This window comes from Peromyscus californicus, unplaced genomic scaffold (assembly GCF_007827085.1).
Source record: "Peromyscus californicus insignis strain IS unplaced genomic scaffold, ASM782708v3 Scaffold_1__1_contigs__length_55948999, whole genome shotgun sequence".
In the NCBI taxonomy this organism is placed as follows: Eukaryota; Metazoa; Chordata; class Mammalia; order Rodentia; family Cricetidae; genus Peromyscus; species Peromyscus californicus.
Genome location: NW_026294492.1, coordinates 34,377,229 through 35,476,572, shown reverse-complemented (window position 1 = coordinate 35,476,572; position 1,099,344 = coordinate 34,377,229). Strand labels below are relative to the sequence as shown.

The following is a 1,099,344-nucleotide window of genomic DNA, read 5'->3' as shown; positions in this document are numbered from 1 at the left end:
CAGTGCTCTTAGGCTCCATTGGGAAAGCAATTGCCCTGAAAACATGAGGACCTGAGTTCAGATTCTCGGAGCCCCAGTAAAAAGCAGGACATGGGGGTGCAAGCTTATAACTCCAGCAGTGGTGAGATGCTAGGACAAGGCTGGTGGGCCCCTGGAAGCCTGCTGGCCAACTAGCCTAGCCTGCCAAGTTCCAGGTCAGTGAGAGACCCGAGGGACAATACCTACAAGATATTCCTCTGACCCAAGTATACATGGTTAGAATCCCCCCCTCTGTCTCTCTCTTTGTCTCTGTCTGTCTGTCTGTCTGTCTCTCTCTCTCTCTCTCTCTCTCTCTCTCTCTCTCTCTCTCTCACACACACACACACACACACACACACACACACACACACACACACGACAAATGCTCTTAAAGCCTAGATTGAAGCTAGTTTGAATTTAATAGCCAGGCTTGGCCCTGTAAGGATTGTGGCTGTTTGTGTGATCCAGGAGAGTTGGGGGAAGTGGCTGTAGTTCCTCTCTCTACCATTTCAACGTTTGAACATGAAACAATCAGCTATTAATTAATTATGACTGTCGCCCAGTACATCAAGTGCTTGTTCTCACTCCTTATACCCAGGCCGGAAGAAGTTTGCAAGGAATATTCTAGTGGGTGTCGGGGTCCAAGGCGCCTAATTGCTATGTCCTCACAGACATTCCTCTGCTTGATGCAGGCCCTGGCTCAGGGAGATAGTGGCATTTCCTGGGCCTTTGTCTGCTGCGGCGGTGAGCACTGGGCTCTGGCTTCTCCCTACCCAGTGGGTACTTGTGCTCACTGCCAAAAGGAAAACATCCTCTCGCATCCCAGGAGATTTGCCCCTCGGTCCTGGGTGAAGCATGCTGGGCTGGCTGCACGCAGAGGGTTGTGGCATCAGGGGTTGGTGTCAGGGTGTGCTGACTGTAGAGGACACAGTGACAGGCTGAGCTGGGCAGTAATTAGACAGAGAGAGCTTCCTCCAGCCAAGCCACAATCAATAGGTCCGCTCACCGAGGGAGAAGATTAGAGTCAGGCAGATGGCGGAAGATAATAACATCTCCCACTTAACTCTCGTTCTCACTTGTCAAAAGTACCTTCACCACGTTTTTCTCACTGGGTTCTCGGCACCTTTTCCCACAAAACAAGGTCCTTTTGTGGGTGTGGTTCTCTGAGTCCACAGAGGAGAAACTGAGGCCTGAAGCCTTGGTGTGGGAGCTATAACTTCTTTCTCTTTGAACTGCTATTCTCCCAGTCACTCCCTTCCTCTGTGTATCAGAGAGGATGGCTTTATCTATTCATTATTCAGATTAGTTTCAGTTGAGCACCTACTATGTGCCAGTCACGATTCTAGGCAGAGCAGGTAGAGTTGTGAATGAGGTGTGGCCATATTTTTTCTAGAAGTTCTGTTTAAATAGAAGAAATAAGGAAGTGGTGATTTGTACTGTGGTAATCATAACTCAGAAAGATTGGATGGTGGGAGTTGGGGGTGGGTGGGTAAGGGAGCCTAGAAGGGCTTCCTGAGCAGGTGACTGCTGAGCTGAGACCTGAATATCAAAAACCTTCCTGAATGCCTAGAACGGGCAGCGGGGGGGTGAAGGGACACATGGATGTGAAATGGTAGCTAATCTATGGTTCTGGTCTCTGGGGTCTGTAAACAGAAAGGGAAAGGGAAAGGACGGTCTCTTGGGAAGCCTGGATTTGCCAGCCTGGGAAGTTGCAGTATCCTCTGGAACTTTCTTCTCGGGCTTCTACCTTTCCTTTACTCTTTGGCTTAGATGACCTATCTACAAAACAGACACAATGGTGTCACTCATTGGCGTAGACACTTTCAGTGGCATGCCCCATGCATGTGATGCGGTCAACACATGCTATTCAACTATATTAGCAAGGGGTTGCATAACCAATTAATTAATTTTTTTGAGACAGGATCTCACTATGTAGCTCTGGCTGGCCTAGAACTCCCTAGGTAGACCGGGCTGACTCCAGACTCACAGTGACCTGTCTGCCTCTGCCTCTCAAGTGTTAGGCTTGGGGGTGTGCATGACTACTTTATGGTCACAGAATTTTCAGAAGCTGTAAACATTATTTCCTAGGGGTTTTCTTTTTTTCTTGAGACAAGAGTTTCTTTCCTCAAAGCCCTGACTGTCCTGGAATTCGATTTGTAGACCAGGCTAGCTCTAATTCACAGAGATCGGCCTGCCTCTGCCTCTGGAGTGCTGGGATCAAAGGTGTGCGCCACTACTGCTTGGCTTATTTCCTAGGTTTTTTTTTTTTTAATAATTCTTATATGAACGTGTGAGCACGGGTGTGCATGTATCATGGTGCACGTGTGAAAATCAGAGGACGACCTCAAGCATTGACCTTCACTGTCCACTTTGAGTCCAGCTCTTTTGAAGTTCATCACTGTGTGTGCCAGGCTCGCTGGCGTGTGAACTTGCCAGGATTCTCCTGTCTCTGTCTCCCACCTCACTGTAGGAGCACTGGAATCACAGATGTGTGCCACTGTGAAACTATCCAGCTTCATATGAGTTCTGGGGATATAAACCCAGGTCTTCAAGCTTGCATACCAAATACATTTCCTACCGACAGAGCCATCTCCCCAGTCCTGTTTCCTATTTTGGATGGTGTAACCAAAACAGTTAAGGGGCCTGGCACTCTAATCTAGTCATCTGGGTCAATTCACATGGTCCAGCGGCCACATGACGTCAGCTTCATAAAAGTGCCTTTCAATAACACCAGTGGGTCTCAGCTTAAACAGAAATTTTGCAATGTGTATGGGTATGTTGTCTGCATGTATGACTGTGTGCCACATGTCTGACTGAGTGTCTGGCATCTATGGAAGCCAGAAGAGGTGTCGGACCCCCTGGAACTGGAGTTACAGACAATTGTGTGCTGACATGTGGGTGCTGGGACTCTAACTGTGGTCCTCTGTAAGAGCAGACAGTGCTCTTAACCTCTGAACCCTCTCTCCAAGCAACTGGGTCTCAACTATCCAGAGCACCCTTCACTGCACAGTCATCCGATAGATCTTTCTAGACCCCTGTTAGACTGCAAGCCTCTTGAAGGCTAGAAACATTTCTCACTCATATCGTTCTATGTATAGTAAATCTTTATGGGATTAATATGTGAAAGAGGAAGCTTTGTTCCCTCGTACCTCTTCTCCACATAGTTTTCATGTGGGTGGGGTCACTATGAGAACCATAGCGTATCAGGTGAGGAAACCAGAGACTGAGAAGTTGGGTAGATTGCAGTCTCTGCCCAGATTCACGTGACTTGATTGGAAGCTCTTGTCCTCTCCACTATGGCAGGAGCCTCCATCAGAGAGAGGTATAACGTTAGACGTTTCTCAGTTTAAAAAGGTGAGGTCAGGTTCCCACAGCCTAGGATCTCTGTGGGGTCCTGGCCAGGAAGGGACTGGTAAGGTCATTTATTTCGCTATGGCAGAGGCTTCGTGGTTGGGCGACCAGGTTAGAGAGCTGGATAAGCTGGTCAAGCTCCTCCAGGGCATTAATTCAGTGCAGCCACCTCCCTTTATCAGAGTGCCCTGGTGGCAAGGCCTTAGGATTGTGTTTCCTTTGTATTTGGGGATGTTAAGATGTCAGTCAGTTCTAGCCACCTGCCAAGAAAATTAAAATTCTATATGTTTTTTTTTCTTTTCTTTAAAGGAGAAAGGGAGCAATAAAAGTAAGTTTGTTATTTTAACAAGACTGGAAAAACCCCGGCCAGCAGCTTTGGAGAGACAGCACAAGGTTGGGCATGCAGTTCAGTTGGTAGAGAGCTTGCCCACCATGCATGAAGCACTGGGTGTAACTCCAGTACTACAGAAACTGGGTATAGTGGTGCCTGCTGGCATTCCAAGTTCTGAAAGCAGGAGAATCGGAGCAAAAAGTCATCCTTGGCTAATGGGGGCCTTGATGCCAGCCTGGGTTATGTGAGACCTTCCCTCAAAACAAGAAAACACACACACACACACACACACACACACACACACACACACACACACACCACAGGTGCATGCACACACACATACACTACACACACAGGTGCACACACTCACCACACACAGGTGCATACACGCACGCACATACACACACACACCACACAGGTGCATGCACACACACAAGTGCACGCACACACACAGGTGCACACACACACACACACACACACACACACACACACACACACACACACATTTTGACATTATTCATTTCACCGAAACAGATTCAGTTAGAGGCTTCTGCGACATCCCAGGCTGCTGGATGGACAGCCTAACCTTAAGGTCGTCTTGTGACCCTTGCTCTCCTGCTGTGGTTGTCTAGCCCTCTGCCTGCAACTGCGCTACTTGGCAACCTTAGTAAGCTCTGTTGCCCAAGTCCTACCCTATGGTTCCTGAGTCAGTTATCACGAGTTAAGACCTGGCTATGGAAATGTCTGCAATTGCTCAGTAACATCTCGGAGGCAGCCTGGGTTGAGAACAATGATCTGGAAGGACCCTGCTAGATGAGTAAGAGAGGAAGACCCTGATAATGAGGAGAAAAAGGCCATCTCCTTTGTAGTGTGGAACAGTCCCTCTCACGTGACCCACTTCCCAGTCCACTGTCTCATTTCAGCACCGAGAGCTGGACACACCTTGGAAAACCCTCTCTCCTGGCCGAGTAGGGAAGATCTGCCACTGCTTTCTCCCCAGAGATTTGACTCAGGTCTTCTGCAGAGTGCAGGGAGGGGAGCTGAGAGACCCTACATTCAGGATGATGGGAGAGAGAGCCAAGCAGGGCAGGGTTGGACCAGGCGTCCTCTTGGTGTACACATTTCATTTCACAGCCCTCAGATTCTGTGAACGTCTACCCATTTAAAATGACTGCGCAGGAGAGCTGGGGAGATGGTTCAGTGGATAAAGCTCTTGCCGTCTAGGCATGAGGACCCAAGTCTGAATCTTGAGAACCCACATAAAAGCTGGCACAGTAGCACATGAGTGCAATCTCCTTGATTCTGCAGTGAGAAAGCCCCGTGGTCCAGACCAACAACAAGATGACGAGATCCTGTCTCAAAAGAGGTGAAAGGTTGATACCTGAGTTTGTTCTTTGACCTCACACAACACGGTGAGCACACATATCCATTACGCATCGTACACGCGCAAACACACAAACAAACTACTGCCCATGGGTAGCTTTTCTTTGAAAAACTGAGACGGTGACTGAATTTCATGCCAAGGCTGAAAAAGATACAGGATGTCACCAAGCCCCTTGAGGATGATATGGCCTTGAAATGGCAAACTCATTCTGTAGAGGGCTTTGGACTGGGTGAGACCGGTATGGTTTAATGCCATTTTTATCTAGACCTTGGAGCACGGCAGCCCCCAGGTGACAGCTGAGTCATACTGGCATCCGTCCTACCTTCAGTCACTCATCGGATACCATGCCGGCACCCATGCCAAGGGGCAACGATGGAGGGTTGGGTGAGAGAGGAATCTCCTAACAGTGTTTGCTGAGCGAGCTGCTCTCTGGGGTGCTGGGGTGGGGCACCAAGGCTGGCCTGGACAAGGCATCTGGAGGAAGGGAGCGAGCGCTGCCAGGTTTACAGAGGGCAGGACTCTGTTCTGTATCTTATTATGAAGGAGAGCTCACGCCAGCTTGAAAAGTGGCCATTGGCCAGGAACCTGACACAATTAAACACGCAGAAAGCACCTCATCAAACGACCCCGCAGGCAGGCCCGGCACCCAGCCCCCAGACTTATACCTGGGGACTGTTTCATTTGCTTTTCTTCGGCTTTCTAGCTTCCGTTGCGTGTCACCCCTGCGACCCCGGGAGGACCCATTTTGAAAAGTTTCCGAGCGGCCTTTAGCGCGCTGATGGTTCCCAGGCAAGGAAAACACCTATTAAAAATGTTCGTTCCAGGCGGATGACTGCTTCCAGCAGCCTCCGGTGCCAGAGTAATGAGTCTAGAATCCCTAGCTCTTGCCCAAATCTCAATGGCTAGTAATTAAATTTCCACTAACAGTTTGTTTTATCACCTCAGTTAGCTTGTTGACATATAATAGGTGCCGCTGAGAGTTACATCTAGTTAATGGTTTTCTTTTACATATTGATATTAGTTCCTGGAGTGGGGACGTGTCCTCTTCAGAATATGATTACTATTTTGAAATCTCAAGCACAGGAGGGAAATCCGTTGCTATAAATTAAACAAGAAGTTCGGAGAACTTCTATCTTCGGCTCCATCCGGACACTATGCATCTCATTTATGTGGCACGGCTGCCCCGAGTTATCTGTGTCACACAGGCGACTCTTGCGTGTCACACTGACTATCTTTGGAGAAAGCTCAGAGTGGGCCGGTAACCGTGGCCTGAGCCAGGGGGGTGAGGCAGAGCTCAGAACGGGAAGAATTGCTCATCCACGTCAAGTCGCTCAGATACTTTAATTTGAAGAGGAAAGAACCCGTGTCAGCTAAAGATGGAGCCATAATTAAACTGATAGGTGTTCATAATAGCCTCCCACCTGCTCGGGTGGCCAATTGTCCCTTTCAACTACGTGAACTCCATTATCTCTGCAAACCCATGGGTAAGGGTTGCGTGCCAGCCGCTGACTTCTGAGGAGAGCCACCAACAGATGGAAATCAGTGTCCTGTATTTGGGTGGGGACTCTGGCCCTGTCTCTGATGCCCATGGCAAGGACTTCCTGTTAAGAATGCTGGGAGGAGGGCCGTACAAAGTGACTTCACCTCTGGAGCGATCTCCCCTTAGCGTGTGTCGCTTACGCATAGTGACAACGTCCCCAGCATACCCCAGAGTGACAGCTCCGGGTCAAGGGGGGCCGACATCCTGGTTTGAAAATACCTCTTGTGTGTCGAGGGTGCTAGCCACCTGGAGCAGTGATAGGCACTGGTGTGGACAGGATCTGAAACGGAATTGATGCGATGTCATTTTGACTCTCCTAGACCCTGGTTATCTCTTGCCAAGACTTCACGTCTGATTAGTCTGCTTGGAGGGGACCGAGGACTTTATCAGCCTCATGTCCCGACACTCCGTCAACTTCAGAAATGCGGAGAAGGAATTTAAAACGAGGTGTCACATCTTCCTATCAGATTCCTTTGTGAGCCACCCCTGAGTCGGACGCCTGGTCTGGAAACATTAATGAAGGGGGAAATGGAAGTTTTGTCTGCCTTTAACCCGATGATGAACTCTGCAGGTATGTCTTCCTGGGGTTTCCTGTCCTTGACAGTGAGGAGACAGCCCTGTGAATATCAGCCATGCTGTGGGTTGACAGCCAAGTGCAGGTGTGGGACTGTGTGAATCCTGCTGGAGACAGCAGGGCCACGCCTGTGGATGTCCCTGTCCGAGGATGAGGAGTCACCAGGGGAACCTGGTGACAAGGAACCCTCCCTAGCTGTCACCTCGTTACCCAGGCTGGATACTCTGTTGCTCCAGCTCGGGGTCCCTGGCAAACCCCAGGCCACATAGGGTGTTCTAGGCTGGCTCCCATGCCCGTGTCCTCCTCTCTACCCACCCCACCTCCTTCCTGCAGCGGCTGTCCCCAGAACAGATCTGTGACCTTCTCCCCAGCGCAAAGTCAGGTGACAGCACGGTTTGTCCTTTGGGAAAGTTAGGCTGGGGAAAAAGTGACTTCTTTAACTCATGTGTGTGCTTTTGTGAGAAGTCGTGTAGTGCTCCTACAATGCTGTGTATGTATGCTTATGTGCATGTGTGTATGCACATGTGTATGCATGTATATATGCATATATGTGTGCATATGTGTTTGTATGCATTGTGTGTGCATGTGTGTGCATATGTGTTTGTATGCATATGTATGTGCGTGTGTGTGCATATGTGTAAGCCAGAGGACCACATTAGGTATCCTCACTAATTGTTCTTGATCTTATAATTTTGAGTCTCTAGAAAAACCTGGAGCTCACAGAATGGCTAGATCAGTGGATGGCACCTGAGGAAAGACACCAGAGAGGTTGTCCTACCTGCAAACAAACAAACACACATGAACCGGCCTGGACACATACACACACACACACACACACACACACACACACACACACACACACACACGAAACCTTTCCCACTAGGTAGCCCTGCTTCTTACCAATAAAAAATTCTAAATCCTGGAGGCTGGAGAGATGACTCAGCAGTTAAGAGCACTGGCTGCTCTTCCAGGGGACCCACGTTCAATTCCCAGCACCCACAGGGCAGCTCACAACTGTCTGTAGCTCCAGTTCCAGGGGACCAGACACCCTCACACAGACATACATTAAAAATAAATAAATCACTGAAAGAAAAGAAAGTGAAAGAGACATTAAATAAAAATCTAAATCTTGTTTGCTCGTTAGGTTACCAACGCCAGTTCTGGTCTATTGTTTTAGCAAACTTGGCAGTAACATTGACATCTTTCGGAGGAAAAGTTGGGAAACTCTTTTGTGGTGACAGCCAGTAGTACAACTATGTCACCCTGAATAAAAGTGACCTCAGGTTCCACAAGGAATCAGCAGGGAGGTGTGGCTAGGGTGCAGGCAGGCTCTGAGGACCTCTGCAGAACAATGTCCCAGCATTCCTCCAGGGAGAAGTCACTATGTAAGTGGCAGTCTAGTGGGACAGAATTCTCAAGAGTTCACACTCAGAAATGAGCCTCGCAATAACGTCTGTCTTATTTGCTAGTTGATTTTAAGCAGACAAATGTACTTATTTACTTATTCATTAGAGACATGGTCCCGCTATAGCCCAGGCTGGTCTAGGTCTTGGGATCATCTTCTCCAAGTGCTTGGATTCTAGACACCATCATGCCCGGCTCCTGGGTGGTCCCCCACCTCCTCCTCTTGAGGCAGGATCTCACTGCATTGGGGCAGTAGCCCCCATGACCTGGAACTCCCTATGTCGATCAGGCTGGCCTTGAACCCATAGAGATCTGACTGACTCAGGCTGCTGGGATTCCAGGCAGGGGCTACCGTGCCTGGCTTCTGGGTGACTCTTTTTTTTTTTTAATCTCAAATTTGCACCGTTCCCACCTCTTCTACCTTCCTGGCAAGGCTCTGGGCAGATGCTGGCAGAGGCGGGAGCCTTGGAAGCCTGTCCGCCTGCACACTACCTCCTTCTAAGCTGACCACGCCTCGTCTTTCTCCGTCAACATTTTAAAACACTCAACTTCTTCCAGGGCAGCTCACCAGCCAGCCCTCGCTCTCTCATGCAGGCATGATCCTGGGAGCTTCTCTTTGCTATTTTTAGGGACGAATTGATTTCTTTTTGAATCATTCTGCCTGCATTATTCCTGATGTCTTCAGACAATACTTCTGGTCCGACTTGACTATCGACACCTAACCGAGGCACCCCATGGATCAGTTAGCAGACGCCATAGGAGGGAAGGGGCTGGGGAAGGAACCTCAGCTTCTCTGGCCCCTCTTCTTCCTCCCCTGCAGAAATAATCACAATAACAACCACGAAGCTGTCACCCTGCATTTATACAGAACATTGTACATTTCAAAGAGCATGCTCTTCTCAATGAGTAACACATAATATCTTTCTAAGGAGAGAAACAGAATGATACGCCAGAAGAACAAGTTTTCATTGGGGAAAGGAGGGGGTGTAGCAGTGAGCATATCCTAGAGTTTTTTGTTTTGTTTTTTAAAGTCAGTTTCATATCTCTCTAGAGGAAGGGAAGTCTATTTATTCTGTTGATCACCTCATTAACCAGACCTTTTGATTATTCCCCAAAGACACTTCAATCTGGTGAAATTAAGATTGAGTATGTGTCTGACATAAATGAGTAGGGACGTGCACAAGAAGAAGACACACAGGACTTTATTCAGAATGGTTTCCAAAGCGGAACTGACCTCAGTGTCCACCCAAAGCTGAGCGGGGGAACGACAATCTGTCGCAGCCACTCAATGGAATATTTCACAGCCGTGAAAAGGAACCGTAATAACACTACAAGACATTGCTGAGGAAATGAAGCAGATGTACCGGAGCATCCAAGGTGTGCTACTTATGCATAGGGTACAAGCAGGCAAAATGTGTCTTAGGTGACAGAAGCCACCTTTGGGGAAAGGGGACAATATTGACTGGAGAAAGGTTGAGGGAATCTTTCTTTGTGATGCTCAATATTATTAACTTTTTTTTTTTTTTTTTTTTTTTTTTTTTTTTTTTGGTTTTTCGAGACAGGGTTTCTCTGTGTAGCTTTGCGCCTTTCCTGGAATTCACTCTGTAGACCAGGCTGGCCTTGAACTCACAGAGATCCACCTGCCTCTGCCTCCCGAGTGCTGGGATTAAAGGCGTGCGCCACCACCGCCCGGCAACTTTTTTTTTTTAAGATAGAGTCTCACTGTGTTGCTTTGACTGGCCTGGAGCTTAATCTGTAAACTAGGCTGGCCTCAAACTCATCGAGATCCACTTCGCTCCTCCTCCCGAGTGCTGGGATTAAAAGGTGTGGTCCACCACCACCGCCCAGCTGCTCTTTCTGATTTGATTGACATCATCGTCAACCAAAATATTCTTGTTCCAGAGTCCGCAGGTAAGGTGTAGGACAAGTCTTCTCAGAGTGAAGGCTTCTGGGAGAGCCTCACGGCCTGGGGCTAGGCTACCAGGACTCTCACAGGCCTGACTCTCCACTGCAGCTGAACCCCTGTTCTTTGGACGTGAGCCCTTTGAACTAAGCCGTGCCCAGGCAGCATTTCCTGGCTTCCTTGTTTGTACTGGAGAGGGATGGGAAACTCCATTCTCAGGGTATTTCAGGATCTGGCCTTCCTGTCCAGTCCCTGAAGAAGGAAGTTCAGAGAGAGGCAAAGGTTCAGTCCCATCTCACCATTTTGCAGACCATCCGGCCCCCTCCGCCCTCAGCCCGTCTCTCTGCAGTTACTCCTTCCACCCACCTGATGGTTGTTTATGTTGGTTCTCAGCACCCACTGGGGCAGGAGGCCTTCTCTCTGTGGGTGGAAGGCTCTCCAAAAGGTTTCCTATTACTGCTTGAAAGCTTACCACCTTTTTGAGAGCCAATAAATTACCACGAGAATGATTGCCCTGGACGCAGGAGTGGACCCCCTATTTTCAAAACTTTCCTTGGGAACCTATGAAATCAGTGCCGGTGGGCCCCAGGTTCCTCCGTTGGGAAGGTGTGAACCTGGGACTTGGAGGGGAAGAGGAATTATTGCCAAGTCTCTCAGGGCTTCCACGTGAGAGCCCAGGAAAGAATCGAGATTTCACAGCACCAGCATCTGCCCTTCTCCATGGCATCCTCTGTGTGACAGTCAGTGCACACCTTGTCCCCCTCTTCAAACAGTGAGCCCTGCCTTGGCAGTGAGAAAGCCCAATGTCATCACAGAGACTGAGGCTAACAGTGGCTTTGAGACAATGAAAGTCTTGACGGGGGAACTCTAGGGCACTCTCTGTTGGGGTTGTCTGTGCCTGGAGGGCCAGGACAGCAAACCCAGTGCTCAGTGCTCCTCAGTGGCAGGTAAATCTGCAGCACACAGAGAACAGGATAGAGATCCATGAGCCTGCCTGGCGCGTCTCAGGAATTACTTGTTATCATTAGTCAGTGACAGTATACTTTGTGTTCCAAACTTGACTTTTTTTCATTGTTTATTTCAATAATACACTGATTTGTTTTTGTTATTGTTTGTTTTTTGAAGCAGGGTTCCTCTATGTAATGCTGGATGTCCTGGAACTCACTCTGTAGACCAGGCTGGTCTCAAACTCACAGAGATCCTCCTGCCTCTGCCTCCCAAGTGCTGGGATTAAAGGCGTGCACCACCACCGCCTGGCGATACGATGATTTTACGGAGTCCTTTTTCTATTTTGCCTCTCAAATCAGATTTATAGGTGAGAAAAACCGAGGCTCAGGTTAGTGGCTTGCTCAAGGTTATTTGGGAGGTAGGGAGACAGATTCAAGTCCAGGCAGTTCCAGGTTCAGATGGCAGCTTAGTGGAGAAGCAGATCTCTCTTCAGACACTGCTCAGGACCAAGGGCATTTCCAGGCAGCCCCAGAATGATGCTCCCCGCTCCGTCAATGTCCATCTGCCGGTCCATCTTTAGTAACTGTTTTTGCATCTCTTCCCCAACTAATTTTTAAAATGCATGCGTGTGTGTATATGTGTGTGTGGGTATATTCTGGTACATGTGTGTGTGTGCATGCCCATGTGTGTACATGCAAGGGGGCCAGAAGACTATCTCAGATATCCTCAGAAATGCCATCCATGGGCATAGAGTCTCTTGTTAGCTTGGAGCTCACCAATTCAGCTAGACTGGCTGTCTGGTGAGTCCTCTGGATCCTCCTGCCTCTGACTTCATAATGCCAGATTACAAATGCATGCCACTATGGCCAATATCGTTATGTGGGTTCCGGGGTTTCAACGCAGGTTCTCACACTTACAATGCAAGAGCTTTACCAGCTGAGTACCTCTCTCACCCTCCCCAAACTAATCTAATTTTATCTAAACCCCACATTTTATTTTTTTAATGTGATTTTATTGACAAGTCTCATGTAGACCAGGTTGACTTTGAACTCCCTATGTGCCTAAGGGTGATTTTGAACTTCTGATCTTGTTGTTTCTTCTTCTCAAGTGCTGGGATGGCAGGTGTGCACCACCACAGCCAGCTTAAGTGGCGCTGGGGATCAAACCTAAGACCTTGTTCATGATAGGCCAGTACTCTACCAACCGAGCTGCGTCCTCAGCCAGCCCTGTCTCTGTCTCCGGTTCCTTTCTCTGTGTCCTTGCTTTCTCCTCTCCTTTCCCCAAGCTATTCCCCCGCTCCTGTTTGCATTGCCTTCATCTCTTCCTCTTACACCAGTGGTTGGCACAGCCAGTGTTAGGGAGGAAATATGGAGCAGGAAGTGGGTGTTCCCAGAAGCCAAAGGTGTTTCGTCTATGAAGATGAGTCAACTGTCCAGGGAGTCACACATTTTTTTAACACCCGAGCACCAGGTACCAGTCACAGAATGGACACAGAATGCTGAGTAAACACAAATAGTGATCCAATATCAATGTCAGAAAGGGAAGACACCTGAGTTAGCATAACTGGGGGGCGGGGGGGGCGGGGCTCTGCCCAAAGGACAACAGGAACACTGGAGTGGATCTGCAAATGATAACGACCAGTTAAATGTTTGTGGCGTGGGATGTCAGTGTCTCAACTCAACATTTACACTATTTATTGAGGCATGGTACTGTTGCTGGGCCCACTTTACGAAGAGGAAACTATGCCATAAAGAAATCAAGTGAACCGGGGAAATACGCTCAGTATGTAACATCTACATACAGGAACGCTTAAAATAAAATGAAATCAAAGAAAACTGGAGAGAAAAAAAGAGCAGCTAAATGATGTGATCAAGCTCAGGAAGCCAATACATAGTAAGGTGCCTGTGTATTTTACTATAACAAAATACCTGATGCTAGGCACACTAGAGACAAGAGAGGGCTGTTTGGACCTTAATTGGAGTGGCTGTGGCTGGGCCAGGTTTTCAGCCCTGTCACAGCATGACAGAGAGTTGACAAAGAAGCAGAAGGGCCTGTGAGGAAGCAAGGAAGCAAGAGAGCAGAAGAGGCCAGGCTTGCTCAACAAACCCGCTTTTAGGAGAACTACGGTAAAAGAGGCCAGGCTTGCTCATTTTAAACAAACCCACTTTTAGGTGAACTACGGTAACCGCTCCTGAGGCAGGTGTTCTTCTGACTTAATTGACCTGATTATCTTCCTCAACCCCCCCCCCCCCCCACACACACACACACCTCTTAAAGGCTTGACTACCTCAGTGCCTTCACTCTGGGCACCAAACTTCCAGAACATGAGACTGTATGTGTTTGGGGTGGGGGTGGGGAGTGGGAAGTGTGGCACCTAAGCCCAGTATGTCTAAACCACAGTTCAAAGTCAGACCTTGACAGCAGAGCCCAGAGCCTAAGCTGTCAACTTGGAGGCCAGGTGGCTGAAGGTAGGGTGGGCTTTCTCTGTCAAATTTCATTTATTTCGTGTGTGTGTGTGTGTGTGTGTGTGTGTGTGTGTGTGTGTGTCTGTGTCTGTGTCTGTGTGTGTGTGTGTGCATGTGCGCACATGCTCACAGTCAGATATGTTCTTTCCTCCCACCTTCACGTGCAGTATGACAACTGCCTTCACTTGCGGATCGTCCCACTGAACCCTGTGCCAGGCTTTGTTGAGGAAGGACAAGTACAGTCAGATCTAGGATATTAAGAGCAAGATTCAAAAATCTGTACCAAAACATGTCTGTTTCCCTCATGTCTGTCCCTGGCAGACATCACTAATTGATCACAGTACCTTTTTCTTCCCTCAGGATTCAATTTCAGATTCCTCAGAAAGAATGGTCCAGCTGTCCCTCCTGGTTGACAGGAAATGGTCCAAGTGTCAAGGCCTATTGAGAAACCTGGGTTTGCTAATACTCAACCAGCAAGACAACAAAATCCACTGTTTGGTTTTTCAAACGGGGTTTTGTTATCTATCTCTGCCTGGCTTGGAACTCACCGTGCAGACCAGGCTGACCTTAAACTTGGCAACAACCCACTTACTTCGACCTCCTGAGTGCTTGAATCACAGGCTTCAGACGCTATATACCTGACCAAAATCCACTTTAATATAAACCTCAGCGCCGCCTCCTCTGTGACAGGGATAGCAGCCACTGCTTAGTCACCTACTGTTTAGATCAGTTTGGTTTGCCCATATGCCAGTTCCTTGAGCTGTCAGGACTAGGTTTTTCTTTTCCAAGCACAAGGCAACCAGAAGAGATAGGCAGGGGACCTGGAAGACATGTTGACTTCATGGGGAGTCGGGGTGGGGGGTATATATGGGAAGGGAAAATCAGCTGTGCCTGGTGTAGCGATCAGATGATGCCTATCTCTGAGTCACAGCCAAATAGACACCATGCCAGCAGTGGCAGTCAGGCCTGATCTAGGCAGGGAATTCAAAACATCTGCCCAAATGCTGACCCCCCCCATCCCTCCTCATGGTCCCTGCCCTGCCCAGCTGTTTGTGGGCAGCAGAGTCCAGCTCCCTGGCAAGAACAGAGCAGAGGGACAGGTGATGGCAGGCAGTGGCCAAAACAAGGCTCTAAATCTCGTTCACACCTTAAAAAGGTCCTCCATGTTTCTTAAGCCCTGCACTCCCATGACACATTGTCCTTAAAACATATATATATGCTCAACACAATAATGCCTGTATGAATAGATCAGTATGATATGAGTGATATTTAGTAACCGATAATTACTACATGTTAGCCATCTGCTATTCCCGGGGTTTCACCAAACCCTTTCATAAAAGCAAAATGATACTCCACAGCCAAATTACATAACATTAACAGAATATTTTATATGCGAAATGCTGTATTTCTTTACTTTTCATTCAGCTGAAAATGTACACAGTCAGTAACGAGTCATTTCAGCTGCATATTTATCCAAAACATTTCATAGGGGGAAAAAAAAGTCAGGGGAGGAAAAATAACAGTTCAGCCACATGAGGGCTAGGAAAACACATTAGAGAAGGGATCCTCATTACAATAATAAATGAGGGTCCAATTAAGGCTGCCACATGCGGGGTGGGGCCATGCTTGGCTGGGAATGCAGAGCTCTGGAGGCTTTACCCTTGACTTTGAGAGCATCCCCAATACCTTACAAGCACAGTCAGGCTGGGGTTGCTGCAGCTGCTGTGGGCACAGCCATATAGCTCCAGCCTCACGTTTGGGGCTGTAAGCAAACACCACTTTCCAGATAGGTCTGGACCCCTGGCTGGCTGCCCCAAGCTCTGACTATCTCTGAGTATGAAAGGAAGGACAGGGGCAGAGGATGCTGCAGCCCCACCCACCAGGACAGGAGCAGGGAGGCAGACCTGGGAAGCTGAGCTCAGAGCTTCTGGGACCCAGGCCACAGGAGTATGACCTGGGAGTCTTGGGGGAGGCAGGAAGAAGGCTCAGACACCTCTCCTGTGGGCACTGTCAAGAGTGCAGTGGGAGTGTTGGGGTGGTAGGTGATATGACTATGATTCCAGCACTTGGGAAGTTGAGGCAAGAGGATCAGGAGTTCAAGGTCATCCTTGGCTATCTAGTGACTTTGAGGACAGTCTGGGCTACAGGAGACCTTGTCGGCCGGGCGGTGGTGGCGCACGCCTTTAATCCCAGCACTCGGGAGGCAGAGCCAGGCGGATCTCTGTGAGTTCGAGGCCAGCCTGGGCTACCAAGTGAGTTCCAGGAAAGGCGCAAAGCTACACAGAGAAACCCTGTCTCGAAAAAAACAAACAAACAAACAAAAAAAAAACAAAAAAACAAAACAAAACAAAACAAAAACAGGAGACCTTGTCTCAACAGAAAAACAAAAAATAAAAACCAGCTTAAAATGAGGTTGGGAATATAGCTCAGTTGGTAGAACACTTTCCCAGCACACACAAAACCTTGAGTTTGATGCTCAGTGCTGTATAAAGCAGGCAAGGTGGTAGACAGCTATAATACCAGCACTTAGGACATGGAGGCAGAAAGGTCACAAGTGCAAGGTTAGCTGTGACCATAGCAAAAGGAGTTGGAGGCCAGTCTGGGCTACATGTGGCTGTCTTGAAGATGTAGGAAGAAAAAAAAGAAAAGAAGAGAAGAGAAAAGAAAGAAAGAAAGGAGCGGTGGGGGGGAGGGAGGGAGGGAGGGAGGGAAGGAAGGAAGGAAGGAAGGAAGGAAGGAAGGAAGGAAGGAAGGAAGGAAGACTAGAGCCCACATGAAATGGTAGGCTCTAATTATGGAATAACACCTCACGATGTGAAGGACGGTGAGCAGAGGGAGGGTACATGGGGGGATACGCAGAGGGAAGGAGGGACAATTAAGGAAGGCTGCCTGGAAGAGGCAGCTGTACCCAGCGCCTCAGAAATGCTAATGACTAATCTCTCAACCTTTGCCAGATTACTTAACCTTCCCCAGGAAGGGTCTTCTCATCTGTGGAATGGGACAGTGGTAGTACTCACCAAACAGGTTTGTTGGGCAGCTAAGTGAGATAATAAAGTATGCCCACCGTTTAGTACAGTGTGGGGTGAACACCTACTGCATGTCCAGACACAGTCAATGTGTGTGTATGTGTGTGTGTGTGTGTGTGTGTGTGTGTGTGTGTGTGTGTGTGTGTGTAGGGGGGGCGGAATCTCTGAGAGGCGGCTAGAGAGGACTTGGGGGTGGAGGAAAGAGATCTGGCACCAAGGCCTAGCTCCACCCAGCTATATTTGCAAAACAACAATTGCCTTCTATGTCACATCAGCCTCAGTCCCAAGACCTGAAGAGCTTTGCTGACAGCTTCCGGATAGTGGGCCTCTGGCTACATTTAAAAAAAGTTCACGTCGCTGGCGGCGGTGGTGGGGTACGCCTTTAATCCCAGCACTCGGGAGACAGAGGCAGGCAGATCTCTGTGAGTTCGAGGCCAGCCTGGGCTACAGAGTGAGTTCCAGGACAGGCTCCAAAGCTACACAGAGAAACCCTGTCTCGAAAAACCAAAAAAAAGGAAGAAGTTCATGTCACACGGCACATTGTAGTTTGGGCTCTATCGTCACTGACAAGGGCACACATCTATTGAGCTGTCTCTATCAACAGGGGACAGGGGGTCCAACCTTCCTAGAGTTTCTGAAGCTGTCCCCAGACCATGATGCTAAAAGGCAGAGCACTTGCCTAGATGGCTGGAGGGATTGCTCAGTGGTTAAGGTACTTTCTGTGCCTAGGGAAGAGTGGAGTTCAGTTCCCAGCACCCATGTTGGGCAACTCACAATTGCCTTTAACTCCATCTCCAGAGGCTCTTTTGACACCAGCACTTACTTGCACATATCTGCACACCGACACACGGAGACACATAGTTAAAAATAAAACAAACTTGCCTAGGGCTGTCGAGATGGCTCAGCAGGTACAGGTGCTTGCTGCCAAACGTGATGACGTGTGTTCAAGTCCTCGAACCCACGCGATGGAAGGAGAGAACTGACTCCCACAAGATGTCCTCTGGCCTCTGTACTTGTGCCATGGTGCACACACACACATACACACACACCCCACATAAACAAATATAATAAATTTTGAAAAAGAACTTGCCTGGTCTAACACCATCCACTCTTCATTTATTTATTTGTTTGCTTTCCCAGACAGGATTTCTCTGTGTGGCTCTGACTGGCTTGGAACTCTTTCTGTAGACCAGACTGGCCTCGAACTCAGCGATCTGTCTGCTTCTGCCTCCCGAGTGCTGGGATTAAAGGTGTGTGCCACCACCGCTTGACTTATTATTTCTGTTTTATAGACAAGGAAATGGAGACAGACCCAGAGAGGTCAAGTAACTTGCCTGAAGTCACCCAGGCAGCAAGTGTCAAAACTAGAACTTAAGTCCAGGATTGATTCCCAGTAAGGAAAGAGAGGGGGATGGGAGTCACCCCCACCGGGAAAACTTCTCTATGGAAGCTCGGGACAGATAAAGGGAGCACACAGTGCTGCAGATCCGCATCCCACCCCCACACCTGACTGTGTAGAGAGTGTTGGAGGCACATGGGCCCGAGCAGGAGATGCCCTGTGCTTTGACAAGAAGTCATCATGGATGGATCTCACAGCGGGCGATCCTGGCGTTCAGGTGCCTGAGGGATGGAGACAGGTCAATATACCCGGCTTTGCCGCCCTAAGCATCTGCGTTCTTTGCGTTCTTGGGGGTAAGGTGGGGAACACTGACTCAAAGAAAGTCAGGTCGACTGTAGTGAAGGGAGGCAGCTGCCGACGCCGAATGGGAAGCACAGGACCAGTGGGCATCATCTAGTGCAAAGCAAAGCAAATTTACAAGCACATTATGGAAGCCCCAGGGAAGAGAAGGCACAGAAAGGTTGTAGTGAACAAGGAAATTGGAAGTGGAAATTGGAAGCTGCCGGTCTGGGGCTGGTTATTATTCATGTGCACTGTGGAGAATGTTACTGATCATGTGGTTGCCTTTGCTTCCTCTCTGATTTATCGATCACACAAACATTCAAAAGGCTCCCAGGGGCCCCTTTTCCTCACTCCGTGCTCCAATCTTATTTCCATGTAACATCTTAAATTCCTTAAATCCCGGTCTTTCTGTGTCGGGGGTCATCTTCATAACCCCAAAGCACCTACGGCGTATTTGGTGGTTCCCGGTGGGTTACAACGGCACTTTCCATCTCTGGAACTCCACTCAGGCTAAGCCTGGAACACGCAAACACGAAGTGCTCAATAAATACCTGCTGTGTGATGAACACTTCTCTGTCTCCCCTCCCAAGGATGTGCGACAATTTGGCAATTCGCATTGGAAAGCAGCAGGACAAGGCAGTTAGTTCTGGCTTTTGCCAAATTGGGGCTCTGAGTGAAAACTGGTCCCCACGTGGTGGAGACTGGCACCTGAGAAGAGCTTGCCAGGGAGTCTGAAGCCTGTGCGTTTTCTCTGGGTGGTTCCTGTTGGAAGTAGATCTAGACGAGAGCAAAGAAGCCAACCAGTACAGCCAGGAAAGACAGAAGGAAGGCACAGAGCACAGGTTTTGGACCACACTGATCCCCTGTGAGATACAAAGATGGCCCAGCGCCTGCTTGGGAACAAGTCCCTGGGTGCAGACCCCAAACCTGGAGGAGAATTGAAGAACAGAACAATTTCCATTCATGAAGAAAATGAGGAGGCCGAGTGTCTTTTCAATGAGTCAGCTGTAGGCGAGGGGATTTATTTATAATATTATTATTTGATAGAAAAGAACTTACTATGGCCAAATGTAAAAAGTCTTTTTTTTTTTTTTTTTGATAAGTTAAAGAGATTAAGAAAAATCAGGCCGATTTTGACAGAGAATAGTGTGTAAGCGAGAGGCGTTATCAGGGAGAATCTGGCACCAGCTCCATTTTGTTATGCTGGAAAATATCAGTATTATTTACTAAGAAGATTAAGGTTGAATTGGAAGAGAGGCTGGCTGTTCCATGCAGATGGAGATAAGATACGGATTTTACCTTCTCTGCTGAGCCGAACGCAGTGCACACAGCACTGTTATCTCGGGCTTGGCAAGCAGGGGGATATTAAGATGTACGTTGTAATTACCAGTGGCAGGAACAAATTTCATAGCGACTATTTTAAACCCTAATAAAATGCCGGCCTTTAATTATACAGCTTTGAAATATTTTTTCTCAGTTAATTGCAACGGAGGAAAATAAAATCAACCTCACATTTGAAACTGACTCTCCCAGGAAAAAAAGCCCTCAGCCCGGGCGCTCCAGCTGCCTGAGAGTTCCATGGCCAAGCCCGGGGGCTGCCTAGTTTCTGTGTTTTCTAGGTTCTGGAGACACCTCTCCCTCAATTCCATCATAAAAGAAGAAAGAATGAAGTGTCTCTGTGTAAAATTTGGTCCCTTTAAGAAGCTATGTGTTCCTGTGAGTGAAGCCTGTTTGGGGGTCCTGGGGGACCGGGGCTTCTGTTCTGCAGAGGCACCCCAAGGACTCCAGCCCATAGAACATTCATCACACCTCAGCTGCTCTTAGGTACATGGAGACTGTTGCTGTCTGTCTCCAGCCAATAGGCCCACATATATCCTTACTCCTTGGGCGCACAGCCTCTTGGGACATCAATTCTCCTCTCCCAACCAAAATTCATAGAAAGGCAGGTTGAGTACTCCTAATATAAATCTGTCTCAGATTAATTTTTTTTTTAAATTTTGAGATATCTGCACACATATAATGAAATGTCTGGGAGAGGGGTCATAAGTCAGGATGAAATGTTCCCCGTATTCCTTGTGCACATGGTCCAGAAGCAATGTGCACTGTATCTTCCCTGCAGCCTAGTACAGGAGGCCAATTGTGGGCTTTCCTACCTTGGATTTCATATCCATGCTCAAAAAGTTTTAGATTTGGGGGCTCTTTGGATACTGGATTTTCAGGTGAGGGATGTTCAACCCGTGCTTGTAAGAACAGGTGGTAAGTGTTCTAATACTAGATCTTCATTGCAGACACAGTCTAGTGACCTTAGGTGACTTCTGCTGTGTGAACCCCCCTGGCAGCCAAGCGCGGCAGTCAAGCACCTGGTTCCGACAGCATAAGTCACTTGACTACGGTCATACTCGGGGTTGTCACTTAGGTCTCTCTGACCACTAGGTGTCAACTAACATTTCCTTTGTCTTGCCTGCCCCCATCAATGGCCAAGTCCCCATCAATTCCTGCTCATGGAGATGACCTCACAGCTGGTCTTCCATTACCTTCCAAGCACTTCCCTTGTCAGTAGATACCAAGGCCACCTCCACAGGCTGGCCCTGGTGGCCTGTCCTTACATATCATCCACCTTGTCCTCACAGGAACCTTCTAGGATGCTGAACCTGGTGCTCATCAGCCTCCGAAAGCAATTGTGCTCTCATCTTCTCCAAGCTTGGACCCTCAGAAGCATCTCGTAGTGATGTTTACCACGGTCCACGTCAAATCTGGCTGCCCGCTGAAGCTGAATCTTGCCAGCCCTGGCACACTCCAGCTGCATCCCATGCATCCACTGGGGACCTTTTTTTTTTTTTTTTTTTTTTTTAACCAGCTTGTGTTTGTGGCGACTCTGACAGGCAATGTAAAATGGGAGCTCCTGAGGGCAGAGAAGTGTCCCCTGCAACACAGCTCCCAGCTGAGGTTTGATCACCAGTCTCTGAGTAATAATTGGCTCCTTATCCTCTAACGCGTATGTGCTTTATCCTACTCGGGGAACAGAAGCTGCTTCATAGAGTGAACTATCAAATGCCAATTCATGGCACAACCATAGCCCAGGTCTGCCAGCCATGCCTGGGATGGGAAAGCAGCTCCTTAGGTCCCCTGGTCCTGAACAGCAGAGCGCCTTTGGGCAAGAGGCTGAGGGGCTCATTGATCATAAGGGATCGGTGACGTTGGGGAATACCTCCTCTCCCTGGCCTCCAGATTCTAAAGCCTGTCTTGTTGGCTGGCACCAAAAAGAACACCTCTCACCCTACGCCCTGACCCCTGAGCTCTGACCTTATGTCACGCAGAGGGACGGCAAAAAGAGCATTATTCCCCCAACTCCCCATCACCAATGAAACTTGGATTATTTTTAGACTCAGGGCTTCAGGGTTCCATCTAATCCTCATAAAACCTTCTGGGGTGACCACTATTACTGTCTCCCCTTTTTTCTGATGAGAAAATACCTAAGAGGAATGACTTAACCGGGGTTTGACAACGATCTTCCTCTAAAATTCTGTGCCTCTGTCTCTTTCTGTCTGTATCTCTGTCTGTCTCTGTTTCTCTTCCTCCTTATATCTACCAAGTGAGTGTTCTACCATGGAGCTACACTGCTTAAAGCCTCACACAGCACTAGGTGTGGGTGCATCATTTCCATTGCCCCCCTAGAGGGGTGTCTGATTGTATATTTTCCTATACATTAGTACACTGGCTGGTATTTGCAGCAAGCCCACATGGCCATTCCCAGACCTCTCAATAGTCGGCAATGGCCAAAGGTTTGTGCCTCTCTGATTTGGGGAAGTATTGTCCCTTCCAGCCTTCAGGAGCCAGGAGGCACATGGCGCTCTTGGTCATAGAGTTCTGAGACTGCCTCTGCAGCTGCAGCCCTGAGGCTGCAGTCTTTGTGGATGCTGGCTGGTGTTGGGGTTCTCACTGCTGTAGAAATGATTAACAGCCTGACACTATCTTGATGATTTTGGGAGACACATCTCGGCAGACTGGGATGCTATGGGTGGATACGAAATGATATATATTTTTCAATCTAGTTCAAGGTGGCAATAATTCAGAGACGGAAATATCTTTGCCTTCTACTGGAGCTTTGTGCTACTTAGGAAGGACAAACTGACAGAAAACCACACAGAGAATTTCGTTCACCAGGGAACTTAATACAATTGTAACTGGGTGCTCAGAAAACATCTTCTAAATTTATGCTATTGAACAAATGGTCTTCCCTACCTCATGAACAGCAACAACAACAAAAGGCAGGAGGTCCAGTAGAAGTCTAGTCACACAGAACACAACCAGAGGAAGATTTAAAATTGTGACTGCCTTCCAGCCCTCCCCGCCAGAAGCGGCACATTTACTGATTTCCTTGAGCAATCACTCTGTTTGGAAAGGCAAATGTGGAATGTGAAGTCAGAGACTCATACGGATTTTTAGATGGCATTGTGTCTTTGTTCCTATCGTCTTTAGAATGCTTTGTCTTGTCACTGGCTAGAACGTACCAGGTCCAGGGCAGTTCTCCAGGAGAAGTTCTGCAGGCACCATGGGCTCTCTCCATGACCAGGCCCAGGACAGTTCTCCAGGAGATGTTCTCTAGGTACCATGGACTCGCTCCCCGCCATCTGGTCATTCCTCCTTGCTCATGACAAGCCGAACCATTGGCAGTGGTACACTTTCCTGAGCTTTCTGAAGCTCCTGATTTTGCAACCGACACAGAATTCAACAATTGAACAAAATCAATTGAGCCGCCCCTTGGCCAGTTAGAGGCTCTGGCTTCATGTAAATAGTATTTAGTGCACAGAAGTATCTCAGAACTTGTAGAGATTTGGGGACAGAAAATCTATCAGAATCAAGTTTGAGTATTTACTGTAAACTAGTGGTTCTCAACCTTCCTGGTGCTGTGACCCTTTAATACAGTTCTTCATGTTGTGGAGACCCCCAACCATAACATTATTTTCTTTGCTACTTCATAACCTCAACTTGGCTACTGTTACGAATCATAATGTAAATATTTTTGGAGGTAGAGATTTTCCAGAAGGGTCATGACCCACAGGTTGAGAACCTCTGCTGTAAACCTTCGTAAAACATCATTCTCGCCAGGCACACAAGCACAGAGTTGAAACGTAACTCTATGAGGCTTGTTCTCAACTCCCTTTTCGCATTCCCAAGAGGTTTCTATCATTTATTCTCATACGTCTAAATGTTATTTCTAGATTTTTCCAGTTTTAGAAGCTATTTTATAACTTTCTGTTAAGATTTAGCTTTAATTTTTTTTAATTAAAAGAGACTTTTTCACAGCAGACTTCCTGGTTATTCTGGCTCTGACTATGGGAGAAGGAGAATTACTATCTCCCAGGGATGAGTTCCTTATTGGTGGTCTAGTACACAGTGGTCAGCCTTGAAACCTTGTACACACCACCAACAGAAATGGACTCAGCAGGTTGTATTTACATGCACATACATACATAAGCATATACATGTATGTAACAACAATAATCAAAGAAAAAGAGGCTATCCACTTGGAAGTGGGGAGTACATGGGAATAGTTTGAGAGAGGGTCTCTGGGAGGGGTTGATGGGAGGAAAGGAAGGGGGAAATGATATAACTCTGTTTCAATTAAAAATTGCATTTTTAAGAAAAAGAATTTTTTTATTATTAATTTTGTTGTTGTTGTTGTTGTTTTCGAGACAGGGTTTCTCTGTGTTATTTTGGTGCCTGTCCTGGATCTCACTCTGTAGACCAAGCTGGCCTTGAACTCGCAGAGATCCGCCTGGCTCTGCCTCCCGAGTGCTGGGATTAAAGGCATGGGCAACCATCGCCTGGCTTGGTTTATTGTTTTTAATCATATGTAGGTGTGTGTGTGTGTGTGTGTGTGTGTGTGTGTCTGAAAATGGGTATGCTCATGTGAGTGCAGATGCCTGAGGAGGCCAGAGGTGTTGGATCCTGTGGAATTGTAGTTACAGATGATTGTATGCCACCTACCATGGCTGCTGGAAACTGAACTTAGGTCCTCTGTAAGAGCAGCAAGTCCTCTTAATGGCTGAATCATCTCTCCAGGCCCTGAATTACAGTGTCAGAGGACAACACGTAGGAGTCAGATATCTCCTTCCACCGTGTGAGTTCTGGGGATCAAACTCATCATGCTTTGAGGCAATCATCTTTACCTGCTGAGTCATCTTGCCAGCCCTGGGATTTAGCTTTCAAATCTCCCTACCCCTTGTCCCATACATGCCCCTTCCCTCTCCACCAACATTTCCTTTGTCCCACACTCACAATATAGTTACATCATAGTTTTCCATATGGCTGGTATTTGGTGTTTATATGACTATGGTTGTGAACACATTATTTACAGTGGGTCTACGGGTACTTTCTTGTAGTCATTTTTCTGTTTTGAGTAGATTTACTATCATTCTTTTGCACAGTTTCAGTGGGCTTGTCAGAGATTCCTAAATACTGCAATCATGTCTCAAAATGCTCAAAACATTATGAATTTGATTCATCTTATTTTTGCCTAGAGACTGCCACTGCATAGCTACCTACCCCCTACTTCAGTTTGAACCAGTTAACCCTTAGGCTATGTATAGTTACCATTCTGGGATCTTTCCTAAGACGACTTTGGTGATCTTGTCAGCTTTTCTTTTACGTTGAATTCCCTTTTTCTAGAATCTAAGAACTTCCAATCTCATGGAAGAAGCTTTATCATGGGAGGATATATAAGACAGCATAGAAATGATCTTTTTTACAAAGTTTATTAAGAAGTAAAGAAACCATTTTTTGAAGCTTGGGGTGGGGTAAGGGGACAGACTCAAAAGTGAGTTGCCCAAAGAACAGACTAGAAGAAAACTTTTTGAGCTCTGCTATGAATGAAGATGTCATTATTTTACACACCTTTTTTTCCCCTGTTGATATCTTAGCTAGGTATAGAATTCAAGGGCAGACATGATTTTTCCTCTAGTTTTAAAAATTTATTTCTCAGGATTGCATACTAAGGTCAGAAACAAGTCAGTAAAATTATATCAGCAGTTATCATAGATAACAACAAGTAGATTTTAACTGGAGGGCAGTTGGAGTGTGGACCAGCACTTCATAGATACATACTGATTATGCAAGAAGAACAAGAAGTTTTCTTCCATTCTTTAAAATGCTTGTTTATGCTGGTCGGTGGTGGCGCACGCCTTTAATCCCAGCACTCGGGAGGCAGAGACAGGGGGATCTCTGTGAGTTCAAGGACAGCCTGGTGTATAGAGTGAGATCCAGGACAGACACCAAAACTACACAGAGAAACCCTGTCTTAAAAAACCAAATAAATAAATAAATAAATAAATAAATAAATAAATAAATAAATAAATAAACAAAATGCTTGTTTAAATTAACTATTTCCTTCACTCTCCTGACCATATGATGAAGTTTGGATTCCACTAAATATCGTTCTAATTCCTGCTCACTCCATACCATCCTAGCATACCCCTCTAGTCCAGTTCAAATGAGCCATTCTTCTTCTTGTCCTCTGATTAGTGTTCCTCTCCATCAGCCAGGAATTCTTTCTCCTGGAAGATCCCTCTGAAAACAGGCTCCACACATCTTTGAAGACTGTTTCCAAACCCAACTCTTCATTGGCTCACTTCACCTTTCGTGTATCCTCTTTGTAACTGGACTCATTTGAAAGCTAAAAAGTGAGCTTCTCAAATTTTCTCGAATCTTGGACTCTGAACTTGAATTTAGTCCTGCCTAACTAGATATACCTACAGTAGATTTAAGATCAAACTGATTTGCGGATTTAAAATCCAGTTACTCACCATAGCTTTGGAAGGAAAAAAAATGGATAAGGCCCCAAAATGGGGGGAAATGTTTCCAAACTCTCACAGAATCAGACAGCCTTATTGGTTGAACCAGAATCTACTTCTCTATTCATTGGTTACTCAACACATGTGTGCTGATTGAAGAATTAATAATCTCCAGAAAACTGCTAGAGATTTCAAAGGTGGAGGCCCCCATTAATCCCACACCAAGTAAAACAAACAGGAAAGAAGCAAAACGGACAAGAAAGGGAAAAGAGAAAAAAGTCCCAGGAAGCCAAGCTTGTCCAGGGCAGTTCAGAGTCCTCTATGGTGGTAGGCAAGGGGAGGGACGGTGGAAGTGGACAGTGATGTTTGATCAGCCTTGTGTAGCACAGCGAAGAATCATCTCCCCAGATCTGCCTGGCTGCGACTCTTCTGTTTTGCTAACTTTGAAAATGAGATTCTCTCTCCCATTTCTCCTTCCCTTGCCACACCTCGCATCCAGTTCACTTACTACATGCAAGTGTCATGAGTCACTCCTTAACATTTGTACATTATCCCAAATTGAGCTCTGGAAAGCCCCATGGCTCTCCAGGGAACTCAGACACATCTGCCTTGCCTCACTTCTGACATAAAGAGAGATTGGCATGTTCTCCCGTCAGACAAATTAATCTTCCAGACCAGGTGGTCTTTGGAAAATAGCATAAATCTAAATACCACCTCGAATCCTCTGTGATCAAGTTGGATTCCTCCTCAGCCCTCTCAGTGTCTGCTCACCTCCTGCCTCCCTCGCATGGCCACTCCACTTCAGTTCAAGTAAGGCGTTCTTTTACATATGACAAAATAGATAACTCATGGGCTCCAAACAACATTCTTGAAGTGACTGCCAACTAACAACGTTCTCAGCAAGACTCATGAGGAGGCAAAAGGGGCAGCCAGAAGCAGAACCAGAAGCAGCAGCAGTAACTAATATCAGGACATCCAAGCACTGTTTGGCATCTACTGTGCTAAGTGGTTCTGAGTAAACTATTTTGTTTAATCTACACTGTGTGAGGCACTGTGAGAAAGGTACATCAATTTGTCCAAGTCAGTCATTGCTGGTGACGGAGCAGGTTTGAAGTCAAAGCACATGATTCCAAGACATGGTCTCGAGTTCTGTCTTTCTTTGAACTTACGCAGAACTCAGAGTATAAACATGAAAAAAAAAACCCGCGAGAAATCACGTCCAGTAATGGTTTCATTGTTGTTATTTGTTTTAGCTTCATTTAGCTTTAGGTTTTTCAGCCAGAGTCTCATGTAACTCAGACTGGCCTTGACTTTGCTTTGTGACTGAGGCTGGCCTTGAGTTCTTGGTCCTCCTTCTGTCTTCCAAGTGTCGATATTATAGGTGTGAGTCACCACACTTCAATAACTGTTTTAGGGTGAGTATGGTGGTGGAGGTAACTGGCTGGGAATTGTTTGTCTTAAGAAAATAGCTCATGGCATGTGATCAACTCTTTGCTACAGGGACAGAGACAGAAACTAGACAGGCAGAGACATTCTGCAGCCAAGGACAGTCATGTGCATTGCTCAGGGTGACTTTGATAACTAGACGACGTTTCATTGTCTGGAATGATTTATCAAAGCTCATATCTCTCCATACCCTTTCATCCTGCATGTCTACCATAACCAGTCAGGTACAATGACTTCCTCAACAAAACCCAGAGTTTGAAAACCAGTGTGGCACTGCATAGCTTTGAATCAAGTGTCTCGTGAAGATGTGAAGATTTCTGTCTGTTACTAACAGATTCATCCACTCAGGGAATACATTTTGAGTTCCCATTAAATACTCAGCCCTGTTTTAAGACTTGTAACTCTTGAAAGAAAACAAGCTACTTATTGTGCCTTACAAAGCTTGCTATGTTAGGGCAAAGACTAGAAAGACTTAAATAAACTATGGATCCATTCAGAACAAACAATCAAGAGCCTTAAAAAGTATAGGGACTTCCATCAGTCATTGGATGAGAGTTCTAGCACAACAGTTAGGGTGTTCAGCCATCTGATCACCAGAGTAGGTCAGTTCGGGCTTTCTCTCAACCATTGCCAGTAGTCTTTGTGGATTTCTGGGGACCTCTCTAGCACTCTACTTCTTCCTATTCCCATGGGGTCTTCATTTATGATGGTATCTCTTTCCTTGTTCTCCCTCGCTGTTCTTGATCCAGCTGGGATCTCCTGATCCCCTAAGCTCTCTTTCCCCCTAACCCTTGTCTTTCATTACCCCTCTTGCTCAGCCTAGGTGCAGGGAGGAGGGGACTGGACCTGCCTCAACTGAATCTACCAGACTGAGCTGAATTCCCAGGGGAGTCCTTGCCTTGGAGGAGGTGGGAATGGGGGGTGGATTGGGGGGAGGGCGAGGGGATAGGTGGGAGGAGGGAAGACAGGGGAATCCATGGCTGATATGTAAAATTAAATTAATTATAAAATTTTAAAAAATGATAGGGACTGAAATAAAAGATGAGACAAAAAATACCATTTTATATTTTTGAAAAATGAATGGAAGGGTAAAATTACGTGTGTGTGCTGTGGGGTGTTCTGTATGCTCTGAATGTGTTGCTCTGATTAGTTAATAAATAAAGTGCTAATTGGCCAGTAGCCAGGAAGGAAGTATAGGTGGGACAAATAGAGAGAGGAGAATTCTGGGAAGTGGAAGGCTGAGTCTGGAGACGCTACCAGTCACTGCCATGAGAAGCAGCATGTAAGATACTGGTAAGTCACAAGCCAATAAGCAAGGTATAGATTTATAGAAATGGGTTAATTTAAGATGTAGGATCTAGCTAGCAAGAAGCCTGAGCCATTAGGTCAAACAGTTTAAATAATATAAATATCTGTGTGTTTATTTGGATCTGAGTGACTGCGAGCCTGGGCAGGACTGGAGATAACCCCAGCTACGTGTATGTGTGTGTGTGTGTGTGTGTGTGTGTGTGTGTGTGTGTGCACATGCTCACCTGCACATATATAGAGAGCAAAGGTTGACTTTGGGTATTTTTCTCTTCTGCTCTCCACCTTATTTTTTTGAGACAGTGTCTCTCCCTGAACCTGGATTTCCTAGTTTAGCTGGTTGGCCAGTGAGACCCCAGGATCCACCTATCTCTGCCCTTCACAGCCGGAGTTACAGGTGTGCACCCACACTCCACACTCCCAGCTTTTGACATGGATCCAAAGGATCCAAACTCAGATCTTCATGCTCCTGCAGAGAGGACTTTATCCATTCCATTTAATACATAGTGCTAAGTAAATGTGTATTCTGTGTGTGGTAATTTTTCACGAATGCTTTCATGCTTCAAAATTGTTGCTCTTAAAATTCTTTGTCTAGGAGTAATTAATTTAATTTATGTCTGACCATTGTGTTCTGGCAGTGGTGCTGTGTTGGTTGGCTTCTTTGTCCACTCAACACAAGCTAAAGTCATTTGAAAAGAGAAAATCTCAGTGAAAATAATGTCTCCATTAGATTGGCCTGCAGCAAGCCCGAGGGGGCATTTTCTTGATTGATGGTTGATGTGGGAGGGTTTAGTCCACTGTGGGCAGTGCCATCCCTGGGCAGGTGGTCCTGGATACATAATAAAGCAAACTGGGCAAACCACCAGAGCAAGCCAGTAAATAGCATTCCTCCATGGCTTCTGCTCCAGTTCCTGTCTCCAGGATCTTACCTTCAGTTCCTGCCCTAATTCCCTTCAAAGATGGGCTATGATGTGAAAATATGTCAAATAAACCCTTTCTTCCCAAAGTTGATCTTGTTAGTGCTGTTTTATCACAACAACAGAAACCTAACTAAGGCAAAAGTTGGTACCAGGAGTGGGGACTCTGGAACTCATTATGTAGACCAGGCTGACATCAAACTCTCACTGCCTCTCAAGAGTTGTAATTAAAGGTGTGCACCACCATGATTTTCATGAATAATAAACATAATAATAACAGGAATATGACATATATATATATATATAATCTAGCAGATACCAATTCTGATTTGTGATTTTCTTCTACAATTATGAGACAATAAATATTTTGCATTTGTTTGTTGAAAAAATATGATAGGATTGGGCTGGAGAGATGGCTCCACTGTTAAGAGCACTGGCTGCTCTTCCAGAGGACCCAGTTCAATTCCCAGTACCCACATGACAGCTCACAACCATCTGTAACTCCAGTTACAAGGATCCAGTACCCTCACACAGACTCACATGAAGGCAAGACACCAATGCACATAAAAATAAATCTTAAAAAAAATAAATATGATAGGATTGTATACAGGTGCCTATAGACAAAAATGATCTAACTGGGTATGGTGGTGCATGTCTTTAATCCTGGCACTCAGGAGGCAGAGGCAGGCTGATCTCTGAGTTCCAGGCCAGCCTGGTCTACAGAGCGAATTCCAGGACAGCTAGGGCTACATAGAGAAGCCTGATGGCTGCTGGGGAGTCCTGTCAAGATGAGGTGGTACCCATCCAAGTGAGGTTTCTAGAACTAAGCCTTGCTTGGTCACTATCAGGGAGCTTACAGCTTCCAACACATGACCAGGGGCCCTTCCCCCCCACACACACACGTCCAGTTCTCCACCAGTTTTGATCCCCATTGTAATCAAACCCATCGCTTCTAGACACAAATCTTAGATGTCCTTCAGTAGTACTTGCCAGCTGAAGTGTTTTATATTGAATTCTCACTACCTCACTGTCTTGGAACTAAATCCAAAACGAATGTCTGGTACTCATCTCTATATGGGGAGACAACAGAGCTGCTCCCCACCATGGATATTTGGAAGATGGTCTCAAAATTCTTTCATCTATTGGACGCAGAAACGCAGATGGAAAGAAAAGGTATGTCCCAAGGCTGACGGCTATTGTATGGACCAGTCTGGGCTGGGTTTGCAGGCCGGCAGGTAAGATGACCTAGGAGAGAGAGAGAGCATATTTTCTCTCTCAACAGACTGCATTTCAGTTGGGAAGACATGGGGCACGACTGGACATGAGGTGAAGGCTAGGGATGCACAGAGCAGTTCAGAGAGGAGAGGTCAGAGACTCGGTGAGAATCATGGCAGCCGCAGCAGGCAAGGCTTCCTCCTCCCCAGCATGCTTGAAGCTGTTTGCCCTCCCTGGAGAAACACTCAACTTCTCCGAGTTCCCGTCCCATATAGACTCTTCCCTCTCCTCCCCCTCCCAGGACTATTGGCAAGCCTCTCTAGTCATTTGTGTTTCTTTACATTATCAAGGCCAGAGGTATATCTTCTCTGATAGATAATGGCCCTCAGTTAAGACTAGCAAAAGCTATTTTGCTTGATGTATTAGCGCCCTATTTTAGAATAATCCTATTCCCTTGATTCTTTAGTATTTACAATTTTTCTAAGTACCGATTATATTTTCGAAGTCAAAGTGGGGTAAAATTAGTGCATTGTACCCTGTTGTCACTGCTTTCTGGAGTAGTCAGTCTTACATATTTGAACAATACCACCCCAGTGTAATTTTAAAAGGTAAGAGCTCAATTCTTTAAAAAACACTTAGATGGGCAGTGTGAGCTCTCTCCGAGGATTCTCACATTAGCCGTGCTTTACATATACCACACAAAAGGAAAATGCATTCTGCGGGGATTGGGCTCATCCCGAGCTGAGAGCTGGACCTGATGAATGGTGCCAAATGGGCCCGTGTCTGCCAGCTGCACACTGCCGGCCAGGTGACGCTCGAGGCTGCCTTCCATTAATGGACTTACGGTCTGGGGAGCGGTAGAGAGGCCCTGGGCATCCTCACTGATGGTGGACTCCATAAAGGAAGGCCCCATCAAAAATAAGACCATTTCCCAGGGTTCCCAGCTAAGCCTCTGTGTTGGGGATGCAGTCCCTACCCATCTGTAGTAGTTCCCATGGGCTTTGGACCCCATTGTCTTGAACTGTCTAAAACTCCCAGGGGCTTGTCTAGCATGCGTGAGGCTCCGAGTTCCACACCCAGCATCGAAATAAAAGGACAAACAAAATGCTTTTAGTTTTTTTTTTTTAATAAAGAATAAAGACTAAAAGGTAATACACTAAAGAGTGGTAGCTTCCAGGGTTGAGTAGCTCAGTAAAGGGAGAGAATGTGAGCTGGAACAGTCAGGGAAGGCTTCCTGGAGGAGTGGGGCTTCAGCAAGGCATGAAACGGTGACTGAGATTTAGATGGGCAGAGCAGAGGACAGAGACAGAATTTGGTCATGAGCTGGGTGTGTTCCCATCCTAAGCACAGTCTTCACTTGGTTCTTGGAGACCATCCCTGTGGGAACGTCTTAGCTACCAAGCTCCTTACAGAGCAGATTGATCACTCGGCTGACTTTTCACTTACAGGCTCTGCCTCACCCATGTAAACCTGGCTGTCTTGGAACTCTATGTAGACCAGGCTGGTCTTAAACTCACAGAGCTCTGCCTGCTTCTGCCTCCTGTTGAATGCTGGGATTAAAGGTGTGCGCCACCATCACCAGGCCATCCTTAACATCTTAAAAAATACCTAAAGGAAGGCATGGAGGATAATATAACAAATGCCCATGCTATCCCAAACAGGAAGAGATTTTACTACATGTATTCAGATGTTTATATAGCAAGATTAAGTTGACATATAATGGAGTCCCCATCATCCTGCCCAGTCCCACCCTCCTCATAGGCTATCTGGTTAATCTCTTTGTCTCTGTCTCTGTCTGTCTCTGTCTCTGTCTCTGTCTCTGTCTCTCTCTCTCTCTCTCTCTCTCTCTCTCTCTCTCTCTCTCTCTCTCTCTCTCTCTGTGTGTGTGTCTACATTCTCCTGTATCCCAGGCTGACCTTGAACTTCTACATTAACCAAGGATGAGCTTGAATTTATAATTTCCTTCCTCTACATTCACCGTTGATGGTGCATGCTGGGAGTTTTTGTTTTTGTAATCTTATTTTAGGTGGTTTTGAAGAGGGATGATATAGTTTACCCCCTGTCACTGGACCAGAAACCTCCGCCATACTCACAAATGCCTGAGACACAGACACAGTGCAGTTATTACCACCTGCGCAAATATCTTTCGGTATTCCCCACATCCGTTACTCGCACACAGCAGACACTGGACCATGGCATCTCCACAACCTTGCTTGCCAGGAAAAAAGAGCCAAAACTAGCTTGGAAGACAGATTCTACCACACTATCTTCCCACACTGATTGCGTATAATTGGTAGAACTTAATTTCACCCAATGCTATCTGCAAAAGAGGCCAGGCAGTTTATATTGGCAGGACATGAAGGTAAGCCAGAAAGAGCTGGGAAAGAACGCAGTGGATCTGCCGACTAGTCCTTCAGAAGACGAAATAGTGTTTACTGTGGCCACTCATCTGTCGACTCAAAAATAGCCGAGAATCTCCCTCAGTTGGTCCCCATAGGCAGGTCCAGGGTCTCTAGACAATCCAAATTACTGCCAATCAAGTGCCAGCATGGTGGGCCAGCTGTTACTAAGGAAGGAGAATTGAAAGACATTTGCAGGGGCTTGGGAAATGGTTCACTGGGTCAAACATTGTCTGGACAAGCATGAGCACATGAGTTTGGGTGCTCAAAATCCATGCAAAAGCCAGACATCAGTCATGTGTGTTTGTAATTCCAATGCTTCTATAGTGACATGGGAGATAGACTGAAGAATCCCCGGGTGTTTTTTGGCCAGTTAACTCCTGATGTACACAGTGGCAAACAACAGAGAGACCCTGTCTCAATACTAGGTAGGAGGTGAGAATGGACATTGAGCTTGTCCTCTGGCCTCCACACACACTCGATGGTGTGCATGTGCCTATGCTCATACACAGATATGCAGCATATAAATGCACCCACACAGACTTTTTTTTTTTTTTTTAAAAAGACATTTGCAAAGATGGCCTCTTCACTCCGATGCCCTGACACTTAAACTACTTCAGTGGCTCCTAGTCGTAAGGTCCCTGATTTCTGGATCACAGCGCTGACAGTGACCTTGAACTTGATGTCTCTTTGGTGGTCTCCTGATATCTTTTCTTCTTTTTTGTGCTACAGATGGCATTAACTGGACAATGACATTCTAGACGTTATCTTTGGAGCTTCAGTCAGCCTGCCAAAGTTTCAAAGGCACCTTCTTTTCTGTGTTAAGTACCTATTTCATAATCCCTGGCTATCATGAATGCCTGTAGCTCAGACATTTACCCTTCATCTGTGCAGAGTCCCAGTTCTGTCCTGTCATTCAACTTCCTCCAGCCAAGCCAATGATCTAAACCAATCCTGGTGACTCCATGTCCTTTGTAACTTGGGAAGAACACTGGCACCTCTCTGGACTTCTTAGTGGAGGTCTCTTGTGTGGCCAGGCTAAGGGATCTCCACTTGGAGAGAGACGGGGTTAAGAAAGAAATGGTCCACGAGGCGGTGGTGGCACATGCCTTTAATCCGAGCACTCAGGAGGCAGAGACAGGCAGATCTCTGTGAGTTTGAGGCCAGCCTGGTCTACAAAGTGAGTTCCAGGACAGCCTGGGCTACACAGCTGAACTTTGTCTTGAGCAATGCCCCCCCCTCAAAAAAAGAGAAAGAAATGGTCCTTTCTCAAGCGACTGAACGCTTCTGTGTCTGCATGTGAAGCTGGGAATTGTGGAAACCATGTGATGGTCAAAATAGGAGAACACATTTCAAATCCATGAGTGAAAATACAGAGAAACTTAAGTCATGGGTAACAGATTAAACAGCTGAACAAAATACCTTAAAATTATCCTGCTTTTGAATTTCTGAGTGAGACAATGTCTTACTTACTATTCTATTGCTGTGAAGAGACACCATGACCAAGGCAACTTTAATTGGTTGCTTGCTTACAGTTTCAAGGAGTTAGTCCATAAACATCATGGCAGGAAGTGTGGTAGAAGGCTGGCCAGCATGGTGCTGGAGCAGTAGCTGAGAGCTTTACATCCTGATCTACAGGAAGCAGGCAGAGAGAGACTGAGCTCATGTGAGCTTTTGAAAAACTGGAAGCCCACGCCCAGTGACACGCCTCCTCCAACAAGGCCACACCTCCTAATCCTTCTCAGACAATTCCACTAACTGGGAACCAAGCAGTCAAATACATGAGCCTATGGGAGCCATTCTCTTTCAAACCACCACAGACAATAAATACCTCATTTATGGAACCTCCTGAGCTTGGATTTCTTTCATCTGCTCTGAAAAGATCCTGAGGCTGAATATGGCGATGCACACCTTTCATCCAAGCACTGTCGGAGCAGAGGCAGACAGACCTCTATGAGTTCAAGGCCAGCTAGGACTATATAGTGAGACTCTGCCTCAAAAACAAAAGCTCTCCAGGATCTTAATGTACAGGTTATCTGTAGATTTCATTACATACATGTGCTCATAAACAGTATCAGATTGTTTTGTGGTTTTTTAATGTGCTGAAGTGAAAGTCATAGTAGTCTTCTAGTTCTGTTCTTGGCCTTTTGGTGTTGTTGTTACTGTGCGAACAGCTTTAAACACAAGTCCACTCATGTGAATCCACACAGTGGTTTCAGAACCACTGCAGCCTTTTCCCTTGTTTTTTGCAGTTTGATTTACTGTGGTGGTTCTTGTAACATCTCCCTCAACAACACGTGCAAAGGATGCCTTGAGTATTTAACTAGAGATAGATCTGTCAAGGCATAAGGCACACTTGATTCACAGTGTGCTGGATTTTGCCAAGTCCATCACCAAAATGCTTGTGCCAATTTGCATTTCCCCCAGTGTGTGTCTGAATTCCCAGGGCCCCTGTCTCCTTTCCAACAGTCAGAATTTATTTCCTGCTCATCTGATATATGTGATTTTAATTACTGCAGCCTTTGATTATTCTGTGACTGAGCCTCTTGGAATGTGGTTTTAGGTTACACAGGTTTCTTCTTACATGAATTACACATATTTCTGTTTGGTGGTTTAGAAGTCTTCATTCAAAATAGTAATCTCTCCACCCCCTCCCCTACTCTCTTCTGAGTTTTTGAGACAGGGTTTCACTGTGTAGCCCTGGCTGTCCTGACACCCCTCTGTAGACCAGGCTGGCCTCAAACTCAGAGACCCACCTGCCTCTGCCTCCCAAACGTTGAGATAAAAGGTGTGCACCACCACTGCCTGGCCATGAATCTGTAATCTCTTGCTTGTTATATATGATATGCATACCTTCCTCTGTGTACCATGTGACCACTAATTTTCTTTGTAGTTTCTTCATGCCACAAAGCTTTTCATCTTCATGTCATTTTTCAGTCTTTTCATTTATGTGCATATGTGTGCATGTGTGTGCCCTTCAAACAAACAAACAAAATCCAATCACCATTACAGTGGGCACATTGTGCACCTTTAACTCTGCTATTTAGGAGGCTAGGGCAGATGGATTATGAGTTCAAAACCAGCCTTGTCTATATAGTGAGTTCAAGCCCAACATGGGCAATATAGTGAGACCTTGTGTCAATAAAATAGGATGAAATGAAATAAAATAAATTTAAAAGTCTCAGTGAAATAACATAAGTTTTAAAAATTAAAAATCACTCCTTGCCTTGGGGTCCATAAAGGTGCTTTCCTATACTTTGTCAGGGTATAGGAAAACTTTTATTTTAAAACAGCTCTTGTTCGTGGTGAAAAGCAGACACTGTTTATGTCCACATTTATGTTTTAGAAGTATAGGCCTACCCAAGGTCATCTGGGTTTGCACTTAGGTCATCTTTTAGAAATTTCATAATTTGGGGGTTTAATTGGGGTCATTTTGAGTTAACTTTTGCTTCAGAATTATTATTATTATTATTATTATTATTATTATTATTATTATTATTATTATTATTATTATTAATTTGCCCCTCTGTAGATCAAGCCTGGGGCCTTGTACATGTTAGACAGTGCCCTGCCACTGAGCTACATTTGAGCTTTTTGACTTAGTTTTCGTGGTGGGTCTTTTATCTTTTTTCTTTTTGTCTTTTTACTTGTGGCCATCCCCTTATCGCAGCAGCATCTGCTGAAAGAAAATGTTCCTCCTTGTATCCCCTCTGTTTGTTCACTACGTAGCCCAAGTGGACCTGGAACTTGCCACTTCGCCCAGGCTAGCCTCAAACGTATTCTGCCTCGGTTACCCAAGTTCTGAGCTTACAGGCGCATGCCGCAACCCCAGCCCTCTGTGGTTTACCTCTGTACCCTGGGTGTGTTCTAGTCGCCTGTCTTTTCCTGTGTCTTCTTTGTCCCACCACCATTTCCCACTGTCTTGGTTACTGTAACTTTATGCAAGTCTGTTCTCCTTGGTAACATATGGGTCTACTCACAAATACAGTTAGCAACCATTTTTCCAGGCAGAATACACAGCTCTAGGTTAGCACCCTCCTTTCTGCTCCCCTCCCCACCCATATCCCTTTCTCTTCCTCCTCTTTTTTTTCTCTCTCTGTTTTCTTGCATGGTGTCTGAGGAAAAGTTGATTTCATTCTTATCTTTTTCTCCCTCTGTTGATAAGTACTTCACACTATGGCTTCCTTCATGATTTCTACGTTTATTCTTACATTTCTTTTGTTTAGGGGTGGGTGGCTGGGTGGGTATGCACTCCATCATGATACTTGAATGGAGATCAGAGGCCAACTTGTAGGGATGGGGTCCTTCCTTCTCCCACGTGAGGTCCTGGATTGAACTCAGACCATCAGACTTGGCGGCAAGCGCCTTTAAACCACCGAACCGTCTCAGTGGCCCCCGATTTTCTAAAGTTAGAACACAGCTAGGTATGGAGCCTTCTGGAATTGCGTTATTCAGGGGGCCGGGGCTGCAGACTGCCCCGAGCTCCAGGTCAGCCTAGACTACATAGTGAGGCCCTGTCTAAAGAAGAAAGTTAGAAGGTGCCTCGTCTGGTCTGGGTGCGAGAGGCCGTCTTTCTTTTGCCGCGTTTGACCTGAGGGACCTTGATCTTGCCTTTGCTTCTCTGAGCTTTCCAGAATTACAGTTGTTGCAACAGTTGTTGCTTCAGAATATTTTTTTTTCTTTTCTTTCTCCTTCCTATAATTCTGGGGGTTTCCCCAGAGTTCATGGGACTTGGGTAGGGTTTCTGTTTTCTTTTTTTGGGTCTTTTCTCTTTGCCTTTTAATTCTGGATGTTTGCCCTGCCACAGTCCTAAGCTGAGAGATCCCTCTGGCCTCCAGGTACCAGGCACACAAGTGGTATACAGGCACACATGCAGGCAAACAGCCATACACAAAAATAATTTTTTAAGAAAAAGATAAGCATTTGAAATACATCTCGAATATGTATTTGACTATATCCATTATGCTGTATATATTCCTTTTAAAAATTTTATTACATTTATTTATTGTTGGCATGTAGGAGTATGGAAGGGTGTGTAAATGCCATAGTGTGGAAGTGGAGGTCAGGGCTGGCAGGAGTTAGTTCTCTCCGATTATTGCTTAGTGTTTAACTGAAGGTCAAGAATGTTTCTTAAAACATTTTCTGTGAGTCAGTCATCTGCAATTAATCCTTCAGTACATTGGCTTTGGGGAAGCGTGGCCTTTGGCAAACTCTGTAGTCGCTGAATTGGCTGTTTCACAGGCTGGCGTTTGGGGAGCGTGTCGGCCACATAGCATGTCCTGATAGCTTGCAGATCAAACCTTTATTTTTCTCCTTTTAGAGATTTACCCTAGACACTTGCATACTTACGAATCTTTTGTTTGGTTTTTCCAGACAGGGTTTCTCTGTATGGCCCTGGCTGTCCTGGAACTCACGCTGTAAACCGGGCTGGCCTCGAACTTAGAGATCAGTCTGCCTCTGCCTCCTGAGTGCTGGGATTAAAGGTGTGCGTCATCACTGCCCAGCCGTACTTATGAATCTTAGAATCAGATTAGTATTGTGAAAAAAAACCTGTGGGAACTTTGGAATTATATTAAGTATAAAGTTTCCACTAACAAATTTTACTATGTGTAGAAGAGCTAATACTTTTGTATATTGGTACTATACCCAGCAGCCTTGCCAAATGCTTTGAGTTTTACTTGAGTTGATTGTTAGACTTTTATGTAGATGCTTAAAATTATAGTGTATAAGTAATATGTTTGTCTTTCTTTTGTTCATTCTTGTACTCACACTGCTGCATTCTCTGGGACCCACAGTACAATCCTGTGTAAGAGCAGAAGTAGTGGGAACTCAGTTCTCACTTATTTTTTGGAGGAAAGGGAAACAAGATATTGCTGTATAGTCCAGGCTGTCCTGGAAATTGTAATGCCCCTGCTTCATCTTCCTAAGCATAGGATTACTGATATATATTACCATGTCTTTTTTGTTTCTTTCTTCTTATTTTTACTTTGTGTGTGTGTGTGTGTGTGTGTGTGTGTGTGTGTGTGTGTATGTGCATGTGTATGCATGTGTGTATGCATGTGTGTGTGCATGTGTGGTGTATGCACACATGTGTGTATGGCTGTTCAAGTGCTTGCACGTGTATAGAGGCCAGAGGAGAAGGCTGAGTGTCCAGCTTCATTTACCATCTCTACTTTATTCCTTTGACACAGGGTCTCTCACAGAACTGAAAACAAGGGTGGTAGTTAACAATTCCAGCCAAGTCTCACGTCCATACCCCACATAGCACAGAGGTTGCAGGCATGTACCACCATGCCTAGATTTTAAAATATGGATGCTTATGCCTTAAACTCAGGTCTTCATGCCTGTGCAGCAAGTGCTCCCAGCTCCACTTTTTTTTTCCTGGTGATTATGAAATGGAACCCAAGATCTTGCATATGCCAAGAACACTACTGCTGAGCTACATCTCTAGCCCCCCTTACCTTGTCCTTGACTTTTAAAAATCCGGCAAAATAAGATGTCAGGGGTAGTAGATAGGGCTCGGTGAATAAAATACTTGCTGTGCAAACTTGAGCACTGGAGTTCAGATCCCCAGAACCCACAAAATGTCAGATGAGATAGTGTATATCCCTAATCCTGGTATTCCTATGGCAAGATAGGCAGTAGAGAATGGAGAAACCCTTGAAGCTCCCAGACCAGCTAGCTTGGTATATACAACAGCAAACCAGAAAGGATCCTGTGGTAGTACTTTCCCTTTTGGGACAGGGAGCCCACAAATGATGACACAGAGACTTATTATTAATTATGAAAGCTTGGCCTTAGCTTGGACCTTTTCTCAACTAGCTCTTCTAACTTAAAACCATATGTTTTAATCTATGTTCTGCTACACACTCATGACCTCATGTCCGTACTGCACAGCCTGCCTCCCTTCCATCATGCTGGTGAATCCCCACCTCTTTTCTTCCCAGAGTTCTCTCTCTCCCCCGAAATCCCACCTATTCTCTTCTGCCAAGCTATTGACCATTCAGCTCTTTATTAAACCAATCACAGTGACAGATCTTCACACAGTGTAAACAAATATTCTGCAACATTTTCCCTTTTTTGTCTAAATAAAAAGGAAAGGGTTTAATTCTAACACAGTAAAACTATATATAATAATAACAACTATCAGGTAAGAATTGCATTTACAATGTCCAGTCCATTTGTATTTGGCAATTTCAGAGAAAACATTCTATCATCTCTTCTATCTTGATGAGTCCAAAGTTTAATACCGTCACCATTTTCTATCATAATTTTTATTACCAATATAAAACTATCTTTTTAGAACTTAAAACATTGTCTTAGATAAACAACTTAAGTTTTTATGTTTATCAACCTTATACACTTTACATCTCCTTTGTGTTTTTTTTTCTAAAATCTCTATCCATCCACATGAAAGGATGGCATGTAATAATAAGTCATGAGGACTCTGTAGCCAACAAGATTTATCACATCTCATCCAGTATCAGAGCTGTTCTCATGTGGAGGAATCAGCATGCATGTCACCTGTCCTGTCGTCTTTCCTGGTTTCCTCCCTCAAGTTGCAGCTAAGATCCTCATTAGGTTGTAGCTGGAAGTTTCTCTGGTCCTGTCCAGTTCCTTGGTTGGAATGAATCTCTCCCACCTGCGTCCCATAGCTGCTAGGTCCCAAGTAAACACACAGAGGCTTATATTACTTACAAACTGTATGGCCTATGGGTCAGGCTTCTTGTTAGCTAGCTCTTACAACTTAACTCAACCTATTTCTATTAGTCTATATGTGTCCATGTGGCCATGGTGTTACCAGTCTGCTGGCATCTTGTTGCTGCTTGTGTGGCAGTGGTGTCTGCATCCACTCTCCTTCCTTTTCCTCTCTTTCCAGTTGGAATGTCCCACCTAACCTTATTCTGCCTCTGCCTCACCATTGGCCAAACAACTTTATTTATCAACCAGACAGAGCAACACACATTCACAGCATACAGAAAGACATCCCACAGCAGGTCTCTCTCGATCAAATCTGATCTTTATTAATTTGAAGCTTTTTGTTTCCTGTGGAAACAGAAGCACGACCTCCCCCCCAGCACAACATATTTCCTGACTTCCATTTTGAAGCCAAGACATCGCTAAAGTATATTTTAGGTTTAATTCAGCAGTCCCTTCCACAATCCAATGTCTCTCAGCAGCTACTGTTCTCTGTTCATTAGTCTTTAAAAACTCAAAATTAACAAAGCACCCTACAAGGTCCAAACTTCCTGTGTTATATTTCCCATCCTTACATGGCTTTTTTTTAAATATTGCTTTACTCTCTCTTTAAAGATTGTGCTTTATTGTTTTTAAATTATTTATTTTTTCTACGACTGTCTATACCCATTTTCTTTTCCTTGTTCAGTACCTTTTTAGGCATACTGTACCTTTTAGAGGTTTATTGTGCCTGGACCTGGCTTTCTGTGTGACTGCAGCATTCTCTGACCATGTAAGACAAGCTTTAAAGGGTCAGTCCATGAAGCCATGTCCAGCTCCTTATTCAGAACTTTTCTTAACTTTCTCAGGCCTTATGTTTAGATATTCAAGTCACCATGTTAGACACCACATGTAGTCGGATTTTCTTATTGGGACTGCCAGACTGCAAACAATGATCTGGAGAGTTATATTATAAAAGCTCAGCCTTAGCTTAGGCTTGTTCCTAACTAGTTCTTATAACTTAAATTAACCCATTTTTTTTTTTTTGTTATCTATATTCTTCCAAGAGGCTTGGTACCTTATCTCTCTACTGCCCATGCTGCTTCCTCCACCAGACTCCATCTTTCTTCTTCCCAGAGTTCTCTCTCTCTCTCCAGAAATCCTGCTTATTCTCTCCTGCCTAGGTATTGGCCATTCAGCTACTTATTAAAGCAATCACAGTGACACATCTTCACACAGTGTGAACAAATATTCCTCAACAAGATCCTGCCTGAAGCAAGGTGGAAGGTGAGGACCAAGAACTGAGGTTGTCATGTGACCTCTACACCCATGCATGTGAGCACACGCACATGTGCGCGGGCGCACACACACAGACACACACAGACACACACACACACACACACACACACACACACACACACACACACACACCAAAGGGGTTGAAAAAACGGCTGCTCTTACAGAAGACCTAGGTTTGGATCTCAGCATTCACAAGGAGGCTAACAACAGTCTGAAATTCCAGTTTCAAGGGGAATCTGACTCTCTTTTGGACACTGCATGCACATGGTGCACACAGACATTCATTCACTCATATAAAATAAAAATAAATACATAAATAGGAATATGGTATTGTAGACTTTTTCTTTTCTTTTTGAGATTATAATATAATTATATCATTTCTCCTTTCCCTTTTTTCCCTCCAAGTACTGTAGATAAGATTTTTAGATGGCATTGTTTAGTAGCTCAAAAGAGGTCCTTTTTATTTCTAGTTAAGCATTTTATTTCACTTACTAAAGAAAACTGTATTTGTTAAGTATGCTCTACACCTACAGGAGTGATAATGTTTTTCTCCCTTAATGGAGTCAATGATCAACTACACGGATGTATCTATCAGTGAGTGAGGTCCAGCGTGAATGCTGATGGAACATAGTACTGATTTTAAAGAATTATGAGTGTAACTTGATTTAGTATTTTACTTCTCTTCTGTGTTCACGTGTAGCTAGAGTTTTCCTGCCTGGCCCACAGTCAGGACAAATCTCTCTCACCTGCCAGTCCCACAGCCGCTCAAACCCGACCAAGTAAACACAGAGACTTATATTGGTTACAAACTGTATGGCCATGGCAGGCTTCTTGCTAACTGTTCTTACAGCTTAAATTAATCCATTTCCATTAATCTATACCTTGCCACATGGCTCGTGGCTTACCGGCATCTTCACATGCTGTTTCTCATCATGGCGGCTGACAGTGTCTCTCTGACTCAGCCTTCCACTTCCCAGCTTTATTCTCCTCCTTGTCCTGCCTACACTTCCTGCCTAGCCAATGGCCAATCAGTGTTTTATTTATTGACTAATCAGCAACACATTTGCCATACAGAACATCCCACAGCATTCACGAGCAATGTATGTGTTTGATTTTCTGTTTCCTTCCTAGTTTTGATGTAGGTTTATTCAACACCAAGGTGAAACTAACTTTGTGTAATAAGTTAGGTAGCTTTCTCTAATTTTCTGTCCTCTAATATAGTTTCATGGAATGTTAGCCATATTAAGTTTGATTTCATTGATTTTTTTCATGATTACAGATCCCTTAAAATTATCAATTTTCCTCAAGGCAGAGAGAATATATGGAAGGAGAAATCTGGGAGGAAAAGAAGAAAGAGCAAGAGAACCAGGAGACGAGGATGCTAGGGGCCAGTCACATTTCTATCTATCTGACACGTCTCCCTAACAAATATACAGCGTTAGTTTGTATTTTAATATTTTTATATGAATGCTAAATGGATAAGTGTGATTTATTTTCTCATCAATGGCTCTCTTGTGTAATGTTAATGGTTGTGTTGTGTCAATTGAATGAAAACAATGTTGTAGTCTACTATACTGATAATTGTTTTCAACTGCCAAATACATTTTCGTTCTTTCCTCTTCTGCCTTCGCCTCTTCCTTCTTAGTTTTGATTTGATTTGGTTTTGGTTTATGGTTTAATTAAAACAGGGTCTCACCATGTAGCCCTGGCGGGCCTAGAACTCACCATATATAGCAGGCTGCCTTAGACACGTGATGATCCTCCTGCCTCTGCCTCCTGATTGTTGGGATTATAGGTGTGCACCACCATGCCTGCAGGTCTTTAGGAATAACTTTCATGCTTATAGTTCTGTGGATGGTGTGAGAGAGTTTCCTCAGAATGTTAGTTACTCTAAAGCAGAATTTTTCTGTCCTGGGGTAAGTGCAATTTCAATTCAACAGGCTGACATTTCTGTATCCAGTGTTAGTGCTGACTTGCATGCATTTGATGCGTTTTCAGATTCGTTTGTGCCCAGGTTTCCAAACATGATCTGTTCCTTCCAATGAGATGTGCGTGTGTGAGACCTGGAAAGCAGAGTGAGGCTGAGACCATGCCTTGAACGTGTTTGCAAGTTAGCACAGCTGTGGAAAACTGTAACTTCTGTGGCAAGAACAGCAGAGACCCAGGGACTAGTCCACTGTCTGTGGTACATGACATCCTATTTCCAGTGGCAGCGTCCTGATTATGATGGCTCCGGAGCCGTATGAGAGGCTGCTTTGGGAATGATACTGAAACTCTACTGAGTGTCTGCTTTCTTAGGGCAAGGGTTCTCTGCACCATTTAATAGACTGAAAATAACTACACTCTGCTAAACGTCGTAGTGCAGACTCTGTTCTCTGCAAAGCCCTAACCCTTAGAGTATTTGCTTTTAGCTATTTCCATAGACTCGGGTGCATTATACTTTGTGTCCTTTGTATAAAAGTTCACTTAAAATTTTTAAACTTACCTTTATTATGATCATCATGTTAGCTTATTCAGTGTAACTTTTTAAAAAAGGTAATAGATGCCTGTGGTAAGTGGCACTAATGGGTAAAGCAGGCCTTACTACTTTCTGTGAGGGGATCTCTGTTTCCAAGCAGCCCGGGTCCCCAGCAGCAATCGCAGCATCCAGTCTGTGCCAGTCCTTTGTGAGCTATTCCCAAGCATGCGCAGTCATTGATGCGTGTCCTGGCTTTCCGTTGAACACTGCCATCCTATGTATGTGGTGGTGCATCTGCCTTTTGTGCAAAAAAATTATCAGAGAAAATTACAGACATACAAAATACAAAAACAAAAACCCCTTATATGCAAGAGGTTAGAGCCGTGGCTTAAGCCTGAAATGACCTCCCACAAGTTCATGTTTCTATCATGCTTCGTCCTCAGCTTCTGATAGTTTGAAGGCTGTGGGGCCTTGAGGCGGTGCAGCCTGGTAGGTGGGCGGAACTTTGAAAGGTTACACCGACTTCCAGTCCAGGCCTGAGCACCCTGTGCCCTGCCCCTTCATCATGTGAAGAAGCAGCCACAAGCTCCCGCTGCCATAAACTGAGCCACCCCTGTCATACCGTGCCTTCCTCAACACAAAGGACTGAGACATTCTGAAACTGTAAACCAAGATAAATCCTTCCTCTTTTATGTCCCCTGGGTCAGATTATTTCATCACATTGATGCAAACTTACCTAGCACAGTTAATAACTAGAAAGTATACCCCCCACCCTGGGGCTGGAGTGACCGCTCAGTGGTTAAGAGCACTGGCTGCTCTCCCAGAGGACCTGGGTTCAATCCCTACCACCCATATGGCAGCTTGAAACTGTCCATAACTCCAATTCCAGGGGATCTGACACAGCAAAATACCAATGCACATAAAAAAATAAATAAATAAATAAAACTTAAAAAAAAGTATACTCCTCCTGTTTAGAGGGATCTAAATAACACCACAATTAAACCACACACTGCCTGTACCCCGGAATCGTCAGTTGGCTTCTCACCCATCACCCACTCCCCAACACCTTGTGGAAGGGGCAATTTTCTGTGATTTTTGTTTTCTTCCTTTTCTCTTCAGTTTTGTCCCCTCTGAATGCAACTCCAAGCCATAAAGTTGACTCTGCGTATTTTGAAGCATCGTGCTTAGGAAACCGTATGGTATGTAGCTGGGTGGCTGATGTAGGACACCTCCTTTCTTTCACTAACAAGTAGATCTTGGAGACTGTTCCACAGTGCCACGTGTCAAACCATAACATACACAGCTGATGTCGTGGGGGTAACCATTTGGGTTGTCTCCCATTTTCTCCTTGTTATTAGAAGCATGTTTCCAGAATTATCCATGAACATACTTCTGCAAACAAATCTATTCATGCTCCAGTACTACACTGCTTTGCTTTTGTGGATTTATAGTATGTTTGAATATTTGGCTGGCCAAGTTTGCCATCGTGATTATTATTTTTCTGGCTATTTTAAAAATTAAATTAAAATATAATTACATCATTTTCCCCTTCCTCTCCCCCCTCTTACCCTCCTCTTTCCTTCCTCCCTTCTGCTCTCTCTCAAATTTGTGTCTTCTTTTAAAATTTTTATTGTCTCACACACACATGAATAAACATATAATTCTAACTAACCTCCTGAGTCCATTCAGTGTTGCTTGTATGTGTATGTTTCTGGGGCCGACCACCCTCTTAGTGGCTACTTACTGCTTATAGCTCCTCCTCTAGCTTCCATGGGATTTCCCACAGCTTCATTGGGATGTCAACTGGTGTTGGCATTGTTCCGGTCTTATTTAGGCCGCCATATTGATGGGATTTCATGGGTGTAGCTTCCTTGTTATAGCAGACTTCCTTGTCCAATGCCTCCTATAATCTTTCCGCCTCCTCCTCCTGGATGTCTTCTGAGCTCTATGTGTAGGAGCTGTGTTGTAGATGTATCACTTGGGCTGGGCACCCCATGGTCCACTGTTCTCTGTGTTTTGACCAGTTGTGGCTTTCTGTAACAGAATCCTCATGCTGCAAAAAGGAGTTTGTTTGGTGAGGGGTCACGAGCCGCCCTGTCAGGCTGGACAGGGGCACAGGCTCTTTCTGTCTGTTCTTGTTTACTTTTCCATGTGAAATCTGAGGCCAGGTGTCTGATACTTTTCCCTCTGCTGAAATGGTTTTATTGGGATGTACATATAGTTTTAAGAAACATTAACATCTTTTCGTATTAAATCTCTCCTTATAAAAGTATGATTACTTTGGGTTTGGGATGTAGCTTAATGGCAGTGATTGCCTAGCGTGTCAAAAGTCCTGGGTTTGAGTCCCACTGGGTAAAAAAGAATATGAAGAATGTGGCGTGCTCTCTTTCTCCCTCTCTCTCTCTCTCCTCTTTTCTCTCTTCTCCCTTTTCTGTGTGTGTGTGTGTGTGTGTGTGTCTGTGTGTGTGTGTGTGTGTATATGTGTGTGTGTGTTTTACTTTCTTTTTATTTAATGTGTGTTGTCTTTAATTGAGATTTTTTTTCTTTTACCTACTAGTCAGGATTAAACCCAGGACCTTGTACACACTAGATAAGGATTTTACCACTGAGCTAAACAGCCAATTTCTTGATGTTATTTTATACTCTGCTATGTTCCTACTGATATAGCAGTTTTACAGATGGTTCCCTTTTATTTCCCCTTTCTAGTGAGAAAAAAATAATCACACAATGCTCGAATGCTGCTCGTTTATTTCTTGCCCTATTTTATGGAGTAGCTCTTTCAGGCAATATTAATTGTGACTTTAAACGGTCAACTGTGATTTGTTTGATTTAATCAGACTATCTCCACTGTTCTATCTAGTCACTTAAGGTTTTGATTCAATAATATGGACAACACGGAGGCTATGGGGGAAGAATGGTGGCGAGTCCATGACCTTACTTAGGAACCCATGGTTTTTCTTCTTGGCTGGGTTGGCTTGTAGCAATGGCCCTGCTTTGCTCAGCCGCCCATTTCACCCTCCTCCTCAGTAAGGGTCTTAGGGAATCGTGTGAAAGATGTAGACCAGAGGCATGATTTATAGATCCCCTCCAAAACTCATGTTGAAATTTCATTGCTACTGTGCTAGTATAGCGGGTGGGATTAATGACATTATCTTGGGAGTGGGTTAGCTATCACAGCGGTGGCTTTAGCAAGCTCTCTGTCCCGAGTGTCTTCTTTTCCAACGGTACATTTCATCTCATCATTACACACAAGAAACCACTCACCAGCTGCAGCACCTCCATCATGGGTGGCCCAGTCTCCAGAACTATGAGCTAAGTGAGCTATTGTTAGTCATTCACCTTCTGTCACGGTATCAGAAGAACAGCAAGACAGTGGGTGAGGGAGTAGATGGAGATTCCAGAGAATTCTACCCATTCCTCTTACTGACCAGAGCTGGTGTGGACAGCTCTGGACAGAGGCACTAGATAGCTGTCTTTCCCCTTCCTTTCCATGCTGGGGCTTGACTGGGCTTAGCTTGGCTAACAGAGACAAGGAGGAGTAGGTGTTGTGGGGCGGGGGATGGGGGACACACACAAATGGACAGACAGACGGACTTGCCGCTCGTTTTAGTGTAGAGTAAGTTTGGGCTGTTTTTATTTCCTCCCCGTTAAAAGCATCACCACCGATTTGTATTTATTACCCCTTCTCCTGCATTACCGAGCCCCCGCCTCCTCTTGCTTCCCATCGCGGGAGCACTCGAGTAATACTCTTCCCTGTTAACCTTTCCTTCCCGGATAGTTTATTTTCAAGAGGAAACATTTGATAAAGCTCGGAGTAATTTTAAATACATGATTTGCCGTGCTCACACTTGTCACTTATCATATGCACTTCGGGCCGACCTCGCTGCCTGTCTGTTAACCTTCCGCGGCGCTGTTCAAGCAAGCCATTTGCAGTTACCCTGTGAAAAGTCTGCATTTAAATTGCTTTTCTGTCCTTCCCCCAAAGTTTCCATAACTATAAATAAATTTAATTACCGTTCCGAGAACTGTAAGCAAATCTTCTATTACATTTTTAATCTTCTATCTCCCCCCGTGTCCCTCCACCAAATATTCGGTTTATCAGGCGGCTACCCTGTGTCTCATGACACACGCCGTTCTCTTTCCCACATATAAAACCCCGAGTCTATTTTCTCTTCTGTCCAGCCTGGGTATCTAAGGACTTCAGTCCGCCCCAGACCCCAGTTCCTCCCCTGCAGACCGGAGTATTTCTGTGAAGCAGACACTGGAGAATTGGTTCCCAAGGACGCTTCTCTGTGCTTGCTGCACATCCAAGGCAGTGTTACACATCCAAGACAGTGTCCTCACACCCAAGTGTGAACTTCCAACTGTGAGGGGCTGGGTCCCAATACCGCCTTGAAGAGGGCAAACCAGCTACACCCTGCTTTAAAAATGGTTTTTCCCAGGCAGGCTGTGTTTTGTTTTTGTTTTGCTTTGCTTTGTTTTTTTGAGACAGGCGTCCACACGGTCGCCCAAGCTGTCCTTGAATTCATGGTGATCCTCCTGCTTCAGTTTCCTGAGTGTTTCAGATTGCAGCCATGAGCCACAGTGTTCTCCAAAGCAGTTTCTAATGTAGTTTTTCATTTGTCTTTGACAAAATATTAGTGACATAAGAAGGGCAGATGTTTTTCTTGCTTTCTCGATAAAAACATAGAAATTGAGTCACATTCTGGATACACAGACAGACAGACACACACAGAGACACACACAGACACACACAGACACACACACACACACACACACACACACACACACACGCTTTTCCAGTTGTCTCTGATTTCCACCTTCCACCTTCTTTTTTTTTTTTTTTTTTTTTTGGAGCTGAGGAGATCGAACCCAGGGCCTTGCAAGCGCTCTACCACTGAGCTAAATCTCCAAGCCTCTACCTTCCACCTTCTCAAGCAACTCTCCTCTGCCTTCCTTCCAAACTCACCAGTGAGGACAACAACCGGCTTAGAGTGATTCGCTGGACTTCCTTCTACAACAGGGAGGGGTGAGGGGGTGAGAGGTGGGGGAGGTGGTTGCAAAGCAAGTGGGTCTGGGCCTTCACCTTGGCCTCTTGAGTCATGTGTACCTGCTGGTCTCTTCCTCAGTTTACCTGCAGGTCCTAGTTGCACCTCAGCTCAGATTTCTGGGGGAAGTTGGATCGAGGCTTGGGCCATCCCTTCTGTGGTGGTTATACCCTGTGCCTCAAGTACCTCCCCTTGATCTAGTACATGGAGGGATGGGCTGTCTGCCCACCTGGACTTCTGGTCCACAGCATCACCTGCACACGAGTCTTGGGGTCCTGGGACCTTAAGGGGTTGATCCTTCTGGAATTGAACAGGAATTAGAGGAAAACTGGACATGTCTCTCAGACAGAAGCAGAAGGTCTCAAGTAGGAGAAAGCTGGAGAATCTTCGATCTCAGACAGCAGCAATGGAGGTGCTGGAGAATCGTTCTAACGCTCCTTCCTATATACAAAGGGCTGCGGATGGCAGGAAAAAGTCGCACATAGCTTTCTGGGAAAGCTGTAAAAACTCCTGCCTGTTCATGGACAATTATAACAATTATAGTTATGATGAAAAGAATTACTGTGTGCCAGGTACTCTCTGAAGCGATATGCATATGTTTCTCTGCAGTAACTCATCTTGTTCTCCAGCAACCCCACACAGCTATCCTTTACAGCTAGAAAAACTGAGGCAAAGAGAAGAAAGCAGTTGGTTTCCGATCACCCAGCTCCTAAGCGGTAGAGCGAGGGCTTACACCTGGGGATTGTGCATCAGGCTTGTGCCCTTAGCCACGACACTTGCCAGTCAATGATGACAAGACAAAATTGAAACCTAGTTTTGGACTTGAGATACCTTCAACTGCAAGTTTCAGAATGGCTTAGATATATAGCATGGTTAAACCTTGAAGATATCACGCGAGGGGCTGGAGAAGTGGCTCAGTGGTTAAGAGCACTTACTGCTTTTGCAGAGGACCCAGGTTCAATTCCCAGCACTCACACCAGATGGCTCACAACTGCCTGTAACTTCAGTTCCAGGGGATCCTGAATGAAGCCCTCTGATCACCTTGGGCATCTCCATGCATGTACTGCACATAAACTCATGCAGGCACACACATGCATGCATAATAAATAAATAAATCTCTTTTTTTAAAAATATATTATGCTAAATAAATTGAGGCAATCACAAAGGACAAAGTCTATATAATTCCTTATTTCTTATATACTCAGAATAGTCAGATTCATAATCAGTAAGTGGACTGGGGGCCTGGAGAGATGGCTCAGAAGTTAAGAGCACTAACTGAGACTGGAGCTGGAGAGATGGATCAGTGGTTAAGATCTGCTCTTCCAGAGGACCTGGGTTCAATTCCCAGCACCCACATGGCAGCTCACAGCTGTCTTTAACTCCAGTTCCAGGGAATCTGACACCCTCACACAGAAATACATACAAGCAAAACACCAATGCACATAAAATAAAAATAAATCAGAACACTGGCTGCTCTCTCAGAGACCAAAGTTCTGTTCCCAGCACCCATGTGGTGGCTTACAACCATCTGCAATTCCAGTTCTAGAGAATCTGATGCCCTCTTCTGGCTTCTTCGGGCACCAGGAATACAAGCGGTGCACAGACATATATACAAGCAAAACACTCATACAAATCAAATAAATCAATAAATCTTTTAAAAAGTGGAATAACGGTTGCCAAGGGCTGGGGGAGGGGAGCTGAGGAGGTACTGTTTATTAAGAAGAGAGCTACAGTTTTGAAGCATTAAACTCCTGAAGAGAAGAGGGATGGCAGTAACAGTTGTATATGAATGTGTTGAATGCTATGCAAATATACATAAATGGCTAAAATGGCAAACTTCACGTTATGTGCATTTTGTCACAATTTCAAAAAACAACTTACTAAGACATGGAACATAATCACGTATCATAGGAGATCCAGAGGAACCCTACAGTTGGCATTCAGTTCCTACGCCATTGACGACCCAGGTCACTCCATCTTTCCCTTAGGCCACTGCTGGGGATATATTCTGCTCAGCTGGTGCTCACAGGGAGGTTGCTGCAGCTAGAGACATCACATCCCAGCAGGACATAATCACAGAGGAAGAAGGGTGGTATTGGGTGACTTTTTGTGTGTGTGACTCCTCTCCAACTGATAAACTGAAACTTAATGTGTAATGATGATTTAGAACATAAGGCCATAGACAGGCAATTAGGTGATGGATATAGGACCTTTGTGAGTAGGACGGATGGGCTCCTGCAGTTGTCTTGAGAGAGCGCCTTTTGCCTTCCTTCCATTTAAGAACCTATAGAGCAGTGGTTCTCAACCCTGCTGGTGCTGCGACCCTTTAATACAGCTCCTCATGTTGTGGTGACACCCCCCCCACCGTAAAATTATTTTTTGTTGTTACTTCATAACAGTTTTGCTACTGTTATAAGTCTTAATGAGAATACCTGTGTTTTCTAATGGTCTTAAGAGACTTCTGTGAAAGAGTCGAATGACCCACAGGTTGAGAACCTCTGTTATAGAAGTATTCCGTGTGAGGACCAAGAGCGGAAGAGCTGGCACCCTGGTCTGAACTTCCCAGCCTCCAGAACGTGTAGGCAGTAGATATCTACTGTCTATCAATTACTCACTATCAAGTTAGAGCAGTCCAAACTGACAGGCAGAGGGACTGCATTAGAAGGGAGGAAACTTCCCACAAGGCCTCCAGCGTATCTACACACATTCCATTGACCGTTTCATTTGCCACCTGCTCGTGTCTGTGGGGGTCATAATGAGTAGCTCGGACCCATCAGGACTTGTCCTTTGGGGCTGAGCTCAGAGCTCCCTTCCCGTGAAACAGAAAGCCACATGAAGTAGGAGACAACCCTGAACAAATTCCTCTCTGTTAGGGAGGTTGAGAGTGGGAGACAGGATGCTGAGGAGATACCCAAAAGTGTCTGCAACAGGTTGCAAAGGAGTACTTAACAAACTAGTTTGTGTTATACTGTTGTCATGGCAACCACGGTAGCCTGTGCCATCAACACTTGTCGGTTTAAGCTGGCTAAAGTTCCTCCTAAAATATATCTCAATATGATCACTTTCTCTTTTTTTGTAGTTCATTTGGCACAACTACCTGCTCATATGGCTTAAAAGTGTAAGAGCAGATGATGGGTTACCGCTGACATTTTGATAACGCATCACTGAGATTTTTCAATAGAGAGAGTTTCAGGAAAGGGAAGGGGGTGAGAGGAACAGAGAAGGGCAGGTGGACGTGGGTTAAAGTGTCTAAGGAGTGATTTGATGTTCCTTATCTACACTTACGTGAACACACACATGTGCTACTCACATGTACACTCGCAAGCACGTTCACAGGCATACCTACACACACATTCCCTCCACACACCCACACCCACACATGCACAGGGAGAGAACTGGTTCCAGCCTTGGCCAGAGACTCAGTTCCAAGCCATTTGCTCACTTGGACACACCATGAGCCTTATGCCTGGGGTGACTCAATTTCACCATTTTTCCGAGTGTCTGTTTCTTATACCATGAGAAGATGCAAGCAGGGTCCCCCATAAGACAACCAAGGGGCTATGGAGGAACTCTGTCACCCAGACTCTTTGCCATCATAGCCCTAGGCTGCCAGCCTCTTCTGGCACCTCTTGGAGGTATCCCGCCTTGCCTCTCCACTCCTGTCTTACATCACCATCTGTACTCCACCTAGGAGCAAAGCTCTCTAGCTAGCAGTTTCAAATCTTTAATGCCTCAACTCATCTCCCCAGTGACCCTGAAAGGACCCTCTCAGAGACAGGAGGCTTTCTGATTGTACCATCCTCGGTGGCCACCAGGCTGAGAGGTCTGTCCACCTCTTGGGCATACTAGCCAGTCACACATGTCCTGCATGACTCTGGCTTCCACTGTCCCTCTACTTTTGGTGTGTATCATGCTTTTGTACCCCAGGTGCCATTCCCCTGGGGCAGGCTAACACATCCTCCTTTGAGTAGAGTTTGGTTCTGCTGGATCCAGATTCTAATCTCAGCATTACTACGAACCAGCTGGGAGGCATCAGGCAAGCTCCATCCTGTGACTCGTAAGCTCCTGATGGGTCTAATGCCGTTGTGAGAATCAGACAAAATATCCCAGGAAAGTGCCTGGGACCGTGTCCTGACTCTAGTGAGTTCTCAAAAAACATAGTTATTCTCAGTGCGTGTGGTCCAGCTCAAGCATCATTGCCTCACAGGAAACTGTCCAAGCCTCTTTGCTAGCTCAGTCCCTTCCTCATTTCTACCCACTCTTTATGTAGGCCTGGTCCTCTAGCTAGGACATGATGTGATTTGAAGTCTATTTAAGCCTTCCCCATCCTCCTCATAGAGGATGAGCTCTTGGACAGCAGGACCCCTGTGTGTTCGTTTTTGAATTGGCAGAGCCTTGTCGGGGTATTTCACAGGGCAGGCATTTTCCTAAATGCCTATGCATCTTGGGGCAGTGAGTAATCCATCAAAGGACTTCATAGGAAATCACCCTGTGTCCAGTCTGGTGCCAACCTTTATGAACTTCACAGAATCAGGCCTGCCCATGGAAACAAAATGTCACTGAGTATATAAGAATCCTTATTTTCAGTTCTTGTCCCCTGGATAACCTCACTGGGTTCACCTGACTGCCTGGGTGACCCATGGTCCTTCCTCCCCACTCATACCCAAGACTCCAGGGGGGGGGGGACTTATTTACCAAATACTGAGACTGTCTTCTTGTCTCTCTTCCTCTCAGATGAACAGAGACTAGAATGGCAAGATCACAAAGTGTCTGTGATAGCTCCCAGGTCATTTGTTTAGTCTCATTTTCAGGTGTGGCAGGTGCTTAGCCACATGAGGAGGCCCATGGAAAGGTCTCCATCAAGGAGGGGTGCGTAGGGGGCAGACGGTTGGTCAAGTTCCTAAAAACAGTCTTCGTGTCCAGAACTTTCTATTCTCTGAGCCTATGACACAGGGAGAGATAGAAAGCCTAGTTTACCTCACTCCCCAATGCACCCCCCCAGCCCACTCCATTTTTATATTGCTCCGAGGTTAATAGCCATGTCGTGTGGGGTCATAGAAGACATCTGTGTCTCAGATAATATGCTTACGGTGATTACCACACGTAATTGACTGACCTTCTCCCATTCATTCTCCACTGCAGGCAGGGGCTGATAGGATGAAGCCAGCCACAAGAGTTTATTTTCCATCACACGCCATTGTGCGGCTGAGCAAATATTTTAGCAAGCTTTGAATGAACTACCTTTTCAAGCTCCAGGTTTCCCGAGTTAAAATGGGAAGCCATGACAAACCTAATATTAGATTTTAAATCAACGTTGGGCCATCCTGCTTATGGTACTATTGTAGACATCATGGAAAATCAAGTTCAGGGGATGAAAGTGGAGGGATCCTTGTTCCATCGACTTCACCCTTTTTTGCTTGGCCTCGTGAGCGGAAGCAGCATTCTTGATGCATTGTTGTTGTTGTTGTTGTTTCTTCACAGTGTCTGTCTGTTCAGAGGAAGGGAAACATTGGCCCCTGAGTGCCCAGATGATACCCCACAAGGAAAAGGGAGTCTAGCATTTTGTAGTCAAGTCTATCCCATCATGACACTGGCGACATGAGGTCCAGTCACCACCTCCTGCATCCACCTGCCTTTACGTGACCTTAACAAAGACGAGGCTGCCAAGCTACCAGCAAGTGGGGTCCCTTCCCCCAAGACAACTGAAACACTCGATCCCAGAGAGAGTGAAAAAAGGAGACACAAATGAAAGAAATTCTCCAAAGCAAACTTCAAAATGTTACATTAAGATTTTAAAACTTTTTAATAATGTTTTACCTTAGCTCTATTCCATCTATCTAGCAATTAATCCGTCAGCCTTCCCATAATACACACCTACAGGCAACAGGATTGCGTGTCTCTGGCTGAATTCCACTGTGAATTACTAATGTGTTAACACTGGGGAACTCCAAGCTCCCTTGACTTTCAGCATCCCCTCTTCCATCCCTTCCAAATTAGCCCCGTGTATCATAACAGGTGAGGCTGGGTCTCAGCAGCTCCACTGGCTTGGTGTCCAAGTCCCAGGGAAACAACCGGGGTCAACAGCACACGGCTTATGACTTTGCCCGGGTCTGACGTCCCAATGTCTGTCCTCTAAAACTCACATCGCCTCATCAAACTTCCACAGGGTGCATCTCAAGATGATGAACCAGAGGAGGGTGTCAATAAGAAGTTTTCAGTCAAATGCTAGCCCACAGTGCTGCTGCTTCAGAGTCATTTTTAAGGGCCACAGCCTCAATCGAGTTCTAGTTACTATTTTAGAGAGATCTACCTGGAATTGTCAGCTCACCAATATTTCATAGAAGTTGTCCATGCCCTTCTGTTGATAAGGGGAAAAACAAGAAAAAGGGGGGTGGAGGGAGGAGGCTGCCACTGCTTAACAGAAAAATTATACATATTCTAAACATATGGGTGATCTTTAGAACGCCTCAGCATCACTTCATAATTATATACTACAAGTTTTAATTAACTAAAGCTCTGCAAATCATAATGCCTTATTAAAATGCAATTAATCCTTTGATTAAAAAACAAAAAGCACAAGTATTTACAACAAAAACACAAGTAGAATAATTACAAATATCATGTACCCATTTCTTTTATTTGGGTGTCACTTATGATGTTGCCCGCTCCCTTCATTAATTCAAACACACACATTATCTCGCATCCGCAGCAGCGTGAGTGGCAGTGGCCACCAAACACACAGCACTATATCCTATTGATTTCGGCAAATCCTGAACAATGCCATTTGCATGCTTGTTTCTGTAATAATAAAGATATGCCATTCAGAATTAAAGCCCGGCCAGGCTAGTGGCAACTAATTGTGTTGTATGTAATGAGTGCAATTTCAATTTGATATCACCCTCAGCTTTTCTTGCCGCACTCGCTAAGTACTTTCAAGTCTTTGTGGGGAAATAATTGATTTTTTTGTGCTGTGGGCACAAGAAAATTATTATGATCTTTTGAATAATGCCAAAGAAAAGACCATGAATGATTTAAATTGGTATATGAAGAAGGCTTCACCGTGGACGGCAGCTTGACTGACATCCTGCTAATGCCGTATCTAGATTAGCAGTTCTTAAGGAGGTAGCTGATACGAAACTGGTAAAGCAGAAAAGGTTGCTCCGACATTGGGTGGTGGTAAGGATTGCTGCTCCTTCTTATGTGCTATCCAGGGAGGACCGACAATTTGGGGATTTACGGCACGCCACGATTACATAATTGCCTGGCCTTCATCCACTGAGGGTAGGCTTCTAGATAGGAGAGAGAGGGGCTGAACCCGGATGGCTAGCCCGGCTGCAGTTCACTTGGGTAGACCCATGTGTGGTGGGCAGACCCCTGGGTCTGGAACATGAAAGCTAGTCAGCACCTTTTTCTGACATTGGACTCCAGGAAGAACTGGGGAGTGAGAGAGCTACTTTATTCTTTAATCTTCCCGTTAGGAGCAACTATTTACTCCTGCTGTGAGTGACATTGGCTTGGATCTGGCAGAAGAGCTAAAGTTTATTTATTTATTTATTTATTTATTTATTTATTTATCTATCTATCTATCTATCTATCTATCATTTATTTATTGCAAGGCATTGAACCCAGGGCCTTTTGCTCATAAAGTTTGTTTGTTTGTTTGTTTGTTTGTTTGTTTGTTTGTTTGTTTAAAGAGCAAGGAAACCTAAACCCAGACAGGTTTCCTTTGTGTCCATGAAACCCTTGCATCTGCAAACCCAACCAGGACGACTGGTTCCTCCTCCCTTGCTATCCACCTCCCCACCCTGCCTCCCCAGCTTTCCATTCCCAGGGTGGCAGCTTGGACTTTGAGGGACCGGGAAATAAACACCTTAGAAGGATGGGATCACCAATTCAAAACACATTTCCACCTTAAAATGCATCCACCTTCCGAATCTCATTCTTTAGAGGTGGGGGGTGGGGGTGGGCGGCAGGACTGTTGTTAATTTAGTTGGTCATAACTAAATAGTTTCTAATCTGGAGCAGGAGGCTGCTGGGAATATTGGACAGTTTAAAGGTTAATCACCATCGCCTGGTTACACAAGTGAGGCAGAACTAATTCCTCCAAAGGCAAATGGCTTGGAGTTTTATCAGCAGTGCAGATTAGAAGTGTTAATATACAGAACAGAATGGACGCTTAAGGGCCGGTTTCCCCCTTATCGGCAAACTTTGCAGCAGAACTGAGTTTCTGCACAACCTCTGCACTTGTATAATAAGGCCCCTTATTTTGCCTCTCGAGCAGAACTATCAAACAATCCTGTCCAAACCACTGCCACCAAAATCAGGGTATTACAGACCACGGCTAATTGGAAGATCACTATAATGAAGGAAAAGATAAAATACTTTGGCTGTTGGCCTAAAATGTGGATCAGCACAACATAGGAAGCTATCTTGCTATGTCACATTCTGAGAGATTTACATAAACAATAAACTCAATCCAACAGCAACCCCCCCCCCCAATACATCTTTGTTTACAGTCAATGCAACCTAAAGCCACACTGGAGGAGGCGGGAGAGGCTCTTTACATGAGGCAATATGATTAGGCTAGCAGTTTTGCAACCGCGCAGGAGAGCAGGGGCTGTGCATATTTCCTCTCTTGCAATCAGCAGGGAGAAAATGGTTTTTAATGTTCTCCGTGCTTCCTATATCATAGATATTTAAATATTTGGACCACTCAATATGCTAAAACGCTCGCACTAGCGGCACAAATTGACTTCAGTGATTCTGCGAGGGCTGCAGGTGCCTTTCCGGGGGAAGAGAAAATAGAGTGTGTGGAAAGGGGAGGTTAAAAGGCTGCTGGAAGCTGGTACCCCAGTGACTCAGTGGGTATGGCTCTGGGGACTGAGAGGAGGAGGGCACAGGCAGGTGTCAGAGTCTGCTGCTTTAGGATATACCAAAATCAGAGAGAGCCAATCTAATGGGCAGGGTCTCTTTGGTAGGGAATATACTGTCATACCCAAACCAAACATTGTAAGAGGAAGAGATAGATGGGGGGGGGGCACTGAGAGCAGGTCCACTCCATCCTCCTCTGTCTTTCCTGTAAGTGTGAGGCCGCCTGGAGGGGGTCATCGCCAAGCACTGGACAATGTCATCACTTCCACCTTTCCCTGAGTGGCCTAAAGCCCATCTTTCCAGAATCTCTAGGCAGGTAAGAAAGAGTGGGACTGTCTGAGGTAAAAATGGACTTTCCTCTTTCTTTTATAGAGTAAGATTCTATAAGGAGCCATGTCTTTCTTGTGTCTGGCCCACAGACCATGGAAGAAAACGTTCCAGTCAGGGACTTCATCATTTCTACCCATTGACTAATACATTCAGTATGGATTTATTGAATGCTGTGGATGCTGTGGAGGGTACAGGCTGCTCCTGAAGAAACAGAGAGTTCTATGTAGAGGACCAACTCTGAGGCTGAGCTACCAGAGGTAAATTGTCACATAACAACAGAGAATCGAGACATAGTAGTAGAGCTAAGTGTTAAATACTTAGCCAAGGCAAGAAGTGATTTGGTTTCCAGTAACTACAACCACCACTTTACTAAATCAGCGTAATTCCTAACTACATTCTAAATATTTGTCTTTATACCACTGATTCTCAACCTGTGGGTTGCAGCCCTTTTGGGGGGTCAAACATCCCTTTCACAAGGACCACCTAAGACTATCAGAAAACACGGATATTTACATTGTGATTCATAACAGTAGCAAAATTACAGTTATGAAGAAGCAACAAGAATTTATGGTTGGGGGGGGTCACCACAACATGAGGAACTGTATTAAAGGGTCGCAGCATTAGGAGGGTTGAGAACCCCTGCCTTGGAGCCACAGATAAATGTAGTCCCACACCTCTTCAAGGAAACGTCTCTCTGCATAGATGGGCACTATTACAGAAAACCACAACCAATCCAAATGCAGAGTTGTGAGCCGGGTAGAGGCAGTATACACCTTTAATCCCAGCACTCAGGAGGCAGAGATAGGTGGATCTCTGTGAGTTCGAGGCCAGCCTGGTTTGCAAAGAGAGTTTCAGGACAGCCAGGGCTGTTACACAAGAAACCCTATCTCAGGGGAAAAAAAGGCAGGGTTGTGGATCCCCCCAGTCCTAATAGACACATGTATAAAACAACTCCAGAACCTAAGGCTCAGAGAACATTCTGGAAGAGGGGGCAGAAAGACTGTAAGATGCAGAGGATCAAGGAGTTTGCTGTGAGAGTCTGTTTCCCAGTCATGTCAGAAGTTACATCCATAAAATCTCACCAGTGTGATTGTCCAAACATAGGCCAAACAAGAACTACAACAATTAAAAAATAAAAGAGCTGGGCAGTAATGATGCACACTTTTTTTTTTTTTTTTTTGATGCACACTTTTAATCCCAGCACTCAGGAGGCAGAGACAGGCAGAGTTTGAGGCCAGCCCGGTCTACAGAGCAAATTCCAGGACAACCAGGGCTACACAGAGAAACCCTGTCTTGGAAAAAAAAAAAAAGGAAGGAAGGAAGGAAGGAAGGAAGGAAGGAAGGAAGGAAGGAAGGAAGGAAGGTACTGGTCTGAAGCTAGGCGGTGGTGGCTCACGCCTTTAATTGCAGCATTCTGGAGGCAGAGGCAATAAGAATTCTGAGTTCAAAGCCAGTCTGGTCTACATAGTGAGTTCCAGGATAGCCAGGGCTACACAGAGAAACCTTGTCTTGAAAAAACAAAACAAAAGATACTGGTCTGGAATTGGCAAAAGGGGGCAAGGCAGAGAAGACTGTGAGGACTTCCAGACAGTTCTCAGAGCCCACTTGAGACTCACAATAAGAAGGTCACATGCATCTCTCCAGCTGGCTTCCAGGACCACATAGAAAGGGACTGTATTTGTCCAGATGAAACTACCTGGGAGGGGAGCCCGAGGCCTCAGAGACAAGCAGGCTTCAGGAGTGTGCAGATCGGTTTATGTAGGAGCTGAAGCAATCCTTGGGTTGCTGCTGCCAAGAATCAACACTTGGGTCTCACTAGGCCCTGGGCCAATGTGCTTCCATCCAACTGGAGAAGCCAACAGGCTGTCTTGGGTAGCAGGAAGAGTAAAGCCTAGGAGCAGAGAAGACATGCAGGCCATCGGCATATCTGACCACAAGGCAAGAAGCTCTCCAGAACTTCTCACTGCTGTCAAGGGATGTAACAGACAGAGCTGATATCATCGTGAGCAAATTATTGCTCTACATTTTTATTTTTTTGGCTTTTTGAGACAGCGTTTCTCTGTGTAGCTTTGGTGCTTGTCCTGGATCTTGCTCTGTAGACCAGGGTGGCCTGGAACTCATAGAGATCCACCTGGTTCTGCCTCCCAAGTGCTGGGATTAAAGGTGTGCACTACCACTGCCCAGCTTCTCTACATTTTTATGTAAGTGCACATGGGCACCTTCTCTGTCTTCAGAGGGGATGTTTTCCACTCAGTTCAGCTTAACCACCTGAGGTCCAGAACTTGGCTGTCCATGTTGGAAGTAGATATGGATGCTCCTTTCAGGTAGGTACCTGTATTTCATGTCCGGCAAGAACGAAGCTTCCAGACCCTATGCCATTCTTCTAAGTGGTTCCCTTCCTGTGAGCCTAGACTCCGATAAGACCAAGTCTGATCGATGGCAGGTAAACTTACGGAGAGGCAGATAAAAGTCCCCAGCTAATAAAAGTCCAGTGCTGATTGCTGTATCCGGGTGTTCCTTCTGCATCTGTGGTTCCTGCGTTGGATATTTATAGAGTTATATTATACTGGGCATCAGATAATATGCTGACAGTATTTCTACTTTTCTATTACTATGATAAAACAGCATGATCAAATCAACTTATAAAAGAAATCACTTATGGTTCCAGAGGGTTAGAGTCCATAATGACTGATGGCATGAAGGCAGAAACAGCAGAGGGCTCATATCTCAAACCACAAGGAGGAGACAGGGCTAACTCAAAATGTCCCAGGCTTCTGAAACCTCAAAATCTGCCCTGAATGACGTGCCTCTCCAACTAGGCCACACCTTCTAATCCTTCCCAAACAGTTCCACCAACTGGGAACCAAGTATCCAAACAGAAACCTATGGGGGTTCAAAGCACCACATTATGGCTACAAGAATTAATAATAATAATAATGATAATAATAATAATAATAACTCTCTTCCTCCCAAAAGCTCTCATTGTTGTGGGTGGAGCAGGGATGAGGACACCAGCATAAGTGCTAATAGTTTTTAGTGCAGAGTGCAGAAAGAACTTCTGAGGGAGAGTTGAGATCCCCCTAGGTTTTCAGCAGAGCAGATGATGCTGGAACCAAGCTCAAAACATCCATAGCCAGTCCCTGGGTATTGAGGCATTTAGGGGAGAGCAAGTTCTATAAGGAGTGCAAGGAGGAAGAGTTGAAACCAATACTCAGAGAAGAAGAAATAAAAGCAAGACGCAGAAACATAGGCCAGGATGGAAAACTTCATGCGTTAGCTAGAGGTGGGTATAATCCATGTTCATGAGTCAACATTATATATTAAATCAGCCATGAGGAAGAAACATGCATAGATCAGGGTTATGACTTGATGATGACCGGAGGCTTGCAGAAGATTAAGCCTGTGCCTCTATGTTGAAGTGTGAATGTCCCCGGCAGTCTGCTGTGTTTAGACGCTTGGTGGGGAGCTGGTCGGGCTGTCCTGGGAGGTTATGAAATCCTTATGAAGCAGACTCTGGTATAGAAATGTCACTGGGGGCAGGCCTTTGAGGGTTAGAGCCCAGCCATGCTTCCGGTCATGTCTCTGTTTCCTGCTACTGTGTTCACGATATATTGACATCTCTAAGAAGCCACCAGCTAAAATATACTGTTCTGTTTGTGTCTGGTATTATATCACAAAAATGTAAAAAGTAATTAATAGATTCTCCTAGGAGCAATGATTCAGAATTTGCTAGTTCAGTGTGCAAAACATCTTTACAGCATGCAATCTCTAAATAATAGAACTGACTGAGAAAGGGAAGACATTTGGGAGGTTAGAGTTCCCAGGCATTTGGGAGTTGAAGCCGCTCAAAACATAGGAAACTCCTCAGCAAGAGCTACTTTCACGTATATGAAGAATCAAGGTATGTGGGACCTTTGAACACACAAAGGTGCTTTTTGTTGTTAAGTGTCTTTTAAAACAACACACCTTTTCCTGCATAAACACTTAAAGAATGAGTCCTTTAAGACCTTGGGATCTTGGCCCCAAATTCTGGTGGCAGGCTCCAGAAATCCCTACCAAGTATCATGAGAACCAAAGCCTGCCTTGACCAGGCCAGCTCCTCTCTCTGTTCCCATCCTTTCTTACCCCCTAGCCCCCTGCCAGCTCCTTTCAGATGGCAATCGCCCCTCCTCCCAGGCTTCCATGGTGTATTACATACGTCTGAGTTTTAACCCCTGTACCTGGCTCCATCCCTCAATGCCTGTTTCACTCCATACAGCTCACCCAGTGACAGATCCCAGCCCTTCCAAACGACCCATCCTGCACAAACTACCATCTACCTACCTGTACAAACTACCCATCCTGCACAAACGACCCATCCTGCACAAACTACCATCTACCTGCACAAACTACCCATGCTGCCCATGTGGGTCAGAACTCAGTGGTTGGGAAACCAAAACCCTCCATCAAAGGAGTGTGGAAGCCGGTCACAGACATGGAAATGAAGGCTCTTGGGAAGTGAGGCTGGCACTTAAGAGCACAAAGGGGGCTTGGAAAGTCTCCCTAGCTCTTCATCTCCCCTCCCCCTCACTCTTCTGTCCCTCCATATCTCTCCTCCTCTGTTTTCGCCTTCCTCTCTTCCGATTCTCTCAGCCTTTCTCTCTCTGTCTACCCTACTGCATTTGCCGGCGGTCATGGCTTGCCTCCCCTGGCCAGCCTCTCCCCTCTAGTTTGGCCTGGCATGAGGCTTAGAGTTCACCTGGCATTTACTCTACCTTCCATTCTCCAAGGCCTTGGTCTCAAATACCCACAACCAAACACTCAGAGTTTTCCTATCTATGCAAGAAAGGACCTGATGGGCTCTGCTTTTAAAAGCTTCTCTCAAATCAGGCGCCCTGGTCCCACCAGCCAGCTGGAGGGTGGAGGGGAAGAAGGGAGGTCATTTCGTGGTCCTCTAAGCCCTCTCCAGAAGAGTGGTAGGCAGAATTCAGTTCCATGAAGTGGATCTAGACACACCCCCACCCCCACCCCCGCCAATGTATTATCTATAATCATTTCACAACCAAGGTCATACTCTGAAATAAGAAGAAACCCTCTGGCTGAATTAGGGACCCATATTCAGCCTTCCATGTTGCTTCATTGTCTACAGGAGAGAACAGGAAAGCCACTCATGATACTTCACCTTGCAGTTTAGAACTAACTGTCTCCTGGGGACACTTTAGCCCTCAGGCCCAAATTCTTCCTCTTCTGCCTGAGCTTGGCTCTGCCTTTCATCAGCATTCCAGGAAGAGTGACAGGATGGTAATCATGGACAACATCTCCCTGAGGGAAGCTTCAACTGGGCTGAGGGCAGGAAGCCACCACCTCAGAGCTTATGCTGCTCAGAAGGGTCCCCGTAAGAAGATGGAGAGATGGGCTGAGCTGAGTAACAGGCAGGAGGAAGAAATGGAAGGGGGTCTCTCAGCCAGTATAGATGAGTGGAGGAGAGCAGGGTTGGTCTCAAACCAAGGTGGACAGAAGGAGGTGATGTCATCAGCCCGATTTCAGTCATCTCTCTTCATAAGGCGGCATTGCTGGTGAGAACCATATTGTTTTTCCCCCATTTCTGCCTTTGTCTAGAGAGAGAACAGACCTTATCCAGCCTGTTCCCCGGTGTTGGGGGAACTTCCCTGCTCTTTTGTCTGGGTTCTCCACAGAAGGAGAGCAGCTTCCAGAGTGAATGAAAGTGAAGCCATGACCGCTCCTAGGCATGGTTGAGGAGATTTTTACTGTGAGAGGAAGGAGAGAACAACCAGAGGCATCTGGAAGGATGGAGACTGAACATGGCCAGCAGAATAGACCAGACTGTGAGGGGCGGGGAGCAAGAGAGTGAGAGGAGAGAGAGGGAGACCAAAGAAGACTAAGAGGCCAAGAGTGTACGAGGCTGAAATGGTTGGATTGTATAGGAAAGAGAAGCTGAGGGGAGGGAACAGAAGCTCAGGGGTTGGAGACCTTTAGGGCAGGGACCAGGGGTGAGAAGTGCTGGGAGAAGCCAAGACTCTGTAACGGGTACTTAAGATGCTGATGCTGAGGGAGCCTTCGAGTCCAGCATCTGCAGTGATACATTAATAGGTACCTTAGTTAACCATCTGTCCTGAGTTTCTTTGGGACCCAACACAGAGCTTATTGGCCACTACACACGGAAGGCTCATGACCATTGGGCCATTTCCTTGACCACTTCCTGCCTTGCATGTACCTGGCCAGGGGGCCGGGTAGCCCAAGTAGTTTATTAGCCAGATTTTGCAGGTATCCTGCTTACATGGATCTTTTTTCTCTAGTGCACACACTTCAGACTGGCCTTTCCTGGCACTGCATTCATAAATGTTGGGCATGAAAAAGACATAGATTTTGGGAAAAAGAATAGCAGCTGCCAGGTGTGTTCTCTAGTCACACATTTGGAGTCAACTGGTTTTGTTCAAAGGCCTGCTATGAGAGGATTTGGTATTAGTCCAGAGCTTTTTGGGGTTTTTTTGGTTTTTCGAGACAGGGTTTCTCTGTGTAGCTTTGCACCTTTCCTGAAACTCACTCTGTAGCCCAGGCTGGCCTCGAGCTCACAGAGATCCGCCTGCTTCTGCCTCCCGAGTGCTGGGATTAAAGGCGTGCGCCACCACCGCTCAGCTTCCAAAGCTTCTTAAAGGTAGACTTTGACAAGTGACCACAGATTGGGCGGGAGAGACGGCTCCGCTGTGAAAGGTGCACAACCAAAAAGACAATTGACCACAGATCCCTGGGCTTGACATTCAGCATGTCACAGTCTCAGAGAGGGAGGGTCCTTCATCCTAAGATACTCCTAAAACCAGAACTCTAAATATGCAACAAGGGGTAAGGGAGCTCTAAGTTTCTTTCACCTTGGCTTCTGTTGAGAGATATTTGATTACGCTGTGTAAAGATATGTCATTGTGATTGATTTAATTAAAAGCTAAACAGCCAATAGCTAGGCAGGAGGTATAGGCGGGACTTCCACCAGCAAGATGCACAGGAAGCAGGACATGCAGGAGGAGAGGTAAAAGCCACGCGCCACGTGACAGCATGTAGATTAATAGAAATGGGTTAATTTGGGGCTAGAGAGATGGCTCAGCGGTTAAGGGCGCTGACTGTTCTTACAGAAGTCCTGGGTTCAATTCCCAGCACCCATATGGCAGCTCACACCTGTCTGTAACTCCAAGATCTGAGAGCCTCACACAGACACATGTGCAGACAACACCAATGCACATAAAATAAAAATAAATAAATTATTAAAAAAAAGAAATGGATTAATTTAAGTTATGGGAGCTAGTTAGAAACAAGCCTAAGCTAAGGCTGAGCTTTCATAATTAATAAGACGTTTCTCTGTGTCATTATTTGGGAGCTGGCTGATGGGACAGAGAAAGACTCATTACAGGCTTCACTCTACCCTCTCTCTAAATTCTCATAACTAAAGAGTGGGATACTTTAGGGACTTCTGGCTTGGTTATTTCTTGATGGAGGAGGGAGGGTTATCAAGAGAGCTTTGGGGAGTGAAACACTTTCTTTTCACATGCAAGAAGTTGGTTTTAACACCTGTTAGCTTCCACTTGAAATTATTCGCCACTATAACATCAGAGCCACATAAGCAGTTATACTGTTTTTCCATCTGCCTTTATCATGGGCAGCAGGGTGAGAACCTCAGAGTAACTCACCCTGAAGGCCATGGTATAACTGATCTTAGAGGCCCTTGTCTTGGTGGACATTTTCTTTCTTTTGGGAAAAGATGGGGTGGGTTCCAAGACCCTGTGTACCCTGAGGGCTTTCTAGAATTGAACCAGGTCCCCCAGAAGAGCCATGTGTCATCTGTGTTCAATTGTGTCTCCCAGTGACCCACTGAAAGGTGAGCCAGGCTGCCTTGTGCTCAATGGTGAGAATCAGTCCCAGTGGGACTCACCTGACTTCAGACCCACCTGTGGGTCACTTGTAGCAACATTCCTACATCTCCCCAGGGAGCCCTTTAGGAATATTACTTGCATAAGTAGACATCCGTCCCACAAAAGTAAAAATCGGCCCAAAGAAAATCACCCCCAATTCCCATCATGCTGAAGGATCACTGTTAATATGATTGACACATGTCTTTTCATGCATATGTATGATGTTTATTTTCAAAAACAAAGGAATCATACAATGCGATACTCTTTTGTAAAACGCTATTTACGATCAAAGAATAAGCTGGGTGTGGCTGTGCATGCTATGGTCTGTGAGTCTACAGCATCATTTTACATGGTTTCATATTGCTGCAAGGCCTGCCCATAATTTCATTGATTCGCCAACCGTCAGTTGATGACCAAGGCTTTCCCAGAGTTCAGACGCCAATGGATGTTCATTTCCAAGTGCTATTTGACGATAACGCGTGGGTGATGTAGTTGCTGGGACAAAGCATGCACAGTTATTGAGGGTCTTTATTGCATTGTCACCACCAAATTCACCTCACTGGAGTTTACCACTTCACACCTCCACAGCAGTACAAGAGAAGGCCTGTTTCCCATTCCATGACCACTTCTGGCTTCTTCTCTGCTGTCAAGGAACAGTGGCTGAAGAATCATGCATGAGGAGGTAATTGGCTCCATCTCCAGCAGCTACGGCTCTCCTTGGGCCCAAAACCCCTTTGCAAAAATAATCATTTGGTTCCAATACCAAGCCTCCCAGCAGCATGGGCCAGTGCAGTGGCATAACATAGCCTGGTCCCGGTTTAGGCTCCTATTAATGACCAAGGCTCAAACCATTGCTCCTGTTTGGATTAGATGACATACTCAACTCCACCCCTGCCTCCTTCCCAGACTCCTCTGACCCAAGTCCCACTGTCCTGTGGGGTAAGTCAAGGCCAGCCAGCTTGTAGCAGGAAATATTCAGAAAGAATTACTACCACACTAAACCCAAGGCCTCCCTAGAGGACTGAGCATTCACAAACCCCCCACCCCCACCCCCATGGCTCCCTCCTCACCCACCCGCCACCCCCACCTCGCTTTCAGTAGCAGGTTCAGTGGAAGTTTGAAGGCTCCCTGTCAGTAAGTTTAGGACTGGAAATCTGTTAAATCACCCAGCATGCCACAGGGGGGGGGGGGGCGGCGGCGGGGGGCACAACTCAGTGTCTCTCTCCAACCTGTGAGGAGGATGGTGTCCCCTCAGTCTCCACAGCACTGTCCGCTGACTTGAGCCTCTGACAAGAAAGGGGTTGGTTTGCAGGGAACAGCTTTCCAGTGAGCCTCGTCCCAGCCTTGAGGGCTCTCCACGCCAGCCCACTTCGCTTCCAGCTCATTTTTTGTCTCCTGCTCCGCCCGCCCGATCTGATGATTCTTAGACAGATTCCTTTGCTCTTTTGTGAACCGCTGGTGTATTTGCTAACATTCTGGTACTTTGTACCAGGAGGTGCAAAGGGGTCTGTCTACATGGAAGCTTCCCTTTGCCTGGGGCTTTGTGCCTGACTCTTGGAATGCCGGGATGGAGCCTCAAGAGCAGAAATGGCAGGGCAGTAGTACTCTCCAGGGGAAGAAGACATCATTTTCACTTGTTCACCATCGAGAACTATGCAGACTTCTCCAGGTCTCATCTTGGGAGACCATTTTGAACTGTAACAGCATCTCACGGGTCTTTGTTCTAGAATGTGGTGGATAATGCAGTGGATGACTAATAAAGCTGATTGCCTGTGCTGTAGAACATGCAGCATATACCTCGGTGAATATGAGACAACCAAAGACTTTTTCAGAGTCTCAGCACACCATGCACGAGACTTGCCAAAGTACAGCAATTTATAGATTGTCCTTCTCCAAATGTCCCATAAATACCTTCTTCCCTTCTTCCCTTCCTTTTCTCCTTCTATCCATCTCTCCCTTTCTTTTTCAAAGCCACCCATGTCACATAGGTCCACTCTCATTTTTCCTCAAAAAAATCAAGATGAGATTTAAAAACCACCAAAGAAAACTAAGCTGTGAAATCTCAATCCTAGACATCCATATTTACAAATTAGACACGTCAGAAACTGAGCACAGACCTACTTCACCAAAAGTTCTTCCACATCTCCCAGTGATGCGATTAGAGTCGGTTTGATCCCTTTAAATCACACACTGGGACGGTGAACAGAAACCTTTGATACCATCCGATTCTGTAGCCCTGGCTAGGTGTAATATCCTGGACAACCATGTGAGTTAGCTTCCCAGGTCCCAGGACAAAGCTGGTAGTCCATATCTTCTAAGAACTGATTCTGTTGAGACTCATCGGTCATAGGGCTGGCACTAGGGTTACAGCCTCCCTCAGGTTACACGTGACTAAGCTGAGACCCAGAGAAGTTGAGAGCTCGCCTGGATCAGATGGGGGAGGGGCAGGCAGGGAGCGGCACCTGCTGCTCAATTGTCAGGGGTCTAGTCAATGGTGAGAGGCATCATGGAAAGAACTCCATGACCAAAATTTCCATTATTTGCAAGAATTTAAGAACTTGTGCTCTGTGGCCCTATGGCAGCCTGTGCCTTTCTCTGTTCCTCCCATGTTTTACACCACCCTTCCCCATCATCAACAACACAAAGGAGGGACAAGAAGACTTCGCAAACTAGATCAGAGAAGGAGGTAGGAGTCTTAGGTAGGACCTTGAGGGCATGTACCTCCTGGAACTCAGGAATGGGTCACTCAGACTCATTCTTAAGTCACACACACACACACACACACACACACACACACATACACACACACTGAATTTTTTGTTTTTTTTGTGTGTGTGTGTGTGTGTGGTTTTTCCAGACAGGGTTTCTCCAAGTCACAGCCCTGGTTGTCCTGGAACTCACTTTGTAGACCAGGCTGACCTTGAACTCACAGAGATCTGCCTGCCTCTGCCTCCTGAGTATTGGGATTAAAGGGGTGCATCACCACTGCCCAGCTACTAAATGAAAATTAAAATAAATAAATAAATAAATAAATAAATAAATGTTGGGGATATAACTCCAAGATAGAGCACTTGTCTAGCACACACAAGGCCCTGGTTCAGTCCCAGTGCCACACACATGTACATGTGAAAGGGTGTGGAGACCTCCAGGATCAACCAGGTGCTGCTGGAGGCTCTGAGGTCAAACTTATTTCCTTATCAGGACTAAGATGCAATTTGCCTTTTCACCCTCACCCTCGCAGGAAGAAGACACACTGGCATTTTCCAGATACTACGGAACTGTGATCTCTCTGGAGACCCATTTCAGAAGCAGACACCAGCACCCGGCTGTCCCTAAACCACATACAGAAGAAATGTGCAAAACCACAAAACAATGCCCACGCTGTCTGCCCTGTTCCCATTGAATTTTACTCCCTGTGGAAAATAATACAGGTTTGTTTGTAAATAACAACATACTATTTATGCCACCATGTGGTAGGTTTCTTTTGTTATTTTTAGAGTCAATTAACAAATGTAACATTTCTCTCTCTTAGTTTCTATTGCAATAAATATCCACAGAGGTAGCCCATGTTACCAAAGTTAGCCAAAGTTATTTGGGGCACTCAGTACTTTGTAAACGTTTTTCTGACACAAAAAACACGGAGGAGCTTGTCACAGGGATGGGGATAGTGTCTGCCGGGCTGGTAGTCGGAGTCCCATCCCCCTACTAGCCCAATTTCCATCTCTCTTTATTCCCGGAGCCTGTGCTCATGAATTTTGGGATTACTCTTAGCTCCAGATAATCCATAAGTGTGGTTCCCAGAGGCCCTCCTTGCCTGCATGCTAATGAGGGCTGAGCAGCTGTGAGGGGAAGGGAGCTTAGTGGGTCGCTGGAACATCTCCTGCCATGGTGAGCAAGGCTTTCCCTTTTCTTCTTTAGAGACCCATGAATCTCTCTCATCACCTCAGAAATGACTTGTCTCATTCCACAGTTTGACCAGCCCAACAACCAGCCCAGCTCAGCTCAGAGCACCTTCTTCCGAAGCGAGAAACGAGGGAAGGTCCCAAGACGGATCCCTCCTTCAGTATTAGCTGACCCCAGTTCTCACTCTTCCTTGGAGACGGCAGCGAGTTGAGAGGAAAGGAAGGAGATGCCATTTAAGTTATTGGCCTCCTAAGAAGTGGTGGGGCATGGAGGCTAGAGAGATGGCTCTGTGGTTAAGAGCGCTGACGGCTCTTCTGGATGGACCCAGGTTCGATCCCCAGCATCCACATGGCAGCTAACAACTGTCTGTAACTCCAACATATGAGATATACATGCAGGCAAAGCACCGATGCAAATGAGATAAAAATACACAGATTACTTTTTTAAAAAAAGGAAGTGGTGGGGCTGCACTCTGGCTCTGGAAGTCTTGCTCCCAGCGTTGGGGGTGGGGAGGATGTTTCGGGAGCAGCCAGTGCAGGCGGATTGGCTCGCATTGCTAGTTATTGCCATGAGTAAGCGAAGTAGAGCGGATCTTCTGAAATCCACACGAGCTGATTATAAAACCTCTTCTTCACATGCCACAGGCTTACAGTGGTATCCATTTCCCACGCGGTACATCCAGAGGGCACACCAGGAAGTGTGGGCAGTCTGGGCAAACATTCTCCAATCCTGTCTTGGTAGGGTGTGGGAATGCAGATCTGGTTACACCTGCCCTAAATATCCTTTAGGCTAGACAGTCTGGCTCGACTCCAGAAGGAGACCCCGGGAATCCCCACTACAGTACCACGTGCTCCGTCCCAAGAGCAGTGGGTCCCCTGGACTCCTCTGGAGAGGATGTGGGTGGAAATCAATAGGTGATCCCTTGATCACCTCAGCTTTTGTGGGAGCAACTCAACCTGGCTCCGCCTCACTGCCTTGTCACCCTCATGAGATTGGTGACCCTCCCAATTTCCTGACAGGCACCACGCTCCTCAGCAACTCACTCCTTCTATATTTGTTTGTCTCAGGCTCAGTCACAGGGAGAAATATCCTGAAGACTCGCTGTCCCCTGTCGAGGGAGACATCTGGAGTCACAACACACATGTAGAGGTCAGAGGGTAACCTAGATGCCCGTCTTCCACTCCCACCTTGCTCCAGACAGTCTCTCCTCCTTCTTCTCTTCCTCCTCCTCCTCCTCCTCCTCCTTCTCCTCTTCCTCCTCCTCCTCTTCCTTCTTCTTCTTTTTTTTAATGGTTTTTCAAGACAAGGTTTCTCTATGTAGCCTTGGTTGTCCTAGAACTCATTCTGTAGACCAGGCTGGCCTCGAACTCACAGAGATCCACTTGCCTTGGCCTCCTGAGTGCTAGGACTGAATTAAGGCATGTGCCACTACTGGCCATCAGGGTCTCTCTCCTCTACTGCTGTTTATGAAGGCTCGCTGGCCCACAGGTTTCCAGAAGTTCTCCGGTCTCCATCCCCCACGCTGTAGGAATGCTGGGATTACAGATACAAGCCATGGCAACTGGCTTTATGTGGGGCTGGGGACCCGAACTCCAATCATCCAGTTTGCATGACAAGTACTCTACCCACGGAGTGGCCTCCTAGCGCTCTGAATTTATTTAAGAAGGATATGGTTCTCCTTTCCTTCCAGGAACCGGAAAATTCACTTGTGCCTGGCTAAGCTAGGTCAGCAGAGCCTGGGGCCCTTGCAATACCACAGGTTCTGGACCTATCCCATAGTACACCAAAATAGATTTGTCGTGGGAGGGTGGTAATGTTGTCACAGGAGGCTGTTCATTATATCACAGAGCAGGTCCAAGGGTGGCCCCCACCAGATTTTCTCACCAACAAGTTTAGGTGAATAGATACCTTTGTGTCAATTGGTGGTGCATAGCCCTGCCCTCCAGCATACACAGTCCTGAGCTCCCAAGACTTTGCGTCACCCCTTCCTGTCCCAACATCCCAGGTCAGCTGACGGGCATCTCCCAGAGCCTGAACCTGCCTTATCTTGAAACCTCTGTGGTTATATAAGTGGTCTGCTTCCTTCATTATGTCATAGGCTGTTAGAAGGATCATGGATCAATCAGCGGTTCCCCACAGCAAGGAAATACAATTCTGAGGCGTGTGTCCAAATCCTTCTCTCTCCCCATCCCCTCTTTTTTTTTAATATAGGATTAGGTGAGAATTGAATGTATAAATATATGTAAAGATAGGAACATTGCCTTTGTGAGCCCTGTGTGACATAGGATGAAAGTGAATGGTATTGGAACAGTATGGACCACAAGCTAGAACTAAGAGATAACATCAAGCTGGAGGTGATTGACGATGCTTCACATAGCAGGTTGAGAGCCTATGACCAAGGGCATGAGTAATTCCGATTTTCTACCTGAGATTTAATATCAGATTTTGTACTTGTTCACCAAAACTTGCCAGAGAGAGAGAGAGAGAGAGAGAGAGAGAGAGAGAGAGAGAGAGAACAAGATGTGGGGTTTTGCATTGAGCAAAATCCATCATGAAACATACAAAAAGAACAGTAGACTCTAGGGTGGATGGGTGGGACACTCGATATCAGGACTGAACTTCAGGATTTATCTTACAAGAGCTAGGGAGCCAGGGAAAGTTCTGTGGTCAGGGACATGTTGTAAGGCTTGTGTCAGTCAGGACAAGTGGTATAACAAACATTCCAAATTTCACAGTAGCTTAATAGAAAATAATTGGTTTTCATAAGGGAGTGGGAGTTTTGAGCTGGAACAGGGACAGAGTGGGAGAGCAAGGAAAGAGATACCATGATAAATGAAGACATCATGGGAATAGGGAGAAACAGAGTGCTAGGGAGGTTCCCAGGAATCCGAAAGGATGACCCCACCTTAGTCTACTGGCAATAGTTGAGAGGGTGCCTGAGCTGGCCTAATCTGGTGATCAGAAGGGTGAATACCCTAACTGTCATCAGAGCCTTCATCCAGTGACTGATGGAAGCAGATGCAGAGATCCACAGCCAGGCGCCAGGCAGAGCTCCAGGAGTCCAATCAATGAGAGAGAGGAGGGATTCTATGAGCAAGGGACTTCGAGACCATGATGGGAAAAAATACAGAGACAACTAGCCAAACTAGTGGAAATGTATGTACTGTGGACCAATAGCTGAGGAGCCCCCATGGTACTGGAGTAGGCCCTCTGGATAAGCGAGACAGTTGTTTAGCTTGAACTGTTTAGGGGGCCCCCAGGGAGTGGGATCAGGGTCCATCCCTGGTGCATGAGCCGGCTTTTTGGAACCCAGTGGCTATGGTGAGACACTTTGCGCAGCCTTGGTGCAGGGAGGAGGGGCTTGGACCTGCCTCAACTGAATGTACCAGGCTCTGGTACATTCCCATGAGAGACCTTGCCTTGGAGGAGGTGGGAATGGGAAGTGGGTTGTGGGGGAAGGCTGGGGGGGGGGGGGTGGGAGGAGGGAGGAGAGGGGGATTTGTGGTTGGTATATAAAATAAGTAGAAAACTTAACTAATTAATTAAATAAATAAAAATAATTGGTTTTCACTCGAGACCCTGTCAGCAGCACCTGTGTCCCATCTTGGTTTTGAACTATGGCATCTACCTGGAACATTCTTTTCTGCTGTTGTTACAAATCATGTTTTCCTGGCTCTTCAAGCTTCTGTCCAGAAATGATAGATGTCACATTGGCCAAAACAAGTTCTACTACCACACCACCTATCAATGGGCAGGAATGGGTGGTTCTCCCAGGAAGGGATCACAAATATTTGTAAACAATAATAGAACGACCCCAGAGGGATTTAGGATTCTTCCTAAGCCTGTGATCTCATGGCTTTCCTGGAAACGGGGCTCATCATCCATTATTACACGTTTTTTTCTTTAGACCATGGCGCTCCAGAATTTGCTTTGAAATCTCTGTGGCTCCTCCCCTGGTGTCAGGACGTCTCCATCAGCTGCTCAGAAGGGAAGGGTTCCTCTGAGAACGATCAGAAAAGAACTCACTGCTCCTGACGTTGAGTTTCTCAGGCCTCTTGGATGAGGTGAGCCTGGGTGGTTCTCCGTGCTGCCTAGTTTTATAATTTTGTCGCCTGCTGTGATTTCCGGCCTATTGATTAATGGGTCTCTCTCCCTCCACCACCAGCGACCTTAATCTTTTCTTAATTGCTTTAATGGCTGTTTGGCTTCCCTCTCGTACCTCCCCCCACAATGTTGTGGTGGCAGAGCTTTTGTATCCTAACTTCATCCTCCACCCGGGCCTTGCAAATCAACGAGAGGCGCATTCTGTCTTGGTTTGCTCTCTCTCCTCATTTCCCTCTTTGGATTGGTCTCTCCCTTGGCTGTTTTCACAGTTCACAGCTGCTGTAGTTAGTTATCTCTTGTCTGAGATAATGGAGAAAAACCAGAAAAAAAAAATTAACAAAATATAATGAAGGGAGCTCAGTGCCAAGGTCCCCCGACCCAACTTGACCACAGCATACTCCATTCACATCGAGTCTGAATGCTGGACTGCCCTCTCTGTTTCTGGCCCTACAACTTCAGCAGCCAGGCAAGCAGACCCTCTTCCATGCTGAAAATGTAAGGGGAATCTTCTGGAAGCCAGACTCAAGTAGGCTGACTTCCACCTGCCTCGTTTGTGATCTTGTCCCTTCTTGGGATTGTCACTTGAGGCGTTTCTTCAAATATGCATCATTTCTTCACTCATGTATGGATTATTCACCAGTGCTTACTGAACACCCACTCTTAGGTACCACAAGATGCGATCACTTGCTGATCACAGTGATGGGGGCCACAGAGTACACAGCAAAGCAACGCACTTGGATCTATGAGAGTGCAGGACGATGCACAAACACCGTGCTTCCTGTGATGAGAGGCAGCAGGAGGGTGGATAGGAAAGACAAAGAAGATGAAAGGGGAGTTTCTTGAGGTGACCGGAGCAGGGGAGTGAGAAGAGCAAGGGCACAGAGGTGCAAACCCTGACTTCTAAGTGCCCAGGCTTCGTTACCACGACTTCCAAGATGAGATGGGGTACACAACCACTTTGCCTTGTATGCCAGGCCCAAGGCCTTCCTCCAGATTTTAGACCCCCCTTTTTATTTGGTCCTTCAAAATTCCGAAAGGGTCTAGAGGACAGGAATTGTCAGCAGGTGCAATTTGGAGGTAGAAGCCACTACACTCATCAACAAACGCCTACAGGAAGCATAAAGAGAGGGGCCGTGTAGTAAGCATTTGTGTCAATAAATTAAGGTGTACAGAGTTTGAATGAAGATTTTACATCTGCGCTCTGAAAGAGGCAAGCTCAAATTCAGTCTCTTTGAAACTGCCTCATCCAGACTCTGCTGTGGGATGTTCTGTATGCTGTGAAAATGTGTCGCTATGATTGATTGATAAATAAAAGGCTGATTTGGCCAGTAGCCAGGCAGGAAGTATAGTATAGGTGGGACAAGCGGAGAGGAGAATTCTGGGAAGTGGAAGGCTGAGTCAGGAGACGCAGCCAGTAGCATTGAGGAGAAACAAGATGTAAGGATACCAGTAAGCCACGAGCCACATGGCAAGGTATAGATTTATAGAAATAGGTTAATTTAAGATAAAAGAACTAGATAGCAAGAAGCCTGCCATGGCCATACAGTTTATAAGTAATATAAGCTTCTGAGTGATTATTTTATAAGTGGGCTGTGGGACTGCGGGGGCTTGGTAGGACCTGGAGAGAAACTCTCCAGCTACAAGGCTCCCCTCGAGTGAGTTGTTTTAGTCTCTTTTTACACCCCTCTAAATGTATTAGTATATGTATGATACTTCAGAAAATATTTTACATACAGACTTCACATTTTTATGTAAAAGTACTCAAGTATTTATCACTAGCATAAAAGCCCAAAAGGGTAACATAGTTACCTCACCTACTCTGTTTAAAAGCAGTGACTGCTAACTCTTAGGTGAAACTACCCTCTGTCTCCCTCCCTTCCACCCCAATGATGACCAGGATCGTGAAGTTGGTGTTTCTCATCCTAGTAAAGAAATTTTACTGTGTATCTTTCTATAAATAATACACGATACTGTCATGGGCTACAACTGTCCATGACGAGGTGAGCAAGAGACAAGAGCACTTTCTGACTTGCCTAATAACCCAAGCTCAACACACTGAACCCACACAATGGAAAGAGAGAATCAGTTCCCACAAGCTGCTCTCTGAGTTTCACATGCGCGCGCACACGCACACACACACACACACACACACACACACACACACACACACACACACAATGAATAAATTAAATGTAAAAAAAAATTGTATTATGGGTTCCATATTTTTGGAGAAGATGTCAGAAGTCTTTTTCTGTCAAGGCCCAGAGAGTAGCATTTTAGATCTTATAGCCAGTCACAAAACTTGATCTCTATCTACCACTTGACTGTAGACAGAAAGCACACTTAGAGTTAGTATGTCAACTAGTAGAGTGTGGTTGTGTTCCTGCAAAGAAAAACTGCTACACCATGGGATGTCATGTATCACAAAAACCTGCTTTATTTCCCCCTCAACCTGTCTTAACCCACACCCCACGCAACAGTTGGCCAGAAACTGGTGGCTTTATGCCATTCTCCACCCGTCACAAACAGCGCAGCTGTGGCAGTCTTAGTCTTCGGGTAGCATCTGAACTCAGGTATCCTTGAGTGTCATCTGGACCTTTTTTTTTTTTTTTTGGTTTTTCGAGACAGGGTTTCTCTGTGTAGCTTTGCGCCTTTTCCTGGAACTCACTTGGTAGCCCAGGCTGGCCTCAAACTCACAGAGATCCACCTGGCTCTGCCTCCCGAGTGCTGGGATTAAAGGCGTGTGCCACCACCGCCCGGCTATCATCTGGACCTTTATTCCTCACTCTTCACGGCCCTCTGGTGTCATAGGATGTAGGCTTCAACTGGATGAAGGATGGCTAAATTTCTCTCCAGTATTCCATACTCTGGGAATCTTTTTGGACCACTTCCCTGTCACTCTTGTCTGTCTTCATTTGGCCAACAGAGGAGTGTGGTGAGTGATCTCTCGCTTTTGTTCAACTTGCACTTCCCTAAGAGGTAGGATGTTTTCTGAATGTGTATTGTCCAGATATCTTTTATGACAAATTCCCTGTTTCTATCTGCTGCCCATTTTTCTATGAGATTGCCATTTTCTTATTAGTTTGTAAAGGTCCCTTAGATAGACCTTCCTGTTGCTTTATTTTAATTTTAAGTAGGTGTCTCACGTGTGGAGATCAGAGGTTGAAATTGGGGAGTCAGTTCTCTCCTTCCACCATGTAGGTCCTGAGGGTAAATTCGAGTCATCAAGCTTGGCAGCAAGAGTCTTTATCCATGGGATCATCTTGCCAGCTCCAAAAAAAAAAAAAAAAAAAAAAAAAAAAAGCCTTTCTCAGCCCCATTTTTCTCATCTGCAAACAGAAATCCTAATAGTCCCTGCATGACCAGGTGGATGTAATGCTCCGTGAGAATGGGGTTCATCGTGCCTAAATTCAGACAGAGAAGTTGTGTTCCCAGAATTCCTCTTCAGGAGCCTGTTGTACCTGCTTGGAGGAAATAATGTACCAGACAACATAGAAAGGAGGCTTCGACATGGTTGCAAATAATGAAGGACTGATAGGCTTCCCCACCGCGTGCACAAAGGGACATAAAAAACAAAACAAACAAACCAAAAAAGAAACCAAAGCTGGAAAACACCTAACAGAGGTGTTGGAGGTTGGTTGTGAATCACGTGATATATGCACTTCCTCTAAAGTCTCACAAATGTAGGAGAGAACTCTTGGCCCTAAAAGAAGTGCCAGGGCGTTGGCTTGGGTAGGAATGGACAAGGAAAACAGTGCTCATGCCCATGAACGACAATGACAGTGTCCAACCAGGCTTGGAAGAAGTGATTCAACTCAAGAGCTGTTTGCACCTGTCATGTACCATACTTGGTCCTTTCTACAGAGGTCTCCGTTTCACTCTTGTGGCAGCCTCTGAGGCCTTAATAGAATCTCCATGTGACTTGAAAGACTTTAGGATCAGAGAGCTACAAAGTTTCTAGGATCACACAGCCAGGAAACCGTAGAGCAGGGATTGCAGGCAGATGTGTCTGACCAAAGAGCTCCCATTTTTTTTTTTTTTTTTTTTTTTTTTTTTTTTTTTGGTTTTTCGAGACAGGGTTTCTCTGTGTAGCTTTGCGCCTTTCCTGGAACTCACTTGGTAGCCCAGGCTGGCCTCGAACTCACAGAGATCCGCCTGGCTCTGCCTCCCGAGTGCTGGGATTAAAGGCGTGCGCCACCACCGCCCGGCATAAATTTTACCTTTGCTTTCTTTTTTTTTTTTTTTTTTTTTTTTTTGGTTTTTCGAGACAGGGTTTCTCTGTGTAGCTTTGCGCCTTTTCCTGGAACTCACTTGGTAGCCCAGGCTGGCCTCGAACTCACAGAGATCCGCCTGGCTCTGCCTCCCGAGTGCTGGGATTAAAGGCGTGCGCCACCACCGCCCGGAGCTCCCATTTTTAAAAAGGGGAGAGAGGGGCAGGGCAGGAAGGGGAGGGGTGGAGGAGCCACACCACAAAGCAGCAGGAGGCAGAGGTGGAGAGGGACAGAGATGAAAGATATAGGGGGTCTTTCCTGGAGCCCTGTGTATAGGGAAGGGAAGGCAAAGCCATGGAATCCCCAGGTGCTCCCAGCTGTCATTGCCAAATTCAGCAAATAATTATACAGGACCACCCAGCTAAATTCGAATTTTTGATTAACAGCGAATAATAATAATAATTATGCCCCATGCAATACATGGGACATACTTACACGAAAGAAAATCACTCGGTGTTGATCTGAAATTCAAGTTTAGCTGATTTTCCATATTTAATCAGAACCCCCTCCCCTCCTAGCGGGATATCTGGGGGGGTCTAGCACAGGGCTGCAGTCTCTGGAGAGAAGGAGCAGCTTCTTTCCTTTATAGTTTGTGCCTGGGATCTTAGAGCCGATACGCCATCCTTTCGGTGCACGTGCCTCTCAGCTTCCGGAGGTTCCGAGCTGCGCATGGCAGGAAAGGGCAGAAGAACCTCTGTAAACGCCAAGTGCCTGGTACCCAGGAGGGGCTGCACAGCCCAGCAACGATGAGAAAGTTTACTTTCCGAACATCCTTCTCCAGTTCTCCCCTCCTTTCCCACCCAACTTCCCAGAGGCTCCGGGGCTTCTCGAGCTGGGAGCATTGGATATGTTTGTCCTCACCAAGTGACTCAATGTGGCATTTTCCCAGGAGAACTTGCAATGGATCTGAAAGAGTCGGCAAGAGGGGGGGGGGGGGGGCATGCTTCACAAAGGCAGAGCGCTAGGATGGTGGAGTCCTAGACCTCGTGGCAAGGGTTAGAGGCACATCTGGCAACAGAGGGTCTTTTTGGACCTTCTCCCAGATGTATTCACTATGCGGCCACGTAGGCCACCGGCCCTATGAATCCTGAAGAAATACTGATTGAATACACTAAATACAATATCCCCGCCTGCAGCAAACCTCTCTGAGATCTTCCTGCTTCAGGCTGCTTCCTCCTATCCTGGGGAGCCCTTGAGGACCTGACAAGCTTCTGTTGTGCAGAAATCACCCGTACTGAAGAGCCCTGAGAGTCTCTCAGCTCTTCCGACTCTAGCCTTTCTCCAGCCTCTCCTTGAATGATCTCCCACCCAGAGCTGACAGGTCTAAGCAGTGTTCAGAGGCCAGCCCCTAGCAAGGGTCGGGGGGTGGGGTGGGGGGCTCCAAACCAGGCTCTCCACACACATCCCTGTCCTTGGCTCAAAGTAGCTCCATCCCAGGAGTATCAGGCCTCCCACCCCGACCCTCCCACATCTGAACAGCCTCCCTGTGCCGTTTCCATGACAACTGGAAGCATTGCTGTAGTTTCACACCTTTAATACAATTCTCTTGCCCCACCCCAAGACATTTCACCCCCACACCCTGGATTCTTAAGACTCTCCTCCAATCACATTGAGGACGCTCATGCTGTGCTTAGCAGACCTCCTTTCTGCCAGCTTCTAAGAATTTTACAGCCACCTGAACTTGAGGGCATCCGTGAAGGGCCTTTCCTTTGGATTTGGATTTTTAAAATTACGTATGGTGAGTGAAAAGGCGACAGTGTGTGGCAATTGCAGAAGTCTTTGCTGGAGCAGAGAAGCTGCAGTAGGGCACTCAGAGACGGGAGGGAGAACTTGGCCGAAAGGCCTGTATGTGGAGATGTGATTATTCTTCAAGTAGGAGTTAATGAGGAGGCAGATCTCCAAATATTTCATATGCGGATTACAGCCAATTATTGGATTATACCAGAGGCCAGCGGGCTGGCTCCCCTCTGGCCATCCCCACATCATGAACACGCAAATGGCAAGAAAGAAGGGACAGGAGAGGGAGGCCCAGCTGAGTGGAAGCTTGGGAAGGAGGGGCCCCTCTCCTTCAGCTCCTCAGCTTCCTTGACTCATAGTACCAGTCTGGGGTTCCCTCCATGTCTCTCCCGGGAGGCTCCCCAAACACAGATGTGGCTAGTTCAGAGTTCCCCTCAATGCCAATCCAGCAGTTCTGCTCTGTATGTCATGATCAAAGAACCCCCACCCCTACACACACACACACACACACACACACACACACACACACACACACACACACACACTGTCACAATGTGAAAGGAACATAACTTCTCACACAGTGGGGGTTAAAAAAAAAAACAGACAAAGGGTTGTAAAATCCTAACATTTCGCGTTTTTAGAGGTTGGCAAAATAATCATGTGTTATTGATCTAGAAAGAGAAAGTCCCATCCGAGTTGAATTCTAAATCCAGGAACAGGATAGATGATTTTTTTTTTTTTTTTTGGATGTAGGTTCCTGGATGTTTGGAACTTGGTCTGTTCTTTGACCTTCCTAGAGGTTCAGAAATTACTAGCTAATCTCCCTGTGCCCACCCAGAGGCCTCGAGTGATTGGCCAAGGGCTGCAGGGATAAATGAGTATTCTCCACCAATCCTAGCCTGTCCTTTCTCCTCTACATTGTCCCGCACACACCTCTCAGCTCCTTCCTTGACTGTGAGGCCAGAGGGTAGCTCACATGTCAAGTCGTCCATCTAATCCTGTAAGTGGCTGTAATCAGAGAAGAAAATCTCCAGCAGTCTGCTCTCGGTGTCCTCGGATTGAAAAAGAAATATTTGTTTCAGTCATAGATTCTAAAATGCAACCTAGGGCTACTGCTCCCCATAAGATGGCCCCTGTGGTAAAAAAAGGCGTTGGGTGCTAATGTTCCTGTGGGGTATCCTGTTTGGAGATTCAGTGGCAGGTCCCTCAGGGCAGGATGATTTCCCCGGGCTACTAGTCCTGGATCATCCAATTTCTATCGGGTGCCCTCAGATGAGTAGTGTGGAAATGAACTGAGACCTTTAAGCTACGAGACAAAGTCCAGCTCCTTTTCCAGAGGAGGGCAGAGCTTTCAAAGAATGACTGAACTCCAACCTTCATGGCTCTATTATTCATTCCAGCCTCCCTCCAAACACCACAGCACACACCACACACACAAACACACACCACACACATACACACCACACATCACACACACATATACACATACCATACACCACATACACATACACACACATACCACACACACAAACACACACCACACACACATATCACACCACACACACGCATACACAACACATACACCACACACACCACACACACACCAAACACACATCACATACACATCCTCCAACCCGCTCACTTTGGACCTACTTCACCTGGACTTTTTTTAGATGATGCCTGCCTCCTAACTGTACCTAACTGGGTCCTTTTGCTCCTTCAAGTTCCTGTCTCCATGGTAGATGTCCCTTTACCCTAAAGGAAATCAAGGTCCTGCAAAAACATGGACATGTCAGCCCTTTAGCCCAGTAACTTTCCGAACTGAAGGCGCCAAGTTTGGCTATCGGGTTACTTCGATGTTTCTGGATCGTGTGGCTCTACCGCCTTTCTTCTCTTCCACTCTGAGTGGAACTCAGCACCGTTGAAAGTGACTTTGAGCTGCTTAGCCACACCACCTCCCCTGGGTCTTTAATCTTGGTCTCTCTTCACATGGCTCTTGCTAACAACACCCTGTATGTTCCACACAACCTTCCATCAGACATTTCCTGTAGTCCGCGTTTGCTGCCCTTCATCCTCCTGACTGCTTCTGAGATACAAAAGTCATTGTATCCTGGCAATGACGAAATTGAGTGAGTTAGGAAAGCTGTTGGGGGTGTTATGAATCAGTACCTCAGAAGGGTAATCGCGAAGTAAGCACCAACCACCAGTCCATACCTCATGTCATTTCTTGGTTCATTCTGGTAGCTGTTATAATCCGTGACACCCCGGACTCAGGCCCAGAGTTTCCCAGTACCAGAAGACATCAACCCGGCCAGAGGCAGTGACTCTGCCCCCACCGGGACCCTGCCACCTTCATTTTGTGCAGTCTGAAGTGCAGAGAACTGATCTAAGCCCCCAGTCAAGCTCAAGAGGGGCCTCAGCTCAGAGATATTAGGCAGTGGCACCATCAGACACCGACCTGGAGAAACCAAGTCAGGTTCCAAATTAGGTCTGGAGCAGGAAGTTCTGAATTTTGGACCAGTCAAAGCTAGAAGGATTTTGAGAAATGGAGTGTGATAAACTCTACACATTTGGATAATGAGCCTGCTAGTGAGCAGGGCTTCTGTGTGTCAGCCTTCAGGAACGTTCTCCCCAACCACAAAGTGGGCACCTGAAGAAGTGAGCAGCCAGGGCTAGGCACAGCCATAGTAGACGTATCAGAGGAAAGCCACGAGCAAGGAGCCAAGCTGGTACTACAGATGGGAATTAAGTTGCTGCAGGAGGAAGACTATTTTTCATATAGAAGAAAATGCCCCTGCCTTTGGTATTTTTTAAATTAAAATGTAGTTACCAAACCAGCTATGGGAAATCAGTTTCCTGTGCTTTCCTTGGCATTTCTGAGGATTCAGTGGACATGGCTGCAATACTTGATCAGGGTTGCCAATGTAGCAAATGAAAATACAGGACACTCAGTCAAATTTGAACCTCGGAGAAAGAATGCATACTTTTTAGCTTAATAAGTGTTTATATTCCAAATTATTTCTTGTTTATCTAGAACCCAAATTGAACAGAGCTCATTGCTGAGGAGTGTGCAAGGAAAGAAAGACAACTTCCAGAGGCCTGTTCACCCCAAAGTTCATTCCCCTGGTACCAGCGGGAGGCCAGTGGGTAAGAGCATTTGCAGCGTGGGCACTTGAGTTTAAATTAATCCAGGCCTATGCTAAAAAGCCAGGAGCGGCCATGCATGCACCTGTAACCCCAGAGTTATGGAGAGCAGAGACGGAAGCATTTCTGGGGCTTGCTGACTGACAGCCTAGTTCCAGTTCCAACAAGAGACCCTATCTCAAGGGAATACGGCACGAAGTAATAGAGCAGGATGTTTGATATCCTTCCCTGTCCTCCAAGCTTAGGAGCATGTGTGTGTGAGCACACACACACACACACACACACACACACACACACACACACACCAGAAGAAGAACAACAACAACGTTTCACTACTCTGTGCCTGGTATCATGTTTGGTGCTGATGACTGACCTCAATGAACTCACTGGGGAGGCAGAGGAGCAAATCAATGATCGAAATAGAAGGTGGCCCAGGCATGAGCAATAATAAGTGAGAAAGGATCCAGGGAAATCAGCAAGAAATGCTATTTCAGAAAGGGAAGCAGGCAGAGGTCACCCCCAACTTAAAAATGCCATCTTTCTTTGTGTTTGAGTCAGAGGGCTCCATGAGGCCCTCTCAGTCCATGCTCTGTTGTGGTACCTTCTGTCCATCAACAGCCCACCAAGATACTACATTTATCAGTACCAGTCACTCACAGGATGGGACGACAAGGATCATCTGTCCTTGACGTTGATGTATTCATAGTCGTGGTGACCACAGTCACTCTAGCACTGGTGATATTGCAAAGAGGCCAGGTGGGAGGGGATCATGCTGCATCCCAGAGTCTATTATGAAGGCCGATTGTTACACACCATTTTATTTTGAGGCCAAAGTCTCCATTAGTGTATTGAGTAACTTTGATCAAGTCACCAAACCTCTGAGTCTCATATTCTTCACCTGAAGAGAAGTGACATTAATAACAAGACTTGTCTCACAGGCTTGTTTTGAGACACTAATGGAGCAGCCAGCACTTGGTAACCCATGAAGTGTCATGTAAATGTGAATTATCATTCACTATAAAGTGATTATTGTTTGGCAGTTCCTCAAAAGTTAAACATAGAATTACCATATGATCGAGTAATTTCACTCTTGATATATACCCGAAAGAAACTGAAAATGTATTTTTCACAGATACTTGTACATCAGTGTTCGTAACAGCATCACTCACAATAGGCAAAAGTGAAAACAACCCCCTGTCTACTACAGGCAAATGAATGAATCCACGGTATGTACATGGACATACGTTTGAGGCAATGGTATTAAATTTTAATGCCATTAAGTTTTAAGCAAGAATAAAAGTTTGGTATATGGCATACATGGCTGAACCTTGCAGATACAGTGCTAAGTGAAATACTCTAGGCACAAAAGGGAAAATGTGTTGATTACACTTATATGAGGTACCTAGAATAGACCAATTCCTAGCAGCAAAGAGTAGAGGTTACTAGGAGCTGTGGGGGAAAGGAGTTAGTGTTTAATGGGCATAGGGTCCGGCTTGGGATGATGACAGTTATGGAGCTGTATGCTGGGGATGATGTCACACCATTGTGAATAAGACCAACTCTTTCCTTAAGATTGTTAAAATGGTCAACTTTGTTATGCCTTATTACTTTAATTTTAAACATGTATCTAACTGGCCATGTGACCAGGCAAGACTTCAAGTGGAGGGAGTGGGAAACAAACCCAGCCACATAACCTTTGACCTATAGTCTGTCCTGCCTATGGGATATGCTGGGATAAGGGTAGCCTAGATATTGAGGGAGTGACCAACCAGTGACTAGTATAGCCTAAAACCCAGGCCAAGAGAGTAAGCCCTCCCCTGACACTGCCTGGAGCACCAGGACCCACAGGCTGGATGACCCAGAGACCTAGGATAGAACCAAACATAACTGGAGTGGGGAAAATGTCACTGTAAAGATATCTAACGATATTCTGTTATACTCATAGATTGGTGCCTAGCCCAACTGTCATCCAGCAACTGATAGAAACAGATACAGACCCACAGACAAAGATTAGGCAGAGGTCAGGAAATCCGGTAGAAGAGGAGGAGTGGATTAGGGGGGCGGGATACAGAGTGGGGGTTCCAGTGAGGGACTGGGAGGAGAGAAGGGAGGGGAAACTCTGGCCAGGGTGTAAAATAAATAAATAAATTTATTAAAAACAAACATGTATCTAGAGGAGGCTGGAGTGGTTAGGAAAGGTTTCATAGGGGAAACATTACTCAAACAGGATTTGGCTGTGGAGGTGGAAGAAGTCCTAAGCAGAGCCAGCAAGTGCAGGAAGGGGAAGGGTCTCTCACAGGACAAGTAACTCCAGCAAGTATCTAAAGACTTGAAGTTGAGGCGCTTCAATGCCCACTGGGATGGAGCTTGCCTGAGAGTCAGGCAAGGTGGTATTGATGACTCAAGAGGAGTGGGGAAAAGGCTAAAGGAGGAAGTGGGTGGAGAGTGCCCATCACTTGAACAGGCTCTGAGCTAGGAAGGAAGGTGAAGCCATTGGAGGAAGCAGATCCAGATGGCAGAGTCAGAGGATCTGTTCACTAGTAGATGGAGAAAAAGAATCAGAACTCCACCAACAAAGGTGTGGAGGGGATGATGGTCAGGGTCAATGGGACTAGAGATACGGGTAAGCGAAGTATTCAGAAAACATCCCCCAGACCCTGGCTAAGTCATATGGGAAGGTTGAAGAGGCAGAGGAACCTTGACCTGAATCCTATAGGTGCAGTATCTCTGTGTCCCACCAGCCAGCTCCCAAATAACCACGCTGAGATGAGATTTATTATTAATTTTAAATGCTCAGTTGATAGCTTAGGCTTGTTACTAACTAGTTCTTTCAACTTAAATTCACCCATATTTCTTATCTACACTCTACCACGTGGTGGTACCTCTTTTCACCACAGCATGTTCATCTCCTGCATCCTCTGCTTCTGTCTGGTGACTCTGTAATTCCACCCTTCTTCCTGGTGACCTCTCTGCCCTGAAAACTATGTCTAGCTATTGGCCAGTCAGCTCTTTATTGACAATGAGAGCAGCACAGTGTATGGAATGATGATTCCACAGCAGAATCCAATCTAAGAGGGCAGCCACTCCAAACTCAGGCTGGCACAGTGATTCCAAGCTCTTTCTAAAGACCCAAAATGTACTTCCTGGAATCTGTTCTTCTAACCTCAGTGATACTGTTCTCATACTCAGTCATCTCTGGCTACATTAGTCAGCTTTCTGTTGCCATGACAACATACTAGCCAAAATCATTTAAAGGAAGAAAGGCTATTTTGGCTCACAGCTTCAGAGATCTCAGTCCATGGTCAACTGGCTCCGTTGCTTTTGAGTTGGGGCAGGAAAACAAGGGAGTCAGCAGAAGAAGCTACTCACCCCATGAAAGCCTGAAAACAGGAGGAGAGAAAGCAAGGAACCCGGGACAACATTTAAGAGTGCACCCTGTTCATCTATGTCCTCCAACTAAGCCAAATCTACAGTTTTTACCACTTCCCGGTAGTCACTCATTATGAATTCATCAAGGAGTCAACCCACTGCTAAGATCAATGCCCTCGCAATCCAGTCACTTCCCAAATGCCCAACCTCTGAACATTGCTGCATGTGGGGACCACGCCTTTATCACTTGAGTTCCGAGGACATTCCAAGTTCAAACTACCACTTTCCATCCAAGTGCCCCCCAGGCTCCTATCTTCTTCCTAGTGAAAACTGCATGAGTCCCTTGTGAAGAGTATTCAAAGTCTCAATAGTTCTAGCATTGCTCAAAAGTCCAAGGCCAGTGTCTCCTCTGAGATGAGAGGCAAGCTCTTAGCTGGGAGTTCTTGCAAAAATTAAGAGACAATTTATATATGCCCAACATACAATACAGAAGGATGGCTATTCTCAGTCTAAAAGAGAGGATTAAGGTATAAGTGGAAAAATGGGGGGAAGGAAAAGTGAAACCTAGTGGGGTAAATGTTAATTCCCATAGTTCCTTGTCTGACATATGCAACATATGGTGTGATATGAATTCCACAGGGCTTGGGAATCCCTACTTCCACTGGCTTCCTAGCCACAGTCACAGTGACACTCTTGTGGGCTGGCTCTGATCATTGCCTGAAACTTTCTTGACAGATGTTTTTGCTTGCTTGCTTACTTGCTTGTTTGAGAGAGGATTTTTCTGTTTAACAGCCCTGGCTGTCCTAGAACTCACTCTGTAAACTAGGCTGACCTCAACCTCAGAGATCCACCTGTCTCTGCCTCCCAAGTGCTGGGATTAAAGGAGTGTGCCACCACCGCCTGGCTGGCACATGTTCTACATTCCTGGCATATGCAACTTCCTGAGATGTCCTCTGTATCATCTCTTCCACTCTTACGCATTACCATTCAAGGGGATACCTACAGGACTTATATTTCACATGTTTCAAACCCAGTATTGTAGACGAATTTCTAAACAGTCTTATTAAATAAGAAACACAGAGCCAAATACAGGGGTGAAAGCTGTAGAGATCAGAGAAACAGTGAGAGCCACCAGCTAACCTTAGCTCACCACACCACTGTTGCTTCCCAAGAGAGAGAGCTTCTTCCTGTCTAACCTACACCTTTATTGCCTTGCTGTTCTGCCTTCTCATTGGCTCTTAGCCCAGCTACCTCACTTCCTTGTCACTGCCTGTCTATACAGACCTCCAGGTCTCTATGGTTGGTACTGGAATTAAAAGCCTGTGTCACCACACTTGGCTGTTCCCTAGTGTGTCCTTGACCACACAGAGACTCTGCTTGCATGTGATTGGATTAAGGGTGTGTGCTACCACTGCCTGACTTTTGTTTATGGCTGACTCTGTCCTCTGATCTCCAGGCAAACTTTATTAACATACAAATAAAATATCACCACATTTCAGCACAAATAATATATCACCACACAGTATCGTATGGATGATGCCAAGCAAGCAAGAGCAGTAGGCAGCCGCTCCCCCCCCCCCCCCCCCCCCCCCCCCCCGCCCCAGATCACAGCAACAAATGATACGTGAGAGCCTAGATAGCTGAGCACGGTATAATAAACTGGAGAGAAACAACTTCCTAGGTGTGAGCACCATGGCCTGGTGTATACCCTGGAGCATACGATGGATCTGATCTGGCCAAGTTCTAAGATTTTCATGAGTTAGTGGATTATCTAGAAGAGGTTAGTGGATTATCTTAGATTCTGCCATAGTTTTCATTCATAAGTGCCCAAAAAGTCCAGCCTGAACTGGCTTGAGGGGAAGTCACCCAGCTGCACGTCCAGAAGTAGGGCTGGCCCTTGTTTGGTTTGATTCCAAGCTTCGATGTCCCTGGGGCTTCTCCTTTGCTTCTCTGGCTGCCTCCTCCTTTCAACTTGGGGGTTTTGTTTGTTTGTTTGTTTTGTTTTTTTGAGACAGGGTTTCTATGTGTAGTTTTGGTGCCTGTCTTGGATCTCACTTTTTTTTTCTGTTATCAGTTTGATAAAGTACAAATTCTTATCCTAATAGTGAACTGTCCACTAACCCACTGCTTAGAACTAACACTTGCCACTAGAAGAAACAGGAAACTCCAAACAAACAAATGGATTTTCACGGCAGCTAGACCAGCTTCTACTCTCTACATCTTCCCCTAACGGTGGGTGTCTCCTCCGTGGCTCCCTGACTCCAGTAGCCCGAAGTCTGCATCCCCACTACCATGCAGCTCTGCACTGCTGGCTGACAGAATGCTGGTTTCTTTCTTTTTTTTTTAATTTATTTTATTTATTATGTATACAGTGTTGTGTCTCCATGTATGCCTGCAGGCCAGAAGAGGGCGCCAGATCTCATTACAGATGGCTGCGAGCCACCACATGGTTGCTGGGAATTGAACTCAGGACCTCTGGAAGAGCAGCCAGTGCTCTTAACCACTGAGCCATCTCTCCAGCCCAGAATGCTGGTTTCTTGTCTCTATTATTAAACTTCAAATCCACAGCACACACACACACACACACACACACACACACACACACACACACACACACACACAAGATTTTCATGAGTCATCTTTCCTGCACTTAGCTCACTTCATTCCAAAACTCCTAATCTCCTAACCCCCTAGGCCAACCACATCTTCCCTTGCCCTATCTTTTCAAGCCAAACTACAAGTTTTCCAGGTCTTTCTGTTCTGCTTTTGGCTCCTGACGGTCACTGTAAACCTGGCTAAAAGCAGTAACCAATTATCATGCTATGGTCGGAAGGCCACGCTGTCTTGAAATTTTCTCTCCCGGGTGAGTGAATCTGAAACCTTGGGATTCAGCCTGATGCAAAGTCTTAGGGGGTGAAAAGCAGCAACAGCAAGGTGCCTGTAAGCAAGTTACAGGCCAAAAGAAACATGAGTGACCCCTAGCCCAACAACTCCTACAGACTTTAGTTCTAGCTGAAATGTCATGCTGATGGCATTCCTGCCAACCTGTGCTCTCCTGAGCTCCCACCAAGTGACAGGTGAGATTCTATTTGTCATGTGTGGCTCTTTTTCTCCTCCTTCAAATAATTCCCAAAGGTTTCTAAGCCACATCAGGTGCTGTCACACCCCACTTTCTATAGCTGTGACCAAATATCGGAAGAAGTCCATGGAAGGAGGGAAGACTTATTCTGGCTTACAGCTTCAGGCCATGGTCACTCAGTTCCATTGCTTCTGGGCCTGCGGGAAGGAAAATGGCATGCAGTGGAGCAAAGATACTCACCTCATGAATGCAGGGAAGGAGAGAGAAGCAGGGGGGCCTGGGAACAAACCCTCTCCTAGAGCATTCCCTAGTAATCTACTTCCTCCAACTGGAAAGCATCTACTGGTTCCCAGGAATGCCATCGAATTATGAATTTCATCATTATCGATGAGTCTGAACCCTCATGAGCCAATCACCTTCCCCAAATTCCATCTCAGCACCAACACACTGAGGATCAAGCCTTCAACATGTGAATTCGGGTGAAGAGTTCAGATCCGAATTACTACCCTGGGCAAGGAAACAAAGGCACTATTGGTTCCTTAGGGCCACATTTCAGGCTCCCCTGCCACAGAGAAAAACCAGTTTCCCTTGAATTCGAGGTCAATTTCAGAATATTATAAATTCCGCAAAGCCAGCTTTCCTTCATGTGGTGTTGAGAACTTCAAGCCTCTCCCTCCTGCTCTCAGGACAGGGGCAGCTCCCAGGCAGTTCGCTCCTTCCGTGACTTGAAACTCCTGTGTCCTTTTTTCCAAAGGCATTTGTATTTCAGCCAGATCTGCTGCTAAAATAGCCTGAAGATTGGGAAACAGGCTGAGGAGGGTTTTTAGAGACAAGGGTGGTCCCTCCGACTCCCTTGTATCTACTCCTTCCTCAACCTATAAGACCCGTCTCCTGATAGCAGATGCACCTCTTTCCACTCCCAGCAATTGTTGCCTCTCCCTTTACTATCAGACATTGGCTATACAGGAGGCTTTTCACTTAATAATAAGACATCTTAATAGCAAATAGAAAATTTCCTACACACAGAGATCAAGCGAGATGACAGTGGATTAACATTTTAATTAAACACGGCAATTCTAATCAGTTTTTATCATTATAGAAATACCCAACATTTTGACATATTTCAGGTATAAATTGATAGTTCCAGTCTGATGGCAAATTGAAATAATTTTTTTCTGGCGATATTTGTAAGCGTTCCGTGGCAGCCAGAGATGGTATTCCACAGCAGAGTTACCGATTCTAGACAGTCCCATTCACGATAGTAATTCTGCAGTCTTCCGTCCTCTCCAGGCAGGCTTCAAAATGAGCCCTCCAGAAGTTATATACATACACTATGAAAGATTAATAGGATGTTTTCTGATTTACAAAACTCACACTAAAGGCAGTTTGTCTTCCCTGGCAGAATGTCATACTTCGTTCTCTGGCTGAAAGGTACAGCAAGCAGGAGGGACCCGGCTTTGATGACCTTCTTTGCCTCCGGAATTACCAGTTCACTGAGCTTGGAGGACAGTTCTTAGCATCACATGACCGCTGGTCCTTATGGGCACCATTCAAGGAAGTTGTTCCTTCCCGATGAGGGAATTAGGGCTCAGAGCAGTCAAGGAGTTTGCCAAAGGCATGCAGCTGTAACTGAAGAATCAGAACTGGAACCCACGACGGTCAAGCTCTTCCCTCACAACGTTCCTGACAGGGGCTACTAAATAGGCATTTACTGATTCTTTGTTTTCCCCCTATATGCTAGGCCTTCATTAGTGGTCATCAAAAGCAGTAGGAACTCACCTAACAGAGGCAAGTCTATGTCACCTTCTCTCTGTCCCGGCTCTCTCAGCCCCAAATCACTGTCCCCACCACCATCATGAGCGTCATCAAAACACACATTTGACTTGAAGGATGTTTTTAAAGAAAATGGCAAATGTATCAATGGATCATGCTTTCTTTTTGTTTGTTTTCTTTTTGTTGTTGTTGTTGTTTTGTTTTGTTTTGTTTTGTTTTGCTTTTTTCGAGACAGAGTTTCTTTGTGTAGCTTTGTGCCTTTCCTGGAACTCACTCTTTAGCCCAGGCTGGCCCAGAACTCACAGGGATCCTCCTGCCTCTGCCTCCAGAGTACAGGGATCAAAGGTGTGTGCCACCACCGCCCGGCTCATTTTATTTTTCTTATTGTTAATATTACTATTGGTTTTCTGAGGCAAGGTCTCACACACCTGAGGCTGGCCTTGGCCTCCTGATGCTCCTAAATCTACTTTCTCTTATGTCTGGGAGCATAGACTTGTACCACTCACTGCACCCAGCATGCCCATCCCCACTGCCTCCCCTGCCCCCTCCACACACAGACAATGTTATTCCTTAAAGTCTATTTTAAGCTAAGTATACTCTTGGTCCCAGTACCTTAATAGTTCACCTTAATGTTTAACTATCTGCCTTAAAGTCCCTTGAGAATCATGAATAACTTTTAAACCAAGTTAAGCAATTTGTACCACCTCCCTCCAGGAGCCTTCCCTGTCTTTTATAGCCGCATAAACTAAAATTTTCAGAAAAAGTAATAGAGAAAATGTCACACTGAAATGATACACCCACCCCAACACAGTAAATGGCCATCAAAGAAAGCGTGTTGAACAAAGTTCAGCTCAGAGGCTCTAAGTTTTGAAAACTTTGGAACGCATCAGAGGAAATAAAATCACCCTGAGAAAACTGGCCCAGTAAATATTCCAAGCCCTTTGTAGTCTAATTATACTGCTATTGTTGCTGAGAAATATTTAGCAATACCATGATGTTTCAGGATGCTCAAACTCTGTGAGGTTGAATGATGTTTATGGCTAAAAATCAAGAAATACTCCCTGACTAAAGTTGTTTGATGCCTTTATTTAGCACATGTTTTATCTTTCAAAAAAAATTTTTTTTGTTGTTTATTTTCTTTTCTGGAGAGTTTGACCATCTATTTTTATTTTTTTAAACTCCCAACAGGACTTAGCTTCGTGCTATCCTTGTAACACTGCTCAATAAATGTTTGTTGAGTGAATACCAGTATTTTTTTCCCTGCAAAGACCTGTTCGTGATTCTGAAAACATGAGAAATTCTGACTAAAAGGTAAAGCATATGCACAATTTTGTGCATATACTAAACACCACTGAATCATATACTTGAAAATGGTTAATTTTGTGCTATATAAATTTTGCTTCAATTAAGAAAAAATCCTTCACGTAGAGAATAACAACCTGTCCATAAAATTCCACATGATACCTTCTTACAGTTTCATATCAACTATAAAGTACAAAAGAGTGCATAAATATTTTTATGAATAGTTTCTTTTGAAAACCGTTATTAAATAGATAATTAAAAGCTGCAACAGAATCATGAGGCAATTGCTTGAAATATTTATAGTCTTCAGGGCATATAGAGAACCGTTTTCCAGGGTTCTTCTGGACTCTGCCTCCTTCCTGTTCCTTGTTGGAGTTCCCCAGCCCCCCTGTGGAGACCAGGGCAAGGATGGAGCCCAGACTGAGTGAAGGCTCTGTCTATTTCCCCATCTAGAAATGCTCAAAGCTTCAGAAGACAGCAGTTCCATCTCAACACTTCCATACTGTCACCAACTTTAATCAGAGTTGAAAATTCAAGGTGGCATTTCTAAGGACCACAAACTTAGAATTTTCAAAACAAGATCCCTCCCCACCCCTTTTATGACTGTGTGATGGCAAGCTCTTTTTTTAAGCAATAAAGAAAAAGTTTCTTCATTAAGTATCATTAAAATATATTTGTAATTTCTTCAGTTTCGAGACCTTTACTTTCTTCTCTGATAACCGGCAGCCCTTGAGCCCTCCATTGAGAGGCCGTCTGTGGAGATGGACGTTCTGAGAACACTGTGCTGTGGTTTTCAAGCGAGGGATATTTTAAATTGTAAAAGCCCAGTGATCGCACAATTGTTCTCAAAAGTTAACGCATTCTGAGGAAGCTGTAGCTTGGAGTTGGTCTGTATCAGACTTTCTGCTTTCTGATAAAATCCCAGTGCGGTGGCCTCCACGCTCTGTTTTACTTGCTCATTAGGTCTTTAAAAAAAAATGCAAATCCTCAGCTCTTCATTAACCCATCTTAGAAAGTAACTCAGATGTTCCTAATTTCTCCTCCGATTTATCAGAGCGCTCTCTGATAAGTTTTGAAAGCATTCCGTGCAAGAGGCTCAAAGACAAAGGATGCTGGACAGAAATAAAGAAAGAGGAGTCCTGACGTGAGCAGACAAGGAGAAACAGAGACGTTTGCTAACTGTTGCTTCGGAATTACTTCAAGTTCTGTTCCAACCGATGGACACATTACACACTGAAAGTGTTTTATTCACAGAGTTCTCTGATGTAATCTAAGAAAATAACCAAAGGGCCCTCTGTTACAGTTCAGACACCGGGCAAGCTAAAGGAAATCAACAGTCTTATGGAAACGTTCCTTCAAAAGACACCAAGTGGGAGGAAGATTGAGGCACAATTCAATCTGAATAAATCAAACATGGTCATTCTCAGCTCTGCAGAATCTTCTCACTGTGGGACTAGATCTCTCCCTGTGTATTTTAAAATTTCTCCAACAGTAAGTTTTTTGGGTTTTTTTCCACATCAATATTAACTAAATCCTGGGATTGTCTCAGAATGTCCCCCCATGACTGAGTGATTTCAAAAAGAATTCTATTTCTCCAAGTCATTATATTGTGTTTATTTTTTTTCCTCAAGGGAGCTAGAGGGAGGGCAGGAGGGGACAGAAAGGTAGGTGAATTTTTGTGTAATACATGACACTAGCCTATAAATAAAAAAGTTTCCCCGCCCTCAGGACATCTGCTATTAAATAAGGCATCTCCAAGGCTTAACTGAGTTTCTCACTTCTTCGGTAGAAACAGAAAAAATAAATAAATAAAAATAAAAATAAATAAATAAATAAAAAGAAAGAAAAACAAAAAATCCTCCCATAAAATGGATGCATCAGAAATAACTACAAACTCAATCAAAAGTGAATGTTTTTGCCTAGGGCATAGGGCATGTGGGGGCAGCTGACACGGAAGTCATGTTCTTGAACACTGCCTAGATACATTCTTAGCCATTGGGCCACAATTTGGGCATTACAAGTCACCTCCTGCCTTCAGAGAGATTGTAAAGGTGACCCCCCATGTGCCCCAGAATTCCCCCCACACACCCTAGAATTCTCCCATGCACCCCAGAATTCCACCACACTGTCTTTTTTTCCTTCTCCTTCTTCAAGTTTTCAAGATAGATCTCAAAATTAGGGAGGACACAGGAGGAGCTCTTTTCCCAACAAAGACAATTACAGTTTACAATAAGGACCCACAGGGGGTAGATCTGTATGTCGGATGGGGGTGTATATTTAGTTTGTTTTTCTCGGGGGGGGGGGGGGCCTGAAAGATAAGCAGCCCAGATCTTCTAGAAGGGCAATTTCTGGGGAGGGCAGTGTCCCTGGGGGAAAGCATTTGAGCAGTTCCTTGATTGGAGATTCAGACACAGGGTCGACTGAGAAGCCAGCTCCAGGCTCTCCTAAAAGGGCAGCCCCTGGGTTTCTGCATAAATGTTTCCTATCAGCGTCCAGAAAGGTCCAGAGGCACCTCGGGTGGGAGAACATCGTCCCCTCTACCTGGCCGGAACTGGGCTGGTCCTCTAAGATGGGCATGGAAAGGAACTCAGGTGTAGGGACAAGGCTCTTGTAAGGGAAGACGGGTCTGCCCCCGGCCCCCAGGACCGGCTCTTTGCTTTCTGGAGCCGCCTTTGCGCTCCTTTCCACCTGGTTCCCCGCAGGAAGTCCTGGCACTCCTTTGGGGGTCTGTTGACTAATGAAACAGTGAAAGAAAGCATAGGTCAGCCATCAAGCAAATAATAAACATAGTTGCGTGGCACGTCTGTTAAGCCTGTTTAATGGGTCGTCCCTACATGTAAATGGGCTTCCTACCCCAGCCCCCATCGCTCCACCTGTATCAACAACAATGCCTCCGCACAATTATCTTACCTTAATGAACTTAATCTTTAATTTCCCAGCTTGGCCCTGGTCCTCAGCCTCCTAACAAAGGAAGTAGAACTGTTTGAGTCCCTGTGAGCCGCCTTCTTCCAACAGCTAGGGAAACTTTAGCCACGACAAGGATTTTTGCCCCTTGTGGAACTGTCAAAAGCAATAAATATTTTTCTTTTTATTCCATCATTAGACTCTCCTAAGAATGCCTCCCCATTGTCCACTGTAATTCCCAGAGCTCTCTGGGCAGGGGCGTTATTGTGGAAAATGAATCCTGAAGTGCTAACAATCCCTACCAAAGCGGCTACACTTTTTTTTTCCCCCTGAGGGCGGAACCGTGAGGAATGTGTCGCCTCACCATAGCCTGCTCAGCGAAAAGAGCACTTGTGTTTTTTAACACTGGTCTTTGAGGAGGATGCTCAAGTTAAAGCATTGTGGCCACTGTAAATAGATGCACTCCGCAGAATAGAGCTTCTTCATTCTTAATTAGGGAAGTAACTCTGGAAAGACAGGATGTCACTTGCTAGGCTGTGCACATTGTCGCGTTTGTGCTGGCCTCCAACAATGTGAGGTAATTGGAGTTGTACCTTTTAGAAAGCTGCTAATTTCACATAGGAAGTGCTAACAAGACCTTTCTGGGCCATGTTTTCCTTCTTCGTTTTTTAAGGAAGTTACAGGCCTTCAGGAGTGGGCATGGCTGAGCCCTGGCCCAGCGAGGAAACAGCAGTAATGAACCACTTCAGCCCACAGTTAGAAAAAGAAGGCCTCATTTTGGAGTCCTGAGAATACTAGGCGCAACAAAAGGTTCTGTTTAAGCTTGTTACCCAGGACATTCTTAGGGGCTGCACGGTTCTCCCTGCAATGACCCTCTTGAAACAAGTGCACCAAGTTTGAGCAAATAGAAACACCCAACTTTCAAGGCTCAGAGTTATAGTTTTCTTTACAAAGCCATTTATATAATGTAAGCTGCAATTAGCATGGGACAGAGCAAGGAGATTTAGGCTGGGCAGTTCTTTAACAAAAGATAGAAATTAGTGGAATAAGTAACAGTTAAATATCGGCTTCAGATAACTAGTTGAAAAGACCTTTTAAATCATTTACTAATAAAAAAAATAAAATAAAATAAAACGATTTTGAGTCAGACCTTGTTCAGCCCGAAGTATGGTCTTTTAAATCACTGAACTGATTAATCTTACTAATTTTAAATTATCCAGCAAGAATGGATCAGAGGGGGGAAAAGTCCCCACACCCCCCAATGAAAAGCACCACAGCCTTTAAGCCTGACAATTTCATCAAAATGTCCATAGGACTTACATAAAAAATTCAAACCATAATGAAATAAATTGCTACCTACATTATGAAAAGTCAGCAGACGCTTTTTATAGACTTGAAATGCAGAAGTTATATAAACTGCGCAGTAAAAAGAATTAGAAATTGACCTTTACAGATCAAGGGCTAAAATTAACAGTCTTCAGGGGAAAAAAAAATTCCCAGTTCACAATGGCTTTTAATGCCATTTTTCCTCCCCACACTCATTTATCTAATAACCATGGCAAGGTTAGGATAAACAATGAACAGTATGTTTTCACATTTTCCACCTTTGTGTCCTCCATATGAATTTCTAAAACACTTAAGAGAATAGATACATAAACCTGTGACCTTCAAATGAGCTTTTTGATACTCTCAACATTTTGAATAAAAAGATCAGAAAATGGAACCACTTTTACACAGTAATGAATTCCAATCTGTTGGGTAAACAAAGCTAAATTTTAAAACAGAGACCTGACATTTGTATAGCTCAAGAAGCCATTCTGTTCTTTTGGGGGTGGGCAGAGGAGAGAGGGGACATTGTTAGTACTTTACTACCGTAGGCTAAATAATGACCAAATCTACAATCCACATAAAAGAGAGAGAGAGAGAGAGAGAGAGAGAGAGAGAGAGAGAGAGAGAGAGAGAGAGAGACCATTTGCCCTCGTTCAACAGAGAGCCACCGTTTCCGAGACAAGGACAACAAAAATGCCCAATTTTTATGACAATTTTCCCCCACCTCTCCAACAATTGATCCACCTCACAAAAAAAGGTGGTGAAGGAGGGCTGGTGGAGGAGGCCCAGGCCGCCATTATGGAGCTACCGCTTATTGACGGGAGCTCCAAGGGCCTCCAAAAGTTACTCCAATTTCCGTCGAGCTTTTGTGCATCCCTTGTCCTGCCTGAAAGGCTCAGTTAGGTATTGTTGCAAAAAAAGTCTGCATCCACATTTGTCCCCCTCTAATTCATACTCGGCATTGTGAAGTTTTGCTATTCAGGGGCTGATTGGACAACAGCCCTGACAATGGCCAAGCGATTAGTCGCTCAGCGTGGGCTGGGGTTGTGGGTATAAACCTAGGGATGGGGCTGGAATTCACTGGGGCATTCAGCTTCCTCTGGGGCCTTCCTGAGAGGCCAGGCCTGCTTTGCTGCAGGTAATGCATTCCTTCAGAGCCGGGAAACCGAATCCTTGTAATTAGCGTGTCCAGGACGGGGCAAGTCGCCCCCTCCCTTGCACGTCGGCCCTTGGGGGGCCCCCGAAGCTTTCTAAGGAGCTCAGCCCCTGAAACGCGCCAGCCTCGTCGAATTGAAAACTTTCTCGGGCGGCTCGGTGGGCCTGAAAATCAGGACACAGGGGAGGGGAGCCGGGAGAGCCGCGATCGGCACACTTAACCCTTGGCACGCCGGATGCCCGCCGAGGCCCGGACCGCTGGTCTCCCCCCAACCACCACCACCACCCCTCCGCCCTCCCCGCCCCCCCCCCCGCCGGACCGCGCGCCCCGGCGGGCGTCTTCACAGAGGGACGCCGGCGTCCTGGGCTCCTCCACCGCGCCTGATCATCGCGTTAAGTGTACAGATGTCAGTCTGGTGTTTCACATGTCAGTAACTTGAATTCATTTACATCTATTTTCCTATTGTTTTATATCATTTTATGACAATGTGCTGCATAATATCATTTAAATCTTTAATGTACAACTAATTCTCTGCCATTAATTTGTCAACATGATTACTAGATATGGCACCCAGAAAAGCAGGCTGCCTTGAAATACGGATAAGACATTTATGGATGTTTTTGTTGTTGTTGTTGTTTTGGTTTGGTTTTCAAGAAGGTTTACTCATGAAATAACAAGGATTTAACTTGCCCATGATCTTCTCAAAACTGTAATTTCAGTACGATTCCCACTTACTTTTAGGAATTCCAGCTATCAGTTGAGAAAGAGACCCACAGAGAGCTTCCTTCTAGAATTAATTAGGCAGAGCTGTGGCCTCTCTGTAGCAGCCGGAAATGAGCCAGGGTCCAACCCTAGCAGGACAAGGATACCCCAAGATGGTCGGGACAGCGGGTTCAGGCTGGCTAGGGCGCGGCCTGGTACCTGCTGGGCGCTCCAGGACAAGGAGAGAAAGCAAGGCGCCGGGCCAGGGCTGTGACCCAGGGCGCCTGTGGGCATCAACCGTCCTTTGGTGGGGGGCGGGGGGGCGGGGAGAGGGAGAGCAAAGGGTGGTGCCTGTAGACCAAACCTTTCTGGACAACCTGATTTCGGGGTTCCCCATCCCCAGCAGCCGCGTCCTCCGTCTGGCGCAGGCTGTCCAACCTGGAAAAGCTGGTCCTTCCCTCCACGCCCAGGAAAGACTTGGTGCCCTGCAGCTACCATTCAAGCAGGCACCCTAACGCCTGCACCATGGCAATTAAAAAAAGAAGGGGCGCCCCAAACCTTATTAAACATTCAAATAGAAAAATTAAGATATGCTGGGCAAAAGAAGTGTTTAGACAAAGGCTGTCTGCTTCAATTTCCCCGTTAAGCGGGGAGCTGGCTGCTTGGAGAGAGAGTGACGGTGGGTTCCATAAATTAGCTGAAAATCCCTCTTCTCGGGAGCCCAAGTTATCTCCCCGTTGCCTGCAGCTCTGATTTAGAATGGGAGCCGGCTTGTTTACCGCTTTAATTAATGCTCCTTTTCAAGCGGGGAGGAGGGGAAGGGAAGGGAAGAGAAGGGAAGGGAAGGGATCCAGCGATAAACAGGTGTAGCGGGCCGGTGGCTTGCTCGCTCGCTGGGGCGGTGGCAGCCTCATCAGGCTTGACTGGGCTTGACCCCGCCGGCGAAAAAGGTAGATGGCCCGGTTGGAAGCGCAGTGGGCGAGCATTATTTTAACGACGAGCCTGTGATTGGAATGGCTTAAAGGGACAATCAGCGCTTGGGCTGCTTTTTTTTTTTTTTTTTTTTCCTCTCTTTTTTCTTCTTCTCCGTCCAGAATGCATCTGATTCTTCCCTGTTGCTGAACGAAGAAACAGACCTTGACGATACAGGGCGAAAGCCTTTCCTTCCTCTTCCTCAGCCTGCACCTCTCCGTGGAAGGAGTGAACCACTCAGGGAGGAAGTGTAGTCCCGAACGCAAGCAGGGGACCAGCTTTCCTCATTCGGCAGGGGAAAATCCCCCGGCATTCTCTCTGTATTTACTTACTTGGGCTTTTAATTCCGAGAGCCTAATAATATCTGGGATTGGACTGTCCGCGGCCTACGTGTTTCTGTGACCTTAAAGATAACAGAGAAGCTTAGATGGAAAATGGAATTCAAGCGCCAGCTAATTTTCAAAACATAACTAAAAACTCATTCCCGAGGGGGGAAAAGGCAGTTTCTGTAAGCACAGGCTGAACAGGTTTTTAAAATTAATAACTAGCCTTGGTATTTGCTAAATGATGGTTATGTGAGGATGGGTGCCCAGTTATTAAAAACAGCAGGTGCCCAAGGTGAGACTATGTGTTTCATGGTTTGAAGTCACCTGTCAGCCCTGCCCTATGCCTTTCTGCCCTCCGGGGTCTCCAGAGTCCAAAGACAGTCAGAAGCTGGCCCAGGTAGCCACACTGGCCTTGTAGAGAAAGGGGATTAAAAGCACCCTTGATGCCAACACCCGGGTTCTGCCTAATTCTGACCACTTCCCTACTTGGTCGTTAAGGCCATCTATCTGTCTTTGAGAGAGACTTCAGTGATTTATTCAAACCACAAAGTGTCAGGGTAGGGACAGAACTGAGGTTCTCTAACCCTTGGTGGAGTGGTGGTGATCCAGGTTGCTACAGTCCTGTAGAGAAGGGGTTCCATTCTGCATAAAGACTGTCTGCAACAGGGTTTTGGTTGCAGAGCAGGGGCCTTTTGCTCCTGGAAAAATCCCAGATTTATCTCCACAGACCTTCATGCTCAACTCTATGGAGATAGCCCCACCCTCACCTATCAGCACAAAATATTTTGCAAGTACAGAGAAAGTGTACTTGCCAGGAAAGTGACGGGTCACTCCTGTGATCTCATCATTGGAGGGCTGGAGCAGGAGGATGGCTCTCAGGAGATCACAGCCTGTGAGCACTCTAGATTAGGCTCGGCTTCATACTGAAACCTGGCAAAATCGTTTTTCTTTTTCCTTTCAGAATTTTCCAGATTATAAGTCAGGAGCTTGCATCTGGGTCCTATGTATGATGTATGTCACTGAGCATGCTACCAAACCTCCTTCTTCTCTGAATGCAACTGATACCTCTCCTGTTTGTCTCACAGAGTAGGGTGGGGCCCAAAGGATTTAAATGAAGAGCTCTTCAAACACACAGCTGTATTAGCAATCTCCCAGGGTTATGAGGTACTGCTATAACCTCAAAAAAATAAAAGAAGTAATTTGTAGCTGAAGTCTTCCTGCAGTAATTGGTAATAATAATAATAATAATAATAACAATAATAAACCGTTGTATAGATTTTGAGGGGGGGCTCTTATGAGTAAGATATGAGCTTATAACTCTGTTTCTAAACCTGAAAATCCTGGCTACATTAACAATAGTACTGAAACATGCTGATGTGTCTAGTGATTTTATCATAGCAATATGACGGACAAGATTGCTAGATATAGTACTAAAAAAAAACGATAAGGGCAATGGCACACCAGATTGGTGCTAAGCCCTTGAAACACACTTCGGCTCTCACACTAACTCTGACAGATAAGCACTGTTGTTACCAGGCCCGCTGTACAAATGAGATGCAAGGCCATTTGGTTACATCAGTCACGGGCAGCACCACTTTACACTCAGGGGAGCTGGCACTGGACTCCTATGTGTGTCACTTCCTAATTCTCTCCCTCTTGCCATGCTACATCTTCAAACCCATGAACGTGAAGCTCTGAAAGGTACCGTGATATGTGCGTCACGTCACTATGCGTTCATCTCACGGCAAAGTGGAACTGGAGCTTGGGTCTCCTTACACTCAAAGCGGTTCTATGGATACACAACTGTTACCCATTTCACCAGGCCTTCAGCCTCCTCTGGACACAGGCTGCCTGGGCTTACATATTGATTGTGCCACATCAGACATGTTCCTTTAACCTCATTGAGCTGGAGGATCCCTGAACGAAGATGGAATGGAGTCCACCAGTAAAGATCTTGGGCAGCAAATACTGGGGAGATGGGCATGGAAATCCACAACTGGCTTGTGGGTCAGAAGGAGGCAGGTGATGAAGGGGAACAGAAGAGAGAAAGTGGGGACAGGTTAGAAAAAGGGGGTCCTTAAGCATTCAACCCATAATGAGATCATCATTGTGATCGTCCCTAGAGATCTCAGTGATGGTTCTGATGCCCCGGAGAAAACGAGGAAGGCATATCATATGATAGAATGTTGAGAGGAAACCCCAAAATGCCTGATAGACAGGGGGTGTCCAAAGAGGAGACACATCTGGACCAATACACACCTCACCAAGGGAGAGAAAGGTCACAATCCCTGGGAAAGGGGAATGGCTGAGGAGGACATAGACATGACTGTGAGGGAGCTGCATGTCAGGGTGCAGAACTCCAGGCCCATTTTCCTGCCCATGGTGATAACACCCCAAAAGACATGGTGGCAGATTTATAGGGTACTCAGGCTCTGGGTTTGTCATCCCTGGCAAAGACCACAGGAAGCATGTTCTCATGCCTGGTATAAGTCCTCCGTCCCGTTGGCTTTTTCCTCCAAGAGAAAAGCACAACTACATTGTCATGAGCCATTGGGGACCCAGTTCCTGGATTTGGTCTCTAGTGATGAGCTTGAGTTCTTGGGTATTTGGTGGTGGCAGGTAGTGTCATGTATCACTTCCCTGTGGTCTCTGGGGAATTTTCTTTTCTTTTTCTTTCTTTCTTTCTTTCTTTCTTTCTTTCTTTCTTTCTTTCTTTCTTTCTATCTTTCTTTTTTTCTATCTTTCTTTCTTTCTTTCTTTCTTTCTTTATTTATTTATTTATTTATTTTTTCCAAGACAGGGTTTCTCTGTGTAGTTTTTGGTACCTGTTTTGGATCTCACTCTGTAGACCAGACTGGCCTCGAACTCACAGAGATCCACCTAGCTCTGCCTCCCAAGTGCTGGGATTAAAGGTGTGCGCCACCACCGCCCAGGCTGTTTGGAGGAATTTTCAGCTAAAGAGTATTGAGATTTAGGGCAAAAACATCCATTTAAGTAACTAGAAATTGGTAAAAGGTCCTGGTGTCTATCCCTGTCGACCCTCAAGATGGGAAAACTTATAGTGGCTACATGCAGAATTAATAAACAACAGAGGTCTAAAGGGGTAGCCTGCAAAATGCCTCACCTCCTGGGAGAGGAGGCAAGGACCTCTATCCATGTCAAGGTCTTCATGGACTTCTGTTTTCGTTTCCTCATCAGTAAAATGCTTGACTCGAGTTCAGGGATCAAAAGATTCATTTGACATCAGTACAATACGTGTTAAGTGAGACCTAGGGGCTGTTAGTGCATGTGTAGAAAGCATTAGGAATAATAAGCGAGGAATTTCATGGTTCACAATTTCAAACACCAAAGTAGAAGAATTTAGAGCCAATTCTCCCATCCCACTCCCAAGGCCATACCGGGTTATATTGGAACAATGCACAGAGATATCCTTTCAGTTATTTAAAAAATTCAGAATGGTTAAGAGTTAAAAGAAAGGTAATCATAATTCCATTCTCACCTACAGAAATTGACAATAGTCAGTCATGGTGGTACATGCTGTAGTCCAGGTCAGCCTGGGCTACATAGTGAGACCCTGTCTCAAAAAAACAAAAAAACAAAAAAACAATCAACCAAACGAAAGTTGGCAGTAGTTTAATATTGTCAGATACCAAGCCAGGGTTTTAATTCCCTCATTTGCCTTCCAAATGGGCTTTTACAGGTGTTTTTTCAGATCAGGGTCCAAACAAGCTCTAACACCGTGCGTTTTGTTGCTCAGGTAAGAACTTAACCTGTCTGCCAAGCCTGGGAGCTCAGCCAACCCAACTAGAACCGTGGTTCCCCAGAACCTTTTGAGCATTGTATCACCGTTATAGACAGGCTCTTAGACACTTAGTAATTGTTGGAGTTCCCTACTCGGAGTGTGAAGTCCACACAGATGGGATGCTTCGGGGACATACACGGGGTAAAAGACTGGGTATCGCCGTTGTTGAGTTCTAGTTTACTATTAACGCAGGCACTGATCACACATGTGAAGCGCTTACTCTTCCACAGAACTGCATCCCCAGCCCTAAGGTGGATGAATCAATAGTTTCTCCCACTTTTCTCTCAGGGATCAGAGAGGATGCCTTGGGTCTGTTTGACTTTTAGGTCTTCCAGAGGATCTAGGGTTGCCAGGTTTAGGGTGGGAACTCTGCTCCAATACTGCATTTAATACTGATTTTAATCTATCACTCCCAGATGGACCACCCCTACACTGGAAACTGCATAGATACATTACATTGTGCCTCAAAGGTGCTCAACTTATTATATTATTATTACTCTTTTCCAGACAGTCATTGGTGTAATTCAGAATATGAATAACAACCCCCCCCCCAAAAAAAAACAAACAACTTTGGTGCTCAAGATTTATATTTGCCGGGCGGTGGTGGCGCACGCCTTTAATCCCAGCACTCGGGAGGCAGAGCCAGGCGGATCTCTGTGAGTTCGAGGCCAGCCTGGTCTACAGAGTGAGATCCAGGAAAAGCGCAAAGCTACACAGAGAAACCCTGTCTCGGAAAAAAAAAAAAAAAAAGATTTGGGCTGGAGAGATGGCTCAGAGGTTAAGAGCACTGACTGCTCTTCCAGAGGTCCTGAGTTCAATTCCCAGCAACCACATGGTGGCTCACAGCCACTTAATGAGATCTGGCTCCCTCTTCTGGTCATACATGCTGTATACATAATAAATAAATAAATCTTTAAAAAAAAAAAAAAAAAAAAAAAAAAAAAAAAAAAGATTTATATTTGCTAAGCATAGACACAAAAAATTTTAAAAATCAAGTCTTTAAAAAAACAAACAGGCAGGTGGTAGTGGCACATACCTTTAATCCTAGCCCCCCAAAAACCCCATGCACTAAGAGGAATAGGGCAACATGAAATGCTATTACCACAACCATATGCTTCTCCCTAAATATTCAAAGTTAGAGAGACTGATTCCTACATGAACCCAGATTGGGTATGGGACTTTATTTATATCTGTGATGCTAATTTTTGGGAGGCTGAGGAAGAAAAATCACCACAAGTTTGAGCCAACCTAAGCTACAAGTTTGAAACGTTGCCTCAAAAAAAGCCAAAACCCAAACCAAACAAACAGAAAAGATTTATGCATTCCAGTCTTCTGTGCTTTTCCTTTGTAATTAAAATTTCATTTATTAATTTATTATTTATTTTGCATGCATCTATGCTATAGCATGTGGGGGGGGGGTCAGAAGAGATAAGTAGTGGGAGATGGTTCTCTCCTTCCACCATGTGGGTACCAGGGATTGAACTCAGGTCGCCAGGCTCGGCAGCTGGCACCTTAACCTGCTGTGACAACCAGCCGAGCCAGGACTTGATGCAACTTTAACGAAACATTCAGACCTGTATTTACTGAGCCATTGACTTTTCGTAGCGCCCCTAGACTATGCATGGTAAGTAGAGAATTTTGTTGCCGATATCCCTCCTTGCCTCTAACTTTTCTCCCTTCCCGTGTTCCACTGTACTCGTACCACTACATAATTAGGGTGTAGTCTGTCTTCATACTCCATGCTTCTTTCCCAAACTGCCTGAAGGCTGACTGTTTTCTTTTTCTTATAGCATTTCATGTAGGCCCAAGCTGACCTCACTGTGTAGCTGAGGCTGACCTTGAACTCCTAGCTTTCTTAGTGATGCCCAGTTTCTGCAGTCCTAGGGAATGAACTCAGGGCCTCTTGGATGGTCCCAAGCTCTCTACTGATTGAGCTACATCCCCAGCCCTGAAAGTTGACTCTTGGAATTGGAAACTGATCTATTTACTTTGTTGTTAGTATGTAGTTTTACTTTAATGCTGCTATTAATAATGTTAAGATCACCTCCTTACTAATCAAGTCCAGGGTCATGACCCCTAGGCCTCTCAAAAGAGAATATTTCCAGTGCCAAGTCAGATGGATTTCTATTACTTATACTTAACATTAATTGTCATTGTTCAATCTTACGTCACTTTTAGTTTGCTTTATATTTAGATCTTGGATGGTTTTCTTTCTTCTTCCTTCTCTCCCTCCCTTTGTTCCCTCCTCCCTCCCTCCCTCCCTTCCTTCCTTCCTTCCTTCTTTTGAGACAGGTCTCACTGTGTATCCCTGACTGGCCTGCAACTTGCTATGTAGACCAGGCTGGTGTCAAACTCACAGAGATCTCTGCCTGCCTCCGCTTCCTGAGCACTGAGTGCTCATCTTGTTGCTATTTATTTAGAGACGGGGGTCTCACTGTGTAGCCCCAGCTGGCCTGGAACTCACTGTGTAGACCAGGCTAGCCTTGAACTTGCAGAGATCCACTTGATTCTGTTGGAATTAAAATGATGTGCCACCGTACCTGGCAGATCTTGGATTTTTAAAAACCAATTCGTCCCCTAGTTTCCAGTCACCTTTATTTTCTATTACGTTACTTGCTATTACATTTCTTTTTTTTTTTTGGTTTTTGGAGACAGGGTTTCTCTGTGTAGCCCAGGTTGTCCTGGAACTTGCTTTGTAGACTAGGCTGGCCTCAAACTCACAGAGATCTGCCTCCCGAGTGCTGGGATTAAAGGCGTGCACCACCACTGCATTCTTATTTTCAGCCTATGAATTGTATTATCTAATTCACAGAGACTTGCCCTAACCCTTCTTCCTCAGACTCTTCTGTGACTTGTTCCAGTGTGGGCTGGTTGTGTTCAGGCTGTGCCCATCAGTCACCCGAGACTTCCTATTCTCTTACGTTAGAACCTAGACAGTCTTTCTCCCTCCATCTTTGTTTTGCTGGAGTATACCCTGGAGTGATTTCTTAAGAAAGGACATGCAACTGTTTGAACCCTTTCCTTTCTGAAAACCCTTATGTTGTCTGTCGGAACAGGGTCCAAGAATGGAGTCCTGTGAGGAGAACTCTGAGTGCTTGTGAGAAACTCCAATAAAACAGCAGTCTTGTGACCTCAGTTGCTTCAAAACCTTGGAATGTCCTTCCATGCCCCTCCCAGGTGGAGCAGAGAGGAGTGAGTTTACTTCGGATTATTCATTACAACTGGCTATTGTTATTTGTTTATATGTCTCTATGGAAAACATGTTTTTGCCCCGTTTGGCTTGTCCGCGTGATTGCGCACTTTACTGGTGTGATTCTCCTTAACCTACAGAGGATAAATTGTCCGATGCTCTGAATAAAATTGGCTGTTGCATGAGGCTTTAGTTCACCTCAATCACTGGCTCCATCCTCCCAGGTCCCACAGCCTCTAGAGTAGTGACAACTGTCCACTGTTTCACAGACAGTCTGTGCACTGACTCCTGCTATCTGTAGGTGAGCTGCTTTGTCTCTTCAGACTCTTTTACCAGCTACACTTTCTACTTGGTATTTTGAACTTTTCCCAGGACATGTCTAGTGGAGGGTCTTTGTCATTCATTACCAACTGCTCGCTCGGCAGTCTTTCTGATATTAAGACAACCCTTTGTTTCACTCTAGGAGACTTTCTTTGTGTTTCTTGGATAATTTATTTATTTTAATTAATCTGTTTTTTTCCCCCTGTATTTCTAAGATTGCTCTTAGTTAAATATTGGCTTATCCCCTATATCTTTTTTATTATTTTCTTCCCATATTTTCTCTTTTTTGACCATCTACCTTAAAGGATTTTAATTGTTTTTAAATTTGTTTTTGAGACAAGTTCTTCCTCTGTAGTGCTGGATGGCCTGGAACTTGCTGTGTAGACCAGGCTGGCCTTGAACTCATAGATATTTGGCGTCCTCTGCTTCCCCAGTGCTGAGATTAAAGGTGTGCACCACCATGTCATGAAGGATTTCAAGTTTTTTTTTTTTTTTTGGTTTTTCGAGACAGGGTTTTCTGTGTAGCTTTGCGCCTTTCCTGGAACTCGCTTTGGAGACCAGGCTGGCCTCGAACTCACAGAGATCCGCCTGGCTCTGCCTCCCAAGTGCTGGGATTAAAGGCGTGCGCCACCACCGCCCGGCGATTTCAAGTTTTTAATCCTTGTGTTTTATTTCACCAACTGTATTTTTTAATTTCCAAGAACTTTGTCTTCCTAAAATCCTGTTTTTTAGAATGTATTGTGTTAGGCAAGGTCCTCTAAGTGGAACAGAATGATACAATGTGTGTATGTATATACATATATGTATATATGTATATACATATATATATTTTTAAATAAGGTTTACTATAATGGTTTCCAGAGTGTCCAGTCTTTTGACATTGGACATGGAATTGTCCTCTACAAAGTTCATATGGAGAACTGTACATCAAGTTACAAAAAAATGGCAAAAATCTCGTAATGTTAAATAAGTGAGTTTATAATTTTGTGTTTGAAGAGACATTCATAGCTATCCTTGGTGCATGAAGCCGAGGACCATTGGATACCTGCTAGGGGCTGGGTAGCTTGTCCACATCTGCAAACTAGTTAGGGTGAGAACCTGAACTGCTCAGTCACTCACAGAGCAGCGGAGCACTGAAAGCATGGAGAGTTCCTGGAGAGTTGCTGGTCTTCAGTTCGCGTTAGAAGGCTGAAGAAACTGGTGTCTAGTGTCAGCAGAGGCTGTTTGGGGAGGCAACAGCGTCATCAACTGCAGGATGGAGGCCCTCACCAGCAAGAAGCCAAGGGAAGCAGGCAAGCAGAACTGCTTTTTTTCTCCAAGACCTCTTCGTATCTGTGCCCTTTTGTAAAGGGCGTGGCCCACTCTGGAAAAGGGTCTTCTCCCCTTAGTCAATCCTTCCCAGAATGCCCTTCCAGAGCCACCAAGTAGACACTCAAAATTAACCATCCCAGTTATCTTCCCAACCCTGAGAATCTTCGGGAGATTTACAAGCTATTTGTTTCCTAAATTCTTGCTTATTTACTTTCTTTCTTATCTTTTGAGTTGCAGGGGGTGGAGCCCAGGGTCTTACACACACATGCCAGCACCGAGTAACGAGTTACGTGCCCAAGCCTGGTCTGTTTTTGTTTTTTCATGCTCTTTGCAATTTTGCACCAATGATGTCCTCTTTGGTCGGGTCTTGATGTGGATGGAGTGGATTGGCTGTGTAATGGTGCAGACACCGTGCCTGCACGGACTTCCTTGAAGCCCTGAGGTCTTCTGGGCTGGATGCCTTCCATCCCCTTCAGAGTCTCCTGTCTTTCTTCCGTCCTTTCAAGCATCTCTTGACACATTCTAGAAACTTGCTGACACATCTTAGTTGGTGGCCCTCGCTCTTTACCATTATGAGTACTTTTTGAATTCTACAATTCATGTTTTTCACACATTTATTATTATTATTATTATTATTGGCTGTGATTGCTTTATCTTTCAATGCTTTGATGCCATGGAACCAGGAGATCTGCCCCAAATCCCAGGAGCTTGTTATTCAGATATCCAGTATGGCACTGTCTTCTAAGGGGCATGCGTAAACCAAGGCTTAGTTTTCTCCAGTTTCTCCTTTTCAGGTCTGTAATCCCATGGGACAGAATAAAAGTGGCTGCTTCCTTGAATATGCCCTCTTACCCTTTCCCAGGGGGACTGAGGTACTCTGTAACATCTGTACTCTTCATCTTCTGCTGCTGCCACCCCAGCCGGGTTCAGTCCTCAGGTGCCCTTCATATCTGCCCTCTAGCATCCCGACTCAGAGAAGCCTTTGCTTTTATCCTCTTTCGTAGGGACTCATGGAACAATTTCTCTCTCCTTTCACTGCACTCACCTCGGCCTGTAATCCCTAGAAAGCAGGATCAGGTCTGGCTCTGCTCCCTTTGACGTCCTAAGCACTTGAGCCCAATCCTGCCATACACCGGGTACCCAGTCAACACCTGTGGAATGAATGAGTAGCGTCAAGATGGCGAGAAACATTCCTTCGGCTCTGGACAGCTTGTGCAGTAACCCGGCGTGCACCCACATACATGCTCCACCTCAGACGCCTTCCCTTGTCTTCAGCTTTGGCCTCGTTCTTCGGCCTGTATTACACCTTCCCAAAGCTCTTGCCTACAACTCCAGCTCCACCCGTTGGAAGCCTGGTGGTCCCAGAAGGAGGTCACGGAGGCAGCCTGCAGGGTGTGAAACCCATGTGGCTTCTGCCCACCCACATCTTCTGTTGGGCCCTTTAGAGTAAGCAGACTTGTCTCTCTCTGGACAAGGCCCTTGAAGCCTGGAAGGATGGACACAAGACTCACCCAAGGGGCCAGAGAGGATTTTCTTAGCCTCGGCTACAGACACTCCCTCACCCCGGGGATGGGCGCCCAGGCTACCCAGACAACCAATGGTTGCTGAGAACAATAGAGCCCCACACCTCAGCTACCTTTGGGTTTGAGGCGGCGTCCTAGTGGCCGAGGCTCTTATTAAGTTTGGGATTACCATGTGTAAAGCACAGTCTGGATTTTGTTTGCTCTGCCCTGTAACCTGCCTTTCTCAATACCCAGTCAGAGCTGCAGTTAATCCACTGACCCTGGGCTTAACCGGCAGGTGGCCAGGAGGCCCCACCAAATTCCTCTTGGCCCCTTTGTTACCTGGCCGTGGAGAGAGAGAGTTCTTGTTTGGGAAGTGTTTCTCCTCCCGCCGAACATTTTCGGTATTAAGAGTCTTTTGTCACCATAAATCTGAAGCAGGGGGATTATGACAGGCAGGTTGTCACCAGATTATTTCCTCCAGAGGATAATGGGGACAGTTTGGGAGCTGCGCTAATGAAACCTTTATTCTGGGGGACAATGCCATTTCCATTAAATTACAGCTCAAGTCTTCACAATACCCCAGAACAAACCCAATTTGAATATTTAATTTAGGATGGAAGGGACTGAGTAAACACCCTCGCCTTCAGCTCCTCTCCCAGCTCACCCGAGAGTGCCCGGGTTGTGAATATCAGCTCAGCAACTTCACAGGTGGGAAGATTCCAGTCGTTAGTAGCCGGGTGTTTACAGAGTGTTACAGTTCTAATTTGTTAAACTTCTAGGAAGTGAATACCGATCAGATAAGCAACGGACTAAAGTCCTCTTCCAGCTTTTGGTAGGCAACGCTGCCTTTAGCACAAGGTCTTTCCACCTGCTCCTGACCCAGCACTGGGGGGGCAAGGGGAGGGGGACGACAGTCCTCTGGGAGCTGTGCTCTGTGTCACCCAACACACACAGCACCCCCCCCCCCTTGGAGACGTTCCTTAGAGATGCTCTAAAAGAAATGTCTGATGATGCCTGGTGGGGGGGAGGGGGGGAGAGGCAGGCTGCAGTGACGTCGTCGAATGCCCTGAAAGGGAACAGAATTTTCTGTACCTTCCTTCCTTGTCTACTTGGCAACCAGGCAGCCAGGCGACAGGCTGTGAGATGGAGTTGTGTGTGGGCTCTTGTGCAGAGGTTCTGTCACTCTCCTGGATCATCTGCAGGGCTCCCTTCCTCTCCTCACAGCACCTTAGCTAGGATGCCTTTGGTTCCCCGTGAAGCCCCATCTTTGCTCGGTCCCCCACCCCAGAGGCAGTGGCCAGACACACCCACTGCTGCGTCCCTGTCCGGGACACTTAGCTCAGTCTTTCTTTTCCCCCCCGGGTCTCCACACACAGCAGAGCTGAACAGCAGTCCGCTTAATCGCTCTGGAAGCCGGTGACTCATACCGGCACACCTCATTTCTCTGTCAAACGTTTGCTTCCTATCTACCCAGAGAAGAAAAGGAAGGGAACATGGAAAAGAAATACCTTTTGGTTTTGCTGCCCTGGTGAACCTTCTGCCTAGGCTCTGCCCAGTTGAGCAAGACACAAATGACCCCATGCCCAGCAGCAGCTGCTGGCACCCCGGTGCTCAGCATTACTGCAGCCGTGGTAGCCTGGCTTCTGGCACCCTCCCAGAGGCTAGTGATCAGGCCCCAAGACAAAGGCAACATGGATACTCACTCTAGGGGTTGGGGATCCAACTTAGTTGGAATGCTTGCCTAGCATGCCGGGGAAGCCCTGGGTTTGATAGGGAACACCACAAAAACACCTGGTGGGGTAGTGCATGCCTATAATCCCAGAACTCTAGAGGCAGAGGCAGGAGGACCAGAAGATCAGGTCATCCTCAGCTGCATAATGAGTTTGAGGCTAGCCTGTGCTGCAGGAGACCCTGGCTTGTTTTTGTTTTGTTTAAAGAAAAAAAAAAAAAAAAAGGCTGATTTTAAGCCAGGTAGTGGGGCTGCACACCTTTAATCCCAGCACTGGGGAGGCAGAGGCAAGGGGATCTCTGAGTTTGAGACCAGCCTGGTCTACAGAGCAAATTCTAGGACAGCTAGAGCTACACAGAGAAACCCTGTTTCAAAAAACCAAAAAAAAAAAAGCTGATTTTAGGAACCAGCCAGCTGGGCTACCCCAACCATTGACTACTCGAGGTGCTGGGGGAACAGAAGGAAAGTACAGCCAAAGGTCCTTTCTGAGCAAGGTGTGTGTGTGTGTGTGTGTGTGTGTGTGTGTGTGTGTGTGTGTGTGTGTGTGTGTTTTACACATGCACTCAGTGTGTGGCAGGGAATGAAGTTCTGGCACTGCTTGAGAAAGCAGCCAGCCCCCAGTATATGTATGGTTAGATCAAGCAGTACCCGGAGGTGGGCCACAGCTTTAGAATCCTTCACTCAGTGTTAAGCTGTCTGCTTGCTTCAGTGAGGTTTCCAGCCTACCACCAGAGCACAGGTTTGCTTTGCTTAGATTCAGCCAGAGGCCTACTTTCCCAGGCAGCCCTCCTCTGAGCCAAAGGATCACAGACAGAGTAGCCAGGTTTCATTATGGCACAGGGTGTCCTCCACTGAATTGGTATGAGGGCAGAAACGGTCAGTCCACTGGGCCTCTCTGTGGGCAGAACATTCACTTCTCTGAACTCCAAGTGACTCGGGGATCAGATCCTCAGTGTCACTGGGCTTCGGAGGAAGTAACAGGTAGGAACATAATAGTGTGCCACAGTGTGTATCAGCCTACCTTCTGGTTTCTTCCCATGTTCACTTGCAGTTTAGGGTCCTTGGAATCGGCTCCCATTAGCCAATGGGATCTCCAAAGACAGGTTTTAAGGTTGCTGTGGGGAGGCATGTGATGTTTCCATCAGTTTTTTTTAATGCATTTCAGGAAAGAATGTAGAGTCCACCCCTCTGGATGTCCTGGCCATAAACCACTGTGGATAGAGTGTCTCCCACAAGCCAGGTATTAGGAGGCCTCAGTGGCTTGGGAAGGGCCCTGTCCTCATAGGGTGAGCACTCAGGAGTTCATGAATCCAGGGGAAGGTCCAGCCTCTGGCACTCAGGGGACTTTGCTTCCACATGTACCTCTGCCTGCCCAGAAGCATAGTCACACAGAGGCCCCGACTCTTCCTGATGAAGACTGTCTCTGTCCAGTGAATGTTCCTTTCTCACCCTCCCAGCCTCCACCTGCTGTGTCTCCCTGTCATCAGTCACCCACCAGAACCACTCTGGGAGCCTCTTCCCAAGCCCTTCTAGTTTCTCCCCTGCCTGTCCACTTCCCTCACAGTAGACAGAGGGAGTTTTTACACATAAACATCAGACCATGTCATCCCTCTTGAGATCCTCCCAGGAACTTCCCATTCAAAATAAAATCTAACGTCTCCACCATGGTCTGAATACTCTTTCACATACTCTTTCCTCATACCATACTCCTATCACTCATTGCTCTTTGCCTGTGGGGCTCTGCTGCTGTGGGCCTGTCTCAGGGCCCTTGCACTTGCTAGAGGTACAGCCTGAGATGCTCCTCTCTTTGATTTTTTTTTTGTTTTGTTTTTTGAGACAGGGTTTCTCTGTCACTTCCCTAAGGGTCAGCTCTGTATTTCTGGTCCTCACTGAACCCACCTAAGACACGCTGGTTTTACTTGTTGACAAATCAGTGATTTCTCGTTTACTGCTGGAACGGAGCTCGTAGCAATCCTGGCTGCAGCTGTCATGTCCCCTGCTCCCCCCGACCCGCCAGTCATGCCATGTCTGTGGGATGACTGAATGCATGGATCTTTTCCTCACTTGAACCATCTCTGCTGCTGCATCACTCTCTGAACCTGTCCCTGAGCCTTAGCTCCTCAGCTTTGTGTCCTTGGTATGGCTCCTGTCCCTGTGCTGGGACTCCCCAGATTCAAGTCTTCCTCCTCTGAATAATGTAATCTCTCTAACCACCAAGGGCCACACCTTTCACAGGATCTTTAAAAAGCATGTATGAAAGGATATATATATATATATATATATATATATATATATATATATATATTATGTGCATTGGTGTTTTGCTACATGTATGTCTGTGTGAGGGTGTCAGATCCCCAGGAATGAAGTTACAGACAGTTGTGAGCTGCCATGTGGGTGCTGGGAATTGAACCAGGGTCCTCTGGGAGAGCAGCCAGTGTTCTTAACTGCTGAACTATCTCTCCAGCCCCTTAAAATACATGTTTTTATTAATTTTTTTGAGAATTTCATACCATTTGTTTTGATCATCTTAACTCCTTCCTCCCCCTAACTCCTCTTCATGCCACCCCCATCTCCCAACAACAAAGATGTTTTTTATATGTATAGGGGTTTTGTCTGCATATATGTATGTGTACCAGGTGTGTGCAGTGCCCCTGAAGGCCAGAAGAGGGCATCAGATATCTGAAACTAGAGTTATAGACAGTGGCAATCTGCTATCTGGGTACTAAGAATTGAACCTGGGTCCTTTGGTAGAGCAGTCAGTACCCTCCACACTAGACTGTCGACTGGCTTGATCTTGTACAGGTCTGGTGCAGGCAACCTCAGTTACCAATTTGAGTGCACAAGTCCTGTCCAGAAGACAGTTTCCCACCTGTCCCCCTGTTCTACCTCTGGCTCTTACAATCTCCCCACCTCCTCTTCTGCAATGGTTCCTGAGACCCCGAGGCTTTTTCCTGGGGATATTTGAGGCCATGTTCTGTGGGAGCCTATTTTCAGGTTTCCTAGTAGCTTTACTCAGCAGATCTGCATGGAGAGGATGATTGGACCACGGGCCTGAGTGCAGGTGTCTGAGATGGTCTGCACTAGGCTGTGCTGAGGGGAGGTCCTTTGCTCTACCCTGGGCATTTCTATAAATACCCTAGGGCAGAGACAGTCAGGGCTAGCCCAGTGGAATAGGTTCCAGGCCCTCTCAAGGCTATCCTGTATTTTCTATCTTTATCTGCCCCTTCTAAATCCTTCTATCTAATATTTCCTGCGGTTCCTACTCAAGAGCACTCTGGAAAAATGTGGGAGTGGTGGGTAACCCCTCCACAATGTTCTGCCTGCTCTACTAAACTGTAAGCATGATGTGGGAGGGACCTGGAGCCATCTCATTTCTGGACCCTTATGTAGCTACAGGCACCCTGTTGAATGAGGACAGTCACTTGACTCCAGGGAACACTGAGATGGATGAATGGCTTTTTGACACTTGGCTCCTTCCATATCTGCTCCTGTCCCTACTTCTTAGGGCACCTTTACTTCTTCCAGATTTCCAGTGTCCCCCTCCTGTCTCATTCCCAAACACTATGACAGCCTATTGTAAGGTCTTGCGCACCTAGACCTTAAGAGGATGCCCTCTCCCAAGGGTGCTTCTTCAAACAAATGTCCTTGGGTGAAGGGCCATATGGTCAGTCTCCCGGGAGAATTTTACTACTGATGACCTTGCATCTCTTGGGTTCTTTTCCTGAGTGCTCTCAGAGTGGATGTTCCTGTGTATCGCTGATGTCTTGGAACAGTGTGGGAGAGACTCTAGGGGCTTCAGGAAGAGAACAGATATGGACTCCACCCACTCCTAACACTGCCACAACCTCCTCTCTGTGAGAGTATAAGAGGATTTGACAAGGCATCAGGATCTGAAGACCCCATTTCCACGTTCCACCATCTTGACCACTGAAGTTCAGGTGGCAGAGTACCCACTGCCCTGGGTTTGTCCTCCCCTGCCTCTGCACAGTCCAGGCCTTGAGAGCACGGTTGGAAAAGGCAGATCAGGCCTTGAGGGTGGGGTGGAAGAGGCCAAAGGACTGAAATTCCCACAGCAGGGAACTCAGACTTTCCCACTGACCCACCATAGTTTCACCTGAAATTTTATGCGGAAGCCACAAGAATCCTGTTAGTTCCTGACTAACAGCACACGTGGGGTTGATTTGCTCCCTCACTCTGATGTCATCCTCAGGACTGCCATTTGCTTGCACCAGGACACCTATATTAGGGGAGTCTTTTCCTTTTCCTCCTCCTCCTCCTCCTCCTCCTCCTCCTCCTCCTCCTCCTTTTATTTTCCTGTGTTTTAGAGATCAGGTTTCTCTGTGTAACAGCTCTGGCTGTCCGAGAACTTGATCTATAGACCAGGCTGGCCTCGAACTCACAGATATCTACCTGCCTTTGCCTCCCGAGTCCTGGGATTAAAGGCATGTGCCACCACGACCAGCTTTGGACTCTCCGCTTCTAATATGCTATCAGCATTCAGAGTGACATTTGACAAGTGGACATTTGGGCTGGAGGTGGAGCTGAGTGGTAGTACACTTGACTCAAGGCCCTGGGTTCAATCTCCTTGCCTACTTACCTCTTTAGGAGGCCAAGCCACACTGACCTTCTTACCCTCCCTCAGAGATGGCCTTTGGGTTCCCCGTGGGCACTCAGTCCCCTACCGTTATCCCTTGCATGACCAGCCCCTTCTCACAATGGCAAGCCCCCATCAAGGAGGTTTTCACTGACCATTCTGCTTGAGGTTGGGCCCCTCTCTAGTTATCCCTACCAACTGGACCTTACCTGTTCTTCGTAGGTTTTATTGCAATGCATAATTATTTTGCAATGCACTGGCACATTGGTTTAACTGCTCCGAGTTAAACCATTTTACCTTTCTCCCTAGGCCCCCATACGTAAGAGAGTCTTGAGTTCACCTTTAGATCTTGGACCTGTGCCACGATACCCAGCACACAGTGGGGCTAAGTGGATAAAGATGGAGATGCTCGGGTACCATCCTCCTATCTCTTCTACAGTGGGATCTGAGACTGCCTCCCCTCCCCCGCAGCCTTCAGCTTGGGGAAGAGGAAGGTGATACCTCGAGCAGTACTAATTAGTTACTCTCTGGGGCAAGCTGATGCCTGACAGCATCTTGATGGTACCAGAGACTAATTCCCGAAGGAGCCCCGAATCTCTGGCACTAACAGGAGGGGTTTTTTCCTTTTTCTTTTTTTGTCTTGAATACTTCAGAAGTTAGCCTGGAATGAGACTTCAAAGCATTTAGTTCATCCCCCTTGTGTTCCAGAAGAGAGAACAGATGCTCCAGAAAGCTTGCCTGGAATGACCAGTTTGCTACTGGTCTAGTCCAAGAGTTCTTCTGATTCCCTTCTCTTCCTTTTCTCATCTCCTCTGGAGTCTTTCTCTTCCAGCAGCTTTAGAGTAATTTGCTTCTACAGTGGGCTGGTTTCTAAAGGTGGGTGAGATCTGCAGCACCTACCTCCTCTTTTGGGGTTTCCTAAATGTAATTCAACCCCTTTAGGCTAAAGGTAACAAAAGCTTTGGTATCTAAATCCACAGTTAGAGATGCAGGGAAGTCTCTCAGAGAGACTGGAGTAACTGATTGTATTAGTTATCTATTGCTGTGTAACAAACTACCCCTCAAAGCCTAGTGGCTTAAAAACACCACTTTAAGTTCGGGACGTTGTGAGGAGGCAGGTTTGGTTGATTCCAGTTGCTCTGCTGGCTCCCTTTACTCTCACTCAGCTAGTCAGCTAGGTCCTGCCCTGCCCCACCCCAGCCTGTTTGCTCATGGACATCATTGCTTGTTGATGAATAGTGTGTCAACTGGGTCACACATCTTCAGAGAGTGACAAGACACTGCAAGCGTCTTGTGGTGTCACAGGTCCCCAGACCTTAGCACAACTGTCACCATGATGGAAGTACCATCCAGGTCATAAAACTCAGCACTTAGATAGTGCCACCTGCCAAAATGAAAACAAAGACCTAACCTATTCAAGTGCATAGTTCTGGGAAAGTCTCTAAATGAATTAACCTTGCTTTTTGGCTTGTGCAGTTCCACTGCTGGCTAACTGAAGTGTGGTCAACCCAGGATGTGGTTTTTGTGCTTAAAAGCTCATCCTGAGAAAGGCCCAGGGCTACACTGAGATCCCAAACACCTAGAATAGTCACCGGCTGGCTAATAAGGACTTTCTATTGGCATAGTCTTCCCTGGCAGACGCCCCACAGCAGTAGCTGGGTTCCAGGAGCATGAAGAGATGGCAAACCTATGCACAGACGATTTTCAAGCCCCTGATTGTTCTAATGCTCACTAATGTCTGGTTGGCCCAAGCAAGCAAAATTCACAATCAAGGGACCAAATGAACATTGTCTTCTTGGTCGGATGAGTTGGGCTATGTTGTTGCCATTTTCCTGCCTGTCTGCCAAAGTTCAGGGCCATACTTTTGTATCCTGTGGAGAATTACTGCAACCATCCTTTCATATAGCTCAACTGTTGGGGTGCTAAGAAGGCCAGAGCAGCCAGCACCTGGCTGTGAGATGAGGTCCATGAGGTTGCAAGCTAGAGACCCTGAACATTGTCACCCCCATCCCTCCGAGTGAGTACCAGTATGAAGGGAAAACTGGCTGGACAGAGAACCAAGACCTGCAAAAAGCCAGGAAGTGCAAGCGGCTTCGTTTCCCTCCCTCTGCATCAGGGTCTGCTGCTGGAGAGACCAGAGATGAGAGCTGTGCTCAAAAGAGGTCAGGGCTGCAGCCTCTGCTCCTAAAAATAAAGCTTGTGAAGGAAGTGAAGGCTAATGCACCTGGAGGTGGAGCCACAGGTCAGGTGGGCAAAGCTTTTAAATGCACTATCTTCTATGGTCCTCCGTGGGGGATGGCCTGGTGACATTCCCCCCCCAAGCTCAAGGAGAGCGCCACCACGAGCAGTCCGGTGGCAAATCAAGACAGCGGTGGTCTGAACAGCCCTTTCTAACCCTGTCTGACAGAAACGTCAGGTCAAGCCTCTACATTTCTCACATTGGGAGGTTTGGAGCAACAAACGAGGCTTTAACGAAGCCAAGTCCTTGTTCTAGAAGGCAGAGGTGACTTTGCACACAGCGCTCCAACATTTTCTGACTCCCTCAGCCCAGTCATCATCATAAACCTGGCCTAGGTTCGCGAGGTGATGGCGCCCACCAGGAAGGCAGGGGGGCTCTGAGCCCTACACCGAGGCGTTGCCAAGCCTGCTGAGGACTTGGGGGGACGCGGCCCGGAGGCCTTTTCCTTGTGGCTCCAGCCGAATTAAAAACCTCCTTACCAGCCATTCACTCGGAGGAGGCCTCTTCCTTGCTCCCCGGGGGTCGGGGGGGGGGGAGGCTGTGTTGCAGGGGATCTGGTTGGGGGGAGGCTGGGCCTCCTGGGGCTGGCGAGGAGGGGGAGCCTCAAGAATGGAAAGGGGCCCTACCCAGAAGAGATTGGCAGGCAGGGAGCGGGGGGGGGGGGGGGGGGGGGGGGGGGGGCAAAGTGCAGCCGGGTCACTGGGGAGCGGGGGTGGGGGGGAAGTGGGGGGATCGGCAAGTAAGGGAGTGAGGGAAAGTTCCACTTCTAGCCTCATTATGGAAGAGGCCTGAGCAGAGAGAGGCGGGAGCACCCGGAGCCAAGAGAAAAGGGAGGTGGGACGATGCAGAGCCCAGAAAGAGAGGTTTTTAGGGTGCGCAGGCAGGACAAGGCGGCCCCTCCTCCGTCGGGATCCCCATTCCCAGACCAGGAAGCACATCTGCCCAGCGACTCCCGAAGAGGGGGAGCAAAATGCCCTATTAAGGGTGGGACGAATTGATTTTCCAAAGAAGCACGGCACCATTTCCTCCCAATGCCCTCTCTAGGCCTCCTTAATCTGCCCCGGAGGCAGCAGGTGACCTCTGCGCAGGCCCCCGAGGTGCCTTTGTTCCCGGCCTTCTGCGCCCGCCCGCCGCTGCCTGCACCTGCGCGGCCCGGGCTCGGGTCCACCCTCGGCCGCTCGCTCGCGGGGTGCACCGGGCATACCTTTGTACCCTGAAAGCCACCGCTTCTCCGCCTGTTTGCTCAGGGCTCGACAGTCACTAAGGGTTCCACTCTGGCAGCGCTGGAAACCTACTCCCAAGAGGGATGGGGAGAGTGTACCCCACAAACTTCATCTGGAAAGACCAGTTTGGGAGGGAGGCTACCAGGGCGGGCTAGAGCCTCTGTCCCTTTGGGCCCTGGGTCCTCAGATGCGTCCTGCTGACTTTTAATCCAATCCCTCTGAGGTTTGCTAATTTAATTGTGTAATGGGCACACCTGAGACATTCCCTTCCCTCTCATTAGGACATTTCTTAGCTAAAACGCAAGACAAATGAGAATATTAACACAGGGAATTCATTGAAAGCGTTTTGCCATCGTTAGAACATCTGAGCGAGCAGAAGGAAACAGAACGGAGGCGTGGCGGGGCCTCCAAGTTGGAGACAGGCAAGAAGATCTCAAGTTCTTGCTAAGTGAGCCTGAGTTAGGCATTTAGCCTTCGTACATTAAATACCTCGTTTTTTAAGGAGTGGGTCTCCAAACATTTATTATTCATAGTAGCAGGACAGCCGGTAAGCCACTGTGTGGAAACTGAAAGACTTCCCGTGCTAAAGGTTAATGAAAGTGTAATTTGAATCATGAAATCTTTATGTGTCCGCTCAATTTACACCGAAGGTTCATTAAAGATGCGGTTGGTACCAGGGGCTGCGGGTGACGTCACAACGGGCATTTAAATGGGCGGGGCCAGGCCGCTCTGCATGTAATCCTTTAAAAATATAAAAGCCTTCCTCTTTCCTTCTCTGTCTCTCCAGCTGTAACAACTTCACCAACTGTCTGGGTTCCACCCCAAGGATTTCACAGAGAGAACACGTTAGAGGGAATCAGGAAGCAGAGAAAAGGTCACAAATAAGCGCCTCAGGAACAATGGGAGCTTTTCTCTATGCAGCAGTGGGAGAGTTGCTAGAAAAAACGGGAAAGGTATTAATCAGAAGTGGCTATAAATCCTCTGGAGTTTTGCTCTTATAAAACTCCTCAGAAAAAGTCTTGAAGGAAATGCAGGTCAAAGCCCAAAAAAGCTCTTGATCAGAGAGATTGCTGGAGGAAAAAATCTTCCCAGACGCCGTTTAATAGGCAGCAATCACCCCGGGAGAGGGAAAGCCAAGTACGCTTGAAACATGGTTGCAATTCCTAATAGGTCTTGTCACACTTAAGGCTCTGCAAGCTCCATCCAACGAACAGCTGAAGCTAGCTGGCGATTCATAAAGCCAACAGTTTAAAGTTTATTATGATGAAAGCCCTTAATGACAGCCATCGCTAGGGGCCCATCATTTATAAAGCTGTGCTGAGTATTAGACATGTAGCATGACCACCAATTTTATGTCACAATTGCTACCATAAAATGACCTTTGGTGATTTTTGCTGCATGTGGTGGACAGCTCTTCCTTCACATTAGTGCTCTGTGGCTTTCTTTGCAGACTATTATGCTGTCTAAAGCTTATTTGGCACTGTCGTGAGCCTCAACCCTGGTTATTACCCCGAAGGCCTGTCTAAAAAAAAAAAACAACAAAAAAAAAAACTCATGCTCTATTACGCCACTCCAATAATTTGCAGTTCTTACCAGCCTTGGGTCGTGTAATATTTTAATGCAAATATGCTTTACCATTGCATTTTATTTATTTATTTTTCAAGTTTCCCATGTGTGATGCTGGCTGGTGAAACATTCTCTTGTAGTTAGTTCACTGAAATCAGTCATATTCCCTGATCAGGTCTACTGACGGGGTACTGTTTATTCTGACCAGTTAAAACAGTGCCAGAAGAAAAAAAAAAAAAAAAAGGTTAATTAAACTTGAGGTTTTTTTTTTTAACCCCACGTGTGGTGAGCCCACCCTAAGCAAAAGCTCAAGTTCTTATTTCCCTGCATCCAAGCCCAATGCAAATTTACATCTGAGTAACATTATTTAATTAGGCTGCCATTTGTCACCCTGCTTTGTGTAGTTAGAGAGTGTTTGAATACATGGCCACTTTACTGCTCCTATGTAAACTGCCGTTGAGAAAGTGGCCTGTCCATGCTACCTTTAAATTGTGTATATAATTTTATAAATGATATAAAATCTGCTTCTAGTCTCTGGGGAAAAAAAAAACCACGAGCATGGCACACTGCAATTTTGGAAGGATTTAAAATATGTGATTTCTGCTGGTACCTACTGTATTGGGTTTTATATAAAGCTTTTTCAATAAGGTAAATTGTTACATGACAAACTCATCTCCACCATTATCATCTGCTGTTTGTGTTTAACAACAGGAGTCCCGCTCTAACAAAACTGTTGTAATGGCTGCACAAATTACTCAGCTGAAAGCTTTTCACCAAACAAAACAGTATTAATCAGCAGTTCTTATGAAGGTGCTAATTAAAAACAATTTTCTTCCTCAGTTTGCAATACTAAAACCATCTTCACTTGCACTTTCCACTATACGGCTACTGTATTTGCTCACACTTCAGGCCTTCCATTAACTATTGAATCTCCTATTAGCCATTTTATTACATTTCTGTTTACAAGCTTGTTGACATTTTAAAAGTCACATTATGATCTGTTTTATCTATTAGAAAATGTATTAATTGAAAAGTCAGGGAGACAAAAAAATAAATAAATACAGATTCCAAATGCACAGACTTCCTAAGCAGGATACACAGAAAGCCTTCAGCCCCAGCCTGGGGAGCAAGCAATCTGGATAAAATGGAATCTGAAAAGTCCAAGTGGCATTTCAAGCTTGATGGTTTGTCAGACATCCGTGGGCTGGGCTCCTTTATAATTTGGAAATAGTCCACTCCGGAAAACAGATTTGCTGTGGCTAAAGTCAGTCTGCCTTTCAAACTACTTTTCTTTTGTGAGACATACTCAATGTGATTATGATGTTTCCGCAGTCTGAAGACAGGACAGTTTGATCCATGGAGGAGAATGCTACAGCCACAACCTGGGGCCACACAGCCTCATCCTCCCAGTGAGTGTGGTACATATGCACATGTTCAGTGGGACTCTCTTGACCATGTGGACATCCTGCCCCTCCCCCAAAGTCCACTGAAAGGGTTTGCCAGACAATGCTTCCCAATTGTCTGGCATTGATGGAACCAAATCAAGTGCTGACTTAGCACAAAGCCAAAAAACCTACGGAAGCTGAGTTGAAGGAAGGAGACAGTCCATTCTTATCAAAACAAAAACAATAATGCCCATCTCTTAGGAAAAGGTGTGCCCTACTTTGGTAGTGGGAAGAAGAAAAAGAAGAGGAAGAAGAAGAAGAAGAAGAAGAAGAAGAAGAAGAAGAAGAAGAAGAAGAAGAAGAAGAAGAAAACTCCCCCCTCCCACCTATTGCATTAACCAGGTTCTTCAACTGTCAAAGGCACTTAACTAGTTAGGACAGACACCTGGCTGCTGGAACAGGGCTCCAGAGAGGCCACTAATCCTCCCTTCACTCAGTTAACTGCTGGATCCCCCAAACTGATTCAACAGGTATGCAGTGGTAAATTCAGCCTAGACTGAAGCCAAGGGGAAAAACCAGCAAGGGGCGGGCAGCTCTTCTCTGAAAACACCCGAGGAACCAGCCAGAAAAGCTTTTACGGCCCGACAAGTTTTCTGCTGAATACTGAGCACCTAAATTACCCTTCCCTAATGGAAGTTACATTTTCATGCTCAGTCAAAAAGCCAACAAAATACACAATTTATACAAAATAGCAGCAACCTCTGAGGCAGTCTTTCCGAGCACTTTTATCCCAATTCACGGCATATGTCTTGCTATAAAATAAAATATATTTCTCATAACCAACTTGGACGTGGTTGTTCATATCACTGCTTTACAACTGCCCATGGACAATATTAGATGCATTCTTACACCCAACCAAATCTACAAAAGAAAATCATGAGTTTTATCAGAAGATTAAAAAAAAAACCTATAAAAAAGAATGTACTAATTCTTAATGTCGTTTTTTTTGTGTGTTTGTTTTTACTTTTTTTATTTTATTGTAGTATGTGTGTGTTGTCATAGTGTGCACATGGAGGTCAGAGGATAGCTTTTGGAAGTCAGTTTTTTTTTTTTTTCTTCCACCATCTGGGTCTTGGGGATTGGGCTCAGAGAGTCTGGTTTGGCTGTAAGCACCTTTACCTGCTGAGCTACCTCACTGGCCCAGAATCCCCTAATTCTTATGGCTTCCCAGGCAGACAGGCTCCTTTTGGAAACAAACACATGCATAATTATGCAGACAATTGTAGAATGGGTCACATTATTGCAGCTATATAATCTAATACTAATGCATAAAGTTTAGCTATATAATCTAATACTAATACATAGAGATACTCATAAAGTTCATGAAGAAATATAAATGGGCAAACTTTTTAGAGTTGCCTTAGTTTTCCTTCTCAATACCTGCATTCTATTAAAAATGTAGAAACTAATTAAAAAACACTTTTCATGCATTCAATAATATAACATCAGTTTCTTATAAATGTTGAGAGAGCCCAGCACAGGGATCCTTCCAGGTAAAGATTCCATAAAGAACATATCATGAACCCCTGAACATATGACAGGGGATCTAGGAGTCATAATCACACCATGATAAATATATTCTTACTGTGCTCTTAGTAGGAATAGCTCAACTTTGACACACTGTTCTCAGATATTTCTAGAAAACACACTGCTAGTTTGCTTTAAAAAAATTTAAAAAATACTTCTCCCAAAGAACTGAGCAGTACACTTGTGTATCTGCCACACACAAATGCAAACTGCATTTCTGCCAGTTCTTGTAGTTTTTTGATTGAAAAGAAAGGAAATATTCTCATGGTCCTGCTGTTCTATACTTAAAGGGGGGGTGGGGTGGGGATAGATCATCTTAGGTGCCACTAGAGAGAGGCTTCCTTTGTCTGAGATTTAGTTGTAGGTTTTACCTAAGAAATAATTCTCCCTGAATCTTCCTATGAGTGAGATGATCATGTTGCTTTAAAAAAAACCATCCCAAATTCTAATTTTTTTTAAACAAGAAAATATGAAGCCAGTGTGCAACCCACACAGTCACCAAAGGAGAGCTGCCACCAGCTGAACTACTCAGCTAAATGGTTGGTTTGCATTGCCCTGGTCTTTATCTAGCACTGAGAATAGACTGCTGTTTTATCCAAAGAGGAATAAATTGCTGTTATTGTGATGTTAGCCCATCACTTGGCATTGCAATTCAAGTTTTTGTGAGAAAGAAATGTATGATCTAAGTGCGACTTGACCTATGCCTTCTGAGATCTGTCTAGGTGCTTTAATGGAGCAGAAAAAGTGGCGAATACAGGGACATGCAAACTGATGGTAAGATTTTTGTTTGATGATAGAACTGGGCAGAGAAGTCACTATTTTTATGACATCTAAGTTTGCTTAACATGCAAAAAGATGAGCCTCCCCAGGTCCCCCCTCCCTCTCCCCCCCCCACCTATCACTTTAATTGTATCACACTGAATATACACTTTTCTTCTGCTAAAGATATGAGAATACACAGCTAACCCACCTAATGACATTCCTGCCAAAGTGGGCACAGATGATTCCTTGCAGATAAACATCTGAATTTCCACAAAAGGCATTAAAGCCCTTCCATGGAAGCACCAGGCAGGTTGGGCTGGGGGTCCTTGCAGAAAGGCATCATCCTGGGTATCGCCTACTCAATGTTTACTGTACACTCAAGTCTCTGAAACTAACAATATATACTTATTTTAAATAAGATAATTGTGTGATTGAGTTTTGGTTTTTTTTTTTAAACTCCCCCTGGTTGCAATCTAGTTTATCTACCACTTATTCAAAATTTCTCTGGAAGAGACCTATTTTGAAAGAGACTCGGAGAACAGCAGCAGTTAAGATTTAAGCCCGGATAAAGGCTCACTTTTCATTCATAGTCAGAGCCTAAATGTGCTCTTCTTGTACCTAAACAGATAATAAGCACTGAGCACACTCCCCCTCCTTGACACAGCACACTGAGACTAATCACACATAATTGGAGAGGAGGAGCCGAGGGCTGGGCACGCTATTGTGTCCAGAGGACAAACGGTCAGTTTATGAGGCTTTGGGCTGATGTAGTCATTTCTTATACATCTATAGGGAAAAAAAACATTCTGTTCAAAAAGAAAAAAATAATGAGAGAGAGAGAGAGAGAGAGAGAGAGAGACAGAGACAGAGATGATAGACTGAAGCAATGAATTGGGACATCAGAAAGATGGGGTTTATTTATTTATTTACTTAACCAGAAAAGAAGGGTGACGTTTTCTGTGTTTACAGATTTAGACTACCATTACCAAACGGAACAAAGACAATTTAAAAAGGGGGGGGGAGGTGGGAACCATCAAAAGAAAATCTGCTTTAGAGAGAAAAATATTTAGATTGCTCACAAGTCCAATTCTGATCTCAGATAGGCTGCTGACACACGGAAACACACAAAGGTTTGGTGCAGAAGAGCAACAAGCTGCTTAGAAGACGAAAAGGTTTAGGAGCTGGCGGGGCCGCCCAGGAGTGATGTGTGTGTGTGTGTGTGTGTGTGTGTGTGTGTGTGTGTGTGTGTGTGTGTCTAGTCCCAGAACCAAGATTTGGAATGTGAAAAAGTAGGTGGGGCTCTGAGTCTCAGGGGACCCGTGGCAGACTTCTCTTCTTGTGAAAATAATTTTCCGTACATCTGATTTTTTTTCTCTGTCTTCTATCTCGTTTTGGTTAAAATAAGCAGAAGGGGGTAATGGAGATTTTCTTCATATATGTCCGAGTTTTCTTTTTTCAACTGAAAATAAGAGAAATACAAGGTAAGAGGAGTCAAGTGAGGAATTTTTATAAATTGATAATGCTAATTCAAACATGATGATGATTTTAACCTAAATATATAATTCTTGAAAAATCAATCACATAAGAGCAACTCAACATGGTTGGTGATAGTACTGCCATGATGACGATATTAGAATAGGAATCTGAGGTTTTGTTTAATTTTGTTTTAGGAAAGGATTGGGTGATGTTTTCATAAGTACCCAAACTACACCGTGCCTGAGGGAAAGGTGCGGGTACCTTCATCTTTCCTAGAATAGCACTGGGCAGGTGTCTACATCAGCCTGGTTCTCGATACACTAGTCAGTGCTACATCACTCTAGGCAGGCAAGAACGTTGGATGGACTGGAGACCATGGTAACATCTGGGCACTGGGACAGGTTTGTGGGGCCTCAGACATTTCAAAGGCTGTCGGGGTCCTCCTTGGGGGTGGGGTGGGGGCGATAACAGCAATGAGTAATTCAGGATACTACCGTCATTCCCAGGAACATATTCCAACAGAACACCAACCCCTGATGGTGCTAAGATGAATTTCTGAGGATCTTTTGTGATACAATTTTAAATTCCAACCAATCTCCGTACTAAAGCACACATTCTGGTAAATGAGGGGGAGCACACTTTATCCCCTCATTTGGCTAAAATAAATCTGACAGCCACATTTATATTTGTTCTAGCAAATAGCAGTTTGTTTCCTCCTCCTCCTTTGTGTGTGTGTGTGTGGGGGGGGCAGGGTTTCTCTGTGTAGCCCTGGCTGTCCTGAAACTTGTTCTGTAGACCAGGCTGGCCTGGAATTCAGAGATCCACCTGCCTCTGCCTCCTGAGTGCTGGGATCAAAGGTACACCACCATCCCTGGCTAGTTTGTTACTTCTAAACACAATAGATTATGAGTTGGTATTTTTGAGCCAATTGTTATTTTATTTTTAATTTATAAAGAATCAGAAATCTCTCTTTTCACTATACTGGAAAGCAATTCTTTTATTACCTCAAATCAATCACCACTACCTACCTTAAAACATCCCATGAACGGCTCTACTATTACATTCTGCTGGGTTGGTCTGTTAGGGATATGTTCACTTGTACCTCCCTTCTAAATCCTACTCCAAAATGGTGACACGTCTTCACTATTAAGGACAAGAGCCACCTTCTCTGCTGGAACCTAAAGCTAATCTCATCTCCTTTCTAAGCTAAGAACAGGTGGTGGGGTGCTCACTGATGTGACTTCCTTTTGCTTTCTTAGATGCCGACTCACAAATGACTAGTTGTCCCCTTAGAAGGGAGCTTGAAGAACTGTTTGTCACCAATGTATCAACGGTGTTCATCACTCTCTGGTCTGATCATCACCACCATCATCACGATTTGTGAAACTGGCTTCACCAACTCCGATGCCCATGCCCTCTCACTGTACATACCTTAGCCACGCATCGCCCTAGCAACAGAACGCACACATGGAAACATTGCACCGAGAGGAGAGGGGGCCATGATAGCTAAATCTTTCCTCAGGGACTGGGGATAAGGGAAAGTTGAGTACTCCGAGCAAGTCAGCTGACCTCCTCACTGACAAGGCACTAATATACACAGCCTCAAATGAGCTCTTTATAAAGTCCCTGAGGTAATATATGGGATAAATAATTCTTCTGTAAATATGGTCTAGGAATCACTTTTAACTTGAATTCTGTGCTGACCTCTGGAGGCCAAAGCAGAGGTTTGGCTGCTAGAAGGGGCCAGGGGGCCAGCCTGGTCCTTCCTTTGAGTCTTTCTGGAAATTGGGGGTTGAGGGTGGGTGTGGGACTCCCCATCTCACAAACAGTACTGTAACACCCACCCTGTTATCCCTGAACCAAGTAAATCTGTTACAGGAGAGTCCTTGAACACACACAAAGCTGTTAGGAAATACTGGCTTGGATTGGGGGGAATGTTATAAGGCTGAAGAATAATTCCATTTACCCAGGCTGTACTTCTTTGCTCAATTAATAATTATAATTTTAAGGAGTAAGAAAGCACCTTGAAAAAAAAAGGAACAAAAAAGCAAATTGTGAATAAAACAATTTTTCAATTTCATAGGTTAAAACAGGGTCTTTGAGGACTGCACTAAATTATAGAGCTGTTATTAGCAGCATTGTGCACTACTTCATAATTGGATGTAACACACTCAGCCTTACCACAGCAGGTACAGCAGAGGGAGTGGAGTTCAGACTGTTTACCCTTTACAGTATCCACAATTATCCACAGCACACCACACAGATTACAAGCACCAGCCACTTGTGAATAGATAAGCGGAAGTGCAATATGGCCGTGCATTTCACACAATGTACCGACTTCACGGCGCAAGCTTTTTTTTTTTTTTTTTTTTTTTTCTTTCTTTTTCCTTTTTCTTCCTGGGCTAAGTACAGTACAAACATGTAGAGGATAAAATCTCCAGTGGTTTTGCCAAAGTCCAAAAACATGGCTCGCAACATTCAATTTCGAGAGCATATTCGAGCGGTTTCACCGGCTCATTTCAAGGCAGCGCTCGATCTGAAGGGAGGCTCTCCCTGGCTAAACCGCTCGCTCTCCCAGCAAGCTTGTGTCTTAGAGGGTTGCACCACACCATGGGGGTAGTATGTTTGAGTCTCAGCCTGAAGGGACCAGGACGAGGCTGAGGAGGAGAGAGAAGGGTTTTATCTTATTTATTTTTCCTTCCTGTTGCCCGGACAAACAGAAAGGCACGATTGTGGCCGCCTGGGTCCTGAGCACGCCGCCGGCTGCACCGTGTGGGCTTAACAAAAGCGCGGGCAGAAAGTGCAGAATGGCACCGTTTTGATTACAGGCTTGCTTTTTAACGGAAATAAAATTTCACAGTTAACAATGAGAGGTGAAAAGTTTAAGAGGCAAAAGCTGTTCCTCCTGATCGCTGACTGTTAATCAGCTTCATGGGTGGTTGCCTAAATCTGTAGATTTTTTTTTTTTTTAACCTCGCACTACTGCCAAGATTGTAACTAATTTTTCCCCCTGTTGTAAGAGGAGGGGTGAAAAACTCGGCATAGAAGGCAGCTGTGTATGAGTGACGTGAGGTACTAACGCAGAGGGCAAAATTAAAATTCATGAATCTCTTCACAACCATTTGTGTAACAAGATTAAGACGGGACAGCGGAAAAGAGCGGCATTATCAGGCGTCTTACAGTCCTCCAGCTGCTTACCGCTCTATTCCAACACAGTAGGGCTAAGAGGATAACACGCAGCCCGAAGGGAACCGCGGCTCCTCCGATGGGGAGCAGGCGCGGCCCGGGGACGGTGGGCTTTGGCCAGAGACGCAGGGGGAAGAAAGCTGATTGCCGCTCAGGATGGGAAACTTTTAAGCCCTGGCTATTAGCAGGGCGGCCAACAAAAGCCGCCAGGGAGGAGGTTTCCGCACCCGAGCCGGCCCTCAGCTTCCTGGAGCTGCGTGAAGGTGGCAGGCACAGGGCATTGCCTTTGGCCTCAAGGCTGGGGTTGAGATGCCTGGGCTCGGTGAGCCGGCACAGGGGCGTCCCCTACTCACTCCACCTGGCCGGCTGGTGTGTGTGTGTGTGTGTGTGTGTGTGTGTGTGTGTGTGTGTGTGTGTGTGTGTGTGTATCTGCTGAAAAAGGGACACAAGGGATGAGCATCCTTGTGCTAGAAGCAGGATGTCAAACTAATTGAATCAGCTCTCATTAAACACACACACACACACACACACACACACACACACACACACACACACACGGAGTCCTATTTATTTATTATACCTTTGACCCAGGACTGCATAGTACGGCCCCTGAGTTCTACTTCCTGCAAAAACATTCATGCAGGTTCACCCCACAGCCACAAGGAAGACTATTTGTGAGCCCATTGTTAGCAAGGGGAGGGATTTGACTTGTAAGGAAACCTAAGGCCACTTAATTATTTAAAGGGATGTATTTATGTTTGGGCCAGTTAGTCAGTCAGTGGTGCCCTCCCGAGGACTACCTGGGCACAGTACACAATAGAGATGCTAGAAACATGTTCAGAGGTTTTTCTGAATGTGCTGTGCTTAGCAGCATAGGGCGCAGCCCTGGAAACCAGAGGAGGGGCTGCCATCCACTAGAGTCTGGCACTCAGGTTCTAGACAAAGGAGAGGTACCAAGGACTCAGGGGCCTTGCTTGTCCCATCGTACTTCAGATGTTTCAGAGAGGAGACAAGGGGTCTCAGGGGACAGTGCCAAACATCTCTGCTGGTGGAAAGACCCACACCTTCGATCTCCTAAGCTGTCACTGAGAAACTAAAAGCATCTCTGGTTCTAAGGGGCAAGTTGATGTCACGACATCAAAGCGGCGTCAGCTGATCCTTGTAGCTCCAACCTGACCCTGGAGAGAAGGCCACCCCATTCCTTTGGTTGAAGGCACTCAGGAGGCCAGGAGAGACACTCTCCCCATTGGGTACCCCCCCCCCAGAGCTCTTCCTTTTGTTCTGGGGACAGGGTAAGGGAGGAGACATCATTCTGGAGAAGCAGGTAAGATGTGAATAACTTGTCACTGGGTTCCTATTTTCTGATTGCAAGCCATGGGTCTGATTCTGCCAGTGAGAGGATGCCATTAACTTTCAGTTGTCCAAGCATCGTCCACTCCCACCCCCACCCATAGGCTACAGGGAGCCCTAGAGACACAGAGAAGGCAACCCATTTCAGGGAAGTGAGAATAAGGGGCCGTTCTCTTGCTTGGAAGATCGGACCCGTTTTGCATATAAGTTTTCAGGAGCCAACCCATTTCGACAATATATCACCAGTCTGAGCAATAAAGAATGCTATTCACATTGTCTCGGGAGAAAATTAAGGTCAGGTTTTTCCTTTTCTGCAGTCACGGCTTGTGAAAGCATGCCAAGTCAGGGTCTCTCACCATGGGCAGATGAGCTCAGCAAAGGGAGATTTCTGCAAGCCACAAAATTACCCAAGAAATCTGCATTAGGCTAGTCCCTGTGACAGGCACCAGCCCACATGAGAATCCTAAAAACTTTTCCATGAAATACTCGCCTCTTGGTGTCCTATATTGCCCTATGCCCATAAATAATAAAAAGGCTGATAACACTGCTTTATGTAAGCAGGCTTAGAAATCACTCTCAGATAAGTGCTTTTGACCTAAATCTTGTAGCGCCTCATCCTGACATCTAACCTCACAACTGTGAAATTCTGTATGAGATTTAACAGTCTCAAACTGTCAACTGACCCAGCCATAAAGCAAGCAGAGATAAAGATTTACAGTCCAACATGATACAATTAGACATTCACCTTCTATTTATTTCAGCACAGCTAAGCGTTTAACCTACTTAAAAGCCGAAGGTTTTTCATTAGAACACAAATGCATTTTGTCATTCATTCTAAGCCGCCTCCTCTTGCATCTTGCAAATTAGTCCATTATGAATGAAAAAGATTAGTTTGTTTCAGAGAAAGGGGTAAACAGGCATGGTTTCTGTAAAATCCTCCTAGACACGCAAAGATAAAAGATGACTTTACCACACAAAATAATCAGATTCAAATAGCTGTGCGGGCGCAACTCACCTAAAGAGTACTTTAATCAAATATTTAGGTTACCTGCCAAAACGACCATGATCTCTTCAAAAATGCAAGGCGGATTAAAGTGTTATCTAGCACAAGCAGAAAACTAACCTTGGAGTGGAAGTTTGAAATGTGTTCATCATAATTTTCATGTCTTTGGAGAGAGAAACCGGCTTTCTCAGCTAGATTGCAAAACTGGTTGAATGTATTCCCTCGGCGTGGGGCAAATACCATTGCTTTCCCCTAGAACGTTAGAAAAAGGAATTCACACAGTTTAAAACTGGAAGGCAACCAAACACAGCAGACATGAAGTCAAAGCATTCATCTCCTCTAAGGTACAGAAACTTAACTGTTCTGGAAACATTTAAGCAGGCAGGAAGGACACTCATAGGGAGAATCATTCAAGGGCAGATAAAGAAAAGAATATCTCACACTCAAATGGCCGTGCTATATTGTATTATTTCCAAATAATGCATTTGTAATAAACATAACGTGGTTGGGAGCTGCCATTCTAGACAATGTATCCTGTATCAGGTCTAGAAGTTTATGACATGGAAATTAGAGTCTGGGGTGGTTCCCATCGCCTGTGACTTCTTCATACCTACCAACACAGTTCCAGAGCGCATGATAACCGATGTCTCTACAGTTAGTTTATTACACCCTGAAGATTAGGTGCCAAGCTACTCTCCATAGATGAGTGGCCACAATACATGCTGGAGCGTTCTTAAATTTCAGCCCTGTCCCTAGCCTTTTTCTGTGACTTTCCTGGTCTGGGACAAGGTTCCAAAATTTAGGTTCCCATCTTCAATGAATCCCTCAGAAAGGTCCACTGTAACAGGGCAACTCTACAGTAATCAAATGAAAGTGGTACCACGTACGTAGTAGGAAGGCATTTCTAAACAGCCACACAATCTGAAGACAACTGGGGCCCTGAGGAGGACCTGAGTAAAATGTCCACTGGACTTCAGAAGGCCAGTGTGACAAGACATTTCACAATGACCCTTCACTAATAACTGGGTGCGTGTGGACTCCCTCTTCCCCTGACATGTATACAGAATGACCAGGTTTCCCAATCTTATTTTTCTCCCCATTAAACAAAAACAGATACCTATATGCTTCTGTTAATTCCATGCTTATAGCTGTCATCGAAATGCCACCCTGAGGGAATTATGAGATATATTCCAGTTCCTTTTGTTGTTGTTTGTTTGCTTGTAGCAGGATCTTGTTATGTAGCCCAGGCTAGCCCCGAATTTGCGTCCCTCCTGCCTCCACTTTCTGAGGTTTGCGGTTGCAGGCATGAGTTACCATGCCTAACTTATTCAGGTTTATTATGACAGAAAGTTTTCACTCATACCTACCAGATATTTATTGGTACGGAAGTGTGTCAGACAATGGGCTCATCATCTACACAGACATCATCTCTAGTCTCCGACCTGTAAAAGCATCCTCAGGTCCGTTTTACAGGGATGCTCAGAAAGTTGGATAACTGGCCAAGAGGACACAAGCCAGACTTGATTAGAAGCCCATCATCCTGACTTCAACATGGGTGCCCTTCTCTTTATCCCTCTGTCTCCCTATTAGCCACGGTGATGGCAGTGACCACTACCACTGAACTGGTTGCTTCACGAATGCTCTTTAGTCCCTTGGATGCTGTTCTCCACTACCTTGTAGATGAGACATTGCACTTTACAGAGGAGTAAACCGGCAGGGGAAGGTTTGAAAAACAGTAGGAACCATGGGGCGGAAAGAATCCTGAACTTAAACACGGATCCTCACCATCAAACGGCTGCGGCATCTTAGGACGACCAGAACCACACCATCCAACCAAGGGCTGGAAGGGATGTTGGCGATGGTGTCGTCTGATCCCCTGATTCTGCACACAAGGACCTGCAGCCCCCACCCCCCGCCCAGCTGACCCGCTGAGTTTACTGGTCCATCTGATGGGAAGAACCAAGCCGCATGGCTTTGTTTGTTTGTTTGTTTGTTTGTTTGTTTGTTTGTTTGTTTTCCTTCCAGCAAGCTGTGAGGCTCAAGTGGAGTGAATGTAAAAACATGATTTGAAAAGCAAGGTGATTGATATGTAAGATCAGAAAAACTCTGTGTTACTCAACCGTGCTGCAAGAATCCTCACCCCCACCCCGTCCACCTGTAAGAGAACACACCGATCCATTGCTCTGGGCACAAGTGTGTTTCACACTGTGTTTACACAGACATACATACACACCCCCAGGCACATAATTACAGTGGCACCAATCACGCCACTATACTTAAGGTTCTGTCAGCTTTTCCAATATTAATTGCTATTTTCAGGCAGTTTTCAAACTTAGCAGCAAAAATTCATTTTTATGTGAAACGAGATATAATACACGGTCTCAGCGGGAGAACATGAGTCTTCTTTTTTTTTTTTAAGAAAAAAAAAAAGAAGGAAATATCAGTAGGGTCATTTCAGTCATTTCAAAGGACTGGTTGCCATTCTGGAGTTTTGAATAATGGAAGTTGTTTGCACCTACAAAGATTGCCACACAGTTACAATTGAGGAGTTGATTCTTTACAGCTATTATCCAAGCTATATATCATAGCGTTTCAGGGTGACAGGATTCTTGGTTGGGCTGATGTTTGCATTCACAAAGTGCATGCTTCCCACATCCCACTCACTAGTGGGCTGGGAGTGGGTGGTTAGGCTAAGAAGCGTTTTCTGACTAAACATCGTCCCTCTGCTTAGGGCTCAGTTTACCATCTATCACTAACAAATATATCCAGAATAGTAGCAAGCACGCCCCCTTCCCCTCGCAAGTCTCTCCACTACTGTTACAGCCCCCGTTGGTTCTCAGTACTTATCATCACAGACACACGCTACATCCTTGTTTGCTATTGCCTGGCTCCCCTGGCTAGATTGCACACTCCATGACAACAGGGTCTTCCAATCCAATGCTCTATGCACCGCACTTCCTCCATGCCTAGCAGGTAGTAGGGACTCAGTCAATATTTGTAGAGAGAATAAACTAAATCCAGGTGCTGAATAATCCAAAAAAAACACCGGTCTTTGAGAATTTGAAAGCCACATTCTATCGCTTATTCTTTTGAAGAGATTTTCTGCAAGGGGCTTTTACAGAAGCCAGTTCTAGGGAGGGATTGCAGAGGGCACCCATCTGCCCAACCCAGCACCCCCAGCAAGAGCAGGAGGGAATAGCAGTGTTGGTACAGAATTAGTTATGAGCTTTAAACTGTGTTTCATTTTGTTGAATATCGATATTTTGAGACGTGAATTAATGTTTTGGAGGGTGATAGTACACCACCCATCCATTCAAAGACAGATACAGAGCCCCATCGGGTTGCCAGTCTCTGCCCCATGCCGTAATGGGTGGTTTTCCAGGCACCCTGCCTCCCAGTGTCCCCAGAGGAGCAGAGCATGTCTGTGGAGGAGGACAACAACAGCCTTACAATTTAGGCTGCAAAAGAAAAAAAATCAAAACAAGAAAAACAATATAGATTTCAAATTAGCACATTACCTTAGGAAAATTATTTTCAATTTACCAAAGTGCAACTTTCTAAGCATTCAGCCACAGAGTCATTTTTAAAACTCAGAATGAACACTCAATTGAATGTAAAATTGGGCTGATGGGCAGAAATCCGAGGGAATTCACTTATCCCTGGAGAGACAGGGAGAGAAGTTCCATTCAGCAACAAAGCCACTGTTTACAGTGTGAGCACCACTGTTGTTACTTTGCTAGGCTGCTCCATACTCAGGTATTAAAGGGTCATACTTGTGGGAAAATAAGGGTGCTTCAGCTTTATTTAGGAAAGGAATGTGCCATGCCGCTGAAATGCCTTCGCCTCCTCCCTCTTCCAGGCAACCAATTATTAAATACCGATTACATGTTCAAGCTTATGCTTATTTTTGGTTTGTTTACCTGGCTTCTGAGATGCAGCCTTCACCCACTTCTTCTCCGGCCTCTCTCTCTCTCACTCTCTCTCTCCTCCTCCTCCGTTCCCGGCTTCTCCTCCTCCACTAGCTCTTTGTCAGAGGCTCCCCGGCTTCTGTCTACTTTTTCTTCGTGTTCTGTATAATTCTAGGCAATTGAGCCAAAGTCCACAGCTTCAACTATCACTTAAGTGTCAATAATTTCCGAGTATGTAAGTGTGGCATTCCCCTTTGCGAAGGGTCCACACCCATCGTTCCGGGTGCCCACTCAACTCAGCATGTGGGTATTCTGAAAATATCCTTAACCCATTCTGTCTGAAGGGGAACGTAACCCTTGGCTCCAAACCTGACCATTCTCAGAGCACTAGCCATCACAGCCCACCCTCTCACATTCATGCCCAGATACACAGAGCCGAAGACCTGTGTGGTGCGGTTTGTTCCCAAACTCGTTCCCAGCTGGAAACCTGGGAGCCAGAGCATCACCACTGGTTTCTTTTCTTTTCTCTTTTTCTTCCACTTTCCCTCTCTTCTCTTCTCCTCCCTTTTCTTCACAGGGTCTCACACAGCTCATGTTGGTTTCAACCCCCACCTCATCCCCTTGTGTTCACTTTCCAGAGGCCTGTGCCACCACACCTGGTAAGGCGCTGTCTTTCAGAACCTCAAAGCTCCGTCCCCCGACCTTCAAGTGTGTTCTGAACTGCTTGAGGGGGACCTGAAGGGATAAAAGGAGGCCAGGGCTGGGAGCACAGTGTTTTCACAACCTAGTTTACACTTGGTTGTTTCATTTTGGTGCTCGCTCTGGAACCCAGGGCTTTGTGAACGGCGTGTGCTCTGGCACTGAGCTACACCTGACCTTACTTTTGTCTCTTTAACTGGGATGCCGGCTAGACAGTTTGACCAAAAAGTCTCTCCAACTAAACAGGGATTGGAAACTCCCGAGATGGGTCCTGACTTCTTGGGATGGCAGACAAAGCCCCCATATGACCTGACTCACAGCATATCTACAAGTGTCTCTCCCCTACTCACCTGGTCCTCTAGTCAAACTGACCTAATTACAGCTGATGTGTTCTTTCACGCATCCCCTTGCCATTAAACTTGCAAACACTCCCCCGGGCTACAGTGCCTCTCCTACCTCACTTTTTCTGTCTGCCTGGTAAACTCTTACTCATCCCTCGACACCCAGGTCAGACACCCTTGATGCCTTTTCTGACGTTCTCTGTCCCTCCCCAAGCGGTCATTTCCACTCCCTTCCTCCGTGGGTCGCCACAGCTTTGCTCCCTCTTCACATACCATCTTGCAGCAGCTTGCTTCCTTGGGGTAGGGTTATATTGTTTTTTACTCCATCCTCTGTTCCCAGCTCCATGATGAGCATCCAAGAGACATGAAGAAAGTGAGCATCCATTCCATACTTTCTTCTTCAGTGTCATTAGCACTTAGATAGATGATTCCAGGTAGAACTTGGTCCATGCTAGACCCTGAGGAACTTGGCTTTTCTCAAACAGTCCTTGACTGCAATCAGGCCCCTTGGCAGTATCTGAGTGGCCTTGCCACTGTGCATTAAACACTCAGTGGCTCTTGATAAGGCCCTGTTTCTTCATCACAAAATGGTACCCCAAAGCAACTCTTTAGCTTCATTTCCGGCCTCTGCCTGAGCTCCAAAGTAGACAGACACACTCAAGGCAGAGCACAGTGTAGACAAACAGCATGCTTTCCCATACTTCCTGTGTGAGCATCCTTGTTCCCTCCATAGACGCTACTTCTCTCCCTCCCTTTGAGGTACAGCGCATCCTTCTGATACCTCTGGAGTTGCATACAAATGCCTCTTAGGTGAATCTTCCAAGGCCTCCAGTCACCCTGTGCTTTCTCCTGGCATCTCTCTCCTGGCCATGCTGTGTTATAATTGCCAGAGGCTCCTGTGTGACTCTGCTCTGTTATCGTGCCTTACAGGGTTCCTCACTCTCTGTCACATCTCCACGCTCCGGAGCTCAGTGCCAGGCAGACCACGGTTACTTAGCAAGTATCTGATGAAATGAAACCATCTGTCCAACCTGTGGCCCATGGTCTGCATTCGGCAGCTTGTGGCCCAGGATGGCTTTGAATGCAGCCCATCACAAAAACCCATAAACTTAAGGAAAATATTATGAGGCTTTTTTGAGGTGGAGGACTTGATGGTGCAGCTTGTTAGTGTAAATTTTGTAGAAGAATACTTCATGTTGCAATGTCAAAAGATATCAAGTAAGCATTTTTGGGTAGAACAATAGAAAAGGTCAGCCACCATTATGGAGTATTTCCTGTATACTAGTGTTTTGTTATATAGTCTAGACAGGCCTTGAACTTACCAGCTGTCCAGGCTACCTGGATATACCTGTATTCTATTGAAGACAGAAATTCAAAAGCTTCATACAACTGTTAAGAACCACACCAGGCTGTATTTTGCACGGACCTCTGTGGGTGCAGTACATCTCTACAAATAGATCTTCAATTCTTGGGTGCCCCAGAATCTATCTACCTCATATCTTGGTTCTCCTCAAAGAGCACACAGTACTGCATACGTACTTGGGTACTGAAACAGTACCCAAAGCCCTTAGAAAAGAACTTCCCAGGGCTGGATTTGTGTTCCGAGGGCCTTAAAACCTTCTAGAAGCTTCTAGAAGCTCTCTATTGCTACATTCCATTTCTACCAGCAGGTCAGCAAGGGATGGCTGAACAGCTTTTCACCAAGAGCTGCTGGGCCTTGGACCTGGCCAGCAGGCAGGAACCCAAGTGGTTTTCACCACGGCTTCAGTCACTCAGACATAGCAATTTCCCTGAGGTAAACAAACAAACAAACAAACAAACAAACAAGAGCGGTTTGTTCCGATGTAAACAGAGGTGTTAGATTGAACAAAAAGATGAGGAAGTCACTCAATAAAAAGAAATTGCTCTTCTAAAATGGGGACTGGTGGTTTTCAACTGCAGCGCTTCCTGGACATAGGCAGGGCTTCCAGGATCTCGTGACTGCGAGGGCCTGGTTTTGAAGGAGGTTATATTAATTTCACAGCGACAGGTAAAGGATTATTTTTCATTATTATTTTTATTATTATTACTATTACTGTTGTTATTGTGTGTGCACTCCAGCACATTTGTGCGAGTGCACGTGTTGGAGTCAGGAGATGGCGTTCTGGTGTTCTCTTTCCATGGTGGTTCCAGGGGTTTGAACTCAGGTCAGTAGGCTTGCACGGCAGGGCCCTTTACTCCACGGGCTACTGTGATGTTTCTGAGCTGTGGACGATTGGCAGGTGGTGATAATCAGCTGGAGCGCTGTCTGTACGACAGTCCCGCCTGCCTCCTTGCAGTCCTGTGTGAGCCCCCACTGCCTCACAGGCCTGGCTCCCCTCTGGGACACACGGCCACTTTAGAGGAATATTAGCAGATGTCATTTGCTGTTTGTCATTGCTGTTCAACTTGCAGGCTGCTCTGGCCAGATTTGAAATTGCTTTCGGGTCTTCTGATATAGGACATTGCTGTTGTCAAGACTTTAGAGAACATGGCCATGAGCAGTCACCCCATCAATCATTAGCAACGAGAAACCACTTATCAGCAGGGCAAAGAGAAGTGGGGATGCTGCTTCTTGGGATGAGTAAAATTTATTGATTTCAGGGTTCTTTTTGGGGGGGGGGTTCAAGACAGGGTTTTTTTTTTTTATATCTCTCTTTTCTAGAGAGTTCCTAATAGTACTCTGACAGAAGCCAACTGTGTATATAGTTTTCCTAGAGTTGAAGAAAATGTCCGTTTCAGGCTGGTGGCATTTTTTTTTTTTTTTTTTTTTTAATTCTTTGATAGAAGCCCCGGGCTTGGTATGGTGACTCTCCAGGTTTTGGGGCTATTTAGCTGAGGACTTGAGGTCAGCCTTAGGATCTGACATTGCTGTTGGGACAAGCCAGGGCCCACCTGAGAGGCTAGACTCTATTTCCCCTCATCTGTGACTCCTCCAGCATAAAAACAGAGCAGCAGGGACAGACGCCCTCTTTGTCTGTCTTACTTGTTTTTAGACCCTCTGACCCCCAGATGCTGATTTGGTCGAATTAGAAATCAAGTAAAGATACACCTCAAAAGTACAGAGTTTGCTCCTTTCCGGGCCTGACACCCAAACACTCATGTTGCAATGATTTAACTCCCACTGATGTAGCCTATTGGCTCTCTTCCTACCTAGAGGGGCTGTATGTATAAAAAGTGTCCTCTTCACTCAGTAGGCGCTCCCCTGGGACTAGTCAGTTTCTGCTGTACTGGGGGCCACAGAGGAAAGCAGCAGGTGCTGATGGTTATGTGCAGAAATCCCCGAAGTCTGCATCAGGAAAACAGCCTTTCCTTCCTGCCAGCCTTTCTCAATGTGCTCAGAAAGCGCCTCCTCTACCTTGTCCCTGCTGCTGTCTGAAAGTCTCCAGGTCATCCGTCCTTCAACAAGGAGAGGAGCACTCACATGCACCACACAGAAGAACTGGCTCCTCTCATTCTTCAGGAAGAGACTGGGGAGAAACAGAGGTTTCTAGAGGACGAAACCACCAGCCATAGAGGCCGGATGTGAGCCTACGCTTTCCATTTCCAGAGCCTAACTATGCCAACCCTGGTAAGTAGGACTTAGGGTCCCGGAGCTGAGTGTGGGTGAACTTGCATTTTCCCCTCACTGGGGGCAAAAAGGCCATGGCAGGAGGTTTCAGAGCCTGGTACTGCTGAGCTGGACCTGCAGCTGGGCCTACCGTCAGCCGGCCTGCCATTTCTTCTTAGGACCACTGTCTCCTAGATTAACTTCAACAGGCTGGTAGAGCAACGACTGGCTGCCGTTTCAGAGACTTACTGTCTTGTTATGTGGTCTAGGCAGGCCTTGAACTTGCCATAGAGTCCAGGCTGCCCTCAAACTCATAATCCCTCAGCCCCCTGAATAATGGAATTATAGGCATGTGCCACCACATCCCCTAGCTGCCTTGGTGAGGATTATCAATCTGGGTGGCAAGTAAGCTCCATTTTTTTTTTTTTTTAATGCCTTCCAGCATTCTGGGAACTTGAAGCATTTGGTGACTCTTGCTCAGACCCTGAGAACTTGCAGTATCCTACACAAGACCACCAAACACTTGGGATCCACCAGTGTAGCACTGGTGTTATTTCCTTGGGGGACACTTGAAGTATCTTCATACCGTGGGCCACAGAACCATGGAGGAATTGTCTAGGCTTAAAAGGAGCCTATAGCTAGCTTTAATTGTAATGCAGCCATTGCACGCGATCTTAGTCTTGAACTATGACTGTCCACTCAGTGGGGGAAGTCCTTTGGAAGTATAAGAACCAGCCATGAGAGGTAGAAGATTCACCACTACTAGGTGGGAACCCTCAGGCCCACCAGCACAAGTTGTGACCAGGATTCTTTTTTTTTTTTGGTTTTTCGAGACAGGGTTTCTCTGTGTAGCTTTGCGCCTTTCCTGGGACTCACTTGGCAGTCCAGGCTGGCCTCAAACTCACAGAGATCCGCCTGGCTCTGCCTCCCGAGTGCTGGGATTAAAGGCATGCGCCACCACGCCCAGCGTGACCAGGATTCTTGATTGCCTAGTCCACATGACCTTTCCGGGATTCTTGATTGCCTAGTCCACGTGACCTTTCTAGGATCCACAGGGTGGAGGCCCAGGGTGCAAGTCCCCAGCCCCCACAGACCTGAGATTCTGAGTGGCAGTTTCAATACGTCCATATTGCTATTCATTGCTATTCAGACTTCCTCTCTGATAGTGGCCCCCCTGAACTTTAAACTAGAACAGTCCATGGCCTTGAGTGCCAGCAATCCTGTGAGGAGCCTAAGTCAGGTATCCTACTCCTGGCTTTAATGCTGCAGGCTGGGTTTGGCCTCAGCCTCAGTATGTAGCATGTGGAAGTGTCACCTGCTCCAGGGCTTGGCCCTATCCTTCTCTTCCAGGAGGTTAAGAACTGGCTGTCCGTCAGTGGGTAGCTGTCCTGGCTCAGAGAGGGCTGCTGTGTGGAACCACACTTCAGGAAGGGAAGAGCATGGTTCAGGGTTTAACAGCCGGTACAGAGAGCCTCGAGAGATTCCAGTCCAATCTGCATTTAGGTCTATTCATAGCTTGGGCAGTTTCCTATTGTAAATCATGCAAATCTGCTGCAAAATGGAGTATTTGCCACAAATAGGCTTTGAAGGGGTGTTGGTGATGAGTGAAGTGCTGTTTGTGCAGTGTGAGATCCGGGAGTCCTTGAAAGCATTGTGCTTATGTATGAGACATTTTCATAGTGTCTTTGCATCCGAGCATCTCAGTGCCCTCCCTGAGAATCCCGGTCTTGCAAATGCTTGCAAGCGTCCTCCAAGGCTAACAGGGGAGATGAAGAGGCCCAGAAGAGGCCCGGCATTCCTCCTGCTGCCCTCAACTTGGGCGGCCTCCTCCATGTGGCAGCAGCCAGCAGCGGCTTGGCACATGCCCCTTCCTTGCCTCAAGACCTACTCCCCACTTCACAAGCAGAATCGAGAAGGCCAATTTAATTGAATTGATTGCCACTTACAAAGCTGCGGTTACTCCTCCGAGAGGCCTATTTAAAGTTTCTGAACTACAGAGAGATAACAAAATAAAAAGCAATAGTGTAAGGCAATGGATGATTATCAAATTGCTCTGGGAGCCTTCAGACTGAGAAAGATATAAAAGGAAGATTGAAAGGTATTAGTCTATAAGTCTCACTGAGGTCACAAGGCTAGAGTCTTTCACAAAAGACTTCAGAAACAAAACTTTAGAAAATACACACACACACACACACACACACACACACACACACACACGCACACACACATACACACACACACACACACACACAGAGAGAGAGAGAGAGAGAGAGAGAACAGTCATATCAGATAACTGTGAGTTCTTATCTTCGATTACACTAAGACCATTAACCTGTTTTAAATTCCTGTGGCACAGCAAAGAGTCTTACATACTTACAAGTTTTTTTTTTTTTTTTTAATGCATGAGCTTTAAACTCGTTTTCTGACTTTAAATAGATGTATATTAACTCTCCGTTTAGTCTCCAGGACCTCCTAGCCTAGTACTACAGTTCAACCAAAATACGAGTGGATACAAACTCTGTAATTTACTCACAGGCATAAATGGATATATAAATGTAAAAATGTGCACAATATTTTATGCCATGCTTGGCTTCATTGTGACCTAATATTTATAATATGTAAATAATGGCTTCCTTTTAAAGCAAAGAACTTTTAATATACAGATTCATCTGGAAGTCCTTTTTTCTTTGATATAAACAGAAATAAAAAGAAAAAAGTATTCTTATGCTACAAATAAATACCCCACGACAAAGGTTACCACTGAAGGGATTTAAAATGACAGAAGTCAACAGAAAAATTTCAATATCATAATTCTACTTTAATATGAAGATATTGTTATCAAAGGGAAAGGCTCCAGAAATTCTTTGATAAAAATAATCTCACACTATCTTTGAAGCAGTTTCATTTATTTTACTACCCACAGTGTCCCTTATCAGAAGGCCAAGGGTAAGAAGTTTCCTAGTTATGATTAGGAAAGAATCTGGTAGATCAGAAGACCCAATTGAAGTTGGACATAATAAGTATTAAAGTATTACATGACATTAATCCTGCCATTCCATTACTCCTGCCATCTTTGTGCACAGACTAATTATTCTGTAGCCAGTACGCAGGAGAAAATAGAAACATACTTACTGTGGGCTGGAGTAATCTCTTTATTGCATCAACAAGGCTGACTCTGTACTGGTCCAGAAACAGGCTGACATTGAGAAGAGAGCAGAATCCAGATTAAACTGGGCCTCCAAGCTTAATGATACCAACGGTGATAAGCACAAGGCTAATTACACATTTTACACAACACTAAAGAAAGATTGTTCCCTTCCATTCAAGGGTCTTGCTGGGGGAAATTTTAAAAGGAGATACTGGGAACAGAGTCATCCAGTGAATGTCAAGCTGTCCACGTCAGGGTTCATACCTGACTCTGCTGTGTGAATGTCACAGGGACAGGCCCCAAGATGTTCTTTTCATGAGTGTCGTCTGGTGGAGACGGAACACTTGGTACATTCTCTTGGTAAAGCTCCGTTTCCAGTAGACCTGGACCCTCTACCCACCAGGACCACTGCAGGCTGCACTCTGAAAGCAGACCACCAGTCCCATGTACCCAAACCACCGCGGCAATGTTGGTGGTGAAGCAGGGTGGACCTTCGTGATTTCCAACAGTTCGAAGGTAAGACCCAAGTAACGCCCCAGGAGCCAACAACCTCCAAAGTGAAGCTCAGGTGATGTGAGAGGATGTAGTAACTCGAGGTTTTCTTCCCTTGACCTCCACATTGTTCCTTTCCTATCCACTGGGATTTCTCTTTTTGCTCCTTGGATCTTTCGAGTATTTCTGTGTGGGTTTTTGTCTTGTCATCTCTATGGTTGAGTTATGTTGGCCCTATTTGCACTACATCTCCTCTAACAAGTTTGTCACACAGCTTCTTCATCTGAACAGATGCATCGAAGACTCAAGTTTGGGTCACCTAGCAGTTGGTGGCAAGTTAACTTACACAGTTCTATGTTCGAATGCAACCCTCTACATGCCTGGGCTGCAGATCTGACCTAGGATGTAACTGGGTGAGTGCTACTTTGTCCTTCTGCCATAGAAGACACAGGGTCCCTCCCTGCTAGAAGACTCAACATTCAAGGCACCAGGAGAAAAGATTAGGCTCTCATCCGACTCCAAACCTACCAGCACTTTGATCTTGGATTTCCTAGAGTCTAAAGCCGTGAGCCGTATGTTTCTGTTCTTTACAATTTTTCAGTCTGTGAATTCCCTTTAACAACATAGACTGCACCGAGATACCTGAGTGCTTATGAGAAGGTTCCCCCTGGTGCTGTGGTATGGAGGTGTGGAGCACCCAGTGGGAGAGACACAAGAACAGAGTTCCCTGTCACACACTGTGTGATCCTCATAACACAGCTAAAGCACTCTGCCAAGATGAAGCCTCTGGACCATGTCACCACTCCCGACTGGTGGGGTGGGGGTGGGGGCACTTCTTTCTGAACTCCATATTAGCATCTCTGAAATGTGTATAGTTCTGGCATGCCTGGGATGCCTTTTGGGTACCAATGAGCACTGCCTGTTGGTAGGAGGGCTGCTGTCCTCCTTCAGATAACAGGGCTCGTGAAGTTCTGGCTTTGACCTTTCTATGTGACCTTGGGTAACTCACTTCACAGAAGACCTCAGTTTTTTTGTCAATAAAGGTCCACCTGTGTGGCTGTGGTGGACATCAAATTAACATGTTAATTCACAATTGTATACTTACAACCTATGAGGGGTGATAGGCATTGGGACTAAGCTCCACTCCTGAGGAACTTTCATTCAGCTTCCATTTCTGCTTCATGGCTCGAAGCATGTGTACACGGTATTGTTTCTTTACTGCCTGAGGCAGCTCATTGTGGTCCTTGAAATGGAGGATGTTTACATCCAATGTGCATCTCAGTGACCCTAAAGAGCTCGCTCACAGGCCTTGCCCAGTGTTGTTGGGCTGTGCCAATATTTAGGTAAGATGTTTGTCCACACGGGTGCTCTCCAATTTGATGAGTCGAATTTTGAGAAGGGGGAGCGTGAGTTGAGCAGCGTGGTCCATTCCTGTCATCTCAGCCCTTGGGAGGCTGAGGTCAAAGGGCTATCATGAGACCAGTCTGGGCTACCCTGTGTGAAGAAGGAGGAGTACAAGAGGGGAGGAAGGGAGGTTGATGGCTTGATTCTGACTTAGTCAACCCTGAGGACTGGACCCAGGGCCTCACACATGCTAGGCAGGCACTAAGCCTGTCTCCCCCTCTAAAAAGGTGCTTTGAGCAATGGAAACAGGATCCTCTTCTGACGAGCTACTGACTATGCATAAACCTCATTTCCACCTAGCAACCAGGATAACCGAGGGAAAGCATTATCTTTCACGAAGTTGCATCCTTAAATCTAGAGCAAAGAATACATTTAATTTAAATGCTACAAAGATGTCCCACTCAGTCAAGTTAAGCAGTGATTCAAAATCATTAAAGATTGATGAGGGACACACCAGGTTGGAACTACGTCTGTTACAAATCGTGTTTTTCAGGACACTCCATCTCATTCTTTAGGGAGGTTAGATAGTATTTGCAGTTTGATATTGTTGATATATTGACTGTGGTGGTCATGGGGGCCTACAAGAGACCTCTGGCTGGTTGGATACGTAGAAGCTGAGCAAAGGACTCTTCTCGGTTTATTCCAGCGTTTTCTAAGAGCCTCAGCAGCTCTTAGAAAGAGACGAAGAGCAAGCACATTGCCAGCTGAGCCTCCAGCATGCCCTCACAGAACACTTTTTCCCCTGTGCGTTGGTAACGGCGACAAAGAGGTTAACATCACCGCAAACTGCAAAGTGCAGCTTAACACCCGGAACACATTCCAAACACAGTCATTTCAAAGGTAATGGCACCTACCCCATCGTTCCAAATCAAATTTCCCAAAAGTAATTCTTGTAGTCCTCTAAAAAGATCTTTATTCCAAGCAAGCTCACTTTTCTACTTAGCTTCGATGCAGAATTCATAACGCTTTGTAGGGTACGTTGTATGAGCAATTTCAATGTGCTTTAGTGGGAGTGATATGTAATCTCCTGAAAATTCACCCCTTAAATAAGTCCTAATGGCTCGGAGAACAGCAGTAGCTTAAGTGGATCTATTTAAAAAGGCTGAGTGGGTCAGTGATTGGGATGGAGATACCTTTCAACTCTCCCTTTAGTTAGGGATCAAAATACCTTGACAGTCCAGTTTGGCCATTAAAACACACACTCTCCCACACGCGTACACCTCCAGGTCATTGCCCGCGGCAGCAACAATTGCTTTGTTCCACTGATCCGAATCAGATCTTCTGACAAAGGGAAGGTGTTGAATCCTCGTGACCTCCTTAAGAATCCGCTGTCTGCAGAGCTAGGAGCACCTGTCATTCTTCTCCTGGAGAAAGTCATTCATTCCTCCAGAGCATCAGGAGATGGCTCTTTCTTGTCAATAGGCACAGAAAGGAAAAACCCCTGGGCAGTCTTCATGGTGGGATTCGCTGTTTTAGATTTCACTTTCAACAGAGGGACGGTCTCTGTCTGCATTCCCGAACCTGTTTTGGAGGCAGCGCCCAGTGATGTTCGAACCTCACTTGGCTTTGCCCCTTCAGTTGTGAGATTCTGGGCTCTTTGGGGAATTTCACAGAGGCTGAGTCCTCCCAGGTGAAGTGAAAGGGCTGATTACACCGGAGCTAAAGACCTTTTCAGGGGCCAGGGACTGTGAGATGTGATTAGGCTGGCCATCATCACAGTAGCTGGAAGACAAGGGACCTTTCAAAGCCTATGGCATTTCCATTTTGAGGGGGGGGGGAAACTTTTTCATAAAAACAACTTAAAAGCCAAACAGGTTTCTTTTTTTTTTTTTTTCATCATTTAGAAGAAAGTGTAAAAGAAATGGGAAAGGAACAACCTACAGAGTATGCAATCAGTGTAAAGATGCTGAAGGAGCAGGCAAGGTGGCCTGTGCAGGGAGGGAGGCAGGTCCGTGTACAAGCTCCTGCTCCTCTACCAAGCCCTCAGCTTCAGACTCAGAGATGTACTGACTGTCCTAGGCATCCAGTTCCACGGGTCAGGCAGTGGGTAGCCTTTCAGACACGCTTTCTAAGCCTTGTGAGATTCAAATGCACCAAGTCATTTCTGTATTTGCAGAACTACAATAAACTGGAGAGCCATCAAATGGTAAGATAAACGGAAGCATTCGTTGGATGGGAAAAAAGAAAACCTTACTTCCAGACTCTCAGATTGTGAGTGTGATTGAACCAGAGTCTGGAAAGGCGGGCTAAGAATTAGCAAGGCTTGCTCTTCATAACGCGGCGAGGACGGGCCCCACTGCATTCCTGCAGAAAGGAATGCTTCTATTAAACTCAACATTGAGTAAATCAATGGAAGCACTTAATAGGCAGGTTTTTTCCTCCCTATCCCTGGGCTTAAATATTCTAATATTTTGATACTTGTCAACAGCCCTCCACTTTTTTTTATAGGTGTGACTGTACCTCCATGTTTCTTTCTGTTTATTTCAAAGTTGACATTTTACAAGTTCTTTAGGAACTATTGAACCATGAAACTATTTTCCATTGTCAAAAATGCTGAATGGCGAAATAATGACTAGCTTTCACAGTTTGCTCTTTATTTTATCATCAAGTTGAGAGACTAAAAATTTGGATCTGGAGTAAGGGACGGACTGTCTCTTGTGGGAAATGAGTCATTGCCCCCCTCCACCCACCCATCCACACACACACACACACACACACACACACACACACACACACACACACACTACCCACAGGTTTATGAACATTTGAATGTAAATATAGGAATACATGAATGATTTAAGAACATAAACATATCACCACTTGCCATAATCGTGTGCATTTTACTGGAACCACAATGTGGGTTTGGGCTAGGTGAGCGAATGGAGCTTATTTTCATGTAAATGGGATCAAGAAGTACTACTGACTGGGGTTAGCCAGTCAACGAATCAAACAAGGCCACCCTTGCTGGAAATGCTTCCGTAAGAATTTAATTCATGTACCTAATATCCAGACTTCAACTTGTGCCTCACATGGCCCACTCCAGAGTTCACTAACTGACAGTGACAAAGAGTGGCGTGAGATTGAACGCGAGCTATTAAAGTGTGGCCCCTCTTGCTCGCATTGAATATTTTGGGTTTCATCATGGAGGTGGCGTCTACAGGCAGCCTTCTTTCGATGCTCTGTAGCATCCTAAATAATTCAGGGTGGTCTGCCTGCCCCATAGAAGCAGCATCCATGCAGTAACTCCTGAGGAGCAACACCCAGCCAACTGACTGTGAGGGCCACGTGGAACCCTACACTTCACCACCAGATGTACAACAGCATGGATATTACACATCACCGTACTTTCGAAGTTTCTAAGCAGCTTAGCCATCTCCGTGAATATGAAGAGAGACCATTACCAAAGCATTTCTTTTGGAAATAATATCAGCATCACCGTAAAGAGTAGCTTAATGTTTTACATTTACAAATGGGAAATTACAGACAGGCTGACATTCGGGCACTTATAACACCAGGGGGAAAAAAACCTTAACCATCGATTCATGCATAGAAAAGCCATTTATAAAATGAAGCCTCGGGTATTTAGTTCATTTGAATCCATAAATAATTCTTACATACCCACCAGATGTGTGTGTATAAGATTGCATTGTGTTATGTATCTGTAATGAAAGCCTTAAGCTGAATATGCACCGTGTTTATCAATTCTCTAAGACCCTGTTGTCGGTTAGGAGGGGACAAAAAGACTATTTTTCAAACACGTTGTGCAGCTATTTTTAACCTAACTGAGAACATTATTCAGAAAGAGCTTAACTCTTATTTTCTCTGCTAGTTCCTCTGGGACAAATAGGATGACATGGTGTGAGTGTCCGAGACACAAGCATGGCAAAGCGAGGCCGTGCTGATATTTGTGCGAAGGACAATTTAACTGTAAATCTCTTGGCCATTCCTGCCTTTCCCACATCATCAGAGCACATCGGGTGTGACCCTCATCTGAACCTTCAAGAAGACACCATTCCTGTCAGTCTTGCTGCTTAATCTCTCCTGCTTAATCTTATCTAATCCTGCCCGAATTATCTTCATCTGTAAAATGAAACCTGGAGGATCCTTTCTCATGTTCAGTGAGGAAAGGCATTTACTAAATTACTTGGTAAACCACGTGGCTTGGTTTGAGCTCCTTTTTGATTCGATGGGGGAGCGCAGCATGGAGGCATGTTGTCACTGATCAGCCGGAAATCTAGGCTTCTCCCGTATTTGGAAAAAGGGGTGTAGCAGTCAGTGCAAGGAGACCAAAACGGTCCTGGAAAACTGGGAATTCTTAGCTAAAAGCAGGACAAAATATTTACTGTTTACTGCAAAGTCCAAAAAAAAAAAAATAGTAGCAGTAGTAATAGGAGAAGGAGGAGAGGGAATTAAAAAGTCATTTAAGGGTGGTGGTGGTGGTGGCGGCGGCGGCGGCGGCGGCGGCGGCGGCGGCGGCGCACGCCTTTGATCCCAGCACTCGGGAGGCAGAGGCAGGCAGATCGCTCTGAGTTCGAGGCTAGCCTGGTCTACAGAGAAGGTTCCAGGACAGCCAGGGCTACACACACAGAGAAACTCTGTCTCAAAACAAAAACAAAAACAAAAACAAAACCCAACGAAACAAAACAAACCCTAATCTCATTGACTTGGTGGGAAAGTTGGACACTGGAACTTGTCTTTAAATAGTGATAAAGTTACTTCCTGAAAAACGTGTCTACCTTCCTCTGACTGAGATCCACTCAGGGTTCTCATCAGTGTAACAGCAAGTCCGAACCTGAATTCCCTATTTTCAAATCTAACGGAATCATGATCATGCGGAAACTCCAAGTAAGACCTTACCCTGAACAGGGAGAACACTCGCTTATGGCTCACTCACGTGTTCCATATGCAGAAATAGCTACCCAGACTGAATGAAGAAAGGCACAAAATCAGTTGAAATAATTACGAAGGTCTATGGGGTTCAGGCTCCCATTAACAAATAAGCAGATTGGGCTAAGGTGGAAGACAGAATGTCTAGGGTAAATTTATTTAAAAAGATTAGACACCTGACAAATTTGGATGTTATTTGCATAAGAATAAAATGTGATTGTGTAATCGTGGTGTTCCGTATAACTAAGAATCAGCTCCGAAAACATCAGATATCAAGTACACTTTAAGAAAGGCTATTTCCCACAAGATATTTCACAGATATGTTTATTTACCAAAGAGTCTATATGTGTGTACACATGTATATCCCTTATATCAGATCTCTCCCAAGAAGGAAGCTAATTGAGCTGTTTGTGTTGATAAACTCCTTTTTCTCCAGACTGTTCCTCTCCGAGCCATAATTATTTGCAATTTGCCTAAGTCGTCCATTTACTGATACGTCAAGCATGAAACAGAGGCAATTCCAGAAAATGGAAATGCTTCTGAAAATCAATCTTTGGGAAATAATGTGGTAGAAGTTACTGTGTGATAGAAGACTACCTCCTAACTGTCACATGGAGATGAATATTAATTTGTTGAGGTTAAGGTGGCTTTGTGCTTCATTTGTTGACTTTCCTTAGCCATCAGCAAAGCAGTGCAGCCCAATTACTCCAGAGAAGCTATTTTTTTCCCCCTAACAGGAGTTTTATGATTTTTATGTACTTACCAGTCAGCGCACATAACAATGTCAAAATGTCCTTCCAGTTGAGAGACATCTGTCTCATTATCCCATCGTAAAACGCTTGAGGAGAAAAAGATTTTAAAAATTATACTTAGGGCTTTTTTTTTTAAACTTTTGATTTTGTACGATTAACATTATTTTTTGTGGCACACAGAATTATATAAAAGGTATATACAAATTATTTCAAAAGATATAATAAAAAACCTAGGATGTAACTGTCTTCTGTATTTTATTTTGTCTTTAAATGTAGAAGAGGACGAATTCTCTACTGAGACAGGAGAGTTGAGTTTTTGCTAGGTTTATAGGTTTTTGTAGACAAAGTAGACCCTTACCTCGGTCGTTAGACTATGATTCCTGACCCTTCCCAACAACGAGGAAAAAACTGAAATCAAAACATTCTCCATCCAACCAGAATATGAACTTATAGAGAAATATGAATTTAGAAAAAGAAGTCACGTGAAATTTTCTGCATATCCCTCTTGCCTGCCATGCCAGCCACATTTCTTATTGACGAAACAAACAATGTGGCAAGATGGAAGGAAAGAACAGGCCCCTTTTTGTGGACGTTCTCAGGCCTCTAAGCACACTTTCTCTACCGACATGTGCCCCAAAAGAGGCTCGGGTGTTAAACCTCACACTAATAACAACGGTTAATAGCAGGCATTGGAAAACTTTAGCAACACTTATGAAGCCAACCAGGGGCTCTATATTCCCCTCAGATGACAGCTGTGATGATTAATGGTTTATTATAATAAATATTTTTAAGGATGTTTCCCCCCACACACACCAAAAGTGTTATTTGCAGTACTATTTTTTTTTTTTAAGTAAAATTCTGCGGCTATTTTTTACTTTGATTCTTTCGAGATGAACTGAGGGGTCATACCTGACCTCGCCAATTGTATTTGCTTATTTGGGTGGGGTTTGCATTTCTTCTGTAATCCCAGAGACAAAGTCATGCTTGAGTGCAAAAATGATCCTTAACCCTGGTGGGTCCAAATATCCTTCTCATACACTTTTATAGACATAAATGGTAGTGACATTCTTAAGGTGGAGAAGACTACACCCATCACCTCATCACCAAGGAGGAGTTGGTCACTCATTTTTTTTTATTCACACTTATTGAGCATCTACTGTATACTGTGTGTCCGGCCCTGTCTATGCATTAGCCTTGCCATTACAGAGGCTGCCTGGAGAGCCATCCAGACACACCAGGGAAGGCTTTTGAGGAAAAGGGTACCTCGAGCAAGTGGCGTGGGGACAAGCTTTAGCTCATATTATTTTACTTCCTAAGCCCACAGGAGAGCCAAGTGACAAAGGAGCCCAGCAAGTCCCTAAAAATAAAAAGGCTTACATTGTTTTTGGTACCTGGCAACACCAGCTTTTCCTGGACTTGGACATGGAGGAGGGTAAAAGCCTTCGCAGCCCATATCAGAAACTGGAGAGTTCCCAAGAGTTTATAAGTTTATAAACAAACAAGATGGTTTGACACAGTAGCTGGGAGTAGTGTGCACGTAATCCCAGCATTTAGTAGGCAGAGGAAGGAGGATTGTGAGTGTGAGGCTAACCTGGGCTACATAGCAAGGCCTTGTTTCCAAAAACAAAAACCAAAAACCCAAACAGTAGCAACAAACAAACAAAAAGTATAGATCTCTAATAGACCTTCACAGACCGTAAACGTCACATAGCCATACACGTTTTGACAGAAAGCATTAAAATCATCTGCAATTTCCCCTTTTGCCAATGACTATCAGATGCTTCTAATTCATATGTGACTGCTAAGGCACAAGAAGACAAATGGCGGGAACCCCGCAGTGATATTGGATATTGGATTCCTGGGGCGCTTCAGACTCCTGGTTGAACAAAGGCTAACTGGAGGGATCAGGTCTAGCAGCAAAGGGCTATGGATCAACAGAGCTGCTGTGATGAGTTGTGTCTCTAAAGAAACCCAAACACCCTCCATGGCCACACAGCCCACAAAACATTTCCAAAAGGCATTTTCCTTGGGTTTCAAGAAATTTAGCCCAGGCTGACCCTCTAACTGTAACCATGAGCGGAGAGTGTGGTGGTGTAGTTAGAATTCAGCTTTGGTACAAGAGACACACGCAGGCTCCGACCTTGATCCTGACCTTTAGCGGCTGTGAGTCTACACAATTACTCAACCACTCTGAGTCTGTTTTCTGTAAAATGGGGAGGAGAATGGCTACTTCCCTGGACTCTCAGATGGCCACTTCCCTGAATCCTTGAATAGCCACTTTCCTGAACCCTCAAAGAGCACCTGAAGTTGTACTGTTTGCATAGCACATATTGAGAATGGCCTCCCATAGATCTGCTTAGCTGACCTTCTCATATATATAACGGATAACTTCATTATTTAAGGATATGGTCCTTCCAATTCTTCTCTGCCAATGCCCTTTTTCTCCATGCAGAGACTACCATACACAGCCACACACACACACACACACACACACACACACACACACACACACACACACACACTGTGCTTCTGCTATGGGAGAAGAACCAGATTTTTTAATGTTTGTGTCCAACTTGCTGCAGACCCATGACTTTGTAAAAGTCAGTACAAGTTAATAGGTAAATGAGATAATGAAACAAAAACCAGGCAGTCCACTGCAGGAAACGGGGATGAGAGCCTTGATCCCAGCTACCTGGAGGGTGAGGCAGGAGGATCACAAATTCAAGTCAAGTCTGGGCAAATTCGTAAGACTCTGTGTCAAGTTTACAGGGGTGAAGGTGGGACTTCAGATGTTAACTCCATGGTAGAGTCCTTGCCATGCCTTGGACCTGGGTTCAGAACTCATTCCCAAAACTCAAAGGCATTCCAAGTCCAAGTCCATGGACTGTTACACTCATATTTCTAAATGTTTACTTTCAAGTCCTATGTCTCCCCTGCGCCCCCCCCCCCCCCGCCTTCTCTGTGTAGCCCTGGCTGCCCTGGAATTCACTCTGTAGACCAGGTTGGCCTCGAACTCACAGAGATTGCCTGCCTCTGCTTCCCAGGTGCTGGGATTAAAGGCGTGCGCCACCACTGCCTAGATCAATTCTTAAACACAGCCTGTTGCACATGCAATTTACAACCAGGTTGCCATCCTTGCACTACTCACTGAGTAGCCCTGCTCTCGACCTTGTCTTTATCAATAAACCCTCATTCACTCTCAGACCAGCCCTGCTTATCTTTCCCAGCTTATTTCTAGGAGTTTTTCTGACCCATCTCTTGTTATGAATTATCTACTGTGCATGCAGGGAAACATGCTGGCATGCTGGGCAGATGCAGCAGCAGGTGACTGGCGACCCACTCCATTAGGGCATGGCAGCCGGGCGGCAGGTAGACATTCACAATCCAGACACTACATCCACGCAAAAATGGTTTATTTTAATAGGATGAAGAGAAGATAGGAAAGAAGGGGGGGAGAAAAAAAGAGAGGGGGGTCGAGGGGTGCACACCTCGTGGAAGTGGAGGGAGAGGAGAGAGAGAGGGGGCGGAGCTTTTCCTTATGAAGAGACTTTCATGTCAGGACATAGGGTGGCGCCAAGGGGCGGGATCAGAATATTAACCCCACTCCTCAGTCCCTCTGTCTACTGTCTCCTGACCCTGTCCCCTTCTCTAATGCTTACCTTCCTCTCTTGTCCAGTCGGTCTCTTGGGCACATCCTCCACTCCCTTGTCTCTGTCCTCACAGCTGCTGAACCCAGCTCACTGACTGGTCCAGTCAGTGCCCAGGGACCTGAGTGTGGCTGCTTCTGCTTTAAATTCATGGCCAGGAACTCCAAGGGGCTCAGTGGTGTAGGGACCTGTGCCCATTTGCTCTTCCGTTCTCTCGGGGCGTTGTTACTTTATACCATTGTTCTTTCTCAGCATTCTAGCACTTTCTCCTTCATTTTAGTCTCCACCGATGACCTGCTTTTTACTTTACCCTCAAGATTGCCAGTCAGACAAGAATGTCCCTAATCTCTCACTGCAGCACATAATGAACTCCCTACGCTGTCTTCTGCCTATTAACTCATTCCTATCTCCCTCGCCAGAACCTTCTTACAGAGATCCACCCCTGCTCACTGAGATCCACCCCTGCTCACTGAGATCCACCTCTGCTCACTGAGATCCACCCCTGCTCACTGAGACCCACCCCTGCTCACTGAGATCCACCTTTCCTCACTAAGATCCACCCCTGCTCACTGAGATCCACCCCTGCTCACTGAGATCCACCCCTGCTCACTGAGATCCACCCCTCCTCACTGAAATCCACCCCTGCTCACTGAGATCCACCCCTGCTCACTGAGAGTCATTAGTCCTTGAAAGAGGATGAGCAAACCAAATAAGCCCCACAGTTACCCCAGTGTGATGCCTTGGGGGAGATCCTGGGTTGCAGCAGAGAGGAAAGAAATGAGAGAGGAGCCAGTAGTTTAGAAGCTAAACAGATGGGATCCAGGGATTGGAGAAACCAAGGTGACCGGTACAGAGGACCATAAAGAAGAAAGCTGTGCAGAAATGACTCACATCTCCCAAAGATGGCTCTCATAGATCACTCAGCAAGGAGCTAACTCTGTGTGTGTGTGTGTGTGTGTGTGTGTGTGTGTGCACTACTTGAGGTTGGGAAAGAACCATATGAGAATGTTGGGGGTCTGGACCAGAGGTCACAGGACAGGGCCAGTGCTCACAGGGCAGGAGTGGTGCCTGCTCTTAGCAGGTGCCCCTCCCCCCAAAAAAACCTCGGAATGATCTTGGCTCAGAAGTGGGAAACAGTTAGCCCTAGAGAAACTGCTGAACTGCTGGAATGAGGCAAATTTTAAGAGCCAGATCCTAAAATAAGGAATGATTACAACCTAACACAGCTGTACCCCAGAGCAAAATGCAAAAGTATTTTCAGGAACAGAAAAACCCTCAGATCCCAACAAGTTAAAACTCAAAATGCTCACCATATTATCAAAGACTGCCAGAGAGACGAAGAACATTGGAATTCAATCTAAAACTGACACAGATGTCGGACTTTCAAGAAGGGAACTGATCTCTGTATCATAATAGTGCTTAATGTATTTCAAATGTGGTTTAGAGACATAATAGTTTTTTTAAAAAAAAAAAATCTAAAATTTTATAAACTGAAAATACAATATCTGAGGAAAACTGAAGTAGACTCAATAGATTAGAAATTTCAGAGGAAAGGATTAGAGAATTTGAAGACAGAGCAGTAAAAACTACCTCAAATGAAGCAGACAAGATGACCTGGCAGAAAAGGCGCCTGCTGCCAACCCTGACAATCTGAGTTTGGTTCCCAGAACCCACGTGGTAGGAGAGGAGGACCAGCTTCCCCAAGGTGTCGTCTAACCTCTGAGTAGGCAAGTGCGCACATGAGCACACACTAATAAATAAACAACTGTGAAAAACTTAAAATCTATCCAAAATAAAAAAAATAGAGAAAAAGGTTTTTTTAATGCAATGTAAGTAAACTGGGAGACAAATTTAAGTGATCTGATATTTGAGTTCCTAAAAAGCAGGAAAAAGGAGAAGGCTGGAAAAAAAAAACTAGAAGAAATATTGACTGAAGACTTTACTAATTTAATGGAAACCATTAATACAAAGATGGAGACATTTCAACAAAGCTCAGACATATGAAACGTGAGGAAAAATACAAGCCACACACTAACCAAAGCGACTGAAAGAAGTGCTAATTAAAAAGTTTGCAGAGGACGAAGAAGATAAGGTCAGCAGAGGGCACTGTACCAGTGGCCTGGGAGGGCTGAGACAGCAACCTGTCTACCTGGAATCCCGCAACCAATGGAAATAGGTCTCAGAGAAAGAGGGAAGACGTGCTTTTGGACATTTAAAACACACACACAAAGGCTGAAGGAACTGATCACCATCAGACCTGCATTCCTCCAAAAATGTCAGAGAGAGTCCTTTAGAAAGAAGGGAAATGGTACATGGAGATGTGTAGCTATACAAAGAATGGAGAGAATCAAGAATAGTAACTCTATAGGTAAATATATGTGTCTTAAAAATCATTTAAACTTCAAATGGGACAAGCTAACCAAACACTAAGTATTGTGGGGTCTATAACATGCTTGAACAGGTACATTGTAACACAACAAGAGCATCAGGGTGGAGGAAGGGAATGATGACATACTCCTATGAGGGTTTCACATCAACACGAGGCGGTGTATCGTTTGAGGATAGATTCTGATGAGTTGAAGATGTATACTCCAGGGCCTGGGAAGATGGCTCAGAGGATGAAGTGATTGCTGGATAAACATAAAGACCAGAGTTTGAATCCCCAGCACATATATAAAAATCAGAAGTGGCGGCAGCATTTGCCTGTAACCTCAGCACTGTGGGTAGGGCGGAGACAGGTGGATCTCAGAAGCTCACCAGGCAGCCAGTGACGCCCAAATGATGAGTTCCAGGTTCAGTGAGAGACCTTGTCTCAAAAACTCAGGCAGGAGGATAATGGAGGGTAGTATGCTGTCGTCAACTGCTGGCCTCCACGTATGTCTTCAGGGGCGAGTACCCTCTCCCCTAGAATCTATACTATAAAATCTAAAGCAAGAATAAGAGTAATAAATAACAGAAGTACAGAACAAACTAAATCCAATAGGAGGCAGAAAAAGACGAAAAGGAACAAAGAATAGCTGAGACACACATTAAAAAGCAAGATCACAAGTTCAAAACTAACCATGTCAGTGATTGTATTAGATGAAAATGGCCTGGACACTTCGATTAGAAAGTGGAGTATCAGACTAAATATAAATCTGGCCAGGCATGGTAGTGCATGGCTGTAATCCTACTCAGGAGGTTGAGGCAGGAAGATCACAAGTTTGAGGCTAGCCTGGGCAACCTAAAAAAGGTCCTATCTTAAAAATCAAAATGACAAGGGGCTGGGAGATAGAGTTGCAGAGCATTGGGTCCTGGATCAAGCTCCAATCACCAAAAAAAAGATAAGAAACAAACAAATCTAGGTCCAAGTACATGTGGCTTACATCAAAAGCATTTTATACATAAAACCACGGAAAAAGACATGTGAACGCTAGTCAAAAGACAGACTAGATATTTTAACCTCAGACAGAGATTTTGGAGTAAAACTATTACTAGGGTTGAAGGAGATGGTTTCATCACACTGAAGGGCCAGTTAAGGAGGCTGGCATAGCATACCTCAAGTTCATGCTCTGGGTAACACTGCATAGTGCTGAAGGAAAGAGACAAAACCCAGTTACAGCTGGAGATTCTAACATCCTTCTCTCTTTAATTGGACAGGAGATGGAAAATTAACAAAGGTAGAGGCAGACAGCTTTAAACGCAATCAATCAGATAAGTTAATTGATATTTATAGAACACTCCATTAATATAGAATTCATATTTTCTATTTTCAAATAGATCTATTATGAATCATAATGTAAGTCTCAATAAACTTAGCAGGATCAAGGCCATACAAAAATATGACCCTTGCTTACAATGGAATTAAAGTGGCTACCAATGAGAAATTAGAAATCAATATGCTACAAAATCTCAAATACTGAGAAAATAATTATTAGACTTATAAATATTCCAGAGCCCAAATAAGAAACCAAAGCAGAAATTGACAAACATTTTGAGCTGAATAAAACTGAAAACACAACATATGAAAATTTACAAGATGTCACAAAGTACTTAGAAGGCAATTGAGAGCAATAAATATCTACATTAGAAAAGAAATTTCTCTAATTAGTGAACTCAGTTTCTAGCCAAATAAGATTTAAAAAAAAAGAGTAAATTAAACTCAACATGATCAAAAAAAGGAACAAATAAAGATTAGAAGAGAAATGAATAAAACAGAAACAAAAATAATAGGGAAAAAAATCAATGAAACCAAACGGGTTCTTTGAGATCAATAAAACTGATAACCCTCTAGTCAGACTGATCAGAGGAGCAAAAAGAGGGAATACACATATCACTGATGTCGTGGATGCTGGAAGTGGCATCACTCCAGATTCTGGAGATAAAGGCAACACATATTTCTGTGTATATATTTCTATATGTATACTACACAGCTGCCCATCACATACAATATAAACACGCATACAGAAATTCACATTAAGTGACGTTTATCACGAGGATGTAAGAAAGTTGTTTTGATATTTAAAAATTGATAAATACAATGCATGGTGCCAACAAACTAAAAAGGAAAAACACATGACCATCTCGGAACAGTGCATTTAATATATATAGTCTGACATTTGTTTCTCATTAAAAAACAAAAACAAAAAAACAAAAACTCAGCAATATAAGACTAGAAATGATTTCCTCACAGGCCAGCAAAATGGTTCCGTGTGTAAAGAAATAAATACTTTCCTCAACCTGAAAAGCATGATCCATGAGATATCTACAGCTAACATCACACTTAATGGTGACCGGCTGCATTCCTTCTCCTTAACTTCAGGAGCAAGAAAGGGGACATTCCTCTCACCTTTCCCTAATTCACTGAAGGATGTAGCCAGCCCAGGAAGACAGGAAATGAAAAGGCTTCTAGAAGGGAGGAAGAAGTCAAATTGTACTTCTTAATAGATAGCGCGATAATCTATATGGAATACGCTGTGGGAGAGTCAACAAAGTACGAGTACGGGTGTAGCCAGCTTGTGGGATACAAGATCAATACAAGAATCAATTGTATTTCTTTATACAAGCAACACATAACTGGAAATTGGAATTTCCAATTCCATACCATTTATAATAGCATAAAATTTCATAATAGCTTAAACATATAAAAGAGAAGTAATTCTGACAAAAGATGAAAGAAATTAAATGAGACCTAAATAAACGGAGGCAATTCAAATGGGAAAAGAATAAAATGTGTTTTGACAATTGGTTATTCATATTTTCAAAAAAAATAATTTAAATCTATATCTTGCACCACATGCAGAAATTAACTGAAAATAGATCATAAGTCCAAACGTAAAACCTATCATTATAAAGCTTGCCGATGGAAATATGGGAGAAAAATCTTTGTAACCTTGCATTAAACAAGGCTTCCTTAGAGACACACAAGATACATGACCCATCGAAGAACAAATTGGTAAATTGGATTAAAATTAAAATTAAAAACTTCTGCTCTCCGAAACACAGTGTAAGGAGACTGAAAAGACAAGCCGCAGGCCTAGAGAAAATGTTTGTGAATCATGTCTGATAAAGAGTTTATATCCAGAACACAGTAAGGGCTCTCAGAATTTGTCAATAATAAGAAAATAAGCAACGTGATATATATATATATATATATATATATATATATATATATAAACACAGCAAAGCCTTTGAACAGACACTTCAATGAAGACAAAGACACGAAATTAAAAGTAAGACCCCATGAATTCTGTTACACTCTTGGGATAGTTGTACTTCAAAAGATCAATCACACGGCGGCGAGCTGGACAGAACTCCGAGGGAATGCGAGCCCTCCAGCACTGTCATGGAAATGCAAAACAGCCAGCACTTTTGCAAATAGCTTGCACATCCCTTAAAATGTCAAATGGATGCCGCTATATGGTTTATTTGTTTCTCTGATAGGTATGTACTCCAGAGAAAGTTTGTATTCAAGCTTGTACACAGGACAGTCTCAGAGACTTCACACAGTCTCACACCGGTAACAAACCAGGGGGGTCCCTCAAAGGATGAAGGATATGTAAGTCCCACACAATGGGGTTCAAATGAGGAGGGAAGAGGAAAGGAGGATTGGCAGGGGCGGTGACTGGTGTTCATGGAAGGGGTAGCCAGGTGCCTGACCATTGGTTTTACGGCCTAAAGTATAGATGCATTTGTAAAGACGGCTTGGACCAAGCCTCTGAGTTATGGCCACATCCTTCAGGTGATTCTCTCGAAACTAAAGTAAAATTTTTGTTGTCTCTATTTTCCTGTATCACAATGTCAAAGTCTTATGTTTGTTTGAATTTTGTTACAGTCTTACAGATAGACATATTTGAAAACCCACCTTTCCGGAACTTTCTGCACTTTAGAAAAATCGCAGAAGCTACAGGTGTGGTAGCCTGGTAGGTCTCACTAAGATAAGAGAGCAGAAAGAGTGCATGGGTTTCGTAGTTAGAGAAGCTGTGAATACATGCACCAGCATCCTCCTACACGCCAGTGAGGCCGGAGATGCTCTGAGCATCACTGCCTTCATCTGTGAAACTGACATGGTAGTTTATACACCGTAGGATCCACTAAACTCTGAATGAGGGCTGGGATGTAGCTGAATGGTAGAGAACTTGTCTAATGTTTAGGAGGAGACTCTGGGTTCAATCCGTAGACTCAACGCAAAACAACACAGCCTCCCAGCAAAAGCACGTAATGAGATGATAGATTACTAGCACACATGAAAGCATCATTTATGAAAAACTTACTGTTGTGGGTGCTCAAAAATATTAATTTTCCATTCTTTACTCTTGCACTGATGTGCTGTCTCTTTCATTCTGGTTTTGAGTTTAAGGTTGAAACATAAAACGAAGTCAGCTTCTAGAAAGATTCCTACCCTGTGAGGCAAAACTCACAATGAAAAGAATTCCACAGAAAGTCCTTCTTGCTTGGGATAAACTCCATGTGGACCGGGCTCACCCTACTTTGCATAGCATGGCCACGAGAGAATCTTGCCTGTGGGCATGCAAAGCATCCCTTTTCTTGTTTTCATGGTTAATATATTGTTTGTTTGTTTGCCTTTGTAGTGAGTGAGTGAGTGAGTGATGGCCTGACATTTTCGACGCTAAAAAACAGGGCAGTTCTTGTGAGGTGTGGTGGCACATACATTTCATCCCATTATTAGGGAGGCAGAGCCAGGAGGACTGCTGCAAGTCTGATGCCAGCCTGGGCTATAGAGTAAGTTGAGGCTAGCCTGGGCTACACATAAGACCTTGTCTCAAAATGAAAAAACAAAAAACAAAAAAACAGTACCTTGTGTATTTGCAAAAGTAGTGTTCTAACACAATTCTTTTTCTAAAAACATCTAAAAAATATCTTTAATTATGTGTAGGTATGTGTGTGCATGTGGGTCTGTGCACATGAGTGCAGGTGCCCGTGGAGACCAGAGGCGTCAGATCCCCCAGAGCTAGTTACAGATGGTTGTGAGCTGTCAGATGTGGGTGCTGGGAACTGAAGCCAGGTCCTCTGCAAGAGGAGCAAGTGCTCAGTGCTCTTAACTGCTGAGCATCTCACACAATTCTTGACAGCGTCTGCTAGTGCAGTGAGCCCTGAGCTCCCTCCCAGCAGCAGGAAAGGCAGCAGCATTCCCTTCGCTGCTTCAAGCCACAGGAAATTGTAGTAGAATTCAGCTCCTATCACAAAAGCTACTCCTCGGAAAGGTCAAGGACTTTCCCGAAGGTCAAGCCATGGCTTAAGAAGTCTTGGTGATATTTTAGCTTTTGTATATATATTAGCTGGTTCCTTACAGTGATTTCCTTATATGCTACGTATGCTTCTGAGAACTGATAACAGTGTATTTTATCTGAAATACCTATTAAGCATCCAAGGCCAAATGATCTCCTGAATTAAGGTAAATTAAGCTCAGACCATCCTTTCTTATACGGCCTTAGTGGTATTTATACTAACATTATAGACTCCTAACATTTACCTAACCACCTCTAGGAATGTAGTTTGAGCACATAAATTCTCTTTTTCTGACATATTAACCGATTTTAGCTCTCAATTGACCTCCTCCTTTACCACTCCCCTTTGGGATTGTAAAAGAAAGCCTGAGGGTCACTACCTGAGGAAAACTCTTGTCTGCCTTTATGACCCTGTAAAAATTCAAGCCTGGCGACCTTGCTTTAGTTAGAGCACTGCTATTGTATGGGTACATAACTGTAAACCTCAGAGACTGAGAGAGGATTTTGACTGGAGAACTAGATGGAGATCTAGAAGAATGAGATGGAAGATGAGGAAGAGCCAGATGAGGAAGAACAAGATGAGAAAGACCAAGATGGGGCAGAACTAGGATGAGAGAATTAAGATAGAACTTAGAGGGGACAGCGGATAAAGGTAGAGAGAAATCAGTCAAGAAAGGAGCTAGGCACGAGAACAGAACTGAAGCTGTGTAGATAGGATTTTATCCCAGAGGAATAAAGTAGACGGACTAAGAGCTCGGTGTACTTAGATTCTTTTCCCGAAAATAATTCATGCCATTTGTAGCTTCTCTTCTGGGCCCCTGGGAAGAAGATTATTAAGGCTGGTCCCTAATAATTTACGAAACTTCATGAAGGAATCTGCAGAGCCTTCCAACAGTTTCATTCACCTCACCTCTCCACGTCTCTGTTGTCAGAGTTTGCCCATACAGAGGGCTCATTCAAGTCATGTACATGGTCACCTAAACTACTGAATCACTGCTATTTCTTCAACAACTCCCTATTTGCACTGCACTCCCTCTGCACCTGCAGGCCGGCGGACGACCCTCTCCTTAGACTTAGTCCCTCCCTCCAGCCCCTCCCCTTCTTTATAGACGTTAAACCACCACGAGGTAAAGGGTTTATAATAATGTCTTTTAGAGACTTAGGGAAAAGGACACCATCTGAATCTAGACTGTGTAAATCATTCTAGAACGTTAGTGGAGCCTACCCAAATGCCGAGAACAGGAGCAGAACGAGGAACCATTTTAGAACAACAAAATGATAACTGCTCCACAGAACACAGGGTCCATTTGGAAGATAAGACACTTGAAGAAGTTGGGTAGAGATGGCTAGAAGGATCTAAACTGTGTCTAACCCCAGGTCCTTGGGTGTGTAAGGGGCAGTGACCAGAGGGGAGGATTGCATGGGATCCTGCAGCTAGGACTTGGACAGAGAGGGAGGAGGGAGGATCCATTAGACATACCAAGAGACAAGGGTCGGGAAGGTGGGGTAGCATCCATGCCTGGACTTCCCAGGATATCCCAGATGTTCATCCTTAGCAGACAGGTTTGCTGGAAGCCTGATAGCCAGTCCCATCTTTCCCCTCTTTTTCATCTGCTTCTCCGTCCCTACTGTCTAAAAGAAAGTCGTCTCTCCCTTCCTGTGTCCAGGACACTAATCGCTCTTCTTCCCTCTACATCAATGGCTTTCCAATTGACCAGGTTTAAGAATCTTCAGCTTGTTAAAATAGTTCTCGAGGCTTCAAGCCCAGAGTTTCTGCTTGTGTTTCTTTGGGTAGGGCCTATAACTGCATTTCTGACATGTTTCCTGGAGACACAGATGATCTGGGGAACATACTTTGAGAAGCTCTAAGTGAAGTCATTGTCCCAACAAAGGTCCCCCCTCTCTTCTGTATATTCACTTATCCCTTCTTCCTTGGCCGAACTGGCTCGCGGTGTACAGGCTTGCCTCTCCCCTCGAGGTGCTCCCTCTCTGCACACAATCCGCCTTTCTTTTTGTCTCCCACATTCTTGTGGGGACAGCCCCTCACTGTTTTACCGCGTGTGACGTCACCTTACCCACAATGACCACAGAGACTGCTTCGCCACTGATTTCCCCCTCTGCACCTGCAGGCCGGCGGATGACCCTCTCCTTAGACTCCCTCCCTGGCTTTGCATTCCTCAAATGGAACACTTCCACCTGGAGTCCTCTCTCCTGCTCCACCCCGCCCCCCACACCACCACTTTCAGCACCCCTCACTAGACCCCCTAACTGCTCCAGAACAGATATTTCCCAAGACTCTGCCTGGGCCATCTTTTTTTAACATTTCAACTCTCAGGCAGGTTCCTACCTCTTGATTTTGATCCCCCAATCTCCCAGCGTGACGTTTTCCTGTCCCTAACCTGGAGCTCTCACCACACAGGGGTTTGAAAACCACAGGGGAACTGCTCTCAGTCTTCTTGCAATCCACACACAATCGTGTCTCTTCGTGTCTCTGGTAGGCCCCAGGTTTGCTTATTCGGGCCTGGACCACCCCCTTCTCTCCCCCTGGAATTGCTGCAATGGCCTCAGAAACAGTAAGATAAAAAAAAAAGGAGACCTTTTATTCCCAAATAAAACACAGACACACACAGGAAGCAAATGTATGTCTTACTTCATTCTGACGAGGCAAACGCCCCATGACCACCACCCAGACCAGCACACCCGCCTAATGCCTGACACCTCCCACCACGTGCTTTGGGCCACCCCTAATCTAGTGTCTTCTCTTATATTTTTGGTTGTGAGCCTAGGCTTTAATGGCTGAGCCATCTCTCCAGCCCTCCAGTGTCTTCCCTTCCTTCCTTCCTTCCTTCCTTCCTTCCTTCCTTCCTTCCTTCCTCCTTCCCTCCCTCCCTCCCTCCCTCTCTCCCTTCCTTCCTTTTGTTGATATTTATTTTGATTTTCTGAGAGAGTCTTGATATATAACCCAGGCTGGACTCCAACTCACTTTGTAGCCAAAATTGACCTTGAAACCATGATTTTTCTGCTCATCCACCCCAATGCTGGGATTATATGCAGCCATCTCTTCTCCAGGCTATATAACGACATTTTACTCCCGTGCGTGAGTGCCTGCATGGACGTCTGTGTACCACGTGCATAACTGGTGCATGGGGAGGCCAGAAGAGGGTACTGGGTTCCCTGAAACTGGTTGTGAGCTGCCTTGCGGGTGCTGGGAATGAAACCCAGGTCTTCTGTAAGAGCATCAAGTGCTCTTAACTGCTGAGCCATCTCTCTAGTTCCATATAATGACCTTTCAGCTGATTTGTCTGCCGTTAGCTTTTCTAATTCGCCACACATTTTTTTTCTACCCCTACATCTTCAATTATTTCCTTCTTAGTTTTATACCTTTTAAAACTGTTTCAACTGTTTTTCTTCCTTTGCTTTTTACTTGCAAAAGCATAGCTCAGTAGCTGCCTCCTCCTTGAAGCATTCTACCCCCCCCCCCCCATTTGATCTCTTTATACTCACTCAGACTTACATCTTGGGAGCTGGTCTGTTTCCTGTTATCTTGAGTTTTGGAAAGGTAGAAGCTTTGCCTTATTCATCTTCATATCCCCTATGAGGTCAAAGTGACTAGGGAAAGCACTAAATTATATATTATATAAATATATATAATAATACACACACACACACACACACACACACGCACACGCACACACACACACACACACACACACACAGAAAGCAAGATAATGCTATAAAAGAAAGGTGAGCAATATTTCTGGATTTCCATTTTCTCACCTGGTCTGCCATTAGTATTCTTTACCAAGACAGTGTTAGCAGTTGAGACAGTAAGACAGGACAATTCATTGCTGTAGACTGTCATTTATGTCAAGAGATGTTGGCCACCCCATTCCCCTAGTACTAATAATAACCTTCAGTTACTATGACAACCAAACAAAAATGTCTCATGCAATTATAAGCAGGGTGCAGAGGTAGACATCTGGTCTACCTCTGCTTGGCAACTACTGCTGGGTTATCCTATGGTCTTTTCTACCTCCAATGTGTGCTTTTTATTAAACCTCGCCAACTAAGGCAAGATGCAGACAAGCTAATCAGAATTATTCTCCTATCTATACTGTTTTCCTGTGTCCACTGTGGAGAGCACAGGCTTCCAGCCAAAGGTCCTAAAGACAAGCAGAGGAAAGTCACAGATTTGCCTCTGTGTTTCAGTTTATTAATCTGAGCAATAATCTAGGGATAAAAATGGGCTTATTCAAGTATCTGTGCTCCAGATACATGAGAATCAACTGAGGACATTGTTTAGATGTCATATTCACGAGTCTGGACTCTATGGCATTATTCAGCTAGGTTTTTGTGAGGCCTGGGAACCTGCACATTAATAAATAAGTTCCCTGAAGAAATTCCAAGAGGATGGGTCAGAGACTACTTTGGGAAGCAGTGTCCCAGAAGTCCTCTATCTATACAGTTTTAGATTTAGAATGTTCTTTAGCTACAAGTCTTGGCTTTAGTTCCAAGTATCAGCTGTATTTCCAAAGGGGAATTTTAAAGAACATGTCATTTCATGGAAGTAAATGTGCAACAAAAGATAGAGTTGACTTTGAGTACTAGGGATCAAACCTAGGACCACACACACACACACACACACACACACACACACACACACACACACACTAAATCCTCACTCTGCCATCAAGACACACCATCCAGCTTCAAGGTTTTATTGAAAACCATTTCACTTAGCTAAAAGGAGGAAGCATTATCATAGAAAATTAAAGCAGGGTGCCATGTAAACCAATTCCTCGTGAGATTACTTAACCAGCTTAATTTTTATCATGATATGAAATTAACTTATATTTGTAGACAAGGAATAAGCCTCAGGGAAAGGGCAAAGGAAAGTAAAATTAGGTCTTGATGAAATTTCTATTACGGAAAAAGAACAAACCACAGACATTAGAGAGTGGCCAGTAAGGTCTCAATTCTCTAAAAAATATATGACATCTATAACTTTCAGGAGAATACAGCAGATAGTACATATGCATGTATGTGTATACATGATTGTCTGAGTAGCACATGCACATGTCTGTAAAGGCCAGAGGACAACTTTAAGGTTTTTTTGTTTGGCTGGTTTGGTTTGGTTTTTGAGACAGGGTCTTTCACTGGCCTTGAACTCACTAGAGGTAGGCTAGGCTGGCTAGCCAGTGAGCCCCAGACATCTGCCCATTTCTGCCTCTGAAGCATTGGGATTATGAGTTCTGGATATCAAATTCTAGTCCTGGTGCTCACAAGGTCGACAGTTTATGAATGAGCCATGTCCCTTGCCTGGAACTAGCTTTAATGAATGGAAGCCTTCAAAGCAGTGAAGCACATAACATAACAAAGTGAGAGAGAACCTTCGATGCACAGTTTTCAGGAGAGTTTCCAGAGCAGCAGCAGCAGGGCTGTCTGTCGCTCAGGGTGTGTGGCCCAGGAAGAGCTATGGAGGATCCTGGTTCCAGTGTTTGGGATCTTGTTCCAACTTAATGCTTTAATGTTCCTGGACTGATTTAAGACACCATCCCAGCTGTGTTTGCCTGGAATTTAGCTGAAATAAACTCACTTCAGTCCAAAAGAGAGACCGACTTTTCTACCATTCAGACGCCCATGTTGGTGACAAGTATATTCTACAGTAGTTAAAGAAGGCAGATACTCGGATAAAAGGTACTAATGAATTAATTATATTTTCTATCTCAAACATCTATGATTCCATGAATATGACAGCAAGTAAGCAAGAGACAAGAAACTACTACAACTAATAAATTGGAAATTACAAGCATGTGCCATTTGCTATACCAATTATTGCGATTGAATGGTTTAATTTCTTTTTCATATTTATATACTCTCATGCACACTGTTTTATTATTGTAGGAATTTTGTTATTTCTTGACACTGTAACTCACACTATCATGTACAAAATGATAGAGTAAAAGGTGTTCTGATCTAGAACTGTGGAAGCACTATAGGGGATTCACAAAGGAGTGGTTCAGGACTGGTAAGGCAGCTCAGTGGTTATAAGCACCTATTGTACAAGCCTGAGCACCTGAGTTCAATCCCTGGAACACATGTAAACAAGTGAGATTCAGTGGTACCCATCTACAGCCACAGCATTCCTACTGTGAGATGGGATGCAGTGGTACCCATCTACAGTCACAGCATTCCTACTGTGAGATGGGATGCAGTGGTACCCATCTACAGTCACAGCATTCCTACTGTGAGATGGGATGCAGTGGTACCCATCTATAGCCACAGCATTCCTACTGTGAGATGGGATGCAGTGGTACCCATCTACAGCCACAGCATTCCTACTGTGAGATGGGATGCAGTGGTACTCATTTACAGTCACAGCATTCCTACTGTGAGATGGGATGCAGTGGTACCCATCTATAGCCACAGCATTCCTACTGTGAGATGGGATGCAGTGGTACCCATCTATAGCCACAGCATTCCTACTGTGAGATGGGATGCAGTGGTACTCATTTACAGTCACAGCATTCCTACTGTGAGATGGGATGCAGTGGTACCCATCTACAGTCACAGCATTCCTACTGTGAGATGGGATGCAGTGGTACCCATCTACAGTCACAGCATTCCTACTGTGAGATGGGATGCAGTGGTACCCATCTACAGTCACAGCATTCCTACTGTGAGATGGGATGCAGTGGTACCCATCTACAGTCACAGCATTCCTACTGTGAGATGGGATGTAGAGACAGATGAACTACCCAGAAATATGTATGCAGCTCAAGAGAACCAATTCCCAAGACTTGTTCTCTGACCTTCACATGCACGCATGGCACACGCACACACATACATACATACATACACACACATACACACACACACACACACACACACACACATACACACACACACCCATACACACACACACACACATACATACATACATACACACACATACACACACACACACACACACACACACACACACACACATACACACACACACACACACACGCAGCAACAGCAGCACATTAAAACAACTAGACACATGATCAAGGAACTAGAAATGCAGATACATTTTACTGCTAAAACCCTGTTAACAGTCTTAAGTGTAGGAGAAATGTGAAAAGCAGTTTGATTATCTCCACAGATGCTGCAGAGACATCTTCTAAAGTTCCACATTTCTTTATGATAAAAATCTGAAAAACAGGAATCGGTGAATAAATACCCCAATTCAATGGCTGAAGCATGCTCAATGGCGAACTATTAGAGGCTTCCCAACTATGCGAGGTTTCCCACACTCAGTGGTCATCACGGAGGGTATTTTCACCAAATTAAATTATACAAGAGAAAAAAGTAAAAGAATCAGAAAACCGCAAGTGTCATCCCTGGAAGATGATGCCTGTGCCTATCTGGAAGACTGCAGGACATCTACTGAGAACTACAGTGACAAGGCCTCTTTAATGGGACTGAACACACGTACCACATGGAACTCTAGAACCTTTATGTCTATACATGCAAATGAATATGACTAGTTAGGAAACGCAATGTCGAATGAAACAAAGAATTCATAAACTGGGTATAGAATGCACACTAGAGTCTCAGCACTTGGGAGGTGGAGGCAGAAAGTCAGAAGCTCAAGGTCATGGCTGGCTATATAGTGAATTTAAGGGCTACTTGATGCTCTGTCTTAAATGAATAAACAGAAAGAAAGGGGGAGAGAGAGAGAGGGAGGGAAGAAGGAAGGAAGGAAGGAAGGGAGAAAGAAAGGGGGGAGGAAGGAAAATACAATACAATACAATGGAAGCAGAGATTCTATTTAAAAGCCCAACAAAAGTTTCCAGAAATAAAATGAGCAAGCAAAATGAAAATGCCAGTGAAACATCTTAGGAAGAAAGCACCTCATTCTTGAACAGGAAGATTCAGAGTTTTTAAAATGTCAGGGTTTAGCAAATTGTTTCATAAATTTTTCCAACCACAATGAAAGTGCCAATATCATAAAATTACCAACAAAATTCTGAAAAGAAATAAATAAAGCAAGGGATTGGTCTTAATAGATACAAAAATACATGACTAGGTTACAGTAAGTCACACAGAATCCAATTCTGGAAATGTGGCTCACAGATACATGCATGGTGTATGAACAGATGTGCCTCATTGTAGCATCATTTGTAAGAGCAAAACCCTGGGCATTAATATCCATTGTTCAGGTGGGAGTTAGGTTAGTATTTCACAACAGATTGTGATATAGTCATTTTCCAGCATCGTGAAGATGGCTTCTTTCCCTTTAAAGTGACCTCCTTTGAAAATAAAGACATTTTCATTGACATGTGTTTATTTTGTGTGGCCATGAAGATGTGCATGGTATGTGTACATGTGCATGAGGAAGCCACAGGACAGCCTGCCCATCATTCCTCAAGCCTTATTCACCTGGTTTCGTGAGACAAACTCACTCACATGAAGTGCCCAGATGTGATTAGGGCTGGCTGGCTAGTAAGCCCCAGAAGTCCTCCTGCCTCCATTTCCCCAGTGCTGGAATTGTAAGAGCACGCCTCCATGCCCAGCCTTTTTCACATGGGTTCCAGAGATCAAATCCAGTCCCTCATGCCTATTAACTAAACACTTTACCAACTGAGCTATGTACACAGGGCTTGATATATTATTTTTATGATACTGAAGTTTAAGAATGAAGAAAGAGCTCTAGGACGTAGGCCGTGGGACACAACCAGTCCCTAGAACCCCCACCTATTGCTGCTCCAGTTGCCCCAGTAGCCTGCCAGCAGGGAAGATTCCTGTGGGCAGGCTCCCCACCAAAACCCCCCATTAGACCCTGTAATCTACAACACCCACACCCTACCTCAAACCTACCCATCCCACTGCAACCCCAGTGGCTTCCTGAGACACAGAATCTGCCAGCTCTCATTGGACCAAGAGCTCTCATTGGACTAAGAGAGGCTTCTTGAGACACAGAATCTGCCAGTTCTGATTGCACCAAGAGCCCTGATAGGACCAAGAGCGGTTCTCTGAGACACAGAATCAGCCAGCTTGGATTGGACCAAGAGCAGCTTCCTGAGACACAGACACAGCAAGCACAAATTGGACCAAGAGCAGCTCACTTAGACACTGGCACCTCTTGCATCTATTGGAGGAAGAGATGGGTAGGCGCCAGTGCAAAAATACATACAACAACATAAAGAGCAATATGCCTTCACCAGAACCTAGCAGTTCTACAACAGCAAGACCTGAACATCACAATGTAGAAGCAGAAGAAAGAGACCTTAAAATAACTTTATGAAGATGATAGAGGCCTTTAAAGAGGAAATGAAAAATTCCCTTAAAGAAATTGAGGAAAAGACAAATAAAAAATTGGAAGAAATCAATAAACCCTTAAAGAAAGCCAAGAAAACCATGAAAAAGCAATTAAACAAGTGAAGGAAACAGTTCAAGATTTGAAAATTGAAACAGCAACAATGAAGAAGACACAAACCGAGGGAATGCTGGAAATAGAAAATCTGAGTAAATGAACAGGAACTACAGGTGCAAACATAACCAACAGAATACAAGAGATGGAAGACAGAATCTCTGGTGTAGAGGATACAATAGAGGAAATAGATTCGTCAGTCAAAAAAAATACCGAAGCCAAAAAAGTCATAACACAAAATGTCCAGGAAATCTGGGACACCATGAAAAGGCCAAAACTAAAGAATAATAGGGATAGAAGAAGGAGAAGAATACCAACTCAAAGGCACAGAAAATATATTCAACAAAATCATGGAAGAAAATTTTCCCAACTTAAAGAAGGAAATACCTATGAAGATAACAAGAAGCTTATAGAACACCAAATAGACTAGACCCCCCAAAAAAGTCCCCTCAACACATAATAATTAAACCACTAAACCTACTGAATAAAGAAAGAATATTAAGAGCAGCAAAGGAAAAAGGCCAAGTGACTTATAAAGGCAGACCCATCAGAATAACATCTGACTTCTCAATAGCGACTTTGAAAACCAGAAGGTCCTGGACAGATGTAATGCAGACACTAAGAGACCATGGATGCCAGCCTAGACTAATATACCCAGCAAAACTTTCAATCACCATTGATGGAGCAAACAAGACATTCCAAGACAAAACCAGATTTAAACAATACCTAACCACAAATTCAGCCCTACAGAAAGCACCAGAAGGAAAACTTTAACCTAAGAAGTCAGATGCACCCATGAAAACACAGGCAATAGATATCCCCACAGCAGCACATTCCAAAGAATGTGAATGGCATTCCAAAGAAGGGAAATACACACACACTACCACCAAAAGACAACAGAAGTTAACAATCACTGGTCATTAATATCCCTTAATATCAATGGACTCAAGTCGCCTATAAAAAGACACTAACAGAATGCATATGAAATCAGGATCCATTGTAGACGAATTCTAAACAGTCTTATTAAATAAGAAACACAGAACCAAATACAGAGGTATAAGCCGTAGAGATCTGAGCAATAGCTGCCAACTAACCTTAGCTTACCACCTCCCTGTAGCTTCCCAAGAGAACCTCTTCTTGTCTAACCTGTGCCTTTATTGCCTTCCTGTTTCATCTTCTCATTGGCTCTAAGCCCAGCCACATCACTTCCTCGTCACTGTCTGTCTATACAGACCTCCAGGTCTCTACAGTTGGTACTGGGATTAAAGGCATGTGTCCTAGAATACACAGAGACTCTGCCTGCCATGTGATCGGATTAAGGGTGTGTGTTACCATGCCTGACTTCTGTTTATGGCTGACTATGACCTCTGATCTCCAGACAAACTTTATTTATTAACATACAAATAAATATCACATTTCAACACAAATAAAATATCACCCCAATCCATCCTTCTGCTGCATACAAAAAACACACCTCCACTTCAAAGACAAACACTACCTCAGAGTAAAAGGCTGGGGAAAGACTTTCCAATCAAATGGACTTAAGAAACAAGCTGGTGTAGCTGTCCTAATATCTAACAAAATAGACTTCAAACTAAAATCAATCAAAAGAGAGTGGGACATTATATATTCATCACAGGAAAGATCCACCAAGATGAAGTCTCAATTCTGAACAGTTATGCCCCAAATACAAGGGTAACCACATATGTAAAAGAAACATTACTAAAGCTTAAATCGCACATCAAACTCCACACATTAATAGTGGGAGGCTTCAACACCTCACTCTCACCATTGGACAGATCTGCCAGACAGAAACTTAACAGAGAAATAAGGGATCTAACAGATGTTATGACTCAAATGGACTTAATAGATATCTACAAAACATTCCACCCTAACAAAAAAGAATACACCTTCTTCTCAGCACCCCATGGAACCTTCTCTAAAATCAACCACATACTCGAGTGGTCACAAAGCAAATCTCAATGGATACCAAAAACTTGGAATAACCTCCTGTATTTTATCAGATCACCATGGCTTAAAGTTAGATTTCGACAACAACAAAAATTACAGAAAGTCTACAATCTCATGGAAACTGAATGAAGCTCAACTGAATCACCAAAGGGTCAAGGAAGAAATAAAGAAAGAAATTAAAGACTTCCTAGAATTCAATGAAAATGAATGTATTACATACCCAAACTTATGGGACACTATGAAAGTAGTGCTAAGAGGAAAATTCATAGCACTAAATGCCCACATAAAGAAGTTGGAGAAATCTCACACTAGTGACTTAACAGCACACCTGAAAGCTCTAAACAAAAAGAAGCAAAGTCACCCAGGAAGAATAGAAGTCCAGGAAATAATCAAAGTGAGAGCTGAAATGAGTAAAATAGAAACAAAGAGAACAATACAAAGAATCAATGAAACGAAGAGTTGGTTCTTTAAGAAAATAAACAAGATAGACAAACTCTTATCCAAAACTAACCAAAAGGCAGAGAGAGAATATCCAAATTAACAAAATCAGAAATGAAAAGGAAGATATAACAACAGACAATGAGGAAATTCAGAGAATCATCAGGACATAGTTAAAAAATGTATACTCCACAAAATTGGAAAATCTAAAAAGAAATGGACAATTTTCTGGATAGGTAGCACATACCAAAATTAAATCAAGACCATATAAACAATTTAAATAAACCAATAACCCCTCAGGAAATAGAAACAGTCATTAAAAGTCTCCCAAACCCCCCCCCCAAAAAAAAGCCCAGGACCAGATGGTTTAAGTGCAGAGTTCTACCAGAATTTCAAAGAAGAGCTAACACCAATACTCTTCAAATTGTTCCATACAATAGAAACAGAAGGAACATTACCAAACTCCTTTTATGAGGCTACAGTTACCCTGATACCAAAACTACACAAAGATACAACAAAGAAAGAGAATTACAGACCAATTTCCCTCATGAACATTGATGCAAAAAATACTCAATAAAATATTGGCAAACCAAATCCAAGAACACATCAAAAAATTATCCACCATGACCAAATAGGCTTCATCCCAGAGATGCAAGGATGGTTCAACATATGAAAATCTGTCAATGTAATTCACCATATAAACAAACTGAAAGAAAAAAAACCACATGATCATCTCATTAGATGCTGAAAAGCCTTTGACAAAATCCAACACCTCTTCATGATAAAGGTCTTGAAGAGATCAGGAACACAAGGAACATACCTTAACATAATAAAGGCAATTTACAGCAAGCCAACAGTCAACATCAAATTAAATGGAGAGAAACCCAAAGCGATTCTACTAAAATCAAGAACAAGACAAGGCTGTCCACTCGCCCCATATTCATTCAATATAGTACTTGAAGTTCTAGCTAGAGCAATAAGACAACAAAAGGAAATAAAGGGGATACAAATTAGAAAGTAAGAAGTCAAACTTTCACTATTTGCAGATGATAATGATAGTATACATAAGTGACCCCAAAAATTCTATCAGAGAACTTCTACAGCTGATAAACACCTTCAGTAATGTGTTAGGACACAAGATTAACTCGAAAAAATCACCAGCCCTCCTATATACAAATGATAAACCGGCTGAGAAAGAAATCAGAGAAATATCACCCTTTACAATAGCCACAAATAATATAAAATACCTTAGTGTAACTCTATCTAAGCAAGTGAAAGACCTATATTACAAGAACTTTAAGTCTCTGAAGAAAGAAACTGAAGAAGATATCAGAAAATGGAAAGATCTCCCATGCTCATGGATAGGTAGGATTAACATAGTAAAATGGCAATCTTACCAAAAGCAATCTACAGATTCAATGTAATCTCCATCAAAATACCAACACAATTCTTCACAGACCTGGAAAGAACAATACTCAGCTTCATATGGAAAAACAAAAAACCCAGGATAGCTAAAACAATCCTGTACAATAAAGCCACCTTTGGAGACATCACCATACCTGACCTCAAGCTCTACTATAGAGCTATAGTAATAAAAACAGCTTGGTATTGGCAAAAAAAACCTGACATGTGAACCAATGGAATCGAACTGAAGACCCTGACATTAACCCACACACCTATGAACACCTGATTTTTGACAAAGGAGCCAAAACTGTATATTGGAAAAAGAGAGCATCTTTAACAAATGGTGCTGGCATAACTAGATATCAACATGTAGAAGATTGCAAATAGATCCATATCTATCACCATGTACAAAACTCAAGTCAAGAGGATCAAAGACCTCAATATAAAACCAGTTATACTGAATCTGATAGACAAGAAAGTAGGAAGTAGTCTTGAATGCATTGGCACAGGAGACTACTTCCTAAATATAACACCAGTAGCATAGACACTGAGAGCAACAATTAATAGATGGGATCTCCTGAAACTGAGAAGCTTCTGTAAGGCAAAGGACACAGTAAATAAGACAAAACAACATCCTACAGAATGGAAAAAGATCTTTACCAACCCCACATTAGACAGAGGGCCAATCTCCAAAATATATAAAGAATCCAAGAAACTAGACATCAAAATAACAAACAATCTAATTTAAAAAATGGACTACAGAGCTAAACAGAGAATTCTCAACGGAAGAATCTCAAATGGCCAAAAGACATTCAAGGAATTGCTCAACATCCTTAGTCATCAGGGAAATGCAAATCAAAACGATTCTGAGATACCATCTTACACCTGTCAGAATGGCTAAGATCAAAAACACTGAAGACAGCTTTTGTTGGAAAGGATGTGGAGCAAGGGGAACACTCCTCCACTGTTGGTGGGAGTGCAAACTTGTACAGCCACTGTGGAAATCAGTATGGAGGTTTCTTAGAAAACTGGGAATCAATCTTCCTCAAGACCCAGCTATATCACTCTTGGGTATATAACCAAGGAATGCTCAATCATATCACAAGGACACATGCTCAACTATGTTCATAGCAGCAATATCCAGAACCTGGAAACAACCTAGATGCCCCCAACCAAAGAATGGATTAGGAAAATGTGGTACATATATACAATGGAGTACTATTCAGCAGTAAAAAACAATGACATCATGAAATTTGCAGGCAAATGGATGGAACTAGAAAATATCATCCTGAGTGAGGTAACCCAGACTCAGAAGGACAAACATGGTATGTACTCACTCATAAGTAGATGCTAGATGTAAAGCAAAAGATAACCAGACAACAACCCACAACTCCAGAGAAGCTAGTTAACAAGGAAGACCCAAAGAGGGGTGCATAGATCACCCTGGGAAGGGGAAATAGATGAGATCTCCATGAGTAAACTGGGGGTGAAGGTGGGGCAATGGAGGGTGGGGGATGGGTGATGAGAACATAAGGGAATGGGATGATGGAGCTGGAACAGGGATGGAGTGGAAGAGCAATGAAAGAGATACCATGATAGAGGGAGATATGGGGATAGGGAGAAACTGGATGCTAGAGAACTTCCTAGGAATCCCCAAGGATGACCCCAGCTTAGACTACTAGCAATAGTGGAGAGTGTGCCTGAACTGGCCTACCCCAGTAATCAGATCGGTGAATACCCTAACTGTCATCATAGAGCCTTTCTCCAGTAACTGATGGAAGCAGATGCAGAGATCCATAGCCAAATACCAGGCCAAGCTCCAGGAGTCCAGTTGAAAAGAGAGAAAAGGGATTCTATGAGCAAGGGCATCAAGATCATGATGGGGAAACCTACAGAGACAACCAAACCAAACTAGTGGGAACTCATGAAATTTAGATCAATAGCTGTGGAGCCTGCATGGGATTGGACTAGGACCTCTGTATAGCGAGACAGTTGTATAGCTTGATCTGCTTAAGGGGTCCCCTGGCAGTAGGATCAAAATCCATCCCTGGTGCATGAGGAGGCTTTTTGAAGCCCACTACCTATGATGGGACATCTCGCACAGCCTTGAGGCAGGGGGAGGGGCTTGTACCTGCCTCTACTAAATGTACCAGGCTCTGCTGACTCCCTATGGGAGGCCTTGTCTTCTTGTAGGAGGGAATGGAGTGGGGGTGTTGTGGGGGGAAAGCTGGGGGGGCAGGAGGAAGGAAGAGGGGGATCTTTGAATGGTATGTAAAATGAATAAAAAAATTTCTTAATAAAAGAAAAAAAATGAAGACAGAGTTGTCTCTTCAAACAGGAAGACATTTCCTCAGGGAATGCAAGAGTTCTTGGTATGAGACTCTGACCTTAGTAAACAGTAGGGCAGAAAGCTCAAAGAATCAATGCAATGTTATTCTGGAAGAAAAGGCCTGGCCTTTTAATTTACTGCAATTTAGGAGTGCCCCCTAAAAATCCCCAAATGTTAAATTCTGGCTCCTTTTCATTAAAAAAAAAAAAAAGGACTGCTTCAAAATACGTAACACTGGGTAACCTTCCTGGAGGATGCTTTTGTCAAGGTAAAACTGAAGAGTAAGGACCAGGGTTCTCTCGCAAACTTGGCAAGCGAGCCAAAGTGCTAATTGAGCAGAAGCAACTGCACACGGTAATTTCATTTTCTTGTATGCCAGACAGCAAAGGAAGGAAGAGCAGCATTTCATTTCTCGAATTCTCTGCCCCTCTCAAGATTCCGTTACCCTAGTTTTAGCCAAACTCACTAACAGGTATATTTTATCAGGAAATTCCTTAAAGAGCCCTCAGCCGGCTTATCTCGGTTACCTTCTACTAACCTTCCTCTTCAACCTGACAAAGAGCAGATAAATGCCTGCTCACACTGTCAGCCTGTCTACAGACGCTGCACACGCCCGCCTGAGAAGCCATCCTGAAATGGAAGTCGCTATCTGATGGAGAAGCGGCTGTCTGAATGACTCTCTGGAGCCTGACTTCTCTCTCCCACCGAAAATTGTCCGGATCCACGTCTTTCGAACACAAACTCTAAAAGCTCTCGCACTCTGGGGAGCACATACACTAATTGCTTCAGGGAATGGAAAAAAAAAAACAAAACCCATACTAAACAGAATCCTTGTCTTCAAGGAAAATCAGTCGCCTCCCTCCCTAGAATGTCAACTCCAAGAAGGCAGGGAGTTCCTGGGTGCCGTTTTCCCTCTGCGTCGTCACTGGCGCCTAGACCAGCGTTTGGAAAACAGAAAGTGATCAAAATACCTGTCAGCAAAGGAAGGGACCAACGAGCATGGAGAGAGCTGGCACACCTTAGCACTAACAGCCTGTGCTTCACTCCCCTGACGTATGAGTTCGAGACCAAGATCAGGTAAAAAGAACAGAGTGGAGTGAAGCACTGAGCTCAGAAATGACAAAGCCTGCTGGGAATGATAAGATGCCATGGCCTGGGTGGTATCCTCTGAAGCCTGTGTGCTCATGTTTGGTCCCCACCATGGTACAGGTGGTGGGGCCTGTGGGGAGTGGGGTCTAGCAAGAGGCCTTAGGTCACTGAGGCGTGCCTTTGAGGCAAAGTGTGGGACCCTGGGTCTCCCTCTTTTTCTTCTTCCTTACCACGAGGTGAGCAGTGGGCGCTGCGATACACTTTCGGCCATTGCCAACCCTCAGGGACCCAAAGCAATGTAACCGCTCAGTACTGGATGGACCCTCCCAAAAGGTACACCAAGGGGAAACCTTTTTCTCTGTGTAAGTTAAGCGTCTCGGGTCTTTTGTGATAGTGACAGAAAACAAAGCCAGGAGGTGTGGGCACCTGAAGGAGAAGGCAGAAGCTGGGCAAGAGTGGGTGAGATGGGGAGAATCAGGGCAGAGGCTCAGAACAGGTAACAACTGGATCCTAATTTAACCTCTAAAGGAAACGGACTAGAAGGTAGCCAGGAATCTTGGAGAGTAACGGTGATGGGCCAACCACTGGCTGGCCCTGGTGTCCCTCACCCCGACCCCGCACAGGTAAAAAAATTAAGGGCTTCCAAAACCTCTAACAAGTTGGACAGTTTACAAATCCGTGTGGTTAAATGGAGAATAATAAAAAGCCACTGCTTAAATTCAGTCACAACTTTCAAACAAATACAAACGGTTGTTTTTTTTTTTTTTTTTTTTAAGTGAAATCTACTCTTACCACCACGGCAGGGCTTAATATTTTTAAAAGTGTAACTGTTAACTAATGTTAGCCAGAGAGTGATGCTATTCACCAATTCTGGAAGACCCAGAAACGCACAGACGTCAAACGCTCCAAGTGGTTCTTTGTTCGAGTCACAGTTTTGAAGACAGCTCTAGATAAACCCAACAATTGAGCTGCTGTAAATAGCCTTCCTCTTTCATAAATTTCTCCCTACATTTAGAAGTACAGTTCCTTTGTTCACAAACTACTCGCAACTGTTCCATATTTAGATTCCCAAAGGCGTACCTTGGACTCATTGGATAAATGAATGAATAGCTGCATGGATGGATGAACAGGGGAGCGATCAGATGGCTTTGCTGAGATCCTGGAGATGAGATGTACAGAATGCTTCATGTATGTGGATCCCTGACTGGCCAGCATTAATGTTTCCCATGACTTTCGTATTTGACACAGAGAGACTGGATTAAAATGTATCAGAGGAAGCAAAATGGTTTGGTATATAACAGCTGTTCTCCCCCTCCAGCCCCCCGACCCCGAGACAAGGTTTCTCTGAGTACCCCTGGCTGTCTGTCCAGGACCAGCTGAGTAGCCCTGGAACTCACTCTGTAGACCAAGCTGGCCTCAAACTCAGAGATCTGCCTGCCTCTGACTCCTAAGTGCTGGGATTAAAGCAGGGAGGTGGTGGCGCACGCCTTTAATCCCAGCACTCGGGAGGCAGAGGCAGGCGGATCTCTGTGAGTTCGAGGCCAGCCTGGGCTACAGCGCGAGATCTAGGAAAGGCGCAAAGCTACACAGAGAAACCCTGTCTCGAAAAAACCAAAAAAAAAAAAAAAAAAGGTGTGTGCCACCACCGCCCGGCTACATTACAATTCATAACAGTAGCAAGATAGCAGTTATGAAGCAGCAAGGAAAATAAATTCTATGGTTGGGGGGTCCCCACAACATGAGGAACTGTATTAAAGGCTGAGAACCACTGCTCTAAAGTAAGGTATACTAATTCACACTCCTAAAGAGGGGCTTCAGAGTCCAGAGAGCCCTGGTCTGCCCCTGTGTCAGAGGCAGAAGTGACAGTTAAATGCTGTCAGCTCTCTGATACAGTGACAGCATACCTGAGACTATCATAAAGAGGAAGGACTTTGGTTCATTGCTTTGTCTGTCCATGGTCAGTTGGCCATTGCTTTTGGAAGCTGTGGTGAGGTATTCTCTAGTATTAGAGTATGCGGTAGAGGAAGCAGCTCATCAGGAAGCCGGAGGGTTGGGGTGGATCTGAATCCTACCTAATACCTCCTCAAAGGGCACACCTCCAAAGACTGCATTTCTTGGCCACACCTCTTAAAGGTTCCGACAACCTTCCAACAGTACCACAGACCGGGCCCAAGCCTTTGTCAGATGGGCCGCTGAAGGACACTTATTCAAACCACGGTGGTATTTACTAAGGACACTGAGTGGGGGACTCAAAACATGGGATGCCAGTCAAATTTCTGGGCAGCTTCTCGCTCCTTTCGAAAAGCCCTGTTTCACAGGCTCACGGTTCTCATATCACGACTCCCCTTTCAGCTTTTACATCTCCTGTGCAAATGAAGTCACAAGAGACATTCAGCTGTTACAAACTTCATGTCAAGCTTTGAAGTGCTTTTTAATAGCAGAAATATTTGGCTCACGTGTGGGCTTTGTAGCTATGGTAAATACCTCTTAGTTATCTGTCGCTACTGTTATTCCACACCTCCAATTTGGAGGAGAAATTCTGCATATGCATTGAGGCACTAGAAAAGAATATTGAACTATATCTGAGCTCTTTTGTGAATGGTTTCCTTTTATTTCTTCTCTCACGGAACTAATACTTTCACCCGCATTGTGCTGGTTATGGGTGGGAAAGCAGTGGGCAGAGAAAAGAAGGCTGATACTGTGGCAGTAGCTGGTGGCTTCACAGCCTTAGCTGCTGAAAGTTAAGTGGTCAAGCAGCTCCCTACTATAAGATCACACTTATTGAGTCATTCACCTGCCCTCCTCCACCCCACCCCTCTGCGTGCGTGCGTGCGTGCGTGCGTGTGTGTGTGTGTGTGTGTGTGTGTGTGTGTGTTGGGGTGTGTGTATGAGTGTATACATGTAGAAACTACAGGTCAATGTTGAGTGTCTTCCTCAATCACTTATCTACCTTATTTTATGAGACAGAATCTCTTACTGAGCCTGAGGCTCACCTGATTGGCTAGACTGGCTAGTCATCCAGACCTAAGGACATTCCTGTCCCCACCTCCCCAGTGCTAGGGTGACAGGCACATACCATGGAGCCATCTTCGTTTGTTTGTTTGTTTTAACATGGGTGCTAGGGATTTGAACTCAGGTCCTAAAGCTTGCACGACAAGCCCTTTACCAACTGAGCCATCTCTCAGCCCCTCCCTGCGTCCTGCGATGATGCTTTAGAAGACTTTGGATAAAATGCTCTTAGTTTTTACAAAAGAGGAAACTGATCCCAATTAGTCTGTGATAAAGGCAGAAAAGGAAAAACAACAACAACAACAACAACAACAACAACAACAAGCTTCTCATTAGGAAATTCCGCATGATGATTGAAACACAGTCTGCATGTCTTAATGTTCCGCCATGTATCAGAAGAATACATTTAGAAATAGCATTTTTGAGAGCAGACACATTTAAACAAAGGCCAGGCACTGAGCATTTGGGATCTGCCCTGTGCTGAACAGCAACATCTTACTTCTTTATGTCACTTAATTATTTTATGAAGAGATAACAGAAAATTGTATTGCATGCCCCAAGTTAAACACTTGACGTTTTTATTCCTTAAAATGCAACATTTGAGAAGTCTAGATATGTTTATTAATTAGTGATTATTAACACTCAGTAAACAACATTATGCCTTGTAAAAACACAATCTCACTGCACAGCATGAGGCTGAAGTCTATTATTCCCTGATTCCATATGCTGAAATACACTCAAATGGTCCCAAATGACCTTAAGCATTAAATAAATGTAAATGAGAACAACATAGAAAATGCACTTTTGATTGATAACTAAAAGACCAGGTTGAAAAGCATGTCCCCAGATGAAGTCCTTTCCAGAAGGAGATGGCTGTGTGAGCCATGGAGGAAGGGCTCTGCTAAGTCTCCCTCCCGAGTTGAGATTACAGATCCATGCCACCGCGCTCAGCATCACTTCGGTTTTTTATCTATTGTGTCTGTTCATCCAACTGTTTTTCTCAAACTACACAGTCAGGGTAGGCAAGCGTCCTCTATAGAAAACTTAAAACACCCAAGGATGCCAGAGTAATAGTGAAAGATAAAATAATTCCAAAATGGAACCGCTACTGTAACAAAATCTGTAGCAAGATGTACAAAGGGAAAATGCACAGACACAGCCATTTCATGTGTACCCAACGGGTGATATTCTCCTTCTAGGTCAACTGGCCACAGGGCGGGGCATCACACAACACACACTTGTTCTGCTAGGGGAAAGCAGTTCTCCTAGCCTGGAAAAGGACGAACAAAACCAAAGGGACTGGACTCCTGGACTGGTAAAACCATCAATAGATCAAGATGTCTTAGCACTACTGATGCCCTGGGCCAGATGCTTCTTATTGCTGTGTTTTGAAAGCTCACTATGAATGATCTCCACCATTAGACATCAGGACCAGTAGAAACCAGTAGTGACAATGTCTGCTCTGATCCCAAGACATGACAAAAATAATAATTAAAAAAAAATGTTCCCAGGGACTGCCAGAATTTCCTAGGGGTGCAAGACTGCCCATGCTGGGGGCCACTGGAATAAAGCCACTTAAGAAGGCCCCAAGCTGGGCTTTTCTCAACCTCACACTGCATAATCTTGGGCACCAACTGAGCTGGAAAGATGGCTCAGTGGTTAAGAGCACTGGCTGGTCCCTAAAGGACTGGGGTTCGATCCCAGCACCCACATGGCAGCTCACAACTGTCTCAAACTCCAGTTCTAGAGGATCCTACACCCTCACACAGACATACATGCAGGCAAAATATCCATGTACATAAAAAATAAAATGAAAACAAAACTCTCCTGAGCTACAAAGTGATCTTAACTCAGTGGATAACACATAATTTGAGTGTTCTATAACATATGTAGTTTTAGTGTTCTCATCTATTGAATGGAGTGTCTGCCTGACTCATGAGAGGCTCACACGATTCAATGAGGTGATACATGTGACATGCTTAGAGCAGTGCCAGGCACACAGTAAGTGCTCAGTTAACACTATCTGTTATTATTGTATTCATGCATAGCATCAAGAAAGCAGTTTCCACTGAGATGTTTTAATTCAGACAGGATGCAGAAAGGTATCTTACCAGCTTGATATTTTCTGAGCCTTAAACACGCCCGTCTTCTGATTGCTTGCGATGATGCTGTCCACATCTACAGGGCAGAGTTAAGAAAAACTTCTGCAGAGACTATCAACTGACTGAAAAAGAACTTATTAACACGCTGGCTTCTTATCACAATGGGATCCACACAAGAAAAAGAAAGGAGCGGTCAATGCTGTGCCACGAAATGCTGACTCACCACTGCAAGATCTTTTCATTCCCTAGCTTGCAATTTTACCACCCATGGGAGGACCATCTAGTTAGCCTCATGGCAGGGCCCAGAGGAGAGGTACTGGAGGCCACTGCTGGGGAACAGGAGCTGCTACGTCACTTCCTCAGGGCAACCAGGCATCCAAAGACAGATGTCCATCCGTCAGTAAGGAGGGCAATGGCTGCCTCTGTTGACTTTTCCAAATTGAAGTGGTTTCAATCTCCCAAACGCTTGTAGGGGGAGGGGAGGGGAGCAGCGGGGACAGGGTTGGGAGGAGGCAAAGAGAGAGGTGGAGAAAAACTTGGAGCCTCTTTGGGAGAAAATGCAACATTTAAGAAGAAAGTCATTCTAGTGAAAGGTCCCCGGAAGAAGTTCTGCTTTGGCCTCTGGCCTCTGGCTGGCACAGAAGGACTCATGCAGAAGAGCCGTGTTTGAATCAGAGAAACTTTGCATGACATTCAATGACCCTTGGGAAAATCACATCTAGTTCATCATCAGGAAAAGCTGGACTTAGATCCACAATGGCAGCATAGGTGTTTGTGAGTGCTGCAATTTCTCTCTTTGCTCTGGCCCCAGGACTGACAGAGGCCAATGAATATACTAATTCCTACACCCAGACACTCCCGTGGTCTTATTCTCCATGCTGACCTCTGTCCCTGGCTTCCGCACAGTCCTCTGGCTTCCTAATTTCTGAATACCCCCACCTTCTCATTTATTTGACTTGGACACATTTCCTGTAAGACGTCTCCCAATCCCTCTTCTGGAGTAAGGCAAGTTTAAAAATAAGCAAGGACTCAAATAATTCTAGTAAAGGCTGCAAGCTGCACGAAATTGGGCCCATGGGGAGGACACCAGGCTGACAACGATGTTCCCCTATTGCTTGGAAAAAAACAGATTTCCTGAATGTTCAAAGCACACACTGGCCAAGATCTCCCTGCCAGAACAGAACCACAGGATTCTGAAACCCAAGTCTCAGCTTGAACCACCAGGCACACCCATTCTTCTCTGAGTGAATAAGCAGGTACTGTGTGATAGCTTTCCTCCCTCAGGAGTAGGGAGGAAAAATCAATTAGCTCTCCTAATGATGGGCTTTGTAGAGGTTTACAAAAGTGCCATAATGCAGACTTCTTTCTTTCTTTTTTTTTTTTTTTTCCCTGGGTGAACTTTCCTGTATGCAAATTAAATACCGTTAAATTACATTCATTAAAAAAATAAAGGAGACTAATTTGCCTACTTGTTTTGATTAACTAAAATGACACATCGGCCTACGGTTTCTGTCTATTTCAGGAGCGTTCTAGATGAAATAATCTTGCAGGAAAGGACGGCTGACATCTTCATTCTGAGAAGCCCAAAATTAGTAGAACCAACTGACAACTGTTTTTTATTAAGTCCCCTCCCCTAGCCACACCCTACCCTGCGTTTCCATGGTATCCAACTGCCTGCCATAATGTGCCCGGCACACCTGTAGCGTCCTATGAGTACATGGCTAATCTATCAAGCAAAACATATTATTTTGTTAGTCGAGGTAATACTTTTTTATAAAATAGTCACAGTGAAGTTAAATTATATAACTCAGAAAACCTATTAATAATTTTTAGTAAACATCTTAACACTATATACTTTATACAATTTATAAACCTGTGACTCTGGGTGGCGAGGCTGGAGCAAGCACGGATATTTATATTCTAGAGGTTATTTTTTTTTTTAATGAAAAATTCACAGCGGTATTTAGGCTGCTTTATTTTTAGAACTGGACGGGAAATATATTTTGTGGTTTAGAAGGGCTTTTAAAAAATATATTAAAAGAATCACAGAGAAAAGATGGCAGTGTTAATGTTAAGACATTACCTTAAGAGATAGACTCTGCTATTCTGTCCCCCACCCTATAGGTCAGATTTTGATGGTCTTTCTGGATAGCACTGTGTCCAATAATAGATTTTATCATCTCCCTGTGTCACCTCAGGGTAATAAAGGAAATCCAATCAAATTGAGTCAATATGACCAGGATAATGTTCAACACAACAGACCCAATCATGCTCTGTGAGCTGCATCCACCTACCAGAAGATCTCAGTGGGAGGGGCTGGGTGCCAGGAAAGCTTTCCTGCAGTTTCCCGGATGAGATGGAGCAGTCCCCTTGTTAAAACAACTGCATGTGGCTCAAATGGAGCCAGATTTCTGCCTCTAGCTTCCTTCTTGAGTAAAGCACATGTCAGGAGTGACGCTCCATTTTAGTTATCAGTTTATATTCATTCTTAAAATGTATACTCATATACAATAGCAACAAAAGTCTTTTAGGTTAATTGCATATATTATAGATATGTAAAATACTGTTGAAAATATTAGTCTCATTGTGTCATCAGTAATTGTATTTATCAGTTATACATATATTTTTAATCAGGTTGTTATTTTTTAAATTATTTATTTATTTAATGGGTATGGGTGTTTTGCCTATGTATATGCATATGTACCATGTGTGTGCCTAATGTATTTGGAGATCAAAAGAGGGCATCAGATCTCCTGAGACTGGAGTTACAGACAGCTGTGAACCATTGTGTGAGTGCTGGGAATCGAATCTGGGTCCTAGTACTGTTCTTTACAAAAAGATTTCTTTTTAAATTATGTATGCATATGTGTCTGTATGTGGGTATGTGGATGCATGTGTGTATATTACCAAGACCAGAGGTATTGGTCACCCCTGGAGCTAGGAACCAAACTGGATCCTCTGGAAAAGCAGTACACACTCCTAACTGCTGAGACATCTCTGCAGCCAAAGAACATTATTGTTCTTTGAACCAAAAATATTAAAAAAAAAAACAACACTGTAATTCATGATGTATTGTCTTTTGGTTCATATTATCTTCGATTTCATTGGGGGTTTTAAAGGGAGGGAAGAACACTATGGGTTTTTTTTTTTAACTTTCTTTTCTTTAAGATTTTATTTATTTTTATGTGCATTGGTATTTTGTCAGCATGTATGTCTGTGTGAGGGTGCGAGATTCACTGGAACTGGAGTTACAGACAGTTGTGAGTTGTCATGTGGGTGCTGGGAATTAAACCTAGGTCCTCGGGAAGACCAGCCAGTGCTCTTAACCTCTGAGCCATCTCTCCAGCCCAATATAAATCCTATTAATTTTTATTTAAATGACTTTTTAAATGTTCAAAAGTGGCATTTTTTCCCCTGATTTAAGGCTACATACTACTCTTTTTTTTATTTGTTTTTTTTTTTTTTTGAGACAGGGTTTCTCTGTGTAGCTCTGGCTGTCCTAGAACTCACTCTGTAGACCAGGCTGGCCTCAAACTCACAGAGATCTGCCTGCCTCAGCCTCCCAAGTGCTGGGATTAAAGGCATGCATCACCACTGCCCAATTTTACACTACTCTTAAATCTATTTCTTACTCCAACAAATTGAGAGATGACACCCAGGAGCCACCAAAGCTGTTAGGAATGCCACATGTTACCTTTACACGACAGGCCTTTTTTCTTTTCTTTTTTCTTTTTTTTTTAATCATCTGGTGCTGAGGAAATACAAGACAACCCTCAATCAAGTGTTCTCACATGTGGTGAAACAGAGTAGCTTGTCGGGCTGGCAACAGACCTGTAATAAGGAGGAAGCCCAGCTTCTTATGCTGGTTTGGAAACTTACTGCTGTGTGACCACGGGTAGATTAACGTCTCCGAGCTCCCAAAACTAAGTAGAAACAACGACATCTATTTTATAGGCTTCCTGGTGTCCCATGGGAGAGGTCCAAGACATGGTGGGTGCATAACTCAGGCCAAACTTTATCATTTTGGAATAATCCAACACAAAACTTGGGTGGAATGAAAAGACTGGTGAATGGACCTAAAATGAAGATTCACATTTCAGTCTCTCCTCTGGATGCTCAGAATGAATTCTGTGGCTATTTACCTTAGATTGGAAAGACCAACTTTTGCCCAGCACGCTTTGCGTGCCCTTTATATATGGAAATGCATTCTCAATGTGGCAAAAGCTGTGTCCCCAAAGGGTGGGGACCGGGACTGTCTTACTCAGGCCACATCTTTACCACTTGAAAAGCCAGTGGCTGAAGGGTGGAGTGCTTACCTCCTGTGCTGGTGGCCCCTAAGTTCAGCCCTCAGCCTGGGGGAGGGGAAGGGAGATGCCATCTGAAATGACGAGCCATAAATACTGACTGAATTCATTTCAATGTGACTTCCAAAAACACGTGTTGAGGCACAGTGGGGCACACAGGGCTCACGTGTGACTCACAGCAGACGGAAGGCTGGCATCACTATTGAAGGAAGTGTCTGGGCACAGGGCGATGGCCTGGGATTCTCAAGTCCTCAGCCATCCACAGCACAGGCTGCATCATACCCATGGTGCTTTATTTATTAATTATACAAGTCAGGGATTCTATTTAAAAAATGTTAAACCTGGGTACCTCCTGTGAAGAGCCATGGGATTTACCTGGCTTTGGAGACTCCTAAACCAACGTGGAGACTACGCACACAAGCCATAAGAACACCGAAGAGCACTGTTCCAAGTACTGGAATACTCTGCAGAAAACACTATGGACTTTTACAGGAGACGGGCCAAGGCTGCGTGTTTGAATCGGATCAATCAGTGACCTTGACCAACCAGGTTGTTCACCTGCACGTGTTTAACTTTTCTTTCTCTCCTATCCTCCTTCCTTTTTGCTTTGAGATATGGTTGCACATAACACAGGCTGGCCTTGAACTCCTAATCCTCTTGCCTCCACCGCCCAAGTGGAGATTATAGGTGAGTCCCCACACCCCAGTTCTACTTCTACTGACTAGGGTTTGCAGAGGGCTTTGCAGCAACCAGAATTTATCCCGCCATTCCCCTCCCATTTTCTTTTCTCACAGTCCTTACCAGCTACACACCTTACTGAGTAGTTATCATATGTGACTATTTGGGGATAGCTTTCTACACTGAACTAAAAGAGAAATATCAAAGGGCATTTTTTTTTACATTATTTTAAAACAAATTTGAGGGGCTGGAGAGATGGCTCAGTGGTTAAGAGCACTGGCTGCTTACTTTGATTGTCAGCACCCACACAGTGGCTTATAACCATCTGTAACTCTAGTTCCAGGGGATCTGATGCCCTCTTCTGGCCTCTGTGGGCACCAAATATTCACAAAAGGCACCCATATGCATGTAGGCCAAACACCTATACTTACAAAATAAAAAATAATAATTAAAACAAAACTGAGAACTGCATAAACCAGATGATCCCCTTTCCTACTTATCCTTTGTACTCTTGGGGGTACAGATGAGATGGTATCTTTAGGAAAGGTGGTTTTCAGGATGGGGACCCCTGGATTAAAGCCAGCGAGGCACCTTAAGGACTAAGGGAAACCTTAAGGAAAACTACTCATGAGTCTGAGAAAATATTCAAGATATAAAGTTCATTTTTTCAAGTTCATTTTTCCTCAAGTCTTGTTTTCTTTTTAGATAGATCTCTTTGCAGTAAGTCTCAGATCCACAGCTCTCCAGGGCCAAGATACAGAGGCTAGAGACACAGCCCACCCATGGTACGTTGACCCATGGTACACCGTAGAAAGACAAACAAACACAACTGGCTAACATGCTTTTGTGATATGTAAGTGCAGAACTAATCTCCCTGGAGCCTCGTATATTAAAAATAAAACAAGCTGAAATGAAATAACAGAACATGCTTTTTTTTTCCTACAAAAAAAAAATCAGAATGATAGAAGCTTCAAGAGAGCAGTAAATAAAACTAGTTGGATTCATTCCATTCAGAAGCTAAAAACAACAAAACAATTTTAAAATGATGAGACTAATACCCAGGCCCTGAGTGACTGCCAGGTTGATTTTTACCATTTCTCTGGTGTGTTCATTTGTTTCTTAATGTGCTCATCTTGCCCATTAAGAATAATTAGCAGCTCTGCTTAGAGATTTGCTGGCTTCTGGCGATGTTTCTCCCCCCCTTTTTTTGTTTTGTTTTGTTGTTGTTGTTACCGACTTCCACCTTTAACTTTTTAGAAAGTAATTTTTGGATAATATTCTACAACTGCTGTATAATTTGGACTTCCTCAAATTTTAAAGGGAAGACATAAACAGTGATTTCTAAATGAGCTGTTTGATCTCTATGCATCGACAGTGTGCTGGCGAATGAGTTGTTCTTACAGAGAGGGGTACACAAATGGGGGGGGGGGACTCACTCATGTTAACCTCACTCAGCAAAACAGATTACAAGGCATGCCTATTGTAAGCTGCTTGCAAATCACGAACAACATTAGTATTAAAAGCAGGAAGCCACATTGCCAATTTTAAGGCTTTTGCATGCTTTTTTCTGTTAATTAAAATAAATTAGATCTACTTACAACAGAAAAAGGCACACACACACACGGAAGGAGCCCATCATAACAACCAAACCCTAGCAGGAAGGTCCTGAGAGATGAAATAAAACACAGGGCCAGTTTGGGTCTGCATCCTGAAAGGACCTACTTCATCTACATTGTAAGGTTCTCCCTCCTGCCCTCTGGCACCCTGCTATATTAAACCCATTGTAAAACCCAGCACAATAAAGCACTCTCAGGGCTGAGCCTCTGAGGACCAAATGTTAAAAATCCATTTTCTTGGGAGGGGGCTGTACCAATCATTTCTTTGAAAGGCCGGCAGAGTGAATGGCAGAATCGGAGATTTCCTCTCCGATTTCAGGAACTGGCATGGCATCTCTACTTAGCGCGAAGGTGCGATCATAATGAATGAATGACATTAGCCTTGCTTCCCTTCTTTGGACACTCTGTAGTTTAGTTCAATAATAATTTTAGTACAATTAAATTTACATACTGATTCTAGATGCTCCCCCACAGTTTGATGATAAAAAGTTCTAATTGATTTCTGGCCCTATTAAATAAAGTCAGTTGGTGACTTCAGGGGGGAAAAGATCTCAGGGTACAGGGCCCAATCTGAAAGTTTCTGCACCCAAAACAGCTCTCTCTTGTTCAATATTCCGTCCTGTCTTTCTGGCCTCAGAAAGCACCTTGTGGGGCTGAGCTGGCGTACCTGAGAGCGCCCATGGCTCTCTGTGTTCCCTGACAAGGAGGAGCCCCGTGAAATGATACAGGCACCACGGAAGAAACCAGAGAGAATGGAACAGCAGCAGCTGTCTTCAGGAATATTTAGCAAAACTTGTCACAGTCTCAAGATCATGATTAAAATCCTGTTTAAGAAAAGGAAGCACCTTTTGTGATCTCTTTCCCTGGTGTGAAAGGCAAAGATTGTGATTGGCTGTTTTTCCTTCCTGAATTTTTTTTTTTTTTTTTTTTTGGGCTGTCAGGCAATTAGCTGGGTGGGGCTCTGCAGAGCTGCTGAACAATATTAGCTACCAAGCTTTCCGTTCCTCCTTCCTCCTATGTGAGCAGCTGATGGAGCTGCTGGGAATTTTTATTTTCGAAAAAAAAATTACAGAGCGGAGGAAGGAGGAAAGGAAATAAAAAATAGGCTTTATGTAAAAATGCCACAAAACTCAAAGCTGCTTCAAGCCTTTGAAGGGACTAAAAATTCAAATAAGGGTCCTGTCTTCCTCGCCATGTCAAAAAAAAAAAAAAAAAAACCCAAAGCAAACAGATCTTCCACCACTTTCTCCTCTCCATTTCTGACGGCTGCAACCTGCCCTGTGCACATCAGCTAGGCTGCGAAAGTCGCCGTAAATTATGCTTGCTTTCTTAGTTAAAGTACAGTTCAATTTTCTGAACTCTGTGTACATATTAGTAAAGCATAATCTAATGAGGTTTGAACTGTAATAGCATAGCAGGAAAAAAAAGAGATAGCTTTTTAATCCTAAATAAAAGGAGCTAATGAAGAAAAGATAGCTGTTTCCAGTGAGGGATACAGGCAACTCCTTAGCAATTAGCAGGTACCGTATGACTGGCGTGTGTAATATCACATGTATAGAAGCTAGGCATTCATATTTACAGGCAACATCAAAGAAAGCAAATAATAATTTTAATCTGTTTTGTGATGGAAGATCTTAATGAAAATAAAAGAGCAAGAATGCTTCGAAATTATGAAATAAGGTTTTGAATTGCCTCGAGAGGTGCACAAAACACAGGCACGCTTGCTCCTTCAGTGAGAAGTGTCTTGTAAGCCCTATGAAAAGAAACATACAGTCAACCGCAGTGAATCCAGATATTTCTAGTTTTTCTTAATTACTGATCATGTGTATGGGGAGCTCTTTTTTAATACCTCGTGCTGTCTTTCTTTATATCAATTGTTACTCAGCCCAGGGTGGGGTGGGGGTAGTTGGGGAGGGGGCGTTGGGAATGAGCACAACCAACCGGCTTTCTATCTGAATAAGGATACTTCTGATGGCCTTTTCATTTCCATCAGTTAACAGAACTTCTTTGACATCTGCAGAAATAGCAACCTGGAAAAAAAAGAGAGAGAGAGAGAGAGAGAGAGAGACAGTACAGCAAACAATGAGCAAATATGCTTGTCTGTGTGGAAGGGAAGACAGGGTGACAAGCCTTCAGTATCATGCCTCCTCACCTAGTCCTCTGTAACAATCTTCAATCTTTTTTCATTTTATGTCTGCATTATTTTAATCATTCAATCAAATCAGTCAATACTTTTATCATTCCATTTGCGGGAGCCTCTATCTTGCTATCATTCTGTTCGGTAATTGCATTGTGACAGCGGATGATGGCATTCTGAGAGGCTTTCATTTGTGGGCTCCTGTTTATCTAGTGGAGCCATCATACAAGGCTGTCACTCTGCCTTTCAGCCTGCTTCTGTCTGGCTGCCTGATGCCCTTCATATAACTTTGCATTGCAGGCAGATGGCTTTGTGAGGGTAATTTTTTTGTGAGCTTTGACATGCTCGCACATTGGGCTGTAACCTCGACACATTGTATAAGAGCGACAGGTTTGTCAAATGCCAATCAGTGTAACAATATGCTTTTATTTGTAGAGACATAAAAACTTGTCTAATGCACTGTGCTGCTACATAATATCTCCCGAATACATGACTCAGAACCCAGAGAATGGGGGAGCGACGTTCCTGAATGGCCAATCTAATTCAAAAGAATCTAATTACTGAGCGCTCTGGATCATGTTTGTTGGCGTAATAATGCAGGCAAAACATTAGCAGCTATCTCATGGTGCTCCAACTGTGATTCGCCGGGCTATTCCTGTATCTTAGCAAATGGGACTATAATCTGAAAAAAAAAAAAATGCTTTCGCTATGGCAAAGAAAGACTGTGCGAGGCCTGGAATGTCACAACAAGCGATATTGACTACACTGAGGTAAAATGTTTCTGCTCATCGAGGCAACCATAAAATCAATATGATCCGAAAGTAAGTCAATCTAGAAGGTCTCTCAAGACCCCAGCAGCTTGATCGCGGCTGATGCTGTTGACGGTTCTCTGACCCAGCAGTTGGAGGCCCTGGAACATTTTTTCTTTTGTTCCTCCCTCTGAATGGGATTGGAATTGAGAAAAGACCTACCATGAGCCCAGCCAAGCATGTCATGCCACCCCCGAGCTCACACACAGCAAGGTCCCTGAAAGAGAGAAAGAAATGGTAGAACCCATACAAATTAGATGGAAATGGTCAGAGCCATATATATGTTACAAGAACAAATTGCCATCTGCAGTAAGAGCGACACTACCAGGGAGATGTGGAGACACGACTGGGCTACCTCATGTCGTTTTGCGTTTTAAAAATAATTATGAAATAGAAAAGTCACAAAGCAGGCAGCCAGTGGGGGGTTCCCTCATTAGTGTTCACTGCAACATTACCACCGCTGAGCTGAAAAATCCGAGAAGGTCCCCTTTCTTTCCCCTTGTCAATGGTGCTGTCTTTTAGAACTAAACTAGCTAGAGTAGCGAAAGATAATTGTTAGGAAAGGATAACATTGTTAATCCACATTCATGCCTTCAAAACCAGTCAGACAGTAAACGAAGAATAGATATGAGTGTGTGTGAACTTATGTTAGAGTCACATACAACATACAAATAAATGCAATCCTGGTTTTTTTTTTTTAATTCTTAAAAAAAAAAAAAAAAGAAGCTGAAACAGTTTGGAAAGCTGAACCACCCCCGTAAAGCACAATTACACAAAGAGCATTTAGCAATTAACACTTAGATCACAATTGACCCCAGCACAAGGCAGCAAATAAACAATGCAGGGACATAACACGTAAGCCAGCAAACCCAGGCTGAAGTCACGCCCGGGCTCAGAGTTGAGGCTGAGTGTGCCATTCATTCCACACTTACCTTCCCCCTTTGTGCCTAAATATCAGCCCTCAATGTGTGACATTCTCGCCCTGGCCCAGTGCTTGCTGACTGGCGGTTAAGCACAGCGAGCTTAGGAAATGCCAGCCTTCAGGTCAGTTTTGTAGCCCTGATTCAGAACTGCCCTCTTTAGATGTTATATGCCGAGAGTCTTAACATCGGTTCCTCCTCCCAGTTTGAAAAGTTGATTATCCCAAGAGGAGAAGAAAAGCAAAATTAGAGGGGGGTGGAAGGGGCAAAAGAAGACATTCATATTAAGAAATGTTTTCATGTGTATTTAGTTATTCAAAGCCATCACAGACTGCTTGGTAAGCATGGAGCCACAGAGCCTCAAAAATTACACGGTATCAACCCAGTCCTGTAAGAACATACGGTTAAAACACATCATGACCACTAAAGGCTTGTTATGAAATATAATGGACTCTTCAGGAAGTATATGTAAGATGTTCATAAAATGATAATTAAAATGGAAAAAAAAAACAACCAAACCTCTACTTTCTGGTTGTATCAAAGATCTCCAGAATTTTTAAATAAAGGACCTTTTTTTCCCCTTTCCTAAGTCTCATCCATGGTTTGATACATAACACATATTAACAGCTAAGAGTATTGATTTCTTTAGTACAGTAATTTATGTTATACATATTGTCAAGGACACAAGAAATACCTTTAAAACTAGACCATCTTCAAGTAATAGCTGTGAGGAGGCATTTCTCAAATGTGCCAGTGACTTCCCTGGCAGAAGTTAAAGAATGTGTTTATTGTGGGGCCTTTTTTTTCTTTTTCTTTTTCTGACCTTCACAATCAGCAAGGATTGATTGCGCCCCCCTTTTGTTTCCCCCAAATCAAAGCGAAATAAAATGCCTTGAGTAAAAATCAAAAGCCTTTGACACACAGCAAAAAGCTTGCTGTGCGTGCTCGCTTGCACCCGAAGGCAGTGCAGACCCCTTTTCAGAAGCAACATGTGTTCATGGGGAACTTTTTCTTTTTCCTTTTTTTTTTTTCTCTCTTTCTTCCTTTCGACAATTTACAGCTTCAAGGCTGTAGAGTGGGCCACTTTTTCATACGCAGATTCAATAACCATGATGGGCTAAACAAATATCTCTTAAGTGCGGCTCTTACCTGAATATATTACTGTGCTTGAGGCAGTAGTAAGCTAAAACCTCCTCAGACGGCCAGATGCCTGGAAACACAGGAGGGGAGATGTTAGGATTGCACAGTCTTTTTCTTCCAGACTAGCTTTTAAAAGGAAGGCTCAGCACAGGCCATCGCAGCTCAAACCACACTTAACATGGTGGCTCCTTGCCGTGAGCCAGACCATGAGTTTCCTTGGCTGTTGTTTCTACGGTGGCCAGTGTTAGTACCTGTCCCCAGAGTGACAAAGAGCAGCCTCAATAAACTTTGCTAAATTTCAACCACAACAACCAACATTACAGATATCAAAATTAAATGTTGACTTGGTTCAAGCGGATCTTAATCTTATTTATACAAAATTAACACACATAAGTCGAAGGCTTGCTATATATATATGTATATATGTGTATGTATATATATATACACACACATACACACACACACACACACACACACACACACACACACACACACATATATATATTTCCTGTTGGGAAAAGGAAAAAGAATGGGGAAATATTCACTTTAAGGGGCAAATAAATATTCACTTTAAGGGGCAAATAAAACTGCTGAGGTCATTCTCTTTTTTTAGGGGGTGGGGCAGAGTTTAAGACAGGGTTTCTCTGTGTAGCCCTGGCTGTCCTCGAACTCACTCTGTAGACTGGCTGGCCTAAAACTCACAGATCTGCCTGCCTCTGCCTCCCGCTGGGATTAAAGGTGTGCACCACCACCACCCGGCTTCATGCTATCTTTCTACACCTTTTCATAATAAGGTCTTAAAATATCCATAATTCCTCCATTTCTTTAATTAAAACATCAAACTGCAGTATAAGATTAAGAGACATTAATTTCACCAACTTTGGCATGCCTTTACACTAAACTGCATGGACAGACATTTCCTAAAATCATCACTTACACATTTATTGAGAAGACCTAAAGTTCAAGAATGGATAAGAACTCCTTCCAGGTAAATATGCTGGAAGTCGTAGTTACCAGTGGTTGACACAGGATGGTCAGATTATGTGTGCTTTAAAATTTTTCTCTATACTTTTTTAAATTTTCCAAAATTTTTATAATGAGCCTATATCATCTTAGATATGATTAGAATAAATTATAACCTCATAAAAATTATGGTTTCCTCCAAAGAAATCAGCCTTAGCCATCAGTTGGGGACTCCCCCCCCTCCCCCTTCCTACCAGCCTTCCTGTGTGAGGTTAAGGATGCCCCATGGCCCTGGGAAACAGCAGCCATGTCTCAGCACTCAGCACAAAGTTAAAGACATTAAAAAGACTTGATTTTTCTCCCGAGATAGATCTCTTACTTTGAAGAGTTAAGAAATCTAAACATTTCAGAGAAGAATATGTAAAAGAAGCGAACGTCACCAAAGACAGCGGGTGGTGGGTGGTGAATGAAGAGGTGGCTCCAGTGAGCACCTGCTACTCCAGCCTCCTGGCATTACCAGTGGAAAGGACAACATGGGGAAAAAACAAGGAGCAGCAACAAGAAGTATTTGGAAACACATTTAGAAGGAAGGCATACAGGTAGTTGAGTGTAGCAGTTAAGCCCACAGGTACTTTGAAACCAGACTGAATAGGCTCTGGTCCCTGCTCTGCTGTTTGCTAGCTCGGAGACTTTGGATAGGTTACCTAATCTCTGTGCCTTGGGCTTTTCATCTGTAAAGCATAATCATTGCAACATCTACTTCATAGGATGCAGAACAGGTGAGTCAAACACAAGCAATGTGCTTAGAACAGTTCCGAGCTCATAATAAGCACAAAGGAAAAACAGGGGGGCACTGTTGGCCTCTTGCAAAGGAGGGTAGAATAGTAGGTAGAAGAGAGAATTTGTGCAGACCACAGCCATTATCCCCAGAGTCAGGACAGACAGAGAACCATTTTTACCTTTGCTTTGTCAGGATCCCAAAGTCCTAAGACCTCGTACACCTCCACACAAAAAGAACTCCATAAAGACCAAAGTACATAATGAAATTCGCCGAAGGAAGAGCCAAGACAGTGTTCTCACTAAGTGGGTATAATCACCACAAGAATGAATTTCTTTATGCCCTGAGTACATGGCTGTGAGGGTTTTAAAAAAGTAATGATAGGGGAAAGGTATTTAACTAAAGCTCAAGCCCCACTGAAGAAAGAATGTGACTTCTAAAACGCATAGTCTTTTCAACTCGTTTTATATTTTTTTCAAGAAATTACAGAGTGGTTTTTTAAAAACTAAGTTAAATACAAAGATCAAAAGGCTAAATTTCTACCATTAGCAATATAATCACTGTTAATGTTTTAGACATCATTCCAAAAACCCTTTCTAGTCATAAAGGTATCTCACCCAGTTGGGATCTTCTCATGCAGGGATTCAGTAACTTGATTTTGCCCCCATTCAATAAGGTGTAGGAGGAATCCATGACACTGAGTTCACAATCTAGTTGTATCAATTGTACTGACTGCCTAGATATTCTCATGTGCATCATCATTCAATTAACTCATGCCCTCTTACTAGACAGTTAAGTTGGGTTCGAAGTTTGTAATATTATAAGACTATAAGTAGCAGTAGAAGGGTATACCTTCTCCTAACATATTTTCCCCCTATACTTAGAGATGGGATATCTGATCAAAAGTCAAGTACAGGTTTGGGAGAAATGGCTCAGTAGTTAAGAGTACTTGCTGCTCTTGCAGAGTACTGGGGTTCAACTCTTAGCACCCACATGATGGCTTACAACCATCTCTAACTCCAGTTCCAGTGTGTGTAACCTCTTCTGGCCTCCAAGGGCACCAGGCACGTATACTGCACATACATATACATTGATAAAATATTCATACATAGAAAATAAAAATAAAAAAATCCTTAAAAACTTGAGTGTAGTCCATAATCTGATAAACAAGTTGAGTAGCCCTAATCTGAAATTCAAAATACTCCAAAATTTAAAACTTCCTGAGTGGTTGCATGATGACAAATTCCACACACACTCTTAGGTGACATCAGTCAAAACAAAGCTACATTAAAAGCATTATATAAAACCAACCATCAAGTGACTTGTATGAAATACATACGAAGCAGAGGAACTTCATGTTTACACTTTGACTCTATTCTTAAGATACTATGTACATGTTGATATCCCCCAATTTAAAATGATCCCAAATCTATGCCTTTGGTGCCAAGCTTTTAGGATAAGGGACATTGGATGTATATGTAACTGTCCCACGTGAAATTTGTACACTCCATACATCCCCAGGAAGAATGTTTGTTCTGGGCTGGCTCTCATGACCTAAGTCCTGGGTCATATGTGAAAATGAAAGGGGTTGGGAAATGACTCCACAGAATTGTCCTCTGACCTCCACACATGAACTCAGGTGTACCTGCTCTCCATCATATACACATACAGTAATAAACCACTTTTGAAGACTATTTGTTTCTTCAATGTCTCCCCAAGACAAGGCCTTATCAATCTATTTTAAATCACAAATTTTATTAGCATAAGTTAACTATATACATAATGGGTTTCATTAGAGCATTTTCACACATATATACAAGTTTTTTTTTTCATACCGACCCTCCATCCCTTTCTGCTGCTGCTGATTCTATTTCTCGACCCTTATCTACTTTCATTTTATTTCAGCACTTGACGACTCAGTGAGTTTCATTAGGGTTCCTTACAGGATCTCAGGTGAGGGATTGCTCACCGGAACATGGATGGGCTCCCCACCAGTGGCTACACCGCTGAAGAAAATGTCCCCTTCTCCCTCAGCATCATTAAATCCCCATAGATACACCTCCCGACTACTGCTATTAACTGCCTATAGGTTCCTGCAGGCCTCTTCGGTCCCTCTTCCCCATACGGCAGGATGCCCACAGGCCCAGTCTTGCATGGGCATCCTGCCACTAATCCCACCTGCTGTGAGATCAAGGGTGCAATGTCAAGTTCTGAAGACAACACACCTTGCCACACACCTTCCTTCATCCCTTACATCCTTCTTGCCCAGCTTCTGCAGTGTTCTGCAGGGGTCCTTAGAGGCACACGTAGAAAAGTCCTACTCATGGCTGAGCATCCCAAGTGGCCAGCACTTTGGCTAGAAATGAGTCATGCAGTTACCGCTGTCTACTGTAGAAAGGGGCTTTTCTGGCCAAAGGCAATGGCTCACTAATCTACGGTATGAGCATATTCATTTAGAAGCTATTCTGATGGGCATATTGTGTTCTTTTAGCAAAACGATAGTCATAGCTTCCCTAACTAGGACCTATGGCCTCCACAGCCATGAGCTTTTGACCAGGATGTAGTTCAGGATGTGGAATCCCTCCTGAGGAGCAGGCTTCAGATCTCACCCTTGTCACCAATTGCTACTATTGCCCCAGTGGGCACCTCTTGCTCTGTTAGTCAGTAGTGGAGCTACAGGATCCACAGCTGAGGAAGACTGGTGAAGACACCCTCCACCCGACCCCCACCCCAGCCTCTATAACACCCTCTGGCACTAGGAGAGCGAGTTAGCAGGATTCCAGCCTGGTTCCGGCTGGATTTCTCTATACCCTACAATCAGAGTGTGTGGATGGTGTGTTTAGCAATTAGGTCTTGTCTTGTCTCTTTCTGGTGGGCAAGCAACAGCCAGGGCAAACATGCCTATTTTATTTTAAATAATGTTAAAAATTTAAAAGTATCCTTACAAATCAAGACTAAGACAAGATACTTCAGGCCCACCAGGGTGACTATAGTTTCTGTCAGATAACAACAGTGTGGGCAAGGTTACGGCAGAAATGTAAAGTGATGTAATTCTGCAAAACCGTCTTGCAGTTGCTCAGAACCTTAAAGAGTTAAATTTAGATGACTGCATGAGTTCAGAATTCCACTTCCAAAAAAAGAAAAAAAAATCCCTATACAAAAAAAAGTGTGTAAAATATTTCTAGTGGCATGCCAACACACGCTGCAACACGGGATGAACTCAAAAGCACCCTATGTAAGGGAGGCCATTTACAAAGGACCGTGTGCTGTGTGTTCGCATCCCTAACAAGGTATTTACCAAAAGTAGGATGGAGAGACAAGTAAATTTATATAGATCGAATGCTAAACCCTTCCCCCAGCAGCTCACCCCCACACTCAGCTTCCCCCACCTTCAATCAGCATTTTCTAGTCCTACATTACATTTAATTAGAAATGAATTACCAGATATCTGAAGAAATGTGACAGATATCAAAACCTTTCCCATTTGTTAGCTTAATGACTTCTCAACCATTTACCTCCCAGTTTCAAAACCAATACTGTTGCTACATGCTCTCAAATTCTATTGCCTTTGTGAATTTATACCTAAAAATAGAACTTTAAAATGTTCTTAAGTGGGTTTCTTTTCAAGATTTTTCTGCAGATTTATTTTCATTTTTTAAATTCATATGTATAAGTATGTGTCTGTGTGCAGCATGTGTGTGTAGTTGCCCTCAGAGGCCACAGAGGGACTGGGCTCCTCAGGGCCTGATGTTGCAGGTGGTTGTGAGCTGCCTCCCTTGGGTGCTGAGACTGGAACTCGGGTCCTCTAGAAGAGGAGGAAGTGCTCTTAACCGCCCAGCCATCTCTTAGCCCCTCAAAGGAATTTATTTTAATTAATGCTTATCTGAAACCCTGAAATATATTCTCGTTTGCATATAACTTTGCAGGATTGTGCTACTACCAAGACACACAGCAAACACTCTTATTGTCTGTTGGGGAATATTATTTTAAAATGTGTTACTTTTGTTTATGTTGCATTTGTTTAATTCTGTGAAGCTGTGTTACTGTGCCTGTCTAAAACACCTGATGGTCTTAATAAAGAACTGAACGGCCAATATTGAGGCAGGAGAGAGAGATAGGTGGGGCTGGCAGGCAGAGAGGATAAACAGAAGGAGAAATCTGGGAGGAAGGAGGAGGAGCAAGAAAAGGAGAAGAGGACATCAAGGGCCAGCCACCCAGTTACACAACAAGCCATGGAGTAAGAAATAATGAAGGTATACAGAAATAGAGAAAGGTAAAAGCCCAGAGGCAAAAGCTAGACGGGATAAGTTAGTAGAGCTGCCTAGCCACAAGCCAAGCTAAGGCCAGACATTTATAAGTAATAATAAGGCAGTGTGTGGGATTTATTTGGGAGCTGGGTGGTGGGCCCCTCAAAAGAGTAAAAACCCCCAACAACAATTACCTCCTTTAAACTCTTTGTGGTGGGGCTTTGGTGACCATTTTGGAAGAGTAGTAAGTGGCAGGGCTTCACGGAAGAGCAACAAGCTCATCAGAGAACTGATGAAGCACCTTTAGAAGCACATGCAAGCTGAGAACATTAAAAAGATAATGTCTCAAGACCTTACTATTTCATTAATATTGCAGAGATTTATTAATCGATGATTGGCATTTCTGCTATATTCCTGACATCTGCTACCAAGGGAGAGCAGCACCCATAGCGACATTTAAGTAGCTGAATTATTGATCTAAAAAAATGCATCACAACATTTTAATTAACAGTTTATTCAAGAAAGCACCTTCTCCAAAACCCATGTCACAGAAGAAGACAGTCCCTTAAATCAGCAATTCTCAACCCATGGGTCGTGACCCCCTTGGGAGTCGCACATCAGATATCCTGCATATTAGATATTTCCATTATGATTCATAGCAGTAGAAATTACAGTTATAAAGAAGCAATGAAATAATTTTATGGTTGGGGGTCACTACAACATGAGGAACTGTATTCAAGGGTTGCAGCAACAGGAAGGTTGAGAACCACTACCTTAAATGTTACTCAGGTACAAGAAATATCTTATTTCTTAGTGGTCTCTGTTTAAGCCAGAAGAGTCTACCTCACAGAAGAAAAGGCCTCCTTTACCCACCGGGGCTCCATAAAAGCACTAGCTAAACAAGAGTGATATTTTTAAAATATTCATTTATTTATTTGAGATGAGGGTCTCACTCTGCAGCCCAAGCCTATGTGGAACTCACTATGTGGTCCAGGCTGGTGTCAGATTCGCAGCAACCCTCTTGCTTTAGCATCCTGACTGAGATGATAGGTAGGAGTCACCTCTGCCCAACTGCAAGGATGCTGTTTTGAAAAAGTCTCAGAATCCCACACTACTCTTAGATTTCTGTGGTCATTTGGGTTCATCACATCACACGATCCTTCCAGTAAAGGCTTGGCTCCCTATCGATGTGTCTATCAGAATTGGACCTATTGAACTTGACAGCCTGCAGACAGTCTATAGCCAGATGACACCACACACACACACACACACACACACACACACACACACACACACACAGAGCTGTCTGCATAGAGACAATGACAGGCAAGCTGACAACAGGGTAGATTTAAAGTAGGCAACTACTTTTTGTTGTTCCTGTTAGTGAGGAAGCTAGTTTAGAATTGTTTCAAATGCCAAGTGTTGTGGTTAACCTAGAATCAAACACATCCGTCATTGAGCCGATGGTTGCACATATCCTAAAGTTAGATTACATGAGTATCCAGGGAGTATCCAGGGAGATGTGTGACCCTCTAGATCACTCCCATTTGGGGGCTTTTTGTTTCTTCATAGTTTTTCACATAAGAAGGAAATCTAAAGGCTTTGACAGACAGCATCCAACGAGGCATCTCTGCTGGCTGTCTTGACCCATCCTAACGGCAGCTACTAACTGTGGTAACAACATGGCCAGCTCCCACAGCAGACACCTGGCTTTGCTGGAATCCGCTGATGTCTACTGAAACAGCACCAATCTCTACCTCCTCAAACAAAATGACTATGTGTATTATGCCAGAGTCAAAAGTAAGGGAGACTGGAGCATCAGAGCCTAGAGCCTTAGCAAGGCCGTTAAAAGCTCTGGAGGACACACACGGGTAGATGTGACCAGAATGAAAAGCTGCTCGAGTGGGCATGGGTAGTGCGGTTTCTTAGGCCATTGTCAGTGTTTGTACTCTTTCCTTTAATCCAACTCACATTTTTGTCACTGATCAGTCAACTCACAATAGGAACCAAGAAGAGGACTACTGTATTTCAGATCTTGGGGAGCAATGGGGGAAGACAGAGGATGGTACTGGGGCCTCCTACTAGTTGGAGAAGGAAACCCAATGTGCCAGTTATAACTGTAACAAACGCTACGCAGGAAAAGCAGGGGGTGACTATAAGAGCATGTCACGGGGCACCCAGCCTAGCTGGGAAGAGGTTGGAAAGAGCACCCCCCCACACACACACAAAAGGATGCTTCCCCACACAATTAGCCGTGGAAGCTAAGATTCCAGAGGACATGGAGCAAAACAGAGGAAGAAGAGGGAAACAAGGATGGGTGGATTGGTCCTTCAAAGGAGAGCCTTGTGAAATAAACTTTTGAAGAGGGGACAGTCTTGATGCTCTAGGAGCAAGACTCTCTCATGAAGAGAAAGACAGAGAGTGGGACAAGATGAGGCTGGAGGGGTGGTTAGGGACCAGATCACCCAGGCTCCAAGGGCAATGCTAACATCTTAAACATCCTTAAAAATCCATGGAATGGGTTAAGCAACAGTGTTGGATCTGACTTAGAAGATCATTCTGGATACTCTAAAGGAAATGGATCGACAAGGGGCAAGAGGAGGCAGGAGGAAACATGGTAGAAAGCTACCGTGGGTATCCAGGTAAGAATTGACAGTTGGATAATGGTCAGTGATGATGCTTTGAGAGGTATTTTAAAAGCATGCTGACAAGACCTACTGGATAGCTAGAGGTAGGGAGCATTACGGAAGCCTTAGGGACTCCAGTCTAGGTTGTGAATAAGAGGGTAGATGATAGACAGACACATATAGGATTTCCTTCCCATTTTCCATGAACTGAGGTGGCTGATTTCATGGTGTATTAAACACCAGACAGCAGAGGCCTGGACTGTGACATCAACAAACCAAGAAATACTGGGACTTACATAATATCACCTTTTTGAGATTCTGAATCCTCATTGGCAAAATGATAGGCTTCAGTCAGATGATATCCAGGGGGCCTTTACCCTATAAAAACTACAATCGAAAAAGAGGCTTCATGCTCTGGAGTTATACGGAGTTCAGCTTGAATACCCACTCTTATGGATCTGTGACCTTGGCAAGGTGCTTAACCTTTTTTTAAAGCCTCTTCATTCATTCATGGAACATACAGTTATTAACAGCCATGTCTGCACCAGAAGCCGGGCTATCATGGTAATTAAAACACAGCCCTTCCCTAAATAGCTTTAATAGAGGCAGTAGACAATAAATATAATTTCAGGTATTGACTGATGCTGCAAGGAAAAGAGAACATGGCAATCAAACAGAAAACAACTGTCGGATGGAGCTGCCGCTTCCTCAGCCGGCATTGTGGGGCAATGCCTCGGATCTCTCACTGTTAAATACAAGCAATACATACCTCTTCCAGGATGCGGAGAGGTCTAAGTGAGTATGTACACACGGCACTTAGAACGAGGTCAGGAACACACCAAATTCATTATAGATGGCAAAAGCCAAGGTCACTGGCTCTTGTGCTGTTAATGATTTGAAATGTTTCTATACAATCTTGAGGGCATCTATATGGAACTTTCATGGAGTCTCACCTTTAATTAATAACGCAAGAAATTAAGTCAGAATTGAATTTGGAAAAATGTGCCCTGATTCTGGGACTCTGAAACTTGTCTGGAACAGGAATTCCAAATGTACATATATGTACAGATACACACACACACATACACATACATATGTATGTATATGTATATACCCATGTGTGTATGTATATATGTATTTAATGTGTTTCTATGTATCTATGTATATCTATGCATATGATGTGTGTGTGTAATACTTGCTCTACAGTTATTGTCCTGCTCTGTGACATTGATAGGCTCATGCTGTACGGTAAAGGGTTAAACAGGAGCCATCCTACATTTGTGAATGCAGATCACGGAGAGCACCGGTAGATCTGGGTGGGAGGGAATGCCTGTGCAGTCCAGAACAGCAGGCAGGTGGACGCATGCCTGGTGATGCTCTAACATTTATTTAATGCTAACATGATCTAAACTATCATGTATAGGGGAACATCAAGGCACACGTCAGACAGATACTCTGTCACAGAGTTGGGATGTGGCCTCAGGTGACTCTAGAACTGCCGTGGAACAATCTTTGTACACTGTAAATATGTATTACTCTCATTGGTTAATAAAGAGCTGATTGGCCTATAGCTGGGCAGGAGAAATTGGGCGGAAGAGCCAGCCAGACTAGGAGAATTCTGGAAAGAAAGGCAGAGTCAGCGGAGTGGCGAGCAGACGTAGAGAGAAGCAAGATGGGCATGCTGTACTGAGAAAAGGCACCAAGCCACATGGCAAAGCATAGGTAAGAAATGTGGGTTAATGTAAATGTAAGGCTTAGCTAGTAACAAGCCTGAGCCATTGGCCGAGCATTTATAATTATAAGCCTCTGTGTGGTTACTCGGGAGAGGTTTGCAGGACAGAAACTGCTCCCTATGTAGAACCATTATTCTTAACATCTAGAATCTGCTGCCTTCCACTGGGTGATGAGCCAAGGGCAAACTGGTCTGCGATTTTGCTGCTTGTGTTCCTGGAAGAGCCATTAGAACTGTACGAAAGGACCAATAATGAGTACATGGAAGGAGACATCATGAGGATTTCAATCCTGAATGTTTCTCAGACTGCAAGACAGATTTACAGCTACAGCCCCAAGTTTAAGAAGCAATACGACTTGAACTATGCATTTTGATTAGATTCCCACTGAGGTGTGGACTAGGAGGGGAAAGAAGATGGAAGGAACCAGGCAGAAAGGCAGAAAAGGGAAGGCAGTCTTCCAAGAACATTCCCAGGGGCTCTGGCCTTTGGGTCTGATGGTCAGTTTGGGGACAGGTGCCAGGGACTGATGATGAGACGCACTTCTGAGAGACGGAAACACAGCTGCAGCTGCTCAGTCTGTACGGATGTGAACTTGAAAGATATCCTTGACATGTTAGCCCTGTGACCTTAGCGGGCCACTTACATCTTGTTGCCTTGATTCCTTATCTGAAAATAAGAATACTGACCTCTCCATAATACAGACCGAGGATTAAATAAATGTGATGAGAACTCAGTAAGCACTCAATTCATGGTTTCTATTACTGCTAGTTGCTAACATGTTTACCACTGGAGAGCAGAGGCAGCGCTCATTGAACACTTACTACTTGCCAAATAGTGGGCTGCGCACTTTGTATGGATTGTCTTACTTAATCCTAAGTCGTGTACCATCATTATGACAAGCAAAAGGGCACAATGAAGCTTGTAGATAGACAGACAGTGAGCCTATGCAGTCTGGCTGGGATTTGGGGCCACACTCTCCAGCTCTAGAAGAGCTGTTCCTATGTGCTATTCCTTCCAACAGTGGCTGGTCCAGGAATGAAAGAGAACAAGTTTTTAATCCTCATGGCTTCCGGTGACTAACTTTAGGACTTTGGAAAATCACAGCTTGGTTCTAGTTTCAAGAATAAAATGGACAGGTTGAATTCAGTTCTAAAGCTCTTCCAAGTCTAAGCCCCAGGATGAAGGTATTGCATTTGTGCACACCCTCAGATAAAAGTTTCAAAGACTGTCTAGCCTGTGACATCTTAAAGAAATAAGATGGATTAAAATATTTTATTTGTACCAGCACTCAAATGCAAATCTCTATCTGGAACTCTTTTAGATAGATGTAAATATTTCTATAAGTCAATCTTGAATACATGTCAGTTTTAACTGAGTCAGAAGTGTTTCATTTAATTAAACCCCCAGCTTCAGAGAAGAACTGACGTACAGCCATATACACTAGTTGTAAGAGTTTTTTTCTTGGTCAATTTTTAATGGACATCTGATGATAGTGGTATCGTTATGGGCTACAAAAGTGATATTTTGACTTTGAAAATGGAACATGTTAAAAATAGAACTCTTCTTACAGCAAAACATTCTTTCTCCCAAACGGAAATCAGTCCTCTGATAGATGTTTTTCTCAAGGAGATTTCCTCCTTGGTGGTGTAATAAGAATCCCCTTGGGGCAGAAAAGATAAGCAGAGGGGAGACCTCCCTCCAGTGTGAGCTGTCTGGGCCTCCAGGAGAACAGCTCAGCTCCATTGCTCCTGGTCAGAGGGTATGAGAAGAATCTGTTCTAGGAGAAAACAGGCCCTAGAAAATGAGACCAAAGAGCTCCTAGCAGGGGGGAAGAGGGAAGGTGGATGCTCAGAAGCAGTGCATCCCTCCTGCGGTCAAGAGAGGAGGAACAGGGCTTTTCTTGCCAAGTTGTTCTCAAAATAACACCTTTCCCCAATGCCCTGCTGGGCTGAGTGTCCTGAGGATGGAATGGGCAGGGCCCCTTTGGGTAGCATTGCCCTGTTCCCCTTGAAAAGCCATAAGAACAGTTAGTCAAGTAGAAAGAAAAGAAGTATTGTGGTTTCTTATTTTGGCTTCCTGGCCACTTAGCCAACATGGACGCACCACGGCAAACCAAAATACCAAGAGTGGGTTTCCTCTTTGGTGTCACCAATGATCTATGCTTGACTCGTAAAGCAGATTCCTATTGCGGAGTCTAGCTTTAGACTCCAGGCAAACACCGTGGCTCCATTCCAAGCACACGAGAAGCTGCGTGTTTCAGTGAGGAATGGGGGCTCTACACGTACGCAAGCCTTCCAGGAGAGAAAATGGTACTAAGGTGATACATGCTGTGGGTGGAAAATTCCTGAGCACTTACTGGGCAGCCCTGAGGTCAGACCCACTGTGCAACAGAGCTTTCTTTTAGCATGTTGTGTGGAAGGTGGGTATCCTAGTATATCAACACTGCCTTATTCCAAGTTCCTCCTCTTACGGCCTTGGGGAAGAATACTTTCCTTGTGGGGAAGGGGAGAGAGGGATGAGTGTCTCTCCACTCTCTCTTTTTGACATAGGGTCTCATGTAGCCCAGGCTGGCCTTTTATGTGTGTAGCTAAGGATGATCTTGAATTTCTGAACCTCCTGCCTTTACATGCCAAGTGCACCTACCGATTTATATGATGCTGGGGATTGGACCCAGGGACTGGATCCGTGCATGCTAAGCAAACACTGTGTCAACTGCCCTCTATCCCTAGTCCTTGTCTCCCCTTCTCAATGAAGAAATTGCTATTAGCCACTTCCAAAATCCCGAGACACCACTCAGCAAATTGATTTGGTAAATAAGGCCACATCTTATTGAGGTTCAGGATAACCCCACTTTAAACAAAGCCTAAAATGCCATTTCATTTGAAAGTACATTTGTGAGGTTCAGATTGAAAAAGGAGGGAGGGAGAGAGGGGAAGAGGTGAGAGAGAGAGAGAGAGAGAGAGAGAGAGAGAGAGAGAGAGAGAGAGAGAGAGAGATGTAAAAAGTACATGTAAGAGCTAGCTGACAATATCAGCTGTATAAAATGGCCAGGGTTATGGCGTCCCTGCTTCCCCATTTACCATTATTCATTGATATGAAGGAAACATGATGATCTGCTCCAGAAATTCCTGCTGCTAAACAAACTTGGGCGTCTCACCACAAACTAATGCGGAAATATAGTGCTAAGCACGTCCCGGCTGTAAACACAGCAGTGTCGCTCAGTCAGGGACTTCCACGAACATCTCCAACCAACTTGCATGATTGTCTTTAACACTTTTTTTTTTTGTGGTTGAAGAAATGAATTTGATTTCATTTCCCTTCCCTAGTTTTCAAATAGTCATTAAAAATTAAACAACACCCGGAAAAACCTTTTGTGATTATAGCCTTCGTTCTCCTGCAACAAACTAGATCTATAAATTTATGTACCATTGTAGATGTAAATTACAAAATTTATATTCAACTATATTAAAACATCTATTCCAAAAATGATTACCAGTCGTGAAAAGCAGACATGCTTATCACTTGCTGTCAGTTGTTCGTGTCTAGTTAAGCAATAATGTGCTAAAACTGCTCTTTTGTTTTGAGTAAGAATTTTGGCAATAGAAGAAATGAACACTCGGTTAATAAAAACTCAGGCTGCCTTTTTGCTTTGATGGAGGAAGCAGCTGCCTGTTTTCATTTGCTGCAGAGCAGCAAAACCCATCAATATAATAAGCAGCTTAGATGCATCCATCCACAGCGCCTGTAAGGATATAGGGCTATTCGCTCAAAACCAATCCCTGGTTTAATTTTAACAAAGATGTGTCTGACATATTTGAAAATGCATTAGAATAGGTTTTGAGACACGAACAATTTCTCCTTCTTTTAAATACTTTTCACAGATTTGAAAGGTGTGTGTGAGAGTGCAGCTGGATGATAGCAACGATAAGAACCAGACCAAACTGAGAGGCTATCCTAAAACAAGGGTCATGAAGAAAGCAAGCCAAGAGGCTATTTCTTGTCAAAGTGGAAGCAATTCATTTGAATGTGAGTTCATTTATTTATTCCATCAGATGAATACTTATTCCATGTGTAGATAGGTACACACACACACACACACACATGCTATCACTGGGCTTAGACAGGTACTGAGCACACACTCCCTCTCAAGACTCTTCTGGAGAAAAGGCGAACACAAAAACTTTAAGGAAAATAAGGTTACAAGCACAGTTCTACGATGCATATTTTAACATTCGCCTTTTATTTGAGAAAATTCAAATGGGCATGCAACACAGTGGAAGCTATTTAACATAAAAATTAAAAATCAAATGCTGTCTCCGCTATTATACAGTCACACACTTCATTAGACATCCCTTTAAGAAAAGATGAATCTGATTGAAAAAAAAATTGAATCATGTTGAAACACATGTCAGACTGTTTACTCGGCTAGCCAAGAATTACCACACTTTGGAGAGAAAGTTTTAGGATTTTAACTTTTGTTTGGACAGCCTCTAATTTTATAGTAACCATTAGATAGATACTCTTACAGAACAGGAACACACCATGCAGCAAGTGTAACACCAAATACAAACTTCAAAGCAATGTGCACTGTAATACAGCGAGCCTTGAAGAGACAACACACTGGGGATCATTTTATTTTAGTGTTGGGTGCCATTCCAAGCAGTCGGATAACTCTCAATCCTCCCTTTTCTGATCGAACACTGGATAAGTGAGCTGTGTGATGGTAAACATCACTGTGAGGTTAGCCAGCGGCTTCTCGGGATATCAACTTAAACAAGCGTCCTCTGCACAAACGTCAAGAAAACCTTTCCATAAGTGGGGACCAGAAATCTTCCTGATTGCTGTGTTAGTTGGGAAACACATCCACATGCTGTTTTTTCCCATATGTGTGTGTGTGTGTGTGTGTGTGTGTGTGTGTGTGTGTGTGTGTGTTAATTTTTAATACATTTCAGCTTTACAGAAATGCTGCAAGATGGTAGGGAGTACCTCGGTTTTTCGTTTCTACCACTGTTAATATCTTACTTCTCAAATCTCAGAACTGCCTAAACTCAAGTGCTTGCTTTTGAAGAGGGCCTTTCTGCTGAGAGTTGAAGGCTACCTGCCAAAAGCCACCAGATTCGAACTAAAGGACAATAGTAGCATCTACCAACCTGCACGTCCCTAAATTGTTCTTAAGTTAACTGAAGAAATTCACATCAGATGGAAGAGTTAAAACAGGACCCAAAATACATATACCTCAAGGATTAGGAGAAAAAAAACAAAAAACAAAAACGACCTCTTAAAGAACAATTTGGAGGCAAGTGAAGCCTTAGTTTCCCATTCCATTGTTGAACCGGGAAGAATATGACTTAAGTAATTATTCACAAAGAAATTTGGATGGCCTTATTCAATGAATACTTTCATATCACGGTGTGACAGGGACCCTGTTACCAATCTTGCGGCGGCATGAGTTAAGATCCAAAAGAGAAGTCAGAGGTCAGTATTTTTCACCCGTGTAGAGTGTTTGTAAAGCATTCATTTGAATCCTCTCTTCCTGCTCCTGTGTCTGTCCTTCCTCTGCCCACCGCTCAATGGCTGGGCCCATTGCTTCCAGAAGCCTGCAGAGATTCATAGGCTAGCTACGGCCACATGTAGCACCTCCAATAGAAAAAAGAAAAAGCTCTAGAGAGAGAGTCTCATTGGCTATGCCAGTGGCCAAGCTTGGTGCCTGATATTTGGGTACATGCTTCCTCTCCTTACCTAAAATACAGACAAGACCCAGGGAGCGGATAGCACAGTCCCAGGACCCATGGAACACCCACGTTCTCTTCCCTTCCTCCTTTCCCTTCATTCTTTGTACCACCTTCTCTCCTTTTCACTACAATCTTCATCCCAGTTATAATGTAAACCTTCCTTTCCAAAGTAAAAACAGATCCTCTTTTGACGAAGAAACGTAGTCAGACCTTCAGTGCTTTATAAACAAAGTTAATTTGACCTGTTTCTTCCATCTGCATTGCCTTTGAACATAAACTTCTTGAGGGGAGAGAGCTCAGGCCTTCCTTCTTAGAACCAGTTTGCAAGCTCTAAGCAAAGTCACGTATTTACGTAGAGCCATAGCCAACAGTTCTAAACCCTGCAACTCACAACAATGAGAACTGAATTCCTCTCCTGCCGCAAGACCGATCTGCTGAGTTTTATATGCTGTATTTACTCAGGACCCGACGTTACCTGGGGATGCAGTCACAGGTCAGTTCCTGTACGGCTGTGTCTCACTGCACTCGATCCGTGTTCACTGGCCTTTTAACCTAGTCACACAAGCTGTAGACCTGGAAGGACAATTATCACAAGAAGGCAGGACAGAGGCTCCGGGGAGCAAGGTTGCCCCGGGCCAGAAAGGTGCATGCTAACACATTCCCAGGTCAGCAACAGATGCCACATTCAATAGACGATCTTTCTTTAAGTCAATCCTTTTCCTTTGTTCGGCAAAGCCTATGTCAGGCTTTCATATCTGGGCTTATCTGTCGTTAACTAGCAGGCAGGATTCTAATCACAGGAGCCTGGAAGGAGTCTCAGAGTGAGTGAGTCCTTTAAGTGACTTGAGAGAGTCTGACTCTCTGGCTATTTTTCTTGTCCTCTTCCCTTCACCACGGCAAAACTTGTAACTGTAGCCAACACAGCTTTCTTTGAGAATTGTGACTCCTGGAGAAGCACCTTCAAAACAATACCATTTAAACCAAAAGCTGGTTTTGAACCGATACCACAATTACCTTTCTGTTGGGAGAGATACAAAACTTCTGGAGTTTTTTATAGTGTCACTGGCCTTTTCACACCAGGACACATGAGTGTTTGCACGTCGAGGTCAAAGTGCGCGGGCTGAGTTGTTGAGAGTGGAGAAGCCATCAGGGTCCCCATGGGCTCACACCAGACATCTCTGGACACGAAACAGATTTCCCTCTCTCTCCAGCCGCAGAGTTCATGTTAGCGTGAACTCCATCATCTCTCCACCCTCGACGGATGATTGAAACAATGGCGGCTTTGGGCCCATGGTGCTGCATTTCAGCTACAATGTATTTCTCATCTACTTCTGCTACCCAATAGCATCGAGGTGATTTTTGCGGAGCAAAAACCATGGTAGTAATCTAAATTTTTCTTTTTTACCATTATTGACCAGAAAAACTACCTTGTAGAATATGAGATACTGTTTGAATCTCATAACTGCTTACTACTTTTCATGGGCACTTCAGAGAAATCCCCATTTATGAAGGAAAGCCTTGAAAAATTAAGGGTTTTGCTCAGCACACAGTACAGCTCATTAGTAGTTGAGTTGATGCTGGGACCTCAGTAGCTAAATAGTTTGCCTCAATTTTCTTTTAGGAGTAAGTGACTTGAGCAACTGTATAAAGAAGAATTGTGATTTCAGCTTGCATCTTGTAGAGAGAATTATTATTATTATTTTCAACCTTGGAGGTGAAAGGTCAGAGTTTACAGAAAAGGACACGACTCATTACTCATTCCTATTCCCACATGGTCACAGATACTTAGTTATTCAGTGAAGTGATTGTTGGCTTCTGCTTCTATTTCCTACCTGGGCACATGGCTGGAGGAAGTGGCTATAGATAAACTCTGCTGCATCTCACGCAATACCAGGATCTCTGAATTGAGGCCAGGAAACAACATACAATCTTCAAAAATAGAGACATGCGCTCCTCTTCAAAAATAGAGACATGCGCTCCCCGTCGCACGCATCCCGGCTCTGGAATTACAGTGATTGTGTGCCTCGCTTTCTGTAACTGAGCCTCTGTTTGTTTTCAGGAAATGTATCTTCTAAACGGTCATTAGTCTTACTTATTCAAATATCTACATGTCATTTGTCTTGCAATTAAGAGTTCCTAGCAGCTCCCAACAATTCTTTTGATTACCAGCATTCCAAACATAATAAAAGAGTAATTCTCCTTTACATGGCTGTGTCTGGGGAGGGAGAATCATGTAATATATACAATTTTCACCCACACCACAGTGTTGAGAAATGTAATTTTCTGTGTATTCTCTTCTAAGGATATTTTCAATATTTCTGGATTGTCTCTGCTCTCAGGAACAGGATTGAAATCTCCACTTTGGTATTTATCTGGGACTGTGATAGCTCAGTCGTCTGCCGCCAAATGCCAAGATAGGGGAATCTCATCATCCAGAGACCAGCTGCATGATGGGCAGTTAATAGATATATCAAACCTTGGGATATATGCTAAGCTGAAGGGATGATTGGCTGGTGATACACTGATTGATTAGCATGGGGAGAATGGGTTTCTTCTTGACAACCTAAGATTATGCTCAGCTAAGCTCAAATTGCTTACACCTCTTCTATTGGGTTTAAAATTACAGTCCTGTCATCTAAAATCTCTCTTCAATGAAATTTTTACCATATATAAAAATTAAAGGGAAAAAGAAAGTAGGTGCGCTGGATAAGAGCAAATGGAGTAGATACATTTCATGCTACTGTTGTTGATTCCACTGCGAAGAGTTGATATGTAAATCCACCTGAGAAATGTTACACATTCCATAAACGACTCCTGAATATTATACAATAATGCCAGAGAAAAAGTTCTATATGCTTAAGTCGGCGAACACTGTATTTTCAAATACATTAAGGTTCCACCTCACCTAGGGAAAACTGGGAATTCCAGGACACCCTCCATTAACCAGCTTTACTCATTAAGGCACATAGCCCCCCTCCCCCTCTCTGGACTTTAGTGTTTTTTTAACTGCTGGCATGCTTTGCAGGGGCAGGGCAAGAAAGGCCAGATTTATGGAGAGTGTGGATTAGCTTTGTATTTGAAGCAGCTCAACCTGAGGAGTGGCTCCTTTAATTAGCAGTAACGATGCTAAAGGCAGTCACATGCACACACTGAAATATTTTAATGTTCTGCCTGTTTCCCATGCACGTGGGAATCACATATGCTTTAAAACACAACAAGACCAGATGAACAGAGGGATGCTAATCTTGTTCTATCAATCATACACCCACACGCACACACACACACACACACACACACACACACACACACACACACACACACTCTACACACACACAATCAAGACTTTGCACAAAAGGGTAACATGTACAGCTTTACCAACACCTGGTATCCTTAGTTTCCAATAAATTCATTAAACATAAGCTTTGTTTCTGATGTCCCATTTAAAGAATCCATCTGATTGTAGTCTGAATTATCAGACTGGCTAGAAAAAAAGGACCTTGCTCTGGATCTGATCCTTCCTTCCCATTCCCCTTTTATGCCCCCCCCCCCCAAAAAAAAGAAGAGGAGGAGGAAGAAGAAGCTGGTAAGCTTTAACTCAGCACATGGAGGAGCACCCTCTCCTCTGTCTGAGCAAATAAGGATTTGGTTGCTGAATCACACTGGATAAGTGGTTCATTGAGAATGTTAAAATCTGCATTAATAAATAGGACTGGGCTCCTCGGATTTTCCCCTTCCTATCAGCCATCAGCGGTAGGGGATCAGCTGGGACAAAAATCCCCAGCTGAACAACCCACATACAACTCAGTGAGCAGACTTAAAACAAGGCCATTTATTGGCTGCTGTTATGCAAACAAAGCGTCCGAGTCTTAGAAACAGATGTCAACTGAAGCATATGCTTACCGTAAACTGGAATTTGATTCTCTTTATAAAAATAGACATAAATGGGCCTTCGGAAAGTAGACTGCCTCTTGTTGTCTACCACTGCCTAACTTGATTCAGCCTAAAGCTTTTAAAGAGATGAATAGACTGATGTTGCCAGGGCAAAAAGAATAAAAGTTAAAAAAAAAATTAAATTGGAAATAAATGATAACATGTTGGAGCAGTTCCCAGAAGCAATTTTATGGATTTTTCTCTAAAAACACAAGACAGGAAGTTAAAAGCTTACTGCGGGTCACCCATGGCATGTCGAGTTATCATTTCCTACCACTTAGGGTGGAAAGGAACTGCGCATTCCGGTGGTCGTTTTAGGCGCGCGCGCTTTCCTCTCTTTGCCCTTCCTCTCTCTCTCCCTTGCCTCTTCTCACATCTTGATGTCTTTTAAATGTCACTTATTTTACATGAGGCAGTTGGTAGAGACATGAGTCAACAGCAATCAGAACCATTATCCCCTGCAGCGGGTCCTGGTCTTAATGCATTGTGACACCTTCGCCGGCCGGCCGGCCACCGATTTACCTTTCTGCTTCTTAGGGAATGAAGTGGCATCACGGGAAAATGGCTGTGATGGGAACAGCGTGCGCATAACTGGTATTAAATTTACCTCTCAGCCTAAGTGAATTTTCCTCACATGTGCCTAATCAAAACGAAAGCTCACGGACCCAGGCTGAGCTGGCCAGCACTTCCCCACCCCTGGGACCAGGGCTATTTTGTTTTATCTCTTTGTACAAGCTGGCAGAAGTTTAAAGTGAAGGGGATAATCCAGGACTGGTGTCTTTATGAAATAGCATCCTTACATGAAGAGGCTTTTAACTGTCTGTCGCTGTCCTCAGGAAAGAAGGAAAAAAAAAAAACTGTGACAATCTCATTTTGTTGAGCACCCTCCCATGAAAAGGGAAAATAATAGCCATGGCTGCCATGGCTAGTAGTGACCTTACACAATCCATTATCCACCAAACACTTTAAAAGTCAGTTTTACATACACGGTGGGGGGAAATGAAGGAACTATCACAATCATTTTCACTTTAGTGAATTTGCCATCCGTTTGAAGTCAGACACTTGATATCCCAACACGTCCAGCCAGCGTCACAGTGCATGCAAAAGGAAAGGCGAGTGATTAGAAGATGTCCGGTGCAGATACGACGGCGGCACCCTACGACGTAAGACGTTAGCTAGGGCCGGCGTCGGTGGTGCGACGGCGTTGTGCGAACTTTCCCCCAACTTGAAGGTGAGAAAAAGAACAGTCGAGAACTGAGTCCTTCAAATTTTTAGAAGGGCTTGACATTCCTTCAAAAGTATGTTTTACCAACCACTTCTCGGAGATCAGTAGGTGCCAAAGGAGGTGCAGGCAGAGCAATTACCGTCTTGCACAGTCAGCCTGATGCTTATTCACAGACAGGAGTGGCTTGCTTTCTGCCGTGAAGCAACTGTGCATGTTGCTGATAATAGAGCAGAGGTATTGCTAAATTGGTACTGAAATAGCACACCTCGTTTACTTCCAGCAGCTTATTTGTGGAAGGCAATGAAGGCTGGAATATTTTCTCATAACGACAAGAATAGCCAACTCATTGTTAACATTAAAATTAGTTTTCTGACATGGTACATGCTATGCATTTACTTTTCCTTAAATAGGAACTTCCGTGCCTGGAGAAGAACACTGACGGCATTTCTTTCCTCTTGAGGATAAAGCATTTTTTTTTCTCCTCTAATAAACCATCTAGCAGTGACTGGGAATCAAAGAGCTCATCACTCTATGGTTCTTCTTTCAGAACTTCAAAGACCAGTGCCCTTGGTTTGGGCAGCGCATTGTTCTTGAACTGTCTTCTTCGAGTCAAATACTAGGAGTGAGCCCCAAGGCAGAGGTGGCTGAGAATGTGGCCATAGTCACACCATCACAGTCTTGTGACGAGTGCCAAAACCTTGAGCCACATTTATAGAATGTAACTTTCCTACGAGCAGTTGTTGGGACAGGGGCAAAGAGAGGGTTATAATATGCTCTTTTAAAGAAAGATTTATTTTTAAAACATTTTTGTTTCTGTGTTTGTGCCTGTGTGAGTTCATGTATCCCACCTGTGTTCAGGTCCCCACGGGAGCCTGAGGGTGTCTAATCTCCTGGAACAGGAACTGCAGGGGATTATAAGCCACCTGATGTGGCTCTGGGAACCAAACCCAGGTTTTCTGCCAGAGCAGTGCGTGATTTAACTGTTGAGCCATCTCTCCAGCTCGTTACAACAGTCTTTCTGAGTTTGTTTACCCACATTCCTCCAAATCCTTGAGTTCAACGTTTAGAGTCCATACTTTCGTCTTGAGCTCCGGGCTCCCGCTCCAACAGTCAGTCAAACTAGCTTGGGGCATCAGTATCCTACAGGAGTGGTAGCAGATGCTGTCAACAGTTCCGGTACCACATCAGCTCCATCACAACTCTGCCTCTGCATTTCTGGGGACTTACTACTAAATGTAGAGACGAGAGAATCAAAACTATCAAGTACAAGGATACCACAAAGAGGCAGGTGCTGTTGTTGAGGTCACGACAGCTAATTAGAGGAAGGAAAAGTGAGCAGAAAGAGTCGCCATTTTCAAAACCTTGTGCAAGAACACCAGAGGTTGCCACTTTCAGGATCAGTGAGAGACCAAGAAGGGATGGGAAGGTAGGCCATCCGAAGAAAACACGCGGAGGATATTCCGAACGCATCTACACTTATATTCTCAGCCAGAGAGAAAAGACAAAACAGGCACCAAGCATCAGCTAAGTCAGCCATTGAGTGGTATCATCTGCTTTTCCTGAGTGAGCCCCGCTGTGGGAAAGAAAAGTCACCCTGAAGCACCAGGTCTCCAGGTGATTACGCAACTCAAGGATGAGTCAAGAGTAATGACTCCAACTCAAGTGTTTGGGCAGATTGGCCACTCGGTAGACATGCCTGAACTAGCTTGAAATTGGAGTGTAGTAACAAGGGTCATCTCACTGGCCACTGCTGAGAGGGCAGTCACATGATCTCAGGCAGGCTCTGCAGCAAGCTCAGGGAGAGCCCAGTAGTGACGAGGGCATCATGTGCACAGCTGTGCCTGGGTGTCTACTCTGAAATGAGCATCCAATGCTGTCCCTGGTTTCCAAATGTTATAGGTGAGAAGACACGGGAAGAGCATCGTCACAAGGTGGCTTCTCCCTAGCTGGTTGTTATGGAGGTCCTTCTCCAAGCCACTTAAAGACGGTTTGGGTTTTGTGGTTGTCAATGGGTTTCCTGAGTCCCAGCAAACCAGCTAGGAGAAGAACACAGCTAGCTCAGAATCTGTATGGGGAATTTCTACCTTTGATGCCCCTTGATGTGGCCTGGCTACTCTGGACAGCTCCCGGGAGCGCAGGCTGCTGCAGAGCTCTTGTTCTTATTACAAGAAATGAAGACAATCCCTACCAGGTGTCCCTGCAGCTGAAATCATACAGCTCTGCCCCTTCCTTCCTTCCTTCCTCTTCCTCCTCCTCCTCTTCCTCCAGCTCCTTTTTTTTTTCTTTTCCAGAACAGTAGTTTGGAAAGAGGTGAAGTAGTGGTATTCCCCTCCAAGATCGTTTTGGGAATTCTGAGTCAGATCAGATCCCAAAACTCAAATATGTCAACAATCGGTGTCCTTTGCTTAGTATCTAGGATCAAGAGCACTGCAAAATAAAACAATTGTAAAATACGGTAGTTTGTTTCCTAAAGATGAAAAGACTTAGAGAGCAAATGAATCCTCATGAGGGGAAAAGGCTGATGGACTAGAAGTCGGAAGACAGAAATTAAGGAGAGAAAAGAAATAGTTACCATTGACTTGGCACCTACTAAAATGATTAGAGAACCCTATAAATTAGGCTCTCTGCTACAGATGAGGAAACAAAGTCCAGTGAGGTCGGAAAACTAGTCCAACACATCCCCTCCTCCCAGGGCCAGTGAGTGGGCAGGCAGGACTTGAACCCAGCCTAAGATCTTTGATCTACCTGATGTTAGGGCCACTTATACTGAGTCAGCAAGGATGGAGAGCTAAGAGAAGCAGCGAGCCACAACTGACAGACTTCATGACTTATTGAATTTGGGGCATCTGGAGAAAGGGTGGGGTACAACTCAGAGAGTAAGGGTCCAAGTGACGTGTCAGGGTCATGAGCCTGTTTTGAGGATCAAAGGTATTTTAGGTGGAAGGAGGGCAAACTGGTACAGCCGTTACGGAAATCAGTACATGGCTTCCTCAGAACACCAGCACTAGCTCTTCCATATGGCCTAGCCACACCACTCCTGGGCACAGAGCCCAAGGACTCTAGTTCCTACTACAGAGACACGGGCTCATGTCCATAGCTGCTCTAGTCACAATATCTAGGACACAGACACGGCCTGGTTGTCTGTCAACCGATGAATGGATAATAAAAATCGTGGTACCTATACACAATGGAATTTGAGTCACTTGTCAAGAAAACGGAAATTTCCAGGTAAATGTGTGGTGCCGAGAAACATTACACTAAGCTGAGTAACCCAGACCCAGAGAGACAAATGTCACACGTTTCACTCACAGTGGATCTTAGTTTTGAGCCTTTATATTTGTGTATTTAACTTGGAGTACCCGTAGAATCCAGAAAACTGGAAAGGGTTCATGCTAGTTTGCCTTTTATTGCTAGTTGCCTTTGGCAACTTGGGGAGGAAAGGGTTTATTTCAACTTACAGCTTATAGTCTCCCATGCAGCGAAGTCAGGGCTGGGACTCAAGGAAGGAACTGAAGTCCAGAAGCCTTGAGAACAATGCTCACTGGCTTGTTCTCTGAACTTGCTTTCTCCTCCCTCCCTCCCTCCCTCCCTCCCTCCCTCCCTCCCTCCCTTCCTCCCCTCCCCCTAGTCTTTTGAGACAAGCCTTGCTGTCTTGGCGCTTGCTATGTAGACAGGCTGGCCTTGAACTCACAGAGACCTTCCTGCCTCTGCCTCTGCTTTCAGAGTGTTGGGATGAAAGGCGTGTGACCCTACATCCCACTCAGCTACCTTTTTTTTTTTTTTTATATCTCCCACAAAAACCTGCCCCGGGGTGGCACTGTCCACAGTGGGCCGAGCTGTACCACACAGACTACAGACCTGTCTTATGGAGGCCTTTTTCTCAATGAAGTTTCCTCCTCCTGGATGACCCCAGCTTGCATCCCAATGAACAGCAACAACAAGGAGAAGGAATCAAACGCTTAAGGAAGTGACAGAAGAACGTGATGCTTTGCAGGGGGAAGTGGGAATAATGGGGAGGGAGATTTAAGTGGAGAGAGGGATGAGAAAGTAGGGTAGAAGAGAGGGTGGGAGATGCTAACTAACACAGAGCATTTGAAAAAGCCATAGAAAGCTACTATTTTATAACACACACATACACACACACACACACACACACACACATCCACATACAGGTAATGTCACTGCCACAAGCCCTATGATGTCAAATAAAAAAACCCAGAACTGGATATGTGGTACCTCCCTGTAGTGGGTAGCCATTTCAGCTTTGATCTGGAAGTTCCAACCCCCACTGAGACTTCAGCAACTGTCATGCCTACAAGGCCGGGCCAAGGGAGGCGCCTGGAGACTGGAGAGCTGGATCAGCGGGCTCGGGCTCGGGCTCGGTTCCGGGACCCTGGACGGGAGAGGTGGACCAAGCAGAGCTCCAGAGAACACCGCTGGACTGCGATACACCTTCCCCAGACCCCGCGACCTACCTATCCCTTAATTTGTAAGTTACGCCATTAAATAAATCTCCTTTTAACTACGTGGAGTAGCCTTAATAATTTCACCAATACCTCCCTCTGAATTTTTGGTCAGGAGTGTCCTGGAGCCCCTTCTCCAAACAACATAGGCTATGGACATTGCTCTTGGATACACATCGGAACTTGATGGTAAGACACCCCTGTTGAAGACACACACTTTGGACACAGGACAGGAAGAATCAAGTTGGTGCTGCCCAGAAAGCTTCCTCTCTGCTGGCTAGCTGTTGGAGTACTGGAAGGTATTCTGTAGGATGCTGTGGGGGAAAGCTTCCTCTCTGCTGGCTAGCTGTTGGAGTACTGGAAGGTATTCTGTAGGATGCTGTGGGGGAAAGCTTCCTCTCTGCTGGCTAGCTGTTGGAGTACTGGAAGGTATTCTGTAGGATGCTGTGGGGGAAAGCTTCCTCTCTGCTGGCTAGCTGTTGGAGTACTGGAAGGTATTCTGTAGGATGCTGTGGGGGAAAGCTTCCTCTCTGCTGGCTAGCTGTTGGAGTACTGGAAGGTATTCTGTAGGATGCTGCGGGGGGGAAAGGTCATCAACAGTCTTAACCAGTTGTGTGCCTTGAGAACTACATTAATGACCAGCATGGCAACGTATGCCATGGGTACCACAGGGACAATGTGATGGGGGATAACCAGCCACTTTCTGACTAGGTTGAAGGCATGCTCCACAGGGGCAACATAGGCACAATGCTAGAAATCTGGCCAAGAACCCATAGTTGGGAAGTTCACAGGTTCTGGGGATTGAACTACTATACCATGTTGTTAACTGGGCATAGTAAGCTGCTCTCTAAATTAGCATCTCTAACCCAGAGACTAGTGCAACTCTTAGACCTAACCAGGGAGGTTTCTTCCTATCGTGGCCAGAGGTCAGTGCAGAAACTCACAACTGGCCAAAGTGCAGAGGCTAAGTGTCTGTGGTGTGCTAGGCACCAATGGAACATGCATTTCACACTCTTTCCCTCCAAAGCTCAGGGCCCAGGGAGGAAGAGGGGGGATAGAATAAGAGCCAGAGGTCAGAGGGGACAGCAGTGAAAGAATGTCTTCCGGACCTTGCAGGACTACAGCAATCATGGACTCACAATAATTATGGTGGTCTGCATAAGGCCTGCTCAAGATCAAACCAGACAAGTTGAGCTATTGGCAGTTCATGACTTCTGAGAGGAGGAGAGTCAGTTTTCCTTAAAGGTGTGACCCCGCCCCCCCCACCAGTAAGTGGGTCATGCCCATAAGTATATGGACAGTGCAAACTAGATTGGATGGGATATATATATATGTATATGATATGAGTATTATATATTATATGATATATACACACATATATATCAAAGATATAAAGTTGGGAGGAGTAGGGAGTTAGAGGGAATTATATATGATATATATACACACACATATATATCAAAGACAAAGTTGGGGGAGTAGGGAGTTAGAGGGAATTATATATGATACACACACACACACATATATATATCAATCAAAGACAAAGTTGGGGGAGTAGGGAGTTAGAGAGAAGACTGGGAGTGGATATAAAAAATACATTGTATGCTTCTCAAAGAATTAAGAAAATATTATGCTATATTTACTAAGAATGTATGTAAAGGGGCTGGAGAGATGGTGCTGAGTTAAAAACATTTGCTGCTGTCTTTGAGGACCTAAGTTCAGTTCTCAGCACTCACATCAAGTGGCTCACAACCATCTATGTGACTCCAGCTCCAGGGGAACCTGACGCCCTCTTCTGACCTCTGAGGACATTGTGCACACAAGACATACAGTCAGATACACACACACATACACCTAGATCAAGATAAAAATGAAATCTTTTAAATGAGACTATAAGTGTATATATACATAATACACATATATTCAATAAATTTTAAATTATCAGAATTATACCTCTATCTATCTAACATCTTTCTACTTATCTATCTATCATCTATCTAGCTATCTATTTATCTATCATCTATCTATCATCTATCTTTTATCTATCTATATCTATCCATCTATCTATCTATCTATCTATCTATCTATCTATCTATCTATCTATCTATCCATCTATCTATCTATCTATCTATCTATTTATCTAATTACTGAAAACTTATGGCAGAACTCTGTTAGAGTGACAAACCCAATGAGAGTTTAAGGCAGTGGCTCTGAACCTGTGGGTCACAAACCCTTTGACAAACCGCTATCTCCAAAAGCATTGACATTACGATTCATAATGGTAGCAAAATTACAGTTATGAAGTAGCACTGAAAACAATTGTATGGTTGGGGGTCAGCACAACATGAGGAACTGTACTGGGTTAAGGACTAAGTGAGCCAATAAACAGAAGAGGCGGAGACTGCAGATTCATTTCTTAGGAGTTTAGGAAACACAGAAGACAGAGTGGGGATTAAGGAAATGGAGGGTCGGAGGGCCTCCCACGAGCGCCTGCTGGCTTTTTTTCTTTTTTTAAGGTGGCAAATCTTAATCATGTTTGTAAACAGACCAGGTGGAGAGGGATGGGGAAGAGGTCCCACAGACAGAACAGAGTGAACTTAGTGGAGGAAGAGGGGGTCACCCCTTGGGATGGCAGAGGGGTGGAGAAGACCGATGGTTGAGGTTTCCTCTTTCTTCCTTCCTTTCTTTTCTCCCCCTCCCCCTTGGGGAAGAAATCATTACAAGACAAGAATGAGAGGCTAGTAGCAGGGCAGAGAAACAACAAAGCCCTATAATCGACTCTGAATTATCAGCATTTTGGTTTATCAGCTTCCCATCTTGCTTTCAAGTAAGTTAGCCCTCACTCAGCTTAATTACTTGCTTTGTTAGCATCTCAAACTCCAGCGGTAATACAACTTTGTATGTGGCCTGCAGCCCAGCGGGGTGACATTCGAACACCTGAACACTCAACTGCCTCTGTGGCTAGGGAAGGACTTACAGTCCCGACAATCTGGTTGAGCTTGGGGACCGTGCAGCAGCCTGAGACACAAGCGGTTACACTCTCCCAGGTGGTGCTGAGTGGCCTTCTACAGTGTGGCGTAGGTACTTTGGTCGCAGTGATTCCTCACATCATATATAGATGTTCTTTAGTCCCTTAGTCAGCTAACAATGATTAACCCCAGTTACGTGCCAGAAACTGTGCTCCAGCGTGGGAGTGCTACGATGGTCCCGGAAGCCAAGACAGGATATTGGAGGAGACGGGAAGCAGATTCTGGTCCTAAAAGAAGGCAGTTTGCAATGTTAACATCCAGCTGCGGACAGCCAAGAGTAAGTCGCAACGGGCTGAGGTCCGTCTTTGGTGACAACTTCCCTTCTTCGGTAGCTGGAACAATAACACATTGTGATCTGGTTGATTTACATACAGTAGAGTGGAGAGCGGGGGTGTGTCTCTCTTCAGATCCAGCAGGCCCTGTCAGACGAGGCATGGTGCCATACAGGTTTCCATTTCTGAGATGAGGCAGTGTGTTCTTTTATATTTCAGGGCTGCTGGAAGTCTCGGTGCATGAGAGGCAGCACACAAGACTCAAACTTTTAGCCAGGCCTGGTGGCACAGGCCTTTGACCCCAGCACTTGGGAGGCAGAGGCACGTGGATCTCTGAGTTCGAGGCCAGCCTGGGCTACGAAACGAGCTCTAGGACAGCCGGGACTACACAGAGAAAGCCTGTCTGGAAAAACAACATTATGAGGGATTTGCTGAGAAGCGCAGTTGTACGGCTGACCTGGTGCAACCGGAAGAGCCTGGAGCTTGATTGCAGCCTTGGCACCCCCAGGGCTGTGGGTCCTAAAAAGCTGCTCAGTGAGACGGGCCCTGGAAGAAGATGACGTCACTGCCCTCTCTTCCGGTGTAACCCAAACTCTCCTTTCCTCACAGCAGCGGTTCACATTTTGCTGGTTTTCTAACGACCCTCCTCCTTTGTCCTCCGGTCTCTGCCTTCTCTTTTCTCTCGCTCTCATTTTACCTCCTTCATTTATCTGCACTCCTGGAGATAGTGTTTCTAGGTTCGGCAGCAAATGTCTCGCTTTACTTGGCTTCTATTACCAAATCAGAACAGGTCTTTTTCCCATTGAGTGCTAAACCAGCCAATCACGTTGGCCGGGGGATGCGCTGGGGAGTTTACATAGATAAATTAAATATATACATTTTATTTATTTATTTTGAATATGTGTGTAGTGGTATGTGTATGCACACGTGGGGGGAGAGTGGCACGCGTGCATACAGGTGCCCAAGCACTTGTGTGAGTGTGTGTGTGTGTGTGTGTGTGTGTGTGTGTGTGTGTGTGTGTGTGTGTTTGCATGGGGCCAAAGGGTGATGATGTCTGGTGTTTCCCTCAATTGCTCTACACTCTAGTTTTTGAGACAGGGTCCCTGAGCTCACTGATCTACTAGACTGGAGGGGGCTCACCAGTCCCTGCTCCCCAGTGCTGGGGTCACAGCTGGGGTTACAGCTGTGTACAACCACACCTGGCTTGGATGCTCAGGATCTGAACTCAGGTTCTCAGCTTAATTTCCTACCTGGGCCATCTCTCTAGCTCCCTGTTTTTAACTATTCACTGCCCCAGGGCTATTTCTTTGCCCAAATGGAAATTTTCACCATATATATATATTCTGAAACCTGTCAAGTACACAGTTGATTGAGATCATTACTCCTTGTTTCAGAACTATTCCAGGGTCTAAAGTTGCTCTAGGAGAAAATTACAGATAACCAAGGCATTGATTTATTTTGATTGGTGGTTATGAAATATCTATTTACAAGAACTGTTACTAAAAGAAGGTGGGGGGAGGCCACAAATAGAATTCACCTAGCCCTCACACTATACAAGAACACCAGGACCGTTGAGTTGTGGTAGCCCTCACAGTGTTTCAGGCTTGTTACTTCAACTCAGAGCTGTACATGTACAGAGTCTCTGATAACCCAGGAAAAGCTTCACTGCTTCTGAAATGGGATAGCAGATACAACCTCTTCTGCACCCCAAAGCCTAGTCTCCCACCGTGTCATGGTGGTCCCTTCTAATGATAGATACTCTCTCTGCTCATGTTGAAAGACACTAAATTAAAGAAGGCCCTAGAACTCAGCCAAAATGGGGCAGTGGCCTAATGGTCCAAATGTTTGTCTGATACTGCAAAAAGAGACTCCCAAGGGGCCCAGGGAATGTTGGGGCCAAGAGTAGATAGGAGGAAAATAAAATCTTAACCCTATAAACACTGACCGTGTTAGGCATACAAACTGAAACAAGACATTTCAAAATCAAAGTGGAAAAAGCTCTCCCCACTCCGGAGACTCGGGAGCGGCAGGCAGGCAGGCAGGCAGGCAGGCAGGCAGGCTGTTCTGAGAGCGGGCTGTGCTCTTCCCAGTGAGTGTGTATTGCTGCCAGTCAGTAGACATCCTTGCCAGCCTGCAAGCAGCTATCTCACCATTATCCATCCAAAGAGTAATCGGGGTGAAAAGGACAGTCAGTGTGAGAGGAAATAATTGCAGCCTAAACTCCTCTTACTCATTAAGAAGCAAGACTATTTGGGGAGCGTGGGGGTGGGGAGGGTCAGGGAGAATGCTATTGAGTTTTCATCACTCTGTCAGGGCAGGTCAAGTTTTAGCTCTAGCAATTTTGGCATGATTTCCTATAATCACATTATGGTTAAAAGTATATTAATCACAGTAAGTACCACCATCCTATGGTGAGAGTAATACTTGCAGAAGGGCAGAGACAGAATGTGAAGTCTGTCCCCGGGTGGGTCTGCCTCTGCGGCGGTCAGCGGCAGGACGCTAGCTGCCTTTTGTCACGGCAAAAGTGATTGAGAATCGGTCACCAAAAAAACAATTCTGAAAATGCAATCCCTTCCTTTCCTGGAAGACAAAAGCAAATACACGACAGGAAAGAAAGGGAGAAGATGAACACGGTTGGGGCTCGAGATTGCCAGAGGTCAAACACAACAACTCAGAAGAAGTACCAGCTAAGCATGAGGGGAAATCAGCAGTTCTTAGCTTTGCCTTCAGGGAACACGGGGCGCTGTCCGGGGACATCTTGGTTGACCACACTGGGCAGGGAGCAGAGTGCTGCTGGCAGGGTGAGCAGAAGCCACCTGAAAGTCGTCAATGTCACTGCTGGGAAGCTTGGCTCTCAATAACTGAGGGAGCAGACTTAAATATGTTGATTTAATTTTTACACTGTATTCCTTTTACTCTCCTAAGTCTTTATTATTGAGATGTCTGACTATTATTATTATTTCTGTGCATGCCCTAGAAGAATACATGGTTATCCACAAACAAGGTCAGAGATGTAGGGAACTCGCTGATGTCAGGAAACGGTTCTGACTTTAAGTGAAAATTTGAAAAGATTAAAACTGGTAGAATTTTTTGGTGCTGGGACAGAACAAGGTGATGAGTTTGGTTTGTGGTTTAAAATTGTGTCAAAATAAATTCATCACACAATATACTATAAAGCAGACTACACAGTCAGTTAATCAATACCACTGGGCGTTTGAAGAGCTTCGTGTTAACCGTGAACAGAAGGCAATGCTTATTAATACTGCAAGCATTTTCTAGACAGCTGACTGCAGTTGGCCTTGGGAGGGAGGTGAAGGCTGGGTTTGGGTGACCCAGACCTAGCAGAGATGAGGAGGGGAGCTGGGCTTTGTTTTAGGCATTGGCGTATAATCCCTGAAGAGCCACATGGAGAGGACGGTGCAGCTTCTGAAAACATGGCTCCTGGGAACCTACTGGAATTACAAACGACCAAGGTTCTGCCCCAGACCCAGGAAACCTGAAGCTCTAGAGGCGAACAATAGCAATCTGTGTTTTAACGAACACTCTAAAAGTACACGGAGCTATTTTTTTGTAAGTCAAAACTTCAACTTAGTAGCTAAACATTAGCCGCATCTGTGCATTAAGTCACTGGGACATTGGTAAGAAAAAGCTGAAAGTTTGGACAGCTGTAACACATCACTGACCAAGGATTAGTATTCCAAATACGTGAGGGATTCTTAAGTCAGTAAGAAAAAGACAATTAAGCTATGAAAGAAATGGGCCAAAAATATGAGTATGCCTGCATTTCGCAGAAGAGACAATGAAAGCCTATAATTATTGAAAAGTGGCTGATTAGCAAATGGAGAAATACAGATTAAAACCACAAGATGCCATTACCTAAGTACAATGCTACAAAAAAAAAAAAAAATTAAAAGTCAGAGCCAAGTTTTGGCAGACACGGTGGAACAGAAACCTTCATCAAGTGTCCATATCCATGTAATTTCATAGCACTCTAGAAAACTATATCTAGTAAAATTAACCCAATAATTCCAGTCCTGCCTATACAACCTTGCTTGCACACACACATAAGGTGTCAAGTTAAAATAACCACAAGAACTCCACTAGGAGTAGCAGAATGTTCAGAAGTAACCTGTGTCCATCAACAGCAAAATGGGAAAAATACACCATGGTATGATCGCACATTGCAGCGTAGTGAAACATGGATAAGCCATACGATACGGGGTTTTCATTAATCTGAAGATGGGTGACAAAAGCGGCCACAGAAAAGTATATAATAACCTTCCAGGGGCTGAGGAGATGGCTCAGTGGCCAAGAGTGCTTGCTGAGCAAGCAAGAGGATATGAGTTCAAATCCTCGGAACCCATATAAAAAGCCTGGTATGGCCATGTGTGAGCCCAGCATTGGGCGAAGCAGGCAGATCACAAATTGCAGATCAGATCCTTGATTAATTCGTTCATTCATCTATCAAACCTGTGTGTGTGTGTGTGTGTGTGTGTGTGTGTGTGTGTGTGTGTGAGAGAGAGAGAGAGAGAGAGAGAGAATATATTTGGTACCAAGAAAGTCAAAAGGATTCTCTGTCTTTCACCTTCAAGATGATTTATGGTGCAAATAAGAAATGTAACTAAATCACAAGAATCCAATAAAGACAGGAGCAGTAAAGGACATTTGTGTCAAAAGTCTAAGCTACCAAGGAGGCCCAGAAGTAAGCAGGCTATCATTGTCTGTTGATAACTTGCTATATTAAAAGCAAACTCCTTAATCTGAAATGTAGGCTCCACAGTACAGCCTTAACATACTGTCGTCGCCTGGCCTTAAAACTCCCTCCTCTATTCACTCTGGCTTAGCAGTTCTCAGCTATGGCTACACATTATGTTACCAGCGGTTAGGTCTTATGCTAGAACCACTGATTTGGAACCCCTGGAGGTCAGCCTGGATGTCCGTATTCCCTAGAGGATACCCGGTAATTCTACTCTATAGCTATGGCTGGGAATCACTGTGACTTTCCCTGTAGGCCTCTAAGTTCCAAAGGCCATTCTCCATCTAAGTCTCTGTGTGTGCTCTTCTCCTCCCTTAGAAATGTCCACTGGGAATTCAGGGTACATCCCCACATTGTCCTTTGTAGTTGGAAGTTTTCCTGTGTTCTACCCAGTCTGCAGCTGCTCAGACCCAAATAAACACACAGAGGCTTATATTAATTAGGAATTAATAAGCTCAGGCTTATTACTGATCTCCTCTTACACTTAAATTAACCCATAATTCTTATCTATGTTTAGCCACGTGGCTTGGTACCTTTTCTCAGTTCTGCCTTGTCATCTTGCTTCCTCTGTGTCTGGCTGGTGACTCCTGACTCAGCCTTCCTCTTCCCAGAATCCTCCTTCTCTGTTTATCCCACCTATACTTCCTGCCTGGCTACTGGCCAATCAGCATGTTATTTATCAACCTATCAGAGCAACACACATTCACAGCATACAGAACAACATTCCACAGCAGTCCTTAAACTCCTCTTCCTCTGAGGGGCAGCCTTGTTTGAATGCCAATACACTCTGTGTTCCTCTTCTTCATCTAGTTTAGTTGATGGATATGTCTTTATCTCTTTGGGTGAATTATCAATACCATAGGGTCATAATGATATTCACAGCACTTTATGTATAATATGTGATTAGTAAATATTACATGAATAACTTAATGAAATGAAAATTAAGCCAATAAAGAACAGTGATGAATCCACATGCTTATTACATATCTATTCTAGGCCTGCCACTGAATTAGCACCCGCAGGTTCAGACCGGAGTGTTGTCCACATTGCTACATTTGTGGATGACCTATAAGCCCAGCAAAGTAAGATGCTTCTCATTTACTATTTCACTGAATCTTTCAACACTGACGTATTGTGAGCTTCATTCTACACAACACAGAATTTTAGTCTTAAGGAACTTATGTAATCTATCCAAATTCACAAGCAACTAAACCTATGTTGAAAATTATGTGTGATTTCCAAGAGACTTCTAATTTTAATAAGTGGATTATCATAAAGTGAAACCTAGTTGTTTAATCAAAATAAAGTACCATATGGGCCGAAGGGGTTTGAGAAAGTAGAATATGAAGGTTTTGATGCAATAATGACCCACCATGGAGTTTCCTTGGTGGTTAAAGACAAAGAGGATGTGAACTTGGGATCCATGGGGTTTCCTTGGTGGTTAAAGACAAAGAGGATGTGAACTTGGGAAGGAGTGGGGGGTGGATATAGGAAAGATAAGTAGGGAGGGGAAATTATGTAACTATGTTTGAATTAAATAAAAAAAACTCTCCCTTTCAAATTTCTTCAGACTTGAAGGGATTGAGGTTTTTGTTTATTTTCCTTTGTTTTGGGACACTCATCATGTAGCCAAGGCTGGCATCAGAATTGTAATCCTCTGGCCTCTGCTCACAAGTGCAACAACAACAGGTTTGTGCCATCACAGGCAGCTTGGGTTGACTATTTAAGGTTCATAGTTTTGTTTTTTTCTTTTTTCCAATATAAGAAAAGGAAAGTAAGGCCTGGAGAGATGGCTCAGCGGTTAAGAGCACTGGCTTCTCTTCCAGAGGACCTGGGTTCAATTCCCAGCACCCACATGCAGCTCATACCTGTCTGTAACTCCAGCTCCAAGGGATCTGACTCCCTCACATAGACATGCAGGTAGCATACCAATGCACATAAAATAAAAAGAAATAAATTTAAAAAAAAGGCAAGTCTATCATAACAGAATTCCACTTGACTGAGCTACAATGACCATTAATAGTAAGTACAGTGCAAAGTCATGTCACACAACAGCCACAGAAGCCAGATCATCAGCCCATGGCAGATTGTAGAGACCAGGCGCTTACAGCTTCACAGTCCTCTGTAAGGGCCGTTCAGCATCGGAAGCATGCTGTGTTCTTCTGGGTACCACACTTTTAAGATGGAACCATCAAACTAAGGTAAGACAGCACAAGTTAGAATGAAGGGTGAAAAAAGTCTTCAGATTAAAGAATAGAAGGTGTAAGAAGATAGGCGTGAACCGGGGCTGGAGAGATGGCTCAGCGGTTAAGAGCACTGGCTGTTCTTCCAGAGGTCCTGAGTTCAATTCCCAGCAACCATATGGTGGCTCACAACCATCCGTAATGAGATCTGGCGCCCTCTTCTGGCCTGCAAGCATTCATGTAGGCAGAACATTGTATACATAATAAATAAATAAATCTTTAAAAAAAAAAAAAAAAAAAAAAAAAAAAAAAAGAAGATAGGCGTGAACCACGAGGTGGGGGGTTGTCTTCGAACTTCTAAAGTACAATAGTGTGGAAAACAGTATTGCTTTTGATTTCAGGTCAAATGCGGGGGGGGTGGGGGGGCTTCTCCAATAATCAGAGCTCTCTAAAACCATGATTGTGCCTTAGAAATCATGAGATTCCTATGAAAGCATTCCAGCAGGCAAGGGAGGGGGCAGTGGGGGATGGGCTTGGTCATGTTTATGAGTCCTTTCTAATTTTACAAGCCTATGCCACTTAATCTCTGAAAACTCTTGGCAAAGTATAAAGAGACAGGTAACAATCTATATGTAATAATGTAACTCAAACATATATAAAGCTATTGTGTGTGTGTGTATGTGTGTGTGTGTGTGTGTGTGTGTGTGTGTGAGAGAGAGAGAGAGAGAGAGAGAGAGAGAGAGAGAGAGAGAGAGAGAGAGAGAGCAAGCATGTGCTACTTTTTAGTGGAAGGCACAATCTTATCTGTGGAGAATATGATAGCATGATATAAAGAAGATCCAAGGGGCTTTTTTACTTTACCATCACCCACCTGAAAACCAAAAGAAACCTGGGATATTCCTCATAAGCAAATATAGCTGTTTCTCATTCCTAGTACTTCAAAATATTCTTTATTACGACTGCGTCTCTGCCACCTCTCTGTCTGCCTCACTTCAAAATATCCTAAATCTAACTTTAATGATCCTGTTGGGCAAGCTGTACATTGGAAGCCTCCATTTTCTTCCTTTTAAGTGTTTGAGAGTTTGAGATTGTTCTTTCACAGAAAAAATATAGAAAACCCTTTATTCTTTTTTAAATACTTATTTTTTATTTTATTTTTGATTGTGTGTGTGTGTGTGTGTGTGTGTGTGTGTGTCTATGTGTCTGTGTGGGTTTGTGCATATGAATGCAGGTGCCCATGGAGGCCAGAAGAGGGCGTTGGGTTCCCTGCAGCTGGAGTTACAGGAAGTTGAAGCACCCACCAAGAGTTCGGACGAGACTTGGGTCCTCTGCAAGAGCAGCAAGTGCTGGCACGCACTTGAACTAGCAGAGTCCCCCTAAGATGGAGAGTCCACCACACTGGTCTCCTTAGCACAACTTGATAGAACACTAAGCTCCAAGGCTGTCACCGCCACTCTTGTTATTACATAAGGGAAAGTAGAGCGAGATAGAATGTGCTCTTTTCCTGCGTTAACTCATTCGCAACCCAACACCACTCTGTAAAATACACAGGCCATCTACCTGTCCCTCACAGCAGGAGTGACAGAGAGCAATTGGCTCTCCTTTCATTACTGAATGTTGGATGCCACAAGAAGCAACGTATACAAATAAAAATACAGGCTTATTAAAATGAGCTTTTCCACTACAGATTGGGAGGCTTTCAAAAAGCTATGTGTCACATGAAACAATCATCTTTTTTAAAACATGCAAACACACACCAAAAACAGAGCATTGATTGCATATATCTCCAGTAGCTTTAAAAATACATTGGCCAGGTCATTAAAGAAAAAAATATCTAAATATTCCTGTTTACCATAATTTGACTTTGACTGGGAGAAAGGTGGAGGAGAATAAGTTTAGAAAACAGTAGCTCATTGAAGTCACTCAAAATTTCAATGTGGGTAAAATAGTATTTCTATTTCCTACATTGCTTATTTTCATTGACAGTAATTCTCATAGTAAGGTCTCTGAACACCTCCAAGCCCCTTAGTGAGGTCCATGGGAGCTGACACAATTTAATAAATAATAATAATAATGGTAATACACAGCTCAGTCTCATTTTCTCCTAAGACTACACTTCCTCTGACACAGTGACAGACTGGCTACAGAAGCAGATATGAGACTCTAGTCACAGTCCTTTAATGACAGTAAGTCACCTTACAAAAGAAAACCAATACCATCTCTTCTCACAGAAATGTTATTGCCACTGTCTGGAAATCAATGTTTACCTATGGACCTACCTCAGAAATCCTTACACCTCCATGTTTATTACTACAACATTCAGAAGTAGAACTAGCCTCAGTGTTCATCAATATCCAATGACTGATAAAGAAAATGCAACTGGACATACTGCAGAGAGTGAGAGATTTTGGACAGTCAGTCCTAAATGGGATGTCTTCATCAAACCAATGACTGATAAAGAAAATGCAATTGGACATACTGCAGAGAGTGAGAGATTTTGGACACTCAGTCCTAAATGGGATGTCTTCATCAAACCCTTTCTCTCAGGGCTCGGGGAGTAGGAGCCAGAGGGGCTGGATGTCCCCAAGGAAACAGTGTCTTCCAGACATAACTGGACTTACGAAATGGACTGTGGCAGCATGCCCAGGGCCTGCAAAGGTTCAAGCCAGACTGGGTCCCAGCGTTGAGAAGGAAAGTGGCTGTGAGCTCTTATTCCTAACCGAGAAGCTATTTCCAATTGACAATAGCTTGCAAAAGAAAAATGAGTTTTCTCCAATGAGTCTCACTGGGCAGATTAACCCCATTTGAGGGCAGGCCCTGTGCCCAGCAGCAGATGGACACAAAATGAACTCAATGGTGTTTTTGTGGATTTTTTGTCCCATGTTGCTTTGTTTGGGTAGTTTTTGTCTTACTGTTCTTTCTCTTGTATATTATGGCTTCCAATTTTGTGTGTAAAAGAGAAAGAGAGAGAGAGAGAGAGACAGAGAGAGAGAGAGACAGAGAGAGAGAGAGAGAGAGAGACAGAGACAGAGTGTTTATACAGCCACAGAGAAATATTGACATGTTCAGTAAATCATGTTAAGTGAAACAAGGTATACTCAGGAAGACAAGCCAGATGTGTCTTCTTTTATATACAGATCCTAGATTTGTGTGTGTGTGTACACGCGTGCACACGCATGAACGTGTATGTGCACATGTGTGCACATGTGTATGCATGTGTGTATGTGTGTGTGTGCGTGCATTGGTATGTACAAGTGTGAGTGTGCATGTGCATTGCGTGTTCGTGTGCATGTGTGTGTGTGTGTGCCATGAAACTACAAAGGAAATCACGACAAGGACATGGCAGGGGAAGAAGAGCTCTTACGAGGTGGGAGGGATGGAGGGTAATGGAACACATGTGACAGAAAGGGGGCTTCTGGGAGAAGAGGAATGGGGACCAGGGGAGGGGACATGCCATAGCGAAGCCCATCATTGTATATGCTAACATTTTAAGATTTATCTTTAAACTATTATTTATTTATTTATTTGATTTTCAAGACAGGGTTTCTCTGTGTAGCCCTAGCTGTCCTGGATCTTGCTCTGTAGACCAGGCTGGTCTCAAACTCACAGAGATCCTCCTGCTTCTGCCACCTGAGTGCTAGGGTTAAAGGCGTGCGCCACCACATCCAGCCAGCCATATATGCTTAGTTTTAAAGTGAATTTAAAGGAAAAACCTAATACTACTCTTCTCACTGAAATATGTTACTCTTAATATCTGGAAATATTATTTTTACAAATATTTGTTATTTATATTAACATATAAGTGTTTAATAATATTTTAAATAGTTTTTAAGCAAATATTTAAAATTTTTCTACTGATTTAAAAAATACGATAGTGAGGCAAATATAAATCATAAAACAAAAGCTTGATCTTTAATAATTTTTATTAAAGTACAAAAGTATAAAAAGTACAAAAGGATCCTGAAACCAAACATCTCAAGAATCACTATTTAGTAATAATAATTATAATGTAATAATAATTAATATTAAGCCACAGTAATGTGTGTTATTCTTCAGATTTTTTTTTTTTTTTTTTTTTGCTAGAAAATAGAGCTAGCTCATTTATATTGAGCTAACATTCTAGGTGGGTAGTTTGGGCAAAATGTCATCTTGTTATGTCCCCATTTTCCCAAGGAAGGGGTGGCACAGTAAAGATCCAAAAGTGAGATGAGAAACATGAGGAGAAAGGAGGTGGACCCCACAGAAATAAGTCCTATGGAGTAAAGGAGCGTGGACCCTACAGAAATAAGTCCTATGGAGTAAAGGAGCGTGGACCCTACAGAAATAAGTCCTATGGAGTAAAGGAGCGTGGACCCCACAGAAATAAGTCCTATGGAGTAAAGTGAGCGTGGACCCCACAGAAATAAGTCCTATGGAGTAAAGGAGCGTGGACCCCACAGAAATAAGTCCTATGGAGTAAAGGAGCGTGGACCCCACAGAAATAAGTCCTATGGAGTAAAGGAGCGTGGACCCCACAGAAATAAGTCCTATGGAGTAAAGGAGCGTGGACCCTACAGAAATAAGTCCTATGGAGTAAAGGAGCGTGGACCCCACAGAAATAAGTCCTATGGAGTAAAGTGAGCGTGGACCCCACAGAAATAAGTCCTATGGAGTAAAGGAGCGTGGACCCCACAGAAATAAGTCCTATGGAGTAAAGGAGCGTGGACCCTACAGAAATAAGTCCTATGGAGTAAAGTGAGCGTGGACCCCACAGAAATAAGTCCTATGGAGTAAAGTGAGCGTGGACCCCACAGAAATAAGTCCTATGGAGTAAAGGAGCGTGGACCCTACAGAAATAAGTCCTATGGAGTAAAGGAGCGTGGACCCCACAGAAATAAGTCCTATGGAGTACCTGAGGGAAGTCTCAGTACTTCTCTCTCCACCAACATTCACAATGATGGGCAACAACTTAGCATCGAGCCACACGGAACAGTGAGGTCAACAAACCACACCACAGGGGGGAGCCCCAAACTTAGCAGCCGGGAAGGTGGATGGAGGAGTGGGGGCATGAAGCCCCCTTGGAGGTAAGCCGTGGCGGTGAAGCACCAGCACTTAGCTCCATTTTTGCTAGCAGGCAGACTGATTAAAAAAAAAAAAAAAAAAAAAAAAAAAAAGCTGCTTCAATCAACTGGCTCCCAGGGTCTGGAAGGAAGCAGACTCGCATCATTTTTCTGGGGAATGAACTCTGAGGACCATCAGTCATGGGACTCCTCGTTGAGCGTAATGAGGAGAAGAAAAGCCCACAGCAACCTTGTGGAAGGAATTTCACAAGTCGTTTTTATTTTATAATTGAGGAAACAGAGTCGGACGGAGGGCAAATAGGTTGCTCAAGGTCAAGCAGCTAGCTCTGAGTATCAAAGTCAAGATGAGAATTAAAGTCTGTCTGGCTCAGAAGTGTGTGTCTCAACCACTTTGCTAATTCTGTCAAGGTCTTCACATTAAATGACATTTTATTAAAAAAAAATTCTCTGGAAGGTCAGCAAGCAACTAACTGCAAGGGCAGCTCCACTAACCAGGCAGCCACACTGCTGCACAGTCACAGCCATCTGCCCTATCGCGCCCAACGCTCTCCCTCTGATGAGGCGTTAACACAGGAAAATAATTCACGCTGCCGCTCCCTGAGCATTAAAATAGGAAAATAATTCATAATAAACAATATAAATGTGTAAAAACCCAAATGAGACAATTTCAGAAGACATGAAAACAGTCGGGCAGACTCACCCAGGTCACAGTGAGGACAGTTACAAAATGATGTCATTGTTTCCATTCCAAAGGCGGCATTACCATCAGTGAACACAACTTTCTCCAATAGCAAAGTTCAAGACAAAACACAGTCTTCCTTTGATTTAACAGTAGTTATGTTCCAGAGCTAGAGAGGTGGCTCAGTGGTTAAGAGCATTGACTGCTCTTCCAGAGGACTGGGGTCTAATTCCCAGCACCCGGACTCAAGGCTCATCACGATCCCTGACTCCAGTTTCAGGGATCTGGTGCCCTCTTCTGGCCTCTGTGGGCACTGCAGTGGAAGACAAAACAAAATAAAAATAAATCTTGAAAAACATTTTTAATGTAGCTATGTTTTTGGAAAAGTCATCAGAGTAAAACTATGAAAAATAATTGGAGAAGAGAGATAGATATTATTTTCTATAAAACAGTATGGGGGAAGAAAGCAACATTTATAGGAGTTTTAAAACTAGAAACTGAGATTTTAAAAAGATGTTGAGAATGTTGCATTATTTTGGAGTCCAGTTCATTTTCTTTCTTGGGTTAGCAGAAATGTGTGAAAATCTATCATCAATTATTCTATGTTATTGAAATATATTTTTATCCTAAAAATCTATAAAGTAGAATGCATGCAGCTGGTAAAGACATATTTTATCATGGAATTGCCTTGCTTCCCTGTTTACACGAAGTAGTGACCTCTTTTCAGAAATCATCTCTTGGCAGCTGTAGTCAAGCCCATGGTTTGCTTGGAGAAAAGTTCCATATGCATCTATTCATGAACTTAGTTCAATCCCAAACACATGCACCAAAACCATGGGAGGCACGGCCTTGGCTAGAAATATCTTGATGGTACATGTAGACAAATTTCTGATCTGCCACATTGTTTTATGGGAAGGAGAGTCATTTTGTGCTCAACTTCAAAATTATGATATTCTTGAGTGGTCTCAATTTTAAGACTTTTTAAAAGCCCTACAAATGAGTTAGGTTAGACATACTGGTCATTGTATTTGGTGTGCATAAGTTTCAATCATTCATTTGTCATATGTAAATATATAAAGCCAATCAGTAACTTCTATAACTCTGTTCTTAGCTCCTTCATATACCAGAAACCTCAAAACATAGATGTCTTTTTGAATTTTCTTCTAAACTTTTCTTCTCAAGACTTTCACATGCCCCTCATAAGCTGGATTGGGGGGTCACCTGATCAGAACACGAGAACAAATTAGCCCCAAATACCACAAACACACCTAAAAGAGTTAACCAGTCAGGCACATTACGGGACCTATCTGTGTGTCATATGTCCCCATCAGAAATCAGTCATTTTAGTGCTGCGATTCTTAGTGAATGAAAACAACTAGCCAAAAGGTCTCCTATGCTTCTCAAGAAGGCACAGGTCCGGTACGTGAGAGGGTGCTCGCCATCCTGCTTGCTGGGACAGAAAGGAATTTATTCACTACCTATGCAAGCTATCCAGTCATTTGAATGTAAGTGTGCTATCCCAATTAAAATAGGCCTTTCTGTCCGAAGTGCGTCTCTACCCACTTTCATTCTTAATATATTTTTCCTTAAGATTTCATTATTAGACTTACTCATTTTACTCTGTTTAAGTGCTTTGCCTGCAGGTCTGTATGCATATATACTGCCACTGTGCTTGGTGACCACGGAGGTCAGAAAAGGGCACCAGATCCCCTGGCACTGGAGTTATGGGTGGCTGTGAACCACCAATGTGAATGCTGGAATTCGCACCCAGGTCCTCCACACAAGCAGCGAGTGCTCTTAGTCACTGAGCCATCGATCTGGTCTCCATTTTTTTCTTCTTATTTTGAGTGTAATAGTGGTGAGGATATATTACACACACACACACACACACACACACACACACACACACACACACACACACACACAAAGAGGACTTCCTAGACATGTTCTATGTAATAACTAGAGGGCATCCCAGCATCCCAGGCTTCAAGGTTCTCAGTGAAACTCAGAGACTGCCACAGCAGAAAGGAGATGAGAGAGAGCTCTCCAAGCATTTCAACAGCTATTGTGTCCCGGACATTTGTTCCCGTCCCGCACCCATGGTCTTAGCCTGTCCTATGCCAACTTTAACACAACAATGGAGGAAGGGACTTCACAAATGAAAGAGGTTTGTTTAGACTACAATCCCGGAAGTCTAAGACACTGACACCTGCTTGGCTCTGGTGAGGTCCTTCTGGCTACATCACAGCATGGTGAATGACAACATCGTGGAGGGATAACCAAGAGACCGTTGGATTAAATGGAGAGATAGAAATCAAGATACAAGGAATTTTTTTAATCCACCCTGATAAGACCAGCATTAATTTCTTTGTGAGGGCAGGACCCCCTTGACCCGACAAGCTTCTGCTGGGAACAGCTTATGGGTTCCTCCACATCAACACTGGCACATAGATCTTCCAGTACAGGCCATTTTGAGGGATACACTGAACCGCATCCACACCACATCAGGTGGGCAATAATGTCCCAGGGTCCCAGTTACTGACCATTTCTGTAGTCAAACACAAGCCCTAAAGAGAAGATATTTGTTTTGTTTAGCTTATATACCCCACACCAGAAAAGAAATTATTTTTCTCTCTCTCTTTTTTTTTTTTTTTTTTGAGAGAAGTTGCAATTTCTTGAATCATCCACTCTTACTATTAAGCCAGGCCCTTCTAAACATACTTTTGGAAGAATACCATTCACTTTTGTTCATCTATTTTTTTTTTAAAGAAAAAATCCATCTAAGAACAAATTCTCACAGGATTTAAATTGTTGTCTTACAAATGGCAACACACACATCCATCTCTTCTGCAACGGCCTTTTACAAAGACAATGGAAGTGTCTAAACAAACAGCATTCTCCTATTCCAAGAAAAACCCACTTGTACACAACTCGAAATAACTTTGCTAATTTAGTACTTCTCTGGTGCTTTAGAAAGAACTCACTGGAGGAGACTCGGTCTTCTCGTCTCAGAGCTTGAGACTTGGTGTTGTTCACTGACCAAGTCTCCAAATACCACATAAGAAGAACTGTTTTGCCCATCCTCTGTCCCAGCCAGAGGTGGGATGAGATGCTTTCTGATCTATTTTGAATTTTGTCTTTTTCAGACAGTATTAAAATTATATTGGGAGAGGCTGAGGTTTGCCACCCGACAAATGAGGTTCTGTTTGCGTCTCCAGATTCCAGGGACGTTGAGTCCAACAGGCAAGACAAAGGTTGCTGGAGACTTCATGCTGTCATGATGATCTGTAAGCAGGTGTCTCTCCCCGGCCCTGCCTCCCTTCCTCCCAGCTGGACAACACTTCTCTCCCACCCCATCACGTGCAAAGCTTGAGGGGACTCTGGACCCCATGCTTTAAGTATTCTTCTAGAAAGGCCTCACTGGAATAATCCTGTTCTCACTGGGGTATAGATAATGTGAGATCTATTGGGAGATAAGTTCAGATGATGGGAAAGTACCTGTAATGAGTCACTCCCATTTAATTGAAGAGACGATACCTTATTGTTTCAATAATCAGCCTAGAAATGGGCAAAACCGGGGGTTGGGGGAAGATTAGCACACGGTCCAGTGACGTTTTGCCTCCAGCAAGAAACCGCCTCATGTTAAGCACATACAAAGCATCCTCGCTTAAAGAGCGGTAAGGAAACTGGTCAGCATAATTCATTATTATCATCATTAGATAACACCACCATTTAACAGATTTAGATATCTGGAGACCATCTAAAACAATGCATTTGGGAGCTTATTGACTGTCAAATATAATGGTATTAATACATAATAAGAAAGTGTTTATTTCTGCCACAAAGAACCAAAAACAAGCACTGGGTCTCTCTATAGCTAACAGCTCAAACTCTCCAGGAAAGTCCTATCTCTGACTGAAACGTTCACATTTTAGAGCCTTACACGATCTGTATTTTCAATGCAGCGCTGGCACACTTCAGAAATCCTTCTAAGAATACCACTGGATATTGTCTAGTATAATGACAGTTGTGTGAAAAAATTGTAGACAGGGGACTAGGCAAGTTGTGATACATCTGCAGAAACCACTGCAACCATTAAAAATGGTTTCCAGAAGTGTCTACTGATGTCGAGTAATGTTTGTGACATGAGGAAAGCTGGGCCAACTAGTGTGTTAGCTGTGCTAACTACTATGAACGGATGAGTGCCACACAAATAAGGTCGAGCCAGAGACAAATGCGAACAGCCTTTGTCTCCCGGGACTCAGCAGTTTTATTCTTCTTAATGATTGCTGTTCGTTTCCAATTTTCCCGTAATGGACATGCATTATTTGAGGAGTCTTAAAAAAAAAGGTTTAAAGGAAGCAATATAATAAAAATTTGGTTTTCATGGAAGGTCTGTAAATTAGAGAATTTTAAACTGAAATTCTATGTAAAGCTACGTGAGTCCCCCACCCCATATGGACATTTGGTCAATGGACATTTACTTGTAATGTAAGAGCATTAACTTGCTTCTCTGGTAACTTCTGATATCCCCAAACAGGAAATTAATGCATTCATTGTAACTTGTGGCAGAATTATTTGTCTAGAGCCAATTAAAAACCCATGGAAAAAGTTGTTTCAAAAGTGGGTTTGATTGCATCAGGACTAGGGAGTCCTCCCAGTTCCTAGAAATGAGAAAAAAAACTGCATTCGCTCCTTCATTCAACAGACACTGACTGGTACCTACTATGTGTCAGTAGCGTTCTAGACATTGGGTGAAATCTTTTTGGTTCTTGTCTTAGATTAATCTTTAAAGTAAATAAAGATAACTCTAAATAATTGCTATGATATCTATATCCCTAAAAATGTAACAGAAATGGCCACAGAGATATGAATTCTAGTCCTGACTCTGCTACAAATTCCTGGGTAACCAAAGACAAGTGACTTTTCAATTGATAGATGAAATTTTTCTATCTCAACTTCTTTATCAACACTATAAAATTTTTCCAATTTCCTTCTAATTGTAAAAGTCTGCATTTGCTTTTTTTTTTTAAAAAATAGCATTTCAGCTTGTCGTTCCTTATGGCTGTGACTTTGTCATGAAATATGTGTCTGAAATAAGGATGAATGGTACTTAGCCTACAAATACTTGTCCCCATTGGCCTTGTGAAGAAGAGCTCTCTGGGCCAGTTGAAGAGGGTATTAAAGGCAGAGGAGATGTCCATTGCTTTAAAGGAGCTCACTAGCTAGCTGAAGTGATAAATAATAAACACAAGAGATAGAAAGGGACTCTTGCCAAGCTAGGTTCAACAAGCAGAGGCCTGTACACTAGAAACTCACCTGTGTGTCCTGTGAGGGATCCGAATATGCCAAGCAACCGGGCTTGGCCAGGTCATAGAAATGGCTTGGCAGACATGAACTGAGGTATTATGAGTATTTTCTATGTTAACAGGAAGAGAAGCAGGCAACCAGCCAGATGGCAAAGTAAGAGAAGCATATGGCTTGGATAATCTACACCCTGGATGATCTGGTCCCTGAATAATGGAGGGCGGGCTGCATTTCACTAGGGAGTCAGCGGATGTCAACTGTCCACTGCTGTTCTGCATGGATCCCCATTGTCTAGCCTTTATTTTGGAGACATGGATTAACTCCTTTCCACCATCGCTCTCACCCCTACCCCATCAGACCCTTCTTTTCTCTTAAAAGGCACATGCTGTTTTAGTCACAGGAAGTTGGTGTGAAGAATATCGCACGTACATGTGTGCATGAGTGCACGACTTTGGGAGCTGGAGGGTGGTGAGATGTACTACCACCCAAAATTAGTCTTCAGGTAGCGATCTAGACTAGTGAATTCGAAGCCTAGTCAACCACAGAGGCATAATCGAATCAAGCCCGAGCAGCAGAGAGCCCAGAGGGGCTATCATTCTTGGTTACTTCTCACACCCTGAAAAGAGTCGGCACCTGTGTTCCCAGAGGGACAGGGAGCTGTCCAACCATTCCAGGAAACCCTTGCCAGGAAAAAGCAGCAGGCCAAAAGGGTATGGCGCTGAGTCCTTACATTCTGTCTGAGGAGGCGAGGAGGGGTGGGGAGGGTGGGGGGGCATCTTCTTTATAACAATGCACATGACGAGATTGCTATGATACTCAACAACATTGATTATCTGGCATCAAACCCACACCACCATGACGACAAAGTCAGAAGAGATCATTTGCCAGGGTGCAAGGAAGCCCATTTCTCTCTAGCCTATGGATAAGTTCTTTTCTTTGAAAACAGCTTTCAAGTCCAAGCCGTAAACCCAAACTGAAGTGAATAATGAAGACGGGATTAAAATAATTACTTTGCCAGTCAAAGACATCACCGTTAATTATAGAATGCACATATACCATACTGAAACGCTTTCATCAAATGTCGCTTTTTCAGATCAGGATAATCCGACCACTTAGTACAAGACTTATTTATGAAAGAGAGAGCCTGGTGGGATTTATACTACTCCTGTAAGCAAATATTTGGTTTCCCAAAAGTTGACGAGATTGCCCCCAAAGTTTCGCTCATGTTCTAGAAGGACGGGAGGTATTGAAGTCAATAGAAAGTTGAGTGTGTTGAGGCTTTTTCAATTATGAGAAACTTTCAACAATGATGGGAAAATGATTCATAATCATATCACTTTGAAACAATTTCATGTTCCCGACAACTCTTACCCACTTCATCTCATTGCTACTGACATTTTTCCATAGGCATACTTTAGAGGTTTACACAACGGCAAACATATATACTACTTTTCAAGTCATTCAACTGTAGGGCGGAGATGGCACCATCAGGAAAGTGCTTGTCACATAAAAGGATAAGCATCTGAGTGTGGATCCTTGGCACACATGTAAAAACCCAGGCATGGCTGGCTATACCCCATGTCATCCTGATGTTGGGGAGAAGGAGACAGGCAGACCCCTGGAGCTCACTGGTTGGCCAGCCTAGCCAAATTGGAGAGCCCCAGGTTCAGTGAGAGACCCTGCTTCATGAAAAAAAAGAAAAGGTGGAGAGTAATTGAGGACACCCAGTGATGACCTCTGGCCTCCACACAGACACTCACACAGGCCCATGTGCACCCACAGACACTTGTGAGCATATACACCCACATATGTGATAAACACGTGTGTGCACACAAACCACACAAGCTCAAAGACTATGTATTTCTTCAAGTTACCACAGGTCTTCATAATTATACCTTTTGATGGCTGCATATTCCAACAAAAGCATGATGCACATCATAATCCTGCCAACTATTCCTTTAACCATTAGTCTAGATTGCTCACAAGTTCTCATTCTTACAAATGATCTGCGATTAGCAGCTTCTGCGACACAATTCTTTTTCATCTTTAGCCTATCTATTTAGGGTAGAAGTTTCTAGAGATATTAATTGTACTTTTTTCTTCATTTTTTTTTATTCTTGAAATTATAGCATAATTATAATTTCATTTCTCCCTTTTTTGGCCTCCCTTCAAGCCCTCCCACAGATCCCTCCTTTCTTGCCTTCAAATTCATGGCCTCTTTTTATTATTGTTACATGCATACATATGTATTCCTAAATATAACCCACTCAGTCTGTATAGTGTTACCTGTGTATATATGTTCAGGGATAACCATTAGGTATTTATTAGACAGCAATCTGGAGACTCTTCCCTGGGGAGGCCTGGTTCTCCGATCCTGAGCATTTCTACGCTGCCTGTAGTTTTGTCTAGGGTTGACGCCTTGTGGGTTTTCCCCAGTCCACTCTGGCATGTCTATTCCTACCGTCCTTGTTCAGTTCCTGTTTAGGCAGTCATGGTGGCGAGACTCCATGGGTGCAGCTTCTCACATTCCTAGGAGACACGACCTCACAGCAAATCCCCTGATCCTCAGGTACTTTCAACCCTTCCATCTTAGAACCCCAGACAGATTTGTCAAATGCTCTTCCAGAGGACTGATCAACTCATATCACCATAAACAAGGTCATAATCTGTCATTTCCTTTGCGATTTGTGTTTCTAATGATTACTGAGCATTGTCGCCATAAACCCATTGAACAGAGTGCTCTAGCTCCTGGAAGGCCCAATGCCTGCCTGAATTATTTGTGTCTCTTTTATAGTTTTTATTGTTTACAGTTACTCAAAAAATAGCCAGAAGAGCAGGTTCTTTCCAGAAGTTCTATGAAATCTTTAGCCCTTTACAGTTGTACATTTTCTGATAAGAAATGGAATAGAACTCGGCCCCCCCCGTACTTTGAAAACAAAATCTCCCATAGTCTCTCTCTTTTCTGTCACAGTTTTGTAATTGAAACAAATGTTTCTCAAACAAGCACTAAAATAAGGCTTGTAAAAACGTGTTCAAAACCTAACAAAGAAAGGCAGGGTGGAAGCAGACCGCTCCTGATTTACACACTGAGTGCAAAGAAGTGAGGCTCTGGACTGGAGGCTAGCTGCCTCCTTGCCCAGGACAACTGAGTGTTGAGGATCTAATTCGGTCACAGAGGTTACACCGGGGCGGGCCCTCAATCCAGAATGACTTGCCATGTGAGGACAGACAGACACAGGGGAGGCACAGTGGTGACGGGAACAGGGACTGTAGTCATACAGCTGCAAGCCGAGCGGAGCAGCAGAAAAAGCCAAGGAAGGGGATTCACCCAGGCGTGTCAGAAGGAGCACAGGGTCCCCAGAACCGCTAGACAATACATTTCTACCGTTTTCTGTTCCTTGCTTTGTGGTACTTGATTACAGCAGCTCTAAGAAATTAATCTGAATGGTTAGGAGGAAGTAGAATACCTATGGTTCCTGCTACGGTTGCTAGAGCTTGAATTAATGTCATCCAAAGCTGTCTTCTCTTTACCTTCTACCAAGAGAATGTTCAACCTCCCTCACAGCTCAGGAGGACTGTAGGACAGCATTCTGTCTAACGAGATACGTTCGATTTTGAGGAAGGGTTTCTGCTCCCCCATAAAATCACAAAAGCTTACAAGGGGGGAGGCCTTGCCTGAAGGAGCCGTGGCCCATTTGGTCCTGAGAATGAAAGCCAGGCGGTAAGGTGAGGGGGGCGGGTTGCACTCTGTACCATCGGATGCGGCCACGTATCTCTAACTTGGACCATCACTTTTTTGATTTTCTGTCACTATAGTCAAATGTTGGGAACAAAAAACAATGAAAGAACCCAAACTTATTGCCCTCTCAGTCTGGTAAACAGTCAGTCCTGGGAAATTTCATACCAAATATGAAACAGCATCATCTGCTTATGTCCCGTGACGGGATTTCTACCACACAGAGTCCAGTTGAGATGCTTTCTCCGTCACAGAGGTTCCTTGAGCTCTGTCTCTCCCGGACTTCTGTACAATTTTCCGCTTGCTTTATTTGTATCATTTAGACACTATTGTTTTTAACCTGAATCACATCATATTGCAATTACCTGAATTCCTTTATCTTCTTGATTTGAAAGACCTAAGCACGGAGCCTCTACCCCCCCACCCCCACCCCCACCCCACCCCGAGTACTCCCAGCACCTTAGCACTGAACCTGGAACTCAGCAGGGGTTCAATAAATGATTGTGGAATGAACAATGTGATGAGAAAAGCCGTTGAACCTGAAAACTGAAAGAAAATAGAGTCCAAGGACACAAGAGTGAGGGGGGTATTTTATTTTACCAAGTCATTCTATACACACACCCTCACTGAATGGAAAACTTGACACATATCATCACCTTAAATAAAATCATGATTCACTGGGATTCATGTGCATGCTTAATTTTTATTTACTAAGTGCTAGGAATTGTGGTAAAAGTCAGTAATTGTTTCATTTAATCTCAATGACCTGCCATCAAACTCACTATGGAGCCTAGGCTAGTCTTGAACTCAGGACCCTCCAGCTCCACCTCCCATGTGCTGACATTACAGGTGTGGGCCACACCCCTGGCTCTTCCCAGTGACTCTAAAGAAAGAATTTACATAATAATTTGGTTAGAGGCAGACAACTGAAATGCTTGTCTGAAGCTGTGTTTGCTCTAGCTGGTCCACATTTTCAAACCTAGATTTTGTGTCTATGTGGGGTGCCTAGAGGAACAAGCTGATGGAAGCTATGTGAGGAGACGGCATGAAGGCAGGCATGTCATCTCCAAGGTGCCGCTGCTCTCAAAGGTATTTATTAGTTTGTTTGCTCCATTTTACAGAGAAAAAAGCTGAGGGCTAGAAACTACTTGCTAGTACATCTTACCTATATACTAGTAAGATGGTGGACGGATTAGACTGACTCAGAATCCTCTTTCTAAATCCTACACAGACAGGAAGTAGGTGACTCCAAACTCTTACAAGTGTGGTTAAACCATCCTTTCTTCATAGAGGGGTTGAGTTGTTGGCATCAATACCAACACACACACACACATACACACACACACACACACACACACACACACACACACACACACTCACACACAGAGTTAAGAATCTTTGAACCAAGTGTCCCCTAAAGTGATTCCGAGCCTGCTGCATCTAATCTTTATAACAATTTTAAGCTTTTTTTAATCTCATCATTGTACCCATTTCTATTCCTTTCAGGACAAAAGTAGTGACCCTTCCCACGGCAGCCCTGCAAATGCTTAAGGGAGTCCACCCTACTCTTCATCGCACATCTGTGTAGTGGGGAGCTGTTCTAGCTGTGACCTTGAAGCACCGCCCCTAGTGAGGTAGCAGGTAACTGTTACACCTGCCTATAACCTTTAAGTATATGCCCCTGGGGCGTGGCCGTTGGGGACCCTTAAGACCTGGGATGCACATATGTGGCTCGTTCTTTGCTCCCTCGTGGTTTTGGATGCTGGAGACAGAGCAGGCAAAAGAACAGCATGGGACTGTGCTTCAGCCTTCCAGAACCCTGCAATAATTCTTCTGTTCTATATAGTGAGTTTTCCTTCTCTGATAAATTCCTTTGCCCTTTAAGCAGACTCTGTGGATTGCTAGCAACATCTGGACCCGATAATACATCTGTTAGTCAGTTTATGCACAGACAATAAAGTATAAGTGTGCTGTTTTTCTGCTTCTCAGTTAAAACCCATATGACCCTTGACAAAAATTCAAGTGTAACGAAGAAACAAGAGGCAATAACAGCAGAGGTGAAACTGAAATTGAATACCAAGGGAGGTACCAAGGAGGGGCTGACGGTGGGAACCTGAAGAACTGCTGCCCTAAGAGAGGCTCTGGGTGGGAATGTGGCTAGGAGAAGCCGGTAAAGGCATATTGACAGAAATGAGGAAGGTAGTTTCAGAAAGAATGAAGATGCCCCAGAGGAAGTAACGTCTGCCAAAAACTTCACATTAAAAGAATTTTCGAAGATATTTTACAACATTGAAAGTGCAAAGAACAAAATGTTGGAAGCTTATCCAAACTTAGAAATGAATATGACAATTTGTCAGGTGTAGAGAAGGTGCCTGCTTCAGATGGTAAGTTATCTGATGAGACTATGAAAGTTCTGATCAAATTACTCTTGATAAGCTATTTGCAAAGAAATAAAACCCAGTTTTGAATGTTTCTCATGTTTCAAGTTAGAGTGAACTAGTGTATTAGTTTTACAGTTCTCTCCTCCTTCTTATGTATTTGAAGCCAGTTGAAAAAGTTTTAAATGTTTTGACAACTTAAAAAAGTTTTTTTAAAGATCAAGAAACAATTTTCTGTTGATTAGTAACATTATTTTATGCTATAGTTTTTATAGTCCCACACCACTGTGGAAAATGAAGACCCTTATATTTATATCCATACCTACTTTGAATAGTTCAGTTGCATAGATTCATAAAGGGGGAATGTTGGGTCAAAGAGTTCATACATGATTATCATTTTGATAAGTACTGGTAGATAAAAAAGTCATAATCTCATCCAAGGGGAATACAAATAACTTTTTATCCACATCATTAAGAACTAAAGCTGGACACATCTGTAATCCTAGCATAGGGGAGGCTGAGGCAGGAAGACTGCAAGGTTAAGAGCTATGCTGCAAGATCCTGTCTCTAAAAACAAAACAACAAAACCAAACCCTATAGCTCGAAAACCACAGGTAGCTAGAAGAATGCGTTGTGGTGTTGTTACATATAATTGCGGTGTTGTTACATAGAACAGTTTCCTCTGAACTGAGGTTTTCTCTCTAGCAGATGGGAGCTCATGACACTCAGGAGACCAAAGCTCTTCATAAAGGTGAAATTTACTGGGTTCAAAAGGCCCCTCCCCAAGGGTACAGTAAACAACACTGAGGGATACCTGCCCACTTGACCCCGCCCACTTGCTGATGAAGAGACAATGACCCGCCCACTTGCTGATGAAGGGACAACGACCCGCCCACTTGACCCCGCCCATCTGCTGACTTGCTGTTCTCCACCCCTCTGCTTTAGAGTGCTCCGTTTGAGTTTCTTGATTGAGTGTTGACTGGGCTTTTAGGTGATGTGGCTGCTTTTGAGTCTTCCCTGCTCCTGTAAGTGACCCTGTACCCACACCTTCTGTTCGTAACTCCAATAAAAACTCATTATTCATCAAGTTGAACTCTGATGCAATCATTATTTTGGCCGGTTACCATGGGTTCCCTTTCTGGGGCGAGTAGACGTGTGTGCTGCGTCTTTCCAGGAAAAGTCTCCCACACAACAGCTGTGACTAGACCGAAAAATACCTGTACAGCTCAAAACAAATTTTGAATGTTTCCAAAACAAACACCATAAGTGTTCGGTGTGATGCATACACAAACTATTGATCTAATCATACTTTGTGTATCAAACATGTTACACTCCACAAGGACATAATTATTATGTGTTGATTGAAAATAAAACTAAATGATAAACACTACTAACAAAAGAATTGTGCTGTTGTCTTGTTTTTACCAAATGGCATGGAATGGAGTCAGTTTACTGCGGTGGTCAAGCAACTTTGAAAGTAGTACTTTATCTCCCTTAAGACATGCTCCTTAGAGGGAAGAAAGACTATGCCCTGAGAATGAGCTAGCCAGGACAAACAGCAAAGAAGAACTTCTTTTCCCTTTCCCCTTCCTTCCCTTTTTCTACCTTTCTCTCTTCCCTTATCAATGCTGAGGTTTTAATGCAGGGCCTGCATAGGTCAGATGAAAGCTCTTCCTCGGAGCCACATCCTCAACGCAGAGGAGGGCTTTGATAGACACTTCTATTGATACAGTAAGAATAGTATTACTTTCTGTCTTGTTATGCCCAGCCTCTCGTTTTTTTTTTTCCATGTGTATGTGTGTGGTATGCATGCACTATATATGCATGCTCATACCCGTGTGCCACACATGGTTATCTTTCTTAATCTCAGCATTTCTTTTCTGTATGGCCGTCCTAAGACCTCCCCTAAACTTCCTGGAACCTAGGGAGGAATAGCTTTTACTTTACACGGTGCCCCCTACCAAACCCTTGACCCGTGTGGCCTGAATTCCTGCAGGCTGAATTTTATTACAGGAAGATTAAGAAGACTTGGAGCTTTTGGGGGTGCCCGAGGCCATGAAGACTGGACAGGGAGGCAGCTCAGGTCTCCACCTCTTCTGCTTTTACCCCTGGCCTGATCACCATCCCCCACCACCTTCTACTCCCAGCCTTCAAGCCTTCCACTCCCCAGCCAAATCTGAACGGGCTTTGGCTCTTGGCTTAGACTCACCAGGACAGTGCGCAAAACGTCAAAATAACACTAACAGTCAGACTCGAACTATTCCTATTGATGGGGTAGAAATGCTGGGGGAAAGGCAAGCTTTTCGTATCTTTCAATACAAGTGTTTGCAAGAATGACAGAACCCTTGCTTCTCCACCTCAAGGTTGAGCTGGTAATTATATATTTCAGAAGAATACTGCATACAATCTAAAAAAATAATTTAAAAACCCCACCAGCATAAAAATATGACATGGCACGAAGCTCCATATAAAGTTGTTCAATGCACATACAGTAATTGCACCAATTACATTTAAAATATTTATTTGCTTACCCCAAACTCCAAGATATAAAAGGCTAATTATCAAAAATGACACCAGTGAACAGTTTTTACCCAAGCTAACCAAAAAAACCAGAATAATATTAATAATGCAAAGAAATGAAAAGAAACTTCAGCTTACTACTTGAATTGGAATGTCAACTAAATAAAAAGGCAAATTCATCAGCCTTGTTGTTCACATACATGGCTGTATCATTTGAAGAAAACACAAAAAGCCCTTTCAGCCTCCATAATCACTTTTGACTCTTTGGAACTGACTGAGAGATGAACTATATAAAAACTTGTAAGTGTTGAGCTTTGTTAAATTAAACGCGTAATTTGAAAATGTGATGCTTTTTTTTGAAGAGTACACAGGCCTAGTTAATGGTTACCATCCCATCTAAGTATGTTGGTAAAATTGACTTACAGGTGTATGTGTTTTTATATCTATGCACAATATAAAACGGACCACACAGGGCAGTTCTTTGGGGTATATTTCACACAATATTTCTTACATTGGTTTTCTGGCCTAAAATTAAAGAACTACACAGGATGACACTAAAGGGGACGATTTGGTAAAATGACTGACATTCTGCTGTGCTGACAGCTCTATTGGATTCAGATTCCTCTGCTCTAGTACAATTTGATCTCTACGAACAATTAAATCAAAGCACAGAGACTATCATAGTCATGTTAGCTAAAAACATCTCTGCCTATTTTTATGCTTTGACTCAAAATGAAAAAAAAAAATGAAGACAGTGTCTTCTGTCACAAACGGGTAATGGTAACATGAGAGGATTGCTGTACCTCTCCTGCAGGGGGCAGAGATAACGGAGCATCGATACCTCCATATCAACACTCCATCTCTATCTCCTGTTAGTCTATTTTATCATAATGCATTGACATCAATCACATCTGTACACTATGGAAGTGCTGAAGGATCTCAGCTATGGCACTGGCATCTCATCTTTCCAGGTTCACAGCGGGGAGGGAGGAGGAGATCCAGAGCCACCATGATAGTCCCAGTGATGCCCAATACATTGCTGAATCATGACAAAGAGTTAAAGGTTATTTTAGTACCCTCCTCCTCCTCCTCCTCCTCCTCCTCCTCCTCCTCCTCCTCCTCCTCCTTCTCTCAGCACTGGGGACTGAACTTACACACAGCCTCATGCATAAGAAATACATGACCTAGGGCTCAGCTACAGCCCCAGCCTAAAGATTTTTGTTTGTTTGTTTGTTTGTTTGTTTGTTTTTATGATTCGTTTTGACACAGGGGCTCACTAATATCCCAGGCTGGCCTGGAACTTGCTCTGTAGACCAGGCTGGCCTCAAGCTCACAGAGATCTGATGGCCTCTGTCTCCTAAGTGCTGGGATTAAGGGCGTGTGATATCACACCTGGCTCCAAGGGTTGCTTTTAATAAATGGATTTTATTTTCTGAGAAAAATACAGAACATTGTTGTGATTTAAAAACTGCTAAATTCTTTTGGAAATATTTTTTTTTCTTCCCACCAGGCAAAATTAAGAGTATGTTTCTTATTTACTATTTTCGTTTTTAAAGATTTATTTATTTTATTTTTCATGTATGCCTGGTTTTATCTGCATGTATGTACCACATATGTGCCTGGTATCCAAAGAAGTCAGAGGAGAGTGCTGGAGTTCTTAGAACTAAAGTTACAGATGGTTATGAACCACCACGTGGTGCCAGGAATCAAAACCCAGTCCTCTTCAAAAGCAGCAAGTGTTCTTAACCACTCCATCTCTCCAGCCTTGGTTTGGGTTTTGTTTTTAAACCTTCCCATAACCTTCTCTCTGTCTCTCTCTTCCTCCTTCTCCTCTCCCTCTCTCTCTCTCTCTCTCTCTCTCTCTCTCTCTCTCTCTCTCTCTCTCTCTCTCTCTCTCTGTATGTTTACACACACAGGGAGGTTGTTAGGATCTTGCCCTCACTCCAGCACATTCGAAGCTTGGGGTCTTTCGTCTTACATCATCACGGAGCGCTGATGGCTACATTCACGCCTTAAAAAGCCAGACCCTCTCTCTCTGTTCTCTGTTTCCTCTCTGCTCCCTGCTCTCCGCTCTGCTCCCTCCATCTTTCTTTCTCTCCAGGCCTGGCTCTCCTCCTTCCTATCCCCTCCTTCTTTCTAATAAAGCTCTTTGTAACTCGGGTAGTCGTGGCTGTGGCCCATGACTTTTCGGCCAGTAACCAGCGCCGCCACCAGCGCCATTTCTCATAACCATCAGAGGTCGCAGGACAGCCACTGGGAGTTGATTTTCTCCTTCCATAGGTTGTTCTGAAAACCAAACTTGGGTTGGCGGGCTTGCTGAAAGAGCCTTTGCCCACTGAGTTAGATTGCTAACCACACGAATACGGTGCGTTTTTATTGTTGTTATTGTTGTTTTGGTTTAATTTTAGACAGGGTTTCTTCGTATAGTCCTTGCTGTCCTAGAACTTAGAACTTAGACCAGACTGGCCTTGAACTCACAGAGATCCGCCTGCCTCTGCCTACCCAGTGCTGAGATTAAAGGTGTGCACCAGCACCAGCACCAGCACCAGCACCAACACCACCAGCACCACCACCACCACCACCTCCCCATCCCCACCCTACCCATGGGTTTATTTATTTTTAGTTTTTTGTTTTTACATCCCAGTCAAAGTTTCTCCTCCAATTCCTCCCAGTTTTCCCCTCCCAGTTCCTCCCCACACCCTTCCCCACACCCTACCCCAATCCACTCCTCCTCTGTCTCTCTTCAGATAGTCCCACAGATATCAGCCAGCCATGGTATATCAAGTTGCAGTGAGGTTGGGCACCTCCTCTTCTATTAAGGCTGGATGAGGCAATCCCATAGGAGGAATGGGCCCAAAGGCAGGCAACAGAGTCAGAGACAGTCCCCGCTCTCATTACAACTATGGTTCCTTTTCAACTTTTCAACAACTTTGCAACTTCGTTATCATTTCCTTCTGCCAGGCAATCTCTAATCTCATTGGTATCCATCAGCTTTTTTTTTTTAAATCTCTTGATTTTTTAGAAGATTTATTTATTTATTATGTATACAGTGTTCTGTCTGCATGTATGCCTGCACGCCAGAAGAGGGCACCAGATCTCATTACAGATCGTTGTGAGTCACCATGTGGTTGCTGGGAACTGAACTCAGGACCTCTGGAAGAGCAGTCAGTGCTCTTAACCACTGAGCCATCTTTCTATCGCCCAGTATCCATCAGCTTTCATCTGCCTTTCAAGACCTAGCTTACCCTTGCCTTCATCCTGCTTTTCTTCATCTCTCCAAACCATCATCATACTCCTCTCCTTCAAATAACTGCAATACAGTCTATTCACACTGATAACTGTATACCTTCTCATATCCCCTAGCTGTTTTATAATGTGCTGTTGACATTATGGTACCAAATCTACTTGTCTGATCGAAATATCTTATATTCACTAGTAATCTTTAAGGAATATGAAATAGCATCAGTTTTGCAAATGAAATTAAATATAATCAAAGGAACTAATTGAATTGGAAGTCTTTAGAAAAATATTATGGGTACTGAACAAAGGAAGTAAGACATGTTGCTGATATTAATACTCATTTATAGGGTTCAGTACATGTTTTTTCTGCCTGTTCATCTCTCCACCCATTTTACCATGACTGCCCTCAGGGTAAAGATCAGGCATCCTGTCTTAAGACCCATTATGCTTACAGCCATGCCACATGCACAGGAGACACCCAACACGAGTCTTCAGTTTGAGATCATCTGTGGGCAATTGTATGTGCTCTGTTTATTCCTACAGAGAAAGATTAACTGTTGCATGCAAAGTCTCTCAGGAAGTCCTACCAGAGCTTCCACACAGCTGGGTCCTGGGTGTCATTTCCTTTTGTGCTCTGGAAAGATGGGGCCCAAGGGCATCCCTCCTCACAACTCTCCCCCAGAAGTCCTTCAGACACACTCACCAGGCTTGCCAACACCCTGGCCAGGTGGCAATTTAGCCCACACAGTAAGGCTCCAACAGAGAAAAAGGTCAGGGATTGTCACAAACTCACACATAGTCACCCACACAGTGCAGGGAAGCAGGAAGGGTATTTTCAGACCATGTCCTCAGTCACAGCATTCCCCAAGTCAGAATAAATGGGCATGAAGGACCCGCAGCACCCCTTTCAGCCCCAGCAAACAGTGGCGCTCAGAAGACACTCGCTGAGACTCCACACAGCTGCCTTATGCCATCAGTACAACTAGGAAGCACTTGAGACGCTTTTCCAGGGCACTTTAATCCCTTCCACCAGATGAGCCTCTATTTCCTCTAGCCTCTTTATTTTCTCTTCGCCCATTCTTCGTTTATCCTTCAGGCTTGTTCGTTCTCATCCCGAGGCCCTCCCACACCAACTGCAGCTTTATTCAGATGGCAATGAAGAGGAGTTTTAGCCAACAAAGGTAAGAGTATCTTCTCTACCAACGTTTTCCATTAACGTTGTTGAACGGAGGCAGCAGAGACACAGGAGCTCGTCACGACTGTGACATGCATCCTTACGAGAGAGCACAAACTATTAAAGTCAGCAGTCTAGAAAGAACGCAGCCGTTAAGAGAATAATGTCAGAGAAACCTTCCCATCGTCTTTCAGGAGTCCAGGTGGCAACAAAGGTGAGGTGTAGCTCAGAGGATGCTGGGAAATGCGATTGTCAACATCAGTGCAAGGACAATGTGCCTCTTCTGAATCCCTGGCTCGTGTTTGGGATCAGAAACAAACATACTCGCCCAACTACTCTCAACAGTGGGACTTGACCCTGTACCTGCAATGACAAATGATTATCTGCTATGTGAGTCTACTGGCTTAGGTTTGGGGTTGTTCGACTACCCCAGCATCTCAGCCGGGAGAGTTGCTACTCCCCATCCAGAGAAAGGTGCATTTGCCCAAGTCAGGGGTCAGCCTGAATGAGCTCCTGAGATCTTCCTCCGTGCCTGTCTGGAAGTAGCTTAGAAGAGGAACGTTAGACAAAGAACAGGCAACAGGAGTTGCCTGTGAAGTCAGAAAGGAACACAAGAGCTCCCACCTGCCTTACTCTTGAATGTGGCTCACTCACCATGAGCGACATTGACATTTCATTTTTATACAATGACTTCAAAGACTCTTTAGGCTTAAAGACCACAAGTGAGAGAAGCAGGGTATAAGGATTCATGTCCAAAAAAAGAAAACTGTTTGAAGGTCAACAGTGATGTATTTACCAAATCTATAACAAAAACCAAAACAAAACAAAACCAAAAAACAGGAGGAGGCCCCTCTCTGGAATTAGAACAGATGCCCCAGTCACTCAGGTTCACACAGAGCAGGGTGACTACATGGAATACATTGCTTATCACATGACACTGGCTAGACATGCTCAGAGGTTCAAAGAGGCTTTGGGGAAATTCATGGCTGGCGGGTTTTTAAAAGGATTTGAAAGACAATTTGGGACTACCTCAAGCTTTCCAATATTAACGTATCACGGGACCAGCACCCCCACTACACCCATTTTTTTCCCCCTGTGACTGTGTTAGAAACAAAACCTTGGGTTGAATAGGGGCATTAGCAATAGAGACAAGTCCCAGGAGTACAGCAGCTAACTTCCGCTCAGACGGAGGCAGTGTGTGGTGCGCTGTATTTATACCAATGGTTCATTTCTCCCCCTTGTAGGGGGCAAACATCCCTGTTTTATATATAAGGTAACTGAGGTCTGCAGAGGTTGGATAACTGGCCCAAATCATAGCGCTCGTGATGAGTAAAGCCAGGATATGAAGCCAGTAGCTCTGATCTGTGCAGCCCAGGGCGCAGGCACTGACATCCTTGGGCTTGGTAGCTGAAGGTAAACAGACTTCAGGCTCCCTCCCAGACACTCAGATGTCACCTTGACAAACCAAGCTCCCCACAGAAGGGGAACAAATATATACAGACAAACACTCATACCCATAAAATAAAAACTAAAATCTTTAGGGCTGGAGAGATGACTCAGCAGTTAACAGCGCTGGCTGCTCTACTAGAGATCCCGAGTTCAATTCCCAGCACCCACCTGGCAGTCCCCAACCTTCTAAAACTGTAGTCCTATGGGATGTGATGCCATCTTCTGGGGTGCAGATGTACATGTAGACAAAACACCCACGTACATCAACAAAATAAAATAAAAATTATTTTTAAAAAAAATCTGAAATTGGAAATGTACCCCCTGAGGTTTTACAAAATAGCTTTTAAAAATGCCCCTGACTCCATGTTGTTGCTGTCAAATCCAGGGTCTTGTACACGCTAGGCTGGTTCTCTGTGAATAAGCTACATACTCAGACCTTTTAACGGGCTTTTGTGTTACACAGTTTTCAACTTACCATTGGTTTAGTAAGACACAAATCCACAGCAAATCAAGGAGCATCTATGTTGTTTGTTCCACGTCAAAGAGCCACTAGAAGCGTAATGCAGGATGCTCTCAAGAGATCAACGCTACTGAGAGCAAAGCGTGGACACTAAGCTGGCAGTTCGGACAGCCCAGAGAAAATTTCCTTGAGGGCTTGGGCTTGCCAGTAGCTACGAACGTCTGTCTGACCTATGAAAAGCAGAGTCAGCAGTCCGTGGCCTCTGTCACTGACCACATGTGCCGGAGCAGGCAAAGGTCAGACACTGTCCGAGGCAATTCATCAGATGAAATCTCACTTACTTGTCTGTTTTCTGTGTGGACCAAACAACAGCCTTCATGGCCGGAACTATACGGTTAATGGGCACGTAGACTAGATGCTGTGTGATTTCTTCATAAAAGAGCACTAACCTCAAATTTGATTGTGCCCTACAATTTTACTTCAGAGGGTGCTTCCTTCTCTCTGAGAAGACTTGGTTCCATGTGAAAGGCGACAGGTGTTTGTGAGGTCTGAGGAGAGACACCCAGTTTTGGGGACCCTCGGATATTTTCTGAGGATTTCATAGTTCTCGGTCCTTTCTCTGAATCAGAAGTAACTTCTGTTTATAACCTGCCCCGGGGGCTGCCACAGGGAAAAGGTAGCTTTTGATTTTAGGGGAGGGTAGCTCTGTGTATACCCTCAGATCTGGGGGAGAACACCCCGATTCCCAATACAAATGGAGCACCGTTGAGTGATGGCTTGACTTTCGTGACTTCGAGTTCTAGATTTGAAAGCAACAAAAGAGATGGCCAGGGGGTCACTGACATGATTTCTCTCTTCTTAGGGACAAAATCACAGTTGAAAAGAAAGTATTGACAGCTGCACGGGCAAAGCATAAATACGGAACTCACTTGGAAGGACACATTGAGCCGGTGCCCTCTTCAAAGGCAAAAGACACCGCGAATATGCGGGAGACATTATTTCAAATAACCATGGCCACCTGGGGTGTTCTAGTTTGCCTTCTGTTACTATGATAAATAGACACCACGACCAAAGGCCAGTTCGGGGAGGACAGGGTTCATTTTAACTTACAAGTGACAGTCTGTCATAAAGGAAAGCCCGGGTAGGAGCTCAGAGCAGGAAGTGAAGCAGTCCGTGGAGGGTGCTCCTCCTGGCTTGCTCCTCCTGGCTTGCTCCACCTGGCTTGCTCCACCTGGCTTGCTCCTCCTGGCTTGCTCAGCTACCTCTCATACACAGTCCAGGGACAGCACCACCCACAGTGAGCTCCTACATCAATTAACAATCAAGAAAATGCCCCATCAGACATGCCCCCAGGGCAGTCTAGTGGAGGCAATTCTTCATTTTAGATCCCCTCTTCCAAGACGTGTTTTGGCATATGACAAAAGACTATGACACTGTGTTTAGTATTACTAAGACATCCTAATACTACAGTCAAATCGGAAAGAAGGGGATAGTCTTTTCTTTTCTTTTTTTTTTTTTGAGACAGGGTTTCTCTGTGTAGCTTTGCGCCTTTCCTGGATCTCACTCTGTAGTCCAGGCTGGCCTCGAACTCACAGAGATCCCCCTGCCTCTGCCTCCCAAGTGCTGGGATTAAAGGGGTGCGCCACCACCACCCGGCTGGGATTGTCTTTTCTAATGCAGGCATTTGGATGGCTGGGGGGGGGGGGAGAAATGAAAGTAATACATACCTTTAAAAATTAAAAGGAACTTTTGCTATTCGGGGCTGAGGTAGTGTAGAGGGAGGAGGAAAGAGTAGCTCCCTGATAAAAATGTAGGCATGAACAATTTCTCTAAAACATTGGGATAGTTCCTGATTTTTTTCTTTAAAAATAACAAAATAAAAAGCATTCGGTCCCCCGCCCAAAAAAGTGCGCAACATTCTTCTGACAGACTAATAAGGACTTTAAATTAATATGATAATCTGGTGTTTATCTGAGCTTTGCCTGTGCAATGCCAGCTTTCTCAGCGATTATTCAAGAGCTGCAAAATGAAGAACACCTAATTGCCTCCTGGAGAAGTGTATTACTACCCGAATGGCTTACTTAAGCAAACAGATTCCGAACTAACAAAGTATTTTACAATAATTTGAACCGAGGAATGACTGACAGCTAAATGACCGCCATTAACTGTTCTCCAGGTGCCCCTGGCCATGGCCTATTTTGGTCTCACGGAACACCTACCAGCCTCCGGACAGCTTCCAGCAGCCCTGTCAGGCCTCTGTAACGACGTCTGCTTCCTACTTGCTACAATGCCCGTCAGCTTAGAGGACTGCTCTATCTACTGCTTGGTCAACTCAGAATGTTCTAGGCCTTTGATGGGATGCTGTCTCGGCTGTTTCAGATTGGTTAGGTACAAAGGAGCCAGAAAGACGTGTGTTTATTAAATACGGCTATTTAGGCAGAGGACAAAAAGCTGGAAAAAGCCAGCTGAACTCTATCCCACCTGACAGAAGTTTTCTTGGCATCAGAGAAACCCCATTGGCAAAGTATATGGAAAGATGCTGTTACTACATCCTCATATACTTTGGGAAGGAGTCTCTAATTTACTCCTTTGAAAAAAAATTATTTAAAAAACCATAAATAGATCTGGTGAGAGTTCAGAAATACGTGATAGCAATGTTTCTCTAAGAGGATAAATCGGCGGCACACTGACTACTTGTAAACCATTTTTCTCTCAGCCTTTTTATGCCTCGTTTCAGTCAGGTTCCCAGCTGCACCCAAGTTACCCTGCTAAGTTCTTAGCTGCACCTAAGTTACCCTGGTAACAGCCTCAGTGTTTGCAGAGACTGCTGAGCTGAAGCAAGCCGCCTCTTCAATCTCTGAGGTTTTCCTCCGAGCTGTTTCTTTAGATCCACTCCCCAGGCATCTGCACATCTGGATCCCAACTCTCCTCACTGCTAGCCTTCTACACACCTGGCTTCGCACCTGTCTGGTACCTTCAGCTGGCCCCACTGCGGCTTGTCTGCCTATTGGTATCACTGATTTCTGGGGCTTTCAACACTACGATGTTCTACTTCCTTGGTCCATTGCCACGTGCAGCGTGCTCAGCCTTTATTTTTCCACTTCTGGACATAACACATGCAATGAAGCAGAAAGTAATTAGTCCAAGTTTACTTAGGAAAAGACAGTGTCAGGTTCTTCCCAAATAGAAGTAGTGACATATAATCTCTCTGTGTTTGTGTGTCTCTGTCTGTACATCTCTACGACTCTGTCTCTAACCCATCCCAGCGCCCCAGCTATGAAAACAGACATATCCCACCCAAGGACCTGCGTAGGAAACTAGAGTTGGTTTGCTTGTGTCTGCTGTAACTCTTGCTTAGAAATGGTGGCTTGCATGTAACAAAGTCATTTTCACTTCGGGGAAATGCTGAGTTGCCTCTAGGCGATTTGCTTGAGGCCGTGTGGACAGTCTAAATGTCTTGTATCTTAATCACGCAATGAATGCCAATACTAGGTTAGATTTCGAGGCCCTTCCAAGGAGCAGCCCCTGCTAGTTAACCCCGGAACTGGAGGGAAGCATATCAGTGTGGTAGCTTCTCCCCTACTTCTAAAAGCGTTATTCAGCCTGACTAGAATAAGTCATGTTCAGAATCTGAAACAGAATTCTCATCATTTTTTTTCCCTACGCAAGACTCTTTCTACTGCCGAATGGTCTACAAAGTAAGAATAAGCCTGAGATATGCAAGACAAGGTATGGAATGCAAGAAGAAACATATTAGAATTGTATTCCTCAATTTGGCAGGAAATGCATTTTAGAGTATATATTAGTCTAGCAGTATAAACACATAGTTTAATAATAAAAAAATGTACGGACATCATAAATATGAAATAAGAGTCCAGGTGAGATGACAATCACACTGGTTTGGAAGCCAGTGGCTTCTGACACAATCAATAACCCCTTAGCACACGCAGTGTACAAGGTGACTTGTTCCTGCTACCCTGCTCACAATCCAGCCTTATTTAGGCATCCCATTTTCCATTCACACCACAACAAGCCACTAAATTACACGCTGTCTAAAGGCAGGAGACCTTGACTCTTACCCTTTGCATGTATAATACTCAATTGTATTACAAGACATGCAGCAAATACTAAATATAAATTATTAAATGAATGAAGCTAGTTTTATAAAGATACTACTTCATATTTCTATAGAAGACCACTTACTAATCTCTCTGACTGGAATTCCCTTTATGCCACCTCCCAACCTCAGAGAAATGTATAAAACTAAGTTAATGTCTTCATCTGTATCTCCACATTACACCATAAAGTTACCTATACATTCTCCTGGGTTCTTTGTTTTAAATTAATTATTTTTTATTTTATGTATGAATGTTTCACCTGCATGTATTTATGTGCTCTGTGTTCATTGTTGGTGCCCACAAAGGTCAGGAAAGGGCATCAGATCTCCTGCGACTGGACTTATGGATGATTGTGAACCACCATGTAGGTGCTGGGAATTGTACCTGGGTCCTCTGCAAGAACCACACGTGATCTTAACCACTGAGCCGTCTCTGCAGCCCCTCTCCTGGGTTCTTACACATCCAATCTTTTATATTACACATTTGTCTTCTTCAATAGAGTGGATTGTTTAAAGAAAGGAGGCAAGAAGTCACAATGAGATATAAGTGAACTTGCAGATAACAAATTATTAATCTGAAGACATTAGCATGCTTCTGATTTTACCAACAACTCACAACTAATACCAGACCTTAAATCATCATAAACTAGAAAAGTGGACAAAATGATACAAGGCCATTGATTTCTGTTTCTGGACAACAGGCAGCACAGGGCTGGGCTCTATGAGCAAAGGGACCAAAGGAAGGGAGCTTTAAGCACCCTATGACGAAGATATGGAGCTGGACTTAGGGGAAGCTGGCATGCTGGAATCTGTGGGCAGACTATCAGAGAGGAGGGAATTTAGACTAACTACAGAGGCAGAGCTCCAGAACTCTGAGTAAGATTTCCTCCGAGGCTTTGCTCACCTACTAAGTTCTAAATCCATAGGTTTAGACTCTATCAGGCTTGAGGTTAGCCAGGGTCACACAGGGAGACCCATTCACATCTCAAAAGGAAGAAAAGATCTTTCGTAGAGCTCTTGCTTACTAAGGAGGAGGACTTGCATCCGTCCCCATCTCCACAAACAACAACACAAAACCAGGCCTATAAATAATCCCTAGGTCAATGGTTATTAAAATAGAGCATACCAAAATCTGTTGAGTCCGTACTGCCATGGGAGGAAACTGTTGTCTTTGAATGGGTGGATTAGAAAAGCAAGAGGGTTGGTGTCAACTTTGTGAAGTTAGAAAAAGAAGAGCTTGTTAAATCAAAGAAAAAAGAAAAAAGATAGAGAAGGCATTGAAATATAAAACAGGTACTAGAAAAAAAATCAATGAAATCAAAAGTGAGTTCTTCGAAAAGATCAATGAAATCAATAAACCCCTAGCTTGCTGCGTAAGATAAAACAGAGCTGAAAACATTATCATCGGGGTTCTGAGTGAAATAGAGGGTATAGCTATACATCCTACAGATGTTAAAGGATAATGAGGGCTGTTATAAATAAATGCATGCTAGGAAGTTTGAAAATGTACAAGAAATAGACAGATTCTTTGAAAGTCACATAACTTTCAAAATGAACACAAGATAAATAAAAGTTTGAAACATCCTATCTGTATTTTATTGAATACAAATAGAGATTTTTGTAAATAGAGAGATTTTTCCACAATAAAATTCCAGGTTCGGATGACCTTGCTGCCAATTTACTCTATAAATCCAACAATATCCTAATACCCAAACTAGACAAAGACCCTATCACAAAACTTAAAGAAAAACACACGTGGTTATGACTAATATTAACATAGATAACAAATGCTTAAGAAAATAATAACAAATCAAATATAGCAACATGTAAACAATAATAACCTATGGCAAAATAGGATTATTTCTTTTCCAGGGTTAACTTTGAAAAATCAATGCAACCTATTATATTAAAAATAAGAGAATGGGGCTAGAGGCTCAGTGGTAGATTGCTTACCTAGCATGTGGGAGTCCCTGTGTTCAATCTCCAGGCCACAAATAAATAAAAGAAAAAAGAAAATGATATAATCATCTCAGAAGATGTAGGAATGTAATTCAACAAAGTTCAAAATACTCATGACAGAAATTATCAGTGATCCAGCAATTCAACCTTGGATACATAAGCAGAGGAACTAAATCAATATGTCAAATGGTATCTGTGCTTCCAGTTTGATGGCACCATTATTCACAATGGCTAAGATATGGAAACAGCTGAAGTGGCCATCCACAGACGAATCGCTAAGAGGATGCACTGAGAAGTGACCAGGAGGACCGGGCCTTTGATAGACTGAATCTGTTCATACCTTGATCTTGGATTTTCCAGCCACCAGAAATGAGAAATATATTCCTGTTGTTTTTAAGCTACCCGGCTTATAGTATTTTAATCTAGCAACTCAATGAGTGAAGCTATTCTTGCATATGAAAAATCTTATGAAATCCTTAAAAGGGCTATTAGATCTAACAAGAGAAACCAGCAGTGTCACAACATGCAAGGCGGATATACAAAGTCAATTTCATATTCCATCAATGAGCAGGTAGAAAATGAGATGAAAATATAGTACTACTAACAATGGCATTTTTCAGAGTGACAGAAACATGATACAACTTGAGTATGTCAGACAAGTAGTGGTTAGACAAGCTACACCTTTGTTAAAACTCCTGAAGTGAATTTAAAATGGCAGTATTGATAGCAAGCAAATGGTACCTCCATAAAATTGATTTGGGGGTTTTAAATTTTTCATTTTTTTTTTTTTTTATAATGTATGGGTGTTTTGTCTGCATTCAAAACTGGAGTTACAGCTGGCTGTGAGCCACCATGTGACCATTCAGAATTGAACCTGGGTCCTCTGGAAGAGCAGTCAGGGCTCTGAATAACTGGGCCATCTCTCCAGCCCCATTTATTCTTCCTTTCTTTCTTTTTTCCTTTCTTTCTTTCTTTCTTTCTTTCTTTCTTTCTTTCTTTCTTTTGATCTATCTATCTATCTATCTATCTATCTATCTATCTATCTATCTTGAGACAGGGCCTCACTGTGTAGCTCTTGCTGGCATCGAACTTGCTATGTAGACTAGGCTGGCCTCAAACTCACAGAGATCCCATTGTCTCTGACTCCTAAAAAGTTGATTTTGTTTGTTTAAAAAGTCACCAGACCTAAATAAAAGGATGTTTCCTTTACCATCCTATGAGAATTGAGAAATCAAGGACATTTGAAACACAATTGAATAGCTTTGTAGCTGTCCTTCGTAGTTTGGATCCTGAGTCTCTCCAAACACTCTACACTGAAGGCTCCATCACCAGCCCCTGCTGCTACTGGAAAGTAATGAAATCTTCGGAAGATAGAGGAGGAAGTTAAAGTCACTTGAGATATGGCCTTGAAGGGGATATTGGGACCTAGCTCCTTTCTTTTTGCTTCTCATAAACCACCAGGTAAGCAATTGCCCCCACTCTACATTCCTACATAATAATACCATGCACAAAGGGATGAAAGACAACAAGGTCATGTGACTCTGGATGGAAACCACTGAAACCGGGAGCCCAAATCATTCTTAGTTTTAAGTTGATTACCAAATGTATTTTGTCATAGTGATACAAAGATAAGGGAAATATACTTGGATTCTTTTTTTTTTTTTTTGATACTACTAGAGAATGACATAAATTACCCCACCATCCATCTTATTTTTCCAACCAAACTTAGACGTTATGTTTGATTCTTACTTGGATTGTTCTGTTTTTATCTGTTACTATTGATAGCAAGCTCTTCACAAGGGACTTCCACACTGTAGGTCACCCAAGAGCTAGTCACAAAATGTTGAGTATGAGTCAGCAAAAATAATCTCTAAAGTATATTTTTTCTGTGTGGATTATTTAAAAAAAATTTTTCTGCTTTTGAGGGGTTGGCAATTGATAAGTAATAGCACCAGACAGTAACTATAGAAAAAACAGAACTTGGTTACCAAACATGACTATTTATGTGTCTATCCACTCCCTAGACACATACATAAACATGCATGTTTATGTATGCATATCTTCATACCTTCACAAGTCATTCTTACTTACAAAAGTTTAAAGGAGTTCAGAGCAGCAAATTACAAGTCATATTAAATGGATTATATGCCAGGTAGTCTGCTAAATATTGGAAACTAGGCTTGGGGATGTGGCTCAGTGGTAGAGCTCTTGCCTAGCATGCAGAAGGCCTGGGGTTCAATTCCGTGCACTATAAAAAAAGAGAATGATTATGAAAAACTTTAAATTGGACCATTTGAAAAAAATCTACTATTGCCAGGTATGGTAGTAATCCAAGCTCTCAGAGACAGAGACAGGAGAATCTCTGTGAGTTGGAGGCCAGCCTGATCTACACAGGGAGATGCTGGCCAGCCAGAGCTACATAGTAAGATACAATCTTACACAAACACACACACAAATTAATAAAAACACATCCTCTACTATCCATATAAAATAGAAGTACACTTGTAATAATTTTCTGAGGCTAATGAATATGAGGAGTGTTGAGTATGAAGATAGACATCAATATTTTTAAATGCATTTTATTATTTACTTATGTATATGTGTGAGTGGAGAACATTCACAGGTGCCTAAGAGGGCCAGAAGAGGGTCTCAGATCCCCTGGAGCTAGAGTTACAGGCAGTTGTGAGCTGGGAACTGAACACTGGTCTTCTGAAGGAGCAGCAAGTGCTCTTAGTCACTGAGCTATGTCTCCAGGCCCAGCAATAATATTTCCAACACCTTGGATAAGTATCCTGTATAACTTTTCTAAAGTAAAAAATAAAATTTCTTCAAGATACCCTTTTTTGCATCATTTAATTTTAATGGCATTAATACAACATCCATGCTTCTAGCATTCTGTTTACGTCTCTTCCATCAAATGCTGCCTCGGCGTTCTAGGATCACAGAATGAAAACAGGGCCCTTCCTAATCCCCAGTGGGTCCCAAACTATTATGAGACGTAGACCAGGCATTACAGTAGAAGAGAAGCATGATGTCAAAGACTTTAAATTGATTACCAATGTAGCTATCAAGAATTATGTGAAACACCACTATCAATTAAATAGGAAATAGAATAAAAGGTAGTTGTACAAAACAACTGCTCAGAGAAGAAAAGAAATGAAAGAAAGAAAGAAAAAAAGAAATAGAAAGTAGGCAGAAACACGGGGAACCTTCCTGCTGAACTCTGCGAAGGCGCCTTCAAATAAATATTTCAAACCTCCATATGAATATTTTAAGCATGACAACCACACATAAACACACAGCCAAAGTGCTCAAATCTACTCAAGAAAGACTATTAAGTCATCAACGGGCTCCTGACAGGATCCACTGAATATGGCAACAGCGAGAAGTCAGGAGACAGTTGGAATCATTTCAAGACTGCTAATTTAACTTGTCTTAAAACCAACCAATGCTCAACGTGTCATCATCAATGTCATCTCATCGCAGTCTGAAAAGCCTTCGACCTAAAGCAGAAAGGTCCCCAAGTGCCACCCTTCTTGTCTACTGGTTGAAAATCTAATTGGTTCTGCTGACAGGCTTGGGAATTGGTAGGAAGGCTGTTCAGTTAATCTCCGAGGGCCAGCAAAGAGCTCAGTATCCATCGCCGAGCTCTGCTCCCTGGCTGTCGTGAAATGACTCTGATGGCCGCGCGGGCTCTTATGCTTCAGCTGTCTCCTGACTTCTGTTAAGTCAAATTCAATAAAGTTTGTCACTCAATAATCTGAGAGCTACCCAACAAAACCTCTTTGATCAATAACAGCTTGCCGCTTTGCACTGGGGAAGGTGACCTAGGAAAGATTAAAAACACACCTGCTGCTCGAATCAGACAACATCGCCTTTTCACTTTTAAATGAAAATTTACCCATTAAAAATCGGGCCGGCTAGGAGAAATATACATGGAGCTTTGCATAGGGGAGGTGGGAAGGAGATGGAAACAGCATCTCAGATGGGATGCTCTCTCCATGCCTGAATACAGTGTGATGGTTGCAGGCTTCCACTGCGTTCAGTTCTTGCATGGGCTGCATTTCTTCCAAGCTTGCATTTCAGGATCACACACACTCAGGCACTTGTTGCCTGTGTGTACAGTCAAAGCCTGGGTATCGCAACAATCATTTAACTCTCAATCAAAACAAAGCAATCTGCTGTCTTATGTCATTTACTTTCCGGCAGAAAATGGTTAGTGCTTATTTGCGGAGAAAGCACTGTCTTGTTTAAAGCTGTCGACTCTTTATTTAAGTGGTTTCCCTGAACTGTTCACGTCAGGGAAGGCTACAACCAGGTGGAACCTCAGGGAACTTCAACCTCACTAAACGAAGCTCAGTAAATCCAGAGAAAGGTGTAAGTAATGAGGCAAAAGTAGAGAGCCATTTATTTCTGTCTCACACTCAAGCCTCCCTTCTGGAAGACTATAATCTTAGAGAAACGAAGAATTCAAAAATAACTTCAAATTGAATCCACATAATGAGAGTCCTGGGATTTTTTTTTTTTCTCTTTAAGAAAAAGAAAGTTGGATAGAGCAGAGCTTCCTTTACCTTTTGCCAGATTTTTGTCAAAATTCAACTTACAAAGTGCATTATCACGTGACAAAGGACATCACATACGTAGGAAGAGATAAAACCTTCTAGAGAGCAACACTTACGGGTCAGCATTAATAGAGTCATGCCAGCGTGTGCCTCGTGTGATGGCCTCCCTGATGGCTTTCATCATCAGGAAGCACACGCATTTCCTCACAGAGACAAGCATGTCCACCTCAAAACGCATGTGACTCTGCCCTGCGTGTGTGTGAGGGGGGGGGCGCGGGGGGGGGGGGGGGGCTTTTCCATACACTTTCAGCATGCTTATTTTCTAAGGCAGTTTCCTCCCGGACATTGCCAGCACGATCACATAGGACACGTGTGACGAGGAGATATGGATTACATCGCCAACAGCCCCTAATAATTTCATCACCGTCTCTTTGAACTCTGAAGCCTTTCCTGAATTAATCACTTCTCCCCTTCATTGACTATTATCTCCTTGGTTTCGTGGCTTCTGGTTTCTATTTGCGGTGCCTTCATCAAAGGGGCCTGCACACAGAAGCAGAAGTTCACTCCTGCTTTCGCTCATTTTCTCTTGATTGGTGTGATACACACAGAGCACGGTTTTTAACTCCTGGATGTAGCAACACACGAAGTTCAGAAAGGCCAACCTAATCTAATTAAGGCTTTCTGACAAAAATAATAATAATAATTCTTCATGTCAGTTGAGCTCGGGGATGAGGCGACTCATTTCAGAGGGGATCTGAGTGTGCTCAAATGTACAGTTATAATGAGGTTGAGCTGAGGACAAGATATATGACTGCTCTGACTAGGAAATATTCGCTTTTTCCAGTGAATTAAAAAAATATTATTGAAGGTTGTTCAATTAGTATGTATGTGACTTGACTTGTAATTTTTTTAAAAAAGCGCTTTTAAATCATCTAAAGCAAACACTGGTTAAAACACACACACACACACACACATACATACACACACACACACACACACACACACACACACACACACACACACGTGTTACGAAATTTCAGAATTAGAGTCAAGCAAGTGAGCAGAATTCTCACTAGAGCCTGTCTTCCATGGGGGACAATTAGCCAGCAGATGAATGCAAAAAACCTTAAAGGTCTGAAATAAGTTGGTATGTAACTAAGTATCTTTGAGCATCTTTATAAAAATAAACTTGTGGGGCGGAGGGCAAATTTGCCTTTTTCCAAGGCCGCTGAGTTGGATACAGAGATTGGCTTGGAAGGACCCAAGGATGCAGCAGAGCCCTGGGGGCTTGCTCCTGCATGCTTCACGGCCTGCAGGGCAAGATGGCGGTGCAATGGTAGCTGTACCACAAAGACATCCACAGGGCTGGAGACTGGAGGTCAGAGGACAAAGGGTGTGCTGCTCCAAAGTGGCTAGCAGATGGGTCCCTCGTTGGTCTCGGATCCTTTAGGGAGCCTCGGGGCAGCGCACAGCTCTAAATTCAAATATGAGCACTGGACTCTTTGGAGACAAGAGTGAGTGGGTGGTCATGTACCCGCTGGGCCCTGCCTCAAGTCCTTTCTAATCGCACAGTGGGGGCCTCTCCTCCTTGGCAGGGGCTATTCTAATGACTTCCTTCAAAAGCTCTCATGGCCCATGTTTCTCTGTCCCCTCAGCTAAAACCAATGCTCAGATGCAAATCCTCTCTTGCCTTCATAGTGGCTCTTCTACCATGCGGAACTGTCTCTCCAGCTTTGGGCCACCATTTTCCCAACTCCCTCTTTATATGGTGCCCGGATCTGTCACTTCTTCAAGTTTTTTCAATAGTTCCCCAGTGCCATAAAGATGATAAGTAAGGTCCTTAGAATGACTTACACAACCCTTCGAGTCCTGCTCTCAGTATCCTCAGAGTGCTGCTCCAGAATGCCTCTCTCAGAGCAACAGATTGCTCCCCTTTCCTTCACCCCTCCCCCCCATCTTCACCAGTGACCCCAACTCACTCCGGCCTGCCATTCTGTCTCCCTCCTGTTGTTGGAACATGCAGGTGACTTTCACCTCCAGAATTTGCATTCAGTGCTCTTTTTGCTCTGAACATTAGGGTCGGATCCCTATGTGGCTTTCTACACTTTGTGTCTCTTCAACGAGGCTTTTCTTCATCCACATACTGAAAATGGCAGCCCTGTCCTCCCAGCTCCAGCACACCTCATCCCCATCCTCCCAGCTCCAGCACACCTCATCCCCATCCTCCCAGCTCAAGCACACCTCATCCCCATCCTCCCAGCTCCAGCACACCTCTTCCCACTCTCCTTCGTCTCCCATGCACGTACCGCCATCTGTCATATTCCATAATTGATTTATCTACTGTCCACTTCCCTGACTCATAAGACTATAGCCTTTGTGAGAGCAGAGAAACAGGTCTGCCTGCGCTGTCCTCTGGTGCATCTCGAGCATCTCCCAAGTGCCTGGAAAATAGGCACGTTCAGTAACTATGTGCCTCCATAGATACGGAGACTGCAATGGCCCTTCCCGCAGTCACAATGTCACGACTGCTAACTGACCTTTCTGTTTCCCTCATTAGACAGGAGGTGAATTTGGGCAGCTTTACTTCCCTCAGCACTAACACACCTCCTGCCACAGAGGAGATACACAAATCCCCATGACCCACCTCACCTTCCTCAGGGAAACACTTATTGATTCATTTTGTGTACTTTCCCCCCGTTTTTACACCTTCAAATGCCACCTTTAAAAGGAAGATGTAGGATTCCTTCTCTCTGGGAATTGTTTCGCTTGAACAGGAGGTATGAGACAAAGAAGAGCATAACGGATTTTCTGGAAATAAACTATGTATAACCCCTACCATAATTCGCATTTAGCGGTTTTACAAGGTTTTCAATATTCTACCTTGAAGTGTGATTGTTTACATTTGTCTTAATCCTTCTAGGGAACCACAGATTTTCCAGACTGTTCAACAGTTGTAGCCTACCCCCCTCATTCCACAGATGATGGACCTAAAAATCAGGCATTACCCAACCGGTGCCAAGTTAGAACACAGCATGCACCCGGCAATGCCCTTTACAGAGTCTGACTGCTTGCTCAGTGTGCACTGTGGCCATTCCGATCATTGTTTGGATGACCTTAGAAATAGGACTTAATCTCTCCATCTCAGCTTTGTCATCTAGGAAAGAGAAGAAGCCACTGCCCATGCTCTCATGAGAGCTAATGAAATGACACAGGACAAGAGTTGAGAATGTGTCAGGGGGTGGTGGTGCACACCTTTAATCCCAGCACTCAGGAGGCAGAGGCAGACAGATCTGCGTTCGAGGCCAGCCTGGTCTACAGAGCGAGTTCCAGGACAGTCAGGACCACACAGAGAAAACCTGTCTCAAAAAAACAAAAGGAAAAAACAAACAAACAAGAAAGGAGCTGAGAATAAGGTCAGGAAGTGCTTCTAGGAAGTGCTCAGTAAATCCCAGGCAATGCTGTGATTGCTACTGATCCATCTGTGAGCTCCTTAAGAGGCAGGACTTGATTTAGAAGTTCTGATTCCCCGGTGAGGTAAGCAAAGCTTTGCACACGGCCAAAGGCAGTACCAAACATCCGATAACAAGTAAGTGGTACTGCATGGAGTCATTGATACCATGTGCTAGATTAGGGCCCCGGGAACCCTCTGCTGTGCTGTTCATGTTCCTCCTATTCATTGGCTCACAGGGAGATCTTGGGATTTGGAGGAGGATCTGGATGCAGAGGTAGACAGCTAGAACAGAGGAGCCAGGAGATGGCATCCAGAGGAGTGCTACTGCCCAATCATCAGAGGTCTAGTTGACAATTGAAAACCCAGCCATGCTTGTTGCATTTTCTATTGTGAACCAGCTGCCAGTGTTAACACTAGCCACTCTGATGCTAACTGAGAAGTAAAAACCAATTGACTGAGTTAAAATTTTGTGCCAATGATACCTCCACATTATCAAAATAATGTCAAAGATAGAAATCTTACCTGGTTCCCCCCCAAAAAGGCATCAAGAGTTGGAGAGATGGTTAAGAACACTGGCGGTTCTTCAAAGGACCTGGGTTCAATTCCCAAAGCCCACATGGCAGGTCACAACAGGCTGTTAACTCCAATTCAAGGGATCCAATATCTTCTTCTGGTCTCTGAGCGCACCAGGCACTCGAGTGGTGCACAGACATACATGCAGGCAAAACTCTCATATGCATAAAAATATAAATGGAGCACAAAAAAAAGAAATCTTTAAGTGTTACGTAAATATAAAAGGAGAACTGTGGGTTTTAAAATATTCTCTCCTTTTTCACCATTATCTTTATTCGTCATGTATGTGTCTGGGAGAATTTTTCATGCAGGTATCAGACACAGTAGCTTGGTAAAGACGTAGACATACAGAAAATCTTGATCTGGGCTTTAAATTCAATGACATGGATGACGGGAGAGGGATGAAGAGTGAGTTCAGAAACAAGCAGTCTTGCTCATTATCAATTAAATGGGCTTAAGTACCACTGTTGAGTCTGTATGACTTTGGCAAGTGGGCGCTAATCAATTCATTTGAACTGTTGAATGTGCCTTTCATTGGCACTGGGCCTGTGTTTTTCTTGATGTTGTGTCACTTTCTACTGAGGAAACTTATTATAACAGGAACTAGGAAAGTATCGTGCTACACTTCAAAGCTGAGTAACAGCTAAACACACATTTAGTCATAAGAGTGGGGATGTGTTCACAACCAGATTGCTACTCTGTGAAAAAGAAAATACTACAAACAAAATTCCATTATCAATACTTTCTCAAAGTTAACTCTTCTTTTTACTTTTCAAAGTACTGAATTTAGTGGCTGGGGATATGGATGGCTCACTGGATAAAGCACTTGACATTCATCATCAGGACCAGAGTTCAGATTCCAGAACCCACATAAAAAAGTTGGCTGGGAAAAAAAAAAAAAAAAAAAAAAAAAGCCGGGCAGTGGTGGCGCACGCCTTTAATCCCAGCACTTGGGAGGCAGAGCCAGGCGGATCTCTGTGAGTTCGAGGCCAGCCTGGGCTACCAAGTGAGTTCCAGGACAGGCGCAAAGCTACACAGAGAAACCCTGTCTCGAAAAACAACAACAACAACAACAACAAAAAAAAAAAGTTGGTTGGATACAGAGGCATCTGTAATCCAGTTTTCAACAGGTAGAAATGGGATTCCTGGGGCAAGCTGGCTGGCTAGACTACCTGGAATCACTGAGTTCCGGGTGCTGCAAGAGAACCTGCCTCAATAGAACAACCGAGAAAGATCTTCAACATCAGCCTCTGGCCTACATGTGAACACACACCTACACACAGGTGAACATGCATACACATACCTTCCCATACACACCACACCCTAGGAGCCAAAAAAAATCAAAGTACTGGATTTTATCAATAATATACCTTTTTTTTGTTTGTTTGTTTGGTTGGTTGTTTTTTGAGACGAGATTTTTCTGTGTAATAGGCCTGACTGTTCTGGAACTCTCATTGTAGAGCAGGCTGGCCTCGAACTTACAGAGATCTGTCTGCCTCTACCTCCCAAGTTCTGGGATCAAAGGCGTGCACCACCACTCCAGGCTATTTTTTAATAGCTAGAGCTACAGTGGTAAATATGATGCTATCTTTATTACTTGGCAGAGGTACATTAGAAATTCATTAGATATTGCTCTGGGTAACACATCCTTACAGCCATTCCCCTTTAAAAGCAACAACGGTATGCATGAGGATTATTCTGTTCCCTGCGTAAATGTCTATGAAACGTTACTTTTTTTTGTTATAATAACATGAAGTTTTGATCATTTTAATGACAACTGCTTCTGTTAGACTTAAAGCATAACTCCAGATCACAAAAGTTGAGTACAGGGTTTTTAAACTGATGTATGATGTTACTCAAACACTGCATCACAATTTATTTGAATGGTATCCAGGCACTGTGGGCTGAAGAAGAGAAATTACTTGAAGCGTCCTTTCTGTGAGTTCTTCGGGGCACAGGATTTTGAGATCAAGCTGCTGGGGCTACTGTAACATACTTTGCACTTTTACTTTGTAGTTTTACTATTAAACTAGAGATGCTCTATATTCTCCTTAAAGTACCCGGAGATATACTCTTTATATGTGTCCCACCTGACACAGATACGCCTTCAAGAACTTCTTTTTCTTAAGTTATTATTTTGTTTTACACATGTGGGAGTTTGCCTTCCCATATGCCTGTGTGCCACATGATGCCTGCTGCCCACAGAGAGGCCAGAAGAGGGCATCAGATCCCCTGGTAGTGGAGTTATTGGTGGTTGTGAGCTGCCACATGGGTGCTGGAATCACATCTGGCTACTCTTTCAGAGGAATGGTCTTTGCCACAGAGCTGTCTCTCCAGACGCCTTAAGAACTTCTGAAATCTCAGTTTGAAATGAGATCCTGGGACCATCCATCTCCCCAGATCTCCTGCCCCTTTGTCCTGTTAAACTTGTCTACACCCTTGTCTTCCCACTGGCCCAGTTTATGGAACTCAGTAGTTAACTGTCTGCAGCTTGAGCCTATTCCTACCCTCATTTCTACTTAAAGGGATTGGAAAGCTTGCTTCTGTTTTATTCTTCTCTCTGAAAAGACTCAAAAACACTCTCAATGTTCCTTGTGGAAATAACAGTATTTTTCTAGGGTGGGGCTCTGTGGCTCTCATCAATTCTCCCAACACAAAGACGTTCAGAACTACTAAGTGCCTCTTCCACCCTCACACAAGTAACAGAACACAATTGAAGCTAACAGGGCACACCCTATTTTTACCTTGAGATATTTCATTTTCGTGTATTTTTAGCAAATATATTGCAAATGTAGCTTGTCAGTTTAATTGAAAGAGTTACATTATTTTGGTTGTACTGACAGTTTTTGTTCATTGGAACTGTAGATTTTAGTAATTTGGGTAATTTTCTACTGTGAATCACAAATATGGAGGAAACTTAGAAGCTGGGAATTATCAATTTCACTTTATACGATAAAATTACCATTTTCCCCATAACAGAGACCCCGAACTTTCTCACAGGTCTTCTGCCCCTCACATCCACCCTAGACCCTACTATCACAAGTATTAATGCTTCATCATCTATTATCTTTCATTTTAGGTTCCTTAGTTTATTTTTATGTCTTTCTTTTCAACTGAACTATAAGCTCTCTGGAGATCGAGTATTTACTTCCTTTGGTCCTCAGAGACTTGTACAATTTCCTAGCAAGTAGATGCTCAATAAACCCCCACTGACTGAACAAACACATTTCTCTAGGCAGGAATGTATTGGTACCTCTAATCTACGTATGTAAAATAAGTTTCTTTTATTGGTGGGGAGCGAAAGGTCACCATTTCCAGGGACATTCCTGTTTTCCTGATAACTCAGGCCTTAGGATGGGATGCCTTGAAGAGTCTACTAGCCAATCTATAGCTTTACGTGGTCGCTTTCCTGTAAAACTTAGACAAGCCCACTGCTGACAGCGGTTTTCAACATTCCCGCCTCCCAGCACATCAGAAGGGCGTGAAGAGTCTCTCACTAGCAATGGGTTCTACACCAGTACTTCTCAGCTCAACAGAGATCATACGGTGACAATCAAGAAGGCATTTTCAGGCCTGTGGATGATGCTAGTCCATCCTTTTGGGAATATGCCTTTGCCTGCATTCCTTATAAGAGAAGATAACTGACCCATCAGGGCAAATTTATAACTTCAGAAACTGAACCCTATGAAAAAAACAATGGCCACATAACAGCCTTAGTGGTAGGAATTTGCTACCACATTTGGGGGTTCTTTGGAACCTAATGGTTTAAGCCTAATGATTTAAAATGGCTCTTTTACTCTCCACCACACAAAGCTGTATTTTTGTATGCCAGTGTTTTTCATTGATTAATCTCCTTTTGAGGTCTAGGGCCAGGTGGGAAAACATTATTTTTATATATGATTTTCTCTTCTAAATACGTGCATCTGTGACTGATAAGAACAAAATTTAGATTGAACTTCACTTTAATAGAGAAGTGAGAGCGGGTTGAGAATCACATTCAAAGCAAAACCTAGAAAACGCTCTTAGAACAAGACAGGAAAACTAACTGTAAACTTTAGAGGCACCCAAAAGAAGTAATTTAGTAAAATCCAAATTGTGGGAGTTTTGTATGACAAATAGTTCAATTTTATTCCCAAATGATTGGTGAGAAAATAAAGGAGGAGGAAGAAACTTAAATTTAAGTGGTTAATCAGCTAAATACAATGTGTGGAATCTAGATGCAGATTCAAACAAATGGTAAAAATGATACTGTGAGATAATCAAAAGGTAGAGAAACTTGAATTTTGTGAATTTGATATGACTAAGAAAATACATACACAATTTATGAATGAATATACAATTCAAGAATGAAATGATATCTGGCATTTGACTTTTTTAAATAAACCAATGATGGGACAAGGGGGACGAGACATAAAATAAGACTGACCATGCTTTGATTACTGAGGTAGGTAACGAATATCTTGTTTTCATTGTACATTTTCATTACTTTATGGAGTTGGAAATTTCATAATAAAAAGCTAAAAATCTCATTTCTATAATTCATTTGGAAAAACAGATGATTAAAAAATCAGAATATTTTCAAATTATAATTATATATGCACAAGTAGGGGGAATTCTTTTAAAATGCCAAGGAGACATATATAATTGCATCAGTCACACATTTCTTCACATAAGTCATGTCACGGGTTTACCCATGTTGATTCTCATAAAATGCTAGCTTTCACTAAAAGTGTATCAGTAATTTATAACATTTTCTATTCTTTTAATTCCTTATTGGTCAAATTTAAAATACATCAAATTCTTGTTTGTATGTCTTGTAAACCATGGGAGGCTTTGAATGCTCATGCATAGTACCCACAGTATATGCAAATATGTACATGCAAGAGCAGCTGAGTGTTCAGTTAAGAAATAAACATAGATGCTGCTAATTGTAAAAAAAAAAATTAAAAGATTCATATATAAGCCTTCCTTCCCCAAATTAGCTTCCCAATGAGAAAAAGAAGAGAATCCTCTACCATTTCCACTGTGAGTTAAGCCTTTATATGTTATTGGAAATGATGGAAACATCAGCAAAAAATGTTTTTAAGACTTAGAATGATCTCATCAGCATTACTGGGACATTCTGAATATAATCAAAGAGGTAAATGAGAATAAAAATGTTCTTTCACAGATGAGCCTGCCCTGCCATGGGAATTTACAGCCAGTGTGCACAGAATGAGTTTCCTACCCAGGCAAAATGTTGTTCTGATCATAAAGGAGCCACCACCAGAATGATGTTTGAGACCACAGAGCTGTACCGCAAGAGTCCTGCACACACATCAGTTCATTACGAGCCAGTAATGCTGACAATCAAGTCTACAGGAGCAGCCCAAGCTTGAAAGGAGGACTTGGGGTGCTCACAGAAGAAAGAGAAGGAGGGGGCAAGCCACTGCTTGGAAACAGCCATTGGTGAACTTTTAAAGATAAACTTTAGAAGCCCCAACTCTCAGAGTAATCCCGAGGGGTCATAATGTAAAAAACTTGAAAATGTTATCCCATTTCAATAAAAGCTTTCAAATTCTGTAATGAGTACTTTGCATTCGAAAAGGATGGAGCATTGAACTGGGTGACTTTTAAAGTCTGAGAACCAAACTTGGCTATGTAAGAAACTTTAAAAACAACAGTGACAATCTATTGTCATTACTTCAAGGACGGCATGTTACACAGGGCGGAGAGCTGGTTCTGTGGTTAACAGTTTCTACCGCTCTAGCAGAGGACCTGGGTTGGTTTCCAGCACCCACGTCAGGCAGCTCACAACCACCTTTAACTTCGGCTCCAGGAAGCTTGACATCTCCGACCTCCAAGGGCATCTGCATTTACACACACACACACACACACACACACACACACACACACACACACACACACACACACACACGCACACATACACACATACACACACACACACACACACACACACACACACACACACACACACACACACACACGCATGCACGCACGCACGCACAGAATTCAAAACAAAATAAATCTTTAAAAACGGCACTTTAGTAACAAAAGCCTGGATGTACTGAGCTTAATAATATACTCAGTTCACCTCTTCTATTCTCTCAGCTAAAATATCGCCACTGCCTGCTTGTCCCAGGCTGGTACTGTGTGGGCACTGACATTTGGATACCATTACTCCATCATCTCAATACTGAATGAAAACCAACTGCAAACTTTCTACTCTCCATTAGATCTTCAAGGTCATTTAAATGGAAAAAGACATTTGCAATTTTGAGAGCCTCCCACCCCCATCCAGTCTGGTTCTCCAAACTATTATTTAATTTCCTCACCTGTGGTTTTTCTTTTCTAAATACTTCACAGAATATGTATTTTAGGTACAGGATGTATGATAGCAACTGGGTTCACTTATTTCTAATACTTTGGTAACTTCTTTAAAGTTCAGATTTGGGAAAGTAAGTAGACAGGTGATTTTGTAAAAGAAATGTACTTGAAAGGTGGATCCGAACACAGAGGATGAGGACATTTGCCTGATGCTTCCACAGGCCTTCATTTCGGAAGGTATTCTCATGAACTGTTGAGTGTAGCCTCAATTGTCCAAATGGCTCAAAAGATATGTCAAATTTTTACTTCTTTTTGAATGTGTTTCTAATTAGAAGAAAAATTAGCCTACAGATATAATTCACCAACAGAATTTGGAGTTAATCAAGGATTTAAGAAGCGTCATGCATGAAAACGTTTTCTCTGACTTTCTTAACACTTTCTGAAGAAGCTGCGCACACAAGACTGAACTCGACCATCAGAGCTCACTCCATGGATGAGGACAAACAGGCATGATCACAGAAAAAGAAATTTGTTTCTCAGGACCTCCCGACTGCTCTCAACCACTAATCATGAGCACTCAATGAGTCGGTTCATCTTTCTGTCTTAACCTCACCAGGGTATTGAAATACATAACTTCCAAGGCTTTTTCATAAAAGGTCCCAGGCTTTCTTTTCAGCTTTTTCAGTTTCTTTCAATTATCTAAAATATTGTTCCTCCAAACACTTAAGGAAATCATTTGTTCAGTGATTGTGTGTGTGTGTGTGTGTGTGTGTGTGTGTGTGTGTGTGTGTGTAAAACAAGGGATTGAACTCAGGGTTACTCACATGCTAGGCAAGTGCTCTATCACTGAGCTACATCCCCAGTCCCAAATCACAATTATTCTCAATATATATGCATGACTGTACACCTATGTCTAGGTGAATATGCATATTAAGGTATGTTTGCTTCTTATAATTTTATCCACAGAAATCACCAAAATCAGTTACAAATAACCTGAATTTTTTCCCAAAATAAAGCCTATAACTAAGAAAGATCCACTGCCACCCAATGTAATCAGGACAAAATGCTACAGTCTGGAGAGACCACAAGAATTGCTGTAGCTGTAACACTAGAGCTGGGCTAATATCAATCATGTGAATGGTACAAAAGTCATTTGGAAAGATAAGTGCTCTTATAGTATATGATAATCATCTCACTTCAATGGAATTCTATTTTAATTATGGCGTCTTCATCTTCAGGTGTTTTTGTCTTCTTATCCTAAAAATGCTTAAGAAGGGAAGAATTGTAGGAAAAGGAGCATGGCACAGGGTAGAATGATCACCACGGTTTTCTTAGGAGAGAGACAAGGAGGTGAGAAAAGGTCTGAGGGCCCTGGAATTGCATTTCCTCAACACTCAGCTGAGTCTGTTAGTGGCTGAAGACCTCACACTGGGACCCAAGCAATCTAACACTCAGACTGAGATGAACAGAAAGAAATACTTGTCCAGGTTGGTTAAACAGGGTAAGTCACCAATACACTATTTGTTTAGTTTTCTCTTAAGACCATGATGGATCAGATAACGAAAGTAAATGACGTTATCATAAAACCTACTGGAGCACTAACGTTTCTATTTAGGAGAAGGAAGAAAAAATAACAACAATAACAACAGTACAAGCACCCTCAGCTGCACAGCACATTCAATTTATAAGACTATGGAAATCTTGGAAGATCCAGGACTTGAGAAGTTTATGGTAATCAAAGGATAGCAAATGAAGAGCAATTCCTCTGACTGTCTTTATCACTATTATAATACACGCCAAAATTAACTGTATTATTTACTACTCAAACTTGAATTTGGGATATGGCAGAATCCCAATAACTGGGAGCAGAAAAGAGTATTACAGGAGGATTGTACTGAAGATCTCTAACCTTCATTAGGTTAAGAACTCGTTAGCCGAACCTTATGGAAATCCCTGAGTCTATTCTAAGTTGTGTTATAAGCAGGTTCTTTCGATCCCCATTTGATAGAAAGAAATCTCTCCAAATCACCGTGAAACCTTCTAGAAAAAGATTTTAAGAACAACTCTGATGCCTTCCACCCAAAATAGAACTACCACTTCCATCCAACCTGTTTGTGCACACCTGCTGGTTCTTTCCACCCCTCTGTGCATGTGTGTGTGTGTGTGTGTGTGTGTGTGTGTGTGTGTGTGTGTGTGTGTGTGTGTCTGTGTGTCTGTGTGTGTGTCTGTCTGTCTCTCTGTCTCTCTCTCTGCTGTGAATATCGCCATATGTAAATAAACACTGATTGGCCAATAGCCAGACAGGAAGTACAGGCGGGACTAACAGAGAGGAGAATTGAGGAAGAAGGAAGGATAGGGAGGGGAGACTGCCTGGAGCCGCGGCCAGGACAAGGAAGATGTAAAGTACCGGTAAGCCACGAGTCATGTGGCAAAGTAAAGATTAATAGAAATGGGCTAAATATAAGAGTAAGAGCTAGACAATGATAGGACTGAGCTAATGGCCAAACAGTTTAAATAATGTAAGCGTCTGTGTGTTTATTTTATAAGTGGGCTCCAGGACTGGCGGGACTTGGTGGGACCGGGAGAGAAAAGCTCTCCAGCTACACACTCTCTCTTTCTCTCTATGGTATGTTATTGAGCAGCAAGAAGGAAGACTTGATCAAGTCCAAATTTCTAAACACAAAAGGCCAACCATTTAGGAAAAGGGAGTTTCTGTGAAAAACTTGGTCTCATGATAGTAGCCAGCGAAGCTGAGGACTGGCGAACAGTTTTAAACTGTGAACTGTGAGTTTGAAAGAATCAATAGTTTTTGACATTTTAATCTGACAATAAGCGTAGACTTCACAGTATGGAAGTAACATACGGCTTCCTCACCAAATTCCTCAACCACAGTGGGTTTATCACCAAGTAAAAGAGGTTAAAATGAGAACATGATGATTTCACAAATTGCAAAATAAAGCATTTGAAGCCACTAGTTCATAAAGTATCCATTTCTTAAAAAGGAAATTCACAAACCCCCATCTCAGGATAAATCTCCTCCTAGCTCCCCAAGTCAAAAACCAAGGGACACCCTGAGATGTCCTCATTAGCCTTGTTGAAGCACCAACTGTAATTAGCGTGAACTCTTCCTCAGGGCTATAGCCCAACCCAAGCTTGGTCACTGCACAATTTCAGAACCCAAACTGGAAAATAATTTCTAAAACGTATGTGAAACTTAAGTCCAAAATTCCCATTTTTTGAGATTCTTAATGAGTAAGCTTGAAATTAAAAAAAAAAGGTATGGTTTCTTTTATTTTAAAAAATTTACATGGATTAATCTTCAGATTTTAAGAAATGATTCTGACAAATTACTTTTCATCCTCACAGAAGATAATTTCCCTATTAAACGAAATACTAACAGGGCATGGATTAAATGGGCTCTAAAAGAATATGATATTGATGTATCCACCCTTTCCAGCTCACTCATTGAAAGGATTAGTGTAACCAGTGCAGTCACTGTCAAACTTTGAGAGAGATTGGCTCCTAAGAACGGCCAGATGGTCAGGAGAAAGCATCTCACTCACAATAGTGTTATAAAGCCCTTCAGACAAGGACAGATATAATCTACTCTTGAAGGCTGCCAGGTATTATGAAGTGTTACTTTCCATGTGTAAATAAGCTGTGGGCTACTGTCACAGTCTCTGAGAAACAGAGGACAACAGACTTTCCAACGAAGTCCCAAAGTCCAGCCCTCCCAATCTTCCGTAATTCTCACTAGGACCTTGAAAGTATTTTCCCGCTCTACCCTAAGGATTAAAGCTGACTTTTAGTAAACAATAATGGAGAAGTCACATGTGTCAAGATCCCCAGGAAATACAACGTTTCATTCTCCAAGATGCTAATAGATTTATAATTGATCAAAATTTAAAAGACATACTAAATGGAGGAGCCCTACACAGATAAAATGCATACATTTTTTCTTGGGTAATTAGGGCTTTTTACCGACATGTGCAATTACTCAATCTAATCATGCATTCCAGTTAGCAACTCCCAGATATGAGGTTTGGCATATGTACGGAACACCTGTGATGGGTATGGCTCTTTTAAACCTTGTGTTTTAAGAACCTGATTTTATTCCGTGTTTTCATTTTCTTATATCTTTCCACCACCCATAGCCTTTGACAAATTTTTAAGATAACTCAAAGGGGACCTGATGTGAAGTGTCCAAACTTGCCGCCAGCTAGGTCCTTATGAATTGGGATTTCATTGTGGTGTATAGCTGTCCCCTTACGTTGCAGTGTTTCTGTCGTGGTTGCTGTTGATAACACTGGAAATGGGTTTCATGAGCTTGGAGCCACATGGTCAAGTCATGCTTGTCTTTTTCATTAATGGCTCTTTGAAGAGGACAGTGAGAACTCAGCAGAGAATAATGCAGCATAAAGGATGAATATCACAATGCTTAGCAAAGCCTCTCACCTAGCACCATGAGAAAATGAGAACTTCATTTCCTCCTCTCAGATTCCTCCAAATTTTATTTTTGCCTAGTGTACTCTTTTGTGATTCGGAACTAAGCTCTCACTAAAACTCACGAAAGTTGGAAATGTTCTTAGAATTCATGGAGTCCATGAGTTTCTTCTTTTTTTTTTGATTAAAACTTTATTGTAAAGGTCAAAATGGATTTAGCAGCTTATTCAAGATAAAAATTATAGTTATCAGAGCTTATCAGACCTTTTTATTTTATTATGTTAATAAGGAAGCATTTATGTTATGATATTACAGCTGGATTTTAAACATATGCATTTTAACATGCATATTCCTAGGTATGTGTGTGCATTTTTACGTGTGGGTGCATGTGTGTACATTTGTGTGTGTGCATGTGTGTTCACATGTGTGTGCATGTGTAGGCCAGAGGCTGATGTTTAGGTGTCTTCCTGGATACCTCTCTATTTTATTTTTTATTATTTATTTATTTTATGTGCATTGATGTTTTGCCTGCATATATGTCTGTGTGAGGGTGTCGGCCCCTGGAACTGGAGTTACAGATAGCTGTGTGCTGCCATGTGGGTGCTGGGAATTGAACTCACAGACACCTGCCTGCCTCTGCCTCCCAAGTGTTGGGATCAAAGGCCTGTGCCACCATGCCTGGCTAACACATATTTTTGTTAAAGGTACAGTTTGACCTTGTCTTGTCTCATCATCAAGACAGATTATTTTCTTTAATTATCTATTTTTATTTTACGTGCATAGGTGTTTTGCCTCCACGTATGTCTGGGTGAGGGTGTCAGATCTCCTGGAACTGGAGTTACAGACAGTGGTGAGCTGCCATGTGGGTGCTGGGAATTGAACTCAGGACCTCTAGAAGAGCAGCCAGTGCTCTTAACCACTGAGCCATCTCTCTAGATCCTCTATTTTAGATTTTGAGGCAGGGTCTTTCACAGAAAGTTCACAACTCGCAGAGGCTGGCTGGCCAAGGAGCAGTAAGGACCTCATGCGCCTGCCTTCCAGCACTAGGATTGTAGGCACGCTCTGGCTCGCCCAGCTTTGACATCAGCTCCGAGGCTCTAACTCAGATCCTCACACCTCCTAGGTAAGCTGCACTGACTGAACCATCTCCCCAGCCCATTTTAACATATTTTTATGATTATGTTTTGATGCAATTTTTGGTACTACTGCCAAATTGAATACATTTGAAACATTATTTTGAGAAAAAAAATCATAAACAGTAGCATCAAATACAAAAGGGATTTATGGCCCCTTAATGAGATTTATGGCCCCTCTCTGTCTCTATCTCTCTCTCTCTGTCTGTCTGTCTCTCTCACACATACCTATGATGCATTACATTCTTGTTTTTATTAGAATATAAATTACAATCAACAAAGAGCCCAGAAGGTGTCATTCTAGGTAAGGTGGTGCCCTCACTAGCTAGTGAGCTACTGATCATAGAAACATTGCAAATAATTATTAGATAACAGATTTTAAAATATTTCATCTTAGCTAACCAAAACAGATGTGTGTGGCAGTTAAGGGAAACTGACTTCTCACAATTCAGTCCCACCTTCCTAAGAGCAGAATTTAGCTACACACCTCACCAGTCCGTGAGGAACTTGAACCCCAGTGAAAAGTCACACCACAGCTCGTCAAAGCATTGTAGATAAATTCTCCACTCAATGTGCACTCTGGGGACTGCCACCCTGACAGCCCCAAACAGAGACATCTGCGTGATAAACTCCCAAATGTCATTTTTGGAGGAGATATGTGGGATTTGAGTGAGCTATGTCCCCCCTAGTTTTGAGTAGTTGGTCACTTGGTCCCCGGTTGATGGTGATGTCCAGGGAGTTTGAGGGGGTGAGGAATTAAAACACTAGGAGCAGGCTCTGAGATTAAAAGCGTTGCCTACTTCCAGTTTGTTCTCTGCTTCCTGCTTGCGGTCCAAGACGTATGCTCTGAGTTCCCACTCTGGCTCACGTGCCTGCCTGCTGCCATGCCTCCTGTATGTGATGGTGTTAGATTCTCACCCCCTGGAACCATACACCCTCCTCTTTACAAGTTCCCTTGGTTATTGTGTTTTATTACAGCAACAGAAAATAAACTAATACAGGATACTGTATTGGTGAAATTATTAAGGCCACTCCACGTAGTTAAAAGGAGATTTATTTAATGGCGTAACTTACAAATTAAGGAATAGGTAGGTCGCGGAGTCTGGGGAAGGTGTATCACAGTCCAGCGGTGTTCTCTGGAGCTCTGCTCGGTCCACCTCTCCAGTCCAGGGTCCCGCAACAGAGAGCGCGCCCGCCGATCCAGATCTCGGGTCCCCCGGCGCCTCCCTTGGCCCCGCCTTGTAGGCATGACAGTTGCCGAAGTCTCAATGGGGGTTGGAACTTCCAGATCAAAGCTGGAATGGCTACCCACTACAATACTGTGCAACTATTGGGAAGAATTTTAATCATTCTAAACTTTACCACATAAGAGCTATGGATAACAGACTTGTGTTCCTTATAAAAATATGATTTAAAAAAAAAGTTTTGTTTTGTGGCAGGGTAAGGCAAATGTTCGATTTTCTATTGGTTATAAAGATAGAATGGGCTCAATCTGCATAATTCAAATGACCATGTAGACATCAGAATTTGAGAACCATGGCTCAACTGGTAAAGTGCTTACCATGGAAGCATGGGGACCTGAGTTCAGGACCCCAGCAACCCTGTGAGAGCCAGGCATAAGAGCACCTGTCTGGAACCTCAGCACTCGTAGGGAACAGAGGCAGAAGGATCCTTGTAGTTTATTGGCCAGCTAGCCTAGCCAAATTGAAGAGATCCATGTTCAATGAAAGACACCATCTCAGGAAGGGCTTGGTGGTGCAGGCCTTTTTTTTTTTTTTAACTCTAGCACTTGTGAGGGAGAGGCAGGTGAAGCTTTGTGAGTGCAGAGCTAATCTGGTCTACAATACAAGTTTCAGACCAGTCAGAGCTACATAGTGACAGGGAGGAAGGGAGGGAGGGAGGGAGGGAGAGAGGGAGGGAGGGAGGGACAGAGAGAAGGAAACAGAGACAGAGACACAGATAGACAGAAAGACAGAGAGAGCAACTGAGAAGACATCTGAAAGCACCTTCTGGCCACAGCATTCACAAGCACACATATAAGTATGTACCTTCACACGCATGTGTACAGACACATAGACACATAACAATAGAATCAGAGGCTTCCTGCCAGCGTGCTTGGCATAAGATGTTCTGGAGTGGGAATCCTACAGTTCAGTTATGCAGGTATGTGATGATGTGAGCAAAGTTAAAACAGAACCCCATAGGCTGATAATGACATCACTGGTTCATGAGAAACCTCCATGACTAGGTTAAACTTGACAAGGTCGTGTTTTATCAAATGCAGCCCTAAAGACTGGATGGACTAGAGTCAGATGGGGAGCACATTATAACAGATATCTGTTGAATTCTATGCAGGGCAGACACAGAACTAGGGACTATTTGTTTCTGTTAGCTGTGTAGACAGATCTTCACAATTCTGAGTGTTAAGTTGAGTATGCACAAGATTTTTGTCAGGGGTTTGAAAAATTAGCCTTGTACAAACACTTCCCTGCTCCCACTGAACAAATCTGAAAACACCATGAAAAGGATCAAGCTGTGTCTAAGCAGCATATCTACTACTAAAACTAGAAAGCAATGTCCGTCATCAGTTAGTCAGGGACTTCAACTCATAACTGATGTAACATGTAGATAGGAACCAGTAAGGACATCATATTCATCCATTTGTTGCTACTATATCAAACACTAGGCTGAGTACTTATAAACAACAATAACAACAAGATTGACCTATCTCAGAAGTCTGGACGATTCAAAGGCATGGTGCCAGCATGAGCCCAGAGCTGGTGAGGACTCCACACCAGATACCAGGGCAATGATAGTAGAGCAGGTGCCAGTCAAAGGTCATGCCACAAGCCAGGATGCCAGGTTGAGGCCGACTTAGCTGGAATCCCATGAGAACTGTGTTCATCCCTGTGGCAGGGAAACCCCGGATGACCTAAGGACCTCTCACCTCACTAATCCCTGAAAGATGCCAGCACCTGTTACTATCATTATACTAGGGACCAACCTTCTAACAACACGAGTTGGAGGAACACACTAAATCATAGCCAAACCAATGCAAATACAGAGGCTGAACACCACTGCTGTACAATTTTAACTGATATTTATCAAAGGTGACACTCAACCAGAGATGAAATTACATATATAGTCTTTTGAAATTATATATATAGTCTTTTGAAATAACAATAGAAGCCTCACCTTTCCGGACCATATTCTGGAACATGAAGCAAGTCTCATTATTGTCAAAAAGATCTAAGTCACACAAAGTATTTTCTCTGACCACAAAGTAATTACATTGAAAACCAATACTGGAAAAGATCTCTATAAAGCCCAACAAATACTTAAGAGACTAAATCATAGTTTTCAAAATAGCCCATGGGTCAAAGAAGAAACAAAAACTGAATATATATTAAAATACAACATATAAAAATATGTAGGATGCTTTTAGATCAAGATCTAAAATAATTTTTTTTGATTGTTCAAGACAGGGTTTCTCTGTGTAGCTTTGGTGCCTGTCCTGAAACTCACTCTGTAGACCAGGCTGGCCTCAAACTCACAGATATCTGCCTGCCTCTGCCTCCTAAGTGCTGGGATTAAAGGCATGTGCTACCACCTACCCGCTCTAAAATAAAATTTATGGCATTAAGTTCTAACAACAACAAAAGCCAGGTAAGGTGGTGGACATTTGGTAATCTGAGCACTTGGGAGATTGAAACAGGATTGTGGGCTTGTGGCTTGGACAATATAATAAGACCCTACCCACTTCCTTTTCCAGAAGGAGATAGGCCTTGGCTTCATTAAAAAGAAACCCAAAAAGAACAAACAAAACTCAAACAGAAGACAAAACCCTAAACATTACAGCAGAAATAAATGAAATTTTTAATGGAGGAATTAAAAAAAAATCAATGAAATTAAAAGCTGATTGTTTGAGAAAATAAAGAAGAGTAATAGTATCTAGCCAGGCTGATTAGGAAAAAAAAAGAGAAGATAAAAATGACCAATTGTAAGAACAAGAAAGGAGTCATCACTACAGAGTCTACGGGTATTTGTGGTTGTATCTTAATTAAGGGAAATTATATGTAGCTTCAAGTTAGTAAATTTACAATGTAGATGACTGAGATACATCCCTTGAAAGACACAATACCAAAGGTTGCTAAAAAGAAATAGATTCATCAAGTTTCCCAATATCTGTTAAAGAAAGAAAAACTATGTGACTAAAGCTTCTGCACAAAGAAAATTCTGGATCAACCTGGCTTACTGGTAACTTCTACCAGTGAAATAATCTACCAGAAAATAATCTAATTCTTCTCAGACTTCTACAGAAAACTCCAGTTCCAGCAGATCCAATGCCCTTTTCTGTCCTCCAAAGACACCAGGCATGCATGTGGTGCACAGAGAGGCATGCAGGCAAAGCACTCATACACATAAAAATTTCTGTAATTAAAAAAAGGAAACATTAAGAAAACAACTCAATTTTAAACTGGGGCATAGAACTAAACAGAGGGTTCTCAAAAGATGAAACGTGAATGGCGAGAAACATTTGTAAAATGTCCAGCAGCCTTAGACCTCAGGGAAATGCAAATTCAACCTACTCTGAGTGTTCATCTTACCCCTGCCAATCCCAGGGATTGACCTCAGGCTGTCAGGGTTGGAGGCAGCCCGATTTGCTTGACGAGTTATCTCTCTGGTCCTACACTGGGGTTCTGACAGAACTCTCACACACTACTAGGAAGAATGGAAAACAGAGCCAGTGCTTTGGAAAACCACTTAGCAAGTTTTTTTTAAACAAGTAAAGCATATATTCGCTGTATTACTCAAGCATTCTACATCTAAGTATTTACTCCACAGAAATGAGAGCACATGTCTATATACATATCACTACAGCTTTATTTGTAATGAATAGAACCAGGAAAAATAGTGAAGAACTACTAATGGATAAATGGAGCGCACACACACACACACACACACACACACACACACACACACACACATCCAAACAATGGAACACTGCTTGGCAAGAGAGAGAGAGAGAGAGAGAGAGAGAGAGAGAGAGAGAGAGAGAGAGAGAGAGAGAGAGAGAGAGAGAGAACGGAGGGAGGGAGGGAGGGAGGGAGGGGGGAGGGAAGGGGAAACGAACTACTGAGATACAACAACGAAGCCATGAAGTCAGATGAAGTATTACAGGTCACAGAGTGGTCTACTTAGATAAAGTTCTAGAAATATACATACATGTGTACTGACAGAAAGCAGAGGATATCTGCCTAGAGAATGGTGAAAAGGAACACTATGAAGGCTGGAAATGTTTCGGGTGGTGACAAAGATACTTAGCGTCACTTTGCTGATGACTTCATGGGTGCACACACGGGGCAGACAGCACTTGGTCCTTGTTTAACCAAGTATTCTGTTGTTGGTGAGCTCTCCAAGTGACCCTGCCACTGCCAGATCTGGGATCCACCAGACTAAATGAAAAGCTTCAACGTGTACGCCGCTTTGGGCAGAGGGTGCCATTCGGTCTTCAAACAGCTTCCGAGAAGAAGGCATTTCAGAAACGCTTTGATGACAGGTGGCAGCGATTTGTGACTGCAGTAGTGAGAGTTCTGCCTTCATTTAACTGAATCTTTCTTAGTCGCTTGATATTCTCCATGAGAATGAAAACAAAACAGTTGCTCTGTAAGCGCTCCATGCTGAGGTAACACGGGAGCTCTCCATGCTAAGGTGACATGCAAGCTCTCCATGCTGAGGTGACATGCAAGCTCCCCATGCTGAGGTGACATGCAAGCTCTCCATGCTGAGGTGACACAGGAGCTCTCCATGCTGAGGTGACATGCAAGCTCTCCATGCTGAGGTGACATGCAAGCTCTCCATGCTGAGGTGACATGCAAGCTCTCCATGCTGAGGTGACATGCAAGCTCCCCATGCTGAGGTGACATGGGAGCTCTCCATGCTGAGGTGACATGCAAGCGCTCAATGCTGAGGTGACATGCAAGCTCTCCATGCTGAGGTGACACAGGAGCTCTCCATGCTGAGGTGACATGGGAGCTCTCCATGCTGAGGTGACACACAAGCTCTCCATGCTGAGGTGACATGCAAGCGTTCCATGCTGAGGTGACATGGGAGCTCTCCATGTTGAGGTGACATGCAAGTGTTCCACTCTGAGGTGACATGCAAGCGCTCCATGCTGAGGTGGTATGCACCTGTCTGGTCAGTAAATTACTATAAAACACAACAGTGCCCCCATTTAAAGAGTGGAACTCTTTTCTCTAGGCTTACCTTTAAAAATCCATCCATCTTCTTACATACTTAGAACATTTCCTCTGGACCCTCTAACTTCCCCAAAGTGTGCAAGTTGAAGAGTCTGTTGTGATTGACTAAATATTGCAGGTATTACTTCTCCACTTCCTGTGCTCACGAATCATATCCCTCTTCACACATCCTGCGATTATGTGTTGCTCTTAACTAACAACAGCTTTGCTCTGTGATGTGCATATGAAGTTCCACTGTGGCTCTCAGCCTTTCTCTGGCAAATGGAGGGCCCAGTATCTCCCCTCTTGCATCTCTCCTTGCTATTGCTGATGGTAACCACAGCATGTTATTTTGACTGTGGGCCTCTTGCCCTTTAAAAAGCACACAATGGCTTATTTTTTATAGTGTAAAGCTCATTCAGTCTAACAATTGAACAGCCTGCCAACATCAGGTGTCCTTCTCAGTCACTCTCCAGCTTATCTTTTGAGACAGGGCTTCTCACTAAATCTGGAGCTCATTAATTCAGCTACACTGACCAACCAACAAGCTCCAGGATCTGCCAGTCTCCGTCCCACAGCACTACTGTGCCTGGCCTTTACATGGGTGCTGAGGATCTGAACCCAGGTCCTCATGCATGTGTGGTCAGCACTTTCCTGAGGTCTTCCCAGTTCATTTATTTCTTTTCAATTATTTATCTGTGACGCAGATGGAAACTGCAGAGTTACAACACACCCTGAGGAGACAGGAGACCCTGTTGCCCCTGATAACGCTTTAGAACTGTGACTGCCTGGTGAAGTGGGGCGCTTGCTGCCGGATGGCCTGGACAGCTTGGGATCATTTGAGTGCCTGCTAAAACGTCGTGCGTGGCTGAGGCAAAAATCTTCTCTGAAGTTCAGATAAATTACATATCCTGCTTCCTAAACGTCTGTATAAACTGCCAATCTCTTGAAGAGGAAATTAAATCGATCTGGTACAATTTGCTCTTTGCAAAGCCAAGATAGTGAATACTCAATGCTGTGTGCTCTCCTATGTGGTGACTAATTGATTGTTCAATGATTTCATCTAGTGCAGAATCTTTAAAAGTATCAAAATTAACCCAGCTAGCTTATAGGAGGTAAAATTTGCTGGCTTTAGAAGGCTGGACACTAACACTGCTCTGACTCAGTCACCAAGCCTTTTACTGGTTTACATCCTTTCATGCAGAGGCCGGATTTCTTAAACTGCAGCATCTCCAGAGAAGGGATTCTGTCTTGTCCTTCAGTGCACAGAACAACACACTGTGCTCTGTGTGTAACAAAGATAGTTTTCCTTGACTTTGACTCCAACACACTGTTGCTACATTACCTAACTAACCCATAGGGTCATAATAACAATTCTTGTGTCTGCATTTTTTATGAACAACTTAAAGGGCGTTTAATGCTATTCATAAGCTATCAATAAAGTGGTTTCTATAGGTGAGGCATGTCTTTCTAACAGACTTCAATTTGAAGATAAAAATTATTTTAGCCAGGCAATGGTGGCACACATCTTTAAACCCAGCACTCAGGAGGCAGAGCCAGGTGGATCTCTGAGCTCGAGGCCAGCCTGGTCTACAGAGTGAGTTCCAGGACAGGCACCAGAACTACACGGAGAAACCCTGTCTCAAAAAATCAAAAAAAAATTATTTTAATATGGGCCAACACTATTCATAAATGGCAAATGTAAGGCAATGTCCCTGATACTCTGGTGCGTTTCCCTAGTCAAAAGAAAGACACAGCGCCATGTCCACCTTACCTCATCAACAATAGGCAGAGGAAATGGTTAAAAAACTTGTGCTCCATCCGAAAAAGAGGAATATGAATCAGTAGCAGTAAGGATGATGCCACCAATACACACACAACGTAGATGAGCCTCAAAAATAGCAGACTGGGCTAAAGAAGTAGACACCAAGAGAGAATGCTGCATGATTTTGCCTGGAACTGAGACAAGGCGAGTCTAGCAGCCTGGAAAAGCTCAGGGTTGCACTCTGGGAAAGAGCACAAAAGAGTCTTTCTCCAGGGATATATAGTATATCTTGACTGAGGTGATGATGGGTATATACATAGTATCTATGTAGATATATATACATAAATATTTATAATAAATATATAAATATTCATAAATATTTCACTCTGCACTATTATGTGGGTGATGTATTTTATATACTTATATAAACTCACTGGAATAAGTACTTATAATGTGAGTATTTTCTTTTGAAGATGATAAATTTAGTCCTACAAATGATTTTCAAAGATTTTTGTTTTATAGAAGCATAAAGTAGTTTCTTATCCTCCTAGGTATGTGTTTGTGTGCAAGTGTGTGTGCATACTGGTATGTGTGCTCGTAATCAAACCTGGGGGCTAAAGCACGCAAGCATCCCTATTCCTTGATCTGATTTCTTATTGGAAAAGCCTGGAATGTCTTTTAAGCACATAACATTACAATGCAAACGCCATTAAAATGAATTATTTAATTAGTCACTTGCTGTCTGTCTGACTCCCTTCCCATCGTAAGAACTTGAGAGCCGAAACTGCATGTGATGCTTCCTAGCTGGCTTCACTAGAAACTTGTTAAATGAATGCCCAGCCCTTTGTAATTAATATTTCAGTTCCTTCTGCACACAAAGGATAATAGTAAGCAAGGCGGAAAAGGCTACAACAGGTCAGACAGAAAGCTATCCGTGCATAAGGACCAGCGCACAAAGAACTGACTATTTGAGAACTGTCTGTGTGTTAATTTAGGGAGAAGATAGAAGAACAGAGCTTCTGAAACAGATAACCATTTTCTTGAAAACAAACAAACAAACAAAAAACCCCACTGAGGCTGGAGAAATGGCTCGGTAGTAAAGAGCACTGGTTGTTCTTCCAGGGGATCTGGGTTCAATTCCCAGCACCCATATGGCAGCTCACAACTGTCTCTTACTCCAGTTCCAGAAGATCCAATTCCCTGACACAGACATACATGCAGGAAAAACATCAATGTAAATAAATTTAAAAAAAACTTCTGATAATATTTCAGCAGTAATAAGATAAAGGAAAGGATTGTGCACACGGATTTAGGATTCTTTTGGAAGCCTTTGTCAAAAATAACCTTAAGAATTTAGGTAATGATTCAATTGGTTTTTATATATGTGATCATGGTATCAGGGGAATTCAAAAGAGAATGAGAGCTCTCACTGGGCAGTGGCAGAGTAGTGGATTTTTAAAAAATAATTTATTTTTATTTTATGTGCATGAGTGTTTTGCCTGAATGTATGTCTGTGCACCACGTGTGTGTCTGGCGCCAGCAGAGGCCAAAAGAAGGCTTCAGATACCCTAGAACTGGAGTTACTTTACAGACAGTTGTGAGCTACCACATGGGTGCTGGGAACTGAACCCAGATCCTGTGTAAGAGCAGCAAGTGCTCTTAAACACTGAGCCATCTCTGCAGCCCCAGATCAGTGGATTTTTAAAGATGGAAACAAGGCATGGGAACAAAAGGAGGAGGAGGAGGAGGAGGAGGAGGAGGAGGAGGAGGAGGACCAAGAAAGGAAGAGAAGGAGGGGGAGGAGGAGGGGGAGGAGGAGAGGAAGGAAGGAAGGAAGGAAGGAAGGAAGGAAGGAAGGAAGGAAGGAAGGAAGGAAACTCCAAACCTCTGACTGCTAACATTTGCTTTTCTCTGGTTATTATTATATTTTTTTTTAAATTAAAGCAGGGAGTCCTTCATGATTATATTGGCTCAGATATCTGGAATCTCCTATCTATAAAGAAAAACTATCTTAATCCAGATAGATTAAGAAAACTAACTGCTTTCTTAAAGGTTCTGTTTGATTAGGTAATATTTAGCACAAGTGACTCCATTTTGGTTTGGTCTAGTCTGCCGGGACCTACTGCAAGAACTCACTTCAAAACAATGGTCTTCTCTATTTTTTTTTTAACAGCTTAAAATTCAAGAAATCTGGAGGGTTTTTTGTTTGTTGTTTTTTTTTTTAGTTATCTGTCTGGTATATGTTAGTAGTGTGTCGCAGGAGAACTCAAACAGCCATTTTCTCGGGCGCACACACAAAGACAAAGCAGTAAAGATGCCAGTGCCCAGTCAGCTCTGCACGATACTTCCACATTCTTCACCCATCTTCTTCTGCACTATTTGGGATCAGAATTCAGGTACTTGTTTTAAAAAAAAAAAAAAAAAGATTATAAAATGCTTTTCAAGGAATAAAAAAATAAATCATTGCCCAGTCACAATTCAATAGCTGTGGATTTTAAGCTCCAAGAGGAATGCGGTACCTCTAGACTTGCTTATGAGACTGCTCGCTGTGAGTGTGCCTTTAAAATACAATGAGCAGGTAAGCACTGACCTTTATGAAACAATGGGCAAGGGGTTGGCAGGAAGAATGAGACTGTTTCCCGGGCACAACCAAGTGCATTTAGAAACACGGGGACTGTGCGAAAGCGTCCCTTCATCTTTACTGCTATTCGGAAAGCCAAATGATCATTTCCAAAACATTAAGAGTTTCATGGCATTGCACTGTTGGTGAGGTGTGCCCTTTTCTTTTCACAGGGAAAGGGTGACTAGCTTTGGCAAACAATGTCAGCTCTAAAAATTGTATTGGTGGAGAGATTTGAACATCAAAAATAGGTTACTGATTTCATACCTCTGTGTGATGTCTGAAGAGACGGCCCATAGAAACCTACTCTGGGTAGAATGACCCCATGTGTGAGAAAAGATAACACCAGGAAGATCAAACATGGCTAAAGAAGAAAATCCACACTGACCTTTATATAAAATGTAATTCGAGCTGTAAATAAAATTTGCATTGCTCTCTCTATAAAACTAATTTATTTGTACATAATAGTCCAAAGCTAGACCTTGGCCTTTGGAATGTTACATTTAATAACCCAAATAGTCTCAAAATTATCCTACATAGTTATTTAAATAACATTGGGGTCTTTTTTAAATCAAAGAATAAAATCTTAGATCTTAGTTATATTTCATGGTTTGACTAGATAATCTAGTGAGGCAAACCAACAGAGGATAAAGGAAACTCACAGATGGAGAGAGGACAGAGACTTAATGCTTAGCCTCAGTGCTAAGTCGCCATGACCGTAGCCCACTCGCCTAGCTTCATCTACATCTTATTGGTAAAACAAAACTATCCACTGGTGTGTTGCCATGACCCTTACTTAGCACGCAACGCAGCGTTATATTTAGGAAATCTCATCGTTATCACAGGAGAGATAGAAACGGAAGTTTTCGTCACTAAATTCACATGGAGAAACAAATCCAGGAGAGGGGAAGTACTTAGAAGCATTTCTTTCTGATCTCTTCAGAGACAGACTTGGAGTTTGAGTGTTCAGGCCAGCCGTCTTCTGGCGTTTGTGTGGACAGTCACAAGCAGGATGGCATTTATCTTTCATAATAATACCAAGTGTTGTGTCACAAAGTAGGGTCACTGAAATGAGTAATAATCCCACCAGCCTCCAAGGTATAACCAGCGGGGTCCAGGTCAACAGGCAAGCAGCCAATAATTTGCCCAACAACAGTGAATTTCATCTGCCCACAGCCTCTATCTACTGATTATACAATCAATACACCTCAGATGAGGAGAGCTAACAACCGGCCGGGGCAGATCAATGCTGCCAAATAAGCGCTTCATGACAAAAAGTTTGATAATTACCATTCTGAAGCCGTGTAAATGTTGTTTCCATTGTGACCGCATCCATGATGATACGGCTATGATTGCGCTGTTATTACAGGTTTAATGTTAGGCAATCAAGCTACAGTGGTCTAGATATCAACAAACAGCATCAAAAGAAAACATCAAATTGTCCCTATTCTTTTGACACGGTAGCTGAGAAATTTTTCTATGTTAGTGGCCCTAAATGAACAATAATAAGTGACAATTTAGTGAAAAACACTATTTTCACATCTTACAGAAGTCATGCAATATAGATTGATACAAGTATGATTATTTCTAGGACCACTTGAACCAGGGGATTAAAATAAATTCAGTCCTGTGGCCATGGCTTTTCTTTCTTTCTTTTCCCCCCACATACATCATTTAAAGAGGATTTATGTAAATTTTCCACATACTCATAATTTTTTAAGCATTAGTGCAACTTGTAAGTATAGAGCACCTTAGCTTGATTTAATTATTATCGCTTCTAATACGGCACGCTTTGTTTTGTTTTATTTTATTTTTGCGCTCTGATTGCTAGTTCATTCTCAATCATTAGCATTTAGAAGAACTAGTCATTACTGGTTTTCAATAGCTGCTTGGGTTCCTATAAGCACTTGGAGTCTTGAAACACAGCAATGGGAAACAGACATTTTCAAAGGTAGAACACATCACGACTCTTAGTGGCAGGGAACAAGGATCCAGATGCGTGGGCAGTGAAGCATACCAATTCTCAACTTCCCTGCTTGCGTTTTAAAAACCACAAGGAATCGGTCAAACAAAAAGAAAGGAGGGGGAAAAAAAGACACCTCATTTCTCTAAGATGCTTGCTCATACAGAAGAGTGGGAACCTATTCCAAATGAAAGGCTTTTCCAAAGAATGGCAGTCACTTTGGGGCCACGGCACTCGTTCCCAGAAGAGCATGTCTGACTTTTTGTGTGACACCCATTTTTAATTGTCGCCTCCGTAAACAATGTCCCTCAGCTGCACCCTGATGGGAACCAAGTTTCCTGTCTAACACTGGGTCTTCACATCCCCAAGTGGACAAATCTCTCACTGTCTGGGGGTAAATCATCACCTTTTCGCAGAGATAAGCGATACAGACGGGAGAGGAAGGCAGCAAGGCTGAAGTTTGTCAATAGCTCGGGCGAGAAAGGGCAAACCGAAAACCTTTTTGTGGGCACCAGTGCGAGCAAGATTTTGAGCACGCTCAGGGGTTGCTGCTAAATGTCTTTTTCAGCGGCATTCTCTGTCTTTGCATGCAGTTTCTCCCTCGCAATAGAGTCAAAGAATGTGATGTATATTAAAATGCTCTGCCTCACAGACGGCGTTCATTTTTATTCAGGGACAATTTTGCTGACTGACAGGTAAGCGTTCGGTGCTGAAATTGGACCTGTACAAGAGCTTTGCCTTTCATTTGCTCCATTACACCAGTGCATGAATTACTGGGCTTCCACCTTGCCATCGTTCCATTACTTTCAAATATCTGACATGGGCAAAATGACTCATCTGACATTTCGTGTAACAAATTTGTTCCAAAAAGAATAGAACATTATTATACTATTTTATGTACGTAGGTACCACAACCTTCCACCCTAATCTGACCAGAAATTGGGAGTGTATAAATAGTAGTGGATATCAGTTTAAGAAAACACATGGCCAGTGACAGCCGGAAGCTATTGTGGCAAGAAATATGTCTGCTGTTCCGTCTTACCCACTACCACTGCTACTCACTCTGAAATGCCAGCAAATGCCAGTCAAAGACGAATCTTTACATCTGGCTTCATTTCTATCCATTAGTAAACTTGGAGCCATTATTTATTCCAACACACAGTACATCCACTCACTCCCCCCCCCTCCTTTTTCGGTAAAAGGGATTGAACCCAGGGCCTCCCATGAGCTAGGGGAAGTGCTCCACCACACAGCTGTATCCCCATTCCTAACCGCTTTACTTCTAATCAGTCCCTTTAATAGGAGATCATCTTTTTCTTGTGGAAATATACTTCTTCAAGCAGAACAGGAAACTACCAGAACCAAGGAGCTGGGAGGCGTGTGTCGAACAGTCAGTCCCTCGCAGCCCTCACACTACTGTTCGCTGAGGAGCACAGAATTAAATCTTCCCAGGCTTCAGCTCTCGCTCGCCCTTTAAACACTTGGTTGTTTAAGTGACGCAAGTACAAAGCCCGTGCCTTTCAGTTCACCTTCTCTTTCCAGGCCTAACGCCCCGACCTGAGGTCTCTTCTGATTCGTGGAACTAGGGATGTCTCTTCACCCTCCGCTGAAGGCCAGTGTGATCCTAGAGAGCCTTGCCCTGGCAGATCAAGGAGAGACACTTCTCAGCTCATGACTCAGCCAAGGAGTGTCTCCCACCTCTTCACTTAAAAATACCTCAGGAGCACATTACAACCTGCCATCTGAAGCTAAAGATCACGGATCTTCACTCAAAGAAGGGTTTTTGTAGGTGACAGTATAACATTTCACAAAGTAGCAGCATAATTATGTGACAGCCAAATTTTAAATATCATGTTCACTGTTAGTATGAATACATCAAATTAATACAGTATTATTTCCATAAGAAATTATGAGCCTCATTATTACATAATGGTATTTTCTTTAATAAATGGTCTCTTGCATTATAAATGTTAAATTACTTCATATTATGGTATATCCTTTCTTCACGATGTTAATTTACCTTCAAGCATTATTCATATGCTGAATTTATATCAAGCTATAATAAAAATGAGGCATTCCAAAAGTGTCATGACTTTTGTCATTATAGCTCGTCTGTATTTTAAAAGCATTTGGGAATCCATGGCATTTCCCTGGGACAATCAGTGCCAGGTGACCCCCCCCCACACACACACACACAGAGTCACATGACTAGAACACACATAGAAGTATTGTAAGCTTGAATAGCATACATTGAGGGAAAAATGACCCAGGAAAGCACATGTGTGTGGAACAAACACCTGAAATCAGGCTCAGCACTGAACAGGGGTGCACTTCCACAGAAACTGAGTGGCGGGGCCTACTTTGCCCTAGTTTGGATTCGCATTGAAGCGGTAGGGCCATTCCAGTGTTGGGTGACTCTCTTTAGGGACACATTAATGGTTAAGACTCTTTAGCCTCAGAGGTGCACTTAAGGTTATTTTTGAGCCCCCTCTCTCATGAATCCTACCCTTGAGGTTTGGATTATGTCACCAACCACATTCTCTTTACCACAGTTACTAAGTGCTGTCAGGGTAAATCAAAGAAGTCACATTGACTGGCTGTTGATCAAATTCATGCTGGACTCTCAGGTAATCCAAGAAGCTTACTAATTTTTTGTTTTTTCAAACTTTATTTTTAAAGATTTATTATTATTATTATTATTATTGTGTGTGTGTGTGTGTGTGTGTGTGTGTGTGTGTGTGTGTGTGTGTGTGTATGAGCATATGTGTGACAGTGCCAGCAGAGACCAGAAGAGGGCACCAAATCACCTGAAGCTGGAGTTACCGGTGGTTACATGTGGATGCTGGGAACCAAATTCCAGTTCTCTATAAGAATAACAAGCGTCCACTGCTGAGCCATCTCTCCAGCCTGGAGCTTTCTATTTTTATTAAAGTGAATGTTCTTTCTCCATCATTCAAACACACTAGCCCCTACCCCTTACTTTTAGCAGACGGCTGCATATCAAACTACTGAAATACACTGAAGTCTCTGTCTTCTTCAGACCCTGGATTCCTCTGCTTCTGCTCTCCTTTCTCCCATCTCTAGTCCCCTTTTTACACTGTACTTTACCAGGAGTCCTAACGGTATTTATGTTTATTGGATACATGAAAGCATAAAAACACACATATCAATTGGGTACCATGTGATACTCTGGTATACATATACATCATATAATCTTTAAATCAAGTTAAACATCTGTGTCCTCAAACATGTATTTCTTTATGGTAAAAACATTCTGTTGTGGGATATTTGTACACTGGGAAGGTGTGTTGCTGTGACTGGTGTAATAAAAAGCTGGATGGCCAAAAGGCAGGAGGTATAGATGGGAATTTCCAGGGAGAGAAAGGAAGAAGAGGAAGAATCTAGGTGCTTGGGAGATGTCAGGAGACTCAGGGAGGAAACAGAAGGTACAAGATGGAAGAGAGGTAACACCATGTGATAGAACACAGATTAATATAAATGGGTTAATTTAAGCTATAAGAGCTAGTTAGGAACAAGCCTAAGCTATATAGGCCAAGCATTTATAATGAATAAGTCTCTATGTTGTTATTTGTGAGCTGGTGGGCCCCCTCAAAAATTCATCTACAACATTCAAAATCATTTCTTCTAGTTTTTGGAAGTATACAGCACATAGTTGTTACTACCTACCACCCTCCTATAAAATGCCAGCACAAATTCTTCTCTAAACTCAAACTTTATACCCACTGATCAGCTTTTCCCATTTCCCCCTGCCTCTATTCTCTCAGTCTCTGGTAACTACTATTCCACTCTCCGCTTCTATTACACCAACTTTTTTTAATATTCCACGTGTTAGTGACATTAGGTAGCACCATTTCTTCTGTACCTGGCCCACTCTACTTAACATAATAATCTCCAGTTCCATCCTTGTTGTCATAAATAGCAGGATTTTGCTCGTTTTCGTGTGCGAATAGCTTAAGTCGCTGCCACGTCTTGGCAATCGTGACCAGTTCTACAATGAACGTGCGAGTGCACACGCCATATTGATTTCATTTTCTTTGGGCATAAACTATATGGCTAAAAGATTGAGGCTATTATGATTTAAAGATAATAAAGACCAATTGTTTAATGCATTTTATTTGTGCAAATGAATAACCACACAGAAAAATAAACTTGGGATTAATCACACCGGATGTCTCGTGCACATGAGCACACCTGCATATGGAGAGCAGAGGTCAACCTTGGATGTCATTCCTCAGGAGTCATCCACCCTAGTTTTTGAGATGGGGACTTTTACTGGACTGGAACTCAGTAATTAGGCTAGGCTGGCAGCAAGCCCCAATAACTCCTCCCATCATTGGGATAACAAATAAGAACCACTACACTTCTCTGAGGGTCTAGCACAGGTCCTCACGCTTGTACTTCAAGTACTTTACTAGCTAAGCCGTCTTCCCAGCCCTCAGAAAAAAAGTATATAGAGAGATATGTATACGTATATAGATATTAGTGTATATATATAGATATGTATATAGATATAGATATTAGTATATACAGATATGTATACGCATATAGATATAGACATTAGTATATATAGATATGTATACATATATAGATATAGATATTAGTATATATATGGATATGTATGCGTATGTAGATATAGATATTAGTATATATAGATATGTATGCGTATATAGATATAGATATTAGTATATATACATACTAATTTCCAAAAAAGATGTCTGTTTTATGTGTATGTGTATTGCCTGCATGTGTATCTGTGTACCACACGTGTGCCTGCTCCCTGCAGAAGCCAGAGAGGGCATCAGCTCTCCTGAAACTGGAGTTGTAAGCCATCACGTGGGTGCTGAGAATTGAAACTGGGTCCCCCGCCAGAGCAAGAAATGATCTTAACTGTTAAGCCATCTCTCCGGACCCCAGAAAAAAGCTTTTAAAAGGCCAAGTGGTGTGTTAGAATAATGTCCTAATCAATTACTTCATTTATTACTCTAAATGATAAGTTCTAGAGTTCATAACTTTTTTTTCTTCTTGTTTATACTCCAAACCCCACACAAAAGAAGTCTCTAGAACGATGCTAGATAGATAATACTGGCCGTGAATCATTATGCAAATAAAACAGTACACTGTGCATATAAAGACATAAAGTACTCATCTGTTATTCAGTCTTAGAAGAAGACAGTATATAATCACACACACACACACACACACACACACACACACACACACACACACACACACAAGCTTATGATGCCCAGCTACTCAGAATGAAAAGAACAGACTAGATTTAAGCTAAAACAATGTTTTAGGTTTATTTGCATAGTTCATACTTGAACATATTAAAACTTGAATCCAAATTCTTTTTTTCAAAGTGTGTGTGTGTTTTTAAGGAGACTCCTATTTATCCTTCCTATGAAGCAACTATAAATTATTTCTTCTAGTATCTGGGAAGGAACAAACCAAATAAAATCCTCTGCTCCAAACCACATTTTTCTAATCACTATGTGCATTAACCTTTTTATTCTGATCTTATTTTTTAAGTACTTAACATTGGTTTAAAAGAGAAAAGGACTGGTTTTAAAATATTGGCTCTAGTTCCCTCAAAGGAAAACAAATGCATTACCCACAGCTTTGTCATTTGATCTGAAGTCTCTGGAAGCCTCACCCCGCCCTGAACTGAGCATGCATAACCTTCAGATGACCAGTTCAAAACATGGGAAATTTAAGGCAGGGATGTTTTCACAATCAGTAAATACATACCTGTCTAAAAGTACAACATGAAAATGCAAGCAAGCTATCTTTTGAGACTCCAGACTGAAAGCTGCAGCAGTGTGGTGTCCTACTAGTCCTCAATGACATTAAAGCATGGTCCTCAATGCACACGGACTGTGTGTTCAGAACTGAAGTGGGGAACCACGCCATATAGCAGTTCAGATTGTCTTCAAAATAGCATTGAGTGTGTGTCTCTGTGGCTTGCTTTCCATCTCTCTTAAAACGTGGAATTATTCACAACAATCCAAGAAAATGGGCGACTTGGACAGAGTTTGAAGGGACAGATGCAGATCTGAACCCTACCCGAATCAGCAGTTCTGGCACACGCCACTCCGGCTGTGGTTTGCATCAGTAACAATAAACATTTAGGTCTGACCGCACAGAAGTAAATGAGTAGATAGATATCTCTCTGTGTTGTGATGAGATTCAGATAATGGTATTTTTGTTAGGTTCCCAGAAAGCAATTGTTTGAAAGATGATAAATCTATTCTTCTAACAGATTTAATATTCACAGGGATTTCATCATAATTCAGTCGTAGATTAATTGCATAGTAGATTTATTCATCTATCATTCGGCCATAACAAGTCTGATCATGATTGCTTTGTATGCCTCCATTTGGCACACCGGGCTTTATTCATATAACAGGATTATTTATTAATCAGGCATTTGTTAAATAGGGTTTAAAGGAACTCAATGGGTCTGATACAAAGTGCACTAGAACTGTCATGGGGATTATTTTTATTTCAGGTATTCATTTAAATGGACCTCATTATATTTGGAGAAACTATGACTTATAAGATGGATATTTTCTCTTAAATACATTTATCCTGGCTTTATGAAATACCTGATATGGGGATAATCTAGCTAAAAAGAAAAAAAATTACCCATGTAGCATCTCCACGACTTTGATAGGTAGAGTAAAAATACTTCCAAATTAATATCCGATAAAGAAATAATCCTAGTTAAGAAATAAAATCCCTCTTGATCCAAATGGGAACTTTAAAAAAAAAAAGCAACAAAGTACTGTAAAAATTCCCCACACAAATAAATCTGCCAACGCCATAAAATCCACACCAGACTGATATGTCGTTCTGCTTCGTCCTAGATAAAGAGAAGTCACAAAGAGCATTTTATTTGAGCACTAACTGAGTAATGACCGCACTTGAAGTGGACACACACAGAAACTGCAGGATGAGGGTTGCCATGTGAGGGACCGGCTCCCCTTGATAGCTCCACTCCCATCCATCAAGGCAGCCCCCGCAGAAAGGGAGGGAGCTGCAAACCCAAACAAGAGATGGGATTAGAGACAGGAAGGGGAGCGTCCAATGAAGGAGAGTCATGGAATTCTGAACGGGAAGAAGTGTTACACACTCCCTCAGAACCTTGACCTGCGGAGGCAGGTAGCAGCAGTTAACAGTGTACAGACAGGGAACGCCAGGTCATTAGACAAAACTCATTACCCAAGGAGGAGAAAGTGAAAATCACTCTCAGAGTCATTTGAAACGACTATATTCTAGTGGATTACATATGCAAATTTATCAAAATAATTCCCAGAAAATAGCCATCTCTATAATAAGCCGTAAGAAGCCTAAGATATTTGCATCTTGATTTCATAGACCTTTACCATGTAAGCAGAAATATTGCAAGTAACTGAACTTAGAACTTTTGAAAATGAAAAACATTTATTTTGAAGCAGTGAGATGATATTATCACCAGTTATTAATCGTTTTCCTATTGAGTTGTCTCTAGGTACAATTGTTCCATGAATAAAAAATCACGGGAGAGTGATTTTTATTCATGAGGTAGAGTCTCTCTGAGCACACACTTAGTTTGGGGCTCATTTGTCTAGCATTAACTCAAACAATTCAGAAATGGAGATAAGACGGTCAAGGCGAAATCCCAAGATGTCTAAGAGATGGGCATTTCAACCACTACCACTGCAGCTGAGCCAGGCTGACCACGGAACCTCATCAATAAGCCTTGCTTATATCGGTTCTTTCCAACCCCCGCTCTCTCTGCTGCCCAGTCCTCTGGCCTGGCCTCGTCCAAGGCATTTCCACCTGGTCCATCTGAATCCACACCTCACCCTGGCCCATTGTGGTTTCGTTTCTTTTGCTATCATAAAATACCTTGACAAAAACAAACAAACGAAAACCTCTGGGCTTATTTGGCTTACAATTCCTAGCTACAGTCCAGCATTTTGGGGATGTCGGGGCAGGAGCTCACGCAGGTAGTCACAGCACATCCACAATCAAGAGCTGAGAGGAACAAATCCCCCACGCTGTCTGGCTGCTTCCGCTCAACCAGCTTACTTCACTCACATACAGCTCAGGGTCCAGTCCAGGGGATGGTGCTGCACAGACTTATGACGGTCTTTCCCATCAATGTGAGTAGTCAAGACAACCCCCTATAGACAGGCCCACAAATCAATCCAATCTGGGCAACTCTTCATTAAGACCATCTTCCCAGATGATTCTAGGTTGTGTCAAATTGACACCTAAACATGGCCCCACTCTTACTGTGCGATCTGTAGCCACAGGATTCTTCAGAACTATCAAGCAGCCATATGATTTTCCTAGCTTTGCCTCTTCAGTGGCTTTTCATGCTTTTAGGATAAAGGCCCAAACCTCAGTCATGGCCCATGAGGCTCCGCATAGTTTGGCCTCTTCTTCTCTACTGCTCTGATGATGCCCCACCCACCCCCTCCCGCCCCCACACCTCCCCAAGACAGAGTAGTCTTTTAAACAATTCCTTTTAACACCAGCCTCCTTGCTGTCTCAAGCACATGCTCTTTCAGTTGTCTTAAGTACTATGCACCCCCTCTTTGCCCCTCTCTCCACTGAATCCTTTCACATTTAACTCTTACCTCCTCGGGGATGCACACTGATCACCCCAGCCCCAGCCCAGCAAAGCGAGGTCTCCTCATTATGTAGGATCTGCATGCACCTTTATCAATCTGCACATATTAACAACAGCCTGCTGGACTTACTTGGAAACTATACAGCAGGAACAGTACTCTGCCTCTGCAGCTTCCCTAGTGCTGAGTAAACACACTAAATCCCTGCTGGACAGATGGAGAGGAGGAACCGTCAACTATGAAGTCAGCTTCTATGGCCCACGCTGTTGGGGGAATATTGGCTTGGCTGTGCTGCCCCTATGTTAGCAGACAGCAACAGACGGCACTAATTGCTTTTCAGTCAGGATGACAAAGCACCATGACTAAGGCAACTTACAAAAGAAAGCATTTAATTGGGCTTATGATTTCAGAGGGTTCAAGTCCATGATGGCGGAGCAAAGGCATGGTAACAGAAGCAGCTGAGAGCTCACATTTTGATCCCTGCGCAGGAGGCAGAGAATGTGTACAGGGGATGGTGGCAGGCTTTTGAAATCTTAAGCCCACACCCAGTAACGCACCTTCTCCAACAAGGGCATACCTCCTAATCTCTCCCAAATAGCCACCAACTGAGAACCAAGTATTCAAATGCCCAAGACTTATGGGGAACACCTTTTTCAAACCACCACACAGAAATAACTGCAGAAAAAACCTGCTGTTAAAGAAAAACTCTCTTTTTCTTTTCAGCTCTCTTCCTTCCCGAGTCTGTCTCAGACAGCAACTGCTTGCTTCCAGAGCAACAAACTGTATTCTGAATTCGGGTTTCTCTGATGCGTGGAAACTGCCACTCAATAATGTAGGTGTGCTACCATCATTGCCCTGTTTACACAGGCAAGGAGGAAGGGGCGCGACACTCTCCTCAGTGAATGTACTATCTTCGTCTTGTGGTTGACAGCATCTGCTGTGGACTCATGGCAGAAGTGAGTGTCCCAATTTGGCAAACATTACTGTGTAGAGGCCACCCACAGCTCTGTGGTCTTGTGGAAAGAAAGCATTTTAATATGCCACAGCATGGCAGTTGGAAGGTATGTGTCGCATAAGCTGACAGGGCTGAGTCGGTGTTAATGAGGATGATCTGAGGGTTCTGGGAACAGCACCTACTAAAATAGTGGCAGGAAAAGGTCTGTTCTTCCGTGTCGCCTTAGGGATTCTTCACAGAGAACTAGGCTTGACATTCTTCACTAACTCAAGTTAACCTGTAGGTTAACCAACCAATCACTTAAGCAAAACCTGCCCTGGAATACGGGTTCCTAAGTATGTTGCATTTCTTCTGGCGTGTGGTTCTGCTTCTTCCTCTGGTGGTTGGCACATTGGTCCACAGGAGTGAAGGGAGCGGAAGTGGGGAGCAGGGTTCGGATGGCTGTGAGTACAATGGAGGAAGCCCTCCAGGAGATGACTTCAATGAATCAGCTCAGCTTTATTCCAGAGTATAGGAAATATATAGGATTGGGGAGCCTGGGGTCAAACCGTAATTTGCATTAAGAGGCATGCTCTGATCATAAGGCTTCATATGTGGCGGCAGGATCCTATAGCAGAGCTCCTACTATAAGTCTTAGTTATCATATGTGCAGCAGGGGGAAGGAAGGCTTCTGGCAGGATACTGTGCCAAGGGTCACCCTAGAGATAAATCAGGCACCCAGGCTTAGACACAGCTTTCAGATTAGGTCAGTCCTCCAGACCTAGAGACATTCTCCAGACAAGGGTAGGTAGAAAGCAGGAAGTCTCGCTGTGGGGCAGAGAGTCCCCACCCATGTTATCGGGCTTTGGAAAAAAGCTGCCAGGCCATAATAGATTGTAACTTCTGACCAGCAAGGCCTTCCAACATAGGCAGACAGACAATGGACCCCCCAATTCTGCTTTCTGCAGTCATGAGGTATTTTGTCCTAGAATCTTATTTCTCTGAGCAATACTTCCAGACCAGGGCCCAAATCTTAAAAGCACAATAACATTAATCCTTGTTACAGGCATAAGAGAATGTTAACTGAGATGTTTTTACACGTATATTTTCAGTTTATCTTTTTTTTTTTTAATGAAAAACATCTGAGTGTAACAGTTTTCTAAACCACATCCACTCATAAATGTCAAGTGGAGCTCTCAGATCCTTCGTTGAAAGACCTTGACTTGTCTCAAGTTTTGCCACAACGTCTAGACCTCCCGATCCATGGCTGGCTTTATTTGCTTGTGGATTTGTTTGTCTCGGTGACGTTAATGTCATGTTTCACTGATACAGTGAAGAAGGTTTTGATCTCTCTAGCATCAGCTAGAACTCCCTATGGTGGCCGTGTGGTTCACTGGTCTTTACGGCTACCCCCACCTGTATCAAACAATAGCTCACGCTGGACCCAACAGCCAGACTGAAAAGACATTCCAAATTCTGCCCAAAGGACTAATTGAATGTAACATTTTGTTCTCTTTAGTAAAAATAAAAATACTTGGAGTACCTTTTGTAACACGACAATAAGCTGCCGTGCGGATTTCTGCAGAACTCTGGAACATAGCCCAAGCAACAATAGCTCCTTTTCTTTGGGAATAAGACCTGCATGTCAAAATGTATCTAGAAGCTCAATTTGGCTTGCTGCTTCATCGTGCTAGGAGAATAACTACAAAATTATATTACTGTTCATTATGTCCAGGGGGATCCCAATTCACTGTGGTTCGTGCCATGGGAGTACAACAGGCCCAGCAATGGCCCATGCCTGGTGGGCGCATGTCAGTCTTTTAACAGTTACGAGTGCATCGCGGAATACTATACTTGGCTTTTACAACTGTTTATTCAGCACGAAATATTCAACAGCTAGCCGAGACAACTTGTAATCTTCGATTGCCCTTTAGCTCCACTGAATGTTTGCAACAGGTTTAAAGGCCACACCCACAAAGTGCACACAAACACAAACACAGGCTGTGGTAGTATGAATGGAATTGGCCCCCATAATCTCATAGGGAGTGGCACTATTAGGAGGTGTGTTGCAACTACCTCGACCAGCAAGGAAGACACAACACCGAGCTCTTCTTCAAGCTGTTTATTCAGGCCTTTTTCAATCTGTTTCTTTTGTTCTTCTACCCCTAGGGAGAGCCCGTCCCAGCCTTATATAGGTCTCAGTCCATCAGCCACCATGTGCCACATGGGATTCCCAGATAGGTACACGTATGCCTTAGCAAGCCAAAATCTAAAGCCAAGCCAAATAAGGTGTTGTTTAACACAGAGAGCGCTCGCCATCGGGAGGGCGGGGGGCGGAAGCCAGCGCCATCTTAAGGGTGCAGCTCCACGCAGCTCTCTATAGAGGTGTGGCTTTGTTGGTGTGGGTGTGGCCTTGTTGGAGGAAGTGTGTCACTGTGGGGGCGGGCTTTGAGGTTTCCCATGTTCAAGATACTGCTGAGTGTGTCAGTCCACTTCCTGTTGCCTGCAAAATGTAGCAGGCATTCCTCCAGCACCATGTCTGCCTGCATGCCGCAATGTTCCCTGCCATGATGATAATGGAATGAACCTCTGAAACCGTCAGGGAGCCCCTTCAATTAAATGCTTTCCTTATAAGAGTTGCTATGGTCATGATGTCTCTTCACAATAAAAACCCTAACTAAGACACAGGTTGTCACATGACAGAGCACTTCTCTATGGCAGACAGAGCCAAAATGGTGTCGCCAACTTTGGAGAATGCAGCCTTCTCAGTTATTTTGGGGGCTAGAATAGTACCTCCTGGGCATGATCAGGAATTGATCACTTATGTGTCAGTAAGAAACACTTGTAAACAGTGTTTTGGGCTGTACTCATGGTCACTGGGGAGTTAAATATAAATTTCCAGGCTTGGTACACATACTAGCTCACTTGGATCAAATTCCCTGGTGTTATATCTCAACATCAGTTTTTGTTTTATTGTTAAAGCTTCCCAGGGGAATTCCTAGAGCAACCAAATTTTAGAACTGCTTTAGAATATGCCAATTCTCGGAGTCTTAGAAAAAGACAGAGGACAAGTTTAAGCCATATTAAAGAGCTCCCACAGGGCCCTTTTGGGAGGGATCTAAAAGTCATCTGATGGGAACTTCTCTGTACTAGAAGAGAGATGGAAAACAGGGCAGTTGAATGGCTGAGCCCTCACCAAATCAGTACCAAAGTTGTGCAGACACACTTTCTTACTCAATTCACTTCTTTCCAAGATGACACACAGCTTCCATATTGTCCTAGTCTCCTTCCCTGCCACTGTGACAGAATACTCTGACAAAAGCAACTTAAGAAAGGGCTCCTCCCAGCTCAGGGTTGGAGAATACAGTCCATCAGGGTAGGAAAGTGACAACAGCAAGAGCATGGAGCAGCTGGTCACATGACATCCACAATCAAGAAGCAAAAAGGGGTTGGGGGGCAGGCCACTTCTCAGTTCCCTTTCACCACATACGCAGTCTAGGATCCCAGCCAAGGACTGGGGCCACACATAGTGGGCTGGTCTTTATGCTTCAGTGAATGCAGTCAAGGTCATTTCTTCCAGGCATGCCCAGAAGCCCATTCCCTAAGTGGTTCCAGAATCTTCCACAAACCGCCACAAACACCTTCATGTATTTTTCAAAGTCTTACTTATTTTCATAATTCTTGGTGTGTTTGTGCGCATTCACGTGGGCATGTGTGTGTGAGGGTGTGTGTGTGCATATGTGGGGAGGCCAGAGGTAGATGTTGGGTGTCTTGCTCAATTGCTCTCCACCTTATTTTTTGAGACAGGGTCTCTCACTGAACCTGGAGCTTGCCAAGTCAGCTTGACTGTCTGGCCGGTGAGTCCCAAGGATCCTCCCGTCTCCTCCGCCCCAGTGCTGGGATTACAAGTGCATACAACCACGGCCATCTTTTAAAATGTGAGTTCTGGAGGATTGCTCTCAGGCCGTGATACTTGTACAACAAGCAGTTTACCAACTGAGCCATCTCCTTGGCCTTTTTTTCTGAGTATTCTTGATCCAACTTATGGATAAAACATTTATCAGTAAAGTATTTGGAGAGGTTGCCCCTAAGCCATATTAAGTGAATGTAAGTTGAAGTTAGACCACATGGAGGAAGGGCCCTGTGACCAGCACTGTGCTAGGAAATAGGACAGGTGTAAAAATGTAAAAGACGATGTCTTTTCCAAAGAATTCTCAACCTAGCATGAAAAACATTAACAAAAGAGCAGAAATGACTCTGACTCCAGCTGACCAAGTGAGGAAAACCAAGTTAGTCCTGAGTGGCTCCTGGGACTGATTCTGCATGTCACTGCCCTAATCAGTGGGGCAGTCTAGTTTCTGAGCTTCCTTTACAGATAATGGTGGATACCTACACAGGGGAACGGATACCGCAAAGTCCAACTGAAAATTAAAGTGTTAGCAGCTTGGGTCTTTTTTCACTCTGAAGAAAGCCTAATCAACACAGTGCTTTGAGTCTCATCTCTGGGAATAATGAGAAACCACTGAATCTGTACTCTCCATTTGTATAATCTTCATTATCCTTCCCCACCCCAAGAAGGTATCACAAGCAGAGTACATAATATCTATATGATAAGACCAATATATATGTTATGACAGTGCTGTAGAAGAATATTCAATTGCACTGATATGGTCCCAGCATATCCTGAAGTTAAGAAGTTATATTATGAGGCTGGAAAGATGGCTTAATGGATAAGAGTCCTTCTTGCTCTTTCAGAGGACCTGCATTTGGTTCTCAGAACCTACACTGGGCAGTTCACAACCACCTGGAACTCCAGCTCCACGGGATCTGACGCCCTCTTCTGGCCTTCTCAGGCATCTTCATACATGTGGTATACACACACACACACACACACACACACACACACACACACACACACACGAATAAAAAGAGATACAAATCCTCAACAAATAAATTACATTATAGCATTAATAAACTTACACAGCCCTTTAGGGAAGACTTCTAAAAGTCATTTCATATAATGCCTTCATAGTCTGAAATAGTTTATAAAATGTACTATTTATTTTAAATACACATTTTATACATACCTATGGGAAGTATGTCCCCAAGTGTTAGGAATGGATACCTCTTAAGAGTAGGATTATAGGATTATTTTTATTGACACATAATGACTATACATATTTATAGAGTACAAGGTGGATTTTTCATACATGCATACATTGTGTAATAATCAAATCAGGGTAATTAGCATATCCATCACCTCATGCAGTTAACATTTCTTTGTAGTGAGATAAAAAAATCTCTCTTCTGGTGATTTAGAACTATATAATACATTATTGTTAATTATAGTCACACTGCTGGGCAATAGGACACCAAAGGGTTATTTTTATAAGAAAAAAATGTAATTCAGTAGCAGTGGGGTTTAATTTAATATTTCAGTCCTACTTCTTCTTCTGTAAAATAGGAATAACACTAGTTACAACGCTCGCATTTAGATCGAATGATGCTCAAAAGAAAAAAAAGTATGTATTTTACAATGTATTCATCTTGACCATGTTGTCAACATCTTACCATTGCCCCTAGCCCTACCAGCTCTGCTTGGTTCAGGTTCTCTGACACGGGGCTGGTGTGGTGGCGGCAATTATAGTATTTATAGCATGGGTTTGGATACAGACGGAATACCTGGCTTACTAGCTACGTACCCTTGAGCAAATTACTCAGCCTTTCTATACCTCAGCTTCCTCACCTGTCCAGTGGCAAAAACAAGACCTAGCTGAGAGCCACTGTGAGGGTTAAGTGAGTTAATATAGTTGGCAGCTGCAGAGACACGCGGCATCTGCCGAATATCAAATGTATCTGCAGTGCGACGGAAGTTTCTAAAATGCTGGCTATTGTCACGGTCCACAGTCTGTGCTACCATTGCAATGATAATTTACATTACTAAGCACATAGGTTAGAGAAGAAAGCAAACTCAAGACAGGATAGTAGCAAACAAACAGAATTGGTCGATGGTAAAAACTACTTCCGCTCTAAAACTGTGATGTAAAACACAAAGCAAAGAGGGAACAGAGGGGATTTTACCCTGTCACTACATTTGCTCAACACATTGGGGGTATCTACCCAATGGATACAGTAGGTGACAAGCTAAAAAGCCCTTGACTAAACACCCTAGGAAGGCCCCTGCCCAGGCCCCAAGCATCAGAGTGACCGGGCATATAGCAAACAATGTGACCAGCATGACCACTCAGAGTAGGGCTCCAGTTTCTCTCCCTTTTAGTCTCCAACCCCGCCCAGGGTTCGTTCCCCTGCTGGTCCACTATCTCTTGATTTGCCGATTGTCTTCACCAGTCCACACACTCACCCCCTCTCACAGCACCTCACCTCTACGTCCTTGTTTATTTAACAGCATCGACTTGAGTTCCTCTGCCACAGATATGGGGGATTCCAAAGAAACTCAAAGTCACAGTACACCATCCGTGTCTCAGCTGTCACACAGCACTGCTTTCCGCGTGTGACTTAAGTTTACAGGTCAAAAGAACTCCTGATGAGACATCTCACTCACCTCCTCAAAGGGAGGCTGCTGGGAGAACAGGTTTGATAAAAACCGGCTCAGCTGATTGAGAGAAAAATGTGACTACTGATAAATAGGAATGTTCGTGGAAAGATCTATACCGATGACTTGGAAGAATTTTATCGGGCAAAGTAACCAGTTCATCCCAGAAGGCAGCAAGGGAAAATAAGCCAAACGCTTATCTTCCAATTGACAGGGAAGAAGAAGTAAGTTTTGTTAAAATGTACTCATGTACACGAGTTTAATGCAAAGGAGGAAGTACAGATTAAGAAAGAAAAATCGGGCTGGAGCGATGGTTTGGTGGTTAACATACTTACCACACAACTAAGGAACCAGAGTTTGGATCCGCATTACCCATATACATGGCAGATGGATGTGGCAGCCCATCTGTAATTCCAATCTTGGAAGGTGAAGATACCCCTGCCCCAGCAGGCTGGCTAGTAACTAGCCATTCTGGTGCATTCTGGATTGATTCGGACACCCTGCCTCAATGAATAAGGAGGGCAGTAATTGAGGATGATTCCTGATATCAAACTCTAGTCTGCACAGGGGCGGGCGTATGCACACGCACACACACATGTGAGGTCAAAGGGCAACTTTGCAGGAATTGGTTTTCTGCCTTTACCACAGGGGACAGAGGTTCCAGAGATTCAACTGAGGTCCTTAGGCAGGGTGGCAAGTGACTTTACCCACCAAGGTACCTCACTTGACCTGACATTGAATTTCTGACTTGTCTGCGTCTACCTCCTAGGTGCTGGGGAATTCAGGCACATGCTACCACACCCAGTGGGACTGGGGCTTGAACTCAGGGCTCTGTACATGTTAAGCAGGCACTCCACCCAACTGAGCTACGAGAATGTTCTATTTCTAAATCTATATACAAAATTGGCATTCTGTTGAGGTGTGTGTGTGTGTGTGTGTGTGTGTGTGTGTGTGTGTGTGTAGATAGATGTGTATATATATATATTTGGGAAGAGCTTTATTTCACCAGGCTAGGGCTACAGAGCTGGAAGGAGCCCACAGAAGAATGTCAGAAAGGCGAGATTCCAGGATGCTGAGCACTGCATAAAAGAAATAAAGCGATGGCTATTCTAAGTAGGCTGTTTGGACAAGCAGATAACGGCGCTGCCGAGACTCGGTGATGTAATAATAAAGGATGACAGGAGGAAGGCAGTACTCATGAAGTCCTTTTCTGCTCGGATTTAATTTTCTCTCAGGAAAGGTTAGAACAAGAATCCGAGAGGACTCAAAGCCCCATCTCTGATGTAAGATGATAAGGAAACAGCAAGAAGTCACTTCAAGTGGATTCAAGTTTGCAAGCTTAGACAAATGACATCCTAGGATGCTGAAAGGACCTGAGAGGAAAAGGCACAATCAGTATCAGCAACCGTGAGACATCCAGAAGAACAGGGGGTTTGCCCAGAGAATGGAGGTGAGCATAGGCTTCGCTCGGATTTTCTTCTTCTTTTTTAAAGATGAAGTAGCCAGCTGTGTGGCATATACCTGTAGTCCCAGCCATCAGGGAGGCAAAGGCAGGAGGATGGCTTGACTAAGACATTCAGTGAAACTCGACCTCAAGCAAACAAATATATTAAAAGTAAATTAGATATAACTATGTCCCCCAAGAGTTTACTTATCCCGCCCTCTAAGCTACAGATACTAATATACAAAGGTATATTAGCTCACTCCTTTATGTGTGTACGCATACATTTGCATGTCATTGTGTGTGCAGGGAGGCTAGGGGACAATCTGTGGGAGTCAGCTCTCTTCTACCATGTGAGTTTCAGGAACAGAACTCAGGTTGGTGGCAAGCACCTTTAACCACTGAGCCACTTTATCATCGTGCAAATTCATTGTTTTTGTTTTAAAGACAGATCAAACAGGTTATCATTAGAAAAATATTTCAGAATATCTGCTCATTTCAAATAGGCATTTTGCTAAAGCTCAAGAAAACCATTAAGGACAAGATCAGAAACAACAGCCATATTAGCTGGTAGCTGTTGCCTTTGTTTTAGCAGAAATTTATTGCACATTCAAAAATTTCACTCATAACTTGGAAAGAGACTTCAAAGGCAAACATCACATTTTCCCATGGCCAAAGCAAATAAACTAGTTAATAATCTGGATGCAACTTGCATGGTTTTGACTAGCACAAAAATGAGTTTGAAACTAGGATTATTCAAATTCTAATGAAATTTAGCAGGCAAAATATAGAGCTTATTTCCTGTTGCTATGACAAAATATTCTTACAAAAGCAACTTAGGGAAGAAAGGGTTTATTTTAGGTTCCAGGTAGGTACAGTCCATCATAGCAAGGAAAACAAGACAGCAGCAGCTTGAAGCATCAAGTCATACCCACGGTCAAAAGCAGAGAAAGAATGGATTCGTGTATGTGTGCTCATACTCACCTTGCTGAATTCCAATGTAGGGAATGGTGCCGCCCACAGTGGGCAGGTCTTCAGACCTCAATATAATCAAGATAATCCCCTATACATAGCCCACAGGCCATCCTGAGGTAGAAAGTCTTCTTTGAGACTCTCTTCCCAGGTGATTCAAGATCATGTCAAATTGATAATTATAAGGGACCATCACAACTAAACCCCTTGTCAAACTAACACTCAAATGTTGATTTTAAATCATAATCTCCTACCCCAGTCCCCCAAATTTTGTGTTTATCTCATAATATAAAATCATCTAACTTTTAAAAGTCTCCAAATTTCCTAAAAATTCCAACAGTTTATGAGTCCATCTTATGAACTCTCTTAACTGTGAGTTCCTATAAAATCAAAAACACGTGACATACTTTCAATAGACCATGACATGGAGTAAACATTCTTATTCCAAAACAGAAGAACAGGGGCATAGCAAATGAACAACCACACTAAAGTAAATCCAAATCCTGCAGCTCCATGCCTAGCAATGTGGAGGTTGTAATGTAATCAGCTGGTCCCCAAAAGGGTTGACCAGTACTCCCTTAGCTCTACTAGAATCTACAGCACATTTAGCTTCTCACTTAGATTTAGATTGCCTCCACTCCATATCTGCTGCTCTTCTTGGCAAATGTCCCACCGTCCTGGCATCTCCAGTATCCTAGAGTTTCCATTGCAACTGACTCATCCCCATGAGTTTCAGGCAGTGACCTCCCATGGCCTCTTTGCGACGACTCTGCCCCTGCTAACACAACATGGCCTCAGGTGCTCTCCATGACTCCGTCAATCTTGTATCTTCATCTTCAAAACTAATACCATTTGAACAACACTTATGATGACACTACCAAATTCTGTTGCCAGCTTGGGATGTAGCCCAGCCTCCTTGGACCACAGCTGCATATGCTTCTCTGTGCTTCAGAAGATGCCCTTCCTAGGCAGCGGCACTGGAGGAGCCAGGAACCCCTTAGGCTTAAGCTGTTTTCATTTAAATCAATTTGGATACTCCACAAGATGGAGTCGCCTCCAAGGGAAGAGTTTTGTCATCGGGATACCTCTCCCAATGCAGTGCCAGAGTTTTGTCTATAATGGTACTGATTTCTTTATTAGTCACAGTTGCTCTTTGCACAATTTGAATACCACCCTGTCATGAGATTGCCTCTACCAAATGAATCAGTCCATTCCTCTCCAACTAAACTCAACCAAGCTCTCAAGACACAGGTAGAATGCATGGGAAGTCTTAGCCAAAATGTCACACAATGCCTGTCTTCTAGTTCCTGATAGAGTCCTTGTTACCCTCTGAAACCTCATGAGTACCAAAAATTAAACAATAGAAACTTCTAGTATGAAGAAATGAAGATCTTAAAAGCCACAGTATTATCATCAAATCTTCAGAGAACTCTCAAGAAAATAGGGATGTACTCTATCCATCAGAACAAAGGCTAGCTTTTAGTCACACCTGGACATTTAACTATGCATCACCGTAGAAATAATGCACTTCCTGTTGGTGAAGATGCTCACAATTCTGCTGGAGATGCTACCAGAGAGGTTCAGCCACTGCCATGAAGCTAGAGTAGATGACTGCACAGCACCTTCCAACATTACCATCCCCACTTCCGGGAACAAATATTCCAATTAAAATAATGCCACCATTAGGCCATGCCTCTACTCTAATCCAACAGTGCTCCAGTGGACGGTTTTAGTGCTTCTCAATCTTTGAAGACTCATCTATGGTAGATACTGAGAATTAATTAATGAATCTCTCTGAACCCTGTCTATTGAAGAAGGACACCTGCCTTAGGAAGCATCCTTTGAGGCTAACAGGAGATGAAAGCGTTCTCTGTATTCTCCCATATATGTAAATCGACCCATCCCAAGATCTAAACTTAGCAAGCACCAAGGAAGCCGTGATCGTGCAACCGGAGCTCTTTAAAGAGCTGACAGAAGTACTGTGGCTGATCACCCCAAGGGAAACGCATTACCTAAGTTTTCTTTTAATGCTCGCCGACATTTCTAATTGACTGACATGTGGGGAGGCAAGGGGGAGCAACCTAAATTAATAGAGAGCTTCCGTCTCTATATCATTTTTCTCCGGCAACGGCTAATCTAATTCTTAAAGTTCTTCCTTTGTCTATCTCTTATATCCTAAAAATAGCACCATGAAGTGGAAGAAGCTAGAAAACTGTTCAATGTGCTTTGGAGAAATCATCTATCTAAAAATGATCACATGTTGGTAATAAGCAAATAGGTGATGATGACTCAGAGATACGGTACTGGAGGGTATTAGTGCTTGGTCGACATGCAGGGGACTCTGAGTGCTGGACCCAGTACCCCTTCCCCCCAAAGAAAGAAAGTAATAGCACCATTTAATTTTTTAGAAGCTTTCCCCCCTCACACTTCTCCTAAAAGAGATTGCTGCTGCTGTTATTAGTTCTGTAAACACATGGAAAGAAGGAGGGGAGGGAGGGAAAGAGGAGAGAGAAGATGGGAAGGAGAGGAAGAGGAGGAAGGAGAAAAGAAAGATGATTTCCTCAGTATATTCTAACAGGTCAGAAAGGAGGGAGGGAGGAAGGGAGGGAGGGAGAGAAAGAGAGAGAGAGAGAGAGAGAGAGAAGCTACAAACCCCAGGCAATGCTCCCAGTGCCTACTTTTCAATGTCAGCCTCCCAAAGAACTAGAATTAAAATTATTCCAGAAAAAGGACGAGTTATATATTACCACGCTCATTTGTTCTAGGCCTTTCTGTGGTAGACAGTGCTTGCACAACAGATTCTTGTCAATTATGAGTGAACCTTCATCTACATAAACCAGTAAACCTCAGTGAGAAGAGCTGAAGGTAAACGCAGAAGAGAGAGTCAAAACTCTTCAAGCTGTCACACTCGGCGTGAAAAGGGACATTTGCTGTAAGATTTCTCCCTGAGGACCTCGGCCCCGCCCACGTTGCGTGTGCTTTCTGGGGACCTTTTGCCACAAAGATGCCACCCACGACACAGGCAGGAACCAGCCGGCAGCCCCCTTCCGCTTGATCCTCCCTTGTAGAGAAGCCCCACTTGGCCCCACCACTTACTCCCTCTTCAGCCTCCGGCAATCCGGCCGCCACTCCTCATTCCGCTGGAAGCCTCTCTGGCCAAAATCAATAATGACCTCATTGTTGCTAAATTCAATGGACACTTTTCTGTCCTCCTCGTACCCAACAGCTCTGCAGGATTTGACATGGTTGACCACTCTTTTGCTCTTGAAAGTTTTTCCTCCCTCAGTTTCTATGACAACACCTTATGGTTTTTCCCCCTCCCTGGGCACTGCTTTTCAGGACATTTGTCGTAGCGCCTCCCGCCCCCCTCCTGCCCCCGCCCCCGCCCCCGCCCTCACTACTATCCACCTTACAAAGTCCTGATGACTAGGATTCCATCCTAACGTCTATTTCTTTCCTTATTCCTCACTCTTAAAGTCTTATCTACTCTCTCAGCTTTACTTTGCATTCATCAGGAGAGAATCAAATCCAGCCGAGAACTCTGTCCTGACGCCTGAGATCTTCCCACAGTCAGAGACCTATGAGGGCAGCTGGACTCCCTCGAATTCACAATACCCAAAGCCAGCCTCGCCTTTCTCCACCTGTTTCTGCTTCCTCGTGGTCTGTGAAAGAACCAGAGGCCAGCAAATCACACTCGATTCCTGTTTGTCCCTTAGCCTGTCCTTTCAGTACCAAATCTGAACCACTCTGCTTCCATAACAGCCATCTAATCCAGTGGCTCTCAACCCCTTTGGGTCAACCGACCCTTTCACAGGGGTTGCCTAAGACCATCTGTATATTGGATATTTACACTACAATTCGTAATAGTAGCAAAATTACAGTTATGAAGTAGCCACAGAAGGAACTGTATTAAACTGTATTAAGGGGTCGCAGCGTTAGGAAAGTTGAGAACCATGGTTCTAATACATTTCCTTCTTCTTTATTTTTAAGCTGAACTGTGGTGATATATTGTGTACTCTAATAAACTTGCCTGGGGATCAGAGGACAGAGACAGCCACTAGATTAGAATCACTGCCATGCCTTCATGCAAGATGTGGAAGATGGCTCCTGCTTACATCCAAAGTCTCTTTCTCACGACTTCCCTCTTCCCATTCTTTGCTGGATCTCCAAGATCCTTCTCTGTCTGTCTCCTCTGTTGGAACTGTCCCACCTCCCTCCCTCCCATCTTTAACTGATGCTGCTCATCTGGCTGATTCCCACCCCTCCACTCTGTTTTAACACCATTTTTAACAGTCCGCAAGGCGGCATTTACTCGCGTCTACTTATTACTATTCTAAGGGCTCTATAAATATTAACTCATTGTTTCACATAACAACCCACCAGGTAGGTATTATTTCCTTTATTTTGTAAATTTAAAAAAAAATGAAGCATCAAAAAGTCACGGGACTTGTCCAAGGCCACACAGCGGAGGAGCAAACGGCAAAGACTAGATTGGAGCTTAGGTGATGTGGTCCACTCTACCACTAAGAATTCAGGCACTCTCAGGTATCCAAATGCACACTTGCAGCCTAACACTGGACAGCTGGCTTTTCTTACATTCTTTCTCCCCATCTCCCCCATGAAATGCTCAGCTCCTTGAAGACAGAAAATATATTTTATTAAATGCCCAATACTTGCTCCAGTCACGGCTCCTGAGAAAATGGACATTAAAGAAGGAATTAATGAGACAACAAAAAAGGTCAAGAGGAATAACAGTTCTAAAATTACGCTATTGGAAGAAATAAACAAGCATTCATTTCCAGAGATTCTCTATAATTATCCACAAATAACTTAATAGTAATGGTGAGTACTTTGAAAAGAATGGGTTTTTAGAACCAGAATACTCAATCAAATACCCAAAGTAACCTATATGCACTTAAATCAAGAAGCTTTATGAGTGACATGCTAAATTTTAAACGCATTAATATACGTCTTTGGTAAATTATTCTTCATATTTTAGCATAAAACACAGTTAGAAATTCTACTTTAGCCATGAGAATAACTGTAACGTTTAGGAGAACAAAACAAAGAAGGATTTGACTGTTGGGTAGCTTATCATAGACACTGAGAAGTCACAGAGAGGAACTGCCATTCTCAAAGCACACTTCTAACTTCAAAGTGGGGGGAGGGCATCATGTCTCCTCTGAACAAAAGGATGCTGCGTCTTTTCAATGGAAGGATCCACACATCACACAGGTTAAAAGTCAACTTCTCTTTTCTTAACTATATTTATAGGTAGTGTGGTAGTCTGAATGAGAACAGCCACCATAGGCTTATACATTTGACAGTTTATTTCCCAGTAGGTGGAACTGTTTGGGAAGGATTAGGTGTGTCACTGGGGGGTAGGCTTTGAGGTCTCAAAAGCCCACACCATTCCCTGTTAGCTCTCTCTCTCTCTGCCTCATGACTGTCTCACATGTAAACTCTTAGCTACTGCTCCAGTGCCATGCCTGCCTGTCTACTATCAGGCTCCCTGCCATGATGATAACGACTAACCCTCTGAAACTAAGCAAGCCCCCAATTAAATGCTTCCTTTGATAAGTTGCCTTGGTCATGGTGTCACTTCACAGCAATAGGAAAGTAACTGAGACAGGTGGTTACCCCCAAGCCACAGCCAATGAAAATCATGTGTGTCCTATCTACACACATGGTCAACAGACTGCCCATGGTATAGATGGCATTATACAGGTCAATTACAGGTATTTTCGTAGTGTGTGCTACTTGCTAGAGACATCACAGATCTGTCAACAAAAGACTGGGATGTGCCATGAAACTTTACCTCGTAGCATCTGTCTGGTGTTCCCTTTCTGGGACAATGGAACATTCACACTTTGAACTCTTCGGCTAAAGCTATCCCCTTGTGCACACTCAGGTCAAGGAGAATTTGACATGACGGTGTTGGCTAGCAAATGTATGTCAAAAAGACTCACTGAACTTTAAGGAATACTCAAAAGAGCTTGAATATTTAGGCTAAATGTCTAGGAATTTCTGCCCTATCAGCTAAAGTAAAAATTGAAAACCTACTCTTCAAAGTCCAGGGCCAGCTGTGCCCGGAAAAGCCCTGCTTTAAGGCTGTTGTACTGGCCCAGTCATTGATAGGTTCCTCTTGTTTTCTTTGTAATTCTCCTGTTCCTTTCCTCTAAAACGTTGTCACTTTATTCTAAAATCATTGTTAATTCATCTGATGACTGTCAGGAAAAAAATTCTCCCTAAATAACACGTACACACACACACATACACACACACACACACACACACACACACACACACACACACACACACACACACACACGTTCCTCTACAGTTAAATAATAAAAGGCAAATAGCTGGTGGTAAGAGGTCCACATTGTAGTCACACAGACCATTTTCATATGTCAACTCTAATATCACCTACTGAGAAAACTAAGACAAATTACTTAACCTTTCTGTGCCTCAGTTTCCTCCTCTGTAAAATACCTGAATAACATTAGCGGGACCCGTTGTAAAAATTAAATGAAGTGACGTCTATAAATTATTTGGCATGGTTCTTGGAACACGAAAGGTTGTCAATAAATAGAAAAACTGAAAGTGAGAAGTTATCTCAGCCGCCCAATTCTAGCCACTGCCAGAGCATACTTAGCTTTCCAGTCTGGTGGGTTCTCCATGTGTGAACTAACTAACCACAGGTCAAAAATATTCGGGAAAAAAAAAACTGCACTTGTACTCAAAACATGACATTTTTCCTTGTCACTGTTCTCTAAACAATACAGTTAACAGCTATTCACATAGCACTTACATACATTGTGTTAGGTATTATGGGTAACTTACAGATAATTTAAAGTATCCAGGAAGAGCCAGGCATGGTGGCACACACCGCAAATCTCAGCACTTGGGAGGCAGAGGCAAGAGGATCAAGACCATCCCTGGAGAGCTGGGGATGGAGCTCCGTTGATGGACTGCTTGCCTAGCATGCACAAGGCCCTGGGTTCGATCCTCAGCACAGCATAAAACTGAGAGTTATGCCGCACACCTGTCATCCCAGAGTTTGGTAAATATAGGCAAGAGGATCAGAAGCTCAAGGTCATCCACGGCTACACAGAAAGTTGGAGGCCAGCCTGGGCTACACGAGCACCTGTCTCAAAGAAACAACAATAAAGAGTATAGAGAGAGATGTGCATAAGTTATAAACAAATATGCAATTGTGCGTAAGAGACCGGAACACCTGTAGGTTTTGGAATGCATAGAGGTTCTAGAACCAATACCAAGACAAATTCTGTTCTGTGTGAAGGGAAAAACTCCCAAATTTTGGAGTTGTTATGAACTATAAATGCTACCAAGTAGAAGTTTCTAGAGGGGGAAATTAAACCCTAAATAGGAAAGTGATTTAGCTCAGTTTACATGGCTTATTCACAAAGCAGTCAGAGTAAAGGGGACTTGATTTTTTTCTTCTCTTCTGAGTTTTATTGACAAGATTCAGAAGCAACAATGACTCTAAACAAAATATCATCACATACCACTGTGAATGTATTTCCAAACACTATGTTGGGAACCCACAATTACACTTTGCCCTGAGGAAACCAAGCTGGTTCTTAAACATTAGGGGAAGTTCTTCTGGATACACTGCACAGAGGTAGGTCATCTTAGGCCTCAATTTTCACTAGTGTAAAATGGAAATAATACACGATTCCTTCCCAGGGCTGGTGTGAAGACTCAATGAAGTAACACACATAAAAACCCTCAGCCAGAGCCTCACTGTGATGTCCCAAAGTTTACTGGACTGATAATGATCTCTATTCTTCCATGTAAATGCATGTATAGTGACATGCATTCCCCACTAATCTTTCTATTGCTCGCCTTTAAAAAGCATTCTTTGGTTTTGAGCCCAGCCAGGATATTTTGAAGAAAGCATGTTCTCAATGCTAATGGACTGGCTGGCTTCCAGAAACTTTTTGTTGGAAACTCTCTCTTGCAACTGAATGCTAAATACGGATCTCAGGTGACCCTGATAAAACTACTCAAGAAGGCCAATTTGACATCTTTCTTTCTCATGCCTGAAACTCCAGGGAGCTTCAAGGCCCCTTGGTAATGCCTAATAGTACACAAAGGACAACATGTACAATTCCCTCCAGGACTTCCAACCTTTCCAATATTATGCACAAGCCATCTGCTGAGAGTCACCTGGACAATGAGAATTTAAGGTCTCCAGGCTCCGGTTTCTGGAGTAGATTTGTGAATTTGATGAATGTGATCTATAAGGCATGCCCACCCGTTGCATGGAAACTTGCTAAGCCCTGCTTCCAGAGCTTTGTCTCAGCCATGCAAGAGAGAGAATAAAGCTCTTACAAATGTGGGTTTCTGTCACAATTAAACAAGATTACATAATCTTGTGGTTAGATTATTGCCATATACTTTATTCTGATTGCTGCAGAACCACCTGGAATTGTGTAGATAAATAAAATGGGTGTGGAATTTTTTTTTTTTTTTACTAAACTATAAAAAAATATTTTATAAGCTATTGGCTTTCAGGTCTTTGAAGTTGTTATAGACAGTGTATAGGAATCTAGCTGGGTGGTGGTGGTGCATGCCTTTAATCCCAGCTCTCAGGAGGCAGAGGCAGGCAAGATCCCTGTGAGTTTGAGGCCAGCCTAGGCTACAGAATGAGTTCCAGGATAGGTACCAAAGCTACACAGAAAAAAACCCTGCCTTGGGGGGGGGGGGGGAAGGAATCCACCTAGACAGACATTTGTGGACAGATAATTGAAAACTTTAGCCTCAAGTCATGCCCTTGGCTGTCTCTGTTAGTGTACAGAGAGGATATATAGAATACCCACATTTCCTTTGATAACTTGTAACAGTCCTCATTTTAATAAAGTGTTGAATGTCTCTCAATCAATGCAAAACATCATTAGCATAATCCAAAATCATATAATAACTGGAAAAGAGGGAACAATAAAATTTGATTCACCCAGAAAACTACATGTCCTCAAGAATTCCTTAGGTTCAAAAATCACTAGGTGGATTATCAACAGACATTTGGTAACTGCCTTTGCTCATATGTAACAGAGAAAACAATATGAAGAGTCTATAAATTCCAATGGTCAGTATCTCCCCAAGAACTTAGTGTTAACTTTATGGGAGACATCCCATAATTAACTTCTCATCACCTCCATATAGGCATTTTACATGTAAACTTTACATGTGCAGCTTTACAAGGTTCTTGGTGCTGGTTTGGGAGCCAGGCGTTTCTGTGACTATGACCCCCTGACCTTCCCACCCACCTCCACCCTCCTTTTCTTCCTCTTCCTACCAGCTTTCTTCCTGTTTCCTACTCACTATCTAAAGTTACTTCTAATTCAGATCGCAATGAATCACTTGTATTGTAAGAGTTCTAAAGATAATGAGAACAATATGCTAAGTGACAGAGAATAGAACAAACTTGTTTTTCATAAACATCATGACTTCCAACATGACGGAGCAGGCCTGAGATAAAAATATAAGACAGAGCTCAAGCATTATCTGTATTAGTCACCATCTAGAGCAAAAATCTGGTGAGAGATGTGTCAGATCTAAAGAGGACTCCAATTCCCCAACCTGGCGGATTTCTGATGGTTAGAAAAAAGCCAATGTTCCTCGGGAACTCTTAAGGTTGTTCTCCTCTACCAAAAGAAGTCATCTCCCTTGTCATTGGCTGGCAGAAGGGACAAATGACTGCCTGTGGTGCCTCTTAGCATACCAAAGCTCACATTGGCCCCCAGGCTCCTTTGGTATCACAAGTACTTGTTACACACTTCAAAATCAATGCTAACATCCCAGCTTTTCTCACCTCCTTCTCTACCCTAAACTCCCTCTAGCTCACGGGCTTCCCTCCCCCAAGCCACTCACTCTTCTTCTAGCCCTGCAATTTTTGCTGTTTTCTCGCATATTCTCTCTCTCTCTCTCTCTCTCTCTCTCTCTCTCTCTCTCTCTCTCTCTCTCTCTCTGTTCTGCTTCTCTCATGGCCATGTCCAGTCTGCTGGCTGAGTTCAGTCTACGTTTTCTCTCTCTGTTCTGGACTCTTCCAGATGCTTCTGTCTTTTTGTCTTTAATACCTACAATTAAAAACAAACAAACAAACAAAACCTTCCCCTTAACCATACTATGGAGCAGTCATGTCAATTTATACAGAATGAAACATGCACTAATCTATGGGTATAAAGATAAGAATTTACGGAGTAGTTTAACATGATGTCCATTTAGCAGAATAATGGCATTATGTTCTCCCCCTCAGACCTATCGCATAGCTAGTCCCAGGGTTTGGGTTCAGTTAACAGTACCAGGTATGAGTTCTGTCAGGAAGAGTAGTTTTAAATCCAATTGTAAAAACATCCATTGGTTACTCCCTTAACATCTGAGCCACTGTTGCACCAGTGATTATATCTTACCAGACCAGTCATTATTATAATTTGCAGGGCTCACAGCTAGATAACATGACTGAATACTTTTCTACCCCAGTAGCATGCATAGCACACCCCAGCCCAGTGAAAGCTAGCCAGTAAGGATAAAACTTCTAGGCCAGTACCAGTTAGATTTCTCCATGTCCTATGATTCAAATATATAGCATCCTCAGTAATAGGATCTTATCATTAAGATCCAGATAATAACCAAGAGTAATGGTAGTACCCTGTAATGTTTGTGGAGGGTCTACAGAATCCTACTGACCAACACCTCAAAGAAAGGCAACCTATACCCCGTACTGGGCTTTTAACTTAATAGCATTGCACCACCACCACCCCCATTACAGGATAATTCCAACCGGTCAATACATAGAGAAAAAGAGACTTTGGAGTTCTCAGCATGAAATGGGACATCTATATGACACCTCCTCTCACCAAAGTTCAAGGATCATCATGGAAAAGGAGGCAAAAAGATTGTAAGAGCTAGGGGTAGTGGATGTCAGCAGTGACACAGTATTTGCTGGACATGACAGAGCTGTTGTTCACATCAGCTCACAGTGGCTGTGAGTACACGCAAAAGCCCTGTGTAAGATCAAGTCATGCAAAACCCAGCATGGATGAGGAGGGGCTCATGAGTCCCACTCCTAGTTGAGAAGCTATTGGCAAGTGATGGCTTCTGTGGAAAGGAGAGGAGGTTTTCTTCAGGGATGTGGCCCCTGGCTGAGGGAACACTTTCAAAACACACTCAATGCAAGAGGAAGAAGGTAAAAGAGAGCTAGCTCATAAACTTAGCAGGGCGAAGTGATGGAGAGGATACATACGTCCTCCAGAGGTTGGAGCAGGCGGCAGGATCGGAAAAACTGAGCCTTCCTGCCACGAGAGAAAGACTTTTCTCTTTCCTTGGAGTAAATTATGTTCACCATTCAATGTATGTTATCAGACTTTTTAGGGTTATACAACTATAATCATAGTACCCTGGCAAAGAATTCCTCCAAGATAGGGGACTGGGATGCTTGAGTAATTAGTTACCAAGGAGAACCCAAAGAAGTAGGCAGATCTGTTTAACTAGAGAAAAAGTCACTTCCATTTGAAGATGGCAATCATGGCTTGTGCAAACGAGCTGAAAATAATTTCCTGTAAGAGGAAGAAAATCTTAGAGGATCCAGAGGAGGACACAAGAGTAAACACAGAAAAAGAGATCACAGTGGTTTTGTCTGCTGGCTGGCTTCCTCTCATAAGGAACAGGCAGGACACAAATCAAAGCTATGTACTGTTTCTGTTGATAGATAACAAATTCCCACAAATACGGCAGCATAAACCAATGTCCACTTAAGTTCACAGTTCAGCAAGGCAGAAGTCTGGCCTGGCCTGGCTAGTGCTCCATATATGGAATCATATGACTGATACTGAGATGGTGACCAATCTGAGTTTTCATCTGAAGACTCCGGAGAAAAACCTACAACCTGCTTCCACGATCACTCTTGCTGGCAGAATCCAGCTCCTCACAGCTGTAGGATAGGCCTGCATTGCCTCGCTATCATCCAGGGGCCACTCTCGGTTCCTAGACACCTCCATAGCTTGCCATGAGGCTCCCGCCATCTTTAAGACAGCAGGTCCTTCACCTGCTTCTAAGCTCTGACCTCCTCCATGTCTGATCTCTTGATCTCTTATCAAGAGTTCCCAGCTTTAGGTCAGGTCTATCTGGGTAATTTCCATCTCAAGCCAACTGATGTGGAAACTAAGCTGCATCTGAAAAATCCTTCCACAGAACATAAGCAACATTTGGCTGAATACCTGGGAGGAAATGTGTATTCAGAAATCCACGTGGAAAACCTGTAACCAGGGCTTGTGGTCTCACGCACAGCCACGGCTTGTTGCCTCAGAAACACAGGTGCAAAAAACCAAAGCACTTAGAGAGAAATGGATCTTGGGCAAAGGTAGAACTCTAAAGTTCTAGATACATAGGAAAGAAAAGGGGAGGGATATATCTTTGTCTTCCACTCCATCATACCCAAGAATCAAGGGGGAGTTGAATGTCCCCATAAACCACACCAATATACAGAAAGCATACAGTAAAAATGTCTCCCATAGTCTCAGGAATTTGAATACTTGGTCCCCAGTTCATGGCACTGTTTCGGGAGGCTAAGGAGGTATGGCCTTGTTGGAGGGGGGCGTGTTACTGGAAGCGGGCTTTGAGAGTTCAAAGCCTCCCAGCATTTCAAGTTCGTTCTCTGCTCAGTGTTTTTGGTTGAAGACGTGAGCCGTTCACTCCTGTCAAGCCTTTGCTCTGTCCTCATGGGCTCTAAGGATCCAGAACTACAAGTTCAAAGAAACTCTTCATTCCTTAAATTTCTTTGGTCATGGTGTTTTATCGCAGCAATCGAAAAGTAACTAATACAGATGCTGAGTGGTAACTGTTGAATAAAGGGATTTGCTGAGTAAATATTAGTTAAGTAAAAGAACTAAGGCCATTTCAAGGCAAACATTAGTAAATGCTAGATTCATAAATCTCCAGTCAGCATATTCTATGTGTCTTCTGCTTTCCTAAACTGTCAGGACAATGGTCTCCTCTAAGGCTTCCCGCTGTTTCCCATCACAACACACAATTCCCATCAGTGTGTTTCAGTGATCAGCTTGCAGCCTGTAGCAGGGATGGCAACACAGGAAAGGAGGGACAGCTGCTGTGTGGTCACCTTCTACCTTCCCTCCTGCATCATAATCAACCAGGTTGAGGCCCTCGGAGATAAGGAGAGGGAGACCTCATATCATGTGAGCATCTCCCATACGACGGATCTGACATCAAAGCTCTTATTTAATTCTCAAAATAAACCCAGGAAATGAGGGAGGATTGTGTCGCAGGAGGACACTTCAGTACAAGGATGGGATTTGACCCTGGATAGTCCTGATTGCAAACTCTAGACTCTAACCTGCAATGATTTCGTCTTTCATGCACTGTTTCTTAACAGGCTCTGGGTGAATCCCGAGGTTACAGCTTCGCCGGTCCCTGCTAAGACACAGTGCCTCCAGCCACCAGCCCAGAACACTTTCATTCTTACTGTTGTCAAATTAATTTCCATCCACAGAATAAAGACCCAGTGAGACTATGGATGATGTTCTGGGGAGGCTTTTGTATCTGCGCAATGCCCTCTGAATTCCAAGACATTCTCATTTGCTTTGAGACACAGCCTTGGCTTGGGCCTCCCCTGCCCAGTTACATCGCTCTCTACCCCAGACTCCTCAACGCCAGACACACTGTTCGGAGCCAGGCAGGCCAACCCCACGGATTTATCCTCACTTATCCTTGGGTGTTTACAGCCAGTTGTTTAAAGGGGGGAAATCCATAAAGAAGACAACTTTGCTGAGGGAGAAATCACACCCGTACAAAGTCGTATGTCACTTGGTTGCAGGCTCTGTCTTCAGCGCGCACGACACTGTACGGGCGTTAGGGAAAATTAAGTGCGAAAAACGTTACAACAGCCCAGGGACACTTCTACCTAAATTTTGTGATTACATTTTAAGTGCTCTCTGTCACAGATATCATAAACTGATTAAATCATTTCATGCCTGACCCCTACCGACTATGCTAAGTGAAGAGAGAGGGCTATTAATAACTCCCCATTTCTGACAGCTGCCCAGGGGCAAGGCAGCCTTTTGCAGCAGGGGAATGACTCCCCAGCTCACTTACTGAATGCTGAATATTGATTCATATTATGAGTGTTGTCAAACACGGAGTGCAGTGCTGGAGATCCGTGGTGGCAGGTCATCAGGAATAGCATTAGCGAATGTCAGGTCAGGAATCAAAGGCCTGCTGGACTCTTTAGGGATGAGATTTATCGATTCCATCAAACGTGAAAGAGATCAAGTGCATGTGGTGATGGAAATGGTCATGGCAGAATGAGGCTGAGCCCGCGCGGATGGGGACCTCTGGAGAGACGCATCACACAGGTGACCACGGAAGAAAACGCTGAAAATTGGAAAGCTCGGGACAAGGACAACAGCAGCTTTGGGCTAGGATGGAGTTTAGGGCTAAATGTCAGATCTTAGATGTGAAGGTGGTCAAAAGGGTGAGCATACATACGTGGGTGCTGGCAGTCTACAGTTTTTCAAATATCCTAATGCAAAAGGATAGGGCTGTAACACAAATTGCTAAACAGTCTTATTAATTAAAAAACAAAAAAAACAAACCCGGAGCCAGACATTGGGGTGAAAGCTGAACGATCAGAGAAACAGAGCAAGCCACAGCCAACCTCACCTCGCCAACTCCTCAGCCGATCCTGTTTCCACGAATCCTCAGACTGAAAGCCTCTGAGTCCTCATCCCTGGGGGTCTCAGTTGAACTGCAGTTTAGCTCCTGTCTCCTCACGCCTTATACACCGTTCTCCACCCAGCCTTGTCTCTTCCTGGGATTAAAGGTGTGTGTGTGTGTGTGTGTGTGTGTGTGTGTGTGTGTGTGTGTGTGTGTGCGCGCGCGCGCACGCTTCCCAAGCAAAGACATGAGATCTCAAGTGCTGGGATTAAAGGCGTGTGCCACTACTGCCTGACTCTGTTCCCAGTGTGGCCTTGAACTCACAGAGATCCAGACTGATCTCTGCCTCCCAAGTGACAGGATTAAGGGTGTGTGCCACCACTGTCTGGCCTCCATGTCTAATCTAGTGGCTGGCTCTGTCCTCTGATCCCCAGGTAAGTTTATTAGGGTACACAATATATTGGGGTACACATAGGGCCAGATGCTAATGAATGTTACAGACAAGAGATAACTCTAGAAAAGATGCAGTTGGTCACCTTAGTGACACTTTCCTCGGAAGGCCACCGGGATTATACCTTGTTTCTGGATTTTCATTATTTGAATTAATTTTTGAATCAAATATAATCATGCCAATCTAATTAACCTGTAAGGTCTCCATTACAAGTATGACTTCATAAGCTCCTCTTCCTCTGCCATTGTCACAGTTAACAACAAAGACGGCCCTGACTAGAAGTGGGACTCTGGGTTCCTTCCCATCCTTATTCCGCCACTTACGTTGTGACCTTTAGAAAAGTCACAACCTCCCTAAACTACGTCTGTACACTAGCTCTGCAAGCCGGTTTCACACAGAGGACCAGTAAGAGACGCCAAGTTCCAAGAGGCGGATTTATTACGACTCATTTTGATGCTTTTAATATCTAATAAAGCTCGAGATAGCCGCTGGCTTTTTAATTTAACTGAATAAGAGATGAAACATGCGTCGAGGCTGTAAAATGACTACAAAGTGGATGCCGCTTTTAGCGATAGCTGGTATTTGCGAAGCTACCCGGGGAACTTGGTTCAGCACTGCTGGGGATGTCTGGGGACTCACCTTGCTAATGGAAGACTGCAGCGGCCCTTTCTTTCCTCTCCCTTTCGCAGAGCGGGCCACAATGCCTTCTTTAATTTTGCCTATACTGTGATGGAGCCTCGCATACTTCGCAAGGGAAAGCCAGTAGCCACTAAGTCCTAATTCTGTTTATTATGTGTGGATAGGTAAATGTAAGCTGGTTGTGATTGAACACTTGAGTTTTTACTTTCCATAGAAAATTCACTCTTTGCCCATGCCGGCATGTCCTCATTGATTGCCTTTTATTCGCAAAGTGAATGGCAGAAAGGTAAACAAAACTATCTTCTAAAACAAAAACAAAACCACAGCTCTTATTACATAGTCCTAGCAGACTTTAGAACTTCCTATGTACACCAGGCTAGCCTTGAACTCACAGAGATCCTCCTGCCTCTGCCTCCTGAGACATAAGCCACCACATCCAGCACACAATTATTCTTTTAAACATCACGAATAACCTAGGCTTGGATTACTTCAGATCCTCCTACCCTTTAAATAAAAATGTTAAGGGAAGTATACCTTTTTTCTTCTTTCCTCCAGTCTTTCTGCATTTCCCTTTGTGGTGTGGGGAATTGGTATTGGAAACTTACAGCCCGCCCATCAAAGGGTCTCTGCAGCCTTGCTCTAAGTGGGCTGATGAGAGAAAATGAACAGGTTACTCAGCTGTTCTAAAATTAAAGATTGATATTTTTCCTCTGGTTCTATTAGCAGACCTTTAGGGACACGTTAGCACTGGATAATGGTTGCAGCAGTGTAAGCCACATGCTGAGATTTTTAACAGCAAGCCTGGCCATGGCAGCAAACAATGGCATCTCCCTGTAGCCAGTAACCTAATAAGGAAGCAGTCGCAGCCTTAGGCAGTTTGACTGAACAGCAAGAGAAATCTGACTTCCAATGTACTGACTCCACTTTAAAGACAATGGCCTGCCTTAATTAACACTGTATTCATTTGTAACTCAATCAATTTAGAATTTCATCCTCTAAGCATGGGCTCCACCAGCTTAAAAAGAAAAGGAAAAAGGAGGTTCTAGCAGCTGGAAACCCCCTTCCATTTGTATAAACAGGCACCTGGGAGCCAGCAACAGAGCAAATAACCCTTGACATTAATGGCTGAGTTGCCCAAACATTCAGGTAACCATTAAAACCAGCCTATGAGATCATTTCTTCGACCACTTTTAGGCATAAGCCTAAGTATTTAATGTAATACTAAAATTAATTTTTTTTCTTATATCCCTCTTATTTGGAGGAGGCATTAAACTGGAAACATTACCTCTGTTACAAGCATATCTGTTCCAAATGAATACTTCCACCAACGACCTGGCAGATTTTGTCTGAGAAGCTCATGGGATACCATAAAGTTCATTGACATCTTCCTCCCCTCAATCTTCGCTTTGCCCACTACACGTCATCTTCGGAACAGAAAAGACAATATCGCAAGTTCTAACTCCACTCAACATGGATTTTCATTTTTAAATATCAGTCAACAAATAATGAAAATTAAGCTGGGGGGTGGCAGCGGCGGCGGCGGTGGCAGCGGCACATGCCTTTCTTTAATCCCAGCACTTAGGAGGCAGAGGCAGGCAGATCTCTGAGTCTACAGAGTAAGTTCCAGGACAGCCAGGGCTACACAGAGAAACCCTGTCTTGAAACAAAAACAAAACCAACCAACCAAACAAAAAAATCAAAACAAACAAATAATGAAAATTAATGTGATAAGTCACTACATTAAAGCAGTATTCTGAATTCTCACAAATGATGCTATAACCTCATGAGAAATATATGATTTGCATTTAACCAACTATATTGTATAAATATTTTTAACTATATGAAATACTTAACCCAGTAGTCTGCCCTGAAACTGTATTCTGAAATTTTATGCACCAAAAATAACAGGCCTTATAAGAAAAATAGGATTGGGTCAGACCATCCAAAAGTTCCTCACCACTGAGACTAGAGAAGTGGTTCAGTAGTTAAGGGTACTTGTTGGTCTTGCAGAGGACCCAGGTTCTAGTCCCAGCACCTACATAGAGGCTCACAACCATCTGTAATTCCAATTCACCCTCTTCTGGACTCCACGGGCACTGCACACACATGCTCCACAGACATTCATGCAGGCAAAAGCATCCATTCACATAAAAATAATAATAAATAAAGATTTTTTTAACAAGTTTTTCAACAGAACACTAATTTTAAAAAGTTCTATTGAGAATACTAGCATAAGCATCTCTACTGGTACCTACACTAGGCCTCCCATCTCTACTGACACCTAAGCCAAGCCTCACATCTCTACTGGTACTTAAACAAGCCTCGAATCTTTACTGGTACCTACACTGAGCCTTGCATCTCCACTGGTACCTACATTGGGCCTCCACATTTCCACTGGTACCTGCATCTCTGCTGGTGTTGGTACTTACACTGGGCCTCACATCTCCACTGGTACTTACACCTCCACCTCAGTTCTGTCAGCCTTGGACCCTGAGCTCAAACTTCCTCCTGGACGTGTGCAGGTCCTGAAAGGCCTTTGCCTCCTTACTAAAGCTAAAAGCATAAGTCATCAGAGCACAGCTTTCTTCATGAATCCATTGTTTTGATTCAGAAAAATGTCTCTGCAGCCTCTTCATCTGCACTCTCAGATACACAAGAGGGCTTATTATACTAGGAGCAACAGAGGCTCTTAAAGCCATTAAATGAGCCACTGCTTCCAGCAGAAGAATACACTTGAACAAACATTCACCTTTTCCCTCGGAGTCTTCAAAAGTTTAAGGTTTAAACCGGGAAACGTTTGCCCCAATTGCTTCTGAGTATTTATCAGAAAATCACTTGTAAGCAGCAAACAGCATTTCGACATGTTAAGATAGACACAGTAGTGTGCTGCTGTAGTACCAGTTACCCAGAGGCCAAAGCAGGAGGATTGCTTGAGCCCAGCAGTTCACTGGACGACAGTGAGATGTTCATCTTACATATATCCATGCATACATATATACATACGCATGTATAAGTATAAGCCACACATGTCATTCTTATCTACTTCCCAATAATTTACTAACTAATAAAAACTGGTTTCTCTGTTGCAGATAGAAAGCTTGGTTTTGAAGTGCTGGATGAGGTCAGGGAATGCAGGAGGCAGGTCCATAGTCTCAACTGACTGATGGTTTTCTGTCCCATACCTGCTCACCAGATGAAGCCAGGCAGGGATTCCTTCTGCTGGGTCCTTACCTGATGTCTCTCTTAACTGCTCCCTAGAGACAACAGTCTCTCTGGTCTATCTCAACACCAACCCTCTCTCCAGGCCTCATGACTGATCCTCCCTCTGCCAGAGACTTCCTCCTACTTTCTTGCACCTTCCTCTGACCTTGACATACAACAAATGCATTTAGTTTTTATGAAATGCTTTCAGTGCTAGTCTAGATCTGTGTGTGCTGGTGAGGGTAGGGAGTAGGAGGTGGGACTTTAAACAACTTGAAGGGAGGTCTCTGTTGTCATTTTATTCTGTTATTTTTCTCTGTAACCGACAAATACCTAGTAGTATTTATGCCTGGCAATAGTTTAGTAAACACCAGTTTGGGATTTTTCTAGTTGTTTTTTTTTTTTTCCTTTTTTTTTTTTTTTTTGGTTTTTCGAGACAGGGTTTCTCTGTGGAGCTTTGTGCCTTTCCTGGAACTCACTTGGTAGCCCAGGCTGGCCTCGAACTCACAGAGATCCGCCTGGCTCTGCCTCCCGAGTGCTGGGATTAAAGGCGTGCGCCACCACCGCCCGGCTGTTTTTTTAAACTAATTAAACTACTACCTCAAATATAAAGTTGCACACAATCATAAGGCACCATATGATGTTTTGATACATGTGTATGCTGTATAATATTTTTCTTTTTTTTAAGATTAAAAATCTTTTTGAATCATGTACATGTGCATGTCTGTCTGTGCTACGGCATGTGAAATGAACGCTGGTGTCTGCAGGCCAGACTGGTTGGCTCTCCCTGGACCTGTAGTTAGTTACAGGCGGTTGTGAGCTGCCTGACTCAGATCCCTGGAAGAGCCGTATGTGCTCCTCATCACTGGACCATCTCTCGGCTCCTGCCCCTCCCCATCTCTGCCTCTGCCGCCCTTCCTTCCTCCTTGATTTGTTTAGTTTTGTTTTTAGTGATGTTAGGGACTGAACCCAGGGCCTTGAGCCTGGTAGGCAGGCACTCGACCACTGAGTCAAATCCCTAGCCTTTGTATACTATTTAAATCAGGTTGAATGTACCTGTTCCCTCATCTTATCTTTACGATGAAAACACTTAAACTCTATTCTTATAGCTTTCGAAACACATAATACATGACCATAATGCATAATTATTCTACTGTTCAATAGCACACCAGAACTTCTGATTCTGTTCAAGCTATAACTTAGTTATAATATAGTATTGATTAACTTCTCCTCACTCTTCCCTAGCCACAAATATACTTATTTTAGATTTTCCAGTTGATTTTAAGAGACTCATATGAAAAACTAATGTTCATAATGACCACACTGTACTTGATGAATAACTCCAAACAATTAGGAAGAAATCAGGGGTCTCTTTAATGCAGAAGACTGATTGCAACGACCTCTGCACTCAGGACAGGTTTGAACAAGTTGTACTTATATGCCTACTTTGAGTAGCTTTTTTGAAGCAATAGTCTTGGTTTAAAAATACAGATTTGAAATCTGCAGTACGTTATCATTATAGTACATTATGGTTAAACAGTAAAAATTTAGTTGTGTAGCAAGATATTAAATTACATACAGAGGTTGGCCGTATTCAAATGGTAAGTTCAAGGATATAATGACAGAGAAAAACCTTTTTATTGTAACAAAGGAGAAAAAATAGAGATGAATTTTACAAGAAATGCAAGAAATGTGCAAAACCGGTATGAGGAATGCGTTTGCTTTTCCAATGGTCCTGGCAACCTCCAGAGTCGGGCAGGACAAATGGAAAGACCTTTCTATCTACAGTAAAATGGTTCCATATCATAGCGATGTTCGTTCTCCCCAGTTAATTTACAAATCCAGTACAATCTTAAAAAGCACAAGAATAGCTTCTTTAGAAATTACAGCTTTCATTTTTTGAGATTATAATTACATCATTTACCCCTTCTCTTTCCTCGATCCAAACTCTCCCATGTACCTCTCTGCCCCTTGCTCTTTCAAATTCATGGTTATCATGCTCTGTTGGCCATTGTTGTGGTTCATATGTGTCTTAGCTGAGTAGAACTATTGGTTGCCCCCTTCCTTTGGAAGCTTGCATGGTGTCTCTGGTACTGTAGGAGCTAGTCCTCAGGGAAGATCCAGCTTGGGTCCTCTAGGCCCTGTGTCCAAAGTGCCATCATCAAGTTAACCATTGTCAACATCACCAATAACAGAATAAACCAATATTATGAATCTCCTGATATAATGTACTGATGAGGACATCATCACTTCTGCTAAACCTGCTAACAGGGCATGACTTGAATTCAACCATGTGTGTGCAGGTACCTACAGGGGACAGGAGAGGGTGTTGGATCCCCTGGAACTAGAGTTGGGAGCCATTGGATGTGTGCTGAGAACTAAATCCAGATCCTCTGCAAATCCCCTTCACTGTTGGGCCATTTCTCCAGCCATCTCTATGTTATTTTCAATTAATATTTTACTAATCATTAAATATTAAGTGAACAAAATAATGGTTTTAATGACTTTCATATATGCACATCATTATATTTTGTACTTCTATCACCTTATCCTGCCCCCTTTCCTCAATAGTTACCCCTTATGATTTCATGTTTTACACACACACACACACACACACTCACACCTAGATTCAATTATCCTCTTTTGATCCCCACCCCTCCCTTTAGACCCTTTTTTCTTCTCACAATGTTCTATTACTTTCCTATCACATATATGTGTACACAGACAAATCTGTTTTAAATCCAGATGTTACATATGCTGAGAAGATATGACATGTATCATTCTAAGTCTGGCTTCTTTCACTTAACATGATGATCTCCAGTTCCTGCCAATGACAGGATTTATTTTATTTTTGCAGTGGAATAAAACTCCATTATGTATACACACAAAATTTTCTTTATCCATCTGTTGATGGACATCTAAGTTCACTCCATACCTTAGCTCTTATGAACAACACTGCAATAAACATGTCTGCTCAGATGCCTCTGTGATGTGCTAACATAGACTGTTTTGAGCATATACTTGGAATGTATTTAGTTCTATTTTTACTTGTCTGAGGAATCTCTATACTGATTTTTATAGTGACTGGACGGGTTTACATTCCTATCTGCACTGGGAATGTAAACATCTTTGCCAGCAGTTCATCAACACATCTTATTATTCCAGGATGTTGATATTGAAAAATCAAATAGTCTGTCTCCACACACTACAAGTAGTATTTTGAAATGACTAATTAATCAAAATGTTGTTAAGATGGCATTAGATCAGCAGAGAATTGTAGTCAGAAGATGTGTGAACATACACACTGTCCACAGGCCTTAAGGACAGCTCTCTAAGGAACAGAAATATTTCTGATCTACAATAGGACATTCAACTTGGTTGGATAGTTTCTCAAAATGCCTTTTCCTCCTGTCTTGGTTTCCTTTCCAGTTGCCTGGCAACATCCCCTGACAAAAGCAACCTCAAGGAGAAAGGGTTTGTTTGGCCGACAGGTCCAGGTTACAGACCATGATGGCAGGGAAGTCACAGCTGGTCACATGACATCCACAATCCAAAGCAGCTAGCACAGAGGGCATGCAGTGCCCAGCTCAGCTCAGCTCACTTTCTCCTCTGCATTCAAGCCAGGGCTGAGCTCGTGAAATGGTACCACCCACATTCAGGATGGGTCTTCCCACCTCACAAGCAACCCCCGCCAAAGCCTCATTGAGACCCCTTCCCGGGTGATTCTGCACTGCGTCCAGTTCTTTCTAGTGTTTAAATTCCTCTAGAAGATAACTTAGAACAATGCCATGGCATTATACACAAGGCAAATCAACAAGGGTGTTACGATTGGTTTTTGCATGTACTCATTTTCCTAAAAAGAACCTACATGTAACATAGGAAATATAAAGGTAGACAGCACCATGAAACTCCAAGGCTTTGCAAAACTGCTACAACGCGGGATATCTGAAATGAGAGATTCGGATTTTCGTTAAAGTGTTTTGCAATGTTACTATTTTATTTTGTATCCCCTCATGAGGAGGGGAAAGTCCTGTGTTAAAAGGGCAGAGCACTCGAACCAAAATATTGGCTCATGTGAGCAAGAAGGCTACAGGCTCTGATAAAGCTCTCAATCAATTTCAGCTCTCTTTCCCACTCAAATGACGTTTCCCAAATCCACATCAGAACAGCAGTGGTAGCTGTGGGCTGCCAGCCAGGACATTTAAAGATCCCGAGAACAGCTGGATTTTACAAAGAAACCCTTTCTAGCTGAGTGTGCAGTCTCAAATTATTCCATGGCACATTAAACGGGGCAATTAAAAAAGAAAAAGGAAAACCACATAACACTCTGTGTAGGTAGAGACATCCATCTCTATCCCTACAGCATATTTCTGTTCAGAGTTCGCTACGACCCTATTGTATTGGAACCAAATATTTAAAGGAGATGTTCAGAATTGCCCTTAATTCTTTTTTTTGTTTTTTTGGTTTTTCGAGACAGGGTTTCTCTGTGTAGCTTTGCGCCTTTCCTGGAACTCACTTGGTAGTCCAGGCTTGCCTCGAACTCACAGAGATCCGCCTGGCTCTGCCTCCCGAGTGCTGGGATTAAAGGCGTGCGCCACCACCGCCCGGCTCTTAATTCTTAACTGTAGAGACACAGTGGGACAAAAACTATTAAAATTTTTTGAAATAATCTTTGGAAGAACAGACCTGTTCTAAGAGTATCCTCCAGAGAGAAAAGAATTCTCATCAGAGTTTCCTGTGATGAGAAAATGAGATTTCCATAGGACATATACTTTAAAAAAAAAAAGTCTCTTTTCTTCATACTAATACAGAAAGATGTATTTGGCTCCTAGCAAGTTCGTATGAGCAGTGAAGAAGAGCTTGTCATCATTTCCTGCTCTAATGCTGACACACTAGTGCCACCATAATAATTCTTTTTACAATTAACTTAGATTTTATTCACTTATTGTGTATGTGAGTCGAATGCACACACGTGTGTGTAGGACCGTGGCACACGTGTGGAGGACAGAGCACAACGATCAAGAGGGAACCAGTTCTTTCATTCCACCAAATGGGTGGACGCGAGGCACCAAACTCCAGTTCTCAGCCTTGCCGGCAAGGGCCATCCCCAGCAAAGCCTTCTCACCAACCCAGAGACAATTACTAAAAAGAACCTTGGAGAAACGGAAAAATTATTATAGGTTAATAAATAATGGGCACATTTAATACTTCTCACTCACTAAAATGTCATACTAATTTGAAAAACAGAATTTAAATAATTTCTTAAAATGTACCAGATAATGTTTTTCTTTCCTTTTTCCTAATATCTAAGGCAGGAGGCTGGAAGAGACATGCCCACCATGACCACAAAAAATACGAAATCATCTATCAAGTACTCAGCTTTAGCTATCATGGTACTTACTATATGTGCTTTGTCCCTTTAAGGACCTTAAAATCTGTACCTAGCTGAAGAAACCACGTGACTGAGTGCGGACAAGGTATCGGGCTGTTGGAATCGCTCACATCAACACATCATCCGTGATTTTTTTTTTAGATAAGATGTCAACAATGTAGCTAATCTTCACGGTTAAACAATGCTTTTAGATGTGCTTTAAGAGCTAAAAGGAGTATCTAAAAATTATTTCAAATGCTGAGGCCATTAGTAGACTAACACATTTGTCAACAATATAATTAAATATTTCTAAGTCGTCTCAAAGTCACATAGTGGTAGATCTTTGTGTTTTGTTTTCAAAGCGTCCTGTTTGTTACTGATATGCTAGCTAACAGATAATACAGTCTGGATTTGTCTTTGTTTATTAACAAGCCCTTGTAATTAACTTGCTTTTAAATCATAAGTATGATACTATTTTAATTTCCCTCACACTCTCTACCCTATCATTTGAAATCACATTAAGCTGACTCGGAGAAGGCCACCTGGTGTAATACCATGACATTGAAGTGAGCTGTTCTGGTATGCAGGAAATACTGACAGTCCTCTGTGCTAAAATCCATTTCTCCAACTGATGACAGAACCGGGGGAAATTAATTTTTGCTATTCATAAATAGCTGACAGGTTTAATGTAAATGTTTTGAAAAAGGCCTCTGCCTATGCTGCACATACATTACACATGCCATACTGCACTGGAGTCTCGCGTGTGAAGCCCATTTGGATTTCGAGATCGCTACAGCTCAAACTGTTGAAATTTCTCAAACTACTCACAGATTGCCATTTTCACCACGTACATGTAAATAGCAACAGAGGTCCCCATGAAACCTTTCAGTCGCTGGGGGGAAAAACCAGCAATTTGACACTTAGGACAAATTTCATGGCTAAGAATACTACAAAAAGACTGGTAAACCTGACTAGTCACTAGCCAGCTGTCTCCTGTGGTCAGAGCTGAAGAGTTTACCCCAAGCGGCCTTGCTGTATGTAATGGCCAGGAGATTGCTGCAGAATGGCCGCCACCCCAGCCCCTACAAATAACTGGAGTTCTTTTCAAAGCTGAACATGGATTCATCCCTAGAGCAGCATTCACTGTCTTGGAAATGCATGTGAACACATTCGTTCAGGTAAAAATGCGTAAATAAAACCCCTACTCAGGTTCAACCCACTTTACGCAATAGACATATTAATAAAACACAGAGTATATTAATAAATAGATAAATAGATATATTAATAAACACAGGGTAGTGCACGCCTTCTTTAATCCCAGCACTCAGGAGGCAGAGGCAGGCAGATCTCTGGGAGTTCGAGGTCAAGCCTGGTCTACAGAGCGAGTTCCAGGACAGGTCCCAGAGCTACACAGAGAAACCTGTCTCAAACAATTAAATAAATAAATAAACAAACAAATAAATAAATAAAAGTTAAAAAACATGGGAGATTTTTCATTTAATCAGTTCTCTAAGAACATCAAGATTTGGGGCTGACTGTTCTGGGACTGAGGGTTGGAAGGAAATGGGCAGGATAAACAGGTATGAGGCTGCTTCTTGGGCAATAAAATGTTCCAAAATTGCTCCTAAAGTTGTTCTGAAATGGGTTGTTCCACCCTATGAACATATTAAGAATGACTGAATTATATACTCTAAAGAGATGAATTGTATGGCTTATGAGTTATACCGTAACAACACTTTTAAAAAGATGTGGGAGCATTCAAGAGGATCAACTTTCTGCATCATTTTCATTGGGTTAAGGGATGCCCAGACAGCTAGGAAGATTTTATTTCTGGGTATGTCTGTGAGGCTGTTTCCAGAAGGGATCAGCATCTGAACTGGGGGATTGAGGGAGGTTGCCCTCACATGTGTGGATGGGCATCATCCCATCCCACCTGAACAACAACAAACACGGAGAAAGGGAACAGTCGTGCTCTGAGCTGGGACACCCGTCCTCTCTTCCTCCCCACCAGCGGAGCGCTCCTAGTTCTCACACCTTCATATTCAACTGGGACTTAGAGCACTCCCCCCCCCCCACCCCGCCACTCCCAGATCTGGGGCCTGAGAAGTGAGGCTGAAACGGAACTACTGGGTTTCCTGAGCCTCCAGCTCATAGACAGCAGATCTGAAGGGTGTTAGCCAACCCTTTGTAACTAATCTCTTTCCATCCATATATCTATATCCACATTATATACTATATAGAGATAGGTAGGTACATAGATGATAGATTGATAGAAGATAGATAGATAGATAGATAGATAGATAGATAGATAGATAGAAGATAGATAGATAGAAGATAGATAGATAGATAGAAGATAGATAGATAGATAGATTGATAGATAGATAGATAGATAGATAGAAGATAGATAGATAGATAGATAGAAGATAGATAGATAGATAGATAGATAGATAGATAGATAGATAGATAGAATACTACCTGGGAATGGACTTGGCATTACACATTTTCAAAAGCAGTAATTACTAAAGTTAGAAGACTATTTGCATTTATATTTAATGTACCGAGTCAAAATTTCACTTTGAAACGCTGAGGTGAGCCATCTCATTTCAAACAACAGACATGGAGGTTTGAAAGAGCCAGGTTTGAACCTGAACTCTCCTCACCTCAGACAAGTGAATTTTCTTTTCTCAACCTTAGTACCTCATTTATAAAATGAATAAATTATTCTCACCTAATAAGATGACAATGATTGCATGACATAGGAAGGGCGAAAGCACCTTTACTCAAAAAGTGGGAACAATTAGAATTTCTTCCATGAATGTATGTAGCAATCTTTCCAAAAGGAGAGAATTATTCTGTTTATTTGGGAGAACACTCTAATGATTTCAATTGGATTTCCATCATCAGCAAGCTAAATATGGACAGTTTTAAAATAATAATCTTTTGGGTCATCTAACCTGCACTTTAACTATCTGTATAAGTGTCTGAAAATGCTCCCAACATTACTAGGATTTCTATATTAAAGTATGCTAAATATCATAATCTCACTTATACTCACATAAAGTAAAAGGGTTTAAATGAATATTTAATGAAAATAACACAAAGGGATTCTTAATAAGCTAAATTGGTTATTTTATTATGATACTTTGTACTCATGCAGAGGCTCTTAAACTGCTTAAATTAAAAATATCTTGGGAGACATAATGTCTATTGTCTAAAAGACAGGTGTGAAAAAAACCATTCACTCATTGAACCATTCCAGACATTGCTGGATTCCAAGCATTGTGCTGACCTGAGGGACTGATGCTGACTAGGACTCGGTCTTAGCCCATCAGGAGTCCCAGTCTGTTGTAACACACAGATAAGGAGGCAAACAATTACAACAAGATGAGAAAAGTGTTCATGGGGATATACATGCTATTCCCGGAGTGTAAAGTAAAGGAGGGCTAACTGCAAAAGTAAAGAATTCTTTTGTTCTACGGAAAGTGGGTGACAGAAGAGTAGAATTGTCAAGCCCTGGTGTCTAGTTCATTTCTTTCAACATACACACACACACACACAGCCAGACATGGAATAAGAAGGAAAGAAAAGATATGCAGAAATAGAGAAAGGTAAAAGCCCAGAGACAAAAAGTAGATGGGATAATTTAAGAAAAGCTGGCTAGAAACAAGCCAAGCTAAGGCCAGGCATTTATAAGAAGGAATAAGCCTCTGTGTGACTTATTTGGGAGCTGGATGGTGGGCCCCCAAAGAGCAAAGAGCCAAAAGAGTAAAACAACAACATATCTCTGTCTTTTAAATCTTCATGCTTAAGTCTACCTTAAAATCACTTTAATAGGATTTCCAATTCACCTTCATGAACAGCCTAGTCCTGAACTTCATAGACAAAAGCCATGAATCCTGGTTTGGCCTGAGCCATAGTCCCTGTCTTAGCTATATTTCTAATGTTGTAACAAAACACCATGATCAAGGCAACTTATAAAAGAAAACATTTAATTTGGGGCTCACAGTTGCAGAGGGTTAGAGTCCATGGCCGTCATGGTAAGGAGCATGGCAGCAGGTGGCATAATACTGGAGTAGTAGCTAAGAGCTCACATCTTGATCCACAAGCATGAGGAAGAGAGAGACTGGGAATGGTGTAGGCTTTTGAAACCTCAAAGCCTGGCCCCAGTGACACACTTCCTCCAACAAGGTCACACTTCCTAACCCTTCCCAAACCATTCCCCCAACTGGGAACCAAGTATTCAAACATATGAGCCCAGGGGCCATTCTCATTCAAACCACCAGTATCTAAAAGTTTAGGATGAGTCTTCAGGTTGTGAGCATGACAATGAGAGATTTGTATCTCCTTCCTCTGCCCCCTCAAAACACTGACAAGTCCACACATAGACGCTATAGTCCCAATCAAGCTTCCTTTAAGTCATCTCAGTTTAGGTACCAGAGATGTGAACAAGAAAGCCAACCTAGACCTGTTCTATTAGCAGAGGCCTCAGTAACCAATCATTTGGCAGTGAAGAGTCATCTGTGCATGGCTTGCTTCAAATCTGAATGTACAGAATCGAGCCAAAGCCAATCTTTGTGCTTTTATACCTCTCTAGTTGATGTGGCTTGTTTTAACTCCAGCATACTTAACGAGAACAGATTCCATTACCAAGAGTGTGGTGCCATTCGAACAAAATCTAAAGCACTGCCATTGGTGAAAGAACGGGACATCAAGGGCTTAAACCAAGAAGGTAGGGCTACTAGTGGAGTGCTGGCACGTATGGGGCCCTGAGTTCAATTCCCCACTACTGCAAAGTGGCATGCAGATGTTTCTGGAACTGAGAAGGAAGGTCCTTCTGTGGTGCCTGAAAATGTGACAGTATTGTGGCCTGTCTATGACAGAATAGAGAACAAGAAAAAAAAGTGCTTAATAGATTTGTGATCTACTTAAGGAAATCCCCAGGCAGAACACTGGAAGTGTTAATTGACGTCTTGATGCATATGATGAAGTGTAAAGTGGAGGGCTGGGGAGAAAGCTCCATTGGTAAAATTTTTGCTACGCAAGCATGAGACCCGAGTTTGATCCCTAGACCCCATGTGAAAAGGCTATGTGTATGGAACAAGCTTGTAATGCCAGCACTGGGGAGGCGGAGGTAGGGTGATCCCCGTAGCCCTGGTCAGGTAGGCTAAGCTCCACACCAAGCAAGCTCCATACCTTCTCTCAAAATACAATGTGGATGGCGTCTGACAAACAGCACCCGAGGTTGACCTCTGGCCTACACATCCTCACACACGCAGAGTACAGTTGCGCCCGCGGACGTGTGCGTGCGTGCACACATACAGACGTAAGAGAGAGGAGCCTGGAGAACAAACCGTCAGGTTTCCAGGTAAAATGCAGAGGAATTATAAAGACTCTAGAACTTGTTGGGTTGAAAAATTGCTCCTTATTCTCAGAACTTCTTGACAGGAAATACTTTTCAAATTAAGACATGCCTTCACGGTAGAGATTAAATCTAAGGTTGTCAAGAAGGCATCTCATAACAAAGGCATCTCTTCTGAATGTGAATGAAAACCCTTTAAGAATTCAGAATGACTTAATGATCATAAACCCTCTCCGAGAGACAAAAACTTCTGAAGGTTTGAGACCATGCCTAGAATAACTTCCCCGATAAACAGAGCTTCCGGGTACTGAAACAGCTTGTCCTGCATGCAGCAGTATCTCAAGGAGCCAGAGGAGAAAGGGACTCATCACCCTAATGTAATGAATTATACCACACAGTAAACCTACAAGGTTTTTTTTTTTTAAAGGAAATGCATCAGTTCAGTCTGAAAGAGACCAAGTACAACATGAGAGAAGTTGCGTGTCAACGTGAAGACTGACTGTTGCCCAAAGAGTAAATAAAGCACTTGAGATGGCACACCTTGGTACTGTATTTTACCACATACTTCCTTTTAAAATGAAGACACCTTCAGACCCCTGAGTCTTTCTAAGTAGAAGGCTGGAAAACAAAGTTACTCAGTTGTGAACACAGACATTCCTTATAGGAAATTAAGAGATATCTTTGAGAGTAGAAGCAAGAACTCCAAAGGTATTGACAGTCACAAGAGGCAACTCCAAGTGAGTAGAACCAAGAACTCCAAGGGTACCAATAGCCAAAAGAGTCAAATGGGAGTAGAATCAGGCCTCTATCTTAGATCCATCAACACATACCAGATTGACTAGCTCCGTGGACCTAGGAGCAATCATAAGGTCTCTTACTGATGTCATTTTTTAAATAGGACCATCATTAGCAATTACCCAGTGATTCCCATATTATACATATATGCGTGCATGCATACATGCATGTGTAAGTTCTCTAAATGGTTCATAGGTTTTCACATTGGGAGAACCCATACTCAAGGAACCTATACTTAAGGAGTCACATCTGCATCTGGATCTGACTTGGATGAGGAGTTCCTAGTATTAAAATAGAGAGGTTCTTCTAAGCACAGAAATGAAGCATGAAAGCACTTTGCTTAAAGGGACTTGATACCTTTCTTCAGTTGGAATCCCTGAAGAGATGCATATCAAGGTTCTCCAGAATGTGGGAAGAAACTAGGAAGTCAAGCATATCTTCAGGCCTGTGGTAGTTTGAATGTATTTGGCCCCCATAATCACATAGGGAGTGGCACTATTAGGATGCATGGCTTTGTTGGAGTGGGTATGGCTTTGTTAGAGGAAGTGTGTCACTGTGGGGGCGGGCTTTGAGGTTTCTTATGCTCAGGATACTTCCCAGTGTGTTTGTTAGCTGGACTTCCTGTATCTGCAAGATGTAGGATGCTGAGCTCCTCCTCCAGCACCACATCTGCTTGCATGCCCCAAAGCTACCCACCATGATGATAATGGACTGGACATCTGAAACTGTAAGCGGGTCCCCTCAATTGAATGTCTCCCTTATAAGAGTTGACATGGTCACGGTGTCTCCTCACAGTGATAAAAACCTAACTAAGATAAAGCCCCTCTAGTTCTCCTACTCAACCTCCTAACTCACTAAGGATCATGGGCCTATACCAATTGAGAAGAATCTGTAGCTAGAGTTTTCCTGCCTTGTCCACAGTCAGGACAAATCTCTGTCACCCGCCAGTCCCACAGCCGCTCAGACCCAACCAAGTAAACACAGAGACTTACACTGCTTACAAACTGTATGGCCGTGGCAGGCTTCTTGCTAACTGTTCTTATAGCTTAAATTAATCCATTTCCATAAATCTATACCTTGCCACGTGGCTCATGGCTTACCGGCATCTTCACATGCTGCTTGTCATGGCGGCGGCTGGCAGTGTCTCTCCCTGTCTTCCTGTTCCCCCAATTCTCCTCTCTGTTAGTCCCGCCTATACTTCCTGCCTGGCCACTGGCCAATCAGTGTTTTATTTATTGACCAATCAGAGCAATTTAACATACAGACCATCCCACAGCAGGAATCCTACTATAGAACCACTGAATTGGCTTTTTCTCACTTTCCTTTGCCCCTGATGCTTGCTTCTTCCATCAGGAGACACAGTCCTACATTCCTCTGCATACTCTCATAAATACAAACAATCTTCCTAACCAATGTGTCCTTATGGAAAGTTGAGAGCACTGGTTCTGGAAGCAGATCTACTGCATTCAAATCAATCTGCTTTGCCACTTATTATGTAATCCTAGGCAAGTTGCCCAGCTGCCCTGTGCCCTACTATTCGCATCTACAAGGTTGGGATAACAATGGTACCTACTACATAAGACATTGTGGAAAACACAAGAGACGAAGTATAAAGTGCTTTTTATAGTATTTGCCTTGGATAAACATTTAACAAATGCAGGTTCATATGGTTTACCACAATGCATATTCACTTCATTATTTCTCAGACAACTCCATGAAGCTAGAAGGAATTCCTATTCCCATGGCGCACACTATGGAAACAAGTTCAGATGTATTAGAGGCATAACCTGGACTCACATAACAAAGAGAATCAGTCTTTAAATCCATATTTGGAATCTAATCCCAGTGCTCTTTTCACTGTCCCGTGCTGCATATGAAATAAGGGGAGCAGTATGATGGCCACCACTGGATGAACAAAGAAACAGCTCTTCAAATCTTCAAGTAAAACCAAGTGTGTCAGTGTGTGTGAGCAGCTCCAGTGACTTAGGAAGCTGAGGGAGGAAGATCACTTCAGGATTTGGGAGTCAACCTGGGTAACACAGAGAGATCCCTGTCTACACACACACACACCAGGTGTGATGCTTTCATGATGACATCACTAGTTAATAGTCATGAGGAGACACAATGTATCATGACTAAAAATGGTTTCCTCATGCACAACGTGAAGATTAATTGTCATCACTGAGTTGTTTGGGGCTCATGTTGGATTCTATAGGCACAGTGTCAGCACCATCAAAAAAAAATTAAGTAAACATGCCTCTCCTGTGCCCAAGGTCAAGTTTTGGTTGGTTTGATGTTATTATTTTTTTTAACACCTATTTCATTTCTGAAATATTTGCGATAAAAGGAAAATCACTCAAGGCTTACATTTAATTATCTTCATGAAAGTATATTTAATCCTTTGCTATGCATGAGTTAAGGAATCTTCAGGCAGAGAGGGATGGAGGACTTCATAAAAATGGATATAGGCCTGGGGATGGAGTAGAGAAGGCAAAAAAAAAAAAACCCATTATGAAAACTGTACAGGTTCAAAATCACTAATTGGAAAACAGTTTTAGAAAAAGAAGCTTTTACATGATACACATCAAACACTCCACAAACACACACATCTTCGCTTCAAAATATGTGCCAAAGGGATGGTTTGTGTCCTGCTTATTTACAAACACACATCCGGGGGGGAAAATGTTCAATTTCCAGCAGAGGAAGGAAGCAATTTCTTTCACCATGGTTCCAGGACAGCTTTAACCAGTCTGAGACACACAATAGCAGCCATTTCAACTTTGCTAGATCTCTATTATGCTGAAGCATCTTGTGGTGCTTTGTGATAGCATTAAAAACAAAGTATCCATTCTAGAGGCTACATAGTGAAATTTGGCTTCATATCACTTTCATCATTATTTGTCCCTAAAATGACACAGTAAATTGGTGATACCTGTTTTATGTCTTAGATGCCATTATGAAATAAGATCAGGCCAGGCAGTGGTGGTGCACGCCTTTAATCCCAGCGCTCAGGAGGCAGAGGCAGGCGGATCTCTGTGAGCTCGAGGCCAGCCTGGGCTGCAGAGTGAGTTCCAGGAAAGGCACAAAGCTACACAGAGAAACCCTGTCTCAAAAGAAAAAAAGAAAGAAAGAAAGAAAGAAAAAAGATCAGACAATGAGGGAGGTGGCGTCATCTGGGAGATTTACAGTGGTCTGTCTGTCTCCTCAAAGCTGGAGCCTGTACTTTCCTTTTTAAAAGTCACCTTGAACACTTAGGGTTGTCTCTTCAGCATGTTCTAAGACGTTCTTCCCACACACGTTTGTCACAAATGTACACTCAACTGAGTTCACCTGGGAATGTCTACCATCCCTGAGAAACCCATCTCCTTGTCAGTTAAGGACATGTACTCTGGAATGCACAGACTATCGTCTCTCCTCATGTCCCACAGGTTGATGCTTTCCTGTATGTCTTTGGCTATTTAGCAATCTTTTTGCAAAGGGGAGTGGTTTCAGGTAGGGGACTAGGGTTTTTTTATAGAGCAATTAGGAGTAAATAATTTAATTGAATTGATGGAATTTAATAAGAGTCTATTTCTGTTTGCAGAAATACAGAGCAGACTCGTGCTTTCTATGGCCGTGTTGGATTATTCCTCCTACCTTCACAGCGGCTGTTTAGAAGTGACCTTTAGCAATCATTGTGTGTTTTCTTTTCAAAACTAACACTGCCTATGTCGCATTAATACAAAACATCTCTTGAAGGTGTAGAGAAACCACTAAAAGGGTGATATATGAAAAATAGTGTATATAGTTATATCACAAAGCAGGCAAGGGTGCACATAATTGCCCTTCAAGATCCCCCAGAACTTGGGTGACCAGGCACACAACGCCTGAAATTTGGTTTGATAGTAACAACAAAAAGCATTGCATTTCTAAAACAAAGCAAAGCTGTATCTCCCCTTTTCCTCATCCATACTCCTTCATGGGCTCTCTTCAAAGATCCCAGATGGGAGAGCATGACCTGCTAAGTGAAAAGGAAGAGGAGCTAGCAACCCCCAAGGAAAACCAAAGAAAAACAACTCAAGTGTATAGAGATGGCACGCTGAAACTCCACGGTGTAAAACATCATTCATTTTGGGCAACAAATTAATTAAACTGTTAAATGTCAAACAAGACCCCTCATTATTCATGTCAGGGAAATTTCAACTCAGTAATAGGTGTGATAGAGATGTCATCTAATTGTTGATGATCTTTCTAACTGAATTGTTCTCACCCAGTAGCATCAGGGCTTTGGGAGATGAAATATTTACGGTTGTCAAACTCTTTCTCTTTGGGGTTACCCATTTGGCCTGCAACTTTGGATACTGCCATGTTCTACTTTGTTCCCACTGCACTTCTCCAAACTTTCTGATTACCTGGGGATTGCAGAAAGGCTGGATGAGCTTCACAACGGGTCTCAAGTTAAAATGAGGAGCATCGCTCCCGTTGAGATAGCAACAGAGGTATTGGAGAGTTCCGGACAAAGAGAAAATCGTCTTCCCTTTTTCTTTCCCTTCCTTCAAAACAAACTCCCAAGCTGTTACGCAGCACAGCCCTGGAAAATCACAAGACCCTGCCAAACAATTTGGCGATGCAAAAGTCTTGCTGTAATTTACCCAGCTCTGTAATTTGTTAATTCTAAAGTTGCTAAGAAGAGTGAGTTCATCAAAACGTGAATTTTCCCCCCAAATAGCCAGTTCCTGGCCACAATGCATCTTCTCTGTACTTCCACATTGTCTTCACTCAAAAATATCTATCTTTTTGAAAAATTTATTTTTGGTGTCTTTCGCAGACCAAGGTTACTGGTTTTTGTTTTGTTTTAAAAGGAAATCTATTAATAATCAGAATCTCAGTTAACAAATACCATGTATGTTTCTGATAAATCATTTAATTCTCTAAGTGACTCAAAGTCTTCCAAGAATGCAAGTTAGTCTCTTAACTATAATGATTAAATTATATTTAATTTAAAAACAGTTTAAGATCGTTTTCTTGAAAGGCAAAATAATTAAACATATAGGATTTTCACAAGCATTCAAGGGTAAGAGTGAACACTCCATCTCTTCTGTTCTCCAAGACACAGCTCTTCTGCTGCTAATTGACAATTCCTGACTAAACTTTATAACCTTTGGGGAAAAGGGTTTCACTTGGTTACACTCACTAGACGTCAAAACCAAATCTCTTCTGTCCCCTGAACCACACTATCGGGCTAAGACTCCAACACAGATCAAAAGAAACCAACAAAAATTAAACTGGAAATGCATGCTAAAAATAATCCAATAGTACGGCTCCCCTCTGGCCTAACACTGTGGCATTTACTTCATTAAGTGTTTCTAAAAAAACTCCCAGTGGGAAAGGTACTTAATTTATTTACTGCATGAGTCGAACGAGAACTGTGAAAGAAATTTGAGGTAAATTGGCTTGGTTTGGAACAGGATTACTGGGACATTGGGTGTTTCGCATGAGGCCCTCTTGCCTGACCTAAGCAATGAGACATCTCTGGGTTTGAGCGTGTATTTTTCTGATAGAACCTTAGCAACAAAAAGAAGTTTTCAAGGGAAAAAAAAAAGGCAAAGAAAATTGCTTCCTTGCCACTCTTGCTCTTTCTAATAAATAGAAGCCACTACTTTGTACTGTCACCCTGTCATCTGTCACAGCAACACTCTAGTGCTCCGTGACTACAAATTGCTGAAACCCAAGTGGCCACAGGCTACAGCATTGTTTTCCGAGAAGAGCTGGACAATGAAGGAAACACAGGGCAAACCCTATCCCCAACTTGTATTCCCACCTAAGCTTCCTGCCCTTCTTCACTAGCTGCTCCACACTCCACGGTGTGCCATAGCTTTAAACTCAGAATTTCTACACCTAAATATCCTCCTTTCCTACCGGTTGCCCCTCCCAAACCACAGGCTCACTCAGCGGCGCCATTATTACGCCAACTTTTCAAAGATGTAGCTTTGATTTATGGAATACAGTAAGTCCACTCATTTTGGATTTCCCTAGGGATGGGTAGGTAGGCCTGTGGGTGACATGTGAATGAATTTCCAATTTCCTCGACAACTTCCTTCCCTTTGTCCTTCCAGAACATTCTGTTGAAGCTGTAGATTTCTCACCAGAGCCTTCAGCCTCTCCATAATAGTCTGACCTAGTGTCACAAGTACTGTCTTAACCTAAATTGAAAGCTGATCCCTGAAAAGCCTTTACTAGTAACCAGACCTACTCACCTTTTTGGACAAGAAGGCCAGCACCCAAAGAATGGCCATGGCAGAGAATCAAACTTCCCCTTATGGAGGAGCAAACCACAAGTGAGATCCCAACTTACTCTTCCACATGAGCTTTGTGGGTGATCGTGTGATGTTAATCCTACTGCTTCGGTCCCCTGCCCTCAGCCACTCCCCCTCCAGCACCGTAGAGATGCACAGAGAATAAGCTACTGAGTTGCCTTCATTTGCCACTAACCTGGCACACACGCATGATCGACACGGGACCATCCAACTTCCTAGAGGCTGTGTAGATTTATAAGTAACAGTTCCCTCCTATGTAAATAGTCTAAGCCATCCCTTCCCAGCCCACAAATCATAACACTACAACCTTTATCTATGAATATCCAACATATTCCTTATTTTAAAATATTCTAAAATGATCTAGAGAATATGAATATCATTGCAACAGCAATAACCCTTGCATCTATTGACCTTATACTCCATTGTAAGTTTCTCGCATTGATGTGGTCAATCCAACCCACTTCTTGAGTATCTCTCGTGCATCAGGACCTCGTGGAGGCACTGAAATCGGGGCAGTGACTGAGACAGGAAAAATCACTGTTGTTTGTGCATGGATGGACTCAGGTCTTCTTTGCCTTTCTCATCACCTCAACAGTCTTTGCTCTGGAGTCAGACGCCCGGGTTTACTCTGCACAGCGTTCCTTGCTCTGCTTCCTGACCTAGCACATCCTATCAACCACAAACGATGCTCCCTGGTGTCAGAGGAGCACAGCACCGGCTTGGGCCACCCTCAGAAGAGACACTTTGGATTGGGTACAATCGGACATCCTGGGCCATCGACGGCATGCTATCCTGAAAAGTCCCCATTGCCACCTGGCTCGCCTCTCTACTAACCTATCTAGTCAGTCACCCAAGTCCGGATGAAGGTATTTTTGGTAGGTCACCTGGTGCCAACATTAAGTAAAAATTTTCTTCCTCCTAAACACATTTTCCCTTCCTGGATATAGATCTCAGCATGTGCGGCTGTCTTAGTCCATGTTTCTATTGCTGTGATAAAGCACCATGAACAAAACCAACTCAGGAAAGGTCTCTCTCAGCTGACAACTCTCAGGCCACACTCCATCACGGAAGGAAGTCAGGGCAGGAGCTCGAGGCAGGAACTGAAGCAGAGGCTGTGGAAGAAGGCTGCTTCCTGGCTTCCTCTGCCTGCTTTCTCGGGGCACTCAGGACCACCTGTGCAGAGAAGGGACCATCCACAGGGGGCTGGCCCCTTTCACGTCAACCATCAATCAAGAAAATGCTCTACAGACTTGCCTATAGCCATTTTCTCAGTTGAGAGTCCCTCTTTCCAAATGATTCTAGCTTGTGTTGAGCTGACAAAACACTCCCCAGGATAGTAGCCAACTCACTGGTGTTTTTCCTCTTTCCCTACATCACCATCCACCACGATTCTACTAAGGGCTAAGGGACTATGTTGTCAACCCTGTGCACTGGATCGAAGGGCGTGTCTGTACTAGCTTTGATGGTGCTCTGGTCTACATTGTCAGAGAAAGTCAAGATGGCCAGGGTCCTTTCACATGCTCCCACCCTTGAAGGGAAAGAGGATGAAGTGCCTTGGGCTCTGATCAAAGGAAGACACATTTGCACTGGCCTCTAGTCCCGAGAGGAACTCTACTCAAATGTGTAACACACACTTGAAATCAGTACTTCTAAAGTCTGTGATATTTTATTTGTACTGAAATGTGATTTTATTTGTATGTTAATAAATAAAGTTGCCCGGGGTCAGAGCTAATAGTAAGCCATCGCAGAAGCTGGGCGATGGTGGCGCATGCCTTTAATCCCAGCTCTTGGGAGGCAGAGCTAGGCAGATCTCTGTGTGTTCAAGGATACAGCCAGCATGGAGACACATGCCTTTAATCTCAATACCAACCATAGAAGACCTGGAGGTCTGTACAGACAGGCAGTGATGAGGCGGTCATGTGGTTGGGTTTACAACCAATGAGAAGGCAGAACAGAAAGTCTTTATAAAGACAAACACACAGGAAGCAGGTCTCTTTCGGAGAGGTAGGACCACCGCGATAGTGAAGGGCAAGGTTTTTAGTTCTTAGCTATTGCTCTGACCTCTTGGCTTTTATCTCTGTATTGGCTCTGTGTTTCTCATTTAATAAGACGGTTGGTTACTTCTACAAAAGTCTCATTTTCTGAATGTCTGAGGGTGCTCCTCTGGCCCTCATCTAACTCTGTGTGAAAAAAATCACAAAGCGTTTAGAGGGTACAGGCCTAGGCTTGGAAGCGGCATGGGCTGGCTATCTACAGTGGGCTATTCAAAAGGGCTGCCCAAGAGCATCTCTTCCACTGTATGGCCTGGAAGTTATAATAAATGGCCAGCACCGATCTTGAGTATAAATAAATACAGCAGGCTACCAAAGCCCTCACTTAAATTCCCCGCCCCCCTCCCCCCATAAAAAGCATGACCTCTCGTGAAGAATTGACCAACATCCAAAGTCACTCAATAGGTTTTTGTTTTGCTTTGCTTTTCTAGCTGCTTCACATACAGAGATGGAGAAAAACATGCGACAGACTAGGCCCAGGCTCTCGGGCAGTCCTAGCAATACTACCGCTTATTTTTTTGTGTGTGTGTGTTCATCTTATTTTCAGGAAAAAAAAAAGATTAAATTATAAAACAAATAAAATTTACTTGTAAGCTGGCCGGTGGTGGCGAATTCCTATAATATCAGGATTCAGGAGGCAGAGGCAGGCAGATTTCTAAGAGAGAGGCCAGCCTGGTCTACAGAGTGTGTTCCAGGACAGCCAGGGCCACATAGAGAAACCCTGTCTCAAGAAACAACAACAAAAAATGCTTTTACGCCTGCTATAGATCAGGCCTTTCAAAAATGCACACAGATATAGTTTGGTGGGAAAACTCCAATGTCGTCCTTAACTAGCTGGCCTCCCAATACAGCAGAACTGCTAGCCTCATTTTATTGTAGTTTAAGTTTAGCGGCATCGTGTCCCAGGAATTGAGACAGAGCAAAAAGGTAGGAGAGATTTTTGAAAGGCGAGCAATAATGAAAGGGTACGGAAAACGTTCTTGAAATTTAGGTACGTGTAGGTCAGAAGATGAGGTATCCTGTCAAAATGAGACAGATGAAAGGACTGCTTTGCGCCATGTTTAAAATACATCCCTAAAAGCTAGATAATAACCATAACAGCTGCCACTCATGGGATGCTTACGACATGTTGGTGCCTTGCTAAGTGCTTTATGCGTGTTTTCTGATTTTATCCCTACAGCAAACCTATGATTTATTAGTCTTAGTTTATAAAGAAAATGAGTCACAGAAAGGTGAAGGTATTAGTCCAAAGTCAAAGTGTTGTCTATGAGGAGGTGGGAGCTTCATGTTGAAACACTGCACTGCAACTCCCCAAAGAGAAGGTGAAAAAAAAAAAACCAACTCAGAAAAGACGACAGGAAAAGAACTGCTCGATGTACAAAACTACATAAAAACAAACATCAGGTGATTTCTGTTCTGATCAACTTGGTCAGTGGCAGAAGCCATAAAAGCGCTACAGCTCGCTGAAGGATGATGGAGCCAGAAGAACACCTTCACTGGGCTCCTTCCTCCACCCACCTGCAGAGGAAGTTCTTGGAATGTTGCTGTGTGGTGGTATTGTGTTCCCCAAAATATTGTGCACGCTAATAAACTTATCTGGGGTCAGAGAAGAGAACAGCCACAATATTAACATAGAGGATAGGCTCAAAGACTCATCTAGACTAGTTGGCCAATAAGCCCTTCTCATCTCTACCCAACCTCTGTTTCCAAGCCTATGGTTACAGATAGTTGTTGCTGGTCCCAGCTTTTATGTGAGCTCCAGGGATTCGAACTTGGGTCCTCATGCTTACATGGCAAGCATTTCCAACTGAGCCATTTTTCCAGATCCAGAGACTTTTGACATTACTGTGTTCCGTTGTATTTTTATTAAAGTTTCAGCCCATAAGTGTTGAACATTTAAAAAGAAACATATGCACTGTGGTGGTTTGAATAAAAATGGTCCCCATAGGCTCATAGGGAGTGGCACTATTAGGAGGTGTGGTCTTGTTGGAGTAAGTGTGTCGCTGGGGTGGGCTTTGAGGTTTCAGATGTTCAAGCCAGACCCAGTGTCACTCTCTCTTCCTGCTGCCTGAGGATCCAGATGTAGAACTCTCAACTGCTTCTCCAGCACCATGTCTGCCTGCATGCTGCCATGCTTCCTGCCATGACGATAATGATCTAAACCTCTGAACTGTAAGCCAGCCCCAATTAAATGTTTTCCTTTATAAGAGTTGCCGTGGTCATGGTGTCTCTTCACAGCAATAGAAACCCTGACTAAGACACATGCTAAGAGCCTTCCCTTGGCTAACTTGTACAGCACTCTGGAACAATGCTACTCAAAGTTTGATCCAGACTGGCAACTAGCTGTCTGCTACCAGTCTGTGACTAGTTAAGTTTCCTACATCACAACAGCCAACAACTGTGTAATTACACATGCCACTTGGGTCACCTGATCATTTTTTCATACCAGAGCTTCCTAGATGAAGAAATCGGTAATGTTGGTTTAGTTCTGGAACAAGGTCCCACACTAACTGCACATCGTCTTGGACTTAACCTACATTTCATCAGTAAAATGGGGTGAGTGAGAGAACCTATCTCCGTGGGATGTTAGGCTTTCAACGAGACGCAATATGTAGAAAACATGACGAGGAATGAACACCTGTAAAAAATTATTATCTGTGATAGTATTACAAAATTTCTAGAATTTGGCAGGAAATCAGAACAAACAAAAATAAGAAGAAAAAAAAAATGATATGAAATCAGGCCTGGTACAGAAAGACAATACTATATATCCTGCTCCAAAGGAGAGTGGACCAAAAATTTTGCTCTGTGCCATTTTTTTTCCCTCCAGTCAATAAAAAGAAAATGTGATGTTGTGTGATCCACAATAGTGCAAACGATTGAAAACAGAATGTGCCCCAAAGAAATGTAACCAGTTTTGGTTGTGAGTGAAGGTCACTAAGAATCTCCTGTTGGGGTCTCGATTTAAATTGAAATTAAAACCGCCTTGCTTTTAGCCTTCAGTTCGTAATGACAAAAAGGATTTCCTGAAGCAAGCTAGAAGTTTCAACAGACATGGAGTAGAAGAAAATTTAGCCATTAATCTGTCATTTCAGTCAAAGCTAAGCTCACTAATAACTTCTATTCAGCTCCAAACTGCCTTCAATTTTTCTATTCCTTTCTGATGATAAGGACTCAGATATTCAAATTTCCCCCCAAAAAAGAATTTTTACAAATTCCAAAATGAACAGGTAAATAATACCGATGACAACGCTCCTCTCAAAGGTGGTGCCTTCCTTGGAGCCTGTGAGCTTTCAGAATCACAACCTTAAAGAGTGTGTTTGCCACACTATCACACCGTCACTTTTATAAACATTTCAAATTGGAAGATTTTTTGATCAGCATAAATTTGCAAGATAAAAATGATACCTTGATTATTGAAAGTAGTATTAGCTAACACATTTTGAAATGTGACAAAAAGCAAGGATGGTTTAAACGGAGTTAATTTCGGGAGAAAATCAGTCAGTATGCACACTCATTACAGAACGTCCATTTGGTATGCACGCTTAAACTATGGAAAATTCCTAGTGTTAGCACTAAGATTCTGGACTCACAGGTATTTTTATTTCAAGTCCACTGCAATGAGAATTACAATTTATCATAGGCAAGGTTTTTTAAAAATTTTTATTGGTTCTTTGTGACTTTCATATCATGCACCCCAACCCCACTCATATCCCTCCATATCTGCCCTTGCAACCTCCTTCCAAAAGAAAACAAAAAAGTAAATTTAATAATAAAAAATTATACAATAAAAATGCAAATTAAAGAAAATAAACAAAAAAACTAAAAACGCAAAAACATCTCGAAATGGAAGCTGAGGTGTGTCATGGTGTGTCTCCCAGTCTACCTTTTGCCCAAACAGTTTAAGCAATATTTTAACATAACGTTCATTCCAAGAGAAAAACAAAGAATAAGCTATAGAGATATTAACAAAAACCATTAATTACCATCTCCAAGGTCTATAAGCAAATATAATAAAAAGCAAGTAAGAAACATTATCTACTGTGTTTCAGTGAAAATCACAGTCCTTATATACAAGGAAAAGATTTGTTGTTTTATATCATAAAATTTGTGTGTGTGGGTAGGGGGAAATTGGGAGTGGATAGAGTTGGGAATCAACCCCAGGACCTTGAACATGTAAAGCATAGGCTCTACTTTGAACCATAGCCAAGCAGGAAACACTTTTGAACAGACATATTCTGCAAAAAAGCTGAGGTTCACACATCTTCAACTCTTTCCCTTCAAATGTGAGCTTTCCTATTCCATCCTCCTACTTCTGCAGCCCTACCTCTTGGTGATGAGTTATGTGATGCTTCCTCTTTGCTTGGAAGGGCACGGGGAGAAACTCTTCGCTTCTCCTTCATTGAACCCAGACAAGCTGACATCTTAAAGAGTAACTCTATTTAAAACTTAAATAATAGAGGAATTGGACATCCATCCACAGAAAGATGTCTCTCACCAAAACCTTACACCTTACATAAAATTAGCTCAAGCTAGATAACAGACTCAACGGGAAACATGAAACTATAACTTTGAGGCAAGAACACGGGGTGGGAGGAGCCACAGTGTCTCAGGTTAAAGGCTAGAACACGGAGTGGGAGGAGCCACAGTGTCTCAGGTTAAAGGCTAGAACACGGAGTGGGAGGAGCTACAGCATCTCAGGCTGATATCTAGTATCTAGTAGCTAAGAACTAGAAGAGTTCTTAGACATAATCCAAAATTATAGTCCACAGATTTTGCATTTTAATTTGGAGTTACCGAATTAAACAAAAGACCCTACAAAGAAGATGAAAGATTAGCTGTGGCCTGAGAGAATCTATTTGCAAACTATACATCCAACAATGAACTACAAGGTAGAATATATGGAAAGATTAAAAAACAATTGTAAAAAAAAAAAAAATCCAATCCAATTAGAATGGGCAAGAGACATGAAAACAGATACCAAAAAGATATACAGTTGATAAAAAAGAATGTGAAAAAGATTTTCCTTATTTAGCCATCAAGGAAAAGCAGATCTAAAGCATAATAAAATCTCATGCACGCCTGTCCAATGGCTCCAATGAAGACAGTGGCAGCAGCAAACACCAAGAGGATGCATGGAAACTAGATCACTCATACCCTGGAAAAATACAATGGCGGAGTCCTCGAAACAGCTCGGCACTTTCTCACAAACTACAATTCTAGCATACCACATTTATCTCTGAGAAATAAAAGCTCATATTAAGGGGGAAATTATAACTTAATATTCACAGTAGCCTTATTCATAAAAGCCCCAAACTAGAAAACTATTGACGTCTTTCAATAGGTAACTGACTAAACAAACTGTACCCATCCATAACACAGCCCAATAATCAGCAATAAAAAGAAACAGTGTTGATCCACACCACAATGGAGATGAACCTGAAAGAAACTATACCGAATAGAAAAAGCCAATACTGTAGTTCTATGATAACACACAATTTCTTTTCTTTCTTTCCCTTTTTCTCTTCTCTTCTTCCTCCTCCTCCTTCTCTTCTTCTTCTTTTTGAGACAGGGTTTCTCTGTGTAGCCCTGGCTGTCCTGGAACTCACTCTGTAGACCAAGTTGGCCTCAAACCCAGAGATCAGCCTGCCTCTGCCTCCCAAGTGCTGGGATCAAAGGTGTGCGCCGCCACCGCCCGGCTTTCGTAACTTCATAATTTCTATAACATCCTTGAAATATTATAAAAATTATATCTATGGAAAACTAGTTCAGGCATGGGATGAGTGGGCTCGGGTTGTAACAGGACACCAGGCGGGACCCTTGTGGTGGTAGAAGTCTCTGTATCTTAACTATGCTGCTCACTATACATACCTCCGAGGTGAGTCTGCGTGAGCTCACTTCTCCCTCCCTTCTCCTACGCAGCTCTTTAGAACAGTTAGTATGTGAAGGGAGTGCGCCACTGTGAAAGGAGAAGACTGCCCACAGGAGCCTGGGCTCTGCTCCAGTCTCCACAGGTGACCCCGAGCACCGACTGGTCAAAGCGGAGTACATACAATGGAGGCTCCATCTGCCCTGGATGGTGTTCTGATGTGGTAGACTGGTTAGCAACACATCCCAGGCTTCTTCTGTCCCTTGCTGCCTAGCTGGATGGGATAAATCTGCTTTATCTGACTTGCTCCACAGGGTGCTCCTTCTCCTTGGACTCACAAATTGAAGACCAGAGTGTGGGGAAACTGGTGGTTCATAATAAGCACATGTGAACGGGTCCTAAACACCTGAATACACACACAGCCTGGATAAGATTGGGGCTTCTCAGTTCCCATTTCCTGGTTGTAATACTATATTAAGACTGTACAGCACAAGGCCTCTCTGTATTATGTCTTATGCTGTGTGTGAATCTATAATTAGCTCAAAAGTTGGATGAGAATGAGTGAAAAGAACTAAATTTTTTTAAAGTTAAATTAACTGAATAAGGTAATTTTTTAAAATCTTAATAACTTCAACAAAAGGGGAGGGGAGAACGTTACCATACTTTTGAAAGTCAGGCTCAGCCATCCAGAATAATCACCATAAACTAAGTATGGTAGTATATTAAAGAAAGCTTCAAGTTCTTTGACATTGATTCCATCAAGAAGTGAGATTTATGTCCCTCCAACCAAGAATCTCTGTGGCTTCTGTGATTCCTCTGACAAGGAGAGAACATGGAAGGAGCGATACTGGGGATTTCTGGACCCTAACATCCTAGCAGCTCTCCTTTCTCGTAGCTAAATGCCACGTAACCCCTGAAATGACTAGAAGTCACCCACGCTCTCAGAAGGAAAGACCAAACCACCTGGAGTGACCCCGGAGGAGGACAGTAAATGTGGCTTCTGGGGGGACTTAGGCCTTGACTGGCCAGCTGGGGTCTTCTGATTCTCGACACAAGAGCACAGTGAAATGTTTGCTTTCTTCCACCCAGTTTTGGAACAGTTTGTTGCACAAGTCAAAAAGCAACAAATCGCTTTGCCTACGTGTCTTCTCTCAAATAGGCCGGCCTCCAGATAACCCGGAGAACAGTTCGAGAAACTCCTATCCTTGGATCCTAGCAATACAATCTTTTTTAGTGCATGACTCACAATAAAAAAAAAAAGTGTGTTATGTATAACAAACTCCTAAACATACATACCTCTAAAAATACATTTATTACATTCATAGGTTGAGGACATCCTTGGAGATTACACATTTAAACCTGTTTTATAAGAGGAAAAGATAGCTGTTTGGCAATCTAAATTATTGACCCCTAAGAAAAATTGATCCAGGAGTTGCTTCCCATGATCTCAGCAGAAAACACATCCTCATTTCAGCAGAAAGAAAACGCTTGTTTCGTCTTTCTTCTGCTCATAAAATTCCTTCTTGATGGAACAGAAAGGTTACATCACAGAAAAAAACAGAGGCACTTGATAGAGGAAATTAATTTGGGAAGATGAAATGCTCCGGAGTTTCCTTCTAAATGAAAAAGAAATTGAGGTTTCCCATTTGGAGACAGGAATAGTTCCAGAGACATCACCGGTGCCCTGACATGGAACACCCTCACATTCCTGAACACGTCCTTTCTTCTGTGGTGATCGGGCCGAACTGCCCACCGGCTGTCTTCACTTGCAGATGAGACAGAGACCCCAGCATTCCACCGCATTCCAGCCTCTCTGGTGTTCAGATGGCACTGTGTATCTAGCAAAGTTTCAGGCAGTATCGGCAGGACAGCAAAGACCCGGCTGTCCCTGGCTCATCTCTCTCTCCTCTGCCAGGGTTGCCATGGCAAACTTGAAGCCTCTAAGTCCAGATGTTATGAAGAACGGACACGACCAGTCAGGCCTTTTTCCTCCCCATTGAGATCTCAGGGCTTTAGACTTGTGATTTCAGTTGCTCTGTCCTCTAGCTTCACTGAGCCCTAAGCAATGTTTTGGCTGCCATCAGGATTGTCAATAATTCTCTCCCCTTTCTCATTCCTCCTTGGGCTTGCCTTCCCCTCCCCCTCTCTGGAACACGGCGATATATACTACAATGCAGAGTTGTGTAAGTCCAACAGAGAGCCTGTAGCCTACAAAGCCTAAAAGATTTGCCTTCTGCTCTTTGAAGAAGTTTGTAAACCCTAACCTTGCACGATACTTTGCATATAATATCTGTACAATAAAAAAAAAGAAAGGATAAAAAGTATAAAAAATCCTTTGAAAACATCCATCAGTCATAATTGTAACATTTCCACAGTTAAGTGCTTTTATGCTTCACTTCAATTCTGCCCTTGTAAGAAGTACAGGGACAGGAAACCACCAATGCCTGGACCAAAATCAGAAAGAAGCACACAATAGCCATCCATTAAGTAGTTGTTAAATAAGTAAACTACATTTATCTAAAGCCAAATATTCACTATTATAGAGTCATAAGGTGAGCCAATTTCCAAGAAGCTGATCCCGAGAAAACAGTCCACATAAATCCAAAAACATTTCTAAATACCTGAAATCTGAATGAATACAACTCTGCAGTACTCAAGGAAGGAGCACAAGGTTAAGTCCACATTGAGTCCTATGGGCATCCAAGCAATGTCTCTCATCCCCCAGGCACTCCACGCAAGGGTGGGACAGACCCTGATCCTTGCCAGCTCTCGACGCTGACCATTGGTCTGTCATCTGATGAGCTTTACCTCCCGAGGCTCATGGGTTTAAATCCTAACCCTCAATGTGATGATATTACCCACCCGGATGGGACCCCTCAGGGTCCTTAGGAACTGATAAGGTTTACACGGGGTCATGAGGATGAGGCTTCATCATGGGAGCAAGCAAGGCTCCTAAGAAGAGGAAGACACCTAAGATGTCTTTCTTTCCAGGTACCTGCGTCAAGACATGAGAAGACAGAATCCAGAAGGTGAGCTCCTGCCGGAAAAACTGAGCCTGCTGACACCTTAACCTCAGATGTCCGACCTCCAGAACTGTGAGGAATAAATGCCTGGTGTTGAAGTCACAGAGCTGACTAAGAATAGACTATCTTAAAAATGGGAGGAGCTTCCAACTGGGTGTAGACAGGTTTCCAATGAGGAAGATAGGAGTTAATCTTTTTTTCTTTTTCTCAGTTTGTTGCATGTGTTAACTTTGAGTCTCAGGCTCCCCTACCCCCTCTCTCTCCCTCCCTCCCTCCTTCTCCCCTCCCTCTACCATGCCCTCTTCCTGAATGAGATGTGGTTACTGTGTTGCCAAGCTGTCCCCAAATTCCTAAGTCCAAGTGAATCCCCTGCCTCAGCCTCCCTTCCCCCAAAGAGCTGGGACTACAGACACACCACAGTGTACTGCGGATCTGAGAATTTCGATGGGAGCTTTGTTAATATTTCCATCTGAAGATCTCTTACCTTTTTTTTTTTTGGTTTCCATTTTGTTTTTTTTTAATTTTTCTTTATTAAGAAATTTTCTACTCACTCCTCATGCTATCCACAGACCCCCTCCTCCCTCCTCCTACCCCCCAGCCCTCTTTCCCAAGCCACCCTGCATCCCCACATCCCCCAAACTGAGGTCTCCCATGCAGAGCCCAGCACACTGAGCCTAGGCAGGTCCAAGCCCCTTCCCACTACACCAAAGCTATGCAAGGTGTCACACCACAGGCACCGGATTCCAAAAGCCTGCCCATGCACCAGGGACAGATCCCGATCCCCCTGCCTGGGTGCCCCGCAAACAGTTCAAGCCAAACAACTGTCTTCCGTGTCCAGAGGGCCTAGTCTAGTCCCATGGGGCCTCCACAGCCACCAGTCCACAATTCATGGGCTTCCACTAGTATGGCCAGTCATCTCTGCACGTCCTCCCATCATGATCTCAACGCCCCTCACCTGCAGAATCCCTCCTCTCTCTCATCAATTGGATTCCCAGAACTCAGCCTGGTGCCTGGCCATGGATCTCTGATCTCTTACCTTTTATCTGTCCATCAAAGTTAAGCCTAAAACTTCTTTGACATCTCCAGCATGCCGTAATTTCTCTTTTCTCCCTAAAGCCCTGGATGGTTAGCTCTTTCCCATATCTTAGAATTTAAGATTATCCTTGCATGCTAATAGGTTGCATATATGTGTGTATATGCAAATATATGCTAATAGGCTGTGCATATATGCAAATATATAGAGAGAGTTATATATATATATATACATATATATATATATATAGAGAGAGAGAGTTATATATAGTTATATAGTTATTTGATCTGCCAACAGGCCATAAAGGTCCTAGCAAGAAGCACTCTATCTTACTTTTCTTTGCTCCTGCTTTCCCACACCTTCCCGGAAGAGTTGATTTTGATATGCAGAATTTCTAACAAGAATAAGCTAAAAGTACTTCCACTGTTTGCTCTTGTACCAAACTTGAATGGCACATGCAGAAGAGGTAATAATTACTAAAAAATGGAGGTCATTATAACAACAAAAGAAATATGGAATATGAGGAAGATATTTTTTAAATAATTAAATCACATTTTTGAATAGACTTTTGTTCTTTCTTTGCTGCATTATTTTGTAAGAAAAAGAACGTGAAGAGAATAAGAAGGTCGCTCTAAAATTTAACAAACCAAAGTTTACCTATAATATATGCTTTACAAACCTGACAGAATTACAGCATACAACCGTCATCTCAAACATACTAAAAGTAATTACTGAAGGAAAAACAGAAACTCTCACTATCCCTCAAAATTATTTCTATTAACACATATTATTTCCATTTAAATGTTTTCATTTATCAGTAGGAATATGAAGGTTGAGTATAACTTATCAGTTGAAATGTCGTATTTAAACCAATGAATATTGAAAGTGGGTAGGCACGCTAGCCATTTGGTATTCATTTCCCTTTTAATATAAACACCTTTTCAGGAGCGGTGGTGTACATCTATGCTCTCTAATCACTCAAGATGCTAAGACAGGAAGATCAGCACAAGTTGGAGGCCAGCCTGTGCAATGTAATGAGACCCTATCTGAAAACAAACAAGAAAAAATGATAAAATATTTTGATGAACATGCATTGAGGTAGTATAAAACATTCTGTACCACAAAGCTGAGTAAGTCGGTGTTCTAACTGACACAGCAAATCCAACAGGGTAGCACACTGTCAGTTAAACGTGATTAATGTACTAGATTGATTTCTATAATGGACTACAGAGGGATTGGAATAAGGTACTGACATTTATTAGTGTGTGCGTGTGTGTGCGTGTGTGTGTGTGTGTGTGTGTGTGTGTGTGTGTGTGTGTGTGTGTACAAGTGAGAGGGTAGAGGATCTGGGTATCAAACTTGGGTAGTGTGTGTGTGTGTGTGTGTGTGTGTGTACACAAGTGAGAGGGCAGAGGATCTGGGTATCAAACTTGGGTAGTGTGTGTGTGTGTGTGTGTGTGTGTGTGTGTGTGTGTGTGTGTGTGTACAAGTGAGAGAGCAGAGGATCTGGGTATCAAACTTGGGTTGTCAGGTTTGCACAGCACACACCCTTTTCTATTGAGCCATCCTCCCAACCCAGGACTGACAAGTTTTCAAGGAAGTGGAGAGGGTGTCATAGAATGGGAGGTGAGTAGGCCTGCAGTGCAGAAAGGACCAGGAAGTGGAGAGCAGGCCATGGGTGTGATGGAGCTGGAGGATGCCCAGGACATGATGGAACTGGAGGGTGCCCAGGACAGGGTTTATGAGAGGTGAACCAGTTCAAACAATGGTTCTGCCTGATAAATTAGGAAACACCAAAGATCAAGGTTGCTATCTATTTGAAAATTTTTGCCTAAGAAAAGGCCTTGATAGCCTCTACATTTTCTGTTGTATATGTTAATTCAGACATCTGAACTGAACTACAGAACAGTAAAAATACTCCCCCAAAATAGTGTTCCAACTTGGCACAGCCTCTGATGGAGTTAAAGTATAAATGGAGGTCATGCTGCCAGTTGGAGAAAGTATCAAGAAAATGGAGTAAGACAGGTCATACAGACCAGGAAACAGAAAGTTTAGACTCTGCAAGTCCCTTTCCTCACTTCTACTTGACATTACAGCTCTTGATTCCACCAGAATCATTTGCATCTGAAGCCGACTCTTTCAGCCTTGTACGGATCATTCACTTACGTTCCTTTACACTCTCTTGTGCAGGTACCACACAAATCCACAGTTATCTCTCACCCGATGAAAGTGTCTCACCAGAGAGTGTCAATGCTTTCTGAAAAGAGACCAAAACACACAAAATGCTGACAAAAAAAAACTCCATAACAGAAAGAAGAAAAATATAAGTCTATGTAAGGATAAGGCTTGTGGCAAAGCATACTTTAAAAGCCACTGGACCCATACTGGTCACTGGCTATATAGAAATTTATTGAGAAAATTGGAATTTAGAACTAAGTACAGATTCTCAGGGGGAAAGCAGATATAGATGGCTGGGGAGGTGGCTGGTGGTAAAACTCAGCAGGACTGGAGTTCAAATCCCTAGCACCCACATAAGTTCTGGAAGAGTGTGGAAGCCCACTGATAACCCAGCATTCAGAAGGCACAGACAGAGGGTTACCAGAGCGACCTGGCTAGCTATATTAGCCAGTTTGGCAAGGTCCAGTTCAAGTGAGAGATCTTGTCTCCATAGGTAAGGTGAAAAGTGACATAAGAGAACACCTGGTGTCAACTTCTGGCCTCCATGTGCTCATACATGTACCTAAACACACGTGCCCACACACATGAACACACACGTGCACTAGCACGTAAACCACACACACACACACACACACACACACACACACAAATTGAAGAATGACAGACAGCAAACAGAGCTAAAAATAAATAAAACGCTGGCCAAAAAAAAATCTAGATTGAAATTGGAAAAAAATCATCACAGAAAGAAAGAGTATTGTCATATAACTGTGTACAAAGATATGATTTCTAATATGTCTATTTAAAAATCCACGAAGTATACAACAGTTATTGAAATGTATGATGAAAATTGAAAAATTAGCACTAAGTACTGGTCTTCAGAAAAAATAAATAGATATACAATTTTTAAAACAAAGTGAAGAAAAATGCTAACCAGTGTCTTCTCTACATCTTTGATTTTTTTCAATGAATTTGAGAAAATGGTGACTCATGCTTTTGTTTCAAAATGGTCACGTGACAAAGCAGACCTAGGTTTTATATGCACAGAACTCAGCATATGCTAAATTGGTGAAATTTTATTATCTAAACAATACAGAAATGAATTCTGATTGTAGATTTTTTTCTTCTGTACTGGGAACTGAATACATGGCTGTATGGGTGCTAGGCAAGTGTTCTGCTGACCTATACCCTATATAATTTTCTAAAAAGTTAGCTTTTACTACAATAGCCCTGGAATCGCATAGATTGGACTGCTGAAACTAAACCTCTGGAATATTTCTAAGTACAAAATTGCAAAAGAACACAAACACAGTTTTCATGGAACTATGATAGGTCTGCCCTGATCAGATTTTAAGTAAGATCTAAGGTCATCAGAGCGTTTAAAAAGAGACAAACTTAAAATGTATCACACACTTGACTTCAAGCTTATAATGTAGTCTGAGATGGAGTAGCTTCAGCAACACTGAAAAACATGCTCTTTAAAGAAGAAAGAAGCCGACAGCAGTGGTGCGTGCCTTTAATCCCAGAACCCTGGGGGTAGAGGCAGGTGGATCTCTGTGAGTTCGAGGCCAGCCTGGTCTACAGAGCGAGATCCAGGACAGCCACCAAAACTACACAGAGAAACCCTATCTCGAAAAACAAAACAAACAAAAGAAGAAGAAGGAGGAGGAGGAGGAGGAGGAAACAGAAATGAAAAGCCACCCAGGGAGACTAGGCTGGCCATACTGAAGAGAGGATCAGGACAACGCCACCTCGAGCTCCACTCTGGTTTCCACTTCTGCTCTAGTCAACAGTGTTGGAGGCTATTGTCCCCGTTCATGTATTTTAATATTTTCATCAAGTGAATCTTATCTGTATTTACTTCTTCAAGCTATTTAAAATGAAAAGTGAAATGCCGCGAGTCTAGAATAGATAATAAATATGTGCAGGAATCAAACTCAAGTGTTCTGATACATAATACAGAGCTTTGTATATTCAATTCAACCCAAGGTGTAAAGCCATTGTCATCCCCATGAATGAAACGTGGAAAGACTAATCCAAAGGAAGCATGTTAACGACCCAAAGGTATCGCAGAACAGACTACACAGAGCTTCGGGGACAAAGCCTCTTGTGTGACGCTCCTGAAAACCACATGCTTCCACAGATACCAGAGTGTCACATTTCGAGACCCTGTGTTCACCTCCCTGGAAGATGTGGGATACCCTGGGTAACACTAGAAGAATTTCATCAGGTTCTACCCAGTCAGAGGACAAGGACCAAAGAACAAAAGCCCCCATTTTGTTGTAAGGACAGGGGATAATGTGTGCTCGCTATGACCCACAGTAAGTATTTCACTGTTAAAATTATAAAGACGAACTCCTGTTTCCTCAGGATTGTACTGGTTTCTTAGTGTTCCCTTCACACTAAAGGGGAATGGTACGAGGTATGAGGTATGATATGGGAACACTAGACCTTGAGCTTTGGCTACATTAAAGCTTCACTTAATTTTAAATGATCAAACAACCGTACTGCCAAGAGACAAGGAACCATAGGTCTTTTACATGATCCTACAAAGTAATAGGCAGAAAGAGGTCACTCTCTAAAGGTCAGTGTATGCACCAGGAGAAACAGTTAAGAAAAGAATTTCACACAAATGGCTGCAGACAGCTCTGAAGACGGTCCTTGTTAGCATAATTACTAAAATAGTACTTACAAACGCGTAATATCAGCCTACTCCTGAGGATAAAAGACCGATTAGACATATTATATTTTCTTACAGACATCAAAGAATTCAATTTAAAAAAAAAAAAAAAGATTGAGCATAGGTCATTAATCTTAGCACCGCAACTGATCTTAAGTAGTGAGGTCCCTTACAATGAAGGGGATTTGGCAAATGCCATGTGGTTACCTATATTTTTGCAGCCACAAGCAAGGCTCCCTTCACTATGCCAGCACAAACAAAAGGTATCTGATTATAGATTTGAAATAAATTCTCTTCACATTCCCCACCATCACACTGAATTCAAGACTTGAAAATGTTCAGGATAATTTGGTTATTTCCAACTATCAAAAGAGACCAATCTCATATGGGAATATTGGCCAACAATTAAGGAGATATCAGTTGCCTTAGCAACAGATTCCTTCCCAAATAAGCACTGTTTTCATTCAGCTGCCTTTAGCCAAAAGGGGAATTAAATCACTGAAATCAACAATTCCTTTGTTTAGCAAACAGAACAGCTTTCCAGGTCTCAAGAAAACAGACCCCTCACAGTTGGTCCAGCACTGCCCAAGGTAGCAGTTTGGTTGAATAAGCCAGGCTCTTGAATTACGGGATTTCATCATCAAAACCACTGCTAACAAAATGGCTAGCTTTTGCCAAAGAAATCTAACAAAAGAGGAGCATCTCCTAAGTGATGCTAATGGCTAAATTTAGCTGTATAGATCTTAACCCTACACAGAAAACATATGGATGTGTATACCACTGTTGTCCTGGATGTCTAACTTGGCAAAGGACTAATTAACCTGCTTGGTTAATTAACGGATAGCCTCTTTCTCGCTTTTTTGGTATAAGAAACTAACCTTACATGACACAATTTCAAAAAATATCTTGCATGGGTCAACACCAAAACAATTACTGTTTCTACCTGTTAGCACAAGCTGCCCCCTCTGCAAGCTGAGGTCCTGTCACTGTCTTGAAGGGACCGAATTTTGTTCCTTTCTTGTAGCAATCATAATAGAAGCTCACGGTGATGTCTCTCTCAATAGACATATACCTGAATTACAAGAGGTTCCTCAGAATCAGAGTTTTCTTTAAAAAGTCAAGCATAAAACTCTTGTCCCAAGAAGCTCGTTGCCTAACTATACCCCATGATCATTGACATATTTATTTCATCATGGCAAAGACTGACCTAGCTTTTCAACCACTCTGTAGTACTACACCTTTCCCATCCAGAGTCCCAGTTCACAGAGAGCCTGGGATCCAGATTCCTCTTCTGACACAAAGAGTCCATCCTTGCATTCACTGTAGATAAGTCTGAGCTGGGTGGTGGTGGCGCACACCTTTAATCCCAGTACTCAAGTGCCAGAGGCAGGTGGGACTCTGTGAGTTCGAGGCCAGCCTGGTCTACAGAGCGAGATCCAGGACAGGCACCAAAACTACACAGAGAAACCCTGTCTTGAAAAAAACAAAACAAAAAAAAGAATCTGAATGGATGGTCTATACCCTCGGTCCAAACCCGATGCCCACAGCCTACCTTCTCAGCCTCTATGGCAACTTACAGTCTTTCACACCTGCCCTCCCTACTTTCCTAACTTTTTTCTTATATACGAATAATACAAGGTCCTCAAAATAAATGCAATACTCTCACGTAAAAAGGAGGTATGCAAAATAAAAATCAGAGCATGCCATAAACTGATACACAGTTTTCATGTCTATCTTCTTCGTTTCTACAAGGCCTTTTTTTTTTTTTTCATGAATGGGACTTTTTTAAAAAGTTGTCTGTCTGTCTGTCTTTGTCATATCTATATGAAGAAAAACTATCTTTAAAAAGTAAAAATGGCTGGGGAATGGTTGGTATAGACTTGTAACCTCAGCACATCCGGGCGTGGAAGCAAAAGACATCAAGGCCAACCTCAGCTACACAGTGAGTTTAAAGCCAGCTTGAGAGAGGCGAGTGAGATTTAAAAGCCAAATCCTTCCCACCTGTCCTCGCTTGCGTCTTCATCTTGTGGTGACTTCGGGGGAGAAAGGGCTTATTTGGCTTATAGGTCATAGTCCATCATCAAGAAGTCAAGGCAGGAACTTAGGAAGAGGCCATGGATGAACGCTGCTTACCAGCTTGTTCGCCCTGGCCTGCTCAGATCCCTTTCTTTTTTTTTTTTTTTTTTTTTTTTGGTTTTTCGAGACAGGGTTTCTCTGTGTAGCTTTGCGCCTTTCCTGGAACTCGCTTTGGAGACCAGGCTGGCCTCGAACTCACAGAGATCCGCCTGGCTCTGCCTCCCAAGTGCTGGGATTAAAGACGTGCGCCACCACCGCCCGGCCCAGATCCCTTTCTTATACAGCCCAGAACCACTTGCAAGGGGGGGGGGGGGGGGGTGTTAGCACCGCCCACAGTGGGCAGGGCCCTCCCACATCAATCAATCACCAATCTGAGACCTCAAGCATGCTCACAGGCCAATCTAATGTCGGCAATTCCTCAACTGAGGTTCCCTCTTCTCAGGTGACCCTAGCTTGTGTCAGGGTGACCAAAACTAACTACACCCATCCACTGAACTCTATGCACCCTCTTTTGTTTCTTAGTCTAAGGACTTTGCCCCGCTCTTACTAATTCTTATATCATTTCCTTTTTCATTTATGAAAAATAAGCACTGTCTAGTGTTATATGATTTATTTTTCTGATACGGAAAACCAAAGTATTTTCAATGAAACTAAGATGTGCTGTTATTGCCAGCATTCTCGAAACACCAGCTGGAGTGAAATAATCAGCTAACAAAGTTTAAAGTCGTAATAATGAGAGATGTATAGAATCAATATCACAATTTCTGCTGCAGTCCTTAAAGCTATATTTGGCTTTAATTTATATTTCGTCTCATTCTAAGCAAAGCGATTGTTGATAGCAAATATACTCCAAATAGGAATACTAAATGAGGACAGTCCCCCTTTCCTATACCGGCAATAGGCTGAGGTCTCTGCAGATAATTTCAGCCAAAGGCTAACACTTCCAAGTCCACTATTGAACTAATAATGTAACAACTGGTGCTAACAACACCAGCAGGCTTCTCCACTGGATTTAAACAGCCAGTGGGGGAAAGCATTTTATGTAGCATGAATCTTAGAGGGTCTTATTAGTAAAAACAAACCCGGAGCCAGGTATTGGGGTGAATGCTAGAAGATCAGAGAGACAGAACAAGCCACAGCTAACCTCACCTGGCCAACTTCTCTGCTGATCTTGTTTCCTCAGACTGGAGGCCTCTGTGTCCTCATATCGGAACGGCTCTCAGCTGAACTGTGCTGCTCAAAACCTAAAAGCTTAACCAGCCAAATGCTTAACCAGGCCAAATGCTTCTAGTTCCTGGTCCTCATGCCTTATATATCTTTCTGCCTTCTGCCATCACTCCCTGGGATTAAAGGCGTGAGTCACCATGCCTGGCTGTTTCCAATGTGGCCTTGAACTCATAGAGATCCCAGATGGATTTCTGCCTCTGGAATGCTAAAGGCATGAGTGCCAATATTTTCTAGCCTAAGTATCTAGTGGCTTTTCTGTTCTCTGACCCCAGATAAGTTTATTAAGGTACACAATATTTTGGGGAACACAATACCACCACAGTTTTACATTAGCACAGGCTACCATCATTTACGCAAATGTCATCTCCCAAGCGCCAAACTGAAACTCTCTTCAACTGTATTGATGATGAAGAGAGAAAATTCAAAGTCGTATTCCCTTAGGGATATAGAAGACCACCCGTTATTAGCTCTTCTATTAGAAGGCTTGGTTATCTCGTGCACAGGACTGAGAAGGATGGCTACCCATCTCAGCAGCAGCTAATCTTGATGGCGACCCAAAAGGGCCTGTGGTCGACGACAGGTAGAAGGGTGGTGTCAATGGCTGTTTCGGTTCAAACCGGAAGATGTTTGCTGTTGAAATACACATGAAGCCCAACCATAGTTTGTACTGAGCCAAACTTACTCGTCTATAAACCAAGCAAGGTAGCCTTGCTTCTCTGAGCCGGTGGGGAGTAGTTACCTTTCACCTCACTCACTAGACAACAGCTGTTCCTCTCTGCAAGTATTGACAATACAGCACGATGGTATCTGAAAACTATGGCTGGTGAATATGTTGCATTGTTATAGGACAGTAAGGGATCAATTCCCTCTAAAAGCCTCGATTTAGTCTACAGGAAAAGTGTAATAATGCTGGTTAAATTAATAGTTAAATCTTTAGCTCAGTCGATACAAGAGACAGCATAAAACTGTACTGAGGACTCTTGCAGCAGAAATCTGGAAAGCCTCAGATGTTTTGGATATTAAAAGCAATTAGAGCTCAGTGATGGTTCAGTGTGATCACGGCCTTCCCTGAACACAGGAGGAGAGGGCTTGGCTGAACTTAAGGGCAGGGGTACTTACCGTTCTTTATGTTACTAGATATTAAATTTCACAAGTAAAGAGATCTGCCTAAGACAGGCCATGATGCGTGGAAGGACACTAACTTCATTATTGAAGAAAACGAAGCTAGACCCACTCAAGAGCGGACGGACAGAAAGGGAGTAGTAAAACCGTAGGCAGGTGCTATCCAGTGGTGGCTTTCTTTGTGGCATCACAATTAATGGGGGACAATAATGTACACACCCCTGCTTGAAGAACACTGTGATAGCAGAGAGAGAGAGAGAGAGAGAGAGAGAGAGAGAGAGAGAGAGAGAGAGAGAGAGAGAGGGGCTAGATACTTCAGCCTAGCTCCAAATCTCTCTTGTTCATGTAACTGCCAATAATTAACAGTGAGCATGAACTGTTCCTGACCGAATTCCTTGCACACCAGTTAAGGACAATATTGAAATTAACACAGACCTTTTAAAAATGTAAAGCAAACTCAAGTTACATGAATTAAGTGGCAATATATTAATAAACTTTAACACTTTTTACATATTCTAAAACTATTTTTATTTTAAAACTTTATATTATACACACTTTCCTAATCAGTCTTCCAAAATAACAAATACCAATTCTTCACATTTGTGTGTGTGTGTGTGTGTGTGTGTGTGTGTGTGTGTGTGTGTGTGTGTGTTCACATACATGCTATGGCACGTGTATAAAGTCAGAGACTAACCCAAAGGAACTGGTTCTCTCCTTCTACCAAGTGGGTTTCTGGGACTGAATGCTGGTCTGGGGCGACAGTGCCTTTACCCACTAAAGGTAAAGAAAGAGGACCTCCCCCTTGCCAGATAGGAGTCTGCTCCACAGACTCTAGAAAAAAAGCTTTAATACTTCCTCAACAAAACTTTCAAAGCATAGGAAAATAAACTACCATAAAAAAAATATAGTGGTATATCCTCTAGTAAAAGTCAGCCACACACTGACTCTTACAGAAGAACTCAGAGGCATCACCTGAGTAAGGAGACCGTGGTAACATTTTCAGGGCTAAGCTGTACCGTTCATTTTGATTCTACCTGGCATGGCCATGATCTATCCACCGTGATTCCACACCTGCCTCTCTTTCCTCCGGTGATCTCTTGGGCATCGACTCCAGTAAGACATGGATAAGAAAACCAAAGAAAAGAAGACAGCCTCCGACCCCCACCCCGCCTCAACTTCAAAAACCCAAGGCCTCGTGAGGAAGTGCTGAATAAAGACAAGAGGAGTCATAGTCCTGATCATAAGAGCCTCAGAGCTGAAAGTAGCCCAGCCCGGGTGAGGGAACGTTTCCTGGGGACGTTTTCCAATTTTCCACTACACTAATTATAACTTGATTTCAATCTTCCTTGCATAATAGAGCCTCCTTTTCTGTAAGCAATTAGTACTATGTCTTAAGTAACCCTAAGCTCTCTTCTTTCAAATAACACATTCCCTTGTACAACTTCAAATGCTACAGGACACAGACTTCTCAAAACACTTCTCTTTTTCAAGAAGTGATCTTTTCTAAGCTTTTTGGGGTACGCTGTTGTCTTAGACCATAAAGATGCTCCAGGAGACTTCTCTGTCAGTCCCTGGTGTGGTCCTGTGATCCAGGCACCTTGATACAGGAGAGAGGAAGGCAGGCAGTGTGGACCATGAGCCCACTCACTAGCCACTCAGATGGCAGAGGACCTCCCCCTTGCCAGATAGGAGTCTGCTCCACAGACTCCAGAAAAAAAGCTTTAATAATTCCTCAACAAAACTTTCAAAGCATAGGAAAATAAACGACCATAAAAAAATATAGTGGTATATCCTCTAGGAAAACAGTTATCTTTTGCTGAGGAAAATTATTAACCAACCTTTTATTGATGGTTATGAAATTGACCTTATAGTCCAATGTAGAAAAAAAAGATGAAGCATCCATATAATTATCTATTTTTAATAACCCGAGTTAGTACCTCCATATGCCATGCCGACTTGTTAGCATTCTGAACTGCCCCTTGGGGACCTGCTCAGAGTCCTGATGTCACCTTATATAAAGCCCCCTTTAAGAAAAAAACCTGCGAGCAGAAGAATGTATACATAATAAATAAAACTTAAAAAAAGAAAGAAAGAAAGAGAGAGAGAAAGAGAGAAAGAAAGACAAACCCTCTCCCTTCTTCCTCCTTTCTTCTGTGTTTTCTCGCCAGGAGGCAGTGCACACCTCCCTTTCCCTCTGTCCCTCCCTCTCTCTCTCTTCCCCCCCTTCTCTCTATTCCCTCTCCCCTCCCCCATTTAATAATAAAACTTTCTACGTGAATGCCATGCCTGCATGGTATGAGTAGATTTGCAGGGCGCCCCCCCACACCGCCTGCCCCCCCACCGCCTGCCCCCCCACCGCCTGCCTCTGCACGGCGTCCATGGGTCCGTGGGCCAGTTCACACCAGCACTGGCCCACCACCGCCTGCCTCTGCACGGGGTCCCTGGTCCGGTTCACACCAGCACTTGCCCATCACCCCCTGCCTCTGCACGGCGTCTCTGGGCCAGTTCACACCAGCACTAGCATTCCGAGCTCACACACACTACCTTGGAGTGGTGTGGCTGGCTTCGCTCTCACGTCCAAACTGAAACTTGGTGGTTGCAGAAAAGCTGGGGCCCAGATACATAAGTCACTCACCCAAAATTACGTAGTTAATTAGAGACAAAATACATACAGTGCCCACGTCTGCTGAGTCCTTCCTTCCTCAGAGTGGTCAACCAAAAAGAACTCTCCCTGCACCCCAAAGCACAAAAACACAACACATTCTGCTGCTCTGAAATCCTCCAATACGTTTACTACTTCAGAACAACCCATCACTTCCAGCTGCCTCTTGACATTGAAAAGCTTCTATTTTCCTGACCTGGTCTTCAACGTTATCGACACTTCACATGCTACACGGCCGCGATCCTTTAGTAATACATAATTTAGAATTTCGAAGGGAAGTTTCTGGAGAGATGGCTCAACAGTTAAGTACCTCAGAGGACTGGGGTTCGAGTCCCAGCACCCACATGACGGCTTACAACTGTCTGTAACTCCAGTCCCATAGATGTGACAACCTCTTCTGTCCTCTTTGGGTACTTCACATACCTGGGCTACATACATACAGACAAAACATTTTTTCTAAAATAAAAATTTTAGAAAAAAATATTGATCCATGGGCGGGTAAAATGGCTCAGCAGATAAAGGCACTTGCCACAAAAGCTTGGAAAACTGAGTTCGATTCCCAGAACCCACATAAAGGTGAGGAAAAGAAATAACCCACAAAGTTATCCTCTGATAAGCACATGTCTATGTGTACATATCATACACATTGGTCAATGATACATACATACACACACACACACACACACACACACACACACACACACACACACATCAATAGTATATTTTCAATTTGGACCAAATCCTAGAGACTGGCATGTTTAAAATTTTACATAAAAGAGGAAAGGAAAAAAGTGAAGTGTTCTCTCCCTCTCCCCACCCCCCCACCCCCGCCCCCGCCAGCTATGCATAAAAGAAACATAATCAAATACTCCTCACAGAATTTCAGGCAGATACAATTCAAAGGACAACACTACATGCAAGTCACCAAGACTTGGCATTTCCATGACCTGAGCCTGGGGTATATTGTACCTCCCCCTGGTGCCTACTGACACCCAGGAGTAAACCCTAAGGGAGTTGTTTTGAGTGAGGGTTTCTGTATGTCTCTTTGAATAGGAATACAAAGTGACAGAAAAATGACTCAAAATTGCTATAAAATGAATGGTATTTCCAAATGCGCAAGCAAACAACATGCACTTTAATGTAACACATTTCTTCTTATTTGGCAGTAAGTTAAAACATATGTTGTTTGAAGTTTATATAAAATGGATGAAAAGGTGTTATTTGTGTTAAAAATGAAACCAAATTACTAAGTGGTTTAAAATCTGTGGCTTTTATTATCCAAATGTAGCCAGTTAAAAGTAATGTCACTTGAAGAGTAAAAATAAATTAGGGTTAAAAGTTACTGGTTTGCTTGATTTTTGTTGTTGTTGTTGGGGTTTTTGTTTTGTTTTGTTTTTTATGAAGGAAATAAACAAAGTAAAAACCTTCAGAAATATGCGCTTAGTCATTACAGTTTCACAATTTTCTTTAATACAAGTCCAAAAAACAAACAGCAAAGAAATTTAGTTGCCTCTTAACATCAAGCACAATTTTTTTTTCTCCCTGAAGCTTTTTTCCTCTGTGAATTAGTGAAAGCAGAGTTGTCAAAAGCTTGGTCACACTTCAAAAGCACGAAGTCAATGGGAGCAGGTAAATCAAGCAATCAAAAATGTCCCCATCAACTCCCCCTGTGGTGGTGGTGTGGGGGGGTCACCTCCAGAACAACAGAAGGCAGCCGCTGTCCTAACACACTCCCCTTCCATCGACCAGCACAGTGAAAACCAAAGAGAACGAGACTCCACACTCTCAGGTTGTTTAGACTCCAGAGAGAGTTTTTCCAATGGGTTGGGAGTGGAGATGCTGAGAACTAAAACCTCAGAACCAAAGTTTTGAAGAGTATGTCCAAGGTATTTGTTTCATAGTTAAGGAGAGTCTGGCGTAGAAGGCTTTCTACTCAGAGAATTATGAATTATTAGGACTCAAAACTCAATCCCCTTTTTTTTCCCCTGTTGACCATTGTTTACAAGCACAAAACTACAAAGCTGTCCTCTGATCAACACAAGGCCATGCACACATATCTTGCCATACATACATATAGTACGCACACACACACACACACACACACACATATATATTATTTTGGACCGAATCCTAGAAAATGAGTATGTCTCAACTTTTATATAAAAAGAGGAAAGAAATGAAAAGGTATAAAAGCAGAGTTGCAGTGTTCTTTAATATTTTGAAAGTTTTAATTGTTTGTTTGTATCTTCTCAGACTTGCCATCTCTATAACAGCAATCTCTTAACCATAAGAAATAAAATCAACAAATCATGCTGTGGCACAGTAAATCCTTAAAGGGGTGACTAATGCCTTGGAGCAAAGCTTCTGTCTTGATGTACTCTTTAGAGCACTGTCCCCTACTCCCAGTACTGAGTATTAAATATATTTTTCATGAACTGCATCCTTATCACGGGTGCAGAAGATGGACCGACCCACGAGGAAACGTCAGTGATAAGAGGTCCAGGAAAGATTCAGAAGGGAAGTCACCACAGTAGTGTTCAATGAGGCTGGCCAAATACACTCTAGGAGGCACCTTGTTTACATCATTATCACAATTGTTAAAAGAGTTCTAGAACATACTATCTAGAAGTGAGACTACTTTAAAAACTTGGAATTCTTTAGAATCTCTATAGCCTAATAGTGTCCAAGTTGGACCAATTATTAGCCATCAAGAAACAGAAAAACCAATGATTCATGTTTATGGAAGTTGGTAAAAATTTTAACAGTAGATAAACTACTAATCATGGGCTGAAGTTCATTTCCAAACACAATTTGCCTCTGTAAACTTTTTGTTTGTTTGTTTTTTGTTTTTTGTTTTTCAAGACAGGGTTTCTCTGTGTAGCTTTGCGCCTTTCCTGGAACTCGCTCCGTAGACCAGGCTGGCCTCGAACTCACAGGAATCCGCCTGGCTCTGCCTCCCCAGTGCTGGGATTAAAGGCGTGCGCCACCACCCAGCAGCCTCTGTAAACTTTTATATTTCTCACATGTCTGCCCCGTACATTAAAATGAAACTTAAATGCTCCATAAGCAACAGAATTTCATCCTCAAACAGTTGCTCTGAAGTCATGTTCACTCTTCTCCCTCTTTCCCTCTGTCCTTCAAAATTAAATGAACAAATCATATTTAAGATCTAGATGGAGCAGCCACCAAATCCAAACTAATATAGTACATTTCAAAAACTTAGTCAGCTAGAATCTGGATTTAAGGTAGATCAATAATGTTACCAGCACTCCAACGACTTAATTTAAAAGACAGGTAAGCCGGGCGGTGGTGGCGCACGCCTTTAATCCCAGCACTCGGGAGGCAGAGCCAGGCGGATCTCTGTGAGTTCGAGGCCAGCCTGGACTACCAAGTGAGTTCCAGGAAAGGCACAAAGCTACACAGAGAAACCCTGTCTCGAAAAACCATAAAAAAAAAAAAAAAAAAAAAAAAAAAGACAGGTAGAGAGAGAATTTCGAGATGTCATGCCGTAAAAAGCTCAAGCTTTGGTTATAAATTTAGTGATGATCTCAGGAAATGTTTTCTTCTCACAAACTCTAAGGCAACTAGCTACCAATTAAACAGGGTAAAATATCAAGGGGCGGGGGTGGGGGGGGTGGGGGGGGTGGGTAACCAGTGAGTGTGCAGGAGATAAAACAGCAGTGGGAGGGGGGACTAGCCCAGTTATCACAGTCACAGAGGACATCAGAAAGAGTGTGCAGCCACAAGAGAAACACCAGCAAGGCTGCGACCCTTGTCACCTGTCCCGGAGCTCTGCGAATTCATAATTTTATAAACTGCAATTACACAATTAATAGCTCAATCTTATTGCTTTTTGGACTAAAAGAAACAATTTATCAAACTTCGCACTCAGTGCTGAGTATAGGAACGCAAGGCTGTAATCCTAGCATGTTGGAGGAAGCAGGGGGATGGTGAGTCCGAAGCTACCCGGGGCTGCAGAGAGTCACTGAGTTCTCAAAAATACAAAAGAGGCAAAGCATTCAAAATATTTAAAAACTTTCATAGCTCTGCTTTTTACAACTTTTTCATTTAAAAAATAGGCTAGAAATTAAGTGGAATACCCAAACTCAAGGCATGGTGGGAGTGTCCTACTGGTCTACCCGAAGGACAGAGTATTTTACCGTTCGCATTTAAAAGTTTCTAGCACATGATGATAATTAAAAAACACATCCATTTTCAACTGTACTGGTTTTGCTTGGTTTGAATTTTCCCCCATTCTCTAACATACCTTTTATGACCTTGACTGGTCCACCCTTGACATCTCCGCCAGCGGCCGGCATGCTCCTGCCAGAACATAGCAACAGTCTCAGGCCTCGTCCCAACCGCCAGCACACTCCTATCTTATTTACCGTTCTTAGCAACATCTTCACCATTTTCTTCTGCTCACTCACTCTTTGTGACTGTCCGCTGCTAACAGTTTATAGAGAAGACAGGGTTGGGGCGGGAAGCTCAGCTAGTAGAGTGTTTGCTTAGCATGCACGGGGCAGTGAGTTCGATTCCCCGGCACTGCACAGACCTGCTGTGCTGGTCTACACCTGAAATCCTAGCACATCAGAGGAAGAGGCAGAGAGGAGTCAGAAGTTCAAAGTCAGCCTTGGCTACATAGCAAGTTCAAGGACGGCCTTGGATACATGAAACCCTGTCTCAAAAGGAGGGGGAAGAGAGAAGAGAAAATAAGGAGGGGATGGGGAGAGGAGAAGGGAAGGAGGGGGCGAGAAAGAGGGAGCAAAAAGAGGAGGAAGAGGAAAAGGGAGGGGAAAAGAAGGAAGGGGGTGGAGGAGGAAGAGGAGAAAAAGGAGGATGAAGAGGAGAAGGAGGAGGAGGAAGAGGAGAGGGAGGAGGAGGAAGAAGAGAGGAAGGAGGAGGAGGAAGAGGAGAGGAAGGAGGAGGAGGAAGAGGAGAGGAAGGAGGAGGAAGAGGAGAGGAAGGAGGAGGAGGAAGAGGAGAGGAAGGAGGAGGAGAAAGGGGAAAAGAAGAAGGAAGAGAAGGAGGAGACAAGAAGGAACAGGAAGACAATGACAACACTGACCACAGTGAAGCCGAATTTGGGGTTCACTGGAACTGAGGCTGCAGTGGGGAGCAATTAAACTAAGGTCCTACCAACCTAGGAAAACAACACACTCAGAACCCAGGCGGCAATACTCATGTACTCGAAATTAGAAGTACTTCAACATGAAGATACATTTTCAGAGCTTTTAGTTTCTAGAAAAAAGTCAGTAAGCTATTAATGCCCAAAATTAAAGAAATGGGGGGTGGAGAGATGGCTCAGTGGTGAAGAGCACTGACTGCTTTTCTAGAGGACCCAGGTTTGATTCCCCGCACCCACATGGCGACTCCAGTTGCATGAGGGACCTAACACCCTCACACAGACATACATGAAGGCAAAACACTAATGCTCATAAAATAAAAATAAACTTTTTTAAAAAATTAAAGAAATGGTTTTGGAACAGTCTGGCTGAGAGTACTAGCCTGAAGACTTTGCCTTTTCACTCACCATTATTTGCATGAAGTAGAAATCTGCATATTTCTCTGCACTGAAAACAAACTACAGTGTTACAACTGGCTGTTGTAACTAGTATGAAGAGCTAACTATGAAATGCTGACCTAGTCTCCTAGTCTCCGTGCACAGGCAACGAGATAGAATTGTAACTAGTATGAAGAGCTAACTATGAAATGCTGACCTAGTCTCCTAGTCTCCGTGCACAGGCAACGAGATAGAATTGTAACTAGTATGAAGAGCTAACTATGAAATGCTGACCTAGTCTCCTAGTCTCCGTGCACAGGCAACAAGACAGAATTGTAACTAGTATGAAGAGCTAACTATGAAATGCTGACCTAGTCTCCGTGCACAGGCAACGAGACAGAAATCCACCGATAGCCTTGAGAGGCTTTTGAATCTTCTTTTTCAATTGGGTTTTTCTTGTTCTTTTCACAGTAACCCAATTTGTCTAATATTTTACCTTTTTACCCTGTTCTGTTCTTCAGTTTTCAAAGCATAGACGCCACAATTGCAGCTTCTCATGGTGAGTCGTTTTTAAAGTTTTCTTTCCCTGTCAGCTTTAATCAGAGTATTACAACCCACTGCTGCATCTCATGAATTCATTTTGGAGGTCTGCCACAATGTCAGAAAGCGAAAAGTCTTCCAGGGATGAATAACTCTCAAAACCCGAAGACTAGGGGAAGAATAAAAAACCTTCCCGGGCCTGAGAAGACAACTCAGTCAGGAAGGGCCTTGTACTGTGAGGACCTGAGTTCAATGCCCAGAACCCATATCAAAAAAAAAAAAAACCTGATGTGGTGGTGCTCAGTGTCATCCCAGCCGTGGGGAGACACAGACAGGCGGATGCCTGGGGCTCACTGGCCAGCCGACCTAGCCTCTTTGAGGGATGTATGTCAGTGAGAGACCCATCTCAAAAATCAGGGTGGATGGCTCCTAAGTAATAGCACGCAAGGTTTGGCTTCCAGCCTCCACAAATGCAAGTATACTTGCACATAGAAGCACACACATATACATGCATGCATGTATACACACAACACACACACACACACACACACACACACACACACACACACACACACATACAACCTTTCAAAATTAAAATAGTACAGAAAAAAGGCATGCCTGTTGACAGCTGTTTACATTTGAAAAAATAAACCCAAATTATGTGACTTTAAAAATATTTAAAATTTGCTCAATAAAACTAATAACTTTCTAATTTATATCTTGAGTTGGAAAAATGAGTCTAGATTTCATAAGCAACACAGATATCACACGTAAGTTATTAATAATACACTCAAATATTTCTGAATGACATACTGGCAATTTACATACTTTACAGCCCTCAAGGGAGACATTAACACATGACTTATGGCTAGGGGACACCTGCTACCAGTAAGACTGGTATGAGAGCTGTGTTTCATGCCATCCTTCCATGTGTGTAAGATACTGCTCACACAATTGAGGAAGCTCAATCTCAGGACTCTCTTACATGCTAAAGAACCCCTACAAACCTGTGGGACTGTGGAGCAGAACTAAAGTCAAGAGAGCCAGGGCATGAAGAAAACACAGAAGAGCATTTGGACTCTGGCCTGCAGGCAGACATGAAAATACTCCTGTGGAAAGAGAAGCCCTTCACTGAGGAAGACATGGCACCGGAGTCTTTAGGAAAAGGGACTCTGGTAGCCAGAGGAGCGTCGCTGTCCTGGGAACAGTGAACAGTGAGGTTCCCAGATTAAGGGGCCTTGTGGTCTCTGCCCTCTCACTGGAAAGCATGGGGTGGTGAAATCTGAGGACTTACATCCATTTCACACGCTTCGTTCCAGGATGCAGATTGTATCTGTGATGGCCTTCACACAATAGCCAAGACAACAGTAGGAGCTGCATTTGTCTCCACTCTGGCCGTCTGGGTTGGGCACTGCCATTAAATTAAACACCTATCTGGGGTAGGATAAAGACATCGGTTCATACAAATCCAATGTCAAACCTTCATTTTTGAAAACAGTTAATTTGACAGAAGACATACCAATGTAAAAATACGACATTTAAGCCTGGCTTCTCTATTTGATTATAATTATTGCTATCGTCCAGATTCAACTTTGTATAATAAGGAAATATCAAAAGCCTCAAAACATTTGATAAACTATTATCTATAATGACTTTGCTCTAAAGTTCTTTCTTAGTTGTAAATGGCTCGAGAGCAATTTCAAATTACTGCTAAGCCCCACGCTATCAGGAAAGGGAACTGACTTCACATTTCCACATGGTAACCTCAAGACAAGCACACCCTTACTTTGATAAAAGTGACTAATTCTGCTCTCAGGGATGCTGGGCCTTTCACATTTCCACTGTAAACTTAACTGCAGCAATGGATGGCAAGCGCCTATGAGAGCACTGCACATCCCTCATCTGCACCCCCAGAAAAAACAAGAATTCTGCATTTTGAAATGACTAACACAAGTATCCCATGTGGTTTTGAACATCTGACTTAGGGACATTTATCCATATCCTTATTCCATTCAGTACCAGACATTATTCCAGACACTGGAGTTTGAGTTATAAATAAAACAATGGCTTCCTGTTAAGAGATTATAGTGACTGAGGGAATACATCGAGGATCACCAGTAAAAGCTCCTGGTCCAAAGATGGCTCAGGAATGGCTTTCTGGAAGAAGCGGCATTTGTCATCAGCAAAATTAGATCAGAGTTCAACACCTTTCAGCTGCCTGGCCAAAACTCCCACCCTTTAACTGAGATCAGATTCCTACACACTAGCCCACATAAATGCAGAACCGTAGTCCATAGTCCGTGAAGCATGGAGGCATCCTACAATGTCAGAAACTATGATGGGGTTGGAGCTAAGTTACAAATATCTATCTCATCTTCGAGCCACTTTTTCCAAATCAGAAAAAGTCTCGTACAGCCCCTTCTCACACTCTGACCAATTTCCTCTGGTCTACTTGAAAGACTCAGGAGCTAGGGGTGCAGGGTGGGGATTCCCATAACCTTTCTTTTTAAAAAATCGTTTTACATTTCTTTCTTTATTTATTATGTTGTATGTGTACGGGTGTTTGTCCTACATTTTGTATATGCACCACATGTATGCAGGGCCTTCAGAGGCCAGAAGAGGGAGGGCGTCAGATCACCTTGGAACTGGGGTTCCAGACAGTTGTGAGCTGTTCTGTGGATGCTGGGAAACTAATTTGGATCCTCTCCAAGAACAATCAGTGCTCTTAACCACTGAGCCATCTCTCCAATCCTACCTTTCTTTCATGTTGTTGTTGTTACGGTGGTGGTGGTAGTGGTGGTGGTGGTGGTGGTGGTGGTGGTGGTGGTGGTGGTGGTGGTGGTGGTGGTGGTGGTGGTGGTGGTGGAGGCGGAGGTCGTGGAGGTGGTGGTGGTGGTGGTGGTGGTGGTGGAGGCGGAGGCGGTGGCGGTGGCGGTGGCGGCGGTGGCGGTGGCAGTGGCAATGGTGGTGGTGGCATGTGTACATGTATGCCCACACATGGCACAGTATATAGAGGTCAGAGGATATCTTGTAGGAGTTGATTCTCTCCATCCATCATGTAAGTCCTGTTATAGAATATTATTTTAACTAGGCAGAGATGTGTTACATTTGTTTATGCTGTGGAATATCACTCTAACCATGTGAAGGTTTCTGCTGCCTTTGTGAATGATGTAAGGATGTGTTACATTTGTTTATGCTGCATTTGTTTCATTGTGTAAAGATATGTTGCTGTTTCACCTTGCCTGCCTGAGGCACCTGGTTGGTCTAATAAAAAGCTGAAGGGCCAATAGGTAGGCAGGAGAGGGGTAGTCAGGGCTGGCAGGCAGAGAGAATACATAGGAGGAGAAATCTAGGCTCAAGAGAAAAGAAAGCGAAGAGAAGAAGGGAGAAAGAGAGGGACACACCTGTGGCCAGCAGCCAGACATGGAGACAGCAGGAAAGTAAGACATACAGAAAGAAAGAAGTGGAAAAAAAAAAAAAACCCAAGGCAAAACATGGATGAGAGAAACAGATTAAAATAAGAGCTAAGGTAAGCCAAGCATTCAAAACTAATAAGTCTCCTTGTCATGATTTGGGAGCTGGTTGATGGCATAAAAGAAAGCCTGCTACAGAGTCCCAGGTTTGAAACCCAGGGAGCCATGCCTAGGGGCAAACATCTTTAAACATTTTTGCCTACTGGAGCTATCTAGGCAGCCCAACATCTTTCTTCTTCTCCTCCTCCTTTTTGTTTTTTGTTTTGACTAGACTTTCTGCTGAAGTACCCCATGGAAGAGTGAAGAAATACGATCATGGCTGAGTGTACCATCACACAGTAAGCCTTACCACAGTCCAGCTTAAGAAATGAAATGTGACCAGCCCGTCTAAAGCCTCCCATAAGCACTTTGTCTCATCCCCAGATTTTTACACCACAGGTTAGTTTTGCTAACCTTAGAATTTGATATGAATGGAATCATAAATAATGATTTATTTGGGGTCTGTTCTCTACTATTCAATAAAACATTTGTAAGATTTATCCAGGATGTAGTGTATAGACAGTTAGTTCTCTCTTTCTCTCTCTCTCTCTCTCTCTCTCTCTCTCTCTCTCTCTCTCTCTCTCTCTCTCTCTGTGTGTATGTATGTGTACTATTGTATAAAAAAACCATAATGTGTCTATTCTAGTGCTTCTGGTCATTTGAGTTATTTCTACTGGCCAGGTATTATGAATATTATGAATACTCTTGCATAAGTCTTTTGCTGCACACACACACACACACACACACACACACACACACACACACACACACACACACACATACATTTCTATAGGGCTCCTATACCTGATAATGAAATTGCTAGAGTACATACATATGTAGCTTTAGCAGACCTGCTTCATCAATTTTCAAAACTGGTTTTACCACTTACAAAATAGTTCATATGGGTTTTAGTTGCTGGGCATCTTCATCAACATTTGATTCTGTCGATCTTTTTAATTTTAGCTATCTGTTGGGAATGTACTGGTATCTCTTCGTGGTTTTAGTGTGCATTTCCCTGGTGCCTTTTACTTTACAGTCACTTGTATATCCTAACTCTTACTGAAGCGGAGCGTGGTTGCACACACTTCTATTCTAAGTACTCAGGAAGGAGTCAGGTGGAGGCGCACGCCGTTAATTCCAGCACTCAGGAGGCAGAGGCAGGCAGATCTCTGTGAGTTGGAGGCCAACCTGGTCTACAGAGTGAGTTCCAGGACAGTCAGAGCTGTTACACAGAGACACCCTGTCTTGAAAAACCAACAACCAAAACCAAAAAATAAAAAATAACAAATTTAAAAAATAGTAGGAATCTAAGGCAAGAGGATCACAATGTCAAGACCAGCGTGGGCTTCATAGTGAGACATTGTCTCAAAAAGAAAATAAAAACAAAACAAACAAAAACCAGTGTCTTGTTCCAAAACCCCTCAACTTATTGCTCTACACTGAAACCTATATTACAAAATAAGTTTGCAAATATACACAAGGCTGTTTGGGGAACTCCATACTATGTTTTTTGAGTCTCAACAACTCTCTTAATTACTGTAGCTCTGTAATAAACCTTGGTATCTAATAGTGTAAATCTAAGTTTCTTCAAGATTATCTTTACTGATTTTGGTCCTTAGCATTTTCATGTAATTTTTAGGATCATGAATCAATTTTCAGACGTTTAAAAACCCCCTTTGGTACTATCCAGCTCAATCCATTTCTGCTTTGCTGATGGCACCTCATTCATCTCCTTTGCAATGCCCACAGACCGCAGACCAGGGTTCTCCACACAGAATCATTTCTCAGAGGAAATGAGGCATTCCATACGAGATGTTTCTGAGAGAGAAACTCTAGCCCTCGGAAAATATACTTCTTTTTTTCCTTTTTCTCTGTGTAGCCCTGGAACTCACTTTGTAGACCAGGCTGGCCTTGAACTCAGAGATCCACCTGCCTCTGCCTCCTGAGTGCTGGGATTAAAGGTGAAAATATACTTTTTAAAACAGCAAGTACCCAGACTTCTGAAAAGAATTATTGTAATTATGAGTATCATATACTCCCAAAATATCAGGGGATACTAACAAATTCTGTTCATATCATCTTTTAAAATCAATGGGACAGCAGGTGAGACGGCCCAGTGGGAGGGGTGGGGGTAGGGCATGTGGGGATGCTTACCACCAAACCCAATAACCTGAGTTTGACCCCTGGGATCCACATAGAAGGAGAAAAAAGACTTCCACAAGTTATGCTCTGATAACTTTTAACATGGTATGCAGACACACAATAAATCAATCGATCATCAATTTAATTAAAATCAATGGGAATCATGCCATTGCTAATATTTCATAATGCATATGTTTTTAAGGGTTACTCCTGCTTTGATTAAACCCAGTATCTATAGAACAGAGAAATTTCTAATGACATTGACTTGACTCATGGTTCCGGAGGCTGAAGAGCCCAGAACCAGGAGGCTGCATCCGGTGAAGGACTTTCTTGCTGGCTTATAACACAGCAGAGGAAGCACATGGAAGAGAGAGCAAGTGGGCAAGGGGCAGCTTCAGCTCCTTTAGAAAGGGCATTAATCTATTGGCGGGGTTAGCGCCCTCAGTCCCTTAGGCGCCCTCAGACCTAAGCCCCTACCACTAGGTCCCACCTCCTGCTGTTGCGCTGAAACCAATGTTCCTAACATGTGAGGCTGGGGGAAATATATTCAAACCATAGCACCCAGCTTTCCGTAAATATCATTTTAAATTAATCAACTGTCATGTGGCTTTTGTTGTTAGAGTATGACAAATACGACAATGGCCTTTTCCCTTAGAATTTCAGGCATGTATATAACAGCTTTCATGTATGTTCTTATACTCTGGAGTCTCCAACTTACAACCAAATTTTAGAATTACAGTAATAAATCAGAAATCAGAAATTAGGGGTTCCAGATGAACTATACCATCAAGAATTTATAGTTACTCATAAACCAACTTTTTATTTTGTTTTGTTTTTAGAGACAGGGTTTCTCTGTGTAGCTTTGCGCCTTCCCTGGAACTTGCTTTGTAGACCAGGCTAGCCTCGAACTCACAGAGATCCGCCTGCCTCTGCCTCCCGAGTGCTGGGATTAAAGGCATGCACCACCACCGCCTGGCATAAACCAACTTTCTAAAGATAAGCAGTGATGTTGCCTCTGTTTAATATAGAACATTAATTAGACAATGAGTTAGAGGCTAATACAGTTCCTTCAGAACAGAAGTTGCTGAATCCCTCATATCTTAAAGATAACAAAGCTGGGCATTCAAGATGGCAAGCTTGGCTGTCTGGGTTCAACCACCAGAGCCCACAGTGCAAGAAGAGAACAGGCTGTCCTCTAACCTGTACCTGCATAGCGCAGCACAAGTACACCCACGTTCACACACACACCGCAAATGTGCACACACACACACACACACACACACACACCATGCACATCACAATCATAACAAAATTTAAACATAATTTTAAAAGAAATGGCAATGCTTAGGGTTGGGGAGATGGCTCAGTCAGCCAGGTGCTCGCTGTGCAAGCATGAAGACCTGAATTCAGATCCCCAACACCTTGGAGCTCACTGGCCAGGCAGTGTAGCTAATGGGTGAGCTCCAGATTCAGTGAGAGATGCTGTCTCCAAAAAAAAAAAAAAAAAAATTCAGAGGACCTCTGGTCTCCAAATTCATGTGCACAGAAGTACACATACACTCTCACATACATGTATATACACACAAACACATGCATGCACTACACAGCATAAACACATAGAGAAGTAATGCTCAGAAGTAACTGGCTGGATTCATGAGTAATCAATACATTTTGATTTTGTCTTTGTTTCTTCTGAAAGTAGTTAGGCATGATGGCACATGCCTATAGTGCCAACTACCTGGGAAATAGTGATAGGAATCACTTAGCCCAGGAATCTGAGACCAGTCTAGAAGACACAGCAAGACTTGAAAGAAAAGAAACTGGAAAGGAAGGGGGGATTTATTGTTTCTCTAAAAGGCCATAAGAGAGACTAAAGGAAAATACTTGAGTAGACTGGAAAATTGGCCTTGAGTGCTAACCAAAAACCCCACAGATTGCATATCAGCGTTCTCGCCACGCTAACTGAGGGCGGCATCATTTTAGGCAAGCGAGTCAACGGGGCTGGTCAGGAGCAGTCGCTGTGTTCTCACACTGCCCTTAGCACATGCCTTGCTGACCATTACGTGTATGCACCTGACTAGAGGATACAAAGCTACAGCATTGGCCACCACAGTTCTTTGTGACACAGTTGGCGACTTTGTTGGAAATGCTAAATTGAAACAGACCTGGGTTTGATGTGCCCACAGCTCAAAAGGCCAATTTGATGGGTCATGTGACCAGATGAATACAAAGATGATATGCATTTACTTTTCCAATCTTCACTCCCCTCTCTAAAAAAAGATACCTACTCATTAGTAAAACCCGATGTAGACTCTACAAAGTTCGGGGCTTATGCAAAGAGGGCTCTTTTAGGATGAACTATTTCTTTTCTTTCTTTCTTTCTTTCTTTTTTTTTTTTTTTTTTTTTTTTTTTTGGTTTTTCGAGACAGGGTTTCTTTCTGTGTAGTTTTGCACCTTTCCTGGATCTCTCTCTGTAGACCAGGATGGCCTCGAACTCACAAAGATCCACCTGCCTCTACCTCTCGAGTGCTAGGATTAAAGGCGTGCGCCACCACCGCCCGGCCGGATGAACTATTTCTAAAGCTCAAAAATTTGGAGAAGGCCATTCAGAGTAAAACACAGTTGAGGCATTGGTGTTTCACATTGTACCACTCAGAAAGGAAATATGTTTACAAAATAATATTTTAGCTAAATGTTTGTAAATATGCTTACTTAAATATGCACATTAAATATGCAGAATTAATATTTTAAAGATGAATTTATTCATGCATTTTGTGTATATGAGTGTTCTATACCTGCATGACAGAAGAGGGCATCAGAGAGAAGAGATGGTCAGATTCCATGATAAACGGTTGTGAGCCACCATGTGGTTGCTGGGAATTGAACTCAGGACCTCTGGAAAAGCAGCCAGTGCTCTTAACCACTGAGCCATCTCTCCAGCCCTAGAATTAATATTAACAAACTCTCACTTATCTGGAACCCAAATAATCGGAAAGCTCAGTCATGACTGAGTCCATTACCCATAAGCAGGATTCTAAAACTGCAATAGAATCCTTTGATGTTTTGAAGCGACTGTTTTCAGTGTACTGTCGGCTGAATCTTTGCATTCCACATAAAGAAAATATTCAGAGGAAACACTGTCTGTGTTGGACACACAGACTGTTTTTCTTGTCATTATTCCCTAAACAATATTATCTAACAAATACATTAGGCAAGATTGAGCTCATTCAGGGTAATATAGTCCCAGGCTACTCATGTTAAGTACCATAAGCAATCTAGAAATGACTTGGAGCACATGAAAGGATGTGTACAAATACTGTGCTATCAATCAGAGACTTGAGCATCTAGGGTTTGGCATAGAGCGGGGGTGGGATTCAGAACCAATCCCACATTGATCCCCCGGGACCACTGCACACTCAAAACACCTATTTGACTATATACTGTAAGGCTCGAAAAGATGTTCACATGCCCAATATCCATATACACATTGGATAAAGTCAAACAGAAAATTCAATTAGCGAGAAAATTCCATTCACTACCCATCCCATAGAATCACAGGTTTATTACGTCTGCTGCTTCCTCAGATTCGGGATATCAGATACCAAGCTTCTCCTTCACTCTCTTCCTAATCAGTCTGCTACACATTCTCTCAGCTTCCTGATTCTCCTCAGAATAGCTCATCCTAACCTGGCCTCGCAAACACCAGCAACCTCTGTGAACATCGTTTACATAATACTTTACTGAGGCTAAAGTTGAGGATTGCTAAATTTGAGGAAATTAAATGCAAACTCATTTTTAAATAGATCAGCAGAAATTTTAATGACAAAGAACTACAATTTCTAAAATGGGTTTAAATAAGGCTAAATTAGTCAAATATCTCTATTTCTTATCCTATCTCTATGTGCTGTACTTTCATTTTTAAATGTCCATACAAGTGTTGAGATCAACTCCAAGCTTTCAGAGGTTATGAGACTCATTAAAAGCCTTTCATTCATCAAAATGATTTTTACTTTCCAAATAAACATCAGCCTAACCATTACAGAATAGCTGTTAAAAAAGTCATGTAAGTTCACTGAAGGACATTTAGCTAAAATAATTTCTAAAATTAACATACTAGAACAAGATGATCACCTGAATATGTTCACAATTTAACATATAATAAAATTATTTTAACATAATGTTCTAAAAGAGCATTGAAAAAAGAAGTCATGGGGTTTATATTGTGGTATGTTGGCATTCAATTGATTGAAATATTTTAAATGGAGATGCATAGCTGCAGATAATCTAAAGAGCCTTGTTTCAGAGGATGAGCTTGGTGTTTACTATTCAAACATGCCAAAAAAAATCCAGCAAGGACAAAAAATTGCATATTATTAAATTGTCATTATCCCCGCAAAAACATTTTGTGAATATTTAACATGAAAAGTATTCAAAAAGAAATTTACTTGTATTTTTGCTCACAGTAGTTACTTTAAAAAAAACTATTTTTAAGTAGCATACAGTGCTACTTAATAACTATTTAGATATAACTGCTCAGAGCATATGAAATTGTGCTACTTAATAACTATTTAGAGATAACTGTTGAGAGCATATAAAATTCGTAGAAACCATCTCTGCTTTTATTACCCTGCTTCCTTTCATATACACCAGGTGGACAAAGAGGTACACAGGATTAATTAAGCCATCGCTAATTAATTAAGTACAAGCCATTCTGACCAGTTCAATAATTGCTATGGTCTTTAGATGATAGGCAAGTTTAGGCATGCACCTTGCTCTGAAGGGATACAAATATTTTACAGCCTAAAAACCTACATTTCCTTTATCTACAAGAACTATACATATGCATCTCTGTGTATCATATGTACAGAGCATATGAATATGCATGCTTGCATTTGAAATAGTCTGATGCTATATTTACTTAATAGAAATAGACTAGTTCTAAAACCTAAAATTCGGAAGAGTTCAAAAATGTATGTGGCTGATAAAAATACATTAGCTCCAAAGAATAACAGGTCAAGACATCCCCTTCAAAATATATAAGAATGCTTGTATATTTCCAGCATGTTGCTCCTTCTGCTATCCCAACATGACAAACAAACAAACAAACAAACAAATAAATAAACAGAGCCTAGTCTTTTCTAAATTTAAAAAAACCAGGATTCTCAGATTTTCATATTAATTTGAATAAATTATCATGTTAAGGTTTCTGGATGATTAATTTGAATAATAAGACAGTGGCTGCTACTGAATTTTTGGAAAAAAAAAGCATTTTCGAAGGTAGGCTTAACTCTATTTTGACTTGAATTAAAAAAAAAGGTTCACTTAAGAATGCAACTCTCTGAATTAAAACAATTACCAGGGAATACATTTTCAGCAATCACTTTTACCGTTAAAACGAACCACCAGCCCACACTCACTACACTGACAACATATTTTGAATAGGGGAAGGGTTTGCGTGTACGCACATGGAAGAGACCAAGAGGTACGCCTGCTCCAAGAGCGATGCTGCCTCCGTTCTGAATCCACGATCAGAAGCCACGGCATTATTCAAAACCCCTTCTTATTAAAGACAGTTGCAAAATCACTCTTTTATAGGTGCTACAATTTGGTTCAAAGCCTCCTAGAAGGTGAATGGCGCTGTTAAACCATTAACCACTCAGCTACTAAGCATGGGGGAAATTAGGCTCGTACAGACGGCAGCGGCAGTCAAAATTAACAATGGATTATTCTTGTAATTAGGGCACCGGGAGGGGGAAAGAAAAGAGGAGAAAGAAGTTAGCAGCATAGCTTTCCCTCAGATAACCCAAAGACTCGACTTTATAATACAACACCACAAAATGATGGCTGTTAACACTTGTTTGGGGGCACCATTTCAAACACAAAATGGAACTTACAAAAAAAAGATAAGCTACTTAAATCTTAAAAAGGAAAATAAAAACTAATGGTAATTTTCTCATGTATCACATTTCAAAGAAGAGCCCTTACTGTATAAAGATCCCATGAGTTCATGACAGCTTTATTCTTGGAGCCACAGACCCAGCTATTGTTATGCTCCGAAACTGTGGGAACTGCTGCCACCTATCGGACGGGAGCTGCAATGGCCGCGTTTTACTCGGCAATCTCCATTGGGGACAGAAATGTCCTGAATGTGTAAGCATTTTTCTTAACAGCAGGTGGCCTCACTTTGGCTACAGATTTACCTCAAAGACGTTGGTTTAAAAGCTTTTTCATGTTTTGTAAAATAAACTCCAACTTCTGCTTGAATGTAGTTGCTAGGTGATTTGTGATAGGGAAAAAAAAGAAAAGCTCCTTGAACTCTGCAAAATTCATGACCATAAACAGTTTCACAAAGTGTATCCCAAGTTGCTAATCTGATCTTGCTCAGAGCCATTCTGCACCAACCCGACCAGAAAAGACAGATGTATTCTGCTGAGACTCACTATACAGGGATGGGGGGTGGGGTGGGACTTGGGGAAGTATGTTTATTGGGTGTGAAACGCCAGTTATCACAATTACTCCTTTTTTCTACAATTCATTTTTCTGTGATAGTGAAGACAGAGCTGACCTTTTCATGAGGCTTCCTTAGGTAACATAAAGCAAGTTTATACATCCTAAGAACAAAAGCATATATATTTGACCGCAAGGAACCATAAACTCAAACCTGTCATGGTAGCAACACGTGTTAAAGATGCCGGCATAATTTTCTTTAAAAAGAAAAGAGAGGCAGTTCACTTCTTTATCTTTTCACTGTAACCACCAAATGACACAATGACACTCTCCCTTTGCCTGCCTCCTGCATCTATTAAAATAGTGACAGTTTCATAATTGTCAAAGATATAAAGCATTTTAAATGTTAGCTGTGCAAGGGCTGCAATTGATGAGGGGTTTTACCGTCTCCAGAAGACGACATAATCAAGCCTATAAACGAAGCAGAGACCCTTGAAACAGGTAGCCATTCAGTCCGAGTTGGAAATAAATAGTGTCCATTGTGCGGTTATGAACACACCATCTACGCTGAATCCTAAGCCACTTACCCCTAACTACAGCCAATGACAAAAGCAAGTAACAAGCAAACAACACACACACACACACACACACACACACACACACACACACACACACACAAAACACAAAAACATCTATAGATTTAGGACAGATAGGAAAGAAAATAATACCCCATCCTAATTATGAAAATGCAAATACAATTATTCTGAAATGTTCACTATTGCTGAAATATCAGGTGAAGACGGAAAAATTTGCTGGACATGGTGGTTTACATCTATAATGTTAGCATTCAGAGGAGGTTGAGGCAGGAGGATAGCTGTGGGTTTGAGGCCAGCGGGGATACACAGTCAGTTGCAAGCTAGCCAGGGCTAATGTATGAGGCACTGTTTTGGTGGGGGTGGTGGTGAGAGATTTAGCCAACAACCCAAATGTTCATCATCTTTCTATAGAAGAAATTTAAGGTATGTTTATTCAAGTAGTATTCAGATCTTTGAGAAATCACAGGTTCCTAGAAAATATTTAACCACAGTTTCTAATTTTACATGTTAAATCTATTGTGTATATATGTATACTTTTAAGGCCATTGTCACTGAAATCAGTTGTCACTACAACCTTATAGAGGTTGTTTGTTATCAAGGACGGTGTATGGAGGAAACACCATTGGTCCCTATGTGTGAGGTAACTGGTGTGACCAGGCTTAGCTCGTACCTCATGTCAATATAGCACTAAATTTTAGATCTATCATCCTAAATTTTTGTCTTTACAAGTCTGGCCCACAACATCTTCAAGTGACTCTTCTGTACTCTAGTGGACTTTAAACACCTTTTATTGTTAAGAGATGGCAGCTAGGGGCCAGCATGGCTCAGTGGGTACGGAGCTCACTGTCAAGGCTGACTACCTGAATTCATTACCCAGAATCCACATGGTAGAGAGAGAGAACCAAATCTTGCAGGTTGTCCTCCGACCTCCACACGTGTGCCATGGCATGCACATGTGTGTGCACATGCACACACACATACACACAATGATTAATTATTTGTTTAATTATTTTATTAATTTACTAATTACTTAAAGGCAGCTAGGCAAGGTAGAAGTCAAAGATGCTCAACCAGAAATCCAGCAGCACCTGAAACGCCTGGCCTTCTGCTCGCATCTCTGCCTGTACACTTCTGTACTTTTCCCAGTTACCTATACAAGTTATTTCTAGATGGTTCCTTGGATCATTGAAGTTCAGGGGTTTCAGCTTTAAATTATTTGTATCAATTTCCAAACCAAGGTGAAGACACACAGTGTTGAAACTTTTATCAACAGGGCGAGGCATAGTTATCTGATGTATCTGGGTAAGTGGAGGCACTGTACTGATGCATCAGCACATGTCTACACAGCAAGGCTAGGTGTCACCAGACTTCACAGTGGCTTGGTGGGATCACCTGCACTCTGTTAGATCAGATCTTCAAGCCGCTATTAATAATTACATTACAACAGACTGGACTTTCCTTAAGTGTTTTAATAGGAAGTAATTTAATAGACAGCATGAACAATATACTTCTATGTTTTTTCATGTTTTGCTTCTCCTAGCTACTCCGCATACTCACTATAATGATTTCCCAGAGTCCCTGACTTAGACTACCTTTGATATAGCTGCATAAAAGAACGTGCTTTCATTACTTCAGGTAGCAGGTCCATTGGACTGTAATCGCTGTACTATTGTTAGTACCATCCTACGTCACATGCTAGGTGCTTTCTATTCATAAGCATTGATCCCTTACACACTGTGTGAAACATTACCTCCATTTTGCAGATGAAGGAAAGGTTAGGGGAATTACATGCCATTCCCAAAGCCACCAGTTCTGCGGATTACAAATTGAGAGCTCTAGTAAGCAAGCATGGAAATAATTTAATTTAAAAGAAAACATTGGATCGGTGAGCTGGCTCAGTGGGAGAAGGTGCCTGCTGCCAAGCCAGACGACCTCAATTCAATCCCTGGAACCCACACAGTAGGAAAGAGAACCAGTTCCCTCAAGTCATCTTCGGAGTTCCATGCACCTTCCATTGCACACACACACACACACACACACACACACACACACACACACGCACGCACGCACACGCACATGCACACACAAGCACACACACACAAAGTAAGTAAACAAAATGCTTTTAAAAACCAAAGAAGCCATTGATGAACTGCTACGTGGAACACATGCTTTTAAGCATCTTTTCACAAATAATTTGTTTTTAAAATTGTTACTGAAAGTCTCTAAAATGGACTAGGTGCTTTTAAAACCTGAATGAAACATGATTTAACATTTCATTTATAGTCTTTGTATGCATTCATATTATCACAATAAAATGAACATATTTCACAGCAAGAAAGGGATTCAGCAGCTAGGAAATATAAATAGTTGATCTACAAAGTCATTATGTATCCCATTTTAAGAACATATTATAATATGCAAACCTGTAGAGGGACCCCATGTTGATAATGAGTGGGATCATTTGAATTTGCAATATTCTTGATCTTTAAAGAATTAATAATCTTCTACTTCATTTTTTTCAACAGCACACTTTCACGATTTTTGTAGTGTCTTCATTTTGAAAGCACTTCGAATAAACAGTTTAAAAACTGTAATTTTCTTTGTAGGTGCAGTATTAAATTACAATATCGACTCAAGCACCAAAGAACTACCGTGCTACCCTGAGGACAAAAGGCATCTTAGATGTCTTAAATATATTATGAAGAAGTCTTTTCTTTAAATCATCAAACAAGGTAACCCCGTTCTTTTCTTTGAAATAGTGAGTCAGTCTTGCTTCACATCCCAATCAAAAGCACTGACATTGCAGGTACGACAAGCTATAGAGTCAGAAACAAAAGAGAGGTTTCCAGGGACACGCTAGCTTGGATTTGAAGGGACACACAGGAAAATAAGCAGGTAGATCTGTAGTGACAGTCATGCATTATCTTTCTCCAGAACACTCCTAAGTGATGGGCCAGTGAGATCAGACATTGGGCTGCTTTTTTTAATGAGGTTCCCTTTTATAATGGTATCTGGCTGTTCTCTTCCTTGCGGGGAGGCATGCTTACAATATACACTGTCACTAGCTTTGCTTTGGGTATACCAGTTGTTTCCTTTCAAATTTCTACCTACCCTTACCTATATGTAAAACTGCTACTTTTTCAAATAAGGCCCATTCTGTACTTTTTTCCTCAGGATGATATGTTCTAATATTTACTAAGAGTTACCTTTTAAGCCTTTGTTTACTTTAAAATTTAAATAATATAGTAATAAGATTTATTAACTGTTCAAGTGAATACCACATGACAAAGTTAAGCTAATTGCTGTATGCTATAAAAAGGTTACATTTTTGATCAACTATAATATTTTGGTAAATTCTAAAACAAAATTTGTTAAAATCACAATTATATATTCCTGAAATGCATCCATTATCATACCTCAGGTCTTTTTTAAATTTTTTAAATATTTAAACTAGCATTCCCAGTGTTAGGTTTCATTACACAGTCACCAAAGAAATACATTCCAGTTGGTTCTCCACCTCTCCTCCTCCATCCGCCACCCCCTTGCACCCTTCCCCAAACCCACCACCATCACCACACTCCTCCAGGGGCCCCAGAACCTGCCTTCTGTTTTCATGCTATATGCATCCCATCATTTCACTCTCAGGGCTCTTCCTATTATTCTTGTGCCTAACCAGTCTTTTCATGTGGGGTAGCACAAGCACGACTTGTTACTAAATGTGTGAAGTCACTTGTATGTAAGCAGGCACAAGAAAGAGTTGTTGGTGTGAGGCCCTTACACTTTAGCAGAGTAGGGTGCAAACAGAAAAGCACTTTAGCACTTCCACACTTCCACAGCAGTGTGATTAACTGACCAACGTTGTTTGGACTTAGAGGTTAAGACTTTGAGTCAACACCGGGGGGTGGGGAGGGGGGGTGCTTTGAATGGCCTGCATAGGCTCATAGGGAGTGGCATTATTAGAAGATGTGGCCTTGTTGGAGTAGGTGTGGCTTTGTTGGAGGAAGTGCATTGAAGGGCGGGCTTGGAGGTCTCAAACATTCAAGCCAGGTCTAGTGTGACAGTCACTTCCCGCTGCCTGCTGATCGGGATGTAGAGCTCTCAGCTCCTTCTCCAGCACCATGTCTGCCTGCATGCCACCATGCTTCCAGCCATACAGATAATGGACTAAGCCTCTGAAACCATAAGCCAGCCCCAATTAAATGTTTTCCTTTATAAGAGTTGCTGTGGCCATGGTGTCTCTTCACAGCAACAGAAATCCTGACACAGAGCGTGGCAAGAAAGACACCAGAATAGTTGTTTGCAGAAAGAAAGCAGTCACGGCTTCAGAGGGCTGAGTCCTATTTATGTTGACAAACTCCTGGGAATTAAACAGCAACAATGACTTCCCCCTTTGACTTGGTTGTATTTTCTTTGAAAAAGCTACTCTAACATGTGACTAGTTATATACACCTGCCCTTCCCTCTCTCCCCAGCTCCCCGAGTTTTCTCTTAAAGTCGAGGTCAATCACAACTCTAACACCCTGTGATATTTACTTGAGCATCCATACCACATGTTTGTGAGGCAGACTCCCCATTGGACTCTTACCCTTTTGCAGTTTGTGCTGCAAGAGGTGGGGTGGACTGTGCTAGAACTATCAGCCACTCTGTAACACCGCTGCCTAGAGGGTCCACGGGTCATCTCTAAGGACTCCTCAAGGATAGAAGACTGTTTTATATCTTTCATAAGACTTAGGTATCCACTAAAAAACTTCCACAAAGAGCAGACAAAGCTGCTGATGTTCATATAACTTATATTGGGGTCTATATAATTTTGCTAAATCTACACTTTAAAATCTTAAACAGTTTAAAGGGGTCGAAATATACTACGTGCAATGATCTCTTATAAAATGCCCTGGGCCAGCTGGGTGCAGTACCTATACACTATAGTCTAGCTACTTGGGTTGGTGAAGAGTAGGGCGGGTCACTTGGGCCCAGGTGTCCGATATGAACCGGTGTGAAACAAAAACCCATATCAAAAGCATGCTTTGGGTATACCAGTTGTTCCTTTCAAATTTCGACCTACCCTTACCTATATGTAAGACAGCTACTCTTTGGTTTCACACTGATATGAAACAAAAACCCATATCAAAAGCATCAGAAGTTACAGTACTAAATCTTCCACTATGATCCTTCACCAACAACAGAATTTTTAAAAACTTTTTTTGGGACCATGCCATGTCACATATGTGGGGGTCAGAGGCCAGCTTGGGTAGACTCAGTTCTCTTCTTCCACCATACGTGTTCCGGTAATTGAACTCAAGCTGTGTGGCTTGGCAGCAGGCACTTGCTAAACCATCTCACTGGCCCAATGATAGAATTATTTATCAGTGTTTTGATGTTTAAGTTTTAAAATATGGATTATTCACATTTCGGTAAATAAAACAGTAGTAAGGTTCTAATTATTAGTTATTATCATTTATTTTCATAATACAATGTATATCATTTTCATAAAACATACAAAAAAACAAAAGGCCCACCTAAAACATGAGTTGACCAATAATAATAAGCCATGTCTCTGTTTTTATTGGCAGTGGGGCGCCGCACTTGGCAGTTCAACCATTTCATCACAAAAACATTGCCTCTGCCCCTCCCCAAATGCAGGAGTGGATGAAAGGAAGATGCAGGACAGCCACCCACTTACACTCCCTGGAAGAGAAGACTGTCAGCAGCTTTCCCTTTTCTCCATTGCTAGTGGAGATCTCAGCAGAATTAGGAACTCTGCAGATTTAACTGTATCTAATGAAAAAGTATAGCTTGACAATTGCCTCTGCTGTTAAAATTCATATAAATACACTTTATAATTGACTTGAACATCTAGTTTCATCAATACAGAACCTCTGTTTTGCTATCTGAAGAAGAATCAAAGTCTTTTTTGTTTGTTTATTTGTTTGTTTTAAGGCATCAGAAAGCCATTTCTGCCTAGTGTAATTACAAAAATGCACTGCCTACCCTCTCTCCCAACTGTGGGCCCCTACAAGGCAGGCACTAAGACTTTTTGGTATCCTCGGAGCCTGGCTTACACTGTGTGGTCTCTGATTATTGGTTCATATGAAAGAGGAGACAGAGTGAGGCCCTGACCTCAGGTACCCCTCCAGCAACTTCACTTTCCTATCATTTTAAACAATATATTTTTGTATAAACAATTTTGTACAATATATCAAATTGTACAAGACAAACACCAAGCCAACTTTGAGAAATGATTTGGAGACCTCCATGAGTATATATTCACAGCAGCTTGTTTATAACTTTAGAAGTACAAGAAAGAAAATGGCATCTATTATCATGAGGCCAGTAATCAATAATAAATCAAAACATAATGTCGAGCCATTACAATTACAATGATGCTCATAGAATTTTCATTAGAATAAAAAAAAACTCCAAGTCAAATTGTCAAGTGAAAACTGCATTCAATGATAATGCATACTATAAGCTCATATATTAAATCATAAACATGCAATGTATATAGAGAATTGTCTGGAAGAATCTTTATCAAAACATTAATTTAAAATGTATACTTATAAGTGAAGAGAACATCACTTACTTGGGGTGATAAAAGTTGGCTTATTTTTATTATCCTTGTTTGATGGCTCAAATTTTTGCTCAAATTTTTCAAATGAGTTTGTATATGCATTTATTTAGAAAATCAGTTCAAAATTGTTTTACTACATTTTACTGGGGGACAGGGGTAGGCGTCCCACCAAGTGCAAATGAAGATCAAAGACAACTTGTAGGAGTCTGCTCACCTCTCTCTAGCATGTGGGGCCTAGGGATGGAGTTCAGGTCATCAGGCTTGGCTGCAAGCCCCTTTAACAACTGAGCCATCTTGCCAGGCCAGAAAATTTAGTTTTTAAATTTTTATCTTCTAAGAATAAACCATAGAATATGAGAAATTTTCTCCTCCACCCATTCAACCATTGAATATCGAATTGATACTTATAAAACAATGGTATAATCATACCCTAAAAAAGTACTGTTGGAAGTAAAATCTTATAAGTCCTTGCTACGCCATACCAGGGCTTCTTCAACTTTTCTACTCAACCCCTTTGACGAAGAAATTGTGTGTGTGTGTGTGTGTGTGTGTGTGTGTGTGTGTGTGTGTGTGTGTTTTCCATGTGAGTGTATAGGTACCCATGCCAGAGCTCTTGTGCACGAATGAGTAGGATATCAGATAAGGAGGCTATTAGATGAGAAGGATATATACTTTATATATCATATATATGTATATGTCCTTTATATGTATGTATGTGTGTGTGTGTGTATACATATATATATCTCCTCTATACTTTACATATTATCTATCCTCTATACTTTCCACCTTATTACCTTGAGACAGAGCCTGTCACTGAACCAGTAGCTTGCCATTTAAACTGTGTTAACTGGCGCTCCCAGGATCCTCCTGTCTCTATCCCCCAATGCTGCAGTTACAGGCACGTACAGCCAGGCCTACAAGTGTTTTGGATTGTTTTAACGTGTGTGCTGGAGATCCGAACTCAAGTGCTCACGCCTGCACAGCAAGTACTCTTTGCAGAGGAGTCATCTTCCCAGCCCTACCCAACAGACTAAGATAGATGACGTGCTCGTACACCCTTCCTAAGGATCGCAGCTTTCCTTCTTGCTGCTGAGTGTCACACAGCAGGTGGGCGCATGCCCGTTGAGGACACCAGGTAAAGCCGGAGTAGAGCTCTGGATTTCAAAATGAACATTGTATAATGCATCGCTCTGAGTTAGCATAGATAATACTGGTTTATACTTACTCAACAAACATTGACTGGGCACCCTCCGTAGTCCTGCTTTGGTGTTTAACACAGAGACAGATGTGAACAAGACAGGTGTGTTTCCTGACCTCCCGGCATTTGCACCTCCAAGTAGCAACACATCTTTCAACTATCCAAGTTTCTTCCTGTTCCCATGAAGTCAGTGATGAACCACACTGACCTGGAGCCAAACAGCCAAGTGTTAGCCCCACTTCACTTGGTCACTAGCTGCACAACTCTGAATATCACTTGCCACACTTTCCTTACCTCCTTTAGAGAATTTTTTAAAAGGGCCCACTAAATGAAGAAAGGCTGAGAGGAGAGCTGGCATTCAATACATATCCAGAAACCTCCGTACACAGAAACTTGATTGGATTTTGTTTTTCATCAAGACATCAGTATGGATTCCAACAAGATACACAAAAGCACTTAACACTATTTTTCTTCAACAAAAAAGGTACAGAGCTGGGTAAATGACTCAGTAGGTCAGAGTACTTTGCAACCATGAAGAGCTGGGTCCAAATCCCCAGTACCCATGTAAAAAAGTAGGCATGACTACCCTTGCCTGTAAGTCCAATATTATTGAGACAGGCAGATTCCAGTTTTCCAGGTAGTCATTGGCAAGTTTAGGATCAGTGAGAGACCCTGTCCCAAGGCAATAAAGTAGAAAGCAATACAGGAAAACACCCAACATGCTGTTCTGGCCACAGCACGGGGGGAGTACAGTGCAGTCACACAAGTGTACCACATACACAACACATTCACACATATATACACACACACAATATAATTTCCTTTACAATCAGACTTTTACACAAAACTCTTGCTATGAAGCCCAGGCTGACCTCAAACCTGTTATCACCTGCCTCGGGTTACAAGTGTGAATGACCATACTCAATTGCCCGTAAGACCTTTCAATCACTCCAGGAACTCTTTTATACGTGAGGAAGAAGTAAGGACCCGGAGGACAATGCCGTCAGCCATGTTCAAGACCAGGCTGGAAATAGAGTGCTCAGGAGAGGTCTCCTTAAGGGTGAAAAAAAAAGAGTTCACAAAATATGAAATAAATATAGTAGTTTTAATAAGCTTGGGGAAGCCAAGTAAAAAGTTTGAAACTTTGAAAATTACATAAGAAAGTACACAGCTGTAGTGTACTTAAATACAAAGGGCAGGGGGTGACAGTGGTATAAGGGGCACCCACCACTCTGATGCCAGACCCCTGTGGGTGATCGCACTCTGTAAGGGTAAATCTTGTTCCTGGATTGTTTTCATTTTGTTATGAACTAAATTATTTCAATTTCTCTGCTTTGAGAGAAAAATAAATGATCCGGCTCTTTGTCATTTTGGTCATGTTCGTTAACTTATGTCTTTTCTTCAAAACCCATACATGAAAAGACATCTGGCTTAACCCAGCCAAGTTTTGCATTTCAGTCAAATCACTAAAAACATTCAGACTTCAAAAAAGAAGAAAAACTTAGTTTCATTTCACAGCCTTCAAGATCCTTATTACCTGACCCCTATAACTGTCTCTACAATTTAATTCCAAAGAAACAACACAAAAAAAAAAAACTTTCAATTATCCTCTCTCTTTTGAAACAAGTTATTTACATTTTTATGAAAATTATTTGCTGCGATCCAAGATTAACAACATAATGGAAGTCGTCGCTGTTCCCCCCCTCCTTATGTTATCTATAGGTGGAGAAATGAAAGGCTTTGATTATGCAAATTAAAGCCGAATCTATTATCTTCTTCCTGATCTATGTCCTGATCATGGAGAATTTTTAAGCAGCGTTATTCCTGTACATTAGGAATCACAGTCGGTTAACTACTGCTGCTAAATGAGGAGCCGTATTTGCCGACTCTATCAGTTTGACCCAGCTTCCAGGGCTTAATGGTCCTCCAGGCTAAAAGAGAAAGCTGATCCATCAGGCCTGCATTAACATAGAATCACACTCGAGCTTATTGATGTGGCTCGGCGTAACTACCATCCCCAGTACCCAGCTCAGTTCATTATTTTCATTTTATCTCGAGTCTGGTTGTCTGCTCCAGTTAAAGCTGCAGCAAGACTGGTGCTTAAATGAATTCACGAGAAAGGAAACAAATGCTCCCTGAACTTTCAGCGCTTTGCACGGAGGCTTGCTAACATAAAATATACGAGTACACTCAGACCCACTTAGCGGGCGTATCAAGAATGGCCTATTGCAAGAGAAAAAAAGTCACTTACTACCCTATTAGCCAACAAGAAGTGTGATGATTAAATGATTTTTTTAACTGTAATTTTAAAGCACTGCTCTGATTTTTGCTGAAAGCTATTTATAAAAATAAATTTCATAACAGCTACGTCTTTGCTGCTTAAATACCTTTCTCTTTTAAAATACAGAATGCACACTCAAATAAATGTTCCCAATAATAACACATTTCATCACCTAGGAAAATGTTACATTTAATGGTAACAAGAAAAACAACAATCTACAACAACCAGGCATTTAATGTGCACAAAACCCCATAATAAGAAGGGATTTAATATGTGCATAAACCCAGTAATGGGTTTGTATATAATCAAGCATTTGAGGTATACCTAAATCACTTTAATTGTAAATCTTTAAAATGAAAATAGAGTGCTTCTGTGGCTGTTTTGAATATACAATAACTATTGAAATTCTAAAGCTAGGCTCAAAACTATTTTTCTGAATTTACCTAGTGCTTACTGCTATGATGCCGAGGCAATCTGAGGAGGGCACCGTTCTTAAGCCTGGCGTGAGTTTTTATTTCTTCTCCGGTCCAAGAAATCTAAGGCATGCATGCAAAGCATAGCAACTAGCCAGACACTACAATGTAACTAAACCTCAAAAAGTTGATGATGAATCTTTGATTGTTTATCTGTCACTCAACATTCGGAATGCGACATTTTTGCCTGTCTTGTTTTTATACTGAGTAAATTAGGCTCCAACCTAAGCAGCCGTCTGCCAAAGACTTCCTCGCTACTCCATTTTGAGAAACCTCAGATTATTACTCCACCTTCAGCTGGGGAGAAGAAAGGAAACTTTTGGGGGGGGTGCTAGAAATTGAGCCCAATACTTCACAGAGCTCCACACACAAAGCAAGCGCTCTATCGCTGAGCCGTATCCCCAGCCTCGGCAACACTTTTAAATAATTTCATCTACCGACATTGTTTCCGAAGTGTTCATCTCTAATTGCCTCTCATCCATTTTCTCCTCTCCCTTGCCGAGAGAATGGAAAGTTAACTTTTGTATACTGTGAAAGCGTTACACAAAAGCTAGGTGTTGGTGAGAAAACGATTCCGACACCGGCATCCCACGAGATGAATGGGTTGCATGAAAATCTCCAAATGCTGCTTTCTATTTGAACAGCACGTGAGACCCAAGACACCACAACCTTCTGAAAGCAGACTTTTTCCATTTGAAGTTTTAAAGCCTGAACAGGTCAAGGAGGAAGCTAACATTTACTGAGGACCTGCATCATGCCAGACATTATTCACGTATGTGAATTCATTTCATCTTCTGACGAGGCATAAGGTTTGGTTTGATGGTTTCCACTTGACAGACTCTCATGAGGTGACTCAGACAGGCTAAAGGTCACAGGGCTGGTCTCCAGACCCAGATCAATCTGACCCCAAATGGAGCATACTTCCTTTACATCCCTGTGACAGGCTGTATAGGCTTCCAGGGGACCCTGGGATTCACAGACAGTTTCCAGGAAGACGTGGGAAGCTTCAGCCAGCTTTGGAGGAACTACTCAGTATCTCAGCTTTGGAGTATTTGTATAATATGCCTAATAAGAGTATTTTCAAAACAGGAAGGGAGTTGTTGAGACTTACTAACACATCAATGTTTTCTCTCATTTCTATTTTCAAAAATCCTTATACAGCAGCAACTTTTAAAAAGCCTGACTAAGGCCAGTTGGTACCTTCAGAAGCTTATCATCCATATCCTTCTAGAAAGTGGTATAAGAGGCAACTTATCTTCATTTTCTAAGCATACAGAAATTCATCTAACTATTTATTTTTGTGCGCACAAATGACTTCAGAAGAGCACAAAAGAAACTTACCACTGTGACTACCTACAGAGTGGGGGACTAGATTAATGAAAAACAAGGGATTCATATTCTTTAAGGCATGCTGAACTTTGAACCGTGTGAGTAAATCATCGATTTGAAACATACAGACATACAAATAGACATGAGTCATATTTAACTGTCTTTCTGATGCATGCCAATCAATGGCACTACAACCTGAGCGAGTGCTGCCTCAGGAATACTATATGTCACTGTTTTCAATAGAATCGGTTCTACTGATAGAGCAGAGAAGCTTGCTTGAATGCACTCAAGAGTTAGTATCCCAGATGCTAGCTTTGTAGAAAATGCACATCTTTAAAAGAGTGAGGCAGGCTAACAGATCACTGATCTCACAGAGAAGGTAAAGAGAAAAACATTCGGTATGAGATGCCTGCTGGAATCGTGCCGTCAACACAAAGGCATGTAGCTAGCATCCTGGCCCTTCTGTGTACCATCTCCCCAGGCATATTTACCACTTAAGCACAAAAGGGCAGTGGTGGTGTTGGTGGTGGTATCTTTCGTTTCCCCTAATTGCTTCTCCCTCTTCAGAGATAGCACAATGAACAGTCAACTAGGATCTAGCTAAATCTTTTCCTTCCGCCATCTTTTTCTGGTTCTTCTTTCACAAGAATGTATATACTATGCAACACATTTGAGAACTGGATGGAAAGAACGCTGAAAAGGGGAAGGATGATCTCAATTTACGGCAAACCAAAACAGTGAATGATCAACTGATAACCCATTCTTTACAGTTCATAGAATCTGATTTGTTTGTTCTTGTTTGTGTGTGTGTGTGTGTGTGTGTGTGTGTGTGTGTGTGTGTGTGTGTGTGTGGTGTGTGTGTGTAAAGTTTCTGGCACTATAGTCAGGATACTTCTAATGATAACTCAGGAGCATGTTTACAGAGCCTGGGCAAATATTATCCATCCACATAAGTTACATTTCCTAACCAGGTGTGCTGGAACATAGCAGCACTCAGGAGACTGAGGCTGGAGGATCACTCAAAGTTCTAAGCCAGCCCAAACTATAAGGTGAGTTCAAGACCAGCCTTGACTACAATAGGGAGGCCCTGTTTAAAAAAAAAAACAAAACAGGGGTTATTATTAACCACAATAACAAAATGAAGGACTTGAAGCTGGGAGGGAGAGAGGGTAGGGGCACTAGGGGGAGCTGGAAGAAGGTGATGGTGCATGGATATGATCAAAATACATTATTATACATGCACAATTTTTCCAGAGGATAAATAAAAGTATTATTAAAAAAACAACCCAGCAGCTGGGGAGATGGTACAGTTGATAAGATACCTGCTAGACAGGCATGGAGACCTAAATTCAGTCCCCAGCATCCATGTAAAACGCTGAATGCAGGCTTGTGATTCCAGAAGCAGGGAGACAGAGGTGGGCAGGTCCCTGGGGTTTGCTGACCACCCAGCCTGGCCTAATCATTAGTGAGCCCATGTCCCAATGAGACACCCTGTCTCAAAAAACAAGGTAGACAGCTCCTGAGGCTTGACACCCAAGCCCAAGACCACAGCACTGAGATTTCGTGTGTGCAATGACTGTATCATGTCTAGCAAAGAATGTTGTGCAGCCATCATCCACTAACTAGCTCAGGCTTTTACAAACTTCCCAGCCACTCTCTTTCATGGCGACCCGTGAAGGCGGAAAACAAAAAACAAACCAAAAAAAAAAAAAAAAACCCACAAAGCATTACAGTTCCAGTAAATTCTGAAAATATTGCATGCCAGGCATTATTCTAATAATATAAAATGTTATAATAATATAAAACTCACTTGATCCTGTATTAATCCTGGCAATTCAATGTAATTTGGGGGGGGGGTCCTTTTATAAATAAAGAGATTGAAGAAAAAAACAGTTAAATGATTTGGTCAAATGGCATAGTTAGGAATTCATAAGGCTCAAGGCCGAGCAGTCAGGCTCAGTACCACGGGTCCTAACCATCCATCACACAACACAAGCTCATGAGATGCTGGGTTAAAGACTTTCAATGAGAGCATCCTGGACCACATCACTTTGAATTATGCCCCCTGCCACGGATGATGCCTGGGTTGGAAACCTCCTCAGTATCTTGCGATCCATGTCCACATCAAGCTCATTATAGCATGTCATGGAAAGACCATTTTCTCTCCTTTTCCTGAATTACTCAAACCTTAAAATACAGTTTGCAAAATGAAAAGAAAAAATGGAGTCTGGGCATATAGAGAGTCCCTATCGCAATCACCACAACTTCATCTAGTTTGTTCGTCCTCAGAACTGAGCCCTAAAACACCCCTCACCTTGGTTTGGAATCATGAGTCCTGCTCTCACTTTGCCAATGGCTTCTCTCTCCGTGAGAAATACCACCTAACGTGGCACTATCTTATTAAAGGAATTCCTTTAGGATTTAAAGGGACTTAAAATCCTTTAGGAATTAAAGGGATTCCCTCTCAAATTTTTTAGAGTGAAAACACCGTTGAGAAATTCGCCTTAACATTCCATGATGTACAGAGAAGCAGCCAGAAGCAGCTAGAGGCCCTTCTGCCTCAGACGAGGTCTTCTATCAGTGGGTAAACCAAGATTCGAGAGGGTCACAACACTACAAAGCTGAGAGCTCAGAGGTCAGGTTACACACTCACAGCACTGTTAGAAGAAATATTTTAGACTGTGTCAGGTGAACAATAGCATCTCTCGGTTTAAATAAAATCCTTACAGAGGCACAACAATTCTTTCATGTCAAGAAATCCCTCCAACGCGGTGATAAAATACAAGTCGAAAGAGTACAGGATTGACCTAACATGACAGCCTCTCCAAAAACCCTTGACTCGTATACCGCTCCATTGCTACATTATGTTCGGGGCCACGATGTCTTCCAAGAGACAAGTGAAATAGAGAAAGAGATCAGGAGCAGAACTGTCTACTATCTAGTAAATGTGACTTGCTCTGCCGCCCTATTTAGAGTATCACTAAAAAGCTATCACTCAACGGGCCAGTCCGTAGGGAACTCAGGGAAGGTACCCTAGAAGGAAGGCAGGGTGCTGATGACCCCAAGATGGAGGTGTCTGGCGAGGTCTTCGGAAGGATGAATCTGATGGCCTTTATGTTCCTAGCACCACAGGTGGATACAAGGAATAACTTCAAATGTTCCACAGCACAGTGGGATAATACGACTGGCAAAAACTAACCAGATATTGTAAAGTAGCTAATAGGATTTTGATGGTCCCAACATGAATAAATGATAGGTGTCTGACAGATATAACAACTGACAACTAGGAATTAACATTGTATCCTTGCATCAAAATGTCATACAGTAATCATGTGCATAGATACCATTATTGTGTGTTGACTGAAAAAAATACATACTAGTCAGGCATTGTGGTGTACGCTTTTAATTCCAGCACTTGGGATGCAGAGATGGGCAGTCTTTGTGAGTTCTAGGCCAGCCTGGTCTATGTAGTGAGTTCCAGGCCAGCCGGGTCTACATAGTGAGTTCCAGGCCAGCCTGAGATATTCATAGTGAGACCCTGTCTTAAAACAAAAACAGCTTGGTACTGGCATAAAAACTGACATACAGACCAATGGAATCGAATTGAAGACCCTGACATTAATCCACACACATATGAACACCTGATTTTTGACAAAGAAGCCAAAACTATACAATGGAAAAAGAAAGTATCTTCAACAAATGGTGCTGGCATAACTGGATGTCAATATGTAAAAGATTACAAATAGATCCATATCTGTCACCATGCACAAAACTCAAGTCCAAGTGGATCAAAGACCTCAACATAAATCCAGTTACACTAAACTTGATAGTAGAGAAAGTAGGAAGTACTCTTGAGTGTATTGGCACAAGAGATCATTTCCTAAATATAACACCAGCACCACGGACACTGAGAACAACAATTAATAAATGGGACCTCTTGAAACTGAGAAGCTTTTGTAGGGCAAAAGACACGGTCAATAAGACAAAATGACAGCCTACAGAATGGGAAAAGACCTTCACCAACCCCACATCTGACAGAGGACTGATCTCCACAGTATATGAAGAACTCAAGAAACTAGACATCAAAATACTGAACAACCCAATTAAAAAATGGGCTAAAGAGCTAAACAGAATTCTCAAAAGAAGAATATCAAATGGCTGAAAGACATTTAAAGAAATGCTCAACATCCTTAATCATCAGAGAAATGAAAATCAAAACGACTCTCAGACACCACCTTACACCTGTCAGAATGGCTAAGATCAAAAACACTAATGACAGTCTATGTTGGAGAGGATGAGGAGCAAAGGGAACGCTCCTCCACTGTTGGTGGGAGTGCAAACTTGTACAACCACTGTGGAAACCAGTATGGCAGTTTCTCAGAAAATTGGGAATCAATCTACCTCAAGACCCAAGCCATACCTTGGGCATATACCTAAGGAATGCTCAATCATACCACAGAGATACATGCTCAACTATATTCATAACAGCACTATTCATAATAGCCAGAACCTGGAAACAACCTAGATGCCCGTCAACTGAAGAATGGATTAAGAAAATGTGGTACATATATATATATACACAATGGAGTACTACTCAGCAGAGAAAAACAATGACAGCATGAAATTTGCAGGCAAATGGATGGAACTAGAAAATATCCTGAGTGAGGTAACCCAGACCTCAAACCCAGAAGGACAAACAAGGTATGTACTCACTCATAAGTGGATACTGATATAAAGCAAAGAACAATCAGACTGCAACCCACAGAACCGGGAGGCTACATAGCAGGGGGGACCCGAGGATTACTGTGGCTTATAATAAGTTTTAGTTTTACTTAATCACTGGGCAAGCCTCAATGAAACATTTCACTATTAGGATAAGAATTTGTACTGTATCAAGCTGATAATAGGAATTAATTAATTAATTTTAAAAACTAATGAAATTTCTGCCATCAGGTATCTTCTTAGTTTTATTGGTTGAATCAGAAACATGGTTAGATATTGAGTAAAACACTCAAAGCATTCAATAATTTACTTGTATGACGTGCCCACATATCATTTAGTAAATTGCATTAGTGCTTTTTCAAACCACATTGAGCAAAATCCTCAGTGATGAACTTAAAATCTCTTTAAAGCCCATGAAACTAATCCAGACTAGAAAAACAAAGTTCTTACACAATTTACAATATAAACAAAACATTCACGTTGACCTGCCCTATTAGTTTTGTTATGTTTAATATGTATTTCATTTTTCACTAGGAATTGTGGAACATGTTTTTACAAAATTAACACAATCAGATGGTGTAATCTCATTATTCCTGATGGACTTCGAAAGGAGCCAGGCAGAGTCTTTCCTTCCTCCCTGCACACAATTTTAATCCTCACTGTCATTAAGACAATATGCCTCAGACTTCATCCATATCCATTGATTTCCTAAAACCTCCTTATTTTAAACTCTGAAAGACTGAAAAGCATTATGGGATACCACCTCCAGTGGTTAGGTTTCTCTCATAGCCGTTTTATTAGATTATCTCACCTATAGAAGAAACAAAAAATAAGGAATTCCATTTGGAACCTGAGTTTTAGAGAAATTTCCATCACGGACTAAAAGCTGGTTCCATTCTTTGCCAGTACACCTGCCCCTCAAAATGGACAACAAGAATTTTCTTTTAATAAAAATGCTTTCCGTATAAACTACAGGATATAAATCTCCTTAAACCAAACTGAATCCATTCTCTATACTAAAGATGACAAAAATTATCCCACTAGCTGAATTTCACTGCCAAGCTGTCAACTTGGATTTCTTCTGTTTAAAAGTAGCTGTTCATTACATTCCATAATGGGCTGTCAAAGCAGCACCACAATGAACCTGTATCATACACAGCAGCAATTGGGCAATGTGCATTATGTTTAGATTACTTCATTCTTTACAAGACCCTGGGCTAATTTTAAACGAGATGGTTAACTTGAAATAAATCAAAGCCCATTTTGTTTTTACCTTAAAACTAATAGCTATTTTCCATTTATGTCTCTCTACTGCAAGCATTAATGACAAATAAAACAAAACTCATTGACTATATACATGAGAGTAAGTAAAGAAGCACATATGTATGTCTATAATCATATGTGTGTGTTTGCTCCCAATAGTCTAAGCTATTGTTAATGGCTGATTGAATTATACGGGGCACAGCAAATTAGATAATATTGCCAATGTGTGAGCAAGGGCTGCTGTAGTCATGAATATGTGATAGGTTGTTACCCGAAAGAATCACTCCAGAAGCATACAGCCTTTGATGGTTAAGCATAATGTGTCAATTAGGTATCTTTTACCTATCTACTGCATGACTGACCCTATACTTTAGCATGGGATATTGTGAGCAATGATAAAAAAAAAAAAAAAGTGCATGGGACCTGCCGCTGAGCCACTCTTCCCCAGCATGATATCCTAACCACAAAGGCATGTGATAAAAGACATGGTAACTGTACTGATCACAGATGACTTCTAAATACATCTAATGAATGCAAGGACCAAGGTGATGCTTTTTTTTCACTTGACATTCTTTTCTGTAACACCGCTAGTAGTGGAGTAACCTAAGAGGGCATAACACTAAGGTTAAAAGTAAATCCTACTTCAAAAATTCCTACCTGAGACCATCAACTGTAAACTGATTTGTAAATTCATGGATTCTGATGATGCTAGCATGTGAAATACGTGTCAGTCACAGAGCCAGGCCGCAACTCAGCCAAATCTGCCAAGGAATGTTTTGGGGTAGATACACAAGTTACGCTGAATTTGTATCTGTGTAAAGTACGTCTCAAAGATGAAATGAGAGCATACATACATCACTTATCGATATCATATCTTGGTCAATAACACATTAGGTGCACATGCTCCAAAGGAATGTAATAAGAAAAACACCGTGAAGGCAGCTGTTGTCTTCAGAACAAAGAGTCTCCTCTCTGATAGATAAGATCGTCAGCAGTGTGCTCTAGCCTATAAGCATGCTTTATAGATGTGTATCACGCTCCAAAGTGCACCCAAGTATAACTGGAAAGAAAATGGACTCTGTGTTACATGAGCTCAGGTCTTTATATGCACATACATTTTATTCCAAAAGCTTACCAAACACTTCATCATAGCCCCTTCAAGAAAACTGAAAAAGAGTCTGTTTTAAAATTAATTCATGTAGCCAGGCGGTGGTGGTGCACGCCTTTAATCCCAGAACAGGGGAGGCAGAGGCAGGTGAATCTCTGAGTTTGAAGCCAGCCTGGTCTACAGAGCTAGTTCCAGGACAGTTAGGGCCCCTTGAAACCACCCCCCCCCCCAAAAAAAATATGTAATTGCCTCAATTGGATTTTTTAAAAAATAACTAAACTAGCTTTTGGAATCACCATCAACCAAATAATCTTGGTAAACAGTATACAAATTTACAATTTAAAGTTAGTTTTATCTTTTACTAACTGGTTAAGTATGTGATACTATCAATAAACAAATTCTATTATATCTTCATATTATGCTTACATAATTAAAAAATCTATTTTGATTTTTTAAAAGCCAAACATGTTCTTTTGTTCAAATATATAGTCATACTGAAAGCATTTTATGGAGACATCCATACATACCCACCACCTCGATTCTATCGTTAACATTTTACCATACTTGTTTTATCACATATCTATTCATCGAAAATAGAAAGCTTTAATGAAGGATAAACACATTTCATAAGAACAAATGAAATAAAGAATAGTGCAAAGATGATAATGCTCTCCTTAATAATGAACCTATAATGCTAATAGTTAAGCTTTTGATTGCAGGCAGAGTCTCATAAATGATCGTTTCCATCCTTAGAAACTATGATACCTCTTTGTCTTAATAGAGACAATTGAATCTAAATTAACTCTATATTAGATTCGGAGTGATTATTAAATCTTAATTTGGAAGGCAGGATTATGACAGTAACAGTAGAACATACTTCATCAGCCATGTGGAAAAAACATAGACTTGCAAGACACAAAAACAGTTGGTTTTGTATTAGAGTCATACAACGGGATTTTTCTAATCATTAATGTAGCAGACAGTTCAACTCTTCTAATTTGACGTTGTATCTACTATAATACATACATTATGAATAACAACTGTCCTATTTCAAATCTGTACTTCAACAAAAGGATGCCATCCATGTGACCCTTTCTAGGGACTGAATGTATTTGCTTTGGTACAGTGTCAAAAAAAAATTTAATAAACACAATTATTATTTTCAGAGATTTAGGAAGTTTACATCCACTCTGCTTTTCATTTTATTTAAAGGAGAAATGAGTTCTGAAATCTGTGTCATAAGGAAGAATACTGGCTTCACATCCCTAACTTCCATCTCACATGAACATGTGAAGAACTGTCCAACCCTGTGGCTGGGTACTTCCTGCAAAACCTCAACAGGTCAGAGAGCACGGGGACTGCAAACAATAGGAAAAGAACTTTTGAAATACTCAAGGGACCTCCGGTAAGTGAAAGGCCTGAGTGAGAGAAATCCTCAAATTTCAAAGCCCACTATAATACTTCAATAATTTTTGAAGTACCTCTGAGAGCTATCCATTGCAGTTTTGTTTCGGTGAAATGTTTTTCACATCGCTCTGGATTCCACAAAGCAATAATGAATTGTGCTTTTTATTCTTCTTAATTCAACTGATAAGAAAGCACACATTAATTAAAAGTAAGCTTTTTAATACTCCAAAATAGAAATGAGCTTTTAATGTGAATTTTCCATTTTGAAACAATGCATGAAAATGCATGGGTGGCAATGTACCTCAAAAATGTTAGTGTATACAAGACATTCTTAATTACCACCAAGTATGTTTAAGCAGGTCTGGAACTGCCTGGTACCCCTTTTTAACATTTTTATTTGCTGATGAACCAACAATGTTTGGCATAATTAACACTAAGATCTTCAAAACTCAATGACTGAAAATAATTGCCGCTCTTTTTTCTTTCCTGGGTACTCAGAAGCCCAACCTAAAGATTTAGAGCTGACTGGGCAAACATAAAGGATGTCAGAGGCAGTGACCACTGACATGCCATTCAAGGCACAGGGAAGAGAGTTCAGGCTTGAATGCCTCTAAACTGCTCATTGGTAAGATCAGCTATCAGTGAGACGCAGCGTAAGTCAGCATTATTCACTGAGCCTGTTATGACCTTAAAATCACTGCTCCTGGGGCATGTTCAACCACCAATTAGTTTCTGTGCTCACTGGACATCCGCTGCTCGGTAAATGCACTGGTCCTTCATTCCACAGTGTTGATGAAGTGTGTGTGATGACTTTCTCTTCCCGGCTGCCCTCCTGAAGCTGCCCCATCTTGAGCTAATGCATTCAGGTCACTTGAACACCCCTCAGTTATCACGGAATTTGATACTTTACTTAAAAACTACCATAATTTAATCTGAACAACATGAATGTTATTGTGACCATAAAACTGCATGTGTAGACCAAGGTAAAAAATAAATCAGAATTCAATTTTCTAGTATATTAACTATAGTCTAAGATAGCTAAATATAAAACATCAGATTCACTTTTGCTCAAAATGGTTATTTTATCAGCTATTTATTATTTTATCAGCTATTACCATTCTTGAGAGACAAGATTTCTTTGCAGTTTTTAAGTAAACATCATTAATTAGCACAAATGTACTGTTCCTACTGTTTCTAAAAAATTTTTTAAAAAGAATTTTTTTCTCCTTGGACAGAAAAGAATATTACATAGAAGGAAGCATACTTGAAAAATAACTAAGATAATATAGCACCATGATTAAAAAAAAAAAATGAAAAAAGATGTCCACAGTTTCTACTCGGGGAGACACAAAAAGCCAAAGGCAGAGCTAAAATTGGATATTTGGGAGGGAAATTGCTGACAGTTATATAAGTAAAACTATCCTGAAGAGAACTGTAAAGAGAGGATCTGGAGACAGGATAGAGGTGTGTCAGCTGAAATAACCGGCATGGCTTCTCTCCAAGCGCCCGCAGGAGAGTGCTTGAGACTGGCACTCTGAGTCTCCCCCACAGTGATTACGAAGGTAGAAAACTCCCCCTCAGCTGAGGGGTCAGCCTTTGCCTCATGCCCAGCCTCCTTGCAAAATGATGTGATGAAGATTTGGTTTGACCCTTTCCAAAGAGCTTTCTTAAGATGGAATTCTCATCACCCATTGAAAGAGAACAGCAAGCCGACAGTTCCTCACATATTTAGAGTTCTGCAGCAACCATTTCAATCAAGTTTTGAACAATGTCATATGAGGGGGCAGAACTCACTCTCTACATCCTCTGTAGTTCCCTTCCTAGAGTAACTGCTTGTCTACTTTTCGTCTCTATAGATTTATCTGCTCTGGACAGTTCATACAGATGGATTTTTAAGTGTTGTGCTTTGTGATTGATTCCTTATATTCACTATGATGTTTTATGAGATATATTCACGTTTTAGTGTGTATTAATAACTCATTCCTTCTTATTGGTGAAATGTTATTGGGTGAATTAACGTTGTTTACCCACTCCCTGACTTTTACAACAACACAAAATAATGCCTGAGAACAATAGTTCATAGCCTATGCTTAGATGAACTGGTGAAAAGAAAATCTCCTTCCAGATGTGAATTATATGTCACATTAGTTACAGGTGTGTTTTGTAAATGGGGTAAATGTGGTGATTTCAATGAGAATATGTTTGAATGCTTGGTCCCTAGTTGGTGAACTGTTTGGGAAGGATTAGGAGGTGTGGCCTTGTTGAAGGAGGTGTGTCACTGGGGGTGGGCTTTGAGGTTTCAAAAGTCCACACCAGGTCCAGTCTTTCTCTTTTTCTGCCTCTTGCCTGTGGATCAGGATGTAAGGTCTCCTTTACTGCTCCAGCACCGTGCCCGCCTGCTGCCACCATGCTTCCTGACATTGAAGATCATGGACCAACCCTCTGAAACTGTGAGTAAGCCCTCAGTTAAATACTTCCTTTTATAAGTTGTTTTGGTCACAGTGTTTCTTCACAGCAATAGAATAGTAACTAAGACAGTGAACTGATTTGCAGAGTCTATAACTTATATTTATAATTACTAAATTATACATATAATTACTAAATTTGAATAACAGCAAGAATCAATAGTCCTGTAGCAATAACAGAATTCATAGAAGAGTACTTGAACATATCCTCATAATCTTACACTTAAATGTCCAACCCCCAAATTCTCATACAGCATCATTCACTGTGGTGGAGAACTGACAGTAATCCAGAGGAGTTAATAAAATACAGGGGATGTTCATCATGAGATATTATGTGTTCAACAGATACAACAAACAGAAGTATGCAACAAAATGAATAATCTTGCAATAAAACATTGAGTGGCAAGAAAGGAATCTGGAAATAATACAATCTCTATCATAATAGTATAATATAACCTTAAAGTATCTACCTCAAACAGTAGCATATATTTTAGATGAACACATTAAAACAGAGGAATTTGAAACATTAACTCAATACTAGGCAGAGATTTGAAAATGGGGGCATATTATTTTTCAGAATTCTCTGTTTCCTCCACCTGGAGAAAGATTATACTTTGCTGCCCTATTGGCAACAACCTGGGACATGAATACTGCTCTGGCCAATAAAAAACTACTCCATGGCACTAATGTTATATATATTTGATGGAAGGGTGTGCAGAATATACAGTTCCTACCTTTAGGAATACCAGGAAAGAATTACACAAAATGAGGAAAGAATAAAAAGAATCAATCAATAAATAGAGATGCCCAGAACGGCAGCTCTAATGAAGACTGATAGAAAACAGACTTTAGATAGACTGTTGATGGAAATCCTCAGTGCTGGGCAGACATGTGATCTGACGCTGTATAACCTGGTAAACATGCTGAAAGGTAGGTGGTAAGAGGATGCTGAACTCAGTCCGAATTACTGAAGTAGATGAGACTAGGAGAGGGGACTTGCAAGATGGCTCAGAAGGAAACGGCGCTTCCTGTCAACCCTGAAGACCCGAGTTTGATCCTTGGGATGCACATGATGGAAGGAGAGAAGTGACTACCAGGGACTGTCCTCTCACATCTACATGGGCACCACAGTCCAAGTGTATACATACACATATATACAAAAAAATAAAAACTAAGAAGAGAACAGATGAGGACGACCACATCTAGAAAGCCCTGATAATTACTGATAGCACAAAATCTAGTACTTACTGACATTTAACAGATACCTCCTGAGCTAAATTTAGATCCCGCTTTAACTGTGACATTTTACTTTCCCCAAATATCCACAAGTCAATCATGGAGATCAACTTATCATTGAACCATATAGTCAAAACTGTTTCATCAGGTAAACAGCTCACACAAGATGAAGAACTCCAAGGCTGTTTTGTTTTAGGCTTTTTCCACCAGCTGACAAATAGAATGTACTCAGGAATAAGCTACATGACAGTTGGGACCTCACATGCTTCTATGCCCCCTTACTGGTGACACACACCATCTTCAGTCATAGTCCATTGCCGGAGACCATGTCAGAGGAGGAGAAGGTGGCAATTGACTTCAGGAGACTGGCCCACCAGAATGCAAGGCACTAATGGGTGAATCTCGGGTAGGCAAGGCCCCTGAGGGCTTCAGCTCCAGAATATCTCTTGCTACTGCTGTGCCTTTACATGTTTGCTGCTGCCATATTTCTCTGGTATCTGGTACGGTGTGAATGAGTGTCGGGGAGATCCCCACTGCCTTTAATATAGTGTGATTAGCTCATGGAACTTCCCTGTACTACTGGGCATTTTTTTACCTGTAGATTATTATGAAGATGATTTCCTCTTAAGTTGTACTGTTTAACTGAAGCAATGATTTTATACAGTAATAGTGTTAGTTTAAATAGAATTTTGATGATTAAGGTTTGTAATGAATATAGTAAGGGATTATGATAGAGGTTAGTTTAGTAGGAAAATTAATATAAGTAAAGGCAGGATATTGTGTTGCCCCCACCCCTGATAAAGCAGGGGCTGCAGAAGATAGAAAATAAGAACAAAGAAGTGTCACGCAGCTAGGACTTATGAGTTTCTCTTGAGGAGTCCTATCGACTGTGGCTTAGGTTAATTATTGAGGAAAACAACTGAGTCCCAGAAGCTAGGCTAGCTCAAGTTCTTTTAATCTTAATGTTGGGAGATGTGCTCACGGGTTTCAGTGTGCATCATAGCTGAAACAAAGCTTTAAATATGACTTAAGGTTAGGTTAAGATTGTTTTTGTTAATGGCTTTGAGGTAGAAAATCTTGGGGAACAATTTAAAGTTTAGAAAGGCACATTTTCAACAGTTGAGTGAGGGACTCATTGAGGTCACAGAACAGAACAATGGCAGCCTGGCTATTGCTGGCTGACGTACCCTTCTTGCTAGGATGGGTTGCTGATCAAAGGTGATAATTACTTCCTTATACTCATTTCTACCCTCAGCTTCCTGATATAAAAAACTGTTGATGGAGGGGTATGCACCCTGAGGATTTAAAATAGAGCTGATTGTTTTTCATATATAAGTTTAGATTTGTGATTCTTTTAAAGGTTTTTTTTAAAGATTACCTTTTGAGATAAATAATAAAGTGATTGATCCTTTCTTTGTAACCACAAAATGTAGCCTGCCAGTAATAGAACTAGCTGAGAAAAAATACCTTGCTTGTTTACACTCTGTTAATCTATAACAAGTTGCTTGGACATGAATGTCTGTTGGTTCTTGGGAATAATTTGTTTTTTACCTGTAATATGTAAAATGTTTAAATCATGTAAGGGATATGGAAAACATGTTGTTTTACTTGTATTCATTGTAGTCATTCACTTAAAAAACAGAATGTAACCATGTAATTTTTATATTGCTTGAGAGATTCTGCTGTATGGGTATATAAGCTGTAAGAGAAAAAATAAGACACAGAAGGGATGCATCTGGATAGAAGTAAGAAAAGAAATAAAAAGACGAGAGAGGGAAGGTAGAAAGACCCTAAAGGTGTGTATGCTTCCCTTTTCACCAGCCCCAGAGAGTTAAGTTTGGCCCCCTTTGGTAGGAAAATCAAATTGAGTGATTAGTTCGCCAACTCCATGGCTTCCCCTCAATTCCTGAGCTGCTGAAGGCTGGTTCTCACAGTAGCAGTCCATAGGTACAGAGCTGATTACTTGTCATGGCTAGTGTCCTCTTGGTAGCTTTATTTGTTTAGATGCCTGTGTGTAATGGGAAATATTGTTTGAATAGAAGGAATTTATGATATTAAGGACTTATATGTAATTCAGCAACATGAATTCTTCTCTAAAAGCTACATGCTAGTACACACTACGATACCTTCAATTCTTTATGATCCAGGTGGTGTCTCTTGTTTGGGTATTAGCCATGTTTTTTGAATCATGGCTAATGATTTTTTTTATTTCTTTCAAATAATGTATCCCTCCCCACCTCTAGCATTGACATCTCCCATTCCTGACCTACGCAGCCCTTGCTTAGATGGTTTTATGTGTGAGGACAGTCAATGTAGAACTTAATTTTGTATTACCTGTACTGTTTTCGTTTTTTAAGATTTTTGTTTATGTCTGTTTTGTCTACATATGCAATGCCTGTGCAGGCCAGAAGAGGGCGTGAGATCCTCTGGAACTGTAGTTACAGGCAGTTGATGCCACCATGCGGGCCATGGGAATCCAACCCTGGTCCTTTGAAAGACCAGGCTGTTTGGTCAGAGACTAGAATGTTTTCTTAGGCAGACCTCTCTCTCTCTCTTTCTCTCTCTCTCTCTCTCTCTCTCTCTCTCTCTCTCTCTCTCTCTCTCTCTCTCTCTCTCTCACACACACACACACACACACACACACACACACACACACACACACGCACACGCACGCACGCACACACGCACGAACGCATGCATACATCCACACAATGTTTTTATTCATTTTTTGTAAATTTCATGTATGGACACAGTGTATTTGAATAGTATTAGACCCCTACTTCTGGTATAGCTCCTCCCAGATTTCCCTACCGTGTCCCCATCCAAATTCCATGTCCTCTTTTCATAACCCCCGCAGTCCAGAGCTGTCTAAATGTGCACAAGTGTAGGACCATCCATGGGTGCATAGCTAACCTATCAGGGGACACACCAAGGAAGAAAACCATCTCTTCCAACCCCGGAAGCCTTCCCCTGCCAAAGCTCCTCAGCTAGGGGGGGGTGCAGCTTTATGAGCCCCTCCCCCACCAGCGCTGGAATTTTGGCTGGCTTTTTTAGGCATCTCTCCAGCAGACAACCAGGTGAGTTCACGAGTGCAACTGCTCTTGGTTCACAGCAGTCACCCCCAGGCTGTCTCTCACACGCTTTCCATCCCTTCCTCAGCAATATTCCCCTAGCCGTGGGGTAAGGAGGTAATCACAAACGTTTTTATAAAAGAAAGCAAGTTATAAGAGTGACGGCGAGTTCAAAGTATCCCAAAGTTCTTTTTAATGAAGAAACACATGAATGACGCCATGAATGTGGACTAGATTCTACTCAGCATCTTGAAGTTCACAGTGGCAGAAAACCCGTAATGGTGTTCTGCACACGACAGTTGTACCTGCCCAGGGAACCTATTACCATTACTACCGGGACACTTACTAGAGGGTGACACCAACAGGTCATGTTTAAAAGATTCTCCTCGTGAATTCTTAAGATAACTACGAGGCCTCCTAACATCTTCACAGTGACCCCATGAGAGAGCCAGAGCCCCAAACCACACAGTTCAGTTTGTTTGAGTTACTAACCCAAAATTGTGTGGTGTTTATTGTTTTAAGATACTAGGTTTTGTGATATTTTATTATACATCACCAGATAACTGATAGACTCCACCTAGAAACTTTCCCTGGTACCTCATTGGCCAAAATGAGTCATGAGGCCACCCACAGCTACGAGAGAGTCTGGAGAGTATTTTCAGTGGGTGTGCTCTTCCTGCAAATAAAACCTAAGTTCTAGCTCTTCTGTTAAGGAAGAGCCATGAGGAAATGGTCGGCAGGTAGGCTACTGCTCCATTTCTATCTAATTCAATTTTCATCAGAAAGCAAAGAGGCCCTCAGACGAGAAGACAAAGACACCAATATAAAGAGCGTGCAGCCCACAGTACATAAGGAAACAACCCAGGACCTAGCAGTTGTTCTAAGAGGGGTTCACTCTGCAGACAGGCAATTTGCACCCCACCATGCCATTTAAATGACTTATATCTACGGTCTCTTGTCTGTAGTTACCCTGAGAAATCATGCTAACTAGAGAAAAGAGAAACAGAAATGTGGAAATGCTTTTTTGAGGTCTTAGAAAACGAAACTAAGTATAGAAAAAGCTTGAATGGTAACATCCACGATGGAACTGTGTGGCAGGGCACTGGGTGCTTAATCCACGTCTAGAAATTGAGGCGGTGTTCGGGAACAGACAAAAGGCCCGTGCTAGAAAGTATGGGAGGTGCCAGGAGGCTCCTTCTTGCCTTCAGCCTCGGCCTCGCCTTGTCAATGTTTTTAGCAGTGACTTAAAGACATAAAGGGTATGCCTATCAAATGCTCATGTGACACATCGGGGCATGATACATATAATAACAGAATCAGATTTTCAATGATCTTGACAGCTCACACGACTGTCATTCACACAGCTAACACTTCTAAGGAATCATTTCGTGGGTTTCATTTCTGTCTCTACCAGGATGCTAAGTTCCTCTCATTCCTTTAAAACCTCCGACAGTACCCAACAAAGTCCTGGGAACCCAGGCAGCATTGCCGTTAACATTCAAGGAACTGAACTAAACCATATTGAGTGTAGAGGAGTTCTGAATAAATCACTCACCTGGGCATCATAATATCTTTTAACTTTCCCATTAGGATATGTCACTGTTTCCTTCCAAGAAGGTATAAATGAAAATTTCTAGCACATCATACTTCCTGAGCTACCCCCAGGCCCTTTGAAGACAGATTAGAATAAGTAAAATTTTAGAGGGTGCTTGAAAAGCTTCACACTTTTTACTTATGTATCTCATTTCGGTATTATGCCCAGTTCTATGACTCTAGACTGAGCCCACTAGGCAGCTTACAGCGTGTTTTAGAGCTCCCGCCACCCACACAGAGTGAGAACAGACACACACACCCCATTGCAGGGCTGCACAATGTTAACATTTTCTCGTTACAATTCAATATCATTGCGGGAAGATAAGCACACCCCACAGTCTAACTTAATAGACACGAAGAAGTCAAGCTCTATTGTTCAACGTCGCAGGCTGCCACCCCACATGATCAACCTTTATTCTTTTCCGGCTTCATTATGAGGATGATGCCTTTCAACTGTGGTGACTAAACCAGTTAAACTGCAAAGCAAGAAATGTATAGAACCTTTATAAGAGTAATACTGAACAGCTTAAACGTAAAACCTACAATTAAATTCCCAAACTACGTACTTCACCCTCAAGAAAATGCTAAATAGTTCCTCGGCAACATCCCTAATTTACATACCCCAAAGATGATAGGACTTATATCCGCATGTGCTGCGGTGACATTAATAGGAATTTCTCAAGTACTGTCCGAGAGGAAACATGGTCATATTAACCCATGCATTTCAAAACTAACAAATGTCACCTTAGCATGCTGGGGACAGGAGCTATGCTCAGCGTGCCGGGGAAGGAGCTTTTTCATTTTCAAAAAGCCGTCTTTTGTCAGATGAAAAGCCCCGAGAGTAAAATATTTCAGTATAGTTCAGCGTTAACAATGGATATGCCATTAGATTACCATACAAGTGAATAAAGCTCCAAATGATACGAACCTTTTTTCACACTTTAGATTTTGATGTGAAATGAGTCTAATTATTTATTCATAGACTTTCCCTCTGAGGAGTTCAAAGCACTATATTTTAAATCTTCAAACGCACATTCCCTGAGCTCTAATGTCTACTAGAGAGGACAGAGGAACCTGTGACAGGAAAGAAGAAGACAGACAAAGGAGAGGGGTGGCTGGAAGAACCCAAGCACATTTCAAACGTGAGGTGGGATGTTTTATTCATTCATTTATTCCTTCTGGCATTCAAACATTTAGTAAGCATCTATTAGAAGGTGAGATCCATGCTAGATGTTAGTGAAGACAACCCCAGTTCCAGCAGCTCTTCAGACAGAGGCATGACAGACATAGAGAATGGTAATTACATGTGCCAAGTGCTATGATACAAGGAACCACTGGATTTGGGAAGACTTCAACAAGAAGGGAAGGCTTCAGCTATATTTAGAAGCACTAACAGAAGTTTGTCAGAGACTCCTAAGACAGCTCGGAGACAGAGGGCAACCTTCTGCTGTAATGCAAGGAACTGTCTGAAGCTCTGACCTGTTTGAGGAGTGTAAGACGTCAGCGTGGCTTCAAAGCAAGAGATTCTAATTAGTGTCCAGAAACCGTGGTTTCCGAGTCTGTTTTGTGAAAAGACTTCAAAGTTGTCAAAATCATGAAAACCTTGGACCAATCAACACACAATAAGCAGATATAAAAATAATACACATAATTTTGTTTTATATGTACATGGTTTTATGTATGTAGTTTTGCTTCACATACATACACACACACACACACACACACACACACACACACACACACACACACACACACACACCTCCATGGGAAACTACAACTGATGTCCCTGAGCCCCATTAGACCTCTTACTAGGGCCTCGGATGATTTTTAGAAGACAGTTGGAAGGGCTCAGCCACACACAGCTTTCTCTTTCTCGTGTCCCCTTCTCTCAGGTGGAATCTCACTTAGGTAAAGTCAAAGACTTGGGCCAGATTGCTTGATGCTAACTATCCCCAAGCTGCTACAGGCACACCCACTCAACAAGGGAGCAGGTTTCTCCGAAGGACTACATATGGGACAACCTCTTTGGCATAAATCTGCATGTAGCTGCATACAACAGATGTTGAAAGAAAGAAAATATGTAGCTTAAATCTCAGAAGTGCAGATGAAAGAGAATGTTTTCCTTGCTTTTATATTATTTCAAGTATAAAAGCTCCTATGTCAAAATACTCAGAAAATTGTGGCTCAAAATAGAAAAGACAAAATCTGATCATCAGACTGATTTGTTGTTCCAAGGCTTCAAATCGCCTTCTACAGAGGCACTAATTGATATCGACAGAGTGATATGGCTGAAAACCAAAACCTTTCTCACCTTGATATATATGGGGGCAGGAGGCAAGCAATTCACCAAACTAAAAGACTGTGCTTATTCTGTGTTGGGTTAAAGAAATTATAGCTGCTGTTTATATATAGCTAAACATGTGTATTTACCGACTACATAAAATGCTACACTTGATACTCTGCCCCAGTACTTGCTGGAACACAGCATAGTACCTAGTGCATTAAGATCCACAGTCCTTGACGATAATGGTGAGGATTCAGAGCCGAGAGTCAGCATTCTGATCTGATAGCTCACTCGTGATGTGGCCCGGATCTTATCACCTAGCAGCACTGATTTCAGCAGATCATGTGTCATGATTTAAAGGTCAAAGAGTTTTATAACCCTGAAAACTCAGAATGTGGGAAAAGGATAACTATTTTCTAGCAAGTCAAATCAAAAGACACGAACAGCATGAAGACGCGTCACCCAGAAAAAGGGACTTGGATATAAATACGTACTGAGTCACAAGGAAAGTGTTCTGACATTTAAACAGAGAGCAGGTGAGCAGGAAAAAGTCACTAAGGAAGTATAACCCAGGGACAGATGACAGGGTAGGCTCTAACCTGGGGGGCGATGAAGCACAGCATTAAACGCTAACATCCCTCTTGTGATCTGGAATTCATGGAGCAAGGCTGATGTAACACAAGCCATTTTGAGAAAAAGCAGAAATATAAATACAGAGATAAAAGGAGAATTCTGACTATTCTAACTTTATAAAAAAAGAGCTCATTGGAGAAATAATGCTAAATATTTTTAATAGTTTATTTAATTTTATTTTATGTGCATTGGTGTGAAGGTGTCAGATCTTCTGCAACAGGAGTTACAGACAGTTGTGAGCTGCCATGTAGGTGCCAGGAATTGAACCTGGATCATCTGGAAGAGCATCCAGTGCTCCTAACATCTGAGCCATCTCTTCAGCCCCAGCCAAATATTTTTTTAATGGTTAATGAGAAAAAATAAGAGACCAAGTTCTACGATTAGGATCAGTGCCCATAAGCATGGAACTGTGAGAGTACTGGGCAATCTTATGGAAAATGAATGTGTTGGCTGAGCTTGGGAAGTGGAGGCAAGAGGCCCAATTATTCGAGGACAGTGTCTGCTGCAGAGCAAGTTCAAAGCCAGCCTGGGCCATTACATATCCTGCCTCAAAAAACAATGAAGAAAAAAGGGGGTAAGGGAGGGGAAGGGAGGGGAAGGGAGAGGAGGGGAGGGGACAGAAAGGGAGAAGAGGGAAGGGGAGGGGAGGGGACAGGAAGGGAGAAGAGGGAAGGGGAGGGGAGGGGACAGGAAGGGAGGAGAGGGAAGGGGAGGGGACAGAAAGGGAGGAGAGGGGAGGGAAGGAGATGGAAGGGGAAGGGAACGGGAGTGGAGGGGAGGGGAGGGGAATGAATGTGGCACACAATTATAGTCTCAGCTATTCAGGAGGTTGAGGCAGAGGGATCACATGACTCCACGCACTTGAGACCAGTTCAAACAAACACGGTGAGATGGTACCTCAAGAAAAAACAAAGGAAAAAGGAAATGGGCACTGTTTCAGTGCCCCTCTCTGACAGAGATGCCCTATGCCCTAGAACATAGAGAACTGACATAAAAAGAAAGGTCCAGAAGCTGGCAAAACTAGAAAGGGGAAGGGTGGTGGAATATTATTTTAATTAGGCAAAGACGTGCTACATTTCTTTAAGCTGTGGAATATTACTTGAACTGTGTATGTGAAGGTGCGTTACATTTGTGTCTGCTGCCTTCGTTAACGACGTAAAGATGTGCTACATTTGTTTGCGACGCACGTGTTTAATTATGTGAAGATGTGTTGCCAGGGCTGGAGAGATGGCTCAGCAGTTAAGAGCACTGACTGCTCTTCTAGAGGACCCGAGTTCAATTCCCGGCACCCACATGGCAGCTCACAACTGTCTCTAGCTCCAGTTCCAGGGGATCCAAGACCCATGGCAAAACATCAATGCACATTAAAATTGCTTTAAAAAGGATGTGCTGCATTTGTTTCACCTTGCCTGCCTAAGGCACCTGATTGGTCTAATAAAAAGTTGAACGGCCAATAGCTAGGCAGGAGAGGGAGAGGTGGAGCTGGCGGGCAGAGAGAATAAGGAGGAGGAGAGAGAGAGAGAAGAAAGGAGAGTGATCAAGGGAGAAAGAGAGGGACGCGCCTGGGGCCAGAAGCCAGGCAGCCGCCAGCCAGCCAGACACAAGAAGCAGTGAAAGTAAGATACACAGAAGGAAAGAGAGGGAAAAAGCTCCAAGGCAAAACATGGATGAAGAGAAAAAGGTTAAGTTATAAGAGCTAGTGGGACAAGCATAAGATAAGGCCGAGCATTTGTAATAAGAAGTCTCCATGTCATGAATTGAAAGCTGGTTGGTGGCCTAAAAGAAAAAGCCTGGTACAGAGAAGGTATAGCTCTCCGAGTCTTACTTAATCACACCACATAACTGCATCATCTGGCCATGGGATGGTGGGAAAATCCTAGAGACAATTTAAGTAGGCCATTCTTCAGAGTTGTAGGGCATGTACTGAGCTACATACACACTGTCATCATTTGGACATTTCCAACCATCGTGTCATTTTCCTGGAGAGACAAAATGCAAAAACGATGAATGATCTTTAAAATTCCAAATGGCAGTCTCTTCTTGGAAATTTTTTAAATTTACTGGTAAACAGAAGCTATAAAATAAATGTTAAAATGTTCCAAAAGATTAAAAGTTTTCAAAAAATCAACACCATAAAAATTCATTGGGTTCCAGAGAACACTGGAAACAATAGCCAGTGAGTGGATGCTACCAAGAATTCTACAACAGCAAGCACAGACCTTGTGACAGCCTACAGGGAATTAAACTGCTACTAATCAATCAACATCTCTTTCTTCTATCTGTCTGTCTATCATCTATTGAGCTGTCAATCTATCTATCATCTCTCTCTCTCTCTCTCTCTCTCTCTCTCTCTCTCTCTCTCTCTCTCTCTCTCTCTCTCTCTCCATCTAGCTTCCCTTTTGCGGTGTTGGCCATTGAACCCACGACCTTCCACGTGTTAGACAAACGCATTGCTGCTGAGCTGCAGCCCCAGCCCCTACACAGCTCAAGTCTGCAGAGGGGTCTTCTTCAGTCCCCCTTTGGTTCCACCTCTGTGTCCCAGGCCGACAGCTGCATTCCACTCATCACCCTGCAACCGGAGTGCAAACATTTCTAAAGACAGACTTGATCATATTTCCATTAGCTACTATGGCTTTGGGGAGTGGGTACAAAAGGCCTTTCGCAGCCTGGGCCTTCTGACCCCTGCAGCCTCACCTCATTTTCTGCCCCAAATGCTCTAACACAAGCCTCACTAAGCAGCAGATGTAAGGTCAGTCTGGAGCCTTAGCTCAGCGGTAGAACATACGCAATAACTTGGGTTCAGTCTCCAGTACTACCAAAAGACCAGGGACAGAACAGTAGGCTCTCAAACACCAAGGAGGAAGAATTTTAACACAATGCTAACCAAGCTCTCTTCTTCCCAGGCTTTGACTGGTGATGGTGCCTCCAACTGAACCATACCTTCTCCATCCTTGGGTTAATTTCTGCCTTAACAGACTTAGATTGCTCTTCTTTACAAGGCCCTCTCTGGGTCCTGTGAGGTGACCCAGAAGGGGGGAGAGAAGGGCAGCAACACTTGCGGGCAGGCCTGATGACCTAGGATCCCACAGGGTGGCAAGAAAGAACCAGTCATTTCCTGACCTCCACATCCACACATGCTATGGCACAAGCACATGCAAACACAGACCACAGATAGATAGACAGACAGAAAGATGATAGATAGATAGATAGATAGATAGATAGATAGATAGATAGATAGATAGATAGATAGGTGATAGATGATGATAGATGGATGGATAGATGGATAGATAGATAGATAGATAGATAGATAGATAGATAGATAGATAGATAGATAGATAGATAGATAGATAGATTTAAGAGAAAATTTAAGCTTCCCACAGGACATACTGGATGAGCCTTGTGAATACTTCCAATATAATATGAACTTGCCGCTCACCTTCTATTCCCCATCACTCTCATTTGACCATAAGTTACCCACAGGCAGGACTGTGTTTCACTTGCCATTAGGTGCTCGGAACTTACACAACTCCTTTCACACAACATACACTCAAGCAACTACAAATTAAACTAATTGATTTCGCACTTGGCTAACGCTTTCTAAAATGTGATTTTCATACGAACAAAACGCATTACATGTAAATGAAAGGAGCCCAGGTCATACCAAACATAATTCGCTTAGGTCACAGCCTCTGTTGCTTTCACGTCAGAAACCTTGTGGGGGCAGCGCCAAGAAATGGATCAAGTACTAAGCCATGTGCGTGCTTAGGCAACTGCTCTACCCCTGACCTATAGCTGCAGCTTCCAAAGTCAGAGACTTCCATTTAATTCCATTTTGCTATTACTGAAATAATCCACAGAATTTCCCCTTTATTCAGGTTCACAGACTCCTTGTGTAGCTATAATGTCCTCTTTACAGCTCTATTCTACCCAAATGCTTTACGGAAGGATAAAACATTTTATTTATTTTTTAAAGGTTTCTTTATATTACTCTGGGGGGGGGGGTTGCCTGCATGCATCTCTGTACACCACCAGTGCCAGGTGTCCATGGAGGCCAGAAGAGGGCATTAGATTCAATGAGATTGGAGTTACAGACAGTGGCCAACTGCCATGTGGGTGCTCGGAATTGAACCTGGTCCTCTGAAAGAGCAGCCAGTGCTTTTTAACCTCTCCAATCCCAGAAACACATTTTAAAATCCATAAAAAAAATTGTTATTCCATTTAAGAGAATGGGTTTCGTGGCAAATTGCCTAGGTTTTGACTCCATAGCTTTTTCTAATTGCATCATTGTGAGTGGTTGACCAATCAGTCAAAGGGCTTGGCTTTTTCCTTGAGGCAGCTGTAAAAACTAAGGAAAATGGTTAAGGTGCTTTAGATAGACCATAGCACATAATTAACACCTCCACGTCACCTAAAAACTGCCTGTATATAGGACTTTGGTGGTTTGCTTTGGCAACTGAACTAGAGGACTGGTTTCCCACCCTTACAGAACTATGAGATTGATATGATATGAAAGTACAGAGAAAGCCATAAGAGGCGTTGCTACCTAAATAATGACCCTGATTCACATCACAAGCAATAGATTTACCTCATTTCATTTATGTGCGGGTTTCACAAAGTCATTTTGAGGCTCAATGGGACTTAGTTTTGCCCTTGCATCCCCCTGAGGAAGAAGGATTTGGGGAAGGGTATCCTCCAGGAAAGGACTGGCAGCCCTCTGCTGTGCTCCTGGTTAGCAGCACCCTCGCCCCAAAGCATGCCTCTCACATGTGACCAGAAAAGAGACACTTCCTGACCAAAATTACAGTGAGTTTCGCAGAGGAGATATTATTAACAGCTTGAAGACAATAAAGATATTAGAAACGTACGGACAGGGAGAGCTGAAAGTTTTTAACTATTAGCATGACAGCAAGGTCCCTACCATGCCTGTGCCCCATCAGGAGATCAACCACCCCCAGTGATCCTACTTAGGAATTCTAAGGGTAGAACTTGAAGCAGCACAATGATTCTCTTTAGCCTCTTGTAAAAAGTGATGAGTTGAAAGGGTGGAGAAGAAGCATTTACCTGGGTAAATATTAACCTATGGACAGAAACTTCAGGGACCAGTCATCGACTATTACCAAATGCTATTTTTCTTTTATGCTGGGGATTGAGCCAGGGATTCATGTACGTTAAGTGCATACTCCACCATGAGGTACACTCACCTTCAATTAAATTTTTTATTAAAGATTCAGCTTCTTAGTATATTCTTCAATAAAATACATACAGTGGCTGAAAGGAACCAGCGGCTGCTCTTGCAAAGGACCTACATTTGATTCCCAGCATGCACTGCACACACACACACACACACACACACACACACAGAGCTGCTCACAACCATCTCTAACTCCAGTTCCAGGGGATCTGCTGCCCTCTCCTGGCCTCTTCCAGCACCAGCATACATGCAGTACACATTCATGCAGACGAAACACCCGTACAACTAAAATAAATATATATATATTTTTTAAATTAGAGTCAGCCTGGAGATTTGGCTCAGTGGAACAAGGTGTGCTTGAGATGTGTAAGGTCTTGAGTTCAATCCTCAGCACCATCAGCAGACTAAAGACAGAAGAGTAAGCACTAAAATATCAAAAGGGTAAGATTGTTTTAAACCAATAATAGCATCAAACAGATATAAAAATAAAATGGCTTATAAGTTTTGTGACTGTCCAAATCCACTTATAATATGACCTTTCATTTTATCTATTATGAAATGAAGTGTTTCAAAAATTGGATTTTACAGGTGTCACAAACAGAACACCACTATAAATATCCAAACTTTATGTTGATTTATTTGTTAAAAACCTAAGACCATGATATTTTTATGCCTTCTGAACATAACATCATTTATTGTTTTCTGGATGCTTAAAAGTCATTATTATGGGAGCCAGGCACAGTGGCGCACGCCTTTAATCCCAGCACTTGGGAGGCAGAGGCAGATGGATCTCCATGAGTTCGAGGCCAGCCTGGTCTACAGAGCAAGTTCCAGGACAACCAGGGCTGTTACACAGAGAAACCCTGTCTCAAAACACAAAACAAACAAAATGTCATTATTATTGGTATAAATAAATTATTGTCATGTTTATTACAATGACATAGTCCAGAGACTTACTGTTACTATCCACCCCTCAGCCTGTTCTTATGTTGATCTCAAGCTCAGAAGGGTTTTTAATACTTTTTAAGATTTGTTAAAAATCAGATTGTGTGGTGGCACATGCCTGTACCCCCCCCCCCAGCATTTGAGAGACAGAAGGAGGGAAAAAAAAACCTCAAGTTTAAGGCCAGCCTAGTCTACATCATGAAAACCAGGCCATCCAGGGCTACCTAATAACACTAATATATGGTGATATTTTATTTGTATTAAAATGTTATTTGTAGGTTAATAAATAAAGTTGCCTGGGGGTCAGAGCTATTAGCAAGCCATAGGAAAGCAGGGCAGTGGTGGTGTACTCTTGTAATCTCAGCACTTGGTAGGCAGAGCTGGGTAAGTCTCTGTGTGTTCAGGGATACAGCCATTATTGGATACACATGCCTTTAATCAATACCAATCATGGAAAACCTGGAGGCCTATACAGACAGGCCGTGAGGAGGCGGTCATGTGGTTGGGTTTACAACCAATGAGAAGGCAGAACAGGAACTCTATATAAAGACTTTAACAGAGGGGTAGCTCTGGTTCGGAGAGGTAGGACCACCGCAGGAGGAAGGGTAAGGTTTTAGCTCTTAGCTCTGACCTCTTGGCTTTTTTCTTTGCATTGGTTCTGTGTTTCTTATTTAATAAGAATGTTGGTTACATCTACACTAATATCTTAAAAACTAAAATTTTAATTAGAGACAAGACTATAAAATAAATATTTTATGTGGTCCTTGGAGCCTTTAATATTTACTCTCTGACCTTTTATAGTAAAAAATTGCCAGTCCCTCTCCAAAATGATCCTGAGCTAGCAAGTCCCTTTCTGTCTCTTCCCCTGTCTACGGAGGTGGAGGCTTCGGGGTGAGAACTCACTTTGGTTCCTAGAGTAGGTAGCTACATAACCTCTCTGAATCTCTGTTTAGTTACCTATCAAGTGGGAACAAACAAACCACCTACACAGAACAGGTGAATGACTGAGGTGCCACGGCAGACATGCAGGAAAGAAAAGCATTATGGGATCCTGCTTCATTGACAAAATCTACCTCTGTGAACTGTGAACTATGTCAGCAGAATTCTGATCATTTTGTTTCAACTTTTCTTTAAAAGGCCCATCTGCTCAATGAATAAAACATTTCTTTAACCTTAATATTTAATATTTTTTAGTTCTTTTTTTTTAAGATTTATTTATTTATTATGTATACAGTGTTCTGCCTGCATGTGTCCCTGCAGGCCAGAAGAGGGCACCAGATCTCATTACAAGTGGTTGTGAGCCACCATGTGGTTGCTGAGAATTGAACTCAGGACCTCTGGAAGAGCAGTCGGTGCTCTTAACCACTGAGCCATCTCTCCAGCCCCTATTTTTTTTAGTTCTTAAGTAGTAAATCTGTCTAAAAGCAAAAGACATACCAAATAATAACCATGACAGTAAAGCAACTTGGGAATGGCGATTGTCACCATCAGGTCACGACAACAAAGCTGGACAGACTCTCCTTTGGCTTCCCTTGAACCACCTGTATTCAACCACACATCTATAGGATCAAAGCACAACGTGGCATAATTTCAGGCACTGTGCCACCATCAGACTGAGTTGCAATTAAGGGTGAGGGCGTCATTAAGTTTGGGGTGATGCTTGCAATTGAAAGCAAGCAGAGCCTTCCGTTCCTCTGGAAAACGTCATTTAGGAGGTTTCAACTATTCTCCTAAACCTAGGCTCTAGTGCCATGCTTGAATTTTTTTTTGGAAGCATGCCCAACAATAAATGATCCACAATGATCTGAGGACAGCACTCCCATCCAAGAACTTAATCAGATTAATGATGTATTTGTTTGATAAAAATGAAGTACATTAAGCCCGAGAATGCCTAATTTACATACTAAATGGTTGCTAGGGACCAAAAATACCAGTGGTTTTTACAAAACGGAGGTTACAAAATTGACTATTGTCTTGAAATCTGGTAGTAAATAGCAGTGAAATGCAAAATAATAAACAAATGTTAATTAGAAGTATTTATGTATGTAAATTCATTAGATGGTGTACAGTTGTTCAAAAGAACATAACGATGCTCACATCCCAAACACATGAGCCCCAGAGACAACACGGTGTCATTATTGAAGTTGGAAACGACAGTAAACTTATTTATCATGTTTTCTGGTTGATTTGACCTCAAATCATGGCTCACATTCCACTGTTCTATTTTCACTGTGGATGCTAGGTTAAAATATGCAAATACAAAGAGGAAATTAGCAGTTTAGGTAGCTGCCATTTTCGCTGGAAACAGCTTTAAATGAAAAGAGGAAGGAGAGGTTTCACGGAGCCACTGAATTTTACCACATCCTTCAAGGAGAACTAACAGCAATTCAGGATATCCTCTTGAATTTTCATTCACACACTGGACTGCTACACTCATTCAACAAACTTTCGTTTCTTGATCTCCATGAGGAAACAGTAGAAAATACAAAGTCACTGCTCTGTCTGCTAAAACACTGGCGAGCAAGCAGATAATTACAATTCAAAGGAACAGCTTTACAATTCAAGTATTAAAAAGGAGCTCTGGAAACAAGAGAGCCAGCCACCAACTTAGCTCGGGGTTAGCCTTAAACCTCACAGAGGTAGCAGCCTTATAATCCTCATCATAACACCTGCAAGGGGTAATATGAGAATGGAGAGAACTGGGAGGGACTGAGATTTGGGTCTGTCTGTAGATAACTTTGTATTCATCTGGTTTCAAAAGGTGGAGTCAAATTTCATTTCAAAACTTAAGGTTACCTTGAATTAGTTAAATACTTTTCCACAGCTCAATTTTATTAAGTTGCATTTGTATTCAGTGACTAGAGCAGACGGAGAGTTTTTAAAAATTGAATAAAAATAACTAAATGAAAACTTCCTTTCATTAAACATGGAATTTTACATTTTTAAAATAATTGAGTTCAGTTTTGGATACAGACTTATGTACAGGCCTTGGAAATATGTATGGAAAAGCAAAATTTTGGATCTCTCTAGACAAACATGAATGAATCCAGAAATGTCAAATAAAGAACTTAAGCATGATTGATGTTTTTGGTTTTAAAATTTTGGAGAAATGTCCATACTTTAATTAAATCATTATACCCTACGTCATGAAATATATGCCAATCAAAAATGATTTGAATTTATTAAAAATGAGACGAACTATGATGGCAGAAATAAGGACGGGAAGGAATTAAACTATACACTTAAAAATTTGTCCACTAAGTACAGCAACAATGGCTCAGAAGCAGTCATGACATCACCATCAAAAGGCCTCGTTCACTGACCAGCCAGCCAGGAGTGTGGGAGGCTGAGGAGAGGGCTCACACTTTGTCACAGGGTTTGAAATGCTGGCCAGCCATGTCACGACATCATACTTACCACAGAGCATGAGGCCCAGTGTTGTGGGGGAAAATGTTCCCATGTCTGGACCTGAACTAGTTATTTCAAGAAAAGAGTCTTCTGACCCCAATCCAGTGGGTCACATGACCGTCAGTCAGCCATGACTGTTCTCCCTTTCTATTGCCTAGGATAAGCGTCTCTCACACAGGGAAGGAGATTCAGAGAGAGCATTCTAGTATCTTTCTCTTCTTGTGTATGTTACAAATTCTATCTTGTATGTATTCCTACAACAGTAATAGGGGCACTCTTGGGGACAAGCAACAGTTGGCTTCCACACCCTTAACCCATAAGTCTGAGACTCACCATACTGGTTAACAATATGAAATATGGATGTCCCTTTTTCCTTAGTATCACAAGAGAAAAATCCTAGCAGGTGAAGGATAATGTCAGAAGTCTCCAGGGACAAACTGGAGGCTGACCTGTAGATTACATGGGAAAATCCCCTTAAAGCAAACCCCCAAATCATTCAAGAACCAAAACCAAAACAAAGACAAACACATACACACAAAACACCTGTTCTTTTATCGGTAGACTGCCTGGATTTCCCACAATCCAGTGCTGTCTCCTAACCCCTTTTGTTTCTCTCCCACGAAAGCTTTCTTTCTGTACTCACTGTGGCGCGCTCTCATGCACCTATCTCACACAGGAACAACATGGTGACGTAGCTTTCCAGCGAGAAACGGGGACAAGCAGGGCACCAGCCTGAGGGTCCTCACCTCACAAGAGCAAACCCAGCTGAAAGACCCCATAAGAACTACGGAAAACTTAGGACAACTGGCGTAAGCCGAGTCACATACACAATAATAAATAAAGGACAATAATCTAGTGTTTTTGCTTGGGTTTCTGGTTGTTGTTCCTGTTGGTTTGGTTTGGTCTTGAGACATGGTCTCATCAAGAAACCCTGGCTGGCTTCAAGCTCACAGAGATCTGCCTGCTTCTGCTTCATGAGTGCTGGGATTAAAGGCGTGTGCCACTGCACCCAGCAAATAATTTCATTTTATAAGTAGTCCACATCATCATTAAGATAGAAAGTAAACCAATACAGCCAACCTTCAGATTTGCCGAAGTCTTTGGCATTTACTATTTTCTAAGAAGTCTGGAAAAGACTGGGGCTAGGTGCATGGTTCCTGAGGAAAGGGCTTTCCATGCAAGCTAGAGGAGTTGGTTTGAATCCCCAGAACCCTGTGAAAGCTGGGTGCACCCCAGCACCTCTAGGTAGGGACAGGTAGATCCCAGGGACTTGTTGACCAGTCAGTATAGCTCAAACAGCAAGCTCCAGGTCCAAACAAAGACCCTGTCTCAAAAAGTAGAGGGGGTGGGAAAGAGGGGAGACACCCATCATCAACCTCTGGCTTCAGCACACACATAGATAAGCACACCCACACATACATGTATACACACACATGAATACACCCCACACACATAGATAAGCACACCCACACATACATGTATACACACACATGAATACACCCAACACACATAGATAAGCACACCCACACATACATGTATACACACACATGAATACACCCCACACACATAGATAAGCACACCCACACATACATGTATACACACACATGAATACACCCCACACACACATAGATAAGCACACCCACACATACATGTATACACACATGAATACACCCCACACACACATAGATAAGCACACCCACACATACATGTATACACACACGAATACACCCCACACACATAGATAAGCACACCCATACATACATGTATACACACATGAATACACCCCACACACAGATAAGCACACCACACATACATGAATACACCCCACACACACATAGATAAGCACACCCACACATACATGTATACACACACATGAATACACCCTACACACAGATAAGCACACCACACATACATGTATACACACATGAATACACCCACCCACACACAAAAATTCTTGAAAATATAGAACACATCCAACTGGAGTTTGAGACACAGGAGAGCCAGAGATTCAAGGCAACAGAGGTTTAGAAGGCTACCGAAAGATTTGTAGATCAGACGGCCAATGAGAGCATTAGTTTAGAACGAGATTAAACCTCACTCAAAATGCTGTAAGAATGTGTAAATATTGAAAGACAAATATTTGTTAAGTTTCGAAGCAACAAATTCCTACGGCAGGGCAAACGTACTGCTAAAGCCATCTGCTGTTCGCAACACACATAATACACTGAACAGATGAGGATGCCCTGTGCTCCTCTAAACAGATGGGAAGGTTTTTTAAGTCTAAAATAGCCTATCAATGGAGGCCTCAACCAACACCAAAAAAAAAGGAGGGGGAGGGAGAAAAAAAATCCCTCCCACCATGCGACCCATGGCTGAGTACTTGGTTTTTGTTCATTCGGCATCCACATAATGAACACCGCACCACCAAACTAGACTACCATCCTCCTGTTACCATGAGAGCAACATCTTTTCTTCCTGAAACACGTGTAGAGACAAAGGAGGGCTATTCAGTCGAATCGGTTAAACATCTTTTGTATCTTGAATGTTGATGATATATCTAGTTGGCAGGCAGAGAAGTACCACAGATAAATAGCTCGCCTACTTCACCTATTTACAAACTGCACACACACACACACACACACACACACACACACACACACACACACACACACACACTCATGCACACACACACATGCACACACACACACACACAGCCCACAAATCCACCAGCACACAAATGAAGGCATTCCTTAGGCAAATGGATAGGACTCGTCCCTTTTTTGGCAAGATACTTGATTCTACAGTAGTTCTGTTAAACTTATGAAAAACTAATACTTTTGAATTAGATGCATTTAAAACTTTTAAAATACAAGTCTTCCTCAAAGCAGCTAGAGTTATGAACATATTTTTTAAATTAATCCAATATTAGTACTTATGGCATACTAAGTTCTTCATGTAATATTCTAATAGTTTTTTGTTTTTGTGAGCCTACAGATCCTAGAATTTAATTTTTTTCTTTTTTAGTGAATGCTCTGGATCATTCACTAAATGGAAATTATTTTATAAGCAAATTATTTTATAATTTTTTAAATTATTTTATAAACGAAAACAAAAGGAAACCTAAAATCTTTTTTGGTTCTATTTAGGTTAAAATCAAAATGTCATCAGTCCTCTTATGTTTTTCATAAAAGAAACATCCTGCCTACAAAACATCTTTTAGTATAAAATTCAACAAAAACTCCAAGATCACCAAGCACTTTCACGCCATTGACCATTTTGATATAAAAGAAAAAATACATTTAAAATTTATAAACTCGGTAAAACAATAAAGGTTCCACTGTATTTATTACTATGTCAACTAATCTGTCTTAGCTTCTATTTAACCAGTAAGGTGTGTCCAGATCTTGACTTACCTGAATAAATTATTTGCTTAGAACCAATGAATACAGACATTTATATATATAATATGCCCCAGAAAACAATATATAATTAGAAATATATTTCAAATGCATTATATTTAAGTATCCTCAACCATTTTATATACAACTAAAATTAATAAAAAAGATACATAAGGCGACAGTTGGCCGGTTTGAGTAAAATATAATTGCTGAAGCAAACAGGCAGGGTATGCGATTCCTCCATGGCAACTGGACCACAGCATTATTGAGACCGCAGAAGAGGAAATAAATACCCTCCCCAAGTTGAATGACTACTGTTATGCTTTCATATAGCTGGCATTTATCATTTGCCAAGTATTAGCACTTTTCCTGATTTAACTCATTTTAATTCTCACAACAGCCATGGAAATAACAGAAACATCTTAGAATTAGTATTTTTGGAAAGACCAGGATTTTTTTTCCCCTTTGGATCTACTTGAAAGGGGGCTGCCCAGACACAGCCTCCATTAGCCACCAGAACACTCTCGTAGGAAATCATCCATTACAAAGGGAGAGACGAGGTTAAAATTCGATGCGAATTTGCTCAGCTCATCTAAATAAAAACTTGGTCCGACCTCTAGCTAAAGTATCAAAGTTTCTGAGAGCCATAAAATAATACGCATCAATTAATCATCATCATCTGCTGAGGCAAACATTGGAAAATAATGTCAAGAAGTTACCCTGTAATTACTTTGTGGCTCCTTGAAAACCCATTTGACATAATCACTCTTTGACAGCTGCAAGAGGGAAGATGTTCTATTTCTTCTCCCACCAGTATCCTCTTCTGAGAGCCAGGGGCATCGCTTCTCAGCACTTCCTGATCTGCCAAATGTTTATGAGCGAGTGTGTGGGGTGCCCACCTAATCAGCGCTCCGGAGACCTGTGGGGGCTTGAGAGTTTCCAATCAAAGCCATGGATTCAGGAGAGTCACAGGCAGGGGACGGGCAATGGGCTTATTATTACCAGTGTGCTGGGGTGGAAAATTACTCGAGTACAAGAGAAGAGGACCTGGTTTTATCTAAAAGACCACTGGAACATTTCCCTCCCTTCTGCCTGACGTGACATTTCCATTTACAAGAGCAGCCCTTTGGTGTTCACCCCATTATAATATGTTCAGCATTCTCATGTGCCCGCATGTGGGGCAGGGGGTATTTTCACTTGACTCCTCCATGTAAACCAGGCATGGTGTTAAAATCCCACAGAACCCTACCGACAAACCAAGCATCTCATTTCCAGCCAAGGCTTGCCCTGCCCAGGACCACAGCTGGATTTTCTGCCTACACCTGAGCTGCCTGAGACTAGCCAGTTTTCTCTGACGGTGAGGAAAAGCAGGGCCGTTGAACAGCTCATTTCCAGGATGAGAATTTGGTTCTCAAATTCCTCCCGGATACTTACCGAGGCCCTGACATCCTAGAGCAGCTCCCCACTTCTCAAGAGGATGGTTTTCTAGTTTTATAACTGCTCTCTTGGTTTTTCTCAGGGGCATCCGCCAGAAGAAAGGCCTCATCGGTCAGCTCAGTATGTGAACCCCAAACCCCAGGGCCCCAGCAACAGAGTGTGGGGAATGCCTAGACAACATTTCTGCAAAATAATCCTATTGTGTGGAATTGAAGCTTTATATTGCACAGAGAACAGCTGTGTCTGTATCATGGATTTTTCCTTTTTCCCATCAGAAAAGATCCAAATGGGGCCTGTGATTCAGCATGATTTGGAAAGTCCGTGGCATTAATGAAAATGTCATTAATGCAGCATCTTATACCCTAGAAGGGAAAAAAAACAGAACTGGAAGTCTGCTTTGTCCCTCTGACAAGGACAAAAAGAGGAAAGAGCCATTTATATGCAAACTTTGGTATCTAGAACTAAATCAAAGTGCAAATGATATTTAATTTTCTGAGCTTCTGAGCTTTTCCTTAATAATTAATACAAAGTAATATATCCTACTTCTCAAATTAAGATGGAAACTTAAAGGAGAGGAAGACTCACTCAACCAAAAGATGATTTTTAAAGAGTGTGTGTGTGTGTGTGTGTGTGTGTGTGTGTGTGTGTGTGTGAGAGAGAGCGAGAGAGAGAGAGAGAGAGAGAGAGAGAGAGAGATTGCGTGCACATGAAGGACAAAGGTCAACTTCAGATGCCATTTCTCAGGAGCTGTCCACCTTGTGTTTTGAGGCAGCGTCTCTCACTGGCCTGAAGAGAGACTTCGCCAAGTAAGGCTAGACCAGCTGGCCAGCAAGCCTCAGAAAACAGGCTCTCTCCATCCCCCCAGGACTAGCATTACAACTGGGTAGCACCACACCTGGCCTTTATATGTGTCTTTTGGGGATTGCACTTAGGTCCTCAAAAATGATTTTAATGATCACTTCATATATATGTATACATACATATATATATATATATATATATATATATATAATTTCTAATTCATTATATATGTGGGGGGGGATTTTTCATTAAAAAGGAATAAGTAACTGTGCTAACTTAATTTATATCAATATCATTCTCATTCTTGTCCCCAACAACTCCACTACATTATTGAACAGTAAATTTGCGGGGTATTTCTAGTCTGGCATCTTAAAGCAACGTTTCAATAGCAATGTGCTACAGCATCGATGATACCACTAAACCTTATTCTTTTACTGGGGTGGTAGCCTGTACACTGCTTTTGCAAATCTTTACTATGTTAGCTTACAACTTCTGGTCTTCTGCTAATCTCATGTCATTTACCCTGTTTAATTCCTTGCTTCTGGACATGCTACATTTGCCACCCAATGAGTTTATTTCACTGGCCATTTACTTTTAACAGCAGAGCCAACGTATCTGAAGAATATAATCTCCCAGCAAATCCAGCACAGGAGGAAAAAAAAAAAGACTTATTTATCCAGCATTTTGTACCATGAATTCAAGCTTTATGGCAAAGAGTAAGCAATAAACAAAAACACCTCAGGGGCCTGGGAGGAGCGATGTAACCAATTACGTTTAATTAAATCAAAGGATGGGAGCCCCAGGGTTGAATGAGCTGGAGAACAAATTTGCATTAACACCTAGCAGCAGAACAAGCAGCTCTGGGTCTAGTCTGCAAGTCCGATTGTTCCCATCTATTCTCTGCACTGAAGGGGGGCCATTAGCTAAATTCTTGGGCATTGTTTGTCCACTGATGAGAGGCTGCCTTCTCAACATTTCACTCCATCACACAGGAAAATTGCCCACTAGAGTAAACAGCTCCTCTGAGAGCTGGGAAACAAACATTATTACCTGGCTCCAGTTTGCAATTGGGCAAACTTCAGGGCCTCCAAAGGAGACAAGAAAATGAAGGGTGTGATTCCAGGTCCCAACAACATTTGACGGGGATCCTGTTCGCACGGACTCTCTGGGAGCATCAGAGAGTACCCATAGGCTATTTCCTAGGAGCCTCTGAGTTCCTCTTCTGGATGGAATTACTTGGTTGGATCCTCATGAAGATTCACAGCAGAGAGTGTCGTCTCTTAGTCAGTGTCCACAATGTCTAGAACTTTCCCCTGGCAACTAGCTAATATTATTATTTAGGTAGTTTGCCTTAATATGTCTAAACATAAACATATTTCATATAGGGTACCTATTGTAAGACCTATTTAACAAAACCTTAATAACGAGAGGCTATCTAATTACAGTAAACTAATACTCTGATATTGATCATTGATAGACCTAATTCTTTGGTCTTGGGCATTCTTTTATGGATCTTGTTAAGAAATTCACAGTCATAACAAAAACAAAGAAATCTTTGGACGAGAGAGCCAATAAAACATCAAGGTCTCTACAATGATAAATAATGAGGAACTAACTCCATGCTATAAAGTATAGGCCAAGAAAGGGACAGAGATGCCAGGCTAGCTAAGACTACCTCAGACTGAAAATTTAAAACTATTGGTAGACTATAACATGTACCTAGAATTGTTATTGTTAATATGAATTAGCACTCTATGATCACAAGACATTGAAGAGTTTTTAGTCTTGTTCTTGTAGTTAAATTTCCTGATTCAACCAGGCATCCTGAAACACCCCTCTACGCTCAGCATGTGGGTGGCTAAGCCAAGAGCGTCTTGAGTTTGAGTTCAACCTTGGCTACCCAGTGTCAGCACAAAAACCACAGCTCTCGTCTTAAAAGAGTAGAGATAGTTTATTCTGAAGCCATTAAGTGCCCCTAGCCCTGGAACACAGATTTAGGTTACCCGGAATTCCATGTTCCAATGTGTGAGCCATTTTAAAGGGTTTTCTAGTTTTACAGAACAGAGGACGTCATAAATTGGGGCAAGTTTAAAATGCACTGGCGGGTGCATCAGAGAGTCGGGGACAGCGAACTGGGGGAAGCTTTTCTAGAGGCCCAGGGTCCTGCCTGACGGCGCTCTCAGCTTTGGGATCGGTCAATAGATTCTTTATATATATGTCACAAGATGTTAGTTCTGACACACAGGTGGGCAAGGCATGGCTGTCCGGGGGGCCCAGAACTTAGCCAAAAATCTAAGATGAGGTAGTTAGCCTCTGGACCTGCAATATCCCCGTCTCCACAATGCTGGCATTCTAATCAGCCAACGAGCCTCGCAAACAGACAGATTCCCTTCAGGAGTGTCCGTTCACAGCCAGATGCAGTCTCTTTTCAGAAGCTGTCATTCACACCAGCCAGTTTCAGGCCAGCCTGTGCTACATGGCTATACCCTACCTCAACACACACACCTACAGAGCCAACAAGCTAAGACATCCCTCAATGCCTCATAGTCAGCCACACAACTTATAGGCTAAGGATATCAGTTGTGTCAAAGTGGGATCAGACATTTCTGGACTGGTCAGATAGAGACTATTTTGGTGTCAGGGCACAGCTTTTAGGGGAGTTCACTCTAACTTGACTTTCCCAATGGAAGAGAACAAGAGGAGACCTGAAAGGCTAAGGGTAAGAATGGCACCCAACACTTGTACTGGTAGGAACTGAGTCACATGGCCACATCTAGCTACAAAGGAAATTGAAATTGGCAGTCTCCGAAAAAGAAAACAAGCATTTCTGTGTGCAACTTCTGCCACACTATACATGGACTACATCAGGATGTTTAAAAAAAAAAAAAAAAAAACCGTCATGGGGTGACCTCAAGAAACTAGGGCATCTGAGACCACATATAAAATGTGAAACATGCCGGGCGGTGGTGGCGCACGCCTTTAATCCCAGCACTCGGGAGGCAGAGCCAGGCAGATCTCTGTGAGTTCAAGGCCAGCCTGGTCTCCAAAGCGAGTTCCAGGAAAGGCGCAAAGCTACACAGAGAAACCCTGTCTCAAAAAACCATAAAAAAAAAAAAAAAAAAAAAATGTGAAACATAACTCTTTCATAGTGTTTTAGCTTTTATAGTATGGTGATATTTTATTTGTATTAAAATATTATTTGTATGTTAATAAATAAAGTTGCCCGGGGGTCAGAGCTATTAGCAAGCCATAGGAAAGCAGGGCAGTGGTGGCGTATGCTTGTAATTCCAGCACTTGGTAGGCAGAGCTGGGTAAGTCTCTGTGTGTTCAGGGATACAGCCATTATTGGATACACATGCCTTTAATCTTAATACCAATCATGGAAAACCTGGAGGCCTATACAGACAGGCCGTGAGGAGGCAGTCATGTGGTTGGGTTTACAACCAATGAGAAGGCAGGACAGGAACTCTATATAAAGACTTTAACACAGGGGTAGCTCTGGTTCGGAGAGGTAGGACCACCGCAGGAGGAAGGGTAAGGTTTTAGCTCTTAGCTCTGACCTCTTGGCTTTCTTCTTTGCATTGGTTCTGTGTTTCTTATTTAATAAGAAGGTTGGATACATCTACAAATGGCGTCCAACGTGGTGGCAAGAGTTTCCACCTAAAAACTGAGAAAAAAGATTCTAAAATGGAGCTAAAAACAGCTTCCTAATTGTCTCTCTCAAATGAGCAGCAGCTGCCAGTTTGAGCTACTTGTGGGTTCCTAGCGTGTGCGCTCGACCTGCAGTATGGTGGGAATGAGGCCTCTGCAAGTGGCACATTAAGCTGCATGGTAGATTTAGACTTTGCTAGCACAAAACAAAAAAGGTTTCTAGGCTACACGCTGTTTGGCTAAAAGCATAGACCCACGATAGCTCCCAGAGCTGGCGGTAAACCACCACCATGATGGGAGCTGAGGTGGGCGGAGCCAGCAGCCACAGCTGCTGCAGTTTAAGGCAATAAATTCACAATAAGACAGATTCAGATGTAATAGTTTACAATGTGTGTAAAAATGTATGTAGGCTTGAAAGAGACAAAAAAGGTGGTATATACAGTTATAGAAACAAATACATAGTTTTAAAAAATAAAGTCTTTAAAGAGAGAGTAAAATTAATATAAAAAATAAGCCACGTAAAGATGAACATTACACAGAGAATCTGGATTGTGTTGTCTTTGGGATTTTTAACTGCAGAAAAACATTTGATCATAAAAGATGTTGAGTTATGCCAAAATGTATATTTTAAAGGTACCTTGACTTCAAAATTTGGATATAAGGGTATGTTGCTTTGGAAAAGAGTCTCTTTTGTTTCCACAGAAAGCCAGAGGCTATGGATTTGTTCAAGATTAAGATATATCAGATTTGACGAGCCAAGACCCCCTGAAAGGTCTCCGATGACACCATGGCCCAGACGATCCAACATCCAGAATGGTTTCAAGGCAACTGGCTCAGAGGATACAGCCTCATGGACTATTTCATAATCCTCAAATTTTCTTTGTTTCCCCATAAGATACAGCGCCCCCCTCCAGCAGGAAGTAGTAAGAGAAGCTACGCCCAAATTCCCAAATTATATGTAATTTTACTTTGTTAAGGTTAAAACCTTCCTTTTTGAAAAAAAAATAAATGGGGGAAGTGCTGTGGGATGTTCTGTATGGCAAATGTGTTGCTGATTAGTCAATAAATAAAACACTGATTGGCCATTAGATAGGCAGGAAGTGTAGGCGGGACAAGGAGGAGAATAAAGCTGGGAAGTGGAAGGCTGAGTCAGAGAGACACTGCCAGCCGCCACGATGACAAATAGCATGTGAAGATGCTGGTAAGCCACGAGCCATGTGGCAAGGTATAGATTTATAGAAATGGATTAATTTAAGTTGTAAGAACAGTCAGCAAGAAGCCTGCCACGGCCATACAGTTTGTAACCAGTATAAGTCTCTGTGTTTACTTGGTCGGGTCTGAGTGTCTGTGGGACTGGCAGGTGAGAGAGATTTGTCCTGACTGTGGGCCAGGCAGGAAAACTCTAGCTACATTATAGTGTTCATACAGAAAGTGGGGTGGGGCGGGGGTGGGAAATAGGAAACAACAGAGCAGTCTAGAATTAATAGGAGCTCCAAAAGCCAGACTTGAGGAAAGTAAAAGTGAGGGCATTAGAGCAACACAAATTGTCATACTGAAGAATATAGGCCTTCAATTAAACAAGGCTGTCTGTGCACAGGAGACTCATTTATTAAAAATGCATAGCACCACTAAACACTGAGAGGTCAAAAGACCACCAGCAAAGAGAATCCTGACGGCTTCTTACAAATACTAAGACTTTTCACCAGCTATACTGGATTCTAGAAGGTAACACAGAGGGCCTCCAAGTAGTAAAGGACAAACCATTTTCTAACTAGAATCATACTCAAATAAGAAATAAAGCTTAAAGATAGACTTCTTCAAATATATGAAAACTCAGAACATCTCTTTTCCTTAGCAAGTTACTTGAAGACATTTTTCACAAGACAAGAAATATAGATATAGATTCAAAAGAGAAAACCAAAGGACTCCATCCTGAACGAGAAAAGGAGGTTTGAGTCATGTTGTAAACTTTAAGAAAAAATTCCAGTCCAGACTAGACAGGAAGTCAATGGGGCAAAGTCATTAAGGAACCAAGAACAGGAGCTAAAGAGAGGCTCCGTGGTTAAGAGCACACACTGCTCTTGCAGATGGCCAGAGTTCCATTCCAACATCCTCTCCCAACTGGTACACAACCACTTGTAACTCTAGGTCCCAGGGAATTTGATGCCTCTGGGCTCTTCCAGCATCTGCATTCACCTGTGAGTGGGTGTGGATGTATATATACAACCACACACATATATACACACACACAATTTTAATTTTTTTAATCTTTAAAAAAAACCTATCATGATGGAGGACTTGAAAAAATTAAGAAATATGTATAGTTTAGAAATTCTAAAAACAAGTCATATAAGAAAGAAAATATAATTATATATAGCAAATAATGCAAAGGAAATGGAAAATAAGGTAGTTGGTATAAGAGAAATGAAAGTAATTACATAATCTCACTTGGCTTTATAGTGAATATTCTTTACATGGTTAAACAGTTTATATGGTAATGATTCATTGAAATAATAATTTATTATTTATATATCTCAGATTCTGGATAGTAGTCATTATGTTAAAACTGATTAATCAAGAAATGACAGATAAGAATATTTTTTAAGAAATAGGAAAATAGCCGGGCGGTGGTGGCGCACGCCTTTAATCCCAGCACTCGGGAGGCAGAGCTAGGCGGATCTCTGTGATTCCGAGGCCAGGCTGGGCTACCAAGTGAGTTCCAGGAAAAGGCGCAAAGCTACACAGAGAAACCCTATCTCGAAAAACCAAAAAAAAAAAAAAAAAGAAATCGGAAAATAATCATCAAAATAAATCCTTAGAAAAGTCAAAAGTACTTTGACTTCTAAGAAGCAGAAAGAATAAGAAAGGAACCATTGACTTCATCATAAACCCTTCAGAATGTTTTATTTTAACTGGGGTGTATATTGCTTTTATTTATTTTTAAACTAGGCTATTACTGTTTCAAACATGGTGTTGGGTATAAGAAACACAAAGATGAACTCAAATGTTGCAGGGCAATAACTGTCACAGGAATTACAAGATGGTATCTCTGCAACAACAGAAAACAGAGGCAAAGAGGCAACTTGAAACTGGCATTTGAAATGCTATGCTAATTAGGTGTCTTGGGGGGCACATGTATGTGCATGTTCTTGTGGATAGCGTGTGGAGAGTAGAGGTTGGCATAGGATGTCCTTCTAAATTGCTCTCTACATTAAGAGACAGGGTCTCTCACTGATTGGTTAGGCTGACTAGCCAATGAGTTCCATGGATCCACTTATCTCCACCCCACAAAGACAAGGTTACAGACACATCACTCAGCTTGACGTTTCACATGGTGCTGGGGATCTAAACTGAGGTCCTCACATTTGCGCAGCAGGCATTTGACTGACGGAGCGATCTCCCAGCCCCTCGAGTCTTGATGTGTCGGTGAGTGTGTTTATATGTGTGTGTGTATATGTATATGATTACTTGTCCTCATGTACAGGTTTACTTTTAGGGGAATTCTGTTTAAACTATAATGGGCAGTTGAAGAACATTATTATTCCTCTTTGGAATACCCCAGAACTATCACTTATGGCATTTGTATTATTACTGCAGGTCAAGGATATAAAGAGGAGAAGGGAGCAAAGGCTAAGACTGAAGCTATAATGGACATTTGCACACCACTGCACACTGATTCTGAAAACAATGAATTCACTTTACCATGGGAAAAAAAAGCAAGCTATGGACTGATAATAGCCCAGGAGATGTAAGATCCAATGTATTCTCTCATCAAAAAAGCAGCTGGCCACTTATAAAGGCTGAATTGAAGACAGCGTCAGCTGGGGAAAGAATACTTTGTGAGAGTAAAGTACTGACTACAAGATAAAACGTATGCTTCAAACCAATAACCAACATACAACACTTGTTTCTCCCATGGCCAATATATATGACTCCGGTAAGCAAAATATGGATGGCAGGGTAGCTTCTTACGGTGGATTTAGTGACACCATCTCCCCCACTGCCAACCTACCACCAAAGCGAAGGCTAGAACTGCACACCATGTCTCAGCACCTCCCACCAAACAGACATTGGAATTGAGGACCTTGAATCTTGAGAAGGTCAAGTCTGAGCACAGACACAGTGACCAATTGTTACAGACACGGGAGCAAGAGGAACAAGGAGCTAGGGGTGATGGTGGCGGAGAGCAGCCGCTTAACTGGACTGATTCTGCAGGTAGACCTGGGCAGAGGTCCCAGAACCCAACCCACTTAGTCCCTGTTCATTAACTAGCCCCACCTCTGCTCTTCCCCATAGATTTGGGAATTGTCCCATGCCCAGTACATTCTGTTTTGACTGAAGTTAGTATCAGTTTCTATGGTTTTGTAATCAAGAACTTGACAAGGACTAGAAATGATGAAAAGTCAGAGATAAAGACCTTTAAGTCTAGAAAATATTCTTACTCACTGTTCTATAAACTCAGTCGGGTGCTTTATGTTTTAGCTGGTTTTGGTAGAAGAAAGAAATAAGAATTCCTTCAAAACAAAAAAAAACCCAAGTATTTTACCTTCAATAATAAGAATTTGATACATCTGTTATGAATACTAAACTAAAACACTTTAATTACAAACACCAGGGTCATGTTTCACCCACCTTCAGCACCCCTGATCTATGTTTCATTGTTTCTTTTTCTTTGTACTGTTTCTTTGAGTAGCAATGTCATCTTTTAATTTTTTTACACATCTTGTTCCCAAAAAATGAAGTTAGAGTTGTTAAATGCTAATTACATTTACGTTCTTCTAGAAAGGAATTCTTGATTGAGATAGCATTACTATTATTTCATAACTGCAATTTTCACTTTAAAAGGGTTTTGTTTTTCTCTGGAAAAAAAATCCCTGGATGTTCTTTGCAAACAGGTAAATACAGGGCTGGGCTACAGCGCCGTTGTGTGCTGTTTGAGCTAAGAGTGGTGATGTGTGGACATGTACATGATTGCTTGTTCTCTCTTGTGATTTTACTCTTGGGATACTTTCATTCAAACCAGAGCAACCAAGAGAGGAGATGCCCTTCCTGTTGAAGAATATGCATAGGAACCATGTATGGCACATCAATTATTCCAGAACAAAGCTGAGGGTGCTGGGGAGACATCTCAGAGGTTAAGAGCACTGACTGCTCTTCCAGAGGTCCTGAGTTCAATTCCCAGCCACCACATGGTGGCTCACAACCATCTATAATGAGATCTGGTGCCCTCTTCTGGCATGAAGGAATACATGCAGGCAGAACACTATATACATGATAAATAAATCTTAAAAAAAAAAAAAAAAAAAAAAAAAACAAAGCTGAACTTGTCTCGCATATATGACACCCTGAGTGTGTAACCTTTAGCACTGCAAAAATAAATAAAATTTCTTCACACTGTCATACAATCCAAAGTTTTTAAACAAGGGACTTTGAATAACTATATGAATAAGAGGCTGTTGCAAATCAATCTGTGGAGCATTACCTGTAAGTCGTAATTGCGTCTGCTCTCCTTCCTCTGGTTTTATTTCTTTCATAGTCAACCTCACAGTGACAGCAGACCTACCCCCACACTCTTCGGGAAATATTTCCTCAGGCCATTACTGCCCTGCAAGTGTTTATGGAGACAGACAGCAGATAAAAAAACAGGTGACAACTTCCTTTGTGAACAAAGGCTTACCACCGTCTTTGTGGTCCTCTGGACCACTGTGGTAGGCAGGAGCCAAAACCTCTGCAAGTGATGAACACAGATAATGAGGTGACAGTTAATCTCTTAGACAAGTAGAAAGAAAAGGAAAGAACAGAAGGGGGAAACTTTACACAAGGGGGGGGGGGAGGTAGAGAAAGCTTACCCCATGAGAAAGCTTATCCCAGCAGTATGCAAGCTAGACAGAAAATGAAACTCTATCCTGAATGACAAGCCAAGCATGGCCCCATCATGCCAATGTTTTTAAATATATCATTAAATGATTGGAGGTCCAAATTATGCATACTACCTTCAAAGATCTCCAGGGAATGTCCTCCATGTACTCAACGGCTAGGGGGTTTTATATATTCTTTCTACATAGTCCCTCTCTTACAACTAGGGAGAAAGGTTCTAAGGAGTCATGAGAGCAATAATAGATATTGACAGCAATAATAGATATTAAGTAGAAAACCATCTGAGGCTTTTCAATATAACTTATACAAGAATATATACATTCTACACAGGTCAACATGTCACCTTCATATAACTGGATATGGTCTTTGAAAATTTTCAAAACAGAAGCCAGATACTCAAGCAACAGTCTATCATTATCAGACTCATCTTAGACTTCCCATTAATACATCTTTATACATGTACTGGGCATGGTGGCACACGCCTTTAATCCCAGCACTTGAGAGGCAGAGGCAGGCAGATCTCTGTGAGTTCAAGTTCAGCCTGGTCTACAGAGTGAGTTCCAGGACAACCAAACTACATAGAGGGAGCATGTCTTGGAGAAAATTAAATTTAAAAAAAATAAATCTTTATATGTGATTCCTTAAAATAATTGTGTAGTTTCTTTTCATGAGTATTCTTCTAAATTTGAGTGAATAGTGGCTTTGACTATTTTCCACACAGCACAAAAAGCTCCAAATACTAAAATGCCATATTCTGAGGATTGTGGAACACAAACAGCTAATACCAAGGGTGTAAGGGGAGCTCAAGCTATTTCTTGAACCTCCTAAAACATGCATAACTCTAGAGATTTTTCTAATTTTTCTAGTTTTCTTGGTAAGAAAATTAGAATACAAACTGCAAGTTGTGTTTGTCCACAAAAGCATGGCTAGGTTTCATCATCAGATTGACAAAGTTCAGTGCTGACGATACTGTCACAGTAGATGAACAGGGTGAATCAAAGTCATGGAGTATAATAATTCTGTAGCTCTTGCTATCTATTTAGAAAGCCCTCTATTGACTTGATCCTGTGATAGATGAACATTTCACATATTTAGACATTCTCCTGTGGCATATTACATTTTAACTTCCCAGCTATGAAAGAAATTACAACTTCTAAACAAACCTTGGTTTCAAAAGCTAGCCAGTTCTGTGCTCCTGTGTTAATGCAGTACGTGTGCAGGTAACTTCCAATCCCATTCTAGTCTCCTCCTCCTGGGGAGGAATCTTATCACTCACTTTACCACTGTGGACATGACATGGTCTTGGTGATCTCTAGCCCTTGGTTCAAATATGGACAAGGTGTCATTTTCATGACAAACAGCATTAAAGTTGTTTGATGCATCAGGTGATATAGGATATATTCACACAATATATAATATATATATATATATATATATATATCATTGACCAATGTTATAAAAATATTTGAGAACCAAATACTGTACCAACATACAAAATAGAATGGCAGAAGTGAAATTAACAGAAGTTCAAACAAATGTCCACAAAATGTGGCATGTTTACACTTCCAATGGTCATCCTTAAATTGCATAAACACAACCTTAGGCATTGGTCCTCACTTCCCACTTTGTTTGGGACAGAGTCTCTTTTGTTCCCTGCTGCACATGCCAGGCTGGTCTGTCGACTGCTGAGCATCCTCCTGTCTCCACCTCTGGATCCGCCTGATCCACATGAGGAGCACTGGGATCACACAGGGAGTGCTCTTGCACCTGCTTTCAAATGTCAGTTTGGGAGTCGAACTCAAGCTTGTGTGGCAAGCGTGTTCCCTGCTGAACTGTCTCCCCAGCTCTCCTTACAGGCTTTACACGTTTGTTTTTCACGTTAAGTTACATTTATTTATTTAGGGTGTGTGTGTGTGTGTGTGTGTGTGTCCATGTCCTCACATGGGTTCAGACATGCAAGCATGTCTCAGCATGCATGTGCGAATCAGAGGACAACTTGTGAGAATCAGTTTTCTCTTTCTACCCCTGGGTACTGGGGATGGAACTCAGGTCTTCAGGCATGGTAGCAGGTGTCTTTATTCACTGAGCCATCTGGCCAGCTCCTCTGTAGACTTTCAAAATACACATAGAAACATAAAATTAAAAATTATAGTGGACCATACCCTGTATTTATTAGTCTGTGACTCGTTAGAACAAGGGATTGACTTGGAAACAACGCAAAGCAACTTGGAGGGAGTGATGGACTGTTCTAGTAAAATAGACGAGGATATAAAATTTTCAAAACTCTCTAAATTGGCACATTTTATTTATGCAATTGTGTATCAAGTTAACTCTAAACAAGTAACATTTAAAGCATATTTTAAAACCTATATCAGATATTACATGTGGAATTTTCAATGATGTATAATGTGTTCTATTAAGACAGTAAAGTCCCTCTTTCTTCAAACACATGGGCACTCAAGAGATATCCATTAGCATTTAATTATGTAGATACATGCTTATTATGTTTTAAATAATAAATGCACCAAACTCAACTATACTTCATGAATTGATATTATTTGGTAAAGCATTTAGTTAACTGAAACAATTATTCAATGTCTTTAAAAAGACTTCTGAATAATGTTAGTTCACATTGACTGACATGAGAAGAATCAAACCTGCAACCATTTCCTAAACTATTATGTGCAGCTTAGCCAACATTAGTAGCAATTTCCCTTTAAAAACAATATTTGAATTTAAAACATAAAACAGTATTATGAGGCTCAGCAGGATTCAATGTGTAGGGGTTAGAAATGAAGTACTGAATATATGTATAAGGAGATGCAAAATACTTTGAAAAGGAATACTATGGTTTCTAGCACACTTCCCACCCAGGGATTTCAATTTCCATTCTATGGCAGCCACTTGAAGAAATGTGGAATCATTGTTTTCGCAAAATTGAAGACTTTAAACATATAATTCCTCTTCTAAACTGTGATTTCATTATAGATTTCATACATATGCATACACACACAATTTGCTCCCTCTGTTTACATTAGAAATTCATAAAAGTCAGACAAAGTTACCAATTTAAAAGGCAAAGAAAAAGACTCAAAGGAAGTATAGCTACTAATTTATTCATGTGATGCTCTAATCTGTATTAACATCATAATCTGGAGACAGGAAATTAATTAATATAGGACTGGGAAGATTCATTTGTAAGTACAAATTACTATTTTTTTGAAATACAATGTGTAGTCTGAGTGTCTTTCAAAACAACAGATATATCTTCTTTATAGAGAATTAAATGTAAAGCTATAGAGAAGAAAATATAAAATAGAAATCTTAGGGGCTAAATAGATACTTCAGCAGTCAGGAGCACTTGCTGCCCTTGAAGAGGACCCAGGTTCAATTCCCACTACTCAACATGGCTGCTCACAACTAGTTCCAGGGGATCCGACGCCCTCTTCTGGCTCCAGACACGCACATGGTGCACATACATACATGCACACACATAAAGTAAAAATAGATCTTTAGAAAAGGGGGGAAGCTTTAAGCACACTTGGTTAATTTCATTTTTTGTCTCATAAAACATGAACTAGGCATAAGATGTATATTTCCTTAGATTCTAAGTTTTCAGAAACTTTCAAAATGAAATGTAATTTTAAAAATATTGAACTATGCCCTTTCCATTTTTAATCTTTGCACACAGAAATCATTCAAGCGTGTACTAAATAAAGGAATAAATGCAGTCTTAGCCAAAATACTGTAAATAAACCTACCGTAACCAATATGGATGCCCAGGAGTGTTACTTACAAAGTACATTATCTACAGATTTCAAATTCTAATTTTTAAAAAGAAATATTTTAAAAATTAAACAAACCAGTTTCATGCTTTTAGAAACTAATTAGTGAGTGAAACAGTAAAGGGCACCTCTGGGATTCAATAATCAGGGTTATGTATTCAAAAAATAAATTTCTGTAAGTTTTATGACAACAGGAAAATCTCAGCCATATTTTTACTATTTTAGAATTATCAATTCTTTTTAAAATTGTTTGATATTATAAGGAGCTGAAGTGATGGCTCAGAGGCTAAGAGCACATACTGCTCTTACACGAGGACTCAAGGACATTTTGAATTGTCATGGTACTCCCATTGCTTATGTAACTCCACCTTAGAGACGCAATACACCTACTTAGAAGACAAACTTAGATGCTCTTGGTCAGACAAATTTTGCAGCTTAGTTTTTTTTTAAATCTCAATTCTCACTGATTGAAGAATTGCTACAACGTCAAAATAATTTGGGGTGACTAAGAATCGAGTCACAGAAAAACACACGCGCCTTACTTCAGGCTGGAAGGACAGTAACTTCAGATCAAAACTAACATTATCCATGCCCATCCTTTCCATTTGTGGTGAACACGTTTCTCTTCTGCTTCTTAATGGGAGTTAAAATTATTTGCAGCCTTAAAGTGAAGCCAGTTGGCACTGAAAGGCGATTGAGTCGGGTCCCAATTTATTCAGTAATGACGCAATGGAGAAGCCGTATTCAGTCCAAGTCTTTCGGCACATCCAAGCAGTCCTGTAAGCTATTTTAGGTTATATTACATAATTCTATTTCTCGTCTTCTCCCTCTCTCCCTTTTTTCTTCCTTTCTATTTTTCCACCCCAATTATTATGTTTACCTCCTTTTCTCGTTAGATACTAATTTCCACAAAATTTAGAAACTGCCTTCTGGCCCAGCTCAGCGTGTCCAAATTGATTATGTGACCCAACATGGGAACTGTTACGGAATCAAATATGTACCGGGCATCAGGTACCACGGCAGACACTATTTTAAGGCTCAAGCTATGGCACAGAGAAGCCTACTACTCTAAGTTTCCTTTAAGGAAAGGAACCCAAGTTTTAAACAAAAAAGTAATCACAAGTAATAAATGTAATTAAATAGGACCACTCATCTGAAGAACCAAAAAAAACAGATAACAGCAAATTAGTATCCTTTAAAAAAATGTTTTTTTAAAAAAAGACTTTTATATAACTGTGGTTTAATTATGAAAATTTGGAAGTAAACAATGAATCAGTATTACCATCTAACCCACAAGTTCCATTCAAACTTCCGATTGCCCTTTATAGGTCCAAGATACACGATATCTTGAAGACCAGTAGGTCAGTTACTACTCCAAGCCTGACTGTCCTTGTGATTTATGCTTTGGAGCAGGAACATGACAAAAGCAGTGTTGCGTTCCCAGGACAGCATCTATAGAAAGCACAAGATGCTAGTTTGAACTACTTTGGAAGGTGCTATCTACTGTGTTTTCCTGTTGTAGAGTTAGTCATACGAACATTGCACTTAACCAGTAGTGAGTTGTTAACTGACATTTTGTGGGTACCTTGAAATTAAGATCCTGTTGTTTTCATCCAGTTTTTACCTCCTGTTTTAGGATCCATTGATGGTGCATTCCTCAATCAGCCATTAATATGATGGTGAGCAAATGTGCTTTTCTTGTTCTATTATTCCTTCTAGACCAATGGTTCTCCAATGGGGTACAGGCAGTTCTGTACCCACTCCTCTCCCAAAGGACATCTGGCAGTGTCTGAAGATATCGTTGCTTCTCACAGATGGAAGCGGGGTGGAAGATGGAGGCAGAAAGGCATGCTACTGGTGTTTGGTAGGTAGTGGCCAGGGATGTCACTACATTGTATAGGCTAGGTCCAGGACTACACACACACACACACACACACACACACACACACACACACACACACACACACACACACACACATTCTTACCCTATCCTCCCCAAAATATCACTAGTGCTGAGGTTCTATTACATAGAGCCTGTTCTTAATTAAATGACAGTTCAAGATATGAAGAATTTTATGTGTTCCAACATTTATATATGTATTAATAAATTTGCAGAGTATTATTTTACCCAAAAGATTACCATTTTTCTTATCATTTATTTTTACTCTCATTTTGTCTTAAATTTAGTCAAGAGTAATATCTTCAAGCCAGTTTCCTCTGTCTTTTGGGCATATATCAACCACTCGGAGTACCTTCCTTATTTTATGACATATAATGCCATATTTTAGTGGGAAATGAGATCAGAATCCAATATCCCAGTAGTAGTATATTCACCACAAAGAGACCAAGACAGCGATAGGACATATTCCATTACCATCCCATCTACAATCAGTCTATCTGTCCATCTGTCTATCTAAAGTGGCATATTGGTATCTTCATTTCCAATCCAACATCCCAGGGCTTATTTAAGCTTTTCCCCTGTCTATGTATGCAACTATCTTGGTTGACACTGAAACCCGTGACTCCCATTATCCTCAACACATTAATCTATTTGCTGGATCTCCCAATTTCTCCATAAATGAACAAATTCCCTACTGCAAAACAGAAAACTAAGCCCTGAATAGACACACCTCCCTTACCAGTTTCTTCACCCAGAGTCAAGCCCAAACCTTGTTGCAATAAAAGAGAAAGGATGGGAAGCTAGTGAGAAAGTTGGGGGGTATAGGATACAGCACTTGCTTAGCCTGTGAGTAGTCTCCAGGCCTTCAGCTGGAGCCCCAGCACAAGAGAAAAAAAAAAATTTAAAGATTTATTTATTTATTATGTATACAATGTTCTGCCTACATATATGCTTGCAGGTCAGAAGAGGGCACCAGATCTCATTCTGGATGGTTGTGAGCCACCACGTGGTTGCTGGGAATTGAACTCAGGACCTCTGGAAGAACAGCCAGTGCTCTTAACCGCTGAGCCATCTCTCCAGCCCCAAGAAAAAGAATTTTTAAAGTTCACCATGGATATGCCACTTACACCTGCCCTCACCCCTACTGCCAATTAAATGCTTTGCCTCAAAGCAGGAAAGGAGGAAATGAGCCAGATTCTATCTGACTCTGTATCCTACAAGTGTTGGTTTTGCCTATCTGTGAGGGAACGGTATCAACTCTTATATGAAAGACTTAAAACTAGCCTTTGTTTAAAAAAATAATTTATATGTAATAACAATGTACTAAATATAAATATACTTAAAACTGGATTCTACCTCTTAAGTCTACCATAAAACATGAGTAGCTATCTATTAAAATGTGCTCAAAATGGTCAATTTTCATATGCCTTTCAGTTGTAGGACATAGAGAAATCAGGCTAGAACTGAGATAGAAGGTTCCTCCCTGTCGACTAACTTGAGAAGGTGCTCTGCAGGCTGATGGGTGAGACAAGTCAATAGTCTCCCCCTGCTGCAGGCTACAATAATGACCTGCCCGGCCAGATGTGCAGCAGTGGCTGGCTCTGAAGGGATAATCTGTGAGTGGCTAACCTTGGCAGTCTACTTGACTACATTTGGAATCAACTAAAAGCCAAGCTTCTGGGCAAGCCTGGGAGGGACTTTCCTGATCAGATTATTAGAGGTGGGGAAAGGCACCCTAAATCTGGGCCCCGCCTTCCAGTGGCAGCCCACACTAAAAAAAAGACATACAGAAGGAAGCTTTCATGTTTTGCCCTCCCTCTCACTGTCAAGTTCATCTACCCTGTGGCTGAGGCATCCCTTCACGTGTATTAGAACCTACTTCCTTGGAATTCTAATGTAGGCTAAAGATCAGCAGCTTTCTAGGAATCCTCGAGGACCAACACCAGCTTGGGACTGCTGAGACATTCAGCCTTGTGCACTGAACTACTACTGGATTCTTAGCCTTTCCATTATGAGATAGCCATTGTCGGTCTACCCTGGCTACGCCACAAGCCTGTAAGCTAGTCTAACCAATTACACACAGACACAGACACACACACACACACACAAATCAGTTCTGTTCCTTTAGAAAACCCTGACTAACGGAGTAATCAATCACTTTCTCATTGGATTCATGAGTGCCACAGGAGAGAACTCATGTCTGATACTATAAACCTGGTCAAGAACTCATAACTGGGAGATCATAGGCCGTAGGAGCTTCAACCACAATTTTGTTTTTACTCAATGGACATGCTTCCAACTACCTTCTAAATATTTATATCCATCTCACAAATTAATGCTTCTCTTGGCTGTCATCAGGAGAAACTCTTTTTGCATTGGGTGATAACTGATAGAAAGCCAATTTATTAGTCTTCAACAAGTAATTTCTCCTTGAAGTTTGGGAACAATCACAGTTTCCAGAAGCATGAATTCTCAATTCACTTGCTTTCTTTCTGAAGGGAAATCATGATGTAATCCATCACTTGGTTCACTATACATATCTGCTTCTCTTGAAATTTTTAGCAAAGAGTTTTATTATCACAGATGAACTGACACTTGCTTTGTAAGTATTTTATTTTTACATTTAAAAATACTTATTTACATTTTTCCCCAAAGCAACACATATTTGGAAAATCAAACAACACAAAAATTAATAAATGAGAATGTAATTTCTCTTCTACCTTATCTTTTCAGGTGCCACTTTTTTGAAATAATTCATAATTTAATATATATATACTTTCACAGTGTTTTTCATATTTACAGCATCTTTTTATAAACATAAAATTACATTACACACATTACTCAATTCATCTAACAATAGTATCTTATGTGTTTCTCCAGCATACAACATAAACTCAAGTCATGCTTTTAATTGCTACTTAATAATCCATCAGTATGGATATACCATAATTTATTCACATTGGTGATGGAAATAAAGCATCCAACTGCTGCCAGCTTTTCCCTTACTAATCCACGTGATACTACAATTAGCATCTGTGTATGTTACGTACTGGAGGACAGATGCCAAAAAGTGGGACCACTGGGGTAACAGGAGTGTAAATGATAGCCAGATCTTCCTAAACCTTGTATTTGAAAAAATATCTTAGAGTATACAAAAATAACCAGGATAGAAAATAATGAGCCCTAATTTACTTATCATTCAATTGAACAGCTGCCAATCTTCAATACTCTCCTTTTCCTCCTAGTTAGGAAATTTAAAGAAATCTCATTTTAGTTCTGTCTCTATTAATGCCTCTAAAAGTTTCCCAAAGTCCTTTTTGGAACACTAGCTATGTGGTAACTGTCTTCATGTATATGCTCTTAATAGTTTATAGGAAAACTTTTTTAAAGTCACCCATAATATTCACTTCCACCTCCCACTAAGCTCTTTGCAATGGAGAAACAGAATCAACGGATCCAAAACAGTAGAAAAAACGACCAGGAGAAAAATCATCCTAAAAGCATAAAAACCTCGAGTGGGAACAATATCGGGCAGGCACAGAGGTAGATTAAGCGACCGTGGCAACAAAGAGAAGAAAAGAGGAACATTAAGTAGATTTTTAAAAGCTAGCATTAGCAGGTAGGGAAAGTACTTAAGGGATTGCTGGTGGTCTGAGTGGGAAATCTGAGCAAAGAAAGCAATTTCGTGAGGAATAGGGCACGCCATTTGAATGTAGTTTAGGACCAGTGGCTTAAAATACACCGCGCTCATCAAACCCTGGATGAATAACCTCTTAGTGCTCTTCCAGCAAGAGATGTTAGAGGGAGAGTATCCCCAATATATAAGAAAATGACAATTCTTTCTTTTTAAATATGGGTAAACTGCCACTTGAAGAATATAGAATATGTGTAATGTCCACATACATGCATAAGTGACACAAATAAGAATGTGTTCCTGGCAAAGGAACGCTGTGAAACGAAACTTCAAATTCACTGGAGACAAAGGCTAGCTAGTTAAAGGAATTATAAAGGAAACTATCATATAGGAACATGTTAGAGATATATTAAAGACATGGCCTATCACTTCTTGGCCATTTAACTAATATCAAGTATAGAATCATATAATTTAGTTATTTAAATTGTGGTTTCCTTTTTTGGCTATTAATTTCATTAACCCACAAAATACCTATAGAGTATTCTCTATATCCTAAGCAGGTATACATACACACACAAAGAAAACTGTAAGCCCCGTAGGGTTTACAGTCTGAGTGATTTATACATGATTACAGTATATTTTGATGAATTTTAATTTATTTACATTTGCTTACTTATTTTGTATGTATGTCTCTGTGCGCGCGCGCGCGCGCGCGCACGCACACACACACACACACACACACACACACACACACACACACGTGCCCTGGTGATGTGTGGAGGTCAGAGAACAACTTGCTAGAGTCGGTTCTCTCTTTCTGCCAGATGGGTTCCGGAGACTGAATTAGGCCATCAGTGCCTGGACTCCCTCCCCCATTTCAGCAGCCCCTATTTCAAGGAATTTTACATTTTTGAAGGTCTAACCTGATGGACTTCTGCTCAGTAGAGTCAGAAAAAGCTTGCTAGAGGAGGTGAATGACAACTGAACTGAATCTTGAGAGCTACAGAACTTAGAATTAAGAAACAATTTCTAAAGCCTATGAAAGCTTTATTAATACATTGAAATTGGAAGTAAATTTTTTCTAATATACACTTGACAAGAATACTATAGTCTTCTTAAAAGTAGTCTACTTAAAAGTAAATTTAAAGTGTCCAGTAAATAGCCAACCAAGTGTTTGAAAATAGAACCATGCCAGAATATATCATACAATTTTAGAACACCAGGAAGGAGACTATCAGGTCCCACAGGAGAATTAACAGGTTTCATTTAAAACAAAAGGTGGGAAAGAGAAAGATTAAAACAGCATTCAGCTTATTAATTTCTAGAAAATACAGTGCATTGTTGTGCAGTTCTAAAGAGAAAGTCATTTCAAATTTGATCATTTTATATCCGAACAAAGTGTCACTAAGCCTCAAAAAAAAAATTGCTTCCCCTACTATCTCATGAAGCTACTGAAATGTGTGATTGTACAAGGTGACAGATTAAACATAAGAGCGTAATTTATGATTGATACCCAACACAAAAGAGACGTAATGAATCCTGAGAAGACAGAAGAAAAATTCAAGACAAAAGGTTTATAGCAGACCTAGAGGCCAGTGGTCAGAGGCTCCAGGAAAAACTTCAGGACTGACTATGAAATTGATGCTCTATGTGGAGATATTTTAGCAGACAATGTATTAGGCTTTAAAAATATATACATAAAATCATGCCCTGAGATAACATGTGCATGCTGTTGAAGTTCTTACTGTCATGGGAGTAAACTGAACCATTTTGGCCAGCATTAGCAAGGTGAATTCACTGCTGAAGCAATGTGATTGATCTGACATTGTTTTTTAAAAGATGTTTGCTGGTGAGATTTAAAACAGTTCACAGAAATCATCCAAGTACCTGGATGCATCAAACACTGACATTGATCCAGATTTTAATACGGAAGTTTCTTCAGCACATGGAGAAAGAATGTTTTTATTCCTTTGTAGCAGTTCAGTCAAAGTTGAGAGATCATTTGAGAATTGAAAATGCAGGACAGCACATAAGAGGTACTTAACAAACATTTGCTGAGATTGCTCTTTCTTTTCCAATCTATAAATAAGATAAGAAAAGGTAAGTGAAGATCAAGGTAACTCTTTGATGAATTAATTAGATATGAAATATTTATATACATATTCACATACATGTAAACATGCACACGCATATATATACTCACCAATACTTAAATGTTCTTTTGTTGCTCTTCTGCAGCTCTATACTAGTTTTCAATTTTATTTTTAAAGTGTATTTCACAAATTTAGCTCAATCAAACAAGTTTTAAAACACATGTTTTCTTTAAAACACTCGGCTGTTGAAAAATATTTATAAGAATATTAGCTTAGATTTCTGTTAAATAGAATAATATAAATATTTGCTGATAGTGCTTGCTATTTTCAGATAATATGGGAGAATATTTTCAAAAGAATTAGGTATTAACCAGTTGAATTAAAAAAGGTATCACCAAAACTATTTGCAAATATTTTATTTCATTGACTTTAAAAAATAAAATGACTAATGAAAGTTGACTACTCTTAGGTAGATAATTAAATAATCTGAAAAATACACAAAATAAATGTGTATTCAATGCTTCCAAATCTATAGAGGATGAGGTTGCAAACTCAAATGTCCACGAGTTAGGGGAAGAGTAAAATCAAAGACATGGTCTCTCCAGATAATGTGTATCATGGATGTGAGCTCAGACTTGGGCCACTAGATTATATGATCTCTCTAAAAAAAAAAAAAACTGAAAACCTAGAGCATATGAATTCTCCCTACTTTAACATCTTGGTTATAATTTTTTAATTACTACATCAGTTATACAAAATATTTATATGTTCTAAATTCAGTTTCTATTCATTTAGGGGCCTATGGTATATTCTCTATAAAATTTAGATTAAACTTGCCTATTCTATAGAATAATAAATCAAATATAAAAAGAATGTGCAGAATGAATGGATTTATTTATGTGACTAGAGATTCAGATAAATCAATACATACTGAGTACCCCTTGGGCAGGTCCTATTCAAAGTACTATGGTGGAAAAAAGAGGTATGCCTCGATATAAAATATAAATGTAATCTTCTAATATTTCTTCCCTTGGCTTCTAAACACACCCAGAAAATTAACCATCCACAGTGAGCCCCTTTTTTAGAATGAGGCACTATTAATATTAGGCTAAGCCAATTATGACTGTGGCAGGTGAACAAGGCTGTGTAATCACCGAACTTAAAGAACCTGGCGGCCTCATCTCTGCCCCCCCCCCACTCCAGTTGGTCCACCCAGGCTCCACCCCCTCCACAGTGGAGCTTCCCTTGGCAGGCTCGTCTCATGGTTTATGACTGAAAATCAGAGGGAAAGAGAGTGAAATGAAAGAATTGGAATCATCGAGGGCTTTTCTGTGTGGTCATTTTATATTTAGTAGGTTCAGAACCTACAGCAATGTGAGATGGCAGGAGATGGGTGTGGCCTTTGTACCAATCACAAAAAGTAAAATACACAAGTTACTTGACAGGCTTTTCCCTGAATGGACACCCTCTGAGACCAAACCACGGGTTTTATAAACACTGCATAACCTCTCAGCAATCAAGGAAGTCAAATTTTATTTTTGGAGAAAAATAAGGACTATAGCTTATATACAGTACATAATTGAGGGCTAGTTTGTAATTGCAAACTACAAATCTGTACGACATAAAACCAGAAAGGTCAAAATGGGTACTATGACTCGAGGCCTTCCTTCCCTCTACACTTCTCATCATTCTAATATCTCTTCTTTTCTTTTTGTTTGTTTGTTTGTTTGTTTTTTGTTTTTTTGAGACAGGGTTTCTCTGTGTAGCTTTGCACCTTTCCTGGATCTCGCTCTGTAGCCCAGGCTGGCCTTGAACTCACAGAGATCCTCCTGGCTCTGCCTCCCGAGTGCTGGGATTAAAGGCGTGCACCACCACCGCCCGGCTCTAATTTCTCTTCAAAAGGAAGCCAGAGGAAAAGAGAACCTGCGGCTTTCCTAACCATTTTGCACTTCTCAGTTGTACATAATGACCATCCACCTACCCTCCGTTGTGTTCTAAATAAAACAGTCAATTAAAAACAACAAAGTCCAAGATTAAGCAAAATACTCTCCATCTCAGTTCTGCGTCGGAGGTCCACCACGCCTCTCAGTCAAAGATGAAGTCATGACAACTGTCAGAGGGTCCAAGAAATGGCAAGGACGTAAAAACCTGGCCTTCCACATCCCAGAAGGACAAAGGCTTCAAACACACCAGGTATTTACTGCCTACAGGGGACATTCCAACTACTCCGGCACACACAAGCAAACACGAGAATGAGCATGCGGACCGTTCCAATATACATAATTCATCCACATTTTCAGACTCCTGCACACGGACAGGATGATTTGAATCTTTTCTTCATTCCTTCCCACCTCCCCAGGACTCAACTCAAATATTCAGATTAAAGGTTGGGAGTGGAGGGAAGAAAGCCAGGCACATAGAACACAAACAATCAATGCATTCACCCATGAACTACTTTCTCCACATCAAGAATTCATAACATACTACAATGCACCCAGGCCATACAAATGTCCATATATCTACAACAATGCTCCCTGGAAACACTGCCCGTGACCAAAATAACTTTGCTGGAGACATGAGCATTCTTTTAGTTGCGCTTTCTGTGTGCTGTTTCTGTATGCAATTTCAAAATATCACTATGGCCACAGGCTTGAGGAGTACCTTGGAGGAAAGGCTAGGTCAGACCACAAATCATGACCACTGCTGTATTATTATCATCACAAAGAGCAGCACTTCTCAGGAAAAAGAAAGAAAGGAAACAAAGCGGACATTTGGTGGAAGACTATTCAAGAAGACTGCACTCCCTTTCCTTACTAACCTCACTCCTCAGATCCCCATCCATTAGAATGCCTGTCTACCTCTCAGAAACCCCAGAGAGCCCATTTTCCAGTGACCTTTAATCAGGCTCCTCGGCGACAATCCAACACTCACATTCTTTTCCCTTGGCCCAAGTTCCTTTCTGTCTCTCAAGTTAGTACTGCGGTTTTCAGTTCTCATCATGAACTTTAAAATCCATTTCTCACCATTACGGGGAGCTGAAATCTTCAAGAAATATAGTAGAAGGGTTCTAAATTCCTGGGTGGTCACTCACGAAGCCTTTAGGCAACTTGCTTCATTCTGCATATCCGCTCCCCCGCCTCTTAAGAAGTTAAGTTTATCCACTGGGGTAATATTTACAATGGAGCTGATAAACACCAGATGGGATGAAAAGAATCAAGGGATGCTACTTGAAAGAAGAGGAAGAAAGGAATATTATTCAGCATTTGCTGGGGAGAGTGCCACTCGCCCAGCATATCCTGGCACAGACATGACAAGTCACCTAAAGCAGACATGACAGCCACAGGCGGCCTTTCTGTAGGACTCACTGATGAATGTGCGTAGATCTAGACAGAATCACAGTGTCATTTCAGTCCTTTTTATAACACCGCCTTCCATTTTCAAAGAGGAACCTACCTCTTGTTTCAAATAAAAATGCAAAAACTACATTATTAAGAGACATCTAAATTCTTCTTCCAACTCCCTGGCACTTCAAATGAAAATGTAAAACATGCATTTAAAAAGAGCTATCTTTCTTCTGAATGTGCCTTGCCTGGTGGATCCTAAGACCAAATATGAAGAACTCGCATGGCTTGGGCCACATTTACCCAACACTGAGCCAAATTAAAACCATGCTCCCCCAACTATGTACTGGGAGCCACACAGTAAGACAGTCACCCCACGTCGTGTAACCTAATCTTGTCTACTGGCTTATATTATGGATTATGATTCCTAAAAGGGCCAGGAACCAAGACTGGTGCCACCACCAGCTCCCCTTTGGGGTCCCTCACATTTCATAGCTGCTGCCTACCCATACACCCTAAACAGAGGAAACAGAAAAGCTTGAGAATTCATTTCCCAAAAGAATTTACAAAGTTTGCCCCGAACGCATCGCTGAGTGACTCTGATCCTTTGTACTCCCCAACCCGAGTGTAAGAATATCTGATTGATTTGATTTTTGATTCTTGAGAATCTATTGGGAGATGTTGACATCTGACACACTGTGAGCTCCTCAGAGAGAAGCACTATTGAAAAACAAAGCCTTTTCTGTTCTTTGACTGGTAAAACGCACTGCTTCCTTATTCCTTAACAATGAGATTTATATCACAGCTTTGAAAGATACGTACTCCACTTGGATGTTAAAGAATGCTTTCTAAAAATTTATTTATTTTTTATTTGATGTGCATTGGTGTTTTGCCCTGGGTGTCCAGTCCCCTGGAACTGGAGTTATAGACAGTTGTGAGCTGCCATGTGGGTGCTGGGAACTGAACATGGGTCGTCTGGAAGAGCAGCCAGTGCTCTTAACCGCTGGGCCATCGCTCCAGCCCCATAAAGAACACTTTTAAAAAATGAAATCAATGGGTCTTTTTCATTGTTGCAAAAGTAATATATACCATAAAATTCAAACAATCCTGAAAAGCATAATGAAGAAAATGCAAATTACTCATAATCCCAACAAAGCACTGCGCACCGAAACACAGCTCTGTGCATAATCATAGTTATTCACATACGTTGTAGGTGTATGCATTTTATAGAAACAAGACCACATTTAGGCTAGGGAGATGCCTCCCAAGCATGAGTACATGAGTTTGATTACAGAACCCACGTTCAAATGGCGGGTGTGGGGGTACATACCTGTGGTCTTAGCACTGAAAAGGAGGAAACAGAAGGGTCACTCCCGAACTTGCCAGTCTAGCCTAACTGGTGAGCCCAAGTTGATGAGAGACACTGCTTCAAAAGAGGTGGATGGTTTTCCTGAGGGTGAGGATGACATCCAAAAATGGTCCTCTGGCCTTCTCTGCTTCCTTTTCTCTCTCCGTCTCCCTGTCTCCCTGTCTCCCTGTCTCCCTGTCTCCCTGTCTCTCTGTCTTTGTCTCCCTCTCCCTCCTCCTCTCCCTCTCCCTCTCTCCCTCTCATCTCTCTCTCCTCCCCTCCCCCCACACACACATAGAGGACACCAATGCATGTGTACCCAAACACACAAACTGTACACACACGTTATAAATAAATAAACTACATTCACTGTACTAAATTTTTTTTAAAGATCTATTTATTTTTATGAATGTTTTTGCTGCGTGCCAGAAGAGGGCATCAAATCCCATGGAACTACAGTTAAAGACAGTTGTAAGCTGCCATGTGGTTGCTGGAAATTGAACTCAGGACCTTTGGAAGAGCAGTCAGTGCTCTTAACCTCTGAGCCATCTCTCCAGCCTCTATTGTACTGATTTTAACACAATATGTTTTATAGATTCTCCATAGCTATATAGTACTCCACTGCATGGAGTAGTCATAACTAACAAGTCACCTAAAATTAAATATCTACATTCATTGTGCTTCTGTGAATCCCTTTACTTATAGCTTTATGTAATAGTTTCATTATTTTTCAGAAAGGAAATAATAAAAAACTAGATACTTAAAATTGTTAAACAAACTGCCAGACTGCTTCCGTAATGGCAAACTATTACTTGCCGGTTCGCAGATGGCCTTCTTTCTACTGCTGATCCAGAAAGCTCTCTCTAGAGAATACCCTTTGGTCTGCATATACTGATGCCAGCACATCATTTACATCCAACTTCTTGATGCTGCTCCCCCAACACCAGGACAGGGTGTCTCTGTGTAGCCCAGGCTGTCCTGGATCTTGCTCTGCAGATCAGGCTGGCCTCGAACTCAGAAATCCAACTGCCTCTGCCTCCCGAGTGCTGGGATTAAAGACGTGGGCCAAACCTGCACCGCTCACTGATGCTGCTTTTTTAATGAAGTGTCCTTAAACATCTAGTCAACCTATTTATTAATCTTTAAATCCCAGGGATTTGGATTACATTTAGAAGGGCATCCCTGTCTCAATATAACAAATGTATTCATCTGAAATATACAGGAATGTCAGTTTCCAGTTAAGCATTTTATCCAACTTATGTTTATTTTGATATAGAATAAAGGAAGGAGTTGGATTTGTTATTTTTTAATTCCTAGTTAAGTGTTCTCAAAAGCATTGATTTAAAAAAAAAATCTTGTCACTGAAATCTCATCTTGGTCACATGAGTCCCAGATGCTAAGGTCTGTGAGAATCCTCTACGCTATTCTAAAACATTGATTTGTAGTGTTGATACATGAATGCCATACTATTTTAGTTACAGATCATTCAACATTGTGTTTGCACATCACAAAGTAATGTGAAATCTTAGGACAAGAAAAGTACTTACTACCTTGTATTATTTTTTAATAATCAAAGAACTAAGAAAGTTAAGAATGAAGCAGATGATACCACACTACTACTAAAAATAGAGCATTTACAATCACATAGGCCTTAACAGCTGATATGTTCATCACATACAAAGTAGTCCATGCTCTTAGGAGTAAGAATTTGTTCCAAGACTCCCTGGCAATCACACAAGAAATGACTAACAGTGAAATCTTAATTTCACATATAATTCCCATGATGATACTTACTTTAAAATAGAACAGTGGGTCCTATAAAAGCCCAAATTTTCTCATTTCTTAATTAATCTACTTTACTAAAGTGTGTGTGTGTGTGTGTGTGTGTGTGTGTGTGTGTGTGTGTGTGTGTGTGTGTGTGTGTGTGCAGAAATATAAAGCATGGATGAATATAGGTATAGGTCACAGACATATCAGTTCACATTCTAGCTCCTCTCAAGGGCATGGTGTTTACTCTTGGGCTGTTTTCCTCTTCTCTTTCCTCCCTGTCACAGAGTTAGGGATCCAATCCACTCCAGGACAAGGAGCTTGGTTTGAAGCAGAGGGTCAGCTCAACACATGACAATTTACCAATGCGATGTACATCACACATGGATGCTTTGTAATCTGTAACAGGTATACAATGCATGTTTATGTCACGTATGCATTATATATCTGTATAGATGTCATGTTTATAAATATATATAACTATATAAAACATAACTTTGAAGGAGAAAACATTTTTAAATTCAACCTGGCATTCTGAAGCTTTGGTAATTCTGCAGAGTATACACTCCGTACAATAAAATAATAACATAACAGGAAAACTAAAGATTTAGGCTGTATTTCCATAATGTTCCCTTTGGTTTCTTAAAGGTAGGTAAAAATGAATAGATAAAAATCTTAATAAGAATCTTCTCTCTGGTAGTATTGATTACTAGTCTAAAAGAGATCAGTTTTAGTACATCCTAAACAGATGCAGGAAAAGGCTAGAGCTGTATGCATTAAAAGTTTAGGTGTGCCCTCTGAGGAAGAGGGTCTACAAACATGCTCAGGAAGCCAGGAGACATCTACCAACCACAGGGTCCTCTCAGAGTCCAAGCAGAAGAGGAGCAAACTGAAAGAATGCAGAACAGGTTTTACTACACATTCTCCAAAATGAAGCTGCAACATTTTTAACTGTTGCAAAAATTCTGACTGACGGGAAAATACTGCAATAATATATAACAACTATCAGCTTACATATGATATACATGTGATAATATACATATTAGATAAAAGTCTACATTTATAGAATTATTTCTGAATTCTCATTATTTCTATATTCCTAGTAAGCACAGTATTATTATTAAATTCTATATATTACTTATGTGTATATATGTTATGTGAACATGCAATAAATGGAAGGAGAGATATTGATCCATCTGTTCAGGCTATCAAAAGATAGTACACTTTAAGAATATGCAAGTGAGCCAGGTGGTGGCGGCACATGCCTTTAATCCCAGCACTCAGGAGGCAGAGGTAGGTGGATCTCTGTGAGTTCGAGGCCAGCCTGGTCTACAGAGTGAGTTCCAGGACAGTCCAGACTACAAAGAAAGACCCTGACCCAAAAAAAAAAAAAAAAATCATTTCAGTAGAAGAAAGAGACAAGTTTAGAGAAAAAGGCTTTTAGAGAAACAGAACGGAGGAGCTTCTCTGATGAGAGGTCATGGGGACTGGCAGGAAAGGAGATTCTGCCCACAGGGAACCAGAAGCAGGAAACAGGCTGCAATGCTCCCTGACAGATATTCCCTTAGCCAGGCACCTGAGCAAAGCGCAGAAGCAGCGCTCACTGGCCATGAGGGCCAGCCTTACACTTGTCCCTAGCTCACACCACGGGTCGGCACCGAGCACACTCTCTCTGCACGGCAGCTTGGGTGTCTCAGGACGGACGCTCTTGAGTACTGGGAACCAAAGAACGAAACAGAAATGCCTGTTCTTAGGAAGCTTGACTAACAGTTTGCTTTTCACAGCAGCAAAGAGAAATGCACAAAGACAATGCCGGGTCCTACGGCAACAAGTCAGCATGCAGAAATGAATTCTGCATGACACTTCTGTTTCCTTCTGGAGCTAAGAGTCAAACCCAGGTACTTACGATTGGGAGGCAAACACTCTACCACTAATCCATAGATAGCATATGCAGCCCACCACATCCATCTTAATTTCCTCTTACATCACTGAATCAAAGTCAATTAGTGAAAATATATCTCAGGATTATAAAGCATTTTAAGGCTGGATGTTTACAAACATAGCAAAAATAACAAAAGCAAGTACAAAGAATGTTTTCTTTTCCAATATACCAGGAAATAAAAAAAAATGAGATACTTCAATTATTTCCCAAAATCAAGAGAATTCTTTTCCATAACATTTTGGAAGGTCTGGAAATAATAGTCATTTTATCTCTAAAAACATACATTGAGCATAACCAGTAACTTATTTTTAAATCTAGGATGGACGGCTCTACTAGATGATGGGTGTGCTGTGTTTACTGTGTATACACATTAGAGTTTTATGATTCTAAAATATTTTAACTGTTTTTCTATTACTAAGTAATATTAACCTGCAGAACCTAAACTGTTGTGCCTATCAGTTCTACCATTAGAAGCTTCTTTCCTCATTGTGACTGTCCCTTGGCACACTTTCACACTGTTTCTATAGAAACTGGTATTCCTGTGCACAACTTCAAGTCCCTACCAGGGTTAAAAGATCAGAACTATTCCTTTACTTAAAGCTAGAAATATAAAAACTGCCATTTCAAACAACAACAAAATAAGTTCAAAGATAAGGGAAGTTTTTTATATCAATGATTGGCAAATGCATTAAATATACTAGAAATAAGTCCATGAACATATATAACTACATCTTCAAATGTTTATACAGTGAAAGCTTGGTTATTATTTGTGACGCGCTAATTATACTGTAATCTAAAACAGAATTATGCTTGCGGCGCCCTCTGCTGGGCTTTCCACTCACAAACTCAACCCAGCAACACTAACCAAATCAAACTTCTGTTTCAAGTGAAAAATTACTTTTTTGTCCATGAGCACTTTACGATGAAGATTATATGAAAGTTGTGGCTGGTATTTACTTCGCTGAAAAAGACTTGTGAAATTTCAGTAGCTGCTTCTCTTAAAGAGTCACTACATAGTCACATAAATTATAAATTATAAATTATAAATTATAGCTGCATATATAACGTCGAAGCAGAGCTGTCTAGGGGACAAAAGGAACTAACAGCAGAGATGAGGGTCGGGAAAGACGGGAGGGAAGGATGAGGGGCAAAATGCTCAACACATACGAACGCTCAAAAGTTCACTGTTGCATCAGGGCTGGGAGATGGCTCAGTGGAGAAAACGCTCGACACACACTCACAGGACCTCAGTTCATACCCCCAGAAGCCCTGGAAATGGCGGTGGGCGCGGTGGCCACCTCTAACTCTGGCACCAGCACTCAGGAGGGCCCCTAGAGGGAGCTGGGTAGCTAGGCTGGCTGCACGGACAGCTCTGGGCTCTGTTCAGAGACCCTGCTTCAGTGAATAGGAGAGGAACAACTGCTGAAGGTCCTGAGCCCAACCTCAGGCCTCCACACACATTCGTACACACGTACAGCCACTCCCATGAACGTGCATACACACACACACACACACACACACACACACACACACACACACACACACACCACATACCACACAGGCACTCACATGCCAAAAAAAGTCACATACAAAGAAGGTCTTAATATATCTTGTTTTTGTTACTGCATCTGTCACTTGACGATATTTTCAGGTTCTTAAGACTCTATTTTGATAAAACATTTTCATAAGCTATTTTGTTATTTTTATCCAATTTTTCTAGCTTTTTAGTTCAATAAAAATAGTTCATTTTAAAACATCAAAATAATTCTTAGTTTCTCTTTGCAATTTAAATTTATTTTAAATTAATCCTTAACAACATAAATTGTACATACTTGGAAACCCTTATAAGCAAGTTTGAAAAGTACCGATACCAGGAGCAATAAACAAATAAATAAATAGCTTCCACTTATTAAGTATCAACTGTGAGGAATAAAGTACTCTATGGTGTCTAGGAATTATATGTAGTCTTTAAAAATGAATAAAATACAAGTTCACAGAGACTATATAAATCGCTTAAGGTGAGACGTGTCTCAGTCATTCTGAAGTTTCCTAACAAACAATAGACAGCAGAAAAAAAAATCCTCAACATACAATTCCCCCATTTATCAGTGCAACAACATGGGGGTGTGGCGATGGAGAAAATGGTAAAGAAGAATAAGACATCATTTATATGTGAAATAATAATCTGGACCATTAGGAAACTGTTTGTATTGTGTGTAGTGCTGCCAGCTAGTGGCCCTATCCCATACTGAGTCAGGAAAACAATACTTGTTTTATGCTACTGAATTAGAATTTTTCTATTTCACAGTCCAGGGTCATGCTCTAACCTTGCATGTGCACAAAGCTGACTTAATAGTATTTAACATTACTCCAGTATAAAGAAGAATGTGTCCTCAACCACCATAGCGTCCCTTGACCAGTCCTTGCCTAGCTCCCAACAAAACTACAAGATACGCCTAAGTCAGAATTCAGTAAAGGCCAATACACATAAACTAACAGGTAACCTATTATTATCCATGCGAAAGAAACCTACATCATTTTAAATATTTTAGGGTAGTTTTAGAACATTTACAGGCTCCTTGGTGACAAAATATAACTTTTCTATAAAAGCAAGAGCTAGCCAAAATGTGGATATAGAATAAAATTAATGTCTCTTATTACACATTACTCAATTCAAATCTATCCATTTGATAAAAACAGTCCTATTAGCAAAGTTTTTATCATTTAACGTAGATAATAAGTAATTATATATTTACTCTGAGGAAAAAATTTGAGTTATTTTTAAATTTGAAATAGTCATATTTTACTATTGATTCATTATTTTGATAAACATCCTATGCAACAAGTTAGAAGACACACTTAGCTCTTATCACGATACGTTACTTAACTGTGACATGGTATATTCTTAGCTGATTTTTATCATCACATGGCATTATTTTAGAATTGCTTAAGTGAAGTTCTCAGCAGAGAAATAGAGCATCAATTAATCAGAGGCTTAGACAAAAATATAATATATCCTATAATAGTATATAAATAAAACCTTGGGTTTTAAGTATAAGAACATCATGAAGAACATGTTCTGTATTTAATCTGTACTAAAAGAGGAAAGCACCCAATAGAGAGCAAGGGAGAACAGACCAACAACTGAACTCATGGGAAAGTCACAATAGAAACAAGAAACAAAAAGAACAGTGCTGGAGAGTCCAGACTTCCTTCTGATCTCTATTCTGTCACACACGCAAACACACACATCGCTGTAAAGTTTCTGTAAAAACTGCCATACCCCATTTAGTATGTATCTCTTCTGAGGCATATTTTACAGTTTACAGCACCAAAGGTTTCTGATAGGTATGTCTATGTGTACACACATGTGTAAGAATATATGTGTATATGTGTGTGTGCATATATACACATAAATATATACACATAGTAGGTGTAATAAACATTAGGAAAAAACTAAAATTTGCTTTTTAAAACACTGAATATATTTTATAGTTAGCATATTACTTACAAACATTTCCTGTATTGTCAAAGCTGGTAAGAACGTCTTCTACATTCAAGGATCCACTATTATATCTGCAAAGGAATAGAGCATTTTATTTAACATTTCTGAAATAGTAGCATTTCTAATTCTTTTTTAAATCTGAAAGTATATTGTGATATACCAATACTAATGAACTAATGTTATAGTTTTAAACTAGTTTCTGCCCACCAGAGAAAGAAGGGGGAAAACTCAAATCATAGTCTTCAGAATATTTGATGCAATAAGCATGTCCTGATAATAATCAACATCTTAAATATGATCTTTAAAATCACTAACAGAAAATAATTTATAGTTACATACAAGCAAGTTCTTAAAGATGCAACTTTCTTTTTAAAAAAAGAAACACATTACACAGAGAATTTAGAATAAAAGAAAAAACAAATCACCTCCAGAACCACCCTCGGTAACATAAAAAGTTCTGCTGGAGCAGGGCACCAATTTGAAAACCAGTCCCAAGGGACCAGTCAGTAATGAGATTTGCACAGCCCACTTACAGGCTAAATGTTAGCAGACAAAAAAGACTCATTTATCCTAATCTCAATTCTATCTCTGTCAGTTCCAATCGCTCTCCACTCAGCCCTTCAAATATTGCATTTGATTATTTGAATGTTATTAAGGGATCCAACTGGCGATAGTTGGAGCTAGAGTACCACAGTCTTCTAACGCGCCCTCAGAATTACAGCTGTAGCTTCTTTAGGGCGTTGATTGGTTATAGTATAATCACTAAGTCATTGGTAATGTATTTCATCAATACTACTTTAACTTTGTCATTAAAACTTAGTACAAATGGGGGCTAGAATATGTGTGTCTATGTATATAAAATTATATATATATATATCAAGATATATATTAGTTTGCTAGAATACATGTAATTATATATATATCAAGAGAATACTAATCATATTACTTTTTTCAGAAAAAAAGCTTTTATTTCTTTTTTTTTTTTTTTTGCAATACAATTCAGTTCTACATATCAGCCATGGATTCCCTTGTTCTCCCCACTCCTGTCCCCCTCACCTTCCCCCCAGCCTCCCCCCTTCCCATCTCCTCCAGGGCAAAGCCTTCCCCACAGACTGAGATCAACCTGGTAGACTCAGTCCAGGTAGGTCCAGTCCCCTCCTCCCAGGCCAAGCCAAGCGATCCTGCATAGGCCCCAGGTTTCAAACAGCCAACTCATGCAATGAGCACAGGACCCGGTCCCACTGCCTGGATGCCTCCCAAACAGATCAGGCCAATCAACTGTCTCACCCACTCAGAGGGCCTGATCCAGTTGGTGACCCCTCAGCCATTGGTTCATAGTTCATGTGTTTCCATTCATTTGGCTATTTGTCCCTGTGCTTTATCCAACCTTGGTCTCAACAATTCTCGCTCATATAAACCCTCCTCATTCTCGCTAATTGGACTCCCAGAGATCCACCCAGGGCCTAGCCGTGGATCTCTGCATCCAGATCCCTCAGTAGTTGGATGAGGTTTCTAGCACAACAATTAGGGTGTTTGGCCATCCCATCACCAGAATAGGTCAGTTCGGGCTGTCTCTCAACCATTGCCAGCAGTCTGTTGTGTGGGTATCAAAAAGCTTTTATTTCTATCAGATATCATTTCTCTGACAGAATGATTGAGCTTGCATAAAGTCGTCTGCAATCATAACTAGCCAAATAAACACTGAAAACTATCACAATCCAAAGAAATGAAGTCATCCATCACAAATCAAAGCTTCCTTACCATAATATAATTCTATATCCCCTCTGTGAACGGGAGTCACTAACATTACTAAAAACTATAAAAAATGAAGCATTAACATCTCAGATGCAGGCTGCGGCATGACAGGGCACAGAACTCAGCGTGTTCCAAAATATGCGAGCAATCTATGATTCCTTTGAAGATAACAAAACATCAAAATCCTAACATGCAGAGATAATCAGTTAATATTTTGGTACACACTCTTCAAATTTGTTCTCTATACTTTGATAAAGACTGTTTTGCAATTCACGGTTTTTATAATGTATTATAAACAGTCTCAACATCCAGTAATCTCCTGTAACATGATCTTAATGACTGTTCAGGAGTTCAAAGAGCAATTGTGAATGACTCTGTCTGCACCACAATTACCAAACAGAAACTTCATGTTAGCTTTTATCATTGCACACAGTGTGGAGCTATTACACATACTACTGTAGTGATGGGATTTTTTTTCTTTTTTTACTGTCTAAAAAAAGAAAAAAAATGCTAAAAGTAGAATGACTGAATTTCTTTATGGCCTGATCCCCTCTCCCCTCCTCTCCTGTCCCTTTCCTCTTCCTCTTCTTCCTCCCTTTTACTCCCCCATCCCTTTGAACAGCACAATCAGGACAAGGCATTTGAAATTAAGGCTGAGGCAAGAGGAGGCTATGTATGTGGTTTGAAAGAAAATGGCCCCCATAGGCCCTTAGGGAGTGGCACTCTTAGGGGGTGTGGCCTTGTTGAAGTAGGTGTGGCCTTGTTGGAGGAAATCTGTCACTGGGGGTGGGCTTTGAGGTTTCAGATGCTCAAGTCAAGCCTAGTGCCACTCTTTCTTCCTGCTGCCTGCTGATCGGGATGTAGAACTCTCAGCTACCTCTCCAGCACCATGCCTGCCTGCATGCCGCCATGCTTCTCACCGTGCTGATAACAGACCAATAGACTGAACTGTAAGCCAGCCCTAGTTAAATGCTTTCCTTTGTAAGAGCTGCTGCCAATAAAACCCTAAGACATTGTGTAAGTTTCCTCCAAGACATTCCTTAAGCAGGAAGGCAAACAACTCAAAACAGCTTCCGGAAGTCCCTAAAACTGCCCAGAATCCCTAGGCCTCTACCTGCCAGAGGGGGAAAAAAAAACCCACTGAGCTTCAAAGAAGACTCCCAGACAAGGCCAGCTGCAAAGAAGTCTTGAGACCAGCCGCCTGGAAGAGGTTTAGACCAATTGAGGCACCTGGAAAGGACACTCTCCAACCTGTCAGCTGCCTGCTGACTATACAGTATGTTCCAGGTTCCCAGCTCTGTGAGCTGTCACCCATGCTGGGGTGGGTCTTGGTGACACAGCTGTCTTTGAGTCATTCCTGCTCCTCTAAGTGACCCCAATAAAACTCACTGGTTCACCAAGTTGGACCCTGGCAGTATCTGTACTTTGGTTTGTCATGGGCTCCCTATCTTGGGTGAGTAAACGTGTGTAACATCTCCCCAGGAAAAGTTTTGTCATATAACATAACTGGTGTGTGAACCGGGACACCACAGACCCAAAGATGAGCTGGAGAGGAGTGAGCGCGTGAATGAGTCCAATTATAGGTAGCAAGGCATGAGAAGTAAGTCCAAGTGGGGAGCATCCATGTTGGAAATGCCAGGAGAGTTGTCCTTTCCTATACAGCCTATGTTAGTGTGCCTTTGTACTATGAAAGAGGCTGCATGGTTCTTGCTCTGGGTAGCAATTAAGGCTGAGCCATCAGGATTAGGGCTGTCCGTTGGAGGACTCTCAGGATGTCAGTTGTCATCTATGTGGTATGGGGTAGCATGCCTGCTTGATGAGTGGGGGCCGTCACATGATTATAGAGTTGCCCTGACAACAGTTAAAGATTTAGAGGAAATCTTGCAGTCTTTGGGATTAGCACACAAGGGTCGAGATTATCGGTAAGCAGAGGCAGAGGTTGGCTGGCCTCTGTTGTGTACAGCTAGAAATGCACCTGAGGCTGAGATGTTTGTGTAAAGGAGCAATTGCAACAAAAAGGGGAGATGCTGCAGCGCCCTCCATGTTTGCCTCTGATCTGGCATGTAAATGAGATGAACAAGAGGATGAGATGGAGCGGTTGGCTTGGGGCTTCTTAAAGCTTGAGGGCGCCGGGAAGTGGTGGCACACGCCTTTAATCCCAGCACTCAGGAGGCAGAGCCAGGCAGATCTTTGTGAGTTCGAGGCCAGCCTGGGCTACAGAGCAAGATCCAGGACAGGCTCCAAAGCTACATGGAGAAACCCTGTCTCAAAAAAACAAAAAAATAAAATAAAATAAAAAGTCCACACTCTTCTAAGTTAGTACTACAATTTTCTTAGTGAATACTGAAACAGAGCCTGTCATTGTTGAAAGAACTGTCTTAGAGTGTACACTGTGATATTTTTAAATTGTGTAAGGGTGGGGAAACAGGAGACCAAATCTCACAATTGTACTTATAAAAACATGAACAATCAGCCGGACAGTGGTGGTGTACACCTTTAATTCCAGCACTCGGGAGGCAGAGGCAGGTGGATCTCTACGTTCAAGGCTAGCCTGGGCTACAGAGCAAGTTCCAAGACAGCTAGGGCAGAGAAACCCTGTCTCAGAAAACCAAAATAAAGAAAACTCTCTCAAAAGAACTGGTAGAGAGGATACTCAGTGTTCCCATCACAAAGAAGTGACTGATGTCTGAGGTACTGGGTGATCTGCATTACACACTGCATAAAGACATTAAAACATCACACTGTACTGCACAAATACACACAATTATTTATTAATTTTGAGTAAAAGAAAATTTAACCAAAATATACACAATCTAATTTACCATGGGTAAAACACTCAGATGCAAAGAAGATATATGATTAATACATAAGAGATGCTCAGCCGCTTTCATCTCCAACTGGAAAACGACAATGAAAACCATAGTAAGGTATCATTTCACATCACTTAGACACATAACTTTTTATAGAAACAAAATGGGCCAGCAGAGATGGCTCAGTGGTTCAGAGCAGTGGCTGCTCTTCCAGAGGTCCTGAGTTCAATTCCCAGCAACCACATGGTGGCTCACAACCATCTATAATGAGATCTGCTGCCCTCTTCTGGTATAAAGGTGTACATGCAGATAGAGCACTCATAACAATAAATAAATAAATCTTTGAAAAAAAAAGTACAGACAAACATGAAGAAAATTTTGAATTCTCATTCATTCCTAGTAAGAATGTAAAAAAAGCCACTATGAAAAAGAGTTTGGGGGTTGGGGATTTAGCTCAGTGGTAGAGTGCTTGCCTAGCAAGCACAAGGCCCTGGGTTCGGTCCTCAGCTCCAGGAAGAAAAAAAAAAGAGAGAGAGAGAAAGGGGTTGGGGATTTAGCTCAGTGGTAGAGTGCTTGCCTAGCAAGCACAAGGCCCTGGGTTCGGTCCTCAGCTCCAGGAAAAAAAGAAAAAGAAAAAGAGTTTGGCCATTCTGCAAAAAGTTACAAACATGTAACAACTACATTCTCTAGTCATTTCATTCCCAGCTACATGACAAGAAATTAAAAGAATATGTTCACAGACACACAAAACATGCACATGAATGTCCACAGTAGCATGGGCCAAAAGTAGAAACAACTCTAATTGTCCATTAGCTCATGAATGAGGATTAAAATGCATTATTGGGCTGGAGAGATGGTTCAGTGGTTAAGAGCACTGGCTCTTAACTCCAGAGGTCCTGAGTTCAATTCCCAGCAACCACATGGTGGCTCACAACCATCTATAATGGAATCCAATGCCCTCCTCTGGCATGCAGAGACCATGCAGACAGAGCACTCCTATACATAAATAAAAATAAATTTAAAAATGCACAACCATATAAATAATAAAAAATTATTAACCATATGATGATATATTAATTCAACCAGAGAAAAATGGATGACTTCCTTAAACATGGTAGAATTTGAATAAATGTTTAAAACATTTAAACAGTGTACTAAGTGAAAAAAGACAGACATGAAAGCCCACATATTGTAGTATTCTATATGAAATGTCTAGAACAGACAAACCAAAAAATAAAATAAAATATGAAAAGCAAATGAGAGGCTGCCAGCTATTGGGGGAGGGGAGCTGCTGACGATGGGTATGTTCTGAACTTTGGGATAATGATGAGGTTGCACAAGGGTGGCAGCCACAGGACACTGGGTATACTAAGAGGGGACAGGGGACTGCATTCAAACCCTCCTAGTGCGGTAAATGGGCATTGAATTTCACCTTGATTAACAAGAAAATCGGTTCTCAAAGGCAGAAAAAGTAAACCACAGAATGGAATGTACCCTAAAAAACTGTCAGAGAACTGCTGTGGGATGGTCTGTATGGCAAGTGTGTTGCTGATTGGTCAAAAAATAAAACACTGATTGGCCATTGGCTAGGCAGGAAGTGTAGGTGGGACAAGGAGGAGAATAAAGCTGGGAAGTGGAAGGCTGAGTCAGAGAGACACTGCCAGCCACCATGATGACAAACAGCATGTGAAGATGCCGGTAAGCCACAAGCCACGTGGCAAGGTATAGATTTATAGAAATGGATTAATTTAAGCTGTAAGAACAGATAGCAAGAAGCCTGCCACGGCCATACAGTTTGTAAGCAATATAAGTCTCTGTGTTTACTTGGTCGGGTCTGAGTAGCTATGGGACTGGCAGGTGAGAGAGATTTGTCCTGACTGTGGGCCAGGCAGGAAAACTCTAGCTACAGAGAACAAAAAAATGTACAGGTTTTCAGAGGGAAAATGTTTAACAACAGACTGTACAGGCAACTCGCTTTGAAGCTTTTTTTTTAATATATAAATCAATGGGTTTTAAAGTCTTATCTACATTGTAAGAAATTAGTAGATATCTACATGGAATGTAGATAAGTTTGAAAAACATTCTAGGCACCATTTCAATTTACTAAAACTGAGTGTATTTATATGTAAGCAAACTACATAAGCAATCATGAATGGAGTTTAAGATAAAGTAGAAAATTAAGTCATAACTAGCCAACATCTATGACATGTTACTTGAAAATATGACTCAATGAACTTGAATTTCCCATACACACTGGATATTTTAAAGGTCCTATAAATACTTCTTAAAATAAGAAACTAAAAGCTGTTTAATTCCTCTTATTAATTCCATTCCTAATATTAAAACTACAAAGTTAAATAAATTCAGTAATCATATTTATTCAGTAGCCAGCCTTGCCTTTTTTTCATTTCGTTGGTTCTTTGCTTTAAGATTTATTTGTTTATGTATTTTATGTATATGGGCGGCTTGTCCGCATGCATGTCTGCACACCAGAAGAGAGCATCAGATCCCATTTTAGAAGGTTGTGAGACACAATGTGGATGCTGGGACTTGAACTCAGGACCTCCGGAAGAGCAGCCAGTGCTCTTAACTGCTGAGCCATCACTCCAGGGCCTGGAGATTAATTTAAATTAATTTTTTAGTTCGTTCACAAAATGATGGGTTTCATTACGACAGTGCCACACATGCATATTGATATATATTGTTCATATTCACCGCCACCCCAACTTACTCATGCCTCTGCCCTCAGCACTGGGTAGGTAGTACCCCTGAAATCTACTGGGAAATGCAAATTATAACGACACTGAGATGTCACTTCACACCCACCAAAATACAATTTTTGAAAGGAAATGTTGGTTGAAATGGTACCCACAGTATGCCAGGTACGGAAGGATTACCTACCGTATACGTTTGCCTGAACAAATCATTCCTGGCACCAGCACTGCCTTGGCACTCAGAAGGCACGTACTAATTGCAGTAGTGTAATGGGTTCGATTGTCTTTTCCTTTCCCTGAGAGCAATGTATGATTTCATGGAGGTGCACTTAGCGCATTAAAAAAGCAACACAGTCAAGGCCACATTCTTGACTTCTTGCCCACTCTACACTTCTAGGGCAAGCCAAAAGTCAAGCACTGGCCTTCTAATTCAGCAATCACCATAGCAACAGTGGTCAAATTCAAAGACAGAAGGATGGGTCAGGCCTCTCGGCTTTTGTTTTTCTTAAGATACGCAAACATTTATAAATTAATAAAATAAATTAATAACTCTGGCATGTACAGTTCCACATATAGTGGGATATGTATACATTTATAAACTAATCATTCTGGCTGTATGATTCCATATATAATAGGATATGTATACATTTATAAACTAATAACTCTGGCATGTATGGTTCCACATATAATTGGACGCATTTTAAAACTTCCAAAGTATCTAAATTGGCCATGGGAAAATTAATTTAAAAAATAAGGTATGGAAACAATACCTACTATCTACATAGTAAGTTCTATGCAATAATGAATTACAGCTGATAACACAGGGTGGAGATGATTTTTAATAAGAATATTTTAGCAAAGGCATGTTCTGGTCTGCCATGGTTTTCTGTCTGCCACTAACTAATAGCAATAGTTGTGTCTGCAAAGTTCTAAGAAGCAAAGCACCCGAAAGACAAGACTAGGAGTAATACCCTCCTTCTCGTTCTCAGTCTCTACACTTCCAAAGAGTGGACCACTCTCAATGACACAGACGTGACAACAAACCCCGGGACTTCACACTCTAGCCTATTGTCTAACAGCCCAAAAGTTTGCGTTTCATGAAAAGTTTCAGCTGGGCCTTTAACTGTAGCACTCGGGAGGCAGACAGGTGGATCTCTGTGAGTTTAAGTCCAGCCTGGACTATAGAGTGAGTTCCAGGACAGCCTCAGCTACACAGAGAAACCTTGTCTCAAAAAAACAAAAACAAAAACAAAAAAAAAGAGGAAAGAAAAGTTACTATGACAATTTAATTATCCTTCATTTTAAGTACCATTATGTAAGGCTAAGAGAAAATAATGGTCAAAGTTTCAGTTTTACATAATTATAATTTTATAATTTTCATAACAGTAATATAAACAACTACTAGGTACTTTGAAATTCACAATTGTTTAGTTATTTACTCTCTTTGGGACATTTATATTGAGTCTAATAAAACTTCAAAGGGCTAGCTAGAAATCAAGGTATGAGGAGGTTTAATTAAGGTGGGAAGAGCAGATGCCAAGGACAATGAACGAGAAAGAGTCACCCTGTGCCCTCTGTTGAGCAGTGCCAGGGACTCTGGGTGACAGGGAGCGAGACCGAGAACGCGGGCTCACATTTATGGTCTGTGGGAGTGCGTAACAACCAAACACTCTGCCTACAGGACCCTCTCCCTAGGGTCCGAGATGGCCTGCTCAGGAGCCTGGATCATTCTGCCTTGCACATTTTCATCTTACCTATTTCATGACGCCCTTGTTCTCATCGGGAATGACTTCTCCCTTTTCCAGAACCTTCCATCACTTCTAGATCCAGTTCAAGCTCCCGCCCCTCAGTGCTTTCCAAAAACAGCACCTCTAAGGTGATACATGTTAAGTTTTTAATTATTTAGTCATCAATTGTGCACCACGTGGTGAGAGCTCTCGGGCTGCCTACCCAGCTGTCCTTCATTCTTGTTACTGTCTCAATTTTCAGATCGTTAGCTCCTTGAGGAAAGCATAGCTTATCTTTCTATTTATATACAAGCTACTAATAGACATTTGTTGTTTTGAATTTACCTAAAAGTATTCCTCTTTTTCCCTCTAATCATTCCATAATGTTGTAGTTAACAAATGTGAAACATGTAGAATGGGAGGCAGAAGCAGGTGGATCTCTGAGTTCCAGGCCAGCCAGGGCTACATAGTAAGACTCTGTCTCAAAAAAAATTACATGTAATTATGTGTGTGTGCGTGTGTGTCTGTGTGTCTGTGTGTCTGTGTATGTGTAGTACTTTATTTAAAATTACTTTTTAAAAAATCCATTCCGCCGGGCGGTGGTGGCGCACGCCTTTAATCCCAGCACTCGGGAGGCAGAGGCAGGCGGATCTCTGTGAGTTCGAGGCCAGCCTGGGTTACCAAGTGAGTTCCAGGAAAGGCGCAAAGCTATGCAGAGAAACCCTGTCTCCAAAAAGAAAAAAAAAAAAAATCCATTCCTTTTGGCTGTTGTATTAAAAAAAACTACTTCAGAATAGCCATCACTCAATACTAAATAAAGCAGATAATATTGTTAAGAAATCTTATAAAAAACAGGCTGAAAGTGCTAATATGAGATAGAAAAAAGTAAGAGTGGGATTCATATTTCAGATAAAAGAAAATGAACAAAAATAGTAACCAGGAGAGAACATGAACAAAGTTTGTAACGGGAAAGAATGAACTGCTGTAGGCACCTCGGTAACTCCAGTAAAGCTCTTTAGCATAGCAGGGTCACACATAAAGCAGCCAGTTGGTGATCACAAAGATCACTGAGGAAATCATTGTACCCGGGCTCCAATTCCTACGAGTCAGGATTATGGAGAAGCTAAAAGTAGGGAGGTATGTCCATTCCAGAGAGGTTATCTAGGGCTAGGGAGAGGAAAGTCACATGGAAGTCACTGTACCGTGTCTACAACTACTTGTGTAAAGTGCTTTGAAAGTAAAAACTGTCAAAACAGATTACCTGGTTTAAATACAGGCAACAAATTACTACATGACCAGCTGTGTGACCTCAACCAGATTATTCCTCATTTATGAAATGTAGATGTTGATACTATTCACCTAAATTGGCTATTGTATTCATTAAAGACACTAATACATAGAAACCGCTCCTAACATGGATATCACCAAGTAGACATCAATTGTCAGCCATTATTAGTGTTACTATGACTGTACTGAAGCCCATGTTCTACTGTGGATTCAGTGTACTTAAGGTATCATTATTTTTGCTTGCTAATGTAGAAGGACACTAAGAAGAATGCAAAAAGAGATAAAATTGGCAACCTTCAAGGTCAAAATTTTAGCTCAGTTAAAACTCCATGTCATAATTCTAGAGAGACATTTATATTTATTCTTTCAAAAATGAGTATTTTACAAAGAACCATGTTATTGGGAAAAGTTCAGTTCATACACTAGCCAAGAATATATTAGATTATCACCATGGGATAGATAACAAGGCCTTATGGGTAAAGATTCAAGAGAGGAAAATATCACATTCTCCGTGGCCAAAATTACTGGGCATTGAGAAGTCAGGAAATTATTCCTGCTCCAACTTACTCTGTCTTTTATAACAAGAAGATGCAAGAAAATAGCTTTTAAAGTTTATTTCTGAAGACTCTGAATCATTCTGGTTTTCTATCTATTTCATTTACACACACTAACTTTTAGGTGGTAATCATCTTTATTACTACTTCCCAGACTTATCATAAAGATTCCTGAAAACAGAAACTATCAAAGCACCTAGCTCATTATCAGGCACTTAGTAATATGTAATATACTTTCTTTTCTGAGCAAGGACTTATTTAGTAGATTATCTACATCAAAACACAAAGTAGTCAAGTGTGGTGACAGATGTCTTAATATCAGCACACACGGGAGACAGAGGCAAGTGGGTCTTTGTTGAGTTCAAAGCCAACCTTATCTGCATAGTGAGTTCTAGGCCAGCCAGGGGCTACATAGTGAGACCCTTTAAAAAAAAAATGACTGGTATACTCTAGTTAGAATTTCATAATGAATGTAAAGGCAAGCTCTCAAATCACTAACTTTGCTGGGTGATGGTGGCACACGCCTTTAATCCCAGCATCCGGGAGGCAGAGCCAGGCGGATCTCTGTGAGTTTGAGGCCAGCCTGGTCTACAGAGCAAGATCCAGGACAGGCACCAAAACTACACAGAGAAACACTGTCTGGAAAAACCAAAAATTAATTAATTAATTAATTAATTACATATCACTAACTTTGTGTCTTTTAATTCCTGCTGTCAATAAAACAAGTATTTAAAAACCAGATCCTTAAATCTGTTCTTTCACACCCATCCTAGTCAACTATCCGAATGTTTGACTATTGTGGCACCTTTGAAAATTTAGAAACCTTAACTAATGCGCTATAAACAGACATCCTTCATGACAATACCCTCACCACATCATTCCTGGCCTCACCTAGGCCACATTCAGTCACCCTTCCACTCAAGACGCTCTTGGCTCTTCTTACAGTTGATACCAAAGTGTACCCTCCACCCCCAAAATGTGAAATGTTACAAAAGGCAGATTTTTATACAAATCAAACAACTACAGTATTATTGCAAAACACCAGAATATAAACAGAAGGGAGAATTCATTCAGGAAAAGTGGCGTCTTATTACTTCAGTTAGCAAATCTCTTATCTCTGTTCAAATTATTTTAAAAACTACAACAGTCTGCATGCTTCTCAGAAGACCGGTATCTTCAGTCGAAGTTTCTGCTCCTATTTTTCTGGTTCTATTCAGAGAATAACAAAACATGAATGGGAAAAATACCAAAGCTTGATTTTCAGACAACTGCTACTTGAAGTATAGTCTGGAAAAATTCTGTTTTTACTCTCAATCTTCTTTGCCGCAAAGAACTTGGCTTTTTTGTCATCATCAAATGCTGAGAGAATAGCTGAATGAACCCCTTGTTTGCAACCCACTTTCTCCTTAAATGAATTATTTTTCTTGTCCGACAAAACAGCAAGACCCAGTAAAGGTAGTAACATTTCTTTTAAAGTTTTTTTTAATGTTTCTAAAAGTACTGAGTTTACTTAAAAGCATTGCATAAAGTTTGAACCTCAGATAGGTGTGGTGGTTTGAAAGAGAATGGCTCCCATAGGCTCATATATTTCAATGCTTGGTCCTGGGTCAGTGGAACTGTGTGAGAAGGATTGGGAGGTGTGGCTTTGTTGGAGGAGGTGTATTACTGGGTGTGGGCTTTGAGGCTTCAAAAGCCCGTGCCAGGCCCTGTCTCTCTCTCTCTCTCTCTCTCTCTCTCTCTCTCTCTCTCTCTCTCTCTCTCTCTCTCTCCCTCCCTCCCTCCCTCCCTCCCTCCCTCCCTCCCTCCCTCCCTCCCTCTCTCTCTCTCTCTCTCTCTCTCTCTCTCTCCTACTGCCTGTAGATCAGGATATAAAGCTACTGCTCCAGCACCATGCCTATCTGCTTCCCACCATGATGATTATGGACTAACCCTCTGAAACTGTAAGCAAGCCCCCAATTAAATGCTTTCTTTTATAGGAGTTGCCTTGGTCATAGTATCTTTTCACAGCAACAGAACACCAACAAGATAGTAAACAAACACATCCTTCATCAAATATTGATTTTTGCAAGAGTACAGACTTCCAAACAATATGATAAATGATATTTATGTACGATAAATATAAAATGTGTTTTTAGAAATAAAGTAGCAATGAGCTAAGGTACAATGAGACTATCTTCTAGTGAAGTGATTTGCACCAAATTGCTAATCTTTTTAGAAGGCTTCAAAAGTATTTTTTAAAGTTGTTGCTTTCATTTGATACTTGTGTATTGTTGTTGGTTTGGTTTTTTTTTTTTTTTTTATGAAATAGAAGCATCAGAGATTCTGTCTAAGGCAGCAGGATTTTCCAACATCAAGCTGCAAAGCTGAGTTCTAATAAAGATTGCTGCAAAGTCGCAGCAGGCACACGGGGCCGCTCAGTGCATGGGTTTTCGAGAAGAACTGCGCTCACCTTAAGGAGATACTGTATTCGGGATGAAGGATGCTTGTGTACTGGACCCACACACCAGCCTCTTCCTCAGTTTCCCTTTTTTGGGCTTCTGTGACTGAGAATAGCTTAAACGATTCAAATCTTCTCACAGATATATGTTTCAGACAGTCATCCAGCTGTTTCTGCTTCAGAACCTTTGAAATAAAAGCAAATGTTGGGGTTATAATATACAAGTAGTACAAATTGAGTTTCCAATAATACTGGGTTAGATTATTCAGACTAATGTCCTATTGAACATAAGGAGAAAGTCGGAAGGCACTGGAGAGCAGTGAGGATGGTAACAGTTTAACAATTCGGTATCTTAAAAAGGAGAAAAATCCTGAGTTAACAAGGTTTTTATATCCACTTTTTCTCCTGAGCATTTGTTAACTGGAGGAACTGAGAAGACAAGAAACACATTTAATAGCCAGAACTAGAGCAGGTATGTTATTATACGGCTCTGTGTGTGTGTGTGTGTGTGTACATGTATGTGCATGGCAGCATACGTATGTGCACATGCATGTATATGTATTTGTGTGCCTGTGTGTGCCTGTACAGCATATGTATGCGTGTGTGTGTGTGTGTGTGTGTGTGTGTGTGTGTGTGTGTGTGCATGTGTGTACATGTGTTTATTTGTTTTAGGATAAATCAAATGACTAGTTTTACTGGTGTTAGTTTTCCTTGTATGGAGAAAGAAGAGAGAGCTGTAAGATTAATGAGTTTTAGCAAAAACCCTACAGTTCTACATCCAAACAGAAGTATAATAGAAACTAAAAAAGCCTTATATTTTCTGTCTTACAATTAAATATATACATATATATACACATTTATATATACATATATCTGACCACCGTTGAAAAGTTCAATGATCAAACTTGTAGAAATTAGCATGCTCAGTGCCCAAATTGTTGTCTCTAAATATCATTTTCTACTAAAACAATGTGAGACCCTTGGAGAAATGGCAGGAATTGTATAAGATGAGGCTGGAATGGAATGTGTGTGTGTGTGTGTGTGTGTGTGTGTGTGTGTGTGTGTGTGTGTGTAGGACTCAGCAACCAAACTGAATATGAGACAATGTATTAATAGATGTAATGACTTCAATACAATCAAAACACAGTATTCCCAGTGCTCATAACCAAGGGCCTGGAGGTTCCATGACCACCGCCCCTGCATCGCCATGCTCATAACTGATGCAAGCCACAGGAAAATATAATGGAATTCAGCTACTATCACAAAAGCTACTCCTTGGAAAGGTCAAGGACTTTTCTGAAGGTCAAGCGATGGCTTAAGAAGTCTTGGTGACATTTTAGCTTTTGTATATATATTAGCTGGTTCCTACAGTGATTTCCTTATATGCTATGTATGCTTCCGAGAACTGATAACAGTGTATTTTATCTGAAATACCTATCAAGCATCCAAGGCCACATGATCTCCTGAATTAAGGTAAATTAAGCTCAGACCATCCTTTCTTATACAGCATTAGTGGTATTTATACTAACATTATAGACTCCTAACATTTACCTAACCACCTCTAGGAATGTAGTTGGAGCACATAAATTCCCTTTTTCTGATATAATAACCGATTTTGGCTCTCAGTTGACCTCCTCCTTTACCACTCCTCTTTTGGGTTGTAAAAGAAAGCCTGAGGGTCACTGCCTGAGGAAAACTCTTGTCTGCCTTTATGACCCTGTAAAAATTCAAGCCTGGAGACCTTGCTTTAGTTAGAGCACTGCTATTGCATGGGTACATAACTGTAAACCTCAGAGACTGAGAGAGGACTTTGACTGGAGAACTAGATGGAGATCTAGAAGAATGAGATGGAAGATGAGGAAGAGCCAGATGAGGAAGAACGAGATGAGAAAGACCAAGATGGGGCAGAACTAAGATGAGAGAATTAAGAATTTAGAGGGGACAGCGGATAAAGGTAGAGGAAATCAGGCAAGAAAGGAGCTAGGCATGAGAGCAGAATAGAAGCTGTGTAGATTCTTTTCCCACAGATTATTCTCGCCATTCGTAGTTTCTCTTCTGAGCCCCTTGGAAGAAGATTATTAAGGCTGGTCCATAATAATTTTTGAGACATAACCAAAAGCCTAGAGGTTCAACTGACCATTCTGCTACACTCCCAACGGTACAACCAAGAGCCTAGAAGTCTGGCTGACACTCTGACCTCCTGCACCTTCATCTCTCTGCATATAACCACAAGTCTCCAATTCTAGGGACCCAAAAGAAGGTGCTCCTACATCCTTTTACCTTCTCCTGCACCTTGTACTTCCTGCTTTCCCCCCACCCCAGACAAGGTTGGGTTGCTCTGTGTAGTTTTGGTGCCTGTCCTGAATCTCGCTCTGTAGCCCAGGCTGGCCTCGAACTCACAGAGATCCGCCTGGCTCTGCCTCCCGAGTGCTGGGACTAAAGGCGTGCGCCACCACCGCCCGGCCACTTCTTGCTTTTTCATCCCGCTCTTTGGCAATATTTTTACAATGAGTCCTTATTTCTTACTGTGCTTCATACAGTCATCTCACTTTTTTATTTCTGGAGGATCTTTTCATTTTTTTTTCTAATTTTTATTTTATGTGTATGGGTATTTTGCCTGCATGAATGTCTATGCACCGGGTGTATGCCTGGTGCCTGTGAAGGTCAGAAAAGGGTAACAGACCCCGTGGAACTGGAGTTACAGATGGTAGTGAGCAGTCATGTAGGTATTGGGAATCAAACCCACTTTTCTGGAAGAGCAGCCAGTGTTCTTAACAGCTAAGCGGTCTCTCTCTCCAGCCCCAAACCAAATCTTTTTTTTTTTTTAAGTCTTCTGTGTTCTCACCAACCTCTTTTTTACACTCTTTGAAGGGCATTTAGTAGTACTTTGACGTTGCTTTTTTTCCTCCCTAATATAGAAAACTTCTCAAATGTGTGTATCACCCTTATTCAGGGTCCACGCTAACCATCGCTGTATCATTCCAATGATATATGTGCTGCTGACTTCATCTAAAGGAATTTTTAAGTTCTTTATTTTTAAATTCATATTTTTATTCCCCTTCTTAAATTTTATTTTCCACTTTTCCCTCTATTGGGAATCTTTTTCATTGTTCCTGATACTTCCTTCCTCTTTTCTCCTCCGTAACTTTCTGCACACCCCTTTTCTTTCCTTCTGTTTATTGAACTTGGCTACTCTAGGTTTTCCTCTTTCCCTGCACTTTTCCTCCTTCCTTTTCCTAGTCACTTAGTATTTCCACATTTACCCTAAATGGAGCAGGGAGTGATGGCGCACGCCTTTAATCCCAGCACTCGGGAGGCAGAGGCAGGCGGATCTCTGTGAGTTCGAGGCTAGCCTGGTCTACAGAGCGAGTTCCAAGACAGGCTCCAAAGCTACACAGAGAAACCCTGTCTCAAAAAAACAAAACAGAAAAAAAAAACAGAACATTTGCCCTAAATGTATAACTTCATAGTAGTTTTCTTAGTTAACTTTGGCATATAGTCATTGTCAATGTATAGGTGGCCTCCTAATCAATTTTTATATCTTTGCAGTTTGCAGCTGTTATAATTTGTTTTCTCCTCACGGACAGAATGGAGATTGAGCTTCAGGAGTAGGCTGCTCAATAACAGCTCCAAACACAACTGGAAAAGACATTCAAAGCAATGTTCTACAAAGTACATCACAGAAACATCAAAAATATTCAAAGGCAAGGCAGCATGACTTCCACAAAAGATCACAATTCTTCGATGAATCCAAAGATACTGAAGTAGATAAAATGTTGGGTGAAGATTTCAAAAGTTTACTAGTAAAAATGATAGTGATATCAAAAAAGACACAAGCAGAAAAATTCAATCCAGGATCCGGAGGAGAAAGTCAGCAACACAAAAGGAAATGGACAATAAAAATCAGCAATGTGGTGAAAAGGTTACCAACACAGAAGACGAATTCTTCAGGAAAATATATATATTCGCTGTATATATATGTGTTGTATGTATGTTTATATATTGTAAATATATATATTGAATATATATACATATGCAAATATATTGGCTTTTCGAGAGAGGGTTTCTCTGTGTAGCCCTGGCTGTCCTGGAACTCACTACTGTAAACCAGGCTGGCCTCGAACTCAGAGATCCACCTGCCTCTGCCTCCCAAGCTCTATGATTAAAGGCATGCACTACCACTCATGGCTTGGAAATAGATATTTAAAAAAAAAAAAATAGAGCGGGGCAGTGGTGGTACACACCTTTAATCCCAGCACTCGGGAGGCAGAGTCAGGCGGATCTCTGTGAGTTCGAGGCCAGCCTGGACTACCAAGTGAGTTCCAGAAAAGGCGCAAAGCTACACAGAGAAACCCTGTCTCGAAAAACCAAAAAAAAAAAAAAAAAAAAAAAAGAAGAAGAAGAAATATTGGACATTAGAAATTCAATAAACCAAATAAAAACACAGTGGAAAATTACTTATTACTTAAACAGACTTAAAGATCAAAAAAATATTCTTGAATGATAGAGGGTCATTGAAGAAGTCTCAGTAGAAATCAAAATATTTTTCCAATTAAATCAAAATGAAATTGTAACTTCTAGAATCTTGGGATAAAGGTTAACCAGTTAGGAGTTACAGGAAAAAAAAAAGAGCAGAAATAACACACACCTTTAATCTCAGAACTTGGGAGGCAGAGGCTGTATCTCTCTTGAGTCTGAGGCCAGCCTGGTCTAGAGTGACCTCCAGGATAGCCAGAGCTAGAGTGAAACTCTGCCTCAAAACTTAAATTAAATTAAATAAATAAACTAATGATGCAACTCAAGGTTGTTATGGAATTGGCAAGTTTGAGTGGAGGAGATACACCATGCGGCCAGTGGCCAAGGGGGCAGGGCGGACAGTTACTCACACCATGCAGGCACAGCATCCACCGAGAAAGTTTATTAGTTTGACTCATATATATTATTAAAGGGGGAGGGGAGAGGGACTAGAAAGCGGGAGGGAGAGAGGGAAAGAGAGACAGAGGAAAGGACAGAAAGGAAAGCAGAGGTGGGCCCAGCCTCAGGAAGAGAAAGAGGACATCAGGACGCTGGGTGGGTCCCTAAGGGGCCGGCCTGAATGCCAACAATGGTCTTGTGTATGGTTCTAATTTCTCTATTTTAGTTAGTTTAATTATAAATGATGTAACTAATATGATTATAATGATTTTCCAGTTCTATGATAATTACTGAGTTTCGAGTATATACAGTTCAATAATTTCTTAAAGAACATTTTTAGGCTAACCAAGATAAGCATGCATTGCTATTTGAGGATTTCTTTTTTTTTTTTTTCAATTCTTTTTTATTTAAAATTTTTTCATACAGTATATTTTGATCATACTCTTTCCCCTTCCAAACTCCTCCCAGATCCTCCCCACCTCCCTACTCACCAAACTTCATGTTCTTTCTCTCTCAAGAAAAAAAATATATATGAGTCAAACTAATAAAACAAATAACAAAACAAAAAGCACACAAGAAAAGCATGGAGTCCGTTGTGTGTCGGCCAACTACTTCCGGGTGAGGTCTGGCCTACAGTGAGGTTGATATCCCAGTGACACTCCAGGTTATCAACTGCAAATAGCTTCTTTGTTAGGGTGTAATTTTTTTGTCCATTTTCCCTTCTCCATATTGGATTTTTGTAACTCAAGATCCTAAACAAGTACTAATAATCCAAGAAGAGCCAGAGGGCTGGCTCAGTGGTTAAGAACAGGAGAACCTGTGTTCAGTTCTCAGTTCCCAAGTGGTTCACAGTGACCTGGAACACAAGCTCCAAGGGATCCGATGCCCTCTTCTGGCCTCCACAGACACATGTACTCGTGTGTACACATGCCCCGCCCCCATATACAAATAATTAAAAATTAAACCTTAAAAAAAAAAAGCCTTGCTGGACGGTGGTAACCCACAGCTTTCATTCTTGCACTAAAGAGGCAGAGGCAGGTGGATCTCTGTGAGTTCCAAGCCAGCCTGGTCTACAGAGCGAGATCCAGAACAGTCAGGGCTACACAGAGAAACCCTGTCTCAAACAACAAAGCCAAGTCTAAAAGTACTAGGGAACAAGGAATAATGAAAATCAATATAGACATCAATGAAACAGACATTAAAAATATAAAAAGAATACAGAAAGAACCAATCAAACAAAAGTTGGTTCTTTGTAAAGATAAATAAGATGGGTAAAACCCTACCTAAACCAGCAAAAAAAAAAAAAAAGACTCAAATTATAAAAATTAGGGGTGAAAATGGAAAGTCACTACAGATTCCAATGAAATCTGAAGATTCCAATGAAAACTAGGATTAGAAGATAGAAAGATAATTTCATTTTAATCAGAAGTGGGACTGTCTGAAATGACTAACCTCATTCCTTCACTTTACAATGAAAAACTGACATCCAATAAAGTGTTCATCAAAGTCAAGGGCAAGCCTGAGCCTAAACTCCAGGGCCTCAGTTAACACTGGCAATCTAATCCATAGCATCCTGCTTAAACTGGACTATGAGATAGTCTACTGATCAGATTCTTCAGCCAAGTGTTCAGTAGGTACACGATTCCGTTCTGTAGGTGTTTGTGAGTTTGTGTTTCCTTCTTTTTGGCCACCTCCTCTTCTTTATGTAATTCTGACGGGATTGTTGGGTAGGCTGATGGCCCAGATGTGCCAAACAGCTCCATTCTAATTAGGCAGCAATTGGCTGAAATGTCAATTAGAAGAAACTCTTTGTTAGGGAAAACAGATCATTTCTTCAGGACCCCTAAATGGATGGACATTGAAAGCCTGAAGTTGGGGTTGGAGAGGTGGCTCAGAGGTTAAGAGCACTGGCTGCTCTTCCAGAGGTCATGAGTTCAATTCCCAGCAACCACATGGTGGCTCACAACCATCTGTAATGAGATCTGGTGCCCTCTTCTGATGTTCAGGTACATGCAAGCAAGCAGAATACTGTGTATAGATAATAAATAAATAAATCTTTAAAAAAAAGAAAGAAAGCCTGAAGTTATAAGTGATCATCACTGCTATCAGATGAGCCTCAACAAAAAAGGAAAATAAAATACTTGTAACTTTAGCAATTGATCATACACAGGCTTCCAGATCTCACCTAATTAGGGTAGGCACTAGAATCAGAAGTCAGCAATTCATCACAACACCTAGAAACAATAATGTACTGGGCAAACAGGTTTTCTCTCTAAAATGTGAATTCCAAAGTAAGCATTGAACAGCTAATATAAAAAGGACCTTAGGACATCATCGGAATCCTGAGGAGTCCCAAAAGACAAAATTGTGTGTGTGTGTGTGTGTGTGGTGGGGAGTAACAAGCACAAAAAAAAATCACAAAAGTGTGCCACAAAAGAAAGAACCCCCTCTGCCCCAGTGTTAGAGATCCAAACTAGGGGCTGTGCACATGCAAAGTCCTCTACCACTGAGTTACATTCCCAGCTTAAGAGTCACACATTTCGGGCCGGGCGGTGGTGGCGCACACCTTTATTCCCTCCCAGCACTCGGGAGACAGAGGCAGGTGGATCTCTGTGAGTTTGAGGCCAGCCTGGACTACAGAGTGAGTTCCAGGACAGGCACAAAGCTACATAGCGAAACCCTGTCTCAAAAAACCAAAAAAAAAAAAAAAAAAAAAAAGTCACACATTTGAAACCCTGATCAGATTCTTCAGGCTTTCTGCCTCCAAATACAGAGGAGACATGTGTGGTTTAGTCACTTGAAACACTCACTAAAAGCCCATATATGTTTAGGCTATTGTGACAGACTGAAGTACTATAGAAAAAATTTCACTTCTTCCATGTCACCTCAAAAAGGAGTATTTTTCCCTACCCTGTGACTTTTGGTTTAAATATGCATCTTCCTTTAGCCAAAAGTCTTGTGATGTGATGTGATGTGATTGATGTGATGTGATGTCTTACAGTGATCATCAGCTGGACAAGAACTTGAGGAACCTAAGAAGTCTCTGAGCATGTCTATGAGGGGTTATCTATATTAGGTTAACCTCTTGGCACGCTTGTAAAGGATTTTCTTGATTAGGGTTCACCAACGTGAGGAGACACACTCTAGTTGTGGTATCATCATTTCCCAGGCTGCATCTTGAACTAAATAAATGGAAGGAAGGAAGGAAGGAATTAAATAAATAGAAGAAAAGAAAAATATTTGCCCATTGCTTTCTCCTTCCTGAGTGCTAATACAACGTGAGCAGCTGCTTCAAAATCCTGCTGCTTTGGCTCTCCCTGCTGTGATGGACTGTGTGCCATCAAATTGTGCGCCACCAAGTGTGTGCCATCCAACTGTGCGCCACCAAACTGTAAGCCATCAAACTGTGTGCCATCAAACTGTGTGCCATCAAACTGTGAGCCATCAAACTGTGAGCTGTCAAACTGTGCGCTAGAATAAACCCTTCCTTTCTGAAATTGCTTTGTCTGGTACTTGGTCACTCTAATAATACATGTAAGTAATGCAGCATGTTAAGAGACATCATGTAAGCAGGAATTTCATTTTAATTTTTTTCTCTTATTTTTATTGATTCTTTGGGAATTTCACATCATGCACCCCAATCCCGCTCATCTCCCAGTCCCTCCATATCCACCCCTCACTCTAGTAGTGTCCCCCGCCAAAGGAAAGCTAAAAAAGAATAAGATAAAAATAAAAAGGGTAAGATAAAAATAATAATTAAAAAACAAAACTGTCTTTTCCTCCTATCCATCACCTCTCCATTCATTTTAGTGGCATTGGGAGCTGCTGTGTATCATGCTTTATACCTTTTTGTCCAAACAGCATTACTTGCAAATGTTCATTGTGTGGAGTGCTGTTGGTCAGGTTCGAGGCCTCTGGCTTTGGTACACCATCAATAGTGGACCTCCGCTAACATTCCTCTCTGATATCCCGCTGTTGCCCGAAGTCACAGAGATCCTGCAGCTATGGTTCCACAGGATCAGTCCCTTAAAACACTCCAGCAGATCATACACGGGGTAGATGCTGGGGTGTGCCAACTCCAAGCATGGGATGTGTAAGCAGGGATCTTAAATGTGCCTCTTGCTCTCTTATACTTCTATCATAACTGTGAGAGCATGCCAGCCAACTGATCTAAGAATTCTGAGTATTTGGCCCAAGTACACAACATTAAACCATGCAGGTGATCACAGCCTATATCAGTAAACTACCAGGTGGTTCAAAGAAGTTGTATGACATATGACATCGTGGCTGTTTGTGAATGGCAACAGCTAAGTAAAATAACACAGTAAGAACTCAGTGCTCTGAGCCACCGTCTTAGTTTCGTTTCTATCGCTGTGACACAACGACCGAGGAAACTTATAAACACAGCAGCCTTTCCTGGAAGTTACGAGGAGCCAACAACACACTTGGATTCATCGGTACATCTTGGGCAGCGAGTATCCCCACTAATGACTTCAAACTTAGAGGATAAACGTCAGTCGCTTCTCCCGCTCCCTTTACTCTCATCTATACATACGGACACGCGGGCAGTGTCACCCTTCCATCAGGACCAAAAGGTGCACCGTGGAGGTCGGTGACCACAACAAGGCTGGGAGTTAAACCCAACTGGAAAGTGGCAGGGAAGAAGAGCGCGCGGGTTGGAGGGGCGGTCCCAGCCATCAGGCGGGCCAGCGAAGCGATTTCCTACTGGGATGTGAGTTTCCCGGGACCTCAGCTACGGCTGTCCCGCTCTCACCCGCCCAACCCCGCCAGAGTTTCCCTTTTGAGGTGGAACGGTGTCGCGGAAGCAAGGGGAGGCTCCCCGATTGGCTCCCGGCGCACGGAGAAGTCATGCCCCGGGCTGAGCGCCGGGTACCTGGGAGGGGAGTGGCCAGAGGCAAAGGTGGCGAGCGGTCGCCCTTACCTGGCGCAGGAGCTTCCACCGGGCGGCCCCCTTGGGCACCGAGACCACCGACCCCTGCTTGGCACCTCCAATCATGGGACCCTCGCCCGCGTCTGCTTCAGGCCCTGCAGCCTCAGCGGCCGCGACCCGCGACTCCATCCCCGGAGCTACCGGGACCCGGAGGTGCCTCCGCCACAGCTCTCCCCAGTCAGGACCTGCCAACTTCTTCCCTGTCAGGACCTGGGACGCCGGGCGGCTGGCCCACAGCCCTTGCGTGCGCCCTCCCCGAATTCCGCATTTCCGGTATTCGCGTCTCCTTGGCAACCAGGACCGCGGCGTCACGTCATTGCACCAGTTTTCTGGTAGCCATCTTTAGTGAGGGCGAGCGGGAGCGGGAGGGAACTGTGAAATAGTGACCGGGAGGGCTCTCCTCATTGTTTTCGTCTTCCTCACTTCGTCACTTGCTCGACAGAATACCAAAAAGCCAAAAGACGGCTGTCTTTTAAGACTAGTGAATCCAAAAGAGAAAAATCACCCACCCCCACCACCATAATAAAGATGGCCAAATGTGCTTCGCCCCCCGGCTGGGTTGGTGTTACGTAGACCGGCGTGCTGCAAACTAGCTCTGGGCGGCGCGAGATAGGTTGTCTCTCTTGCTGGGTGCTGAACGCAGACTTCGGGGTGGACGAGGCTGAGGTGACTGCACCGCCTTCTTGAGAGCTTCGCGTTCTCGTGTTTGGCTCCTCTGCCTTCGCTCGTTTGTGTCCAGAGCCGGCCTGCCTTTCGATTTGCGTACGTATGGGAGGGTTGCCGGAGGGTCCCCTTTCCTGATTCCTCTCCCCACCACCTTCCAGCGTTCCTCAGTTCCCTGGTCCCCTTTCTGATCCCTGTCTCTTCTATGCGTGGTAACTGGTACCATTCCCTCATGCCCTGAGACCAACTACCACACCCCCGGGATGCACAGTTGCACAGGGAAACGAATAGGTTCTCCTGGGAGCAACCCATTTGTCTACCCCGCCCTTATCCCCATCCTTGCACATTCTCCATGCATGGTGGATAAATGGATTGGAAGATACGGGGACACATTAAGCGATTTAGGGGCATTTTTTCTTCTAGGCTGCTCCTCCACTGGTCCCTTATTTTGCTGCGACATAAAAGATTAAGGGGGAGGGGGCGTCATAGCTGATCGGATCTGTGGTTAAAAAAAAAAAAAAAAAACCTGACCGGGGTGTTTCTGTGCTACCAAGGAACGTGTTACAGAAGAATTCTCTCATTATACTCAACAGTGTTCAACATACCTAAATTATTCCTATGCTAATATAGAAAAAAACCTTTTGTTGAGTGGTTACCGTGTGCCAGATACTTGTACAAATTGTCTGGTTTTGTTACCAAACAACAACCCCAGGAAGTAAGTGGTGTGGTTATTTTTTGTTTTACGAGTGATGAAATTGAGGCCCAGATGCAAGGCCCAAAGCCTGAACCTGGGTCTCTGGTTATAGAAGTTATAATGAACTTACCTTTCAGCTTAAACCACAGATGACTCTGCGTTTTATTTGTGCATCTTGCAGGGTTTAATTTTTTTTTTATGCTTTTATGGTTAAGTCCAATAACTCACGTACAAGATGAGGCGCCAGATCAGTTGGACTTTTGCTGTAACAGGTGACGGGGAAATTTCTTAAACTTCCCAGAGCCACAGTTGGGTCACCTGTAAAATGAACAGCATTTTAGCGTCTTCATCAAGAATATATGAAGCTAAAGTTAGACGAATAGATGAAAAGTATCTGGCACCTGGCCAACACTCAACAAATATTTATTAATTAATTCAGGCTTTCCCGATTTATCTTTCACATACAAACCAATGATATGCCCAAAATTATGTAAGATAAAACCCATTTCGCTTTTGAACACCCTCAGGGTTCCTGAGCTTCCCATTAAGTCCATTTACTTATTTGTAAATTTTTATTTTGTTTCTTGTTTTCTGTTTTTTGTTTTAGTTTGCCCATATGTGCACCAGAATCACTGCTGCTTAGCCTGAACCTAGTAAAAATGACCTTACAGATGACATGTTTGAGTCAAACCTGCCAAGAAGTATGATTTGAATGAACTTTAACTTATACAAGTTTTTGAATTTATTTAACCTAACTTATCAGATGTCTGGAATTATTTATAACCTATGAGGCTCATGACCCCCAAAGGGGAGGGATAAGATGTGGTGATCTCAAATGCTCTGAGATCCCATTACTGTATGATTATACATATGAAATCATTCATGTGAAGGGAGAAAAAAAAAAAAACAGGGACTTTGCTACCATGCAGCAGACGACCAAATTATTTCTCCGAGCTTTGAAGTGTAGTATCCCTCACCTTGGGAAGTGCATGCAGAAAAAGAATTACTGTAACTTCGCTGGTCATTATTACAATAGAATAAGATTGGAAAAGTATCACCTGCAAAATAAACCCAAGATATCAGAATTAGCAAGAAACGTCCCAAGTCGGAGCTTCTCATGTAAGGTATGGACTATTTAAGTTAACCTATTTCTAGGTCATTAATATTAATTTTAGTTCATAAATAATGGGTAAGATATCCATTACTAATTTTCTCAGTAATTCTAATTTGGTTTTAAGATTCTTTTCAAACTCAAATATCTGTAGCCAATATGAGTACAAAAGAATGTATGTGACTCTGTCGAGCTATAATGAAGTATATAAAAATGTAGATTCATAAAAACTGATTGATCTTAAGACATTGTGCCTGCAAATGTGTTGTAAAATATAGCTTTCTAAAATTACTAGAATATACCTAAAACTACTACAAATTATACCTCTTAATAAAACCTATTATATGCTAATTCTTGTATGATTCGTAAACAATAAATGCCATGTAGTTGTATACTATTTCTTTATAAAAAGAATGAAAAACTATCGTGCACTTTTCACAACTTGTGTTCCTCAAGAAAATACTGTTATACTTCTGCCAGACCCCCAACTATGGACTTGAATTCAGCCTTGAGGAACTGATTGCACTTATATAGAGAATAGCATCACGTTCCCGTTGGCCTGAGACAGGCCCACTGTACACCCGTTGGCCTGCAATTATTAATAGTCCTCCGTCTTCCCAAAAGTGTCCTCCTTAAGATGTCACGTTACATGGTCATCATACTTGACTTGAAATTAGGTTGTTCACCCTGTTGCTTCTTGGACAGGTATCCTTTCCTTTATAATTATGCTCCTGAGGTTCCTTACACCACACTTGAAGGTGTTAACCTTACAATATGCTAGCGTTCTTTTATCATTTTCTTGCATGGTGATTTTTCTTGTAGTCTGTCTTGGCTTCCTCTCATTGTGGTAAATTATGTATTTTAAAAGTTACCATTCGTTAGTTACAGTCACGGTATTGCAACACAGCTATCACGACGTTTTCCAAAACCCTACCATACGACCCTCTCCCAAAATATCCCTCAACAGTTTATGTTTCCCTCAGCCCTGGGGCACCTAATCTCCTTCCTATATCTGTGAATTTACCTATTCTGATATTTTGGATGAGCAGAAGCACACAATGCTTACCTTTTCTTTATTTGGTTTGTTTGATTCTGCTAATGTTTTTAAGGATCCTCAAATGTATCCTAACTTCAACCCTCTTTATAGAGATAACATACCACTTATATAATCTACATTCTGTTTATCCGTCTGTTGGTGAGCACTCAGTGATTTATCTTCTAAATTAATCTTATTACCTAATTTTTTTTCTTTTAGCTTTTCCTCAGTTTTTGCTCTTAGCTTATAACTATTTGGTACACATACACTTCTGCCTTTCATTTTTAATGTTAGTCCCCTCCTCTTCCTGGACTTCTTACAGCTCAGTCTTTTAAACTGCTTTCCTTTAGCAATTTGGCTTGGCTCTATGATTCTTCACTTCGCACACTTAGAAACTGTCAACCCTCCTTTTCTGTTTGGTTTGGTTTTTAATGTAGACTTGCCGTACTTTATCCTCATAAAGTGTAAAATTTTACCTACTGCACTGTGCCTTTGGTTGCCTCGTTTTGCACCACGATTAGAACATTTTGTCATTTTGTCTTGTGCTGTGGGATGGTCTGTATGTCAAATGTGTTGCTGATTGGTCAATGAATAAATCACTGATTGGTTAGTGGCCAGGCAGGAAGTATAGGTGGGACAAGGAGGAGAATAGAGCTGGGAAGTGGAAGGCTGAGTCAGGGAGACACTGCCAGCCGCCATCAGGACAAGGAAGATGTAAAGTACCGGTAAGCCACAAGCCATGTGGCAAGGTATAGATTAATGGAAATGGATTAATTTAAGCTGTAAGAACAGTTAGCAAGAAGTCTGCCACGGCCATACAGTTTGTAACCAATATAAGTCTCTGTGTTTACTTGGTCGGGTCTGAGTGGCTGTGGGACTGGCAGGTGAGAGAGATTTGTCCTGACTGTGAGCCAGGCAGGAAAACTCTAGCTACAGTCTTGGTTTATAAATAGTAAGCAGGAGTTACCACCAGAGTAGCAGCTGCTAGATTAGCTCATACGCTAAGGTTGTCGCTGAAGCCATTTGTCTCTGAGGCAACTTTTAATTCTGTCATGCATTCCCGCTCCTCGAAACTGACCTGCCTGGCGGCAGCTCTGCAAACACTAGCTCTTTCAGGAGCTTCCTCCCCTGACAGAGTAGCTCTGCTTTCTTGCATTTTTGTATTTCAACCATTCCTTCCATGACAAACAAAATGATCCAAATGCTGGGGTGTTTATTCACAATGCTCCCTGAGACCTGAGGAAGTTCTTTAAACATAACCGCATAAAGGCTGGTTGGCAGTGGTGCGCGCTTTTAATCCCAGCCCTCGGAGGCAGAGCCAGGCGGATCTCTGTGAGTTCGAGGCCAGCCTGGGCTACAGAGCGAGATCTAGGACAGGCTCCAAAACTACACAGAGAAACCCTGTCTCGAAAAATAAAAAAATAAAAAAAAAAAAAAATAACCCCATAGGTGTGAAAATACTCTGGGGACAAAAATGCATATTTCTCTCTTTTGGCAGGTTCGTCTGAGTTCTGAATTTGTCCACTCTTACAGGTTATTGTAAAGTAGAAGGCCTTTAGCAGGTCTATTTAAAGACCCGCTGCTTATGTAAATTGACTAAAGAAGAAGAGGGGACAGACAGTATGTGTATAGAAACATGGAAAGGAAGAGAGCCAGGACTGCTGTGGCTGTGGACTCGTCAGGGTTCCTCACTTTCTTCACTCAGAAACAAGCAGAATCAACACACAAACCTCACTATGCCTTGTTACCTTGGCCACGAATTACCAGACAACTTTGGGATTCTTCAGTACCAACTTCTGCGATCTAGATGTGTGTCAGCAATCCTGGGAGCTTTTTAAAAGTGCAGATTTCTAGATCTCAAGCCATTTCTGTTGATTAGAATGTCTGTTGCTTGAGGCTTAAGGATCTGGTTTCTTCTTTATTTTTGAGGCACGGTCTGTGTTCACCAGAACTCTTGTTCATACAATCCTCTCGCCCCAGCCTCTCAAGTAACTGGGGTTATAGGCATCACTCAGCCAGAAGTCTGGTTGGTTTTTTGGTTTTTGGTTTTTTTTAAGTTCCTTAGGTAGCTGAAATGCAATGCCTGTCCACCACTGACCCTGTATCTATATTTAGAAACTGGAGGTCCTTGGTGATAAGTGTTGTTGCTCTAATGCTAATTCATTAGTTGTAACTTCCTTTTCTGGCCAGTGCCTGAAGTTTCCATAGCGCCGTCACCAGATGGTAAGATGTATCCCATTACACTCACATTTGCCGTGCTCAAAGGACAGTGTCAGAGCAGAGACCGGGTGTCCTTAGCTTCCATCCCTTCTTCTACTGTTCTTCCCTCAATAAATAACTTCAGGACAATTTGAACAAGTTATAAAAGATAAGAAAGAACTTAGCAGGGCTTGATGGCACATGCCTTTAAACCCAGATGCAGGCAGATCTCTGAGTTCCAGGACAGCCAGGGCTACACAGAGAAACCCTGTGTTGGGGGATGGGGGGGGGGGGAGAACTTAAATCCTTCCATTAAATGTGTCATTTGTCTATGTCTTTTGATTTCCAGGTACTTTGGGGCGGGGGGGGGGGGGGGGGGGGGGGTGTCTTTGTAAGGCTTGGTGTGGAGCTTAGCACCTCACTGTTGGTTAACAAATACTGTATTTTATCACTGAGCCACACCCCCAGCTCTGGCCTCTTGAATAGGTTAGCAGACAGCTTCTCACTGAAGCCATGATTTGCAGTTTCTAAGAATTGCTAGTGATAACTAATGGTTCAGATCGTCAGAAGAGAGCAGAAAAGAGAGCCGGTAAAGGAAATCTCAGGCTAGGGAAAAGTGTAGTCTGGCAATTTTGTGAGGATTGAGAGTGGGACTCCGTGACAGGGACGGCTTCACTTGGTCATTTCTCCACATTGTATTTTCTCTTCCATTTCCTCCGGTTCACAGGCCATTCCTTGGTCCACTGACACGATCCAACATCTGTCTGGATTCTAAATGCTAAAGTCCTTGCAAATGTTTTCTTAAAACAGAACTTGAACTAAATGGACACAAAGCTACTGGGACCCTTCTGTGGTCCACATGAGAAGTTTCACTCTAACACGGTGGTTCTCAACTGTCCTGGTGCTGCGACCCGTTAACATAGTCCTCACGTTGTGCTGACCACCAACCATAAGATTGCTTCGTTGCTACTTCATAACTATAATTTTGTTACTGTTATGAATTGTAATGTAGCTGGGCTGTGGTGGCGCACGCCTTTAATCTCAGGACGGGAGGCAGAGGCAGGCAGATCTCTCTGTGAGTTTGAGGCTAGCCTGGTCTACAAAGCAAGTTCCAGGACAGTCAGGGCTGTTACACAGAGAAGCCTTATCTCAAAAAAAAAAAAAAAGGAATCAGAATGTAAATATTTTTGGAGATAGAGCTTTGTCAAATGGGTCATGACCCCCAGTTTGAGAACCACTGCTCAAAAATCTCAGCATATTTGATTACAGAATATACCCTACAGTTTAAGGTATGTACCATACTAACTTACTCAAAATCACAAAATTCTAGCACACATCTGGACCAACTGTATGCCTCAAGTAGGCCTACTTTTTTATAGCTTTACTTATTTTTATACACATGAGTGTTTGCCTACATATGTGGATGTAACCAACGGTCTTATTAAATAAGAAACACAGAGCTGATTCAGAGAAGAAAGCCAAGAGGTCAGAGCTAAGAGCCTCACCCTTCCTGATTCAGGGATCCTCTTCAGCCAAGAGAGCTCTCCGAAAAAGGCCTACTTCCTGTGTGTATGTCTTTATATACTCTAGCTGTTCTGCCTTCTCATTGGTTGTAAACCCAAACATGTGACTGCCTCGTCACTGCCTGAATGTACCGCCCTCCAGGTCCTTAAAGGCGTGCGCCACCGCCGCCACGCACTAGCTATGGCTCTAATAGCTCTGACCCCCAGGCAACTTTATTTATTAACATACAATTAAAATCACATTTCAGTACAAGTAAAATACCACATACATACATGCCTGGTGTCCATGAGGCCACACGAGGGTTTGAGATCCCCTGGAACTGGATTTACAGACAGTTGTGAGCTGTCATGTGGATGCTAGAAATTGAACCCAGGTCTTCTGCAAGAGTAAGGAGTGTTCTTAATCGCTGAGCCATCTCTCAGCCCCTATAATTAGAATTTTAAAGCTTGATAGTAATTCACAAATGATAAAAACATTGTATTTTAATTTACATATATATATCTCAGGTATGTTAATTACAGATTTAATGTCTTACGTGAGACAACTACCAGAAACTGTAGAGGAAATTTCTTTTTAAGGTTTAAGTGCATTTTTCAAATTTATAAATTATTTTCTGTTTATTCAGAGGACCTCAAGATTTATCTTTTGGGGTTAAGTGAGGAGGCTCGGCAGCTAAGGGCATCCACTGCCAAACCCCAGGGCAAGGCCTGGGTTCAATCTCAAGAAGCCAGATGTGGAAAGAGAGAACTCACTTTTACACATTGCTGCCTGACTTCCACACATGTGCACACTCACAATAAACATATAAAAATCAACAAAGACTAAAGAATGGTTCATCATGACACTGGTTGGCTTTTTCAGTGATGGGTCACCCAGTCACTCTCACGGAGAACCCACTTGGTCACATAGCTGCTTGGAATGATTACTGTGAGTGTTTTTGTTTTGTGCATTTTAGAAATAATAGGTTGATCCCATTTTAAGATTGGTTTTTGTGTCGATGCTGATTTGAGGTGGTGGAGGCTGAACCAAGGGTCTGTTCAGTGTCAAGTAAAAGCTCTAATACCAAGCCCAAGATTGATTTTCTTTTCCCCTGTTTGGCAGCAGTGTGGGGGGGGGAGGGGGGGGTGAATGTTCTTTTCCTTCTGTCTTATAATAGTCTCATAATTTCTCACTAGTATTTTCCGAAAGCTCAGACTGTCCCCCTCACAAAAGTCTTGTCTTCTCCCTGCTTAGGTTTTGTGCCTAGTGCTATTCTAGCTAATCAGATCAGTGAAGTAAGACAAAGATCTCTGCCTTCATGGAGTTTGAATCTGTGTCTTCAATAGAAATGTCATTGTAAAATAAAGATAATCATCTAGTGAGGGCCAGGCATGTAGCTCTGTTGGTGTTTGCCTAGCGTGCATGGAGCCCTGGGTTCAACCAGCATAGCTGGGCATGGTCCCAACTCCTGCAGTCTCAGCCCTGAAGAGAGAGAGACAGGAGGGCTAATCCCACCAAACGAGAGTAAAGACCATTGCCTAGGTTCTTCAGTCAATTTAAGCAGGCTCTATTTTCAGACTCCCCTAAAGTGGGATTCGAAAATATAGCCTTGGGGGCTGGGGATTTAGCTCAGTGGTAGAGCATTTGCCTAGCAAGTGCAAGGCCCTGGGTTCGGTCCTCAGCTCCGGGGGGGGGGGGGGGGGGAGAAAATATAGCCTCAAACACAGGAAAGAGTAGGGCTTATATAGTCAAAAAAACTGCAAGACTAGGGGGTTTTCAAGAGTTGGGGGGGCGGAGTTCCAGAGAAATTTTGGTCACATAGGAACTTGGCTGAACCCTTAAGAGTTATTTGGCAGAACATCTTGTCTATCAGGATACATTCAAAGTGTAAGTCAAACTCCACAGGGTGGGGAGCTTGTCGAATTCCAGAAACAGGTTCAAGTACAATTGACTTGAATTTTGCAGCAAACAGATATGACCTTGTGACCCTATAACAAAATGGCTTTCATCCTTAAGATGGAGTCAGGCTGGTCCAACAATGGTCATCCTCAGCTACATAGCATAAGGGGACATTCAAGGCCAGCCTAGGCTAAATGAAACAAAAGGAATAGTGAGTTGTAAGAGATCAGTACAAGAGGGAACACAAAAAGAAAGAATGGGGTCAGAGACTGGAAGCAAGCACATTCTACCTTAATAAGACGGTAAGGGTTGGACTCCGGGATAGGATGGCATGTGAACTTGTACTTCAAGTAGGATGGAAGGAGGGACATCCTTTGCAGAGGGTTGTAGACAGTCGGAAGAGACTCCAATATGTGTTGTCACTGCGTCTTAGTATCACGATTACATTAGCCTAATAAAGTAAATTGAGTCATTCTGTCTGTTTTCCTGTTTTCTTAAACAGTTGAATAGGAGAATTTTTTTTTACCCTGTGACTATGGGGGGCTGAGGGAATAGCTGAGACAGGATTTCTCTGTATAGCCTAGACTTATCCCAAATTCAAAATCCTCCTGCTTCATCCTTCTGTGTGCTCAGATTATAGGCATATGCCACCATATCTAGTTCAAGAAAAGTATCTTTGAAAGCATCTGGCCTTGGCATCTTCTTTCGATTTTTTAAACACTGACTACCTTCTGTATGGTTATTTCCTTATGTAACTGTTTTATGTCCCGAGTCGATTTTGGGGACCACTGCACTGATGAACGCACAGTCACTATAGTGCCAGTCAGTATTATAACGTAGAGAGGCAAGGGACTCCCAGGCCCTCTCCCCAACTGAGGATCTATGAGAGTTAATGGCTTGCAGGGAGGGAGAGCCCATTTTCTTTAAGGGTGTGGCCCGTGTTAGGTGGAGCATGTTCCAGTGGATGGCCACCCGTACTAAGGAGTACGTGGGCCACAGAGATGTGGAGTCAATGGGTATCAAACAGGGGGTTGCACATGAACTTGGGAGGGACTGGAGAAGTGGAGGTGGATCTGATGGATAAATATGATCAAGATGACAGTTACGTGAATGTAGGAAGTTCTCAAATAATAAAGTATATTTAAAATGTTTTTACTATCTAGTATAACTAATTATACCATGGTTTTCATATCTAATATTCTTTGTCTTTTCCTTGACATTTACCATACATTTGTCTTTTTTAGGGAGTTTCTGGGGGTGGGGAATGATTTTTTTTTTTTAATCTTCTTGTTTCTCTCTTTGGTTTCTTTGTTAAGCAATTTTATTGAAACACTAAGTTTCTTCTGTTCTTGGGTTTCTCGGTCCTCTCTAATTGAGATACAGTGCCAGCTTGACCCACTGTTAATGATTGTTTTAGCTAAAACATTAGCTGCCAGTTGTCTCCGTCACTAAAGGGACATTATTCTTTCCGTAAGCAGTAACTGGTGCTGTGTGGCTGATGTGCATTATTCTGGCCCAGTGAGTTTAACTCTGTTGATGGTTCCAGCTCTGTTCATTTCACCAGAGCTCTTCAAATGATCAGTCTGTCACACTTTCCACGTTTATTAGCTAGTTTTAATCTGTAAAGGAAAGTTTCTTCGCCAGGCACTGATGGTGCACGCCTTTAATCCCAGCACTCAGGAGGCAGAGGCAGCTGGATCTCTGTAAGCTCAAGGCCAGCCTCGAGTTACACAGGGAAACTCTGTCTGAAAACAGACCCACAAAGAAAAAAAAAAATCAACTATACAGAATTGAGAGTAGAAGTTGAGAGGCCGAGGCGATGGTTCATTGGGTAAAGGCACTTGCTGCCAAGACACGCGCCCTGAGCTCAGTCCCATGCAGTGAAGGAGAGAACTGACTCCCACGAGTTACTCTCTGACCTCCACATGCCCCCAACACTAAATAAATAAATACACAATAATTTTTATAAGTTACCCTGAGAGTTGACATTACAATTCAAATCTAATCCAAACCATTAAAGCACCCCCCCCCGAATTTTTAAAGAACAACTTTGTGAAAATGATTGTTGTCCATTTAGTCTGTTTTGATAATTTTTCTGTTTTTGCTGTGTTTACTTTGAGGTTGTAAACTACTTACGATACAAACTCATGTGTGGCTTACGTTCCCGACATTATTGGTAGCTTGCCATGAATGTACTCAGGCAGTAAATATCTATCAGCTGCTGGTGTCCCCACCCACAGCTCAGTGCCTCTGGCTCCATCTCTGTTCAGTTGGCATCCCTGGCAGAGAGCTAAGAATCCGGCATCTTGACTGAAATTCTTTTGTTTAAACAAGGCAGAGCAGTAGAGTGTTGAATTCTTGAAGGTTTTTGTAATTGGGCAGTTTTAGCCTTTTCCAAGTGTTGATCCATCTAATCCTTCCCTGCTCACCAGGAGGCCCCCGAATGCCCACCTCACTGCCCTAACAAGGCACAGTGGGCAATTCTATGGTTTCTTCTCCATCTCTACTAAATGTCCCTACGTCCCCTTGCTTTTCCTTTCTTTTCTATAATCAACTGTGTCTTAAACAGGAAGGGAGGAGCTGGGCGGTGGTGGCACACGCCTTTGATCCCAGCACTTGGAGGCAGAGACAGGCGGATCTCTGAGTTCAAGGCCAGCTTGGTCTACACGAAAGTTCTAGGACAGCCAGGGCTACACAGAAAAACCCTGTCTCAAAAAACAAAACAAAACAAAAAAAAAGGAGGCCTTGTCTTATAAGCTGTTATTTAACTTTCTGATCTGATAAACAGTTCTATTAATATTTGTAGTTACTATCCAACAACATAAGAAAATGTAGTAATAAAGTAGAATAAATTCTGTAACTGTTCTATGAATAAATTGATAGCCAACACCTATTAGCTAAGAAGTATCTTCCTCTCTGATATCTTCTCCTTTTAGGGTGTGTTTCAGTACTTATGAAACTCAACAGGGTTTCCCCCCACCTCTCATCTTGATTAAATATGTAAAAGTTCAAAGCATTTTCTCTCCTCCTTAGCTGTATGTAATGTTTCTGATGTTGTCAGGGCCTCTTAGTGCTTTTAGAAGTATCTTAAGGACTCATACACTTGTTATAATGCATCAAGTGTCTTGTTCTTTTTTGATGCACTTAAGAAGGAACAAAATTTGTAAGAGCACATTTCATGTAATACCTGTGTGAAAAGTACAATTATAAGAAGCAAAGACTTTCCCCCTGAGTTTGAAAATTTTTGATCATACCACCAAAAATGTTCCTAGGATCTTCTGCCTATTAAGCCAGAAAACGAAAAATCCCTTTCTGAAAACATGGATGCATTTGAAAAAGTGAGAACAAAACTGGAAACCCAGCCACAAGAAGAATACGAAATCATCAATGCCGAGGTAAGCCGCGCTGCATCTCTTGTGAGAACCGGATGCGTTGTCGGTTCAGAGGCAAACAAGCTACCTTACAGTTCATAGACTTAACGTCACATCACAGTCTTGTTGCATTTAGCCTTTCCAGCGTGCTGAGCATTTTCAACTGTAAACAATAGACAAAATGCCCTTAAAATTAAAACTTAAGATAAAGCATGAAGTGTAATAGATGAATTCTGGGTAGATGTTGGAGAACAACAGCTCTAATGTAAATTTGTAGAGATTCCAAGAAGAGATACATATAAAACTATACATTTCTCTATTATTTCAAAAGTATTTACATGTTGTGTCTACATTTTTATAAAAGGAAATTCGCTTTAATAAAGCGAAGTATACAGTTAATCACTTTATAATTTTCAGTCATAAGTACTGAGTTGAAATAAATTGAACAGAGATCGAAGATCTTTAGTAAGACTGGAAAACAGAGATTAGAAGTGAAAATCACATGCATAGTCAAATACAAAGAGCAGTAACAATTCCAGATTCCAAATATGCCACTCATATAAGGTGTCTTAAGCCACCTGAAACCAAATAAGTCAATCCACTGGCATTCACGGTGTGTACACTTTGTCACAGCACAGTGTACTCTGTGTAAAATCAAATCAGTACTGCACAGTTGATGGCCGTGATTTCAAAAGAAAGGATACTGGAATGTTGATTGGCATATCAAGCCAGCCACAGTTTACTGATCTTTATCATTTTGGATTATCTTAAAGATGCCACTTGACATCGTTAATGGCATCTCACTGTACAGGCTTAAGGTGAATGAGCATAGATTTTGCTTTGCCCTTGCATTTGTATATTGGAAATCGCCAGCGATTCTGAACGTAGGGAAGCTGTTTCTTGCTATTTGTTGTAAATATGGTCCATTTCATATTCATTCATGTAGTTCAGTAGATCTGCCTCTTATGATATATCATAATAGGTCTCATCCCTTCATCTGAAGTAGCCATCCATTAAATAATTAAGTTATTATTAGTAAGTCACATTTCTTTTCATTGTCAGATTAAGCATGGCGGTTTTGTTTATTATCAAGAAGGTTGCTGCCTGGTTCGCTCCAAAGACGAAGAAGGTAATTTGGGGCAAACCACAATTCTCCTTTAATGATGACCTGGCTTTTCAGGTTTCACATTTTTAGCAGGAAACTTCATAGTAGTTGCTCAAAGCTATTAGAATAGATTTCTTAAAGATTATTTCTAAATTTTTTCAATGATTGGTTCTTAATGTCTGGGTTGACTTAAGATAGTGTTAAGAACCACGCTCTGAAGCATTAACAGGGAGAGTGAAGACAGAATCGAGCATGTTTTGTGTATGTTCTGTGTCTCAGTGCTGTGCTAGGCAGGCACCTCGCGTACACTATGTGTGTCTTTTATACTCTTTGTAAGTGCTGTAGTCTGTAAATACTAGACCAGCAGTTCTCAGCCTGTGGGTCACGACCCCTTTGGCAAACTTCTGTCTCCAAAAATATTTATATTATGATTCATAACATAGCAAAATTACAGTTATGACGCAGCAATGAAATAATGTTATGGTTGGGGGTCACCACAACATGAGTGACTGTATTAAAGGGTCACATCATTAGGAAGGTTAAGAACCACTGGACTAGACTATCACAGTAGCTCATAGGTTATAATAAAATAATATCGAGTAAACTATTTTTAAATAATGACTGTAGAAGGACATCAGTATTTGGCCTCGGAATATTAATGTAAAACATTAAGATACAATTTTAAATTCTTTACAAGTATATGTTGTGGAGTTCTCTTTTCCTACCTTCCTTTACACAGCAGACAGCGATAATTATGAAGTTTTATTCAATCTGGAGGAACTTAAGTTGGACCAGCCCTTCATTGACTCTATCAGAGTTGCTCCCGATGAGAAGTACGTGGCTGCCAAGATAAGGACCGAGGATTCTGAAACATCCACCTGCATAGTTGTGAAGCTCAGTGATCAGCCTGCCATGGAAGCTTCTTTCCAGAACGTATCCAGTTTTGGTAAGCCGCCAAGTCGAGTCCCTTGAAAAGGCAGCCATAGCAAGCACCTTGCACTTCTGAAACTCTTTGGCCCACCTGCAGTAGGGAAGGAGATGGTAATGATCAGGGCCTGGTCCATTTATCTCTGGACTCCACGTATTCCTATGGATTTTGTATTATGAAATACTCCCTTCTTCAGTTATCTATCTGAATGGGTCACTTTTAAATTGTGCTCATGGGGACGGGAGAGATGACTCAGTGGCTAGGAGCATGTATATTACTCTTGTAGGGGACCCAGGGTCAGTTTTCAGTGCCCATGTTGGGCAACCCACAACCACCTGTAATGCTAACTCTTAGAAGATTCAACGGACACACACATATACATAAACGAAAATTTAAAAGTAATAATTCATAAACTGACGAGAGGCTTTGTGGGTAAGAGCACTGGCCACACAGCCTGGCCTATGTTCATCCCCAGGACTCATGGTGAAAGGAGACAGCCAGTTCCCAAAAGTTGTCCTCTGGCCTTCACATCTGCATCCCAACCCACACATGCTTGTATTCACACACACTTCATACAGTCGCTGATAAATAACACACACTTTAAATAAAGTAGTGCTTATCTTTTTTAAGACACTTCTCATCTAAGTCCCATATGGATATGTAGTAATTCTTGACCAGTTTATGATGAAGACTAAGATGTTACAGTTGTTGCTTCTTGATATTTTATACCACTTTAAACTTGGCTGATTTTTTATTACATGTTATCATGGAGATCTATTATAGCGCGTTTCTCAGAGTCGCTCCTAGAAACTGGAACATGTTGAGCTGACGTCAGTGGAAACCGACAGTTTTAGTAGTAGATCTAGCTTTGAATGTTATCATTCACCATCTTGAACATGTTCACACTTTGTCTTCCCTTTACATTGCCATGGTTTTCTGAATGGTTTATTAGATGCTTTGGCATTGAATTGAAAAATTCCACCTAATGCATTCTTTCGTGTGTGTGAGCCATCCTCTCTGTCTCTCTGTCTCTGTCTCTGTCTCTCTCCCTCCCTCTCTCTCTTCTTCATGTCTGTGTGTCTGTATGTCTGTGTCTACATCTGTGTTGCATGCATGTGAGTGTGCAGCCAGCTGTAGGTGCCCATGCTTGTTCCTGCGACAGCCAGATAGGACATTGGTGTCTTCCTCCATATCCCCTGCCTTAGTGCTTTGAGACAGGATCTGTCACTGAGCCAGAAGCTCCCCATTTTAGCTAGGCTGACTGACCAGCCAGCAAGCCCTTGTGCTCCATCTCTCAGCCCCCCAATTCCTGGGGTTACAAGCATGCATGCACAGCTTTTTATGTGAGTGCTAGAGGTTCAGACTCAGATACCCCTGTTTCTCCCCAGGCCCTCCATAATGAAATAAGAAATATATAAGAAATATATTTGTGCATCCAACCCCTAAGATCAGAGTTCATATCCTATAGTCATGACTTCCCAATGACTGTCAGCCAGGTGGCAGTCAGGATGTGATTGTGTGCAAATCTCCATTGACAGGTTCTGGGAAAGGAAAGCCCCTGTTAAAATGTGTTTGGTAGCTTCAGCTGCCCTATTCCCTGGAAGCAGACACTGAACACAGTGGGAGAGAAAGGGATTAGTGATTCTTCAGTTAAGCAGCCATCTCCCAAAAGCAAATGCGACTTTATCAATATCTTTCTTTAACACTGAATATGAGTCCTTCTTTAGGTGCTTGAGTACACTAAGAAATGGAAACCTTGGAACAGTAGTGGTGTTTTATGTTCTCTGCTTATGTGTAAACACAGGTTTATGCTATACGCAGATTTCCAGGGACAGACTTCCACATTTCTCCACTTGGCATTCAACGTTTGGGTACTACACCCTTTCAAAAGCAGTATGCAGGTAGCTGTGTCTAATTCCTTTCGTCCATTCCTTTCAGAATGGGTGAAGGATGAAGAAGATGAAGATGTCTTGTTCTACACCTTCCAAAGGAACCTTCGCTGCCATGACGTGTATCGAGCCACATTCGGGGAAAACAGACGCAATGAGCGTTTCTACACAGAAAAGGACCCGAGGTACTGGAATACTGCAGTTACTCTCTTTTCTCCAGAATGGCTCCCCCATTATCTAAAGTACTGACCTGGTTGTCTTGAAGTGTCGAGAACTGGAGAAAATTAGTATTTTATTACTCTACCTTCTAGAACTAATCTATAGAGTTTGCCAAATTCTATCATTTTGGGATACCTGATTCTGAAAAAGTTATCAGTATGGCCCTGGAGAGCTCCCGTCAGCCAAGGTTTCCATCAGTTTTGTTCACAGTACTTCAGTTGTTGGTTATTTAAAAACAATTGGTCGTTTTGATGGGAGGATGTCTCCTAAACTCATGTTCAAGGAAGTGCCTGCTAATATATTCTTAAAGATCAATGCATTTTAAATATTCACTCCTTGTTTTCAAATATTTCTATTTCTAGAGCATAGAATCCATATATTCTGATGAAAACTGCATAATGTGGATTCTGAAGAGAAAGACCTATGCTAAATAAAGAAAATCTGATTTTTAAGTCATTGAATAGTCAGCATCCATCCCTCCCTAACGCGCCCCCCACACACACACACACACACCATCACACACATTTTTTTTTTTAACCTGGCAGAAATACTATTCACCAACAACAGAACTGAACTTTTAAAAAGCAGGGAAGATGCAAACCCAAGGATCCCGTGCAACAGACTCAGAGTAACCTTGACTGTATTGTATATGTCATATTGGTAGGTTGCTCATACCAGGCACTTGACAGTTTAGTAATTTTAGTTGTACATCTGTAATGTTTTACAAATCCATGTGTTGCCGGGCGGTGGTGGCGCACGCCTTTAATCCCAGCACTCGGGAGGCAGAGCCAGGCGGATCTCTGTGAGTTCAAGGCCAGCCTGGGCTACCAAGTGAGTTCCAGGAAAGGCGCAAAGCTACACAGAGAAACCCTGTCTCGAAAAACAAAACAAAACAAAAACAAATCCATGTGTTTTACACAGACAGTTAAAGATGTATGGGAAGTAAACAGCAAAATAGACAGTTCTTTAGCTCTTCACCCATGGCTTCTCTTTTATGTTGGAACCTAACTCTTCTAATAAGAGAATTAGAGTCTGGTATGGTGGTGCAGGCCTTTAATCCCAGCACTTGGGAGGCAGAGGCAAGAGGATCTCTGTGAGTTTGAGGCCAGGTTAGTCTACAGAGCAAGTTCCAGGATAGCCAGAGAAAATAGTGAGACCTTCCTTGTCTCAAAAGCCCAAAAGAAAACAAAAAAGAAGAAAGAAAAAGAATTAGCTAGAAGTAACCCCTGTTCCACTTGCAAGGCTTAGCCTGTGAAGAGTTCTAGTATTGCTTCACAGACGCTTGTAAAATCGACCTTGTATAAACCATTTCTTTCTTTGTTAAATTTTATTTTATTTTGTCGTATGGGTATTTTGCCCGCATGTGTGTCTGTGTAGCACAAGCATGCCCAGTAACCACGGAGGCAAAGAGAGGACATTGGAGTTAAGAGCCAGTTGTGAGCTGCCATGTGGTTGCTGGGAATTGAACCCAGGTCCTCTGGAAGAGCGGCCAGTGTTCTTAACGGCTGAGTCATCCATCTAGCCCTCCAAAAACATTTCTTGTTCAGTTTTTAGTATATTGTAACATTCCACCTGAGATGCTTAAGGATTGGACAGTGACAGCCATTCCAGATGACACCATTGATTCCAAATGTTTCCCAGGGTTTATAGCTCAGATCTTGTTCCTACTTTTTTGTTGTTGTTGTTGTTTTTGTTTTTCGAGACAGGGTTTCTCTGTGTAGCTTTACACCTTTCCTGGAACTCACTCTGTAGCACAGGCTGGCCTCGAACTCACAGAGATCCGCCTGCCTCTGCCTCGTGAGTGCTGGGATTAAAGGCATGCGTCATCCCCGCCCGGCCTCTCGTTCCCTACTTCTTTTTTTTTTGTTTTGTTTTGTTTTGTTTTGTTTTGTTTTTCGGGACAGGGTTTCTCTGTGTAGCTTTGCGCCTTTCCTGGAACTCACTTGGTAGCCCAGGCTGGCCTCGAACTCACAGAGATCCGCCTGCCTCTGCCTCCCTAGTGCTGGGATTAAAGGCGTGCGCCACCACCACCCGGCTCGTTCCTACTTCTAAACGTACCCTTTATGCAAATATATGTATGGAGATAAAATAGTTGGGTCATCTGAGGCTCACCTCTCACATAGCTGATAATATTCCAGAAGGGGAAAGTGGACTTTCCTGCCCAAACCCCACGTCTGCAGCCAGGGCAGTAGTGACTTAACGAAACCCTGTTTCTTTCCTTTCTAGCTATTTTGTTTTCCTCTACCTTACAAAAGACAGCCGTTTCCTCACCCTCAACATTATGAACAAGACGACTTCCGAGGTGTGGTTGATAGACGGCCTGAGCCCTTGGGACCCACCAGTACTGATTCAGAAGAGGATCCATGGGGTCCTTTACTATGTTGAACATCGAGATGATGAATTATACATCCTCACTAATGTTGGAGAACCTACAGAATTCAAGGTAGTTCTCCATTCTGCTCGTTCCCATTTGGGATCGCCAACCTTCCTTGCTACAAGGGAGAATGGGGGAGGAGTTTAAGCATGTGATTGACACTGCCTTCCTGTACCTTGTCAATCCCATTTCCCTTCCATTATTTCTCTTCCCTTAGAGCTAACATGTCTACCTACTATGCTTGTATTTAAAGCATGTAAATGAAACATTCTGTGCTGTTTGTGTTGTAAAAACCAAACTTGGTTGGCCTAACCGAGCACAGTTGAAGTCCTGATGGTGAGTTGGCAGTTGGATCAGTCTAGGCAGGCATACCAATGCATCCATTGTCCACTGGTTGATTGTCTCACCAGGTGCTAACCTGGCCTAAAGTGGTGACATTCACACTCTGTCCCCGATCCAGACTTCCTAGTGACAGCTAGTGTGGTCCCTTTTCAGTGATTTCATCCCTGAAGGCTGCAGCCTTAGTTAGTGTCTTGTCACCTAGATCTCTTCTAACCTTGTTCGTACAGCTGATGCGGACCGCAGCCGACGCCCCTGCTATCATGAACTGGGATCTGTTCTTCACAATGAAGAGAAATACCAAGGTCATAGACATGGACATGTTTAAGGATCACTGTGTCCTGTTCCTCAAGCACAGCAACCTCCTCTATGTTAATGTCATCGGGCTGGCGGATGACTCTGTTCGCTCTCTAAAGGTACGTCCACCCGCAACAGAAACACAGCTCAGCTTAACAGAGCATCGAAATTGGAATGCCATGTACTTCTCCTAAAAGAAATTTAATTTAAATGGATTTTAGCACTCTGACTGTTTATCAGGTCTAGATTTATATAATATAAATATAATTTATATTGTATTTATATTATATGCTTTGAGAGACCTTGTTTTTAATGCAGTCTTACTTAAACCAATGGACTTCAGAAATAGAGTCAAGGGTCATTGTGTTTTTCTTTTTACATAGCTCTGTGGTCAGGGATCTTATAGTCTGTGGAGCGGCAATAACCAAGACCTACTTGGTAGCTAGTACCCAGCCACTGACGGCTGCTTGCCCAGGCCAAACCCCAGAAGGGCAGTATCATATCTCTGTATTTCCAGCACATGCTTGTATCTGCATCGCCTCTCTTGGCTAGTTTTTTATCCGTGAGGTACATACTTGCTTCCTTTCAGTACATGGGTGTCAGTGGTCTCCATGACAATGGCATGTCTAACTAGTTAACACTGTCTGTGGCTGCCAAGGCATGAACAAATGCCTCCAGAAATGAACCTAATGAATGAATGAATGAATGAATGGCAGCCTTATTATCCATTGTGAAAGCAGCATTAAGTGAATTAAGGTTATAAGCCCTGAAGAGAAGAAGGTGCCAGACTCTGCCTGATAGGGAGAGAATTATTGAGTGGATCAGCCAGCAAGCAGCTTAAGCCTTTTTAAATAATGCTCCGGTATCGTCAGAATTCCTATTAAAATACTGTCCTGCAAACTCCATGGCTGTTTATTGAACTCCTGTGTGCAAAATGTCATATACAGCATCATGGAATAGTAAAACAGTAGAATAAAACATCTGGCCTTAATGAATTAAGTGTTTTATGGTGTTAGACAAACATCAAAATACAAAGCATAAGTATAAGTTAGTTTTTAATAAGAGATTTCAAAAATAAAATGTAGAACTTACAGGACCGGAAGAGTTTATGGCTCAGAAAAGCTTTTGTAGGATAGAGAAACTAGAATGGATAAATAGGAATTTAATGTGCAGTATTAAATAGAAATTTAATATGTCATATCCAAGAATGAGAAAGCCATGCAAACACAGCTCTAAGCTGAAGTCCATGTATCTTCAGGGAACCGATTCTTAAATCTGTTTTGTTAAAGCAGATTACATTTCTGGAGGAAGAAGTTAGGACGTGATGCTTTTTAAATGTGACCGGTGTGTATAAATTATAATGAAGGGAACAGTTAGTGTTTAGTTTGAGGTGCTGGAGTTATACTTCATGAGATTATTAGGCAACTGTATTAGTAAAGATTGGAGCAAACAGGACCCAGGGAGATGAATCTCAGGATTGTTACACGGATACAAATAAATAATGGGAGCCTGTAACCATTAGAATCGTGGAGCGGCTCCCTCAAAATCAGAATGCTAAGTTTAACATTGAGTCTCTTAGATGTCTGTGTAGGTGTCCTGAAATAAAAATGGTCATCGCTTCAGGACTTTGCTTACAGTCTCTGTTTGAGTGGGAGCTCCACCTCACACAGCTCCTCCCCAAACCCGCCCCTTCAGAGCCCGCCAAACACAGCTCCTCCCCCAGAGAGGCTCAAGACCACGCCCACAGGGGTTATATAAGCTGCATCCTAGAAAACAGATTCGTGGTTTTTCTGGTCTCCTCCCCTTCTCCTCTGGGGGGCTAGGGGGCGCGGGGCAGCAGGGGAATCTCCCCAGAGCGCTTTACACCTTAAACCTGGGCTTTTCCTGATTTGGTCTGATGCAACGCGGTGGAGAGGCCTTCAGGAGGCCTAAAACTTACCAGTCTCCATCTGCTCTGATTGGAAATCTGTCAGTATATCCTCATTGTGGTCTATAGAAATAGGGATGGGAAAAATATGTTATTTCTAGCAGTGTGTGTATTACAATTATATATATCAAGAAAATTGGGAATGCCGTGTAGAGATTTTCTGCTCTAAGATTAGACTTGAAGGGCTGGTATAGCCCAGGCTGACCTTGAACCTCTGTTCCTCCTGCCTCCCCCTCCTTGCGAGTGTTACAGCTCTGGAGGGAACAGTATCCTGACTTGTCAGGAAGTCAGGCTATACCTGAGGCTGAGATGTGGCAAGGGATGGTCTCCCTGCCGGGTGTAGGAATCCTGCTCCTCTCCTAGAGAGAGCTATTATCTAGAGCCCTTATATCTGAGCTCTACAAATCTATTGTTTCTTCTTCCGCTCCCCCCCACGGTGTTACTTCTTTTTGACTCTGCTAAGGGGAAGCCCCTGCAGAAATGTAGCAGTCTCCTCTGGCTCTGGCCACAAGTTACTACTTTTTTCTGCTCAGCACCCCCCCCCCCCCCAAGGGAACATCTCAGCAAGGTTCTTCTGCTTAGTGCAGGCAAAAGAAGATCTTCACCCAAAACTCTTTTAAGGAAGAGGTTTATTTGGAAAGGAGGAGTCCAGGAGAGTGGCTGCCTCCACCAGGGTGGAAAAGGAGAGCCACAACTGAACAGGCAGAGAGGCTTGTATAGGGTTTCTTAGGGGCGGAGTTTCTCCAGGGAGAGTGTTTTCTGATCAGGGATTGATTAGTTTTCCTGCTCAGGGATTGGTTGGTTTAGTTGGTCAGGGGCAGATTTGACTCTGGTTTCAGGGCCAAACTGTGTATCTTTCACTGGCCCTTTTTAGCCTTTTGGCTGTAGTTTCAGGGCCAGGGTGTATTTCTTTCCCTGGCTCTGATTCTAGGGCCAAAGTGTGTTTCTTTGGCTCTGGTTTCAGGGCCAGGGTGTGTTTCTTAGGTTCTGGTTTCAGGGCTAAAGTGTTTCTTTCACTGGCTCTGGTTTCAGGGCCAGGGTATGTTTCTTAGGTTCTGGTTTCAGGGCCAGGATGTGTTTCACTGGCTCTGGTTTCAGGGCCAGGGTGTGTTTCACTGGCTCTGGTCTCAGGGCCAGGGTGTGTTTCTTTCACTGGCTCTGGTTTCAGGGCCAGGGTGTGTTTCTTAGGTTCTGGTTTCAGGGCCAGGGTGTGTTTCTTAGGTTCTGGTTTCAGGGCTAAAGTGTTTCTTTCACTGGCTCTGGTTTCAGGGCCAGGGTGTGTTTCTTTCACTGGCTCTGGCTTCAGGGCCAGGGTGTGTTTCTTTCACTGGCTCTGGTCTCAGGGCCAGGGTGTGTTTCTTTCACTGGCTCTGGCTTCAGGGCCAGGGTAGGTTTCTTGGCTGACCCTTTTAACCAACAGTGCTGGGGTTACAGGCATGGCCCACCACACCGGGTTTTGTGTGGTGCCAGGCTTTGAGCCGAAGGCTTTGAGCTGCTAAGCAATCACTCTTCCAGTTGAGCTGTTATCCCAACCCCAAAGACTAAGTCAGACTTGGAAGTAAATATGACCTTTTCTTATTTTTAATAAGTATTCTCATTTAACGGTACACACACACACACACACACACACGCCATTTCACAACAGATGCTGACTTTGGTTTCTGCTGTATTGATTATCTCATCACCCTCTGGCCTGTTTCAAACTATAGGTACCTGCTATGCCCCGAATCTTCTTCTAGGTCCTCATCAAAGAGAGGACGTGCCATGTACTACTTAAACGTAATTTTATCATTGCATGATGCTGGATAACACTGATAAAGACCCGTAGACCATGCTTTAGATAAAGGACAAAATCTTTAGCCCCAGTGTGAGTAGTTAATAACATGTTTCCATGTAAAACATCAATGCCTAGTGGACACTTGACCAAAAGATCTTTCTAAACACAATCTCCAACGGTGGAAATGTTAAAGTTTTCATGTATTATTTCTTATCATTGGTCATCATGTCATCAGTATTTTCTGATTTTTTTATTTCAAAAAAAAAAAAAGAAAAATATTTGATTGTAATACCTGGAAGGTAAATTGAGAATGCTATATTGTAATACTACAGGGCAGAGCCAGGGCCTTGAACATACTGGACAAACTCAGCCACTAAGCCATACATCACCCCCACCCCCAAGCCCAAGCAATGTTTTGCTGGATGCTGTCATCAGCTTTATTTGTGGGAGAGTCTATTTCTGGGCCAAATTTCTTTCAGTCCATCACACAGCTCAGTGGGAACCATGGCTTAAGATGCCCTTGAGACAGCTAATACTTCTGTACTACCTGGACAGATTTCAGAGTCCATAGCCTAGCAACAGTTCTTGTTATGATTAAAGCTTTAACCTTAGTCTCTTAGTTTTAGAAAAGCCCAAACTTTGATCTGTTGGTACCAGTTGTCCTAAAGCTAAAACAACGTATTCCATGGTCATAGTTAAGTTTTACCGAAAGGTGGACAAAACCTTGTGCCCCTGTGGGCCAAGGGATCTCATACTTACACTGACAATTATGAGGCTTGCTCTTACAAGTAGAGATCCTTCACAAATGTGTGTCCTTGTTAGTTTCCCTGGAAATAGACCCTGGGTTCCCTGGGGGAATGTGCCTGTCCACGGTGCTCTCTGGCTGTGGTTTCTGCAATGAGAGTCTGTATCTCGATGCTCACAGCCCTTCTTCCCTTTTTCAGAAGTGCCCGCCAGTGAGGTTGCGCCGAGACCTCTGATTTTCGAAGGCATTTGCTTTCTACAATTACTCAGAAAAAGAAAGGCACTTTTCCATTCACATTCTTACTCTCAGTACCTTCCGGGCACTCTGTCCACCTCCTTACCAGGCTTGTTTAAAAGGTGTAAGTGGGATGTTAGTGGAAGGCTTGAGGCTGGACCCTGCTGCTCTAAGAAAAGGAATTTTGATTCCTTTCCTTTCTTCTTAAAGTTAAGGATCTTGAGCATAATAGCTACGAGTCTCTCTGAGTCATTGTGCCTGGAAAGGTTTTGTTCTGCACAATGGTTCGCCTCGAAGCTAAAGTTAGAAACAAATTGTAAATGCTTTAGTGCTGCTGAGCCCGTTTGTAGCCCTGGAATAATAACTCTCATCACTGGCTGTCCAGGCAGCGGGGTAAGGACTGGTGGGAAAATCATTGAAAACATTCACTCGAGGGGCTCTGTAAGAGCAGGACCGGAGGGCTGTTGCTGGGGTAGGACTGTTATTTCACTTGCTCTTATTCTTAGCCATTTGGTTATTTTATCATCCAGGTTTGTATTCCCAAATAAATATGAGCAATTTCATTTAAATCTAGAGTCATGATAAACCCATTTCCTGCATTTCTTTTTTTTTTTTTTTTTTTTTGCATTTTTTCTTTATTGGTAATTTATATAGGGTTTGATTTGTTCACTTGAAATCTATTTTGTCACAATGAAGTAATTCTCAAATGATGTATCGTGTGATAACAGAAAGTAGATATCCACGTGGTGTTGTTTGGAGCAGACTCAGAAACTTCAATATTAATTAGTGAAAATATTGCTTGTTCTTCAGCTCCCTCCTTGGGCCTGTGGATTCATAATGGACACCAATTCTGACCCAAAGAACTGCCCCTTTCAGCTCTGCTCCCCAATAAGACCTCCGAAATATTACACATATAAATTTGCAGAAGGCAAACTGTTCGAGGAAACGGGACACGAAGACCCGATTACAAAGACCAGTCGTGTTCTACGCATAGAAGCCAAAAGCAAGGTAGGTGTTGTGATCTCAGCTTTCTGCTCCCTGATACTGCAAGTGCACCGTGCCAGGGACTTCAGAGTCGGGGCCACATCAGCACTATTGTTGGAAAATCCTTTATACTATAAAAGATCCAGATGATTTTAGGATACATAGATTTTTTTTCCTCTTAATTTTAATACACGTTTTTACTTTAACGTGGACTTAAATTATCTCTGACTTGCATGCTAGGCTTCCTTTCACGTGCTTATGTTTGAGTTGCAAAGTTGAATTAATAAAAAGAGTCAAGAGTCAAAGTTGGCACACAGTGATGGTAATAATTTTGAGAGTGCGGTACGTAGCTGAGTGGAGTAGACCAGACGAATACAGTCCGAGCCTCCATGGCGCTTCACTGTGGCGGAGACAGTGCCAGGGGCTGAAGAAATCGTTGCTGATGATGCACCGACAGCCACAACAGGGAGCATGTTGAGTGCATCGGAAATGTTGTGAAGGGACCTTACCTAGTCTGGCGAGATCCAGGCAGTCTTTTCTGAAGCAGGGCTGTTTCAGGGAGCACATCTGTCTTAGTTAGGGCTTCTACTGCTGTGATAAAACATCGCAACCATAAACAAGTTAGAGAAGACAGGGTTTACTTCAGCGAGAAAACCATCTTCTCTTCCTAGTACCCACATGTTGGCTCACAGTCACCTGCACTCCAGCCCCAGGGACTATGACACCTGCCGGTCCCCAAGGGCACTGCACGCATGTAATGCAAGCATACACGCAGACAGAACACCCATACGTATAAAATAAATAAACAATTTTAATTAGATTCATAGTTAGATAGGCCTTTGAAGGATGCAGAGAGCCATCAGTGTGGTCTGAGCGAGAGTTCATGTACTAATGTTGAGTGCTGTGACATTTTCTGGGGTCAGAAAATAAAGCCGGTAGGACTTCGTAACCAGCTTATTTGTAACTATTCAAAGACAAGAACTGTCAATATCTAGCCTTAGGCACAGAGAGTATGTTATACCAAAATTTCCAACCTAAATAGGCATTTTGGCTTGACCTGCAAGAACTAATACTGGGCAATGAAGAGTGCTTTTCGAGTTATTTTCCTACTGGGAGAAACTGCCAGTGTTCAAGCCAGGCCTGCTGCTCTTTTCCGGCTCGTTATAGACCAGCGGGTAGCTGAAATCCAGAGCTATGTGTACAGATGTCATAGCCTCACAAAGCTGATGTCCTGTTCAGAAAGTAGCGTACTGGGGAATGCCCTTCATGATACTTGAAGCTGGGGTTAAGCATTTTAAAACTCTCCTTTCGTGGGGGGTTGGCTCCGTGGTAGAGCCTTTGCCCAGCAGATATCCCGATCCCCACCACGGCAAAGAAACAAACCGCAAAGATGTTTCCTTACGTGCTACTGATTCTTCCTCTCCAGGATGGAAAATTAGTGCCAATGACAATCTTTCACAAAATGGATTCTGAGGACTTGCAGAAGAAGCCTCTCTTGGTCCATGTATATGGAGCTTATGGGATGGATTTGAAAATGAACTTCAGGCCTGAGAGGCGGGTCTTGGTGGACGATGGATGGATCCTAGCGTACTGCCATGTTAGGTGAGTCAGCACGTTTCTCCTGGCAGATGGTGCTAGAACACTGTGATGACAGCTATAGTAATGATATGTTAGGGAATCCCAGCACTCAGGATGCAGAGACAGGCGGAGGACCTCTGTTGAGGGCTGTATAGTGAAACCCTCTCTTAAAAAACCAATAGATTCAGGGTCAAAAGCTCACTTTCCATTTGTGGATTTGGGGTTTATGTATCCCTAAGCCTGGTAGATCTTAATTCAGATAACAGGTTAGTTTGGCCCAAGAACAAAAGAATAGTTTTTAGGACCTCTGAGTAGATACAGCAGTGTCTGTACTTGATCAGTTACATTCTTATTTCCATGCAGTCTCCTGAATTCAGGTTTCTTTCTTTCAAGTTTTTGAGAACGGGGTCTGTCTTTGTAGCTGCAAACTCATGACCTTTCAAGTGCTGTGATTCAATGCATCTAATGTAGGCTTTTCTCACAGAGCCTCTCTAAACTGAACTTTTTTTCCATCTAATTCCCATTTTATTGTAGCTGTTTTCAGAACAGCATTATATTTTTATTTCTACTTAAAATCTTCTCTCTCTCTCCCTATCTCCAGAATGAAGTCCAGATTTCTCAGTAAAATTCTCATGATCTGGCTTCTCTCTGTAGGGTATCCACTGGCCGGGTGCCCTCAGATTACATGCTCTGCCCCTCCGTGTCCTGGTCTTAGTTCCCCCTTCCTTACCCTTCCAGAAACCCGCTTCCTTTACAGCTCAGTTCAGTGTCATTTCCAATGCATTTACGCTCCTGACCCATCCGCCCTCACCCCATTCCTCCGCTCAGGTAAAGCTTAAACACGTATGTTACAGCGGTGGCCATCATGCCTGGTGACTGTGATTTGCTTTCTCAGGCCACTCTGAGCCACTCCACGGGCAGTTCTGCCTGTGTGTATGTTTAAGGTCTGCCCTCGGACAGTCTGTAGTAAGAGGTCAAGAGGAACTCAGGCATAGCTGTTAAATCAGCTTTTGATTATCTTGACAGCTTTTTGTTTTGTTTCCTGTGATGGGCTACACCTTACTGGTTTAGGCTTGGCTTAGACAGTCTCTGTTGTATATTTCCTCTTGTTGTTTTCTCCCAGCCTTTAAACGCACAACAATTCTGAGCTCTAGTGCTACACACAAGCCTGTGATGTAGTTTGCTGACCTCTACTGTATGCTTTTTTTTTTTTAACTTCCACTACAGGGGTGGTGGCGAGTTGGGCCTCCAGTGGCATGCTGATGGCCGTCTAACTAAGAAACTCAATGGCCTTGCTGACTTAGAGGCTTGCATTAAGACGCTTCATAGCCAAGGCTTTTCTCAGCCAAGTCTAACCACTCTGAGTGCTTTCAGCGCTGGAGGGGTGCTGGTGGGAGCATTGTGCAATGCTAAGCCCGAGCTGCTGAGAGCCGTGACCCTGGAGGTGAGTACTCTCGGGTTGCAGCCCGGCCGCTGTGCCACCGTTCAGAGAGCGGAAAGCCATTAGTTTGAAGGCATAGCAAAGCTTTTAAGTTTAAACAGAACTGTGCTCTGGGAGAACTTGTGAAATTATCTGAACTCCACTCTCTATTCTCCCTGGACAATGATCTTTACAGGTTTTGCAGGATTTTCACTGAGGGACTAATGGCTGACCCCAGTGAGCCTTCGCTGTTGTTCAGAACATTTAGAAAGTCAAAGGGATATGTGTGTCATGGTTCCGGAAGTCTGGTGAAGTGTCCTGTGAGTCTGGATGCAGTGTGTCCTCTGACACCTTGTCCATGTGACAGTGTACTGCCCAGCCACATTTTATTTCTGGACTTAGATGCGATTTGTAGATGCCCCACTATTTTGTTTCTTTTATTTTCTGCTGTGTAGCTAGTCAGCCAGGCCTCATGCTCACAGTCGCTCCCTCAACCTCTTAAGTGCCAGGATTTGAAGTGTGTACAGTACATCTGGCCCTTCTTGGGGCTCTTTTGGGTGTAGTCCTGTGCTTTGACTGAACAATTCAGAAAATGCCCTGTAATCTTTTCCCAGTCTCCAAATTGTGAAGCATCAGGCTTCACATCCATCTTCTTCTATTTCCTACTTAGACAATCTGGACAATAATTACTGGAGCAGTACAGAGTAGTTCTTCTCAGGGTGTGTGTGTGTGTGTGTGTGTGTGTGTGTGTGTGTGTGTGTGTTTGGAGCAAGAAGTAGTAAGTTAAATAAGTATTAAATAATTTGACCTGGAAATCTGTTTTTAAAAAAATATCCATTATGGAGGAAATAAACTTAGCCATAACAATAGAATCATTTTCAATAGAAAATGCACAAAACTACACAGAGAAACCCTGTCTCGAAAAACCAAAAAAAGAAAAAGAAAAGAAAATGCAGCTAACCTTGAATTTTAGAAATTAGAAATAACCAGAAATGCATATGTAAGGATATTTATTTCAGTTACTTATTACAATGAAGAATTAGGGACAGCCTAAATATTCAACACAAAGTATTCATATATGAGTCAAAGTCATTGATTATAAGCACCCAAAGTTATGGCTAACTGAAGCAGAAAGGGTTTGCTGGAGTAGTAGGTAAGGGTAGGTGTGTCAGAGCCAGTGCTGGGGGGCTGCACACCCAGAAACAGAACTGGCCGGGGAGGCTGCCATTGGGGAGCAAAGAGCACCTCACACTACCATCGCTGCTTCTGAAAACTGGATAGTCGTCACACATGGCCTGGTAGATTCTCCACGATGGCCATCTGTGCGGTAGAGCTGGGTCCCTCCTAACAAGGCTGGCAGCTTTATGGGTGCAGAAGAGGCATCCTGCTGGGCAGCCTGAAGGGATCACAGCGCCCTGGACTCTATCAGTGGCACTGTGAGGGAAACTGGTAAGCAGCTGCTCTGGAAAATAGAGCTTTAGATGAAAAGAGCAACTTCCCTGTAATTAAATGTTTTTTATTTATTTCTATTTTATGTGTATGGGTGTTTTGCCTGCAAGTATGTCTGTGCATCACGTACATTCCTGGAAACCTCAGAGGCCAGAAAGGGTTTTGAATCCCCAGAAACTGAGTTATGGACAGTTGTAAGCCACCATGTGGGTCCTAGGAATTGAACCCAGGTCCTCTAGAAGACCAGCCAGTGCTCTTAACTGCTGAGCCATCTCTCTATCCCTTATAAATGTTCCAATAATAATTAAGGCCAGTAGATGTTTTTCATCTTCTTTTATCTTGGATATTTTCCAGATCTTCTATGTAAGTACTATTTAGGAACTTCCTTGTAAAATTCCAACAGGTGGAGCAGAGTTTGTAGGTTGTTGGTGCTTTTCTCACTGTTAAAACATTCTAGTTGGGTTGGGGATTTAGCTCAGTGGTAGAGCAAGCGCAAGGCCCTGGGTTCGATCCTCAGCTCAAAAAAAAAAAAGTTCTAGTCATGGTTGTAAAGTAACAAAATCTACTGTCATAACTATTTTTAGTGTATAGTTCAATAATGTTAAGACATTTACTGTATTATGCGGTCAGTCTCCAGATGTCAGTTTTTATCTTTCAAAACTGATACACATACCATTGAACAGCTCTGCCTCCCTCCCTCCCAGCCCCGGGACACCACCCTCTGCCCTCCGTCCGTCCGTCCGTCCGTCCGCACAGTCACCTCTTGTAAGTGGCGTCCTGTCAGGCTTACTCTTTGACGGTGCTTGTCCCGCTGAGCTGACCTGAGATTGCATTGCGAGAGGTTCCGTGACTAGTCGGCACGGTTGCACCCCGGTTTGCTTACCCACTGTCGAGTTCCACAGGAAGACCCTGTCTCCAGCTCTCCGGGGACGTGCTAGGAAGGGGTTGCCAGGTCAAACGGTCACTTTTGTTCTTTCGAGGAACCACCATGCTTTTTGCCACAGGGACCCAGCCATGTACACTCTAGCCCACAGAGCCCGAAGTGGTAGAGCTTCTTCTCTGCATCCTCGCCATCTTGACAAGCCCTGGCTGTTGTGGGGTTGTTTCCACTATAGTAGCCATGCTAATGAAAGCAGAGCTGCATGTGTTACTTTTGGATAATTAAAAATAGAACAGGCACCAGGCTGAAAACAAAACCTGTGAAATGGAAGGTAATTTCTTTGTGGTTCTATAAATGTCTGTTACGGAGTTGGAGTACTCTCCAGGCAGCTGTGAGTTAGCAGCTATAGTTCAGACTGAGCTGTCTTTAGCACACCGGGGTATGTGTTTATTATGCGGTAGCTTTGTGACGTTCATTTTAGCAACCTTGGGGACGATATACGATTCTGGCTTCTTTTTCTTTGACTAGGCACCTTTCTTGGATGTCCTCAACACCATGATGGACACCACACTTCCTCTGACACTGGAGGAGTTAGAAGAATGGGGGAATCCTTCCTCTGATGAAAAACACAAGAACTACATAAAACGCTACTGTCCCTGTCAAAACATTAAACCTCAGGTAGGAGCCGCAGTTGCGATCCACTGCCCTGAAGCCATCCAGACAACTGAAAGGCACTCTCTGAGCTGAGGCGAGCGAGAGTTAAGAGGCCTCTCAGACATTTCTGCTTCCGATACCTAAACATCTTTCGGTGTCTTGTCTGCTCGTACTCCACGTTTGCCTCAGTTCACGGCCCCTGATCCAGTATAACTCAGTGAGATGCAGTCCTGATCTCTCTGGACAGGAACCGGCTGCCCCAGGTAACAGGTAGCCTGGCACACAGGGCTGAGGCCTACTCACGAGTTTCAGATGAGAATACCCTCCTAGCACTTGGGGGCACAAACGAGAGGTAATTCTTTTCATGATCTGTAGGGTGGAAGGACGCACGGGTGATGTAAACACCATGTATCTGTTCTCTTCAGCATTACCCCTCAGTTCATATCACAGCCTATGAAAATGATGAGCGAGTGCCTCTGAAAGGAATTGTAAACTACACGGAGAAGCTCAAGGAAGCCGTTGCGGAGCACACGAAGGAAGCCGGGGAAGGTAGGACGCTGTCTGACCAGGGACCCTGGCTGACAGGACCGCCCTGTACAGACCAAACCGTCCGCCTGTCATGTAGGACAGACTCCTATGCTGACCACCCAGCTGACGTCCACATAGCCAGAACCACCTCAGCTCTTCAGGGATAGTGTTAAATAAAGCAGGCAGGACTCAAAGCAAACGGTAGATGTCCAGTGTAACTTGGAAATCTACACACAGACTCACTCAGGAAACAGTTACCGAGACAGCCTATCACTGCTTTTACGTCATTCATTTTCAGTGGGTCAGAATTCTTCTGGGGCTGGAGAGATGGCTCAGTGGTTAAGAGCACTCACTGTCTGCTCTTCGAGAGGACCCAGGTTCAGTTCCCAGCACCCACATGGCAGCTTACAACTGTCTGTAACTCCAGTTCCGAGGGATCTGGTGCCTTTTCTGCTTCAGAGGATCCTGCATGCCTGTGGGGTACATAAGCTCACACAATCACATACAAATAAAAATCAGAGATAAAAAAGTCAGTAAAAACAACGCCTCTTTTTACCTTAAAACTGCCCAATAAGACATTCTGAGTTTGGAATTGGGAGGGGCCCGCCTCTAAGTCTGCCTGTACCCAGCTCCAGTTCTCACTCTCCATTGCTATAGCTGGTGTTTCCAGGGTCCCAAACTCTCAGGTTCCACAGACCAGTGACCCCCTCCTGGGTCACAGCCACTGACCCCCCCCAGGTCACAGCCACTGACACCCCTACCCAGGTCACAGTCACTGACCCCCTCCTAGGTCACAGCCACTGACCCCCCCCCAGGTCACAGTCACTGACCCTCCTCCTCCTGGTCACAGCCACTGACACCCCTACCCAGGTCACAGCCACTGACACCCCTACCCAGGTCACAGTCACTGACCCGCCTCTTCCTGGTCACAGCCACTGACACCCTCCTAGGTCATAGCCACTGACCCCCTCCTCCTAGGTCACAGTCACTGACCCCCCTCCTAGGTCACAGTCACTGACCCCCTCCTCCTAGGTCACAGTCACTGACCCCCCTCCTAGGTCACAGTCACTGACCCCCTCCTAGGTCACAGTCACTGACCCTCCTCCTAGGTCACAGCCACTGACCCCCTCCTAGGTCACAGTCACTGACCCCCCTCCTAGGTCACAGTCACTGACCCCCTCCTAGGTCACAGTCACTGACCCCCTCCTAGGTCACAGTCACTGACCCTCCTCCTAGGTCACAGTCACTGACCCCCTCCTCCTAGGTCACAGGCACTGACCCCCTCCTAGGTCACAGGCACTGACCCCCCCTCCTAGGTCACAGTCACTGACCCCCTCCTAGGTCACAGTCACTGACCCCCTCCTAGGTCACAGTCACTGACCCCCCTCCTAGGTCACAGTCACTGACCCCCTCCTCCTAGGTCACAGTCACTGACCCCCTCCTCCTAGGTCACAGCCACTGATCCCTTCCTAGGTCACAGTCACTGACCCCCTCCTCCTAGGTCACAGTCACTGACCCCCTCCTCCTAGGTCACAGTCACTGACCCCCTCCTCCTAGGTCACAGTCACTGACCCCCCTCCTCCTAGGTCACAGTCACTGACCCCCCCTCCTAGGTCACAGCCACTGACCCCCTCCTCCTAGGTCACAGTCACTGACCCCCTCCTCCTAGGTCACAGTCACTGACCCCCTCCTCCTAGGTCACAGTCACTGACCCCCTCCTCCTAGGTCACAGCCACTGACCCCCTCCTCCTAGGTCACAGTCACTGACCCCCTCCTCCTAGGTCACAGTCACTGACCTCCTCCTCCTAGGTCACAGTCACTGACCCCCTCCTAGGTCACAGCCACTGACCCCCCTCCTAGGTCACAGCCACTGACACCCTCCTCCTAGGTCACAGTCACTGACCCCCCTCCTCCTAGGTCACAGTCACTGACCCCCTCCTCCTAGGTCACAGTCACTGACCCCCTCCTCCTAGGTCACAGGCACTGACCCCCTCCTAGGTCACAGTCACTGACACCCTCCTCCTAGGTCACAGTCACTGACCCCCTCCTAGGTCACAGTCACTGACCCCCTCCTCCTAGGTCACAGTCACTGACCCCCTCCTCCTAGGTCACAGTCACTGACCCCCTCCTAGGTCACAGTCACTGACCCCTTCCTCCTAGGTCACAGCCACTGATCCCTTCCTAGGTCACAGTCACTGACTCCCTCCTAGGTCACAGTCACTGACCCCCTCCTAGGTCACAGTCACTGACCCCCCCCCTCCTAGGTCACAGTCACTGACCCCCTCCTCCTAGGTCACAGTCACTGACCCCCCTCCTAGGTCACAGTCACTGACCCCCTCCTAGGTCACAGTCACTGACCCCCCTCCTAGGTCACAGTCACTGACCCCCCTCCTCCTAGGTCACAGTCACTGACCCCCTCCTAGGTCACAGTCACTGACCCCCCTCCTAGGTCACAGCCACTGACCCCCTCCTAGGTCACAGTCACTGACCCCCTCCTCCTAGGTCACAGTCACTGACCCCCCTCCTCCTAGGTCACAGTCACTGACCCCCCTCCTAGGTCACAGCCACTGACCCCCCTCCTAGGTCACAGGCACTGACCCCCCTCCTAGGTCACAGCCACTGACCCCCTCCTAGGTCACAGTCACTGACCCCCTCCTCCTAGGTCACAGGCACTGACCTCCTCCTCCTAGGTCACAGTCACTGACCCCCCTACCCAGGTCACAGTCACTGACCCCCTCCTAGGTCACAGTCACTGACCCCCTCCTAGGTCACAGTCACTGACCCCCCCTCCTAGGTCACAGGCACTGACCTCCTCCTCCTAGGTCACAGTCACTGACCCCCTCCTAGGTCACAGTCACTGACCTCCTCCTAGGTCACAGTCACTGACCCCCTCCTCCTAGGTCACAGTCACTGACCCCCCCTCCTAGGTCACAGGCACTGACCCCCCTCCTAGGTCACAGTCACTGACCTCCTCCTCCTAGGTCACAGTCACTGACCCTCCTCCTCCTAGGTCACAGTCACTGACCTCCTCCTCCTAGGTCACAGTCACTGACCCCCTCCTAGGTCACAGTCACTGACCCCCCTCCTAGGTCACAGTCACTGACCCCCTCCTAGGTCACAGCCACTGACCTCCTCCTCCTAGGTCACAGGCACTGACCCCCCTCCTAGGTCACAGTCACTGACCTCCTCCTCCTAGGTCACAGGCACTGACCCCCTCCTCCTAGGTCACAGTCACTGACCCCCTCCTCCTAGGTCACAGTCACTGACCCCCTCCTCCTAGGTCACAGTCACTGACACACACACACACCCCAGATCACAGCCACTGACCTCCCCCATTAGGTCACAGGTCACAGCCTTCTCTCTGTGTGCCAGTCCAGGCAGGACCCAGCTTCCTCGGCCATTAGGTGTCCTGCTTCCCCTGGTATAGAAATTGGCCTTCTGCCCCTCGCCGCCATCTCTTTGGTGGTAGTGATGATGGCTTTGTTCTTTGTCCCTTTGCTGTTTGAGTAAAGTACTCAAAAGGAGAGGGCAGTATGGGTGTCAGTTTTCTGACCATCTGATCGCTTTTCTGTTAATTCTTTCAGGCTATCAGCCTCCCAACATTATTTTAGATATTCAGCCTGGAGGGAACCACGTGATTGAGGATTCTCACAAAAAGGTATGCTATCCATCCCCTGTGCGTGGACAGAGTCCTCGGTGGTAGATGTATTGCGTTCGCAGTTTCCGGTGGTCAGGGCAGGGTTTCTGGCAGAGCTGCAGCACAGATGTCAGGCCAGGGGCATGGGAGAGTGGGAGGGGGCCTGCTCTAGGTCTCCGGGTACCAGTGAGGGAGCCTGCTAACAGATGGCTGGTCCCTGCTGTTAGCGAGTGCTTGCTCCGTCCTGGAGCAGACTCGGGTTAGCCTGGATGAAGACAGCCTGGGCAACCCTGGGATTCTGTCTAACCTCAGATGTTTCTTTTAGATCACAGCCCAGATGAAATTCCTGTATGAGGAGCTTGGACTTGACAGCACCAATGCATTCGAGGATCTTAAGAAATACCTAAAATTCTGAAATGCTGCCTTCAGCTGGGAACAGGAAACACATGGAAATAATAATTAGTCTTATTTCCAGTTGGGTTAGCAAAAGTGAGATTTTTTTTTTAAGTTATTACATAATTTTTTTTAAAGTTGTTTCTTCGTGTAAATTTTGCTTAATGTACTTCTCACTTGTACCATTCACACCAGCACATACCCCTAGCCTGGGAAAGTAGTTTTCGGTCGTGCTCCTTAGTAGGATGTGGAGAAGGAGCCAGAAGGCCTGGGCAGGAGACCGCCAGGCCTCCCTTCCAATCAGAACAGCTTCATGCCTATTAATAGAACTTTCTTTGACCAGTTTACAAATCAGTGTCCTAAATATTTTTAGACACTGGCAGTGAGTCGCCTGTCAACGCCCACAGCTCCGCTGTAAAGAAAAGAATAGCATTCTTCAGATTCAAATGCTTTAGAATTTGGGAATAATCTTTTCAACGCTTTATTGTTCTTTCAAACACTTGAGAATCTTCCCTAAAACAGTTGCATTTGTGCTACAGAAATGTAAGAATTGATGGCCACGCATGAGGCTTATTGAGCATCATGCTGTGTGTATTAATGTGTATATGTTAAGACATCCTGGAGGCAGGGTGGCCATCTCGTGAATGGAGATTCCTAACACAGGCTGTACAGAATGTCCAGTGTGCTCGAATAGCATGCGCGATTGGAAACAAAGCATTTGTCTCTGAAAGCTGCTTGGTGATGGAGGAGAGTCTTCATGCTGTGTTCCAAGATGAGTCCTTCTCCCTTCTCCAGAGAAATGGCATGTGTATCAACGTCACTGCCTTTGGAGGCCGAATTGGTACTTAATCTTATTCTCAGTTTTGTAGGAAGATCCGAAATGATTTCCTGTAGATTTAGCAGAGTTGATGATTCTCCAAAATTCAGGACCACAGTGAAGACTTTATCTATGCCATCCATCTCTCTTGTGTACACAACAGAGTGACTGTCATCCCTCAAAAGGCAAAACCAGCCCCTGCTGAGAAGCAGCTCTTTGGCATGTAGTAGACTTAAATCCTGATAAAGCCTCAAGGCTGAACTTGCCTGGGTCTTTTGGACCTGTTTTTTAAAAAGAATATTCACATAAATGTTTTATTTTAAGAATTATCCCCCCTCCAGAAAGAAACTTGCTTCCATTTGCCCTTTAAAATAACAGCCCAAATAAGTAAATCACTGCCAAATTATAAAGCACTTATAAATAGTTTATGTTTTCTGCTTGTCGGGGAGTCATTTCAGTATGCACAATGCTCCCACTTAGAGTTGCTGCAGAAGCCAAATTTGACTCCACTTTAGGACATTGAACCTGCTGGGATGAAGTCACTGTGCTGCGTTGTAACTGCCAGATGCCTGGAAGCAGAACCATCTGCGGGATAACAGGCAGGGCACTGTGGGTGCAGAGATCATGGGCCCCACAGACGTGGACTCTTAGATCCCTGGTGACAGGAAGGGCACTGCAAAACTGCAGAACCTAAGATACAGAAGCCTACACTTGCTTTCTTGCTGCCCCGCCCCACCCTGCCCTGCCCCACCCCGCCCTGCCCTGTCCCCGGCCATAAAAGGTTTTGTCCATTAAAGGTTTGGGGTTATTTTACAGTTACACAAAACATACCTAATTTTAATGCTGTTCTTTTCTTTTTTTTTTTCTCCTCATAAGCCTTTTTCTGTTACAGATGTCATTGTGATGGCTGGTAATATGCTGGCAGAATATTTTACCATAATTCCATTCCCTTTCCTTTTAAACATCTGCACTTCTAGTATTTCCTTACATTTTCAATCTCCTCCTCCCATGTTTTATATTATTTATTTAAGATAGATTATCAGACAGATAATTACTGTGTCAAAGAGTATGAACATTCAATACATAATGCCAAATTGTTCGGAGCCGTTGCCAAATCCACAATAATGTTCATTCGTTACACTCTAGCCAGCCACGTTTCCTGGGCCGGTGGTGGTGGTTGTTATTGTTGTTGTTTTCAGGTAGATGCTTAATAATGTGTATTTAATGACTATCTCATGGATGTTTAAAAGTGTCTGTTCTGTTTATCAGGTACAAAGTAATTGTGGTCTGTGTATACGACACACCGTGTTACTCATTCTCCATAGCTTTAGATAATGCATGAGAATCAGAGTTTAGTGCCACTCCCATGAGAGGCCCAGTGAGCTATTCTTTCCATCTCCTTTCATTTGAACTCTTTCACTGTAACCGTGGACCTGTCTGTTTCTCTTTACATCTCTCAAAGTACTTGTTTGATATATTTTGAAGCTTCTGTTAACATGCATAAAGATTAATGACTTTTGGTGGACTATTCACTGTCTGAAAATTGCATTTCTCTCATATAATGCTTTTCATATTGAATTCTATTTTGTCTGCTATTAAATATTTCCAAGCCTGCCTTTTGTAAGTCATTTTTTGGTCTAGGAGATGCATACACATACTATAAATTTGAGTTGCAATAAGAGTATCTACAAGGCCGAGGTTTCTTCAGGCACCCCCAGTTCCTTTCCATAGACAGACAGGACATGATGGCTGCTTGCATTCCTTCCTATAGGTCTCATGAAATGGGAACCCTGTGCCTCCGAGAGCATATTTGGGTGTGTGTACACAGATGGTGACAGACCATCCTCCGCGTGTTCTAACATGTTACAAGTGCTCTCTTACTGGTGTGGCTAACCTCTGTCTTAAGAGCCACATCTTAGTCCCGTGATCTAATGACCCGGCTTTCTGTTGGATAGACACGTCAGTTCTCACCCTCTGCTCTTGCCAACAGTGCTGCAGACAGACCCTTGCATATTTATCATTTGCATGTGCATGAATATTCAGAGATGCAGATATCTAAGAGTGAAAAATGTTTACACTTCAGAAAGTGTAAACATTCTTTTGATGGCTAAATTGCAAGATTCCTGTAGTATTGTTAGTTATTTATGCCATTTTAGCTGTCTCTCATATCTGCATTTTTGTCTTATCTAATCTGAATATTTTTGTTTTTTTTTTTTTTTTTTTTTTGGTTTTTCGAGACAGGGTTTCTCTGTGTAGCTTTGCGCCTTTCCTGGAACTCGCTTTGGAGACCAGGCTGGCCTCAAACTCACAGAGATCCGCCTGGCTCTGCCTCCCGAGTGCTGGGATTAAAGGCGTGCGCCACCACCGCCCGGCAATATTTTTGTTTTTTAACATGAATTCAACCCATTCGTATATATGACTACCTTCTTCAATATCCTTCTGAAACCTCATTTTATCTTTTATTCATAATAACATTATTCTTTTGTTTAGGGATTTCTCCTTTTTAAGAGATTTCTATTAGATCAATTAGTATGCAGTTCTCACCCTCTGGTGTTTTAGAAAGTTCACATTTATGTCTGTCTCCTAATCCCTTAAAACTTAGTGACCACTTTAAAATAAATTCCAGAGAAAGGGTAGCCAGGCTTGCTGTAAAGACTAGAATTTCCATCACAGCTGGGAACTCAGAGACAGGGATTTCTGTAAATGACTCTTCATATGGGGCCCTGTGTACTAGGTCATATTTTACCAAAAACATAATTTCCAAACTCCTTACTAATTGAAAATTACAGGACTAGTCTGTGATAGACTTCAAGAGTCTTAGTTGAGGTTTTACACATGCCCGGGATGTTGGTAATCCATGTGGAAACTCATTTCTTATTTCTAGACCCAACGTAACATTTTCATGGATACTTACTTCCACATTCACGGTGTGGTAATCAGAATTTGTGGGCAGCCAAGTGTGGTTGCCTTCAGAAAACCCAGCATTTGAGCTGTTGTCCCACTGCATCGGTGACTTTGACAGAAGGGTATTCTGTGTCACAGACCAAAAAGAGAAAGCAGTGATGAGGTCATTACAGGAAATCCGTCTGGACCCTTCCTTGACTACCGCCAGTGACCCCTTCAGTTCTGAGCTGACGTCGGCACACCCTGGCCTTCGTGATGAAAAAGCCTTAACATACACTATTGGTCAGCTTTGTGCTTTCAGTGGGAAAACAGCGAACAATCTCCTCGATGGAAACACACTTTTCCAAACTGAACTTTGATGTACTTAGAATCTGCTGCCTTTTTTAAGAAAACAGAAAAGGATTTCAGAATATCCCACTAGCAGTTCCTGACACCCCATGCTGCTGTAGACTGATGGCAGTAAAGAACCCTCGCTGCCAGACCTGGCCGGTCCTGACTTCCGCGTGCTCCTGCGCCCACCCTGGTCATTGCATGTGAGCACCCACACATGGTGAGCCGATGGGAGAAGACTCTCTCTCACACAGTGAAATGGAACTGCGCAGATTAAAGGGTCAGGATGCCATCTACCCAGCAACAAAAACAAAGTCACACATTGGTAACAGGACAAGGCAGTGCTGTGGTCTCATCGCTAGCAGGTCAAAAACCAGAGGTGAATTCTTCCTTGTGGGAGAGGACAGTGAATAATATGCAGAGTAAGTCACTGGTCCTCAGGTGTCGGTGTGCCTCAATCTGCAGGGTCCTTGGTTCTATCCAAGAAGCTCAGTCATGTGACTCAGAAGGCATCACTCCCATGAGCTCCTCAACCACCTAATCAGGAAAGGAGCTGATAACCCTTACTGTCAGCAGTGAAAAAAAAAAAAAAATGTGACCATGGGGCTAGGGAGATGGCTCAGGGGTTGAGAGCACTGGCTGCTCTTCCAGAGGACATGGGGTTCAATTCACAGCACCCACATGGTGACTCACAACCATCTACAATGAGATCTGGTGCCCTCTTCTGGCCTGCACTGCAGGCGTACATGCAGACAGAACACTTACACAAATAAATAGTTAAAAATTTTAAAATAGTTTTAAAAAATATGATCATGACATTCAGAACTGAAGTAGTAGTGGTAACTTGTCTGACAGTGTAGCCATGTAGCTAAAAATGTATCATACTTACAGTATCATAGCTTTCATTGAAATTTGTAATGGAAATATCTCTCATCCCTAATTCTTCGCCATAGTAAGTTATGGGTGTTCCTGGGAGTGTGAAAAGAAGCATATTCATGGAGTTGACGTACTGATTGCCCAAGCGAGAGGTCAGCCGGGTAGTCTCTGGTCCACCAGTCTGAAAGGCAGATAGTTTTAAGAGCACAGCTCCACACACAACTTCATGAAAGAGTTGCCCTGTTTGAAGTAGAAAGTCCCCCCAGCATGCACAGAGATGGGTCCCAAGCCCACCACCTGCTGTGTGACTGACTGTTCATCATGGCTCCTGTGCTGGCTCATTTTATGTCAACCTGATACACGCTAAAGTCATGAGAGGAGGGAGCCTCAGTTAAGAAAATGCCTCCATAAGATCTGGCTGTAGAACATTGTCTTAATTAGTGACCGATGGCAGAGGCCCCAGACCATGGTGGGTGGTGCCATCCCTGGGCTGGTGGCCCTGGGTTCTATAAGAAAATTGAATAAGCCATGGGGAGCAAGCCAGTAAACAGCACCCCTCCATGGCGTCTGCTCCAGTTCTTTACTCCAGGTTCCTGTCCTGACTTCCTTTGATGATGAACTGTGATGTGGAAGCTTAAGCAGAATAAGCCCTTTCCTCCCCGAGTTGCTTTGGTCATGGTTTTCATCACCATAGCAATAGAAACCCTAACTAAGACAGCTGCTGACCGACAGAGTGGTGGTCAGAGTTCTCAGAGTGCTCCTTGCAAATGGTAACTGCAAATCAGGAAGTTTAAAGGTTCGTTTTCATGTTTCTCCCCTGTGAATAATAAATACCAACAGCAAAGGAAACAAGTTTGTTTTCCTTAAAAGGCAAGACAAGGGCCAGTGAGAAGGCTTGGCTGTAGAAGGGCCTGCATGTGAGCCTGGTAACCTAAATTCAATGCCCAGATTCCACCTAAAGGTAGAAGGAGAAAACCAACCCCACAAAACTGTCCTCTGGCCTCCATGGGTGCACCAAGGCATGCACATGCTGGCCCCCACACACATCATGCACATGTAATTCATCGTAAAAGATGTGTCTCTATTGTTCTGACATCCAAACTACCCAAAACCAATTTCCAGGGGTAAATTGGGGGCCTGGGGAGATTGCTCCCGAGGTCAAGGGCTTGCCGCACAAGTGTGAAGATGTGAGTTTGATTCCCAGCACCCATGTGAACAAAGGCAGGGTTGGTGGCTCGCCCTAGTAATCCCATCCCTGGGGAGGTGGAGGAGTCTGGGGCACTGGCCAGACAACCTGGCCTAATTAGAGAGCCCTGGGTCCCAGTGAGAGACCTCAAAAATAAGGTGGACAGGTCCTAAGGAGCAACATCCAAGGTTGACCTCTGACCTCTTTGTACACACATACATACACACATGCAGGTATGAACATGCACACACACATATAAAGACAAAAGGGAAATTAGTTCTTACAAAGAAATTTACAAAACTGGGCATGGTGACCTGTACTTGTAATCCCAAAGTGTAGGAGGTGGCCCAGGCCCAGGTGGGGAGGTCATGAATCTGAGATCAGTCTGGGCTACACAACAAGACTGTCTCAAAAAAAAAAAAAAGTGCATAATCTAAGCAGAAATTGTCTGTGCTCTCTAATTATGTGTGGTTTCCACGTGGTAAACACTCTGGTTACATATCAGAATGTGTGCTGCTCATGAAAGCGCCTGAGAACTCTTCCCACAGCTGGATCCAATGGGCAGATGTTGATCACGGCGCTCTGCTGCGCAGAGAGCATGTTCACACCTCAGTCAGATCTTGTCCCCTCACACAGTAGTCTGCCAACAACTTCACAGACGAAGAAAGGAGCTTTGAGAAAGGGCAGCATTCAAGTTATAGTACAACAGACAGACAGCCTTTGACTATGAACTTGACTGCTACAACACAGGAAAGGGCCGTCTTTCTTTTCTCTTAGGTGTGCTAAAGTAACCCCCATAATCTTTGTGTATCTTTGTGAGTCATTATAAAGTGCTTTTCTAGTTTGTTGTTGTTTTGTTTGTTTTTTGAGACAGGGTTTCTCTGTGTAGCCCTGGCTGTCCTGGAACTCAGTCTGTAGACCAGGCTGGCCTCAAACTCAGAGATCTGCCTGCCTCTGCCTCCCAAGTGCTGGAATTAAAGGTGTGGGCTACTACCCCATGGCTCTGCTTTTCTAGTTTTATGACCAGAAAATTTAATCATACATTGTCTCCTTTTATTCTTTTCAAGTATCGTAAGCTATTGGGCAAACTTTCTCAGGTCAGCTGACACCCAGTAAATTCTTCCTTTGCAGAGTTGAAAGCAGAACATCTTTCCCTGAGTGGTTCAAAGCAGTGGGCACAGATGGCCTTGATCCCACAGACCGAGGACAATCCCAGTCACCCATGCCACTAGAAACTGTCAAAGTACTTTATGTAACTGCTCAAAGAACATCAGAAAAGCTGTGACATCAGGGCACATCCAGCTGGCAGCATTAGGATCTCAAAAGCTCTCAACAGCAGTGGTAGAGCACGTGCCTAGCATACATAAGGCCCTGGGTTCAATCTCCAGCACCACTGACAAACCAGTTTAAAAAAAAAAATCTCCCAAACAAGGAAAATATTGGCAAAAACTAAAATTCCACATTTTTCAGAGCATTTAAAATTAACAAAAGACAACGGCAATTCCAGATTAATTTATTCAGCAAAAACCAAAGTGAGCGCTTCATATCTGTAGTGTTTTAACTTTCCCTACTTTTCCTCTCTTCAAGCCCGTGATATGCTCAACAGCCCTACCACCAGCAACTAAAAAACAGATGCCTAAGAGCCCTGGGTAGGATTTATAGTTCAATGGACGATGTATCGTCCGGGACCTGCTACTGTGTAGAGGGTCTCAGTACACTTTCGGTTGAGAGTCATCTAATCTGACCCAGGACTGACTACGCAGACAATAGAGTCTCATTCCTATAACACTTGTGACAACATTTGGCCTTCCTATGGCGGTGGTATTACACCAACTGAGGCCAACCCAAGCCCTATTAGAAGAAGCAACTGGGGATTGAGATGCCCAAGAGAGGCCTGCAAATGTTCCTATGGAATCCTGGGGCTCTAGGAAGCTCTTGAAGGACAGGCTTGTGTGCATGAAGAGCTTCTACAGCGGTCCAGGGAAGGCTTTATCTAACCTCTCATCTCAGCTGACCTAAGGCTCTGCCTGCCCAAGTAGAATGGGAAGGGCTAAGGCAGGGTTGTAAGGTGGATTGCTAGGGGGTAGATGCTTGTCCCCGCACACGCACACATAGAACCCCTCAGCAATGGCAGGAAGACTCATCAGTTCAAGGCATCTAGAGAAGCACCCGCCCCCCCCAAGTCTGGAGAAACTGCCCCATGGTTAAAAGCAATACTGCTCTTGCAGAAGACCCGAATGTGGCAGCTCATGTCTCCCTGTAAACATAAACTCCATGGGATTCAACACCCTCTTCTGGCCTCCACCACACTCACTGTGCTCCTATCACACACAACCACAACAGACATATACACACAGACAGAATTAAAAATGTAAAGAAAAAGAAAATCTTTGAAAAGAATCTCCAGTGAATAACAAAGCAGAGGTGTCCTAACCACAAAACAAATGAGCAGGTTTTACAGAACTCATCTAAGAAAGGGACCAAAGAACAAGACAATAGACACTAAGGAAGAAAACAGGATTTCTAGAATTACCTTACCTACCACCAAAAACATCCAGGTCTAAACAACAGTAAATATATATATATATGTATATATGTATATATGTATATATGTATATATGTATATATGTATATATATATATATATACACACACACAACCCATAACATAAATATGAGGAAAGTTGACGGAAAATGTTGTTGAGATTAAGAAAAATTAAACTGAGCCAGGCAGCGGTGGCACACACCTTTAATCCCAGCACTCGGGAGGCAGAGGCAGGAGGATCTCTGAGTTCGAGGCCAGCCTGGTCTACAGACTGAGTTCCAGGACAGCCAGGGCTACACAGAGAAACCCTGTCTTGGAAAAAGAAAAAAGAAAAACTAAACAACCATCAAAGGTTATTTTAAAGAGTGTTATTGTCTTTAGTTTTATATACGAATTTTATAATATATAATATATAATAATAATATAATACAAAAAGAGAAACCTCAGCTGTATCTGCAGACTTGGCAAGCATGAGAACCATGTCTCACACATAGCAATATGGATAATTACGAAAAGAACCAAATAGGAAGTTTGGAGTTGAAAATCACAATAATAGAGACTGAAATATCCCTGGGAGTGCAAGAGATTTGAATTGCCAGAGGAACCAGAAAGCTGGCAGACAGGCCAGCTGAGTTGGTCTAAACTGAGGAAGAGAAGAATGGAGGAAGATGAACAAAGTCTGTGAGGCCCATGGGACACGTCATGCACCACACACGGGAGAGAAATCTCCAGAGGAAAAGACGCGCTGATCTTGTTTGAAAACAAGAACCAGGGCTGTGGCTGCAGCTGCTGCTAGAGCGCTTGCTGGCAGTGTGGGAGCTCTGCATTCCTTCCCTGCACCGGTAAAACAGGGCGTGGCAGCACACTCCTACACCCATACTTGGGGAGTGGAAGCGGAAGAATCAGAAGTTCAAAGTCATCTTAGCAACATAGAAAATTTGGGGCCAGCTGGAGTTACCTGACAGGAAAAGGGGGTTGGGCCTCAGGCAGGTCCTTCACAAGACGCCCTTATAAAAGGGAATAGAACTGTACCTCTTGTTGTCCCTGAAGACCCTTCTAGTGGACAAGACATGGAAGGTGGAAGATGGTGACCCTTATAGCCAGGATTGTGTGGATCTTCTTTATTGTTGTTTGTTTGTTTGTTTTGAGATAGGGTCTCACTATGTAATCTTGGCCAGCCCAGAAGTCTCTGTGTAGATCAGGCTGGCCTTGAATTCATAGAGATCTACTTACATCAGCCACCAGACTGCAGGGATTAAAGGCATGTGCCACCATGGCTAGCTGGGTCCTCACCCTTAAGATGAAATGTGATGTTATGGAATAGTCTTTTTGTACACTGTGAAGATGTGTTACGTTCATTGGTTTAATAAAGAGCTAAATGGCCAATAGCTAGGCAGGAAGAAGCTAGGTGGGGAATGAAAAAGGACAGAGTCACACCAGGAGTAAGGTCACCGAGGGACAAAGATGCACCTCATTTTAGAGGTGCCTGACTGTCCAGCAAGTACAACGGATTGCTGTGTGCTGTGCATGAGGGCTTACCATCCAATTGGGCCATTTTCCTTCTGGCATGTTTTCCATCCAGGATGTGATTACTTCATATACAGTGTGCCCAGAAAGACTGTCCAGTGTGGTGAAGTAATTGTTAAAAGGAAAATCAGCTTCCTTGACAAATGGCAAGCCGTAGTACATCATGGTCCTCTCGATGCTCTCTGCTGAGACTTCAGTCCCCATGAACCTGGAAGAGTTGGCAAACTTTCTTATCTTTGTTCAGTTGGAATCTCCAATTCACCCCTGCATGATCTGGAAAGCCCCATTCCTGTCTGTCTCGCCAAACCCTGGAGGCTCCAACAAAGACTCAGAAAGTCTCCAAACAAAGGAAAGGCACCAAAAAGCCCGGTTCCACATTCTTGGTGGCTACAGCAGCCTCCTCCCCTGAAGTAGCCAGCCACCCGAGTCCCTGCCTAAAGTGCTCAGCTTTTGACCATACTTGGGCACAAACCCAGCTTGTGATGGACACATCCTCACCCCTCACCTACCATCTATATAATCTCCCTGCTTTAGTTTGGGCATGCAGCTTCTCCAGCCTCTATCTCTAGGATGGCAGAACCCACCCAGGAGTTGTTTTGCTCAAATAAACCTGTTGTTATAGTTTTTCAGTTTGGCTTGATCTAGTTTACTGCATTGGCAGAGAAACCTATTATGAGGGTGGGAGGGGGGAGTGGGGGAGAAAACCTATTAGTCTTCAGCCTCTGACAAAAGAATGGGAACAGCTCTGCTTAGAGCTTGCCATGATCGTAGGTCATGGCAATCTCAGACCTCCTCAGCGTTTAGCTTCTTCATATAGTGGCAATCAGCACAGAAACAGCTGGTCAAAGTGTAGAGAATCAGAGTCCGTGGAGGTTCAACCACCAAGGGGACATGCACATCACACCTGTCTTTAAGGCTCGGGGATCTTTGCGGAAGAAGGGATGGGAAGACTGGAAGAGCCAGAAAGGCCTTGGAGGACTGAAGCAAAACAGCACCCTCTAGACATGACAGCTGTACTTACAGACTCCTAGCGGCTCTGGTTGCCTACACAAGATCAAGTCAGTCAACTCTCTAGCCTGGATAGCTAAAGGACTCATCATGAGTGCCCCTACCCCTAGCTGAGAAGTCACTGACAGATGGGCTAGTGAGAGAGGACTGGTCCATTTTCTTTAAGGGTGTGGTCCCTGGTAGGTTGACCACACTCCCGTAGATGGTCCCACACGTGTGAGTATGTGAGCAGCATACACTGGACTCAGTGGGTTATTTATTTTTAAAGAGGACATAGAGTTGGGGGTGGGGTACCAGGGTATCCTAGGGGGAGTTAAAAGGAAGAGTGTTGGTGAATATAATCACGCATCGTTAGATAGGGCTCTCCAGAGAGCAGGACACGAACACAGAACTCGGTTCGCCATCAATAGTATTCTCTGCTTTCTACACCCGACTAAAACTCTGACATCTTGAGGACCTTCTTTAGAGAGTTCCATCTGTCCACTTAGAATTTCCAGTCTATACCTTCATATAAAAGGTCTCCCCTTTTTATTGATATGCACTCTGAAAACCACTCAGGATAATACAGACACTTGACATGGCCCTATCAGCTGCCGCCAGCTGGTTGAGGGGGCACATTAACGGAAGTACGGTCTTATATGTGCCAATGAATTCCCCACCTCTGCCATGACTCTCTGAGTCCATTGCCTTCTCCAAGGGCGGGGAGGGTGGAGCTTCTTTAGCTGTTCTTGAGCATTCTGTTTCATGAGCTACTTAGAAATACAATGAATCCTTCATCCAAGATTCTTTTTTTGTTGTTTTTTGTTTGGTTGGGTTTTTTTTGTTGTTGTTGTTGTTTGTTTGTTTTTTTGGTTTTTCGAGACAGGGTTTCTCTGTGTAGCTTTGCACCTTTCCTGAACTCACTCTGTAGCCCAGGCTGGCCTCGAACTCACAGAGATCCTCCTGCTTCTGCCTCCTGACTACTGGGATTAAAGGCATGCACCACCACCACCCGGCCATCCAAGATTCTTAAGACCAGATGTATCTCAAATTTTGTAGGATTTTTACATTCTTAGAATATTTCTATAGAACTTTATTCACTAAGAGTTCCTGATCCAAACTTAGAAATTCAAAATGTGCCTGGGTGGTAGTGGTGCATGCCTTTAATCCCAGCACTCGGGAGGCAGAGGCAGACAGATCTCTGTGAGTTCTAGGCCAGCCTGGTCTACAGAGTGAGTTCCAGGACATACACAGAGAAACTGTTTCTCCAAAACAAAACAAAAAAAGAAAAGAAAAGAAAAAGAAATCCAAAATGCTCTAAAATGTTTAGATTTTCATGTTAGAGATGTTGAACTTATAACTTAACAGTGTTTCTAACATGCCAGACACTATTTTAAGTGATTTATGTGCATGATCTCATCTAACTTCACAATAGCCTTCCAAGGATTATGACTATTACTCTTCTTTTGATGAGAAAACCCATTTCTTCCAACTGACATCCCCAAGGTCACTGAGCTACAGAGCAGGACCCCACCTCGGCCCCTTGATCTCACAGCTGTGCTAACCCCTGGGATCTCCTGACAGTTCAGCTGGAATATTTGGGTTCACACTATTCAAACAACATAGCCCGAGTAATAATGATAAAAGTAACAGTTCACAGGGCTGGAGAAGTGGCTCAGCAGTTACAAATGAGTACTCTTGAAGAGGATCTGAGTTCAGTTTTCAGAACCCATGCCAGGTGATACTGTAACCTGCAACTCCACCTCCAAGGGGATGAGTGCCCCTATTAAGGCACCAGCACTCACTCACATGTACAAAACCCATCCACAGACACACATACAAAAGCAACATACATTGTATGAAATTCCCAAAGAATAAAAAATATTTTGGGGTTGGGGATTTAGCTCAGTGGTAGAGCGCTTGCCTAGCAAGCGCAAGGCCCTGGGTTCGGTCCTCAGCTCTGAAAAAAAATATCTTAAAGGTCACATCTAATACCTAAACAATATATTCTTTCAAATTATTTTCATCTCTAGCACTCTACAAAAGAAGAAACTGAAAATCAGCAAAGATAAGCAACATGAGAGATTGCTTCACACCTTGGCATAACCAAGCAGTAAATTATAATTATGTAGGTACATTTATTTTTTTTTTTAATTTTAAAAGGTGGGAGTGCAACATGGCTCAGCAAGTGCCATGCAAACTTGGTGATCTGAGTTCAATCCCTGGAACTCACATAAAGGGAGAGAGAAGACAACAAGGCCACTCTATGACCTCCATTTGTGTTCCATGACACCTATGCCCTTACACACATATCACACGCACACATACACACACACACACACACACACACATCAATAATAATAATAATAATAGAATTCAGTTATAGTTACGCAGGGCCTTTCAGAACAGAACTTGGGCCTGTGGTTACCGGTATCTGCCAGGCTCCCTGCTGTACTGGTCCATGATCTGCCGGAAGTCCCGGACAATGTCATGCATTCCCACCTGAGTAGTGGTGAAGTCGTGGTAAAGCTCCGAGTAGTGGGTGACAGTGTCCTGGGGAAAACAGACAGCACAGTTAGCACCGTTTCACACCCACAAGGGCTCCGTGTAAGTTCAGACGGTCTTACCAGATGGCTTGAAGCAAGGAGATATTTGCTCAGTGGTGGTCCTAGAAACCTTGGTACACAAGAGGCTTGTGGGTAGTGGACACTCACCACTCTTAGTACTATCACATGGGCTCTTAAGTCAGTAACTTTAAAAATCTAGTGAACAGTAAGCATTCCTAGATCACCCATTTTAGTAAACTAAATTTTACCAAATACCAAAACTTTAATTACAAAACACCTCTAAATATAAATGCCTAAATGCTTCAGATGTTTTTGATGAAGATAGAACTTGTAAACCAGGCAGTGGTGGCGCACGACTTTAATCCCAGTGCTCAGGAGGCAGAAGCAGGTGGATCTCTGTGAGTTCGAGGCCAGTCTGGTCTACACAGTGAGTTCCAGGACAGCCAGGGCTACACAGAGAAACCCTGTCTCAGAAAAAAATAACAGAGCTTGTTGTACATCTATACTGTGTCTGCTTACAAAATGTCAACATTTCTCTTTGCTTCTGTCTCCATTCTTCATGGTTACTGTTAACCTTCTTGGGGTTTCAGTGATGGCTTCTGATAGTCATTCCTATGGAGGATTAGAAAGCTCAAAAGACTACAGCTCACATGACTGTGGTCCTGGGTTGGACACAGACTGGCCAAGCTGTCCCAACCTGACGTGCGGCCTGTCGGCAAGTTCTCTTTGGTTAGGTCAGCTTCACCTATAAAATGAAAGGGTTTGACTTGGGGTGGGAGGTTTACCCCGGTGTTTTCCTAAAACTGCTTGTTCTTCAGATTGCGGAGTCGCTTTGCAGACATATGCTTTATCACATCACATTCTCATCAGCAAGGTGACTTCAAAATTTCCTCTCCAAGCAGAAGCTAGTATTCTTTTTTTTTTTTTTTGAGCCTGTCCTGGATCTTACTCTGTAGACCAAGCTGGCCTCGAACTCACAGAGATCCACCTGCCTCTGCCTCCCGAGTGCTGGGATTAAAGGTGTGCGCCACTGCCGCCCAGCTCAGAAGCTAGTATTCTTTGAGGAAATGGGCTAACACTGCCTGTTGTCTTCATTTTTCTGTCTTACCAGAAGTTATGAGCAAAAAAAACTTATAATAATAATAGTAATAATGATGTTGATAATAATGGGCTTAATTATAACCTTTGCTTCCTGACATAGTCTCACAATCAATTGCTCTTTAATTAGGTAGGTAAGTGAGTAGTTAATTAGGTAGGTAGGTGAGTAGTTAATTAGGTAGGTAGGTGAGTAGTTAATTAGGTAGGTAAGTGAGTAGTTAATTAGGTAGGTAAGTGAGTAGTTAATTAGGTAGGTAAGTGAGTAGTTAATTAGGTAGGTAAGTGAATAGTTAATTAGGTAGATAGGTGAGTAGTTAATTAGGTAGGTAAGTGAATAGTTAATTAGGTAGATAGGTGAGTAGTTAATTAGGTAGGTAGGTGAGTAGTTAATTAGGTAGGTAAGTGAATAGTTAATTAGGTAGGTAGGTGAGTAGTTAATTAGGTAGGTAAGTGAGTAGTTAGGTAGGTAGGTGAGTAGTTAGGTAGGTAGGTGAATAGTTAGGTAAGTAGTTAATTAGGTAGGTAGGTGAATAGTTAGGTAAGTAGTTAAGTAGGTAGGTAGGTAAGTAGTTAATTAGATAGGTAAGTGAGTAGTTAGGTAGATAGGTAAGTAGTTAGGTAAGTAGGTGAGTAGTTAATTAGGTAGGTAGGTGAGTAGTTAGGTAGGTAGGTGAGTAGTTAGGTAAGTAGTTAATTAGATTGGTAGGTGAGTAGTTAGGTAAGTAGTTAATTAGGTAGGTAGGTGAGTAGTTAGGTAAGTAGTTAGTTGCTTTATTTAATGAAGTTGAAAGAATGCATAAATTGGCTCAGGACAAAAGGTAGAAGCTTGAGAACAAAATATCGAAGTGAAATTCATCTTACATAATTGGCTTCATTAAGAGTATCATACTATACACAAAATTTTAGACTTCCTTTCAACCACACAAAGCACTGCTGAGATTGATCTAGACCGCTGCCTGTTGCTGTGATTTGCTTATTTGGTTCACGTAACATTCTATCCTGTAACACACGGTGCTCCACTATTTTGTAGTATGTGTTGGGACTACTGTCTACTTGACTGTAAAAACTGGGGTGACTCTAGCAGAGCGGTCAGCCAGAGGAATAGGGGAGCACGTGAACTCCACATGTCGGGGTGGGGTTGAGGTGACAGTCAATAGTGTAGAGCCCTAAAGAGCTCAGCTTCTGTAATGAGGCAGGCTTTGTCTGGGATTCCGTTATCAACCTCTGTAATCGTGACTCCTGAGGATCACTTAACAAAATCATGAAGCTCCTCTCATTAAAATGTTGAGAGACTTAGATGAAACATTCATCGTTAATTCCCTTCTGTTCTGACTGTGACCTGATCAATTGAAAAGTCCCAGGAAATTGAGGCCTCTACCTTTGAGTCTAAGCAAAATGAAAAAACAAAACAAAACTCAATGAACAACCGTCCTTCATTCAGTAGACCTTTGTTAGTCCATCCTGTGTCCCCAACACCCTCACTGAGGAAGGGTTCTCAAGCAAGCCCTTGCTCTGTAGAGAACCAGTGGAAAGGGCCACCCAGGTGCATGCATCAGAAAGAAAATACTCCCAAGGTCTTCCTGTGGGCAGGACTGGCTCATCCTAGACTGAACAGGGACAGCTCCCAGGGAAGACTGCTCCCACTTTTGCAGAGGACATGCTTGGTTCCTAGCACCCATGCAGTTAGCCCTAAGGGGACCCAACACCCTCTTCTAACTTTTGTGGGCACCTGCACTCAGGTGCACACACCCACACACAAACACAAACACGCATAAACACATACTTTTTAAAGTATCAAAAATTTTGAATGCCAAAAACAGAAAACAGTCTGATAACATTTTCAGATGAGGCAAAGGAAAAAAGTTTAAAAGAAGACTTACGGGAATTTGGGATGGATTTACTTGGATTTCATTCCTCAGGTCCTTCGCTTCCAAAAGAAATTTAACCGCATTGAAACTAAAGCCATCGACACCCTTGGAGAGCCAGAACTGTATTATTTCCTAAACACGGAGAAGCAGAGCACTTGGTTACATCAGCTACAGACTCTAGACAGAACATTAAGAGAGGCTCCATGTATAGGTGACTATCAGAATGGCTTCCACACACAAAACATGTTATCACACACACAACTTCACTCGCAATCCATAACTGGTTCTCTCAGTACCAGATGCTGGGTTTGGTGAAAGTATTCCAGGCAAGAACAGCTATGGAAATGCTGTTGGGTTCCCTGGGCAATTAAAAAAAAGGGGGGGAGGGAGTGGATAGCTGCCAGGCAGTAGTGGTGCATGCCTTTAAAACCAGCAGAGGCAGTTCGAGCCCAGCATGATCTACAGAGTGAGTTCCATGACAGTCAGGACTATACAGAGAAACCCTGTCTTGAAAAAAAATAAAAATAAATAAATAAAATAAAAGGAACAGCACTTCCAAAGGTGTGTAGATAAGAGGGAAGTAGCAGAAGTTGGACTTGCCAAGCCGGGCAGTGGTGGCGCACACCTTTGATCCCAGCGCTTGGGAGGCAGAGGCAGAGGCAGATGGATCTCTGTGAGTCAAAGCCAGCCTGGGCTACCGAGTAAGTCCCAGGAAAGGTGCAAAGCTACACAGAAAAGCCTGTCTCGAAAAACCAAAACAAAAAAAAAAAACAAGTTCGACTTCTCATGTCTAGCTTTGGAGGCAATGGCAAAAACTTGAAACTGGAAAGGATGAATGGAGAGTCCTGGAAGGTTTCAAGCAGAAAATGCTGTGATCTGATTAAAAGGTTAAGAATACAGTTGACATAGACTAGCAATTCCACACCTAGGTACATACCCAAAAGAAATGGAAACATATATCGAAACAAAAACTTGAATGTTCATGGTAGCAGGGTTCTTAAGCTGAAATTATCTCTGATGGTAAATCCATCCATGTGATGACTATTACCTGATCACAAAACAGAAGGAAGTACTGGTGCATGCTGGGACATGCCTGAATCTTAAAAGCGTTTTTGCTAAATACAGGGAATAAATATTGAATTATTTCCTTTCTATAAGTTGTCCATAATAGGCAGATCCATAGAGAGAGACAGGTTCAAAGACGATGGACAGAATGGAGTATGAGGGCAGACTCGGGCCAAGCTTCTTTGAGTGTGAGCACATCCAAACAGCGAAGCAGTCCCGTGGGTGCTCTGGCTTCCTGGAGTCTACAGACGAGGAGGACGCACAGAAGAGCTGGGGGTGCAGTCAGTTAGCTGGTGCCCGGGCTGAGGAACTCAATGGAGAGATGCCACACACACCAAACCTGCTGGGCACACCAAGTCCCCTGGTTTGAGGAAAGGGGTCTCAGAAGGTTCTGGACCGACTCACTAGGACTAAGCCGGAACGCCAGACCTGGTTCCTGCTGCACTGTCGCCCTGGGCCTTCCTCACTCCTCATTTGTATATACTCACTAAGAAGCCCCAGTTTTTACCAGCATCAGATGCCACCCCACCTAGGCTCAGCCCCGCATGGTCCTTTGTCTTACAAACAACAACACTGGTCAAGTCAGAGCGCCGCTGTCTGTAAACCTCCCAAGCCAATTTGACAAGGTGTGGGAAAGCATTATCTTGCATGCTACTGCAAACATTAAACATGTGCGTGCTGCTTTTCTAGAATACAGCTAACTTTCCTCATGAGCTCTTTACTCACTTCAGAATCTTGGCGTGGCTAAATATTAACCTCTATTAAAGAATGAGAAACGTGAGCTGGAGAGAGGGCTCAGCAGTGAAGAGCACGTGCTACTCTTGCCGAGGATCTGAGTTCGGTTTCCAGCGCCCATGTCAGGAGGATCACAGCTGCCTGTAACTCCAAAGGCTCTGATGCCTCTTGGCCTCCAGGGGCACCTGCCCTCGAGTGCGCATACCCACACAGAGACACAAGAAAAAAAAAAAAAATAAGTACTTTAAAAAAAAAAAAAAACAGAATGAAGAATGAGTGTCCTATACTCAGTGGCCTTGTTCCATTGAGTGTGTTTGTTTAAAATGCTGAGGATGAGACCCAAGACTCCAGGACTATCAGGAAAGGCCTTGGCCACTGAGCTACACACCCAGCCCTGATGAGACATTTTAAAAGCTGAACCCATACAACCCAGAGTTTGCTCTTAAGAAGCATTTCCTTCGTGTTACTTATTCTCTCCACCAGATGAGAGAAGAGGGCTCCAGATTTTAATTCTTAACCTCTTCTCGCTCCAGTTAAGCTCTCCAGGGTGTTGGGTATAAAAATGGGCACAGGGCCCGGTTTCACCTGGTCGGGTGACCCAGACTTAGGGACTCTGGGGACAATACACTGTGTCCTTGACTCTTAGCTATCATGATACCACACTGTCCTGACTTCCACTGGGAATGTTTTCTCTTCTAACACACTGCCACTGGTCACTGTGCCCTGCTCTGGTTCCTCACCCATCACAAAGGGGAGGGGGGGTGATTTGGAAGGCAGGTAGAAACCAGAGTGGCTGGACGTGTACAAAATACTACTATCTAATATAAATCACTACAATCCAATATAGGCACCTCTGGGGCCTTCTAACTTCTCCAGGGGAAAGCACTCAGACTCTGAGTTCCCAGCAGCCACCGGGAGGGGGAAGAGACGAGTAGGCACACCCTGTGTGTCAGTGCTGTCGGGGCAATAGCTGAGAGCTGATGGCCGCCAGGGGAGAAGGCTCGGGCTCCAGAAGTTCAAGTTACTATGCGAGCAGAAGTCCATCCAGATGCCTCCTCCCTGCTAACCACCTAAGCTGCAAATTATTAACCTGCTCAGCTCTACTGTACAGACAAGTACTGCGGGTAGGAAGGGCAGGAGGGCGTCTGACGAGCCCTCTGAGAACGGTCCGGTCCAGGAGCCTCCCTCATCTCAGCCTCTCAGCAACTCTTCTTTACCCCTCATAGTGAATCTTGACTCCCCTTCCAGACAATGTTTAACCTCTGGATAAGGTAGTAATGGCCCAGACGGGGCGGGGAGTGGGGAGGCTTTCATTCAAGGGGACTAGTTAGTAAGAATTCTATTCACAGACTCACTACCCGGATGCCTGCCAGAGAACAGCCAAGTTAATCAAAGAATCATTGATATTTTGACCCATTGATATTTTGACCCAGCACACTGGGTCAAAATATGCAACACTTGTTTAAATATCTGCAGACAATCCATCACTGTCACTACAAGGGCGTGGAGAGTCCAGCACCTGTTGAACTGACTGCTTGACATAGTTACCAATTCCTGACTGAAAACTGCAAGTAAAGAGAAGCACGCAGAGAGAAATGGTGCCTCCACACAGGACCCGGGTGTGGTTGGGATGGTGAACTCCAGTCCCCAAACCTAGGCTTGAATCCTACCCCAGTCTCCCAAGAAACACCACTTTACCTCCCAGAGGCTCCTTCTCTATACTGTCTTAAGAGCATCAGCAGAGCTCGGTAAATTACCTGTCATATAGTGAGTGACTAATGAGTATGGGTGGGGGAGAGGGATCTATCAGTGAACTTTGGTGATGGAAGACAATCTACCATACCAAGATGAAAGCCAACCCTTAGTCTGCTGACCTTAACTACCTCACTGAAATAAGAGTGCCCTGACTCAGGGTGCCTGTTTCTAGAACAGACTCCTAAGCAATCCATTGAAACCTCATACATGTTTCTATGGTCTTAAGCCTAAGGAGTCCACAGGAATAAATACCTAAACGGGAGTGCAGAAGGCTGGGGGTGGGGGTGTCGCTCAGTGGTAAAGGACTTGTCTAGAATGAGAAAAACTAGAAAAAAAATGAAGAAAGAAAAGGAAGAGAAAGGAAGGAAGGGAGAGAGGGAGGGGAGGAGACAACGGAGGAGGGAAGGGAAGGTGGAGAGGAAGGAAAACAGAAGGACCTTTTTGCTATAAAACACTGTAGAGAGAACTTGGAGAACACTTAAACAACGGAAAGGCATACCATGTTCATAGATGGGAAGGTTTAATATGAAGATGTCAGTACTCCTCGAAATGTGCTACAGACTTGATGTAGTTAAAATGCCAGCAAGCTTCTTTGCACAATTGAGACATTGCTACAAACATTCATATGGACATGCAAAGGACTCACAATAGTCATGCAATATCCAAAACAAAGTTGAACTCATGCTTATTTATTTGTTTATTAGACAGGGTCTCACTTTGTAGCCCTGGCTGTCCTGGAACTCACTATATAGTCCAGGCTGACTTAGAATTCACAGGGATATTCCTACCTCTGTCTCCTGCCTCTGTCTCTGTGCTGGGATTAAAGGCAGAGTGTCACCATGCCTAGCAGAATCATACTCTTGATTTTAAAACTTACTACAAAGCTACAGTAACCAGATAGGGATCCTGACATAGAAACGGATACATAGAAGAATGGACCAGAATTAAGGGTTCAGAAATAAACCCAAGCTTTCATGGACAGTTGCTTTTCTACTAGAGTTGCCCACAGCTCTCAAATCTGTCCTGTCTCTTCCCTACTTGCTTCCCCCTGGCACTACCCGGTTCCCCTAAATTCCCACCCACTCCACCCACAGCAGTGTCAAGAGTGGGAACATGGCTCTATTCCCTGAGTTGAGAATAAGGATCATGCCGGGCGGTGGTGGCACACGCCTTTAATCCCCCAGTACTCGGGAGGCAGAGCCAGGCAGATCTCTGTGAGTTCGAGGCCAGCCTGGGCTACCAAGTGAGTTCTAGGAAAGGTGCAAAGCTACACAGAGAAACCCTGTCTCGAAAAACCAAAAAAAAAAAAAAGAGAATAAGGATCACTCTGGTGGGAGTCCACTGAGGTGACAACAGGAACCTTTCCATCCTGGAGCCAGAGAGGACCTTCAGCGACTCAGCATGCGCTTGCAGATCTGACTAGCCCACATCTCCTACTTCTGGCTCCCTGCCTCTCACCCTGCAGCCTTGCCAGCTCACAAGTGGGGCTGCCACTTAACATACAAGACACCAAGTTAAATTTTAATTTCAATTAACCAACAGGTTTTTCTTTTAGTAGACATAGCCTCCAAATTGCATTACTCATTATCTGAAATTTAAAACTGAACTTGAGGTTTTTTGCACCCCCACCCCACCCCACCCTGCCTGGAACTCTCATTCCCTAGGCTCCATTTCTCATCTCAGCAGCATCTGTCCCAAGGGTTCCCCTTCTTTGGATGAGCAAGCTCTCCCTGGCACACCAATGCCCCTTCCCTGAGAGAACATTCAGCTCCGTCTCAAATGTCTTGCCTGCAGTAATGTCATTGTTCCCTTGGTGTTCCAGAGACTGATTGAGGGATGCGCTTTTTTTTTTTTTTTTTTTAACCCACTGTCAAATTCTCAATGCTCGAGACAGGGCCTGGCACAGAGCGAGCAATATGCCAGTATTTACTGAGTAAACACAGACGTACTACACATGGATGCATGGATTCTCTCTTCCTGTCTTCTGAACAAACGCAATATCGCCACCGACTGTGTTTCATAGGTTGAGGATCTGAGACCAGAAAGAGCCAAACAATTCACCCAGAGGCCTACTGCACATATAGGAACCAGCCCCCAAAGCCTGCGTTCTTAGCTCCCCCACAACACACCAGCCAATCACCTCAGGCCAAAGATCACCTCCAGCTTAGGTCTCTGTGTCCCTATTATTTACATTACTCTGGTTTAGATGAAGAAAGGAGCCACCAACACATGTCAATATTTGCATTTGACACCTTAGCCTGAGAATTTAATGATACACTTTGATTGATTTTGCCTACACAGCTGTTCAGTCAACACAGAGTTTTTCAAATAACCACTTAGGCCCCACTAGTGGAGAAGTCTGTGTGGGTGTCCACACTCACCTTTATTTCTTCTTGAACATCAGGATTTCGGAAATTTAAATCAGGTTGCTCTTTCAAAAACTGGTGAAAATAACATTGCTCTCGTACTTCGTCAAAGTGCCAACTGGAGTTCCCATACACACTCAGCTGGCAAATGGAAAAGAAGGCATCATTACCTCACTCATTCCTACACTGGCCTTGTCCACAAAGATGTGACCTGGCCATCCCAGCCCCATGAGGCGGTGCGTAAATCCCGGGAGCTGTCTACCCAGGGAGAGCACTAAGTTAAATCAACATCCCCACATTTTACCCTAATTCTCCACAAAAGTGCTTATGAAGTACTTAGCAAGTAGACACCATTCCTAACAACCACAACACCAGCTGACGCTCTCAAGTTCAGATCAAGACCAACTTAAGGAACAACCATTCCTCACATATTCCCTTGAATCTGCTGCTCAGGCTCAAGACTCCTGTATGTGAAGCAGCTTATGGAGAAAGATTGCCTATATTGTGTCTTAGAGCATGAAGCCAGAGATGACTCCCCAAAGAATCACTTGAAACTCTACTAGTCTTCTGGAATAAAAGTCTAGTGACTTCTGGCGCCAGTACTCAGATGTGTTTGACAGTATTGGTAATATCTTCTTGCTAGCAGGGATCAGGGGCACGACTGCATGTCCAGTTTCTCTGGCTGGTCCCTCATTATCTCTGGTCAATCTGTCTCAATCTACCCTTTAAACGTGAGAGTTTCTTGGGCTCTATTTCAGGACTTTTGTTCATGTCTTGATAAAGAGCAAATGGAAAAAATGTGGTGGCAGGGGAGTTACCCCATCTAAATCCTTTTCTTTTTAATTGGAAGACATAGTCACATGGGGTCTGTGTTTCCATGGCAACTGGCCACAGTGAGTAGCAGCTGCTGTCTTTTAAGGAAACTTATCATCATCCATTCGCTGTGTGGGCCACCTGGACATGAGTCAAGATGATGTACTTACATCATGCCTAACCAACAAAAGATTACAAATAAGCAACCCAAAAGAGAATTGAGAAAACCAGAAATAAGTGCTTCACGGAAATGGACACCCAAGGGACTAAATGTATAAGATGTTCAGTGTCATCCACAACCACACACTTACTACATTAGTTACATAACCACTAATAATTAGATAAGTGTAACATTAAAAACATGGGATTTTTATGTTCGCCTGAATGGCAAAAAATATAGTTTGACCAAGGGAGTAACGCAGCATACTGTATGGTGACATCATACCTATTTAACGCAAGAAAACTTTGCTCATAAACCTCAAAATAAGTTAATAAGCATGCACAGGACATGATTAATGATAAAGTTGGAAACAGTCCACTATTTGCTAACTGAAGAGTGATTAAGTTAACCATGGAATATTTACATATTTTATATATATATATAATATATATAATACATACAGCAATATGCAACAGGGAAAATATGTGAAGCATGACTAACCAAAACTACATGAATAGATCCTTCCAAAAATGAGTGATAAGCCGGGCAGTGGTGGCACACGCCTTTAATCCCAGCACTTGAGAGGCAGAGCCAGGCGGATCTCTGTAAGTTCAAGGTCAGCCTGGTCTACAAAGTGAGTTCCAGGAAAGGCACCAAAGCTACATAGAGAAACCCTGTCTCGAAAAACCAAAAAATTAAAAAATAAAAAATAAATAGATAAATGAGTGATAAAAACAAGCTATAGAAAGCTTTACTTTTCATGAAGTTCAAAGTAAAGACAAACTAAAAATTAACTGCTGATGGCATATTACATAAGCAAAGCGAATTCCTAGGACCCACATGGTAGAAAGAGACGACTGACTCCGACAAGTTGCCCTTTGACTTCTGTGTGTGCTCCATGGTACACGAACACCTGCTCCCCACCTTCCCATCCCCCACATACAAGATTAAATAAATCTAATAAAAAATGTATGTACGTTAAAAAAATAAGTCAACACTCATCAACTCCCTGACTTGATAAAGTAGCTTCTATTATCTAGAATTTCATATACATAGGGTTATATGAACCTCTTTAAAATATTTTTTAACTTATTTACTTTATGTATATGGGTGTTTCATCTACATGTATGTCCGTGCACTGCATGTGTGCCTGGTGTTCACAGAAACTGGAAGAGGGCATCAGATTCCCCAGGACAGGAGTTGTGAGCTGCCATGGGGTGCTGGGAATTGAACCCAGGTCCTCTGGAAGAGCAGCCAGTACTCTTGACAGCTGATCCATCTCTCCAGCCCCCGCAACTAGTAGTCCATTGCACTGCTGAGTAGTATTGCATCATATTCATCTATTTATATGTGCTAACATCTTAAGAGTTATTTTTATTTATATGGATTCATATGTATTTGTGTGTATGTTGTGTGTGTGGCCATGGAGGCCAGAGAGGATGTCAGATTCCCTAGGGCTGGAGTTACAGGCAGTTGTGAGCTATCCAGTGTAGGTGCTGGGAAGAGAACCTGGGTCCTCTGGAAGAGTGGCCAGTGCTCTTAACCACTGAGCCATCTCTCCAGGCATGTATTGACTTTTACATTGGAAAAAATCAGCCTTGCCTACAAGTGGAAAGCTGATGGACAGATGGAAAAGGTGGTGGTTAAAAAAAAAAAAAAAGCAGCTGTCACGTGCTGTAGTCAAGAGATCGTCTGGTCTGAGGAGTGAGTGGTGAGTTTTAGAAGCAGCACTGAATATATCCAGTCCTCAGCCCTTTCATTCACCAGCTCCGTGACCCCGCTCTGCCTATGTGCAAGACAAGTGCTAAAATCTATTTCGTAGAATTGGAGGGGTAGACTGGATGAATTAATGAACATAAGACCCTTAATAGACAGCCTGCACACAGAACGTTTAACAGATGTTTGCTAATAGTCTTTTTTTGTTTGTTTGTTTTGTTTTGTTTTGTTTTGTTTTTCGAGACAGGGTTTCTCTGTGTAGCTTTGCGCCTTTCCTGGAACTCACTTGGTAGCCCAGGCTGGCCTCGAACTCACAGAGATCCGCCTGGCTCTGCCTCCCGAGTGCTGGGATTAAAGGCGTGCGCCACCAACGTCCGGCACTAATAGCCTTTCAACAATGGTTAATTTGGAGATGGGTTGGTTAAGGCAATAAACATGCCAGGATGGGCTGATGACCTGCCATGGGCTGCATGGTGCCATCATGCACTGAGCTTGGCGGATGGGCAGTTACAGAGAGGTCACATAGTCAGTCATGAAGCACGCAGACTCTGTGTTTGGGTTGAAAGTTGGTTTCAAGGACCAGCAGAGAAGGTCAGGGTGAGAAGAGGGGGGGACTCCATGGGGCAAGAGAATCTGGAATAAATGACTTGGGAGAAAACAAGAGAGAAACAGGCCTGACCGGGATCATGCCTGAGACGAGAGACAGCTCGCTGCTGGACTATAGGGTGCCTAGCAAACCTGAATTTCAGGGACAGCCATAGTATCCTAGGAGAGCCAGGCTTCCAGGGCCCTGTCAGACATCAGATCGGCAGGTGCTCAAGTCTCTTGTGTAAAAATGGAGAGTTTACATACAACTCTCACACATCGTCTTTTATGTTTCATGAGATCTCTGTATTAATCTTACCACTTAATACAATGTACGGGTTAAGTTGTAGCTATGCTGCCGTATTTTCAGGAATAATGATCAGCTACTGGTCTGTAGCTAATTCAGTCCCTTTGCAATCTTTTTGAACATGCAAATCTAGAACCTGGCCTGTACAATATTCTTTTTTTTTTTTTTTTTTTTGGTTTTTTCGAGACAGGGTTTCTCTGTGTAGCTTTGCGCCTTTCCTGGAACTCACTTGGTAGTCCAGGCTGGCCTCGAACTCACAGAGATCCGCCTGGCTCTGCCTCCCGAGTGCTGGGATTAAAGGCGTGCGCCACCACCGCCCGGCGCCTGTACAATATTTTATGCTAAAAGTTCATTCACTACTTGTCTAAAACTCAGGTTTAAATGCATGTTTGGGGCTCTTATTTGCTAAATCTGGCCGCCTAGACAGAAAGGACCTGGAGCAAGTAGGAAGGACAATGGCTCCTATGCTGAGTAGCATTTGCTGCTAAGAATAGGGTGGGAAGGAGGCAGCAGGGAATTGGAAGACAAGGAGACCTCAGTCAACCCCCAAGACAAGATAAGGGCTCAGGTAGGGATGATGACAACAGATGTGTCCAGAGGCTCAGTACCAAGGTTTGGGAAAGGAGAAAGTGATGACTCTGTTTGCTTTTGATGTCCAGCAGGGGGGTTAAAAAGTCAAAAAGGCAAAGGACCCTGGAGAATGGTAAAAGACAGTAGAAAAAATAACTGTTATTTTCCTACCTCCATCCAGGAGCCCCAGAACCTATGCTGGATGAGGTGGGAGGTGAGAGCAAAATGGAAGAAGATGCTAGTGAGGAGGGTACCACATCCCAGAGCCCATCAGCTCAGCGATGAAGTTGGAAATCTAAAGGCCACTTGGGAAACGTTTTCTATTTCTAAACTACATCCTTCGAAGCTTTTGCTTGAAGGGCTCCACCCATCTCCCGCTCGGGTTAGTCTAGAGCTGCCCAGTGTCTGTCTGCTCCTCGGTCGCCCTTACCCAGTTGTTGGGAGGGATGGTTACACCATTCTCACGAGTACAGTTGTGCCAGATGTAATAATCGGTGTACTTCCCGCTCCGAGTCCTACTCGACTGAAACCAAGGATGTTTGTCACTGGTGTGGTTTGGGATGAAATCGAGGACTAATTTTAAACCTAACGAGTAAAAACATTTCAAATGTTAGGAACAGACCGTGGGAGAGGGACAACAGTTAAGGGGAAGCGGGGTAAACCTGAACTGGGAGTCATGATGCTCTCGACCTGCGTTTCTCTCCCCCACACTTCTCATTTCCTTTACCTTTGTCGTGGATGGCGGCGACCAAATCCTCAAAATCTTTCATTGTTCCAAAAATAGGATCAATTTCTTGGAAATCCTCAACGCCATATCTGAAATCTTTCAAAGATGATTTATAAAAGGAACTGATCCAAATAGTCTTTACGTGTAGAGAGGCGATGTAATCCAGCTTCTCTTGGATACCTGAGGAGAGAGGCAAAGGTGTGAGCAAACGCGGCTTTGGTTTTTTTATTTGAAGCATTAAAAATAAAATAAGATGGTGATAAAAAAAAAATGTCAGACGGTCAGTGGCATCAGAAAGGAAGCCTACCCCTCACAATCATTGCCTCAAAGGAATAGCACACTGGGGTTTTTTCAATGAAGAAAAAGATTCTTGCTATTTTCAATACTCAGTAGAATTTGACACCCACTATGAAGAGAGAAAAAGGGGTAATGGAGGTGAAGCTAAAAAAAACAAGTAGCTTTAGATTTTCTCTCATGCCCCATGTGTCTGTTTTCATCCATTCTTCCATGACACCTAACATTGCCTTATCTTGGTCTCCTTCCTCCCTCCCTTCCTTCCTCCTTTCCTTTATCCTTCCTTCCTCCTTTCCTTTATCCTTCCTTCCTCCTTTCCTTTATCCTTCCTTCCTTCCTTCCTCCTTCCTTCCTTCCTTCTTTCTTCCCTTCCTTCTTTCTTCTTTCCTTTCCTTCCTTCTCCTCCTCCTTTTTTTCTTGACACAGGGTCTCTCTGTGTAGCCCTGGCTGGACTGAAAGTCTCCATGTAGACCAGGCTGGCCTTGAACTCACAGAGACTCACCTGCTTCTGCCTCCCAGGTGCTGGGACTGGGAGTAAATGTGGGTGCTGCCACCCTACAACCTTTCTCAGGTGTAGACTGTACCCACACTTACACCTGTCTAAATATACAGACAGAAACTAGACATGATGCGGGGGGGGGGGGGGGGGGGGGGGGGGGGGGGGGGGGGGGGCGGGCGGGGGGGGGGGGGGGGGGGCCGCATGCCTTTAATTCCACCACCGGCAGAAGCAGGTGGATCTCTGTGAGCTCGAGGACAGCCAGAGCTGTTAAACAGAGAAATCCTGTCTAAAAAAAAAAAAAAAAAAAAAAAACCAACAACAACAAAAATTAGACATGATTAGTTACTGAACACATTTGTCTAAATGACCCTCTTAGGAAAAGTAAATTTTTTAAAACTTTGATTTGGGGGAAGGGATTTATAACCTGAAAAATTTCCACTTTTTTCTTCTATTAAAAACTGTATCAAGCCGGGCGGTGGTGGCGCACGCCTTTAATCCCAGCACTCGGGAGGCAGAGCCAGGCGGATCTCTGTGAGTTCGAGGCCAGCCTGGGCTACCAAGTGAGTCCCAAGAAAGGCGCAAAGCTACACAGAGAAACCCTGTCTCAAAAAACCAAAAAAAAAAAAAAAAAAAAAAAACTGTATCAAATTATTTTTATAGTGTTATTTAATATGCAAATTGTATTGCTATATATAAATTAAAGTTTTTAAAAATAAAAATAAAACAAAATATGTCTAAAATAATTTTTTTTTTTTTAGTTTTTCAAGACAGGGTTTCTCTGTGTAGTTTTGGTGCCTTTCCTGGAACTCACTCTGTAGACCAGACTGGCCTCGAACTCACAAAGATCCGCTTGCCTCTGCCTCCCGAGTGCTGGGATTAAAGGCGTGCGCCGCTGCCACCACCCAGCTAAAATAAAAATTTTTATATCAAAGGCTAAAATGTTAGCAATTTTATTGAATTTGAGTAAAATTCAGACAGCAATCTAGTCCTATGAATAACATCAATCTTCAGCATAACTTTTTACCTTTAATACAAATACATATTTTAAAATATGTCACATAATATATATACATAGTGTAGGCACACACACACACACACATATACATGCACGCACACGCACGCACTCATGAACATGCTCAGGACACACAATGCTGGGATTGCATACACGCATACACCATCAAGCCTAGCTTATTCAGTGATGCAGATCCAGTCCAGAGCTAGGCAAGCACCCTATAACTGAGCAACAGCCATTCTTAGCTCTTGATTTTCATGTTTTAAACCAATATTGTGGGTGAGCGAGGTGCCCGAGAACTAAGTGGCATTTGGCCCCAGATAGTCTGGAAAGCACTAGCTCATATGCCAAAGCAATTCGCCACTGTGGCTACTGGCTCCCGAGCAGTTGCGCTGTGGCTCATCTGGGTTGAGACGTGCTGCAGGAGAAGGCACAAACCAGGTTTTTAAGACACAGTACAAAAAGAAAGAACTTACAATACGTCAATAATATTTTTTGCTGATATATTGATACAGAAAATACATTGGATTAAACAAAATATATTACTAAAATCAATTTCACCTTGGGAAAAAAAAAAAACTTGCACGGTACTGCTCTAGCAATGTAAAGAGGCTGGAACGGGATGATGCCGGACTGGAGAAGAGATGTGCAAAGTGATTTATGGACCAGGGCGTGAGGCCTGACCATCTGGGGCAGAGGAGCTGCTAAGCTAGCAGGAGGTGAAGGAGACCACAGAGTCCCCTGAGCCCTGGCCCAAGTGAAGACATTCTAGAGACACCCTTTCATTATCAGACTACTGGAACAAAGGTCCCTGAAGAATTAGAATTTCCCCCGAGATCTCGCGCTGGGAGAAGGAAAAGCATTTGCCAGAGCACCAGGAAGGATGATGAATCTGTATAGTGATGAGTCAGTTACAGATGGGACCACACCTTTGGCCAACACTGCTTAGCTGTGCACACCTCTCGCCTTCTATTGGAACCTAAGCTTTGTGTCAGGAACCCTGAACGCGGACTTCCTCCCAGCCTATTGAATCAGTCTCTTCTCTGCTTTTCTCTATCCCTCTTTAATTGGCCTGTTGAGAGCAGTGGCTGAGCTGGGCCTGTTAGGGCTGCCCAGGTCCAGGCTCTGACTCCAGTAACGGAGGGATCTAGGCTGCTCCCTAAAGCAGCCTGCTTATTTGTGCTGTCTTTACAGGGGGCTGTCACACTTCAGAGTATCAACAGGCAACAGAAATACTTCCATTTAAGCCAGGCAGTGGTGGTGCACGCCTTTAATCCCAGCTCTCAGGAGGCAGAGCCAGGCGGATCTCTGTGAGTTCGAGGCCAGCCTGGTCTACAGAGCGAGTTCAGGACAGGCTCCAAAGCTACACAGAAAAACCCTGTCTCAAAAAAAAAGAAAAGAAAAGAAAAAAGAAATATTTTCATTTAAACTAGAAGCAAGCATAAGGCTGAGTGTATAGAAGTGGGGGCGGGAAGGATGGGGATTGGGGGTGGGGAGTTGTGGGGGTGCAAGGAAGGGAGGGAGGAAAAAGAGGAAGACTAAGGGATGGAGAGACACCAAGGGACTGGGGGGTCCCAGCCCACACTTGGGGAGACAGATGACAACCACTAAAACCAACCCCAGGGTGGTTTCTCCAGAAGAGCAGGGTCCTTGACCTTGAGGACCTGTACCTACTGGATAACAAGAAACAGCAGAGAGGAACACAGGAAAGCTGACGAGAAATTGCGTGTTTGTGGGAACTTGGGAACCACCTAGGAGCAGACTAGGAAGGCAGAGCCAGGAGGTAGGAAGGGTATCCCTGGTTCTGCATTGTCAAAATACAACTTTGCCAACACTTGCTGGCTGAGAGGCAGCTGGTGCTCACAGGAAGTGCCAATGGGGCCATACACGTCCAAAGCCCCCGGGGAATGATGAAGGCATAAGCGAAAGATGAATGAAGGCTCAGAGTTGCACCTCTGAGGACTAGTCTCCAGATAGTGACGATGCACGAAGATTATTTTAAGAGTGAAAAGGCTGCCGAAATAGGCCACTGGTAGAAAGCTTGCGTCGCTGGACGGGACAGAGCCCTGGGATTCACCCTCAGCACTGAGGGTGTGGGGAGAGAGGCAGGGAGGGAGGGGGCACACTGGAGACAGTGCAATGAAAGGACAAAACAAGTCTTTCATTAGTTATTCGGAAAAGCTGGGGATCTAGAACTTGTAACATTGTGAAGGCAGGCTGGAGCATCCCTTCTCGTGCTCTGCTGTATCATCTTCATGTTTTCTTCAGACAAACAATCACTGCAAACAACAAACCTCCTTGCTAGTTTTCTTCTTACTGAACCCCCTTTTCATCCATTCTCTCTCTCTCTCTCTCTCTCTCTCTCTCTCTCTCTCTCTCTCTCGATTTTTTTGGGGTGTGGGGGAGCCCAGTTTGTCCTTGAACTCATGGCAATCGTCCTTCCTCGGCCTCCTGAGGGCTGCTATTAGAGGCCAGCAGGACAGCACCCACTTTTTGCTTTTTTTTTTTTTTTTTTTGAGACAGGGTTTCTGTGTGTAGCTTTGGAGTCTGTCCTGGAACTTCCTCTGTGAGCGCATGCAGGTAGGATTTGCTGAAGGAGGCGGAGGCAGGAGGATCACGAGCACCCAGGTTTTTTTACTGTCCTAAACCATGTTGACTCTACCAACCAGTCCACAGCTTATACCCACTGTCGTCTGGTAGAGCTTCAATTTTATATGGCCTGAAGGAGCATTCAATTATAAGGATATGAAATTACATATGAAACATTATTAGCTTAATTTAAAAAATACAACATTTTGGTTTTATTTTTCTAATACGAGTATTGTTCTAGAGAACCCTTTATTTAGGTGACAGCTAACACCACAGCGTTAGTCCTTTTAGCCTTCTCTTATTCTCAGGATTGAAACTTGAAGGCAGTCTTTCCCTCCTGCAGACATCACATTTGTATAACGCGATGTGTTTATTAATAAACTCCCAGCCAGACAACAAGTTATGTCATATACCAGGAAAGCCAGTCTCTGCAGAAATATGCAGCCACAAAGACAGTGGTTTTAGGAGAATTAAGGAGCGAAAGAATATGTGCATTGGCTTAGTGGACAAGAGATTGAACCTTGTGGCTCCAAGGCCTTCAGCAAATAGCCTTACATCCAGGACAAGATTTGCCGGCTTCTGAGTGGCGCTTGGATAACGCCCAGGGGCACGGGTGCCAGCCATCCTGGAATGTGCTTACTGCACAACCCAGGCACTAAACGGTTTCGAGGAAGCTAGGTGTGGGAGGCACAAACAACCCTTCCCTGTTTGGTCCTGAGCTCCGAACACGCACCTTTCAGATCTCCATTCCCATCCTTGTCGCTGTCCTTAAAAGATCTCGGGTATATCTGGTACATAGGACCTGCCTGCCACCAGTCGAGGCATTTTGGAGAGATGACGATGATGGCTATGGTGGCCCCAATGAGCAGGAACACAGAAACCACGGTGAGCCAGAAGAGGATCTCCCGGGGCACCCGGTAGCGAGCCTGGCCGGAGAACTGGAAGAGCACCTCCTTGGGCATCCCCGCATAGGGCTGCACGGCTTTGTGGTGGGGCTCCTCTGGATCAGGGATACTCACACTGGCGTTGGGCTGTGGGGTGTCCCTGGAGCTTGGGTCCGAGTCCAGCTCTGGGATGTCTTCATTCTGGACAAACCCATTATTCGTCCGGCATCCCTTCATACTCATCCGGATGGAGTCTCTGCTTTTGTCCTCATCCATGTCTCTACCCTGTGTGCCTCTTCCCGGCGCTTTGCAGCAGGGACCGAGGTGGAAAAGTGGCTTGCTGAGTGCTGTGGTTTGCTAATGAGCTTTGAATGGTTTATAATAAACCTGGCTGGACTTTGCCCAGCCAAGGAAGAAAGGGCAAAGGGGGTCGGGGGTAAAAATTATCTTTACACCGGATGGCTGACTCAGCTACAGTAACAATATATGGAGGAGGAGACTGGGGAGAAGAGGCAGCGTTCCAAGCACTGTAAGATGCTACTTGTGTGAGTACCAACTGCCTACAGCAATGATGGTTTACAAGGCAGGTGTCCTTTACCACTGAGCCAGATATTTAAAAAATGGGTATAGTGGTAAATGTTAATTGCTTTACCGTGTTTGGAACGTAACATTTCCTTACTTTAGGTATAAAACTGATCCTGAACTTCACAAGGGGAAACTGGATGTTCTTTTTGTTTGTTTAAAGGTCTCTCTTCCTACAGATCCACACAGAAGAGGCTCTGGAGGCAGGGGACCTCGCAACGTTGTTGAAGCTCATTTCAGCTCAGGCTGACTCCAGAGAGCCCATGTGTATGCTAAGCTCCCTGTGTGTGCTCAGCTGGACCTCGGGTTCTTTGATCCCTGTGACCTAGCATTCTCTCAAGCACTTAAAGACCACGGTGGGGGAGAAAGGCTTCAGAGCCTTGCAAGTTCAAGTGTATTACTACAGGCAAACAGTCCTTAATGCTAGCACTACACAGTTGTTTAATCATTGACAAGTGTAGAACACATTCACATTCAGCTGAGGGGCTGAAGTGCTGCTTCCAGGATTCCCTAAGCCTCAAGGAATGAGACTATCAGCCGCACTTGAGTGCTTGTTTGATTAGATAGGAGACATTTTTCTTTTACATTTATTTTTAAAATTTTATTACTATTGTGTATATTGTATGTGTGGGGGTGTGCGCGCGCTCAGAGGATAGCAATGCTGTGGAGCTAGCTGTCTCCTTCCACCTTAACATGGGTTCTGGGATTGAACTCAACTGCAGCTCCCCGCCACCCCCCTCTCCCCCACCTCCCCCGTTGTTTCTTCGTTAGGGAAATTGCCTGGGTGCCTAACATTGCAGGGGTTTCTGCAGAACGATTTGATCCAGAGTAATGAACTACTAAATTTTGTCTAACTTTTTTTTTGTTTTTTGAGACAGGGTTTCTCTCTGTAGCTTTGGCTGTCCCTGGAACATAGATCCTCCTGAATGCTAGGATTAAAGGTGTGCACCATCACCACCCAGCTAAATATATTCTTAGAAATATGTAAATGCCAAATCCCTCCTCATAAACTACACCTAATAAATGCTGTTTCTCATTGTTTTAATTATACATGAAACTTCTTTGTAATGAAAGTTGTTTTGTGCTGTTGTCTGTTTTGACAAGCTGGCTTGGAAGTCACTATGAAGACCATGATGGCCTTGAACTCAAAGAGGTGGCTAATGAATTTAACATGCACGTTTTAATACTGCTTTATCTGTTAAATACATAATGACCATTTTCAATACAAATTAATCTTTTCTCAGAGGAAAGATATATTTGCCCCACCCCCGGCTGTGTGTGTGTGTGTGTGTGTGTGTGTGTGTGTGTGTGTGTGTAAGCACAGGTTCACAGGAGGATTACAGGAAGACCTCAGGTTGCCTGCTCGATCACACTCTTCCTATTCCTTTGCGGTATGGTCTCAAAGCTATGCTGGTGACCAGTGGCTAAGCAATCCCTGTCTCTGCCTTGCTGTGGTGCTAAGGTCACTGGCACCTTTAACCATGCCAAGGTCACTGGCACCTTTAACCATGCCTGGCCTCTTACAAGGGTGCTGTGTTAAAGAGCTTGCTCAGCATTCTGGCCCACTGAATCATCTCTACAGGCCCTTGACCCACAATTTTAAAGGTTCCAGTCAGTGCTGGCTAGTATTAGGGCAACTTGACACAAGCTAGAGTCATTTGGGAAGAGGTAACATTAACCGAGAAAATGCCCTCACCAGATTGGCCTGTTAGGGCATTTTCTTGACTGATGTGGGAGGGCTCAGCCCATGGTGGGTGGGGCCATCCTTAGGCTAGTGGTCTTGGGCTCTCTAAGAAAACAGGCTGAGGGAGTCATGTGGAGCAAGCCAGTAAGCAGCACTCCTCCATGACTTTTGCATCAGCTCCTGCCTCCAGATCCTGCTCAGACTTTCTCAGCAATGGAGTGTTATTGGAGTGTTAACAATGGAGTGTTAACCTGAGAGTTATAGGCTAAAATAAACCCTTTCCTTCCAAGCTTGTTTATGCTCACAGTGTTTAATCACAGCAACAGAAATCCTAAGACGCAGTCTGGAGCCAACCAGTTCACTGTGTTTGGGCCTCTGAGGAAACAGCACACCGTGCATCACTGATGAGACCTTGGCAAAAGACTGTTAACCTCTGGGCCAGAAACAAGAGACATGAGGGACCAGAGCCCAGTATCTCCAGAATGCAATTCTTGAAATTCAATTACTATTGGGGGTGGGGCAGGTGGGACTGTGAAGAAGTATGATACTTATCCTCCTGTCTCTGCCTCATAAGTAGTAGGACTGAAGGCATACATCACTACACCTAGCTTAAATAACTTAAATGATGAAAATGTTAATGGGACATCAGGGTACAATCACGAACAGAGAAAACTTTACAGCACTTGTTTCCATAACAGAAACAACCCTGCTCACCCCCTTGCTTGTAACTAACAGAGCAAGAGCCACAGACCTTGATTTTGCAGAATGGGTGCTTTTAACAATAAACCAAATCATGAGCACACCGCTTAGTCTGAGTAATGCCTCTGAATTTACTATATCACAAGGTACATTCACCGAGAGCAAAAGACAGTTGAGGGGTATGTTTTCAACAAGCACACCAGAGCCTTACCTTTAACACAAGACAGTTGAGGGGTATGTCTTCAACAAGCACACCAGAGCACTTCCCTTTAACACAAAAGGCATGTGATATGCTGGTAGATCTCATGTATATGTACATGTCATGGAGATTCATACTATTAGTTAAAACATTAAATGTCAGCAGAAAACTTGGAATAATTTAAATGGACATGTCACACTGAATGGTTCATTCTATCAAAGAATAGCACGTTCAATCACATTAATAAAAAATTATTTCAAAGAATAGTTGTTCAGACAGGGGTACAGTGTAATTTAACAAATGAAGTCCACAAAGTAAGCTGGCAATGTGTGTCAAGAGCTGTGACATTTTTCAGGGTAATAGAGGCTATTATTTTGAAACAAATGACACAAAAATAGAGTTGAGAATGAGACAAAAGAGGCAAAAAAATATTGAAATCATGATTATATGTGATACATGTATATGTGCATATATAAATGTATATAAAGTACAAAAGAGAGTTTAAAGCATAGAAAGGCGGCATTCCAGTCAGAGACAGAAAAAGATTGTTTAATAGGTAATGTTGGACACCACTGCCTATTTGGAAAAACTAATAAAGCCATATAGCTTACCTTATTCCTTAGACCAAAATAAGTTCTATGTACATCAATGTGAATGTACGTAATTTTAAAAATACATAAAAATAATCCTGGAGTTGAAAACCTTTCCTAAATGCAATGCAAAATATAAATCCTAGAGCCTATAAAGGGAAAACCCAGTAGGTTTTACTTCTTTAGAAGATGGGAACAGAAAAGCACACACACAGCTAGAGGAAAGCATCTGTTGTAAAACCTCTGACACATGACACTTCAGAGTGTACATAACTGCTTTACAAATTAACACAGCAAGCTAGAAAAAGGACCAAAGGCAATAAGCAGACAGAACAGGGAAAACGTTCTAAGTGGTTAAACATTTTACCCAGAACTAAAGAGCTGGAAACTGAAGTTAAAAGGTTCCATCACTCACATGCTATAGATGTCTGTCAGTAACATACCAGACAAGCACAAGGACCAGAGCCCAATTCCCAGCACCCACATTTTAATGTTTTCCCCCACTTGGTGTATGGATGTGGTTTTTTTTGTTTTTTGTTTTTTTTTTTTTTCTGGAGCTGAGGACCGAACCCAGGGCCTTGCGCTTGCTAGGCAAGCGCTCTACCACTGAGCTAAATCCCCAACCCTGGATTTACGTTTTGTCTGCATGTAAGTCTGTGCACCATGTGCATGTCTGGTACCCATGGAGGTCAGGAGGGCAACAGATCCTCTGGGACTGGAGTTATAAATGGCTGTAAGCCACCTTGGATGTTGGAAGAGCAAGCAGCTGGTGTTTTAACCATCTTGCAGGTCCTAAAATAATCTTAAAATCACATTTGTGTGTTGGGTATGTGCACATGCGTGCCACAGAATGCACTTAGAGGTCAGAGGACAACTTATGGGAATCAGGTCTCTTCCTTCCACCACTTGGGTCCCAGGGATCAAACACAGACCATCAGAATCGGTGACTAGCAACTCTGTGACTCATCTTGTGGACACTAAAATTTTTAATTGACAAACAGCACACATACAAAATCAGGCATCACACATGACATCTACAGCCTGTTTCCCTTTGTCTTTCTCACTGGTATTTTTTGAGTCCTGGTAGCTGAAGTCAATCATGAGTTTTTTACAAAGAATTCCTTTTCAAAAATTATTTTGCATACACAACTTGTCTTCATTTGGGTGGTGGCTTTATGATTTTGGTTACCTCTTCCATTCTGAAACATGAAAAGCAGGCAGCAAATTCTAACCAATTCTAATTCTACTTTACTTAAAAGAGATGTCTAGGCACACAAAAACCAGCTAAGTGCATAATCACTGTGGTGTTGCCAGTGAATGTATTTCAACATGCATGGCCACGCAGATTAAATATGCAGAAAGAAATCCACCACACTGAGGTTTGCTCTTCCATGTAACTGAAGTCCCTAGAGATCTGAAACGTCCAGGAAACCTTCCCATTATTTTTCCTAAAAGAGATGTCCACCCTCACAAAGTTTACCCCATGGTCCCTGGAAAGAGCAACATTAACCTTGGTGCACACAGCTTTGTGCTCAGAGACCAAAATGTGCTGCTGTTCATCCTGCCAGACTTTCCTGCACTTTCGATCTTGAGAATTCCATTGCTCAGAAAGGGATGTTTATGCTGTGGGTACAACTGTTCACCATTCCCTAACCATAAACACACTCGTTAATAAAGAGTTGTGACAAACAGTACAAGAGTATGGGTGTGCTCAGTGGTAGTGCTTGTCTAGCACATGTGAAGCTGCAGGTTTGAACCCTGATGAACTTATTTTAAAGAAAGGAGAAGAAAAACATTGCCCAGGTGATGTGCTATGTCAATGAACCATTGGAGGCCATTTGCAGGTGTACCTACCAGCAAATAATTTGCCTGAACAAGCAAATCTGTATTTCTTGCATTCCTCAACACAGATCTTGGAAGTCACTTGTATTAAACCAAAAAGGGTCTGAAGTGAAAATCTGTATCCATGTACAAACCTCTTGCTTTCACACTAAATGCAAACACTATCTCCTTTCAAGAGAGATCTAGGAATGACAAAAACTAGCCGCAGGATATTTCCACAGCACACAGAAATCCACTAAGTCCTGGTTTGAATGGTACATGGAGTGGGGAGATGAGGGAAGCAATGGGAATGACAGATTAAAGCTTTTACCACAACAGTCCTTGGAATAAAACCACAAGTGCTACCAAGAAGCCACAAATGTTTATTGCATGGACATGGAAAAGCAAGGTTTTAAAAGGCAAGGTGGAAGCTCTTCTCCACCCTCTCTGATGGGCTAGAAGATTAAAGCTCTTGGCAGAATAGATACTGTAACGATGTACTGCTGGACTCTCTTTTTCTTTCAAGTTTACAAAAACAAAACAAAACTTTTTGTTCTTCTTTGTACTTCTGGGCTCTTGGTAGGTCGATCAGCCACTGCTTTGTCACAAGAGTTCTCAGCTGGTTTTACAAAAGGACGTGCCCAAGACTGCCATCTGGTGGAAATGATAGACATTGAGACCATTTGTTTTTAGGTGACTAACCGCTAAGCCCTATTTTGGGGGTAAAGAGATAGTTCATTCATAACAGCACTAAGGAATATGAAATAAGAAATTAATTTAAAAAAGCAGCCCATATAAAGGAAACTGAAACTGTAGTGGGGGCAATATAAACACTTCTGTAATTAGAAAGATGTAGCATCTTCCTGAAATGGACCTAATCCCCACTCAAAATATCACCCGCCAGCAATTTAATCTATGCATTTAAAAACACAGCCAACAGGGAAATACTGCCCACATTATCCAAAGCTCATCCTGAGGAGTAAACACATTCAACTTTTGTTTTTGTAAAAGTAGAACGAGGGGCAGAAATAATCAAGTATATATTAAAGCTGACATTCCAGATGACATGATACATGTAGAGTGACATGGGATGTCCATAAAATACAACCAAAAGGAACAGCTGGAACCATGGGGTAATGGGAGAGTTATGGGAAAATGCTGTATTAGATTTTGATCCTTAAGTTCCAGTTGTATTAAATGTCTGTACCTGTATTTACTAAAAAGAACAAAGTCATAAAGGAAAAATTGCATTTACTTACTCATAATATGAAAACATTGTCAGTGTATGCAATTGAAGGTTGGTAAAACTGTTGAGAAAATGACAATATTCTAAAACTTTTGAATGTACATGACTCCGTAAAGTTCATCAGATTTAACATGCAAGATCTTTGCAGTTTATGCAAACTACTTCAAAAACTTCAGAGTGAACCGCCCCCCCCAAAAAAAACCTCACCAAATTTGAGTTAAAACTGGTACCTCGAGGGTAAAGGTGTTCTGATCTGTAAGAACTCTACAGTACTGTTCAGCCCTGGGCCTCTTAGCCCTCTCTAGGGCATCTCCCATCACAGCTGAAAGCCCTTACTCTGCTCGAGGGAAAACTATCCCAGGAGAAGAAAAACCACAACATGATCGCAGATTTAGAGGATGCTGCGACACTGTTTATTTTAGGAATTCAGTTATTCCTGAATGGTCAAGGAAACCTTTGCTCTTAGTCCTGCCCCTCAATATCCTGCACTGAGAAACAACAAACCATAAACAGTAGTACAGTTAGGTGGAGGAAATAATTCAAGAATATGTAAAACTAATGGTTAATTTGCTAATGGTAAAGAAAGATGACATTATATACGAGCAAACTTTAATTAAAGATATACTTAAATATGAAGACTAAAAGTTCACATGCTTTATAATAGAATTGGGAATTAAACCAGAAAAATACCATATGATATTCACCTACAAAACTGGAAATGTGCAAGATGAGAAAGGGGGGGGTCATTCTTGTATACTACAGGTATATAAATTGATACCATCATTGGAAGATAATTCGGAAGCGTTTTGGTTGATTTTGTTTATATATTTTGTTTTCATTCACATACTTACTTAAAAAAAATCCCAGTCCATGGCTAGAGAATTAGAGTAACTTTAAATGAATGGGGAATCTCTACCCCATAGGAACTTAGCACCAACAAAATACAACTCCTATTGATGAGCTTCCCAAGGATTTAGTGGTACTTGACTATAAAACAGACATCTGGCAACATCTGAATTGAATATACTGTCCCTGGAGTATAAAACCATGTAACAGCAACTTGGACTTTAATAAAAATGAGGTTGAACTAAAAAAAAAAAAAATTACAGAAAGCAACATTCACTCACTTTATAACTGATACACACATTTCACAGGTATTATTGTTCTGATGTCTTTTTCTTTAAGGGAAAAATGAAAACCTCACTTTCCCCAATGCCTCTCAAGGAGTAATCATTCTAGCTGGGCCAGCTGGCACATGCCTGTAATCCCAAAACACTGGAGGCTGAACCACACACGGGTTGACGATCTACAGCAAGTCCCTCTCTCTACAAAAGCAGCCAGTCTTCTCAAGTACACACGCACTGCTTTTGTACTTAGTCCACACACCATACCCACAGGCTGCACACACACACACACACACACACACACACACACACCAGCGCTAAGACTGCATGCATTCTTGTGCTGTATATCCTAAAGAGAAATGGCAATCCAGCTGTGGAACAAGGCTTTACTAATACTCGTTACACACTACTCTAAGTAGTGTCTAAGACTTTCATTATCTGCTAAATCAGAATGTTCTTCTGGAAATACTTTCAAACAAAGGTAGTCCAGCAGTACACAGCACTCAGTCAAGAACTAAACTAGTAACAAGTCTGACCAAGTGGGTGCGGCGCCACCAATGACAGTTAAGATGTTAGGACAGAGGAAGCCTCAAAATAGAGATTATAGAAGAAAGCAGCTTGTAATCAATTTAAGCTTCAAAAACAACACTGTTTAATAGCACATTCCCCTCGTGGGGTCATTCTTCCTTGGTAACATCTGCCTTAAATTAGGAGAGACAGTCATTTCAAAGAACTGACATGTATCAGTTGGGATTAGAGTGGGAACACTTGACCTGAAAGATAATTATGGAGTGGGAATTCAGTATTTTAAATGGGATAGCTTTTAAAATATAAAAATAAAAGGTCAAAATACGGGCTGGAGAGATGGCTCAGAGGTTAAGAGCACTGGATCTTCCAGAGATCCTGAGTTCAATTCCCAGCACCCATATGGTGGCTCACAACCATCTATAATAGGATCAGATGCCCTCTTCTGGCATGCCGGCATACATGCAGACAAAATACTGTATACATAGTAATTAAAAAAAAAAAGGTCAAAATACAAAACCATATAAATATCCCAACTTTGAATAACTATTACGACTGAATTTTCCTTTTTCCCCAGGTTGTAATACAGCCTGGCATGGCATGATTACTGGGCCTCCATCACAGTGGAAAGAAGGAATCCATGAGGCAGAGGAAATTGAAAAACACAACCGAGGGGCGGGCACGATGGTCAGCAGGTGAAGAAGCCCGCCGTCAAGACTGACATGAGTGTGATCCCTGGGACCCGAACGGTAAAAGGAGGTAACTCAGTCCCACGTTGTCCAGATTTCCATGTGTACTTTGTGGTATGCACGCCTACACACATAGACACACAAATAACATATACTGTAGCTAGAGTTTTCCAGCTGGCCCACAGTCAGGACAAATCTCTCCCACCCGCCAATGGCTACCCACTACAATATACAACAGAAATAGATAAAGTAATTATCATGAGAAGGTACCAAGTTTTGAATTCCAAAATGGACCTATTAAGAGAGAATATAAATTAATTGCATTTTTACTAAAGAGAACTAAATTCAAGTAAAATGAAGACAATACATGCCCACCAGGAATTGGTATTTGTATGAGTTTAGACAAAAGGCAACAAGGTCTAGGTGGTAGAAATGGACCATGCATGGTTGGGTACCCAGTACTTGACAGGAGGCATGGTGTCGACACACAGCTATGTGAAAACTATGGGTTAAAAAATCTAGAGATGCACACGGAGAAAGACAACACTTCAAACTGCAGGAAGAGGGCCTCTTCCTGTCTGCTGTTAAGGTTTCCTCTATAGCTCCAAGAGGTCCCCTCACTTTCTCCTTGTGACATCTGAGACTGAATGAATGCAGTGAGTGGGGGAAACATGGGAAGATCTAAGCAGTGGTGAATGACCTTGTCAACAGTGAGTAGTCTGCTTACTTCAGAAGGACTGCTGGCTACCCCCCTACTCTCATCACGGATGTTATCTCTAAGAGCTTACACGTTAAAACACAGCAAAAGGAAAAACAAAACAGAAAAACTCAAGAGCTGGACATGTACGCCAGCACTCGGGAGGCTGAGGAAGAAGGGCCATGAGCCTGAGGCCAGCCTGGATGCCACAAAGTCAAGTATGTCTCAACAACAAAAACCCAAGCAACTAAAAGCACAAAAAAAGTTAGCGATTATATATGGGATTTCATAGAAACCATCAAGAAAAATTAAGTAAGGCTCTATGTGCCAACAGGAGATGAAAATTACAAAGACAGGGAGAGTCTGAGCTCACAGAACAAAGACCAGAAACTATGTTAAAAAGACAAATGGGAAAGGGACCGACTCAAAAGAACAATGGTACGAAAGATGTGAGAACTGAAGTCAGAAGAAACTCAGGCGGCCATTAGACATTTTCACATGTAATGAGAGCTCTGGTTCGTGGAGGTACTGGAGAACTGCCAAAACCCAAGGTAGAAATACGGAGTACTGATGAGGACGGCGTGGGATGGAGACACTCGCGACTGTGGTACTACTCGTGCATCTTTATCATAATGCTTGGCAGCACCAACTCGGAGATATGATGCTCCATGACCCAGCTACCTTCCTCTAGAAGCACCAGTTTAGAGCAGTGTGCAAGATCCCTGCCGTAATACATTTTGAGATGTTGCAAATAACCAATACTTGAATGGTACAGTCACAAAATTGAATACTCTGTTTTTATTACTACTTAACAACTCTTTCTTGAAGAGGGATGTAGAAGAAATGTTAACAGGTTAAGTTTAAACTTGAAGGTAGGAAACACAATGTCCTCTCCATAATACACCCAAAAGGAAACATGGTGGGCGAATCTGTGGGGAAGGGGAGATGGTTTTGTGTTTGAGACAGGGTCTCAACTATATAGCTCCAGCTGGCTTCAAACTTGCCATCCTTTTGCCCCTGACTCTTGAACACGAGTGCGTGCTGCCAAGCCAAGCAGTGACAGTCATGATGATCTTTTAAGAACCCCACTTTGCCGGGCAGTGGTGGTGCACTTCGTTAATTCCAGCACTCAGGGAGTCAGAGGCAGGTGGAGCTCTCTGAGTTCGAGGCCAGCCAGGTCTATAGAGTGAGTTCCAAGACAGCCAGGGCTACCCAGCGAAACCCTGTCTAGAAAAACCAACCAACCAAAAAACACTTTTCTTTCCCCGGCTTCCATGGATCCCCAGACAGAGGTGGCCAACACCACTCACAACTTAGGCAAGGGCTTTTTCCAACAGTCCTTTCTCGTAAGAGGAACCATTTAGTTTCATCTGCCTCAACTACTTACGACAACCGACTTCCTAATTTCCGTCTTCTCAAAGTTAAATGTCTTTATTCACCTTTAAGTCACTTTTCAAGAGACAGAAAAAGGTGGACCTCTGAGTCTGAAGGCAGCCAGGGCTATGTAGTGAGACCCAAACATGAGAAAACAGAAGCACTCTGGAGTTGAGAATGAGTGGGCACGGAACAGCTTTTAGATAACACATTAAGGAGAGTTTAAGCTTTACATCTAGATCACATAGACATAAATCACCCAAAAAGGGGTAGGGGAGGGGACAAAAACAGACTGCAACTAAGCAGCACAACTCTTTCCTGTTACACTGAAGACCAAGGGTTCAATTCCCAGCAGAACAAAAGCAAATAAATACAAACCAAACCACTTACCTAGTCTTTTCTTTTGGGCTCAAATAAATACTCCCAGAGTTGGGGGTGGTGGTGGTGCAGAAACAATGAAATAAAATTACTTAGATTCTGGTCCTAATGATCACCACATCTGACTACCTTTTAAATACAATGCACACCAGGGATTCTTCAGCTTATGTATAAATCACAATGTAATTTTCACTGAACATTGTTTAGCTGCCTCTAGCAAACTTAGGGGATCCTAAATTTGAGGCCACTCAAGGCTGTATTTATCAAGACCACCTCAAAACGAAGTAACTTCCATCCTTAAGTGCACATCTTTTTCAAAATCCCTTGTGATGAAACGGTTAGTACTGGTTCTCAGGGACTATTATCTGAGCTGTGCACTGAACTAGCCACTTTTCATGAAAAAGCATTGTTAATGTCAAAGAATGACTGACAGGCTATGATTATTCAGGAGACATTTCCTCCACAATAAATGAATCAAGCATGTCACTCTAGGAAAACAACTGACAGTATTTGCTGCCAATAATAAAATTTCACCTTTCAAAAGAAAATTAAAATTCTGAAAACTCTTTCCAACACCATCAGCTCCATACCTTCTCAATACTTAAAATGTTTTTTAAAAAAACCAATTAGATTAGGAAATAAATTTAACTATTGCATAACGCAAAAGTCAGCATTCAATCAGTGAACTAGTATTTTCCAAAATGGCCAACATGCACAGGTAGAAATCTGACCAAAATGGAAGACTGACTCAAAGGACTTCACATTAACAGCACACAGAGTCTTCTCAAAGGAAGGCTTCGAACTTCACAATCTCTGTCCTAGCTCGGCATCTGCATGAGGTCAGATTTCAGCAAGCGCCCCAATGTGCCAGACTGCACACAAAAGGCAGAGGAAGAACCCAGTCCAATGCTGACAAGTGAAAACCGGTACCATATTTTATGTCACTTTCTCTGTTTACATTTGGACAATTATTTTTCATAAAACAATGTTATTTCTACTAACATGGGGCTTTACAGTTACATGCAAAAATGTCTGCTTAAAATTCCAATACAAAAATACCAATAGAATCCATAAAGCAAAAAGGTTTTGTGACATTTAAAATTTAAGATTACAAATGGGTCCAGTTTGCAAACAACTGGACTACAATACAAAGTCACAAGGTAAACATTAAACATGGATCCCTCACTGGGTTACACAGACACAGTGTTTCTACCACAGGACCACTAACCTCTCAAGAGCTGTTCTCCTCAAGTAGCAGTAACAGGTGGTTTGGAGCACAGAAGTTAACTAGTACTGCCCTGCCTGGTCTGGCCGATGTCATTCATCTATGTTCATATGAATATTTTCACAAATATGCCAATGATACATATTAAAAACCACAACCAAAGTTGCACTTTTATTTTTGAAAATCACACCAAAGAGTAGTATGTCACATTGTTTTAAAATCAAGTCTTTATTTAGGTAACAAGCTGGTTATGTTCACTGCATCGTATGAAACATCACAATACCATACTGGAAAGGTACTATCAGTACAGGGTCGGATCAGAGTGGTCAAGTTAAACATAAACCATTTTGCATTCTTCATTCCCCATCTTTTAACAACCCCCCAAACCCCAGTAAAGGGACAAGTAGTTTTTAACACCATCATGTAAAGCACTTTAACTTACAAGGCTAAAATCTAAAGAATAAATAAAAATATATCCTGGCAGTAATTCCTTTTAGAGCAAAAATCAGGTGCACAATAAATCAAGTGATCAGGAAAGCTGTCTGTATTCAAATGTGTGGCTCCCAGAAACAGCTTCAGGAAAACAATACAGAAATACCATGAATTCCATTTCACACAGGACCAGATGATGACTCACTTTTAACTACACACAAGGGCAACTACAACCTGCTGAAACACAATTAAAACAAAGAGGAAAATGTTTACAAAGCATCCACAACATGGAAACCATGTACAAATGGATACATTCAGTACTTCTCCCAACTCCATCAACTTCTTTTCATAAATATTTTACTCTTCACATTCAGAATTGAATTTCATACATGCAAAACTAAGGAAAAATATCCCAAGAATTCAACGTTATTGTAAAAATAGAACTAATTAATTTAAGTACCTTATGTGACAGCCACTCTGTACCGTGCCCAATGTTATAAAAGGAAAGGTTACTGAACCCATGAAAATATCTCTGTAGATTTCCTTAGATCTAAAATAGATACTTTTAAATGTATTTATAGTATTTCAATGTGATATTCTGAGCTTTTAAAATAACATAAACAGTTAAAAATTATACCAAATTACATAAAACTTGTATCTTAAAAGCTGAAAAATTAAAACTATAGGAACCCACATATAAAACAAAAAGAAAATCACAATTTACATTATAAAGGCAAATCTCATCAATTAAAAGAATTCGAAGCAGTAAGATGACAAAGCAAATTATAAATAGCCATAAATTAATTCATTTGGTTTCAAAAGATCTTCTAGTAAGAGTTGAAGGATGTAATAGACACATGCATAAAATTGTTAAGGGTTTATATTATTGCCAAACACCGTATCTTGAAGCAAGGCAACATTACAAAGTGAACATTATTGGAGAACTCAGTTTGGTAATACAAGGAAATTGGAAAAATTTAAATAACAATTAATAATAAATACATATCCTATAGTAATTGCTCAAATGAAATTCCAAGCCACAGAACTACAAAAGGCTTCCAACTTGGTGAACTGAAAAACTGGAACTTTTCTTACAATTCTTTACTCTTACATGCTTATATGTTGTGTTTTGTTTTGCTTTAAAAAAAAAAAACCCATAATGTATCTTCAGAGTATCGCTAACTATATTCCCAAGCACCTCAGGCACATTTGTTGATTTGTGGTAAATAATTCCATTTTTTTCTATGGCCAAAAATTCAATACAGTTGCAGGCAGATGCCTGAGGTTGGGAAAAATACTGTAGAGTCCGGGCAATGCTCTGAGAGGCGATTACCGGGAAACACAGGTGTGAACCATGATGGGAAATGCTAAGGGTTTTCTGCTCATGTCACAAAACAGTGGGAATCCACAAGAATATTTCCCCTTGTATTGAAGAAAATGTGATTAAAAGTTTTTCCCCCAATTTTCAGAAAAGTATTTTAGAAGGTTTATAAGGCTATCATGAGTCTTCTAGATCTCCAGCGCCCTACAAGAAGAGAAAAGGAAGAATATTGTTATTATGTACCCGTACCACTCAGGGTGGATTGACTTTCAAAAGAAAACAAATTAGGTGAACAAATTACCTTCCTTTCTTTGTTTGAAAAGGTCATTTGAACAGAGGTGTGTGTAATGTCTGATGTGTGCATACATGTGTATCTAATATAGACAACAGTTGGATTCCCCCCCCCCCCCCTCCACCTGATGGCCTTCCTTTCTCAAAATACTTTAAAAAAATATTCTGGCTTGGAAAAAAAATGTGTCAAACCATCAGCTACAACATCTGAAGATTCCAAACTTATAAATTATGGTACATTAAGTAACTTTAAACGCAGAATGTAGAATATAAAATAAGTTAATATATAGCCGAAAAAATTGTTTAAAACATTTTGAGTACTTACAGCACCCTTTATTTAAAATATCTATTTTAACCAAGGCAAAATTCAAATCTATTTTTAAGACAGTTAAGGATTCTTATGTTAATTAATGCCCGATGAATACTTATAATCAAACTGGAAAATGTTGCAACCTTTGAAATGCTCATGGGACGACAACTTTCTTAAACAGCTACACGTGCCAAATTATTTGAAAAGGAGTGGTAAAGAAAGGCAGTAGAACTGAGTCACTCTTGAGTAAGCAAGACATATATTTTTTTAATTAAAATGTTTTTCTCTTTTGTTTATAAAAAAACAGCTAAGCCAAAGTGTGCCGAATTTAATAGTTATAAATGAACTTAAATGAGTTTTCCAGTATCCCGAACCTGATTGTTAAATAAACAAAAATTAAAAAAAGTACAACATGCATAGATTATTCCACATCACATGCTTTATTTGGACTCAAACACTGATAATTTCATTCTAAACACTTAGTTGACATACATTTTTATATGTATAATAAGCTATACAGAATATACAAATGAAAACTATATGAGTAATACATAGTTCTTTTTTAAAATGTTTCATAAAGAATACAGAGAAAGGAAAAATACCACACATCCAGTATCTCAACAACTTCTAAGAAAATCAGACTACAAAGATGTAAATATAAACAAATCGAACAACACACAGATTATCAACTCTGGAAGAAAAGTTATAGGCCAGCAGCAGCTGTTCCTTGAAGAACTAAAATAGTAACTAAACACAAATGTATTCCAAAGCTAATTATGCATGTATGAGTATATAAAATAAGCAATGTAATTCTACAGTAACAAGGTTTTTCACAATGTACAATTGTCTTTCCAATCAGTAATCTCTAATCCTAGCTATTAAGAATTAACTACTGACTTTAATAACGGCAACCTAATTTCTGGCATACAATGTAAAATGACATATAACTTCATTAAATTCAAAATACTATAAATAGTCAATTTTAAACTATCATAAAGGTGTATGCAAAGGCCTTTAAAAAAACAAGGCTATAGGAATATAAGAAAACTAGTTTTCCAAGTTTCAAATAACAAAATGGTTATATAAATGCACACATTATACTTCCTAAGTAAAAACTGTCAAATCAAGATCACAAAAATATTACCCACAACAGGTCATATTTTTTCACCACTCATCTTTGTCCCTGCATCTTCATTACGGCTGTCTAATTCAGCAAGACCACTTTCTGATTCAGTGGGTCTCTCCTGCATTGGCACTGGGTGGCCAGCATCACTGTTCGAAGAAGTAGCTGCAGCAGCTGGGTCAGCCGGGCTCTCTTCTCCCTCTACTTTAGCTAGCCTGTAACTAGTCAGCATCTCCTCCAGAAGTTGTCGGTAGTTTCCCCTATGATTAATTCTCATTTGCCTGAGAGCTTCCACCAATTTCCCCTGTGATCCACTTTCCTCTGCTTCATCGGAGGCCTTTTTTTAAGATTTAAGACCCCAGTGTCAGTAGACAAACTAGGATATCACATGTATTTCATAACACATCACACAAAGCACTATTTTTTCTACCATAAGCAACATAGTTAAGCGAACATTTTCATTAAGTATCAGTTCTTACCTGTGCAGACTAATAAAAACTTTAACATCAAGTTATTTTTAGCCAATTACCATGAACTAGTTTATGTCTTATTCCAATTACCATTTGAAGATTAATCTGAAAAGGACTTTGCTTTTAGAATTCTTACACAAACATTTCCTAAAATAACTTACTTTTAAAAAAAATGCTGGCTACAACGATTTAGTTCAAAGAGAAAACAGCATTTTAAAGTGAGCAAAGGACAGAGGAGCAGCCATCAATGTTAGTTTCTTCATTTCTGCTAAGTGGTGAGTAGGAGAAGACACAAATGAACACTACAAAATCTAAACTGGATTCTTTTAGAGATTTAACAACTTCTGAAACTAAATGTTTTATTTTCGCCTTAAAATACAGTATTTTAATAAAGCCACCTCTAGATAAAATACATTATTTTAAACACTAAACATTGAAATTCCATGGGTTTTTAAAATTATGTCTACTTAAGCTTCTTAGCAGAGAAGGATCTCCTTATCTGTGCTGATGAATAAAGCTGATAACGTGAACTCGACAGCCATTCACACCCCTCATGTGCACCATCATGACAGCCACACATACCCCTCATGTGAACCATGACAGTCACACACACCCCTCATGTGCACCATCATGACAGTCACACACAACCCTCATGTGCACCATGACAGTCACACACACCCCTCATGTGCACCATCATGACAGCCACACACACCCCTCATGTGTACCATGACAGCCACACACACCCCTCATGTGCACCATCATGACAGCCACACACACCCCTCATGTGCACCATGACAGCCACACACACCCCTCATGTGCACCATCATGACAGCCACACACACCCCTCATGTGCACCATGACAGCCACACACACCCCTCATGTGCATCATGACAGCCACACACACCCCTCATGTGCACCATCATGACAGCCACACACACCCCTCATGTGCACCATCATGACAGCCACACACACCCCTCATGTGTACCATGACAGCCACACACACCCCTCATGTGCATCATCATGACAGCCACACACACACACCCCTCATGTGCACCATCATGACAGCCACACACACCCCTCATGTGCATCATCATGACAGCCACACACACACACACCCCTCATGTGCACCATGACAGCCACACACACACACCCCTCATGTGCACCATGACAGCCTCACAAACACGCCCCTCATGTGCACCATCATGACAGCCATGCACACACACCCCTCATGTGCACCATCATGACAGTCACACACACACCCATCATGTGCACCATCGTGACACACATACCCTCATGTGCACCATGACACACACACACACACACACACACACACACCCTTCACATGCACCATCATGACACACACACACACCCCTCACGTGCAACATCATGACACACACACACACCCTCATGTGCACCACCATGACAGCCACACATACACATGACCCTCATGTACATGACAGCCACACACACCCCTCATGTGCACCATGACACACACACACACACACACACACACACACACACACACACACACACGCTCATGTGCACCATCATGACAGCCTCACACATGTCCCTCATGTGCAACATCATGATAACCTCACACATGTCCCTCATGTGCAACATCATGATAGCCACACACACATGCCCCCTTTATGTATACCATCATGAATGAGTCATATCATGCATTCTTTCCAAAATGTGCAATAGGAACCTAATAGTGCTGGCTCCCTATGTTCCAGAAAACAGGAATGGAAAAATAAGCTAGTGGAACCACGAGAGAACAGTCATGCAAGTTCAGAAAATAGGCTGGGCTATAGGAAAGCTAGCTAAGGCTTGACAAAGTTGTCAAGCACAAAAAAAATGCGAGCTTTATTATGGTCATGACTTGATTGTTTGAAAACAACAGTAATAGTTATTTCAGGAACAAATAAGAAATCTTAGATATGGCATTTCATGGCATTATGACACCAATACCTGTTTCGAATGGGCAACTGACGTACATGCAGAGTAGCTACCCTGGTTTCACTGTACAATCACTCACGAAGCTTTTAAATTACATAGACACAAAGCTGTATTTGAAGATACCAAGCTCAGAGGCCCTAGGTATTTTATAATTTATTTTGTAACTCTGATATGCAGTCATGGCTTTCAAACCTACTTCAAGTTGGACTGGGGTAAGGCTGTTTGTTCTATTAAGAGTCCACTGTGGTGGGTTATAGGAAGTCCTTTATACTGAAAATACTCTGTCTGCTGCTACAGGAGCAGCAGCTTTGTAAGAATATGTTTGTTTTTTTTCTTTTAGTTTTTCCAGACAGGGTTTCTCTGTGTAGACCTGACTGTCTTGGAACTCAGTTTGTAGACCAGGGTGGTCTCAAACTCAGAGATCCACCTGCCTCTACCTTCCAAGTGTTGGAATTAAAGGCCTACACCAACCCTGCCTGGGGAAGGAGTATTCATCTTTTTAAAAATTCACTAAATCAAACTAGTAAATTTAAAAAAAAAAAAGGGGGGGGGACTATTTATAATGTCTGGCATCACAAAGTCACTACACTAAAATGATGACCAAATTTTAAAAATTTAACAAAAAAAAACCATTTAGCTTTATAGGAAATTGCATTTTCCACTGTTCTGAATACATGATGAGCAGTAACTAAAACATCTTCCCCAGCGAGTACAGCTCTCAAAGCACTATTATGTAACTCCCTCCCTATTTTGCTCATGTCACAAGAAGTGATTATCTAGGTTGTGCTTTCTTTACTTCAACTTTAAAAAGTTCATACAGTACACCTGTAGCTATTAGAATAATTAACCCCATCTTGCAGGCTTTCCAGTCTTCCTAATTAGAATGCACACTTTTTTCATACTCTTTCCTACATCCTTCACACCACTCAGGAGGGAAAACCAACATCTATGCTAAGAACTTTACAAGGTCATTCAATCTTCACAGGCACTCTCTGAAATAACACTCTGTCACTCTATAAATGAAGAGATTTGTCCTTTGTGTTAATAACGAAGGGCAGAGTTCAGATCTGTGACAAGTATAGCCAACATCAATCTGAACACTCCAGCAAACGCATTATCGTGAATTCAGTTTTACATGAGAAATGTTCCAAGTATCTAGACACTTATTTAAAATGGATGTTTAAGAGGCTGAAGAGATAGCTCAGCAGTTAAAGAGAAGTGGATGCCCTTCCAAAGGACTGGGTTCGATTCCTAGCATCCACATGGTGGCTCACAACCATGTGCATCCAGTCCCAGGAGATCCAATGTCATCTTTGGTCTCCTCAGATACCAGGCATGCATGTGGGCAAAGACATGCAGGTGAAACACCCATGATTTAAAAAAGAAAAATTGTTTACAGGAATCTGAAGGGATGGCTCAGCAGTTACAAGTGACTGCTGCTCCCAAAAAGGGCTGGAGTAAGGTCTGTAGCTCCAGTTTCAGAGGCTCTGACCCTCTCTTCTGTCCTCAGACACTGCATTTCCATGGTGCACTTAATATACATACAGACAAAACACTTACATACATAAGAGTCAATAAATCTTTATAAAAACTTTATTCTATGCAAAAAAAGACACTGTGAGACAACAATGAACTTTTCTTAACTGCTGTGTCATCTAGACAACACAGTTTAACAATCAAATAACTTATACAGAAACACCCTTGGCACTGGAGAGGGCCTAGCAGCTCAAGCCTGAGGACCTGAATTTGGAGCCCAGTATCCACAGAGGAGCCAGGTGTGGCAGTGTGCATGCCTGGAACTCCACTGCTGTGAGACAGGAGGATCACTGGGGCTTGCTGCCTGCCAACCTAGTGCTGAATTCATTAAGACACCCTGTTTCAAAGGAATAAAGTGGGAAGTGACAGAGCAGACCACCTGACAGTCTCCTCTAGAATTCCACACACACAACACGTTCATACACACCCCCCACACCAACACCCTTTTCCTACCAAATAAAACCTAAGACCCTAAGGAAGTTGGGTAAAGAGCAAATGGGGCAATGAAAGCTAAGCACACTGAAAAGACTAACTAGCAGGCTGCTGAGATGGCTCAGTGTTAGGTAAAGGCTCTTGCTGCAGAGCCTGCCATCCTGAATCATGATCCCCAGAAACCACAGAAAGCACAAGCCTATAGCAATACCAGTGTACCCAGGGAGATAGAAGGCCAAGACAGGACAACGACTGGAAGCTTACAGGCCGCCTAGCCTGGCAGACACAGCGGAGAAACAAAGAGACCTTGTCTCCAACACGGAAGGCAAGAATGGGCATCTGAGGTTGTCCTGACTTCTACATGCCTACATTCTCACTGATTCATAACCTCAAAAACTAAAAGGTGGAGAGCAACTGAGGAAAATTACCTAACCTGCAGCATGTACATACATGCATGCCTAACTGCACACCCCCACAGTAACAGCACACACAGCACACACCAATACACAGGAAATACAGACTATCACATAATTAGCAACCTTTGACCTTTTGAGTGTGAACCTCACCTATAAGAGCTGAACTCTCTCTCCAGTCCAGCAATCTTTTTATTGTAGGTGTGTGTCACTCCTCAGATGCCATCACTTTATTGGAGAAAGTATCTGCTACTTGGACCCGAGGCTCACCGATTATGCTAGGCTGGTTGGCCAGTGAGCCCCAGTCACCTTATCTCCAGCTCTCCGGTGCTGGGAATACAAGTCAAGTACCACATGCCTGGATTTTTACATGGGAGCTGGGGGTTGAACTCAGGTCCTCATGCTTCTGTGACAAGCACTTTACCAACTAAGCTACCCACCCTGCACCTACTATCTCACTATTTTATAGTCTTTGTGTTTGTTTCTATCTGTGCATGCATGTGACTGAGGAAGACATTAGACACTGACCTCCACCTGCATATGCATGCCTGCCTTTTCATGCCTCAGTGAACATGAAGCTGACTGGCTAGCAAGCTCCAGGGATCCTCCGGTCTCCACCTCCACTCAGACTCCCTTTTAAGGTTATTTTAAAGAACACTAGATCAACTATTTGAAATGCACAAGACCCTGCCCTAGTCAAAAAGGGGTTTTGCTGCTGTTTATTAGTTACACTGGGGACAGAGCTTAGGGGTTTGCATCTACCATGGAGCTACATCCATCCCTCCCAGCAAGCTTGTACTGAGCTTTCCTTACTGATTGCTGCGGGTGCTGGGGTTAGTCAAAATAAACCAGACTAAGCCCCGGGACTCACAATCAACTGTAGCATGAATCTTAAAAATTCTTATTAATAAAATCAAACCTGAGGCCAGTTATTGGGGTGAACACTGGATGATCAGAGAGACAGAACAAGCCACAGCTATCTCACCTTGCCAATTCCTCAGTTGGTCCTGTTTCCTCAGACTGGAAGCTTCTGTGTCCTCATCCCAATGGCTCTCAACTGAACTGCTGCTAGAAGCCTGAATGCTTAACCAGTCAAATGTTTAAGTTTCTGGTCCTCATGCCTTATAAACCTTTCTGCTTTCTACCACCACTCCCTGGGATTAAAGGCTGCTTTCTGGGATTAAAGGCGTGAGTCACCATGCCTGGCTGTTTCCAATAAGGTCTTGAACTCACAGAGATCCAGAGGGATTTCTGTCTCTGGAATGCTAGGATTAAAGGCATGTGCTAACATTTTCTAGCCTAAATATCTTGTGGCTTTTCTGTTCTCTGACCCCAGATAAGTTTATTAAGGTACACAATATTTTGGGGAACACAATACCACCACAATCAACATTTTAGAAAAAGGGAAAGGGTGTAATCCCAGGCCCTGGCTACTTTAAGAACATCTTATGCTAAAATGTAGGTTTACTTCCAGATGTTATGGTATATGGCAGAATCCTTTAGCAATTATTCTTGGGAGTGGGAACACCGGCTCCTTTAAGGAACTGATGAAAACCACCGAGATATTTGTTAATAAAGAAGGTACACATATGGACTGTGAAAACTGTCTGGGTATTGTGAACCCTGCATCAACAGTCCCTAAGACTTTCACAGACTTTTGTTCTTCAGTAAGGAACTTACCATTATTGTCTGCACTAGTAAGACTGAACATACCTAAAACGTTAACTAAAAAGAACACTGTTAAGAAAACAACCTAAGAGCCTTTTATGCCTTCCTTAAGCTTTATGAATATCTTTAAATTATTAAATCTCTGGCTGATAGCCAACTGGACTTTTGGAATACACTTATTGCCTCAATTTTCATACACTTATTATCTTAATTTTTCTAGTTTAAACATAAAACATAAAAAAAATCTAAGAATAAGGTATGGCTGTACATGCCTATAGTTGTAGCACTTGGGAGATGAAGGGGCCAGGTAGAAAGATCAGGAGTTCAAGGGTAGCCTCAACTAAACATTGGAGGGCATCCTGGGCTGCACTGAGGCCTTGCTGCAAACAAAGTAGCTTACCCTTTAACGTACTTCTGAACACTCTCTTCTGTATTCTACCACACTCTTGCTCCTCTGCCTCCTGTTGACATTTTCTGTATTTGTGGAGGGCTCAGAAGCGTTTATGAAATACAACTGTGCCTATCTGCTGACTGTAATTCATTGATTTCAGGACTAAGGATGTAATTAAATGCTTGGATTTTCATCACTCTTTTGCTTCTCTGGTTTTCCTGTACATTTCTGTCAGTGGCTACTTGTTCAACATAGGTGTGGACTATTCTGAAAGAGTATGGTAATCTTCTCAAAATAGGATTCTTATATTTTTGGTTGTGAGCCTAGCCTTTAACGGCTGAGCTATCCCTCCAGCCCCAAAATAGGATTCTACTCAGAAAAGCCAGTTTTTATAGTGAAGAGCAAGTTTCTCTAATCTAGTATATATTAGCTCTATCTATATCTATCTAATAGATATAGATAATAATCTATCTAATAATAATGAATTTAGACTAATTATTTGATCTCTACAATTATTTCACACCTACTTGACTTCTAGAATCTCCAGTTTACTACTATAAATGTTAAAATGACAGAACTGTCACAGATGGGCTAGGGATAGAGACAGGGTCAGAATATGTGCCTAGCATGTATAAGGTCCTAAATTCAATCCCAGCAGGTGGATGGAATGTTTACAGGTAATGGTTTTAATCTATCATACTTAAGGCTCCTAATAAATAGTATGGTTCTTCACTCAACAGTTCAAAAGGCCACTCTCTTGGCAACAGCTCTGAAACCATTTCCACTATTATTTCTCACCACAGTAGTTCTCTGCTCTAGCTGATTAGACACACACACACACACACACACACACACACACACACACACACACACACAGAGCCTTCCCTCCCCCACAAAAAACCCTTGTACTCTGATCCTGCCTTTCTCCTTCCTCATCTTGTCTCTTCAAATGGATGTATATTTATACCCCCTTCTTGAACTATTTGGGTGCTGGAGACTGAACTCAGAACCTAACATGTACTAAGCAAATGCTCTCCCCCAGGGATACAGCTCCAGCCTATCAAATTCTGTACTGTATCATTCTTTACAAACTACATGACATACATTTTTCATTTACTTATATGTGTGTAAGTATAAGATAAACAGCCTAAGCATTTGTATAGGATCACGCTTCTTCCTCCACAATTCACTAGGTTTGACTGGCAGTTTAGTTTGGTAAGATCAATGGAAAGCGTATACATAGATAACTATGTAATTATAAATCTATGTAGCCATATAGAATCTTACTTAAGAAAAGTATTACAGCTTATGCATTTACCCTCAATCACAAGCTTCTGTTGCCTACTTTAACTTTAAAGTAGCTATCATGTATAATTATTTACTCTTTAAAAATTCAAGTCACCTCTGGTATATATTAAAAAGAAACGCAGAGATAGTGTTTTCCAACTCTTGTTAGAAGCAAAAGATTTCCTGAGGAAATAAGAGATTCAGTAGGCTATCCTATTTTTTTTTTAAAGGATTGCCCACCAAAGTTATACTCTGAAATACCTGAGGAAGGGAGCATGTCCATGGCTAACCGTCACTGACTACATTCTGAAGGCTTATTCCTGACAGAGGTGGATGCACCATGTGGCATTTACAACAGAGCTATGATCTCTCAGAAGTACAGCAAACTTTAAGTTGTCAATATCCTTTACAGATCTGTCTCTTTCTCTGAATTCCTCACATCTGTACTTTTTTTTTTTTTTTTTTTTTTTTTTTTTTTTTTGGTTTTTCGAGACAGAGTTTCTCTGTGTAGCTTTGCGCCTTTCCTGGAACTCACTTGGTAGCCCAGGCTGGCCTCGAACTCACAGAGATCCGCCTGGCTCTGCCTCCCGAGTGCTGGGATTAAAGGCGTGTGCCACCAACGCCCGGCTACATCTGTACTTTTATATTAAGGCTCAAAGTTTTGGATATAATTCTTTAATACTTTGAGGTAGGACCGAGTCACAAAAGAAAGATTCAGAATCACTACAATAGAGTAAGTATGCATTGTTAAAGCAATGTCATTTTTATTCAACTCACTAAAACTGCATTAATAGTGAAATATTTTATTATTATTTGTTTTGGCTTCGTTTGGATACAGAGCCTCACTATGTGATGTACCTCTGGCTGGACTCAAATTCAAGAGATCCACCTGCCTCCGGAGTGTGGGATTAAAGGCATCATACTACACTTGACATTACACTTAGTAAGAGACTGTATTTATGCAATAAGGAATCCTAGAAAAGCAATGCAATGAAGACAACAAAAATCCTTCTATGTACTGGCTACTGTATCTACCAAGTGAAGTGAGCCTGCAGATATGGAGGTGAGTCTATTTCTTCTCAAGGAATTTCATTACCAAGTATGGCTCCTTTAAACCTTTAAAGATATTAAAACTTACATCATTTATTTTTAGATACCCCCCAAACTTGAAAAACCTACCACAAAATATTTATATTTATATCTGACTAGCTTTAAAACTGAGTCCAACTATAAACGGGGGCAAAGTTTCCTCTTCTGCTCTGAGTATGAAAAGCTATACAAAGGGGCAAGGTGCCGCTCATCATTTCTAGGGCCAGCAGGGTAAGAGGTAAAGGAACGGAGCTCAGCTCTGCATTCACACAGTCACCATGCATCACGACTAGACAAAATATCTTCAAGCACCTCACCCGGGTAGATAGGGGCACCGAGAGAGTAACTTACTAACCTCTGGTGCTGGTAAACTCCTTATTCAAAGCACAACCCTGCCTCAAAATTAAGGTATGAGGAAGAGGAAGAAAGGCAGAGACAGAGGGAGAAAACAGAGATAGCCCAAACAAAAAAGGTGATCTGAAAAATTAAAGTGACAACACAAAGCTATCCATAAATCAGCATTTGATGTCTGCAATACATTTTCTAAAACTTCAAATAACTCCTTAAAATGGCAAACAGTAGTCAGTTATTATACAGACATCACTATGTGAATTATTCATATCTAGTATTTATATTATAAAACTACTTTAAATCATTAAGAAAATGAACTACAACTTACCCCATCACTGTCTCTGTGTGGATTCAGTCTACTATAAACAGCTTCAATAACATTGCGCCTAAAAAGATACGTTTTGATTATGTACAATTTTAAGCTCATATTCCAAATATGTTGCCCTGACTACAGAAAGAACTGTCATGCTAAATATTTGCAGAGAACTGTAAATATACTGCCCTCCACCCCAGAGACAGGGTTTCTCTGTGTAGCCTTGACTGTCCTGGAACTCTCTGTATATCAGGCTGGCCTTGAACTCAGAGATCCGCCCCCCTCTGTCGCTGGGATTAAAGGCGTGCGCCACCACCACCCAGCCACTCATAATTTCTTGATCTTATAAAATCTACTAGTTCTTATTAAGCAAAAAACTTATCTACAAAGGATATATTTCTTAAAAAGAAAAAAAAACATAAATCCTGGGCTGATGAGATGGCTAAATGGGTAAAAGTGTTCTCGACCAAGCCTAATGATGTGAGTTCAAAACCTAGAACTCACATGGTGTCAGGAGAAAACTAATTCTGCCAAGGCTGCACTGATACATGCATGGTCGCCCACACCCCACCCCTGCACACAATCTTTTCAGATGAAATGTTTCACCTTTAGATAAATGATCTCCTTCTGCTTTGTTATTTTACTGAAATGATGAATTACTGATTTACAATGAATTCAAAATCAGCTCTTTTGTTCTACTTACTTGCCAGCGAGCCCTCCCCCAGGAGGTAAATTTGGGATATTTTCTGCAGACAAAATGCGCATGACATGGGCAAGATCAGGCATTCCTTCCTCCCCAGACTTCTCCATAATTTCTGAAAGTTTAGGAACAGGACATAAGAAGTCATCGACACAAACACGGTCACTCAAACATAGTTTCATAAAATATAAAAGAATTCAATGTCCAGCGATAAGAAAACAGTAGAGAAAAAAAGGAAAGAGAAAAAAAAAGAGTAAAGAAAAACAGCTGGGCAGTGGTGGTGCACGCCTTTAATCCCAGCACTCAGGAGGCAGAGGCAGGCGGATCTCTGTGAGTTAGGGGCCAGCCTGGTCTACAGAGTGAGTTCCAGGATAGCCAGGGCTGTTACAGAGAGAAAGCCTGTCTCGGCAAAGAAAAATGTCAGTGATCGAGTCAGTGAGTGACATGGTTCCTACCCAATCAGAAGGCTCCTCACACACACAGTAACTAACTCATGGGCGAACACTACATACAGCACATGTGTAGGGCAGCTCAGAGTCAGGGTCCGGTTCCCTCTTGACTGCTCTCGACCTCCCTTCTTAAGCCAGGGTCTCTGACTGGACCTACAGTTTATCTGCCTTTCTTTGCCCTCTGTCCCTCTACTGCTGGGGACGCACCACCTTGCCTGGCTTTGACATGGTGCTGGGGGTCTGAACTCACAGCCTTACGCTTTTGTGATAGGCACTTAACCAAATTAGCAATTTTTCCAGCTGAGAAAAAATTTAATTTTATGTAAAAATACTATAACACGCCGGGCGGTGGTGGCGCACGCCTTTAATCCCAGCACTCGGGAGGCAGAGGCAGGCGGATCTCTGTGAGTTCAAGGCCAGCCTGGTCTCCAAAGCGAGTTCCAGGAAAAGCGCAAAGCTACACAGAGAAACCCTGTCTCGAAAAAACCAAAAAAAAAAAAAAAAAAAAAAAAAAATACTATAACACAATAATGTAAGCTGAGGACTGTGGTATAACGCCTGAAATCCCAGCAGTCTGGAGGCAGAGGCAAGAGAATCAGAATGGCCTGGGCAAAAAAATGAGGTCAAGGCCAGCCAGTTAGTGAGATTGTCTAAAGTCATTATGGGAAAACAAAACCAATGGTTGCATAATAATCATAAAAAAATGAAATTTTAAGTCATCTTTATACATTGACACTTAAATACTTATGTTCTATAGCAATGTAAAGAAAATGAATCATGGTACTTGTAAAACAAAAACTTTACATTTTCCATTTTTACATGTAACACAGAAAAGAAAAAATGTACAACTTGTAAAATAAAAACTTTACATTTTCCATTTTTACATGTAACTTACAGAAAAGAAAAAATGTAAAGCATGTGTGTATGCATACATGTGCATGTTTATACGTGTGGAGGCATATATCGAGAATGAAGACTGCTGTGGTTTTGGAAGGGAGGGAGGTGGAAGGGGAGAGCAGGACTGTCAGCTGAGGTGCCAGTCCGGCTAGCTGGCTTGCGGGGGAGATCCCTGCCCTCCTCCCAGTTGCTGGTATCACTGGTGGGCTCTCACAGGCACCCAGCCACTCGGCTTCAGCTGAACCCCATCCTCATGCAGCTAGCACAGCAAGTGCTTTCACTGCTGAGCCCACTCTCTAAAGCCCACCTCTCTAAGACAGTCCTGCTTACAGCCCAGTCTGTCCTGGAACTCCAAGTAACTCCTCCTGCCTCTGCTCCAGGGTGGGCTCCTAGTCTCAGGACCTCTCCTTTTCCATCAGACAGTGATCTAACCAGCCTACCCACATACGTACGAGGGAAACACTGGAGCACTGAGTCACACCCCCAGTCCCAGGAACTCACTTCAAGAAAAATCTTTCAATCTCATTGTTAAAGGTTTTTATTGTACATGTATGAGTTATCTTGCCTACATCTGCAGGTATGTCTGTTCACCACATGTATGCCTACTGCCCACAAGCAAGAAGAGAGTGCCAGATCCCCTGGAACTGGAACTACTGGAAGTTGTGAGCTGCCATGTGGGTACTGGAAGCTCAACCCAGGTCCTTTGCAGGAGCAGCAAGTGCTCTTAACTACTGAACCATGCCTCCAGCCTGTTTTATTATATGGGTCTGCATGTGGGTACTACTTTTAACACACACAAAAAAAACAGTGTCCTAAGTCTCTCAAGATACAAAATACCAACCTTTATCATGCCTCACAAGATTCTGGCCTTGGCCTTAGAATCCACCACTTCCTTTTTATTAACTCTATCATGACTCCCTTCCTTCTAAGTTTCAATCCAAACATTCTCTGCAGCCAGGTCTTTACATGCACTCTCCTGGAGTTTCAAATGCTTTCCCTGCCAATCCTGTTCATCCTTTGGTTGCAACATCAATGTTACTTTTTTTTTTTTTTTTTAAAGATTTTATTTATTAATTATGTATACAGTGTTCTGTCTGCATGTATGCCTGCAGGCCAGAAGAGGGCACCAGATCTCATTACAGATGGTTGTGAGCCACCATGTGGTTGCTGGGAATTGAACTCAGGACCTCTGGAAGAGCAGTCGGTGCTCTTAACCTCTGAGCCATCTCTCCAGCCCCCAATGTTACTTTTAAAATCCTTCATTGACCTATACCCAGAATAGACAGATACACTGCTTTATACTCCTATCTACAGGATGTTTACTGGGGCAGACTGTGTTGAAGCCTTGGTCCCTAGGTAGTGACACTATTAAAAGCTGAATGAACTGTGAGAATCCAATCAGCTCATAGGTGAGTGGGTTATCACAAAGTGATGCCTAGCTGGAGGAAGGAGGTCACTTGAGGGCATGCTTTGGAAGGATAAATCTTTCCCTTGCAATACCAGCACCCTTGCCCCCTTGTTTTATAGTCCATGAAGCATGTTCCTGCTTCCTTGGTATTCTGCCTTGCTTCATTCAGGTCCGATGGAGCAGTAACCACGGGCCAAAACTCTTCAACCCAACTAATAAATATCTTTTCTTCTTTCAACTGTTTATCTCAGGTATTTTTAGTGATATAGATAGACAGACAGACAGACAGACAGACAGACAGACAGATAGATTTGGACCAGGCCATTTCTGTAGTGGGACAGTCCCGGGCACTAAGATGTAAAGTGGTGTCTCTGATCTCTTAAGTCATCATATGCAGTATCTGTAACACTACGTGGAGACAAATCTCCCCAAACAAAACCCACTGCAGTCTGGTGCATTATCAGTCAGTCTTCATACCTTTCACTAGTGACATTTCAGCCCAAGTCACCACTACCATCTGGCAAAGGCATTAAGAACTACACACTGGTCTCCACCCCAAAACACCTTTAAAGGAGGGAAACTTATTCTTCTCACATCGATACTGACCTAAGATAGCATATCATAGGCAGATGGGCATTTATTGTTGGAGCTCCTGTTTTAATATAATTGCTTCCACTGAGAACATTTTAAAAGAATCATCTGATAAGGAAGAATATTTTTTTTCTTCCCTTCGTGAACTGGAGAAAAGGAAAATAAAGACTCCTTACCTTCAACCCGTGATTCCAAGTGCTTATCCAACTCTGAATCTTTCCTCACTGCTTCATCTGAGACCTTGGGGGCATTTGAAAAGCAAACTAATACAATACTCATGTTATCTCGACTTCCCTGTATATTAAAGAAAGAAAGGGGAAATTGTTTCTATGTTTCAACAATTGGCTATTTAGTTCCAGAGTTACTCTAAGCCACCCAGAATGTATACCTTAGATAATCTTATTTCAAAGAATTATTTAAAATACAATCAGAAGGAACAAGGTGTCTAGGAATGACTATAAATGTAGCTATTCTTGGATTTTATTCTGTGTAACTATTTTTACCCACCAGCTCACAGCCTGAGAAATGAAGACAACTTCACACCTACACATTTGAATGTCTTTTTCATTCAAAATTGCATAATCCTAAGGGCCACTTAAGCCTAAAACACCCTTTTAAACATCTGGAAAATCTCATGCTGTCAATATCATACAACTCTAACTCAACTTTGCTGAAAATCTGATTATCATGAAACTCAAGAAGCTACATGGTAGAAGGAATCAACTCCCCAAAGTTATCCTTTGACTTCCACACGTGCACCGCACACTCATCCACACACACACACACACACACACACACACACACACACACACACGTACTATAAATACATGAAAACATAAACATTTGATGGGCATCGCATGCGAGAAAGAAAATAATTTTTCAAATGATTCTGAAGTTACACCAAACAATGTGATATGCTTGGATTACCAAGTTATAAACACCTGGGCAACAGAGTTTTTTGCTTTTACTCTGTTTTAGAGACAGGGTCTCAAAGCTTGCCTTGAATTTGCAATCCTCCTGCCTCAGCCTAGCAAATGCTGAGATTGCAGGCACATGCTAACTGAGTCAATATGGGCAACTTTTTAATTACAGGGTGTTTAGAGAGCAGTTAAAACAGTTTGTTTCACGTAAGGATAAATTTTACTCCTCCTTTTATTTATGACCTTACAAATTATATTTAGAAGAAGTATAGAATACATTTTTAAAATGTCATGACTGAACAATAAATTAAAAATCTTCTTTCTACTCTCTCTTTAGGTATATAAGTGAGTATCTTAACATACAAAACTGTTAGGATTCTTTCCATCGATGACAGTGTCAAGCTCTTTGTTTTGAGATAGTGTCACTATGTTATACAGTCTAAGCTGGCCACGAAACTCATGCTTCTCCTGCATCTACTGCTGAGGCCCCAGGAATGTGCTACTAAGCCTAGCAAACACTCTCTTTTACGCTCCCCCCCCCCCCCCCCGCCCCCGCCCTTCAGTATTCTAAAAGACTCAATCAGTGGAAGTGGTAATCAGTTTCACTTGATAATGGGGCTTGCCCAGCGAACTGAAAGAAGTCAAGGTTACATCCACTCTAGCTGTCTCTGTCATTCTGGCCAGAATTTACACCAGCATTCCCGGATTCCGACCTGCCACCTTTTGAGAATCCACGTATGACCAAACAGACAGGCAGCCTTAAAGAGTAACTGCTTCCAGCTTCCAGTGTAATGGGAGCAAGTCTGAAGGGGTGAAAGGCCTTCTCTAGACTCCACAGTCTTTCTACAGACTCCTGAGCTTTGGTAGAAATATATACACAGATGTAAAGTGTCTAGAAACCAGGACTCTAACACTGACCAAAGTAATTTCATTCTTCAACAAAACCTAGCAGCTTTTATGACTTACTATTAGAAACAATGCATTTGGTTATACGACTATACATACAAGTGTATCACATGAATATAGTTAAAGCAAACATTGTTTAATCTGAAGAAAACTAAACTATACAATAGACATTGAAAACATCAACCATTGCTATGATTTTTAAGACAATTTTATGGACAGATAGAAGTGTTGGCAGACACTTAGGAATAGTGTCTTCTAACCATTTCCTATTTTGTAACAGCAAAACATTATTAAACAGTTCCTAATCAATATGCTAGCTATAAAAGCTCCACTTCATCTCTATCAATTGTAAACTATAGACCCTATCATTTATAAAAATGAATTTACACTTAGTCCCCAGTCATGTGTGATTTCAATGCTGCTTCTATTTCCAAGGAAAGATGACTCTTCCTAAACACAAAGCACAGGTGTTTCACAGCAGCTGAAAAAGATCCTTCCCGTTCTCCTGTTTATTAGAGACAAACCATAGTCACATGGTTACATAATCAATATAGTGTTCATTAAGCCCAAGGTTGAAATTGGTTTTTATAAAAATCTATCAGGAACAACAAAAAAGATTAGCTATTTAAAAACTTTATTTCAATACTCTTTCTTTTATACTTCTTCAGTAGATAGCTATAATACACTGAAGAATTTGAGCACTTAATAACAAATTAAGTCAAAGAAGGCATAAATGTCCTTCCATAAATAAGGGTATCTAAATTTAGGCATAAAGGTTTTGACACAGTTGGTTCTAAAGCTGAATGTTGCATGATTACAACAGAGAGTCCAGAGGTATGTCTCCACACAGCCTATGTTGTAGGGTGGGAGGTTGTTACAATAAAAAAAAAAAAAAAGTCCCCATGATAACAATAACCAGTGTAATTTAAGAGATGAGGTGGCTACATTCAATGTTCCCAAGGTTTGAGAGGTTGTGTAGTATACAACAGGAACACATCTCAGTAGTTAAGTGCATTTTCAAAAGAATGAAGTAAAAATACATTATAATATGGAATATCTTACTGGTACGTGTAGATCCGTTAAGTTTGAATGTAATCACGTAATACTTGAAACTGGTAACAAAGAACGGGGCTAAGGTGCACTGTGAACAATACTCAGACCCAAGAGCCACATGACCAACAAAGTACTCAATCTCTCCACTGAGCTACACTGGATGTATGGATACTGAACTTTAATCATCAATCCTCTCCTCTACTTAAAAGACCAGCCAGGGCCAGCGAGACAACTCGGCAGATAATGGTGCTGGCTGCTAACCCTGACAAGCTGAGTTCTAGCCCTAGAACCACACCGTGTGGAAGGAGAGGACCAATTAGTACAAGTTTCCCGTAAACCTCCACCTGCAGTGGCACATGTGCGCACACACACACACAATGTTTACTTTGCCTTTTTAAATGAAGATATTTTCCACAAATTACACTGGAAGAAGTTTAGAGTTAAACTGAGTTTAGAACTAAAATTATTTTGGGGATAAAGTACATTTGTCATGTAGGAATAAATCAGAATGACACTACCTTTCAAAAATACCTTCCTAAATTTTATCCAATGACTAGAACTAGTCCATGTTTTTTGTTTGTTTGCTTGTTTTTTTGTTTCTTTTTTGTTTGTTTTTTTAATTTTTTGTTTTTTTCAAGACAGGGTTTCTCTGTGTAGCTTTGCGCCTTTCCTGGTACTCGCTTTGGAGACCAGGTTGGCCTCGAACTCACAGAGATCCACCTGCCTCTGCCTCCCGAGTGCTGGGATTAAAGGTGTGCGCCACCACTGCCCAGCCTAGTCCATGTTTTAAATTAAGCAAGTTTCTGATTTATATGAGCTTCAGTATATAACTGAATTTAAGGAAATCAAGTATCTTAAAAGAATATCAAGGAATATTTTTTTTTTCTGAGACATGGTTTCTCTGTAACTTTGGACCCTATCTTGGAACTCACTCTGTAGACCAGGCTGGCACCAAACTCACAGAGATCCGCTTTCCTCTACCTCCTGAGTGCTGGCATTAAAGGCGTGCACCACCACTGCCTGGCTAGGCTATTGACTTTTAAAATGCAAGAAAAAGCAACAAGCACATCATGACCCATTTCTGTAAAATATAGTAAAAACAAACAAACAAACAAACAAACAAAACCCTGTTTTTATGCTTGTAAACATTACTACATGGAAACATACAGCTAGCTGTCAGCAGGGTTAAGCACTAACTGCAATGAGATTAGAAAGAGATGTAAAGGCGAGTAACCCAATTTCCAAACACCTCTGTATTTACAAAAAATTTACTAATTTTATAATAATAACAACTGGGGAGAGGGGAACAATTTTTCAGACACAAAGTACCAATGCAGAATGACCAAGCCTTTCTGCTAATCACTTCTAAAGATAACTAAAGAGTCGGAAAACTTAAGCTCTGCTCTTAACTGTTAGTCATAAATTGTATGACTAACAACTATCTTTTAATGTCAACTTCCATTTCTTTTCTTGTAAACTAGAAATAAATTTTCTTTGCCTGATTACTGTAAAAGATAAAATGCATCTGACCTATAAATCATAAAAGGTCACAAACAGCAGCTATATACTTTATGAAATCTGAATTAGTTGGTGAAAAACACCATGAAGAACAATAAAATAGCAAGCCCTTGTTTTTCTAGACAGGGTTTCTCTGTGTAGCCTGGACGTCCTAGAACTTGCTCTGTAGACCAGGCTGGCCTCAAACTCAGAGATTCGCCTGCCTCTACCACTGCCCAGCTGAAGCTTGTTTCCTTAGGGACTAATATAAGTAGGATTAATATCTGACCAGAGTCATCGTCTAACACCTGTAACTTAACATTGCTAAATGGCAATCTGAAAAATGATTTCTCATTAACAGCTTGAATGCTAACTACTATCATACGGCTGTTGTCAAAATTAACGGGGCTAAAATATCTGCTAAGTGCTAAGAACAGCACCGGCTCCCAGAAAGCAGAAATTCTGTGATTAGCAAAACCTTCCCAGGGTTTAGGAGGTAACATACACAAGTGTGTGTGCTTACTTAAAGGCATATTAACATAGAAAACACTGACTTCATCTCAATCTCAGGGGGAAAACTCTACTTAACTGGATCTTCTTTGGCTCTCCTCTTAAAGCAGCTAACACCCACTAAATATCTGTTTTCCATGGAATTAAACATATGTACACAATTTCCCCCCTAAATTTCAAGTAATCATACTCTGTTTTACAGTACAGCTAACCCTTGCTTGCTTTTATAATACAAACAAGTAGAATAGCAAAATTATGAACTTAAAAATGGAAACAGAGGCTTAATTCCATAAATAACATTCATTCGTTAGGAAAACAATAAGCAAACCTCTATAAGCAAGCCTCCATTTTCCCCCAAGCAACTGAGTTGTTCAAAATTGACTTCAACCTGAATGCAGAGTCCTTCAAGGGAGCTATGATGATCAATTCCACTAAAGTGGGATGAACTACCTGCTCCAACCTCCTGTGTGTTCCTGTTCCTCCTTTGAGATCTAGGGCAGCCTGTCATCTTTTAACCACTGGTGACTGCTAAGAGCTATCTTGTAAAGATGTTCCAGCAGCATCAATTCAATCTCCTTCCAAGGGTGAGCACAGACCCTGAAAACTACATACTTTAGGGATAGAATACACTACGACACTGGAGTCCAAGCTACCATCCAGATAAACTTTGGCTACTCTCTCATGACCACCTTCTTCACATACTAGAATGCTTATGCAGTCATGACAAAGTTTGCCACGCTAAAAACAGAGCGCTCTCTAGACCACACTGCTGGAGAAAGCAGGCTGAAAAAGCACATACAATAAACCTCACTTTAATAAAAATACACACCTTCAGGCAGGTTAAAAAAACAAACCTGTAAAACTGGCCATCCAGATAGCTCAGCAAATAAAGTCACTGGGTTTGAGCACCACCAACTCCATCAAGTCATCCTCTGACTGCCACTTGTGCACTAGGGGGTGGGAAGGCAAGTTTGCACCCAGGTACACACAGGATGAAATAAAGAGATACATAATAAAATGTAAAAGATCCACTGCTAAGTGGTTGTGTGATGGACGGCACACATCTCTAATACCATTGAGAGGTAAGAAGAGAACGGGAAGCTTTTGGAGCTGGCTTGTGAATATATATAAAAACAAACCAGAAAGAGTCACACAACAATAGGAAGTACCTGATTTGGGTGAGGAGAAAATTTTTATTGTTTTCTTTGAATTTTCAGTTTTTATCTAATTTGTTTTCCATTAACATGCACGTAAGGTTTTATAATTTGGGGAAATGCTACTTTTACTTATTAGTCAAGCAAAACATGTCTGCTTTACTCTCAAAAGGCTCCAAGGGAGCTCTCTACTTGGGAGCCTAAGGAGATGTTTTAAGAGTCGCTGCCTATTTGGTCACTGACAAACATTCACTGATGGCTTTTATACTAAATTCACCCTGAGAAGTAAAAAGACACAGTAGGTCAGAAAAGAAAGAGTCAAGAGGCTGAAGGACTGCCATTCAAATCCTCTAAGCTGCACGAGGCGTTAACTAACGCCAGGCCTTAAAGTCTCTTTGGAAGCTGGCTCTTCATTTTTATGGTAAAAAGGTATTTTACCCACACCAGGTATTTCCAAGGATCCTCTTCGTTTTCCTTCCTCTTCAATTCTTTCTCCATTTCTTGACCAAGATGCATTAAAAAATATATTTACTGGGGGTGGGGGAGCACACTGGGATCAGAGGATAAATTGTGGGAGTTGTTGTCTTCTGGGGATTGACCCACTGTCTACACTACCCTTACAGGCTTGCTGACTATGCCGTCTACATGTGGAGGAAACAGAAAGCTCTAACCTAACAGACAGAATCAAACATCACACTCTTTAACAGGGCAGTTTTGCCTCAGCATCTTCGGGCACATCTAGATACTTGCCAGTTAACTCAAACTTAAATAATTTCTATATATATACTGTTGAAAGATCTACAAGAATGAACTGATTCTTTTTTCGTTTCTTTTCTTTTTTTTTTTTTTTTTGAGACTATATAAACCTGGTTGTCCTCAAACTCACAGAAATACACCTGTCTCCCTAGGTACCTGTGTATACACCTGGCCCAAAGAACTGAATAATGTAAAGGCATTTAATGGAACAGCCAAATATCTGTAAATCTAGATCTCTTTCTTTCTTTTCTTTTTTCTTTTTTTTGCTATTACTGCACCAAATTACAATTCAGACATTATAAGAATTTCACAAAAATTTTTCCTTAGAATCACATTTTCCCTAAGCCTTTAGACTTTAATCAGAGATAATAGTATCTATATGAAAAGAATTTCGATGACCACCTATGTGAGTAATGTACTAACCTTTACTGTTTACAGTTAGATGTAAACGGACAAAAAGGAGGAGATACCTCATTGGTTTCAGCTTTTGTCTTAGCTGCTAAGGATCAGAACACAATCTGACCAGCTTAGCTTTTCATAAATCTGTCAGTATTTTCTATAGCTCTTGATCTTAATGTAAGTAGAACAGAATTCTACTACATACATGTTTTAAGCTGTGTCAAATCATGAGTAAGATGGCTACTGCCAACATCAAGAATTTAGATCAGAAGTCATCATTCTACACAGCTACTTCTGAAATACCTACAAGCCATAAAACACTCACACTTAATTAATTTGAGATATTTGTTAACACTTAATTTTCAAATTAGAAGGTTTGGGCAGATAAAGTTGGCAAAAGGGCTTAATTTTCTTGAAGAAAGTATCTGAAAATACACAGTTCTCTAAAGAAAATAGCAAAAGTTATAAAATTTTAAGTTAGGTTAATTTACTACTTACCATGTCTTTTCAAAATCAACAGTGTGTTAGTTCAAACAAAAAGCTTACATACCTTATGTAAACAAGTGTCCACTACCCAATTGCACACATTTTCCAGGTCATCAGAGACCTTAAGCCTAGACTGAACATATGCACAGAGCTCCTCATTACTCATCACATCCCAGATCCCATCACAAGCCAAGACGACAAACTCATCCTCTTCTGCTCTTAAAATCTCAAAGACCTCAGGCTCTGGAGAAACTAGCTGTTCTGTCGGGCCCTTGCCGTCGACACACTTGTAATCATAGTCCCCCAGAGCACGAGACACTGCTAATGAACCATTCACACGCTGGATCATCACACTGCCTCCCGCATTTTGGATTCGCTCCTTTTCCATTGGATTACAAGGTTTGTGATCCTTGGTAGAAAAGCAGACTTCTCCATTCCTACACAGAACAGCTCGTGAGTCACCACAGTTGATAAAGTAGATGTGTGTAGGTGAAATCAAAACGCCCACTGCCGTTGAACCGCTCCTGTCCATCCCATTTCTGAGGTCAGAAAAGTTACGCATATATTCATCAATTTTCAAAAAGCCAGTTCTGATACCAGTCTTAACGTTTTCCACCGAAGGCTCAAGAGCAGAGTCTGGTAGGTCAGCTGCCCTGAAGTCTTCATTAGTAGTGATGTGTTCCAATAAATGCGCTGAGCAGTAATTTGCCACTCGGGATCCAGCATGACCATCATAAACTGCAAAAAAGGACCAGTTTTCCAAGCCGTGAGGAATACCCACAACAGCTGTGTGTGCGTCTTCCATTTCCACTCTCCATCCTTGCATACTGCTCAGGCCATAACGCAAACCATTCCCAGCACCATGAGCATTATGTTTTTCAGTTTTGGGTTTATCCAAAAATGCACCCATGTTTAGTAATAAATCTGAAAGAGAAAAAAGAAATGGTGTTTTGTTTAAACTGGACATATCTACAGTGCTCCATTTATTCTGGACCAACTCATTCCCTATGTATTTTCTACAGGCCCTGACTTACTGGGGCGACAGGAGAAGTCCCCTGACGCTCTTTGTTTGTTTGATTTTAGAGACAGGGTTTCTCTGTGTAGCTCTGGAGCCTGTCCTGGAACTCACTTGGTAGCCCAGGCTGGCCTCAAACTCACAGAGATCCGCCTGCCTCTGCCTCCCGAGTGCTGGGATTAAAGGCGTGCACCACCTGGCTCCCCTGACGCTCTTAAGACACTGATTTCTTTTGAATGACTTATTTATTTTTATTTTATGTGCATTGATTGGTGTTTTGTCTTCATGTATGTCTGTGTTGAGGGTGTCAGATTCTGTGGAACTGGAGTTACAGACAGTTGAAAGCTGCCATGTGGTTGCTGGGAATTGAATCTGGGTCCTCTGGAAGAGCAGCCAATGTTCTTAACCTCTAAGCCATCTCTCCAGCTCCTAAGACACTGATTTTTTTTTTCTTGTTTTGTTTTCTCAAAACAGGATTTCTGTGTAACAGCTCTGTCAGTCCTGGAACTCACTCTGTAGACCAGGCTGGCCTTGAACTCACAGAGATCCACCTGCCTCTGCCTTCCAAGTGCTGGGACTAAAGGCGTGTGCCACCATTGCCTGGCTAATACACTGATTTTTAAACCAGCATATAAGACAGAATCCAATCAATTAAATCAGAACCTCTGCAGGCAGACCTAGATATCAGTAGATTTTTGTTGTTTGTCTTGTCTGTCAACTGCTGTCCTGGAACTCACTGTGTAGACCAGGCTGGCATAGAATTCACAGAGAAAAATCCACTTGCCCCTGCCCTCCAAGTACTGGAATTAAAAGTGTGCACTACCACATACACCCTATAATCCCTGCACTGGTAAATGTAAGCAAGAGGATTAAGAGATCAAGACCATAAAGGAGTTCCAGAACAGCCAGGGCTGTTACACAGAAAAACCACATCTGGAAAAAAACTACCAAACAAGCAAAGAGTTCAAGGCCAGCTTGGGCTACAAGTCTCAAAAAACTAAAGAATGTGCAGCAGCCATGCTCAGAATTTTCTAGAGAAAAATGGAGAAATACAACTTGGTTAAGGTCCCCTCCCCCACAATTCAGCTGGGCATGTAGCATACTCCTGAAATCCCAGATACTTATGAGGCTGAGGCAGGAAGATGAAGAGTTGTCAAAACCAACCAAGCAGCCCCTGGGCAAGCCAGCCACTGCTTCTGGCTGCAGCGACTTACTACTGTTTCCTCGCTTCAGTCACTGCTCTGATTCGAAGTTCTGAATGAGCCTGACTGAGTTTAAACCACCCATATACCTTTGGAGTGTATTTATTCTTTCACAAATTACTTTTCTATAAAGTTCCAAACTGATCTTACTTTAAAGCTGGGTGCCTTATAAAGATTTGCTTTTTTAAAGCATTATAAAGTTCCACGATCACTTTCTACATAATGTGCACACATGTGACTAATAAACTATACCATCCATGCACCCACCACAAAGTTTATCCAGGCCAGGAAAGCTTCCTTTCTCATCCCTAGACTCTTCTATCCAGAATAGACAAAACCTCGAATTTGCAATTAGTGTTCCTTATAGTTCAACCACATTCCTGTACAACTTAGTTTTACACACTTAGTAAGTTACACTTTAGTATTTCTGAATCCATACCTCCAGGGAAGCACTTTTACTTTTCAGGCTGTAATACTACTAACCAAACCAATACTTGAATGTATTGTAAAAAGTTAAGATGCACTTTTGAAATGTGTACAATATTACAATACAATTATTAGGACACATTAAGAATTACAGACTTGCTTTAAGAACAATGACTTTTGTAAATGTTGTTTTTAAAAATATGCCGGGCGGTGGTGGCGCACGCCTTTAATCCCAGCACTCGGGAGGCAGAGCTAGGCGGATCTCTGAGTTCGAGGCCAGCCTGAGCTACCAAGTGAGTTCCAGGAAAGGCGCAAAGCTACACAGGGAAACCCTGTCTCAAAAAAACGAAAAAAAAAAAAAAAAAATAAAATGAATATAATGAGTGGAGAGATGGCTCAGCAGAATTGTTTCCAATAACCATGTAATTCTAGCTCCAAGGGATCCAATGCCCTTTTCTGGCCCCTGTCAGCACCAGGCACCCAAACAACACACTTATATCACTTATATACATGCAAGCAAGACACTCTTCCACATAAAATAAAAAAATATATAAGCTGGACCTGGGAGGCAGAGGCAGGTGGATTTTGAGAGTTCCAACCAGCTAGGACTGCATAAAGAGGTTGAGAGGGGACATGAGAGGAGAGGAGAGGGTGGGGGGTGGGGGGAGGAAGGGTGGATAGAGAATATAAAGTTTAAGCCTCTTGCCTTGTTGACAGATTTTGGCTGATCTTATCAGTCATGCTATAAGTGGGGCACACCTTCAGTTTACAGTCACACTTAATTATGGTTCATATTTATAAACATTCATATGAAACTGACAATGTACGAAACGAGCTATCAAAAATAGGTTTTTTTTTTTCCAAAGAGTAAGTGACTTAAAACATAAAGACAAAAACAATGGTATACTAAACAATTATGTAATTGAGTCTTGTAGACTCAAAATCAAGAGTGGATATTTTTATCTACCACAAATTGGACCTCTATATGTTTTGTTGTTTTTCGAGACAGGATTTCTCTGTGTACCCCTGGCTGTCCTAGAATTCACTCTATAAACTAGGCTGGCCTTGAACTCACAGAGATCCACCTGCCCCTGTCTCTAGGATGCTTGGATTAAAGGAGTTCACAGCCACCATCGAGCTCTGGACTTCATTTTTTAAACTCCTGTCTTTTTTCTTTCTCTCCAGCTCTGCAAAGCCATAGTTCCTGAAAAGCCAGGCTTGGAGCTTCTGGAACACCTTCTCCCAAACCACTTTACTAAATTCCATTAAGACTTTACCATCAAGGGCGGCAAAGGCAGGTGGATCTCTGAGTTCAAGGCATCCTGGCCTACAAAGTTGCAAGCAATCCAGGCTTACACTGTAATACCTTGTTTCAAACAAACAACAAACAAAAATAAAAAATCCAAGACTTTACCAACAGTTAAAACAGACCACTTTACATAATTATCTCATGGTCTATCACTCTAACCTCCCAAAAGAGGTAGGTGTGTGTGTGTGTGTGTGTGTGTGTGTGTGTGTGTGTGTGTTTTTAAATGAAGTAGTTTGAAGTGGTAGCACACGCCTGTTATCCCAGCACTGGGAGGCAGGAGCAGAAGGATCTCTGTGATTGTGAGTTCCAGGACAAAAAGAACTGTTACACAGAGAAGTCCCGTCTTGAAAAACAAAAACATAAGGTGTAAGCAACAAATCCTCCATCCTTAATAAATCCAAAGCCGGGTGGTGGTGGCACACGCCTTTAATCCCAGCACTCGGGAGGCAGAGCCAGGCGGATCTCTGTGAGTTCGAGGCCAGCCTGGGCTACCAAGTGAGTTCCAGGAGAGGCGCAAAGCTACACAGAGAAACCCTGTCTCAAAAAACCAAAAAAAAATAAAAAATAAAAAAATAAAAAAAAAATAAATAAATAAATAAATAAATAAATAAATCCAATACGTTTTCTATGGGCACCTTCTCCCTTGAGCTTAAGTCAACACAATTCCAACTATTCTCTTGCAAAGAAAAGGCCTCAGGAGGGGAGGAGTAACTTGTGCAGACCAAGAATCTCACACTCTCAGATAAACAATCTGGAGCGGTGCATCCGGAATGGGACCAGAAGGATGGATGCTAACAGAGATCTACCTCAAGACGGCAATCAAGAATCATAGTACACAAAGGAAGTTGTATATCACCTGAAGACAAGCACAAACTACATTATGTATTTGACTATGTTCTGTAGTTATTTCCTTTTAGGAATCTTCTACCTTTCATTAAAGTTTTGAAGACATTATTCTATCTCAATTACCTGAGTCAAATTAAAGGGGTTTTATACCACTGCCTCCCTGAAGAGGGAAACAGTTAAGCGGTAGGGTCTCTACAAGGTAAATCAAATTGGCTTAATCCAGAGAGCTGGAAAAGACAACTCTGGACTTCTGCCTACCTGCATCTCTATTTTTTATTGTTTGTTTGTTTTGTGACAAGTCTCCCTGTGTTGCCCGCACTGGCTTCAAACTCCTAATCCTCACGTCTTAGCCTCCTGAGTAGCTAGGACTGATGCAAGCATGTGTTAGGATACTGGTTTGTTTTTTAGGTACATAATAAGGTTTAGTCATGTATTAAGAGTCATAAAGTCATTTTAATCACTGACAGTTTCGTTTCATAGTATCATCTGTAAGTTTTGGCTATGAAAATTTATGTATAAGACTTTTTACAAAGCTCATTAGTGCCAGATCTATAATTCATCATATAACAGGAACCCCAGAAAACAAAAGTATATACACACATTTAAACTTCAAAGAATTGAACAAAATAGTTTCAAAAGTCCTAATCTTATAGCAATGAACTCTGAGAAATAAGGAGAAGAATGCCTGCATGCTAAGCACACTAAGTTTGATTCCTAGCTCTACCACATATCTGTTTTCCTAGAAAAGAACATCTATCTCTTCCTGTTGTGAAATTGTGGGTTTAGAGTCTGAATGATAAGTGAACTGCCAACTGCTTCACACAGTTATGACAGTACACAACAGGGGTACTTCTCCTAAGCAACAGACACAGTTCAACTGACATGCACTTCCTAAGTAAAGTACTTCTTTTAACTAAACCATTAAGGATTTTACCCTGATGTCTCTATTGCCTGCTTTGTGTTGTTTAGAGATAGGATCTCATTCTACAACCCAAGGTAGTCTTAACCTTGCAGCAACCCTCCTGTTTCATCTCCCCATTGCTGGGATTCTAAGTGCAAGCAACTATGCCCAGATCTGGAGGAAAATCCAACAAGTTCCTACAATGATGGCAACAGTTTTGGTTGGATTTTGTTTGTTAACTTGACACAAGCTAGAATGATCTGAGAAGAGGGAGTCACACCGGAGAAATGCCTCCACAAGACTGGCCTATGAGACTTTTCTTCCTTTCCTTCTTTTCTGAGACAGGGTCTCTTTATGGAGCCCTGACTATCCTGGAACTCACTATGTAGGACAGATGGGCCTCACATTCACACAGATCTGCCTCACTGCCTCCTGGGTGCTGTGATTAAAGATTTTCTTGACTGATGAACTGTGAACTGTGCCACCCCTGAACACATAGCTTTTGGATAGTATAAGAAAGCAGGCTGAGCAAGCCATGAGGAGCAAGCCAGTGAGCAGCACTTCTTCGTGGTCTCTTCAGCTCCTGCCCTAGCTTCCTTTGACTGTGATATGGGACTGTTATACTGAAATAACCCTTTCCTCCCCAAACTGCTTTTGGTGATGTCATTTATCACAGCATTGAATAGCAACAGAAACAACAGCAATAGAAACCTGGAGACAAATACCTCATGTTTCCAGCCAAATATGCCCTATTGTATGAACTCTTAAGAGGCATTTCCAACCACATATACTAACCATCATCCTGCACTCTAGGAAATGGTTGCTCTACCACAAACAAATAACTGTATACTGCTTTATTGAGTGGTAATGTTTATGTACTCCCTCCCTCCCTCCTTCCCTCCCTCCCTCCCTCCCTCTCTCTCCATATATATATATATATATATATATATATATATATATATATATATATATATATGTGTATGTATGTACATGGAAACTGATTTCAACTTTATTCAAACAAATCAGTCTTATGAAACTTACCTTTAATCAAAATTAAACTTGATTATTATATCTTAATTATTTATCAGATTTAGATTTTATATTTTTTTGGGGGGGAAAGGAGCCACCAATTTGACATGTTTAATTTGAGGAGAATTTTTAAGTTTGTTTTTTAGGTTTTTGAGGCAGGATTTTGCCACATAGCCTAATGGCCTCAGACTCCTGACCCTCCTACCCTACCTTCTGAGTGCTGAGAATAAAGGCATGTGCCACCATACCTGGCTTAAAGAACTTTTTGATAGCAAAACTAAGTAAAAAGTACATAGCCCTCAAGGCCAAAAGTTGTTTTACCTGACCCAGGCTTGCCTCCCTCTATTATCTATAAAGCCTCGTGTAATGAGTGGACTTTCAAAGGATTGAACATAAGCACGTATCCCACTGTTCTGAAATGTCCCAAACGGAATCCACAGGCATTCTAGATCCACAGGACAGTAGCAGGAGGTGTGCATTCTGAAGCCTGAGACAACAGACTTAGGACCAACTGACTTTGCTACTTGGAGGTTACTAATCCTCAGTGAGCTATGAAGACAGCAAAAAGCAATGACATTCAAGCTCAAGGCCACACTGAAAGATCTGGCATTAGTGGCAGCTCTGAAAGCAGAGGTGAAACTCCAAAGAGGAGGTACAAGTCAAATGTAGCAGAATTCCCAGCACCAAGGAAGTTGGGGCAGGAAAGAACTGCAAAGTTTGAGAGCAGACTAGGATACACAGTAAGTTCCAGGACATCCTGGAACACACTACAGAGTATGCACCCCCTCACCATGTGCCCTCCCCGAAACAAAGACGACAGACTGACTGAGAGTCCATTTAGGAAATGGTTGGGCCGGGCATAGTGGCACACTTCTTTAATCCCAGCACTAGGGAGGCCGAGACGTGAATTTTTGCAATTTTGAAGCCCACCTGGTCTACATAGTGAGTTTCAGGACAGCCAGGAGAGGCCCTGTAGGAAATAGGAAAATAAAAAAGCACATCTTAGGGGAGTAGGCTGGGGTGGGGGATAGAGTGGGGGTGGTGTCTTGAACTAGAGAAGGTAAGAAGTGAATAAACCCATCTAACAGCACTGACAGGGAACACTTAACTCTTGGGCTTATTCACTTGCTCCAGAAAGCAGATCCAGGATCAGGATAAAAAGCAGGAAGATCAGATGGGGGGGGGGGGGGGGGTGTACACCTTCAATCCCAGCACTCGAGAGGCAGAGGCAGGCAGATCTCTCTGAGTTTGAGGCCAGCCTGGGCTACAGAGTGAGTTCCAGGAAAAGCTCCAAAGCTACCCAGAGGAGGGAAAAAAGGGCAGAATACATCTATTGTTTATAAGTACATGAAAACCAATAAGCATCACTTTGTTGTCTGCAACAACAAAAATGATTATCCCTTTCAAGCTCAAATCAAAACAGAACATGGAAAAGAATAAATAAAGAGGAGGGTTAAAGAGCATAAAATAGAAATTTAACTCCTCCACTAATAATGGATTATAAACACTACTTTAAAAAATGGTAACACAAACGAAAACGAAAGCTTGTATTCTTATTTAATATTGTAATATTTGCACATATAAAAATGCAAAATAACAATAAGGTTGTTATACAACTAGTGAAGAAGCTATAGGAATTTTGAGACTCAAAACCACTTTCTTCAAATGAGTCTATCCATAATTCATATATTTTGTATGTCTGTGTGCACATGTGTGAAAGTGTCCTCGGGAGCCAAAGGAGGGCATTGGATCCCATGGAGCTGGAGCTAAAGGTCATTGTAAGCCTCCCTATGTAGGTGCTGAAAACCAAACTGGTACCCTCTGCAAAAGCAGTTTGAGTTCTTAGCCACTGAACCATCTCTCTAGTCCAATGTAGTCTATTTGAACTTGATGTCAGAAGTTTTCTATAAAAAGAACCTTTTACAGTTAATTTTGTCTTCTGGTTTATACTAAAGAGACACTTGTCCCTTTCCCTTTAGCTGTCAGATTCGGAGTCAATGGGCTCGAAGAACTCAGAATTCCCAGGAATTTCATGCTGGGGTAGGAAAAGACCAGGGAAGGAAAGGCCGGGATTCTAGAGCCGACCAGAGAGACAGCTTGTCTCCAGGAAAGAGATTTCACACAGTTCTGACAACTCATTAGGTTACCTTGAAGGAGACTGAAGACAATCATATGCCCATGGCTGGTCAGTCAGTATACCTTGACCAGAACTGTAACTAAATCGCATGTCAGGACCCCGAGACTGGACTCAATGGTCCCTGGACCTGTTTTTGTTCATCTTGCCAATGCAGCCACACTGAATAAACCTCCTTTTCTCTAGGTGTACCTAAAGCCCCTCTTCCTGAATAACCATACTTGGACACTACTCATCACAAAGCAATTTAAACTGCAAGTCTAAACTGGGGGTGAGGAGGGATGGGGGGTGTGCCTTAACAATTTCATTCTCCCACATCATTCCCATTTTCCCCAATGTATACCTAAAGAACTGTCAGCTCTTTACAGCATGATGGGGCATACTGTAGAGGGTCTGATCTGAAATTCTTTGCAGGAACAACCATGACAGTCACCTAAGAAGGCGTCTATGATCCTCCCATATCTTAATTTTGTGCCAGATGCTCATAATAACATGTAGTTATAAGAAGCAAATAACTGCTGCACTCCTCATTGTATAACAGGCATTACTTGAAATGCTTGACACCTATCTATTCTCAAGTCTACCTTTAAGTATATCAAAAATAAACAAACAATCAGAGGATTTAATTAAATTTCACTAACAAACAAAAAAGCTTCAACCAAGGGTATTGAGATACTGCAAACTCCCCTTGGCTATAGTTGGCACACTTTGGTAGAGGAACATGTGGAGGCTGGCAGGCTGTGCATAAAAGCAACACAATCTGTCCAATCCCACCCCATCAAAAGGATGAAGCAGTGTCAGAGATCCCCTCTGGCTCATGGGAAAGACTTCTTCCAAGGTTCCTGTTCTTCTAACTTGAAAAATAATTAAGTAACAATAGTGATGCCTTTTTGTATTAATTCTACATGCCACACACTCTATCATTTAACCCTAGAAACAACCCAGTAAGGTTAGCATTTATTTTACTATTTTTAATTTTGTGTCTCTGCGTAGGTATGTGTCCATGAGTGCTAGTGCCCTCCCAAGGCCAGGAGCCTCAGATCCCCCAGGAGATGGAGTTACAGTTTTAAGTTACCCAATGTGGATGCTGTGACTCAAACTCAGGTCCTCTGAAAGAACAGTTAAGCATTCTTACCTGCAGAGCCTTATCTTCAGCACTCTTAACAGTCATTTTACAACTGAGAAAGTAAAATTCAAAGGAGCTTTGAAAACTGATAAAATTAAAAGCTAACAGAATCATAACAATGGGATTTTTAGTTTTGACAGCTGTACCACAATATAAAGAGTTAACATTATACAAACAAGTTAAGAGGTCTGAGGGAATTCTCTGCATTATCTTCATATGCTTCCTATATGTCTAAAATTATTTCCACATTGCAAGTTTACTTTTTTAAAATGAAAAGTAATGGGCTGGGGGATATAGTTCAGCTGACAAAATGCCAAGGCTGGATTTCCAGTGGGACATAAACTGGACACGGTGGTCTACACCTGTACTCTCAGCACTTGGCAGGAAGATCAGAAGTTCAAGGTCAGTTTGCACCCTCACATACACACATACTGTAAAGTTAAGGCATGCCACAGTTAAGTCTTTTCTACCAACATGCCTGGTTCTGCTGGTCATAATACAGTAGCTTAGAAATGTACCCTTAAAAAAATGCCAATATTATATAATAATTTCAAACTCTGATTTGATTCTATTTCTCGGGTATATTAAATACAACTTTCTGGCGCACGCCTTTAATCCCAGCACTCGGGAGGCAGAGCCAGGCGGATCTCTGTGAGTTCGAGGCCAGCCTGGCCTACCAAGTGAGTTCCAGGAAAGGCGCAAAGCTACACAGAGAAACCCTGTCTCGAAAAACCAAAAAAAAAAAAAAAAAAAAATACAACTTTCTTTTTAAAATGGATAATCTGAGAAACAGTACTTGGATTATATCCCTAAAAATAAAACAAGTACCCACAAATTTATAGTGGTAAAAATAAACAACTGAGTTGGGCTTGGTGACACACACCTTTAATCCCAGCACTTAGGAGGCAGAGGCAGGCAAATCGGGGCCAGCCTGGTCTACAGAGTGAGTTCCAGGACGCCAGGGCTGTTACACAGAGAAACCCTGTCTCAAAAAACCAACAGATAGATAGATAGATAGATAGATAGACAGACAGACAGACAGACAAGATAGATAGACAGACAATAAATTGGTGGAGGAGGGGAGTAATTTCACCATTTAGACTAGTATTACCATCAGCCAAGTGATCAAGGTCAGCACCAATAGTCATAAATCACATCCGTATCAAGTTCATCGCTTGACACATGATGAAAATAGCACATTGCGTCTGTGGTCTTTCTCTCTCAAATAAACCTATAGCCTCTAATCATAAGAAAAGCAGTAGATAAACCACAGTATAGAGACATTTTACAATAACCAACCTCAAAACTGTCAAGGTCATAAAAAGGAGGAAAAGTCTGAGAAACTGTTACAGGCAAAAGGGGCTTAAAGAATGATGACTGAAATATAATGTGGAACGTTTATATAATTTGGCACATTTACATAATGTGGTATATTTACATAATGTAGCACAAGTAATAGGATCCTGGAACAGAAAAGGGAGTTAGGTAAAAATAATAAAATATGAATAAATTACAGGCTTCAGTTAATAATGTGTCAAGGGGCTGAAGAGAGCTCAGCAGTTAAGAGCACTTATTACTCCTGCACACTATCTGGATTCAGTTCCCAGCACCGTATCAGGCAGCTCACAGCTACCGGCTAAACCCAATTTCAGTGGATTTGACCCTCTGGCCTCCACAGGTACCTGCACACATAAGGTGTACATTAACCCCCATAGGCACACATACACATAAAAAAATAAAAAAGTAAATCTCAAAAAATAATGTATCAACATTTGCTTGTTAATAAATGCAGCTAAATAGTTCTCATGAATTTTGCCATATTATCGGGAACCGCTACTGCCATCATCTGAAGCTCATTTACATGACTATTGGGATCAGACAAGGAATGTTAGCTAGGAATCCCCAAGGGACTGCCCCAAAGAGTACCTACATGTATGCTCCCCTTTTTGAGAACCTCAGCATCATGAGATTTTCCTAGGAGACATCTTGCCTAAGAAGCCTTTTCTCAGTTCTTGGGAGGTTACAGTGTTGTTTGGACTACATTCATTCTGTTGGTTACAAGCAAGTCACTAAGGCCCAATCAGATTCAAGAGGAAGGGAGGCAAATCCCACTTGTTAAAGGAGATGAAAAATGTACAGGTGTACAGGTGTGTAGCCTGTTGAGAGAGAACATGCGTAGCATGCAAGAGCCTGTGTTCAACCCCCAACGTGATTTTTTTTTTCTTTTTTCGAGACAGGGTTTCTCTATGTAGCCCTGGAAGTCCTGAAACTCACTCTGTAGACTAGGCTAGCCTTGAACTCAAAAAGATCTGCCTGCCTCTGCCTTTCAAGTAACTGGAATTACAGGCATGAGCCACCACCACCCGGCCCCAGCATAATTTTTAAAGAGATAAAGGTGTGTATATGTATATGTATGTGTATGTGCTTATCGAAAGAGATTGCTTTGAAAAGATGAACTACACAGTGTCTGGATTTAGATGTGCCAGGTTTCACTATGGACCAGATGGGAAGCCTTCCTAAAAAGAGTTTGTAGTCAGGCACACAGGCACACATGCAGAATCCAACCACAGGGGTAGAGACAAGAGATCAAGGTTATTCTAAACTTCAAAATGAGTTAAGACCAGCCTGAGCAACATGAGACATTGTCTCAAAAAAAAAAAAAAAAAAAAAAAAAAAAAAGCTGTAAATCTTGCAAACCTGAGGCAGGTAACCAACCACTCTCTGAGGATATTCAGTCATTTCAGATGATTGATTTAGAGACTGCTTAAATACAAGAACACTCCATGAAAAGCTTAGAGCTTGCACAATCACTCTTCATAGTGATGAAGTCTACTAAATGATATCCTTGCTCATCCTATTATCAATGTAAGTTTCCATTATGAATAACAGAAATGTGAATGGAATATGGACACATAGATATGAACACATGGAATATCATGAATATGAATATTCACGAATATGAACACATGGAATATCACCCAACCTTTAAAAAACTGTCAATATGAGAACATGGATAAACTTTATATCAAGTAAAATGTGCCAGGCATAAATAACTTACAGTAATTAATGTAATTTAATACTATATAGTTATTAGGCTGCACTGTGCAGAGAATGCCAAGAAAGAAATCTGGACCCACTCAGAACAAATGTAACCACTATAGGAAAAACTGAGCAATACACAAAGAACAGAACAAACACCACTCACACTTCAGTGCTGGAAACTGAGGCACCTCTGTCAACTGGAGGGAGGCTCCAGCCGCATGCCTACACACCACTGCTGTAATAGCAGCTCAATAGAGTCGGTAAGCAGCAAATCTAAGTTCTGATTTGGGGACTCTGGCATTCTCCCCCTCCAAATATTTCCAATCCAGGTTTGGTTGAATCCACAGATGGAAACCTACAGATACAGAGGCCAACTGTGTAAACAGGAATCTAAAACAACCAAACTTAGAAGCAGAGCAGAATGGTGGGTGGTGAGTGGAAGAGACAGAGGACAGGAAAGTGTTGAAGGGATATAAATACCCAGTCAGACAGGTGTAAAACACTATGTATTTAGACTGGCTAGGGGTGGTGCATGCCTATAATCCCAGCACTTGATAGGCCAAGGAAGAACACAAACTTGAGGCTATCCTGAGCTACACATTAAGACCCTACCTCACAAAAACAAATACAGGAGCTAGAGATATGGCTCACAGATGAGGAACACATACTACTCTTAGTACCCAAGTTCAAGTCACAGCACCCATGCTGCATAGTTTATAACTGCCTGTAAATCCAGCTCAAGAGGAGCCAAAGCTTCTGATCGTCTCAACACCCACTCATGTGTACACACCCAAACAGATACGCCAATAAAATAAATCTTTTAAAAAAATAAAAATGTGCCAGGCAGTGGTGGCACTCGCCTTTAATCCCAGCACTCCGAAGGCAGAGCCGGGTAGATCTCTGTGAGTTTGAGGCCAACCTGGTCTACAGAGCGAGATCTAGGACAGGCACTAAGACTACACAGAGAAACCCTGTCTCAAAAAAACCAAAACAGCAAATAAATAAATAAATAAAATGTTTAAGATTTTTAGAAGTATTTTTTAGGTAAGGGACACCAGCTTATTCCAACTATTCTCTATCATATATATATTATGGGAATGAAAGAGACAGTACACAGAACACACAATTTTTGTACCTCATAAATATATATATTTTTTGTTGTTTTTTTCAAGACAGGGTTTCTCTGTGTGGCTCTAGCTGACCTGGAACTCTGTAGACCAGGCTGGCCTCCAACTCAGAGTGGGCCTGCCTCTGCCTCCCAAGTGCTGGGGATTAAAGGCGTGCACTACCACTGCAAGGCAACATAAATGTGTAAATTTAAATGTGTGGATTGTGGGGGGAGTTAAAGTGATAGAAATTGTCTTGAAAGAAAGTAAGGGAGGGAGGGAAGAGAGAGAGGGGCAGGGGAGAAAAGGCAGGTTAAGAAAATCCCCAAGTGCAATTCCCCTTATTCTCTCAGAGAAAGAGAAACTAAAAAACCTGGAGAGAATAAAAGCAAGGAGGGTACAATACTTTACTACGGCAAAAGAACCCAGAAAGGAAAGAAAGACATCCATCCACGAAGCAGTTGAGAAGCTTCCCGAGCTAAGCAGCACTGCATAGAGACCGAAAGTAGAACCACAAGCAAAACTGAACTCAACTTTCAAAACACTAGCGCTAGAGAGGGAAGCCTGAAAATTCCCAGAGAAGGGGAAAACTAGGTCACACTATTGAACCAGAAACCAAAACAGCATCAGCAATCTCCAGAACATTAGCTGGTAAAGTAAACAAGCAAGTACTCCTGCAGAACTACTGGTAGAATATTCTCTCCAGAGAAATTCTCAAACACAAGAAAATGAATACCTTATACATAATGGAACACTCTACAGAAGTTAAAAGTATGGCTGATAGTCACATGTATCACTCTGAATAAACCTTAAAAACAAAGCTAGAAAGAGTGATACTATTTATTTTTTTAAATTTAGGAAACTTATAACTAATTATTTAGAAACATGAATATATAGCAAAAATATACAAAATGTGTTTGAATAGTGTAAAACTTAAAATTACTATAAAGATGCTCTTGATAGTAGTTACTCTAGGGAAGAACAGTGATGGAGAAGAACTTGAATGCAAACAGCAAAAATGTTACTGTCTACTATTTTGGTGATGGGATCATAGATCATTAATCAACTTCAAACTACACTGTGGAACTATTCAAACTGCGGGCATAAACCAACATAAGACTCTCCTCTGGGCAAAGCATCATTTCAGCACGCAATTTAATGGTCATTAATACTCATATCTTTGACAAGTGTGTAATATGTCCCCAAAAGGGTATTTGTTGTGTTCAGTTGCAGAGTATGAAAACGCTTTGTAAACACGTATGTAGAACAGAAACTGTTTAGCCAAAACAAATGTCACTTCTGTTTTAACAGACGTCTAGTCTAACACTTACAAATAGAAGATCAATCAACTCGTTTAAATTTATCCGCTTAGTCAATTTTCTGTTCTCACAGCAGAAAATCAAATGATGTTTAACTGAAAAATCAGTCAACAGTTTACATAAACAGTTTACTTGGAATAATGGACAGTCAGGCTGGGTGGCATAGTTCAGTGGTAAAACAGGAGCTGACCATAATATATATGACTCTGGGAATTGATCCCCAACTCTCATTCCAGAAGAGTATCAGTTCTAAAAGTAATAATATAACATTTAGAAATGAAGAAAACTAATGCAAAACAGATACAAAGAAAGAATACTAATAAACAATAATTACAGACAGCACTGAAGCTATGATCAAAATACTTAAGACTATTAGAGCTGCGTAAGTCAACAGAAACAATGTAATTTTGTTCTTTTGTGTATTTGAGTATGCACATAAAGGCCAGAGGATACACATACCAGAGAGCTAGAGAATTTTAAGATCTCTTACAAATAAACCTTTTAGAATAGCGCCTTTCTAATTTGAAACTTTAACTGAGGGCACAGTGTATGAAGGATTATCAAGATAAGATTTCTATGATCTAGCCCAGTGCCCTTCATTTTCAGTCTGTTGCTGGCTATTACTATTACAGTGTTCAATATATGTGTTCACAAATGGCTGTATCAATCTAGTTCTGTCAACTTCTTAAAGGAGCAGAAAAAGAACACACACCCTCCCCCACTAGTAAACTCACAGAAACTAAACAACTGGTCTCATCCTTTCCTCCAACGTTTTATTTATGTGTGTGTATGAGGGCACACATGATGCATGCCTGTGGAGGTGAACTTGAAGGAGGGGCTTCTCTCCCACCATGTGGGCCCAGGGGTTAAACTCCTCGGGAAGTCAGGCCCGGTGGTACAGGCTGGCACTTCACTCAGTGAGCCACTGCCTCAGCCCTGTCCATTTTGTGTTCCTTTTTTTATTATTGTTTTCTGAGAAAGGTCAACCTAAAGGTTGTCTCTGAACTCCTGCTTCTCTTCCCAAGTGCTGGGGTGACAACAGGAGTGAACTACCATCCCTGCCTTTCAATTCATGTTTTAGTATTAAAAACTAAGTCATTTCTTCTTCAAAACAGCACTGGCATTACTTAAGATTTTTATTTTTATTTTATTTTATTTTTTGGTTTTTCGAGACAGGGTTTCTCTGTGTAGCTTTGCGCCTTTCCTGGAACTCGCTTTGGAGACCAGGCTGGCCTCGAACTCACAGAGATCCGCCTGGCTCTGCCTCCCAAGTGCTGGGATTAAAGGCGTGCGCCACCACCGCCCGGCCAGATTTTTAAACTAATCATATGAAAGTTCAAAAGGATTTGAATTATCAGGTAATTAATAAATTGATTTTACCATTTTCATTGTATTAATTAGGTAAGTAGACATTAACTAAACCCAGCTCTGATAACCAATAGATGTTATTCATAAATATTTAAAAAGCCTTTGAAGTTTGAAGAAATCCTCAAGTGAAATTTGGGGGTGAAAAAAAAATCAATTTAGTAAGTCATAAATTTTGTGAAATTAACTTTTATGTGAGAGAGGTATCACTTTCTTTTCCTAGTTTGAAAGCATAGCCAGAATTATTTTTCCCTGTGCTGGGAATTAGACCCAGAGCTTCACACATGCTAGGCTAGGCAAGTATCTACATGGAGCTACAGTAAGTTCAGGGGTTTCAAGTTTAGGGCAAGAACAGTCTCCTTTTAACTCCTTCTAAGTAAACTCAGTTCAGCTATAAAAGAAAAGTACAACATTGCTGACAGTTGCATTTTGCTTTGCTAGAAATTTTACTTGGGAAAACAGAAGTCCCATCGTTGTTTTGCTATGAATAGTGTATTCTAAAACTCAAACTACATACAGATCTAAACTATGCAAAGAGTACATACATATGCAGGCAACAGCACAACAACAAAAAACACTAAACCACGTTACTGTCTGGTAAACTTTAAATTACAACTTCCCAACACAAGACAGCGTAGCACATAAAAGAGGAATTAGGTAGCTGGTATTAGCTCTTGTCTATAATCCCAGCACTTGGGAGACCTTGAGGCAGAATTGCTGTGAGTTTAAGGCTAACCTGTGCTACAGAGTGAGAATTTCCCCCAAAGAAGGATTAGTATCACTTTGGTGCTTTTTCTAGACTGTTTGTCTTTATCTTTTAATTATGGGTATGATTCTAAAACCATAAGGTGTAACTAACAGGCAAGAATATGGATGAATCTCTTTAACCACAATGAAAGAAAACAGATATCAAAATTATATTCTGGAGGCTGGAGAGAAGGTTCAGTAGTTAAAGAACACCGATTGCTCTTCCAGAGTACCAGTGTTTTGACTTGAAGCCCCTACACAGTGGCTTACTACTATTTCTAACTCGTCTGGGAGATAATGCTTTTGTATAGTGGTTTAATAAAATGTTGACTAGCCAGTAGCCAGGCAGGAAGTAAACGCAGGATAAGCAGACAAGGAGAATTCTGGGAAGAGGAAGGCTGAGTCAGGAGACGCCAGCCCGCCGTCCAGGGAGCAGCATGTAATGGCACACAGGTAAAGCCACAGAACACGTAGTGACATATAGATGAACAGAAATAGGCTGAGTTTTAGGTGTAAGAGCTAGTCAGTAGTAAGCCTGAGCTAATGGCTAAGCAGTTTTAATTAATATAAGCCTCTGTGTGTTTACTTGGATCTGAGCGGCTGCAGACCAGGCAGGACACAGGAAAACTTCAGCTACATAACTCCAGTTCCAGGGGACCCAACACCCTCTTTTGGCCTCCACAAGTAATGCACACATATGGTACACAAACATACATGCAGCTAAATCATGCACACACATAAAAATAAATTAATTTTTAAAACTTTTAGTATATACTGTATGATTTAAATGACAGGTGAAAAAAAAAAAACAGGATAAAGTATTACAATATATGGGACCAGAAGTCAAGAAACATTAAGATGCATGTGGTAACCTGGATAACTATAGACCCCAAACTAACACGTCTTCTTCAGTGACAGTGACAGGACCTAGTGGCAGGCTTAACTCTGAAATGGTGGCAATGAGCCTGGCAATATTTTGAGATTCCTGCAGCGACTACAATATCATAGAGATATGTTTTCTAAAAATGACAAGTCAAAAAGTAGTCCTATGCTACTGAGATTTGGACCTACACTCTACTTAGAAAATACTAAATTTCAGTTAGAGATTAGTGAAAATGAAACCCTTCCCCTTTTTATCCACAGATACAGGTGAGGGTCTATAGGCCCTAGTTAAAAATCCTGATTTAGTCTTTGACATAACAGCAACTTGAAATAGAAAAGATGTACACATCAGGTGGTGCCTATTCTTCATCCAGGCAGCTGGATATAAGAATATGATATTCAGGAGGAACTGGGATTTGAAGACATGTTTGGAAGCAAGTAAAAGGTAATTAAACCCACTGAGTGTAATACCAAAAAAAGAGGAGCCTGAAGAAACAAGCTCTGGGGCACTGTCTCTCAACCTTCCTAATGCTGCAACCCTTCCTCATGATGTGGTGACCCTCAACCATAAAATGATTTCATTGCTACTTCCTAACCATAATGCTGTTACTGTTATGAATTGTAATGTAAATCTCTGACATATGACCCCTTGAGGTCACAACCCATGGTTGAGAACCACTGCTCTAGGGCACTGCAACATCTACTGATCAAGAGGCGGAAAGAGCCAGGCGGCGGTGGTGGCGCACGCCTTTAATCCCAGCACTCGGGAGGCAGAGCCAGGTAGATCTCTGTGAGTTCCAGGCCAGCCTGGGATACCAAGTGAGTTCCAGGAAAAGGCGCAAAACTACACAGAGAAACCCTGTCTCGAAAAACCAAAAAAAAAAAGAGGCGGAAAGAAGGAAGTAAAGGTTGTTAAGAATCAGCAACCAAGAGTGTTGGGGTGAACTCAAGAGAGTGGCACCCCTGAAGGCCAAGGAAATGTTTACAGAGGAAGAAGTCATCAACTGTCAAACACTTCTCTAGAACTGTACTCGATCAGACAGAACCACAGAACAACTTAAGGCATTTACTCAATGCTGACAACATTGCATACACCTACAACAGAGAGGTAAAGAAATTAGCCAAACATGCACAGCTAGCAAGATATCAATTCAGGCAATCAAAATTAGCCTTGCTCCTCTCCCTCTCAATTCGAATATAAAGCTCTCTGGATAATTATCTCCCTTATTCCTGGGACTAGGAAACGTGCCATCTTGTATTGAAATGATAATGAAGCAGTAGTTTGAACCAGGTACTCCTGGAATTCCAACACCAGATAAGGGGCTGGTTCAACATGAATGTGATAGTTCACAAATACGAAGAAACCAGTGCAATGTAACAGAGCAAATGCTAAATACCACAAGTCAAAAAAACATTCCTGAAATAAAACCTCAAAACAACATACTGAATGGGTGGACCATGTATCTTGGGAAAACTAATCCAGGAAAAGATAATATTAAGACAGTGCTCTAGGGCTGGAGAGATGGCTCAGTGGTTAAGAGTACTTGCTGTTCTTCCAGAGGACCTCAGTTCACATAGTGGCTCACAACCATCTATGGCAGGATCCAATGTCATCCTCTGGCAAGCAGAGGAACATGCAGACAGAGCACCTATATACATACATAAATAAATATGGGGGGGTGGACCCTGGTCTCTCCTTTTCTTGCTCTACTACTACTGTATTTTCAAGAAGAAAAATCCTTTCCACTTTTAGACAAAAAGGCTAAGTTGGATATATAGTAAAGAAAATAAAACTGTCAAACTGTGGCAGCAATGCTCCATGCCATATTAAAAATGATACTTAAGATATGCTATGAAAGAAAATATATGCCACAAATTTTATACCCAGCAAAAATTATTTTCAACTATAAAAGGATATAAACAATTATTATGAATCTGCAAGAACTCGAGGAATACTGTTCCCACAAGTCTTCTCAAGGTGACTTGAGATGATGTAACATGAGGACCTAGGATGTCAGGAGTGAAGAAAGGGTCCACCGAGGGCAACAAGTTAGCCTGTTGGAAGGTCACTATGGCCATCAGCTAAGAATACATGTCTGCCCTATTAATCACTGTGAAAAGCCAAAAAGGCCAGATTCGTTGGCACCAACATTCATTTACACAAAACTTGCAGAAATCCCCAATTATGTTCCACCCTTTCCTCTCTTGAGTAGGAAACAGACCAAGTCAATTAACAGCTCACCACTTAATATGACTCTAACTCTGACCCAATTATTTAAATCCTCAAAAGTTTGGTGTTGTTGTTGTTTATGCTCTTCTGAGGGCCTGCCACTCAGCTCTCAAATAAATCACACATGGAGGCTTATTCTTAATTATAAATGCCTGGCCTTAGCTTGGCTTGTTTACAGCCAGCTTTTCTTAAATTATTCCCATCTATCTTTTGCCTCTTTTACGTTTTTCTATTTCTGTGTACCTTTCTTCTGTTACTCCGTGGCTGACTGGGTGGCTGGACCCTGGTCTCTCCTTTTCTTGCTCCTCCTCCTTTCTCCTTCCAGATTTCTCCTACTATATATTATTTCTGCCTGCCAGCCCCGCCTGTCCTTTCTTCTGCCTCACTATTGGCCGATTAGCTCTTTATCAGACCATCAGGCAAAGTAACACAGCTTCACAGAGTTAAACAAATGTAACATAAACAAAAGTAACACACCTTAAAATAATATTCTACAACATATTGTCTTAAAGTTGAGGCGGGGGTGGGGGCATGGGGTGGGGCAGAACAAAACTACAAGCATGGTGACTCACACATGTAATCCCAGCACTTGGGAGACTGAGGCAGGAGGACTGCCACAAGGTCCAGGCCAGTCTGGGCTATGGAGCACGTCTCAAAAAATAAAATATGAAGACTTTGTAGTGTAGGTTGAAAGACAATGCTGCAGGATAACTGCTTAAATCAGTACTTGATGTAAAATGTACAAATCACAACCTATTGTTACTACCAGTCAAGACTTAAGGTCAGATCGATTCATCTACTATCCTCATACAACTGACAAATGAATAAATAATGTTTAAAATGACTATCCTTTCATATATCATTCATTGAACCCTCAAGTGTTCCAAGTTAGGTTCCACTGGATTTAAGTATTCCTCTAAATTATTTTATTTCTGAAATCTTTTCAATGACTTCTGAAACCAGCCATGGGGGCAGAGGGGCAGAAACACAGAAAACAATACATGTGAGCAGACTTGATCAGAATGTTATGGAGAATGCGCGTACAACTGCATTTATCTGAATTTCCTTCTTTGCCGTGTAATTCTCTCACCCTAACAGAGCTATTAACATTCACCGGCTTTACTGTCAAAGGAGGGGAGTTTACTATGAAAATCTCAAGTATTGGACGTGACTCCAATCTGTGCAGTTCCACTCTGCTGACCAAGTTTACTCCAGTGGCTGAAGGTCCTGGTTGTGCTTTGACTTCTGACAAGAAAGATACATTTCATATATGCATATACATCCATTTTATGCATAGTTTGATGAGATCTTACAAATGTGCCTGCGTTGTTCCCACCCAATAGAGATGAGAGAGCATCCCCATCCCTCTAAAGTACCTGCACTCCCGTCAAGCCCGCCCCCATCCAGATTTAGGGCAGACAGTGATTGGCTCTGTCAGTAGAATAGTTCTACTTCTTCTAGAATTTCATGTAAATGAAATCCCATGAGACACATACTCCTTTGTGCCTGGTTTATTTCACTTCACATATGCATGTCTGAAATCTGTGTATGCTGTGTTTATCATCTGCCTGTTTCTTTCCTCTTTAACTGCCTTCATGGCTTTGAATTTTAAAGAGACTGAAGCGGAGTCCAAAATGTAGTTAAGGTTGCCTATCAGCAACCTGCCTGTGTACATTAAAAGCTTAGTATTTAAAAGTAAAAGAATTCCTCTCCTTGCCGAGAATTATGTTGGTTTTTGGTTTTTGGTTTTCCAGCTAGCAATGCTGAACTAAAGTCAGGCTTGCATTGTCCTCAGCTACCTGGATGATAAAAACAGAGGCTAGTACTACTTTGGACTTTGTCATCATTTCATGCTTGACTTAAATACTGACAGAGATCACCTTTTTAATGTCACCAAGCCCAGGAATAACTAACTCTTCCTCCTCACCTCAACAGTCTTCAGTTAGGAATGAGAGTGAAACAAGTCCGGGGTGCACGGCTTGACTTCGAGCTATGCCATTTTTCCTCTCCCAGACAAACTGGTCCAAATTACAGAAGGCAAATTAGAGGAGACAGGCAAAGGTTTCGTGAGTCTTTTAGAGAAATGGTACTTCTAGGTCTGACTGTGCATTTTAGTCGAGTGCGTGAAGAGGAACAGAATAAGAACTATGCACACACAGTCACAGCCCCAATACCACAGAAGTATTCACCCTGGAACACAGCTGTACAAGGTCCAACATGTCTAAGTACAAAGAAGGTTCCTCATGAGAAAAAAATCTAAACAACAACAATCAAACAACCATTTCAGCCACCAAATCTACCAGGAAGCTAACTCAGACACTGATGGCCTAGTTGGCCAAATTAGCCTATTTGTCAGTGTCGTCCCAGAGGGAGACTTGAAGCCAGGTACTACACAGCACAGCACACTCTTGCTAACTCTTCCTTCTGGAACCACTTGCATTCATTCATTTTATTCACTTCTTTAGTCTCCTAAGTTAAACTGAGGAGGGCCCCCAAACAATCCGTAATTTTCAGCCTAAATTGCCTTCTACAACCATGCTGATTTACCTATCGCTAACTTCACAGATGAACTTTAAATTTTATGCATCAAGTTCAAATATGCTACCTGTTCAATTACAGTGTAATAAATAAAAATCTTACCCAAACAACCTATTTCAATCTACCTACTAGTATTAATGACAAATACACTTCTTGTGCCCCAAAGCAGAAATCAATATTTTTCTGATACAAACCCAACCACTATTCTTGAAGCTAACATGTTCCATTAGTGTTATTAAATATTACCACTCCAGTCTTCAGCAGCAGCATCTAATGAACCTGTCTCCTCCCTAGACTAATCTGACTGCCATCATCTACCCTTTCTCTAATCTCTAATCCACTCACCAGTTTTTTGTTTGTTTTTTTTTGGTTTTTTTTTGGTTTTTTCGAGACAGGGTTTCTCTGTGTAGCTTTGCGCCTTTCCTGGAACTCACTTGGTAGCCCAGGCTGGCCTCGAACTCACAGAGATCCGCCTGGCTCTGCCTTCCGAGTGCTGGGATTAAAGGCGTGCGCCGCCGCCACCACCACCCGGCCGTTTTTTGTTTTTTTAAATAACTCTAAATGCCCCAAGAAAGATGTGGTGGCGTCTCATAAAAAATAAAAAAAATAAAAAAAAAAAAACCACTAAATACTAATCCCCAGTCTAGCTTAGTCAGAACCTTAGCCTCTAAACTGCGACGCCTCAGCCCTACACAGCTCAGGTACACTGTACATATGTCCATCTCACAGTCTACTTGTCCTACTAAATTCTCTATTTAGCTAACCAATCCTTCAAGGTACCTCAAAAAAAAAGAGCATCCCAAGCTTTTTATCTCACCCCCTCATCACTTCCCTTTAGTGATTCACATTTAAAGCACCGACTTACTGCACACAGAAGGCACACTAATAAATCCCTACCACCTGCTGTCTTTCCCGATGTACATAAAGCAGCCCCTCCTAGTCCCTATTAGTCCAGTATGACAGCTGTTTTTGAGAATGTTCTGGCTCTAGACCAGAATCCATTCAGCCTGGCTCTTCTTATGGATCCTCAAGTTTTTAGGGCCAAGGAAAGACAAAGCAAGATGAAGAACAAATTACAAACTTTGAGTGAAAAGAAATACAGTAACTATTTAGTTATAATGAAATCGCCTTGCCCTCCCCACCCCTCCACAATTCTATCACCTTAACATTCAAGTACTGTCACTCTAGGCGCTCATTTCAGTGTGTTTTCAACTGTTTGGGGGACTTTAAACTATCTTAGGTTACAATCTTTAGCATCATCACTTCATGGAGACACACAATCCCTAAAAATTTTAATCTCTAAAAATGAACAGTAACTAACACCTGTATTTTGCAAAGTACTAACATGTTCATATGTACCTACCATCATTTTTAATCATTGAAAAAAAAACAGGAATGTAGAAAGTTAGACAAATGATAATAGCAAACATACAAAAGGGAAATTATGGCCAGTAAACATATGAGAATATTGACTACTCCTGAGGGGGGAAATGCAAATTCCCTAATAGGAAAACACAAAATTAAAGCCACACTGAAATCATCATTTTCACCATTTTGGGAGGGACAAAAAATACTCAAAATAGCAAATATAGACAAGAATACAGAGCTGTGCTGTCCAGGATAGTAGCCACCAGCCATATGTTCCTAGTAATAATCTAAAATGGGCTTAAAAATTGAGATTTACTATAAAATCCTCCCAGTCATTTTAAAATGCAAGGCCAATATGATTCTGGTCAGCTCCAATTCTTTATATTCAAAATATATAATACCTGACTCCCATAATTTGTCCACACAATATAATTCTGGAATGATACACTAATTTATTTCTATATATCGATCATACTATCTGAAAACAGATTTTTTTAAATATCCTGTAATAAATCATCAATAAACTGTTGTATAGACATCTGTGTATCTAAATTTGGTGATCACCCCTGTATTTAAAAATCAAGCAGACCAGGAAAGACGGCTCAGTGGTTAAGAACACTGGCTACTCTCATAGAGGATTTGGGTTCAAATCTCAGCACCCACAAACAGGCTAACAATCATTCATAACTTCAGTTCCTGATGATCCAACATCCTCTTCTAGTCTCCACAGGCACTGCATGCATGTAATACACAGACATACGTGCAAGCAAAACACCCACACACCTAAAATAAAAAAATTAATAAAAACAAAAGACGTCATCAAAACAGACAAACAAACAAAAAAACCCACACACACAGACAAACCTGCACTACAGCATAAGTGCAGACGAGCAAACAACCTCAACTACACACAAACCTATATTGGAAAGGAGTAATCTAAGTCATTATTGACCCTTGCAAACCTACACTACCCTAACAAACTAGATTTTTTTTTTTTGGTTTTTCAAGACAGGGTTTCTCTGTGTAGCTTTGCGCCTTTCCTGGGACTCACTTGGTAGCCCAGGCTGGCCTCGAACTCACAGAGATCCGCCTGGCTCTGCCTCCCGAGTGCTGGGATTAAAGGCGTGCGCCACCACCGCCCGGCACAAACTAGATTTTGTTTAGAAAGAAAAATTGAGAATGATTACACATTAAGCTAAAATTTGCTCTTATACTTTACAATTTGATCAAGACATTCCTGAGCTATTAAAAGCCAGTTTCCCCAAGTTTAGGCTCATCAACCATTAAATTTCAAATTAACCAAGCAAACTCTAAGAGGCTGTGGGTGTGCAGCTCAGCACTAGAGTGCAAGCTCAAGACCCCATGTACAAGCCCCACCATCCCATCCCCAAAAAAAGGAATGTGAAGGTTGACATGGGTGGGATTAACACAGTGTCTTAGGTCATAAATGGAACTAATGTTCATTTTTATATTGTAAATAAATATAGCTGGGCGGTGGTGGCGCACACCTTGAATCCCAGCACTCGGGAGGCAGAGGCAGGCGGATCTCTGTGAGTTCGAGGCCAGCCTGGTCTAGAAATGTAGTTCCAGGACAGCCAGAGCTACACAGAGAAACCCTATCTCAAAAAACAAACAAACTAACACAAGTAAGTTCCCATTAAAGTAAAAACCTAATCTTGATTCACTGCGAGGAGAATCACAAATCTCACTGGCTCATAAATGAAAAGATCACCATGAATCAAAATTTAGACAGACTCAGCTCTTTTGAGATTAACGTGGAAGGCTTGTGCAACCTCAAGACAAACATCCTTCCCAACAGTGTCGTACACGGAAGGCTACAGAGCGTTTCTGGCTACACATCTGGCGACAGCAGGCAGAGCACAGCACCCGCTTTACAGCAGGAGTAGGCTGCGTCCTGCAGAAATCCACAGTGCAGGGAAAGCAAAAGCCCCTCGGGATACAGCAGAGTCATGGACTACAGGGAGCAGTGATGAACAATCTGAGCACACAGCCAAACGACAAACTGGCCCTGTCAGTCTTCCGCTGAACTGTCCAATAACCAGACAGAAGTAGAAGGCACCGGTCAGTGGCAGTATTGCCAGACACGATTGCTCAGCCATTAACCATTCAGCTATGTTCAGTTAAGAACAGAATCAGAACAAGGTCCTTTCCCAACACAAACAACACATTTCACAGATATTCCCAAGCCACTGGTTCTGAAGACCAAGGCAGGGCCCTCCTACCTAGGTATAGGACTCTCCCCAACTCTCCTTATTGTCAATTAACAGACCCCCTGGAAGTGTGTTCTTCCAACTACCCTAACCCATCCCCCCCTCTCCCTCCTAGAAATTCACCTCTCTGAAGTTGGACAGTAAGTAGAAACACCCAAGTCCCTAGTTCAAGTACTGATTTTCTCTCTCCAAGTCCCATTCTAAACTGAAATTCGTGTCTCTCATAAGTACGATTTCCTCTTTCTTAACATACTCCAATTTTCAGCCAATTATACAAAAACTCTTCCTTTCCTTTTTTAAGACTAGTGAAGCTCAGCAAGACACGGGAGCACAAACCTCTGGTCTAATCTACTTGAAAGACTGAGGCAGGGGGTCACTTGAGCCCTGGAGTTCCATGGCAGCCTAGGCAACACACTGACAGCAAACAAAACCAGCGGGTAAGTTCCAATGGCTCTTAAATGCACACAGAAAGCATACATATCCTGGAAGGCTCTCTGAGTGTTTGAGGCCAGCCCAAAAGGAAGTTCAGCCGTACAGTGAACCCAAGTGTCGCTGGCTATTGCGAACCTAAGATCTATTGGGGGGGAGGGGATTTCGTCTTTCGTTCATGACGGCCCGAAAGATACCATGCACTCACAAAGCACTCAGCAAACTCAAGGATAACAGAGAGCCACATATTAAATACATTACCACTGTGAACTTTTTACTTCTCTGTAGATTTTAGCCTAGAGTAAATGAAAACAGAAAGCATCCCAAACATTACGGACCATTTGGAGTTCAATTACTTCTCATCTGTAGGAGACTACACAGGAGTAAACGTTCAGTAGAAATACCTGGCCCTTACCTCAGAGGTAATGTTTTATTTGGGGTAGGAGGGCCTATATTGCCCAGAGGGTTAGACACTCTCAAGTAACAGATTAGCTCCTATGTTCTCCAACTCGTAGGAACATCTAGTAACTATCTACCCCTTTGCAATATTTGGAGCACATCACACCCAATGAAGAAAATAAAATACAATTCCACGTAAGAACCAATGATAGTACCCTCAAGCTTAAAACTACTTAAAAAAAAATTTTTTTTTTTGAGACAGAGACAGGGTTTCTCTGTAGTCCAGGCTGGACTTAGAGACGCACCTGCCTGCCCCCTGCCCCCAAGTGCTGGGGGTGTGCCACCACCGCCCAACGGCATCCTTCAGGTTTTTAAATTCATTCACACATCCTTTGCTAATCCTGCTTCTTCTCAGGTACTCAGCACCTACCAAATACAAACTACCCACATGCTTCACTTTCATTTATATTATAAATCTTACTCTATAAATCTGAGAATTTAAGCACCCTTTTAGTTAGAAAAGAAAGGTTTCCTGTTTCCATGAGACAATGTATTTTTCACTAACAATCTATTTTGAAGTGAAGGTCATTCTAAATAAACAAAAATCACAACACTCCTAGAGACAGATGTTATTCTCCCTTTCTCTCTTAATTATTGGCTCCATCCCTAGAAGAAAGAAGCCCCTTCAACAGTAGACAGCTTCCAAGAAGCAGACCCTCCCTCTGCGCCTGGGTCCTGTTCTGCACACAGATACAAAGTAAGTTTTCTATGCAGTGAGGTTTCTAAAGTCAAGATTTTTAATTTTCAAGAAGTTACTGTAAAGCAAAACACCACAACCTTGATGATACTCCTTTCTGTTCATTTTGTTTTTTGGGTTTTTTTTTTGGTAAGTCTCACTACGTAGCCAGACTGGCCTGGAAACCTGACATCTCAAAATTCTCCAAAAGGAAACATTGAATCTATTTCAGTTTTAACAAGTTAACACTGAAGTATTAAGTAATTTAGGGCCAGTATGGGGCTCCCTGTTAGAGTACACTAGTGTAAGAACAGTGTCCAACCCCTGTACCACACATACACATACAATCTATTTGGCAAGTCATAAAAGCTTCAAATTGGTAAATTGCTTTAAATGTCACAAGCCTTAATATTAATAGTCTAGTGTGTGAAATACAAGTGATCCAACTATTTATTGAGTTTCTGAAGTTCAATTATTCAAAGTAGTATTTTAAAATAGCTATTGTTGCAGGGTTTGGTGATCCACATCCTTTAATCCCAGCTCTTAGGAGGTGGATGCAGAGACAGGAAGTTCTCTGTGAGTGTGAGGCTAGCCTGGTCTACATATGAGTTCTAGAGGCAGCCAGGGAGGAAGCTACATAGTGAGATTCCTCAAAGGAAAAAATCCCAACAACAAACAGAAAAAAGGTATATGAGCAGGGCAGCAGTGGCGCACCCCTTTAATCCCAGCACTAGGGAGGCAGAGCCAGGAGAATCTCTGTGAGTTCGAGGCCAGCCTGGTCTGCAGAATGAGATCCAGGACAGGCACCAAAACTACAAGGAGAAACCCTGTCTCGAAAAAACACAAACAAAAAAAAAGATTTATGTTATGCCAACATATTGTAGATATGGTCACACATTACCTAATAAAAGTAACTTTACTTCAGAAGTGTTCTGTGTCATGATCATATTTCACTTTTTTAAATATTTTATTTATTTACTTGTGTGTACATTTGTCTGTATGAGGGTGTCAGATCCCTGCAAGTAGATTACAGACAGCTGTGGGCTGCCATGTGGGTGCTGGGAACTGAACCCAGGTCCTCTGGAAGATCAGTCAGTGCTCTTAACCACTGTACCATCTCTCCAGCCATGATCATATTTCAGAAGCACAATGTTTCTACTAAAATTAAACTGGGGAAATAGAGCACTCTAAAATATGAAAAAGGAAAAAAAAGGTATGGGCTTGGCATGCAGCTCAGTAACACATGGCTTGTCTAGCATGTATGAGACCCTGGGTTCAATCCACCTCGACCAAAACAACAAAAAGTGAGCTATCACGACATTCCCGTTATTTAGGACACTAGGTGTTACTAAGACTTAAATAATTAAATCTCGCCGGGCGGTGGTGGAGCACGCCTTTAATCCCAGCACTCGGGAGGCAGAGCCAGGCGGATCTCTGTGAGTTCGAGGCCAGCCTGGGCTACCAAGTGAGTCCCAGGAAAGGTGAAAAGCTACACAGAGAAACCCTGTCTCGAAAAACCAAAAAAAAAAAAAAAAAAATTAAATCTCCAACATAGTATTACATACAAATTTGGAACTGTTACCACAGGAAGTTAGTAAAAAGTTCTTTTTTTGGGCTGGAGAGATGGCTCAGAGGTTAAGAGCACCGACTGTTCTTCCAGAGGTCCTGAGTTCAATTCCCAGCACCCACATGGTGGCTCACTACCATCTGTAATGAGATCTGGCTCCCTCTTCTGGCCTGCAGGGATACATGCAAACAGAACATTGTATATATAATAAATAAATAAATCTTTCAAAAAAAAAAAAAAAAGTTCTTTTTTTATCCTCACCGACCTAGTTGCCTGATCACACTACTGAGTGTTCATCCAAAGGGTGTTCTTTCTGGGGAGGACTAGAGACGTCTACTGGAAAGATCGGGCCAATCAACTCAAGCTACATAGAGAACTGACTCAAATAAGCAATGTTTTACCTGTAAAAAGACTTGAAAACAAGCTGGGGTTGTAGTCAGTGATAGAGTATTTTCAAGTATTTCTGAGGTCCCAGGCTCCATATGATGAGCAGAGGAAAATGGGAAGGCAGGGAGGGTAGTCAGGAGCGAGAACATGGTGATTTCCCAACAATTGCCCCAAAGACTAGTACAGTGAGTAGAGAACACTGAAAGCAAGCAATGACCACAAAAACAGACAGGTGAGAAGCTGGGAAGATCGTCACCTGCCTAGCGTTCACAAACCCTTCAGTCTCCAGTGCCATTCACACAAACCGAACAGGCCTGTGCACTCTAGCAATCTCAGCTCTCAGGAGGTGGGGGCAGAGGGTCACAAGTTCAAGGCTAACTGGAGATTTGGGGCCAGCTTGCAATAAAGGAGACCCTGTCTAAAAGAGGGCGAGTGCGGGGGTGGGGTCAGGGGTAACAAAGTACAAATTATACAACTTTTGGAACTTTAACTTTTTCAAGTGTACTCATTAAATTAACTGCTAGAAATTGGTCAGTTCTGTCATTTTAAGATGTTTTATACTCACCAAGTATAAACACCAAAATCCAAATAGTCCCCAATTTTATTCTATCTTACCTTTACAGAGCAGAAAGATGGGAGTGGTCTAGATCACATATCTGGGGTCTGCCCAAATTTCCAAGAACCTTATCACATAACCTCAGCTAATGAATACAATTCTGCTAACAGCTTATCTTGGCTATATTCTACAACAAAACTTTAAACAGCAGTATTCAGGGTCATTCTAATTCCTTTTTTTGTTTTTTTTTTTCATTTTTCGTGTTTTTGTTTTTGGTTTTTTTGTGGGTTTTTTTTTTTTTTTTTTTTTTTTTGGAGACAGGCCGTGGCTATCCTGGAACTTGCTCTGTAGACCAGGCTGGCCTCGAACTCAAGAGAGATCTGCCTGCCTCTGCCTACTGGGCAGAGGCAAGGATTAATGGCAGGCACCACCACGGCCGCCACCACCAGGACAGCCACCACCACCGCCACCAATGCCTGGCTGGGTCATTCTAATTCTAAAATTAGTTCACTAAAGTAAAAGATAAGAGCTGAAGAGATGCCAGGGGGAGTCAAGGTGCCTTAGCACAAAGTTTGATCCTAAATTTGATGCTCACAACTCACATAGTGGAGAGAACTAGGTCTGACGTCCACTCACGTACCTTGCAAAGCGACAAGTAGGAGGGTATCTCACACACACACTCTCTCTCTCTCTCTCACACACACACACACACACACACACACACACACACACACACCGCAACACACACCCTCACGAATGTGTGCTACTGCACTCTCACTCTCTCATAAAATGAAAAAAAAAAAATAGGGACAAGGAAGAGTCACTGGAAATCTAAAGCTATCACATTCTTTTAAATGTCTTTCTATTAATCAAACCTGAAACTACTGCATGAATAAACTCAATTAAATTCTGAAGTTGGGAAAAAAAACCACACACACACAACCAAAAATCCTATTAGTCTTATACCATTGTTTGTTCCTAATTTCTCTTTTAGAGAAAAAAAAAACAATCATCAAAATTACATTTTGCAGAAAACAAAATACATTTTCTAAGAAGCTAATTTTATCCACTGTACTCATCTTTTTCTTTATTTTTATTTTATTTTGTTTTTCGAAACAGAGTTTCTCTGTGTAGTTTTGGTGCCTGCCCTGCATCTCACTCTGTAGCCCAGGCTGGCCTCGAACTCACAGAGATCCACCTGCTCTGCCTCCCGAGTGTTGGGACTAAAGTCATGCACCACCACGGCCTGGCTCATGGTACTAATATTTTTTAAGGCAGCCTTGCTCTGTAGCCTCTGAAACTTGCAGTCATCTCGCCTCAACTTCCTGAGTGTCAGGAGAATAAAAATCCACCAGTGGGATTATTTTCCTACTTTCTATGTGAGGTAAGGTTACAATATACTTTAAAATGATTACACACACATAACACATAAATACTCATGAAATATAGATCACATATGTTACAACATCAATGGCAGGAGGGAGAGAACATTCACTCCCAATATCATATACTATAAATAAGTATTCACCAACTCATGTACAGGGACACGGACCTTCCACTCTGGGCTCTGACAGTTTGGAGTAAATCTCCATATCTAGGTGATAATATGGCAGGCTGCCAAGAGACTGTCGATCAGAATTACAGCTGAACCCAAAGGTTCCCACTAAAAACTATCCACCAGAGGAAACATTTTTTCAAGAGCTACTTTTTCTGACCCTATCAACTTATGAATCAACTGTTCTTAGAAGCACAGCTATTTAGACACCATCCCTTTCCTTTTGATGATATAATCGTAGGGGATTTAGTAATTATGTGACTTACTAACATGAAACAGTGTTTACTGATGTGACCATCACAAAAACTAAAAAGGCTCTCTCATTCCTGGAGTCTTCATAGAAACAAGATAACCAACATTTAAACACAAGTGAAAACATACAATGACACATGAACACACAGGGTACCAGGCAGAAACTGTTAGAACTTTGAGAGGTTAAAACAAAAAACAAACAAACAAAAAAACCCACCACCAAATGAAGAGAAAACACAACCAATAAAAACAAGTAAAAACCAACAAGATTTAAGGTTTTAAGTAGATAGAGAGAGCACGCTCAGGGGCTAGAGAGCAATTAAGAGCACTTGCTGCTCCTGCAGAGGACCTGGGTTGGGTTCCCAACACTGAAATGGGAGGTCACAGCAGCCTGTAACTCCTGTTCCAAGAGACCTCATGCCCTCTCACTCTCTCTTGCCCTTCACCAACACTAGGCACACACATGGTGGTGCACCGTGTGGAGCATTTACACAGGTAGGCAAACACTCATAATACAAACAATATAAAAATGAAGAGACAAGAATGATGGTGACACACTGTAATTCCAAGAATCTGAAGCAGGAGGATCACTTTGAGACCAGCATAGGTTACAGTGAGCCCAAGGCCAGCCTGAGTTACATTTTGAGATCCCGTCTCAAAGGAAAAAAAAAATCTGTAACAATTTGGGGGGGGGGGGGCGCACACTAGCTAAATTCTAAACAGTATTAGAAAAAAACTAAAGCTCTTCTGACAGCACACTCACCGTCCATCTGGAAGGCCTACAAAAGCATTTCTTTAAAGAAAAACAAGTCGCCATCTAGCTGGGTGTGGTGGTACAGGCCTTCAAGCTCAGCACTTGGGAGACAGAGGCAGGTGTATCTCTGTGAGTTCAAGACCAGTCTGGTCTACACAGTGAGTTTCCACACCTGCTAGCTGGGGTTACATAATGAGCCCCCCAGGCCCCGGTCTTAAATAAAAATTATCACCTAAGTATTATTGCAAGTATGTGGTTTTTTTAAGTCTGTATTCTTGGAAAATTCTAATAATAATCAGAATAACCTCCATACTTATTTAGAGATGCTGTATTTCACAGCCAGCCTACAAAAGGAACTCTGTGATTGCACAACAGAGAAAGTAAATGAAATAATATCTATTAACATTCAGTGGCCATGGCACGTTTCTACCAGAACATACTGTGACTTACACTCTCATACAGTGACTTACACTGCACAAGCTACCACTTCTCCCTCCATGGAGTCACTCAAATATAAAGAGTTCCTGTGCTAATCCCACAATAAGCCTCAGTAATTCTCACATCACAGTAGCTGTAAACCTTTGTTAACAGAAAAAGAACGTTTCTCCCAAAATAGCCACAAAACACGAAGACAACTCAAATTCCCTAATAATCCCTTACACGGCTCCAGCCAGCTTTATTTTGATACATTAAACATGTGGGGCCTATTTTAAAAGTTCTCTAACTGTGTTATCAAGACAGTTTTGTAGTGGTTTTTAAGTTTCCAAGTTGTTTTTAGAAGCGCTTGAATACTGATGAATCTGGGCTGCTAGCAAATGCTTAAGAGGCGTTTTTTTGCCAAATAAGATCGGCAAGCTTCCTCGGGGTGCTAAAACTGGTACTAGAGGTCATGCAACTTTTTTAAAAATGAAGAAATAGTTCCAACATTCATCAAGCCCTTCATCTGGAAAATTATTTCAGGGTTATTTTCACTCAATGCTTAATGATACTTCCCCCCCCCCCAAAGGCTTTTAAAGTTAAAAGTATATAAAAGTGATCCGCCAAATAATACTGGTCAGTCTATTCTTAATGGACCTTCAATAGATTTGGGATAGAGTTCGTAGCAATTTAATTTAAGAAGTCCACTGTTAAGCAGACACCCTAAAATCTCGGACAGGGTTGGGGGCGGGCGGGCGGGGGGTGGGGGTGGGGAAGAGGACCACACACACAGACACGACCCGAGTCTGGTTAGGAGCAGCAAAAGAAACGGTTTAAAGCACTTTTAGGAGGAAGGAGGCACAGACAGAAAAAAGACAGAAAGATTTCACAAGGAAGTGAAGCCGAGCGCAGGGGAGGGCGGAAAGCGACCGGGAGAGCAAAGCGGAAAGGTGGTGTTTTCAAACCCGGAGTGCCGGACTGGTTGAGCCGCGGCCTGGGGTGGCCCGCGCGCCCATGGGCGCTGCCTACACGCCCCAGCGCTAGGGGAAGCAGCAGACTTCCGTGCGAGCCGGCAAACTCCTCGCTCGCCGCGGCCCCCTTCCCCCCCCCCCCCCCCGCCCCCAAAGCCTCGAGTGTGCGAGCGGAGGCGGCGGCCCGGGCCGGGGCCTAACCCGGCACTCGGAGCGCAAACTGGACGGACGGCCGTTCCCCACTCCGCCGGGCGCCGAGCGGCCTTACCTGAGGCGAACGGAGGAGGCGAGGTCTCGCGGGCTCGCCCGCCGCACAGCCGCCCGCGGCCCCCGGCTTCTTCCCGAGACGCGACCCTGCCTCCGCCGCCGCTTCGCCCTCGGGGGCTCGGCCACCGCCGCCGCCCGGGCTGTTTACACCGTTCGGCCCCTCACGCCGCCGCCACCGCCTTCTCTCCACCCCAGCGCCGCTGCCGACTCGGCCGCCGCCACCTCCTCCGCCGCAGCCTGGTCTCTCTGGAGCATCTTCCAGCCACCGGACACAGAGAAACAGAGACTCCAACCGCGCCGGCAGGAAACTCCCCCGCAACTGCCAGGGGGGGCACCAGGCGGTCAGAGCACCAGCGGCTTTTCCGCCATTGAGCAGCGGCCGCACCGCTCCTTCTGCAACCCCCTCCCCGCACCGCCGTCTTTCTCCGCCCCTCCTCAGGCTCCGCCCACCGCAGCCACCCATTGGGACTCCGCGCGTGTCGCTACGGCTCACGGTTTGCTGAATGGCATGTCAATCTCCGTCCTCCCGCCCAGTCCGGCCCCCAGTACCCTCTGTGCTTTGATTGCCCCGCCCACGCGGCCCCGCCTCTGTGACTTTAATTTCCCATTGGGCGTTATTGCCCACCTTTAATTGGCAAGGTCAACTATCCATCAAACACCGCCCCTCAGTGAGGCCCAACCCTTTATTACCATTTACTTTATTCAGCCCCGCCTCCGCTTTGCTCTACCTCCCGACGTCACCGGCCTGCCCACCCTAGCAGCCATAGGTAGAGTCCTCCGTCTGTCAATTTACGCCCACTTGGAGACCGGTTCCCTTATCTGATTGGTCCGAATGGAGGCCTGACCCTCCGGTCATTGGCTTTCTCTGCTTGTCCGTCACTAGGCCAATTTTCCAGGTCCGACACTCCGGCTTTTTTGAAATGAACGCGCAAAAGTATCCTAAAAGCGATTGGCTAGTCTTCGGAAGCGGCCAAGCCCCAAGTCTGCGGACCCTGCAGTTCTGTGACCTCTAAGCCTCGCGGAAAACGAACACCATAAAAGAACCAACGGGCAGTCCACTAATAGGTGGAAGTTGGTCCTACCCGGAGTAGGAGAGAGCCGGCTCCTGATTGGCTAGAAAAGTGCCCCTAGGTTCTCATTGGAAGAGATAGACTCTTCTCTACGGCGTACAGACTTGAAGGGAGAGCACAGAGAGGGTCGAGAAGGGGCCTGGAGAGAGGCGTTGTTTTGTTTCGGCCACGGGTGGGGCGCACGCGGGAGTGGAAAACTGGCGCGTAGGGCACTGGGGAGGTGTTGCAGGGAGGGAAAAGGGCCCGGATGTTCCTTAACAATGAAATCATCTCTGGCCAATGAGTGCCCCATTGTTGGGATACCTGCATGACCTGTCTCCAGCAGGGGAGAGTGGGCGGGAAGTTGAGAAGGTTGAAAAGCCACTTGAGAAAATGGGACAGGTAATCCCTTCAGGAGGATTTTGTGATGGTTCAGATTGTCCTCATGTCTTCTTTACCAGGACCGCCTACCGGTCAGCTCTTGGCAGTTGCGCGTTTTGTTTCGGAAGCGCTGATTTTTAAAACTCCTTTCTAGGCTCTTGACATTCCCTAGGTCATTCCCCTATTTAAAGAGCACTTGCTGTTTGCAAGGCATGGTGGGTAAAATGAGATACAAAAAGTAAACAGGCAGCTAGTCCCAGACCGGGTGTGTTTAGAGTAGTGATGATATAAAGGATTCTCCCTGTGGGTGTGATTCACGAAGACCGGGATGAATCCAGAATAAATTACAGGAGTTCTTTCTATACGGCAGGCAGATGAAGGAAATGGTCATCCAGCAATCAGATTTGGATAGAAAGTGAACCAGATTAATTCCTCCAAATGAAAGTGTAATGGGGCATTTAAACGTTTACCTTAAGAGATTTTTAAACACACAAGCGTGGATATACACACGCCTTTGAAATACATTTTAAACCTCATTCATGCTCAAGTATAAGTTAGTTGGGACAATTTACTCGGCTTTGGAAAGAAGGGCATATTTCTGAAACAGTTGCCTCGGTGAAAGTGGCAGAAATAAACACTTGATTGCAATTCAGATTTTTCTGGAACCTCAAGGATAAGAATGGTGTCTTAGGGTTTTTATTGCTGCAATGAAACACCATGACCAAAAAGAAACTTGGGGAGGAGGGCAGGGTTTATTGGGATTACACATCCATATTGTAGTCCATCATTGAAGGAAGTCAGGACAGGAACTCAAACAAGGCAGGAACCTGGAGGCAGGAGCTGATGCAGAGGCCGTAGAGGAGTGCTGCTCACTGGCTTGCTCTGCAAGGCTTGCTCAGCCTGCTTTCTTATAGAACCCAGGACCACCAACCCAGGGGTGGCCTTACCCTGCCTGAGCTGGGCCCTCCCCCATCAATCACTAATTAAGAAAATGCTCTACAGGCTGGCCCACAGTCAGATCTTACGGAGTCATTTCCTCTCTCGAGGTTTCCCCTCTCAGCCGACTATAGCTTGTGTCAAGTGGGCATAAATCTAGCCAGCACAGATGGTGTTTTTACAGCAGAGTGGGCAAAGAGCCAGTTAGCACCAGAATCACCTGAGAGTCTGAGGTTCATTCATGCCTACAGCACCCAGAACTCTGGGAATAAAGCTCAGAAAGGTACATTTTCATTTTATCCATTGTGAATCTGGGGATTGAACATCAAAAGGTAATTTTTTTTCTTTTCTCATTTTTATTTATTCATTTATTTTTCTATTATCAGCTTGATACAGTACAAATTCTTATCCTAATAGTGAAATGTTTCATTGAGGCTTGCCCAGTAATTGAGTAAAACCAAAACTTATTATAAGCCACAGTCATCCTAGGGTCTCCCCTGCTATATAGCCTCCCTGGTTCTGTGGGTTGCAGTCTGATTGTTCTTTGCTTTCTATCTAGAATCCACTTATGAGTGAGTACATATCATGTTTGTCCTTCTGGGTTTGGGTTGCCTCACTCAGGATGATATTTTCTAGTTCCATCCATTTACCAGCAAATTTCATGCTGTCATTGTTTTTCTCTGCTGAGTAGTACTCCATTGTGTATATGTACCACATTTTCTTAATCCATTCTTCAGTTGGCGGGCATCTAGGTTGTTTCCAGGTTTTTTTTTGATTTTTTAAAGTAATTCTTCAGGTGCTGTGTTTTTTGTTTGCTTGTTGTTGTTCGTTCTGGGTTTGGTTTCTTGGTTTTGTTTTGCACACCACCTCTTAGACCCAATGGCACTGAGAATTGGAGACAGCCATAAAAATTCCTTTTCTCCATTCTCGAATACTGTAAAGTGAGTATCAATGAAGAAAAGGAAGTAGTCCCAATTTAGTCCACACTGTCCCTTCAAGGATCCACACTATGGGATCAAAAAGGTTTAATTTTAATTTGGTGTGTGTGTCTGTGCGCACGCGCATGCGTGCAAGTTTGTGTGTGGGTGGAGGTCCAAAGACAATGGAGTCCGTTCTAGGTCCCCGAGACGGAAACTTAGGTTATCAGACTGGATGGCAGGCTCCTTTACCTGAGGAGCCGTCTTTACCAATCTAGGAAGTGTTATGTAAATGACTCAGAGAACAGATTTCCTGAAATCACACCTTTGCTTGGGACACCTTATATAAGGAGACTAGAGTCCAAGACCTCACCTTCCAAAATAGGGACCACGATAAAGATGAAACAATAATGACCGTTGGATACCCTTGTCCTGAAGCCCTAGGCAACCACAGATAGGCAGCAGAGCACCTTCTTGTCCTGCTTGATTTCCTCCCACTTTCCTTTGGCAGAGCCTAAAAAGTGATATAAAGTTCCATCATGTGACTGGGCTGATGATTACATATCATTTTTAATCACTAAAAATAAAACATACTGAGGGTTTTTTGTTTGTTTGTTTTTTAGGTCTAAGAATACAGTGAGATCACAAACAAAAACAATTAGGCTAACTTTCTTGAATAAGTTGCTCAAATTTAAGTAACTCACACTAAGCCCTTCAGGAAGGCCCAAGAAGATCTGTAAGTTTAAACAGTGGTGTGTGTCATGGTAGATATGTAATATATCATACACAAGTACTGTCATAATGCGTTCTGACACTGCTTAGTCATGTGATGAGGCAGTAACTACACTCTGCGCCCCAGTTTGTCCAATCATAACACCTTTCTCTAGAACCAGATGAAGAGCTGTTGACACTCCTAGTAATGGATAGTGTTGTAGCTAGAGTTTTCCTGCCTGGCCCAAGGTCAGGACAAATCTCTCTCGCCCACCAGTCCAGCAGCTGCTCAGACCCAACCAAGTAAATACACAGAGACTTATATTACTTATAAACTGTATGGCCATGGCAGGCTTCTAGCTAGCTGTTCTTATATCTTAAATTAACCCATTTCTATTAATCTATAAGTTGCCACATGGCTCGTGGCTTACCAGTATCTTAACATCTTCTCATGGCGGTGGCTGTCAGCATCTCTCTGCCTCAGCCTTCCTCTTCCCAGAATTCTCTTCTCTCCTTGTCCCACCTATACTTCCTGCCTGGCTACTGGCCAATCAGTGTTTTATTTATTAACCAATCAGAGCACCACATTTAACATACAGAACATCCCACAGCATAGTATGTTTGAGAGGGTTTCACTTTGGTTTGTTTTGAAACAGGGTCTCTTTATGTAGCCCTGGTTGTCCTGGAACTCACCATGTAGACCAGGCTGCCCCTGCCAGGTTTAAAAGTGTACACCACTGCTCCAGCTCTGGTGTTCTGGGGTTTAAAATAAGACATCAAGACTGGGAAAATGGCCTCAGTCGTAAAGAGCTTGCAAGGCAAGCTGTCCGGCTTCCATCCCCAGAATTTACATAATAAAAAGCTGAGCTTGGTGGCACTGGATTTCAATCCAAGCACTGGGGGAGCAGAGACAGGCTTACTGGTCAACCAGCCTAGTCTAACAGGGGCACTTAGGAAAACAATACCCTCCCCTGTTGGGAGATATTTGATTACACTGTGTAAAAATGTGTCACTGTGATTGGTTTAATAAAAAGCTAAACAGCCAATAGCTAGGCAGGAGGTATAGCCGGGACTTCTGGACAAGAGAGCTCTGGGAAGAAGAAAGGGGGAGTCACCAGCCAGATGAGGAGGAAGCAGGATGGGCAAAATGAAGATGAGTTACCAAGTGTGTAGAAGAATGTAGATTAAAAAAAAAATGTGAGCCGGGCGGTGGTGGCACACGCCTTTAATCCCAGCACTCGGGAGGCAGAGCCAGACGGATCTCTGTGAGTTCGAGGCCAGCCTGGGCTACCAAGTGAGTTCCAGGAAAAGGCGCAAAGCTTCACAGAGAAACCCTGTCTCGAAAAACCAAAAAAAAAAAAAAAAAAAAAAAATGTGGGTTAATTTAAGTTATAAGCACTAGTTAAAAACAAGCCCAAGCTAAGGCTGAGCTTTCATAATTAATAATAAGTCTCTGGGTTGTTTTTTGTGAACTGGCAGTCCAAAGGAAAATCGGACTACACCACACACACACACACACACACACACACACACACACACACACACACATGCTTCAGCACTCACACACACAAATAAAATATCAGATAATCACTTGTTTCCAACAAATTCGGATGGTCCCTAAGTCCATCCTGGACACAGTGCTTCCAACACCACACAGTTATTTCAGAGTTTAACTAGACAATGGTTTATAGCAGTACCTAGTAACAGTCTACGTTGCGTTGGGAGTCTTCATATGTTTCACGTTGAGAAAGTATTATCTGTTTGTGTCACTGTTTCACACAAATGACTGAGCTCTCTGGAGGCACTTTGGTGTCAAACTTCAAGTACCCTGATTTGAGTACATTGAAATACTGGGATTGAACCTAAGTCCTCACAGGCGGTAGGCCAGCACTCTACCATGGTGGTACACACCTGAAATCTCAGTACCTGGGAGGTGGAAGCAAGAGGATCAGTAGTTGAAGGCTATCCTTGGCTACATATCAAGTTTGAGGCCAGCTTGGGCTACATGAGACCCTGTCTCAAAAAAAAAAAAATTAAATAAAATAAAAATCAGTTTCTCACTGCACTTACTAAGAATCCACAGAGTTGGGTAGTATGACAGGTATTGCTGGCCTTCAGATGGGGTCTTATTGTGTCACTTAGGTTGGAACTTACTACATAGCCAAGGCTGGCCTCAGACTTAGAGCAGCCCTGCTACTTTATCTTCCCAAATTCTGGGATCACAAAAATGATCCACCATGACTGGTGGGCCATTCTGTTTTCTTAGAAATGTTTAACTTTCATTTTCCTAAAACTACATTTTTTCCCCTTCAAAATGTTTCAGTATTTCCAGAGGATAACCACTTCAGATTGGGGGGATGTATGTCTAGGTACATGGACATTGAGCAAGAAGTGAACTATACATATCAAAAAAAAAAAAAATACCCTAAAAATCCCTGGAGGCTGGAGAGATGACTCTCCCAGTGGACCAGGGTTGGATTCCCAGCACCCACAGGACAACTCACATCTCTAGTTCCCAGGTCTCCAACACCCCTCTTCTGTCCTCTGAGGACAGAGCAACATTCAGGCAAAACACTCATACACATAAACTAAATTTGAATCTTTTTTTTTTTAACCACAAGAAGCTGGCTTATGCTCCACATATGTCAGGGTTTGTTACAATATTAAAATCATATTTAAATTCTTGCCATCATGAGGAGAAATATCTTCTTAAACTTTTAACCATGCTATGTTAGTCAGAAATATTTTAAATATTGGTCCAAAATAGTCACTGAATTTGACTGCAAATAACAGAAAACCTGCACCAGAGCTAACAGCTCTAGATAGGATAGGAATTGACATAGGTGGCAGTGATGTCCCCAGCAGTACTTTGGGATGCTTACTGCAGACTCAGTTAAGATGCCCAGATTCAGGGTAGTATGGAGAAAGTCACATGACCATCCCTAACTGCAAGGTGGATAAAGAAGTCTGTTTACAGCAGAGATTCTTGGGGATTACTGAGCTTCAAAGTCACCTGAAGGATGCCCCAATATCTAGACTGCTAAACCCCATCCCTGGAGTTTCTAATTTTATACCTCTCAGTTTGGGGTCCAAGGATTTGGGTTTCCCAGGTGACGCTGGTGATCTGATCTGGTGTGATGGCTGTTCTTGGTTGTCAACCTGAGTACATCTAGAATTAACTAAAACCCAAGTGGCTGGGTACATCTGTGAGGGTTTTTTTTTTCCTTAATTAAATCATTTGAAGTGGTAGGACCTACTTTTAATTCCTATTGAGTTGAGAAGATCCACCTTTAATCCAGATCTTTTGAGGTGAGAAGAGCTGTATTTAATCTGGGCCACACTTTCTGCTGGCAGTATATAAAAAGGACATGGAAAAAGGAAGCTATTGCTCCTTGTCTGCTTGCTCTCTCAAATGCTGGCAAGTCCATTCCTTTACTGGCATTAGATCCTACATCCTCAGGATTCCGATGTATACTGAAGACAAGCTGAGACATCCAACCTCATGGATTGGACAACTACTGGATTCTTGGACCTTCCATTGGTAGACAGCCATTGTTGGACTAGCTGGACCACAGCCTGTAAACCATTCTAGTAAATCCCATACATATAAACATATATATGCTTATGTATGTGTGTATATGTATATTGATACATATATTTATGTGTATATAAATACATATGTATATATACTTTTCTTCATCCTATAAATTCTGTTCCTCTAGAGAACCCTGATAAGTCCATCTGGGACCACATTTTAGGCACTTCTGGCTTGGGCTAAGGAGGTAGTTCAGTGGTAGAGTGTGTCTAGCATGCATGAGGCCATGGTCATCTTCAGCACCACCGTGGCTTAGGCACTCAGGATCTATGGCTTGCTATTGATATGTCAGTACCAGAAATATGGCCCCATTGGCATTTTTAAGCACTTTCACAGCTGTCTTCTGTTTTAACTAGCATAGATGCAAATATACCCAGACAGAATCCAGAATCCAGATGGATTACTGATGTACAGACATCAGTAGGTCTTCAATATACCCAGCCCTTTCTGTCCAGAGCTATTAAGAAACTTAGGCTCTGAGATACTAAGGCTTCATGCTTTCTAGCTTCCATTAAAGTCAAGAGGATCCAATGTTGCAGATAATGCTTTCACTAAACTGCATGTAACTCATCTCTCACCAAGTGCATTCCAGCCCAGCAGGAAATGAGCAGTATGGTCAGTTTTGGCATGTTAGGCAGGTTTTAATGAAGGACTATTCCAAGCTAGGCCAAGGTCAGCCATCAAGTCTGCCCCTAGTGTTAGCTGCAGAGCTACATGTTAGTCTTCATGCATATGTCCAAAGGGATAAGAGTGGAGAGTGGCAACAGAAACATATGGCCAGCAGGGACTTGTGTAGCCAGGAACAGCAGCAGCTCATGTCTCCAGCATTTTGGGGAGGCCAAGGCAGGAGGATTCATTGTAAGTTCAAAGACTAAACACGAGAGAGTTTTGAAAAGGTAGGAAAGGAAGTATGAGTACAGATGGTCTCCTCACAAGAACCCAGATTTGTGGAGAAAGACAAAATAAACCCTCTTCAATGGAAAGTAAGTTTCCCAGTCCCATGTCTTCCTTCCCTATCATCTCCGGCTGGAATGATCCACTGGCCTGAACTACCGGAAACCAGAGGACCAGTACAATGGTTTGTATTGATTGTCAACAGGATCAGGAGATCTCTGGGGATGTGTGTGAGAGATGATCTAGATCAGGTCAAGTGAGGTGAGCAAACCCACCCGAAATGCGGGCAACACCCTTCTTTGGACTGAGGTCCTCAACTGCATAGCGAAGAGAAAGCTGGGTGAGCACCCATGGTCACTGCTCTCTGATCCCTGGCTGTGGTCTTGGTGTGACCAGTGGCCTCCTGTTCCAGTCACCAAGCCTTCCCTGCCATGATGGATCTGTGAGCCAAAACGAACACTTCCTATGTCCAGTGTGTTGCCACAGCAACGAAGTAACTAATGTAAATAGGAAGCCTCTTGATATTATCCTTCCAGATCACAGGGCAAGATGGGAGGGTCACACGGGGCATCTGGAGGAGGCAAGAAATAACCAGCACCTATTAAACTATTTATTTCTAACGATCAAACTGGTCCTTTTCCACAGGTAAAGAACATACATGTTGTAACAGCAACACATATTTGGGGAAAACTTCTAAATCAAAAGTCTCAGAAAATGGTCTGATGGCCTGAGGCCACAAGGTTTTCAAACTCCCTGTCACACAAATATGTTCTACAAAAGTCTCGTACCCTGGGACTTCCATGGTTATGGTAACATAGTGAATGCAGAAACATACCCAAGTGTTTTCTATTAAGCCAGCTGTCAAAGAGATTTTCAAGATTTGAAATGTCTCTTTCCTCACTTTTTTTTTTCCCTCTTATAGAAAATACAGTTCTGAGCCAGGGGGAATCTAATTCTCCACAGACACCAAGTTCTAATTAGTTGGTCAACCTTCTAGAGTCTTTAACAAAGATGCCCCTCCCCCAGAACTTCAGTTCAAACTAATTTGAAATTGTAGGCTGTGTTAGGTCCACCACTAAATTATTTTTATTTACTGTGTTTATAGACAAGGGTGGACTGGGGATGTAACTCAGAGATAGACCATTTGCCTAGCTTCTCCAAGGCCATGGGTTTCATCCCAGCCCTGGAGAAAAGTACCACCACCACCAACAACAACAACAACAGATGGTCAAGCATACATATTGTTATACCATAAGTATAATATAACAATATATATGCACAGTCATTAGTTCCCTTGGTAATCTTACAGCATAGTAAACAACAATTCTAAAAAGGAATCCAATGAGACTCTGTAGCAAAACAAAACCCAAAAGACCTGGGTGAGGTAATATTCCTGCTGGGTCCAGTAATGTCCAGTTCAGTTAACACTTCTTTTGTTGTCCAGGGTACACAATGGGTGCACAGTAACCGTGGACTGAGTTGCATTTGGAAGATTTCAAGGAGCTTGCTTGAATGTTTTCCCTTTCCTCAAAGTCACCATCCAGGCCTGGGTGTGCCCTCCCCCTACACCATCCCACTTCCTCCTAAGACAGGAAGTTGATCAAGCTATCTCCGTCCCGCATGCAATCCATAGAGCCTGAGAGGCCAAAACTGGTTGCCCCAGAGCCAGCCCCTCCTTGTGTTTTTAGGTTCATGTCATGCACATGAGATGATTGAGATCATGATTACAACACCGTGGGTGGTATCAGAAAAACGTTCCACATGGTGCCCAACTGTAAATGCTGCAAACTATGCAGGGTTTAAGTGTGCTTGGCAGTGGAAAACTCTAACGGCCATTTCTGTAAACAGTTTGATATTTATGCCCAAGTTCATTCACATTATTCATTCTCTTTGCTAGGTGTTGTTTTCTTGTACAATAAATGCATCCTTTCTGCTGGCTCTCCATGCTTCCTTTCTTAGCTCTAAAACCAAAAACAGGTCCCCGGAGATCCTCCTATGAACACACATGAAGGAAAAGGGTTGGAGGGAAACTCACCAATAAAAAAATTCATGATGAAAGAGAAACGCAGGACTTGAATGCTATTAGTCTAAAAGATTTCGTAATAAGGCCCACATCTCTGGTCCTTGAGATAAAAAGCCTCATGTTTCTGGCAGGTAACAGTTAGGTAATGGATCAAATGCAGTGTCTCTGCAGGACCTGGCCACAGGAAGGCTGGACATCACATCACAGGTGACAAATTCGGCTTCTGAGGTGAAGTGGATCCACTGGAAGATTCCCAGATCAACGGACAGAGAAGGTGTTAGGCATAGCTGGAATTTGAACTCCTGGCAGCTAAGAATTCTCACATCCTCCCTACCACAGACCAATTCATGGACCATATTGGAGATAGGGGGTTGAATTTTATTTGTTTCTTTTGTTTGTTTGTTTGTTTGGTTGGTTTGGTTTTGGTTTTTCAAGACAAGGTTTCATTGTGTAGCCCTGGCTGTCCTAGAACTCACGCTGTAGACCAGGCTGGCTTCCATCTCACAGAGATCCGCCTGCCTCTGCCTCCCAAGGGCACGTCTAAGGTGTTGGGTGCGGTCTTGATTACATTAATTGAGGTGGGACGACCTGGCCTAAAATGGAGCGCAGACTCCCTAGATTTGGATCCTGAGGGCTATAAAAAAAAAAAAGAGAGAGTGAGCTAAGCCCTAGTATACACGCACTGGTTCTGTCTCCACCTTCCTCCCTCCCTACCCCCCAACCCACTTCCACCCTTCAGTAACTTGAAACTGTGAGCTAAAAGGAACTCTTGCCCTTGTGTTGCTTTGTCAAGGTTATTTTAGCAGAGTAAATAGAAACATAGAAACAAGTAAGAAAGTGAAGACTTCCCTTGGTGAGATTTTTCCAAAGGCTTTTTGGGGTTCTTGTTTGTTTGTTTGAAACTCCCTTTTGTTTTGGAGGGAGTTACTATGTTACAACAGTTACTATGTGGTCCAACAGGTCCTAAACTCCTGCGTGCTCTCCTCCGGCTTCAATCGCTGCAGAGCTGAAATGGTTACGTTCAGACCACTGGGCGGGCCTCAAGCTTCTTTATTAGGAAACTTTTAAATGCACAAAAATAGACTCAGTAGTAGCACATAATGGAGCCCAGGCTTCTGTCTCATGGGGTGTGCCCTCCCCAACATGTGTGCTATACCACTAGTGAAGGGCCCCAGCATACTTGCTTAGCCTAACGCCATTTTTGAGCAGGGCCTGAAAAGTAACTAGAGGTCAGAAAAACAACTTGTACCCTGGATGAGAGCCAAGTCAGCAGGCGTGTCGAGCTCGGGGAAAAACCACGAGCTGTCCTGAGTTTGAACCTGGCCTCATACGAATCGTCCAATCAGAACCCTGTAAACTATGCTTCCTGCTTCTGTACCCGCCCTTCCGCTGCCCAACCCTATAAAAACCCTCCACTCCAGCCCGTGGGCGCGCCAGTCTCTTCAGCCTCTGGAGGGACTGTATCGCCCCGGGTACCCGTGTTCCTGAATAAAGCCTCTTGCTGTTTGCATCTGACTTGTGGTCTCGGTGTGATCTCTGGGCGAGGGTCTCTCCAGAGGGAAGACTCCAGTCGGGGGTCTTTCATTTGGGGGCTCGTCCGGGATTTGAGACCCCCGCCTCGGGACCACCGACCCACTGTCAGGAGGTAAGCTGGCCGGCCACTGTCTGTCTGTATTGTCTCAGTCTGTTTACTTGTCTTTCGTTTTCGTCGGACGTCCTAAGTCAGGTCTGAGTCGGTGGGGGCTGAAGGAGCTGACGAGCTCGGACTTCGCCCACCGAAACCCTGGAAGACGTTCCACGGGTATCTGAAGTCCCCTCTGGGGCACGGAAAGTCCCCTCTGGGGCACGGAAAGTCCCCTCTGGGGCACGGGAAGTCCCCTCTGGGGCACGGTTTTTCGGGGCCACCCACGCATCAGAAGGATACGTGGTACTGGCAGGGGACGGAGAATTCAAACACTCCGCGTCCCCATCTGAGTTTTTGCTTTCGGTTTTACGCCGGAGCCGCGCAGCGAAAAATTCTGTGGTCTGTCTTGTCTGTTTGTTTCTCGTTGTGTGTTTAACCCTTCTTTATTTGGAGACCACCATGGGACAGGCTGTCGCCACCCCATTGAGCCTAACCAAGGACCACTGGTCCGATGTTAAGGCCCGAGGAAACAATGAAGGTGTCATTGTCAGGAAGAAGAAATGGATCACCTTCTGCGAGGCCGAATGGGTCATGATGAATGTCGGCTGGCCGCGAGAGGGATCTTTTAACCTCTCTCTTATTTCGCAGGTGGAGGGTAAGGTTTTCGCCCCTAGCCCTTATGGGCATCCCGACCAGGTCCCATATATCACCATCTGGAGATCACTGGTCGAGAACCCATTTCCATGGGTTAAGCCTTTCCTTCCGCAGCCCCCTCCAGTCTCTGGGCCTTCTGCGCCCCCCAACCCAGACTCCTCCCTTTACCCCGTGCTCCCTCACAAGGAGACTCCTAAGCCTCCAGTCCTTCCCCCAGACCCCAATACTCCCCTTATAGATCTCCTGACGGAGGACCCACCACCATATCGAGCCGGACCACCTGGAGAGCCGGCCAAAGCGGCCCCAGCCGCCGCCCCGGTGGCGGCGTCCCCGGCCGTGCCCGTGGCAGATCCGGAAGTCACCTCGACTCGCAGGACCCACGGGGCTGAAGAAGAGGACGCAGCCCCGTCCCCCATTGCCGGCCGCCTCCGCGGCCGCCGGGATGGCCCCCCTATTGAGTCCAGGGCCTTCCCGCTCAGAGAGGGGCCGAATCGCCAGTTGCAGTACTGGCCCTTTTCAGCCTCAGACCTCTATAACTGGAAACAACATAATCCCCCTTTCTCCAGGGATCCTGTTGCCTTAACCGGCCTAATTGAGTCCATCCTAGTGACTCACAGGCCGACTTGGGACGACTGTCAGCAGCTCCTGCAGACCCTCTTAACAGTAGAGGAGAAGCAGAGAGTTTTCCTGGAGGCCCGGAAGCAGGTTCTGGGCGACGATGGGAGGCCAACCCAACTCCCAAATATCATCGATGCAGTTTTTCCCTTGACCCGCCCAGACTGGGACTTCAATACACCTGAAGGTAGGGAGCATCTACGTCTCTATCGCCAGTTGCTCTTAGCGGGTCTCCGAGCGGCCGCCAGAAGGCCTACCAATTTGGCTCAGGTAAGGAATGTGATACAGGGAAAGGAAGAAACACCCGCTGCATTTTTAGAGAGGCTGAAGGAGGCTTATAGGATGTACACTCCGTATGATCCAGAAGACCCAGGGCAAGCACCAGGTGTCATCCTATCATTTATCTATCAGTCTAGCTCAGATATCAGAACCAAATTGCAGCGGCTGGAAGGCTTACAGGCGCTAGGTTTGCCAGACTTATTGAAGGAAGCAGAGAAAGTGTTCAATAAGAGAGAAACTCCTGAGGAGCGTGAGGAAAGGAGATGGCAGAAACAAGAGGAAAGGGACAAGAAACAGCATAGGGAGATAAAAAAGGTTTTGGCCGCCGTTGTGTCTCAGGGACAGCGGAGAGAGGGAGATAGGTCGGGAGAGCGAAGGAGGCCACCCCTTGATAAAGATCAATGTGCTTACTGCAAGGAGAAGGGACACTGGGCCCGAGAGTGCCCCAAGAAGCCACAAGGACCCCGCCGGCCCAAGCCCAAGACTGTAGACCTCCTTAGTCTGGAAGACTAGGGGAGTCGAGGCCAGGAGCCCCCCCCCTGAGCCTAGGATAACCCTCAAGATCGGGGGGCAGCCCGTGACCTTCCTGGTTGATACTGGTGCCGAACATTCAGTCCTAACCCATGCCGGAGTGCCTCTTAGCCGGCATTCTGCACTGGTGCAGGGGGCAACTGGAAACAAGAGGTATTATTGGACTGCCGAGAGAAAAGTCCAACTGGCATCAGGGCAAGTAACTCACTCCTTTCTGCACATACCTGAATGCCCCTATCCGCTGTTAGGACGGGACCTATTAACCAAATTGAAGGCACAAATCTATTTTGATGAGAAGGGACCGAGGGTCACGGGTCCTAAAGGAGACTCTCTACAAATCCTTGCCCTCAGTTTAGAAGAAGAATACCGTTTGTTTGAACCAGAACCCCCGGAGAAATCTCCTGAGGAACTACAGAACTGGCTGAGAGAGTTTCCTCAGGCCTGGGCAGAGACTGGGGGCTTGGGGCTGGCACACGATCAGCCACCGCTGGTGATCTCACTAAAGGCCTCCGCAACTCCCGTTTCAATTAGACAATACCCAATGTCACGGGAAGCTCATGAGGGGATCAAGCCCCATATTCGAAGGCTCCTAGACCAAGGGGTGCTAAAGCCCTGCCAGTCCCCTTGGAACACCCCTCTCTTGCCTGTTAAGAAACCGGGGACAGGGGACTACAGGCCGGTCCAGGACTTGAGAGAGGTCAATAAGCGGGTGGAGGACATACACCCCACGGTGCCCAACCCCTATAACCTTCTGAGCACCCTCCCACCGACCCACGTCTGGTACACTGTGCTAGATCTGAAGGATGCCTTCTTTTGTTTGAGACTGCACCCTCAAAGTCAAATGCTATTCGCTTTTGAATGGAGGGACCCAGAAAAAGGGCTTTCGGGACAGTTAACCTGGACCCGGCTCCCTCAGGGCTTCAAAAATAGCCCAACCCTCTTTGATGAGGCCCTACATGCAGATCTGGCCGGATTCCGGGTCGAACACCCAACCCTGACTCTGCTCCAGTACGTGGATGATCTACTCCTGGCGGCCAGGAGTCGAACCGAGTGCCTGGAGGGCACTCGAGCCTTATTGGCCAGACTTGGACAAAAGGGCTATAGAGCCTCAGCCAGAAAGGCTCAAATATGCCGAGACAAGGTTACCTACCTGGGCTACACCCTGAGCGGGGGGCAAAGATGGTTAACAAGAGCGAGGAAGGAGACGATAATCTCCATCCCCCCTCCTCGGAACCCCCGCCAAGTTCGAGAGCTCCTGGGTACGGCTGGGTACTGCCGCCTTTGGATTCCTGGCTTTGCCGAACTGGCAGCCCCATTGTACCCCCTCACTAAACCAGGGGCCATGTTCCAATGGGAAGAGAAGCATCAGAAAGCGTTCCAACAGATCAAGAAGGCCTTACTCGAGGCCCCGGCTCTGGGTCTGCCAGATCTAACCAAGCCCTTTGAGCTGTTTGTGGATGAGAACTCAGGTTTTGCCAAAGGGGTACTGGTGCAAAGACTGGGACCTTGGAGGAGACCTGTAGCGTACTTGTCCAAGAAATTGGACCCGGTGGCTACAGGATGGCCATCATGCCTCCGCATGGTGGCAGCCATCGCCGTATTACTTAAGGATGCCGGGAAGCTGACTCTGGGACAGCCGTTGACTGTGCTGGCCTCCCATGCAGTGGAGGCCTTGGTCCGACAACCACCGGACAGATGGCTTTCTAACGCCAGAATGACTTACTATCAGGCCTTACTGCTGGACTCAGACCGGGTAAATTTTGGGCCGACAGTTTCCCTTAACCCTGCTACCTTGCTGCCACTGCCTAGCCCCTCCGAGGAGCATGACTGCCTCCAGATTCTAGCCGAAGCACATGGCACCCGCCCTGATCTGACAGATCAGCCGCTTAAGAATCCAGATGCTGTCTGGTACACAGATGGGAGCAGTTTCCTGGAGGAGGGGAAACGCAGAGCCGGGGCAGCTATAACCACCGAATCGGAAGTGGTATGGGCATCGTCACTCCCGCCCGGGACATCAGCCCAGCGCGCAGAACTGATTGCGCTCACCCAAGCTCTCCGGATGGCAGAAGGTAAGAAGCTCACAGTTTATACTGACAGCAGATATGCCTTCGCCACTGCGCATGTCCACGGGGAAATCTACAGACGGAGAGGCCTGCTGACGTCCGCGGGTAAGGAAATCAAAAACAAAAAAGAGATCCTAGACCTCCTAAAGGCCCTGTTCCTCCCACTCCAACTCAGTATTGTCCACTGCCCAGGGCATCAAAAGGATGACTCTGCGGTAGCCAGAGGGAATCGGCTGGCGGATCTGACTGCCCGAACAGTGGCTTCCCAGCCAGCAGGGAGCAGCCAGTTGATGGCCATACAAGAACCACAGCCTGAGAGAGACCCCATGCCCTATAGCCCAGAAGACCATGAGCTAGCAAAGAAAATGGGGGCGGACTGGGAACAAGGAAGACAGGCATATATACTAGGGGACCGGATGGTCATGCCAACCTCCCATACCCGATACATGCTAAGATTCCTCCATGCTTTGACCCATTTGAGCAAAAACAAGATGAAGACCCTATTGGACAGAGAAAACACCTGGACAGTGCTGCTGAATCAGGATCAGGTACTTCAGCAGGTAACTTCTACCTGCCCAGCCTGTGCTCAAGTCAACGCAGGAAAGGTTCATCTAAACAAGGGGGCCCGCCAAAGAGGCCATCGTCCTGGTGTTCATTGGGAAATAGACTTTACAGAAGTAAAACCCGGACTCTATGGGTACCGGTACCTCCTGGTCTTCGTGGACACTTTTTCTGGATGGATCGAGCCTTTTCCAACCAAGAATGAGACAGCTAACGTGGCAACAAAGAAACTGTTGGAAGAAATCTTCCCCAGGTATGGGATGCCTCAAATATTGGGGTCGGATAACGGGCCTGCCTTCGTCTCTCAGGTAAGTCAGAAGGTGGCCAAACTATTGGGGGTTGATTGGAAACTCCATTGTGCATACCGCCCCCAGAGCTCAGGACAGGTAGAACGAGCTAATAGAACAATCAAGGAGACTTTAACCAAATTAACGCTTGCAACTGGCACTAGAGATTGGGTGCTCCTACTTCCCTTGGCTCTCTACCGAGCCCGAAATACTCCTGGCCCACACGGCCTAACCCCTTTTGAGATCATGTATGGGGCCCCACCTCCTGTTGTAGACTTTCTCCATCCTGATATTTCCTCCTTTGCTACCACCCCTACTTTAGAGGCACATCTTCAAGCCCTCCAACTGGTGCAGAGGGAGATCTGGAAGCCCCTGGCCAAGGCCTACCAGGAGCAGCTAGACAAGCCGGTGGTGCCCCACCCCTTCCAGATCGGGGACTCCGTTTGGGTCCGACGACACCAGACCAAGAATCTGGAACCACGGTGGAAGGGGCCCTACACTGTCTTGCTGACCACCCCCACTGCACTCAAGGTCGACGGGATTGCTGCATGGATCCACGCCTCGCATGTGAAGGCTGCCAGGGAACCCGACCCAGCAGGATCCAGAAAGTCAACATGGACAGTGCGCCGCACACGAAACCCCCTAAAAATAAGGTTGGCCCGCGGCTCCTCTTCCTCCCCCTCCTCTTAATCTCTGCCTACCCCCAGGGGACTAGGGCGGCAGAGAGCCCGCACCTAGTTAAGAGGCTCACTTGGCAGGTTATCTCACAAACTGGGGAGATGGTCTGGCAAACGACCGCCCTTCACACCCCCTTCACATGGTGGCCCAACTTGCATCCAGATCTCTGCCAACTAGTAGCAGGGTCAGGGGACTGGGACATCCCTACCACTGACCCCATGAACCCCAGAGCACCAGACGTCTGTCAGGATGGTAAGGGAACTTGCAAATGTAGTGACGGGAGATATGGATGTGGTCACCCTGAAACCAGAGCAGCCCTGTCACAACTATCCTTTTACGTCTGCCCCCGGGATGGTAGGGACAGAAAGATGATTAGACAATGTGGAGGTTATGAAAGTTACTTCTGTAAAGCATGGGGATGTGAAACAACTGGTAATACCTATTGGGAGCCTTCATCCACTTGGGACCTCATTAGGGTAAAAAGGGCTACCCAAAGAGAAAGCCACTCATGGCGTCCTCTTACTCAAGGACGTTGTTGGGGAACTGTCACGTCAGGAAGAGATAACACTTACTGGAAAGGGGGGGGGCCCTGTGTAAATTTCACCTGCAACCCCCTGAATATATCTTTTACTCAAAAGGGAAGGGAGATAACACAAGACTGGATTAAAGGTAGAACATGGGGACTTAGACTTTACATGACGGGATGGGACCAGGGAGTCGTGTTTACGATTAGGCTTAAAATCACAGAGCCCTCCGCCTCTATAGGTCCCAACCAGGTTCTCTCTGACCAAAAGCGCCCCTCTTTACCCGCTCCGGCACCCCCGAGGGCTACCCCCCGACCCAATTCGGCCATTCGCCCAAGCACGGCTCCGAATGCCACTATAACCCCAGTCACCCTCCAGCCACCCAGGCCCGGTACGGGAGACCGGCTATTGAATCTTATAGAGGGCGCTTACTCAGCCCTCAATGTTACCAACCCAAATCAGACTCAGGAATGCTGGTTATGCCTAGTCTCCACACCCCCCTATTATGAGGGGGTGGCCGTAGTCGGAAGCTTCACCAATTCTTCTTCACCCCCGTCAGGATGTGCCTCGACACCTCAGCATAAGCTCACAATCTCCGAGGTGTCAGGACAAGGACTATGTCTGGGGATAGTACCCTACACCCACCAACACCTGTGTAATCGCACCCAGGCACTTGTTCCAGGACCCCACTATCTCGTGGCTCCCAACGGGACTTATTGGGCCTGTAGCACTGGACTTACACCATGCCTCTCCTCCTCAATACTAGCCAACACGGCCGATTATTGTGTGCTCATAGAACTGTACCCCAAGATAGTCTACCGTGCACCTGAAGATATCTATGCCCGATATGAGACAGGGGTCCCCTGTATAAAAAGGGAGCCAGTCTCGCTAACCCTGGCCCTGATACTAGGTGGGTTAACTATGGGAGGAGTCGCCGCCGGAATAGGCACAGGTACCACTGCCCTCATGGAAACCAACCAGTTCAGACAACTCCAGGCTGCCATGCATACCGATATCCAGGCACTGGAGGAATCTGTGAGTGCCTTGGAAAAGTCACTCACCTCCCTGTCTGAAGTAGTTCTGCAGAACCGGAGGGGATTAGACCTCCTCTTCCTGCAGGAGGGGGGGTTATGTGCCGCCCTTAAAGAAGAATGTTGCTTCTATGCGGATCATACTGGGGTGGTGAGAGATAGCATGGCTAGATTAAGAAAAAGATTAGAGCAAAGACAAAAACTCTTTGAAGAACAGCAGGGATGGTTTGAAGGATGGTTCAGAAGGTCCCCCTGGCTCACCACCCTCATCTCCACCCTTATAGGACCCCTTCTGATTTTATTGCTCCTTCTGACGCTCGGGCCCTGTATCCTAAACAGACTTGTCCAATTTATCAGGGAACGCGTTTCTACTATTCAGACCTTGGTATTGACCCAACAATACCAACGACTCAACCAGGTGGAAATGGAGCCACATCCCTATTCTTCCCCATGAATGGAGGATTCCATTCCCTGAGATAAGAAAATGGGGGAATGAAGGGCTCCAGCATACTTGCTTAGCCTAACGCCATTTTTGAGCAAGGCCTGAAAAGTAACTAAAGGTCAGAAAAACAACTTGTACCCTGGATGAGAGCCAAGTCAGCAGGCGTGTCGAGCTCGGGGAAAAACCACGAGCTGTCCTGAGTTTGAACCTGGCCTCATACGAATCGTCCAATCAGAACCCTGTAAACTATGCTTCCTGCTTCTGTACCCGCCCTTCCGCTGCCCAACCCTATAAAAACCCTCCACTCCAGCCCGTGGGCGCGCCAGTCTCTTCAGCCTCTGGAGGGACTGTATCGCCCCGGGTACCCGTGTTCCTGAATAAAGCCTCTTGCTGTTTGCATCTGACTTGTGGTCTCGGTGTGATCTCTGGGCGAGGGTCTCTCCAGAGGGAAGACTCCAGTCGGGGGTCTTTCACTAGGATCCTCTCTCCAAACCAGGCTTTTCAAGGTCTCATTTCTAGTCCTCTGGTCTTCTTCAGACATGTGCTCTGTATGAGCCTGGACTGAATAATGAGTTCCAGGCCTGCTGGGGCTACAGAGTGAAACCCTGTCTCAAATAAATAAATAGACAGATAGATTAATAAATAAATAAATAAATAAGCAAACAGACAACTTTGAACAAACTTTACTATCTGGTGCCCCCATTAACTAATAATATTTGGTATATTTTAATTCTAAAAATAAACTGAAGAGATACATAATATTTAACATTCTAATTTCTGAAAAAGTAATTAAAAGCTAATTGATTATCTTTGAAGTGAAAAGATCAAAGACACTAAAGATGAAAGCAGAATTATCCTTTTTTGGAGCACCATTTTAAAAGGCGTGTAAAATCGATGGGATGTGTGTGAAAATCCTCCGGCCGGGCCTCTTTCGTTGTTCACTGCTCTCTAAGTCTGAATTTGGCACAGGAAACGGCTGAATCAGGGGACCGGATAGACATGCTTTCAAGCATCATTTTCATTGTTTTTTTTTTTTTTCTGAACACAATTGATGGTCAAACTCTATTACAGTGACCATGTACTCACAAAGAACCACCACGTCATGGTTTTTAATAAAAGTTAGTAGGGTCCATGGTATGACAACACCAAATAAAAGTCCTTGCTGATAATTATGCAAGTCAATTCTACATTTATAATAATTACAGAATAATAAACTGCAAAAGAACATGTATTTTTGCCCGGCAATGGTGGTGCACACCTTTAATCTCAGCACTCAGGAGGCAGAGCCAGGCGGATCTCTGTGAGTTCGAGGCCAGCCTGGACTACCAAGTGAGTTCCAGGAAAGGCGCAAAGCTACACAGAGAAACCCTGTCTCGAAAAACCAAAAAAAAAAAAAAAAAAAAACCAAAAAAAACCACAATAGGGCCCTGCATTTCTCTTTCTTTTTGTCCATTCCTTTTTTTTTTTTTTTTTTTTTTCTGAGACAGCATCTCTCTATGTAGCCCTGGCTATCCTGGAACTACTTGATACGTAGACCAGGCTGGCCCAGAATTCATGGAGATCCTTCTGATCTATATGCCCTGCCTCCCAAGTCTCTTTGTCCAGTGCAGCCTCAAGGATCTAATGCTCTTCCCAGAAACTCCGTTGCAATGATTCTGTGCTGTGCAATTAATAAAAGATTTGCTTTGTTTTTAATTTAATTAATTATTATTATTATTATTATATATATATATATTTTGGTTTTTCGAGACAAGGTTTCTCTGTGTAGCTTTGAGCCTTTCCTGGAACTCACTTGGTAGTCCAGGCTGGTCTCGAACTCAGAGATCCGTCTGGCTCTGCCTCCCGAGGGCTGGGATTAAAGGCGTGCGCCAGCACCGCCCAGCCTTGCTTTGGTTTTTTGTTGCATAACGCATGCGTGGTAATTGTGCATATGTGTTCACAAGTGTGTGTGTGTGTGTGTGTGTGTGTGTGTGTGTGTGTGTGTGTGTGTAGAGGCCCCCCTGAGGTTGATATCAGGTGTCTTCCTCCATAAATCTCCATCTTATCAATCAAGGCAAGGGCCCTCCCTGGCCCCAAGCTTGCTGTTTTGGGTAGTCTGTGAAGTCAGTTTGTTTCAAGAATTGCCTGGCTCTGCCCTCCTTCAGCTTACAGGCCGGTGCCACCTGGCTCTTGTGTGGGTTCTGGGGACTCAACTTCATTGCAGCAAGTGCTTTACCCATGGAGCTATCGCCCCAGGCCCTTGTTCTGTACAATTTAATACATTACTATACACTGTTTTATACTGATCTTTAATCATTTTGATTAAATGACACATATTTTCTTCTCAACAGGACGACAGTCCCAGAGGCTAAGCCCATGTGTAATATATCTGATGTTATTTTTATGTGAAGCATGAAGGCACTGTTGTGTCTTCTTGATTATTACAGGAAAATCCCAAAAGAACAACCATTGGTTTTTTTTGTTTTGGGTTTTTGTTTTGTTTTGCTTTGTTTTGTTTTGTTTGCTTGTTTTTAACAGCTGTGGCCAGAACTCAAGGTCAGTGACCTTGTGTGGTAGGAGGAGGGTGAGAGGGACTGTCACCATGTCTTTTTAATTCACTCTGATCCTCTGGCTATGGTGAACACAAATCCACTGAAGTCGGTTTAGCTAGATGCGCATCCATAATCAGCAGACGAGAGACATTCCTGGCACCCAAGTGCAGGTATGCAGTCGAAACCACAGGAGATGAACACCGGGAGCTGGAAGGTTAGAAACCAGCCGGTCTCCCTTCGGAAGGCGACAAATGGTCTTTTCTTTCTACCTTGTTGTTGGTTGTTTTTGCTCTTTTGGGGGGGCCATCATCCAGCTCCCAAATAAATCACACACAGAGGCTTATTCTTTCTTATAAATACCCGGCCTTAGCTTGGCTTATTTTAAACCAACTTTTCTTAAATTATCCTATCTACGTTTTGCCTGTGGGCTTTTATCTTTCTCTTACTTCTTACTTTCACTCTTACTCCGTGTATGGCCAGCCCCTAGCATCCTCCTCTCTTTGTTCTTGCTATTTTCCCTCTTCTTCTTATTCCTCCATCCTCTTGATTGCTCCTCTCACTTATTCTCTCTTTCTGCCAGCCCCGCCTGTCCTCTCTCCTGCCTAGCTATTGGCTGTCCAGCTCTTTAAAGACCGTCAGGTGTTTTAGACAGGCACAGTAACACAGCTTCATAGAGTTAAACAAATGCAACATAAAAGAATGCAACACATCTTTGCATCATTAAACAAGTGTTCCACAGCATAAACAAATGTAACATGTCTGCTTCATTTTCACTCTGTTGGTGGAGGTGAGTTTCTCTGAGCTGTTCACCCCTTCTCATAGCTAGTCAAGCACCAACCTTTCATGGCCTAAGATCCCCACCCCCATGGGAAATTGAGGCCACCTTCACCTCTCACTTCCAAATTTCTGGATAGCAAGAATGATATGCCATGGCACCATTCTGCATAGGGTTGTCAACACAGAAGGCAAGCGACTGGACTGATACAAGCTCTGCTGCAATCTTGGAGAAGCAAAAGCAGGAAAGTCACTCTAAGTCCAAGGACACCTTGATGTACCTAGTGAGTTCCAGGCTATCCAGGGCTACATAGTGAGACTCTCATTACCTCTTATGCCCCACCTTCCACCCCCACAAAACTATAATAATAATAATAATGTTGGCATTGATGCCTGTAGTACTAGCTACATGGGAAGCTGAGACAGAAATAGCACTTGAGCTCAAGAGTCCTGGGCTAGCCTGGGCTACACGGAGAAACTGTCTCAAAAAGAGGAGGAAAGGTGTGGGGGCGTGGCTCGATTGGTAAAGTGCTTGGTTAACATGCGTGAAGCGCTGGGTTTGCTCCTGAGCACCTCGTAAGCTTGGTGCGGTGGTGCACACCTGCAATCCCAAACACAAGGGAGTAGAGGTGGGAGGATCAGTTATTTGGGGTCATCCTAAACTACAAATTAAGCTCAAGACCAGCCTGGGATACACAAGACCCTATCTTTAAAAAATTAAAAAAAACGCCGGGCGGTGGTGGCGCACGCCTTTAATCCCAGCACTTGGGAGGCAGTAGCAGGTGGATCTTAGTGAGTTCGAGGCCAGCCTGGTCTACATAGTGAGTTCCAGGACAGCCCAGGACTGTTATACAGAGAAACCCTGTCTCAAAAAAACCAATAAATAAATAAATAAATAAATAAATAAATAAATAAATAAATAAATAAATAAATAAAATAAGATGAAGAAGGAGGGAGAGAAGAAAAAAAGAATAATTTAAAGTTAAAATATATGCGTGTAAAATTGAAATGATGGCTTTTATGAATGTCCTCCTAATTCCTGACCCATTTATTGATGTATTTTTCTTGTGCTGGAGACTGAACCCATCATAACCCACCCACTTTCTCATTCTGTCCCCTTTGACCAGGCCAATGTGGCATTCTTCCCAAGACAGGCCAAATTGTTTTGCTCCTTGAATATTTGATTCAAAGCAGAGAAGATCCCCATCAGACTGGACTAGTCTTTTGAGCAGAATGGCTGCAAGTTGGGTCTGCATCAGAACCGCCAGTTCCCACACTGTGGCTAGGAAAGAGGGAGAGCCAACCCCTGAGAAGGCAGAGGACGAGCTGGGAGGAGCAGGAGAGAAGGGAGCACGTTCTGGACTCTTCAGGGCTGAGTTGGCTCTAATTCCTCGAGCCCGGCCACTTTATTGCCTTGAATCCTGTGGGCCATACCCACGTTCTTCTTCGCCTAAATTAGTTTGTGTTGGTTTCTATCTGCAACGAAAATAGTTGTGGCTGAGACATCCAGATTCAAAGTAAGAAAAGAGCCTTCCTATAACTGTCCGTTGAGACACAGCGGTGGTACTGAGATGCCAATATTCCGTCGCCATGAAAGGCTTCTAAATTTATCTCGTAGACTCACATATCTGTGCGGCTATAGAGTACATCTGTTGGTGACTCATGAGGATTAAATAGTATGAGAGGCCTCTGTTTCCTGACTATCACTTGGAAGTTGGTTCTCTCTCTCTCTCTCTCTCTCTCTCTCTCTCTCTCTCTCTCTCTCTCTCTCTCTCTCTCTCTCTCATTTCTTTCTTTTTCTTTCTGCAGTACTAAGGATTGAACCCAAGGCCTCATGATGAATGCTAAGCAAGTGATCTACCACTGAGCTACATCCTCATCTAGATGATTTCCTGAAAAACAATTTATGTAATAAAATCAGCCTTGGCTTTTTTTTTTTTTGGTCATCTTGTATATTTGTTATTATAACTTAGGTTTTCAAGGTATTTATGCATATTTCTACATTTAACACGGCTAGGCAGTATTCCCCCATACTGTGGGATGGTCTGTATGTCAAATGTGTTGCTGATTGGTCAATAAATAAATCACTGATTGGCCATTGGCTAGGCAGGAAGTATAGGCGGGACAAGGAGGAGAATAGAGCTGGGAAGTGGAAGGCTGAGGAAGAGACACTGCCAGCCGCCATCAGGACAAGGAAGATGTAAAGTACCGGTAAGCCACAAGCCACGTGGCAAGGTATAGATTAATAGAAATGGATTAATTTAAGCTGTAAGAACAGTTAGCAAGAAGCCTGCCACGGCCATACAGTTTGTAACCAATATAAGTCTCTGTGTTTACTTGATCGGGTTTGAGCGGCTTGGGACTGGCGGGTGAGAGAGATTTGCCCTGACTGTGGGCCAGGCAGAAAAACTCTAGCAACACCCCCATGTTTGTTTATTAACTTAACCTTATTAACTTAACCCCATTGAGACAGAAAATTCTAGCTTCTCCGTAATCTTATCAATTTTAGCCAGTCTGCTGTGTGTGCAATGGCTATCTCATGGCAGTCTTAATGTGCTTTTCCCTGATAAAAAAATGAACTTGAACACATTTCCATTTTCATTGATCATTTGAACATCTTCTTTCATGAGGGAAGCTTCCTAAGACTCCCCCATTTTTCTGCTTTTTGTAAATTACTTATAGATTCTGAACACAAGCCCTCTGTGCTGTCCATTTTGTGTTTCTTCTCTCCCTATATACATGTTTAGCATTTTCATCTCCAAAGTTTTCACACAGAAGAAACTGTAATATATTATTCCCACCTCCATGCTTCTCTTAAAAACATAATGATTTCAGTTACTGGGGATAAAATCCATGAAACAAGACACTCCAAATGGCATTACTCTGTTGTCTGTTTTAGAGGACCCCCAAGGGAAAGTGATGCAGTGGGTGGTCAGTCCCTCTGGATCTAGGAAGGGCTTGTAAACGCTTACAGCAAATATGAACCCCAGATGGACTTCAGAAAATAGGGAGCCTGTGGGAGGGAAGACTGGGAGTGGGAATTTCCTGGGAAAGTGCGTTCCTTCAGCCTCACTTTTACATGAGATGGCGAGAGCATCCCTTATCACCTCAAGCCAAATGAAAGTATGTTGAGATATAGCTCAGGTGACTGGGTGCTCGCCTACCATGTACATGGTGCTAAGTTGGATTCCTGGGAGTCAGGGGGGAAAGATCCTAAAATAATGTCCCCAGGCGTTTGAGGAATGACTTGAGTCTGAGTCTACGGAGTCTGCAGACAGGTGGCTTTAGTCACCTGCATGCCCAGGAGCGTTGAGCAGGCACAGGACTTTCATGACAAGAGGTAAAGGTGACTGTGTCCCAAGGAATGACGTAGAATCCACACAAAATATTGCCCTGGGGTCATCTTGAAAGGAATCTTGTGGGTAAAAAAATCCATAGCAACCCAGGGCAGAATGACCCTAAAGAGCAGATAGCCAGAGAAGCGTGATCTGCATGACAGCTACCATCAGAGCAGATGGAGTGAGACAGGCCATCTCTGAGAAAACATCCTTGAGAAAAGGTCAGCTTTGGACATTCTCCACGCCCAGGGCACACTCATGCCCGATGATCCAGAAGCAGGCTCACACGGATGCTTCCGTTCCCTCTGGTCCTCTTTTGCTATGGTGCATGGAGCAACTCGGATCAGGGGTCCGGGAACAGAGAGGAGGGTGGGAGGAGAGGAGTAGTTGACATGGTACCCCTCTACTTGGGGCTCCTAGACCAAAGCAGGCCTGATCCAGGGAGAGAAGTCTGGGCTCTGAACATGCTAGGAATTTAGAAGCTGCCTTAATAAAACTGTAGCTTATGCGGTTAGAAGGGATGAGACCTTTCCTCGGCTGTATCTGTTTTGGTGCTTGGCCCAACTATTAAGTCTTCAAATATGGTGTTTAATATTTGTATATCTAGAAATCTATTTTCTTTTTCTTTTTTTTTGTTTTTGTTTTGTTTTTCGAATGTAGCTTTGCGCCTTTCCTGGAACTCACTCTGTAGACCAGGCTGGCCTCGAACTCACAGAGATCCGCTTGCCTCTGCCTCCCAAGTGCTGGGATTAAAGGCGTGTGCCTCCGCTGCCCAGCAGCTTTTCATATTCTGCTAGTATGTACACGTAAGGGTGTGTGTGTGTGTGTGTGTGTGTGTGTGTGTGTGTGTGTGTGTCTGTGTGTCTGTGTTGACGTGTATAAGCAGATGAGAATGCATGCATCTGGAGGCCTAAGGTCATCCTTGGGTGTCTTCCTCAATCACTTTTCTACTCTATTTTTTGAGATGTGGCCTCTCTCTGAACCTGGAACTCAGCCTATTTGGCTAGACCGATTGGCCAGTAAGACCCCAGGATCCTCCCGTATCTGTCTCCCAAGCACTTTCCTACCACGGCTGGCTCAGTGAGTGCAAGCAATCCAAACTCAAGACCTCGCATTTGCACAACAAGCGGTAGCCAGTGAGCCGTCTTCTGGCCCGTTATCATGTTGTAAGACATTTTTATAGACTTTTTGTTCTTTGCTCCTATTTTGAAGCCTGGTTTTTCTTTCAGTGTGTCAAACACAGCAAGGCTTTTCTTTCTTCCTCCATCCTCCCAGTCCTCATAGTGGTGAGTTTGAAAAACTAGGTTTCAACACATGATGGACAAGCTTTCTGCCACTGGGTGGTCGCTCCAGCCCTAAACTTGGATGATTCTGGCAGTCACAGTGTCTGTGGCCTTTGCTGATCTGATTATGCTGCTTTTATTTTTGCTGGTCTTTGCCCTGAGCACCTTATTTATTTTGTGTTGTTAGGGGTTTTTTTTGTTCTCTCTCTCTCTTTCTCTCTCTCTCTGTCTCTCTCTCTCTCTGTGTATGAGACACACACACATAAAGAGACAGAGACAAACAGAGACAGACAGACAGACAGACAGACAAGCTGAATGGCTAGCCTTGGTATTTGATTCATGGGATTTCCTTGAGGTCCAGGTTGACGCTGTGACAGCCTTGCTTATTGCCTAAGGGAGTTGTTTATCTGGGAGGACTTGGAGTTCTCTGATCAGCTGAGGTTTCAGACCTGCAGGGAGTGTGCTTTCCAGCTGAATGTGAACCTAGGGCCAGCTTGTGTAACATCCCCTCAGGGAGATTTTTTTTTTTTTAATGTTATTCTTGTTACTCCAGGTCAAGTTCAAGACATGCAAGTTTTCACTGTTTTGTTTTTGTTTGTTTGTTTGTTTTTCTATCTATTCCTGAATGACCAGTTTATTTCTCCCTGGGGACTCTGGCAGTCTCAACCCAGTGGGAGCCTCTAGCAGATTCTACTTGGATGGTCCCGGGTATTACTTCATCTCCTTCATTCTGCTGTCAATGTGGAAGCTTGAGGTGCCCCGAGTTCTCAAGCACCCTCAGCCCCAGACTATCTTCAGTGATCATTTCCCTCTTAAGATTCTGCTTTCTCTCACTTCGTCTGAGCTCTTCTTGGTCGCCTTGAAATATGCCCGTCAACGCGACAACAGTCACAGACACAGATGTATTTGCTGTGACTCCCCAGTAGAAGTTTGCCAAAACTCTTACAGCTCTTTGGCCACTCCTCAGAACTCTGTCCCTTTTCTCCCGGGCATATATGCCTCAGAAAATCTTGACTCCATTCCTTGAGTATAGCAGAGTCTCTTTTTTTTTTTTTTTTTTTTTTTTTGGATAGGCTTTTACCAGTAGCCCTAACTGACCTGGAACTTGATATAGACCATCTGGCCTCCAACTCACAGGATCTGACTGTTTGGTTCTCTCCTGTTCTGGGATTAAAGGCATGTATCACCACATCCTGCAGAATGTACATATATATATGTATGTATAATTTTGTGTGTATGTGTATGCATCTGAGTGTATACCACAAGCATGCAAGAACCCATGGTGGTCAGCAGAGGGCATTGGATCCCCTGGTATTGGAGTTACAGGCAGTTGTGAGCAGCCATATGGATGCTGAGAACCAAATTTATGTCCTCTGCACACTGAGGTCTCTCTCCAGCACCTGTAATGTTTGATTTTTTTTCACATGAGCAGGAACATTTGATTGAATTCAGTAAGTACAAATATGGTAACTTTGTCCTCACACATCCCTGAGCTCACCTTCTTCAAAGGCTGATCACACAGATGTCACAATGAGGTGACCGGCTACAGATGCCTGCAACATTTCTAAAGGGTCATTCACAAGGTAATAGCAATGTTTCATTCTTTTCTTTTCTTTTTTTTTCTCCTGGTGCTACGGATGAATCCCAAGGTCTTACTCACATTAAACAAGGCTCTACCACTTTGCTGTCCCCTCTGCCCCAAGAACACATATGCATGAAGTCATCCAGCAGAGGAGTTTGTGGGGCCACAGCAAAGTGTCATACTCATCAACATACAGTAAAGTGTCATACTCATCAACATACTAAAGACAAGTTCAAGTTTGCAGCGGGGTTGCCAAAGACATCACAATGGAGGCAGGAGCTGCGAGAGATGGAATCTCACGGGTCTACAGTCACACACAATACAACGCCCACAGTGGGGCTCTGTCAACCTTCTCCCAGCCCCATGAGTATCACTGGATGTTCACTGGGGCTATGGCCATTCACAGTCTGTATGCACTAGCCTCTTTTACAGCTACTAGATAGGTGTGATTTTAGCAAATGGAACATGAACCAAAGTTGTAGTAGTACGTTCAGCCTAGATCACAAAATCTCCTGCAGGATTGTTGTCTTTTGTGAGTGGTGCTGGACTTGAAGCCAGGACTTCCCACACCAGGTGAACACTCTTCACCTGTACGGTACATTCACAAAGTTGTTTGTTCATTCAGGCCAGAGTTTCAGGTAACCATGGCTGGCTCCTAACTCCTCATCCTCTGGTCTCCACCTCCTGGGTACTGGGATTACAAGCACATTCCACCATGTACAGACTTTGGGTTTTTTGTTTTGTTTTGTTTTATGTGTATGGGTGTTTGGCTTGCATCTATGTATGTGTGCCATGTGCAAGCATGCAGTTCTAGTGGAGGCCAGAAGAGGGCACTGGATCCTCTGGGGAGACTGTTGTGAGCCACAGTCTGGGTGCTTGGAATCAAACCTATGTCCTCTGGAAGAGGATTTAGCACTCTTAACTGCCGAGCCCTCTCTCCAGCACCCACTTAGGTTTTTGAGGTGGAGTCTTATATAGCCCTGGCTGGCCTTGAGCTTTTCAAGACCTGCAGCTGCTTTCCAAGTGCTAGGATTGCAGACATGACCCACCACACCAAGTTTTCTTGTAACCTTAAACTAAACAGAGAGAAACAAACTGACTTTAGATAGTGGGCCATTCTACAACCAATTTGCTTATAAGCTTTAAAAATATTAGTGTCATGTGAAAATGTCATCATGAAAACCATTATTTTGTATGCTAACATAAAAAAGGAAAAAATATTAGTAAGGTAATACTAATTAATATTTAGTATTATCTAAAACTAGACACTAATTACCTAGTGTCATAAAAAAAAAAACAATGGGGTAAAACAAATGTTTTTTGTTGTTGTTGTTTTGTTTTTGTTTTTTTGAGACAGGAATTCTCTGTGTAAAAATAATCCTGCCGGGCGGTGGTGGCGCACGCCTTTGATCCCAGCACTCGGGAGGCAGAGCCAGGCGGATCTCTGTGAGTTCGAGGCCAGCCTGGGCTACCGAGTGAGTTCCAGGAAAAGGCGCAAAGCTACACAGAGAAACCCTGTCTCGAAAAAAAAAACCAAAAATAAAAAAATAAAAAAATAATAATCCTGACTGTCCTGGGACTCACTTTGTAGACCAGGCCGGCCTCAAACTCACTGCCTCCCAAGTGCTCAGATTAAAGGCATGCGCTACCACCACCCAGTAACAAATGACTTTTATAAATTAAATACATCTAGACAGACATGAGCTTCAATGAAATTATAAGTTAGAGGAAAAACAGCTTTAAAGGTCATCTGAGGAACAATTTTTAAAGCTTGAGTATGTGTTAGATAATTCAATCATTCGAATGTTAAATCTCCCGTGTAGAAGATTGATTTTTATAGTTTTATAACAGAATGTCCTTGGTCTTAGGAGATGCATTTTAAGTGCTAAAGGATAAAGTTATAGAAGTTGCTTCATAAGGTTTGAGATTGAGTTAAAAAATAATATAAAAGCCAGGCGGTGGTGGCACACACCTTTAATCCCAGCACTCTGGAGGCAGAGCCAGGCATATCTCTGTGAGTTCGAGGCCAGCCTGGTCTATAGAGTGAGTTCCAGGAAAGGCACCAAAGCTACACAGAGAAACCCTGTCTTGAAAAACAACAACAACAAAACAAAACAAATATATATGTGTGTGTGTCTGCATATATATGCAGACAAGAAGAAAAAGCAAAGTTACAGACATTGAGGACAGGAAATTAGGTAAAGGGGGTAGCTTTGTTGTATTACTTGTTAGAGGTTTTGTAAGTTCGAGTCCCACCCCCAACCCCCACTTCCATGCAAGGTCTCACATAGCCCAGGCTGGCCTCAGAACTTACTATACAGGCAAGGATGGCCTTGAATTCGTTGTGATTATTCTCCTGCCTCTGCCTCCCAAGTGTTGTACCACACCACGACCACTAGAGGTTGGATAATTTTCAAAGTAAGTTTTAGAAAAATTTGGCACGAGGGAGATTGTAGCTCAGTGGTAGAATACTTGGCATGAAAAAGGCCCTGAGTTCAATACCCAACATCACACACACACACACACACACACACACACACACACAAAACCACACACACATACACACACACAAAAAAAAAACCCACAAAAAAAAACCCTTCAGAAAACCCTGCAATAGTTCTGAAATGTGCCTGGGAATTCATATCAAATATACAGGCAATAAATGATACGGCTGGAGAGATGCCTTGGCCACGTAGAGCACTCGTTGCTCTTGTAGACATCCTGGTGCCCATTCCCAGGACTCATATGGTAGCTCTCGGACATCCATAACTCCAGTTCCAGTGATCCAACACCCTCTGCTGGTCTCCCCGGGGAACCGGGCACACACATTGTACACATATATAGATACAGGCAAAATTCGTACAAATAAAATAAAAATAAATCTAGAAAAAACGATACTGCAGTGGGTATGTGAGTAATCACTATGTTAATCTCTGACAAAATTCAGGTAGTCTTTTTGTATAATTATTCTAGGGAAATATTTTACCCTGAGCTCTATCCCTAGCCCAAACTGAAAAATAATCAAGTAATTTTTAAATATATATAAACGGGAGAAGGTCTCACGGCTTACTAGTTAGTGATGGAGCTGAGACTAACTGAGACACACTCCTTTCTTCTGCAGAGAGAAAAACAGCCCCAGGCTTGCTGTGCTCTGGAAGCTAATAACCTACTTCCTGATTTCACCGAGGGCGGACCTTGGCAATAATTTCTAAATAATTCCGAGGTGCTGGAGGTTGTCTCAGGAAGAAGGAAAAAAAAAAAAAAAGGTTCCAGAAATGCTGTTCTCTGGAGTCAAGTTTGAGAATGTGTTTGGGGTTTATAGGATTTGAGGATTTGATGAAGCAGCAGTTTAAAAACAAGAGAACAAGAGTGTCTTTGATATGGATTTTTTGAGCGTTTAAGCAGTTAGGGGAGGCTTTGCAGTGTTCTGGTTAATAGGATGGATGTGGGGGTTGGGGGAGGGCGGGGAATCTATGTCTAAAATGCAGGAATACTCTGAAAAATCATATGAGTTTCCAAAAGTCACTGTTTTAGAGAGGCAGGACTTCGATGTCTCTCCCAGCCTGTGAAAATCCTCACAGTCCTCATCTGCTCTTCTCTAGCATCCCCATGTACGTTTCGTCCTTAGCCCTTCACACAGTGCGAAGGTCCCCATCTTCAGCCGGTCACTCAAGGCAAAGGTCCCTGTGCTTTCTCTCTTGCCAGCCTCTACAAGCATATATTTTTTTTTTTACATATTATTTATTTTTCGATGCAGAATCTTGTAGCCCAGGAACAAATTCACAATCTTTCCCTCTTAGACTCTTAAGTGCTTTGGTTAAGGACTAAACACACACACACACACACACACACACACACACACACACACACACACACACCCCTACAAGCTCATTTTCACTTACTTCTGGCACAGTACTGAGGTATCCAGTTCACACTTCAAACGCAGAAGGAAGTCACCGTGTGCCCTCTGACCTTTTGGTTCTTCATTCTGACACGTTGGAATGGCTCCGTTTTAAGCCCCGCTCTCCCCTGCCTACATGTGTTCACACTCGTGTGTATTCTACTTCCCCAGGGCTGTGCTGTATGACCGTCTGTCCTGCTTGCAATCTTTTCTCGTTGCCTCAAACCCAAGGTTGCTCCATCGGGCTACACTGGCATTTAACATGAGATAATTCTTTGTGGTGGGGCTGTCCTGTACACTGTAAGATAGTTTCCTAGGGTCTTTGTCCTCTACTCACTATTTAATTGGACCCTAATTTCATTACTTATTTTTGTCTTGTGACCAAATACCACACAGAAGCATCTTAAGGGATGCCTATTTTTTATTCTCAGAATTTGCGAGGTGACAGTTCTTCATGTCGGGGAAGGCATGGTAGAGTTCCTGGCGGTTGGAGTCTATGTCTAATATACATCACATCCGGGCAGACCAGGAGGCAAAGAAATTGGAGCTAGAAACGAGGCTGGGGGAAATCTCCTCAAGGCCCATCCTCCTGGGACCCACTTCTTCAGGCTGGTCCCTGTGTCTGAGAACAGCAACACCAGGTAGGGATCAGGTGTTCAAACACACGAGCCTGTGGGGAGCATTTATAACCAAACCGTAATAAAGTCCCTCAGTTGTGAAAGTCAAGTGGGTCCAGACATTACCAGTTGCTGCCAGAGGGCAAACGCTTCTGTGATGGAGTGCTCTGGTCTCTCACTCTGGCTTCCCCTGTCTCTCTTCAGAGAACCCACGCATGCCAAGGAAGTGTAACATGGAGCTGCTCCCCGCCCCACAGCTTTTGATTAGAGTTGTCACATACAACGTGGCTCAATGCTCCAATAAGGTCAGAATCATCGCAAATATGAGACCCAGTACAGTGCCTCTCTCTCGAAAATGGTAAAGAAAATTGACTCAGTCAGCATACCAAGTACACTTTCTCCTTCTGTGGCAAAACCAAGCTGAAGAGACCGGATGCTGGCATCTAACACTGAGTCCTGTGTGAGAACAGTGGCTGGTGGGGCCTGGACCTGCAACATCACATCTGCTGTTACAGGCAAGCGCACTATCAGAAGCCTGAAGGAATCCAAAGACCATTAGAAGAGATACCACTGGAGACATCCCTACACTACAAGGGGTTAATTTACACGGCAATAAGAATGTTCCATTTTAGGCCGGGCGGTGGTGGCGCACGCCTTTAATCCCAGCACTCGGGAGGCAGAGCCAGGCGGATCTCTGTGAGTTCGAGGCCAGCCTGGACTACCAAGTGAGTTCCAGGAAAGGCGCAAAGCTACACAGAGAAACCCTGTCTCGAAAAACCAAAAACAAAAAACAAAAAACAAAAAAAAAAAAAAAAAAGAATGTTCCATTTTAAAAAAAAAAAGAATGTTCCATTTACTAGTGGGCCTACCCAGTATTCTACCTACCTTTTCCCACTCTGCCTCACCTTAGACTCCTCTCCATTCCTTGAACTTGTCAAGGTCACTCTCGGGTGTCCTGGGTGCTATTTATTTCCTTAGCCTAGAGGGCTGTTCCTGACACTTTCTCTCAAAGGAGGCTTATTTCCTCATTTTTCTCCCGGATAGTTCATTAAACGCCACCTTCTCATTGAAGCCTTCACTGGCCATCCTACCTAAAATAACACCACCCTGTTGCTCCGGCCCCTCCCTCTACCAAATGTTTCCTCTCAGCTCTTTTCTTTGCCGGAAGGATGTCTTATCTGTTTGCCAGCTGTCTTCTCCCTCCGTGAGAGTGTAATCTCCCTCAGACTTGGGCTACGTTAGTCACTGAATATGGCCCCACCATTTGTCACAGCATCTACAAGAGGCTTACAGATGCCCTGAGTCACAGCTGAGATGACTCGTTCTGGGATCATCAGGCCCCCAAGTTATCACTGAGGTAATACGGACTCCGGAGCTACAGGCTGGGAAATAGGCTCTAAACGTCTCAGCGTCACTTCTGAGTTGATTTTCAACAGCTATCTGTTGAATTAGTAAATACATGGCTTTTCTACATCCCTCTAGACCTTTCTTAGCTTCTCTCCATTCATTATATTTTTCGGAATTAAGATTCATATTTGCCCTAGGGGCTGAATGTGGGGCTCACTAGTTGAGCTCTTGCCTAGAATGTATAGAACCCTGGGTTTGGTCCCCAGAAAAAAATTCAGGGGGGCAGAAATGCAGAAATGTTTTTTTTCTTTTTATTATTATTTTATTTATTTTTTCCTATCATCAGCTTGATACAGCACAAATTCTTATCCTACTAGTGAAATGTTTCACTCATGCTTGCCCAGTGATTGAGTAAAACCAAAACTTATTATAAGCCACAGTCATCCTACAGTCCCCCCTGCTAGGTAGCCTACCTAGTTCTGTGGGTTGCAGTCTGATTGTCCTTTGCTTTATATCTAGTATCCACTTATGAGTGAGTACATACTATGTTTGTCCTTCTGAGTCTGGGTCACCGAAATGCAGAAATTTATAAGGAGTATCCCAAATAGGCTAAGAGGTGAAGGCCAGGGAACCAGACATGGTTATATAGGTATGGAGAGAAGAGCTCCCACACTGGGGAAGCAGATTCCATGAGCAGAGCTGAAGTGTAGGAAAATATGAATGATGATCTATGGTATAAATGATAAGAAATGGATACATAAGCCAGGTATGGTGGTACAAACACCTCACACCAGCACTCTGGGAACAGGGTCGTGAGCTGAAAGCCAGCCTCGGCTACAAAGAGAGTCTTAAGCTAGCTCTGGAGACCACAGTGTCTCCAGAAAGGGAGAGAAAGAGGAGGAAAGGGAAGAGGAATAGAAAGAGAGGGTGGGGAGGAGGAAGAACAGAGCTGTAAATGAAAGGATGTGAATAGGCAAGTCAAGTAACAAGATGAATACAAATGCTCACAAAATATGAGAAGAGTCCAAGTGATAAAGAGAGATAAACGCAAACTTAAAAACAGCACATCACTGGCCTTTCCAATTGGCAGCAATTCCATCGAGTGATTACTGAGAATTGGTGATGTTATAGGAAAACCCACGCCTGTTCAGATACTCTTTGTGGGTGTGTGAATTAGGCAGCCGGTCTCAAGTGCTCCTCCTTGGAAACTACAACAGGGGGAGGCTTCTCCAAGGGCACGCAGCAGCGTGGTGGAAAGGAGGCCAAATTTGGAAATAATGCAATTGTTAGTGGAAAGTGGTTAAATCAGTCAGGGGAGCGTTTGGGCTCCTGGATACTATGTAACCATAAAAAAATGAAATGAAATCATATCGTCTAACATGATGTGTCTCCTTAGCTCAGACGCAGCCAACGGATAAGTATACACAGGATGTGATCCTAATGGAGAAAAACTAAGCTCATTTCAGGAGGATGTAGGTTAGAGTGACCCCCTAGTGCTGGGTTAGCAAAAGGATTTCTCTCTACTTTAGTAATAAGGTAGGAAGGAAGGAAAACGGAAACTTTGTTTCTACTTCTGATTACGTCTTTGTTTAGATAAAATGATTATACTTCTTGTTGTTGTTTTTTGAGACAGGGTCTCATGTAGCCCAGGCTAACCTCAAATTTTGTATATACCTAGGGATGATCTCAAATGCCTGATCCCCCCAGCCTCCACCTCCTCAGTCCTGGCTTTATAGGTGTGCACCACCAAGACTACTGTGATCAATTATAACTTTTTATTAACTCAGTGTTAGGAACTACAATGTTTCCCAATGATGAAAGTTTAAATTTCAAAGGAATAAATTCGAGTTTAAACATTTTCTTAGGAAAAAAAATAATGTTCTCTTCAGAATAATCTAGTCAGTTAATAAGAGTTCCTTTATCACATTTAAAATACATTTTTTTTTAAAAAAAAAGAAGTTTTATTTTAAGGTAAGGTCTCACTATGTAACCCAGGCTGGTGCTGGACAGCTGGCTCAGCAATAAAGAACAATAAATTGCTCTTGTAGAGCACCCCACCCCACCCCCGTAACTCAGTTCCCAGCATGCACTTCAGTTGGCTCACAACCCTCTATCACTCCAGTTCCAGGACACCTGACACTTTCTCTTTCTGGCCTCTTTCGAGTACTGCCCTCAAGTGCACAAACCATTCATGTATACACATACATACATAATTTAAAAATTAAAGTCAGAGGCCCGGCATGGTGGTGCACGCCTCTCATCCCAGCACTAGGGAGGGCAGAGGCAGGCAGATCTTTGAGTTTGAAGCCAGCCTGGTCTACAGAGCAAGTTCCAGGACAGCCAGAGCTGCAGAGCGAGACCCTGTCTCAAAACAAAACAAAACAATTAAAATTGACAGAAGTAACCCAGGCTGATCTTGAATTCAAGATCCCCCTTGCCTCAGCTTCCTGATATATAATATTTAAAGGTATTTACTGAGTACCAAGTACTATACCAAATATGAAAATCATTTGACTTTGACAACTCTATAGTGAATACTGTCCATAACCCACTGTTTTAGAGTTGAGAAAACCGAAGACAGGAAAAGCTGGTGAGAATATTTTGACTGAAGAAAGTTCAGGGCCATTTTCTATTGGTTAGCACAAGGTCACTCTGCTGAGCCAGATTCCAAGGCAGGGGTTTAGACTGTGAGCCCACATGCTTGACCACCTATGGTGGTGTGAATAAGAATGGCCCCCAAAGGCTCATATTTGACCGCTTAGTCATCGAGGAGTGGCACTATTTGAGAAGTGTGGCCTTATTAGAGGAAGTGTGTCACTGAGGGTGGGGCTTTGAGGTTTCAAAAGCCCAAGCAGGGCCCAGCGTCTCTCTCTTCCTGCTGCTGTGGATCTGAAGGGAAAACTCTCAGCTCCTTCTCCAGCACCATGTCTGCCTGTGTGCCGTCACGCTCCCCATCACGGTGATAAAATGGACTAAGCCTCTGAAACTGTAAGCCAGCCTCAGTTGAATGCTTTCTTTTGTAAGAGTTGTGGTTATGGTGTCTCTTCATAGTGCCAGAAGACTGACTAAGACACCACCACACCACATACATTCTCTGTTATTGAAGCAGAGAGGATTAATGGTTTTGTTGAAAACTGTTCAGCACAGATGTGTCAGCTGTTAAAAAGGTCAGCCCATAGTAGCGTTGGGAAAACACAATTAAAAACAAAATCTTCCAACCCAGGAATATCTCTCCCTGAAGAGGAAGAGAAAGAAAACTATTCTATTACTGAATGAGCATTAAGCCAGAGTGTGAGACACAAGCAGGCAATTCCCTGGGAGGTTTACATAGGCACATGTAATCTGATGCTTCTTATGGCTCAGTAGATCCAACTCAAGACCAGTGTTAGGTAGTGTTGGGGTAAATAAGCGTGGGGGCTGGTCTCCCACAAGGTAAGTTCTGCAGTTCGGAGTCAGAGGGCAAAGCAGGCAGCCCCAAGCATCCCTCAGGACCTGGTAGGTGGGATGGAGAGTCATTATCCTTGGTTATTACATTTCAGAGAGAGCTCCTAGGTCCTCAGAAAACATTCCTGAGTAGGGGCACTGGCCAGAGGCTTGGGGAGCCGTTAAAAAGATTTACAGCAAGCCGGGCGGTGGTGGCGCACGCCTTTAATCCCAGCACTCGGGAGGCAGAGCCAGGCGGATCTCTGTGGGTTCGAGGTCTCCAAAGCGAGTTCCAGGAAAGGCGCAAAGCTACACAGAGAAACCCTGTCTCGAAAAACCAAAAAAAAAAAAAAAAAAAAAAAAGATTTACAGCCGTTTGAAAAGGGCAGAGCAATAAATCATGCAGGAAGAGAGAGAAGTGAAGGGTTTCTGTCCTTTGCAGTAGGTGGAAGGTTCACACTCACTTTTACACTAGTTGTGGCCTTAAGGTCACTCAGCAGTCTCAGACTTACTTCATCCATTTCCCTCTTGTTTATTTACTCTGAATGTGGCTCAGCACTGGGACGTAGCTCTCCGATAGAATGCTTGATGGTGTGTGCAGCGCTCTGGGTTTCGTTCTCTCTCCCCACACGTTTATGTTTCCACAGCTAGATTTAACAACACTTTTTTTTACTGTGATGGTGCACACCTTTAGTTTCAGTACTCTCAAAACAGAGACAGGCAGATCTCTGTGAGTTCTAAGGCAGCCCAGTCTACCTAGAGTTCCAGACCAGCCAGGGCTACACAGTGAGACTCTGTATCCTAAAATGAAGCAAAACAAAAACCCCCCAAATCCAATATATATTTTTATATATAATATTGCAGCTATGGGATTTTTTAAATTTTATGTATTTATTTGTGTTTGTGTGCATGTGTGTGTGTGTGTGTTCGTGCATGCCTGTGTGTGTAAGTATGTAGGTGTGTGCATATGTGTATGAGTGTGTGTAAGTGTATGTGTGTGTGAGTGTGTGTGTGTGTGTGTTTGTGTGTGTGTGTGTGTGTTTGTGTGTTCTCATGTAAAGGACAACTTGCAGGAGTCAGTACTCTGCTCCACCATGTGGAACTCAGCAGGAACCAAACACAAGCTTGGCAGCAAGAGCCTTAATCCACTGGGTCATCTTGCCAGCCCTGGCACTGTGGTTTTAAACCGTCTCTCAGAGTTATGTATTAGAAGCTTATTCTTTTTTTTTTTTTTTTTTTCTTCCAGAGCTGAGGACCGAACCCAGGGCCTTGCGCTTGCTAGGCAAGCGCTCTACCACTGAGCTAAATCCCCAACCCCAGAAGCTTATTCTTAATGCCACAATGCTGAGATGTTTTGTTTTGTTGGTTGGTTGACTGGTTGGTTTTATTTTGAGACAGGGTCTTACGATGTAGCCCTGGCTGGCTTTGGACTCCCTGTCCTCCTGCCTCAAGCTTCTCAAATGTCGAGTTTCACAGGTGTGACCCAGCCCAGAGGTGGAATCTTAAGAGATTATTAAGTCAAATTAAAGCAGAATTCCAGTCTCTGCCCAGCCTGCTGCCTCTGTGCTCATGGGATCCTTAAGCTTTCCTCCCTGATAGCGGTAGATAGAAATCACTCTCTCATGGAAGCCCTATACTAGGCTGGCACTCTTGAAGGTCCCATCACATCCCAGTATTACCACCCTGAGCCCCAAGCTCTCAACACACAAACCCTGGAAAGACAAACTCAAAGCATCCCCAAATGTCCACAGAGGCCTGGGACAGAGCCGGAAGAGAATCAGGATAACTTCCAGGTTAACATCAGAGGTCGGCTTGAGGTTCCAGTGTTCTCACATGCACAGCCTTGTGAGCCTTCCAGACTCCTGTGCCCACACACCGATATGAGACATTGAGGTGGGATGAGAGAACAGCAGAAACACAAGCTACATGGTACTTAGAGGCTCAGGCAACCGCAGAGCTGTATTCCAGCAGGATGTCGTGTGACCACCCTAAGCGTAAAGACTCGAAGCCTCTCAAAACTAGTAGTTAAGTGTCCTTTGCGTCACGGTAACCGCATCTGCTATCGACAGCCTTGCAAAGCTGCATGCTGCCTTCACGCATCTGCTACCAACTCACATCTGGAGAAGACCTATATTAAGATAGAAAACCTTGTTCCAGGGAAAATCCTGACTCAGTCCTGGAGCTTCCTGCCTTCTCCTCCCATCCTACACTCATGAATAATCCTCCCATCATTAAACTTTGCCTGTTCAATGAACTATCCTAAATCCCAGCCATGAATCACTCTCCTGAGAAGCCCACACTCACCCTTGAATAGCCAGTAGTTAACTTCCTGCAAGGTCCTTACTTTACCTTCGTCTTACTTCTAAATTATTTCTTTGATCGTGACAAGATCCTAGAGACGCAGGTAGATGTTCTCTGACTGGTCTGTCTGTGAGACCTCCCCAACCTAAGCCACTAGCAACACCAGGAACTCATTGTAAGCCTTTATTTATTTTTTTTATCCTATGTATTATTTAATTATTTATTGCGACAAGGTCTCACTATGTAGCCCTGACTGGCTTGGAACTCATTGTATAGACCAGGCTGGCCTTGATCTAATAGCCATATGCCTATCTCTGCCTCCAGAGGGCTGGGATTAAAAGCCTATGCCACCATGCCTGGCTGTAAGTCTTTATTAATTAAGTCTTCCTGACTCTTTGCTATGACTAATGAGAGGTCCCCATACGACAGGAAATTGAGAGAGGTTGTGGTAAATCCAACAGTTCTAGAGGAAAAGGAGCCACCCCAAAGGAAATGGACTGTCTGCTGAAGGTTAATTTCAACTACCTCCATTTGGCTAAAGGCCTGGCTTAAGTGTTTCCCAGGCTGCCCATAGAAATAGAGAGCCTGAGAAGTCCTGAGTGAATATATACTGCTTGACATGGGCACCGCCATGTCAAGGACTCCATGCTCAGACACACGGGATGGCAGATGTTTGATAGTGTGTGCAGAAAGTGAACACAGTAGCTCTTCCCACCTAAATATCCACAGCCTGAAGACTGCTCCGCTACAGACAGCTCCTACCAAGATTAGCTAAACCAGCCTCCCTCTTCATCTGTATGCAATAACCGCAGCTCCCTGCTCAATTGTATATAATAAGCATGCTGAGCTTCCAGGGTCCAGAGAGAGCCAGAGCACCCTAGCCCAGCTTTTCTGACCATGTGTCTGTGTGTCTGTCCTTTCTTCATTCCCTCAGTGCCCAGTCAGGTCAGTCCCTGGAGCCCGGCCAGGTAAGGCAATAAGGTGAGTTCTATGATAAAGGAACTTGTTTTCTGCAGATCTCAGGCCCACTGGGCTTCTCTTCCCTCCCTTCAAAGCCTCTACATCTTGCTTTCTTCAAGCCACTCCTTCTTCTAGAATGTCTGCTGCAGGACTATCCATGACCTGTATTTTATGTTTTTTGTTGTTGTTGTTGTTTGCTTGGTTTTTTTTGTTGTTGTTTTGATTTGTTTTGTTTTTTTCTTTCTTCACAATTTACTCTCCTACCAGTTTAGGAATCTGGTAAGCTAGATACTAAATGGAGCTCTTGGAAGGTCAAGGCCCACTTTCACTTATCTTTGGCTCTTTAGCACTTAACATCTGGAGGCTGTGAGAGGGTAATCTTAGATGGGTGCTGGTGCACTAACGTGGATGGAAGATAGCATTATAGAAACAATGTACCTGCTCAGTAAGAAATCACTGCACACTTAGAGAGGAAGAAAAACACTTTACAAGGACGCTTATCTGGCCGGGCAGCGGTGGCGCACGCCTTTAATCCCAGCACTTGGGAGGCAGAGGCAGGTAGATCTCTGTGAGTTCAAGACCAGACTGGGTTACAGAGCGAGATCCAGGACAGGCTCCAAGGCTACACAGAGAAACCCTGTCTCGAAAAAGCCAAAAAAAAAAGAACACCTATCTGACTATGGCTAACACAGGAACACCTGTCTGACTGTGGCTAACACCCAAGTAAGGGTTAGCCCCTCATACAAAATGTTCCTAACATATATACATTTTAAGCTTACGCATTCCACAAACACCATCATCCTTAAATCTCGCTCAGCTCCCAACCCCAGGCTCTGCTTGCAATAATTTAAAGAGACAGGAGACTGCAAGTCTGGCCACTTAGGCAGACAGATTTGCACAGCAGACGTATTGCATGTTGCCAGGATTATTTTAATACATCACTGTTCCCCACCTTGCAATAGTTATTACACAAGGTTTCTTGCCTACATGGCAAAATTAGGCTTTTCCCTATGAGCACAGGGGACCAAATGGCAGGCCAGAACTTGATATTCATTGTAATCCTATGCCTCTGCCCTTGAGCGGTCGTTGGAGGTACCAGGGAACAGGACCTAATGATTGGTATTAAGTCGGTGCTGTCTCTGTTAAGGGGGTGGAGCTCAATGGCTGGTCAATCCTGGTGAGCAAATATTTACATCTCCGCATCCTACATTTTGCTCACCTCTAACAGGCCTGGATAGCACATTAGTTTTGGAGGCAATGCTCCCTGAGCTAAATTCCACTTGCGTGACTTGATAACAAACCTATTAACAAATCCTTCATAACATCAGTTCCATTACTTCGAGTCTTTTCTATGTCAAGAGTAGCTTGAAGTATTGCCCTATCGATAGGCAGTAATTTGGAGAGAGATGTTTTGGAGGGAAAACGTTAGCCCGTGTTGGCCTGTTTTATGTTACTGTCCTAGCATATCAAATACTGATGAATTTATAAGGAAAAGAAATACGTTTGACTGAAGTCCAAGGGCATCTGGCTGGTGCCTGGTAAGGGCTCTCATGATGCCTGACTCCTCAGTGGGATGTGAAAGGGACAGTAAGACGTGAACAAGAGAGGACAAAACCCACTCCTGAATCAGATCCACAAGTCCACTCTTCGGGGACACATCCAAACCATGGTGCCTGCCACTCCTCATGTCCCCTTTCAGAATTGTTTATATGTAAGGCCATCCCTGATTGTTCTGGGAAACAGGGCAACTTTTCTTGGTTATGCCTGAGTATATATAAGGGAGAAGGAAAAAAAAAAACTTTTTTCTGTGCCCTTAGGTTCTTTTCTTGGGATGTGCAAACTAAAATGACCAAAGACATCGTTAGGAGAAAAGGGATTTCCCAGAAAGAAAGTGTCATGGCGTTTCTATTGATGTGGTAAAACATCAGGACCAAAAGCACCTCAGGGAGGAAAGAGTTTCTTTCAGTTTCTAATTCTCAAGTCCCACGCCATTACTAAGGGAAGCCTGGGCAGGAGGCAGGAGGCAGGAGGCAGGAACCTGGAGGCAGGAACTGAGGCAGATGCTATTGGTTTGCCCCTCAAGACACTTGTTCAGCCTGCTCTCTTATACACCCCAGGATCACCTGCCCAAAGGTGGCACCAGCCACAGTGAGCTGAGCCCTCACACGTGGATCATTCATCAATAAAATACCTCACAAGCTTACCCACAGGCCAATCCAGTGAGATGTTTTTCTCAATTGAAGTTCTGTCTTCCCAAATGACTCTGATTTAAATCAAGTTTACAAAAAAAACTAATCAAGAGAGGAAGTAAACATTCAGAGGACTGATATATAAGACCTGTGGGTCTATACACCATCTAAGGGCGGTATAGTCTGGGAGGTAATGAGAGAGGAGGGATTGGAGCAGTAAGGAGGTGACTTCAGGAGGGTGACTATGGATGGCAGGGTTGTTTCAGAAGTCTCAGGTTATCAGTGTCACTATCCTCTCATTGGTGTGAGAGTGGGACACTTTTACAAGTGGAAAATGATGTCCCCAGTCCTCCGGTGAGCTTTGCAGGACACCAGAGAAAGTCACGTAGGGAAAACAGTGCAGCAGTGCTCGAGAAATCAGAGCTCAGTTCTCTCTGTAACCCAACCCCTCTGCTCACTTTCAACTTAAGCACAGCGCCATGATCAGTTTACTAAAAGAAGCAAGTCATTGTTGTGAATATTAATCCCACCTCTACCAGGATTTGACACAGAATATACTCGGAGGAAGGAACTTGGCTAGGTGTGCGGAATGCATGTTTACGTGTACCTCACTAGAATCTGACAGTGTCATCTCAGCTCACGGAACGCCCTAGATATACTGTGATTTTATTTCTAGTTAGCCATATGAGCTAATCCCCACAAAGCCACACTCCTCTGATGTAGCACAAGGAAGAATTAGGATGTTCTCTGTGGGCCCCGGCAACAAGCTACCTGCTGAGTCACTAAGCCGATCTATTTTTAATCCAGTGAGCCAAACTTCTATTTGGTGCGACCTTATCTGAATGATTTCTTCGGAGAGCTTCTAAAAACTACACAACTCCCCCAAACGGAGAAACCATTCGTTTTTTATTACTCTGACAAAAATAATGATGCTGCTTCTTCAGTTAGACGTGAACCTTTTATTTTTACCAGAGAGCAAATAAATGTAACCTTAACAAAGACATACAGGTAACTAAAGCGTAAGAAAATGGAAAAAAAAAAAAAAAAACTTTGTGAAACTACTTTTATTTGAGTATTTTTCTGTATAGTAACGACAGTAGAAACATTCGTGGTGAAATTATGTTCTTATTTTACATAGTTCTTCATCAGTACAGGGAAGAAAATGAAACAGGCGAAGGTCACCACATGACACTGCTTTTGATGTTATGTTCAGTGACTGGCGCTGGGGGATGGCTCAGTTGGTAAAGTGCATGCTTTGCAAGAATGAGAACCGGAGTTCAATTCCCAGAACCCACGTAAAACAAAAGTAAAAACAAAACACAGGACAGAGGCACATGCTTCGAAACCCCCGGCTAGGGAGGTTAGGACAGACAGATCTCTGGAGCTCACTGGCTAGTTAGCAAAGCAAGGGCCAAGCCAGTGAGAGGTCTTCTCATAAACATAAGTGGACAACTTCCTAAGGCGTGGCATCTGCAGTTGTCTGGATACTTTAAGCACATCCATACACATCAATGCACACAAACATAGCATACACACATACTCACATACACATACACATACATGCACACACTCACACACATACTAACATGCATAAACACATATATACATATACACACATACATTCATACACATATACACATACACACACATATACACACACACTCATAGACATATACACACCTGTGCAATATACAAATACACACTCACATGTATACAAACACATACAAACATACACTCACACACACTCATATATACATACACACAAACATACACTCACACACATATGCACACTCACATACATGTGTGCCACATGTACGAGAAGCACAAGGGGTTTTGGTTTTACTCGAAAATGCAGCCGGGCGGTGGTGGCGCACGCCTTTAATCCCAGCACTCGGGAGGCAGAGGCAGGCGGATCTCTGTGAGTTCGAGGCCAGCCTGGGCTACAGAGTGAGTTCCAGGAAAGGCGCAAAGCTACACAGAGAAACCCTGTTTTGAAAAACTTGAAATGCTTCATCAAAATTGTGACTCTTACTGGCTTAACCAGAAAAGAAAAACGGATAGTATTTATAAAACTACCATTAAACAGAATAAAAAAAAAAATCTTGAAATTGCATACCACATGTTAGTGATTTCTTTCTTTTTTTTTTTTTTTTTGGTTTTTCGAGACAGGGTTTCTCTGTGTAGCTTTGCGCCTTTCCTGGAACTCACTTGGTAGCCCAGGCTGGCCTCGAACTCCCAGAGATCCGCCTGGCTCTGCCTCCCGAGTGCTGGGACGTGCGCCACCACCCCCCGGCGTGATTTCTTATTATGTATTTATTTCCTTACTTATTTGCAGTACTGGGTATTGGGGATTGATTCCAGGGCCTCCTGCACACCAGGTAACCAGGCACTTTACTACTAAGTTCTGTCCCCAGTGAATTATTTCTTTTTTAATTTCCATAAAAGTAAATAATTTGGTGCTCATTGTTTGAAGAGGCTGATAGACGTGCCGACATCCTGAGTTAGTTTGTTGTCTCTTGGAAGAAGAAATTACATCTATCATACTTCTATCTTGGAGACAAAACCACACCGTAAAGTCTGTTGAATTAGAGGACACTTGTTTCAGCAGGTCTATGAGGTTTAGGTCAGGAGATTCCCACAAACTGATATTTTAGCTGAATCTCCTTCACAGACCTGAGCAATTTAACAGTCATGAATCTCCCAACTGAGACACATTTTCCTCAAGTTGAGTTTGTCTCTGGAGACTCCATGTCTACCCTCTGGTCATACCTACCACTACCAAAATCTTTAGATTTCTCCAAAATTATCTAGGGTCAAAGATATTCTTAAAACTATGGGCAACCAAGCCATCAAGACTGGCCAAGTGGGTAAAGGTATTTCCTGCCAAGTCTGATGACCATGGCACATACATATACACAGATAAAAATAGAAATCACTGAAGAAAGTAAAACTCCGAGCAATAACATCTCAGGAATTTAAATGACCTCCAAGTGGTTAAGACAGATGTTGGACACTCTTCTCCACAGTTTCCTTCACCTTTCAGATTTTCAGGGCTTGTTAAGAGAAGCAGCTAGACAACTCAAGAAGGTCACTGGACTAATCCCTTCACAGCACACAGTGTAAGTTGCCTACTGCAACTAGTCTTTCTTTATTCTTCTTGATGGGAGCCCAATATGTGCAGGATGGAGGAGCACTCAATTTAATAATTCACTCCCTGGTCACCTCTGCAGCTGAGACGTCCATGCAGCCCAGTTCTGGCAGAGAGGACATAGGTGTGAGCTTAAGGATGGAGTATGCAGGGGAGCCACTTAGGTCAGACGAAGCTGGCTTAGGTCTATTGCTCTTCCCCACTCATCCGGCTTACAACATGGATTTGAGCCTAGAGGTAGAACGTCCATCTGTCTTGGAACTGGCCGACACCAGTCATAAAGAACTGCTTGCTGGGCAGGCAAGGTTGAAAGAGGAACTTGCAAACGTCCCAGAGCAATTAGCTCCACAGCCCCAGAACCTCCGTGACTGACAGATAAAAATGCAGGTTGCTCACTTATGTTTGTGTATACAACACGCCGACATTAAAATAGTATGCCAGGTGTGGTGATGTGTACCTTTAATCCCAGCCTTCGGGATGGCAAAGCAGATCTCTGTGAGTTCGAGGCCAGCCTGGTCTACAGATCGAGTTCCAGGACAGCCAGGGCAGAGAAACCCTGTCTCAAAAACAAAATAGTATTCATTGCTTTTACCATCTCTAATTTAACTGTATCTTATATATTTTCATCCGTTATATCTGGCAACACTGTCTAGTTTTCTAGGCTTCTTGATATTTTAAAACATCAAAAAACCTAGTCAGCAGTAGAGCATGCTGGTGCATATCTATAATCTTAGCCCTCCAGAAGTTGAGGCAGGAGGATTATGAGTTTAAGGCTAGCCTGGGCTACATAGCAAGTGATTGACTCAAACAAAACAAAATATTTCCTTTCGGTTAAGCTATTACTGTAGTTAAGTCTCTATTACATGTAACTGAAGGCAACCTCAGACCAACTTTTCCTTTTTTTTCAATTTTTTCATTTATTTTACATACGGACCACAGTTTCCCCTCCCTCCTCTCCTCCTGTTCCCTCTCCCCACCTCCACCCCCCATCTACTCCTCCGTCAGGCAAGCTTTTTAAAAATTGTGGTTTTTTTTTTTTTTGGTGGCGCACGCCTTTAATCCCAGCACTCGGGAGGCAGAGGCAGGCGGATCTCTGTGAGTTCGAGGCCAGCCTGGGCTACCAAGTGAGTCCCAGGAAAAGGCGCAAAGCTACACAGAGAAACCCTGTCTCGAAAAACCAAAAAAAAAAAAAAAAAAAAAAAAAAAAAAAAAAAAAAAAATTGTGGTTTTTAAATTAAGTTAGGTTTCCCTTAGAATTCTGACATTTAGGTAAACTATTTCTCTAAGTTTGATAAACCACATGATACCTCCTTCTCTCTTAGAAAATGCAATTCAACTATAGCTTGGGATGACCCATTGTTCTTGAATCAGTTCATGAAACAGTGACATCAAACAGAATTCAAATTCGTTTGTTTTGGTGAGTCGCCAAATAAAGGCAAAGAGTTTAAAACAATAACCCTAACATCAGGAAACTGTACACGGTGGTGCTGAGGATGGAGGCTGGTTGATAGAACGCTTGCTTAGCATGCATGAGACCCTCGGGTTGATCCCTAGCACCGCAGAAACCCCAAATCTGGTGCATGCCTACAATCCCAGCATTAAGGAGATGGAAGGAAGGACCTTAAGTTCAAGTCGTCCTTGGCTACATAGGAAGTCTGAGGCCAGCCTGGGAAACATAAGACCCTGTCAGAGGAAGAAAGAGCGGGAAACAGGGAGAGAGACGAAATATAAGGAAGTTAGTAAAATTAGAAGGAAGTCTTTTTCATGGAATAGCTAATGTATTTCTAAAAGTATTTAGGATCTTTAACTATATTTAGACCAAATGACTCCAATTTTTGTTTTGTTTTATTTTGTTTTTGTGGCTCTCTCTATGTACCCCTGCCTGGCTGTCCTGGCTGGCCTCAAACTTACAGAGGTCTGCCTGCCTCTGCTTCCTGTGTACCGGGGTTAAAGGCCTGTGCCTTTATCATACCCAGCTAAATGATTCCACTTTTTGAAGGCAAACTGAAACTGAATTTTAACAACTCTGCTTATCCTTAAGCACAGGCAAGTTTGAAGCATGAAGGTGTAGAAATGGTTCCTATTCCCAGAGTTACAGCCTTTGCGAGGATATAAAAGTCAGAGTCCAACGTCAAAGTGAAACACAGAAGACTAACGTGGAAAGGTAAGTTATTCTCAGGCACAGCCCTAGGGCAGCAGGATCACTGGGAGTTCGAGACCAGCCAGACCCTATCTTAAAAGAAAAAAAAAAAGACACAGTTAAAATAGAATATAAACAAATACAAAATCTATGATACACAGAAAGGGCGATTAGGACAGAAGTTACCGGAGAAGATGACAGATGACGTGGGTGAGGGGAACTGGCAACAAAGCCTGAGATCTACGTGGTTCGAGGTTGTTCATCTACGCAGCACCTGCCACTCTTGACCAACACTGTGGGGGTGACGTCATCTCCACGTGAAATGCGCCTGGAGCTGTGTAAGGGTCAATCCTGTCAATCATTCCCTTACATACCAAAGCTTGGAAGGCTAGCCTCTCGCTAGCCTAAAAACAGTTTATGAAAGTGTGGTAAATATAAAGCCGCGATAAGCCTACCGTCTCCACGAATATCTAAATACCATGTCCCTTTGTTTTCCAGTTTAAAACACTGTTCGAATCTCTGTGTACCTTCTACGGGTCTACATTCCTTCCTTCGCTATTTATAGCACACGGCTGTATAAAATGAGTCTCCTCATTCATAAAATGAGGGTGGCAACGATACTTTGTCCTACTTACCTAAAAATAGTTTCCTATCTGCAGAATGGGGCTAATAATACCAGCCCTATTGGTTTCACGGGGGCTGTTTTGAGAATCCGACGTGACGCTGTGACAGATCAGGTTGACACCAAAGGTGTGACGCAAATCAGAACTCTTAACCAGAGTTCTGTCCAGCCAACACTGGAGCTAAACAGCACCCTGTCCACCACGGTATCTTTGACCATGAATGGGTGTGATACAGCCTAGCCTGCTAAAGCCATCCAAGCGTTTGTGCCGTTTCACCTACGGTGACTGTGGATGGCTGTTTAAAAAGGAGTCAGCCAAAGCCCACACAGCTGGTGTGATGCATTCATGCGCCCGCAGTGGTTAAAGCATGGAGGTGGATTCGATTTCTGTTCTTTTTATTCTGTTCAGCTTTTCCACAGTTTCCCGTTTCTCTCCACAAAGGGTGACACTGTTCTGAGCAGAATGGGAGAGAGAGAGTTCTTTTCTTTGAGTAGCTCAGCTTTCGCCTCCCTGGCTTCTCCAGCCTGACTGTATTACAGATTGGAGTTTCCTCCTCAGACCTGAAAGGGACATTGTCTTGCCATGCGGCCATGAGGGGTGAGACTCAGTCCTGCAGGATCAGGAGGCTGAGTGGTTGCCCCAGCTTAGGGTGGCTGATTTTTACACAGCTCAATGAGACTGTAGTGGTCCCCAGATTTCCATCCTCTGTTTTTGTTTCGTTTTGTTTGAAACTGGCAAGAGCCACACTTTCCTCCAAAAAGACTGCGGTACCCACCACACACCACCTTTTTGCTCTTGGGAGAATTTGTAGCCCAGCACCCCTTCACTCTCCTCAGCTGTAAAGCGGATATTGGTATCATTAATTAATAATATTAATATTTGAGGATGCAATGGCAACACATTTAACTACTTAGTGTATTATGCAGTGGGTCAGTATAACTGTCAGTTAGCTAATTAGCTGGTTTGCTTGTTTTTGTTTGTTGTTGTGTGTTGTTTTTGGTTTCTTGGGGGCGGTTGTTTGGTTTTTTTTTAAATTTATTTATTTATTTTTTAATTTTTTTGGTTTTTCAAGACAGGGTTTCTCTGTATAGCCTTAGCTCTCCTGGAACTCAACCTGTAGGCTAGGCTGGCCTTGAACCTGGAGATCCACCTGCTTCTGCCTCCCAAGTGCTGAGATTAAAGGCATGTGCCACCACTGCTCAGTCTGGTTTGCTTGTTTTGAGACAGGGTCTTTCTACATAACTCTGGCTGGTCTCAAATTTAGGATTCTTCTGCCTCAGTCTCCCAAATTTTAGGATTATACATGTATACTTCTAGGCTCCAGCCTTTAGTATAGCATGTATATAGCACTGCTTAACATTTGAGTTCTCAACAGATTTTCCCTGTATTCCATAAAATGGGAGAAACTGACTATATAAATAGTGAAAAATAGTTATTCAGGATATATATGTGTGTGTACATTACCTATAAGTGATATATCTATATACAATATACATGTATGTATATGTGATACAAATTGACAAAAGCATTCACGGTCCCAACACTGACCCAACAGTGAGGGAAGTATGTGGGACATCAGCAGACACTATTGCTTTTTATCATAAAAGTAAGTAACTTTTGAATCTGCCTAAAACAAAACAGTTGTAGTTCCACAAACACCCAGATTGTCTCCTAATGAAGATAATACCAGATATGTTTATCCCTTTATGGAAATTGGGACTTTATTCACATTTAATTAAAAACAAAAAATTCTTCTTGTCCTTAAAAAAAAAAATGCTTTTAGCTCTCTTGGTGGGTTTTATTTACATCATAAGCATGCATGACTTTCTAGTCTGTTAAAATTTCATTTCCTTTACGTTTTAGAAATTTATTATTTATTATTGTGCTTGTGTGCATGACCTGGTGTGTTTGTGGCGGTCAGAAGACAATTTTGTGGGGTTGGTTCTCTCCTTCCTCTTACATGGGTTCCAGGATCAAATTCGGGTCATCAGGCTTGTGAGCCAAGCACTTTACCCCTGAGCCGTCTTCCAGTCCTGAATTATAATTTTCAATGAAAAGAAACTCTTATCCTGAGGGGAAGTACTGGGGGGGAAGAAACTGAAAAAAATGTATTGCCTGAATTCTTGCTTCACCCCCGCCAAACACTTCTATCTAATTCAATTATTTAGATTATCGCTCAAGACTCTCCTTCAATAATCTCCCCCAGCCCTCCCAGCACTCACACAGCAAAGCTACTGATGAAAAACTGGAAACCCAAATACTTTTCTAATAGCAAAGAGCAAGCTACAAAATACTGTCTCAAAGAAAAAGGGATGGGAGAAAAATATAATTTTTCTTAACTGAAGTATTGGGAAGAAATAAAGAAACATGAAGCATTAAAGAAAAAAAAACCAAAAAAAGACAAAAACTGTCTAGGACCGGGGGTGGCACACACTCTTCACCCCAGCACTCAGAAGGCAGAGGCAGGAGGATCTCTGTGAGTTCGAGACCAGCCTGGTCTACAGAGCGAGATCCAGGACAGCCAGAGCTACATAGTGAGACCCTGTCTTGAAACAAAACAAAACAAGCAAAAAAAAAAACCTATCTATAGGTCTGTCATCTAAGTCAATAAGGGAAGGCTTGGATGTATTTCCGTCCTGTATGTCTTCTGTGTGGCTTTGCATATTTAATGTGTCTCCTCCACTGTTTCACTGCTTATGACATAAACCTCTCTCCAATTAAAGCTCAAAGACAGCTGGGGTTTTTTTTGTATGTCAGTCTGGTTGGTTAGGATTAACTTTATCCGTGGGTGATTGACGACCCCCACCCCTAGCAACAGCCGATTACAGTTTGTCTCCTAAATAAACCGAAGGCTTTTATGAGGGAGTCTAGAATCATCAGGGATCAGCACCCCTCAATTTTGCTGCTTCAGCATTCTCAGTACTGTGCCCCCAGATGATTTCTCTGGCTGCCAACGGCCAACCAGCTAGACGTAAAAGACAAGCGAAGAGCATCCTTCTTTTTCTGGATGGAATTTTCCCCCATTAGCTTCATATCTCATTAGTCAGAGCTAAAAGATGCGGTCACTTGGGACTGTGAAGGGGGCTAGACATGGAAACGTGATTCCATGCGGCCATGTACTTGGTTTACAATTTGGAAGTCCGGAGGTGGGGAGACGCCCAAGCAATTAAGAGCACCTGTTGCACAGCCATGAGAAACTGATTCAAATCCCAGCACTCACGTAATGAGGTAGACGTTGCATGGACTCCCGTAAACCCCAGCTCTGAAGGGGGTGGAGACTAGAGGATGCAAACTCTATTTTCAGGGAAAGACCCTGCCTTCAAGGAAGACTGAGAGCTCAGGCGTATTACTAACTAGCTCTTACAACTTAAATTAACCCGTTTATTTTGGTGGGGTTTTTTTGTTTTTGTTTTTGTTTTTGTTTTTTTGTTTTCTTTTGGTGGGGGAGCAGGGAAAGGTAGCTGTCTGGTCCCTGGGACTCCGATGGGTAGGGCCTAGGGGCTAGGGACCTGATCTGTCGGTCTGGAGATGGGCGCTTACCTGTTCTCTCAGTCGGTGAAGTGTATACTTACGATTCTGGTGATCTGGTTCGGTGGCTGGGCGGCGCCTTCTTCTGTGTTCTCAGGTCACGTTTTGCTCATTCGTCAACTCCTCGGCTGATCTTGTTTCCTCAGACTTCAAACTGTAGGGTTCTGAATCCTCTCCCGGATGGATTTCAGCTGAGCAGGGTAGTCTCACCAACACCTCCAAGTTGTTGGGTTTTGCAGGATCAGCAACTGGGCCCTGGTTGGTCTCAGACAGAGTGTTCAGATCCGTTCTGGTTCCGTTCCACGGAGATGGCTCCTTCCCCGGGTGTTGGGATTAAAGGTGTCCCTGTTCCAAGCTCTTGATTAAGAGCTTGTTTTCACTAACTTTTCAGCGGGTAATAGCTTAGTTTCTGGTCTTTATTGCAACTGTGTCTCGGCCGCCGCCCACTGCTGCGCCCGCCTGCCTCTAACCCATTTATTTAGTCTACATTTTGCCATGTGGTGTTACCTCTCTTTCATCTTGCACCTCCTGTGTCCTCTCCATGTCTCATTGGCAACTCCTCTGACCCCTCCCTTCTTCTCTTCTTCTTCTTCTTCTTCTTCTTCTTCTTCTTCTTCTTCTTCTTCTTCTTCTTCTTCTTCTTCTTCTTCTTCTTCTTCTTCTTCTTCTTCTTCTTCCCAGTGTCCTTAGTCTGGTTTTCTCGCCTAACCTTATCCTGTCCAGCTATTGGCCAGTCAGCTTCTTTGTTAAACCAATCACAGCATAACTTACACAGTGTGCAGAAGGATTACTCCACAGCACAGGTTTGTCCCCTGAAACCACAAAGTAGCTCACAACCATTCATGATTCCAGTGCCAGGGGATCCAATGCTCTCTTCTGACCTCCTCGGGCACCAAGTATACATCTGGTACACATACATTCATACAGGCAAAACACTCATACACATAGAATAAAATAAATATATATAATCTGAAAACCATTATTGTTGGAGGAGGGGGTTATGCATGCCAGAACCCCCGAGTAGAGGTCCGAGGACTGTTCTGTGCATGCAGTTCTTTATTCCACCTGACGTGATCTCTGAGGGTGGGGTAAGGCCGCCAGGTTACACAGCAGGTGCTTTTATTCCTGAGCTGTCTCGTGGACCCCTGATTCCAGAATGTTTTTTTAAGATTTATTTATTTATTTGTTTGTTTGTTTGTTTATTGCTGGATATGGTGGTGCACCCCTTTAATCCCAGCACTCAGGAGGCAGAGGCAGGAGGATCTCTGTGAGTTCTAGGACAGCCAGGGCTATATAGAGAGACATTGTCCCAAAGAAACAAAAAAGAAAAAGGAAGTAAAACAAGATTTTTTTATTTTTAATTATATGTGTGTGTGTGTGTGCGCACACACGGGTGCATGTGCATGCTCATCAATGTGGTATATGCACATGAATACAAATGTCCTCAGAGGCTAGAGACATCAGATCCTCCCTGAACTAGAGTTCTAAGTGGTTGTGAGCTGCCTGATGTGGTACTGGACACAGAACCTGGGTCCTCTATGAGAGGAGTATGCTTTCCTAACTGCTGAGCCATCTCTCCATCCCCTGCCTCCAGAATACTAGAACAAACAAACAAAACTGTCTTTTAGAAGTCAGCTGGAAATATAGCTGCATGATCTAATTCAACCTGGTAAGCATGAGGCCCTGAAATCTGTCCTCAGGTCTGGGCATGAGGGATGGGCAGAACACTGGAAGTAATGAGAAATGTTTCTGGAGGATGGGCACATGACCTGGAGTTGTACATTTGTATGACGTGTCTCCCCAGAGGTTTAGTGTCCCTGAGTGATGCTCAGAGGCAGGCTTTGGGGAAGTGACTGGATCATGGGGGCTCTGACATTATCAACGAAACAATTCAAATTCATAATCTGTGGCATTATGGTGGAAATGAGGCCAGGGCCTTTATGGAGAAAGTAGGTCATATAGGGAGTGTTTTGAGGGTATATATGGTCCGTGATTTTCTCTTCCCCACTCACTTCTCCCTATCTCTCAGTTTCCTGATACCATGATGTAAGCAGCTTGACCTCACCATTACCACCCATCATAATGTGCTGCCTCTCCCCAGGTCCCTAGCAATGGAACCAACCAACCATGGACTGAAAGCTTTGGAACCATGAGCCAAAATAAATCTTCCCTTCATTTAAATTGTTTGTGTGGGATCATTTGTTATAACTACAGAAAACTGGCTATAGATCACAGATCACCACAAACCTAATGCTTCAAAATGACCTTTACTTCTTAGCCCGTGTTTCTGTGGATTGGAGGCTGAGCTCATCTGGGCTCTCTGCAGAGAATCCTGCAAGGCTAAAAAGTATGGGCCAGATTGAATTCTTATTTGGAAACATTCAAGGAAAAGCAAAAGTGCTTCCAGTTTTATTCAGGCTGTTAGTAGAACCTGACTCCCTGAGGTTGCTGTTCTAATCCCCATTAGCTAGGTGTCATTTAAAGACAGCCCTCCCCTTTATAAGCCACCTATACCAGCAGGAGCCCACAGAGACGTCTTCACCTTTCATAGCCTATATCTTCTTTTGCTATATGAATAGAAAATTGTCTACCTGTAAAGGGCTGCCCACATCTTAAGGCCAACGAATGTGAGATTATAATTACATGCAAAAATCTCATTGTAGCATTGCCTAGAGTCGTGTCTGGTTGTCAAGCCAAGGGACAGAAATCACAGTGACTGTTTTTAGACTCTGCCCACTGTACAGTCAGTTAGTCTGTGAACCTACCTGAATTTGCCAATCAGTTCATCAGTTAAATAATAATTACCTATTGGCCAGTTACTGAACATATCATTCCAGTATATGGAATCTTCTTTTTAGTCTGAAAGATGTTAGAGGATTCCAAAAATTTGAAGCCTACTCCAGACCAAAATAAATAAATAAATAAATAAATAAATAAATAAATAAATAAATAAAGTCAATTACTTTCAATAAATGATTAATATAACATTTGAAATAGTGTTTAAAAGTATTTTGCACTTTTACTACATTTATTATTTATTGTGTGTGTGAGTATGCATGCATGCCGTGGTGTGGACATGGAAGTCAGACAACTTTTGGGAGTCATCTTCTCCTTCCATCATGTGGGTCCCAAGAATCGAACTCATGCCATAAGGCTTGACAGCAAGCTCCTTTACCTGATGAGCCATCTTGCTAGCCTCGAAGTGTTTTACGAAGATTCACAACACATTACTTCCGGACCTTTGAAACTTATCCATGTTGCCTTTTGTTTCACTACCACCCAGAGACCGACATTTAACTGCCCTCTCCCTTCCATAAAGAATCAGGGCTGGAATGAGACTCTGTTTTACACATTTCTCTGTCCATGAAGGTCTCCACTCCGATCCTCATGTGCTTCATTTTCTTCTTTTTCCAGAACATTCACAAATGTAATGCTTTCCTATCCATAATTTCTGTCAGCACTTCACCTCCAGTTCAGGATCTTGCTCTAACCCTGCTTTCTCCCATACATTCTGACCAGCCTGTGTTTTCACTTTTCTTTTCTTTTTTCTTTTTTTTCCCCAGAGCTGAGGACCGAACCCAGGGCCTTGTGCTTGCTAGGCAAGTGCTCTACCACTGAGCTAAATCCCCAAACCCCACTCCCACTCCCCCACCCTGCTCTTTGTTTTGTTTTTTGTTTGTTTGTTTTTGTTGTTGTTGTTGTTATTGTTGGGTTTTTTGTTTTTGTTTTTTGAGACAGGGTTTCTCTGTGTAGTTTTGGTGCCTATCCTGGATCTCACTCTGTAGCTCAGGCTGGCCTCGAACTCACAGAGATCTGCCTGCCTCTGCCTCCAAGTGCTGGGATTAAAGGCAGGCGCCACCACCTAAAAACAAAAACAACTCACCAAGCATGGCAGCATAAACCTGTAATCCCAGCACCCAGGAGGCTGAGGCAGGAGGATAGTAGAGTTTGAGGCTAACCTGGATGATACAGTGAAACTCTGGCTCAGGTGGAAAAACAAAAACAGGTTTTATTAATGAGTAAGTCATGTTTGTGCTCTTGGTTGTGGGCCATTTAGAGCTGGGCTTCTGTTCAAAGCTTTAAAGAAAAGTCTATGCATTCGGGCATTTTTAAAATGAGCTTTTGAGGTTTTCCTTCCATGTGTTTATTTATTGTGTGTGGGGGGGTATATGCACAGTGTGGCTCCTGTGTGGAGGCCAGAGGACAACATTTAAGAGGCCAGTGCTGAACACTTTTATCTTCTGACTCTACCTCCCAAGTCCTGAGGTTACAGTCATATGCTACCACTCCCAGTGGGCTAGACCGGCATTGTTGCAATTATCTTCCTAGGTTAAAATTTCATTGACTATGAAAGAAAGAAAGAAAGAAAGAAAGAAAGAAAGAAAGAAAGAAAGAAAGAAAGAAAGGAAGGAAGGAAGGAAGGAAGGAAGGAAGGAAGGAAGGAAGGAAGGAAGGAAGGAAGGAAGGAAGAAAAAAAGACTACCTTTTCTCAGTTTCTGTGACAAAAACACTAGTGACTTAGTAAAACCCCCCTTGTCTACAGCAAAACAAGTGACCAGCAGCCATGGCCAAGCATGCAACTGTGTTCTCAGCAGCTCTTGTAGCCATGTGGGGTCATATGACTACTTCCTGCCGATAAAACAGGAGGGGAAACGCTGTGAGCTAGTCCTAAGTATAGCCCTTTAGGAAAAGGTCCACTTTGTCATTAGTCTCTGCTATCCTGGGAGCAGAGAGAAACCAATGGCCGAGGGACGCTGAGCCTCATGAGGCCCTGGGTCTCCTTGAGAGAAAGAACTGAGGCTATTGAAACATTTCAAGGGTGCCAAACTTCAACTGGGCTTAAGCCACTGTGCTTACAGAGTCCATTTGTTTCAGAAGCTTAGTGTCCTGTAACTTGAGGAGCTCATTTACATATTCTCTCAGGGGCAGCACATGGATGTGGTTACCACAGCAAAGGCTTATTCAGCGATTGTCCAAAGGAGGCAAATCATCAGCGACCAAAAAGCCTCCAAGCTCTGGTCCTGAGGAGCAGTTGGTTTTATCTCTGTGAGGAGAAATAACCTTAAGACACTATGTATAGTCACTGAAATCAGAGCCTCCAGCTGGCAGGAGCCCTGAGGCAATGGCATGTGGGTTTTAATCAGTTCCTGGCTTGTGGTGGAGGAGTCTGGCTGGATTACCCATCTTTGCCTCATCACAAGGAAAGGTAGAAAGAAATAGAACAGGACTATTCTTCTCTGCCAGTCTCCTGTAGTCTAGAATTTCTTCCTGTCAGTCTCCTGTAGTCTAGAATTCTCCTCTGTTGGTTTCCTGTAGTCTAGAATTCCTTCCTGTCAGTCTCCTGTAGTCTAGAATTCTCTGTCAGTCTTCTGTAGTCTAGAATTCTCCTCCCTCAGTCTCCTGTAGTCTAGATTTCTCCTCTGTCACTCTCCTGTAGTCTAGAATTCTCCTCTGTCGGCCTCCTGTAGTCTAGAATTCCTTCCTGTCAGTCTCCGGTAGTCTAGAATTCTCCTCTGTTGGTCTCCTGTAGTCTAGAATTCTCCTCTGCCAGTCTCCTGTAGTCTAGAATTCTCCTCTGTCACTCTCCTGTAGTCTAGAATTCTCCTCTGCCAGTCTCCTGTAGTCTAGAATTCTCCTCTGTCACTCTCTTGTAGTCTAGAATTCTCCTCTGCCAGTCTCCTCTAGTCTAGAATTCTCCTCTGTCAGTCTCCTGTAGTCTAGAATTCCTTCCTGTCAGTCTCCTGTAGTCTAGAATTCTCTGTCAGTCTCCTGTAGTCTAGAATTTTCTGTCAGTCTCCTATAGTCTAGAATTCCCTCCTGTCGGTCTCCTATAGTCTAAATTTCTCCTCTGTCACTCTCCTGTAGTCTAGAATTCCCTCAGGTGTTACCAGCTGCCATGAGGATTTTCTGACCTCCCTCCTCCACCTAACTCCCAAATGGCTGGATGAGATGGCCCCTCCCTAAGTACCCAGGATCCTAAGTCTTCATCATGACTGATGTTTCTCAGTTTCTTCCCTTGACAGTTCATGAATCAGATCGAGGACATTCACTTTGAGGCCCCTCTGCCTAATATAGCACTGGACATGCATTTGGTATTTCATAAATGATCAAGGGCTGGGCTTCGCCGAATGGCACATTCTGTTTATTAGCACAGGAGGTAACTTTGCAATAGTCATTTTTGCTATCATTTCCAGGCCCTCTCAAAATCTATAATCTCAGAATTGAGAAGACAGAGGAAGGATGATCCTGACTGAGTCCAGGCAAGCTTGAAGTACTGAGGACTTGCCGCAAGGGAAGAAAATAAGCAAAACCAACAACAAACAAAATTTTCCTTCTTATTTTTGTCCCATTCTTATTTTCTACTGCATGAGACTTACACTGCCTTTGCGGGTTCAGCGGGGCCTGCTTTGCCTTCCTAAAGTGTTTTTTGAAAATGTCCTTCTTCTCCCGGCAGTGGTAGAACATGCCTTCTTGTTTTGTTTTGGTTTTTTCGAGACAGGGTTTCTCTGTGTAGTTTTGGTGCCTGTCCTGGATCTCGCTCTTGTAGACCAGGCTGGCCTCGAACTCACAGAGATCCTCCTGGCTCTGCCTCTGCCTCCCGAGTGCTGGGATTAAAGGGGTGCACCATCGCCAGCCCAGGTGGTAGAACACGCCTTTAAGGCCAACACTCGGGAGGCAGACGCAGACGGATCTCTGTGAGTTCAAGGCCAGCCTGGTCTACAGAGCTAGTTCCAGGACAGCCAGGGCTACACTGAGAAACCCTGTCTCAAAAAACCAAAAAAGGGGGAAAAAACCCAACAACAACAAAAAAAGAAAATGTCCTTCTTGATTATTAGCATTTAATATTTCTCCTTTATTACACTGTAGACACTGAGCCAAGAGTTAGACTGAGGAGAGAGCTGAAGTCGGGAGCCTTAGTTCTCTTGATCTCTGGAGTTGACAATGAAATGCCACAAGAGCAGGGCTCAGCAATCTCAAAGGAGCACAGTAGAGGAGAGCTCACTTCCCAGCCAGTTTGCACAGTGCTGCTCGAAAGGAAAATAATACATAAACCAGGCAGGGTAGTGGTGGTGCACGCCTGTAATCCCAGCACTCGGGAGGCAGAGCCAGGCAGATCTCTGTGAGTTCGAGGTCATTCTGGTCTACAGAGCAAGTTCCAGGATAGCCAGGACTACACAGAGAGAACCCCTGTCTCAAAAAACTAGGGGTGGGCCTCTGGGAAGCAAAGTCCAAAAACCTAGTTCCTATCAACGTTCCCTTTTGCCTATAAAGAACTGCAGTTCTGTGCAGATTGATTGTCCAGAGTTTTTTAATCTGTAAATTGTGATCTATGTGTACATTCTAATCTATCTAATCGTGGAGGGCACTGTGTTTTAGTCTGATAGAGCCCTGTTCTGTTGGCGCACATCTTCAGAGAGGCAGTGAGTTCACAGAGGCGCTGTGGTATGACAAATGCCAGCACTTGCCAAAGAGAACTGAATTTAAATCTTTCCACACCTATGAACTGTCTGCGTGTCTCCAGAAAGTTACATGTCTGTTTCCTCACCACACACGGGGATGTGAATGCCTGCCTTACTAGCTAGCTGGTCCACAGAGCGTTGAGCTGGGAGTCTGCATGCATTGTGTTCCTAGGAACATGAGCTATAGTGTGTTCATGCACATTGTTTCCCTTCATCCTTGATAGTATCATTGCTGTGAATTATGGGGAAGAATCAAGACTCCGAGAAATGAAATGAGCTGGGTGTGGCCGTTCATACCTGTAATCCTATCTCTGGGGAGGTGGAGTCGGAAGGATCAGGAAGTTCAAGGCTAACCTCAGCTACAGAGTTTGAGGCCAGCCTGGGCTACAAGAGACAGTGTCTCAAACCCAATTCACCACTACCCTCAAAACAAAAGTGACTCCTCAAAATTATGCCATGGGGGCAGAGCAATGTTCTTTTCCATTACCCCATGCAGAATTTAAATGAGAGACGAAACTGAAAATATGGACAGCGAGGCCCACCTGGGGAGCTAGCAGGACCAACCCTGGAGCTAGCAGGACCAACAGGGATGCCCTCCAAACAGTATAGAAGTGTCAAGGAGGATCCCGGAGACAGACTCCAATGCTATCAGATGCCATGGAAACACTGCCTCGGTGTGGTATAAGTCAGGGGACCACTGTTTCCTCAGCATCCATACACCTGCCTAGGCCCCTTCTGTTTTGCCAATTCCAAGCCCCGAATGCTCATGAAACATTTTCTTCTCTTGTGTGTATCTGTCTTCCACAGTTTGGAAGACTTCTCCTTGTCCTTAAGCTGATAGAGGATAAAGGACACAGCTTCCTCTCACCCACAGGGCTTCCTCCTCACTCTAGGTGAGAGGAAGCATCCTCATATTAACATACCAATCGATCCCACACTCCACTTACTGTGCTTTCTACAAAGGCTCCAGCCTCCCTTCTTCCCTCCCTCCTCCCTCCCTCTTCCTGATCCCAATGCTGAAGTCATGGTGCCTAATTTAGGTCAATGGCATAATTTCTACCCACAGCAAGATGATATCTCCTCAAGCAAGCACAGCTCCAGCCTGCTCCTGAGGCAGAGTTAAGGGCTCAGGAAAGAAAACCAGGGCCTGCAGCAGCCCTTCTTTCCTCTAGTCCCCGCCCTGGCTCTTGCTTATTGTCCTAATACATTGTGGTTTTTTTTTTTTTTGTTTTTTTTGTTTTTTTTTTTTTTTAGAATAGCTGAGGTTTCAGAAGCACAGGCTACAATTCTCTCTTTGTAGGCGATTATCACTTTGGTCTTTGTTGTTGAGGTGGTGGTGGGGATTGAACTTAGGGCCTCATGCAAGCTAGTGCTCTACCACTGAGCATCCCACCAAGCACTCATGTGTTAAAATACAGGGAGAAGTATAGATGTTGGTCTCTCTCTCCCTCTATTGGAATTTTCCGCATAATGGGGCTGTTAGTGTTTAGAGAAAGCCACTAAAACCGAAGACCGCCAGGGTTAAATAATCGGGAGACATCCTGCCCTCATTACTTGTGTGAAACCCCACCGAATCCCAGGGATGGGGTGTGAAATCAGTAGAGACATGAACTGTTAATTTCCAGGGAAGAGATGATTGAATTAAAATAATTGTCACTTCTTTGTCCAGAGGGAATGGAAGTCCCTTTAGTCTTGAGTCTTTGTACAATTAGGTAATCTCCAGGAAGACCATGAACCACTTTATAAAATTTCCCAGTTTTCAGGAAGGAAAACATTCTGTTGACCCAGAGCTTTCTTTTCTTCTCTTTTTTCATTTTATTTTTATGTGTGTGGGTGTTTTCCTGCATGTCTGTCTGTGCACCACATGCATGTGGAGTGCTCACATGAGGCCAGAAGAGGATGCTGGATCTTCTGGGACTAGAGTTACAGACAGTTGTGAGTTGCTGTGTGGGTGCTGGGAATTGAACCCAGGTCCTTGAAAGAGCAACAAGCACTCTTAACCTCAGAGCCATTTCTCCAGCTCCAAAGTTTTCATTTTTGTTTTGAACTGGTTTTGAACTGGTTTTGGTGGAAGGTGACAGGAAGGTGTGTGTCTAGGGGACAGGCAGTGGTCAGGAATTCATAGTCCTGCCTTTTGTTGGTTTGCCATTTAACCTGCTGGGCCTCTACACCGATGGCATTAAGAACATACCTTTTATAGACTCCTGGCCATCATTTTTAAAATTCCTTTCTAGGCTGGAGCTGAAAAAGATGCTGCTTGCAGTGTGTAGACTCACTATCCATAGCTCTTCCTGTTGCCGTTTCGTTAGATGCAGGGATCCCTTGCAGCCCAGGATGGCCTGAAACTCACTGTGTAGCCAAGGATGTCCTTTACCTCTACTCCTTCTGCTTCTGCCTCCCAGATAATAAAATTGCAGGCATACACCACCATGCAGTTTTACGTGGTATTGAAAATTGAACCCAGGGCTAGACGAGCACTCTACCAACTGAGCCACACCCCCAGCCCCTCACACTCAATCATTTTTGATCCTGTTTGCACGATCAGACATTTCAGGACCAAGTGAGAACTGGGGACATAGAAAAAAAATGTCAGCTTTCACTGAGAGCCACATCATCGTCACTCCTTGGAGGGCCTGTTCTTCGTGGAACTATGATTAAAGAACAGACATGTAGGTTGCAGAAATCCAGAGTACACAGTAAAACAAGAAGTAAAGGGGGAGTGAATACAATCCAAGGACATTTAGAAGCATGAGTGGAAGGGTCATAAGGAAGTCCCTTTGCTCAGTTCATAGACGCTAGTACGTTTTTTAAAATAGGAAATCCAGAGTGGAGGACCAAGCAGTTTTCAGATACATGCCCTCTGATTTGTTGTTGGTTTTCTGCGGATGGGACCGGGTTTCACACATGGCAGACAGGTTCTTCCACTGAGCTCTATGCCCAGATTTTCTTTTTCTGTTTTATAGTTATTACTAGACATTTTTAATTTAGTCATTGTCTTAGTCATTGCTGTGACAAAAGTAACCAGGACCAAAAGTAACTTGGGGACAAAGAAGGGTTCATTTCAACACACGTCCCAATCATAGTCTACCATGGAGGGAGGTTAGGGCAGGAACAAGGAGGCAGGAACTGAAGCCAAGGCCATGGAGGAACACGACTTGCTGGCTCACTCTAGGGCTTGTTGCTCAGCCGGTTTTCTTATAGCACCCAGGACCACCAGCTGGGGTGGCCCCGCCCACGATGAGCTAGGCCCTCCCACATCAATCATCAATCAAAGCTCCAGAGTGAGGGTGAGAATGTGCGTCCTAATGCCCAGTCCTAGCTTAGGGCACTCGGCAAGCCTGCCCTCTGCCAAGACACTAGTCACCAGGAAAGGCTTGCCATAGCCAAACACTGTGCATGGTCTCACTGACACCGCCTGTATTCATGTCCAGTCTTCCTTGCCTGGCTCCTGCTCAGAGTGAGCATTTCATCTCTAGAGCAACAATCCGACCTTGTCTCCACCTAGCTCTCTCATCTCTCTGCCAAGGCCATGGTGACCCAAATCGCCTCCCCTCTCCTGATTGACCACAAGCCCATAAGCCTATTTGTGCCTTTCTTCCTGTCTTTCTTCATCCAACACCACTATGCATAAAAAAAAAAAAAAAAAACCTGTCAGGTTCAGTGCCAAGTGTTTTAGGTTATTACTCACAATAGCTTACGAGGAAGTGTGAACTATTTTACAGTTGACGAGGCGGAGAGCTTGAGATGAGAATCTCGCACAAATGTGTCACCCCAGGTCTGGCTTTCAGACACAGGTTTGGTGAATTTAAAAGCCTGAATTCTCCCCTTTGCAGGGTTTACTCCTTAGCAAAAAGTGTTGGCAGGCTCATTAGGAAGACAGACATGGGAGGCAAGTGTGGGTCCAGAGAAGACCCAGGCACTCGGGAGCAGCTAAAAAGGATACCTCCATAGAGAAGGATTCCTGGGGAAAGTAGCCGTGGTGGTTTGGATGAGAACGGCCCCCATAGACTCATATATTTGAATGCTTAGTCACCAGATAGTGAACTGTTTGGGAAGGATTAGGAGGTGTGGCCTTGTTGGAGGAGGTGTGTCGCTGGGAGTGGGCTTTAAGGTTCCAAACACCCACTCCAGGATGATCCCCCACCTCCCTCTTTCCCTGTGGATCAGGATGCAGCCCTCAGCTACTTCTCTATCACTACTCTTGCCTGCTGTGATACTTCCTGCCACGATGACAATGGACTAACCCTCAGAAACCGTAAGCAAGCTCTCAGTTAAATGCTTTCTCTTATAAGAGTTGCTGTGGTCATGGTGTCTCTTCACAGCAATGTTTGAGATTAATAAATGGAAACAAGCAGTGAAAACTAGCTTACAGATACATGTAGGTATGGATAGACAGAAACAAGCATGTCTCTCCACAGCAAGTGAACAGAAGCTAAGACAGAAGTTGCTGCCAGGGTCTGGGGTATTAGCCGTGACAGGCCTGTTGCTGTTTGGAGGAATATGGAAGGCTTTGGAACTTTGGACTAGAAAAGCAGTTGAACACTTTAAGTGGGGCTTAATGGGCCATCCAAGTGGAAGCATGGAAGACAGTACTGCTGAGGGAGATTTGGACTATGGAGGCCCTGCTCAAGAGGTCTCACAGGGGAAGATTATTATTAGCAAGTGGCCTAGAGACCATTCTTGCAGTATTTTGGCAAAGAATGTTGCTGGGTTTTGCCCTTGACCTAAGAATCTGCCCGGGGCTGAATTGAAGAGTTTGGGGTTAGTGTCACTGGCAGAGACAATTTCAAGACAGCCTAGCACTGACTGTGTCGTGTGGTTATTAGTGATCTCTCTTATGCAGGACGACAATGTAAAGGAGAAAGCAGAGCAAAGAGGAACACAGTGTGCACAACTGGAGGAGAAGAAGAACACCGGGAAATGTAATGTTGGAGCCAAGTTCTGGGCTTCTCATCCGAGAAGCTTAAAGAAAGCCTGATTCCCAATGGAATAAAGGAAGCAGTCACTTCAGGGCAAGACCCCACCTGCTAACCTTTCACCCTATAAAAGAAAAGGTCAGAGGGATTCCCTAGGCCTAAACAACAACAGAAATTTATGCAAATTTATGTAATTCAAGGTGGGAGCAAGCAGAAAAATTTGGCACCTTCAGCCATGTGGTTCTGGCTCTAGAGTCAAGAAAGAAACAGGAGTTGTGGAATCTTCCTCCACAGTTAAGGAAAGTCCAGGAGGCCAAGGTGTGGTAGGGGAGTCTCTGCATAGAGGCCCAGAGAGACCATGTGTGGAGCTGTGAAGGTGAAGCCTGGATGACACTGGAGACCTCAAGATATTGGAGATGCTAGAGTCATGGGATGTATGTCAAGGAGAGCTGCTTACAGGGTGTGGAACCGACCCAAGAGAGAGAAATGTGCTACAGTCAACCAAGCTGCGAAGAGTGGGGGGTCTGAAGAGTGCTTTGACACTGGACATGGAGACGCAGAATTTAGAGTTTGTCTTTCTGGATTTCGGCCTCATTTTAGTCTGGTGTTTCCCCCACTTTGTTCCCTTTTAGAATGGCAATGTATATTCTGTGTCATTGTATGTTAGGAGTATGTGTTTTGCTTTTTGACTTTGCAGGGGCTTGCAGTTGAAGCAAAGAGTGATGAAATCAGAGTCACATTGAGGAGGAAGGACCGACAAAGGAAAACTATGCCTGATAAAAGGGAAAAGAGTTAACCAGCTGTGACACGAATTCTAGTAAAGGCTAATGGTGATTGGAAGTTGATGGTAATACGACGCTGGTTGGTGGCACTGGTTACCAGCGGAAAAAGTCACGGGCCACGGCAGAACCCAGTGGTATCTTTTTAGAGCTTCATTAGGAGGGAAAATGGGTGGGGGGAGAGAGAGAGAGGAGAGGAGAGGAGCCAGGCCTGGCAGGGGAGGGAGCCGAGAGGAAACAGAGGGGGGTGGTCCGCGTCCAGCTTTTTAAGGCAGGGATTGCATGACCACGTGGCAGGAACATAGTCGCCAGCACCCCCTGATGACGTAAGATGCCAGACCCGGAAGAGTGAGGGCAGGATCCTAGCAGAAGTAAGACATGAGGAGAGGACCTGCAAGGAGTGGAGAAACTCTGGAGCAATAGCTGCTAATGAAGCTGGACTTGATGGGAGGCTAGACGTGGTCGGTGAGAAGAAGGCAGAGTTAAGATGGCTCCACTTCCCCCTTAGAGGTGTGGGTGAGCCAAAACAGTGAGATTCTCTGTGTAGTAGCAACTGGGGAGAAAAGTCTGGAGTCCAGGAAAAAGTCCTGGACTGGAGACCTAAAAATGGAAGTCCACCAGGTCATTCTAGAAATGGAAGTCAAGATGGTCATCAACTTCAAAAGCATAGTAAGTGTGGCTGGGACCGGTGATGCACGCTTATATCCCAGCGCTCAGGAAGCTGAGGCAAGAGAACTGCGGATCTGAGAGCATCAGACCAGCATCTGTTATGACCAATAGAAATAGTTCCATTTTCCCTCCTGTAATTAAGGTCTCTCTGACTCTCAGTTTATCCAGGGCCCTAATAGTTTCGCTTACTGTGGTGGTTTGAGTAAGAGTGGCCCTCATAGACTCATATATTTGAATGCTTAGTCACCAGGGAGGGGCACTATTGGAAAGGATTAGAAGGATCAGGAGGTGTGGGCTTGTTGGAGGAAGTGTGTCACTGGGGGGTGGGCTTTGAGGTTTCAAAAGCCCATGTGAAGCCATGCCCCCTGCCTGCAGATAAAGATGTAAAGCTCTCAGCCACTGCTCCAACACCACGTCGGCTGCCATGCTCCCCACCATAGTGATAATGGACTGAACCTCTGAAACTGTAAGCAAGCCCCCCCCCCTCATAAAATGCTTCCTTTGATAAGAATGGCCTTGCCTGTGGTGTCTCCTCACGGCAATAGAACAATAACTAGGACACTTGCTCTTACCCACTTTTTTCCCTGAAAAAAAAAAATCTCTGTGCCCTCATTCATTTGCAGATACATCCCATAGATGCTCAAGTCCCCCAGAACCACAACTCTGTCTCTATGTCTTACACTGTCGCTGCTGTTTGGAATCTCTTCCTGCTATATGACACCATCCTCACAGTATGCCTGTTCTCACTGCTTGCCCCAAGTTCTTTTCCCTGACAGCTGGTTTGGAATAAACCAGGCACTCCTGTGGAGACAGCTTCTGGGATCGGGTTAGTCCCTTCCAGCCTGGAATCTTACTCCTAAAGTGGGCACCCCACCCCTGAGCTCCCCTTCTTTCCCATATGTCTCCCCGCAGCTCCGCCTGTTCTAGCATGTCTAATGTCACAGCTTACAGGACAAGATGGCAGCCCCTGTGTGGATACCGAGGCCTGACACTAATGGGGCTGTGGGGCGGAAGGTGGGAGGCTTTTCTGTCTGTCCAGCTGCACGGAGCACAGAGGACAAAGAGGAATTAGAGCAGAGACTAACTGAATGGAAAAGTGGAACACCAAAGTTCACTCCCAAGGAAGACAGTGGCAGAGTACCTTAAATTAGAAGCCTTAAAAGTGCGTTAGGGATCCCTCTTGCCTCGGTTGGCTTTGGGTGTGGTCTTTACAACTGAAGATGGTTGGTGGAGTTTTCCTAGCCCTGTAATTCCACGTGTGATGAGTTAGAATTAAAGCTGAAATGTGAGTTCATAAAATTGCCCAGTTGGTGAATAATAGAATTTTAAGTCTCCTCAAAAAATTTAAACATGAAATCACATTAAAATTCATAGCCATCTGCCGACAATGATCTAATTTGAAAACTGAGCACAATTAATTTTTAATCCTAGGTCAGCTTTCCCCATGCCACCTGCCTGTCTTCTCCACCACCCTGTCCCCCCAACACACAGTCTGTGTGCTCAGAGAACAAGAGACTATTTTAAATATTAACATGAAGCAAGGATTCCTTGGAAGACAGATAGATAAGCACACCTCCTATTCCTATAATTGCAGTGATTCATGTATTTCAAACTCTAAAACTAAATTCTGTTATTTTGGAACGTGGGGTGTGTCTGTGTCACAAAACCCCCTTGTTCCATGTTAAGAAATGAGCCGAGATGCCCAGAAAGTTAAGGCTGAACTTGATGAACTTGTACCATGGGAGTTTCAGTATCTGTGGGTACCCTTCTGGTTTGCTGAAAGAAGATTCCTCAGGTTTGCAGAAGGAGCTGAATGCTTCGTGATTTTAAAAAGGAGACTGTTTAACTTCTATCCTTTACACCTCAGTTTTGGATGAGGAGAAATCCTACCTTCCCCAGCCCCAAAGTGGGCAAGTGGGTAGATAGACACAGGCTTAACAGGCTAACACACCAGTTACCACCCGGAAGTCTCTGTGATTAACTGCCCTCCCCAAGCACAGAACTTAAATCGGCTCAGCCAGGAGGCTGCCTCAGCACCGGAGGAGTCAGCGTGCTTTGAGAGAGGAGCCTTCTGTGGAGGTGCTCTGCTGACTGTGCATATGTTTTTATTCATATGTTTGATTTGCTTTTTCTTGTTGTGTTGCCCAGTCTGGCACTGACCTCCCAGGGTCAAACAATCCTCCTGCCTCAACCTTGTAAGTAACAGGGACTATGGATGCATGCCAACATTCCTGGCTGCAGTATTCTAGTGAAACGAAGCCTCTGACTGAATAATGACCCATTTGGGGGAAGTACAGCTAATCATGGGAAATGGGCTATGCCTCCAGGCTCCTGCATTTTCAGTGAGTCGAAAGGTAGATGGCATCCAGGGGCTAAAATCTCAGGATGTCAGCTAAATTTGGCCTTGCAAAGAGAAATTAGGTCACAAGTACAGTATTTTTGGCCAAATATGACGATAAAGGAAGAAAGTTAAAGTCACTAATGAAAAACGAGCCAATTATTAGCTCCAGGGAGCAGGAGAAGTAGCAAATTTAATCACAGTACCCTACAAATGATCTGTGCAGTTTATCTGTGTAAACACCAGGTGCTGACTTAGCAAAGACAATGGATTTTTATTGAAAGAGTTATAGAGAAAAATGAGAGGGATGGTTGACAAGTGCTGAATTCTCCTTTACTGTTCTAGGAAAACATACATCCGTCTTTAAACTATATATGGGTTAGTGTGTGTATGTGTTACGTGGGGGGCAGGAAGCGCGTGTGCCAACTGAGCAAGGGTGGATGTCAGAGGCAAGCTGTGGAGCTGTTCCTCTTCTTCGACCTTTACATGTGTTCTAAAGATTTAAAAATGGGGAGAGGATGGGAAAGGGAATAATTTGTACATGCATAATGTTTAAATTATGACAATGTGTAAAGAAGAAATAAAGGAATCAGACTGTTGAGTTCCCCTCACCCTTCTCTCCCCTAAAGAGGAGATCTCTTGTGCAACCCTGGCTGACTTCATACTCATTTTTCTTTTCTTCCTGAGTGCTGGGAACTCGAGTTTGGGTTCCCACTCCCCGTCTTTATCTTCATTAGCCTTTTAATGCTATTATGGGGCTTTTACAATTATGTGCATGTATTCATTTAAAAAGAAACTTGAAAAATGATCTTTCTTCTAAAGGCCAAAATGGAACAGAAGGTCTTTCCAGTTTGGAGAGTGTTGAAAAGGCAAAATTAACTTCAAATTCTAAATACGTCAGGAAACCTGAGAAAGAGCCAGAACCAAGGAGACCTAAGGACTTGACAATGGACTTAAACTTGGATTGGTAACTACTAAGTTTAATGACAAGAGTGCTTGGGGAAATGACTCAGCAAGAACACTGGTTGTTCTTCCAGAGGACCTGGGTTCAATTCCCAGCACCCACATGGCAGCTCATAACTTCCTGTAACTCCAGTTCCAGGGAATCCAGTACCCTCACACAGACAGACATGCAGGCAAAACACCAATGCACATAAAATAAAACATTTTAAAAAATAAAAATAATGGATTGGAGAGATGGCTCAGAGGTTAAGAGCACTGGCTGCTCTTCCAGAGGTCCTGAGTTCAATTCCCAGCAACCACATGGTGGCTCACAACCACCTGTAATGAGATCTGGTGCCCTCTTCTGGTGTGCAGGCTTACACACAAATAGAACACTGTATACACAATAAATAAGTAAGTCTTAAAAAAAAAACAAGAATACTTCATTTGCACTTGTATATTGCATGGTTTTAGAATTTCTCATTGCTATATATTACATTATAATAGGAATTAAAACTGGGAATGTTGCTCAGTGGCAAATCACTTCCTAGTACATGCAAGGCCCTGGGTTCGATATCTAGCACCAAAAATAGTAATTAAAAAAATTATTCTAGTCAGACCAAGCATGCTTGTGCATGCCTGTAGTCCTTACCCTCGTGAGGTAGAGGCAGAGGGACTGGGAATTCAAAGTCAGCTTCGGCTTTAAGAGATTTTATCTTAAAAACAGAAAGGAAAAAATAAAAAAAAATTAGCCAAAACTACTTCAATAAACAGGGACCAAAACATCCTTATATGATCATGGTCTGCAAATCTCTCTCTCTCTCTCTCTCTCTCTCTCTCTCTCTCTCTCTCTCTCTCTCTCTCTCTTTCTCTTTCTCTCTGTCTCTCTGTCTGTGTGGAGTGGTGTGTATGTGAGTGTGTTAGTTCTATCGATGAGATGAGCACCATAACAGAAAGCAATTTGGAGAGAAAAGGGTTTATTTGGCTACCAGTCCCAGGTCACAGTCCATCACTGAGGGTATCAAAGGCAGGAACTCAAACAGGGCAGGAACCCAGAGGCAGGAACTGAAGCATAGGCTGTGAGAAATGCCGCTTCCTGGCTTGCTTCCCACAGGCTGCTTTTGCTTTTTTTTTTTTTTTTTTTTTTTTTGGTTTTTCGAGACAGGGTTTCTCTGTGTAGCTTTGCGTCTTTCCTGGAACTCACTTGGTAGTCCAGGCTGGCCTCGAACTCACAGAGATCCGCCTGGCTCTGCCTCCCGAGTGCTGGGATTAAAGGCGTGCGCCACCACCGCCCGGCGCTTTTTTTTTTTTTCTTAATAATGCCCAGAACCATGTGCCCAGGGGTGACACCATCCACAGTGTACTAATTTCAGGGATCCCAAAAAACCCCAGCCCAGCCAGCAGAGTAACAGTCCAGAGGAGGCAGGAAGGCAGGTCAGTTGAACACGACCAAGTGGCTGGTGCTGGTTCAAACTTCAGGAGTCTGACCCCAGGCAGTTTATTTGAAGGCATATTGGGAACAGCACAATTTGGTGAAAACTTTCCTGGGCACAACAAAGCATGCTTAAATCTCCTTGAGGAGCAAAGGTAAGTCAAATAAAGGTCAGACATGACTCCACTGAAACGCTTTGTAAAATACATGTGACACCTTCTATAAAGACAGGTTCTGTAGATCGACTGAGAAAAACGACCTCATGATCAGGGTCCAGGGGAGGATCCGTGTGGTCTTGGCCACACTTATAGCACAGAAGTCACCTGACAATTAACCACATCTGCTCCCAGCCTTCTGGGTGGGATAGCAAGTTATGCATTCCTTCCTTTGAAGGAACAACCTTGTGTGTTTAACATTCACGTTTTCCCCTAGTGCTTATCAGTAAGCACAAGAATCTCTGTGCCTCCTCCAAGCTAAATCCTCCCACGTCAATCCTGAATGAAGAAAAAATGCCCCACAGACTTGCCTACAGGCCAGTGAGATGGAGACATTTTTTTAGTTGTGGCTCCCTCTTCTCGGATGACCCCAGCTTGTGTCAAGTTGACCAAAAAAAAAAAAAAGCTAACTATTATGGGGTGTATGTATATATTCATGTGCGTATGTGCAGTGTGCGTTCATGTATGCACAAGTGTGTGGAGCCCAGAGGTTGACACCAGCTGTCTCCCTCACCTTTCCCCCTTGGTTTGTATTTATTTATTCATTCACTTTTGTGTTCTTTCTAGAGACAGGGTCTCTCACTAGACTGGAGCTTGCTGGTTTGGCGAGGTGGGCTGGCAAATGAGCTCCATGGATCCACCTGTCTCTGCCCCCACTGGTGCTGGAATTATAGACCCACGCCATTGTACCTGGCTTTTGTATGGCTTCTGAAGACCCAAACTAAGGTCCCCATGCTCGTGTGGCAAGCACCTCACTAACCTGGCCACCTCCCCAGCCTTTATGACTACTTCCTCAAAGGTCCCTGGAGAGATTGGTTCACCGGTTAGCTTGTACGTTTGCAATCAGATGTCATCGTATTCAAGTGCCCAGGATCCCAAAGGCAAGCATATTGAGGAAGAAGAATTAATCATCCTCCATAAGACTTGAGACGAGCTGGGCGGTGGTGGCGCACGCCTTTGATCCCAGCACTCGGGAGGCAGAGCCAGGCGGATCTCTGTGAGTTCAAGGCCAGCCTGGACTACAGAGTGAGTTCCAGGAAAGGCACCAAAACTACACAGAGAAACCCTGTCTCGAAAGTTTAAAAAAAAAAAGACTTGAGACCAGGATTTGACTTAAGTTCAATCTACTTCTTACTGCTAGCATTTTTTCAGAAATGCTAAGTGTAAAGCAGTCTGTACAAATATGGGTCTTGGGAGGCAGGTAACACCTTTTAAGTAAAGATGCTGTCATTTTGAATACATGTGAACAGAAATAGGAATATAAGCGAATATACATATGAATGTAAAGGGAAACCTTCCCCCTTTTATATGAATGTGATGATTTGAATGAGATCTTCCCTCATATTCTCAGGCATTTGAGTTAGTGGTCTAGAGTTGGTGATACTGTTTGGTTGGGGAAGATTTGGAGATATGGCCTTGCTGGAGGACGTGTGTCACTGGGGGCTGGCTTTGAAGCTTCAAAGCCTTCTGCCATCCCAGAGCATGGTCTCTCTGGCTTGTGGTTTGAGATGTGAGTTCTCAACTGCTCCAGTCACCATGCCTGCATGCTGCCATGCCTCCCCATCGTGATGGTGGTGGGCTCTTATCCCTCCACAACCCTAAGCCCCAAATAAACCCTTCTGTCTATAAACTGCCCTGGCCATACATCATTGCAGTAGGAAGGTGATTAATACAACAGGGATTCTCAGCCTTGACTTTAGCAACATTTGGGTCAGATAATTCTTTGTCGTTGCTGATTGTTTTGTGAGACAGAGTCTTACTATGTAGCTCAGGCTAGCCTTGAAGTCAAAGCAATCCCTGGGCCTCAGCCTTCTGAGAGTAGAGGTGTTGGGTATGTGCCACCACACCCAGCTTTGCTGTGGGAACGTGGACTGTGTGTTGCAAGATGTTCAGCAGCACACGACAGGTTGCCAGTAATACTTGCCTCCGCCCCTCCCTCAAGTTAGGACAACTAAAAATGTCTTCAGACATGACAAATGTCCCTGGCAGGGCAGGGAGAGAGGGTGTGGCTCAACACATCATTTCTCCTGGTACCCAAGTGGTATTCAGAATGAATGAATTCTCTGTTGAAAAGGCATTCTTATACCTAGGGTTCACCATGCTAGCTCATCAAATACTTAGGCTTCATCTACATCACTAACTCTTCAGCAAGGAACATCTAAACTGTGATTAAAATTGATTATAGCACTCTGTATCTGATAACTAAGACACACTAAGAGAGAAGGCTCTCCCTGAAGTATAATTAGGCTATGAAAATTACCTAAGTATTTGAAAATCTGGAATAAAATTGAAAATGAGAATGCCATCATGACATCCTGACGTGCTGGATCGATATTTCCCTGAGGAAGGGGATCTTGCTCCCAGCATCTTTATAATCCCTGCCTCCATAGAGCTTGCCTTAGCTTTCAAGAAACTAGGGCTGAATCCATCAGGAGTTTGAGTGGGCAAAAGGCACCCCATGAAGGAGTCCCTGGCCAGAATGAGGCGGATTGGGTCTAGGACATAAATAGCTGCTACATCATCAAAGCTTCCTGCTCAAGAAAAGGCTTTCATGAGAACTCAGTTCATTGTGTGAAAATTCAGATGACTGAACTATAATTAGCTCGATTAGTCAACGTTTTAATTCATCGGAGTCTGGCTTTGATGTGTTCCTTTCTCACAGAATCAAAGCTAATAATTCTGGAATCGTAATTGGGGGCTGAGTGCCAGTGAAACGTGGGGAGTTCCTCGCCTCTTTGCCAAGCCCTGCTTCTAAGACTGTTGCTTCCCTACCATACATGTTTGTGAACCTGGCTCAGGCACCTCAATCATGCTCTGTGTTGCTAGCTTCGGAGAACAATTCCTGGGTGTCTTTTCTCTGTGTGTCAAGGTCCTCAGTATTTAGTTTCTATATATGCAGTGTTTGACGTGAAACCTCCCAGGCTTGAGCAGAGGTGCTGAATGTGTGTTTTTGGATGTTGTTAAAGAGTAGAGTAATAACGATCCTCCCCGCTTGAGGAATCACACCTAATTGAAACAACAAATTTAAGTGATTACATTTCTCCTTCTCAAACACAGGCACATGAGGTAATTCTGGTTAATGGGGTAAAAAGAAGTCTGCTGTGAGATTCTCAAAAGCATCCCTTATTTAAGAAGGCTGCAGAGATGGTTCAGTGGTTAAGAGCACTAGCTGCTCTTCCAGCATCCGCACGGCCAATCATAACAATCCAGTTCTAGGGGATCTGATGCCCTCTTCTGTCCTCATAGGCACTAGATACACACATGGTACACATACCTGTATGCAGACCAAACACTCATATGGTGATATTTTATTTGTACATGTGGGATAAAATAAATAAATTCCAAGGGCTGGGGGAGCAAACATGGAAACAGCTTTCTGCAATTGGATGTTGTTAGATTTCCACATGATGTTAGAGTTGTGTCCAGCATGAAGTCATGGTTATCTGGAGATAAAATAGACAGATTGAAGATATAGAACAGGAAGATGGGATGACAGGTAGCTCCTGTGACATTGACAAGGATGCATCAGCCAGTCCTGTAGCTGTGGTACCTCTGGATTTCTTACAAAGTAGATGTGGCTCCCTGCAAACGTCCTGGATGCTTTCTTGCAGTCAAGGCAGTCTGAGTATGATTTTCTTTCTTACTTTGTTCATTGATTTTATTTTATTTTTCGGGACAGGGTTTCTCTGTGTAGCTTTGGAGCCTGTCCTGGAGCTCGCTCTGTAGACCAGGCTGACCTCGAACTCACAGAAATTGACCTGCCTCTGCCTCCCGAGTGCTGGGATTAAAGGCGTGCACCACGCCCCCGCCCTGCTGTTCATTTAGTTTTATAGGTTGTTTTGGCTTTGCTTTTGTTTAGTTGTTGCTGTTTTGTGTTGTTTGTTGCTGCTTTTGAGAAAGGGGCTCTCATTTTATAGCTCAGGCTGGCCTTGGATATTGATGATCCTCCTGCCTCAGACTCCCAAGTGCTGAAATTGGAGGTGTGTGCCACCCCAGCCCCCTGTATGTTCTGTTTCTCACGACTGGAAGCATTCTAACAGACAGAAGTGACTTATGTATAGCAGAGGTTTATGTGGAAATCCTTCCTGCTGGGAACTGTAGTGCAACACTGCTTACTAAGCATCTCTCATGTGTACTAGGACTCTAGAAACATTGACTTTAAAACATTTAATAAAAGCTGGGCATTGGCAACACACGCCTCTAATCTCAGCACTTGGGAGGCAGAGGCAGGCAGATCTCTGTGAGTCTGAGGCCAGCCTGGGCTACAGAGTGAGTTCCGGGACAGCCAGAGCAACACAGAGAAACCCTGTCTCAAAAAACAACAACAAAACCCCCAAACATTTAATAAAAAGATGCTTATTGCTTGTACTTTACAGTTGGGTAAATTAAGCTCTAAGAGCACAAATATGTTTGTATAAATTCCCTACTTGTGTAGGGAACACAGATCAAATTCAGTTTTCATCTTTCTGTAGGCTAGTGGTATATAGTGTGATATTCTCTCTCTCTCTCTCTCTCTCTCTCTCTCTCTCTCTCTCTCTCTCTCGACACTGGGCAGTGATAGTGGGCTCCCATAAAGCGATGATTGTGATTGGCAACTGTGGCTTATTCTGCAGTTCACTGTGTTGCTAAGGAAGACCCTTGTTTAGATAAATTGAGTGCATTTCCACTGTATGATATTTTCAGCTTACAGCGAGCTTCTCGGGACCTAGGCCCAGCACAACTCAAGTTACCTCTGTAGTTGGTTGATGGCACAGGATAGAAGGAATAAAGAAACAGAATTCCCACTTTCAGAAACTGCCTGGATAGTGAAGGCACCAAACCCCTCCAAAATGGTCTTCAGCCAAGGTCCTGGATGCTGCTTCAGGGAGCAGGAAACAGGGATGGGAACACCTTCAAACGTTTTTACTTTGGGGCTCCTAAGAAAGGTGCCACGGCATGTAAGATTCTTAAGTCTGAAGACGAACACGAGGCACCCTCACACAAGCTCCACCATGGGAAATCGTGACTCTAGCTTGCACAGCAAAGCCTCTGCAGACAAGATCAAAACCAGCTTTGCTTCCTGTGTCTGACGGTCTCTCCCTCACTCCTGCTCTGCCTCTGACATTTCTCTGCCAAAGACAAAACATGATGCCCAGTAGAAACGGGGAAGGATAGCGGTGATGACCTCTTGGGACAAAGCTCTGGTCCCATTCTGACCCTAGGCTGCTCAAGAGGGATGACCCAGGTGAAGGCATTGGAAGGTGTTGGGGACTGAGTTTCCCAGAGACTCTTCAGTACTCTTAAGTGAGGAAGGTGTCCATTGGGATATTGCCTCTCCTTGTGTGCCCCTAGTTGGGGAAATGAATAAACCCCACATTGTTAGCAATATTTTTTCCACCCCTGTAAAACAGAAAATTAAGTGTTGTTGACCATAAAAGCCTGGAAGTGAATGTGACCATCTGGTTACTGTGAGATCTTGAGGATGCTGATGCAGAAGACTGGAGACCACTGGGGACCAGCCCCAATGTCTCCCCATCACACATACCCATCTTTTTTCCCATTTCCACCAGCCTCACGCAATGACTGGTCACCTAACGACTGAAGTTTCCTTCACATCTTCACATCTGGCACTTACTGTGAAGAATGGATAAGTGAGAACGATCTCTCTGATCAAGGAAGGAGATTCATGACAGTCCACAAGATTCTTGGTCCAGGAGATTTACAGAAGCCAAGGAAGGAAGCTATTTCAATGCGAAGAGTGTCCCACTTTGCCAAAGGTGGCTGGGCAGTTGGCACAGGTAGGGTGGAGACCATGAGATAATGCTGTATGTGGAGCATTTCAGAGATGGTGAGCCCAGATTGGGGGAGTGGCCGGGGCTGACACAGTAATGAATCATGTTGAGGAGATAACAGAAGGAAATAACATCTACTGATGATTCTGAAAAGAAGTTGAGCTGTGAGGGAAACCACAGAAGTGGACAAGGGTTGAAAAACGAAAAGAAAATTCCAAATACTGGAGCATCCTTAGCTACTGATGAGAATATTCCCATAAAGAGTAAGTCGGGGAGTAATACAGGAGGCAGACACAATACCTACAAAGGGAAGCCTTTGGTGGGGGGGATAGGAGAGCATTATCATTGGTTTGGTTTGGTTTCGTGTGTGTTTACTTGCTTTCTTACTTATTTGGGGGTGAGGGTGGGGTCACACATAGGGCCACTGCATGCTAGCAAAGTGTTCTACCATTGAGTTACATCCCAGTCTTTAGTGTGAGCTCCTACACAGCCTCGTTTGTTCTGTTCCTCTGACAGACATCTAGTCCATGTGCCCTCACATAGCTGTCTAGTTCAAGATGACGACAAGAGGTCTCAGAAGGATTCTTTCCTTCCATGTTCGAGCCTTCCTCTTCTGGACCAGCAAGCTGTGATGATCCACTCCGGGATGCACTGTCTGGCTTTTCAAAGTCCCCTGGTTCACTCACGTGATTCATCTGTTTCTTCATCTTCAAAAGTTAACAATTTGGTGTCAGATCTCCCTTAACAGTAGAGCCCTTGACACAAGCTAGGGACTGTAAATGCTGGCGTCATCCTTCCTCAGGAGTGGGGAGACTGAGGCAAGAAAAGGTTAAAGAGCCTGCCAGAGGCTAAGTAACTGTCCAGGTTCATGCAGCACATGGAAGCAGTCCTTCTGCATGCTGGGTAAGTAGAAGCATTGGGGTTTGGATGCAGGCAATATGATTGTCGAGTCCCGCTCTTTAATCTCTGTGCATTCGGCTTCCTTCTTCCTTCGATAACCCATCTTGGAGGTGACAAAGATCTGTTAAACAATAGACTCGCCAGTGGCTTGTCTTGACCCAGGACGCCCCAGGTTTAAGGGATAACCTCATTCTGCAGTGACTCACACACGCCACGACTGTCCTGAAGTCCTTCAAATTAGAGGTCACCTTGATCCACCTGTGACTAGTCCTGTACCCACAAGGAACGCCTCTAACCTCCCGCCGCTCTCCTGACTTCCTATTTATACCCAGCCAGAGTTGGGCAGGAAACAGATGGGCCACTCAAATTGAGTAATTCGAAGAGAGTTGAATAAAGAGGCCATTTACAAAAGTGTGGGCAGGATGTGGGGGAAGCCACAGCTACTTGACCACCCTTGGGCCTGCAGGGGTAAGGGGAGGTGCGGTCATCAGCACCTACGGAGTGTGTCCTACATGTTTAAGGCCACCTCACAACAGCTGTGACCACAAGCCACAGAGGCAGCCTGGGGCAGCAACACCCCAATTCTGCTTCTGACCTTTTCCCCTGAGCTAGGATTCCCACTGAGTAGAGTCAATCAGAAGCCAGAGCCACTGGATCCTGAGGCCTCAGTTGGAGTTGAGAGAGAGAGAGTGGATGTAGAAGAGAGAACAGAAGCGGCCACCAGACGACTCACTTTGCAATTGTTATTTATTTATTTTATTTTTATTTATTTTTGTCTGTCTGTTTGTAGCTAGAGTCTCTTGTAGCCCAGGTGACCTGGCTGGCCTCAGATTCTCAATACAGCAGAAGATGATCTTAGCCCCCCCTTAGTCCACCTTCCAAACACTGGGATTACAGCTGTTGTGTGCCACCACACCTGGCTGCCTGGGCTCAAGAGCCTGTCTCCTATGTACCATGTTAGTCTGGGAAAACTAGCCTCTCCGTGAATTTATTTCCTTGTGTGTAAAGTAGGAATAATAAAAAGATCGAGCATGTGTCCCAGTTTTAGGAGAGCTTGCCCAGCAAGCACAGAGTTCTGTGTTCAATGCCTATGAGTGTTTGCCTGGACATATGTGCATACCCGGTGCCCTTGGAGGTCAGAAGAGGGTATTGGATTCCACTAGAACTGGAGTTAGAGATGGTTGTAAACCACCATGTAGGTTCTGGGAATTGAACCTGGGTCTCCTGCATGAGCAGCCAGTGCTCTTAACTGCGGAGCCATCTCTCCGGCCCCCAGTCGTGCTGGTTTTTTATCTTACAGCAAAAAAAAATTGCAGAGCATAGGGTACTTGGTAAATGCTAGATCCTTTCTTTTCTTCCTTTCCCATCTCTTTCAGGTAAATGTTGGGGGTAGGGCCCCCTACTTTGTACATGACCATAGGTGCTCAACAAATATTGCTTGGCTGGTGGCTAAAGTGTCTTTGCCTTCCCAACAGACCTCAAAACACCTGGTAAACGATTCCTAACTTATCGCTGGAGACTGTAACTGTTCCCGTGGCTTTGAAAGTTCTTGCCGAGGGGTGGACATTGGTCATGACTGCCGGCTAGCAGCGTTACAGGAGCGTTTGCCTTATGCTTTATGACTCTGTACACTTGCCTCGTGCTGTTGTCTGTATTCACCTTTTATTAAACAATTAAAAAGCTTTTCGTTCACACTCAGGGCCTGGCGCTAGTTAAAGCATACACTCCACCACAGAGTGCAAACAAAACAGTCTTTCAAAAGTGTATTTAAATGTCAGGTAGTCATAAAAAAAAAAAAAAAAAAAAAAAAAGCAAGTCTTCATTGTTGGCTTTCTCTTCCTTTGCCCTTCCCCATGCTCAGGAGGAGCCTAAATTGTTGACAGGCTCTTGTCAGTGAGCATTAGAAAAGGTGATGAGGGGGCTGGAGAGATGGCTCAGTGGTTAAGAGCACTGGCTGCTCTTCCAGAAGATCCAGGTTCAATTCCCAGGACCCACATGGCAGCTCACAACTGTCTGTAACTCCAGGGTGCACATAAAATAAAAGAAAGAAAAGGTGATGTTACTGGTAACGAGTGGACCTTTGACCTCCCACTTCTCCCTAGTCCCAGGTGTAGGAAACTGCTTTTCTGCACCTAGGACATGCAGAGGCTGCACCAGACTCTGCATTTCTTTGCAGAGTCCCATAGCTCTTGCTGACCAGCTCCAAACCCCCAGTTTGGCCTCTGAGCAAGAAGCCTCTCCTCTTGGCCTCTCTCAACCTCCTTGGAGCTCCAGATCACCGACCAGGCTCTGCTGTAGTTCCCAGGATCCCTGTCCCCAAACCACTCTTAAGCAGACACCAAAAAAGCAGAGGATTGCCTTTCCAAGCCTTGGCCCCACAGTCTGCCCTTCTCTTACATCGTCTGTCTCAACCCTTCTTTCCTTCTACGCATTAAAAAAAAGGAGCAAAAAAATGGCATATGTTTATAAATTCCTATAGGCTCCAAGTTCCACGGTGGCAGGAACCATGTTCTCATGCTTTTATAAGCTGTAGTGTTGGCCAAGGAGTTGAGTCAGATTCAGAGGTCAATAAATGGACATTGCAACTAACTGAATTAAATATCTTTCTTTCTTCCTGACTTCATGAAAGTCATCCATCTCTCCAGGATGGTGTGAACCCTCCAGTGGATTGCAGACTCCTTCAGGGAGGGAGGGACTTTGAACTCTCTGGGAGGTGGTTTCTGTGTGGCCACAACAGCAGCAACTTGTCAAATGATAAAATAGAGAGAAGAAAGAGGCGCTTAAAAAATTGAAGGCTCACTTTTTTTTTTTTTTGAGACAGGGTTTCTCATGTAGCCCCGACTGTCCCGGAACTCGCTCTGTAGACCAGGCTGACCTTGAACTCATTGAGATCCTCGTGCCTCTACCTCCCAAGTGCTGGGATTTAAGGCCTGCGCCACCACTGCCCAACTCCGCCTCATTTTGATTTTGAGACAGAGTCTTGCTAAGTTGACCAGACAAGTTTTGACCTCTTCTTGTTGCCCAGATAAGCCTTGATTTTGTGACCTGGCTTTAGCTGGGGTTGCTGGCTGGCACCCCATACCCAGCATCTGAAGAATTTTGTTTATTTTGCTACTTGAACAGTCACAGATGAACTCCCGCCCCCTTTTGTCTCCCGCACACCAGTTGACATCGAAATAGCAAAATCCTTCTCTGCTTTTGATATTTTCCTTTTGTTCTGGCCCCAGGCGAGGCTGAAAGACGAGCCAGTGAGCCAGACCATTTAGCTACTGTGGCTCCCCTTGCCTCTCGCGGAGCTGGCTAGCTCGGGAATTATAAATAAGGAAGAATCTGTGAGTGCTCTTGTTAGGATGAGAGGCTCCGCTGTAGGAAATGGATGGTTTGAGGTTCCTGGGTGCGGCATGCGAGGTAGGGGCCTCTCAGCCCCTAAACTCCAGGCTGTGTCTCCCAGGCAATCAGGACACAGCTAGACTAAACTGGCGCCTTTCCTTTTCCCTCCAAGTCCTGAAGTCCAGATGCTTTCTTGCTGAATACTATATAAATAAAGGGGAAGGCGAAGCAAAAAGACGCCTGAGCCTCTGAGAAGGCTCGCCACTACTTTCCCTTCTCTTCAGTTCAGGCCATTCACATTCCGGCTGCAAAATCAAAGTGACCCCAAGTACCCACAGCACCGACCTATGCAGAGTTTTCCCATCTCCTAGAAATGAAATTCCAAGTGTTTGCAAATAAGTACTCTCCGCAGCAAAATTTCTTTGTCAAAAAGGACACCATACTTGTCCTGATGCCCATGAGAAGGGCCTCTGGCCAAACGAATGGGAAATCATTGGCCCGATTAACATCCTATGATCTTAGATCTAAAAATGACCTGGAACCGGGTAAACAAGGTGACGTCAGCGAGCTGGGCCGGCAGCGGCTCTCTATTGCCACCTGGAGGACAGCGTGAGCAACGTCGCAAAACTCTTCGCTAGAAAACGTTGGGGCTAAAATGTGTGGGGTCAGGGGTCTTCATGACTGGGCAACCTTGATAAAATAAATAAATGGATGAATAAATACAAATTAAAAATCCCAAGACTCTAGGGAGTAGCAGCAGTCTGGCTTGTCTCATGACAAAGGCCACCCGACTTTGTGTGCAGCTTCAGGCTTCCCAGGGACGTCGTTGGGGGAAGGAGTATCATAGTCCTAATTTACTAATTTACTTTCCTGTCAGGCTAGCCCAGCTTTCTGCATCACACAGCCGGCATGCTGGGAGATGCCCCAGAAATGTGCTGGGGGTGGGAGAAGGTCGGAGACACATTACTGTTTACCCTAGACAACATCCACAAAAAGAAGACGAAGGGTGAATTCTAACTTAATAAAAACAAAAGCAAGACCTACTTTACTTTCGAATTAGTTCATTTGCTTGAAGTGCTACAAACCACCTCAAAATCTCAGTGGCTGAGGACGACAAATATCTTTGCTTTTCCTGCTAGTGGATGTGAAAGTCAGCCTTGACCTGACCAGCTAGGCAGGACTCCAGGCACAAGGTCCCACACAGGTCAACTCCCAAGTGGTTCCATTCCTGCAAAGGAACCAGAAAGAAAGTTCATCCCATCTCTGAGGGTTCAGTGTTCAAGGCCCAAGTGAACCCAGGCAAAACCAGAAGGAGTTCCTAGCCTGATATCCTTGAATATTCTACTGGCCACAGCAAATCCCAAGTTCACACAGCACCGTGTGTGTGTGTGTGTGTGTGTGTGTGTGTGTGTGTGTGTGTGTGTGTGTGTGTGTGTGTGTGTGTGTGTAGGGTACAGTGAAATACATGCTGCCTCCTCCAGAGGAAGCCCTGGGAAGTCCCATGTCTAAGTGTGGCCATGCATAATTCTGCGGGGAGGAAGTAAGGAATTGCAAATAACTTTATGTGTTGTTAAAATACTAAACATAGCCGGGCGGTGGTGGCGCACGCCTTTAATCCCAGCACTCGGGAGGCAGAGCCAGGCGGATCTCTGTGAGTTCGAGGCCAGCCTGGACTACCAAGTGAGTTCCAGGAAAGGCGCAAAGCTACACAGAGAAACCCTGTCTCGAAAAACCAAAAAAAAAAAAAAAAAAATACTAAACATAACATTATGAAAGGCTTTATTCTTACTTCCCTCCCTCCCTTCTTTCCTTCTTTCGTCCTTCTGTTTTTGAGTTTACTCTGTTATCCAGGCTAACCTGAAACACATTATATAGCCCAACTTGGCCTTGAACTCTTACCCCAACCTCCTCTCCTGAGGACTGGGATTGTGGGCTCCAGCCACTACTGTCAACCTTTTTTTCCCCTTTCATTTTTCAAAGAAAAACCTTAAGCCGGATATGATAGTCCATGCTTTTAATTCCCAGCCCGAGCAACTTGGTGAGTTCTTCCAGAGTGATAAATAAATAAAGAACTAAACAGGGCTGGTGATGTGAGTTAGTGGTAGACTATGTGTGTGGCATGCTCAAGTCCCCAAGTTCCTTCTCCAGCACCCCAAATAAGCAACTTTAATCCCCAGAGTGTAAAATGTTTCCCTTCCAGGCTTGAATGGATCACATGATTATACAGTTACATCATTGTTTTCACAGGACACATAAATATGCATGTGTTCACATTTAAATTATATCCCCTAGTCTCAGTGGCTTATTACCATGGTGGGTAATTTGTATCCAAACCAAAGTCCAATATATGTCGTCACTGTGGACTGTCAGGGCCAGAGAGTTAACAAAGGAACCACCATCTTGTAACTGTTCCGTCAGGAGCTCCTATGGACCATAGGAGTGAGGTGGTGTGGATGGAACAATCCAGAAGGGAGCATGTGTCTCTCTTCTCACAGCCCTTCTTTCTGAGCTGGGAGATACAGGGATACCAGAAGGAAGCTCTAAGGGGCTTCTTATGTCAACTTCATACACTACAAAGGCACACACAGTTGGCAATCCATCTACCTAGGTGTGGTGCACACCTGTCGTCCCAGAACACAGGAGACTGAGCAAGAGGATTATGAGGCGGAGGCTAGCCTGGGCTAAAATAAAGTCTTTAAATCAAACAAATAAAAGAAGATAATTGGCGATATTTAGTGATGTTTGCCAGTTTTTATGTTTGTTTTGGAGGTCCCTCCCATCTCTTCCTGCTTCCTCACTAGAGGTCTGAAGGTCATATATAAAGATTGGAGAATCTGATGGTTAAATGCAGGTCATGGGGAGATCCAACTTGCAAAGCACAAGAATTCTAAAACCAAGCAGTTTCTTATTTCAAAACCGAACTTTTCCCTCCTTGAAACTCTCCAATGACTTCTTGTGGCCCTCCAAACAGCTTATCTTCTCTAAGAAACCTCTTTATTCCCTTTCTCAAAGCCCCACTCCTCTTCCTCAGAAACATCCAGAATAAATTTAGATAGACTCCTTTGTTCACCCATTTGGCTACGGAACAGATATTCCACATGCCAAGGCCTGCCTGCGCCAGGCGTGGAACACACCATGGCGAGCAAAGCCGCCTCCACCTCCTGAAGCAGTGTTTGATGGAGAATTCAGGTAGGGATTCAAACTGGGGCTAGAGAGGTGCCTGGAGTTTAAGAGTGTTTAACTGCTCTTCTCGAAGACCAGGGTTCAGTTTCCAGCACCCTCAATCCGGCAGATCCAAGTACTGGAACTCTAGTTCCTGCATCCACATGGTGCACACAGACTAATGAAAGCATAGACATAAGTGAAAATAAATCTTAAACAAACAAACAAACAAATCCTCCAAATTGGGCTGTAGATGGAGCTCAGTTGGTGGAGAGCTCACCCAGTACGCTTGATGTTCTTTCTGGGTTCGACACGTCAGCTAGGTGCGGTGGTGAACATGTGTAATCCCGGCACTTGAGAGATGGAGACTGAAGGATCAGAGATGTAAAGTCAGCCTCACTACACAGCGAGTTTGGGGACAGCCTGAGCTACATGAAACCGTGTACATATCTGAAAGTACAGAAAATAGACCCAGCTGTCTTGCTCACTGGTGTACCCCTGCATATCTGTAATTAATCTAGTACCTAGCATATAAGATTAGAAGGTTCTGCCGGGTGGTGGTGGCGCATGCCTTTAATCCTAGCACTCGGAAGGCAGAGCCAGGCAGATCTCTGTGAGTTCGAGGCCAGCCTGGTCTACAGAGCGAGATCCCGGAAAGGCGCAAAGCTACTCAAAGCAACCCTCTCGAAAAACAAAAAACAAAACAAACAAACAAAAAATGATTAGAAGGTTCTGACACTTACCTTTGAACCAGAACTGCCCAGGGCCAGGATGGGCCAGGATGGGCCAGGATGGGCCAGGATCTCAGGCAAGGGGGTGTGTCGTTTCTTACAGAAGGCTAAGCTGGAGATGGCAGGACTGCTTGTGCTGATCCAGACAGGAGCTCAACCCATGAGTCACCAGCCCCTCCCTAGTGTCTGTCACCTGCTTCTTGGGAGAAAACCAAAGTGAAGACAGCGTGGGCCATGGCTACGTGGCATTGGCACCTACTAAACGCTGTCGTTTTTTTCTGTATCCCCTGGCTCAAGCTATGACCTCCTGCACCATGTGTTCAAGAACACAAGATCCCTATCCATGTCGGGTCTGATTGATGACGTTCTGTGTCCTTGGGGTCACAGCCTGGGCTCCATCAAGTCAAGTTCAGCCACCCACCCCCCATAAGCAGGTTGAAACAGCCAAACTAGCAGGAAAAAAGAAATCTATTCCATGTGGCCGTGTTGGGAAGTGGGACAAAGAGATCCAGGGACCTCCCTCAAGTCCATCCTCGGGGTCCTGAAGTAAGGGTAAGGTTTCAGTAGACGGTCAAGTTACATGTATCTAACTAGTCCTGGTCAGGGGGTGATCCTCTCTACTATTGGCCTATCATTTTCTCTTCTAAAGAGTTGTAAATCCCTTTGTGTGGAAATGTCCTCTCCGACTAGTTCAAGCATCAGGCTTTTCTTCTCCCATCACAGGACCTCTGGGGGGAATTCCATTTTCCTGGGGTCCTTCATTTCAACCGTCTGATAGCCAAACTGAGGGACGTAAATGTCTTTCAAATAGCTTCATCCATGCCGGGTCATTTATTCAAAACGCTTGTGCTGGAGAGGTGGGAGCCGGTCCTGCAGGCGCCCTATGCGGGCTGAAAACTCCTGTGCAGAGGCAGGCAGTCGGATGCACAAAGAGGACACCAGGCTTGAGAAATAAGACTCCGGCACCCCGACTCTGCCAGTGATTGCGTTCGGAAACTTTAGCACGGAACAGCTGCCAAATGCCTTTCGAGTCTCGTCGAGAGTCTTGGACTTTATCCTGTGCGCTGGGGCACGGCAGGGTCAGACTGGCGTTTTTGGCTGTGGTGTGAGGGTGGATGGATAGCAATGACTTGGATTGGAAGAAGACGTTTTAGGATTTGGTCCAGGTGAAAGGTGATGGGGGCAGAGGCTCCGGAGACGGCAGGAGGACAAATAAAGGACCTCTAGAAGCATTGCTGTCAGAAAGGAAAAGGGGAAGAGAGACAGGTGGGAGGAGACCCAGGGTGCCCCAGACATGTAAGAATAAAGCTCTTTGTCACAGTTGCTAAATGAATGTGTGTATGGAAGGCAGGCATAATAAAACATCTCTTTCCAGGCCAGATTAGGAAACACATACAAAACGGACTCTCAGTATTTCCTAAGCTTAGATCCCTTTATACTGAAAAAGATTCCTTCATATTTTTTTTATCAGTTACTTCAGTTAATACTTACAACACTCATGATTTAATATTACTTTTCCGTTTGTCTGGAGTTTGTTTGTTTGTCTTGAGACAGGGTTCAAACTCAAGATGTAGCTGAGGATGACCTTGAACTTCTGATCCTCCTGCCTCCACCTCCCGAGTACTGAGGTTACAGGCATGCACTGGCATGTCCTGCTGGCCTTAGTACTGTTTCGTTTTGTGTTTTCCATTTTTATTTATTTTCTTTGTGGATGGCAGGCATACCATAGCATGCCTGTGGAAGTCAGAGGATGACACAGGAGTCAGGTCCTCTGTGCTGAGCCGTCTCGTTGGCCCCTTAATACTACTTTTAAATGAAGTCACTTTTTTAAACCTAAATACTTATTACAGGTTCCTCCTTAAACCAAACACCCATATGCTTGAAATGACGTCCTCATGTGCCAGGGGTTGCTTGAATAAATACTGAAACAGGTTCAAGGATTCCTAAAATGACTGTTCCTATGTTTTCAGTAGTGGGTAGGGAACATCTGGGAAGCCCTTGACCTGAGTGATGGCTAAGGCCATTAGCATTCTACATATCTGGGTTTCCTCTTGGTTCCCATTCAGATTGCGTCAGTATCCAGATCTGAAGGCAGGCCAGGTCTTTGCAGTCATTGGAAACAATTTTTGCCCTGCAGGTAATGAATGACTTTAGCAGAGCTGGGCTGGGGATTGTTGTCTTCCAACCACAGGCCCTGGGAGCTCCTGAGCAGATGGGCCTGGGAATCCCACGCCCCCTTTCTCCTGTTCTCCTCCCCAGTTATCCCAAGGCGTACTCAGGTACAAACAGGGAGGGCGGCAACCTCATCTTCTCTTGTTCATATCTGATGTGCATAGGTGACGTGAGGCACATTACCAAACATCTCTGCACCTGATTCCTCCATGATCTCCCAGTGTCTCCAGCCGGGCGCATCACTTTGTGGTAGAATGCTCACCTAGCTTCCATCCTCAGTACTGCCAGAAGAAAAGAAATTTTACATAAGGAGAGAGGCAGAGATTTATATTTATTTTGTCAAATGAGTACGTCATTTAATGAGTAGACTATCATTTCCATATAGATTTGAAATACATCATCTTTATGAACAAAATAAATTATTGTTTTGAATATTTGTAGTGAATTTGAGGGGCCACAGTAAAGAAAATCCCAACATGACCATATGACCATTCCATTATTAGGGGGGAGGTTTTTTATTGTGAAAGAGAGAGAGAGAGAGAGAGAGAGAGAATTCAGAAGGGAAGGGTCCAGAGCAGATAGAAAAGAGAGCAGACTGGACATGGCCAGGGCTATCTATAAGTGAAGGAAGAATGGGGGGGCACCTTGCCTTTGGAAGGAGAACAAATAGGTATTAGGAAGGAGGGAAACCTGGCTACGTGAGAAGGGCCAAGATGCTTTCCCCCAGTATGAGAAGTAATGGTGGGTAGGGACTCAGGGAGCATGGAGGCCTGAGTGGGCTTTGGTAAGCACCCATAGATAGCCATATGTCCCTTCAGCCAGAGGTAAGGGGCATGCCTCCTTCTGGCAGATGTGAACTAGTTTCACAAGTTTCTGAGGAATGCTGGCTTTTATCTAGACTCCAGAAATCTTCTCATAATGCAGATTGAGTTCATTTCTAGATGTATGGACTCCCTGTGAGATCTAATATATAGCAGTAAAAACTATCGACAATCATCATTTTATGTGTGTGTGTGTGTGTGTGTGTGTGTGTGTGTGTGTGTGTGTGTGTGTGTTTTCAAGACAGGGTTTCCCTGTGTAGCCCTGGCTGTCCCAGAACTCTCTTTGTAGACCAGGCTTTCCTTGAACTCACAGAGATCCACCTGCCTCTGCCTCCCAGGTGCTGGGATGAAAGGCGTGCGCTGCCACCCCCTGGCTTCATATGGTATATTTCAACTGTTAGAGAATAGTTATTTCAGTATAATCATTTTTTAAGACTGTAGCACACATTTGCTTCCAATTCCACTCCATCTATTTTCATAGTGACTGCAAAGACTGCCATGTACGAATTTGGAAAGAAGCAACTTCTCTTTCCCACCCTGATAATTAGTGGTGCTGATCCTAGCGTCTAGATAAAGTAAAATCCGAGTCACCATTTTAAAGAACTTGGCTTCTGTGATCTTCGAAGCAAGTGGAATTAGACTCTGTGGGACTTTCTCTCGTCCCTGAGAGAGGTGTCCTTGTACAGAACTCGACCTCTAGCGACATGTCTCCCCAGGATGCCCACGCCTTGCTCCGAATGCCTACTGTTCTGGCCTTCTCCCTGCCTCTGAGACTCTCCTTCCAGCCCTCCATTCACACTGAGGTGTTGATGACTGGTAACCAGCCAGCACAGCGTTCTCGTTAAACGGCGGGGTATGTGGAAATTAACTTGTTACTAATAATAAGTACTGAAGTCTGAAATAATTGAGTCAGTCTGAGCTAACTCAAAGCTTCTCTTGAAATTAGTTCACCCAGCCTTCCTTTCCAAACTCTTTTCATTTAAAAGATGCGATTTATTTTATTTATTTATTTATTTATTTATTTATTTATTTATTTATTTATTTATTCTGTGCGTAGGAAGTAGGTTGAGGGGGTGAGGTGTGCAAGCCAGGACACACGCAGGGAGGGCAGAAGGATAACTCTCAGGAGTTGGTTCTCACCTTTTACCATGTGGGGCCCAGGGATGGAATTCAGACCATCTCGCCTGCCTATTTTACAGGATTTTACATTTTACACAAATGTGTGCTGGTAATTGTCCATAGGTCATGTCATTCTAAGTGATAGCTCACAGGGATATAATGAAGCACCATTAAAGCCAAGACCATCTTGGATTGCCTTGTACACTGAGCTCTTCTGACGGCTTTCATTTTCTCCTTCCTCCTCCTCCTCCTCCTCCTCCTCCTCATCCTTCTTTTTCAGACAGGGTCTCACCATGTAGCCCCGGCTAGCCTAAACATTGCTATGTAGACCAGGCCAGCCTCCAATTCACCGAGCTCTGCCTGCCTCTGCCTCCTAAGTGCTGGGATTATAGGCTTATGCCACCATACTCAGCCTCATTTTCTTTTTAATGCTACCTAAAGAAAAAAAAATTAGTGAAAATCTATATTGCAACTGAAGTAAAGTGATACTGAAAACATATTTTGATAAAATTATAAAAACTCTGATTAACTCATAATTTCTAGAGCACATTCAAGAGGTCTCCACACAAAAATATTTGAAGTAATTAATATGTTAAATAGTTTGCTTAATTATCCCACACTACATTTGTAAATTTAAATTTACCTTGTACCCTCTAAGTATATATAATGAAAACTGGGCAAATTAAAGTAAAATATGAAAATAGACAAGTAATAATTATTTAACGGAAGACAGTGGAAACAAATGAAATGTACACTAGTGTTATTTACACTGAGCACTCAATAAATATTAAATGAATGAGTACATGGACATTTAAAACATAAATTCTGTATTTATAATATTAATGAGATCAAGTTTATGCTTTTCCGAATTGCTTATTTATTTTTATGTACTCTTTGCTGTAAAAGCAGCAGTTTGAAAAATACTTTTGAAACGAATAGTGTTTGACAATGGGAATTCCTGGAAAGAGGCTTTGTCTATAGAGAATGATTGGCTGATAGAATTTATAGGGATGTGGAGAGGTTGGAATGTTGCAGGTCCAGAGGCTTAATTATCTCATCTCAGGCTAGCTTTAGCCCGCTGAATAGCAGTTCCTTATCTACCTGTGTGTTCAACTAACATTCTCTGACTAGTAGATAAAAGTCTTTGGAATCTACCTCAGCAGACCACTAGCTCCCACCCCCAAAGCTAAGATAGCATCTTAGGCCCCCATCTTTCTGTGATGGCCTCTCACCTGTCCTCATCAACATATTCTAAATTTCCTCTGATTGCCGGGTGGTGGTGGCGCACACCTTTAATCCCAGCACTTGGGAGGCAGAGCCAGGCGGATCTCTGTGAGTTCAAGGCCAGCCTGGGCTACCGAGTGAGTTCCAGGAAAGGCACAAAGCTACACAGAGAAACCCTGTCTCGAAAAACCAAAAAAAAAAAAAAAAAAAAAAAAAAAAAGACTGCAACTTGCAGCTGGGTGTGGTTGGAGTACACCTTTAATCCCAGCACGCTGGAGGCAGAGGTGGGTAGATGTCTGTGAGTTTGTTTGAAGTTAGCCTGATCTACATAGCAAGTTCCTGACACTGTCTCAAACACCCCCCGCCAAAAGACTTCAAGTTGTTATTGTTTTTGTCAATACCTACACACACACACACACACACACACACACACACACACACACACACACACACACCACTCTTCATGTTAAATAAAGTAGACTCCAAGACTCAATTGACCGACAACTATGGAACTTCCAAAGCCATGTGAGCAGCACCCCTCCCTGGCCCTTGTCCAAGTGGATGGTCTAACCTTCCTGGCTGCACTGTTTCTGGACCTGCATGTCACTGTAGGTTGTAGGAAGAACAGAGTTGAAACCACTGTTGGGAACCACAGATCTCTTGACTGGCTGAATGGGGAATATGGGCAGTGTCTCCTTCCCCTGCCTGCCTGCTCAGGGCATCTCCCCCTTTACCCAAGAAGAAAATAATCAAGTGCTGTGGGATGTTCTGTATGGCAAATGTGTTGCTAATTAGTCAATAAATAAAACACTGATTGGCCATTGGCTAGGCAGGAAGTGTAGGCGGGACAAGGAGGAGAATAAAGCTGGGAAGTGGAAGGCTGAGTCAGAGAGACACTGCCAGCCGCCATGATGAGAAACAGCATGTGAAGATGCCGGTAAGCCACGAGCCATGTGGCAAGGTATAGATTAATGGAAATGGATTAATTTAAGCTGTAAGAACAGTTAGCAAGAAGCCTGCCACAGCTCTGTGTTTACTTGGTCGGGTCTGAGTGGCTGTGAGTCTGGCAGGTGAGAGAGATTTGTCCTGACTGTGGGCAAGCAGGAAAACTCTAGCTGCAATCAAGGTCACCCTGAGCGGCAGGAGATGTCGAAGATTCATTTTAGGGTCCTCTTGGTTTAGGATTTCAATTGTTACTCACCAAGGACAGCTTTCCTAGTAACAAAAGATTTTCAGTCCCCTAAAATTCATGTTAGGCCATACACCATGTAGAGCAGGCAGGGCATCGGCCCTGTGAGCCACAAAACAAAGCCGTGATTGCATGGAGCGGGCATAGGGTTGCAGTGACTTCATGTTGGCTAAATATAGGGAACACTTGGTGTGCTGTTTGTGCCAGGGAGAACCATGATGCAATTTTGCCCTCCCGTTCATGGCAGAGGAAGGACAGGGCAGACAGCGAGAATCGGGTTACTTAACAAATGGTCACTTGTAATGCTCCCCAAGTCCACTCCAACCTGGAGTTTGTGAGCATGTAGTTGTTGGAGGAGGGATAGTTAACATTAAGGATGTTTGAATATGAATAATATTTATATGAATGCATAAATATGAATGTATGTTTATATGAATATAGTTATATGATCATATATATATTAATATAATAGAACTTAATTGGAATTACCCTACACTGAGGATCATGGCTCTCCCAGAAGCCATAGGTTGCCAAATAAAAAGCCCATTACCAAGAGTGGGATCCCACCCCTTGTGCTATTCGTTAGAGTTATCTTGAAGACCCCCCAAAACAAGGCAGGCTAGTACCATTGTCCTTGGTTGCCCACCAGAACTTCAGGGTCAGACCCTAGTGCTGACAACCGCCACACAAGTTTGTCACAGGACATGGAGAAATGAAGTTACTACTAAGAGGCTTTTTTCATCGGTAGTAGCTGTCACAGTCCTGGGTGGTACTATGTAGGCTGTGGGCACGGGTGAGGAGTGGGGAACCTCATGAACAGTCTTATTCTGCTGTAAACCCCGCATATGCCCATTGGTACAATAATGGCACAAATATTATAGAGCGGGTGGTACTGACCACCTTCTGATTGGATTTAAGGCCCACTCCATGTGAGGAAACACACGCCTGGTGCTGTGACTCCGGCTGAGAACCCACGGTTGGGAAGCTCACGGGCCCCAGAGGTGAACCTACTTCTGTTATTTTAAATGGACATGTTATCAAACTGCCCTGTAAGTCTATAACTCTCTATCTATAACTTAGTGCAACTCCCACACCTCATCAGAGACTTGCTTTGGGCAGGCGACCGGTGGTTTACACGCAAACTGGTCAAAGTGCAGAGAACAGCTTCCAGTTAATTCTCCTGTCTCCACCTCCTACCTCAGCACAGGAGTGCTGGGATTATAGACAAATACCACTTATTGTGTCTTTTAAATAAACTAAAATAGGGATTCTGGGGATTGAACTCGGGTCACCAAGCGGGGGTAGCACATGTTCTTAGCTGCTGCGCCGTCCTGCTGACCCTCCAATGAGATACTTCACAGTCTTCTTCTCACACCAAGTCTAAAAAGCCCACTGTGGGGTCTGAGGAGATGGCTCAGTCAGTACAATGCTTGCCGCACAAGCATGAGGACCAGTGACAATACAAAAAGCTGGGGTGACAGGCTGGAGAGATGGCTCAGCAGGTAAGAGCACTGTCTGCTCTTCCAGAGGACCTGGGTTCAATTCCCAGCACCCACATGGCGGCTCACAACTGTCTAACTCCAGTTCCAGGGGATCCGACACAGACACACACGAGGGCAAAACACCAGTGCACATGAAATAAAAGTATATATATATATATACACACATATATATATGTATGTATATATGTATATGTATGTATATATGTATATGTATGTGTGTATGTATATATATATATATATATATATATATATATATATATATATATATATATATATATATATATATATATATATAAAGCTGGGGTGACAAACACTTATAATCTCAACACTGGGGAGGAGGAGGAGGATCCTGGAGCTCACTGCAGCCAGTACAGTCTAATTGATGAGGCTCAGTTTGGGGTTTCATGAGATCCTGTCTCAGGAAGAAAAGCAATCTATGAAAACCTGTGTTTTCTTTCAGCCCAGTAAAATGTGCTGTTAGAAGAGTAAGGCAGCACTGGTCTTCACTCTTGGTCTGGATTGTTTGAGAAGGGGTGTTGCTGTATAGCTAGCTCAAGTTGGTCTTGAACTCACTATATAGCCCAGGCTAGACCTCTGCTAGTTACCCAAGCATCCATCACTGTGTCTGGGTCTGATTTTACAAGTGGAAAAACTACTGCAATATCAGTAGTAGATTCCCATCAAAATAACCAAGTCAAATACTGGTTTTTAGACAAGGAGCAAATTCTGAAACAGCGGCCTCCGGATACAGAAATGACCTGTCTTGTCATACTGTGTTCCCTGCCAAACGTGGTATCTCCTTCTCTGAGCTGTGTTCTGCGTGGGCCGCCATCCTCCGCCTTCACGTCTAAGAAAAAGGACACAGCTAGCTTTATCATTCTCTCAAGGCCCCGTTTCCATCACGGCCAGGGTAAAGTGACAATTTAAACTTCCTAATTAAAAGTAATTAGGTCCCATCTGGCTTTGAGAAATTGGCAGGGCGAGGGGGTGGGAAGTCGATAACCCAGATTCAGTTGAGAAATCTGTCTTCAAATGCAAATTTCTTAGTCTTCCAAACGCTCCCTGGCAGATCTGTCTCTTCCATCTTTGAGAGGGTTGGCCTCCCCTCTTTCGTCCCAAAAGGGATATGGTAAGGGTGGGTCAGAGCTGTTCACCCCATCTTCCCACAGCAATGTCTCTTCCTACTTATCTACAGATGACCCTCGCTGTCCTGCGGCTGGTGTCAATCAAGTTATGTTGCCTGGGTTGGGGTCGTCTGTGGCCCATTACCCTAGAAGCGCCGCCACCTCCTCCTAACAACTTGATTACACCACTGATTGCACTGGTTCTGCGGACCTTCTGAAGTCAGGTTGCAACTCCCGACGGATTCCCAACTTGCACGCCTCCATGTGATCCTGTATCCCTTCCCTGGTGGCCCTCACACAGACCATGCAGTGTACCTTCTAGATCCTCCGGGAATGCTGAGTGTTGATGCCTCACAGCTTAGTTCTGTGTGAGGTACAGCCCGTGGTCAAAGGGAGTTACTGGGTCCAAAATTATGGGATTGTGTCCAAAGAGTAGTCAAAGGAGGGGTTCAAAGGTCTAGTGGCCTAATCTCTATTCAGAAAAACTGAAGAGAAACAGCCCAGATCATAGCCTCCTTTATTATGTTAGGGACACAACCCAACTTTCCCCTCCTGACTCCTGTTTCCTGTCTTTCTTTAAGGAAGTGTTGATGACAGTGGTCCCCAATAAACCAGGGTAGCTTCTGGATTCTTCCAAGCTATAGGGCAGCTGCTGAGGCTTAGAAGGGTTGATCCAGGGGTACATTTCTCTGATTGAGCAGTGTGTGGGGTGTGTTGCAGCGGCCAGAAATTTACATCAGGTGTCCTCCTCAGTCACCCTCTGTTGCGTTTATCTAATTATTCTTTATCAATAAAATCTCGGGAGTCAGATATCGGGGTAAAAACCTGAAAGATCAGAGTAGCGACCAGGGACCTCCTATCTCTTCCTTCCTCCATTCAAAAAGATTGAGATCCTCTCTCAGCCCTGCCTTACTACTTCCTGTCTCTCTATCTGTCCTTGGTCCTCCAAAACCTCTATGGTTAATTTTGATCAGCTAGTGGCTAGCTTCACCCTCTGATTCAAGGCAAACTGCATTGTCAGAATGCGATCAAAATATCACACAAGGACTTTCCATCTCAGGTTTTTTTTGTTTTGTTTTGTTTTGTTTTTTCGAGACAGGGTTTCTCTGTGTAGCTTTGGTGCCTGTCCTGGAACTCACTTGGTAGCCCAGGCTGGCCTCGAACTCACAGAGATCCGCCTGGCTCTGCCTCCCGAGTGCTGGGATTAAAGACGTGCGCCACCACCGCCCGACCCATCTCAGTTTTTGAGACAGGTTCCCTCACTGAACCTGGAGACTGCAGATCAGGCTAGAGAGTTGGCCAGCTGGTCCCAGGGATCCTCCCACCTCTGCCTCCACAGTACTGGGATTACAGATACACACCACTGCACCCAGCTTTTAGGGGGGTGCTGAGGATCCAAACCTAAGTCCTTGTGATTTACTACTGAGCCATTCCCCCCTGCCGCAGCACACAGGGTCAGTGACATCTATGAGTAGGCCAACTACTCATTTGAGTGCCTCCGACACTCAAAATGAGTAGTTGGCCTACGTGCCCCCTCTCCTTCATCCACGTTCTTCGTTAATTTATCCCAACTCTAGCCAGGTGGCAGAGGTCTGATCCCTCAGAGGCCAACCTAACACATCATTCTAGGGCAGTGTTTTGCTTCCCTCAGCAGCGGGCATTATACCTGCACTTCTTTCTTTTTGGTGGGGACTCCACAGCTGGCAGCAAAAGCCTGCCATCCAAGTCAGCCCGCCCTGGGGTGTTGGTGAGCGCGTGACCATCTCAAAAAAGATTCCAACTGCTCTCTTCTTCGGTCCTGCCAGGCTCGGTCTGGGGCTCTGCAAACTAGTTTCTTTTTCTTTCTTTCTTTCTTTTTTTTTTTTGTCAGCAGGCTTCTTATTAGACTTTACAGTGGGGAGCACAGGGGGCGGTTGGAAGACCGGGGGAGGGAGACAGGGTTTCCTTTTGCTTCTTGTTCTATAAGGAGTCCTCCCTATGGAAGACGGTGCTCTCTGCAGCGCTGGGGCCAGCCTTTCAGTGGCCTTCAGCTCTCCAGTCCCAACCTCCTGGTGCTCACAGAGCTGCCAATTGCTTTGCAGCAGCAAGCTCCCCCCCCTCAAAGCTCTGCGGGGGGCCCTTTGTTGGGCCCCAAGTTCAAGGAGCAAGCCCGTATTCCATTGTTTCTATGTGGAGGTGGGGACAGTTGCCACCCACTGTCCTTACCTGGGTTACTTCAGGGTTTATTCTTCCCCTCTGTCTGCCTAAGCCCAGGGAACAATTCCTCAAGGGAGCTCCATTCGTGAAAGGATATGGTGTGGTATCTGTACTCAGCGCAACTGGACTCCTATATGGAATAGTAGAGAGAAACTTTGGGAATTTTGGAGAATCTTTCTCCAACATGACCTCAAGGCTGTTCCCAACTGTGTTCTAAAAACAAGCAAACAAAAGACAAAGCCCCTGAAAGGTGTTCTGATGCTTTATCAACGCTATGGCTGCTCCTGACTGACTGGAGAGAATACATGGAGGAAATTCAGAAGAGAAATGCATTTTCCCACACACAGTATTCCTATCACTCTTGTTAGGGAACTACCACACTATCTCAAGCTGGGCTATGTCCCTGGCAGCTGTGACATGATTAGGATAGAGAGGAAGGCACGCTTAGGAGCTGAGAGAAGGTCAAAGCCACCGGGAAGATGAGTGACTAGTCAGACAGGATCATTCTCTTCCCCCAGAGCCTCTGACCAGAGCTCAGGAGCATTGGCTTAGCTCATCAGAGAGAGGACAGTCATGGTCAGACGGGGAACGATGATCTACACCCAGGAAGTCTAGGATTCCTCTGTTAAGACAGTAGAGTTCAGATGCTGGGAGGCTGGACCACTCAGCTGTGAGAAGTCACTTAAGTACTCATTATTTTTGTCCTTTTGTCCTTTGGGGAGACTCCCGGTTCTTCCTCGGTGCTAAGCATACACCCATCAGTGAGCTCCACCTTCAGCTTTACAGTTTTCATTTTAAAAGTAAGGAATTGAAGGAGGATGGCACCAGACTCAAAGAGCGGCTTTTCTCTGCGTTCTCACGAGGCTTTCATAAGTATTTATAAAATTTGTGTTTTGCCGGGTGGTGGTGGCGCACGCCTTTAATCCCAGCACTCGGGAGGCAGAGCCAGGTGAATCTCTGTGAGTTCGAGGCCAGCCTGGTCTTCAAAGCGAGTTCCAGGAAAGGCGCAAAGCTACACAGAGAAACCCTGTCTCGAAAAATAAAAAAAAAAAAATTTGTGTTTTATTTTACTTTGAATTTTTTGAAATAGGGTCTCTTTCTCTATAGCCCAGGCTGTCCTTGAACTTGTGATCCTCATATCTTAGCTCCAGCCTCCAGAGTGCTGGGATTACAGCGTGCACCATTGTGAAGTGTGATCCGGATTAGCCTTAACAATATAAACCTGAAGTCAGATATTAGGGTGAAAGCTGAAAGATCAGAGATGAGCAGCCAGTCACCAGAGACTTCTTACCTCTACGAATCCTCAGACCGAATGGGTGGGATCCTGTCTCTACGAATCCTCAGACTGAATGGGGCCAAGATCCTGTCTCCACCCATCTTATATTTCTGTCGCTACCTCCCTAGTGCTGGAATTAAAGGCATGAGCCTCCCATGTGCTGGGATCAAAGGCCTCCCATGTGCCCCATTATCACCCAGCTCTGTTTCTCTTTTACACTGGATCAATCTCTTGTAGCCCAGGGTGACCTTGAACTCCTGATCTTCCTGCTTCCTCCTCACAAGTGCTGAGATTAAAAGTGTGTACAACCACTGCCTGGCCTGTATGGTTAACTACTGGCTAGCTCCATCCTCTGATCTCCAGGCAAGTTTTTTTTTTTCCATCAGAACACAAACAAAATACACAACACCATTGTGTGTAGCTGTATAAATACTGGTACACCTTTCCTAGAACTGTTTAGATCTATTGCTGATCAGTATGGAGTAATAGGAAACTCATTCTCTGTCTCTCTGTTTCTGTCTCTATCTCTCTTTCTTTTGTGTGTATGTGTGTGTGTGTGTGTGTGTGTGTGAGAGAGAGAGAGAGAGAGAGAGAGAGAGAGAGAGAGAGAGAGAGAGAAAGAGAGAGAGAGAGAGAGAGAGAGAGAGAAAGAGAGAGAGAATAGTTTTCCAGACACTAGCTATCACATAAACTAGAACAATGATTCTTTTTTGTTTGTTTGTTTGTTTGTTTGTTTGTTTTTTGAGACAGTTTCTCTGTGTAGCTTTGGAGCCTGTCCTGGATCTCTGTGAGTTCCAGACCAGCCTAGTCTATAGAACAATGATTCTTGACAAATAAAAATCATCCACAGTTGGTCCCAGCAAATGGTTAGAGGTCAGGGCAATGGCGGTGCACATCTTTAATCCTAGCACTCAGGAGGCAGAGGCAGGCAGATCTCTGTGACTTTGAGGCCAGCCTGGTGTACAGAGTGAGTTCCAGGGCAGCCAGGGCTACACAGAGAAACTCTGTCTCAAAGAAACAAAAGAAAAGAAATGGAAGAAGGAATTGGGGAAAGACAGCTTCACAATCGTTGCAGTCAGAATATGACATTCATAAAATTGTTTGACCAAGACTCCTGTAGCATCACCCACTGTCTATTGTGAATTACCCCCACCCCTCTCTTAAACTATCCCAGAAGCCTGAACAGATGGTTAGCACCCTATTTAATCACACTAGCCCAGTGTCTGTCTCTGTTATCCATCCGGAAAGTACTCAGCTTCTAGAAAAAAAACAAGGGAAGGAAAAAACCCTTTCACCCATGTCTGCTTGCTCTCTGGATTAGTAGGATTCTCTAGCCAGTTGGTTCTCAACCTTCCAAATGCTGAGACCCTTTAATACAGTTCCTCATGCTGTGGTGACCCCCCCAACCATAAAATTATTTTTGTCGATACTTTATAACTGCAATTTTGCTACAGTTATGAATCATAATTCAAATATTTTTTTTTTCAGTTTTTCGAGACAGGGTTTCTCTGTGTAGCTTTGCGCCTTTCCTGGAACTCACTTGGTAGTCCAGGCTGGCCTCGAACTCACAGAGATCCGCCTGGCTCTGCCTCCCAAGTGCTGGGATTAAAGGCGTGCGCCACCACCGCCCGGCTCTCAGGCTCATAATTCAAATATTTAATATGTGCCTCCTACGATAAGGTCATTGAACCCCTAAGGAGGTCTCAATCCACATGTTGAGACAACTCTAGAGACAACTATGTTAACTGTGGCTTCTGAACCCCATCAGGTTCACATAACCAGACGGGTGGGAGTCCCCTTCCCCCAGGACAACAGTAAGTTTTCCGAATGCAGAAGAACCAAAAATTAATTCAAAATAAAATGCATAATTGAACCTGAAGTGTGTTCTGTCAGCTCTCTCTCCTGCCATGTATGTGACCACACTACATCTTTGGCTCTGAACACACAGCCTGCCCATGATGCACTGCCCACACTGTCATGCAATACTGTAAACACTGTCTGAAACAAGTCTGCTCAGACTCAAGACTGTCCTGAATTATGAGCTGCGGTGTTTCTACTGCATATACAGTTTTCTGCTATTATACAAGCATCATGGCTTAATTATAGAAAACAGAGACTTAATATTTTCTTCCTGTCATTTCTCAGCATGTAAATATGAAGTTGGCATATCTTTGAAGTGCAATGTGTTAAAATGTTTTATTTTTTATAGTTGTTCTTTTTGTTTTGTATAGACTGGATCTCATTATGTAGATCTGTCTGTCCTAGAACTCACTATATAGATGAGGCTGGCCTTGAACTCACAGAGATCTGTCTGCTTCTCCATCCCTAGTGCTGGGATTAAAGGCATGCACCACCATGCCCAGCAGAATGTTTGTTTTTAAGAGTTGCTGTTTGAGGTGGGTGGGAAGATGGCTCAGAATTTGAGAGCATTTGTTCTTACAGGGACCTGGGGTCAGTTCCCCGCACCGACATGGTGGCTCACAGGCATCCCTAACTCAAGTTCCAGGGGATCCCTCTTCTGAACTACTCAGGCACGAGGTATGGAGATGGTGTGCATACATTCATGCAGGAAAAACACTCATACACAAAAATAGACCTAAATACTCTTTATAAAAGTTAAATAATCAAAAATGACTGTATGAGTGGTTGGCTTGAGCTTCGTAAGAAACTGTTACATGAATTTTGGTTTGGGGTTAGCATTGAGATTTCCCAAAACGTCTGAAATGGCTTTAAACACACGTCTGCCATTTTATACTACACATATTTATGTGAAGCAGCATTCTCAGCATTTACAATTATAAAATAAAAGATATTGATTAACTCTGAAAAACATTTGAAGATACTCTATGTCCTGCAGTATCAAATATTCAGCCAAGATTTATTTTTGTAAAGACAAATAAGTACATTCATTTCACCAAAGCAATTTGCCTTTATCTTTGATAAATGGTGAAATTATGTGGATAGCAAAGAACTCTTAAAATAAATTTCTTCATGAATTATCAGGAACGTTTGATACATATCCTATTTTATATACTTATCTAGCTGAGATCACATGAAAGAGTCTTAGATACAAAGAGGCTGTGAGTGGGAAAAAAAACGTGAGAAATCCTGCTTGAAAAGAATGTATGTGTAACGCTAAGAGGGACTTGTTAGGTTGACTAACACCATCAAGAACTGGATAGTCTCACATGGCTGTCCCCAGGCCACCAGAGACACTAGCTAGCAAGAGGCTGGAAGCTTTAGATCAAGAGAGACCAGTGATGTAGGCCAGGACCAAGGCTGGAGAGTCGCTGGCATGAGTTCACAGCCCAAGACTGGAGTTTGATGTCCACCAGGGACAACCAAGGCCAAACCCACATCTGTTCAAGAGTGACAGGCCCAGAAGGACTCGCTCTTTTTTTCTGATTTTTATTTTTCTATCCCACCCAGGCCTAGTAGATGGCACCATCCACATTTAGGATGTACCCATATGCCAGGGGTGCAAAAACTCAGAAGTACGCTTGACCAATCAAGCTGATCACCAAGATCTGCCGTCACACTGGCTTCTGTTGGTTCAGTGAGACTCTCCACTGCTTGAGAGCATGTGTTCTTAGCCCTTCTTCTCTGTGTGAGAGAACAGACATGTGTGCAGCCAAGATCCGTGAAACATTCCATCTAGAACTTGTCACTGAACCTGGTGACACCCATATCCCTCTGGAGGGGATGTTCTCTCTGTATTGACTCCCCAATCCCACCCCACTTCTCTGTGTTGGGCCCTTGCTTTGTCCGCTTCTTGGCAGCAGAACAGAGAGGCCATGGGTGTTGGCACTGAACTTCTGAATACTCATTGCGGTCTCTCTTCTCCCTGTTGCTCCAAGCTCACTTCTCTGTTTAAAAAAAAAAATAAGACAAAATCAGCGCGTCATAAATGTTGTATGTGTCTGCCTTCCCCCAGGAGAGTGTGAAAACCGGATAAGCCGCTAGCCCATTAGAAGGCACTCAACAATTTAAAAAGGAAGGTAAATGCAAACAAATGTAAACAAATATGTTTATGAAGAGGTTTTTCGGGGGGGGGGGGGGCGATAGCAGGAGAAATAACAGGAAGGGGTGGTCTCCCTGAGCAGTGCTGGGGGCCAGAAGACAGCCCAGCAGCGCCTGGGCCCTGGTGGCCCTTCTTTTCCATTTCCTCTATGATAGCCCCTCTCTAACTTGAGAGTCAGATCTGATGCAACCCCCTGGGCAACAGAGCATGTTTCTGCTTTCAAATTTTCTTTTATAATCTTTGCCCCAGGAGGCAACACAAAACTCAGGCTCTGCCTACCCATCAAGGAGCTGTCTTGTGATGAGAAACATCGGCTGATTCTTCTGCGCTTTGCTTCACAATCAAACTTTCCACTAGAGAACAGTATTGATCTCTCATCCCCCCCAGGTCAACACGCCTTTATGAATCTGGATGAGAGCCCTTCTCTTTCTTCGTTCCTTCTAGGAGACTCCACCCAGCCACATCTGTGCACGTAGGCAACCCCTCCCAACCCAATTCACCACAGCAATCTCCTCTGTGCCTCTGAGAGGCTCGAGGTGGCATCACGTGACAACCTGGGGGCTGTGTCTTACTGCGATGTCTACGTTCAACAACAACAACAAAAATAAATAGTAAAGTGTCCATCTCACCTCTTAATGATTTTGTCCTTACCTTGTATAGCTTCATAATTAGAGAGCAAATTCTTTATTCTTTTCCAAATAAAAGACTGGTCCCTCTCCATGCCCCTGTGAGTGGTAAGCCCTTTCTATTCAGAGACATCAGAACTGGGAACCAGGAACAATGGAACAAGTCTTTGGGGTTCAGGAATATAACCCATCTCTTTAGTATGGCCCCTGTCCACTCCCCAGGATTCTCATCCTGGTAACACTGTAATCCTGCTCTTTCCCCGCATTCATCTGCTGACTGGACTTTGGACATAGCGTGTCCTCTCTTGTCTGCCTAACTCCTGATCCTTCAGATTTCAGGTCAGCTGTTTACAGCCTGTGCCAGGCACATCCCCAAAGCTCCTATCTACCCTTGGCTGTGGCTCCTAACAGTCTGTGATCCGTTTACTCCCAGCATTCTCTAGTTGATGGTGAGCACTGGCTCCACATTGGATTTTTTCTTTTCTTTTTTTTCTTCTCTTCCTTCTTTCTTTCTTTTTCTTTTTCTTTTCTTTTTTTTTTTTTAAAGATTTATTTATTTATTCTGTATACAGTATTCTGCCTGCATGTATGCCTTCACACCAGAAGAGGGCACCAGATCTCATTACAGATGGTTGTGAGCCACCATGTGGTTGCTGGGAATTGAACTCAGGACCTCTGGAAGAGCAACCAGTGCTCTTAACCTCTGAGCCATCTCTCCAGCCCCTTTCTTTCTTTTTCGTTCATGAACTTCTAATCAGTTGATCAGCCTCGTAGAATCTTCAATAAAGGTATTGTTCCCCCTGAACTGTACTTTACAGCACCCTACCACTGAACTAAAAAAAAAAATTAAATCCAAACCACCCCACAAGCAAAACAAAATAAAGCCATCCATGCAAGAGGCTGGAGAGCCAGCTCAGGCCATCAAGTGCTTGGTTTACAAGCCTGAGAAACCTGAATTTGGGTCCCCAGCACCCACGTAAAAAGCTGGCACGGTTGCCCATGCCCATAACCCCAGCAGGTGAGATGGGAAGGAGAGGAAGTGCGGACCCCTGGAGCTTGTTGCTCACTTAACAACATTTCAGGATCATGAGAGATCCTGTCTCAAACAAAAGGTGGAAATTGCCTGAAAAATGACATCCCAAGTGGGCCTCTAACCTCCATACCATGTATACGTGAGCCATGTACCCCCACCTGCACACAGATGCGGACATACATACATGCACACACAGGTGCACATGTTCACAATACCCCCCACACAAAAAAAGCCTTAAACATCTGATAAATAAGTATTAGTTAAATATCAAGGCTGGAGAGACGGCTCAGCAGTCAAGAGTGCTTACTGCTCTTTTGAAGACCTGAGTTTCGTTCCTAGCATCCATACGACAGCTCACAACTGAGCTTAACTCCAGTTCCAGGGGATCTGATGCCCTCTTCTGACCTCCAAGGGCTCCTGCATGCACATGGTGCACACAAACACACAAACACACACACACACACACACACACACACACACACACACACACACACACACACACACATGTTTATATATTTGGTTTTTCAAGAGAGGGTTTCTTTGTGTAACAACTCTGGCTGTCCTGGAACTCATTTTGTATACCAGGCTGGCCTTGAACTTACAGAGATCCACTTGCCTCTGCCTCCCAAGTGCTGGGATTAAAGGATAAATATATTTTTTTAAAAAAAATATTAACTAAGGGGCTGGAGAGATGACTCAGTACTTAGAGCACTGGCTGCTCTTCCAGAGGACCTGGGATCAATTCCCAGCACCCACATGGCAATTCACAAATGTCTCTAACTCCGTTAATGCCCTCTTCTGGTCTCCTTAGACATCAGTCACACACATGGTACCTGATAGTCATGCATTCAGGCACACACACATGCATATAAGAAATAAAATTGAAAAGTAAAAAAATCAGTTAAGTTACAATGTGCCCACTCAATGGGATATTTTGTATTATGTATAGGGCTACATAAACAGATATCTGAGATTAGTAAATGAAAACTAACTTACAGATACACATGTAGGTGTGGACAGACAGAAACAAGCAAGGGTAGTTACCAGCAGCATGTTCAGTGTTGGCTGTTTCTAGGTTGTACCCTCACGGATAATTTTATTTTCTCTTCTAATTTGCACACAATGAACAATCAAGGTACAATCATGAAGGGCCTGTCTGAGTAAGCCCTTTGGATGATTTCAAAAGCAAAGGGCCTGAACCTGAGGTTTCATCACACCCCGTGCTTCGAGAACCATCTGAAAGGCCCAGAGGTGATCTGCAGCAGGTGCCGAGACCATGCCGGATCTCAGGTGGCTGACTGGCAGCTGGAGTGACAAGAAGCTGCCAATTCCAGCAAATGCTACCATTTGGGACTGTGCTTGGGTAACACACTTAGCTGTGACCGCTGATGTGGCGGATTTCCTTCATCCTGCTCTAGCATCCGCAATCAGTGCTGCCCATAAAGGTGGGAGTAGCAACTCTGTCTTCGGACAAGATAATCCGGTCACTTTGTGGCTTGGATTTGAATGCCTGTCTTCCCTCCTGTCGCCCCCCACCCCCGAATTTGAGTGTTATAGGTTTAATCCCTAATACAGCATTGTCCAAAAGTCTTTGGGAGGTACCCTCATAAATGGGTTAATCCATCTGCGGATGATGCTTACTGGGACTTGGGGGTGGGTGTTAAAATGCAAGCTTGCTCCCTTGCTTTCAAGAAAGGAGCATCTTTACTCCACCCCTCTTGATGTCCTGCCACACCACAGGTCCCGAACAATGGGCTCATATAACTGTAGACTGCAAGACCTCTGAGGTCGTGAGCCTTCGTAACACTTTCCTCCTTCAAATAGATCTCCCCAGGTATTCTGTCAGAGGAAAAAGGAAGACAATGAACACGGAGATGTCAACACTGACAGCCTGCTCCTGTGCCTACCCTTCCTAGCTGGATCTCCACCCACTCGGGGGTGAGTCTGGGCTGGAAGCTGACCACTTAACTTACTCTCACTAGGATTTCATGGCCTGCATTCACTCCTGCCCAAGAGTCCAGCTCACTCTCCTGATGTAAACGACTTATATTCAAAGGCTCAGGAAGGGGCTGGAGAGGTGGATGGGTGGTGAAGAGCACTTGCTGCTCTTCCAGAGGACTGGAGTTCAGTTCCCAGCAGCAGAGTCAGGCAGTTACAAGCTGTAACTCCAGCTCCAGGGGCTCCAGCACCCTCTGCTGGACTCCATGGACACGTGCATACAAATACAATTGCAAACATACACACACACACACACACACACACACACACACACACACACACACACACACACACACACAGAGTGGGGAGAGGGAGAGAGAAAATTAAAAATAAAATAAATCTTAACAGTTGGGCAGGGTGGTCCATGCCTTTAATACAGCACTTAGGAAGTAAAATCAGGAAGAGCTCTGTGAGGTCAAGGCCAGCCTGGTCTACATAGTGAGACCCTGTCTCAAAATGAACAAAAGCAAAAACCAAAACAAATCAAAACAAAAAAAACCATAAAACTTAAAAAAAAAAAAGTTTAGGAAACGAATCCTCTATCTTCTCCCAATTTCTCCAGGATCTCACCTGCAGCATTCTCCTCCCCCTCTGCTGTTCCCGGATGTCTTCCTGGCTCTGGGCTCTTCCTGCTACACTTAGGACTGAATTTAGGAAAAGTGGTGACTGAGGGTGTCTGTCCTGGAAGGATCAGAGTTTCAGACCATTCAGCAAGATCAGGGCTCCTCCCTCTGGCCAGGCTCTCAGTAGCCAAGCTGAGAGCTCCCTTGAAGAGGACAGGGGAATTCTTTTCCACACACCGTTCCTTCATGCCACTCACACATGTACAGACGGAGAAAAATACCACACCTAGATATGGCTCTCCCTCAGCCATGTGTGCACGCACACGTGTTGCATAGATATACCCTAACATACATGCAGACGCACACCAACATGTTCTGTGAGGCAGCCATACATCGAAATATAGCAAGTATATGCACATAGATAACTCATAGGTTACACACTTGAAATTGTTAACATGCAGTCCCACAGAGACATTCACACCTATCATGTGCTCATACTTGCACCCATACTAAGCCACACACCCGATGAACGTGCACAAATCCGACAGCGGATAGGACATCTATTCCCCAGCAGAGACAGACTAATGCCACCCACACTGACGCCACCAGGATGGCTTTTGTTCTTGAGGAAGTTTTTGTAGAAAGTTGTCTGTGCCTCTGACAGTGAGTTCATCCTCTTCTGCTTCCTGCTCCCCAGTCAGCTCTCTTCTTCCTGGCCCCTCAGAACCCCATTCTTTCATCCAGCGCTGTGCCTGCCCAAGGAGAATGCTAATCGCCATGACAGAAACCTGTTTACATCCAGGCTCGCCTCCCCTAATGCCATTTCAGACTCTGCCAAGCAGCAGTGGAGGCCTGCTGTGCCGGCCTTGTGAGAGAGAGGAAAAGGAATGAAGGAGGGGACAGTTGGGGTGTGAAAAGGACCAGTCGCTAAGTGACTCCCTATTCCAACAGCCACACACAAGATGCACATAATTGCTTTTAGCACAGTGGGATGGATAGGGATACAAAAGGTCAAATCAAGGATTTGTCCCATAATATCTTTGCTAAGCAGCGGCGTCAGACGTTGGAAAAGCATATTCATGAATTGAGCCGCCCGAGTGTGGGGCAGGCTTTTCAGAGGCGGCTGTGTGTTCCCTCTTTGAGGTGTGCCTGCCGTGGTGATTGGATTCACACGGAGCAAGTGACTTCTCAATGCTCAACAAAGCTCTGCCTGTGAATTGGACTAAATAGACTACTTGGCAGGCAGCTGAGATAACTATGCTAAGTGAATTGCAGACTATTCTCACTCCCTGGACGTCCAAGTTTCCTGGAAAATGCCGGATAAAGGCCAAAGTCCTGAGCACAGCAGGCTAGAGTCTCCACCATCTGACTCTCACCCATCTTTTAAGTAGTCTCTACTATGAAGGTCCCCTTCCCCAATAGACTATGAAGGTCCCCTTCCCCAATAGATCCAAACCATCACGAGACTTATTGCCTTGGAGATGTTACCTATGGCATTTCCCATGATGCAGTGTGCTCTCTCCCTCCCTCTCTCTCTCTTCCTCCCTCCATCCCTCCCTCTCTCTCTCTCTCCTCTCTCTCTCTCTCTCTCTCCTCTCCTCTCTCTCTCTCTCTCTCTCTCTCTCTCTCTCTCTCTCTCTCTCTCTCTCTCTCCCCCTCCTGGTTTTTCAAGACAGGGTTTCTCTGTGTAACCACCCTGACTGTCCTGGCACTTGCTCTGTAGACCAGGCTGGCCTTGAACTCACAGAGATCCACCTGCCTCTGCCTCCCGAGTGCTGGGATTAAAGGCGTGCGCCACCACCACCTGCCTGGCTAGTGCTCTCTTTTGCCCATCAAATCCTACCTGTTACTCCAGTCCTGACTCCACTGCACTTAGAGGGGAGCATGCCCTTCTTATCTGAACGGAGGCCACAGGACCGTGGAGAAAGGGACTAGTAGTTTCCTGACCCCGTGGATCAGAGCGGCCAATAGCCAGAGCGACGAGATCGAGTGTTATTGTAACGATGATGACACGTAGTTCACCTAGGACTCTCCCATCCGTGAGGAAGACGCATTTCAGGGATAGGAAGCGTGAAGGGACTTTAAAGACCATCAGAAGTGGACGGAAGGGCAGGCTCAGAGCCTGATTGGCAATGCAATTCCTACATTTCGAGGAAGAAGGGTTCCTCTAGCTCCAGTCTCCACCCTTCCTCCTGAAGGTACAGTGATCCCACCTCTCCCCAAAATCCTCACCCAGGCCTCCCTCACCTTGGAATGATGTCAACACCCCAGGTGGAGGCCCTCCGTGATGCCAAAGGTAGACCTTCCTCCTTAGTCTGTGGACCTACTCCTGGCATGAAGCCACCCATGGGAGACCACGTGCCGATGATGCCCAGGCCTACAGTGGTGAGACCTGGTTTCCATCCCATTGATAGTGCCAGTCAGATAAGCAGAGAGGAGAGGTCTCTTTTTATCAAATTTATGTTATTTGTCTTGTTCACCAGGAGGGCATGGGGGATTGTGACTCTGTTTTCTTACAGGGTAACAAGGAAAATTTCCTCCCCTTACTCATCAATGAGAATAGGTTTGGAGTGTTGAAGTGGTACCAAAAAAAAAAAAAGTGGGTTTTTTGTTTGTTTGTTTTTTGTATTGTAAAATGTGAAAAATAAAACACCACCTCTTGTAGTTATTTTTTTTTAAATCAGGATCTCTAGTTTGAATCCTATGACCCGACTCAAGCTGTGACAGGTACACTCTGCTCAGCATGTTGCAAACAGCCTTCAAGGTAGGGAACACAGGTAGAAACAGAAGGTGGTTTGGGGCTGCTGTAATCACAGGGGGAGATGTGGGTGATCTCAACCAGGGTGGTATCAGCGGATGTGCTGAGCAAAGATTAGGTTCTGGTACTAGATGGTATTATTTGTTGTGGTTGTGGTGGTTGTTGGGATAGAATGCACGCCACAGGGCATATGTGGAAGCCAGAGGACAACTCCGGGAGTCAGTTCTCTCCTTCTGCCTGTGAGTCCCAGAGACCAAATTCTGGTCCCCAGACTTGTGCAGCAGGCATGTTTACCTGCATCTTTCTGGCCCCTGACCCTCAATTTTGAAAGTAGAGTTGAAAGGATTCGATCACAAATTGACTGTAGGGGCTGGAGAGATGGGTGGTGGTTAAGGACAGTCAGAGCTTGTGCAGATGGCCCAGGTTTGTATCCTAACTCTCACACCAGCTCACAATTGCCTGTACCTTCAGATCCAGGGGATTCAACGCCCTCTTCTGGCTTCCACAGGTACTACACACATGTGGAACATATATAGAAATGCAGGTGCACATATACACACATAAATAATAATGACAATAATTGTCCTAGGGTTTCTATTGCTGTGAAGAGACACCATGTCCAAAGCAACTCTTATAAAGGAAAACATTTAATTGGGGCTGGCTTACAGTTTCAGAGGTTTAGTCCATTACCATCATGGCGGGACATGGTGCTAGAGAAGGAGATGAGAGTTTTACATCTGGATCCTCAGGCAGCAGAAGGAGAGAGTGGGTAGTGAGTGTAGCTTGAGCATATATGAGACCTCCAGGTCCGCTCCCACAATGACACACTTCCTCCAACAAGGCCACACCTCCTAATAGTGCCACTCCCTATGGACCAAGCTGAAATGTTAATCTAATTAAGCTTTATCAATAAAAAAAATCAGGAGTCAGGCCAGGCAGTGGCATATGCCTTTAATCCCAGCACTCTGGGGGCAGAGCCAGGCAGATCTCTGAGTTTGAGGCCAGCCTGGTCTACAGAGCGAGATCCAGGACAGGCACCAAAACTACACAGAGAAACCCTGTCTCCAAAAAAAAAAAAAAAAAAAAAAAAAAATCAGGAGTCAGACATCAGGGTAAAAAGCTGAAAGATCAGAGAAGCAGGGGAGCAGCCACAGTCACTTCTTACCACTCCAGTTCCTCCAACCAAAAGGGCCAAGAGATCCTCTCTTAGCCCCACCTTACCACTCCCTGTCTCCTCCCTCTACAGTCCTCCAAACCTCTATGGTCCGCTAGTGGCTAGCTCTGCCCTCTGACTCCAAGCAAGCTTTATTTGTCAGAGCACAATCAAAATATCACACAACACCAAGCATTCATACACATGAATCTATGGGGGCCATACCTGTTCAAACCACCACAATAACAACCATCTTTTAAAAGAATTTATTGTAAACTGTGAGAAAAGGAATTAAAGATGGAAAGACTTTTGGCCTGAATATTCACTTGTAGGCAGAGAAATCAAAATCGCACGGTGAATACTGAGTCTAGTTGGGAGTGTAGTAAAATGCTTGTTAGGCATCTAAATGAAAAAACCATGCAGAAGGACAAGGAGCAGGACCCAAGAAATCTGGGAAAGACTGGGAAATTACAGAGGAACGTGCTCTGAGGGGAGCACAACTGGGGAGGACCAGGAACTGTGTTGACCCGGGCAAGCACGATGCCTGTGAGGCTGTGGAAGCAAAAGCCTGAATTGGAACGGCATCAGGAGGAAACACTGAAAGGTTTTTGGCTGCTGTTCTGTTTTGAGATGTGGTTTGTAGCCCAGGTGGGCCTCCAAGTTGCTGAGGATGACCTTGAACCTCCTCTTCCCACCTCTCCAGTCCTGGGATCACAGGCCCGCATATGATGCCCAGTTGGGGTACTGCGGACCAAACTCAGGGCTCTCTGCATGCTAGGCTAGCGCTTTACCAACTGAGCTCCACCCTCAGCCATGGGAAGAGTAAACTCTGAGGTTTGGTCAGCAGGGGAAGTTGATCAATGAGGGCAATTGTAGACTCAAAGAATTTTTAGTGCTGAGTCCAAAACACAAGGCTCTGCACACGCTGAATGCACTATTACTCACCGGACTGCACTCTTAGTTCCTAAAAGGATCTTCTTTTTGAGGGGCAGGGAATGTTGTCTTCACAACGCATTTATCCGTAGTGACTAGTTCAGTCCATTACTCTCGCCCATCAGCAGGAAGAATGCCAGAATTCTATGAAAATCGAGTCCACCGATGAGCTCTCATGGTTTAGAGCAGTGGTTCACGGCCTTCCTAATGCTTCGACCTGCTGTGGGATGGTCTGTATGTCAAATGTGTTGCTCTGATTGGTCAATAAATAAATCACTGATTGGCCAGTGGTTAGGCAGGAAGTGTAGGCGGGACAAGGAGGAGAATAAAGCTGGGAAGTGGAAGGCTAAGTCAGAGAGACACTGCCAGCTGCCATGATGACAAACAGCATGTGAAGATGCTGGTAAGCCACGAGCCATGTGGCAAGGTATAGATGAATGGAAATGGATTAATTTAAGCTGTAAGAACAGTTAGCAAGAAGCCTGCCATGGCCATACAGTTTGTAAGCAATATAAGTCTCTGTGTTTACTTCATTGGGTCTGAGTGGCTGTGGGACTGGCGGGTGACAAAGATTTGTCCTGACTGTGGGCCAGGCAGGAAAACTCTAGCTACATCGACCCTTTAATACAGTTCCTCATGTTGTGGTGACCCCCAACTGTAAAATTATTTTCATTACTTCATAACTATAATTTTGCTACTGTTATGAGTTATAACGTACATATCTGATATGCAGAATGGTCTTAAGTGACCTCTGTGAAAGGATCATTTGACTCTAAGGGGGTTGCAACCCATAGGTTGAGAACCAGTGGTTTAGAGGCATCTCCCATGCAAGTCTCTCAGAAAACCAGGCCAGCTATCCTTTATGCTAAGTCCAGCCACTGGCCCCAACCACATTAACCACCCCCTCGCTCCCAATATCAAAGCCATTGTTCTTTCCAAAGATCTTCCTAACCTGGAGAGGAAGCCAACTTCTCTCAGGAGAACTGTCTACTCTTTACTAGGGAGCATTGACTGGTACATTCTTTTCCTAGCAAGTTAAAAAAGATATAACAAATACATTTTTAAAATTGAATGTTCTTCCCCATAGGGGGGAAAATGCCTGGCAAATCAACTGTGGAGATGTGAAGTACGTTTTCAGTTTCCAGAAAATACACCGTGTAGCAGGTACATGATTTCATTAGCCTATTGCATGGAGTGAGCTATTGTGAGGGTCTGTGGTGTCTCCACTCTTCCCAAACCCCCACCGGGGTTTAATCACACTCCTTTCCCCATCGCAAATCTTGTTAGACTAAAATTAGTCCGATTGCTTAGACTTTGGGATGCAAGCGCTCAGTATTTTCCATCCGTGCATTATACTGGTTAAGTTGTCTCTGAATAATGTAAAATCGAATGAAATGCTAGAGAAGAAAAAAAAAAATCAAGTGTGAGAATTTGAGAGTCGAGATGACTGTCCTGAAAACTTGGTCCATCGCAGAATTGCTAGGGACAGGGGGCGGGGCACTTCTCTCTCACCAGCTGGGCTGTTTGAGTCCTGACCTTTTCAGTGCAGTGCGGTGAGAAACCCTGGCCCCTCTCAGAACCCCTGCCTTCATGTTGAATTGCTAGTTGGAGTTGCATGTGTTGAAAATGATGCTTCTAGAAGTGATACAACATACAACCATAGTACGTACAGCAGCCTGGCTCCAGAAAATGTAACGTGTATGAGTAAAGAAAATATCTGTGGGCAAATATTTGGTGTTTTTTCACCAGCTGTGGCCTTTCTATGTTACCACCGACACCTTCCCCTCACTATCCCACTGAAAACAGCTGAGATCACAAAGTGTGCCAGCACCAGCACCATTGGCTTTTAAATGGGACTAGGGTGTCTCTCGGGGTAGAGTGTTTGCCTAGCACGCATAAGGCCCTACATATAATCCCTAGCCACACACGTATACCAAGCATCCTGTTCAAGAACATCTCACGTGTGATGGCCACTGCCTTGCCGGAAACTCAGAAACACAAAGGAAACCACGCTGCAGCTACCGGCCTTCCTTCTATGGGGCGTTCAGAATGTTCCCACATCCCGCACAGGACGCGTCAGTACTGCATCTACCTAGAGCACCCACATCCTGCACACATACCCCTGAGGCTGAACCACCAGCTCACCACTTAAGCAGCCCCTTTGCATATGTGCACTCAAGGGCCCCTCCCCTCCTCCTCCATCTCTCTGCTCTCTGCACAGAGCACCGGCTACACCAGGGCCAGCCCTCAGCCCTCAAGGCGCCTCAGAGGGAACCTTCCTAAAGTCTTTCTCTTGTGACTCATATTGTACCCATTTTCCTCTCCTTTTCCCATAGAGGAAAGAAAATCCCCTTCTACCATAACTGGAGGGTGCTTTCTGCTTTTGACCAGACTCTGACAAGGTTTTGGTCCTTGTTTCTTCCCAATGATTAATATGTCTGTGACCCATGCTCTCCTATTATTAACCTTCACCATTATCGTTCACATCCCCTGTAGTGTTCTCTTTACATGCAAAATGTCCTTGGTTTCTCCTCTGTGCTATCATGACCAGGGTTCTAGACTCCTTCCACCAATCAGGCTGTCGTCCTTCGTCTGTCTTGCTGATGCAGTTCTGGTTTGACTACACATCTGTACATGGTTTTATGGGAGCCTTCTTTCTCCTTGCATGCATGCACATATTAGAATTTCATTTGACATAAATAGTCACAGGGATTGTAAAGTGACCCAAAGACAGGCTTTCTAAAAATAGACTGGATTTGAGCTGTTGCTGTATCGGACATATTTTTATTTATTTATTTTGGGAATTTTATTTTATGTGTATGGGTGTATGCTTGCATGTATGTCTGTGCGCTTTCTGCATGCAGTGCCCACGGAGGCCAGACGAGGGGGTCGTGTCCCCTGAGACTAAAGTTACAGATGGTTGTTAGTGAAGATGTGGGTGCTGGGAACTGAACCCAGGTCCTCTACAAAGCAACAAGTGCTCTTAACTACTGAGGCCATCTCTTCAGCCCACCCCCCTTTTTGAGAGAGGTGTCTTGCTCTGGAACCCTAACTGGTCTGGGACTTGCTATGCAAACCTACCTGGCAGACCTTGAAGCTTGCCGAAAATCCCCCTGCCTGTGCCTTCTGAATGCTAGGATGACAGGTGAGTATCACCATACCTGGCTGGGAAGTGTTTTGTTTTGAGACATGGTCTTAGGAATCCCAGGCTGGATTTGAACCCAGCACACAGACAAGGATGACTTTGAATTGGTCCTCCTGTATCTACCTCTTGAGTCTTGGTGAGTGTGCCATTACACCAGCTTTTTGCAGTGTTGGGGATCAAACTCAGGGCTTCATGAATGCTAAGTAAGTACTTTATCAACTGAACTACGTCCCCAACCTTGGGAGGTGTTTCAAAATGACCTTCCTGGCTTTGATACATTTAATAAAGCCTACTAGAGAATTTAATCAGATCTTTATTAACTTTCAGGAGGCAGTTTCCCCATTTGGCTCCCAACAGCCTCATCATAAAATAGGGGTATGGATTTGATGTTCTTTGAACTGTTCATGATTTGTTCTTTCTTGGGAGCACAGGTATTGTCCAATACTAAAGGACAACCTCCTCGCTCCATTGTCCATAGGTACGTGTTTGGTGGTGCAAGGTTAGGCTCTCCTCTACCTGTACACAGGTGAGGAACTGGGTTAGGCAGTGGGGTAAGGTTTCGGGGTGGAGAGAAGGGAAAATCCTCTGAGTTCTGACTACAAGACATCGCAAATGGTAGGACTATTCTTAGTTCCCTGCTCTGAGCCAAGTTAACTTGGAAATTAGGGACAGCAGACGAAGGAAGGATTCTAAACAGCATTGTCTTTCTCGCACTTTCTTTTTGGATATCGGTGCCAAGATGGGAGACATTCTTTACAGTAGCTTCTTCTGCTTGTACTCATGTTGGAGAAAAATCTCTTCTACCTAATGGCATTATGGGAGATGAGAGAAGTCTCGAGTCGATCGTATGAGGAAGGGGAGGGTCAGGCTGTGCCATGGCAATGTCCTGTGGCCTCACACCCAGGAGAGCCGAGTCTGGTTTAGATTCCTCCGTTCATCATGGTTCCCTCTACCCGCACAATGATCTAGAAAATCCACCCTAAAGAAAATACATTGTTTTTCAGTCTGCTTTCAAAAGACCACTTCCTGCTACTTAATGTGACACAGGAGCAGAGATATTGCTTCGTCCCGGCATCCCCTCAAGGGTCCATTCCCAGAGGATGTACGCACTCCCTGAGGAGGGTTTTTTTTTTCCCTTCGGAATTTCATCATCTCTGTCACCTCCACAGCCACCTCTGTCCCTTCTTTCTTTCATCCCCTCCCTCCTCCCATCCTCTGCCGGTAATCTGCAGGTCCCACAGCTTTTGCACTGCCCTGGTCCTCATCTAATCTCTGAAGAGCAGACTCTATTGTTGCCTTCTCTCTCAGACAAGCTGGATTTGTGTTGATGGGATGACCTTTAGGCCGCCAAGGACCTGCTAACCTCTTGGGGAGGTTAGCTTTTGTAGTGATGCGCAGCCCTGTCTCCTGGGACCTGTATCAGCCTATTGTCCATCATGTTTGAGCTTGTTTTTTTAAGAAGGGACATGGAAGGGCAGCCCACACCACAACCAACTGTGAGCACATCTCTGTTCTGGAGGCTTTTCTTTCCCCTGCCCCTCTTAACCACCTTGAAAGAGCAGGGAGCAGAGGTGTGTGTGCAAACCCTACTACTACCCCATCAGTTAAAGAATATTCCTAAAGGGGCTGGATTGCTGCCAGAAGAGCAAAACATTCCATGGTATGTCATGTTTATTATATTGTAAGAATATGCCTGATATCTGCATATCATTATCATATCATATTCATATTCATAAGCATTAGCAAGAGAAGCCACAGACTGGGTGCCTTAAACAATAGTCTGCCTCAGTTCTGGAGGCTGGAAGTCCAAGATCACGGTGTCAGTAAGTTTGGTTTCTTCTGGGCCCCTTTCTCTGTTTGATGGTTAATCTTGACTGTCAACTTGACTGGATCTGGAATCAACTAAAAGACACAACCCTGGACAGACGTGGCAGCACCCAGATACAGGAAGGGGTCAGAGGGAAAAGCCATGCTGTTTGCTGGTCCGTCCTTGTATCTCTTCACTGCGGCTGTTCCCATCCCCCACTGCTATCAGAACTCAGCTTCTTCAGCCTTCCGGTGCGGACTGAAGAAATCCCTCAGGCCTTCAGACTAGACGGGAACTGCTGAGGCATCCAGTCCATCCACTGAAGAGCTACTGGATTCTCAGCCTCTCCAGTGTGCAGAATACCATGGTTAGAATACCCAGATCACATCATGTAAGCCAGTCTAATAAATCTTTGGTAGTATATCGTCATCCACCAATCCTGTCCTTCTGAAGAACTCTTTTACATCCTGCTTTGCTGATGGCCATCTTCTCTGCTCTATTAGTCTCACATTGTCACTGTGTACATCCCTGATGGATTTTTATTTTGTGTGTGTGTGTGTGTGTGTGTGTGTGTGTGTGTGTATGCACGCGCACACATGCATATGGAGACCTGAGGTTGAGGTTAGGCATCATCTCTCTCTACCTTATATATGGAGGCAGGATCTGTTGCTGTACCCAGAGCTGGTTGTTTAAGCTAGTCTGCCTAGCCAGCTTGTCGGAGGTTAGCCCAGGGGACAGGGACTCCCTGTCTCTGTGTCCCCTGCTGGGAAGATGGTAGACTGCTATGCCCTGTGGATTTTACATGGGTTCTGGGGATCCAGGCCTCACACTTGCACAGACAGAGCTTTACCCCCTGAGCCGCCTCCCCAGACCCCTGGTGCCTTTGTGTGTGTGTGTGTGTGTGTGTGTGTGTGTGTGTGTGTGTGTGTGTGTGTGTAGGAATCTCCTTCTTGTGTAAGTCGGTGGATTGGAGTACCCTGATGTCTTCTCCAACTAAAAGCTCTATCTTCAAATATAATCCCATTCCAAGGAACATCTGGGCACCTCACATTCCCGAGGAAGAACATCAGGGGAAGCAGTCTCACCCTCGGCTCACACTCAAGTCAGAGCAAAGGGGAGCTGTCTGTCTGCGGTATGCACACACCTCGGCTGGGGTTCGTGAACTTGCAGACTGAGATCCTGATTGGGTATAGCAAGCAGGAGTCGGGAAGAAGGGTGAAGATGAAAGCAGACATCTCACAGAATATAACCCCCGACCATCCAGAATTAGAACAAGACAAATAACTTTGCCATCCCGGCATTGATGCGCTCCCTCTCTCCCTCTCTCCCTCATTTAGCAAGCATTCAGGGAACTCTGACTGAGTTTGTAGGGGATGGAAGCAGCCAGTGAGAATGCTTCCAGGAGCCTTGAATGTTCACAGAATCTCACTCACACCTCGGTGGAGTCACCTCAAGCTTTTCTGACACCTAGCTACCCCACCACCCCGCTACCCCGCCACCATCCCGCCTCGCCCCGGGCAAGATCCTCCATCAATTTGCTAGGCATCTGTATAAAGTGCAAACGCCCTAGGTTGAGGGAGGTCTTGCAACTAGAGCCCCCCCCCCCCCCCCCCCCCCCCCCCCCCCCCCCCCGCAAGCTGCAGGTATTTCAAGGGCCAGCACTTGGGAAAGGCAAGTGAGAAGAGTAAATGACTGTCGGTCACCTTAGCCAGATGCCATGAGGTCTGGGCTGCAAATGGGCCCAAATCTTGATTCTACTGTAGCTGCAAAGGGCTAGCAGAGGTTTCCAAACCAGACTCCTTTAGGGGTCAGTTGCACCTTTGGGAATTGTTGGGACTTGGGTAATACTGAAGCCAAGGGATTCCAAGCTAGAACGTATAGAGCACTCTCATCCTGAAGGCAAGGCTGCCATCTAGTGTTCAAATCTGGCCCATACAGGCGCCAGTAAGCTGCCAAGGCGCAGGACCCTCCCTGACTTCAGGAGGGGCTTGCTTTTAGGAAATGACTAAAAGTCGTTCCATTCCGAACGGTTATTGATGGAAATACAAAGAAATAAAATCAAGAAGTAGCCACAGACCTCCCCCCAAAAGGCCTCTAACAATTTAAGGGCAAATGATCACTTTGAGAGAAATAAAATCATAAACATACACACCCCATTTGTGTGTGCACATGTGTATGTTCTAGCCTCTTCACAGGCATATAAATTCTTACTTTATTTTTAATAATGGATTCCATGGAACCTGACTGAAGTGCGTTTTTACACAGACTTTAAACCTGTTTCCCCTTAAGAATGATCATTTCTGGTACCTTCTCTTTCTCTCTCTCTCTCTCTCTCTCTCTCTCTCTCTCTCTCTCTCTCTCTCTCTCTCTCTCATTTTTGACACAGGTTTCTCCATGTAGACCCAGCTGTCCTGGAACTCTCTCTGTAGACCAGACTGTTCTCGAACTCACAGAGATCCGCCTGCCTCTGCCTCCCGAGTGCTGGGATTAAAGGCGTGCGCCACCCCCACCCCCACCCAGCTTTCATGCCTGTCTTTTACGAGGAAGAATGGCTTGTTTGGTTAACCAGCCAATTCATGGATAGTTATCCACACAGGACAGTTATCCTCCCAAGCTGTGCCTTTCAGAATCAAGTGGTAAACCCAGAATGGATGCTGGCTCCTGGGACTCTCGTGGAGCTTTACAAACAACTCCAGAGTTGGCAAGGGGCTCATAGTAAGAGGGCCCTGAGCATCTTTCCCTGTAGTCTACAAAGGACACTTGCAGGCGGGAAGCAGGCCAGTGCTTATCCCTGAGCGACATAGGCGTGCAGCTAGCATGCGGACACACAGGGAAACAGGACAAAACAGAGGGGCAGAGATGCAGAAATTTGGTCCTTTGAGCAAGGCTATCAATGGCCTCTGCCTCTGGGAAGAAAACCATGAGGGATTTGGGCCAAAGCAGAGTCCCAAGGCAAGGCTGCTTTGAAGATGGGGGGGTGGGGTGAGAACAAGGAGAGGGCCCACTCCAAACTGGAGGCCAGACCTCAGTTCCTGAGCATGAGGCCTCACCTGCTGCAGGCCGCAGGAATATAGCATAAGAACTAGGCTGGTTATGGCAAAGTCACTACCTGGAGGGATCAGGGAATTCCTCCACCAGAGGAAGCCAAATCCCAGGGAGTTTTTGGTGTTACTTGGCTTGTTATATATCAGCTGTATTCTGTTATGAAAATCATGTGTGCCTTCATAGTTTTCCCAATTGACTTTTCCCTAAGAAGGGCTAACAGTGTGGACTGATCACTCTCTAGACATACACATTCCAGGTATTTGGAGAACAGCCTCAGGAAAGGCTTTCTCTGGAATCAGATATCTCCCTTAGCCACTTTCAAGGACTAAAGGAGACACCAACCAGGTGATCGCCCAATTTCCGAGGACTAACAGTGATCATAACCCACAGGCAAGTCTCCTGACTTAAGGTAAATTCCACAAGGAGACACCACCCAGGGGGGCGCCCAACTTCCGAGGACTAACAATGATAGCAGCCCACAGGCAAGTCTCCTGATTTAAGGTAAATTCCACAAAGAGATACCGCCTAGGTGAGGTGGACATTAAGTAAATAGCTTTACACAATTTAGCTCGGACCCTCCCTTTATATACCAGGACTTCCAGGGCACAGAGGAGAAGAGAAAAGAGAATGGAAGAACTAGATGGGTAAGAACTTGAGAGGAACAAACTGAGATGGGGAAGAACTAGATTGAAGGGCTAGAAGAGAGGACTAGAGGAACGAGATGGAAGCTGAGGAAGAGCCAGATGGGGAAGAACAAGATGAGGAAGAGCCAGATGAGAGAGAAGGAGACGGGAGAGGAGCTGATATGGGAAAGAACTAGATAGATGAGAACCCAGAAGGGACAGAACTGGATGAAGGAATTAAGATAGAACCTAGAGGGGACAGTAGATAAATATGGAGAAATCAGGCAAGAAAGGAGCTAGACATGAGAGCAGAATAGAAGCTGTGCAGAGAGAGAACTATCACAGAATAATAAAGTGTATGAACTAAGGAGTCTCGTGTACATAGATTCATTTCTTTTCATCAAAGATTAATTATCAGCTGGTTGTAGATTCTTCCCGGACCCTGGGAGGGGACTATGGAGGGGCTGGACCCCCTTAGTCCCCGATACTCACCTGAGGCTCCTTTTTCTGGGAGCCCAAAGCAGGTCACAATCCTAACATACCCACTACCTTCATGTTTATCAGCTTCCAATCGCCTGTGCCGAGCTCCAGGAGAGCAAATGCCCTCTTCCGGTTTCCTTGGGCACCACATATACATGCACACAAACACCCACACATACAAACATACAACTTTTTTAACTTCTTTTTTTTGTTGTTGTTGTTGTTGTTTTTTCGAGACAAGGTTTCTCTGTGTAGCTTTGCGCCTTTCCTGGAACTCACTTGGTAGCCCAGGCTGGCCTCGAACTCACAGAGATCCGCCTGGCTCTGCCTCCCGAGTGCTGGGATTAAAGGCGTGCGCCACCACCGCCCGGCAACTTTTTTAACTTCTAAAAAAATACTCTGCAGTTTCCAAAATGAACCCAGAGACTTCTGTGTGAGAAACATAGAAAAGGTTACTTGCTAGCAATTCCAGGGACTGCCTATTTGGTTTTTTTTTTTTATTATTTTCATAATATTTCATATTTTATTTATTTTTTAAACATAGTTTCTTTATTGATTCTTTGGGAATTTCACATCATTCTACTCACCTCCCTGTTCCCACATATCTCCCTCTCACGCCTGCAGTGCCCTCCCCCCAAAACTAAACCCAAACAAAGCAGAGCAAACAAACAAACAAACAAAACCAAGAACAAACCAAACCAAAAGGAAACCTCTTCGCTTCCCCACCTTTCCCTCCTTTCCAACCCCTCTTCATTCCTCCTGGTGGCACTGGGAGTGATGTGTCACATGGTATAACCTTCTATTCTGTCAGCTTTACTAGCAAATTGTTCATTGCAATGAGCTACTGGTCTGGTTCAAGGTCTCTGGTCTCTGGCATACTGGATACTCACTAAAACTCCTCTGGGATATCCCGCAGCCACCCCACATCATGGAGACCCTTCTATCGTCCCCCAGGATCAGTCAGGGGCTGCCTATTAACTAAGCAAAATGATTAGTGTTGTCCATAATATACATGCAAAGACACACACCAACAGAACTCTGAGGAACAGATAAACCTATGTGCTTATAAGTAGAAATACGTTAAAAAACAGTCACACACACAGGGACCGGAGATTACATGCATGAAGGCCTGGGTCCGATCTGCAGAACTGCATGAGTCAAACTTGGCAGAGCATGACTATATTCTCAGCATGGTAGAGGCAGCAGGATCAGAAGTTCAAGGTCATCCTCTCTACATAGAAGGTTGGAAGCCAGCCTGGCTACATGATATATATCACAGCTGGATGGTGGTGGTGCACACTTCTAATTCCAGCACTCGGGAGATCTCTGTGAGTTTGAGGCCTGCCTGGTCTACAGAGAGAGTTTTAGGGCATCCAGGACTACATGGAAAAACTCTGTCTCAAAAAAATTACATATATATATAAATTGCACAAACTCTAGAACAGTCACTAGAAAATGTACAAATGTCCAAATACCCACAGGACACGAATGTAGTCAGATTTTTCTGTCCTGCCTGCCAGCTCCCAAATAACCACACAGAGACTTATTAATTATAAAAGCTTGGCTGATAGCTTAGGCTTGTTTCTAACAAGTTCTTATAACTCAATTTAGCCCATTTCTTTTCATCTGCATTCTTTTACATAGTTCGGTTACCTTTACTTTGTAATGCACATGCTGCTTCCTACACGTCTGGCTGGTGACTCCCCTCGTCTCCGCCCTTCTTCCCATCATCCTCTCTGCCCCCCAAATCCTGCCTAGTTATTGGCCATTTAGCTTTTTATTAGACCAATCCAAGTGACAAATCTTCATAGTATACAAAAAGATTATCCCATAACACACAAGGACATACTCACCTCCTAGCTGGTGATGAAATATACATCCACTATCTGTGGGAGGCCTGCCCTCCTCTGAATAGAAATGGGGGAGGAGTCGCTTGGGGGGGGGGGTGTACAGGGAGGAGAGGAAACAGCAGTCAGATTGTGAAATAAGTAAATAAATAATAAAATATGTATTTTATCTATCTATCTATCTATCTATCTATTTATTTATTTATTTTTTGGTGGTTTTTTTTTTTCCGAGACAGGGTTTCTCTGTGTAATTTTGGTGCCTGTCCTGGATCTCGCTCTGTAGACCAGGCTGGCCTCGAACTCACAGAGACCCGCCTGGCTCTGCCGAGTGCTAGGATTAAAGGCGAGTGCCACCACCGCCCGGCTTAAAACATATATTAAAAAAAAAAAAAAAAAGAAATATGCAGCCAAATAAAGCTACAAGAGTTTAGAGATAAGGGTGTGGCTCAGTAGTGGAGCACTTGCTTAGCGTGTTCCAGGCTTTGGGTTCCATCCTCAGCACCACAAAAATCCAACAAGAAAAAAAAAATGCGTTGGCAGCGCTGAGTATCAGTGTATGACAGGACAGACAGAAATGCCTTGGAAAGAAAAGAAAACTTTTGAACATTATAATGCTGTGTCGGGATCATTTCTCTTAACTTGTCGGTGAAGTTTAAGGTTGAGTCGACAAACAAAGTGTGAAAAGGAAAAAGACTGCATTTGACTTTCTTACCCATGATTCTCAGTTCCCTCCTACCGTGGGTCTCAGGGATGGAACTCAAAGGGCCAAACTTGGCACCTTGCACCTTTCCCCTCTGAGCCATCCTGCATCTGTCTCCCCTTGTAAAGCCCATCTTCACCAAAGCCCGTTCCCTCCACCAGGCTCTCCTGTCTGCTGAGCTCCGGACTGCCGCAGCCTACCGTGGACCGCAGATCCCTTGAGTGGCGGTTATGGTAGTTTAGCTTGCGACAGCCCAGGGCCACGGACACAATGCTGTCATGTCCGGTTTGTGCTTTTCTTCTCTCTGAGGGCAGGCTGGTGGTTTCTGTTCTGGTTCACCCTTCAGTCAATGGACCGAAGGAAATCGTCCTGGATACTTGCGATGTCTGGTTTTTGTCAACTTGACCCAAACCTAGACACACCGGGTTAGAGGGAACGTCCGTGGAGGCATTACCTTCACCAGATTGGCCTGTGGGCACGGGGGAGGGGGTGGGGGCATTTTCTTTATTAATGACTCATATGGGAGGGCCCAGCCCATGGTGGGTGGTGCCACCCCTGGGCAGGTGGTCCCGGGTTCTATAAGAAAGCAAGCTGCACAAGCCATGGGAAGCATGCCAGTAAACAACTTCCTTTCTTCTTGTGACCCCTGCTCAGATTTTCTCATCGCTCCCCACAGCTTCCAGAATAAACATTAGATTTTGAAAGTGTCTATTATTTCTTTGAGAATTTAAACATCTGATTTTCAGTTGTTTAGTGCTAACCCCTTCCGCCCCTCACCACCCGCCCCAGCCTCTGGCTCTAAGGCCTATCCAGCCCCCATTCCAGCTTTTGAATGGTGTGTCTCCTCCACAGAGCACACGGTCTCCTTGTTCCCACCATCTCCATGCCTGTCTTCCCCTGTGCCAGGCAAAATCCCACCCTTCCTGAAAATCCCTGCTTATACCGATATCCTCCCAACAGTCTTTCTAACATATTTTAAGGCAGCCCTTGACAAGGTATCGTCAAATGGATTTATCTCCATGTTTTTCCCAATTGTGTTTCGAGTTGCTTCGGGCAAGGACTACGTCTTACCTTAATAAATTCAACAGTGACTACAGTAATGGCACCAATGGGCAGTGTTATGGGACAGAGGGCCGGTTCTTTTCCTGCCCTGGCTGGCCTAGTCAACTGAGGCATATCCAGCGACCTACTGGAGGGAGATCTGTTTCTTAGTCAGAAACGTCTCTGCATTCCGGGGTGCAGGCTTTTCTGCAGCAATCAGTCTTCCGCCTGCTGCATCTCAGTCCTCAATGAAAGTCTGGCCCTTGCTTTCCGAGTCTCGGCCTGATGGAGAGCTGCTTGCCCTGCGGTCCATGGATGCTGAAATGAAGAAACAACACCTCACTGATGGAGGTCCAGCCGGCTCCCCGGCCCCCCACCTCCCCAGGCTGAGCTGTACACTCTGATTCTGACTGACACTGGGCAGCTGTTAGAAGAGGTCTCCCCAACCCTGCCCACCTCCATGATTTGCCTCTAGCCTGTCTCAGCCCCTGGGGAATAATTTCTTTTTTCCTTTTCCTTCTTTCCTTTCTTTTGCTTTTTCTTTTTTTTTTTTTTTCTGGTCACAGCAATATTTAAGCAGGAGCGGCCAGTCATGCCTCGTTTGAGTTGTGATCTAACACCAACTGACAGGTGGGTTTCGGGGGTGTCTCTGGGGCCGTGGCCTGTTTAGTGGATTTCCCACTCTAAACTCAATTACAGGAGGCTTTCACGCTCCAGAAGAAACTCCAGGCCCCTGCTGATAAAAACTCTGGTGAGTAAATAAGTCATAATGGTGATAGGGGCCTGCCATTTAATATTCATTGAAGTACACGTGTTTGGAAATTGGAAGCAGAGTTTAATCCATTTTCATATTTACATCAACATGCAGCTTTTAAAAGGACCTCCTCTTTTCTCCAGCAATCTTGCCAATTTCTTGTCTGCAAAGATAAAGGTATAAAGGACACATTTTACTTTTAAAAGTTAGAAAGTTCTGGAGTTAGAGAGGTATACTTACTAACCCTTGAGTTCCAGGTCTGTATGAAAGAACTAATTCTTTCTTTCATTCATTTCACATATGTGTGTGTGTGTGTGTGTGTGTGTATGCAATCAAAGCCATTGTTATTTCTTCCAGCTAAATACCCAGAATTAACTGTGCAATGGGAATTTATAAAGAAGAGGCATTGGGACCTCAGGCCCTAGACCTTACAAGGCAAGGGGATGTGGCACAGACAAACACAGCCACGGAGAAGCAGCCCCATGTGAATAAAGATCTTTTTTTTTTTTCCAAGACAGAGTTTCTCTGTGTAATAGTCCTGGCTGTCCTGGAACTTGCTTTGTAGACCAGGCTGACCTCGAACTCACAGAGATCTGCCTGCCTCTGCCTCTCAATCTGCTGGGATTAAAGGCATGTGCCACCATCACCTGGCTAAAGATCATTTTAAAATGAACAGGAAACATTTTTAAATGTTTCCCTGAGAAAGTTCTAGAGCTCTTTGTTGAGCATGGGAAAAGGCAAGAAACCTGTGGAGAAAGGGTTAACAGAGTGACAAGTTGGGACCCAGCTCTGTTGTCTCTCCCCAGCCTGTTCATCTTTTTTTTTTCCTCTTAAATGTAGATGAATGTTTAAGTATGCTGTGGTTGAAGGCATCTCTTTTAATAATGCAACACAGGACTTCCTGAGGGGACAGCAGTTGATTTGGAAACCGAATATGGTGCACTCTAAATTCCAGTCCCCGAGGAAGGCTGACTAACGGATAAGTGCCATGAGCTAGCATGGGGACTCATTCTGTCAAACCAACTTGCCGGAAAGGCCCCATGCGGAACCTTCTCCAGTCTCCGGGAGCTAATGCGAGCAGACATTTGTGACATTAGACAGAGCAGCAGGCCTGGCATGAAGGAAAAGTTCACCATCCGCCAACAAGGCAGTCTTTAGATGACAAGGATCAAGAACCCGGTGCAAATTTGTTAATGTAACAACTTGGAAAAGTATGCTTTAAAAAAAAAAAAAAGTGCCATCCTGTAGGGAAGGGATCAAAGGAAAGCGGCCATCAGCAGTCCCGGAAGCTTTCAGGCCACTGCTTTGCTCTTTCGGCCCCTTTTCTAGGCTGTGGCATCTTTAGTTAAATGAGTGAGTTCCAAACTTTATCACCCCACCAACCACTTCCCCCACTCAAAATGCGAAAAGTAAGGAAAGGAAAATGTCTGCCCTTCTGCCTTGCTGGAGAAGAACACCTCTCTCCTGTCCTTCCTCCCTCCCTCCCTCCCTCCCTCCCTCCCTCCCTTCCTTCCTGTCTTTCTTTCTTTCTAAGGTTTAGTTTACGCGTGTGCATGCACGTGGGCACCAGCCACCTGTGTGGGTGATTACAGAAGTCAGAGGAAGGTATTGGATCCCTTAGAGCTGGAGTTATCGGCAGTTGGGAGCCACCTGATGTGGATACTGGGAACTGAACGCAGGTCCTCCGGAAGAGCAGTGTGTATTCTTACCCTCTGAGCCATCTCTCCAGCGCTTCTTTCTGAGTGAACGTTCTTGTTTGTCTGATTCTGGTCCACATGGCTTAGAGGAAAAACTGAAGTGGTTATTTCTTGAGGAAGGAGACGGTAAGAGGATGTCACTTTCTGTCTTCTGCAACTGTTGCATCCCCAACACTGGGTAACACAGAGCGTATTGAACTCAATAGACGCAGAGGCTGGGAAGTCCAAGAGGATGGCACCAGAGTCTTCCCAGATTTTGGTGAGGGTCCCAGACCACTTCAACTTGTGGCCTCAGAAAGCTGAAGGGCAAGCAGGGTCGTTCCAAAGAGAGAAAGGGAGGCTGAACTACCACAATGGATAACCCGTTCCCATAAGAAAAGACTCCATAGTGAGTCTTCGAGCTCCACTCCCTCCCCGATAAAACCTCCCGCCTTCCCAAGCTGTTCTACCTAGGAATTAGGGAAGGGGCACAGACTGAAACCACAGCATTCTGGGATACAAAATACAAGCAGATGTCTATAACTGGAGAAATGAAAGTGTCTAAGGACTAAATTGCACTTTTTTGAGATCAGATAAACTAGTCTGGTTGTTTTGGATGTGTCTGGTTATTTCCTCTTAGTTGGGGCAATGTAACCAAATGGCAATTTGATGTGGCGTATTTGTCCCAGGTTTAAATTAGGGGAAAAAAATATGGGGTATCATTGAGCGTGATGTGTTGAACTAGCTTTTCCATGGAATCTAGGCTCTGGGGAGACAGCCTTCATTCAGATCCTAGCTCTACAATTTACTACTGTAACTTGTGATCTGTGAAAGCATCTACCTCAAGAGATAATTCTAAAGACACTTGCCTCATAAGATTATTGGAATGTGAGTTAATCTGCATGAGTTCTGGGACTAGTCCCCGGGATGGCCAAAGCACTAGATACATTTGGCCTTGATAGGTAGTTAGTGAGTCAAAATGGCCTCTTAATTACCATCGCTATAAAGAACTTTCTGTGGTCAAAAAGAAGTTGAGGAAGCAGGCTTTTCTCCCCTGAACCTTCTCAATGCGAATGTGTGTTGTGAACACCCGGGGAGAGCTTACTAACATTTGACGATCAAAAGCTTTTTTTTTCCATGTTGTCATTGATCATACCATGCTCAGGGATGCCAGGGTGCCCAACCTCTCACTCTGCAGGCAAAGGAACTGTTGAGCTGTGTGCCTGCACCCATGACAGTAATTTCTAGCATGGCTAATGTAGTTGCCATTGGTTAACATATAGAACTCACGGGTCTCACTAAAAACTCCAGTTTTCTTTCATTTTATGATTACTCTTATGTTTTGCTGTGTAAACCTGTAGCCTAGAACTCACTACCTAGACCAGGCTGACCTCAGACTTTATTGTAATCCTCCTGCCTCTGTCTCCAGGTCCTGGAATCACAGGTCTGTGCTACCATCCCTGGCCTGTTTTCTAAAACAGCCTTTTGTCTGAATACCATGGGGTTAAAACACAGATCCTGGAATCGGGCACACCCGAGGTTGCTTCTAAAACAGATCATTTAGAATCTGTTAGCTTCTGTGTCTTCAGCTGTAAAGGGGGTAATGGGGATGATGGGGTTATTAACCTCTTAGGTTTGTCCTTCAGATTCAATCTGCTTAGCTTATCATTGGCGCCACTCGTTATTAGTGATGTCTATGTCCCAATACCGAGGTTAATTTTTGTCAACAAATACTGAAGTTGTTACTATGTTTATTTTGTCAACAAATACTGAAGCTGTTACTATGTTTCCAACTGTTTCCACATATCCGTGTGCCCAATTTTGTTGTTTGGTAACAACACACAGGGTACAGCTTCTCTACTAGTCCTGCCGTGATGAAGAAGATTCCAACGCTGAGGTACATACAACTTTCTGGTTTGTCTGTCTGTTGGCTCATTTATTTGTTCATCTGTTTTTTGTTTGTTTGTTTGTTTGTTTTTTAGACAAGGCTTGCTATGTTGCCCAGGTTAGCCTGAAATGATGATCCTCTTGTCTCTGTTTCCTAAGTAATGGGATTATAGATGAGAACTAGTTTGGGATGACTTTGTGCGTGTGTGTGTGTTTGTGAGTGTGTGTGTGTGTGTGTGTGTGTGAATGCACGCCCATATACGTGGGTGCCAGGCTCATGCATGGAGGTCAGCAGATAATCTTAAGTATCATTTCTCAGTCACCTCCTGCCATGCAGGGAAAGGCTAGCAATCCCTTCGGCTTCCAGGGATCTGCCTGCCTCCACCTCCCACCTTGCCTTTGCTGGAATTACTGTGTGCTTTACCATGCCCGGCCTCTCGTGTGAGTTCTGTGGCTCCAAACTCAATTCCTCACACTCACAAGACAAGGGCTCTCTGGAGCCACCTCCCCAGCTCTGACTTATTTTCTCTTTTGCAAGTATGTCTGTGCATGGGGTGCATGCATGTGTGTAAGCACTAGTGAATGCGGATGCATGTACATGTATGTGCACTTGGAAGCCCCAGGCTGACATCATGTGTCTTTCTCCATAGCTCATCCCTTCATGGAGTCAGTGTCTCTCTCCCTGAACCTGGAGCTCACCAATTTGGTTAGTGTGATGGTTATTTTTTGGCTGTCAACTTGACTTCATCCAGAATTAACCAAAAAGCAAGCAGCTGGGCACACCTGTGGGGATTTGTTTTCCTTAATTACATTATTTCAACTGGGAAGACCTACTTTTTTTTTATGTGCATTGGTGCTTTGCCTGCATGAGGGTGCCAGCTCCCCTGGAACTGGAGTTACAGGCAGTTGTGAGCTGCCATGTGGGTGCTGGGAATTGAACCTGGGTCCTGCGGAAGAACAGCCAGTGCTCTTAACCACTGAGCCATCTTCCCAGCCCTGGGAAGACCCAGTTTTAATAGGGATCTTTTGAAGGGGGAAGATCCTTCTTTACTCTGCTCCACACCTTCTGCTGGCAGTCTACACAGTGGACATAGAAGAAGGAAGCTTGCTTTTGCCTGCTTACTCTCACCCTTTCTGGCAAGTCCGTTCCTTCGATGGCATTAGAGCCTACTTCTTCCGGATTCGGGCATGTGCAGAAGACCAGCTGAGACATCCAACCTCATGGACTGAGCCGTTACTGAATCCTTGGACTTTCTGTTGGTTGGCAGCCATTGCTGAACCAGCTGGACCACAGCCTCCATCCTTTACTGACATCAGAACCCAGCTCCAGGGACTGAAGACCAGCAGCTCTCCAGGAATCCTCCAAGCCTTCAGTGGCCAAACTGGGACTGTTGAGGCATGCAGCTCTCTGGACTGAGCAGCTCCTTGACCTCTCCCGTGTTCAGATGACCAGTGCTTGACTGCTCTGCTCCTATCATGGAGTAACCAGCATGTTCCTGAAGGCGACAGCTAGCTAGCTTGGTTGCGTTGGGGATAGATACCCTGTCCTCACTGCTTGAGGGCTAAAGTTAGATTGCCTGTTGGCCCAGCTTTTTTTTTTTTTTTTTTTTTTTGGTTTTTCGAGACAGGGTTTCTCTGTGTAGCTTTGCGCCTTTCCTGGGACTCACTTGGTAGCCCAGGCTGGCCTCGAACTCACAGAGATCCGCCTGGCTCTGCCTCCCGAGTGCTGGGATTAAAGGCGTGCGCCACCACCGCCCGGCATGGCCCAGCTTTTATGTGGGTGCTGGAGAACTGAATTCTGGTCCTTACGCTGGTGTGGCAAGTGCTGTATCCACTGAGACATTTCTCCAGGCCCTGGCTTTCTTAAATACCAAGGCCTATGGGTTCTTCAAAAGCTAATCTGTGCTTACTGTCGACCAAACCACACTGTCTCACCATCAACGGCTCACTTAAATCCTGACTGTGAGTTGAGTCCTTTTATACCTGATTCCCAGATGGGAAATTAAGGCTCACAGATGGGACATGCTACTAATTTCCCCCGATATCTCTTAGCTCATTAATAATAAGGTCAAGAATCAAACCCACCTATGTCTGACGCCAACATTTTTAGAACCACCATAACTTAAAAATAATATTAAACCACATTTTAAATGGAAATTAGTCGTGGCTCATAGAACTCGTCTCTGCCCCAGTTTCTGCAAACATCTTTTAATGTAAAAAGTCCTTAGCTTGCATAGTTAGGGACTGATGGATGAAGATGTGGTATTACGTAGAAAATTGAATAGACAACGCAGGACCCCATCTCTTAATTGGATGATTATTTATGGACACTGGCTAATAGATTGTCTTTCTGTATGATCCATGTGCATCCACCATGGCTATTACTGTCACTACAGGTAGGTGAGGACACGATGGGAGAAAGTCTAGTCACCTGTATTAATTGATCTCTCCGTCCCGAGGTTTCTGGATGGAAAAATTGACTGAACACAGCCAGCAGCTCCCTGGACTGAGGCAGAGCAAGTTCTGTCAGGGAGAGAAAAATCCATATTAATGATATGCTATAAAACACTTTTTGTTAGGTACATATATTCCTTTACTTTCGTTTCCCAAGAATAGCTCAGCTGTCAAAGCATTTCCAAGATTTCCATGGATTCGGCAAATACTGTGCGATCGAATTATTGCCCTGAGAGAAGCTACAATTAAAACACATTAATCACTGTAACAAAAGATCCTTATTGAGGCTGACAAAGATGGTGAAATCTGATGAATAATTAGTCTGGTTAATCTTTTTAAAGTGAATTAAACTGCTAACAAGTTAAATCACTGTGATTTTTCAAAATAAGCCTCTAGGGTGAGCAGAGACTGGGGATATTATCCTCATTTTACAACGATGTTTTCTTTCTTTTTCGTCTCTGGTGCACTGGAGGGCCCGTGGTTGGAGCAGTGGGGCTCTGCGAGCCAGCTGGGAGGACATGGCTGGCCAAGGGGGTGAGGGCAAACTCCAGCCTTTTTCCACAGTGATTGCCCAACATGTCTAAGAGACTCATACAGTGTCTGGAAGAGGAATTAGGAATGACCTCTATATCTGTCCCGGAGCTAATGTGGTACCCTCTCACCGGCCATTAGCAATAACCTCAAACGGATCCACCATGGGGGGTTCTGATGCCTTTCCCAATCAGCCACCACTCTCAGGCCCATCTCGAGTTCATTTCCTCTTATTTTTATCCTTCTCTCCAGTTGGGTGCTTTATTTTTCCAGACCTCACCCCTCTTTTTACATGTCAACTGTTGAGAAAGAGATTTTTCCATGTTTTCAATAAAATGAGAGGCGGAAACTGAAGGACCACAGAAGTGGATGGAAAGGGAGGACAGTCATTTGGGCTGAAGGCTGCTGTTGTTTTGTTTGTTTGGTTGTTGTTTTAAGGTTTATTTTCTTTTTACCTATTGTGTACATGTGAGTTTGGGTGTACGCACAAGCACAGCTGCCAGTGGAGGCCAAAAGAGGAAGTTGGATGCTCTGAAGCTGGTGTTCCAGGCAATTGGGAGCTGCCTGATGTGGATGCTGGGAGCTCATCTGCAAGAGCATCATGTGCTCTTAACCACTGAGCCATCCCTCCGGCCCTCCTTCATCTGGACCTCTATGACTTTGGGGAGCCAGAATGGGTATTGTGAGGGAGTGTCTAGATCCTCCTTCAGTGATGAAGAGTTTATTCCCCCGGCTGCTGGAGGTGGCTGCTAGTCACTAGTGGAATTGCCCTGAATGAAGAAAACTCTCCCACTTAAGATCACATGTCCTCTAGGAGTAGTTAGAGTGATGTGAGAGCCTAATATGAGGCAACTTTGTTGGGAAGATTCTGTAGGGTCACTCCGGTGACCAGACTCCTCTGTGGTGTCAGAGAAGCCTTTATTGGGAGGACATTACAATTCCACTTCCCCCGTCTACCTAACCTGAATTTCCTCTTCTCTTTTCCATAGCTAGTGCTCATGGATACAATGCCCAAGAGACCCACTGACTGCTGTGCTTAAGCTTAGAACCTACTTCTGGTGGCCCCAACCTGTGACAGGAGAAGTGTCACTTCTGAAGAAGCCTCTGATGGCTAGGGCTCCCATATCAGCAGGTGGGAAAAGATTCCCATCTGAGAGCTGTTACTGCTCCTAACCTTACACTGTTCTAATAGCAAGTGTGTTTCTACTCTCAGAGGCCATGAGAGACCTATACAGTCATTTTGTTGTTGTTTTGTTTTTTGAGATGGTGTGGTGATTTGTATAGGGAATGACCCCGTAGACTCATGTGTTTGAATACTGGGTCCACAGGGAGTGGCACTTCTAGGAGCTGTGGCCTTGTTGGAGGAGGTGTGTCACTAGGGGGTGGACTTTGAAGTCTCAGAAGCTCAGGCCTGGCCAGTGTGTCACTGTCACTTCTTGCTGCCTGAGGATCCAGATGTAGAACTCTCAGCTACTGTTCCAGCACCATGCTGAAACTGTAAGGCAGCCCCAATTAAATGTTTTCCTTTATAAGAGTTGCCATGGTCATGGTGTCTCTCACAGTGATAGAAACCGCAACTAAGACAAACAGGGTTTTACTTCCCAGTCCTGGCTATCCTGGAACTCTCTATGTAGACCAGGCTGGTCTCAAACTCAGAGATCTGGCTGCCTCTGCCTCCCGAGTGCTGGGATCAAAGGTGTGCGCCACCATACCCAATGATAGACAGTCACTGAAGAGAGGGGAGGAAGCTACCTGGAAGTGGTACATCAGTTTGCAGTGACGCTGAGTCCTGGCTAAGAGAAGTTAATGCCACCCCACCTCGCACATTCCTTTCACGATCATTTTTTATAACTGACAGTTTACTAATTACTAAATGTGTTTACCTGAAAGTCCTATATTGAAACCTAGGATCTTTATGATGGAATTAGGAGGTAGGGCAGAGAGAAATAATTAGATAGGTTGAAGAAAAGCTGTAAGAAGAGGACTAGTGACCATATGGAAGAAGTTGAAGTACTGGAAGGAGGTCAGGTTTGGGCTGAGGTGGAATAAATGATGAGCTCAGTCTTGGCTCTGCCATGAGGCATTCAAGCAGAAATATCTACCAGGCCAGCCCAGATCTTAGAGTGGATCTTTCAACCAGAGAAACATTCATTGGCTCAACAATGATTGCTTTTGCACCTACTGTATTATAAATCACCCATTTTCCTACTGGTGATTCAACAGTGAGTAAAAAAAAACAGAGTTTCTAACTCCATAGACAAACAAAAAATGTTACATGAGGTAGTGATAGAAAAATACAACAGAGAGGATAGGGAGAGTTAATGAGAGACAGATCTGGGACTTAAATTTAAATTGAGTGCTGTGGTAATTTGAATGTAATTGGCCCCCATAATCTCAGAGGGAGTGGCACTATTAGGAGGTGTGGCCTTGTTAGAGGAAGTGCATCACTATGAGGGCGGGCTTTGAGAATTCCTATGCTCAGGATATCTCCCAGTGAGTCAGTTGACTTCCTGTTGACTGCAAGGTGTAGGATTCTCAGCTATTTCCAGCACCATGTCTGCCTGCACGCCGTCATGCTCCCTGCCATGATGATAGTGGACTGAACCTCTGAAACTGTAAGCCAGCCACCACAATTAAATGTTTTCTTTATGCAAGTTGCTGTTGTCATGGCATCTCTTCACAAAAAAAAGACAAGTGCCATGGCTGTAGGAATTATGGATAAACTAGCTTCCCAGGCCCCTTAAGCAATATCAGGATCTAGCCTCTAACAATATGGTTCAGACTATCTACACTCATCTGTCTACTCCTCTCTTCCAGGTCATAAGAATTGCATGGTGCTTCCTAAATATACATCACTTCCTGGGCTCCTCCCTCTGTAAGTCAGCCTCTGGGGAGTATCTTAGGCATCACATGTCAGTGTGTGCCTTATGGGATTCTTGTCAACAGGGAGGTTCAGGAATAACAGTCCTTTCCTTTGCCTTAAAAGGGCAGCTCTACAGTAGATGAATATGTATTTATGTACATATGTATTGATTTTTGAGACAGTGTCTCATATATTCCAGGCTGGCTTCTAACTCACTATGTAATCAAGGATGGCCTTGAACTTCTGATCCAGCTGAATACTCCCGAGTGCTGGGATTGCAGCTATGTGCCACCATGCCTTGTTTTAAGACTGGTAATTTGGCTGGGTGGTGGTGGCGCACACCTTTAATCCCAGCACTTGGGAGGCAGAACCAGGAGGATCTCTGTGAGTTCGAGGCCAGCCTGGTCTACAGAGCAAGAGCCAAGAAAGGCACCAAAACTACACAGAGAAATCCTGTCTTGATTAAAAAAAAAAAAAAAGGACTAGTAATTTACTAATTGACTTAAGAACATGTGATTTGTATTAGGGGATAGACCAATGCTATACATCAATCGCCCTATGTGTCAATATTAATTTTGGATGAGCCAAAAATTTAAATAGAAAACACAAACTCATAAAAGGCCAGAGAAGAAATTGCAGGTGAACTTAAAAATGATAATCTTCTACAAGGAAAGTGCTTTCTAAGATAGAAAACATAACAACAGAGGATATTGGGAAGTGTGATATACAGTTGAGTATAACAAATTTCACATTAGCCCGATTTTATTACTAATCTCTTAATAAATAGATGCCTTGTGAAAACTAATTTGGGACGTTCAATTATATAGCATGTATATTCAGTTACATAGTATGTATGAGGACTCAGTTATATAGTATGTATATGCATTCACTTATATGGTGTGTATATGGATTCAGTTATATAATATGTATGTATATTCATTTACATAGCATGCATATGGATTCAACTATATGCATTTATCTCAAAAGAAAGTTTCTAACAGTTTGGAACCCATTTCCATAGCCTTCATCTCCTTCCATATGATACTTTGTGGCTCTGTGTGTTTTCTCCTGCATCTTTGAATTGAAGGAGTGATCATCCAGAAGTACAAAGTACCTACATCACTTGCTAGGAGACTTAAAATAATAATAAAAGCATGTGACTATAAAGTCTAAAGGATAAAATTTTATCATTGCATTTATTTATTTGTGTGTGTGCAAGTGTGTGAATGTGTGTGTGTGTGTGTGTGTGTGTGTGTGTGTGTGTGTGTGTGTGTGTAAAGGGTGCACAGATCAAAAAAGCAGACATGCAAACATGCCACACCACGTATGTGGAGGCCAGAGGACAATTTTTAGGAGTCAGTTCTCGACTTCTACCATGTGCATCTCAGGGATTGAGTACATGTCGTCAGGCTTGGTGGCAACTGAATTCACCTGCTGAGCCATCTTGCTAGCCTAAGAAATGTAGTTTTAGACACAAAAGTTCCAAACAAGAAAGGTTTGAGCTGGATGCAGTGGCACGTACTTTTAATCCCAGCACTTGAGAGGCAAAGGTAGAAGAATCTCTCAGTTCTAGGCCAGCTTGGTCTACATAGCCAGTGCCAGGGCAATCAAGACCACACAGAGAGATCTTATCTCAAAAAAATAAACAAACAAAATAAATGTTTGGAAATTTCTGGCAGTGTTCATGGCAGGGAGGAGCACATGAAAAGTTTCTGGAATTGATGATGATGTGGAATTTTTATGAATCTCTATTAAATTCATCCTTGTTTCAAATTTTTATATTTGTTTATTTGTGTGTGTGTGTGTGTGTGTGTGTGTGTGTGTGTGTGTGTGTGTGTGTGTGAATGACTGTATATCATATGAGTGCAATGCCCATGGAGTCCAGAAGAGAGCATTGGATCTGAAGCAGGAGTTAGAGACAGTTGGGAGCTGCTTAACATGGTGCTGAGATCCAAATTCCAGTGTTCTGGAGAAGCAGAAAATGCCCTTAATTGCTGAACCCACTCTCCAGCCCCTGATCTTTGATTTAAAGACTTCTTCTCTTTGTATATTCATTGCTTCTTTTTTAAAAAAAAATTTTCATTTTTCTTTATTAAGAAATTTTCTACTCACTCCACATACCATCCACAGATCCCCCCTCTTCCCTCCACCCACCCCTCATTGCTTCTTAAGAAAAGAGCTTTTCAAAATCGAAATGAATAAAAGTTCACTTTTATTAGCTATGAGTGATGGTGCATCTGGAAACCTGGCTATACTGATTGTTGGGTGGAAGTTTGCAAAGATAACTAGCATTTGTCCGGTCCATGACAAGTATATAGGAATTACATCTCAACAGTGGCTGTGATGTCACTATGCATCCAGCCACAGATCAAATAGGAGACATCTTTTCATCCTTTTAAAAAATACATGAATTGGGGCTGGTGAGATGGCTCAGTGGGCAGGGCACTTGCCCCCAAGCCCGACAACCTGAGTTTGATTCCATGTGGTTGTCCTCTGACCTCCACATGTGCTCCAGGGGTTGTGTGCAGCCTCCCTACACACACAAGTAAACAAACAAACAAACAAACAAATGTAAACTTCTAAAATACATTTATGGATTTATGTCCTCCTTCTCCTCATCCTCTTCTTCCTCCTCCTTTTTTCTCCTTTCTTTCTTTCTTGCTTTTTTCTTTTCTTTTCTTTTTCTTTTTTCTTTTCTTTTTTTTTTTTTGGTTTTTCAAGACAGGATTTCTCTGTGACAGTCCTGGCTGTCCTGTCTTGGAACTCGCTTTGTAGATCAGGCCGGCCTCAGACTCACAGAGATCTGTCTGCCTCTGCCTCCTAAGCGCTGGGGTTAAAGGCATGTGCCACCATGCCTGGTTAGCAAGAAGTTTCTAAATAGAAATTTTTCTAGGAGAAATTCCTGCAAGAGACCTGTAAGAACTGAAAAATCAGTTTTGATTTTCCGTTCTCTCGATTCCAGCAGTCCCCACTTCTCTCTTCTCTCTGGTGTCAGAGAGGTCCCAAAGGAAGTAGCTGTAAAGTTGAAAGAAGGAAAGTCCATTGGAGATGCCTGAAAACACACTATCAGAAGAGAAGAAGGCTTGGAGCAAAAGAGGACAGCTGTGGAAAATGGCCTCGATCCTGAAAAACACCCACACGGGGCGAGCAGTTCCCACCACACTCACAGCTCTGCCAGATGAGAAGCTCTTAGGATAGCAGGAGTGAAGGGACATCAAACTCGAGACTCAACAGTTAAAGAAAACCCAGAGGAAAGGACATAAAATATTTGCTCTCAGCAAGGAAAACAGCCTTCAGTTCTGAGGACTTGTGGCTTCCAAGGTGAGCAGGTAATAGAATAGCCTAGGCTAGGCATCCCACCGGAGAGATGTCCAAGGATTTTGTCCTTTGAATTTCCCCAGAAGGATTCAAGCAAAGTCACAGCCCTTGAGCCATTTGTGTTCGAGGATAATGTCTTAATGTCTCATACATAGGATGACTCACAGGGGACCCTGACCAATACCACAGCTCAGACTGTCAGAATCACCTGTGGGACAGAATATGGCATGATACAAATGTCCTAGGAATGTCCGGCACAGGCTGGGTTGTCTTTCCCAGCAGAGAAACAGCCTTCCACACACAGAATCGCGGTACTGATGAAAAGGTCTGTGCTAAGGCAGACAAAGATTCCCTGCATTGTCACAGGACTGAGAACTTGCATGTCAGGCTGAAGCCTGATACAAATTAAACAAATGAGAAACAAATCCTTCTGGAGGGAGCTTATAATGGAGACGCTGACGGGATATAATTAGGATCCGGATTTTGATCACTACCTTCTATTGAAGACACCTCCGGTCTACAGCCGTTATGTAAAGTACCTGTACACTGTTGTCAAGGCATGTTAGGAAGGCATGGGGCAAAGTTAATTTTTAAGAGCCTCAAAAACCACAGCGATGATTAGATGAAGGAGTCAGCAGAGCATTCTCTTCGCTACAAAGGAATTCACAAACGGAGGAGAGAAGAGGGTTACTGATGGACATCTATGCCATCCCTATCTGTTTCTCCTTCACTTCAGGGAAGTTCTCAGCCTTCAAGGTCTGTGCTGAAGGTCTCATTGAAGGACTGGTGTGCAGGTGGAAAGCGATACCTGAAATGTTTTCTTTACAAATAAAGCAAGTCACAGAGCTTCTCCGGAGGAGTTTGCCATTATCGAAAACAAGATAATCCAAATTCAAAGTGAGGCTATGCATGGGAGGTACCACCAAGTCTCTCCTTCCGTTGGCAAGTTAGGAAAACAAAGGCCTTAAAAGATGGGTAACATCTTCAGGAAGAAACAAATGTGTGGCGTGTTTAGAGCTTGCCACGTAGAGAGGTGTGGGGAGCGCAGCATGAAAACCCCTGACGCCTGATGGGGACAAACCACTAGATGAAAGAAGTAGGACTTCCAATGAGCAAGGGGCCAGTCTGACAGCAGGACCATGGAAGTATCTAAAGACTGCCTCATTAGAGATGCAGAAAGCCCAAAGCCTGAGGACTCAGAGCCCAATCAGAAACTGGCCCTCCCAGAGCTGTGTTAGCGTCCCCAGTGGCAGCAAGGCTGATGATGTCCCCTAGCAGAACACCCCACTACCACTTTAAGGAGATATGCTCCAACCTTAAATCCATTACAGGCTTCCTTGTGTTCTTCCCTGTGACCCCTTCCACGAATACTCCGCCCTGGCTCTGGCCCTGAAGTGTCACTTAGGCTGAAATTTAAGTTATAACCTTTATTCTATTTCGTTTTAAAATGTTATTTAAAAAGGGGGGGCTGGAGAGATAGCTTAGTGGTTAAGAGCACTGGCTGCTCTTGCAGAGAACCCAGGTTCATTTCCCAGCACCCACATAAGCAGCTCACACTGGTCTGTAACTCCAGTTCCGGGGCATCTGACCCCGTCTTTTGGTCTCCTCCAGGAACCAGGCATGCAAGTGTTCCACAGACATACACGCAGGCAAAACGCTCATACACATAAAATGTAAGAAATCTTTTTTTAGAGTTAAAATATTTATTTATTTATTTTGTGTGTGAGTGTGTGCGTTTGTGTGTGAGAGCATGCATGAGTGTTAGTGTGTGACTCTGTGACTGTGTATGCATGTATGTGAGTGTGTGTGCATGTGTGTGAGTGTACGTGAGTGTGTGCGCGTGTGTGTGTGTGTGTGTGTATATAAGTGTGTGTGAGTGTGTGTTTGTGCGTGAGAGCATGCATGAGTGTTAGTGTGTGACTCTGTGACTGTGTATGAGTGTATGTGTGCCTGTGTGTGAGTGTGTGCATGTGTGTGAGAGTGTGTGTGACTCTGTGAGTGTGTGTGAGTGTGTGTGCGTGCCACAGCATGCATGTGGAAGTCAGAGGACAACTTAGTGGGAGTTCCTTCTCTCCTCCCACCATGTGGGTCCCCGGATTGAACTCAGTTTTCAGGTCCAGCAGCAGGTACTTTTGCCTGCTAAGCTTTTAAAAGACATTTACAGACAAGAAATAACAAGTAAATAGACAGACAAACTCAAAACCCAAGACCAACCAAACTTTAAAAACACACTGTTAGGATTAGGCAACCAAACCTCTGCGGATTTTTTTTTTTTTTTTTTTTTTTTTTTGGTCCTTCAACACCTTTGGCCACAGCAGGAAGCAAGCTTTCGGTTTCACATCAGTGAGAACTAGCTGGTCTTAAGATGTCCGACATCATAGTAAACTTGGCTCCACGTCTTGGTACCTTCTCATGAGAGACTGAGTTCTAAACCATCACATCCTCCCCTCCAGCATCCTCAATTTCTGTAAGCAGAGACTTAGTTTGGATTTTTAGAAAGCTTTGAGTGGCGTGTGCGCCTGTGTACACTAAGTCTCCAGGGAGAGAGCAGAGGCGAGGCTCCCTCCCCAGTGGAAATCTAAATGAGAAGGGGCCCAGTAGAGAGAGTAAATTCCATGGCCCTGGTGCCTGGCCAGCAGGTGGACCAGTGATGCTGTCCGTGGTGCTGACGCAACACTGCTTAGCAGACTTCAAGTTTCTTTTAACTCTGGGACCACGACGGAGAACTAAAGGTCCATCCAGCCCAGTACTTACGTTAAAATAGTCAAAGTTCTGAATATTTTATCTTGTTCCTCAAGAGTAACTTATTACTTCGATCTCAGAGCAGAACAAATTATGATTTGAGCGTCTCTATACAAAGAGGATTTATAAACACTAAAAATTCTCAGTTAATAACAGAATTGTTGCCTGGAAAGACACTGTCTTATCTACTTTTGTCAGTTTGGGATGCTATAACAAAATGCCAGAGACTAGGTGGCTTATAAACAGCAGAACTTAGTTTTCCTTTTCTTTCCTCTTTTCCCTTCCCCTTCTCTTTCTATTTCCCTTTCTTTTCTTTTTCGTATGGGGCATTACTTAAGTACCCTAGGATGGCCTCAAATTCATAACCCTCCTATCTCAGCCTCCTGAGTGTCATGATTTAAAAAAATGTGCCATTTTGCCTTGTGAAAAAAACACTCTGTCCCAGATCTGGAGGCTAAAAGCCAGAGATCAAAGTGCTAGCTAAGCCGGGGTCCAGTGAAGCCCTCATCTGGGTTGCAGACCACTGTCTTCCTACGATATTCTCCTAGGGTAGAGAAGAAGGCAAGCCCACTCTCTGGACACCATCTCATGTGTTTGGGCTCCACCTTCAGGACATAGTCACCTCACTTACAGCCCTACTTCAGATACCATCATAATGAGAATACATTTTAATATGCTCTCCAGCCAAGGTCTGGCTACTGGTGTACAACGTCACAGCCCTGGGCACTGGCAAGTGACACATGGCTGTGGAAACATGATTGCTACACAGTCTGTGTTCCCAAACCCTTTAAGATTCAAAGTGCAGTGTGAGGAAATTTCTACTCTTCTCAGCACACTGAATGTCGACACATTTTCCACAACATTCTTTATTTCCTACTATCAGAAAGGGCAGGATTTCTTCTGAAAAAGAAGAAAAAGAAGATGCACAGAATATCGGTTTTAAGTGTTATTTTTGTTCTTGAAAGGGCTTCTCGTCGTCTTTCAAAGAGAGCTTTTTTCCCCTCCAGAGATTTATTTTGATAGAATTAGCTGAGCCTTGTCAGGAAGAACAAAATTTTTGTGAGCTTACCATACTAGTAAAATGCCAAATTATATGCTGTAAGTTTCTTGTTTTATTATATCTGAGTCCAGTCAAAGAGAGAAAAGATTTTGAATCCAGAACTATTAGCATTTGGAGACAAAAGAGAGACTTCACCGCCACTGTTTGCCGGGAGCTGGTTTTTTCAGACCCGTGGGCTCTGTCACTCAGGAAACAGGATGCTATGTACACTTCTCACTGATCTTCAGGACCAGGAAGTTTCACATAGGGTAAAGTCCCTCAGCATCACACATTGGCCCAGACTCCCCCACCGTCTAAAGAGTTAAAACCTCACAGAGACCATTACATTTAAAAGAGGCAATATGGCCTAGCCGTGCCTGGTGGTGCAAGCCTTTAATCCCAGCACTTAAGAGGCAGAGACAGGTGGATCTCTGCGAGTTCAAGGCTAGTTTTTCTGCATAGTGAGTTCTGAGCAACTAGGGGCCACATAGAAACATAAGAATTGGCTGAAAAAAAAGAAGTAATAAAATAATAAAAGTAAATAAAAGAGGCGACACAATGTAAAGAAAGGAATTTAGATTGAAAACCATAACCATCTGGATGTGGATTCCAACAGTGTCACTGCCTAGCTCGGCTGCTTTCAACAAAATACCTGAAACTCGGAGCTGGAGAGATGGCTCAGAGGTTAAGAGCACTGGCTGCTCTTCCAGAGGACCCTGGTTCAATTCCCAGCACCCATATGGCAGCTTTCAGTTGTCTGTAACTATAGTTCCAGGGGATCCAATGCCCTCACACAGACTTCCAGACAGGCCAAACACCAAACACACATAAAATTAAAAAAAAAAATACCCGAAACTCAGTTTCCTTATTTCTAAAGAGAAGGCAGACATCTGCATGGAGGCTGTGACTGTTGTGATGAAAAATTATCTGTGTTGGGGCTGGAGAGACAATTTAGTTGGTGAAATGCCTTCTACACAAGCATGGGACCTGAACTCAGCCCCCTAGCATCCACGTAATAAGCCAGGTTTATACACCTGTAGTATACACCTCAGAGCTGAGGATTCCTGGGGCTTGCTGAACAATGAGTCTTGTCAGTCAGTACACTTCAAGTCCAGTGGGAGACTCTGTCTCAAAAAAAGAAGGTAGAGAAGAACTGAAGAAGACAGAGGACACCAATCTCTGGATATGTGTGCAGGAACACATACACACACATGTGCATGCACACAAGTTATCTATGCTAAGTAGACACACATGTGCATGCACACAAGTTATCTATGCTAAGTACCTAATGTATTAGTTCACTCAGAGCAAGTTCCGTAAATGATATGAAGTTGCAATGAATGACAAATGGGATTATGCCATCTGAAAGGCCAACCTGAGACACTCAGGGAAGGCTATCTTGAGTAGAAGGAAGCACCCAGAGCTTGCAGGTTGTTGAGATGGAGCAATGAGCAGGGACCACGTCAGGCTGTATTCCACACAACCATGGTGTAGTGGTTTGAATAAGAATGGCCTCAATAGGCTCATAGATCAGATTTGAATGCTTGGTCACCAGGGAGCAGCACCATTTGAAAGGATTAGAAGGTATGACTTTGCCGGGGTAGATGTGGTCTTGTTGGAGGAAATATGTCACTGGGGGGTGGGCATTGAGGTTTCAGAAGCCCAAGCCAGGTCTAGTGTCTCTCTTCTTGCTGTAGGCAGATCCAGATGTAGAACTCTTAGCTCCTCTCCAGCACCATGTCTGTCTACATGCCGCCATGCTTCCCACCATGACGATAATGAACTAAACCTCTGAACTGTAAGCCAGCCCAATTAAATGTTTTCCTTTGTAAGGGTTTTCATGGTCATGGTGTCTCGTCACAGTAATAGAACACTGAATAAGACACGTGGTAACCAAGAATGTTTCTTTTTAGTGTGATGGCAAAGCTATAACACACTTTGACCAGGGGAATACATTAATTAGGTTTATATTTTAAAATACTGCTTAGAAGCTGGCCACAGTAGTATATACCTGTAATCCTAGCACTTGGAAGGTAGAAGCAGGAGGTTCAAGAGTTCAAGATCATCTTCTGCTACAAAATGAGATCAAAACTAGTCCGACTACGTGATAACTGGACTCAATGCTTCTCCCACTTCCACCTTACCCCCCAAAAAGGAAAGAAAATGAGCCTTTGGCTGCTGTGTGCCAAACAGAGTACAGCTGAGCAATTAGGAGGCTCTCCTCTTCTCCAGGTGAGAGCTGATGGGGTGGGAAAGCAATGGCATGGTGGTAAGGAGTGTTTTGCTGTGCACTGTGTCTTCATGGTGGAGTTGACAGAGTGCTGTATTGGAGACATTGTGTGTTCCAGAGAGGAACACAACAGGTGATATTCAGGCTTTGGCTTGGGGCAATTGGGAGAGTGAAAGAGCCAGGAAGAGGCCTGTAGTTAAAGTTTTCCTGTGTCCACCTGGCTCCTGCAGCCGCTCAGACCCAAGTGTGTTTACACAGAGACTTATATTACTTATAAACTGTATTGGGCCATGACAGGCTCCTTACTATCTAGTTCTTATATCTTTTTTTTTTTTTTTTTAAAGATTTATTTATTTATTATGTATACAGCATATGTGACTGCAGGCCAGAAGAGGGCACCAGATCTCATTACAGGTGGTTGTGAGCCACCATGTGGTTGCTGGGAATTGAACTCAGGACCTCTGGAAGAGCAGTCAGTGCTCTTAACCTCTGAGCCATCTCTCCAGCCCCTAGTTCTTATATCTTAAATTAACCCATTTCTATTAATCTGTAAGTTGCCACGTGGCTTGTGGCTTACCAGTACTTTACATCTTGCTTCTCATGGGGGTGGCAACTGGCAGCATCTCCTGACTCAGCCTTCCACTTCCCAGCATTCTCTTCTCTGCTTGTCCTGCCTATACTGTACTTCCTGCCAGGCTACTGGCCAATCAACATTTCATTTATCAACCAGATCAGAGCTACACATTCACAGCATACAGGGCGATCGATATCCACAGCAGAGGCCATCCAGGCAGGGACTGGAGGTTAGCCCTCGGGGGAGAAGTGAGGTAGAATTGTCATTGTCACGCCCATGAAATGTTGTACAAAGTCCCGAGAGCACAGTGGATGAGCAAGGAAGATGGGCAGAGAGAAAAGAGGTGTTCAGAGGTCGGAAAAAGTGGGGACCCCAATAAAAGGAACTCAGAAGGGGTATCCACTCCTGGGTTCGGCTACATGAAGTCTTTTGGTAAACAGAATGGTGGAAACGAATACCTGATTACTATAAACTCCAGAGCAAACCGCAATGTAAAGGACTTGTCCTCAGGTGTTCCATTGTAAGACTGGTTGCGGAGTTTGCCGGAAAGAGAAGTAGAGTCCGAGAACCCCTCCCCAATTTCATTTCTCAAGATGGAAAGCACATAACGCATGTGAATGGGGTTCTTTTAGCAGAGAGGGGTGACTTAATATGCAGGAGGAAGGAGAGGGGGTTTCAGGCACAGAGCAGGCAAGCAGAGGAGGAGGTTAGGATCTGAATGTAAATGCAAGGGTCAGCCTCGGACACAATGGCTTGTGAGAGGAAGGACAGCTGGGCACAGATGCAGGGGAGAGTGGAATCATGGGCTCACATATCTTCAGGACGTTATTGGAGAGTGGCTGTGTACCCGGGGGAAGGCTAGCGGGTCAGTGTAAGATTTCCCAGCACTGTCTAGGGAACATTGGGTGTTTTCCACCTGACTCACTTCCCACCGACTCTTCCTGTAGTTCTCTGTGGTTTCTCTAACCAGGAGCCAGCGTGGACATTGCATGCTAATGAGACAGCGCTTGGTCCAGGCTCAGGCACTTGATTCTGAATAATCAATCTGGCACTTCACCAGCAACCATGAGCTTTGGAATGGCTGACAATTAAATAAAAGGCCAAGGCTCTTAACAGTCATCCACCAGCTCCACTGTTCAGTTTGGCTTCATGTCACGTTAACAAATGGAAGGGTGTGGGAGCTGAGAAAGAACTGGTGAACCTCCCCCTGCCATGACTCCAAACCATAGCTCAGATAGCCAGACACCTAGGCTCAGCTTGGAGGAAAATGGACAAGGGTAAGATGTCATGACAATTCCCACATCACATCTATTGTGTGTGTGTGTGTGTGTGTGTGTGTGTGTGTGTGTGTGTACAAGGGTAAGATATCATGACAATTCCCACATCACCACCACCGTGTGTGTATATGTGTGTATGTACAGTGTGTGTGTATGTGGTGTGTGTCTGTCTGTCTGTCTGTCTGTCTGTCTGTCTATGCTTCAGTGCACATGCCTTGGCCAGAGGACAACCTTGCTTGTTGGTCCTCGGGTGTGGTCTACCCTTTTTTTTTTTTTTGAGGCTGGGTCTCTCACTGCCCCAGAACTTGCAAACTAGCCTGGGCAGCCTGCCAGCAAACCCAGGAATCCTCTTATCTCTGCCTCCCCAGTGCCAAGGTTACATGCATGCTACGACACCTACTCTTCTGTTCACACCTGGTTTTTTAAATGTGGGTTCTGGGGATCGAACTTAGGTCCTGATACATGTGCAACAAGTACGTCACTGACTGAGGTATCTCCACGGAGTCCTTTACGGCTCACATCTTTTTTATTTTTACTTTTTTTTTTTTTTTGGTAGAGTTAGGGATTGAACGCAGAGCCTTATGCCCATCAAGCCCCATACCATGAATCGTTTGCCCTCTCACACTCATTTCTAGTGTTAGTGGGACCATCCTGGACCCCTCGCAACCATCCACTCGACTTGGTTTTGTTTGCCTTCTAGTAACCTCATATCTCATTCTTTTAGTATTTATTTCTCTTTAATATGATACATATCAGTTTAAGTCCCTCCGACTGTATTACAAAAGCCCTACATTCAGAATAGGAGTCTCTTTTCTAGTGATTTTTTTTTAAAGAAAGCAATAACAGTTGGTCTTAGCTCAGATGTGAACACGCCAAACAAAAGCCCCCCTTTGAACAAAGCTTCAGGGCTCTGGCTGACATTGAAAGATGAAGAAGACGAGTCAGCAATCAGTTTTGTGACATCCTGTCGGCACTGCAGAGCTCCGTGAATTCACGAGGGACGTCGAAGGCACCGACATGGCACAGATCGTTGTGGCAGAAGCAACTGGAAAATGTCCTGAGACTGAAACACAGACAGATTAGCATCACCGGGGTGGACACTAATGACGGGGACTTGGAAATGCCGGAGGCTCAGTCTGCCAGTTAAGACAAGGAAAAAACACATTTCCAGTCTCCTAAGAACTTAGATATTTCCAGACTCTGAGGGCAAATGCAGCCCCGTGGATTCTGCAGCAAGGTTGGGCAGTCCCCCTGTGCTGAGAAGGGAAGTGTTGCCGGATCTGTTATGGGCAGCATAGCCAGGAAGGTTGAACACAACAATCACGGGACACCTCCCGGAGGTTAAGTCAGTAATGACTTGATCTGTAATTCAGTGCAATCAGGCCTTCAGCACCTCCCAGTACCTGGCTTATTTTAATAGTACCAGGTGAACCACTCTTTTTCTTCTCCCTGAATGCTCAGAAGCTCAACAAATGGGTTTTGAGACACATTTTATGATTTACCCTTGAAAGATAATTAGAATGTCATTTCAATCACTGGCATCTGGATTAAGTCATTTTGTCCCAGCGTGTTTGTTTCTAGGAAACAAACAAATGCTTTGGCAAAAGGAAAATCTCTGAAGGACTGCTCTCCTCCTCAGGAAGGGCCTGTACCTTCCCCCACATTAGTTTGATGAGCAGAAATCAATGTGGACTTCCAAGTCGTGGAGATCAACAAAAGGGTATCAGGCCCGAATGAAGGAAGGAAACGGTGAAGGATGAAAAACTGCAGAAGAATAGTAACTGACCAAATAGTGAACCTAAAACCCAGAAGGGTTCCAGAGTTTAGTTCGCTCATTCAAATCTGACCAAATCTGAATGTGGCGGTGTCCCAGGTCTCATAACCAAGGAGATGTAAAACTGGACCCTGGTTCTCCGGAAGTCCTGACTCGTACAGTTGAGAAGGTGTGATGAGCAGCATGAAGGGGTACACGGAAATGTATCACGTGGCTGGACGCTGAGCTTCAGGAGTTCGGAAATGAGAGAAACCAGTGTTGGCTGGAAGAATTCCTGGGAGGAAGTGTAACAACAGATCAAATGAGCTCAAATGTATCCTCTGCTGACCTGCGTGCAATTGCCATCATTCTTGCTGGGCCTTTGTGCGAAGGCCGTTCTTTAAAACAATATGCAGAAGTAGTTAAACACATTGGCTTGGAAGCAGCCTACCTGGATTTCAAACTCGGCTTGACCATTTGCTGGAAGGATGATCTTTAGTGATTCGTCCTTTCTGTGCCTTCATTTCTTATAAAAATGGGGTTAATGACAGAATCTACTTTATAACACGATTTCCTTCATAAAACTGAGGACATCTTTATTTTATATGCGGTACAATCTAGTATATGAAGAAATAGACTCTATCACAGTCACGGTCAGTCTCCATTTCCATGTTTTATGTCATTGAAAGCCTGACAAATCATTTAGCTATTTAAACACACACACACACACACACACACACACACACACACACACACACACACACACACACACTCACTCACACACACACGCACACGCAAGAATTCAACAGTTAATTCTAAATAATAGTGGGCCTTCCTTGTCTTCTTCAGTACTCAGGTCAGCCTCTGCTGATGGGAAATTAAATGCAAATCCCACAGTGGCATTCATTTACAAGACTAATTTCTGCTTCCAAGTATCAAAATTAAATTTTTCCAAAATAATATTTTATTGATTATTTGGGAATTTCATATCATGCACCCTGATCACATTCACTTCTCAGTTCTCATAGGTCTCCCCATCCTTGTGACCTCCCCCCAAAAAAAGAAAAAAGAGGGGAAAAAAGTTCAAGCTGTATTGCCCACATACAACTTAGTGGAGTTGGTCTCCCTTTCCACCTTTGTGTGGACGTGGGTTCTTGGGATGGAGCCCACACCCCCAGCTTTCACTTTAAATGCTTTAACCAGCTGAACCATCTCACCAGCCCTCGGCGTTTCATTTTTTAAAACATGATGACGTTCTAACCAACAAAATGATTTTAAAGTAACACATGAGAATGCAGAGGATTGACAGAAACATTCACATAACCACGCAGAATGAACGCTTGTAACTCATGCTTAGAAGCATGACATTAAAGGAATAATCTAGCCCGGCGGTGGTGGCGCACACCTTTAATCCCAGCACTTGGGAGGCAGAGCCAAGCAGATCTCTATGAGTTCGAGGCCAGCCTGGGCTACAGAGCGAGATCCAGGACAGGCACTAAAACTATACAGAGAAACCCTGGTTTGGGTTTTCAGAACTGCCTCTAGCCAAAAGTTAAAAATTCTCATAGGCTAGGCCTGTGCCACAGGCTCATCTCTGTGACACCGGAAATCAAAAGTATGCCTAAACCAGGAATGGTGATGCTCACCTTTAATTCCAGCACCTGGGAGGCAGAGGCAGGTGGATCTCTGAGTTCTGGACAGTGTGGTCTACAGAGCAAGTTCTGGGACAGCCAGGGCTACCTAAAGAAACCCTATCTCTGGGGGCGGAGGGCAGTATATCTACAAGCTGGGGAAATGGCTCATTCAGTAAAGTGCTTGTATCGAAAACATGGGGCCCAACAGCCACATAAAAAGCCAGTCAGGGCAGCACACCTCCATAATCCCAGTGCTACAGAGGCCGAGATAGGCGGATCTGGGGGCCTAGTCGCCAGTCGAGCAGAACCAGTGGGCTTTAGGTTCAGTGAGAGACCCTGTCTCAAAAAAGACATAGACACTCACTGTCAACCTCTAGCATGCATCAAACATGTATGTACAGGTGGACACATACAAATACATACATCTACATATACCACACACAGTATGCCTACAGGAAAATCATTGTACAGCATCAATTACTAAAGACTTCCAAATATGCAACAATAACTGCAAATCTTTCTTCCATAATTAATTCCAAAAGTGTTTTTTAACATAATTCTGCTGAATCACATTCAATTAGAAAAACACCACTTGCCCTCCAGTGAGTGGGAGATAACCCAAAGACAGGAACAGCTCTTTACATCCTACAGTGTTCCATAACTGCAGGTGGTTTACAGTTTTCCCATTCAAGCCTGGATGAGGCTCATCCGGACCTAACAGCCTGCGTCTATATTACAGATTGTTCCTACCAAACATGCTTAAGGCATAGAAGTGGAAAGAAAATCAGGTAATCACAATTTAAATCACATTTAGGAATGGCAAAGGTAGAAAAAAACGAACAGTCCTGAGCATTTCCTGTTGGCGGGATTACAGCATCCTTTCCAAGCCACCCAGGAGTCTCTCTCTCTCTCTCTCTCTCTCTCTCTCTCTCTCTCTCTCTCTCTCTCTCTCTCTCTCTCCTCCCTCTCTCTCTCCCTCTCTCTCTCTCCCTCTCCCCCACTTTCTGTCTCTCTGGTTTCTCTATGTAGCCCTAGCTTGTCCTGGAATTCACCATGTAGACCAGCCTGGCCTCGAACTCAGAGACCACCTGTCTCTGCCTCCCGAGTGCTGGGATCAAAGGCATGAGCCACCACCGCTTGGCAGGAGTGACTCTCTTGACTGTGATCTGGCTATAATGGTTTTACCTGATGAAATGATTTCCTCGTCCCTCGTCTTCAGAGGGCTCCAGGATTGTGAGCTTTGTAGACTCTCAAGTCCCTGTTTGCAAGGGTCAGAACTTCCCTGGTAGTACATTTTTCATTTTTTCCTTGGAACTCTATAGTCAACCGGCTGATTTGTAGGGTTCACAGGAGGCGGTGACCAATGCCAAGATCTTGTCAAGCTACGTCCTCCTAATTAGTCTCAACAGCTTTCAAACGGTGTCTCCCTTTGAAGGAAGCGTCACACAGATAGGTGTGGCAGAGGTGGTTTACCACCCGTACATCCCGGTTAGGACTGAAGTCCTCATTTTCATAGCAGCTCCGAGGGCTGGAAGCTGGTGGATCTCAGCTGATGCTAACTGGGAGTCACCTTAAGCCTCACCTGGCCTGTGGTCATGGTTGGTCCCTGAGAGATCACTGAGGCAGTAAGAGACTAGGTGACAGATAAAAGGCCTGACTGGCTTAGCTGAAGGCAGGTTAGCTCGGAGGGGTCCTCTTGTTAGTTATTATTATGTGGCGGCTGTGTTTTTCATTAAGCAGCGCTGTTTACCGTGAGAGAAAAGCCAGGAGGCACAACAAAGCCCATCGTAAGAGTTTATTAAGAGAAGGAACAGAGGGGCCTGTGCTTAGGCCTATGGACGATTGTGCATGGAGAGAGAGGAAGAAGAGGAGGGGGGAGGAGACTGTGACGCGCTTTTTATGGATCCCCCCCCCCCCCCCCCCGGCCCCCGCAATGCGCATACGGGTTTACGTAGCTACACCAAGCATGCGCATAGTTTACATGATCACGCTGCATGCAAATTATGTGACCACGTAGCGCACGGATTACAGATTACACAGGGCATAAGGCCCCAGGATGACTAAGCCTCTCGCTTGGCTAGTGGACAGCGCATGTACGGTCATGTAGCAACACCTCTCGCATCGGAAGCTCTCTGGACTCTGAGGCCTCAGTTGTAAATGAATTATCACTTGACTTCTTCCTCTGCCCAGTCACGCTTTGTGACGTCCCACAGACAGTGTTCTTGGCACCCACTCCGACAGTCCTCCTGCCCTCCAAGCTGAAACTCAATATTTCCCCAGGGAAGGCAACATAGGAATTAGTGAGAGATGGCAGTATGGACCTGTCATGGGACCCCAGGTTGTTATCCTAGAGCATGGTGCTTGACAGAGCGGGGATTTGTTACTTTGATCAGAGAAGCAGTATGGAAAAATGACTTGGGAAAAAACAATTCCAAGACGTCGCTCTGTTCTTTGATTTCTCTTGGATGCCAGCTCTAATTCTTGTGATTTTTAACTAAACACAAACTTAGAGTAAAGGCTAAAAATTCATGTGGGACATCTCTTTGAGTTCTGTGTTATCAGACCGTCAGGGATCTGAGATAGCTGGGGGACAGCTGGAGAGACCACTGCTTGGCAAAGGTGTGTTCTGTGAACGTTCTCTGGGGAGACACAAACAAGTGCCTATTCACGCCAGATAGGGCACCAGTCCACCAAAGTGGACTTGGCGGGCCAATGAGTTTATTAGGGTGACTTATAGAGCTTGGGTGGGGGGCTACTATCAGGAGCGTAGGTGACCTCAAAACAGTAGTGTCCCAGAAAAGTCCCACCCTACACAAATGACAACTTCCTCATAAGTGCACAGGTGGTGCCCCCACCTTCAGTTAACTTCCTGCCTTATGTGTGTACTCTAGCACTTCCTGAGACCTCAGGGCCACGTGCAATCAGGTCACAATTACACATTGCTGGCAGGGGGTGCATAAGAGGGGTGCCAACATCTCAAGCGAGCATCTACTCTCCCTCCCTTTCCACTCTGTGAAGGAATGTCCACAGGCTCCATCTCAAGAGACTCGGGCTCAAGCAGTCACTGCTGCCTCTGATGAGGATGGGAACGGAGGGCAGTGTTCACACAATGTGAAGTGTCACAGGGGACGATCTCCTTCTGCTCTCAGATAATAACATGGGAAGAAGCCTGACCTCCCTGCTGGGACAGTGCTGGAAATCAAAAATGAATAAGCAAACATATAGGGCTGGAGATGTAGCCCAGTGGTGGAGTGTGCATTTAGTATGTATAAGCAAATAGTAAAATAAATAAGTAAAAGATAGTACGTATGTGAAAACACATACTTGATATGCTGGCTTTTTTTTTCTAAGAAATTCTCTAAGACTCTAGTCTTAATAACCACTTTATAGAAGTCTATTTCTCCATATCGAGTCCACATTAGTCAGGACTCTTTCAGATGAAAATATCAGCCCCTCCCACTATAGTGCCTTATTTTACTGGAGAGCCCAAGAATGGAATTCAGATACTGCGAGATCTAGAGCCGGAGACTCAAAGTCAGTCATTAGAATCAATCTCTCTCTCCCCCTCTCTTCTGCCTCGTTCTTACTCTTTCCCTGCATTTTTCTATATATTGATCTTAGTATCTGCCCTTGAAAATGGACTCTTCACACAGCAGAGAAGAGGCTGTCTGTTGATAGGCAGGTCTTCATATTCCTCAAGTACCATGACCTCAAGCATTAAAACACCCTCCCCAGGGAATGTAGTTCGGATGTAGAGCACTTACCTCTATAAACCATATTACCCTCTGTTGTGGTTTGAAAGAGAATGGCCCCCATAGGCTCAAATGTTTGAATGCTTGGTCTTCAGTTAGTGGAATTGTTTGGGAAGGATTAGGAGGTGTGGCCTTGTTGGAGGAGGTGTGTCACTGGGCGAGGGCCTTGAGGTTTTAAAACCCCACATCAAGCCTAGAGTCTTTCTCTCTCTCTCTCTCTCTCTCTCTCTCTCTCTCTCTCTCTCTCTCTCTGCTGCTTGTGGATCAGGATATAAAGCTTTCAGCTACTGCTCCAATGCCATGCCTGCCCTCTTCCTACCATGATGATCGTGGACCAACTCTTGAAACTATAAGCAAGTCCCCAGTTAAATGTTTTCTTCTATAAGAGTTGCCTTTGTCGTGGTATCTCTTCACAGCAACAGAACACTAATTAAAACACCTTCCTTACTAGCTCCTGTAGAACTTTGATTAGGCCAGATTTTATTTATAGTATCACTACTTTGACCAAGTCGACATATTAGTTAGACCTAGATAAGTCTATATATCAGGGTCTTGAAATGTATTACAACAAAAACAATTTCCCTTCTAGTTATGAGGACTGAATCCAGGGCCTTGCACATGTTGAGTGAGTGCTCTACCATTGAACAACATCCCCTTCCTTTCATATTTACTAAAGCCAAACAAAATCTTTTGGTCTTCCTTCCCTTAACCTAATTGAAATTATCAGAAGGAAATTTGCATAAAAGTGTTCAAGGGAAATTATCTTTTTAATCCATAGAGAGAATAACAGAAATTCCACGTTACATATGTTCAGAGAAAATTAAATATATTTTCTAGCTCTTTTAAAGACAAAATGGAAAAAAAAAAAAAAAAAAAAAACATCAAACACCCAGGACATTAAGAGACACATCACATTTTAGTAATTAACAGTTTTGCTCAATAAGGACTTTCTAAAATTTGTTTCCAGTGTGGTACCACCAGTTCCTGTCTTGAAGGGAGTCAGTGGTGTCTATCAGTCAGTGCACTGGTATGCCCATTATGTTTGAGCAGCATTCTATATTGATTTACCCAGACACTATCTGCCCTATGGGAAACACATAGACTTGCCAGCCTTCACACTTGGAGACATGGGGAAAATATCAGCGACAACTCCTTCTTGCCAGCATGGGTTATTTTCGTATAGTAAATGACCCTGCGTCTGTCTTCCTGGTTTGTGCACTTACAGAAGAATCTGTTTGACAGAAGACTCGCTGAAGGCTGTAACTATGATGGCTTGGACCTCTGCTCTTGAGGAGAATCCTGGGGCTGTATGCAAACAAGGGGCTGAGCAGAATATTTTGGGAATAATTGAGAATTACATACATGAATAAACTTGGATATGAAAAATGTTGTCACAGATGGGAGAAGCCCTTGACTCATCAGCTAAGTTGCCTGAAGAGAAAACCCAGTCCTGGCTAAACATGAGATCTGCCGCTTAAAATATGCTAAGACTTTCTAAGCAAAATAGGCGTTTAAACTCCAGGCAATCATTTGCTTCTGTGCTCACACTATTTTGGACATGTTTGTGTGAAGATTGAAGGAGACTCCAAAGAGGCCAACACGAAGTTATGAACGATCAGTGCTGCTTTCTGATTCTTTGGGAGTCTCACAATCTATTATCAGGCAAGAGACAAGTTCAATGATCAAAGCCAAATAAGATTAACATCTTCTGTTCTGCGGGTTTTCCATTTAGGGTGCCAAAAGCCCCCTTCTCAGCTCAGAATCTTGAAGGTTTTTTTCCCTTTTGAAACCTCAGTCTTCAATGAAAATCACCATCTTAGATGATGAAGGCTAAAATCTCAGTTCTTGAATATTTTGCATAAAATGATTTAACCGCCACAAAAGCACGTTTTGATGTTTGGGAAAGCTTTGTTGGAAAAGTTGACGCAGCCCCGTGGCTCCTGGGTACAGGCAGGTACATTTGTCTGCCTGGTGCCACTGTCTACTTGCATTTACACTGGCTTGCCTGAGTATATGTTTCTAAAACTACGACTCACGCTCCAACCACAAGCAGAGAAATAAAAGCACGGTCAACATTTAAGTTCTCAATGAATTGTTTTTCTCTCAGTACTAGTAGCTGAACCCAGGGCTTTTGTATGCTAGGCCAGTGCTCTACCTCTGAGCTACATCCCAGGCCATGTAAACATTTTTTCAACACATTAAATTACAAAGAGTAAAATAACCCCCCAAATTCCCATAGCGTTGTTATACTTGTTTCTCTTGTTTTGTTTTGTTTTCCTTTGAGACAGGATCTCGTGTAGCCTAGGCTAGCCTCAGACTCACTATATTGCCAAGGATGTCTTTGAACTTCTGATCCTCCTGCCCCAGCCTCCCAGAGTGCTGGGATTACAGGCATGTGCCACCACACCTGGTTTTATGTGGTGCTAGGGATTGAGCCCAGACTTTTTGTAACCTAGGCAAGCACTCTACCAACTAAGCTACATTGCCATCCCACTTTGGGGAGGGTGTCAGATCTTGGAGTTCAGACAGTTGTTAGCTGCCATGTGGGTGCTGGGGATTGAACCTGGGTCCACTGGAAGAGCAATCAGTGCTCTTAACCAGCCCCCGGGAAGTATCTGAAAGACAGCTCCAGATGTCATGTTAATATAATTCACAAATAGATAGGTCAGTGACAACAGAAGGAGAAAGAAAAAGAAAACGTGTTTCCTTCTGTAATTACAAGGCCATTATCATACATGTAAAAATTAACAATTTTTGGTATTATACAGTATAAATTCCAAAGCCAATGTCTTATCTGGAATTCCTAAAACACCATGACCAAAAAGCAAGTTGGGGAAAGAAGGGTTTATTTGGCTCATACTTACACATCATAGTCCGTTAATAAACGAAGTCAGGATAGGAACTCAAACAGGGCAAGAACCTGGAGGCAGAAGCTGATGCCGAGGCCATGGAGGAGTGTTGCTTACTGGCTTGCTCTTCATGGCTTGCTCAGCCTGCTTTCTTATAGAACCCAGGACCACCAGCCCAGGGATGGCACCACCCACAATGAACTGGACCCTCCCCCATCACAGCAGGATCTTATAGAGGCAATTTCTCCACTGAGGTTAAATCTTTTCAGATAACTCTAGTTTGTGTCAAGTTGACATAAAACTGTCCAGCACACTCAAATTGCCTTGAATATCTCAAGAATGTCTGTCTTCTAGTCAGGCATGGTGGCATTCCAGAGTTTAGGAAGCAGTCAATTCTGTCATATGTAAGGAGTTCCAGACCAGCCAGGGCTACATAGTGAGACTCTGTCTCAAACATAATGTCTCACTACAATTAGCTTGTTCATACTAAGTCAATTAGCATTTTTAAAAAAGAGACAAGTATAACCCAATAAAGCTAACTATTCTTTCGTGATATCTTCTTTCTTTGAGACAGGGTCTAAATGTAGTGCAGGCTGGCGTAGAGGAAGATGACCTTGACTTTCTTATCTTTTTGTCTTCTGCTTCAAATGCTGGGATTTCAAGTTTGCACCACCGTGCTCGATTTGTTCCGTGCTGGAGTTCAAACTCAGGGCTTCACGTACATTGGACAAGCTCTCTACCAACTAAACTACTCCCCTAGTCTTAAACTTCCTTTAGTGTGTGTGGATTTGTACCCTCTGTGAAACACTGTTTCTATTCATGGGCACAGTCACAGTGGCTTGGAAACTGCTGGGTTAGGGACTCTCTCCTTGCACTGATAAGCTCTGAGTGAACACCTCCGGAAGTGGGATCTGTGTTCCCTTTCTACAGCTAAAGAGGCATGTACAGGCCGGGCGGTGGTGGCACACGCCTTTAATCCCAGCACTCGGGAGGCAGAGCCAGGAGGATCTCTGTGAGTTCGAGGCCAGCCTGGGCTACCAAATGAGTTCCAGGAAAAGGCGCAAAGCTACACAGAGAAACCCTGTCTCGAAAAACCAAAAAAAAAAAAAAAAAAGAGGCATGTACAGGGCAGGCAGGAGAGCTGTCGGTCTTGAGTTTCTGCTCCCTCTACCGGATTCTCCGCTCACCACCACGTACACTGTTGCACTGTTTTCTACCCTCCGAAGGCTGATGCCCTTCCCCTCAGGAGACCATTTATCGTCCCAACCAGCTGTTACTTGCCCAGCCTCTTTTGTGTTAAGCTCACTACATTGTCTTATATAATGTGATCGGCGTACAACATTTTATCTTTTTTTCCATAAATAAAGTGTAGTCATCAGCACTTAGAGGAATACACTAACTTTTGTGTCCTGAAATGTGATTTGGCATATGCTTTGCATAAACTAATTATCTAACTGAATACGTGAGTTTTTAGATACTGTCAAGAGGCTTTTCGGCAATGAAGACATTAGTGTCAAAATGCAGATCGCCAAGGGGAGCCTGGCAAAGAACTCAACTTGGTGAGATTTATGCTTGACCATGAAAAGCAACAATAACAATAGCACAGGTTGGAAAATGATCATTCAATATGCTTGGGGCCAGAAGAAATGTCTCAGATTTTGGCACCGTGGGGATTTTGTAATATTTTGGCTGCATCTTACCAGTTTGAGCATCCTTAACTCCCAAATCTAAGCTGTTCCAAAATTTAAAGCTTTTTGAGCATCATGTCACTGCTCAAAAAGTTCTGGGCTTCAGAATATTTCACACTTCAAATTTGGGGGTTTGGGATGCTTGACTCTAACAGCTACAATATTTTCAGAGACCTCTAACTGTATGACACTGTAAGCAGCTCCTTTATCTACCTAGTATTTCTCCAAATCCTGGAAAGAAGGCATAGAGTACCTAGTGTGCTTTCTGTTGCTGTGAGAAACACCACGCCCTTTAAAATCAACCCAGGGGGGAAAGGGTTTATTTGGCTTCTTCTTTCAGGTCACAGTCTGTCATTGATGGAAGTCAGGGCAGGAATTGAAGTGGAAACCGTGGAGGATGTTTCATACTGGCGTACTCACTCTTGATGGTGTTCTACTAATTTTCTTACATGATCTATGACCCCCTGCCCAGGGGGTGGCACCACCATGTGGCCTGGGCCCTTCCACATCAATCAACAGTCAGGACAACTCTCAATAGACATTGCCGTAAGTCCATCCGATCTTGGCCATCCTTCAGTTGAGACTCTGTTGGGAGTCATGCGGCCTAGTTTTGGACCAGCCTAAGAACGCTTGTCCAGTGGGTCTCTCACTTGGCAAGGACCAGTGGACCTCAGGACAGTGCAGAATACTGCTGAGACCACAAAGCCTGCACGCTCTCTTCTCTCTCATAATATTGATGATTCTCTTGGTGGTTTTTAGTGTCACTTTGTCAGTCACACATGGGACAGAGGGAATCATTGCTGGAACCCCCTTTTTTCCCTCTCCAATATTTCACCCTAAATTTTTTCAGGAACTGATGCATCGCAGGTTTCTTATAGAGAGGCTCAAGCGTGCAGGACAATGTTGTAGAACAAGGGAACCGTTAGAGAAATACAAGCTAGCTGTATGCCAGCAGCTTATGGCAAATCACCCCTATTTCTGTAGGTATGCTTTACATTTTGAATGATATTGTTCTTGAGAATGTGTGCCAATGTAAGGATGGGGTGTGCCTGGCTCGATATTTAACCAAGCTAACAAAATGCTAAGCACTGTTTTTGGTTTAAAAGTTGTTTTGATATAAAAGTTGGGAAAAAAAATTTGCTTTTGCTGGAGGGTAGGAAAAACATTGTAGCTGGAGAGTTTCTCTCCAGCTCCCACCAAGCCCCATCAGTCCCGGAGCCTACTTATAAAATAAACACAGACTCTTATATTATTTAAACTGTTTGGCCTAATGGCTCAGGCTTCTAGCTATCTAGTTCTTATATCTTTTTTTTTTTTTTTTTGGTTTTTCGAGACAGGGTTTCTCTGTGTAGCTTTGCGCCTTTCCTGGAACTCACTTGGTAGCCCAGGCTGGCCTCGAACTCACAGCGATCCGCCTGGCTCTGCCTCCCGAGTGCTGGGATTAAAGGCGTGTGCCACCACCGCCCGGCTAGTTCTTATATCTTTTTTTTTTTTTTGGTTTTTCGAGACAGGGTTTCTCTGTGTAGCTTTGCGCCTTTCCTGGAACTCGCTTTGGAGACCAGGCTGGCCTCGAACTCACAGAGATCCGCCTGGCTCTGCCTCCCGAGTGCTGGGATTAAAGGCGTGCGCCACCACCGCCCGGCCTAGTTCTTATATCTTAAATTAACCCATTTCTATTAATCTATAAGTTGCCACGTGGCTCGTGGCTTACCGGTATCTTAACATCTGTTTCTCATCATGGTGGCTGGCCACGTCCCTCTCTCCGCCTTCCTGTTCTCTCAATTCTCTCTGTTAGTCCCGCCTATACTTCCTGGCTACTGGCCAATCTGTGTTTTATTTATTGACCAATCAGAGCAACACATTTGACATACAGAACATCCCACAGCAAAACATGCTTGCTTTTGAAGTATAAATAAAGACGGCTTGAGCTATTCAGGGCAGCCACTTGTGTGGAACTTATCTGGTGGTTGGACACTTCTTCTGCCGACACCCCTTCCCAGTCAAGACTCCCTCTTGGTTTTATCAGATGACGCGTGGTTGTGTCAAGTTGACAATCCAAACTAACCAGGACAACTAGTTTTACATAACCACGAGTTTAGAAAACCACGGTGTTCAGACTTTTGCAAAGTTTGACTTCTAAGTTGTTCTTCTCAGTAAGACTCTACTCAGACTATTCCATTCCCTGGAAATCCTGATAGTTAACCAACATCTGAGTCTTTTACGTCATTCAGAAGAAGCCAAAGAGAGGCCAAGGACAATCCCTCTGGACCTCTCTTCAGTCACACCCAGCTTTTGGAGTATGTCTAAGGTAGTATTTGAAGACGCTGGGAAGGTCTGAACTGAAAATGGGCAAATAACACTCTATCATGCTCTCTCTCTCTCTCTCTCTCTCTCTCTCTCTCTCTCTCTCTCTCTCTCTCTCCTCTCTCTCCTCTCTCTCCCCTCTGCCTCTCTCTCCCTCCTCACAGACACACATCTCTGTCTGAACTTGTAAAAGGCTAGGCCAAGTGTTGGGGCTGTCCAAGACTTCCATTATAATATCACATGCCTTGATGCTGGACATAGTTACAGCATTGAATGTTTATCCTGCTGGGTTTTGGTCTTTTTGGGATCCCATCTTTCTTTCCTGTGCTCCCATTGCTTCATTTGGGAATGGAGATGTTTGCTGTACTTTTGAAGTATGTAATTTATTGTTATTTTTAATCTTTTTTTGAGAAAGAGTTTTTCTGTGTAACAGTCCTGGCTGTCCTGGAACTTTCTCTGTAGATCAGACTGGCCTTGAACTCACAGACAGCCTGCCTCTGCCTCCAGAGTGCTGGTGCTGGAATCAAAGGTGTGCACCACCACCACCCAGCTTATTTTTAGTTTTTTTTTTTTTTTAACAGGGGCTCACATCTATGATTGTACATTGAGTTTCAGCAGGGACTTTGAATTTGGACTTCTGACACAATATTTTAACTGTTACGACTCTGAGAACCTTGGGCTGGATTATAGGCATCTTGCATTATGAGATGGCCATGGCCCTTCCGGTCCAAGGGTAGAATGCTGTGGTTTATATATGGAATGTCCTTCACAAACCCTTACGTTGAACACTTTGTCCCCGGTTGGTGCTGCTGTTTTGGGAGATAGTGGGAACTTTGGGAGACAAGGCTTAGAGCATCGATTCTCAACCTGCGGGTTGTGACCCCTTGGGTTAAATGACTCTTTCACAGAATATCAAATACCTTGCATATTAGATGTTTACACTACGATTCACCAAAGTAGTGAAATTACAGCTATGAAGTAGCAACGAAAATAATTTTAAAGTTGAGGGTCATCACAACATGAGCAATTAAAGGGTCGCAGCACTAGGAAGGTTGAGAACCACTGGCTTCGAGGAAGGAAGTAGGCCACTAAGTCATGCCTTTGAAAGTTATATCAGGTCTCCAGTCTCTTTCCCCTTTGCTCTACCTCCTGTCCAACATGAAAACCTCCTCTTCTCCACATTCCTGTCACTACGGTGTTCTGCTCAAGGGAGGCAGGCAAGGAAAACGTCGACTGAGAACTTTGAAACTGAACCAAAGTAGACTTCTCCTTGGAAGCTGTTCATGTGTGACCCAGTTAAAAGTAGCTAACACAAGTCCAGTGCAGTGATGGTGTTAGCAATCAGGCATTTACACAGGCCTGCCCTCAGAAACTGAGCCACCGCAGGACACGGACTGTGGCTACTGCCGACCCACTCTCCCTATGCGCATGCGCTACAGCCCCTTGGTTGTTCTTTCTCCCCCTGCTCTTGTCCAGAGGCCGCCTCTGCACTCACTCCCCCAGTAAACCTCTCACCGGAGCTCTGTTGCATGGTGTGACTGTGGCGCCTCCTGCTCCAACTCGCCAAGGTACCCGTTAAATCAACACAGATGGGGTGCTGGCTGGCACATCGCTCTGCTGGTGGTTGTGGCGTAATACCTGATGGAAAGATTTATTTCTGGCTCCATGGTTCATGAAGGCATACAGTCACAGAGGGGAAGGCATGGCTGTGGAGACATAGGTTGGTGGTCACAATGCATCAGTAGTCAGGGGAGAGATGGAATACTGGTGCTTTATTCACTTTGTCTTTTTTATCTACTCTGGGACCCCAGCCCTCAGAATGTGCGTGCGCATTGGAAAATTTGGTATGTTGCTGTGATACTAATTCACTTGCATTTTTTTTTTTTTTTTTTTTTTTTTTTTTTTTTTTTTTGGTTTTTCAAGACAGGGTTTCTCTGTGTAGCTTTGTGCCTTTCCTGGAACTCGCTTTGGAGACCAGACTGGCCTCGAACTCACAGAGATCCGCCTGGCTCTGCCTCCCGAGTGCTGGGATTAAAGGCGTGCGCCACCACCGCCCGGCTCACTTGCATTTTTTTTAAAAAAGGTAACCCTGCATGATCTGACTCCCAAACACCTCCATGACCTCCCTGTCCAACCCCGTTCCCTGCTCATTCTTTTTCATCTAGTCCTGTTCAGTTTTCTCCACCTTAGGGTTCTGAATTTGTTGTTGTCTGAAACTGGAGCAAGAGCTGGCTCTCTTTTTCCTCCGACCACCCTCCCTTCCTCCCTTTTGGTTTTTGTTCAGATTTTGTTTTGTTGCTGCAACACAATACAAGTAGCAACTCAAGGGAGAAACTTTGATTTTGGCTCCCTGTGGGTCTAGGCCACAATGGTGAAGGGGCAGCATACGCTGTCAGGAAACAGAGATGGGGCAGGCTGCCCAGCGCTTTGTCCTTGAGATTCAGCCCGGCCAGCTCATCCAATGGTGCCACTCACATTTAGCGTAGTTTTCCTCACTTCAATTAATCTAACCTAGAAACTCCCTAACAGACATGTCCAAAGGCTGGTTTCCGTGGTGACTCTAAATCCTACCAAGATTAATCGCCACAGATGGCAACCTACCATCAATCCTTTATTTTACATCACAGTTCCCAGGCGACTGTTAAAATGTACAGAGTTTCATCTGAGTTGAGACTTGTTCTGTGTTGTTGCCTGTTGTATCCCCAGGATCCACAATAGTGACTTGCACATAATATGTGCTCAATAAATAGTACTGCTAACGAATGAGAGAAGAAATTATATTCTATCATAGTGCTCAAGAGTGTAACTTGGGGTAAATTAATCTTTCTTCTGGGGTTATCAAGCTTCCTTTTCTCCAAAAGAAACGTAAACATATATATCCGTTCAATAAATGCTTAACGCACAGAGGGTGCCTCAACCCGAGCAGGAGCTTCCACTACCCAAGAGGTCGCAGTCCGTGCTCTCAGAGTTTGTTGTCCAGCAGGAGAAACAGCCAAATCAGAAACTTCCAGAGGGAGAAAGAACCTGAGTGTTCACCTGGTGGCAGTCAAGGAACCAGCTAAGTAGAGGGTGGAAGCCTGTTCCCAGTTCATGCCAGTGCGCAGGGAACCGTTTCAGTCTGCAAGCCCTGTGCAGGCAAGAACTTGTTTTACTAGCCCCAGACTTGCCCGCAGACAATCACACCATTACCTTAATAGCTATATGGGTGTATTAACTGAAAGGAGGAGCGGATCAGTGAGAAAGAGAAAGTTCAATCTCAACATTTCAAACTCTACGACCTTTGTTAAAATCCACTGATTTCATAAAGCGCGGCACTGCCCATGCGCTTAGGATGAGGTCTGTATACTCGTCTACCCTATCCCCAGCCCCAGTCACACAAATCGCATATATTTAACTTGGGGACCCACAGCGCAGCCCCACAGTCTCCTTCCTCAAGCTTTCCTCTGGCCCGCCTTTCTGAGAGCTACGGCAGGAACTACGTCACTGAGCCACGAGGGCAGCAGCTCCGCAGCAACCTAGGCGCAGGGAAGGAACGTCGTAGCCGCTCCGGGATTCTGCACAGTCGGCCCTTCCCGGCAACCCTCGGGGGCGCTCCTAGTTGGCCCCCCACAAGCCCTTGCGCGAGCATGGGCGGAGTCGACCTCTAGGGGCGCTACCAACTGCAGGGTATAGGGGGGATCTGGCCGAGCTCACTGAGAATGGGGGGACAAGAGATATGGAAACAGGGACTTTGAGGATAGAGAATAAAAAACGATTCTCTATAAAGCAAAGAAGGGGGTCCCCGTGCCCAGGGAGCTCGCTTTTCCCCTCGTGTGTGCCCTGGCCCGGCTCCATTCCCCCCTCCACTTGGTCCGTCCCACTGGGGGCGACCCCGTCGTCACGTGTTCCTCCAGGTCCTCTGCAGGAGCGTGCAGCCTGACTTGGGCACGCTGGACTATGGCAGCTCTGCTGAGACCCGCGCGTTGGCTGCTCGGGGCCTCGGCGGCCCCGCGCCTCCCGCTGTCCCTGCGTCTCTTGGCTGGCGGCCCGGGCCGGCTGTTTTCCGTCCCCCGGGTGGCGGCCGCTGGTGGCAGGCCGTCCGCGGGGTGAGTACCGGACCCTTCCTCCTGCCGGCGGACGGGCCGGTGTCGGGCTCGCACGCTCCGGCTCCGCGCTGCTGGCAGCTCAGGCATGAGCCTCCCATGCTTTGGTCAATGCTTTGCCGGTGATTTTTGGGGGTGACAAGGTTGAGCGTCTTGAGAAGGTCATGGTCGAGGGCATGGCTGGCTTCCGGCTTGATGCTTGAGGTCGCCACCTGCCCTCCGGCTGCAGATGGCCCGGGAAGCTGAGGGGTTTTGGGGGGCTGCTGCGGTGGGGGCAGGTGTTGTGCCGTTCCTTAGGAGTACCCTTCTAGGATGCTGTCCCACACTGTTGATCAGTAACCTGCTAGTATGTGGTCTTAGGAAGCTTGGGGTTTTCTTTTTTTTTTTTTTCCCCCTGGGGGTGGGGTTTGAAGTTTTGAGTGACCCAGGGATAGTTTAGAGCATGACCTTTGGATTATGGCCAGTTCGGGTTTTTGCCTGCGTTTTGTTGGATGGAGTTTTCCTTCAGTGTCATGGGTTAGACATTGTCTCAAAAGAATAGGTTAAAGAACACATACAAGGCACTGTGTTGGGATCTGAGTATGCAAAAACAAGTTAAATACCCAGTTAGTGTCAAGTATTTGTATGAATACATCCTCGTGGAATGAGGTTATAAGGGAGGTAAGAGTGTTCATTTGATTAGTATTCTAGTCACCAGAAAAAGGAAGATGGGTACTTCGGTTTTAGCACCAGAGAGAAACTGACAATTGAGTGACCCACAGAAGAACGTTGGGGTCTAGCAAGAAGATTTAGGAACTTATCTGGAGTGGGAGACCCATGGACTGAGGGTGCTTCAATTTATTTGCGCTATGCCATTGGACAAATCACTCAACATTCCAGGCCTTAGCGTCTTTAGGTACACAGGTGGACACGGCCCTGAGGTGGGGAGCAGTTCATGAGATGCAGGGCTTGGCATGTAGGAACTGCTTTCCTGCTGTAATAGAAGTAATTTGGGGCCTTGCCTGTGTTTGTGTGTTAGGCCTGAACAGTGAGCCTTCAGCAGTCAATGCCTTTGCTTTTACCACATCTCTTCATCCTCAATCCCTTTTACGTTCCTTTAGTCTAGTGGTCCTCAACCTGTGGGTCAAGACCTTTTTTGGGGAGGGTGCATGTATCAGATATCCTGCACATCAGATATTTACATTATGGTTCATAACAGCAAAATTAAAGTTATGAAGTAGCAACTAAATAACTTCATGGTTGGGGGTCACCACAACATGAAGTTACTGCTGTGTTAAAGGGTCACAGCATCAGGAAGGTTGAGAACCACTACTCTAGTCCTTAACATGAGGCCAGAGGCCAGTGTTGAAGTGCTGTTGATCTCTGTCATGTTTGGAAAACAATGAACACATTTTAGCAATAGGCTCTTGGTCTGGATGTTCAGCAGATCCGGGTCCCGTTTCTTTTCTGCATAATGTTAGACCTTTTACTTGCTTGCTTCTCTGAACTGGGTAGTTAGTTGTGTCTGTAAGGGAGAGGTGCCAGATGTCTCTGCAGAGCTGATCTTTTGTCATTCAGGACTCAGGTGTCTCTATAGAAGAAGCTTTGTCTTTACATGATTCAGAAAGTGACCTTGCAGACCAGCAAGGTGGCTCATTTAGAAAAGGCACTTTCCCTGCAAGCCTGATGACCTCAGTTTGATCCCCAGGATCCGGGTCAAAGGAGAGAAAGGCTCCTGCAGCTTGTCCTCTGACCTCCACATGGGTTCACACATAAAAGAGAAAAGAAGAATGGAAGCAGTGACGTTACGGAATCTGAGCCTTGTCTGGAGTGACCCACCTGTGTGCCATGACTTGTTGGGTGTCCCTGTGGAAAGGAAGTTGTTGGAGCACAGTGCTCGGTTTGGTTCACAAAGCTGTGTGCTCAGGTCTCAGTAGGCAGTAAAGTAGGATTTGTTTACTTTCCCTGGACTTTACACACTTTCCCCTGCAGTCTCCTGTCCGTCCCACAACGTCTTTTTGTTTTGTCTTTTGACCCACCCCTACCCCCCCACCCCACGACAGGGTTTCTCTGGCTGTCCTGGAATTCGTTTGTAGACTAGTTTGGCCTTGAACTCATAGAGACCCACCTGCCTCTAGCTCCCAATAAAGGTGTGTGCCGCCACCGCCTGGCTATCCCACAACTGCTAAGCCTGCCTAGATCTTTTCCATCTGAAAAACACAACCTTTTCTCAGGGCTCTATTTATTATAGAAGCTTCTTAGTCTCTTTCCTGCTCAGGGTCCCTTGTCTCCTTTGCTCATTTTTCATTTACTCTAATATTCTGTTCTCATACCTCTGCCTGAGGCCATCAATGTCTTACTACTTTTTTTTTTATTTTTATTATTTATTTATTTATTTATTTTTAACGTAGTCCTGGCTGTTTTGGGACTTGTACCAGCTTGGCTTCAAACTCACAGAGAACCACATGCCTCTGCCTCCTGAGTGCTGAAATTAAAGGTGTGTACTGTATGCCTAGAGTTTTTACTTAAAAAACAACAACAAAAAAAAACCTTTTTGTTTTGTGTGTTTGTGTGTGTGGTGCCTTTGGAGGCCAGAAGAGCATGTCAGATCCCCTGGAACTGTCTGGTACGGGTACTGGGAACTGAACTTGGGTCCTCTGGAAAAGCAGGAAGCGTTCTGAACTGCTGAGCCACCTTCCCAGCCCCATTTATTTATTTTTTTAAATTGTAAAGTAATGTTCCTTGAGGAATAACTAAGTTACAGAGAGAGAACACCAAAAACCTTCCTGTCACCCAGAGAGAGCCGTTGGTGTACCATTAGTGTATCTTCCCAGTCCTTTATGAATATGTGGCTCTGTGTTGGCTTTACATCACTTTTGCAGAAGACATCGTGGTTACCAAATCCGTGTTCTGTGCCTGAATCTCTGGCATCTCCAGCTTTCCTTTCCATGATGGCCCTTTCCCGGTGCTAGGATGGCACTGTCAGTTTCTTGCGTCTCAGGATTTTTTTGCACCTACCTCCTTGCCATGTTCCCCCATGTTCATATGTCAGATGCTCGTGTACCCGGAGGAGGTTTGCTGTCGTGGGTCAGACGCTCGTGTACCCGGAGGTTTGCTGTCGTGGATCAGACGCTCGTGTACCCGGAGGAGGTTTGCTGTCGTGGGTCAGACGCTCGTGTACCCGGAGGAGGTTTGCTGTCGTGGGTCAGACTCTCGTGTACTCGGAGGTTTAACTGCTGGCAGTCACATCTCCTCACTCTGCGCATTCCCCTTGTAGATGACCCCTTTGGTTTCAGTGGCTTTAGTCAGGTGGTTGCATTGTTCTCCTGGACATGGGCTGTCAGTTGGATAGCTCCCCCATGCTCAGCCACAGGTCCTTCAAACCCAGCACATCTTGAATGGAACTCAGCTTTTCTCCCAGGTCTGTGCTGTGAGTGTTGTTGTTTCCGTTACTCAGAAAGAACCCACACGTGTTTATTCTTGCTTCCCCCGCCAACATCTTATTCTCTCCTTTCATCAACAAATGATAAAATGCTGGAGTTCTGCTTCATTTGGAATGGCTACCCCATCTCTCCTGCCCCCATCATCCTTTCTCTAGAGTTCCTGATAACCTTGACTGCGTCCCTTCAGGTTCACAGTTAAGCACTCTGGTGGCCCCTGCTGTTTCCAGGGTAAGGTCCTACCCAGAGTTTTCATGGGTGCTTTGGAAACGAGATGCCTCACCTTTTGTGTCTTTCCATGGCAGGCTGTCAAAACTACAGTGAGGGCTGTTTCCCTAGAAATCTTGTGAAAGTGCATAGTCTGATTATGGAGATCGGGCCAGGACTAGACGAAATGTCTTAACAAGCCTCCAGATAATAACAGCTGTAGGGCTGAGTCAGGAGGGCCCCCTGGGCCAAGGTGCATAGCTTTCTGCTTTTGAGTCTGATGTTCATTCTCGTACTGAGAAGTCCACGTCCTCTGAAGGCTTTTCAGCTGCTGCTTCCATGTGAGTTCCTTTGATGTCCTCTTCTGAGCTCCTGTAAGGGTGAGATGCCGCTCGTCCAGTTAGCATGTGTGAGCACCGGATGCTGTTCCCTGCAACACTGTAGACCTGTTGTTAGTTCTTAGAGGCAAGGACTTGATCTTACTGTTTGCCTCCCTCGACGTCTACTTTGCTCATGGAGTAGGTGTCAGACATTTGTTGACTAAGTAAGTCAAGGACCATTGTACACTGAGAGAGGGATAGTACGAGATGAAGCTTAGGAGCCCTTAGTCCACCGTGTGCTGTAGTGTGGCTCTGCATCGTGCTTTCCAGCTGTGCTATGTCTGACTCAGACGAATAGGCATTATTGAGTAGAGTTACTAGCATTGCTTGATCTGTTTTCAAAATCGAAGCACCCAGAAGTATGCACCCCTGTATTCTTGGGTCTTGCCCTTCAGTTTACTTTTTAGTATTTGTCTCTTTTTTGGAAGCAAATTCTTCTGGCCCTTACCTTCTTCATGAGGAAGATGAGGAGGCTTTCCTTTCTCCTGTTCTTTTCTGAAGCTGCTCGTGTTTCTCCTGAGATTTTAAAGTAATCCTCGTGTGTTTTAGAGGAATGATAAATTGGAAGCTAAGTCTCTGTGAAAGTGGACCTAAATTGATCATTGTGGCCTAAAGGTGAAGATTGCCAGTCTCTATGAGAGTCGGCATAGAGACAGAAGAAAACTTTTTCCTTTTCACCTGGCGTTTTGGAAAGCTCTTACAGCCTGAACCCTGTGGGCCTCTGAAACCTAAGGCTCAGCCCTGCTCTCTGCTTATAAATTTGTGAAAGCTGTGGCAGTCCAATTTATTGATGTTATATGCTCATAAGATGATACGTGATTGGTATTTCACAGAGAAGGGCAGCCAGGTTTGTTTTCGGGAAGGAGACCAACAGATCAAGCGTACATGCATGCATTCTTGCATGCCTGTAGGTTTCTTTCTCAATGTGTGTAGGTGATGTGCCACTGTGGGCTTATGAGGTCAGAGGACAACTTTCCAGGGCCAGTTCTCCTCCCATCATGTGGAGCCCATCATGTGGAACTCAAGTCAGACCTAGAGGCAAGTGCTTTTAGCCCCTGAGCACCTCCCAGCCCAAGAGGGAGCCGCATCCTTCAAGAGGACATGTACTGCAGATTCAGTGTTCGAAGGCTAAAGACGTCCATGGACTTGGAAGCCACACTTTGATCTTATGCAGGCTGTTGAAATTTGGTACTACAAGTTGATGCCATACTGCCTCCATGTGGTAGGGTCTCGACCCAAAGGAGGATTTTGAATGTGATGGATCTTGACAAATTTGTTTAGACTGTGAGAAGGAAGCCAGCATTGCCAATAGGAATGGTGTTGGTACTGCAGACTGGGCCCTCAACTCGCGGCGCAGAGCTGAAAATCTTCCTTTCCTGGAGAGAGAACAGGAGGTTGATGAGTGTTAGAACTTGGAAGAGTAGATTTGGAGACCAGGACAAACAAGGGTCATTAGTACAAACCCTGATCCAGACTGACTCTTTGTATGCGGAGTACCCACAGCTCATTCTCTGGGCTGATAATACAAGTAGGGAGATGGAAGCTTCTCAGACTGTGCTTCTTGATTTTGAGATAGTCTGGAATGTGTTTTAGATGCTGAAGGGGATGACATAAATAGACAATTCATTTAAAAAGGTTGGATTTTTATTAATGTGTATCTGTGTACGCACATGAGGACAGGTGCCTGCATAGGCCAGAAGAAGGTGTCAGATGACCTGGAGTTGGAGTTCCAAGTGGTTGTAAACCTTCTGACATGGGTGCTGGGAACCAAACATGGGTGTTCTGCAAGGGTGGTATGTGGCTCTTTGTGGCTGGGCTATCTTTTAGGCTCCATAAAAATGTTTCTTAAAAAGCAATGGATGACATATAGTGTACATAATGCATATAAGACCTGGATGATTTCTTTAGAGTCTAGTCCATGCCATTCTAATTGTATAGACTCAGAAAAATACCTTGCTTCATTTCACACTCAAGGGCCAAGTCTGGTTCAGGCATTCTCCAGCACTTTCTGCCATAACTAAGATAAGGCAGAGACAGCCCTTTGGACTGGAGAACCTGTACAGATTCTGAAAAGAATTGCTGTTTCAGGATAGCAGCTGGAACAAGTGGCCCTTCTGCCCCAAGATTCCTAGATTGTTGTAAAGCATGAAACCATGTTGAGAGAGAGCTGAATTTGGCAAGGCTTTTGGAGTAATACTTCAAAGAGAAAAATCATTACAACTTAATTTTAGAAAAGGTTTAGAAAAATCACAAATTTACTGAATGCTTTCCATAAGAGAGCTATTGCTTGGCAGGTGGTGGTGGTGGTGGTGGTGCACACCTTTAATCCCAGCACTTGGGAGGCAGAGGCAGGTGGATCTCTTGAGTTCCAGGCCAGGTTTCCAGAAACCCTGTCTTGAAAAACCAAGGGTAGGGGAGCTGTTACTTGTTGAGTATTGTTTTATTAGGGTTAGACGCTGCTTGCCTCCTGCCCCATTTTCACAAGGTAGACTTGCGTGTGGTGCAGGGGGTCAGCCCCGGGTCTTCTTGGGGTTGGGCCAGGGCTCTATCACTGAGCTGCATCTCCAGCTCTAGGCAGATGTTTTTATTCCAGTAATGAGTCTCACTGAATCATGCAGCTGTCACAGTACAGCTTAGGTTTGAACAGGTCTTTGAAGGTGGTGAGTGGTGTTCAGATTTCATCTGACGGACTGAAGAGGGGCCATGCTTTAGGAGATGCTGTGGTTGATTACCTATGCTAAGCTTACTTGCCAGGTCCATGAGTGTTGCCCAAATGTGGAGCATTGTGTTCTGTCTGCAGATTTTTACTTGTTGTTGGGCCCCTTCTGAGTATTTGCTTTTTAAATATTTAATGTTTTTCTTTTTTTTTGGTCTTGGGTTTAAACTGACATTTAAAAAGCTGACATTAAACTGACGTTAAAAAGACATTTTGACCTTCTGTGTATGGTGTTTTGCCTGTATGTGTATTTGTTGACCATGTACATATAGTGCACACGGAAGCCAGAAGAGGGCGTCAGATCCCCTGGAGCTGGATTTATAGATGGTTGTTAATACCAGGTGGGTGCTGGGGATTGAACTCTGGTCTAGAATAGCAGCTGGTTCTCTTAACCACTGAGCTCTCTCTCTAGTCCTTAAACTAACATTTTTATAACTTTATTTTGTCTTAAGCAAAAACATTAATAAGAAAAGAGCTAAATTTGATAGTTACTTTTTTTTTTTTAATCTTCAGAAAGTAAAACTTACTGAAATGGAAAATCCTTGCCTAAATGCAGTCTCAAAACCATCTTGCCTAGAAGTGTGTTGTAGACTAACTTCCTGGTCTCAGTTAATGCTCTTGTAAGGGAAACACTATTATTCTATCAGTTAAAAATGTTTAGTTTTATGTGAGTGTTTTCCCACATGTGTATCTGTATACCACATGTGTGCCTGGTGCCCATGGAGGCCAGAAGGGGTGTCGGATCCCCTGGAACTATTGTTGCAACTGGTTGTGAGCTGCCATGTGGGTGCTGGGAACAGAACCTGGGTCCTGGAGGAGCAGCCTGTGCTCTTTAATCACAGAGCATCTCTCTTGCCCGTACTTTTAAGGTTTAGGTGTAGAGACTTCTTGGGCTGCTCTGAGACTGAGTAATTTACAATTCGTGGTTTTGGAGGCTCCACATTATCTAGTTGTTCTTGTCTGGGTTTACTTTTGACCACTTTGAAGTGCGGCTCCTGCATTGCAGCCGGGTGATGTCTTTGAGATGGACCACCCAAATGCAGATATGAGTTCTCTCGTCACATCTTTAACTAGCCTCTTCTGTGATTGGGGGGACATTGGTCAGTTTTCTCACGGGTAAGGTGGGGCTATCATAATCATTTACTGTTACCTAGCATGCATTACAAAGTAGCTTTTTTTTTTTGGTTTTTCGAGACAGGGTTTCTCTGTGTAGCTTTGCGCCTTTCCTGGAACTCGCTTTGGAGACCAGGCTGGCCTCGAACTCACAGAGATCCGCCTGGCTCTGCCTCCCGAGTGCTGGGATTAAAGGCGTGCGCCACCACCGCCCGGCTCAAAAAGTAGCTATTAACAATACACTTTTTGGCCTATATGCCTATCCTTATCTTTAACCCTGATAGCTCCAAAGTGACTTTAATTAAACCAAGTCATTAACCAGGGGAGAAGAGTTTGAAGAATGTGTGTGATCAGCTAGCTTAGTGCATATTCAGTTAAAAGGAAAGAGTAACACTTGAGTATCAAAGGAGTTGAAACAAACCACGACAAATTTTTTAAAATTCTATGGTTAGAAAGTATATGACCCAGGTAATAATTGGGCAGAAATTCTGAACAGATAGCTCACTAGAGAAAACAGAGACTTCACATAAGTATGAAAGCTACCTAAGAGTTCATAGGTCATTAACAAATTGTAAATGAAGACACTGATGGGCTTCCTCACCTGGAAGAGTGTCTACTTAAGCCCAAACACTGAAAACTAAATGCTCGCAGTGATGCAAAGGAACAGCTCCCACTGGCTGCTGGAGGAATGCACATCGCATAGCTCTATTGAAAGCTAGTTTCATAGCCACTTGCAAAGTTAAAAGCAGACTTCACACTAAGTGTTTACCCAAGTGAGCTCAGCTCTTATGTCCTCACAAAAATTATACACACGTGTGTGTAGTAGTTTTATTCAAAATTGGCAAAGTCCAAGACAGCCTTCAATAGCTGAGTTAAAGTAAATTTTCCCAAACTGTGAAATATTATACATCCATAAGAAGAAATGGGCCATCGTACTGTGGAAAGACATGGAAGAACTTGAGTTGTTTATTGCAAGGTGAAAGAAGCCGTTCTGAAATGGCCGCATGTTACTGTGCAGTTGTCTGACACCTGGAAAAGACACTGGAGGAGTGTAGAATGAGCTGCACTTGCTGCAGATTAGAGGAAATCCAGAGCAGTGATGGGGGTGGGACACAGAGCCCAGTGACATCATTCTCTAAGGTCCTGGAACAGTGGCACAGACTGTATTTGTCCGTGTGGGCATCTATACACAGAGTGAGTGTAACTGCCAGTGTCTGCTAGAGAGTCTTAGGTAGGCCGTCTAGTGCCCAAGTGGAACACTGTGACCAAAAAGCAAGTTGGGGACGAAAGGGGTTGTTTGGCTTACATTTCCACACTGTAGTCCATCACTGAAGGAAGTCAGGACAGGAGCTCCAACAGGGCAGGATCCTGGAGGCAGGAGCTGATGCAGAGGCCATGGAGGGGAGCTGCTTACTGGCTTGCTCCACATGGCTTGCTCAGCCTGCTTTCTTATAGAACCCAGGACCACCAGCCCAGGGATGATACCACCCACCATGGGCTGAGCCCACCAGCTTCAATCACTAATTAAATAATTAAGAAAATGCCCCTCAGGCTTGGGCCTATAGCCGATCTTACGGAGGCATTTTCTCGATTGAAGCTCCCTCCTCTCTTAAGACTCTCACTGTGCCAAGTTGACATAAAACTGGCCAGGACAGAGAGGTACCAGTTAACAGTGGTTAGTTTGTCATTCTTGCAAATGCAGGACACTAATGTGGCTTGGTGGTTGGGGAAACTGGAGAAGGAGCTGTATGTGTGTGACCTGTACTTTTCTGTATGCTTACAAAAAGTTCTTTTAAAAAAATGGCACCGACTTCAAGTTTATCATCCAGTCCCCTGGATGATAAACACTCTGCCACACTATTATTGTTTAAAAATAACAAGACAGCAACAAAATAAATTTTGTTGTCGCTTTTCTTTCTTTTTTTTTTTTTTCTTTTTTCTTTGGAGCTGAGGATCGAACCCAGGGCCTTGTGCTTGCTAGGCAAGTGCTCTACCACTGAGCTAAATCCCCAACCCCCAAAATAAACTTTGAAACGCCAGATTTTACCAGAGGAAATCCATGGGTAACTGGAATATGAATGGGGTTTACCAGAGGCTCAGGGTAAAGTGAGGTGTTTGACTTAAACCACGAAGAAGCTGTTATCAGTGATAGTTGCATGAGATGATAAGGTTACATCACTTGAGGCTTTAGAATTTGGAGGCAGGATGCTCCAGCTTGTGCAAGCCTGTTTGGTGGGCTCCTAACTTGTGTTGACACAGCTTGGCCAACCACGGGCATGTCCTCTCCTTTCTGTCACAGCATGCCCATTGCTTGTGACCCGAGGTTCCTTCTGGGTATGTCAGAGTTGACTTCAGAGTCAGTTCTGGTTGGAGTTAGGTCAGGGCAGAGCATTTGCTTTGTATGTGGGAGGCCCTGGCTCAGTCACCAGCCTTGTAAAAGGAAATGAATGGAAAAAAACAAAATTCTGGACTGTATTGTTAATGTACGCTAGCATTTAAAACTCCATTAAACGCGCGTGTGTGTGTGTGTGTGTGCGTGTGTGTGTGTGTGTGTGTGTGTGTGTGTGTGTGTGTGTGTGCCTCTTTTAGTAGTCACAGATTTGAGTTGTATAGAAGTTAACAAGTTCACTTCCACTGCTCAAAAGGTTGTGCATTAATATGAATTATTGCACATGTTATTCTGGATTATTTAAACACTGCTGCTCTCTTTACCGCACACTAGCAAGGGCATAGTTTTTGATGATTATTACAGTAAAATATAAATAACCACTGAGACCTTTGATAAATAAGGAGAAACATGCATCTAGTTTGTGGATGATAACCTATCATTTAAGTAATTGTGCTCACCTAACCAGCAGCTGTCTACACAGTGCACATACACGTGAGCCACACACACACACACGCACATGCACACAGAGGATGTCATCGTATTTAGTAGTATCCCTACTCCCCTACCATAGTTTCTGATTTATTTCTTTATATCTGATGTCTAGGCAGTTGTGATTGGTCTCTGATCACCGTGGCATAATTTCTATTCCAGGATCAATTACAGACTCTGCTTTACATTACTGTGGGACAGAGCCTTTGATGATGTTTCACATACACAGTCAATTTGTGACTGGCTAATGACATAGGAAAACAATGGCTTTTGGGGGTCTGGGCCCAAACCCCGGGGGCTTTTGTATGCCAGGTCCATGCTCCGTCACTCAGTTCTGCACTTAGCTCCCGTAGTTCTGTTCTTACACTCACCACTGACATAGGGTACAGAAGGTCTCTATGCCAGAGAGTGTGGTCATCGTCCTGAAGGCATTTTCTGAATAAATAGTTTTAGACATGGCGCTTAGTATCATTTAGTGCAACTAAAATTAAAGTATTCTGAATAGATCCCCAAGAATTGAATATGTTGAAAGTGAGATACTTGAATTCAGTGAAAGCCTTTCAAAATTAAGGATTTAAGACAGTATTCTTTACATGTAAAGTTTATCTTTTAGGTCTGATAGTTGTAGAGTTTGGAGTACACCTTGGCCTTTCATTTACACAAATGAGAAGAGCTTGTTGCATGAGCTGCTTAATTTTCCTTCAGTAAGGAAATATAATTTTAGCTGCTTAGTTTGAAATGATTTCATGTTACGTTATCAATACACTCAGAATCCACCGGAGTTTTACCGATCGAGCGTGTGTATCTGTGTGTGTGTGTGTGTGTGTGTGTGTGTGTATGTGAAAAACGAAAACTTTGATTTGTTGCCAGTTTACTTCTCCGAGTACTTCTGTTATTGCTTGCAATATTAGGTATTTAGTGACTGTCAGAACTTGGTATAAACTTCACACCAATGATGCCCTGACTAGATAGCAATTTACTTAGTTCATTACTAATTGTACTTTATTTTACAGAGAGCAACTGAGCCAAGCCAGGTTATATGCCATTGTTGCTGAAAAGAGGTCTCTTCAAGAGGAGCCTGCCCCTTTGAGAAGGAGTCAGTTCGATTGGGCTCTGATGAGACTGGATAATTCTGTCCGAAGAACGGGCCGCATTACAAAGGGACTTCTGCAGAGAGTCTTTGAGAGCACATGTCGCTCAGGTACTTGCGAGTTTCTCCTGAGTATGTGGGAGCTCACTGTGGAGCATCATTTGATACTAAGTGTCCTGTGACTACCATCCTGCTGTCCTTCCGGTTCACCCAGGCAGAATTTGGCGTTCATTTCAGATTCAGCAAATAAAAAGAGCCATTTGCTTCCCCTGGTCCCTAGAGTTGCTTTCAGTGGTAAACTGTGGAAGAAGGCACCAGGTTTCCTGGGTGAGCACAGTGAAGACTGATGGCCATTTCTCTTCTGTTTCGCCAGCCTCTGAGCAGGCAGACCGCTCAGATCTTGGACAGTCTGACGGGAGCTGCAGGTCCTTCACTCCCAGGCTCTCCCCTCTCCTGCAAAAACAGATGCAAACGTACTAGCCTGTACAATTTTGTGTGCGTTTTTCTCCCATAGCCTGTTTGTGGGCATCCGTTCCCTTAGAGAGCAGTTTCCAGGGATGAGGTGTAACAAAGAGGTCCCGTGAGAGTTAGTCATGGGCATCTACTCAGCGATGCTCACCCGTCAGCAGTTTTTGAACTTTCATTGTGCTCCAGCCTTTCCATCCTCTCCAGTCCTAGGCACACATAAGTGTGTTTTCTGCCCTTTAGTTACGTGCTCTGAATGTACTTACAGATGGAGTTACACAGTACGTGTTTATTTTTGTGTTGTCTTCAAGTCTGCTTTAAGGGACATGGAGATGAAGCTTCACTGTGATAATGTGAATTCATTAAGGTACTGAGAAGTGTACCCTGTGAATTGCAGCAGGCACTGCTTAGGGATTAGAGTTCTCCTTGGATCCATCAGTCTTACAGAGTAGTATGGAGGTTTCTTTCATAGCCTTGGATTTCTTAAAGCAGCCTACTGCTACACATTTCAGTTGTGTTATTTAATAGTGTCGTGGATTGGGGTGTTTGCCCTCTCGTCTTTGGTGAGCTGCGGCGGGTGGGGGGTGGTTGTGGATCATTAATGGATATTTTTCTTGATCCCTTTGAAAAGCCTGAAGATTTTCAAATAATTTGTGAACTTCAGATGAAGCTTTGATATTTGCCTCTATTTACCTGTAATCTATTAACTGTTTTTCTATAGGTAGCCCAGGTGGTAATCAAGCCTTGCTTCTGCTGCGCAGCTGTGGTTCACTCTTGCCTGAGCTGAGTCTTGCAGAAAGGACAGAGTTTGCTCATAAGATATGGGACAAACTTCAGAAATTAGGTATGATTGTTTTAAAAGTGCATGACATGCGTAAAGGTGTAGGTAGTTTTTGTTCCACTGAAAGTGTTCTTCACATCAGTATTATAATCTTATTTTATCATAGGACTTCTTGACTCAATACTGGCTTTGGCAGTATGTCTATTTGGTGAGTTATAGTGACATCTAGGGGCATTAAAAGTAAAATAGTTTTCCTTTCATGAATTAGAATTTTGATAAGTGAAAAAATAGACATTTGGGCTGTCAATTATAACTCAACCTACAGTATTATAGTCTTGTTAGAATTTAGGTACAGATGTACTCACACATACAAGGGTACTCTACTGTATCTTATAATAGCAGGGACTGGACTCAATCCTAGTGCCTTTCACTGGGGATCAGGTCAATAAATTATGGCGATTCTATGGTAGAGTATCATGAATCTTCACATATTGGTGAAATAGACATAAAAATTAAGATGTTGAACAGTTATCCACAGTATACCGTCATCCATAAGCAGTGAGTTTTCCTATGTACGTGTATCCACTATATTGAAATATTTCTGGTCTGGAAGGATGATAAACACTGATAGAATTTTCACTCATACATTTGTTGTTGTTGATATTGTTAAGACAAGGTTCTACCATGTTGCCCTGGCTAGTGTGGAATTTGCTCACAGAGAATGCCTCCCTAGTGTTGGGACTAAAGGTGTGGGCCACCATGCTTGGCTAAGTGCCTTTTTTTAATACTTCAAAAATTTGAACCAGCTGGGGCATGGTGGTACATGTCCTTAATCCCAGCGCTCAGGAGACAGAGGCGGGCAGCATTCTATAAGTTTGAGACCAGTCCGGTCTACAGAGTGAGACTCTGTCTAAAAGAAAAAAAAAATTGCCGGGCGGTGGTGGCGCACGCCTTTAATCCCAGCACTCGGGAGGCAGAGCCAGGCGGATCTCTGTGAGTTCGAGGCCAGCCTGGGCTACCAAGTGAGTTCCAGGAGAGGCGCAAAGCTACACAGAGAAACCCTGTCTCGAAAAAAAAAAAAAAAAAAAAAAAAAAAAAAAAAAAAAAAAAAAAAAAAAAAAAAATTAAAATTAAAAAATATCTAAAATTAAATTTTTTTTTTTCGAGACAGGGTTTCTCTGTGTAGCTTTGCGCCTTTCCTGGAACTCACTTTGTAGACCAGGCTGGCCTCGAACTCACAGAGATCCACCTGCCTCTGCCTCCCGAGTGCTGGGATTAAAGGCGTGTGCCACCACCGCCCGGCTTAAAATTTTTGAATGTTAAAAATAAATAATTTTAAAGACCATTTGATAATTGATATTCATTCCTGATTTTTAAAGTCCTTGAATAGTAGAAGGAAGTTTCTTCATCTTGTTAATGGTGCTCATACGTACATGCTTTTAGGACTGGCCATGCCTTTAATCACAGCACTGGAGAGGCAGAGGCGGGTCCAAACAAACAACAAACAAAAGAAGGAGAACAGGGAGAGAGGGTAATTTCTAGGGCTAGCATGGGCAAAGGTCCCGTTTTCCAACACAGAACGGAATTCTGTGTGAGCTGTATAATTAAAAAACTTGCTAAAATGAGAGAAGTATTTGCAGAAAGGACTGTAATCTGAAATAGAAAACAGTCTCATCCCAGGGGAATGAAAATATAGTATATTGCTCTTGGTTGGCATTTTCTCAAAGGCTTTCCTTGCCAGGGCAGTCTTTTTGAGAATGGACTCTGTTCCACTTTATTACAGTAACACTTGAGACACTTATTGAGTGAATGGTTCCACGAGCCTGGTAGACTGCCAGTGTGACTCTTGTTTACAGATTTTTGCTTCATTAAATAGGAAACATAGCACAGTTCAGAAGTCAAATGACTCAATCCGGTTTGTAGTGACCCATTTCTATTCTATGAGGGTAGACAGTCAAATCTAAGTTTAACATAAAATTTTAAGGAAAGAACATTTTGAAAAACGATGTAATACCTGGCGGTGTTACACATGAATGTACAGGTGCACGGGCACATTTGTATGCATATATATAGAGATCAAAGGGCACCATAGAGTCTTTCTCAAGTACCATCCACTTTTTCTTTTCTTAAGACAGGATCTGTCACTGTGATCTGACTCACTAATTGTGTTTGGCTGCCTGGCCAGCAAGCCCAGGATTTGCCTGTTCGTGCCCCTCAAAGAGTAGGATGACAGTTATACCACCTTGCCTGGTGTATTAGTTAATGTTCCTTTTGTTATGATAAAATGCCTTGACAAAAGCAACTTTATTTGATTTATTTTGGCTCACAGTTTCAGAGTAAAGTCCATCATTTCTGTGTAGTTAAGACAGCAGGATGCAGAGAGAGCTGGTCACATTGTTTCCACAATCAGCCTGTTGTACTTCTGTCTTTATACAGCCCAGTTCCCAGCCTAGGGAATGGTGCCACCTGCAGTGGGTGGATCTTCTACCACAGTTAATCCAGTTAAAGTAATTCCCTCACAGGTATGCCCAGAGATTTGTCCCCAGGTGAAGGTCTTTCCACCTCAGTTAACCTAATCAAAGGAATCTCTCACAGATGTCCAGAAGCTTGTCTCCCAGTGAGTGGAGGACTTATCAAGTTGACTATTGAGATTGACCATCATACTTGGCCTTTTCCAGGGGTGCTGGAGATCAAACCCAGGTCTTGTTTGTGTAGCAAAAATTTGACTGAGTGAACTCTTTTCCACCTCTTAAGTTGATTGATTTTTTTTTTTTTTTTTTTTTTTGGTTTTTCGAGACAGGGTTTCTCTGTGTAGCTTTGCGCCTTTCCTGGATCTCGCACCGTAGACCAGGCTGGCCTCGAACTCACAGAGATCCGCCTGCCTCTGCCTCCCGAGTGCTGGGATTAAAGGCTTGCGCCACCACCGCCCAGCGATTTTTTTTTTTTTTTTTTTTTTTTTTTTTTAATAAGTGTTGCTGCTTCTAAAAAATAGAGTTGAAGACATTCTGTGGTAACCTTGTTACATAGTCATGTTACAGGTGTGACTGACAGTTCCCGGGGAGGCCCTATTTCAAATGTTACAATACTGAAGAGTCTAGACCCCTTTAGTGGTGATGCCTCTAATCCCAGCATTTGGACAACATGGCAGAAGGATCATCACAGGGTTGTGCTTGCCTTGATCTAGATAGCAGATCCTAGAACGATCAGAGGATATGAGCAAGACCCAAAACAACAGAAAAAGAGATTAGTTCATGCTACTGAAATTGAAATCTCTTGTCATTTATGTGACTTTAGAGAGTTGGAAGGAAAAATCTTCCTTGTCTGTAAAGTGGGAAAAATAAAAGTATTTGCCTGAAATCTGTGAAGAATAATAACCAAGCATTTATATGTGGACCCCTTAGCATAGCTCCTGAAAATTAGTATTTTATATGTATGTAAAGATGAAAACAAGGAAGAATTTATTTAATACAACTGCTTAGAATCTTATAAACTGATTCCAGATAATGACCACTACTGTGCAGCATACAATTAATTGACTAAGGATAAAAGATTTAATGGAAATTAAGTGCAACATGTTACTCATTCAAGTGTACTCAATCTGCGACCTGAAGGTCACATGCACCAAGGCTAGCTTTGAGTGCAGCCGAAGGCATTTGGAGGTGAGAGAATCCTACTGTGCTGCCAACAATAATGTCATTTGTGGGTAGAGTCCTAACAGATGTGACCTTAGGTAGTATCCATAGGAAGAAGACAAGGACATTAGAATATGGGTAAATAATGCTAGCAGACTGGAAATGGTGTTCAGACTAAAGGAGGAACAGGTCCTTCAGGCAGAGGCTTTGGGTGACCTGGTAAAGATTAAGAAAAATTGCCAACAGTCCTACTTTACAAAGGACTTGTAGTCACGGTTCATCTGCAGTATGGTAAGGACTGCTTCATAAGGAATGCCTCTGTCACCTTTAAATACAGAGGTATTGTCGCATGTTCTCACAGGAAGACAATACTGTTTCATAAGTGAGCAGCCATTAATATCTGCAGTTTGGTTGTACTAAGGATGTGATGGTAAATGCTTTTCTAAACATCTGATTTCAATTTCGTTTCTAGGTACCGTGTATGATGTCAGTCATTACAATGCGTTACTGAAAGTGTATCTTCAAAATGAACATAAATTCTCGCCTACTGATTTCCTGGCAAAGATGGAGGGGGCAAACGTCCAACCAAATCGGGTAGGTAGCGGCTGTGTGGGTCTGAGCACCACACCCACCTCTGCTGTTTCCCGAAAGGGTTGCTGTCCGCAATGTTAAGCTGCCCGTTTCGTTGGCAGGTGACGTACCAGAGGTTGATTGCTGCCTACTGTGATGCTGGAGATATTGAAGGTGCCAGGTATGTATTTCTTACAAATGTGGTTTGTTTGTAGTTTTCCTTTCTTTTTATTTATTTTGTGTTTCTGTGTATATGTGTGTGGGCATGAGTTTGGGAATCAAGAGGACAACTTGCAGGAGTTGGCTCTGTCTGTCATGGATTCTGGGGTTCAGTTCTAGGGGTTAAAGTCCAGTTGTTAGGCTTGGCCATAAGCTCCTTTACCCGACAAACTATCTCATCATCATCAAGTGTAGGTTTATACAAATAGATTTGCAAATTGTATAATCCTAAAATGTATCTACTTTTTTGAAAATTTATCCTTTATAAAGGGAATTATTTTAGAAGTGTTTTGATATAGTAAATTTAGAATATGATTTAAAAAAATTAGCCGGGTGGTGGTGGCACACACCTGTAATCCCAGCACTCGGGAGGCAGAGGCAGGTGGATCTCTGTGAGTTCGAGGCCAGCCTGGTCTACAGAGCTAGTCCAGGACAGGCTCCAAAGCTACAGAGAAACCCTGTCTCGAAAAACAAAAAAAAAAAAAACCAAAAAAAAAAAAACCAAAAAAATTGTTGTATGAAAGGGAAAGAAATAAAAGTTGCTTTCTTAATTAGAACTGAAGTATAGATTGTTTCGATGCAAAGCTGTATTTACTTTTTAAAAACAAAAACTATTTTCTAAGGGAGCTTTCCTTAGCTATTTAAACTGCTCATTTGTAAAAGTAGAAATATTTTCTTTGCCCACTGATTCAGGTAAAATTCAACTGCAATGTTTCTCTGCTTATAAAAATATTATCGCCATTTTAGCCTAGGAAATAAGGAGTAGGTTGAACTATCCAATCCATTTTTAACTCAATGTATTGATTTTTTTTTCCCTCCCAAATGAGTCCTCATTTCCTCCTGCCCTCATGCTGGGATTCAACCTAGGGCCTCCCACACAGGTTAGACAAGTCCTGTACCACTGAGCCACAGTCCTGCCTTTCCTCGTAGTTCTACCAAGGGAATTCAAAACTGTTGACACCTCAAGGAATACAATTCCATGAGAAGGGGACTATTTTTCCCTGTTTTTTGTTTTGTTTTGTTTTGTTTTGTTTTGTTTTAAAACAAGGACATATTATGCTAAACAAAAAGAACTTAGGGCCCAGTTCATAGATGCATTAGCAAGTGTCACTGATAAATGTCACTTCTCTTTTGTTGCAGCAAGATTCTTGGATTTATGAAAACAAAGGATCTTCCAGTCACAGAGGCAGTGTTCAGTGCTCTTGTTACAGGCCATGCAAGAGCTGGGTAATTTTCCACCGGGGCTTTGGTTTGTCAGCAAGGTTTCAGTCCTAGAAAATTACTGTAGAGGACTCACGGGACATAGTTATCTATTCCTCCAAACAATCTGGTGTGAGGTGGAGCACAGTGGAATTTGTTGCACCAAATTTACAGTTACTCAGTGTTAAATTGGGCTTGATTGGAGGTTATTAAATTTTAAAGTTTGCTGATCTAGGAAGTATTTTTATTTTTCACAAGTGAGTAATCTACTCTGTTGTTCTTAGGTAAACCTGTGTCCTTGCACACCTAGTGTAAGAATGTGCCTTTCTTAATTTTTATGCAGTTATTACATATGGGGGTGAAGTTATCTGTAAACGTTTCAGATGCTTATGGTTTCTGTTATTTCAGAAATATATAATCAATTTAATGAGTAGTTGTCCTTTTTGGGTATAATTCCCAGTAGTGTTTAAAATTAATGATTTTAATAAGCTTATGCAATACGTTTAGACTGAGTAATTATATTCAGCAATCTTAGGTTTTCTTTGAAATAATTTATAGAGATATGGAGAACGCAGAAAATATTCTCACAGTGATGAAAGAGGCTGGCATTGAACCTGGGCCAGACACGTATGTGGCCTTGTTGAACGCATATGCTGAGAAGGGTGACATTGACCATGTTAAGCAGGTATGGTTCATGCTGTGTAAGTCAATATTGAAGACATAGTGTGAACTTGTGCTACATTTTATGTGAAGCAAAAAAACATAGCTGTGTCTGTTTTAAAGATGTCTTCTTGTAAAGAGTAATACTTAAAGAAAATTATTAGCTGGGTACTTTGATGTTGGTATGTGACAGTTACTGTTGGATTAGGGTATTGAGTGTTGTTATTTCACTTAGCTTTAATACTTTTCATTTCCATTACTACACCATCTTTAGATTCTGGAGAAAGTGGAGAAGTCAGATCATTATCTTATGGACCGTGATTTATTGCAAATTATTGCTACCTTTAGTAAGGCTGGATATCCTCAGTACGTCTCAGAAATTCTGGAAAAGATTTCCTATGAAAGAAGATATATTCCAGGTACTTAAAACTTTTTATCTACATGACTTCTGTGACTACCTGGATTACTATTTCCTGGTACAAAGATACTTCTGGTACAAAGGGTACTTCTTAACAGTAGTGGATTTTGGTAAATAAACATAGGACTCGTGGTCAGTTCAGGAAGCTAAATATATGTTAGTTAATTGGGTGCTCCGGGATATGGAATTAGGAAGTCTTTTACTCTTAGATATGTAGATACATCCTTTTGGCATTTGCAGTTCTAAGTGTTTGGTTGTGCATATACCACAGGGTGTGTGTGGAGGTCAAAGAGGGCAACTTGCAGGAGTCAGATCTTTCCTAGGGGTGGAACTCAAATCATACAGCTTGACAGCAGGTGCCTTCATCTGCTGCACCATGTTGCTGGCCCTGTTTTTTCATTAGTATTGATTATAGTTTAAACAGATCGCTCTGTTTAGTAACAACAGATGTCTTTATTTTCTTCCCAGATGCAATGAACCTCATTTTGCTTTTAGTCACTGAGAAGTTGGAAGATACTGCATTTCAGATTTTATTGGCATTACCCATGTCAAAGGAAGATAGCGGAAATGTATTTGGCAGTTTCTTTTTGCGGCACTGCGTGACTATGAATACGGTATTCTGCCCGTTTTCACTTTGTAGATTGTGTAGTCGGTAGTGAAATGAGATGCTTTAAAATGGCAACACTCGTGAGATGAGACAGGTTGTGAGCAACCGGAAACTTTTCCTGTTGAAGATATCTGGATAGAAAGGGAGAAATTGAGACTTTCATTGCCAAAGAGATAAGACTGTATTTGCAGGCTGTCCGGCTGACTGGCTGTCTTTCCCCTCAGCCTGTGGAGAAGCTCATCGACTACTGTAAGAAGCTGAAGGAGGCCAAGCTGCACGGTTCTTCTTTGCAGTTCACTCTCCACTGTGCTCTCCTGGCCAACAACACCGGTACTGTATCCTTGCAGTTCAGACCAGCATCGCACAGTTTCTCTGCCCTAGCGCGCTGACTATTATGGATTGTTTTTCAGCTTTGGCAAAAGCAGTGATGCAGGCTTTGATGGAAGAAGGGTTTCCTATCCGAACTCACTATTTCTGGCCATTGCTAGCTGGACAGCAGAAAACAAAAAATGTTCAAGGTGAGGTTTGCCTTTTATGGACTCATAATTGGTCAGAGTGATTGCAAGTAAACACACATCTGTTTGAATTCGTTAAAAGCACACTTACTTCTGAGAATTAGATCTCATGAGAAACTAGAATTGTGCTAAGCATACTAAAGTAGATACTTTTCACCGTAATTTCATTTCTTAGTTCTCCTCTTAAACAAATATTTAAACTTGCGAGTGTAGTGCAGACAGTTTGTCTAGCCATAGTGAAGTTAAGTATAATGGAGTTCATAGAACAGAGAGTGTGGCCGTTTCCTCTGGGGCCAGCCTGTTCTTCCCCGAGCTCAGCTCCAGGAGTTGATGGGGAAGTAGTGCTTGTGACCTGACAGCCCTGCTGATTGAAGACAGAAGTACTCAGTCTTTCAGCTTCTTAAGTACATTGAAGCATTTAGCATACTTTTCCCTGTACACATGGGATGTCTATAGGATATGAATAAAATGGAACAAATATTAAATTTTAGAGCACAGTATCTAATTCTGTGGTTTGCATTACTGGTAATCAGAAAGAGTAGTCTCGTAAAAAGATGCTTTTAACAGAAGTACCTCCCCCTTGGGGAAACAAAAATGGTCTTTTTTTCATTTTATCTCACAGTATAATGTGCTTCGGAATGAGATGCAGGGTTGTTAGTGTGACATTGGGTGACAAACAGAATGCACAAACAACAAAAAGTGCTTTTAGCAGACTTTCCCATTGCAATTTTATTTTAAATATACAGTTGTCTTCTGCCTTAAAGGAAATAGGGAAACAAGTATTCCCTAATTGTTTCTGGTTATAAAAGTCTCTAAATCCTTTTTAGAAAAGTCTTTGTGAAAACAATATGAGTTGATTAACTCTTTGTGTATCCTCCAGTTCTGAAAGCATGAAGTCCCCTTTAGCCTAGTATTTCTGCAGTACAGAACATCCACAGCATCCCATCAAACTCTTGGGCATGTTTATCTTGACCCTGGTAGGAAAATACTTTTGGTGCCTTTTGAAATGTCCATGTATCAGGTAAGTTTCCTGGTTGCACCATTTTGTAATGTCTACCCTTTGAAGTGGCTGCTACATTAATAGTTAGTGAACCTGGAAGTAATATTCTTACTTGTCCTTTGTGGTGGTATATTGTGTACCCCTGTAAATTTTGCCTGAAGATCAGAGGACAGAACAAGCCACTAGATTAAACATAGATGCCAGGCAGTGGTGGCACACACTTTTAACCCTAGCACTTGGAAGGCAGGATCTGTCTGGATCTCTGTGAGTTCAAAGCCACCCTGTACTACATGAGATTGACTCAGTGTAGGAGAGAAACAGAGCCAGGCAGTGGTGGCACACACTTTTAATCCCAGCACTTGAGATCTCATGCCTTTGCTTGGGAAGCACACACGCCTTTAACCCCAGGAAGCGATGGCTGGGTGGAGAAAGGTGTATATGGCGTTGAGGAGACAGGAACTAGAGGCTTTTCAGCAGAAGCGTCACTTTCAGCCAGAGGCTTTTTTGGCTGAGGAAGCTGATTTGGTTAGAGACCTATTGGCTGAAGCTTTTTCAGGCTGAGGAGTTGGTGAGGTAAGAGCTGGTAGCCGTGGTTTGTTCCTTTGTCTCTCTGATCTTTCAGCATTTACCCCAATATCTGACTCAGAGTTTTTTATTGAAAGACCTTTTAGAATTCGAGCTATAGTCCTTTGGAAATTAGACACTAGGTTTTACATTAAGGACATCATAAAAATCAGGAACAAGATTTTTAAACCAGTCCACGTTTTACTTGGAAGAATACAGAAGCAGCCTGTGCTTTCTTGGAGGAACTGACTTGATAGTACAGGAGAGTGTCAGTTGTCCTTCAGTTTTTAAAAACCATCTGTGCTCTGTAGACCTCTTCTGGAGGTCCTGAAGATAGGAACGTGTTCTGTGTAGTCTTGCATGTAAGTGTCAAGGGGCTGTCTGCTTCTGTGTAGTTTCTCTCCTGCAGCAAGGCTAGAAAGCCCCATTCTCACTCATGAGATGCACCTGCTCTTGGTCCAGTCTGTGCAGTATGAAGTGATGGGAAGATGATGACTCCTGGGGCTGCAGCTGCTCAGGAGTGCTTAGTAAGGGATGAGCGGAGCCTCGGAACCAGAGATCACATGAAATCGAACCGAGTTTTCAATAACAGGACGATAGCGTTTCTGTTGAACACCAACAAGACTCTTGAGTCCTCTTACTACCGTCCTTCTCTGGCATGAAGAGAAAAGGCACCATTTAGACCGTCCTCAGCAAGCAGCTTGAGTGAGAGGTGGAGCCTGGGATTGGGACCACACTCTCTCTGACATAGTTAGGAGGCATCAAAAATAACATGGAGGGTTGAGCTGAGCGTGCCTCTAATCCCGGCAGAGGCAGAGGCAGAGGCAGAGGCAGCTGGGTCTCCGAGTCTGAGGGCTACATAGTGAGACCCTGTCTCAACAACAGAGAAAAGACCATGAAGGGGGTTGTTTGTAAGGAGACTGGCCTGAAAGTAAAAGCGCTAGGTGAGCCAAGGGGTAGAATAGAGGGCCTCCAAATAAAGTGAATATTTGGTTGATTGTAGCAGTTATGTGACAGACAGTCTTAGCAGGTGACAGTGGCCCAGGTAAATCCTGTCTCTTTCCCTAGATTTGGATGGTTTTAATTGCTACAGTGTTTTGTTCTTTAGACAAAGTGCTGAGGATTTCAGTTCCTCACAGATTCAGTGAATAACCAGGCTAACCCTTATGACTTCCGTTTATTTATCTCTGCCCTGCTGTGTTTTCTCTCATAGGAATAATGGATATCCTCAAAATAATGAGTGAGTTGGGTGTAAGTCCTGATCAGGACACATATATGCAGTATGTGTTTCCATGCTTTGATAATGTAGAGTCAGTTCGAACTGCTTTGCAGGTGGGTACAAGTGTGCTTTTAATGGCATAATTGAAGAAAATACTTTCTCCCTAACGTTTCATTATCATAAAAAAAAAATAACCCATTGAGCGCAGACTAAAAATGGTCTTGTATATATAGTTTTTAAGGTGTTATAAATACACTGGTTAGTATATGTAATAGGTTTAACTAAGCATAAAAAGACTAAACAGCATCTTTCTTATGTGTTGATAAGACTGTCTTGATAGCTGAAGCATTAAAAAGATTGACTCCAGGGGCTGGAGAGATGGCTCAGTGGTTAAGAGCACTGGCAGCTCTTCCAGAGGACTCAGGTTCAGTTCCACACGGCAGCCCACAACTGTCTGTAACTCCAGTTCCAGGGGATCTGACACCCTCACACCAATGCACATAAAATAAAATTAAATAAATTATTTTTTTAAAAAAGATTCACTCCTTGGTCTCATTGTAGAAACTGCAATTTTCATTTTTTTAAAAGAAATTTTTTCTTACAAATTTTCCTAAATACATTATTACTAATATATTTATTAACCTGTATTTGAAAAAATAATCTTTGTTGGGCTTTGAAACATTACTTTCCTGTCATGCTTTTGAGCCTACCGGAAGCGGCAAGGTGTTGTGAGTGACATTTGAAGAGCTGACTTTGGGGGCTGGAGAGATGGCTAAGCTGTTAAGAGCACTGACCATTCTTACAGAGGATACAGATTTGATTCCCAGCATCTGAGTGGTAGCTCATCTGTCTGTAACTCTAGTTCCAGGAGCTCTGTTCTGGCTTTGTTCTGGCCTTTGTGGGCACTAGGCACACGAGGTACATAGACATGAATGCTGGAAAACAGTCATACACATAAAATAGTGAAATCAAAAATCAAAAAGAAAGTTGACTTGAACCATGCAAGAATTGCATTTTTTAAGCCAGGCAGTGGTGGCACACACTTTTAATCCCAGCATTTGGGAGGCAGAGGCAGGCGGATTTCTGTGAGTTTGAGGCCAGCCTAGTCTACAGAGCAAGTTCCAAGACAACCAGGGCTACACACACAGAGACACCCTGTCTCAAAAAAACAAAACAAAACAAATTTTCATTTTCTAATTTCAAAGCAAAATACGTGTTTTGCCAGGAAGAGCTATAGAGCAGAAGGTACTTGCATGCTGTCCAGATTTTTGTAAGAATGTTCCCTTCTTTGAAATATATATCTTCATAATTATAATCATCTTAACGTTGGGAGTAATATCTTGAGTGTCTTTTACTTACCTTCCTTACTTCCTACTACAGTAGAAGATGGGGCTTGGGGACACGTCCGACCTTTTGTCCCAGCTCCCAAGTGCTGGGACAGTAGGCATATGTTAGCGTGTTGGGTGTTTTATGCTGTGCTAGGGTCCGAGTCCAGGACTGGTGTCTGTCAGGAGATAACTGCCAAATGAGTTCCGTTCCCCAGCTCTCTGCTCTAGTTCCCAAAAGAAGCTATTGACCTCATGCTGTATGTGCTTACATTAGAAATGACTGGTAAACAGTGACTTTCTGCACACTTCATTCTTTGTAGAAATACAGCCCCAGGTTCCACTGCTGTCTTGTGACTTGTTTTTTCAGAACTGTTGAACTCTTAGGAGAAAATTAGACCTAAATTGTGAACTTGCGTGAATTTTGATTACACTCATGCTTATTTCCATTAATTAAGCATTATTGGCTCAGAATCAACCATACTATTAAATGCTTAATAAACCTTATGGTATTACTGTGGTTGTTAATATTTAACTACACACTAAAAATCATTTTTATCAGTCTAAGATTATGACAATATTATATTTTATTCATTAATACATGGAGACTACTAGTCAGTTGGTAAGTCTATATAACTCATTCATAGGTATTTCCTTGAGATAGTCTTGTATTTTAGATGATTATTTTTTCTTAACATTTTCCTTTCATATGTGAGTATGCTTAAGAAATCTCTTTGAAGCCGGGCGGTGGTGGCACACGCCTTTAATCCCAGCACTCGGGAGGCAGAGCCAGGCGGATCTCTGTGAGTTCGAGGCCAGCCTGGGCTACCAAGTGAGTTCCAGGAAAGGCGCAAAGCTACACAGAGAAACCCTGTCTCGAAAAACCAAAAAAAAAAAAAAAAAAAAATCTCTTTGAAAAAGTGGGTATCCTATAGCAATATGTAATTCTACAAATCATTTTAATGCTTGTGTGATATTTTATTTTATAGATGTCATTTACTTTTATTCTTGGCCTTTTATTGTCTGGGTGGTTGTAATATTGTACTATATAAAAACATTTGAGCTAAATTTTGATTCATATACATTATTTAATGTTGAGATGTGATAAACCATTTAGAGTTAAATAAATTTGATTTTTACCTTATCTGTCAAAATACCATTTTAGTGGGACTGGAGAGATGGCTCGGGGTTAAGGGAGTTAAGGAGCCAGTTTGAATCTCAGTACCCGCAATCATTTGTAACTCCAGTTCCAGCAGATCTGACACCCTCTTCTGGGCCTCCACACACAGCAGGCATGCCTCTTAGACACAGACATTCATGCAAGCAAAAAAATCCATAAACATAAAGTGAAAATATGTATTTCTTTTAAACTACCATTTTAGTTTTGTCTTGAAGCTTTGTTAATGAGAGGATTGTCATGTCCTGAGTAGTACACATGAGAACAGATCATCTGTCTTGATAGTACTTACTGTGGTGTTGGCCCTCTAGCATCAAGTTTCTTTTGGCCAAGACTTGGTTACTCAGCTATATATAGTTTTAGGAGATTATCTTTGAAAAAGATAATAGATTGTCTTGGTACATGGTGATAAACATATTTGAAAGGTAGGAAACTAGAATGGCATATCAAAATATTGTTAGCTGAAGGACATTGCCATTGATGTATGCTTTGTCCCCAGGAAAATGAATGTCTCCTTACAAGTAATAAATTTGCTCAAGCTGAAGTGAGAAATGAAGCAATAAATGGGAACCTACGGAACATTTTGTCCTTTTGTAAGTATTCCACCTAAGTCGACGGAGTGCTGATTGATTTCAGTTGCTGTTGAGAACATGTACAGGATACTTCGGACAGTGCGAGCAAGAATGGTTCCAACTTGTGTCACGGTCCTACTGAGAACCCAGTGTGTGGCTTGAACTTGTGGCTACTTTGGAAGTCATTTTAAAGTTGGAAGGAGCTTGAAGATGCCATGGTGTTAGAGTGGTCGTTGAGCATGTGCTAGCCCGAAGACTGGGTCCTGTTTGTCATTTATGAGCTTGTAGGTGACATGGTAGAAATCTATTAGGATCTATTCATTTCAGTTTTCTGAAATTGAGGTGGCACAGCCTGTTGTGTGGAGATTATGGAAATCTAGTGAGGCATCTGGTACGCTGTTCCCGGATTTGGCTAACAAAAAGCACAGCTAATGCTTGCTGAGCGTTTAAAAGTGACAGTTGCTTGTAGTGCACCTCACACCAAGTCAGATCCACTGACAGAAAGGCACAGTGAGGGAGCATGATTGGATCAAGGTGTTCTTTGAGCTGGAAGCAAAATCTGCTTTTAACTTGGTCATTTTCAACATATTTTAATTGGATTTATTTTTATTTTATGTGAATTGGTGCTTTGCCTGCATATGTGTCTGTATGAGGCGTCAGATCCTTTGGAACTGAAGTTACAGTTGTGAGCTTCCATGTGGTTGCTGGGAATTGAATCCAGGTCCTCTGGAAGGGCAGCCAGTGCTCCTAACTGCTGAGCCATCTCTCTCTCTTTCTCTCTCTCTCTCTCACTCTCTCACTCACTCACTCTCTCAAAGACAGGGTTTCTCTCTGTAGCCCTGGCTACCCTGGAACTCTCTGTAGACCAGGATGGCTCGAACCCAGAGATCCACCTGCCTCTGGCTCCCAAATGCTGTATTAAAATCGAGCTTTTTTTTTTTTTTGGTTTTTCGAGACAGGGTTTCTCTGTGTAGCTTTGCGCCTGTCCTGGAACTCACTTGGTAGCCCAGGCTGGCTTCGAACTCACAGAGATCCGCCTGGCTCTGCCTCCCGAGTGCTGGGATTAAAGGCGTGCGCCACCACCGCCCGGCTTGGCTTTTTTTTTTTTAAATGGATAAATGTTTCTTAAAGTTTATGTTTTTTTAACATGTCCATGATATTATTTGTCAGGCATTCAGATTGTGGAAAAACATTTAAAACTAAAATGTAGCAGGCTTTTGTTAGTTTATTTTGGGAGTTTTGTGAGACAGAGTCTCACTGTGTAGCCCTGGCTCACTTAGAACTTGCTGTGTAGACCAGTTGGTCTTGAACTCACAGATTTGCCCCCATCTCTTGCCTCCCAAGTTCTGGGATTAGAGGTGTACCACCATGCCTGGCACACAACAGTTTTGATCTTCTTAAAGTGTTAAAGTTTGATTGATGTACATTTAGATCGTATAGGTCAAAGCTTTGTAAAAGCAGATTATTAGCACATGCTGCCTATTCTGACGTTTATAATAGTCCAAACTAGCTAATGTTGGTAGGGTGAGGCCCAGCACCCAATGTTAAGTGATAGTCAGAGGTTTACCAAAGCTGGCTGCTCCGAGTATACTGAGTGTGCCTTCTACTGTGTACATAACGTGTGGAGGGAGTTTCCATCCTGAGAAGATGAAACGGGAGCATTAGCAGAGGAGTGTGGCTGTGTACACCTGGGAGCTTGTCCCCCACTTTATTGTCAGTCTGCAGATTCTTCAGACTTGCTTGTTGCTAAGGGAACAAGATACTTCTTGTCAGCAGCCATGCAGCTTGCCTGGATGTTTCTGGCCACCTTTTTAAGGAAAAAACTTGACAGTATTCTTTGAAATACTCTTCTAAATACCATCAAATTTTTTTAAAAGATTTGTTTATTTATTTATTTGTTCTGTGTACGTTGGTGTTTTGCCTGCGTGTATGTCTGTGAAGGTGCCAGATCCCCTGGGATTGGAGTTAGAGGCAATTGGGAGCTGCCATGTGGGTGCTGGGAATTGAACCTGGGTCCTCTGAGAGGGCAGCCAGTGCTCTTAACCACTGAGCCATCTCTCCAGTCCCCAGATGTTTTTGTAAGAAGTTGTCTATTGAATTTTGAAAGGAGTTAAAGTTGAGACCAGAGAATCCTTGAGCTTCTCGAGTTGTGGGGAGGAATAGATAGATGTGCTCTCTTGATCGAATTTGTGTAGGACGCAGTCTTATTTGTAGGCATGACAAAACTCAAGGTTGCTTAGAGGCATGTGGTGTGTCCATTTTCAAGTTTCTTGAGTAATTTCATCCAGGTCATATTGTAAATGATTTTTAGATATTTTGAAGAAATATGTAAATGCTGTGAAATTAGTAGAAAAACTTAAGCTCCTTGTCCGAGGGTTTTATAATTGGTTTAAAACAGTTCCTGTGTGGAAGTAAAATTTTTATGTACATTTGAGTGAATTAAAACTCATAACGATTTTCTTTCTATGGCCTTCTATAAATTAAGCCAGGATCCTATTCTTTATAAGCTGTGTCTCTCATTTGGGACTTGCCTCTGTTGTCCTTTCATCCCACTCATTCTGTCGTTCAAAAGCCACTTCACATGGGCTGTAAAGATTCAGTTAACTTGACCATACCGTTATAATAGAGATCCCGAAAGTGCCAACAGCAACTAAGTCATACCTCTATTTTTTAAAAAAAAAACTTTTTGTTTGTTTTTTGAGACAGTTTCTCTGTGTTGCCCTGGCTGTCCTGGAACTCGATCTGTAGACCAGGCTGGCCTTGAACTCATAGAGATCCGCCTGCCTCTGCCTCTTAAGTGCTGGGATTAAAGACGTGTGCCACCACTACCCAGCCAAAAAGTTTTATGGCAAGGTTTACATGAAAAATCAGGCTTAGCGATCAGCATTGAAACATTCCACGTTGTGCACTATTAAATGCCAAGTGTGTAGCAGAGCAAGCAGGTACACGGAGAAGTTAAAGAGCAGTGGGGGCTGGTGACGGAGCAGGAGGAAGGGCTTGCCTGTTTTGTTGTGGTTGGCTGCTGCTCTTGTGTAAATGCAGACACTGGTCACGGTGGGAAAGGACTCGTCCACCAGGACCCGTCACAACTCCTAGAAAATAACGTTCGTTCATCTTCGGTAAGGATAAAAGTCATCTTTCCAATTTCCTTACTGTGCCACAGTGCCCAGTAACATACAGTTTCAGTTATGTAGCAAGGTGATTCAAGTAATTACTGTTTATATTAAGGAATAATTATGAATTCGCTATTTGATGAAAACCAAGCAAAAGGCTTTACAGAGTTTTGTTACAAATACATGTGTTGCCTCATTAAGTAACTTTACATGAGCCATTTTACTTTTTAAGTAATGTTTCCCAGTTGTAAGGGATAAAGTAGGTGAACCAGTCGTCGCCAGATGATGTGTGGCTCGGTGTGGGTCGTTTGGTTTACTTGGCCTGGGATGTTTTGACAGTCGCTTTCTTTTGCAGTGGAATCGAATGCAGTGCCTTTATCGTTTAGTTCTTTGAGACGCAGCCTAATTCTAGGCTTTCGGAGGTAAGATTACCAGCCTAAATGTTCTGTCATTGGACTGATTGCCCTTGTCCTTGTGATCTCTTGATGATGGGAACTCCTTTTCAGACAAGCGCTTACTCTGAGTTAATTAGATTTGGACAGCCTCTCTCTTACCTTTCTGAGAACTACAGCTCTGTTCACAGAAGAACAAGCGATGTGCATGCACATTCAGATGACTGGTTGAGCGTTCAATTGTAATGACTCTATTCCATATGTGCTAGTACTCTCTTACATGTTCAAGGAAACTGAGTGAGTTTTCCTGAGTGTTACCGTTTCCTGTGGCTACACTGAGATACCAACGCAGGCGAACAGAACAGAGAAAGGAGAGTTTTTGTTGGTGTGGACCTGGCGCGGGCTTTCTTGGCTGAAGCACACGATGACATATCACATTGTGTTGAGAACAAGTGAGAGGGAGTGATCATGTCCTACAGCAGAAAGCCACAGAGCAACTGACGGTTGCCCTTACTCACTTTAACAACCTGTTCTGGGAAAAGGCTCTGTTGTTCCAGAACTGCTGTATCCCCTTCCCAGGACAGCTGCAAGGACTGTGAGGTCTCCCCTCAGGCCACAGTGAGAAAGAGCCAAGTGTCCATCATGTGGACCCTTGGGGAAGAAACTTAAACCATACTTTAGTACCATCAAATTTTGTTATTTTTTAGATAGTCACATACACACCTCAAAAAAAAAAAAATCCAAAGAATAGTGGTTCTTTGCCTGCCTGCCTATTCCATATTTCACAGGTTACAAGTGCGGTTGACTTGCTTTCTGTAGCTAGAGTTTTCCTGCCTGGCCCAAGGTCAGGACAAATCTCTGTCACCCACCAGTCCCACAGCCGCTCAGACCCAACCAAGTAAACACAGAGACTTATATTGGTTACAAACTGTATGGCCGTGGCAGGCTTCTTGCTAACTGTTCTTACAGCTTAAATTAATCCATTTCTATAAATCTATACCTTGCCACATGGCTCATGGCTTACCGGCATCTTTACATGCTGTTTCTCATCATGGCGGCTGGCAGTGTCTCTGACTCAGCCTTCCACTTCCCAGCTTTATTCTCCTCCTTGTCCCGCCTATACTTCCTGCCTGGCCACTGGCCAATCAGTGATTTATTTATTGACCAATCAGCAACACACTTGCCATACAGACCATCCCACAGCAGCTTTCTTCTGTTCTTGCTGTGCGCATAGATACACAGGTGCTCCTGTTTTGCTAACTACTCTGAGTTGTAGACATCACAGCACTGGATGTTGCAGCATGTATTTTTTTACCCTAAGGTGAAGTATATTGTCACCTGGTTGACATAAGTCCGTGCTCGAACATTCCCGTTTGAAATGATCCAGTGCAATTACTCAGTGTGCAGAGGCACTTGCTGCCAGGCCTGGTTATCTGAGTTTAGTCTCCAGGTCCCACACGGGAGAAGGAGAGAACCCAAGCTGTCCTCTGACTCCCCCTGCCCCCTCGCATTCATGTTCAAAGCTGGGTGTGGTGGCTGCCACTGTACCCCCTATGCTTCTGAGGTGACAGACATATCCCCAAAGCTCATGGGCTGTCCAGCCTAGCCCAGTCAATGAGCTCCGGGTTCAGTGAGAAACCTTATCTCACAAAGTACGCTGGGAAGGTAACTGAAGAAGATTCCTGAAGTGGCCTCTGGCCACTACACACATCTGCGTGTGCACCCATTTGCACTTGCACAAATAAGTGCATACCTACCACGCACACACTTTAAAAACAAAAGATCGCCGGGTGGTGGTGGCGCACGCCTTTAATCCCAGCACTCGGGAGGCAGAGCCAGGCGGATCTCTGTGAGTTCGAGGCCAGCCTGGGCTACCAAGTGAGTTCCAGGAAAGGCGCAAAGCTACACAGAGAAACCCTGTCTCGAAAAACCAAAAAAAAAAAAAAAAAAAAACAAACGAACAAACAAAAAACAAAAGATCAATCTGAAAAAGTGAGATGACTCAGTGGGTAAAAGCACTGGGAATCCTGGTGGCCTGAGTTCAGTCCCTGGAACCAACAAGTCCATAGGAGTTGTTCTTTGACCTCCCCATAATGCCCACCTGCACATCTACACATCTACACAGTGATGTTAGGATGTCAGATGTTTCAGAGCATAGGCTATAGTTGAACAGATAGAACTGCAATAGAACCAGGTTTTTAAGAAGTAACTCATACTGTGTTAATAAATTAATTGTAATGACATTAACGTTGTCCTTGATGAAACTTCAAAGTTATGGATATTTCTTTTGATTTCAGTATTTTTGTCAGTATATATTTCCAAATTCCAGACTTGTGGAAGTACTTGGACCATAAAGCTAAGGCCATCTGATAGGGACAGACTCTTAAAGGGTTCTAGGGCAGTGGACTGAAGTCTCGGAGCTCCTGCTGCAACTGTTTAATGTGTCACTATTAAAGGCTTTGCTATCAGTGGCTTGTGGTAGATACAGTAAAATTTTAGGTTGGAGTAGCATTATCTATAAGAGTATGGGTGTTGTTAGAGGCATTTGTAACTTGGGGTCATTTTTTCCTCTTCCACTTCACCCCAAAACTAACAAAAACTCAAAACTATACGAGAGTAATTACAGTCCTTTACATCAGCATTAATATAGCCAAGTCTTCTATTTGTTGTCAAAGTGAATAGTAGCATATTTTACAATCTCTCAGAACATCCCATATAGGAGTCAAGCCACCTGTTGTGTGTGCTTTTGAGTGTCGTGTTGTATGTGAGCAAATTTAGGATTGTTTTCAGTGACTGGGACGAGACAACATGACTTGACGTTGGCTCATAAGTGGATCAGCCGTGCTCTTGCCAATAGGGTCCTTGTTATCATAGCAAGTACCTTACACTCACTAAACATGAAGGATCATCAGAAGTGACTTAGTCCCCAAAGAAAGTTAATCAGAAACCCAGGAAATTGCACATCTAAGTCACTCTAGATAAGCCCAGAGGAAATTTGGATACACATCTTATTATTATGCAACTTTAATAAAACCTTCTTAGTAGTTATAGTAGGCCCAGGGCCTAAGTGGGCAGTTGTTCCTAGCATGTTTGGGCAGTAAGGTATTTGGCTCAGATTTTCTTAAGTTTCTTCTGTTGTTGTAAAATACCATGACCAAAAGCAACTCTGCCTTTGAGAGAGTTTATTTCAGTCCATTGTGAAGAGATCTCAAGCAGCATCTTGGAGCAGGAAGTGAAGCAGAGATCATGGAGAATGCCATTTACTCACTTGCTTCCCATGATTTGCTCAGGGGTGGTACCACCCACAGTGAGCTGGGCTCTTCCATATCAGTCATCAGTCAAAAAAAAAAAAAGTCCACAGTTTGCCTGTGGGCCAGTCTGATGACATTTTCTCAGTTGTTTCTCAGTTGGGTTTCTTCCTTCTTAGAGGACCCTGTCTTGTGTCAAGTTGTCAAAAATCTAACCAACATACTTTCTTTTTTTTAATATATCATTGTTATTGGGTAGGGGACAGTGCATGTGTAGAGTTCAGAGGAGTTGGCTTTTCTCCTTTCACTGAGTTCTGAGGACCAAACGTGGGTTACCGGCTTGTAAGCCCCTTTTCCTGCTGAGCCCTTTTAGTTGTTCTTGTCTCTGTTTCCTGCCCCTCATGTCAAGTCTTCTGAAGCCCATGTTGGCCGTAAGCTTGCTGTGCAGTTGAGGATGGCCTGGAACTGTGATCCTTCTCCTTCTCAGGTGCACAGCCCTCCCAGTTGATGTGGGCTGCCAGCTGAGATACTTTGCCAGCCCTGTCACATGACCACTTTGAAAAACATCACTTTCTCATATCTTTGGAGAGCAGTGTTCAGTCAGAAGCTCCCGAAATGGTTGTTCACAGGTGCCTATACTGACCATGTCTGCTTCGAGGACACACTTATTTACCCAGCAACATTCTATCTGGACCTTGTTAGACCAGTTAGGGAACAGTAAGTACTTTAAACATGCTGTCTTTTTAAAACAAGAACACCAGAATTGATATGTGTGTGTCTGTATATAGTGTCCCATTTTATAAATTGTTTAATAACATGCGTAGGCAAAGACACTTAAGTTTAAGTCATTTAAGTGGAATACTGCTTCATGACTATTAGGAAATTTTTTTATTATAAATTTTCCTTATATAAAATGTATTTTGTGGCCTCAGAACATAGCTCAGTTGGTAGATTAAAGCATGCATGTTTCCCTGGGTTCAGTCCCCAGCACCGCTGAAATGGAGCAAGATGACCTGTGCCTGTGACCTCAGCACTCTGCAAGTGGAGGCAGGAAAACCAGGAGTTCAGCACAGCCTCAGCGCCATAATGAACTTGGGCTATGGGATCCTGTCTTCAAATAAGGAAATAAACCACGTTTGGAAGTTGAGTTTTCTATCAAATCTAGGATGAAGTTATGTGTAGAATGTGTAAGACATTGCTTTACTTTTTATCAACAATAGAACAAAGTTTTTGTGAACAAGCAGAAAGTGTCCCTTGACTGTATACTTGAAAATACTCCAAAGTGTTGAGCCGTTGCCAGGATGCAGATACGCACTGAAGCCAGCACAGACGTGGTTGGGGAAAGTAGCACGTTTCAGAGATGTTGGAGAACTGGCTAGGTGGCAGGCCAGCATTTCTTACAGAAGAGCTCTGTGGTGAAGAGGGGTTTTCTGACTTGTTGGCAGCAATCTGAACTTGGCAGTTAAAAGTCTGTGTTGTTAGGGATAGCTGCCTGCCATATGTTGAAAGGAAAGATAAGGTTTTGGAACTTAAAGCATTTAAGACGAACATTAGTCCCACTGGAGAGTCTTCAAGTTAATGCCAGATCTTCAAGTCCTTTGTGTAAAACGTTGGTGTCGGTGATATCTTGACCTCACCAGAACTGAGAGATGGAATGAGATGTTTGCTCCTAACTACTTCCTAATTGCTATAAAAAATGAAATAATGTGCCTCACTGCTACTCCTCTTGGCCATGAGAAAGTCTGTGTCTGTTCTAGCTCCCTTTCTGTTTTTACCATACAAACTCCCCCGAAGGAGGAACTGGTGGACAGCTGTGAGCAGCGCTGGCTGGAACCCAGAGCAGCATGTCATTGTCACCCAGCCATTTCTGACTCCTTAACTCCAGTAACAGAAGCAAAGTCCATTTCCCCTCTAGAAGAAGCTTGCTTAAAACCTGCAGTCAGTCCTCAACAGAAATGGTGCCAGTGTTTTTCAAACCCAAATTCTACCTTCTCAGAAACTTATTTTCTCTGTAGACAGAAAAGAAGCAAGAATTATTTGTTAATTTATTATACAGCGAGCATGCCAAGGTTCATACATAGCCATCTTATCTGGGTTCAGAATGAGTCCAGTGTTTTATTAGTTGTGAGGACTTGGGAAATTTCTATTGTACTTGTTAATGTGAGTTGTATACATTGTTATACATTCAGAGGAGTATCTCAAAATTGAATCACCATATAAAACAAACACACACCTGTCCCCTACAGAATGTCCATGGTTCTGTAAGTTCCTCTACATATCCTTCCTCATTTCCATGTCTTCCTGAAGCTCCCTGCTGTCCTGACATTGATGGAAGCCCTTCCCCTGAGTTTCTCTATCATTGTGCCATTTTATATATTCTCAACAATATGTACTTAATTTTGAACGACTAAACAGAAGCCTGGTCATATGGAGAAAGCAATAGTCTCCCTGGAGACTCATGTGAACAGTCTCTGGGCAGGTCAGGTTTCTGCTTTTCTAAAAGCCTATAAATGCCTCTTCCAGGGAAGTCATTGGGAAGGTCAGAGGTTAATCCTGAGACGCATAGGGATCAGTATATTTGGGGAACCTGTGACTAAATATAGGCTCACTATGGCCTCCCTCCTACATTTAAGAAAATGCTTCACTACATGGCCAAGGGTCGTAGGCTCTGCCAGCCAAAGCCCAAGGCTCAAACCAAGGCAGAGGCCTCAGCTCCAGCTCAGGCTCCCAAAGGTGCCCAGGCCCCTGTGAAGGCCCCATAGAAAAGGTTTCTGTCTGCCAGACAGATGGACTGGTGTGACACACCTACACACTATATGCAGATGATCAGGACCCCATGCTGTTTTTACAAATAAACTTGAGGCAGGATCTGTTAAAAAAAAAAAAAAAAAAAAAGAAAATGCTTCAACTTCAAGTGCAGGGCATGGAGAGGTAAGGAAGTGTTACACCAGTTCATGATCGACGAATAATTAGATGCATCAATACCTTACGCTAAAATGATGTATAGGTGCCTAGTGCTGGTGGCCTGTGGTGTAGACCCATTATGTGCCCTGCACAGTGGTCTTCCCTCCCCCGGATGACCTTCATCCTGGAGGTTCTCTCTGTTTGTCCACGTTGGATCACTGCAGCCACACCCGATGTTTTTTTTCTTTATTCGTGTTTAGTAGAGGCTATCCTTTAGTACCTTCCTGCAAAGCAGACATTGTTAACACTGTAAAATGACCACAGAAGCACTGTCTTCTTCTCTTTGAACTGGATATGTACTGCTCTGGACACTTGAGAACAAAGCTCAGCAGTTGTGAGAAGCCAGCACTCATTGGTTGACCTGCTTTGAAAATTGTGTTTCATTTAAATAGGCCATATTTGATTCTTGTTTTTTTCTTTCTTTCATTGAATTGTTTTCAGATTTTATAATACAGAGAATCCATATATATTATACTCCAGCATTTAGTATTTTGTCTTGTCATTTTTACTGCCTCTACATGTGTTTGTGTGTATGAGAAATAGATCTATATGAGATGGACATTTTCAGAGTTCTTAGAGCTTAATTAGCACTATGACCCTCTACCATTCCATATTTCAGCATGTAATCAAAAAGGACAATCTTATGTAACCTCAGCACAGTTAACAAATTTAGGAAGTTAAACATTGCTGGGCTATTTTTAGCTAACATAGTTTATGTCCTTTTCCATATTTCATATTTCATCCCCTTTTGTACAAAGTCCAGTTCAGGGATAGCTGTTAGTTGCCCTCTATTTTCAATTTTCTCTATTCTGGAATAACTTTGTCTGTTACGACACTAGCAGTTTTTACAGATTGTACTTCATAGCAGTCAGTGGTTCCCCCGTTAAGCTTCTGGGTGTGTTGCCCTGCTAGATTGCCTTTTCAGAGAGTTACGTCCACAAGCATAGATATCCATTAGTACCCCAGGAGTGATATTAGTCTTGATCACTCAGTCAAAGTAGTTGCTGTTTTCCCCTTTGCAAGTAAGTCAGATACTTGGGGTACATGCAAATAAACCTTCCTTTCAGACTTGGACCCCAACATGTAGAGGTGGCTTTTTAATGGTTCCTTCCTATCCAAACCAAAGTTTATTTTGAAAATTTTAAAATTTCTTTCCTTGAATAATTCAATTTGATATTTATTTACTTGTTAAAGCAGTGATTTTTTACATGTTACATAATATAATTACTGATATATTTTGATTTAAAATACTTTTTGAACCTCTGAGCTTATTTTTAATCCTTTGCTGCCCTCTGCAGGTCTATGGATGTAGATCTTTGGAGCAAGGTAAGTATTCCTAATACTGCAAACCATAATGTGATGCGTGAAAAGCCATCAAGAGCAAGTTTTAATAGCTTCACACATTTCTGATATATTACTACAAACTAATGGATTAAAAGTCTTGATATTGGTAGTTTTAAAACAGCAGGAAAAATGTTATTCAAGTAGTCTTTGACTTAATCTTAAATTCTTACTAAGATTTTCATCTTTCAAAACAAAACTTCTAAAATTATTGTGGTGGCATTTGAATGTACAGGCTTAATAATTTTTTGTGTGGTGCTTCACATTTCCTGAGTGAGTGTTCATTCACTGAGCTCATCTCTAACCCCATTTTCTGGATTCATCCATGGGTATCTGTTTATATGTATTCCTATATGTAATGGTACGTAGACCAACCCACCGCCTTTGAAAGAGGTCAGCTGGTTTGTGTGCCAGAACAGTTCATGATTTCTTGAAGAATTTCAGCCCAAGAAGATCAGAATACAAACTCAAATTCACAGTTTAAATTTATTGTGTTTTATATGTTTGGTTCCAAGGTTGAACACAAGGCCTTACATACGCTAGGCAAATCAGGCCCAAGTATTTTTTTTTTTTAATGTAGTTTGAATCAGTTCTCTATCTAGTTTTACTACAGCTGCCATTCAGACTTTATACTTAATTTAGTATATAGTTGGGTTGTATGTAGAAACAGTTCATTGATCAAGGAGACTTCATTGGTTTATTTATTAAATGGGTGTTCAAATTTGTTACTAAATACTACGCCTGTCTCACACCTTTGTGCAGCTCAGTTTCTGTAGAATTTACTAGTAGTCTTTGTGTGTGTTGCTTAATAGACAGCCTGTAGAAGGCTGCTTTTCTTTTGTATCTTACCTACCCTTTGGATTGCCATTAAGTGAAGCATTTCATGGTGGCATAGGATCAGTTTTGTCCACTTTTCCGTCTCAACCAACAGATGATACAAGTAACTGAAGTTTGGCTTTTATTAACACTAATTATGTATGCCAGGATAAGCTCAGCTGTAGACTTCACATGCTAGTCCTGACCCTTATCGTTTTGGACAACTACTGTATGCTTCTGCTGTCTTCAGCCTGAAGATTTGTAGGTTCAAATAGGGTTACAAGTCAGTACCATAGGTCTATATTAATTTTGATTATAAAGTGTATTCTTGGATTTTTTAAGTTAAAAATTGGTCATAGCATTAATGCTGAAAAATTAATTTGTGTATGGTTTTAGTGTTTGTGAATTTAATTGATAAGAATCTGAATTCAAACACATTTGAGTCTTTGACTCATATTTTAAACTCATTAAGTGAATGAAAAAAATGTCACTGAGAAATAAAAAGTACATATTATTTTCTGGTCCAGCACATTTTACTTACTATTTCCCTGGTATTTCATTCAAAAGGGGGACACTTGATCCAGTTTGAGTGGACTATAAACACTAATGAGAAATAATGCTTTACAGTCCTGGGAGATTTTCTGGTTAGCAGAATAACTTTTGAGTATTTAAATTCAAATTTAAACATCACTTTAGCGCCTTTCTTTGTGATGTTTCATAAAATACTGCAGTTTTCCTTCGTGTGTTTTTTTGTTGTTTTTAGAAGACAAACCTATTATTTAAAAGCCAAATGATCTCTGTGGTGGGGTGGGTGGGATTACTGTGACACAGAATAATGCCTCATTGGGGCTGTACAGACTTTTATTATTTCAAGAATTCAGTCTCATATTGTATTTGTTTTTATTTGCTCCTCTTGCTGCAATTTTCCGTCTTACCAGATAACAGAACTGTTGTACAAGAGTGGACGTTACTGCCGAGAGCCTCCAGGTAGCGTTTCTATTTAGATGACTGTAACTTACCCACAAACCCATTCTTCTGTCTAATGATGGGCTAGAAGGATGATGGCAGTAAACACTCTTGATTTTGAAAGTGAAATCTGAAAACACTTAATTCTAATGATCTGTATCAATGCCTACATTTTGAGATCTCTAAGGTCTATGATTTTATTATTTTTTTAAAAGACAAAATGTGGAGCCTTTGAGGTATACAGCAGTGTTCCTGATAGCATCTGTGGAGATAGGTCTAGAAGCCAGTGAGTCTCAGTGTCTGTATGATTTCAGCTTTTTGCAGGTGTAGTTAACTTTATACATAAAGTAGGAAAAAGTCTTGGATTTTTCACTTAAATATTAACTTATTATCTAAAAGATATAATTCAGGCATTTAATGAAGTCAGGACTGTATAGTTTTCTATAAGAAAGTACCCTTCTTGAAAGTTCAAACCTCCTCTTCTAGGCATTAACACATGGCCCTATGAATTTTATGCTTGAATGCATAAGAAAATTACTGTTGTTACAAAACATCTTTGTTAATCTTGGTTTTTCATTGGCTAATAGGCAGGTCTCCGTGGGATTACTGTATCTGCTCATTAACAGTATTTTAACTTTCTATGCTCAGTATTTATCAATCATTTCTAATTTTCAAAATATTGTCCACAAAAATTAGTACAGAAATATGTGAAGACATTTCTTTACACTCACTACCTGTGCTTTGGACAGGAGAGGGGTGAAGCCTTGGGCAGGGCCGCTTCTGTCACAGAGTGGTGGAGAAAATAGATTGAAGTAAGACTCTGTACTGCAAAGCTGTCACTCGGGCTGAAAATAATTAATATTCCTTTCACTCACCAGTTAGATATGTGCTCCCAAACCACATAATCTCTATGCCTCAGTGATCATTGTTGCCATTTCAGAGCCTCTCATCAGGGTGACATCTCACACCAAAATGATTTCTTATAAATTAATCTTGATAACATGACAGTCGCAGTAATTTTAGTAGAATGCTTTCTCTTGTTTTTTTCCACAGAAGCTGTTGGCTATTTTCTGTATAACTTGATTGACAGCATGGGTGACTCAGAGGTACAGGCCAAGGAGGAGCATTTGAGACAATACTTCCATCAGCTGAAGGAGATGGTACCATTTCATTTTTGCTATATAATGCCTGTCCTGCCTGACATGTATCTATTAGATTTGAAATTGCTGCTTTTAAGTACAACCAGACCACTTCTCAATGACATGCAGGAGTTAGAGACTTAAATTATGTCTGAGATAATTTCTCTTAGACAAATTTCAGTTTGGTTGTCTAAACTCAGGGTTTTCTTTACCTCTCCCTTTCCTTCTCACAGAATGTTAAAGTTCCTGAAAATATCTACAGAGGCATTCGTAATTTGCTGGATAACTACCACGTTCCTGAATTGATTAAGGTGTGTGAGTGTAAGCAACCAACTTTATTAAATGCTTCATCTATATGTAGAGGCTTGTTAAAATCTCATTTAAATTTAATTTGGAGGGACACAATTTTTTTTGTCCCAATAATAATAAAAATAAAGCTTTTATTGATTGTTAGTAGAAACTGTTTACATATTAAAGGGAACATCTAAAACATTAATTATAATGGTTAATGCAGTATGAATAGAATTTCTGCAGAATTTTAGAAAGATAGCATTAAAATGAGGCGAGGCTTGCAAAATTTGCCTTTGACATTCACTAACATTTTTTTCCCCTGTGTTTTCTAATTCTGTACTAATTTAAATCCCAATTTTAGGATGTTAAGGTGCTGGTTGACAAAGAGAAGGTAGATTCTCGAAAAGTAAGTAGTGTTTTATTTTGTTTTTTAAACTACATCTAATAAGAATTTCAAATAATATCCCTGTAAAATCATCTTGTATACCTCTGAGTTTTAAAACTATAAACAGGTCTAGGATATTAGCATAAAATCTTGGGAATCGTAAACCCCTGGAGTCCACTCCATCCACAGACCCCAAAATTAATATCCCTTGCAGTATTTATGACAGTTAAGAAAGCCAGCTTAGAGGGAAAAAATGACTAGGGTTGTATTTTCTTTTCATAGTAAACTTTTGTTTTTCCCTGTAGACTTCCCAGCTGACCTCATCTGATTTGGAATCAACACTTGAAAACCTAAAAGCTAAAAATCAGCCTCTAGGAGACGTCCTGAAGCAGCTCCTCCTGCTGCTCTGCTCGGAAGAGGTACCATTACCAGTGCTTTCTTTCACATGTGCCCTTAGGGGGGAAGATTCTACAAAGAATTCTACCACAGAAGTAAAACGCAATATCATGTTTATGATTTTTACACTTTATTGGTATGTGTCATACTTGAGAACAATGCAATTAAATGGAAGGTTAACTAATTTCGGCGACACCTTGAATGGCATGTTTTCGGGTTGCTGTAGTTTGTTTATGATAATCTACAAAGTGAATGATAGTAACAGCCGTGATAGGTTTATCATACATGCCAAATGTCCTTTCAAGCCATGGCTCCGGTCTCTCATATCCAGATTGTCAAGCAACTGATACATGCAGTAGTCATTTGCAAGTCAAATAGCATGAGGTTGTTAATGCAGGGATTGAAATTCCATTTTCCTGCTAGGAAAAAGCTTTCTGAGATAAAGGGTCTCTTGCCTTCTGCAGCAGGCATGCAGCTGTACTTTGTGTTCCTGGTAGGGTATCTGCAGTTGCTAGGGTAGTCTCGGGTTCAGTACTATTATTCATATGCCTGTGATTTTAGGAGGAAAATACTGTGACTAACTTGGAGATGACATTGTGGCTCTGTTACATTCTAAAACAGATTTTGTCACATTCCTTGTATACTGAACTATTCTGAGGAACTTTTCAATTATGTGTATTTCCAAATCTGGAAATTAGACTGCTAGAGAAGACTTGGGAAATATTATAATATTCTAATTTTTAAATACAAGCACGAAAACTTTTAAGCCCTGCATATTTATAACTGGCTTGCATACATACGTATACACACACACACCTTGGGCAGGGTTATGGGTGTGAAACCATTTATTTTTAAAGTCCTGTTAGCTTTTCCTAAACTCTGAATACCACAACAAAAGCCATGATATTTTTACCTTTATATTATTTTCTTCTTTTTCACTAAATCCTTTTATTTTAGAATATGCAAAAAGCCCTTGAAGTGAAAGCAAAGTACGAGTCCGACATGGTTCTTGGTGGCTATGCAGCTTTAATAAATGTGTGCTGTCGACATGATAATGCAGAAGATGCATTGAACTTGAAACAGGAATTGTAAGTACCCTGGCACTGAACAAGTCAGCCGGTGTCTGAAGTGCCCCTGATGGGTTGACTGTTAGTGACTTACATCACTTTTTACAATTCTTTTGTTGTCAGTGGTTTTTTGTTTGCTTGTTTTTGTTTTTTTTAATTTTGTGCTAGAAAGTTTCTTTAGTTAATTATGTCCTTCTTTCTTTGGGGTGTCGCTTCCGTTCAGTTAAACCTTCTAGGTCTCCAAGCCAAGGAGTGGTGATGGTGACTTCTTACCAGCCGTAATGGTTCCCTTTCTATATCATGTACACAAAATTTTGTCGGTTCTCACGAATCTTTCGCTGTCCTTACTGAAAGGTTTATAATATGGAAACAAGTCCTTTTAGGTCCTTGTGTGTTTGCAGTGAAAGCTAGTGTCGTGTAGAGGGCTGTGAAGGCAAAGTGTGTCTTCATCTGTGTTTTCCTGTGCGGTGAGGCAGGGTGTGTGTATGAGTGAGTGAGTGAGTGAGTGTGTGTGTGTGTGTGTGTGTGTGTGTGTGTGTGTGTGTGTGTGTGTGTTTCTGCGTTTTCACTTCTGCAATTAACTGTGGATTGAAACATGGTTTCAATCACGTTATGTATCAAGGCCAGTATCGTAACAATTCAGACTGTTTGATTAGCTTTTGGAAAGTAGTAAAATGAATATGACTATCCTTTTTTTAGTTAATTGACTTAATATAACTGTGGTTTATTTTATAGTGACCGCTTAGATCCTTCTGCTGTTCTTGACACTGCCAAGTATCTAGGCCTTGTAAAAGTGTTGGCAAAGCATGGCAAGCTCCAAGGTAAGCCCCCGGACATAGAGGAAAGATGTGATGCCAGTCCTTGCCACTGGAATAACACGTGAATTGATATTAATGGTATATCATGTCCTACAAAGAGCTTGAACACTTTGCATACAAATTTGCATGTGAATCCGACCAGAGCTGCATGGACAGTGTAGGCCATTAGTTTTAATGGATTGGCAAGCTTGTCATTTACATTTGCACAGCTCAGTGCCTTTTGCATTTCTGCAGCTAGTTTTTATTAGCATTGCTGTTTGGATGGAGTTTGAAGATCATGACTTATGGCACAATTTGCTTATATGCCTGCACTAATGGCTTTGTTTTTGCTTAAAGAGATCTGAAGGCTGAACATAAAACCTGTAAACATAACCTGGTAGATAAGAATCTGAACTGTGCAGTTTTGTCTTAACCCTTAATAACATTAACAAAATATATATTTTAGTTGAAAAAGCAAATTTGATTACATGGATGATTTGCATGCTCTAATTTCCTCGTTGAAAAATTGCTAAGCCTAATAATAATGATGAGTTGCACTTGATAATCCAGTCTTCCTATTGCAGGTTCTTGGTGTGCCTACCAGCTTTGTATTGGAACTTCCTCCTTACATTTCCTCTCTTCGATTTTTGGAAGAAATGGAAGGGGAAATTACTTGATTTGAATATTGACATTTTTCCTAGGAAGCCTTTCTAACTCAAATTAGCCTGCTTTTTAAAAAAATCACTTTTTGTAAAGTGGTCAAAACATTTTGTCTGTAATAATTAAGAACAAACATTATAAAAATGCACTTATTCCATATCCTAAAATGTTTGTTTCTGCCTTCCTAATGAAGCTTAATGAATCTAATGTATTAACATGCAGTCTTTTGGAAAGCTTTCATTGGCTCTGCTTGGCTAATTAGTATCGACATAGCAAACAGGCCCTATCGGTATCAGACCATTAGTCTGGCTGTATATACAGTGTAAACACATCTTTATTATCTGGCCTCCTGACAAGCCATCTGCTGAAGAAACAATGGTGTGATTTAGCAGATGTTAGCTCTGAACGATAAAAGCATCCATTTAGGAGGATCTTACAGCTACAGGGCAGACCATGCAGGGCTATGTGGTGCAGAGTGGGCACACGGTCCCTATCTGTAATTTGTAGTCAAAGTTGCAGGGAAATGATAAAACCATGCTATTGTGGATTTATAATTGTAGTCTCGTTTAGAAATGCAAGTAGTAATTAACTTGAAATCGGCATTATACACTAGAATTTACATTCCTGCCGGGCTTGAAATGCTGTTTTAATAGCAGTTTGTTTTCCCTACATGAAATTACCTAAGGGTCTTTTGTGTTACTTCATTGTAGATGCGATTAACATTCTAAAGGAGATGAAAGAGAAGGGTGTTGTTATCAAAGATGCAACAGTGTCCTTTTTCCACATCCTAAATGGCGCAGCTTTAAGAGGTGAAATTGAAACAGTAAAACAGTTGCATGAAGCCATCGTGACTCTTGGGTTAGCACAGCCGTCCACCAGCATAAGCGTCCCATTGGTCACTGTGCACCTGGAAAAGTAAGTTCATTGAAGTGGGGATGTCGGATGTTGGAACTGCAAGAATGAGCCTCATCGTTTTGGGATTATGCTCTGCAAGTACTCTGGTGACTTGGAATCCTTGAGAGTCTTTTGCTGGTGAATAAGTGCACCAGGGTAACCCTTCAGACACCAGCAGCCTGTGGCTGTGTGTTACTTGTTAGTAGAGGTCTCTGGTGACTGTTTTTTAAGGAGCGTGTAATGGTATTACATTAAATTGTATCTGTGGTTGGGTGTGGTGGCAGACACCTATAATCCCAACACTCTGGAGGTTGAGGCTGGAGGCTTATAGCAAGTTGAGACCAGTCTGGGTTACATAGTCAGTTCTTAGGCAATCCTTAGTTACAGAGCAACACCCAAAATCCAAAACCTAAAAACAAATCAGGCACAGTGGCGCACGCCTTTAGTCACAGTACATAGGAGGCAGAGGATGGCATATTTCTGTGAGTTCTCAGCCAGCCTGGCCTACTCATTGAGAACCCAGTGTCTAAAGAAATAAATACAGCCGGGCGGTGGTGGCGCACGCCTTTAATCCCAGCACTCGGGAGGCAGAGCCAGGCGGATCTCTGTGAGTTCGAGGCCAGCCTGGGCTACCAAGTGAGTTCCAGGAAAGGCGCAAAGCTACACAGAGAAACCCTGTCTCGAAAAACCAAAAAAAAAACCAAAAAAAAAAAAAAAAAAAAAAAAAAAAAAGAAATAAATACATAAATATAATGTTTCCTCCAAGTTTATGTCTAGTAAGTGCTGGTTATTAATGAATATAAGAAACAAGGATCCTCTGGATTTTCTTCTTATGCCCCATGACTATTATCCAGGTCATAAACAGACCTCTCCTAGTGTTCCTATTTGATATTCAACCACATGTACCAATGCAGTTGTTATTCTATTTGAGAAGTGTTTCTCTTTATGGGAAAATCAGTTTTGTTGGTAAGGCAAGATTTTCTGAGGTTGGCCTTTTCCCTTTGCAATGCCCTCGTTGGTGCCCAGTTTAAGGCATTATTTGTAGAGTAAGTCATAAATCGGTGCTTTTTAAGGAGGGAGAATTCTCGTGAGATGGATTAAGCACTCCTTGCTTCTTTTTATTTTAGATTTTACCTGTTTGTCCTCTAGTCCCTGGATTAATGTAGTTTGTAGTGTACGTCTCTTGTGACTAGGAGTTCCTGATTTTCCTGTGGGCTGACTTTATAGTTTAAAATAGATGGTTCTCATTGTTTTTCATAATTTCTGGTAGTTTTAGTTTTATTTGGTAGTATAGTGACTGTATATATGAATGATAGTGTTGGATTTAAAATATAAAATTGGAAGTATCTCTTCTAACTAGCTTTCTGTTAGGAAATGTGTATTTGTCATTTGGATGTACACATACCCAAAATAATTGCTTGGCCATTCAATCATAAACAGCTACCAAGTTAGATGAATGTACAAATCTTCACCTTCACAATCGCAGCATTCCATTCTTTTCCAGAAGTAGTGATTCAAACAATTGCTGTGTACTGAGTTCTCATACTCACAGCCAACTTTAAATAGAAATCCTATAATTAATATGCTTCCTAGTGGAGTTTTTTGATTGTTTAAAAGGCCCATCTCTGCAAATTGCATGTGGAACTCTCCCCGGGGATTTGAAAGAAATGGGCCCAGCGCCCAGAAGAATGAGGCCCTCCTACACTACTGGGCAAAACCAAATAACTAACAAAGAAAACGAGGTCATGGCAGAGGAGTGTCTTACAAATAGGAGTACTTTGAAGACAGAGACGTGAGAAGTTTCCAAAAGAGGTCTGCAGATGGGGCTCGTGAACCAGGCGAAGTGGACAGAGCGTGAGCTGTGCTAACCTGGAGCAGGCTCTGTCTTTCTGGTTGTTAGAACAGCAGATGCTTGTCTCCCGTCACATTTGCTGTCCTCGCTGTCTGGGCTGCGGACGTGGTGCACTGGACGCAGACACGTAGAGAAGGTAGTCCCTTCTCTTCTGTTTGTTTTTGTAGTGTCTGCTCCTTTGTTGTTCTGTCTCTCCAGAGACAGCCTCCATGACAAGGTCTTTATGTTTGATCTGTCATACTAAAAACACGTTGACTGCCCTAGATTCATGGGAAGAGTAAAACTGAAACAAAGGAAACTTCATATCTATAAAAATAAAATAAAACAAAACCACTCCTCTAGTAGCATTTCATTAGTAAAAACTGAGATAAAATATTAACTTTGAAACTTGTATTCAATTATATTTTTTCTGATAGAAGATAGCTAATTAATTCAGAATCATGACAAGTACCAAGATTAACTACACAAGGCCACCCAAATGGCCACAAGGATTTGATGTGATTTAATAACATTGACTTTTCAGTAATACCACATAATCGACTCCAGCAGGTTATGAGCTCATCTGCGAAATGAGCCTTACTTATTTATTTAAACTTGGGATAAAATTATGAAAACAGTTTCAGAACACCAATTTAAGGCTCTCCATGATTTCATTTATTTTCGGCATGTCCCCGCAAAAGACTCTAAAGAGGCTATCATTTTCACATTACAGTTGTAGAGCAAGGCTTTAAGATTCTGTCGGCTTTCATTTTGAACTGACTTTTCAACATTTGGATAAAACAGGAAATAATAGCTTATGTTACATGTATACTGTAAAATTGTTTTGTGGGTTTGGAAATAATGCATTTTGTTTATATGCATTTGATAAGGGAAAGCAAGATCGTCATAGGTTTACATAATTATAAAGAGTTTGGTAAATAACCTGCTTTTATACTATCCATGTGATAATATTTAACATTGAACAGCGAAGAGAGTTGAATGTTTGTGTGCTTCCTGTTGTTACAGTCTTTAAGCCCTTTATTTACATGCAGTCCATTTGAATGTTCTGTTAAGTATTTTGTTTTGCTGTAAATTGTGTGTATTTGATTCAACTCCTTATTGATTGGGGAGATGACAGAGGTCCTCTGTTACTCAAGCAGAAAGGACTTGTTCAAAATGAGGTAAGAGAGCTTTGAGTAGTCTTCACACCACACTAAAGGAAACAAACTCAAAATGTGATGCCGTTTCAGACTCACAGGTCTCCTTAGATCCATTTGGTTTGTCGCGTGTGGAAAGTATCCGAGGCTGCTTAACTGGATTATAATAAGTACAGATGATCAAAGTGCTCTAATTTCTGCTTTCCATTAAGGAGTTTTTGTGTGTGCTGATTTGTGCTTTAATCTATGCACGGATATTGTTCATTTCTCTTTCCAGAACTGTTGCTAAATTAATGTTGAGTTCTTCATAAATGTCCTAATTTCCTTAAGGTGAACTGGTAGAAATTTAAATTTGAAACAGTGTAGCCTAGCTACATATATGTCACATAAATGGGAGGCACACTTGTAAAATGCTGGTTATTCTGGGGTAAACACTCCCCTTCAATTTGAGTGTCTTCATTTGTACTGGATACTTTTATTAGATGTGGGCATGCTTGCCTTCCAGAGTAAAACTCTTTATATGTTGAAAGGAAATTAAGGAGGTTTGGCTCTTTTACTCCATTATTGCAATTAAGAATTTAGCATCATCAGTGCCAAAGGACAAAAAGTGTTTCATTTGCCCTAGGGGGACAGGACAGTGATAAGATGATTTTTCGTCAAGGATCATTGGGTCGTAATTAAGTTACATTCATGGCTATTGCTTTTTGAAGGATGATTGGTAAATGACAGGCTTCATGTGCTTCTTACGGACAGTGTGCAGGAAGGGTTTTTTCTGCCTCTGTCAGAAAATCCTGTTGAGCCTGATAATGTAAATGTGGCATTTTACTCTGAACAAAAGAGCAGGGAAATGAGCTATCTTGTCTAATCATTCAGTTGTTTAACACCGACTTCCAGTTTAGACTCAATTGGCTGGAAAGCACTTGACATGTGAAGTTAGTGCTGCTCCGAGCGAGCGCATGTTTGAGTAAATTTTCAAGTAAGTGACAGCTAAATTGTACCTAGGGAAATTACAAAGCCTTCAACACAGTTAATTTTTGGGGAGGATTAGTTGTAATTGCAACACCAGTCTCCTTGAAGATTTCTCATGTATAGATGATGAACGGGGGAAAAACAAAAAGGAAAACCCTTTGGCTCTTTGAAGGTGCTGGTCCTCTGGACAGAGCAGCATTTGTGAAGCAACGGTTCTTCCTGGACCATTTCACCCCGTTCTAAACATAGTTTTTATTTGTTTCTTTTTTAAATGCTGCCCACCTTCACCTCCATCTACTTCTCTCTGGCGATTTCAGATTTGAGGGCTGTTCAATTAAGTCCTTCAGTAAATTGCTACTTCACTACTACTTTATGCATAATGTTGAAGTACTTTATTCCAATTAGAAGCTAATAGTTGTCATATTTTTTGTTGCTTAAATTTTGTATCCACCTTGGATTCGAAAGTCATTTCCTACAGATGTGTGAAGAGACTAAGTCCAAAGCTACAGATGTGAATAGACAGTTGTCACAGGTCTTCTAGCTGTAGAAGTTCAGCGTTGTGGGGAGCACATGTATGACAACATGTCTGAAGGGCTGTCAGTCAGGAGAATCTGTCTCCTGGTACCTCCCGGTCTCGTTTCTGGCCGGGCAAGTGCTTCTGTGAACGTGTGTCAGCCAGCTTGTGGCCGAGCCCGCCTGTGTTCTTCTGTCGGTGATTCCTGTGAAAGACTGCAGTCCTGGGCAACCTTAGATTTGCCGTGTGGGCAAGCATCCAGTGCTGTTTCAGTGCTGTGCACGCGTGCACATGTGTAGTTTATATGTAGAGTCGTATTTCCCATAGAATTGAAGTAGACTCTAAAATGAATATTGAACGGGCCACTCTGATTAATAAACGCAGTTCTTTTTTAAGTTGTCAAATTTCTTACTAGACGTGTACTCTATAGGAATGTATAAGTGCCCTTAATCATCTTTTCTCTACTTTTGGCTTTATTTCACATGATTTGGTAACACCTGTAAGTTTATATTAGTCAAAATACTAGTTTTCAAAATTGACTGCTTTTTATTAACATATAGTTTTAGTTGTGGGAATTTTTTTTTTTTTTTTTGGTTTTTTTTTTTTTTCCGAGACAGGGTTTCTCTGTGTAGCTTTGCACCTTTCCTGGAACTCGCTTTGGAGACCAGGCTGGCCTCGAACTCACAGAGATCCGCCTGTCCCTTAATATATATATATTAACAGGGTTTTTGGTGTTTAAAGATAGTGCAAATATATTTTTGTCTTAGAAATAATAGTGTGTCATGCAGTGGATCTGTGTGTGTGTGTGTGTGTGTGTGGTGGGGGGGGTGAGGTTTGGTTTGTGAAAACAGTGGCTGGAATTTGGTTTTCATGCATAGACTTTACAATTGTATACCAGACCTTAGGCACAGAATAGACTTGAAATAACAGTTTCAAAAAAAAACTTCTGAATACAGATTTAACATTAAAAGATTTTTTCCGAAGGACTATTGTTTTTAACTACATTTTCAGTCATTTCTGGTCTGCCAAGTGTATGAAGAAATCATAGAATACTTTAGGACACAGAGGCTGGGGTATGCTGGCTGGCAATGTGCTGGTCCACAGTTTGTCTAGGAAGTATCTTCTTCCCTTGTTTCTTTTACTTAGTCTTTTCTTTGCTACTTAGTATTTTCATTCTACCTAACATCAGTGGTTGTTGGAGTGACCCACGTACATGACACGTGACCCTAATCAGCAAAGATTAGAGCCAGCTGGGAACCTGAGGACCCACGTGCAGTGGTACTCTTAGTTGAAGGTCAAAATCTGGAATCCTACAGCTGTGCGGGTTTTTCCTTTCCGTTCCCTGTTCCCAGGCTCTACCCAAGAAGGTCAGAATGATAGAAAGGACTTTCTGCTTTAAGTGACACCATCACCCACAAGGTGCATGTAGAGAATAGAGAGAGCAAGGAGCCAACGCGTCATTTCCTCTACTTCTGTCTTCTGTCCGGTCTGTAGGAAGTGTTTTGTAGATTGAATTTACCCTGTGGGCAGCCTTAGGGAGTGCTAACATACATGAATTATTTCCACTTTTCTGTTCTTGTCTTTTCTGTTGTTGTTCTGGGCATGGATAATCTTCAGAAGCATATATTTGGAGACTGAGGACTATTAACATGTCGCTTTGATTGACAGAGCAATTATTCATTCATTTATTGATAGTTTTGACCTAATGTAGGGGAAATACAGTTGAGACAGTGCTGTTCTGGTTTGGGAGTTGATCTGAAAAAGCAGATCTTGCCGTTTCAAAAGATGGTATGTGTTAGTTTTCCTCTTGCGGATGTGTTCATAGTTTTCCATGAAGGGGAATTGCGGAAAGGCAATAACTGAGCCTGTGTCTGAAGCAAGGGAAAATACTGATTATATGAACCTTTATAGCATATGTGGTAGCTACTATAGCATTTCCTTCATATGACAGTAATCTAGCCTGCAACATCTACTTTCAGTTTGGAAATTAACCTGTAATTTAGTCTTCACCCCAAATGACAAAAATTCAAATGACTCAGTGGGGTGCCAGAAGATGCACTGTAAACAGGACTTGGTGCGGGGTACAGCCGACTTGGCTATGGTGTGCTCATTTCCCGCCATGGCAGCTCATCATGCACAGTGAGCGCCTCTGTATTTTACTTCCCTAGTGCAGTTTAAAAATCTTAATCCAGATACAGTAGTAATCTAACCTAGGGCAACACGACGTGTATAAGGGGAAGAACGTAAGGCTTCTAACTACGTTGTGAAAGGCTTTCTTCTGTGAGAACTGTCGGCGTGTGTAAGAGAATGAGTACGTTCTCCAGAAGGAGCCTCTGGTTGTCACCAAGTGCGCTGTTTGTCTATATCTTGAACTGTGCTTTAGAAATAGATCTCATGGTGTCTTTGTTGTTGTTGTTTAATGTGTCGTTTCGTAACAAATGATTGCCCTGGAAGCAGTGGTGTTTTCATAGTGTAGTATGTAGCAAAGTGCTTGGGCTGAGGGTCAGGGACCTGCTCCAGGGCCACCATCTGCTTATTCTGTACTTCAGGAAAAGCCATGATTAAAAAAAAAAGAGGAGGTGGAGGAGGAGGAGGGCATTGGCCAGGAGAACTGCCTCTGATATCTCTGGGGCTCTTCGGGGCCTTGTGAATTCTTCACACTCACCTGTCCTTTCAAGGGAAAAAGTACATGCTTAAGAAACTCTGACTTAGTGAAATTATCTTTTTATTTTAAATACCACATTTAAAAAGGTGCCATGACTTTTTTTTTTTTTTTTTTTTTTTGGTTTTTTGAGACAGGGTTTCTCTGTGTAGTTTTGGTGCCTGTCCTTGATCTCGCTCTGTAGACCAGGCTGGCCTTGAATTCACAGAGATCCACCTGGCTCTGCCTCCTGAGTGCTGGGATTAAAGGTGTACGCCACTGTGACTTTTAATAAAGCTTTTTTTTTTTTTTTTTTCAAGAAGATGTAAAGTTTAGAATTGTGTAGTTCGCTGATCACTAAGAATCATCTCCTAGTGTTAGGAGGACCTGTTGTACTTCTGAAACTGGGGCTGTTTCCTACTCACCTAGTAAAGCTGTGGGATGGAAAGCACTATAGCAGTGTGGCTCAGTGCTTGCACACTCCTGCGAGCTGCCTAAAGCTTCCAGTCTGAAATTGTGGCTGGTTCCGAAGGGACCTGAACTAGTGGGGAAGACAATGTGACAGTCTTGTTTTTAACAGTAACAGCCTGATGCCAGTTTATTGTGCATACTCAGATCTTTTTCGCCTTCCCCCAAACACTCTTAAGAAGCAGAGTAATAAAAACAAAGTGAGGAAACAGTGGACGGGCCTGAACTCTGGTTTAGAGGAAAGGTGGTCCTGTCTTCTCCATGCGGGCTTAATGGTTTTGTCTTAAGGGAAGTTGGCTATTGACGGTTTCCTTGCTCATTATATGTCTGTCCTCATTGTTTCTGAGAGCCTAAACTGAATTTAGATACATCTTTTTCTTTGTTGTCAATTTATTTTTCCAAGGGGTGATTTACCTGCCGCGCTGGAAGCCAGCCTCGAATGCCATGGGAGATATAAACTATTACCCAGGATTCATGACGTCTTGTGTAAGCTGATAGAGAAAGGGGAGACCGAGTTAATCCAGAAAGGTTCGTAACTGTCCACCTTTTTCTTCTTGCGTCTTTAGTCTGAATGTGGAGCTGTGAAAGGGAAATGTAGGAGCAGACAAATACCTCCTGAGAAACTGCCAGTCTTCTGAAAGGAAGTGCTTCTAAATATTTGAAAAACCCCTGCTTTTCGCTCTCTGTTCCTTTGGGAATATTGCCCCTCTGTTATTTCAAGTGCACGCTACGTGTTGGTGATACACCATTGTTAATCTTACCCTCCCTGGCTCTCTAGTGCTAGTCTTCAGTATTTAATGCCATCGATATGTGCCGTCAGAAAAGGACTACGATAGTAAATTCGATAAGGCTGTAATCTTTCTAGTCTCCATGTGTGTTCTTTTTGATTTATCTAGACGTTCATGATACTGTCTATGGTTTTCTCATGCTCCCTGTGTTCTCTCTTCTCTGCTGTCTAGCAATGGACTTTGTGAGCCAAGAGCAAGGGGAGATGACGATGCTGTATGACCTCTTCTTTGCCTTCCTACAGACAGGAAATTACAAAGAGGCCAAGAAGATCATCGAGGTATGCTCTCTAACTTTGCTATTCTAATGGACAGCTGTTTAGACTCTTAATTAGAATACATTTAAAAGTTTTAACCTTTAATTATCCTTGTTCTGATTCCTGTTAATAGAATTCAATCCCAATAATAATGGGAGGAGGTGGCTCAGCCAGCTTTATTGTATATAATTACAGTACAGAAAAGCAGTCTGGTTGTATATTGAATTGGTTTCCTCACTTTGCTAAATTCACTGTTATATATCAAAATGATATTTGCATATTGCATCTTGAATTGTGAAACAATTAAATTAAACTGGTATTCCGGGGTGTAAAGTTGCTAATCCTCTTTGCCAAAGAATTCTTTGTTCTTAAAAGCAGTAAAATTCAATTTACTGCAGACCAGGCTCACGTTTATTTGTGATGCTTGTCTACAAGTTAATCAGCCAGACAAGTACTGTCTGCCCTGGTTTGGCATTTGATTTAAATTTTCTTTCTTTTTGTCCCCACTGTGGTAAGCAGCTTATAGGAACTAAGTGACAAACCTGGCCTCTTTGGGATTAGTATATTTTATCAAGGCTTTTCTGAATTTTTTCTTACCGGAATTGATAAGGCAACAGCTAAGGGAAAGTCTGTCCAAATGGTGATTAATTTCATTATCAAACAATTCTATATCTAGTAAGAAAATATTCCACAGAAAGTAGACGTGGTCCATTAAGAGTGCCGCCTTGTTACTGAAACTACTGCTCTATGAACACTGACGAAATCACATTGTTCCAAGTCAGGCTTGGCTGGTACCCCTGTCTGAAAGTGTACAGAGTCCCAGGTTGGCTCTCGGTCTCCTTATTTTTGTATAAATTATCCCTGGTCATGGGACTGAAGATGTAGGCACATGACCCAGAGCGTCATCGTGGTGTCTTCAAGACAGGATCTCACTGTGTAGCTCTGGCTCCTGGAACTCACTGTAGAGCAGGCCGACCTTGAACTAAAGATCCACCTGCCTCTGCCTCCCAAGTGCTGAGATTAAAGGCCTCCATGCCTGGCTTGTATCTTCAAATGTTTTTAAAGAAGAAAAAAATGAAGTGTCGGAGATTGTGAAATTAATGCCGCACCTTCTTCAGCTTTTCTCTGTCTTGTCTGTCTACATACCTGTCAGTGTCGGAGACAGCACTTCTAAAACTCCAGTAGTTGATTTGTATTGTCTGGAATGGTCTCGGTGGGTCTGAAGGTGGAAGAACACTGTCTGCCTTCCGGGTCTGCTGCTCTGTGGCACCATCCGGGGGCTGCTGACTGAGGCAGACCACTGTGCCCCTCGCCCCTCGCTCTGGAGTAGATGCAGGACCTAGCTTAAAAAAAAAAAAAAAAAAAAGCAGAGCCTTAAGAGGGAGTTCCCTTTTGCCATCTATTAAACTTTCCTAAGCTGCCTTATCTACAAGAGGGAATGTAATACCTGTCGTTAAGGCTCAAGGCTCAATCACATAATGTGTGTAAAGCAGCTTGCACATTTCCTGGATTATGGTAAGTGATCAATAGTATTAATTCTCTTTGCCCCTCAAAGGTAGGGATTGTTTTGTCTCCTTTGTTCTACATGATTTCCGTGTGATGCTTAATGTAAGGTCATGTAGGTAGGCAAGAAAAAACTGGCTTTTAACACTTTACGACTTTGCCCGTGTTGGGTCAGTTAGGAATGACTGTTAAAAACAGTGGGTGTGTATAAAACTGTTGAGTGCATAAAGAATTCTGTGTAGGGGTGAAGGAGATGACTCTGTGGATAGCTTCCCTTGTAAGCATGAACATCTGCGTTCACATCTCCAGCACCCATGGAAAAAGCCTGGGCTAGCAACATTTGCCTGTTCCCCAGCAGTAGAAGGCTGAGGCAGGAGAGTTCTTGAGGGTCACTGGCCAGCCAGTCTAGCTAATCAGTGAGTTCCAGGTTGAGTGAGGGACACCGTCTCAGGAAATGAAGAGAGAGATCTGGAGTAAACCTCTGCCTCCACATATACAAACATAGGCATGTACACTTGCATGGAGCACACACGCTCGCAGAAAAATAAAAAAGAATGGTACAACCACGGCAGTGGCCAGGGACAGGAAGGGGCAGTGGGGAGTGTGGTACGTGAGAATGTTCTCAAGGCTTATCTCATTGACAAGGCTGAAGGGCAGGGTTGTTTTTTGCTTTGGTTAATGGTTTCATAGCTAATGGAGGGTTAGCTCTGGGGAGAATTCCTGACACTTTTTGTTATTAAAGTTAAAGACCTAAAGTTTTCAAGTGACAAAAGATACAAGCAAGATTGAGTTTATAAATACCATGACCTGTTTTGTTTTTAAAATGAGCTGGTGTGTATACATATACTATGTGCTATATAGTAGTTTATTTCTTCACATGGGTCATTAAAGGAGAGTGAGTTATAGCTGATTTTTAAAGTATCTTAGGTAATTTCTGAATTCTTCCAGTGAGTAGCTTGTACTTGGAAAAAGAATTGTTTTCTTCAAAGGGGACTAGAATGAGAAAACAATAATAAAACGGAGTTAGTAAGTTGAGTCTTTAGGAGCTATAGTGACTCCATGAGCAGGAGGTTGATGTGAAAGAAGTCTGTCTGCAGCTGGAAAATGTTGACTGGCTTGAGGAATGTGTGGGGTCTAAGCATTTAGGAGAGTCCGTCTTTTCTCCCTGTGTAGAGATTCAGGGCCTCTCAGGAGGAAATGCGTGTGGAGCAGCAAATGGCGGCATTTAAGTAAGCATCCATGCACTACAGCATTAGGAAGCAGATAGGCGGCAACAAAGAATGACCGCCCCAGCTTGTTCTGGGGAGGACTGAGAACTCTTCAGAAGGGTGTTCGAAACCCTCGCCACCAGAATAAGGAGATAGAGTGAGTCAAAGAGTAACAGATTCTGGGTACACCAGGAGGATCCTGGGAGATTAAGGCAGGTGAGGTTAATAAGGATCTCAGGGTTGCAGGCCTGGGAATCTTTTGTGATTATACCGAGTGTAATGGCATTAGTTAGCAGGCGGTCACTGACAGCACCCCCTGCCATGAGTGGTGGACATGTGCTGGCAGTCATCTGCAACCTCCTGCTAAGGTGACTGATGGCATCTATGCACCTTCCCATTTTGACCAGTTTCTCTCCTTTCCTTAACACATAGATCATGTCTTACAGTCTTGTCAGTGAGGTAGACCTTTAAAGTTTTTATTGAATGGAGTAGTTGCTATCAGAGGAGTTCTGTGGAAAGGAGCTATTTCCGAAGAGGTATTTCCACGGATAGATGTCTAGGTGGATTGGGAGCTGACAACATGGAAGTATTCCGGGCCAAGGATGCTGACGGTGCAGAGGCCCTGAGGAAGGGCAGCGCTGCCTTCTTTGTCCTGTCTAAAGACAGGAGTGTCCGTGCGGGGTTCAGTACTCACCCAGTGTCATGTGTTCTCTGTATGACGTTCTTCCCTGGGCTGAGCTCTCGTCCATTTACCAACTCATCCTCTGTAGACCCCACATTCTGGAATGAACTAGACCATCGAGAACATGTTACAACCTAATGGTTATATGAGGAAGATAAAGTTCGTGAAGAATATTCTGTACTTTGCTAGTAATGATCAGTCATATTCCTGCCCCAAACTGCCCTGTATATAGAACCAGGTATAAATTACAGGTCTTATTTTAAAATATGTCAAGTGTAAAGACTCCATTTGAATACTTAGTCATCTAGTCATGTTTGTGGCCTTTCTGTCCTTTTCTTTCAATGACTGATTTCATTTATATATAATTAGAATTAATGGGTTCGTGTATCTTACTTAGTATTTCACTGTAATCAACTACTCCTTCATTTCCCTGCATGAAATTCATTAAAGGCTTCTCTGAGCATTTTAATGATCACATTGTTCCGCTGGGTAAATGAAATACAATTGATTTGTTTCTCTCTCGAGAAATTTTCCCTCCTTGACGAGTCGTCATCGTCCACCTCTTCACATCTGGCTGGCATCCTCGGTTTTCAGACCATTTTCTCCAGGTAGTTTCTGGGCGTGAGTTAATCAAGTCAGAAATGAAGGTGAAGACCCTCTTTCTGGTTCATCCTGCTAGAGAGTTGAGTAGAAACCAGGTCTTCCCAATTTTAATATAGCGTTCCTTTTTAGAAATTATGTTCAGATAAGATGGTATTTCTCTGTAAAGAGAAAAACAAAATGTCACCTCATTCCTTTAGCTACAGTTTAAGTATTTTACTAACCTCCTAGCCCTGGCATGTTTCAGAGCATAAGATAAAATGGGTTTTGTCTGATCCACTTTGTGAGAGATGCCATATTCGATCAGGAAAGGTTAAATAATGGTATGAAACTTTACAGAGCTCCTAAAGGTTTCCATGAAGAAGTCTGCCATCCAACGCCATCCTTAGCCGTCTGTGAGGCTCAGTTGTCTCACTGCTGGCCGTGGGCCAGGCACTACATAGTGCTGGTCACAGATGAGCTTTCCCCATAACTCCTTCCCTGGGACTCAAACCTGCATCTGCAGCTAGGCAGTGTAACGGCCGCTGGGACTTTGTCATCCTGAGCCTCGGAGAACCGATCTGAGAAAGAGCTGGGGCTCAGAAAGTCAGGTGGTGGCAGCATGGAGTTTGAGGTCAGGACAGTTCCCATTTCCTGTGGCTTCTCCAGCACTCTTCCCATCCCCGTGCTCTCCAGACACGCCACCCCCAACTTTGGAATCCATCAGAACCGCTTTCTCTGGAGTTGTTTCCTCCTCTGCTCATCCCCTTCCTTCCATTTCATTGAAACCGAGTGAACTTGCTGTCCTCTGCGGGGGCTCTCACTTTGGTGGCTTTAGGTCTAACACTAGAAGTTAGGATTCTAGTGCAGTCTTCATTTCCCTTTGTTCTTTACTTGAGGAAATTACAATTGTTATCTCAATTTGCTTTCCTTAATAGGGTCCGAGTTCAGTCCTTGTACACTGTGCTGATTTCAAAGCTTCCAGAATTAATACCAGTTCTCCTGACATAACGCCTGATGAAGAGGACCATGGCTAGTGATAGGCTGTTCGTTTGATTTGCGCAGTGGCGTTTTGCTCTTTAATACACCTGACATTTGTAGAGAAAGGGACAGAGGCTAGAAGGCTCACTGAGTGCTGTGGTGCCCGTTGTCCTCCCAGGTCTAGCCTGGCTGTAGGGCCACAGAGTTGAGCCGGCCTCTGGGGAGCCCTGTGCTGTCATTTTGCTTTCTGTTGCACTGGCTAGAGGGAGTGGCCATGGAGTATGTTTCATTGAAGTCCATTTTCGTCTTTCCATTAGTATTAGCAAGAAAAACCAAAGCAAGTAAAGATTTACTCTGTCAGTCAAATTTAAGTTCATATGAAATAAAGGTTGAAATGCAATAGAAAAACGTTCATGTCCCTTCACTTGAAACTTGTTTTATATTTATCTTTATTAACATGCATAGGCATTGTACCCATAGAGTAATGTCCCAAAGTTACCAAGTGATGAAAACATTTTGTTTTAACTTTGTGCCTATGCAGTTGAGCTCAGAGTTGTATTGTTAGAACTGCAGAAAGCTGTGCTTTAGGGCACAGGAATTTGGCTAGAAACAAACATGGCAGTCTTTCTCCTAGAGTAACCATTTAGCCTCACTGTCCATTAAGTAAATTATATGTAAGGAAAATCAGAAAGAACTGGAGGTTACCTCATTATTTTAATGTGCACTAGCTGGCCTTTGATGTTATATTTAACATCCCAATTAGAATTCAGTCCTTCCCTGTGTTTCATTGCGTTTTCTATTGCCGCTTTCAACTGCAGTGTTTAACTTCAGTAAGATGCTCAGAGATAAGCCAGAAGCGCTGGCTGCTCCAGCAGCCTAGGAGATTTAGTTAATCTGACCTAGATGTTCTTTTGATGATTGAGGTTTGTATATGAAAACAGTTCTCAATTTCAAAATGAAACATAGGGGGAGATGTAGCATCTAAGTCAGCTGTCCTGCCAGCAGCAGGGATTAATCAGCCCTGAACAGGAAGAGTTAGCTCCATGTTGTGCTGTTTAGATCTTATGGATTTGGATCAGCAATAACACTGGAGGTTGTAAGTGAATGTAGCTCTTGCATTTGCCATGTTCTAAAGAGGATTATTTGTTCTTTTTCAAGGGCTTTCTGTGTACATTGATGTTAATTTCATACTTGTTAAGATGTATGTCGAAACGTAGATGTGAGAGGATCCTTGAATGCCGTCCATGTCTGGATGTAGAGGTTAATATTTGAAAGTGCGTTCCAGCGGTCAGTTTCCTCAGCATGGGATTTTATACCCTGGAGTACAGATAGTTGCATGGTTAAATGAGAGCACACAGCTTAAACTCTGCCAGGCTCTGTCCTGCAGCTCAGGCTGCAGTGTGGTGCTTTCTACATCAGCTCTTCATTTCCAATTGTGCAGTGTCTTTTTAACTAGAAATACTGGGCTGCAGAGTGTGGTGGTGTGCTCCTGTAGTCGGCTACTGGAGAGGCTGAGGGAGGAGGACCGCTTGAGTCTGGAGGTCAACCAGGGCAACAGCAGTACCTCAGTCTGAAAGTACCAACAGCCCTGGGGTTTATAAATAAGCCCTGGTATTCTGGGGACACCTGGCTTTACACAGTGGAAAGAGCAGGCACAGTGTCTTCTCTACGTTGGCACGCAGCCAGGGCAGATGAGTATGTAGTTGTCTTATCTTGACGCTGTGATTGAAATGCAGTGTTCCGTGGTGAAACCCTCTTACAGATGATGCAAATGCTATCATTACAGGTACAAATCCTTGGAATTATGTTGAAATGGTTTGTCTTTTATTCCAATATCCAACATTGTGAAACATGTGCTTGAAGCCAGAGTTACTGACTAAACCTTCAGAATTTCTAATTGAGTGTATAACTAACATATATCTCAGTTATTGAAATAAGCCAAGACTAAACTAATGTTAAGTGCTTAGCTGGTTTTAAGTGCTAGGCAGCACATCCAGTGATTGGTAGAGTACTTTCATCAAAGTATGTTTCTTCTAAAATTGAAAGCTGCTGGGTTTTATTAAAATTAAGATTTGTTTATGGTTCTACATAGCAAATTAGTAAGTTTTATCTGTTCAGTCTGTTGGGATGTTGAAGTAAGGGAATGGAGTTTTGTTGTGGGGGTGAGTATGCATGTGCATGTATGTGTTTATCTTTACATATTCTTGGGTTGATTTAGTTAATTACTTCTCCCTGAACTAAATAAAATGAGTCATTTTAGTATTTAAAGATTTTTGTAATGACATGCAGGGCCCTGGGTTTAATCCTAGTACCAAAACAAACAAACAAACACACACATAAAATGAGAAGATTATAGAATGAATATTGAGCTGGGAAGGCGCACCTTGAAATACCTAAGTCTTGTAGATATCCTTTAAACACGGGTTCCATTACATGCTTAAAGGTCTGTGGTAACAGTGGGACCCTGCTGTAAGTTTCCTTTCGCACATATATGGCAGCGAGTTCGTTAGAGGAAAAAACTGACTTCAGGGAAGAATTATGCCGATTCTTATGTGTTGTGTGGTGGTTCTATTTTTCAGACTCCAGGCATTAGAGCTCGGCCTGCAAGACTTCAGTGGTTTTGTGATAGATGCATTTCCAATAATCAGGTCAGTATTTCATTTCTGATGTCTGAAGCACTTACTTAAAACTCAGGAGTAAGCAAGTGCCAGCATTTGGGGATTCCTGAGATGTCCTTGTCGACAGAGTGTTCGCTCAGTGCTCCTCCAAAGAAATTACTGCGTAGTTTGTGTCCTGGGGGTACATCAGAAGTCCAAGAGTGTTGGTCTAGGCCCTGGAGGTTTGCACCTGCCGCCTTCTACTTGGTGTGAGCAAGCCGGCAGTGGACAGTGTGTTGTGGCAGGAGGAGGTGCCTCTCTCCAAGCTCACTGCATCTGCTCTTATCACAGAGGCAAAGCCCTGGCACGAGGCAGCACGCTGTCAGGGTTACCCCACCTGTGTGTTCCCCACTGTTACCTGCCTCGGGTTCTATGTCACCAAGATGCTCGCTGGAGAGTCTGTAACTTAGTTACTTGTGTTGTGTTGTTTGATTTCAAGGGCTTTAAACTTTAAAGCACCTTGTTACTGTAGTAAAATATTCACAACATGAGTGATTCAGTTTTTTAGCTACTTTTTCCGGTGCACAGCTCTGTGGAGTTAGGCAGGCCATACTTGACCTTGTGTCGTGGTTGACACTCAGTCTTTTGGTAGAGTTAACCTGTGGATAACACTCATCCCTGCTTGTGTTAACTGCAAAATACACTTCGTACGTTGTGCAAATCTATCTGTTAATCTTTTTAAGGTTGAAACTCTTGAAAAGTTGGTGGAGCTGACCCAGAAGCTGTTTGAATGTGACAGAGACCAGATGTACTACAGCTTACTAAAACTACACAGTAAGTGACAGTCCTCCTCCTGTTGGCCCTCCAGTCTGCAGAGGCCACAGCAGGGAAGGAATATTGGGCTTTGAAGAAGTCTGAGGGATTGTCAAATAGGCATCTTCAGCACGGGCCAAAGTGAAGGCTAGCTGGCCTTCTGCAGAACATTACACTGTATCACTAGATGTTGTTGAGAAGTGTTTATGACTCTGATGGTCCTTGCTGCAGTAATGAGAAGGCCAAGGTCCTCTGCTCAGTCATTTTCTTCTGTGCTCCCGGAGCCCAGAAGGGCAGATGACACACCCCTGTGTTCAAGATCTGCTGTACTCATCCGCACCTACAGGCTGGAGACTTGTGTGTCCCCTGACACATCCTACCTGTGTAAGGAGGGATGGGGCGGACACTGAGATTGGGTGGGTATGGAAAGAAAGATATCTTTTTGATAGTTTTCCTTCTTAAAACTGAGAGCATCCTAACAATCAAAATGGTACCAGGAACATAGGACATGCTGTGATGCTGTCTGGTTCTGTGGAAAGGTAAGCAGTACTCAGTGGTACCTTGAGTGTGAGTCCAGTGGGTTCATAAAATGATCCCACTTCTCTTTAGTGCTCTCGCTCTTTTGTGAGTTGTGTAGAGGGCCATTGGTTCACACTAGTGTTCTGCACTAGGCCTGAGAGACCAAATCAAAATGAAGTTACTCAGCCTGGTGATCCATGCTAGCAAACCCAAACTGAATTATTTTACCTTGTGAGAAATCAGGAGAAAGACAGACACACAGCAGAGAAGGAGATAAGTGAGAGTGGGAATTGCCAAGTCTTCAACAGGCCAGTTAGTGTGACAGGGTAAGGTAGTCCCCTGCTTCAACGCTTGAGATGGCTGTCCTGTCCGCCTTTTGTTCTTTGGTTGGTTTGGTTTTGTGTGTGGTTGGGGCGGTTCCTTCCCGTCTCTAAAGCCAACCTCCCCTTGCTCAGCTCATCGAGCACTCATGTGTTACACAGTGAAATAAATGTTTTCCAAATCTTTTAAGCTAACTCAGAACAGAAAAAGAACTCAAAGCCACAGAATTTAATATTAATAGGATGTTTTGAGGATGACTGTCTTTTCCCTCCTGTTTTATGTAATCCTGAGGTAGCTTTCCCAGTCACTCCTGTAATAGCTGTGAACATACAGGCATAGGTCTTGTAGGAACATGCACATCTGTATAAAAACTATGTATATTATTTATTTGTTTTGTCTTTGTTTTTTCAGACAGGGTTTCTCTGTGTAGCCCTGGCTGTTCTGGAACTCACTCTGTACACCAGGCTGGCCTCGAACTTACGGAGATCCGCCTGGCTCTGCCTCCTGAGTTTTGAGATTAAAGGCCTGCACCACCACGACCTGTGTTAAAACTATTATTTAATATGAGCATATTACATTTTTTTTTAACTTAGGTACAATGTTTTTCTCCATTTTAATCATCTATAAGTACTAATATACTGGTTGGATATCCTAGAATTCATTTTACTAGTCCCTTGTTTCTTTGAATAGATTTTAGTTTTCTGTGTACCTAAATCTTGGTTTGTACCCTTAATTTCCATGTGACTGAATTCCAGGTATTTTTCTGAAGGTTGAAGAGTGATTGAGATTTTGTTTTTATAACCAAGTAATGCTCTATTCTGTTTATACCAGCACCCACGTTTGGCTGTCGCTATGATACTGAAGTGGAGGGTAGCCATTTTATTGATGGAGGTCATTTTATCCAGCTGTCTCTGTTTCTACAGACAGCGGATGAGCTAATGGTCCTGTCTTTTTAAACATGTTTTTAGTGGAAGCTTCCTGAATGCCATCGTCACCCTATCAACATTTTCTTAGTTTGAAGGTACTTCAGTTTGTACGTGGTGTTTTGGATTTCCTTCTTTTTGTTGCTGTTGTATTGAGACAGGCCTTGCTTTGTTCCCTGGCTTCCCTGGAACTCAGGTATAGACCAGGCGGGCCTTGAGCACCTCTGTCTCCTGAGTCCTGGGATCAGAGACTTGCACTGCCGAGCTAGGCCTCTCTGTCTTCATAAATAAAGAAGTAGACGTTCTTTTAGCATTTGTGTCCATAGATTGCTCTGTCCTAAGACAACTGCCTTTGATTGGTTGTTTTGCATTAAAAATTCCTCAACTGTGGCTTTTATAATTTTACAGCCCTAGTGTTTTATTCTTTCAAGTTATTTATTTTATTTTCCTTCAGGCACATGTAGTCATTGACATTTCATGCTCTGTGGCCTTTCCTTCTTCCATTATTATGTTAGTAAAATGGATATATTGTGAGCTCTGAAGATTCACAGAGCATCAGAGTTTGCTGGCTGAGTGCAGAACAATCATTGCACTTCCGTCTGCAGACTTCCTGCCTCCAGGATGTTCTTGTCAGCTCTCCGTTTGGTGATCTCCATCACTCACTATTTTGACTACATTCTGGGTTGTTTGGAACTCTACATTGAATTCAGTCTACACTCTGGGGCTTTTTTTTTTTTACAATAAGAAATAAATTCATTGGAAAACACAAATATTTATATTTTATTTTCACAGTTTGTAACAGAGTTTGGTGTCCTTGAAACCTCCAAAATTGATGATTTTTTTTTTCTTAAATGGATTCATGGATTTTTAAAACCTGTTTTGTTTCAGTTATTATTTTTGATATTCAAATTATCCAGTCTGTGTCCAATGTGTATGTCCCTGTCCTAGAGCTAAAACTACAGTCAGGCTCAGGTCTCTGGACCTGATTGCTGTCAGCCAGAGCCATCTCTCCCTTACTCCCTTTTTTTTTTAGTGGGTGGATGTTGTTTGTTTTTCGAGACAGGGTTTCTCTGTATAGCCCTGGCTGTCTTGGAACTCACTCTATAGACCAGGCTGGCCTCGAACTCACAGAGATTTGCCTGCCTCTGCCTCTCAAGTGCTGGGATTAAAGACGTGAGCCACCATACCCAGCTCAGCCATTTTGCCTGTTTTAAAAGAAGAAAATTCTCTTCTAATGGTTCGTAGTCTGTATGGCAGATCCATACACCCATCTTGTATTCATTGCTTAGAATACTTGTGTTGGCTTTAGATGGACCCTTGTTCAGAGTGCACGGCACTGCTGCCCTGACCCCGGAAGCCCCCTTCTGTTGCCCGACCTGTGCCAAAGAAGAACTGCTCCAGGGCTTGCTTCCCACACAGTAAGGGTTCTAGGGCTTGGAGGTTTTTTTTTTTTCTTTTTAAATCAAGTTTTATACTTTTAAATATTTATAACACTTAGGTTTTTACATTACAGGAAGAGATTTTGATAAAAGGAAGATATAATTATAAGACTATTGCTTTAAAAGCTAATTGTAAGTGTGAAGTTTAAGTCAGTTAGATTGACTTTATAATCAAGTGTGTATAAAAATCACTGTGAACTTGAGGTTAATTTCCACTACTTAAAACCAGGAGTTGCAACTGCGTGTGGCCTATGAAGATAGTCCTGCTCACCTTTTACCCTTGTCTTTGGTGCTGATTTCTAATTAAGTGTGTTAAAGTTTGTACTTCTATCAGTCACTAGTTGTTTAAAAAAACTTAAACTTAATTTTTTTTGGGGGTGGGGAGCAGAATTTGGAGAGGCAGAATCTAGGGGTGCCACCCACTTTAGTGGTGATGCTTTCCCTCTTAGTGTAAGAAGTAGAAACAGTTGTGTTTTCCAGGATGCTTGTGTTCAAGCTTGCGTCCCTAATGTTTCTTATATACGCATTTGCAAATTCAAACAAAAGGACGTCTAAAGCAGGACTATTATTATTTGTGAAAACTAGGTATCACAACATTGAAGTAAGTAGCTTATTGGTACAAAGACATCTACCTATTTCCTCTACAAGAGATTTCTCGCTGCCCTAAAACTTAGTCAGCAGAATTGTACAACACCTGGGCAGACATCCTTCACCAGCAGGTGAGATACAGACAGCCCTCTCCTCACCCAAGCCAAGGCACCTGGATGTTCCTTACATCAGAGCCTAACCATTCCTAACCATTCCAGAGCCAGAGGTATGCAAGGCAGTGTACATGTTTTTGTCATCTTTGCAGACTTGTTTCTGATTTTGATTTTCATATTGAGAATTTTTCAGTTACTTTAAAAACAAACTTTTATCAACATGATTTTCAAAGCTTTGGATAAAAGCCTGGGGTTTGTTACTATTTTTGTTTCTGTTTAGTTTTGTTTCTGTTTGCTTGTTTTGGCAGAGAAAGTGTTTCTGTGGCTCATAATTAGAAAGATAACAAAAAATCTCCTCACCTCTGTGCTACAATCACTAATGTTTCCTTTCTTTGACAACAGCATTTGGAACAATGCCTTCTTTTTTTTTTTTTTTGTTTGTTTGTTTGTTTTTTCGAGACAGGGTTTCTCTGTGTAGCTTTGCGCCTTTCCTGGAGCTCACTTGGTAGCCCGGGCTGGCCTCGAACTCACAGAGATCCGCCTGGCTCTGCCTCCCAAGTGCTGGGATTAAAGGCGTGCGCCACCAACGCCCGGCGGAACAATGCCTTCTTGAACCTAAAGAAAGAATTCCTAAACCTTTACCAGTTCTGCTTAGCATAGTCATTGATTTTTGATTAATCAAATTCTGCAGAAATAAATGGTGACTGGCAGCGAGCTGATGCTGTCTGGAATAAAATGCAAGAAGAAAACATTATCCCTCGTGAAAGGACATTGCAACTGTTAGCAGAGATCCTGAAAAACAGCAACCAGGAAGTTCCCTTCGACGTCCCGGAGGTAATTTGTCTTTAGCACAAGCCCAGCAGATTTTGTTACCGTGCATTTCTGGGCCCTAGTTTAGCCCAGTTTTATAGTGCAAAAGTGGCTGGATTTAACAATTTTTGTTTTGTTTTGAAGTTGTGGTTTGAAGATGACAGACCTTCCCTGAGTTCTTCATCACCCTCAGCAATAGAAACTAGGACTGAGAAGATGTTGTTGAAAGCCTGCAGATTGAGAAAGAACAAAGGTAAGTACCCACACGGTCCTGTTTCTATAGCACGCAACACGTGGGCTGAGTCTGGCACGCTAGAGATAGCTGTTGGATGGAGATATGCTCCAGGCGAGCGCAGTTAGATTAGCAAAGATATTGGCACATTTGGGAAATTTTTAATTATCAGCATAATACAGGTGATACTAAGTAATTTATTAGTTGTGATAATATAATTTTTAAGCCAGTGTCAATTTGAGATCTTTATAAAATATTTAAAGATGGAAACAAGAACAAGGGAAGTAATTCTGGCCAGATGTTAAGAATAATTGTCAGGTTTCGGTTTATGAGCACATGAGAGGCTGAGTTAATGATAATATTCTTGGCTGGCTGGGATTTCTTTTTGAGACGGGGTCTCACTATGTAGCCCAGGCTGGCCTCAGACTCATGACCCTCCCCCCTCAGCTTAGGGCAAGTGCTAGGATTACAGATATGCACCATTATGCCTCACTCATATATTACCTTTTTAAAGATTGTTTTTATTTAAACAAAAACATTTAACTAAGTGATTAAATATTACACAATCATTCTGCTAATTGTTTTAGCCTGTAATTCAGAGTTATGTACTGATTTTATATGTCTCAAGATTCAAACACTTAGCAAATATAAATGATTTGAAAATTCAGTGGTAGGGCTGGAGAAATGACTCAGCAGTTAAGAGCCCTGGCTGCTCTTCCAGAGGACCTGGGTTCAATTCCCAGCACCCACACCTGTCTGTAACTCAACTTCTAGGGCTTCTTACACCATCGCACAGATGTACATGCAGGCAAAACACCAGTAAATTGTATATTAAAAGAAAAGACAATTCATTGCTGATAGTAGCATCTGTTGGGATAGTTGTGATTCATGGGTTTGGTACATTGAAGTGTTCACATAAACAGTTGATAGATAGTAGTGAACTCAGCTCCTATGGTATCAGAATACAATATTAGATTTTCTGGTTTTGTTTATTAATTTTGAATATTCAGATAGTGCTTGGCCTGCATTTTCGCAACAAACAGTGTGAACTAACATTATAACCTAACTTTGTAGTCCCCTGTAAAAGAAAACATGTGCATAGTAATGTTCTTTTGTGGCTTCACTCTTGTGTACCATGATTTTAAATGATTTATTTTTAGTAAATTTTGTTGTATTTTATTAAGCTTTGTTTTAAAGTTTGTGATGGCTATTGATACTGGCATTCAGGAGAAGAGACTCCTGAGGCCCCTTGTCTCCCAGAGAATCTAGGCAGTGGTTGCTGGGGAGATGAGTCCTTCCTCAGCTGTCCTGCCCCTGGAAAGGAGCTCTTGCTTAAGTAACAACATGCCCACGCTGGTGCCAGCGTCCCCAGTTAAATGCAGTGGGTCACACTCCACAGTGGTGACGTCGTGAAAGTAGGGTTGGGGCTTGTGGGGAAGAAGTGATCAGGTGAGAATATCAGAGGGATAAAACAGGAAAATTGGGAGGCTGAACATGATCAAAGCACGTATTTATTTGTGTGAAAGAATAAGGGGGAAAAGATTTCATTTCCTCCCATTTCAGATGGTAAAATACACTGAGTAGTCTAGGTGTCTGTTGGCATAGCCATTAATTAATATAATTCCTTCTTGAGTGTGTTTTTCTACCTTATGCTAGTGCCTGGTTTATGTAGGCATTAACAAAAATTTGATACAAGGCCCTTAGTAATGTGATCACTAAAAGGGATTGTGCTTTGCAAAGCTTATTTAAAAGCTGATTAACTTGCATGACTATGACTATTCACACAAACCTAATCTCCTTCACTAAGACACTACTAATATAAATATTCTCAGACCTTGTCTTTTTTTCCCTTCCCAATTTAATTCCTAGTATTAAATAAGATTTGGACATTACCACTTGAGTTTTATTGAGAGGATAATACAAACTTCCCTAACTTGTACATACAATCACAACTATTTTTGCCTGTTTTTGTGATCATTGACATCATGTCTGTACCTATCTACATACATTACGTTTTTCTCCTGCTGAGTTTTATGTTCCTAGAGGGCCGTCTGTGGTGGATCATTTTTCTCGATCTCTGTTGTGATGTGTTTATACACAGAAGAGTGGATTGTAGTTTCAATTGGCTCTTTAGAGCCAAGCAATTTTATTTCAGAAAAGTAAGTGACTGAAAAGTGTAGATACTTCTTTTGGTAACATCTTTTCATTCGCTGACAGTTATTGTGAACAAGTGAAATAAAACTGTTAATCAGTCAAACAAATGTTGCCTAGTTTACTTGTTAGATATCTGTATATTTGAAAATTGTATGTTTTTGTATAAGTCCTGTCGTAGCCAAATAATTTGATCTTCTAATTTTAGAATTATAGGCTATATTCACTTTAATGCTATTGTGTTGAAATATTAACCATTGTAACCACCCACTTATAGATTAAAGATAGCTTGAAAGTGAATCTTTTGCGCCCCTCAATCTAAATTATACCTCTGGTTTATTTGGACTTTAACACATGTTTTGTGATTTATTTTGAAACTGCTATCATCTTTTGAAGTCAGAAGAGATGATTTTCATTTTTTATTAGCAAGAACATAATTTATTGACCTAAGGCAAGTATAAAAAATAATTTGGAAAAGAAACCCTTTCAGACACTGTCATTTTAAGTGGAGCAGTATTTCCTACAGCTGTCCTTTGTCTTCATAGTTTGAAGGATGATGGCATGGTCAGTGCCCATCTCTGAGAATTGGTGGATATAGAGTTTGGGGGTTTTGTTTTGTTTCTTGTGTTTTTGCTAGTTTAGAATAATGTTCTTATTCATTCTCTCTCTCTCTCTCTCTCTCTCTCTCTCTCTCTCTCTCTCTCTCATCTTTTCTCTCTCTTACAGATGCGTATAATGTCTTCCTCAGAGCTCAAAAGCAGAACATCGTATTTAGCAGCGAAGCGTACAGCACTCTGATAGGCTTGCTGCTGTACAAGGACAGTTTCACACAGGCAATGCAAGTGAAAGACTTGTGAGTACGAGGTCATTGTTAACGCCCTTCCCTGTACAGAAATACTGCTGAGATGTCTCGGCTGCACACCGAGAAAGAGCATCAGAGGCCACTCACATTGACGAGACTTTTGTTTGAAGCAGGGTCTCGCTGTGTTTTCCAGGCCGGCCCCACTTGCAGCAAATCCTTCTGCCTCTTGGGTGCTGGGGTAATAGGCCTGTTTGCCACCACCCCCAGGCCGTGTGTGTGTGTGTGTGTGTGTGTGTGTATGTGTGTGTGTGTGTGTGTGTGTGTGTGTTTTGATTACAACAGTCCCATTCAGACCCCGCCTCTGTTTATGTACTCCATCCAACTTGTGCATTTATTCAGTTGTGAATTGAAAAACCTACCTCTAGACCTTATCTACACCTCAATTAATGGCTTAACACATTATTTGAATGGTGTCCTGTCAGCTGTCACCACAGGGTCTAGGGTGTGAATATCTTACTTACTTTTTTAGAAAATCATTGTGAACTCCATCTTAAAATAACCGAAGGTGTTCTGAAACGAGTCATTTTGGAAAGACAAGGAGGCAGAAAGCGGAAGAGAATTTTGTGTTAAGTACAAGTAGAAAACTTAAACTTTTAAGAAAGAAAACCTAAAAAGTCAAAAACTATTTAATTCTGAGAGTTGGTCCCAAATCCTCTAAAGACTTCCCAAAAGTAAAGCTTAGTTATCTTTCTCTTGGGGCTGTGGAGATGACTGAGTGGTTAAAGTCCTTGCTGTGCAAGCATGGAGACAAGGGTTCAAATCCCCAGAACCCACGTAGAAGCTGGGCAGGCTGGCTAGAAAGATTAGCTGTAATTGATGAGCTGCTTCAAGTTCAGCCAGAGACCCTGCGTTAGGAAATGAAGTGGAGAGCAATTGAGGAAGACCCCCGATGTTGCCTGGTTCTCCAGACCTTCATGCACGTGTGTGTATACACTCATGCGGACCACATGACACACACACAACTTTAAGATGAATTTTTTATTATGTATACAGTGTTCTTCCTGCACGTATGCCTGCAGGCCAGAAGAGAGCACCAGATCTCGTTACAGATGGTTGTGAGCCACCATGTCGTTGCTGGGAATTGAACCCAGGTCCTCTGGAAGAGCAGCCAGTGCTTTCAACCACTGAGCCATTTCTCCAGCCCTAGCACTGAATTTTCAAAGCACTTATATTTGCCAGGTGTTTGGATCTTGAGACATACAAAATCAAACTCTGAATTACAGGCTAAAATAACTACAGACTAAAACAATTAACCTCTGAGCCATCTCTCCAACTCTACAAAAACTTCTTAATTGGGCTTATGCAAAGTGACCCTCTCTTGGTAGCATCAATTGAGCCTTCTTCCCAGAGCCTAAGGTTCTGATTTTGAATGACCGAGGATTGTGCATTTTACAAAGGTCTCAGATAATCAATGAGTCATGTGCCTTAAACATTGTAATAGCGTACCCTTAACGGTGAGTTGTATTGTGTATCATGTGTGTTTCATGACTCCCTGTCTCCTAGTGTTCAGTGCTGTGTGTTCCTCTCAGGGAAGGCCACACTGACCTGACATAGTTCCAAACTGCAGTCGCCACTATTTAGTAGGGCGGAATGAGCATTTTTTCAATGAAATAGACTGGAAAATACCAAAGCACTTCAAGTAGTAAAGATCATTTTATGGCATATTGATTTCCATTGGTGTGCACTTTTGTATGTGTTTGCTCAGGTATGGCTACTGGGAGGCATTCCTGCACTTCTGCTGCAGGTCTTGGTCTTAGAGGGAGTCGGCCTGAATGGGTGGAAGAATAGCTCTTTTGCTCTCCTTTCGCCCACAACCTGTAAAATACAGGCTGATATGCTTTCTTCCTCTCTAGGTTTTTATGAAGCCTTTCTCCAATATGATTGACGTATTAAAAGATGTACATATTTAATGTATACATCTCATTTACTTTGGGGATAAGTATATACCAATGAAACTACCACCGGCATCAGGGCCGTAAACATATCCATCACCATCCAGAGCTCCTCCCACCCTCCCACCTTCTTTATCCTCATCATCATTGCCATTGTTGGGTTTTCTGAGGCTGTGTAATTACTGATGAGCTACCCTCTTAGCATTAGGAACTGTAGACACTGCCGGGTAAGACTCTAGAACTCACCTTGCCTTGCTGGTAGACGTTAGTCATCGGCTTCATATTTCCCATCCTCCCATCCCGGGCAACCTCCATTCTGCTCTCTGTTTCTGAGTTGGGTCTTTTTACATTCCTCATATAGGTAAGACTTTGTACACTTCAGAGTGCTTATACTTCAGCTTGTTATCCTACAAGGATTATTCTATGTAGCTATGTGGACCCAAGAGAATCCAAGAGCCAGGTCCTTTAACGGGATTGGTTATACAGCCTTAATCTTGAACCAATAAAATGACCTGGGTGAAACCTGCCTTGGGTACCTTTCCTGAAAGAGCCAGGTGGTGGTGCACACCTTTAATTCCAGTGCTCAGGAGGCAGAAACAGATGGATTTCTGTGAGTTCAAGGCCGGCCTGGTCTACAGAGAGAGTTCCAGGACAGCCCTTGGATTGGGAATAATTTCCAGTTAATTGTGTTACTGGAAGCATGTCATGTTAACTTCTTTGGATTCATTTTCTGGCTGTCTTTTCCCCTCCCACATCTGTATCGGCTGTTAAGAGTGAAAAATCATTGGCTGGGCCAGCAAGGAGGCTCAGCGTGTAAAGGCTGACAGCCTCAGACTCACTTGGTGGAAGGAAAGTTGACCTTTGACCTCCATAGATTGTGTGTGCCCACATACATGCACATTCACACACACACAAATAAGTATAAAAGTGATTTTTTATCTTTTTTTTTTTTATTTTAATAATGATTTTGTGCAGGTCACTTGATTTTATTGTGGTAACCACCATACAGGCTGCCATAGCCTGTAACATTCTTACTCTGTCCAGGGTACTATCCTAAGCGAATCTGAGTCTCTGAGAACAAGTACTAAATGGCTTTCGTAGGGAGCTGAGACTCACTTCCCACCAGCCCTGCTTTCCCCGTGAGAACGGTGCTCACTTTCTCTTGTTCTCCCTGGCTCCGGTGTCTGTCTGTCTAGAAACCTGCTAAGTGTGTCTTCTTTTCAGTGGGCTGGTCAGTTTTTGTCCCTCTGAATGGCATAAGTAGCAGCATTAGTCCATTCATTGCTCTGAAAATAGGGAATGTTCCTTGAACTACGGTCTTCTTTAGTTGAGAAAGATTAATATTTGCTGTTAGTGGTAAACTGTGTGATGCATATGCTTTTTTTTCTTTATTTTGACAGTTCCAAAAACAAAAAGTCTGAAATTCTGTGCAGCCCACTTCAGGACCCACCAGCCTTAATGTGGCTGTTTAAATGTGTAAAATGAAATATAATTAATTGCATATTGTCTGTGGCTAGTGGCTGACCCCATTGAATAGCATAGAGAAGAGAAGGGAATGGTTGTTTAACTGAAAGTTTTGTTTGGCAACTGAAAAATAAGACTGAAGATTAGGATCCAAAATTCAATTTCTTTGTGTTGTCTGAAAGATCCCAATCAAAGGTTCTGTGAGTGACTGTGCTTTTTCTGTCTTGGGCAGATTAGAGTACATTTTCCTTGTGCTTGGTCCTCTTGTATACAATAGATGGGGAACTTTCTTCCTGAAACTAACCTCAACTTCCGTTCGGATTTGTAACAAACACAGGGAACTCTTGAAGAGTAGTAAATGATGTTACGTGTTTTCAAAAGGCTCGTTGCTTATTGTTGTCAGTTAAGAGACAAGATTTATCATCTTATTTTAGATGGCTTTTTTGTTGTTGTTATTTTGGGGGTTTGTTGGTGGTTTGGTTTGGTTTTTTTTACAGTTTTTTTCACTGTGTTGCCCTTGGTGGCCTGGTGTTCTCTTTATAGACCAGGCTAGTCTTGACCTTACAGAGCTCTACCTGCCTCTGCCTCCTGAGTGCTAGGATTAAAGTCTTGAGTTAACATGCCAGGCTGGTTTTAAATTGTAAGTAATACTCTTTTTTTTGTTTGGTTGGGTTTTGTTGTTGTTGTTGTTGTTTCAAGATGAGGTTTCTCTGTGTAGCTATAGCTGTCATGGAACTCACTCTGTAGACTAGGCTGGCCTGGAACTCAGCGATCCACCTGCCTCTGCCTCCCAAGTGCCAGGACTAAAGAAAGGCATGTGCCACCACCCGGCTGTAAATGATACTCTGAAGTGAATATGGTATAATAATATTGGTGTGAGAGGTGAGATTTTTATTTAATCATGCTGCCCGTTGAGAAAGCAAGTCCTTTAAGCGGGTAGTCTCACATAGGAGTTGTTGACTTAGGAGCTTTGACAGATGGGACAAAGGGGGGAAATCAAAATGAATGGCTGTGGGGTTGTTGGGGGTGCAAGGAGTCTACGTCCAGAGACTGCAGGGTGAGCCTTTGATGCCGGAGTGACTGAGAAGATGAGCTCGGCGTGGTGTCTTGGATTGATAGGAATAGTGGTCCCGCTTCTCTTGTCCTGTGCTCAGGTTTTTAGGCTGTGTCAGCAAAGCATGGAGCATTGACAGCGAGGTCACTGCTGAGCCATTTGGCAAGTGGCCCCGATCGCTCTTGCTCCTTGTGACCTGTGACTATTTCCTAATCGAGTTCAGCTCAGAGGCATTAAGGATGCTAAAATTTCATCACAAGAGATGTCCAAACAGTGCAGCAAACAAACCATTTCCGGTTAGGGTTTTGTTTGTTTTTATTTGGTTTTGGTTAATCCTCTAGGATTTGGTGCTAAGTAAAGCTGGTTTTGCTCTTAAGTTTTTAAAAAGTTAGGAAGTTTGTTTTTTAGTCTGGTTATGTGGAATTTTTAAATTTTAGCGTAACAGTGGTTTTGGTTCTATGCTCTGTTTAAAAGCTTTAAAAACTGAATCTAGATGACAGAAATTTGAGAATTAACCAAATGATATGGTGTTGGTTAGCAATATGCTTTAGTTTGTATGTTAAGTATACAGTGCTGAAAATAAAATGTTCATTTTTGTTGCTGGAAGAATAGTTTTACATTTTATAATGGGGGGGGGCAGAGAGAGGAGAGAGAGAGAGAGAGAGAGAGAGAGAGAGAGAAGAGAGAGAAGAGAGAGGAGAGAGGGGATCCAGCCTGGGTGCAGCGAACAATGCAGGGCACGCGGTTATTCTAGTCACCCTAATATGTCAGCACTCAAGAATCTGAACCGATTGTTTAAAAAAATCTTGTACTTTGTTTCTTTTGTTGCTCATTTCCAACTTTGTCATCTGTCAGAATGCAAAAAAAAATTATCCTTCTATAACCATTGACAGGATAACACAAAAGCTGTCTCCAGGTCGATATTTTGCAGCAATATTTTTAACATACGAACAGTAGTTTTTATAATTTCACCTTGGTGCTCAACCATTTATTATCGTATCAGAAGCATGTCAGTAATTCCTTTCTAAATGTCTGCTTCTTTTAGCGCCGAGACCCACATCAAGGGCTTCACACTGAACGATGCTGCCAACAGCCTCCTCATCATAACGCAAGTTAGGCGGGATTATTTGAAAGGTATGTCACAATGCTTGACCTTTACGTCACATTAATGCCTCTGCAGATTTTTCTTGTAACGCCCTTCGAATACTTGGATAAAGGAGTCCATTTAGCAAATTACCTGCTTATCAAGAGCCTTTTGTGGTAGCTGAGAGACGTAAATTACTGTACATGCATTTATAATACAGCGTGAATATGAATGTGCTTGTCATCTGACCACTTAGTCCAGTTTCCATTCCATTTAACACAAGATGGGTTTTCTTAAGATGAATCACCGCTCTTCAGACATGCAAAATTTGTGTTCCAGCACGAGAAAGTGCAGGCTTTCAAGTGCGTTCAGATTTACAGCACAAGTCATTTTGCTTTGGAAATTAACATACTTTGGCGGTCTGAAACAATTCCCAGCAGTTATTTCTTGCGTGTTGTGTTGGTTGTATATGAGATAGCAAATGAGTTAAATTGAGTGTTAAGTGTGTGGGATTGTGCACCAAATGATTGTAATATTGATTTTTTTTAAACCTAATCCAATACTTTTTTAATAGTTCATAATACCAACAGCAGTACAATGCAGTGTTTGTTTGGGATCGACTTTTTAGATGAGTGTGGAGAGGGTAACACTGGGAAGGTGTGGAGGCGACTTTGACGAGGATTGGGATGTGGGAGCTGGTGGTTCCGTGGAGGCTGTTCTGGGTTTCCAGTGGGATAGGTTAGCTCTCAAGGGGACAGTTTTGACTCTTGAAGTTAGGCAAGTAGCTTTTCAGTTAACTTCCACGTTTGAATTTTGTTCAGTAGGGCAACCCCAGCTGCCACATCAAGGAGACACTGAGGTTAGAAGTGATTCTCGTTCCTTCCCCAGGCTGCTGTAAGGATGCCCCTCCTTGCTCTGCAGTTCTCACGTAGTGATCTTCCGTCTCCTCAGAGGAGACTGTAATTGCTCAGCCTCAGTGTTGCTTACAGTACCTAAGCCTGCTGGTCCTCAGCTGTCTTCCTAACTGACGGTGCCTGAATTCCTAAGTGAGTTTCCACAGGCACTCCGTACACGCCCCCAGTCTCGGACAGGCTTGAGTTGTAATTGGGAGGTGTGATAAGGCTTGTTTTTAAAATCTTGAAGGTTTTTGTTTTCGATAGAAATGATTTTGTGAGGTTTATTTTTCATTTAGATTTTAAGACATGAAAAATTTAACTGGGCATGGTGGTGCACACTGTAATCCTAGCCTATGAGAGGCCAAGGCAGGAAGATTGTTCAGGATTGAGACCAGCCTGGACTGCCAAGACACTAGGCTTCAGAGTTAGGCTGTCTCAGAGAAACAAAGAGGGAATTAAAATCTGCTCCTTGTGAAAATTTTAAATAGCTGATGTTTCTGTAGCCACAAAGAACAAGACTTTTTAATTTTAACTGAAAGATTTCAGTTTAGACCTAAGGCTTTTTACTGATTCCCAGCCTTTACTGGGTGCCCATGAAAATCCCAAGGACATATTTGGTGTGGTATCTTGTCTGTTCTCAGATGTTTGCACACGCGAGCCCCTGACCCCTCCTTCCACTTCCACCCAGCAGCCCTCGCTGCCCAAGCCTCACCAGACTGTGCTGAAGACGTGCGGTGCTCACCAGGGCGGTGCTCACCAGGGCGGTGCTCACCAGGGCGGGAATGGTTTAGCCGCTGTCTGTCCGCATTTGCCCTGATGTGCTTCAGTCTTTCGGATCTGCCCCTCTTTCAACCTTATTTTAACCAAACTTACCCATGGTAGTAAAGTAGCCAATTAAATCTTACAGTAACTTATAAACTAAGACTTTTGTAGACTATTAATAACTGTGTAGCAGTGTACTCAGTATTACTAGAGAATAATTAAGAGAAATGTTGGAATTGAGAGATAGAGAAGACTTGGGGAAGAGGGATGTGATTCATTGGTGTTCATTCTTAGTGTTCCTTAGGTCCTCCCTGGGACAGACGGCAGATTTTGTGGCATGGTTTAGATCATAAGCTCTCTTATTCCCCTTGGATAGACACAGACTGCTTGCCCTGCCCTGCCCTGCCCCCTCCTGTACCCTAGGTCAGCCCCTGTATCGGGGTGGGGGCTTCGGTTGGCATCTAGCGCTGTGACTTCTTAGCCGGGGCCTCAGCAGGCGCTGGTAAGATTGGTTCAGGAGGGTCTTTGAGTATGGCTTCTAATCTGATCCACCCCTGCATCGTGGTAAATGCTTAATCCGTCTGGGCCACCATCCTCCTCTCCTTTCCGTTAACTTCACTCCCTAGCGGCAGGCTCTTCCCTACAACGGGCTTGGGTACCAAGGATATTTGAGCACAGTTGTCTGTAGATGACCACCCTTTAACAAGATAGGAACGAGCTGATTTTCTGTGGATCACATTTTTAAGATAGAATAGAGGCAGTTTTTCCCGGTATGTGCGTACATATTTGTAACATCTTACCGCTTTTTAAACTATTTTCCTTTTTCTGTACTTGACAGTCAGTGGTCTGGTGTCATGTGTAAATTTGAAATTATAATAGTTTATTCAGTAAAGAAGACTAAATTGATCGTGTCTTTTACTGTATTGTTTTTAATAGACTGTTTAATTACTACCCTTTCCCTTCCCATGTGAAGATAAGCTGCTCTCATTCTGGAGGCTGCCTAGAGAGCCTTAGCTTTGTCTAGGCTACAGTGCTTGAATTGCTACCAAGCAGGGAAGTTTCTTCAGTGGTGGTAAAGGTGATTGTTATGCTAAGTATTGGTGCAGCCCCTAACATCGACCACCTTATTTAATACAAGGATTTCACCACACTTGCATGTGAGTCTGTAAATTAGAAAGGCATTCCATATTTATCCATAACCAAGTACTTGTAATTGTGAGCGTTTTCCCAAACAAAACCCCCTTGCCTGTGGCCTTAGGAGTTGAATGAGCTTTGTTTTCTTTGAAAACTAAATGCAGCAAGTATCTGCAAGTAGCCTAATTGTGTGAAAGAAATCTGTTAATGTGGAATTTGAGCTCGGCTGGTGTGTGTGATTCCATCCTGTCTGGACCGTTGTCAAGAAAACATGAGATGTTAAAAGTTTTTGATAATTATGTGTGCTTTGATTTAGTAAAATCTAGGCAATTATTAACGTGAGCAGAAGTTACTTATTTTTTGGTTTTTGTTGTTTTTGTTTTTTGTTTTGTTTTGTTTTGTTTATCGGTTCTTTAGTTTAAAAATGTTCTTCCTTATTTGTACTTTTCAGAACTTGTCACCTTCCTTGATTAGTCATGAAATAGTACCCCTGAATGGGACTCCCGTTGTCAATAACACTTCCTTCTTCCTGACAGGAAGTTTGCCCCTCTTTTGTACTTTACAGCCAGATGTGTCAGTAATAAAGACTTTCATGAAGTATTAATGTTTTCTGTAATCTAGAGTGAATTATTCATTTTTTTTTGTATTTAGCCATTTGATGTCTAAAAGCTAGTTCTCAGGATGTGTTAAAGTCAGTGGGGGTCATTTAAGAAAGCTCAGTCCTCTGCTCTCCGTTCTAGCGGCTCTAGCAACTCTGAAGGCAGCCTTGGATCTGGGGCAGATTCCGTCTAAAGTAGCCGTCACCCGCCTCGTCCAGGCCTTTGCCTTGAAGGGTGACCTGGAAAGCATAGAGGCCGTTCAGAAGATGGTAAACGGACTCGACACGGTTGGACTCTCCAGTATGGTTTTCATCAATAACATTGCTTTGGCCCAGATGAAGAAGTGAGTGTTTTCATCTCCAATAACACCTTTAAAAATGTCTTTGTTGTTCTGGCACCTTTGGAAGCCATGTCAACACAGGAAATTTTCTATCCTAATTATGGAGATTATTTACTATTAAAACTAATGATATGTTCAAATGTTTTTTATCTTTAAATCTTAGACTAAACATTTATCATTCATAAAATATACTCCACAGTTGCTAACTCACATATATATAGAATGTATGTTATGTACAAGTGTGTGTGCTCATGTATACTTATGTATATGAAATATGTACATGTGTATAAAATATACACGTGTGTGTATGTGTGTGTGTGTATGTGTGTGTGTGTGTCTTGTTATCAAAACACTTCATTTACAGAAATTAAAGCGATTTCATTCCCTAGTCAGCAATTCTTTAGAGTCTCAGCACACTGCTGGCATAGTGAAACAAGACCTGCAAAACTTCGGAAAAATGCTCATTTCTGCCAGGTGGTGGTCTCACACCCCTTTGATCCCAGTGCTTTGTACATGTGACCTTGCTAGAAGATTGAACATAATGATTCAGGTCCGTGATCCCAGAACTCAGGAGGCTGAGGCAGGAGGATCCCATGCTTGATGACAATCTGGGCTATGTAATGAAACCTTTCTCAGAAAAAAGTCCTAAGAATAACTCTAGAATTGATATTCGTAACACTTTGAGGGAAATCTTTATAGTCAGCGTTGGATGTATGGATATATTAAAATGCTGTTTTGTAAGGGTGGTTTGTTTGTTTATTCCTATTTCTTTTAGCAAAAAAAAGTTTTGATTTTAACCTTTAAAACTATTTCCCATGGCCTGGAGAGATGGCTCAGTGCTTATGAGCTCTTGTAGCTCTTCCAGAGGCCCTGAGTTCAGTTTTCAAACTTTCTTTCTTTTGTTTTTTTGGTTTTTCAAGACAGGGTTTCTCTGTGTAGCTTTGCGCCTTTCCTGGAACTCACTTGGTAGCCCAGGCTGGCCTCGAACTCACAGAGATCCGCCTGGCTCTGCCTCCCGAGTGCTGGGATTAAAGGCGCGTGCCACCACCGCCCGGCTCAAACTTTCTTTTTAGTAAGAAAAATGTCATGTTTTAAAATTAGATCTATGTGAGAGCTAGGTGAGCATTTATTTTAAAGTTACAATATATTATTTTTTATGATGTGGAAAACATGTTTTTAATCACTTGAAAATATTTTTTTTACCTAAACTCATAAGAAAGATCTAACAGATATTCATTTTTAATTAGAGTTCTTATTTTTAATGTAATAATTTCAACATGAATTGATTTCCGGCACCACATTATAACCACAAAACACCAGCCGTGGGTCGGCTTACAAAATGACAGTCAGAAGCATATTTTTTTCCTGCTTTGTTCAGGAAGGACAGGGAATTTCTTTTTTCCTCCCAAAGTAAAGTGTAAAGGTACACTTTTCTGAGGATTCTAGTAGTGATTTTTTTCCAAATATGGTACCTGACACAAAGAAATCCCCATGACTGTTAGCCATGAAGATAACTTTTTGACTATGTGATCTTTTTATTTTTTTTAATCTCTAAATGTTATGTATTGTCTTTGCTTCACACACTAGTGCTCATTATGGTTTATAAAGCCAAAACAATCGCATTTTATATCCAGTGAACTGCAAAATCAAATTAAATATTCAAGATAAATCCAGTTTGGTCTTGTCTCTCAAACACTGTTTTTTAAAACAAGTGCCCCATCATGTGAGCCACTCCGTGGCGGTTGTCACCTGACCTCACTGGGTCATGTGACATGATGTGCTTTGAAAACTTATTGTTATGAATCGGGTTGCTTGTAAATACAGTTCCCTTTTTCTGAAGTATTTGCATGAGTGCCCACATGAATTAATTTCTGACTAGAACTAGCTGCAATTTTTGTAGAAGCAAATATTTCATTATAATTGTTTTCTTTTACAGTAATAACATAGGTGTCGCCATAGAAAATATTGAACACATGCTTACTTCGGAGAGTCAAACCGTAGAACGCCAGTACTTTGGCCTGTCCTATTTATTCAGAAAAGTAATAGAAGAACAGATGGAGCCAGCATTAGAGCAGTGTAAGTTGTCGGCTTGTTATAGAGCATAGAAGCCACCTTTTCTTTGGGGAGATTGGGCAGGTTTCTTTGGCGAGTGAGTCAGCCCTGTTTCAATGAAAGCTTTTCCTTACCTATTTTCCTTGCAGTAAGCATCATGTCTGAGAGATTGGCCAATCAGTTTGCACTTTACAAGCCCGTCACTGATCTCTTCCTGCAGCTTGTGGATTCAGGCAAGGTGGATGAGGCCAGAGCTCTCTTAGAGGTAAAGACTCATGGGGCTTGTGGCTTATGGGAAGTAAACAGAAGAGTAGACAGGAGTGTGAGGGGCAGCCTGGAGCTGGAGGACACTCCTGCTGGATGGGACCCAGGAATTCAGTGTAAATCAAGATTGCATAGCAAGACTGGGCAGTAGGTTGTCAATTCTAAAGATGTCAGGTAGAGCTGGAAGTATCCTTGTAATTAAGATAGGCATCGGTGGAAAAACAGGATGAATGTTTCTGTGAAGACGGGTAATGCAAAGCAACAATTCCTTTGATTTCCTAATTTCTGTAATGCTCTAAATACTGTGCATCACCATGGCAACACAGTTTGCAAACAAGAAGTAGGAAATGTTTGCTTTCCATGTACAGCTTCTCACTTGAATACTCAAACATTCTCAGTGCCTTATTGAAGGTTTATTAAGAGTTGAATTTGCTTTCTATTCACTTAGGTGTCACAGACACATGAAATGACAAATGCAGGTCTCTGTGGCCCGCACTCTCAGTTAAATTAGCAATCTTGAGGAAAAAGAGACAACCGTATTCATGCCGTTTTAACAGCTCTAAATAGAAAGCTGCGCCGATTGCGCGGCACGGAGCGGTGGGGGATCAAGCTGCTGTGGCAGTGTACACAAACAGGCTCCACTGGGGAGCCCCTTCCCAGCAGGTGGCAGTCAAACAGTCACGGTGATCTGCCAGCGACTGTGTTTGTGTAGACTCCCTGTGTCAAAGTGAGGCCTGGGACCAATTCTGATAGTAAATAGTGTTGGATTCACTTACGTTCCTACCAGCTGTGAGGTGTCTTAAGGAGGAGATGGGGAGGTGATGCAGTACCCCTTGGCTTGAGCTCCATGGTGGATCCAAGTTCGTCTAGCTTGGCAGCACAACCCAAGCCACTTTGCAAAGGCGTGTCTGGACCTTTTCCTCTGAGTTAACAGTTACATGAAAATGAAAACTGCTTCTGCTTTCTGAAGTGTTTCCTCTTTGGTGTGGTTCATTTACTTCTCTTTGTGGGAGATTGATGGTGGGAATTTTGGAATCTCCATTGTTCTCTCTTGAATGTCCTTAGGATTTTTCTTCCTGCTTATGCAGCTAACCACCAAGGGCTGTAAGCACCGTGACCTAGTTACACGTGGAATGGTTTTTCACCGTGAACGCGCTCTTTCGATTGTTCTCCAGAAGAGGCACTTGCTTCCTCTCCCATCTTCCATAGAAGCAGAATTGCTGGCAGCCAGAGCAGCCTCTAGCCGCGGGCCAGGCCTCGCAGCTCTTGGTGGCTGAGTGCTGATCCGACAGCAGCCCCATCCTTTACCTGCTTGCCAAACAGTAAAGTGGTGTTTTTGCCCGCTTTAGTGAGGAGCGTTTGATTCCCAGATGTCGAAAACATCAGTTTATAATGTAAATGTTCTGCGAGTCCACAGAAGTTCTTTTTACACTATTCATCTTAGCACTGACAGTGTTTTAAAGCTTTGAATGAACAATGTGCTTTAGAAACTTAGAGGATGACATCTGCAATGAGTATAAACTAAAATATTGTCTTGCCATATTTGATTTGACTAAAGCATCCAAGATTGGATAGACACTTGATTTATCTGGTCTGTCATATAAACTTTTTTTTAGCTTAACTTTTGTCTCTTTCTCAAGCACTGGCTGTCTGTTGCAATGAAAGCCTTTTATAAAATGGAGAGATTGAAATCGGTCCTTTTGTATGCATAAGTGTAGGTAATTATACTTTAAAGAGAACGTGCTTTGTACATTTTAATTTTTATAAAGAAATGAGCAGTTATCTCCCTGACACCTTATTAAATGTAGAATTAACCTTATGATCCCTAGCTCACTTGTGAATGCTTGGCAGAATAATTGGAGAGGAATCGTGTTTCTTTTTTCCTCTTCCTTTGCAGTCCTAAGCCTTGTTCTGTGGTTGTTGAAGCATTAGTTTAATTTTTCCCTTTTCTTTTTAAACAAACTTCATCCTTGGACGCAAAGAAGCACCCTCTCCAGGGCTGGGCACAGCCCTCAGCTGTCCCCTCGTGCCTAAATAAGCCTGGCTGCCCGGCAGCCTCTCCTGTGGGAATGATACAGCGCTGCTGCTGCTGCTGCTGCTGCTGCTGCTGTTGTGAACTTCCTTGACTGGGAGTATTCACTTGGATCTGCTTATTTAGAGCCTTCATTGACTGAACGATGTTTTCCTTTTCAGAGATGTGGGGCCATTGCCGAGCAAAGCCCAATTTTGTTGGTGTTCTGTCTCAGGAGTGCTCAGAGACCGGGAAAGGTACTGTACTGTGCTTCCCTGCTAGCGGCTCTGTGAGACAGACGCTCCTGTTCTGCCTTAACTCGCTTCCTGGCTCAGCACCTTACCTGAAAACACCAGAAATGAGTGGAAGTGGAAGACGTTTCTGTTTATTTGGCTTCTTTTTAAAGTTGGGCCGTGTGTGTGTGTGTGTGTGTGTGTGTGTGTGTGTCTAAGAACCATTCCCCCCCCTTTTTTTGGTGCTGGAGTATAGTTCACTGGGAGAGCTTGCTTAGTGTGTGCCCAGGGCTGGCTGGAGCCTCCTCGTGCCTCGAGAGATGGGACAAGAAGGAGTTCAGGAAAGATGTGGATCTAGATTTGGTTTGACTACATGAATATGCTAAAGGAGGAGTTGGGATTTTTAAGTGCTGGCCACAGTGCCGTTAGCAGTCCGCACTTAATTAAGCTGGATTGCGCTCTGGTTAGGTGAGAAGGGGTTGGAAATACATGGAATTCATCGCTGATCTCCTTTCACTCAGTGGGGGAGGTTCCATCTTCTCTCCAGTAAATAGGACGAGCTTTTGCAGCAGCCCTCCAAGTGCTCAGTGAAATCCTAGGAATACATTCTTCATGGACCAACGAGGGGACCCTGCAGAATTTTTGAATCTTCACATTTTATCCTGATTTTTTTTTTTTTTAATGTTGAAATACAACTGTTACCAGGCGGTGGTGGCTCATGCCTTTTATCTCAGCACTGGGAGGCAGAGGCAGGGGGATCTCTGAGTTTTGAGGCCAGCCTGGTCCGTAAAGCAAGTTCCAGGACAGCCAGAGCTACACAGAAAAAACAAAACCAAAAATACAGCCATTATTTCTTTTACCCTTGAGATCTTACAACTTTGTGATAAGTTAACAGTTGAAAAAGAGAGCATTTAATGCTTTGATTTTATTATTTACATGTATTTTTTAAAACACCCACAAATGTAAATGAAATGCCACTAATTATTGAAAATGATGGGTTTTATCTGGCTATGATTTATTGGATTAACACCAGATGCTGAGATACACAGGCGTGCACACAGGTGGCTGAGGGATTGACTGTGTTGTGATTATCTTAGTGCTGTTATATTAGTGATTTTTAAAGCTCTTAGGAGTTTGTTGTCTTTGCTTACCTTCCTAGGCCCCAGTTCTGAAGACTTTGTTAGAATTGATTCCTGAATTACGTGAAAAGAGAGAAGCATATTCTTGCAGCATGAAGAGCTTTGGTAATAAACTTAACCATACTACCTTAGTCAGTAATGTAAATATTCTAAATATAGTCAACTGTGAGTCCAGCTCAAAGGAGTAATCCTAAATTTTAGATAATTACTCACTTAGCGCTAGAATGTTTTGATTTTTATATATGTGAGGAGTCTTCATTCTTTGCACTCCAGAAGAGGGCATCAGGTCCCGTTACAGATGCCTGTGAGCCACCATGCGGACACTGGTCACTGGACTCGGGACCTCTAGAAGAGCAGTCAAGTGCTCTTAACTGCCGAGCCATCTCTCCAGCCCCATGTTTTTAAACTAGGAGAAAAGTATGAAGTTATTTATTCCTAGAGCTTTAAGGATAAAAATAACCCTAAACACCTTCATAGAGGTCCAGATAGGTGGAGTTAGGGACCAGCACCTTCTCCACCAGCCCTTGCCTGCAAGGCCAAGGTGCTGGCCTCCTGTTTGCTCTGTGCTCCTTCGGTCCCCTCCCACTTCCCACCACTGTCATGGGGGTCGCCTCCCGTCCCCTCTGGAGTTCAGTCTTTTCTTCCTTGTTTCCTCCCTGTCAGACAGTCTCAAAGTGTCTCACTAGGAAGATAAAATGCTGTCTGCCATCTCCACGCCATGGTGCCCTGTCCATGTGCCACTCACAGCCTTGCTCCGTGCAGTCAGGAAAGAGTCTGGTAGAGCACTGGACTTAGCAGTCAGAACTAGGGAATAGCCTTTGTTTCCACGGCAGCCTTGCAGTCTTTCCAAAGTGCTGAAATCCTAGACCTCCTTAGATCCGTAACATAGAGTATCAAATGCATAAAACAGGCCCTGCTGTGGTGGGCCAGACGGGGAGAAAGAAGTCCACTAGACTTCAGAGCAGGCCAGGGGCCCTAGACAGGAGGAGGCAAAGAATGAGGGCCTGGGGGTGGGGGAGCAAAGGGGCACACAGAGAAAGTGGCTGAGCTTCAGCAGCTTCTGCTTAATCCCCGCTCTCCTCACAGCCTCGTACTTCATAGTTGAGAACTTGAGGTACATCTGGAGACATTGATGTTCTTCAGACTGGGCGCCCGCCCTGTCCCTTTCCCTGTCGGGGAGTGGGCAGTCTGTAGATTCTGAGTGCCTCCTACTGGAGCCATCCGTCCCTTTGGATCCTGGAGCGCCTGAGCAGCGAAGGGCGCTGCTGACGGGAAGGGTGGCTCCCTTCCCTGCAGTTTACCTCTCTCCTGCACCTCCTTCAGTCTTAGACAAAGATGTGGCCTCCGCCCGAGCGCTGTACGAGCACTTGACAGCAAAGAATGTGAACCTGGATGAGCTGTTTCTGAAGCGCTATGCGACTTTGCTCAAGGAAGTTGGCGAGCCCGTGCCCTTTACAGAGCCCCCGGTGAGTCTTAGTTAAGAGAGAAAATGCCTAAGAACACTCAGGCTGTGAGGAGAAAACAGGGTGACTCCTTAATGACCGAGAGCTAGGTCTCTGTGGAGAACCTTGGGAGGGCTGGGGCTGGAGTGGAATAGCCTTGGGGTAAATGCAAGGTGTGTTCCGGACCTTCAGCCGGCTGTGAATTTGTCTCCGTGAGCTAGGACTTGGCCCTGGTGCTGGCTTTAGCTCAGAACTTGAGGTGTTTGAACTTGGCATTTCACAAAACACAAGGGCTTCCCGAGCAGGCGATCAGCCGTGGAGCACCAGTGGACACGGACCGGTCTGCGGTTTCAGGGTCTGCAAAGCTCACTGCTAACTGTCTGTCGTTTCTCTGTCTCCTCACAGGAAAGCTTTGAGTTTTATGTGAAGCAGCTAAAGGAAGCCAGGGAGAGCCCTTCGTGAAAAAGGCAGCACTGAGAGGAAGTGTGTGTGTGTGTGTGCGTGTGCGTGTGTGTGTGTGTGTGTGTGTGTGTGTGTGTGTGTGTGTGTGTGTCTGCATCTAAGTGTTATTTCTAAAATGTACTTGAGGAAAAATAAACAAATGAAACTGAACTTGTTTGTGTCTTCTTGTATGTAAATACACTGTCCACTTGTTACCAGTAAGTTCATAGATTAGTCACGGCCTTCTTGCGCTTTCTCTAAGATGCCTCTTCGAGGCCAGCCCTGCTCTCCCGGGAGCTGTTGAGAGCAGAGGCCACGCTGTTGTCAAGCCTGCAGCTCCATAGCCTCTCCCTTCTTCCTTCCACCACAGTGCTTCCCATGTCTGTTTCTAGAAGCTTCTAACATGGAATCATGGTCTTGACTTCCTTTGATTTCAGGATTTTGTTAGTACATGCTACATCTTACACCAAGCCCATTCCTGTAAACTTACAAGCTGTGCATCTATGATTCATATAGGAATAAGTAAAATAGACAGTAGTCCCTGAATTGTCCCTTACACTTGTTAGGATCTACATGTAAGTAAATTTAATTTAATTTAGTAAGCAAATTTAAAATAGTTGAGAATTTGCCATTTCTAAGGTAATTTGCAACATTCCCATATTTGGGAATGAAATGATTGTCAAAAATGTTGGGAATGTTTTCTTTGAGAATTACCCCCAATTTGTAGTCCTCGTTTATTTGAATTTGGTGTCTACTGTTCCCGTTGTTTAAGAGGCCCCCTTGCCACAGGGTAGGGCTTGTGCCTCTGGTTTGTGCTGTTACCTGTCTGTGGGACGGACCCTCCTTCGTCCAGGGTCTCCCTGTGGAGGTTGATGGAGAGAAGCCAGTGTGTGTGTCCCTGGGATCCTGGGATAAGCTTTGCTCCATGTTCGTTTGGCTTTGTGGAGTGAGCTGCAAGACCCAGAAGCTCAGCCAGCCTGGAAGACACCATGACCCAGCACACAGCCTGCATGTGTGGTTGGACCGCTGTCTGGCATGCCAGGAGCCTCTGTTTACACACCTGTCTCCAGTGACTCCAGAGCCGCCAGAGTTCGGCAGTCATGCCAGCCCAAAGTAATTGAGCTCAAGTTTCCCTGATGGTCACTGATACACCTCTGGATGAAATACAGCCTTGGGGCCCACTGGGGACTTCACAGTCATCTTTGGAAGCCAGAGGTGCAGTCACATCTGCATGGAGTGATAGATGGGTGTTGAAGCAGTCCCCAGCTAGCATTCTGAATATATGTTTTAGAAGACTGCTTGTTCAAATACCTCTGCCACTATTTTTGTTCCCATTTTGAATATTAATATTTATAGTGTATAATTGTATATTCTAGGTGGGCTTATAAATGCTTCCTCAATGTGTCATCTACTTTGAAATAAATAGAACTATGGAGTAAGCAAAGTCACAAATTCTAAAAAGGAACCATCATTGTAAACTTTTGGAAAGTATAATTTATACGTAATGTATGTTCATGTACCAAAAGCTAATATAATTTAAATGGGAATTTCTCTGAATAAAGTATATACTATTTGTCAACTGCCTTTTTTTTTTTTTTTTTCAATCCTATCAAATATTGGATGACTCAGGACTGTAGTCTTGAATTTTTGGAAGTTGTGTGGTGGCCTCCATTGTAGGGAGCTTCCTTGTCAGGGTCTTCTGGTTTGTTGTGGAGAACCAGTGAGTTTACCACTTACCTGTGCCAAGGATAAACTGTGTCTGAGATCTCTGAGGGACAAAGCTGTCAAGAACTGAGAAATGGAGCTAGGTATGATGGCGAACACGTTTAACTCCAACACTAGAGGCAGAGGCAGGAAAATCTGTGAGTTCAAGGCTAGCCTGGTCTACATAGGACACCCACGGTTAAATGGAGAAACTGTCTCAAACAAATGAGAATTGGGAAATAGTAGTTCTGATATGTGTTGACACTCGGTGAAGAGCGGACGTCTAAGCTCTGGAGAGATGGTTGCAGAACTCACATTCCACAGGATCTTCGGTACCACATTCTTTCCAGGAATGCTCACTCAGCCATCAGCACTACCTGCCCAAGGCTCCTGTGGCTGCATGCATCTCACGTTCCTTCTGGACAGGTTGTGAACTCTGGCTCTTGGTTCCATAGTCTATCCTCAGACCTGCAGGATCTCGTTGAATTGGATTATCTGTTGTGAGTTCCCATGGCTTCTGTGTGGTTAGCACTAAACACCGACTGCCATGTCACGTCTTGCCTGATTATCAGGGTAAGAAAACAAGTCCATTTGCAAAGAGTCAGAGCCTTAACCAAGTCAGATGGCCAGGACTTTCTATAAAGGCTTGTCCTTGGGGCTAGAGAGGTAGCTCTTGCAACAGTCCTGGGTTCAGTTCCAGCACCCATATGATTGCTCACAATCATCCAGCCGTGTGTAACTCTTCCTCCAGAACTCCCTCTGGCCTTCTTGGGCACTGCATGCCCGTGGTGCATTTAAATGCAGGCAAAAGGGATGTAAAATAATGTTTTTTAAAGTCGTTCCCACTGGACGTGGTTATGCATGCCTTTAATCCCGACATTCAGGAGGTAGGGGCAGGTAGGTGTTGGGTTCAAGGCCAACCATGGCTACACAGACCTTGTCTCAAAAACTAAAATAAAAAAGTACCTATGAGAATACAAAAATAAGGCAATCTGACTTTTCAGATTGGACTCTTTAAACAACAAAACATAGTACAGTGTTCACAATAATACAGTGTTCCCACTTCCTGGAAACCTTACTGTAAAAAAAAAAAAAAAAAAAAATTCCCTCCGTTTAATCCAATGCCCAGTGCCTGGTATAATCACCAGTGCCTAGTATTATCAAGTATTATGAGTCCCAGCGAATTATAAGCGAGCTTTATGTTGCAAATGACTCTTCCTGGTATAATTCATGTCTCCAGTCTGCAGTGTGTGTACATTCTGCATGCTTTTCCTCATGGCTTTCGGCACAATTTTCATTTAATATTTGCCTTTCTGAAAAAAAAATACATATTTGTAGAATTTCTAAGCAAAAGCAACATTTCCTCAAGTGTGGTGGGACTGATAGCCACAGGAGGTCCACAATCACGGTAATTTATCGCTTTGCTGTTGTACAATCATGCGTGGGAGTGTTTCCATTAGAAATGTATCCTGCTTTCAGGCCAGCAGACTTACAAAGCCCACATTATGCAGCCTTAGTACAAATAAAGAAAATGGCTGCATTAGCAAATGCGGAGCAGACGCTTCTTTTTTTTGCATAAAGAATAGGAACATCAGAGCCAGGTAAGACAGACTAGACTCTAGACTTGCTGCTCCAGCAACGTGTCTTGGACAGTGGCTGGGGCTGAGATCCATCCATAGCATAGTCACTGCCCCTGCCCTGGGCAGCCACTGGCAACCATTCTGTACTCTTTCCAAGGCCTGGTGTCCTAGTGTTCTGAAGATGTACCTGATGAGTTCACAGTAGGTCTCTTGGAATGAGTCACATGGACTCAAGGCCATGTTCCCCTCTTGCAAGTTCTGTTTGTGAGATGCCTGATTAGTGCACATTGGACAGTTCCTCCCCATATGCTTGGGTTCCCACATATGGCTCAGCTGGGAGAGTAGACCAAGAATTCCTCCAAAATGAAAGTGCCCACAAAAAGCAGTGAGGCCAACGGGTCATGATTTAAAATCTCCGATAAGTTGATGACTTCAGATGTTTGTGCGGGGAGGAGGCAGCCTCGAAACTGTTCTCAAGGCAGATCCTGGGATTCTAGGGATTCTGTGCTGCAGTAGTGGAATTAACAGAAGCAAAGGCCTGCTTTTTTAGAAGGCACAGCAGAGCTGTCTGCAGTTTGGAGAAAACACTACGAACAGACAAAGGCTGTCACATAAACAGTAAACAAGCATGTTACCTAGCCAGTGGGCAGGCGGCATGTGCTGGGGAAGCTCAAGCCACTTCTTAGACGTTACTGTTTTAATTACAAGCTGTTGGGCCCACACACTGCTGTTCTCCGCACACCACCTACTCGCCCACCTTAACCTGGACACAGGATGTTGCTCTGGACCATATCCGTGAATTTTCTTTTGTTTTAGTGTTGGGGCTTGAGCCTAAAGCTGCTTTTTTCTTTCTCTGCCACCAAGCTATCGATCCTAGCTATTCACCCAGACCGTCCTGGACGAAGAACCAAGTTATCAAATGCAAGTGGCATCTGAGTTGAGATTGGTGCAGACTATTCGCAAATAACATTTCAGGCATGCGCACTGACTGTGTTGTCCAAATACATCTATGTCGGCAGCAGAATACCCAAGAGCTTGTTTCCTCTGCAGCTGGCTCCCGCCCTGTGCCTCACGGTGGGTCTATGCTAGAGAAGCTGGTCCCCCGTGCTGGGCTAAGTGTTGCTGCTAAGTGACGACTAATGTGAGTGTTGGAAGAACCCTTCGCCACAGGTCCTGCTACCTCTTGGGTTTGACATAATTTTCAATCTCTCTGCTGTGTGTGAGCGGTTTAATCTGAGATCAAGAGATTTTTAAGAATGAGTGAGAAAAAAAAAAACAAAAGCAAGCAGAACTACCTCTGTGGACTGGCTCAACCCAGGGAAAGATTATGTCTCAAGTAATCTTTATAAGAACAAGAGCGGTTTAAAAAAAAAAATCACAAGAGCTATTTGAGTCAACACAGGTGATTATTGTCGGTTTAATTGTTATATCCCCCCAACAATAGCATAACTTGAATTTGGAGAGCTTAAAAATGTAAATTTCAAAACCTTCATCTTCGGATCAGGAGTCTGCAAGCCGCAGCCTCAGGCCAAATCCAGCAGCTGTGCGGTTCTGTAAGCTGTTTTATTGGAATGCATCCACACCCTCCACACTCTACTGCGGTTGAGACTGCTTTCACACCGGAACAGCAGAGTGACAGATCGGGACAGGTTAGATGACTATCAAAGCCTAAAATACGTATCCTTAGCAGCGAAAATGTGCGACCCACAAGAAAAGTCTGGCTCTTTGCGATGCAGAAGGGTCATTGGAGGATATTGGGTGTCCCAGGGCCCAGGCCCTTCTCTTCCCAGGCCTTGTGTGCCCTGGAGAACACTTTCAACAAAACAAACTCATGAAGTCAGAGTATTGGGGTAGATTGATACCGGCCTCTGTGTGGGCAGACAGGATGGAGGACTCCTGCCCTGAAGACAGGCTCCAAAGAACCAGCAACTGCCTGATGTTCGGCATCTCTCATGCCCCAAGTTCTGGGTACCACAGCACATGGAGTGGCAAGCTCCCCAAGTCAGATGACATCTCTCAGTGGCTGCCAACCTTCCTCTCCCCAGCCTCTCCATCCAGGCCTAAAGACTGCAGGTTACCTAATCAAAAACAGAGCTGGGATCTGGGGAGGGAGCCCAGAACAGGCTGAAGGAGAGCTCTGTGGATGCAGAGTGAGCATCCTGTCCATACAGGAGGACAGTGACCGGAGATAGAGTACAAGTGGGATTCAGCAGGTGAGGGAAACGGACACCGAAGCCAGGTGTCTCCCAAACAGAGACTGAGGAAGACAGAACTGTAAGAGCTAGCACTAGGTGGCAATTACAGAGCATGTGCATGAACTTACATGCAGTTATGACTGTGACTACACACATGAACGTAACGCGCACATGTGTTCGTTCCTTCTGCCCACTGAGAGCCCTGAAGCAGTAATGTGCAGCAGCAGAACAGAGTCCTCACTCAGATCTAGGCTTCTAACCATCATTTCCCACTAAAAAGAGTCAAGCATCTTCAGAGACAATCCCAGGGCTGGGCTGGGGAAATTCAAGATGATCCCCAAATACTTTGCTTTGTCAGGGTCCTCAATGAATGACAGGGACATGATTAAGAGGATGCAGAAGCCAGCTTGAGCTTTCCACTGGCCGAATCAGGGACAACCGGAGCATCAAATTAATGATGGCAATGGATTATAGCTTGCTAGATTAAAATGGGATTCCACAAGTATATAGTTTATACCAATAACTCGGTAAGTAAATGGAAAGTTTGATGAGGAGTGAGTGATAAATAGTTCCTAGGCACTGGCATGCAAAAGGTTTATTCGTTATGGAAGGGGGAACATAGTGAATGTGTAGGAGTCTGACAGACAGACAGACATGCCTTCCATCAACCAATCCAAGTGAACATTGGCATAGGACAAGTGGAAACCATGTGCCACTTGATGGGACACATTTGGCGGCGGGGGGCGGATGGGGGAGGTGTCATTTCTGGATATTCTGACCAAAGGTGCCCGGCCCTAGATTTAATCATAAAATACACCAGATAAACCCAAATTCAAAGCTACCCCAGTGTCAGGAGCATTGAGGAGCATTCCAAACTGAAAGGAATTAAAGAGACGGTGCCCTGGACTCTCCCTGGGCGAGGAGGGCACTGTGGATCGCTTTCTGGATCTTAAGTGGCATCTGTGCACTGAACGGTGGCACTGGGACTGTGTGAGCTCCATGAGTCTAGTGGGTGCTGGGAAGGACAGTTGCTGCTCTAGTAGTTGTTGGGAAGGACACTGGGGTCTGCACTTACGTCATAGGGTAGTCTGAACACACGGATGCTGAGTCCGTGGGTCTGGGCAGCCCTGGGATTTTGCCTACCTCATCTGCACCCGGTGATGCCCTACTGCTGGCCAGGGACCACACTGGACATGGGATCTGGGGAATTGGTGGAGAATATCTCTTGGCCCCAAACACCCTCCTCCCTGTTCCTTTCAGTGCCAGGCTCTAGTTTTCGTCTGGGAACAACTGCCTCCCATCTCTGTGCTTTGAGTCAAATGGTCCTCAACACAGGCCTGAAGCATATAACCCGGGTGAGCAAGCAATCCATCCTCTGGCCATTAGGAGAGGTTCCAGGCTAATTCTGAGACCCAGACAGTGGGATGCACCTCTGAGGCTTGCCTGGACTGGCACAACCTCTCTAAGCTGTTTCTAGAAGCTTCTTGAACTCCAATGCCAGTATCTCAGGTCCGGTCTTTTGCTCTCTAACTCCCAAAGGCATCAAGATCTTTTTGATTCCACCACAAAGCAACCATGTAAGCCGAGACAACTGAATATGTCTTTGCCTCAGGGACCTCACCTATAAAACAGGATGCTGCTTACATCCGTGGGTTGTTCTGAGAACAAGTGACGATAGCCACGTGCCACTGTACCTACCGTGGAGTAGATGCTCAATAAACTCTTAGTTGTTCAGCTTTGGGGTTTGGAGTCTGTGGATCCACACAGAGATAAGAAATAACGTCTCGCTAGTCTGTTTTAGACCACCTTCTGTAGTGGGAGCGGATCAACACAGGATATGAGGACTGGGAGAGATAAAGCTCAACATTTTTGCTATTAAAACACCATTCTCTCTGGGTTCCAGAAATTTCTGCATGGCCTGGCTACTCAATTTATATCTAAAGTGGGTTGCTTATATAAAGATATAACCAACGGAAATAAATGAGCAACATTGCGGGTGCACCAAGTCCCGGTTTTTTTCTCCCATCACAAGCCCAGGCCAGTGAGCAGAAATCCCTTTCAACTGTCTTTATTCTACTGCCATCCTGTGGCTGACCTGTGGCACTGCAGCGCCAAGGGGCGGATGCTGCTGAGCTCTGTGATCTTTGTCCTCAGGAGGGCTGCACAGGAGGCAGCCAGCCCTGGGAGAAGGGTCCCACCCAGCAGGAGCAAGCCTGGGTGAGCATCACCAGTCTTGAAGTGACTTCTGTTTGATGAACTTCAAGGACAGATAGTACAGGAACAGGAAGCCACCGCTGATGCCAATGACGATGAGGTAGATCGCATAGAGCGGGTGTGAGTTCAGGTCCATGACAGCCACCATCTGCGGACACGGACGCTTGGTGAGCTCCCAAGGATGCTGCGCCCTCAGCAGCCCTTGAATTGAGAATTCCCAGCCTCCACTGCTCACCTCGTCTCCAGAGACTGAGAAGGTGAAGTTGCCGATCTGCATCGTGTAAGGGTATCCGTTAAACTGGATCTGCATCAGCCCCGAGAAACACCACCGGAGGAAGGACAGCTTGGAAATCCACGAAGGTACTGAAGACAGCAAGAGCTTGGTTATCCGCACGCAAGGTCGCCGCTGCTGCCACCTCTCGCTGCCCTGCCTAAGTTTCCACCCACTCCCGGAGAGAGGGGCCATGCTGGCTGGGGCCAGGAGAAGAGTCCTCTGAGGACCAAGGGGCAAAAGAGATAAGGGGCAAAGGAGTAACGTCTGTGGCTGGGGACTGTGCTGGGGAGGCCAAGGAGGGCTGACCCACATGCTTGATCCCTACCAATTTCATAACCCCTCCAGTCATTTCATTATGCTGCGTATGCTCAGCCAGCCCCACACCAGAGACCCTGAGCCTGGGGAGCACTCTGCTGGGAGAGAAGGACCCTGAAACTGGGGAGCACCCTGCTGGGAGAGGAGGACTCTGACCCTGGGAAGCACTCTGCTGGGAGAGGAGGACTCTGACCCTAGGGAGCACTCTGCTGGGAGAGGAGGACCCTGACCCTGGGGAGCACTCTGTTGGGAGAGGAGGAGGACCCTGACCCTGGGGAGCACGCTGTTGGGAGAGGAGGAGGACCCTGACCCTGGGGAGCACTCTGTTGGGAGAGGAGGAGGATCCTGACCCTGGGGAGCACCCTGCTGGGAGAGGAGGACTTTGACCCTGGGGAGCACTCTGCTGGGAGAGGAGGAAGCTGCAAGCCCTGCCCACATGTCAGGAAAGGCTGGCTGAGGAGACAGTGATGGGCAATGGTGAATGCAGGAAAGAGGCCCCATAGGCTCCACAGAGAGAAGGTAGAGATGCTGGAGACTTCACAGGAGTTGGGGGTTCCATGGGGACAAGGAACATCAGGGAGCCAGTAGCTCTGAGAGGCTTTGAACACAGGAGGGACAGGAACTTGTCCCTCAGAAGGCTCACTCTGAGAAGGCCACCGAGAGACTAGACTATAACGGTGGCCCGGGGCTCAATGATGAGAGCCAGGGCTGTGATAAAGCCAAGGGATTATTTCAGGCCTGGATCACCGGTGGATGTGGTGAGGGAGGGAGTCGGGGTGACTTCTGGGTATGTGCGAAGGCTGCGAGGAAGCGTCGTCTACCCCACAGCCCGCAGCGCGGCTGGTAGAGGCATGGAGACACACCTAACCGATGAACTTCCACCTCTAGCTGAGGACTTAACCCAGCCATGGGGACCCTACAGGCGCTTGGTCAAGCAGAGGGGAGCAGGCCTCACCTATCCACAGGTTGTCCAGGTTTATCATGAAGCCCGCGGTGAGATAGAAGGAGTTGTAGAAGGCGTTGCAGAAAAAGGAGGACATGTGGAAGGTGGGCAGCATGGCGGAGGCAGCCAGGGCCATGGTCCTGCAGCAGAAGACCACCAGCCACAGAAGCATGAAGTGCAGGAAGAAGAGCTTGGCGACGGGCCGCAGGTTGGTCAACCAGTAGATGGGCATCCCGTAGATGATGACGTAGGCGCAGTGCTCGGGCAGTTCGCCCAGGACCTGCAAGGCACAGCCTTTGCTGGGGTATGGGGCCATCACCCGGGGCTGCTAATATCGGAAGGTGTTTTAAGGAGTGGCACCTCCTAGGATGCCAGTGTTCCTCCTGGGTGGAGGAGGAGGTGGCAGGTAAGACCGGCGAACCTGACCCCGGGCTTCCACTGCAGGACCATTTCAGAGCTGTGCTCCATGGAGGCAGCTGGTCTATGCTGTGCTGAGACCTGGCTCGATTCTCCACCCTTCCTGCCCAGACCTGGCAGCTGTGTGGCTTTATGAGAGTCAGAGATCCTCTCTGAGCCGCTTTTTGGAAATGCCTGCCTGGCTTGCTCAGCGGCTCTGGAGATGTAAAGAACCTCTCGGGGTCGCCCACTTCTTTCTCTCTTGGTTCTGGCTGCCCAGAAAAGTATCATTTTTGCTTCTCAGTCCCGGCCTTCCTGTGGGTCATTTAATGACTAGCAAGTCTCTGAGACTCTTCTAGAGGATTCGGTATCTGCAGCCGCAGATAATGCACAGCCGAGTGTTTCCACAGAACCCTTCCCTGCAGTATCTGTACCACGCCCTGCCCCGCAACCCTTGCCCTCAGCCCTGACCTTGGCAAAGAAATATGGACCAGCACTATACAGCCCATCTTCCAGCTCGTGGTACAGCATCGATCTTTCCGAATGACCTAAAGATGGGGGAGGAGAAGGAAACGAAAGAGTGAGAATCATCTAGAGTATTACTGACGCTGCGCCTGAGGATGTCATTCATCTCTCGTAATACCATTGAAAGCGGTGATATGAAGATGGTGTGTTTATTCAATGGCAAAACCCTTGTCCAGCATGCACAAAGTTATAGGTTCAATCCCCGGCACTGGAGGAGGGGAGTGGTTACACTTTCTAAATTTGTTCATATGCTTTGTTAATTGTAGGCACGGTGAAGCCTTTCCAGGTGTTCCACAGGCTCTCCAGGTATTGCAGCAGGTCGCTGCCAAGCATACATCCTGTTTGGATGGGAACAACTAAGACTCCATGATTTGCCTTCATTGCATGTTCCTATTAATGTGCAAACTTAAAACAATTGCCTCATTTGTCACACAAGCATGATGAAATGTTCCCATAAAGCCACTGTCCCAAGGTGCTGGGAGAGACACAGGGGTCAGCCTCAGACCAGCACAGGGGGAGGAGGCTGAAGTCCCCCGTCTAGCTGCTGATGTTCCTGTGTCCAGCTGCCCCACAGCCCGGCTGAGGAGAGCAGGTGACACTCACATTTGGAGACGACATCCAGAATGACGTTGAAAGGTATAAGTGCTCCTATCATGAACAGGAGGGCTGATGTGTCCACGAAGGAGAGTGGCTTGACGTCATAGCCATAGTAAAGGAACCCAATAATGAGGGACATCAGGCAGGCTTCCGCCCCGTGGATGAGCAGGGTGGGCAGGTCTCGGAAGTCATTGGAAATCTGACGACTTTTAAGAAGAAAAAGAAAAAAGAAGCGTCAAAGGAACAAACAAAACTTTATGGCCTTAGGGATGTCATATCATTGCCAGAAACCTTATGTCCTCAAATGTAAAATGTGGGCTGTAATACCCACCATCAAATGTCTATGACAAGTAAGAAAACTGGCAGGGTGGGTACTGAATATACGATTATTGTTTGGGGGTGTCTTTCTTGTTTGGGTTTTCAGTCAGGGTCGGTTGTTAGAAAGCCCAGGATGGCCTCGAACTTGAGATCCCCTTGCCTCATCTCCTCCCCATTTCTGGCATTTCAGACATGCACCACCACACAGCGAATGATTACTTTTTATCATCAGTGATGAGTTTGCTTGCAGGGAAAAAATCAGATATATCGTAAAGATGGTGGCCACAGTGTGTCTCATAATGGTGAACGCTCCCAAATAAAGACACCATCCAAATAGACTGGACTAAATGGCTAAGCCACAGAACTCTAATCGGAGAGGAGCAGAGCACAGCTCTTGGTTTGAATAGCTGGCTCCTAAACAATACATGAGCCTGCTCCCATGTCTCTGTCCGAGCAGACCCCCCAGAAAGATGGGTGTGGCGGGTGTACCTAGCTTGCATTGAGCGTGGTACAGTAGGAACACTGCCCTTCCCGGGTCTGAGTTTCTTACATGGCTGTTTCCATAATGATTGCCACTAACATGATTTTCTTTTTGTTTCGAGATTAAGATTATCAGGAGCGATCCATGTCACGGGAGGGCTAGACTGGTCCTAGGGATGCTGGCTTTCAAACAATTTCACCGTTTGCTCCCTCCCTTGAATTCCCCTTGGGTAGGGAATGGTTTACTTTGATACTCAGAGGCATGAGGGAGCAGGGAGACAAAAAAAAAAAAAAAAAACAAGAGACATTTACCGAATCAGGGTGGTAAACTGTTGTATCATCCCGGGCGGCTTCACTGCAGTCCCACAGTCCACATCCTGTGGGAGGGTCTGGCTTCTGGGAAACAGTGTGTAGTCAAGTTAGGGGGGCCCACCACAGGGGGCGTCCCACTCAGGCAGTAGACCCATTGTACCTGACTGCATAGGTACCCGCGTGGAGTTCCTTTGTCTCGGCTTTCCACAGGAAGTCATCGAAGCCTTGCACTTTTTCTAGAAACAGGGCTGCAAGTGACCGAGCCTTTTCCATGGTGGCCACTTCCTGTTCTTTGCTGCGCCTGTCAATGCTAGTCAAGTCCACTGGAAGCAGAAGGTGCAGGGTCATAGGCCACGAGGTCCCTGGCAGCTCTCCCCACCCTCTGAGAAGGCACTATGAGGCAGTGGTCAGAGCAGAGAGGCAGAGAGACCTGGTTCCCTTGCTCTGCCTCATCTGACCATATAGGCAGATGCCATAGATCAGGAAGTGGCCAATAGCAGAGGCCCTGGCTCCAGCCCCTCAACCCCACCCCCAGACTCATCCCAGGGGTATTCCTAGAGCGGGCAGCTGCCCTCAGGGCCGGGTGCCTCATCATAGGCATATGATAGTTCTAACTCCAGCTGTATATCTATTTGCCTGTCACTGTGAATTTATAATTTGACCTTCCAAGTGGCCAGGGTGCTGGGGACCAGCCAAGTACAGTGCTCACACTGCCCATGCTAAGCTTTGCCCCAGGAGGGTCTAGGGCAGCCTACCCACTTGGGGAGCCAGGTCACTGGGAGAGCGACCTTCTGAATCTGAGAAAATGCCACCCTGCATGTGGCAGTCCCAGCCTGCAGCCCTCCCCTCCCTCCAATGTCCCTGCAATGCCAGAAAGAGCCAGGTCCACCAGTCACAGCCAGGACCGTCCTGTCCCCCGGAAGACTCCAGGACTCTGCACAGCTGGGGTCTCCTCTTCACCATTTCCCCCTTCCGCATTCATTGTCCATCACAAGATGACATTGAGGGACATAGGAGCCACATAGGTTCCCTCGGTGCAGGCTACAGCTCAAATACCACGTTTGCTGGGCACCCTGGGCTCCAATTGAGCAGCTCCTGCATCCTAGACTAACGACAGCTACCTGCCTCCAGCCTAGTAGACAAGGACCCTATCCCTATTCTCCCCAAACAATAACAGAAGAAGAAGTCTTCAAGTCTCCCAGTGGGCACCGTGGGAGGTTTGGGGCAGCCCTCCCAGGCTCACTTCAAACTTCCCCTGGTATCCCGGTTGGCAGCTGTCCTCTGCCCCCTTATCTGAGGACATTGGACAGAGCGTGACACATGGGCAGGAAGTCAGCAGCATGGCAAACAGAGCATGGGGAGGAGAGGTGACCTCTGTGGCAGTTCACAGAGCACATGAGTTCGAAGGGCAGGGCAGGGAGCCAGGAGCATGGCCTTTCCTCCTGGGTAGCTGGGGACGCTGGGATGACCGTGTGGGTGGCATGGCTGAGGACCAGGTACACCTGTGGGAGCTCTGGTTCTGCCCCTACAGCCATGCTAGAGCATAGGAGGCAGGGGGTGAGGTTCCTCAGGTAATACACAGAGACAGAGCTGACTTTGGAGATACCATGAGGGTGGGCACTTTGCCATCCTGAGAAGAACCTGGGGTTCTTGGTCACCTAGGGGACTGGCTAGAGCTGCTGCTTCCCCAAGCTCTGGTACAGTTGGTCACCTGTTCAGCACCCAGGCTATTATTCCTCAGCACTCTTGAGGGGCGGTTTATAGGCTGGTGTCCTGAAAAGGCTATTGCTCCCCGTGAATGAAGAGGTTCATAGTGTTCTTCATAGACTATTGAGTGCCTGGGACCCCCAAGAAAGGTAAGGCAGTGACCAATCAGGCAGTCTGTCCCTGGTCCTGCTCTGGGCCCCTCTTCCTATGTTATCTGCCTCTGCGGACCACAAGGGTGCGTGCGTGTGTGTGTGTGTGTGTGTGTGTGTGTGTGTGTGTGTGTGTGTGTATGTAGTTTCCTGCAGACTGCATGAAGACCACAACTGTACAACCTGATCCAAGACTTCCTGGATTATGGCCCCACCCCACCCATCTGTAAACTTCTACCTATTCCTAACCTGTGCTGCACAGAGGGGCAGTTTGTCAGAAGATTGCTGTATTCATTCACACGTTGCATTTGATCCTGGAAAGCTGACCAGTTTCCCCCTTTGCATGCTACCACTCTGTCCCGGCTCCTCCTCCCCTGAGGCACATGTAACAGTGTCTCCCTTACATCTTTCCAGTAAGTATTTCCCGTGTTTTTAATTTTGTTCGTTTGTTTTTGTTTTCCTCTGTTTGGCTTCGGGCAAATGGCTGTGCACCAGGTTGCAGGCCCCCCTGGCCTGGCTCACTCACCGTAGAAGTCGGCGGGGTTGCTATAGCGAGGACAAGGGTAGCCGATCTCTGTGAAGTACTGCACCATGTGATGCGCGGCCCCCAGGTAGATCGGGGTGCCAGATGTCATCAGAAGGACCAGGTCAAACAGCCTGAAGATGTCAGAGCGGGGCTGGTGGAGGGAGATGAGCACCAGCCTGTTGCCTTTGGCCAGGCGGGACAACGTTCTCACCAGGTTGTGGGCAGTGAAGCTGTCAAGGCCGGAAGTGGGTTCATCCAGAATAAGGATTCCTGGGGACATCGCAGGGTGAGCCCGATGACAGGCAGGATGCCGGATGCCGTCTCAGGCCCCCTCCCCTCAGGCTTCCAGCCCTTACCTGGGTTCCACAGCAGCTGCACCCCGATGCTCACTCTCCGGCGCTCGCCCCCGGACACCCCACGCACATATGTGTTACCCACGCGGGTGTTGGCACACTGCCTCAGCCGCAGCTCCGCAATCACGTCCTCTACCTGAGGGCGACAGGCTTAGCATACAGGCTTCCTCAGGAATATTTGCCCCCCTTGTTATGTCCCTGCAGAGCGCAGGTTGTCGATTGGTAACCAGACTGGGTACTAGAGGCCAGATAATTGCGCCCCCCCCCTCACATGAAGCACCCAAAAACCCCCACACAAATAAATACACACTTATCACCCACTTGACCAGGTCCGGGAAGGGAACCCATGGGCTAAGTACATTGGCGTGTAAGGTGGGTTGGTTAAATTCCAGCTTGGCTGGGTCTTCTGGCAAAGCAGGGTAGTCTCAGATCACCGAACGGCCAACTGGTTACCCTTTTGTCACGCTGGGCCTGAGAGAAGCTCCTGGGCAGGCGCATCTGGGCCACGAAAGCCAGGGTCTCTCTGACTGTCAGGTTGGGGAGCAGCTGGTCATTCTGGCGCACGTGGGCCACACTCTTCCTTATCAGCTGCGGCGTGCTGGGTTGCCCGTTGATCCAGATTTGTCCTGATTTCATCTTGCCACCATGGTCTCTGCCTGTGATCACGTCTAGGAGTGAGTCTCGCCCACAGCCTGCAAAGCCAGAGACATCCCTGAGGGCAGAGGTTCTGCGGGGCCAGCCTGCCTGCCAGCTACCGCTCCCCCCACCCCCCACCCCCCACCCACACACTCTCCAAGCACCAGGACTGCTGCTCTACAGAAGCAACCAAGCTCCGGGCAAACGGACACTGTTACTAGATTGCACAGGCCAGTCCAGCAGGTGCACCTTAGGTTTCTCTTCTACAGTTAACTTGAGTGATCAGGGACACACTGACAGAAGCGTGTCAGATAGAAGACTGGAGTCCCAGCTGCTACAAGCCTGCTGCATCTCTCCCCCCACCTCCCCCCCCCACTTCCGCCCCCACGCTGCAAACCAATGGCTTTCTCCCAAGCAAGGCTGGGGCTAATTACACCGCAAAGCATAGCATTCTTTTTTTCTTTTTTTGGCTGAAAAAAAAAAAAAAAAAAACCCTTGGCAGCATCTCATCTTTCATCCTCATTTTGGCTCCAAAGTGGCTTTGTGGAAATGACTAATTTGGAACGTTCATAGCCTGTCTTTGAAGAATTCAAAACTACATCGTATCATGGCGATAGTGGCACATGCCTTTAATTCCAGCACTTGGGAGGCAGAGGGCCGTGGATCTTTGAGTTGGAGGCCATCCTGGTCTGCAGAGCAAACTCCAGGACAATCAGGGCTATGCAGAGAAACCCTGCCTCAAGAAACAAACAAACACAAAACCCCCCAAAACTACAACCTACTTTGAGAAATATAAGGGAAAAATAACAGGTGAGTAATAAATCGGATGTCATTTTCAAGCATAGCCTAATGCGTAGTCTCCAAATGTACCTATAGCCCTTTCTCATTTTTAAAATCAGTGTCTTTTTTTCCTCTGCCTTAAAAAAAGGGAAAATTATTTCTTCATTCACTTCCGAACAACATATTAATGTGTATTAATTTGGAGAAGAGAACATCATATTGGATCTAGTCTCCAAAAGCATTTCATGAGGTTTTCATTCCTAGAACTAATTTCATGGTTGTTGTTTTGTGACAGGGTCTCACTGTGTAGCCCTGGCTGTCCTGAAACTCACTCTGTAGACCAGGCTAGCTCAAATACAGAGATCTGCGTGACTCTGTCTCCTAAGTGCTGGAATTAAAGGCATGTCACACCACCACCTGGCACTCCTATGACTATTTAAACTGTGATGTGAACCTGCCTCAAGCTTGGCAAACACCCTCCCATCACTGAGCTGGAGACATTCCGCCTGGGTCTCCCAGGAAAGGTTTGGGTTTCCTCACAGTGGGGTCTTTTATGGAATTAATAGCTTTTCTTTTTCTTTTGTAAACAAGGCAAATGCCTATAGACAGTATATGACAAGTCCTCCTTGGCATATGTCACATGCTGCCTGCAAAATCCAAGAGCCCAGAGGCCTTTACATGTGATCTTCTTGCTCACTGTCCAGGGGCTTGGAGTGGGAGCAGCTTGTCGGCTACCTGCTGTGTGTGCCCTATTTAGGCTTCCTGAAAAGTTCGATTGAACGAAACATCCCCAAGAGGAACCAGAGAGAGAAGCCTCAGCCCTGCTCCCTGTTCAGCCTCAGACATTGACTCCAGGCTCTGTGGCGAGGGCAGGGGCCTGTGCCAGCATTTCCAGGCACCAGGGGATTCCCAGTCAGAGGGCAGGAAGATCATATTTCCTAAGCAAAACTGTGGCAAAAGACAGAGGCCGCCTTTCCAGCAGAGGGTGCCTGGTGCATTAGAGCAAATGTTCTCTGAAGAGTCATGGCACTCAAGAGCTTTATAATGTGGCTGCCGTCGCCTCACAAGGGACTTGGTTCATTGGAAAATCCTTCTGTATGGTTGATTCTACAGAACAAAGTAAATGCTTGGAGCTCATTTTTTTTAGAATCTTTTAAAAATTATTATTATGGCTAGTATGCAGATTCATATTCTCTGTGTGCGACACTAATGAAAGTACTTAAAGTCACTGGAAACATAATGCATAAATCCTTCTAAGAAAGGTTCAACAATTTCAGTCAAGTGATCTAGAGGCCAAGCAATGCGCAGCCTGAAGCTGGATATTATTCAATGTGATTCCTGCTCAGGCTCTCTGAACTTCATCCTTCCTTACGAAAAATCAGGATGCTGCTGGCAAGAGTGTCATACAGACCAGGGACGCTGCTGGCTAGAGCGTCATAGACCAAGTAGTCACCAATATTCGGAGTAATGACCCGTGTGTCTCCTGGATGCCCAAAGAAGACAGATGCAAGAAAAGCTACCAGACACGATAAGTCAAAATACCTTTCTCTCTCTTGTTTAGAACAGCACCACAGGGTCAGGGCCAGGGTGAGAGGAGCTGAATGAGTGTGCATGTTGTTTCAGTTACAAAGTGCGTTTGCATAGCGTAGCTTATTTGATCTTTGGTTAGACAAGTAAACAACTCTATCAGAAGAGTGTAAAAGTTTGGAACAGATGTTCAAAGTGTTGAGTAATCTTTCCTCCTGGAAATGATTAATTAAAAAGTATAAAGTACTCTCTCTAATACCGTGTAAAGGAGTCCCAGGAAACCAATCACAAATGCAAGACCCAAGTCTAGTTAAATTGGGTCTTTAGGAGACTCACTAGGCTTTTTTGGTTTAGTGTTCTCACCTGTCCAATGAACGTGTGTGCGTGCGTGTGCGTGTGCGTGTGTGTACATGCATGCACACAAAGAACACTCTAGAAGTATGGAGGACTAGGAGATTTGAAAATCTTCCTAAATTGCTTCCAGACAGGAAGGGAGTAAGGCAGAATGTAATAAGGAAAATGTACTGTTCTCCAAGCCCCTCACACCTGTGAGGTTCTGTAACCTCAGATTTGACCTGTGAAAGTGGTTGCCTGAGACACCCCCAAGGATCTGGCTCTTTGCAGGTGGTTGAAGGTTATATGCTAGGACTGTGGAAGTGTCAATGGTGTCGGGGCCCTGCCGAGTCATTGTCTGTCCATGACCTGAGTCTGGCTGTGGAGGAACATCATGTTCTGAAGCTGCCTGTGTATTGTCTTAGTCCAGTGTTAACAGGAGGCGGACACCATGACTGCAGCTTCAGGTGGGTTACAGTCACACTCAGGTTCACAACAGCAGCAACACCCAGGAGTCAGTGGGTGCAGGAGGTGACATTTGAGCCTATGTCTGTCTGTGTTCTCAGCCACTCTGCCGTATTACTCTGTCCCAGAGTTCTGCAAGCAGGACCCATGACTGAAGGCTGTTCTGTGTCTGAGGGGAGAAAAGTCATTGCCCACGACTGTCTCTGTTGGTACCTGAGCTGCCTATGATGGCCAGCATCTGCCCACTCCTCACTTTGAAGCTCAGATTCTGGATGCCCAGATCACAGGAGTCTTGGTTGCTGTGAGACCTCCAAGGGATCTTGAACTGAGCCAGCTGCTCAAACCAAGGCACCTGAGAGGCGATGTCCACCTGTGGGGAAATGTTAGCAGAGTCCTTGGGAAGTTGAATGGTTCAGAGGGCTTCAACAGCTTCTGTTCAGCTCTCCTGCGTCTTGTATAACTCCTCTCTCAGGGGACACCCTGCTTCCAAGACATGATAGGTCTTGAGGCACCCAGATACTACCAAACATGGCAGTGAGGCCCCACCATCCGGTTCAAGTCTAGAGTTAAGAGGACCAGAAAGCATGTGAACCAGCAGAAAAACAGTAAGTGTTTGCCTCCTGCAAGGCATGACAGTGATCACTGTCCATCATTTATCTCATCTACCGTTCACTGCAAGCATATGGCGTTGGTACTACCAGCGTGTTTTACAGACCAAGTTCAAAGCAATTAAGGAATTGACTCAAGCTCACACATTTTACAGTGTGTGGCAGAGCAGATGTTCCAAAGCAGCTCGTTCCTTTACTCTAGTCCACACCCACAAAAAGGCCGGCTTGGTGCTCTGCAGTTCGCCATCCCACCTGGGCAGCAGGCAGTCTACCCCTGGGGAACGGGGGGATGGGAGTCACTTAATTCTGACAAGGGCATTCCTGAGACCCTCCCATGGTGGCCTTTTCACTCAGGGTGTTTTATCTGCATAAACACAGTTTATAAAAATAGACCATATATAGGTAGATAGATAGATGATACATAGATAGATAATAGGTAGATAGATAGATAGATGATAGGTAGATAGATAGATGATAGATAAATAGATAGATGATAGATAGGTAGATAGATGATATATATATATATATATATATAGATAGATAGATACAAAGATAGATAGATAGACAGACAGGCAGATAGATAGATGTAAAAGGATATAATTTCAATAAACCCTGTCGTTTAGTTAAGAGCCTGTTGTTAGCTTCCTAATTTTGGTAATTACAATGTCGTTCACAAGATGTTGACTTTGAAGGAAGCAGACAGGGTATGTGGAAGCACTGTGTTTTGCTATGCGTGTTTTCTACAGGTATGTATGTGCACATGTGGGTGCAAACTGCACCTTGCACCTATGTGTGTGGAGGCCAGAGGTGGATGGTGCTGTCTTCCACAACTGTTTTCTACCTGACTTTTGAGACCTGGTCTCTTGCTGAACCTGGAACAATTGAAGGAGATCGATGGGTCCACTTGGCTCTGGGACTGCAGACATGGGCCACCCAGATCTTCTTCTGTGGGTTCTGGAGATCTGAGCTCAGGCCCTCACACTCCTGCCTCAGGCACTTTATTGAGAGGACCACCACCCCAGCCCCTTTGATATCTATCTGCCTATCCGTCTATCATCTATCTATCATCTATCTATCTATCATCTATCTATCTATCTATCTATCTATCTATCTATCTATCATCTGTTTATCTGTCTATCATCTATCTATCATCTATCTGTCTATCATCTATCTACTATCTATAATATGCTTACATATATCACATATAATAGCACATATACAATATAGCTATATCATATATACATTATATACAAACACACACATATTATGTATATATGATAAACACACACATATATGCTTAGAGTGATTTCAAATTTTAAAGTTATGAGTTCCAGAGACATTCCCCACAGGCCTTCATGGTGAACCTTAACATCTTCCCAGGGGGTTCCACCCCTCCCCCACCTCTCGCTGCAGGTGAGCTTGCACCAGGGTAGACAGAGTTTTGTCCCTGGGGTCAGACTTACAGAGTGGGCTCACCCTTCCTTCCCCCGAATATTCCGCACACTCTTCTCCCCTCAGCTCAGGCGTGTGCCCCTACCTGGTAGGTGAGATCTCTGACCTCCAGAGTGTTGGACTGGCCACTGTAGGTGAAGTACAGGCTGTTGTCACTTTCAGAGGAGAACAAGCTGTCCTGGAGGCCCTGCTGGGAGACCTGACAGGTGAGGGGCCCCTTCAGAGGCAGATGAGGACACAGAAGACAGAGGAGGGGGCCTGAGCGGCACAGGCAGCCGCGGGCAGTGAGGTCGAGATCCCACACTGACAGGAGGTGGGATCGTGCAGGCGGCACCTCAGGGCTCTGAGAAGAACAGGAACACTGATGGGGGTACATCTCCTTCCAGGAGGGCAGCTGCAGCCTCAGAGACCCTCAGCCTCGGGCTCATGCACCTGAATCCACAGTTTAAGAAGAATGCCTCTCCAGACTCCAGTGGGCAGCCAGTAAAGCCATCTCAGACTTTCACTTCCCGTACCTGGCCTAATATCACCTACTGCCAAATAGACACACCATGAGAGAGGGACAGACATCAGCGAGTTGACCCAGAGTATCTGCGAAGATGTCACCCATCTTATGTTGATAAGGGGTTTTGGGACACAAAGCCCTTGAATATCCTTTGGGTGACATTTCAGAGGAAGCCCTCATCACCACAATGGCTACGCTTCTGTAATTGTTGAGGTGGCATATATATGAATTTTCTGTGTGATCGTTTAATACACGTATTCAACGTGTAATGGCCAAACGGGGTGCTCAGCACCTCCCTCTCCTTTACCATTTTTCATTTCTTCACGTTGGAAATCATCACATTCTTCTCTTCTGGTCGTCTATACTGAAATTTTAAAAAAATTTTAAATTTTATTTTGTGTGTGTGTGAGTGTTTGCCTGTGTGTATATATGTGCACCACATATGTGCCTGGTACCCTCAGAGGTCAAAAGAGGTCATTGGGTCCTCTGGACCTGGAGTTATAAACCATCCTGTGTGTGATGGGACCTGAACCCGGGTCCTCTGCAAGAGCAGCAAGTGCTCTTAACATCTGAGCCATCTCTCCAGCCTCGTTCTCTGATGTTTATATATAAAATAATAATAATAGTGTAAACTATGATCACCCCAGTGCACTTCAGAGCATGGCCTCCCATCTCATTTTAATGTCCAATATCTGACCGCCCTCCACCCCCTCACCTACCACTTCTGCACTTGTAATATGATTCTGCTCTCTCTGCAGGAGAGCTGGAGTGGGATTGCCTTTTGGTTTTTCGGTGTTGGGTAACCAAATCCATGGCGTGAAGCATGCTAGGCCAAGCACTGGAGGGACAGAGCCACATCCCCAGTCCCTAGGTTTTCTTGTTTTTAAATCAATTATCTTTGGGAGAGGTCTTAGTGGATTTATATCAGACAGGAATTAGTCCTAAAGATGCTTCTGCAGACACGAAGTTTCTGCTGGATTCAGGGGCGGGGCGGCTGCTGAGGGGGCAGTGCTAGGCATTTTGTGTCTGGTGTGTTGGTGGTGAGTTCTCAAGTTACTGTGCTGTTGTGACTTGGGGGACAGGAAGATCCCGGGGTTTCGAGGGACAGAGGACAGAGGGATGCAGTTGAGCAGTTCCTAGCTGGCTACTCTGAGTTCCCCGAGCCCTTGGACCCCAGCCACACAGACAACTCAGCTTCCAGAAAAAAAAAAAAAAAATTCATGTCTGGCTTGTGGATGACTTCTGCTCCATTTTTAAATATTTTCCTTGGCACCCAGGAAGGATTTGTTAGACTCTTCCTGAGGTTTTGACAAATTCTCTATATTTTTCAAATACTTAAATATCTACTCAGCTGACACTTTAATCAGTGTGACTGTCAGAACATCATTTGAATTTGTGACAGGTGACACCCTAAAAAGCGAAAGCGGGTTTATTTGTAGGTAACCAGTGCGGCACCTTCAGGGCTACAGTGTAATGACACCTCCTAGTAACTTCTGGTTCAATTCCCGAGTCAGAAGCGCAGAGAAGTACGGAATTTCAGGGGCCACAAAAAGGGAGAAATGTGCGGAGGACTGTGGCCGGCTGGGACAAAAAGGGTAAGTCTCTGGCCCAAGGCACACGCCTGGCCCTCTATTGACACCTCTAAACATTATCTCACCTGTCTCTACCGAGGCCCAGGCTTTCCTATCCCTGTTCCTGTGGACCACCGGCCCTGCCGCCCTGATACTCCATGCCAGAACTCCCTGCATAGACAGCCCTGATCTCATCCCTCTTCCCAGGCCATCTTTCTGAGTATGGGTGGTGCTGCTTAAGGGGCACGCTCCAAGGCTATAGGAGCAACTGTCTCTAGGAGGCCTGGCTAGAATGTGGGTGAGAAGAATGTGTGGCCTCTGTATGAGTTCCGTGTGGAGTGTGAGACGCTGGGTGGGCAGAAAAGGGGGTGGGTGTGGCATGGACCAGAAACCAGCTCCTCAGGAAGCCTTCCGTTTTCCAAATGTACGTGCGGAAGCGAGAAGGTGGAAACCACTGGGCAATATTTAGCTGGACCGAACAGCTTTTAAGTATGGACGCACAGGGCACGTCAGTCTCACTGTTTTTATCCAAGCCTCCACGGTTGTCAGTGGCAGACCACCACGGGGCATCTACAATAACAGAACCAAGAGGAGGAGGGACTTGTAAGTGGCAGGCCCCCAGCACACTTTGGGATTCTGACAGTTCTTTGCCTCTTTAACTATGGTGGTAACCTGAAGGGCTGAAGACTCCAAAGCCACCACTGACTTTCTGTCCTACTCAGGAAGTGATCGTGGACGTCCCAAGCGACAGAGGTAGTCATTTCCTCATGGGTGCCTGCCTCGTGGGGATTTCAGACAGCAGAGCTGGCTGTTGCTGTGGCGGTGGAATTGGGTAGAGAGAAGTGCTTGGATTGGTCAATCCCAGGCAACTCTACCTGGGCCAGAACAGGGAACTGTGGCCTCTCTGTCAGATGTGGACATTTCATTCTTGTCTTTTCTCTCTAGAAAAGTGGGCGGGATGTGGAAGCTGGGGGTGGGGGAGCCTCTTGGTATCTTCCAATATTGCTTCCTGCTTCAAAGCCCTCCCACAGCCCCAGTCAGAGGCTGTTTATCAAGCCAACGAGGAAGGACGCCTCGGACCTCTGCTTCCTAGCCACCTGGCTGCTGTCTGTTCATTCCTGTTCTCTCCCAGTTCGTAAGATTGCAAGCATAAAATTCTGGGGCTCCCATAAAAGTTCTCTCCTTTCTGTTTCCACCGAGATTCTTGGCCTGCACCCACATGGGCCAACACTCCTTCAGAAAAGCCCTAGTTCTTCTGCCTGTGGGAGTTTCTGTGATGGAATGTCACTTGGAAAGCTACATCACTCCGAGTCACCCACAAGAACTTCAGAGGTCTCCTGGCTCCTGAACCTGCTCCCGTCAGCCCCTCAGCATTGAGGAGCCCTGCTGCCCATTTCCACTCTCCTTGAGGTCCAGGTGATGAATTAGGGCTAAAACTCCCGAGGTAAGAAAGAAAGGTCAGTTCCACCCCACCCCGCCCCAGGACCAGGGTGGCTAAGCTTACTCACCGAGGCATCCTGAAGTATGGCCCCATTCCACAGCCGGGTCTCCTCTGCGGTCTTCTCAGCCATGACCCTTGCTGTCTGTGCCCCTCTGTGTGGCTCCTGTGGGCCTTCCCTGCTACTGGCCGGGCCAGTGCTCTCCCTGTCTCTGTTCCTTAGAGCCGGGCCACCTGAGCCCTCCTTCTCTGTGGCAGACTTTCTCCCAGCATTCCTCTCTCTGGCAAGCCCTCCTACAAACACACTGTGTGTTCTGCCTACTGTCGAGATAAGGACGCTCTGGCTAAAGGTACATCAGATAATGATGACATTGGTGGCCAAGTCGGTGTCCTGCTGTCTCACGAGGGATTCCAGGGCTGGGCAAGATCAGGCAGGACATTCCCACTGGCTCTTCAGTTGAAGCTACCCTGGAGAGGGACAGGCCACTAGAAAACTCACTTGCATTTGTTTCCTGCTGACCATGAGCGAATTGCCCTTTCTGAGTCCAGAAGGAGCCGGAGGGCCTCACGTCAACAGAAGTTCTCAGAGCTCCCTGGAGGAGGGATCTGTTACTGGCTCCGAGGCTCGGCACAGCCTGAGCGTGCTCCATGTCTCCTTCAGCGTCAGGTAAGGGTACCCCACAGCAGAAAACTGGGCTTCCCACCCTCTCTGCCGCCTTTTCCCACCAAGTGGGTGGGTGGGCCTGGGGGCTTTGGGCTTCCTGTTTAACAGACCAGAGAGGAAGGAGGCAAAGCTGCCCGTGAGCAGTGAGTACCAGTGGGTAGCTCCTCCCCTGCCCATTTGCTTTGCCCCAAGTTCTGTTATCCACACCCCACTCTTTGGCTTGTCCACCGATGCCCTGCATAGACGGAGAGGGTTTGGAAAGTGGGGGTGCTGGGGGCACACGGTGGAATGAAGCCTGCTGAACGAATGCAGGGTTCGCCTCAAGAATAAACACGGTGCAGGTTACTATCCTGCAGCCAGCCACAGAGACCCAGTATTCAGAGCAGCTACTGGGAGGCACGTTCCTTGGGTGGTGGCCAATCAGTAGTCACGACACCTCCGAGGACTGGAGAGCAGGGCATAGAGGCTGAAATAAAGTCTCCAAACTGTCCGGGAGCAACTGGGATATCGGGATGGGCTAGAGTTGGGGTTCGGGTTGGGAAGCAAGGGCCTGGCCCCTTCCAGGACCCTACACTGCTCTTGCCCTTGTGGGATTTACTTTAAAGCAACCGTGTCGGGCCCTGGTGGAACGTCAGATCCTTCCAGCAGCGATGGGAGAGGAAAATTCTAAAAGATGTCTCCTTGTACATGGAGAGTGGACAGATAATGTGCATCTTAGGCAGCTCAGGTAAGCAACTGGAGGGCTTCTGCACTTCCAAGGAGGACTCTGGTGAGGCTTTGGCTTCACTAGAAGGCCATGCATTTGGCCCTGAAATGAAATCTAATGACATGTCTGTGAATGGGACCTGGTACCAAAGTGAAGCGTTGAGAAAAGTCCCTGGGAAGAGTGGGAAGTCCAGCCCAACAAGTAAGTGGTTTGGTTGCTTGTTTGATTGATTGTTGGTGGTGCAGGGGATAAAATCCAGAGCCTTGGGCATGCTAAGTAAGCCCTCTACCACCAAGCCTCAGCCCAGCTCTGTTTTCTTTTTCTTTTTTTTTTAAAGATTTATTTATTTATTATGTATACAGTGTTCTGTCTGCAAGTATGCTTGCAGGCCAGAAGAGGGCGCCAGATCTCATTACAGATGGTTGTGAGCCACCATGTGATTGCTGGGAATTGAACTCGGGACCTCTGGAAGAACAGCCAGTGCTCTTAACCTCTGAGCCATCTCTCCAACGTTCCCCCTCACCACGCCCCCCCATCCCATTCTATTTTCAATTGGTATTTCCACTTCTGGAAAGTTCTTGTGAAGGTGTTCAGCAGGTGTTAACTCATATTCTTGACCCCTCTGGCCTTTTTCTTTATGATGGTCGTCAGACACACAATTGAGACCAGAGAATACTAAGAAAGAGTTCATGTTAGCATAAAGTCTTACCAGTACACCATGGGTTTTTTTTTGTTGTTGTTTGTTTTGTTTTGTTTGTTTTGAGCCTTGCCCCTAAGGAGTCGAGCATTCCAGACTGGGGTCCCCTGTGTGTCCTCCCATGCTCTTCTCTTCTTTCCGGGGAAGAGTTGAATATTTGAACGTGACTTCTATGTTTGCTTTTGTGTTCTGGCATTAACAAGTCATTATCCTCGGAGGGGTTTCCTCTCCTGTCCCTGCAAAGCCTATAGCTGTAACTCCTCAGATTTCCAGCCGCTGGGGAGGGGGTACACTGGCCCAGAAGAGGGGCTCCGCACGGCATACCTGCACGGCACACCTCAGGGTTCATGACAAACGCTTCTCCTGCATATGTAAATTTAAAGATTCTGACGTGTTAGTTTCATAAAACCCTCCTGACTGAGCAGCTGCTTGCAAATTGTTGGCATTTAATCCACTGTCCATTCGCCTTGCTCTTTCCTAGGAATAGGCCATGTTAAGTCTGTGGTGACAGTCAGGTGTGGCACTGTTTGGATATAGCTGAGTGTGTCTCCCAAAGCTCTGCGACACATGCTTATCCCCCATTGTGGAAATGATGAGAGACTTGGTGGGTAGGCCATGGGGGTGTAACACGCAGGAACTCATGCATGCACGCGCGCGCGCGCGCGCACACACACACACACACACACACACACACACACACACATTTCTACAATTCACCCGGCCTCAGGTGTCCAGTCTCAGGCATTTTCCTATAGCAATACAGAAAGGATTATGATGTCCAGCCTCAGACTGAATCCATGAGCACAGCTGTATGGTAATGGATTAAGATTAAATGAAATAATACGGAGAAGATTAAGTGAAAAGGAATCCCCTGGCTGTCTTAGTCTAATTGGGTTACTGTAAGAAAATATCATACACTGGGTGACGTATGAGCAAGAGGCTGACACCCAAGGGCCTGACAGATCTGACACGTGGTGAGGGCTGTGGTATTAGGTGTTTGTCACTGTGGGTGAAACATCTGGAAGAAATAATTTAAAGGAGGAGAGATTTATTTTGATTGATGGTTTCTGAGGGTTTGGTCCATCACGGTGAGAGTTATGGTAGAACAGCTTATATCATGATGGACGTGAAGCAGAGAGAAGAGACAGGAAAGGACCAGGACAAGATCTACCCAAGGAGCACCTCCGGTGGCCTACTTCTTCCAGCTAGTCACCACCTTCTAAAGTTTCCAGAACCGTCCCCAAAGGCACCGCCAACTGGGGATATAAGAGGCATTTTGTATTCAAGCTACAACTGCTGGATTCTTCATAAGTAGTTATTTTCTGCCTCTATTCATATAATGGAAGGGTTGTGGGATCTCTCCTGAGTCTTGTATATTTTAATTAGCTAATTAGTTAAATATTTTGCGTGTGTCTGTGCAGGTGCATGTGTTTGTGAAGACCCAACCTTGTGCGTCTTCTATCTTGTGTATGTATTTTATTTATGGGTAGATTCTTGTTTTTGTTTTTTGTGTTGTTGAGACAGGGTCTCACTATGTAGTCCTGGCTGGCCTGGAACTTGCTTCGTGAACCAGGCTGCTCTCAAACTCGCAGAGATCTGCCTGCCTCTGCCCTCGGAGTGCTGTGCTTAAAGTTATGTGCTACCATGCCTGGCTTCCCATGTTGTCTTCTGAGACAAGGTCTTTCGCTTTTACCTGGAACTACTTACTGGTGCATCGAGGCTGGCAAAGCCTGCGAGCCCCCGGGATCCTCACGCGGCAGGATGAGGAGCAGGCCTCACCATGCTGGCTCTGTTTACACTCAAGTCTTCATGCTTGAAGTGTGTGCGGTTTTCCAGTTGACTCATCTCCCTGACCCTCAACCTCTTTTCTGAGCACACTGACCCCGGTCAGCTTCCAATACACTTCCTAATACCACTTCAGTCACCTGGAGGCTTGTGTGTGCGCGACTAAGACTCTATCCCTGGAGTGGTATCCTTCTCTGCTGCGTCTCACATTGTTTAGAGACAGCTGGAGAGAAGAGAGGGGCAGGAGAGAACCCTGAGGATCTCCGTGTGAGGCTGAGAAGCCTCAGCCTTGGTAGTGTGAACACCTGCAGTGATGGAGAGAAAGGACAGGCGGAAGTAGCAAATGCCACTGAGGGACCAGGCACCGCACAAGAGGTCTTCAAGGCTCTGGTTGGAGAAACCACTCGGGAAGCACAGGGATCGTGTCTGGGAAGTCAGGACCTAATCCCACTGGCTCATGTGGGTCACTCCTCCTCCCCCTTCTCCTCTTCCTTCTCCTTCTTTCCCCTCCTTCTCTCCTTCCTCCTCTTCTCCTTCCTCCTCCCCTTCTCCTCCCACTGAGCCATTTCCCCAGCCCACGATTCAATTTTTTTCCTTTTAATACAAGAAGATGGTTTTATTCCTACCCTTTAGTTTCAGACAGTTTACAAATACCTTGACTGTGATAATAAGGCTTTGCCATTAGCAAAGCTGTTGAGTTAACACCCGTAAATACAGGTAGGGGATCTGACAACCGATGTTTCCCCACACGAACTATTCTTTTGATGTCACGGAAAAAAAAAAACAATTGCAAACAGACTACACAATACGCGTGGGCAGAAAGGCAACAGAGTGTGTCTCGTGAACACTGGAGTGTGATAAACAGCATGTTATCAACATTTACAGGATTCACCCTAAAATGATGACATCAGAAAGCATGCTCCTTTTAAAGGATATGATCATTTTCCTTTCTAGTCCACTCTACCTGAACACGTGTGCTGATCCCAAGTTTGGCCAGACATGGTTTAGGACAGATGATGAATGCCATAGGAACTTATCTTAGGACCTCTCCTGGTAAAAGCAGCTTCCACACGGCTCTTGAATAGAAAACCTTGTATCTGGTCCTGTCTGGGCTCCTCCAGCCTGGCAGAATGCCCTTGTTCCCTCAGGTAGTTGAGAACGTCCGCCTGGGTTCTTGTTAGTCTGTTTAGCAGCCTTGGGTAGGAAAGGCTAGGAAAAGTCTGTCCTGTCTCCAGGGAATCTGGGACCCAGGCTAAGTTGTGTGTGATGTGACCTTGGGGAAAGAAAACAGGGGGAGACATGTTCCTCTGTTGCCTCAAGTACCAGGCTAGAACTCTGCAGGGATGTTCTTGGTAGCAGCTGGCTAGCTATGGCCAAGGCTCATGGTGCAGGCTGAGGCCAATTTGCTTCCCCCAGTGGCCTCTAAGCCAGTGCCCCTCAAACTCTAACACTCATGGGAACTTGTTGAAAAGCAGAGTCACATTCGTTAGGTCTGAGAGTCTACAATGGGGTCTCAGACCACCACACGTCAGACGGCTCCGGCAACGTCATCTACATTCAGGTAGCACTGGACAGTCCGAAGGGATCACAAAAAGAAATTTAGGTACCAGGAGCCAAATGCTTCCAACAGCGCTTCCTGGCTTTCCTAGTCTGTGCTTGTATTTTTCCTCCTCCTCCTCCTCCTCCTCCTCCTCCTCCTCCTCCTCTTGTTCTTCTTTGGTTTTTTGACACACACTTTCTCCGTGTAGCCCTGCCTGTCCTGGAATTCACCCTGTAGACCAGGCTGGCCTTGAACTCACAGAGAAACGCTTGCCTCTGCATCCCAAGTGCTGGGATTAAAGGCGTGCGCCGCCACCACTAGACTTATTTTTTTTTTGAACCTGTATTTTTCTTACCCCGGTTTTTTCACTGCATTTATTTATTGTGCATGTGTGTACATGTATGGGCAAATGCATGCCACGGCATGTATGTGGAAGCCAGAGAACAACTTTTGGTGATTCGTTCTTTCCTTCCTCCGTGGACCTCTGGGACTGAACTCAGGTCCTCGGGCTTGGCTGCAAGTCCCTTTACTGGCTGAGCCATCTTGTATAAAGAGCAAATACAGAACATCTTCAGACCTGGATTCCAGCCCTACCAAGGGCAAGACTTTCTTGTCACCAAATCCAGAAGACATTTCTGCGTGGTGTTTGGCCTCTGTGGCTTGTCCCTCTTCACTCAGGGGACAAACGGGATTTGTTCAGACCCGGGGATTTTCACCCAGGGTGCCATGGAGAGGTGCAGTCAGGGTTCCATTGAAGCATAAAGGGTCTGGAGAAGTGTCCCCATTCTCATGCGGAGGCTCCTCCAGGGCCTTCTCTTGTCCCCCCCCAGGCTCGGGGAAAACCACGCTGCTGGACGCCATCTCCGGGAGGCTGCGGCGCACAGGGACCCTGGAAGGGGAGGTGTTTGTGAACGGCCGCGGGCTGCGCAGGGACCAGTTCCAAGACTGCTTCTCCTACGTCCTGCAGGTGGGTGCGTCCCCGGCCTGCCCCACCCCGGCCCCCGCCCCCGCCCCCGCCCCCGGGGCTCCGACGACCCTGATGTCCCCTTTCCTGCAGAGCGACGTCTTTCTGAGCAGTCTCACGGTGCGCGAGACGCTGCGCTACACGGCGATGCTGGCCCTCCGTCGTAGCTCTCCGGACTTCTACAACAAGAAGGTATGTAAAACTAAAGGGAAGGCCACTTCCCAGGGGTCAAGGCCCTGGGCCTCAGAAGTCCCTCCTCCTGCCACCTCCTGGCCCGTCCCTTTTCATCTTTGCTTATTCTGCTCCACCTCTGCCGCAGCCGTCCTTAGTGGCAGCTACATGAGCTGTTCGAACACCTGAAATGTGACCAGATCAACCTAAATCTGGTTTGGTATGATGCTCTTGGTCCTGTGGCTTCAGGGGATGGCACTCAGGTGGACAGGCATGGTGGCAATGCCCTTACCCATGGAGCCATCTCATCTTGAAGGAGCCTCATGAAACGTAGACTTAAGTTTCCTCCATGAAGAAACATGATGGAGTCATCATTCTTGCTAGGTTCCAGGATGTTTGTTAAATGTACCCAGTTTGGAAGTAGCTGTAAACAAACCCACCTTAGCCTTAGTTGGCAATATTGCTTAGTTCTGTCTGGACTGGGACGCCCCACCCCTACCCCCAACTCTCCTGAGAATAATGACAGGTAGGGCTGTCACCTGCAAAAGACCCAGCTTCCTGGGAAGTGGGCTTGTTACCAATGCCCTGGAGAGAGAGCAGGCTGCTTTCATTTGAGAATCCTAGACAACTCTGGGAGGCGATTTTTAACTCAAGAGGAACCCAGGCCTCACAGAGCGATCCCTCATCTGTCTTTTCCCCTAAGGCTATTACATGGGTTCTGTTTCTCTAGGTTATTCCTTAGTTTGGCCTCTGGCTGGCTTCCGGCAATACAGTATCTATCTCACTTCTGTCCGATACTGGCCGGGGGCCGGGCTTTATCTTCGTCTTGATATTGATACATCCACACCTTCCAACCCCATCTCATACTTTCTGAAGGACTCTGCAGTCTGAAAAAGACACCTGTATTCTCCTGAGAGATAGGTGTGCAAAAACACGTTCACACGGCTTGGTGGTCCTAACCGGTGACAGAGGAAGAAACAAGCCCCCCCCCGACCCCCTGCAGCTCACAGACCCCCCCTGCAGCTCACAGACCCCCCTGCAGCTCGCAGACCCCCCTGCAGCTCACCCTCTCTGTTTGCGTTAGTATTTTTTTTTGTTTTGTTTTGTTTTGTTTTTCGAGACAGGGTTTCTCTGTGTAGCTTTGCGCCTTTCCTGGAACTCACTTGGTAGCCCAGGCTGGCCTCGAACTCACAGAGATCCGCCTGGCTCTGCCTCCCGAGTGCTGGGATTAAAGGCGTGCGCCACCACCGCCCGGCTAGTATTTTTTTTTTTTTAATCTATTTATTTTACATCCCAGCCACAGCCTCTTCCCCCATCCTCCCAGGCCCTGTCCCCCACCCCCTACCTCCCTCTCCCAAATCCCCTCCTCTTCTGTCTCTATTCAAGAAAGGGCAGATCCCCTTTTGCTTTAGTATTTTTTAAAATCTAAATCCCACATAACGTGTTTTTAAGAAGGGAGCTGGAGAGATGGCTCTGTGGTTAAGTGGTTAAGAGCACTGGCTGTTCTTCCAGAGGACCGGGGGTCCATTCATAGCACCCACATGTCAAGTAGAGCTCAGTTCTAGAACCCTTCAATCTGATTCCAAGAGGAGATTTTTTTTTTTCCAGACCGGATCTTACTAACTTCCTGACACATCTCCGCCTCTATCCCCCTTTGCATCTTCTGTAGGCCAGGGCTCCATTTACGCTGGTGGCTACCTCCTGTCCTCTGGACCTCCTCTCCAATGTCATTCTCCCTCTCCCGCAGTACTGTGGTTATTTTTCAAAGCAATGTGCTGGTTTCTGTTTTTTCTTTTTTCACTTTGAAAGGGGCGCAATCTCATTAGAGGCGGCTGGGAACAAATTCTCTGCTCTATTGTATCCTCTCTGCTTCCCCCGGGCTTCCTGCAGACTCGGGGATCAAGGAAGGGGAAACATGGAAGTAGAGATTTTTCCAAAGGTCTCTGGGGGCTGCAATAAGCCGAGGAAGGGGAGAGGGAGAAAGGCCAGTCTTCTTAGAAAGTCAATAAGGATCGTTTTTTTAAATGTTATTGGTGTGGAAAGTTGAGATTAAGGGGAGAGGGTCTACGAGGAGCCGTGGGGTGTAAGCTGAGTGAAGAGAGTTGGTTAGGGAATTAGAAGCATGGAAGTGGAGCTGTGGATTTACATGGTACGTACCCTTTGAAGTTTCTCGAAGAGATTTGAGTAAAGATTGGAAGGGCTTTTAATTACTTTTGGAAGATGGATTATACTCTTTTGATGTAAAGCCACACCACGATTGGTCACTTGAACCTCCAGGACTTACTAGGGTTACCAAGGAGAGACAGGGCCACTTCAAACCAAATTGGATTTTTTTTTAAAGCACAGAAAATATTTATGATAATAAAATTCAAAACCCAAACACTTAACATAATCTATATCATAATTATGCCTTTGGGATGTTTTTCTGCTGCAAGAATAAACATATTGTCGCTCCTGGAACTTTAAACATTTATTTAAATCTGACCTATGTATTACACATCAAACCAAGTGGCTTTTACTGTAATGGACTTTTCTCCCCAAGGGTATGATAAGTCTGAGAGTGGCCTTTGCACTCTAGGGAAGTGTTATCTTTCCTGCCCATAAACTGAAATATCAGCCATCGTTACAGGTGGCAGCCCTGGAATTTATGTCTCTTATAGGTAGAGGCGGTCATGGAAGAGCTGAGTCTGAGCCACGTGGCAGACCGAATGATTGGCAACCACAATTTTGGGGGAATTTCCAGTGGCGAGCGGCGCCGAGTCTCCATCGCAGCCCAACTCCTTCAGGACCCTAGTAAGTGGGACCCAGACCCGCTCCCGGATGCCCTCGGGGTATCTTCCATGTGCTTGAAGGGCCTCCATATCTTTTAGGTGTTTGAGGCCCTTTCTTTACAGTCCCCAGTGAGAAACGGTTCGTGTAGGATTGAAATCTCTGAGGTTTCCCAAACCAGAGACCCCAGGTTTGGGAAATGCTATGTAGTTCATTTCCTGATGAGCGCCTCTCATTTGGGGAGACAGTCCTCAACTTATCACAGTTCAGCCTTACGGTGAAGTGAAAGAGATACACACTCAACGAGACTTTGAATTTTGCTCTTTTCTCGGACTAATGAGAAATGGTAGCACCTTCTCTCATGATGCTCGGGCTGCAGCAGTGAGCCACACTCCTGGTTGGCCTTGCGGGATAACAACTGACCCCACAGTGTGCTGTGTTACCAAGCTGTGGTGCTCATTAGGTTAGGTGTATCACATGCATCTTCGACTTAGACCATGTTTTCACTTACCCATGGGGTTACTAGGTTACTCTGACAAGGACCATCTGCAATGACCATCTCCTAAGAGTATCCCGTTTGTGTATCTGTGTGCCAGAACCCTCCATGACCATGAGACCCACCCTGTCTGTCCACCCTAACTTATAGGGCCGCTCCATTATGCCCTGTAGGGAAGGCCAGTGAGTTCTGGTAGCAGTGTTTATGAGTTGGCACAGTGCATATGCTATGAGGAAGGTACTACAAAGTGGGTAGCCAGTCCCCTGCCTCCTTCTACCTGGTTTGGTCATTCTCCCAACTTGACAAACCTCATCATGCATATGCACCTGGGAGAGGGCATTTTGTACCTCGACTCTTTCTGTACCCTGTGGTAGAACAAGCCTGCCTCTTCTAACGGCGCTTGGTCGCAGGATGCTAAGAAGTCCTTGTCACTTTTGGGTAGATATAAGCTACAGTTAAACTCCTAGAGAACACAACCAAGGCCTGCCCATCCATGCGCCCCGCCCCCCATCTCAGACTTGGTTTCATTCTTCTGCTGTGCAAACACCCCATTAGTACTGGAAAGTGCCCTGAGAGCAAGCAAGGTTGGGCTAGGCAACTGTTAGCTCATCTACTTAGCTCCTCCAAAGGCTGCCTGCTAGCCCTGTTCTCTGTGGGTGTCCCCCGCATGGAGCCCAAGTAGTCCAGAGTACAAAGAGGCCTGATCTGGTCACTCTCCTGTCTCCAGGTGTGCTCCAGAGCTGAGAGCTGGGCCCTCCCAGGTCAGGTTCTATCTCCTGGGCTCAGGCTGAAAGCCTGTTTCCATGCAGCTACTTCTCGCCACGCAGTTTGGATGGGGTGCGACAGCCCGAGGAAGGACTGGTCAGAATACTGAGTTTTAAGCACAGAGCATGCTGGGCAGTGGTTCAGACGTCTGACCCTTCTTTGCCGGCAGAGGTCATGATGTTCGATGAGCCAACCACAGGACTGGACTGCATGACTGCCAATCAGATTGTCATCCTCCTAGCAGAGCTGGCTCGCAGGGACCGCATCGTGATCGTCACCATCCACCAGCCTCGCTCTGAGCTCTTCCAAGTAAGGGGATGCCATTTCTGGTACTACTCAACTCAAGAGAAGGGGTGGGGTGTCTCGAACCAGGAATGGCAGGGCAGGGTAAGGAGCACACACCAGTGATTAAAAGGGCCAGGGGCCCGATTTACTTAGTACCTAATGCATGCCAAGCCTCTTCTATACACTAGATCATTCGGTCCACAATCATTTAGTCCACAAGGTAGTCCTGGGGCCGGGCATCCACATACACAGAAGAGAAAGAGTGTAACTTAGAAGTGACTCAGAATGAAGCCAGTACCACACAGTGGGTAAAACTCTGTCAGTGGCAGCTTGGAGGAGATGGCTCAGTTGGTAATACAGTGCTTGCTGTATGAGTTTGGATTTCTCATGCCCATAAAAGCTGGGCACAGAGGCACATGCCTGTGATTCCAGTGCTAGGGAGGCAGAGACAGGGAAATCTCTGGGGCTTGCCGGCTAGCCAGTCCAGCGTAATCCACGAGTGCCAGGTTCAGTGAGAGTCGCTGTCTCAAACGTAAGGTGGAGAGCAATTGAGGGACACACACACACACACACACGCACACACACATACACGCACACACACATATACACACATGCACACACACACGCACACGCACATACACACACACACACGCACATACACGCACACACACATATACACACATGCACACACACGCACACGCACACGCACATACACACACACACACACACACACACAGACCCAGCAACGTGGCATCATGGCCCACTCAGCTACCGAAGCTCCATTTTGTCACAAAATCACAGATTTTATCCACAAAAGAAACTTCATTTGATCCCCCCAGTATCCTTTTAGTTATCCATTATTATTATTATTATTATTATTATTATTATTATTATTATTAATAGATGAGGATCTAGTACTTCAAACACAACCAACACACACAACATCTCGGGTTGCTCAACATCATTCTCAGTGGTTTTCTCTGCCCAAATGTGACGCTGGGGCCCAGCGCCATACAGAATGCACAGAAGTAACCCAGGCAGGGAAGCAGAGGGGTGTCCTCCCTTGTCTCCAATGGACCCCCCACCCCCTCCCACACACAAACACTGATGCATGGTCGAGGTAACAGAGGACTAACTGGCTGCTTGGAAATGCATTTCCCATAAGGACATGATCCCCTGAGCACTCACTAACACTGTCTGTTGTTCAAGCAGCATTTCGACAAAATTGCCATCCTGACTTACGGAGAGCTGGTGTTCTGCGGCTCGCCAGAGGAAATGCTTGATTTCTTCAATAAGTGTGGTTACCCTTGTCCTGAACATTCCAACCCCTTCGACTTCTACAGTAAGTGTTTCTGTGGTTGTTTTGGGGTTTTGTTTTTTAATTGCACCATCACGGCTATTTAAAAATCTCTTTTAGGATTTTATTATTTATGTATTTCTGTGTGCGTAAGTGCGCTATGGTCTACATGTGGACATCAGAGGACAGCCCCGAAGATGTCAGTTCTCTCCTTCCACCATGTGGGTTCTAGGGATCAAAGTCAGGTCATTAGGCTTGGTGGCAATCACCGTCACATGTTGAGCCCTCTCGCCAGCCCTAAATCTTATTTATCTTTGATTTCTGTGATACCTGCTCTTCTAGGTTTTTGTTGTTGTTGTTTTTGTTTTGTTTTTTTGTTTTTTTTCTTTTTGTTTGTTTTGATGTTCTTTTATTTTTCAAGGAGTAAATTTGGTCAGTCAATTAACTTGCCCCAGTGACTTACTAGAGAATAAAATGGGGCTTCTCTCTCAGACTCTGTCAGAGCTGAGTTTCTGAATTCTTCCGGGCAGTTGTTATGGGGTTCTCAGGGCCTCTCTGGGTAGCAGTAGACATTCTAATGCAGCAGATGGTCGTTCTCGGCTGGGATAGATAGGGTCAGAGCAACTGATGAGTCAGGTATTTCTTGGTCCATGCCGTGAGTGCATGTGTGCGCCTGTGGGAGTGTGTGTGTGTGTGTGTGTGTGTGTGTGTGTGTGTGTGTGTGTGTGTGTGTATTTAGGAACACATGAGTCATATCTTTTGGGGAAAACTTTCAGTGGACTTGACGTCAGTGGATACCCAGAGCAGAGAGCGAGAAATAGAAACCTACAAGCGAGTCCAGATGCTCGAATCTGCATTCAAAGAATCGGCAATCTGTCACAAAATCCTGGAGAATATTGAAAGAACGAAACACCTGAAAAACACCTTACCCATGATTCCTTTCAAAAAGAAAGATCCTCCCGAAATGTTCTGTAAGCTGGGTGTCCTCTTGAGGTAAGAGCTTTGGAAACACAGCCAAGGCCCACTTTAGGTCTCTACAGACATTTACCAATAATGAAATAAAAGGGATTAAAGCCGGCTCGTTTGGTTTTCAGGAGAGTGACGAGAAACTTAATGAGGAACAAGCAGGCGGTGATTATGCGTCTCGTTCAGAATCTGATCATGGGTCTGTTCCTCATTTTCTACCTTCTCCGGGTCCAGAACAACGTACTAAAGGGAGCTATCCAGGACCGAGTGGGTCTGCTGTATCAGCTCGTGGGTGCCACCCCATACACCGGCATGCTCAACGCTGTGAATCTGTGTAAGTGCCTATATGTGGGAGGTACGTTTCTCCCCCACCAAATCTGTCTGCTCCAGCTGCTACCTTCCAAAAGCTCACCGTTTTATTATTATTATTATTATTATTATTATTATTATTATTATTATTTTGTTGTTGTTGTTGTTTTTGTTTTTCGAGACAGGGTTTCTCTGTGTAGCTTTGCGCCTTTCCTGGGACTCACTTGGTAGCCCAGGCTGGCCTCGAACTCACAGAGATCCGCCTGGCTCTGCCTCCCGAGTGCTGGGATTAAAGGCGTGCGCCACCACCGCCCGGCCGTTTTATTATTTTTACAGAGAAGCAAGTAAAGTGTGGCGTCTTTGCTACCACACTGTCCCCAGGTAGTGTGTAGAATTTTGAGGCGGGAGGATGTATTGTTCCATGATTGTGGAGCCTGCCTGGCTGCCTTCTTGATCCAGCCCCGATAGACCCCAAGCTCAGCTTGGGTAGCCTTTCCTCCCTCCGTGGTGTGGGGACTAACTGTTTCTGGAACATGCCTTCCATGCCAGTTCCCATGCTGAGAGCTGTCAGTGACCGGGAAAGTCAGGACGGTCTGTACCAGAAGTGGCAGATGCTGCTGGCCTACGTACTGCATGCGCTCCCCTTCAGCATCGTCGCCACGGTGCTTTTCAGCAGCGTGTGTTACTGGTAAGGTGGGGTTCAGGGGCACCGAGTTCACCTGGGCCAGGCTCCCCGTGGAGGGCGGATGGGACACATGGAAAGACAGCGAGAGGGCAAACCACTCCATTCCGGGTCTGGTGCAGTGACCTGCCTTTCAGGGCAGGTATTTTATTACAAATAACCCCACGGAGGGCTGCATGGGACCCAAGAGCAGGCCAGCAGGACCATGCCAGGGAACAGCATGCCTCGTGCTCTGAGGGTCTGGGCTAGAGAAGAGCGTTCACAAGGAGCTGGGACCCAGGTGCAGGACCCAGGTGGCCTTTGGAGGCTGCCGCAGCCCTGTCACCCTGAAGTTCTGCTGATGGAGCGGGACATCGCAGTTTGGTGGGTTGAGAGGGGCTTAGGAGGCAGAGCAGTGGCCACAGGAAGAAGGATGGGGAACATCACTTCTGTGAGTTTTGACTGGTGGCCTTTTCATTTCTTAGAACTTCAGAAAGAACTCAAAATGTGCAGGGTTAAGACACTCGCTTTGTTGTCACGAGTAGGCAGATGGTCCCCACCTGTCTCTGCCATGTCTCTTCTCCATGTGGCTCTGCCACAGGAAGACATGGAGGACGTGAGTCGGCCTGTCCTGACTCCATTAGTGTCAAGGCACTCAGCTGTGCCGAGAGAGAGCCTGCATTCTTGAGACACCGTTCCTCTTCACTGGTTGGATCCCTCTGCAGATGCCCCTAATTGCCACCACCACAATGCCATGACATACAACATGAATTGTTTTTACAAACTACATGCCATGTAAGTGCAAAATAACCAAGGGCATGTTGGTATAAGCTCCAGAATGAAGGGTTGCAGGTCTCTTGGGAGACATTTTTACTCACAGAGGTAAGGCTGCTTGTCTTCCGTCAGCATGAGGGTGGACTTCCAACAGAGGACCATGACAGGAACCACATAGCCTTTCTTGCTAGCCCCGATGGCACCCCCTCTTCTCTGAGCTTGGAAACAATGTGGGGTAATCTGACTGGTGCTACAAGCCACAGGCCTATCTCACTCAGGACAATGGATTCAGAGCAAAATGTCTTCCCTTCATGTCCTGGGAGCAAATTTTTAAAATGGGATTATTTTTGAGTAAAACAAGGTTGAGTGCAAATTGAAGGCTTTGTTTATTTAGACTCTTTCTACTCAACATGGCCACGGACTGATGATGGCCAGTTTATTTCATATGCAGAATCCCAGTCTCAGCCCTACTGAATTAGGTTCTGCATTTAACAAGATCCTCACGTTAAGTCACATAGCTCTTTAAGACCCTATGAACCAAAGACTTTGATTTTAATTTAGACACTGGGACAGGCGGTGGTGGCGCATGCCTTTAATCCCAGCACTCGGGAGGCAGAGCCAGGCGGATCTCTGTGAGTTCGAGGCCAGCCTGGTCTCCAAAGCGAGTACCAGGAAAGGCGCAAAGCTACACAGAGAAACCCTGTCTCGAAAAAACCAAAAAACAAAAAACCAAAAATTAATTTAGACACTGGTGTGGTTTTAAACCAGATGGAGCCCAGGCATGCACATCAGACATAAAAATGGAGAGTCATTTCTAGTGGTGTAAAGCTGTTAGTCACATAGAAAATGCTTCCATCGAGTTACAGAAAGAGCAGCAATGGCCACTGTGTCAGGCACAGACTGGGTGCTACAGGAGAGTCGCTGAACAGTAATCTCAAGGGTCTTGTTCTGGAGCTGAGATTCTGAAATCTAGACACCTCAGACATTCTAGAGGGCTGTGACAGCTCTTTCCCAGCATGCCCCGCTTGAACTCATTCAATGGCGGAGTATGACTGGAACCAACATCAGGTCTCTATACTAATCCCGCACAAAGAATCTGCTTAGCAGAAATATTAACATGTTTGAGGACCCCAGACCCCACTGCAATATGGCCTGCCTTTCCAAAACTCTTAAGTTTCCACATTCAAAAAATACATCTGCCTAATGCATTTCAGATGAGGGATTGTGCATAGGAATGAATATGGGGCAACTTTAATTCAAGGAAGTATATGATTAGCTTCATACAGAGGCAGAAGCACTGTACTGAGGATGCCCAAAGCAGCTCACACTCAACATGGCAGCTCTCACACACAACACAGCAGCTCACAATCAGTGTGGCAGCTCACACACAGCACAGCAGCTCACAATCAGTGTGGCAGCTCACACTCAGCACTCACCAGCTCTGCATGTATTCATTTATGGAATCCTTGTGACTGCTTTGTGAGGGTGACGAGGAAACGTTCTTGTTTATGGAGGAGGAAACTGAGGTACATGTGGGGGCTACCTAGCTCACATCCATGATCTTAGTGGCTTACAGAGGATGCATGAACTGCTCGTTCCCACGCCAATCCTTTCCTTCAGTCTTTAACAGAAATGTCTCCTGGTCAGCTGCTCTCCATTCAAGTGGGTCCACCTGCTGAACCTTGTTCACTCTCTGTCTTACACTCAATGGCACTCAAAATCTTCTGTGTTCAAGGGCGGGAAGAGAGTCTGGGGGAGAGAAAGTTTGGAGGTGTCTGTAGAAAAACTGAATAAGCCATGGTTTAATGAGAGGAAGGAGCAGGGACCACCAGGAAACAAGGGCACAGGTTCAGAAGCAAACTCATAGAGGGTCTTTGCAATGGAAGAGTTCCATGTGCTGTGGTCACGTGATGAAGGGTTGGGGAGAGGAGCACAAGTTGAGAATGAAAGCCTTGGGGTCCAGTCAGGGAGGCGTTGGGGGCCCGATAGTCCATTTGGAGAGCAAGGAAAAGAAATCAGCATGTCTCATCCCATGACTGTTGGGCTTAAAGAATGGTTGTCTTAGTTTGTGGTAAGGAAAACCATCAACAACTATTCGAGGACTTGGGATGTAGCTCTGTGATAGAAGGCTTTCCTCGAGCCTCCTTTCCTAGAGTTCTCCAGCATTGCAAAATGAGCATGCAAGCAAGGAATCAGGTTGTGAGTAGATGAGAATACAACCAAAGTAGTTCAGCTGAGCTGCACATATGGGGGTATTAGAACAACAACGCATCATGGATGCAAGCAGACCCAGTCACACTGGGCGAGGATGGAGAGAAACTAGACACACACACACACACACACACACACACACACACACACACACACACACACACACACACAGATTCATAGAATGGGAGGTGAGTTCTCTTCCTGAGAATGGAGAAGAAAATAAAATTGGGGAAGAGTGGGAGAGGAAGTAACTTAAAGTCGAGGTTTATGACAGCCATGATGAGACCCTGATGAGAGGAGACTGGACCCCAAGATGTAATGAGAAAACCTTATGGGATCCCTGTAGGCAGAAGTTTTCTCCGGTCCCGCCTGGCCCTCAGTCCTGAAGCCGCTGGGACCCAAGTAAACATACAGAGGCTTATATTATTTGCAAACTGTATGTATAGTCTATGGCAGGCCTCTTGCTAGCTAGCTCTTATATCTTAAATTAACCCATTTCTATTAACCTAAGTTTTGCCATGTGTTCCGTGGCTTACCAGTCTGCTGGCATGTTGCTCCTTGGGCGGTAGGCTGGCATCTCCCGTCTCTGACTTTCTTCTCCTCTCTCTGTCTTGGATTTCCTGCCTGCCTCTAAGCTGCCTTGCCATAGGCCAAAACAGCGTTATTTATAGCCAATGGGAGCAACACATATTCACATCATACAGAAAGACATCCCTCAGCACTTCCCCTTTTCTATCTAATCAAAAAGGAAGGTTTTAATTTTAACATAGTAAAAGTTACATATAATAGAACAGTTATCAAACAGGAATTACAGTTACAGATCCCACAGCCAGCTACGTCACAGCGGCAAAGAAGCAAAGTGGGTCCAATTGGTACAGCAATATGCTGTGTTCACTTCTGGTCCCTGAAGTGAGCAGGGCTCCTGGAAGGAGATGGTGCAGAAATGGGCCAGGATCTGAGTTAGAGAGGGCTGGGGACATGGGGCAGCAGGCCATACTTCAAAACTACAGTCTGAATTTTTAGAATTGGAAGATTCTGAGAACTCCCGATGTAAGACACAGCAAATGACTGAAGTTAGGAGGGAGAGCAGCTGACTAGGAGACATTTCTGTGGATGGCTTATCAAGATAGTTAAAAGACTGGGGGAAAAGATTAGAGTGGAAAAGATGATCCTTATCCTCATACTATAAAATTGCCAAAGGCGACTGACTGTTTTCAAAGCCCCAAGGCTATGGGTTGAGAAGAAAATTAACATAATTAAAACACATGGTGATTTGGGCAAGAGGAAAGGACAGCCTTCAGGACTGGCTGGGAGGGCGTAGCTGAAACGTGGGGGTTTCTTTTCCTTGCTCAACAAATGGACCGATGGACCCCCGAGTCTAATGAGAGTTTAAGACACGCGATCACTGGCAAGAACAATTTGCTGACAGACATATACAAGGAAAATGCAGATACAGGTGAGCTTGTTACAAGACCATGAAGGTGAAATCAAGGCTCTTAGACTAAAAGACACTGGGGGGAAGGAGTGGGAAGGCAATGCATAGGGACAAATTAGTGAGCCATTTCGTGCTGGCAATAATCCTAAGGACAGGGATGAGGTTCTGGGCAGCACGGTGGGGGAGCCCTCAGCATTAGGTTCGGAATGACGGGAAGAACACAGTTATTTATGAAGAGACCCGGAGAGTTTAGCAGCCCTACATCTGCCAGCCCGTGTGACTGTTGTCGAAGCAATTTAATATTTTGCCATGAGAGCTAAAGACGTTATAACAGGCAATTCACACTGAGTTGAAGTCGATGGTAATAAGTGGGCTCAAATGTCAGCTTTGTCCCGAGGAGGGTTGGACAAAGGGGACTGTGGCTCGCCCTGCTAATTCCGCCCTCCCACTAGCCAGCACGGAGTTTTTCACAGGAGGCAAGCATCGTGTTTTTCTTAAATGACAGTGCTTGGAGGGAAACCTGAAGTCTTGTGTTTTTCTAGGACTCTGGGCTTGTATCCTGAGGCTGCCAGATTCGGGTACTTCTCTGCTGCTCTCTTGGCCCCCCACTTAATTGGAGAATTTCTCACTCTGGTGTTGCTCGGGATGGTCCAAAACCCCAACATCGTCAACAGTATAGTCGCTCTGCTGAGCATTTCTGGACTGCTCGTTGGATCTGGATTTATCAGGTAAGAGGAAATGGTTAAAAAAGATGTAGTCTGGCATGATTCGTGGTCAAGGATCACCGAATAATGCCTGCCATAAACCAAACCCAGGGAGCCGAGTGGCGCTGGTCTGGGTTGTTTCTATTGCTCTCCGACCATGATTGCCTCAGACCTTGAACTGTTCACTGTCTGTTAGCACGATGTCTTTTTATTGGACATCAGGACACAACAAGGTAAGCACATTGTGGATGTGACTCACATGTAGCAAGCTAGGAAAACAAGAGAAGGAACCAACCTAGATTCTCTAAGAAAACTCACAGCCCAATTTACAGCCAGTGTGCACGTGAGCTCCTAACTGGTACAAGTGAGCCTTCATTCCAGCTCTCAAGCCTCATTTTAAAACATATTTATTTTTATATTATGCGTATGTGTGAGGGTCTGAATGTATGTATGTGCACCGTGTATGTGTTGGGGCCTACAGAGGCCAGAAGAGGGCATAGGATCCCCTGAAACTGGAGTTACAGATGGTTGTGAGCCACCATGTGGGCGGTGGGAACTGAGTCCAGGTCCTCTGCAAGAGCAGCCGGTGTTCCTAACTGCTAAGTCATCTCTTTAGAACCCCCTACTCTGGTAAAGGGGAATGGGGCTTGCCCTGTTCATCCCACCCTCCCACTAGCATGCAAAGATTTAGTCACAGGGGACAAGTACAGTACTCCGGAATTAAAATCAGTTAGATAAGGAAAGAGCCAACAGTATAAAGTACTATTAAAAAAAATTAGTGGACGTGTGCCAAATACTAACAGTATCTCTGGGTGATATTTAATTCCTCATCACATTTTATTTTATAATTTTTTTTTATATATCATTTTGGAACCAAGAACATACACTCATGCAACACACATACTTTTTAAAATTAGTAGCAAAAAGGGTCAAAAATATAAAGAGTGAAATCTCTCCAGGCAACATTACATGTGGGACCCAGTAAGTAAATTACAACCCTAAGGCAATGTGATGGCTGTGTGAGGTGGCTCCGTGGGAAAAGGCATACTCTGCAAGCCTGAAGACCTCAGTTTGGGTTCCACACACCCACATAAAAGCCAGGCATGGCCCAGAGCCCCAGCACACAGGGTATGGTATGCAGAGACAGGAGGATTGCTGGAACCAGCCTACCCCCCAAACCACAGCCTTCAGGTTCAGTGGGAGACTCTGTCTTACAGGAACAAAATGGGGAGAGGCAGAGACAAACACATGGCATCCTCCTATGGCCTCCCGATGTGTGCTCAGGGGCACACACATGAGCATGCACATACATGTGCACACATGCACACAGCCCCCACATACAACAAAATCAAGGAAGAAACGATGAAAAAGTGAGCACTATTTAAATGTGATTCCATTTGTGTGAGAGTTGGAGTAATTTGTTTTCAAGTAAGAAAGTTAAGCTTGGACTTGGCTGTTCGAGGACCACCCCTAGGAGGATGCTCACAGTGCATATGCTTCCTGGAGACGGCTGACCCTGGACCAGAAGCTTCTTCTACTGCGTAGCTGCCGTCTGACAGTGAACAAGTCACTTTTTTTTCTGTCAAAACAGGTTTCCTCATTTATGAAATCTTGAGATAAGGAGCTACCTGTTCAGGCTAGGGGTGTCCATGAGACAGGTGTACAGCCTGAGGGCATGCTATGAGCTGACCATACTAGACTATATTAAGGCGAGCTACCACATTTCCATCCATAAAGGACAACCTTTCTATTACACTCTATGTGTCTCTGCTGATGAAGTGGTTGGTAACATCTCTGAAAACTGTGCAAGTCAGCCCAAAGGTTCAGAATCAGGCCAACGAGGTAGACCTCAGGGTGGGCAATGTCTCCTCTTTCATATATTCGGATCTTTAGAACGCCAGCCAGTCTGGCATGATTTCACACACTTGGGTTTGGGGGAAAGGGGGTGATCATTCTTAAAAGGGATGCCATGGCCATCATTGGCAAACACTCTCGTGTTCTTGGCCAAACCTCCACACAGCAACATGTGTCAATAAACAGTTCCTCCCTCTTGAAAGCGGTCCAATATTTCTGTGGCAGGATCTTGTTCTTCCTTTGTGCCTTCCACTCTGTCCCCCTGTCACCTGTACAGAGCCTGCCTTCTGGCCCCAGGGCTGAAGATGCTCTCTCTGAAGCACCCTCCCCCCACGCACACCCACACCCACACAAGGCCCATTAAGGGCCATCTTGCATTGCATCCTTTCTCTATATTTGAGACTGCCAGTTGAGAGCGGCAACACGCCCCATTTATCACCAGTCTTTCTCGGTGGCCAGCCCATGACCTAGAGCCAAGCAAGTTTGCAAAGATCATTTGTTGCATTTGTTAGATAAATGGATGACCTTCCTTGGGCTGCCACACAGGACTCAGGCACTGGCTGTGTTGGTGTCCTTTCTGATAACAAATGTAAGTGCAGGTGGAGTACATGTCTTGTGTTTAGCCTGGTGCACAGGGCGAGATGAGGGCACACGCTTCTGACCTCAAAGCTCCAGCACGCGGCTGGGCAGCCATCCCCCTGTGGCCACCACCTTGTTCAGGTCTTTGCCACCTCATATTTGAACTTTTATCGTGGCCTGCTCTCCCTGTTTTACTGGTCTCCCTGTTTTACTGGTCTCCCCTTATTCTGGTCCATTCTACTTGTTGGTGCTACATTAATTTCCTTAAAAAGATATTTCAACTTGATCGTTTCCATGGTTGCCCAATGTCAACTCATTTCACGACCCTGAAACTACTGTTGGCCATGTCATTCCAAGCTCATCTCCCTCTGCTCTCACTTGCCACCCTCTGTTCTAGCTTGGAGAAGTATTCAGCCCCAGCAGCAGGGCCAGCTGGCCTGTGCTTAGGCCATTTCTGCCTCCGAAAGTGGCCTTTCTCCTCTATGAGTTTTTCCCATGTCCCTACCTACCCTCTCCAGTCCACAGTCTCTGATCTTGGAACACTTTCAGGAACTAAAGTCATGGGGCTCAGGGGCCACCTGGGAATAGGTGAGACAATAAATATTAATTGTAAAGGTATCATGGACGTGTGGTATTGGTTGTTTACACACTCTTGGCACCAACAGTTCACTTCCGTGTATTTTTGTGGAATCGAGGATACATATTCTATGTCCCTAACTATGGTATGAGTTCTTTAGGGATAGGATACTTTAAAAAAATCCCCAAAGAAGCTATAATTAGAATCTTATAAAGAGAAGTTATATTTATTTTATGTGTATGAATGTTTTGCTTATATGTATGTCTGTGTACCTGTGGGGGCCAGAAGAGGGTGTCAGATCCTCTGGAACTGGCGTTACAGATGGCTGTGAGCCACCATGTGGGTGTGGAATTGAACCCAGGTCCTCTGCAAGAGCAACACGTGCTCTAAACCATTGAGCCGTCTCTCTCTGGTCCCATAATATGTTTTTACTGATAGAAACCATATCGTGCTCTGAGAGGCAATCAATATTGGCAGGAAGTTTCTCCTGAGATAGACCAGAGAGGAGCACGTTTTTCTCAAGAATAAAGAAAGGGACAAAAGGGAGAAACAACAACAAAATCCCCCAAACACCAAACAAAACAAACAACCCCTCAAACCCAAACCCAAAACAACAAAAAACCTCAAAACCAAAACCCGAGGAAGAACTTCTGCTTGCAGCCTCCAACTTTCCTCCTCATATGCTAGCCTGGTCCTCACGTCACCCTGAGGACCTTCGTCTCTCTGCTTAGTCAGACGTCACAATTGTCACATAATATAGTATGTACTACGTGTATGATTTCTTGCATGTTTATATAAGTAATGTTGAGGGAGGGAGGGAGGGAGGGAGGGAGGGAGGGAGGGAGGGAGGGAGAGGGAGGGAGAGAGGGAGAGAGGGAGAGAGGGAGAGAGAGAGAGAGAGAGAGAGAGAGAGAGAGAGAGAGAGAGAGAGAGAGAGAGCACCAGCCAATGGTCATGAGATTCTCTTAAGTTTCTACTGAAATGGGCTGCCAGGTAGAAGTTAGAAATGACAAAGTGCCATATTTACTCACATGCAGGGATGGCTGAGACCTATTTGGGAGAATAAAGGTCAAGAGTGTGAGGAACCTGGTTCTACACAGTGGGGGTTTCATAAACACACACATTTTCTACCATATCACCAAAATGTCAACAGCTGTTTCTGCACAGTGTTAATTGAAGACTTACCATCTTCAGTGTTAATTGAAGACTTCATAGTAAGCATCATTTTATAATAGAGATGGAAGATTATATTTAGATAGAAAACATAGTGTTTTTTTTCATGTAATAAGACTATTTACTAGAACCTATTAACTTTTCTTTCTTTTTTTTCTTTTTCTTAAGAAACATAGAAGAAATGCCTATTCCTTTTAAAATCTTGAGTTATTTTACATTCCAAAAATACTGCTGTGAGATTCTTGTAGTCAATGAGTTCTATGGGCTGAATTTCACTTGTGGTAAGTATTCCATTTTACAATATTATTTTTACATGTTGTTCTAAGCAAGCAGTTTCTTAGGGAAATGTATTTTTGGGTGAAATGGTATGAGAGAGAGAGAGAGAGAGAGAGAGAGAGAGAGAGAGAGAGAGAGAGGAGATGACCTTGGATTTTCTTGGGTTTTATCCTTTGAAGCTGCCCACATTGTTGTTCGAAACTGAGTCTTTCACTGGGACTTGGGCTCTCTGATTAGCTAGGCTGGCTTGAGGAAGCATCAGGGACGCAAGCCTCTCCAGTGCTGGGGTTATAAGTGTGTGTCACCGTGCCCCGTCTTTTATGTGGGCGACTCGAACTCAGGTCTTCTTGTTTCTGTGGCAGTCACTTTAGTGAATAGGCCATCTCCCTAAACTCTTAGAAATGTTGTATTTTCATAATAAAATTTTCAAGCCTTGATTTGAATAAAGCCCACCATTTTCTCTGATTTTTTTAATGGAAAATATTCACTGGTCAAGTCAGTCTCCTGTAAATAGTCGACAGCTTGAGGACACTTGATATTCTTACAAGTGACAGGCCTATGTAATTGCTAGTATATTCTAGATAGTTCCTAGATGACTGAACAAATGTGGCCTCTTGTTTCCCCAAATGTGTATAGAATACAGATGGGTAAACCCATTTATTTTTAAGACAAAGGTCAACCTCCAAGCCAGGGCAGTGGGAACCCAAGGGCCCACAGCCACTGGAAATCCCAGTGTATGCGGAGAGTAGTGGCTAAATATTTTCAGATGACAATATCAGTAACTTTTAGGGTATTTGATGGCAGGCGACAACCAGGAATAGGGGAATGTATCTATTCTCAAAATACAATTAAATACTTTTCCATCTTCAAACCAAGCCAGGACCCCCAGACTCACTCTTGCTCCATCTCACTGTTAGTTCCAGGTTCTCCAGAATGTCACGTGGCTTTCATTTAAGAAGGCTACCTAGTGTGCTGAACGCTTGCTTTCTGAACATCAGGGAAATAGTTGTGATTAAATAACCTGAAATGCATCAGAGCTGACACTGTCACTCTTTCCCTTGGCAGGTAGCTCCAATACCTCTAGGCCATATAACCCAATGTGTTCCATGACCAAGGGAATCCAGTTCATCGAGAAAACCTGCCCAGGGGCCACATCCAGATTCACGGCAGACTTTCTGATCTTATACGCATTCATCCCAGTGCTTGTCACCCTAGGGATACTGGTTTTTAAAGTCCGGGACTACCTTATTAGCAGATAGTTACAATACCAGCCAGGAAAGAGTTCAATGGGCAGGTGTACCTGCCATGGACAACAGAGGAGTGTCGTCTTTTTTTTTTTGGTTTTTTCGAGACAGGGTTTCTCTGTGTAGCTTTGCGACTTTTCTGGATCTCACTCTGTAGACCAGGCTGGCCTCGAACTCACAGAGATCCACCTGCCTCTGCCTCCTGAGTGCTGGGATTAAAGGCGTGCGCCACCACCGCCTGGCGAGTGTTGTCTTCTAAACATCACGATTCCACTTGTGACCCTTGCACCCACCCAGGCCTCCAAGTGCTATGGAAACTGCTCACGGTCCTTTGCTGGTCCAGCTTGTGGGGAGACGTGGTACTTGGAAAGTGTGACTGAACTGGTCCGAGGATGTAAATAATAATAATAATAATAATAATAATAATAATAATAATAATAATAATAATAATTCATAAACCTATGGGAGATTAGTTTGACTTTTTTTCTAGACACAGAAAAATAAGCCTGTTTTAAAAATCATGTTTACATTTGATAAAGAATTTGATAAAACAAAAGTGTGTGTGATTACTGACCGAGAGCAATACAGGACAAAGTTCTGGGTTTGCCGCAGAAAGCCTTCTACAGAGGGGCTAAGGAGCTCCCGCTGCCATCTCAAAGTCACACGTACATGTGCTTGTCCACACGATGGGGCTGGTCACCTGATCACATCAGGCAGCTGCTGGACAGATGTTGGTGAACACCCCTGATACACAGCAAAGAAACCTCAGGAAGATGCTGAACATTGAATGCCACGTATCAGAGAGACTTCTGAGGGATATGTTTGCTTTTTTTCACCTTTAGCGTAGTTTGCCTTTTAAAATTCAGTGTTGCCGGGCGGTGGTGGTGCACGCCTTTAATCCCAGCACTCGGGAGGCAGAGACAGGCGGATCTCTGTGAGTTCGAGGCCAGCCTGGGCTACCAAGTGAGTTCCAGGAAAGGCGCAAAGCTACACAGAGAAACCCTGTCTCGAAAAACCAAAAAAAAAAAAAAAAAAAAAAAATAAATAAATAAATAAATAAATAAATAAAATAAAATTCAGCGTTATCGGACAGAATGTGACTGAGGAATGAGCTCCGTCAGTCTGGAGAACTGCCGCTCTGCAGTGCCCATAAATGACACAACAGCTCCCCTAAGAAGAGCTCTGGAGTTGCAGAGATGAGGGGCGCTGATAAGTGCAAACACACACCCACATACTTCCAGGGATGAAACGATGGGTGTGGGCTATGAAAAATGAATTCTCTGCTACGTGACTGATTATCTTTCTCATTGATCTGCAAGGAATTCACGAACAAGTCTGAAATTTAATTCTCTCAATGTCACCATGGTAACTAGGAGCGAGGCTCTCCGAGAGAGCACATGAACTTGTTCCGTTACTGTGACCTAGCTTGTAAAGAATGATAAATTATAGCACTTGAGATGTCTCCCATTAGAGTGGGAAGGAAGCCACAGTGGAAGTCTACTGCTTAGAACTGCATTTAAGGATCTGAGGCATTGGTATAGTACCAGCAGAGTACTGTCGATTTTTACGAAAGGTCTTTGACACTGATGATTACAGTGTAATAGTTACACAATCCTTACAGATTATACATGTCACATCAGCTATAGACAGTCCTAGAGACGATAACCTACTCAAACAGTTCAAAGAGAGTCCCACAGGGAGGAGCCTCTTTTGAAATCACTGATTTCAACCTACTGAAGATAGGAGGAAAGTGGACGCAGCGCCTATTATTCTATGCCCATATTATTCTATATCCATTCTCGTTCAGAAACACTGGAAAACTGACATCGTGAATGCCTTCAAGCCATGACCTGTTAGTGAGAGCACCCTGGAATCATGATGCCTTTGACCCCTGGCAGCTTGTGTCTCGAGTCACCAAACGGACAGTGATCTAAGAAAATCCACGTATAGAATGACTGTTTCTATTACTGTTGTGGCCTGGGCTGTCTGTGCCATCAGGAGGGGAAAGGAGGGCTTTCTCCACAGCACAGAGATGCATCAGGAACTCTCTAAACATTGTTCTCAAATGTCAGACCACATGCAGGACCACAGCAGACAGACTCCTGTTTCATCAAAATGACCCGATGGCGGCTACCACCCGCATGCCCTCACCTGTCTTCGTGTCCACAGCACATGAAGAGTCATGCAGGTCACAAGAATACATACCATTCCTGACTAATGACAATGGCTATCCTATCCAGAACTGGCTCCTTACATGTCATACCTGCCTGGAAGTCATCCTGGATGTCCAGCAACTCATGTTTGGGCCAACTTAGTGATAGGCTATCCCCTAAGGCTAGCCTGTTCTTTAGAAGGTGATATTAAACCAAATGTGACAGTCTCACTGGGTGAAGCGGGGAGAGGGGAGGATGGAGGTTGCTGTTTTAAAATGGCCCGTTCTCAGCAGCTGGGAATTTCTGGGTGTGAGGACCAGGAATGCGCATTGTACATAAGCACCTGCGGCGGCTTCTTGGGCCTCTCTGTTGAAGGTGAGATCACAACACCTGTCAGCTCCTTCCTGGCTTGCTACCACCTGCAGCTGAGAACACATTCTAGAAAGAACATGTCCAACATGGGCACGCAGCTTTATATGGGAACTGCTACCAGGACCAACAACATGGGCCAGCAGTTAAAGGCGCCTGCCTCCAAGCCTGCTGCCCCGAGTTCAATACCCAGAGTCTTCCAAGTTTTCCTCTGATCTCATACACATACCATGGCATGTACACATATACCATGGCATGTACACGTGTACACACACACACACACACACACACACACACACACACACACACTAAATTAACAAATAGATAAATAAGTAAATAAATGCAGAATAACTGGTACCAAACACCCTTGATTCATATAAACCAGAGCAGATGCTTACATGTGCCCAACAAGATTCAGACTGCGTAGACATCACAGGTAGGAGATAGAAAATTCTTTTATTTACAAAGAATTACATACAGTGCATAGTTTCTCTCTAGAAGGCTTCAGAACGTTCACAAAGCTGAACCAGAACACTTCCTCTAATACACTATACATCTCCGCTTTCCTCACACATGGCCACAGAAGGGAAGAAAAGAATCTTACTTGAACTCGGGAAGGAAGACAAAAACCCACACTAGTGGACCAGGGTCAAGAGTCCAGCTCAATTTGTTTCCAGGTCTTGGAAGAACTTCTCTTGTACTGTTCCAGTTCCTGAAACAAAGACCCGCATTACTTTAAGGAAACAAACAAACATAATTTCAAGTAGGCAATTGCTAGCTTCTTGATAATGACTTTGATAATGACTGCACTGAACACTTGTTTTCTACAAGACAGCCTCCAAAGCTCCTGGGCAGACTAAGCAGCGCTCAGAGATGAACTAAGTAAGGTTTTAGACACAATTATCTACTATACAGAATATACAGGTCACTTTCAATTAGCAACACAAGGCGTTTATACTTCAAGGATTTGAAAGTATCTGTATTTGAAAGCAATATTCAGCTCTTTCCAAAAGTTTGTTTGAAGTTAGCAGATTATCAGTATTTGAGATTTAAAAGTCCTTCCATACAGTGACTCTGCTTTTAGAACCATACTAGGGCTGGAGAGATGGCTTAGTGGCCAAGAGCACAGGCTGCTCTTCTAGAGGACCTGGGTTGGATTCCAAGCATCACATGGTGTCTCACAACCATTTATAACTCCAGTTCTAGGGGATCCAATGCCCTCTTCTGATCTGTGCATACATAAAGTACACAGACATACATGCAGGTAAACAACCACACACATAAAATAATAGTAAAAACCTTAAAAAAAGGAATTTGCCATACCGAGCTAGGTGTGGTGGCGCATGTCTGTAAGGCCATCACTGGGGAGGCGGAGACAGGAGGATCTTAAGTTTGAGGTAAGCCTGGGCTACACAGTAAGACCCAAGGACTGGGGTGTAGCTCAGTGGTGGAGTGTTTGCCGAGCAATGGTTTTCACCCCCATCACTGAAAAGACAAAATCACAGTGTGAGGTATGGCGGCAAATGCCTTTATTTCTAGTCCTGGGAGGCAAAGGCAGTGGAGGTCAGCCTGGTCTACACAGTGATTTCCAGGGCCATACAGGAGACCCTGACTAAAAAAACAAAAACTCTTCATAAAGTAAAAAGTTTTGTTTTTGTTTTTTTAGTTTTTTTCTCGAGACAGGGTTTCTCTGTGTAGTGCTGGCTGTTCTGGAACTTACCCTGTAGACCTGGCTGGCCTCGAACTCACAGAGATCCACTCGCCTCTGCCTCCCGAGTTCTGGGATTAAAGGCATACACCACCTTCTCCTTTATTTTTCTTTCTTTCTTTCTTTCTTTCTTTCTTTCTTTCTTTCTTTCTTTCTTTCTTTCTTTCTTTCTTTCTTTCTTTTCTTTTTTTTTTTGTTGTTGTTGTTTTTCGAGACAGGGTTTCTCCGTGTAGTTTTGGTGCTTGTCCTGGAGCTGGCCAGGCTGGCCTCGAACTCACAGAGATCCGCCTGTCTCTGCCTCCTGAGTGCTGGGATTAAAGGCCTGTGCCACCCTTTCTTAAAAGAGAAACTAACAGACGGCTTTGGAGATAACTCAGTGAGTACGAGAGCTTGCACTGCGAGTTTAAGACCCGAGTTCAAATCCCCAGCACCCATGTCAAAAAAGGAAGAAGAAGAAGAAGAAAACATAGAGAATAGTGAAACATGCAAGGTGTGGACAGACAGATGCTCCTGCTCCTACAACGTCTGCACAGCTGGAAACCGCTGTCTGCAGAAGGGACTGATTAGGGAGATGAGTGTTCATTTACACTCAGCCCTCGGGGGAGCTGGGGGAAACCGATGGTAGCCATATGTGCCCCATAAGAACAGCAACAGTGGGGGGCGGGGAGACAGGAGACTTCCTTCTGTCCTTCCGACACCTCTACATCTTTAACACAAGGTAGTTTCACAGCAGAGGTGGAAACCACGGACAGTAGCCTTCAAGAGGGGATCACCAAGGGATCACCTCCGGGCGGACTCTGTGCCAGTCACCGCCGAAGCAACTGTACAAAGTGTGTTGTTATCCTGGATAAACAAAGGTGGTTGTTCTGCATGATAAGCCAAGCACGGTCCAGCGGCTGGGGTTACTCACGGTCACAGCTGCTACGAACAAAATCCATTGCTGTCTTCATAAAAAGTGCAGGTTATCTTTCACAGTTATCCTTGAAGTTATTAAAACTGAACTGCTGAGGAGTTTCAAAGCCCTGTGTGTACTTGAGAATGCTTTTATGATAATAACTTGGAGGAACTCTTCAGTTTGGTTTATGTCTGAGTGACACCAATCCAGTTTACCAGTTATTTCCCACTTATCCTATTAAAGATTGCTAACTAGTGAAAAGTAGGTAACCAGGTGTGGGGGCACCCACCTTTAATCCCAGACCCCAGGAGGCAAAGGGGGGATCTCTACAAGTTTGAGGCCAGCCTGGTCTACATAGTGAGTTCCAGGCCAGCCAAGACTACACAGCTAGATAGACCTTGTCTCAAAACAACAAAAAAGATTCACAAAAGTAAAGTGATAGTGCAAGCTTTGTCTTTAACTGGAAATGGTCAATCGTTTTTTACCAAGATCCAGGTGAGGACATTGCTTTGTGGGTCTTTGCTGGCTGTGGTATATAATCTGCATACAACAGACAGAGAAAAGAATGGGGCGGTCACCTGGCCATGCCAAAAGAAGGAAAAGGAGTACTTAGCTGATTCATGACCCCCAAAAGGCCTCTAGATTTTCAAGATCACAAGCAGACGAACTCAGAACAATCGCTGTTTGAAAGGTGCTGCAAGGTTTTCTTGACACGGATTCCACGGCGGCTTACAGAGCCATTAAAAAACAAGACGAAGAAGCTCCCTCCCGGCCCACCCCTACCCACCACTACCCACCCCCTACCCACCCCAACTCTCTTAAGAACCCCTGAAGGCTCTGACGACACACAGTCTATGGTCTTATGATACACTGCATTTATATAATATGATATAATAATATATTATAATGGCTGATGGAGCATCTGCCACAGAGAACAGTAACATGGTTCTTCTCTAACCATGAGATCAGTGTGTCAGTGTGCTTAATTAAATTACAGCCCTAGGAGCAAGAGGATTGTTTTAAACTGCGGAGTCAAACAAGGGAACTATGGCTAAGCAAGAAGACCTTAAAAGGGAAAGCATTTACCTAAACCTCCCCTCCCCGCCCTAGACTCCTTTTAATAAAGAAGGGTCTTGCTGCTAGCCAAGGCTAGCCCGCAACTCCTGTGTCTACATAGACCCAGCCTTCTCAGGGCTAGGATTACAGTCACGTGTCACCTTGACCACTTTTCCCTTTTCTCCTCTTTTAACAAAAATATTGAAAAGAGGTAAAAGGGTGGAGCAAACACTTTCCTTTCAGATTCCCTACAATCAGGAATGGCTTCGAGCTCAAGGACTTTCTGTGAAAGCTGACAGAAGAGACTTGAGCAATAAGAGAAAAGAGTGCTAGCCAGGCAGACCCCGTCCACAGGCAGCTCTGGTCTGCCCATGCTCTGAGCCGTGGGCTGGCCTCACAGGTTACAGGACCTCCCTGCGTGGGAAAGGACTAGGCTCAAGACAGATCCAAAGGCTGTCTTCGCTATGCTGTGATAAGACATCACGACCAGAAGAAGCTTGGGGGAGAAAAGGGTTGATTTCAGCTTACACATACACCTGCATGTGCCTATCCATCCCCGACGGAAGTCAGGGTGGGAATCAAGCAGGGCGGGAACCTGGAGGCAGGAGCTGATGCAGAGGCCGTGGAGGGGTGCTGCTTACTGGTTTGCTCCTCATGGCTTGTTCAGTGTGCTTTTTTTGCGCATCCAGGACCACCTGCACAGAAATGGCACTGCCCATAATGGGCTGGACCCTCCCAAACCAATCACTAATTAAGAAAATGCCCTAGAGACCTGCCTACAGTCGGATCTTATGAAGGCTTTTTTTCTATTGCCGTTCTCTCTCTCTCAGATGACTCTAACTTGTGTGAAATTGACATAAAACCAACCAGCACAGTGGCATAGTCTTTCAGTTCCTCTGGGGGTAGTGAGTTGTAGGATTGTCCATTCAAGGTCAGTCTGAGCTACCAAATGAGACTGTTAAAAAAATTTTTTTTTGAATAGCGATCTTAAAAGAATGAAGCATTGTGGGATGTGGTGGTGGGGTGCCCACCACTTTGCTGGAGGGATTATGTATAGAGAGGTAATTCCTCAGTGGCAACTGAGCTTTTTGGGTGGGACTGAATGGAAGCCACAAGCTTGCTGCTCCATCCTAAACCTGCCAGGCTCCAATTTCATTGTGAATGTTTCAAGGCTCGGAATGCCACTTTCTGTTCCAGACTAACAATCTCAGGTGCTAACAATGGGTGTTGGGGGTAGGGAAAGAGCCAAGGGAAGATCAAGGCCTGTCTGGCGTAGGCTCTGAGCTAGCCCTCCACTCACAGACAACGGCACTATAATTTAATGATACAGGATGTCGTCTCTCTTCCTCAGAAGAACAAGGCTGAGCCAGGGCTGGGTCAGAGGTAGGTCAGCCATGGCCAGTTCTGCCTTAGGAGCCTGCAGGTTGCTTCAAGGGGAACACCTGGATGGAATTATGGAAAATCCTAAGCACAGATTTAAGTCAGAAGCAGCTAAGCTCTTCTTTTAAATGAATACACCATTATTCAGTGCCAACTCACATCTAAAAATCACAATGGTATTTTCAAGGGAAAATGCTACCCAGTAATCAATAATCATTAAAAGATAAAAGAAGCAATATGAAGACGGAGATACAGACAACTGGTTAGATTTTCACCTAAAGCTCATAATTTTTTATTTTCTCTATCATTTTTCTCTCTATCTGTCAGTCAACTTGTCTGTCTATCTATCTATCTATCTATCTATCTATCTATCTATCTATCTATCTATCTATCTATCTATCATCTATCTATCTTTGAGACAGGGTCTCACTCTATGGCTCAGGCTGATCTCAGATTTGCAAATGTCCTGCTGAAGCCTCTAGAGTGCTGGATGAACTTTTGTTTTAAGCTATCCCAGTAAAACTGGCAGCAACTATATTGCCCATATACAAAATACAGGTATACATGTAAATGCCTAGAGAGAATGTTAAGAATCTCCTAAATTAATTTTGAGAGGATTACCACTTTGCATATCAGCACACAGTTGGGAACAGCTTAAGCTTCTGCAATTCCTTCATGGAAAGCATGAAAAAATATTCAAATTAAATTTTTGTTTGTTTTGTTTTCAAGACAGGGTCTCACTATGGCTGTCCTGGAATTCACTATGTAGACCAGGCTGATCTTAAACTCACACAAATCTACCTGCCTCTGCTACCTGGCTTTAACAGAAAAAAAAAGGATATCAGGATGTCAAACTTTAGAATCAGCTATCAATGAAATAATCAAGCATCAAATGGTAATCATTGTGGTACCTGTATGGCAAAAAGTACAAATGACATGCAGATTCTATGTGTGCAGTCTGAAATTAGCACAACTTATCTACCAGAACAACACAAATTAAATTGGCTTTTAGGCAAAATGGAGATATTACATATTTTCTTAGGTAATAAAAAAAAATCTGTCATCCAAGCATTCTAGCCACTCCGATGCGTTAACTGAATGCCACAGTTGAGCAAGACGCTCCAGGCGCAGGGCTTGTCCTCCACTTTCACTCAAAGTGAAGTCAGAGAAGATACAATTCCAAAGTGTAAATTCAGAGTTCAAATACGTCAGCGCATTACTAACGTCTGTGCATATGACCTTATTAAAGCAGTCAAGATGCAATAGAAACCAATAATGACAGTTAATAATTGACTCAAATACTAATTGGGAGATGACCTCCAGTAACCTCTCCAGCCAAGGTTCATGCACAATGAGGGTTACATCAGTTCATCTGAGTGTCCCCACCTCATGTTTCAAGCTTTGCTAGAGCTACCAAACCGTTTACATATTCATAGCAGGTTTTCAAGCTGTCTGGAATATGTTTAAATAAAACATTTGCTTACTTAATTTGAGGACCTCTTAAGGTAAAGAGTGAGTGCTAGGAAAAATGTCTGGGTCGCCAGTCCCAGTAGACAAGTGTCTTCAAATAACCCTTCCAACAGTGTGACTGCCCAAGTTACAAAGTTCTACAAACCCGCCCAGATACGGTCAGGCTTTCAGTTTGCAGAGTGTGCCATACAAACGTGTCCTCATCCAAGGACAGATAGTGTGACATCTCATTTTATCACTGTAAAAGGAGAGCTGACAAAAGTCTATGTCCAGTATTTGTGTCATGGTGAATTCACCAACAAACGATTCTATTCTTACTTAAGATTTGCATACTGAAATGGGGCTATCCTGGCTCGTCCACTTCTAAGCATCTTCTTCAGAGATCCTAGGGTCCATCAGGGATGCTTATGTATCTTGGCCTGAATGGATAAAGCCCTTGGACAAGGTAATTCTCCAAGTACTAGGAAACTATACTATGTCTGACAACAGAGTAGGAACCAAACACTTCCAAAGAGTATCAGGAAAGCATTTCTCCAGCAGAGAGGGTGGGAGCCATACCCATCTTTAACATCAAGTCAGTTGGAAAAGGGTTTGTAAGCTTTTACATTATCTCTGGGTAGTGGAAAGGCAGGTTTCTTCTATATGCATATCAGAGCTTTTTTCTACAGAGATGTAATAATTTTTTTTTTTTTTTTTTTTTTGGTTTTTCGAGACAGGGTTTCTCTGTGTAGCTTTGCGCCTTTCCTGGAACTCACTTGGTAGTCCAGGCTGGCCTCGAACTCACAGAGATCCACCTGGCTCTGCCTCCCGAGTGCTGGGATTAAAGGCGTGCGCCACCACCGCCCGGCGAGATGTAATAATTTTACAAGTAAAAAAATTAGGAAAATGTATGAATTTCTCAATGTATACCATATTTCGGTGCAATTGAGTTTTGGGAAATACCTGATCCTTCTGAATTCTCATCTCATCCACTTCACTTTCTGCATACTGTGGATCTCGGGCAGGGTCCTGGATCGCCTTCAGGGTGCTGGTACTCTAAAATCATGATTCTCTAAGTCATTTCAGGCCCACAACCCACATTTCAATGGCCACCATCTGTCTAAGGGACCAAGCTCCATCAGCCTGGCACTGAGAGTTCTTCAGTCTCCACCACTCTTTGGAAATCCACCTCAGATACACTTGCCGCCCCCCGCCCCACGTCCTCCCCCACCCCCACCCCCCATCATTTGTCTCTCTCTTCCAACAGCCAGAGAGCTTTGTTTGGAAGGGGACAGGGGCCATGTCTTACTCAGCTTTTAACCTCCATGGTGCTTGGTTTACAACGGTCTCAACAAACATTTCATCATTTAGGAACATGAGAAACAGAGTCATCATGGTAGAACCTTCATGGCACTTCCTGTCACAGATGACTGTAGCTCTCTAGCCAAGGGGAATACACACCTTTGGGGGGAAGAGCTTTTCATACACCTTTTTCCACAGCTCCATTGGCGAATGGGCCTGAAGCTTTCCAATGTCACTATCGGGAACAGGAGGGGACCCTAAAATAGAAAGTTTTACCTCACATGACTACAGAGATTAAATTAGTGTAAACTATTAATAAAGCAGATGTCATCTATTAAAGTACAAATCTCAGGTCACTCATTTTCCATCTCCGTGTTACAGACACCATTAAAATGATGCCTAGCTAGGCTGTTGTGCTGCCAGAGGCAGTAAGAAGTAACGGGTGAGCTAACACTCTTTTTCCACACCCTGCACCCGTATCTGTGCCCCATTAACAGTAGTTCCAGAGCTTGATGTTTACACTAGAAACATGCATGCACTTGTGATAGAGAGCTCATGCAGGAGCACCATTGGTTTTATGGAAAACTGATCGTAACACAGACGTTCATTCCTAGTAGATAATGAACTGGCATTATGCACAGTTTTGTTTTATAACACCAGGAAACAGTCCAAATATCAGCTGGAACCGTGGGCAGCGTATACACTGAAAACCCACCAAAGTACACCGAGTCCAAGATAATACCGACTGGCAAACTTTTCTACATGTGTGTAAATGCAGAGTGCTGTGGAGATGTGAAAAAAACTCCCTACACACACACACACACACACACACACACACACACACACACACACACACACACACACGACTCAGCGTCCTCTTCCCCTTGCGGTGCTGGAACTGTACCAAGGACCTCACCCCAGCTGGGCACTCGTCACTGAGCTACAGTCACAGTACTAGCCCCACCATTTTAATGAGGAAAATGTATTTATATCTTGAATATTTACATTACTTTGAAAAATTAAAAAATTCAGTTACTTTCTGGCAATTTTTAATCTATAACCTGAGATTTTTCCATTCTTTCTAACATCTTTATCGTCCCCAAACTGTTCATGACCTTCAAGGACTTCCTTACTATCCTGGTGGAAAGTACTGATTCACTGATTCACTACCGTGTGTGTGTGTGTGTGTGTGTGTGTGTGTGTGTGTGTGCGTGTGTGTGTGTAAAACACTGATGCTGGGAACTGAACTTGGATCCTTTGGAAGAGTGGCAAGTGCTCTTAATTGCTGAGCCATCTCTCAGCCCCAGATCCGTGATTTTTAAATTCAGTAATTAGCAAGCCTTTTCTGGCTAACTATTCCCACAGACAGAATTCTGCCAGCGTCATCCATCAGTGCACTATTCCCACAGACAGAATTCCGTCAGCGTCATCCATCAGTGCACTATTCCCACAGACAGAATTCCGTCAGCGTCATCCATCAGTGCACTATTCCCACAGACAGAATTCCGTCAGCGTCATCCATCAGTGCACTATTCCCACAGACAGAATTCCGTCAGCGTCATCCATCAGTGCACTATTCCCACAGACAGAATTCCATCAGCGTCATCCATCAGTGCACTATTCCCACAGACAGAATTCCGTCAGCATTATCCATCAGTGCACTATTCCCACAGACAGAATTCCGTCAGCGTCATCCATCAGTGCACTATTCCCACAGACAGAATTCCGTCAGCGTCATCCATCAGTGCACTATTCCCACAGACAGAATTCCGTCAGCATTATCCATCAGTGCACTATTCCCACAGACAGAATTCCATCAGCGTCATCCATCAGTGCACTATTCCCACAGACAGAATTCCGTCAGCGTCATCCATCAGTGCACTATTCCCACAGACAGAATTCCGTCAGCGTCATCCATCAGTGCACTATTCCCACAGACAGAATTCCGCCAGCGTCATCCATCAGTGCACTATTCCCACAGACAGAATTCTGCCAGCGTCATCCATCAGTGCACTATTCCCACAGACAGAATTCCGCCAGCGTCATCCATCAGTGCACTATTCCCACAGACAGAATTCCATCAGCGTCATCCATCAGTGCACTATTCCCACAGACAGAATTCCGTCAGCATTATCCATCAGTGCACTATTCCCACAGACAGAATTCCGTCAGCATTATCCATCAGTGCACTATTCCCACAGACAGAATTCCGTCAGCATTATCCATCAGTGCACTATTCCCACAGACAGAATTCCATCAGCATTATCCATCAGTGCACTATTCTCACAGACAGAATTCCATCAGCGTTATTCATCAGTGCACTATTCCCACAGACAGAATTCCGTCAGCGTCATCCATCAGTGCACTATTCCCACAGACAGAATTCCGTCAGCATTATCCATCAGTGCACTATTCCCACAGACAGAATTCCATCAGCGTTATCCATCAGTGCACTATTCCCACAGACAGAATTCCATCAGCGTCATCCATCAGTGCACTATTCCCACAGACAGAATTCTGCCAGCATGCACAGTGATTCTCAGGGCTCTTGAAATTAAGCTGGCACTACTAAAAAGATGCCAATCTGTCTCCACCATCCATTAAGCAACACCACCTCATTCTTTGCTAAGGTCTTAGGAGTATTAGAGGATGGAAACACCAGCCTGTTGCCATGTGAAAAATCAAACCATAGCCAAGGTTCTAAAGAATTGCTAGGCCCAAAGAGCTTCTTGGAAAGATAGGGGACTTGATAAATATACTATGGATTCTGTGAGTTTAGAAAATACATCTCAATAGCTAAGGCAGACTATTCCGTCTTGCACTTTTTTACATTTTGAAAGAGGGTCATGCTATACAGCCCAATCTGACTGGCCTTGGGTTTAAAGCAATCTCCTGCCTCAGCCTCCGGAGTGCTAGGATTACAGGTGGGATATACCACCACACCCAACTGGAAAACTGTCTTATAATGGAAAATTAAGGCGTATTTAAAGGTTCTTGGTTTACTCTATCACTTCAGCCCCACATAGTCGATCATTATTCACAGCGAGCTCTGCAGTCCCCTGACTACCCTATACTCCTGATTTCTTCTAAACTTGGGGAACTAGAATTTAAAAATGCATTTCCCCCTGATGGCGGTAGGCTCAGAATTCATCTCTGGTGCATGAGGGGGCTTTTTGAAGCCCACTACCTATGATGGGACACGTTGCACAGCCTTGAGGCAGGGAGAAGGGGCTGGACTTGCCTCTACTGAATGTGCCTCCCCAATGGGGAGGCCTTGCCTTCTTGTGGGGGGGGGGTTGTGGGGGAAGGATGGGGGGATGGGAGGAGGGAAGAGGGGGATCTTTGATTGGTGTGTAAAATGAATGAAAAAATTTTCTTAATAAAAAAGTACATTTCTTTAAAAGTAGAATAGAGATCAGAAATCTGTCTCCCATGTAGTACCATACATTCTACCACAAATATATCAGTGTGTTGCAAGCTACATCAATTCTGGATAAAATAAATACATATGAAATAACTGCCAGAAAATGAAGCCAGAAATGGTGGTGTGCTGGAGACCAAGGAAACAGGAAGACAAAATCAATAAGCAATTTAAAAAGATTAAGCAATATTAATAAGTTCACCAACCTATTTGACATAAAGAGTCCAATCCTGCTGTGATAAACAGTGGTTTATTCTGATCCACACATATTGATTTGCTGTATGGCAAAGAAAAAGATTCTAATTTAGGTCACCAATCGAATATGCTGCCACACTCTACTGTAAACACGAGGGCCAATTTTATATAAGTCACTGACGAGAGAGCATTGACCCAAATGGACCAGTGAACACTGACTCTGACAGAATCCCACCTTCTAAGTCTAAACTAAGAGAAGAGCAAAGCAAAAAGATAGACACTAAAACTTTCAATTCCATTTAAAATTAGCAGAAGAAAATAATAACAAAACGAAAGCTAAAGAGATGGAAGAGAAGATATAATAGAAATCAGGGAACAAGGATAATTGGAAAATGTTTAACAGTACCTCTTATCAATACCAAATGCCAACTGGTTGATAACACCACGTATTTTCAGTAACAGAGCTTCCGATTTGCTGGTAAACTGCAACAAACAGGAGATTTAATTAAACTCCGTTCTATAATCTCTGTAACCGGTAAAAATACGGTTCTGAACAAGCACACACAGCGAGAGAATTACAACTTCTTTGCCTCAAAACACTTACATTTGGGGAGACAAAACAGAAGCTGAATAAAGAAATCGTGATAAACTTGCCTCGCTACCCAGAATTCACGAGTGCATGATGTGGAAAGGACCCCTGTGAACACAGCAATCACTTCACCTTCTCAGGTGGTCAGAATTTGCACGTTTGTGCTGTGTGTAGACACCAACATTCCTGGTTAGACAACTAGAGGCATATATCAAAAGTGACTGTAACATCTGCAGGTGCACTGCCCGCCATCAGGGCAGTGGTGTGGCAGCTGCGGGCAGGGACAGACATTGGGACTCGCTGAAGTGACTGTTCAGCTTCTTATTTGAATTGCCTGCGGAGCCTGAAGAAAGAATTACCGAATACTCTCATGGTGAAAAATAAGAGGATCGAACCAGAGCATCTCAGGAGAGGAAAAGGACGTGGCTTCTACTGATAACGAGGCTCTGACACTGCGTGGAACCAGGAGGCATGGTTACTCTACCAACTGTTAAGTCAGGGTTCGCCTTCTAAATACCATGCCATTCAAAGGCAAAGGGAACAGCTGGGATGTCCGAAATGGCAGGGTGGGGCCTTAAACTGGAGTGAAATACACTTATAAGGCAAAGATATCAACTCCCCGGTTCCCATGGCAGACCCACAAGGTCACAGAGGAAATATTCAAGGAGGGCACTGGGGTACAAAGATGAGACACAGCCATTTAATACAAAGAATTAGAGCATGTTAATGTGTATCATACGGTACTTAAAAATAGGGAAAATTTTAATTAAAAAATGATTGTTTTGTTTTGCTTAATTTTACTATATAGTTTTATATTTATTACAATATAATTAATATATTTTTGTTGATTTAAACTACGTAATTTTGTAACATTTTGTTTGTATTGCTGAGCGGTAGTGGTGCACGCCTTTAATACCAGCACTCAGGTGGCAGAGGCAGGCGGATCTCTGTGAGTTCGAGGCCAGCCTGGTCTACAGAGTGAGTTCCAGGACAGGCACCAAAACTATACAGGGAAACCCTGTCTCGAAAAAAAAAATTTTTTTGTTTGTGTTATATGGGCGAGGGGAAAACCTACTCAAAATATGTTTCACAGGAGGTAGGTGTGGGAGAACATTGGAAGTTCTCTCACTAATTACTGCAACTGCTCCCTCTCTCGAACACCTCCACACACAGCTGTGGACCTCCATGAATCAGCTCAGTGCTGGGGACTAACTCATCCTCACCTAGAGCAACACACCCCATTTTCAGATAATGATCATGTTGGAACGCCCCTCCCTGTTGATTAGTACTGGGGTATTAGTGTCAGAACACCCCTCCCTGTTGATTAGTACTGGGGTATTAGTGTCAGAACACCCCTCCCTGTTGATTAGTACTGGGGTATTAGTGTCAGAACGCCCCTCCCTGCTGATTAGTACTGGGGTATTAGTGTCAGAACGCCCCTCCCTGTTGATTAGTACTGGGGTATTAGTGTCAGAACGCCCCTCCCTGTTGATTAGTACTGGGGTATTAGTGTCGGAACGCCCCCCCTGTTGATTAGTACTGGGGTATTAGTGTCGGAACGCCCCTCCCTGTTGATTAGTACTGGGGTATTAGTGTCGGAACGCCCCTCCCTGCTGATTAGTACTGGGGTATTAGTGTCGGAACGCCCCTCCCTGCTGATTAGTACTGGGGTATTAGTGTCGGAACGCCCCTCCCTGTTGATTAGTACTGGGGTATTAGTGTCGGAACGCCCCTCCCTGTTGATTAGTACTGGGGTATTAGTGTCGGAACGCTCCCCCCTGTTGATTAGTACTGGGGTATTAGTGTCGGAACGCTCCCCCCTGTTGATTAGTACTGGGGTATTAGTGTCGGAACGCTCCCCCCTGTTGATTAGTACTGGGGTATTAGTGTCGGAACGCCCCCCCCCCTGCTGATTAGTACTGGGGTATTAGTGTCGGAACGCCCCTCCCTGCTGATTAGTGCTAGGGTATTAGTGTCGGAACGCCCCTCCCTGTTGATTAGTACTAGGGTATTAGTGTCGGAACGCCCCTCCCTGCTGATTAGTACTAGGGTATTAGTGTCAGAACGCTCCTCCCTGTTGATTAGTACTGGGGTATTAGTGTCAGAACGCTCCTCCCTGCTGATTAGTACTAGGGTATTAGTGCCAGAACGCTCCCCCCTGTTGATTAGTACTAGGGTATTAGTGTCGGAACGTTCGTATTGATTCTTGTAAAAACTGTAGAAACATTTTCCAAAGCATCGTGTCACCCTGACATACAGACAGACAGAGCTCAGTCTTAAAAGGTGGCGAGAACACATAATGAAGTGTATTTGAAATGCTCTAAACACATAACAATTGAAAATATACAGCATACATGGTACTTTCAGCCATGAAAGCGAAGGGCTTGGCCATGCTGCCTCCACATTTCTCTGAGTGCTTTAATTTAGAGGAGAGGAGACTATTACATATTTATTCAAAGACTAAGGTAGCTTTGCTTTTGGTTTTGAGACAGGAACTGTCAACTTTTTGGGTTGGTCCGTCTCACCATGTAGCTCAGGCTGGCCTGCATGAGCGCCTCCTGCCTCCGTCTCCTGAGTGTGTTCAGACATCACCACCATTTACCAACTAGCTCCATGTTTCAGGCCACACACCGAGCCCTTCCCACCCCTTCCGCTGCTCCTCCTAAGAATCCTATGAAGGAGGCACCATTTCCGTCCGTTTGTGCCCAAGAGGAGGGGGACGCTTACGTGATTGCTAAATCATGTGTCTAATAATCGGTCACACTGACATTGAGCCAAGGCAGCATGGCTTCAAAAGTCATGATTTTAACCGCTACAACATCATTTCTTTTACATAAAAGCATCTTGTTGAAAGTTTTTCCCTGTTTCCTTTTGAGGGACTATAGATTCTAATTCTTTTTTTTTTTTTTTTTTTTTTTTTTTTTTTGGTTTTTCGAGACAGGGTTTCTCTGTGTAGCTTTGCGCCTTTTCCTGGAACTCACTTGGTAGCCCAGGCTGGCCTCGAACTCACAGAGATCTGCCTGGCTCTGCCTCCCGAGTGCTGGGATTAAAGGCGTGCGCCACCACTGCCTGGCAGATACTAATTCTTAAAGAGAAAAATGAAAATGAGTGAAAACACCAATATATCTCTGTCAGCTGGCCTGGGCTTACAGACACAGGCCATGTAGGGAGGAGAAGCCACAGCAAGCAGAGCGTGCTCTGTGCACACCTCACGGCCTGCAGGAACAGGGCTTTGGCAGTGGGGGAGGAAAGAGGGCAAAAGGTGACATTAGGCACATCTGTTAGGCACATCTGTGAGCCCAGCTCCTCCTTCCCGCACATTCCCTCAGGAACAGGACTGACCATCAGTGAGGCTCCGTAATAATGTGCAACAAACCGAAGCGTCTTGCATATCACCTTTCTCTTCTCAGGATCAAAGTCCTGGAGAAAAAAAAATTATTAAAAGGAAAAAATAAGCCGAGAGATCTCAACAGTTCACTTGGGCAGACACACGTTATTTATTTTTAAACCCCCCACCCTGAGGAGTTGGGCGCGGTCACCTCCACGTTCCTGTCTACAGAGACCGAACAAGGCTGCAGCCCGCTACTGCCAGAGCTATCAGATCCGCTTAAACGCTCGGCTTAAGGGAATCCAGATATAAGCACACATTTTATCCTGAGGAATACCCGAAGGATTCTCTGACAAGCCAAGATAAGAAGAAATTAATTTCCTACTTTCTTCAATTTAAAGTTGGGAAGTAAATCTTATCCCTCAGCGGCTGAAGATTCGTTTCCTAAGTCTTCTGCCTCGTCCCTGTTCTAACCATTGTACTCTCTTTCCTCACTTCTTTGGGACATCCTTGCTCTATCTCCCTTTCTAAAATCCTTAAGATGGCTGTCTCTGAGCCTGTCCCTTCCAGAGTTACAGTTCTTATTTCATCATTTTTATTCCTCCCCACAAAGCATAGCCATACATGTCCAACGAAGAGCTGCAAAGGGAGCACCTACCTGAAAAATATCATATTTACTTCCGATTATGACCAGGGGTATTGGAAACGGGTCAATTAACTCACGATCCTGTTAATAAATATACTTGGTTGATTACAATTGTTTATTGCTATGCCCTCAGGAATTTATATTTACTTAAAAAACCACCATTTCTGGTCTCTTCATATTCTCTGTCATAGAGTTTGTTACTATATTTACTTTCACTTCCTGCTGTATTTTAAGTGTGAAGCCAGAAACAGCAAGTCCCTCAACACCATGGTTCATTCATTTCCCTGTTCTGTTGTTCTGTTTTCTTCCTCTCTCCCTCCCTCCCTCCCTCCCTCCCTCCCTCCCTCCCTCCCTCCCTCCCTCCCTCCCTCCCTCTCTCTCTCTCTCTCTCTCTCTCTCTCTTCAAGACAGTGTTTCTCTGTGTAGCTCTGGCTGTCCTGGAACTCACTTTGTAGCCCAGGCTGGCCTCGAGCTCAGCGCTCTACCTGCCTCTGCCTCCTGAGTGCTGGGATCGGAGGTGTGTGCCACCGTCGCCTGGCTATAGTTCTGTTTTCTTTCACTGTACATCATCTGTATGGAGTTTCTAGTGTATGTTAATTGTTTGCTGTTTGGCTTCGTTCTGATCTGATACTATGTTAGACACATGCACACAATGGACACCATGAAACGCTTCTCTTAGTTTTCTAGATGACAACATTTCAGGCTGCATTTAAATAACTTGTGTTGCATCGCAGCAAGTTTATAATTTAAACAGCTTTTAGATGACGGGGAGAGCATCGTGACATGTGACAGACATTAAATGAATGTAGGACACACAGTGCTGGGCAAGGTTGGGGAAACTCGGCTCCCGCTTCAATCTGCAGCTTCAGCCGCTCTGCACCAGTCCATCTGCATGCTCACCTCCATCTTACCGAGATTATAAAATCAATATCAAAACTCTACTTTAAAACTCCATTTCTTTTGAGTGGTATGATATACCACAATAATCACAGGGGATGTCTAACAAGAAGACATAGCCATCTTTGCCTTGTTTTGCTCTTACTGAGGTTTGATGAAATTGCTATAATTTTCCGGTGAGCAGGTTCATCTACATCCAACAAATTTTAAGTCATGCAGAAAACTGAGGATGCTGTGCTGCGACGCTGTCTCGACTCAGTGTGGGGCAGACGCCAGGAGAAAGCAATAGCAACTCACCGGATGGTCCTTCTGCATGATGCTCCACATCTTCTGCCTCATCTCCGAGGCTGCTTTGGAATTTATCTTCCCCAGCTTCATTATCACTTTGTCTACGTGGCTTTTTGTGGCTTGCAACAGATTTTCCATGGTGGGCCAGAGATCATTAGGTTTGGATAGATCCAGGACAAGAACAATAGAGAATGTCCTACAGAGATGACAACAGCTTTAAACAAGATTCCCAACAGTGGCTGTTTTGAGGCATGAATGTACTGACATTTATCTAAAGTAGTTTAAGAAAAACCCAGCATATCATCATTCTAAGAGGGGGGTGAGAGCGAGAACTCAGAGTCGAAGCTGTATGTATGTGGGTGTTCTTCCCCCCGGAGCTCAGTATCACACAGAAACAAACCAGTTCAGACAGAGGGGCTGAAAGCACATGGGTCCAACAACGCCAAGTTTAGACCTAATCTCACCTCGCGCTCCAGAAGAGGGGCCAGAATCTGCCAAGGACAGCAGCAACACAACATGGAGGAGACGGACGACTGACGAGCCTCGCTGGGAGCCCTTTCTGAGGGCCCTCCCTAGAAGATGTGGTGACGCCCATACTATGGATCTGAGTTTAGAAGTTCGTATTTATACAACCAGCAGTCTGAAGAACTGCCTGTAAGTGAAGCTGTACGTCTTCCAGCCCTGCTTCTCTGAAAGCACAGCCCTGACTAGCAGAGGACACTGCTGTCACCACAGGCAGAGGACTCCATCCCTACACATTAAACACGAATCTAAACAACAACGAAATAATCTACTTAAACATTCATTCAAATAACTCCAAAGAGATGTGCTCTTGGCAGAGAAGCACACGAAAAGATGCTTAAGGACTGGAGAGATGATCGGTTCAGCAGTTAAAGCATGGCTGTTCTCCCAGAAAATGAAAGTTCAATCCCCACACCCAAAGGGTGGCTCAGATCCATCTATGACTCTAGTTCTGGAGTGGGGTTGGTGGGTGGGTTTGGAGGGTGGTGGTGGGGTGTGGCACCCCTGCTGTCCTCTGTAGGCACTGCATGCCTGTGGTGCACAGATCCACATGCATGTGTGTGTATATGCATGTTTGTGTGACACCCCCTGCTGGCCTCTGTGGGCACTGCATGCCTATGGTGCACAGATCCACATACATGCAGGCAAAATACCCATACATATAAAATTTTTAAAAATTAAAAAATGCTCACCACCATTAATTATGGGGAAAGTGCAAAACAAACCCCCAGCGATAGGATAATCACAGCCATTAGGGTAGCTGTTACCAAAGAAAAGAAGACAGGAAGTGCTCCTGAGAACACAGAAGTATTCGAACTCTGTAACACAGGTAAGAAAACAAAATGGTGTAGCCGCTGCGGAAAACAGCGTGGCAGTTCCTAAAACAATCAGAAAGAGTCACCACATGATTCAGCAATTCTATTTCCAGGTCTATGCTCCAAGTTCTGAAGAAGCTAAACTTGTTTGTTGTTGTTGTTTGTTTGTTTTTTGAGACAGGGACTCATCTTGTAGCCCTGGCTGTCCTCGAACTTATTTTATAGCCAAGGATGGCCTTGAACACACTGTGATCTGCATGCCTTGGCCCCAGGCTGCTGGGATTACAGGCATGAGGCACTATGCCCAGGAGAAAGCTATGACTGAGTAAGTGTGTGTGTATCAGTGTTCATGGCAACCCCCAAATGCCTGTGGACAGGTCAACAGAAGGACAAACTGTAGTATATACATACACAGATGAGGTATTGCTCACTTTTACAAAGGAAGAAAGCTTGAGACATGCTCCAGTGCGAACCTTGAGACATTATGCTAAGTTAAACTACAAAAAGACAAATACTAGATGACCTCATGACAGAAGGTACCATCGAGTCAAACTGCTGAGAGCCTGCAGGAACTTCACTGCAGAAGGACAGAAGTCCCTAGTACTAAATGTGGTGGCATTGGTTGTAGGACAGTGGAAATACACTTAATGCCACAGAATAACTCGTTTATAAATAACGTCAGTGGTGAATTTTAGGTTCTGTATATTTTATCAACTGAAAAACAAATATATATAAACCTAGGAATGCTTTAGAATATGGTAATAATCTGTACACAGACATTTAATCATGGCCACATATTGGTTTTTTTTTTTTTTTTTTTGAGGCAGGGTTTCTCTGTGTAGACCTAACAGTCCTGGAACTAGCTCTGCTTGCCTCTGCCTCTAGAGTCCTGCTCCATCACACCAAGCTCACAGACAACATTCTTTTCTTTCTTTTTTTTTTTTTTTTTTTTTTTTTCCCGAGACAGGGTTTTTCTGTGTAGCTTTGAGCCTGTCCTGGAACTCACTCTGTAGCCCAGGCTGGCCTCGAACTCACAGAGATCTGCCTGCCTCTGTCTGCTGAGTGCTGGGATTAAAGGTGTGTGCCACCCGCCCACCCGCCCGCCCCCCACCCCCACCCCGCCCACGCCACAGTCAACATTCTTATTCAACAGACAAATACTCTGCTAGGAAACAAGATGATGCTATTTAGTTATTTTGTGTGAGTCAGTCCAACCAGCTGTTCGGTGTAATTCATACCAAACAGTATACAAAGTCTATGCCTGTGGTCTCAATTAGAAAGGAATCATTTAGACATTAATTATGAGCCATAGCTGTAAAATTATTGTCCAGACAAACATTTCCACGTCACCTTACTAAGCTTATAAACATTCGGCTTCACTATAGACTCATATAATAAACATGTAGTAGTAAAGAAACTAATTTTACTTTATACTTTAATAGATTATACTTTGTTTTATAGTTGTATTTTTTTAAAGACCTATGCAACCTTTTTACTATGGTCAAATACATACAACATAAAAATCATTTTTGTCATTAAAAACAGGCAAAAGAGAAATGGATTACCCAACTTTTCCTACTAATAAATGTTTTGCTTCTAGTACTTATGTTGCTCTGTACTTTCTTTATGGCAAATGTTAGCTAAGAAAACAGCTTAAAAAATTCTTCAAGTGGGATCAGACCACAGGAAATGTTCTATTGCAAATTATCTAAAGCCTGTGGAAACACTCAGTTCTATGGACATTTAAAGGAAAACAATATCGCATTGCATGTGTCAATATATCAGTTTCTCAATTTGCTGGTTTTGCTCAATACAAGGAAATTATGTGTAAACTAATTCCAGTTTTAAAATTCTCCATGATTAGCAACTACATGAAGTGAAATCCTCTGCAACCCCAATTCTTTGACGACCCAGCAGCTGACTTTGCACCCAGACTTGGGCCTATGATGCTCTTTCCTATTCGTTACAACTGGGATCCTTCCCATCTCCCAAAGCTGGCTCCAGCTGCCCTAGAGCCCAGGGACAGGAAGACTGAGACCTCACACAGTGAGAAGCATGTTAAGATTTCACTTCCTTTAGAACCCCGAATTTCCACGAGCCTGTCTGGCCCGAACAGTCTCAGATTAAATAAAGAGGAGTGAGGTCACATAGGAGTCAGGGGTCAGGGCCAGGACAGGAGCCCGCCTCTGGCTACACGGTGGGCAGAGGGTTCCTTAGCTCCTCCCCACTCTCACCTCTTCTCAATTGTCAACCATAAATCATGCTAATTCCCAGCAAGCTTTGCTTGTCTCCACTAAAGAAAGTCAATCTGGGCAGTGGTGGCGCACACCTTTAATCCCAGCACCTGGGAGGCAGATGCAGGCAAATCTCTGTGAGTTCAAGGCCAGCTTGGTCTACAGAGAGAGTTTCAGGACAACCAAGGCTACATAAAGAAACCCTATCTTGAAAAACTAATAAAAAAAAGAAAGAAAGAAAGAAAGTCAAATGTAAAAGTATGTAGCTGTGAAGTTCCTTAAAAAAAAAAAAGCTAATGTCACAGTGAAAAGATGATTATAAGCAGAAACATAGGCCCTACATGTATATATAAAACTGGACATCTTGGGGCTGGAGAGCTGGCTCAGAGGTTAAGAGCACTGACTGCTCTTCCAGAGGTCCTGAGTTCAGTTCCCAGCAACCACATGGTGGCTCACGACCATCTGTAATGAGATCTGGTGCCCTCTTCTGGCCTGCAGTCATACATGCTGTATACATAATAAATAAATAAATAAATCTTTAAAAAAAAAACAAAACAAAACTGGACATCTTGCCACCAAATGAAGCTTCCAGTACTGGGAACAGGGTACATCTAATTGACTTGTTGGCCAAAGGAGTCCCACGGGAATCCCCAAACAACCTAGGCTGTTGCCAAGACAATAGATTGCTCTTCACAAACTGACAGCAAGGCTATGTTGCTGAAGACAACATCTACACAACTCACTGAAGACGGAGAAACCAAGCTGGTGCCTACATAGAGCCTTCACCCCTATGGGCTAGCATCTTTGGCTCAAGAAAGTACTGTGCACACTACCAAAGGAGAAACGTGAACATCAAGTCAGCTACAGACCCTTCTACTTATAATGCTGTCCTGACTGTAAGACGTGTGAGGGCAACGGTGGCACAAAGCTTGTGGGAGTCACCAACCACATCTGACTTGACAGAAGGCCACTTCAGGGGACGAAACTCACACCTGACACTGTTTTGGTGACCAAGAACATCAGACTATCCTAGCCCAAGGACCATGATAAAACCAAATACTACTGTTGTACTAAAAGAAAGCAGCAATAAAAATGACTTCTAATGACACTCTGCTACATTCATATCATAGATCAGTGCCTTGCTCAGCCATCATCAGAGAAGCTTCCTCCTGCAGCAGATGGGAACAAATACAGAGACCCACAGCCAGACATTATGCATGGAGCAAGAGACCTTGGAACACTCATCTCTAAACAGGCTGTCTCCATCAAATCCCTCCCCTCAAGGCTCAGGGAACCCTGCAGAAGAGGAGGCAGAAAGCGTGTAAGAGCCGGAGGGGATGGAGGATACCAAGGAAACAAGGCCCTCTAAATCAACAAGATCTGCACACACAGGAACTCAGAGACTGAGGCAGCATGCACAGGGCCTGCATTTGTCTGCATCAGATGGGATCCTAGAGCTGAAAGAAGTGGACACAAACCCCATCCCCAACCCAGAATCTATCTCCAATTGATAACCACTTGTAAATGAAAGTTGAGTTTTCTCTAAGGGAGTCTACAATTGCTGTTCTTGGTTGTTAATTTGACTATAACTGGAATTATCTAAAATCAAGTGGCTGGATATATTCGTGAGAGATTTTTGTCTTAATTAATTGAATCATTTGAAGTGGGAAGACCCACTTTTGGTCCAGATCTTCTGAGGTGGGAGGATCCACCTTTAATCTGGCTGTTCCTTCTGCTGGCAGCCTGGATAAAGGACATGGAAGAAGGAAGTAGCTCTCTCTTTGCATGCTTGCTCTAGCTCTTGCTGACAAGTCCAGTCCTTCACTGGCATTAGAGCCTACTTCTTCCGGGTTCCAGTGTATCCTGAAGACCAGCCGAGACATCAAGCTTTGTGCACTGAACAACTACTGGATTCTTGGACCTTTCATTGGTAAATAGTCATTGTTGGAATAGCTGGACCACAGCCTGTATGCCATTTGAATAAATCACCTTTCTCTCTACACATAGATTCATTCTATCCGTTCTGTCCCTCTAGAGAACGCTGACAACACAGAGTCTCACTGGAGAAACAAACTACTTTTAAGGGTAGACTACACACGCAGCAGTAGACGGCCAAGAGAAAACAAAGAGAACGGCATCATTGGAGGTTCTCTGTCTCATGATGCTGTGTCAGAGCTTTTATTTATTTATTTATTTATTTATTTATTTATTTATTTATTTATTTATTTATCTATCTATCTATCTATCTATCTATCTATCTATCTATTTATCTATCTATCTATCTATTTATCTATCTATCTATCTATCTATCTATCTATCTATCTATTTATTTTATCTCTTAAGATATTTTTAATTTATTTTGTGTGTGTGTGCGTGCGTGTGTGTGTGTCTCCCTTTTTACCTTAATTTGTGTACGTATTATGGCTTCCAGTTTCGTGTTTTTATGGGATTCCTGGCGGCTCTCCGTGTCTCTGTTTCTTGTGTCTTTTCTTGAACTCTTTCCTTCTGTTTGTTTGTGATGTCCTATTCTGATGTGTCAGTTTTTGTTTTGTATTATTATTATTTTTTAATTATTATTCCTTAGAAGCCTGCTTATTTTCTGCTAAGGAACAGAAAACAGGTGAATCTAGATGGAGGGGAAGGTAGGGAGGAAGTGAGGGGGGTAGACAAAGGGAAACCCTAATTGGACTATACTCTATGAGAAAAAAGTCTATTTTCAATAAAAGGAAAAACAAAACCCAATGGCACTGCAGAGTTGTCTACAGAAGGCTGGGAGACCCAGGTCTCCACCTGTGACTCTAGGTACTCTTCATATCAAGTGTCCTGTGTAAGCACAGTCACTTTTGTGTCTGGGCAGATGGCTCAGTTGGTGAGGTGCATACCAAGAAAGCCTGAGGACTGGAAGTTCAGATCCCCAGCACCCGTTTAAATCCTGTGCCCAGGGCATGCACCTGTAATCCCGGTGCTGGGAAGGCACAGACGGGAGAGTCTCTGAGGCTCACTGGCTAACCCAGCTACTAGGGATGAGCTCCAGGTTCAGCAAGAGACCCTATCTCAAAAGTATTAAATACGGTGAAGGATAATGAAGACACCCCATAGTGACCTTTGGCTTCCTTGTACTCACAGGCACATACATATGAACACGTGTATGCACACACACACACACACACACACACACACACACACACACACACACACACAGAGAGAGAGAGAGAGAGAGAGAGAGAGAGAGAGAGAGAGAGAGAGTGCAATAATAGTTCATGCTTGCTTTTAATCCCAGGACTCGGAGGGCAAAGCTGGGTGGACCTCTGTGAGATTGAAGCTACCTGGGGCTACACTGCCAGACCCTGTCTCAAAATAAAAGAGAATAAGTTACATATTACTAAAAAGAAGAAATCACTGGATAAATTAAGCCAGCCTGACCTGTATCCAGCCAGCTCTGGAAAAGCAATTGTCCTGGAAAGAAGACCCATCTCTAAGGCTCTGCATGCTTGAAATGTACCAAATGATACCTGGTCCTTGAATTTGGCTCAGCAACAGCGATGGTTTGGATTAATCACGGACAAGAAAGATACTTCATATTTAATTGTTTTTCTTGGCTAAGATCAGTTCCCAGTAACTCAGAAAGGTCACAAGTTTCCACATCTGATATGGCCAATATGTGGGAGTGTCTGTGGATTTGGGGTGGACCCCTTGGTTTTGGTTCTAAAAAGCCAGTAGAGAGAACAACAACAAAAAGCCAGGCGGTGGTGGCCACACCTTTGGTCCCAGCACTCGGGAGGCAGAGGCAGGCAGATCTCTGAGTTCGAGGCCAGCCTGGTCTACAGAGTGAGTTCCAGGACAGCCAGGGCTACACAAAGAAACCCTGTCTCCAAAATCAAAACAAGATAAACAAACAAACAAACAAAAAAGCCAGTAGAGAGATCTCTCCTCTCCAACAGTCTTCCTTTGGACGAAGCTTAATAATATTACTGTGCATTCAATTCCATGAGAGACTGACCCCAGCCAGATGAAGAAAGATCCCAGAGCTGAGTTAACTTCCACTAAGAGCAGAAAGAATGATGCTTTTCATATTTAGTTTTGAAAATGAACTCATCACCCAAATACTATTTGACATGCTTTCCCTGCTAGCAGGCTTGTAAAGTACGTAGCTGGCAGGAATGTATCTCACTCGGCTTTAGCTGGAACCCTGGGTCTCTCAAGACTTCTCTGGACGCAATGCTCTAAGCTCATAGAAAGGAGGGGCTGGAAACCTCCAGATGACAGAAAACAGTCTCCAAAATGTTGACTCGGGAAGGCCTGTGAGCATGCATCCACGGAAGGCCTGTGAACTTCCACTCACCTCAACGAATCACACGTGATTGGTATGCTTATTAGGTCCAATAAGGAGGTTCCTCCACCCAGCTCCCAAAAGTGAGCAATGTCTTTTGGCTGAAAGAAAATAGAGGGTTTAAAAAATATTCAATTTCAAACTTTTGAGTGGTTTTTCTATTAGCACCTATCAGTAATAATTATAGAAACAAAATATTCACTCACCCCTTGACTAATCCTTTCTTTTTACTTGAAACTTTTGCCTTCCTTTATTCCATACCTCGAAATGCATCAAATGCATTCTATGAGCAAAGGTGAGCCGTCAGGAATAAATGTTTTCTCCTCCCAACTTTATAAATATTAATACACATGAAATAGATACTTAAGTAAAATTTAAGCATAACTAATCAGTTTAACACACTTGGGATTCTAGATAAACATACAGCAGTGGAATAGAACATTATGATTTAGAAATACAGATGCTCACAAATGAACAAGTTGTACAGGTAAGACCTGAGAAATGGGGACACAGCAGATACAGTCTAGGCCCGAGGAACATGACAGGCTGCCATTGGTAATGACAAGCGTGGGCAGGAGACTGGGATAAAGCTAGCCATGCTTTTCAGTTTGGAGAACCCTGTAGCTAAGAGGGGCCTGACAGGGCCAGGCAGCCGTGTGGTTTGGAACAGTCTGACTGAGAGCAGCGCCCGGGACTGTTCGATGGGGCCTTTCTCCTGCTGTCAACTTTTGGGCTGATGCTCAAGCGTCTTTGTCTGTACAGGGAGCTGACAGAGTGCTTCCATCTAGAACTCATAACGAAGCCTTTAACCCGACAAAGTGTGAAACTTTGGGAATAAATATAGAAAATCCCCGTGCCATGGCCCAGTTAGAGGAAAAGCAGGTGACAACCAGTCACGTGGGTTCTCACGTACCTGCTATCACGAACTAGAACGGGCAGAAGGTAGTCAAGCAAGTTTTAGATGAACATACCCTATTTTCCTTTCAGGGGATAAATTCTTAGAATCTCTAAAATCACTTTCCTGTTGTTGATACTTGAATCACTAATGTTTGTGGAATGAATCATGCTTCACTGGAAAATCTTTCTGGCTTCACAATGTGACAAAGGGGGCTTTTACAGCCCTTCTCGAAAGTCAAGCTTCTGAGAGCTCCTTCAAGTTTCCCATAAAAAGGCTAACTCACACTATACACCATGTGAATCATAAAAACGAAACTCTTCTGCATCTCAGTATGTTTTCTTTGCTTTTTAATTTCTTAGTTTTAATAACCGACTTTCATTGGTGGATCCAGGAAGCAATAATAGGCAGTTTCAATTCCTGACACATTTGTATCTGTCATATAATTCTCTCTCTCTCTCTCTCTCTCTCTCTCTCTCTCTCTCTCTCTCTCTCTATCTCTCTCTCTCTCTCTCTCCCTGTTTTTCTTTTTTGAGACAGGGTCTCACTATGCAGTCCTGGCTGGACTGGAACTTGCTACACAGACGCGGCTGACTTTGAACTCACAAAGATCCACGTGCTTCCACTTCCTGAGTACCGGGGCCATGGGTATGTGCTACCATGCTTGGCCACACAATTCTTTAATACACGGTCTAATGAGCAAACATTTGAACTAGATCATTTCTACACAAATGTGCCTCTGTGTAGGAACAGTAGGACCTTCTGTTCTACACCGTTCTTCCACACACCTAAGTTTAAGAAATGACCCCCTTTTGCTATGAGAGTTCCAAAAGCAATTCTACTTAGGAATTTCTGTCCCACCAGTTTACTACTCTATGCTGAACAGTTTCTGAACAGACACTAAAACAGGTGAGAACGGGATTAGCCTCTAGGCCTGTGGTCTCCAACAGTACTATCAACGTTTAGATTATTTCCCCTCCTAAAATGCTATGGACTGAATTCAGGGACTACAGAATGCTAGTCAAATCCTCTAACACTGAGCTACATTCCCAATGCTATGTTTTTTAAAAAACACTAGCAATTTAGATTTTGAACAGTATATTTTCCCAAATATTCCACAGTTCAAGCCCCCTATTTTTAGAAGATTTTTAGAGAAATCAAAAGTAACTCCTAAAATTGATATGGTGATTCATCCACACCTGTAATACCAGCCCCCAGGAGGTTTAAGGCAGCAGAATTGTGAGTTCAAGGCCATTCAGGAGTGAACAGAGAGTGCCAGATATAAGAAGAACCTGTCTTCGAAATGCAACAGAACCATCAGGGGGCTGGAGAGAAGGCTTAGTGATTAAAAAGTGCTTGTTGCTCTGCAGAGAACCCAGTTGTTTCCAGCAACAGCATCAGGCAGCCCTCAACTGCCTATCACTCCAGCTCTAGGCAACCCAATGCCCTCTTCCAGTTTCTGTGGGCACCTGACTCATGTGCAAATAAACCCACTCGAAGATACACATGCAAACACATAATTAAAAAAAAAACACCTTAGAGTTACCATATAGTGTGTGTGTGTGTAGGAGGCAAATTCCACTAGAGATCATATGTGACCAAGTAAAACCTCCAATGCCTGGAAAGGGTTACTTTGTGTTGAGGTGTTGGCCAAAGGGGTCCCATGACCTCCCCAACACCTCTCAAGCATCAAAGGCGATTGCCAACGCTATTGTCTACTGGATGGATGGAAAGGCCCTATTGCCGAAGACACCACTTACTCATGTCATTGAACATGGAGAAGTTGAGCCCCCGCACAACTATCAACTCCATGTCTACTGATGAGCATTCATAGTGCTGGGAGGTACTTTGCATGCCACCAGAGGAGAAGAGAAATCATTAATACCGCCCAGCTATAAACTCTGCAACAGTGACCTGCCTGCAAGATAGACTGGTGCAAAACTGGTACCAAAGTTACGGGAGCAACCAAGCACTTTTTGATTGGATTTAAGACCCATTCCATGTGATGGAACCCCATCTGACACTGTTAATGAGGCCAAGAACCTGAGACTAGACAGGTCATGGGCTTAGAGGAAAACCTACTATTCTTCTTCTAAATGAACATAGCAATAAAATGACTCCTAATGACATATTGCTATGCCTGAGTATCAGTGCATTGCTCAAATCTCATCAGAGAAGCTTCTTCTGGCAGGAGATGGTGATTAACACAGAGACCCACAGCTGGACAATGTGCAGACAGTAAGAGACCTTGGGGCACTCAGCCCTAAATGGATCAAATCCCTCCTGTCAAGGCTCAGGGATCTTTGTGGAAGGGCGAGGCAGGGGAGGGGGAAAGATGGTTAAGAGTCAGAGGTGGTGAATGACCCCATGGAAAAAACGTCTTCCATACACAACAGGGCTGATACACACATATAAACTCACAGAGACTGTGATAGAATGCACAAGGACTAGTCTAGATAAAATCCCGGCATGGAGAAGGGGAAGCAGGCACCAAGTTCCTGACCAAGAAACTATTTGGAATTGATAGCTGCTGGGAGAGGGGAAATCAGTTTTCCCCAGTAGGGAAAATTGGGTATTATCAACCACACTCCGAAGGCAGGCCTCGTGTTCAGGAGTAACCTGTTGACAGATACAAAATGATCCAAAGCTTTTCCTTTCTGTGTGCCTTTTCTTGTTATTATTTGGTGTTTTTTCTTCTTTCCTTTGCTTTCTTTTGTTTGCTTGGATTCCCCACCCCCTTTCGAGAGAGAAGAATATAAAGGCGGTGAGTAGAGAGGTAGAAAGGATAGGGAGGACTTGGAGGAGCGGGAATATTCAAAATATATTGTACGACAAATCTAAAGAAGAATTAAAAATTACAAAAATGGAGAGACAGTAATAATGCTATTTTCATTTGAAAGACAGAAAAAGTCTCATCTATAGAATTACGATAAGTAGGCAAAGAACCCTATACCATTAAGTTACAAAGAAATCTTATTTCATGCCGAGCCTGGTGTCACATGCTTTTCATTCCAACAATACCCAGAAGGCAAAGACAGGAGGATTGCAAATCTGGAATACAAAATGAGTTTCAGGTCAGCCTGAGATACATAAGATCTAGTCTTAAAACACAAAACCACGTGGTGCACGCCTTTAATCCCAGCACTTTGGGAGGCAGAGCCAGACAGATCTCAGTGAGTTCGAGGCCAGCCTGGTCTACAGAGTGAGTTCCAGGACAGCCAGGGCTACACAGAGAAACCTTGTCTCAAAAAACCAAAAAAAAAAAAAAAAAAAAAAGCATAAATACAAAAGTTGCAAATCAACCTTTTCAACACTTTAGGATACAACAGAGAAAGCAAAAATGTTTTCACAGATTCGGCGAGCTTCACATCAGTGGATCCTCATGTGACATTTAACAGCACACGTCTATGACATGCATCATTGGTATGTTTACTGTGTGTAGATAACACAGAGCCATCTCAGCATTAAGGCTTCCCATCGAAGGCATGAGACACTACTTTAAAAAGAACTCACTGTGTTATGCCCCTTCGTTCTTCTTCCATATGTATATTCCAAAGCTAAGGTTGGCTTTGCTGGCTCATCCCTATACAACAAAGGCAGAATTATTTATTATCATGATGGCGGAACTGGTTTCTTATGCTATAGTCCTGCCATTTTTACATCCTCTTAAACACTTTATTAGTAAGGAGGTTACCTTGAATACCAGCACTGAGATAAAGTTAAAATGACGTTATTCCACAAGACCCAAATAAACCCTTCAACACCATCTCAGAGATTTTAGTGGCAGGTGCAGCAGTGAATAATGATGCCTAAATAGCAAGGTACCCCTGCAGGGTGGGAAGTAGCAGGCTGGCAGCATCAAGGGCCGTGCTGGGTCATCAGCTCTCTGAATCCAGGCCGTGGGGAAATGCTGACTTGTTTGCTCAGCCTCGATGTGGGAGCTGAAAACCTAATTCCTGTCAACTAGTAAGGACATCAAGGGAAGACTTTTATGTAGTTTTTTGTTTCAAATCTCAGCCCAAATATGAAAGTTGAAAAAAAATTATATGAACAAGGGCATAAAACCAACAAACAACTTGGAAAATATTCAAATGATTATGAAGTATTCATGCAAGTTTAAATTGTTCAGTAAGCAACTACATGATATACAATCATTTTTAATGTGGTAAGAAATACATGCAGTAAATTTTACTGGTATAACCATTTTAAGTGTGCAGTTCAGGGTTGGGGATTTAGCTTAGTGGTAGAGTGCTTGCCTAGCAAGTGCAAGGCCCTGGGTTTGGTCCTCAGCTCTGGGGAAAAAAGTGTGCAGTTCATAGTATGAAGTATATTCATTCACATTGCTGGGCGATCAATCCTCATGACTCCTCAACCTGTAAAACCACAACTCCATATGCACTAAGAGACTTCCCATGTCCCTTCTGCCCACGCCCTGGCCACTGCCCCTCTCCGTTCAGCTTCTGTGGGACTAACTGCTCTGAGTACCTCATACAAAAGGAAGGGGACAGTTTGTCTATTTTGTGACTAGCTCATTTCACTTAGCATCGTATCTCCAAGTTCACCTACGTTGTAGAATATGACAGAATTTATTTCCTTTTTTATAACTTAAAGATTTACTTATTTTATGTGGATGAGTGAGTGTGGGCCTGCACGCATGTATGTGCACCATGAACATGTCAGGTGCCTGTGGAAGCCAGAAAGAGCTGGATTCCTTGGAGTCACAGACAGCTGTGAGCCACCATGTGGGTGCCAGGAACCAACCCTGGGTTCTCTGCAAGAGCAGCAAGTGCTGTTCAGTGCTGGATTTCTTTCCTTTTTGAGGCTGAATAATATTGTATTTAGTTTTAACTTGAAGAACAAAAACCACAAGTTTAAAACTTGTGATTTGTATATTTCTATGTGTTGAATATTTTGAACTTTATTTTGGCAGATATCAATTCCCAAGATATATACCAAATACTATTTGAATATATTTCCTTAAAGATATAACTCTTTTAGGAAGCAAGATGCTTCCCCGAAGATAAAATGTCTAACACAGTTAACCCACAATTTGAAAAATCATCCTCTACCTGGGTCTACTACCAGAGAGCTGAAATGAACAATTTTAATTCACTGTTGCAGTTTATAACACTTTATCTTAAACTAATGTTACATTGAACGATTTATTATAAAAACCATCTGTTACAGTCATACAGGCATAGATTAGAATTAAAATACCAAAGCAAGATAGCCCAGAACAACATCAGCACCATTAGAGGCTGGGCAATTGTGGTAACATTTCTCCTTCAAACAGGAAACCTAGTATCAACCCCACATTTTTTTGGTTTTTCTTAGTCTTATACTTAAAGGTGCTCTTAAAGGTTGTATTCAAGATTGAGAATATCTTTAAAGGTTGTAGTCAAGATTGAGAATTAAATATTTTGAATCTCAAGATTATTCTCCTTCCATACCTTTTGGGGCTAACTTGCTCTGTTGTAGCTGAAATAGGCATGAATGCTGTCTAATAAAGGTTGACATAACCCTTACCTGTCAAGACACCTTAGAATAATCGTAGTCTTTCCCTAGAAATTAAAAAGAAAGAATATTGTGTTAATGTCACCCACATGTAAAATTTTATTAGTGTTCGTGACTGTAGCCCAAAATAGCTTTTTTAATCATTTGAGTGATAAATTACCTGGAAACTAAAAACTAGGAACTTTCAGAATTACTTGAAAGTTTGATAAGTGGAAAAGTGAACTGTCAACTTTCCATCACAATGTAACTACACTGCTATTAGTGTAATTATGAAGTCCCCCAGACGACAAATCTTAGCTAATCACAGCTCACCTTAGTGGTCACCTGACAGCCGTCTTCGACTGTCTCTCTACTCAGCAACGCTAATTACCGGCTAGGCTGATTGGTGTGTTCGAAAATGTTTCCCTCCCAACTGTTCAAGTGGAAACAAAGGAAAAAGATAACACACAAATAAAAGATGTGCTGTAGACAGGCTCAAAGCCGACAGCTCAGCACTCTGCTGAAGTACTTTCTTTTAATTCTAGAGGATGTATTCATCCCAACTTCCTTCTTAGGAGTCAAGAAATCAAGGCTCTAGCCACGACACGACACTTAACCCACATCCTACCCAGAGACGGGTTCAGTGAAGATGACTGAATGACTCCTTGCAAAGAAGGATGTGGAAGGCATGGCGGGGCAGCCTCCTGCAGGAAGTCTCTGGGCCGCAAGGAAGAGCTTGGAAAACCCTATGTTGCCAAAAAGAATATTTTACTCTCTCTCTCTCTCTCTCTCTCTCTCTCTCTCTCTCTCTCCTCTCTCTCTCCCCCTCTCATCTATCTATCTATCTATCTATCTATCTATCTATCTATCTATCTATCATCTATCTATCTATCTATCTCTCTACCTATCTATCAGCTGTTTATCTCTATCTAAAAGGCTACATTTTTTTTTAAACCAAAAAGATGGTAATCAATCACTCCAGGTTCTATGTGCAGTCAGATTGAACGAACTCTTTGTGACTAGGTAACTGGAATACTGTAAGACAACATGAACTGATGAAGGATGGCTGGTGTCATACAACACTTAACACAGAAACCTGGATGGACCAAACAAATTGATAAGGCAATCCACACAAGGAATATACAGCTATTAAGTATGGCAATGCAGGAATACATTTACATAATAAGAGGTCAGTTTTGAAATGCCTTTTCCTGCTTCCTTATGCACGTATGTCCTCTGCCCGACCCTTCCTACCTTCAACGCCCTCTGTTTCCATCCAAAAGCCAGCAGTTTATCTCCACAATCATCCTTGCAAATAAACGCCACCCTAGGCTTCCTCATCTGCAAACACCTGTTCTAGAGAAACTCAACCACCTCTCCCCGCAACCCCCAAGTCCCCGCACAGGAGTGATGGGGAAAATTAGACATCCCATGCTCCTCAGGACAGCATCACCTTACTCTCCATCATGGCAACAGTGATCTACTTCATTCTTTCCTATTCCACCCATTGCTCTGGATCCTCAGGACACGCACGACCCCCTGCATCCGAACTGAGGTGTTTTCACTATTCCTTGCTCTTCAAGCAATAGCCCTATCTCATAGATGCTGATATGGCTTGAATACAATATATTCCTCCTAGCCTCGAGTATTGGGTGCTTGGTTACCAACTGAAGAGTTCTGGGGAAATGACTGCATCTTGAGGGCCTTGACCTACCGGATGGATTGATCTCTTGCTGGACGCCTAACACAATGGCATCATTAAGAGGTCATGACAAGCGGGAGTCAGGGCCTAGCTGGTGAAGCAGACCCTGGGAGTGTTCAAGTGCTCCTTCGGCCCTTCCTGTGTTGCTTTGCTCTACTTCCTGGCCGCCATGACATGAGCAGCTTTGCTCTACCGTGCCCTCCAACCATGACGACTGAACTCTGACACAGGAGCCAAAAGGAGGAAATCTTCCCTCCCTTAAGCGGTCCCTGTTGGGGATTTGATCACAGTAGAAGAAAGAAGTCAACACGGAGGCTCTCAGGGTCTCTCCGTCTCTGGCTGGGCTGTGTCCCTCTTGGTTTTCACCACGGTGTCTGTCTCATGGCATTGCCGTGATGTTGTATGTGCACTACCGCCATGTCTCTGCACAGGAGAGACGGTGCCCTTGACTCCTGCTGCTACCGTGCCCAGGACAGCTGGTGCACGGGAGATGCCAACAGACAGCCACTGTGTGGAGGAATACGAGGCAGGAAGGAGAACAAGGAGGCACCCAAGGAGAAAGGGTGAACACTATTAGTTGAACAAGAGAAGCACTGATTTCTTCTCTTTATCCTTCAAAGTCAATTAATGCTCTGAATCAATTCCAGAACCAGGCATTTATTCACAGAGCACTACCTGTAAATGTTCTGGCTTCTTCAGGTGCTCCTAAGTCTTCAAGAGAAAATCTGGTCGAAATTTATGGTAGTAGAAATGAACAAACACTGGGTTATACAGGCCACTTACTGCTACCACGAAAAAGAGTGATTTCACAAACATCAAACCCTGAACCAAAACAGGCTGTCACAGTATAAAGAAGTCAAGAACAATAGTTACCTGGAGGGATGAGTAGAGACAGGTGAGTGGGTGTTTAGTGTGGGAGTGAGCATGCCTGGCTAGAGTCAGCAGCATTTGCAAAAGCCCTTCAGGGATACTCTTTATTCAGAATATATGATGTAACAACAATTTATCTGGTCCACAAGACTAGCACCAGTCATTATATATGTGTGTAATGTGTCTATCTCTAACAGGAAACTGTTGACGTATTAGACCCAATATGAAAACCACTCTCCTTTCTGGTATAGCAATTCCAGACCTTGGGAAATTAAAGCATGTTCAAGGCTAGCCTAGGCTACACGTAGTGAGATAGTCTCCAAAAAACATTTTTTAGATGAAAAAAATACTAAAAAGAAAGAAAATTACCCTATTCCCAATGGCAAACCCATGTTCATATAGTATACTAGGTTAAAAGCTGTAAACATAAATAATACCTATGACAATTTTATTCATGTGTCATGCATGTGTTTGTGTGTGCATGGGTGTGTGAAGATCAGGTGTTTCACTCAATCACTCTGTACCTTGTTTGTTTCTTTTTCTTTCTTTCTTCCTTTTTTTTTTTTTTTTAATGGTTTTTTGAGACAGGGTTTCTCTGTGTAGTTTTGGTGCCTGTCCTGGATCTCCCTCTGTAGATCAGGCTGGCCTCGAACTCACAGAGATCTGTCTGGCTCTGCCTCCCAAGTGCTGGGACTAAAGTTGTATGCCACCACCACCCGGCTGAACCTTGTTTTTTGAGTCTCTCACTGGACCTGGAGCTCATGAACAGGACTGGGCTGGCCAAGCTTCAGGGACCCACCTATCTCTGCTCTACCCAGCCCATAAACACATCCTAGCTTCTACATGGATGCTGGGTACCTGAATTCAGACCAGGCACCCTACCAACTGAGACATTACCCTAGCCCATGAAATGTCTATGTTAAAGAATTAAATTCAGATCCAAATTAAAAAGTGCAGGGAGGGAGCTGATAAGAAAACATTGGAAGGTACAGAAGTTAAAAATAAAATGAAATACAATGATTAAACATTTAGTGTCCATAAATTATTTATCTTTGCACATTAATATAAAAGATCAAGTTATTTATAAATTTATATCCAGCTTATTTCAATTCACATTATTTTCTTCCAAAACTCCTAACTTTTTTCTTTTAAACTTGATTTTACTTTCATTTATTTATTTGTATGTGTATGAGTGTTTCGCCTATGTGTAGGTCTGTGCACAATGTGCATGCCCTGGTGCCTGAGGAGGCCAGAAGAGGGTTTCTGATTCCTTGGGACTGGAGTAACAGCCAGTTGAGAGCCGTCATTGGGTACTGGGACTCAAACCCAGGTCTTCTGGAAGAGCAGTCAGTGCTCTAAACTGTTGAACTATCTCTCCAGCCCTGACTTTTTTCTTGTTATGTAATTATTTATGCCAATAAATACAATTTTTAATAATAGTGAAGATAAAAACCCCAAATGAGGCTATCCAGTATTCTGGAGGTATTTCTGAGGAAATGCTGAGACTCAATGAGGTGTACCCAGGCTGCCCACTGAACACATAGCCTTACTGGTTCAGAACTTCATTTCTGGAAGCTTCCTATTTTCCAGTGCCCTTATGTGGAAGCATGAAACATGGAGAATGAATAGTAACACGAACTCCAAATAGCACAGAGCATGATGCTACATGGATTCCAGCATCTGGCAGCTCACAAGCCTTGACCTTTCGTGGACAGTGACACTTAGAAGTCCTGCCTTGCACACAGGAATTCTGTGGTGGACATGAAGCATCTGTTCTTGCTGTGTGGCCACAACCCACAGTTTCAGCACACTTAGTCAAGTGACCTTACAGAGAATGGGCACTACCACCTCATTTCCCCCACATTTTCCAAAACAAACTAAGTCTTTGATAAGCATCATTAACACAATTCAATTATCCCTTCATAGAGATTCCTAAAAGTGAAGTCACTGAGTCCATGGTGTGACTGTTGTTAGGATGCTGACTTACTGACTCAGGGACTGACTCAGACATGTTAAATGGATCCTGGCCTTTACATGCAGTCAAAAAGAAGACCTGCATACTTCAAATTATCTTTTTTTTAAAAAAATTATTTATTTTTATTTCACGTGCGTTCATGTTTTGCCTGCATGTATGTGTGTGTGAAGGTGTCAGATCCCCTGGAACTGGAGTTACAGGCACCATGTGGGTGCCGGGAATTGAACCTGGTTTCTCTGGAAAAGTAGCCAGTGTTCTTAACCGCTGAGCCATCTCTCCAGCCCCACATACTTCAAATTATGAAATAAAAATAGTTAAGGGTTTTCCTAACATTTTGTTCATGGTTATAACTTTTCCTAGGTCAGTGGCAAGCCCTTTCTAATTTATGCTAATTCAGAATGAACATTTGATCAAAGAGTTGAAAACCTGTAAATTTTACCAAAGTATTAAACTAAAATTTGTTGATGATGGCTAAGTTATTTCAATAACCGAAGAATATTAAAGTCTTACCCCATTTTTACTGCCAAGGAAGAAGACCGATTTTTCTCCGATCTCGGCCCCATTCCCTTCACTGCCCTGGCTTGTCTTCTTCTCTACTTCAGCCTTTGCGACTTCCCAGAGAGTGTCACTGCATGAGACAGAGACAAAAGCCAGAGAAACAGAAGGGCTCCTTAGCAATGGTCATTTCCAGCAGAGAAATTTTATTTCCATCAGGTTTATAAAATACGATTTCCCGGGAGTCAATAACCAGGTAAAACCCTGAAGTATCTCTCTAGCACCCTTCACCTGGAAATGGTTCATGAAGCAAACGGAAACAGATAAGCAGACTAGCCTAGCTTCCCTTCCACCACTGTGATCAAACACCCCGACAAAGCAAGGCTTTATCTGCCTCACAGTTCCAGGAGTCACGGTGGCCAGCAGGTAACTCAGGGCAGCAGGAGTGTGCCACAGCTAGTCATGCCTACAGTCCAGAGCAGAGAGAATGCATGCATGCATTCCGATTGCCCTTCTTGGGTAGAGGAGCTGGCCAGGAAGCTCCAGCGGTCCTCCTGTCTTCAACCCCTCCCCAAAGTCCTGAGTTTCCAGGCACCTATCCTGCCCCTTGCTTTTTATCAACCTCTGGTCCTCACGTTTGAACATCAAGCACTTACTTGATCCATTGAACCACCTTTCCAGTCCTAAGCAAATATTTGTTGAGGAACTAAAACATGCAAACCTCTGGGCTAATCCTCGGGCTCAAATCTGTTTCTTTGTCTCTGGAGTGCCAATTAAAAAAGAAGAAAGAAGCCGGGCGGTGGTGGCGCACGCCTTTAATCCCAGCACTCAGGAGGCAGAGCCAGGCGGATCTCTGTGAGTTCAAGGCCAGCCTGGACTACCAAGTGAGTTCCAGGAAAAGGCGCAAAGCTACACAGAGAAACCCTGTCTCGAAAAACAAAAACAAAAAAAACAAAAACAAAAAAAAAAAAAAAAGAAAGAAGGAAGAGGAGGAGGAGGAGGAGGAGGAGGAGGAGGATCTGCTTTCGGGGTCATAATAATTGTTACCAAGTCCCTGTTCATTTTGTTTTAGGTGCTGGCCTTTTAAACTACAAAAGCCATTGATGGCCTATAATTATTACTAGACAAGAACCCAAAACAGGGCTAACAATATAGTTAAGTGGTAATGTGCCTGCCTAACATGCATGAGTCTGTGGGTTCAATTCCCAGAACCTCCAAACAAAACAGGAATGTTTTAATGATGTCAAAAGAGGAAAACAAAGTCAAAATAGAAACCCCGAAAATGTTACACTGAGCTATTTTATTTCATAGGCCAGCCCCCAGGAACTCTGTCTCCATCTGCTTGCTCTGTTTACACACCATCCCTTCAAAATGTGATTGTGTTTCTCAAGTACTCAGTAAAAGGAAAGGGTTCTTCCATCGGCCATGCCTCCACAAAAAAACAAAACAAAACAAAACAAAACACCACTGTATCCATAGCTTCACTTCGTTAACCAATGAGAAAGCGATGCAAAGCGTCCAGTCCTGAACTTCATAAACTCAACCGCAGTTCACGCCTCTGATCCAGAAGGGGGCGAAAGATCCCTGGTCCTCTCCCCGACTTCCTTGTAGGCCATTTGGAGGTTCAGATACTTTAAAAGGACCTTGTAGAGATGAAGAGTTCAAATGTATTTCACAAGCCATCAATACCTCCAACCCTCCTTCAAGGAGGCGCTGCACTTTTCCTTATCTGAAGTAGAGAAGTCCTGCACTGTGAGGCAGGGGGCCCTGGGGAGGAGGCTTTGTGGTCGGGTTCACCACCGCCTAACCTCCAGCCTGCCAGGGCAAGTGGCACTCAAGAAACGTCTATGCAATCAGCGAATGGATGGAGTTGATGATTTTTCCCAGTCGCTGACTTTTGCACTTGTTTGTGACAGAATCCTCAAGCTCTAGGCCTGTCGGGGGAGTTGGGAGCGGTGGCGCGGTTCTGCTGCCGCCCAAACGCACAGTCTCCCACCCACAGCGCCAGGGCTGGGTACCTCCGCGCCACCCTTCCGTGCCCCTTCTATGTCCAGGTGGGAAAGAGGGAGGGTCGTGAGCGGCCCGCGGGCCGGTGCAGCAATACCTGGGCATGGTGGCTGTGCAGCCCCAGATGTCCTGGGCTCCGCGTGGGAAACAGCCCTGACCCCGGAGGCCAGTTAAGCTCCTAGTTGGGCCAGAGAATGCAGGCTCCTCGGTTGTTATGGCAGCGACGTCGTGGCGGGGGTGGGGTGGGGGATTGCGTGCCGAGGAGATGCCTCATGGGAAATGTAGTTCTCGACATTCTGTTTGCGTCTCACTTTTCAGCCTCAACCCCTAGGATGCCAGAGGGAGGGTATGGTGAGCGTCCTTGTGGGTCTGGAATCAGAAGGTTAGGACTTGAAGGTTTTTGGGTATTTCGTTTTGTCTTGTTTTTATTTCTACTGAGTGCCGACTGTATGTCAGGGGCCTCTGCTCTCATCTTTAACTCCCCTCCCCCGCCACATCGCCATGATTTGGGAATAGAAGCTGAAACAATGTCAAACTGTTATTCAATAATTAATAATTATATAATAATAATAATATAATAATAGAAGAAAACAAATTCAGTAATTAAAATCAAAACAAGGCGTGCAACTTTCCCTCCAGCTTTCTGAACGTTGGGCTGTACAATGTTTTAGGAAACAGTACACTATTTATTTATAAGTCAATGAAACGTGTGCCTCTCCTACATAATTAATTTACTTTATGAAGGTGGACTATATTTGTTTGAACTTTGGGAGCTCTTTATAGGCACCCCTATTTACAGGAATCCCCACAAAACGTATATAGACTATTTCCATATACAAAGCCCTGTACTACAGAGTAAGAAATGAGATAAAAGCTCAGCCTTTAAAACAGACGTACACAGATAATTGTAATCATAATTCAAGGTAGGCAAGCTATTGGAGAAGAGGTACAGAAATACCCATGCCTGAAGAACTTGTCGAAACATTCATGGCAGGTTTGGTGTTTGACCTGTTCTGAATGTTGAATAGATCCAGGCCTAAGATCCCTGAATATTTGAAGGAAATTCTCTCCAAACCTCTGCCTTTGGGCTCAGTTTCTGTGACGTGGTGTTTAAGAACATGGGATTTGAAGTAAGATGGACCAAGATTCAGTTCCTAGTATGCAGAAGATTAAACTCAAGGCCTCCTGCAAGCCAGGCCAGTGCTTTACCTGAGTTACACACCCTCAGCCCTGTTGACAGATTTGAGTGAAGAGACGTAAGGAGCATATTCCTGGAAATGAAGCCAGATGTTGGTAAAAGAAAAGAGCCTTCATTTCAGATAAAGTCTTTGGGAGCAAAATCTGCTCAACAGTGCAGTGCATCGTGGAACTAGAAAAGGCCACAGTTGCACCATGAGAAAGGGGTAGACCGAAAGTGGTCCAGTGGAGGAAGGTTGGTTTCCAAGAAAATGGTAAATCCCTCACTGAATTGGCTTGTACCTTCTGGTGCTAGCCAGCCTGTCTGTGGCTTGTAAACTACCGTCATTGTAATGACTTGGGTTCTGGGGCTTAGCGTCCCTGTGTGCGGTTTAGGAAGCCAGGTGGGTATTGATAACAACAGTGTCAGGTTTTAGTAAGAGCTAATGCGTACCGGGCACATCACCACTAGTACTTCAAGATTTTGATTGTTTTGGATAACCAGGATTGGTGGTTGGAGGAGGGAGTCCGGTGGCCTGGAAGATCTGGGGTGATCTGTCTAGACCCTGATCACCAGCATTAACTCAAGGTGGATTCATTTGACCTGATGGGTGACTGAGTTCTCTTTTCTTCCTTTATTTCTCCGGAGGATTCATACTTGACCTTCCTGTTCTTAAGTGCATTACTTTTCTTTTAGGATGAAACACCATGACCAAGGCAACTTACAGAAGAATGAGTTTATTTTGGCTTATAGTCCCAGAGGGTTAGAGTCCATAACAGCAGGAAAAAGCATGGCAACAAGCAGCCGGGGCGGCAGTGGGAACAGAAAGGTAAGAGCTCACATCTTACACCAAAAGCACAAAGCAGAGCGCAAGCCAGAAGTGGTGGGAGTCTTTAAATTCTCCAAGCCTCAGAGTCATTCTTCCTTCACCAAGGCTGCACCTCCTAAACCTTTCCAAACAGCACTCCTTGCCTACTGGGCACCAACCGTTTAAATGCCCAAGACTGTGGAGGACATCTCTTACTTAAACCACCATAGTCACAAAGTGTACTGGTTAGATTCTTAGCAACTTGACAAAAGCTAGAACCATCTGTAAGGAGGGAACCTTAGCTGAAAGATTGTCTTCATCAGATTAACACATTAGAGGGGTCTGTGGGGGAGCATTTTCTTGATTAATGATTGATGTGAGAGGATCGAACCCACCATGGGTAGTGCCATCCATGGGCAGGTGGTACTCAGCGGTATAAGAAAGTAAATTGCTGGGCAGTGGTGGAGCACACCTTTAATCCCAGCACTCAAGGAGGCAGGGGCAGGCGGATCTCTGTGAGTTCTAGGCCAGCCTGGTCTACAGAGCGAGATCCAGGACAGGCACCAAAACTACACGGAGAAACCCTGTCTCGAAAAACAAGCAACAACAACAAAAAAGTAAACTGAGCAAGCCATGGAGAGCAAGGCAGTAAGCAACATTCCTCCGTGGTCTCTGCTTCATTTCCTGCCTCAGGTTTCTGCCATACTTGAGTTCCTGCCCTGACTTCCATCAGTAATGGACAGTGATTCGGACATATTCAAATAAACCCTTTCCTCCCCAAGTGGCTCTTGGTCATGGTCTTTATCACAATAACAGAAAGCAAAACAAGACAAGAAGATTTGAGCCCCCTTCTGCATCACTTCAAGAAGGCTCAAGGATTTCATAGTTGGTAGGGACAGAGGAACAGGCTTTATACTGCCTCCTGCATGGTATGGGCTGCAGCTCAGCAGGCTACAGGCACATGTGGAAACTGTTTTGAGAGTTGTGAACTGTCTGGAAGCATAGAAAGTGCCCATGGAGGCCGGGTGGTGGCGGCACATGCCTTTGATCCCAGCACTCGGGAGGCAGAGCCAGGCGGATCTCTGTGAGTTCGAGGCCAGCCTGGTCTACAGAGCAAGATCCAGGAGAGGTACCAAAACTACACACAGAGGAAAAATCCTGTCTTGAAAGACCAACAAAAAGAAAAAAGAAAGAAAGAAAGAAAGAGAAAGAAAGAAAGAAAGAAAGAAAGAAAGAAAGAAAGAAAGAAAGAAAGAAAGAAAGAAAGTGTCCCTGGAGCTGAGGTGGAAGCACAGGTCAGGCAGGCAGCTGGGAAGGGTCTTGCAGTCTGGGTTCGCCTGCGCTGGCTGTAAGAAGCACGTAAGATTCTAAAGTGGGCATGCTCTGACTGCTCTGACTGGTCCTGTGTTTCGGTGTGATAATTTTTTGCAGCTGTGTGGAGGAGTTTTTGGGAACCTAAAAGACCATATGGAGACTGTTAACAACAGCCGGGAAAGTGACAGCGTTTTTAACCTTCCCCTTTGTTTTCAATGTTTGTCACAGGGGAAAAAATAGTATACAGGAGAGAGAGAGAGAGAGAGAGAGAGAGAGAGAGAGAGAGAGAGAGAGAGAGAGAGAGAGAGAAAGAGAGAGAGAGAGAGAGAGAGAGAAGAAACAGGAGATGTGGCTCTGTTCTAGAATTCATGCCTAGCATGTGAAAAGCCTTGTATTGAGTCCCTGGCACATAAGAAAAAGAAAAAGAGCCGGGCGATGGTGGCACACACCTTTAATCCCAGCACTCGGGAGGCAGAGGCAGGAGGATCTCTGTGAGTTCGAGGACAGCCTGGGCTACAGTGTGAGATCCAGGACAGGCACCAAAACTACACAGAGAAACCCTGCCTGGAACCCCACCCCCCGCCAAAAAAAAAAGAGGAGAGAAAGAAAAAAGACAAAAAAGAAAAGCAGGAGAGAAGACAATGGGGAAATGTTTATCCCAGAAGAAATAAACATTCAGCATTTTGATATCCCTCATCTAATTATTCTTCCTGGAGTTAATGTTGTGCTGTGGTTAAAATCTGGATTTTTAAGCATGTATTTCCATGTATCAGTTAGAAATGCATCGGAACAAGGCTTGCTGGCTGCACATTATTCCAGCATGCAGATTTGTTTTCATAGTTTCTTTTGGCATTCATCCAACGCTGAGTTGGCTTGGCATAAACATGAAATATGAATTGGGTTAATCAGACTCCTTCCCTGGGATCTTTCAAATTACGATTGGAAAAAGCAGGTCATTCCCTTTCGGAGAAAATTACCAAATGTTCTGCTAAATGGAGTTCAAGAACACGAAGCAGACCCAGTGGTATGAACAGACAGTCCTGGTACAGGTCCCCAGGGTTTTCCCAAGGCCCCTCTGTGTCCTTTTCTTATGACTTCATTTAGTTATTTGAGGCATCCTGGTGTCTTTGTAATGCAGATGAGAGGGGTGAATTTTCTCATTGTTTCCTGAGTTGGTTCCCATTGAATTTTAGAAGTTAGAATCCCCCAAACTTCTCTGCTTTCCCACGATCCAAGCCTGTGCTCTAGTAACTTTATTAGACTTCAGGAGTAGCAGATGAATGGAAAATCCTGTTAACGAGGTGTTGATGGCACAGAGGAAGAAAGGCAGGTGTAGAGGGCATCGTGGATTTGAATGAGCATCTAGACAGGCCACTACGGGTAAGACAGACCAGGGGCAATAGTTACCTTACGTAGAATAGGGGGCGTGGTATCAGTGCGGATGACAGCCCCCAGCTCCCAAGGAGCATCGTCACCATGTTCAACGTAGGTGAAGTCACATTTGGCAAATATGGCACAGTTTGGGGCAAGTGGCACCTCATCCCACGCCAGCTTCCTGCACTGGCCTATCAGTTTTGCTGTAGTGCCCACCTTCTAAGTTAAATGACCTACAACACCTTGATACCACCTGAAAACCGGTCACCCTGATATCTAGGTGTGAACTTAGCTTCATTTGGAGGTTTTTTTGTTTGTTTTGTTTTTCAATAACAGGGTTTCTCTGTATAGCCCAGGCTGTCCTGGAACACGCTCCATAGACCAGGCTGGCCTCGAACTCAGTGACTGGCCTGCCTCTGCCTCCTGAGTGCTAGGAGGCATGTGCCACCACCTCCAGCCTTAATTTGGGGTTTCAAGGGGATAAAAGGTTTCTCTTCTGGCTGTAAATCGCTTTCTTCTTTTAGGGAAAAGCGAACTGCCGGCACTCTGGGCTTCTGTGTCTCCTCAAGTCCCTACTGCCCAAGTCTCAGGCCCACAGAAATCAGCTGAGGGCCGGGGTGAGTGCAGATTCTGTGGCAGCCGAGAGGCAGCACACGGGAAAACTGGCATTCTGGAGACACCGAAAGCCTTTACTGGAAAAATACAGGTAAACATGATGGTTAGTTCTTCAGGATTATATTGCAGTTCAATTAATAGTTAAAAGTGAATTGTTCTAGGAACCTGGTCAGATTTTTCTCTATGGAAAGCACTTAGTCAAAATTGACTAAGAAATGCATTTTGGGACAGAGTCTCTTTGTAAGTTGTGGCTAATGTCTCCTGTAAATTGAGTTAAACTCATTTGTAAGGAATGGCAGTATTTGACTTTTAGGGTGCGTGTTACAGATTATCTTAAATTAGTTTTTAGAACATAATCCATTGAACTCGCTTAAATGAAATAAAGGGGTTTATTGGGAAAACACACATTTCTATTTGCCTCTTTACCTAGTCTATATGTATCCATATGCACACGTATAAAAATTACAACTTGTCTAAACAGCTTTCTTTCATGTGAATGAAACAAAGCCACACCGAAGACAGATTGAATGTACGAGGCGGTGACATCGACCACTCCCCCCACCGCACACCTCAGCTTTGACAACGAAAACATCAGGTATTTCTGGAAGATTATTGAAAAGGTGATGTTCAAGACGGGTCTTGCAAATCATTTATTATGATTGAAAAGGAAGAAAAGGATAGGTGAGAAATATTACAATTAAACATGAAACATTATTCTCCTGTAACCAATCATAATAATATACTTGCATTTTAAAAAATGGCTAGATAAGTAATTTCCCAGGAAATAAAATTTTCACATCATTGGTTACAGAAAATTGACTTCTTTCCATCAAAATATTTCATTTCTGCTCTGTCAAAAACAAGCATAATGTCTAAGGCACCATGGTTTATGTTAAGCACTCACTACTTTGAAATCTCATGATGGGGGCGTATGGGACTGCTCACCAGATGGTGAATGAATAAAGCTCGCCCACTAATGATTATTAAGTGGTTTTATGGGCACTCAAAAACACTATTTTATCCCGGTCAAAAACACTCTGAGAGTCACCCCCAAAATGGTTAATCATTTATTCTAAAACAGAAATCTGTTAATTAGGTGAGTGGTTGTGGCTCTAAAGACAGACGGGTAAACAGCCACTGGAAACCCATTTCTATGGGGTAAAAAATATCTTTGTCATTACCAAATGAGTCCAATATGACTCGAGCAATGTGTTTGCTTCTTGACTTTGCTCCTAAGGGCAAAACATATTTAAAAAGGTTTAGTGTGAGGACGGGACATTGCCACAGGAAGAAAGCAGCAAAGAGGAAAATACCAGGAGCTCTGCCAACAAATTAACCGGGCAGCTAGCATTTTTCTCAAATTGGTTTAAAAAATAATGGCACACACAGTGATAAATATATGTCTAAAAATAAATACAAATATTCTACACATAAATAAAATTAGGTAGACTTGTGTTTGACTATTACAGTTAGACATTTTTATAATAGAATTTTCCTATCTTATCACAGTTTCTTTTTTTCCCGTGAATACTCATCCCATTTCTTTGACACAGCTTGGACTGCATCGGCCGCTTCTGTCGCTGTTATGATTTAACTATGAAATGTTCCTAGATGTGTTGGACGCTGGGCCCCCAAGAGGGCGGTGCTGGCTTGAAAGGTGGTAGAAACATTGAGAGCTGGTGCTTTGAGGAAGTGAGCCCCTGGGGACATGCTTTGGAAGTTGTACCTGTCCCCACTTGCTCCGCTCCCTTTCTCTCGGCTTCCTATCCATCACGGGTTGAAGAAACCTCGTAGGTCACATGCTCCTGATACCATGGGGCTCTTCCCAACTGCTTAGAACCCTCTCAAACAGCAAAAATAATCCTGTCTCCCCTAGGCTGTTTCCGTGAAGGATTTGCCACAGCGACGGGATAACTGACACACACAGGCATCCCAAGACAATTTCAACTAAAAATTTACTTCCTTTGGCCTAAGTATTTTCTATTAAAATTTACTCTGGAATTTACTTTTTTTTTTTTTTTTGATTTTTTGATTTTTTGAGACAGGGGTTCTCTGTGTCGTCTCTGTGATAGTCCAGTGGCTATCCTGGAACTCACTCTGCACACCAGGCTGGCCTGGAACTCACAGATTCCCCCAGCCTCTGCTTCCTGGGTGCTGGAATTAAAGGTGTGCGCCACCACCACGCCACCACCACCCAGCTGGAATTTACTTTTAAACTCTAATCAGAAAAGACTGTGCATATAGCTTTAAGGAGCATCTTTGGTACTCTTTCTAACAAAGCAAGGTCAAGGTGACCTAGCATTAAACACAGTGAAACGTGGGGCACTATTCCAGTGATCTTATGCTGTGCTGATGGGCAGGAGTGCCAGGACTTACTACCTCATTTGAAATACCACACTCCAGTGATCTGCAGAGGCCGCAGAGTCCACACTTTGCAATACTGTAGGGGAGCTCTAGTTAGCGCCCACCTGTCTCCTCATGTAAGGCCTCATAGACTCAGGAGATTTATTGCACTTTCTTTCTCTAAGAATCTACCCCCTGCACATGTTCCCACAGCTGATTCTTACACTGAACTTCACTCTTTTCCAAATACCACTTCATTAGCTAAAGGCACATTTCATTACAGTACTTAACAATTTCTGGCAGTGAGTTTTTCCAGAGAGTCAACCGGTTTACCAAATGAGAGTTTGGACTCTCCCTTTCAAAAGATCGCCAGGGTATTTCAAAGCAAAAGATGAGAAGCCTTATTGCTCAAAGTCTGATGGCCAAGGAGGGAGATGGGTGGGCATCTGTGTCTAAGACACGATGAGTATGCTGGCACGTTACGCTTTATTGTTATCTGAATATTTAGGGGTCAGTTAAGAGAGTAACGTGTTGCTGCTAACGTCTGGGGGGCTGGGGTGCGCGCCGGACTGGCAGGCAGTGCGTCAGACACTTGTTAGTCGCTGATGCAGCCACTTCATGGCTGAGGAGTGAAGGTTCAGACTCAGGAGCTTTCAGAGTAAAGTGGGGCCTTTGGTGGGTCTGCTGTTCGACAGGAGGGGCTGGCTTCCCATGGCCCTGGCGTGGGGTCCCTGTGTCTTGGCTGAGAGCAGGGCGGGGGCAGAGAGGTGGTGGAGGGCTGCCTTCTGCTGATAGAAGTTGTTGATGTAACTGGCAATCAGAAGGGTGATCTCAAGAATCTGAAAATGAGAAAAACCATCCTGTCAGGCTCTTGAGACGTTCTCTCCACTGTCCATGGCCGATTTCAGTTGCATTTGCCAAGCCTACCGCCATGCCCTTCTTTTTAGATGAGCAGTCCTCAACCTGTGGGTCGCGACTCCTTTCGGGGTCACATATCAGATAGCCTGCATATCAGATACTCATTACGATTCATAACTATAACAAAATTACAGTTATGAAGTAGCATGGACATAATATGTTTGGAGTGAGGGGTCACCACAACATGAAGAACTGTATGAAAGGGTCGCAGCATCAGGAAGGTTGAGAACCACTGGTGTAGATCACACAATAAAGTTTTAGCGTGCCTGGCACCATCACATTTTTCTGTTATTTCAGTTAGCAGCAAGAATGAATCTCAAAGTCCAGCCAAGCTTATGGACGATGCTGGGAACTGTGACGGTCAGCATTAATAACTTTGGTGTGTCGTTTCAATCCTATTAAAGCTAAAACACTGAAGCTACCACTATCTCTTGAACTCTTTGGTTAACTGCTCTCACTAGAAGCACAGAACTAGTCAGAAATGGCCGGCTGGGTAAAGGTTCTTGCTGCTGAGCTGGGGCCTAGATTCAGATCCCTAGGACCCACCCACATGGTGGTGGAAGTTGGGAGCTGACTTCCCCAAGTTGTCCTCTGACTTCCATACATGTGCTGTGGCATGCACACAGAGATACACATGTCACATAAATAAATGTAATAAAACATTTTTTTAAGTTGAAAGTTTTAGGAAAAACAATTTCTCATCCTTTTTATTAAAATTAGATTTTTTTTTTCAGTACTGGGCTGTGAACCCCAGGGCCTCATTCATGTTAAACAAGGATTCCACCACTGAGCTACAGCCTGGAACCTGAATTACGTGTTAGAATGTAATCTTTTGAAAAGTTGCTTTACTTAGAGATGTTGAAACTATATAGTTTGTTAATTATAACAAAGGAACAAGTACCTCTTAACTATAAAACTCTGCTCTTTAAAGTCCATAAGACAAATAACCCAAGTAGATAAGACCATGTGATGCACCTCACAATAACTCCGTGACTCTCCGCACTCTTTTGAGACAGGGATCTTAAGTAGCCCAGGCTACCCCGAACTCCACCCCTCCTGATCATACTCCGTCCTGAATGCTGGCAGATGACCACTACTTTTGAAACTTCTCCTCACCATAAATTGGCCTATATTGGAAAATTTCACTTAGTTCTTTCTTTTGAGACAGGATCTCTCTGTAGCACTGGCTGTTCTGGAACTCACTCCGTAGACCAGACTGGCTTCCAACTCACAGACATCCCCCTGCCTCTGCCTCTTGAGTGCTGGGATTAAAGAGGTGCCCCACTATGCCGGGCTTTCACTTAGTTCTTAAGCTAAAAGAAGCAGGTAGTATCATGCCACGTTAGCAAAAGAAAATAGAACTCAGACCAAGTAAGCTGGGATTTGAGCTCAGGGTTGGTTAAGTCATGCCCGTTTCCATCTGGACCACTCTTTGTACAAGAAGTGATCCCCATGGAGGGGCAGCCAGTTGAAAAGCTGGCAGAAAGGGCTCCACTCACCTTGGGTTTTGCCATGGCAAAAAGTAACTTCTCTGTTGGTCTGTCTTTTGCATGAGTGTTAATGACTACCATGAAGTCGTCTTGACACCCTCCAAACGTCATCAGGCTCTTGTACACATAGCTGACCACTAACCTCTTCAAAGAAAAGGAAAAGGAATTGTTACGGGTTGTCCACACTCAAGGAAGATGAGGAAACGCTGATATTAATTATGGCAAATGCAAAAATAAGGTTTCAAGATCAAATCTATTATGATTAATGTAAATAATAGTCGTACTAAGTTTATTTGGGAATCGCCAACCTATACAATCAAGTATACATTTGACCCTGAAAAACTCAAATTAGAAACTACAAACACCTATTCACAGCACCCGCTAGAAAATTTTTGGTAATTTCTATATGTCTGCTCAGATCTCTCTGTAAGATATAAGAACTGACTTTGTTCCCAGTGTGGTCTTGATAGGATCAAGGGTGTGTGCCACGACTGCCTGACCTCTATGTCTAATCTAGTGGCTGGCTCTGTCCACTGATCCCCAGATAAGTTTATTAGGATATACAACATATCCCCACGCTGATGTGATGTGTGTGTGTGTGTGTGTGTGTGTGTGTGTGTGTGTGTGTGTGTGTAAGAAAAAGAGACCAGAGGCCTTAAATTGGGAAGAGAGCAGGAGTGTGTGTGCATGGGAAGGGTCTGAGAGATGAGAGAAAAAGAGGGAAATAAAACAAAACCAAGAATTTTTGGGTGCTCTCTCACTATGCCACACGTAAGGATCTCCCACTATATCTTTTTTTGTTTGTTTGTTTGTTTTTTTGTTTTTTTTTTTTTTGTTTTTCGAGACAGGGTTTCTCCGTGCCTTTGTGCCTTTCCTGGAACTCACTCTGTAGGCCAGGCTCACAGAGATCCTCCTGCCTCTGCCTCCCGAGGGCTGGGATGAAAGGCGTGCGCCACCACCGCCGGGCTTCTCCCACTATATCTTTAAAGCAGGAATTACTACCCACCAGACTGAGAGATTTAGGGTTGGGATGTGTAGCTCAGTGGCAGAGCACTAGCCAAGCATGTGTGAGGTCCCAGTACAACAAGGAAACTTACCAAATAGCCTATGAAATACAGTAGAAAATGATAACTTCACATAAATAAATGAACACACAAGAGGAATACTTTGAAAAATTGAGACAGGATCTTGCTATGTAGCCCAGACTGGCCTTGAACATGCGACTTTCCTGTGTCAGTGTCTTCAGTGCTGGGACTACCATCACGTGCCACAGTGTCCAGCTCAGGGTCATTTTTAAATTATATACTCTATGTTTTAGTCGATATGTAACCTTAATGTAAGTAAAACTGGTGACCTTATGGAAAACTATGCAAATTATGCTATAGAAACTTCAGTGAGACTGAAATTTAAACTTTGATAAGTAGTTTCTACTTTTTAATAGCTTAAACATTCTTGTTTTATAGAGAAAAAAAACTGTGGAGGGCCAGTGATATGGTTCAAAGGGTGCTTGCTGCCAAGGCTGTCCACCTGAGTTTGATCCTTGGGACCCACATAGTGGAAGAAAGGAGCTGACGCCAGCAAGTTGTCCTCGGACCTCCACTTGAGTCTCTAAACTCTCTCTCTCTCTCTCTCTCTCTCTCTCTCTCTCTCTCACACACACACACACACACACACACACACACTAAATGTAAAAAAAATAAAGAACTGCCATAGTACTTAAAAAATCAACAGAATCATGACTGCAACTTAATCACACCATCTTAATATTTTTTTCCATATACAACACATATCCCGTCTCATCTCATTTTTTTTTTTTTTTGGTTTTTCGACTGTCTCATCTCATTTTAAAACACTAGATTGTAACATAATTGTAATTGTAAAATGACTATTACAGAGTCAGGAAGAATGTTTTCTAAGCTCAAGGGGAAATCAGAATACAACAACTCAGACTATCATAACTTCCGCTTACCATCCCCTGAGCAATGGAAATAGAAGATTTAATTACAGATATCAGGGTTTAATCTTACCATGGAGGTGTATTCTAGGATGCTTAATCCATTTTCGTGGATAGCCAGCCACACAAAAGTATTGCCAGATGATGATGGTCCTATGGGCTACAGAGATGTGAAAAATATGCTGTATTATAAGATGCGAAGCAAAATCACAGCCATACTTTCTTGTCTAAGATCATGTCCGATATGCCATTACACAAACCCAACAAAAAACACACTGAAAATCCCTGCTACCGAGGAGGCAGTGTGGTACACTGAAGGACGCGCAGTGGGTGTGTCCTAGGCCCCTCATTTGCAGGCTCCCATCTTTATTTAGTGACATGTGCATTCAGACAAACGCTGAGGCTCAGTTTTCTTATCTTTCCCACAGGAACGGTAATTTTTACATCTTGTTCTTGTTTCACAAATTTACTAGTTGTCAGAAGTTTTAGGGTTTCTGTGGTGACCCTACTCCTCAGGAAGACATAGCACACAGCTATGCTTTCTAAGGTGACTGGACTAGGAAGAGTGAAGTATTGTGGTGACCTGTGCATACTTTTCCTGATAGTCAATGTCTAGCAAAAACAGAGGAAAAAGGAAAAACTATGTGATTAATAGGAACAAGAAATACTGGAATTTCCAAAAAAAAAAAAAAAATTGAAGGCCAAAACAATGAAATTTTATTAATAAAAACAATCTCCTGCTGGGAATGATGGCACACACCTGTAATCTCAGCACTTGGGAGGCAGAGGCAGGTGGATCTCTGTGAGTTCAGAGACACCCTGTCTTGAAAAACAAAACAAACAAACAAAAAACAAAAAAACCTCCCACCAGAAAAACCGTGTTAAAATCAAGAATGTTTTTGAGCATTTTTACAGAGATTGTTTTCTTTGATTAACAACTGAAATTCGAAATGAAAACACACTTCTCTTAAGACTTAGAGAAGCTTGTCAAGACTATAGATAAGGAGGGAGGCTGAATCTGACTTTGTAGATAATAAATCAAGTTTGAAGGTTCAGAAAAATCTCCATTATAGGGTTACCACCATCTCTACTAAAGGTGGTTTCTTTCTTTCTTTTTTTTTTTGAGACAGGGTTTCTCTGTGTAGCTTTGCGCCTTTTCCTGGAACTCACTCTGTAGACCAGGCTGGCCTCGAACTCACAGAGATCTGCCTGCCTCTGTCTCCCGAGTGCTGAGATTAAAGGCATGTGCCACCACTGCCCGGCTAAGGGTGGTTTCCAATGGTAGACCATCAGAAAGTACCTGCATTGGGCATGTAGCTTGGTATGGAGTGCTCACCTATACTGCACAAAGCCTTAGGCTCAATCCCCAGCACCATAAAAATCAAAAGGCTGACGGTATATTTATTGGCGGATAGTGAGTTCCTCTAATGAAGAATCCACTGACAAACGGATGAACAAAGTGTGGTACGTGAGTGCGAGTGTGTGAGGGAATATTATTCAGTCCTTGAAAAGAAAGGGAAAGTTGACACTTGCTACAACACATCCTGAAGACACTGCGTAAGTACAACAGATAATATGTGACGTGTGGTTCCTGGAGTCACACAAGTTCATAGAAACAAAGGGTGGCCCCCAGGGAGAGCAAGGGGGAGCGCACGGAAAGTTAAATATTTTCTGGAGGATGGACAGTTGTGATGTCGTGTGAACGACTTAAGGCCAGAGCACCATCCATTTAAGATTGGTATCCCGGCAAATTCCATGAAGCAGACAAGGGAAGTGCCTCCCTGCTCTAAAGACGGACACATGCTGCTCCTGTAACATCAAACACAGCGTCGTTAGCTAACGCTGGTACAGAGAAGAGCACAGAGGGGTCTGTTAACATCACTTCCCCATGCTGAAGCTGGAATTAAAATTCTTTGTCAAATGGTCCGCATTTCAGGTCTATGGATTAACTATTCATCTGCTTTTAGACAGGGGCTAGGCTGGTCTCTACTAGGCTCAAGGAATCCTGCCTCAGGCTCCTCAGTAGCTGGGACTATAGGAGGGCACCACTGTGCCAGGCTTACTCTTTACCCTAAAAAACTAGAGTAACAAAGCCTTGAACTCTTTGCAAATATACTGTCTAGATGTTACGATACTAACAGGTATAATTTTTTTTTCTGTTATCTCAGCAAATGGCTTCTAGTTCCAGTAGCAAGAGAAACGTCTAACCTAATAATCAGCGAGCCAGAGATATTTCTAAACTAATTGTCCGTGAGCCAGAGATAGAAGATGCCCGGGGTTTGGCTTTTCTAGTCCGTGTTGTTTATTAAAAGACGAGAAAACTGAGATCAGACAGTGTGACCAATCTGTCCAGCGAGGCACGGTTCTTCAGTAAGTGTGGATTAAGTGATAATGGCTTCCAAACCCTGACGAAGGGCACTGGACAAGGATGGCAGGATCACTCTCGAGGAAGACGGGGTACAAGACAAAATGGATGCATCTTTGAAGCCACAGAGAGCCCCAGGCGGCACCGTTTAAGGAAAAGAAAAAGAACCGAAGGGCACTGTGGGGCTGGTGGTGTGGCTGGAGAGGAGACCCTGTTCTCAATATGCTCTTGGTCCTGGATTCAACGCCCAGTACCAAAAACGAAAAACCAAAACGTTCCCCAAAGAAAAGGCATAGGCTTTCCCTTAGGGGCCTGGGCCAGCTACCTCCCAGGCAGGGGTCTCCCTGCCCAGTGTTTCTACAGCTGCCTGTTCTGATCTACAACAAAGGGTACTTAGCACACAGCACCTTGTTTACAGGCCTGTGGCAACACCGGCTATGCTGAGAACGGCCCTGAAGTCTGGTACAACTCACTGGAGACTGTGCGTTATGTGACCCTGGAGCCAAACAGGGCTCAGTAAGTGCTCATTAAATAATTAAGCCAATGAGTGATAGAGTTAATGAGTGAATGAGGGATGGACACGAGGAGTTAAGCGGAGTTCAGGTAAACTTTCCTCTCCTTACTGATTGGCCTAATGACTCTTAAAATGGTTTTGTGTGTGTGTGTGTGTGTGTGTGTGTGTGTGTGTGTGTGTGTGTGCGCGCGCGCGTGCACTCGGGAGGAGGAGGGGTGGGTGGGAGATGAGTAGAGGGGAAACAAGAGGAAGGACCTTTTCCCCTTTCCCCAGAATTCCTCATTGGTTTCTTTATGTTGCTGGGAATTTCTTCATTTTTTTAAAAATAAAACCAAAATATGCTGTATCCGGGGTAAATCTGACCAGCCAAGTTCACTGACGTTTTTATTGGGTATCCCTCTTCCCATTCTTTCTTACTTTTGCTAAAAACAACTTGGCACCAAAGAATGGCCACTTCCGGGCTACTGTTAAATAGATGCGCACGCAGTCGGCCGCACTGTGTCCCCGGAGGGCCATCCATCTGGTGGAGAGTCGCTGGTAAAGCTGCCTAAAAAAAAGTGGGGGGGGGGACACAAAAACAAGACACAAAAGCAAACCTGTAAGTATCGTGTCATCCTCCTAGACAAAGTCCCCCTCGGCCCATCCCAAACCCCCTTGATCCCACTTCACCTTTCTGGAAAATTTTCACCAAATTCTCCCACGGCATTCAAGTACACAACGAACCTACCAGGTAAATCTTTATCATCTACACGACTAACATTAAACCCGAGTGTAAGTCAGTTTGGCAGGTAATATCTCCTGAGAGTATTTTCACTTTTCAACGTTCAGTGGTGCCCAAATGGTACAATTTGGAGGAACACTGAGTTCATTTCTTCTCAGACTGAACCCAGGGGCAGCCACTTCCACTACATAGTCAAAAGCTTCTTTATGATCAGGATTAACCCAGGATTAAGAGCAGATGAAATAGTGGTCTAAATTATTTTTAAAAGTTGTTTCAAAACAGGACGTGATGGAACACGCCAGTAATTTCAGCATTTTTGAGGGAGAGGCAGGAGGATCGGGAGTTTAAGATCATCTTCAGCTACATACCAAGTCTGAGGTTAGCCTGGGCTACAAGAGACTGCCTCTAAAAAAACACAGAAGCTTATTTATGTCATCATACAATGAATATATACTTCAAGCATCATATAGGTGACAAATAGATTTTAAAGTTTTTAAAGACATCCTAAACCAGGCAGTGGTGGCATACACCTTTAATCCCAGCACTCGGGAGGCAGAGCCAGGCAGATCTTTGTGAGTCCAAGGCCAGCCTGGTCTACAGAATGAGATTCAGGAGAGGCACCAAAGTTACAGAGAAACCCTGTCTTGAAAACAAACAAGCAAGCAAACAAACAAACAAAACAAAAAAAGGCACCCTAAAATATGTAAAACCTCTTGGGGGCACCTTGGAATTAAACATTCTAAAAGAAGATTCAGACAGAAAATTTTATTAAAATCCTAGTATAACTCTCCGCTCCAAAGAGCTGAAAATGCCATCTTACTGTTGGGGAATATTATTTTGAGGTGCGTTACTTTTGTTTATGTTGCATTTTGTTTATTAACTCTGTGAAACTGTAATACTTTGCCTGTCTAAAACACCTGATGGTCTAATAAAGACCTGAACGACCAATAGTGAGGCAGGAGAAAGGCTAGGCGGGGCTGGAGGGCAGAGAGAACAGATAGAGGGAGAAATCTGGCTGAAGAAGATAGAAGAAACAAGAGAGGAAGGAGGAGGACTCCAGGGGCCAGCCACCCAGCTCCACAGCCAGCCTCGGAGTAAGAAACAAAGAAAGGTGTACAGGAGTAGAAAAGGAAAAGCCCTGAGGCCAAAGATAGATGGATAAATTTAAGTTAAAAAAAAAAAGCTGGCTAGAAACAAGCCAAGCTAGTGCCGGTCATTTATAACAAAGAATAAGCCTCCATGGGTGGTTTATCTGGGAGCTGGGTGGCGGGCCCCCAAAAGAGTAAAAATAACCAACAACATCTTACCGTAACTGTTCCTCAGAGCAGCCTTCCCTGTACCTTTTAGGGTAAAATTTCTCGATGACTTGTTTGAGGTTTTGGCTTGCTTTGCACTGGTTATGCCCGGCTGGAGTGGAGAAAGGTCTCTCAAAATCCCCAATCTCCACCTGGTGGGAGAGCCCCAAAAGAGAAGTCACAGGCCAGTGAGAACAGCTTTCAGAAAGAAAATCACATTTGCTCTCCCGAAATGTTCTCTATGCACAGCAGACCCAAGTCTGTCACGACTGTGCGGCTGTAGAATTTATAACCACATGTCTGAATTGTTGTTTTAAACATAAATGTCACTTGAAATCAAACTTAGGGGGAAATTCTGGGACAAACATTTTGGTCCCATTTCTACTCGGAACTCCTGTGGTAAGCTTCTCTTCCTGTTACCATGATAGAAAATTCTGACGGCAGCAAAGTAAGAGAGACAGGATTTATTTCGGCTCACAGTAGGTTCCATTTCACAGTCCATCATAGTAGGAAAGCCACAGCAGGCACAGGAAATCCGTAATCAGGGACAGAGAACAATGGACGCACGCTTGCATTCTTCTGACCGTGGATGGGATGGGACCAGTAACGTGAACTGTGAGCTGAACTTAAGCTGCTCTGAAATACTTCAGAGTATTCTATCGCAGCAACAGAGGAGAAACTAAACACCCCCTTAGTGGTATTTGCTAAAAGAAAAAAAAAATCCTTATTACCAAGTATAACACAGGATAGTTTTTCATTGTAAAGTTCTATTTTAATCACCAGTAAATAAGCTGAAACAACAGTTCAAAATAAAAGGTCAGAAAAAGACTAAGAAATTCGGCAACAGTATTAGCTGGACTTTTTAAGGGTCTCTATTGTATAAAATGGTAGTGAGGGCCACACAGTCTCATTGCTGTTCCCCTGGATTTTCACAACAAACGTTTCTGTTCTCTACAACTCTTCCTATGAGCTGATTACTTTCGGGAATACAGCCCTCCTTCATTCCCTGCTCCCCCGATGAAAGAATCTTCAGTTCTTTACTAAAGCCATCTTCAACCTACTCATCTGCCCACCACTCTCCCGACTCGCCCACCAATCTCTGCACCCAAACCTCTCTTCAGACTCCAGTGTAAGTCGGGCGCTACAGTACACGCTGTGAGAGAAGGCGAAGTCGAGCATCGCCCCCACCTTCAAGGAGTTTACCATCTGGTAGGGGAGACCGAGGCACAAACAAATACTATGATAAACTGTAATGCCTTGTATAGAGTACAAAGGGTGCTCAAGGAGGAAGATGGTATGGGGAACATTTGGACGATGCCCTACTAAACATATCATTACCCACAGTACCTCCCAACGAGCAGATGGCGGTTCATCAAGCCCCAGTGGTCTTACACAAAGTACTCAGACTCCATTTTTTAGGTTCCCCGATGCAGTTTAGGGTGGGTCAAGCAGCCCATAGGCTCTGAGACTCTGCACTCCAGGCACTCCAGACCTCCTCTTTTCTAATTCATTAGCTCACAGCTGCTGTCTGAACCTTAGGCGAGCCTTGCCCTTCTAGCCTGTATGTGGAACTTTCTAGGTTCTTTGATTCCATTTCTACTTGTTGGTTGAGCATGGCTTTGCTCTTCAGGTCTCATTCCTCATTGTTTCTGGTTTCTCATAACTCCCACTTCCACAGTCAGGCATCCTCCCTAATGTCCTCACTGAATCTAAAAACTGCCCACCCAACCACACCAAAACCCTTCCCATGGGGCGAGTTGTGCATTGTCTCTCAAGGTCAGTATCTCTCTATCTGGGCCCTGACGTACCGGATAGCAGAGAATAAACACAGTGATTGGAGACAGTCAACTCAGGTAACCCCCAACGTGCCCACACATGTTAGAAATACATATCCCTAAGAGGTGGATTTAGGAGCTGGAGGGATGACTCAGTATTTAAGAGCATTGGCTGCTATTCCAGAGAACCCGGGTTCGATTCTTAGTACCCGCATAGTGGATCACAACCATCTGTAACTCCAACCCCAGATGATCAGTTACTCTTTTCTGGCCTCCTAGGACACAGCAAGAATGTGGTACACACAGACATAACCTCCAGGCAAAACCTCATACACATAAAATAAAAATAAAATCTCAAAAAAAAATGCAGATTTAATTTTTCTTAGAGAAGTTTTTTTTTCTTTTTAAACAAAATTAAAAGCAAAAGAAGGTAAATGTTAGTAAAGAAAAGAGTAATTTTCATGAGGAATTTATGTCCCCGGAAAGGTGACCCCTAGCATGGCCAATGGCATGGGATCTCTCCGATTGTCTAGAAAGTAAGGGTCTCGCCCCTTCTTGCAGTCTTTACTATTTGTAGAAAAAGAACACCTGCTTTTTCTACAGCACACATGCTCTCATGCTCAGATGATCTTAAAATACTCTAAAAGTAAACTCAATGACTAAGTGTCCATTCTCCCAAGAACATCAGGGAAAACTGCTCATGGGAATGACTGCTAAGCTGGAGGGACAGGGACAGTGGTGGCCCTTGGGGAGGCCAGTCAATGATGCCAAAGCAGAGCCACAAGTAATCATGAGCCCCCAAAGTCTGCAATGCACACGGATGAAACAGCGCAGAAACTCCCCAGAGGGCCTTTTGAGACACCAGGAAGGATTCAGAAAGGTTCCCAACACCTACAAGAGAAGCTAACGGACAAGAGGAAATTAGCAAGTGACAGACGGAGGCAGAGCCATTCCAGACACCCGGGACAAATCACTAAGATTAGTAAATTCTAGAAAGGAAGCTGGTGCCACACCCAAGTGAGGGACTTTGCACAGGGTGACCCACGCTCCAGGTAGGGAGAGTGAAGGATGTTGAAGCTACCCAGGCAGCAGCCAGAGGCAGATCATGAATGACCCTGGATGTGAATGAAGAGATGACCTCTGTTTTGTGCTTTCTCCCTCGTGGGTACCAATGCTGTGTCAACAACTCTCCGTGGGCAAGTGGCACTGTGCCAGCTTCCAGTCTTAGATCTAAGGAAAATGGCAAATTCTCCTCCACATCTCTTTTGGAGTTTGAGTTTTGCCACTCACCCACCATCCTGGTTGGAGGCTCAAATAGTTCCACGAAGAGAATACATGTAGCTATACGGTGGACGGTCCTTGTAGAAGTCTCAACTGTGAGCCATCATTGCATGCAGACATGTAAGGAGCCTCCCAACGATTCCAGCCCTCACCCATGACATCACAACTCTCCTCAGGCTAAGCTAACTGAAGCCACGGGAAACAGAGACTAAATGCCTTTTGCATATCTGCTCAAATTATGTTTGGAATTTTTAATTGTCGTTACTGTATGCTTTTCTATTTTGTTTGTTTGTACAACAGGGTCTCAGTAGGTCTCACGGGTTGTCCTGGAACTTGCTATGTAGCCCAGGCTGACCTTGAACCTGTGATCTTTCTGCCTTTGCCTCTCAAGTGCTAGGGTTACAAATTACAGGCGTTCATCAGCACACTCAACTTAAAATCATTTGCTAGGCAGCAATGGACACCTGGGAAAATCCCTCCGGCAGCTGTGTGAAGGATAACTTTGTGGGGGGACCACATCAGAGAGAGGCCTACGGTCAGAAGGTGGTTGGGGAGCAGAGGATGTGAGGCAGGTCTGAATCACAGGAATGGAAGTCAACACAGAGAGTGGTGAGTAGAGGACCAAGTATGAGTTTAAAGCGATAAGATGAGGCAGCCAGTGGGAAAGGGGGAGAGAATGGGAAAAGGCCGCGGGGATTGCCGGAGTGGGAGCTCGGGTGGAGGACCAAGAGGGACAAGTGTCGTGATGAAGACGCACAATGTAGAGAAAGGGGAAGATAACTAGTGGGCTGGATTTAAGGAGCCCTTTAAACAGGCATGAACTGGAGTAAAACACTTGGGAATCATCGGCGTGGGTGCTGGATGAGATAAAGATGAGATGTTCCAGGATGATGTGTAGGGTGAGTTCCATGGACTAGGAACCCAGGGACCCACGTATCTGTGCACATGGCACTTCCCAGGGAAGCTTTTATCTCCCTTCATGATTGAGATACAGACTCAGTTGTGCATCTTACAAACCGCCCTCCTCCTCTTGAGTATGACGACCTTAATGCTGCCTGGGTGGGACTAATTCCCAGCCTTCTTCATAGGTAGGCAGGATGGTGTGTTTAAGGTCTAACTAGGGGCTTAAATGAAAAGGTCTATGTTGGGGAGACCGACAGAGGCTATCTAGTGAGACTCAAGGTCAGAGAATCTGAGCTTGCTTTACCCAGCAGGGCTGCATAACGGGATGATTTAATGGCCGGGGGCGTGTTTACCAGGTCTTTGGAAGGGTCTACACTTGGCTGTATATGGTGTGCTTTGATCTTGCAAGGGCGAGGATTTTTGCCTCTTCCCTTGGCATATTATAAAAAATCCTTTTGAATAAAGCTCTGGGCTGCTGGGTATTGACCCAGGGTCCTCCCAAAGCTATCCTGTGTCTCTGTCTTTCTTACCGTCTCTTTCTATCTTTCTACCTAATATTTCCTCATTCCTCTCTCCTCCACCCAAGAACCCTTCATAAGGTGGGAGCAGGTCGGAGCTGTCTCCCACAGACTCCCATACTATGTAAGTTAGGAGAAGTTTTCCCAAAGCATGCCCTTCTCAGTCCCCCCATCCCACACCCTCCCCAACTCCTTAACATGCTGGGACTCTAATAGACCTCCAGAGCCATGAGGATGACACTCATGGGTGGCAGAATCGGTAGAAGGGCCAGGTCCGGATGGCTCTGTAGAGGTATCAGGATGTAATATTTACCTTGTAAGAATCAAACTTGTTTTTTCCTTTTGGGATAGGCTTTTGCTAATGTAGCCCAGACTGACCTTCAACACATGGACTTTCCTGCCTCAGTTTCTCAAGTGCTCAGATACAGCTAGCTACATATTCACCACACTCAGAATAAAACATACTTCTGTTTGGTTAAGTCACTATTAATTTGTGTGTGTGTGTGTGTGTGTGTGTGTGTGTGTGTGTGTGTGTGTGTGTGTGTTAAAGAAGTCCAACCTTACTTCTAATTGATACAATACGTAAATCAAAGAAGGTGCTCTAGCTTTGACCAAGGCACTGTCCTATTGGATTGCCAGTTGCACATAACGTCTTCAGGATCACCACTTTACACTCAGATTCCTTCGATTAAATGCTGTGCCTCGAGAGCAACACTTTCAAAGGAACTAAGAAATGCATTTCCCTTTACAGAATGTAGTGTCTTATCCTATGCGACCGCAATTGTCAGAGGTCAGAAAATAATAATGTAATGGTAATTTAGCCTGCAGTTTTAAGTGTCTTCTTAATCATAATAAAATGAATTTAAAGACCTGCTGAGGGCATCCTGTCTTGCTGCACTTAACTGAAGAAATTAGCGTCTGCCCTTCTCCTTATGCAACTTTATACAACACGGAAGTTACCTGAGCTAAGAGCGCCGCCATTTCTAACGCCAGGTCCTTGTTCAGAGGAAAAAGGCCATTTATTATCTGATCATTTGTCTGGTACAGCAAAAGCAGCTTCTCTCTATCAGTCTCTCCACGAGCTTGCACTGAGAAATACAGTCTGGAAAAAAAGAGAGAGAGAGAAATGTCTCCCAATACTCTTATTTTTTAAATTATAAATCCTACACTTAGTGTGTGTGTGTGTGTGTGTGTGTGTGTGTGTGTGTGTGTGTGTGTGTGTGTGTGTTCCTGCACGTGTGCCACCATACATGTGTGGAGGTCAGGGGACAATGTGTGGGAGTTCTCTCTTTCTATCATATTAGTTCTGGGGATCGAACTCAGGTCATCGGGCTTTGTGATAAGTGCCCTTACCCACTAAGACATCTCACTGTCCCCCCCTTTCTTCCACGATAGAGACAGAACCAAGCACAAGCTAGGCAAGTGCTCAGCCACTGAGCTATCCTAACCCTCACCAATGCTCTCACAGAGGAAGACAGTGAAGAAGAACCACAGGGCTGCTTTTTTAACAGCCCTGCTGCATGATACAAACAGACCACTGCCACCTACAAAACATGAAGTGCAAGAACCCTTCTATTTAAATTAAATTTTAAAAATATACTGAAGTACTAAGTCACCGTGGTGGTTTGAGAAAGATTAGGTGGTTTGAAAAGAACCCCCTAGGCTCATGTATCTGAATGCTTAGTTACCAGAGAGTGGCACTATTGGAAAGGATTAGAAGGATTAGGAGCTGGGGCCTTGCTGGAGGAAGCGTGTCACTGGGGGTGGGCTTTGAGATTTCAAAAGCCCGTGCCAGCGGGCCTAGGTGCACATGTTCTCTCTCTCTCTCTTTTCACTGTTTTCAGATCAAGATGCAGCTCTCAGCTACTTCTCCAGCACAACACCTGCCCGCAGCCATGCTCCCCGCAGCCATGCTCCCCGCAGCCATGCTCCCCGCAGCCATGCTCTCCCCGCAGCCATGCTCCCCGCAGCCATGCTCTCCCCGCAGCCATGCTCTCCCCGCAGCCATGCTCCCCGCAGCCATGCTCCCCGCAGCCATGCTCTCCCCGCAGCCATGCTCTCCCCGCAGCCATGCTCCCTGTAGCCATGCTCCCCGCAGCCATGCTCCCCGTAGCCATGCTCCCCGCAGCCATGCTCCCCGCAGCCATGCTCTCCCCGCAGCCATGCTCTCCCCGCAGCCATGCTCCCCGCAGCCATGCTCTCCCCGCAGCCATGCTCTCCCCGCAGCCATGCTCCCCGTAGCCATGCTCCCCGCAGCCATGCTCCCCGCCAACATGATAATGGATTAAACCTCTGAAACCACAAGCAAGCCCCTAATGAAATGCTTTCTTTTTAAAGAGTTGCTTTGGTCTCGGTGTCTCTTCACAGCTATGCGACAGTGACTAAGACAGTCCGTAAATGAACTGGTAGGTGTTAAGACTCTGAGTGACATTAAATTTATCCTGGTAAGGAATGCAGGATATAGCAAACACTTCACCCTGAATAAGTCCAATTTTCAACACACAATCTTTTTTCAACATCTTGGGCATGCTAAGTAGGAAACGAGGGTTTCAATTTAAAAATTCAACTCCAATTAACATCAAATGTCAGGGGAGGCTTTTCACCAGATATCAAAAAGAAAAGAGTCGTACATTCAGGTCTGTTTTGATTTTTCTCGGTCACACGCAGATAAGCATCTTCAAGAAGATCAGAAAACAACATACTCTCTTATTCCTTATGGAAACAGGACACGGGCTTTCTATTAGTTTTGAGATGGGGGGGTCTCTGTGTTGCCGAAGCTGGTCTTTGGGTGGCCTCCAGTGATATCCACACCTCACCCTCCTAGAACGAGTATGCTCCACCATGCCTGGCTTGTGACATGGCTTTCGTTTGCTGGAGCTGGTGCTCACTGTGCTGTGGGGCACAGGTGTTATGGGTGCGCAAAGCGCTAAGACAATGGGGCAGGTAAGCGACAACCTAACAAGCCTGAATGTTGCCATGACAACACAGTGGTGACCGAGATGACGTGTGGACATATCCCTTAGTTACAGCATCTCTCTCTCTCTCCCTCTCTGAACTTCGGGGAAGGAGAGGCCAGAGGGCTGCGATCTGGGAAAACATGGCAGGTGTTCTCCATGAAGAGAACAGTTCTGATCATCTTCCTGCCAAGCCCGGCTGACAACCAGAGATGTTTCTAGAAGTCAACCACAGCTCCATTACTATCCATGATTATACAAAGACAAAAATGCAGGATTGTTAAGCAGACCAGAAGACGTAGTTGGACAACAGACATAGACAGTACATGCAAAATGCAATCAGGAAAGTGGTTATGACATGAAGCGTAAGAGGTCGAAGACGGAATTTTCACAAAGGGCCCATTTCCTCACTTGAAGTAAGGAACTACATGGTTCATTCCTGAGACCCACCAGGAGATGGGCAAGTGTTATCATTGGGAGTTCTTAATACAATGGGAATGGTGATATCCCGTACAGGGAGCAAGGGACCAATGCATTTTCCAGCACACCTACAAGGTTCAGGAAAGAAAGGTGAAATCCTCTAACAAAGCAGGGACTGCAGTCTCATGCATGCACCGCCCTGGAATGCAGTATGTATTCCTAGGAGCTAGACGACGCTCCGGAGAACAAGGAAAGCATGGCGAAGATGACCAAGGAAAGAGGCTCCGAGCCAAAGCAGGAAGCCCAGGCAGGCATGGTGGTGCACGCCTGTGATCCTCATACTCAGCAAACATGTGAGTTCAAGGCCCAGCCTAGGCTACACATGGAGAGCCTACTTGAAGAAAAGAGTCTTGATTGTGGACTCTTTAAAATGTGAGGGTCTCTAGAAGAAATAGGAGAAGCTAGATGACCTCTCAAGACCCTTTTCGACTTAGGAGTCCATGGATGCAGGTGCTCTTATAGCCGGCTAACTGTGGAGAGGGGAATGTTAAACTACGTTCTAGAAAACAGCAACCACAAAGTGTTACCGAAAATAATCTTGGATTTCAAGGAGAGGGAGGCAGAGTGTTCCCTGCACGAAGGCCCTCGCCAGTTTGCTTTGTTATAAACCACACCTTGACTTCTGCAATCTCAAACATGCAGCAAGAAATCAAATAAAACGAGAACCTTTCCGTACCAAGTCAGAATTCAAATACCAGTTTGCAAGGGATTGTGTCTGAGAGCATGTTCAAAGCCTGTTAATTAGACCTTTGATCCCCGAGTCAAAATAATTAAAATTCCATAACTTGCTAAATATAAACTTCAGATTCCATGATGAAGGAAAATTGGTATTTTAGGCATTACAAAGCAAGTTGGCAGAGGAAGAATCAGATCCCTGGCGACATGACAGGTCACAACCAGCTCCCCTCCTGATTGTGTCACGGGGAGTTAGGGCTCATTGTCCAAACTATTTATAAACGTATGCAAAGCACGGCCATATTTAGAAGCAATGTCCTTTCTCATAGCGTGGCTCTCCAGGCTTTTTGGACTCTGTAAACACTAACCCTCTTGTTTGAGTTGCTTGTTGTTGTTGTTTAAACAAGGTAGTTTCATCATGCTACCCCACCCCCACCCCCAGTCTTTTCTAGTCTTTAAGGCCTTAAAGGCATTATTCTTATCTGTAGGTCTTTCAAACCATCTTTGCCCATTTCACTCAAATTTAATTTTGGTTCTAACCATAGTCATTGTAACCAGAATTGGTCTGTTGCTAATCAACCATAAGTTACTAATTATTAAGAACTGTCTTCGACATAGTGGTCTTTCTATTTTGTTCCGATGAAATCAAACTGAATTTTGACATAACCACAAAGTGACCAACAGATAGGGACAGCAAAATGAGAACCTTCAGATCGATACTTCTGGGACTTTAGGGGCATATGAATTATTCAGAATGCTGCTAAAACAGACTTCCAGAGGCTCTAGCAGTCATCTAGCCTGGGGTGACTAGCCAGTCACCAAACAGCCAGAGATGAAGGTTATCGTCAACAGAAACATCAGTAGAACTACTGTGATGTGACTTAAATACCCGCTAAAGTCTCAACTCACCACAGTAAATTCACTGGGGTACCCTTCCTACTCTCAGGAATTTATCAGCCTGTGCTGCGTGGGGGGTGCTGGACAGATGATGTCTGAGAATCCACTCAAGGGTGGAATCATCTTACACCCTCAAAGTAGAGTCAATAGCTACTTGCAAAATGAAGTCTCCTAGGACAAGGGGCAGCCTGGAAAACCACTGTCTTACACAATATAGTGATGGCTAATCTTGGTTGTCAACGCACTCGGAAGAGAAAACCTCAGTGGACGGGGATTGCTTCCACCAGATGGGTCTGTGAGCATGGCTGTGAGGCATTGTTCTGGATTGGTAATTGATGGGGGAGGGCTCAGCCCACTGTGAATGGTGTCAACTCTGGACAGCTGGGCCCAGGCCCTGTAAAAGATGACTGACCAAAAAGCCTGGGACGGGCCGGTAAACAGCTTCAAGCTCTTGCATTGAGTTCCTGCCATGGCTTCCCTTGATGATGGACTATAACATAGAGGATAAAAAAACTCCTTTTTCCCCAATTTGTTTCCAATTGTGGTATTTATCAGAGTAACAGAAAGCAAACTAGAGCTGGGCGGTGGTGGCGCACACCTATAATAATCCCAGCACTCGGGAGGCAGAGGCAGCTGGGTCTCTATGAGTTCGAGGCCAGCCTGGGCTACAGAGCGAGATCCAGGAAAGGCGCAAAGCTACACAGAGAAACCCTGTCTCGAAAAACAAAAACAAAACAAACTAGAACACCAATACTTCATGGTCACCTTGCTGTTCACAAGAGGAGCAAATCCTCATGTTCACAAGCTCCTGAATTAAAGAGGCTCCAACAGATAAGACAACTAGCATTGGTTCATATAAAAGGGGTCTCTTCAAATAGAAGGTGGCCAGCCCTTGGTGGCTGAGTGTGTAAGGTACATCAAGCAGAAGGTGGCCAGCCCTTGGCTGAGTGTGTAAAGCACAGCCTAAAATATGATTCATCACCTTAATTCAACCATTTTCTTATTGATGAAGATGTAAGCCCTCCCGTTATTTTTCACTATCCAAAAATATGGAAAGATACTGGGCCACCCCGGGATATTCTGTCCACTTATTTCTGTATTTCTGTAAGGGTAAATTATTAGAAAAAGAAATACTGAATTAGATGAAAGGCTGTTCTTTTTATATTATACCCTGCCTTCACTTCAATGTTAAGTCTCTAAAGCTCTTCCAAAAGCAATTCTGAAAGAATTCAACATTATGCCAGTAATTCCACCAGGTTCTTGGCCTGATATTTTATAGATTAATTTATGAGCTATGAGACTCAAAAAAAAAAAAACCTAGAAAAACATCTTTTTTGGAGGAACATTTAATGTGAAGAGGTCAGTTCAATGCCATCTTCTGCTAAAAAAAAAAAAAAGTTAAGAAAAAGTATTTAAAAAAGAAAAAAATCGGGGGGCTGGAGAGATGGCTCAGCCGTTAAGAGCACTGGCTGTTCTTCCAGAGGTCCTGAGTTCAATTCCCAGCAACCACATGATGGCTCACAACCATCCATAATGAGATCTGGTGCTCTCTTCTGGTCTGCAAACATACATGTAGGCAGAACACTGTATACATAATAAATAAATAAATAAATCTTTAAAAAAAAAAAAAAAAAGAAAGAAAGAAAAAAATTGGGTCTCTGACCACGTACCAAAGTGTGTTATAATTTTATCTATTGAGAAGGCTCATACTACAGAACCGCTGGCCATTTCCTGACGTGGACTGTGAGCCTGCCTCCATGGGCACTAACCACTCTTTCAGAGATGGTTTTTAAAGTTCCCACTCTCAGCCCCTTTCTGAACTTAGACTTAGTATCAACACAGTCCCACAAAAGCCTCCAGATGGCTCCAGCCTAGGTCAGGTTCATGGTATACGCTTTCATAGAGCTACGCTAACTTAATGTCTAATGGCATGTTTATTAGAGTGGGTACATGGCTAACCACTGTCATCTTCACGAACTCGGAAATCCCAAAAGCTCGGAGACCGGCTCTTTGTCTGTTGCTATCACCATATTACCCTGAGCATCTATCCAAGCGAACGGCTAACAGCCGAAGGGGGCGTTGGAAGAGGGTGGGAGACAGAGATGGAACAGAAGAGAGACTGGTCTATGAAAGGATGAGAATTAGAAACAAAGTCTCAGGTGGTACTATCTCCCAGAACAGAGTTGTTATTTATAAGCACATGTGTAAATATGATGACTTCCAAGGCCAGTGACTAGAAAACTAGACCACAGGCCCACGGTTTGGACCCAGCTGCACGCTCAGCTCTGGCGTTCCGATCCAGTGTTCCACACCTGTTTTTGTAAGTCAGACGGACAGTTCTTGTGCCATCACATTTCCCGGATTGCTGTTCTTTGGATGCCTGTTCCCATTTAGATATAATGTCACAGATCTAGAAAGGAAATAGAAAGCTGAGATCCACAGGACTTTTAAAATCAACGTTCTAAAAAGATGAGAGCTTCTGTGAGTTCAAACAAAGAAACCCAACCCAAAAACCTTTTGGTTTTAGCTGCTGTAGAGCTCCGGGTTTAGGATTTAATGATACATTGTGTTTTCGGTCCACTTGTCAAATTGGACACACATTAACTTTGGACTGTGGCCATGCATTTTTACTCAGAAAGGAATCTTAATGCAGAATTGCATGGGGCTGGAAACGGGGATTCCAGGAATTTTTCTTTCATGATTTGGTCCTGAAGAAGCAATTTTTTTCCACCTTGTAAATTTATCAAGATTGGAACAACAAGGTCCCCCAAAGAAGTCTGAGACAAAAGGGTGCTCTCCTTTTGGCGCTGGCTGCTTGGTGTTGACAAGACCTTTTCTCCCTTTATTTCCTCACTCGCAAAATAAGTAGACTGTGTCTCTGAGGGCCCAAAGTTCAGTAACTCTATATTTCTAATTGTTGCCGTCATTCCATGAAAACTTTGGTTTTCGGGTTATTTTTTTGTTTGTTTTTGTTTGTTTTACCATGTGCTAGAAAAGATGTTTTAAAATATCTTTTTCTTTATTTTCATTGGTGTATTTCCTACCGGACCGCACTTCAGCTCTCCCCCAAGGCCCAGCGCTGAAATTTCCCTCTACGCAGAGGGTCACAGCCCTCTTAAACCATTTGTCACCTTCAACTCTACTTTAAGATTCTCGGTATATAAATCTGTTCTTTTCTAAGCAAACTAAAGTTCCGCTCGGGATTCCGCTTAGCCCTCAGGACACTGGGAACAGCTGGGAAACACCAGTGAAAGGAGGCGGTGGGGTGTGGCTTCCACTCCTCATTCTTTTTTGTTTGTTTGTTTTGCATTTATTTGTGTGTGTGCATGGAGGTTAAAGGGCATCTCATGGAAGTCAGTTCTCTCCTTCCGCCATGTGGGTTCCAGGGATCCAGCTCAGGTCTGACCAAGCACCTTCACCCACTGAAGCCGTTTTGCCGGCCCAGCACTCTTAGCACCCTAATATTCAGAGTATCATCGCAATTATCACTCCTTTTTCTCTGTTAACACGGAGTTTGTGTACACAGGTTGCATCTTAAGAAAAAAAAAAAAAAAGAATTCTATGTCCCTCCCAAAAAAGGAAGAAGAAGAAGAAGAAAAAAAAAGGAACTCTACAGCTTTGCCAAAATTTGGCCATTTTTAAAAATGGTACTGATCAGGTTTCTTATATTTTTGGAAAGTTCCTGACCTAAACTTGCATGGACTAATGAGTCTTTTGCTTTTTTTTTTGGGGGGGGGGGAGGGTTGTTTTTGTTGTTGTTCAGTGTGGCTCTTTTGGAGAATAAGATTTCACCTTGATATTTCCTTGAAGACAGTGCTCAAGCTCCTTGCCAGAAGGATCGTCAGTGAACAGTGCAAATCCCGACTGCGTCGGCTTCCTCATTCCAGTGTCCTGGTTCAAGGTATTCAAGAATTCTTCCACTGTGGTGGACGCATCGAACCCAACTACCTAGATGAAGACAGCAGGATAGTTCTCTTAGTGAAAAGCACACACACTGAACAAGTCTCCGGGGAAGCAGGGTGCATATGATGCGTGACGAATGGTAGCTTGTTTCTCCGGGCGCTTTAGCTTTTTGTCCAGCGCTAAGCCGGAGAAACCAAAGAAGGCGACTTCGGTAGTCAGCTTGCTATAAGAATTCAGAAATTTCAGCTTCGGCCAACAGACAGACAGGAATTCAAAACTGAAAGGTCACTTGACAGTCTTAGATATCGTGTAGAGCTAATAATTAGGCTAACCCATTAGAAGCTAAGAAATACAGTACAATATGCAATCCAGATGCATATGAAAGAAAATACACTCATTTTAATAAAAACTTTCCAAAGAAGCATTTGTTTTATTTGATGTGTGTGTATGTGTCCCATGTGGAGGTCGGAGGGTAACTCTTGAGTGTGGGTTCTAGCAACTGAACTCAAGATGGAAAGCTTATGGGGACAAAGAGTTCAATGTGGGTTTGTGTTTAGTGTCCCTCTGTGTCCAAGCTTGGCTGTCTCAGAGATCCGGTCTCTCTGCAGGAGAACCCACCTGATAGATCCCATTCATGAAGTGCACGGGTATGCTGAAGGGCAGGGAGTGATGGTAAGGGTTCCGAAGAAGGGTTGAAAGGATTTCCATCCTCGAGGGTCTGGCCTCACGGTCTCCATTTTGCTGTGTCCTTTCCACACATCGCTGGCAGTAAATGGCATATTTCCCGAATTCTGTCCTGTAATGCAGTACTTAAGATAAAAATCTAAGAATAAATTAAATTAAGACAATCTAACATATACAACTTTCACGGTAATATCAAACTGTTGGAATGTTTATTGGACTCCAGTTTCTTTAATCTTCCTGCATTGCTATAACCACAAGCTGGATTTTAAATTGCCAGTAATTATACAGTCAATATATAATCACTATGTTAACAAATTGAAAGAAGACAATACATAGAGAATAATATGCTATAACAAAACTATGGGGTAGAGTTCTCCACATTGACCCCAAGGCCTCAGCATAGCAGGCAAGCACTCTACTTCGAAGTCACACCCCCAAATTTCCCAGTATTCTCATTCGAAGATCATGCAGATTATTCCAGTGTTAAACAAGAAAAAGAAAATGCCTTCAAACAAGAAGCATAGCCCATAAACAATACACTAAGCAAAACCACTCAAGTACATAAATTACAAGTGGGATCGAGATTTTTAGCTCCCCTCACTTATATTCAGCATACAGTTAAGCACAAATTTTAGTTTGATTCTAGAAAGCAACGTTCCTAAATACATTTATATCCAAGGAGATGTCACCCTTTGCCAGAGGTTCCTCAGCCACTACCGTCTCTAGACTGTATTATGGATGGCGGGGCATTTTCCTAGTGTCCCAAGCTGTTTTTTGTTTCCTTGAATATGTTTGTTTGTGCTATTCACAAGGTCTAGTTAGCACTCTACACGAACCTCGTGGGCTGGGGTGTGCTTCAATGGGTAGAGCGCTTACCCAGCCTTCACAAGGCTTGGTAATTTGATCCTGGATCTGATCCCCAGTACCGCCAATAAAGCAAACAAAAACAGCTAACATAAACCTCTCTCAGCTGACAAAACAAACCTGGAAACGCCTTGGCCAACTGCCTTAGACCCCAGTCTAAAAAGATCATTCTCATAATTGGATTTGAACTATCTTTCTTTAAGAGAATAAAAAAAAGCAGAAGCAATTCGTATACAATTTTAAAACAAAGGAAGACCGTGGGGGAAGACTTCCACCAAAAGAATCCAATGTGGATAAAAGCAGTGAAAGGGGAAAACTGAGAAAGCAAGAGAATTGTGCTGCTTTTCCCATGAATGCCAAGTCATTCATACTTGCAATGTGCAGTCTTCTCACTTAAAAATGTTCTTTAAGGATCATCAAGCTTTCGGAGCAATCTTGCATAAGATATTTATCACAACGAACGGAATGTCTTCCAGGCTCTACGTAAATGGTCATGAAAGGCTTCCTGACCCCATATTTGGTTTGCACATCCTTTTATGAATATACGGCAGGGTTATTAAATACTTAGGATTTATTGGAGACTTGCGAGGCCACATAAATGGTTCAGCTGGCCAGCGTTCTGCCCACCTGGAATCTGCATTCCTCTTCAGATGGAGCTGGAGGAGCCACAGGAAAGGGTGGTGGGGAAGGAAGAGCCCAACGCAGAGTGCCAAGAGCTGCCAGCCCTGAGTAAGGAGACATACCGCTCATTAGAAACCGTGCCAGCCACACAGACACATCAGAGCAGTGTGCCTGGTGGAGGGTAGGAGAGCCATGCACAGCCGGCCTCTCCCACACGCGTAATCTCTTCAGAGCATTTCCATCAAAAGCATGACAGTTCAACACCGGGTCAGATCCACGACGCGCCTAGTGGTACCTACTGTGGACAACTGCAGTACCAAAGCTTCCTAAAAGACTCAGCAGCTCTTTTTGACATCACATGCAAAGATTGGGGACGTCACTCTCTTTTGCTCCTTTCTGTTTTTACTTACCCATTGAAATATAACTTTGAGAAAAGTAGATCACAAAGTAGTAAAAATAAAAACCATATACTCAAAATCTCACCTACTCACTATACATACACACACAAGGGCAAAGTATTAAATATCAACAGAGATTTACTTAGGAAACAGGGTATGTGGGGTTTCCCCCCCTTTGTTCTCCTTCATATGTATTTTTCCTCATTAAACAGGTATAGCATCAATAATTTTAAAAATCTTACATAAAAAAGGTGGGAAGGATAGGTCTTGTCCTTGAGAAACCTAATCTAGTAGGAAAAGTGTACATAAACACATAGCAAATTATAATAAAACGTAATATCATGAGTTAATTTTTTTTTATAACATGGAGGTAATGGCTAGGGGAACCAAGGAAAGATTGGCTGGGAAGGTACAGTTAGGGCTGGATTATAAAGTATAACACTGGAAGGGAAGGAAGGAATTCAGGGAAAGATTGGCTGGGAAGGTACAGTTTGGGCTGGATTGTAAAGTATAACACTGGAAGGCACTCAGGAGGGACAGCGTCAGGTTCACGGTAGAGAGCACTGCAAGGCACCATGTGTTTGCAAAACTCATTCACCCTTGAACAGTGAGAGTTCTTTTATTCACTGCTGAGGATCACGTAGAGAGAAGCTCCTGGAGTCAGACTCTGCCCTTCAGCTTCCAAACCCATTTCAGGCGGTTGTGAGCTGCCTGATGCAGGTGCTGGGAACTGAACTCGGGTCCTCTGGAAGAGCAGTATATACCCTTAACCACTGAGCCATCTCTCCAGCCCGTAATGTGATGGTTAAGTTTTTGAAGCTTGGTTAGTAACATGGGAGAAGTGAGGTTTTAGAAGGTAATATGCACACTGCAACTTTGGTGTAAAAAACAGTGAGAGTGTATAAATCTATATATACTTACTTATATACAAGCATATGATAGACAAGCAAGCCAAAAGGATATACACTGAAATATCAATAGCCATTTTCCCTTTCATACTATTTGTATTTTCAAATGTCTGTACTGAATGCATAGCATTCTTACAAAAAGAAGACGTCATTTTAAATTACATGTGTACATTTGCATCGATATATACCTGCAACGGTCCTGGCTGATTCTGTGGCTGCCTTCGTCTTGTCTGTTTAATAAGCTGACAGCAAATCTCATTCTGTAGCTCAGGGTGTGTCAGGCAGACCTGCAAAGCGCTCTGAGCTAGAGAGATATGGTAGTCAATGGCAGGGGAGTCGACCGCAGCGTTTATAAAAAGTTGGCAGGTCTGAATGGAGAAGAATATACTCGAGGTGAGAAATGATCAGATTGATTTTGCACAAATCATAGCCATTCTATCTTTTAACAATAGTTCTTGTTTAAAACAGTGGGGGAAAAAAGTATTATGATAACTCCAATCAAAACAAATCCGGAGTGGCTACTGTAATAGCAAACCAGGCAGATCTCAGGGCAGGAGGATTTTGCCGAAGATAAAGAGGGTCATTTTATAATGGTAAAGGGGTCACTTCATCTGGAAGACATGATGATTACACTATGTTCTCTAATTACAGAGGTTTAAAACGGATGCTTGCCTCATCCAGCCAGTCATTTTAGCCACCGCATTTTCAACTCTGAAGTTCAACTCGGGTCTGTTAAGTACTTCCATTGCCCTCCTTAAAACTTCCCATGCCCATGTTTCCCTTGACAAAACAAAGTACAGGAGCCTCCTGATGATGCATCATCCTCTATGGTCTTCAAAAGACAACGAGGCCGGGGGAATACGGCTCAATGGCAGAGAGCTATTTTTCATCATCATCATCAACACCACCACCACCATCATCATCAACACCACCATCATCATCATCAACATCACCACCACCACCATCATCATCATCATCATCAACACCACCACCATCATCAACACCACCACCACCACCACCACCATCATCATCATCATCAACACCACCACCACCACCACCATCATCAACAACACCACCACCACCATCATCATCATCATCATCAACACCACCACCATCATCATCACCACCACCACCACCACCACCATCATCATCATCATCAACACCACCACCACCACCACCACCATCATCATCATCATCATCACCACCACCATCATCATCATCACCATCATCAACACCACCACCACCACCATCATCATCATCACCACCACTACCACCACCATCATCATCATCATCACAGCTTGGATTTTCTTAGCGTCAAACTTGATAACACAAAGGATGACATTCAATTAAGTGATTTACCAACATGTAACGATTTTACCTTAAATAGCTTAATGGCCTCTGTCTGCAGAGCTTCCGAAGGCAGTGTGGTCAGAGGAGACAGGATTCCTTCTTTGCTGTGACACAGCGTGGGATGTCTCCATATCTGGGAGGCTGAACACAGAAGAGCAGATGAGCAGAGAGAGAGAGAGAGAGAAAGAGAGAGAGAGAGAGAGAGAGAGAGAGAGAGAGAGAGAGAGAGAGAGAGAGAGAGAAGAGAGGATTCATTGGCTCGGTTCTTCATTAGCCTGATCCTTTAGAAACCAGCTCATTCAGGAGGTCTGGCTTGCTTTCTCCCAAGGGACAGAAAAGAAAACAAAACTCCCAGTGACACTGTTTTATCTCATCCCCAGGCCCCTACAGTTTTCATGTTTCTGTTCTAGAGGATGTGAGCGCAAAAGAGTTGAGTCCTAACTGACTAGGCTGTCATAATTCTACATGGCATCACGTTGCTTACACATGCCAACATGTAGTGACCTGGGAGCAAGGTTGTTTTAACAACAAGAATCTTGGGAGAAAGATCTAGAGAGATCTAGAGAGAAGCCAAATAAGAGGAGATATGAAGATAGAGAGGAACATGGAGTCATTCCTGAAATCAGTATTTATTAAATTCCTACACTACGACTGTGCATGTAGCCCAGTGGCAGAATCCTGGCTGAGCATGTACTATCCTACCACTGCTTAAATATAAGCATAATGTGGTCTCTGTTGGTAAAACACAGAACAGAATCTAGTCTCGAGGGAAAACCTTCTATGGCAGCTGATCTTGAACCCCAACAGGACAAGATCTAGAAATGTGCCTCTAGGCGTGTCTAGGCCTTCCCAGATGGCTTAACAGAGAACAGAAGACCCACCCTGAATACTGGGCCTCACTATTCCACAGGCTGGGGTCCTGGAGTGCTAAAAAGGAGAAGTAAGTGATACGATCAGCCACCTCATACCCCGGCCAAAGTGCCTTCCCCACCACACTAAACTGTATCCCCGCACACTGCAGGCCCAAATGAGCTAACTCTCTCTGCTTTACTGTTCTATTAACGTAGTTAACTGCTTGTCAAGCATTTGATCACAGCAATATGAAAGGTAATGATACACCATAGTTCCAAGAAGATTAATGCCAGTGTAAAGCTACAAATGCTATAAAAGAGTTAAACGGGGAAGCGAACTGGGACTTAATTTCAACTCTGATGAAGCAAGCATCTTTTGCGATTCCACTCTGCACTGGAATGGGCTGGCTGGGGGATCTTCTAAAGTTAACTAGGATTTCATCATGTCATCGAGAGGTGCCAAGGGGGCACCCTGGGGCACAGGGAGCCATGGAAGCAGAGGCAGAGGGTGTCACAGGGCAGAACGTGAAGGATGCCGATGATTCCGGAGCTTAAGAATTATGGCCCACTATGAGCAAAGTCAAGGGGAAGGTGGGCATGCTACAGGGAAAGAGGAAGCCACAAAGCGAAAGCCAAGTGAGGCTGAGGGGTTGGGGACCCGCTTCATGAACTCCAAAGCCTACGGGCTTAGGAACTTACAAGGCTCTCCCTCTATATTTAGCAGTTTGCAAACCAGCTGTTCAAATTCGGATCCAACATTGACACTGTTACTTCCGGCTGCGACAGTGAGATGATAAAGCCAAGTGTCCTTCAAAAGAGAACATGTTAACGCAAGTGTTAGCCAAGATGCCCTTTTGACTTTATCCGAAGGAACAACTTGCAAAAACAGTAAACAAAATAACAACAACAACAAAAACTTGAGACAGAAAAGAAACCACTTTAATTCTGAATTTGTACTTTTTAGAGTCTGTATGCGTGTGGGGAGGGTGCACATATGGGGAGGTCAGAGGATAACTTGAGGGAGTTTGGGTCTCTCTCTCTCCTGTGTGGGTTCCAGGGATGGAACTCAGGTCCTCAAGCTTGCTGGCAAGCCTCCGAGGAGGGCTCACTCTCTTGAGCCACGCTCATGCTATTCTTTACCTTTACTATATTCTACACATGCTTCTTAGAAAAGTAAGATACGATTAAGGAGCATAATACATGTTAAGAGTCTAGAATAAATACAGCTAGCTAGCTAAAATTCTTTTAAGATGTATAATTCTTGTGTTCTAAGAAATACAATGAAGTCTATCCAATGTAAAATTTTACTACCAAAGTAATACATGCAGAATACTGAAGAAATACAAACAATTTAAGGAAGAAAGGAATGCCCAATTTTTCAACTTCCTTTTTTCATCTGTAGAAATACATGTGCACACTGGATTCTCTATTTATTTATTTATTTATTTTTGGTTTTGGTTTTTCAAGACAAAGTTTCTTTGGGTAGCCCTGGCTGTCCTAGAACCTGCTCTGTAGACCAGTCTGGCTTTGAACTCAGAGATCCGCCTGCCTCTGCCTCCTGAGCCCTGGGTTAAAGGCGTGCGCCACCACCGCCTGGTGTGTAGACTGAATTTTGACATAGTTGATATTATACTAAGACAGTGTTATAATGTCTGCATTTTACTAATACTCAGCGTTAATTTTTCAGATAATAGACATTGTCCCATCTAACACTTCTTAGTTAAAAAGAGCATTTGTTATATTTTCTATTTTTTAAAAATATTTCTGAAATAAAATTATTTAAAAAATAATATAGCCAATTAATCTGTGATAATTTTCTCAGTAGATATTCCTTTTAAAGAAAATTCTGGGATCACACCCAAAGCCTTGCACATGTGTGGTGAGCAGTCTACCGCCAAGCTGTATCTCTGCCTCCTTAGTGTATAGTCTCTAAAATAATTAAGGGTCATGATGAGGACAGAAACTCTAGGAACTGGCAGAAAGCCATCAAGCGGACAATGCAGGGGCTTCCCAGAGTGCCCTTGGGCTTTCTTGCCCCCTCCAATACCATGGGAGTGCTTCCCCTACCTCAGGGGAACTCACAAAAATTCTTAAATCTTTGACGATTTGAAAATGTGGCATTTTTCCCATTTTCCATCTCTTCGATTATAGAAGAGTCTAAATTACACTTACTAATCATTGACTGCCTTAGTAAGTTCTTCAGTGGGCCATCTCTCATAATGGAAATATAGGGGTTTGTTTATTTGTTTTTAATCAAACAGGAAGCAGTAGAGACAGACGTTTGGGAGCCTGGATTGTGGAATCAGAGAAATGGGTCTATATCTCAATAGGCAAGTATTCTGTTTTTCCTTCTGTAAAATGGAATAAAACCATCTCCTGCAGTGAGTAACTGTAGTAAAGGTAAAGAGGTCTGCAGAACTCTTTGTCTGATACGTGTGTTCAAAACACAACCCCCAACAGTCAGAATTTATTATGTGTTAAAGACACAGTAGCCACACATGTAATATTTTGAGGTTTTTTGTAATGTATCCCAGTCATATTTATGATCTTATCTGATAGAAAGGATTTTAATTATTAAAAATTTATTTATTTTTGTTTTATTATGTAAGTGGTTTTGCTTGCATGTATACATGTGTACCACATGCGTGCCTCATGCCTTTGGAGCCCAGAAGAGGGCATCAGAGCCCCTGAAGCTGAGTGAGGGCTCTGAGGGTTGCGAACCTCTGTGTGGGTGCTGCGAACCGAAGCTGGGTGCTGTGCAAGAGCAGTAAGCTCGTCACTGCTGAGCCTTGGATTTTAAACTTGTCAGGTCAGGTTTATCAACCACCGCCACAGTGACTTCTTACATGGGTATGTTTCTTAGAAAGCAATTTCTATTCAGAGATGAGATAAGAGCTTTTTTAAGGAAAAATTTTCATTAAATTCTTTTTTTAAAAAAGATTTATTTATTTAATGTATGTCTGTATGAGAGTGTAAGATCCCCTGGAACTGGAATTACAGACAGTTGTGAACTGCCATGTAGGTGCTGGGAATTGAACCTGCGTCCTCTGGAAGAGCGGCCAGTACTCTTAACCTCTGAGTGATCTCTCCAGCCCCTCATTAAATTCTTTAAGCTCTTTAAATTCATCTGGAAATTATTCTTTGCCAAATGTGTAAAATGAAAAATTAATATTTTCCTTAACAGTTAATTTCACCAAAATACAATAAAAGTATAGTTCTACATATAATAAATACAGGGTTTACTTCCTTCCCATCAGTTTGTGATTCTTCCTTTGTCATATATAAGTATATACATACAGAAAATATAACTATTCATTATTTGTTTTCTGTAAACCAAAGTTTTTACTGAAAAAAAAAATGAAAAATGTTAAGAGTCCTTATTCACTGAAAATGTCCACCCTGCGAGGGTAATACTTTTTTTAAAATTATTTATTTTATTTTATGTGCATTAGTGTTTTGCTTGCACATATGTCAGTGTGCGGGTGTGCAGACCATTGTGAGCTGCCATGTGGGTGCTGGGAATTGAACCTGTGTCCTCTGGAAGAGCAGCCAGTGCTATTAACCACTGAGCCATATCTCCAGGCCCAAGGGTCACACTTTTTAAACATAAGGTCCCCGAGGGTCACACTTTTTAAACATAAGGTCCCCGAGGGTTACACTTTTTAAACATAAGGTCCTTTTGTCCTCCACTGTCACCATTAATTTCAATCTCAACACAACTTTCATCAACAGATTGAAGACTGACATGAGGTTTATTTCCAGAATATCTCATAAAATTGAAGGGCATTCCCAGCCCCCAAAAGTATTTGTTATTTCAAGCCATAAAATTGGCTTGAAATCATCAGTACCTGAAGCAGAAAATCTGAATCACTTCAGACCAACCCCAAAGACTTTACCTTTTCATGCTTGGATCCGATCAGCAGGTATGTTGGGCCTTGGTCTTTGGGGTGGATAACGATGGTATAGTGAGTGGATAAGAGACACCGTCCACTGGCTTCGTAGTCTTCATCTGAGTCACAGGACCTGTCCACCTCCTCCACCTTAGCCTCCCAGAGTTTGATCTGACCTAGAGGAAACTGAAGCAAAGGTCAGCAACAGTGAGGCAGGCACGTTCAGTCTCTTCCTGCTAGAAGTTATAATGGTCCTTTCTGGTTTTTACTTCTAAAAAGCATGCTTTAACACAAAATGCCTCACTGAAATCTGATTCTCCACTTTGTTACAAATATAATAGCAGCAAGCAGAAACCCCCACAGTGACGTAAAACAAGCAAGTGGATACTGGACATTTAACATTTGAGGAAAAAAGATAACAAGGATGGATGTGTCAGTTTATTCAGCTGGACTCAAACAGCCGATTCCTTGCTCACGATACAGTAACATTTCAGCCAAAATAATTCAGAATTGATGAGAGGTTTGGTTAAGCTAGTGGACCAAATCGTAAAGTGTAGACAGAGACTCCATATTGTTCACAGAAAAAAATAACCAGGCAGCTGATACCAAGGTCACCTCAGACCCCCATAAACATCTAATGTCCTCAGACTATTTATCAAAGTATATAACTGAGAAAGACAGTGGTTCTTTCCATTGCAATTTAAGGGTAAGAAAACCTTCCTGCAGCTAGTTTTGTTAAAGTTTATCTATTCTTTTACTGACTAACATAAACATGTCTTCCATGTTAGTTATTTAGTATCTGTTTTTAAACTTTTACGTTAGTTAAGAACATTAAAGAGCATTCTTCAGGTTTATAGCTTCTAAAATATTTGGCCACGTTTACAATTGCAGGGAGTACCTTTTTTGGGGGGTGGGGGTGGGGAAGGGTGCGGAGGCAATGCATCACTATATATCTAGGCACTGCAGTCGTCCCCCATTCCTGGGTAATGGGATTATAGGCATGCATCCCATGCCTGGCTGCATGCCCTTCTGTGAAAAAGCCCCTTCTAACCACAAAGACATGTGTTATCATCCATTTTTATGATACATTCCAGGGCTCCGTCCTTGGACTCTTTGTCCTGACCACCTACACACACGGTGGGTGATCTCATCCGAGCCCCTAGCCTTAATCCCAGCAGATGTTAGCTACTCCCAAATGCCTAACTCCAGACTCATGATCTGGACTCAGATGTCTAAGAGCGTCTCAAACTCCCTTCAACAAGTCTACCTCAACCACCTGCTCCTCCTCCCAGCCTTTCCCACCGCAATCGATGACTTCATCTTTCCAAACGTTGGGGCCAAAACCTCTGACAGCGTCACTGACCCTTTTCTTTCCCTGACATAAATTCTGTCAACAAGATTTTCAAAATATATGGTCTCTTTTGAGAGCGCCAGAGCCCCACTAGCCACAGCTGTCCCTGCCCTGGATTAGTCTAACAGTCTCCTAATTAGAGTCTTCCTCAATCCCTTCAGTCTGTTCCTAAATAGAAGCCTCGTGTTCCTGGGAGACAGGGAAGACTGTGTGCCGGAGCTGTTCAAAATCCTCCGGTGTGTCTTGTCTCAGAGTAAAAGCTGGGGGTAGCAGGACCCGGCAGGCCAAAAGACACCTCTTTGGCCTGAAGAGTATTTTGAACTATAGCTATTTTCAAAATAAAACAGAAACACAGGTGAAGTGGGGTACTCTGACTCCCCCTTTTTCTCTTCCAAGGCCGGAGACAAAGCTCCCATATGGAAGATGCTCTTGGTAACAGGCTTGAAAACAACATCCTCAGCATCGAGATGGGAAGCTTATGCAGAAACTGTCGTCCAGCCCTGCCTCGCCTGCTGGACACTTCTCCACCCAGTTGGCTACAAGGCCTGTCCCTGGGCCTTTCCCTGTTTTCCCAAGATACTGTTTGTCCGGTTTCTGGGGGTCTTCACTTCCTGTCAAAACCTCATGTGTCCTACGCAACTAACATTCAGTAAGTTTGTATACTTTTCTCCTAGAATCTGTCCCAGGTCAGTTTAATCCTGGTAATCCAGGCCTGCTGAAAACCCTACTGACACAGAGGTAAAATTTTGTCTCCCTTACAAGGCCAGCATTTGACTTTGACCTACTAGGACCCGTACGGTTCAGGCTCTGTCATAGCCCTCACCTCACTTCCACAATTCTTCTCCTAAGGGATTCCAGTCCAGTCACATTGACTCCATTCTTTCTAAACACCGCAGGCATGCTCCTGCCTCAGGGCCCTTGCATCTGGTGTTCCCTCTGCCTGGAATATTGCCACAAATATTCACATGGTTGCACTTTTACCTCCTTTAGGATCCAATGAAAAGCAAGATCCTACTGGGATCTTGCATAGAAAACAAAATAACATCTACCTGGTGGCTGGATAAAGACGACTTATTAAACACATTATCTTTCACATGGAATGTATTTTTGTGGCTGCACTGTTAACCCCATCCCGCCAGCCATGCAGAGAACAACGGCCCACGTGTTAAATACAGCTGGTAGACCTGGAAGCCTGTGAAAGGGGACCAGGGAAATAACTGGCCCACACGATCCCTGGACCAAGTCTAGTACCATTAACCAACTAACCAGCCAGAGGCTGCTGTTCTGTGGAGCTGATACCATCATTTTATACAAGTGTCCAAGGCCCATATATACTGGCTAAATTCATGTAGTCATAGGGACACTAAGGTGGCACTGAGTGCCCACAATGACTTGTGCCCATTTCACCTTTGACAGACGGCCCATCTTTCTACTTTTAAAGTGAAGATTGCTCAAGGTCCTGGGAGTAAGGGAAGATGACAGTTTAGAAGTGAGTGGACAGGTAAACAGGGACGAATGGATGAACGGCGGTATCTGGGCATCTGACGACAGTCCGGATTCCTTTCCCTCCCTTGGCTATCCTTCCTGGTTGTTCACATCTACCTTTATCTCATCTGTCAGGACGCTGGGAAGCGTGGCAAAGTGGAGGTTAGGAGGGCAATAAAAGAAGGCTTTGCTTTTCCAGTTGTTAGAAAATGAGGTGGGTAAAAGTCACTAAGCGAAAGTTTACAATCACAGCCCAAGTAGGTTATTACCCTGGTTATAAATATAACAGCAACCTACCAAAAAAATTCTAGGTTTTTGCCTAGCAACAGAAAAGTCAAAGGGGAAAGCTTTTTGAAGCCACCACAAGCAAAGTTCTTTCTCTCATTGGGATATTAAGATGCATACATACCTTATCCTCTTGACTGCGGAAATAATACAAGGTCTTCCCAACAAGCGTACACCAGACTCTCTTAGAGTAGCCATGTTTTACCTGAAATTAGATTTCAGTGGCTTAAAATGTCGTTCAGAAGTCTGGAAAATTGCAGTAGAGTTTATATGCTCTCTGTGAAGCTCTCCAGGTGTCTGGTTTGCTCAAGGCGGAAGTGCTGTTCTCAGGGGACTGCTCAAACGCTGCCCAGACGTGCCTGTGACAGCCGACAGCAGTCACACAGCCCACTCACTTTACAGCCCCCTCACACAGCACTTCCCGAGAGTCTGCTGTGTGTCACACACGATGCTTCCGACTAGGACAGATGTTCCCAACGTGTGGGTCGCGACCCCTTTGGGGGGAGTCAAGTGACCTTTTCATAGCGGTCACCTAAGACCATTGCAAAACACAGATATGTATATTCTGATTCGTAACAGTAGCAAAATTATAGTTACGAAGCAGCACTGAAAATAATTTTATAGTTGGGTCACAACAAAATGAGGAACTGTGTTAAAGGGTGGCTGAGGACCTTCTTGTTCTAGGACTAGGATCAGGAGCCAATCTCACAATTAAGTTTATTCCATAGTTTCCTTACTTCAAAGATTTCCAATAACCCGGTGGCTCTCTGGGTTAGCATTTTAATGTTCAAACAAAGAAGACTAAAACCCGAAGAATGCTAGGGATTTCCTGAACAAAAAGAAACAAAAACTTGTTGCTTTCTCCAGAAGGAACCACACAGAATGACACACGGCCATCAAAGGCTGTCACTACGTTGAGGCTGAGACCGGCTCCCCTCAGGCCCATGTGAAGTGACAGAGACAGAATCCGAATCCGAGTCGAGACTGTGTCCAGTCGGAGGTTAAACCGGAGAAACTGATGTGAACGTACCACAGCCTACTTCTGCAAGAGCTCACAGTCTTTGTGGGGACACTGTATCATCTGTTTAGTATCGAGAAGGGGTCAAACGTGGTGGCTTCTGTAGCTCTGGACTGTGGGTTCCAACCTGCCCTAGTCCTGCTCGGGTAGAGGCATAGAAGGTCTATACCAGACAGACACCACTACATCCTCCATTCTACAAGAAGATGAAGAAACCCATTCCCACCAGTGGGCAAGCCTAAGATAAAGCCCTATTCCAATATCCCATTCCAGAATAGTTTGTGCTTGTCTGAATCTGCTCTGAAACTCCACTCCCCTGGCAGTGGTCCTGTCAATCTAGCATTGGCATCACACACACACATACACACACACACACACACACACACACACATTCACACTCCGGTGTCCTCAGGCAAGTGACTTACCCAGCTACCCTGTCATAACAGGATTACTGCACACCTCCCTGGGCTATCATTTGACTAAATGAGATAACATATAAATAAAAATTAATAGTAGCTGCAATAAATGCTTCCTTCTTCCTATATAAATTGTTAAACACAGCCGGGCGGTGGTGGCGCACGCCTTTAATCCCAGCACTCGGGAGGCAGAGCCAGGCAGATCTCTGTGAGTTCGAGGCCAGCCTGGGCTACCAAATGAGTTCCAGGAGAGGCGCAAAGCTACACAGAGAAACCCTGTCTCGAAAAACCAAAAAAAAAGAAAAAAAAAATGTTAAACACATGGCCTCTTTCAAACCCACAAAACCAGCTAGCCTCTTGGCTCTCAAAGCTATGGTTTAAACGAATCACTCTGCCACTAATGTTTTGGTGGATTTAGAATGCTCCTTTTGAAACAACAACAACAACAACAACAACAACAACAACAAAAACAAGTAGGTTTTGTTTGGCAAGGCACGTCTCAGTTAAATTAAATTTGGAAACGTGTATTTACAGAAAATATCCTGGGCTTTTCAGTGCTCTGCAGGACCCTTTCCTTTTTCTTTAAACAGCTCCGAAAGAAGTTTCCTCAAAACCGGAGTGAAATTCACATATTTTGGAAATGATTTATTTTGAAAATGGAACAATGTTTGCGTCTACACCAAAAGCAAGTGGAAAGCTTTACCAACTCCCGTAAAAGCTGCGCTTTAAAAGTATAAACACAGCCCAACTTTACACATACATCTTATATTAGGATTTCTTCACACTCTGGTTCTGAAACACATTTTAACAAAGCCTATCATAGCAGACAAATCCTTACGGAGATGCAAAGACCACCTCAAAGGCTTGGCACACCAAAAAGCTTAAAAACTAATCTATCAAGACCTTGCCTTGATAACAGAAGCCTTCCATGTCAGTGGTGTTAAACGTTGGAGAAGAAGCAATAGATTTCACTCTAAGGCTTTGTCAACACACAAACTCCGAGCTCCCCGGTCTCCTCTCTTCTCCGGCCACCTCATCCCTGTCATACTACCAGCCTGGCTGACTTCAGTATCTGCAAGAATCTCCTGTGACGACACCTAGCCTTTTTAAGTGCTTGTGATGGACCAGGAATTGTCCGAACACACTTGACATGTTGAAATGAAACATATTTCATGGTTTCAACACCCTTGAGGGTTGTCACCACGATTACCTCCCATTTCACAGATGAGGACACTGAGGCACGGAGCCTGTAAGTAACTTATTCCAGGTCACACAGGTGGCGGGTACCACCAGCTCTTCCCCTCCTGCCTCTGAAGCATCTCTTCAGTTGTGCTCTTTCCATTTCCAATAAACTTAGCTGCTTTTCATGTTTCCCACCCCTTGTCCTCACACCCTAGCTCCTTTTTCCCACACTGGAAATCACTCTGTGGTGGTATTATGTTCCCCAAAATATTGTGTACCTTAATAAACTTATCTGGGGTCAGAGAACAGAAAAGCCACAAGATACTTAGGCTAGAAAATGTTAGCACACGCCTTTAATCCTAGCATTCCAGAGACAGAAATCCCTCTGGATCTCTGTGAGTTCAAGGCCGCATTGGAAACAGCCAGGCATGGTGACTCACGCCTTTAATCCCAGAAAGCAGCCTTTAATCTCAGGGAGTGGTGGTAGAAAACAGAAAGGTATATAAGGTGTGAGGACCAGAAACTAGAAGCATTTGGCTGGTTAAGCATTTGGCTGGTTAAGCTTTCAGACTTCTAGCAGCAGTTCAGCTGAGAGCCATTTGGATATGAGGACTCAGAGGCCTCCAGTCTGAGAAACAAGACGAGCTGAGGATCTGGCGAGGTGAGATAGCTGTGGCTTGTTCTGTCTCTCTGACCCTGACCATCCAGCATTTCACCTCAATACCTGGCTCAGGTTTGATTTTATTAATAAGAACTTTTAAGACTCATGCTATATCACTCACTTCTGTAACTTACACTCTGTCATCCCCCGCCGCCCTCTCACTCACACCATTGCTATTCTTTGACCTGCTTCCTGCCTCAAGTCCCCAGATCCAACCGTCTCCTAGTGTCTCCCTTCCGGCCTGGCCTCTTCCTTCTCTGCCAACCTGGGATCCCGGTGTTTGATTGTAAAACAACTCTTACCCCAGGGCCCATGACCAAATCGCATTCCTATGCTCCTAACAAATCCCTTCAACAAGACTTCACCTCCACTTGCCTTTAAACAGTCCAGTGGAGGATGTGAGAAAGGAGAAAGCTATTTGTAGATAGGTATTCTGAGGTGGGATTAGTCATGGTTAACAACTGTTGAGACTGGATGGTGAATCTGTGAAGGGGCATTATATCCTTTACTTTTGGATATTTGAAATTTCATAATAAACTACACACTTCAAACCATCACCTTGATAGGCATGAAGTAAAACAAGTAAAAAGTTAATTGTAGAATCCAGGTGGTGGAAATATGGATCCTTACTGTAAAGATTCTTCCAAATCTATTTCATATTTGAAATTTTATATAATAAGATGTTAGAATAAGTCACTATGCTCCTGTCTCCAAACTGCAAAGTCTCTGCTCCTAATATAGGCATTGAAGATATTAGAGAAAAATAACTAATATGAACCCCAACCATTACAGTTCCGTGAGCCCTTAGTAACACAAATAAATCCCAAATGTCTCTGGCTACATATATCCTTAGTGATTACACCCAATCTTTTCCCCTACTCTCAGTAAATACCTTTGTCTTGGGGAGACCAAGAAAACCAAGGACATCAAGAGTGACCTCACTCCATGTCCCTCGAATACAGATGTTCATTGACACCCCTCTTCACTTCCTTCCAGGCCAGCCTCTCTATCATGTCTTTCCCCGATTCCCACCCGCTCACTTCTGGGTCTTATTCTTAATCTTCCACGTTTCCTAGCTTCCTTCCTCAGCTTCTAAATACAGGGCACATGTCTTTCCCATCCTCTTTGTTCACCCCAGCTTGATTCTTTCTGGTGCCCTGGAGAGTACAGACAGCCCTGTAAACTCACACCCTACACGTGCCTCCCATTTACCCTCCACCCTATTGCAACGTGCCCTCTTCACTGAGGATGACCCACAGACATCCCCCCACTCCTGCTCATGGGTTCCACTCCCAGGCTCCATGACAGTACCCTCGGGATTTTCCATCCATTCCCCTACATCCCCTACATTTTGGAGTGTTCCATTCCCCATCTCTTGCTCTGAATGTCACATTATTTCTTTTCTGAATGATTTCTCTAATTTTCATTGTTCTAACAGTTACTTAAAAGATGCCAGGTCCCCAAGCCTTCCTTTCCCAGCCTGCTCTCTCCTCCAGTGTAGACTGTTCTATTGCCTCCTAAGTTTAAAAACAAAACACCAGTTATTATTACTGTGTGTGTGAGAGTGTATGCTGGGTGAGTGTGTACAAGTCATGATGGACATGTGGAGGTCAGAAGACAACATTGTGAGATAATTCCAGGGATTGAACTCAGCTTGCCAGGCTTATGCAGCAAGCACCTTTGCTTGAATGAGCCATCTTGTTAGCCTGTGATGTTTCCTAGATAAGATGTCTTTACAACCTCAAAACATTGGTTGTAGGGTAAAAAGGGCCAGTGAAAGAGCACCCTGGCCCTGAGACCAGAGCCAAGGAAATACACCCTGCCCCTAACCAACCCAGGAATTGAAATCCAACCAATCCCCGAGCACGAAAACTAACCAATCCCTAAGATCAAACTGAACCAATCTCTGAGTTTGTCCCAAGATCAGGAATTGAAATCTTACCGATCCCCATCCTGAAAATAACCACCTTGGAAAGTTCCACCCCTAAGAAACCCTATAGAAGCCCTATGCCTGTTCAGTTTGGGGCTGCCTTTTTCCCACTTTGGCAGAGACAGCCACTCTCCTGGATTCCTCCCTCCCAATAAATCTCTTGAGTGACGTTTGTTGTAAGGATGCTCTTTGGCCAGAGCAGAGCAGAGCACAGATGTAACAACTTTCCCCAGAACACTGCAGAGCTGTCACGATCTTACAGGAGCGGAACAGAACTGTAACACTTTGGCTGGGGAAGCTTTCCCTTGCTGGAGCAGAATTGTTGCACTCGGGGAAGCTGGGAAGAGTTGTAACATTTCTCCAAGCAGAGTTGTAACTACCTCCCTGGGGAAACCCTCCTCTTCTAGAGTAGGGTTGTTACACTTGCATTAAGGATACTTTTCCTAGAGCAAGGACTGTAACACTTTGCTGGGGAACGTCCCCCACTGGAACAGAAGTGTAACACTTCTGTTGGGATACCTTTCCCTTCAGAGCTGTAGGTATTCCTTGGCTTCCAACGGCCGGGATACGTTTCCCTTCAGAGCTGTAACACTTACACTGGTATGTTCCCAAACAGACTGTCCATCTGAAAGCCTCTCCTTTCTCCCAAAAGCATTCTCATCTAATCCCATCCTTCATCTGGACACTTAGAAAAACCTTGTCTACTTCCTAAGCCAATAGAAGAAGAGCTATTTAAATTCTTCCTCCCTTCTCTTTTCCCATGACCAGTTCATAGCCCACGTCCATGAGAGCCATGACTTTAACTGTGCTTAGACTATCTACCATGCCTCCTGCAGGTTCCTCCTCCTCAGCAGAACAAGCTGTTAACAGCATCCATATGTCCACGTCCCCATTTCAAACCCTGAAGAGCTCTAGACAATCCTTGACGAAGCCCAAAGTACTTAACCTGCCATAAAACAAAGAGCTCTCTGGTGTCTGTCTCCAAATGTTGCTAATTCAGGGAACTCAGCTTCATTATGCCTCATCCACATTGTCTCCACCCCCATGGGGTGGCTTCTCTGCCCATTGCCAGTTGGTAAAACTAACTCTTATTCCTCATGGTTATGAATTATAGAGCAAATGGGGATTAGTCTACCACTGTATTCACTTTTAAAGTATATTTTCCACAATGCCATGAAGTTCCCAATAAATAAGTAAATGTTTGAATGGTAATGGAATATTTTACCAAAAAAAGGAAAAAAAAAAAAAAAGACTGAAATGACTCATTCAGTAAAGTGTTTGCCACAGCAAGCGTGAAGACCTGAGTTCAATCCCTTAGAACCACTGAGAAAGGCCAGGAAAGGCATATTTGCCTATAATCCCAATGTTGGGGATGCAGAGACAGGAAGATCCCCCAAAGCCAGCCATTCCAACAAAAGCTGTCAGCTCTAGGCTCAGTGAGAGAACAGAACCCAACAAATAAATAAATAAGTAAACAAGTAAATAATAAATAAATAAATAAGTGGAGAGTGATTGAGGAAGACCCTTGACGTGAACTTCTAGCTTACACACACACACACACACACACACACACACACACACACACACACGCACACAGAGCACATATCTTTATTGAATACACTGGTGAATTCTTTCTCAGAATTTTGGCGCTCAGTGTTACTCCAGTCAGTCAGATTTTGTAAATATTACTGAATACCACCCGCCCACATTTCCACATTATGATTAGATATAAATGACAGCCTAGTATATATCCCACCTGTAAAACTTTGACCTCTTGACATAAACAGAACACAAGCACATCACTACGGATATATAAAAACTTTACTGTGTAATCTCAAAAGTGACCAACAGGATGTTTTCAGCATTTGAAATAATAAGTGGTTCTGTCCTTTATAATTCCCTGTAGAGGAGTTAATGTAGTGGATATCTGTTCTATCTATGACCTTGAAGCACCACCTCTAGAGATGTAGCAGGTAACTGACCTATCTACCTATGACCTTGAAGTACCTGCCCCTGGGGTGTAGCTCAGGGCTACCTTAAGACTTGAGACACCTAGCCTCTCTCTTCTCTTTTTCGTGGGCTTGGATGCTGAGACAGACCCAAGTGGAAGAACAGCGTTGGACTGTACCTCAGACTTCCAGGACCCTATGATAAATCTCCTGTGCTGTAGTGAGTCTTCCTCCATAATAAATTCCTTTACCCATTAAGCAGATTCTGTGGATTTCTGGTAATAAGTTAACATGGCAAAACTCTAGTAATGCACTGTGATTCACACCAAGCCAGAGATATCACTCTGCTGAAGACTTCTGCCAAACCATTTGACCTTAATGAACACAGCAGACCTGCTGACTGACTGCCTTATTCTATTAGTGTCTATATATTGTGTGGAGCTGCTACTGGAGCTGATATGTAGAACAAACTATTTTTCATTTCATGGGAATGGACGGTCCTAAAAAACTCAGTAATTTGTAACAATCTTACATAAAAGGAGGGAAAAGGTGCTGTTTTCAGTAAATATTTCAGAAGTAATACTAATTCTGAAATAGTTAACAAAATTTCCCAAACAATAAAACTACATGGAAATAACCAATCTACCTTGGTATGTATCCTATTCAGACATTTGTTCCTAAGTAAAAAGGAGTAATAATGCCATGATACTCTGTGCCTGTCACCTAACAATGTCATTACACATTCCTGAGGTAACAAGAGTCCTTTTGTAACATTTAAACGGATCATCACACACAAGATTTTATTTAAGCTACTCCTGACCCCACATCTAAGTCTATTTCAGTTTTTCTTGATTATTAAACCACGCTATACAAAGATTTTTTTTTCTGGAGTAATAAGTATGTTCTGTATCATAGCCGGGTGTGGTGGTACACGTCTTTAATCCCAGCTGTCAGGAGGCAGAGGCAGGCAGATCTCTGAGTTTGGCTACACAGAGAAACCCTGTCTTGAAAAGCTCTCCCCCTCCCCGCAAAAAATTCTGAATCTCGATAGTCACAGTAAATGAATTTCAAAATCCACTTTACTTTTGACTTCTGCATTTCAGAGTATGTCAGCTATTCCTCATTTTATCCTTCCCATTAGCGGAGAAAACAAAACACGTTGTGGTGAGCATCCCTATATTTAAATCTTATGCAAATTCAGACTGCTTTCAAAGGATAAATTCTTCCAACGGAGAGGACCGAATCAAATGGAATTTTATTTTATTTTTTATGCTTTACACTCATTTTAAAGTTACATTTATTTATTTGGGTGGATAAATAAATAAATTATATGTCTTTATTTGGATGCCTGGGTGGAGGTCAGAGGACAATTTGTGGGAGTCAGTTCTTTCTTTCCACCACGTGGACACCAGAGACTGAGCTCAAGTCACTAGGCTTGGTGAAAAGTGCCTTTACCTGCTGAACCAGCATCTCACCAGCCCCCCGAAACAGTGTGTTTCTAAGGTATTTGATGTTTGGGGCTGGGGAGGCATGCTCAGTCAGTAAAGCACTTGCTATGCAAATGTGAGGCTCTGAGTTCAAGTTCCAGCACCCACAGAAAAAGCCAGGAACGGTGGTGTGCTTTAATCCCAGCTGCAGAAGAGGATCCCTCAGGGCTCTGGCCACATAGCCTAGTCAATCTCTGAGAGGACCCTGTCTCAAAGAACAGGTTGAGGGCTGGTGACATGGCTCGGTGAGTAAAGGCACTTGTCGCCGAGACTGGTGATCTGTGTTTAATCCCAGAGCCCACATGGTGGATGGAGAGAACTGTCGCCCACAAGTAAGTACTTAGCGGTATAGGAGTACGTGAGGATGTATTGCCAGGCGACACACACAACTGCAGTGGCATGTTCCCCCCTGACATAAACATGCAAGCTCACATAATATAAATAAATGCGAAAATTAAAAAAGAAATGAAAGAAAAAACAACACTGAGGTTGACCTCTGTCTTCCACATACATGCACACACATGCACATATACAAACAGGTACACACATTGTACACACACACACACACACACACACACACACACACACACACACATTAAATAAATAACGGAGTAAAAAATATTTAACGAGCCTTTTCTAATCAATAACCAAAGAGTGGATACCAAAATCCTGAAGGACACAATGGAAGAGGTGTAGATACGGTAGAGCTAAGAAGAGAAAAGATCAGCAATTATAGCAGCAATCAGCTTGCTATCTCTAAGAATTTTTAATGCACAAATTGATAAAATGAATATCATTTTAAAATCTGCTTAAAGGTAAGACTTTTTTTTAAAAAAAAACATTGAAACCCAATATTGAAATGTACTTGTTAGCGCGCGCACATGTATGGAGGTCAGAGGAACTGGTGGAAGCCGGTTCTCTCCCACTATGTGTGTTTTAGGGATCAAACCCAGGCCTTCAGACTTGGCAGCAAACACTTCCATCTGCTCAGCCGCCTCCCCAGCCCAAGCTTATTACACATTAAGGATATTAACTGGGTTTCACACCTTTCAATGACCTTTTCAAATTTTTCCACTTAGATTTTTGCATGTGGCCAAATTTATCTTTTTTTCATCTCTGATTCTCCCTCCACTCCCCTGCTTGGGCACTATGCTTAAAAACACCCTTCCCACCCCCCAAACAAAATATTAAATGCATATTATTATCTGAACCCCATTCTTCATGACGCATGGAGCTTACCAAAGCCGCTGCCTAGGATGCTGCTCTGCATCCACGCGTCCTACCTTGGTGAGCAATCCCTTCGCTGTTGGCTTGCCCTCAGGCTGCAGGCAGAGGGGATTGGCAGCTTGCACTCGCAGAACATTCTGTAGCACTTTAATCCATTCTTCCAAGATGTTGGGAGAATCTGCAGTCAGATAGTACGTGTGCTTCTCGGTGGTCAGCTAGAATGGGAGAAGGAGCAACCGGAGAGGCACTCGCGATGACTTAGTCCTTGTCCACTCAAACATCATTCCTGACGGGAAAGCAAGCACGGCACACCCAGAGCCCCCGGTTCCCAGAGATGTAGACTTCTTTAGCCACTGTGTGAGGATGATGACCACTGAGCTAAAATCCTTTACACCCAGGCCTGACACTGGTCACACTGTTAAATCTAGGGTCCTGGTTGTATATCTTCAATTGTCACACGTCCCTCTGCTCCCCACGGTGTGATAAGCTCTAGGCTGTTGAACAAGAAGACTGGAGATGATGATAGACAGACAGAAAGTTCTCAGGGCAAAAGGGGATTTTCCTGGACAGAAGTGAGAAAGTGAACTATAAACAAATGAGGACTTCCACACCAACTCCTGGCGCTACACGGGACCAGTTACCAAGAACTCAGGATATTCCAGTCTCAAATTACTGTGTTGCCAATTTCCCAAACGTGTCGGGACTTTACGATCGATTCTTGGCAGACATGTGTCGGAGCTTTCCCCGATTCATTCATCTTAACCTCAGGCACCCCTAGTCTACTGGGACGCAGCCATGAACTGCCTAGCAAATGTCTTCTACCCTCCACAGGAACAAGACAAAAAAATAATGGTTATTGAAACAGTTCAGAAGCAAAGTGTCCGAATTTAGATATAAGCAGACTATCTCAAGAGGCTGTTTAACTCAAACACGTGTATGTGTGGGTAAGGCGGGCATCAGCCATCTCCGATACAGTGGCAGTACAGGGCCTCTGTTCACCAACAGATTTCTCTTTCTGAAGTTCATCGGAGAACTGTCACTGTCCGATTCTATACTAAAATACAAACATTCTTGAATTTAATAGTATATTAGATTAGGGCTGTTCCCTGGGAAGCCAAGGGTGGACCTAGCCCAAGTCCACCTTCCTGGCTAGTATTTAATTAAAAGCTTGCTTCAAATTTGACTAAAAAAAAAAAAAAAAAAAAGATTGATTAGATTACAAATATCTCGGAAATTCATTTACTGGATAACCCTCCCCTAAAAAAACTTGACATTTTTGAGAGCTGAAAATGCCCGAGAGATTAAATATTCACAAGATATGCACCTGGACTGTTTGCTTGTTATCTCCCTTAACAATACTGCAGGATGCGCTGAGTTCAATGTGGCCCTGAGGTTTCCGAATTACATCACTCTGTATAAGAGGAGGAAAAGCAAACACAGATCAGCTCTAACAGCAATTACAGGAAATGTTTTGTAGCATTAATGCATAATTAAAATGTCAACCTTATTTTTACTTTATGCGTATGGATATTTTGCTTGCATTTGTGTCTACGCATTGTGTATATGCAGTGTCTGGACAAGCCAGGAGAGGTTGTCAGATCCCCTGGGACTGGAGTTACAGACGGTCATGAGCCCGCCATGTAGGTGCTGGGAATGGAACCAGGATCTTCTGCAAGAACAGTCAGGGCTGAGACATCTCTCCCGGCCCCATAATTAGTTTTGTGTTACAGGAAAGGAAACCACCGGGAGTCTGCTTTACAGTGTGAGGAATTCGGGTCTCAATGGCCACTGCCCACTCACTGGAGACTTGTAGTAAAGTAATTCACCGCCTTTCAGGACAAACCACCTCCTCTTCCAAGTCTTGACTTTCCCGCTCATTTTTAGTAGGTAGCCAGATTTTTCTAATGGTTCCTAATGAAAAGAAAACATTTGAAAGTGATGTTTTGTTTCCTTTGGGAAGGCAAACTAGCAGATTCATTAATTTCTCAACGTCTGATTCAACGTTTACATTTTTCCCACTTTCACTGGAGGAGGAGCAGGTTTTAGGGAGCTTCTGCTCAGGCTGAGAGCACTCCGTGTCGGCGCAATAGGCATCAGGTGGGATGGCGTAGTCGCTTTCAGAAGCCACGGAAGAGACAGAGACGCCTAGGAAAACAGAGACACAAACGGAGTCAATATTTCATCCTGGCGAGGGCCAGCAGCAGCTGTGAGTTCTCTGGCAGATGGCAACTAACTCCTACATCATAAACCATCCTTCACAAGGTTTATTTAATGTAGGAAACAGAACTAAGGGGTTGGAGGTGTTACACAGATTTCCAAGAAAGTCGAAAGAACATAAATCATATTCTGGTGAGATTGGAACCGTGAGTGTTCTCACATACACAAATCATTATGCAAGTCTACTTCTTAATGCATCTTTTAGTAAACATTTAAAATACGTGTTTTTCTATATTGATACATAGACAAATGCTGAACCTCAATAGTATTTTTCATGGAAGTCCAATAAACTACTAACCAGCTTACTGGCTTTAAAAATCCTCCACAAAAGATAAGCAATAAGTCTTTTTGGGTTTTTTTTTTTTGAGACAGTGTTTTGCTGTGTAGCTTTGGAGCCTTTTCTGGAACTCACTCTGTAGCCCAGGCTGGTCTCAAACTCACAGAGATCCACCTGCCTCTGCCTCCCGCTATACCCCTACCCCCACCCAGTGCTGGGACTAAAGGTGTGTGCCACCACTGCCCGGCAAGTCTTAAAGACACACAATTATGAAGTAAAATTCAGTGGAACATTTCCACAATTATTGAGTTGATTTTTTAGAAAGTCTCTTGTGAGTTACAAGCCATACATGGATGATAAATACAAATGGAGAGTTATAAACAGTAGGTGAAGTCAAGAACGTAGGCCATTGTGCCTTTTAAAAAAAATGTTTACTAAAGTGGCAATAATGTTACTCCTATATTACTGACCTTTACTTAACCGACTCAGACAAATAACAGTCATAGACATAGACACCAGACATTAGGAATCTCCGAGATCACCTGGCTAATGTCCTCATTGTTTAAGGAGTGAAAGACCCAGCAATGGCAAGATTAGTCCAAAGTCAAAGAACTAGGCTGGGGTGACTCTGGAGGGCAGAGCTCAGCTCCCAAGCCCAGGGCCAACACACCAGGCCGTGTCTGATGTCCTTGGGCTCCGACACACAACGAAAGACACATTTGAGTCCTCTTGGGACGGAGTCTAGTGAAGGGAAGCAGATGCCCAACCGGTAGCAAGTGTAACCAAAAGGAAATACGGAGTAATCTAAAGCACATGGGAAAGAGTTGGCGGCGGAAGAAGGGTAAGGACCACAATCTGAACGGTGTGGTCAGGATGGATCTCACTGGGGAAGCAATGTTTGAGGAGTGTGATGAAGGAGGTGGAGCTCAGTAACACACACACACACACACACACACACACACACACACACACACACGTGCGGAGTCAAGCGTGATGGCGCACACACACACACAAAGAAGCCAACACTCAGGAAGTGAACACACGAAGATAAGCAGTGTAAGGCCGATCTGGGCTACAGAGCAAGTTCAAGATTAGTCTTAGGCCACAAGAGACCCTGTCTCCAAACAAATTAGGTTTGGGCTTTTTTGTCTTGTTTTGTTTTTAAATCTGTAAACAAGAGGGCCAGTGAGGCCAGCCTTGAGTAAAGGAAGAGAAAGGAGGAGAAGATCAGACATAAAAGCGCAGGCTGACAGCTATTATGAAGAATGCTAGCAGCTGCGTTCTCAGCAAACTGTGACATCACCCGGCTGGCCACCAAGAACCAAGTCAGAGCAAGGACGCTGGTGGCAGCCCAGACATCGACCCAGAGGCAGCTTAAGTGGCTCCAGCTGAAGCCCAGGACTTTGAAGACCGCGGTGGTTCCACGCAACACAGTTTGAAAACCAGCACATCTCCAAGACCACATAGACTTTCCCAAAGAAGAGGTGCCACTCAGTGGGATCAGACCGCTCTGTAACCTCTGCCTGCGCACACAGCTTCCTAACAGCTGGGCTGGGGAGAGGGCTCGACAGAGCAAGCGCTTGCACAATTAAGCATGAGGACCTGAGTTCAGATCTCCTAAGTCCACATCAAGCCAGACACAGAAGTGAGCATCTATCGCTGCAGCACAAGATGGGAGACGGAGACAGGGGGATTCCCTAGAAGTTTGTGGGTCAGCAAGCCTTGTGGGCTAGCCTGGTGTCTAAAGCCTTGTGGACTAGCCTGGTGTCTAAAGCCTGAATAAGACGATACCTTGTCTCAAAGAGGGAAGCGACACTGAGGTTGCCTTCGGAGTTACACATGTGTGTAGTGAACACATATGCACACATACAAGCTCTCAAAATTTTATTGAAAGTTACATGTATGCACAAAGGCAAGTTGTGGTGTTTCCCACTTTCATATCAGATCAACCAACACAAATTGTAGGTGTGTTTTCTGACATTTAATAATATAGTAAATAAGTCTATCCCACAAATTAGGCAGCCAGGTAACTAAAAAAAAAAAAAAAAAACAAAACTTCACTTTGGCCAATTATTTCTTTTTATAATAATATAATACACTACTACTATTATTAATAACAATAATAAGAAGGTGATGATAGTGACAGACTGTATGAAATCACAGAGAACGAAGCAGAAAATTACCACTAGAATATGAATGTCTCAGTCCCTAGGCTGATGCTCATTTCACACGGTTTGGAGAGCGTTTTCTTAGAAATCCTATTAAGCTAAGTCCTGAATCAATATTCAGAACGTGCGGGGCATTGCCTCCTGTGCATGAGCTTTCCCCTCACCTCGCTTCATGGCTCTGGGACTGTTGGGCCCACTGCGGCTGCGCGTATCTGACTCCGACGTCCGGGAGCTGGACCTGGAACTGTCCTCTTCCTCCGAGCCAGAGGAATCATCCAGGAAAGGACTGCTACTTATTTGTGTCGCCTTCTAAAGAAAAGCAGGACAGCCCCCCCCCCCTGTATCCATCTCTAAAGTTACTGTCCTCTTTAGACATACAATGCTTTGTAGAAAGCACTCATAGGTCTATTTTTAAAAGAAAGGAAATAGCATATTTTGACATCATGAAAGTCTGTCTTCAAAACCTTCGATTCTAATTAGCTAGGAATTTGTCAATTATAAAAGAGCCTTGGAACCATAAGACTGTCAGTATCTGACAGTCCTTGTTTTAATTAGGTTCTTCTGGCAATGGGGGCCCTGGCAGGAACACAAAGCCCTTTATAAATTAAGAGTTTTCATTGCATCATTAATAATATGCTAACAGTCTGGGGCAGGGGTAAGGAGGAACCACATCGCAATCATCTTCTCCAGGCCATTCCATTTCTTCTTCCTTTGTTTTTTCTTTTATGATATCTTAATGTGATCTTGTAAAGCTTTACATAGTGGAGAGGCTAGAATGTTAGAGGTGGAATCTGGAGCTTGAAGGAAGTTTCCCTGCACATCCTGAGGAGACCCATATGTTTAACAGCAAGAGATGCATTCATTACCCCCTTCAGCGTTGTGTACACTGGGATCGTCATATTCTTGTATATCAGGGATGTATAAAGGCCTGATGCAGAGCAGGAAAGTATGGTTGCAGAATCTGAAACAGAAAACAACATTGGAGAAAAACTCTCCATCTAGTGCACTGGTCCATTTATTATGAATATATATGAAAAAGAAATCAGATTAGCAGGCGGTTATTAACATTATTTTATGAGTTATGACATTTAGAGATTTACATCTGCACTTTTTGATTTTTTTTTTAGAGCCTTACTGTGGAGCCTAGGCGAGCATCAAGCTAGCAAGTGATCCTCCTGCCTCAGCCTCCTGATTGCTAGGAGTATAGGCACCACACGCAGCTACAGATACTCAGTTTCTCATGGACCTTTATTTCCTCGTGTGTACCAGCTCGTCAACTCGTTGTAAGTTCTCTGACAGCGAAAACCATGCTTTTATTTCTTCAGTCTCTCGGCTCATGCTTAGCTGCGCAGAACTAAGCACCAGTGACCACTCACTGATTCAGTAAGCGGTCCCTTGGAGAGTTGAAGCCCTGTCTCTGACTTGGTGTTAGAGCACTATCATTCTTAAACGCTGTCAGGAGACCCCAGTGGTGATGGGTGATATGTACTTTCCTGAATATGAAGAACTAGTTGGAAGACAGGTGGGAGGCAGAAAGAGTCACTGGAAGTTTGTCTTTTCTTATTCTGTGTGAATCATTTTGTTTGTTTTTATGTTTTTGAGACAAAGTCTCATGTAACCCAGGCTAGCCTTGAACCCACAATGTAGCTGAGGCTAGCCTTTAGCTTTAGAGTCTCTCCTGCCTCTACCCATCAAGGGCTGGCGTTATTTATTTTTCTAGTGGGAATGATTGTTTGATAATAATTTTTTGAAGGAAAGAGGGAAAAAGTTATAGAGACCAATAGTTTTTATAATTTTTGTAACTTGAAAAGATGCCCATGTCTCTCTACGTAGTAGAACATGTGCTACATCAGGGTTGAATGTACTTGTGCCTTTCTCCTGAATGAGATGAAAATCAGATTGAAAACAAATCAGCAACCATTTCCTGAACACTTACATAATTCCATTATTCCAGTAACATTAGAAATTAAGGAAGGTCTTGCCTAGTGAAACACCAATACAAAATCATACAGCTTTAAAACTCTTTTTATTACAGTCTTTTTAAAAATGTCACAAACAAGCCGGGCGGTGGTGGCGCACGCCTTTAATCCCAGCACTCGGGAGGCAGAGGCAGGCGGATTTCTGTGAGTTCGAGGCCAGCCTGGTCTACAGCGCGAGATCCAGGAAAGGCGCAAAGCTACACAGAGAAACCCTGTCTCGAAAAACCAAAAAAAAAAAAAAAAAAAAATGTCACAAACAGTAAAATTTACCGGCTTAACTATTTTAAGTGTATAATTTGCTAGGGTGGGTTTTATCCACCTTGTTGAAAAACAGACCCCTAGAACTTTTTCATCTAAAATTTTAGCTACAAGAGCATATCCCTTTCCCCAATTTCCCATCGTCCTATATTTTGTTTCTGTAATTCTGATGGTTTTGATGACCTCATCAACCCAGAACCATAGGCACCTGCCTCTCGGTGGCTGCATCCTGCATTTGCTCTGAACTATGACATGCACACATCCTCAAGGCTCACTCGCACCACAACATGCAAGGCACTTACTTTTATTAGTATTCTCCATATTGAAGGCCTCAGACATTCGAATGCCTGATTTGGCTACAGCGTATATTCTGCTTTCCTAATATAAAAGAGAGATTGAACCAGGTGCTTACAGCCAAGAAATGATGACAGGGAACATAATACTTTTCAATTGTTCTTCAGGTTACCATCTGAAGAAGGGTAGTGTTACCACAAAACTCATCAGTGCCAATAAAATCCAACATTGTAAATGACTTGTAGAGATTACCCCCCATTCATTAGTTATTCCATTGTGTATTTTTGTTCCCAAACATTGACTTGGTATCTTGACCTCTTTAGAAGATATAAGAACGATCATAAGAAAGCTTATTTAGGATCACTGACCACAGATAAACACCTCCTTTAGTATTCTAACTCTCTACATGTGGCTAAAGACTTTTTTTAAAAGGGGGGAAACACTGAATAGCTGTAACATGAACCCAAAAACTGCTTACAGTCATTGATCACACACAGATATCTTCTTTCATATCCTACCATGGTTAGAAAAAAAAGAAAAGGAAAAAATCTTGCATTCAGAATCACAGCAGAACATTGAATGTACTGCCTTCTTACTTTAATGTACATTTCAGTAAAGTAGACTTTCTTCCAAATAAGAAATGGATTTGAGAATTACACTGGCATTATTATCTTGTTCCAAAAGTAGCTTATTATATTCCCTCTTCTCCAAGGAAGATCTCTGAAATGGGTACTATAAGATTAGCATCACTGCCTAACGAGGAGAAGGACTCCATCATGCCTTTTATGAAAGGTCTGCACTTGAACACCATTGCCTGAAACAGAACACAATAAGTAGGCAACTGATGCCATGCTCTTCTTCCAGGCTGGCCAGTGGCCACAGAAACTGGCATGAGATCATAATGATGTGGGGCACGTTAGATAATGAATGCCAGACAGAGCAGATAAGGTGTGCTTTCTTTGAACACGTAAGATTTACACACAGAAATTAACTGCGGAGATCAATCAGAAAGCACTAAGGCAGTATAAGCAGGAGCTTCGAGGCAGTTGGAGTCCACGTGGCACATGGGACAGCAGGAAGGGAAGCGGAAAGAGAGTCACCATGGATCAGAGGGCAACCTGAGCCACGCCAGGTCACTTATTTATAAAGAGCAGGCCAACAGAGGTATTGCTGGATCACAGCTTGTCCCACCTCAGTGACTACTACATTCTGCACGACACTCCAATTCAACCAAGATGGGCTTGCTTTAAATCAGTGTCTGACTGACTGAGGTAGCTAGAACATCTCCTGGAAACCTGAGAATGCCTATGAACCTTCACCTGTTGTCACTAGAACATTTGAAAAGCAGTACGACTTTTCCAGGACCGAACAGCTTCAAGAGAGGAAGAGAAGTCAATGGAAAAATTGCCAAATAAGATGAACTTGAAAGCTTAACATCCGTCTTTGAAAATCTCAACGTAACAAGAGAAGCCAAATTTCAACTCTCTACTGCCTGAGGATAGCATAACTAGAATTCCAGAGATTCCCATGCCGCTTCCTTCTGCTTTTTTGTGCCGTGCAGAATTTAGCAATAAACAGGAGACAGTTTCATGTGGATGCCGAATGAAAAAAAAAAAAATGTTCTCTTGAAAGTAAATGAAAAGCAGACACATCTCAAAGTTTATATTAGGGAAGCCATGGCTGCCTTAATTTGCTTACAGTTACAGCAGTTACTAAATAAAATAACCATAGTAAAAGAACATGACTCCCAAATCCAAAATACCTGGTAACCCAGATGGTTCTTTTGAAGCCAGGGGTTAAACTGTGCCAATATGGGAAGGGAAAACTTAAGTCTATGAAACAGACCAATTCACTTCATTTTAAATATAGACTATTGGGGCTGGTGAGACGGCTCAGTGCCTAAAAGTGCTTGTAGGCAAGTGTGACCCTAGGAACCTGCATGGAGGACAAGAGAGCCAACTCCTGCAGGTTGTCCCCGACCTCCACATGTACACTATGGCACGCTCACCCCTCCCATTAATAAATAAATGTTAATGCCGGGCGGTGGTGGCGCACGCCTTTAATCCCAGCACTCGGGAGGCAGAGGCAGGCGGATCGCTGTGAGTTCGAGGCCAGCCTGGGCTACCAAGTGAGTCCCAGGAAAGGCGCAAAGCTACACAGAGAAACCCTGTCTCGAAAAACCAAAAAAAAAAAAAAAATTAAAATTTAAAGATAGACTTTTTTTAAAAAAAAAAATCAAGCAATGTAGACATTCCTAAGAACCATCACCTCATTGACAGGTTGGTTTTGTAGGTCACGGTCAATGTTTCCACAGAAAAGTCAGTCTCCTCTAGATCAAGAGGAGGCTGCTACAGCTGAAGGAAGTGGGGTTCATAAGTTCATGAAGAGTAAAGCAAAACCTCTCTTAACAAGTAAATGCCAAACCTGAGGACAGCCAATGAGAATTAAAAGCTGCTTCAAAATCCACTCCAAAGCATCACAGTTAGAGGGAGCCATTCCTTGCACCCCATCCCGTCTCCTATGAGGGGCCTCCATTCAGTGAACATTACCGCTCTCTAGACCGGTCACTTTCTCTTCCTTGGTCTGCACAGCCCAGCACCACTGTCCCCGTCTCCCTTGAGAAGTAGCTCCCCCAGGACACAAGCATCTTCACGTTGTATGAGTTAGAGGGGCCCTGGCCTGGCTTCCCCCAGTGAAGTCGGAGGGATCTAGCTTCAGCTTGGGCCTGTGTGAACAAATCCAGTTCCAAAGTCTAATACTGAAAAGCTCACTTGCCCTCCAATTCCCCTATCTGGAACTAAAGTCAGAGTTTTGAATTCCCAGCTATCCTGTTTCTCAATCTTTTCGGAACGTGGCTGGGGAGGAGAAGGGGGCAGTGCATTCTGAAAACTGTAAAATGTCAGAACAATGCCTTACGTGACAAGAAATAGGGGTGGGGGGGTGACACCTGAGAGGGAGTGCTGAGAAGAGGCCCTTGGGTGCTGTGCTGCACACAGGAATGTAATTACCCAAGAGGGAAAGCGATGCAGAGGAGGCGTGGGAGGTTTGCTGCACGACGCTTTCTTGGTGGGCTCGTTGCTTTCCTGGTCATCTGCACACGGAGGAGGATCCAGGGAGTCATAGGAAAATAACCCATCATCGCAACCTGTGTCCATGCTCTCCACAACGTCCACGCTGTCACCATCAACTACATCAAGATCCGTTTCCTGAGGTCTCAGCGGTCGGATCATGCTTATGGCATTCCTGTTGGTGCCAAACATCCGGTTGGAACATAACTGCGGCTGGCTCAGGTGCCTCTTGGTGAGCGCCATACTTATACTGAAAACATTGGGGATCCTTAGCTTAGGGGGTGGCAGGCATGCCGAAGGCACTAACTGTGTCCCTTTTCCAGGGAGTGAGTTCGGATGTTTGGGGGTTAAAGATGGGGTCAAAATGGGGCTTGGGGTGTTGGTCTCGCTTGATGAGGATGAATAATCCAGGCTCTGGGACTGAAATTTCTTATTCAGTTCATCGGAGGAACTGTCCTGCTCTTTTACGCCTGACTGAGAGTGCCCCCTGGAAAAGCTATTCTGAGTTTTCCACGGTGCCTTCTGTTGCCAAGAATACCGCTTCTTGTGCTCCGGCCTGCTAATGCCAAAAGTCTCTTCTTCGAATACAGAGCTGCTGTCATCAGACGCGGTGAGATACGCTTCGCTGCCCATCCTGCCACCTTGACCGCCCTCCTCAGACGTGTGGCTGGAAAGGGTGGACCTGCACCTGGACTTGGGTCTGCCCTTGCTTCTGTCTTCCTCGTCAGAACTCCAGTCACTCCCCGGAGCCCCGGAATTCTGGGACGTACCACCATCTGCTGCCAAGCTTGCTCTCGTTTTGCGGTTCTGTTCTGAGTTGCAAGGGGTCTCGTGCAACTTTCTCTGGTTTCTCTTTTCTTGGATTTGGTTATCAGCAGGCTTCTCTGCAATTTCCATCTCTAGAGGAAGATACATCATATTGGCAGGTTGCCTTTAATAATGAAACCTTTATGTAACTACCCTGAATGTATGCATTACCCTGCCTGATGTAACTACACTGTAGAGCAATTCATGTGAATTTATCAACTTACGCTATTCTTTGTTAAGTTTTATGCCTTTTAAAACAAGTTTGGAAGATGCGGGACTTATAAAAACATGGAATCCTTATATTTCAATTTAATTGTATGAAAAGTAAATTGATTTTTACAAACAAATATGTTGGAGAATGGAAGTTGACAACAATCTAAAGAGAGAAAGAGCAGAGTGTGAAGTGGGGTGAGTTTGACCTTCAAAGAAGCTGCCAAAAAGTGAATGCCATTAATTCTATTTTAAAAGTGAAGAAAATGGTGACCCTTCACCCATTAATCTTCAAAATCATCATAATGTAAGTCTAAACATAAACATAAAGCCATAGTTTAAGAAACAATCTTTGTGCTGGGTGGTGGTGGCACATGCCTTTAATCCCAGCACTCAGAAGGCAGAGGTGAGTGGATCTCTGTGAGTTCGAGGCCAGCCTGGTCTATAGAATGAGTTCTAGGACAGCCAGGGCTACACAGAGAAACCCTGTCTCTAAAAACCAAAAAAAAGACAAACTTTGTGTCCATAATTCAATACATGAAATGTGTAAATTCACACACACAAAAAAAACTTTCCTCTACTCTGTTTAACTGCAACTACAATATGTATTTTAATAATAAGAATAACCTCTTTAAATGCCTTTAGATATGGATTCCATTTGTTAGTACCGTGAGAAATGGAATGAACCCATAGCTTCATAAATAATGACTTAAAACCTCAGATTAAGCCAGGCGGTGGTGGCGCACACCTTTAATCCCAGCACTTGGGAGGCAGAGCCAGGCGGATCTCTGTGAGTTCGAGGCCAGCCTGGTCTACAGAGCAAGCTCCAGGACAGGCACCAAAACTACACAGAGAAACCCTGTCTCAAAAAACAAAACCAGGAAAAAAAAAAAACCCTCAGATTGAACAGAAAAGGAACTTTGAAAATGTAAATACGAATTTCACAACCTAGGAATGAGGGGCTGCACAATCACGCCCTCAAGTTTTGTGGCAGGTGTTAGCTACATTTTTCAAGTGAATTAGAGCTTTGGCAGAGGCAAACGCCATGGTGTTCAGTTGACTGCCCCAACAGTGGGAAGGATATGAGAAGGGCGTTTTGGAAAAGTCAACGAAATGTAGGTAACAGCAAGAAATAGGTAACAAGGCAGCCTTCTGGCTGGAAACGCATCATGTAGTTTTCAGAATGTCAAAACAGAGCTGAGCGGCAACGTTCCCCGCTGGCATTTCTCACGTGCATTGGAAGGAAACCAGAACCCGGCAGAGCTAAGTTGCAAACTCAAGCTTCCCTAGAACTTTTGGAGAAAGTCAACAAAAAACGATCGCCCCCTGAGGCGTTATGGTCAGGTCGCACCACCAGGCAAAATTTGGAGGGACGCTGTGAGAATGAAGAGTGAAAATCTTTACACGGGACCAGGGTCAGATTATCTAGACAATATTTCCTTCTCTGAAGTAACAAAGAAAGTAGTTACCAAAGTACCTCCCACCCAAACGTGTTCATTTCTTTATGTGTCTGGTACGTCAGTCTTCATTTAATAATAATAATAATAATAACAATAATAATAATATAATACTAGGTAATTAAAAAATATTTTCAAGAAGCTATGAATACAAATGCAGAGTTCTCATCTGAAACTGGGTTAAAATGTGTACCTTTTGGTTAGAATTATAACCATTTATAGTTTAAATGTCTTTTCCACCTGCTGCAGGAAAAAGCATTAAGATGGTGGGGGGCGGTATCAGTTGCTCCTCTGGGCCCCTGGTAAAAAAGTCTACACAAGACACAACATAACTAGTGCTGTACAGCTCTTACTGAATATTCCCTTGAAGTATCGAGGTGTTGGGGAGAATCGAACTTAATTCTGATCAGTCTCAGTGAATGTTGTTTTAGCTTTTTAAAAAGAATGCTGAGGTAGACTGCTACAGTCCGTAAGTACCTTCGCCCCTTTTTCCTTCGGTGAACTCGGGTTCTTTAGATGCCATCTTGCTCACTTCCTCGCTTCGGACTTCATGAGGAGGACTCTTCCCTCGGGACAAGAAGCATCCAAATGTCAAACCGCTCAGGCTCTGCCCCTCTGAGAGCTTCGGTGTGGAGACACAGGAGATCTTCTTCCCTTGGAGTTCTGCAAGGTCGTTAAACAAAATGGATTGAACTTTTATAGCCGTTCATCAGGCACGGAACAAAAGCATAGGAGGACTTGAATAAATCACTCAACACCAGAAAAGAGACTGAACTGCATCTTTTACTAATGTATAGTAAAGAGAAACCCTGACATAGAGCATAGAACCCTAGATCTGTGTGTGTGTGTGTGTGTGTGTGTGTGTGTGTGTGTTTGTGTGTGTGCGCACCAGGGTGGAGGTCAGTGGGTAAAAGCACTTGCTGCCGATCCTGGTGACCTGAGTTCAGTCCTCAGATCGCTAATCATGCGTTTAATCTAGTAGTTCTCAACCTTCCTAATGCTGTGACCCTTTAATACAGTTCCTCACACTGTGGTGACCCCCAACCATAAAATTATTTTCATTGCTACTTCATAAATGTCATTTTGCTACTGTTACGAATTGTAATGTAAACATCTGATATGCAGGATATCAGATGTGCAACCCCAAAGGAGTTTCGACCCACAGGTTAAAAACCATTGGTTTAATCCATCTTTAAGACATTATTGCATGTGAGATCAAAGGCTTGGAGGACCCAGGAAGAAAGGTTCCTGAGGAAGTTAATTTCAGAGCACGGGTAAAGCAACAGAAGGTGAAGTGTGTTGTACCAAATAGCAACTGGTAATAAAGGAAAGTATTTCTAGCATATTTCTTCAGAGGTATCTTTAAAATTTTTTGTATTGATCTTCTACCACAGAACAGATTCACAATCATACAGCAATGATTATGTACAGTTGGTCTTCAATTCCATAGATTCTGCATCTGTGGGTTGAACCAACTGTGAATCAAAAATATTTAGAAAAAGAAAAACTGTCTCTACTGAATATGGACAGATATTTTACTATGATTCTCTAAAAAATACAATCTAACAAATATTTACACAACATTTACCTTTTTATTAGGCATTGCAGTAACCTGAAGATGATTTAAAGTTACAGGAGAATGTGTGTAAGACATTATATGCAAAATCCTGGACCGTTTTATTTAAGGGCCTAGAACATCCTTAGAGTTTGGTATCCATGGGGATCCTAGAATCAGTCTTTTGTGGATACTGACAAACAACCACACAAACGTGCACACACACAGAGACACACAGAGACACACACACACACACACACACACACACACACACACACACGTCTGTGTGCATGACATATATATATACATGTGACATATACATATATAGACAATATGTATAATATATATACATTCTGTACATACATAAAATCTAGCACATATATGGAATCTATGCTCCATTCTATGCCTAGTCTCCAAGGTCAGAACCTCTTAGCATACAAAACCCAAGAGACTGTCAATGAAGACCAGAATTGCAAGCCAGGGAGGGATATCAGGGAAATTAACAACCTTTTGGAGATAGAATTGGTACATCTGATCTATTTTAGAGAAGGTGAGTGTCACAAAAACAGGAACCTTAATTTCCAATATAGACCTTCAGATCACTTAGGGCAGTGCCTATTTTTAATCTTTCAGATGGAGGAAATGAGAGCAAGTATTGCCATGCTCTAAACAAATTGTCTTGACAGGTGTAGTGGCTGATACCTGTCATCCCAGTTGAAGTGTGTGAGTGAACTGAGTTATGTGGCATTTGCAACGACCAGAAAAGGCATCTGAGAATCCACAGAACACACCTCAGCTGCCTTCAAAAAACACCAGAATATATGAAGCGCTCAACACATGGACAACTAACTACACAGCATTTCTGGTTTGTTAACCCTACTAAAAGGATCTACTCTTTTCTAAGACCAAAACTGAAGTCTTGGAATGCAGAAGTACAAACCTCTAACACAAATACCCCTACCATTCAGTTTTCTATTACCATCTCTGTTCCGACACGATAACAGAGCGATGTAGCACTACACTGCTCAGAAGGACCACAATACTGCTGGAGACTGGCATCAGTTGCCTGTGGTCCCTGAACTGCAAGGCTAACATTAACATGTAGTAGTTTCAGCAAACTGGATTCTTTGGACCTTAAATGGATGTCTTTTAGGAGAGAGAGAGGAAAAATTACTAAGCAGCCATGTTTTCCTATATAATAGCCACTTTGCTAAATTGATACATCATTATTCACCTTTTTTTGCCTTGGACTCCTCAGTCCAACGTCCCTTGGGTACAAGACTTCTGGTTGGTGGGAGAAATTCGTTTTCATTTACTGACAATAGCACCTCACATGATGTTTATAATTAGATCCTTAAAACACGAGCAGAATAATAGTAAACTCCTATACACCAAACAAATCCAGCTAAACTCTCTTAATGAAAATCTATGTACCTTGCAATTGTGACTGTATTGCTCTTATCTCTTCAGTTTGGTTTTGGTTGATGAAACGAAGATTCTGATTCTCCACTTCCAGCTAAAAGAGCATAATGATATTCCTTAATCTAGGGATAATATTTTTTAAATACACTAAAATTATAAAATTTAGAAAATGACAATATATAATCACTCTGTTTGCAAACTGGTGAACTTATCAGCACTGATTATCAACCTTAACAATTATGTCATTAATATTTATTTGTCCAGAGCTAAAGGTTTCCAACCCTATGCATTTACCAATATAAATGAATTTTAAAACAACTATTTCAGCATTTAGTCTGTGCTTCTCAGATATACCAAACCTATTAAGACATATACATGCAATACTCATAATTATTTAAAATTACCCCATTATAATGTGGCTGTTTACAATTTTTAATTTTAAAAATATAATGGATATTAAAATGAAAGCAGTCTATCACAAGTTTACCAAAATATAGGACCACAACCAATTGATCGGAATTGTATGTCTCACTCAGGGTTGTATATTCTGAAGATTTTAATCAAAAGAAGTAAATAATAAAGGAAAAATATAGCAACAAATACCTCATTTAGCTTAACTGTTACCCATTCTTTGATCTTGGCAGCTTTTTCTTCTATTATTTTAGCTTCTTGTAGTCTCATTTGTTTCTGAAATAACATAAACAACTTGTTTAGTTCAAACATAAACTCCACCGATTGGAGACATCACATCGTAAAACATGGAGGCAAATCCACTTAGAACCTGTTTCCAGGTTAATACATTTGCCTCCCAGTCACGAAATAGACTTTTAAAAGCCCCAAATTGCCAGGCAGGGTGGTCCATGCCTGTAATCCTAGCTCTCGGAGGCCGAGGCAGGAGGATCATGTGGTCTAGGGCCAGTCTGAACCGGGAGATCTTGTTAGCGCAGAGAGAAAGAGATGGGGAGCGGGGGAAGGGAAGGAAAACTGTTCAGCAGATGGAACAAGAAGTCAAAAGGCACCTGCAGCTGTGATGATACACCTGACGGTCCACTTCACGGGATTTAAGAAGAGCTACACGGAAACAGACCTCTGGGCTCACCTGTCTGAGGGATTTCCTAGATTGGGGTAATCAGTGGGAAAAGCCCAGCTTAAATGAGGATGGCACCAGTCCATGCAATTCCATGGACTGGGGACTTGGATTGAATGAAGGGAGAATGTGATGGACTGTACCCTCCAACTGGGAGATAAACTGTTCCTTCCTCAAGTTTCTTTTGTGAGGTGTTTTGCTGAAGCAACAGGAAAGTGTCTACCTCGTACTGCAAGCCTGCTAAGCGGCGCTTGTCTCTCTTTCTCTCGGGTACTTACACAACAGAGTGAATCCCCTAAATATATCCACAAAATGAACTATTTCTGGACCAGTAGAACTGGACCAACGAAGACGGGGGAAGCACACACATCCGCTTAGGAGCAGGGCTATTTTCTCCCTCAAACACTAGCTTAAAACATCCAGAAAAACAAACACCAAGAAATTCTCGTTCACATGTAACAGCCTTCTATCTCTGGTCACAAAACTACTGAGGATGTGACTACCATAGAAATCACAATGGGTGGGGGTTGGGCTGCTAGAAATTGAAAAAAACCACTAGCCCAAAACACTGACCCCACAGAAAAGTGAAAATGCTAATGCATTTGACAAACATAGCAGTCACATTTAAATGATATTAAATGGCTACTTAAGTAGTCATTTAATCCTAATGCAAATTTTTGTTGATTTTGAGATAAAGTATTAGCCCAAGCTGGCCTCAAACTCATGGCAATCCTCCTGCATCAGCCTCTCAAGTGCTGGGATGACAGGGATGAGCCATTACACCAAGCCCCTAGTGAATTTTTTGTCATAAAACTTATAGTACTTGAGCCGGGCAGTAGTGGCGCACACCTTTGATCCCAGCGCTCAGGAAGCAGAGCCAGGCAGATCTCTGTGAGTTCGAGGCCAGCCTGGTCTACAGAGCGAGACCCAGGAGAGACACCAAAACTACACAGAGAAAACTTGTATTGAAAAACAAAAAAACAAACACACAAAAAAAAAAACCCAAAAAACAAAAAACTTACAGTACTCTATGTACTCATATGAAGCAGCTGAGAACTGTACGTTTCTGAGCAGTTAGAGGATTAGTATCAAATATAAATATATACAACGATCTGTAAAGATTTTTTTCTTTAGATAGTCTCGTCATGTTGTCCAGACTGGCCTCACACTAACGATCTTCCTGCATTAGCCTCCAGCATTCTGGGATTACAGGCATGCATCATCATACCCAGTTGGGCTGCAAATATTTTATGGACATAAATGCCTGCTATAAACTAAATATTCCCAAATGCAAAAGATCCCATTTAAACTCTAAAGTGTGAATGTTAAGTAATACCGCCATATCTAAAAAAAACTACTAGATCTTGGACCAGAGAGATGGCCCTAAAGGTCCTTGCCGCCACGCCTGATGACGTGAGTTCTCTCACATGGTGGAAGGAGAGAACCAACTCCTGTAAGTTGCCCTCTGACCTCTACACAGAGCAATACACACACACACACACACACACACACACACACACACACACACACACACGTGTGTGTGTGTGTGTGTGTGTGACATGCACAATAAAAAGTACTAGATCTTGCCTTGAGTCACTCAAGACAGGAAGGGAATGGCACCTTTAACTTGTTCCTGTTACCAACACCTGTGACATAATCCAACGAGTAAGAGTTCCCCTCCAGATAAACAGATCTCAGCTAGGTCTTTAACCACATATTAATGAGCACATATTAATACGGTCGATGATTCGGTTTCCCTAACCTGCTCTTCAAGCCGCAGCTCCAAGTTCTGAATGATGTCATCCTTCTCCTGCATTACAGACTCCAGGTCTTGACACTTCTTATACAGCCGAGTCTCTGACTCACTGGTTTGAATATTAGCTGCCTTTAGTTTCTCTTCCATAACTTGTACCTAAATTCAGAGGGTAAAACAGTAACAGTATGCCATACTTAATAGTTTTAAGCTTAACATTTTACTTTAACATTAGGTTTCTAAATGGTATCACAAACTGAAAATATTAAACAGCAAGGTGTATGACGATTTGAAAATCCGAAGACTATTTTGACAAGTGGTGTTACCTTCGGGCGTGGTACAAGTGATCACCAGACTGCTGTGGTTACATAGGGGGGGTAAGGCACATGTTTACGAGAGCAATGTACACAAAGTGTTCATAGAGAAGCAAAAGTTCCTGGCCCCATCCCCCATATTTAGACAAGAAAGAAATATAGAGAAAGATGGTGAGTAGTGAGATACAACGCAAATTAGATGGCCTGGATAAAAAAACTGAATTTGAGTTAGAAAAAAAACACACACAGTAGAAAAGAAAAGAAAACCAAAGACATTTAAAGTCCAAATAACAAAATCATTAAAAACAAACAAAAACCGTGAGTCCAGACACAGGCAGTAGGAGGCATTCAGGGAGGGCTCACGAGTTTATCAGCTTCATGAATGTTCTCCAGTTCCAGCAGGAAGACGTCAGTGAATAAAACAGACCCTCGAGTCTCTTCCTGCATCCAAGTTACCCTTCAGTGGACAGCGAGAGAGTAAGTGTAATCACAGAGACGCGCAACTCAACAGTGCCGTATATACACGGCTGGCGAGTGTATCGGGTGTGAGGCTGCCGGGTGAGCCACGCTTCATTTTTTCACGTCTAAAACAGACAGACCTTGCTTGGATCTTCTGCAAAGCTCACAGAGGTATATGGAATCTCTGAAGGACTTCTGTGCCAAGTCCGCTCACTCACACAGATTGTGTGAATCTACCCAACTCAGTGAGGTCGACTCACCGTGACCACCTTCTGAGTGTCCCTCTGCAGATCACAAACCCATCCCTGCACTGTGAGTGAGTGCCCTAACACACTGTAAGCCTCACCTAGGACTTCTCCGGAAGGGATAAATAAGGAAGGTGTTTGTGAGAGAAACTATTGAGAATGCTATACAATGATCTATAAAGAAATCTCACTCTAATATTCTTTTTTTTTTTTAAGATTTATTTATTTATTTACTATGTATACAGTCTCCTATCTGCATGTACCCCTGCAGGCCAGAAGAGGGCACCAGATCTCATTACAGATGGTTGTGAGCCACCATGTGGTTGCCGGGAACTGAACTCAAGAGCTCTGGAAGAACAGCCAGTGCTCTTAACCTCTGAGCCATCTCTCCAGCCCCTCTAATATTCTTAATAGGTAAGGATGTAATTTTATCAGAAGCTTGGCGATTACAGGCATAAAGGAGAAAAATGAACACGTCTGAAGAATTGAAGGTGACAGTTCAAACAAAAGCAAATCTTTCCATTATTTTAATAACATCAGAAAAAAACAGAATGAATCCTTAAAGTCAGTTAAAATTTAGATGTGTTTGACTAAAGGGTGTGACTAAAGGAAGCTGTGAAGGTGTGTTTGGTTTTATTTTTTAAACCATGAATACCAGGTTTCATGTGTGTTCGCTGCGTAAATGTAACTTGTATTCAGAGGCCAAAACTGTTCTAATTAACACATACACACACACAGTTGGAAACTTTGAAAACAAAAGCAGAATTCCAAAACAGGAGGAAAACGTATTCTGCTCTTCAATAGTAATTTAAGTGGCCTTAGGTCTAGATTCTTTAACATAAAGCAGTGATTTTTTTTTTGGATGAGCCATAAAAATTCATACGAAAGACAAAGGTTTACCTAAGAGATTTCCCATGAAAAATAGCCCAGCAGGAGAAAAATACAGTAAATAATCTCCAAACATTTTTCCAGCGATAAACAGGATAGTCTGTAGCTATAGACGTAGGGAGAAAATAGAAGTCAACCCCAAGATGTCAGTTCCTCTCTGAGAAGAAAGAAATAGAAGGTAAACCTCAAAACAGACACATGGGCTTAGAGAGGTCCAGGCAGTTAGGTACCTGCTGCGCAACTTGAAGACTTGAGTTCGGATCCCCAGCACCCACAGAAAAGCTGGGCATAGCAGCTCCCAGTGCTTGGAAGGAGGAGAGAGGTAGATTCCTGGTGCTCACTGTCCACCTGGCTAGGCAAATCCATGAGCTCTGGGTTCAATAAAAGACTCTTTTAAAACATGAGATGGCCCTCAACAAAGATGCCTCTTTATACAGTGGACTAAGGTTAATAGCGACTCATAAGTAGTCGGAGCGCAGAGAAAAAGTAACCGCAGAGTGTGCAGTCCTAAGTGGGATATCTAGATATAGACCCTTTCCTCCTGCCAAGGCTCAGAAGTGGTGTGTGTGTGTGTGTGTGTGTGTGTGTGTGTGTGTGTGTGTGTGTGTGTAATGAGCGTAAGAGCAGAGGTCCGGGAAGATGGCTTTGAAAATATGTCTTCTAGGACATGACCCGGGCCCTTGCTCATTAACTCCAACCACAGTAGCCATGGTTGTTGCCACAAGATCAAGCCAATCAACTCTCTACCATGGAGAATGAAGAGCTACGCTAGGCCCCACCCTTAGCTGAGTGGCTACTGGCAGTTGATGGCCAGTGGAGAGGGAAAGTCAGTCTTCTTCAGTACTGTGGCCCGTGGTTGGATGCTGCCCTATACCCATGTGCATAATTGGACTAACTGGACTCAGAGAGGAAGAAGAAAAAGAAGGGGGAGGAAGGATGATGACATGATGGAGTTGTGGGGGGGGGGTGGAATTGTTGAAGGGAGGTCCGGGAGAAGTTGGAGCTGGGAAGTTGGCATGGGTGGATATGATCTAACTACATGTAATCATCCACAACATTGCCAAAGAATAAATTTTTAAAGCATTTAAAGGAAGAGGGTAATTGAGGGAGACACCTGATATTGACTTTTGGTTTGTACGTGCACATGAGTATGTACACACGTACACATACACGTAGCAGAGAGAGAGAGAGAGAGAGAGAGAGAGAGAGAGAGAGAGAGAGAGAGAGAGAGAACATGTGAGCAAAATATAAGGAACCTTATAGTTTGGATATGAAGTATCTCCCAACGTGCTCATATGCTGAAGGCTTGGTCTTAGACCTGTAGACCCAGCCATTGAGCTGTGGCTGAATCCGGAGAGCCCTGACTCCAGTAATGGATGGAATAATAATCTGATGGCATCATAGTCTGATGGCATCGTTGATGAAGGAGGGACCATTTGACAGCATGACTTTGAAGCTCCTGTTCCCTGGTGGCATTCTTACATTTTCGGTGTGCGTCTGTCTCTCTGTCTCTGTCTCTCTGTCTCTGTCTCTCCTCTTCCCACCCCGCCCCCTCTCTTGCTGTCACTGTAAGGTGAGCATCTCTACCCCGTCACCAGCACTCTGGACCGTGGGATGATTTATCTCACCGTGGGAACCGCCGACCACAGACTGAAACCAAAAATGATCTTTCTCCTGTAAACAGTTTCTCTCGGGTTATCTGTCACAGCGATGCAAGGTCTGACTCCCCCAAGCCATGTGACCGCAAAGACAGACATTCACCTACACTCTCCTGGTGTGGGATATTTTGATCTCACTCTCACACTCCCGAGACTGACAATAAAGTTTACTTTGAATTAGAGGGCAGAGCTAGCTACTAGCTGACCAAAATTAGCCATAGAGGTTTTGGAGAACTGAGGGCATATAGAAAGACACAGGAAGTAGTAGGGTGGGGCTGAGAGAGAGAGAGACAGAGAGACAGAGAGACAGAGACAGAGACAGAGACAGACAGAGACAGACACAGAGACATAGAGACAGACAGACAGACACAGAGACAGAGACACAGAGACAGTGACACAGAGACAGAGACACAGAGACAGAGAGGAGGTCACTGGTCGCTTCTCTGCTGCTTCTCTGACCATTCAGGTTCTTACCCCATATCTCCCGAGTTTTTATTGTTAAAGAATAATTAGATAAACAACACTTCAGTCTCCTTTATTAGGTCAGAGCAACCACATTCGGTTGCTACATGAAGCTGCCCTTTCATTTCATAGGCAAGGTCTACAGCTCTGGACAGCTAGGACCTGGAACCGTGTCTTTATTTCAAAGAACACATTCTTGTGTTGTGCATAAGCACCACAGAGATCCCTTGATGTATCATTGTCGTCTGAATCTTTTTAAAGTGACTATTACTTTTGGATAAGCAACTTTCTGAGGCAAGAAAAATAATAGCCAATGTGCAAAGTCTCAGAGAAAGAATCACAAAATAGTCCCAAATGTCTTGCCTGCCAGCTGGTCCTGTTATGACCAAGTTCCACAGGACTCCCAGCCTTCCTTGGTAATCACCATGAATAAGATGTCTACGGAAAAGCTAAGCGCTTACAGGAGAAACAAGCAGCCCTTTTAAAATGTCCTACCGCAAGCACACGGAAAACAGCCCGGTTCTTTTCCATTCATTTAACCTTAACCAGACGAGAATTTTAGCTACTCAGAGACTGGCCAGGAACAAACAACAACCAGGGGACTGGAGAGGTGGCTCAGCGGTTAAGAGCACTGGCTGCTCTTCCAGAGGATTTGGGTTCAATTCCCAGCACCCAGAGGGCAGCTCACAACTGTCTGTAACTCCAGTTCCAGGGACCCTCATAGAGACAGGCAAAATACCAAAGCACATAAAATAAATAATTTAAACACACAGACACACACACACACACACACACACACACACACACACACACACACACACAGAGAGAGAGAGAGAGAGAGAGAGAGAGAGAGAGAGAGAGAGAGAGAGAGAGAGAGAGCACAACAAATTCAAATTGGTTAAACTCTTGAAAATGTCTACACGTAGTTATATTTTTTTCCTTCTGGGTGAATTCCTATTTGCTCCCACTCAGCATACTCTTGAAGCATTTCCCCTAAACATCTTTGATCTTGGAATCCCTAAGCTACTCTGCAGCAAAGAACCAGCTCAAGCAGACTTGAACTGCTCAGATTCCCAAACACAGGACTGGCCTCTGACTGGTTTGAGGTAGTGGGTAACAACCTCTGAGCCCTTGGAACATCCTTATAAATAAGACTACCCCGATTTTCTAACATCTTGGGGGACATTGGAACATTAATGCTGACAATGTGCTTGACATATGTATTAGTTACTTCTATCATTGTGATACAGCTCCATATCCAAGACAACTTATAGAAAGAAGGGTTTATTTGGGATTATAGTTCCAGAGGGATAAGAGCATCACCATATGACAGGGAGGCATGGCAGGAGGCTGCAGGCATGGAGCAGCAAGCTGAGAGCTCACATCTCTCTGCATGAAGCAGAGAGCGCAAACCGGGAGTAGGGCTATGTCCACTGCCAGTGACACACTTCCTCCAGCAAAGCCACACCCCCTAAGCCTCCACAAACAGCCCCACCAACTGGAAGTGTTCAAATACAGGAACCTACAGGCGAGTATTCTCGCTCCAATCACTATCAAGGTAAATATCCATCGCTGTTCCCCCAGGGTCTCAGGCCACACTGTACCAGTGTGACTCTAGCAGGGGACAGAGGGATGGGGGAAGCTAGCACCTTAGTAACTAAAATCAGTCACAGACCTACAACACCGATCCCCGCTAGGACTCCTGCACACCAAGCTTTGTGGGTTTGGGGGCTGGCACTGCTTTGTAAATCTTGCCCATGCATCGTTGATGGGAGGAGTGAACACATCTCTGTATGACTTCACTGGAAGAAAGGGACTGGAAACTTGGACCTGGGTGCTCCTGAACACTGCCTAGGATGCTCTTTTCTCTTACGGATTTTAAATGTGTTTCCTTTCCCTGTATATAACCATAACCATGAGTGTGAAATGTTTTTTTCGGGTCCTGTAAAAAATTCATTGAGCTGGGCAGTGGTGATGCACGCCTTTAATCCCAGCACTCGGGAGGCAGAGGCAGGCAGATCTCTGTGAGTTCGAAAAGCCAGCCTGGTCTACAGAGCGAGTTCCAGGACAGGCACCAAAACTACACAAAGAAACCCTGTCTCAAAAAACAACAAAAAAAAAATTTCATTGAACCCCAGGGTAGTTTGGGAAACCACCCACAGCTCCCAGTGCTATTTTTTTTTTAATTATCCTCTCCATTTGGAAGCAGCACAAACCCATACTAGGGATAATAGTACTTCCACCTCCACCATCCACTGCAGGCTGGCTGCATGCCAGGCACTCTCCTAAAATCAGCGTCTATCTTCACAATAGCTAACTATGACTCCTATATGCTAGGAAATATTTCAGGTACTTTACTCCTAGCCACCTACTCAATTTCTACAAAACTCTGAGAATGAGACTATACCCCATTTTCCAGAGAGAAAGCTGAAGCCAAGCAGTAAGCTGAAGGCCGATTGAACCTGGCAGTTTGGCTCCAGGGTCCGTGTTCTTGAATCCCTCTGCTATAGACCTCTGTGTCCTACAGAGGGGCTCAGCTGTCAATATTAGTCCCGTGTTGGCAAACCTGATATACAAAACAGTTTTCCAACCCCCGCCCCAAAATGGTAGCTGTTGTATCTTAAGGATCTTTTTTTTTTCTTTTTTAAATTTAATGTGCATTGGTATTTTGCCATGGGTGTTGGGTCCCTTGGAACTGGAATTACAGACAGTTGTGAGCTGCCATGTGGTTACTGGGAATTGAACCCGGGTCCTCTGGAAGAGAAGTCAGTGCTCTTAACCCCTGAGCCATCTTTCTAGCCCTAGCTGTTGGATCTTAAACACAGTTGAAAGCTTAAATCTGTTCCCACAGCAGAGAAACATGAATTCCATCTTTACTTCTTTTTGTCTGTGCAGACTTCTTGCCAACCTTTGGTCTCACACTTCCCCTGTCTCCCACTGTGGCTGGGAAGAGGGAGGGAGGGGAGGAGGAGGAGACTGAGTTTTCACGCAGTTGTATGTAAATTGGGGCAACTGTTCTCTAAGAACACTGGAGAAGAACTGAGGTAGAATGAGCCTCGACATCTGCCTTGACCACAATTGGATGGGAGCGTCTACACTTGTGTCTCATTGGCCTTTCTCATGTTAGAGCCCATCTTCACTTTCTCCTGTCTTGGTGGACTCAATGGGGCATTTTCACAGCATAAACTTACTTATTTTTCTAAGCAAGGATCATTATAGGACATAAGGGGATTAAGTTCTGAACAAGATCAATTTGACTTATGGAAATGATATGCTTTATGTATATCTATTTACTAAACCAATGAAGAGAATTTAGACTAGCATTCTTCTCAAATTAGCAAGGCAAGAATAGCTAAAACCAAAATGAACAATAATGCCACATGTCAGCATCCTCAGCATTTAGAATTCTCATCCACCGCAGGTAGGGATGCAATCTGACACATTCACTTTAGAAAACTCTGCGCCCCAGAGGGTGGTGACAGCACACATCTTTAATCCCAGCACTCCGGAGGCAGAGGCAGGTGGATCTCTGTGGGTTTGAGGCCAGCCTGGTCTACACAGTGAGTTCCAGGACAACCAGGGCTATTACACAGAGAAACCCCATCTCAAAAACCAAAAAGAAAAAGGATCTTTGCTGATCCTTACTAAAGAAACTACTTGTCAACTGGCAACCTAGAATTCCAAAGTATAACCAAGAAAAATAGGAACACATATCTATATGCAAATCATCAATGGTGGCCAAATAACAGAAAAAGAGAGCTGGACGTTGAATGTCCAAATATCACCCAAGAGGCAGTACTGGAAAAGAGAGGAAGAATGAAAAAGGAAAGACAGACATGGGAAAATAAAATGTTTAGATTTAGCTACATTTGACAGTAAATGATGACACAGAAGAGCATGTTGAATAGCACCATGAGGAGGTGTACGCAAAATTCAGAATGCAGAAGTCTTGAGAGGAAAAAACTAAACCAATGTCTTCAACAAATATTGAAGCAAAAGAAAGAGAAAAAGACTACACAAACTGAGGTCTAAGACTCAAGTGAAATGTGTCCATCTAGTTCTGATTCCAATCTGAACAAGGTAGTCATTTAAAACGAGGAAAATAGCATATGCTACCATATATAAATATGTATATGAAATAAAAACAGGTATTGAAATAAATACAGTGTGAACACACACTTATCACACTAACCAAAAGGCAGAGACAACTGAAATGTCCATCAATAGGTGAATAAACACAAAAAGTTATATATATATATATACATATATATATATATATATATATGTATGTGTGTGTGTGTGTGTATCCACAACATGAATGATCAAAATTGCCCTACTAAATAAAATAAGTCAGACACGAAGATCACATATTATATGAATAGTTCTATAAGAAATATCCAATCTAGGTGTAGTGGCACACACCTGTAATCCCCACACTGAGAAGGCTGAGGCAGGAATATTACAAGTTTAAGGCCAGCCTGGCTCACATATCAGGACCTTGCCTTTCTGTCAAGAGTGGGTAAATTCATGGAGACAGAAAGCAGTCTGTTACTGCCAGGACTTGAGGGGAGAGGCGAGCAACACTAAATGCTTCATGGCAACATGTTTCCTTGTGAAATGATGGGGAAAACTTGCAGTTAAACAGAGATGTTGATTCTATAATATTGTAACTGGTCTGTTTTAGAATAATTAATTTTATATTATATGAACTTCAACCCAATTAAAAACAATAACATAGGGCTAGAGAAATGGTTCAGCACTTAATAGATTATACTGCTTTTCCAGAAGACTCAAGTTCAGTTTCCAGCACCCATAACTGCCTATAACTCAAGCTCTAACAGGAACCAATGCCTCTGTTCTCCGTGAGCACCAGCATTCACATGCTCTCTCCTCTCCTCTCTCTCCCTCCTTCTCTCTCTCTCTCTCTCTCTCTCTCTCTCTCTCTCACACACACACACACACACACACACACACACACACACACACACACTCGTTTAAAATAAAATTAATATTAAAAAAACAGAAGCAATTATGGGATGTTTGGGAGAATTTTGAATGGTATCTAGTTCTATGACATATCGAGGAATTGTTGCTAATATTTTTGAATGGCAATGGTACTGTGGGTGGGATTTTTAAGTCTTTTAGATTAGTTGCTTTGATTTCACTCAACCTTACTTTTGGGTACAACTGTATGATATCTGGTATTTGCTTCAAAATAACCCATGCAGGGTCGAGTGGAGAGAACAAGGGACTCGTGATAAGACAAGCCACAAGGGAACCAACCCCGAGAGCCCACTGTAGAGTCTCCCTACTCTTAGATGTGGTTGAAGTTCATGTAATAAAAATTTAAAATTTCTTTTCAAATATAAACAAGAAATCAAGGATTAGGTTGGGTTGTACAGCCACTCTTGCAATTTGCTAGGTATATCAAGTCTAGGCCTAAGGGCAGGACGACCGCTGGACAGTGCATTTCTTGAAAGAATTCTGTGTTGAAGCTTTTGGAAACTGTTAGTTTGAGCAGCTGTGATAAAGAGTTTTTCACAAAACAAGAAGTTATGCATTTGAGATTATTGAAGAACTTTAAGGTTGGGTGTACCCATCCACTTTACTGCTCTCAAGGCTAGGAAAAGGCTAAGTGACTTACCTAAATCATGATCTCAAGAACCAAAGGAGTATTTTAAAAAAAAGAATGAAAATACAGAAATAAATTCTGTTTTTGTTTGTTTTGTTTTTCAAGACAGGGTTTCTCTGTGTAGCCCTGGCTATCCCGGAACTCACTCTGTAGACCAGGCTGGCCTTGAACTCACAGAGGTCTGCCTGCCTCTGCCCCCCAGGTGCTGGGATTAAAGGTGTGCGCCACACTGCCCAGCTAAAAATCTTTCTTAATGTCACAATTCAAGCAAACTTCTAGTTTCCTCTCAGACTACTTTTAAACTCATGGATTTGACCTTTCTTACCCATAAATATTAATATATGAAATATACAATTTTGTGTGTATTTTCCTAATATAATTCTAAGCATTTTCTCTATTAATTTTTCAGTAAAATGATCTAAAATAGTTGTTTAACAGTTCATAGCCTTAAGTTTACTTAATCATTCTTCTACAACATGGAATTCATATCATTTTCAGCTCTTTATTGCTATACATAAAGCTGATATGAACATATTTATATATAAAACGTAATTGCAGTTGGGATTTCTATTAAAAGTCATATTTGATTTTCTAAGAAAAAAATAATAAAATATTTTAATCAAAGTCGTTTTTTTTTACCCTCTTGGAAAATCAGTAAAGGAACAAAATTGAGTTGAAATTTTCCACTCTATGGCTTGAGCTTCGGAACAGTCAAAATGATGAGAAATTTCGGAAAGTTAACCGCTATCCTATTTTGAGCTAAACAACCTTTATACGCATAGGGACAGGTAAAGACGAAATGATCCCCTACCTGTTGAAAAGCCTTTTCTGCTTGACGTTCGGCATCGATAACTTGTCTCTCCAACTGTTGCATCTGTAGGTGAGGGAGGGTAGAAAATAAACAAACATTTATATGCTTTTGGGAAAAGACTTTAAATCTCATGATGTCATCAATTCTTAAGAATGAATGAAGTAGTCCATTGGATATGAATTACAATGAACACATTAAAAGGCACTTGATATTTAAAAATTGATGAAAAGTCAAAATTCATGGTGCTTTTAATACATTGTAGTCCATCCATTAGTTCGTATCTTGGTAACTTTGTAAGGGTTGTTTGGTATCATAGCACTGGTACTGTCCATGTTTTCATCCTTCAACATGGAACTTCACATACCATAGGGATGTTCATCAATAGATTAGAAAATTACTGGTCAATGCATATTAAGAACAATCAAAAGTAAGAAATTTGGCATTTTGGTCAAAAGCCACGATGAACTCAGGGACATGTATATTCTCGCAAACTCCCTGGATGGTACATTCACATTAGAGCTGAGGCATCTTACAGATTGATAGGAGGCTATAAGAGACTGATTAAACACAAATACCAAAATAAATATGGAAAGCACAGTGTTAAAGGATCCAGTGGTAATTAAGGGATGTGTGCTAGGTGTTGAATATACAGCCACAAGGTGAAATTCGAGTCTTTTTCTCTAAAGCCTGTAGTTGGACCAAGTTTAGAGATTGGATCTGTGCTATCACTCATGGTAAACTTCCAACTCTCTAATAACCCTCCAGGGCCATCCCGGATGATGACAGAGAGAGAGAGAGAGAGAGAGAGAGAGAGAGAGAGAGAGAGAGAGAGAGAGAGAGAGAGACACTTGCCCAAATTCTGTGAAGATCTGTTCAGCACGCAAAGAGATCCAAAGGGGTCCATATGAGGAAAGTATACAGATTTGTCTTTCAGAAGTATGGTAACTACAGTTGCTACCTTCTTGCACACCCCCACTACTCTGTCATTGAAAATTTAAAATATCTTTCGCTGCCGAGGGATGCAGCTCAGCCCTTTCACGTGGGCTACGCCAAAATATCTGGAGGCCTCCAATAATAGGTGGCTGTGGAAGGAAGAATTGTCTTGTCGGTGAAGAGGCTCAGTGAGCTTCTCAGGAACCATGAATAGTGTAAAGATCCAGATGCAATTTAGAATTTATCCTTCGATAAGTAGCTGGTCGTCTGCCTGAAATATGTGGGTGTTGTTGGTTAAATGCAGAGGATTATGTAGGAAGAAATGTGTTTAATACAAAGCTCACTGGGCACCTCATTCAAGAGGCAATGCCTAATAACTCACATCAAGTAATAAAAAGCTGCTGTTCAGATATAGCCATCATGTTTAATGGACTTACTCCCCCAATTAGAAGGTAATGGTGGCATCTGAGCATTTTTTTTTTAATGCTTTGCTGAACCTTTTTGCCTCCAGACGATTTTTGTACCTTGAAAAATGAGAGCAGGTGTATACTACTACTGCGTCATTGAAGGATCACTTGAAATGTGGCAAGTCCAATGTAAGATGTAGCATAAGCATTAAATACATACTTCATTCAATAACATCTATTGTTAGAAAACATTGTAAAAAATGTAAGGTATCGCCAAATAAATTTTATATTAACTCCATGTTGAAATGCTTGAGAAATGTTGCATTAAATAAAATATACCATTACAATTTATTTCAGCTCTTTCTCACTTTATTCATGTACCCATTAGTAAAATTCAAATGACATAGGTAGTTCATATTACAGTTCTATGCATAATAAAGGTATGGAATATCTGTTGTCATCGCATGTGGTAATGTAAGGATCCAAACGACAGCATTTTCTAAAAGGCAGTATGTTACAGGGACTGAGATTTATCAGACATTTTAAATATTTGGACATGTTTATAGATATATCCCAAGTGCATCCTCTGGACCTTAGATCATCTTTAACTTTTGTGAAAATGTTTCAAACATGCAATGAGCTTAAAAACATTTTACGGAGTTTTTGTTTACCTAGGCACACACTCTGCAGAAGCGATTGGACAGGCAGGTATCTCTTGGATATCTCTGGAAGTTTCCTTACCAAAACACTTACTCAACTACCAGAGCCACGGCACGTTCCACTGGAACTCTGCTGACAGTTGACACCTCTGCACTACCTGCAATCCATTTTCAGAGGAGATTTTGTACCCTGTGGCCTTAACCCATCTTTTTAAAGGTATTGATTAGATTTCAAGGAGAAACAAATTCACAAAACCTTGTTAATCAAATTTAGCTAGTAAAAAAAGAAAAGAAAATTTTCTGCAGAGACTTACATAGTGTATGATTTTTTTTTTTTCCTTGAGAGATATTTGGCTTCTGTGCTAGGTAGATGGCTCAGTGTGTATTACCATGCAAGTGTAAAGACCTGAGTTCAGGTCTGCAATATCCATGTAAAGCTGGGCACAGTGTTCCTATGGCAAGGTGGGAGGCAGACAGGAGAATGTCCATAAGCTCATGGGCTGACTAGCCTAGTATAACCTGAGGTGAACAGGAGATTCCACCTCAAACAAGATGGGAGACAGGGAATGACACCCCCATCCAACCACTATAGCACACATACATCAAACACACACACACACACACACACACACACACACACACACACACACACACATACACACACACATCACACATCACACATCCACACCCACAAAGATTTATTTAAAAGTATTTGCTTTCTAGTGATAACAAGGGCAGAATCTAGTCTCTATTATTATATACCCAGTACAAGTCTTCATACATAGTAGATATTGAGTCTTATAAATTAGCCGGGCGGTGGTGGCGCACGCCTTTAATCCCAGCACTCGGGAGGCAGAGGCAGGCGGATCTCTGTGAGTTCGAGGCCAGCCTGGGCTACCAAGTGAGTTCCAGGAAAGGCGCAAAGCTACACAGAGAAACCCTGTCTCGAAAAACCAAAAAAAAAAAAAAAAAAAAAAAAAATTATTGATGAAATGACAAAGATCTGTAAGTATCATGTGTGTTTCAAGAATGGCCGTGATAGCTAATGCTGATTGTTAACCTAGCTAGATTAAGAAATGCCTAGGATAATAGTAAAGCGCACTTGTGTCTGTAAAGTTATTTCCAGAGATGGTCAGATCATAAAGCTTCTGACCTAATGAACAGATTAAGCCTCTGATGGCTTCATAATTACCATGGCATTATTGGGAGCTGATAAAAGGTAGATGGAGGAAGTCGGCCTGGCTGGAGGAGGTGGGTCACTGTGGGATGAGGTAAGTCCTGGAAGACAGTATCTTCCCTGGGTTCCTTCCTGCATTCCTTTCCTATGCTTCCTGACCACCATATGAGAGACTCTGCTGGTCAACACTGCTGCCCCATGACAGACAGAAACCTCTGACACTGAGCTAAACTAGACTCTCTTTGACCGGTTCTCTCGTGAACTTTGTCACAATGGTAAGAATAATAATCGACAGTATTATTTTTACCACTGCCAAATAAATCTTTTTCTGCTCCTGTGGCACTACACTATAAGTGTCAGAAGGAATAATTCATGTGTGACATGGTACATGATACAACACCTTGCACATGCCAGTTCATCAGTTAAAAAAAAATCTAAAGACTTAGGAGTTAACAGTAACCTTCCAAAAAAATTTTTTCCATCGTAAGAGCATTACACACAGGAACACACTTCCTTACACACAAAAACACAGCGTTTTAGAGTACTTTGATATATAAGTAGGCAAAACTTGTTACTAGGCGTGGAAAAGATATATGTACGTATCATTAAATACAAGGAGTTTTTAAAGCCATAGTTTCACGGGTCACTTTTGTTTTTTTTTTATTTAAACACAAAAATGGCCCATCAGACATTCAGGGAAAAGTAGAAAGGAAAGCAAGAAGCCCTGAATTTGGAAGCAAGGTCTAAATTAGAACCCAAATTCCACTATTTATGAGTGGTGTATGGATAGGGGATTTCTTTACCACAGCAGGTCTCCATTCCTTTTTCTGTGAGAGATCACCCTTACTCTAGTCTATTTATATGTAAATTAAGTAGTAAGACATCTAGCATAATATTGAGTTTCTTAATAGGCATTCAACTTATACACAGAACATTTTATAGCAGTATATTTCTACCGTACATGTGTATTGCTTTTATGAATACTGTAAGTTGGGATGGTTTAGTTTCGAATGAGCAAACTACATTGAAGAGGTCTGGGTTTTAGTTCTTACTACAGTACTTTACCAACAGTTTGCCACCAGGTTCTGTAATAACTATGCATAAGATGGGGGATAATACAACCTCCTCTATTACAAAATGTGAGACTCAAAATAAGAAGAGGTAAACACGATGGGGAAAGGGTTTAGGTATTTCAGGAATTCAAAACACGATGACAGCATTTGTGGTGTTATAATTTGAATGACAAAAATTAAAGTGTCAGGCTTGAGGGGATAGCTCAATGACAGAACATTTCTCTAGTACACATAGGCCCTAAGTTTAACCTCTAGTAACATACACACACACACACACACACACACACACACACACACACACACACACACACACACGCCATGGGAAGAGAGCCAGAGAGAGCAAGAAAGAGATCTGCCTAAAAACAAAGGGATTTTTGTAAATATATAAATAGTAACACATTCACACAGTTAGATACCATATAGTCATTATAAATATGCATAGATGGATGAAACATTCTATGTGGGATTTGTTCAAATATAACACTGGGAGCTATAGATCAGTGTACAGATGGATGGATTGGCCCTGAGTTGATAAAGCATAAATGAGGGCATACTTCCATGTGTGTTTAAAAAAAAAATCTCTCCAATAAGAACCTTTAAATATATATATGTTAAAAGATATCGATATATTTAAAGACAAAGCAGGGGCTGAGGGTGGAGCTCTATGGAAGAGCGATCAGCTAGCATGCAAAAGCTTTGGGTTTGATTCCCAGCCACACACAAAAAAGAGGCAAATATAAACTATACATGGAGCGATATGTAAATGATATGTTAGCAGGAAAGTTTGTCTTTTGAAAAGTAGTGAATATTTTATTTATATAGGAAAATCTTGTATATTTGTTTTCATGGGATGAGATACGCACACACACACACACACCAAGGAGCTGTCTAGCTGTCTCTATTTATATCATAGAATTGTGGGTCACATATGAGTAAAGTAATGGGGAGAGTTAATTCCATTTAAAAAGAGTATAACGGGAGAGTAAAAAGTATCATACACTGGAAACAACAGTCAATTGTAATGGTTGTAATAGTCAAAGGTAATTTCACTTCTTCAGAGAAAGGAGATGATTAAGAAGATGCTAAAATCCGCTGTGAGATTGAAGCATAAAAGAATAATGCACATAGGAACCAAGACCAAGAGGAGCATCATCTCAGCAGATGGGGCCCGTAGGATGATGCCACTGATTATTAAGAGGTCCCAGTGGTCTTTGTGAGATCACACAAAGTGAGATGGCTATTTAAAGTCAAGAGCCTGAGCAAACTAAACCAACCAGTTATGAAGAGCTAAGCAAACTCTGGAACCAATCAAAGGGAAAAGATGATGATGATTACAGAGATAGAAAAGGAAAACTAATAAAGCCGAGAACTGTTCATTAAGAAAACAATACAGTGGATAAATTCCTGGTGGACTGATAAAGCAACTATAATATAAAAAAACCACAAATGATCAATGTCAGGAGTTCAAAGAGGGCTCCAAAACACACTCGCAGAAACTTGGGGGGAAATAACAGAACATCATGAGCAATGATAGCTGAGCAGCTTGGATGAAACATATCTCTTTTTTTTTTTTTTTTTTTTTTTTTGGTTTTTCGAGACAGGGTTTCTCTGTGTAGCTTTGCGCCTTTCCTGGGACTCACTTGGTAGTCCAGGCTGGCCTCGAACTCACAGAGATCCGCCTGGCTCTGCCTCCCGAGTGCTGGGATTAAAGGCGTGTGCCACCACCGCCCGGCGAAACATATCTCTTTTAAGGACATAAAATAGCAAAGGTTATTCAAAGACAAATATTACCTTAATGGCCTTGAATCTAGGAAATGCATCATACTATTTAAAACCTTACAAAAGGAAAACTCCAAGACTACCTAGCTTTGCTAGGAAATCCAACTAAAAATGTGTATAAGAATGACTATACACTTAAAAGAAAAAACAAAAACTCTTCCAAGATGATAATGCTTCCCAGTACACTTTACAAGGCCAGTTATGGTCACAAGCAAAGATCAGACTAATATCCTCATGAGTACAATGTCCAGAAATAGTTAATAAAAGTACCAATAGGCTGGGTGGTGGAGGCACACGGCTTTAATCCCAGCACTCGGGAGGCAGAGGCAAGTGGATCTCTATGAGTTCAAGGCCATCCTGGGCTACAGAGTGAGTTCCAGTAAAGGCTCCAAAGCTACACAGAGAAACCCTGTCTCAAAAAAAGTACCAATAGGTCAAATCCAAATATCAACAACGACATTAGTGTTCTTGACTGTCCTGGTATGAGAGAGGGACAGACAGTATAGAAATGGCCTCTAGAACTTAGAACGTGGGAAGGAAACTGTGGGATGCATGCAGGAAGTTTCTCATCCTTATTTAGTTTGGTTGTATATTTTTACCATATGTATATCAATCTAAGGCCCCCCAATTTAAACACCAAATATTCAATCAAACTCTAATGCATACAAAGAAAACATGAAGAAAGCCAGCTAATATATGAGAGAATAAGTAAAAAAATAAAATAAAATCAATGTTCATAAGACCAATTTAGCCCCGAAGGTAAACACTGGAATATTGTGTGAGGAATCTCAGACTATGTTTTAGGGTGGTTGGAGATTAAGTAGGTATAGAATCTACTATTATAAGGACAAGAATTTTTAAAAGAAGTAGGGAGAAATGAAATAAGAATAAATGAGTAGGAAAATAATTCAAAATTCAGTAGACAGTCAGCAGCCAGCTTTCATACGGCCCTCAAAGGTCCTCACCTTGTGGTAGTCTAGTCCCTTCCTTCCCCGCATGGGGCTAACCTTTGTGACGACAGGTGACTGTGGAATGATGGGATGTGACTTCTGAGGCTATGTCACAAAAGACTCCGGGTCTTCCACCTTGAACTCCCTTGGACCACTTTCTCTGTTCTCAGGTGGCCCCGCTGAGGAGTCTCCATGCTGAGCAGCTGAGGCTTCGCACCAACACTAACTTTCTAACAATCATCTGAGTGAACTGTTTTGGAAGTGGCCACCCTCCGGCTCCTGTCAACTGTCAGCTCACTGCAGCCTAGGCCAACACGCTGACTCAGCCACACCAGAGGGATGCGCTAATCGGCTGCCACGGCTCCCAACACTTAGAAACTGCAAGATAATAAATGCCCATGGTGTTTCTAAGTTTGGGGTCATCTGTTAACACAAAATAAATAAGTAAAAGCAGACATAGCAAACTATTCTCAGACCAGAAGAAGAGAAATCGTGCAACATTAAAAAGTAAAGTTCAATGTACAAGAGGGTAAAAATAGAAACGACCAAATTACACATGAAGATGGGGCTTCAGAGTAGTATGGGGCAACAGAAGAAGCGGAGCGAGGAAGAAGTGAGTCACTAACAGAAGGGACACGCTGACATGCGACAGTCATGCCTGCGCCACATATCATAATTTTAAAACTGCATGTTCTATTTTTTTTTTAAAGTGAAATGAAAATTCAAGACAATAGTTCACAGAAAGTTTAAGAAATAATGAGGAGCCGAATATGAAGTTCATTGTTCACGAGGAAGAAAATGAACCTGAATTACTTTAAGTTACGTAAGATAGTTCATACTGTGTATGTGTGTGAAACTTTTAAAAGTAGAAACAGCAGTAGGTATTGGAGGAGGAAGACGATTTAGTGACTGACCTTAGGTTTTTAAAACACATAGATAATATCAACTGTCACCTGGCATACCCAAGCCACTCTGCCTACTTTCAATGCCATGGACATAGACTACATTTAGGGACTAACTTCCCAGGAGACGACCTTCAGACAATGACCTTCAGAGTAGACTAGACGAGGAAACTTAAAGATGAAGAGAAATTGAGTTTCTCCGCAGACAGAACAGGTTGGTATTCAGAAGCTGGTCCAGGTGCTCCTGTCTCGTGTACCATCCCCTTTTAACACTGGCCGATGGACAACTGACTCCATCGGAACACCATATATCTGCTGCGGCTGGACCTGAAGAGATCTGCAGCTTGGACCTGGCTGTAGAATCCTGGATCACCAGGGGAAAAGATGCAGCTACCTTCCTACAGAGAACAAGGGAGATGGCGTACCTGGGACAGTGTCTGGTTATTCCATCACACTCTCAGCAAAGGTGTCAGGTATGTCTATCTTGAGCATCCCAGACTCAGCTGCCATGTCAGTATCCTTGCTGATCCCTGGCTCCAGGGTATCTGCCAACTGAATGCTGTTACACGAGTGACCCCATTAGATGGCAAACGCAGTCTAAGGATGACCAATAACCAATAGAACCATGGATAAATGATTGTTCCTTTAAAGTCATTGCAATATTTTTTTTTGGCGGGGGGGGGGGGGGGGGGGGGGGCGGTTTCAAGACAGGGTTTCTCTGTGTTGTTTTGGCACCTGTCCTGGAACTCACTCTATAGACCAGGCTGGCCTCAAACTCACAGAGATTTGCCTGCCTCTGCTTCCCAAGTACTGGGGTTAAAGGTGTGTGCCACCGCCGCCCGACCTACTGCAATCTTTTTTAATTGATAAAAATTATATTTACAAGACTGGAAAGATGGCTCAGTGGTTAAGCGCATACTGCTCTTCCAGAGGAGTCAAGTGTGATTCCTAACACCCGTGTCAGGTGGTTCTCAACTTTCTGTAAACTCTAGCTCCAAGGGGATATGAATCCTCTGGCCTCAGAGGGACCTGTACTCATAAGAACTACCTATACAGACACACACACACACACACACACACACACACACACACACACACACACACACACACACACACTGTAGAATGCCCAGATTGATAAAGCCACTAAGTTTTGAAATAGGTTTTTTTTTTCCTTCCATTTTCTGCAGCAATGGACAACTAAAACCCATGGTTATCCCACCAAGTAGTCCAGAGCAGAGATCGGTAAAGGTGACACCTGAATCCTATGGTACTTTGATAACCTCTGGTCATCATTCCAGTGAAAGCTGCTCTCATCTTGACATGCAAATTATTGGAATGCTATTTTTTCTCAGCTCTCAGTTCTTACATGTGGTACAGAGAAACTGGTATCCCAGCTTCAAGTACAATCATGAAAATCACCAAGCTTTTCCCAACTCTCCATTCCATAAACTGTACACACATAGGCCCTAAAAATGTATTAAAAAAGAGCTGCATGTGCTATTTCCCCCCTCTTTTTGAACATTCTTATTTTAAAATTTTCTCATCCAATTCATTTTCATCATGACCTCTCCCCTCCCCGACTCCTCCCACATCCTAACAACCTCCCCACTCAACCAACTTTGTGTTCTCAAATAACCAAACACTGAAACAACAAAGATCAAAATGAACGAGCAAAAGACCCAGAAGACACAAAAGGCCAAAACAAAACAAAATGAAACAGAAAGTCCACCAAAAAAAAAAAAAAAAAAAAAAAAAAAAAAGGTAGAATTCATTTTGTCTTGGCCAACTATTGCTGGGCATGGGGCCTGCCCTGAAGTGTTGTTGATAAACCCAGTAATTGGAAAAAACTTATTTTCCCTTTGGGTATCAATTGCAAATAGCTTTTTGGTTAGGGGTAAGACCCCCATGTTTACACTCCTCTCAAACAAATGCTTTTTTTTTTTTTTAGTTTAAAAATGTCAATTTAAATCATTAGGATACATTCCAGACTAAATATATGACAAACTATTGTTGATTCAATGGCAGGTTAATGTCAAAAAAGTTTTTTTATTAAGAAGAATTTTATTATTTATTTATTATGTGTAACTGTGTGAGTTTATATGCGCCACATACATGCAGAGGTCCACAGAGGCCAGAGGATGTTGGATCCCATGGAACTGAAGTTACAAGAGGTTATGAGCTGCCCCATGTGGGTGCTGGGAACCAAACCAGAATCCTCTGCCAGATGAGCAAGTTCTTTTGACCACAGAACCATCTCTCCAGACCTGAAGAGTTTTCTTGAGAGATTGAGAGATAATCTGTACTTTTTCTTTTCATGTAAGGGCTGAGGAGATGACTGGGTGAGTAAAGGCTTGGCATACAAGGGTGAGGATCTGAGTTCAGATCCCTAGCACCCACGTAAAAGTGGGTGTGTCTGTGGACATCTGTAACTTGAGCACCTGGGGAGGCTGAGACAGGAGGCTTCCTAGACTTTGCTGGCCAGACAGTAATAGAACTGGTGGGTTCTAGGTTGAATGAAGAGCCAGTTCAAAACAAAGCAAAACAAAGATGTAAGTAAGGTGATAAAGAAACCTGATGATGATCTCTGTCATCACACACACACACACACACACACACACACACACACACACACACGCACACACACACACAGTCTGCTTTTGCAAAGTCATGATAGCCCAGTGAGTTGCTGTGGGTGAATTATTCTTCAGTTGTATTACTCATCTTACCCAATCGTGGTTCTACCAAACCCTATTCCACCCCACCCCCACCCCACCACAACCTTTCAAAGCCAGTGGTTTTGTGGTAACTACTAGTTCTCCCAAGGACAAGACAGGACAGCTGAAGTCTTTCTCGCAGCCTGGCATCTCTCCATCCTATGGTTTTGAATAGGTTTAAACGTTTAGCATCTTCTCATTTCCAACAGCGTTACCTAAATTCCAAGAGCTACATTTGGTTCTGGAAATACACTCAGTTCCTGGAGAGTGCTTTCTGGCAGACAAGTGGCTGCCGACCATCCTAATGGTTTCAGCAGCTCCTCTGATCCTTCCTACTGCTCTGGATCCCTTCTCCTAGCCTCACCAACCTCCACAGGGAGCTACTCTACTACACCAGGTTCAATTTCATCATCGACCAACTACCAGAAGTCTCTCTGTCACACACCAGCTCCTCAATTTATTATTTATGCTGGTAGTTGTTGGAGTTTAATTAAGGAGTTGAGTTTTAAGTGATGTTACTGTCTGGGTTTTAAGTGTCCCCTCAAGGTCCATGTTATTACAAGTTTGCTCTCCAGGACGGTGTTAAAGGAACTTGATGATCAAGACTTCAGGACACGGGGCCTCAACGGAGGTCTTTGGATAACTGGGATAATGACCTTGGGAGGGAGGGGCCCCTGGTCACTTCCTCTTCTTTCATTTGCTCTCTGGAGAGTTGTTTGGCTTTCCCACAATCTCCAGCCATGATGTGTGCCTCACACAGACCAGACAGTAACAGAACCAGTGACGGACCAGAACTTCCATAACGAAGAGCCAAATGACATTCTCTTTACAAGTCAGTTATCTTAGGTATTCACTAACATGGTGAGAAGCTCACCAGCAACATGAGTAGTCACTTAACTAGAAATCCAGTCTCTACCTTCAATAACCACCACAGGGAGAAGGGCAGAGGAGATGGAGATAAAGAAAAAAAAAAGGTATATATATAATAATTTCAGATACACCTAAAGAGACACTTAAAGATGATACTCAAAGTATCATGGGCCAGGCACGGTGGCACAGGCTTTAAATCCCAACACTCAGCAGAGGCAGGCAGATCTCTGTGAGTTTGAAGCTAGCCTGGGCTACATAGTGAGTTCCAGGACAGCCAGGGTATAGAGAAAGCCTGTCTCAAACAAACAAAATGTTTCAAAGATGTTGAAAATAAAAGGATGGAAAACATACCAAGAATATTAAAAGCAATATTAAATAATAGAGATTTTTGTGCCAAAGTTTTATGAGTAATAAATGGGGTCAATTATAAATAGAATAATTCATCAAGAAAATGTAGCAATCATAATTCCATGTATGCCAACATCAAAACATATATGACAGAGCTGGAGAGAAATTTAGTGGTAGAGCAAATGTTTATTTACCAAGTGCAAGGTCCTTCCTGAGTTCTTTCCCTAGCCCTGGGAGAAAATTCGTGTGTGTGTGTGTGTGTGTGTGTGTGTGTGTGTGTGTGTGTGTGTGTGTGGTGTGTGTGTCTGTGTGTGTATGCACTCACACACATGCCATGCACTTATTGTGGGATGTGTAAAACTATGTCATACAAGATTTTATTTTTACTCAAATATTCTAAGAAGTCAAAACAAATGATTGTGTTTAAATAATAATTTCCAAGGCAATAGTTCTCAACTTTCCTAACGCTGTGACCCTTTTACACACTTCCTCATGTTGTGGTGATCCCAACCATAAAATTATTTTCATTGCTACTTCATAACTGTAATTTTGCTACTGTGTGGTGGTATTGTGTTCCCCAAAATATTGTGTACTTATTGTATTAAAGTATTGTAAACTTATCTACAGTCAGAGACAGAACAGCCACTAGATCAAAGACTAGAAAATGGTAGCACTCACACCTTTAATCCTAGCATTCCAGAGGCACAAATCTGTCTGGATCTCTGTGAGTTCAAGGCCACACTGGAAACAGCCAAGCATGGTGACTCACGCCTTTAATCCCAGAAAGCAAGCCTTTAATCTCAGGGAGTGATGGCAAAAACAGAAATATATATAAGGCGTGAGGACCAGAAACTAGAAGCATTTGGCTGGTTAAGCTTTCAAGCGTCTAGCAGCACAGTTCAGCTGAGAGCCATTGGGATGAGGACACAGAGGCTTCCAGTCTGAGGAAGCAAGACCACCTGAGAAGTTGGCCAGGTGAGGTAGCTGTGGCTTGTTCTGTCTCTCTGACCATCCAGCATTTCACCCCAATAACTGGCCCCGGGTTTGATTTTATTAATAAGACTCTCTAAGATTCCTGCTACACTACTGTTATGAATTATAATGAAAATATCAATGTGGTACATATACACAATGGAGTATTACTCAGCTGTAAAAAAAAAAAAACAAACAAACAACAATGACATCATGAAATTTGCAGGCAAATGGATGGAACTAGAAAATATCATCCTGAGTGAGGTAACCCAGACTCAGAAAGACAAACATGGTATGTACTCACTCATAGGAGGATACTAGATGTAAGGCAAAGGATAACCACACTACAACCACAGCTCCAAAGAAGCTAGCTAACAATGAGGATCCTAAGAGGGACACATGGATCACCCTGGGAAGGGGAAACAGAGGAGATGCCAATGAGTAAACTGGAGATGGGGGGGCGGCAAAAGAGGGTAGGAGATGGCAGATGAGAACATGAGGGAATGGGAGGGTCGAGCTTGGGAAGGGACGAAGTGGAAGAACAATGAAAGAGATATCTTGTTAGAGGGAGACATCATGGGGATAGGGAGAAACCTGGTGCTAGGGAAATTCCCAGGAATCCACAAGGACGACCCCAGCTTAGACTACTAGCAATAGTGGAGAGGGTGCCTCAACTGGCTTACCCCAGAAATCAGATTGGTGAATACCCTAACTGTCATCATAGAGCCTTCATCCAGTAACTGATGGAAGCAGATGCAGAGATCTACAACCAAGCACCAGGCTGAGCTCTGTGAGTCCAGTTAAAGAGAGGGAAGGGGGATTCTGTGAACATGGGGGGTTAAGATTATGATGGGGAAATCTACAGAGACAACTGAACCCAAGCTTGTACGAACTCACAAACTTTAGACCGACAGCTGTGGAACCTGCATGGGACTGGACTAGGCCCTCTGCATACAGGAGACAGTTGTGTAGCTTGGTCTGTTTGAGGGACCCTTGGCAGTGGGATCAGGATCTACCCCTGGTGCATGAACTGGCTTTCTGGAGTCCATTACCTATGGTGGGATGCCTTACTCAGCCTTGATGCAGTGGGGAGGGGCTTGGTCCTGACTCAACTGAATGTACCAGGCATTGCTGACTCCCCATGGGAGGCCTTACCCTTTTGGAGAAGGGATGAGAGGTGGGGGGAAGCTTGGAGGGCATAGGGGGAAAGTCAGGGGAAGAGCAGGAGGAGGGATGAGAGGGGGATCTATGTTTGGTATGTAAAATGAATAAAAAATTTCTTTAAAAATGAAACCTGTGTTTTCCAATGACCTTAGGCAGCCCCTGTGAAAGGGTCAGCCGACCCCAAAGAGGTCATGACGCACAGGTTGAGAACCACTGTTCTAAGGAAATATCCTGCTCAGACTTCCTGTCAAATGATTAAACAAATCCATCTACTTCACAACTTGGCTTCTCTGTTTACTTTTATATTTATCAAAGCTATAAATACACACATACATCAACTAATTTGAAGAGATTTATTAATACAGTGGATACTTTTAGCCAATTCTTTTCATATTTGCCTTCATGTTCTAAATAGCATGCTTCTATTTCTGTTGGCCTTCCTCTTTAAAAATTTCTTACTTGTTTCCTTAATGGAAAAATGAAAATTAGCACTTTGGTCTCCTTGCCATCAATCTAGACACACGTCACATCTCCTCTTCCTTCTGTATCTGCGTAGCATCCCTTATTTAGAGCATGCTTTGTGAGCCTTATCGCCACTGCTGTGTATGAAAGCCACAGCACCCATCACACACGTGACCGATAGGAAGCTTGGCCACACATCGACCACAAGGGCAAACCTTCACTACGCAACTTTTCTCCTAGAACTAAATGTCTTGTTTCTTTAGTTTTTAGAAAGAATTTCCCAATAGTCACACTCCAAATTCCCACCAGTGTCTCAGCTATTGCTCAAAGATGCTCATTCACATCTTGGTTTTCTACCCATTTCTCTTGAAGACGCACCCAACGCCTCTGACACGCCAGTGTGAACCGGTAACCCCTGCCCAGGCCCGTCTGTCTTCTTGCAAAGAACCTTCAACTTTCTTCTGTCCTGGATCACCCGCTTCCCATACCCCATCTTCCCCCAGCCTTTGTTTACTTCTTTTGAATGGAACACATTCTCCCGAGATCCCTCAGAAAGGTTACATGGGATCTTGCATGCATTAAAAAAATATCCTTATTAACTCTCAAACAAAATTCACAATTGGGGGGAAGATGGCTCCGTAGATAAATGTAGTTTGCAGTCAAGTCTTTCCCCACATGGTTGAAAGAGAGAAGTGATTATTGCAAGCTACATATGTGCGCAAACACGCAAACACACACACACACACACACACACACACACACACACACACACACCTCAATTTTTTAAATTTAAAAACGCATGGTGGGCTTTAGGAGAAAATTCTATTCCATTATCTTCTAACGCTTGCCTCTGAGAAGCCTGAAAGGCTTCCAGTGCCTGGGCCTCTGTAAGTAACCTGTATGTTCCTCCCTGAAAGTACCATGATGGAGAGCACAGCCCAGAGCAAGGCTTTGAGAGTCCTGAGCCGCTCCACCTGAAGGCCAGCAACTCCTTAGAACCCTGCAAAGACCTGGAGGGGGCCTGTGTATCATGCTGAGAAATAGGAGGTATTAGTGGGAGATACGTGGCTGTTTAGATAGCTCGCTTATTCCCACATGCCAAACGTCCATCAACTAAGCATTTATTTCCTGTAAAAAACTAAAACTTTCTTCCCTTACCAACTTGAATCAATCGTTCGGAGTGTATTCATCCAACAACTGTCCCATTTACCAGCTCACAGCAGTCTCTTACCCACTTAGCAGAAAACAAGCCGGTAGTGGACCAGCCACAGCCGTGTAGACACAGCTGCCAGACGAGTTCACAGGTGTCCCACTCTTAAATGTAAACAGACCACCAAAGATCAGCCACCATGTGAGAAAAGCCTGCATCTCAGGAAAGAAACAGCCACAGAAAGAGGCAATAATCTCAGAGGAAAGAAGGATGGTGAAGGGAATGCAGTGAACGTTTTTCGACAGGTTAATGATGTTTAAGAACCGAGAAGTTTCAAATACGTGACTTCTCAGCCACCGTGTGAAGCAGAAATTATTCCTACCAAAATACAGGAAATTGTGTTCAGAATGAGTTTGCTTTGTGCAGAATTGTGCTTCTAGCCAGTAATAGCGTTGGCTTTTGGTCTTTGTATTTCAACTCCCTGGTGTTCCTTCCACTGAACCACAGCTGCACATAAACTACCCACACCGTGGAGAGTAATACAGAACCATAGGAAAACCAATCCAAACAGAAAACCACAGAGATTGTAACTGGAAAGCCCTGGCATTTATTTCTATCCTGCGTTATTCTTTGAGTCTAGGAACTCTTTGTGGGTAAACTGTGTTGATCTGAGTGAGACATGTCCCTCATTGTCTTGGACACTTGAACACCTGGTCCCCAGTTAGTGCTGCGGAGACTTAGGAGGTGTGGCCTTGCTGAAGCATGTCCATCACGGCGAGCAGGCTTTGAAAGGGTAGCGCTATTCTCTCCTTGAAGTTCACGCTCTCTTCCTCATGTATGCAGTCCAAGAGGTGAGCCCTCAGCTTCCTGTCTCTGCCACCAAGCTTGCTGCTGGTTGCCATGACTCCACTCCACCATCACGTTTATATACCACCAGAACCCTAAGCTGAATAAATTCTCTCTTCCTGAAGTTGCCGATGGTCATGGTGTTTTTATCACAGCAACAGAAAAGTAACTAATAAAGTAACCTTGGATCATGCCAATAGTCATAATAGGGAGAATTGAGTGCGTAGGGGTGTGTGTGCGAGTGAGTGAGTGAGTGAGTGAGTGAGTGAGTACGTGCGTGTGCGTGTGCGTGTGCGTGTGCGTGTGTGTGTGTGTGTGTGTGTGTGTGTGTGTGTGTGTGTGTGTGTGTGTGTTCCTCAATTGTTCCCCATCTTATTTTTTTAAACAGGGTCTGTTATTGACCTTGGAGCTCACTGATAGGCTAAGCTGGTTGGTCAGTGAGTTCCAGGGATGTGTCTGTCTCTAGTCTCCCCACCCCCAACTTTTATATTGGATGCTAGGGATCCAAATTCTGGTCCTCGTACTTGTACATCAAATAATTTATGCATAGCCGTCTTCCCAATAGGAAGTATTATATTTTCAGGGAACTCATCACAGAAAGAATAAAGGGATAGAGATACAACCCAGAGCACTTACATTTAAAATCCAATTATTTTAGCACTCTCTCTGTCTCCTCCCCCTCCCCCATCACCCCTCTCTACTGGGTATATTTACACAATAATGGCTGAGGCAAAGATGATAATGTTACCTAATAAAACTTAAGGGGTGTTTGTTGAACAAATGTAATGAACAAAGGGAATGATTTAATTTTCAAAAAGATTTAAACTGAGAGTATATTTTTACAAAAGGAAATTGCTACTATGCACCATTTAAATTGTACTTATTGTACCATAAGTACCTAACATTTCACATTGCATTAATGTAAATACATACATTAAATCTATTCAATAAAACTTAGAGCACTTTCAAGCCAGTTCAAACATACTAGTAAACTGACAGGCAATACTTTCATATTTCTTTTCCATAACCCTTTAGCTGGGAAGTAACTTTGCAGAACACTTAAAACTCACAGGATACACTCACGTAACATTTTACTTTCACGGTGTAAACTATAATGTAATCTTTAGTCCAAGTCCACCCAACATATACTAAGCCAGTGTGAAATAATCATTTGACCCATAGAAAGTTTTATTTAAAAAAATACAGTTAAACATTTTATAAACTGGCATCAAAGTCTAAGCTTGATTTATTACTCCCAAAATGTTCTCTACAGTCGCAGTGAACTTAGCAACAAGCAGCAGGCAAGAATTTGTCATTGAACTTGGATCATTTTACCACCACATAAGTACTCAGTGATCCTCTCTGTTACAGGCCCTGTGAACAAATAAAATTGTCCCACAGGTTAATTCAGGCAGAATACTTTAGGACATCTACACTCAGTGATGTGGACACAACTTCTCGGCAGGGGGCTCTTCTGGGTTTTCCCATGGATAGCCCACGAAAAGACTGTCATTAAACAGTTTTGATTTTTCTTATAGTATTATCTTGAGACAACAGCCCCCCAAAAGTGACATTTAAAATAGCCTACAAGGTCTCCCTGGCACACGTGGAATTTCCAGTCAGCATTGTGCATCATTAGGTGATGCTAAAAGGGTAAGTGCATGGATATCTTATTTAAATAGATTCCTGGCACATTGTCCTGGATTACTGTGTGAAGAAAACACATGCTCTGACGTCCAGGGACTCTTCAGTCCCAGAAGAAGGTCCTAAACTGCCGCGGGGGAATCACAGACAGGAAGGGAAGACCAAGAGGCAGGAGATCCTGGATGGTGAAGCTCCGTCAGTCAGGATGGGAGTCAGATACCATGGTGAGGTCCAAAGGAAAAACAGCTTCGTATTTTCTCTTCCCTTTTCACTGAGAAACTACTTCATGGAAAGTAACATTTCACTTTAACTTAAAAAGAAACTTGTCCTTTTCCTTCCCTGCCTCAGAAAACTAACATGTCAAGGAGAGGACTACTTACATCCCAGCTTCCCTGAAGAGTTTATATTCGGCATACTAAGGATATTTCCAACACCATTCCTTAAATTCCTTTAAAGACCTCTCCCATTTACAGCAGCAGCACTTGCCCAAGACTTCAATACGGCCTTTTTTCTTCACAAGTCTCAATATTCTAAGTTACTTGAAAATTGTGATTTAAAAAAACAGGTACAAAAAGTCTTTAAGAAAAAAGCTCACTTATTCTAGTCACTTACACATCTGAAATCCATATTTAATTACAAAAATACTCTGCCGTCATCTCATACTATTTCCTTAAAAAAAAAAAATCAGAAATACGATGAGCGGTGGTGGCGCACGCCTTTAATCCCAGCACTCAGGGAGGCAGGGGCAGGCGGATCTCTGTGAGTTCGAGGCCATCCCGGTTTACAAAGGAGTTCTAGGACAGCCAGAGCTGTTACACAGAAAAACACTGTCTCAAAAAACCAAAACAAACAAACAACATTTTGGTACTAATCTGTAATTAACTGTCCAGTCTTCCTGCAGATAACAAGCATCATCTTTTCATAGAGACACAAGGGAGGCTAGGGATTTAGTTCAGTGGCAGACACCTTGACTAACAGTGCAAGGCCCTCAAGGCAACAGGGAAGGAAAAGAACAGGGGAAGACCGGAGAAGGCAGTAGCGGGTTATCTCCTTGCACCAAATACTCTGTTAGTTCCATCACAACAAATCTGAAAGGCGCATGATTCGACGGCAGCTCTGCCATGCGTTAGTTGTGTGATGGCAGTGAACACACTCATCGTTTCTTCCAAGCCCCAACGTGGCAATCTACAGATCAGAGACGATGACAATCACCCCCACAGAGCTCCTGTGGGGTTTAAACTAGCTTAAGGCCACAGTTTCAAAAGCTTGGGAACCGCAGCTAGCACTCAGAGCTGGCTGCTTGTGTGCCACAGCCAATAAAACAAAGCTAAGAACCAGAACTGTTCCAGGAAAAAGGTTGGCTACAGTTTCTGGCAAAGAGCTAAAGACACGAATTAGTAGTCTCTCAAGAATCTCCAGCCTTGGGGCTGCACCCACGTGGCGAGAAGGTGTGGAGAGCTAAGGGGGAGAAGCTCTGAGGATGCAGGTCCCAGCACAAAGCCAAAGCTGGAGGTGGGACCTGACTGTCTCAGGAATGCAACATTTGACTCAGTCTGGCACTGAGCAACAGTGCAGCAGGGCTTGCCTTGAAAAATATGTGCTGATCCATAAGCGGTTATTGCTGCAAACACATGTGCGACGAACGCACGTGACACGTTTCTCTGTGGCACGGTGGAACAGACGACAGAACAGAAGAGTGGACAGACAGACCACAGGAGCAACATGGGGACCACAGACAAATCACCTTAGGCTTCAGAGACAGAAAGTCTGGATTTAAATGTTGTCCCCATCACTTTCTTTTTGGTATGAACTCTCGCAAGCTAAGTAACTTCTGGTACCTAATTATCCCCTTGTGTCAACATAGATAATAGTAGTATTTACCTCATAAAAATTATTGGGAAGATTAAATATATAAATTACTTAGGATACATCAGTTTCCTAATTCATAAAACTGAGACAAAATTTTTAACTTCACAAGTTGTTAGATGAATTTAGTACATTATTACCTATAAAATATTTAGCACATGAGAAGTCAATAAATATTTGGCATTTTCATTAAAGCGTAGGTGGATACCAAAGAAATTTTTCAAACCTGAGAAAAATACTTCATAGCAGAATATAACAAAGAACACTGTGAAGGTCTTTACTCTCATTCCAGTGTTGAGAGTATTTACTAGGAAACCATGAGTAATTGGCACACAAAGTTGGTTTCCAGCGTGTAAAATACATCTGACCGACTCCACCTCTTAGATCTTCTAAAGACCTAAATCCAGAGTTATAAATTAGACTTAAAAAAATTCTCCTTTTAGCCGGGCGGTGGTGGCACACGCCTTTAATCCCAGCACACGGGAGGCAGAGCCAGGTGGATCTCTGTGAGTTCAAGGCCAGCTTGGTCTACAGAGTGAGTTACCAGGAACGGTGCAAAGCTACAAAGAGAAACCCTGTCTCAAAAAAAAAAAAAAAATTCTCCTTTTAATACTCATTCACTGAAAAAAGAGTAAATACAATAGCATACAGATAATAATCAAAAAAGCAGAGGTAACAACGATGAAGTGTCCACGCAGGTTAGCCACAAGGAAATGCTGATGTAACTATATAAAAATCAGTGTCTTGGTCATTGGGGTCATAGAAAATACTACATAAATCACTTTTCAATATGAGAAATGGTTTTTATATTGAAAGGAGAAAAAAATAACAGCCCATGGACGACACTTAGCTTTGAGTTAAGCTTCCCTTAGCTATAGCTATTCAAAGTGGAATCTTTCCACGCTTTAATCTTGATCCTAAAATGAACAAACAGGCCACTTTAATATTGAGACCTCATTCCACAGAGCCTGGCCCCCGGTCACCTGTGAAGCAGGCTGAACAGGGTCACTTTAGTCTCTCCACTTAAAGGAAGCTAAGGATGGGATACATGAAGGCTCACACAAAATGATGCTTTCCTGGATTTTATTAGGACACTTCAAAGGGATTCTTGGCCAACAGGAAAGAAAGATGTAAGGCTTTGATGGAGAAATGACACATGTACCCGTTTCCATCCCAAAAGAATGTGAACTGGCGTTTAAAACAACACCTGTAAATTCTTCTGGCCAGTTACCAGCGATATCACTCATCTGTCTGTCTAGATAACACTTTCTAGAAATATGAGAACCTCGTGTTGATTTTAAATTCTCTAGAACATACAATAAAAAAAAGCAACAAGAATGATATAATATTGCTCATTTAACTCAATATTCAAAAAACTGTTGACACACTGTCTTAGTTAAGTTTCTGTTGCTATGACAAAATACCACGACCAGAAAGAAAGTTGGGGAGGAAAGAATTAATTTGCCTTACACTTCCGCATTGCTGTTCATCACTGAAGGAAGTCAGGACAGGCACTCACACAGGGCAGGATCCTGGAGGCAGGAGCTGATGCAGAGGCTATGGAGGGGTCCTGCTTACTGGCTTGTTCCCTCATGGCGTGCTCAGCCTGCTTTCTTATAGAACCCAGGACCACCAGCCCAAGGATGGCACCACCCATCACGGGTTGGGCCCTCCCCCACTGATCACTAAATGAGAAAATGCCTCTGGATCTGGATCTCATGAAGGCATTTCCTCAGCGGAGGCTCCTTCCTCTCTGATGACTCTAGCTTGCGTCAAGCTGAACTGTTTTATCTTTTCATAGGAAATTTTTGATCCCCGAGATGTGTTTTACATTTGCAACCTACTTCAGTTTGAACTAGCCCAGTCGAATGTGCCACAGTCACAAGTGGCACGTAGGTATCCGTGCCAATTTGCTTTTGTCAACTTGGCACAAACCCAGACATGTCTAAGAAGAGGGAATCTCAAGAGAGGCATTGTCTCCAGCAGACTGGCCGGTGGGCATGTCTGGGGGGGGGGGGCATTTTCACACTTTTTGATTAATGTAGGGGCCGAAGGTAACTGTGGCCCACCTGGGCAGGTAGTCCTGGGAAAGGCAGCTGACTGACCATGAGCCTGAAGGCAACCCAGTACGTGGCATTCTTCTCTGGTTCCTGCCTCCGCTTCTGCTGGAGTTCCTGCCCTGACTTCCCTCAGCCATGGACTGGGATCCAAGCCAAATAAACCCTTTCCTCCCCAAGTTCCTTTTGGTCATGGTATTCATCATAGTATTAGAAAGGACACTAATAGGATATTATATCAGATGGCAAAGTCCAGAATTCAAATTCCCAGGAACCAGAGACAAGGGCTGTTTTGTTTACAGAGGTAACTGTGATATATCTATATCTATATCTATATCTATATCTATATCTATATCTATATCTATATCTATATCTATATCTATATCTATATCTATCTATATATATCTATATATATATATATGTTTCCTGTGACAAAAATTCTAATTACATTACTAGAACTATCAATAGAAGACAGACTATACTGAATTCAATTCTAGCCCAAATGATAATTTTGGAACATATAATTAGTAGAAATTCTAAGCATGTACATACTTTCAAATATATTATAAACATTTAGCTATCAGTAGAGAGTTCTATAATTACTTGAGAACGATTTTTTGTTTGTTGTGTTTTATTGAGACAGGGTCTTGCTGTGTAATTCAGGCTGGCCTTAAGTTTGTGGTCCTCTGGCCTCAGTGCTGGGATTACAAACTTGTAGCACCATACCTGGCTTAAAAACTATATCCTTCAACAGAGAGCAGATGAAAATGCTATTAAATTCCTTTAGTAAGTCAAATAAATTATAGCTTTCTCTCTGGAATGAATGAACTCTGTATTCATCAAACATGTAATATTCCCAAACTCCACTAATGCTTACAAATAAAAGCTTTTTTTTTTTTTGTCCCATATTTGGTGAAAGAACATGTCAAATGTAGTTTCAAATACTTCATAAAAGAAAGAAAGTTAAACTATATTCATTATTTTTGAAATGTTTGACTCCCGGGAGTAATGGGATATATATATATCTTAATATATATGAAACAGGGATCCAGCAACTGACAGTCATGGAAGTTTGGGTGAGGAGCTTACTTTCTCTGCTAAGAGCTCGCGGATCTTGCTTGCCTGAACTCGAAACTTCATGAGCTGGGACTCCAGAGCTACGCATCGCTCCTTCCAATCGACTGGTCCTTCTAACTCCGAGAGCTCTGCCATATTTCTTCTAGAAGAGAGAAAGCAAGCGGTCAAACAACACACACATTGGCACTGAAGGCAACGTAAGGAATGTCTCAGTGGACAACTGAATGCCATCCACAGACAAGTTTTAAATTCTAAGATAAGGCCAGCACTTGCCACAGTGTGTAGAACTTAATGACAGACAAGAAACCAGGGCTGGAAGCCATACCCAGCTGCTTCATTTTCTGTCTCAGTTTACCCATGCTAAAAGAAAGTCAGACACTAACAATCACAAGCTTCGTGGACATGCTATGAGGAATAAATGAAATAAGGCTGCTTCCAATAGAACTTTGAACCACATGATAGCACAGCCCAGAGAAACTGCTGTATTTTTAATTCTTCCCAACAGGTAGGACTTTAAAAGTCTATCCACTCAAAATTCACACTCTCAGATTTACAGACATACCACAATGTGCCAGTAATATGATCAAATAACCTATGGAAATACCGGACCTGTGCTAAAGATTTGTACTAAAACGATGACTTGGTATCACTTTGGATATGTCTGGGTCCAGGCTAAGTCTCTCAAGCCGAAAAACCTCTGGCTCATTTAACCAGGGAAGTCACTAGAAGCCTGACAAGTACGTTTCATTTGGGGTAAGAAGAGAAAACAGATAAAGATGAAATGTGATGTCATCTACAATTTAGTAAATCCAGACTCAGTGTTTTCTATGACACTAACCGCCTCTTTGCAGGAGGTTAATGGTGGGGAAGTTTCGCTGTAGAGCAGGCAGCTCCAGGTCAGGGAAGCTGTCTTGAAAGTCTACAGAGCTACTTGATTTCAGAAGCATGGCCACTTCTGACTCTGGAATTCCTGAAAGTAGTTTTAAATGTTTATTAATGTTCTGTTGGCCTATTGTTTTCTTTTTTTTTTTTTTTTTTTTTTTTTTTTTGGTTTTCCGAGACAGTGTTTCCCTGTGTAGCTTTGCGCCTTTCCTGGAACTCACTTGGTAGCCCAGGCTGGCCTCGAACTCACAGAGATCCGCCTGGCTCTGCTTCCCATGTGCTGGCCTATTGTATTCTTGAATGACCTTTGCCATGAATTGATGAAATCAGTGTTAGGAATGGATTTCCCAAAGGAGCCAGGCCCCAATGTAGGAGAACACAAGAGAATAAATTCTCAGAACTCCAAAGAGAATAAATTCTCAGAACTCCAAAGATTCAGCTGTTGAAGTGCATAATAGTATTCTTTTGTTTTCTGGGGGAAGGAAGGAAGAAAGAAAGAAAGAAAGAAAGAAAGAAAGAAAGAAAGAAAGAAGGAAGGAAGGAAGGAAGGAAGGAAGGAAGGAAGGAAGGGAGGAAGGAAGGAAGGAAGGCAAGGAAAAGGGAAAAAATACAACAAATTTCCCCCCAAAATTTACTGTAATGTATCCCATTCCTTAAACATACGCCAGTTTTTAAAAACTGCAAGCTACAAGCTTCCTCCACGATCCTAGCGCTTGGCAGGCTGAGGAAGGGAGATTCTGGAACACTCAAGGCCCTCCTGGGCGACACAGAAGTTCCAGGTTCCAGGTCAGCCAAGACTACATAGTTAGACCATCTCAAAAGGAAATAAGCGACCAAACAAAAACTCAGCAAGCTACTAAAAATTCCCTTTTCCTTAAACACAAAAATACGTGTCTTGTGCTTAAGACAGTTTTCACTTGAATACTGGAATCATCACTCCGTAATTTAGAAATAAATGAATACAAAAGACTTGTTCTCCAAAGGCAACAATATTTTGTTACAATCACCCCTAAGCACTGCACACCTTTCAGACACCCCTACATCCTGGCCACAGACACCAGAAACATTAGGGAAGAGCTGGTAAGAATTCTCCTGTTTTTAATAGAAGCCCGGCCCTACTTATTTATGGGTTTTGTTGTGGTAGTTGTTTTTTTAATATTAGCTTTATGAACATTTTCAGTTACCATATTAACATTTACTATTAGTATTTCATCTAGGTATCACAAACTCCACTCTACTGTTACTTAACCTTTCTATTAGCTTTGGAGGGAATATAGGGAAAGAAAATACAGATAAAATATTTCTTAAATTTTTAAAAACTAATAAAATAGACACTCTTAATTCTTGTTTTGTTGTTGTTGTTTTTTTCGAGACTGGTTTTCTCTGTAAGAGCTCTGGCTGTCCTGGAACTCACTCTGTAGACCAGGCTGGCCTCGAACTCACAGAGATCCGCCTGCCTCTGCCTCCCGAGTGCTGGGATAAAAGGTGTGCGCCACCACTACTTGATGGCATTCTTAATTCTTAAACCATTCAAACAACTATGCAGAAAAAATATAGACATTGTTCTATCTCAAGCAATATAATCTATTTCATGTTGGGTAAGTTTTCCTCTACGGTTAGAATAACATTTATGTCCCAGTGTAAAAGATATTTGCTTTGTTTACCTTGATTGGCTGGGATCTGAACTCTGTACATGGTAAACAAATGCTTTGCCAATAACGTACACTCCTAGCCTATAGTCTTAAAAATGGCATAAATAGCACATAAATGCTTTCCAACAAATGAAAAAAAAATCAAGGCAATGTGTCATATAAATAGAATAAAGGATTTTAAAAAAAAGATCATTTCAACAACACAAAAAAGTTTGACAAAACGCAACCTCTCTTACATAAGAAAGCCATTCAACACATCAGCAAAAAAAGGAAGTCCTTCACCCTGGTAAGGGACAGCTCCAAAAGCCGACAACATACACACTCGGTGTCTGAATGCTTCCCCTCAAAACCAACAAAAGACAAAGACGTCTGCTTTTACGACTTCTGCACTACATTATGGGATGTAGCCAAGGCAAGAATAGAATTAAAAGTTTCTAAATTTAGAAAGGAAGTAAAACTATTTGCAGAGGATATGATCATGTACATAGAAAATTCTAAGAAAATTGCACACACACATACACACACATAACCTATTAGGACTAGTAAGTAAGGTTTCAGGAAACAACATCAATATACAAAAATCAAGTTCTATATACTAGAAGAAAAACCCCCAAATTAATAAACTTCCATTTGTGATATAGCATAACAATGACTAAAACCCTTAGGAATAAGCTTAACAAAACAAGAATTCGTACTTTGAAAACAACACATCATCAAGGAAAGACATCAAGCCTAAATAAACGAAGAAATGGCCTGTTCATGGACTACAATCTGTGCAGGTGACAAGGCTTGCAGATGGGTTAGCAATGCAACAACTGTGACTATTCCAACTGATGTTCTTTTTTTCTTGCCGGAAATTGGTAAATTGATCCTAAAACTCACCGAGAAATTTTAAGGGACCAAGGATAAGCAAGCAATCTTGATAAAGCTTAAGGAGTCACATATTCAAACTTCAAAGCTCACTACAAAGCTACAGTACCCGAGATAGAGGAGTGAAGAAAGACATCAGCAGAATAAGGCTGAGCCCAGAAATACAACCTCGTGTTGACAATCAATTCATTTTTGACAAGACTACCAAGACCATTCAACAGGGAAGGTAATAGTACTTTCAACAGATGATGGGGTACAAGTGGATAGCCACATGCAGAAGAATGAATGTAGTATCCTCCCTCAGCCCAGACACACAAATTAGCATAAGATGTATCAAAGGCCTGAATGTAACCCAAAGCTCTAAAAATCAGAAAATAGATAAGTGAAACCTCATCAAAATTTAAGAATTATGGGCCCTAAGGCAGTGGTCCTCAGCCTTCCTAGTGCTGTGACCCTTTAATTCAGTTCCTCAGGTTGTGGTGACCCCCAACCATATAATTATTTCGTTGCTTCTTCATAACTGTAATTTTGCTACTGCTACGAATCATAATATAAATATCTGATATGCAGGATATCTAATATGTGACAACCCACCCCCAGAGGGGTCTCAACCCACAGATTGAGAACCACTGCTCTTGATGTGCTATGAAGAACTTGTAAAAACGGCCTACAAAAAGGTAGGGAAAGATTTGAAAGACTTGTGTCCAGAATATGTAAATGATTCAAACAACTCGATAAAAAAAGACAACCTGCCAGGCTTGATGTATCCCAGCACCCAGGAGGTAGAGGCAGGTGGATCTCTGTGAATTCGAGGCCAGCCTGGGCTGCAGAGCAAGTTCCAGGAAAGGCTCCAAAGCTACACAGAGAAACCCTGTCTCGAAAAAACAAAAAAAAAACCCAAAAACCAAAAAAGAGAGAAAGAAAGAAAGAAAGGAAGGAAGGAAGGAAGGAAGGAAGGAAGAAAGGAAGAAAGAAAGGAAGGAAGGAAGGAAGAAGAAAAAGAAAAAACAAAAAAGGACAATCTAATTTAGAATTAGGGACTGAAATGAAGGCTTACTTGGCAAAGTGCTGGTCATGTAAGCCCTCAAATGAGAAAATGCTTCCCTCAGATTGTCTCCAGGCAAGTTTATAGGGTATTTTCTGGATTGCTGATTGATAGGGGTGGGCCCAAGCCATAGGGGTAGGGCAGGGCCACCCCTGGGGCAAGGGGTCCAGAGCTGTATAAGAAACCAGGCTGGGCAAGCCATGAGGAGCAAGCCGGTAAGCAGACTTCCTCAAGGGTCTCTTTTTCAGTCCTGCCTTCAGGCTCCTGCCTTGGGTTCCTGCCCTGACTTCCCCAAAGAAGGAGAGTGTGATCTGAGAGTTGGAAGCTGAACAAACCCTTTCCTCCCCAAGTTGCTTTTGGCCATGGTGTTTTAGCACAGCGATAGAAACAAACCCTAAGACAGAGATGTGTCCTAGTGTGTGGACTGTTGCTGAGACCGACCTGGCCATGTTGTTTTTAAAGGATCGTGGAAGGAGTTTGGAATTTTAGGCTGGAAAAGCCATTGAGCACTCGGAGCTCAGGGAGCTGTTGGAGGGAGCATGAACGATAAGAATGTTAAGAGTAGTAAAGACAGTTGAAGCCTAGCTTGTGAAGTTCCAGAAGGAAGTTTGAGAGTACCTTAAAGATTCTGTTGGGGTCGTTCAATACTTTGGATTAAGAATCTGAGCAGCTGGGGCTGAAGAATCAACTGTGGTTAAGAAAATACAAGAAGGCCGGGCGGTGGTGGCGCATGCCTTTAATACCAGCAATCGGGAGGCAGAGCCAGGCGAATCTCTGTGAGTTCGAGGCCAGCCTGGGCTACCAAGTGAGTTCCAGGAAAGGCGCAAAGCTACACAGAGAAACCCTGTCTCGAAAAACCAAAAAAAAAAAAAAAAAGAAAATACAAGAACCACTAAAGTGAAACCTTCGCTTTACTTGGACAGTCAATGGTGGTTAGCGGGAACCGAGAAATTATCAGTGATTAAGAGACCAGTTGCTGTGGGATGGTCTGTATGTCAAGTGTGTTGATGATTGGTCAATAAATAAATCACTGATTGGCCAGTGGCCAGGCAAGAAGTATAGGCGGGACAAGGAGGAGAATAAAGCTGGGAAGTGGAAGGCTGAGTCAGAGACACTGCCAGCCGCCACGATGACAAACAGCATGTGAAGATGCCGGTAAGCCACGAGCCACGTGGCAAGGTATAGATTTATAGAAATGGATTAATTTAAGCTGTAAGAACAGTTAGCAAGAAGCCTGCCACAGCCATACAGTTTGTAACCAATATAAGTCTCTGTGTTTACTTGGTTGGGTCTGAGCAGCTGTGGGACTGGCGGGTGAGAGAGATTTGTCCTGACTGTGGGCCAGGCAGGAAAACTCTAGCTACAACCAGTACTACTGAGGTAAAAATTTCTGGGAATATTTCCTCAAGGCAGCACACAGAAGCTGTGGTCCAGAGAAAGCCAAGGCTACAACTCATGTTGGCATCCAAACTTGGTAACTTGTAAGAGTCTCCCAGTTAGTATTGGTTTTTGAAGGCTTGGAGGGGTCATGGAGAGCAGCTGACCCTTGGCCCTGTGAGAGGCCAGCAGAGGTCACTGCTGAAGGTAGAAGCCCCAACACCATTTGAGGCTTGGCACCACATAGCAGGGTCAGAGTCCCTGAAGAGAGCCTAGGCTATTGGTGAAGCTGCTGCCCAAACTGCAGCAGAATATTTGAGATACCAGTAGTAAGGGGCAACCACCACGGAACAGCAGCAACTGTGGAGTGGAGCTGCCCTCAACCCATGAGACGTGCTTCATGTGCTATGAACGGCAGAACCACAGAGGTGGAGCCACTGGAGCCCTTTGGGGGCCAGAAGATCATGAGTGCCACGCCTGACGCTGAGCTTTACACAGTTGGCCTTTGGTTTTGTTTGAGTTGAATGTGACTCTGCTCTAATTCTTCCCTTTTGGAGTAAGACAGTATATGTTATTTTTTTTATTTTACAGGTACCCACAGTTAAAAGACTTTGGAATTTTTGGAGAGACTTTGAATATTTTAAAGAGATTTTGGAGTTTTAAGTGTTGATGTTTTTAAAGACTGTGGGACTTTTAAAAGTTGGAATGTTTTATATTGTCATATTAATATTAACATGGCATCTTGGGGACAACAAGAAAAGAAAGGTTATGGTTCAATAGTGATGACAAGTTGAGAAGGCGTCAATTGTTTTGGTTGGTTTTTCTTTTGTTTTTTGACAGAAGCTAGAGTTATCTGGAACCCCAATGGAGAAAAATGTCTCCACCCAGACTGCCTGTAGGCAAGTCTGTAGGGCACTGTCTTTATTAATGGTTGAGGTGGGCAAGAGAGGAAAGGTTGTAGTGTAACCGTGATGTGGTTCGCGTCTGCCTGACAAAAACCTGTGTGCCCAGCCATATGGAGCTGTGCCACCTCTGGGCAGTTCCTGAATTGTATAAGAAAGCAGGCTGAGCATGGCATGAGAAAGCCAGTAAGCAGCACCCCTCCATGGTCTCTGCTATAGCTCTTGCCCCCCAAGTTCCTGCCCTGCTTGAGTTCCTGCCCAGACTTATCTTCATGATGGACTATTAACTGTAATCTGAAATAAACCCTTTCCTCCCCAAGTTGTTTTTGGTCATGGTAATTATTATAAAAATAGAAACCTAACCAGTACAAATACACACACACACACACACACACACACACACACACACACACACACACACAAAGAATGGACACATCTCCAAAGAAAATATATAAATGGTCCATAAGCACACAAAAAGTTCTCAGCATCATTAACTACAAGAAAAAAAATGAAAAAGTGAAATATCAAAATTGTGATGACATTCCACTTCTCCCCAAATTAGCTCAATATAATGAAATGAAAAAGAATATGACCGGGCGGTGGTGGCGCACGCCTTTAATCCCAGCACTCGGGAGGCAGAGACAGGAGGATCTCTGTGAGTTCGAGTCCAGCCTGGGCTACAGAGTGAGTTCCAGAAAAGGCTCCAAAGCTACACAGAGAAACCCTGTCTCAGAAAAGAAGGAAGGAAGGAAGGAAGGAAGGAAGGAAGGAAGGAAGGAAGGAAGGAAGGAAGGAAGGAAAAAGAACGTGGATTAATAAGAACTGATGAAACTGTATAGTCATTGGAACTCCTGCATATCGCTGGTACTATAAAAAATGTTGAAACTGCTTTGTAAATAGTCAAACAGTTCCTCATATGTTTAAAGTTATCCTACGGTCCACAACTCCAGGTCACATGTCCTATGAAATGTCCAGAACAGATAAATCAAAAGGACAGAAAACAGGTCAAAGGTTGCCAAGGATTGTGAAGAGATGGCAATGGAGACCGACTACTAAAAGGCCTAGAGTTTTTTAGGGGGGTGGGGTTGAAGAAAATATTCTAGAATTAGGTGGTGGTGATAAGTGCAAAACCTTGCAAATATACCCAAATCCCCTGAGCTATACAGTTTCAAAAGTACAATTTTACGGTTTGTGAATTGTATCTCAATTAAAAGGTTCATACACAAACAAAGGAAAGAATGGGTATATACTAAGACCACATTTGCCGATTTAACCATTCATTATGAGTAGTCATCCCTGCCAGGAATCTCACCATCAACTCAAATAATAGAGCAGGAACTGTTAACCTCAGCTAGGAAAAGTATAGTACATACCTCTTACCTAGAACTTCGCTATGAAAATGAAATAAGAAAATTAAAAGTTGAATACATCTATTTTTCTTTAGTTGTAGTAGTTATAGGTACAAACGCTTTATTATCAAACATGCATTTGGCATGTTCAGTCCCCAATAATTGTCATAATAAAAGAAACTCAAAACTGCAGATTGGTTTTGTGATGGCCCAAGGTCTAGACGCGTGTCCTCTGAAATCCTGTGACTGGGTAGCCGGCAGCTGACATACGAAAGTACCACCCTGACTAGCTAAGAACGCTAATTCTGAAGTTTCATCGTCCGTGGGGACAGAACGGGACAGCTTTGGGGACTATAGTCCACTTCTAAAAATGTCCTAAGTTTTGAATTCTGAGGGGATCTACCTTCTCTGCAGGGGGCAGGAAAAAGCAGAGGTTTTCCAAAGACCTCCAGTGACTTAGGAAATAATTTACTGACAAAATAAACTGTTTACAGTTGTGGAGTGAATGCTCTTTTCTCTGAATCTCTGACTTCCTGTTTCTTTTCCAAATCCTAACAAGGAGGAGGACGTTAAAAGGAGAGAGGGAGAGAGATTGGGGACGGAAGAAGGACACTACTACCTAGGCTCACGCTGATGAAATTTGGAGAAACCCCGTAAACCCCTCACAGTCTCTAGGAACAGTTTGGTCTGTGAGCTGTGTCGTTTTCCCCCCTAAAGCAGTAAAGCTGTCTTTCTTAACTAGACTGAAGGACGCCTTGTTTAAAGAACCTTACCACCACCTAACCCCACTTGGGCCACGCCTGCCGGTCCTCGACACTGCCCAGAACAGCCTGCTGCTTGCTCGCACACTCCTCCGGGACACACGCATAGTCCTGAGGTCTAGGCTTGCAAAGACTGGAGCCTTCACAAAGAAGCCAGTGACCTGCAAGTAGCCCGGCACCAGGAGAGTTTTTGCAAAACAAAATATCTCAACTTCTCGCTGTGTGTGTGTATGTGTGTGTGTGTGTGTGTGTGTGTGTGTGTGTGTGTGTGTGTGTGTGTGTTCGTTTCAGGGTATGTCACCTTAGGGCACTGGCGTCGGGCAGTCAGGCAAGTGGAGGTGTTAAAAACGGAAAGCTGGAGAACTTCGGTCCCCGATGTTCCTTCACAGCCCCGCTCTCCAGAAGCTCAGGCCGAACCTACAGCATCGTCGATGGGACCCACGATGCGCGGGGACGCGGGGCTGCCCCGCAGCGCGCCCGCTCGACGACTCCCCGCGGTGCCACAAGCCCCCCGCGGGGCCACAAGCCCGGGCCCGGCTTTTCTAACAGAACGTCACAGGAGCCCGGGGTACGTAGTGCCGCCCCCAGCCGGCTCGTGCTGGCGACTCCGGGACCCAGGCCCAGCCCGGGGCGCCCGGCGGCGTCCTGCGTTGCATCCCCGTCCCGCTCCGCCGGTCCCGCTGCCCCCTGCCTCGCCGGCGATCCGGGACGGCGTGGTCCCCGGCGTGAGGGACCCCCGGAGGCTCGGTCCCCGAGGGCAGGGTCCCCGAGGCCACCGGATCCCGCGCCCTGCCCACCTGCCTACCTCTGCGGCGGCGCCCCCCGATGGCCCGGCCTCGCCTGCTACCCGGCTCCGCCGGCTTCTCCGGCTCCCAGCCCGCGCCGGCCACACTCGGAGCCCCGAGCGGCCGGGACGGCGCCGCCTCCTCCGGGATTGGCGGCCGGAGTAGCTAATCGGAGGCCGGAGCCGACCACCTGTCGTCACTGGAGGAGGTGTTTATAACTTTGGCTCCTCCCGGTGCCCCTCAGAGTAAGGAGGTCTGGCCCAAGAGGTGTTTCCACCGCCTTCCCCATACCTAGACTTCAAGGCCTGTTGTAGCGTTTAGTCACTTCTTTCCCATTCCCTTTGCCTCGATTGTACCTGTGTACCAACCTCTTGTGCTTAAATAGTCGAGAACAAATTCTTCCATGTGCAGCCAGCAAAGCCCCCACCTACTTGTGCAAGTTTAGTTTACACAGCTGTTCTTCACACCTCAGGCGACCGTGGTCCACGTCCCCATTCTGAAGACTCCAGCTGGGAAGGATGACATGCTGTTTCCTGCCCCTCCCTTCTTTAAAAATCCTGTCTATCCTCTCAGACCAGCGCAAGTCTCCTCCTGAAGGTCCCTGTCGCCCCAGGTAGCAGAAACCTCTGCCCTTGTTTTTGCCTTCAGCACATCCAGTTTTTGCCGCTCTCGGCATGCACACATTTTCCTGACCTTCCCCTGCTGCGACCATCAGCCAGCGAGCGTTTGAAAGCTAAGATCTGCTGCGTTCTTCTTTGCTGCCTTCTCAGCCTATCGCACAAAGCATCTTGCATGAGCACCTGGATGATCATCCATCTGGTTGGATTTCACATCCCAAGCTGGGGCCTAGAGAGGCCGGTCTTGGGAGAGGAGGAGAGGGAACAGAAGGGGAGGAGGAAGGGAGGGGTAGGGAAGGGACAAATTCTGGATATTAGACCTTCCCCAGGTCACAAAACTAGGTCAGACAAATTACTCTTTGATACACAGTAAACTAATAGAAGCATCAGACGGCTTTTCCCATTTCAATCTTTTTACAAAAGAAAAAGCCAACCTTATATAGAGGGGGAAAAAACCCACTAAAATGAAGATTTGCAAAGTTCCTTAGAGGGAAAGCAATAAATGAAAACAAATAAAAGACCAGCAAGAAAGCATCAGGCGTCCATATTTCTTCCAGATGAGCACTAATTTTGGACTGGATCCCAGACAACCCCCACACATCAAATTCCTTCTGCCTTCTGTGGGAGCTGATGGTGCATATCATATGAAAAATTGTCTCCAAACAGCCTTGGCAAACAAGCAGGCCGGACTGGGCTTATTTTACAGAGCATGCAGGACTTAAATAAACAGAGCTAAAGTAACTTGCATAATTTAACGCAGCAAGTCAGGAGAGACCCAGCAAGAAAAAGACAGAGGATGTCAAAATAGAATCACTTCCGTTTGTGAGTCAGAAACACTAAAGAGACTAAGTGTGCTGAGTGAATAAACTCACTCATAAAAAGCAGCTTTCTAAACACGACTGCCATCCTTGTGAGACTCAGCCAACATTTATTCACAGTCACCTTTTTCTAGAAACATGACAAACCGAATTTGTTTGTCTACGGAGGGGAAAAAAAGTGCAATAGCATCCTGTTTCTGGCTGTGTGATAACAAACAAACAAAAAAAACCCAAGCCCCATATGATATAATGGAACATTATTCAGCACTGAAAAAGAAGTGGAAGCCTGTTATCTCAGCACTTAGGAGTGGGAGGTAGAAGGATCATTGTCAGCTACATAATAAATCTGAGGCCAGCCTGGGCTACGTGAGACAGAAGAAAGAGACAGGGTTTGGGGGAGAGAAATCAAGCTACACACTGAATAAGCCTTTGAAAATACACTGAGTGAAAAGATCCAATCCAAAATATGAAATGTTGTACATATTAATACAGGATGCTCAGACTGGGTAAGTCCACAGAGATGTAAAGTGGACTAGTGGTTACCTTGGGCTGAGAAAGATGTGGGCGCTAGTCTAGGGCAGTGGTTCTCAACCTGTAAGTCACAACCCCTTTGGGGTTGCATATCAGATAGTTACATTACAATTCATAACAGTAGCAGAATTACAGTTATGAAGTAGCAATGAAATAATTTTATGGTTGGGGAATCACCACGTCATGAGGGACTGTATTCAAGGGTCGCAGCATTAGGGAGGTTGAGAACCACTGCTCTTGGGGAATGAAGTGTTTTGGAGGAGAGAGCAATGAAAGTGTTTTGGAAAGTGTAATGACATCATCTCTGACTGTACTAAAAGCCATGAACATGTATCATTTAAATGGATAAGTTGCGTGTTCTATGAATTCCATCTCAATTTTTAGGGGCTGGAGAGACGTCTTAATAGTAAAGTACCTGCCACACAAGCAGGAGTGCCTGGATTTGGATCCCTAGCAAGCATGGAAAAGCTGGGCAGGGTGGTGCTCATCTATAACCCAAGCTCCAGGGGCATGAGGCACATTCCCTGCAGCTCATTGACTGGCCAGCCTAGCCGAATCAGTGAGCTCCAGATTCAGTGAAAGACTGTCTCAAAAGATAAGGTGGAGTCAGGCGGTGGTGGTGCATGCTTTTAATCCCAGCACTTGGGAGGCAGAAGCCGGAGGATCTCTGTGAGTTTGAGGCCAGCCTGGTCCACAGAGTGAGTTCCAGGACAGCCAAGACTGCTTCACAGAGAAACTCTGTCCTGAAAAACAAAATCAAACAAAAAAGATAAGGTGGAAAGCAGCCAAGAAAGATACTTGATGTCCGTCTCTGGTTTCAACGCACACATGTATATATTTGCACATGCAGCCACAGGCACACATGCATACATTACACACACACACACACACACACACACACACACACACACACACACACACACAACAACATTGTAAAGAAAGCTTACATTTTTTATATTCTATATCAAGTAGAAGAAGATAGGAACTCCCTGATCAGCCCTCTTAAATGCTCATGGCAGTGTGTACTGTATTCACTCATTTGCCTTAGTAGTTACATTTTGTTTTCTGTGGCAA

General features: G+C 43.5%; 9 protein-coding genes, 2 long non-coding RNA genes and 2 other non-coding genes across 23 annotated transcripts; 4 read left to right on the top strand and 9 right to left on the bottom strand.

Annotated features, from left to right (window-relative positions):
- Positions 1 to 127,477: 127,477 nt before the first annotated feature.
- Positions 127,478 to 499,879, bottom strand: Camkmt (calmodulin-lysine N-methyltransferase). Its single transcript, XM_052746461.1, has 11 exons — positions 499,414 to 499,879; positions 489,570 to 489,742; positions 476,280 to 476,344; positions 197,531 to 197,591; positions 195,624 to 195,678; positions 194,482 to 194,545; positions 185,927 to 185,993; positions 152,795 to 152,869; positions 145,233 to 145,296; positions 133,705 to 133,836; positions 127,478 to 128,028 (listed from the first exon to the last, which is right to left on the bottom strand). Exons 1-11 carry the CDS (start codon positions 499,549 to 499,551, stop codon positions 127,951 to 127,953), a joined length of 972 nt encoding a protein of 323 aa, XP_052602421.1. The 5' UTR covers positions 499,552 to 499,879; the 3' UTR covers positions 127,478 to 127,950.
- On the bottom strand, positions 492,466 to 492,567 carry LOC128116133 (U6 spliceosomal RNA). The gene has a single exon (XR_008220390.1). It is a non-coding gene; the product is annotated as a U6 spliceosomal RNA (small nuclear RNA).
- A 173-nt stretch (positions 499,880 to 500,052) lies between the features above and the next one.
- Prepl (prolyl endopeptidase like) lies at positions 500,053 to 535,396 on the top strand. Of its 3 annotated transcripts, none has more exons than XM_052746455.1 (15): positions 500,058 to 500,184; positions 501,387 to 501,903; positions 511,800 to 511,922; positions 512,961 to 513,027; positions 513,746 to 513,949; positions 515,870 to 516,005; positions 518,266 to 518,482; positions 518,983 to 519,168; positions 524,543 to 524,740; positions 526,143 to 526,318; positions 527,522 to 527,738; positions 530,572 to 530,721; positions 531,123 to 531,246; positions 534,810 to 534,883; positions 535,188 to 535,396. In XM_052746455.1, the coding sequence occupies exons 2-15, from the start codon at positions 501,703 to 501,705 to the stop codon at positions 535,275 to 535,277; spliced, it is 2,163 nt and encodes a 720-aa protein (XP_052602415.1). In that variant the 5' UTR covers positions 500,058 to 500,184; positions 501,387 to 501,702; the 3' UTR covers positions 535,278 to 535,396. The 3 variants fall into 3 exon arrangements, with proteins under 3 accessions (XP_052602416.1, XP_052602415.1, XP_052602414.1); XM_052746454.1 differs by having other exon boundaries at positions 500,059 to 500,184; positions 513,743 to 513,949; XM_052746456.1 differs by lacking the exon at positions 501,387 to 501,903 and having other exon boundaries at positions 500,053 to 500,184; positions 513,743 to 513,949.
- On the bottom strand, positions 513,913 to 526,130 carry LOC128115598 (uncharacterized). Its single transcript, XR_008220221.1, has 3 exons — positions 525,226 to 526,130; positions 520,989 to 521,039; positions 513,913 to 514,024 (listed from the first exon to the last, which is right to left on the bottom strand). It is a non-coding gene; the product is annotated as an uncharacterized LOC128115598 (long non-coding RNA).
- A 324-nt stretch (positions 535,397 to 535,720) lies between the features above and the next one.
- On the bottom strand, positions 535,721 to 568,311 carry Slc3a1 (solute carrier family 3 member 1). The gene is made up of 10 exons (XM_052747343.1): positions 567,885 to 568,311; positions 562,758 to 562,937; positions 562,461 to 562,615; positions 557,895 to 558,020; positions 551,971 to 552,090; positions 548,854 to 548,978; positions 545,451 to 545,646; positions 540,196 to 540,363; positions 538,987 to 539,103; positions 535,721 to 536,353 (listed from the first exon to the last, which is right to left on the bottom strand). The coding sequence occupies exons 1-10, from the start codon at positions 568,309 to 568,311 to the stop codon at positions 535,910 to 535,912; spliced, it is 2,058 nt and encodes a 685-aa protein (XP_052603303.1). The 3' UTR covers positions 535,721 to 535,909.
- A 5,662-nt stretch (positions 568,312 to 573,973) lies between these two features.
- Positions 573,974 to 641,463, bottom strand: Ppm1b (protein phosphatase, Mg2+/Mn2+ dependent 1B). 4 transcript variants are annotated; one of them, XM_052746458.1, is made up of 7 exons: positions 641,088 to 641,461; positions 606,045 to 606,904; positions 598,476 to 598,593; positions 594,958 to 595,069; positions 594,270 to 594,327; positions 574,870 to 574,917; positions 573,974 to 574,264 (listed from the first exon to the last, which is right to left on the bottom strand). In XM_052746458.1, exons 2-6 carry the CDS (start codon positions 606,888 to 606,890, stop codon positions 574,870 to 574,872), a joined length of 1,182 nt encoding a protein of 393 aa, XP_052602418.1. In that variant the 5' UTR covers positions 606,891 to 606,904; positions 641,088 to 641,461; the 3' UTR covers positions 573,974 to 574,264. The 4 variants fall into 4 exon arrangements, with proteins under 4 accessions (XP_052602418.1, XP_052602419.1, XP_052602420.1 ...); XM_052746459.1 differs by lacking the exon at positions 574,870 to 574,917; XM_052746460.1 differs by lacking the exons at positions 573,974 to 574,264; positions 574,870 to 574,917 and adding an exon at positions 581,078 to 582,825 and having other exon boundaries at positions 641,088 to 641,460.
- A 163,363-nt stretch (positions 641,464 to 804,826) lies between these two features.
- Lrpprc (leucine rich pentatricopeptide repeat containing) lies at positions 804,827 to 893,539 on the top strand. The gene is made up of 38 exons (XM_052746451.1): positions 804,827 to 805,017; positions 816,741 to 816,928; positions 818,004 to 818,126; positions 822,168 to 822,289; positions 822,388 to 822,446; positions 823,625 to 823,711; positions 824,243 to 824,369; positions 824,619 to 824,763; positions 825,231 to 825,376; positions 825,594 to 825,699; positions 825,780 to 825,887; positions 828,662 to 828,780; positions 831,669 to 831,762; positions 835,210 to 835,276; positions 842,757 to 842,784; positions 844,554 to 844,602; positions 845,635 to 845,741; positions 845,954 to 846,031; positions 846,373 to 846,417; positions 846,702 to 846,815; positions 847,750 to 847,880; positions 848,595 to 848,680; positions 850,027 to 850,231; positions 858,194 to 858,318; positions 858,750 to 858,856; positions 866,365 to 866,433; positions 867,126 to 867,216; positions 871,790 to 871,932; positions 872,053 to 872,161; positions 875,018 to 875,144; positions 880,609 to 880,697; positions 884,180 to 884,381; positions 886,315 to 886,454; positions 886,580 to 886,695; positions 888,888 to 888,962; positions 890,098 to 890,182; positions 891,401 to 891,543; positions 891,925 to 893,539. The coding sequence occupies exons 1-38, from the start codon at positions 804,869 to 804,871 to the stop codon at positions 891,979 to 891,981; spliced, it is 4,161 nt and encodes a 1,386-aa protein (XP_052602411.1). The 5' UTR covers positions 804,827 to 804,868; the 3' UTR covers positions 891,982 to 893,539.
- Trnaa-agc (transfer RNA alanine (anticodon AGC)) lies at positions 814,789 to 814,870 on the bottom strand. Its single transcript has one exon. It is a non-coding gene; the product is annotated as a tRNA-Ala (tRNA).
- LOC128115594 (uncharacterized) lies at positions 837,216 to 841,364 on the top strand. The gene is made up of 2 exons (XR_008220220.1): positions 837,216 to 839,123; positions 839,476 to 841,364. It is a non-coding gene; the product is annotated as an uncharacterized LOC128115594 (long non-coding RNA).
- Positions 893,540 to 896,673: 3,134 nt separating the features above from the next.
- On the bottom strand, positions 896,674 to 910,659 carry Abcg8 (ATP binding cassette subfamily G member 8). 3 transcript variants are annotated; one of them, XM_052746449.1, is made up of 11 exons: positions 910,503 to 910,659; positions 907,002 to 907,240; positions 906,552 to 906,684; positions 906,196 to 906,465; positions 903,974 to 904,136; positions 903,814 to 903,897; positions 902,710 to 902,909; positions 902,053 to 902,129; positions 901,198 to 901,465; positions 899,889 to 900,016; positions 896,674 to 899,801 (listed from the first exon to the last, which is right to left on the bottom strand). In XM_052746449.1, the coding sequence occupies exons 1-11, from the start codon at positions 910,525 to 910,527 to the stop codon at positions 899,664 to 899,666; spliced, it is 1,725 nt and encodes a 574-aa protein (XP_052602409.1). In that variant the 5' UTR covers positions 910,528 to 910,659; the 3' UTR covers positions 896,674 to 899,663. The 3 variants fall into 3 exon arrangements, with proteins under 3 accessions (XP_052602409.1, XP_052602410.1, XP_052602408.1); XM_052746450.1 differs by having other exon boundaries at positions 896,674 to 900,016; XM_052746448.1 differs by lacking the exon at positions 910,503 to 910,659 and adding an exon at positions 907,434 to 907,529 and having other exon boundaries at positions 896,674 to 900,016.
- A 5,533-nt stretch (positions 910,660 to 916,192) lies between these two features.
- Positions 916,193 to 941,628, top strand: Abcg5 (ATP binding cassette subfamily G member 5). The gene is made up of 13 exons (XM_052746447.1): positions 916,193 to 916,530; positions 917,133 to 917,254; positions 922,086 to 922,222; positions 922,313 to 922,411; positions 925,051 to 925,183; positions 926,590 to 926,729; positions 927,918 to 928,047; positions 928,779 to 928,995; positions 929,097 to 929,302; positions 929,827 to 929,965; positions 934,901 to 935,086; positions 939,414 to 939,526; positions 940,587 to 941,628. The coding sequence occupies exons 1-13, from the start codon at positions 916,385 to 916,387 to the stop codon at positions 940,778 to 940,780; spliced, it is 1,962 nt and encodes a 653-aa protein (XP_052602407.1). The 5' UTR covers positions 916,193 to 916,384; the 3' UTR covers positions 940,781 to 941,628.
- A 2,096-nt stretch (positions 941,629 to 943,724) lies between these two features.
- On the bottom strand, positions 943,725 to 982,005 carry Dync2li1 (dynein cytoplasmic 2 light intermediate chain 1). Of its 2 annotated transcripts, XM_052746445.1 has the most exons (13): positions 981,877 to 982,005; positions 979,788 to 979,905; positions 974,764 to 974,798; positions 972,751 to 972,820; positions 968,355 to 968,443; positions 960,451 to 960,637; positions 959,269 to 959,337; positions 958,625 to 958,702; positions 955,100 to 955,176; positions 954,705 to 954,775; positions 951,237 to 951,334; positions 950,739 to 950,831; positions 943,725 to 943,999 (listed from the first exon to the last, which is right to left on the bottom strand). In XM_052746445.1, the coding sequence occupies exons 1-13, from the start codon at positions 981,882 to 981,884 to the stop codon at positions 943,937 to 943,939; spliced, it is 1,056 nt and encodes a 351-aa protein (XP_052602405.1). In that variant the 5' UTR covers positions 981,885 to 982,005; the 3' UTR covers positions 943,725 to 943,936. The 2 variants fall into 2 exon arrangements, with proteins under 2 accessions (XP_052602405.1, XP_052602406.1); XM_052746446.1 differs by lacking the exon at positions 950,739 to 950,831.
- A 5,688-nt stretch (positions 982,006 to 987,693) lies between these two features.
- On the bottom strand, positions 987,694 to 1,096,457 carry Plekhh2 (pleckstrin homology, MyTH4 and FERM domain containing H2). 3 transcript variants are annotated; one of them, XM_052746443.1, is made up of 30 exons: positions 1,096,325 to 1,096,456; positions 1,086,694 to 1,086,823; positions 1,063,632 to 1,063,694; positions 1,053,172 to 1,053,321; positions 1,050,926 to 1,051,009; positions 1,050,335 to 1,050,416; positions 1,047,823 to 1,048,008; positions 1,044,812 to 1,045,770; positions 1,041,812 to 1,041,887; positions 1,040,139 to 1,040,233; positions 1,039,437 to 1,039,581; positions 1,036,619 to 1,036,755; positions 1,036,411 to 1,036,521; positions 1,035,935 to 1,036,021; positions 1,034,667 to 1,034,825; positions 1,024,865 to 1,024,945; positions 1,021,626 to 1,021,805; positions 1,018,429 to 1,018,537; positions 1,016,907 to 1,017,019; positions 1,015,717 to 1,015,896; positions 1,014,229 to 1,014,326; positions 1,012,672 to 1,012,849; positions 1,011,943 to 1,012,098; positions 1,010,463 to 1,010,560; positions 1,004,105 to 1,004,246; positions 998,680 to 998,819; positions 997,069 to 997,198; positions 993,846 to 993,932; positions 991,828 to 991,962; positions 987,694 to 990,249 (listed from the first exon to the last, which is right to left on the bottom strand). In XM_052746443.1, exons 2-30 carry the CDS (start codon positions 1,086,814 to 1,086,816, stop codon positions 990,064 to 990,066), a joined length of 4,470 nt encoding a protein of 1,489 aa, XP_052602403.1. In that variant the 5' UTR covers positions 1,086,817 to 1,086,823; positions 1,096,325 to 1,096,456; the 3' UTR covers positions 987,694 to 990,063. The 3 variants fall into 3 exon arrangements, 2 of the variants coding, with proteins under 2 accessions (XP_052602403.1, XP_052602404.1); XM_052746444.1 differs by lacking the exon at positions 1,096,325 to 1,096,456 and adding an exon at positions 1,095,821 to 1,095,940; XR_008220219.1 differs by lacking the exons at positions 987,694 to 990,249; positions 991,828 to 991,962; positions 1,004,105 to 1,004,246 and having other exon boundaries at positions 1,096,325 to 1,096,457.
- Between the last annotated feature and the right edge of the window lie 2,887 nt (positions 1,096,458 to 1,099,344).

Bases quoted from the DNA above. Each gene is read 5' to 3' on its own strand.
- Slc3a1 (XM_052747343.1), bottom strand. From the start codon at position 568,311: ATGGATGAGGACAAAAGCAGAGACTCCATCCGGATGAGTATGAAGGGA. The intron at 562,938-567,884 runs GTGCGTGTTCGG...CTCTCTCCTCAG, and splicing joins TGGGAATGGAGATCTGAAAG to GTATCCAAGAGAAGCTGGAT. The intron at 536,354-538,986 runs GTAAGTATCCAT...TTTAAAAAACAG, and splicing joins ACCACACCGTGAATGTGGAA to GTCCAAAAGACCCAGGCAAG.
- Prepl (XM_052746454.1), top strand. From the start codon at position 501,703: ATGCAGCAGACGACCAAATTATTTCTCCGAGCTTTGAAGTGTAGTATC. The intron at 501,904-511,799 runs GTATGGACTATT...AAATGTTCCTAG, and splicing joins GTCGGAGCTTCTCATGTAAG to GATCTTCTGCCTATTAAGCC. The intron at 518,483-518,982 runs GTAGTTCTCCAT...TTGTTCGTACAG, and splicing joins GAGAACCTACAGAATTCAAG to CTGATGCGGACCGCAGCCGA.
- Abcg8 (XM_052746450.1), bottom strand. From the start codon at position 910,527: ATGCTGGCCATCATAGGCAGCTCAG. The intron at 904,137-906,195 runs GTGAGTGAGCCA...TTCTGCTTCCAG, and splicing joins CAACCCCGCCGACTTCTACG to TGGACTTGACTAGCATTGAC. The intron at 903,898-903,973 runs GTACAATGGGTC...ACTGTTTCCCAG, and splicing joins GCGGGTACCTATGCAGTCAG to AAGCCAGACCCTCCCACAGG.
- Lrpprc (XM_052746451.1), top strand. From the start codon at position 804,869: ATGGCAGCTCTGCTGAGACCCGCGCGTTGGCTGCTCGGGGCCTCGGCG. The intron at 822,290-822,387 runs GTAGGTAGCGGC...TTTCGTTGGCAG, and splicing joins CAAACGTCCAACCAAATCGG to GTGACGTACCAGAGGTTGAT. The intron at 858,857-866,364 runs GTATGCTCTCTA...TCTATTTTTCAG, and splicing joins AGGCCAAGAAGATCATCGAG to ACTCCAGGCATTAGAGCTCG.
- Ppm1b (XM_052746457.1), bottom strand. From the start codon at position 606,890: ATGGGTGCATTTTTGGATAAACCCAAAACTGAAAAACATAATGCTCAT. The intron at 598,594-606,044 runs GTATGTAAGCTT...TTTAATATACAG, and splicing joins TGGACACTTGTTTACATAAG to GGAAGTCGAGATAACATGAG. The intron at 584,683-594,269 runs GTAAGTTGTAGT...TCTTAAAAAAAG, and splicing joins CACACAGAGACAGTGATGGG to GCCTCCGATGAAGCAGAGGA.
- Plekhh2 (XM_052746443.1), bottom strand. From the start codon at position 1,086,816: ATGGCAGAGCTCTCGGAGTTAGAAGGACCAGTCGATTGGAAGGAGCGA. The intron at 1,040,234-1,041,811 runs GTAAGTGCCTTG...TTTCTGTTTCAG, and splicing joins TATGGAGAATACTAATAAAA to ATTCTGCAACCATACTTTCC. The intron at 1,018,538-1,021,625 runs GTAAAGTCTTTG...TCTCTTTTGAAG, and splicing joins TCGGATCCAAGCATGAAAAG to GACACTTGGCTTTATCATCT.
- Dync2li1 (XM_052746445.1), bottom strand. The intron at 959,338-960,450 runs GTGAGTTGCTAT...ATTTATTAACAG, and splicing joins TCATGCAGAAGGACCATCCG to GATCGTGAGTTAATTGACCC. The intron at 954,776-955,099 runs GTACTGTTAAAC...TTTGCCATACAG, and splicing joins GCATTTGGTATTGATAAGAG to CAAATCAATATGTGTGGATC.
- Camkmt (XM_052746461.1), bottom strand. From the start codon at position 499,551: ATGGAGTCGCGGGTCGCGGCCGCTGAGGCTGCAGGGCCTGAAGCAGAC. The intron at 489,743-499,413 runs GTAAGGGCGACC...TTTATTTCAAAG, and splicing joins GGTGGAAGCTCCTGCGCCAG to GTTCTGAAGCAGAAACAGCT. The intron at 128,029-133,704 runs GTTAGTTTTCTG...TCTTATTTTCAG, and splicing joins TTTCAAACTTCCACTCCAAG to TTGAAAAAAGAAAACTCGGA.
- Abcg5 (XM_052746447.1), top strand. From the start codon at position 916,385: ATGAGCGAATTGCCCTTTCTGAGTCCAGAAGGAGCCGGAGGGCCTCAC. The intron at 928,048-928,778 runs GTAAGTGTTTCT...GAAAACTTTCAG, and splicing joins CAACCCCTTCGACTTCTACA to TGGACTTGACGTCAGTGGAT. The intron at 928,996-929,096 runs GTAAGAGCTTTG...TTTGGTTTTCAG, and splicing joins AAGCTGGGTGTCCTCTTGAG to GAGAGTGACGAGAAACTTAA.